This window comes from Cervus elaphus, chromosome 10, assembly GCF_910594005.1.
Source record: "Cervus elaphus chromosome 10, mCerEla1.1, whole genome shotgun sequence".
Lineage (NCBI taxonomy): Eukaryota > Metazoa > Chordata > Mammalia > Artiodactyla > Cervidae > Cervus > Cervus elaphus.
Window position 1 is genome coordinate 42156145 of NC_057824.1, and position 1153433 is coordinate 43309577.

Below are 1153433 nucleotides of genomic sequence, written 5' to 3' on the forward strand. Positions count from 1 at the left end.
TCGGGTGGAGAGGGAGGTGGGAGGGGGGATCGGGATGGGGAACACATGTAACTCCATGGCTGATTCATGTCAATGTATGACAAAACCCACTGCAATGTTGTGAAGTAATTAGCCTCCAACTAATAAAAATAAATGAAAACAAACAAACAAAAAAGACTTGTATACTGAAAACTATAAGGCATTGTTAAAAGACATTGAAGAAGATGCAAATAAATGGAAAGATACCTGTGCTATTGGATTTGAAGAATTAACATTGCCTTAGGTGATACGGACATTTTTATAATCTACAGATTCAATGCATTCACCATCAATATCTCAAAGACATTTTTCGCAGAAATAGAGCAAAAAATTCTAAAATGTATGTGGAACCACAAAAGACCCCAAACAAAATCATCCTAAGAAAAAAGGACAAATCACTCCCTGATTTCAATCTATATTACAAAAGCACAGTAACCAAAACAGCATGGTATTGGCAGAAAAACAGATAAAAAGATCAATGGAACAGAACTGAGAATCCAGAAATAAACCCATGCATATATGGGCACTAATATTTAACAAGACAGCAAAGAACATACAATGGAGAAAGGATAGTCTCTTCACTAAATGGTTTCGGGAAAACTGGTCAGTCACATGCAAAAAAATAAAACTACACCACTATCTGACACCATACACAAAGATCAATTTATAATTGATTAAAGACTTGAATGGAAGACCTGAAATCATAAAACTCTAGAAGAAAACATAAGCAATACATTCTTTGATAACAGTTTTAAGAATAACTTTTTAGATATGTCTACTTAGGCAAGGGAATCAAGAGCAAAAATAAACAAATGAGATTATACAAAAATAAAAAGCTTTGCATAGGAAAGGAAACTATCAATAAAACAAAAAACAACCTATAGAATGAGAAAAGATATCTGCAAATGATATATTGGGTTGTCCAAAAAGTCCATCTGGCCATTTTACAGAAGAGCCAAATGAATTTTTTGGCCAACCCAATATCATATGAAAGTGAAAGTGTTATCGCTCAGTTGTGTTCAACTTGTTGCGAATCCATGGACTGTAGCCTGCCAGGCTCCTCTGTCCATGGGATTCTCCAGGCAAGAATACTGGACTGGGTAGCCATTTCCTTCTCCAGGGGGTCTTTCCGACCCAGGGGTCAAAGCCTGGTCTTCTGCATTGAAGGCAGATTCTTTACTGTCTGAGCCAGCAGGGAAGCCTAGTATTATCTGATAAGGGGTTAACATTCAAAATATATAAAGAACTCATACAAATTGATGAGAGAAAAATAAACAACTTGATTAAAAAATGGGCAGAGAAGCTGAACAGACATTTTTTCAAGAGATGATATATAGATGGCCAACAGGTACATGAATGATGTTCAATATCACTAGTTATTAGGGGAATGCAAGTCAAAAACCCCAGTGAGACATCACCTCATGCCTGTTAAAATGGATATTCTTAAAAAGGCAAGAAATCAGTATTGGTAAGGAGGTGGAGAAAAGGGAATCTGCATGCAGTGTCGGTGGGAATGTAAATTGGTGCAGCCACTATGGAAAACGGTATGGAGAGTCCTCAAAAATATTAAGAATAGAACCACCATATGATCCGGCTGTAACACTTATCCATATCAGCCAAGGAATACATAAACACTAATTTGTAAAGAAACATGCACTTCTATGTTCATGGCGGCATTATTTACTATAGCCAAGATAAGAAAAAAAATCTAGATGTTCATCAACAGATAAAGAAGATATGACATGTATTATATGTGTGTACACACACATACACAGACACACTAGAATCTTAAGATATTTTGAAAGCCAGACACAGTCACATAACTTCTTACAATCTATTTTTATAATTGTTTCACTTTATTATTAATTATTGTTAATCTCCTACAGTACCTAATTTATAAATTAAACTTCATCATAGTGATATGGGGTTGGTATTATTCCAGGTCTCAGGTATCCACTGGGGGTCCTGGGATGTATCCCCCTCAGGTAAGGGGTGACTGAAAGTGAAAGTGTTAGTCGTGTCCGACTCTTTGTGACCCCATGGACTGTAGCCGGCCAGGCTCTTCTGTCCATGGGATTTTCCAGGCAAGAATACTAGAGTGGGTTGCCATTCACTTCTCCAGGGGATCTTCCCAACCTAGGGATTGAACCCAGGTCTCCTGCATTGCAGGCAGATTCTTTATCGTCTGAGCCACCAGGGAAGCCCTACTGCATATATAAAAACACACCATCGCCTCGCATCTCATTGTCAAGGGATAGATACAGACTTTATAATGCTCAAGTCAATCTTACTCACTCCCAGAACACACTAAGAAATGAGATGTGCCTGGCACCTGCTGTCTGGTTATTATTGGATGGCCCATCCAGTCTTGGACCTGATTCCATGATAAGGCAAGTAGCCTTGATAATAACAATCATATCAAGGCAGAAATAAAGACTACAAAATAGGTCTTCAATTGAGAGTCCTGTCCAATGAGAACTCCATCTTTTTTTAAATGATGAAACCAGGGCTTAGAGAGGTTAAGGAACCTTCTGGAGTCTTCATGCTATTAAGTGATAGAACTAGGTCTGTTTGATCCACATTTTAGTTTTTGTGATATTAAATATGAAGCTAATGTTACTACATGCAAACTCTTCTGGACACACCAGAAATTTATAATTCCTTAAAAAAATTATGCTTCTGATATGCAGTGCAGAGAAAATGAACATTCCTGAAGCTGATGGCAGGGTTGTTTTCCTGATGAAGGTGAAAGAGGAGAGTGAAAAAGCTGGCTTAAAACTCAACATTCAAGAAACTAAAATCATGGCATCCTGTCCCATCACTTCATGGCAAATAAATGGGGAAAAAAATGGAAACAGCAATAGACTATTTTCTTGGGCTCCAAAATCACTGCAGACAGTGATTGCCACCATGAAATTAAAAGATGTTTGCTCTTTGGAAGACAAGCTATGACAAACCTAGACAGTGTATTAAGATGCAGAGACATCATTTTGCTGACAAAGGTCCACACAGTCAAAGCTATTCAGTAGTCATGTAACAGATGTGAGAGCTGGACCATAAAGAAGGTTGAGCACCAAAGAATTGATGCTTTCGAACTGTGGTGTTGGAGAAGGCTCTTGAGAGTCCTTTGGACAGCAAGGAGATAAGTCAATCCTAAAGGAAATCAACCCTGAATATTGATTAGAAGGACTGATGCTGAAACTCCAATACGCTGGCCACCTGATTGCAAAGAGCTGACTCACTGGAAAAGACCCTGATCCTGGGAAAGATTGAAGGCAGGAGGAGAAGGGGACAACAGAAGATGAGATGGTTGGATGACATCACTGACTCAGTGGACGTGAGTTTGAGCAAACTCCAGGAGATGGTGAAGGACAGGGAAGCCCGGCATGCTGCAGTCTATGGGGTCAAAAAGAGTTAGATTGACTTAATGACTGAACAGCAAAATTATAGGGCGTGACTGTAGGTGGCACCAGTGGTAAAAGAATCTGCCTGCCTCCAGTGCACAAGAGATGTGGGTTCAATCTCTGGACTGGGAAGATCCCCTGGAGGAGGAAATGGCAACCCACTCCAGTGGGGTTGCCTGGGAGATCCCATGGACAGAGGAGTCTGGCAGGCTACAGTCCATGGCGTCGCAGAGTCGGACACGACTTAGCTCCTGAGCAGCGGCAGCAGGGCCCCTGGCAACAGAGCTGCCCTCTGTCCCTTTTCCCATAGGAGGCCCATTTCATGTGAAATATAAAAATGTCTTCACAGACTTCATGGATAATGAAATATTAGACCTGTTAAACTAAAACAAAATCCAAAACAGGCACCACTGAAGCTCAGATCATTTCAGGCATATTATTAAAGGCAAAATAACAGTGTGAAAACAAAATGATGGAGGTTAGGCCCCAGACTTCGGGAAATAGCAAGTATAATCACTGACTTGTTCTACAGGGATGAAGTCGAGATGAACGATTTTGAAAATTGCATGAGATTTAGAAATGTCTGGCGTCCTTTACTTCCCTGTCACTGGGTGTGTGTTTCATGGAAATTCAGTCTCATCTGACTGGAGGTGTCAGGCACTTTTCCACGTGTGCCTGAGTTTTTCTTTTCAGGGTGGTTTGAGTGGCTCTTTATGAAATCTATTTATGGATCATTTCATGTGAAAAGGTTAGGGCTGTTTGCATTGAGTTCTGGGAGAAACCTGCATCCGGAGACAATTAGGGTGACAAAGGTCAAAGGGCAGGGAGCTTCCTTGGGAAAAATAAAACAAAACATCGAGGTCTTTTTTCTCTCTAGTGCCTGTCTGGGTGGGACATTCTGCTGACCTCAGGTGTCCGGGCTCACAGCTGTGCTCTCTGACCGGGAAGACAGTTCCCTCAGGACATCACATCCTTTTAAATTTTATTCATCTTTTTATTAATTTTTTTGATGTGGACCATTTTTAAAGTCTTTACTGAATTTGTTACAATATTATTTCTGTTTTATATTCTGTTTTTTGGCCACGAGGGCTGTGAGATCTTAGTTCCCTGACCGGGGATCGAACCCACGCTGCCTGCATTGGACGGTGAAGCCTTAACCACTGGACCCCCAGGGAAGTACGACATTCCTTCTCTAGGGTCCCTTTTTATCTTTTCCTCAAGTAAGCCTGTGATCTCTGTGACCTTATATGATCTTCGGTTTCCAGTCCCTGTCCCATCACAGGACGTCCGGGAGGTTGGGGTTAGAATGAAGACTGGTCATGAAAAAGTGTGTTCGGCTTAAAGGTGGTTTTGCAGGTGGCCTGAGGACCAAGTTGGGGCGGGGGGCTTCTCCAGGGACACGGTGTTTAGCAGTCCAGTGGATTCCTCGGGCACTGGGGATGGAAGGTCCGTCTCAGCACTGTGTCATTGCCACACGTTTTGTGATTCCCTGTGAGCTGTGTGCGGACAAGGTTTTGTTGTTTTTAGTCCCTAAGTTGTGTCCAACTGTTTTGTGACCCCATGGACTGTAGCCCGCCAGGCTCCTCTGTCCAGGGGATTCTCCAGGTAAGAATACTGGAGTGGGTTGCGATTTCTTTCTCCAGGGGATCTTCCCAACCCAGGAATCGAATCCCTGACTCCTGTCACATCTCTTGCATGGCAGGCGGATTCTTTATGGCTGAGCCACTGGGAAAGCTCCGGGGACAAGTTGGGCAGAGGTTAAAGGGCTCATAAATTGTTAGCAACATGTACCAAGTTCAAAATGACTTTCATGTAACAGTTTCTCACGAAAGGTAGTGTGGTGATTCTAACCTCCATCCACAAGAGGGGGCAACTGAGAGTCCCTCATGGGAAGCAAGAGGTTGCCAAGGCTGGCAGTTGGCAGTGCTGGAATCTGCCTTCTGACCCCAGGATCCCTTCTACCCCGTAGACCCACCTCCCTCCTGGGGAAGCAGAAGGAAGGAGGGGGCTGAGGTTCTGGGCCTGACACCAGTTGCTACTCTCCTTGTGGGGGCGTTCACTATCATCGGGACAGGCGTTCACCCCTAGTCCAGTTGGGCCCAGGGTTTGATGGACAGGGAAAGTCTGAGCCAGGCTTTCTCAAGAAAATCCCCAAAGCTTTTGTCACTCGTAGACGCACATTTCAGTGAGTCTGAAATTTTTACAACAGCTCCCTTCGGGTAGTTTATTTTTCTTGGAAGCTGTTCAGGTTTGGGAAGCTTGGACTTGGTTAAGATCAATGTGGTAACCAAGGCTCTGGCAGGAGAACGTTCCAAAATTCCCCAGCCACCTCTGCCCCTATGAGGCAAGCCAGGGCAGCCCCTGGTGACCCATGACTGACCACAGGCTCTGTGCCCCAGACCCTGCTTTGTTCTGGCTACACAGCTCCTGAGAGGTACTAGGGAGGATCAGGCAAGGATGATTCTAGAAACCCCAGCCTCTGCTCCAGGGACACTTCCAACTCGCTTTCCTATGTAAACGCTCTATTGAGGCAATCTATACATAAGATATAAGGGCTTCCCTGGTAGCTCAGACAGTAAAGAATCCACCTGCAATGCAGGAGACAAGGGTTCAATCTCTGGGTCGGGAAGATCCGCTGGGGAAGGGAATGGCTACTCACTCTAGTATTCGTGCCTGGAGAATCCCAGGGACAGAATCCCATGTAGCTTGTGGGCTACAGTCCATGGGGTCCCAAAGAGTCGGACACGACTGAGTGACTTCACATGATTTATTATTTTGTAGCAAAATAAAACCAGGTAGCTCTTTTACTTGATGTGAATGCCAAAGGAATTCACATTTACCGCATCCATAATTGCTGGTGGTTGTGGTGGTTTAGTCGCTAAATCTTGTCAGACTCTTGCGACCCCATGGACTGTAGCTCACCAGGCTCCTCTCTCTATGGGATTTTCCAGGCAAGAATACTGGAGTGGATTGCCATTTCCTTCTCCAGCGGGGATCTTCCTGACCCAGGAATCAAACCCAGGTCTCCTGCATTGCAGGCAGATTCTTTACCAACTGAGCTATGAGGGAAGTCCCCGTAATTGTTTACCTCCAAATAAATCTTTTGAATGGAACAATCCACAAAATACTTCCTACAGAGAGAAAGAAGTAGGCACATCTGATTTCTTAGTGTGTCCTGGGGGTCGGATTGACTTGAGCATTACAGAGTAAAACCTGTATCTGTCTCATGACAATGGGATGTGATGCAATGATGTATTTTTAGATATACAGTAGTCACCCCCATGGGCTTCCTAGGTGGCTCAGTGGTAAAGTATCTGCCTGCCAATGCAGGAGATGCAGGTTGGAACTCTGGGTTGGGAAGATCCCCTGAAGGAAGAAATGGCAACCCATTCTAGTATTCTCACCTGGAGAATCCCATGGACAGAGGAGCCTGGTGGGCTGCAGTCCATGGGGTCGCAAAGAGTCAGACATGACTGAGCAACTGAGCACGCATGCACGCACCCGTTACCTGAGGGGGATACATAACTGGAGGCTCAAATAGTACCAAACCCCATTCATACTATGATGAATTTTAATTTATAAATTAGGTACTGTAAGAGGTTAACAATAACCAAAAGGGACTTCCTTGGCGGTTCAGTGGTTCACTGTGCTTCCAGTGCAGGGGCCTACAGGTTTGATCCCTGGTTGGGGAACTAAGATCCCACATGCTGCATGATGCATCCAGAAAATTAAAAACAAAAACAAAACAAAACAACACCCCCGCCCCCAGAAAAAAAAACAAGGAAAGTGTGAGAAACCATCAGGGCCAAGAAGCACCTAAAGGAGTCATGACAAATAAATGTAATGTATCCTGGAGGGGATCCCGGAGAAGATAAAGGACATTAGGGGAAAACTGAGGACGTCAGAATAAAATCTGGATTAAAAAAAGAAACAAAGTAGAACAATTATAAAAATATACTGTAATAAAGGTTATGTGAATGTAGTCTGTCTTTCAAAATATCTTATTGCATGGATTTTATGCCTTTTCTGTCTTAACCAAGGACGTATGTGCTATGGCTATGACTTTTGCAGTTTGCGGTGGACAGTAAATGTAACACGAATTTCTTTTTTCCTTTTCCACAATGTCATGGACTGATTTATTCTTACCATAAATCTTAGGAACCTCACCATGTGATATTCTTTCTTTTCCTTATTAAGTTGAGGACTTTCACATTTTCACATAAAGGAAACACTATGGCTTCTCTTTGGCACAGATCGCCATCTTCACTCCTCTTGCACTCTGGAGTCATTATTAAGTCAAGTAAGGGTCACTTGATATCAGAGTTGGCTACTAAGTAACTAACGGGTGGTGGATATGCTGGACAGAGGTATGATTCATGTTCTGGGTGGGATGGAGCTGATGTGAGATTTCACCACATGACTTAAAACAATAAGCAGTTTATAACTGATGAGTTGTTCAGTTCCAGAATCTTCCATTTAATATTTTTGAACTGCAGTTGACTGTAGGTACCTGAAATGGCAGAATGCGAAACCGCAGATAAAAGGCGACTACTGTCATCTCCTTTATTGCCTGTGGGCTCCTTGAGGGCAAGAGTGCGTCCTGCTTGCCACCGTGGCCTCAGCATATGGTCTTGACTATTGATTCGTTTTAAATCAAGGAAGCAAAAGTTCTGTCTTTTGTTATTTGAAAAGTTTGTTCTAAAAGACCCAGGAAGACTAATATTAGAAAGGAAAGCAGTTTTTCGAAAACACCTGTCCAGAGGTTGAAATCACTGAAAGGTACCTTACCACTTCCTTGCCAATCTGGACAAGTTATCTGTGGATGCCCGGGCTTCTGGGTGGAGGCTAGGTAACAGGCCCAGGAGCCACGCTCGTCCTTCTGCCCCAGAGCAGGGGGGTAGCACAGAGCTCATCGCCAGTCGATGAGGTGGATACTCTGAGCCTCCTTTCATAAACACAGACACCGAAACAGTGAGATCAGGAAACTGCTAACACGTTCTTAGCAGACTCTCTGCTTGCGAGTCACAAACCAACTGAGGCTTAATTTTGTAAAGGAAAAAAGGTAGGGGAGGGGCAAGGAGGGCTGTTTATATTAATGCATATGTGTGGAATCTAGAAAAATAGTACTGTGATCTTATTTGCAGAGCAGATACAGAGACACAGACATAGAGAACAAATACATGGACACCAAGGCGGGAAGGAGGAACCGGGAGACTGGGGTCGACACATACACTACCGATACTACACATAACACAGGTGCCTAAGGAGACCCGACGTGAGCAAGGGGGACGCTACTCGGGCTCTGAGGGGGCCTAAACGGGGACGGGGTCCAAAGGGGAGGGGATCTGTGTATCCACGTGACGGACTCATTCTGTTGCACAGCAGGAAGTAACACACGTTGTACAGGAATTGTAAAGAACAACAAGAATTGAAAAATAAGAGTTGGGGAAAACAAAAAATCCCAGGATATTCTGCACAACCCAAAGGCAGACTTGCCGCTAGACCCAGGAAGGTATTGAGTTCAAATCAGTAAAGCGCTGGGAACCCAGGGAACACACCCATGATTCTCTCCTGCAGAACGGTTTCTTTTTCTTGACATCCTCATCTGTGTAGAGAATAATAGCCGCTCCACAGCTCAAGTCACATATTACAGGAAAGTGCTATAATATATATTATATATAATAACATATATTATTATATATTATATATATTAATTATATATAATGTATTCACATATGATTATATATAAATTATATTATATAATTATATATTACATTAATTATACATGTTAATATATAATAAAATTATACATATTATATTATATATAATTATATATTATACATTGCATATTAATATATAATAATTATTTTATATATTATATACACTTTATAATATACATCATTATAATGGTAATATAATATTAATATGTAATATATTAATATTATATATTATATTATAGTCATACATTATTTGCACTTGCAAAACCTGATTGCTCCTCTGTCTCAATTCTAATCTCCTTAGAAAAACAATTGCAATTTCTTAGAAGGGCCTGGAGCCAGGCACACAAATATGGTTGCAAGAGTCTCTCCACGGGAGAAACATTGAAAGTCAGATTCCACGCAAACAACGCCAAGTTCACACAACTAGTAAAGCTTAAATTTCTGTTTATCCCACTTTTTCAAGCAGACTCTGGGCTTTTTCTGCCCCTCTGATGCTTTGAAGAAAGCTGTTTGATACTTTTTCTCGTCCTTTTCAGCCTCCCAAGAAGGTCATCAGTTTAAAATCCATATGATCTCAATAGAAGCAGAAAAAGCATCTGACAAAATTCAATGCACATGTTCAAGACAACTCTCAAAGTTGGTATACAGAGAACATCTCAACATAATAATGGCCACTTATGACAAATTTACAGCTAACATCATACTCAATGGTTAAAAGCTGAAAAATCTTCCTCTAAAATCAGGGACAAGACAAAGATGCCAACTCTTGCCAATTCTATTTAATGTAGTATTGGAAGACCTGGCCACAGTAATCAGACACAAAAAAGAAATGAAAGGCATCCAAATTGGAAGGGGAGAAGTAAAAACTATTTGTAGATGACATTATGTATGGAAAACTCTAAAGTTTCCACCAAAAAAACTAGTAGAGTTCATCAATGCATTCAGTAAAGTTGCAGGATACAAAATTAATATAATGAGATCTATTGCTTTTCTATATACTAATAATGAATTATGAGAAGGAGAAAGCAAGAAAATAACTCCATTTTACATCTGATCAAAAAGAATAAATATCCAGGAATAAATCTAACTAAGGAAGCTCCAATACTTTGGCCACTTGATGCAAAGAACGGACTTACTGGAGAAGACCCCGATGCTGGGAAAGATTTAAGGCAAAAAAAAGGAGAGGTTTGACAGAAAACAACAAAATTCTGTAAAGCAATTATCCTTCAATAATAAATAAATTAATTTTAAAAAAAGGGAGACGGGGCGGCAGAGGAGGAGATGGTTAGATGGCATCACCATCTCAATGGAAGTGAATTTGAGCAAACTCTGGGAGACAGTGGAGGACAGAGGAGTTGGGCGTGCTGCAGTCCATGGGGTAACAAAGAATTGGACATGACTTAGCGACTGAACAACAACAAAGGATGTAGAAGTTTTGTACTCAAAATAGTACAAGACTTTGTTGAAAGAAATTGATGATGTAGACGGAAAGACAACTATTTGCAGACTGAAGGATTCAAATGTTAAAATGACCATACTGCCTGAGGCAATCTACAGGCTCAATGCAATCTCTATCAAAATACCAATGGCATTTTTCACAGAACTAGGACAAATAATTCTAAAATTTGTATTTAATCAAAAGTTCTCAAATAACCAGAGAAATCTTGATAAGGAAGAACGGAGCTGGAAATATCACGCTCCCTGACTTTTGGTGACAAAGCTATACTCATCGCAACAGTGTGGTACTGGCACAAAAACAGACATGGAACGAAATACAGAGTCCAGAAGTAAACACACACATATGGCCAATTAATCTGTGGCAAAGGAGGCAAGAATATACAAATGGGAAAAGACATCTCTTCAATAAGTGGTGCTGAGAAATCTAGACAGCTACATGTTAAAGAATGAAATTAGAATATTTCCTCACTACATACATAAAAAATAAACTCAAAATGGATTAAGTACCATAAAACTCATAGAAGAGAACATAGGCACAACACTCTTTGACATTACTTGTAGCAATATTTTGGGGGGTTGTCTCCTAAGGCAAAGGAAACAACAGCAAAAACAAAAGGGACCTAATTAATCTTGAAAGCTTTTGCATAGCAAACGAAACCGTTAACAAAAAGACAACCTACTGAATGGGAAAAAAAATATTTGCAAATATGTATGAGTGATGAAGGGTTAACATCCAAGATATATAAACAGCTCCCACAACTCAATATCAAACAGACAACCAGATTTAAAAATAGGCAGAAGACCTGAAGAGTCATTTCTCCAAAGACGACATACAGGTGGCCAACAGGCAAATGAAAAGATGCTGAACATCACAAATTATTAGTGAAAACGACTAAAATGAGGTGTCACTTCCTATCAGAATGGCCCATCGTGAAAAAGTCTACAAACAAATGCTGGAGAGGGTGTGGAGAGAAGAGACCCCTCCCACACGGTGGGTGGGAAAGGAAACTGGTGCTGCCACTATGGAAAAACAGCACACCCTCCAAGCTTCACGTAGCTTAGATAGTATGTCAGAGGACTCTCGACCGCCCCCTGTAGGTAACACCTCTGATGTATGGGTCACAGTAACAGTTGCCTAAGTTGTTTTTTAAAAACTAATTCTTGTCCAACTCAAACTGGTTGAGACCACCGACCATTCAGCTGGGCCTGTGTGAATGTCCGGTGGATGACCTTTTGATGTCAGGGGGCCAAATACCCTACCCTCAGATCACGCTAAAGCTGCCATTTTCTGAAATGCTTTCTATGAAGCCTGATACTCAGTTCCACCTGCACAGAAAAAAGTACCCCACCTTTGCTGATGGCTCTGATGGGAAAGAATCCGCCCGCAATGCAGGAGACCTGGGTTTGATCCCTGGGTTGGGAAGATCCCCCAGAGAAGGGAACGGCTATCCACTTCAGTATTTTGGCCTGGAGAATTCCATGGACCCAGGAGCCTGGCGGGCTACAGTCCATGAGGTTGCAAAGAGTCGGACACAACTAAGAGACTTTTCACTTTCCTGCTTCCAGTTGCCTCCCCTGCACCTCTGACAACTCTCTACTCTTTACCCAAAAATACCTCGAGGCCCCCCCCCCCCCCTTCAGGGAAGCAGATTTGACACTTACTCTCCCATCTTCTCACACAGCTGCCTCATGAGTAAACCCTTTCTTTAGTACAAACATCGACGTCTCAGTGTTTGGCTTCATGCACACTGGGCAAAAGGCCCTGGTTCGATTACACTTTCCTCTATAAAAACAAGTCCCTGTCGTCTGTTCTCGCCCATGGTTTGCCATGTTTTGTATATCCTGATTGCAATCTCTGCAGTTCATGAATAAACTGATTTTGCTGGTACCATAACTGACTCTTTTGTTTTATAAAGGTCAGTATTACGTGGTGGCCAGAAGTTGAGTCCAAAGGAGACAAACCCCTGAGAAATTAACAAACCCTGGAACTGTGGGAGGTACCCAGTCAGGCCCTTTCTGCCCTCTGCTTCTATGAGTTGACTTCTTCCTCTTGGTAAGTCTCCTCTCAGATGCAACCTCCCTCCTTTCAGTTGAGCTCTGGTTTTACTTGGGATCTGTTTAAAGGTTTGCCCTTTTTGGTGTATGCTCGTTCGTTTTTTTGAACCTCTGGGTTTGAGTAATGGCATCCTAATCTGTTAAATTTTCTCAGGAGGGTCTTCTTTCTGAGATCCCAGCAGGTTTTATGTTTAAAAAACTTGCACACATTTTTTGATATCACTTATATGGACATGAGTTTGAGTATGCTCCAGGAGTTGGTGATGGACAGGGAAGCCTGGCGTGCCACAGCCCATGGGGTTGCAAGGAGTCAGACACGACTGAGTGACTCAACTGATATGTGGAATCTAAAAATCATACAAATGAACTTATTTACAAAACAGAAACAGACTTATAGACATAGAAAACTAATCATTACCAAAGGGGAAAGGGGCTAGGGGAAGGACAAATTAGGAGCTTGGATTAACAGATACAAGCAATTATAAAATAAACAACAAGGACCTACTGGAAACTATATTCAATATCTTATAATAACCTCTAATGGAAAAGATTTGGAAAATGATATATATACACACTATCTAAAAAACTGGATCAGTTGGATGTACACCTGAAAATTACATTGTAAGTCAACTAGACTTTACTAAAAAACCAAACCAAAAAAACATCATATACACATTTTATAATAATTGGACCAACTTAACCAAAAACAATTTAGAACTCCAATTGCCACTATGGGAACTTTTGATCTCCTCAGACTTGCTTCTCTTAGAACCAGATTAGGAGACTGAAGCTGTAAAATCAAACAAATGGGACACCATTTTCAATTGGTATCTTGAGGCTTCTAAGCATATTGGAGACTCTAGAATTGCCTCTTTACAAAATATTATTTCTAAATTAATCAATGTGAACCAACAATTGAAAGAAGACAAAAGAAAAAAAAAAAACCTTTGAAGCCCCTTTCTCCCCTTTCCCATCCTTTGTCTCCATCCCCACCTCCTTCATACCCTCCTCTTCCTCATTCAAATTCTCTCACTGAACTTTGGTTTTTCCCTGAAAGTGTCCCTGCTTCTTCCTCACCTGAACCCATCAGAACCTGTCCCATTAGAGTCATATCCTCTGCAGACTCTCATGCTAAGACTCTAACTTCCAATGTCCCCCAGAACAAGGCTCATATACAAGCCACAGGGAAGGGATTTTCCTAGTAAGGATCCCTTAATTTGCTGAGAAATTTAGTATAGCATGGACTTCCTTACCAAGGCCATAGACGAGGAGCCCAGAACCAAGTCACCTCCAGACTGGACTGAGTCCCATTTTAACTATTGCCAGAAATCCCCCTGATCCTTACTGGGCAGCATCTTGACCCCAAATTAGGCAAAAATGCCCACCCCAGTACTCACTCACTCTTCTCGCTAACACTGACAGCTTGTGGTTTACCGAACGATCTTATTTAAAAGATGAACATGGTAAACATTATGTTGGGTATGCTCTTTTTAAAACATTTACTTTTTGTTGTGCTGGGTCATTGCTGTGTGCAGGCTTTCTCTAATTGTGGCGAGTAGGGGCAAACTCTCTATTTGTGGTGCACCAGCTTCTCATTGTGGTGGCGTCTCTTATTGTGAAGCACGGGCTCTAGGCACATGGGCTTCAGCAGTTGCAGACCGCAGGCTCTAGAGCACAGGCTCAGTAACTGTGGCCCATGGGCTTAGTTTTTGTGCGGTATGTGGGTTCATCCTGGACCGGGGATTGAACCTGTGTCTCCTGCATTGAAAGCAGACTGTAACTCATTGCTCTATAATGTGTTTCCCTTCACCCACCCCCTCGCCTCGCCTCCACCTTTTATTATCACGGATAACAGGTTAAGTACCTCTCATTTGTAAAAACTACGTTAATACTTCACAATAAGGAGGTATCTCAATTTATTTACCTACATGCTATGGATGGTTAAGTCATTTTCAGGTCTTCTACTGCAGAAAACATCCTTACATGTATATCCTTTGAATTTAGATAATTTATTTCTGGAGGACAGATACCTAAATCTAAGGTATATATATTTAAATTGTTAAAGATACCATCAAGTTGCTTTCCTAAAAGACGAGCAATTTATACTTACATCAGTAGATGTGTGAAAGTGGTGGTTCCATCCTCATCCTTGCCACCATCAGAATTAATTTTTTAAATCTTTTTCTCAATATGATGGATAGAAAAGTATTTTTCACATTTCTCTGAAAGAAGTTGACCATCTTATTTTGCATATTATTTCTAGTGCTTGGGGTTGAGCATAAGACCGTTTAATTGGTTTGTCCTGACTTGCTGACATGCCACCTGTCTTAAATACTGTATGTGTTTTCCTGCAATTATATTTTCTCTATGCTTTTTAAAAAAAAAATATTTTTATTTATTTGTTTGGCTGTGCCAGGTCTTAGTTGCAGCATGTGGGATCTAGTTCCCTGACCAAGGATCGAACCCAGGCCCTCTGCACTGGGAGTCAGGAATCTTAACCACTGAACCACCAGGAAAGTCCCATCTCTATGTTTTCTTGAAGTCAGAAATTTCACTTTTTTATATGGTTAAATCCTTTAGTATTTTCCTTTGTAATTTCTAGGTTTCCTTTAAAAAATTCTCTTTTAATCTTAGGTTAAATATTTTCCAACACTTTATTTCCTACATTTTCTCATGTGTTTTACACTTAGTTCTATAATTCTAGTAAAATTAATATTCTTTATGTTATGACGTAGGAGTTTAGTTCTGTTAGACAACTATGCAGATGTCTTTAAGCAAATCAGCTCTTCATGCTTGTCATACTGAAACATCCATAATCTACAGTTTCTAGTACTTTGGTGCTTCCAACGCCAGGGGTGTGGGTTTAATCCGTGATGGGGAATTAGAGATCCCACATGCCGCCCAGAAAAAACAAAACAAAAGAACAAATGCGTAAACTTGTTACCTTATGGTTCAGTGTGAAGCCCAGTTCAGATCTCTCTAGGCTAAAATCACAGGGTCAGCTCTGTTCCATCCTGCGAGCCCGAAGGGAGAATCCAATTCCTCACTTTCAGGTTGTTGGTAGAATTGAGTTCTTTACAGGTCCCCATTTCCTTGATGGCTGTCAGCTGGGGGTCCTTCCCAGCTTCTGGAAGCTGCCTGGAAGGTCTGGGTCATGGTCCCGTTCCTCCACTTTAGACGCCAGCAGTGGTGGGTGGAGAGCCTCTCACGGTTCTAATCGCTCTGCCCCTTCTCCCTTCATTTCATCTCTTTGAATCGCTCGTTCTGCTTCCCTTTTTCAAAAAAAATTTTGACCATACCCTGTGGCAGGTGGGACCTTAGTTGGCTGACCAGGGATGGAGGGAAGTACTCCTTGTTCGTTTTTAAGAGCTCAGGTGGTTACACTGGGACCACTTGGATAATCAGGGTAATTTCCCTATTTTAAGGTAACCTTAAGTCCATCTGCAAAATGTCTTTTACCATGTTAAGAATATATATTCACAGACTCCAGAGATTAGGGTACAGGCATCTTTTGGTTTGGTGGGTGTGTAGGTGGGTGAGTAGGGGCACATTTCTGCTTACTGGAGTTGCATTTCATATTTTCATCTATTTGGGGTCTAGGGTCCACACCTCTGGGCTCTAGATTATTGATGGATATATCTTATTCTATATTGCCAATTCTGTGTTGGCTTGATCATAGTTACTTAAAGTTTCATTATTTGGTGAGACAATTTCCTTTCGATTGATCTTTTTCAAAATTGTCTGGGCAATCCTTATCCAGACTTTCTTCTAGTCTCTTATATGACAGCCACAGTGATTTTGGTCCAATGCAGGTTCGATTCCTGGGTTGTGAAGATCCCCTGGAGAAGGAAATGGCAACCCACTCCTCCAGTATTCTTTCCTGGAGAATTCCATGGACAGAGGGACATGGCAGGCTATAGTCCATGGAGTCCCAAAAGAGTCGGACACAACTTAGTGACTAAACAACAACGGTGATTTTGGTAGTAATTTTGAAGTTGTTCCAACAGTTAGGTGGGAGTGCAAACATTCCATTAAAAATTTCTAAATATTTTAAGTCTTATACTAAACATTTAATAAAAATTCTTAGGCTATTGCTTTCAAACTCTGGGACTACTGTTGACAGTAAGGATTTTGTAGTTCAGGTATAAACGTTTTAATAAGGACTAACTGGCTTCCCTGGGTTGTTTGGGAGAATGAACTACTATAAATAAATTCCTGACTTTTTGGACACTAGAATACACAGAGCTGCCCCTGTGAGAAGCGGCTTTGCGGTGACTCAATACAAGTGACTTATTGCCCTTGTTACTGTGGACTCTGGATAGGGGAGCTCATGTATACAAAAAGTCTGTCTTCTGTGTCCATGTGCATTTAATACAAGGCTCATTCAGCTTTCCAGAACGAACTCAGAACGGCTTCATTGTACCTGGTTCCCACTGCTGTGGAGTATGTCTGCCTCTCTTAGAGGGGCCCCCAAAGTAAGTTTCATGAAAATTTCAAGTTATACCCTCTGTATCTGGAGAAGATCCATCTCACTGCTTTTGCTTGATTGGTAACAGGGATGATCCCATTTACATAGTGGTATAGTTCTTTAATTGTTTTTACTCATAAGAAATATCCCAACTGCAGAAATGACAAGCCCTTTTAAAAATAATATCCTACACTATTATGAAACCTTGATTATGTCAGCATGTTCAACCCAATTACTGAACTCCTGACAATCACCATGTCACTGAGAAAATCAAGTAGTTATCATTTAAGCTTTACACAATTCTCTCTTTATATAAATTTCACTAAGAAACACTTTCAGGGAACCCAAAGCCAGTGCTCTGTTACAACCTGGAGGGATGGGGTGGGGAAGGAGGTGGGAGGCAGGTTCAGGAGGGAGGGGACACATGTATGCCTATGGCTGATTCATAGTGATGTAAAGCAAAAACCATCACAATATCCTAATTACCCTCCAATTCAAATAAATAATGCCACAATGAAAAAAATTATTTGGCTGCATTGGGTTTTAGTTGCATCATGTGGGATCTCTTGTTGCGGCATGCAGGCTCTCTAGCAGTGGGACATGGGCTCTGGAGTTGCTGTGTGCACGCGGGCTTAGTTGCTTACCCCAACATATGGGATCCTAGTACCCCCACCAGGGATTGAACCCAGGTCCTGTGCATTGCAAGATAGATTCTTAACCACTGGATCACCAGGGAAGTCCCAAGAAATGCTTTCTTTACTATTCCCTTTTGTCATGTCTGTGTATGTCCAAAACCCTCCTATAATCTGCAAAGTTTTAACTTTAAATACACAAACTATTTTACCTGCAAGATTCCTTGATTAAATGCAAGATTCCTAGTCTTCATCCTACTTCTGCATGATAGTGATAAGTAAGCAAGCTTGTGGCCCTTTTCCCTTGAAAAGTACGTCAACTATGCTTATTTGCCAGGAAGAGTGCCACTCAAGAATCTTTTGGCATTCTAGTGTATCACCACATGAAAAAAATCTCCTAAGATATGAATGGCATTGAGTGTAGAAGACAGGTCTGCAGTAAAAATGACTTTTCTTTTCAGTTCCTCCATAATCCATTTATTTCCATTCTCTGCCAACTGAAAATACGTAGCAATTTGGTGACACTGATGAGTCTCCCTGAGGTGTCTGGAAGGGGTCTTGAGCTCCTTTAAGTACACATGAGTGTTGTAAACCATTTTTGAAGTAATCGAGCTGCTAAACAATGAGTCTGGATTGTACTTTTAGCTCACAAGAATTGCTGCTGCTACATTTAGACTCGCTAATTTTGTAGGTACTATTAACATACATGTGTAGATGAAAATCAATGACCTTCATCATCTCAGCCATTAAAATGCTGTTAGTGGCCAACTAGGTATACACGACCACCCCTAATATGTAGCAGCAGAAAAATATTTTCTTTTTTTTTTTTAATTTATTTTTTTTTGGTCATACATTGATATGAATCAGCCATAGATTTACACGTATTCCCCATCATTTTCAAATAATCAGTATGTTGCATTTCAGTAGAGATAAGAGCAGGGATGCAAAAATCTCTAGATAAGGAAACTTATGACTACCAAAATCATAGGGACCTCACGATGGGGGTTTGAGGGTAGCATGCAGGTTAAAATCTAGTGTATGGCTTCTGCTTAATGAGTACTGAGCTATTTCCCCCCATCACAGCCCAGGGCACGTGTATGTATGACACCGTGGGGTCAGTGTGAGAGGCTGCTTGCTGGCTGATGTTAAAGCCCTGAGGCCTGAGGGGATATGTGCAGACAGAAACCACCAGTGGCACACCAGCACACATGGGTATGAACAATGGAAGCTCTGGCTTAGCCGACAAAACTCAATCGAGCTTTACTGATGGATTTGAAAAAGTCATCAGTCAGCCAAATTTGTTATTACTCATCCTCACTTCTGATGGCATGAACCCCCACTGAGAGTATGCTTATTATACTCCCCAGATGTCTGTTCTACGAGGTCCAAACCATGGTGGGATACAGAGCTGGCTCACCTCCAGCCCTTGAACTGCTCACCATCTAGCGTGCCAGGCAGATGTTTAAGCAGCTCTTTGTAACACTGTGTATGCTCAGTCGTGTCTGACTTTTTTGACCCCATGAACTGTAGCCTGCCAGGCTCCTCTCTCCATGGAATCTTCCAGGCAAGAATACTGGAGTGAGTTGCCATTTCCTCCTCCAGGGGATCTTCCTGACCCAGGGATCAAATCCATGTCTCTTGCATCTCCTGCATTGGTGGATGGATTCTTTATTGCTGAGCCACTTGGGAAGCCCTCTCTATAACACACAGTTGGGCAAAAATCAAGGCCAAATGGGGAATTTCAAAATATATGAGGTTACACAGGCTGGAGCAAATAATTGTGTATGGGAATAGGGAAGCTACAAAGACTCTATGCTCCCAATGCACGTGCCCAGGTTCAATCCCTGGTCAGGGAACTAGAGCCCACATGCCGCAACAAAAGATCCTGCATGCCATGGAGACTTGGTGCAGCCAAACACACACACACTAGAGAAATACTAATAAAAAGAAAAAAGCTCTGAAAATAGAAGAGGCTGAATTCTGAATGTCATCCTGACCAAATGTACACAGTAAAGTTTGCATTGAAAAAACAAAATAAACCAGTAATCCTTAAGGTAACCATTACAGCAGTAGTACTGGGAAAACGATTACGAACCAAACTTTTTAATTATTTTGAATAATGAAATTAATATAAGGTAAACATTTTTTTATTTGTCATAGGTTCAGAAACACGACTCAGACTGGTCTACATTTGACATTTCTTGAAGTTCCAGCTTTTTAGAAGAAATGACTATGAGATCAGGAAAAACTTAAGGCAGTGTTGTAGTTACATTTATCTTTTTCTCTTTGATATGCAGCTGTTGAACATTTTTAGCAATTATGACTTCGATCTGAAACATAGCTTTATCTGTTTAAGCTAGAAATAAAAAATGTAAACCTCATTGGTTCAAATTTCTTGCCAGGATTTCAAGTTTCGATTATCTTCATAAAAAACAAATTATATAAGTAAAACGGAATCAGTGAGGGGGATCTTGAAGACTGTATCAGAATAATATTTCAATTTCAGCATTAAAGTGTGTGTTCCATGTTATTCAACAACAAAAATATTTCTTCTAACGTTGTGAGAAAAAATTCGATGAGAATTTTTTTTTTCTCAAAAAAATTTGAGAAGAAATGACGAACGTTATGAGTTCATCATTTCAATGGAAGTGTCTGTAAAATGGGGGTGCTTCTGAGAGCTTGTATTAGCAGTGGGTTCTACGTGCTTATAAAACCAATCAAGACTTGTTTAGGTCAAGAAATCTTTTGCACTTAAAAATACTTCCGTCCACAAAATACATCTGATCTGTATATTTATTTTGAGTGAAACCCTACTTTATGTTTTAGACTATCTCTTTTGAGGATACAGATTTTAAACTACTTTTACGTTGTCTATTTAAGTGCTCAAATACTGATACTCAAATTCAATTACATCCCAAATTATTTTCACTAAGATTTACCAGGTATTTAACAGAACAGGCCCGCCTCGAACAACCCCCTCCCCCTAAACAAACAAGTTTAATCCTGCTAAGAACTTGCCCATACTCGCCCATCCTACCAGACAAAAGGCAGAGAAAAGGGAGTTAGGAAGCTGTCTAGAAATACAAGCCATAGCTTAACAAAAATAAGTGGTTTATTGATTTACATAAGATTTCAGCTCTAAATAATATATATTATAAACTTTAAGAATTAGAAATAAATGACTTTATATTTTACCAAGAATAATCTAAGTTATGGCAGCATGTTTGACGAATACTGAAGTCCTGAAGTCATCATATATCTATTTTTCAGAAAATCAGGAAGTCATCATCCAAGTTTTATATTATGTCATGATACAGTTACCCCCATACACACATTTCACTAAGTAGAAATAAGACATTCTGTTTTCTTTTTTGGCAAATCCTCCTTTTCGGTCATACAGATATACCCTCCTAATTTCTTACAATGTACAAAATTTAACTTTTTATCCGAAAGAGTTGTCTCAAATAACTTTCACCCGGGAAAGCTACAAAGGCATGAGGCAGCAACTGAATACTTCTCTGGACTTTGTATCTTGGATTTTCACTTTTGCCTAAAACCCCATTTTATAATTAAAACTGAATGAATCCCACATCATCATACTTACTGAGGAACGTCTTTCTGTGTACACGTTTGCCACAGAGATGCAAAACGGCAACTCATCTGAACAAGTATTTGGCTGATCACACAAAGAAAACAGGACTGTGGGAAATGAAAATGCTTTAGTGTTTGATAGCTGAAGAGATGGGTGACGGTCACTCGAATTTCTCGTCTCCTTCTTCCACGTCTTTCAAGTTGAGTACTTCCAAGGAGCCCTTGCCTTTTGTCTCCTTTTTTATGAGCTCATCGATTTCTCTGAAGCAGCCGGGGTCAATGAGACACACCTGAAACATTGAGAACAGCTGCTGACCACATGAGGAAGAGTGGTACGACAGTATGGACACAGCTTTAACTTTTCTTTCATTAAAAAGAAAATTTTTTTTAAATTAGAGTACAGTTGCCGAACAAAGTTGTATTAGTTTCTGTTGTACAACACAGTCAATCAGCTGTAAGTGACGAAGCTGTAACTTGCTCTGAGATGAATATGCCACACTTTCCAGGTCTCTCTCTGACTGCACAGGATGGGGGCTAGCTTCTAGTCTAGCCTCTGCCCTTCAGTATGCACACAGGCCCCTGTGATGAGGCCCTGATTCCCCTACTGAGGATGTTTCCAGATTCCTCAGCTGTAAAATGATGTGGTTGGATTAGAAGGCTGTGGTCCTCTGCACACTAAATTTAGCATTGAAATTTATAGTTCAATGAAATCATCTCTCTGGAGCCACATTTGAAGGGAAAAAAAATAAGGGGGTGGAAGGCCTATTTTTCAGAAACTACGTGCAAAATTTTGCAAAGATTTTAGAACTTTGGAGAGTTTCCTTGTTTCACATTTGCAGTGGGAAGTTCAACAATCCTCTAGAACAATCCCCAGCCTTTCTGGCACCTGGGACCAGTTTCATGGAAGATAACTTTTCCACGGATGGGGGCAGGGAGGTTTCAGGATGATTTAGGCACATTATTGTACACTCTATTTCTATTACTATTACATCAGCTCCACTTCAGATCATCAGGCATTAGATCCTGCTCTAGAGTTCATTTATTTGTCAGGAAGCTGTAAAGCTCTAAGATGTGGGTTTGCAGACAGCTGAATTTACATGTTATCTGAAGCTGTGGGGTGAGGATCCAAAGACATGATGTTTTTGCTGCTTTTTAAAAACGTTCTGTGGTAAATGAGACTGAAAGAAGATTCACTGTAAAATATACTCTTTCATCAAAAATAAGCATGACCCATATCCGCTTACTGGGAATCATTTAACTAAAAAACAAACACAAAGACATCTTAAGTGTTCTTAACTACAATCTGGTTCTACGGGGATCTTGACCTTTTTATCTAGTTCTAGGTTAAGATGTTTCAGGAAATGTCTTACTGTTCACACTTTATAAATGTCTGGGCCACATTTATGACTACAGAAGAAACTATTTTGGTCATGAGGAAGCAAAGAACAAGAGTACGCTAATCTTACAATTTCTAATTGTTGACCGTAGTCTTCACTTTCGATAACCTTGATCAGTGGCTTGAGTTTTTCTTTCAGCTTCTTCCCTTCATTTACTGGAAGGATGAACCGAAGTCTCATGTGAGCGCGTTCTATCTTCATTTTCTCTTTTAACTGCTTTATCACTTCCAAAGCCTATCAAGACAAAATGAAAAAAATGTTTGCAATTTCTTTATCTCTTCTGATGCATAACTGAGGAAGGTATTCAAAATGAAGCAGTTTCCTTCTAGCTGGATCGGGCAATGGTTTTTTTAGATGACATGAAGAACATTTGCAACTACAGGGAAAAAAATAGATAAACTGAACTTCAAGACTAAAACTTTTGTGATTCAAAAAACTATCAAGAAAGTGAAAAGACAACCCACAGCATATGAGAAAATATGGGCAAATCATGCATTTGATTGGGTACTAGTATCTAAGAAGTCCAAGAAGTCTTGGGCTTCCCTGATGGCCCAGTGGTAAAGAATTCAAATGCAGGAGACATGGGTTTGACCCCTGATCTGGGAAGATCCCATGCCGCAGAGCACTGAGCCTGTGTGCCACAACTATTCAGCCTGTGCTCTAAAGCCCACGCTCTGAAACAAGAGAAGCCACTGCAATGAGAAGCCCATGCACTGAAACTAGAGGAAAGCGTGTGTAGCAACAAAGACCCAGCACAGCCAAAAATAAAAATAATATAAAACAACTCACCTGCTGTTTCGTGCTCTTGTTGGGTTTGACTGAATAGTGGATGTCCTTCATGGCTCTCTCAATAAGGATAACGGTGTATGGTCTCTTTGTTTCAGGGTTCACACATTTGTCGGCCACAATAGTTGCAATGTCCCTAAACATCTGCTCCAACTGCGTGTGCCGTTCTTTATCTGACACTTGAACTTCTCCTTTAGTCAAAATCTTAAAAAAAAAACCAAAACAACAAACCCAACAAGTTTAAGAAAGCAAAGTCTTTGTTCCACACTATTTGTTAACTAACCACAGGAATGAAATACTGGGGGAGAAAATTAAATTTCATTCTCTTCAGCTACTGGTATTTGGTAATAATTTGAGCTCTGCCTAAAAGAGGCACTGGATTACCTTGTTTTTGAGATCTTACTTATTTAGATGGGGGAAGGGGTAAAGGCAATCCTAGCAGAGGGTGGAAATGATGAAATACTCGAAAAGAAGTTCTCTCTTCAGGTTTATTACACTAAAGAAATATATAAGTGGACAAAAAAAGGCAGTTTAGCAGATAATCTGATTTCTGGAGGCTTTTGCAAAAAATATCCATGTCCTGGGACTTCCATGGTGGTCCAATGGTTAAGAGTCTGCCTTGCAATGCAGGGGATGCAGGTTCATTCCTTGATGGAGGAACAAAGATTCCCCATGCCACTGAGCAACTAAGCCCGTGATGCAATTAAGACCCAACACAGCCAAATAAATAAATATAAAAAGAATCCATGCCCTTAATTATTAAAAGTGATGTACAGATCAAATCATTGCAAAGTAAATGTTCACTCCAAAAAAAAAAAGAAAAGTAAATTATTAAAACCTTAACATACCTGTAACACAATACCTAATGCTAATGGATATCAGGGTCAATGATGCTGCGGCCCTGAGAACTCACCTGCTTACAGATTTCAGTCTGGTCATCTGTTCCAAACGCACTGATGAGATCTTCCTTCTTTGCAACCTGACCTTTGGAGACATTTACAAACACTGAGTGGGTCTGTAGCACTTCATCAAGGTCTTTTTCCCTTGTGAGGATAGAAGAGAAAGTCCTATGTGAGTACTCTTGAAACTTGGACGTTCATTCACACTTAAAAGACAAGATGGGCAATGATAATGTAAGAAACAACAAATACTCCTAAATGACTCTCGGTGACATTTTCAAAACCCGTAACTCCGTTTGGATTCGTTTTCACTTATAGGGGAAAAACGTTGTGGGAATACGGGTGAATCACTGAGGGGTGGGGCCCGGCTGGTGCCAAGGAATTCCGATCCCTAGATGGCAGCAGTGATGGTGAAACTACTGGGCAGAGAACTATGACAGACGCACTAACTACAGAAGTACCTGGAACAGTACTCCCTTTGTCTTGACGATTATTTTGAGAAAAGGACTCCGATTATGGAGGTTTCTTGCTGTAGCTTTTATGACACCAACAAAGCAAAGTATAACCAAGCCCCAAACCAAAACTACCAATGATAAAAGGGAACGTTTGGTTTAGACGCGAAGCCCAGGCAGCAGGAAATAAAGTTTCCTATTCTCCTTCGCTGACAAAACCCCAGTTTGGCCGGTTCATTAGACGACCAGAGGGAGGCCGCCTCCGAGGCTACCCGCTCCGGCCAAGGCCCAGAGGGAGAGGGTCACTCACACGCCGCTCCGCCAGCCCACGACCTTGTTTTTGTAGCAGGCGATTTCGAAGCGCTTCCCGGCTCGCTTCATCCGTACCACGGCCACATTAGTCAGGCGGATCTGGTTTGTGGGGGTGAAGATCGACATCTTGGCCGCTCGCAGATCTTGGGGCTGGCGAACCAAGGCAGGCCCGCGCCACTGGCCACAGGGCCACCCGCACCTAGATGTAACCACCCGGCGGCGCGCGGCCCAGTAACGCCCGCAGACTGCGCGGCGCCGTAACTAACCCGACCGCCACAATACAACCACCCAACTTATTGCGCAGGCGTCAGGTGCTGCGGAAACCCGGAGAGGAAGAGGGACCAATAACGTCTGCGCCTTTTGACTTTTACGGCATTGTTCCGCGCCGGGAAAGAGAGGCGCTCTTTCTTGACGTAATGTTCTTTCTCCAACGAAAGAACTCCGATTGGTTGGTGGAGCCGAAGTTTGGTGACCGGGTGGAAACTCAGCGCTTGACGCCTCACAGTTCCGCAGATTTCAGGGTCCATCTTAACCTTTCATGATGGAAAAAGTTTAACACCAAAAACATAGAGAAAAAAGTGTAATGAACTGCCATGTACCCATCACCCCGCTTCAACAGTTATTAACATTTTGCCATTCTTGTTTCATTCTCCCTCATTTTTTTTTGTTGGAGTATATTAAGGCAAATCGTCATAAGGTCAGCTAAATTTCCAACAGATACATCCAACAAGATTAACTATAATTCATTAATAGCATCTCCTAGCCAGTCCATAATTAATTTTCCCCTAAATAAATAATGACTTTTTACAGTCGGTGTGTTTCAATTGAGATTCAAAAGGGCTCACACGTTGCATTCGGTTAATGACGCCCTTAGTCTCAACGCAGACCTCTTCTCTCGCCCCTCCAACCTTCCCTCCACCCCAAACTACTCCTGTTTTTCCAGTAGTCATGTACAGATCTGAGAGTTGGAGCTTAAAGAAGGCTGAGTGCCAAAGAATTGATGCTTTCGAACTGTGGTGCTGGAGAAGACTCTTGAGTCCCTTGGACAGCAAGGAGATCCAACCAGTCAATCCTAAAGGAAATCAATCCTGAATATTGGTATATATCAGTTGGAAGCACTATATATATCAGTTGGATATAATATATCAGTTGGAAGGACTGATGCTGAAGCTCCAGTACTTTGGTCACCTGATGCAAACAGCCGACTCACTGGAAAAGACCCTGATGCTGGGAAAGATTGAGGGCAGAAGGGGGAAGACAGAGGATGAGATGGTTGGATGGTATCATCGGAGATGAGTTTGAGCAAACTCGGGCAGATAGCGAAGGGAAGGGAGCCTGGCGTGCTGCAGTTCATGGGGTCGCAAAGAGTAGGACGTGACTGAGCGACTGAACAACTCTGGTTCTCCAACCCTTCTTTGTCCACACCCAGGCCTTCCTCCTCAGTGTTATTTGTTTGGGGCTGGGAACCCTCCCGTTTACTCGGCCGGAGCTCTGGGCGGTGCTTTCCTTTGGGCACGCCCCTTTATCCTCTGAGCCAATCCGAGCAGGGCCCGGAGGGCTCTGGCTTTCTCCCACCGAACTCTGGGCGGAGCTTCCCACTCGGCCCGCCCCTTCCCCCTTTGAGCCAATCGGGACGATCTGCAACTGGCATGGCTGTCCTCAGCTCTTCTGTCTCCGGGCACACAGCTAGTGCTGCGAGGTAGTTCTGGCGGCCTCCTAGTATTCGCACCGGACCCTAAGTTTCTTAGGTCCGCAGACCTGGTCTCTTGTCGGGCCGCAGGGCTCAGGCTCTGAGGAGAATGGGTAAGGGCCCCAGACGGGCAAGTTTCGTGGGGTCAGGAAGGGAGGAAATCATTTTTCTGAGACCCTCGGGCCCCTTCCTCTAGAATGTGTTGCCCTTTTCCGGCTAGGATCGGTGCCGCTGGGCCCTTGGGAGGACTGATCCTTGCTTGTGATCTGGCTTTTGCCTGTTGAGCCTAGGAGATGAATTTAGAATTGTGCTTCTGCCCTCAGGTAAAACGCAGAGAAAACTGCCTTTCCCGATTACCCACGTGTGTTGAGGACTTTTGGTCCTTTCCAGGGCAGAGTGGCATCTGTAAACCCCAAATTTTAGACTTCGTGTTTTGAAATTGCCCCCAGACTCAGCTTTTGAGGCCAGGTCCATCCAAATCTCCCTTAAAAACTGTGGGGCTTGAGGTCAGTTATTTGAGAATCCTTTGCAAGTAGCTTTGGGTCTCTAAGAATAAAATTAGAAAGAAAAAAAGGAATACTTTTAGTATTATTTTAAGCTTTTCTGATGGAGCAGCTAACAAAAAGAAAAATTAACTCATAATTCCAAATTCAATGTTTTGACTTTAAATTCCTTTCCTTTCAAATGCTATATCTAGATGAAAATAAAAATTTTTATTTTTTGAATTAGCATTTTATCATTATGGTAATTATGTCATGTTATCACATAATGTGTATGTGTTGTTTTATTAGAGTTGCTTTTTATAGATTTCTGAGCAGGGTTTTTGAATATGAAGGTTGACTTTTCTTTTATAATGCTTATAAGGATGAGCATCATTGTATGTGTAATTTTATAAATAAAATTGTTTATATGGATCATTTTAAATTTAGATCCCGCTTTGGATACATGGGACTTCTCACCTTTAATATCGTTATGGATAAACAGGTTTTACATATACTTGGGCTTTGCCTTTGGTTTTAGCCTTTGGATTTGTTTCCAGATTGTCATCAGGAAGCAGGTGAGTGGAGTTGTTGTGTTTTTTTTACAGGAGAGTATTTGGCATCAGATTTTATAGAGACTTCAGAGTGCAGATTTTCTAAGGCTTCCAGAAAAAATATGGAAATTCTAAAAAGAACTTTTGATTACTTTCACATTTGGTCTCTAGACATACTTTTTTCATGCCCCCATTTTTTCTTGTCAATTAAAAAAAAGTGTTTTTATTTATTTATTTGGTTACACTGGGTCTTAGCTGTGGCATGTGGGATCTAGTTTCCTGACCAGGGATTGAATGGGGGCCCCCTGCATTGGGAGTGCAGAGTCCTAGCCACTGGCCCACCAGGGAAGTCCCTCTTGTCAGTTTTTATAGACTAAGTTATTTAGCTTTTCTTTGCTGGACAGTGGACATTGCATTCTTAAGATACAGGGGGATTTTGTAATGAAAAATTAAATTTTGCAAATACCAAAAATCTGCTCAGCACCTTTAAGGGATAGTAGTCTCTTTTCTTTCCACTAATTAGAATCAGAAAATAAATTTGTACTATTACGCCACTAAAACACATTATAGGTGAAAGTATGTGTAATATTTTATCCTGGAGGGAATGGGAATCATTATAGTCTTAAGAAATGTGGTCCCTGGTTTTAAAGAACCTAATTATATCAAGGAATCAGTATTTGAGGAGTACAATCAAAAGATTAAGAGAATAAAATGGGTCAGTATCTGAGCTAATGTTCATCCTTAATGAAGTTGGGAGAAGATTGAAACTTGATGGATTTTGTGTTTATTTCAAGAACAAGAACTCACAGGATAAAACCATTCCAAAAGCATCTCAGGATTTGATGACGAATGGCTATATCTCTCGTCCAAAGAAGGAAGTCTTTGTGTCTGGAGTGAAGATATTTTATGGTTCTCAGACTGGCACAGCAAAGGTAAGAACTTTATATGACACTTTTCCTTGGGTCTCCTGATCTTTTAAGATAATCTTTGAAAAGTGTTCTTTAGTGTCTGGTAGCCACTGTCTTGCAGGGTCTTTGTTCCAAAACTTACTTCTGCTCAGCAGAATGGAGACTTGGAGTTCCAAGTCTATTATCGGCTGTAGAAGTAGAGACTAGTGAGAACTGGCAGCGGCAGTGTCCAGTATGGGCCCTGATGTTCACAACTTCACACATCTATTTAGTTAAAATCTGTTTTGATTTCTAACAGTCTTAAAAGTATTAATGACGTACATTGAATACTGTAAATACAAAATGCAGATGTAGAGCTGAAAGATGCTTTAGTTGTATCTGAATGCTGCCTGCTTTTTTTTGTTATGAAAGTCACAGCTATTTATTGCTTTCTAGGAAAAGAATCTAAGGCTAACATGAAAATAAATTGAAAATTTCAAGTTGCTATTTTGGTAGAGTATTATAGAGTTTTACTGCCCTCTTGTGTATGTTTTGTAGAATACTACTTTTTAAAAGGTTCTCAGTACTTTGTGCTGTAGATCCTAATTGAAGGTCACTATTAATTCAGTTCAACTGTAAACAACAGAGCAGGAAACAGGAAGAAATGTAAGAAAGGCCTCTGGGCTGCCAAAACAGAGTCCCTTTTTTGTGTCTCGTAAAAGAGCTCATTCCTAGCCTCTTTTATGCATGCTTTTACATTTTTTAAAAAAAAGATCCAGGTAATACTTGCAGATAGTAACAAATACATGCGTACAGAGGGTTCATAATGAAAGTACACTTCGGAGAATCTGTTTTAACTATTTTATGTTTTTAGTTCCTCTGAGGGTTGCTTCTTGAACCTGCTGGGCCACGTTTCTAGATTTATTCCAATTAGATAAAAGTTATTGACTCCTTTTATCAATCAGTTCCTCAGATCTCAGCGCCCTAATGTTGTTGCCCACATAGTTGATATGAGTTCAATGGCCCTCCTTAAAGGTGTGCCATCTGAATTTCTCTGTTTGGCTTTGATTTTGGTTGATTCATATTTGGCTGAGTATAGAAGACTCGGTTAAAAGTTTTTCCTTCCAACTTTGATAGTATCACTTCCTTGTCTTTAGCAGGCAGTGTTGCTGAAGAGGAGGCTGGTTGCCTCATTCCTTCATAGATGATTTTTTTTTTTTTTTTTGGTTGTTCCTGGAAGCTTTTAGAATCGTTTGTTTGTCCTTGATGTTTGGAGCTTGTGTGAGAGGGGGTCTAGGGTGGGTCTTTTTCAGACATAGTGTTGAATAGTTGTGCTGTTTTGTTTTGGAAATTTTGTGTGCGTTAATTCTGCTAATATTTCTTGGGTCAAGAAATATTTTTTTTCCTTTCTGTTTTCTCTGTTCTTTATTTCTGGGACTCTGTTGGATGTTGGACCTTTTGGATGGCCTGTGTTGCAAGGGAGTCACAGTGGTAAAGAACCTGCCTCCCAATGCAGGAGATGTAAGAGTCGTGGGTTCGATCCCTGGGTTGGGAAGATCCCCTGGAGGAGAGCATGGCAACCCACTCCAGTATTCTTGTCTGGAGAATCCCTTGGACAGAGGAGCCTGGCGGGCTACAGTCCATCGGGTTACAGAGAGTTGGACATGACTAAAGCGTCTTAGCATGCATGCATGCTGCATTTCAAATCCTTTCTCTCATACTTTTTCTTGAATTTCAACTCCAAACCTTTAAAAATTTTATTTATTTATTTATTTGGCTGAGCTGGGTCTTAGATGAGGTATGTGGGATCTTCATTTGGGTATGTGGGGTCTAGTTCTCTGACTAGAGATTAAATCCAGGTTCCCTGCGTTGGGAGTGTGGAGTCTTAGCCACTGGACCACCAGAGAAGTCCCCCAAACCTTTTTTTTTTTTTAATGTCTTAGTTTGGTTATAGTGTTTTTATTGTAAAAATTACATCCTGTGCAATTTTTATAGCATCTGTTTCATAATTTAAAAATACATCCAGTGAGTTCCTTGGTGGGTTCCGTGATTTAGCCACTTCCTCAGAGTTTCTGCTGCTGCTATTTCTCTTTCTTGCTGCTTGTTCTCATCATGGTCTTGGTGATCCGTGGTTTTCTGTTCATATTAGGGGTGAAACGATGGGGTAACTGGTGTGGATTTTCTCAACTCCAAATAGATTTGTTTTCTCCAGTTGCAAGTTCTCACTGGATGCTCTGTGCGAGGTGGGTCAGGGTATGCTGTGTGACCTGTTGCCTATTGGCCTCACATCCCCCTCTAACTACCACCCTGATTTTGTGTGTGTGTGTGTAGTATTCCTTGAAAGTGTTGTCTATGCTTGCTGTCTCTGGTCTTTGTTCTCCTGTTTTTCTTGACCCACTCCAGGTAGGCTTGCGTGCCCCAGCCTGTTCCCAGTGACTTGCATGTGGCTAATTCATCCTCAGTCTTCATCTTCCTTGACGTGTTAGCTGCATGACAATACCTTCCTTGTTGATATACCTTCTTCATTGAACTTTGGGACACTTGTCTTTAGGTTCTCCTCCTCCTATGCCGAGGCTCACCTTCCTCACTATCACTGGCCGATTTCTACCCATCTTCTCACCCTCCAAAGATAGGAGCTTCTTAGGGTACAGTTCTTCAGACCGTGTCTTTATCTGCACTCACTTCCCTCTCAAGGGATCATGTTATCTAGAGCTTTCAGTTCTGTTTATCAGAGTTTTTCTGTAAAGGGCTAGATATTTTATTTGGCATGTAATTTTTTAGATTTTTAGGTTTTACAAACTGTGTGGTCTTCGCTGAAGCTGTTCGGCTCTGCTGATGCCCTGTGGAAGAGGCCATAGATAATTTGTAAATAAATGAGCATGACTGTATTGCAGTAGTGTTCATCACTCAGTTGTGTCCAACTCTTTGAGATCCCATGGACTGCAACCCGCCAGGCTCCTCTGTCCACGGGATTCTCCAGGGAAGAATACTGGAGTGGGCAGCCATTCCCTTCTCCAGGGGATCTTCCCGACTCAGAGATTGAACCTGGGTCTCCCACACTGCAGGCAGTTTCTTTACCATGTGAGCAACAGGTATTCCAGTAACCTTCTTGTAAAGACAGAGGGCTGGGTTTTGCCTGCAGGCCTGAGTCTGCTGATCCCTGTAGAGCAGGCTTAGCTTTAGTCCCTGCAGGTGGTGAGCCAAGTATTAGACTACCAAGTCAAAAAGAGGAGGAGGTTTTTCCTGGGGTGCCAGTGTCTGGCTAGAAGTTGTAGTCTTCTCCAAACATTGGTTCATTTTGTTTGGAGAAGAACTTGCCGGAGTCTGCCTGTAGGTAAAAGGTGAACTCACACAATAGCTCTGGGTTCACTGGTCCTATGTATAGGTTCTCTGCTGACTGGTTCCTTTGTGGCCCATGGCTCCCTCCCATTTTTGTCATAGTGACTGACAGATCCCAGAGCCCCTCTGGTTTTCTGTTTCCCCTGAGGTTTCCTCCTGCCTGTCAGTCTACTTCTGTTTGGTTTCTCCCTTCCAGAATTGTGTTCACAGTTCTCACATTTCTCATTCTATCCCCTCTTTAGTATTTCTTCTCCGTCTATATGTTTATTGTAGAAGGGCAAAGCAGCCTGAATGTCAGAAAGCCAATTGAGATCGAATCCCATCCATGTACGTGTAGAGCGAGAACAGCACAGTTGAATGATTGATCTCTGTAAAGATGCTCGAGAAAACAGTAGAAGTGAGAATAGTATTTGTGTTTATGATGATAACTGTCAGTCACCGGGAAAGTTTTTCCTGATAAAATGTCTCCTTCCCCGGCCAACAGGAGTAAAGGAAGACTGTATTTTTCACTTATTTAGTTTATTGGAGACTGTATTTGATTTTTTTTCCCCTCCTATTAGGGATTTGCGACAATTCTGGCTGAAGCACTTAGCTCCCTTGATCTGCCTGTAGCAATGATTAATCTGAAGGACTATGACCCAGATGACCATCTTGTAGAAGAGGTTGGTAATTGTCTTATTTTTCCTTTGGTCACAGCTTTCAATTTTAATTGACCGCCTGTGTTCTGGGATAAATAGACTCTTCAGATAAAATTTAATTTTCACGCTAAGGGATTTCCACTACTTGACTTTACAGGATCAGTGAGAGGTGCCGAGTGTGTGGTGAGGGTGCTGACTCTGAGGTGGTTGGGGCTGGTCCCTCTGGGGTGTTAGACTGAGAGCTTGTGCTTTGAATCTCATAATCAAGGAGGTTTGTCACTCACGGCCGGGTGCTGGGTGTGTGAACCACATGTCAGCCTACTGAAAGGTCAGGGGCCACTTGGATAACAGAAGTAGTGTGGGTTTTGGAGTTAGAGAAATCTCATACTGCCTTTGTGACCTCCATGCATTACATCATATCTGTGAGAGCTTAATTTCTTCACCTGAGGAATGCCCCGCCCCCTCCTCCAGCCACGCCCAGGTAGGGAGGTTGGCCCGACAGCAGAGGCTGTCCAGGTGTGGTCCTTGAACTGGCAGTATCAGCCTCTCCTGGGGACTCATCAGGATTGCAGAATCTCAGGTCCTGGCCCACCCCCCCCCGAAGCAGAGTCTGGACGTGGTGGGGCTGTGTTTGAACAAGTGCCCCAGGTGATTCTGGAGCAGCTCAAGCTGGAGAAGCCCTTGGAACAGGTGTCCACAAATCTTTTCTATAAAGGGCCACATGGTAAATACGTTGAGCTTTGTGGGCCAGGCAGCCACGGAGTTCTGCCTTTGAGACAAAGCAGCCAGAGACAGTATGCAAACGGGTGCGTGTGACAGTGTTCCAGTAAAATTTTGTTTACAAAAGCAGGCAGCAAGCAGGATTGGGCCTGTGGGCTGTAGTTTGCCAGTCCTTTCTTAGTGGAGAAACTTTTGGCTGTACATGTCCATTTCCTTTTCCCCCAAGAGCACATTGGAATGCAAATGAGTGCGCTTGAATCTGCTTGAAATTATTTGTTAAAAAATTATTAGCAGGACTTTCTTGGTGGCCCACTAGTTAAGACTCCACCTTGCAATGCAGGGGATGTGAGTTCAATCCCTGGTGGGGAACTAGGATCCCACGTACTGGGAACTGAGCCCATGTGCTCTGAAGCCCAAGCACCACTAATAGAGGGTCCGTGAGCCACAGCTCAAGATCCTATGTGCTGCAACTAAGACCCAATGTGGCCAAATACATAAATTTAAAACATTGTTAACAAGCTTGGGTACTTAATTATCGTAAAGGGTTACTTGGGGGTGACAGAGGATAAGGTGGTAGGGTGGCATCACTGACTCAATGGACATGAGTTTGAGCAAACTCCGGGAGATAGTGAAGGACAGGGAAGCCTGGTGTGCTGCAGTCCACAGGGTCTCAGAGTCAGACACGACTTAGCAACTAAACAATAGCAACAACTTATAACTTAGTTCCTGACTTGGATCTGTGAAGATATACTCAAGCAGATGAAATTCTATGGTTCATAGGACTGTTGACTGTGGTTTTTGTTTCCCAAGGAGATGTTGATGTCAAGTGTTAAGTCACTTTACACTTAACGTTTTATTGTTTTAATTTTTCAGGGAATTTTTTAGAGCTCTTTCTATATTTCTTCCTGACTGATTTGGCTTTAGTTTCTAATATGACAAATGGGAGCTGATAGGAATTAATAGTCTGGGAAATGGGATGGAGTATATGATGAAGGGCACAAGGAGGTGTGTTGGCAGGAACAGAGGGCTGGGTTTTCTCCCCTGTCTGTGTTTTCTTCCTCCTCTGAAAATAAGTAACATTTCTAAAAGCACCCTTAGAGGCTACTGCAATGTGAATGTCAGTATTTCAGAAAGGATTTTCTTGATTGAGATAGCTTATGTCTTGGCCACTCTTCTGAAATAACGACTTTTCTTGGTTAGGTTACCAGTAAAAATGTTTGTGCCTTCCTGGTTGCCACCTACACTGACGGTCAGCCGCCTGAGAGCGCCGAGTGGTTCTGCAAGTGGCTGGAGGAAGCAGCCAATGACTTTCGATTTGGCAAAACGTACCTGAAGGGGATGAGATACGCGGTGTTTGGCCTGGGAAATTCTGTGTACGTGAGCCACTTCAACAAGGTAGGTACATTTTCATCCAGACATCTTTTCAAGATGTGTGTTCTCCACCTGCCCCCGCCTCCATATTTTCAAAGGAATTAGGCCAAAGGTAAAATTCAGATACGTTAAATATTTTGTTTACTGCCTTGCCACTCAGGAAGCCTGTTGAGGTTTTGAACGCTTCACTGTGCTTCTTGATAACTCCCGTGCCTCAGCTGAAGTGCTTCATACTGTAATAAAACACATTTCTGGCTACGAAGTCATGAGTTTTGCCAGATGGGTTCCGTTCGTACCTTGCTGTTTCATGGTCTTTGGCCCCAGAGGTGTTATTACATTTTGGAAGAAACTGATCTCGCTACCGAGTGGTTTCATTCTGACCATTACTTAGAGGAGTCGTTTTCAAGTTCTTCTTTAGGTACTAGCTCCTAGTTTAAGAAAAGAGTTTGTCCACCCCTTTATTTAAAAAAAAAACAAACTTTTGCAGAATCTTATCTGAATATATCAACTGCACCCCTGGATGGATGGGGCTGGAGGGCACCTGGCCCCTTTTTTTTCCGCCTGTTCAACATTTTTTTAAATTGGAATATAATTGCTTTACAGTGTTGTTTTAGTGTCTGCCATGCCACAGTGTGAATCAGCTGTGTGTGTGTATATCCCCCCTCTTGCGCCTCACTCCCACCCTTCATCCTCGCGCTCCCGGTCATCACAGAGCTCCGAGCTGAGTTCCTTCTGCTACACAGCAGCTTCCCGCTGACTGTCTGTTTTACACATGGTAATGTGTATATGCCAGTGCTACTGTCCCAGTTCACCCCCTCTCCTTCCCCCACTGTGTCCGTATGTTTTCTACATCTGTACCCTGAAGCCCTTTTGACGGAGCGATTCCTTCTTCCCAGCAGCCACCGGGGACCGTCCCCCAGCGGAAGCCCCAGCTGTCGCAGCGCAGACTGGCATCTTCTGGTCGGAGGGCTGTTCTCGCTCACCCGTCCCTTTCTCCCGCAGGTGGGGAAGAACGTGGACAAGTGGCTCTGGATGCTCGGTGCTCGTCGCGTGATGACCCGAGGGGAGGGCGACGGCAACGTGGTGAAAAGCAAACACGGCAGCATTGAGGCCGACTTCACCGCTTGGAAGGCCAAGTTCATCTCCCGGCTGCTGGCGCTCCGCAAAGGAGAGGGCAAGCGCTGCAGGGGCAGCTGCAAGAAAGGCAAGTGCGAGTCCAGCCGGCGCGGCGCAGCGGCGGCGGAGCCAGGGCCCCACGCGCGGGAGGAATTGCATCACAGAGACGCCGAGGTATGGAGCCCACGGGTCCATGTCTCCCTGCTTTCCTCTTGCGTTTGGAGATGCTGAACTTTTCCTCTGTCCTGAGAAATGCTTTTCTTGGCTTTCGGTTGGAAGGAAGAGCTGAAACTCACATGGGGCGTGTTCTAGAGGGAGCGGGGTCTTGGGTTAGGCCATGTTGGGCTGGGTGCTGTCCTTAACGTGTTCTCTAGTTGGTGCCTTGCTGGAGTCCAGTAGGTTTCTACCCACGTGTGCAAGTGAGGAAACAGTCCTGGAGAAGTTAAATGTGCCCAGAGCTGAGCTCATTATCTTTTTACCCTTTAACCACATACTCCTCCCGTTGTCTCTTATTTAATGACTCCGATCATTCAAACTTGAAGGCTGTGAGTCATCCCAGATTCCTCTCTTTGATCCCTCACATTCTAAACTTGTCTCTTTCTTCTTCCTTTGGACATCCCAGTTCCTTTGAGGCGTGTGTTGTCAGGCTGTATCACTGCTGTTGCCTTTGGGCCATCTGGTCGCTTGTGTCTTTCGGGAACAACTTTGCATTCTCACTTCCTGTCTTTCTCTCCACCCTTGTTCCTCTTGTTCCATGTATGCAGTTGCCTCTTTAAAATCCCTCCTTGGATGTCTAAGGTAGCTCCTCTTTGACAAATTCAAAATGGAACTCTTCCTCTCTACTCTTCTGGTCTGTCTCTCTGCAAGTTTTTTTCATCTTAGGAAACACCACCACCATCTCTGTTTCTTAGGAAAAGGAATCAAAGAGTCATTCTTGATTCCTCCCTTTTCCTCATTTAATTCCTCACTGAAGTCTGGTTGCTTCTTTGTTTAAATCAAGGGTCAGGAAACATTTTTGGTAACAGGCCAGCTGGTAAATATTTCCGACTTTGTGGGCTTTGCTGTTCCTGTTGCAGCATCAGTTCTGCCATATTCTTAAAGTAACCCTTGATGATGTGTAAGTGATGGGCTTGTTTAGATTTGACTTGGAACTGGCTGGCCTCTAGCCTAAAATATCTCAAGTCCATCCAGTGAACTCACAATTTGGGAAGGATGGTTAGACACTTTGCTCCTTTTTACAGTTGATGTTCCAGGAGGAAGAGCCCTTTGAGAGCAGCAGTGAGGAAGAGTCTGATGCTGAGGACCGTCAGAGCCGAAATTCTGTCGTTGATGTTGAAGACCTCGGCAAAATTATGGATCATGTGAAGAAAGAAAAGGTACCGTAATTTTGGGAAATGGTGAGCTGGGATCCTACAGTTGGTTGACAGCTAGCATCATCTCTTGGTGCATAGTCCATCTGAGCTCATAATTGGACAGTTTTGTTTCTTTTCTTCCTATTTTGTGAGTTTTATACTTTTTTTTGCTGTTGTAACATGAGCTTTGTGAAAACCTTTTTTTTAAAAAATTGGAGTACTGTTGCTTCACCCTGCTGTGTCAGTTTCTACCGTATAGCAAGGTGAATTGGCCACACATGTACATATATCTCCTCCCTTTTGGATTTCCTCCCCACGTAGGTCACCGCAGAGCACCAAGTAGAGTTCTGTGTGTTGTCCAGCAGGTTCTCATTAGTCATCTATTTTATACATGTGCCGTTGTGCTAAGTCACTTCAGTCGGGTCTGACTCTGTGCAGCCCCGTGGACTGTAGCCCGCCAGGCTTCTCTGTCCATGGGATTCTCCAAGCAGGAATACTGGAGTGGGTTGCTATGCCCTCCTTCGGGGGATCTTCCCGACCTAGGGATCGAACCCACGTCTCTTAGTCTCCTGCATGGGCAGACGGGTTCTTTACCACTGGCGCGACATGGGAAGCCCCCCTGTTTTATACATAGCAGTGTATATACGTCAGTCCCAGACTTTGTGCTCTCTCCTCTTTGGAGGTTAGACTTGCCTCTTTTCCCAGGGGATGTGTTCAGCGTGCCTTTGGGGACATTGTCCTTGGCTGTCTCCCAGCCTGGACCCTTGCACTAAGCACCAAGTACCCTGGGAGATGTGCCTCTGATGGTCCGCGCTCTTTCCTCTGAGCCTCTGGTTTCCTCTCTTGAGGTCTTGCATCTGTTCTCCTCTGTGGTTGCCCAGTGGGTCAGGATCTGAGATCTGGCCCATCCCCTCTCCCCCGCCCAAGGGGGTGCTCCTGAGTTCCTTCTTCTGGGCGCACAGACCAGTTGCTCCCCAGCAGCAGTGCTCACTCACTAAGCCACCAGTCAGGCTCTCTGGATTTCCTGGGCAGGAGTGATTTGCCAGTCTGAGTGCAGGGGATGCATCGTAGCTTCTCTGAGGAACCCTCCGGGAGCCTCTTTCCTGGGGCTTGAGGTGAGAAGCATCCTCCGACACCCCCAACCATCTCTCCATTTGAGGCAGATGGAGCTCAAAATGCCTTACTGACGTTCTCTGAAGAATTCCTCAAGAATCTGCTCTCCTTATCTCCATACTCTCTACCTTTTCATATCCTTGACGTGAGGGAAGCACTCTTAAGGTTGTTAAACTGAGGACTTCCCTGGTGGTCCAGTGGTTAAGACCCCACGCTTCTATTGCAAAGGGGCGCAGGTGCAGTCCCTGGTGGAGGAACTTAGATCCTGCATGCTACGCAGTGTGGCCCCCCCAAAAAGTTGTTAAACTGGTTCTCAGATATTTCCTTTAAACATTTATAACTTGATCTGACCCTCTTTTTGGCGTTTCCTTTAATTTAATACTCTGTTTACATATGTTCAAAAAAATTCACAGAATACAACCGTCTGTCCTTTTTCTTTCTAAACCCACAGGTAACGCAGTTTACACTTTGGCACTATTCTTCTAGGTATTTATTTTACTGCCTTTACAAACACACCTGCATTTTGGTATAACTTCATGTTTCAGGCTATGCAGATGGAATCATTTTGTACTCCAAGTCTACAGACTGCTTTTTTCTGTTTAATGTGACAGCTTTCTTTCCAAAGCCTTGTGAGTGAAATCTGCCTAATTAATTTTAATGCCTCTGTAGCAGTCCACAGTTATGTCCGATTGTTAGTTGACCCTTGTTGATTAACATTTAGTTGCTTTCTAATTTCTATGATGAACACTTTTTTTTAAACATGTTTTTAATCCCTGAATGGTGCTTCCCCCTCCCCGCCACCCCGATTCTTTACCATCTGCACCCCCAGGGAAGCCCTTTTTTTTGGCCATGCCATGCAGCTCATGGGAGTTCCTCAACCAGGGATTGAACCTGGTCCACCGCAGTGTCTGCGCTGAATTCTAACCACTAGGCCACCAGGGAACTCCCTCTAATGAACCCTCTTGCTCTTATATTTTTTGTGGCTAATATAAATTTATCTTGAGTAAATTTACTCAATCTGTAAAATTAAATTTGTAAAAATTTATGGATCAAAGAGAATTTTATCATTTTGGTGATATTTCCAAATGGCCCTGTGAGAAGTTGAAAATGTTTTAATTTCTTCTCATAGTGTAAGAGAGACATGAGAATGCTTGTTTCTCTGAACCCTTGCCAACCCCCAGATATTCTCAGTCTTTTAAATCTTGGCACCTGAAAGGTGAAAAACCATAACCTTAAAAAAGTAGTAGTTTGTGTTTCTTTAATTTTGAGTTAAATCCAGCGTGTTTTTTTTTCTCCCGTGAAGCGTCTCTTTCTGTCTCCCTGGTGTTAGACAGCTTACAAAGTCTGAGGGCATAGTTCTCGAGACTGCTTTCACTTCTGACACCACTGCAACTTTGGTGGTGGGGGGCGGTTTTTAGGACCTGCCCTAAATTAGATTTGATCATTTGTTAGAAAGACTCACAGGACTCACTGAAAGCGCTCATCCTCACCATTGCAGTTCATGGCTGCAGAATAGTCATGGGCAGAATAGTCAGCTGAAGGAGGAGACACACAGTATTCTGGGAAGCATTCCGATGAGGGCTACTCTTGGTTGTGGTGCGTGTGCTTCTCATTGTGGGGGCTTCTCTTTTTGCAGAGCACAGGCTCTAGGCTGTGTGGGTTCAGTAGTCGTGGCTCAAGAGCTGTTGATGCTGGCTCAGTAGTTGTGGTTAATGGGCTTAGTTATACCATGGGATCTCCTATGAGCAGGGATTGAACACATGTCCCCTGCATTGGCAGGCAGATTCTTAACCACTGGACTACTGGGGAAGACCCTTTTTTTCTTTCTGATGTGGACCATTTAAAAAATCTTTATTGAATTTGTTACTGTATTGCTTCCGTTTTATGTTTTGGGTTTTCGGTTGCAAGGGATGTGAGATCTTTGCTCCCCAGCCAGGGATCAGACTGCATCCCCTGCGTTGGAAGGGGAAGTCTTAACCACTGGGCAGCCAAGCAGGTCCCAAGGCAAAATTCTTTACTAAACAGTATCCTCTGCCCATGCTTATATTGTCTTATTTGGCTTCTTTGGTAAAGTTCATAACCCCAAAATACTGTGTGTAAGACTCAAATTATTTTCCAGATTTAGAATTGCGATTGTTTCTGTTGCAGCATTTGTTCCTTTCTTCCTGATACTTCTGTGTGTTGGCATTGCTGCTGTCAGTTTTAGTAGCTTCTGTATTTTAGAAGCCCTGCATGTGTGCATGCTAAGTCACTTCAGTTGTGTCCAACTCTGTGTGACCCTATGGATTGTAGCCCTCCAGACTCTTCTGTCCATGGGATTCTCCAAGCAAGAATACTGGAATGGGTTGCCTTGCTATCCTCCAGGGGAATCTTCCTGACCCAGGTATGGAACCTGCATCGCAGGTGGATTCTTCACCGCTGAGCCACCCGGAAAGGCTTTAGAAGCCCTGCAGAGAAGTTATTAAGAATGACAAGTGTGTGAGATGTAGGTTCAGGTTCTGGGCCAGCTGGTTTGTAACTTGGTGCCTTAAGGGCAATGCTTAATCTTCTCTGGCCTTAATCCCCTTGTCTGAGAAGCGTGGACCTTCACCTCTGCCCTCCTCACAGCACTGAGTGAGGTGAGAACCTGTGTGTGCAAATGCATTATAATCTCCGAGAGCCTGACAGATTGAAATGAGAAGTAAATATGCTTAGACATTTTACATTTGCTTAGGCATTCTGCTGGAGTTGGTCATTTAGTCTGTTTTAGCTTTTCTGCTGTTGTAAATAGCACTGGTCTGAGACCTTTTTTACTTAGAATGAAGTATTGATATTTTCTTGGTTTACATTTTCCCTGAGTTGAGTTACTGGGTCAAAGCAAATGTATAATCTTATGACTTAATAAAAATCTGAGTAATTTTCACAGTGAAATTGTCTTAAGATAGGATAAATTTCAGTGTGTGAGATGCCTGATTTAGGTAGATTTCTGGATCTACCAAGTTAAGAGCAGATATTTATAGCTTTAGGGCTTCCCAGGTGGTTCTAGTGGTAAAGAATGTGCCTGCCAATGCAAGAGATGCAGGTTCGATTCCTGGGTCTGGAAGATCCCCTGGAGTAGGAAGTGGCAACCCCCACTCCAGTATTCTTGCCAGGAGAATCCCATGGACAGAGGAACCTGGTGGGCTACAGTCCATGGGGCTGCAAAGAGTTATATATGACTGGTAACTGAGCACATTTACAGCTTTCTTTGTAGTGGATGAAGATTTGTGGGATAATTTTTTCCAACTTCATTGAGATATGATTGACAAATAAAATTTTATATACTTAGGTTGTATAATGTGATTCTTTTTAGGTGTATAATGTGATGATTTAATATATGTATACATTGTGAAATGCTTTCCATGGTCAAGTTAAAACCTTCACCATTTCTTATAGTTAACACTGTATGTGTGTGTGTGTGTGTGTGTGTGTCTGGTGTGTGTGGAGAACACACGAGATGTACTTTAGCAGATTTCACATGGACTGTAAGGTTTTGGAATAGTTTGTGGGTGTATTTTTTCTTTGCCTTTTCATCTTATGTCCATTAGAGGGCACTGGAGAAAAAGCACTAAGGAAAAATTTGGACATCCATGTAAATTATTTTTTGAAATGAAATGGTTCTGGACTTTATGAACTTCAAGCAGCTGGCTTAAGATATTTCAGGTTTCTCATAGAAATCTCATAAAATCATCAGATTTAGGGGGAAAAATACATACATATATATATATATTTCCAGCTTAAGTGCAGCATGAAAATAAGCCACCAGTTTTTGATTTTCATTATTATGTGGTCGCAGCAGAGTTCCCATTTGTGTCCCATGTGTTCACTTTCTGTTGGGCACAGTATATTAAATTCAGTGATGGATTTCTTATCGCTTGGCTCTTCTTTTTTATATTTTTGGGGGATTTTCTTTGGGGGTTCATCCATACATATTCCCAGGCTGCTTTCTGCCTGATCATCATTCTGCTTCACACTAAATTGCCTTAGTTGTTACTGTAGAGGAAACAGGATGCTCTAGTCCTTAGGAGCATCAGCTGTAGAATTGGACCACAACACTCCTACCGGAAGACCTCTTTTTGAATAATTTTCACTAGTTTTCACGGAGTCACACAATCTCAGCTTGTCTGTCTGGGCACATTATTTCACTCTCTCTGTTTCAGTGGGAGGTAATAACATTAACTGCTGTATAAAGTTGTTATAAAGATGCAGTAAGTTAATCCATCGAAAGCCTTTATTTTACTGTCTGCCACATAGTATGTCCTTGATAACTAATAGCTGACTAGAATACCACGATGGTTTTCTGTCTCCCTCGCTCTGCAGCAGGATGTAAAGCCAAAGAGAATTTGAGTGGTGGGAGTGAAAACCAAGAACAAGAGAGCCAGAATTTGAAGCATTGCACATGTGGAGGGAGTGGGTGTTGGGGGAACCTGGCAAGTCTGGGGAGTCCTGTAAGCGTTTGGTATGTTGAGAGTGGAATTGGGTGGGAATGTATAGGGAGCTGAAATAGACAGGGAGGGTGGGGGCAGGGTCCTGGAGGCGCTTTCATGCTCCGCCATAGGGGTGTGGGCTCTGTGCTCATGGCAGTGAAAAGCAGTGTGGTTTGATTGAATAGGATGGGTGGGTTGGAGGTGTGGGGAGAGAGCTCCAGGGTAGGTTCAGCGGGTTAGGAGAAATCGTACGCATTGGATGATCTCATTCAGTCTTCACTCTGACCCTGATATCTATACTCTTGTCACCTCCACTTTACCATTTTACAGGGTAAGACACAAGCTTAGAGAAGTAAATCAGTTTGTCTATAGTTAGATGGCTGCCTAGTTAGTGGTGGGGCCAAGCCCAGTCTCTGTCTCTTTGTTTCACTCCCCTTTGCCGTCTCTCCGGAGGAGAAGCAATGACAAACCTAGGCAGTCTATTAAAAAGCAGAGACATCACTTTGTTGACCAAGTTCTGTATAGTCAAAGCTATGGTTTTTCCAGTAGTCATGTACGGATATGAGTTGAACCATATAGAAGGCTGAGCACCAAAGAATGGATGCTTTCGAATTGTGGTACTGGAGAAGACTCTTGAGAGTCCCTTGGGACTGCAAGGAGATCAAACTAGTCAATCCTGAAGGAAATCAACCCTGAATATTCATTGAAAGGATTGTTGCTGAAGCTGAAGCGCCAATACTTTGGCCCCCTGATGTGAAGAGCCAGCTTCTTGGAAAAGACCCTGATTCTGGGAAAGATTGAAGGCAAAAGGATAAGGGGGTGGTAGAGGATGAGATGGTTGGATGGCATCACTGACTCAATGGACTTGGATTTGGGCAAACTCCAGGAGATGGTGAAGGACAGAGGAGCCTGGCGTGCTGCAGTCCGTGGGGTCGGGAAGAGATACGACTTAGCGACTGAACAACAAAACAGAGAATTAGTAGTTTCCAGGAGGGAGGCTGATGAGTTTGACTGAAGAACAAGGAGTCAGGAAGAGCCGGACAGTGCTTAGGTTGTTTTCTTTTCTGTTTCTCTCATGTTGTGCTTGTAAATCTAAAGCAGATTGCTCCTTGTTTTTTTCCTGCAGTAAATAAATGTTGCTCAAGTGCTCCCCATGGTGTGTTTTGGTTAAGCAGACAAACAGTGGTATCAGTATCATTAGTTTGGAAATCAATGGCGGATGCTTGGTAATTACTCACCAGAGAAAGATTTCAATTTACAAAAAGAGCTCATTGTGCCCAGTTTTGATTAGAAGGTCTCTTAGTACTGCAGTGTAATCACGAGAAGCCAGTTCTCTTTTCATAATTAGTTTGAAGGCTTTATGTGTTAAATTCACCCTCAAATGTAAGGTGACATCTCTGCAACCCCAAGACCCTGTCTTTAAAACAGCCTGATTCAGCTGTGTGGGCTGAATACAGCCAGGAGGACTTACTGGTGAGTTCTGGGGTTATTATCCTAAGTCAGGTTATCCAAAATAGAATTATGAGGCCAGAGGAAAGCCATTTTAAAGCTCTTGACACACCTGGTCAAAATGCTTTTTGAAATGTTCCAAAAGCATCCTTAAAACCTAGTGTACACAAAAAGCTTTGAGTCTTGTTGGAAATCAGTCATTTAAAAACTCACCTATGACAGGTGAGTGGTGTATGGGTGATTCCTTTATTAGAGGATTAGGAACACTTAGAAGTGGGGTGGAATTGCAGAAGGTGGAGTTGTAGTTACACTCAAGGAAGGGTTTTTACTATTGAAAGTTGCCTGGTTTAGAATCCAGATCTGCTCTTGTAGAGCTGGAAATAGCTATCTGGTAGCTTGGAGGCATTTATTCATTTATTCAGCCAGCATTTCCTGAATATCAATGTTGGCTGTGCCGGCCTGGCCCCAGGCTGATTGCAGGGGAAAATGACCTTTGGATAACTGGGGATTCTATATCCAGTGTTTTCTGCATGAATTGGTATTGAAGGGAGTCACTGGATCATAAACAAAGATCAATAAAAATAACCAAACAGGGACTTCCCCGATGGTCCATTGGTTAAGACTGTCTTCCTTCGAAGCACATGTTGATTCGATCCCTGGTTGGTGAACTAAGACCCCACGAGTTTGTGGAGCAACTAAGTCCCTATGCAGCCAAATGAGTAAGTAAATGAAAATGAAAAAACCCAAACAGACAGACTTAAACAATTTAATCAATCAGAAAGATGACCTGCTTGCTGCAATACTTCTGTTTGGCATTTGACCAACTAGATGGAACTTTTATCTTAAAATCTTAAATTCCTGTTTGTCCTGTTTTTATCCTAGGCAGTATTGGGGTGGTGTTGTGGTTTCTGGGATGAAGAGATGTGAAGATGAATTAGGTAATATTGTATAGTATCTTTTTTTTTTTAAATAAAGCAAATTTGTACTACTTTTTGGCTCCCCTTAATTATGTCAGATTCATATATTGCTGCCTGTTTAGAAAGAACTTTTCACTTATTTATAGTCATTTTCCCAAGTGCCTAGGAGGTGAACTTATAATCGGCTTTTCATTTTGCATATCAGGAAATAGCAGCTTGGAGAGGGCATGCGTTGTTTTTTTTTTAATTAACTTGAAAAAAAAGTTATTTATTTTTGGTTGCACTGGGTCTTTGTTGGCTCTGCTTGGCTTTCTCTAGTTGCGGTGGGTGGGCTTCTCATTGCAGTGGCTCCTCTTGTTGCAGAGCACAGGCTCTAGGGCTCTGGAGCTTCAGTAGTTGCAGCATGTGGCACACAGGCTTAGTTGCCCCATGGCATGTGGGATCTTAGTTCCTGGACCAGGGATCAAACCCACATCCTCCACATTGGCAGGTGGATTCTTAACCACCTGACTACCAGGGAAGTCCCGGGCTATGCCTTTTCTTTCAAGACAAGCGTGACGGGTTTGACCGTTGGGAAGGTGTGAAAGGTTAGAGACAAGGAGACTGGAGTTCGGCCGTTGTAGTTGTTCCTTAGAGGAAACCATGGCCGTGGTCAGAAGCTGTGACATGTTGGATGGGGAGGACTCATAGGTTGGGAATTAAAAGTTTAGAATTTGGTCACTTGTTGTTCAGTGGGGTTGCAGGAGAGGGAGGAATCCAGATTGACCAGTTCTGGGATCTTCATTTATTTCTGCTCAGCCTATGAAAGGGCTATAAAAAAATAAATAAAAATATACAGGCCCTGTGTCAGTTCTTATAGTCTGGGCAAACAGGGAAAAATGTCTGCACCTAGGAGATTAGAATTAGAATTTGAAAGGGGCTCTGCACTTCCTTGGAGAGTGTTATGAACCATTGTGTATCTTTTCAGAAAGGAAATTACTGTTGCATAGGGAAGATAGAATTAACCTGCCGTAGAGGGAAGGAATGAAGAATGTTTGTCCTGGATGCTCAAGACCTTTAATCACAGCTGCTCATCTCTTTCCATATGAACTATGTGTTCAGATGATTGAATCTGGAGTAGCTGTGCTCATGATTTATAATAGATAATTTCTCCAGTGATGGGATGTGGATGGTGTCCCATGGCCATTCTTTAAAGAGTGTGTTCATTATATAGGGGTTAGAAGTTTACATTTAAAACCAGAAGGGTGGACTTCCGTGGTGGTACAGTGGATAGGAATCTGCCTGCAGGGGACATGAGTTCAATCCCTGGTCCAGGAAGATTCTGCATACGGCAGAGCAACTAACCCCGTGTGCACAACTACTGAAGCCCGCATGGTCCAAGGTCCATACTCTGCAGCAAGAGAAGCTACCCCAGTGAGAAATCCAGGCAACCCCCGCACATCACAATGAAGAATAGCCCCCACTCACTGCAACTAGAGAAAGCTTATGTGGAGCAATAAAGACCCAGTACAACCAAAAAAAATAGTTCATAAAACCATAAGGGGTTGTCTGTGGAGCTTTGAGCATGGTGGTCAGAGGCCAGTGTCATGCTGGGTCCAGCTTTGGATTTGTGTGGCCTTGAGGGTAAGAAGATAAGCTGGTGATGTTTTACAATGACAGGCTTTGGAGGCCAGCTATTGCCACCTACTGTCAATTCTGGCATGGAGGAGGGAATTACAGTAACTCTCTGTGGAATGACTTCAGAGACATTTAAATACTCTCAAGGTCAAGGTTAGTTCACTTTGCTCCACCATGAGACTTCCTTCTCAAGCTCACATCTTTGCTTTGGGGTCTGAAATAGACTTTAAAAAAAGCCAGAGAATTCTTTTATTTTTAAATATTTTAGCAAAATCATAGCTGTACGTTTTTTAAAGCAAATGCCCAGCATTAAAACTGATTACTTTCCTAATAGATAAGAACAAATGATTGATGTTTGTTTATAAATTTTTTTAGTTCCATCTGGAAAAGTGTCTTGGAGAGCTCTATTAGCAGCAGCAAAACTTTTCATTAACTTTGCTGTTTGATTATATTTAATGATCTGGAATGCTAACTTTTAGGACATGTATAAACTCACTGTGGGATTTGGGTGTCTCATTTAGTATATTTGACTACTCTAACGTGCTTTTTCACTGACTTCCTATTTTGGAAACGTCCCTGGAACAATAGAAGGTAGAGAGGTTAATTCTGAATTTCATTGGTGTACTTGCTGTTTCTTTAAAAAAAGAGTTTTATTTATTTTTGGCTGCGCTGGGTCTTCATTGCTGTGTGAGGGCTTTCTCTAGTTGTGGTGACCGGGGCGGGGCTACTCTCTGGTTGCAGTGTGTGGACATTTCATTGTTGTGGTTTCTCTTGTTGCAGAGCCCAGGCTCTTGGGCATGTGGGCTTCAGTGGTTGCAGCACATAGGCTCAGTAGTTGTGGGGCACCGGCTTAGATGCCCCATGGCATGTGGGATCTTCCTGGAGCAGGGATCAAACCTGTGTCCTGGAATTGGCAAACAGATTCTTAATCACTGGACCACCAGGTCCACCAGGGAAGTCCCTCTATTTCTTTTTTAACGTTTAATCTTGTTTTACATTTTATGAACAGAGAACTTTGAGCATTCACTAGAATAGACAGAACGAGACAGCGAATCCCTATTCCCTTCCTGCCCAGCTTCAAACATGGACCATCTTTCTCCTTTCTGTACTAGTTTGACATAGACCTGAGACAGTTTGTCATCTGTGAGCTGTTTTAACTTTTAGGTAGCAAGGGGCATTGCTGTGAGTGTCCTCACTGATTCACTGGGGGCTGGACATGGAAAATGGACAGGCCCTGAGGGTGGTTTAGGGCTTGGTGGTAGGGTTTCTGCCCAGGTGAGTTATTTCGGATTTCTGTAGCTCTTAGTGAGGTTTGATGAGTGTCTCCTTTAAAGTGTGACACAAGTCTTTGTGTGTTGTCTCAAAATTATTGATGAGCACTTAAACCGTCTTCCAGAAAGACACTGTATACACATGTATACATGTATACATATGTAATGAGATTTAAAAAGAGGAGAAGAAATCAAGAACTTCCCTGGTGATCCAGTGGTTAAGCATCTGCCGTGCAATGCAGGGAATGCAGGTTGGATCCCTAGTTGCGGAACAAAGATCCCATGTGCTGCAGAACAGCTTAAGCCTGTGTGCTGCAGGTACTGGGCCCTGGGGCCACAACGAGGAAGTCCATGCAGCACAAAGAAGGATGCCACGTGATGCAATGAAGATCTGTGTGCCACAACTAAGACCCAACAGCCAAATAAATAAACATTAAAACTAAGGAAAAAAAAGGAGTCTCTCATGTAGCTACTACCTTGCCTCTTTAAAAAAAACAAGAAGAGAGGAAGAAATCAATGGAAATAGTGAATGGGGGTCATTGTAATATGATGTCACAGACGGAGACTATAGGACAAGCACGATGCAAGGTCCGAGGCAGTGATCAGAGCTGGGCTGTGAATTTTCTAGTGGTCAGAGGCAAAAGGAAAGCCAGGTTTATATTATCCTTCAGATTTCTATCACCGAAGACAAATTTCCACCATGGGATCTTCTAAAAGAAGCCTTTGGGGCTACAGGTGGAGGTGGTGGACTAACTTGACTTGTGAGCAGATGGCCGTCTGGGCAGCTCAGAGTGATTTTTGAACTTGTTTTGGGGGTTTGCAGATAATTTAGTGAAGTCCTATGATGTATCAGGCATCATGCCAGGTCATTTCATTTCATTTAATCTTCAACACAATCCTGCTCCATGGATATTTTCTTCCTTTTCAGGTGAGAAAATTGGAATTCAGAGAAATAACTTGTGAAAGTTGGGCAGCTGTCTGTACTCAGATTGTGAACACTGTTTGACATCTAGATAAGTGGATTATCAATTTATGTTTTGCAAATATGTGTGTTTGACTATGTAGTCACCTTTTATAGGGGAAAGAAAAGGTGCTGGTGCTTCTTTAGCTTACCGTGGGACTGGAAATGTGATCACTTGGGAGAAAACAGGTTTGTGAGGAGCGCTTTTATCTGTGCCGCGTGTGGACAACTGTCGTGCTCTTATTTCCCCTGCTCATGACCAGTGCTGGGTTTCATTCATTTCTTTTTAATACAGAGAGAAAAGGAGCAGCAGGAAGGGGAAACGGGTGTGACCAGGAGCACGGTGAAGAGTGAAGCCAGTGAAAGAAGAGCTATGATCACTCCTGCTCTCCGAGAAGCCCTCACTAAACAAGGTGAAAGTCCTCAGGAACTGTTACAGTACTACACTCTTAAGCATCCTGAGTGCATGCATACTAAGTCTCTTCAGTTGTGTCTGACTCTCTGTGACCCTGTGAACTATGGCCTGCCAGGCTCCTCTGTCCATGGGATTCTTCAGGCAAGAATACGGGAGTGGGTTGCCATTTCCTCCTTCAGGGGATCTTCCCACCCCAGAGATTGAACCCACAGCTCCTGCGTTGCAGGCGGATCCTTTACCACTGAGCCACTGGGGAAGCCTTTAAGTGTTCTCATTTATCACTTAAAAAAGGAAACATAAAATAGGGGTTGCCAAGAGGAAGAAAGAAAAGTCCCGCTACAGTTGGCTCAGCTGTGTGTGGCCGTGGCAACTGTAGCTGTTTGGGAGCCACAGTCTTGTTTCTGTGGGTCACTTTTGTGTGGGCTGCTTGGACCAGCAAGCTTCCTCTTTGCATGGTTTGTTGTGTTGGTACTTGACCGTCAGTGAGGCTCAGGTATGCAGATGGAAGATGCAGTCACTGGCTTCTTTACATATCATTGTCTATTAAGAAATTATTAAATGCAAAAAAAGACCATATGATGTTAGGCTGGGTTAATTAGAAATGTTTTATGTAGAAGTATGTGTGGATTTCTGTGGTCCTACCTTATAAAGAAGGCTGCAGTTGAATGAATGAATAATCCTGGTTTGCTTGTAGAAGGAAGAATAATAAATTGGGGGTGAGTAGACCGACTTCCTTACCTCCCTCCCTCTTTCTATAATTATTGAGATCCTTTTGTGTGACCGATTTGGTTGTACAAAGGAACTTAAGATACTTTAAATTATCTCCTTTACGGAACTCTGGACCTATTAGAGGAGACAGACGAGAATATACAGATTTTGTACATAGAAATATATATGCTTTTGCTTTTTTTAATTTTTAAGTTTTTTTTTTTTTTAATGTGGACCATTTTAAAAGTCTTTATTGAATTTGTTACAATATTGTTTCTGTTTTATGTTTTGGTTTTGTTGGCCACAAGGCATGTGGGATCTTAGCTTCCTGGCCAGGGATCCAGCCCACACCCCTGCATGAGAAGGTGAAGTCTTAAGCCCTGGACCACCAGGGAAGTCCCTGTGTCTTTTAATTAGAGTAAATGAAAGTGATTTTATAATAGGTTTCAATCTGTCATCTTGCTGTTTGTTTTCTACTTGTCTCGTGGATTCTTTGATTTCCTTTCTCTTGTTTAACTATCTTCTTTTAGATTTTTTTTTTTAATGATCCTGCTTTGTTGGCTTATTAACTGTAGCTTTGTTTTGTTCCTTAGTGGTCTCTTGAGGTTTTATACTATCTGGTATCACAGTATATCATCACATGGTGTTACACAACTTTATGTAAAGTAGAAGAACCTTCAATACTTCTGTTTCTTCCCCACAAACCTCTATGCAGTTGTTTTCATATATTTTACTTTTACATATCTTTTCAGCCCTGTAGTACATTGTTATTCTTTTGATTCAAACAGCCATTTATCTATTACACATTTAAGTAATTAGGAAAAAAATCTTATATATTGACTCATGTAGTTTCCACTCTTGGTACTTTGCATTCCTCTGTGTAGATCCATATTCTGTCTGACGGCCTTTTCTTTCTGCCTGGAGGACCCCTTTTAGCATTTCTTGTAGTGTGGGCTTGCTGGTGATGAATTATTTCACCTTTTGTATATCAGAAAAATACTTTCTTTTGCCTTCATTTTTGAAGGATTTTTTTTTGTGTTATTTAATTTTTGAAGGATACTTATTGATGTGTGTAGAATTATGAAGTTTCACAGTTGTGTCCAATTCTTTGTGACTCCATGCACTGTAGCCTGCTGGGCTTCTGAGTGTCCACGGATTTCCCAGGCAAGAACACTGGAGTGGGTTGCCATGGCCTCCTCCAGGGGATCTTCCCAACCCTCAAAATTGTGGGTTGGCGGTTTTCTTCTTTTTTTGCACTTGACGGGTGTTGTTCCACTGTCCAGTGGCTCACATTGCTTCTCATGAGGCCTCTGTAGTCATCTTTTGCTTGTTCCTTTCAAATGTAATGTTTTTTACCCCCTGGCTAATTTTAAGATTTTCTTCTAACTATTGATTTTGAGTGATTTTAATTATGTCTCAATGTAGCTTTCTTCATGTTTCTTTATTTGAGATTTGTTGAGGTTCTTACTTCTGTGGATATATAGTTTTAATTGAATTTGGACAAATTATGACCATTGTTTTAAGTACTTTTCCGCTACCCTGTCTCTTTCTTCTTCCCTGGGGACTCCAATAAATAGGCCTCTTGAATTTGACCCACAGTTCACAAATGTGTTTTTCATATTTTAAAATTATTTTGTCTGTCCTGCTTTACATTATTGGATAGTTTCTATTGCTGTCTTCAAGTTTAACTCAGTAATCTTTTCTTCTCTAATGTTGAATCTTTCATTACTTCTATCCGGTGTATGTTCCAACTTAGAGGTAGTTTTCATCTCTAGAAGGTCAGTTTAGGTCTTTTTCTATCTTCCATGTCTCCACTTAACTTTTGAAGCCTATGGAGTACAATTTTAAACTGATTCAATGTCCTTATCTGCTTACATCTGTGTCATTTCTGGGTCAGTTTTTGTTACTGGAGTGTTTTCCTCATTACTGGTCATGTTTTCCTAGTTTTTTTGCATGCTTGGTAATCTTTGGATGTTATTGTTGTTTGCTTGCTAAGTCGTTTTTAACTCTGTGACCCCATGGACTACAATATGCCAGGCCTCTCTGTCCCTCACTATCTCCTGGAATTCACCCAAGTTCATGTCCATTGAATCAGTGATGCCATCCAACCATCACATCCACTGCTGCCCTCTTCTTCTTTTGCCTTCAGTCTTTCCCAGCATCAGGGTCTTTTCTAATGAGTCTGGTATCTGATTGGATATCAGATCTAATTTTACCTTTTGGAGTGCTGGATATTTTTGTATTCCTGAAAACATTTTTGAGATTTATTCTGGGACAAAGATAAATTATTTTGAAACAGCTTGAGCCCTTTAATCTTGCTTTTATGATTTGTTGGATGAGACCAGAGCTAATTTTTCCCCCCACCACTGAGGCAGAACCCGTCTATGTACTCTGTCCAGTGCCTTGGGAATCTTGAGGTTATCTGTCCGCCTGGTAGGAGCAGGCACAGTTCCCAGCTGGCTGTGAGTACCAGGCATGCTTTTACTCTTTTCAGATGGTTCTTTCCCATTGTTGGGTAGTTTTTCTCTTGCATATGCACTAAGCAGTATAGGAATCCCCTGCAGAGTTCAGTCTCTGTGTAGCCCTTGTCTCTGCTGAACTCAATCCTGCAAACTTTAGCCACAGGGGTTCCCAAGACTCTACTTCTGTGTTCTCAGCTCAGGGAGAATGCTGAGCTCTCCTTAGGTTCTCCCTCCTGCTGCATAGCCTGGAAACTTCCAAGACAATAAGCTTGGGTAATGCTAAGTCTCAACCTTGTTTGTTTCCCATCTCTGTTGGATCATCATCCTTTGTTGCCAGATGTTTCATGTCTTGAAAACTGTTGTTTCATCTATTTTGTCCAGTTTTGGTATTTCAAGTGGGGGGTAAACCCTCTGTTACTCCATCTTGGGAAGAAGAAAAATCCTGCACTTGGATTCTTAGCAACTGCATAGTGTGAACTGTGGTCAACTAAGGTTGTTTCATCCTGTGCTATACAGTCTTTACCTACCCAAATGCAGAGTTTTGTAGAACCCTGTGTATCTTGGGAGAGAAAGATGTAAAAAACTAGTAGAGTGTGATTTCTATGATAGTGCTGTGAGCAACATATAATGTAGGAGTCCAAAAAAGCTAGAATTTTCTCCAGGAATCTATAAAATGCTTATTCTGTATCTGAGATTAGCTATTCATTTGGACTTGGTTCCATCTTCAAGTAGATAAGCAGTTCTTTATTTATATGCAAGATGTTTACATAAATGTGGAAGAGGATAAAAGACAAAGCCTCATAATATTGCCACTAGAGACATGTAATCCAAATTGACTTTGTTCCATTAATCATCACACTGTGAACATGGGTGTTTAACCAGCCACTGATCCACTTATGCCATCATCCAGGCTGTATTTCTCCATTTACCTCATTTGTCTGCAAGTCAAGGGTCTTTTTGTGCAAGAGACTCATGGTAATTGTGGTTTATTACTTGAAGCCTCATGAGAAACTTTATTAAATGCTTTCTGAAATCAGTATGTTCTACTTGTTTGCTCCACCAGTGTGTTAAAATAAGGAAATGTGATTGCTTTGGCATAGCTTTTCCATGCTTTTCATGTCTCATGTGGCTCAAAAAATTTAAATGCTAGGTTGTGGAGGGTGCTGAGAATTCATGTCAGGTTCCTAGAATTTTATTTTCCCACTTTTGAGGACAATATTTCCTTCTTTTAATCTCCTCTTGCCCATCTGATTCTTTATTTATTTTTGAAGATTATTGGTGACAGTTCCCCAGTTGTTTTTTGTACAGAAATGTATGGTTCCTTGCTTTTGCTGTTTGTTGCAGTACCTGGTTCTTTTTTATCTGTATAAATGTTCCTTGGGAACTTGTAAAGCATGTGCATTGTGTAGTTGTTGAGTGCAGTCTCTCTCTCTGTGCCCTTGATCAAGTTTACTTTGTTGCTTCAGATCATAGGGTTCCACTGAGTTTTGACCTATGAGATCTGTTAGATACTGAGAGATCTTAAAATCACTTCCTGTGATTTTGGATTGGCTTATTGTTTCTTTATGTATTTTGAGCCTGTGTTATTAGAGGCATACATATTTTAAATTGTTGTACTGTCCTGGTCATTTAAACCTTAGTGGCCTTGGGGATTATTGTCTATTATTATTTAAATGAAGAAAAATGATTTTGCTACAGTTTTATAATCACTTTTATAATGTACATATATATAAAATCACTTTTTGATATAAGGCTTTGAATCATTTCAATTTTGTGTTCCCTGTTTTTTCATTTAGGTTATCAGTTGATTGGGAGCCACTCTGGGGTGAAGCTTTGCAGATGGACAAAGGTATTTGTTTTTGTTCAAATATTATTTCTGTTTTAGGCAATTTTTATATGGCTGTAATATGCAATGCATTTTACCATTTTAAAGGGTTAATTTACATTTAATAAAGTGTAATGATTTTGAATGAATTAGTTACATGAGTTAGCATATTTTGATGGATGTAAAAAATCCTTATCAAACACCTGAATTAAGCTGTAGACTATTTTCCTCACCGCTACAAGTTCACTTATGACTGTCTCTGGACGGTAGCCCTTGCCCTGACAGCCACACAACAGTTGTTCTCTTTGGTCTCACTGTAGTTTAGTTTTGCCTGTTGTAGAATTTCACATGAATAGGATCATATAATGTGTAGCTTTTTGCTAATGGCTTCTTAAACTCAACATCAGATTTCTCAGATTCATCCACATATAATGAGTATCAGTTCATTCCTTTTTATTGCTGAATGCTATGCAGTAGTATAGGCATAGTACTCAGGGAAGCCTCCGTGGCTTAGCGGTAAAGAATGTGCCTGCAGGCAGGAGATGAAGGAAGAGGTGAGTTTGATCCCTGGGTTGGGAAGATCCTCTGGCATAGGAAATGGCAGCCCACTTCAGTATTCTTGCAGGGAAAATCCCAGGGGCAGAGGAACCTGGACATGATTGAATGACTATACACACACATTCAGTGTTATGAACATACCACAGTTTTTAATCTGTTGATAGTTGTTTGGGTTGTTCTCAGATTTTAGCTATTAAGATTTTAGCTATTATCTAAAATCTTTTGGGGTGAACATACATTTTATTTCATCTGGGTATATACCTAGGAGTGGAATTGCTAAGTCATAGGGCAGGTATATATTTAACTTTATAAGAAACTCCCAGTCTCTTTGCAGTGTGGTTGTACTATTTTATACTTGCATCAGCAATTTAAGAAAGTCGCTGTATTCTCTCACCATCATGTGGGATTATAAATCTTTTTCTGATTGTGAAGTGGTACCATTTTGGTTTTAATTTACGTTTTGAAGATAACTACTGATGATGAGGAGCACCTTTTCACGTGCATATTGGCTTTTCATAGTTATGCCGCCTCTGTTGAGATATTTTACCCAAACTGAATTGTTTGACTTTGTATTATTGATTTGTAGGAGTTCTTTATATATTGTGGATATGAGAGTTTTGCCTGATGCACACTGCTGTTATTTTCTCTTAGTCTGTGGCTTCTTCTTTCATTTCCCTAATGGTATCCTTTGAAGTTTTTAATGTGAATAAAGTCTAATTTATCCTTTTTTCTCTTTTGGTTAGTACTTTTCATATGTTAAGAAGTCTTTGTCAACTTGAAGGTCACAAAGATAGTTTATGTTTTCTTCTGGAAGCTTCATATATAGTTTTAACCTTTATATTTAGGTCTTGAATTAATTTATATGAATGGTGTGAGGTAAGGATCAAGATTGTACCTTTCCACTACCTATCACCTACATGGATATTCTGATGTTTTAGAACCATTTGTTAAGAAGGCTTTTCCTTTCACCACTGAATTACTTTTAGGCCTTTGTAGAAAAGTCAGTCTGCTGTATATAGGAAGGCCTGTTTCTGGACTACTCTTATTCTGTTGCATTGATGTGTTTGTCCTTAAGCCAATACCACAATTGGCTTGATTACTGTGGTTTTGTAATCAGTTTGAAATCATGCAGTATAAGTTCTCTGTCTTGGTTTTTAATTTTCAAGATTGTTTCTTCTCTTCTGGGTCTTTTGTATTTCCGTATACATTTTAGGATCAATCTATGAATTTCTATTGTATGTATTTATTCTGTTTTCTTATGTTCTGTATTTGTCTATTTGTCATCTCTACCTCAGGGCCAAGTACATAACTATAAGTTCTTACTTTCTGTATTAAAAAAATATTTTATTTTTATTGTTTTTCATTTTTGGCTGCACTGGGTCTTTGTTGCCACGCATGGGCTTTCTCTAGTTGCGGCGAGCACGGGCTACTTACTCTCTCATTGTGGTGGACGGCTTCTCATTGCGTGGCTCCTCTTGTTGTGGAGCATGGGCTTTAGGGCACACTGCCTCAGTAGTTGTGGCGCATGGGCTTAGTTGCCCTGGGCCATGTGGAATCTTCCTGGACCAGGGATCAGATCCGTTTCCCCTGCATTGACAGGTGGATTCTCAACCACTGGACCACCAGGGAAGTCCTTATTTTCTGTATTCTTGATGCTCTGGCAGGCTCATAGAGACTGCCCCTCCCAGGGCTAATTCCTAAAGATTAACAGCAGCTTGCCTTGAACATACCTTTCATCTGTGATTCTAAATCTGTAGTCTTTAGCTACCTCCTTATCTGACTCTCTCACACACCAAGCCAATATCTTCCCTGCCGTAAATCATGCCAGGGCCTGATACAGAAAGCTAGAGATAGCCCTGTAGTCTAGAGCCCACTGGAATAATTCATTTCAGCCAGTCCGGCATCATTCACCCTCTCTGCCTTTCCTGTCCCAAGGAGACTCCAGTAAGGGCTGTGGCCCAGGCTTTCCCCTCACTTCTCTCTGCCTCCTGAACAGACGCTGTGGGGTATGGTGGGCACCTTTCTCCCGGAATATGTAAGTAATATCTTCCTTCAGTAGCACTGGCCTGTGTTGGCACTCAGTCACCCTTGTGAATTAAATTCCCATGGGTGCAAATAAGATATCATTAGAATTATTGTGTTTTCTAATGAAAATGCAGTGATGTGCAATATTATGTTAGTTTCAGGCATATGACATAGCTGACATTTGCCTACGTTATGAAAGGCTTACCACAATAAGTCTAGTAGCCATCTGTCCCCATACAAAGTTCTTACACTTTGTTGATGGTATTCCTTCTGTTGTATATTGTATCCCTGTGATTTGTTTATTATAAAACTGGAGGTTTGAACCTCTTAGTTCCTTCACCTATTTTGCCCACCCTCTCTCCCCTCCCTTCTCTCCCTTCTGACCATGACCGATTCCCTGTATCTGAGTCTGTTTTCATTTTATTTGTTTGTTTTGTTTTATAGATTGCACATATGAACTAAGTTCATGTGGTATTTGTCTTTGTTTCTCTGACTTACTTTACTTACCATGGTAGCCTCAAGGTCCATCCATGTTGCTGCAAATGTCAAGATTTCATTCTTTTTATGGCTGAGTAATATTACTGTGTGCGTGTGTGTATGTGTGTGTGTCTATATATATCTATCTATATCACAGTTTCTTTATTCATTCCTCTATCTGTAGACACTAAGTTTACATCTGTATCTTGGCTCTCGTAAATAAAGCTGCATTGAACACTGGAGTACATGTATCTTTTCTGATTACTGTTCTTGTTTTCTTTGGGTAAATATTCAGTAGTATAATTGCTGGGTCGTATAGAAGTTCTATTTTTGATTTTTTGAGGAACCTCCATAACTGTTTTCCATAGTGGCTGCACCCATTCACAGTCACACCAGCCGTGCACAAGGGTTCCCTTTTCTCCACATCCTCACCAGCGCTTATTTGTTGCCTTTTTAATGATAATGATTCTGAAATATGTTAGGTGGTGTCTCACTGTGGTTTTGATTTGCATTTCCTTGATAATTAGTGATATTGAGCATCTTTTCATGTGTCTGTTGGCTGTCTGCATTTCCTCTCTGGAAAAATGTCTGTTCAGGTCCCCTGCCCATTCTTTAATTGGGTTGTTTGTTTGTTGCTGCTACTAAGTTGTGTGTATTTTTATATATTTTGGATGTCAGCCCCTTATTGGATATATTGTTTGCAAATATCTTCTCCCATTTTAGTAGGCTGCTTTTTTGGTTGTTGAGAATTTCCTTCACTGTGTAAAAGCTTTTTGGTTCGATATAGTCCCATTTATTTATTTTAGCTTTTGTTTCCCTTGCCTTAGGAGACATATCCAAAAAATATTGCTAAAACTGATGTTGAAGAGTGTGGTGCTGAAGTTTTCCTCTAGGAGTTTTATAGTTTCGGGCCTTACATTTAAGTCTTTGATCCATTTTGAGTTTATTTTTGTATATGGTGTGAGGAAGTAGTTCATTTTGATTCTTTTGCAGGTAGCTGTCCAGTATTCCCAACATCGTTTGCTGAAGAGGCTGTCTTTTCCCTTTTGTGTATTCTTGCCTCCTTTGTCATAGATTCGTTGATCATATAAGTGTAGATTTATTTCTGAGTTCTCGTTTCTGTCCCTTTGATCTATGTGGGTGGATTGGAAACAGAAATGGTAGTAAGAGTGGTTAAAGGAAGTGAGATGGGCCTCTGGTGACACTTTCAGAGTAAGATTTAAAGATGACAGGCAGTCCTCAGATAAGTTTAATTTCAAATAATTATTGCAAGATAGATTTCTCATCATTGTGCTATAAAAATTAGCAGTACATAAAATGACCACAATAACTTCTTAAACAACTTTGATTTGTGAAAATCCTGTATTTCATGTCTTAATATTTCATATGTCAACTTAATATTTGGTTTCAAGTCTACCAAAAGCATCTCAAATCTCTTCTGTATTGTATTTATGTGACACCTACACATATAACATGGGATACATGTATTGTGTTAGTGACTTAAATATTAGAAGCAGCATTATTCTCCGTGGTGTGGGTTTTCAAAATGGTGAAATTTCTTACAAAAGCTTCGCATCAAAGAAAGTGTTTTCTGTCCTCATTTTCCATAGTAGCTACATTCCTGGAAAATTCAGTATATGGTAGAATGTTCAGAAAATACTTTATCTGTAAAATGAAGTTGGAATCTAAGCGTGGATGATTATAATCAGGTTTTCCACAAGTATGGAGATGTAGTGAGTCATTTGAAAGGAAGTGGCTTATAAGACCCTTTGTATGTGTGGGAGGGTGGGGGGTTGGGGGGCTATCTTAAACATTACAGGAGATGTGACAGTCTTGCCTCTCCCCTCACTTATTGCCAGAAGTGCCTCCCAACCATTTTGGTAACAACAGTATTTCAGTGAATTTCCAGAATACCCCCAGATAGTGTTGACCCCATTGAGAACCTCTGCCCCAATCCATTTTCATTGCCATCCTTGAAGTTCAGGTTGTCCTCCTGGACACTGCAGCTAGGTTTTTTCCTGTCTACTTCTGACTACCAGTGAATCCCCTCCTCCACCTGCTCAATTTATCCGCTATTAACCAGGTTAATCTCTGAAGTTCAGTTCTCATTTAGCCGTTTTCTCTGAAGCCTTATGGTAGCTCTTCATTCCTTCTTACTCAACATATCAGTTGGGATGTGTAATAGGCATCTTAAACTTAATATGTCAGAAGTAGAATTCCTGATTTCCTCTCCTAAATCTGTTCTCCTCAGTCTTCATTCCAGCGATTTATGACAACACTGTCCTTTCAGTTACTCAGGCCAGAAGCCTGGGAGTCATTTCTGTTCTTCTGTTGTTTTTCTGTTTTCCTTTTTACCCTCCACATCTATTCCGTGAGCACATCTTTTCAGACTATATCCAGAGTATAACTACTTTTCAGCATTTATACTGCTATGCCTCGATCCAAGTCACTGTCATATGTTCCTTTTATTGTCGTAAGTGATCTTCTAACTGCTGTTCCTGGTTCCACTCAGTCATCTCCACTGCTGTTCCCTGCACAGCAGTTGGATGCCTCAGATCATGTAACTCTTTTACTCAGAACTCCCAGGGGTTCTAATCTCTCTCAGAACCAAATCCTGAGTCCTTACAGAGGCCTCCAAGGATCTGATCTTCCGTGCTTCATCTCACCTTACTGGCCTTCTTGCTGTTACCCGAATACACTGAACTCAGACTCCTCCCTGGCTTTCTGGTCTTGTGTCTGCTCACTTAGATCTCTGCTCAGTGAGTCTCTATCAGAGAAACTCTCCCTTGACCACCTTTTAAAAATAACAGCCTTCCCCTGGTCCCCTAACACTGCTTGGAATTTCTCCATAGCACTTATTACCAACTAACAGATTAGGTCTTGCTTCTTAACTGTCTCTTCTTTCCCTTCTCATCTCCTCCCCAACCTAAGAGTCTTCATTTTTCTTTCCAATACTGAAAACAGAGCCTAGCAGGTAGTAATTGCTTAGTAAACATTTGTCAGATGAGAAAATTATATTAAACCCCAAACCTGAGGAAGACCCTCTCTAGTATAGTTCTGATCTACTTGTTCAGCTTTGTTTTCTGTTTTTTTTTTTTGTTTTTGTTTTCTGTTTTAACCTTCTTACATCCTGTGCTGCCTCTCTTCCCCACTCTGATCTCCACCTGGCTGAATCCTTCCCATCTGTCCCAGTCAGGAAAACAGAAACCACCCTGGGTATTTTTGCAAGAACAGATTTAATAAAGTAAATTAACTGAATGCTTACAAAGCCATTGAAAGGCCTGGGGTAATGAAGGTCAGAGAGAACTACTCCTTGCTTGGAGAAAGTCGAGAAGTGCTGGGCTCACAGGACACCGCTGGAAGTGACCTGAAACGCTGGCAACATTAAAGCAAATGTGTCCCAGGAGCTCACTTGAAGCCGCTTTGGACTTAGTGTTTGTTGTATGCCCTTGTGTCTGCCAGCTGCCGCCAGTGAAGAAGAACGATTTCTCCTTTCTTGCCATCTAAGTCTTGGCTCACTGGTGGAGTCTAATCAGAACCCCTCAGACAAGGGAATCTGAGAAATATGGTATAAGGGCTTCTTAGCCCCTACTTATAAGGGGAGGCACAGGACTCAGTATTAATAGCACTGTCTACCTCTTTAGATGCTCAGCATCTGTACACACCCTTTTACGTGTATTCACATTTTCAAACCATGATAAGAACAAAACATCTGCTTCTCCCTAAAGTGTTATAATTATTACTCATGCAAGGGAGGATGTATTCATTCTCTCCCTTCACTCTCTGTTGAGATCTTTTACCTAGGGATGACATTATGTTGACTACCACTTACCTGTCCTATATAAAATAGTTGGAGGGGAGGAAAGATAATTATGTATATCCAAGCAAAGAAGACAGTATGTATATTTGTAACTGCTCATATTTGTACTTGGTCACCTGGTCGTGGTTGGTATTTCTAACTTCCTTCCTCCACGAGGCAGGCCACATTTCCTTTGTGCTGTATCACCACCTCAATATGATGCTTCTTTGCAAAGATGAGTGATTCTGTCAGTGAGGAGTCTGAGCCACTAATGGCTCCTTCTGTAATCTTCTCTTAACTTCTGCGACTGTAAAGGAGAATACTAAGGGCTTCCCAGGTGGCTCAGGGGTAAAGAATCCACCTGCAATGCAGGAGACACGGGATACATGAGTTTGATCCCTGGGTTTGGAAGAAGTCCTGGAGGAGGGAATGGCAGCCTGTTCCAGTATTCTTGCCTGAAAAATCCCATAGACAGAGGAGCCTGGTGGGCTGCAATCCATGGGATCACAAAGAGTGAGACACTACTGAGAACACACACACACAGAGATGTCTCGGAGGTCCCCTTGGTTCCTGAGAAAATTTTTGTTTCTGTGACATGAGGCGCTCAAAGGAACCAGGGGCTAGTATTAACTGTCAGGAACTGTGGAGGGTCTCCTCTTTCAGCCTGCTTACAAGCCAACATATTCACCTGGTAGAGTTTCACAGATGCTGGTGGAGAACCCAGGACTCCTAGGTCAAAGACAAAGAACAACAGGCAGATTGAGATTAATGACCAGGTGAGACAGATTCCTGATGCTTCCTGTTCCTCTATCCTCCCTAAGCCCTCCTCCTGTTTGTACTTTTTTTTTTTTTTTAACAGTTTGCTTAACCAGTTTAGAATTTATTTTGTGTGTGTGTGTGTGTGTGTGTGTGTGTAGTCACTTAGTCATGTCCGACTCTTTGTGACCCCGTGGACTGTAGCCCACCAGGCTCCTCCGTCATGGGATTCTCCAGGCAAGAATACTGGAATGGGTTGCCATTTCCTTCTCCAGGGGATCTTTCCAACCCAGGGATCGAACTCAGGTCTCCCGCATTTCAGGCAGATGCTTTAACCTCTGAGCTACCAGGGACGCCATTTTGCTCTGTAGTATGGAATAAATCTCTAAATCAGGGATTAGCAAACCTTTTCTTAAAGGGCCAGATGGTGACTTTTTAAGGTTTGTGGTTCATATGATCTTGTTGCAGCTTTTCAACTATGCCATTTTAGCCCCAAAGCAACCATAGATATAAGTAAACAAATGTGGGCAGTAGTATTCCAACAAAACCTTACCTGCAGAGACAAGCTGCAGCCTGACTTTGGCCCATGGGCTGCAGTATATTGAACACTGTATTGAACTCTTCATCCCCTGTCAAAAATGGAAGACTGAAATTTTACCCAGACTCTGTGTTTACTAAGTCTTAATCAAGCAGCAGAAGCCCACTCGTTTAGGTTTGTTCCTCCCTTGTATGCAATGAGAGTCCCTCTAACAGATTCTGGTGAGCCCAGAACCACTCTCAAAGGGGATCAACTGGGAACCCCACCAATAATAAGCAGCTGGGACAAATGCTCTTCTTCCCTGTTGGACCATGAATTCCCCCCTCCTGCTAAGAGATATCAGACGGTCAAGTAAAAATGGAAAGAGAGAAACCTTCTCCTTACCACCTTACTCCTGCAGTAATCGACCTGGCCTGTGAAACATTCCCTGTGCCTGCTGGGCCCAAGACTCCTTTTCTTCACTGAGAGATAGCATGGTGGTTGGGTGGCCCGAGACTTCTTTCCTTCACTGAGAGATATCATGGTGGTTGGGTGGCACTCCATAAGAAGTGGCCTGTCTAGGGAAGCCAAGTCTTTTTATTCTTGTCCTGAGACTCCACTCTCCCATTCAGAGTTACTGGGGCTACCCAGGCCCATCGGCCAGAGCAACTCTGCCAAATAAGCCACCTGTATGGGAAGCCTGCTGGCCTGAGATTCCCCTCCTCCATGTGAAACCTCTTTCACCCCCTCTGACGGTACCAGCCAAGATCAGTGGGAGCCCAAGCAAAATTACATTGCAAAGCCTCTGAAAATTAAACTGCCATTGGAGCCACAGCATACAAAATAGTCCAGGACCTGCAAGCTCAACCTAAACTAAGTGCCTGCTGCTAAAATGAAAGAAGGAAATAGAATTTAGAGCCTCCTAACATAGTAGACAAAATGTCTAGGATGCAGTGAAAAAAATCACCTGTCATTCCAAGAACCATGAAAATCACAACTTGAGCAAAAAAAGATAATGAACTGACACCAACACCAGATGAATCAGATGGTGGAGTCATCTGACAAGGATTTTAAAGCAGCTGTCATAAAAATGCTTCAGCAATCACTTACAAAGTCTCTTGAAACAAATGAAAAAATAAAAAATCTCAGCAGAGAAATGGAAGTTATAAAAGGAACCAAGAAGGAATTATACAATTGAAAAAATACAGTAACAGAAATAAAAACTCACTGAATGAGTGCAGTAATAGAGTAGAGATGACAGAGGATAGAGCCGGGGACCTTACCAATTGACAGAATGATCTGTGACCAGGGCAAGTCAATAGAATTTACCCAACCTGAATAGCAGAGAGAATAAACTCCAAGTAGAACAGAACCAAGGAAATCCACATGAAAATACCTTACAGTTAATGATCTGAAAGCTAAAGAAGAAAAAGATCTTGAAAGATGCTAGAGAGAAACCGTGAACTAACATCAATTTGACATCAGATCTCTCATCTGAAATCATGGAGGCCAGAGAGAAGTGGCACATGTTCAAGTGTTGAAAGAAAATACCTGTCAATCATGATTTCTGTGTCTGGCAAAACTATCCTCCAAAATGAAGATTAACTAAACACATTATCGGATTAAAGAAAACTGAGTCTTTTTCTAGCAAGTCTGCCTTAAAGATAGTTAAAGGAAGCTATTCAAACCTAATGAAGTGATGAAAGAAAGATTCTTAAAGCATGAGAAAGGAAGGCAGAGTGATGAAAAGAGCAAAAATATGAGTACATATAGTAGCTGATCATTTTCCTCATAATGTTTATAATCATATTTGATGATTGAAGCAGAATACTTTTAAACATTTTTATTTATTTTTATTTGGCTACACTGGGTCTTAGTTGCGGCAGGTGGGATCTTCAGTCTTCGTTGCAGCATACAGAACCTTTAGTTGAGGCATGTAGACTCTTAGTTGCAGCATGTGGGATCTAGTTCCCTGACCAGGGATTGAACCTGGGCCCCCTGCACTGGGAGCTTGAAATCTTAGCCACTGGACCACCAGGGAAGTCCTGAAACAAAAATTTTAACACCATGTGATACTCAGGATAATGATATATAATTTAAAAGAGAAAATTAAAGGGATCTGAATGGAAGTGATGTTTCCACACTTCACTTGAAGCTGGTAAAATTTTTTTACCAGTAGACTTGATGGGTCATGTATGTATAGTTTTATACTCGGAACAACCACTACAAACACCATCTCAGTGAAAGTCACTCAGTTGTGTCCGACTCTTACGATCCCATGGACTGTAGCCCATCAGGCTCCTCTGTCCGTGGGATTCTCCAGGCAAGAATACTGGAGTGGGTTGCCATTTCCTTCTCCAGAGGATCTTCCCGACCCAGGAATTGAACCCGAGTCTCCTGCATTGCAGGCAGATTCTTTACAGACTGAGCGACGATGGAAGAGCTATGAGGAAAGCCCACAAACACTATACATAGAGATAAAATCAAAACAAAGAATAAAGATGGAATCCTGAAAATGTTTAAGTAACCTGCAGGAAATCAAAAGAATAACAGGAGTGAGAATCAGAGGGAATAAGCAGGAAACAAATAATAAAATGGTAGGCTATTTTAGTGCATAACTAATTACTTCAAATGTAAATATTCTAAATCTGTCAATCAAATGATAAAGACTGGAAGAGTGGATTTAAAAAATGACCCAAATATAGGATGTTTACAGAAAACTTACATCAAATTCAATGGCATAGATAGGTTGAGTAAAACGGTGAGTTAGTCAGTAGAAGCTGGTTGACATATAAGGAATATACCACCCAGCAATAGCAGAATATGCATTTCTTCCAAGTGCCTGTGGAACGCTCACCAAGATAGACCATGTTCTAGGCCATAGAACAAACCTCAGCAGATTTAAAAGTGTTAAAATCATACAGAGTGTGTTTTGTGATCATAATGGAGTCAAACTAGAAATCAATAATAAAAACAAAAGGAAAATCTCTATAAATATGTGGAAATTAAACAACACATTTCTAAATAAGCCTTGGGCCAAAGAGGAAGTCTCAAAGGAAATGAAAAAATATGTAGAACTGAATGATAGTAAAAAAAAAATGTAAATGATGCAGCTCAGGCAGTGCTCAGAGAGAAATTTCCAGCAATGTATACTTATGTTAGAAACGAGGAAAGATGTCAAATCAGAAACAATGAAAATCTAAGTAAGTGTAAGTAAAAATCTAAATGTAAATTTAAATAAATGTTTGTGGATTGGAAGACTCAATGGAGTAAAACATCAAATCGATGTATGGGTTTAATGCAATTCCTATTAAAGTCCCAGGAAGGTTTTTGTAGAAGTAGACAGTTTATTATAAAATTTATAAGGAAGGGCATGGGAATGTAAAAATAGCTTGAACAGTATTGTGGAAGAATAAAATGAGAGGAGTCATACATCCTGATATTATAGCTTACTGATTGCTACAGTAATCAAGAACATATGGTATTAGTAGAGGGATGGACATATAGGTCAACTGAACAGAATGGAGGTCCCAAAAATAAACTCACAAGTATGCTTAACTGATTTTTTACAGAGGTTCAAAAGCAATTCCTTGGAGAAAGGATAACCTTTCCAACTAATGGTGCTACGGCAACCAGGACCATCCATAGGCAAAAAACCATAGGCAAAGAAACCTCTGCCACCAAACCACGTGCACCAAAAGTACACACACACACATTTTGAGTTAAATAGATCAAGACCTAAAATCTAAAGTATGAAACTATAAAACTCGAAGAAAATAGTTTTAAAGAAAAATGTGCCGTCCTCCTCACTTGTGTCCATCCCTTTATCCTTTTTGCCCTTCAGTGTTCAGTTTGGACATCTCACCTCTGAGGCGTTCTCACGGGTCCTGGAAGCTGGGCTGATCACCTGTCCCAGGGGCTCCAGTAACAGCCCCTGGACATTTGTCTTTTCTCTGCTTGCCCAACATCTTAGTCTTTTCATGTTTGGGAAGTTTCTTATTAAATGGGCTCTGGTTGGTATGAGGGACCACTGCCTGCTATAGAAGCTAAGGATGACAGATACTGTTTCCTGGGACCGTGTCCTAGTGACTTGGGTATAAAAGTGTCATCTAGGATAGTCATTCTTTTCAGCCGGAGACTTTGAATATGGGGTGAGTGAAGGAAAGGAACTGGGACATGGAGAACTCATTCTTGTGCAGGTGGCAGCAGCCATGTGCAGTTTAGCGGTGGTGCTGCTGATGGTCTCGGGAGAGGGGGCATGGTGTCTGTAGTATATAATAACTTCTGGGGGATCCAGTGGTGGTCCTGCTGCTGGCTTTCCTTCATTATTGCCTGTTTAATGGATCATTGAGCTGTGAGATCCTTTCAATAAATTCCTTTTTTTCTTTAGCTAGACTCCATTTCTATTGCTTGCAGAAGAATCTTAACTGATTTAATCAGATTATCATAATAGTATTGCACATTTTTCTTGCTTACTTGCCATTTCCTCCAACTAGCCCCTCCATGGGTAGAGGCTCTGTCTTATTAATCATTGTACATTCAACACACAGTATGCTTGAAGTACATTAACTGATTGGTAAATAATGAATGAAACATGCAAGTCTTCAACTTTGTTTCTCCATTGCCATAATATGTAGTGGCAATTATTCTGTAACTTTTGCATATGGTGGACATTTTAGTTTTCAGTGCTGCTTTGGAAGATGTGAATATTTTGTTTGCCTTCTTGAATATTTTCTTGGGAACTTGGAAGAGCATTTGTAGAAACAGTTATCCTGAACAGCATTTTCCCTTCACTCCTTTTTTTTTTTTTATGTGAAAGGACTAAGTGAAACAGATAGGGTAACCTCTTTTATTAGGACAAAAAATAAGACACTTTGGTCAACTGACATGGTAACAAGCTGGTAGATTTTATGTGGGCAGCATTGTAATATCATTACACTAATACGTCATGTACACTGATCCATATGTATGAAGGCTTGCCAGCTGTGTTTCCTCGTTTGTTGTTCCTCTTGTTAATTCCGTAGCATTTCGGTCACTTAGCTCAAAATCTCAGTTATCTTGGACAACTTCCTCTGTTTGTCCCTCTGATTGGGACCATACCTCTTAAGTTCCCTTTGCCGTTCCTCCACCAATGTTAGAGCAAAGTCACCAGGTCCTTTCTTGCATGACCTCCTTACAGGTTTCACTTTTTACTGAACCAAGCCCATCTAACACACAGCTCCTGGGTGGATCTTTCTAATGGTCACCACAGGAAGCGCCATGGTATCTTGTGGTCCCAACCCTGAGTTGATCTGCAGTATTTCTTCAAGTTACCATTCTTACGGTGGCTGTACCAATCACATTGTGTTCTTTTCTGGAATAATCTATTTCTTGTATACATGCAGCTTGTCCCCTCAACAGTCTCAACTCCCGTCTATGTTCCACTTCTACCTTTGGGTTGACATAGAATGTGCTCCAGGTTTCATTCCCTTACTCACCCTCCTTTATTCAGTATGGGGATAACTCTTTCAGGTGAATGTACTTCCCCCTTTTCTGGGAGCCTTATTTCTCCTTTGGCATTATATATTATTGTACTAATATTTGAGGCAGGTGAATGGATTTGAAAATGAAAGTATCCATGGTCCTGTCTGTGGAGCTTTCACAATTAATGAATCATAGATTTATCTCATTAGGGTTTGGAAAACCCAGAGCACTATCAAAACCCAAACACCATCAAAACAATCTAATGTTATAATGTTGGTTTTCTGTCTCATGCAGATACTGGTAGGGGTATTTATACTCCTGAAACACTTGGTTTCTTCTTTAAAATGATGCCCTGGTATTTTGTTTCCTTGCTTTGAGGATCTTTTTCAAATTATTTGTTTTTGTGTTCACAGTCCATGCTCCGAGGGAGAGGAGGTTGCTATAAACATACATTCTATGGCATTGAGAGCCATCGTTGCATGGAAACTACCCCGAGCTTGGCATGTGCAAATAAATGTGTCTTCTGTTGGCGGTAAGTAAAAATGAATGGCCATGGTGATCAAATAGGTAATGTTGTGCTGAGGCTGAAAAATCCTAGGAGTTTAACCTGTTCTTTCCTATTCTGATAGTGGTGTCATTAGCTATTCAGTGGTGTAGATTGGTTTAGACTGAAAATCTCTACTTTCTCTAACTCACTATATCTGTTTATGTAGCTAATTCAATTGATTGTATTTTAGGTTCTCATTATTTCATCCTTTTTTTAAAAAAAAGTTCCACTGAATCATAAAAGTACTCTAGACTTACATAGAAAATTTTAAAAACCATTAAAAGTTATAAAGAAAAGCAACAATTCAAGCATCCAGGGAAAACACTTTTAATGCTTTGTAGTATTTGCTTTCTGGTTTTTTTTTCTCCCAGAGTCTTTTGTTTTTAAAAATACAGCTGAGAGCATTTTCTACTTTCTGTTTTATATCCTGCTTTTATTTTTTAAATATAAGACTCTTTCTCTGTCTTAGAATTTTATATACATAAGCTTTTTATTTTGAAACAATTTTAGCTTACTGAAGATTTCCAAAGAAATTTTCCAACTTCTGTTAATGTTCAGACCTTATGTAACCATGGAACAACTATCAAAATCAAGAAATTAACATTGATGCAGTATTATTAATGAGATTGGAAACTGAGTTTCATTGGTTTTCCCACAAGATTCAGTTCAGGATCCTACATCAAATTTAGGTCTTAGGTGTCATGTCTCTCTAGCTGTCTCCAGTTCTTTAGTCTTTCCTTGTCTATCGTGACTTTGACACTTTTGAAGAGTCTTAGTTAGGTATATTTGGATTTTGGGACAAAAACCCATAGAAGTGATGTAACCTCTCAGCATATCATATTAGGGAGTACTTCTGACTTTCATTATGGATATGTTTTGAACAAAAATAGAATAGTATAATGAATCTCTGTGTACGTTTGTTAACACATTTCCAGTCATGTTCCATTTACCTACCCTAGTTCTCACTATTTCGAAGCAAATCTCAGCTATTATTGTTTTATCTTACTACCTACTTTGATTGACAGATAATATTTTAAAAAAAGGCCTAAAAAAAAAGAATCTAGTATCATCATCCCATCATAAGTTCTTTTACATGGTTTCCCTTTTCTAGTTATCTAGGGATATAGTAAAAAAACAAAAACAAAAACTGAAAAATATCTTTTCAGACATTCTGTTAAATCATTGGTTCTGAACTGGGGCAGAATTTCTATTTTTTCATCCCAGGGGGAAACTTAGGGCATTTGACCGTGTCTGGAGACATTTTCGATTGTTGTAACGGAGGGAGGTGCTGCTGGTGTCTCGTGGGTAGGGGCCAGGGATGCTCTTACACACCCTGTAACACACAAGACAGCCCTCCACAGCAAAGAGTCATTGAGTTCAAAATGTCGGTTGTACTGAGGTTGAAAAGTTCTGTGTGCAGTGGTCCAGGGATGTGTAGCATAAGAGCTTCACAACAGTATATTTGCTATTTCTATTATATTTTTTGGCTGCTGTTGGCATAAATTTTACTTTTATATAAGCTGTAAACACAGTAGATCAGTACTCTGTTTTAGTTGTACTGTCAGTTGTTTTTAGAGTAATTAAAAGGAAAAATAAACTTTATTTTTTGACATTTTTTTCTTTTTTTCAGCACTCATCATTTCTTTGAGTAATCTAAGTTACTATCTGGTGTCTATTTCTTTTTCCTGAATGATTCCCTTTAATATATTCTGTAGTATAGGTTTGCCAACAAGGAAAATTTTCAGATTTTTATCTGCAAAAGTCTTTCTTACTCCATTTTTGGAAAGATATTTGCACTGGGTATAGAATTCTGAGTTGAGAAGTTTATTTCCTTTAAGCATTCTTTCAGGTGTCATTATAGTTTCATCTGGCTTACTTGTTTTCTGATGAGCTGTCAGAAGTAATATCAATCTGTGTCCTTAAGTAATGTGTCCTTTTTCTCTTGAAGATTTTCTGATTTTCTTTTGTTTTCTTTTTTTTTTTTTCTTATTCAAATACATTTCTGTTTAATTTATGAATCACAAATTCACTAATAATTTTATCAGCACAATTTTAAAAAAGATGATATATACAGAATTATTCTTACTTTAACACTTTAATACAAGAATATGATCTCTTTATATTCCTGAAGCCTCACGAAAGAAACAGTTTCTCATCAGAGGGAAAATAGTACTTATTTCTGTATCGTGGACCTCAGAGATCTAGCCATGTTTTCGTTTAGGACTCTTCCCGAAACGACCATCATCATTGGTCCTTCTTTTGTTTTCATTAGCTTAGATACTGTGTTTTTACACTGTCTTCAAATATTCTGGTTGTTCTGCAAGCTTCTTGGATCTGTGGTTAATTGTTTCTCATTAACTTTGGGAAATTGTTGGCCGTAATTTTTCTACATCTTTTTCTACTTTATTTTGTGTTTTCCTTCTGGGATTTTAATTATTGTACTTTGGCTCTGGGATTCCAATTATGTATATTTTGGACCTTTTGATAATTGTCCCACAGCTCTTGGATGCTGTGTTTTTTTTTCCCCACTTAAAATTTTATGTGTGTTTTAGTTGGCTTATTTGTCCTCTCCAAGTTTTTTTTTTTACTCTTTCCTTAGCTGTTGTAGTTTACTGTTGAGCCTGTCGAAGTCCTATTTTTTTCATATTTAGTATTTCTATTTGATTATAATTTTCATCTCTGTGCTGAATTTACCCATTTGGTCTTGCATGTTGTTTACCTCTTTCTATTAGGGCTTGTAACATATGGTAATCATAGTTCTAAAAATACAACCTGTCAGATTCTTTCACCCCTTGTGTCAGAAGAGTTTGGTTTTGTTGATTGCTTTGTCTGTTGGAAATGTGTTGTTTTCTTGCTTTTTTGTATGCCTCTTATTTTTTTTTGAAGTCCAACATTGTTAGAGACTGAGATGAATGTTTTTTGTGTATGGAAATTGGCACCCCTTTCCTTTCTGGTGTCCTTTAGAGATACCTTGCGTGTTGCCTGGGGTTTGCTGAAGGTTTTTCCCTCTATATCTGATCCATCCTAAGGTTTAGGTCTTCCATTGCCTCTCAGAGAGAGTCTTGAAACAATATTGTACTGGTGGTCATTGCTGGATGCTTGTTAGCCTGGTGGTGTGTGGCTGGGAGAGAGGGGTACATGTTTTGTATTATTCTGATTAAGCCTCAGTCTTGGCCAAGCATTTCCCTTGTCCATCTATCTGTCTCTCCTAGATGTCATGACTCAAAATAAGTTGTAAAATATAGCTATAGATAGCTCAGCTTTTAGGAGAAAACCAGCTTGGATTTTATAATTATAGGGACTCCCTCATAGGGGGTGACTAGCTGAGATTTAACAGAGTTCTAAAGAACTTTTGCCTCTTTTTTTTCTAGGCACCACACCAATCCAGTGGGTACTGAATGGCGGTGGAAGATGGACCAGCCTGAAATGATCTTGAAGGAAGCCATTGAAAACCATCAGAACATGATCAAGCAGTTTAAAGGTATTTATCTTCCCTCTGCAAAGGAATGCTAATAGCCTGAATTAAATTGGCAGAGGAATTGCCTCCTTTGGCAGAATGTTGTCTCTGCTGGCAAATTCTCCTATAGGAAATGGAAAACTTTGTAGAAATACTATATATACTTTGGCCTTTGTAGTTTTCACTGATAACTTTGTATATCGTATAATGGGAGAACTAAAAAATTAATTTGAAGCTTAGCTACTTTTAATACAGTGCACTCAGCTTGTAAATTTTGGCTGGGAATGTATCATCATTCCTTCTAAAAACTTTTGCTGTTGTTCTGTGTTGGATACAAAGCAACCGTGTGATTTGAGTGATAATTTTAGATCATTCAACTGATAAGTAATACCAGTTAGATAGTATCAGGAAAGCATTTTTTAATAAATGCCATACAAAAAAGGGGGGTTAATTTTAATCAGATTTCCTCCACATGATCCACAGTGATGGATAGAATTCTGCTACTCAGTTCCTAGAATTTCCTGATCTAGCTGTGTCTCATAGTTCAAGGTATTTGACTCTACTGGAGATGGCTGGTTCTTAAGCCTTAGTGTGCATCAGAATTGATCATTAAAATAGAGATTCTCAATCTCCTTCCCCACGGATTGATTCAGAAAGTCTGAGGGAGGGAGCGAGAATGTACATCACTTACACATTTTCTGGTAACCCTGTTGTTGAACTGGGAACTAGACTTTGAGACCCCTCCCTGTAGATAGATGTGGAGGACTTGTATTGGGTTGGCCAAAAAGTTCTTTGGGCTTTCCCATAGCAGCGTAAGGAAAAACCTGAACAAACTTTTTGGCCAACCCAATAAAAGAATGGCTTTTTAAAGACGGTTGCAGGTGATCGTCGGAAATGTGTTAGGTTCCCTGCTAAATGTGCATGCCTCTGTCTCCACCCACCACTTGTCAGTCCTGTCTCCTTTATTCTCCTTTCCTTTCATATACAACAAAAAAAGTAAATTCCAACCAAGGTGGGTTTGGCATCAGCACTCTTGCATCGTAAATGGGAGTCTTTATAAACCCCGGTAATTAGCATTTTGACGATCAGGTAGTTCTTTCATGCAGAGAAGTTGGTTCTGCCAGATCACTGCTTCTTGAGATCACAGTGTTTCTGATGTTTTTCTTCCACCAAGCAGTTCTCCAGGTCTCAGTAGACAGTGCCTGGGTGTCCGACAAATGTAATTCAGTCCTGGCACAGTCTGGAGATAACATCAGACATACAGGTTAGGGGTTCAGTCCTGTGTGCCCCACTTCAGATGCCAGTGGAAAGCCTGGGATGTTACCTGTGTTTCGGATCGACTGTCTGTAAATCAGAAGTTCCCACGACCTCCTCAGATTCTGTTAGTTTATTAGAGTGGCTTGCAGAACAGAGAAGCATCTACTTATGTTTACCAGTTTGCTATAAAGGATATTGTAGAGACCACAGGTGAACAGCCAGATGGAGAAGTATAGGGTCGGTCTGGGAGGGTCCTGAGGCCAGGAGCTTTTGTCCCCATGGAACTGGGGTGCACCACCTTCCTAGCACATGGATACATTCACCAACCCAGAAGCTCATCAAATCTTGTTCAAGAGTTTTTATAGAGCTTAATATATCAGTCCCCCTTCCCCTTCTCACCGGTCCATGGGTGTGATTAAAATTTCTAATCCTTTGAACACTTGGTCTTTATGGTGACCAGCCCCATCCTGAGGCTATTTAGGAGTCCTACCCTATGTCACCCCATTTGCATAAATGTACTTAGGTGTACTTAAAAGGGGCTCCTTGTTTATTTTTTGGCTGTGCTGCCTGACATTTGGGATCTTAGTTCCCTGGCCAGGTGTTGTGTCCCCTGCAGCTGAAGCATGGAGTCAACCCCAGACTGCTAGGGAAGTTCCGAAAGGGATCCTTAGGAATGGCAAAAGGTATTCCCACCACTCAGAAAATCCCAGGGTTTATAGGAGCTTTGTGCCAGGAAGCAGAGCAAAGACCAAATCTATTTCTAATTTTTTACCATGGTATTTCTTAGTACTATTCTGACTTCCTAGGAGAAATTGGGAAAGTAGTGCAAATAGTGATGCAAGAGCAATAATAATTTATAAAAGTAATTTATAAATTTATATTACTCTTTATGAGTTTTCTAAGGGAAATTGCCTTATACATATATGTGTACACATGTATGTGCCAACTTGTACATCTGCAGAGATGCTAATAAATATTTTAATATTTCATCTTGGTTTTTAGTTTCAAGAATTTTTTTTTGGAAACAAGTTATTTTCTCTTATTTGGAAAAAGCAGTGTCTCTTACCAGCCTTTTGGAAAATTAAATGAAACGGTGTAGTAAAAAACCAGTAAATCTCTACATCAGGAATTTACTAGCTTTTCTTAGACTCTTTGTTGATTTAGTTAATATTATCCATTGTTGATCTTCAAATAAACCTTTAAGCCTTTTAAGTTAATGTCAAGGCAAAGTCTTACTTTCTTTTGGATACTTAGTTACTAGTGAGAGTTCTTCAGAGAAACAGAGTCATCAGGATGCTGTGTGCGTGTGTTTAGAGGGAGAGAGAGAGAGATTGATAGAGGGAGATTGGCTTAAAGAATTGGATCATGGAGTTGTACAGACTTGGTCAATCAAAAAGATAAAAATAATCTGATGGGATAGACGAGCAGGCTGGAGATTTAAGGAAGCACTGCAGTTCAAATCCAGAGGCAGTCTGCTTGCAGAATTCCTTCTTGCTTGGGGGCTGTCAGCCTTTGTTCTTTAAGGCTTTCAGTTGATTTGATGAGGCTCATCTGCATTAGAAAGGGCAGTCTGCTTTACCCAAAGTCCACTGACCTAAATGTTAATATCATCCAGAAGACATCTTAACCATCTAACATCCAGAGTAACGTTTGACCAAACTGGGCACCATGGCCCAGCCAAGCTGACACTTAAAATTAGCCATCCTGGATAGTCATATCAGAAGCAGGCAAATACCAGTAATTTTACCTTTTTAGTGTAATCAGTATGTTTTTATTTGGTGCTTAAAGAAGCAGTTGAATCCTTAAATAATGGGGTGATGGCCGAGGATATGTGTTTCCTGGACATCTAGGAAGCTCCCTGAATAAATTGTGTGCCAGGCATTTTGTATGGGCGGAAGCAGCCCCGAGGAGTAGACATGCATTTTTCCATCCTGAGATGTCCCTGATACAGAGTGACAACCTGAGTTTTGATAGTGATTTTTCTGACAGGAGCATTTTTGTAAATGTACTTTAAATGGAAATAAGAGATGAATAAATCATGAGGCCGCCTTTCTTCACGTTAATAACATATGTTAGGTGAGCTTGGTGAGCACGTAGTCTTTGTTGTCTGCTTAGCTTGTTGGAGGGTTTGTCCTGTGCAGAAAGGTGTCCCTGGTTAGTAACCTTGTACTTGCTTTAATCTCAGACGGTTTGTCTTCAGGTACCTGTGGCATAAGAGACAAAAGCGTTTTAAAGTATATATATTGTCTTGCAGGGGAAGGACAGATACAGGATTGTAGGGAGAAAGAACAGAGCTTGTCTGTGAATAAGTGAATCCTGAGTGGGGGTGAGAATGCCTAAGAGGGTGGGGTGACCCCTGAAATACAGCAGCTGCCATTCATTCACCCTTAAAAACAGCTTTTATAGAGTATCTACCTTGCCCTTGTAATTCTCACAAAGGATGCTTTTTGCATACCTTAATTAATTGCCTTGACAAATGTTTCCATGTCAGCAAAACATCTCTTTATTTAATCAACAGTAAATTTTCTTGAAAGGTTTTCAAATTGGAACTGGTTGATGCTTGTACATTGACACTCTTCAGAATGCCGAAAACAGTTTTTCTTTACAGTAGTAGAAAACAAGTGTATTTTTGAAGGTGTGGTGGGCACATGGGCACAGGTCTGCACATGGGCACAGGTCTGCACATGGGCTTAAAGGAGCTCTGATTCATTATATTTTCATTAAGAATGAGAACTCCCTTAGTTTCCAATTTTTTAGATGATGGTGACTATTTGTTAATGCTTCTTACTTCGTTCTGGGCTTAATCAAGACATTACTTTTTTGAAAATCTGTCTCATTGTTTTAATAACTGCAGCAAATCCTACTGTGAGACTATAGTATTAGAAGATATGTTTTCTGTCTTTTGGGATCTTGGCAGAAAGTAACCTGAAATGTAAAAATTAATGGCTGTTTACTGTGGCCATTCAGCTAGGCAGTGAGATTTTCTAACTTCACTCAGTTTTCATCAATGGTTATAATCTAAAGTTTTCTTTTTTAATGAACCCGAATTCCTCCTGCAATCAGTGAAATCCCTGTGTTCTGTCTCTCATTCATCCCCAAGTTCAGTTCAGTTCAGTCACTCAGTTGTGTCCGATTCCTTGTGACCCCGTGGACTGTAGCACACCAGGCTTCCCTGTCCGTCACCAACTCCCGGAGCTTACTCAAACTCATGTCCATCAAGTCAGTGATGCCATCCAACCATCTCATCCTCTGTCGCCCCCTTCTCCTCCCACCTTCAATCTTTCCCAGCATCAGGGTCTTTTCAGATGAGTCAGTTCTTCGCATCAGGTGGCCAAAGTATTGGAGCTTCAGCTTCAGCATCAGTCCTTCCAATGAATATTCCAGACTGATTTCCTTTAGGATGGACGGGTTGGATCTCCTTGCAGCCCAAGGGCCTCTCAAGAGTCTTCTCCAACACCACAGTTCAAAAGCATCAATTCTTCGGCGCTCAGCTTTCTTTATAGTCCAACTCTCACAGCCATACGTGACTACTGGAAAAAACCATAGCTTTGACTAGACGGGGACCTTTGTTGGCAAAGTAATGTCCCTGTTTTTTAATATGCTGTCTAGGTTGGTCATAGCTTTTCTTCCAAGGAGCAAGCGTCTTTTAGTTTCATGGCTGCAGTCACCATCTGCAGTGATTTTGGAGCCCCCCAAAATTAAGTCTGTCACTGTTTCCAGTGTTTCCCCATCTATTTGCCATGAAGTGATGGGACCAGATGCAATGATCTTAGTTTTCTGAGTGTTGAGTTTTTTTTTTGTTTTTTTAAAAATTTATTTATTTATTTTTTTATTAGTTGGAGGCTAATTACTTCACAACATTTCAGTGGGTTTTGTCATACATTGATATGAATCAGCCATAGATTTACATGTATTCCCCGAGTGTTGAGTTTTAAGTCAACTTTTTCACTCTCCTCTTTCACTTTTATCAAGAGGCTCTTTAGTTCTTCTTTGCTTTCTGCCATAAGGGTGGTGTCATCTGCATTTCTGAGGTTATTGATATTTCTCCTGGCAATCTTGATTCCAGCTTATGCTTCATCCAGCCCAGCATTTCCCATGATATACTCTGCATATAAGTTAAATAAGCAGGATGACAATATATAGCCTGACGTACTCCTTTCCCAATTTGGAACCAGTGTGTTGTTCCATGTCCAGTTCTAACTGTTACTTCTTGACCTGCATACAGATTTCTTGGGAGGCAGGTAAGGTGGTCGGTATTCCCATCTCTTTCAGAATTTTCCACAGTTTGTTGTGATCCACACAGTCAAAGGCTTTGGCATGGTCAGTAAAGCAAAAGTAGATGTTTTTCTGGAACTCTCTTGCTTTTTTGATGATCCAGCGGATGTTGGCAATTGGATCTCTGGTTCCTCTGCCTTTTCTAAATCCAGCTTGAACATCTTGAAGTTCACAGTTCACGTACTGTTGAAGCCTGGCTTAGAGAATTTTGAGCTAGTGTGGGAGATGAGTGCAATTGTAGTTTGAACATTCTTTGGCATTTCCTTTCTTTGGGATTGAAATGAAAACTGACCTTTTCCAGTTCGGTGGCCACTGCTGAGTTTTCCAAATTTGCTGGCTTATTGAGTTCAGCAATTTCACAGCATCATCTTTTAGGGTTTGGAATAGCTCAACTGGAATTCCATCCCCTCCACTAGCTTTGTTCGTAGTGATGCTTCCTATGGCCCACTTTGCATTCCAGGATATCTGGCTGTAGGTGAGTGATCACACCTAGGTTATCTGGGTCATGAAGATCTTTTTTGTATAGTTCTTCAGTGTATTCTTGCTACTTCTTCTTAATATCTTCTGCTTCTGTTAGGTCCATACGATTTCTGTCCTTTATTGTGTGCATCTTTGCATGAAATGTTCCCTTGGAATCTCTAATTTTCTTGAAGAGATCTCTAAGGGTGTAAATATTAATGAAATAGGTGACTGTCCTTTCTGGATAGTCAGTTTCAGAGTGAGGATGGCGAGACTAATGAAGTCACTCTACCTCTTCTGAGCTGAGTTCCGTCCCTGGGTGATGCTCTGACACACGTTCCGGTTCTGGGTGCCAAAGATGCAGGAGTGTCGCTCTAGATTTCATTTCAGCCCCTGGTGAAGGGTCTAGTCTGTCTTCCCCAAACCAGAACTCCTTAGTAGAGACTGGCCTGGAGAAGTGGCTTAATCTCAAATTTAGAATTACTCACAGATGCCCTACAGGAAACTAGTTCTGCTTTCTCTTCTTCCACATCCGTTTTAGAATTTCCCTGTTAAAGCCCTGTTGTTATTACCCCGTGTCCCCTTGTGGCTTACAAAAAAGAAAAACAAAACAAAAAGCCAAAAGTAGAAGTGTGTTTCTGGTTTCTTCAGTTGGAACTTGGGATACATTTTCCTATAGGAAAAAAAGAATTGAATTTGATTAGGTGATACTGAAACGGCCTTGGTGGTGCTATAGTTTAGGTGTGTGCTGTGCTAAGCTGCTTCAGTCGGGTCTGACTTTTGGCGACTCCATGGACTGTAGCCACAGGATTTCTCCAGGCAGGAGTACCGGTGTGGGTTGCCATTGCCACTTTGGGGATCTTCCCGACCCAGGGATGGAACCTGAGTCTCTCACATCTCCTGTGTTGGCAGGTGGGTTCTTTACCACTAGTGCCACCTGGGAAGCTCATAGTTTAGGTATATTACAGATTAATTTGATGTTGGCGGGGCTGGTGGGGGTTTGAATGGTAACTTCATCTCCATTTTAATAGCATCTGGAGGAATATGAATTTCAGATTTGAACAGAAATTTAGGAAACAGGACTCATAATTGGAAGTTACAGGCAATTTTCAAAGGTTTGTAGCTGTTTTCTTCTTAGTTTATTATATTTTTCCACTCCCACCTCTCCTTAGACCTCACTCTTAACTCACTGATGTTTCCCCTCACTCTGCCGTGGAGTCCTTTGTTTCTTTGGGTGCTTTCCCACTGCATGTTGATCACCCACTCCCTCCCCTGGGTCTGGTCCAGTCATTCGATGATCTGATTTTTGTATGGGATGAGGTTGTTGTGGGTATTGTTTTTGCCTCTGAGTTTCCAGCTTTTGGGGCTTCCCTTGTAGCTCAGTCAGTAAAGAATCTGCCTGCAGTGCAGGAGACCTGGATTTGATCCCTGGGTCGGGAAGATCCCCTGGAGAAGGAAATGGCAACCCACTCCAGTATCCTTGCCTGGAAAATCTCATGGACACCGGAGCCTGGTGGGCTGCAGTCCATGGGGTCACAAAGAGTTGGGCACGACTGAGCGACTAACACTTACTAACACTTACTTCCAGCTTTTGGCTCAGTGGCCAGCCTTCAGCACATTTTGAAGACATTCTGATCTTTTCAACGTTTCTTTTTTGTGCTTCTGTTCTCAACCTCAAGGGTAATCATTGTCTGTTCAGTTATTTCATTGATCATTAAAGAGTCTTCTTCCCATGACCTTTGTTAGCTTTCCCCTTTATATGCACAATGTAAAATTAACTTCACACTGATTACAAGTGGGTCAGGATTAAAGTGCATCTCAGCATCTTTTCAAAATGCTCACTGCCCCCCTCTAAATACCACCATGGTAGGGAGACAGAGGCTTCAGAGAATGGGGTTGAGGTTTCTTTTTGTTTTTTTCCTTAGTTAAATTTATGTATTTGTCTATGCTGGGTCTTAGTTGCGGCACACAGGATCTTCGATTTTCATCGTGGCATGTGGATTCTAGTTCCCTGACCCGGGAATGAACCCATGCCCCCTGCCTTGGGAGCGTGGAGTCTTAGCCACTCGACCACCACGGAAGTCTCAGGTTCAGGTTTCTTTCACTCAGTTTCCCATCAGTTCAGCTGAGATCAAGTGAGTGAACACTCTTAGGGAGGAATGTGCTCAGGGCTGAAAGTGCAAAGATGAAGAAGACATCATTTGTTGCTCGGTGTTTTTATCTATCGTTTAATGCAAAAAATAAAGGGTCTCTAATAGGTGGGCCTCAGGAACAAGGTGTGCTAAAGTACACATCCAAAAGGAATGTGGAGGAAGCCAGGAAAAGAATACCACGAGCTAATTGTTTTCTGAAGCTTGTTTATGAAATAAATGTCACAATAGAAGTGGCTGGATCAACGATCTATTGTTTGTGACTTTCAGCCAGGAGGGGTTCTTAGGAAGATCTTTGGCCAGGAATGGTATCATTATTTGAGAAGAAAGAATGTTTATTTCTGATTGGTCCAATCTTTAGAAATAGGAGTACTCATATTTGTCAATTATACCTCAATTAAAAAAAAGACATAAAAAATTACTGAAAGAATAAAGGTTCATTATTAACCAATGCCCCCTCGCCTTCCCCAAAACCCCAAAGAAATAGGAATACTCGGTGTTGAACCTTATGTCATTTTTCTGGGTTATTCAGCTTATTGTACAACCTTAGGATAAAAATTCTGGAATCTTAAGTTTCTGCTTCAGCATCTTTCAGTGATAGAAAGTGCATGCGTGCACGCTCAGTCACTTCAGTCATGTCCAGTTCTTTACGACCCCATGGCCTGCAGCCAGCCAGTCTCCTCTGTCCATGGGGATTTTCTTTTTTTTTTTTTAGAGTTTTGGCATTTTATTTTTTTATTATTTTTTTATTTTTATTTTTTGACATCTCCATGACTTATTTATTTAATTAATTTATTTATTTCATTTATTTTTATTAGTTGGAGGCCAATTACTTTACAATATTGTAGTGGGTTTTGTCATACATTGACATGAATCAGCCATGGATTTACATGTATTCCCCATCCCGATCCCCCCTCCCACCTCCCTCTCTACCCAATCCCTCTGGGTCTTCCCGGTGCACCAGGCCTGAGCACTTGTCTCATGCATCCAACCTGGGCTGGTGATCTGTTTCACTATAGATAATATACATGTTTCGATGCTGTTCTCTCGAAACATCCCACCCTCGCCTTCTCCCACAGAGTCCAAAAGTCTGTTCTGTACATCTGTGTCTCTTTTTCTGTTTTGCATATAGGGTTATCATTACCATCTTTCTAAATTCCATATATATGTGTTAGTATGCTGTAATGTTCTTTATCTTTCTGGCTTACTTCACTCTGTATAATGGGCTCCAGTTTCATCCATCTCATTAGAACTGATTCAAATGAATTCTTTTTAATGGCTGAGTAATATTCCATGGTGTATATGTACTACAGCTTCCTTACCCATTCGTCTGCTGATGGGCATCTAGGTTGCTTCCATGTCCTGGCTATTATAAACAGTGCTGTGATGAACATTGGGGTGCATGTGTCTCTTTCAGATCTGATATCCTTGATGTGTATGCCCAGGAGTGGGATTGCTGGGTCATATGGCAGTTCTATTTCCAGTTTTTTAGGAAATCTCCACACTGTTCTCCATAGCGGCTGTCCTAGTTTGCATTCTCCATGGGGATTTTCTAAGCAAGAATACTGGAGTGGGTTGCCATGCCCTCCTCCAGGGGATCTTCCCGACCCAGGGATTGAACCTTCATCTCTTATGTTTCCTGCACTGGCCAGTGGTTCTTTACTGCTAGCACCACATGGAAGCCCAAGGTCTTTACCCCCAGTCTAGAGGCTGAATTAGAGATGTTGTGTTTGGGGGCAAGTAAACCATTTGGGTGCCTGTGGTGTTGAACTCATGGGGTCTGGATTGGCCATTGGCCTCCAATATGAGGCATTGTCTAATATCAGAAGAACTTTAAAAGACGGTCCCTTGCCAGCAAGGTACTTCCTGACTTCAGGGACAGAGCATCCATGAAACCAATCCAGAGAAAGTCTTCCCATTGTCCACACCTTCTTTTTGTACAACCAGAAGACTGGCAGCTGGTGTTTATCTTATCTGTTGAAGGCTCAGGGGTTAACAACTTTATTGAGAAGAGCAATCGTAATCATAAACCTGACTGCATTTGCCTAGCACCATGGCATTAGCCTGCTCATTCCTGCCTTAAATCCTGGTGCTGGCTTCTCTTCCTTACTAATAAAATGTCCTTTGAAGCTTTCTTTGCACCCCAGCATAGGGCACTTTTGACTACATTAAAAACCTGTTCTGGCAGGTATCCTTTCTTCTCAATGATTTTCTTTGCTGGGAATTCCTTTGCTGCCTCTTGGTTGGCAGAAGCTCTCCTCCTGTTATCTTGACATTTTAAAAGTCAGACCTCTTTTTAAAATCATCAAACCATCCTTTGCTGGCATTCCATTCTCCAGCTTTAGATCCTTCACCTTCCTTTTGCTCTAAGTTGTCATATAATGACTTCACCTTTTGAATCATATTCGTCTATAGGTATGTCTTTCTTATAACAATCCTGCCCCACACATAAAAGCTACATTTTCAATACGAGATAAAAAGGCATTTTACAAAAAGCTCAAGGTTTTCACACCTGCTGTAGCTGCAGCAACAGCTTCATGAATTTCCTTTCCTTTTTCTTTTTATACAATGGTCCTTCCACTGAACTCATTTGTCTTGAAGTGGCGGGCAACCGCAGCTGCAGACTTGACTCTCGGTGCATATCAAGCCATTTACGCTTTTGTCACTTTTCTCTGCTTCTTGGGAGCACTTCCAGCATCACATATCATATGGGTCCGTGCTGTTGTTCAAGGTTTATGGTATTGCACTAAACAAGATGAAAACTATGAGAGAACTTAAAACTCAATTTCGTACTGCAGTGAAATTGACTAGAGAGACAACTGCTCAAGTGACGATGAACCTCAGGTGGAGTTTCAGACAGATACTTGCAGCACTTGTGCTCAGTGCTGTAGCAATAGGAGGTGCTAGGAAATTTTTACAGTGTTACAGTCTATACTGCATCTTTACCTTTGTTTACATTTCTGTCAACTGGAAGTGGTGCTATACTGGTCTGTTTGTGTGAGTACATTTTGATACATTTTAACTTAAAAAAAATACATGTATATTTTATGATAGTAAATGATAGAGTTGTATCACATGTATTTTATGCATTCACCATACACCTAAGTTTTTTTAAATTTTTTTGGATATTACTATGTTATGGGGTGTATCTGTGAGACTTTTCAAATTGTCACAAATCTTCAAAAACTTTTATATAAATAGAAATTTCCAAAAATTTTATGTATATATATAAAAGAACTATATATATATATGTATATGTGTATGTAGAAAAAACTACATACACGTGGGCCTGCACTCTTCCAGACCTTGTTGTTCAAAGATCAACTGTATGTTGAATTGAATGGAATTACCATTTTATTTAAAATAGAAAATAATTGAATTTATATTACAATTCATGAAATAATTATCATAATAAAATATTTGCAGCTAAGATTTTTTGAAAATGCTTATGGGCTGGGCTTGGTACCAAACTAGTTATTTCATGTGGCTTATTTCATTGAATTCTCACAACTGTGTGCCTGTGTGTGTGTGTGTGTGAATTCCCCACGTCATACATCAGGGAATAGGTGTCGAGGGGGTGAGTGACTTGCCTCAGGACACAACCCTAGTGGTAGAGCCAGAGTTTGAACCTGGTGCATCTGACTTCCAGTGCATCTGACTGCCTTGCCAGGGCTCAGTCATTCTTCTTTCTGAGTTTTAGGTTAATTTTGCCACTTCAGATGAAATCTGCCCTTCAACTCTTCTCCTAATGGGGAGATTAATGATGTTTCTTTCTTTTTTTTACAAAAAGAAAATTTTATACTTCATGCTGAGTTGTCTTGGCAACACAGAGTGAGTTAAGTATCAAATTTTATTTAAAACCTTGATTCACTTAAGATTTTAGGTTTCAGTAACTTAAAAAATTATCCATCTCCAATACTGACATGAAATACATTCTTAGAATTGCAGTTAGATAGTCATAAAAGAAGATAAACCTGCCACTTTTAGATTGTTCTGATTTTAGCCTGTATTATGTTGATTTTGATGGCTTGGGTGTTTACTTGCATTTGCTTATTTCCAAGTAGATATTGTGTGTGTGTGTGTGTGTGTGTGTGTGTGTAAAATAAAGTCACCTCCTGGAAACTAAAGCACAAGCAAGCAGTGAAAGCTAACTTTATTTTCTCCAGATTTGTTCTTCCTTAAGGTGATAGTGACTGGGATTTAATTATTTTAAGAAACCAGGATAAAGGTGATGATAAAAACACATCCTTAATGAATTTTTTTGTGTGTGTGTGTGTGGTAGGCCGTCTGCTAAAGCCTTTCCATGCATTATCTCATTTAATTCTAAGAAACATTCTTTGGGGTAAATACTTCTTATAGTGAAGAAAACTGCATTTCAGAGATGACTAAGAAATGACTGAGAAGGTGTATGAATATGCTTCTCCCCACTTCCAATCTTGGTGAGGAATATTATACTCTTTAGAAAGAATATATTTTTCAAAAAGTACCTGGAGAAAGTAGTATGGATGCATATACACTAACATATGTAAAGAGATAGCCAATGGGAATTTGTTGTATGACTCAGGGAACTCAAACTGGGGCTCTGTAATAACCTAGAGGCGTGGGAATGGACTGGAGCTGGGAGCGAGATTCAAGAGGGAGGGGACATATGTATATCTTAGTCAGTCCTAAAGGAAATCCGTTCTGAATATTCACTGGAAGGACTGATGCTGAAGCTGAAGCTCCAATACTTTGGCCACCTGATGCAAAGAACCGATTTATTAGAGAAGACTGTGGTGCTGGGAAAGATTGAAGGCAGGAGGAGAAGGGACAACAGAGGATGAGATGGATGGCATCACTGACTCAATGGACATGAGTTTAAGCAAGTTCTGGGAGAAGGGAATCCTGGCGTGCTGCAGTCCATGAGGTCGCAAAGAGTCAGACGTGATTGAGTGGTTAATTCATGATGTATGTCAGAAATGAAACCAGTATTGTAAACCAATCGTCAATCAATTAAAAATAAATAAATCTTAAAAAATAAAGAACCTAGAGAGAGCACCAAATCCTAACCATTAGACCACTAAGGAGACATTACCATATGTAAAACAGATATCCAGTGGGAATTTGCTATGTGATGCAGGGAGCTCAAATCCAGTGTTCTGTGACAACCTGGAGGGCTGGGGTGGGTGGGGTGGGAGGTGAGAGGGAAGTTCAGGAAGGAGGAGGGCATATTTATACCTGTGGCTGATTCATGTTGCTGTATGGCAGAAACCAACACAGTATTGTAATTATCCTCCAATGAAAAATAAATAATAATAATTAAAAAGAACCGAGAGATAATGGACAGAAATGTCTGAAGGTTTATTTTTATTGGCCTTCTTATGCTCTTTCCAAGCCTTTCCAACTCAGGTTAGATTGAGGGATGCTAATGAATGCTTTCTATTTATTAAAAATAATTTTTTTTCTTTTTTTTTTTTTCCCATGAATGCTTTCTGCGTTTAGTCAAAAGCAGTACGACTTGACCTATGCAGTCCACTCGAGTCACATGGGGGGCATTTAATAAATACCAATGTCTCAAGCTCATCCCCAAAGATCAAGATTTAATTGGCTTGGGATACTGCCTGGATGCTGAGATTTTAAAAAATTCTTTAGGTTATTTCTCAACATCTAACTACAGTGGAAATCCATGGTGTGTGCCAGTGGATCCCTAAGCTTGACTGCACATTGGAATCACCTGGGGAACTTCAAAAACTCCTGATGCCCAGGCCCCTCCCCCAGAGATGGTGATCTTATTGGCCTGGGCTGTGGCCTGGAGTTTGGAACTTTGAAGATAGTCCCAGGTGATTCCAGTGTATTTCTAAGTATGGGGACTGCTGGTTTAATGCAGTGGTTTTCTTTTTTTAAAAAATGGTTTTAAACTGATAGAAATTTAAAAAGAAAAGTTATTTATTTGTTTGCCTGCACTGGGTTTGAGTTGTGGCATGTGGGATCTAGTTCCCGGACCAGGGATGGAACCTGGGCCTCCTGCATTAGGAACGCAGAGTCTTAGCTGCTGGACCAGCAGGGAACTCTCTGTGCAGTGGTTTTTTTACCTTGGCTGCACATTAGAATCACCTGAGAAACTGTTAAAGCTCCCATGACCCTGGCTTGCACCCACTCCAGTTAAATAGAACCTTTGGTGTTGGATCTTGGCGGCTCTAGTTTTCCACACTCTTAATTCAGAATACTTGAGGGATGAAAGGAGGCAGTGATTAGTATAGGAGAGGCTATTCTTGGGCTTCCCTTGTGGTTCTCCCAGTAAAGAATCTGCCTGCAGTGTGGGAGACCTGGGTTGGGAAGATCCCCCGGAGAAGGGAAAGGTTACCCACTCCAATATTCTGGCCTAGAGAATTCCATGGACTATATACAGTCCATGGGGTCGCAAAGAGTTGGACACGACTGAGCCATTTTCACTTCACTTGCCTTATGTAGCTATACTGAGTTCATTTTCTTAGACCAACATGATGGAATGCAGAGCTAAGCAAATTATGGAAAGTAATGTATTCTGTGTTCCAAATAATTAGCTAATAATACAATATATTTTGCCTGCTTTATTGATGTAGTTTAAATAGTATTAAAACCAAGGATGAGATTGCTGGTTTAATAATTCGAGGTTTTTCCTTTTTTTTTTCTGACTTAATGTGGCTCAGCTGGTAAAGAATCCGTCTGCAATCCGGGAGACCTGGGTTTCATCCCTGGGTTGTGAAGATCCCCTGGAGAAGGGAACTTTTATGTCTGCCTTCTTAGTGCAATAGGCAGTGCATCAGTCTCATAATCTGAAGGTCCTGAGTTTGAACCTCAGAGAGGGCAGATCATTCTTTTCAGGATTCCCTGATGGCTCAGACAGTAAAGAGTCTGCCTGCAATGCGGGAGACCTGGGTTTGATCCCTGGGTCAGGAAGATCCCTCAGAGAAGGAAATGGCAATGCACTCCAGTATTCTTGCCTGGAAAATCCCATGGGTGGAGGAGTCTGGCAGGCTGCGGTCCACGGGGTCACAAAGAGTCGGACGTGACTGAGTGATTTCACTTTCAATGATTTTTAAGGGCCCTCCCCCCCAGCCCTTGTTTTGTATTATTTGGCTGGTATCAAAAATGACTTTTCCCTCTAAAATTAAAGAACCATTAAGAAAAATAAAGATTTTTTAATTATGGAAAATAAAAGTGACATGCTGTATTTGTACCTTATTGAACATGATCCTTTCCACTGTCTTCCAGGAGTGCCAGGCGTCAAAGAAGAACGCTTTGAGGAGGGAATGACAGTAAAGCACTGTGCGTTGTCCCTCGTGGGAGAGCCCATCATGTACCCAGAAATCAACAAGTTTCTGAAGCTGCTTCACGAGTGTAAAATCTCCAGTTTCCTGGTCACAAATGCACAGTTCCCTGCGGAAATCAGGTGAGTGATCTCGCCTCTCAAGATGATGCCTCTTGAATCTGTATTTAACTAAGAAGTAAAACTAACAGGTATTGATTCAGAAAGGATTTACTCATTTCTAACTATGTATAAATGTTGGCTTTGAGGGGTCAGAGCACCTGCTCCTAAACATCGATTCTACTGGGAAAGATGACATTTGTTTAAAGAACAGAGGTAAAAAAAATTGCTGGGGGAGTTCAACAGAGAAGTTTTTCTTTTTTTGTTAGATAGAAGCGGGATAAAAACTTCTCTGAGAAGGCTTATTAAATTTGGGTCTCAAAATATGGCGGTGACAACCTAGAAGGCTGGGAGGGAGGTTCTAGAGGGAGGGGACATGTGGATACCTATGACTGATTCATGTTGATGTATGGCAGAACCCGACACGATATTGTAAGGTAATTGTAGGGAGAGAGCAGTTGGCCAGTGGCGGTGGTCAGGCTGTCTTGCCCCTCCCCTCACGTCCTGCTAGCTGGGCTCATCTGGGGCACTGTGCATGTGCGTGGTGGTGTGGTCCTGTGTGCACACCACCTGAAAAGCTCTCAGAGGCAGAGTAGAGTTGTGCTGAGTTGAGTTGCGGCTGCATCAGCCATGAGCCAGTGAAGCATGTCTGCAGTTTATATGGCTCCTTGCATCTTCTTCCAGCTTCGCTGCTCATACCTTGCCTGCACCGGGTTCAGCAGACAGTGAGATACAGCGAGATAGTAATTATCCTCCAATTTAAAAAGTAAATTTTAACAGTATGGCTGGGATTGGTACTTGGGGAGATAGGAAACTGTAGGTTTTTAATAGCCTTTCCTTTCTCCAGGGGATCTTCCCAACCTAGGGATTGAAGCCAGGTCTCCTGCATTGCAGGCAGATTCTTTACCAGCTGAGCCACCAGGGAAGCCCAGGAATACTGGAGTGGGGAACCTATCCCTTTTCCAGCAGATCTTCCTGACCCAGGAATTAAACCTGGGTCTCCTGCATTGCAGGCGGATTCTTTACCAACTGAGCTACCAGGGAAACCTAATTTAAAAAAACATAATAAAATTTAAAAATATGGCTGGGATTGGTACTTGAGGAGATAGGAAACTGTTGGGTTTTAATAAGAACTACCTGAGAAAGATACAGAATTGGGGTCTTTGGGATACCGCTATGTAAATATAGTTGATTTGGACCACAGAGGGTGCAAAAGAGCCTGGCAACTGGAAACCAACTTGAATAGGTTGGGGTGACGACTTCAAATGCTGTTCTTTAGGAAGATCTTGCTTTCTGCAGAGTAATCTGCCAGCATGTTTGTATAAAGTGGGAGGGCCAGGAAACAGGAAACTGGATAGGAGATGGTAAGGTTTGTTTAAGAGTTGTAAGGATGAAAGGAAGACAGAATGAGCAGTCTTCAAAAAGGTGTCATTGACATTGCACTTGAAAATATGTGGATTATTTTCAGATATCTTTTGATATTGATTTCTAACATAATTCCACAGTGGTAAGAGAACAGAGACTGTGATTTCAATACCTTTAGACCATGAAATTTTTCACCTTGTTTTATGTCCTTGGATATAGTCCAGTGTCTCCTAGTTTATAGTTTATGGGAACTTGAATTTGTATCCTACTGTCATGTGAAAATTGTATAAATCTTAATTATGTTGAGTTGGTTCATGGTGCTTTTTGGATCTACTACATCCTTCTACTTTTCTGTCTATTCATTCTGTTAATTTTTGAGAGTTTGATATTGAAACTCCAGCTAAAAATCTTAATTTTTCTACTTAAAAAAATAATTGTAATATATAGTGGAACTATATGTAACTTTATTCTGTGTTTTCCAAGTCTGCTGTATATGTGTTGTCATACTTTCATAATTTAAAAAATAAAAAAGGAAGAGAAAAAAAATGGTGTCATTGAGGCATGATAGATCGATAAGCTTGGCAAACTGGATGGTTCTGTGAGCCCTGCATAGAAGAGGACTTAGCTGATGACTGGGAAAGTTCCAGCCAGGTTGATTGATAGGATTGTGGGGCCCTGTAACAGCAGAGGGGTCACCCATACTCTGATATCTTTCAAAGAAACTCTTGACTTTGTTAGTTGGTCTTCCCTTGACCTACATACAAGCGTTACATTCAGGCTAGTGGCCTTTTCGGGATACTTAACTTTTCTTTAAGAGGATCTCAGTTTCTCCTCCAGCTCCAATGCATAGGGTTCCTTGCTGAGAGTTCTCCCACAGAAGGGAGTTTTCACAGTGAGTGGTCCTTGAGGATTTATGGAAGATAGGAAAAAAACACCTTAGGCAGATGAGAAAGCTTTATGTTTTTATTTGTCAACATGGTGGCTGATAAAAGTGACCAGAATGTGACACTTAACTTTAGAGCTGTTGGTGATTAATCGACAACAAAAAACCCTTCTCTTGAGAAAAAGTCCTCTTAGTTCCACAAAAGCAAGTGTTTTTATAATAGTATTTTTGATAGGCATTAACTGAGGTACCAGAGCATGTATCAGTTATCTTTTGCTGTAGTCATTTCCCTTGGAACTGAGTCACTCAAACTCGCCACCATTTGTTTGGTTTCCAGGTCAGCGAACACTTTAGGTGGTGGAAAGCTGATGCATCTAGAGAGAGTAGAGACGCCAAGTGCCGTTTCCCCCTCATCTTTTTATCTGGCAGTTTTCTGAGTTGTAATCTTGAAAATAAACTAGTAATAGAAAGTAAACTGTTTTCCCTGAGCTCTGAGAGCTGTTCTAGCAGATTATCGAACCCGAGGAGGGGGTCATGGGGTGCCCAGATCCACAGGCAGTTGATCAGAAGCACAGGTGGCAACCTGGGACTGTGACTGGTGTCAGAAGTAGGGGCAGCTTGGGACTGAGCCCTGCCCTGGGAGGTCTGTGCTGACTCCAGGGATTTACTGTCAGAATAGAATTGAACACAGGACACCTAGCTGGTGTCTGCAGAGAACTACAGGACTCCTTGGTGTGGAGAGGAACCACACATCTGGTGTCAGAAGTGTTGTGAGTCAAAAACCAGATAAGAGTGTTCTGAAGTGATCTAATGTCGTAAAAACAGCACTTCATACTTGGTTCTTAGCAATTTTTGCCAGGTTGTCTTTCTTTCCAAAGATTTCCAAAAGAAATTTCTTTTATGCAAAATCTCAGGATTTTAAATGTTGGCTCAAAAAAAGAAAAATGTTTCTAAACATGGTGCAGGACAAATAAAACCTACTCCTTATCAATTGCCAGTTTGAGATTTCCAGTCTTAAGAACCCTCCCAGTAGGTTCAAGACCATCCTCCTTGTACAGGGTACAAAGTACAATCTGATTTGCCCTACAGTAGACTACAAACAGTGGCCATAAATTCTCCCTCTCCTTGTATCCATGATCCTTTGTGCTGTAGCTCTGAGTGTCCCCCCATTGACTCCAGGCTCGGCCACGTGACTGGCTTTGGTCAAGGGGAAGTGAGCGAAGGTGACAGAAGCAGAGGCTTGAATGATGTCTGTGCATCGAGGCTTGCCCTTTCTTGCTGCTCTCTGAAACCCTGCCCCCATGTGGCCAACTTCAGACTTGCTGGGGGATAAGAGGCTGCACACACAGAGGCCCCAGCTGTCCCAGCTGAGGCCGTCATAAACCAGCCAGTCCAGCAGCCGTGCCAGCTGAGACTAGCAGAGGCAGCCAAGACGACAGGACCTCGCAGCCCACCCACAGAATTTCAAGCCACGTCTCTTGGGTCTCCTGCATTGGCAGGCAGGTTCTTTACCACTCGGGCCAGCTGGGAAACAGGATCGATTGAAATCACTGTGATCAATCATTGGTGATGAACTCAGTCTCTCATCTAGCTCGTCTCCCTTTCTTAGAGGTTGTGGGTGGGGCTGAAAGTGCCAACCCTCTAATCATCGGGTTGATTCTTTTGGCACCAGCACCTGTCCTGAAGCTGTCCAGGGGCCCACCAAGAGTCACCGCATTAATATAAATTCTTGTTGGGTGGAGAGGGGCTCATTAGAGATAACAAAAGACAATTCTCTCACCTCTGTCACTCAAGAAATACCAAGATTTAGGAGCTCTGTGCCAGGAATTAGGGACAAAGACCAAGTGTCTGTTTCCTACTATCTGACAGTATCACATCAGGGATGGTTATCCGTTCAGTGAAGCCCGTACTTTTCAGTCTGCCGTGCTCTCCACCGCTTGGCTGTCTCTTCAGCCCTGAGGCTGAGCGTCATCTGCTACTTGTCAGAGGAATTGCACTGTTGAATCCCTTACAGCAGAGAAATTTCCGTCAGCATTTCTAACAGGCCTGAAACAACGGAAGGTAGACAGAACACCGCATACCAGAAAAATGGAAGCCTATTGCTTGGGGTAAGGCAAGAATATTCTTGAGTGTTTCACACACAGTCTGAGGTTCGGTGTCCAGAGAACCTCTTTTTCGTTTAGAAGTGGCTTGTTTGACTCGCAACGTATCCTTGGTTCCTGCAGACATGTGAGTTTAGGACTCTTAATTCTGGAGACTGTGTGGTCTATGCTGACATTCAGCCCTGCAGTCAGAAAGGCCCATGGCACCTGGATAATGCTGTCCCACTAGATCACTGCATATCGTTCCTTCTTTTTTTTTTTTTTTTTTTCGTTCCTTCTTGTAAACTGTTCTGTGCTAAAGTGTCAAAGACTTCCTTGAGACATCTTGCTCAAAGCAGACCAGTGGTAGAGTAAGGAAGGTGTTGAGGGTGATGTTCCACAACACTGAACCCAGTTTTTTTTTTTTTCCCTTCTGTTTATTTATTTGGCTGCATGGGTCTTACTTGCGGCATGTGGGTTCACAGACTCTCTACTTGCGGTGTGCAGGCTAATTGTGGCACGCAGGCTCCAGAGCACACGGGCTCAGTAGTTGCTTTGTGTGGGCTTCATTGCCCACAGCATGTGGGTTCTTAGTTCCCTGACCAGGAATCAAACCCATGTCCTCTTCATCTCAAGGCAGATTTTTAGCCACTGCACCACAAGGGAAGTCCCCTGAACCTAGTGGGTCCTTTCCTTTGTGGGTGTTTGAGTCCTAAAACTGTCTCCCTCTTTATGAGTGTATTAGAGGGTGTAGAGTCAAGTATACAGCCCTATGTAGACTCCTCGCTCTTAGCTTCATCTTTAGCTCACCTCTACACAATTTTCTTGTCCATTGTTTTTAAGTTTACGTTCAAAATCTTATATTTTTTCTTTTTCGAATTCAAAGCTTACTCACTGCCAGCAGGCTTATTGTAAGAAGACAGAGCTCTGTTCCATTTTTAACTATGACACAATTAACATTTAACTTCCCACACCTCCTCCACCACCACGGAATTTGTCCCTGTGTTTACTTTTGAGCATCTTCATCAAAACTGTGTGTGAGCTTCATTCTGTTTCTTCTGCTTCTTCCACTTGTGCTTCTGTTACTTTGCTTGCTTCGTGTTTTTGCTATTAATAAGAGAGTCACTGTATGTGTTAGAGAAACTCTGTAAATTGGACATCTCTTCACATATTACTTAGTAAACGTTTGAAGAAATGCATGAATTTTAATAAAGTTTTCTTGTGTTTATCAGCTCAAAGTGGCTACAGATAACAGCTGCAATGAAATGAAGATTGGTTATAAATACTACTTGCTCCTTTCCATAGAAGTTTTTTATTTCCTCCTAGCCTGTTTTGTTTGGTTTTTTGTTGTTCAGTCACTAAGTCACGTCTGACTCTTTGTGACCCCATGGACTGAGCCTGCCAGGCTTCCCTGTCTTTCATGATCTTCTGGAGTTTGCTCAAACTCATGTCCAGTGAGTCAGTGATGCCATCCAGCCATCTCATCCTCTGTTGCCCCCTTCTCCTCCTGCCTGCAATCTTTCCCAGCATCAGAGTCTTTTCCAGTGAATCGGCTCTTCCCATCAGGTGGCCAAAGTATTGGAGCTTCAGCTTCAGCACCAGTCCTTCCAATGAAATTCACAGTTGATTTCCTTTAGGATGGACTGGTTTGATCTCCTTACAGTCCAGGAGACTCTCAAGAGTCTTCTCCAGCACCACAGTTCAAAAGCATCAATTTTTCGGTGCTCAGCTTTCTTTATGGTCCAACTCTCACATCCGTACACAACTACTGGAAAAGCCTTAGCTTTGACTATATGGACCTTTGTTGGCAAAGTAATGTTTCTGCCTTTTAATACGCTGTCTAGGTTTGTCATAGCTTTTCTTCTGAGGTGCATCTATTAATGTTGTGGCTTTAGTCACCGTCAGCAGCGATTCTGAAGCCCAAGAAAATAAAATCTGCCACTGTTTTGTTTGTATTAAGTTTAAAATATAGTCGTCGTCTTTGTCTATGAATTGATGGAATACTTTTCAGAACTATGCTTTTCTGGATGAGCTAAAAAGAGAGAGAGAGGCAGCACAGTGAAATGATGAAGAGCTTGGTTGGGCTCTGTCTAGAAGAGATCTGAATTTGAATCTTGACTTGCTTTTTTATTGTCTTTCTGACATGAGGAAGATAACTTCTCCATGTCTAGTTTACTCATCTGTAAAATGATCACAGTAATAACGACCACCTTGTAGTGACATTGTTAGTGCATGATATAATACATGAAAAACACCATTGGAAAGGTAGGCTATGTAGTATCAGTGAGGTGTACTTTAAGGCAAGAACCATTACTTGAGATGAGATGGGGCATTCTTAATAATAAAATATTAAACCCACTAGGAACATAAAGCAATATGTTTGTATATATGTCAGAATCTGTGAACACTCAGTAACATAATCTCAAAATGGACAGAACCCTAAGGAGAAATAGCAAGTTTTTAACATGCTTCTCTCAGATGGATAAAACAAGCAAATCAAAATCAGTAGAAGTAGTGAAGATTTGAACAACTAAATTAACAAATTTAGCCTATATGGCAGAAATAGAGTATTGAAGCTTGAACCTTTGGAATATAAATTCCTCTTAAGAGCACAGAACTTGCTCTCAGAACAGTTAACAAATGGCCATGTGCTGGGCATTACAGCAGGTTTCAAGAAAGTATTGAAATAATTTAGAGCACAGTATCTGAACACAAGGCCATTAAACTATGAATCAGTACTTAAAGATAACTAGAATATTCTAATATGTGTATAACTTAGTACACTTCTCACTTGCTTATGGTCACTTTGGTTTTTTTTTTTTATTAATAGGAGCATCAAAGTTACTACTGAATTCCCTTGATTTCTTGTTGTTCAGTTGCTAAGTCATTTTCAACTCCCTGCAACCCCATGAACTGCTGTACAGGCTTCCCTGTCCTTCACTATTTCCCCAAATTTGCTTAAACTTGGGTCTGTTGAGATGGTGATGCTATCCAATCATCTTATCCTCTGTCACCCTCTTCTCCTCCTGCCTTCAACCTTTCCTAGCATCAGGAAAGGTTCCAATGAATCATCTCTTCACATCAAGTGGCCAAAGTTATTTGAGCTTCAGCATCAGTCTTTCCAGTGAATATTCAGGGTTGATTTCCTTTAGGATTGACTGGTTTGATCCCCTTGATTTCTTACAAATATGAATTTTTCTCCCTTTTTTCCTTTCTGTAGAGATGAATAGGTTCATTTTAGGTAGGACCTTGATATGATTATTGAGATTATTCTGGGTAGAATGAGGCCTGATCTCTAAAGAGAGGAAGAAAGAGAGGATTTTTATTTTCAGTGACTGTGTGTTTCTATATACGATCATTCATAACTCAGGTTTAAAATTAGCAGGATGAAAGATCATAACAATAATCATATCAAGATTCACAGGATATTTTCACTGGGGATTGGGCTCCCGCTTTATATCCTTTTCATTGTATAGTTTTTAATTATTCTCAACAGCATTGTGAGATTCTGAGCCTCAGGAATTATTATGATAGTTTTAAGGATGTGACGGGCTTCCCTGGTGGCTCAGATGGTAAAGCGTCTGTCTGCAATGCTAGAGACCCGGGTTTGATCCCTCAGTCGGGAAGATCCCCTGGAGAAGGAAATGGCAACCCACTCCAGTATTCTTGCCTGGAAAATCCCATGGACAGAGAAGCCTGGTAGGCTACAGTCCATGGGGTCGCAAAGAGTCAGACACGACTGAGCAACTTTACTTACTTACTTACTTAAGGATGTGACTAAAACCATCCTATCTCTGTATAGAATGGAGGCAGACAAATGACTGAGCTTGGAGCCTCATTGCCTGTTTTTTCAGGGAACAGAGGCCAATAGCAGGCAGACATAAGACCCCTGAGACTCAGAACATTTCTCCAAGGTCCTTTTACTGCTTTTGAGCCACTCAGGAATGCACTCCACAGCTCCTTAGGACTTTTCCTCTTCTCCATTCTTCCTCTGCTCCTTGGAAAAAAATCTATAAAACTCCTTGATTATAGCATTTCAGACAGTATTGACAAAATTCCTTATTGCTAGTGTCAATGTCCAGGCCTTTTTTTTTTTTTTGGTGAAATGATGGAGGCTTGTAAAACAACTAAGGCCTTTGGAATTTACTGTTCATAATCTAAAAGCAGGTATGGAGGTGTAGTGAAAAGGTCAGGCTGGTTCCCATTTTGCATCAGGTAGCTTTATGACACAAAGTCCTGAGAGTTATTAGATGATGATAGCCTGCAGTATCCATTAAGACGATCTTTTTTAGTTTTGTAAAACACAAAGTCCAGTTAGAGTAGCTTATCTTATTAAAGAGGGCCCCAGCAAAAGGGGTGGTGAGACAAGTTGCTGCCATTATAGTTTGCAGTCGTTTTGCGTTTCCAGTAATTGATGTCCTTTGCTCAGTAGTGACACATTGAACTTTTAAGGATTCCTTTTAGATATCATATCAGCACTGGAGAGGGATTAAAGCAATGAGAGTCTGTCGTGTTTTAATCATTCTTTCCTAGCTTTGATCAAAGCTTCCCCACCTTTAACAACTTTGACTTTAGCCCCTTCTGGTTTTTCCATATGCCACTAAGCCAGATCATTACAAGCATTCGTTTGGCCTCCATTCCTTTAAAAGTTCTGTCAGTTGAAGTCAACAATATCCACTGAAAAGTAGCTTTCAGTGTCTACTGATATGACTGGGTAAAAAGAAAAATAGAGTTCCTGTCCGTCAAGGAAAGTTGTAAGGCCAACCCTGATAGATATAAAAAGCACATAAACCCCTTTGATGGTGAATTTTACGGCATGTGAATTATGTGTCAGTTTTTAAAAGGGCATAGGCTTTGAAACCAGAAAAACGCATAAATAACATTCTCGAGGTAAATATAAGTTATGGAATAGTTATAGGAAATTAATAATAGGAGAATTTAGTCAGGATTATTAAGGGGCAATTTCTTTCTCGAAATTCACTGAAGAGAGTGAATTATGAGACCCATTGGCAGGGAGAACAGAGAGGCTTTGGAAAAAGTACAATCTGAGCTTTGAACATAACTGGCAGAAACATGGTAGATGATTACTTTGTGAAATGAGCCAGTGAGTTTGAGAAAAGTGGGGAATGAGTGGTACTGACGAATGCAGATTAAGAAGGCAAAGACAGATAAAAATCTGCAACATGTGTTTTTCTTCTGGGTTTTGCTCTTTTGTGAATATGTGGCTGCCCTTCTGCTAGCTCTGTTTTGCTGATGGCCCTCAGAGTAGATCATTGTCCACGCAAGGCTTGACTGTCAACCCACTCCTGCTCTCAGAGGCCTAGGTGAGGCCTTGGTGTGGCCCTGTGCTTCAGAGAAGATTTGTTCTTGTTCCTTAGAAAACCCCATTAGCAAATTGATGATGGGAGTTGGCCCATCAGCACAGACCCGTGGAGAAGTCTTAGCGGCAGAGTTTTTGGAGAAGCTTTGGTCTGAGAGCCCCTTGTAATTGAGCTGAAAGTGCTGGACCTAAAGCTTGATCTTGTTTTATTTTCCACTGAAACACGTGTTTGATGAGAGGCCAGTTTTAAGTAATCAAATGTTTTCAGTTCATAAGGGATGGTGTCCAGTCATTTTAAAAAATAAACAATTGATATTTTATTTTGTTACAATGTCACACACGCTCAGTCCTATCTTGACTGTTTATCACCCTATGGACTTAACTCACCAGGCTTCTCTGTCCATGGGATTTCCCAGGCAAGAAGACTGGAGTAGGTTGCCATTTCCTTCTCCAAGGGATCTTCCCGACCCAGGCATTGAACTTGCATCTCTTGCATCTTCTGCATTGAAAGTGAAAATGAAAGTCCTCAGTTGTGTCTGCCTCTTTGCAACCCTATGGACCATACAGTCCATGGAATTCTCCAGGCCAGAATACTGGAGTGGGTAGCCTTTCCCTACTCCAAGGAATTTTCCCAACCCAGGGATCGAACCCAGGTCTCCCTCAACACATGCGGATTCTTTACCAACTGAGCCACAAGGGAAGCCCAAGAATACTGGCTTGGGTAGCCTGTCCCGTCTCCAGAGGATTTTCCCGACCCAGGAATTGAGCCAGGGTCTCCTGCATTGAGGCAGATTCTTTACCAACTGAGCTATGAGGGAAGCCCACCAGCTGAGCCACCAGTGAAACAAATCATACCTTCAATTTCTGGGAGAAGTAGAAGCCTCTAGACCCAGTGACATATTTAAGCACCGCATCTATTACAGATTGTAAGTTTAGCATTGTGAGGAGCCTGACTTATGTGTAATTTTCTTCTGTTGTTGTGTTTGTGTTTTTTTTTTAATTTTTAATTACCAAGGGACCTCAAACCAGTTACCCAGCTCTACGTAAGTGTGGACGCTAGCACCAAACACAGCCTGAAGAAAATTGACCGCCCACTCTTCAAGGATTTCTGGCAAAGATTCCTCGATAGTTTAAAAGCCTTGGCTGCAAAGGTAAGAGTTATGACATCTTTAAAAAAAAAAATGGAGAGGTTTTTCTTTTCTTTCTAAAAAAGACTAAAATCTACAACTTTTTTTTAGACTGCCACTTTTATTATTCAGTAAATATTTATCGACTTCCTCGTAAGTTTCTAGCACTGTGCCTTATATATGTGTCTTTCACGTATTTAGAGAGAGGGATGCATACCCCCAAAGCTAATTAAACACAGTTAAGCCGCAGTACATAGCAACCCTAGAATATGTTTAAATATGAAATTAGTTTTCCTGAATTTCTAGAACAAAATTACCTACCCGGTAAGGAACTCAGCCCCAAAGCGTCCAAGTCTGATGTCTTTTCCTGCAAACCTTTGCTCCTTCTTAAGTCTCCGTATTCTTTTAGACCTAAAGTACTGGTTCTTCTCCATTGGCCCACTGTCAGTATTTGATATTTTCTGTTAGTTCTACCTTTAAAAAAAATTAATTAAAAAAAAATTTGGGTGTGCTGGGTCTTCGTGTGTGCATGGACTCTCTTAATTGCCGTGTGTGGACTCAGTTGCCCTGAGGCATATGGGATCTTAGTTCCCCTTCCTGGGATCAAACCTGTGTCTTCTTCATTGGAATGCGGATTCTTAACCACTGGACCACCAGGGAAGTCCCTCGCTCTGCCTCTTACTCTCTTGTAGCCGTTTTCCCCTTTCTTGTTTTCTTTGCTTCTGCCCAGCAGTCCCTCATGCTCTACCCAGATCTGATATTGATACCCACTGTAGGAGCTTAAAAAATGAGTTTCCTATTCCTAGTGGGATTCGAGAATCTGCATTTTAAACATCTCGGGGGACTTTTGATGTGTAGCCGAAGATGGGAGTTAGTGTCCCAGAAAACCTGCCCTGCCCTCCTTTGCCCTTCCTGCCCCATGGCTGTCTGACTGCAGTGGACATTTCCAGGCTAATCGTTTACCATATTCCCCAGGAATGCTTCACATCTCTACTCACCTTACCATTTCCGCAGGTGTGCCCAGCACTTTTTTTGAGAGCCCAGACTGTCCTTTCTTTCCAGTTCTTTGACTTGCAGAAATTCTATGCAACCTTCAGGTCTCAGCTTCCTCACTACCTCTGCTGTGAAGCCTTCTCCAGTTGCAGATAGCTGCCCCGTCTTCCTTCCTGAGTTTCATATCTGTAAATACACTTCATTTCCTCTGTTTTATCCTAGCTTCCCTCCCCCGAACTGGATTCCTTACTCATATCTGAATTTTGTCTAACATAGTACACTTTATGGTATCTGTGTGCTATGCTTAGTCATTCAGTCATGTCTGATTCTTTGTGACCCCATGGACTATAGCCTGTCAGGCTCCTCTGTCCGTGGGGATTCCCCAGGCAAGAATACTGGAGTGGGTTGCCATCCCCTCCTTCAGGGGATCTTCCCAACCCAGGGATTGAACCCAGGTCGCCTGCATTGCAGGCGGATTCTTTATTATCTGAGCCACCAGGATATTTGACAAATGTTTGTTAAAAGAATGAATGAGACTCGCCAGAGCTTTGTAGTGATAAAAGGTACTGTATATAGTTTCTTTTCAGCTGATCACATTCCATACTCGCTCCTATCCGCCCCCACCCAATTCTATGCTTGAGAAATTAAATCAGTGCCTTTTTTGGTGATTAACACTGACATTATGTAAGACATGAAAAATAGGCATTAGTTTCTGATCCATCTTGGATTATTTATAAAACTAGCAAGTCAACATCTGGCTTGGTTGCTAAGTTCTCTTTGGCTGTGGACTTTACTGTCAGGTGTATCCTCTTCGTTTGTTGCTGAGACAGGAGATACAGCACATAAAAATCAGGATGGGTTTAAATGGAAGTAAACAGCAGGGCCTACTGTATAGTGTGAGAAACTACTCAGTATTCTGTAATGGCCTAAATGCAAAAAGAATCTGAAAAAGAGTGGAATATTTATATGCATAACTACCTGAACTACTTTGCTGTACTAACCTGAAACTAACACAGCATTGTAAGTCAACTGTACTCCAATAAAAATGAAAAAAATATCAAACACATATGAGATTGTTATACAGGCCTGTCTGAGTCAGAGTGTGGAAGATGACAAGTAGGCATTAGCAGACTGGCTCTATAGTCTTACTTTTTTCCTTTTGGCCAAAAGTTTCCACAAATGCCTTCTTTAATTATTTATTGATGTATCCTGATTTACAGTGTTGTGCTCACTTCTGCAGTGCAGTGAAGTGACTCAGTTATATATCTATATACTTAATATTCTTTTCCATTATGATTTATCCTGGGAGATTGGGTATAGTTCCCTGTGCTATACAGTAGGCCCTGTTGTTTATCCACTCTAAATGTCATAGTTTGCATCTGCTAACCCCAAACTCCCCATCCATCCCTCTCTACCTTACCTCCTTGGCAACCACATGTCTGTTCTCCATGAGTCTTGTTTCTGTTTTGTAGAAAGGTTCATTTGTGTCCTGTTTTAGATTCCACATGTCAGTGATATCATAAGGTATTTGTCTGTTGCTGACTGACTTCACTTAGTAAGACAGTTGTATCTACATTGCTGCAAATAGCACTGTTTTGTTCTTTTTAATGACTGAGTGGTATTCCATGGTATATACGTTCTACATCTTCTGGAAGAACGTGAGGATGTCTTTGGCCCACTATGGAAATTTAGCAAAAATACAGAAGGCTTCAAAGCAACACAAAATGACTTCTTATCTTGAAGTTACAAGTCTTTGAATGTCCAATTCAATTGTAAGTAGTCTGGATTGACTCATTGTTAGCCGTGTAGTAACTTTAAGTTCTACAGTATTTTCTAACCCATGAGCTTCTTACGTTTAACATCGTATTTGTGTCCATGTAACTGTAGTTGGAAAAGTTTTCTTGGGCTGTTTAAACTAGCTGCCTGCAGTTTAGGATAATTGCTTTCTAAGCATTTTGTAGTGTTTAGTTTGTTTCTCATTCTTCCATTGTTTATATTGTCATTTAGGAAAGATCTGTGGCAGGAAGCTGCTGTCAAAATAAAAAGTTTTCTTTAACTCAAGCTATGTTATTTCCTTTTGAATATCTGATATGATTGGCATATTAGATAATTATCAAGAAAAGTCAGCTTTACTGCTGATTAATACTAGAAAATAAGACATTTATGTTGTGGCTATACTTTTTCACTAGGGCCAAATATAGGATTACTATAAGCTCATGTATCATTTGAGTTTTTAAATGAAAACTTTATAATAAAAGTGATACTTCAATTAGAACACCCATAATATTATCTCCTGTTACTTGTTTGAGCATTTAATATACCTGTGCAAGGAAAAGCATTTGAAGAATTTCTTAAACTTTATAAACAAAAATCTGATTTTTCCCAAGTTTTTCAGCCAAATGTGAGCTTGTACCACCCAAAGTAGAAGGTAGCATATTTTGTTTTATTACTCTCGGCAAGTATAATGTTTACATTTCAAGATTTTTATCCTTTGTCAAAATGTTCCTTTTCAAATATGAGGGGAGAAATATATTGGTATTTGAGTATGTAGGGCTAAAAAGCAATTTCGTCAAGATAACACAGCATAAAATGTATTAGCTTCAGTTTCTGGACATGGCAGCTACTTGTCAAAGTCTTTTTTTTTTTTTTTAAAAAGAGAAATTCATTTTGTGCAAGACAACACTGCCTACCTTTGGCAGTAGACTTTTCATCAGCAGTGTGACCAGATGTTTTTCTGCTGGTCCATTATTATGCCAAGTTGAAGATCCAGTAGGAAATGAAAGTAATTAATCTTTCCCCATGTTTGAGCAATAATATTGATATTCTTGAAACCTCATGTTTGAAAGACAGAATTAATTCCCTGCATTACACATTCCTGGATGTCCAAAATGAACATTAGTTCCATGGATATGAGTGTGCATTGAGCCGAGGTTCTTGGAGCAGTGTCTTACTCTTAAGAAGGGCTTGCGTGCGTGCTTGCTTAGTGACTCAGTCATGTCGGACTCTTTGTGACCCCAATGGACTGAGCCAGGCTCCTCTACCCATGTGGATTGTCCAGGCAAGAAAACTGGAGTGGGTTGTCATGCCCTTCTCCAGGGGATCTTCCCAACCCAGGGATCAAATCCATGTCTCCCGCATTGCCGGTGGATTTTTTACGTCTGAGCTAGCAGGGAAACGGTACATTAATGAGAAGGCTCTGTATCTAATATTTAAATAAACCGAAGTATCCATTTGGCCTACGACTGGCAGATTTTAAAAAACAAACATTTAATATTTGTCCTTATCTGATTATAGAAATATTACATGTTGATTGTAGAAAGGTGGGAGAAGTAAAAAGAAAAGAAGTTACCCATAATTCCAGGATTTTGAGACAACTGCTACTGAGACTGTGAAGTAGTTCTGTTCATCCTTTAGGGGAGGGTGTTTTGTTTTGCATTTATGATTCAGTTTTGTATGTTTCTCTTTGTTGTTAACACTGGATCATGAGCATTTTTCCATGCTAATAAAAATTCTCTTTGACCTTCAGGTTAAAGCCAGTATCGTTTTTCATCAGTAACAGTGTGAAATAGTAGAAAATATATATATTGGTCTTTGTCCCTAGTTCCTGGCACAGAGCTCCTAAAGCCCTTGTAGTTTTCTAAGTGATAAGAGCACTAGAAGCATCTTTTGTTCCCATAAGGCAGTTTTGGATGGGCTCCTGGATGGATCCTGCTTGAGGGCTGGTCAGCAGGGTGACTAAACCATAAATAGAAGCTTGGAATTATCAGCACTCCCCACCACACACACACACGGAGAAGGGCTAGAAGTAAAGTTAATGATTGATTGTGCCTACAAGAGAAAGCCTCTATAGAAATCCCACTCGGGGGTTTGGGAAGCTTCCAGGTTTGTGAACACAACCACACATCGGGAGGGCGATGTGACCCCATCTCCATGGGGACAGAAGTGCCTGTACTCAGGACCCTCCCAAGACCATGCATTATGCGTCTGTTCATCTGTACCATTTAATAAACTTGTGGTGTAGGTCAGTGTTGCCCTGAGTTCTCTGAGCTGCTCTAGCAGATTAGTCAAACCAGAGGAGGGGGCCCTGGGAACCTCTGATTTAGAGCCCATCAACCAGGAGCACAGGTGATAGCCTAGACTTGGGACTGGCCTCTGAAGTAGGTGTAATGTCAGAAGTGAGTTAATTGGTGGGACACCCAGCTCATGTTGCAGAGAATAATTTGGTGGGGGAAAATCCCTCACACATGTGACCAGAAGTGTCAGAAGTGATGTGTTGGGTGTGAATGGTAATGTAAAATGGTAAAAAACCCAGGGGAGGCAAACCTGGGTTTTCCCCTCCTCATTTAGCTTCCTGCTTGTTGGCCAGTATCAAGGTCTCACCAGAGTGCATTCCAGCCTGCTTCTTGATATCGTGGGGGCCTAGGTGTAGATCAGGTTCTTGTCCCAAGCACACTTGGGAGGGAGCCTTGTGTCTCTGCTGCTCTCCAGTTGCAACAGGAACATTTTGTTACTTTCTAACATTTCTAAAGTCAGATGCAGCTAGAGATGGCATGTCATATTCAGTTGGTAGCTTTGTTATTTTCATAGAGGAGAGACATAAAATAATGGTACATAAAATAATTGTGTGTCTTACAATGTAGAAAATCTTGTGTGTGTGAGTTGCTCAGTTGTATCTGATTGTTTATGGCCCCCTGGACTGTTGTAACCTGCCTGTCTCTTCTGTCCGTGGGATTCTTCAGGCAAGAATACTGGAGTGGGTTTCCATTTCCTCCTCCAGGGGATCTTCCCGACCCAGGGATCGAACCTGGGTCTCCTGCATTGCAGGCAGATTCTTTACCATCTGAGCCACCAGTTAAATAGCATTCTTCTTCCCCCCTTCCTTTTTAGAATAAACTAATCTCTTCTCTATCATTCTGACTAATTGCCCTGCTTATTGACCTCTTTGGTTTATTTCTGCTTCCCATCATTGATGCCAAAGTCTTCCCTTGAGCCTTAGTCCATCTGGCTATAGTCTGGATATCTGTTTCTTATTATTATCTTTTCTTAGACTTTATCTTGCCCTTTATGTTTATCTAACCTGCGTGTATCCTCTCTGTGGGCAAAGATCTCCCAGGGTGTTGATCCCATCCAGCCTTGATTTAGTGCCATTTCGCCCTCTTCTGCTTGGCTAAGAGGGTATTCTGGTTTTAGCCACTCTAGAAATCAGACCAGGACTGATTTGATTTCAGACCAAGAGATTTGATTTGATCTCTCCAGTTGTTTTTGTTGTTGTCTAGTGGCTAAGTCATGTCCGACTCTTTTATGACTCCATGGACTGTAGCTGCCAGGCTCCTCTGTCCATGGGATTTCCCAGGCAACAATACTAGAGTGGGCTGCCATTTCCTCCTCCAGGGGATCTTCCCCACCCAGGCGTTGAACTCGAGGCTCCTACCGTGTCTCCTGGATTGCAGACAGATTCTTTACCACTGAACATAAAAGTGAACGTGAAGGTGCCTCAGTCGTGTCCGACTCTTTGCGACCCCATGGACTGTACAGTCCATGGAATTCTCCAGGCCAGAATACTAGAGTGGGTAGCCTTTCCCTTCTCCAGGGGATCTTCCCAACCCAGGGATCGAACCCAGGCCTCCCGCATTGCAGGCAGATTCTCTACCAGCTGAGCCACAAGGGGAAATCTTTACCACTGAGCCAGTGGGGAAATCTGCAAACTGGTTGACTCTCCTCAGTCCTAGAAAATTCCCTAGTGAATAGAGAATAGATTTTCTCCAGACCTGACTTCTGCATAAGCTTATTATGGAAGGATGAGCATGTTGCATCTTAGGTTCATGTTGAGGCATCAAGTGATGTCTTGTAGCTAAGTAGATAGTTGCTTAGATGACTTGGAGACTCAGAGGAATGTTGGAGTGTGAATATGTAGGTTTCTTAGAAGTCATTTCTGTAGCAGTAGATTGCAGATGAAGGCAAGAAGGTGGATGGAATTATCTAAGAAATGTCTAAAGAGGGCCAAAGAAGGAGCCTTAGGGCAGACAAATTTTGAAGCTTTCAAGATGAGGCACGTATGTAGAGAGTGAGTCTGATGTGGTATGTAGTGAGTTTGGTAACTGTTTTTACAATCCCATGCAAGTATGGTGTATTACATACAATTCAAAGAAATTGAGTTTTCATGAAGTTACTGACGGACGGTTAAGGGGTAATGAAAAAGAACCTTGGTTTACCAGTTGACCTCTTAACAACTGTGTCAAATAGTGGAATATAGTGTTTTGCATAGAAGCCATTGTGTAGTGGGTCAAGTGGAAGAATGGAAGTCGGAAGAGTGAACAATAGATATTAATGTAGTGAATAGTAACTTTTTGAACCCAGAGCAATAATACTGTTTAATGAAGAAAATAAAGGCATTTGCTTTTATTAGGTTAAAATTAGATAAGCATATGTACTAAAAACAAATTAGAAAATAAATATCCCCATAATTAAAATAAGATAACTTGTATGCCACCAGAATTCAAAGACAAAAACACTATTACTATGATGCTGTTTTTCTTCCAGAGTTTTAATTCATGTGTATGTGTATGTCTTACTTATAAAATGTGATTGTTACATATTTTTGCAACTGTACTTTTTATTTAACATTATCTTGAAAACTCTGTCATCTTCCATCACCATAGATTAATTTTGCCTGTTGAACTTTTGTTTCTTATTTGACTATTTTTTTTTAACTTCATACAAATAGAACCATTTTTATGTTTTATTGTGTGTCTTTTTCTCTCCTTGGTATCATGTTTGAGATATCTCTATGATGTTTTGGTAATGGTTCATTCATTTTTACTGCCCTACAGAATATGACTATACAACAGATGTTTTAGAGTTTCTACCTTTGGTGGACAGTTGAGTTATTTTATGGTTTTGACTATTATGGATAATTTTTTTGGACATTCTTGTGTATATGTAAATATACATACATTTCTGTTGGGTAGATATGTACACCAGATTTGTTAGATTACAGGATAAGTGTATGTCCCACTTTGGTAGGTATTGCCAGTTTTCCAAATTAACTATGCCAGTTTGTACTTCCCCCAACATTATATGAGAGGGTCAGTTATTCTGTGCTCTCTGACCTCCTCCCCACTTTAAAAAATTTAGCCATTCTTGTTGATATCTTTTGATAAGCAGAAGTTCTTCATTTTAACAAAGCTCAAATATTGATTTGTTGAAGTTTCATGGTTAGTGATTTTCATGTCCTGTTCATGAAATCTTTGCCTACCCCAAGGTCATGAAGATATTTGCTAATTTTTTTAGTAAGAGCTTTATTAGTTTTTCTTTCACTTTTGGAACTATGAATCATCTCAAATTAATTTTTTTTAGGATAATTTGAGGAGGGTTTATTTACTAAGGGCTTAATTATGCAAGTGTGTGGGAGGAATAGGGGGACCAGGGGGAGAGTGCCAAGAATCCTGGGGCCAGCAGCACTAGAACATTACCATCCCAGGAGTCAAAGGGAGAAGGGGGAGGAGAGGTTACTGCAACCTGGGAGGAGGGGAGAGTACCGTAGAGCAGGTCATCTGGAGAAAGTAGTAATGTTCTGTGATGTTTTGTCCTGGGCCACAGCCACAGCCTTGCAAGGAGAGAAGAGGTCCTTTCTCTTCCCTTCTCAACTGATGCTCCCACTGGCCAGAGCCCAAAGGAAGGACTAGGTAGGCTGGGCACTGGTCCCTCTTGACGGGGATTACCTGACCTGGGGAGGCCTCTCTAGACCGAAGTACAGCCCAGAGGAAGGAGTAAGTAGTTTTGTAGTAGAGCGCAGCCCTGTGCAGCCCTTAGCATGCAACTGTTGCTGTGCGCCATCACCCTGCATCCCGTTACTAGGCAGTGGTTACCACGGAACGATTAGTGGTCCTGCTTAGCCATTGGTCAGCGCCACAATGGGCCGTGCCCCCAAGCAACCAGCTATCAAGGAGCCACTGTTAGTGGGCTATTCAGCCAGAGGTCAGAGGAGTGGTGGTCCTCAGGCAGAGAGTGAGATAAGAGGCGAATCCCAGCCTTCTCCCTGGGGTCCTCCAGCTCACCCAGCCTTGGGTCAGGCTGGGAGCTGTGTCCTGCAGGGCTCCAGAGCCCTGACCAAGGCCACCCAACTGGTCAGGCCCAGGCCTTGAGGTGGCGGTGACTCTCTCCCCCATCCCCGTCTCTGTGACCTCATGGCAGCGGCTGTCTGCGTAGGATGCAGTGTGTGTGACTTGGCCCCCGCTGTTCGGGCGACCTGAGGAACCTGGGGGCCAGTTGGGTCCTGGGTACCTGGATCCCTCAGTGTTGACAGCTGGACCTCAGAGGGTGAACGTTGTGCCTTGGGACCTGGTGCTTTCTTGTCAAAACAGAGAATAACATTCCTTTGGTGGCGTATACAGGAACATCGTTAGCTGACCATGAACTGCCTGACCTCAAGAACAAAGGATCTGATGCCAAGACTTAGAACAGCTAAACACGCCCGTCTCCCACCTTTGCTAGAAATGGGCTTTGCTGAGAGCTTTGGGGCAGTTTGGACTTTTTAAGGCATAAACCCACCTCTCCTTGCAAGGCCCTCCGTAAACCTTTGTCTGCTCCAAACTCTGACATTTTGATATTGTTTGGCCCCTCTGTGTGATGGGCACACGGACTTGCCTTTTGGTAACCGTTGGGGTCACTGCTTGGACACTGCAGGTATGAACTCCGTCTCCCAAGGCCCACGCACTGGTTGTTGCAGGCCCCTCCCCACTGAAGAGCAGTCACCACTGAAGAGTCTCCTCCTGTCCCCATGGTGCAAGGTCAGGGTGGGGGCTCCCACGAAACCACCCACGATGCTGGGGGCAGGGAGGGCGCTGGGTTCTCTTTTCCCGTTGGAGCAACCAGAGACTCGGGAAGTGGCGCTGCCCTGGCCTGGAGGAGGGGCGGTGTGGTCAGCGCGCTGCTGTTTCTCCGGCCTTCCATTGCCGTCTCGTGGTCTCCATGGTGCTGGATGTGCTTCAGCCTCACGTTCCCCATTCCAGAATTCTCTCCGTGGTGTCTTGTTTTGGAAGAGTTGCTAGTCAGTCTTCTTCTGAAAGGGACAGAAGTCAGGAACAGCCTGTGTGATGTCACTCTCAAATAAATTTTTATATATGGTATGAGATAGCAGGGTGGGGTTAATTTAAAACTTTGAAATTGGTTCTCTATGTCCATCTTCTAGCTTTTTCCTTAAAGATCTAGTCCTCTTGCTCTTTGTGAGTTTTGCCCTTAGTGATGTGCTTAAAAAGTCCTCCCCAACCCGTCCTGGCTTATAAAAATATTTATGTGTATTTTCCTGCTCTTTCATGGCCTGATTTTAAAAATCTTGACTCTTTAATCCAATTGGGATACAATTTTGTATTTACTTTTATCTAGTCACCCGGTATCATTTATTGAATTATCTGTTTCTCATGCACTGATTTGATAAGCTTATTGTATCTTGAAACATATCGGTGCCAGTTCATTCCAAGGAGATGCTGTATGTGTTGATTTTGACCTTTCTTTCCCCATTAGCAGTGTGTCGCAGACATTTTTCCACAGTAGTACATATAACACTTCAGCACCATTCTTACTGTCTGGCTGATATCTCATTCTGCGCATCTCATAATTTAGTTTGCAGGTCTTGTCTTTGGCTTCTTTCCCTGTCTCCTTCCTCCTCCCGTCCCCAGTCTGTATTCAGCACGTATATGCCAGCCGTGCCTTGTGCGATCTTGTAACAGGCCATCATCATGCTTGCGTGGTAGGTTGTGACTGCTTAGTTAATTGTCTTTCTTCTTGCAAACTGAAAGGTCCCTCAGACACGGCACCGTGTATGTCATGTCGTTTTTGCTCATTGTCATTTTCCCAGCTCTTATTTTTGACACACAATTGCCACATGATGAATGTTTGGTAAATGAGCAAATTAGATTTATCCCTCTTCCTCTTGGTGTATATTTCATTGTTAACTGTCTGTCTTGTGTAGCAGTTAAGAGCTTGGGATTCTTAAATGAGACTGCTCATGCTGGAATCCTGTCTCTACCACTTCCTGGCTAATATTGGTCAAGGGACTCAGTTTTCTCATCTGTGAAATGGGATTAATAGCAGTGCTGACCTCCTAGGTCTAGAAAGAAACATGTAAAAACATGGGGTGCTTGGGTTTATATTTTAAAATATACGCTCTCTCACCAATGTTGTATGTGTGATTAAATATTTTGGAGATATAAAAGATAGTAAATAAGGTGATAAATCCCAATATACCTACCATCTAGCTAAAGAAATAAAAATATAAATATGCTTTTTTAAGTTTTGCCAGTCCGATGCATATGACTTGATGTTTACCAAGACCTGTGGTTTTATTTTCCATTCCTCTCATTAGTGGCTGAGTATCTGGGGTGCCCTCTACCCCATGCAGACTTGGCCCTAACCCCGGTCTCCTTGCACCTGGCAGAGTCCTCACGAGCGGGCCGGCGCTGAAGCACGTGCTTCAGGTGCTGAAGGGCGGGAGAGGTTGTTAACTGGGTAGCTGGATGCTCTTGCAGTAGTGAACTCCTTCACTGTTCACAGTCCATCCTGATATTCAGCATCGATAGTACAATCTAGATAATACATGCATGGCCTGCCAGGCTCTGGGGCCACAGTGCTCGCGTTTGAAAAGTGGGTCCACTCCTTAGAGTTCTGTGATCTCCTTAGAGCTCTGTGAGCGCTGAATTTCAATTCCTTTATCTGTAAAATGGGGATAAAGGAGCACTTGCCCACATAGGCTTGTTTTGAGGATTAAGTGAATTACCGTGGAATGTGCTTACTGGAATGACCTGTAAGACCGAATAAGACTTAATAAATGAAAACATATTTATATGCCTCCAAAGTGGGTAGTGAGAATTTATAACCTATATGTCATGCTGAGGAATTTATGTCCTCAGTTTTAAAATATATATATTCTTTGAAATACAAATTATTCAGCTACTTAAATTTATATCTATTTTGGGTATGAACATTTCAAAGTATTCTGAGTTTATCTGGTGTCTGCTTTGAATGTGTATTCTCAAGACCAGAAATTGTGTTTGTTTGAACTCTGAAACTCTAAGCAGAACTTCATTGCAAGAGGGGGTTCTGAAAAGAATTTTGATACAAATACCTGTAGTCCATAATCTTCCCTGTTGCCTTACTTCATGTGTATTTATCTGCAGATCATTTTTATCTTGAATTTTAAAATGGAACAGATGTTTGTAATACTTGAAGCAAGTATATATGGACACATGCATACAGTGTATGTTTATATACATGTGTGTGCGTATATATTTTTTGTGGTATCTCCCTATTTACTTACACACACACATACATATATATATAGTATATATAAAATACACATTTTTATATTGTATCAAATATACCTATATATTTTATACAGTATCTCCAAATAAAAAATGTAAATCCCCAAACACTAGAAACTGTAATGATCACCTTATGAAAAAAATTCTGTTCCCTCTTAGAACTATCTTCATGAATCATCATTTTGCTTCATGATCTGTTACTGTTAGAGGGATAAGATACCTTATATTTGCTTTTAGACCTCATAAAAATACTGATCAAGCATCTTGTTTCTTTCGTTGAATTTTTCTCAGGTTTATAATGGTGCATCTTAAGATAAGCATAGTTCTGAAAAAAAAAAAAAAGATTTTTAGGTTAAGTTTTAAAATAAACTTAATAAAGTGAACAGGCTTCCCTAGTGGTCAGCGGTAAAGAATCTGTCTGCTAATACAGGAGACTTGGGTTCGATCCCTGGGTCAGGAAGATCCCCTTGGAGAAGGAAACAGCAACCCACTCCCGTATTCTTGGCTGGGAAATCCCATGGACAGTGGGGCCTGGAGGGCTACAGTCCCTGGGGTTGCAAAAGAGCTGGACATGACTGAGTGACTAAACAACACCAGCAATAAAGTGAATAGTTAGTAAAGTTTAAAAAGTACTGAATTTAATGAAAATGCTACTACACAATCATTAAGAAAAAGCCCAATAAAATAATAGGAACATAAGCCAAAGATTGATGTTGTTGTTCAGTTGCTAACTCGTGTCCCCATGGACTGCAGCACACCAGGCTTCCCTGTCCTTCACTGCCTCCTGGAGTTTGCTTAGCCTCATGTCCATTGAGTCCAAAGATTAAAAACCCATAATAGAACATGAACTACAAATGCTTTTTAATGCAAATGAAAATAACAGGAGACAAGGACTGTCATATATCTCTGGTGAGAATGTAAATTGGTACAACCTCATTTTTGAAGGACACTTTTATGCTTTCTATTAAAATAGAAAGTACATATGCCTTTTGAGTGAGCAGTTCGTATCGAGTAGTTTACCCTGAGACGTACTTCCATCCACACGAAGTAAACCAAGTGAGATATATACAAGATTATTCACTGTGACATTGTTTATAGTCACAAATGATTGGAAGCAAACTAAATATCCATCAGTAGAGAGCCGATGAAATGAATTGTGGTACATCTATACATTTGACTTCTTTTTAGCTTGAGTGTTGGTAGAGGGATCTCTTTGGCTGTTTTCCTCTTTGTACCTTTTCAGAGTGTTGTCTGTTGTGAGTTCTCAGTCATGTCTGACTTGTTGCAACCCTATGGACTGTAGCCCCCCAGGTTTCTCTGCCCATGGGATTCTTCAGGCTAGAATAGTGGAGTGAGTTGCTGTTTCCTTCTCCAGGGGATTTTCCCAATACAGGGATTGAACCCGTGTCTCTTACATCTCCTGCCTTGGAAGGCAAATTCTTAACTACTGCACCACCTGGGAAGCCCTTTCAGAGTGTTCTTAATTTTAAAAAGGATAACTATCAGAAGCTGCCCCAAGCAGATACTTTTTTCTAGGGAAAAGAACTGTAAAAATTGTTTTATATTCTTCTTTCTAGTAAGTAGTAACAGTCATTATTGAAGCTTGAGTAAAGCAGAGAAAGTGGTAGAGAAGCTAAAAAGTCCCTAGCAGAGAACAAAAATTTGATTGAAGTCAGATCATAGTGAGTTACAGAAAGTGGGTATGTTAATTGTCTCATGTACAAACATTTTCACTTTGAGCTCTTATTTCATCAACATTACACACATTTGTTTTTCCTAAATATTCTAACCAGCACATAATTTCCCAAGACTTAACACTAGTAATTAGTCATCTTAAACATATTATTTGATCATCATTTGATACAATGTTTACTAAAAAACATTGAATTTGCTTTCATGCTCCATCTCCTCTTATTTTTGTGTGTGTATTTTCACCCTTTAGAAGCTTTCAGGCAGTGATTGTAGTTAGTGTTTTGTTAAAGTGTTTGATTAGAACTTCATGGGGGATGTTTCTAGTTCTTGGAAAGTAAGCATAGTGGACATATGTGACTCCACTGTGGTTCTGTACCAACTCCATGACCTCGGTGAAGCCACTCAACCTCTGTAAGGCCTTTGCTTCCTCACCAGTTCAGCAGCATTAAAACAGTTCCTAACTCACCAGATTGAGTTGAGGGGTTAAATGATGTAACACAAGTAAAACTTACATTGCTTGGCACATGGCCTCAGTAATGTTAGTGGTATAGATGATTAATAAAATTAGTTCTAATCTAAGGAGTGATCCTTTGCCTCTTGGAATAATTTTTGGTTACAAATTGATTCTTAACACTTGGAAGAGTTTGTTTTTACTGCATTCATTTCAGCCAGCTCTCACTTGGAGCTTATTATGTTTCAAGTCCTGTGCAAGGCCCCGGGTATAATTATATCTAGGATGTGGTCCAAGCCCTAGGGGGATCACAGTCTTCTGGGGACAAATACAGGCATACCTTGCTTCACTGCACTGCACTTTGTTGTGCTTTGCAGATATTGTTTTTTTTTACAAATTGAAGGTTTGTGGCAACCATGTGTCAAGCAAGTCTGTCAGCATCCTTTTTCCAACAGCATTTGCTCACTTCATGTTTCTTTGTCACATTTTGGTAACTCTGACAATTTTTTCATCACTAGTGTGGTTGTTATGGTGATCTGTGATCAGTAATCTTTGATGTTACTACTACAGCTACCTGAAAACTCACATGATAGCATTTTTTAACAATGAACTACTTTTTTGATAAAGATATGTACATTTTTTAAACCATGATACTGTGCACAATTAATAGACCATAGGATTGTGTAAACATTACTCTTCTGTGCACTGAGAAACCGAAGAATTCATGAGACTCGCTTTTTTGTGATATTAGCTTTATGGCAGTGGTCTGGAGCTAAGCCTGCGGCGCCTCTGAGGTCTGCCTTTAGACACATAGACAATTGTAGCATGTGGGGACAAGTACTGGGAAGGAGTGTGTACAGGCTCAGGAGAGACGCTGGGATCAGAGTTGGGAAGGATCTGTATTACTCAAAAAACAAGAAGTGGTCAGGGGGCTTCCCTGGTGGCTCAGTGGTACAGAATCTGCCAATTCGGGAGACATGGGCTCGATCCCTGGTCTGGGATGATCCCGCCTGCCTCGGAGCAGCTAAGCCTGTGCACCACAGCTGTTGAGGCTGTGCTCTAGGCCAGGAACTGCCTCTGTTCAGCCCACGAGCTAAAACTGCTGAAATCTTCAAGCCCTAGAGCCTGTGCTCCACGACAAGAGAAGTCATTGCAATGAGACTGCCCCAATATGCGCGCTGTGCCCCATAAGCCACAGCTAGAGAAAAGCCTTTGCAGCAGCGAAGACCCAGCACAGCCAAAAATAAGTAAAATTACTAAAAAAAAATTAGCCTTAAAGATCTAGTCCTCCACAGGTTAATAATGCCTAGCACATCAACAGAGTTTTAAAAAATCTGTTAAAGTAATTCTCTGGTTCTAAAAACACTCGATATGTCATTTAACTGAAGCTGGAAAAATATATACTAATGAGATCTTTTTTTGACTTACATTGAACAAAAACATTATTAAGAGTTGTATAATTATGCAGGCATGGGTGATAAAAATTTGCTATAATTTTATATGTCATGAATGTAACAGTGGATAATTTATCTAGTAGAAGTTTCGAGATCTTGATGGCCTAAACAACCAGGTCCATCCGCAGAGTAGTATCAGTTTTGGGTGGATGACCTTCATGGCAAAAGTTTTTTTTCCCATTTGAGGAACTATCTTTTACATGAAGCTCACTTGTGTATTAAGGTCAGCCCCAGGTAGGTTGTGGCTTGAATAATAGTGAATAATACTGACATGCTATAGCTCAAAAAATGAGAAATGATTTTAAAGATCTAGTTATCCACAAGTTAAGAGGGTTTTACCCACCCTTTGACCTTCAGTTCATATTATCGGATCCACTGAAGGATATAAGAAGAGACATCTCTTCTAAATGCAGGCACACCCTGCACACCATCCCCCTGTCAGTTGTTGATTTCCACCTTTTTGTTTCTAATACCCAAACACTTACAGTGTAGATGATTTTCAGTACAGTGTTTTAAATTGACATTTACAAGGGCAACGATGGCAGCGTGCTCAGTCGTGTCTGGCTCTTTTCTGACTCCATGGACGGTAGCCCACCAGACTTCTCTGTCTGTGGGATTTTCCAGGCAAGAATACTGGAGTGGGTTGCCATTTCCTCCTCCAGGGGATTGTCCCAATACAAGGATGGAACCTGCATTTTCTCCGTTGCCAGTGGATTCTTTACTGCTGAGCCACTGGGGAAGCCCTTACAAGAGCAAAATTTATACTTATTTTCCAAAATTTAATACAGCATTTAAAGCAAAATGATATGCAAGGAAAGTCTTGAATGACGTCCCAAGTACAATTGGTAAATCATCAGAGTCAGGTGTAGATGATGTGAAAGCTCATCATGTGAGCCAAGGGGTGCCAGCCTGGAGGGAGGCCACTTGCCTCTACTGAGCAATTGCTGTTTACCTTGTTTGTCTTCCATTGTTAAATTGGAAAGTAGTGTTTTACACATTTTACAGGCTAACATAATAGTTGTTACATTTGTGGGCATTTTACCCTGTTTTGGTTTCATTTTAAGAAAGTCTTTGGAGGCTCTGAACTGATCTGTAATACATTTTAATTTTTCCCATTTAAAATAATGGGAAATATGCTTCATTTAGCATTCTTATGCATGCTATTAGATTCCAGGAACAGATTACTGCTCTTAGCTAGGAGATGCCTGTGTTACTGTAGTTCCATCCTTTTTAATTAATTAGTGATTATGAGTCTTGAAATATATTGGGTGTGTGTTTCCTGTGGCCATTTTTTTTCTCCGAATGTCTTTCTGCTTCCCAATATATTTTAAATTGTACTTTCAAATTTACAGTTTTCAGGGAAGCATGGTTTATGTTCTTTTTTTGTTATCCTTATAGTTCTTATTTAGACATAAGTTTGAGTTTTTGGTAGCATAGCATAATCATACTCTATGTATAACTTTATCTCCTTTGCAGCTTAAATATTTTTCTGTGCTATGATATAATCTTTTTCTACTATTCACTGATAATGATGGATCATCTTCCTCTAATATTTATCAGTTTTCCCTTGTATTTTTATTTTTATGATGGTTCCTTATGTGTGCATAAAATTTAATATACTGGATCATAAACAAATGTTTAAAAGATATAAACTATACAAACTGCATTCAGTCATTCATTCAGCAAGTATATATTTTGCTAAATATTTTAAGAACTCTTCTAGACACTGGGGATCAGTGAATAAGACACACAAGGCTCCTGTTCTCTGTTAGGAGAGAAGGAGAGACAGAAAACAAATGGATTAAAAAATTTGCCATTTATAGCACACCAAACATAATGTGGTAAGAGCAAAAGTTTAAATGAACAAGGCTCAATAACTTGATAATTCATGGAGTAACTTGTAATTTTCATTAGATGAAAGGAAATCAAGACTATAATTTCAGATATGTGTAGACTAGAGGAAGTCAGAATACTGCATGACAATATCCAGAATTAAACCAAAGATGAATTCTATCACTTGGGATTCAGATTAACTATGTATAACAGACACCCCCAAACAGTGAGTGGGATAATTAAGTTAGAAATCCTTTTTCTTCTCATGTCACAGAAACTCAAGTAAAGGTGAACCAAGAACTGTTATGGCTTCCCTGGTGACTCAGATAGTAAAGAATCTGCCTGCAATGCAGGAGACATGGGTTCGATCCCTGGATTGGGAAGATTCCCTGGAGAAGGAAATGGCAACCCACTCCAGTGTTCTTGCCTGGGAAATTCCGTGGACAGAGGAGTCTGGCAGGCTACAGTCCATGGGGTCATAGGAGTCGGACATGACTTACTGACTAAACCACCATCACCAAGAACTGATGCAGTGGCTGTGAGATACTGGAAAAGAATATAGATTTTGGTTTTTTGTCTTCAGTTCCTGAAGATCATTGGCATTGATCTCCTGAAACTCTTGTAATTTCCTAAGTGATAAGAGCATCTTTTATTCTAATATTGGTTTTTGACCCTGGTTCTTGACACAGAATCCCTAAATCCCTTGGAATTTCATGGATGTATTTTGTTCTCATGAGGTGGCTTTTGGTGGGCTTGTGGATGGAAACTGATCACTAGAAAGACCAAGTCAAACTTAGACGCTTGGAACTTTCACCCTATACCCATATCTTGTAGGGAGGAGAGAGGGGCTACAAATTAATCATCAATCATGCCTACATGATGAAGCCTTTATAAACATCCCAAAGGCACAGGGTTCAGGGAGCTTCTGGGTTACTGAAGACATGGAGGTGCTGAGACAGTAGTTCCTGGTAAGCACGCAGACTCCTCACCCCTTCCCACTTACCTTGCCCTACTCACCTGTCCATCTGCAGGGTCATCTGTATTCTCTATCATATCCTTTTATAATAAACTGGCATATAGTAAGTAAATTGCTTTCCTTAGTTCTGTGAATTGTTCTAGAAAATTAATTGAACCTGAAGAGGTTGTGGGAATCACCAGTTTATAACTGATCGGTGAGAAGTACAGGTAACAACCCTAATTTGCACTTAGAATCTGAAGTATGGTTGGGGCAGTCTGGAGGGCATGAGCCCTTAACCCTGGGGACCTGATGCTGTCTCCAGGTAGATAGTGTCAGAATTGAGTTGAATTGGAGGATCCTCAGATGGTGTCACACTCTTGCTTGATAATGGGAGAAAAACCCACACCTCTGGTGCCAGAAGTGTTGTGAATATGGTAGTAGTGTGAAAGTAAAGGAGAAACACAGGAGAGAGAGTGAGTTTTTCATTTTCAGTTTTTTCACGGTGTTTTCAGAGACACAGTTTCCTGTCTGACATTCAGCATATGACTCTCATTCTGAAGTTTACTTCATGGTCCAAAATGCTTGCTAGAGCTCCAACCATCATGTTGCCCTTCCAGCCTTCATTTTGAGCAGGCAGGACAAGGATGGGTATTAGAAGAGCACATCTTCTTCTTTTTAAGATAATTTATGTAACTCTTTCTTTTACATCTTTTTGGCCTGAAATTAGTCCCTTGACTACATCCTCCTAAGGGAGGCTGGGAAATGTAATCTTTTAGCTGAGAATACTGTTGTCTCCAAGTAGTTCAGACATTATGTTTATAAGGAAGAAAGGTGAATGAGTTTTGGTAGGAGACTAGCAAACTACATCAATGAACTAAGCATTAAGTTCGAATGTTAGGCAAGTAGCAATAAAATAAGGCTATTAGGAAGAAGGAAATAATCAAGGTAAAAAAAGATCAATTAATTTGAGGTAAACCCCCCCAAATATTGGGCATATGGAATCATCAAAGTAATCTTAATGATTTGCTGGAGATGGAAGGCAGATTGTATAGCATTTCTAAAGACAGAAAACAGGTGACTTCTTGAAAAGGAGACAAGAAGGATTTAGGGTTTGTTTCGGGGTGTTGCTTGTTGTTTGAAGTGAGGAAGCCTGAACATGAACGTGTAGGTAGAAAGGAAGATGTGTGAGAGAGGGTTGATCTTTATATACCTCTCAGGAAGAGGTATGTTTTATTTCTAATTTCTAGACTAATACTTGTATCAGTGTCTCCAGACTCTACTACAAAGCCACAGTCATCAAGACAGTATGGTACTGGCACAAAGACAGAAATATAGATCAATGGAACAGAATAGAAAGCCCAGAGATAAATCCACGAACCTATGGACACCTTATCTTTGACAAAGGAGGCAAGGATATACAATGGAAAAAAGACAACCTCTTTAACAAGTGGTGCTGGGAAAACTGGTCAACCACTTGTAAAAGAATGAAACTAGAACACTTTCTAACACCATACACAAAAATAAACTCAAAATGGATTAAAGATCTAAATGTAAGACCAGTGTCTCAAGAACACATATATTCTTGTGATATATGTGTTACATTCACTCAACACAGTGTTTTAAAAAAGATTTTAAAAAAAGTTAGTCCTAGACAAGTTAGAACTGAGGTCACTTACCAGGGTTCATTTGCAAGGTACGTATATTTGTCCTAATGTACATAGATAATGGATTTTCTTCTGACAAAGGGCTAGAGAGGGACACCCAGGTGGTTTGAACAGACATTTTCAAAAAGAACCACCCCTTTCAATTTGGTTTTAGTGATATTTGCTTTGACATTTCAAACAGCATTAAAGGAAAATGTTCATGTTTATCAAAAGTGCTTTGGGGTTAAATGTGATTGAGATCCACTGCCACAAATGAAGGAAATCACCAGTTCCCCCCTTCCCCTCACCCATCACTAAGAGACCAGTAAGCATTTTTTCCTGCAGCTGCACAGATTTCATCCTCTTTAATATGTTCCAAATGGAATCATTTAAGGCCATTCATCTCAAAGCTTATTTTAAAATTTTAGCTTAGCTATTGTTATTTTGGACATTAGAATTGGACCTTTTCATGAGAATCGTATTTGATTTGTGAAAAGAGTGTGGAGAAAAGGGATGTTAAAAAAATGGGCAGTAGCTAATTTCTTTTGCTTATTGAAACCAGAAAGAAGGAAGCACGTTGGACATTTGAAGACCCTTATTAGTGTATTTGCGAAGTGAAGATAGTGGAACCTGAGTTCTGTTTGACTTATGGCAACATGAAGATAATTTGCTTCTTTGATGTGGCCCAGAAACTAGTATGTATGGCAGAAACTCATTTGCCAGATCATAGGAGTAAAAAATTATGCCATTAGTTCCTTCATAGTCTGAGATATTGGATTGAAATAAATACCATTTATATGTAGCCATTTGCACCTTCACGTCGTCCAGCCACACAGTGGGGAAAGAAAAAAACGATGTTTTGCCAATGACAAGTTAGAAATATTAAAAATCATGTAAATAGAATTTGAGTAACCTTTGGAATTTATTAGCTTTATTTCCACGAGGTTTAGAATCTTTCTGATGGTATATCGCCTAGCTTTGGGGTTTGTGAAACAGACAAAAAACCCCAAATCAAAAAGGAGATATGTCATTCATCTTCCTGCTGATTCATGAACTGCATGTATCTCAGGATGTCGGGAGACCCTGACCTGGTCCAGTGATTGAAGAGAGCTTCCATTTTATATTACCATAAAGAACATTTCTGTTTTTTTTGTTTTTCTCTTCCTGGTTCATGCTGGAAAATTGTCATCTTTTGACTGTTTGTACTTTGAAAATATCTGGTAGATGCTGGAAAATCCTTTAGTTGTAGTTCTATTTGTATAATTATAACCGGTTACAATTCAAGTACATCTTCCCCAGGGGAAAAGCAGTGATTATTTTTTGGACTTCTGGTCACCAGTTTCTAGGAGTGGTAGGAGGTAGAGACTGAAGACAAGGATAGGAGAAAGGATGGAGACCATCTTATTTTCCAGAACTTACTCCTTATCATCTCTAAGAGGGCGTTAGGGTACACAGACCACCTCCTGCCCATTTTTTTAAGATGGTTCCATTTAATGGAGCTCTGTTTTGAATATGGTGGTTTCTTGACCAAAAGTCAATTTTATGTCCTAAAAAAATTCATGGAGTAGGAAAAGGCACGTTTGAAGAATTTAGCACTTAAAAGGAAATTTTAGATTGAAGCTGGGAATTAGAGCGAATCATTGAAATCCCTTCTAAGTACTGTGTTCATTAAATAGAAGGACAAAGGAAATCATATTGAGTACAGTGAATGTTAATAATGTTTTACAAATCTTTAATTAGTATTGGGTACTGTTCAGCTAATTTTTACTTCTCTGTTCCTTGTCTGCAAAAACATCTCAGACTCCTCTACAGCAACCACATGGTAATTGCAGATTTGCTTGTGTGTAGTACATGAAGGATTTGTCTTTTTCTTTCCTGTCTCACCCATGACTAAACTGACTTTTAACTTCCACTGTAGGTCAAAAACCCAGAGAATTTGATGCTTGAAATGAAAAGCCTGGGGATAAATTTTATTTAACCTGTTTAGTTTACCATGTTTTAAAATGTCTTCCTCAACACACACAGTTAACTACCTGTGTGCCACCCACAGTAACTTTACACCAGACCTCACCAGAATTTAGTGAAATTGGAGGCAGAAGGGGAAGGGGACAACAAGAGGATGAGATGGTTGGATGGCATCACCGACTTGATGGCCATGAGGTTGAGCAAGCTCTGGGAGTTGGTGATGGACAGGGAAGCCCAGCCTGCTGCAGTCCATGTGGTCACAGAGAGCTGGACACAACTGAGCGACTGAACTGAACTGAACTGAATTGATGGGTGCCAAGATGCAGGTTTATGGCCTGTGTTTGTCTTTTTAATTATTACTCATGACTATAACCCAAAAACCTTCACTGCTCTACTTTTTATTTTCTATCCTTTTTTTGTCTTTCACTAATATCTAGATCCTTTTTTCCCTAACATATCCAGTAGTCATGATTCAAAATCCCTGTTCAAGGTCATTCAAATGTTCACAGCAAAGGAAAATATATACAGGAATAAATCTACAAGTGGTAGGATTTTACAAACAAGGAACCCGTGACTGACTTACAGACATCATGAAATGATCACCATTGGAAGTCTAATGAACATTCATTGTCTCATATGGATACAAAAATGAAAGAAATAGAAAAATTATATTTTCCTTGTGACGAGAACTCTTCAGATTTACTCACATAACAACTTTCATGTGTTACATTCAGCAGTGTTAATTGTATTTATCATTAGCATCATATCCCTAGTACTTAATTATAGCTGAAAGTTTGTACTGTTTTGATTTGTTACTGTTTTTGCTTTTGAGATGTTTGTGATTTTCATTGACTCCAAATACTTTTAATTAAAGACTTAATGATCTCTTTCTATATGTATACAGATACACACATAACGTGTATATGTATGTACATATCTATATTTATTTTAAGTGTGTTACAAGACAGGGCTTCTTTTTCTCCTTTATGGATTATTGATTGGAGCTGCATCATTGTTGAATAATTTATCTTTTACCCCATGATTTGTAATGGCTGCTTGTCTTAATCAAGTTTTCATGTATTCATGGATGTTTCTCAACTTTCTACTCTGTTATATTGTTTTTTTTTTTAAATCTTGCTCCATTAGCACACTGAGTTACTATAAGATTGATATTTAGTGCAAAAGACCCCTCTTCTTCAAAATTGTTCTTGCTTATTCTTAGCCCCTTAATACATTATCATATTTATTTTAGAATCATTTTGTCAGTTTTCACACCCCACACGCACATCCACATACACACATAACTTTCAGATATTGATTGGAATTGCATTGAATTTATAGTTTAATTTGGGAAAATTGCCATCTTTATGAAGTCATGTCTTTGGTTTAAAGTCACTTGTTCTGTCACTTTAATATTTTTTTTTTTGACTGAAATTTATCTTCTAATTGTAGATTCTGTTGGCTGTCTTTGTGAAATGTTACATTTCCACACATCTCTTGGAATTGTTTGCAGGCTCTTCTTGAGTAGGTGGTTGTTTTTGCTCACATGTGCGCTCTAACAGGCGGCTAGGTCCAATTCCTGGTCACGAGGCTGTTTCATTATATATTTTTAGCCAGCTTTATCTATTGGATTTTCAGTTTTCATTTCTTCTGTGTATCCCTGCAGCAGGGGCTGGCTCAAGAGGTGAGCTTAAGGTACCCCTTTGTACATTCATTTATTGGTAAATTATGCACATTAGATAAGTAAGGGGGTTTTGGATGAAAGGCTTAACTTTTGGTATTTTTGTGTCTGTATAGCAAGCACCAGATACCCTTCTTCCAGGCTCTTCTTGCCATCCATCATTCCAGATTCACTTTCTTGTGAGTCACACATGAGGTAAAGTGCTGTACACTCAGTCTCATCTTGTCACTAACGAGCTTTCCAGGGAGGAAGCTTTATAGGCTTACTTCAAGGACTGAGTCACCTTCTAATGAGTCTGGTTTTGCTTTTTGGTTTTTGTGTGGGTTTTTTTTTTTTTTTTTTTTTTGCAGAGCCAAGCTTAGGTACAGGGAGATTGTTAATGGTAGATTAAAGACAGTCTGAACATCCCTCGACTATAAAAGCATATGCATTTGGACGGTTAATTCCCCAGGAAGGGAACCTTTACCATTTAACATCTGGGGCTTGATCTTGTGAATTGTCACAAGTAATATTTCTGGAGAAATAGATCTATAGGACTTATTGATTTTAGAGTTGTGTGGTTTCTGGCTGCCCTGTTATTCCTTTCACATTTGCTTTGTCTCAGTGGTTTTGTATTAATAAGATAGGCTTTGGGTATGTCCAGATGTCCTTCTCGTTCCGTCCTCTGCACACTCCCAGTGTTTCTGTCTGTGTCTGCTGCAGGATGATGGAGAGATGGTTGCCTGAGGGAACTTTGTCAGAGATTTTACTTCCCTGTCAATATCCTCAGACTTTGAAGTCGATGGGCTGCTTAGGTGACTGCATGTGTGTATGCCACCCTGGTGTAGGCCTGCACAAAATCTTCTGCTTATCGATTTGCATAACATTGTTTCTCTGACTTCCGCTTATTCTTATGTAGATAAGCTGCCTCTCTCATTCACCTTGTGATAGTGGCCCCATAATTTTGTACTCACACCTTTCTTCTGTAGAAATCTTTAGTTAAGTTCAGTTCAGTCACTAGTCGTGTCTGACTCTGCAACCCCATGGACCGCAGCACGCCAGGCCTCCCTGTCCATCACCAATTGCTGGAGTTTACTCAAACTCATGTCCATTGAGTTGGTGATGCCATCCAAACATCTCATCCTCTGTCATCCCCTTCTCCTCTTGCCTTCAGTCTTTCCAGCATCAGGGTGTTTTCCAATGAGTTGGTTCTTCGCATCAGGTGGCCAAAGTATTGGAGTTTCAGCTTCAGCATCAGTCCTTCCAGTGAATATTCAAGACTGATTTCCTTTAGGATGCACTGGTTGGATCTCCTTGCAATCCAAGGGACTCTGAAGAGTCTTCTCCAACACCACAGTTCAAAAGCATCAATTCTTCAGCACTCAGCTTTCTTTATAGAAATCTTAGCATTTTGTTTATTCTCTTTCATTTTTTTGGTTTCGTCTTGAGCTCTTTACATTCTGTCTTATTAATCATCTTTTTTTCCCCCCTCCTTTTTTCTTGTTTCTTTCCTTTTCCTTGTATTCCCATGTTTTATTGATAAATTTTTGTAAATGAGGACTGCAGCTTGGGAGACAGCATTTCACATAGCTCTGAGAAACTGATCCAAAGAGATGGGGGGAAGGTAAGTGTATATGTGATTTTGGTGAAGGGGGAGTACATGCAATCAAGCATGTATTTTTTTGTAGAAGGTTTCTGCTAGTCATGAGAAGCAGCCATCACCATGAAGGATTTTAATGCTTTTCTAGATATGAGGAAGTGCAAGAATTGGGTGCATAAAATCAGCTCCTGAAAATAATCGAACTGTCTGAAGACCTGTCATGCCAATTGTTCCCCTAGCACAGAGTGCCTCATTTCTGCTTTCCGCTCTGAACTCCTTTCATAGGGTATTGAAAATCAGCTGCTGCAGTAGCACATGATTTAATCCTTGTAGAGGTAGATGGCAAGTGCCAATGGCAAGTGTCAGTTTGTAGTTGACACAGGGCAGTAGTCATTTTTACACTGTGAGAACAGTTCTGTTCAAAATGCCAATAGAGCTTTATCTCTTCCATTCTATCCTAACCTCCAAAAGATGGAAAAACACTGCTCCATATTACTCATTTGCTTTTCCGATGTGTAAATACTACTGCCTTTTTAAAACATCCTCTCGTGGGGTTTGTTTTTCCTGCTCTTATTTATGTACAGTTTCTCTTTATACAGCTACCGCTGCTCTTAGTCTCTTCTGTGTTTGCATTTTGCACTCCTCAGCTTCCTCCTCTTGTTGTTTTTCAAGAGATGAACTTACAGTTCCCCTTTGACCGTACATCCACCATGCAGTACGCTCCATGTCTGCCAGTTCCTCATCCTCAGATTCAACCAACTGCAGAGCAAAAACGTTTGGGGAAAACAAAAAACTCCAGAGAGTTTCAAAAAGGAAAACTTAAATTTGCCTTGCAACAGTTTACATTGTATGTACATGGTATTTCCAACTATTTACATAATATACATTGTATTAGGTATTATAAGTACTCTAGAGATGATTTAAAATGTACAGGAGGAAGTGCATGCGTTATATGCAAATGCTGTGCCATTTTATATTAGAGATTTGAGCATCTGAAGATTTTGGTATCTGCAGTTGTCTTAGAACCAACCCATGAATATTTAATGTTGACTATATGCATACATTATAATGTGATTGTGTGTGTGTGTGTGTGTACATGTATGTGTATATATATAAAATTTTTTAAATTATATGTGATTCCACCTTCCTTCTACTCCTTCACACAAGCAACATCTTCCTTCATATTAACCATGTTACTAGGAGGATGTCAAACCATTTTTTTTTTTTCCTCTTTGCTATTATAAGTAACACAGAGGTCCATGACTCTTCAAATTCAGGCCACACTGTCTCATATTCAAGTTGATTTGAATGGTCTTCTGAGGCTCAGCTGAACCTAAGGCAAATCTTTTTCTACCTCCTTTACCAGATTTCTGGTTTTTGAGCAGAGAATTTTATTTGAGGGATCTGTTTTAAGGATAATTAAGATTAGGCATATCAAGAAACTTTTAAACTGATCCATTCTCATCTAAAGAGTCAATACTATTAATATTAAAAAATATATGTGTGTGTGTGTGTGTGTGTGCACGCACAGGTTTTCTGACCCCACAACTTTTCTTGTGTTTCCTTCTCAAATTTTTGTGTTTCTACCGTGTCTATGTATTTATGTCATTAATGCTGTAGTACGTGTACAGTTTTGTTTTTAAGTTTTAAAAATTTTGATGCTGTTACATAAAAATTACCCCTTATTATTAAACTTTCTTTTAAAACAGTTATTCTCAATAGGAGCAAAGGTTCAAAAGAAAAACAGGTCTCCCACCTCCTTCGTTCCTTTTTTCTGAGACTCACATCCGTATGGAACTCTCACAGTTAGGAGTATGTTTCTCTGCCATGTTCAGATTCATGACCGCTGTCCTGAAATAATCATCTTTAGTGTTAAATAGCTGTATCATAAATCATCTAGCTATTTCTTGGGATTGAGATATTTATAGTATCTCATTATTACAAATAAAGCTGAAATGAACCTTCTTATTCATCAGTATTTGTCCACAAATTTTATCATTTCCAAAGGCTTACATCTTTAGAAATGTAGTTATTGGATCAACAGATTTGAGTATTTTTCAGAGACTTTAATCATGTTGCCATGCTACTTCCCAAAATGTTTGTAGTGAATTATGCTTTTACCATCAGTGAATGAATTTCTCTGTCTTGCTGTACTCTAGGCAGCAGTGAATATTGCTATTTAAAAAAAAATCTTTGCCAATCTGATAAGCCAAAATGGTACCTCATTACTGCTTCAATTTGCATTTCTTTGATTACTGGTAACTCAGAGCCATGTTTTAGGAGACCATTTTATCTTGTTTTGACACAGCCTCAGCTCAAATTTGTCTTGAATTGCATCTGTCAAGATAAATTGTTGAACCTTTTTAATATGGTTTTTTAAAACATTCAAGAGAAGAGAGAATAATACAGGGAATTCCTATGTAACCATGATCTTAGCTGTCATTTTCACCTCTCCTTCTGAGACTCATAATGTGTATGTTAAACACTTTAATCCTTTCTGGTATTCTTCCCTGGAGAATTCCATGGACAGAGGAGCCTGGCAGGCTCCAGTCCATGGGGTCACACAGAGTTGGACATGACTGAACAACTAACACTTTCACAGGTGTTTAAAGAGGAATGTAAATAAACCTACAACCCTTCTGATCCTTATAAGTAAGCACTATTAATGGCTTGATGTGTTTCCTTTATGATTTCTTTTCCTGTTGGATTTTCTTCACTGAGTCTTATAAAACTGTCCTTGCCATCTTTCCTTGATCTACATTTTCCATTACTCATAAAAGTTTAAATTAGGTGGTTGCTTAGTTAATTTATTTTGGGAATAATTCTGTAATAGTTTTCCTTCCTGTCTTTGAATATAAAGAATACTTCACTTAGCTGCATCATGACTTATATCTTTGAATTTATTTTCTACTTTTTTGCATTACTTGACCTATCAGATTGACACATTTTGTTTTGTCTCCCATGAACAGCATCAGACTTAATTAAGGGACTTCCCTGGTGGTCCAGTGGTTAAGTTTCTGTGCTTCCAATGCAGGAGGCCTGGGTTCAATTCTTGGTCAGGGGACTAGCTCCCGCATGCCACAACTAAGAGCTCACACACCACTACTAAAGATCCTGCATGCTGCAGCTAAGACCTGGCATAGCCACACAAAACCAAACCAAAACAAAAAGCAAAATAACTCTTGGCTAATTAAAGCCATTTTAAGAACAGGTATGCTTTCTAAGGTCTTTAAAAGAATCATCGCCCAGTTTCTAGTATTGGCGAACACATATTCCTTTGATTTTAGAAACAATGGTTGTCAGTGAGGGGGTGTTTCAATTTTAAGTTGTTTTTTTGTTTTAAGCAGTTCAGAATCATTTTTTTGACAAGCATGATATGATCTGGTCAATATTCTATCTGGTTTTCATGGCTTGTGGAGCCAGGCAGGAGTGTTGAAGTCTTGCCTTGATGGTTTCCTGGCTCCTCTCCTCTTTTGGTATTAACCATTGTTGCTAATGTCTTTTCTGACTTGAGTTTGTTCATTTACTAGAATAGAATGTAGATTATACAACAGTTGACATGGTGGTTGCTTCGTTCACTGCTATATCTTCAGCACCTAGTGTTAACACCTGGTGACTGTTGGTTGAGTTGATATCTGTGTGATCAAATGAATGGTCTGTGTAACTGCTGGTGGTGGTGGTAGCTGAAATTTCTTCATAGTTTTCTCTCTGCGGGGACTGTGTTCTAGGTTCTTTGTCTTAGTTCTTCTAATTTAACAACAATACTATGAGATACAGATACTGTTTCTCTTCCTATTTTACAGAGGGGCAAAGAGCGCACCTAAGCTTGCACAGTTGACTCAGGGGTCCAGTAGCTTCATTGCTACTGTGGACTCTTTTCCTCATTTTATACTTTTTTCCTCTTTTCTTCACTCAGGCCTTTTCTACTTTGTACTTGATTCTTTATACTGCCTGCCTCCCCGCCTCCCCATGCAGTTCCCTTTGATAAGCATTTAACATTTACCTTTGGAATTTCGACCTCAATTTTCACTTCATGTATTTTCAGTCCATGTATTGCTTCCCTCTAAGAAACATAATAAGTTGAAACTCAAATTTAAAATCTGTCACAAAGATCTGATCTAAAGTCTAGAGGTGAAGGTCTAGGTCTCTCGCTGCACAGCCCAGCTGTGCATTTGTTGTGATGTAACTTTCAGATCACCCCGCCTCCCATTTATTGTGTCTGTTCTCACCACTAGGGGAAAAGTATATTAGACTCTTAAATTAAACAAATACATGTCATGTTGAGGTTCGGCAGAAACCAACACAATATTGTAGAGCAATTATCCTTCAATTAAAAATGAATAAATTTAATGATTGAAAAACCCCAATAATACATGAAATTATAACATGCCAAATAGTTGATTTTTTTTTTTTTTAACAACTCACATTGTGACATTTCACAAATCACATTGTAGCTTGAACAGAAAGTAGCTAAGCTTTTTGCCTAACTGGATATTTTTCATCTTCGTTTTTATATTCCATAGTATTCAGTTCAGTTTAGTCACTCAGTCGTGTCTGACTCTTTGCGACCCCATGGACTGTAGCACACCAGGCTTCCCTGTCCATCACCAACTCCCGGAGCTTGCTCAAACTCGTGTTCATCGAGTTGATGATGCCATCCAGGCATCTTATCTTCTATCATCCCCTTCTCCTGCCTTCAGTCTTTCCCAGCATCAGGATCTATGAGTCAGTTCTTTGCATCAGGTGGCCAAAGTATTGGAGTTTCAGCTTCAGCATCCATGGTGTTGGATTGGCCAAAAAGTTCATTTGGGTTTTTCCATAAGATGTAACAAAAAACCCCGAATGTACCTTTTGACTGACCCAGTATCACACCATCTGTGTCCCCTACTAGACAATATGACACATTCAGAAAACCCTGCAGTAATAACCAATCCAGAACCTACACAAATGACATTTACTAATTACGTCCCCAAATGGGGGAAAGATATTTTTTGTTTGAATTAAATTACTACAAATCCAGTTTGTACTCCAGTTTTCCCTCTCTCTTTCTCATTCTCTTTTTTTTTTTATCTAAAAGGATAATATAAAGTGTTAAGTATGTCCTTTGCAAAGGCAATTCCAGCTCTCACCTCTCAAGCATCATCTATGCTCAGTTTTTGTTTTAATTTGATCTAACTGGAGTATAACTCCACTTTCTTCTATATAGACTTTAGGAATTGCTTTAACTAATTTTACATAGACTTTAAAGTCTCCAAAACTGTCCCATTGAGCAGGCTCCCTACAGATACAGTGAAACCCAGAATGTGAATCTGATCATTTGAAATAAAATCTAATGACATTCCTTTTTTTGTAATCCCATAGTAGTGCTTTTCTTTGTCTTTAATCATCTGAACATTAGTATGCTATAGATAAAAGGTAAATGTACTACAATCAGTTACTTCTGTTGATCAAAATATATGCAGAAAGTAAAAAGGAACGCCTTAAAGCAGATGAAAATATTTCTGATACAGTTATAACTGAGTTCTTCTAGCCAGGATATATAAAGAATTTGAAAAACACGGTAGTAAAAAAACCATTATCCCCATAGAGAAATATTCAACACACTCAAATACTTCACAAAAGTAGAGATCAGAATGGCCAAAAACATACTCAACTTCATCAGTAAACAGACAGATACAAAATAGAACAGCATGAAAATGGCTCAAGTTTTAAAAGACTACCAACAAGAGTTGTTGAAGATGAGAAGCAGCTGGAACTCTGATCCACTGCAAGTGGATGTGTGGTGAAATGACCTTGAAAACCAGTCTGGCAAAATACCTGCACTTCCTCTGATCCAGCATTTCCACTCTTAGGAACATCAAAGAAACATGTCTATCAGGAGTCAGGTGCAGTAACACTCTTTACAGTGGTGTTTTGTAAGAGTCCATGCTGGGAAAACAACCAACCAACCAACAACTTTCACTAGTAGTTAATATTTTCATATACTGGAGTACTAAACAGCAGTAAAAATGTATCTAAAGCCAGAGTCACCATCAAATTCAGTGAATTAAATTCAGTAAAAGAAGCAGACATAGAAGAACACATGTCATAAGAGCATTTCATAAAATTCCCTAAAGTAGAAAAAGCTAAACTCTAGTGTTATGAGAGATAACAGTATTGTTTTTCTTTTAATTTTTATTGGAGTATAGTTAATTTACAATGTTGGGTTATTTTCAAGTGTACAGCAAGGTGAATCAGTTTTATATATATTATATTTAAAATATATTTATATATAAATATATAGAAAATATATAAAATATATTTAATTTATATATTTATTTTATATTTATATTTATATAAAATATAAATATATAAAATTTATATTGTATATATATTTATATACTTCTTTTCCCACATAGGCCTTTATAGAGTATTGAGAGATCTCTATGCTATACAGTAGGTCCTTATTAGTTACTATTTTATATATAGTGTTGTGTATACATCAATCCCAATCTTCCAACTTATCCTCCCCCTCCCCACCCCTAGGAACCATAAATTTGCAGCATTGTTTTACAACAGCTAAAAGATAGAAATAATCTAGATGTCTATCAGTGGGGATATGGCTGAGTGAATTATTGTATACTCATGTAATGGAATGTTAGATAACAAAATGAGCAGATCCTAACATACAGCAACATGGATGAACTGTATAAACACCATGTTGTGTGAGAAAAGCAAGACACAAAAGAATATATGGTTCTCTGTATATACATTTCAAACATAGGCACAAGTCTAAAATTTAATGTTGAAGTCAGAATATCAGATAGCTTTTGGGTGAAGGGAATAGATGGTGCTGGGTGGGCGATGGATATTTCTTTGTGTTAATCTGTTGGGCGATAACATTTGTGTTTTATGTACATTTCTCTTCGCATGATTTATTTCACAATTTGAGAAGGTTTAGCAATGAGAGATAGAGTCTGCCTTGGATTCATTCTGCTTGGGTTCATATCTGAGCTCTGCTGCTTTCCAACTGTGTAGCTTTGGGAAATTTATTTAGCAGCACTGGGCCTCAATTTCATATCTATAATGTGAAGATAATAAACCTATTTTATAAGATTTGTTGCAAAGAAGAGACAAATATTGGAGTCTTCACTAAGATACTAAACACAACAGCTGGCACATAGTAAGGGCTGACTCGTTGCCAACTCCTGCTGTTGTTTTTGTTGGTATCACTGCTAGTTTATTTGTTGAAAAGAATTTTTAACTCCTATTGGAATTACATTATATTTAGAAATCTATCATGGCTCTCCACGTAGGCTAGTTTTTTGTTATGATCTCAGAAATGTTTCCTCTTTTCACTGTCCATGTTATTTCATAAATAATCATCAAGTATTTTATAGTTGTATTTTGTAAAGTAGAATTTGTGCTTTGTAATATATGTGTATATGCTACATAGATATATGTATATATAGTATATATGTAGCATATATGTGGCATATAATAGCTAATACATATTATGACTTCCTGCTGCCAGCATGGATCTAAGTATTATGTAGTAGTGAAAGTCGTTCAGTCATGTTTGACTCTTTGCGACCCCATGGACTATAGAGTCCATGGAATTCTTTGGGCCAATATACTGGAGTGGGTAGCCATTCCCTTCTCCAGGGCATCTTCTCAACCCAGGGATCAAACATTGATCCTCCTGCATTGCAGGCGGATTCTTTACCAGCTGAGCCACCAGGGAAGCCGGAGCATTATGTAGATGGACACTTGCAGTCCTGTGCGAAACCTGCATTTTACACAGGGAGGAACTGAGTCAGAGAGTTAAAGATGGCTAGTATGTGGTCTGAGATTCAGTCTGGCCTGGCTTCCCTGATAGCTCAGTTGGTAAAGAATCTGCCTGCAATTCAGGAGACCCCGGTTTGATTCCTGGGTCAGGAAGATCCCCTGGAGAAGGGATAGGCTACCCACTCCAGTATTGTTGGACTTCCCTTGTGGCTCAGCTGGTCAAGAATCCACCTGCAATGTGGGAGACCTGGGCTCGATCCCTGGGTGGGAAGATCCCTGGAGAAGGGAAAGGCTACCCACTCCAGTATTCTGGCCTGGAGAATTCTATGAACTGTATAGTCCATGGAGTTGCAAAGAGCTGGACCGACTTTCACTTTCAGAGTCCACATCTATCCTACCACTCTATGCTAGGAAAGCTGCTTATTTTTCTATTTTTATTTGGTCACTGGCCAATTTGACTTGATGTGATTTTTAGTTGATTTTCTTAGGTTTCCAGGAAGCCAATTATATCATTTGCAAGTGATATACTATCACTTTTTTAAAGTAATATACCAGCACTTTTTTGTTTTTTTAGTGATATACTATACTTTTTTTTTTTTGGGTATACTATTCAATTAGTCTTGTTCTTGCCTTATTGCTTTGATTTTAACTTTCAGAAAAGTGTTTATAAAGATAATAGAGTGGACATTCTGCTGTTAGTCTGATTAAAAAGAAATACCTCTGTTTTTTACATCTATAAGAATGACATGGACTATTGACTCGAGGGTGTTTTCTTTATATTAATGGTAAGTTTTTTAATTTTTGAGTTTACCAAATGGTTTTTCAGTTCATTCTATTTTGTTTTAAAATCAGGGATGGACTTTATATCTATAAGATGACTGATTGATTTTTGTGTCACAATATTAATGTGATGAATTATATTAATATTAATACATAACCTAATATTGAATGGGCTTCCCTGGTGGCTCAGATGGTAAAGAATCCACCTGCCATACAGGAGACCCAGGTTCAATCCCTGGGTCGGAAAGATTCCCTGGAGAAGGAAAAGGCAACCCACTCCAGTGTCCATGGAGAATTCCATGGACAGAGGATCCTGGTGGGCTACAGTCCATGGGTTGCAAAGAGTTAGGCATGACTAAGTGACTTCACTAATATTGAATCATCTCTCCTTTTCTAGAATTTTTAACATAATGCTGAATTTATTTTGCTAAAATTTTGGTAAGACTTTTGCATGTATGAATACAAGTGAGATTGGCCTGCAGTTCTCTACCATTTTTGTTAGGTTTTGGCATTGGGTGAATTCTAGCTATGTAAAGGGAATCTGGAAGAAGTGTGTCTTTTCATGCTTTATATGCTACATTTTGGGGCTTCCCTGGTGGCTCAGAGGTTAAAGCATCTGCCTGGAATGCGGGAGACCCGGTTTCGATCCCTGAGTTTGCAAGATCCCCTGGAGAAGGAAATGGCAACCCACTCTAGTACTCTTGTGTGGAGAATCCCATGGAGGGAGGAGCCTGGTAGGCTACAGTCCACGGGGTCGCAAAGAATCGGACACGACTGAGCAACTTCACTTTCTTTTCTTTATGTTGCATTTTAAAAATAAGTTTTGAGTGCATTTTCTAAAATGGCCACCTAATGATATTCATCTCTTCATCTCTTGGTTATCTTCAGATATAATTAAAAGTAGAGAGATTGGTATTCTTTTAATTGAAGTATAGTTGATGTGCAATATTATGTAAGTTTCAGGAGTACAATATAGCAATTTGCAAAAAGATTATACTCCATTTATAGTTATTATAAAATATTGGCTATATTCCCCTATGCTGTACAATATATCCTTGTGGATTATTTTATACATAATGGTTTATATCTTTTAGTCCCCTACCCCTATCTCCCTCCTCCCTCCTTTCCTCTCGCCCCTGGTAACCACTAATTTATTCTCTATATCTGTTTCTGTTTTGTTATATTCACTGGTTTGTTGTGTTTTTTTTAGATTGCACATAAAAGTGATATCATTCAGTGTTTGTTTTTCGCTGACCGCCTTATTTCACTTGGCATAATCTCCTCCAAGTTCAACCATGGTGTTCCAAATGGCAAAATTTCATTATTTTGTATGGCTGAGTAATATTCTGTTGTTTATATATACCACATCTTTATCCACTCATCTTTCGGTGGACATTTAAGTTGCTTCCATATCTTGGGAATTGTAAATAAATGCTGCTGTGGACATTGGGGGGCATATAGAGATTGGTATCATTCTTTTCAACTCTCATCTCACTTTGTCTTTCTCTTGAGTATAATGAGCCTTGCTACTTAAAGCATGGTTTGAGGTTTAGCAGCATGGATACTGCCCAGGAACTTGCTCCAAATGGATGCAATCATTCGCACATAACCACAGGCACCAATCACCTTTGCCGTATTCTACTGGTTATAGGCAAGTCATAGGTTCTGCCCCCACTCTTGTAGATTTTAAACTACCATTAATCATGTTTTGAGATGTTTGAGTTAGTCCTTGAACTTTTAACAGTTTGTCTAGGGTCCTGGAAAGGAAAGTCAAAGTGTATAAAGGTTTTAAAGGCTTGTATGACTGTCGTCAAGTTGCTTTTCAGAAAATCAGTACCTTTTTTTTACATGATAGACAAACAAGTGGCAACATTGACAGTTCATCACTGTGCCTTTTCTGCCAACTAGGGATCATTAAATAGTAAGAAAGCAGGAAAGAGGAAAAGTGTAAGTTAAAAATCCTTATCATAAATAGTTTGAGAACGGAGAGCCTGAAGGTTATTTGAATTCATTTTTGACAGTCTAAAACTATTTAGTCAATTTACTATTTCTGACCAAATGGAATCAGTGTATTTGTTAAGAAACTTTTGGGTGTCTTATCTAGTGTTAATGACTCAGACAGTAAAGAATTTGCCTGCAATGCAGGAGACCCAGGTTCCATCCCTGAGTCAGGAAATCCCCTGGAGAAGAGAATAATGGCTAACCACTACAGTAGTCTTGTCTGGAGAATCCCATGGACAGAGAGCCTGGCGGGCTACAGTCCATGGGGTTGCAAAGAGTCAGATATGACTGAGCAACTAGCACTTATCTAGTATTAGATACTATTAGTGAGAGAAGAGAAATATGCCAATATTTGTGCCTATAAGGCTTCTGGGAGTCTTATGATATTGTTTTCTTTTTTTCATCTTTTTCTACAAAGTGTAAACTTCAGTTTTTAAAAGTTCATACCGGATTTCACATTGTCTGGGTTTTCTGTGGGTTGAAGAAATTTGAAAATCTTCCAAGGTGATTAAAAACAGAGTTGTCTTTTCCTGTCTTTTAGCAACAACGTACTGTCTACAGACTGACTCTAGTGAAGGCATGGAACGTGGATGAGCTCCAGGCCTATGCCGAGCTGGTGTCCCTGGGGAACCCTGACTTCATCGAGGTGAAGGTAAGCCCCTGCTGACCAGTACTGGGCACACTTCCCCTGGCGCTTTGCTGGCTACGGTGGAGTTGAAGTGAAGTGAAGTGAAGTCGCTCCGTTGTGTCCGACTCTTTGCGACCCCATGGACTGTAGCCTACCAGGATCCTCAGTCCATGGGATTTTCCAGGCAAGAATACTGGAGTGGGTTGCCATTTCCTTCTCCAGGGGATCTTTCCGACCCAGGGATCGAACCCGGGTCTCCTGCATTGTAGGCAGACGCTTTACCGTCTGAGCTACCAGGGAAGCCCTTCTAAAACCCTACATGAGGTCCTGGATGTTTGATTTATTCATGCAAAAATATTAATCAAGATCCTGGCACTGTTCTAGCCACTGGGGATAAGAACAGTAAAGACCAAGCATTTGCTCTCACATATAAAAAGCTTATATTTTAGCGAGCCATAGACTGTCAAGAGAAAATAAATGTACTGTCCACTGCATAGTAACTTTAATATGCGGAGAAGTAGAACACTGTTATAGTGAGTAATTGACTTTTAAATAAACCTTTGCTATGGAAAACTTCAAATATATACAAAAGTAGAGAGACTGATGTAATGAACCCCCATCCATCCATTACCCGGCTTCAAAAATTACCAGCTCATGTTTCAACTGTACTCCAACCCATTTTCCTGCCCTTACCTATTATTTTCAAGCAAATCCTCACATTATACCATTACCTATAGCTGTTTCTGTGTGTATTTTTGAAAGATATGCACTCACTTTAAGCACTTATTCAGAGTACTGTTCTTACAACTAAACAGTTTTAATAGTAATTTCTTAAGTTTTGGGGCATATAAGGTTTCAAACTCAACCGATTAACAGTATTTTTTTAGTTGAAATAGAGTTGATTTACAATATTGTATTAGTAATTCAGTTATATATATTTTCTCAGGTTTTTTATTATATCTTATTATAAGATATTGAATATAGTTCCCTGTGTTATATAGTAAATCCTTGTTGCTTGTCTATTTTATGTATAGTAGTGTTTGTTTATTAATCCCATATTCCTAATTTACTCTTCCCTTTCCCCTTTGGTAATAACTAAGTTTGTTTTCTATGTCTGTGAGTCTGTTTCTATTTTGTATGTAGATTCATTTGTATTTTTTTCAAGATTCTTCACATAAATGATCCCCTGTAACATTTGTCTTTTTTTGACTTACTTCACTTAGTATGATATTCTCTAGATGATCTTTGTTGCTGCAAATGGTAATATTTCATTCTTTTTAATGCCTGAGTAATATTTGATTGTGTGTATATACATCATATCCTCTTAAACTAACTGTCTTGGTTATTTGAAAATCTAGATCCAAGTAAGGGTTAGAATTGGATTATTTCTGTCTTTAATTTTTTTAGTCTATTAGTTCTGCTTCCATGGGTTTTTTGTTCCCCTAGTAATTTATGTTGTTAGAAAAAATGGGTCATTTATCCTGGTTAGTTCCCTTTTTTTAAAATTTTAAAACAAAAATTTATTTTTTGACCTATTACATATTCTTCTGCCCCATACATTTTCTGTGGGTTGGTAGTTAGATCAAAAGAAGATTGATCATGTGTGTGTGTGTGTGTGTGTGTGTGTGTGTGTGTGTGTGTGTTTGCATTTCAAGACTATTTCATTGGTGGTGATTTCCAGCAGGCGGCATTTAATGTCATGTTTTTGCCAGTGTTTCTTTGGGATAGATACCTGTAAGTGGATTGATGTGTGAGAGGATCCATGGATATGCTGTTTTGCTAGATATTGTGGTTGACTGTTTTAGATTTCGTAAGCAGGAAGGTTTTTTGAGGAGATGACTCTTAAAAATTGATACTTGAATAAGAAGAAGCAACACAATATTCAAAGGCTTGGGGTCAGAGAATTCTGGGCAGATGACACAGCTAGTCTGCAAGAGGGCCTTTGTGACCTCTGGGGCGGTTGGAGTTGGCTGTGGTACAAGATGAATCAGAGAAGGGGGCTGGGGCCAGATTTTGTTAGGCCTTTCACACAAGGATGAGAGAATCAGATTTTATACTAAGTTTAATGATAAAACTTTTTTTTATACCTGGTGTACTTGGAAAGGATTTTAAAAGCTAGAGAGTGATGAGATCTGATTTATGATTTTAAAAGATCACCCTGCTGTTGCCGTGAGTTGGTTACAAGGGCAGTAGTAGAAGTAGGTAGACCAGTAACAAAACTTTTGCCAAGGAAAAGGTGTGATGGCTTGGGGAAGGTCTTTGGTGATATAGTTGGAGAGGAGTGGGTGCTTTCATGATGAATTTTGAAAGTAGATCCAACTGAACTTGTTAGATGATATAGGGAATGACAGAATAAAAGGAATCAAGATAGTACCTAGGTTTTTGGCTTAAGCAACCATGTGGATGTGGCACAGTTTGCTGATGTGGAAAAGACCAGTGGAGAAGGGAGACAGATTTGGGGAGCGATTTCATGAGTTTTTGTGTCAGCCTGAGTACTTTGAGATAGCTTTTAAATATCTAAGGGTATGTTCAAATAAGCCATAGGTTATATATAAGGCTGGAGTCCTGGAGATGAGGCAAGCCTGGCAATAATGACTTGGAAGTCGTCAGCGTGAGATAGTAAGTAGTTAAAGTTGTAGAATATTAAGAGGCAGATAATATGCTAGGCTTTCATGGACAACTAAGAATATGCAAAAATGAGAAAAAGTGACCAGAAAATTCACCTAGTCTGTCAAAGCTCCACTCTTCAGTTCATGTTTATGAAGCTGGGTGCACTCTGTCATATCAAAGGATATTTCAGTTTTAGAGCTGTCTTTTAGTAAGTTCAGCATTCTGTATGACTGTCTTCTGGAGGGATGGGGAGGTTGGAGCAGATGAAATATTGCTGTCTGAGTGTGTAGCAATCTCTAGTCAGGTCAAAGACACTTTTAAAGTTGTTCTTAATTTCAAAAGGCTCCTCTTGGCAAGAACTCTAATGATGCAAAGATACAAACTACATCTTAAATATATGCCTTGGCTTAACAAAACTTTGCCAATGTCAATGATTAGTGGGTGGTTTAATTTATGACTTAGCTATTAAAGAATGTTGCTTCAAATTATATTGCAGTAAAACATCTATTATTAAGCAACTTGGCTGGATCACACCATCACCTTTTTTTCTCCTTCCTTCTTTCTTTGCAGTCATGTTTTCTTTAATGAACAAGATATTTTATAATCTGAAAAGAATCAACCAGAATTATTTTTTAATGAAAGATGACCACTTTGTAAACAGTGTAATTCTCTGATGGGCATTTTGTATTTGGATAAACTATTACTATGACTTGGAAATAGATGAAGCCTTCTTGCCTGTAGCTGAGATGTTATAATGACATAGTTTCTTTCAAACAAGATTTCCATTTTACTGTTTTATCCCTGCGTTTAACAAATATTTCTGTGCTCTCTCCACGTGCCAGGCCTCGTCAAAGCACCATAGGTACAGAGTTTGTGCCTAAATTTGGATATGCTGTTTGGGAAATGGATGTCTTGCTGAGCAAGGCCACATCTACAGAAGTAAAATGAGCTACTTGGAGAGACTTTTTCTTTTTAATTGAAAAATTCTTGGAGAAGTGTGTAATCTAATCATGATGTAAAATGCCATATTTAAATTTTTAAAATATAGGGTAATAGAAAACAGTTTGTGTTGTACCAGGAGAAAGTATGTGATGGTCACTTGACTCTGTAATATCAAGTACCTGGGCATTTTTTTTTAATTATATTGATTGATTGATTTTTGGCTGTGCTGGGTCTTCGCTGCTGTGCGTGGGCGGTCTCGTTCTGGTGAGTGGGTGCTGCTCTGGTTAAAGTGCTTGGGCTTCTCGTTGTGGTGGCATCTCTTGTTGTGGAGCCCGGGCTCTGGGCCCAAGGACATCAGTAGCTATGACATGTGGGCTCAGTTGCCCCATGGCATGTGGGATCTTCCCAGACTAGGGGTTGAACCAGTGTCCCTTGCATTGCAGGGCGAATTCTCAACCACTGGACCACCACCAGGGAAGCCCCTCAAGTACCTGGGCCTTTGAGGATTAGATCACATGGTTTACTAAATTCATCTCTCATTTGTCCAGCAAGGCAGTGAAGAATGTTTTTTTTTAACTGAAGTAGGAAAAGGAATGTTTACAGAAGATAGTATATTATTAAGAAGCAAAGCAAGTTATAGAATAATTATTGTTTGAGTAAATTTTCACAGTATATGTTTACATACATTTATATAAGGAAAGTATGGAAGGATACATATCAGACTGTTAACTGTTCTGTTTGGGAGAAGGGGAAGGAAAGGCTTGTTTTACTTTTCATATTTCTGTGTTATGTGAATTGTTGCAGTGAGCATGCATTACTTTTTATAATTCACATGACTGAAGCGAAATCAGTAAATGGAGAAGGCCTGCTTTCCTGTTAAGTAGGGTTCAACTATTCCATGTCTGAAAACGGAACTTTTTGTTGTTTTTTCTTATTAAAGTTAAATTTTTCTAAAATGGAAGAGTTTTAAAAATAATAACAATAAACTCACTCCAAAAAACAACTGATAAGAGCCAGCAGTATGGCAGCTTAAGATAACGTCAGCTTCCTCCAAAAACAAACTTTTAGAAGTAAGCGTTATGGTAAACATACTTTTGAGAGAGCTGTTAATCTGTCAGGCCTGTAAGGGGATTCCTTAGGGGCTGGAAGAAGGGAGACTGCCGGGTGGTACTCACTCCACAGCTCCCGTAGAGACAGGATATGGGTGTGAAGGCAAAAGACTAGGCCCTTTGACCTTTAGCAAATGGACGAATTAGGAAAAAATTCGCTCGTTGACACCAAGTGGCACCTGGAGGTTTCTTTCTTACCTGTGAAGTGAAGTGTTAGTCGCAGAGTTGTGTCCAACTTTTTGTGACCCTGCGGATTGTAGCCCACCAGCCTCCTCTGTCCATGGGATTTTCCAGGCAAGAATACTGGAGTGGGTAACCATTCCTTCTCCAAAGTATCTTCCTGACACAGGGATGAACCCGCATCTCCTGCATGGGCAGGCAGATTCTTTACCATCTGAGCCAGCAGAGAAGCCCATCCCTTACCTATCTCTTGGTAAAAAAAGAAAAAATGTCTCCCAGGGTCTAACCTTCAAAAGGAGTTAGTGTTAAAGCTTAATAGTACCTCAAGGTCACATGAATGCCCCAAAGATGTGAAATTGATAATATAGGATGACCCTGGGATAGTGATATACCTGGGGCTCTCAGATACCATTCATATCCTTTCCCTGGATTTCCTGGATGTGTGTGTGAACGTGGAGGGTGTAGCAGTGTCTCTCATAGTCTCCAGTGGGGAAGATGTGTGAACTTTGCTGTATTCTTAAAAGGTACTGATTTCACCTGGGACAGATTGCTTACCTTCATTGAGCCTAAATTTCCTCAGTATTAAAATTAGACTAATAATTTCAATTTAATAGCTTTGGTTGAGAATTCAAGGGGGTAACATATGCCTGGGTTCAATAACTGCTTAGATCACTTTCCATCAAGCATATTATTAAAAATGAATCAATAGAAGCTGCTTATTATATCGATTTTCTCTTTACTTTCAGTTTTAGTGTCATAAAACATCTCTCTGTTCCATTCCCTGTAAATTATCATGTATTTTGGGTTCATTAGGCTTAAATGGGCCTCTATTTGCTAGCCTGAGAAAGTTAACCATCGTTATTTGCTTACTTGTTTAAGAAAATGTGTTCGGCGTTGTAAACATCTGCCTTATTGAGAAGCTTTCATAGCACAATCCATTTTGTAAATGAAATACTGTCTTTGTATTCTGTGCCTAGCACTGCACCTTGAGATGAGTAAGTGCAGTAATTATTTGTTGTCAAATGATTTAAAACCTTCTTCCCGTTAGCACTGTGACTCTCGACAGAGCTCAGTCCTTGCAGAATGCACCTTGCAAAATAAATGGCTTAGCATACCTCGCCCTCTTTCTGCACACAAATGTAAGGAATATTGGTCATATTGGTCAGATTCCTTACAATTGTTAGTTGTTCAAGTATGCAGCAGTACCTGAGCAGTGGTTTCAGTTGGTTCATAACCATTAAAGAGCAGAAAAGTCATGAAACATATGAAGGAAATTTTGTATTAGAAAAGAGTTATGAAGTCTAATGTCATGGAAGAAATCTGTGACTTGATCTTAGAACAGATTGGTTGAGGGTACAGAGAAGAACAAGGTACAGTTTCTGCCCTTTGAGAGCTCAGGATTTATGCCCATTATGTGATAAGAGATATGCACAAGACATGATGAATTTGGGATTAGATGGGATGGGGGTTCCTGGCCAAAGATCAAAGAAATGTAGAGAATTTAGCTGGGGAAAGACTAGATGCTGAGTCTAGTAAGAAGGCCTCAGGTGCTATGCTGAGAAATTTGGGCTGGTGTTGGGGGGGGTGGTGGGCAGTGATTGAAACATTTTTAAAAGAGTGACATGTATCGCTGCAAAAAGTCACAAAGACATTTCTTCTGTTCTCAGACGATCAAGGACAAAGGAATAATATCAGGAGCCTTTTGATACCCAGTCAGTATAATTAGAATTTCAAGAGCCAAAATACTGCTCTTCCCATAGACTTTGAATCCCCAGGTGAACTTTCTAAGCAGCCTATACAAAAGACCTGCTGGCCCCCATCTCCTTGAGCAGAGTGGTCCCTGCAGAAGACACCAGTATAATGTAATGGTGTGTGTGTGTGTGTGTGTGTGAATCACTTAGTTGTGTCCAACTCTCTGCGACCCCATGAACTGTAGCCCACCAGGCCTCTCTGTCCTTGGGATTCTCCCGGCCAGAATACTAGAGTGGGTCGCCATTTCCTTCTCCAAATGGAGTGGTGTGGGTGGTGCTTTTCACCACAAATATGAAGACACGTAAGTGGTCCTGCTCCTCGGGAACTTCTCTGGGTCTGCCTGTCACTGCTCAGCCTGCAGATATCTGGAGTGAGTGCTTTCAGCCGCCACATCATTCCAATTTGTTTCCTTAAGGATGTTGTTTTTTCAGAGTTGTGAGGAAAGAACACGGTGCTGGTGATAAATGGGGTGGGGGTCGTGCTGGTAGGAGAAGGTGGCAGAGAGCTGTGGTATGAGGGAAAATGAAACATCTTGAGACAGTTCAGGGGCAAGTGCGACCAGGAATCAGGTCCAGGGGGGTCGCCGGTGGACAGGAGTGTGGCGTGATGTGAAGTAGCCCATGCAGAGTGGGAGCCCCCGAGGGGCAGCTGCTGGAGACCAGCCCACTGCTGGGTACGTGCTTTGTCGCTCAGTCGTGTCCGACTCTTTGCAACCCCATGTGTTGTAGCCCAACAGGCTCCTCTGTCCATGGGGACTCTCCAGGCAAGAATACTGGAGTGGGTTGCCATGCCCTCCTCCAGGGGATCTTCCCAACCCAGGGATCGAACCCAGGTCTCCCTCATTGCAGGTGGATTCTTTACCCTCTGAGCCACCAGGGAAGGCCCCGGTTCACGGGGGCCGGTTTCTACCTGTTGCAGCCGTGTCACGATGAAGGCTTGGGCTCTGTAGTTGGCTCAGAAAGTAACCCATACTGCCCACTCTGAGGATTTTGTTTGGCTAAGAAGAGAATTTTTACAAGAAAATACTTTGTTAATTAAAAGCTGTAATGTGAACATACAGAGAAAGTATTAGTGAAGGCCGAGTGATGACCTGTGACAGTCACGCTTTCATTTCCTTTCCAGACCAAATCCCTCCTTAGCATATTGTGCTTTATTATTGCTGAATAATCAATGTTAAGTGAAAATGGCTCAGTCATGTCTGACTCTTTGCGACCCCATAGGGTATACAGTCTATGAAATTCTCCAGGCCAGAATACTGGAGTGGGTAGCCTTTCCCTTCTCTAGGGGATCTTCCTAACCCAGGGATCGAACCGAGGTTTCCTGCACTGCAGGCAGAATCTTTACCAGCTGAGCTATGAGGGAAGCCCAAGAATACTGGAGTGGGTAACCTATCCCTTCTGCAGGGGATCTTCCCGATCCAGGAATCAAACCAAGGTCTCCTGCATTGCAGGTAATTCCTTTCCAGCTGAATCTCAAGGGAAGCCCAAGTACAAAGCATAATCTGCGCCACCCAGGAATCTTGTGTGATAACTACTACACTAGCGGCATGGCTAAATCAATTAAACTATTTTCCAAAGCCATTGTCATGAATATAAGATCTTACCTAAAACCCCTGCTTCAGTGAATTAAGGTAAATATTAAAAATAAATTCCTCTGAATTAGCCACTATCTTGGTTATTCATATAATTCGTCCATCATAAACAGTATTTAAAGTGAAGTAAAGTTCATATTTATGGCTAATTTGACTTATGAATAAATCATTTTTGTGTGTTTTTAATACATTTGGGCAAGTTCAGTACAGTTTTCCAACTATGCTTTCTTAAAGATTTTTTAAACTACTGTTTGCTTTTTTTTTATTCAGCTAAAACCCGAACTCAGTTTATATGAATTCTGTAAATCATTGGGCTAATAGAGAAGATTCTTTAGTTTATTGAAATTAAGCTGGGTTGCCTCTAGTTTATGTTCAGCTAAGGTCATCTCAGTGTAGTGTACAGTAGTCTTTGAACAGCCATCTGGAGTGGAGGGTTTTGCAGAACTCATCTGCATTTTTGGCCCCCTCTCAGCTCTGCCATCTGTAGGGTCATGATCACTCTGCTTTGCCCATTGTGAGCTTTTCGTTTAAAGTCTTTCTATCCCCTCCAGTCTGTGTATGTGTGTGTCTCAGAGAGAGCATCTTTTAAAATTTTAGTTATTCTCTACTTAGTAGCAGCATATCTAGACTATTCAAATCTTTTTTTCAAGTAAGTTTGATTTCTTAGGTATTTAGAGAGCCTACAAAGTTAAGATATTCCTTATTATTGAAAATGAGTCATTACTCGCTTATCACTATGTAACTTACCAGTCAAAGAAATTAATTATGGAACTTTTGGGTCTTAGATGCTTGGGCTGTCAGGTAGAATTCAAAAGAGTTAAAAATCAATTTATCTTAATGTGTTTGTACTGAATGAGAAAATCTCTGTAGGGGTAGATACATGTATATATCTACATGTATATATGTGTGTGTGTATATATATATGTATTTCTACAAATGTATTTTCATTTTGGCATGATTCTGTGTTTATATTGGGTTGGCCAAGAAGTTTGTTTGAGTTTTCCCATAACATGTGAAAAACTTGAACGAACTTTTTGGCCAACCCAATACACATCCACATACAAAATATATTACAAAGTGATCTCTTTAGAGAATAATTTGAAAGGATTCCCTATCTGACCCTTTACAGAAAGTTTACCAGCCTCAGGTTTCCCTGATAGCTCAGTTGATAAAGAATCTGCCTGCAATGCAGGAGACCCCAGTTCCATTCCTGGGTCAGAAAGATCCACTGGAGAAGGCATAGGCTACCCACTCCAGTATTCTTGGGCTTCTCTTGTGGCTCAGCTGGTAAAGAATCCGCCTGCAGTGTGGGAGACCTGGGTTCAATCCCTGGGTTGGGAAGATCCCTTGGAGAAGGGAAAGGCTACCTACTCCAGTATTCTGGCCTGGAGAATTCCATGAAATGTATCGTCCATGGGGTTGCAAAGAGTTGGACACGACTGAGCAACTTTCACTTTCTTACCAATCTCAAATCTAAACTATACTAGAAGTGGGAGCTCATTTTATTTCCCCAGTCAGTAAATTATTCATTGAATTTTTGTGGGTGTCAGCTATGCCCTCATTATTATAATCCCATGACAGTCAGTCTCTTATACTGCATGAGTGAATCTGATTGGAAAGGCACACTATCAGGTGAAAAGTATCATCGTGAGTAGACTGTGCAGATGGCGATGTAGCAGAAAGCACAGGTACCCACGCCCCCAGCTTTGTCAGAGTGCAGAGAGCCGTGGCCTGGGAATCCCCGTGCTATTTTTGTCACTTGCTACTTGTATGAGCTTCTAAGCCAATTTTATCATCTTTGTATTACTTTTTCTTCACTTTAAAATATAGATTGGATTGGCTTGGATTGGTTTGAAAGTGTGTTAGTTTGCTCAGTCATGTACGGTTTCTTTATGACCCCATGAACTGTAGCCCGCCAGGTTCCTCTGTCCATGGAATTCTCCATGCAAGAATGCTGGAGTGGGTAGACATTCCCTTCTCCAAGGGATCTCCCCAACCCAGGGATTGAACCTGGGTCTCCTGCATTGCAGGCAGATTCTTTACCGTTTGAGCCACCAGGGAAGCCCTGGATTGGTTTGTTGGGTGACCTCTAGAAGCGTGTCTGGGTCTGAAGCTCTTAATCTGTGACATCTGAATAGGCCCATAACTGTCTCTGTTTCCACAGGGTGTTACCTACTGTGGAGAGAGTTCGGCGAGCAGTCTTACCATGGCCAACGTGCCCTGGCATGAGGAGGTGGTGCGCTTTGTCTGTGAGTTGGTGGATCTGATCCCTGACTATGAAATCGCTTGTGAACACGAGCATTCCAACTGTCTTCTAATAGCTCACAAGAAGGTAAGAACAGCTCAGGTATGCGTTCTTCCATCACCCTTGTCCTTCTTGCTCCCTTCTCTTTTCTCTTTATTTTTCCCCTCGCCTTATTATAGTGAAAGTCTACTTGTTGGCTACCTTTCCTATAATGAACTTTAAGAAAACCCCGAATTCTGTCTGTTGGACTCATAAACCCTCTTTTCTGTGTGAGATTGCTTCATTTTCAGCCCTCACTCAGGCACTTGAAGTGCCTTCTGGCTTGTAACTGGTGCATCCTGAGATACAAAACAAAACACCCTTGTAATAACCTCTAGTCCTTTACCCAGAATGACAAGGGAAAGCTAAAATAGTAAACAACCCTCATATGACGGTTTTTGACTGTCAAAAGAAATATTGAGGTGTTTATCAAATTTTAGATCACTTTGAATCCCGGCCTCTGCAGAAATGTTTCTGGGACTTTGGTTTTCCTTTTTCCTCTTTAGTGTTTTTAGTACACAGAAAAAGTACCTAAATTTAATGTATTTTTTAAAGTAAATAATGCCTAGCAAAGGAAAAATTCAGTTTTTGCTAGAGGTAGGCTCTTAAAAAGAAAAAAAATACCCAATCAGAAGTCCAGTGTTAGAGTAGCGTAGCAATCATACTGATATGCCCTTACTGAAATATTTATACAGAAATAATATAGTGTCTTGGGTTTGATTCACAATGGTATTAGGTGAGAAGTATGTGGGTGTGTTGATGGGCTGAGGGCTTTTGAGGCTAACTGATGGATACATAGAGGCTCATTTTACTTCTCTGCTTAGTTTTCTGTTCATACTCTCCTTTTTTTAAAAAAAGTGGACATTGTTAAACCTTGAAAACATTATTCTAGATGCAAAATGGACACAAAAGGCCACATGATATATGATTCTGTTTATATGAAATGTCCAGACAGATCAATCCTTAGAGTCAGAACGTGGTTTAGTGGTTGATGGGGGCTGGGGGAAGAGCAGGTCGGAAAGTAACTGCTAATAGGTATGGGATTTATTTTTGGGTTATGAAAATATTCTGGAATTACATAGTAGTGTTGCTTGCACAACTTTGTGGCTGTATGAAAACCCACTGAATTGTATACTTTAAAAGTTGAATTTTATGGTTTGTGAATTATATCACAATAAGGATAAATTAATACCAAAAAGATTAAAGAATGGGCTTACCTTTTCTTATAAAAATGTTTTTTATGCAAGTCAAGTCAGGCTTCATTAATTCCAACATGAGTCTCACTTTTTCCTCCCTACAACCTAAGTGGCTTCCAGAACAGCTTCATAGGTTAATGATATTTAATAATATTAGAAGTGCTCAATTAAAATGTCACTTGATCTAGGCTCAAACAAACAGGAGGTTAAAAGGCCCTCATGTCTTAGTTGCAGTGAGATTATCTATATCTGACCTAATGATCTGTCAAACTTAAATATTTAGACAGAAGAATGTGTTCTGGGAGTATCAGGGAACAAAGAAATAAAAGCCGCCTAGTATTTGAAATGTTCATTAAAGTAGCTGCAAAGACAGTTAACTTACAAAGTAAATCTTAAAAAATTAAAGCCAAAAACCAGAATTTTATTTTCTAGCTTTTTAATCACTGTTTCTTTTTCAGGTAAGATAGTACCTTTAAAAAAATTACTTGATTGGAGGGGCAGTGCCCTGGAAATAGTTCTGACAATGGTGGCAAAGTTCTCTCTTCCTCCCTTAAGTCTGGTCTTCACACCATAGCCAAAGAAGTCTTTGTAGAGCGTAGATCTCTTACTGCCTTTGATTGACCTCCCATTGCTTTTAGTATGAAAATTAAAATCGTGTAATGTGGCCCCCAGCATCCTGAGCGATCAGTCTCTGTCTGCCTCTCCAGCTTCTTCTGGAACCCCTCTTCCTTCCCTTTCTGCACTTTTTTCCTTTTCTCAGCCATAGTAAGTCTTAGTTTTGCTCCAGGTAGGCTGGGAATTGTATACTTTTTCTATTCTTTTAGTGGATGTACTAAAGATTACTATTAACATGCATTCTGTACATAATTATTTTGAACTGCTGTCCTGTATTGCCTGATTGTTTTCTTCTCTCCTCCATTCAATTAAGCCTCTCTAAACTTCATCTCGAAACTGACACTAATAATACTGACTTTAGATGTTATTGTTAAGATTAAAGCTAATATATTTGAAGTACTCAGAAGGGAATCTAAAATAAAATCAGCAGTTCGTAAATAATAGTTGTTACTGATGCTTTTATTGGCCTGCGCCTATCCACAGGGAGCCCTCAGAAGATGGCCAAGCAAATTACTGAAATCTAGTGTGATAAATGCAACAACAGACATAGGTAGAAAGTACAGGCCAGACAGAAGAGAGAGTCTGAGATTGACCTTCATTGTTTTCTTTAATGTGTGTTGAATATCCAGACGTGTCAGGCACTGTGTTGACATAAAGATGAGTTTAAAGAAAAGATCCCTGCCTTAGAGAATGGTCTACCAAAAAAGACAAACGTCTAAACAAATAAATGCCCACAAATTATTTTAGATCAATGATGAAAGATTAGAATGGAGCCCAAAGGAGAGCATACTTGGGACTATGGTACTATCAGGAGAGATTTCACAGAGGAGTTGCTGTTTGATTGGGTCTTAAATGATGGCCAAGATGTGGTCCATGAGGAAGTGTGGAGCCCTGGCACATTGGAACAACTCCAAAGTAGTTTGGTGGGGCAGGAGATGAAGAGAAGGGCTAAAAGGAGCAGGGGTGATTTGGCAGGGGCAAGATCACTGATGGCATTGAATGATATCCTAAATGTGCTTTTTTCCATATGGTGTGGGCAGGCACCAAAGAGTTTTAAGTAGGGGAGTGACACAATCAGGTTGGAATTGCAGAAAAATTTCTCTAGCAACATTATAAAGGATGAATAGCAAGACAGAGAAACCAGTTAAAACGGGTTGTGAAAGTCCAGCAGTCTGAGGGCTAAATGCTGAGGGTCTGAAACAAATTGGTGTGAAGGGGAAGAGTGGGGAGGAGGTGGTCTTGGGGAAGTACTGAGTGAGGGCTATTACATTAAAGAGTCTGCAGAGTCAAGCGTGACTCCCTGGTTTCTGACTTCGGTATGTGGGTGATAGTGACTGTGAACTCCACTGAGGTCGTACTGTTTGCATATTGCTTTTTATTGGTTTGTTCGCGGACCTAGGGTAGGGAGTGGATAAGTTCACTGCAGTATCAGCAAGCAATTCCAGTAGAATATAGATATCAGATGATGTAGTCAACAAGTTGTGCTTAGAAAGCACGTCAGTGAGAGAGGTGGTCAAGGTGAGAACTCCAGTGTGCTCACCCTGAGGTGTCTGTACCCCAGCACAGAGCGCTCTCACTTTCTCTCTTTTTTTTTTCCCCATTTATTTTTTTTTTTTTTATTTACACTTATTCCCCATCCCGATCCCCCCTCCCACCTCCCTCTCCACCCGATTCCTCTGGGTCTTCCCAGTGCACCAGGCCGGAGCACTTGTCTCATGCATCCCACCTGGGCTGGTGATCTGTTTCACCATAGATAGTATACATGCTGTTCTTTTGAAACATCCCACCCTCACCTTCTCCCTCAGAGTTCAAAAGTCTGTTCTGTATTTCTGTGTCTCTTTTTCTGTTTTGCATATAGGGTTATCGTTACCATCTTTCTAAATTCCATATATATGTGTTAGTATGCTGTAACGTTCTTTATCTTTCTGGCTTACTTCACTCTGTATAAGGGGCTCCAGTTTCATCCATCTCATTAGGACTGGTTCAAATGAATTCTTTTTGACGGCTGAGTAAAATTCCATGGTGTATATGTACCACAGCTTCCTTATCCATTCATCTGCTGATGGGCATCTAGGTTGCTTCCATGTCCTGGCTATTATAAACAGTGCTGCTATGAACATTGGGGTGCACGTGTCTCTTTCAGATCTGGTTTCCTCAGTGTGTATGCCCAGAAGTGGTATTGCTGGGTCATATGGCAGTTCTATTTCCAGTTTTTTAAGGAATCTCCACACTGTTTTCCATAGTGGCTGTACTAGTTTGCATTCCCACCAACAGTGTAAGAGGGTTCCCTTTTCTCCACAGCCTCTCCAGCATTTATTGCTTGTAGACTTTTGGATAGCAGCCATCCTCACTGGTGTGTAATGGTACCTCATTGTGGTTTTGATTTGCATTTCTCTAATAATGAGTGATGTTGAGCACCTTTTCATGTGTTTGTTAGCCATCTGTATGTCTTCTTTGGAGAAATGTCTGTTTAGTTCTCTGGCCCATTTTTTGATTGGGTCATTTATTTTTCTGGAATTGAGCTGCAGGAGTTGCTTGTATATTTTTGAGATTAATCCTTTGTCTGTTTCTTCATTTGCTATTATTTTCTCCCAATCTGACGGCTGTCTTTTCACCTTACTTATAGTTTCTTTTGTAGTGCAAAAGCTTTTAAGTTTCATTAGATCCCATTTGTTTAGTTTTGCTTTTATTTCCAATATTCTGGGAGGTGGGTCATAGAGGATCTTGCTGTGATTTATGTCGGAGAGTGTTTTGCCTATGTTCTCCTCTAGGAGTTTTATAGTTTCTGGTCTTACATTTAGATCTTTAATCCATTTTGAGTTTATTTTTGTGTATGGTGTTAGAAAGTGTTCTAGTTTCATTCTTTTGCAAGTGGTTGACCAGTTTTCCCAGCACCACTTGTTAAAGAGGTTGTCTTTTTTCCATTGTATATCCTTGCCTCCTTTGTCAAAGATAAGGTGTCCATAGGTCCGTGGATTTATCTCTGGGCTTTCTATTCTGTTCCATTGGTCTATATTTCTGTCTTTGTGCCAGTACCACACTGTCTTGATGACTGTGGCTTTGTAGTAGAGTCTGAAGTCAGGCAGGTTGATTCCTCCGGTTCCATTCTTCTTTCTCAAGATGACTTTGGCTATTCGAGGTTTTTTGTATTTCCATACAAATTGTAAAATTCTTTGGTCTAGTTCTGTGAAAAATACCGTTGGTAGCTTGATAGGGATTGCATTGAATCTATAGATTGCTTTGGGTAGAATAGCCATTTTGACAATATTGATTCTTCCAATCCATGAACACGGTATGTTTCTCCATCTGTTTGTGTCCTCTTTGATTTCTTTCATCAGTGTTTTATAGTTTTCTATGTATAGGTCTTTTGTTTCTTTAGGTAGATATACTCCTAAGTATTTTATTCTTTTTGTTGCAATGGTGAATGGTATTGTTTCCTTAATTTCTCTTTCTGTTTTTTCATTGTTAGTATATAGGAATGCAAGGGATTTCTGTGTGTTAATTTTATATCCTGCAACTTTACTATATTCATTGATTAGTTCTAGTAATTTTCTGGTAGAGTCTTTAGGGTTTTCTATATAGAGGATCATGTCATCTGCAAACAGTGAGAGTTTCACTTCTTCTTTTCCTATCTGGATTCCTTTTACTTCTTTTTCTGCTCTGATTGCTGTGGCCAAAACTTCCAACACTATGTTGAACAGTAGTGGTGAGAGTGGGCACCCTTGTCTTGTTCCTGATTTCAGGGGAAATGCTTTCAATTTTTCACCATTGAGGGTGATGCTTGCTGTGGGTTTGTCATATATAGCTTTTATTATGTTGAGGTATGTTCCTTCTATTCCTGCTTTTTGGAGAGTTTTAATCATAAATGAGTGTTGAATTTTGTCAAAGGCTTTCTCTGCATCTATTGAGATAATCATATGGTTTTTATCTTTCAATTTGTTAATGTGGTGTATTACATTGATTGATTTGCGGATATTGAAGAATCCTTGCATTCCTGGGATAAAGCCCACTTGGTCGTGGTGTATGATTTTTTTAATATGTTGTTGGATTCTGTTTGCTAGAATTTTGTTAAGGATTTTTGCATCTATGTTCATCAGTGATATTGGCCTGTAGTTTTCTTTTTTTGTGGCATCTTTGTCGGGTTTTGGAATTAGGGTGATGGTGGCCTCATAGAATGAGTTTGGAAGTTTACCTTCTTCTGCAATTTTCTGGAAGAGTTTGAGTAAGGTAGGTGTTAGCTCTTCTCTAAATTTTTGGTAGAATTCAGCTGTGAAGCCATCTGGTCCTGGGCTTTTGTTTGCTGGAAGATTTTTGATTACAGTTTCGATTTCCTTGCCTGTGATGGGTCTGTTAAGATCTTCTATTTCTTCCTGGTTCAGTTTTGGAAAGTTATACTTTTCTAAGAATTTGTCCATTTCATCCAAGTTGTCCATTTTATTGGCATAGAGCTGCTGGTAGTAGTCTCTTATGATCCTTTGTATTTCAGTGTTGTCTGTTGTGATCTCTCCATTTTCATTTCTAATTTTGTTAATTTGGTTCTTCTCTCTTTGTTTCTTAATGAGTCTTGCTAATGGTTTGTCAATTTTGTTTATTTTTTCAAAAAACCAGCTTTTAGCTTTGTTGATTTTTGCTATGGTCTCTTTAGTTTCTATTGCATTTATTTCTGCCTTAATTTTTAAGATTTCTTTCCTTCTGCTAACCCTGGGGTTCTTCATTTCTTCCTTCTCTAATTGCTTTAGGTGTAGAGTTAGGTTATTTATTTGGCTTTTTTCTTGTTTCTTGATGTAAGCCTGTAATGCTATGAACAAAACCTATGGGACACTGTAAAAGCAGTCCCCATTTATTTTTATTAGTTGGAGGCTAATTATTTTACAATATTGTAGTGGTTTTTGCCATACATTGACATGAATCAGCCATGGATTTACATGTGTTCCCCTTCCCAATCCCCCCTCCCGCCTCCCTCTCCATCCCATCCCTCCGGGTCTTCCCAGTGCACCAGCCCTGAGCACTTGTCTCATGCATCCAACCTGGGCTGGTGATCTGTTTTATCCTTGATAGTATACTTGTTTCAATGCTATTCTCTCAGAACATCCCACCCTTGCCTTCTCCCACAGAGTCCAAAAGTCTGTTCTGTACATCTGTGTCTCTTTTCCTGTTTTGCATATAGGGTTATTATCATTTTTTTAAAATTCCATATGTATGCATTAGTATACTGTATTGGTCTTTATCTTTCTGGCTTACTTCACTCTGTATAATGGGCTCCAGTTTCATCCATCTCATTAGAACTGATTCAAATGAATTCTTTTTAATGGCTGAGTAATATTCCATGGTGTATATGTACCACAGCTTCCTTACCAATTCGTCTGCTGATGGGCATCTAGGTTGCTTCCATGTCCTGGCTATTATAAACAGTGCTGTGATGAACATTTGGGTACATGTGTCTCTTTCAGATCTGATTTCCTTGGTGTGTATGCCCAGGAGTGGGATTGCTGGGTCATATGGCAGTTCTGTTTCCAGTTTTTTAAGGAATCTCCACACTCTTGTCCATAGTGGCTGTACTAGTTTGCATTCCCACCAACAGTGTAAGAGGGTTCCCCTTTCTCCACACCCTCTCCAGCATTTATTGCTTGTAGACTTTTGGATAGCAGCCACTCTGACTGGCGTGTAATGATACCTCATTGAGGTTTTGATTTGCATTTCTCTGACAATGAGTGATGTTGAGCATCTTTTCATGTGTTTGTTAGCCATCTGTATGTCTTCTTTGGAGAAATGTCTGTTTAGTTCTTTGGCCCATTTTTTGATTGGGTCATTTATTTTTCTGGAATTGAGCTGCAGGAGTTGCTTATATATTTTTGAGATTAATCCTTTGTCTGTTTCTTCATTTGCTATTATTTTCTCCCATTCTGAAGGCTTTCTTTTCACCTTGCTTATAGTTTCCTTTGTTGTGCAAAAGCTTTTAAGTTTCATTAGGTCCCATTTGTTTATTTTTGCTTTTATTTCCAATATTCTGGGAGGTGGGTCATAGAGGATCTTGCTGTGATTCATGTCGGAGAGTGTTTTGCCTATGTTCTCCTCTAGGAGTTTTATAGTTTCTGGTCTTACATTTAGATCTTTAATCCATTTTGAGTTTATTTTTGTGTATGGTGTTAGAAGGTGTTCTAGTTTCATTCTTTTACAAGTGGTTGACCAGTTTTCCCAGCACCACTTGTTAAAGAGGTTGTCTTTTTTCCATTGTATATCCTTGCCTCCTTTGTCGAAGATAAGGTGTCCATAGGTTCGTGGATTTATCTCTGGGCTTTCTATTTTGTTCAATTGATCTATATTTCTGTCTTTGTGCCAGTACCATACTGTCTTGATGACTGTGGCTTTGTAGTAGAGCCTGAAGTCAGGCAGGTTGATTCCTCCGGTTCCATTCTTCTTTCTCAAGATGACTTTGGCTATTCGAGGTTTTTTGTATTTCCATACAAATTGTGAAATTATTTGTTCTAGTTCTGTGAAGAATACCGTTGGTAGCTTGATAGGGATTGCATTGAATCTATAGATTGCTTTGGGTAGAATAGCCATTTTGACAATATTGATTCTTCCAATCCATGAACACGGTATGTTTCTCCATCTGTTTGTGTCCTCTTTGATTTCTTTCATCAGTGTTTCCTAGTTTTCTATGTATAGGTCTTTTGTTTCTTTAGGTAGATATACTCCTAAGTATTTTATTCTTTTTGTTGCAATGGTGAATTGTATTGTTTCCTTAATTTCTCTTTCTGTTTTCTCATTGTTAGTGTATAGGAATGCAAGGGATTTCTGTGTGTTAATTTTATATCCTGCAACTTTACTATATTCATTGATTAGCTCTAGTAATTTTCTGGTCACTTTCTCGTTCATAGTTCCCTAGTGCCTCAGTAACTTCTCCACAAGAACCATAGGTTGAAAGAAAGAACCAACAGTTCCATCTATTAGGACATAATTGAAAGAAACGTAGCATAACCTAATGTTGAAACTGTGAACTCTCTCATGCTACTGGTTGACGTGGTACCCAGCAGATATCCAGTATCACTGCCCTTCCCTCCAGAGTTTAAAATATTCTGGTGAGTATTCTGCACTCATGTTTTGCAAGACACCACTCTAAGGAAACAACACAGACACCCATCCAAAGGGAAATAGAAATCTCATTTGGATTGTTCCCCATTATGTATTTATTTTTTGGTGCTTCTTTTCTTTTACATTGTTGGTATTGAAGTGTGCAGACCTCATAATTTTCCAGTTACTTCCTATTCTCTGTTCTTAGGGTAGTGCCTAGTGTAAGAGATGAAAATATAACTTCTTATGAAGTAGCCACTTCTCACACTTGTTGGAGTGGCTCTTTCTTTTGACTTACAAGCTAGGAAGGGTCACTTGAAACCAGAAAGGTCAGAATCATCAACAGCTGTTTATCATTCCCTATTTTCTCAGGAGAGTGCTCCGTTTCTGTTTGTAATCCTAGGGCTTCAGAACAGGAGGATAAGCTGCAGTTGCATTGCTGTTGTTTTACTGTAATACCAGAAGACAGCCAGAGAAGAGATTGGAATATCATGTCCTTTTATTTTGAAATGATTACAGATTCATGGAAAACTGCAAAAATAGTCCAGAAACACTCATGTACCTGTTACCTGCTTTACCCCGGCGATATAAATATCTCTCATGAGTAAAGGACATTGTCACAACCAGGAAACAGACAACAGCCAACCAGGAAATAGACATGAATGCAATCAGCAAACCTTATTCTGATTTCACCAGTTTTCAACACCTTCATTTGTGTTGTTTTCAAGACAAATTCATTTGCCATTTTATCACATGTAGATTCACCTAATCACCACCACCATCAAGTTACAAAACTAGTCTGTTGCCACAAAGATCCTTATACCCCTTTTGGGTCCAACCTACCCTCCATCCCCAACTACCTATAAGCCCTGTCAACCACTAACCCATTTTCTATCTTTATAATTTTATGATCTTGGGAATCACATATAAATAAAATCATGAAAATGTGACTTTTTGAGATCAACATTTTCACTCATCATAATACCCTTGAGTTCCATGTGACTCACTGCACATGTTAGTAGTTTATTCCTTTTTTATTGCTGAGTAACATTCCATGGTAAGGATGATGTACCATGGTTTGTTTAACCATTTAACTGTTAAAGGTTTTTCCCTGTTTTGGGCTGTTACCATTTCAGCTGCTTTGAACATTCTTGTACAGGTTTTTGTGTAGACATAAGTTTTTGTTTCTCAGGGCTAAATGCACAGGAATGTAATTTCTAGGTCATATAGTTAGTGTATGTTGTAGGTTTTCTTAAAAAAAAAAAAAAAAGTCAAACTATTTTATAGACTGGCTGTATGTTATTTTACAGGTTTCCCAAGTGGCTCAGTGGTAAAGAACCTGTCTGCTAAGCAGGAGATGCAGGTTTGATCCCTGGGTTGGCAATATGCCCTGGAGGAGGAAATGACAACCCACTCCAGTACTCTTGCCTGGGAAATCCTGTGGGCAGAGGAGCCTGGTGGGCTACAGTCCATGAAGTCATAAGATTCGGACACAATTTAGTAACTAAACAACAACAAAATGCTGTTTTCCATTTCTGCCAGCTGTGCATGAAAAATCCAGATTTTTTGCATTCTACCCAGCATCTAGTATTGTCATTTTTTAGGTTAGCTGTTCTAACAGGTTTGTCATGATCTCACTGGATCTTAATTATTGACATCATGAACATGATATGTCTCTAAATATAGACCTTTGATTTTGTTAAAAATCATTTTATAGTTTTTAGCATGTAAGTCCTGTACTTTGTTAGATTTATGTAAAGAAAGTGAAAGTTGCTCAGTCCTGTCCGACTCTTTGCAACCCCATGGACTATACAGTCCATGGAATTCTCCAGGCCAGAATACTGGAGTGGGTAGCCTTTTCCTTCTCCAGGGGATCTTCCCAACCCAGGGATCGAACCCAGGTTCTCCACATTGCAGGCAGATTCTTTACCAGCTGAACCACAAGGGAAGCCCAAGAATACTGGAGTGGGTAGTATATTCCTTCTCCAGCAGATCTTCCTGACCCAGGAATCAAACTGGAGTCTGCTGCACTGCAGGTGAATTCTTTGCCAAATGAGCTATCAGGGAAGCCCTAGATTTATACCTAAGTATTTTTCTGTTTTAGCAATTATAAATGGTATTATGTTTTTAATTTCAGTTGCACATGTTGATTGAATTCTGTAAAAATAGGATTAATTTTATAACCCTAGCCAATCTGCCTTCTTATCTCCACCTTTCAGCGTCTTCTTATATTTGTTTTATATATAATATCTAGGGGTTCTAGCTACAGAAATACAGTTCTCATCTGGAACCAGAAGTCTTATGACTACACAGTTTTGACATTTATACTTTTTATTTTACTATCTCCCCAGTGAATCGTAATACCACCTGGCACTATTTGTTATTAGATTATTTCCATGTAAACTCACTTTCTTTTCTTATCTTTAAAGTGTCACCCAGTGTGGTTGCACAGCTGTGTCTGTTGTGTTACTGGAAGATTTTTTTCTGAAACTTGTATAAAAAGATCTTTTTCTAATCTTAATCAGATCCCATCAAATCCCATTTAATAACTAGGCTAGCAATTTACAGATGAATGCCTTTTTAAGGGTACTAAAAGCAGAGTTATAACCAAAAGACAAACAAAGGAAAGAAATGGAAAAAAGGACAAAAACAAAATCCACAAAACAAATCATTTAGTCTACAAATAATTTAGAGTGGGCACTGACAATTCAACATCCTCATTGTTTATGTTGCCAGCTCCCAGTTTATTATTTCTCTGCTGTAGTTTTGAAACACGTGACATCTTATAGAGTGTGTAGGAGAAAAGCCGAAACATTTATTTGATTTTAATGGCCTTTACAATCAAGTCCTTTCAGCTTCATATCATGCCTACTCCTGGGGCCTTGACAAGGCACTGCCATATTATTTCCTTCCTCTTAACCTGTTTGCCCAACTAAGGTTTCTCTACTGCTAGACCTCCTCTCCTTATCTCACTTCACCTGGTGAACTTCTGCTCTTTAAAACTATAAAACAAACCACCTTGGGGACCACTTCTTTCAGAGCTGTGTGCCCATCTATAATGCTGTTTTCTCTAAGAAGCCAAGGTTCCTGAACGCAAGGACTGTCATTCCCAGCACTTCCTAGAGTACTTAGGTTCTTAGTGTTTGTTTAGTGAATTAGCAAACTCTTTACCTTCATTTTCTCTCCTTATTCATCATCTTGCCTTCTGAAAATCAGAGATACTGTCCCATCTTCCTTGCTAATTTTGGTACCTATTTCCCTTCTTCCTTATCATTTATATACTGACTCAGTCATTCAATGAGTATTTATTCTACCGAGTTTGCTATTTTATAGGTCATCAGTAACCTGCTAGTTGTTAAATCCAGTTGTTTTCCGTTTACCATTATTTTTTTTCCTGCAGCAGGAAATTGATGCCCTCTTGTATTTTTGAAAGTCTCTCCTGCCTACTTGACTGTACTTTTCTGATTCTAGTAAAGTTGGCTAGTAAAAATATGAACATTGCCAGAAAGTGCAGCATTTCTTTCTTTACCAATTTCAAAAATTTGAAATTCTCTCTGAGCCAGGAAAGCTCAAAATATAAGGTGAATCTTTAAAAAAAAAAGAAGAAAAAAATCTAGAGTGATCCCAAGCACTGGTTGACTGTAAATAGATGACCTTTCAAGATCCTGCATTAAATTTGTAAGATTTTCACAACATGAAATAGCCTCTAGAGAGTCTGTTATAATTTGTACCCTGCCCATTCCCAGAATACTCAGTGGTCATTTGCAGTGCAGTGATCTTGTCACTGCCATATGTTCCACTACATGCAAAGAATTTTTTTTTTAATTCTACTAGTGGAATTTTTTTAAATGGATGATTGTTTTTTAATATCTTTATAGAACAGTTTTATCATTTAGAAGCAATGTTTAGGCTAAACATAAAGGAGTTTCTGCTATTGATAAGAAGTTGCTTCTTAAACTAGGTGGAAGAATAGGTGGGTACTTCATAAAGTTGAGTGAATGTCTCTGACTTTGAACAAAGGAAAGATAAAAAAGACTCACATTAAGATCAGTACGTCAGCATATGCTGGTTCCAGGGTTGAGCTGGAGAGACACAGAGAGGACTATAATTTCCCACAGGAGATCATTGGCAGGAGGAGGGTCAACCTGGCTGTGTGCTTTGGAAGGGTCAGGAGGGCTCAGCTGGAATAAGGAGGCACAGTCAGCCCTATGTTTCTGGGTTTCCAGCCTCACAACTTATATAAATGTACCCATGATCCTGTCAGTCTGCAAACTAGTAAGACCATAATGAGTCCAATACACTTTGATCATTTTAGTTCACAAACTGTGAAGTTCTTTCAGCATATTGGCAATACCCCATTAGAGTGGATCACTGCCTATGAAAACCAAGTTGTGGGTTGTATGCACAGCTTGCAGAATCTACATAGCATTGCTTTAAAACTAATTCTTAATTGTTTTAAAGAACAGGCTTTATATTTTAGTAGTTCAAAATTTGCAGAAAAATTGAGAAGATAGCACAGAGAGCTATTATATACCCTGAATTTGCCTATTATTAACATCTTATATTGGTATAGAACACATGTATTACAATCAGTGAACTAATACTGACACATCGTTATTAACTGAAGTCCATAGTTTAGATTTTCTTAGGTTTTACTTAATGTCCTTCTGTCCTAGGATCCCATCCAGGATAACACATTACATTTAGTTGTCATGTTTCTTTATATACCCCTTGGCTATGGCAGTTTCTCAGACTTTCTTTAATTTGATGACTTTGGCAACTTTGAGGAGTACTCATGAGTATTTTGCAGGATGCACCACTACTGAAATGTGTCCAGTGTTTTTCTTATAAGACTTGCATTGTAGGTTTTTAGGAGGAAGATCACAGAAGTAAAGTGCCATTTTTATCACATCATGTCAAGCTCCCTTGATTTTGACCTTGATCCGCAAGCTGTGGTAGTGTTTGTGAGGTTTCTCCACTGTAAAATTACTCTTCCCTCTCCTTTTCTATAGGAAAACTATTCTTTCCCCTCTTTCCTTTGGAAGGAAGCCTATGTTCAGCCCGTATCAAAGGAGTGAAAGTTAAATATATGCACAAATTATTTGGAATTCTTCTACATAGGTTTGTCTTTTCTTCCTATTTATTAATTTATTCAATCAGTGATTTTTATATCACTGTAGACTCGTGGGTACTTATTTTATAACTTTGGGTTGTTATCCAATTCAGCTTAATTACTTTTGCCCACCTTGTTCTAGCTTTGGCCACTAGTAGTTCTTTTAGTTGGTTCCAGTGTTTCTTTTATCCCCGTTAATGTGTGTGTTTGGGGGTGTGTGTGGGGCGTGAGGGGTGGTGGGGTGGGGAAGGAGTTTTTGTTCATTTTGATCACTTTCCTTTCTGGTGATTCAGGAAACTCCAGGCTCATCTTGTATATTTCCTGCCTCAGTCCCAGAGTCAGCCATTTTTCTCAGGAGCTGTGGCTTCTTTTCTTGGAGAATGGTGCTAGAAATCAGAAGGTGAAGGTGTGCCATTGTTGGGGATGTTGTTTGTTTTAGGCCCTCTTAGATGACAGAGCAAGGAAATAATATATGTGTATATATGTATACACTAACTTTTGTATATACACATGTAGGAAACTATTTCTATATGTACCTTTTGTGTCTGTATTCAGCTGAATGTACTGTTGTCTCAAACTCTTATTACCATATAACTCATTCTGGTGTCCTCTCCCTGCATATTTGTAAATTCACACCTCCAAGAGCGAGAATCTAATGCTAGCTCCTATTATCAGTCAGCTATTTACTTAATTGTTCAATTTCAGCAGACATATATGGCAGTAACAAAATTTTTAACCCTAGCATACAATGTTTGTATGTAGTTTCTTTTGCCTTTAGTCTTACAGGCTCCACTTATTTTCAAAATTACTTAGGTCAGTACCCTTTCCACTCCCTTCCCTTCACTGAAGTTGTTTCACTAATTTGTAATTTAGTTAGATGCTCTTGTCACAGTCTGTACCTCTTCCTGGTTTCCCCTGACCTCCTAAATGATTTTTTAAACTTAAACCACATACTTTAAGATTCAGTATTTATGCTATAAAGTCCTATAGGTTTTGAAAAGCACATATTATCATGAAAACGTGATTGAACATCTTTCCTTATGCTTGTTTGTCATCTGTATATCTTTGGATAGGTGGTCAGATCTTTTGCCCATTTTTAAGTTTGGCTAGTTGTTTTGTTATTGTTGAATTTTAAGAGTTTTAAAATGTATTTTGAATATAAGTCATTTATCAGATATGTTTTGCAAATATTTTCTCCCAGTCTACATAACTTGACTCTTCATTCTCATAACTGTACCTTTCTCAGAACAAAATGTTTCTCATTTTAATAAAGTCCAGCTTATCAGTTTTTCTTTTATGGTTCACGTGATCAGCAAATAGAGACAATTTTACTTCCTCCTTTCCAATTTTGACACCTTTTATTTTTTTCTTGCCTGATTGCTCTGCCTAGGACTTCTGGTTCTGTACTGAGTAGAGTGGTGAGAATAAGCATCCTTGTTTTGTTCCTGATCTTAGCAGAGGCGCTTTCTGCCTTTTGCCATTGATTATAGGCTTGCCTGGTATGGCCTTTATTATGTTGAAATATATTTCTTCTCTTCCTAATTTGCTAAGAGTTTTTTTCATGAATGAATGTTGAATTTTATCAGATGCTTTTTTTCTGTGTCTTTTGAGATGGTCTTACAACTTTCAAACATACCTTAGACCTAAACATAAAATATAACACTGTGAAATTTCTAGAAGATAACAAAGGGCATTATTCCCTTCTTCCCTCCCTCTCTCTTCTTTTGCGTCTTTATTTTCAAAACCACTTGTTATGGCTACTGTAGCCCCCATTTAGCTCAAGCTAACTTGATTGAATCAAGCCAACGCGACTTGATTCAATCTCAAGTGCCAAATTCTCAAGAGAGGTCTTGCCTATGTATAAAATTGTATCATCTCTGAAGAGATAATTTTACTTCTTCATTTCTTGTTTGGATACATTTTTTCCTTTTTCTTGCCTAATTGCTCTGTCTAGTACTTTTACATATGTCTGCCTATTGATCTAATTGATTTATTGTGTTGATCAAATTCTTTTTTAAAAAAATTAATTGTATTTATTTTTAGCTGTGCTGGGTCTTTGTTGTGGCATGTGGGCTTTCTCTAGTTGTGGCGAGCAGTGGCTACTCTCTGGTTGCAGTGCACAGGCTTCTCGTTGCGGTGGCTTCTCTTGGGTAGCATGGGCTCTAGGACATGGGCTCAGTAGTTGTGCACAGACTTGGTTGCCTTGCAGCAACTTGTGGAATCTTCCTAGACCAGGGATTGAACCTACGTCCCCTGCATTGGCAGGTGGATTCTTAATCGTTGTATTACCAGGGAAGTCCAAGTCCTTTGTTTCTGTAGTTATCGTTTGTTTGGTTGTTCTGTACACTATTGAGTATGAGATATTAAAGTCCCCAACTATTACTGTAGAACGGTCTATTCCTCCCTTCAATTCTGTCAATATCTGCTTCATATATTTTGATGATCTGTGATTAGGTACATAAATGTTTGTAATTGTTACACTGTCTTGCTATATTGAACCTTTTACTGATATATAATGTCTTTGTCTCCTGTAACCTTTTTGATTTGATCTATTTTGTGTGATATTAGTGTAGCCACCTCTACTTCCTTTTGGTTACTGTTGGCATGGAATAGCATCTTTCATCCTTTGCCTTCCAACCTACTTGTGTCATTGGATATAAAGTAAAGCTCTTGTAAACAGCATATAGTTGGGTTATGGGTTTTTTTAATCCATTTCTCCAATCTCTTGTTTTTTGATTGGAGAGTTTAATCCATTTACACCTCTGATCAGAAGCAGCAGTTAATGGTCAGAAGACTGATATCCAGTGTTTGAAGGACAGAGTCCTCAATGCCCATTCTGTCTCCCACAGGTTGCATGCAGGCTGCTCCACAGCTGCCTGCTATGGGTGGGGGGGCCTGTCTAAACTGAAATTGACTGAAATTAGCTGCAATTTACAGTTCAAACTTTCCCCTCAGACTTACAAACTTTCAATAGACTTCAGAGTTCCTAAATAGTCATGTCAGACAAGATTCTGCCAGTATAATTTTTGTCTGGGTTGAGAGAAGTATTCTTAATGGTTCCTACGCCACCATCTTCCCTGAATCCTGTACTGTTAGGTTTTAAAAGTTTATACTTAGTTTAATTCTGAAATTAATTGACATTGCTGCACCCCTTCAACGTAATACAAGGAGTTACTAGTACTCTTCCCTGCAGTTAATGCATATATTGATGAATCTATGTAAATCTTATTTGCAGCCTAATTTTTACTCCTGGGTGTGGTTTCCTTCTTGATGACATAAGTGGTAAACTTAGTCTTTTTTCCCTCTGAAACATCTTTATTTCATTTTGCCCTTGCATGAGGTATTTCCTTTCAGCACTTTAAAAGTGTCATTTTGTTGTCTTCCAGCATAATCTTTCCATTATCTTGTAGCATCTTTCACCATCAGTGAGCTGTCTGGTGTCATTCCTTAGTATCTGCTGATAAACTCAACAACCAGTAACATTTATTAAGGTCACTTTGATTACACTATGCATGCATTAATTCATTGAATCCTTACAAAAATCTTATGAGTCATGCTATTTTTCCTCATATTCCAAAGGAAGAATCTCAGGCTAAGAAAGTACAAATCTTGGCCAAGCACAAATAGGGCGCAGTTAGAATTCAATTCCATATCTTTCAAAATACAAAGCCTACTTTTTAAAAAAATTATTTATTTTTGGCTGTGTCAGGTCCTGGTTGCATCAGGAGTGATCTTCATTGTGGCACACAGGCTCCCCAGTTATGGCGCGTGGGCTCAGAATTGTATCATGCAGGCTTAGTTGACCCATGGCATGTGAGATCTTAGTTCCACGATCAGGGATTGAACCCCCATCCCCTGCACTCGAAGGTGGATTCTTAACCACTGGACCATCTGAGAAGTCCCACAAAGCCTACTTTGGACCACTATATTATGCTGTCTCTCAAATGCCACAGAGCAGTCAGAACAAGGGTGGGGAAACGGAAGGGTCCCTGGGAAACAAGGTGTGGATTCCCATCCCCCACTCATCAGGCACCATCTCCTCCAAGATCATCATCACTGAAAAAGATTTTGCCGAATCTGAGGCCCTGTAAGTAATTAAGCACTGATCACAGAGGCCTCCCTCTTGGATGTATTATAAGCTCGCAGTCTGTAAAGGGACGGGATGAAGAGCTGTCACCTCCCACACCTTCCCCTCTTGGAATAAGAAGGGAACTGTATGTCTCCATTAGGGTTTAGTGCAGTGTTTTCCTAACAAAACCTACTGACTGAATATTTCCTCCTCTGTGTTACATGTGGAACTCATTCTTATCTGAGGCCCTGAGTGTTCCGGGTAATTACTTCAGAAGAATGTCAGAGAAAATTGGCAATTTGGTGACACTACCTAGAGGACTTAGTGCTACTCCAGCAGAATGGGGGATTAAGATGAAAACTCCAGAAACTGAGTTTCCAGATAAAAATGTTTTAATTGCCCTTGGATAGATCTAGAAATCAGTTACATTGTAGTTTTACCTCCCCAAACTGTTTCCCAGGCAGCTGTGCCATGGAAGTGCTGCTTATCACCGGTAAGCTCTGAGGAAGATGGCCCAGCATCTCACTGTGGCAGGCAAGTCAGGTCACTTTGAAGCCTGTCTTTGGGATCTTGTCTTCCTCTTACCCAGAGAACAGACAATGCATTTGTATTTACAAATGCTACAACAGGTGAAAACAGAACTCGTAACTCTGGGAAATTCAGAAAGCGTTGATGTAGCACCCTTTGGTGTGTGTTGCAAAATCACTTCTCCCTCTAACTAACTACGCCTGGATTCCCTCTGCTCCTCTGGCAGAGCCCCCTTCCATCCTTCAAGCAGTGCTTTTCTAGTTGTTCCTGAGTATTACTGTATGTTTGGAGGAGCCAACTAGAAAATAATTGATACTGAAATCACATAAAAGCCCTTCTGAAGAAGTGTGAAAATGAAAGTGGTATGTGTGATTCTTATTTTTGTATCATTGTACTTTGTTCTCTGTATGTGAACTTTGAGGTGAGTTTATTTGTAATTCTGCATAGATTTGCCTCTTCCCTTACTGTTGGATTTGAAGAACTCTTGAAACTGGGTGATCTCATGTCCCTGCATACTTAACCTTAAATTTTGTGATTTGAGGTTTCATTCCTCTATTTAGGCAGCTCTGTCTTTCGGCTTTATTTGTGTGCCAGTCATACTAAAATTTGCCCTTTTAGCTTCTGCCTTTTGCGTGGAACACTTTGACTTTGTCTGAGCTGTTATTCAATGTGATTATTCTCAGATTGTTTTGAGAAGGGGTATGTGTCATGAAGTTTTGTCTTAGGACTCTTATGGCTCAATGTTAATTTAAGAGTGACCTGCGGTTATAGACTGAAGGTTTATGTCCCTTGAAAATTCCTGTGTTGAAGTCCTAAGTGTGGCCTTATTTGAGATGGAGTCTCTAAGGAAGCAGTGAAGGTTAAATGAGGTCATAAGGGTGAGTCCCTGATCTGGTGGGTTGGTGTCTTTATTAGTGGAGACACCAGAGCACCCCCACCCCAACCCCCTCCCATGGAACCTTAGTGGAGTAGATGGCATGTGGAACCTTAGTGAGAAGGGGGCTATCGGCTGGAACTTTCACCTTAGAATTCTAGCATCCAGAACTATGAGGAAATAAATTTTTATGATTTAGGACACCCAATCTGTGTTATTTTGTTACACAGCCAGGCAAACTAATACACTCAACCTTTTGTTACATTTACTTGATCTTCTAGTTTGTTTTCTTAGACATTGGCAATGTAAGAAGAGTTGTCAGTTGTCAGATGTTAGGTTATAATTGTCATATCCTTGCAACTCATTTCTTCCTTTTTGAGACCTGGTAAAGTTTTATAGTTAGAAGAGACCATATCTTCAAACTGTAATAGGAGTTAGGAAATCAGTGCAGTAGGTTGCAGCTGGCAGTTTTTTAAATGAAATACATTGCCTATGGTTTTATGAAAGTTGTATTTCCAGAGTATGTGTGTGTGACTGTGTGTACTAGATCAATATATAAAATGTGTTTCTTACTGTAGGTTGTGGCAAAAGATTTTAAATCTGTTGCTCTAATCTAAGATAATCTTTTAGATGCTCTTAAAATATCCGTGGCAGGTGATTATTGCTAGAATTTGAAGGAAAAGGAGGACCAGGATTGTGGACTCTGAGGGTTCAGAATTCTGACCTAGAGATCTGAACCCCAAAAGGGAAAGATACAGGGCAGAGGAGAATAAGTTCGGTATATTCATGAAACCAGTAGTCTTGGGAGGGTGAGGATGGGTGGGGTGACTATAAAGGCCAGCATAATGTGCTCTTGTTGGACGAGTTCAGGGTACAGTGAGGTTCTGTGGCAGAGGACTGTCATGGTCATCCAAAGGGATTCAGGAGGACTTCGTAGAGCAAAGGACATTTATGAAGAGACTTGGTTGTTTAGTCACTAAGTCATGTCTAACTTGTGAGACTCCATGGACTGTAGCCCACCAGGCTCCTCTGTCCATGGGATTTCCCAGGCAGGGTTACTGGAGTGGGTTGCCATTTCCTCCTACAGGGGATCTTCCCAACCCAGGGATTGAACCCAAATCTCCTGCATTACAGGCAGATTCTTTACTGCTGAGCCACCAGGGAAGCCAGCTTGAGTCTTAAGTCGGCGTTAATTAGACAGACAGAACAGCATGGGGGTCACATGAAGGGGTAGGTAGTTCATTGAACAGCTTCCAGTGGAGATTAGATATTTAGACCGTATGTCCTAGGTAGCAGGGCTCCATTCTGCTGTAAACATAGTCATCTCAGGCAGTCTGCAGAAGCTGGCAGCAGCCAAAACTGGACTCAGACAATCAATCAGCTGGCAGACTGTTGCCGAGTCCTAGAAGCGAGGACCTGCCTTAGGGCAGTGCCAGGATGTGGCTGTGCAAATGCAGCGAAGGAAGAATCAATGAGGCCTGACCATGTTTGGGGTGTAAGAGGCCAGGGAAGGGAGGGGCACCTTTGGCTCATTTTGGGTTTCAGCACCCAGGGAAAACAGTCATTACTTTCCTAGCAGTAGAGAACATTCAAGAGCAGTCAGCCTTGGGAGGGAAAGTGATGGGGAGATATGGATCTTACATCTTGAGTTGTAGAATTCATAGAGCTCTTAGGGCAGCTTTTCAAGGAATGGCCTTATTAGAAGAGCATTTCTCATGGTTCATAGGTAAAGTTTTCCATTTGTTTGGCTTTTTTTGTTTTCTTTAGAAAGCCCCCAACTGTTGGGTAAAATATTAGATGTTATTTAAATTCAGCAGGTTTTATTATTCTAAATCCAGGAAGCTATATATTTTCAATATTTTTCTCAACTAGAACATGAAATTGTTACTTACCTTGACTCATAATCAGGTTTTTAAAAGAGAAGGTGGCAAAACAAGGATTTGTCTGTTTATAAATCAGGTATCAATGTATTATACATTTACATGATGAAATGCCAGGTGGTTGCTTTGAATTAAAAGCCTTCGCAATTCAATTTTTACTTCCTTCAGAGCCTCCTCAACACACTCTGTTTTCTTTATTCGTGGTCATTATTCTACAGTGACTTTTGAGAAGCAGTTTCTTAAAAAGAGTACAAATTGGATTATTCCTCTTTATTGAATTGAAATTCTTAACTAGGCTTTCCATTAATGAACTATGGTATCCATGTTAGGCGAAAAAGGCTAGTTGGATTCATTAAAGTAGTGTTTCGGAATTGGAGTCATCAATGAAAGTTTCCCTAACAACTCAAGCAAAATTTAGTAACAACCATGAAAATTCATACGAGGGAAAAAGTGGCAACAAGAGGAATTTGAATTACACATGATAATGCCAAAAAATTTCATTAATCTTCTTTCAGTGATACTGCTCAAGATAAACTTGACTTTCAGTTTGGGGATGTATTCTTTATTTAGTGATTGGGTCTTCCAGGCCCAGCATGGCAGTGGTCCTAAGGAAAAAGAAACTCCCCTTTGACGGTTTATAGAACATTCTGCTTTGATATGGAACCGTGTCTGGAGCGTGAAAGAATTTTCTTTAACATGATAAGGAGAAAAGATCAGGCTCGTTTTTGATGTTCCGATACTTACTTGACAGTCTTTACAGCTATTTTCAGTTCTGACCTGACTCCTTTTTTTCTTGCTAGTTTAAGATTGGCAGAGAATGGTGGACGTGGATCGATTACAGCCGCTTCCAGGAGCTTATTCAGGAATATGAAGATAGTGGCGGATCAAAAACTTTCAGCGCAAAGGATTATATGGCCAAAACGCCTCACTGGGCCTTATTTGGTGCCAACGAAAGAGGCTTTGATCCCAAGGATACCAGATATCAGAGAAAGAACAAATCAAAGGATATTTCTGGATGTTGAGATCGTCTGAATTTAGGATACCGAAGGACACGAACCGATGGCAACAGAAGGTTCTCAGACTCCACTGTGATTTTTTTTCCAAGGACAGGTTACGCAAATAATATTTCACATAGAGAAGGGTGTGAGGCAGAACACGGGGATGCAAGTCTTGTCCCAAGGCTCAGGAGAGAGCAGCCACACTGGAGTGCCTGGGAGTTGGCCTCACTGTCTCTTTCCAGAATTCAGTCCCTTTTCTGAATTTACTTCTGAAAGAAAACCATCTTGATGGGCAAGTCCATGAGCATGATTAGTTTTGAATTACAACTAGGAGGACTCGCTGGGATGCCATCCATGGGAGTGTTGTACAGTGTGAATTTCTGTTTCTCTTCCCTCATCGTGGGCTGTTGGTCTTCTGTTGATTGTACTACCTTGAGGTCCACGTGTCTGCTCTCTGTGAGATCTCCATCCCTTTCTTACGTCTGATGATAACACCTCCTGAAAGTAATTTAAATTGTCATCATTCTCAATTACTTTAAATACCACATAGATTTCTTTGAAGTTTTGCTTAGTTCCAAGCCTTTAGAAATTGAATCAGATCTAAAACTGTACTAGATTTCATTGTTCCCGTAGAGATTGCCAGAGAAGGTAGCATGTGAGCTGGAGTAGAGTAAAATCTTCTGTAAGGGGAATTGTCACGTGATGTCACTGGATAGTTAGTCTCACACACTGTGAAACTAGTACAGTTTGCTTTTGCTTTGAAAAGTCAGCGTGTAAACTCATCACTACCCTTCTCGAAGGTTTCCGTCTTCTTTCACTCTTGTGCCCTCGCTACTTCCTGCCATGTGTTTTTTTAAGGCTCAATTTTTTTTTCTAGTTGAAAACATCACTAAATACTCAGTGATTTTTTACAGTATTAGTTTTTTAAAAGTTCCTTTATCCTAAAAATCTAATAAATATCTTTTGTAAAGACTTGGACCACACATTTTCTCTTGAGAGCTTATTTTAAAGATGCTTCTAGTCCTGTGTCTCTAAGCCCCATCAGACCCACCCCCCACCCCCCGCACCCATATATTCTCCCTGTATCCTCTGCTGAACTTCATTATGATATAATCTACCTACTCATTTAGTTGAAAACCGGGCACTGTATTTATATCTGAGTGATAGAGTCAAAACATGTCTCTCTGTTGTGCCATACGGTGAAATCTGATGTTCTTTGTCAGCCCACCACATCCTCACATCCCATGTTCCGTTAACTCCTGAGACAGACAAGGGACGGGAGTGATCCAGGCCAGTGAGGCAAGATCTCAGTGAAGCTCGGATGTGTTAGTGGTCATTGAGCAGAGATGGAAAATCACTGTGAAGTAGAGCAGTGCTATGTGGTCAGCGCTCATGCTGTGGGGCACACAGATTGGCTGTTGTCTGTGACAGTCAGCTGAGCACACAGCTCTTGGAAACACTTCAGGGGCTACTGTGAGGAGCAGGGCAGGTGGCAGGGCCTGTTTGACTTTGGACTGTCCCTCAGCCTCCTTTTCAGCCGGGCACCTCTGCTTTTATTTTTTCATGCATTGAGGTTCTGCTCACAATTTAATTTGAACGAAAATATTGTTGCTGCAAAGGGAAAACATACAACAAACCTCTCACCTCCTGAATGAACCCTCCTGATGCCATTAGCTTTAAGTACATAAATGAGCAGTTTTTCTCCCTCTGCCATCCAGGAAGTGTTTGCTTTATATTTTTAAAAGATAGCATGGCATATTAATCCTGGTTCACAGACACAGCAGAGAAATTTAAATGCCTAGGGGAAAAAATACAGTAGAATCCGTGTGAAAAAAATTCAGTGTTTGCTGAGCAGTATTCGAGTAGAAAAGATGGGAAGTTTGAATGTTCTTAGAAGGTAAGCTGCTTAGAAAATAGCATTCTAGATGTCCAGTGGAAGTTCTTGTTGGAGTTTGAGCCAATGATTCCTACATTCTGCTGAAAAAAACAGCCAATAAAAATAGTTACAAAATTCTAGAAAAATCATTATTCAAGGAAAATCCCTTTGCAAGATATTAAATCATGTTGTCTAAAATAATTAAAACAACATGAAACAAGAAATCAACTTCCAAAATGACAAGAGTAAGAACCTCAGTGAACTCACTCTCCGTCTAAAACAGTGAAAATACGGGCCAAAAAACTAAAACCAGTGTACTGTAGCGGGTGTGCTTACTCAGTCATTTCCAACTCTTTGTGACCCCAGGACTGTAGCCCACCAGGCTCCTCTGTCCATGGGATTTTCCAGGCAAGAATACTGGAGTGGGTTGCCATTTCCTCCTCCAGGGAATCTTTTGGACCCAGGGATCAAACCTGTGTTTCCTGCATTGGCAGGTGGATTCTTTACCACTGCACTACCTGGGAAGCCCATGAACTGTAGAATTCTTGACAGTTTAACCAAAGCTTCACCATGAGCTGAAAATCATCTGTTAAGAGAAACTACTGAACCTCAATGAAAATTAACAGTTTACTTCTCATCAGAAAGCATAGAGGCCAGAAGACAGTGGGATGATGTCTTTAAAAAGCTGGAAGAAAAGACTTCCTACCAGAAATTCTATATCTAGCTAGATTTTCCTTCAAAATTAAAGAAGAAATTAAGACATTTCCAGATAAGCATGAAGTAAGAATTCATCACCAGCAGACCTGCCTACAAGGAGGAGTCCTCAGGCCTTAACAAATGTATGTTAGCCACTAACTTGAAACCATGCGAAGAAAGAGCATTGGTGAAAGTACCTATGTAAGTTTTATAAAAGACAATATAAGTGTATTTTTGTTTGTAACTCTCCTGTCTGTTTTATAAGACAACTGTGTAAAGCAATATTTATAAAAACTGGGTTAATGGACTTAGAATGTATAAAGATGTAATTTGTATGATAGTCATAGCACAAGAGGAGTGTGGGGGGGAACCAAGGTATACTGGAGCAAGTCTTGATTACGCACTGTTGAAATTGAGTATGTTTCCAAAATGAATTGTTTTAAGATGCTAATTGTAATCTCTAGAATGGCCATAAGAATAAATTTTAAAAATTACAGAAAAAAATTTTTTTTTGCTTCCAGTTTCAATGTGTGGATTTTTAACCCTCACACCAAACAATTTTCCAGTACCAGCTTCAGCTTAATTCTGACATTGTCTGCCTGGAGGTAGCATCAGATCCCACAGATTAAGTGCCCAGCCCCCCAGCTTCAGATGCCAATCACAAGTCCACTTTGTCACCTGTGCTTCTGATCAGCTGGAAGCACAAGTATAAACTGGAGGTTCCCTTGGGTTTGATTAATGTGCTAGAGCAGCTCACAGAATTCAGAGCAACATTTTACTTACTAGATTACTGATTTATTAAAAAAGGATATAGCTCAGAAACAGCCAGATGGAAGAGATACACAGGGCAAGGTATGTGGGAAGGAAGACAGGGCTTCCATGCCTTCTGCAGGCACACCACTCTCCCCAAATCTCCATTTGAACACCAATCTGGAAGCTCTCCAAACCCAGTTATTTTAGGGTTTTATATAGAGGTTTTATTACCTTATCATGGTTGGTTACATCATTGGCCATTGGTGATTGACCTTGATCTCCAGCCCTTCTCCCCTCTCTGGAGGTCCAGGCATGGGTCTGAAAGTCCCCAACCCTCTAATCACTTGGTGGGTGCCCTAGCAATGAGCCCCCTTCTTTAGCTACCTAGGGGCTTTCCAAAAGTCACCTCATTAGCAGTGAATGACTCCTTTTGTTGTTATTGCTCTCATCACGTAGAACATTCCAGGTGTTTTAGGAGCTCAATGCTAGGAACTAGGATGAAGACCAAATATATATTTCTTATTATAAATCACAGTATCACAAGAGAATTTAAAAGGTATACTAGAAAATACCTGTTTAGCACAAAAGAAGACAGCAATAGGAATAAAACAACAAGGATCTAAGACATTCAAAAAAAGCAAAAATGCCAGGCATGAATCTTACCTTATTGGTAAGTATATTATGTAAGTAGATTAAATACCCTAATCAAAAGAGGCAGAATGTATTTTTCTTCTAAATCCAATTATATGCTGTCTACAATAGACACATTTTAGATTCAAAGACTAAAGGAATTGAGACAGATATAGCATGGAAGCAGTGACCAAAAGAGAGCTGGAGTGACTGTACTAATATAAAAAACATAGGCTTTATTTATTTTTTATTTAAAAAATTTATTAATTTAATTGGAGGCTAATTACTTTACAATATTGTAATGGTTTTTGCCATACATTGACATGAAACAGCCATGGGTGTCCATGTGTTCCCCATCCTGATCCCCCCTCCCATCTCCCTCCTCATCCCATCCCTCAGGGTCATCCCAGCGCACCAGCCCTGAGCACCCTGTCTCATGCATTGAACCTAGACTGGCGATCTATTTCACATATAATATACATATTTCAACGCTCTTCTCTCAAATCATCCCACCCTCACCTTCTCCCACAGAGTCCAAAAGACTGTTCTTTACATTTGTGTCTCTTTTGCTGTCTCACATATAAGGTCATCATTACCATCTTTCTAAATTCCATATATATGCGTTAATATACTGTACTGGTCAAAAACATAGACTTTAATACAAAAAATTATTACTAGGGACCAAAGGGATGTTTTATAGTGATAAATTTTAATTATTATTTTTAATACAATAATTTTAATAATTTTAATCAATAATTTAATAATTTATTTTTAATAATTTAATAATTGTTTAATTATTATTTATAATTGCATCTTATTGGAAAGATGTAATGATTGTAAGCATGAATGGACCTAACAATAGCGCCTCAAAATATGTGAAACAAAACCTGACTGAATTTTCGGGAGATGATTCAGTAGTAATTGGAGGCTTACATAACCCACTTACAATAATGGATCGAGCAACTCGGCCAAAGACCGACAAGCAAATGAGATTTGAGCAACACTATGAAGCAAGCACACCTAACAGACCTCTTAGAATACTCCACCGAAAACATCTCCTTCTCAAGTGCCCATGGAACATTCCCCAGTAATAGACCATATGTTAGGTCATAAGACAAGTCTCAATACATTTAAAAGGACTGAAATTATACAAAGTATATTCTCTGACTAATGGAATGAAGTTAGAAAGCAATAGCAGAAGAAAATTTGGAAAATTCATACATCAAAAAAATATATACATCGAAATTACTCAGCATCCTAAACAGTGGGTCAAAGAGAAAGTCACAGGGAAATTAGGAAAGACTCTGGAATGAATGAAAATGAATATACGACATACCAGAACTTAATGGGATGCTGCTAGTGTTGTGCTTAGAGGAAAATTTATAGCTGTAAATGCCTACATTAAAAAGAAGATGCATCTCAAATTAATAACCAGACCTTCCATCTTAAGGAACTAGAAAAAGGAACAACTAAACCCAAAGTGAACTAAAGTGAAGTCGCTCAGTCGTGTCCGACTCTTTGCGACCCCATGGACTGTAGCTTACCGGGCTTCTCGGTCCATGGGATTTTCTAGGCAAGGGTACTGCAGTGGGTTGCCATTTCCTTCTCCAGGGGATCTTCCTGACCCAGGAATCGAATCCAGGTCTCCCCCACTGCAGGCAGATGCTTTTACCCTCTGAGCCACCAGGGAAGCCCAAGTGAACTAAAGGAAGAAAATAATAAACACCAGGGCAAATATCAATGAAAGCAAGAAAAGCAAAAGAAAAAATCAGTGAAGCCAAAAGTTGGTTCTTTGAAAAGATCAACAAAATTGGCAGACCTTTAGCTAGGCTCACCGAGAAAACAGGAAAATGCAAATAGTTAAAATCAGCTGTGAATGCAGTTTTGTAAATATACTAAAAGAGATGCTTTGTGATTATACTAAAAGCTATACTGTACAATTTAAGTGGGTAGATTTTTAGGTATATGAGATATATCTCAATACAAGTGTTTTAAACACACAGAGGTGAACTTTAATGTTTATGAAACCAATATAGGATAAAATCAATGGAAATTTTGGAGAAAAATTATGTATTTTTATGTTTATACTAAATACCAAAAAGTCAAATGAAACAAAAATCTCAGAAGAAACCTTGAGTGATGGCCTTTCTTGACCAATGGCTTCCAACTTTCTCATGCATTAGAATCATCTGGGGGGTGTGTCTGTGTACTCGGTAGTGTCCGACTCTTTGCAACCCCATGGATTGCCCACCAGGCTTCTCTATCCATGGGATTTTCCAGGCAAGAATACCGGAATGGGTTGCTACTTCCTACTCGAGTGGCTCTTCCTGACCCAGGGATTGAACCCACGTCTCGTATGTCCTGTGTTGGCAGGCGGGTTCTTTACCACTAGTGCCACCTGGGAAGTCCCAGAATCATCTGGAGGGCTTGTTAAAAAAGATTTCTGGACCTCTAGAGTTTCTGATATTGCAGGTGTGCAATGCAGAAGAATTTGCCTTTCTAACAGTCTCCTGCGTTTTACAAATGCTGCTAAGAGACCACACTTTCAGAACCTCTCATAGATACAAAAGTGGTATAAGAGTTACAGAAGTCGGGGGAGGAAGAACATTGCATATAGAGGACTGAGGATGCCCAAAGACCAGGTAGGGAAATCGTGGCACCTTTGAGTAGCCGTAGGCAGGCCACAGGGGCTGGAGGATACTGCGGAAGCTGTAGGAAAGAGCCCGGCCACTCAGGGGAACCAGGAAAACAGAATGGTGACGACTCAGGGGGATGTAGGCCAGCCCAAGCCCTAAGAGCAATTATGCAAAGGAACAGCGTGATTAGATTTGCATCTTAATAAGATCACTCTAGCTTCAGGTTGGAAAACGGCCTGGAAAGACCAAAAAGGGAAGGCCATGAGTTGATAGGTGTTCCTGTAGGACAGGCCAGAGGTGATGGCCCGGGAGGCAGCCTTTCAGCAGTGCACGTCCTTGTGTGCTGCCCTGGTGGTTGGAATGGAGGAGAGTGGGTGGATTGGAAAGAGACCTTAGGAGGAAACAGGGATGGATTTGGCCACTGATGGGTGGGGGAGGGTGGAGAGCAGGGAGGCAGGAAGGATGAGTCGTCAAGGATGACTCCCGAGTTTCTGGCTTGAGAGCAGGAGAGATGACGGTGCTGCTCTGCAGGCTGGCTGAGACTGGAAGGGGGCCAGGCCTGGGGGAGATCCTGAGTTGGTCTGTGGACGTGTGGGCTTGCAGCCACCCAAGGCTTCCAAGGGGAAGGTCGAGCCCGCAGTCAGGCTTACACGTCTGGGGTGGAAGAAAGATATGGACGGTCATTGGTGTAGGTTATTCTTGGAGAAGAGCCAAGTATACTTCTTATACGTAAGAAGGGCCAAAGTTACCTTAGAAGAGAATGTAAAGTGAGGAGAGGAGAGGTCACACCTCTAGGACTTCTAGCAGGTAGGGGTGGGACAGGAAAGAAAGTCCCCTGACATCTTCAACAGAGGAGACAGGAGAATAACCCGACCTGTGGAACCACAGAAACCTGTGGTGAGGGGTGGGGATAGATCAAGAAAAGACTGGAGAACAATTTCAGAGGCAGTGAGAAGTGAGTCACCGAGGAACATCCCTTGGATGGGGGTTCTAATCAATACTTACAGGGCAGTGTGCCCACCAGTGAAAGCATTTGAAGGCCTTTTTAAAAAATTACTTTTTATTGGAGTATAATTACTTTACAACATTGTGTTAGTTTACTATACAGCAAACTGAATCAGATATATTTAGCCATGTTAAAAGTGCACGTCACTCAGTTGTGTCTGACTCTTTGAGGCCTCATGGGCTGTCCATGGGTTTCTCCAGGCAAGAATACTGGAGTGGGTAGCCATTCCCTTCTCCAGGGGAGCTTCCTGACCCTGGGATTGAACCTGGGTCTCCTGCATTGCAGGCAGAATCTACTGTTTGAGCCCGGGGAAGCCCATATGTATACATATAGCCCCTCTTTTTTTGGATTTCCTTCCCATTTAGGTCACTGCAGAGCACTGCGTAGGGTTTCATGAGCTATAAACATTAAGTTCTCATTATATATCTATTTTATACTCAGTATCAATCTGTAGAATGTAGAAAAATGGTTTAGATGATCTTATTTGCAAAATAGAGACACAGACATAGAGAACAAACAACTGAAGACTTTTTACTGGCAGAAGATGTTTATGATATAATGCTGAGTTTAAAACTCAGAATACAAAGTCAGTTATCATCATAGTTATATAAAAATCCTATGTCTGAAACAACCAATAAGTGAACATCTATTATTTTAATTAGTCTAGCACTGTAAAAGGTATGAGGAAATGTGTTTTCTACCTTGTGGAGTCAGCCTTTAAACTTTTTCCTTAAATAAGATCCTGAAGTTGGAATTCAGCCTCTGCTGCTGCTGCTAAGTCGCTTCAGTCGTGTCCAACTCTTCACGACCCCATAGACGGCAGCCCACCAGGCTCCCGTCCCTGGGATTCTCCAGGCAAGAACACTGGAGTGGGCTGCCATTTCCTTCTCCAATGCAGGAAAGTGAAAAGTGAAAGTGAAGTTGCTCAGTCGTGTCTGACTCTTAGCAACCCCATGGACTGCAGCCCACCAGGCCCCTCTGTCCACGGGATTTTCCAGGCAAGAGTACTGGAGTGGGGTGCCATTGCCTTCTCCGGGAATTCAGCCTATCGTTGGAGTTAAATCTATTCAAAACAGCATATTTTGTCAGCTGGAAGATTATTTACTCTTTTTTGTTTTTCTTTCAGTGTGTTGGGTTGCTTTTTTTCACCTTTTATTTAAATACAAATTGATGAACCCTTCCCGGGGCACTGTTGATTTAATGCAAGTTGGCAGTGACTAATCTCATTGGCTATTAGCCTGCGTGATGTTCTTGTCCTTTACTGATTTCCTTTCATTCAATATAATAAAGTATGTTACTCTCATGACTAGGTTTTCAAGCTGTTTGGTACAGAGTTGTAAATTTCCTTGCCTTTTCTGGAGGAAAAAGACCCTCTTATTTGGAAGGAGCTTTTGCGTGGTTAGATTTCTCCTCATTGATTTCAGGAATTCCAGCCTCGAAGTTAGAGACCTTATAGTGGCCACAGTCCTCAATCTAAGGCAAGTCAGTTTGCAGCGGACTGTGAGGGCAGCTACCCACTTCTGGGTGAGAAAGGAGCGTGTATTTGCAGAAAATCGGACCAGGCAGACATTTTGTGATTTCTTCTCTGGTCTGGTCTGAAGTCGCTCAGTCGTGTCTGACTCTTTGTCAGCCCTTGGACTGGAGCCTGCCAGGCTCCTCGGTCCATGGGATTCTTCAGGCAAGAATACTAGAGTGGGTTGCCATTCCCTTCTTCAGGGGATCTTCCCAGTTCTGATCAAGCGCTGTGAAACTCCAGCTAATGCTTTCACCTTCCTCCTTATTGAGGAAGCAGATTAATTGTGTAGCTAATTAACTGGCTCTCACTGAGGACTACTAGACATTTGCACTCTGATTGCTGGCTAAGGAGAAGTGGGATAAAATCACTTGGACTGTGGAAAAATTGAAGTTTATTTTTTTTTAAAGCTCCTTGTCTCTCCCCTCCACGCTCCTGCCAGGAGGAGCCTGCAGTTCCCTGATCTGCCCATCACTCGGGCAGGAAAGAGGGCCTGGACTGTCCCCCAACACAGGACCCCAGCTCCGGGAGGGATTAGCAAATGCCAGTTTCACCGTGTTCACACCCTCCCACCTGCCTCCAGAGGAGGGGGAGGAGAGGCCATAGAAGGAGGGCTCAGGAGCCTAACTCCGGGGCAGCGAGGCAGAAGGGGCTTTGTGAGATTATGCCGAGAGGGTTAAGCCCACCCGAGCACTGCTTTGGGGGTATTGGGCACATCTGGGTTGAGCAGGGGAGCCCTGTGGTCAGGTTATGGTGTCTGCGGGGTGCCGGCTGGGCTCGGAACTCTTGCCACTCACCTGCTGTGCACAGCAATAGGGATTCTTGGGGCAAGGCCTTACGAAAGACCTTAATCCTGGAGAAGGAAATGGCAACCCAGCCCAGTATTCTTGCCTGGAGAATTCCATGGACAGAGGAGCCTGGCCGGCTACAGTCCATGGGTTGCAAAGAGTCAGACACTATTGAGTGACTAACATTACTACTAAGGCCTTAATAGCCAGGAATTTGGGCTCTTCTGACTTGTCTCCGACCTGGCCCCTTCCCAGGGGACCAGGACTCTGCACTTCCGAGGTAGCACAGTCAGCTCCTGAGCTGCAGTGTGGGAGCTGGGGACAGGGTTCAGTCTGAAAAGCAATGCCTCGTGAAGGTGAAGATGTCCCTGGAGGGGAGGGTGCAGCTCAGAGCACATGGATGCAGATTGTTGGCAAGTGTGTGCCATGTGGTTGGGGTTGGATTGTTTTTCCTGGCAGATAGAACCCAGCAGTGTTCATCTGGTGGATGTGCTCTCTTTAGGCATCAGTCTGCACATGGTGCTGGAGGGACACAAAATCAGAGAAGTAATTCCTGGCCATTTATTGAGAACCCTGGCTTCCCTGGTGGCTCAGATAGTAAAGAATCTGCCTGCAATGCTGAAGACCTGGGTTTGATCCCTGGGTTCGGAAGATCCCCTGGAGAAAGGAATGGCCACACCACTCCAGTATTCTTGCCTGGAGAATTCCATGAACAAAGGGAGCCTTGCCTGGCTACAGTCCATGTGGTCACAAAGAGTCAGACACAACTGAACAACTTACACTTTCCTATTTTCCAGAAAACATTTATCGACAGTCCAGACTCTTGTTCAGCGCATTCAAAAGAATGTAGGCAAGGAATAAAAAACTCAAAGAAACTCACACACTGATGCTGAGGAGCAAAAAGAACAAAGAAAGCAGTTTATTGAGGCAAAAGCGAAGGATACACTTTTCGAGTGCAGGCATCCTCGAAAGTGGGGGGGTACACTACAGAGTTGTTGATTCCCCCTTTTTACCTTATTTTAGGCCCTTGAATGGCAGGAGGTCATTTGATTAGGAGGTGGAATATTCATTGAGGGGAGAGTCGAGGTGAGGCCTGGATGGCCGTAGGTTGCACCTGTGCATTTGTCTCCTGAAGTCACCATTATATGCACTGTTAAGAGCTGCTTGAAAAGCTATGATAAACCTAGACAGCATATTTAAAAGCAGAGACATTACTTTGCCAACAAAGGTCCATCTAGTCAAAGCTATGGCTTTTCCATTAGTCACATAGAGACTGAATGTGAGAGTTGGACTATAAAGAAAACTGAGCACCGAAGAATTGATGCTTTTGAACTGTGGTCATGGAGAAGACTCTTGAGAGTCCCTTGGACCGCAAGGAGATCCAGCCAGTCCATCTTAAAGGAAGTCAGTCCTGAGTATTCATTGGAAGGACTGATGCTGAAGCTGAAACTCCAATACTTTGGCCATGTGATGTGAAGAGCTGACTCATTGGAAAAGACCCTGATGCTGGGAAAGATTGAAGGCAGGAGGAGAAGGGGACGACAGAGGATGAGATGGTTGGATGGCATCACCGACTCAATGGACATGAATTTGAGTAAGCTCTGGGAGTTGGTGATGGACAGGGAAGCCTGGCATGCTGCAGTCCATTGGGTTGCAAAGAGTCAGACATGACTGAGCGACTGAACTGAACTGAACTGAAGAGCTGTTTTTCCTTAAATTGTCTCTCACTAGTCGAGCAGCCACAGGTGGAAGGTTGTTCAGGGTCATCAACAACCTGTACAGTTTTATTGCACATGCTCCATGGTTTTCATGGTCAGAGTTTCTTGTTCAGATGCTGTAAAGGTTCTGCCTTAGATGCCATTCCTCCATGTGTCATGGCCTCAGGAAATGCGAAGCAAGGAGGTGGCTTTGCCTTCTGCCTAATTTTTATGCATGAGGAGGCTGTCCGTGGGCCTGGCCCTGTCTTTCCTGCGTCATTATACGCCAGGCTGTGAGCATGACCTCTGCCTCCAGGTTTGGGGGTTAAATGGCAGGCCCTGGTCAGAGCTGTAACTTTCTGCCTCACCTCAAACTCTGTCCAACTCTCTCAGGCAGGCTGCCAGAGTGAAGGTTCTTGAATGCACATCTGACTGTCCCTTCCACCTAAACCTTCTCATGCCTCCTCCAAGCCCACTGTCAACTCCTCAGCCTGACTCACCTCACCACCTGGTCCTGGAGAACAGTTTATGCCACTGCTTCATCCGTAATATCCAGCCCCCTAACCAGCTCCTGCTCAGCTTCTACACTCAGACTTCTGTGTTTGTGATTTGTGATTAACCTCATTCAGATTATTTTATTGGTTAGCTGGTTCAAGTACTCATTGTCCTTGAGTTTTTTCACCCAGAGCATTTCAACACATTTGCAGAACTCATAGCCTTTGGCAGAGCATCCTTATTCATATTGCCCTGTCTTTAGGGTTGGAATCTTGGGGTGGACTGTAATGGTCCCCCAAGGACATGAGCCACACTGAGCAGTTTCGCTTAGATGCACATGCTCAAGAGTTCTGACCTCTGGATTTATGCTTAAGCCACAGTACATTATTGATCACTTTGTACTCGAAATGGTTGGTAGTTGGGGATAAAAATTTTCATGATGCTTTATTTTTAGGTGGTTTTGTCCTCTAATTATTCTAAATTGCTATTAGATGGAAAAAGATGTTTATACTGTAGAGTCCCTAACTGCTGTCATGTCATGAAAGCATGTAGCACTCAGCATGCTCTCTGCTACCAGTAACAGAATTAATGGTTCTGAACTAGTGGTTTTGAAAAATAGGGATTTTTATTGTTTCATGTAAGCAATCTGAAAGTAGGTGGTTCCAGGTTGAATCTAGGGATGAATAATCAAAGACTCAGGCAGTTTCCAAGCTTTACACCACACCCTGTAGATATGCTGACTTTTATTTTCAGACTGTTGCCCCATGGTCTCAAAATGGCTGCCACAGCTCCAGGCATCACATTCTCTCACTGTTGTATTCAGAGCCTGGTAGGAAAAGGATGAGGAAGAGAGCTCTCTTCTGTTGAGTTGCTCTATTAATCAAAAAGGGAAGAACACCTTATAGACTTCTCTTTAAGTTTTATTAACCATAATGGGTCATTTGACAACCTCCAGTTGCAAGGGAGGCTGAGAACACAAGTGTCTGACATTTTTAGCCTCTAGTGTGAGAGATGAGTTCTATTAGGAGGGAAAAAACTGGACAACAACTCCATTTGCGACAGAGAATTTATATCTTGCATCATCCACCAAACAAGTACAGAGCACCTGCTAAGAGCCAGATTCTTGCTGTGGGTGCTAGAAGCGAAGCTTCACATCATCTGATTCAGTCCCTGCCCTGTCCTGGAGAGAAGCTGTATTCGTGAGCCAGAGGTTAAAAATTAGCAAATTAAATGCAAAACACTCTCAGAACTCCTAGGAGCAGAACTGAGAAGCAATCTTGGTTTTGGAGAATGGAGAGCTTCATGGAAGAGGTGACAGTTGAGCTGTGTCTTGAAGGATGAATAGGAGTTTACCAGGGGGAAGAAACAAGAAAAGGCCAATTCTGACCAGGGGGCAATGAGGGCAGATTCAGAGCTTTGCAAAAACCTGCTTTGGTTTTATTGACCACCACCTCCTCCATCACCACGCTGGCTCTGAAGGAGTGCCACCCTTAACCAGAGCTGAGCCTCAGGACCCATTTGGCTGATCTGAGAGTGACAGTGATGTGTGCTCATTCCACCTGGAGAGTCTTCATTCAGAAGGACATGTAGTCCTTCAGGCTTGCCGTGGGTGGTGTGGGCTGCTCTGTGGGGGCATTTGTTCTTCATTCAACCCACAGTGACACCCCTACTATTGGAGGAGGCCCTGACCCTCACCCCTGTATGGGGGGGGATGTCTTGCAGAGGCTGTGCTTAGTCTCTCTCTGCACCCCCGCCCCTGCTGGCCTTGATGTTGGCCATACGACCTGAACCAGGCAGTGGCTATGCCCGCCCGCTGGGTATGGTGATGAGTCCAGATGTGAGCAGGACCGATTGAAGGCCTTCCCTGGACTTCTTGAAGTCCAGCCTGCAGAGGCTGATTTGAGAGCTGGAGCCCGTGTCCTGCCAGGGCTCCAAGCCCATATCCAGGCATCTCTGCACAGCTTCCCTACGCATCCTGTTATGAGAGCGACAAATCACCTTTCCCACTTGGGTTCATTGGAGCTGGTTTTATCACTTGCAATAAAGTCTTGGCTAATCTACTAGCACACATCATTAGCGAAAGCACACTGTCTGCCGCCTGGCTGCCACCTCTCCTGGTAATGTCCCTGTCCCCGGTGAGGCCTGCTCTTCTGTCTTACTGAGTCTGGTTGGAGGACGAACTCCTGGGAGGGCTGGCTTGGCGTCTCTTCTGTTTCTCCAAGACCTTCCCTCTGTGGCTTCTTTCGCTCCAAGCCAGCCAGTGACTCCGGTGGCCCCATTGGCCCAGGGGTGCAGGTCCTTGTCATCCCACTGCTACCCGGGGTCCATGCCATCCAGGAAGTTCCCCCATGCACAGCTGGAGCCCATACAGGTGTTAAAACTCCCTCTGCCTTTCACTGTCACTCCTTTGGGACGTTCACATGTTTCCCAGGGCCTGTGGTCCACTCGCCAGGGGAGCCCATCACCTTGCTGACATATGAGCCAGAGCACAGAGGCCCAGAGAAAATCAACAACACTTGATGACCTCGTCTGGCCCAGGAGCTCCCTTCTCTGGGCAGCCCGTCTCAGCTGGAGTCTCTCCAAGCTTCATCAACAAGATTACTCTATACTCAGATGAATGACTTCTCAACTCCTCATTTTCTTCTCCTGAACAGAACACCCTCCTATGGAGACTTCCCTGCTCTAGTGGTTAAGAATCCGCCTTCCAATGCAGGGAACGCAGGTTTGACCCCTGGTTGGAATACTAAGATCCCACATGCTGCAGGGCAACTATGCCCGCCCACCACAACTACTGAGTGTATAGGCCACAACCAAGACCCGACAGAACCAAAAATAAATAAATTAAAAATAAATCTGATTCAAGCTGAATTCCTTTAAAAAAAAAAACAACAAAAAATGTCCTATCAAAGGGATTGGCGAACCAGGCCCCATGAGCCACATCTAGCTTGAGTCCTATTTTTGTACAGCTGCAAGGCAAGAATGGGTTTTACACTTTCAAATGGTTGAAAAAAATCAGAAGGGTGATCCAGGTGGCGCTAGTGATAAAGAACCTGCCTGCCAATGCAGGAGATATGACACTCGGGTTCGATCCCTGGGTCAGGAAGATCCCCTGGAGGAGGGCGTGGCAACCCACCCCACTGTTCTTGCTTGGAGAATCCCATGGACAGAGGAGCCTGGCAGGCTACAGTCCATAGGGTCACAGAGTTGGACATGACTGAAGCGACTTAGCACCCAGTATGATATTTTGTGGCATGTGAGAATCCTATGAAGTTCACATCTCTGTGTCTGTAAGTAAAGACTGGTTGCAACACAGCCACGCCCATATATTTGCATATTGTCTGTGGCTGCTTTCACACTGCAGTAGCCGAGGATGAACTGCTGTGACAGAGGCCACAGGACTTCTCGGTGCCTAAATGATTGACTGTTTACAGAAGATGTTTGCAGACCCGGCTGTGTCCCTTCCCCTTTGGTTTCTGGTGACTTCCGTTCCACCCGAATCTCCCAGAGAAAGGCATACCCCTTGTGCTGCTCCAGCGTGGGGACTTCGGATTTTCAGGGGACAGGAAGGAGAGCACAGCCTAATCCCAAAGACTTTATGGTCAGTGTTGATATTTCAGACTTCCGAGGGGACTTCTTGGGGGAGAGTGGGCTTCTCACGCCCTTCAAATGACAACACGCGACAGTGGAAGCTTCAGACCCAGAGGCCAGTCCCAGGCCAGTCCTGGGGCGGCTGCTACTTCTACGACCTTCCAAGACAGCTTTGGAGGCTGTCCCACTAGATCTCCCTATGCTGTCCCACTGGCTCCATAAAGAAAGGCCTAGATCCTGCCCCTTCCTAGGCCAACTGTCACTTCTGCTTTGCTATAAGGATTCAGGAAACTAATGAGGACTTTGGCCCAGTATGTCTTTGGGACGTGATGGCAACCTCCCACTAGTTTTCTCTTTGGAACCCCAAGTCTTCGGACTCCCACAGTCTCAGCTGGCCTGGCCATGAGCCAGGGTTACCCCAGGTTCCATTCTGAGTCCTAAGGTTTGCCACCACTTGCTCTTAATGGCCGGCTGACCCAGGAGGCACAGGTGAAACTCTCAAGCTGGGTACCCGGGGAGCATCTGAACTAGAGATGGGCAAGCGTAAGCATCAGTGATGGGCTGATCGGAAGAGGAGACCACACAGGTCCATCAGGGTGCGTTTGGCTGCAGGTAACAATCCTGTGTCAGTGGTCATTAAGCACAGCAGGCACTTAATCGTCTCACATAGTACGGCATCTGGAGGTGTCCTCTGCATTTTCTTTGGTGGCTCAACGATACCAACAGGACTCCAATTCTTTCTCTTTCCGTTTTACTGTCCACATGATAGAGTCACCATAGCTCCAGGCGTGACAGCCACATTCAAAGGCAGGGAAGCCAGGGCAGCAAAAAACTTTACACTTGCTTGGCTCTTGCCCTTCAGAGGGTGAATGCCTTTCCCAGAAGCCTCCAGCAGACTTCTCTGTACATCTCTGTGGCCAGAACCATCTCCACCTGGTACTTGAGCAAAATTGGGATTGTATGAGCAGGAAGAGGGGGAGATGTAGCCTTGGCAGCTCCCACCCTTCATGGCCACTGGACTTTCTGGACCAATGAGAAGTCAGCCCCTTCTATTCATCTCCTGCCAAGTCCTGCCTTTGGAAGGTACGTTGGAGGAGTGAGATGTGTCTGTGTCGGGGGGTGGGCAGGATGCAACTCAATGTTGGGTCTGACGCACCTCTCAGCACCCTGCAAGGAGGAGGGGAGTCAGAAAGCTGGGTACCCAAAGTAACCTTTTCAAAATCTTCGTCCACAAGGGCTATAAAAAATGCTGGAATTGTTGGGACTTCCCTGGTGGTTCAGTGGCTAAGACTCCGTACTCCCAATGCAGGCGGCCCAGGTTCAATCCCTGGTCAGGGAAGTAGATCCCACATGCCGCACTCAACTAAGAATTCCCATGCAGCATCTAAAGATCCCATGTGCTGCATCTAAGACCTGGCACAGCCAAATAAATAAATATTAAAAAAACAAATTTCCTGGGGTTGATGGGTAGAGACCTAAAAGGCAGGAAGGTTGGGCTTCCCAACCCAGCCTTCCCTTCTGCCCCCTTCTCAGGTCACCTAAGTATGAAATGGTGGTTTTGTTGTGAGCGGGGCCAGGCCAGGCTCTTGCTGATGGAGAATGCTGGTGATGCGGGGCTGTCACCATGTCGGGCCATCTGGTTCACAGAGCAGGCAATTTCCCTTCCCCCAGCCAGCCTCCCCTCTTCCCAGGCCTACCCTACTCCCACCAGTCATCTCAGCAGGACCCTGCTCTCCTAAGAGGGTGGTCAAGAGTTGGGTGTTTGTCCTTGAGCAGTTGGGTTTGTGATCACAAAGTTATCCTTCCCCAGGAGGTCATCCCAGTTCCCAAACCCTTCCTGACAGGGACTCATCCCTGGTTTGTTCCCAGGAGTAAGGAGGGTTCTCTCATTTGGGGTTTTTTCTTGTTCCTTTTCCTGGGACAGAGGGGGAGGTTCCCGGAGGTGACATTTCAATCTATCTTCTCCAGGACCAGTCGGCCAGAGGTCTGTCTGGGTCTGTCTGCTGCTAACGGGCCGTGTGCAGGCCATTAGGTAGAGCCCTAGCTGGCTGTTGTTTTTTTTTTAAGCCTATTATTTTAATTCCCGAAGCTTTTACAAGGAACAGGCAGCAAATACAGCGACAGCAGCACACTCTGTCTGCCTCCTAATTACGACAGTTCATGACTCAGAATCTCAAATTGGTCATTTCTTTGGCCCCAGCATCCTACCCCACTCTTCCCCACATCCCCTCCGAAAGAGTCAGCCCATCTTGCAGGAGGAGAGGGTGCTGATGTAATTCATCATGTTACAGATATTACGCGTGGGGTGGAATAGCGATGCTGTCTGCTGCAGGGCAGGGGGTGAAGAGAGGACTAAAACTTATTTCATTAAAAACCAAGAGAAAGTCACATCAAGCCCTCATCCCCGCATGCTCCTTTTACTGTGCTGTTTACCAAAGATCCTGTGTGTTTAATTTTATTGGAAAATAAGAAATACGCTGCCCTCCCCCGCATCATTGCCTCACACAAACATGACTAGAAATAAAGTGTGTTTATAATGCTTTTAGATTTTCTCTCATTAATCCACCACTTCTCTGACCTGGTAGGGTGTGGACATTGTGGGGGTGGGGAGGCAGGCATCGGGGTGCTTCTTCAGGTGCGGGGTGGGCTCCCTTCTCCCGGCGTGCCAAAGCCCCCGCCACCCTCCTTCTGTGGTTAAAAAGCTTTCCAGCACATTCTCTATCTCATGAGCATGTCCCTAGTCATTTCAGGTTTCCCCCAAGCAACAATCGGAAATTTTCCCCTGAAATCAAGCTTTGTTTTTCCCATCCTGATGAATAAAAAGTCAGGCAAGGTGAAGAAATCCCCTTTCTCACCTCCAGTTAGTTCTCTGCCTCGTCTGTTCTGCTCATGCCACTGAATCCAGTTCAGCATAGTCCCCGGGGATGCCTCAACCTCAAGTTCAACTGATGCTTCCCTGCATCCCATTTGACTCTCCAGCTTCCGGTCCCAGAACTGCTTTGCTGTCTCCTCCCCCTCCACTGGCACCTCCTGACAGCCCAGGTGATTCTCACCCAGGCTTTCCATCTCCCCTTTCTCTCGACCCCACACTGTGACCTCAGCCTTCCTCGCCCCCTTGGGTCTTGATCACTTCCATGTGGATGGCTCCAACCCTGGGTTCTCCCCTGAACCATGAGCTTGTTTAGCCAACTGTCTTCGAGGTACCCTCACCTTTTTTTTTTTTTTGGCTGCACCGTGCAACATGTGGGATCTTAGTTCCCTGACCAGGGATTGAACTCAAGTCACCTGCATTAGAAGCAAGGACAATTGGACCACCAGGGAAGTCCCAAGGTTCCCTCACCTGAAGTCCCCTCCCACCCTCCCTTATAGAAGGATTAACTGTTCACCCTTCAACCCATGTCCAAGATAGTAGGGCCCCTCGAGGGCCCTCCGTGCCCGCCACCCCAGGGAGCTGCCCCTTTGTATACAAGTGTCATATGGTCCATTGCATGTGGAGTTGTCCTTTATTGGTCTAAATGTTTGCCTCACCTCCCCCCACAGAGAGACACTGTGTCCCTGTCACCTTCCCTGGCAGTGCCCAGCTCTGGGCAGACCTCTTGCAAAGTCATTATCACCGGTGTGAAGAGTAATCATAGGAATGATTTCCTTTGGCAGAGTCACCAAATAATAGATTTCTGACCTTCCTCATTACTTCCCCTCCCTCCTATTTAACCAGTTCTTGGGGCCCTAATATCTCACAAGTCCTTCCTAATGGGCTCATTTCTAAAATCATTCTCTTTTTTAATAAGTCAGGGGTAACTTGCCACATCTATCACTAATGGCCTCTTTCAAAATGCCTGAGCACCTCTCCTGGTTTTTGAAAGGCCCTAAATGGTTTTCTGAGTTTGAGCGGGACCGATTTTTCCTTTTACCGATCTGCAGTGAGAACATTTCTGAATGACTCATAATATCTGTATTGCAGTTCTCTTCCAGTGGATTAAAAAAAATTTTGTACCTTTGATATTTTTTGCCCTGATATGTGGTGTGTGCAGACCAGGACCCTCTTTCAAGGGACCGTGTCTTCCTTGAGGGCCGCGGTAGTTTACATGATTTGTCCACATACTCACGGCCCTTCTCTGGGCCCATCTCTTGAGCATCCTCCCCATTGTCTCCTCCATGGGAGGGATAGATACCCTTCCTGTCCCGCTGGCTTCTGGCTTGGCTGTTGGACTTACTTTGGCCAGTGGTATATGAACAGATACGACATACTTTGGGCTTCCCCAGGTGGCTCAGTGGTAAAAGGTCCACCTGCAGTGCAGAAGCCACAGGCGACGCAGGTTTGATCCCTGGGTTGGGAAGATCCCCTGGAGGAGGAAATGGCAACCCACTCCAGTATTCTTGCCTGGAGAATCCCATGGGCAGAGGAGCCTGCTGGGCTACAGTCCATGGCGTCGCACAGAGTCAGACACGACTGAAACAAGTGCACACCAGAAAATTGCTATGGCGCAGCACCGCATGGCAAAATCAGACCGGTACAGATGCTGCTGGTCATGCAGAGAAGACGGAGATTTATATGTTGAAAACTCTAAGGAGGTTTTCTTACTTGCCCATTGGATCATGGGATGCCTGCTAGGTTGTTAAAAGGGGTGCATTTTGGAGAAGACTCATTAAACCTTCAAAACCCTATTTCCCATCGCAACTTGTCACCATCTCCCACTCTTGGCAGCCGTTCCTCCCATCACCATAGCAACACACGTTTGGGAACAGAAACTAGAAAATCCTCGAAAGGGATGAGGGAAGCAATTTTTACTTCCTCCTCGGACCTCAGAAACCTCATCTTATCTTCTGTAGCTTTGTTACCTAAGGTAAAGATGAAGGCAAAATGTTTTAAGACTAAAGGGTCTGTAGACCAAGGAGTCTGTTTAAGTACAAGGAGATGTTTCTATACCTGCTGCCAGAGGAGAAGGGGAGGAAGGATTCCTCAGAGCGTGTCCCACTGCAAGGGGATTGCATGTATATGGGAAGAGCTCCCCCCAGTCCAACTGAGCCCCACTCCACACACTGCAGCAACCTCTAGGTGGTACTTTGTTGAGAACGTGTCTTAATCGGGGGTCCGCCCTGTGTGTCACTTGGATCAGCTATGTCTTGGAACCAGCAACCCCAGATACTCTGATGAATCATGTGTATTTTGAGGTCATTGAATTGAAATTAGTGCAAACAGCTCTGTCAAGACTGGCAAGTGCATCTTCTCTTTCTTACGCAGAAGTCTAGGCTTGGGTTGTTGATTTGTTTCACCAAAGAGCTACATCAGAATTTTTTTTTTCACCTGCATTTTTTTTTTTTTCTAAGAGAAGATTCGACAGTGGGCTTTGGAAATAAATGTCCTGGTAACTTTATATGCTCACACCTGACTCAGCACCAAACCAGGGCAGAGGGGAGCAATGACCCATACCTGTCCCACGTGTGGGCATCCTGGGCTGGAGAACTTGAGTTTGAGATGGAACAAGAGGGTCTCAGCAACATGGACCTGCCAGGTAGGGAGGTGGGTGGACTGTCAGGGTTCTCAAGAGAAAGAGAACCAATAGGAAGTTGGGAATATTGATTAAAAGAAGTTAGCTTAGGGCCTTCTCTGGTGGTCCAGTGGCTAAGTACCCACACTCCCAGTGCAGGGGGCCTGGGTTTGATCCTTGGTCAGGGAACTAGATCCCATGGGCTACAACTAAAGACCTTCCATGCCAAAACAAAGATTGAAGATCCTGTGTGCTATAACTAAGACATGGTCCAGCCAAATAAAATAAATATATATTAAACAAAAAAAGAAGTTAGCTCAAGCAATTATGTGGCCAGAGAAGCCCCACGATCTACTGTCTGCAAGCTGGAGACCCGGAAGAGCAGTGGTGTAATTCAGTCTGAGTCTGAAGGCCTAGGAACCAGGGGAGCTAGTGGGATAAGTCCCAGGCCAGGGACAGGAGAAGATGAGATATGCCTGCTGAAGCTGTGAGGCAGAGAAACAAAAAGGGGCGAATTCCTGCTTCCTCAGCCTTTTATTCTATTTAGAGCCTCAGTGGCTTAGATGTTGCCTAGCCACACTGGGGAGGGCAGATCAACTTATACTGAGTCCCCTGATGCAGATGCTGATCTCATTGGAAACAACTTCATGTGGGGAGTTCCCTGCTGGTCCAGTGGTTGGGACTCAGTGCTCCCACTCCCAGGGGCACGGGTTTGGTCCTTGGTTGGGGAACTAAGATCCTGCAAGCTTTGTGGCTCAGCAAAAAAAAAAAAAAAAAAAAAAAAAACCACCTAATAGACAACCTGGAAATAATGTTTCATCTGGGCATCCTGTGGCCAGTTGGGTAGACACATAACATTAACCATCTGAAGAAGAAGGCCAGATGCAGCCCCAAGGCCTGCCCCCAAGGAATGGGCTGATGAAGAAATGCCAGCAGCCTGAGAAGATGTGGGGAGCAAAAATCACTTCTGGGGAGGCTCAGTTGAGGTGGGGGTACACAGCCTGGAACAGGGGTACCAAGGCCTCCACAGCATGATCTCGGAGTTATCCATTGTTAGTCGGACTCTCATCAGCACCTGGAATAAGGAAGGAAGGTTGGAAGAAGAATCCAGAAGAAGGTGGATGGCAGGAGTGGGCAGGGGTGAGTGCCTTATTGGAGCAGGGCTGGGTTGGACCTGCCAGGGGAAACCAAGACAGACTTCTTGCAGCCAGATGTGTGTTGGACCAAGGAACTGGAGAGGGTTGGAGGTGGGGCTGCGATTTGAGAGCTTCAGGGCCCCCAAGGCTGCCCCGCACCAAAGTCTGAGACACAGAAGGTCTGGTGGAGCGACCCCTTCCAGCCTCCCTGTGAGGAGCCCACCTCTCTGGCTGTCACAGGTCTTTGCAGATTTCATGGGACGGAGGCCCTCCCACCCCCCACCCCCGACCAACTCAGAAAGCTTCTTGTTTCTCTCTCTCCCATTCTGGCAACAGCATCTGACAGTTTTCACTCTCTCAGGCTGTTAAGATGTTCATTTCCTCTCAGGTACAAATGGAAATTAGAGGAAAGAAAATGCCCTAGAATTATTTGATGTTTCTCAGTTTGATTGCCGGCAGCCCTCTGAACCCGATCATCTCATTATTGCCACAGAAGGAAATGTGAGAGCACTGCAGGGGGCGGGAAGGGGCGGGGTGGGTTAGTCTCTGTCCTCTCCTTGGACCTCAGAAACCAAGGCGCCCCCTCGAGAGAGAGCCTGTCCTATTTTGTCACGAATAGATGGATTCCCAAAATGAACCGAAAGGCCGTGAGTAATTTTGAAGGAATATTAAGAGAATTGTGTTCGCGTTTATGATCAGTTTCTGTCAGTCTCTTCCCGTCTGCTTTCCTGGGAGGAGCCCTCCGCAGGCAGCTTCTTTCAAGAGTCTTAGCTGTCGTGGTGCCTTGAGCATCCTGAGATGGGCAGTGGTTCCATTTTATGCGTCCCCATGAATGTTCCTCTCCTTTCGTGTGGAGCAGAGTGCTGGACTGGGCATCGGAATGCTGGCTCACTGGACTCTGTTACAGCTTTGAAAAGAGCCCCCTACTGTACTTTTTCCTGGTATAAGGGTAGCAACTCCTGTCATCTGCTCCCCAGCCTCCGAGCTCCAGTTTAGAGGCAGGCACATCTCTTCCAGGATCACTTTCCAGACTTCTAGCGGAAGGCAGTGTGATGAGGGCTAATAACATTCAGCAAATTGAGTTTTTGAAGTTGAGGCTTTTAATAACCGTGTGTGTGTGTTTCTTTCAAGTCTTTCTTATGGAATTGTCCTAATGTCAAGGTAATAATAACCTTTTAGTCAGTACATCATACAGAGCACATGTGGATCTTAGAAAATCAAAGATTTAGAGGCCTGGCAGGGACCGTCAAAGTCATGAAGCCCAACTTCCCCAGTGTTTCTGTTATTTCTACAGAATCCTAACATGGTGTTGTCCAGCGCAGAATAGAATGCCTCTGGTGATGGAGACCTTACCACCGCCCTGAGGGATGAAACCATTAGTGAGAGATCCCTCTGGTTGAGTTGAGATAACTCTTTGCCAGTAGCTCTCAGGTCTGGGCCTGGTTCTCAGAATTGGGAAGTTCAGAGGCGGATGAAGCTGCTCCCTGAGGTTTTCTTCTCTGGACTAATAACCAGTTGCTCCCACCATTGCCCACGTGAAAAGGGCTCAGGTCTTCTTGGATTTCTGGCACATTCTGCTCATCTGTCTCTAAGGAAAACCAGGAGCTCCAGTTTCCTGAGCAGGGCGGCCCCTCCCTCCACTTTGAGAATTTGAAGGCCAGTCAGCTTGGAAACCACGGCCTCTGCATTCCCTCAGGTGACAGCCTCCTCTCGCTCTCGGTACAGGCAGGTGTGCAAACAAGGATGGAGGGCCGTGAGGCCCACACACTGGGCCTGCTGAGGACTTCAGACTCCAGCGGTGGGACCCCAGTCCTTGACCCGAGGACCTTTTAAAAATTGTTGATGCATTTATTAAGGTATAATTGACCCACAGCAAACTACACATATTTGAAGTGGACAGTTTGATCAATATGGCTTATGTGTATATATTGGGTTGGCTAAAAAGTTAATTCAAATTTTCCCATAAAGTGTTATAGGAAAACCTGAATGAACTTTCTGGTCAACCTAATACATCCATGAAACTATCACCTCAATTAAGACAGTGGACAGTCCATCACCCCCTAAAATCTCTTTGTACCCTTTATAAACTCTTCTCTCTTCCCTGCCAGGCACCAGCTGGTCTGCTTTCTGTCACTAAAGATTCGTTTGCATTTTATGGAGCTTTATATAAGTGGAATTGTATGGTATGTACTCTTTATTTTCTGGCTTTTAAAAATTTTACTCAGTGTATTTACTTTGAGATCCATCCACGTTCTTGTTTACATTCCCACCAGCAGTGCACCAGTGCTCCTGTGTCTCCACATCCTCACCAACACTTCTTATCATGTCTTTTTGACAACTGTTGTGAGATAGTATCACTTTGTGGTTTTGATTTGCATTTCCCTGATGATCAGTGATGCTGAGCACCTTTTCATGTACCTAATGGCCATCTGCGTGTCTTCTTTGAGAGAAATGTCCTTTCATGTTCTAAGCCTATTTGAAAATCAGATTGTTTGTTCCGTTCATATTTTATTGATGCTATGTGTATGGCATTTATTTCATTTATTTTGGTTTCCAGTTTTTCATTGCTAGTATGTAGAAACACAGTTGGTTTTTTTTTTTTTTGATCTTGTATTCTGCAAACTCACAAAACTCATTTATTAGTTCTCCTAGCTTTTTTTGTAGATTCTATTAATCATGTCATCTGTGAATGAAGAGAGTTTTACTTATTCCTTTCTAATCTGGGTGACTTTCATTTCTTTTTCTTGTTTTATTCCACTGGTTAGAGTACACTGTTGAATTGAAGTGGTAAGAGCAGAAATGTCATCTCCCTGATCTTAGAGGAAAACTGTTCAATCACAATTAAGTATGATTTAGCTATAGTATTTTGTAGATACCTCTTTTCAGGGCTGAAGAAATTCCCTTCTATTTCTAGTTTGATGTGAGTTTTAATTAGGAATGGGTACTGGATTTGATAAAATACTTTTCTGCATCTTCTGGCATATTTGTACAGTTTTCCTTTTTCATTTACTCTGTTAATATGATGAATTACACTGATTGGTTTTTGAATGATAAACCAACTATATATTCCTGGGTTAAACCTCACTTGGTCATGATGTATTCTTTTTTATATATCATTGAATTGAATTTTCTAAAGTTTTGTTAATTTTTTGCAACTATATTTATAATGGATATTAGGCTGTATAGTTTATTTTCTTGTAATGTCCTTGTCTAGTTTTGGTATTAGAATAATTTTGGACTCATAGGTTGGGTTGAGAAGTATTTGTCATTCAGTTTTCTGGTAGAGATTGAGCAGAATTGGTCTTATTTTTTTGATAGGTGGTAGACTTCAACAGTGAACTCATCTCAGCCAAGTGATTTCTTTGTGTGAAGTTTTAAAACTACAGATTCAATTTTCTTTGATATGAACTTTTCAGGTTACCTGTTTCTTCTTCAATGAACTTTGTGACTTTCAAAAAGTTTGTGCATTTCATCTAAGTGGTTGAATCAATAAGCATAAAGTTGTTCATAATATTTCCTTTTAATCCTTATCATATCTGTTCAATCTGTAGTGACATTATCTGTCTCATTCTGAATGTCTTCTTATTTATGTATGACTTGATTCCTTCTAAATTTATTGTGATGTGCTTTATGGCCTAGACTATGGTCTGTCTCAATAAATGTTCTCTGTACACCTGAAAATAATACACGGTCTGCTGCAGTTGGGGTGAAGTGCTCTCAAATGTCAATCAAATCAAATTAATATTGTTCAAATCTACTGTATCCTTGCTGATTCTATTTCTGTCAGTTACTGAGAGAATGGACATTGAAATATATGCCTGTGATTTTTCTACTTCTTCTTGCAATCTCCAAGGTTTTGCTTCATTTATTTTAAAACATTTATTATTCACATTTAGAATTGTCATGCCCTCTGATTAATTGACCCCTGAAATCATTATGAAATGACCTTCTTGGTAATATTCAATTGTGCTGAGATCTACTTTGCCTGATATTAACATAGCTGTTCCAGCTTTCTTTTGACTGCTTGTACATGGTATATCTTTTAAAATGCATTTGCTTTTTTGTTCATATTTATTTCATTTGTCTATATTTGAGTGCAAGTTAAGGGCAGCATATAATTAGGTCTTGCTTTTTTACCTGATGTGACTATCTCTGATTTTTTGGGGGCATGTTTACAGCAATTTAGATTTAATGGGTTATTAATTTTTTAGGCTTAAATCTATCCATTCACTATTTATTGTCTAAGTGTCCTGTCTATTCTTGGTTTCTTTTTCCTCTTTTTCTGCCTTCTTTTGGTTTAGTGAGTATTTTTTGTGATCTCATTTTATCTCCTTTGTTGGCTCATTAAGTCTTAACACTTTTTAAAGATTTTAGTGGCTGCTTCAGGATTTATCGAATACATTAAGTGATATTATACGACTTCACATACAGGATAAGAACCTTTTAAGAACAGACTTCCATTTCTCCCCCATAACCTTTATGCTACTGCTGCCCTATGATTTATTTTTACATATGCTATAAACTCCAGAATACCTTGCTTTTATTTTGTATGTTCTGTCAGTTATCTTTCAAATATATCTGTACAACAACAACATGATATATTTATTGTCTCTGGTGTTCTTTCTTTCTTTGTGTAGATCCATACTTGCATTTGGTATATACTTCCTTCTGCCTGAAAAATTCTTTTAACAACAATTATTAGCTCAGTTAATAATTAGTTTTTTTTTAGCCTTTCTATGTCTGAAAACCTTCATTTTTTGAAAACCATTCTTGCTGGGTATGGAATTCTAGGTTCTCTTTTTTCTTTCATTATGATAAAGATGTTGCTTTATTGTCATCTTGTTAATTTCTGACAAGAAATCTGCTGTAATTTTATCCTTGTCCTTGTATGTGTGACATGTCCTTTTTTCTCTGCTGCTCTTTTAAGGCTTTCTTTTTTATCCCTGGTTTTCAGCAACTGATAATGATATGCTTTGGTTTATAGTTTTCATCAGAGTAGTAAATTTTTCAGTTATTTCTTCAAGTATTTTTTCTGTCCTTTCCCCTGCTTTGGGGATTATAATTACATGTATATTGACCACTTGAAGTGTTCCAACACCTCACTGATGCTCTTTTCATTTTTTAAAAATCATTTTTCTCTGTGTATTTCATTTTGGGTAATTTCTCTTACTAATCACTAAGCTTTCTTTTCTTCTGCTATGTCTAATCTATCATTAATCCCATCCACTGAAATTTTCATCTTAGATACTGCAGTTTTCATCTTTTTAAAAATATCTCCCATGTCCCTACTTAACTTTTTGAACTTACATAATATAATTATAAGACTGTTCTAATATTCCTGTCTGATAATTCTAGTATCTTTGTCAGTTCTGGGCATTTTCAGTTGATTGCCTTTTCTTCTCCCAGTGGGTCCTGTTTTCTGCCTTCTTTCTGCATGCTTTGTCAAAATATTTGATTGGATGTAAGACATTGTAAATTTTACCTTATTGGATGCTGGAGTTTTTTTTTTTTTTTATTCCTATATTCTTGACTTTTGTTCTGGATTGCAGTGAAGCAACTTGGAAACAGTTTGATCCTTTAACGATCTTGCTTTTAAGATTTCTTAGGTGGAATCAGCAGTGTTCAGTTGAGGGTAATGATTCCTCATTATTGAGGCAAGACCTTCCTGAACACTCTACTCTAGGCTCCATGAGTTATAGGAGCTTTTTTCCCACCTGACTAGTGGGAACAGGCATTATCCCTGTGTCTGTGTGAGCACCAGGCACCACTCACTCTAATCTTTTTGGATGATTCTTTCCCCAGCTTCAGGCAATTTTCCCTACACTAATGTGCCAACCAATTTGGATGAATTCTCCAGGGGAACTTTCTACAGATCCCTGAGGTTATCCTTCTGTATCACTCTCTCCTTTCTTTTACTTGGTTCTGCAAACTCTAACTGCCTTCAACTCCCCACACTCTCAAGATGAGAGATTTTTAAGCTACATAATTAGAAAAGCAGCAGGCAAAACATACACTTCACTATGGCTAGGATAAACAGTATGATATAACAGAATCTTAGGTTTAGCCCTATCCTACCAGCTAAAGATGTGTGTTTGGGGGAATGGGCATCATCTCCTATCCTGGCGTGATCTGGAGGCTAGGGATTATTCCTGCAGTTGCCACTGGTGGGGTTTATCATAGAACACAGAGTTGAGGCAGCACCTTCTCCTGTGATGCATGTTGGGGAGATTGAGGTCCAAGCCTTGTGGTTGAATGGGACTGATTGCTATAAACACTGGGCTGTAGTTAGTTTCTGTGCTTTTCAGGAGCTCCTTTTTCTGTGAGGCTATCCTGCAGGGGATCAGTCTTGGAAAAGTTAATTTTCAATTTTTTAATTAAATTAAAAAATTTAAATAAAAAACAGCACAGCAAAACAAAACCAAATTTGTGAAAAATACATGCCAGAGTAAGCGGTTTAGAAGCAGCACATATTAAAAAACTAAGACTAGTAGTTGACATCACGTGAGTCAGACTGGATGCGGCTGCCAAAAAAAAAAAAAAAAAAGTTAATGTGACCTCAGGTTAAATTAAAAGAAATATTTCATCTAAGGCAAAGGAGGTGGCATTTTCTCCACTCTGGCAGCCGGCTAAGGGGGCAAGAACTGTGATGATGCTGTTGACCTCCTCATCAAGTCCAGAATCCTTACCCTCTGCACCTTTTGATTTTATAGATAATTAAATGTCTGTAATTTAAAGCTGCTTTTGGCTATAACTTGCACTGAATATTTGTCACTAATGCAATCTTCCCAACGAAAATTAATTGTTCCCCATTATAAGCATACATGTCCTTTCCTCCTAGACTGTGATCTGATGGAACTTGACTCATTGCCTGACACATAGTAGGAAATACAGACATATATTGGATGTTGTATGGAAATACAGATATATATTGGATATTGTATGGATATTGTATATATTGGCTATATTGGATATTGTATGGAAAAAATGAAATTCTCTACACATCTGACTAGCCTTGGCCACTTGTCTGCACTGATGGATAATAGAAGAATATGGAAAAATGTTTCTCAGAGTGTAAATGTTTATCAGTCTTCTTGGTATGTAAAATTCAGATTCCCAAGCTCCACGGCCCAGAGATTCACCTTTGGTAGGTCTGGAGGTGATCCTGGAGTCAACATTTTGAATTAGCCATGATGATTCTAATGTTTAGTGTCTTCAGACTACTTTGAGAAATACTGATAAAGAAAATCAAGGACTGCTCAAATATGTACATGGAGATTCTCCAAGTCTAGAGGGTAAATTTTGCAGTCACTGCCTAAATTAACTTTAAAGTCTCTTTATATGTCTTTAAACCTCCTGATGTGTTTTTTTTTTTTTTCTAAATGGGGTATAGTTGTTTTACAATGTTGTGCTAGTTTCTGCTGCACAATAAAGTGAATCAGCTGTATGTATACATTTATCCCCTCCCTCTTGAACCTCCCTTCCACCCCTCCCTCATCCCACCCCTCTAGACCTCCACAGAACATGGACCTGAGCCCCCTGTGCTATATAGTAGCTTCCCACTAGCTGGGTATTTCACACATAGTGGTGTATGTGTGTGCATGCTGAGTGGCTTCAGTTGTGTCTGACTCTGTGACCCTATGGACTGTAGCCTGCCAGGCTTCTCTGTCCATGGAATTCTCCTTCATTGGGAGACAGGTTCTTTACCACTAGTGCCACCTGGGAATCCCAGTAGTATGTTTACATCAGTCCTAATCTCCCATTTCATCCCAACCCTCCTTTTCCCTGCCCCATATCTGCATGTCTGTTCTCTACATCTGCATACCTATTCCTGCCCTGCAAATATGTTCATCTGTATCATTTTTCTAGATCCCACATATGTGTGTTAACATACAGTATGATATTTATTTTTCTCTGACTTACTTTACCCCTGTATGACAGACTCTAAGTCCATCCACATCTCTATAAATGGCCCAGCATCATTCCTTTTCATGGCTGAGTAATGTTCCATTGTATGTACCCTTGATGTGTTTTTAATTGATGTGGACCAAAATCTCTTTTCCAGGATATCATAAAGATCTAGTCCAACCCAAACTCATTCCTGGGATGTCTGCAGGACAGTTGTCCTTCCATCTGTCCTCAGATGGCCCTCTGGAGTCTTCCTCATGTCTCCTTAGGTCTCCTTGTGTGCGTGCTAAGTTGCTTTAGTCATGTCTGACTCTTTGCAACCCTGTAGACCATAGCCCGTCAGGCTCCTCTGCTCATGGGATTCTCCAGTCAAGAATACTGGAGTGGGTTGCCATGCCCTCCTCCAGGGGATCTTCTTGACCCGAGAATTAAACCTGTGTCCTTTATATCTCCTGTGTTGGCAGACTGGTGGGTTCTTTACCACTAGCACCACCTGGGAAGCTCATTGTCTTTCCCTCCAAACCAGTTAGTCTGCTAGACTTGGCCTCAGGGTTTGTTCCAAGTCTTGAACACAGGAGAGAAAGAGGAGGAAAATAGCAGGAGGGGGAAGGGGGAAGGGAGGGAGGAGGAAAGACAAGGAAAAAAGAGAGAAAAGCAGCAAACACAGATAGTGCACTGTCTCTTTTTTCTTTAGGGAATTTATTCATTTCTTCTGGATGGGTCTCCTAAGAACTTTTGAAAACATTGCCTTTTTGTTCAAAAGAAAAATCTATGCACTTAATCACTTGCACAGAAGGAGGGCTCCTGACAGGTAGGAACATTGGGACCAAAAAGGTGATATTGGAATAAGAAACATATTGTCAGTCCCATAAGCCACATGCAAGTCATGTAGAAATTAAAAGGAAATAATCAGTCTTATTTTTGATCATATTTATTGTACAGTATTTAGATAGTATGAAAAAACACAAAGATGACAGTAAATATCATGATCTATATATAACTCAATAGCCCCAATAAAACCATGGTTAGAGTTTCTTTGCTTGCATAAACATATACTTTTCAACTTTTGAAAAATGAGAATGAGGGACTTCCCTGGTGGCCCAGTGACTAAGACTTTGTGCTCCCAATACAGGGGGCCTGGGTTTGATTCCTGCCCAGGGAGCTAGATCCCACATGTCGCAACTAAGAGTTTGCTTGCTGCAGCTAAAAAGACATCCTGCATGCTGAAACAAAGATCCCGGATGCTGCAGCTAAACCCTGGCACAGCCAAATAAATAAATGTCTAAAAATCATTAGAAAAATGAGAATGATAGTTTTTAGCCTATATTTTCCACTTAAATTTATAATGAACATTTTCTCCTTGCAATCAAATATTCTATAAAAACCTATTTTTAATGACTGATTTACATATATATATATATATATTCTAAATCTGCCTATTGCTGGATATCTAGATTATTTCTCTTTTGTCCATTAAATAGAAATACTGTTCTTCCTTTCCCTTTTTCTCTTTCCTTCTCATATTCTCTTTCCTTCCTCTTTTCCTGTCCCTTCTCTTCCCCATCTTGCTTCTTATCCTAGAGTGAGGATGGCCTTACCCAGAATTTGGGGAAGCAGGCTGGCAAGGGAAAGAGGGGCCACATGGAGGACTTGGTGGCAGTGTACCCAGTGAGTTTTGCCCCCATTTCTGATTAATTCCTTCGTATGAACTTAGTGGGCTTGTGCTCAGTTGATTCAGTCATGTCTGATTGTTTGCAGCCCTGTGGACTGTAGCCGCCAGGCTCCTCTGTCCATGGGATTCTCTAGGTAAGAGTACTGGAGTGGGTTGCCATGCCCTCCTCCAGGGGATCTTCCTGACCCAGGGATTGAACCTGAGTCTCCTGCATTGCAGGTGGATTCTTTACTGCTGAACCACTGGGGAAGCGAATGCGTCCAAGGGGCTTCATTTTTAAGACTTTTCAGATCAGTTGTAAGACATCATACTCTCACTATCTGTGTATGGAGGACCTGTCTAATGATACTGACTAGTGTTATTCCTTAAGTCCTTGCCAGTATGGTTGGTTAAAAAAAAATCTTTGATTACCAGTCAAGTTTAAAATTCCTTATGTTTGTTAGCCAATAAATAGTATTTCTTCTTTTTTGAATTGTTGGTGCATGTCCTTTGAACATTTTTTTTTTTTTTTGGTGGGTTAGTATTTTGCATACTGGTTAAGAAGTAATTGATTTTAAAAGCTGTTGCTCTTTTGTTTCCTTTGAAATCTTTTCCTCAATTTTTCAGTTTCTCAGTTTGTTTTTGCATTTTTGAAGAAATAAATAATTTTTACGTAGTCAAAATATAAGTATTTTAAAAGTAACATTTCTTAAATTAAATATATCAAATCCTGAACAAGGAGAAAAATGACCTTAGTAGAAAAATTGATGAAATCAGAATACGGTCTAGACGAGTTTAGTTTAACAGAAATGTTGGCTTCTCAGTTTGACAAAAACTACTGTGATAATGTATGATGACATTAGGGGGAAATGGGTGAAGAATATATGGAAACTCTCTATTTTGTCTTTGTAATTTTTCTGCAGATTTAAAATTATTTCAAAATAAAATTTGTATGTGTCTGACTTTTTGTTATTGGCCAAAAGGAAGTAATAGATATTGGATTTACCCACTTGCCTGAAACAACCAAAAATTGGGCAAAATATCCAAAGTATATTTTTATATAAAATATAAAACCAGACAAAATATACAAATTAATGAAGACAGATGACACCAGGCTGAAATGAAGAATAGTAATCCCTGAAAGACAAGAACCATGAAATGAGTCCCAGGGTTGCTATAACCTGTAGCCTGAGGAGAGACTTCCAGGCTGTGGTGCCTGGAGGGGAAACCAGGCAGAGCCCAAGAGTCTTCTTGCCTTGAGGACATGGGGCTGGGAGTCCAGGGGGACCAAGATGTATAGAGTTTTCAGGGCAGGGTATTGGAGAGAAGATAGCTACATAGAGAGAGAACGCCAGAGATTTAACAAAGGGACTTAGGCTTTAGCTGAATTCCAAAGAATATGAGGAACTACTTGGTGATGGGAAATAATCCTTTGAAAATATTGACAGGAACAATCTACAGGGGTCCAACAGGAACATGAAGAGTTTCTGTTCCCACCAGCCATACTAGCACCGGATAGAGTACTAAGAAGAGTTTTACCATAGTGGTGAGAAAAATAGAACAAAGAATATATGGGGTAAAGTGAAAACAAGTAACAAAATGGTAGAATGAAATTCTACCATATCACTAATCACTATCACATTTAGTATAAACAGTATTAACACCTTTTAAATTAAAAAGCATACATAGACATCCTTTTAGTTAAAAGGCAGAGATGGTCAAATTGGACAAAAAATTATTGCCTCACTGTATCCTGTCTTCAAGAAAGCCACTTTAAATATAAAGACACACAAATAAGTTAAAAGTAAAAAGAAGGAAATAAATATACCATGCCAAATCCAACTACTAGAAAAGCTGAGTAGTTATATTAATATCAAACAAAATAGATATCAGAGCAAAGATTATTACCAGAGATAAAAAGGTCATTTCATAATGATTAAGAACTCAATGCATTAGGAAGACAAAATGATCCTAAACACTTATGAATCTAAAAAAAAGAGCTTTGAAATAAATACATGAAGCAAAACCCAATAGCAATGCAGGCAGAAATGGCTGTAACCACCATTATAGTTGGATGTATCAACAATCTTCGCCATAACTGATAAAACAAGAAGACAGAAAATCAGTAAGGATGTAAGAGAACTTAAGCAACATTATCAATCAGCTTGACTTTATTTATAAAACACTCCATTCAGCAACAGTATAGGGGAAAAAACATCCCTTTGACTCTGAGTTTCTGTGGCTGGCCTAAGAATTAAACTGACATAGGAAGATCTTTTTAAATTTGTTTTTTCGTTGGAGGATAATTACTTCACAACACTGTGTTGGTTTCTGCTATACAACATCATGAATCAGCTGTAAGTACATAGTACCCTCTTCAACCTCCATCCCCCACCCATTCCGCCCCTCTATGTCGTCACAGGACCAGGCTGAGCTCCTTGTGTTATCCAGCAGCTTGCTACTAGTTACCTAGTTTACACATGGTCGTGTGTCTATGGCAATGCTACTCTCTGTTCATCCCACCCTCTCCTTTCCCCGCTGTGTCTCCAAGTCTGTTCTCTACGTCTCTATTCCTGCCCTGCAAATAGGTTCATGAGTACCATTTTTCTGGATTCCATAAATATGCATTAATACAGGAGAAAAGGTGTACAGATTTATTTAACACTTTAAGATGCAGATAGGAGTCTCCAGAAAGGAAAAGATCTGAAGAGGCTGTTAGGCCCAAAGGCTTATTATCTTTTTACACAAAGGACAGTAACTTGTGTGAATAGGGCAAAGTAAAGGGACCTGGGCTCAGGGCAGTAAATTGTAAAACAGGGACCAGAAAATATATGAGGAAGCTAATGGAAGATGAGGGTTATTTTAGTAAGTTTGTTTGAACAGGTGCATTTTGGCATTGACTCCCAATCTCCTATCATAAGAATAGTCTTCTCTTCCTGGTACAGGGAGGGTGGCTTTCTCATGGGAAACTTTATGCCTGCTTTTATGTAAAAGGGAGAAGGTCAGAGCGCCCTTCTCATCTGCTGTGTCTCAACTCCCTTCAGCTCAAAATAATCAATATTCCAAAGCAGCATATTTTGGGATGGCAGTTCTGAACACTTAACAGCAGCAAAATATACATTCTGTTCAGAATAGACCATATTCTAGGCCAGAAGTTTGATACGTACAAAAAGATGCAATTAATACAAAGTATAGCCTCTGATTACAGTGTTGTTAGATTAGAAATTTATTACAGAAAGATATCTGGAAAACCTCACATATTTGGAAACCATCACATTTCTAAATAATACCTGGGTCAAAGAATAAATCAGAAGAGAAATCAGAAACTATTTTTGAACTGAATTAAAATGAAAATAACATATATCAGCATTTGACTTTCTAAGCAGGGCTTAGAAGGGTATTTATAATAATGAATGTTCATAATGGAAAAAAGAAAAAATGCCTTAAAGCAATAATTGAAAGTTCCACATCAAGAATTAGAGAAAGAAGATCAAAATAAACCCAAATCAAGCAGAAAGAGGGAAACAGTAGGGAAAAAAATCAATGAGACAAAAAATTCATCCTCTGGAAAGACTGTTAAAATTAATAAATTTCTCTCAAAGAAATTTGGCAAAGATAAAAAGAGAGAGGACACAAATGACTAATATCAGAAATGAAAGGGGAGACATTACTATACAACTCATAAATAAATAAATTTAAGAAATAAGGAAATAAATCTTTGCATCATAAACTTGATAATCTAGAAAATGGACTAGTTCCTTCAAAAACTACAAACGACTAAAGCTAAGTCAAGCTGAAATAGGTACTTTTGGTTGAAAAATACTTATTTATTTTATTTTAATATTGTATATAATTTTAATGAAAAACCTAGTAAAAACTGTGTGAGATATAAAATAAATTTAAAAATATGAACCCTGAGATTAAGTGGCTTAAGTGTGAATCCCTACTTTCCCATCTACTTGGTCTGTAATTTAGGAATGATTAGTTTCATTTTTTGTACCTTAGCTTCCTAATCTGAGACATAACTCCTGAAAGAGATACTCTTAATATTTCTATAACTATTAAAGACATTGCAGTTGTAGTTCAAAACCTTCCAAAAGCTAAATTCCCAGTGTATTAGTTTTCTAGGCTGCCTGGTTGGCATTTGGGGATGTGTATTGTCACACATCCTGGCTCAGAAGATATGACATTGTCCATGACTCCACAGGGAAAAATGACTTATCAGACCCTGCCCTGTGTGTTTCTTCTTTTGGCTGGTTCTAATTTGATCACTGTACTACGATTCCGCTGGGGGAAGCTGAGTGAAGCATGTACAGAACTCTCTACACTGTTTTAGTAACTTTGATGTAAGTCTAAAATTATTTCAAAGTGGAAAGAAAAAGAAAAAAAGCAGTCAGATCTTTGATCCCCACTCCCACCCTGCTGTACAGCCCATAAGGTTCTCCCTCCATCTGGCAAAGACCAGAGGTTTATTATCTGAGAAGTATGTATGGGCTGTGGTGGATGGGGACCATTAGCCCAGCTGAAGGCAGGTGAATTGCATACTGATAAAAATGATTATTTAGATTCTGAATACAGAGACTGATCGCTAGTCCTCTCCTGTTACTAAGCCCCCATATTTAGGCAGCTTCCTGCTGACAGTACTGATCAACTCAAGAAAAAGACAGACCTGACACTTGGGTATTTCCAATGAAATGGCCCAGTCAGATCACCTTCCATGCAAGACAATACTCTGTGGGTTCATGCATTCCAACAGCTTCTTTGTCCTCAATTTCTAAACATGAGTAGAATACCAAAAACATCAGGCTAAGGAAATGCTCTAATGTGAAATTTTATTACGCAAACAACTAGCAAGCACCTAGGAGGAAACAGAAACAATTCAGGAAAAAAGAAGTTTTAAAAAGAACAATCATTAATAACCTCAGAGAAGTAAGAGAGCATAATACATTCATTAAGCAAGAACAGAACAGGATGCTACTTTAAGGGAAAGAGGGGGACACAGAACAAAAAGGAACATGTTGAAATTAAAAGCATAATAGAAAACATGACAAACTTGATAGAATGAAAGATAAAATTAGGAAACCTCCCATAATGTAGAGCAATAGGAGAGGGAAAATAGGAGAGGAAAAGATGAGAAAATTCAAGGACTATTGGAAGCAGTCCAGCATCCAAATAATGGGAGTTCTAGTGACAGAGAAAAAGGAAGATGTGTATAAGAGAAGAACAGATAGAGAATTTTCTCCAGAACCAAAGCTACAAATGAAATAGACCCACACCAGGAGAAACTAAGAAGAAATGAAGACCCCTTGTAGTTATATCTTTTTAATTTCTTAAAATTTTATAGGTAATTATAGAACAAATCTATTATTCACTATTTTTTTCCTTAGAAAAAAAGGATTGATGGTGGAGATGGCAGGACTGGTATATTGTAGTTACATAGCTGCTTTCCAGTTCATTGTTTTAACGACCAGAGCTCCCTTCCATGCTTTATAATGCTAAAACAAAAGAACAATAACAAAAATGCTTCGAGAAAAAAAAAACCCTAAGTTTATTGATTTTTATACTTCCAAAGGAGTTGCCTGAGCTAGAAATGAATCCAGAATCTCTTAATCAGTCAAGAGACTCAAGAGGTCAAACAAAAAAAATTGGGACATTTTGAGAATTTTAATCCCTAATAAATTATACTCCCATAAAAGGGAGACATACATAGAACTATTCCTTTGCCCATTTTCCTAAAGATTTTAGAGAGAAAATAATTAAGGTTATATAGAAAATTATATCTCTGTGTGTTTATATATGTAGGTGTATGTATTGATATGTGTGTGTATATATATGTGTATATATATGTAGGTGTATGTATTCATATGTGTGTGTGTGTATGTATGTATATATATGTGTGTGTGTGTGAGTTGCTCAGTTGTGTTTGACTCTTTGTGACCCCATGGACTGTAGCTCGCCAGACTCCTCTGTCTATGGAATTATCCAGGCAAGAATACTGGAGCAGGTAGCCATTCCCTTCTCCAGGGGATCTTCCCAACCCAATTATCAAACTGGAGTCTGCTGCATTGGCAGGCTGATTCTTTACCACTCTGCTACCTGGGAAGGCCCATCTTTGTCTTATACCTACATGAAAAGAAAAATATAAGTGAAATGACTGATAAGGCATGGGTTCTCAAACTGGAGCATCCGTATCACCTGGAGTATTTGTTAAGACACAGGTTGCTGAGCTGCACTCCCAGCGTTTCTGACTTGGGAGGCCTGATTCAGTGGAGCCCCAGATTTGTACTCTTACAGGGAAAGCTGATGCTGCTGGTCCAGGAACCACACTTTGAGCACCATTGGATTAATGACTACTTCTTCACATTCAGAGTTCACTTTCTGAGTCACGTTTTAACTCAGTGTCATTAATGTGCATGATTTTCCCACAGTTTTATGAACCATTAAGAGCGTAGGTGAGGCAATATTTTTAACAAGAATCCATTAAAGGGCAACAGCCATTGGTGCTGGGCTCTTTGGCTGGTTTTGCAATTATGCAGAGCCTGTCCACTTTTAATGTAATGTAACCCCCCCCCCCCCAATGTAATTTACATAATATAAAATCCATCCATTTAAAAGGTACAGTTAAATGATTGCTAGTGTATTTACAGAACTATGCAAACACTGTCACAGTCTAATTTGAGACCATTCCCATCACTCCAAAAGAATCCTCTAGCCAGTTTACACTGATTCCCCATTCTCACCTTGCATTGTAGGCAAATGCTAGTTTACTTTTTGACTGTGTAGATTTGCCATTTCTTTGGACAGAGAGAGATTATTTGCTTATTTTAAAATTATTTAACTTTTTATTATTGAGTTGTAAGAGTTCTTCAAATATTCTGGATACAAATGCCTTATCAGATATATGATTTGCAAAATTTTTCTCCCATTCTATAAGCTGTCTTTTTACTTTATTAATGGTACTGTTTGCAGCATAAATGCTTTAAATTTTGATGAAAGCCAGCTTATCAATTTTTTCCTTAAGTGCTTGTGCTTTTAGTGTCATAGCTAAGAAACCACTGCCTAACTCAAGATTATGAAGGTCTTCTCCTCTGTCTTCTGAGGATTTTAGGGTTTTAGCTCTTACATTTGAATTTTTGATGCATTTGAGTTAGTTTTGTGTATAGTGTCAGGAAGGAGTCCAAATTCATCTTTTTTTTTTCACGTGACACACAATTTTCCCAGCACCATTTGTTAAAAGGGTTATTCTTTTATCTTTGAATTTTCTTGGAATCTTTGTTGAAAATCAATTGACTGTAACTGTAGAGATTTATTTTGGAGGAATATCTCAATTCTTTTCTATCTATCTATTTATCTACCTATCTCTATACTAATACCACTTACTGGAAAAACTTACTGCACTAATATTATAATAAGTTTTGAAATCAGGAGTTGTAAATGCTCCAACTCCTGGGTCTTTCTGGATTTTCATGTGACTTTCAGACCAGGGTCTCAATTTCTGCAAAAGAGCCAGATGAGCCAACTCACTGGCTTTCTCTAGTTGCAGCAATCAGGGGCTACTCTCTAGTTGCAGTATGCAGGCTTCCTATGGCAGTGACTTTTCTTGTTGAGGAGCGTGGGCTCAGTAGTTATGGCACCTGAACTTAGTTGCCCCACAGAATCTGGGATGTTAGTTCCTGGACCAGGTTTTGAACCCATGTCCCCTGCATTGGCAGGCAGATTCCTAACCACTGGACCACTATGGAAGTCCCACACGCTTTTTATTCTTGCTTGGGACTATTGTTAAACATCTCTTTCATCTCATCCACTCTCCTTGTCCTCAGCTAACTGTTTTCTATAGCTTGTGTTGACATGTTTTTCTTGTAAGCTGAGGACACTTGTTTTGGAAGTGCTGATGCAGGCACTTTTAATATCTGGGTGTGTTAGGGGCAAGACCAGTTTGCCTCCCCTGATAAAAAGACTCGAGAAAAATCCTCTTGTGGCCATACTGGTTCGAGGTGTCTGTCACTTTTATCATACATTAAAATTCCACATGTAGTTGCACTTATTTTTGGATATTCTGTTCTTTTCCATTAGTCTGTTGATCTATTCATGTACTAACACTGAAAAGAAAAGTGAAAGCATTAGTTGCTAAGTCGTGTCCGACTCTTTGTGACTCTATGGACTGTAGCCCACCAGGCTCCTCTGTCCATGGGATTGTCCAGGCAAGAATACTGGGTTGCTGCGCCCTCCTTCCGGGGATCTTTCTGACCCAGGGATAAAACCTGTATCTCTTATTTCTCCTGCATTGGCAGGTGGGTTCTTTACCACTAGCATCACCTAGGAAGTTCACTCAGCAGTCAGTAGAGACTGGCAACTGGTAATAAAGACTGACATTTCTTATAGAGACACAGATGTAGAGAAGAAACGTATGGACACCATGTGGGGAAAGGGAAGATGTGGGATGAATTGGGACTGGAATTGACGTACTTACGCTACTATGTTTAAAATAGATAACTCCTGAGAACTGACCGTATAGCACAGGGAACTCTACTCAGGGCTCTGTGGTAACCTACACGGGAAGGAAATCCAAAAAAGAGGTGATATATATATACATATGGCTTGATTCACTTTGCTGAACAGCAGAAAATAACACAACATTATAAGTCAGCTATATTCCAATACAAATAATAATAAAAAAGACTGAGATTTCTTGATACCACAGAAGACCAAAGATCTGGGGCACTGGCCTTCTCTATTCTCAGCTCCCAACTGCCACCCCTTTGCAACCTCTTTTCTCCTAAAGGGTGCCTTTTGTGAACTTCTTCCCTGAATTTCCATGTAGAGGTGGTCTGGAGTGACTGGGGTCGCCTCTGGCTTTCCTTCCATGACCTTAGAGCTATGGGGTGAGACCCTGCCCACACCACGTGTGTGGGAAGAGGGAGAGAGAGACTGGAGGACCGTGGGCTCTTCTGGGAGGGAGTAGGAAACTCATTTGCAGACAGAGGCAAAGTAACCCGAAGGACCAAGTGAAGACCTGTGTGATGAAAGAAAATTAGGCTGCCAACCTTGAAACAGTGACCTTGGATGACATCCATTTTGACAAAGCCCGTGTTTCCATCTACTTCAAAGGACTCATTGAAGTTAGTCTTGTAAGTTTCCCAATCCATCAGCCAGCTGGGCTTGGGGAGTAATATTTCATCATGAAAACAGGTTCATCAGAGAGAAAGTAGGAAGAATCAGTAGGCAGTTTATGACACAACCCCCCGACCCCCCACCCCAAATCCAGGTTAAGCAGAGCAGTCAGTTTGCTGTCATCACCTTAAACTTTATATTGCGGGCATCTCAGCCTGAACCTCAATCCTGGTTGCCATAGGCATTTACCCTGATATGGGGGTCTCCCCACTTGGGACATCAACATGTGCATGAGGGAAGGGGATACCCTAATGGGGAGTCAGGACACAGCAGAACATCAGTCTGTTTGCCTTGTGTTCTCCTCTTTTCCCCATTTCCCCGTTTTCAGCCCCATTTTCTCTCCCTTCTCTTCTCTCTCCATCCCCTCTATGGGTGACTCAGCTTGTTTCCAGAACTCTGGGATATAGAAGCAATATCCAAAAATATGAATGAAAGTCTTTGTGCAGTCTCTCAGGGAGTCATTGAGAAACCAAGACATTTCCACCTTGACCATTAGCAAAGCATCAGTCCAGCGTTAGCATTTCTGGCATGTCCTCAGCTCTGGCCATCAACCCTCAGAGATGTTCAGAGCCCGTGGGAGGATGTTGGGATGATGCATGTGAACCCAGGATGCCCCAGGATTCAGGTCCAGGAGAAGAGCATGACTGTTTCATTTCATCAATGGGGAGGCAGACTCAGAGACCTTTACTGGTACTAGATGGATGGATTTTCAGAAGTCATGATAGAAACAAAATATGGGATGGTGGAAATAAGAACAAATGGAAAGGAACTTAGGAAACCAGAGAGAGCAGAGACTCAAGCTTGCAGAGGAGAAAGACTGAGAATAACATGGGAGTGCCTGTCTGAACTCCAGAGGCCACAGGTCTCTCTCAAAGTGGGGATACAGCTTGGGTTCAAGACAGGAGGGTTGGTGGAAAGTCTGTAGAGAGAAGTTGTCTCTCTATGTCCTCCGCCACACCCGGGCCTGTGGTGACCCTGTCCCCCTTAGTGGAAACTTGCAGGGCTCCTCCTTGTGTAGTGGTGAACTTTCCAGCCCCAAGCCAAGGCGTGATGGGATCTCCCCTCCTCCTTCCCTGATGCCAGCCCCTGTGCTCCGTTGAGGCAGGGGCCACTCCACTGCACCTCTCTGTGTGTGGCCCAGCCTCGCCCACCAGGCTGACCTGCTCCTGCTGCCCGCCCACTGCGCAAGTGGGCAGCTGGGAGTTCTGCTCCGAGGGCATCAGCTCCAGGGCCATCTCGGCAGTCATGGGCTGGCTGGTGGGGCCGGGGTGGGCTGAGCCCATGGCGGCGCCCGCTGCCTCAGACAGTGATCACTGAAAGTCAACCGCCTCTATGTGGCCACTGTGGACTCTGCTTCCTGAATGCCTCCATCCACCTAGAGCTGGAAGATGACATTGCTGGAGGGGTTGGGTACTTCTTCAAACCGGGCCACTTTCTGGAGTCGCACCTTTCTGCTCCTGGTGCCGTGGCGGCGAGGCAGGCACCAGCTACAAGCAGCCGCTCAGCCATTGGCTGACGCCACAGAGGGCTCCTCCCCCAAGCCAGCGACTTCGTGAGCAACTGTCAACCAGCGACCGTTGGTTGTCCTGCTCAGCCATTGGTCAGTGCCACAGAGGGCCCCTCCCCCTGCTCTTGTGTTTAAAAGGAACCTGACTTTGGTCTGAGGGAAGACCATTTTTTGAGAAGCGAGTCTGCGATCTTCTCAGTTTGCTACTTTTCCTAGTAAAGTCGTTATTTTGTGTTTGAACAACTCGTCTGCCGTTTTGTTGGCCTCTCCTGTGATGAGCAAAATGAACTTGGGCTCGGTAACATGTGGAGACCTTGATGTAAGTGAAATCTGGACTCTGGGGCACTGGGCCAGGTACTACAGTGAACACAGGGGGATTACGTACAAATCGACACCCCGAATGGTATAGTATAACGATCCTTGTCTTCCATCTGCCACTTAGAATAACTCAGAATTATACATTTATATACAATTACTGATAGGTGTAGAAAATGAGAGATAAAATAATGAGACAATCATGACTGACTTCAAGGTGATGTTGCCTAAAGGAGAAATTCTTTCCAAGTACACCACTCAGCCTTGAGTCATATTTGCATCGGTACTGAATATTGATTTCACCTGAAATTGTAAGGACATGAGGAAAGTTTTGTAAGAAAGTTAAATCTTCAAGTAGTTGATACTTAAGACTCAGTAGTTAATACTTAAGGTCAGTAGTTTTAACTACTCACTACGAAGTCAGTAGTTAATAGTTAAAACTCAAGAAAGAAACAGGATAAATGTGCCATTCTATAATGTAAAAATGGTGCCAAATGGTGAAAGTATTTGCTCTGTGGAGTGATAATGGGGGAATTTAAAGTTTTGAATGTGTATAATAGTCATTGATAAGACATAATAAGGTATCTGAATTATAATTATATATAATATGTATTATATACAATAGGTGTGTATATCTGCACATACATAAAATGGAGAGGCTTTCACAGTTTGAAAAATATGTTAAAGTGCTCAGATGTTTAAGAAATTATACCTTATATTTTCAGACCTTAATCATAAAATTCTCTGAAGGTTCCAGAGCCAAACATCTACCATCACTGTATTTAAATCAAATTCAGCAAGGAGAATGTAGTATTCTGACCACCCCTTCCCAAGGTTATAAAGATTTTCCCAACAGTACGGCAGGAAGATACATTTCAGTCATTGATAAGCATGGAACTCAAATGAATCTTGACACCCTAGGTTCAATAAGGAAACCATAGTCAGCAATTAAAAAGATTTTAATTCCAGTGTTTACTTATTTAAAGAATGTTATAATGGGTCTTCTGTTCTTAGAGTTCCTGTTTCTCTCCACTGAGGTTCCCTCTTACTGCTAATCACTTGAGTCACCTAAACTTGAAACCTTCAGTTATTCACCCTTTACCCCAACTTCCCTCAGCATTTTACCTCTCCAATTCTGATGTCTTTCTACCCACTCTCCTGATTTCGTCTCACCAAGGTTCTTCTTGGAGGGTGTGGGCAGAGAGGAAAGACAAAATTGTCTTCAGTAGGTAAAAAAGTAGAGAGAAGTCCTGAGACTATTTATTAGTCAATGAATTTCATTCTCATCCAAATGCAAACACTTACTATGAGCAGATTCCTCATTATGGTAAATAAGTAATGTGGTAACTTAGGTATTGTTCTTTTGAATGTTTTCATATAAATACTTTATGGAATCACGCATGTAAATTATTACTATTTTGAGAAAAAAAATGACTTAAGAGAAATTGATCCATACATAGTGATTCTGAAATGGAAATCACTGGAAATTTTTAATAAGAAGTCTTTAAAGTAGAAATGCACGGGGAATAAATAATAACACCAGTGCTTTATCACCGAGAATTAATCTATGCTACCAGGTTTTCATGTTTGCTTTACGTATTTCTTTTTTTTTTTTAATTTTAAGAAACAAGATGTCATCCATTAAAGTAATAAGGGCTGGGTTCAAAGGATTTAGAGAGGTTATATAAGCAGAGGAGGGTATTGGTAGGGAAAGGGAGGTCAGAAGGAGCAGAAATGATCTGAAAGTAAGTCTATGAGGCCCACAAAAGAGGCACAGGAACTTAGAGCTGGAAACTTACAGCAAAAATCATAACTGATGGTGGCTTTAATGTTAGATGACTAAAATTAGTCGTAACTAATTTTCAAATGAATGAACAGCATTATTTACATAAACTGATTTGGAAAGAGAGGTAGTTGAGCTGGAAAATCATATACTTAGTTTCTGTATGAAAACAAATTTTTCCCTCACATACTCAAGTTGTTTTGATTAAAAAATGCAACTCTGGAGGGCAGGCTTTATTATATGAAACTGTATCTTCTTGGATGATCTGTTCATTGCTTGATTAAAGCCATATCTAGGAGAAAAAGGCTCATTCCTTTTAGAAACAATTGTTCTTGTATATTTGCCCACATATTAACCATTTCCAGTACTCCTCATGCCTTTTTATAGGTTCAAATTTTCAATAGTGTCATTTCCTTCAGCTTAAAGAACTTCCCCTAGCACTTTTCCCAGGGCAGATCTGCTGGCAACAAATTATCTAAACTTTGATGTATCTAAAATATCTTTGTTTTCAGTTTTGAAGAATGGTTTTACTGGGTATAGACTTCTGAGTTAACAGTTTTCTCTTCCCACACATTAAAGATATTGTTTCTTTGTCTTCTGTACTCCATTTATGGGATGAGAAGTTGGCTGTCGGTCATTCCCCATATGGGCTTCCCTGATAACTCAGTAAAGAATCCACCTGCAATGCAGGAGACCCTGGTTTGATTCCTGGTTCAGGAATATCTGCTGGAGAAGAGATAGGCTACCCACTCCAGTATTCTTGGGCTTCTCTTGTGGCTTAGCTGGTAAAGAATCTGACTGCAATGCGGGAGACTTGGGTTCGATCCCTGAGTTGGGAAGATCGCTTGGAGAAGGAAAAGGCTACCCACTCCAGTATTCTGGCCTGGAGAATTCCATAGTCTGTATAGTCCATGGGGTTGCAAAGACTTGGACACACTGAGTGACTTTCACTTCACTTCACTTCTTCCCCTATATATGATATGTCCTTTCTGCCTGCTTGCTTGTAAGATTTTCTATTTCACTTTGATTTTTATCTGTGATGTGGCTAGGTGCAGGTTGTTTTTTTTGCTTTGTTTTGGTTTGGTTTAAACCAAACAAAACAACCTTTTTAGAGGTTTTTTAAGCTTCTTACATACAATGTCTGATGTTTATAATTAAGTTTGGAAACTTTTTGGCAAATAGTCCTCCAAATATTTCTTATTCTCTATCCTCTCCCTATCTTCTGAAACTCCAATTAAGCATATATAAAAATGTTTGATACCATGGCTCTATTTGGTATTTGATATGGAAGTTCTGTACATCTCTTTTCTAAATATGTTACTTTTACTGATTCATTTTGGATAATTTCTATGTATTTGTCTTTAAATCAGTAATAATCTTTCTACTACCCCCCATTCAATCATCTCTTAATTTCATGTTATGGTATTTAAAAAAATTTCATATACTGTATTTTTCAGTTCTAAAGATTCTACTTGATACCTTTTTAAGAGTTTCCATATCTTTTTTGAGATTCTTTCTCTTCCTCTAGTGTATCCATTCTACTCATGAAACCCTGTAACATATTTATCACTTAGTTTAAATCATATCATTCCATATTATACTGGAGGTCCTAACAAGTGGAATAAAATAAGAAAGAAAGAAATGGTATCTGAATTGGAAAGGAAGAAATAGAATTGGAGTTATTTGAAGATAATATGAAAATGCAAAATCATCTATAGAAAAAAAAACTTTAATTGTAGTAAAAGTTAAGGAAGGATGCTAGGTATTAGAGCAATGTTTTAAAAATCTGTTGCTTTCCCTACATCAACTTCAGGTCTCTTAAACTATGCTTTAAGAACATCAGAGATTTGTTTCAGATTTGGAACAACTTTACCATCCTAATTCTTTTTATCTGGTTTCTTGAAGCAATCTTAATTTTGTTCTCTGTTATTTGCTATCAGAAGAGCTTTAGCAAAAGAGTTTCTCTGAGATCAGATATAGAGAAGGTGGACAAGGGGTCCCTTGCTCATGGGGTATGGCGTGGGCCTCCTAGAGTAGAGTGAGGAAGCTAAACCGAAATGAGCTATTGGAAGGCAAAAACTGTATTCTGTTCACTGCTGTATCCCCAGTAGCTGTCACACTGGCTCTGATGCTGAGTAAGTATAAATCAGTGTCTGTTGGCAGAACATGGTTGCTCTTGATAAGCATTTGAAGGTCTCACACAGAGGAAGAACTGACTCAACATGCAGAGGATGTTAGGGCCATCTGAGGACAGAGCAGTCAGAGCTGGAGGACCTTGAACTCCTGCCCAGAAGGATTCAGTCAGTGACTGAGTGAATACCTGGAATCTCATTCCAATTCTCTTTAGCTCTAAGGATCTATGGTGTTTTTACATTTTATCATCTTCCTCTGGATTGCTTTTGACGTAGCACCAGAGACAAATGTTCTGGGCAGCAACCTGGTCCAACAAATTCCTGAAGCTAGGAATTTGGACTTTGACCTTCAGGGTGGAAAATGAAAAAAAAGAAAAAAACCCCAAAACTGAATAGTAATGTGGTAGCCGGTCTGAGATGGCCCTCAATGACTCTTGCCTCCTGTTTTTCATGTCCTTGTGTAGGTCCTTCCCACACTGAATTGGGTCTGGCTGCGTGACCCGTAGAATATGGTGGCAGTCATGGTAGGTGACTAAAACCAGGTCTTAGGAAGCATTGCAGCTTTTAGCTTGGTCTCTTACATTACTCAGTTTGGGGGAAGCCAGCCCTCATGTGCTAAAGACCCTCAAAGAGTCCAGTGGGAGGACCACGTGGAGAGGAACAATCTCGACAATATCAGCTTACTAACTATGGGAGTGGGCCACCCAGGAAGCAAACCCTTCTGCTCCAGTCAGACTTTCGGATGATTCTAGCCCCAGCTGACATCTGACTATAATCCTCACAAGAGACCCTGAACCAGAATGACCCACTGAGTTGCTCCTGAGTTCCTGACCATGGAAACTTTGAGAGATAATTAATTACTATTATTGTTTTAAGTCACTTGTTTTTTAGGGTGATTTGTTACACATAACCTTTGAGATGGAGATTCTCAGGTGGCTCAGTGGAAAAGAATCTGCCTGCTAATGCAGGAGACGGGGATTTGGAACTATGGAATCTCATTCCAGTTCTCGTTAGCTCTAAGGATCTATGATGTTTTTACATTTTATCATCTTCCTCTGGCTTGCTTTTGACATAAAACCAGAGACAAATGTTCTGGGCAGCATTCAGGTCTGGTGAATTGCTAAAGTTGAGGAGGTTGTGTTGGACAAGAGTTCCAGCATGTGACAGAGAGAACTCCTCAAGGTCAAGGATTTCCTGGAGGACAAAAATTACTGCCACATGTTTGTACCAGCTCAGTACCTGACACAGTGTAGATGCTCTTTAAAATGGTTTTTGAATAATGAACAAATAAAAGTATTTGTCAGAAACAGGTCCTCTGACTTGGGTGTCTTTTCATATTCTTTTGGTTTTTAGTCTTCCTGACGTACTACTCAGCAGAGGGCAGTATAGTGCATCCCTGAGATGCATGAAGAGTCCTCTTTTGAAATAGGGAGATTTCCCAAGTTCCATGGCTCTGTTATTTTGGTGGTAATTTTTATCGTGCAATAAGTCCTAGATTGATATATGACCAGAAAACTATACCCATAAAACACAGCTAAACATTTCTGAAGCTGAGGTATCTAGTGACTGCTGCTACAGATATACAAATCGATTTACTTCACCTTAGAAATAATACAATGCCACTCCATCAACGGGGCTTCCCCAGTGGTTCAGCAGTAAAGAATCTGCCTGCAATGCAAGAGGCACAGAAGATGTGGCTTTGATTCCTGGGTCAGGTAGATCGTCTGGAGGAGGGCATGGCAACCCATTCCTGTATTCTTGCCTGGAGAATCCCATGGACAGAGCAGTTTAGTGGGCTACAGTCCATGGGATCACAGAGTTGGACATGACTGAAGCGACTTAGCACTCATGCACTTCCATTAGCACACAAAAAGTTTAGATAAGTAGAATTTATTTTCATTCTGATTTCCAGTAGTAACCAAAATGTTTGAAGATGGCCTAGAAAGTCTTGCAAGATCCAGAAAAGATGCTGTAAGAGCTGTGTAAAGAATTAATACAGAGCATAAATGAACCTTGAAAACATTACGCTAAAAGAAAAAGGCCAATTACGAAGGACCACATACTGTGACTCCGTTTCTATGGAATGTCTAAGATAGGCAAACCTGTAGAGAGAGAAAGTAGATTAGTGGGGCCCAGGACAGGAGAAGATTGGGGAGGGTAGGGGATGAAGAGTTTCTTTGGGGGGTGATAAAAATGCTCTAAGATTAGGTTGGGATAGTGGTTGTAAAATTAGGTGAATCCATTAAAAACCATTGAATTGTATACTTTTAATGGATGAATAGCATGGTTTGTGAATTATATCTCAAAGCTTTAAAAAATAGTTAATGATGTTCAGCTAAATATTTATGTTCATCTTGTCTATCCCCCTGGTTTAGTTAGGGGATAACATCTGAAAATATGTTAGACGTCAGTGATGGAGATGATGACTTTTTAAGGACTGAATGTATCATTGTCCAGACATTATGGATAGCACCCGTGTAGAGACATCTGTTCCAGCATTTGGCAGTCAGTCTGTTTTCTGATCATTGTCATGGTGTTGTGAAGGCCTCATCCATTGTTCCCACTGACAGATAATGACCAGGCTGGGAGAGAAGTCAGTGTTTTCATTCTAGCTACCTGTCCCGCTGCGGGGTAAGAAGGTACCTGTAATGCAGGAGCCACAGGAGATGTGAGTTTAATCCTCAGGTGGGGAAGATCCCCTGGGGAGGAAATGGGAACCCACTTCAGTATTCTTGCCTCGAGAATTCCCTGGACAGAGGACCATGGTGGGCGATAGTACATGGGTTCACAAAGAGTTGGACATGACTGAGCAACAGACACTCACTCAATATCCATCTTTGCAGGAAGCATCCCTGCCTAGGGATTAGGAGGCTTGGCTTCTGGTCCTGGCTTTACTGTTTGAATTGACCAAGATCACTCCCTGAGTTCTCACTGACCTTGGGCATGTCAGTAAATCAAATTTCATATGGGAATCAAGGCTTGGAACTGCAAGGTCATCCTCAGTTCTAACTTCTATGAGCTGTTGATTTACACCCTTGGGAATAAACGTAGTTCTACTGTTGGAGGCCAACAGAAAAGGCAGTGAATCTCCACTTGTCTCTTTCCTGTTTGCTGTCTCTGCTGTTTGCAATTACTGTAGTTTGAAAAGCTTTGGCAACTTTGCCTACTGCCCAGGTGCCTGAAGTGCCCCGAGCCTTTGTGCCTGACAGGAAGGGCGAGGCTGGGGGAGTGGCGGGGCTTGGAAAAACTGCCTTTTTAAAAAAAAAAAAAAAAAAAAAAGATTGAAATTAAAATTTTATTTTTCACTGGAAGTATGATTGCTTTACAATATTGTGTTAATTTCTGCTATACAACAAAGTGAATCAGCTATTTGTATACGTATATCCCCTCTTGAGCCTCCATCATACCCCTCATCACAGAGCTGAGGTCTCTGTGCTATGCAGCAGCTTCCCATTAGCCATCTGTTTTACACATGGAAGTGTGTATATGTCAATGCTACTCTCTCAATTTGCTCCACCCTCTCCTTTCCCATGCTGTGTCCACCAGTCTGTAGAACCTGCATTTGACTGCTTGAGTCTCTTGTTTGGCCTCCCAGAGTTTGCCCCATATCTCAGGCTAGAGGGAAATTGTGCCCATTATGTGACATTGGCAGGAAAGGAACGTAGCTCAGAGCATCTTGGAGAGGAGAGCATAGTGCTTGAAAGAGCACCTCAGTGTTTTCTTGCTACTTGCATATAGAGATGCTGGGTGTTCTTTCAGGATCATTGGTTACTTAAGCGAGAGGAAAACAATGCAGTTGTCTTCAGAGACCCTCCTTTCTGGTCCTCTGGGTCCCATTATCCACTGGTCCCCATGCAGAGGTTCTTCCAGCAGAAGCATGGTTTGCACTCAGCAGGCCTGAAGACCCTTTTGATGAGCCTCACTGAATAAACCCTAGATAGAAAGAAACTTTCTTGACTGCCGAGCTGTGATTCAGCATATATAATACATGTTTATCATATAAAATGTGGTTGATACAAGCAAAGAAAAGAACAAGTTACCCATAGTCTTACTGCTTAGAAGCCACAATAATCAATCGTTTCCAATTTTTGAGCATTATTTTAAGGACTAGGCACTCTGCTGGGTAATTGCAAACATTACGTAGTGTAATTTTCACAACAACTCTCAGAAGTGTATGCTATTATTTCCCTCTGCAGAGACAAAAACTGAGGTTTAGAGAAGTTAGACAACATGCCCAAGGCAGCACAGCCGGTAAGTGGCAGAGCCGAGATGAGCATCCAAGGCTGGATGACTCCAGGGTCGTTGCCATGTGTAATCTAATTCCCTAACATTTTGCAGTGCTCTCTCTGCCAGTCTGTTTGCCTGCATGGTTCTTTGTTTCTTTTTATCCTTGCATAATTGTGGCCCTACTGTGTTTTCTGAGGGGTATCCAACCTGCCAGACGCCCAAGCCCTCAGGTGTTCTTGGCTGCTGGATCTCTGCAGGAATCCATCCAATAGAAACCATTTCTAGGGAGCGCTCACGCATTCTACCAAGGTGGCAAGCCTTTTTCTATGTGGCAGGGAGAAGACAGGGTGGGTCTCTTTTTTCAATCTTTCTTCAGTCCCTAATCTCTTGAAGCTTTACTTGCAATTCCTTTGTCTAAAAAGCAAAGGCTTAAGAGAGTTATCTGTATCTGAGATGATCACCATGGGGCTGTCCAGAGAGCCATGGCCAGGAGCCAGGAGGCTTGGCCATGTATGCAGGCTCAGGCGTGTATGGGCTCCATGATATCTGGGGCACACAATAAAGACACTGGGGGACTTCCCCAGTGGTCCAGTTTTTGGGAATCCGCCTGCCAATGTAGGGGACACGGGTTTGACCCCTTGTCTGAGAGGATTCCACAATGCCATGGGGCAATTAAGTCCGTGTGGCACAACTGCTGAAACCTGTATGCCCTAGAGCCCATGCTCTGCAACAGGAGAAGCCGCCGAAATGAGAAGCACACGCACCGCAACTAGAGAGTAGCTCCCGCTCGTTGCAACTAGAGAAAGCCTGCTCACACAGCAACGAACACCAAGCACAGCCAAAAATTAAAAAAAATGACATTGAGGTACATGTCCCAGCAGCCTTGAAATGGGGGAGTACTGAGGAAGGGTCTGTGTGAGGCCCCTGTAGGGAATGCAGCCAGACTCCACCTCATGAGTCTGCAAGCATCCCTGCCCAGACAGGGGACTGCAGTCTGGGACTGCAGGATGGGCCCACCCACCCTGTACAGGGTGCCACCCCACCGGGCCTTCCTTCTCATCCTCACTGACTCCTGGAGCTTGCTCTATTGCCACTCCCTGCCCCCAGCTTTCCAGTTTTCAGGAACATCAAATAAAGGCTGTTTCAAGAGGATCTCTTGAGGCCAACAGCCAAGAAGTCACATTTCATTCTGCCGATCCAGCAACCAGCCAGACTGATGGGATTCAGCCCCTTTAATAGAGAGAAGCTCTGCCGTGAGATTAGACCATCCTGGGCCTGATCCCTCAACTTCCTAGCACATCAGGCTTAAGCTGTGAGAAAAATGTATAAGGAAAATGTGACTTAAAAAGTAAAAAGCTCTGAACTCTGCTTTCTGACTTCTGCTAAGACTATTTACAGATAAGATTGTGTCCAAAATCCAAGCCTCAGGAGGGCCAGGACCACAGGTACTCAGCAAATGTGTCTTGAATTGAAGTTAGAGAAGCTATAATGATTCCTTCTGGTAAAGGGAGAGTCATTTTCACCTTTTTGTTGTTGTTGTTGCATGTTTCCGAAGTGGAGATGCCCTCTGGCCTGTGTCCTGGAGGAGGAATGTTGGGATGAAAACTTCCACACCCGTTCTCACCACTTACTGGGTTCTTTGGACAGGGAGTGGCTGATGGGCTCTTGGAACCCAACAGGGGCTTGATCCACATAATCAGGGATTGAGTTACTGTACTTAAGAAGCAAAAAATATTCCACTACATCTCTCTAGACCATCTGTCTTCTGGAGTCCATGGGCTCCCCTTGGCTTCTGGCTCTGTGAGGGAGCACACCTGGGTCAGGGCAGGGGTCAGTTTGGAGAAGTAATTGGGTATGTGAGGCCAGCCTGGGATCCTTGATCCTCCATGAAGCTGGTGGGGGTAAGAGGAGACCAAACCAGTCACTTCTAAAGGAAATCAATCCTGAAGTTGGTGGGATAAGAAGAGATTAAGTAGTCAGTCCTAAAGGAAATCAACCCTGAATATTCATTGGAAGAACTGATGTTGAAGCTGAAACTCCAATACTTTGGCCACTTGATGCGAAGAGCCAATTTATTGGAAAACACCAGACCCTGATGTTGGGAAAGATTGAAGGCAGGAGGAGAAGGGGATGACAGAAGACGAGATGGTTGGGTGTCATCACTGACTCAATGGACGTGAGTTTGAACAAACTCTGGGAGATGGTGAAGGACAGGGAGGCTTGGTGTGCTGCAGTCCATGGGATCACAAAGAGCTGGACATTAGGGACTAAACAATAAGAGTAGACCCACATGGTCCAAGGCACATGTGCTAACGTAGTTTGGCAGAAAGTCCTGTTCTTTGGAGTCATGGGTACTATCTGGCCCACTAGTAAAAATAATCTTCTGGTATTCATTTGGCCCCTCCTGTTAAAGAGAACGCACTGGTCATAGCAAACACCCTCTTCCAACAACACAAGAGAAGACTCTACACATGGACATCACCAGATGGTCAACACCGAAATCAGATTGATTGTATTCTTTGCAGCCAAAGATGGAGAAGCTCTATACAGTCAGCAAAAACAAGACTGGGAGCAGACTGTGGCTCAGATCATGAACTCCTTATTCCTAAATTCAGACTTAAACTGAAGAAAGTAGGGAAAACCACTAGACCATTCAGGTATGACCTAAATCAAATCCCTTATGACTACACAGTGGAAGTGAGAAATAGATTTAAGGGACTAGATCTGATAGACAGAGAGCCTGATAAACTATGGATGGAGGTTCATGACATTGTACAGGAGACAGGGATCAAGACCATCCCCAAGGAAAAGAAATACAAAAAGGCAAAATGGTTGTCTGAGGAGGCCTACAAATAGCTGTGAAAAGAAGAGAAGCGAAAGGCAAAGGAGTAAAGGAAAGATATTCCCATTTGAATGCAGAGTTCCAAAGAATAGCCAGGAGAGATACGAAAGCCTTCCTCAGCAATCAATGCAAAGAAATAGAGGAAAACAACAGAATGGGAAAGACTAGAGATTTCTTCAAGAAAATTAGAGATATCAAGGGAACATTTCAGGCAAAGATGGGTTCGATAAAGGACAGAAATGGTATGGACCTAACAGAAGCAGAAGATATTAAGAAGAGGTGGCAAGAATACACAGAAGAACTGTACAAAAAAGATCTTCATGACCCAGATAATCACAATGGTGTGATCACTGACCTAGAGCCAGACATCCTGGAATGTGAAGTCAAGTGGGCCTTAGGAAGCATCACTACGAACAAAGCTAGTGGATGTGATGGAATTCCAGTTGAGCTATTTCAAATCCTGAAAGATGATGCTGTTAAAGTGCTGCACTCAATATGCCAGCAAATTTGGAAAACTCAGCAGTGGCCACAGGACTGGAAAATGTCAGTTTTCATTCCAATCCCCAAGAAAGGCAATGCCAAAGAATGCTCAAACTACCACACAATTGCACTCATCTCACACGCTAGTAAAGTAATGCTCAAAATTCTCCAAGCCAGGCTTCAGCAATATGTGAACCGAGAACTTCCAGATGTTCAATCTGGTTTTAGAAAAGGCCGAGGAACCAGAGATCAAATTGCCAACATCCGCTGGATCATCGAAAAAGCAAGGGAGTTCCAGAAAAACATCTATTTCTGCTTTATTGACTACGCAAAAGCCTTCGACTGTGTGGATCACAATAAACTGTGGAAAATTCTGAAGAAGATGGGAATACCAGACCACCTGACCTGCCTCTTGAGAAACCTGTATGCAGGTCAGGAAGCAACAGTTAGAACTGGACATGGAACAACAGACTGGTTCCAAATAGGAAAAGGAGTAGGTCAAGGCTGTATATTGTCACCCTGCTTATTTAACTTATATGCAGAGTACATCATGAGAAATGCTGGGCTGGAAGAAGCACAAGCTGGAATCAAGATTGCCGGGAGAAATATCAATAACCTCAGATATGCAGATGACACCACCCTTATGGCAGAGAGTGAAGAGGAACTAAAAAGCCTCTTGATGAAAGTGAAAGAGGAGAGTGAAAAACTTAGCTTAAAGCTTAACATTCAGAAAACTAAGATCATGGCATCTGGTCCCATCACCTCATGGGAAATAGATGGGGAGACAGTGGAAACAGCGTCAGACTTCATTTTTTTGGGCTCCAAAATCACTGCAGATGGTGACTGCAGCCATGAAATTAAAAGACGCTTACTCCTTGGAAGGAAAGTTATGACCATCCTGGATAGCATATTTAAAAGCAGAGACGTTACTTTGCCAACAAAGGTCCGTCTGGTCAAGGCTATGTCTTTCCAGTGGTCATGTATGGATGTGAGAGTTGGACTGTGAAGAAAGCTGAGCACTGAAAAATTGATGCTTTTGAACTGTGGTGTTGGAGAAGACTCTTGAGAGTCCCTTGGACTGCAAGGAGATCCAACCAGTCCATCCTGAAGGAGATCAGTCCTGGGTGTTCATTGGAAGGACTGATGCTGAAGCTGAAACTCCAGTACTTTGGCTACCTCATGCGAAGAGTTGACTCATTGGAAAAGACCCTGATGCTGGGAGGGATTGGGGGCAGGAGGAGAAGGGGACGACAGAGGATAAGATGGCTGGATGGCATCACCGACTCGATGGGCATGAGTTTGAGTGAACTCCGGGAGTTGGTGATGGACAGGGAGGCCTGGCGTGCTGCAATTCATGGGGTCGCAAAGAGTCGGACACAACTGAGCGACTGAACCGAACTGAACTGAACTGTTGTGTGTGCTCTCTTATCAGCTACAATCCTGGAGAAAGGAGGGGAGATGAGGCTTGGCCCCTCTAACTTCCAGTAACTTCCAAAGTATTCGACCTTGAACCTACCCTCTGCTGCCCTCCATGCTGGTCTTACTTTCTCATCCCCTAAGGCAGAGTTTTCTTTTCTAGAGTCAATGTCCAGAAGAAGTTTCTCCAGTCTTTGCCAAGTGTGTCAAACCTTTATAACTTCCTTTTTTTTTTTTATCTGTTTTTAAAATTTTATTATTATTATAATTATTATTTATTTGGCTGCACCAAGTCTTAGTTTTGGCATACAGGATCTTTGATCTTTGTTGCAGCATGTGGGGTCTAGTTTCCTGACCAGGGATTGAATATGAGCCCCCTGCATTGGGAGTGTGGAGTTTTAGCCACTGGACCACCAGGGAAGTCCTATAACCTCCTTTTGATCCTTCTTCTGTGCCTACTCATCTTTTCTTTTTTCATAACACTCTTCCCAAATTGTCTATTTCTGCAGATCTTTATCCATCCCTGACCCACATCAAAAAGCAAATAGAGACACATCCACATCTATGATGATTATGTTTACATGTGACACATGCATGATGCATCGTGTGCACCTGGACACTACACTCCCATGAATATCCCTGGATTTTGAATGCCATAATGTTTTTTTAGAGAAGCAAAGAAAGGTTGCCCCAGATGCATTTTATAACTTTGTAATTAAAGTAGCCATTAATTTAATTAAACTTGGTGTTTTACTACAGTAGTAGGCAATCAGTGAATATTTGTTGAATGAATGGTTAAATGAAAAAGGGCTATGAAGGAAAAAATAAATGGTGGTAATAAAAGTTAAAACGTTAAATTTTGTTTTTAATACTATATATAGTGAAGAGATAGCATGAACAAATCTTACTGTATTGTAGAAAAGGATATGATTTAAAGATTTACATTTATTATTACCATAGTACCTTTGTTGAGAATTCCATTTGCATTGTTATTATATCTGTATTTGGTCTAGTAACAGCTCACTTCAAATTGTGCAAAATGACCATGGATCAATCTACCTTATACACAACATGTATGTAGACAGCACCACTTAAACTCATCAGTTCCTTATTTTTAATGAGATTTATGCATAATTAAAAAAAATGTTTTAATTAAAATTGTACAATCCATGGGACAGTCCATGGGATTCTCCAGGCTGGAATACTGGAGTGGGTAGCCATTCCCTTCTCCAAGGGATCTTCTCAACTCAGGGATTGAACCCAGGTCTCCTGCATTGCAGGCAGATTCTTAACCAACTGAGCCACCAGGGAAGTACCTTTAATTAAAACAGTGACAAATTTCAAGATAAATTCTGTGACTGATGATCATAACTACTAATGGTGCATTAAAAGTGGTGACATAGATAAGAGTAAACATCTTCATTGGTGAACTGTACTATACATTTAATGAAGAAATAATGCCAATTCATGTAAATTCTTCTGGACAATTGAAAGCGAGGAAGTATATCCCAACTGATTACCCTGATACCAAAACAAGACAAAGACATTGTAAAAAAAAAAAAAAAAAAATAAAGTTGGAAAACTAACACTGTCAATCCCAAGGCTTATTATAAAGCTAGATAGTTAAGATAGTATTTCATTGGCATAAAAGTAGACAAAACTTCAATAGAATAAAATAGAAAGTCCAGAAATATACCTTCACTGCTTCCATCATAGCTCAGTTGGTAAAGAATCCATCTGCAATGCAGGAGACCCTAGTTCGACTCCTGGTTCAGGAAGATCTGCTGGAGAAAGGATAGGCTACCCACTCCAGTATTCTTGGGCTTCCCTTATGACTCAGCTGGTGAAGAATCTGCCTGCAATGTGGGAGACCTGGGTTCAATCTCTGGGTAGGGAAGATCCCCTGGAGAAGGGAAAAGGCTACCCATTCCAGTATTCTGGCCTGGAGAATTCCATGGACTATAGAGTCCATGGGGTCGCAAAGAGTCGGACATGACTGAGTGACTTTCACTTCACATATAGACAATTAACTTTCGACAGAAGTGTAAAGACAATTTTGTGGACAAAGGCTGGTACAGTCTAGTTATGAAAATAGTGCTGTAACAATTGAATATCCATATGCAAAAAAGGAACTTAAATCCAAACCTTATATCATAGGTAAAATTAACTCAAAGTGAATCAAAGACCCAAATATAAAACCTAAAATTATAACATTTCTATAAGAAAACATAAGAGAAAGTCTTTGCAACTTTCAACTTTTTTCCAGCACAATGAGGTATAATCTGTGTACAAAATAACTGCACATTTTAATATATATAATTTGATGAATTTGGACATATGTATACATCCAGATACCATCACCACAATTAAGGTGGTAAAAGTATCCATCACTTCCAAAAATTTCCTTGTGTGCCATTTTTTTTCTTGTGTGTGTAGTAAAAACACTTAACATGAGATCTACACTCTTAAAATTTTTTTCAAGTCACAACACTGTCTTTAACTGTAGGGTTTATGTTGCACAGGTCTCTAGAACTTATTCATCTTATATAACTGTAAATTTATACCCATTGAACAGCAACTCCCTATTTCTCCCTTCCTCCATCCTCTGAAAACCACCAGTCTATTTTTTCGCTTCTATAAATTTGACAGTTTAGATACCTCATATAAAGGAAGTTAAATTTCCATCAACAGGTAAATGGATAAAGAAAACACATGTAATGGAATATTATTCAGCCTTTAAAAAGAAGGAAATGCTACCATTTACAATAACATGGATGGACCTAGAAAACACCATGCTAAGTGAAATGTCAGTTATAGAGGCAAAATTTAATTTAATATCAAAAGTATGATCCATACAAATACAAACTGATAAATTTGTTCATCAAAATTTTCAAAATTCACCCATCTATAAGATACTGTTAAAAGGCAAGGTACAGAAGCATATTTGTGGGAGTTTTTAAAAAGTCTCATATCCAAATCAAAACCACAATGAGGTACCATTACACGCCAGTCAGGATGGCTGCTATCCAAAAGTCTACAAGCAATAAATGCTGGAGAGGGTGTGGAGAAAAGGGAACCCTCTTACACTGTTGGTGGGAATGCAAACTAGTACAGCCGCTATGGAGAACAGTGTGGAGATTTCTTAAAAAACTGGAAATAGAACTGCCATATGACCCAGCAATACCACTCCTGGGCATACACACTGAGGAAACCAGATCTGAAAGAGACACGTGCACCCCAATGTTCATCGCAGCACTGTTTATAATAGCCAGGACATGGAAGCAACCTAGATGCCCGTCAGCAGACGAATGGATAAAGAAGCTGTGGTACATATACACCATGGAATATTACTCAGCCGTTAAAAAGAATTCATTTGAACCAGTTCTAATGAGATGGATGAAACTGGAGCCCATTATACAGAGTGAAGTAAGCCAGAAAGATAAAGAACATTACATCATACTAACACATATATATGGAATTTAGAAAGATGGTAACGACAACCCTATATGCAAAACAGAAAAAGAGACACAGATGTACAGAACAGACTTTTGAACTCTGTGGGAGAAGGTGAGGGTGGGATGTTGCGAAAGAACAGCATGTATATTATCTATGGTGAAACAGGTCACCAGCCCAGGTGGGATGCATGAGACAAGTGCTCGAACCTGGTGCACTGGGAAGACCCAGAGGAATCGGGTGGAGAGGGAGGGGGGAGGGGGGATCGGGATGGGGAATACGTGTAAATCTATGGCTGATTCATGTCAATGTATGACAAAACCCACTGAAAAAAATTAATAAATAAATTAAAAAAAAATAAAATAAAAAGTCTCATATCCAGAATATATAAAGAACTTTCAAAATCTCATAATAAGGAAACAAACAACCCATTAAAATGGGTAAAATATATGAATACACACTTCACTAAGAAGATGTGGTACATATATAAAATTGTATGTTACTCAGTCATAAAAAGGAACAATATTGGGTCATCTGTAGAGACACAGATGAACCTAGAGTCTGTCATACAGAGTGAAGTAAGTCAGAAAGAGAAAAACAAATATCATATAGTAACACAAATACATGGAATCTAGAAACATGGTCCAGATGAACCTATGTGCAGGGCAGGAACAGACACAGATGTTTAGAACAAATGGGTAGACACGAGGAGAAGGGAGGGAGTGGGATGAACTGGGAGATTGGGTTGACGTATGTGCACTGCCACATGTAAAGCAGATAACTAGTGGCAGCCTGCTGTATATAGTGCAGGGATCTCAGCTTGGTCCTCTGTGCTAACCCAGATGCCCGGGGGTGGGGGCAGGGGGTGGGAGGGAGGCCCAAGAGGGAGGAGATATATGTATATCACCTTATAGTTGATTTACTTTGTTATACAGCAGAAATTAACACAACATTGTAAAGCAACTATACCCCAATAAAAACAAAACAAAAAACCAATATTAGTAAAAATTTTAAAAAGGACCCATAAGCATAGCAAATAAGCTTGTGAGTAAAAGATCCATACATCAGTCTTTAGGGACATGCACATTCAACCTACAGTACACCCCCTGTAATTTATTGTTTTAATTACATTATTCACAAATGTTGATTTTGTTTTTGGTGCCCAATTATTTATGATATACTCACAATTTGCCCCGTACACCAGCGTGTCAGACACTATACTAATTGGAGAGGAATCAGTGGTGGGCAGTCTTTTGAAGACGGGGGGCCAGGCACCCTCACTAAACTCTGAGATGTCAAGGTCCTCCTCTGAGCTTGTTACCCTCATTGAGATGAATCCTGTCCAGAATGACTGGGCTGCCCATGTCATATCCTGCGTACAGATGTTCACCTTTAGTTATACTCAAATCAATCATTCATTTACTGGCTATTCTGTTCTAGGGTATGTGCGAGGCCTTGAGGGTATAAAGATGAATACCACACAATTCCTGTCTTAATGGAGCTTAGAAATTAATGGGTAAGGTGAAGATGTAAGAAAAAAGTTTTGCTAACCTTTACCACCTTCAGCTCCTAGTATTGGTGTTTGGCACAAGGTAAGTATTTAGCAGCTTTGTGTGGAATGAATGAATGATGGAATGAATGAACAGTTTGAAGAGTGGCTGGAGAGGCATCCCTGAATGGTACAGATTGATTGTGTTTGACGGTGAGGCTGTGCAGACCATTAGGGTGCTGGCAGCCTCAGGATGAAATGTGATATGGGCGCACCCAGCAGAATTCCACTATCTTCACGGTGACCTTAGAGATCTCCATCAGAAAGTGACTCACTGCACTCTGCTACACTTCACCCAAGGGCTAGACTCTGCCAGCTGAGATCCTTCCCAAACTCCCAGGACGCTCAACCAGCTCCACAGTAGATATTCTTTTTCCATGTCCTTCCTATCTCTCTGTGGGAGCTGGGCTTGTCCAATTTTTCAGATAGTCTTGGGCATTTTGTGCTGGGGACATGTGGCATAGAACTCATTTCCTTGAATTCATGAAAATTGGCACTAACAGTGTGAAAAATAAGGCATTCTGGAGTAGAGGAACAAATATAGTTATGCATCCGGAAGATCTGTGTTTGAGTCTTGCCTTGACCACTTTCCAACTATGTGATCTTTAAATGGAAAGTGGGATAAAATTATCTTTATTCAGCCATTCATGTCAGGTTTAAATTGGATAAGATCAATAAATTATTTAGAACAAAAACTAGTATGTGTTAAGGACCCAGTTATCTGTCATGTTGCCAGAATTACCACTGTAAGTACTGTACGGGGAGGGCTTGATTCCCCAAGCTGAGGAAGGATTTCCGGAATAAGCATCTCTAGCACAGGAGTCATCCTGATGGACAATTGGGTAAAGAGTGTTTCAGGTTCAAGGGTATAGTGTGCGTGTGCGTGCACATCCTCAGTTGCTCAGTCGTGTCCAACTCTTCGCGACCCCATGGACTGTAGCCCGCCAGGCTCCTCTCTCCATGGTGGCGCAGGGTATAATGAGATTCTGGCAAAGCCAAGGATTAAAGAAGCCAGTGTGTTCAGGGGTGTGCATGGGTCAGAGTTCTGGGTGCCTGTGCAGTAGCGGCAAGAAGTGGGCTGGTGAAGGGCTCAGGACAGGCAGGGCTGTGGGTATCCTGCCCAAGAGTTGGTCTTTGTCTTTGAAAGGCAAGATGTTTCATTACAGGGTTATAAAGTCTGCAGGTTCATGTTTTATGACATTCCTGAGAGCCTCTTTTTCTCAGGTCTTAGGGAGACATTCACAACCCATCCACAAAGTTAAAAAATCTGAATCTTGAAAAATAAGGCAAAGAAAGGACAATATCTTCTTTCAGCATCACACAAGGGCATTGTTGTACAAGTCCCCTGAGCATTTTTTAATTATAGGGGAATGTACCTTTCTTTGACTCACTGTTTCATCATTGGTTGAGAGCCCAGATACTGTGGAGTTACACGTTAACTCAATGTTTTGTTTTCCTAGTGGAGATACAATTGATTTTTGCCTGGTAAGAAAGATAAATCCAAGTGTTACGATCTTAGTGAACTATCAGGACATGAACCAGTGTTGTATCTAACCTAACAACTTTATTCTTTTGTCAAAAACCTGTAAACACTCAGTTCCTCAAACACTTTCTGAATCAGCTTTGCTCAATGCTCTGATCTTCTCATTAATAAGTTAAATAAGTCTCTGAGGTGTTTTCATTCTACTTTTGTGTGAGAATCGTGTTCACTCTTTGAAAGTCATACTTTGATGGCAATGTTTTAGCCAAAATCCCTGTGAAAGAGTGAGTGATGGGACTGGAAAGGCTGGAGCCATTTTCTCAGTCTTAAAGGCCTGGGGACGCTCAGCTCCTGAGATCATTGGAAAGGTTACTCTGGGGATTAGTAGGGAGTGTTGTGACTCAGGTAGTACTCTGGGACCTTGGCAGCTTTGGTTGATGGTGAGGGGAAGTGAGCACAGAACAAGGAAGCTGACTTATGTTGATGTGGGTGCACTGGGGTTTATTGGGGCCAGTGTCGACTCTAGCCCAGTGGGGATAGGACAGACAGGAGGATTCCCCACAGTAGGTGATATCAAAGTCAGACCCCTAGTAACATCCCTACCCCCATATATTGTTAGATAGATGTAAGTCTCCTGGAAGCAGGCCTTGAGCCAATAGCTGGCCAACCTCCAGGGATACAGGCTCCATCCAGCCTCTTGTGGGTGGTTAGCAGGGGTGTTCAGGCTACAGGACATCCCAATGGAGAACTGAAAATAAGGCAAAAGCACCTCATTTTAGATTTGGCCCGTGGGTAGGGAGCAGATGAGAGTAGGAAGGCTATAGCACAAGACCGTAGCTCCTAGGGCTCAGTCCCAGATGTGCCAGATATTATTGCAGAGGCAAAGGAGATCTGCGTGCACTGTCTCATTTGTCCATTCACTTATTCATTTACCCAGTGCAAGGATGTATCACTGCAGGAAGCAGGGTTTCCTTGACTGTGGTTGATAGGGCTAGCAAAGGTGATCCCGTCATGTCTCATTTTTCTATTGACCCATTTCCCTGCCTTTGCTGCAGTGTGATTGAGAACAGAAGAGCAGTCTTCTGTTTACCAGAGTTAAATAGGACCTCATCAAGACACCCTGAGTAGTGAACAACTCAGCACTCAGCTCCTCTGACCACCCAATCTGTACTGGGAGAATTCCTCCCATGGTGTGTTGGTGCCTCTCCAACACAAAACTGAGGAATAAGCTTCTGCAGCAGTCCTCGCAGCTGGAGGCAAGCATGTGACCGAGGCTATGTCAGGTACCCTGTCACAGGTACCCTGGACAAACTTTGGTTTGGAAGCGTGTGATCCCAGAGGCAGGGACCGCATGGCTTCCACTTTGGCAAGGGTGATGCAGAGACACCTAACCTTCAGAAGCAGTACAGGCCAGCCTGTGCCCAGTGATGAGGTGAGTGAGTTTCTCAGGGAGGTTCAGGGATAAACACTACTGACTGTTGGCATCTCTCTGCAGTACTTGATCCAGGCCAGATGCCGTGCAGCCCTGAAGGTTTCCCCTGAAGGTTTCCAGGTCCATAATGGGCTCCCTCTCCAAAGGAGAGTCCAGTTCAATATATCTGTCTTCATTCAGGTATTTACCTGAATCTCTAGGGATGTTTCACACAACAGAAATTCTGAGAAGCAGTTAGATTAACCCCATGAGCTCTGTCTTGCCTCTTTTTTTTTTTTTTTTAAATAATAGAAATATAGGTGATTAGTTATATTGGATCCCTTCCATCAGGGAGGATATAGGGATTGGTTATCACTGAAATAGGCCCTCATCCTGTATTTGCCTTCCCAATTCACCAAGCTTCTGACAGCATTATTTATGGATTGCAGAAAGCCTTGCTTACCATTGGTACTGAATCCACGCTTGCCCTGCTTGCTGCACGACAGGCCAATGAATTGGAGACAAGGTGTTGAGGCAAGGAATATGACTTTATTTAGAGAGCTGGCAGACCGGGAAGATGGCAGACTAATGTCTCAAATTAACCATCTTGTCGGAGTCTGGATGCCAGGTTCTTTTATGGATCAGAGACAGGGCCATGGTAAGGAAACAAAGTAAAAAGGCCATTTAATCTCGCAAATGTCTCCTAGAATGGCAAGCCTCAGGCAGGGGGTTGTGTTAATTTCTTCCTTACTGCCATCTACAGGTGGACAGGGTTCTGAACATAGGCACTTTAGCTTAACAATCAGGCAGAGGGGCAGGATTCTCTGAGGCAATTCCTTACATATTATTATAACAACAAAAGTGACAAAACAAGGGTTAAAGTCCAAGAAACAGATCTAGCATGAAAGAGTCAAAATTAACTCTTCCCTGTTACATCATTATGGTATCCCACAGAAGACTTTTAATTCATTCATTCATTAATTAGTAAAGAAGCTCATTTACAGCAAAGGAAGTAAAGACATGTTAAAAAAGACCATTGTTGTCTCTTGTGCTGCCTGGCCTGACTCAGGGTGTGCCTGTGATGAATTTAAAGCAATCAGGAGATCTACCCTTAATGCACACCCTTCCAGAGTGGATATATCAGATCTTGGCATAGTCAGGATGCGTCATGTTTCCATGGTCATTTCCCAGTTCCTTTTCATTCTATTTACTGAGCAGGTACTCTGGGCCAGATGTTTTACGTACCTTGTTGCACATATGCGGTTCTCACAACAGCCCATTTTCTACCACGATAAGACCGAAGGCCAGAGAGGATACATTGTCCAAGACTAAAAGCTAGTAACTTCAGAATTGGGCTTGAAACCCACCCATGCCCACATTCTTTTCACTTCATGATACCTCCTGCTTCTATGGAGAATGGAAGGTAGCAATTCCTGCACTTGCCTTTTTTTGAAATTGTTTTCTAAGGGCTTCCCAAGTGGCACTAGTGGTAAAGAACCCACCTGCCAATGCAAGAGATGTAAGAGACCCGGGTTCAGTCCCAGGGATGGAAGATCCCCTGGAGGAGGAAATGGCAACCCACTTCAGTATTCTTGCCTGGAGACATGGCAGGCTACAATCCGTGGGGCCGCAAAGAGTCAGACAGGACTGAAGCGACCACATCCATCCTTCATCCTAAGGCAAGGGAAACAAAAACAAAAATAAACAAATGGGACCACATCAGACTAAAAAGCTTTTGTATAGCAAAGGAAGCTATCAACAAAATGAAAAGGCAGCCTACTGAATAGGAGAAGAGATTTGCAAACAATGTATCTAATAAGGGGTTAATATCCAAATATTCAAAGAACTCATACAATTTAGCATCCAAAACACTAGACAATGCAATTAAAAATGGGCTGAGGGTCTGAATAGTCATTTTCCCCAAAGAAAACATACAGATAGCCAACAGACACATGAAAAAAAGCTCAACATCACTAATTATCAGAGAAAAGCTTATCAAAACCACAATGAGATACTACCTCACACCTGTCTGAATGTCAAGAAATAACAAGTGTTGGTGAGGATGTGAAAAAAGGAAACTTGTGCACTCTTGGTGGGAAGGTGAATTGGCACAGCCACTATGGAAAACAATGTGGAATTTCCTCAGAAAATTAAAAATAGAACTACCACAAGATCCAATATTTTCACCTCTGGGTATTTACCCAAAGAAAACATAAACACTGATTGGAAAAGATATATGCACCCCCATGTTCACTGCAGTGTTGTTTACAATAGCCAAAATATGGAAGTAACCTAAGTGTCTGTTGATAGACAAATGGATAAAGAAGATGTGGTATACATATACAATGGAGTATTACACAGTCATACAAAAATGAAACTTTGTCATTTGTGACAACATGGATGGATAAAGAGGGTGTTAGGTTAAGTGAAATAAGTCAGATAGAGAAAGATAAATAGAATACAATCTCACTTATATATGGAATCTAAAAAAAAAAAAAACAATGAATGACTATAACAAAACAGAAACAGACTCATAGATACAGAGAGTGAATAGGTGGTTGCCAGCAGGGAGGGAGTTGAGGGGGTGAAACAGATGAAGGGATTAAGAAGTACAAACCTCCAGTTGTAAAATAAATAAGCCATGGGTAATGTAATATAGCACATAAGGAGTATGATCAATGGTATTGTAAAAACTTTGTATGGGGACAAGTGGTTACTAGACTCATTGTGGTGATCATTTCATAATGTATCCAGATGTCAAATCACTATGTACTACACCTGAAGCTGAGATAATATTATACATGAGCTATATTTTGATTAAGAAAAAAACCTCTGCCATGATTAGTCATTGGCTGGGAGCAGCCCAGAAGCATGGCCTCCCTCTGCATGAAATTGATGCTAAATCCAGGTGGACAGCAGCTGGGCTGTCAGTCATTTATTCTTTCTACACTCGGAGCCCAGAGGGTGCATTTTTTTGGCTACCACACCGATTGACTGAGTTCTAGGCAATGGAATGTGGGCAGGACTGATGTGTGTCTCTTCTAAGCCTGGCCTGTACACCTTCTCTGTTAATTTCTCCTTCCACTTGATACACACAAATACAGAAACCTTGGAGCCATTTGTTGAATAACCAAAGGTAGAAGAAGCTTGACCCACTGAAACTGTTTAGGTGTTATTTCCAGGGCTCCGAAGAGCTCTGGTACCATAGTCCTATATGTCTCAATGCAGAAAGGAATTCAGTGAGAGGCAAAGTGACAGATGAGAAGTGATTTATTACAATAGGACGCTTGTAAGGTTCACAGGTAGGCAAGCAAGCGTTGCGATGCCCTGGGTCCTCAGTGGGTTACATTTTTGTAATCAGAGGAGGAGAGGAGATGGGGAGGAGATCTTTGTCTTTCTTGAGTAGATATCACTTCTCCATCAACAGTTCCTCCCCCAGGTAGGGCAGGGAAGTTTACTTGTGCCTACCTATATAGTCAGAGCAGGACTCTCAAAGCACTTTGGAAAAATATTTTCAGGTCTCAGTACAACGAGGGTCTTTCGTTTTGAAAAGTCACCTTTCCGTAAATGATTGCTTTTTTGTGTGCACAAAACCTGTTTTGGGGGTCATTAACTGGATGATACCACTGGGCAGGTTGTAGGCCTTATTTTCTACTATTTTATTGTTTGGGGGCATTGTGCAAAGAAGATGTCTTCGGGGCCAAAGAACATGCTTTGGGGGTTATCAGCTCACTGGGCAGGGTGTAGGTCTCATGCTACCATTGTTTTCTTGTTATGGGGCATGTCTCCTGCTTCTGTTGTATGGTTTTGTTACTAAGCAAGCTAGCTTGATTTTATCATTAAGCAAGTCAATCTGACTTCGATGCTAAGTGATAGGATTCAAGCAAGCCCACATTGTTTCCAAAATTTTCCATTACTTTCTTGAGTGATCATTAGTCTTATTGTGGTCTCCCTAATGGGGTTTCTAAGCTAAATATTTGATCATCCTATTCTGTCCCTATCACCACCCCTTGAAGAAGAGCTACCCACCAATCATAAACACTCATTTAGGGCATCCATTAAGTGAGAAAGTTCTACTGTGTTTTTAAAAAGAAAAGGGAAAAGAATGAATTTGGACCTCCCTATCGCTATGAAAATTAACTCGTGCATGCATGCTAAGTTGCTTCAGTCATGTCCGACTCTTTGTGACTCTATAGACTGTAGCCCGCCAGGCTCCTCTGTCCGTGGGATTCTCCAGGCAAGAATACTGCAGTGGTTGCCATGCCCTCCTCCAGGGGGTCTTCTGGGCCCAGGGATTGAACCTAGGTCTCCTGTGTCCCCTGCATTGGCAAGTGGGTTCTTTACCACTGGCGCCACCTGGGAAGCCCAAAAATTGACTCATGGTGGATCAAAGACCTGAATATAAATGCTAACACCATAAAACTCTTAAGAAAGCAAAGGAGTAAATATTCATGACCTTGTATCTGGCAATGTATTCTTATATATGACACAAAAAATGCAAACAAAAAAAAATATAGATAAATTGGACTTTATCAAAATTTAAAACTTTGTGCATTAAAGAACATTATCAAGTAAATGAAAAGACAGCCTACAGAGTGGGAGAAAATACTGGCAAATCATATATCTGATAAGGGTCTGGAATATATAAAGAACTCTTATCATTCATCAGCAAAAGACAATCCAATTTAAAAATGGGCAAAGGATTTGAATAGACATTTCTTCAAAGAAGATATGCAAATGGCCAACAATCACATGAAAAGATGCTCAGCGTCATTAGTCATTACAGAAATGCAGGGACTTCCTGGTGCTCCTTTGTCTAACACTCTACGCTCCCAGTGCAGGTGACCTGAGTTTGGTTCCCAGTCGGGGAGCTAGATACTAAAGATCTCATGTGCCATAACTAAGACCTGGTGCAGCCAAATCAAATAAAAATAAAATAAATATATTCTTTGAAAAATGCAAATCAAAACCCCAACGAGATGACACTTCACAGTCACAATGATGTAATTATTAAGAAAAAAAGATTATTGTTGGTGAGAAAGTGGAGAATTTGGAACTCATGTACATTGCTGGTGGGAATGTAAAATGGTTCAGTCACTATGGAAAACACTGGTGGTTTCTCAAAAAGTTAAACAAACATATTATTATTATATAACCTAGTGATTTCTCTCTTAGATCGATACACCAAAGAAAATGAAAACAGATATCAAATACTTGTACCTAATCCCAAAAGGTGGAAGCAAACCAAATGTCCATCAATGGATGCATGGATAAACAAATTATGGGTATACATACAATGAAATATTATTTGGTCATTAAAAGGGATGAAGTACTGATACCTGGTACAACAAAGTAAATGAACCTTGAGACATTATGCCTTGAACCTTGAAGACATTATGAAAGAGACCAGACGCAAAAGGTCACATATTATATGATTACATTTATATGAAATATCTAGAATAGGCAAATCCATGGAGATTGAACACAGATTGTGGTTGTCAGGGGCTGGGGGTGGGAAGGAATGGGAAGTTAAGTGCTTAATAGGTATAGGGTTTCCTTTTATGGTCCATGAAAACATTTTGCAACTAGATAGAGGTGGTGGTTGCATAACATAGTGGATATATTGAATGCTACTGAATTCCTCACTTTAAAAAGGTTAATTTTATGTTGTGTGAATTTTACTTCAATAAAGATATATTAAAAAGCAAAAAAGATTAGAGTGAGACAACAGCCAGTCCCATAGGACTCTACCCAGGGTGTGTGTCTGATGGGGGTGGGGCAGGAAGTCAAGCTCAGATTTAAGCAGCAACCTCTCCAGAGGGAGATCCACCCACTCCTGCCTGGGTGGGGTTCTGCAGTGGGCTCCTTAGGTCAGTCCCCTGGGCTTCCCCTGAGTTAAGCTGATCCTCTGGAGGTTTTATCAGGCTCTCTCCAACTCCTCCTCCACCTGTCTGGCTGGCCAGCGATCCTGGCCAGGATCCAGGGAGCTCGCGGTTCTCTTCTCCCTCTTGCAGCCCGAGCAACTGGCCTCGCCAGGGTCTGGCACACCTTCAGTGGGCTCCAAGGGGCCAGGCCAGGGCCAGCTCTGGAGTGGGGCTCCTCAGCTCTGCAGACACTGCAAATCCTTTTTCTTAGCGCAGCTGGCAGGATTAGGACCACTTTGGCAGCTCCAGGAAAAGGGATTGAAACCACCTCCAGGGACACAGGTAAGTAAGAGGGCCCGGGCTCTGGGGCCTCACCAAGGGACTAGACTGGCTCTAACACATTTGAGGTAGGTGTGACCCACGCTGATCTCCTTATCTGAGACCCATAAGAGGGCTTGTAGCTGTTCTCTGAGGGTAAAGGTGGGGGACATTTCATGGACATGCTTCTGGCTAACTTCTGCCTGATCTTTAGAGCTTAACACAGACATCACCTTCTGTAGGAAGCCTTCCCAAGCCCTAAGGTGCTCTTTCTCTGTGTCCTCAAAGCATCTTGCACTTCTTACATAGCATTTTCTATACTTGATTATAAATGTACACTAGACCATGTACTTCCTTGTGGCTGGGTGCCCTCTTCCGGGGGCCCTCTTAGCTACATCAGTGACCCGATAGTTGTCTTTGGAGCCTGCTATTGACCTGGGGAAGGGGGACTAGTTCCTTCTCTTACTTTGCCAGGCAAGTACTTGTTCACACTTGTGTACAAACATACATTCACACACGACCTCACGGGAAGTTCAGTCTTTTCTTCAGTCCGGGTCCCTGTGATAAAATCTAGACTATACAAAACTGAGGTGGCAATGGGCTGAGGGATGAGCCTGGTGGCCCCAAACTGAGAGTGTCAAACCCTTGCACCGTGTGAACCAGGTGTCTCCCTGACCAGACTTGTAAAAGTTGTTGGTCCCCAAGTGAATGTCCTCTTGACTGACCAGATCTCCCACTTGGACCTGTTTCTCATACTCATTCTACTCTATTTTGCTTTTCTTCTTGCCTGGGTGGGGTCTATTCCCTTGGTTAGGGTGTCCCAGCTCCTCATCAGTATTAGAGTCCCCTTTCATTTTCTCGCTGTTCAGAGTGAGGGGGAGACTTTGGAGCCTGGCAGTCAGACAAGAGAAGGGAGGGGACCCTTCCCTCTGGGTGGAAGCTTGCTTTTTCTTTCTGTTCCTTTATGATCACTGCAAACTCTTTTAAACAACACATCACTTACACTGCAAGTGTTAATCTCCTGCCCACAGACTTCAGTGATCTACATATAAGATTCATGTCTTCCTGCTAGCATAATTTTTGGACTTTATTATGCTAGAAGAGTGTCTGTCTCTTTCCCAACCTTGACTGTGACATTATAAAACCCTCTTCTATTGGTTTGGCCTTGAAGAGCTCTGTTTTTAATTCCCACTTCTAATTTTCCCCTAGTTGCAGCAATTAGGGCTGGGGGTGAAAGGAAAGCTATTAATCTTGGTGTGGATAAATACAGTTCAGTTCAGTTCAGTTCAGTCGCTCAGTCGTGTCCGACTCTTTGCGACCCCATGAATCGCTTTGCAACCCCATGAATCGCAGCATGCCAGGCCTCCCTGTCCATCACAAACTCCCGGAGTTTACTCAGACTCATGCCCATCGAGTCGGTGATGCCATCCAGCCATCTCATCCTCTGTCGTCCCCTTCTCCTCCTGCCCCCAATCCCTCCCAGCATCAGGGTCTTTTCCAATGAGTCAACTGTTCGCATGAGGTGGCCAAAGTATTGGAGTTTCAGCTTCAGCATCGGTCCTTCCAATGAACACCCAGGACTGATCTCCTTCAGGATGGACTGGTTGGATCTCCTTGCAGTCCAAGGGACTCTGAAGAGTCTTCTCCAACACCATAGTTCAAAAGCATCAATTTTTTGGTGCTCAGCTCAAGCCAGGTCTTAAAGATCAAGTTTTGGGTTGGGAGTAGCCAGGCCAATGGCAGATGCAGGAGGTCATGGATATAGCTTCCCATAGGGGTGAGTAAGACACAGCCCCTAGGCTGTGTTTGGGAGCAGAAGGACCAATGGAAATTTAAAATGTGGTGTATTAAATCTAAAAGGGGATGTACATGATGCTTATAGAGCACAGAGAATGGGGGCCTAATCTTGTGCATGCAGGAAGACTTCCTGGATAAGGTGATGTCTGGTGGAGCCATGAAGAGCGAATAAAAGTTATCCAGGAGAGTATCTGTCTGCACCCTGATCCCCAAATTCTCTTCTGTCTCTCAAGTTCTGAAGACACTAGAGAGACATCTCAGATGCCCTCCTGTGCCTTGTCCAGGATAATTTGGTTTGATAACCTTCTGAAGCATTAGCTGGACAGAGGTACCATACCATGGCTATTTCTCTCTGACCTTAGGCAGATGTGGAGAACTCTGGAGGGATTGGAGGCTCTTGGAAAGCCTTGGGGTTGCCATAGGTGTATCATTCCTGATTTCTCTCCAAGAGATTCTCAGATATGAGATGGATCCCAGTTTGGGACATAGGGTATTGGTGGTTTCCACCCTCAACACCTTTGCTATGTGATGGTGTCCATCCCAAGGACTAGAATTTTGGAATCCAAATGGAAGCTGTAAGCCACCCTCATGGTTCCTCCTGTGGTTGAGGAGGGAGCTTGGGATGATGCTCTAACTCGACTCCAGTGTGTTCTTCCCAAAGCTGGAGTCATTCAGGCTACACTCTTACCTGGGATGGTTGCATGGGAGAGTCTAGAGTGGGCTTTGCTCTGCCAAGTTCAATGAACAATCTCAGATGGGCTTAGAAGGAATTAGCTTAAGGGCTTGTGGGACCTTGGCTTCATGAAACAGAGGGCAAGATGAAAAAGCCTGGATTATGTGGGATTAGCATGAAGGAACGGGCTAACAGTGGAATGCTGTTGGGATGGATATGCCTAATATTGCTATTTGGCCACTATTATAACATGAATTCAAGGGAGAGACTCATTTATTCTTATTATTACTGTTGAGGGGTCTTGTGGTCTAGCTTGGCTGGGGACAATAATATACAAAATAAGGCTGGTATTTTTTTTTATTATTTTGCCAAGTAATATTATACCTTCTTTGCCCTAGCTTCTAGCTGTGTCCCTGAGTCCAATTGCAGACAGAACCCAATCAAGAGATACCCATCTATTCATAGTTGTACAAAGACACAGCAGAGCCCTTGACATCACTGGTTTTCAAGGTGGAAGGGGGACCGTATGAGCATTTACCCCTTCTGCACAGCCCCCCTGGGGTAGTGGAGGGTGGGGACAGTTGGCTGTAAGCCAACAATGAGGGAGGGGCTCAGTAAGAGACCAGATCTGTCCCATTCCTCACCCATGCGGATTCAGCAATCCCAGGGCCTGCCATGTTTTTCCCTTTAGGCTTATAGTGATCCTCCACACCACTGCACTTGTAGTGATCACTTGTAGTGATCCTCTTGCAGTGATCTTCCTCATTCCCCTCTGAGCGGTCCTTAGATTCTTGGAGTTCTCTGAGTTTCTAGAAGAAGTGGTAGTTGGCTCCAGGTTGGTCTTTAACCAACCTGAAAATGTGCTAGTTCTTGAACCTGAGAAGGCAGATAAAGGGGGTTCTGGTCTTGACCTCACAGACAGCCTACCCAAGCAGGTGTTGAGCCTCTGTGGCCCAGCCTCTGCCCTTGCTGGCTTGGCAGGTGGGGTGCAAGCAGGCTGGATCCTCCAGGAGAGACTCAGAACCCAATCACTTTAGTGCCTGGTCACAGTTTATAAAGAAGCAGGTGTTGGGGAAGAAAGCTTTTGCCAGGTGCTCACTGGCAATAAATAAATTTTCTTGGTGGTGACCCTTGTCTAGTGGCATTTGAAAAGATTCTCTTCTGTGTTTTCTAACTTTTAAAGATGAGTGTGCATCAGTTGTGTTGAAATTGCATAAGGATTAACAAGGACTCTGGCCAGGGAAATCTCAGAGTGGCCTATGACAGTGAGCTGAACTGAAGTGAGCCACATGGGGGTCTTTTGGTTTGGGAAGGGGAGTGGGTACTTTGGGCATCCTGGAAGCTCCTAATTCATTCCCTACTCAAGCTTCCTTGTACAGCTCCCATCTCTTGGCCAGAAAAGACCCTGGAGGTAGGACTGGCTAGTGGCCACTCATGCCCCTGACGGGGCTGCCCTTTGTCTGGAATCTCACAGCTTGACTGTAGCCCTCTCTCTGCAGTGCGTTTTCTGTGTTTGGAGCCAGGATTCTTGGGCTGTAGACATTGCTCTACTTCACTTCTGGTCTCAGCTAGCATCTGTACACATAGCCTTGTCTGACTGGTTTGTTTTCTTAGAAGCCAATGGTTTCATTGTCGAGTCTGGCATCTCGTCCAGCTATGAGACAGGAAGAGGAAGTCGGGTCTTTGTATGTCGGTAGGTGGCCTTGCCAAGTGGCGGCAGTGTGATTTAGGGAAATGACACTGATGCACAGATATCCATTGTCCAGAGCTCCCTGCGAGGCTGCTGTCTTCCTAGAGGCTTGGCAGGATGGCAGCTGTGCTGATGCCTGAGGTCAGGGGGATGGAGCAAAACTCTCCATCCAGCTGTGAGCCATTCACCATCTCCAGAAAGTTCACCTGGGGATGTCTCCCTGCCTCCCCAGGCCACTGTGTTAGCCGGTGAGCAGCTTGGGAGCCCAGTGTCTGCCCAGGCTGCACCTCTGTGTCTGGACTCAGAGGGGGCTCCCGAGGCCCTGAATCCCTGCAGTCTGGGAACAGATTTCACTGATAACTTCTCGTGTGCTTTGAATGTGTCGTGCCCTCGCATAGGGTGTTTGTGGCACAGGTGTGCCACTCACTCAACCCTGGAATGGCAGAGAGAAGGAAGGAGGAGGGAGAGGGGAACTGGAGAGAGGAATTTGGCTGCTTGGAGAGAACAGAGTAGTCTGCCCATCTGCTAATTTCAGGATTCTCTGAGCCCTCTAACTTCAGGGTGGTGAAGCAGAATTCAGCTACACCAGTGATTAAGGAAATCAAAGCTCTGTACTCTGTAGTGGGGGATTGGGGGTAGGGGGAAGAGCAACATCGGATCCACATCCACATCCACCAGGTAAATGTGCCCATGGAGGCTGAGCCATGATGTGTCAGAGAACAAGGCCTAAGAGCTGATCAAGAAGTTAAAGCTGGGACTCAAGAAAAGTCTTCAACCAAGACCTTACATTTATCCAGTTGATCCCATGGGCTCACAAAAATCCTGGGGCAGTAAGCTTGGGGATCTGCATCTCTGCTTTACCATCAAGGAATGAGGGGGACATCTTTTTACCTTCCGGGAGAAGCCTGTATGTTGACGTTTGGACTTTGGCATTTTTATTTTTTTTTGGAACTGCACGGCGTATGAGATCTTAGTTCCCTGACTGTGGGGATTGGACCTGCATGCCCTGCATTGGAAGGCAGAGTCTTAACCACTGGACCACCAAGGAAGTCCCCTGACTTTGGCACTTTCGTAAGCTAGTGGCTGCAAATCTTGCACACCCATATCCCATACACGTGCGTGCTGTGTCGTGTTGGGACACTTTCCCTTTAAATTGGGACCCTATGCATGTACTTTGTTTTGGTAGCTCTATAGGAGCAGGGGCCTCTGGTTCTTGCACTGGGTGGGTCTAGCCTACTTCTGCCAGCAGGGACATATTGAAACCACTCTAGAAAATTGACTAATGTGCAAAAAATGAGAAAATCAATAAATCACTACTTGTGATTTATTCTAACAAATAAGACAGCAATTTATTTATTTTTTAAAAAGTTATTTATTTATTTGGCTGTGCTGGTCTTTGTTGTGGCACGTGGGATCTTTAGCTGTGGCATGTGGGATCCATTTCCTTGACCAGAGATCAAACCTGGGCCCCCTGTATTGGGAGCATGGAGTCTTGGCCACTGGACTACCAGGGAAGTCCCAAGACAACTATTTGTTTATTGAGCAGACTATCCCTTGATTGTAGGCCATTAGTGGATCCCAGAATATTAACATTTTATTTGAACTTCACAGATGTGAGTTTTATGAAGTTTCCATTTTACACTAGGGAGCTAAGCTTGTTAATGTGGAAATATATTCTCTAGTTCATTTTAAGTAGAATCTGTACCAGCCCTAAGAATAGGAGGACACCTACTGTTCTTCTTATAGAGTGGGAGATAGTCATGTAGCTATTTGGTGGGGGGGGGATGTTACAGGGGAGGTTGGACCCCCTCTCTGCTGGGGGAAAGGAAAGGTGGAAGGAAAGGTGATCCTTGGTAGAAGTTTTCCAGAGAGGTGACATCAGGGTAGGGCTTTGATGGATAAGTAGGAGTTCACTAGGGCAGCAAGGAAGGACATTCCAGGCTGGAGAAACAGCAGCACTAAGGGTGGTGAGTGAGGGTGGCCTCGACGCGTGAGGGGGGCCTCTTCTGGGAGTTGCAAGTGGTTTCATGTGGCTGGAGCCAATTGATGTCTGTTAGGAGGGGGCTTGGGAGGAGATGAGAGAGGATGAAAGGTAGATTGGTGTCAGCAGTTGACAAAGGGCCTTTTACGTAGATTAAGGAGTTTGGTTTTATCTCAGACACCGTGAGTAACAAATGTTTTGTATTCTGGACCCATTGACCACCTGTGCTCTGATTGTCAAGCCTTGTTCACGTTTTCTTCATTGCTGACTTGGACTGTACAGCAGATTCTGTAGCTATTGCATATTGATGAAGGACCATTTTTAAAGGGACATCTCACCATGTCGCTATCCAGTTCAGCCCTGCAGCAGCTTTCCCTTCCCTGACTGTGAAGCCTGCAGGCTTCATGGGAGTCCCTTGCTTACTTGCCTCTCCCTCTGACTACAAACCAGTGCCTCTGCTTGGTCAGTGTTGGCATGCTCCTTGCCTGTGCCTGGTGCCTTAGAGCCTGTTCTGTCCTTCGAGAGCCATCCCTCCCCTGTCACAACATCAACCTGGAAGGTCCTCCAGGTCCCTCCACAGGAGCCTTCCCCTATTCCCACAGATAAGTTGGTCCTCAGATGAGAGCAGGCGATCGCCCTGGGCATTTCTTGTTCTTTGCCTTTGTTCCCTTTTGCAGTTGGTGTTTGTCTTTCTCAAGCTTCTGGGGTCCCCAAAGGCTGGGCTGCATCTGCGCTGTCTGCCCTCTTATCTCCAGTGCCTTGCAGGACACTGGGCATCATTGGTGAATGGAGGAAAGGAGAGGGATTCATTTAGAAATTTCTTGTAGGACACCAGTTGAGAGAGAAAAGGGCTTGCGTGGTGTTGCTGCATTGGGACTGGAGGCGGGAGGGCTGCACAGGCCTGTATCTCCAGGGTAGTACACGCTGACCATTGCTGGTGTAGCATCCTGGGAGAGTGGGCAGAGGTCAAGATGATGTGATGGACTGCAAAAACAGTTTTCCCCCTTCCCCCACATTCTTACCGCTGCCTGTAGAAGAGGAATAATTCTGTCTTGCTCTCTGTTCTCAGATCAGACCCCCAAGGGATGAAATAAGAGACTAATTAAGGCCCTCAAATTCCCTAATAGCCTACATCACTCAGGTTCCAAAATATTAGTGAAACATACTAAGATTCACCCAATGCACCTAACATAGTCAAACAGGAGGCAGAACAATCATGTGTAAGTTACCCCGAGTCCTGGGCTGACATTCAGTTCCATTCTGAGGTTGACTTCCTAAGTTGCCCTGAAGAATCTTTTATTTTGAATTCAGTAGATCTAACATTAGACCAGCAGTATTTTCTCTTCTTTTTGATATCTGCAAATTTGGTGTAATAAAAGACAAATATGTAACATAAGGCTGTGCTAGTGAGCTCCAGCATGAAGAACGATCTTAGAACTTTCTTCTTTCTCTTGTAATTTCTTTTAACCTGCAAATGTTAACACTGATTTCCAAAATGTGTGCTATGTGCCAGAATGTTCAGACTCTGACTTGGACATGACTATTAGAACACTCCAATTTGGGATCTCCAAGGAAAATTCCTGTCCAGTCAGGAAAACAAAACCACACTAGATATTTCAAACAGATGGTATTTAACACAGAGGATTAGTTACACAGGAACTGGAAAGCTGAAACAGTCCAAGAATTAATCACTGCGAGAACAGCTACCATCTCTAGGGCTGGGGAACACAAGAGAAGAGGTGGTCTTACCTGTACTAAGAGGGGCCCTGACGGAGGCATCAACCCAGCAGGACCACAGGCAAGGGGACATGGGAGTGGGGAGGAGTGGGGTAGGGTGGATGGCTGGTGGTCTGATTGCAGTGGAGCATGACCCAGCCACTGGTACTTCTGTGAGGCCAGCAAAGCTGGTGCTAGACCTTTGAAGGGATGCAGTGAGGTCTGGTCTTAGCAGGAACAAAGAAATCTGGGGGCGAGAGCCATCTCTCTGCTTTTTCTCCCTCCTGGCTTTCTCATCTACTCCTGGCTTTCTCATTTCCCTCGAGTCCTCCTTTGGCTGAACTAACTGGAAGCCAGGAGCCAGGGGTACCTGGTGACAGTGGTCTCGAGAGCCAAGTCCCAGAATGGCAGAGCGTCTGCAGCTGGCCCATGCAGAGGGGCCAGGGTGAATAACCAGATTCACAAAAGCAGATTTGGGGCCAGGCCAGTTTCAAGGCTCCATGGAATCATTCCCACTGTCTACAGAGTGAGGCTTCCTGAGTGGTATTCTGATAAGCTTATCTTGCAGAAGTCAGATAAAGTTAAGCTTCTGCAGCTAGTAATGAAGAGACTGGACTTTCCTATTTGTCAATCACTGGAGAAGAGGCAGGTCATCATTTGGAGCAAAGGGATAGAAATGGTGGACCTCAGACTGGTGGCGGGGCAGGGGGGGCGGTGTCTGCCCTTCTTTCTAGACCATGGTCTCTTCTGTTTGGACTTGGAGAGGTCAGCATCATCATGAGGCACTTCCCCGTGGTGGGGGCTGGGATGACCTCCCCTCGTAAGGGCCAGCTGGGGGCTGTGGCAGAGCTCAGCCCTGGGGGCCTAGCTTCCCTTTGTTCCCGGGAAAGACATGAACTGTGGCATCACAGGGCACCCAGGGCCATGAGGCTGTCACGGTGTAGTGTGGTCCGGGGGGAGAGTACCTGGGGTTCCCTGAGCGAGGGTATAGAAGCCACCGTTCCTTCCCATGGAAGCACTCTCTTTGTTGCCTATCTAAAAAATGTAGGACTTGATCTTATTCATGAAAACTGGGAAAGAGACCCCCAAGAATCTGTCCTCTCCAATGCTTTTTTATTGTGTGGTTTTCTTGAATGTGTCTCTGCTGCACCAGCTCTATTGACCCCAGAGACCACCTTCCTCAGAGATGTCCTGAGGTGCCAGAGGGCCCTGGGGCTGTGAGTCCAGGGGGGACCTTCTTCGTGCTGGGCACCTATCCCCCACATCATCCCCCAGCCCTGACCCCTCTTCTTTTCTTGCTTGCTCTCTTTCAAGGAGAGAGAAACTGCCATATGCATGTCTCCCTGGAGGATGGAGACAGGAAGGTATGTGGAATTGCTATTTACATGGGAGATATGGCAGGGTCTTTGCTGGGACCAGGGTTTATATTGCCAGGGGGCTTACGGGAGCTGGAGTCTGAAGGTGAGAAGGGGGTGCTGGGCAGGGGTGCAGTGGGAGCAAAGAGAGACTGGCTGGGCTGGCGGGGAGAGGCTGGAACTGTCAGTGGTTTTACCTGAGCTGCAGCTGGAATTTGCAAGTGGTCTCTTCCTGACCTTGGCCAGCAAGAGCTGGCTCCTTGCAGGACCCCTGGCTCAGAGGAGAGGCTGTGATCAGGGAGAGTGTGTCCACCCCACCCCATCCCTCATTAACTCGAAGGCCCTTGGAGATAACTCCGCACAGTGTTTCTCTAGATTTTTTTAGTGGATGCCCCCTGCAGTGTGCCATCCCCATCCGCCGAGTAGACATGGTCCAGCTTGGTGTTTGGATAGCGGAGCTTGCTTTCTGAGAGTCCACATGGCTCCCTCCTTGCTTCCCCTCTTTGGGAAGTGTGCTGCTGGCTCGGTTTAACTCGGTTATTTTGCAGATGAGAAAATCCAGGCTCAGGATGAGGAGAGGGTCACACCTGTGCTTGTGGCAGAGCTGGCCGAGATCTGATATTCACCCCATCCTGCAGCTCAGCTCTCCCCATCCCCAAGAGCTGGGCCCTGAGTTTGCTGAGCTCCAGTTGGCTGGATGTCTTTGGAGTGCTTACTGGGGGAAAGTGGTATTAAAAATATTGCACAAGGTGCTACTATATTGGCTGAAGTGTCACAGAGAAAATCAACTCTTGTAAGGATGCCAAGCCTGGGATAGGTGAGTGCGAGGGTGAAACTGTGAGGTCTTATCCAAGGTGAGGCTTCACAAACAGACAGCAGAAGTGGGTGGAGAGAGGCTGTATGACGAGGGTGGCCTTAGGGATCATGGTCTTGAACTGACACTCTCCCTTACCCAGGGCTCTGCTCCCCAAAAGGAAGCATGGCGGTAGGGACCCCCAACCTTGTCCCCTACCACCTTGCCCCAGGCTCCCTCTGTATTACAACTATTTCCCTTGTTGATCTGCCTGTAAAATACAGATGTAGGGACAGGATGTTTGACTCACTGCAGGTCATGGGTCTTTGTACCTGGGTGTCTGGAAGATGGGCATGTGTGTGTACCTGGGCAGACACGTATGTGTACCCGGGAAGGCATGTGTGTACATGGACAGATATGTGTGTACCTGGGCAGACGTGTGTACATGCACAGGTATGTGTGTGTGTACATGAGCAGGCATGCGTGTGTACATGGACAGATATGTGTGTTCACGAGCAGGGTATGTGTGCGCAGCATACACGGTGGCTGTCACCCGGCGGTCCTCTCAGGAGGGACACACAGGAGAGCCCGTGCTGCTCGCTTCTCTGGCACTGTCCCTCCAGTCCCACGTCTGGAGAGGGGGTTCCTCTGGGCACCTGTACACCAGGGGCCCAGCCCTTCTCCCCGGGCTTGGGAGACCGCGTGCAGGATGTGGCACTCACTCGGATGGACAGCAGCCTGGGTCCACAGTCCTGCAGTTCTGATTCAGGCCGCGCAGCCCATGACCGCCCGGGGTTCCTGGCTGCACCTCTCCACCTTCATTGCTCCGCTCCCTTGCTGAAGAGAGAGGTTCTGCAGGAAACTGTTCCAGCAGCCAGGAGCAGCGGCCGGAGCAGCAGCAAAGGCGGCAGCGGGAGCAGCACCGGCACCCTCCAAATTGGGACTCTAGCCCTTTAAATCTGCTCAGTTACCAAAAAAGAAGAGGCATCAGACCCTGTTAATTAAAGCTCGCCCTGGTCCATCATTCTGAGGAGCTGCAGTGCCCCGCTTCTTCCTGATGGCTTAGAGATTCTCCTTAACTCCCAGCCATGGATCTTGGAGAATTTCCCCCGAGATCAGCAGGAGGTATGATCCTTGTCAATGGCACTCTGGGGCTTGTGTGGCTCTAAATCAATAACACAACTGACTGCATGGACGCTGCCTGGCCCCCCTTTCTTTCCCGCTTCCCCTCTGCCTCTCCAATTTCCCAGCTTGTGTTTAGTTGAGACAAATCAAGTTTTCATGGGTTTTGGAGGAAGGGGAGGGGCTGGGGTCTGGAGGGAACTCCCAATGTGTTTGTTCTGGCCCTGGCTTCACCTAGCTGCCCAAGTGGCTTGGGGGAGCCAGGGAACGTGTTTCTTCAAGCTCGGGCTGCTGCCAAACCATTTCCTGCCTGGCCGGGTCCCCTCCCTTGGGTCAGCATGAAAAGGGCATAAGCCTGACTTTGGCTTGCTTTTTAAATCGATGACCTGCCACTCTCGGTCAGTCTGACGATGGCCGTGCCCCGGTGTTATTGGAAAACTCATTGCATAGAACTTTCTCTCTGTAAATTGTCCCAGCAGGAACACCGTGCTGGCACCTCCCGTCCCCTTTACTCTAGATGCTGCTTGATTAAAACGCTTGCTGTAGGATTTCAGGAATCCATAACCTTTTCCCCGTGCCTTTTGAGGAAACTCACTTCTCACTGAGGCTAAGGTTCTGTGGCAAAGAGTTGTTTTTCTTCAGGAATCTGCTGTAGGCTGGCAGAGAGAGGAAGGAGATTTATCTTCTTTTCCATTGCATTTTGTAAATTGTACTCGGGCCCAGAGAACATCTATCTGCAAATCTTTCATTGATTTGCTTTCGCCCCCACGGCTTCCTTCTGGGTGAAACACTCTTCTCGAGTTGTATCTAAAGGAAAGGTTTCCTCTTAATCAGCTTGACACGACTTCACAGATGTCCCTGAAAGCCAGGCCCTGGAGGAGGGAGCCATTTTCATTGTCTTGGGTACCAGTCCCCGGGAACCCGAAACATGGGGTCACTGTGCCGTGAGAGAAGGCTTGCAAGCCCTAACCCGGGAAAGTAGCTTAGGAGACAGAGCACTTTTACTGATGTTTCTAGAGGCTTTTACACACTCTGGATGATGAATGCTGCTGTTCAAGTCTTAAGAGGGATCGGGGCCAAAATACAGCTCATGGGAGTGGGGATTCCTCCCCCAAAGTCATTCCTTGCAGAGTCACCAATTGTTTACACTGACAGTAGTTAGAGCGTGTACAGTGAAATCCTTTCCGATCCCCCAGCAAAGGATGGGAACTTTCTCTGGGCAGACGGTGTGGAAGTCAGCATCTCTGCCTCCCAGAGACCAGGGTTGCAGTATGATTTGTATTCTCAGGATAATAAAACTCTCAGCTGTGGCAGCAACACTCCGGTTAGGAGAGACTATTCAGAGACTACAAGTGAAGCCCTTGATATGGAATTCCTAATCACTGTGCCCACTGTGGATGTGGGTAATAATTTGGAGGTTCTGAGGGAGGTATCCAGGGAGAGATGTTTCCTGTAAACTGAAAGCCACTTGGGAAGCAGGATGGAGTTGGGGGGAGCCCTCTAGGGGGTTAGTACCCTCTTCCTGGCTTTACTTTCAGCTGGTCTGTGTATGGTGTGGCTGAGGGTTAGGTTCTCACCTGGCCTCAGGTGAGATGCTAGGTGGGACTGTGGTCATGGCAAGGCGAGTACTTTCCTGAGCTCAAAGACAGATGGTCCAACCTGGGTGCACCTCATACAGCGAGGGGTTGTTCTTCCTGCCCTTCTCCCTTCACCCCCTTGAGGCCTAATGGTCATAGGCCCTCTGCCTCTCCAGGCCTGATTGCCCAACGGTCAACACCCTTCTTCCTCCACTTTCTAGAGGGAGCCAAAAGAACATGGGCTTCACAGAATCCCTCCCAGGGCAGGCAGAGGCCTGAATGGATGTCACACACCATGTCCTCGGACGGGCCAGGCCGATTAACAATAAGTAAATAGTTAGTCTGCTCCTTTGTGTCAGTTTTTCTTTTCAGCTTAATGATGTATGTATGTGAATGTGTGTGCCTGTGTATTTTAAAATTTATTGGATGGCTGCTGGCTTTCAAGAAGCTATAAAGAGGTCCCAGTGGAGTTTGTTTAGACCTGGCAGCTTCGTAGAGTTCTGTGGCCCACGGGTAGTCATTTAATGGCCTTGGCGGGCTCTCTATTACCAGGGTGATGGAGCGGAAAGGACGTGGTCTTCGGGATAGGACAGACCTCTGCTGGAACCTCAGCTCCACTGCTTACTAGCATGTGGCCTGGGCCAGTTACCTAATGAGCTTCAGTTTCTTCATCTGTGATACAGTAAAGTTGTCAGGATTCAATGGAATAATTTAGCTAAGGTCTGGGAACACAGCAGGAACACAAGAAATCTTTTCTTTGCTTCCAGTGAAGGCAGCCGCCTTCGGTTTAAAAGCTGCATCACAGAGGATGTGTGCTGTTCTGTGCTAAGCTGCTTCAGTCGAGTCTGACTCTTCGCGACCCTATGACCCGTAACTCACCAGGCTCTTCTGTCCGTGGGATGCTCCAGGCAAGAATACTGGAGTGGGTTGCCATGCCCTCCTCCAGGGGATCTCCCTGACCCAGCAATAGAACTCACCTCTGTTACATCTCCTGCATTGGCAGGAGGGTTCTTTACCATTGGCGCCACCTGGGAAGCCCATCACAAAGGACCGAACCATTTAAATGGCTCAAATGCCTCCTTAACTGACTGCTGGCCCATGCCTTCTTCTGAGGGCATCTTGTCTGTGCCATCATGGGGCCTGGTGTGGCCCTGAAATTACATGAAGGTTTATTGAACGAATACACAATGGTCTGTGGACCTGTAACCTTCAGTATAGGTAATCTTTTAATGGTGAAGTCAAACCCCTGCTCACTCAGTTTACTTAAGAGATGTAGCAGAGTCTGGCACATCAAAAAACCCTGTGACTGCCATAAATTGGGACTCAAATATGTCCTTTTGTGGGGAAATCTGAACTGTCATACAAAATATCTCCTGTAGTAGGACCTGGAGCAGGAGCCCATGGACTCCAGGCATGTCCTGGAAACCATTCTACTTGCTGAGTGTCAAGGTCATCTCTGCCTCCCTTCGTTGTGGGCCACCCCTTCTCTGTCACGTTTGAAGAACATGTTTGAACTTTCCCTGAAAAGGGAAACTCGCTCTGTCACTCTGGTGTGAAGGACAAGTCAATTAACAGATCAGTCAGTTCATCAATAAGTTGATCCGTATGTTGACAGTGCCTATTGGGGAGAGTCGTTTTTTAAAATATTTGTGTATTTGGCTCTGCCGTGTCTTAGTTGCAGCACGTGGGACCTTCCTTATGGCCCGAGGTCTTTTCTCTAATTGTGGCTTACAGGCTCAGTGGTTGAGCAGCCCAAGGGATTCTCTCTAGTTGCAGGCTCACTAGTTGTGCTGCATGGCATGAGGGATCTTAGTTCTCCAACCAGGGATCGAACCTGCGTGCCCTGCATTGGGAGGTATATTCTTTTTTTTTTCACTTAAAAAAAAATTTTTTTTTATATATTTATTTTTTTTTGTCATACATTGATATGAATCAGCCATAGATTTACACGTACTCCCCATCCCGATCCCCCCTCCCACCTCTCTCTCCACCCGATTCCTCTGGGTCTTCCCAGTGCACCAGGCCCGAGCACTTGTCTCATGCATCCCACCTGGGCTGGTGATCTGTTTCACCATAGATAGTATACATGCTGTTCTTTTGAAATATCCCACCTTCACATTCTCCCACAGAAATACAGAACAGACTTTTGAACTCTGTAGGAGGTATATTCTTAACCACTGGACCACGAAGTAAGTTCCTGGGGAGAGTCACTGATTTAATAAATCATTGTCAAAAATAATAGTAATAGTAATAATAGCTGATATCACCACCTAACATTCACCGAGGGCATCAGCCTCAGGGTGACAGCTCCTCTGCTCTCAAGTAGGGGGCAGACAAGTGGGCAAAGTGGGACCATGCAGACAGTGAGGCTATGAGAGGTGGGAGCCTGGGGGGACCACAGCAGAGGGGCTTGCCCTAACTCAGGCTCAGGTCACTTATTTACATGACCGCCAAAGTGAGTCCCCAGGGAGGTGGCTTTGGAAGAGCATTCTTGGCAGAGGAGGTGACATAAGCAAAGGCCAGAGGTAGAACAGGCTCTGGGATGGTGGTGGTGGGTGATCCCATCTGGCCGTGTTCTGAGTGCCAGGTGGTGAGAGGGGAGGCTGGAGAGGTGGACAGGAACCACACTGCGGAAGGCCTTGGGTGCCTGCAGAGGAGGGGACTTTATTCTAAAGGACATAAGAAAAAGAACCACTTGGGAAAACAGAATTCAACCAGTGTATATTGAGCACCAAGCGTATACCAAGTTGTGTTCTAGGCAATGGTGATACAGCAGTTAACAAACCAGACTGAAAGCCCTGCTTTTGTGAAACTTTCAGCCATCAGAAAAGACAACAGATAAGCAACAGAAAGGTGAATTGTAAAGAGCATGTTCTGGAGAGAAACAGAGCTGGAGAGAAGGAGGTTAGGGTCCAGGGAGAGTGCTGGGCCTGGGGGTGTGTGATCCCAAACAGGATATGGGGAGAAAGCGGCATTGGGCTCTTGATGGAGTCATCAGAACTTGGGGTCTGACTTTTTTTTCTGGCCACACCCTATAGCATATGGGATCTTAGTTCCCCAACCAGGAATTGAACCCATGCCCCCTGCTATGGGAGCTCAATGTCTTAACCACTGTACCATCCGGGAAATCCCTGGGCTCTGACTTTGAGCGAGATGGGAAATTTGTGCTGGGTTCTGAGCAGAGGAGAGACATTAAAAAATGATTCGTCTAATTATTGTGCTGGGAAATGATGGGTGGCAAGGGAAGCTGGAAGAGCAGCTGGGAGGGGATTACCAAACCCCAGTGGGAGGGGACGGTGCCTCGACAGGGGGTAACAGTGGACGTGTGCAAACTGTTAGGATTCTTGATTTTTTTTTTTTTTAAAGGATGGAGACCATGAGATTTGCTGATGGATTGGGTAGTTGTGTGAGATGAAGAGATGAGTCAAGGATGACTCAAGCTTCTTTGGCCTCCGATGAGGATGGCTGTGGGTGGAGCAGGTTTGGGAGAAGATCAGGAGTTGGTATTTCTTCTGCTAACTTTGAGACGTCTGTCGAACATCCCGGCAGAGATGTTGAGTGGGCTGCCCTGAGTTCACAGAAGGGATCTGGGCTGGATGCAGCATGGGAAGCCATGAATCCAGATGGTATTTAAAGCTGTTGAGATCATCAGGAGACTGATTACGGATGGAGAGGACTCAGGCCTGAATTCTGAGATGTTACAACCCTTTACAGGTTAAAGAGAAGAGGTGAAACCGGTCACAGAGACGGAAGAGGAGGTGTCTCTTCTGTTTAAGACAATTCAGCCCCTTCCTGTGTTCTATCTCCTCTAGTCTCCCGGGAGCAAGGCTCATAGATCACTTTCCCCATTTTCAACTTGTCTTTTTCTCTTGGCTTCTTCCCAACATGCTTAGAAACCTGCTCAGGTCTCTTTCATCTTAAAAAGAACCTTTCTTGACTCCTAAGATCTCCATTTACTTTTGCCCTATTTTTCTCTTTTCCTTTACAGATAGACTTTTCTTTCTTTCAGCGTTAATCGAATAACTACTATATGCCAGGCATGAAGGATGTAGAGACAAAAAATAGACTTTCTCCACCTGACAGAAGATCTATTCATTTCTACTTTGCCTACTTTCATAAAGCATTTTGGATAGCATTTTGGTAGTGGATATATAGTGACATAGAAAATATCTAAATCAGAAACTAAGGACAAACATTTTGTACCAAGAAGAATACAGTTTAGAACAGCAGGATCAGAAAAAGATAGACTGCACAATTAAAGGTCAAAGTGTTGTATAAAAATATAACTGAGAGACTTCCCTGGTCACCCAGCAGTTAGGATTCTGTACTTCCACTGCAGGGGTCATGGGTTCAATTCCTGGTTGGGGAACTAAGATCCAGCATGCCACACAGTAGAAAAAAAAGAATATAATTGAGCCACCAATCTGATAAGAATTTCTGGTCAGAAAAAAGGAAAATGGGCCAACAAGTACCTACTGGCGCAGGGAACTATACTGAACATCTTGTAATAAGCTATAATGGAAAAGGATCTTAAAAAGGATATATATTTGCATCATTTTGCTCTACACCTGAAACTAACATAATATTGTAAATCAGCTACATTTCAATTTTTAAAAAAAGAAAAATGGGAAATCCTTAAAATATTTACTGAAGTACAATATATATGCCCAAAGTTCTCATGTCATTATTTGGGAGGCTTCATACATTTTTACCAACTGAACACACTATCTAAGCAGCACTCAAATCAAGAACTAGGACAGTATTCACACCCCAGATTCCCGCTCTCTCCACAGGGACTGACATCGTCGATTTGCCTGCTTCAGACTTTTTTGGGAATTGCTTCTTGAGTTTTATTGTCCATGAGGTAGACAATGAAGGAAAAGGAAAATTTTCTGGCATTTAGTTCTGAAAGAATATTTTCTTCTGGAGTTTCATTTAATGGACACTGAAAAAATTGGATAGACTATACCTTGTCCATTTCCATAGCATATTTTGGGTAGTATTAACTTACGCATATGTATGTACTGAAATATATACACACATATAAATGTATATAAAATATAAAAATTTAAATTAAGGATACTGAAGTTCAAAGGGTGGCAGTTATTTAGCATCAGGAGGCAGAACCTGGAGAGGAAGGGATACCATGGATATGAGCAAGGCCAGGGAGCAACACCCCGATTTGGAAAGTAGGAGGCACCCAGCACCGTTTCCTAGTTTCCTGGAAGCCAGATTGAGGGAGGTCACTGGAGCTGACCTCTGGTGACATGATGGCTTTGAGTGGAGACTGCCGTTTCGAGGGGGTGTATTCTCATGGGAAGGAGAGAGAGGGTGACAGACAGAGGGAGTTGCAAAACCTCAAAAAGCATTATGTTTACTTCTCAATAGAATGGGAGAGGCTTAATCATGTTCTCAGGGAAATAGATGGCCAAGAGACAGAGGAAAGAGATAAAGGGGAGAGCAAAGAAAATTAAAGGAACAAGGACCAGGCTAAATTCTCCTGGTGCACATGTGCAGACACACACACACTCACATACTCAGCTCAACCTGACTTATCCCTCATTCATTTTTTCTGGTCAACAACTCCTCTCCTTGCCATTGTTCTCCTTTATTTTGAAGATGAGATGCTTTAGCAAACACATACCCCACGGGGGTCTGTAGGATGTGATCCACTTAGGCTTCTCCCTGAAGCAAGGGGCACTGTGGGGCACCTGCTGGGCTTTATTTCAGCCATCTGTCCCAGGATGTCAGGGCTGCCTTAGCGAGTGTCTGGTCTGTGTCCTTATTTTTCCAAATGAGGAGACTGAGGCCTATGTTTTCCTGGCAGCATAGAGACAGCAGTGCTGAGCTCACCCCAGATCTCTGGATTGCTGGATCACGGCTTCAGTGGGCATTTCCAGAACATTCCCTTTTGATCTCTCACACTTGAGTATTTCTCAAATCCCAGCATGCCTCAAAATCACCTGGGGGGTTCATTAAGACACAGGCTCTCTGAGCCCCACCCTCAGAGTGTCAGATTAGGTAGGACCGAGGTGGAGCTGAGAATTTGCTTGTCTAACAGCTTCCCAGGTGATGCACAGGTGCTGGTCTGGGGAAACATTGAGAACCCTGCTGGGGAGGTGCTGTGGGCAGGGAAGGCAGGGAGGAAAGCTAGATCTGGTTCCTAGGAGGTTTTCTTTTAGTCATCTCATTTTCCTCAGGTCAGGCCTGAATTATGGGGGGAGGAGGATGGCCCGCTGCCAACTCCAAGAAGATGAGCCACTCAACCTTTTAGCCACAAAAAGGGCCAAGGAATGTGGTGGGGCAGGCAGTGTGCTCTGAGACAAATCCCAGCGGAGTCAGGTCGTCCTTAAATACAGCACAGTCCGGGCTAGTCTATCCCTCCTACCCGTCCTTCCCTGGGGAACAGAACCGCAGGGAAACCCGCAGTGTGGACCCAGGTCACAGTGTACTCCCAGCCTTCTGAGAGCTGCTTCCCCTCCCTGATACCCAGGGGAGGGACGAACGCCTCGCTGGGTGTGACCCAAGGTTTTCCCTCCTCGTATTCCATTATCTTGGCTCTCAGAGCATATGTCAAGTGAATTCCATGTGTCTGGCAGGTTATTACGCACTGAATTAGTGTGGTGAAATAAAAACTATAATAAAGCTGTACTAGACCCTTAAATTGTTAAAATTTATTATAAAATGTGCATAGTTATTAACTGATTTTCGCCTGTGTGTGTTTGGCTGGTGCCCGAAGCCAGAGAAGATGAAAAGTGACTCTGTCAAAGGGAGGCCGAGAGTTGGCTCCTGGAATTCTCCAGAGAGTCCCAGTGGGGCAACAAATTCACAGATTCATGGAGAGCACGGCTTGCCTCTTGCTGATGGCTGCTGCCCCTCCCTGGCGGTGCTCAGGGCTCTCTGGGGCTGCAGGTCATGGTTCCACGGGAGGGCAGCCCATCTGTCCTCTTCACAGGGGTCCCAGGGAGGCCGAGGGAGCCGTGGCTACTCTGGCCCGGTGTCTCACCATTGTTTACGCTCAGGAGGCCTGGGTTCTCCCCCCTCTTTAATCCTGGGATGGAATGGAAAGCACTGTCTGTGGGCTTCTACCGTGTTCTCTTCTGCCATATCCTTAGGCATTTTTTGAGAACCGAATCAAGGGGCCAAATTTTTCTCTGCTCAGCTAAGGCTTTTTCCCAGTGGTTCCATCACCACCTGTGCTGTCTGGGTCTTACAAGCATTCTCCAGAAATGAGATGAGGGTATTTTCTCTGCTGCTCAATTCTATGGGAAGCAAGAGGACAAGGTTTCCTCTGTTGCAGAGAAAGATGCTCCCTCGAGACCTTAGGATGGAGTTGGGGATCCCTGATTGATTTCCACTGTGCATTTTGAACCAACTCCCAGGTTTCTGTCTTTAAAAAAAAATTTTTTTTGACTGCATCCATCAGCATGTGGGGCCTTAACCTCCCAATAAGAACCATGCCCCTCTGCGATGAAAGACAGAGTCTTAACCACTGGACCACTGGGGAAGTCCTCCAGGTTGCTGTCTTGATCCTGGCTCCAACGCCCTCAGAGGTGCTTTTGAGCCGATGGTGGCATCCTCATTGGTTTTTAGCCTTGGGTTCTTATTGCCACCTGGAGACCAGCTAGACTGTAAATTCACCTGAACCCAGAGACACCTCTGCCTGAGCAAAAGTGAAAAAGAAAAGCTCAGAGTGTTTTCAGACCGCCAAGACTGAGAGTTTTCTTGCGTCTCTGCCACGGGTCTCATCAACCCACTGTTTCTTTGTGGATTTCCACCCATAACATACCAGGAACCACATGCACCGTCATGGAATCCTGGGGGGATTAGGCCCTGAGTTTAGGGGGCTCCCAGCTTTGCTATGATCTGTGTACTTCATGGTGAGCTGAAAAACCCAGGGCTAGTATGGGAGATTTCCTTGTTTTTACAGTCCCTCTGGGAGAAGTTTTCCTCCAGTCTGTTTCTGTTTATTCCTGTGCATATAACTGATGCCTAAGCCTCAGGGCTCACCCTCATATTAGCAGCCAGGGAGACCCAGTGATGGCGTTTCTGCTTTCCTGTGGATATACTGCTCTTGTTGGGACACTAGTGTTGTGTTGTGTTTTTTTTTTTTTTGACCCTAGGTCACTAAGACTGCCATTTGAGTGGGAAGTTGCGGGGAGCATGACCTATAGTTTTAAGACTACTGAATGGTGGTGCAGATGGCTTCTCCCCTCTAGTCACTGATTTAGGGGAAGATGAAATTAGACTAGGAAAAATGTGAGACATCTAAGCTTCAGTGACTGTCTAACACTTCAAAACCTCCCTTTCCTTTCCTCTGCCCCATCAAAGCCTCAGGATAGTCCATGTGGGAAAGTAATAAATGTTTGGATTCAAACAAAGTGATGGGTTTATTCCTTTCCCACCTCCTCTTGGCATGGTTGTGTCAGCACACAGGCGCTAACAAGATTACATGAATATGTAATAAAGTGAAATCTAGTTAGTTGATCAGCATCATCTCTCTGGCCAGGCAGAGTGATTTCCTGGTTTTAAAAGACAGTGAAATTGCTGATGTGAGAGCTGGTCCCTGCTGAAGTCGGTCATAAAGTGGCCAACTTATGAGAGCCATGGTACACTGCAGAAACCCCATGTTTAGGATCCATTTATATCTTCATCCCCTTGTTCCAGGAAGGATGCAAGGCAGTTTTGCAACGATGCATATCCAACTGCAAGACATAATTAAATGAAAAAATAAGTGGACAAAGAAATATAAGACAGGGAAAATAAGACAGCAAGAGCAAGAATGGAGCCAGGAGTGAGGTTAGGACACAAAATGCATGACATCAGATCCTGTGCATTTGCTACAGGTGGAACTCTGGGGCAGCCCTGAACTTTCTGCCGGCCTACACAGAGAAGAAAACAGACTTTATTAAAGACCCATTATCCATGCCATAAGAGCAAACCAACTGCTCAGAGATGGGACAGCTATTCCTGTTACTGGAAAGAAAGTGAAAGTGGAAGTTGCTCAGTCGTGTCTGAGCCGTATAATCCATGGAATTCTCCAGGCCAGAATACTGGAGTGGATAACCTTTCCCTTCTCCAGCGGATCTTCCCAACCCAGGGATTGAACCCAGGTCTCTTGCATTGCAGGTGGATTCTTTACCAACTGAGTTATCAGGGAAGCTGCTGCTGCTGCTAAGTCGCTTCAGTCGTGTCCGACTCTGTGCGACCCCATGGATGGCAGCTCACCAGGCTCCCCCGTCCCTGGGATTCTCCAGGCAAGAACACTGGAGTGGGTTGCCATTTCCTTCTCCAATGCATGAAAGTGAAAAGTGAAAGTGAAGTAGCTCAGTCGTGTCTGACTCTTAGTGACCCCATGGACTGCAGCCTACCAGGCTTCTTCATCCATGGGATTTTCCAGGCAAGAGTACTGGAGTGGGTGGCCATTGCCTTCTCCGTATCAGGGAAGAGGCAGAGAGAAATATTCCTCATGGGTCCTTAGAGAGAGGACATGGCGTAATACAAACTGCAGTGTCCTGCATGGCCTTACTGTCCATGTAGCAAGAAGTTTAATAGGGCTGCCTCTTAGAATATTCCTCATGGTAGTGGGGATGGTTAGGGAGATAGAGCTGCCCCAAAACACTGTCTGGAGATCTGACTCAATCAGAACTGAGATGATCTGTGATAGGCTGCCTTCCCTTCAAGCCTTTCTCCATGATGATGATTCCAAGGCGTGGCATCAGAGGCTGCTGCAGTGTTTAACAGGGCGTGTGTGTGTGTGTGTGTGTGTGTGTGTGTGTGTGTGTGTTGGGAGGATGATAAAAGGGGTGTGCTGAGAGTTTTACCTACCCCAAACCCTCAGCTTTATCCCCATCATTTTTCATATTGGGATTCCTCATAACATTTACTTGAAGCAAGGGTTTCCCTACCAGTCATGATAGTTTGAAAATCATGATTTAGGGAAATGGTTTAACTTAATTTAATGGGCGGTTGTTTTCCAAACAGTGTGAGCACTGGGCGATGAATTTTGAGGTAATTCTCCTTGACAAGTACTCAGAGGGCAGCTGCCCTGGGCGGCTGGTTGGGTACAATCCCATATGCCTTAACAGGTGGTGGAGCTGGAGGGGGCCCTGGAATCCTCTTACGGAAACTGAGGAGGTGACCAGGACACCTTCCTGAATAGAAGGCTTTTGGGGATGCATCTATGATGTATGGGCCGCTTTCTAACTGACTTCTGTTTGATTAGTTGGTGCCCAACTAGCGTCCATTATGATTGGCCAGTGCTTGTGCGCTATGCGTTGTTACTCCTTTTCAACATCACCCGGCCTGCAGCAGATCTGAAAAACTCTTCAAGGGGAATTTGGGGCTCCCTGTAGAGTCCAGACCAAGGGTCTAACAACTCCCCCGACTCTGACTCTGGAAGGAAAAACTTTTAATCCAGAAAAAATGTAAACGTCCACCTCAGTGATGAACCTACCCATAAAAAACCTGTTATATTTAAGTTAAGACTTCATCATTTCCTCTGAAATAAGCTGGCCACAAATTAAACTTGTAGGTCCCGGAATGAGCTAATTTTATATACATATTTTTGACTCCAAGGCAGTTAAGTGATGAAGAACGTTTTCTGAAAAAATGATGACACTGGGTTTCAGAGTAGCTGATCTACATACTTTCTTTTTGGCAATAATTAGAGATCAAAGCCACTTGTCTATAACAGCCACTAGGAAGTCACGATCATAAAATCATGCCCTCTCTTCAGAGGAGAATAATGATCATTCTGTTCCCTGTCTGTGTTCAGTTCATCTAAGAGGGGCCTCAAGTTATAAAGAAAGAATAAAGAGGAAGAAATACAGTCCTTCTTTACATCATGTTCATATTTTGGGGTGCTTTCTATGCACAATTTGATATTCTGGGTGCTGGGTTAGAGCAAAGAACAGAACTGATAAGGTTCCCACACTTACAGGAGCTCATGTTCTAGTAGGGAGAAACGGACAATGAAAATTTAGTAAATATTTTCTTTTATGCCTTTAAGCCAGTTCCAGTATTTGAATCCGCTTGAGCTTGGTGTCCATAAAGTACCTCTTCTCTTGAGTTCAGGTCACATTTTCCTGTTTGTACATCTGGTGATTTTTAATTGAGTCCTGGGCATTGTGAATCACACATGGCAGAGACTCTGGGTTCTGTTATGTGCATCTGAAGAGTATCAACTTGTTTGTCAGTTTGTTTTGGCAGGACGTTAACTTGGCTGGACAGGAGCGGAAATGTCCATTCCATTCTCTTAGGCTTAGCTGGGCTGCCTGAGTCTGCCCTGGGTGTATAGCTCCAGGTAAACCAGAGGTTCAGCTGAGTTATTAGGAATATTTGGGTCTCACTTTTGTGACTCTCCATTCTGGCTCATCCCTCATACTTTTTAGCTGCTGTTGATTACCCAAACTCTGTTTTCTGTTTCCTTAAAAATCAGACTTCAGCTTCTAGCTTCTCAGGGCACAGATAGGGGTTGCCTTCAGATGAAAACCGTAAAAATGGGAAATCTCTTTCCCTCCCCCAAATATCAACTTCCTATCAGTTTCTTCCTGTTTTGGGTCACTCTCAGTGACTTTGAACATTGTCTTTTAGATATTTCCCAGAATTCATGATTGTTATTTGCAGGAGAGTTAGTCTTCTATGAGCTGCTCTGCAATTATTATAAGTAGACTTCCAAATTTAGCAAGTAGATAGATAGATAAGATCATTTCAGATAGTGATAAAAGCGATGATGGAAAAAAAAATACGACAGAGTGTCTGGAGTGTGTATGTGGAGGGGGCACTTCACCTGAGTGATTGGGAAGAGCCTCTCTTAGGAGGTGATATTGAGCTGAGACCTGAATGATAAGAAGAAGCCAGATGTTCATGGATCTGGCATGAGCTCTCCAGAGGGAGCACTAGGTATACAGCTACCCAGGCAAGAATGAGCTGGGTGTGCAGGAGAGGCAGGGATCAAGCGATGGGAACAAGAGAGCAGTAGTCAGAGGCTAGATTGCATAGAGGCTCGCGGTTCATGGTAGGGCATTGGCATTTTACTCTATGTATGATTGGAAATCATAGAGGATTTTGTTTTGTTTTGTTTTTTGCTTTTGGTTGTGTTGGGTCTTCCTTGCAGCATTTGGGGGCCTCTCTAGATGATGTGTGTGGGTTTAGTTGCCTTGCAGCATATGGGATCTTAGTTCCCCAACCAGGCATGAAACCTGTGTACTCTACATTGGAAAGCAGATTCTTAACCACTGGACTGCCACGGAAGTCCTATCATGGAGGATTTTAAACAAGACAGCCTGTGATCGATTATGCTTTCCAAAGATTGCTCTGACTCTTTGGAGAACAAGCAGGAGTGGAAGGAGGCAGCTCTGGTCATCTAGATCAGGAGGATGGAGGCTTGGGCAAGAGTAATGATCTACAAGAGATCTCTGTCCCATGGACGATGGGCCCAGCAGTGGGGAATCTGAAAGAGCGGCAGGCACCAGGGTAAGTGCTGACCATAGCTGGTCACTATCCCCAGAAAAAAGACCTCGGTGAGGTTGTCAGAAGTGGTTCCTAAGAGACCACTCCTGGAGTGATCAGTTCAGCTCAGTGGTCATAGTAGAACAGTCCTGTCTGGGAAATTCAGGCTCACAGTTTTTCAAGCAGAGAATCAGTAGCCATGATCTGGGCCAACAGCCTCATTGGAAACCGGACTGTGCCAGGCCCGCACCCTTTTCTGGTTCCTCTGCCCAGGTGAAGCTCTTCTATTCAGTCCAACGCTATGCGGATTCAAGTCTGGAGCTCATATCCTGCTGTTATCCTTCCATTTCTAGAAGCTAATGGCAGAAAATCCCTCCTGGTTCCTGGCCTAAGTGGGGGTACTAATGCAGCCCAACAGAGAAGCTCCCAACTGGGGCAGCAGCTCATCTTAAGTATGAGGCATTTTCCTCCCTCTCAGCCAGGCTCCTTGATGTGTTTGACTCTTTCTGAGGGGACCCTGGGAGGAGGAGCATCACCAGTTTTGATGATGGGGTCCTGAACCCAGCAGAGAGCATCTCTCTGGGCTGAGAGGGGCAGTTGGAAGCCCAGGCTTTGGACTCTGTGCACAAACAGGCCTGGATTCAAATCTGGAAGCCTGTCCTCAGCCACACTCTGTAACCTCTCTCATCCCCATTTCTTTGTCTGTCAGTGGGATCAGGAATTCTTCCTGTTTCATGGGATGGCTGTGAGGAACAGAAGAGATACTGAATGAAGTGATGGTCTGCAAAGTGCTCAACAAGATTGGTGATAGGAAGCGCTCCATCAATGTTAGCAGCTTTAGTAATGATGATACATATTCATTTTCATAATTCAGGATAGCCGACCCACCTGAGAAAGAAAGAATTCATGGTGTCATACAAACAAGAATGGCCTGGAGGTGTCCTGGAAATAGTGACCCATGAGCAGTACCACCAGGGGCATCTGTGGCTCGAGGAAAACAGTCCCTGGTAGAAACTTGACAGGAGGGGCCCTTAGTGAGATTGTGCAGGTGGGATGGACATGGCAGTCCGCTCTCTCTTGTCATTGGCTGCATGTGGGATCTTAGTTCCCTGACCAGGGATCAAACTTCTGTGCCCTGCAGTGGAAGTGTGGAATCCTAACCTGTGGACTGCCAGGGAAGTCCCAGTTCCCTCTTTCTGAGATTTTACAGCAGTGCAGATGCTCCTGGGGGTATCATGGCAGTGAGGCCCAGAGCCTAAGTGTTCATTAAGTCATCAACAGTTGCCTCACCCATGGGCCAGAATCCTGAGAATGAGGCATTTCGTCTCAGATGGGCCTCAAGTTATAAAAATAAAGGAATTCTTTGTTGGTCCAGGGGTTAAGAAGCAGGTTTTCAGTGCTGTAGATCTGGGCTCCATCTCTAGTTGGGGAACTAAGATCCCACAAAATCACATGGCATGGCCAAAAATAAAGAGGTAGAAAATAAGAAGGATGGCAAGAACAAGCCCGCTTTCCATTCATATTTTTGATGGGGGCCCATGGTTTGGAGGTGAGATGGTTCAGAAATGTTGGGTGGGTTTAGCTTTTCCAGAATTCATGGTAATACTTTAAAAGTACCATCAGATTGAGGCACTAGAAGCATTAGCTCTCAATTCTAAAAAATGGAAACCTTAAGATCCTCAAAAAATGGAAAAGCCTCAGATGTTATTGCTGCCCTACCGTTGAGTCTGTGTTTTAGGAGTCCACTGGACAGAACAGGCTGGCCTCTGCTATGCTTGAAGGTGGAGGAAGGGAAGGCTGAAGGGGCTGCCCAGCGGAAGTGCCTTTTCAAATCTCACAAAACACGAGGTTTCAGTCTGGAATTCAACAGTGACAGAGTCGTCCTGGGGGCTCTCCTGATCCTCGGCAGGAAGCCAGGCCTCTCCTGCTCCGTCTCTCAGGACGGCACATATTTGAATGCAGGTATTTTGCAGAGAGGGCTTCCCAGGTGGCTCAGTGCTAAAGAATCCACCTGCAAAGCAGAAGACACAGGTTCAATCACTGGGTAGAGAAGGTCCCCTGGAGAAGGAAATGGCAACCCGCTCCAGTATTCTTGCCATGGATAGAGAAGCCTGGTGGGCTACAGTCCATACGATCACAAAGAGTCAGACATGATTTAGCAACTCAGCAATGATAACAACAAATTTTGCAGAGAAGCTGGATTCTAAGATGGGAGGCCTCCTTCTAGGCCAGCTGTGTGCTGTGGAACACCAGGTTGCGAGGCCCTTTCTGCAGAGCTTGTGTGTCCTCTGTAGGGAGGTAAGACTTGCTACCCTTCCCCAGGGGCACCATCTCAGGGATCTTTGTGGGTGGCAGGGGGTCAGATTATCTGGAGAGAAGGAAAGATGCCTCCTGCCTCTCCTGTGTGCAGCCCCTCACTCCCTGACTTGGGCTAGACTTTCTTTGGGGTGGTCGGTAAAGCAAAAAAAGAAAAGAGTGCTGAAGAAAAATAAAGGAAGCCTAAGTATACAATGATGGGCATGGTAGAAAGTGGGGAACTTGAAACTGGAGAGTAAAAGAAAAATAAGAGGAGCTAAAGAGAAAAGCACAAAATAGAAATGCAAGCTCTGAATACCTGAACTCGCAGTAAGATAAAGACTGAGTGATGCAAACACAATAAAACTGATCAGAGTGGTGTCTGAGATAAAACCAAGACGTGAAGTTAATGGGAAGGTTAAAAGAGAGGAACAAGATGGAAACTTCTCTGGTGGTCTCAGTTCCGTTCAGTCGCTCAGTCGTATCTGACCCTTTGCAACCTCATGGACTGCAGCACGCCAGGCTTCTCTGTCCTTCACCAGTTCCTAGAGCTTGCTCAAACTTGTGTCCATCGAGTCGTTGATGCCATCCAAACTATCTCATCCTCTGTTGTCCCCTTCTCCTCCTGCCTTCAATCTTTCCCAGCGTCAGGGTCTTTTCCTATGAGTCAGTTGTTTGCGTCAGGTGGTCAAAGTACTGGAACTTCAGCTTCACCATCAGTCTTCCCAATGAATATTCAGGACTGATTTCCTTTAGGATTGACTGGTTTGATTTCCTTGCAGTCCAAAGGACTCTCAAGAGTCTTCAACACCACAGTTCAAAAACACCAGTTCCTTGGCGCTCAGCTTTCTTTATGGTCCAGCTCTCACATCCATACATGACCACTGGGAAAATCATAGCTTTGACTATTCGGACCTTTGTTGGTAGAGCGGTGGTCTAGTGGCTGAGAGTTCAACACCTGGTGCCATGTGCTGTGCTCAGTCACTCAGTCAGTCCGACTCTTTGCAATCCCATGGACTGCAGCCGCCAGGCTCCTCTTGTCCTTGTGGATTCTCCAGGCAGGAATATGTAGTGGGTTGCCATGGTCTCCTCCAGGGGATCTTCTCTACCCAGGTCTTCTGCATTGTGAGCAGATTCTTTACCGTCAGAGCCACCAGGGAAGTCCTGGTAGGGGAGCTAAGGTCCTACATGCCTCGAGGCCTTAACGAATTCAGTGGAGACTTTAAAAATGGTCCACACTAGCAATAACAACAAAAAGGAACAAGTTAAAAAGGTGGAGATTTACCTGAAGGATCAGGAAGAAGAATTTAAAACATAAATGTGCATTGACATCGAATCTCACTGGCACGGAATGTTTTAAGAAGTTGACCAAGAGCTCGATGCCCTGGCACTTGGTACTGAAAGCAGAGCTCTGTGGGGCTGATGGTCCCCTAAAGAGAGGGATCTGTTGGGGCAGAGGAAGTGGGAAGCGGGTTTGTAAACAGCTGGTTCTCTGAGCAGAGCCCCTCTTGAAAGCATGGTGATGCTCAGGGGAGGAACCAAAAGCTGCCCAGGCCCCTGCAGCCCCTCAGTCTCCTGTGACAGCTACGGGTAAAGCCCTGAAACTCACATCTCCATCTGCAGTGACTGAGGCCTCTTGGGCAGCATCCGCCTAGGGGAAAGCCAAAAACTTGCCTGTCTGGGGCTGTAGGAGGTGCTGTTGCCTGCAGGGTATGGGGTGAGATTGGGGACTTATTTCATCCTAGCCTGGAGCACAGCCAGGAGGGAATGTGGTCCTGTCGAAAACTTTTATGCCTGACTATGACTTGCCTTCTTTTTCCCAGCTGGTTGCTGGTTATGTCTTCATACAACCCTAAGGTTAGGCTTAGGGTCAGGATTAGGGTGATAGTGAGCACCTCATCTCCATATCCACCCTAGGCATGCTGGGAAAATAGGGTGGGTCTCCAGGATGACTCCAGCACTATCTTGGAGGAAAGAGTGGGATCTGGAACCAGTATCCCAGAAGTCAGGACTAAGAGGAGCAGTGCAGGAGATGTAAGAGACGCAGGTTCAATGCCTGGATTGGGAAGATCCCTGGGAGGAGGGCATGGCAACCCACTCCTGTATTCTTGCCTGGAGAATCCCTTGGACAGAGGAGCCTGGCAGGCTACAGTGCGTGGGGTTGCAAAGAGTCGGACACAACCTGAAGCGACTTGGCACACACACACAGCACTGCCTAAACCCAGTCTAGAGGACTACCCAACACAACCCAGACGTGAGCACTGAGTTAAAGATGACCAGCAAATGCCCTGCCCAAAGGTACCACTGGGCACCATTGAAAAGACCAAGTGTTCTTCGGGATCTTCTTTCTTCCAGGTTCCTCTGTGGGTTGGGATCTGTCACAAAGCGAAGTTATTAATACCATTTGGGGATGTGAAGAATCTGAACCACTGGGGGCCCATCCAGAGGAAATTGATCAGAAGAGTGGTCACCCCTGAGGACAGCTTTCTCACCTGGAGAGAGAATTCTTACCTCCAGATATGAATATGCATTGTTCCACGTGCCAGGGACACTAGGGACTGCCATCATCCAGAGCTCTGGGGTGGGAGTGGCAGGGACAACCCCACCAAAGATAAGGAATGGGGACGAGCAGGCAGATAGAGGGGGGCTCTGGGTAGAACTTGAAGACCCAGCAATCACTGTGATGGAGCCTAAGGTCCATACATCCCAGGGCAGAGAGGGTGACCCCCAGACCCATTGATGAGGCCCCCACAGCCATGACTAATGGACACGAAGAGCTAATGGACTCCTCTCCATCCTTCAAACCTCTGCCAACACTGCCACCAAGAATAACAGGCACTTAGAAACTAATTATACATCTGGACAAATCTGTCTCAGTCTACTGGATTGAACATAATCATATTAAAATGTAATGAATACATTCAAACACACAGTGGAACCAGCGCCAGCAGGGGAGGCTGGCAGCTAAGAGAGTGGGGCTCGCGGAGCCTGGGGCTGCAACGTGTGGGAATGAAGCCCCCACAGGTCTATTGCTGCTGTCCTTGTCATTTTTAGTTTAGGTCCTGATCTACTGGCTCCTGCCCTGATGTCTTGTCCACACAAACTGTGGGTGGCTCTGACCCTGGTTGTTGTCTGGTGTTTAATCTTTGTCTCGCTTGGGTTGGAGAGGCAGAGCAGGGGTTGCAGGATGTTTTTGGTGTCCTGATGACCACAGCCCTCAACTCTCTGGGCAGCCAAATTTGCTGGGAAGGTGGGTATATGCCTGCTAAGTCACTTCAGTCTTGTGTCTTTGTGACGCTATGGACAGTAGCTGGCCAGGCTCCCTTGCCCATGGGATTCTCTAGTCAAGAAGACTGGAGTGGGTTGCCATGCCCTCCTCCAAGGGATATTCCTGACCCAGGGATTGAACCCATGTCTCTATGTCTTCTGCATTGGCAGGTGGGTTCTCTACCACTAGCACCACCTGAAAAGGTGGGTGGAAGGCATCAAACAGCACTGATGCTTCCCAAACCCTGGCCTCCAGATCCAGTCTGGACCCCCTCAGCTGTACTCATGGAGCATACCCCTGCACCCCAGCTTGCATGAAGATTCAGGTCTCTCAGGGATCCCTGAGAAGCTGAGCCCCTTCCAGCAGCCGACCCAGCACCTGAAGCGTGTTTTGGCCCCTGGACCAATGCCTTGAGTTCCCTGCAGCTTCTTGCTGCCACCCTGCACTTCCATGCCTCCTGAACAAGCCAGCCCAGCCCAGCTCAGTCTTCAACTGGGTGTGGAGTTCCAGGGCGAGGCTTGCCAAGTGTCAAGGGTGGGGTGAAAGGGCCCGTGTAGGCATCAATGGTAAGCTTCTGGAAGAAGAAGCTTCCACTACAGCGTGGAAGGAAATTTGAGTCGGGGGCCAAGGCTGTTTGTCGGTTTTTGTGCTGCCTTTTGATGGAGAATCCTGGACCCCCGGGGATACATCAGAGGCAGGCATCAGGGTGAGCACTGTTGAAGGAAGCCACAGGTGACAGCTCGATTGCACCACCCAGCCGGGTCGCCATGGTGAGGCCAGTGACCCACCTTGTGCCCTGCAGCCAGACCTTCTGTCCAAGGCCTCTTCCCACCTCCTGGGCTCCCAGCACCTTAGTCACTGCCCCGGCTTCCTGAACTTCCCAGGAGCTTCTTCTAAAATGAGATTTTGAACTGGTGGCTCCCGGGGCCAGAGCCAGCTCACAGAGAGGTTTGCCATTGTTGTTGTTTGGTGTTTTGTTTGTCTATTTTTTTAAGAAACGCTTTCGTTTTATTTATTTAATTTTTGGTTGCACCCCACCCCATGTGGGACCCTATTTCGCTGACCAGGATTTGAACCTGAGTCCCCCATGTTGATGGCAGAGTCTTAACCGCTGGACTGCCAGAGAAGCCCCTGTTGGTTTTGTGTTGTTGCATTTTTAAATTTTGTTGTTTTCCCATAAAGTGTTTTAAACCTTTGAAGTAGTTGCCAGCCCTTAAAAATCCATTGATTTATTGTTTTAACTATCCAGATTTCTGGCTTCTCTTTAAACATACATCCAGCCATGCTGGGCCAGATTCCCTCACACCATCGTTGGCCAGGAGCTGTGGCCACCCCTTTGGACAAGGTGAACCGTTCCACTGTGGTCACCCACTTGCTTGACACTGGCTGCTTTGCCTCTCTGTTACTGCCCAGTGCCTGAAGGCTTTGGAGTTGCCATCCCTCATCTCATAGTAAGAAGGAAATAACATTGATGAATCAGCAGTGGGTCACACACTAGTATGAATTAGATTCTAGTGCCCTAGCAAAGAGAAGGACGCTAACCTTCTGTATTAGCTTGGGGTGCGTAACAAAGTACCATCGACTGGGTGGCCTAAACAACATTTATTTTCTTGTAGTTCTGGAGGCTGGAAGTCTGAGATCAGGGTGCCAGTATGGTCAGCTTCTGGTGATGGCTCTCTTCCTGACTTGGAGATGTCCACCTTCTCACATGGCAGAAAGAGAGAGACAGAAAGAGAAAGAGATAGATCACTTCCTCTTCTTTAAGTACTTTTTTTTTTTTTTTTTTTGGTGAGGACCATTTTTAAAGTCCTCATTGGATCTGTTCCAATAATGTTTCTGTTTTATTTTTCGCTTTATGTTTTGGCTTTTTGGCTGTGAGGCATGTGGGATCTTATTTCCCTGACCAGGGATTGAACCTTTTCCCCCGCCCCCGAACTGGAAGGTGAAGTCTTAACCACTGGACCACCAGGGACATCCTCCCTTCCTCTTCTCTTAAAACCACAGTTCTGTTGTATTAGGACCTTTCCCTTATGACCTCATTTACCCTTGATTACTTATTTAAAGGCCTGTCTCATATATGGTCATGTTGAGGGTTAGGGCCGCAGTGCATGAATTTGGGCGGGGGGGGGGGGGGGACAGTTACAGTCTACAGCGTACCTGGAATTCAGGATATACATTTGGAGGCAAGAGAACAGTCACAGGGATGGGAAATTAAATGACGAATGGAGTCTCAGTCCATCCAGGCATGTCACAAAAACGGAAAGAGCTGCTTGTGAAAGATACTCAGCGGCCAGGAAGGTGGAGGGCAGGGAGCACACTGAGCCACATGTTGGCAGTTTACCTTGGACATTTCCAAATTCTGCTCTTCTTTCATATCTTTGGAAAGTTTTAAGCTCCCATATTGGGATGAGGGTGATTGCAGTGAGGGGTTCTGGGAAGGTGGTATGAGCATCCTTCTACCACCCAATGCAAGAGCTCCTGGGCTTGTGTCAGGCAGGCCTCTGGCCTGAGAGAGAAGCTGTGTGACCTTTAGAAATGGATTGACCTCTCTGAGTTTCAGTCTCCCCAGTTGTGAACTTGGGGGTGGAGGGACCAGATTGGTCCCTTTCTCTGGTTGCATGTTTGATTTTAGCACATAATTTCTAAGAAAGATTTATTTATTTTTGACTGCACTGGGTCTTTGTTGCTGTAGACAGGCTTTCTCTGGTTGCAGTGCCCAGGCTTCTCGTTGTGGCGGCTTCTCTTGTTGCAGAGGACCGACTGTATAGTGCAGGCTTAGTAGTTGTGGCGCACAGGCTTAGTTGCCCTGCAGCATGTGGGATCATCCTGGATCAGGGATCCAACCCATGTTCCCGGCATTGGCAGGTGGGTTTTAAACCACTGGACCACCAGGGAAGTCCCTTTAGCACATAATTTTAAGCCCTCGTTAAGGACCCAGCTCTGAGTGGACACACAAAATGGATGGTCTGGCCTCAGTCCCACTGCGGGCTGTCCTGGGCCTCCTGCTAAACTCCCTGATCGCACATCCTTCCACAGTCTGACTCCAGCCCATGAGTCAGCTTCCTACCTCACTGCTCCCCACCTGGTGAGAGTGATGAGAAGATGTATTAGCTGATAATTAAGTTACTAGCTGCCAAAGCTTCATTGCTCTCAGGAGTATTTTAATTTTAACAGGGGACTTCTAAAAACAGAGAGCCTTAGAGACAGCAAAGACATGCTGGAAGCAGAAGGGAGGGGGAATGTGTGTGTGTGTGTGTGTGTGTGTGTGTGTGTGTGTACACATGTGTAGTGGAATCTGGCTCTGTAACCTCTGCCAGTATGCCCGACAGTGAAGCAGCAGACGTTGACACCTGTCCATGCATGGGGCAGCCCCCAGATCTAAAGGTAGGACTGCTCTGCTCTAGGTGGGGTCTGGGTGCCGGCCTGCATGGCCTTCATGGAACATTCTCAGGAAGCTGGCAGGAGCAGGACCAGCTGTGGCCTGGAAGCAAGTGGATGAACATTGTCCTATAGGGAAAGCCAAGCCTGGGCTGTAGCCTCTTTGATCTGGGAGTTTTTTTTTTTTTGGGGGGGTAGGTAGGGAGAGTGATCCTCCAGGGAGAGCTGGGGACACTGGGGTTTCCTCTGTCCCATGGTTGACTGGCTCTGGAAAGTTTTCTTGGGGATGGGGACAAAGGACTTTGACAAAGGCCTGGAGTTTGATGCAGAATGTGGGATGTGTTTGCTGTTCCAGTTTGTTTATTCTAGGTTCAGTGGGGCAGGGTTGGGGGAGAGGGGCTGGGGGTCACCTCATCCAGGGTCTGGCCCTGGGGGAGGGGCACTGAAACCAAAGGAAATGACAGGCTCCGCGGTGCTGCAGGTGACAGCTGGGGCCCGTTTGCGCCGGGGTGGGGTCCAGCAGGCAGGCAGCACTCTGAGCGCAGATTTGGGCCTCATCTCAGTACCTTTCATTGTCCTCAGACAATGAAACTCCACAGGGCCCTGATCCCCTGGGAGCCTGGGTACCCTGAGCCTCATCCCTGTGAGGGGAACAGGGTGGAGCAGTGAAGGCACCAGGGCCCACACCAGCGTTCACGACGGGATGCTGAGAGCCTGAAAGCAGAGAGCACACCCCTGGCCCCTGACCTGCTTGAGGTGCTTGAGAGGTAGTGTGTGCAGTGTTCGCCAACCGTGTTCAGGCTACGGCACGGGTGAGAAGTGACAACGTGTGTACAGAGCGCTAGGCAAAGAGAGGAGCTGCTGGTGACCAGAGTGACCCTGCCAGGATGTTCTGGGGGTCCCCCTGGGGGCTGGGGGAAAACTGCTAAGTGGGCAGCTCGGGTGAGGAACGGTGTGTGGGAGTACAGCTTGCCATTCTGCCCACCTCTGGGCCTTGGTTTTTTCATCTCTAAAATGGGGACAGTATTAATCTTATCACCTGCCTCATCAGGGTATTATGAGGATTAAATGAGTAAATTCATGTAAAGCTCCTCAAAGTATGCCTGGCATGGAGTAAGTGTTCAATTTGTGTAATGATTATTAGCTATTTCATCCAATTAAGATGACAGTGATTGTACCTTGATTTCAAAGCTGTTAAATCATGAAATAATGAGTCTTGGAACTGACAATAGACGGAACCAGTTGGTGTTGATGATGAGGGGATCAGGGCAAAGGAGGCCTGCCTACAGGGAAGCCCGAGCCCAGACAGCAAGCAGGACACCATCTGACTTCGAGGCGCTTCAGGTCCCATGTCCTCAGGTCAGAGGATGGATGTGAGAGTAAGGTGGTGAGGCAACAGCATGGGGTCCCAACAGAATAACTGGGCCCAAGAGGCTGGGGCTGGTGGAATCCAAGTCCTGCTGGGGCTACTGGCCTGGGGGAAGAGACATTCTGCCTGTTGTACTTGGACCTTGAGTAGGACTGAGCCTCCTAGGGCCTTTGAAGAGGCAGTAGATAGATGTTGCCTCCTAATTGTGCTGTTCCATGCAAGACTCTCTGGTTATGTTAATATCCTGGTACTACGAAGTAAGACTCACAATTTACTTTTCTTCTCCTTGTTATTATTAGTTTTTACTACTTTAGTAACAACTTACTTGCCATTTACCTTAGAACCAATGATGACACTTTATTGTGTAGAGACCCCACATTTGAGAACAATTGCTGTAACAATGCCAGGGACCGAGGGAGCAACTATGATTAGCAACTATGATTACAGAAGTTAGAACCATTGTCATAGGTTAGTGTGAGCAGGGGTGGACTGTTTAAAACGTATTACAGCACATCCTATAGATGACTGACTTGATAATGTCTGGCATTCATTCAACAAACGTTTACTAGATGTCTGCCGATGCCAAGCTCTGAGCATACTTGTAGGGACAGGCCGAGCGATGATATCCTACCCAGCCCAAGAAAGCTAAGAAGAGACCCCTGTCTTGCGCCCTGGTTTCTAAATATTTACTTATTTAGTTATTTGGGTGCATCAGGCCTTAGTTGCAGCATGTGGGACCTTTCGCTGTGGCACATGACTCTCTAGTAGTGGTGCTGGGGCTCAGTAGTTGTGGTGTGCAGGCTCAGCTGCGCTGCGGTCTGTGGGATCTTAGTCCCCGGACTGGGGATTGAAACCACGTCCCCTTTGCAAGGCAGATTCTAAAGCACTGGACCACCAGGGAAGTCCTCAAGCCCTAGTTTCTAACCTGGCTTCCCCACCTCCATAACTACTCAGCTTAGTAAATGCTGTTAAACGCCAGCCCCACTTGAATGCACAACTGACCTTATGTGTCCAGAGTGTATTTCTTTTCTTTTAAGACACATAAGATACCATGCCAAGATCCAGGTCCACCAGGCTCTGTTTCCAACCATTTGAAAACTTCATACTATGGAAATCTTCAGATATACACCAAATTAAGAGAGACTAGTATAATGAAACTAATGTGTCCAAACACAGACTTTAGTAATTACTGATGTTCTTTCAATCTTGTTTTATTTTTCTTCTTATAACATGTAATTTACATGTAAATACTTCATTATGTATCTATAACAGATAAAGATGCTTTTTACTTACTACAACTGAAATACTATTGTCAGTCCCAACAGAATTAACAATTCTTCATATCGTCTCTGTGTTCAGTTTTCCCTGTTGCCTCAGTTACGTGCGTGTATTCATGCTAAGTCGCTTCAGTTGGGTCCAACTCTGTGGGACCCTGTGGACTGTAGCCCGCCAGGCTCCTCTGTCCATGGGTGTTCTCCAGGCAAGGATACTGGGGTGTGTTGCCACGTTCTCCCCCACGCCCTCCATACTTTCTTCCTCCAGCACTGGCAGGCAGGTTCTTTACCACTAGCATCACCTGGGAAGCCCGCCTCAGTTATGAACTTTATTCACATCTGGATTCATTCTGGGTCTGCATGTTACAGTTGGTTGATATTTCTGTTCAGTATCTTTTAACCCATCATCATTGCCCTTCTTTTCTTTCCATACCATGAATCTGTTATAGAAATGGTATAATTTTCCTGTAAACTTCCCACATTCTGGTTTTGGCTTCCTCTATCCTCACGTGTTGTTGGACATTATTCTCTACACTCTTGTGACCTTCTATATATAACCGAGGGCTTGATTAGATTCATATTCTATTCTTTATATGAAGAACACTTTTAGGTCATGCCATACACTTTCTCTTGCCTCACATCAGAAGGCACTTCATGTCTGGTTTTCCCACTTTGTTGATGTTAATTAAGGTTGAGGTTCTGTCAGCCTGATTCATCCATGATCAAGTTCATGATCAGTCTTACACCTAATGGTTTAGTAGCCATTGATGATGATTCCCTAGAGTTATTACTTCATTTGAGGTAATAAAATGGGATGTTCTCATTCTATCATTCCTTCTTAATTTCTTAGCTGTGATTCCTCACTAAAGAAGAACTTTGTCTTATAATACAGTCTATATAGAAAAGGTAGAGTTATTGCTTCTTTCATTTATCATTTTTTAAAAATAATAATTAGTTGGTGCCTCAGCAGTTGCATTTGTAACAGTTTTCAAGATAACAAATTTCCCCATATCTGGCCATTGGACATTTCTTCAAATTGTTCCTCTGTCGCTTGGCATCACTGGGAGTTTACCTGCATTCAGCCTTGATAAGAAGTCCTAGGCTGAGTTTTACATTTCATCCCCTGGAGCTGATTACTTAACAGCTAGAAATGATATTTAGAGACCACGGTCCTGCTAATTGGTGCTCATTAAACCTTTTATAGAGACAAAACTGGGACTTAAGATAAGACAAAACTTATCTTGAAAAAGAAAAATGAATCCTGCATTCATACTAATACTCTTATTGAAATTACATTTCAGGGTTTTTATTTTGCTTTAAAATTTTATATTTATGTTTCTTTTCTCTAACACTGAAAATCTTGATTCCTAATGACATTAATTATGTATACTTTCTCTAGGGTTTTTTTGTTTGTTTTTGTCCTTAAGATATGTCTCATTTGGAATTTAGAGTCAAAAAATTATGTGTTAAAGTAATTTGAAAAAATTCTTCTTTCTGTACTTAAGCCATTAACCTGAAATAAGTTGTGTTTGCATGTTTTCATTTATTTTCTGTTTTTAGAAATTGCTTTACTTCTCCTCTTGATATAATTTAAAAATATGTAGCAATTCTAATTTTGCCTTTGTAAATAGGTTCTACTCATATATTGCTTCTTTTAACCAAGTATTATTTCTTTACATGATGTATAATAAGTTATATTAATACATGTTAATTTTACACCCTACAAGTTTACTAAATTCTCTTATTATTTGTAATTGGTTTTTCTTAAAACTTTTTTTCTTCCAGTTTTATTGAGCTATAGATGACGTTGTTGTTGTTTAGCCGTTAAGTCATGTCCAACTCTTTGCACCCCTATGGACTGTATCCTACCAGGTTCTTCTGTCCATGGAATTTTCCAGGCAAGAATACTGGGGTGGGTTGCCATTTCCTTCTCCAGGGGATCTTCCCAACCCAAGGACTGAACCCACATCTCCTGCTTTGGCAGGTGGGTTGTTTACCACTGAGCTGCCTGGGAGACCCAATAGTTGATTTAAAGCATTGTATAGATGCATAGCATAATGATTTGGCTTACATACATCATGAGATCATTGTCACGGTGAGTTTATTAAACATCCATCATCTTATACAGATATACAATTAAAGAAATAGATAACATATTCTCCTGTAATGAGAACTCCTAGGATTTATTCTTCTCATAACTCATATATATGTGTGTAGTCACTCACTCATGTCCAACTCTTTGTGACCCCATGGACTGTAGCCTGCCAGTCTCCTCTGTCCATGGGATTCTCCAGGCAAGAATACTGGAGTGGGTATCCATTCCCTTCTCCAGGAGAGCTCCCTGACCCAGGGATTGAGCCTGAGTCTCCTGCATTGGCAGGTGGATTCTTTACCACTGGGCCACCTGGGAATCTATATAACATATAGCAGTGTTAATTTTATTTATCAAGTTTTCCATCACATCCCTAGTACTTTATCTTACAACTGGAAATTTCTACCTTTTGACTGCCTTCATCTAATTACCACTCTCCCTCAAGCCCTGCCTCTGGTAACCAAAAATCCATCTCTCGTTCTATGAGTTTCGTGTTTATTTGTTTTTGAAGTATAATTGATCTACAACAGTATTTTAGTTCCTGTTACACAAGGTTGTCACTCAATATTTCTATACATTTCAGAATGATTACTCTGGTAACTCCAGGTGTTATCTGTCACCATAAAAAGTATTACATGGTTATTGACTGTATTTCCCACAATGTACATTTAATACCTATAATTCATTTAATTTGCAACTGGAAGTTTATACCTCTTAATCTCTCTCACCTACTTGTTTTCTTTCCTCACCCCTCAGCCCTCTGGAAACCACCTGTTTGTTCTCTGTATCTATAACTCTGTGTTTGTTTTGTTATGTTTGCTCATTTGTTTTGGTTTTTAGATTCTACTTATATGTGAAATCATACACTTGTCTTTGTTGGACTTATTTCACTTACCATAATGGGAATTCCTTGTGGCTCAGATGGTAATGAATCCACCTGCAATTCAGGAGACCTGGGGTTGATCCTTGGGTCAGGAAGATCCCCTGGAGGAAGGAATGACAATCCACTCCAGTATTCTTGCCTGAGAAATCCCATGGACAGAGGGGCCTGGCAGGCTACAGTCCGTGGGGTTGCAAAGAGTTGAACACGGCTGAATGACTAACACTTTCACTTTTCTCTTTCAATACCCTTTAGGTCCACCATGTTGCCATAAATGGCAAGACTTCATTCTTTTTTGGCAGCTGAGTAGTAATCCATTGTATATATACACTCTTCTTTATCTATTCACCTATTGATGGGCATTTAGGGGCTTCCATATCTTGGCTATTATAAATAATGCTGCAATGAACATAGAGGTGCATATATCTTTTTGCATTGCTGTTTTTATTTTCTTCAGATAAATACCCAAGAGTGTAATTGCTGGACCATATGGTAGTTCTATTTTTTACTTTTTGGGTAATTTCCCTACTGTTTTCCATAATGGTTACACCAATTTACATTCCTACCAACAGTGCGCAAGGGTTCCCTTTTTTCCACATCCTCACTAGCAATTGTTATTTGTTGTCTTTTTGATAATAACCTTTCTGACAGGTGTGAGTTGATAATCTCATTGTGGTTTTGATTTGCATTCCTCTGACGATTAGTGATGTTGAGTGTCTTTTCTTGTGCCTGTTGGCCATCTGTATGGTGTGTGTATGTGTGTGTGTTTGATGCTGGTTTGTATGAGTGTTTTTGTATATTTTGGATATTATTCCCTTATCAGATATATCATTTGCAAATATATTCTCCCATTCAGTAGGTGGTCTTTTCATTTTGCTGATAGTTTCTTTCAGTGTGCAGAAGCTTTTTAATTTGTTGTGGTCCCATTTGTTTATTTTTGCTTTTGTTTCCCTTGCTTGAAAAGACATATCAAAAAAAGAATATTACTAAGAGCAATGTTAAAGGGCTTATAACGCATGTTTTCATCTAGAAGTTTTATGATTTAAGGTCATACATTTAAGTCTTTAATCCATTTTGAACTTATTTTTCTGTGTGGTGTGAAGGAGTAGTCCAATTTGATTCATTTGCATGGAGCTGTCCAGTTTTCCCAGCACCATTTTTTGAAGAGGCTGTTTGTTCTCCATTATATATTCTTGCATCCTTTTTGTAGATTAATTGCCCATATTAATGTGGGTTCATTTCTGGCTTCTCTATTCTGTTCCATTGATCTGTGTGTCTATTTTAGTGCCAGTAAATTGTTTATAATAGGTTTTTTTCATGAATTCTTTTGGATTTTCCAGATATATAATCATATCATCTTCAAGGAGAGATTAATTTTATTTTGTTTCTTCCTGTCCAATCTTATGCCTCTAATTGCTTGTCTAGTCATGTTGGTTAATGCCCACAATGCAGTGTTTATAGTAGAGGAAACAGTGAACAATACAGTGGATAGTGGTGGTGACAGTGACTTTTTCCTAATTTTAGCAATTGAGTCTCTGATATTTCTTCAGAAGTAAGAAACTGGATGCTGGCTTTTGAACTATTGTGGATGTATGTATTTATATTAAAGAAATATTCATTGTTTCCTATTTTATTGTGGTTTTCCACTTAAATTGCTCTGATCTGTTTACAGTTCCTGGTTTTCATTTTGAGGATCTAGGATTTAGAATGTTTTGCTTATGTGAGTCTGAGCCAGCAATGTGAAGGGATATTGGGGATCCTGAGACATAGCACTCACAGAATTATGTTGCAGTTTTATTAATAAAACTAGTTTTATTAATAGTTTTCTGACTTGGGCTTAGAATCTTGGCTTTACCTGGGTATACATTTTATTTTCTTGATATTGAATTGGTTTTGGACAAGACCGAGAGAAAAGGAACTTTCATTTTTATGTCACAATGAAAGGAGCACTTAGCATGGGCTTTTGCATTTTTCAGGAACTCAGTGGAGATTTCCTATGTGTAAACAAACAGGTTATTTTATATTTTTATTTGTGCTTTTGAATGCTCTTTAGTATTAAAATACTTAAGAGGCTGGTGAATAATTACCTCCCAGAATGACAGCATCTCAGAGTCAGTAAACACCAGCACAGACTTTTTTGCTCATCATCTCTTTAAGCATCTCTCCTCTATAGAGGAGCTCCAGTGTTCACACGTTCCAGTGAAGGCAGGACTTAGCTTGGGGGCTGACTGGACCTCACACTATGTCTCTGACTTCTTACTCTTGGCAAGTTGTTCCTTACCAAATCCCACGTGGCATGACTCTCTCCATTCCACACTTTGTCCAGAAGGTACCTTCAAAACAGAATTATATTAACAGAAACATTTGTGCATTGTTGGTAAGAGTGTAAATTGGCATAGCCACTACTAAAAATGGTATGGAGGTTTCTAAAAAAGTTAAAATAGAACCACTATAAGATCTAGCAATCCCACTTCTGGGTATATAACCAAAGGAAATAAAATCATTATCTTGAAGAGAGAGTTTCTCTCTGGTGTTCACTGCAACATTATACACAGTAACCAAGATATGGAAATAACCCGAGTGTCCATCAACAGAAGAGTAGATATAGAAAATGTGGTGTTTACATACAGTGGAATATCAGTTGGCCATAAAAAAGAAGGAAATCTTGTCATTTGCAACAACATGGGTGAACCAGGAAGACATTATGTTAAGTGAATTAAGACAGACTCAGAATAGCAAATACTTCATGATCTCACTTCCATATGGAATCTTAAAAAAAAAATTAAGCTCATGGTAACAGAGTAGAATGGTAGTTATCAGGCTTTAAAGGGTGGGGACAAAGGGAAAATATTGACGTTAGGGTACAAACTTTCAGTTACAAGATGGCTAAGTTCTGGAGACCTAATGTACAGTTCGATGACTAGTTAATAATAATGTATACTTGAAGTACGCTAAAAAACCCAATAAGAAATTTATTAAAAGTGGTGAACAAAAAACAGGATTATATTTAGTTGTAACAAAAATAAATTTAACTTGTGAATCAAATCTGATGACACCTGTATAGAGGGTTTTGATAGAAAAGACCCACATGCAAAACCCTTGTCAAACAGGAAAAGAGGACACAGTTATAATTATTCAGTATAATGTGTCCATCAACAGCTGCCAACTATATTAGGGAACACAAGACACAAGAGTCTCTAACCTGATGCCCAGTATGATCACAATAGAATGGAGTGGTTTTTGGTGGATGTTTGAACTGGGTCTTAGAGTATCAGCTTGAGAAGCATTGTTTATTGGGTTTTCCAGAAACTCAATAGCACCAGCTACCCCATATTTATGAATTATTCATGCCAATAAACAATGTTGGCTCATACACTCTGTTCACACACATTAGATTTTCATCCATCCCCTGCTCCCATGTGATTGAAGTTTTAGATATTCCAACAGGGACAAAAATCTGTGAAGGATTAAGTTTGCCTGTGACCCGTGCACCTAACTGGATGCCCAGAGCCACAGATGCTAGAATGATGAGGTTGACCATTTCTCCCAGACTATATCCATGTGACCTGTTGCTCAGAGGTAGGCTTGGGATCCATTTAAGGACATACTTGGTGGCATTGAAGAGGAGACTCAAAACCTCCCCACCCAAATACCCTCGGGGACAAAGTGGCTCTTCACAGTGAAGGAATAGGAGCAGCTTCCTTCTCGGGTCTATGTTTGTGTCTGTGTCCCCAGCTTGATTCTGAGCTCTGTGGGGCCGTGCCTGTAGTGGATCACTTCTGCCTCTCCCTGCCTGACTCTGTGGGGTCAGTCTAGCACCATCTGAGCAGAGTAGGTGCTTAGCCACTGCCTATTAAGTGCAAAAGGAAGGAATGAAAAATGATAGCTAGTGCATGTGGTACTGTGCCAAACACTTTACATTAACCTACAAAGTAGGTGTTATTTATCATGCCTATTTTGCAGGTGAGGAAACGGCAGCACAGAGAGTAAAGCAGGCTGTCTAAGGTCACACAGCCCGCATGTGGCAGAGCCAGGGTTTGAGCTGCATGGTCTAGTTCAACTAGCTGTGTTCTCAACTATGCCACTACCTTGGTCTCTGCACATTATAAGTTGCAGTGGGGTCAATGGTGTACCTGGAGGGTAGGATGAAGATAGGATCACGTGTTGGGGAGCCCAGAGTGACTCACACTGATTGGCCAGTGCTCAGGCAACATTTTAGGTGCTGAAGGATGTAGGTGGGTCATTTACTGAAATGAAATGCTGAAGACAACACTCATATGGGTCCAGGAATTAGTCCAAAGTTCTGACTTCAAGGTTTGGGCTCAAAAACCAGCTCCTGGCCGATCTTTCAGATGATGACAATAAAGATAACTGGCAAATGAACTCAGAGGAGAAATTCTGGAAATTTATTGCCCTTGGGTGTCTCATGAGGAAATGAGGTAACCAGTTAATTTGGGGACAAAGAGTAACTCCTGTCGGTATGTACTGTGGGTCCCAAGGTGCATAAGGCCATTGGTGACTTGGTGGTGCATGTACCACAGCTCAGTCTTTGAGAAGCTCCTGGCGACTTGGGAGATGCAGGTCCATCTTCTGTCCAGATTCTGACTCAGAGTTGTTCATTAGTTGGCAGTGGGCAGTCAGTCCTATCCTGTGGAAGGTGGCTTGGCTTCCGCCATTGTGTGTCAGACCAGTCGTGACCTAGAGAGGAGCATTCTGGTGAGATGGCTTCTGGCTGGGGGAGCCAGCTCCCTTTTTGGCTGAAGGACCAGCCCCTGGCTTTGTGTTTCTCTGGCACATCCCAGGTGCCGCAGTGAAGGGCACCAGAGGCCAGTCGAGCAGCAGGAGCAGTTGTTCCTTGTGGGGAGCTGCCTCCTCCAGTGCCACGCTCCTGTTGAGCTGCGAGCAAGTTCCAAGTAATTAAGTGGATTGGGTTCTGAAGCCGCTGTGACCATCAGCTTGGACATCCTTGCTAAGTACTCCTGGCAGGTCCTGTCACCTGCCATCCTGGAAGCCAGAATAGCACTGGGGGCTGCCCCTGCCCTGGTGTCCACTGGGCCTGGAGGCAACTGATGAGGGAGGGCACCCTTTGGATATTCTTGTGTATGGGGAGCTAATTACTCTCTTTAGAAATCTGCATTTGCCACCAATCACAGCTTTTCACGGTGCTGGCACTGTCATGGCAACTAAAAGCATATCTGAAAATAAAATGTCACTTTTCTTTTGCATTTCTAGTATAATGACACAGGAAACTTGTTTTTCATTTTTAACTTAACTAGAGACTCAAAGAGTATAGGTGTGAGTGCAGCACGTGTGGGCAAGTGGGTGTTGTAGTGTGTGTGAACATGTGAGTTGTGTGTGTGTGTGCGTGAGGGTGTGTACAGGTGCTCATGTTGATGGGGGTCATGTATGTGCAGGTGTGTGGCTGCTGGTGAGTCCTCTTTTTGTGTCTGTCCAAGGTTAAGGGCTGACTTTGGGGTTGAGATCACACATGGGCTGTGAATGTTTGAAGACTGATCTGTGACTGTGTGTGTGTGTGTGCCTGAAGACAAGCAGTGTTGGGGGAGGTGAGTCTGCAGACAAATGCTCTTGCCTGGATGTGTTATACTCTCATTTGGTGACACAAGCCTTCGGGAAGCTTTTTCACTATAGCATATCTCTGTTGTCCCAAGTTTTGGGAGGTTCCATGGTAGAGAACCCACCTGCCAATGCAGGAGACCCAAGAGACACAGGTTCAATACCTGCATTGGGAAGATCCTGTGGGAAGAAGGAAAGAGCAACCCATCCCAGAATTCTTGCCTGGAGAATCCATGGACAGAGGAACCTGGCAGGCTGCAGTCCATAGGGTCGCAAAGAGTTGGACATGACTGAAGTGACTTGGCACCCACAGCCCAGTCATAGGAGATCCAGCGCCTCATTTTGGGAGGACCCAACTCCTTGCCACAAACTTCAGAGAATCAGAGATACTATAGATCGTGAGCAACTAGACACACTCTGGCACAGCCCAGAACTAGATGATGGAGGTTTCTGCTCAGAATGGAAGGTACAAAGCATGCTGATGGTCATTGTAGTAACTGACACACCTCAGGCTCAGGGCTGAGCCTGTCCTATTTGGCCTGGGGCAGGGCTGGCCTGCTACCCCAGGGTGCCCTGTACCTGTGGCACCCCACCACATGTACAGATTTGCAACCATAACTTACGACAGTGATCACGTTTGCACACATCCACGGCCTCATGCTTCCTAAGACCGTTTTCAGAGCCTCTTCTCCTATGGGCTGGCTTCTTCAGGAGAATATTTCCCAAGCGTGGAAATGTGCCTCTGGTCAGAATCAGAAGGCTGCAAGTAGAGTAGGGAGCCTTTTCCCAGGAGGCGAGGTGCTGGGGCCGAGCCCTGAGGGATGGAGACTCATCTGCCTGTCTCTGGAAGAGGCTGCCACCCACTGCTATGTGCAGCCCCCCTCAGGGGCCAGCTTTCTCAGGCAGGGGCTCCATCCACGGTGTCAGGGCTCTTTCTTTCCATCACCAAGATTCTTCCAATTTACTTCCCCATACTTCACATCTCTGGAGATTCTTTGTTTCTTTGTTTTATTATCATGTTTTTAAACTTCAGTATGAAACCAAAGAGAACCAGTATCGATTAAATAGTTAGTTCAATAAGTGTTTTATTGATCTCCAGTTATTCTCAGATTGTCTCAGCCTGGGCCCAAGTGACACAACATGCATCTGAATGATTCCCTACCTGGAGCTTTCTTCAGTGCAGTGTTGCAGGGATGGATGGATGGAGGGAGGGAGGCCATGGATGACAGCAGATATAGGCACAGTTGGGGGTGCCTTAACCTAGCCAGGTGCCTTAACCTAAGCAGGGTTGTAAAGGAAGGGGTTGACCAGATGCCTGGGTCAGGGGAGGAGTGAGAGGAAGTCACCACTTGGTGGCATTAAGCCAACCCAGAGGCTCCATACACATGAGAGGCAAGTCTAGACCAGAACTGGTAGAGGGCCACTTAGTCTGGGATGCTCTTTACTTTGTCTAAGGATGTTAGGATGACGTTGTGTTGGGTTGGCGAGCAACATCACAAGCTTAAGAGCTTTGGCAAGAGTCCACTCCATTAGATGGCTATACAAACTCCTCTGCACCCCTCCCCACACATATACACTTTGTTTCTGTGGCTCTGTCGATGTCAACTGCCAGGAAACAAATTCTCCTGGCAAGGTGCTGGACTTTCTTGTAAGTTGCAATCACATTGGCTGTTCAGGCTCCCTCTGCATAGCTTACACCACGGCAAAGCCCATGGGAGTGGGAGTGGAAAAGAACCTGTAAATATGAAGGTCGGTTCCAAAGGCACATTATTGGTTTCTTATGCAATAATACCCTCTGGTGACATTGAGGCCTTATTAATAACTAAACATCTGTCACAACTGTAATTATATTTCTTGTGCCAGGATTGTGTTTCTAATCATTGTCCTGTTTAAACACGGAAAGGAGGGTGTGAATTATTTAGGCAACTGACTTTGAGTAAATAACCCATCAGCGCTGTGCAGGCAGTAAGTTTCTGTCAACTCCTTGCAGAGTCTCAGTGTCTCCGCTGACGTTCCCTTGATGCGCTCACAAATCTCTCTGAAAACATCGCCCTGGACCCCTGATGCGGCTGCCTGAGCAACCCGGAGAGGGGAAGCCCGAGAATGAGGAAAAGGGGGGCAGAGGAGCCCCTGGAGGGGGAGAGGAGCCGCCGAGGACCCAGGCCCCCGACTTCCCCACTTGGCAAGTCTTCTACCCCCAACCCCCCCGGAGAAACGAGCTTTCTCGAATGTTTGCTTAGGAGTTGATTGTGTTCAGCCCGCAGGTAGGGGGTGGTGTGGGGTCTGGGAGCCTTTGTGCTGAGTGTCCAGGGACAGGACACCCGGGAGGGGTCCCAAGGGGATGCATGTCCCAGCGGGGCCAGAGGTTTGACGATCTATCTTGAGCCTGACAGCTGTTCATTGGTTAAATCTGAGCTGTGTGGACGGGTGAGGGGATGGGTTTGAAAGCTGACGCTATCAGGGACTGATCAAGTTGGAGGGGGTGCTTGTTAGAAAAAAAAGCAACAGATACATTTTATAGAGTGCATATTCCATGGCAGCATAGAAGTGGGAGCTCTGCATAGATAATTTCAGTTAACCTGCACAACAACCCCATATGGGTGTTATTAACCCCATTTTTACAGGAGAAAAGTAAGACAGTTGGTAAACGGCATCACATAGGCCATATCACAAAGGCAAAGGTCAATCCAGGACTCCTACCCATACCTCTCAATACAAAAACTTGTTCCTAACCATTAGATCACCCTGCCTCTCCCCTGCTTATGGGTGAGGAGGTCAGCTCAGGGGGAGGGGTTGTGTGTGTTCTGAGCCACAGGCTTCCCAAGGTTTGAGCTCTTTCTTTTTCTTGGTTTTTCGTGGCTGTAAAAACTCAAGAGGAATTTTAACTCTGGGTGGTTTTGTGTAGAAGGAAATGTTGATCTATGAGATGCTGATATCAAGGAGTTGGTCTGGGTGAGTCCTTTAAATGGCTATGTTCTGCTGTGGTCTCCCCAAGGTTGTTTGGAATGGGATCTCCAGCCCTCTCTGTCACCAGCTCCTAGTGGGGGCCATGAGTGTTCATGGTGGGGTCCATGAGTTCATGATTAGGATTATGGCGAACTAAAGGAAGTCTGAGTCTCTGCAACCCCATGGACTGCAGCCTGCCAGGCTCCTCTGTCCTTGGGATTTTTCAGGCAAGAATACTGGAGTGGGTTGCCATTCCTTTCTTCATAGGATCATCCTGACCCTGGGGATCAAACTCAGATCTCCTGCATTACAGGCACATTCTTGACCATCTGAGCCACCAGGGAAGCCAAAGGAAGTGAACACATTTCTGATGACTAGAGCTCCTGATCTTCAGCACTCTCTCTCCGTAACTGGGAGCTAGACTGCAGGGCCCAGCGCAGGGTACTGTAAGATTCTATCCAGAACCTTCTCCAATACAGCTCACTGTTTGGGAAATCAGTGTGGGAGCTGACAGAACCCCTGGCCAAGGGCATGCTGACCTGCAGGTGAGCCCTTCTCATCAACTCTGAGGACAGGTCTGGAACAGGGCAACATGAAATTGGAATGCCATACACCGAAGGCAGGCTCAGAGGAAGGGTCTGCTTCGGAAGGCTGGTCAGGAGTCAGAGGACAACTTGGCCTGGGCCTCCGCAGCCAAAGAGAAGCCCCAGCAGGTGGCACAGTCCAGTCCGAGATGAAATTCCTGGTCGGTTTATTCTCTGGCTTGGATAAGCGGTACCATCCTGGGCACTTGCCCTGGGAGATGGCTGGTGTTGAGGGAAGGAGGTAAGGATTGGGACAGAGAAATGGTTCTGTATGTCCTACAGAGTCTGTGGCAAATGACAGATGAGGCTGATGATACAGAGGATACAAAGAGTTGCCCACCTTAGTGAATGTGAAGATATGATGCAGCAAACAGACAGAGAAGTCAGATGGAGTCAGAAACCCTTTTTACTCAACATACACCCACATTAAAAGTATTTCCCTATTTGTTTTGGTGACTTTGGGTTTTCGAGTTTTGGGGCTGTGATACTGTGATACTGGAGTGGGATGCCGTTTCCTCCTCAAGGGTATCTTCTTGACCCTGGGTTTGAATGTACATCTCTCACATCTCCTGCAGTAGCAGGCAGATTCTTTACCACCAGCGCCACCTGGGAAGCCCTCATAGCTGCCCTCTCCTGATGGGCATGAATTAGGCAGGTTAGTTTCCCTTGTCTCTGGGGACAGCAGTAGCCTAAGAGGAGTGAATCTGCTCCTCCCAAGCCATCAACTTCTCCTTTCGGGGAGAGTAAGAACTCTACTTGGACCCCAGGGCTGAGAGTCTCTGGCTTGCTCCCATCACACATTCACACCCACACTCATACACAGTGCACATAACACTTTTGTTTACACCTTCTTTGGGGGCAAGTGCACACATTTCTCAAAGATTTCTTTATGCAATGGGCAGAGAGAGAGAGAGACAGCTAAAAGGAAAAGGGGTGAGATAGGACCAAGAGATGGATGGTGGTCACAGTCTCTGCACCAGGGCTTGGATGTGGAGGGGAGAGGGAACACAGCTCACCTGGAACACGCTTTCATATCACTTTCCAGCAGTGAGTTCTTGCAGAGCACATCGTCTTCTTGTCCTCCAGTTCCTTCGCTAGGAGCCTCCTTCAGATAAAGTATGGGTATTGGGTTTTGCTTACAGGGCATCAGGGGCCTCAGACCTGAAAAACTGTCTGGGCCCACGTGGCTGTGGTTGGTGTGGGCAGGGTCAGCAAATTAGAAAGTCAGAAGGAGTCTCCTCCATACGTCCCATTTTCCTGCCCTGGATCATTTTCCCAACTCCTGGTACCATTTTGGTTGCTAGTAATGGAAGTCCAGTAGAACTTTCCTCAGTGAAAAGAGAAACATCTAACGTTCCAACAGAGGATCCAGGCAAGGGTGGATGGTGGGGGAACATGTCTCAGAGAATCCAAAGCCTCAGGGATGTAGAAAATCCATGGGAGTTTTCTGCTGGTCTTCATCTCTCTGGTTTCTCTGTCCATGTGAAAATTAGTCCTTTCAAATAGCTACCAATTTGGCAGTCAGCCTCAACTGGGAACTTGTATGGTCTCAATTCAAAATTCCCTGGGGGAACAGGCTCATAGCTGCCCATCCATGAGCACTCCATTGTGTCTGACTCTTCATGACCCCACGAACTGTAACCTGCCAGGTCCTTCTGTCCATGGAATTTTCCAGGCAAGAATACTGGAGTGGGATGCCGTTTCCTCCTCTAGGGTATCTTCTTGACCCTGGGTTCAAACGTACATCTCTCACGTCTCCTGCAGTAGCAGGCAGATTCTTTACCACCAGCGCCACCTGGGAAGTCCTCATAGCTGCCCTCTCCCGATGAAGTTGAAACTGTCTAGGGGAGGAGGGTCAGTGGGTATGAGCATGGCTGCTTCCACTATAAATACATGGATGGAAATGGTGGCAAGGTCACAACCAGAGGAGTCAAGCAGCTCCTCGCCCCAGGTCCTTCACATAATGGTTTTGTATTCCGTTCTTGAAGTTGGTCAGCTATCCGTGAAGTGCTGGTAAGATACTTGCCAGTCATGCTGTAAGTTAGTGACTTTATTTATACAGTTTTGCCTTTATTATTGTTTGTTTGTTTTTTGCTGCTTTGCATGGCCCATAGAATGTTAATTCCCTGACCAGGGACTGTACTTGCATTCCCTGGATTGGGAGCACAGAGTCTTAACCACTGGACCGCCAGGTAAGTCCAACATTAATTTGTGTTTATGTATTAATTTGAAGATAATCTATAGACTTTGGAGAAGGCAATGGCAACCCACTCCAGTACTCTTGCCTGGAAAATCCCATGGATGGAGGAGCCTGGTAGGCTGCAGTCCATGGGGTTGCTAAGAGTCGGACACAACTGAGTGACTTCACTCTCACTTTTCACTTTCCTGCATTGGAGAAGGAAATGGCAACCCACTCCAGTGTTCTTGCCTGGAGAATCCCAGGGACGGGCGATCACACAGAGTCGGACACGACTGAAGCGACTTAGCAGCAGCAGCAGCATAGACATTTTAAACTGTAGACAGTATCAATTTAAGTGGAAACTAGGAATAGGCAGTTTTGAATGCTTTTTTTTTTTTTGCTACGCCGAATGGCATAACCTGATCAGGGATTGAACCCTGGCCCCCTGCAGTGGAAGCACGGCATCTTAACCACTGCACTGCCAAGGAAGTCCTTGGAGCCTTTAAAAGAAGGTGGTCCCCAGGAGACCCAGAGGAGTGAATGATCACTGATGTGACAAAAGCAGCGGGGTAGCTGGAGCTGGCTGGGGGCACCTCAGTGACCTGTGGAGAGAGACCTCACGCAGAGGCAGGAACCGGAGAGGTAGGACCCAGGAGCCTCCTCCCCGCCTATTCTCCTGCTTGTCAGCCTGGCAGCTTACCAGACTCCCCAGACTGTCTATGCCTAAGTCTTGGCCAGGCTTTCTCTCGATGGATCTGGAGGAGATGACCTGTAGATGGGGATGTTCCTTCTCTTCTACTCTGAAGAGTCTCGCAAGGACCCAGAGCAGTGGATCCCTGCTTGTCTCTGGCCCACCCAGATACTAACTTTTTAGGCTGGAGGCTTGAAAAGATGCTCTTTCCCTTTGTGCAGATTCTGAGATCTGAAACTCTTCTGAGTCTGGAGCTGACTCATAAGTGGTCAGCAGGTCTAGGAGATCAACTGGAAGAGAGTCCCAGGGAACAGAGAGCTGCCCAGTAGCTTCAACAATCTACTGCTAATAAACAGCCCCACCAGCATGGTGCTCCTCCAACCCAACCTGAAGGGAGCTTTTCTAATATAGTGAGAAATGGATGTGCACTCTTCATATATGAGCTAAAAATAGCCCATGTTCCAAACAAATTGTTTTTTAGTATTTTGAAATGAAAATGTGTAGACAAAGCAAGGATTTAGAATGTATGACTCATTAAATTGCTGACTCTGAAAGCAATGGGAATTCAAAGGGAATCTTTCTCTCTCTATTTTTCCCTCCCACCCCTTCTCTGAATAGCTTATGAAAAGAGTCTCTTCATAAACAGGACCCATAAACTCCTCCATGATTTAAGGTCCTGCGCAGTGAGAGGCAGATGGAAGTCAGAGTTTTGTTGCCTGATTACTAAGCTGGATTCCCTAGTTAGGTTGGAATCATCAACCTGAGTTCCCCACCCTCCATGACCCGCCCATCCTCATTTCTCCTCCTCAGGTCCCTAACAGGTGCCCAGGGAATTCCGTGGCCCCACTGTGGCCACTGACCCTCCCTCCCCACAATGCAGAGCTCTGTTGGACCTCAGCAGCACTCACGTCACCAGCCCTAATAAGGATATCTTATCACCGAGCATCAACTCTGGGGCTACATCCTTGAGAGAGCACATACTGGATGGTTCTGTGGAAGGATGCAGCCGTGGGCACCTCCATCAACTCACTGGGCACCTCAGGCTCATAATTGGGTTGAATGGAAGGGTTACATCTCATCAGTGGTGTTCAGGGTTTGTTTGTTTGTTTGCTTGTTTTTGCTAACAAAATCTTTCTAGATAAGTCTCCTGGGGAAATCCCAGTATGTAGAACAAAAAAGAGACGACCCATTCTGGTTGGATCAAAGTTTGCATGTGTTTGGGAGGGTGGGGAGGTCCTTCAGGACCCTTGTAATGAACAGTGAGACTTTTCACTCGCGGGGACTATTGCTCAACCTTCATAGCATGTCACCTCTCACCCCTGTTATCCTTGAATATCTTAGTGCTTCTGTCTTTCATCTGCCCAGAGTCCTGATAGGAGGGAGCTAAAACCGTGTAGATGACCAGCCAACAGTTCTACCTCATGTTACTTCAAATTCAACTGCAGAGAACTCACACTGCAATGCTCTCCTCTTTGACAACCTCCTTGCTGATGTTTGACACTGTTATTCCTACTTCAGGATGTAGAGAAAACCTTACATGGATACAGGACATGGGTAGATGGCCCTCAAAACTCATAGCTTTCAATCTCAGTGGGTCCTCACTGGGACTCAGAGGTTCTTCTAGCAGCCAGGTCTCTTCCTCATTCTCCACCATGACTGCTTCACCCCTTACCCACTCATCTAAGAATGATGACATTTCCTCATTCACAAATAAAACAAAGGCCCCAGGAGGAAACTTCTCAACTTCCTGAGCACCTCTGTCACATTTCCTGCATCCAAGTTCATCTTTGCCGCTCCCTGCCCATTATAGTAGAGGAGGATGCCTTTCACCAGGTTGAGGACCACCTGCCGCATGAACCTAGACATCTGTTCTCTGTCATCCTCTCTTCAGGGACCTTATTTCATCAATTGTTCCTCCTTGGTTATTCTTCAACCTCATTCTTCTTCCCCTAAGGATAAACGTTTGTTCTGATGCACCTTATCTTGGAAAAAAATAAAGGGCTGATACGAACTTTTTAAAAAAAAACAACATTTAATTTGTTTATTTATTTTTGGCGGTACTGGGTCTTTGTTGCTCTAGTTGTGGAGAGTGAGGCCCCTCTCTAGTTGCAGTGTGTGTGGGTTCCTCGTTGCACTGCCTTCTCTTGTGGTGGAGCGTGGGCTCTAGGGCACATGGGCTTCAGTGGTTGCTGCACATGGGCTCAGCAGTTGGGCTTATGGACTCCAGAGCATGGGCTCAGTAGTTGTGCATGGGCTTAGCTGTGCGCTTAGATGTGGGGTCTTCCCGGACCAGGGATCGAACCTGTGTCCCCTGCATCGCCAGGGAGATTCTTAACCACTGGACCATCAGGGAAGCCCTGATATGAACTTTTTAAAAGTTCTTTGAACTTCTTGAAAAAATTGCCTACACTTGCTCCATCTCTCCATTTTTCATCCACCACTCAGCCCTCCCTCGCTGTGATCTGGTCTCTGCCCCCATCAGGCCACTGATCCTGCTCTGACTGGAACAAGGGAGAGTGTTAAAGTAGAAGGACCAACGCCAAGGTGTAGTCAAAATGTATCTGGTGAGTGTACAAAATCTATATATGTATTACTAAATCATAAAATTTTCAAATAGGACCCAGGAATCTGCTGCCCCAATTCCCTTCTCCCTGAGACCTTCGCCAATAGCCCACCCAAGTCCCCAGAAGAATTGGGAGGGTCTCATGGACAGAGGAGACTGGTGGGCTACAATCCATGGGGTCGTAAAGCGTCAGACACAACTGAACACACATCTCCTCTCACCTTTGCTGACACAATTTCACATCAGCAAGCATGCTTCACTCATTCTTATTAGGATGGTCAAATCTTTTCCTTTTCCCTTTAGCAGGTCCAGCCATCCAGTTTGAATTTCAAATGATCTTGGCTAAGAAACTTTTAATCACTTTTTCATTCTTCTGGAGATTGTCTGACCCTATCTCATGGAAATCTTCCTTTCACTCAGGACCTAGTAACTTCCTTTGTGATTCTTCTAATACAGCATGTTCCAAGTTGATGATCCTCAGACATCAATGTTAATACATATTCCTCTAAAAGTGCTTCATGGTCAGTAAAATTCAGATGATGCTCCTCACCGTATCTACTTGTTAGAGAACATCAGTGCATATTAAAATCCTAGAGATAGCCTACTGCAAAGAAAATGATTTATCTTGGCTTAAATCAACTTTTCCAAATACAGTTTGAGCCTGGAGCACTGGATATGAGTAAATATGTGTGTATAGGTGTGTGTAAAGGTGAAGAAACCACCTATTAAGTGTTTATTTCCTCTTCCTAGGGCATGCCTAGTTCTATGGAAATGATATGTAACTGGTATACCTTGGGTCCAAGGAATGCTAACACCCATATATTCACAAAAACACCAATAATTGATGTGCCAGGCTTTGTGCTGGGTGTTGGGAATTGAAATGAATAATTCCTTTCCTGTTATAGGTTATAGGCTCATGGAAAAGATGGATTGATACTCGCCATAGTGTTTATGTGTTAGGATAAATTCATGCACAGGGCGTGCCTTGAAGCATCACCACACTCACACACACACACACACACACAACCTAGGAGTGTACAGCTCCAGGGTACGCCATTCACTTATAAAACAAGAATACAATGTGAATGTCATCCCCTGAAGTTGCGTAATATTCCTAGAATAAATAAGCCTATATCCATCTAAATATGCAGTTTGTTCTCACTGATGTGGTCACATTACCCCACGAGGTTTTTTTCACTCAACCATTTATTACCAGCACCCTTTTCTGCTGTACTGTGACTGATCTCACCAGTCCCCTCTCTGGCAGTTCAGGCTGCCGTTTTTGCTCTCACAAGCAGTGCTGTAATGAGCAGCTCTATTTATCCTTATGAACTTGTGCAAGTATATCTAAATATAAATTTTCTAGAAGTGAAATTTCTGGGTCAGAAAGTATATACATTTTTTTTCCCCTTTTGTTAGGTTTGCCAAATTGCTCTCCAGAATTAGGTACCAAATTGCCTAAGGGAACGGCTTCTGAGAACAGGGGACACTGGACTGGAGGGGAAGGCGGCAAGAGAGGAGAAGGGCTTGAAGGTGATAATTAATGGAGTACTGTCTCTTAGGAAGAGAGGGGGCATGGGATCAAGAACATAGTCTTCATGAAGAAAAAATTTCTACATGTACAGCCAAAGTGTAAATATTCTCTCTGCAGAGAATATTACAAATGATCTTAGCTGAGAATTTTTGATCACTCTTGCACTCTCCTGGAGATTCTCTAACTCAGCCTCTTGGAAATCTCCTTTCATTCAGGATCCACTATGTCCTGCATGATTTTTCTCAGAAAAAACGCTTCAAAAAATTTTTAAATATTTTATATTGGAGTACAGTTGGTTTACAATTTTGAGTTAGTTTCAGGTGTATAGCTGGGTGATCCAGTTATACATATACATAGATCCATTCTGTTTCAGATTCTCTTCCCACGTAGGTCTACAGAGTATTGAGTAGAGTTCTCTGTGCTATACCAGTAGGTCCTTGTTCATTATCTATTAAATAGTTTATATATAGTAATATGTATATGTTAATCTCAAATTCCTAATTTATCCATCCCCCACTTTTCCTCTGTAGTAAGCATAAATTTGTTTTCGAAGTCTGTGAGTCTGTTTTGTACGTAAGTTCATTTGTATCCTTTCTTTAGACTCCACATATAAGTAATATTATGTAATATTTGTCTGGTTTACTTCATGTGATAATCTCTAGGTCCATCCATGTTGCTGCAAATGGCATTATTTCATTCTTTTTTTATGAAACATGCCACAAATTGATGTTTAATATTGACCTTAATAAGCATTCCTCTTAAAGTGCCCCATCGTCAGTAACACAGTTGGCCCCTAGGAATCTTATTTCTTTGACAGAGCATTGGGTATCAGGATGCTATATGCTTGTCCTCCTGGCATTTGCATGGGGGATGCAGCAATGGATCAGAGGATGTCTAGCATCATTGGATAAACAGGGTACCCATTTTTTGCAATGTCCATTTCACCTTATGGCAGGTAATTGAAGATGGTTTAATATTAAAACAATGCTTGATATGTTCTTGTGCAGGACACCAATTTTTAAGACAAAAATCTTGGCCTTCAAAAGCAGGTTCTTGATTGCAGGGGGATGTTTTGGGCTATCACCTCATTATTCTCTTATTATCAGAAGCTCTTTTATAGAAAAATGGAGGATTCCCGGACCCAATCTAACTCATCAAGCACACTCCCTGTGTTTGTATCAAGTTTTAATTTGAGCATTTTACTCCTATTGGGAAAGTGGGGCAGGGGGAGGGGGAGGCAGTGGAATCTATGCCCTAACAGACTTGCTGTCAGCAGAAAACTATAGAAAACAGCACTTTCCCTTAAGGTTAAGCTAGTCCTCTCCATCACAGAATTCAAAGGCCACTGGAGGGACACAAACGACCCTCAGGCCTGTCTGCCAGGTGCCCCTTCCCCAGACTGTCCCCCCGGAGCCACGTCCAGCTCTCTGTCCATGGTCCATATGTGGCCATTGCAGGAATCTTTTCTTCCTGGACCTCTTGTCTCTTCTTAGTCCGTCTACTACAGCTTTGCAATAAACCACCCCAAACTTGGTGGTGTAAACCAACAAACATTTTATGCTCATGGAGACTCTGGGTCAGGAACTCATTGGGGGTTTATCTCTGCTCTGGGATGTCTGGTGCCTCTATTGGAAAGACTCAGCTGGCTGGGGGGTAGACTCATTTGGTGACTCATATGTTTGGTGCCTGGGCTGGCTGAAGGACCAGCTCAGCTGGGAGTATCTACATATGACATCTCCACATGGCTTGTGCTTTGCCCAGCATGGCATCTGGCTTCTAAGACAAGCGTCTAGAGATGAGCCTTCCAAGAGCGCCAGCTGGGACCTGGTTGGCCTTTTATGACTTGGCCTTGGAAGCATCACTTCTGGCATGTTATGGCAGTCAAAGCAGTCCAAATCCTCCTGGATTCAGGGGGTGGAGGCATAGAGAACACATATCAGTGGTGAGGAGATTAAAAGAATTTGGGAACCACATTTCAAAACTCCCACACTTTGCCTTCATGGATCCTGGATCCTTCTGTTACATGCGCCTAGTGTTGCACTTCTTTTAGCATCTTCTGGATTCTTGCCGAGCAGCATGGAAGAATAGGATGCTGGTTGGGGCGGGGAGAGTCAAGATAAAGGGTCTTCCCAATGATCAGAGAATCTTGTGCATAACTCAGAACATGATTATGTTAGGAAAGTATTTGTCTTCCTTTAAATTACCCTCACTTTAAATTACCTTCCTTTAAATTACCTCAGTCTGGTGTGTGCCAGACTCCAGGAGGAAAAAGGAACTGGGAAGAAAGATCCACATTAGCCAGTAAAGGAAGTTTTGCCACCTGGGCAGAGACATTAACCAGGACAGGGTTTCAGGAAAATTAATAAAGTATGTTCCAGGAGAGCCAGTGGCTCGACCACCTATATGATGATGCAAGTGGTCTACTCCAGAGACTTCTCTGGTGGTTCAGTGGTTAAGAATCTGTGTGTTCCCAATGTAGGGGGCATGGGTTTGACCCCTGGTTGGGGAACTAAGATCCCACATGCCATGCAGTGTGACCAAAATTGATTAATCAATCAATATAAAAAGTGGTCCACTCCACAACTCTAGGGGGGGCACTCAGAGTATAATTAATTGGGCCCTGGTCACACAGAGCTTTGATGGGACTTACTTAAGGAAAAGCAGTGGTTGGTACCACTGTGCTGTTGTTGGTCAAATGTCTGTCTCATTCCCTTACCAGGGCCATCTCCTCATATTACATTTCAGGGAAACAGATTAGGCCTTGGGTCTGCATGTGAGTCAGTCCCCCTGCAGCTGATTCTGGTTCCTGCCCCCATATAAGGGCTTAGCACCATCTCAGCTTGGTGAAGCTTCACTTCCAGTCACACGGGGGCCACCACATTCTCCCGGTAAGCAGCAGCTATAGCTGCTTACAGCCCCCCCGCCCCCCGCCGGAGGGGCAGTACTGGAATAAGGGTGTGATTTTCTTTGCCTCCTTTCAATGTCCCACCCAGCCATCATCACACAGCAGATGGATATAAATCACAGATTTTACTGAAGATTTGGGAATAACTGATGTAGGGAAAATTTACCATCTACAAAGAACTCTTCTTAGAGTCAGAAAAAATAATTTCAAGGTAGGGAAAAACTACCATCTACAAAGAAATCTTAGAAAAAATAAAAATATTTTTAGAGGGACTTTTCATGCTTGCATCCCTTTGGCAGTCTGGTGAAGCCTGTGAATTTTGTTTTTAAATGCATGAAATAGACTATTCAAGGGACCAATAAAGGAAATCAATTATTTTTAAGTACAGTGTGGCAATATTAAACAAAACAAATGGGTGGTATAATAATACATGTGCTTCCTTGTTGATGTGTTAAATAATAAGATCTGGCAGTGGGTGTAATAACAATCATAATTTTGAAATACTGTGGCCGTAAGTGTAAACAACATGGGGAGATAATTCTGACAACTGTAACCTGGTAGGAAAATATTAGTGGCAAAGCCACAGTATAGATAATTCCACTGGGCCATGAGACTTGCGTTCATAATGGAAGGAAATGCTAGATTCCATTTAGAGACTGATGAAAATAAAGGTATACTCTTTCCCATCCAAATTCATGGGCCCCTTGATTCTGTCCTTGAGCCTCCAAGAGTGAGAGTCCCCCAGAACCCCTGGTGCATTTCTTAGCCTCTTTTCCTGGCTTCTTTTCATTTTCTCGTCAAAAGTTGGGGGGAGGAGTAGAAATGAGAAAGAGGCAGGAGAGAGAAGGGATGCACTGCTTCCATCTCTCTTGGCGCCCAGGGGCTGCCTGAGGTTAGCACGGAGGACAGAGGCTCTGGCCTCACTCCTCCTTGGGGGACCTTGGGAGCCCATCAGACATGACCCCTGCCCCAGGACGTCATCTCTTGTCTGGTTCAATGTGTGGAGAGTAGATTGAGGCAGATCCCCCAAATCTCACTGAGTCTCTGTGGGCAGAGACACTGAATGAGGAGGCGGCTGGTTGGTCACAGGGGCAACGCCAAGGAATCCCCAGAAGAGAGGTGGGTTTGTCAGAATTCTCCACTGCAAAGTTACTAATTGTTCTCTTTTTTCCATACTGTATTCTTTGGAAAGAAGTTACTGCACTGGCCACACAAGAAATGAGGAGTCGTGCCCCATCTCCATGAAGGCAGATCATCTACATAGATTATTTGGCATTATTTTGTACAGGATATTTTATCTTTTTCCCTATTTAGTTTTGCAACCATGTATTTTCATAGTATGAACTCATGGACATTTATATGTAGGTGATGATGCCATACAACTTAGTTTTGTGGCTCAAATGGTTGCAGCCTTGGTCACTGGGAGCTCTTGGCTCTTGCCTTTTGAACACTTTCTTACTTCCTGGTATGACAGGATGCTCCAAACTCATCTTGTGTATTTCCTGACCCAGTTTCCTGGCCTGGTTTCTTTTATTAGAGAATGGTGTTAAAAACCAAGATCTGAGCCCTAGGCATGCTTGTTGCTGTTGAAGCATTGTTGCTTCTAGGCCCTGTCACCTGACAGAACAAGAAAATATTTATGTAAATATTAACCTATATATATACATATATCTATGTATATTTCTATATGTAACATCTGTACTTGTATCAAGCTAAATATAGCTTTATTCTGATGTTTCCAACTCAACTCCATTAACACAGGATCCTTCTAGCATCCTCCCCTTTCTTACCTGTAAACTCCCACTCCAACAGAGAGAAGTCTGGCTCCTACCATCCACCATCCATTTACTTAATTTTTTTTTTTCTGTTTTTTTTTGGTTTTGGCTGCACTGGGTCTTCGTTCCAGCGCTTGAGCTTCTCTAGTCATGATGGCCAGGCTTAGCTGCCTGAGGCATGTGGGATCTTAGTTCCCCAGGGATTGAACCTGTGTCCCCTGCATGGGAAGGCAGGTTCTTAACCACTGGGCCACCAGGGAAATCCCTACTTGTTTAACTGTGTTAACATGTAGAGCAGTATCAGAATTGTTAACACATTCCCCTGTGGGAAACAGTTTTACCAACTAAAGTTCTTTATAGCGCAGTTGCCTTTCGTTTTCCAGAGTCCGCTCATTTCCAGAGTTACCTGTGCCAGCACTTTCCCTGTCTCTTCTGTGAGGTTGTTTCATATACATGTGTAATACAGATTGATCTTCCCATTCTGTATTCCATCCTGAAAATCTATTGATCTCCCAAATGATTTTTTAAAAAATTTGCATACAGTAAGGTTCAATCGTTGTGCTGAAGTTAAATGAATTTTGACAAGTGTATATTGTCATGTATCCCCAATTATAATATCATATGGAATATTAATAGTTTTGCTGCCCTAAAAATACCCTGAACACCTATTCAACCTTTCTCTTTGATTTCTGAACTTCTGGCAACCACAGACCTTTTCAATCTCAATATTTTTGTCTTTTCCAAAGTGTCAAACAATTGGAGACATACCGTATGTAGCCTTTTTACATTGGCTCCTTTCATTTACATATATCCATTTAAGATCCACTGGTGTCTTTTTGTGGGTTGGTATCTCATTTCTTTTTATTGCTGAGTAATGTTTCATTTCATAGACGCACCATAGTTTATTCACCTATTAAAGGACATCTTTGTTGCATCCAATGTTTTGGTGATTATGAATAAAGGTGCTATAAATCTATATATTTTAGATTTGCATATGTATATATAAATATATTTACAAGTAAATATGCTGTATACTTTGGCCCCCTGATGCAAAGAACTGACTCATTGGAAAATACCCTGGTGCTGGGAAAGACTGAAGGCGGGAGGAGAAGGGGAAGACAGAGGATAAGATGGTTGGATGGCATCACTGACTTGATGGACATGAGTTTGAATAAGTTCTGGGAGTTGGTGATAGACAGGGAAACCTGGCGTGCTGCAGTCCATGGGGTTGCAAAGAGTTGGATACAACTGAGCAACCGAACTGAACTGATAGAAATCCCTGCATGCAGGTTTTTTGTGAACATTAGATTTCAAATTAGTTGGCTAAATACCTAGGAGTATGCTAAGACTATCTGTAGCTTTCTAAGAAACTTCCCAGCTTTCTTCCAAGGTGGCTGTATCATAATTGTATTATACCAGCAGGACGGAAGTTCCTTTTGCTTTATATTTTTTTTTATAGCAATTGGTATTGTCATGTTTGGTTTTGGTTTTAGCCATTCTTATAGGTGTGCAGTGGTATCTCATTTTAATTTGCATTTCCTGATGACATGTGATGTGGGGTATCTTTTCATATGCTTGTTTACCATCTGTATATTTCCTTTGGTGAGGTGTCTATTCAGGAATTGTCCCATCTATTTCACTGGGTTGTTTGTTTTCTAATCAATGAATATCAAGATTTCTTTGTATATTTTGGCTATAACTCCTTTATCAGATACTTGTTTTACAGATACTTTCTCCCAGTCTGTGGTTTTCTCTTTTCATTCTCTTGATGGTGTTTTGTAGAGCAGATTTTAATCTTAATAAAATTCAACATACCAAGTTTTTCTTTCATGGATCATGCTTTTACCAGAAAGATCATTACCAAATGCAAGATTATCTAGATTTTCTCCTATATTTTCTTCTAAAGATTTTATAGTTTTGCATTTTACATTCATGTCTATGATTCATTTTGAATTTTTATGAAAGGTGTAATTTCTGTATCTTGTTTTTTTTTTTTTTGCATATGGACATCCAATTTTTCTTGCTCCGTTGAAATCTACATATGCTTTCATTCTACATATGCTTTTCGTTCATGTGGTCTTCTGGTTTACTAGGGGGGAATTCTGGAGAGAATCTACATGCATGCTCACATTTGTGAGCACTCCCCTCTCAGGGACAAACAGTAATTCCCAGAGATAGTTTAGTATAGGTCCTTATAAAAGAAGAGCACTATTTTATTAAGGGCAACATAATCTGCAAAATGTCCCCTACCCATAGTGGAGAAAGCTTTTTGCCTCCTTCTCTCTCTGGGTCATTCTCAGGGATGCAATTTATGCGCAAGAAATGAGGACTGTTGTGATGATCATGTTACAACAGGATCAACCTGCTTTATATCCCCACCTTAGCTACACTGGATTGGAAATTAGCTATGAAATCCCTGTTGTTTCTCTAGATGGGAAGGACTCGATCGATGTTTTTATAGGGCTTTTCTCCTCTTTGGTATAAAAACTACCCCCACGCCTTCCCAGAACAACCTCCAAGAGGTATGAACAAGTTTGTGTATTTGGAACTACACAAGGACCTTCTGTGCTAGCTATGGGGCACAAAAGTGAAGATAGTATCATATAGGTTCTGCTCTCCAGGCCTCACGTACTAACAGACCTGGTATTTAAATGCAGTGATGAGAACAGTCATCAAGTAGCATTTTTCTGACTGCCTGCCACTCATTCTTGGGGAACTTAAGCTCCCCAATGTCTCTAGAGGTGTTTCTCACAGTCTGTGCACACAGGTTGTCTTGACTGCCGCCTGACGGTTGACATCATTCTCTTCTTATCATCTTTCATCATCAAGGTGATACCTCCTCTCTTGTAAACCTCTGGTGCCTGACCGGAAAGTTTCTATTCCTGGTGTGGCTGGTGCTGGGCCATGGCTGGACCGTGCCCATGAACTTCAATCAGCTGGAGGGCTTGTCACCAGCACATACAATTTTGATTCATCTTACAGTCCTTCCAAGAGGCTTGGAGTTTTTGTGTGTTTTTGTGTGTGTTGTGTTGTGTATTGCCTGTACAGTCCAATGAATTTTTTTTACCCCCTTATCCTTGAATTTAAAAAAATTTATCAGTACATCTCTATGTGTAAGTCTCTTCTTATTAACTTTGCCAGTAATATGTGATCCACTATGATCTTCATTCTTATTCTTTAACTAGTTCAAAAAAAAAATTTTTTTTTTTTTTTGCTATGATGGCTTTTCTATAGTATTGATTTATTTCTTGCGAACACCTATAATTCTCAGGTTGCATCTCCATTTCTTTGCCCTGTGTATATAATATATTTTTTCTCTCAACATATTTATATCCTTGTTCTTTCCTTCTGCATACCGAGAGAGTGCTTCTAATTTTTCTCTCGTATCAAAGCTTTGATTTATTTTCCAATGAAACATCTACTTTTTATGGCTTCTTTTTTAAAGTTTGTTTTTATTAGAGTATAGTTGCTTTACAGTGTTATGTTTCTACTGTCCAGCAAAATGGATGAGTTATGCCTATACATATGCCCTTTCCCTTTTGGACTTCCTTCCCATTCGAGTGACCATTGAGCCCTGAGCAGAGTTCCCTGTGCTGTACAGTATGTGCTCATTGGTTATTTATACAATAGCCATGTCTTGGAAGCAACCTAAATGTGCATCAACAGAGGAGTGGATAAAGAAGATGCGGTACATATACTCAATGGAATATTACTCAGCCACAAAAAGGGATGAAACTGGGTCATCATTGCTTCTGATGAGGGCTTTCATTCTGCGAGATGTTTCTGTCCTTTTTTCTCCTTTCCCCATTTGCCTGTTTGTTTTCATGTTGGTTTGTTCTTTCTGTGTCCCTGTCTCACAGAGTTCATGCCTTCTTTATCCTTATGACGACCCTGAGGGCATGGTTTCTAAAATTTACTTCTGTTTCTTACTTTCTGATTCTTAAGAAGAATCTTAAGATTCTTCAAGAACAGGCTCTTTTCTTGAACCTTAAGGATGTTTCCCTTCCTACATGATACAACATCATCTGACTGGCTTCCCCTGAAATAGTAACAACAACAACAGAAAACTGAAAAGTGTATGCAACAGTGGTTTTCAAGGTATTATATGAAGAATGAAGAATAGGGAGACATGAGAAATAGGAAACAAAATGAGTCCTACGATTGTCCCAAGTTACTGCCTGAAGAATTTCCAGGCCTTAGTGCAGGAAGGAGGAACTTGGGAATAGCAGAGGTTTAAAATACATAGAGTAGGGGACTTCCCTGGATGTCCGGTGGCTAAGACTCTGTGCTCCCAATGCAGGGGTCTGGATTCAGTTCCTGGTCAGGGAACTAGATCCCACAAGCTGCAACTAAGAGCTCGCTTAGGGTAACTAAAGATCTCATGGGCCGCAACAAAGATAGAAGATCCTGAGTGCTGCCGTAAGAACTAGCACAGCCAAAACAAAATGAAACAAAGGCTAAAAAAGAAATAAAACTGAAATACGTGGAGTAAAAACTTACAGGACTTTCAGGAGAAACAATCACAGTTGGAGAGCTTAACACTATTTCAGACTTGAGTTGAACAACACTATCCTTTTATTAATATTTCCTTGTTACTCTCTAATTTGGTTCTCTAGTTAGAAAGCTGCAACTTGACCCCAATTTACTGTACCCTTTGTGCAACTGCACTTGTGTCCGGGACAAGCCAAGGGAGGATGGAGGGAGACAAAGAGAAATGGAGATCCTTCCCACCCTTTAGGGACCACATATTATCTTATCAGAGAGTACAGTTCTCCTTCCTCAGAATTTTAGGTTGCTACTGGCTTTCAGTCAGTCTTAAAGGAAAGAAATCCTAAATACTTTTGGAAGGACTGATGCTGAAGCTGAAGCTTCAATTCTTTGGCCACCTTTGGTCAGAACAGCTGACTCATTGGAAAAGACCTTGATGCTGGGAAAGATTGAAGGCAGAAGGAGAAGAGGGTGTCAGAGGATGAGATGGTTGGATGGCATCACTGATTCAAACGACATGAACTTGGGCAAACTCTGGGAGATGGTGAGGGACAGGGAAACCTGGTGTGCTGCAGTCCGTGGGGTCGCAAAGAGTCGGGCACGACTTGGCGACTGAACAACAACACTGGCTCTCATGGGCTTCCCAGGTGGCTTTGTGATAAAGAATCCTCCTGCAGTGCAAGAGACCCGGGTTTGATCCCTGGGTTGGGAAGATCCCCTGCAGTAGGAAATGGTAACCCACCCCAGTATTCTTGCCTGGAAAATTCCATGAACAGAGGAGCTTGGCGGGCTACAGTCCCTAGGGTTACAGAGAGTCAGAGATGACTGATCATGCATGACTACACCTGTACTGGCTCTCATTGCCACCACCCTTTCTGCTTCCAAGTTTCCTGTCAGGGGCTGAGGCACGAGAGCACAGAGGGAAAGGAAACAATGATGGGGAATTTCCATTCTTCTTCTGTGTGTTAGGAAACAACTTTCCTATTCATCCCCCGAGAACCTGAGGCATCTTCTAGGACCTCCTCTGTTGTGCTAATGCTCATTTTCAAGTTTCAGGTTGCCTTGAATTCAAACCTGTAAATACCAGAAAAAAAGAAAGGATTAAATTCACCACCAGCTGATGATCCTTTGAGTTTTCATGTTCTTCCCCAATCTGCCTGTTAGGAGCTATTGTCAGAGTCCTCAATTAGCTGCTCCATGCATTCTGCTCTGATCTTAGGCTTCATTCAGTGGAAGATATAGGTGGAGTATACTTAACTTCATCTTACCCAGAAGTGGAAGCCTGATAAATTGATTATTTCAAGAAAAGCGAAATGGCAATTCAATGGAGAAAGCATAGTTTAGTCAACAAAGCTTGTTGAAACACCTGGATACCCATATGTAATACTTGCATACATACATATATTCTTCAGTCTCTACATCTCACTTACATATATAACTCAACTCATAATGAATCATAGACCTACATTTAAAGAAAAAAATTTATAGAACTTTTAGAAGAAAACATGAGAAAACCTTTATGACTTTGGATTAGGTGAATATTTTAAAAATATGACCCCAAAAGAATGATCCATAAAAGCACAAATTAATAAATTAGACTTGATCAAAGTTAAGGGCTTTCTTTTTGGAAGTCACTTAAGACCATTTTCTTGGGCTGTAAAATCACTGCAGATGGTGACTGCAGCCATGAAATTAAAAGACGCTTGCTCCTTGGATGAAAAGCTATGACAAACCTAGACATCGTATTAAAAAGCAGACATTACTTTGCCAACAAAGGTCTGTATAGTCAAAGTTATGGTTTTTCCAGTAGTCATGTATGGATGTGAGAGTTGGGCCATAAAGAAAGCTGAGTGCCAGAGAATTGATGCTTTTAAAACTGTGGTGTTGGAGAAGACTGTTGAGAGTCCCTTGGACTGCAAGGAAATCAAACCAGTCAATCCTAAAGGAAATCAATCCTGAATATTCACTGGAAGGACTGATGCTGAAGCTGAAGCTCCAATACTTTAGTCACCTGATGCAAAGAGCTGACTCACTGGAAAAGACCCTGATGCTGGGAAAGATTGAAGGCAGGAGGAGGAGATGACAGAGGATGAGATGGTTGGATGGCATCACCGACTCAATGGACATGAGTTTGAACAAGCTCTGGGAGATGAAGGACAGGGAAGCCTGGCGTGCTGCAGTCCACGGGGTCACAAAGAGTCGGGCACGACTGAGTGACTGAAAACAACAACAAAGAGGATGAAAAGACAAGCCACAGACTGAGTGAAAATATTTGTAAATTATGAGTAATTAGCCATTCCCTTCTCCAGGGGATCTTCCCAACCCAGGGATCGAATCCGGGTCTCCTGCATTGCAGGTAGATTGTCTGAGCCACCAGGGAAGCTCTATCTTATAAAACACTTGTATCCAAAACATAAAAGAGCTTGTCAAGTTCAATTAAAAAAGCCCACTATAAAAATTAGTAAAAGCTATAAACAGATAATTCACCAAAGAAGATATACAGATAGCAAATGAGCACCTGAGAAGATTTTCAACATCATCAATCACTGCGCTTGTGCTTATGCACAGTCACTCAGTCGCATCCAACTCCTTGCAGCCCCACGGACTGCAACCCGCCACCCTTCTCTGTTCATGGGAATTTTCAGACAAGAATACTGGAGTGGGTTGCCATTTCCTACTCCAGGGGATCTTCCTGATCCAGGGATCAAACCCACGTCTCTTGCATATCCTGACTTGGCAGGCGGATTCTTTACCACTGTGCTGCCTTAGGGAAATGCAAATCAACAATACAATGAGATGCTATTATGCACCTTCAGACCTGGAGACTCATCTTCCAGTTTCGAATCTTTTTGCCCTTTCACACTATCCACGGGGTTCTCCACGCAAGAACACTGGAGTAGGTTTCCACTTCCTCCCCCAGTAGACCAAGTTCTATTAAAACATATAAAATTACAATGACTGTCTATACAAAGTGGTAATGAGAAAGCAAAGCCACTGGAATGCTCATACACTGCTGGTGGGAATGTAAAATGGTACAGTCACTGTGTAACAATTTGGCTTTTTTTTAAAAAAAAAACAGTTAAACATACATCTTAATACATTACTTTTTGCATTCTTTATACATGCCATATGAATACATGGCTATATGATCTGCCATTCCACTTGTAGATATTTGACCTGTATAAATGAAAGCACATGTTCGTACAAAGATTAAACGTGACTGCTCATTGCGACTTTGTTTGTAATAGTCAAAACTGAAATTAGGTTAGTGATGGACCAATTGCTGCCTATTCATACAATTTAATGTTACTCAGCAAACTATTGTTACATACAAGATTATGGATGATTTTAAAAATCATTATGCTTTAATAAAGAAGCCAGACAACAAAAGCACATATAGCACAACGCTATAATTTCTGTAAAATTCCAGAAAATAGAAGCTTTAATGATTCTTATGGATGAAGGGTGAAGGTGAAGGAAGAAGAATTGCGAAGAGATATGAGGAAACTTGAGGGCAGTGAGTATATTTTTCATCTTGATTGTGGCAATTGTTTCACAGGTGTACACATGCATTAAACACATCAAATTGTACACTTTATAGGCAGTTTATTTTATGTAAATTATACCTCAATAAGCCTGTTTTTAAAATGAGTTTTCAAATCATTCTCTGTGATGGTGAAATCAGGAGAAATCCCTCTAGTTCTTTGGTTTATGGTTAAAATGCTATTTTCCACTGTGTCTTTTTCCGTAAAATATTGTAAGTTCGTTAGCGGTCATTTGAAAGCAAGTGTATCAAGTCTTTTCAGGCTACCTCCATATTATCTGATTGTTACCTAGCTCTTATCTTGATTACTTCATTCAACCCTGTCCCCATTTTGATTATTTATTTTTCTAACTTCTTCAGGTGAACGTTCAGTAAATTTATTTTCATTCCTTCAGTTAGATTGTGTTTTTCTGTATATAAATCCAGTGATACAAATTACACAGAAAGAAGCCAAATCATGCTGAACTCCTTCATCAGATAAAACCACTATTAACATTTCTGCCAGTATCCTTCCTGACATCTTTCTGTGCATGTATATACTTTGAGTGTGTTTGCGTGTGTCCAGAAAAGTATACAAATCATAAGTGTACAGATCACCACAAACTGAACATACCCAAGTAACTAGGATTCAATCAGTTAACAAAACCTTGCCGCCTTCCAGAAGGCATCTTTATATCCACTCCTAGTCATAGCCTATTCTTCACCAAATCAAAGATAACTACTGCCTGTTTTTCTTTCCTTAGATGGTTTTTGAAAAAAATTATTTATTTTTATTGGTATATAGTTATTTCACAGTGTTACAATGTTGATTTCCGCTGTACAATGAAGTGAATCAGCTCTATGTGTACATTTATCCCCTCCCTCTTGCCCTTCCCTCCTGCATCCCCGTTCCACCCCCCAGGTCCTCACAGAGCCCCCGACTGACTGAGCTCCCTGAGCTATATGGCAGTTTCTCACCAGGGCTGTTATACACATGGTAATGTTTATATGTGGGTCTCAATCTCCCGATTCAACTACTGTCTTGACTTCTAATGAAAAAGATTACTTTTGACAGATCAAAATTTTATTTAAATGTAATTATGAAGCATATATTTTGCTTTATTTGTCTATTTTCATTCAACATTACATTTGTGAGGTTCATCTATAAGGCTTCAGTGTTGCAGTTCATTCACAATGGAGGTTCATTCTTTCTCTCTTGGGTGAATATAGCATAACGTATTTATCCATTTTATTGTTGGTAGGCATCTGGGTGGTTTCAAGTTTGGGGCTATTATGAATAATGCTGCTATAAATATTTGAGTGCATGTCTTTCATGAGCTTATGTACATATTTTTTTTATTAGTTATATACTTATGAAAGAAGTTGCTGGGTCTTATACATGTAACTTAAATGTATATAACTAAATAAATGATATCATATTAGACAAACTGTTTTGTAACTTATGTTAATCATTGAACAATAACTTATAGGCATCTTTCCATGTCAATTAATATTATTCACTATATGGGTGTACCAGGTTTTAATCATTTAGTTGTTATTGATGGACTTCTACTTTGCTTTCAGTTTTTCAATAATAAGCTCTGTTTCATATCCTTATAAACATGTCTTTTTGATATTCACTGGTTATCACTTCAGGATAAATGCTTAGAACTGAAATTCTGCATCCAAGGGTATGGCCATGTACATTTAAATTTTGATGCACGTTGTCCAATTTCCTTCTTGAAAAGGGGTACAATCTCACTAACATTGACTAAAGGCAACATTTTCCCATCTCTTCACTCACTGTGAATTTTCTCTATATTTTTAACTTCTGTCAATCTGATAAGAGAAGAATAACTTCAAATTTTGCATTGTTATATTTGTTTATCAGTGAATTTAAATATCTTGTTATAAATGTGTTCCTCATTTTATATACCTTGCTCATTATCTTATTGTTACCTTTTAACCATTGATTTATATGCATTCTTTATATGCTGAGGAAAATAATTCTTTGACTCATCTGTGTTGCAAACAACTATTTCAGGCTTTTGTTTACCTTTTAATTTGGGTGCATGGATTGTGGCTGCTGGTTTGGGTTTTTTTTGGGCACATGTTTTGTTGTTGTTACTGTTTTGCTTTTTCTTTAAATGGGATCAACTTTTAAAATCTTTGCCTTTATAGTTTTTGTTTCATATTTTAAAAGGATTCTTGCCCTTTAGGATTATAATAGAACTACTGTATTTTTCTTTTAGTGTATTATCATTGTATTTTTTTATATTTACATCTTTGATCTACCTGGAATCTTTTTTACCATATGGAATAAAGAATTTAGTTTAGTTCCTTTCGAAACAGCTAACCAGTTGATCCAACACTTTAATTGATTGTTTCTGCTCTAATATGAAATACCAGTTTATCAGTATCCAAAATCCCTGAGTATCTCTGTGAGTCTATTTCTGTACTGAGAACTCCACTCTAGTGCTTTGTTTATCCACTCATCCAATAAATACTTATGTGCCAGACACTTTCTAAACACTGGAGCTATATCAGTAAAAAAAAGAAGTGAAACTCCTCTCTTCATGGAGCTTAACTTTCAGAGGGAGATATAAAGACAGATAATAAACCATACACATTACTTTTATTTTATCTCCTGAATTACTTAATGAGGTTTTTACTGCTATAGATTTAGGGTATATTTTAACACCAGCTACAGCTAATTTTTCACATTTGTAATTTTGTAAATATTTGGAAACATTGAATCTTACAGATGAACTTTTGAACCATTTGATCAAATTCCAATGTCAGTCCCACTGGCATCTGGATGATGATTGCCTGAATTTTGAAGTTAATTTTGGGGGATTTGACCTCTTTACAGTGTTTTTTATTTTTTCTTTTCTAACGGTAATGTGGGCTTCTCTACTTAAATTTTCTTTATTCATCTGTATCCTATAGATCCCTTAGAATTTAAACATTTTCTCCATATAGATTAATTTTTGGTTTCTATTGTGAATGGAATTTTATTTTGCTTTCATCATGTTTCATACCTTGTTATTGTTGTATATAAGAAAGCTATTGATTTTGGCACATATTTCTATAACCTCTCCCCTAAGTGAATATTGTTCATAATAGTTTTTCAATTGATTTATTCTTAGGTTATTTGTTGCATTTGTACATTATATTTGTACATTAGAAATATTTCCACTGTGGATTGTACTCTTTATCCTTACTAGTGACTCTTTTTATCCTGTTTAACCATTTTCATCTCGAATTTTCTCTGATATTTAAACTATGAATTTCATTTCCTTATTTGAACTGGCCAACATTATCCATACTTTCACTTAAAACTTTTTATTTCTATTACAAAATAGTACATGCTTGTTATTTAAACACCAACTGTTCTGTTCTAATTCCAGTTGATTACTGAAGTTCAGTTCTGATCGTAACCCCTGGAGTTAGTGCAGACCCCACAGTCTAAGGGCTCAGTCCTATTTAAGACTGTCCCCATTTCAGACATCAGTTTCAAGTTCATGGGATTCCCAGGATGCTTCAGTTCAGTTCATTTCAGTTCACTCATTCAGTCGTGTCCAACTCTTTGCAACCCCATGAACTGCAGCACACCAGGCCTCCCTGTCCATCACCAAATCCCAGAGTTTACTCAAACTTATGTCCATTGAGTCAGTGATGCCATCCAACCATTTCATCCTCTGTCATCCCCTTCTCTTCCTGCCTTCAAGCTTTCCCAGCATCAGGGTCTTTTCCAATGAGTCAGTTCTTCGCATCAGGTGGCCAAAGTATTGGAGTTTCAGCTTCAACATCAGTCCTTCCAATGAACACCCAGGACTGATCTCCTTTAGGATGGACTGGTTGGATTTCCTTGCAGTCCAAGGGACTCTCAAGAGTCTTCTCCAACACCACAGTTCAAAAGCACCAGTTCTTCGTCACTCAGCTTTCTTTATAGTCCAGTTCTCACATCCATACATGAATACTAGAAAAACCATAGCTTTGACTAGATGAACCTTTGTTGGCAAAGTAATGTCTCTGCTTTTTAATATGCAGTCTAGGTTGATCATAGCTTTTCTTCCAAGGAGCAAGCATCTTTTAATTTCATGGCTGCAGCCATCATCTGCAGTGGTTTTGGAGCCCAAAACAATAAAGTCTGACACTGTTTCCTTTGTTTCCCCATCTATTTGCCATGAAGTGATGGGACCAGATGCCATGATCTTAGTTTTCTGAATGTTGAGCTTTAGCCAACTTTTTCACTCTCCTCTTTCACTTTCATCAAGAAGCTCTTTAGTTCCTCTTCACTTTCTGCCATAAGGGTGGTGTCATCTGCATATCTGAGGTTATTATTATTTCTCCAAGCAACCTGGATTCCAGCTTGTGCTTCATCCAGTCTAGAATTTCTCATGCTGTACTCTGCATGTAACTTAAATAAGCAGGGTGACAATATACGGCCTTGACGTACTCCTTTCCCAATTTGGATCCAGTCTGTTGTTCCATGTCCAGTTCTAACTGTTGCTTCTTGACCTGCATACAGATTTCTCAGGAGGCAGGTCAGGTGGTCCAGTATTCCCATCTCTTAAAGAATTTTCCACAGTTTGTTGTGATCCACAGAGTCAAAGGCTTTGGCATAGTCAGTAAAGCAGAAGTAGATGTTTTTTTCTGGAACTCTCTTGCTTTTTCAATGATCCAGAAGATGTTGGCAATTTGATCTCTGGTTCCTCTGCCTTTTCTAAATCTAGCTTGAGTATCTGGAAGTTCACAGTTCATGTACTGTTGAAGCCTGGCTTGGAGAATTTTGAGCATTACTTTACTAGCATTACTTTAATAGAGATGAGTGAAATTGTGCAGTAGTTTGAGCATTTTTTGGCATTTCCTTTCTTTGGGATTGGAATGAAAACTGACCTTTTCCAGTCCTGTGGCCACTGCTGAGTTTTTCAAATTTGCTGGCATATTGAGTGCAGCACTTTCACAGCATCATGTTTTAGGATTTGAAATAGCTCAACTGGAATTCCATCACCTTCAGTAGCTTTGTTCATAGTGATGCTTCCTAAGGCCCACTTGACTTTGCATTCCAGGATGTCTGGCTCTAGGTGAGTGATCACACCATCGTGATTATTTGGGTCATGAAGATCTTTTTTGTATAGTTCTTCTGTGTATTCTTGCCACGGCTTCTTAATATCTTCTTCTTCTGTTAGGTCCATACCATTTCTGTCCTTTATTGTGCCCATCTTTGCATGAAAAGTTCCTTTGGTATCTCTAATTTTCTTGAAGAGATCTCTAGTCTTTCCCATTCTATTGTTTTCCTTTACTTCTTTGCATTGATCACTGAGGAAGGCTTTCTTATCTCTCCTTGCTATTCTTTGGAACTCTGCATTCAAATGAGTATATCTTTCCTTTTCTCCTTTGCCTTTCACTTCTCTTCTCTTCACAGCTATTTGTAAGGCCTCCTCAGACAACTTTTTGCCTTTTTGCATTTCTTTTTCTTGGGGATGGTCTTGATCACTGACTCCTGTACAGTGTCACAAACCTCTGTCCATACTTCATCAGGCACTCTATCAGATCTGATCCCTTGAATCTATTTGTCACTTCCACTGTATAATCATAAGGGATTTGATTTAGGTCATACCTGAATGGTCTGGTGGTTTTCTCTACTTTCTTCAATTTAAATCTGAATTTAGGTCCAATAATTTGCTAGAATGACTCCTACAACTTAGGAAGTGCTTATACAGATGGCTACAAACTATATAACTCAGAAACAGACATGTAGGGGGAGTTTGGAATGTACAGCTTCTGTGCTTTCTCCCCATGGAATCAGGGCATTTCACCCTCCTAAGGGAACACTGATGTGTTCACCAACCAGGAGCTCTACCAAGCCTTGGTGTCCAGAGTTTTTATTGGAGTTTCTTTCCATAGGCACGGTTGTTTAAATGATTGGCTACATGCTTTAACTCAACCTCCAGCTTCTTCCCTCAGGTCAGGCTGGCTCAGAGTTCCAACCCTCCAATCATGAGATTGCTCTTTCTGTTGACCGGCCTCTGTTGTGAAGCTATGATGGGGCTCACCATGACTCACCTAATTAGCATAAACTCAAGGGTGACCCAGGGGCTCAGGAATGGCAAGGACACTCATATCATTTGGGAAATTCCAAGAGTTTTAGGAGCTCTGTGCCAGGAACGGGGACAAAGTTCAGACAGCTTCCTTATTATATTGATACAGCACTTATGTAAAACACAGAAAATGTATAGAAAGCAAAAGTTACCCTTAATCCCCCAGTGCAGAGCTGACCAGTGCTAAAATTGAGGGAATGTTCTTCTAGAGTTGTTTTCTGTGCACGTATCAGCATGTAAACAAAACTGCTTTTCAGGCAAATGCCGCTAAATTTAACAGACTGTCTTGTAACTTGCTTTTTTCAGTTAATCATTTATTTTGGCCTCTCTCTGTATCACTTCATATAAACCAATCTTGACCTCAGTATTTTAAACTGTTGTATTAAATGTACTACTGCTGATTTTCTAAAATTAAAAACAAAAACAAAATACCCCCAAAATGACTTAGTGGCTAATTAGGGTTGTTTCAAGGTTTCCTTTCCTTCTTTTGGAAATTACCACAATGTTTCCATGAACATAGTTATGCACTTGCTCAAATACACAAACATATACAAAGGAATACAGAAAGGAACTCCTATAAGAGAAACATATGAATGAAAGGATACATGCATTTTAATTGTTAACATATATTGTAAAGTGCTAGTGGCTCAGTCGTGTCCGACTCTTTGCGACCCCATGGACTGTAGCCCATCAGGCTCCTCTGTCCATGGGATTCTCCAGGCAAGAATCCTGGAGTGGGTAGCCATTCCCTTTTCCAGGGGATCTTCCCCACCCAGGGATTGAACCTGAGTCTCCTGCATTGCTGGTGAATTCTTTACTGTCTGAGTCACCAGGGAAGCCCGTATATTGTAAATAAATATTTATAAGCCCATATATTGTAAATAGCTCTTTAAAACATTTAACTCATGCATATTCCCACCAAAGCCTGCTATCAGTTCTTTTACTTTCAACTCTTTGTATCTTACAATATAAAACCTAGCCTGATACTTTTTTCTTTTAAAAGGTGAGTTTTATGTGCATTTGTCTTCTAAAAAATAATATGTCATATAATTAAAAATTTTTTTTCTCTTTGGTGATTTGGAATGTATATGTATATATGGATATTTAGTTCCACTAATTTATAACTTTAATTTACATGCTGAAGCATGTTTTAAATATTAAACAGCTTGAAATGAAACAGGTCCTATTTGAAACTTTCCTCTGAAAGATAAGGAAACAGATTATATTCTTCCAACTGTTCTTATTTCTCCTCCTTTTCCTCCCCCTCTTTCTGAGTCCAGCGTATGGTAACCTGGTAAACTATGATAACATAGTCTATCATATAAGTGTAGAACATACAGTGTATGATATCATGGTAAACATTTTAAAAAACATCTATAAGCTAACCTCTGGATAGGCGGAATCTTTAACATCCGTCTTATATGTCTGTCTGTCTGTATGCACTCAGTTGTGTCTGAGTCTTTGCGACTCCTGGGGTCTAGCCCGCCCCTGGCTCCTCTGCCCATGGAATCTTCCAGGCAAGAATACTGAAGTGGGTTGCCATTTCCTACTCCAGGGGATCTTCCCAATCCAGGTATCAGACTCTTGTGTCTCTTGCCTTGGCAGGTGGATTCTTTAACCACTGCGCCACCTGGGAAGCCTCAATGGTTTCATGGGAAGTGATAGTCAAATACTTAGCATCCAGCCCTAGGGACCAGGGTTCTAGAAGCTTCTTGCTGAGCCCTGGTTGCCAGGTCAGGGAAACCCATGGTCTCCAGAAGTGGGGTGAGAGAGATTGGGTGTTAATCATGATTAAACATGCATTATCATCGATGTTTAATCCTGATTTGGGCTTCCCCGGTGGCTCAAACAGGAAAGAATCTGCCTGCAATGCAGGAGACCTGGGTTCCATCCCTGTGTCGGGAAGGTCTCCTGGAGAAGGGAATGGCAATCCACTGCAGTATTCTTGCCTGGAGAATCCCGTGGACAGAGGAGCCTGGCGGGCTACAGTCCACGGGGTCGCAAAGAGTCAGACACGACTGAGCCACTAGTGCTTTCACTCCTAATTTAAACAGGAATAAACAATGGAGATTTTTTTTAAAGTTATGAAAACTAAGCTTTTTAAAATACAAAATATTTAAAAAAAAATACATTCTTATTGTAACAAATGCCAGTAATGCAGAAGTAAATAGAATGAAGGATGTTGGGACTTCCCTGGTGGTCCAGTGGTTAAAATACCACAGTTCCACTGCAGGGGGCACAGGTTAGATTGCTGGTCTGGGACCTAAGATCCCACATGTATGCAGCATGACAAAAAAATAGGGGGAAAAAAAGAATAAGGAATGTTATGGTAGTTACCCTTCTTTCAAATGCCACCCCACTCTACCCTGCCCCCAGAGATGATTGACAACCAATGTTATCAGCCTGGTTTTTATTAAACTCATTTTTTAAATGCTTATATAAGCATGAATGATGTTTGCATTCTTTATCTAATTTTTTAATTAAAAAAGGTAAAACCTAGAGGAAAATTGCAAAAAATTAAAAACAAAACAAAACCCTCCCCCTTCACTTCACCCCCTCCATTCTGTCTGTTTCTCTCTCTCTCCTGAACCTTTATTAGATGAAAATAAATTGAAGACATCACAATAGACTTCACCCCTAAATATCCAGCATATATTTCTTAAGAACAATTGCATTCCTTTATATGACCACAATATAATTATCATACTCAAGGCATTTAACATTGATATAGTAAAGTAAATACAGACCAACATAAAATTTCCCTGATTGTCGCCATAATTGCCATCATATCCTTTACAGTTGTTTGTTTGTTTTAAATCCAAGATGCAATCATAATTACACATTACATGTAAGTTGTCAGGTCTTTAATACAGAACAGTTTCCTAGCCTCTTTTCATGTATTTTATGGCATTGACATTTTTGCAGAGTTGAGGTCAGTTGTTGAGCAAAAGGCCCCTCAGTTTGAGTTTGTATGATGTTTCCTTGTGTTTGGAATCACGTTATTTTTGGCAGGAATACTTCATACGTGATGTTATTCTCTCAGTGTATCATGTTCAGACCTACATGCCAGCATGCCCCATTATTTGTTATGTTACATTTAATCATTAAAGTCATGCCTGCCAGATTTCTCCATATTCTGTTCTCCAGCTATCTTTCATCTAATGCAGAGGTAGGCAAACTTTTCTGTAAAGGGTTAGATCGTACATATTTTAGGTTTTTGCAGACTGCATAAGATCTCCATCACATATTCCTTTCTCCTCCAACCATTAAAAATGTGAAAAAATGTGAAATGTGAAACCATTCTTGGCTGGAGAGCTATACATAAACAGACAGACTGACAGTTCTTGCCTATACCAATCATGACTGCAGTGATTGTGAAGTGATGACTTAAATTTCTGTTATTCCTTTTATGTTTATTAGTTGGCATTTCTTTGCAAAAAGAGCTGTCCCTCTTTTCCTCCCTTTTAGAAAATGTCTTTGGAATCAATATGAAGTTATCGATCTGTTTCCATTTTTTAATGGCTGCAAAAAATGCTGAATGTGTTAATTTATTTTTCAATTAGAATGTATAAAATGCAGACTGTGCTAATCCCTGGGGATGCAATGTTGAGCATAAGTAGGTATAGCCTACGTCCCCATGGAATTCACCTTCTCATGGGGTCTCATAAATTAACGTAAACTTTCAGTTACAATTAGTTCTATAAAGGAGGAGCATTTAACAGAGCGATATGAGCTGGTCAGGGAGGTCAGCAGGAATGAATGCTGCCCTGAAGAAGTGATGGCTGAGATTCAGAGAATAAGCACTATGAGTTTTGTGAAGATGGGGCTGGAAGAGCACCGTCCTGAAGTCAAAGGAACCCAGGGGAACACCTGAATGATGGGTAGGAGCCAGGCACACAGGCAGAAGTCAGTGATGGCCAGTAGTGTGGAAAGGCAGAACAAACATACAGTAAAAAATAGTATCAGAGAAACACAAAAGAGGTCATGGAACCAGGCCGTTGCAGGGGAGGGGCGGGTGGCGGGCATTGTCCATGGAAGAATTTACATTTTCCTCCAGAGAGTGAAGAGAAGTCACAGAAGTGTATTTTATAAATAGGGTAATGCCCAGACCAGATAAAAGCCTTTGAGAAAACCACTCTGCTGGAGTTCCATGGTGGGAGCCCCATCACTGGGCCACGGGATATGCTGGTAGAGAAAGGATGGCACCTTGAACAGAGTGTTCTATTGGCTATGGAGACAAGGTAACAAACTGAGAACTATGTATGGTGTGAAACTTATGCGACTCTGGAAACTAATGGAAATATTTGAATCTTGATTTTGAGGTGGTCACATAGATGTTGCCATTGTTGTTTAGTCCCTAAGTTGTGTCCAACTCTTTGTGACCCATGGACTGTAGCCCACCAGGCTCCTCTGCCCCTGGGCTTTCCCCGACAAGAATACCGGAGTGGGTTGCCGTTTCCTTCTCCAGGGGATCTTTCCAACCCAGGGATCAAGTCTGCATCTCCTGCATTGGCAGGCAGATCCTTTACTGCTGAGCTAGCCACCAGAGAAGCCACATTGGCTTATCATTTAACAAAAGTCATCCAAGGGGCACACGTAAGATACAGGCACCTTGCTAGATGTAAAGTTTACCTAAAAACAGTATCCTGCTAAGTGAAAAAGGATGGTGCAAAACAGTCTATAGAAAGAAGCAGCATATATCTGTACAATGTACCCGGAAGGACACACAGGAAGTTAGTAATAATGCTTGACGGGAGGAGAGCAGTGTCTCGTAGACAAGTAGAAGGGAACTTTTTCCTGGATATTGTTCTTTACTTTGGAATTTTGAATCACGTGAGGGGACTTAGAGATGGATTGGAAACACCTAATAACATGTGCTCAAAATATTGGGTTGGCCAAAAAGCTCATTGTGTTTTTCTGTAAGATGTTAGTGATAAACCTGAGTGAACTTTTTGGTCAACCCAATACATAAAACAAAATTGATAGAATTGGACACATAGCCTAGTCCAACCCAAGCAATACAGTAAATAATCAAAGATGTAAAAAAAAACCCATAAATCAAAATATAAAAGAATCAAAATATATAATATCTGTAAATTAACGGAGAAAGTCTGAGCCTCTTATTTAGTCTGTACATGTTGAGAAAGATCTGTTTAAACATAGTTGCCTCGGGGCGGGTGAGAAAGCCTGGAGCAAGAATTTATTGCTTTTCAACATAAATACTTCTGAGCTTATTTTTTAAATTCAGGGCAGGAAGGAGGGACTTCCAGGAAATAGGGCAGCATAAGTAGACATTTTTAAAGCCTCTTCCTTGAAACTTATAAAATCAACAGAGTCATTACCAACTAAAATGAAAACTAAGCTGAAACTTGGGGGCAACCTTATTCTTTCTCTGCAAATGCTGAAGAATTGTTGCCAGACATAGCACAACTGGAACCAAAATGAAATAGGATGCTGGGGGTTGACCAAGTTTCCTGAGCTTGAGAACCAGCACAGAGCTGTCAGCCAGAGAACATCCCGATAGTGTCCCCCACCCTGAACCAGAGCAGAGATCTGGAGAGGTGGGTGGGCTCAGAAGGAGCCAGGCCTCCCTTCACCTCAGATCAGCTACAACAGAAAGGCTAGGGAAGAGGGGTTGGGGGGGCTTCTGGGTCCAGACATCACCAATTTTCACATATTCTGGCTTTCTGATTGGGAAAGGGAGGAATTCAACTGGAAATAAAGCAAATTTCTAATCAAAGCAGAACATCCAAGGCAGAGAGAGACATTTGCTGTCACCAGTTCATCCTTCCCCCCAATAAAATGTCAGCGCTTTCTCCATTTTAGCTGTATAACATGATTGTCAGGGATGAGATTTTTGAATGTTTTAAAATATTTTAAATGTGTCATGCTAAACCAACCAAATATGAATCTTACAAAATGAGGCCCAGGCAATAACTGAAGTTGGAAAATTTCTCTCTAACAAGGTAACATTTTTAGCCCAATCAATAGGTAAAAATTTAGGTATTCATAGCACTCAATATTGGCAGAAGTGTGGAGAAATATGTTTATAGGAATACTGAGGGAAAAGTGAATGGTAGGAAATCTTTTCTTTGATTTCATGTTTCCACACGGAGTGATAGCAATTAGTATTGCTATTACTACTAGAATTGCTGTCTTCTTGCTCACATCTCCAGTTGGTAAGTTTGGAGGAAGAAAAATGCTGATAGCTCAGCCTTTCCTTCTTTCTCTCATGGGCTATTCTTATCTGCGAAAAGCACTGCTGGCCTTGAGCTTTCACTGGCCCATCACCTCCTGTGACTGGCCAGGTGGTAAATTACCTAATTCTGCGTGCAGCATACGGAAGCTGACATTTTGATCTCTGTCTGCCTGGCCCCAGCATTAAAAAAAAGTCAACCGGAGAGAGGAAAAAGTGCAATTTATTGATTCCTCTCCATCTGTCATCAGTGGCAAAGTCAACAAAGATTTATGTAAAAATAACATTGACTGCTACCTACTAAACATACCTGCCACCTTCATGGCGTGCATTCTGCATCCTGGCTTCCTTCTTACCCACAGAAAAGCCCCAAGTCTCTTCTTGCCTTAAAATTCATTCTGTTTGATATTAGCACACCTGTTCCAACTTTCTTTCAGACAGTGATTGCATGTACCGCCCTTTCATGTTTGAAAATCCTGCAGCCTCCTATTTAATATGTGTTCATTATGAGCAAAATCTATATCTAATCTATTTGTAAATAATCTAACAGTCTTTGTCTGGAGGTTAGAATATATTTAGTCTGGTAATATTGAATGCAACTGCCGATTTATTTGGCTTTCAATCAATGATTTACTTTCTGCTCATCTCATCTGTCCTGTGTTCCCCTTTTCCTCCCTTCTTCCCTTTTTTTGAAATTCAATCAAGTGTTTTTATCATTACATTCCCCGCTACTAATTATACATCCTTTTATTATTCTTTTAGCAATTACCCTAGAAATTGCAATGTATATCCTTGACCCACTGGTATAGATCTTAAATGAGTACCTTTATCACTTCAATATGATGTAAGGACCTGAGAATACTTTTAACTATATTCACTCCCATCTTTTGTACAATTGTTATCATGGATTTTATTTCTTTATATATTTAGCAACCTACCAAACATTGTTATTAAGATGTATTATTAGAAGATTAAAATATAATAATTGCTATTTAAATTTACCACCTATTTATTATTTCCAAGCTCTCTATTCACCTGTCTACATTCTTCTATCTGGACTCTTATTTCTTCTGCCTGGACAATTCAGTCTACCATTTCTTTTAGGATGGGTGTTGGTGAAAAATTTTCTATCTGTATGTTTAAGATGTATTAATTTCACAAATTTTTTAAACATGATATTTTTAAGGCTTCACTTTTTTCTTTTAAAATTAAGTTCGTTGAGGACAATTTATATACAATAACATGCAATCATTTTATGTGTACAGTTAGATGAGTTTTGACAAATGTATACACATTTGTATAACCATCAGTAAAGACATAAGCATTTCCATCAACCCTAAAAAATTCCTTGGTGCCCCTTGACAGTCAACACTACCCCCCACCCCAGTCTCTACCCTAGGCATCCATTGATTTACTTTCTGTCACTCTAGATTTATTTTTCCTGTTCTAGAATTTTGTAAGAATGAAATAATGGAATCTATACTCTTTTGTGTCTGGCTTCTTTCACTCAGGATAACATTTTTGAGATTCAGCCATGATGTGGTAGGTCTCTAGTTTTGTTCCTTTTAATTGCTGAGCAGTATGTCAGTGTATGCATATGCCATCAATTGTTTATCCATTCATTTAGTGATGAACATTTGGATTATTTTCAGTCTGGGACAGTTATGAATAAGGCTGCTATGAACATTCATGTAAAAGTCACAGTGTGGACTTCATTTCTTTAAGAAAATCACCTACAGCTGAAATTGCTGAATCATAGTGTAATTGTGTGTTTAACTTTACAAGGAATGGACAGTTTTTGAAAATGAGTGAACTATTTTATATTCCCAACAACATGTAGGAGAGTTCCAGTGGCTCCACATTTTTACCAGAACTTGGTACTGTTGGGTGTTCAAAATGTATCTATTGTACTGATTGTGTAGCAGTATTCCATTGTGGTTTTACTTTGCATTTCCTGATGACTAACACAGTTGACCATTTTTCATATGCAATTGGCCATTCCTCTTTCTTGTGAAGTCATGTCCTATCACTCGCTCATTTAAAAATTGAATTATTTGCATTTTATTGAGTTACAAGATTTCTCTTAAAAATTTTGTGTATTTATTTTTGGCTGTGCTGGGTCTTTGTTACTGCACGGGCTTCTCTCCAGTTGAGGCGCGTGAGGGCCACTCTTCGTTGCAGTGGCTGGCCTTCTCATTGCAGTGGCTTCTCTGGTTGTGGAGCGGGGGGCTCCAGGGTGTGGGAGCTCCAGTAACTGCTGCACATGGGCTCACTAGTTGCAGCTCCTGGTCTCTAGAGCACAGGCTCAACAGCTGTGATACAATAGCCTAGTAGCTCCTCCAAATGTGGGAGCCTCCTCGATCAGGGATCGAACCCATGACTCTTCATTGGCAGGCGGACTCTTCACCACTGAGCCACCAGGGAAGCCCCCCAAATTTCTTGATATAGTCTTAATTCAAATTTTTGCCAGATATATAGCATTATATACATACAAATTATATATAATATAGGAATATAAATTATATGTACATAACTTTTCACTGTCTGTGGCCCTTTTTTTTTTCTTTTTGGTCCTGCTTTGCAGCTTGTGGATCTTAATTCCCAGACCAGGGATTGAAACCAGGCCACGGTAGTGAAAGTGCTGAGTCTTAACTACTGGACTGCTAGGGAATTCCCAATTTTTCCCTATCTGTGGCTTTTTTCATTTTTTTCAAGGGTGTCTTCTGGAGTAGAAGATTTTTATTTTGAGGCAGTAAAAGTGTCAGTGTTTTTCCTTTGATAATTTGTGCTTTTTATGTCCATTTCTAAAATATCTACTCTACTTGCTCAAAGTTGCAAAGATTTTCTCCAATATTTTCTTTTAAAAGTTCTGTGGTTTATGATCTAATTTTGAGTTATGTTTGTGTATGGGATAAGGTAAGAGTTAATTTGGCACTTTTGTCAGAGGTCAGTTGATCACATACATGTCGATCTGTTCCTGATCTATTATTTCCTTGGGTCTGTATGTCTATTCTTTTGCCAAAGCCACACTCCCTTAATTAGTTTTATAGTAAGTCTTAAAATCAGGCAATCCTTTCCAACTTTCTTCTTTTTAAAAATTGTTTTAGCTCTTGTGTGTATGTATATCAATACAATTTTGCATTTATATATAAATTTTAGATTCTGAAGAAAAACTTTCTGGCATTTGGATTTGGATTACATTGGACCTATAGATAAATTTGGGGAAGAATTAACATCTTAAAAATATCAAAACTCCAACAAATCATGAACATGTTATATCTTTCCATTTAGTTTCGATCTTTTTAAAATTTCTCTCACCAGTGTTTTGTAGTTTTAGGTATACAGACCTTGGACTTATTTGTTAAATGTATCCATAATATTTCACGGTTTTGATATTATTGTGAATATTGCTATTTTTCCAATTTCATTTTCCAGTTGCTTATTTGTAGTGCTGATCTCACAGAATGTGACCTTGCTAAAGTTACTGATTATTTCTAAAAGCTTGTTTTTTGTTGTTGTTTTTGTCATCGGTAGATTCCTTAAGATTTTCTACATACACAATCATGTTGACTTTGAATAAAGATGGTTTTACTTTTTTCTTACTAATTTGTTTGCATTTTATTTATCTTAAATGATTTACTTCACTGGCTGGAGCCCCCCAACAAATATTCCATAGAAGCCTTCTTTCTGGTTTCCTAGAAATAGCATTCAATCCATTTTTTGTAATGTCTTTTATCACATGGAGGAAATTTCCCTTTCTATTCCTACTTTTCTGAGAATTTTTAGTTATGCATGAGTGTTAACTTTGTCAAATGCTCCATATGTATGCATTAAGATGATCATGATTTTTTTCTTCTCTGAATATGAAAAATTACACTGATTAATTAAAAAAAATTTAAACCAACTTTGTATGCCGGGGAAAGATCCCATTTTGCCAAGATGTATCATTCTTTTTATACATTGTTGAGTTCCATTTGCTAATACATTGTTAAAACTTTTGCATTTATATTTGTTTTATTTTCTTGTAAAGCCTTTATCTGATTTTGGTAATGGGGTAACACTGCCCTCATAAAATGACTTGAGATGTGTCACTCTCTATTTCATGAAAGATTTTATAAGATTGGTGTTTGTTCTTTGTTAAATGTGTGTTAGGATTCAACAGAGAAGTCATCTGAGCATAAAGGGATTTGTTTTGTGTTTGGAAGGAGGAAGTTATTAATTATGAATTAAATTTCTTTAAAAGGTATGAAACTATTCATATTTTCTATCTCTTCTTGTGTCTATTTTTCAAGGAGCTTTTTCTATTTTGTCTAAGTTGTCAAGTTTTTTGGAATAAAGTTATTTATAATATTTCTTTGTTATTTTTAATGTCTTTAGGATTTACACTGTAGTCCCTTCCATTAGGCCTCATCTTGGTAATTTGTATTTTCTCTAGATTTTAAAATCAGGTTAGAGAGTTACAAATTTTACTTATATTTTCTTTGATTTTCTCTATTATTTGTACATTTTCTATTTCATTGATTTCTTCTCTTTATTATTTCCTTCCTTCTGTCTTCTTTGGATTTAATTTGTTTTTTTTTTTCCTAGCTTCTTAGAGTGAAATCTTAGAATATTACTTTTAAATCTTTCTTTTTCTAAAATAAATATTTTAAGTTATAATTTTCTCTCTAAGCACTGTTCTAGCTGCATTCTACAAAGTTTAACACCTTGCATTTTCGTTTCATTTGCTCTAAAAATTAAAAAAGTTTTTTTTTTCCCTTTGGCTTTTTATCCTTTGTTTTTTATTCTTTGGCATTATGTAAACTGTGTTTTACTTATAAAATATTTGAGAATGTTATAAATGCCTTATTGTTATTTATTTCTAATACATTTCCATTGTGGGCAGAGAATGCTTTCTGTGTGACCTCAATATTTTCGAATTTACTGAGAATCATTCTGAGGCCCAAAATATGGTCTTTTATGGACATTCCATGTGTACCTGAAAAGATTGTGTATCTGGCAGTGGCTAATGCAGTGCTTTATAAATTCAGGTTGGTCAAGTTATTTCCAAGTGTTTGACAAATCTGTATCTTTACATGTTTTATCCATGCTGAGGGAGGTGTGTTCATTATGTGGGTGGATTTGTTTTTTACTTCATGTATTGTACTTCATGTATTTTAAAAGCTTTATTATGGGTGCATTTTGGATTATTATATTTTCTTAATGAATTGGCTTTTTATCTTTATTAATTAACTCAATGTCTGGCAATACATTTTGTCCAATATTTAATATAATTGTTCCAGATTTCTTATGATTAATATTTTCATCTTTGTACTTTTTTCTTGTACATTTTCATTCTTGTACATTTTTCTATCCTTGAACTTTTAACCTATCTGTATTTGTATATTTAAAGAGTGCATTTTGTAAACAGTCTATATTTGGGTCTTATTGTATTTTTATCCAGCTGATGTTTTCTGCCCTTTAATTATAGCATTAAACTCTTTAAATTAAATGTAATTCACAGTATATTTAGTTTTCAATCTACTAGCCTGATGTTTATTTTCTATTGTTCTGTCTGTTCTTTCCTCTTTTATGCCTTCTTTAGTGTTAATTATTTTTCAAATATCTGGATTTTGTTGCCGTCCTTAAAGAGTTTTGAAGTTTGTTTGTTACCCAGGTGAGTTTACTTGTGAATTGGCTTGATTTATCTGATGATTTTTAAAGCTCGGTTATGGCAGTAGAATAACTTCTATCCTAAGGCTAGTTCATTCAGTCCTACTCCTAAGGTACAATCTACCTGGGGTCTCTACTAGAATCACAGGTGTTTTATCCACTCAGGCTCATCAGAACTTAAATGTCTTCCAGTTCTTTCTTAGCTCTAGGAATTGTTCAACTTACAGGTGTCTACCAGCTCTTCTTTGCCTGACCGTGTGGAATTTTATCCTGTGAGTGTACATCTTAGTTATCAACCCAGAGCTCAAAGGAATCCCTATAAAGATTTTCTCAGCTCTCTGCTGCAGTTTTCTCTCTCCAATGATCTGCCTGACAAGTTCCAGCTCCCTAAGCCTGCATGAAGAGTCCTCTCTGATTCCTTGGCTCAGGGAGACCTCTCTGCTGCGTTTTCGTTTCTGTTTCCTCCGCAGGTCACAGAAAGTGAGTCCAGGCAGAGACCCGGCCACTGCAGGGCGCGTCTTATTTCTCTCTGTCCGCATGTGGATTACAGTCCTTCACTGGTTATTGTCCAATTATTGAAAACAGTTAATATATATATTTTTATATGAAGTTTTCTAGTGGTAATAGTGCGGAGGGTCAGGTGGTGGTAAGTCTAGTGCTAGCTCAGAAGCAAAAATTCCTCAGCGTTCTTTTTAATGAATATTTTCACTGCATTCAGAATTTTAGATGGACAGTTATTTTCTTTTAACACATCAAAGATTATACCAATGTTTGTAAGTTATACTAACTTTTGTTATTTTGGTTGAGAAGTCATCTGTTGTTCCTTTGAAAGTAGTGTGTGTGTGTGTGTGTGTGTGTGTGTGTGTAAAGAGGAGGGACTGGCTTCTTTTAATAATAATATTTTGTCATTGGTTTTTAGAAATGTAATTTAGAAATGTTTTAGAAATCTAAATTTAGAAATTTAGATTGCCCATGTGTGTCTTTCTTTGCACGTATCCTGCTTTGAGTTATTAGGACTTCCTGAAGTTGTGGCTTAATCAGTCTTTGGAAAATTCTCAGCCAAGATTTTATCTGTCCACATTCTGTCACAAATCCCTCCTTTTTTTTTCAGACTTCAATTACATGTTTGACCATTCATGATATTCTATGTATCTCTTAAGCTCTTTTCTCTATTTTTCATTCTTTCCTCTCTTCATACTTCAATAAGATATTTTCTCCTGACTTAATTAACAGTTCACTGATCTCTTTTGTTGTGTTGGTCCTGCTTTAAGAACATCTATTGAATGAATTCTTTTTTTTTTGGTTCCAGAATTACCATTTTATTCTATTTTCAAAATAAATTCTAGTTCTTCCCCGGTAAATTTCTTTGTCTTATCATTCATTTTCTTGAACATGTATGACAGTTGTTTTAATGTTCATTTTATATAACTCAAATATCTGGATCACCTATGTTTTTACTGTCTGTTGGTTTTTCTGTTGGTTTTTCTTAATTTGGCCTCATCACCTGACATGTTTGGCAATTAAAAAATTAAATGCCAGATATTATATTTGAAATCTTTTGTGGTTCTACATGTTGTTCTGTCTCCTCAGTGAGATGCCAGTTTTCATCTAGCAGGCAACAGTTAGGAGAGATGTAGATCAACTTTTACTAATCAATAATTGAGATAATCTGAAGATGAATTTGATTCTCTTAAAACTCCTGGTTTGCTATTCATCTTAATACACGTTGTCTTTCAAGAGCTTCAGGTGAAACCCTGGGGCATTTATTTGCGCTGTCCTCCCTGTCAGGTTCTAAGCTCCAGCTTTCTATTCTGCTGGCATTGTGAGGTTCCCAAGTATTCTCCTTCACTGTGTAGCGACTCAGCCTCTGCTTGGTTTCTCTTCCTTGTTTTTCACTCTGTGCTTCTTAAAACGAGGCAAGTGCCTTTAGGGGGAGAGTGGAGCAGAATAATACGTTCACTTTTCTGAGGTTTTCTTTCCTTGGATTTTAGTCCCTCAGGTCCTGACTGTCTTGGTAGTACTGGAAGCTGATTAATTTCTCTCTAAGTCTGTGATATTCTCAAAATTTCTGAGATAATACTTTCCTTTTGGCCTTTTGGTCCAATGCAACTTGGAAATCAGGTAATGTTTCAAAATCAAAGGCGGCAGAGAATTTCAGGTTCACACCAATGCCCTTTCCTTCTCTCTGGATTCCTGGCCCCATTCTTGAGTTCTTCACTTTGATTCCATTTTTTTTTTTTTTAATTGGCTAATGCAAGTCTTTGAATATTTTTCCAGAATATGTAAAAAAAAAAAAAGGCCATTTATTTTCTTATTTGTTTCATTTGGAAACTATTTTCTTCTTAGTTTCATACATGATAACAACCTAAATATATGTATAAGTCCTACACGAGGTCAGTTATCCTCTGTTTATTGGCTCATTTTAATTCTGTGATCTAGTGTTACATACACTCCTGAAGCCAATCTTTTCCCCCCGCTTTGTTGATAACTTGTTTTTGCTTTGTTGAGAACTTAAATTTTCTTTAGCCTAGAGATCAAAAGAATTATCAACACATGTATCAATATAATCTCTTTTCATTAATAATCCAGTCACAGAGTAAACCCTTTGTTTTTTTCCAAAACCAGAGAGTGTGTTATTCTTTTTATGGTCGTATACAATGTGTTTATTGCTTTGAGATAAATTAAATATGGGATATTTTCTCATTTCAAATTTAGGCCAATACAAAAAATCTTTGTTATAGAATGTTCACAGAATGTATATCTAAAAGTAGAAATCTTCTTAGTACTGATTCTCCAGAGTGAGTTAGGCAACACATAGCATTCCAGTTATATTATGCATATATGGGCACTATGTACAAAGTTTTCTTTTTCAAAAATGGTGTCATGTGTGTTATTTTGCAATTCACTCTACAATATAGTTTGGAAATCTTTCCAACTTAACACATTCTTTCTGGTTATCTACAGCTGCATAACAAATCACCCCAAAATTAAATGGCTTAGAACATCAGTGTATTACTATCTCTTTTAGTCTGTAGGTCAGGAGTTCATACAGGGTCCAGTGGGGATGGCTTCTGTCTGCCCTATAATATGGGTCCTCAGCTGGGAGGACTCTTAACAGCAGGGGCTAGAATAGCTGAGGACTGACCAGATCTCTCTCTTTCAACACCTTCCCTCCCCTCCCCCCCGCCATTTCTCCTTCCTTACCTCCCAACCGCCTTCCCTCCACACAGCTAGCTTGAGCTGCCTTGCAGCATGGTGGACTGTGGGTACTTGGACTTCCCACGTGGTGACTTAGAGCCCTAAGAGAGTGTTCCAGGAGACAGAAAACAAGAGCTTCTGGTTTAAGTCCTAAACTGGAGCCTGGCACAAAAATAACTTTAATTCTTTATTCGGTTAAAGAAGTAACATATCCTCGATAGTCCAGGATATCAAGGGAGTCCAGATAGTCCAGATTCAAGGGAAGAGTGATGTAGAGTCCAATTTTTAAAAAAAGTTTATTTATTTGCCTGGCCTGGGTCTTAGTTGCAGCATGTGGGATCTTTACTTGCAGAATGCAGGGTTTTATAGTTGTGGTATGCAGGATTGTTGGTTGTGGCATGTGAACTCTTAGTTCCCTGACCAGGGGATGAACCCAGCCCCCCTGCATTGGGAGCGTGGAGTCTTAGTCACCAGAGAAGTCCCGTAGATTCCAATTTGATGACAGGAATATTAAAGAATTTAAAGCCATCTTTAATTCAACACAGTCAAAAATTCACCTTCAGCCAAGCATTATTTATATTCTTCTAACATAAAACATATCCAGACACATTCACAAGTTCCAAAAAGTCTCATCTCCTTGTGGGCACCATGCTCAGGTCCTGGATCTGTTTATCTAAAGCAGGTTCAGGGCAGGTTTTCTCAGTCTGAAGATCTGTAAGCTCCTTTCGCCTCTCCTCTAAACACCCCACATACAGCAGTGAGACAGAGAGATAGTAACTGCGATAGCGTTTACTGACTGACTACCAGTCTCTGTCATGACTGAGTGACTCTTTGCAACCCCATGGAATCTAGTCCGCCAATCTCCTTCTGTCCATGGGATTTTTTCAGGTAAAAATACTGGAGTGGGTTGCCTCTCCTCCTCCAGGGGATCTTCCCAATGCAGGGATCGAACCCATCTTCTGTCTCCTGCACTACAGATGAATTCTTTACCCACTGAGCCCTGGGAGAAGCCCAACTGCGATAGACACCCATTCAGAAAGGGAGGAGGTCGGTGGTATTTACAGTAGCAGTCACTCCAGCTCACAGAAGTTCTGAAATCCAGCTGGGAACGTGTCATCAGTTCTTTAACTAAGACCCAGTCCTGCTTCTTGGGAATGATTCTTCACGGCTCTTGGCTTTATCTTTTGGGCTGTTGGTTCCTCCAAGAGTCCTTCTCCCTTTCTCAGAAGAAATGGCTCCTGTGTGCAGCCATTGGGGGTTGGGGATCCAGAGGCCTTCTTTCCTTTTGTACCACCTTTGTCCCTTTTAGTCCCAAACTGATATGTTTTCTTTAAAACCATTGAGGACTTCCTGTGATTCAAGCTATTGTTGAGGCGGCTGAGGCACCAGGTCTCTAAGATTCTTGAAAGCTCATTTAGGCCTGCACTTAGATATGTATGAGGTTTTTGTTTTTTTAATTGTGCTGGCTCTTGGCTGCAGCACACCGGGCTCCTTGCTGCTGTCTGAGGGCTACTCTCTAATGAGGCGCATGGGCTTCAGTAGTGGCGCATGGGCTTCAGTTGCCCTGTGGCATGTGGGATCTTATTTCACGGACCAGGGATCAAACCTGTGTCTCCTGCATTAGCAGGAGGATTCTTAACCACTGGACCACCAGGGGAGTCCCTTTGTGAGGTCTTCACTAAAGTTCTGACTGCCCCATCCCTAACTTCATCTTTATCTGCAGACCACAGTTTACTGCCCCCAGGATTTGAATGTTTTTGCCAGGAGATGTCAGAATCAGGAGGAACAGTTCTCCTCTCTAATCCAGCAAGTCCTGGTTCTATTTCCTCTAAATTCTACCACCAAAAGCAGAATAATTTCTGCTTTAATTAATCTCCGCTTGTCTTTCATCATTGGCATCTCAAAAAATCCAGCTGGCTTCTTCTGTGCTCTACTTGGAACTCTCCTAGTCAGGTCCATGAATTCCCTAGGTTGCCTTCTCATCTGTCATGTCTTCTAACTGACCCACCAGTCCATGACTTACGTGCTCTTTTTTTTCCCAGAAACAGTGTTCGCAGTGTCCTTCAAGTCCTCTCCAAGAGTCTTCCTGAGGCCCTTGCAGCTTTCACTAACAGTCTTTTGAGGCACATCTAGCTTCTGTTCATTGTCCAGTCCCAGAGCCAATGTTTTCAGCATTTGTTACAGCAGCAGTCTACTTCCAGTTACTGAATTTCGTTTTGATTATCTGTTGCTGCCTAACAAACCACTGTAAAACCTCTTGCCACAAAGTAAAGAACGTGTGTTGTAAAGAAGCCAATGCTTTCCATAGTCTGCACTTTGATAAGATACACAGAAAATGTTATCCTCCAACATGTGCCCAAATAGTTTTTTCTTTTTCTGCTCATTTCTTTATAGAATGCAACAGACCCCTTCATTGCCCCCTACCCTTGACTGTCTTGGGCACTTGAAGTAAATATACTTATTGAAGGTAAAACAAAAGAAGGAAAGACAAGGGAAGGGCTGGGGTAGAAGTGATAAAATCTCCATTTTTACCTCACTGGGGGCAGTGAGGTTTTTATTTACTTATTTAATTGGATTATATTTGCTTTACAAGTTGTGTTAGTTTCTGTGCTAGGACAATATGAATCTGCTCTATGTACACACATATCCCCTCCCTCCTGAGTGTCCCTCTGACCCCCCACAGTGCCCTCGGGTCATCACAGAGCAAGGAGCTGAGCTCCCTGTGATGGGCAGCAGCTTCCCACCAGCTATGTCACATGCAGAGGTGTATGTATCTCAGCACTGCTCTCTCAGTTCATCCCACCCTCTCCCTCCCCCTCTGTGTCCACAGTCCATTCTTCATGGAGGACAGTAAGATTTAAAGAGAACAAACAACTTATCCAAATTCACACAAGCAGTGAGGGCAGAGATCTGATAGACGTGTCCTCCTCTGGTTAAAGGGTTGCATCTACTTTGTACCAGGAACTCCATGTGTGTTTAAAGACTCGCTTAAGGCACTTTGGTGACCTGGTTGCCACCCAGAAAATGGCAAAACAACTGATTGCTAGGGGAGGAAACATTGCTAGAAGATGAAGCTTTCATCCAAACGTTCAGAGGGAAAGATGCTTCTGAGACTCTACCAACTCTATTAGTTCATGTGCCTGTGACCCTTCAGAGAAACTTCTGGAAATGACTTCTGTGTACATCTTTGAACTATGTACATAAGATTCGGCCAGTGGCTTAAGAAGATAATTTGGGAAGTAGGGCAGGTACAAGAAAAAATAGTGAGAATACAGGGTAGCAAAGGCTGAATGCCAAAGGTACGGTATCAGCAATGAGCGTATTACTGGGGCTCAGAGGAACCACACTCAGGGCGTAGACCAGGAGGTGCGGGCAAGGAGGGGACCCTGATTAACTTGTGCCCCTGGCTGGCAGCACCAATGCCCACATTCTCTTGGCAGCTGCACCAGCCAGAAGAGAGGTGATTACTGAGCTGTTTGGACCAGAGGCTTAGCGCAGTATTGCCTGCTTTGCTTCTGATTGGTGTGAGAATTTTTATGTATATCTTTTCTTTGAGTCTGGGAATTGGAAGAATCTGAGCTGGTGGCATAGTCTTTCTGCCACCTAGAGGGGGGCAAGAAAGTGGGGACCTTGGAAAAGAGGGTGCTGTCAGGAAAGACTAGTCTGCTCCAGCCAGGTGGGTTCCTTCTCCTGTGGCACACCCTTGGGAGGGGCAGAAGGAGACCGGTAGGTGTTTGACTCTGTCTATGGGACAGACTGAGATGCCTCTGGGTGTTTTTCATTTTTTTCTTTTTGCAACACAAACGTGGGTAGCACTGTGTATTCTGTCAGCTTCTGGGCATATGAGAGGTAGACAGGTGGGGGACCAGAGAAGGTGACTGGAGACTCTCAGTTAAAGAGTTGCCCTTGAGGCATGGGGCAGGGGAGGAAAGGGGCCTGTCTCGGTATGGACTTGGCAGCGGGCAGTGTCAGGGCAGGTTGCAGACAGTCTTCGAGATGTCAAGACCACACCTGTGTCCAGGCACCCTCACCCCCCTCATCGAATCCATTCTGTGACCTTGGGAAGGGAGGTGGGGGGCCAAACCACGTGTTCTCAGACCCCGGGGAGCGGGATCAGAGGTCGGCAGGCGGTCGCTGCAGAAGTGCCTCCCTAGGTGGTACTGCGGTGGGCACCCCGAACCCTCCTCCTCCCCCAGTTCTGGCCGCCGGCACCTTGACTCGGCGCCCGCCCTCGCCCTGGGAGCGGATGCAGGTGTGATCCTGGCGCCGGGGATGAAGTAGTTAAGGTGGGGGGCGCTTCGGTGAGTTGTCCAATACGGGGAACAGCAGTTTGCCGGAGTTAACGTGGGCAGCTTCTTTGGGGAGGAAGGAAGGAGGACCGTCTGCCAAGCTCCAGTTCGCCCCCCGCGCGCGTGTGCCTGTGTGTGCAGTGCGTGTGTGTGTGTGTGTGTGTGTGTGCGCGCGAGTGTGAGTGCGCGCGCGCCGAGGCGTTCCTCAGGTTGCGCTGCCTGGAAACCGAGGGAGCCATTGGCGAGGCGGAGGGGTGGGGGTGGGGGCTCCCCGACCCTCGGAGGCGAGGCGCGCCCAGAAACCCGGCTCCTGACGCGGGCGAAGGCAGGGCGGGGACAGCGCCGCGGGCTGCCTCAAGGCCCCGGGGGGCCCGCCGGGGAGGAGCCGGGGAGGAGGCCGGAGCTGCATGGAGTTTCTAGGGCGCGCAACTCCGGCGGGGCCTCGGCCACTAGGCTTCGGGGCGCAGCGAGGCAGCCGCGCACATGGGCTGAGCCCGCGCGCCGGGGCTCTGCACAGCCAGCGGGAGCGGGAGGGGTAGAGCCGCGCGCCGAGCCGGGGTGCGGGGCAGCGTCCCCAGACGGGAGCCGAGGACAAGGACAAGAGGAGCGCGCCCAGATCGCGCTCCGAGCCGACGAGGGGCTCGCGCCGACCCCGGCGCGCGCTTGGGGAGCAGCCCGGGGCGCCGTGGGAGCCGGCGGCAGCTAGGATGCCGGCGCGGGGCCGCGGCGGCCGGCCGGGGGTGTGAGCGTGAGGCTGAGCGCTGCCCGCCGGCGCCTCCCCCCGCGCCACCTCCTCCCTGCGGGCCTCGGAGGAAGCCCCCGGCGCGCGCGGAGGCGCCTCGGAACCCGGGCTTCGGGGCGGCGGGCCCGCGCGGCCGGCCCCGGCCCTGCCAGAGGTGAGTGCCGCCGCCCGCTCGCTCCCGCCCTCGCCTCTTCCCTCCGTCCGCCCCTCTGCACCGTGCCCAAAGCCCGGGGCTGTGGCGGGCCCTGGCCCCGGAGTGGGCGGGCTGGCGACAACGCCTCCCATACCTGTTGGCGCTGGGAGAGGACACCGGGCGGCTGGGGGTTGCCCGAGCCTCCTTGCTCTCCCTGGGGGTGGCGGGTGTCCGCCCGCCTGGGGGCGTGGGGTCCGGTCAGGGCGACGGGTGTCCCACCCGGGTGTCCCAGAACTGTGCGGGCTGCAGGCTGGGCGCCGTTCGCCGAGTCGCCGGCGCCGGTAGCCGCTTGTCTGCGCGCCCCCGGCCGCGGGTGCCTGGGCGGTGGAAGGGAGAGGAACTGCACGGCAGCCCAGGTGGAGAGCCGGGCGGCTTCCAGGTACCCGGGAAGCCGGGAGTCCTGGCATTCGGGGGAGGATTCCCTCCACCTCCAGCCCCGGCGAGGGCTACTCGCCCTCCGGGGCGCACGCTCCTCGCCGCCACCGCCCCGTGTCCGCCGGCCCTGGGGAGCGCGGGATCACCCGGAGGCCTCCGGCAGCCCAGCCTGCAACCTGGCTGCACTGAGCTGGCCTCTGAGTCCCCGGCAGCTTCCGGAGTCCCGCGCCCCGGCAGAGGCGGGCGCCGACTCCGCCGGGCAGTCTGGGTTTACCGGATGCCCCAGCGTCCCCGGACTGGCGCGACGGGGAGTGAACTTCTTCAGACTTGGCCTGAGGGCGCCTAGGCAGCAGCAGGTAGTTCTGGGGACGGCCTTGGGGCCAGGGAGAGCGGAGGACGCCTCACCCGGACGGGATGGGGTGCTGAGCGTGGAGCGAGGGCTACTTTTTGCTATCTAGGCGCCAGCCACGTGCGCCCTCTGCCCCCATCCCCAGCATCATTTCCCTCTGCATTTTTTCTTTGAGGACCAGTGTGTGTGTGGGGAAAGCGCCTTCCTTGTATTGATGAAGTCCTTTACCCCGGGGAAATGATACCTGCAGTTCCTGAGGCCCCAAGCCTGGGGCGCCATCCCCAGGCCTTGAGCTCCATATTTTGCCTAAAAGGACACCTTGCTGGGCTCGCAGGAGAGCTTGCTCAGTGCCGGTGTGTGTGGCTGTGTTGGGTCGTGTCCACTGAAGTCTGATTAGTGCTAATAATAACTATATAAGAACAGCCCCGGGGATGGAGTTGGGGTTACCTTCTCTAGAAGGAATGGGTAGATTTCTTCCCTTCGTGTGTCCAGACACACAGAGCATTTGTGCAAAAGTGAAAACTCATAACTCTTAGGATTTCCACGTTCTGCTTCCTTAACTGCTGACTCGCAGTCCAAAAGATAAACTCTTTCAGTTCAGGCCTCAGAGCCTTGGAAAGGGTTTTAAAGCCATTTGGTGTGAAATTGTCTTGGGGCCAGAGGAGGACACAGCTTTCATCCAACCCTGACCGCAGCTCTTCTCCTTGGTTTGTTGGTGGTTTTCATTTCATCTATTTTTTGGGGGGGAAAAAAGTGTTGCAGGTAGAAGGAGGTGTTAATGGAATCTCCATTGTCTTTGCTACTTGGTTCTTTGAGGCTCTGAAGTCTGGAGGCAGCTCGGACCTCTCCTGTGTTTGCTGCTCTCTTGGGACACCCCCAGCTAAGGATGGATTCCTGGGCTCCAGGAGCTGCAAAACTTTGCTGGTTCCTTAGGCATTGGCCCCCCCACATGCCCGATGGATGCCCTGGGGCGGTGTTCTCCTGGCAGCTAACGGAGGCCCAGCTGAGCCCCCCCCTCCCCTTCTGAGCTCACTGCAGACATGTGGGTTTTTCATGGCAGTAGCTGCCTGAAAAACAGCTATGTTTACGGAGAAGCTGGTCTACAACACTGATGTTGGTTACTGACTGTATCCAAGTGGAGTAATGAAAACAAAACTCTCTGGAAACCCAATCCCTCGGATGTTTTATTGGAGGAGCGCTAAATCCTCTTAGAATTGTTCATTGAGATCACCTTTCTCTGAACTCGGACTGTAACTACTGCCAGTAATCAGGCCTTCAGTGAGGGTGCAGCAAAGGGCTTTGCAGAAAGAAAATCACTTCATTCAGCTGGTTCCATGGAGAACACGATGGGCGGGACGTGATGGAGACCCACGGCTCCCTTTCCTCGCGAAGGGGTGGTGGGGACTGGGGTGAGGTGAGGGTGCAGGTGTGACGGCTGCTTGGTTAACATTTATCTCCGCAGTGGGAGGCCTCTGATCAGTGCCCAAGCATTGGGAAAGGTTAGGCGGCCGTCTAGAAATTATTTTCCATTGCAAGTGGCTTTGGGAGGGACGGTGTGCTCCTGGGTCAACAGTGGGAGAGACCTATCTGAGGGCTGGTCCTCGGTTCTCGCACCGCGCCTGCTAGCTAGATTTGGCAGCCCATTCCGGCTCCGACAGCCTCTGCAGTGCCCAGTGGGTGGCAGAAGGGGGCGCTAGTTCTTACATAGAGAGGAATTCTGGTGGTTCAAAGAGAACTTTGGACGTTTAAGGTCTTTGCACACCCTCTTAATTCAGATTTCTGGGACCCTTCTTGATGTCAGACACTTCTACGCATTGGAGCTCACGTAACCTTCGTGTTTTGTATTTGGAAAACTGACGCTGAAGGCGGGTAACCAACTTTCATGTGAGCAGGTAGTTTGTGGGTAAGAGGCAGGGTTAGGGTTTGATTCTAAGAGGCTAGTGTTCCGATTGTAGGTCCAGGGCTCTTTGCACACTGCTGCTTATGATCTGAGGAGTGTTTTAGTAACCTTTGACCTTCAGTGCCTTTCGAGGGTCAGACCCAAGGTGGATGCCCCTTCTGTGTTTGCTGAGTGAACCCAGGGCAGCATCTCATTACTTATTCCTGACAAGGAAACACAGGCATAGAGGGGGCTCTGTCTTGTGCAGTGGGTCAGGGGGGGAGGCCTTGCCCTCCACGTGTGCCCACACTGGAGACGCATGGGGCTCAAGCCCACGCTGGCTTAATTATAGACGGCGGCGCCTTTGGTTGCATGTTCCCTCTCTGTGCCCACAGTGGTATGGGATTGGGTGACATCTTTGCCCTTCCCTTGAGGCCTAACCTGATGTAGTCAGTGTCTGAAATGTCTTTTCGTGATGGAGAACCATTAGGCGGCACAACGAGCCACAGCCTCCTGTGCTTGTTAAGACAGAGTGCATCCCAACTCGCAAGCAATGAAACTGTCCTTCAAGATGGGCAGGGCATTGGCTGACCCCTCAGTGGCTCCATTGGAGGCTAATTCTGCATGTGGTTTGAAAGGAGGAAAATGAAAGCACAGTTGTGGCATCCAACCTGGGGCTTTCTGAGTGAATGATGTTTTTAATCATTTAACATTGAACAAAAATGTATTCAGTGCCTACTATGTGGTACAGATGTAGGAATGAATATGAGATGAATATGACACAGCGGCTGCCATCAGAAAATTCACACGTTAATGGGGAAGGCAGACCACGTGTGAGGGATACACATTTGTGAGCAGAGATGGGAGGCAGTCAGTCTAGTGTGACTGCCTGATGTCTGAGCTGAGCTTGAAGGATGGTCATGAAGTAGCCAGTCCTCCATGGGTATCCCAGGCAGAGGATGTTATGGGAGAGGTAAGAAAACACATGGAAGATATGACAAAGCAACTGGTAATTCGGACCTCCTGGAGCTTCAAGAGTGAGGCAGGAAAGGATGAGAGAAGAGGCTGGAATGGTAGAAGGACTAGGGGGCAAGTGGCAAGGTCAGATTGGAGTTTTAGGTAAGTCTGGTTGGAGACCTTGTGGAGAATGGATTTGGCAGTGAGAAGTCCAGAGGCGTAGATACCGGTGAGGTGGCTGGAGCTGAGGCTATGGTGAGAACTATGGAGGAGAAGAGATGAATTGAGCAAACATTTAGGAGAATTCTCAGTTAGGGTTTGTGGGTTGCAAGCAACAGAAACCAGCTCCAGCTAGCAACTAAAGCCAATAAGGAGAAAGTTGTACGAGCACTGATGGAAATTCACAGGGCTCGGGACACGCCTGAAGAGCCAGGCTTGGAGCAGATGGGAATTAGGCGGTCGAGGGGATCTTGGTGGCTGGAGTAGTCTTATGGTTTCTCTCAGGTGATGCTATGAAAGTAAATGATCTCTACCCTTTCCCTCCATCATCATCATCATCTTATTGTTGTTATTATTCTGCTACATTCAAAATGCTCAGAGGAAATCTCTCACTGGCAAAGCTTTGGGTCTTCATATCAGGAATAGCTTTCTGAAATTTCATTGGAATGGGGAGAGGTAGTTTTTCTGAAAGGAAGCTGGAATGAATCTGCTAGAAGACTTGGGCATGTCCTCCACAGGAGGGGTAGTTGGTGGGACTCACTGATTGACTGAGTAGGAAGGAGTATTAGGAGAAGAAGGGAAGGGTGCAGCATGACCACAGAGTTTCCAGCATAGGTAATGAGGTGGATAAGCAAAATCAAAGTCTGGCCCAGACTAAATCACTCACTTGTTTCCCCACTGGCAGAGCTGTGGGCAGCTTTCCGTGACCAGGCCGCGGGAGAAGGTAACGGCCTATTTAAAAAAGTCTCATTAAGGGGCAGTGCTGCTGAGAATAAGGCCTGTTTAAATAGGTTACTTTAGCTCATGCCCCACAAATCTGGGTAGTTTTGAAAGAATTTCCATTCATTCATCCTGTATTTATTGAGCATCTCTGTACCAGGTACCAGGGACAATGGCCAATTAGATAGAGGTGGTACTCTCATATTCTAGTGGTGTAAGACAATGAGAAAATAAAAATGGAAAATAAAATTAGGTGATATCACAGAGGCAAAGGCAGGGGTTTCTTCAGATTGGGTGGTCAAGAAAGTTCTCACTGAGGAGTCACAGTTACGCTGGGTAAGTTGGGGGAAGGTCTAGGCAAGAACTTCCAGGCAGTGGCATCTGCCGGTGCAAAGGTCCTGAGGCAGGAACCGCTGGGTGTGTTGAGGAACAGGAAGGAGATGTGTACTGAGAAGCAGGGGCTAGTTCATGGGGGGCCTCGGAGGTCCCCCGGCAGAGTTTGGATTTGATACTGAATTAGTTAGGAGGACCAGGAGGGGTTTTAAACAGCAAACGGACATGATCCAATTTCTGTTTTCCAAAGATCACCCTGGCAGCTGTGCCTCCTGGGTGTGCTACCGTAGTGCAAGAGTGTGAGTCTCTATTCATCAGAGTCCAAAAGGAAATGTAGTATTTGAGAGTAACAGATGGAGAGAAAATGCTTTGGTGACCTTAATTTAGTGGTTTCTCATGTACCAATTAAATGTGGGTATGGACAAAACCACATTTCTAGTATGATTTGTTTTGTTTAAAAATGTGGTATAGAAGAATAATAGAAAGAAGTGGACTAAGAATGTTAACAGTGCTTGTCCAAAGGAATTGGCATTATGAATGATTTTTTTTTTTTAAACGAGCTCAAATTTCTTTTATAATCATGACCAATTTTTTTTTTTTTTAATGTATACACTGATGACCACCAATGTCGTGGATGGGGTGTTTTGAGACTGTATCAACTATACACTTTTTTTCCTACCATTTTATTTGTGGAAATTTTAATGTGAAAAACCCATGGATTCTGGTTGGGGCAGAAATTAGGGTACTTAACCTTGTACAAGCTGTCCAGTGGGTGGCTCTTTGTTTTATGCCTAAAAAATATTTTTGTTATGAAAGCAAACATTCTTTTTTTAAAAAGAGAAATTAAAGCCAGATGGAAATGTTACATTAAAAATGAAAGCACCTTTCTGCATTCTCCTTCCCCAGATCATTCGTATTTTTGTACATGTATCATTAGATTTTCTTCCTCAGCATTTCAAATACCTCCATCTATATTTTGTTGAAGGATTTTGGAATATTTCTATAACAAGTCACCCTTTCTCCAAATGACTCTCCCAGACTCCTTCCTCTAGAGCTTGAAACCTTGATGACCTTTATCCCCTTGAAACAAAATCATTAAGAAACTTGAACACATCGCTTAGCTGGGAGAAACAGCCTCTTGCCTTTTCAGTATTCAGAGTGTTCACTGAAAGCATACTTTATATGTATAAAAAATGGAGCAATTAAATATTCATTAAAAGTTCATCTCTGAGCATTTAAACAATATTACTCTAGTGTTAGAGCCCCAAAGTTGGGTCTATGATTACAAATCACTTCTTTTGTTTCATTAACACAAGTTTGCTGCTATGAAAATTTGAAAGTGCAAGTCAGGGAGCTTGGTTCATTATTTTGGTGACATGTTTATTACCTTGGAATGTTATCCTTTGAAAACAGGAGAAGCAACGCATTCCATGGAGTGTTACTTAGAGCCATGGATGTGTTTGGGAAGTGCTTTGTGGTCTCACTGTGCAGACTGGCCTTGGGAGCTGAAGTGTCAGGATTGAACTGCCGTCAACTCCGTGCTCCTGTGTTGGATGGGAGACGCATGTGATTCAGCAGAATTGCTACCTTTCCCATCAGTTCTTTAATTAAACACATCCTTTCTTGGGGAAGAGGAGAGTGAAGACGTGCTTAGAAGAGAATGCTTGAAAAGTAATAGAACCATGGGGTTGATGAGTGAGCAGGGACCTTGGTTATCTCATTTTACAGATGGGGAGGAGGAAGGGCTGGACAGAGCACGTGACATGCGTTCTGTTAAACAGAGTCAGTTTCCCCACCCCAGCGCCTCTTCCCTGCACGCGGCACCCGCACCGTGTTGTCAGAAAAATGAATTTATTTTGGTAAGCCCGAGAATTAGGAAAGCATGCTGAACCTGACGAAAAATGGGAGGGTTTTTGTGCTGTTCATTCACTCTGTAAAGTGTAATCTGTTTGTGTACTGATAACAGGCCTAATTACTGTGTAAACATTTTTATAGCCTGGTAGGAAAACCTCAAAACATCTGTACTGCACATTGATGGAGCCGTTCAGCCTCCAGCATGCCGCTGCTCATTCTTAAAACCAGTTGCTCTGTTATTTCATCTGGTCTATGGTAGATGATTCATTTGATGCACAGACACATAAAGACACACTCCGGATCCAGCGGGAAGTGACAAGTAATATTAGGAAACTTGCATCGTACTTACTACGTGTCATCCGCTCTCTGATTATGAGCATTTCCCCCAATTTACAGATGAAGAAATGAACAGACAACTCAGGGTCCCAGGTTTGCCAGTGATGGATGGGAACCACTACACTGTAGACTCCCCTCTAGAGATGTGAAACTCACTAGTTAAATCTCCACCTTCCCTTTTCTCCCAAAGAGAAGCAGACTTTCTGCCACAAAGATCAGGTGTGACTTTGTGAAATCACTTTAGTCAAATCACTTTTCTTTCGGCCAAACTCATGAACATAGAGCTGCCAAGAGTCCTCCGAGGGGATGGCGTTTTCAAGTCTGTTTGGTGAGTTGTCCCAATCCCTTTCCTTCCCGAGTCACTTGGCGGTAGCTAGTCCACACATATCATCTGCCCGCAGCTGAGGCTGTTGGGTTCTCTTTTCATTTGGAGACTTAACTCTCAAGTTAGTTGTACCAGCACTAACCAATCTGTGAGCCCCGGTATATCCAAGAACTGCTGGCTCCCAGCTTGGTTCCTATAGGGTGTTTACATGTGGGTTCCTACAGGCTCCTTTGGTGTTCACATAAACACCAGAGTTCTCAGCTTCTCACACCCAAGGAGGTAGAGGTGTCTTTCAAAAACCCAGAAGCACAGAATCCACGGAGCCTTCAAAGGGCAGCAGGCAACAGGGAGGAATCATATAATTGAAAAGGAGGGAAACAAATGCTGGTGGGTACTGTCAGTGGGTCCCCACGCAGAGACCTCAGGCTTCAGTCATTCATTCGGACGCAGGCTGACTCCGAATCTGCACCCTGGAAGGGACTGAGGCCAGGGAGGATGTGCCCTGGACTCTCCTGGCTGCCTGAGTTCCAGCCGCTGTCCGGAGGGTTCCGTGTGCTTGGAGATCCTTGCATGAGAGCTGTTGCTGAAGAAGTGAATTCTTTCCTCTGATTTGGAGTATTGTGGTTGTCATGAGAGAGAGAGAAAGAAATAGCGAGTCAGTGCTGCCAGGGAGCTTCCCCTGGGAGTGGCCACGTCCTGCAGGACCTCGGGGGCTACAGGGCCGTGATCTTAGACACAAAGGTAGATGCCAGAGTCAGGGACTGACTTGGGATGGTGACCCTTCATCAGGTAGAACTCCAGGGAGTGGGTGACCCTGCTGTGGTCTTGGGAAAGGTGATGCATATCTTTCTAGGGGGAGGTTGGCTGGCTCTGGGCTTCCCTTGTGGCTCAGCTGGTAAAGAATCCGCCTGCAAGGAGGGAGACCTGGGTTCGATCCCTGTGTTGAGAATATCCCCTTGATGAAGGGAAAGGCTACTCACTCCAGTACTCTGGCCTGGAGAATTCCATGATCTGTTTAGTCCATGGGGTCGCAAAGAGTTGGACATGACTGACTTTCACTTTTTCTTTGGCTGTCTCTGGATTTGAATTTTAGAACCTGAATTTGAGAGTTTAGTTCAGTGCTTCTCAGACTTTGCTGCATGTTAGAGTTCCCTGGGAAACCTTAAAAATGTCCCAGTGCCCCATCACATCCCAGGCCAATGAAATCTGAATCATCTCTGTGGGAGGGGGGGGCGGGAAGGAGAGAAATGGGACAGGGTTCTCTCCCCACCCCCGCCCCAGGTGATTCCACTGTACTGCCAACTTGTTCCTCTAAGGAGAGTGCCTGCCAATCGCCTGAGGATCTTGTTCAAGTGCAAATTCTGATGCCGGGTCTGGAGCAGGCTGAGAGCCTGCATTTTTAACCAGCTCCAGGTGCTGCCATGGGGTCGCAAAGAGTCGGACGCGACTGAGCGACTGAACTGAACTGAACTGAGATGCTGCCAGAGAGCAGGGCCCAGTTAGAAGAAATATGTTCCAGACTGGGCTTCTGGGATTATCGCTTTTTCATGAGAGTATGGCCTCCTTAGTTCATCTGAGGTAGGGTTGGAGAACAAGGGGCCCAGATCCTGCCTTTTCCACTTTGTATTCTTATAAAGAACAATAGAGCAATTGAATATTCATTAAAAGTTCATCTCTGAACATTGAAATGTTATTGCTCAGGTATTAGAGCCCAAAAGTTAGCATCATGATTACAAATCACTTGAGTTATTTTTGTCTTTCTGGATCCAGAGCGTTGTCCTGTCCCTGGTCAGCATTTATAGAGTCAGAATCAGAGGCTCTGACTGCTGGAAAGGAATTATTTTGTCTAAACCACTCAGTTATGGAGAGGGGGCTGCTAAGAGAGAGGTTTGTCCAGAGAAACAGATCATCAGGCCGGGGCTGCTGTGGATGCGAGACCAGGAGGAAGGACATGGGAGGATGACTCCTGGGGAGAAGACCCTCCCCACCCCCACCCCATGCTGCTCCTGGAGCAGGGGAATCACACGACATAGGCATCCAGAAAGATGGCTAGTTATAGTCATGTTCAAACACCTGTTTCACAGTCTAGAACCATTGCTGCCAATACCTGTGTTTTTCCATCAAAATGTCTCAAAATCCAGAAATATTACTGCCAATAATATCTGTGTTTCTCCATCCTCTCCCTGCGGCTTCAGGTAAGGATGCAGAAGCGCGACTAAGTGCTTTGCTTCTGTGGTTAGAGTTGACACGTTGACAGATGTTCAACAGCCTGGTCCCAGGAGGGATGCTGACGCAGGCTGCCCTACATCATGCAAAATAATTACATTTACCATTTCTACTCCAAATATTTTCCTCCTGTGGTCCAAACAAATAAAGAACATTCTCAACATATAGGTTTCTGGGTGTCGTGGTGGATTATGTTAAACCTGCTGTAAGAATAGTTCATAATTGATGTTCTTGGCATTTATCACCCAGCCATGACATGTTCAGCAGGTGATGACTAATAAATTATATTTTGTTGGATCCTTTTTTTTCCCCCAGTTTTTTCAACTCCAGACACCTGTTTCAGCATGTCAGCGTTGGCAGGGACATTTTCCTCCTTGTCACTTTTGTGCTTCAGAAACTAACTTGAGATGAAGACCAGTGGGTGTGAAACTCAAGGGCTGAGATGGACACTGCTTTCTCAGGGTGTGCATATTTTGCCCTAGAAGGTCAAGTCTTTAAACAGAGTGGGAGATGACTTAGGGGCACATGAAAGTTAGTAGAAAGATGAGGCAGTGTAATTATAGCTAATGGTTATGTAAGTCCTCCTTTTTGAGTACTTTGTGTGTGTTAACTCCTTCAGTTCTTTCAGTGAAGCTTTAATGAAGTAGATACTGCAACTGTCTCCATTTGTGTGCATGAGGACCCCAAACCACAGAGAGGTTAAGTACTTTATTGAAGGTCCCACAGATAACGAGTACTGAAGCTTGACTCATGACTCTAAGACTCACGTCCTCAAGTCACTAGGCTATACTACCTCTGTGACTTTGATTGCCCAAGACATGCCAGGGGCTGCGGAGGACTTCCACAGGACATTGTCACCCAGACCCCGAGTCCGCCATTCCCCTCCTGGAGTACCCCTTGACATTTGAGTGGAGGCTGCTCCCTCATACTGCTGGACTGGGTGCTGATGACATTGGCCCTCTCCTGTTTCCCCCATCTTTGCTTTTCTAGCTCTCTGTAGATGTGTCCATGATGGGCCCACCTCTGGGCAAACCCTAGTTCATAAACAAGAGAATTCAATATGTAGGTTTGGCATGTCTTGTGGGGCAACTGGGTATATGGAAGCATCAGATACTTGTGTCCTACTTGATTTTCAGACTTCTACTTTCCCATGACGGCCACGCACATACTCAGTTCTGGCTTTCATCTTCCCATTAAACTCAGGGGTGAGAACTCTGCCTTAATCTCTGCCTCATCCTTGCTGAACTGTTCATATTGGTTGATATTATCCCCCAACATGAGCTTCCAGTGGGAGTTCTGTGCAGACTGATGGGACACCCTGAGTTCTCCCTTTCTTCAGGCCTGCTCTCTGGCCTGGATCTCCTGGGTCCAGTCCTTGCCTAAGTTGTGCCAGGATTGCTCTGCCCTTGGCTGTGGGCCTGGGGGCCCTCATGTTTCATTCTCTTCAGCTCATACCCATTGCCTCGGTCATCAGTTTAGCCTGATTTTGTCTCTCCCTCTCTTTCTGCCTGTCTGGTGTTGCTGTCTGATTTTCATGTCCATTCCTTAGGGGTTGGCAAACTTTTTCTGTCAAGTATTTTGGGCTTTTCAGGTCCTAAGATACCTGTTGCAGTGACTCAGTTCTGTTGTAGCTGGAAAGTAACTATGGACAAGCGTAAATGATGCAAAGAACTGATTCATTGGGAAAGACCCTAATGCTGGGAAAGATTGAAGGCAGGAGGAGAAGGGGACAACAGAGGATGAGATGGTTGGATGGCATCAGCGACTCGGTGGACGTGAGTTTGAGCAAGCTCCAGGACTTGGTGATGGACAGGGAAGCCTGGTGTGCTGTAGTCCATGGGGTTGCAAAGAGTCAGACACGACTGAGTGACTGAACTGAACTGATCAGTAGGTGTGTTGTGATAACACTTTAATTACAAAAGCAGAGGGTGGGCTGGATTTTGGCCCAGGATTGTAGTTTTCTAACCCCTGCTACAGAATGCCTGCTGTCTGCCTCTTTCTAAGACTTTGCAGCCTGCAATGATTCTGTCTCTTCAGAGGTCCTTGGCATGGGTAGCCTAGAAGCCTGCACCATGATTTCTATTCTGAATTCCTTGTACGTGTTGACCTTCCTGATCTGTTGCTATATTCACTTTGCAACCTTGACCTTGAATAAAACCAATCATTCACTTTTTCAAGTTCTTGGTCAGCTAAATTGATTCCACTAAAAATGTAGGTTGTTCAACAACAGGTAGGTCTTAAATTCTTTCTGCAAATCCTTGTATTGAATTCTGGCTGGTTTCTTGACCAGAGATACAATGGCCGTGCCCCTGAGTCTCTCCTCCTCTCAGTGTCCTCCGCTCCTCTCCCCTCCTCTCCCACGAAGCCTTGCTTCCGGCTTCGAGAGACTGGGGCCTGTACCGCATTGCCTCTTCCCTTGACCTCAACATTCTCCATCATTTCTGCTCCAAAATTTCTCCTTTCTTCCCGTTTCAAAGGAAGCTGTATCCTTACTCTTTTATAAGGAAAACTTGACTGTGCCATGAGTCTCATGCATTTCTGTTTCTCCTTTGTCAGATCTCAAATTTTCCTTCCTTCATCTCATCATCGAAAGTCTCTCTAAAACTCTGCTTGACCCTGCCGCCTCCCTGGGCTGCCATCCTATTTCACTCCCGGTTCTTTAAAGGGAAGTTTCTGAAAAGAAGGCTCTGCCCCGTCACTCTCACTCTTTGACCTTATTCTTGTCTTTTCTATTAACCCTTGGCTGCTGGATGACCCTACTGTAGGGCCCCTATGACAGTAAGTCTTAAATACTTAATATACTGTAAACTTGCTTTTTGAAAGGTCACTGACATCCTCATTTAAAAATCTAATGATGTGGACTCACTTCTCATGCTTGGCAATATATGATACCATCAGTCACCCTTTCCTCAGGCGCCTCCCCACTGAGTGAACTCTCTTGGTTTTATTCTCACCTCTTAGCTTCTTATATGAGTCTGCTAGGGCTGCTGTAACAAAGCACCACAGGCTGAGTGGATTAAACGACAGAGATTTATTTTCTCATGGTTCTGGAGGCTGAAGTCCAGGATCAAAGTATCAGCAGGGTTGGTTTCAGGGGTTGAGGGAAGGATCTGCTTCGGGTCTCTTTCCTTGGTTTGCGGACAGCGCCTTCTCTCCATCTTCAGATGGTCTTCCCTTGTCTGTGTCTGTGACCAGTGTTCTCTTTCTTATAAGGATACCAGTCATATTGGATGAAGACCCACTCAGATGATCTCATTTTAACTTAATTACCACTTTAAAACCTATCTCCAGACCTGGTCACGTTCTAAGGTACACTCTGAGGTTAGGACTTCAAATATGAATTTTGGGGAAAAGCACCATTCAGCCGTAACACTTTTCTATCTCCATATTTCCCCTTGTATACGTGTATGGGCTCAGTCATTCAGTTGTGTACAACTCTTTTGCAACCCACCAGATGGATTGTAGCCCATCAGGTGGATTGCAGCCTACCAGACTCCTCTGTCCATGGAATCTTCCAGGAAGGAATACTGGAGTGGGTTGCCACTTCCTTCTCCAAGGGATCTTTCTGATCCAGGGATTGAACCCACACCTTTTGAGTCTCCTGCACTGCAGGCAGATTCTTTACCACTGAGCCACTTGGGAAGCCCTATGTGTTCCCTTTCTACCCCTCAAATGTAGCTGTTCCCAAACTTCATGCCTTGGCCCTTTTCTTTTTAAAAATTTATTTATTTTTAATTGGAGGATTGTTGCTTTAAAATATTGTGATGGTTTTTTCCCATACATCAGCATGAATCAGTCATAGGTATACATAGGTCCCCTGCCTCTTGAGCCTTGGCCCCTGTCTTCATGCTCTCTCTAGTTTCTCTCTTGGAACAATCTTCTTTCCCTCCACACTTTAGTTAGCTCTTGTAACATCACCTCTTATCAGACATGAGATGTAAATATTCTCATAGGCACTCCAAACTCAGCATGTCCCAAACACAATGGACCATTTCCTCCACAACACACAGCACATTCTCCTGCCTGGCCCTCAGCCCCGAGCCCCAAGGATGATCAGGATAAGATGCTGGTTGTCATCTCTGGTCCTCTGTCCCCACCCACCTGTGACTGATGGGTGTGTCACGGGCACCAACATTCCAACCCCACTGGCACTGCTGTTACTTTGGCCTGGACTTGAGCCTGTTCCTCCAGGTCCATCCACTGGAAACACGATGGGAGTCATGCCACTCAGGACTTCTAGAACCTTCCAACTGCATCCCACTGAGGTTGAAATTCCAGCTCCTTAGTGCCTTTCATTTGGTCTCCTTGGCTGTTGACCGCTGTCACTTTCATGATCCATGTGTGTCTCTGCGCCAGCTGCTTCTGCAGCCTAGAAGCCCCTTGACATTTCAAGGCAGTTAAATCTGACTTTCCCAGTGGAGTGTTCTTGATCCCCATGATGGATTTAATTTCTCCTTCCTCTATGTTTGTGTGGTTTTTATTATACAAATATGTTTGTTACCTCGACATTTACTCTAATGCTTATTGGCTTGGGCTAGATATATTTAGAAGTTCAGAGTCCTGGAAAAGTAAAAAATAAAGGGATTTTAGAGGGTATCTGCTTTCTTCCAAGGAGGATATAGACCCTCAACAAATTAACCTGCTGTTATGTCTCTGATGGAGAGGGTTGGTGGTGTGTGTGTGTGTAGATGCATGTGTGTGTGTGTATTTGTATGTTTCCTCCACTGTTTTTGGCACAGTGCTTTGCCTGTAAGACGTTAGGAGATGTTTCTTAATTTTAATTGGAGGTAAGTGCTGTGGGGATTTAGCTGTGCATTTGACCCTCTGTGGCCTTAAGATATGGATATTAATGTTGGAAGAACAGACCTATGTTGGTTGGCAAGATGATTCTCACTGCTAGTAACCTTTGTCTCCATCACTTGCTTGGTGATTATTTGCTGTCGTTGAAGATGGAGATGATGGGGGCTAGCAGAGGAGGAATGGAAATGAATTTTTAAAAAACCACTTCTTTCTGGTCCTTGAATTTCCCACAGAAGAGGCAGGAAAGAAAACAAAGGAAAATTAAGGTGCTTCTTAAAGGGACCTTTGAATCTGAACAGATAAATAAGGGAGGCATTATTGCACTGAAATCAAATAATTCACTGTAGGGTCCTCTTAAAAACGAACTCCCCTCCTGAATTTGAGTGAGGTTTCTAGATCATTGGGTAATTGACAGAGGGAGTTGAGGGCAGGGGAAACCATCCCCATGAACAGCAAGAGGAAGCCCAGTCAGAAATAATTGCACAGGTCAGATATTACAGTGCAGATCATTGGGAAATACGGTTTAACCTATGGTTGCTTAGTTGCTAAGTCATGTCTGACCCTTTTGCAATCACATAGACTGTAGCCTGCCAGGCTTCTCTGTCCATGAGATTTCCCAGGCAAGAATGCTGGAGTGGGTTGCCATTTCCTTCTCCAGTGCAGATCACTGGAAAATAGGGTTTGATCTATTGCACAAATATTTTTCTGAAAGGGTGTGGTGGTTTAACATTCTTCTTCCCACCTTTCCAATGGTGGTGGTGGTGGTTTAGTCAGTAAGTCAGGTCCGACTCTTGTGACCCCATGGACTGTAGCCTGCCAGGCTCCTCTGTCCATGGGATTCTCCAGGCAAGAAAGGGTGTGGTGGTTTAACATTCTTCTTTCCATCTTTCCAATGCATGCATGGATCTCTGCGTTTCACTGTTATCAAGAAAGTCTTTGGGGGACTTCCCCTGGTGGTCCAGTGGTTAAGCCCCTGCACTTCCAATGTAGGGGGCCCGAATTGGATTCCTATTCAGGGAACTAAGATCACACATGCTGCATGGTGTGACTGGAAAGAAAAACCTTTGGGTCCCTGCATTCACCAGGGCTGGTGGTCAGTGGTACCTCTTGGAAGGTCCTTGAATCCTTTCCCCTGGAGGAGCTGGAAGAAAGGCGCACACCCCTCGCCCCTTTCTTTCCTCTGGCTCAGAGCTCCTGGCTGTATCTGGGGGGCACTTCCTAGACCAGGACTGTTTGGGCATCAGGAGCTCTGTCCCCATCATTTGCTGTCCTGTCATCCTGTCCTGCCAGATGCTGCCTGCCATCGGTACCCTGGTGGAGTCAACCAGGCAGAGTGAGCAGAGTTGTGGGAACAGTCGTAGCACCAAACCACCCAGTTTAGATGCATTCAATCTTGGTTTAGAAACACTTGGGAGTAAATTCCCCTGTGGGATGATGAGCACTCAGACTCCCCAACCCCACGGGGCCCTCTGAAGGAGTAAATTCCTGCCATCTGGCCTTGACTGTCTTGTATTAAAATGTTGCTCTAAGTACAAAAGTAAAAAACGTGCTGTCAGGCTTTGGAGAACAAGTGAAGAGAAGACAATAAAATTTACTCTTAATCCTGTGGACCCAGAGATAACTCAAGGATCACAGCTTGAGGATAAAAGCTCTCAGAATTTGTGTTTGTACGTGGGGGTGTTTTATATGTATTTATGAAGTATTCCTCTATTTATTTGAAGGAGTCATGATGTGAATACTTTTGTATAAGCTGTTTTTTTTTTTTTTTAAACTGAATATGTTGTGGATGTCTCTCCAGGTTGTTATATGTTCCCACCTCATCATTTTTAATGAATGCATTCTATTCCACAAATGGCTATGCTATGTGTTGTTTTTGACACGTGCTATTTTTCTAAGGATAAATTCTTAGATGTGGAATGAACAGGTCAAGGATTTGGGAACCTTTATTAAAAAATTTTTTTTTCCCATTCCCACTTCTGATAATGGGATGGCTCATTCTGATGACTTATTTCTATATATTCTCACCATCCGCTATGGGCATTAACTCATTTTTGAAATTTGGTAGCCAGGTGGTTTTATATTATTGTTTTATTCTGGATTTCTGGAACCATAAGCAAACATGCACATTTTTTCATGTGCTTATTGGCTGTTTGATTTTTCCTTTTGTGAATTATGTATTAATATATCTATTTCTAAAAAATAATTTAGAACTATATTTAGAACTAATTTAGAACTATTAAGAACTATAATATGAAGAATAGCATATTCTTAGAATATGCTATTCATAGAATGTTTATTCTATGTTGCAAAAATTTCCAAGTTTGTTGTTTACCTTTTTATTTCTTTTATATTATTTTTAACTTACTGGGTTTTTGATGATGTTTTAATTAAATTTTTATCCTCCTCCTTTAAATATTTAAGTTTGAAAGTCATGCGTAGTGTATGTTTCCTCACAACTAAGACTGCATAAATATTTACTTCTAAATTTAACATTTTCCTTCTAAATTAAAAGAAAACCATTAATATAGCATATTACACAGAGCTAAAAGTTGAGTAGTATTCAATGGCTTCTGAGACCAAGTGGTACAGAAGTCCCTTGATGTCCTTGGGAGCTGCTCTATGTGGCAGGGGCCAAGGAGCTTGGGTACAGGAATTATGCCATCAGGTCCCATTGCTCCTCCAGTCCTTGTACAGACTGGCCCCTACATCCTTGTGGGCGCTGCATCCTACTTTTTAAAGGATGCAGTTGTCATTTGTTTCTTTGACTTACTTGTCCTTCCTGAATTTTCTAAACCTGAGGCATCTTTCATGAAGTTATATTTTTAAAAATTATATTGCAAAAACAAAAATTCCCCTGGAATGGGGATTTCTTGGTGTGCAGGTAAACTATGCATGGTTTTACCTGTAATCCAGTCTTCTGTCCCCTTAGGTTCAAAGTGCTGTCTGTCAAGGGGAACACAGCTAGTGGGTACAACCTGCGTTTGAAAGCAAAAATCACCACACCATAAAGGAGTGACTCATTGGAACCAGCCTTCTCCTTGTGGTCTGGGCAGGTGGCCCTTGGCAATGCTGGGAGAAGTCGGCTGAACGTTGCAGGCAAGAGTGGATCTTACGTGGCCGGAAATGGCTGCCTGTGGCAGGTGCCTTCTGTCATCTTTGGTTTGCTCCTCCCCTGTTTTGTCACCACTTTCCTGTGCGTCTTTCCTATTCCCTGGGGTCATCCGTATTTTTCTTTAAAGTCTGAGCTTGGCCATGGCATCCAAGGGCTTCCTTGGTGGCTTAGCAGTCAAGAATCTGCCTGCAATGCACGAAATGCAGGAGACGGGGGTTCGATCCCTGGGTCAGGAAGATATGCTGGAGGAGGGTATGGTATCCCACTCCAGTATTCTTGCCTGGAGAATCCCATGGACAGAGGAGCTTGGCAGGCTACAGTCTATAGGGGCACAATGAGTTGGACACGACTGAAGTGACTGAGCATGCACGCATGCATAGCATCAGAACCTTTACAGGTCAACTTACTGCTCTTTAAAATACACACACACACACACACACACACACACACACATGTATTTGGTTGGCCAAAATGTCCGTTCACTTTCTCTGTAACATCTTATGGAAAAACCCACACAAACTTTTGGCCAACCAAAAAAGACGTAAAGACCGCTGAGTGCCAAAGCATTGGTGCTTTCGAGCTGTGGGCCTGTAGAAGACTCTTGAGAATTCCTTGGACTGCAAGGAGATCAAGCCAGTCAGTCTGAAGGGAAATCAACTCTGAATACTCACTGGAAGGACTTATGCTGATGCTGAGGCTCCAGTACTTTGGTCATCGGATGTGAACAGCTGAGTCATTGGAAAAGTCCCTGATGCTGGGGAAGATTGCAGGCAGAAGGAGAAGCGGGCAACAGAGGGTAAGATGATTGGATGGCATCACTGATGCAATGGACGTGAACTTGGGCAAACTTTGGGAGATGGTGAGGGACAGAGAGGCCTGGAATGCTGCAGTCCGTGGGATCACAAAGAGTTGGACATGACTGGGCGACTGAACAACAGCATATATATTCCATGTTTTTTGATCCTTTCATAGTAGACTGTCTGCATTTTCCTCGTTGGCCACTTCTAAAATGTCACACTCTTCCCAATGTGTTTCAATTCCAATGTCATTAGATTTCCCAACCTCCATCCCAGTTGCTGATTGAGGTCTGGAGCTCTCCAAGGTCTTATCTAAGATGGCACCAGGGAGGTATCAGCATCATAGCCACTGAGGTCACATTCTTTTTGCTCTTTCCTCTCCCCCCTTGGACCTTCCTGACCCACTGATGTTAGTGAATAAGGTCATTGCTGTGGGTGATAGGATCCTGAGAACCAGGAGCAGATGTGTTCCATGCGCCAGGCTCTGCTCTAAGTATTTTCTGGAGAATCCCAGGCAGCACCCATCACTGCCCAATACCTTTGATTCCCACTTCATGGATGGCGAAAATTAAGACTCAGAAAGGTGGTGTTGGTAGGGCCTTACCACTAGAATGTGGCAGAGCCAGGACTGGGTCAGGGGTCTGTTTGGCTTGAATGCCTGTCAGCTATGCTGCCTCTATGTGTGTACTTAGAGGTTGAAGGCAAAGGCCTCCTCCCCGAGCAGGTCCTTAAGGTGGACATAGGGAAGAGCCACCAGCAGCAGTCAGAGGCTGATGACCTGAAGGGGCAGTAGGTGGGGCATGATGGGAAACTCTGGTAGGGCACTGAGGTGGGAGAGGGCTGGAAGATGTCCTTTTGGAGGTGTCAGCACTTCACCCTCCAGGTCTGAAAACCTCCCTACCCCTGGGCATCCTTGAAGCAGGAAGCCCAACAAAGCACATCCTCATTCAGAGTTGGACCATCTCCCTGGCCCTGGTGAGTAAGGTCATTTTAGGAGAGAGTGAGGAGAAGATGACTAAATTAGGTTGGCTTTTGTACCTCTTTGGCTGGGAGTGCAGTGTGGGAAGTGATCCAGTGTTGCTTTTCCTGGCTGACTGGAGGACAGAAGAAGACAGCAAACAGTGGGGGACCTTGTGCTCGGGTTTGTTTGCCTCTTGGTGCCCTTCCCTGCCTGCCACTCCTGATCCATCAGCTTCCCTCTGATGCCTGCAGCCAAGGGCTCTTGAAGGTGGCTTCCTTTCCTCCATCATGGTCACTTCCCTGCATTCCAGGAGTCCCCATTTCTTAACTGATGTTAATGCTTCCCTCTACCCTGTTTTTGGTACCACCTTGTATACCTGATAGGTTTGTGTTTCCAACCCACGTGACCTTGGCTGGGACCCTTTGTTAAAGGAGAAATTCCTGAATTTCTTGGACCTTTTGAGTCTCACACTGGTCTCCAGTGTATTTCTATTTTAAAAAATAATTTATTTAATGTATTTATTTTTGACTGTGCTGGGTCTTCATTGCTGTGCACGGTCTTTCTCCAGTTGCGGCGAGCAGGGGCTACTCTCTAGTTACAGTGCACGGGCTCCTAAATGAGGGGGCTTCTCTTGCTGTAGAGCATGGGCTCTAGAGCGTGGGCTTAGTTTCCCCACAGCATGTGGAATCTTCCCAGACCAGGGATCAAACCTGTGTCCCCTGTATTGGCAGGCATATTCTTAACCATTGGACCATGAGGTAGTAAGTCCTCCAGTGTATTTCTTTGTAGACAGACTAATATGTACATCTCACAGAACAGAGGTCCTCTCTCATATTATGACATCAGAAAGGCAAATACACATTTCTAGAATAAATGAATGCCTTCATTGTTGTTCCTTGTCTGTCCCAGGATGAGTTCTGAACATTCTCTCACAGGATCCAGTCCTTAGGTCGCTGTCTTAGGAGGCAGCTGGGGAGGTTGTCTTAAGGTGTGACCTCTGGAGCCAGGCCACTTGGGTTTGAGTTCCTGCTCTACCACTGATGCACTCTGCACTCTTTGGAGCAGTTGTAAATTTTATAACTGCATTTTCCTCATCTGTAAAATGGGGATAATATTAATCCTGCCTAGCAAAGTGTAACTGAGACGTTACTTAACATTGCTTAATTAGAATTGCCTATCACACAGTAAGCACTCTAAAAATAGTCACTCTGTTTATGCCTGACCTATTCTCAGAAATTTTCCTTTGGTATGTTCAGGACAGATGGGCATGGTCCCCAGAGAAACTTCTAGCATCCTTATGGCTACATGAGAATTCTCATTCCTGAGTTTTTCTTTTCTGCCTCTAATGGCCCCAGGGGTGTGTTTCATCCTAGGTCCACAGTGAAAGGATAGTAACTCCAGGGGAATAATTTTATTTCCTCTCTGTCACATTGGTTCTCTGGAGGACAAGCTTCTCCATATCATTCATTCATTTGTCCATTCATATATGCACTCATCCAACAGACATTTTGAGTACTCCTTCTATGGCTGATGCTGGGCTCAATGCTGGGGCAACATTGTGTTTGAAGAGCTCAGTGTCTGGTTGTACTTCCTGGATTTTTTTAAATATAATTTTTTTGAAAGTTGATAGGTTGTGTTTTCATTTTCATTCAGTTCAGGAAATTTTCTTTTTCTTTTTTTTGGCTGTGTGCCATGATGGATCTTAGTTCCCCAACCAAGGATTGAACCCATACCCCCTGTAGTGGAAGTGTAGAATCCCAGTCGCTGAACTGCCAGGGAACACCCTATTTTATGGATTTTTGTTGTTGTTGATGCTGTCTGGTTTTTCTTGTCTCTTGAGCATAAAATAGCTTTTCATTTCTTTTAGTAGATTATACTAAATATCAAACAGTCATAAAGACTCCTCTCCACCACGGAGTGTTTGTGAAGGTTTGATTGTGATGGAGAGGCCTCATGGGATGTCCTCCTGGTGAACTCAGCATCTTGGGTTATGTTCATTTTTGGTCTCTGCATGTGACTTTTCCAATCAGCTAGGACTCTCCTCTTGCCAGCAGATATTCCTGAGGTGACTGCCTTCCTGCCTTCGCTGTCCTCTGCCCTGCTGCCAGGGTGACCTTTTTATCCTGTTTGTGACATTCCTGGGGCCACGCGCTATCTTGGGCATGGCTGCCTGCAGGGCTTCAGTGTCTAGCCTGCAGGTGAGAGGCCTATGCCCAGTGTCAGCTTCCAGATACCACCTGGACCACAGGCTCAGTCAGGATGCTTGCTTCTGAGCCTTGTTCTTTCTAAGTGGATGGTTCTGAGAAATATAATATTTCCTGCCACATCAGTAAACGAGGATGTCACAGTCATCAGCGATGACAACCCTCCAATGTGAGGTGGTGAGTCTCGAGGGAACACAGGAAGGAAAAGAATACCTGCCATCTAGCAGCCGTCAAACTGCAGCCACTCCTTATGGTGAGCCCCAAGGAAACTCAGGATGTGAAAAGCACAGAATACTGGCCCCAGATAGCTGAGATGCATATCAAAGGAATAATTCAGTGAGCCCAGACTCTTGCATCTTCCCATATATAGAAAAGCACTGAATTCCTTTACTTGGGATAGCTGGTTTTCTTTAATTAGCAATAATCTTTTGATGTTCAGACTACCTGTCCTTTGTTGCAAAACTTCTATATAACCTGGCTTCTCCCCTCGTCTGCTCTGAGCAGTTCTCTCAGGGTTACTTGAGTTGCTGTCTCCCAGGATTGAAGTCCTAAACATTTCCACCAAATAAAACATAACTCTCAACTTTTAGGTTGTGAATATTTTTTAAGGTGACAATTCTCAAGCAGCTGCCTGGCTCAGATAGTCCTTAATCTTGAGGACATGGGCCGTGCCTTCCTCTGTGACACCGTCTTGGATCATAGCATTCTAGGTGATTTAAGTCCATACTGCCCCAATAGCTGAATTGGATGAACTGACCTTCCTTGCAGCTAGATCTGCTTCAGCCCTCTACCCCAAATGCCATCCCTGGGCATATCCTCAGTTTTATAGCAGAATGAAAAGAAATCTTAGGAAAAAATGAAGTCCTTGTCCTCAGTGCTATTGACTTATTTCCAAATACTCTTATGCTCTCAACTCCAAAATAATAGTTAAATTTCAAGCCACTTTCCATTCAAATGATGGATTGAATGAATCTAATTTACATGCTTTTCATGTAAATTGGCCCAAATGACGTTCAATCTCCTGGGGTCCTGTATCCTTGTCTGTCTGTCTCATATAGCCTCTTCTGCATAAGTTAGGGCTAATTCAAGTTCGAAAAAAATATTGGGAAGCAGCAGATTTTAGACTTCTGCTTGGTTTTGTTGTTTAGTTGCTAAGTCATGTCCAACTCTCTTGCAGTCCCACAGACTGTAGCCTGCTGGGTTCCTCTAACTATGGGATTTCCCAAGGTGGGAATACTGGAGGGGTTGCCAGGCCCTCCTCCAAGGGATCTTGCTGACCCCTGGATTGAACCCGAGGCTCTTGTGCCTCCTGCATTGGCAGGCAGATTCTTTACCCCCAAGCCACCTGGGAAGACCTGGGAAGCCCCTGCTTAGTCTCGTCCATCTTCAAATATATTTACTCTCAACTTGGTTAGTGCTGTGGAAGGAACTGTGTCCCTTCCAAAATTCATATGTTGAAGCCCTATTCCCTAGTGGGGTGGTCATTGGAGGTGGGGACTTTGGAAGATCATTATGTTTAGATGAGGTCATGAGGTTAGTGATAGGATTAGTGCCCTTATAAGAAGAGCCCCCACAGTTTGCTTGCTCTCTCTCTCCTTCCACCATGTGTGGACACAATGAGAAAGCAGCTGCCTTGACCTTGAACTTCTAGCTTCTGTAACTGTGAGAAAACAAATTTCTGTTGTTTAAGCTAGCCAGTCTAAGATATTTTGCTTTGGCAGCTAGTAAAGAACTGGAAGGGCCATTCTGGAGACCTCTTTACAATCAACATTGGGGACCATGTCCAGCTATTTCCCACAGATCCAGCAGTCTCTTACTTCACACTGTCTTGGGTGGAGGGCTTCCAACTCAGCCTACAGGAGCCCACATCTTTGCAGAAAGGTATCTGTGAAGATACAGATGCCCCAGCTGCCAGAAATGTCTAGAAGAGGTAGCAGGATATATATATATATATATATATATATATATATATATATATATATATATATGAAGATTGCAGGGGAAGAGACATAAAAATATATTAAAATCAAGTCCTTTCATATTCAACTTATTAATTAAAAAAGATTATAATAGCCTTCAGGAGGAGCCTTGAAAAGCAGTTGAACTTTTTGTGTAATTACATTCAGAAAGAACAACTCAAAATCATCTGCCAGAAGCATCTCTGTTGGCAGGATAGCTTCAGCATCCCTGTGATGCTGGTGTACAATTTCTTCCAGCAGGTGCATTCATCTAATTACCCACAGGCTCTCGATCCTTGGAAATTCTCGGGGAGACAGTGCCACTCAAAATCAAGATTGGTTTAGGAGATGCACATCCGTTCTTGTTGACACAGCCTGTTGTTGACACTAGCCCTTAACGTCCTCCAGTCAATGCTTTCTCTTAGAGGGCCTGTGCTGTAGCCACATCATGTGCTCATACTTGATGGCTCTGGTCATTTGAGTCCTGACCTCAAAGTAGCCTTGGTCTTGCCTTCAGATTCCCTGGCACCCTCTCCCCACGTGGAGGGAGTTCCAGGCAGGTTCTTTAGTTTGTAAAATCCTGGTAGTTTCTTTCTAGCTCTAGCTCTAAAAATGAAATAGACCCATGGTACTAAGTGCGGAGGGCTTGCCAAGTGGTGCTAGTGGTAAAGAACCTGCCTGCCAATTCAGGAGATGTAAGCGCCTCGGATTCAATCCCTGGATCTGGAAGATCCCATGGAGGAGGGCGTGGCAACCCACTCCAGTATTCTTGCCTGAAGAATCCCATGGAGAGAGGAAACTGGCGGGCTGTGGTCCATAGGATTGCAGAGTTGGACACAACTGAAGCAACTTGGCATGCATGCACACACTAAGTGTGAAAAGTTTAAATAGATAAGAATACAATAACAGTAAATCCATCACTCATCAGAGACTGGTATTTACATTTTAGTTGATTTCCTTCTAATAACTTTTCCTATGAATATGTATGTATTAATATATCTATATATGTGTGACTAGGTAATTATATTTATATGCTTACAATTACATTCTCCATATAACTTTATGGCCTGACCTTATAAAAGTAATACAAGAATAAGATAATAAAAAAACAATCGAAATGGGTATACTTGAAATGTAAGAGTTCTTAGCAGCCAAACTTTATTTATGTGTCAGAGGTGACTATTTTTAATTATTTTCATTGTGAGGGCCTGTGGTGGATGAAATCGCTCTAGATAAGTGCTTCTGTGTTTTTCCTTCTCCACCTTAAATGGAATCTCTCCATCCTGTCTTATGAACGATAGATCTCTGTCGCTTTACAGCACTCCTCCCTTTTACCTGGGGCTTCCCTGATAGCTCAGTTGGTAATGAATCTGCCTGCAATGCAGGAGACCTTGGTGTGATTCCTGGGTTGGGAAGATCCCCTGGAGAAGGGATAGTCTACTCACTCCAGTATTCTTGGACTTCCCTTGTGGCTCAGCTGGTAAAGAATCTGCCCGCAATGCGGGAGACCTGGGTTCAATCCCTGGGTTGGGAAGATCCCCTGGAGAAGGGAAAGGCTACCCACTCCAGTATTCTGGCCTGGAGAATTCCACGGACTGTATAGTATATGGGGTTGCAAAGAGTCGGACAGGACTGAGCCACTTTCACTCATTTCCCTTTCACCTTACGCTGACTTTTATTTTTATTTTATTTTTACCAATTTTTAGTATATTTAAAAAATATTTACTATTTATTTGGCCATGCCGGGTCTTAGTTGAGGCACATGGGATCTTTTTTAAAATTAGTTATGACATTTGAATTCTTGGTTGCGGCATGTGGGATCTAGTTCCTTGAGCAGGGGTGGAAGCTGGGCCCCCTGCATTGGGAGTATGGAGTCTTAGCCTCTGGACCCCCAGGAAGTCCAGACAGTGATTTTTATTTTTAAATCTTTAAATAGCTTTATTGCTTCAGCTCACCTGCTTAAATCTTTATTGCTTTGTTCACTTTAAACAGTACCGTTTGACCCCCCATCATGAAAGATGAGGTACTTCACACACCACAATCCTTTTTCCTTTTTTTAAATCACTTTTATCACAATGGACATGAACTTGGGAAAACTCTGAGAGATGATGAAGGACAGGGAGGCCTGGTGTACTGCAGTCCATGGGGTTGCAAAGAGTCAGACACAACTTAGCGACTAAGCAATAACAATCACTGGACCATCAGAGGGTCAAGCATTTACACTCTGTTCTTTGTCTAGAATTGAAACTTCCATGATTTGTCTATCGATTTCAGATTCAAAAATAAAATAGTGTTTCTAATACTATGATTATGTAAATATTTTCCCCTGCAGAAACAAACACTGTATCATTAACCCTGTGCCATTTATAGGAGAAATGTATAAAAAAGATCCAAACAAATCATAACTTGGAAGGAAGAGTGAAGGAGGGAGAGGAAGTCCACTCTGTTTATATTTGACATTTTTTAGAAGTGTTTTAGAAGTACTGTTTTGAATTGATAACATAAATAATATTTATATTTGAAGTGTAATTGATTTACAACGTTAGTTTCAGATAGGTGTACAACATGGTGATGCAATTTTTTTTTGATTCAATATTTTTGCAGATTATACTCCATTTAAAGTTATTAAAAAACAATGACTGTATTTCCTTGTGTTGTACAATATATCCTTTTTGCTTATCTAATTTTTGGTTTCTTTGTTTTAATTTTTTAAAAGAACTTTTGGCCATACCATGATGTGTGTGGGATCTTAGTTCCTCCACCAGGAATTGAACCCATGCTCCCTGCATTGGAAGCACGGAGTCTTAACCATTGGACCAGCAGGGAAGTCTCCTTTGCTTATATATTTTGTATGTAGTAGTTTATATCTCTTAATACCCTATCCCTGTTTTTGTCTCTCTCCCTTCCCTCTTTCCACTGGTAAATACTCATTTGTTCTCTATATCTGTAAGTCTGTGTTGTTTTTTTATTCTATACATTGGTTTGTTTATTTTTTAGCTTCCTCATATAAGTGATAACATAGTATTTATCGTTCTCTGTCTGACTTATTTCACTAAGCTTAATACTCTATAGGTCCATCTTCACTGTTGTAAATGGCAGAATTTCATTCTTTTTTATGGTGGAGTAATATCACATTGTATGTGTATACCACATCTTCTTTATCCACTTAATGTTGATGACACTTGGGTTGCTTCCACGTCTTGGCTATTGTAAAAAATGCTGCAATGAGCATTGGGGTACATGTATCTCTTTATATTTGAAATTTGTTATGGATATTTGGCCTCTTCTTCTTCTTGGGCAGATGATTCAGCTTCAGGCACTGTAGGCTGCTGTGAGTCCCTTTTCTTCCCGCCCTCCGGACTCAGTCCGGTTTGCCCCCATGGTGGTCCTCCAGGGTCACTCCTCATCCTTAGATTTCACCCATGATATTCATCCCACATTCTGATCTCTTGGATTTCTTTGTATTTTGCTGAAATAATTTTTTTAGTAATCCTGTTTGAAAGTGTCCATGGACGTAAAGCTTTCTAAACCTCTCTCTCAGTTGGATGTTGACTGGGTGTAAATTTTTACTGTGAGGCTAAAGGACTTGTTTCACTGTCAACTAGCATCTGACGATGCTGATATGCACCTGATGCCTGTATGATTGTCATTCATTAGCAAGTTGTCTCGTCTCTGTTAGAAGCTTGACAGCGCTTTCTTTGTGCTTGTGTTCTGAAACATTGCGAAGTTTTGGATGATTGATGAAGTTTTGGCTCTATGACAGGCCTTTTCAGTCTGAAGGTTCATATCACTGGCGCTTGAAGTTTTTTCTCCTGTTACTTCCTTTCCTCTGTGTTCTCTCTTTCTGAAATGCTTCTTAGGTGGGTGTGGCCCCTCTGTTAATCTTTACTGTTTATTAATTAAAATTGCTATTTCTATTTTGCTATATTGTCTGTTTTCCATGACTTGTTCCTCTCGTTCTTCTGTTTTTTTTTTTTCTCCAACCAAAATTTTCACTTCCCTAACTTCTTAATCTCAGACTGCAAATTTTTCATGGCAGCCTTTCAGATCTACCTGAAGTATTATGTGAATATTCTTTCTATTAATAATTGTCTACTTTTTCTAGAATCATCCTTGTTATTTCCAGGGTCACCTTTTTTGGTAATGCTGATTTTCCTGAAGTGTCTGACAATTCTTGTTTGGCCCTTGGCATTCCTAACTAGTCTGAATGAAATATGCCAACAAGGGTCAGGTTTCCTCTGAAAACCTTTTTCCCCTCAATTGAGAGATGGCAGCAAACCTTCAGAGCATGAGCCATATTGATAAACAAGACTCATCTTGAGGGGATGAACAGGATGCCCCCATGCAAAAGCCAGAGGAAGAGAGTCTCACCCCAGGGCACCCCCACCAGCCCTCAGGCACATCTCTCATTTTAAAAAACCTTGTTCTCCGAATGGGAGACTCAGCTCGGTGCTCCAAGTAAAGGGCTTCAATCAGTCCCCCCGGGGTCCACCCCATCTCCATTTAGTTCTTTGTACCAGTCAACTTGGGAGTGCTCTGTAGCACCCCACCACTCCTCTTTCCACCATGAATGGTCTTCCCTTGTCACATTTTCAGCCCTTCCTTACTCTGCTCATTTGGCTTCCCTGGTGGCTCAGATGGTGAAGAGTCTGCCTGCAGTGTGGGAGACCAGGGTTCGGTCACTGGGTCAGGAAGGGCCCCTCAGTTCAGTTCAGTTCAGTCGCGCAGTCGTATCTGACTCTTTGCAAACCCGTGGATTGCAGCACGCCAGGCTTCCCTGTCCATCACCAACTTGAAGCTTGCTCAAACTCATGTCCATCAAGTCGGTGATGCCATCCAACCATCTCATCCTCTCTTGTCCCCTTCTCCTCCTGCCTTCAATCTTTCCCAGTGTCAGGGTCTTTTCTAAAAGTCAGTTTGTCACATCAGGTGGCCAAAGTATTGGAGTTTCAAGTGCAGCATCAGTCCTTTCAATGAATATTTAGGACTGATTTCCTTTAGGATGGACTGGTTGGATCTCCTTGCAGTCCAAGGGACTCTCAAGAGTCTTCTCCAACACCACAGTTCAAAAGCATCAATTTTTGGTGCTCAGCTTTCTTTCTAGTCCAACTCTCACATCCATACATGACCACTGGAAAAACCACAGCTTTGACTAGACGGACCTTTGTTGGCAAAGTAATGTCTCTGCTTTTTAATATGCTGTCTAGGTTGGTCATAGCTTTTCTTCCAAGGAGCAAGCATCTTTTAATTTCCAGGGAAGATCCCTTGGAGAAGGGAAAGGCTACCCACTCCATTATTCTTGCCTGGAAAATTCCATGGACAGAGGAGCCTGGCAGGCTACAGTTCATGGGGTCGCGAAGAGTCAGACATGACTGAGCAACTTCACATATATATATATATATTACTCTGCTCAATTTTGTCCATCAAATGAGCCAAGTAATTCTACCTTCCAGAGAGTTGCTGATGTTTTGGAGTTATGTTCTCCCTCTTCTCCACGTTCAAAGCTTTTATGATTTTATTCCATTTTGTCCCTTTATACCATGATTTTAATGGGATTTTAGGAGAGAAAAATATGTTCAGTTTTCCTACTTGAAATACTTTGTAGAGTTGAGAGCATGTTATGAAGATTTCTACATCATTAAAAATTTAGGAAACAGCATTTATACACAGCATACTCTGATACAAATGTATTTTGTTTATTGATTTCTAGGATTTTAGATTTCTGTTTTGTTTTCTTCTTTCTTCCTTTCTTTTCATTTCTTATCTTTGTTTTTCTGATTTAAATACAACACAATGCATTTTTTTTTTTTTTTTTTTTTGGTGCACAAGTCTTTGTCCTTATCTCTGGATAGATTTCAAAGAATAGAATTTGGGGGTTAAAGGGTGAGAACCATTTTTTGAATGGATACCTAATGACCAAATTGTTTTCTCCAAGCTGTTGTTTTAACTGCTACAAAGTACTATTCCCAATACAGTGTAACTAGCATGTTAAAAGTAACCCCTACCCGCCTTGAGAAAACAGATAGCAGCCTACAAACTACACTTCTTGATTAGTTAGGAGTTCAACTATTGTTTTCATATCTTTTATGTTTATTTTTATTTATTTATTTTGGCTTCTCTAGGTCTTAGTTGCAGCAGTTGGGATCTTTGATCTTAGCTGCAGTTGGGATCTCTGAGCTATTGCGACATGCAAGATATTTTAGCTGTGGCATGTGAACTCTTATGGGAGTTCCCCTCCCAGAGATCTAACCCGGGCACCCTGAGTTGGGAGTGCAGAGTCTTAACCACCAGACCACCAGGGAAACCCCTTATATGTTTTACTAGTTATTGTCTTTCCAGTTTCGTGAATTGTTTGCTTCTGTCCTTTTTGTACTCCTCATTTACCTCATTTTATTTTTGGTGTTTATAACAATTAGAAGTTTATGTTTTTGTAGTGGTAAGGTTCTCAGTCTTTCCCCTTGTATTCCTTGAGCTATATTTAAACTGTGAATGTCCTTTAACTATAAAAGATGAGTAAAACATTTACATATATTTCACTCTAGGTTTTTGATTATTTGATTTTTTCTTGGTCTGTTCCTTTTAAATAGTCTTGTGGTTTTGTTCATGTCTGACTGCGTTAAATAGAATTTTTAGGGAAGTGTTACTTAATAGCAGAAGTAATGGGCATCTTGTCTTTTTTCTCATTTTAATGGCAATGTCTCTGCAGTGATTTTCAAAGTGAGGTGTATGAAGTGTTCTTTTGGGGTGTAGGGGAAAAAAAGACGAAGAAAGGAATTAAGCTTTGCTAATATCGACTGTCGAGAGTGGCACTTACATCCTCAATTGGTCATATGTGTGCCAGGCTGGTGTGACAGGTGTGATGTGTTCAGGAGGGTGGATGCTCCATAAAGGAGGGCATTCGATAGGACCTTCCCTGTGCACTTGTTACCAGTTATTTGTGACACAAATGCCTGACTAGGGAGATTTAGAGATTATATTAATCAATTTTAACTAGACTAATATCCAGAAAATAAGCAAGATATCTGCCAGTGAGCCCCAGCTTTTGGATCATCCTGATCATGCGGGCCCAAGTGGACCACAAGGCAATGGCTGAGTTGGCATTTCCTGTGCTTCCCAGGGAGACCTTCATTAACCACTTTATGGGTTAAAGTGATAAGCCATCAGACTGGGCAAAAGTTGACCAAAACAATTAAAAACTTCTAAAATACTATCTAAAATGTTGATCTGTATTCACTTTCATGAATAATGAAACCTGGCCTGATCTTTGAAATGAGATGGAAAATGATTCTAGATGGCTTTCGTACCACAATAAAGTGTGCAGCTTTTATCAGGGCAAATTTCTTCCAAGAGTTGTCAAACAAAAATCGGAATCACACACTTTCTGTCATAAACAGGCAAATGGTCTGCATTTGTGATCTTTCCTGAGATGGCAAGATGTTGTCTGCTACATAGACTTAAAGATGACATTTTAACAAAGACCGAGGAAATAAATGCTTTTTAAAGGAAATTCATGCTATGGAAAGAACAGTTTTGAGAATGGATGTTTCTGGAAATGTTTCAACCATTATGTGATTTTGTGATTAGAAAAATATTGTGAGTGTGCTATCTTTAAGCTCAAATCTGTGAAGTTAAAAAATGTGGAGACAGAATTTTGTTAATTTCTTAAGAATCTCCTAAGTGAAGAGATCAAGTATTTTTGGTTAAAACTAAGAAAATGCAACCGCTTTCTATCAGTTTGCAAAATCATCTGTTGACATTAAGGGAGATGAAACTTTACCGGCCAGATATCACAAAAATCTTGGCATGTTTGTGGGATGGATTGAAGAGCAAATATTATGATTTAGTAAATACTAACAATGACATTTTTCTTCCATTTGGATCTGTAAATTTTTCTGAGGTGTATTTTTGGTTATGGAAGAAGTTAAGGATGGACATACACACAGCCTAAAACCATATCTTCAGATCACTATATAACAAAATGTTATGTCAAGATTTTCAATAAGCATGAATAATATTAAATCATAGCTTTCCATAAAAATCCAATTTCTGTATTTTGAGAGAAAAAGTGTTCATGTAAGCAATGTTTTAAATTTATTAGTCTAGAGTTGCATGTAGAATTCTCATATTTCAGTCTGTGTTCTATTTGTGCTTTCTCTATTTGTTTTAATAAACTTGTCAGAGATTTGTCTGGTTAATTGCTTTTGTTTCAGAGAACCAGCTTTTAAAATTTATCTGTTTTCTAATTTATCTCTTTCATTATTTCTTTTTTGTTTTCTTAATTTATTTTCTTGTTCTTTTTCTAAAAAGTTTGTGTTGAAGACTTATTTAGTGTTTGCATTTTTCTCTTAAGAATACTAAAAAGACCTCACAGTTTATCTGAATGCTACTTTGTTATGCCTCATATGCTTTTTAATAAGAATCACTTCTCTTTTTAAATTTTAAGTATAGCCTATAATTTAAATTTTAATTTAAGTTTTGATATAGGAGTATGTTAAAATTTTCTATTTTAATGGATAAATTCTAGAGGTCAAAGGTCCAGTGTGGTGATTATAGTTAATAACACTGTGTTATATACTTGAGAGCTGCTGAGAGAGTAGATCTTAAATGTTCTCACTACAAAAAATAGGTAATTATGTGACATGATGGAGGTGTTAGGGAAAGCTGGGGTGGTCATCATTTTGCAACACATAAGGGTATCAACACCTTGTATGGCTTAGACTTACACAATGCTGTATGTCAGTTACAGCTCAATAAAGTTAGAAAAAAATATCCATTTTAGTGTTTAAAATATTGACTTATTATTGTTTCTATTATATTCAATTGTGTCAGACCTGCTTTTGAAGACCTTTATTGAAGCTTGCTTTGTGGTCTTATATTTGATAAATTTCTGTACATGTTTTGTAGATATCTGAAAAGTGACCTGTGGGTGGGCAATGGGAACACACACACACACACACACACACACACACACACACGCACATTACATCAGCCTCCATAGAAAAATGTCTACCTCATTCATATCCTCTTTGTTTTTATTTTCTTGTCCTAATGATTTGCCAAAGGCTTAGAGAGTATCTTTAAAATATTCACCAATTTAATATATCAAAAATGTATTTAAATTATTTTTGCTTTATAATGATATGATACGTGATACAGAGGTTTGTGACTAATATATGATTATTTTGGATTTTACTCTTTTGAAACGTACACTGACCTTTACTATATTTTCAGTGCTTTTCATTTTGAATTGTTTTGCAGTTAGAACTTTCTTTTCTTTGACCTTTGCCTTTAAGTTTTTTTCCCATAATTTAATTGGTAAACTTCTCTACTCATTTTACTTTAAGTGACCCTTAAAGGCAGCAGTGGGTGGGGGTAGTTTCTCTGTTGTGGCTGCTTGCTATTGTGAAGAGAGCTGAGTTTCATCTTGATCTTTTGTGGGTAACCTGTTTTTTTCTAACCTGGATGCTCAGAAGAATTTTCCTTATCTTTGAAATTCAAAAATGTTATAAGGATTTCTGGTTCTGTCAGTGTGGTCACTAAGCTCACGTGGATTGTTTTCCTGCCATAAATACAGAGATGCAGGATAAAAATATAACAAAAAAGTTAACTCTGTAGCTCAACCAGTTGTGTGCCAGCTTGCTTACAGATTTATCCTTCTCTTTCCTCCTAATTCACTCTGTATAGTAAGGTCCATTCAAGCAAAGTACACTTCCAGATTCCCTGACCAGAGGGAGGTGCCAGCAGGAGGTGAAAAGGTGAAGATGGATTTGCCTTTGACAAATGTCTCCATGGTACCTGTCTCTCTTAAGGGTTCCTGTCCTTGATCTTTGCAGAGCAGAGCTTTCCCTTGCACCATCTCAGATCTTATTGGGCATCCTCTACCAGTCCTAGTTCCTCTGGGCACCCCAACTTTGAGGTCATGATAATACCACCCTTTCCGTATGTGCCTCCAGACTAGGGGTGGGAATAACTTTCTGCTATTGCTGATCTCTGCTAACCAGGCTCTGGGGGGCTTTGCAGCCCTTCTGCCTGCTTAGTAGGTAGCTCACTGTTTCAAACCCTTTGAATGAATTAGCTGACCTAGGCTCTGTTTTCCTGACTACACTCTTCCTGTTATTTTCACACTAAAATAACCAAGTGTGAAAGAAAGGAAGAGGAGACGCAGAGCCTATAGGTGAAAGTGTAGGGGTGGGTTCTGCTGCAGGGTAAGACTCTGGCAGTTGGGAGTCTTAATATCCACGCAGGGAGGAAAGGCATGGGCTTAAATCCACAGCAGGCAGGAAATAGGAACTGAGACCCTGCTTCTACTGATGGCTGCCCATTTCGTGCGTGGGGATTAGAGTCAGTCAGCCCACTGCTCAGCAAAGTGGCCACGAAGCTTGTCTACCAGGATCTATGGCTGCCAAAGGCAGAGGCACACCTGGCAAATCAGAACTCTAAACCTGTGCCTGGAGGGGTGGGGTGGTGTGTAGTTGACATCTAAACAACCCGCGTGGTGCAGGCCATCCAAGGTAAGGATGAATGGACAAACTGGTCCCCGACTGCTGCAGCCTGGGGGACCGGTGCCATGGGTGGGGATCGCTGCGCATATGCAGCTCCAGAGGGAAAAAATGACTCCTACTGAAGATGCTCCTGCCCACAGAGTGAAATCACACCTGGAAACTGTTTACTGCTAGTGACAGAGAACCACCAAAAAGATTAGTGCCTCAAGAAACTGAGGTAACAGAATGACATTCCAAAAGAAAATGTGAAAAGGACAGAGAATAAAGATTGTAATGAAAGATTTATGCTCAGTGATAAATAAAAGATGGATTTATAAAAGAAACATTACACTTCTAGAAATGAAAAACATCATCATTTACATGAAAACTGAGCAGACAGGTTAAACTGTGAGTTAAGTTACAACTGAATAAAAGAAGGCGAATGTAAGAATAATTTTGAAGAAATTGCTTGTAACATAGATACACAGATTTTTAAAAATGAAAATTTAAAAAAGTTTAAGAAACTTGGAAGATATAGTATCAGTTAAGGTTTAGTGCAGGACCAGTATAGTTCAAGGACTGGGTATTTTAAGAAGGAAGGGATTTAATACAGGGAATTTGACGCTTAGAAATTTGTTGAAGGGCTCAAGGACTGGATTTTCGATAGTCTCCAGAATGACTCCCAGAATAATTCAGATCAACACTCTAGGAGGTTTACTACCACTGAGACTCCACTGGATTATGCTTCTTGTTCCTAAAACTTCCTCTTGACCCCGCAAAGGCTGAGGATGAATTTGAAGTTCATCTGAGGAATCAGAAACCATTGCTCTTCTGCCAACACCTTAACTACTCCTTCACAGCCAGGAAACTAGACAGTGGACAGAGGAATACTGTTGCAAGAAAGCATCATGTTTGCGTGACTTTCCCTGCCTGTAGAGACAGCCAGAAATGGTCAGGAAAAAGACCTTCATCCAGTGGTGTGCTGGAGTCAGCTCATACCAGCCCATGAAAGCCCCAACTGGTGAAGCTTGTGGCACTGGTGCCAGGGGTGTGGATCTTGTTAAATTTTCAGGAATGTTATGAGCCAGTTATTAAACATGGCTATGCTTAAAAGCATGATAAGAGAAATATAAACTTAAATTATCAGATATAGACTTACAATGAACTAAATGAAATGGCCAAAAACCGTATAAAAAGGTGCCTGAACTAGCAGTCAAGGAAATCTAATTTAAGAAAAATGAAACGGTCTGCTTATGCTCGTTGTCAGCAAGGCTCTGGGGGAAATAGACATGCTGATAGGTTAATGGTGGCTCTGAAAATTGTCACAACTATGATGATGGTTTTAAAAGATGTCTACAAATTCTCTGATACTCCATCTTTCAAAAGATAGAGCCTAATTTCCTTTCCCATGACTGTGGGCTTCACTTAGCATCTTGCTTCTAATGAATAGAATGTGTTGAAAGTGACTGTGACCTGCATCTCTGTATTTCTGAGACCAGTTCATAAAAGCGCCCTCCTCCTGTGTCTTGGAACACCTGCTGGGGGAAGCCAGCTGTCCTGTCATAAGAACACCCAAGCAGCCCTCTGGACAGTCCCCCACAGATGTTGTGAACAGCCACATGAGTGCCGTCTTGGGAGTGGATCCCATAGCCCCAGGTATACCTTCTGATGGTGGTAATCCTGGCCAATGCCTTGACTGAAACCTCATAAGACCATCTGAGCCAGAACCACCCAGAGAAGCAATTCCTGATTCCTGACCCATGGAACCTGTGAGATAATAGACATTTGCTGTTTAAGCCACTAAGTTCAAGGGTAAGTTGTTATATAGTGATAGACCACTAAGCCGACCACTTTGGAGAGCACTTTGGAAAAATGCTGTAATAGTTGATCTAGGTATGCAGGCTAGAGAAATTTCCCCAAGTATATGCAAAGAGACACACATGAGGATGTTCACTGCAGAATGCTTTTCTTTCAGTTGGATAGTAGATAAATAAATTGCAAGGTGGAAAGCTATGGCACAGTTAAAAGTAAATTAGGTATGTGTATACGGATTTGGCTAAGTCCCTGAGCTCTAAGATAGATTGAAACGTGCACATTGCAAGAGCACATGTATACTGTGATATTATTTATGTAAATTGAAAGATATATACAGCAATACTGTGTGTGTGTATATTGCTCAGTCATGTCCAACACTTTGCAGCCCCATGGACTGTAGCCTGCCCAGGCTCCTCTGTCCGTGGAATTCTCCAGACAAGAATACTAGAGTGGGTTGTCATTTCCTTCTCCAGAGGATCTTTCCAGGGATTGAACTTGGGTCTCCTGCATTGCAGGCAGATTCTTTACTGCCTGAGCCACTGGGGAAGCCCAGAGCAATACTATAATATATTTCTATATAATTACACCCAAATGTAGGAAAATTTAAAACCATGAACCAGAAGGATACATTCTGCCTCCAGAATAGTGTTGTTGCAGCAGAGTGAAGGAAGTGGAGAAATACAATAGGTGGGCAGGGCTTCAATAGAAGACATTTCTAAAAAGAAATCTAAAGCAAATAAGGAAAAATATTAGCCGGTATTCAGTATGGGTGGTGGGGCCATGGCTCATTATATTATTTGCTACATATTCTGTTTATTTGAAGTATTCTTTGTTGCCATTAATGTAGATTTTCATTCTGCTACTATTTTTGGATTTCTCCTTTGCTTTGCAAAGACCTGCACCTTTTCCAAATCAGCTTGCCTCTTAGCAAGCTGTCTTCTCTTTGACTTGATATCTCCTCACTGTACTCTGAGATTTCCCATGAATTTGCATTCTTATTCTTATTTCAAAGGTACCCTGCTTTCTTATTTATTTTTAAGGATGTAACCAGAAACTTATTTTCTTCTTTCTTGTATCATACTGTTGTTGACAATCTGCTTTTGGCTGTACATCTTCTTGAAAGCGCTTCCTCCTCTAATGATGCAGAACTTTTATTTAGCCCCTCACGTTGGTGTTTTCTGCTTACTCATTCCTGTCTGATTTGAGCTCTGTCCAAACCCTACTTGCCAATTGGCCTGCCCCTGCAGGATCTTTACAAGGGAACACAATTGTTTTGTAAGTACTTAGCCAAACGCTCCGCTGGCATCCATCTAGTGCATCTTTGCTGGAGTAAGAAGGGATCTTCTTGTCCCTGTAAGTTAACTCTTGGACTCTGAGGAGGAGACATGCATTTCTAGGGTATCTGAGGTTTTATGCAGTTCTTCCTTAATCAAAAGCAATATGTGAAAAGCCTACAGCAAATTCTACATCTTCACATGCAGGGCCCATGCCTCAGACCCTTCTGTTCCTAGCCGTGTTGCAGACTGGGAGGGATGATCCCTGCCTAGCCATAGGACGGGGATTGTTGCTTCCCAGTGGTGCTAAGGACGGAAGGAACTGGATCCAGACTCCTTTGAAAAAAGCAGTTCCAGCATGGTCAGTTTGAGAAGCACTTCTCTCTAAACTACTTTAAGTTGAACTTTGAGAAAATTTCAGAAAGAAGTTCAAGAGCATTTCTCTAGATGTCTTTCTTCTTCTCTCTCTGTAGCCTGTTACCAGTAAATGATGAAACAAAGTAGTTTAGAGAGAATTACTTCTCACACTAAACTGTTTGTGGGGAGGGACTAGTGTTTTGTCTTTTTTGTTTGTTTTTTTCCATTTTTTTTTCAACGCCCCTGTCCTTGGCAGACTGATTTCCATAAAATGCAAAAAAAAAAAAAAAAAAAAGAATTAGTGGAAAAATAAAGTAAAAAAACAGATATATAAAAAAAAATCAAGTCCACTGTTCACATGCTTAGGTGTTCAGACAATGCTCCAAATTGGTATAAAAATTTCAATGCTTTCATTCAATTCTTGTCCTTATCTTGTTGCAGACAAGCAGCAAATAATATTCAGTTGGCGGTGGCCCACACACTACACTTTAAGTAGTGCTGCTTCAGAGGCCCTGCAGAATTATGTCCTGGAATACTCTTTATCCAGAATAACAATATCAGCCTACAGCAATGTGCCTGGGTCTTTGGTACTGCAGAGGGGAAAAAAAGGAAGTTATATTACTCTATGTTTTTTCAGAGAAATATAACCAATAGAATATATATATATACACACACGTAGAAAGAAGTTTATTGTAAGGAATTGCTCTGGTGAGCCAGAGACCCAGGAGAGCTGTTGGTGTAAGCTCCAGCCTGAGCCCAAGTCCAAAGGCAGGAGAAGACCAGTGTCATAGCTCAAACCGTTCAGACAGAAAGAACAAGTTTTCCTTTACTTTTCCTTTCTGTTCTATTCAGACCTCTAACAGATTGGATCAGGCCCAACCACCTTGGGGAGAGCAGTCTTCTTTACTCAGACTGCCAATTTAAATGTTAATCTCACCCCAAAACACTCTCCCAGACATACCCAGAATAACGTTTAACCAAATATCTGGGCAGCCTGTGATCCAGTCAAGGCGACACAAAATTAACTGCCTCTGAAGAGCATCGTCTCAAGGCAAGGGGAGTGAGGCTCTTTGGTTTGTTACTTTGCCAGGAAGTGTACCAGTTCCTCAACCCTGAAAACAGGAACTTCTTTTGTTTTTAACCTCCTGACAACTCATCTTTGATATGACCATGGAGCCTGGTGGTACCCAGGAAATAAACTCTTTTTCATCTCTGCTGCTTTTCATTCAAATAGTCCCCTCCTCCCGATACAGTCGGGCTTCCCTGGTGGCTCAGATGGTAAAGAATCTGCCTGCAATGTGGGAGACCTGGGTTCACTCTCTGGGTCAGGAAGATCCCCTGGAGAAGGGAATGGCAGCCCACTCCAGTATTCTTGCCTGGGGTACCCCATGGACAGAGGAGCCTGGTGGGCTGCAGTCGATGAGGTTACAAAGTCGGACACGACGGAGCGACTAAGCAGGAGCAGAGCCTGATGCAGTCAGCTGCTTGCTGACACCACTCAGCGCTGGGGCCCCCTGGTGCTCTGTTGTATTCACACTGGATAGCTTGGCACATCCATGGCGTGCAATGCCAGCCAGCTTCTCTCTGAAAGTCACCCTTGGCCAGGTTCTTCCTGATCCTCCTTCAAAAGCCAGCGTGTTTTACCTTCCACCTGACTTATCATGACCTTCTTCTGCCCCGCATCCCACTTCATGTAATCCTTAGCAAATGATTACTGACCATATTTATTGAGAACATTTCTGATGCTAAGTCAAGTGCTTTCTGTATCTTATCTTATTTCATGGTTAAAAGAATCCTATGCAGTATGTATCAAACCTCTAGTTTTACAGAGGAGAAGGCTGAGGCTTACAGAGGTTAATTCATTTACCTACATGGCTAGTCAGTGCAGAGCTAGGATTTAAATCTAACAGTGCTTTTGACCAGATAGTCCTGATTCGTAGCCAGGAAACTATACGAATTCACAGAAAATACAGAAAAAAAATGTTCATATGATAAACAGTCACTTAATAGTTCTCAATGAGTAAAATAAGTATATAAAAAATATATATAAGGATCCATCTCTAAGCTTTAGTTCAGGACCACCTCTGTCTTTGCTGATGAACTGATATGTTTCTGTTCTGTAGCCAAACAGAGAACCTTAAAAGCCTGGATTTCCCCAGGTGGCTTGGGGTGAAATTTAGTCTTTAATTGCTGCGGCTGTTTTTAGCTTACTTGGGATAATGTTCTTCCCTTTCTTGAACATGACTTTATTTATCTCTACGGATGGCTCAATTGCACGTGTTTCCTTTCCCACTAGACTTTGAGCATTTCGGGTGAATGAACTGAATATGTACCTAATTTTGTAGACTGCTTTTTCCAGAAACAAATTATGTTGGTCTATTGAGTGGGACTCAGTTGCGACCAGTTCTCTCTGCAGAGTACTCAGCATTTCTTCTGCAGCTGAACGTGGCTCGGACACACGTGTTTGAGTATAACCTTGTTACGGCAGCTGTAAAAATGCATGTGGTGGGGCCAGAGCTTCAGACAACCGAGTAGAAGGTGATCATGGGAAGATGTTTACCAAATGCTGAGACACTGGAGTCATGAGCGGTGGCGTGGGAAGAAATACTTTCCATGCCTTACTGACCTCCGTGGGGCCTCCTTCCAGGTGGCAAAATTAGAGATCAGTATGGGTGCTTTCCCATGTTTATGAAGGATTTAAACGATGGTTAAAACAACAGATGGACTGGGTCCTGGGGCCAGCGCTGAGAGGGATGCTGAAACCACACAGGAAATGTTAGCCAGTATGGACGCCTCACTCCCTGGACCAGGGAACTCAGTCTGGGTGGAAATGACCCTGGTGGTACATGGTGCCCCTAAGCAGGGCGAGCCGTAGGAAAGGGAGAGTGGTCCTACCTTGTGCATCTGATTCTCACCTTTAAACCTGTTTGGTCTGGAATTTAACTTTGAGAAAAGAGGTGATGGTAATTGAAGTTGTCTTCCAAAGAAAGATTCTTTAAAAACAATTTTTTTGTTATTTTTATTATTTTTAAATTTTATTTTCCTTATTTGGTTGCACTGGGTCTTCACTGTGGCACGTGGGATCTTTCACTGTGGCACGTGGGATCTAGTTCCCTGACCAGGGATGGAACCCAGACTCCCTGCACTGGGAGCTCGGTGTCTTTGCCACTGGGCCACCAGGGAAGTCACCCATAGAAAGATGCTTGCCCGTTTATGTATAAGGATAGATTTGGCTGGGAGGGGGAGAGTCGGACTTATAATTAGCTGAAGAGGTGCCCCTTACAATTGTCAAAGGCTTGCATACTCTGTGACTCCCTCCTGTCATTTGCGATCGGCCCGTGGATGGAGGGATGTATGTTTGTTAGCCGTGGAAAGAGTTAAGGGTGGATTGGAGGCTGGGGGCTGGCTCCAGCCTCAGCCATGTGTCTGTTTTACTTTTCAGGGCCCAGAACATTTGTGAGAATTGTCCCAGTTGTTATGATGAGCGAAAAGTACCTTTGATAGAAACAGAGAAATCAGAAAGTGTGGCCTATTTTTTGGAAGATAATTAATTCATTTTTCAACATCGTAAGTTTGAAATGAGGGTTTGACATCCGGGTGGAAAGGTCTGGTGGAGAGCTGAGGCTGCTTGGTTGAAAGAGCCCTTAGGAGGCTTGTGTTCTAGAATGGATTCTTCCAATCACCGGCTTCCTGCTCTTGGTCAAGCCCTGTAGCTCTTAGGAGTCTCATGGGTTGATCTCTAAGTCGGTAGCTCTCAGTCCATTCAGGGGTATGCTGGAGTGGGCTCTAGTCGGGAGGGAGAGAGAGGAAGGGGCATCCTGCCGGCCTGCCACTCAGTAGTGTTACAGGGAAAAGAAGACCCTCCCCCCACGGCATCCATCATCAGGGACAGTTGATTGTCATGAGTGTGACTTGAGGGACACAAGGTTTGGGAGCCCGGAAGCCCTGAACAGGCCTCCCCAGAGACTGGCCTTCTGTCGGCTGTCTCTTTCTGTAATTTACACCTTGTTGCTCAGCAGTGCCTTAAGTGGCTTCTAGGACCACTCCGACTTAACACACAGATGCAAATTTTAGTGCCCCGAGGGACTCTGCAAGGGACTCACAGGGAGAATGATTGGTGTGTGGGAGGCAGCACAGGGGCCGTTTCTCTCCCACAGAAGCCCTGGCAAGGGAGACCTCAACCTCTGCTTGCATGCCCCCAGTGGTGGGGAGCTCACCCCTTCCTGTGCCCCTGTTCACCTTCCTGGAGCTCTTTTAAAAGGGTGTCCTCTACCTGCACCCTGGAATTGACTCCTGATCCTTCCTGCCTGTTCCCTAATTCCACCCAGAGCCTTCTCTTTCCTCTTAGCCCCCTTTGCCGATGGGGAAGCAGAACCAGGTGTGCCCCACGACTCACTCACTATAACAGAACTTGCTCTTTCCACTATGGGAAAACCCAACTTTCTCTCTCTCTCACTCTCTCTTTTTTTCATATTCTTATCCACTATGGTTTATTACAGGATATTGAACATAGTTCCCTGTGTTACATAGTAGACTTTATTGTTTATGATTCTAAATGTAGTAGCTTGCATCTACCACCCCAAACTCCCAGGCAAGCTCTTCCCTACTTCCCCTACCCCTCGGCAATCATAAGTCTGTTCTTGTGTCTTGTGAGTCTGTTTTGTAAATAAGTTCATCTGTGTCGTATTTTAGACCCACATATGTGATATCATTTGATATTTGTCTTTCTCTTACTTCACTTACTTTGATAATCGCTAGGTCCATCCATGTTGTTGCAAATAGCATTATTCCACTCTTTTTAATGGCTGAGTAGTATTCCATTGTGTGTGTGTGTGTGTGTGTGTGTGTGTGTGTGTGTATCTATCTCACATCTTTACCCATTCATCTGTTGATGGACATTTAGGTTGTCCCCATATCTCGGCTATTGTGAATAGTGCCACTGTAAACACAGGGGTGCATGTATCTTTTTGAGTTAGCGTTTTGTTTGCATATATGCCCAGGGGTGGGATCGCTGGATCATTTGGCAACTCTGTTTTTAGTTGTTTGAGGAACCTCCATGCTGTGAGAGACCCAACTTTCTAACTGTATCTCTCGTCCCTCCCTTTCACCTTAGTCCGGAGCCCCTGGCCCACCTTGCACCGGTGGGAACTTCACACCCCCAGGCGGAGCGCTCTGGGCCGAGGACCCTGGAGGGTTTGTTAGTCTGGTCTAAGGGGATGCTTTGGTTTCCTGTGGGAGTCCTGGAAGCTGCTTTGTTCTGAGACACCTTGAGATGCTGCCCACCTTTCCGGCAGGTCAGGTGTGATTGGCATCTCAGTGGGCTGTGCTCACGAGCCACTTGTGCTGATAGGCGCAGGGCCGCTTCTCAGAGTTGCGGGCTGTTGTCTGTGTTCACTCAGGGCCTGGCATGTCTGACCTGCTTTGAGTGCAGTATAAGTGCAATACCTGCTTTACTTGGGGAAAATGAAACACTTGGATTTCTATACGGTCCTAGCTAAGACATCTGGTCCCTGGATACACTCACATTTCTAGGGTGTTCAATCCTTTCTTATGAGGACAGAGAAAGGGTTTATCAGGCAGAGAAAGCAGCGAGTGCATCCTTGTTTGCATGGAGAGACAGCTGGTTGATGCCAGGGTATCCCACAGTCTGCCAGAACCCCATGGCTTAAGTTCATTATTAACTGGGGAAAATAAAGTAAGATGTATAGTGAAGGAAGGGACGGAATTTGGGGGCATTTGGGAATCGTTCCAGCCGTGGGGACCCTGGTACTCTCTGACTTTCCCTCTACCAACGTTATTGTTATTTAAAAAAATACCCCTGGCCGTCCAAACACTGGGATGGTCCTTCAGGGAAGGAAAAGAGGAATGGATAATGATGTCTTTCTTTCCCCCTCTACCTCCCGTCTCTCGTGAGCAGGGAGAAGATGCCTTTTCACCATGTGACCGCTGGCCTGTTGTACAAGGGGAATTACCTCAACCGATCTCTCTCCGCTGGCAGTGACAGCGAGCAGCTGGCTAACATCTCCGTGGAGGAGTTGGACGGTAAGGCGCCCGTCCTGCCTGGGAGGTCAGCCACCCAAGGGAGCCATCTGGGGCTGTCGTGCACCTAAGACCCTGGCCATCAGTTGTGGCCAAGTCTAACCATGATGCGGCAGGAAAGAGTTCAGAGATCACTTTTGCCCAGACGACTTCTTTGTGTGAGATGGACCTGGTGGCCTGAAAAAATCTATGGTGAATGTTTTGGTTCCTTTGGATACCAACTGGGGAGACAGCCTTCAGCTCCCCATGTGTTATTTTTCAGTTGATGGAATCTTGATCGCCAGTAGTGTGGCCGTATTTCCCTCTTGTTCACGATGGGTCCCAGCTGTGGGCGAGACTGTAGCCTTGTTAATGGCCGTCTCTTGACTTGAGGCCTTTGAATGGTGCTTTGAATCCTGTCCAGATCAGAATCATTTGAAATCTGTGTCCAGGTGGAAATAGCCAGCAATTATTTTGATTGCCTCTGTAACAGTGTAACCCTGCCTTAGGGTTGGGAACGAACCAGAGAACATGGTGACTGAATTCATCCTGGGACAGTGCCCCCCTCTGTAGCCTGGGGAAATCAACTCCTTAATTAAAAAATTAAAATGAGGAAGAAAGAATTTTTTCTTTTTTTTTTTTAGGATAGAGAATTAGGTTGATGCGGCCAGATGTTTGCCTAGGTACTACATCTGCTGAGGCCAAGCCAGCTCAGTTTCCTGTCTTATTTTGGAATGCTGTGTTCCTGGTAACACACTGTTTTAAAACAAGAAGTTGAAATTTACTTTCTAAAATAGGGAAGTTGAAATTACCTCACATGGCCCATATCTTTGCTTTTAAGTGTTATAGTCTGAACCAGTGCACTTTCTCTTGCCACATTTCTTCCAAGGGAAAGGTGGGGAGTTTCAGTTCTGGGCCAGGGAAGCCGAACTTGCTTCACAGTTGATCAGCAGGAGATGCGACAAGCAAGGACAGGGGCGTCGGATAGCTTTCTTGCTCTTGCCCATGTTGTTTGCTTACTTCTTGCCAGTCATACCACGTTTTTATTACACTTTGCCTTATTGTGCTTCTCAGATACTGCATTTTTTTTTTTTAAACAAATCTAAGGTTTGTGGCAACACTACATTGTCAGATGCTGGTTAACATTTTTTATTGCTAAAATGATTTTTAATTAAGGTACATACACTATTTGTACATAATGCTATTGCACACTTAATAGACTACACAATGTAGTGTAAACACAACTTTTTTAAAAAAGATATTTTATTTTACTTATTTGGCTGCTCCGTGTGGCCTGTGAGGTCTGAGTTCCCCAGCCAGAGGTTGAACCCATGCCTCCTGCAGTGGAAGCATGGAGTCTTAACCACTGGACCACCAGGGAAGTCCGTAAACATAACTTTTACTTGCACTGGGAAACTAAAGGATTCAGTGATTCCCTGCATTGTGATATTAACATAAGCTTTATTGCAATGGCCTGGAACTGAACTCGTGGTATCTCCCAGGCCTCCCTGTAGAGGCTTGCTTAGTTCCATGACGAAGCAGTGAAGCTCAGGGCCCAGTGGGCTGGGTCTGGGGGAGAGGCCGAAGGGTGTCAGAGGAAGGGGAGTGATGTGGCCAGAGCCAGGCTCCCCATGCCCAGCAGCTGCTCACTGTGGTCCAGACAGACTGAGGACTGGAGAGGAGAGCTGTGCCTGCATGTCTCCTGGCCTTTAGTTGGCCAGAGGATATTCAGACAAGGACCTGGAAGCAAAAAGTAGAGCCCTGACTGCCTCCAAAATGAGCCCATCCTGATGGCCACAAAGAAGACTGAGGCTGAGCTGTGGGTGTGTGGCAGGTGAGGTGAGGCCCAGTCTTCCTTGTGTCCTGAGCAGGGGTCTGCTCCAGTGGGGAGCTGGGCAGTGGCGCATAGATTTGGGGGGCGGGGTGCTGGTGTTTGAGTAGGTTCCCCCAGATTCAGTCACCAGTTTGCAGGAGGTACCAAGAGCCTCCTGTGTATGGAGCCCCACGGAGCAGAAGCCATGAGACCTGGGCCAAAAGTCTATGTGCTTCAAGCAACTCTCTCTTTTTAAAGTATAGTTGATTTGCAGTGTTGTATTAGTTTCGGGTATACAGTAAAGTGACTCAGTTATACATACATATGTATCTATTTTTAAATATTCTTTCCCTTGTAAGTTATTATGAAATATCAAATATAGTTCCCTGTGCTATAGAGCAGGTCCTTGTCTATCTGTTTTATATATATTGTTGTTCAGTCTCTCAGGTCGTGTCTGACTCTTTTGTGAGCCCATGGACTGTAGCCCGCCAGGCTCCTCTGTCTATGGGAATTCCCGGGCAAGAGTCCTGGAGTGGGTTGCCATTTGTAGTGTGTATGTATGTGAATCTCAGACTCTTAATTTACCCCTCCCCTACCTTTGCCTTTTGGTAACCATAGTTTGTTTTCCATGTCTGTGGTCTGTCTCTGTTTTATATATAAGTTCATTTGTATCATGGTTTTATTTCACATGTAGGTGATATCATATGATACTTGTCTTCAGCTTACTTTGCTTAGCATCCATGTTGCTTCACACGGCATTATGTCATTCTTTTTTATGACTAATATTCCATTGTATGTGGACCACATCTTCTTTATCCATTCATCTGCTGGTGTTCATTAGGTGGTTTTCATGTCTTGACTATTGTAAATAATGCTGCAGTGAACACTGGAGTGCCACGTATCTTTTTGAATTATAGTTTTCTCTGGATGTATGTCGAGGGGGTGGGGGTCAGGGGTCCCTAGTTGAGTAAAGCTGGACTTTGTGGTGTGATGTCGGCTGGGGAAAATACTGTATTTGTCCTTTAGGAGGGTAATCCATACTCTGAGCCTGGAGAAAGGCCATTTATTTTCTGATGGAAGATTCCTTCTCCTTATTTATTTATTTTTGCCAAGGTGAACCCTGAGTTATGACTGCTCACGCTTTGTTGCAAGCATCTTGGGGTTGTGGCAGGGCTGTGACGATGTGTTCTGTGTGTTGAGCAGGTGCTCTACGTTGGCTTGCATCAGTTCAGAGGACTGCAGGTTGGTTTTTAGGGAAACTACCGTTTCTGAGACTGTGTCTGTTTGCTGTTCTCCTGGGACTGCCTTGTGTCAGCCGAGCCCTAACATCCTACTGTTTGGGGGTCACTCGTTTATCCCTGCAGGACACAGGGTGTTGCATAGGGAGTTGATATATTGGACACTGGTGGACACTGAAGCATCCTCTGTGGTCCAGCCACATTGGGCACAGATGTTAGTTGGATACCATCCCCACGCCACCATAGCTACAGCCTCAGGCTTATGGATCACCAAGGGCAGGTTCCCTCACCTGGTAAGTGACTGTCACTGGGGATGGAGTGTCCCTTTCCTTCAGTGTAAGGAGCAAAGGCACCCAGTCCATGAGAGGTTACCCTCTGAGAACAGGGCCACTTGCCATGCAGGCTACTTCCCTCTGCCATTTACTCTGAGAAGTTTCTACTTCTTCTTTATAAACAAAGTTCAGGAGGAAATAATGCAAGGCTGCATCGAGTTGGTCAGACTGGAGTTGGGAATCACCCAACAAACTCAGCAGTGATGATTTGGTTGAGATCTTAATGTTCATTCATTCATTCATTCATTTGTGTTTATTCATATATTCATTCCTAGTCACTCATTCATTACAGGAATGTTTACCCAAATGTTTTCTAGGCAGAGGAATATACAAAGAAGTATAATATTTGTTGCCTGGTCCAAGAAGTTTACAATCTACCCAGGGAGTTTATGTATATACAGAATTTATTAGTAGTATCTTGTGTTTTTAGAGTGTGTCATGTGGAATTTTATTAGACACATGAATTAAAATATTTTAAAAACAGTTTTCTCAGTGCTATTTATTGAATAATCTTGTGAGGCTATCTTAAACTAAACTTGCTTCTATCTGAAGTTTACTCATTTTCATGAATGTGTGGTGTTCCATTGTATATAAATATATCTCAGTTTCTGTATCTATTCCATTCAGGAAGTATTTTGGGGTTGTTTTCAGTTTGGGGCTGTTAGGATGTAGTTTAGCCTTCCTTCTGTTGCAGCTGTGATGTTGAAAATGCTCTCCTCATGGCTCCCCATGACCATTGTGAAATGTCCGAGTGTGGGTGTTTCACATTATTCTTGCCAGAAACAGTGTGAGCTTCTTGGATTAATGTCTTGGGTCTTCCTTCTACCTAGGTTAGTTTGCTCTCACATCTGGAATGGTTGTTATTTCTGTTTTTTTGTTGTTGTTTTTTTCCTTCAGGAGTGCCTCCCATTCGAACGCTAGATCTTCATTTGATATTTTCCACAAAATGGGTCTCTTCTCAAATCATTTTTCTCTTTTTTTTGCACTTGAGTCTGTCTACCACTTCATGGATTTATTTGTTTGCAGTCATTTAAAACAATTTTTACTATTGCCTTTAGAACTTGTTTTCATTATGGTTGAAACTTTCAGTTTCATTGTAGCTTGATTTTATTTCAGTAGCTATCCTTTAACATTTTGGTCAAAGTATGATACAGAAAAGTTTGAGAGTACAGTTCAATTATTATCAAATATGAACACTCGTGCAAAAAGCCCCCAGGTTAAGGAGTGAGGTGTTACCAGCACCCTGAAGTACCTTTGAAATTTTTCCTATTATCTCTTGCTCAGTCACCTATCATTGTTTGTGTTTGTGTTTTACCCTCATCTCAAGGGGGTCACGTTATACTTGCGGTTTTCTGTCCAGCCTCTTTTCTTCCACGTTGTACTTGTGAGACTCAACCATGTTTTTGAGGGTAGCTGAAGTTCATTCATTTTCATCAATATATGGTGTTTCTTGATAGGTAAATGCCTAAGTCCACTTGTCTGTCCTATTCTCTTTTTTTGCCCATTCTGTCCTTGGCAGGTATTGTTTGTCTCCGATCTGTGGCTCCCAGGCTGTGGTCGTTGATGTTGCTGCTATAGTCTTAGGCTATGTTCTTCTCACGGCAATTTCTTCGTCTTTTACTGGAGTCATGTTTTTTTATTCTCTCCCAGCTCTTTGTCTTATTGAGAACAACTTGTACACAGGTTATCCAAGTCTCTTCTGTTTCTTGTCATAAATTATATAGAGAGATCTTTTTATAATAAAAATCTGTTTTTCTCCGAGTCTCCCAGCTGATGCTACCTTTGTTTTCCATTAGAAGATGGTTTTATATGGTCCCTTTTGCTTTTCCTGTTCTGTTTTGTGACTCATCAATGGAAGTTTTTTGTAGACCCAAGATCTGTCAGCAGACAAGGTTTATAAAGAGCCTTTAGCTTTCTCCATTCGATCTTCAGTTTATTCCAGACCTGGGATAATGTCCCCTTTTCAGCCGCAGCTGGAGAGTCCAGTTTCTAGAAGACGTTCCTCTAGTCCATGGCTGCTGGGCGGAAGTGGGTTCTTGATGGCCCTTCCTATTAAGTTGGCTCCCTTATGCCACAGAATTCTATTAGTTCCTTTATTCTTCTCTGCTTCTGGTCTCTTTCCTGTTCCCAAGCTAGTAGTCAACATTCTGGTACATTTGGGTTCTCATCACTCCCCCACAAATAATGGGGGATGAGACACACTCACCCATGGCTCCTGTTACCCTTAGAGAGTTGTGTTCCCCAAAGGAGCTTAGAAAAGAGGTGCTGCTACATAGATAACCAACAAGGACCTACTATATAGCATGGGGAGCTCTTCAATATTCTATAATAACTTAAATGGGAGAAGAATTTGAAAAGGAATAGGTACATGTATATGCATCATGGAATCACTTTGCTGTCCACCTGAAATTAACATAGCATTGTTAGTCAACTGTGCTGCAACATAAAATAAAAATTAAAAAAAAAGATGTTGCCGAGGTGGGTTTGGGTTGAGGAGTAGATTACCGTGGAGAACACATGCTGTGAAATAAAGATCTATTGCTTGATTTGCTGGTCAGTGTAGCCTCTGGGTCCCTAGCAGGGCAGATAATGGTGATGAGCCAGTGCCTTCTGTATGTGCCTCTGTGGTGGGTGGCAATTATGTTACACTAGTTTCATTGGTGTGGCAACTAGTGAAAATGTCTCCTCAGCCTCTAACATGTGTGTCCATCTCACAATAAATGTTTCTGGGGATGTGCATACATTATCCTACATACCTTTTTGGAGAATATTTTAATTTGAATTTCGGAATGGATGTATCAATCCAACTTTGTAACATGAAGTACCACTTTAGTAGTTATCTCCCTTCATTTGGACTCTTCTAGACCCACTCCAGTGTTCTTGCCTGGAGAGTCCCAGAGATGGCGGAGCCTGGTGGGCCACTGTCTATGGGGTCGCACAGAGTCGGACACGGCTGAAGCGACTTGGCAGCAGCAGCAGCAGCAGCAGACCCACTGCCTCAGCACAGTCCAGTTTCCTCAATGGCCTCCTGTTTGCCTGATGCAGTGGACACTCAGCATTTATCCCAGACTTTCTGTGGCATCTGGCAACATTGCTCACACCCTGGGTTTTGGTTTGTCACTGTCTTGGCATCCTTGCCGCTAGCTGGCTCTCCTCCTTCCTCTTTTCTACTTCTTTGTAATTTCCCTCATCTTCTGCCCACTCCTGATGCACTATTATCTCCTGGGATTGATTTTTGTTGTCTTCCCCAGGAGCAACTGTGTACCAGTCACCTCAAGATAGATATATTTGATCCATGCCTCCCTCCTGAGTTTTAGACCTGCTACTTGTAGCCCTGTATACAGTTCCTTAAATTCCAATGTCCAAAGATGAACAGATTTTCTTTTTTTCTCTTAAATTGCCCCTCCTCTGGATTTTTCCCCAGATAATTATATCCTATTATACCCAGTAAGCCATGATGGTAATTTGGGGATCATCCTGGATCCCCTCCTTTTGTCTTACTCTACACATAGCATTGGCAAAGCCTTGCAGATTGACTTTCTTCTTCTCCAGCCATGTTGCTGTTTTCTTGGGCCAGGTCCCCCACCTCCTAGACAATTGCAGTCACCAAGAGGTGATCTTGTGCCTTATCCAGGATACCAGCCGTATATCAGTTCAGTTCCATTTCACTGGAAGAATGCATCTCAAATGCACACTTGATTAAGTTATCACATTTTCCTTCTTGTCCTACAAAAATACACACAAAGATATATACATAAAACAATAATGTATTTAATATTTCTTTATTCATTTCTAAAAATGTTTTAATCTATAGAGATTCTAGAAAGTACAGTGAATACCTGTGTACCCTTTGTCAATTGCTAACATTGCAGCATTTGCTTTCTCTCTCTTTCCATTTCTCTCTCTCACACACACAGTTTTTTCAACTCTAGAATTTTAATTTGATTCTTCTTTTATAGTTTCCATTTCTTTGCTGAGATACTCTGTTTACTGATTTAAACAATATTTTCTTTAATTCTTTGGACATATTTTCTTAAATTTATAATAGCTCTTTAAACTCTTTAGTGCTAAATCCATCATCTAGGCTCTAGGCCATGTGAGGGTTGATTTCTATTGTCTTTTTTTAGATTATGATCAAGTTTTCTTGTTTCTTTGTATGCCTGTTAATATTTGACTGTATACTGAACTTTGTAAGTGCTATGTTATAACAACTGTGTTCTGTTAGCTTTCTTTGAAGAGGGCTAATTTTTTTGGTTCTAATAGGTAGCTCAATTACTAACTGACCTCCTTAAACTTCTGTTGGTTTGATTTCTTGTTTTTATGTTAGGGTAGATCTCTGGAAATCCCAAGGTGGCTGGCTCCCAAGCCCCTCTAACTTGACAGGGACTCAGCTTCCAAACTCTTGTCTCCCTTGTGGATCTTGTCAGGGCTTGGTTTTAGGTTTTGTGCAGGTGAATCTTATGGAGACCTTCAGAATGTTTTAAGTTGTGGTCTTTCTAGTGTCTGGATGCCTGGGGTATTAATGAGATTTTTCAGACATCCCCTACAGATGCTTAAATTTTCATATCTGTCTTCCATTTTCAATCTCATAGTGGCTGCTTCCTGGTAAGTCTGGTTTAATCTCAGCTTGCACTGGGTTGCCCAGTCTTCAGCCAGTCACTCATAGGGAACCACACACAAGCTTCTGAGGCCCCCTCTGCCTAGTTTTCTTCTCTCTGTGGCCTGACCCAATAGATTCCAGCCCCTTCTGCTACCCCAACATAAGAGCTATGGTTGGGAAATTGTCCCCGGGCAGTGAGCCAGGGAGGACATGGGGCTCACCATGTGAATTTCCTCTCACCCTGCAACTGCAGTCTTGTGCTGCCTGTTGTTTATGACCTGAAAACAGTTGCTTTATATATTTTGTTCAGGTTTATGCTTGTTCACAGTGGGAGGGTTATTCTCATACTGGTTACTTTGTCACAGTAAAAGCTTATTATCAGTATTTTTTTTTTAAACCTGAACCAGTTAAAAGTAATTTTCAACCATTCTAGCATTTTACCCTTTAATGTTTCACTTCTGCTGATAATTCTGAAATGGCTGTCTGCAGCCTACAGCTGTGTTAGCTACAGCGCATCACTGTGACAAAGTGTATGAAGCCCTGTGTGGCCTGGACCCTTCCTTTTTGTCTGCTTCACCCCTACCTTGCCTTCCAGATGGCTTCCTGCTGCCTCACAATCTCTCTTGCTTCTCTGCCTTTATTTTAGTTGCTTCTTTCAAGAATGTTCTATGTACTTGGGAAACACCTAATCATTTTGTAACTTTCAACATTGTCCATTGTTATCCTCATCCTATCATCACAACTGGAGTTTACTGAGTGCTCAGTATGTGCCAGGAACTGTTCAACATGCAGGAGATGATTTAATCCATTTAACCCTCTCAGTAATTCTGTGATACAGGTGCTATTATGAACCTCATTCTTGCAGAGGTGGAAAAGGGATATGTTCAATAATAACCTTCTTCAAGGTCGCGTAACTAGCACGTGTTGAAACTGGGATGCAGACTGCCACCTGGCTTCAGAGCTCATGCTTTTCAAGTTCTGTGCTCTGAATCCTCCCGCCTGCTAAGTAAGATCCTTTGTGCCTTCCCCGCACCCTCATGTCACTATCATATATATCACTGCCACCGCTGTGACACCTGGGTGAGAACTTGGCTGATTAATCAGACTTTCAGTGGGTGGAGAGATATTTTTAAAGCTCTGTGTGAGCCCAGTGTATTTCTCATGAAGAGCAGAGGTGCACTGCAGCCCAGGAAAAGGCTGGTGGTGGGCTTGAGTTCACATTGGAAGGGGTCTGCCTTCTGTGCTGTGAGCTCTGAAGAGCCCCTTTCCACCCTCACTTGTCTGGTCCATCATATATTTTCTTGTAAAGAAGACTCCTCCCACCCCCCCTTTTTCCCCTCCTCTACTTTTGATGGTTGATTTAGAAATCCCAGAGGCACCCTACTTGCCTTTTTTGAGATCCTTCCCTCTCCAGGCTTTTCAAGTGGGGTTTTAAGAAGGCAGAAACATTACTGTCACAAGAAGAGAAGCTCTCAACTCTTATCTGAGAAGGCTGATGGCTCAAAGTTCTCTCCTCCAGAGGAGGCGATAAAACCTACACAATGAGCCACATCATCCAACAGGAGTGGGAGTGCCAGATAGACAGCTGTGCTTCTGAGCTGGGAATTAGCCTTACAACCTGGGCCTTTTATCTACCTGGCTACTTTCTCCTGGAGGCTTGACTTGCCTTGGAGCCTTGAGAGGGTAAGTCTTTTGTGGAGAGTTGTGAAGCTTTGTTAGCAGTGCCAAGGAGGGATTTCTCTGATGGTAGCTGCTTCTGAGGGCCCATTACTTAAAGGGACATTTTGCCTAAGTCTTCTTGGAGTTCCCTGCATCTGGTTCTGAAAGTGCTTTTTGATAGCTGTGGCCAAGAAGAAAACCTGAGTACTATCCCTGCCACTTTCATTTTCTTCATTGGTAATTTATATGCCGCATGCTTTCCAAAGTGATAGAGACATCATATGATAAAAGAAGAAACATAAACTGCAGAGGCTTTCGGAATAGACATAGGAAATAAAAATTCACATACCAAGAGGAAGAAAAAAATATGACAGCCCCTAAAACTAATACATTTACTGTGAGCATTAAATTTAGCTCCAAACTTCCAATTGATTGGGGCAAAAAGGTAACATACCTTATTCCAGTGACAGCCTTCAAGGATCCTATTGGAAGAATCATCTTCTCATCTATATTTTAAATAGGAGCTCCTTGAAAGTGAAAGTGATAGCCACTCAGTTGTGTCCGACTCTTTGCAACCTCATGGACTATATAGTCCATGGAATTCTCCGGGTCAGAATACTGGAGTGGGTAGCCTTTCCCTTCTCCAGGGGATCTTCCCAACCCAGGGATCAAACCCAGGTCTCCCACATTGCAGGCAGATTCTTTACCAGCTGAGCCACCAGGGAAGTCTGTAATAAAAATACCCAACATACAAGCACTTTGTATTGTTATGTCAAAGGTGTTGGTAGGTTTCAACTTTTTCTCAACCTCTAATTCCTGAAGGTTTTTTGAAACCTGTTTTCCCTAGTAACGGTGGCTTTTGATGATGGTGTTTCTCGGTGAAGGACTAGGTGCTAATCTTAGACTCCAGATTCAGAGAGAAGAGGGACGATGGTAGTTTGAAAAGTCTTTCCACCAGATGATGCCAAGTACCCGTGTTGGGACATGTTTCTCTGGTTTCCCCCTCCCCCTGCTTGAGATAGTAGGCAGAGGTGATATCTTGGTGTGAAAGTTCAAGGACCTGCACTGTGAAGCATGACCTTTGACTTGGGATATTTGTGGAACAAGATCTAACAATTCATCTCTATCATAAAATAGCCTTGATATTCTTCCTGTGGAAGCCTCTACTTTCAACAGAAATGCATCATAATAGATCTGCTAAGGTAATTAAGCTCCACAGTGCTTCCCCAGATAACTGAATAAGTTAACCTGTTGGGTAGAATTATTCAGCATTATCCATCTGGATACTGAAGAAAGTTTGCCAGAACTCATCATTCCGATGTTGGCTTCATTGATACAGAGCTGTTTCTTTTGGTGGTAATTGGCCAACAGCAGGTTCAGCTGTTTCCTGGGACTACTCAGGGATGTGATATTAGCAATATGTTCTAGCAGGAATGGCTTACTGGTTTTTCCTCCTCACAGGAGTATCCAGAGCATCTCATCCAAACACATCTACAAAACATTTGAAAGCAGGTCATGAGCTAGGACACAGCCATTTGAAATACAGATTTTGTCTATCAAGGTGGTCTTTTCTACTTTCTCTAATTCTCAAGTCAGAAGAGCACTGAATTTACATTGAGACCTATATTGTGGTGGTGGTGGTGGCAGCTTAGTCACTAAGTTAAGTCTGACTTTTTTGACCCCCTGGACTGTAGCCCACCACGCTTCTTTGTCCATGGGATTCTCCAGGCAAGAATACTGGAGTGGTTGCCATTTGCTTTTCCAGGGGATCTTCCCAATCCAGGGGTTGAACCTGCATCTCCTGCATTGCAGGCAAATTCTTTACCGCTGAGCCACTGGGCAGACCTTTATTGCTGTGTGACAAAGTACTCCCGAAGTTGCTGGTTTAGAACAACAAAACATTTTTATTTCACAGTTTCTGTGGATCAGAAATTCAGGAGTGGCACAGATGGCTAGTCTGGCCCCAAGTCTTTCAAAAGGTTGTAGTCAAGACACTTGCTGGGACTGCAGTCATCTGAAGGTTTGACTGTGACTGGGAAATCCATCCAAAGCCATTTCCAAGGCTGTTGACTGGAGGTCTCAGGACCTTCCATGAGGGCCTCCCCATAGGACTGCTTGAGTGACTTCATGACATGGGATCTGACTTTTTCTAAAATGAATGATCCTTTTATGATCTTGTCTCAGATGTCACATATTGTCACTTTTACCCCATATATTCTCTAAAAGTGAGTCACCAAATAGAGCCTATACTTAAGGTAAGTGGAATTAGGCTTTAGTTTTGAAGGGATGAATATCAAAGCATTAGCAGGTGTATTTTAAAACCACCAAAACACATACATATTAGCTTGGAGATGGTTTCTAGCTATTGAATTGAAAGCTAATGAAATGTTATAGAGTGTTCTAAAATCGTACTTAGCAATTTCTTTATGCAGTGAGGAAGAGAGCACCAAAAATCTTTGCTACAAAAATAGGGATTAAAGCCGACCTGACAGAGTAGGGGCTCAGCAGTCCCACAGGTGTGGACTGTCCAAATTTTACTACTTAGCAGCTACAATAGAGTGGGTTAGCTCCTCCCCAATAGCATTTGTTCTTCAGTAGAAGAAATTTTAGCTGGACAAATGTGTGCTCAAATAAAGACTATATTTCCAAGTCTCCTTAAGAACTGGGTATGGCCATATTAGTAAGTTCTGGCCAATGACACCTAAGCTGAAGTGACATTGGGCAACTTTGCTGCACTTTGCCCTTTCTATATCCTTTCCTCCTTCTTATTATTGGAATGGGAATGTCATCACTTGGCACCATGAAGACAAAGGTGGCCGAGTGGTGAGCTGGAATGACCCTGGGTGCCTGAGGATAGTGAAACAGAGAGAAATTGGCTTCTGATTTGTTTTTCTCACCCACAGCCAAACCTACACCCACCAAATCAGCAACCATATGACCACAGACAATTAATCCAACCTCTAAACCTATTTTCCCATTTTAAAATTAGTGTCTTACACATAATGCTACTTTGAAGAATCTTCTCTTTACTATTTTTAAGGAGGAAGTATTGTTGAATAAGATTAGAGATAATGGATCTACAGTTTCAAAGCATGGGAATTTGTTCTTTTTCTAACATATATAGACTCTATTTCAAGTTCATCTGTTGAAATGTGAAAGGAAGAGGTTCAGCAGGGCAGAAAGAGTGGGACCAACAGGGAAGGCTGGATGGCAGAGACCCAAAATGCCTCCAGGAGAACATTAACTTCTGCTGGGTGTGTTTCATTATGAGGTCGGGGCCCAAATACACCATGTTCATCCCTGTGAGCAAATGTAGTGAATGTTTAGACAAACAGTGAGTTCTCAGAAATATTTGTTTTTAAAAATTCAGATTTCTCTCTCTCTCTCTCTTTTTTTTTTTTTGGCAGCACCATGGGGCATGTGGGATCCATTTTTGCTTTAGTTCCCAAAGCAGAACTCAAACCCATGCCCCTTGCAGTGGCATTGCAGAGTCTTGACCGCTAGACCACTGGGGAAGTTCCCCAGAAAAACTTGCTAAATAAGTGAATGCCATGAAATTTGTCCCAAAGTGAGCTAGTTGCTCCCGATTAATCATTCTATGAAATTAAAAGACACTTACTCCTTGAAAGGAGAATTATGACCAACCTAGACAGCATATTAAAAAGCAGAGACATCACTGTGCCAACAAAGGTCCATCTAGTCAAGACTATGGTTTTCCCAGTGGTCATGTATGGATGTGACAGCTGGACTGTAAAGACAGCTGAGTGCTGAAGAATTGATGCTTTTGAACTGTGGTGTTGGAGAAGACTCTTAAGAGTCCCTTGGACTGCAAGGAGATCCAACCAGTCCATCCTAAAGGAAATCAGTCCTGGGTGTTCATTGGAAGGACTGATGTTGAAGCTGAAACTCCAATACTTTGGCCACCTGATGCAAAGAGCTGACTCATTTGAAAAGACCCTGATGCTGGGAAAGATTGAAGGTGGGAGGAGAAGGGGACGACAGAAGATGAGATGGTTGGATGGCATCACCGACTCAATGGACATGATTTGAGTAAACTCCAGGAGTTGGTGATGGACAGGGAGGCCTGGCGTGCTGCAGTTCATGGGGTCTCAAGGAGTCAGACACGACTGAGTGACTGAACTGAACTGATTTATTCTATAGTGAGAGTATAATTGGGATGATATATCTGATAGTGAAATATGGTTGATTATACATGGCGTTTAGAGTCAAATGATCTACTTCAACACTCCATGAGTTTTGGTTTTCTTGCCTGTATGTGTCAGTTGCTCAGTTGTGTCTGACTCTTTGTGACCCCATGGACTGTAACCTGCCAGACTCCTCCATCCATGGGATTCTCCAGGCAAGAATACTGGAGTGGGTTGCCATTTACTGCTCCAGGGGATCTTCCTGACCCAGGGATTGAACCTGGGTCTCCCTCATTGCAGGCAGACTCTTTCCTGTCTGAGCCACCAGGTAAGATGTTCTCGCCTGTACAATGTGGATGACAGTATGTAGTTTAAAGGGATATTATGAGATAATATATGCAGAGTGAGTTACTATTGTATTTAGTATGTAGTAAATACCCAATAAATAGTAACAGTAATGGTATCAATAGTAGTAATTACTGCTGTTATTGTTATGATAATAATGATGATGATGGTCATTACAAGAATGACAAGACACATCCAGACAGGATTATTACTTCCACCTTGGGGCAGATTGGCTCCTTGGAGGAGAGAGTAAAACACTAACTAGTATCCTATGCAGTTGTCCTGTCAAGACAGGCTCACTTCAGGAGGTGAATGCCTCTAATTGGAAAGACCTTTCAGTGTGGAAGAATATGGACACCCCATCACAATTCTCAATGTTTAAGCCTATAAAGATGCCTTTCCTACTCCTCTGGCTTTAACCTCAGCACTTTACCTTTCAAAGACCCTGTCCTCATTGGGATGAAGGTTAAGAGTTTGAGCTAGTGACACCAGCTTTCAAACCTTAGGTTGTCCTGAGAAATAGAATTAGATGTGGGAAAATTTTGTGAGTGACTGACAATTCAGGCCTTCCAACTCCTCATTGTCGCTTCCAAGGATCAGGAATGAACATGCTCATAAATTTCCTTTTTAAAAATATCTCACAAGACTTATTCCTTGGGTTGGAGGGGAGATGGTAATAGGAGACAGGAAGGCTGAAGTCATGGCCAGATAACCAGAACCCATTCCCTCTTGGGAGGGGACATTGTCAGCTCTTTGATTTCAACACATTGAAAAGAAGTCTTCCATTCCTTCCTCTCTGTTGGGCTAGTGATGATTTCTGGAAATGGAGGAGTCTAGCCATCGGTTTTGCTGAGTGTGACTTTCTATCCATTTCCTATTGCCTTTCCTTTGCTGGCTTTTTCTCATTCTCCTAGGTTTTCCCTAACCTCATCTGGTTAAAATTCAAGGCTATTTTTGTTTTAATGTTTCTTCTAGACTAGAAACGTCAACTTCAGTATTAATGGTTTGTTTGTAACACTAAAGTTTTATGGTGATAGTGAAAAAAAGTGTAGTTTTTTTTTCCTCCCTGTAAAGCTGCTAAAACGAATGGCCCCAGGACCTAAGTCATGCTGGCCTGAGGAATGTGCTACCATTTTCACGCTCAGGCACAGGGCTGGTTCTTAGGCTGGTGCCAGTTGGCTTTGCTGGTTATTACTCTGCTGATATCCAGTAAAATGAGCCTCAGGATACATAGCTCACCTCAACCATCTGGGCGGCAATTTAATATCTGTGTCTAGAAGCGTTATAGGAAGGATGGGTTCTAAAGTTCTTGGTCTGATGCCCCTAAGCATCTTGTAGGAGATTTTATAGAGCTCAGTCTCTCTGCCATCTGGTGCTCAGGTGGAGAGAGCTGGGGAAAGGGGAGTCATGGGGACTGAGAGTTCAGTGTTTCCTGCCCCTCCCTGGTGCTTCTTCCCAGACCACCAAGTACAGTTTTTTTAGTCACACCTACTGAGGCTGCAAAAACTTCTGAGTTTCAAGTGCATGATTGATCATAATTTGATGCTACTCAAGACCCCTTCCAAGGTGCCATCTATTTCTGGGGAAAGTGTCTTCGGCTGCTTGCTAGATTTTCTTGCTGGATTTGGATATGCACATGAAGAAATGTGCTGTTTCAAATTTTGAAACCTCAGTGACTGAGGTTAATCCACCTGGCGGACAGGTTAGGATGAACAATGAAGTTATCAAAAGCCAGGCTGAAGAATGTTCTAAGTCAGGGATTTTAAAGCTGGGGTCTGTATCTCTCCTATGCTGCTGCGAAGTCGCTTCAGTCGTGTCTGACTCACCTGTAGCTTCTGACTATTTTGTGTGTTTATACATAGTGCTTTTTTCCTGGGGAGAAGCTCTATATCTTTTGTCATGTTCTTTTTTTATTTAATAAGGTATTTTTTTTTTCATTTTATTTTTGGCTGTCCTGAGTCTTTGTTGCCGCTCATGGGCTTTCTCTAGTTGCAGTATGCGGGCTTCTTCTTGCAGTGGCTTCTCTTGTGGTGGAGCACAGGCTCTAGAGCGTGAGGGCTTCAGTAGTTGTGGTACATGGACTTAGTTGCCACGCGGCATGTTGGATCTTAGTGCCCTGACCAGGGATTGAACCCGTATCCCCTGCATTGCAAGGCGGTTTCTAATCACTGGACCACTGGGCAAGTCCCTTGTCATTTTCTTGAAGGGATTCAACAAAGGGTAACACAAGTTGCTTATCTACACCTCTTGAACTGGACATTTTATACCCATTACTCCATAAAGGTTTTGTTTTGCTTTCCTTTGGGAGACTGGACAAAGTGCATCCATGCATGCTGGGGAGGTTCTTTATGAAGACTGTACTTGTGATGTGGAGAAGGGGTATGAGGGGAGTGGGTCTAGAGGCTGGAGCATCACCAGCCTCTCATAGTCAGGAGAGAAGTGGTGAGGGGTTAAGCTTAGCAAATGACAGTGAGTCAGAGAGAAGTGGGCTTGGGATGTTAAAAATACAGACACTTGGCAGTGTTTGGGCTTCCCAGGTGGCACTCGTGGTAAAGAACCCGACTGCCAGCCCAGGAGACATAAGATATGCGGGTTTGATCCCTGGATCGGGAAGATCCCCTGGAAAACGGCATGGAAACCCACTTCAGTAAATCTTGCCTGGAGAATCCCATGGACAGAGGAGGCTGGTGGGCTACAGTCCAAAGGGTTGCAAAAAGTTGGACATGACTGAAGCGACTTAGCACATACTCACAGCAGTGTTCATTTTATCCATGTTAATGTTTGCAATACCTCTTGCAGACATTGTTGTCCTCATTATACAGATGAGGGAGATTGGTGTGAAAGTGATGAAGTTATTTGCCCAAGGTCACACAAATAATAGTCAGTGGACTAGGATTTGTATTTAACTTCCTCTAATGCCAAAGCCCTAAAGGAGATCAGTCCTGGGTGTTCATTGGAAGGACTGATGCTGAAGCTGAAACTCCAATACTTGGGCCACCTGATGTGAAGAGTTGACTCATTGTAAAAGACCCTGATGCTGGGAGAGATTGGGGGCAGGAGGAGAAGGGGATGACAGAGGATGAGATGGCTGGATGGCATCACCAACTCGATGGACATGAGTATGAGTATACTCCAGGAGTTGGTGATGGACAGGGAGGCCTGATGTGCTGCGATTCACAGGGTCACAAAGAGTCGGACACGACTGAGCGACTGAACTGAACTGAATGCCAAAGCCCGGGCTTCCCAGATGGCTCAGTGGTAAAGAATCCACCTGGCAATGCAGGAAATGTGGGTTCAATCGCTGGATGGGGAAGATCCCCTGAAGAAGAAAATGGCAACCCACTCCAGTATTCTTGCCCAGAGAATCCCATGGACAGGGTAGCCTGGTGGGTTACAGTCTGTGGAGTTGCAAAGAGTCAGACATGACTTAGCGACTAAACAACAATAACAATGCCAAAGCCCCCACTCTGCACTAACTCCCATGCTATCCTGTCTCCACATTGTAGGTCTTGATGTGTGGATGTGAAGCAGGTGAGGACAAGAGGAGTCAGGTGTATGGTTAACTAATGAGGTAACTAGGTGCAGGTGATGCCAGTCACAGACCAAGGACATGGGAGTTTGAACAGAATCGGAAGAAACTGATAAGAACTGAAGATCATCCCACTGGAGACAGTCAACGGGCCCTTGAATATTAAATTCTGGCCCTCATTAGCCTTAAGATAAAGATTTTGGAATCTTCATTATTTTGAAGTGATGGATTAAAGGAAAGAGAGCCAAAGACAAGTACCCAAGGCCCAAGAGCCATTCATTCCATGGACCACAGGTGGTCACTGGTGACTGGGTGTTTGAGATGGACCACATCTTCAGTTAAGCTCCTTCATGTCCTTGAACTGTGCTTTATGTGTCATGGCTAGTCCTGTAGCTCTATGAAGGATATGGCATCCTTCATATTCTCAAAAGCCAAAAATCCCGTATCAGGAGGAGGTACTCTTTGGGTTAAAAAAATAGGTCACCTATTTGTGCTTAATTAATTTGCTTTATTGTTTGATTGATAACACCCTCTTTTTCAAACTCTTTCAGTGAAAAACTTGCCTAAAACCCACTAGCTGTCTTAGACTTTAAAAGAAGTTCACACACTGGCTCCTGGCCAGAAATATCTTTTTCAGGGTACCATAAAAATACTCTCTAGTTTTCTCCACTAAACAGACCTACAAATAGACTGTGTTACTCCAAATGTCACTCACCTAAAATGAGAACTGCCCTGGGCCACTCTCAGGCCAAGGATAAAGAGCTTGACTTCTTGGGACTTCCTTGGTATCCCAGTGATTAAGACTCTGTGCTTCTACTGCAGAGGGCATAGGTTCAGTCCCTGACTGGAGAACTAAGATCCCACATGGCATGCAGCACAATCCAAAACAAACAAACAAAAAAAAAAAACAAAACAAACTCGACCTCTTGCCTGCAGTGGCAAATTCCAGGGATTCTGGGATTAGCCTGAATTTGATTCAAACCTTCAACCTATCATTTATTATCTCTGTGCCCTTTGGCACGTTTTAAAAACACATCTCCATGTCCTCATCTATAAGATGGGGTCATATAGTTCCCACCTTGTGGGAAGAGCATGTAACATGATGGGCATGGCTGCGTGCTCTACAGGGGCTGTTAGTATCCTTGCTTGGCAGGCTATGGGGAAGGAATAAGATGAGAGAGAAAGTCTGAATTTCTTTTCTTTTTCTTCTCCCCAGCCAATTTTTCCAAAGTGGATTGAAGCAAATTAGGAAGGGTGAAGGATGTTTCAAAGTGAATGAACAAAACTAAGTCTCATCTGTGAATCTGAAATTTGTTGTCACCTTTACATCTTTTTTAGGTGTGTGTGTATGTATGTAGGGCTCATGTACTTTCTGGGCTTGACTCTGAACCTTCTTCATAGGACGTCTGGAACTCCCCAGACCACAGTGGCCCTTCCACCCCTGACATGCCATCATCATTATGTGGAATTACAATTCAACAACATTTTGCTGATGTAATTGTCCTGGGCAAGCAGGGCAGAGGAATCCACATTTATACTCATATTTATTTCATACACACAGGATGCTATTTCTCTGTCATTCTTTGTCATCATCATTATCCCAACGCCTCGATCTCCTCACTTATCCAGCTCTCATTTCCTCCTTCCTTTTCTTTGACCCTCAGCCATACACTGGTTCTGCTGCAGGAGAACCAGGTAGGGGTACTGAGATGTGGGTAATACCCAGGGGTAAAGGGCCTGCGGTGCATTTCCACATCATCTGGGTGTGACCAGGGCTCATTTGCCAATGATTAAGGCAAGAACTCTTCAAGATGGAATGTCTTTCTTGGAGCATAGAGGTAGTAAAGCCTGCCATTGAATACAACAGTAATAATGTCCCCACAGGTTGTTAAATCTTGAAACTTATCTATCTGTTCAGTATATTCTGTCTTTAAAGAATGTTTATTTAAGGGAGAAAAGACATCAAGCTAGGTGCTAATGGCTTCATGTTGACTTGTGGCCCTGTCACCCCTGTCCGCTCAGAAATAGACTGTCCCCTCCTTGTGCAGGCATGCACAGACACACATACACAACTGTAGAGGGATCGTGTTTTCCTCCAAGCCTCTGATGATAGTTTTTTATTATAATATGTTTTTTGGCTCAGAAGCATCGCCTACTCACGGCAAAACACATTTGTCTTCATAGAGAAAGCGGCGCAGTGTGTGTGCTCGGCGAGGTTGCAAGTCTCTTGGGAGGCTGATGAGTGGGGATGGCAGACTGTAGATCCAGGGCAGGGTGTTCACACATCACGTCGTACCTTCATGGCCTTAACAAACTGCCAGGCGGAGACAAATCCAGTCCACTCTCACAATCATGTTCTTTATGTTCTTCCCAGATAGATCCAGTCCTGGGGAAATGCTAAACAAACAAACAAAAAAAACCCCCAAACAACCCCCCTTCCCCCAAACCCAGAGATATGTAGAGAAGACAGCTATACAACTGTCCATTTCCAGGCTGAGGAAACCTAATGAGCAAAACCTCCTAGTGAGACTCTGCAGTGCACTGGGCAAGACAGATAGCACAGAGGCTTCTTGAGTGTCAGTTTATCTCTCAGTAAAATGGGCATTATCTCAGAATTAATCTTGCCTCACACAGGAAAGCTATGAGAACCAATGCACCAGTTGTGTAGCGCTAATACCTGCAGGAGAAATAAAAGCCCAGGTTGTGAATTCAGTGTGTTGAGTGTTAAGAGCAGAGGCTCTGGAGCCCACTGTGCGCCCTGCATCCCTCTCATTCGGTTCTCACATCTGCTCTGCCAGGCCCTTGCTGTTACGATTCTCGTTTCCAAGTGAGGCCACTGAGGCACAGAGAGGTTAAGTCACTGCGTCAAGGTCACACAGCTTGTGAGGACCAGCCAGGTCAAAGACCTAGGCTGTCTGCCTCCCATGCCCCATCTCCCAGTGTTAACCTTTAATGGTGGTTTAACCTCTCATAATTCTGATTCAGAGGATAAGCTCATTTAAAAATATTTTATTGAAATATCATTTTTTTTACAGTGTTGTGTAAATTTCTGCTATATGGCAAAGTGATTCAATTACCTGTCTATTCTTTTTCACATTCTTCTCCATGATGGTTTATAACAGGATATAAATATAGTTCCCTGTGCTATACAGTAGGACTTTCTTGTGTATCCATTCTCTCTATATATGTGGTATGCATCTGTTAATCCCAAATTGCCATCTCTTCCCTGCCTCCCCTCCCGCTTGGCAACCACGAGTCTGTTCTCTATGCCTGTGAGTCTGTTTCTGTTTCGTAGATAAGTTCATCTGTGTCCTATTTTAGATTCCTCATATAAGTGATATCATATGGTATTTGTCTTTCTCTTTCCAATAAACTCATTTTTTTTTAAAGGGGAGGAGTCAGTAGATAGGAAAAAAGAAATCTGAGTGCCTTTGGATAGAATTTTGTAGTTGAATCTGAGGAGGGAGTGTCAGAGAGAATGTGATGGAGTTGAAGGGGAAGAGGAAAGATTTGGAGTGAGGACTGTGAAAATTGTGGAGAAGAGGCTGAATTAAAGGAAGGATCTTCCCAGGCCCCAGCAAGGTTCATTGAAAGTTTATTTATTGTTGAAGATTCCGTGGATGTGTTGATGGCTACCTGGGGAAAGGTGTACTCTCTGGGCTGATTCTGCCTATTCCAGTAATTAAGCCTGTGACTTTGGTCAAGCTCTTGACTTCTAGACCTGACAGAGGGGGTGGATGTGGTTGGGTGGCCTCTCTAGTGGCTTCTTTGCAGGGTTAGGGTGATGGTCTTCTGGGACATGCACTGGCTTGTGGCTGGTGCTTCGTATAAGAAGATGGTGCCTCTGTGGTTCGCAGCTTGCAACACGGGCCTGGTGAGTCTGTTGGAGTTTTGGCTGCAGTGACACTGAGGTAGGCAGTGGTGGCCTGAGTCTGTCCCCACCCAGGAGGAGGCACTGGGTAGAATGATGAATTGGCGTGTCCTGTGCTTAACCAAGTCACTTGGAACTATAGGATTTCTAGTTGCCTTTTGCACAAGCTGTGTGATTTTCCAATATTTTTTTTTAATGAAGGAATCTGTGATCTACCACTGCTTATGTGATTTTTCTTTATTTTACCTAGCTCTTTTTTCATATTCTTGATTAAAATTTTTTTTAAATTTTACTTTTCTTTTGTATCTTGGAATACCATCAAATTTAAAATACCCTTTGGAAAATGTCTCTCACAGCACCAAAAATGTAATCTATTATGGACTGTACTGATTCTCAAAATGTGATTGAAATGATATTTTTGAAAAAAAAAATTCAGATTGAAATTTATCAGGTCTTCTGGTAGGCTGAATAACACCCCCCACCCCCCACCGCCAAGTATGCCCATGTCCTTGTTCCTAGTTCCTATGAATATGTCACTTTACATGGCGAATGGTCTGTTGCAAATGTGATTACATTATGATCTTGAGATAAGACTATTACCCTGGGTGGGAGCTTATGTAATCATGAGTTCCTATAAGTGGGAGGCAGGAGGCTCAGGTGGCGCTAGTGGTAAAGAGCCCGCCTCCCAGTGAAGGAGACGTAAGAGAACTGGGTTCCATCCCTGCGCTGGGAAGATCCCCCGAAGGAGGAAATGGCAGCCCATGGCAGTATTCTTACTTGGAGACTCCCACGGTCAGAGGAGCCTGCTGGGCCACAGTCCATAGTGTCACAGAGGACCTGGCACAACTGAAGCGGCTTAGCTCGCATACACAGGAGGCTCAGAGTCAGAAAGGACATGAGGATTAAAGCAAACAGAGAGAAAGACTGGAAGATGCTATGTTGCTGACTTTGAAGATGGAGGAAGGGGACTCAAACTGAGGAACGCAGGCAGTCTTTAGAAGCTGGAAAATGCAAAGAGGTAGATTAGTAGCTAGATTAGCCCCTAGAGCCTCTGGAAGAAACGCAGCCCTCCTCACACCTTGACTTTAGGACTTCTGACCTCCAGCACTCTACAAGAGTAAATTTATTTGTGGTAATTTGTTGTGTGTGCCTAGATGTACCTAGTGCTGGAGCCTAGGTACATCTAGGCTCCATCGCTTAGTTGTGTCCGACTCTTTGCAATGCCATGGACATGTAGCCCGCCAGTTTCCTCTATCCATGAGATTCTCCAGGCAAGAATACTGGAGTGGGTTGTCATGCCCTTCTCCAGGTGATCTTTCCGACCCAGGGATTGAACCCCTGTCTCTTGAGTCTCCTGCATTGGCAGGCAGGTTCTTTACCACTAGCACCACCCAAGAAGCCCTGACACAGTTGGTTACTTACCCCCAGAGCCAAGTCTTCATACTTGGAGTCAGTCTGGAGTGGTTTGACTCTCTCGAAGGTATCAACATTATCAGGCCAGTTCTTAAGTTTGAAATGATACTTTCTGTCCTCTGCCAAAGATAGGAACTTCAGGTGTATTTGAGGGAAGGAAGGATAGAGTGAGGGAAGATGGCATTTTTGAGGTAGGGCTTCCTATGGTCCAGAGGTCTCACTGCCTAAGGACTTGCTTATTCACCCCAAGACACAACATGAGTGGACTTAGGAAGACCTCCCCCCCAAGAAGATACCTGGAATGACTTTTGTCAGATAACATGAAACTGTGGCCCTAGGGGTGGGAGAAGGAACCCTGTGTGGAGAAAAGAAATAGAGTCTAGGTACATCTGATGTTTGAATTGTGTTTTATAGTGACTTTTTTTTTTTTCAATTAAAAAAGGTGGAGGAGGCATAATGACACAAGCATTGTCCCAAGGACCAGGAGACTTTGTGGGCAGCTGCATTTCTTGGCAGTTTGTTGCTGGTGGAACAGAAAAACAAATGTAGAGACAGTGACTAGCAGAACACTTGTGCATACTTCCTGTGGAGAAAAGAATTGAGCTTTTGAATTGTCTGAGGCTCCAGCACAGCCAAGATCTGGCTTTGGAATCACGTATACCTGGGTGAGAAGCCCAGCTTTGCCTCTAGCTGACTAACATCTGGGAAGTTACTTTGACTCTCTGATCTTGGTTTGTGTATGCCTGTGTGTGTGTGCTAAGTCACTTTAGTCTTGTCTGACTCTTTCCAACCCCATGGACTATAGCTCACCAGGTTGTTCTGACCATGGGATGGATTCTCCAGGTAAGAATACTGGAATAGGTTGCCATGCCCTCCTCCAGGGGATCTTCCTGACCCAGGGATCGAACCCAGGTCTCTTAGATCTCTGGCGTTGGCAGGCAGGTTCTCGGTATACTCAACTTTATTTATTTATTTTTTAAAATGTTTACTTATTTGACTGCACGGGGTGAGTCTTTGATCCCACCCTATGGCATGTGGGATTTAGCTCCCTGACGGGTCTTAGCCACTGAACCACCAGATAAGTCCCAGTTTACTCAACTTTAAAATGACTCACATTCCAATACACCAGGTAGTGTTGTGGGTGAAGCCTGGCCCACCACTAGCACCTGGTAACAGATGGCTAGGATGATGATGGTTCTTTCCATGGGTGGACCCAGCTGCCTGACACAGGGCATGCAGGACAACTTGAACAAATTGGAGGGAGTGGGGAAAATAATCAGCCTGCCAGCACCTCTGGAGGGAAGTGATTTCTCTGCCTCACCTCACTCAAGCACCTTTCTCCGAGAGAACATGTCACAGGTGATGTTTGGGGATGGGGAAAGGTGATGCTGCTACTGACTAATGTCCTGATCGATTTCGCTTCTGGGAGAAGCCCTAGCCCACGACGAGGATAAAGCCATGGGGAGTTGGGGTAAAAGGCAAAAATGGTTGGGTGTAATTTAATTAATTGTAACTTGAGGTTTTTCTCTCTTCCATGTAAGTGCTAGGTTACAGAAGTTATTGCTAGATACAGTTGAGAAAGGCAGTGATCACCCCTTTGTCAATTAGTAATACAGAAAAAGTACATTTTTGATCTCCAAAGTGTTTATAAATATTTTCCTTCTGTCTGGGCAGCCCTTTCTACCCATCCTTGAAATTTTTAAAATTTTTATTTATTAAAACTTTTTTTAAATTTATTTTTTATTTCTTTGGCTTATATCTTATATCTTTTATTTCATTGCAGGATGCAAACTCTTAGTTGCATCATGTGGGATCTAGTTCCCCAACCAGGGATTGGATCTGGGTCCCCTGCATTGGGAGCATGGAGTCTTAGCCACTGGACTGCCAGGGACGTCTCTCTGCCTGTTTCTTTATCTGCTGGGATCCTCCCCAACCCCCTTCTCTTTCAATTGCCACCTTGTCTATGAAACCCCCAAAACCTTATCCCACCTAGACAGAATTTATTCTCTGTGTTCTAAGTTGACTTATATCACAATGACAAATTGTAGAGTTTGTTTGGGTTTTTTATGGTGTCTCTTCATTTCTCCAGAATAGATACCAGATCATAACCTGGAGGGTGCTCTGCTGTGCTTAGTCGCTCAGTTGCATCCGACTCCTTGCAACCCCAGGGACTGTAGCCCACCAGGCTCCTCTGTCCATGGAATTCTTCAGGCAAGAATACTGGAGTGGGTTGCCATTCCCTTCTCCAGGGGATCTTCCTGACCCAGGGATCGAACCTGGGTCTCCCTCATTGCAGGCAGATTCTTTCCTATCTGAGCCACCAGGGAAGCCCTTCAGGAATATACTGACCGGTAACAAATTCTCTCTTTTTTGAGAGAGATTTAGCATTAACTGATGCTGTTTTGTGTCAAACTATGTGGACCAGTTGACCAACTGAACTGGTAGTGCTGCTGGCATGATGGCGCTGGAACCAGCTTGATTTGTCTTCCTTGGACACTGGCTTTAAGGGACATTCAGAAGAAGGTTTCTTGAGTGTTTTGAGCAACAGCAGCAGCCGAGATCCTGCGAGACTCCCCTTAAAGGACCCCCATGCTCACTGGAGAGTGTTAAAGACATCACATGTCAAGGCAGAACTTTAGGGTAAGCAATGAGCTGGTTGTAAGGAAGACTCACTCATGTTTAAACTTGAAACTTGATTTCAGCATGGCAGTGAGACTCAGGCACAGTTCAGACTTGGACTGGAAATCACCGAGTTGCGTAACCCTTGGCTTGACTTTGCATGTCCCCACCTTTCCTGGCTGTGATTGTCCAAAGCTTGCCTGCTTTCAGCAGGACAGGTGCTTTGAGGCTTGTTCTACTGGTTTCACAAAGGGGATGGAGCTGATCTAAGCTGTATCTGCTGTCTGTTCTGAGCTTGCTGGCATTGAGGACACATTCAGTGCCAACCAGCAGGGGCCGGGCAGGCTGAACCATTAGACAAGCCACACTTTGGTTTTTCTGTAGAATTACATTAGCCTGCTGAGCCGGCTGACCTACCAGCCCACTGACCTTGGGGATTTAGAAAATGAACACCTTAGAAATGTGATTCTCAGAGTTTAGAAAGATTTTGCTATTTTCATATAAAATACAGTATGTATGCGTGTGTGCTCAGTCGTGTCTTACTCTTTGCAACCCTATGGACTATAGTCTGTCAGGCTTCTCTGTCCATGGAATTTTCCAGGAAAGAATACTGGAGTGGGTTGCCATTTCCTCTTCCAGGGGATCTTCTGAACCCAGGGACTGAACCTGCGTCTCTTGCATCTCCTGCATTCGCAGGCAGATTCTTTACCACTGAGCCATCTGGGACTGTAGTGCACTGAATTCTCTTGTATGTTGACACTACTAGAATGCAGGATTATTTCATGCAGGATATAACAGAAGTGAAAAATATTGTCCCTGCACTTGGTGGAGAAGCTGAGATGGCAGAACACCATTGAACATTCAAATGGGTGATGCTCTAGAAATCATGGCATGGGACTTCCCTGGTGGGCCAGTGGTTTCAATGCAGGGGACACAGGTTCAATCCCTGGTCAGGAAAATAAGATCCCACATGCCATAGAGCAACTGAGCCTGCAAGCCACAACTGGAGATAAGACCTAGAGCCACAACTAGGACACAACGCAGCCAAAAATAAAATAAATTAAAAAAAAGAAAAGAAAGAACTTATGACCTGCTCCATCTTATCTGACAGATGAGGAAGTGAAGGCACAGATGGGTTTAGACACACCCATGATTTAGTGTCAGCTGGGGGGACATGGAGATATGAGGCCCCTCCCTCTTGCTCCTTGTGAAAGTGAAAGCGAAGGTCGCTCAGTTGTGTCCGACTTTTTGTGACCCCATGGACTATACAATCCATGGAATTCTCCAGGCCAGAATACTGGAGTGGGTAGCCTTTCCCTTCTCCAGGGGATCTTCCCAACCCAAGGATCGAACCCAGGTCTCCCACATTGCAGGCCCATTAGCCTAGTCTATTTCAGTGGGAGGTGTCTGACCATGGTGGGACATGTCTGTCTCATTATAATCTTTTTCTTCTACTGTACCCCTCCTTCCCTGAACTCTCTGAAATAAGTGCTGGCAGCTCAGGCCCCTTGCTACCTGTCCTGCTAGCAATTTATTTCACTGCTAAAGTAGGCTCTACATAAAATGAAAAAGGCCAAGAAAAAAAGTTCAAGTATCGAGACTCCATTTCAATGTGCCCTTAGAACCAACTTGAATTATCACTGAGCACAGTTTTAGTGCTTCCCACAACCAAACCACACCATCCCTAGACAGCCAGCCCTCACCTGGAACTTGCTGAATCCACCTGTCTTTCACAGGTCTCCTTTTTGGGGTCATTTCCCTGACAAGCTTCTGGAAACCACCTCTGTTCTTCGAATGCTTTAAGATGCTAGATTATGCACATGCATTATTCAGGCAAAAGTCTCCTCTTTTATGCATTCGTGGCCAACAGTGCCAGGCAGAGAGAGGGCCGTGATGTTGCAGGCACTTCCATTTTTCGTGGTAACATTTCTTGGGCACTCTGTGTGGAACGGTTCCATTCCCCTGGTGTCTGCAGTCTTGTCTTTCTTACAGATTTCCACACGAGTGGCTGCCAGAACTTAGGTTGGTGGAGGGTCGAGAGAAGGATCTCCACCTTTCTTAAATATTTTTTAACTTATTTTGGCCATGGCACACTACATGCGAGATCTTAGTTCCCCTACCAGGGAGTGAATCTGTACCCACTGCATTGGAAGTAGACTGGACTGCCAGGGAAGTCCCGGATCCCTTTCTTCTTTTTTTTGTGCTAGGCATTTTGATGCACTCCATCAGCTCAGGGCTCTTGAGTGAAGTCAAACCACCCACAGATCAGCCCCAAGCACCTTAAAAAGCCCCCCTCCATGGCCCAACTGCCTGCAGATGGGCCTTCAGGGTTTCTCCTTGTTCTGATGCTCGGGCCTGGTCTGGCGTCTCCTCTCCCTGCTCTGTGTGCTGATCTTCCTGTGATCTAGCTCTGGCCTCTGCCCCTCCTGGTCTGCCACTCTCTCTGGTTCTCAGTCTTCTTGGTGTGGCTGCCTCTCTGGGCCTGTGCTCTCTGCTTCACCTCCCTCATCTGGAATGAGGACCCCTGACCACAGCTTCCGGCCAGGGGCGGAGGATTCAGACCTCCAGATGTTTGCCAGATGTTTGCCAGACTGCATGTCATGATACCTCAGATCCTTTCCACTTCCTCCTATCAGCATAGTAAGAATTCCCCCAACTAGTCAGACTTCATCTTCTCTGCACATCCAGTAACTTGGGCAGAACTCTAGGTCCTGAGGGGTGCCGTAGGACATAAACCTGCCCTTTTGATACAGACCATGAACATTACATATGAAATAATAGCAACTAACTCACAAGTACTTGTATTGTATTGTTTGGGTTGAAAATCAATGACCCCCCTTATTCACCTTCCCCCATAGCACAGTTAGCTCTGGGGTATTTCGTTCAGAAAAATTATAGGGATAATCTGATTTGGGGAGGGCTTGGTATTACCTGCCATCCTACAAAAGCAAAAAACCAAAACAAAACAAAACAAACAAACAGTAAACTGCAACCCTGAACTTCCATTGCATGCAGATGAATAGCACGAACTGGGTTTCCCGTTGTGTCTTTGCTGTGTCTTTATGGACAGAAGTACTGCTTGCCTGTTTTATTCAAAATATTTGAGCCTCTGTTTTGTGTGTCTTCAGCAGAATTTCCTTGGGGAGAGATCACCCCATTTTGTTGATTTCTTTTCTGGTGGATCTGGATGGTGGATGAACTAATTGAGTAAATCTGATGCTATTGAGTACTTTGTCTCTGGGTATTTTGTGTGTTTGCTTTCAACCCAGAAGCCAATAAATGATTCATTAAAGACTTAATAGTAATACTGAACCTTAATGAGTCCTAACTCTGTGACAGGCATCGTCTTGTGTACATAATAGCCCTTAAACTTAGATGACCACTATCCACTTTTAAAGATTAGGTGATTTTTCTGAGATTTTGCAACTAGTAAGGGCTGGGACCAGGATGTGAAATCAGGCCTCTGAACTCTGGAGCTTGTTATTAATTAGGACATGATCCTACCAGGTGCTGGTAATTCATCTTATAGGTGGGAATGGTGCAGGTGTGTGAGAATGGGGCAAGGACTGGGCAGAGCTTAGAGGGAAATCTCGTCCTGACTTGACCTTCCAGGATTGTCTGGCCAAGTTGAGGACAGGGGGCAGAGATTTGATTGACAGACTTAATCACAACATAAGACAACTGTGTGAGAGAGATCATGGCAGAGTCCAGCATCAGGGGAAATGGAGAGCTTTCTCATACTTTTAGAAGTGTGCCAGGTCCCCTGAGTGGAGTCCTGAGTGAACCCTTTCACAGTGGAGTCCATGAGGGCTGCTTTAGCTTCCTTCTCTGTTGCACTGCATGGTGTGCGGGACTCTTTCTGGTGAGTGTGTGAAGGGTTTCATTTGCAAGCCTGTCTGTTCTGGTGTTAAATAATTTTTACACCATGACGATACGTCTTTAGGAGTTGCCTCCCAAATGGATTTCAATAAAGCAGACTCTAAAAAATGCCCTAGTGGAACTCAGCATTTAAAGACATTCTGTAGGGCAGGGTCATCTCAATTTGTCTGTTTTATAAGTTTTTATCTACTGTGTTTCTTTCTTTTTTTTTTTTAGTTGTGTTTCTTTAAAGCAACTTTTAAACAATATATTGGACATGAATATTGTTCTCTAAATATGGGCTTCTCTTCCATGCCTTGCCACTCATCGCTGAGTCCTCCTTGACCACTTCTGAGATCTAGGATCTAAGGTGAATGCAAGCTTAAATTAGAGATGGTCTCTGTCCTCAAGAAGTTGGGAAGATTAGACAAACCAGCTGCAGATAACAGTTGAAGCGACAGTTCAGGATCTGTGATGGATCAGCCTCAGCTGTGTCAGACTTTTGGGGGCGATACCCAGTGGCTGGAGGCACTGAGACAGAGGCTAATCTTGGCCAGGCTCTGATGGATGTTTCCTTTCTTCTCTTGTTGACATCCAAAACTGAGCTCTCAGCTTTTCTCTGCTCTCCACAAGGCTCTGACAACCTCTCTATTTGCCAGAAAAGATTGAGGCTGTCCAAGGCAAGTTCTTCTCAACTTTACTTTTTTCCTAGTAAATATCATTTGATCCCTTTTTAGTCATGCTCTCTCTCTTCACTTAAGGCTCTTTGTTTGCACCACCTCCTTGTGTGTGCATGCTAAGTCACTTCAGTCATATCTGACTCTTTGTGACCCTATGGACCATAGCCCACCAGGCTTTTCTGTCCATGGGATTTCCTAGGCAAGAACCCTGGAGTGAGTTGCTATGCCCTCCTCCAGGGGCTCTTCCCCACCCAGGGATTGAACCTGCAGCTCTTAAGTCTCCTGAATTGGCAGGCAGGTTCTTTACCACTAGCACCACCTACACCACCTCCTTATCTCTCCTCAAGCTCTTAACACCCCATCTCCCTGCCTCCCAGTCCTAATCTATCATCCACCCTCCTGCTTTCTCCCAAGAATTCAAGTGTGTTCAGGAGCCTTTGATAGTAAGAAACACTTTTCTTCCATTCACCTCCCTGACCGGCTACTATTTAATCCTCTCCTTTTCTCCATCTTGCTTCATGTGAATTTAGAAAAAGGGTGTTTTGTTTTGTTTGTCGCTAAATCATGTCTGACTCTTTTGCGACCCCATGAGCTGCAGCCCACCAGGCTCCTCTGTCCATGGGATTTCCCAGGGAAGAATACTGGAGTGGGTTGCCATTTCCTTCTCAGGGGATCTTCCTAACCCAGGAATGGAATCCCCATCTTCTGCATTGGCAGGCTGGTTCTTTAACACTGAGCCACCAGAGAAGCCCAGAAAAATGGTATAGGTGAACTTATTTGCAAAGCAGAAAGAGAGATACAGGTGCAGAAAACAAACCTCTGAATACCAAGTGGGGAAGGGGAGATGGGATGAATTGGAAGATTGGAATTTAAGTGTATACAGTACAATGTATAAAATAGATAACTAAAGAGAACCAATTGTATAGCACAGGGAACGCTACTCAATGCTCTGTGGTGAACTAGATGGAAAGGAAATCCAAAAAAGAGGGTATATATATATATATAAATATATATATATATATAAATATATATATATATAAATATATATATATATACACACACATATATATATAGCTGATTCACTTTGCTGCATGGCAGAAATGAACATGACATTGTAGAGCAACTATGCTCCAATAAAAATTTTAAGGATAATAATAATTTAAAAAATTTTAAAAAGGAATAACATTTTAAAATTTAAAAAAAAGATAATATCTCATCTTCCTTCAATCTCTTACTCCAGTTATCCCCATCAATCCAATTCCTGCTATTATGCCAGCATTGACTTAGCCCTGGGAGTGTCCCAGATGACCTCAGCACCCTGTCCTCCTCAGGCTTATACTCTGTCACCTGATTTGCTACTTCAACTTCTTCTAATGCCTAAATGTGCCCATGACCTAAGTTGTCTCCTCCAGGCTCTGCCTTGCTGTGCTGGTATCTGCTTCCACCACCCCAGTCACTTTTGGCTTTCATCATGGCACTTGCAGCTCCCAGGCTTTTGACCCAATTTGTAAACTTCTTGCTTGATGCCTCCATTGGTTTATCCATGTCTCCACCTCCTCTTGGTACCTCTGCCCTCTTGCAGCAGCCAGCTTTCCCAACCTGGTGGATGGCATCACTGTGCCAGCCTGGTGGACCTCTTGGAGTCTCTTTTGGCCCCAGCATGCAGGAAGTTACCAGATCATGTTTGGTTTATCTACCCTCTCCTCTCATTCTCCAGCAGCTCCACTCGTCACAGTTCACAAGAACAATGTTCTGCCTGGTCTGGCTCCCTCCCTCCTGCTGCTCTAGATGACCTTACATGCTGCCAAAAATTAATCTCACAAAACATAGCTCCAGTTTATCCCTCTTCCCCTTAAATCTGCTCTCACCCTGAATGTCAAGGATTTCTCCAATGTGGTCCCTGTGTTAGTTTCCTATGACTGCTTGTAAACCATTACCACAAACTTAGTGGCTAAAAATATTAAAGAGGTAGTATCGTACAGTTCTGGAAATAAGAAGTTTGAAATGGGTCTTGCTGGGCTAAAATCAAGATGTCAGTGGGGCTCTGTTCCTTCTGGGGATGCTGGGAGAGAATCTGTTTCCTTGCCTTTTCTAGCTTTTAGAGACTGCCCATACTCCTTGGCTCCTGGCCTGTTCCTCCAACTTCAAAGCCATCAGGGCAACATCTTCCAGTCTCTCCTCTGACTCTCCTACTTTCCTTTTCCATCTTTTAAGAACCCCTGTGATTACATTGTGCCCGTTGAGATAATCCAGAACATCCCCATCTCAAGTTCCCTAATTCAGTCATGTCTGCAAAAGTCCCTTTGCTATGTAAGATAAAATATAGGTGGGTTCTGGGGGTTAGGAATCTCTGGGGAGTCATTTTTCTGCCTAGGATAGCCCTGAAGTTTTCTTCCATGCTATTTTTCCCTTTTTCTCAATTGTATCTTTTGTGGTTGACTAATGATCATCATAATAAAAGACAATAAAAATAGCAGCCAGCGCTCATGGAGTGCTTGCCCTGTGCTCGGTGCTTGCCAGGCATAATCTCATCGAAACCTCACAGCAATTATATAATCTCAGTTATTGTTGTCTCAGGTTACAGATGAGGAAACTGAGGCCCAGAGAAGTAATTTGCCCAAGACCATGCACTAATGGATGGTAGAGTGGTTTTTAAAGTTGATTAGCTAATTAATTTGGCTGTGCCAGGTCTTAGTTGCAGCACACGGGATCTTCCATCTTCGTTGTGGCATGAACAATCTTTAGTTGCGGCATGTGGGATCTAGTTCCCTGACAAGGGATTGAACCCTGGCCCCCTGCACTGGGGGAGTGGAGTCTTAGCCACTGGACCACCAGGGAAGTTCATAGAGTTTTTTTTTTTTTTAATAGCTTGAATGATGTATAATTTACATACTGTAAAATTCACCTGTTTTAGGTTTATGAATCCATGACTTTTTGTAAATTTACTGAGTTGTCCATACATCACCACGGTCCAGTTTCAGAACATATCTATCACCCCTAAAATTTCATTAGAGAAGATCTCAACCCAGAGGGGAAGCAAGATTTATAAACTAATTATTCTATGATTCACTCAGCTCAGGAAAACTTACTGATGTGTGTTACAGAAGCACAGAGGCTGGAATGTGGGGGTGGGGAGAAGGAAAGCTTTCTAGCCCTTAGAAAGACTACTTTGTCTCTTTGGCCTATTTAAATAGATGAGACAAATAGCCACTGGGTCCACGGATAGCTCCCTGACTTGAGCTCAACCCTGGTTAGGCTGTTGCATTGATGGAAGTTCCCACCACAAGGAAGGGCAAAGCTGCATTGATGGGCACTGCAAATATTCAGTATTCCAAAGCCTGTTCTGAACTGTTCCTGTTTGCTGTGAACCTGAAATCTGGCATTAGAAGGGCTCTGCTGGAATGAGATCAGGGGTCAGGGAGTCTATGAGCAGTCTGGCATCCACGCTGTGACCCAGGAGGAGCTGTCCCCACGTTCTGTCTTCATCATGGTCCAGAGACTTCCTTCTCTCCTTCTCATCTCCAGGGAAGATGCAGTTGGTGATGATAACATACATCCTGTCCATGTAAACCTGGAGGAAAGCATAGTTGGTGGAGTTTGACTTTGGATGACATGTCTGAAGGGGAATGCTAATAATGTAGGCGGTCGAAGTTGGGTCATCTACTATCGCTGTCTCTTTTCTCTACCCTTTCTTGCAATTTATTAAGTGAGGAAACAGAGGCCCCAGAGGGGAAGGGACAAGAACTACTAATGTGGTGCACTCTGTTCCAGGTGTGTCTGTGCCTTATGCTATCATGTCGCCCCTGAGAGGTAGATGGAATCATCTTCCTTTTGCAGGTGAAGAAATTGTGGTTCAGAAGAGTCTGGATACCATTAAGAAATGGTATCCCCACTGCTATTTCTCTCCTGGTACCCTTTTGCTCACAGAAAATATGCGTAATTGAAACCGCACGCCTTAGGCATGTGGGTGCTTGTCACGGGTTCAGAAGCAGCCGAGTTTGATTTTCTTGCAAAGAGCACTTGGAAGTGGGGAATGCACAAGATGGTGTGACATTTTCTGCCCTTTCAGTGTAAATTCTACAAAATCATCAAGGTATCACAGAGGGCTTGGCTTTAAAATGGAATACACACTGAGTTATCTGCCTTCAGAGACTGAGCTATGTCTGATCTTCCTGTCGAGTCGCTGGTCTTGGGTGCTGAAAATGGAAGATGATCCTTTTGAACCATCTGCTCCTTTTGAAGATCCACAAATGTGGCTGAAATCCCTTGGCCACTTTTTGAAAAGGACCCCTTTGGGGTGTCGTTTCCCATCCTATCTGACTGGGAATGGGCACTTAGAATACTAAGTCACTTAGAGGGGCTTCCCAGGTGGTGCTAGTGGTAAAGAACCTGCCTGCCAATGAAGGTGACATAAGAGACTCAGGTTTGATTCCTGGGTTGGGAAGATCCCCTGGCGGAGGAAATGTCAACCCACCTCAGTGTCTTACCTGGAGAATCCCATGGACAGAGAAGCCTGGTGGGCTACAGTCCATGGAGTTGAAAAGAGTTGGACATGACTGAGTGACTTAGCTCTCACGCACGGAAGAGGAATAGGGGGTGGGCAGGGGCATGCAGGGATGCACCGGAGGCTGGGTCTGCCCGAGGTTTGCCCTGCTGGCCCAGAAAGCACCCCTGCAGCTGATCCAAGTGATGGGCCTCCCCGAGATGAAGAGACATCAGGGTCTGTCTGAGCTCGTTGGGTGAGGGCCTGCTTGGAACCACCAAGAGTCCAAGAACAACTAGTTTCCGGGAAAGTCCTGAGACGATCCTGCTCTTTCTAAGCAGCAGAACTGTCTTCCTTCAGTTCAGTAGGTTCTATTTCTAAGCAAGTGTAGCAGCCGTGGGCGAAAACAGCTGTTTTCTTTACCCCCCTATAATGTCTATCAAAGAATCAGTTTCCAAATGAGCTTATTTTCAAAACAAATAGAGTCTCAGACATAGAAAACACACTTATTGTTACCAAAGGGGAAAGGGAGGGGGTTGGATAAACTAGGAGTTTAGGATTAACATATACATACTACTGTATATAAAACAGATAAACAACAAGGACCTACTGTATAGCACAGGGAATTGTACTGAATATCTTACAATGACCTATAATTGAAAACAATCTGATAAAGAATTTATGCGTGTGCATGTGTGCTAAGGAGCTTCAGTTGTGTCCGACTCTGTGCAACCCTATGGACTGTAGGTTGCCAGGCTCCTCTGTCCACAGGATTCTCCAGGCAAGAATACTGGAGTGGGTTGCCATCTTCCCGACCCAGGAATCAAACCCACATCTCTTATGTCTCTGGCCTTGGCAAGATATATATATGCACACACATACACATATGCAATATCAGTTATATAATATGTGTAAATGATATTGTACCATGTAGTATATATGGTGTATATAATCACTTTGCTATACACCTGAAACTAACACAACATTGTAAATCAGCTGTACTTAAAAAAAAAGCCATCACCTTCCATCTTACTGTGAGCAGAAGGAGCAGTTTCTCTGTGTGGGCTCGTTTCTAGTTTTTCAGTGTATAGGTAACGTTTGTGCTTTCCCTCCGCCGGGTCTTTGGAAGTCATTCCTTGGGACTATAGTTCTCCTGGTAGTTGGATGCTGTGCCCAGCTCCGGCCTCAATCTCAGATCAAGTTCAGCCCTGCTGGCTCTCAAGAACCAGATCATCTCTTCTCCCCTCTGCTTGACAGCCCAGCAAGCACCCAGCAGCGAGGAAACCAGCCATCCTCCTTCTGGTTGACTGCCCCTGCCCCAGCGCTGACGGCTTTCCTGGGAGCCCATGGCTCACCCTGGCGACCTGTGCCCTTGCTCATAAAGTGGTGTAAAGAAGGGTCCTGAGGGGTGGGTGGGCAGTAGCACTGGCCCATCCAAGCCATGCATGTGGTGGCACTGAGGTTCTAAGTGCCTGAGTGGGAGCCCTGTGCACCCCAGAATTACCAGGGAGCAGTTCCTCAAATGTGGGCTGGTGGCACGCCCCAGATTCTGACACAGAGCATCTCTGGGAAAGCATGGACACGGGATTGGCATAAAGCCCACGCACAGACAGCCACCCAACCAAAAGTCCTTCCATGATTGTTCCATTCTGCACCTTGGTAGTGAAGCATCGTTATTCAGAAAGGTTTGCTGGCACTTTGGTGGTGGGCTGGATTGATGATGGAGTGGGGCGTTGGGGAGAGTTTTGGGAGTGGGGCAACCTTAGCTGGGGTTCCGTTTATCTTGGCTGGCATGGATGTGCCACCAGCTCTGTTTTCCAATCTATCCCTCTGATTTGTAGGTTGTAGAAATGCCTCTATGGTATTCTTTGGTCTGTTTGTTTGTTTCTTCTTTGGCGTCTAGTGGGAAATGGACGCTGTCTCAGAGACAGCAGTCAGATGCCACTTGAACCCGAGTCAGCTTTCGCTGACTGAGAGCCTAGTGTGTCCCCACCAGCCCTGCCCCAGTTGTGCTTCTCTGAAGGTGGTTCAGGGTACAAATGAGAAGGTTCGGAAGGAACTAGACCCTTCCTGCCCTCTAAGCCTTACTGTCTAGTGGAAGAGACATAGGACCACAGAGAAGGTATAAAGGTGTGAGAGCTCACGTCCAAGGAGGCCAGAAGTAGCTTTCTCCATGAATTTTCATCCTTGTTGTATAAAGCCATATATGAAAAAAGTATGAATATCTCCATCTTATTTTAGTACGTGATAATAATGCGTCTCTCCAATGGAACCATTCTTTCTCTCTCTGTGTTTTTAATCAGACAGTAAGAACTCTATTACCCAAAGGGTTTCCTATTCTGCTGAAACTGTCAGGAGCCACAGTGCTAAATTAGGTACCTGATTGTAATAATCACTCCCTAGTGTCTGGTGGCAACTAGATGTCTGCCCCTTTTATCTCTTTTCCATCCCTTTCATTCTTATTGTTAATTGTTCTTTGTGTGTGTGTGTGTGGGTTTAGTTTCATAGGGAAATCAAGTCGCTTTAGCCTTTGGGAAGAACCTGAGGGTAGAAATCTCAAAAGAGTAAGGTTGATTGGCCATCCTGCACCCTGCGTTCCTTCCTCTATTCATCCCCCAACCCACCCGTGGATGTTTTTTGCTTCAGCTTACCACAGTTCATCTCAGATTCAGAAAATCAACTCCCTATCTTGGTGAGACTCACTGCAGCCCTGAGCAGGAGGCCAGAAGCAGATTTGGGTCAGAATTTGCCTAAGGGGGCAGAAACGGGTTAATGGCAGGTCTTAAAAGGAAGTGCCTCCTGGAAAAACACAGCTAATGGAGAGATACCTTTAACATCATTTATATAATCCTCCCCTTGTTGTCAACCATTCAACTATTTCCAGTTTTCCCTGATCACGTGTGCTGTCATGATGAGCTGCTGTAGAAGAAATCTTTGCCTGTATTTGTGATTGTTTTAAAATTTTTAATTTTATATTTTTCTTATTTAGCCATGCCTCACGGGATCTTAGTTCCCCAACCAGGGATTGAACCCATGCCCTCGGCAGTGAAAGCCCAGAGACCTAACCGCTGGTCTGCCAGGGAATTCCTTGTGATCATTTTTTAAAATCCAGACTTGGACCAGTGAAAACACTGGTTCCCTGTGTGTAAAATGTTGTTTTAGGGCTCTTGTGATGTATGGCCAGATTGCTGCCTGAAAAAAAAGGCTCAATTTCCACTTCTCCCAACCATGTATGAAAATTCCATTTCACTCTCTCTTACCAACATTATCTTTAGAGTTTTAAAAGTTGGTGCCGGTTTGGTAGTTTTAATTAATACTGTCTTTTGGTTTTACTATGATTAGAAGTGGGGTTGAATTTTTTTCTTTTCTATAGGGGGTTAGTCAAAGTATTTTCATGCATTCTTTGATATCTATACTGTTCTGGTTTAGAAGGTAGTTCTTGCCTGTTCCAGAATTTTGTTTCTCAAATTGACCCTACTCAGAATTTAACCATGGAAATTTCTTCTGTTCACATGTGACATTCTCTTATATACATTATTTTCTTATTCCGTTGTCTGTGTATACATGTATGCAGGCACATGTATGTGTATAGATATGTATGCATGTTTTTGTGTATGTGTATAGGTGTGTGTGTGTGTGTGTGTCTTTGTGGATTTTAATGGAGAGTTGGGTCAGGGTTTTACTATGTGGTGCTTTCCATGTTGACTCAAAAGTTGAGTTGACTCTTCAATAGAAGACATTTGACTCAATGAAGAATGGCTGTGTGGTGGCCACTCCAGAGGGATTTTGTATGTTCTGTGCTCATGGTCATATCTTAGAATGACTAGAGGTAGTTAGGAAGTAGAACGGCTGTGATCTCATTTACACAATGTGTATCCAATAAAACTGCATGTTGGCAGACTCAGAGTCATGGTGGGGAAACCCAGGTGGGGATGTTTCCTGTCTCACTTGTGTGCTGCCTGGGGTTTCTGCAGTTCTCTGCATCCAGCTCCTCTTGGAACAGCCAGATCTGCACCTCTTCTCTTCCCCTTGATTTTTTTTTCAAGTTTGAAACATGTATCTAAAATATAACTTATAAAATGCTTAATTGGCCATCTCAGGAGCCTGCAGTGAGGAGTGGTGTAGGGTGGGCAGGTGCCCACTGACCAGCAAGACTGCAGGGTTACAGCCCTCCCTCCCTCCATGCCCTTCCATTCAGATACCCAAGGGGCCCATATGCACCTCTAGGATCAAATGGCCAAAAATGGGACCCAGAGGTTTCCAGAGTCTCTGTCTATTGCAGGGGTTGGGGCAGCCCTGCTGGCCCATCCCTGAGCAGAGCATCCCCAGATGGTGCAGAGCAGGGTGTGGCTAGGCTGGACAGAGTGGGGCAGTGGGCTCTGGATGGGACGTTGGGTAGGAGTTGGGTGTTGCTTCCTGACTTCGGGTGGGGAGCACCCTGACTGAGTGGGTGGAGAAGTGTTGGTCACCAGTCCAGACCCCCAGCTCCTTTGGTTAGAGGCTGCCTTCAGAGTAGTGGCTCATCTCCTTTGACTTTTCCGGCTAAAACAGATGAGGTGAGTTGAGCCAAAGTATCAGTATCGCTGAATGGATCTTGAGGCATTGTCCCCCCACAGAGGAGACTCCAAAAGCGGACACGATGCCTGTTATGGACTGAAGGTTGTGTCCACCCGGAATTCATAGGTTGTTGTCCTAACCACCCAAGGCGATGGTAATAGGAGATGAGGCCTTTGAGAGGTGATTAAGTTTGGATGAGGTCCCCATGATGGGATTAGTGCCCTTAAAAGAAGAAATACCACAAACTTCCTCTCTCTACCACGTGAGGACACAGCAAGAAGGCGGCAGTCTGCAAGCCAGGTCTGTCACCTTGATCTTAAACTTCCATGATCCAGAACCATGAGAAGTAAACGTCTGCTGTTTAAGCCACCCAGTCTGGTATTTTGTTAAAGCAGCCCGAGCAGACTCCTACTGTTACTGTTTGTTGGATCACATCCACTAATGTGGCTAAGAAGGACTCAGTGACCACATTGCACCTACATGTTCCAGTGTCGCCATGAGTGGCCCTTTGTTCTTTGAAGGACAATTAACATTTATTTAGACCTTGTATACTAAAGCAAAATCATGTTTATTTTTTGGAAACTCCTTCATCGAACATGCTATTTTCTGTGTGGTGAGGGTAGAGATTTCCCCCACCCTGTTCCCGACCCCGTAGAACAGAAAACCAAGCAAGGGGGACACTCTGGTTCAGGCTTGACGATGCCTGTGACATCTCTCCAGACCTTCCTTGATGACAGCCTCTCGACTTTTCTTCATGACTTTCTGGCCAATTCACTTATTTGGCACGACTTGGTGCCTTCAGTTTTTGATTCTGTTTTTCAGTCTCCCACATTTTGCTCTTTGAAGTGCACTGGTTGCCATAGAAGCGGTGATGTCAGGGCCAGGCAGAGAGCTTTATTGGCGTGGACAAGTGCTTTATAGAGTTGTTTTCTCAAATAATGTTTGGAGCTGGTGTTAGTCATACTATGAGCAGCAGGATGCTCAGCTGCAGACCTGCCGCCACCCCGAGGCTTCTGAGTTCTACTACGCACCTGGGGACTCTGCTCTATGACGCTCACTTTTCTGGAACCCTCCTGTCTGTTTAGCCACATCCTACGGAGGGTGCAGTCTTAGAGGGAACCTGGGGGTGGGACAGGCCTGCATCTTCATCAGCAGGGAAGCAAACCCTTCAAAAAGACATTTACTGCCACCTCTCTGAGTCCTCACTGGCGTTCTCACTATTTCCTGTAACATCTTGTCACATTCACACATTGCTGTTAAAATGCTGAAAATGTGCCTCTTGGAGAAAGAGCTTGAGGGAGAGGAACCACACAGGTATGCTGTCCTTTGCTTTACCTGGGCATCTGAGGGGCACCAGACCTACCTGACTTTTGTATCCAGTGTCCACCAGCAAGATCTCCCCAGCCCCAGTTTATGTCAGACCTCAGGAGTGAGAAGACAGGTGAGAGGGAAAGAAAGGGATGAGAAGGTTAGAACTGCTCACCCTAGGCTTCTCTTCTCCAGGCTGATGCTTCTCTACCTCCCAAGGTCAAGGCGTGCTCGGTGGTAGGCAGAATCATGGCACCTCCAGAGATGCCCATGTCCTAATCCCCAGCACCTGAGAGTTATTATACATGGCACAGGGGAATTAAGATCATAGATAGAACTGAGGTTGCTAGGCAACTCACCCCTATATAAAGAGACCATGTTGGATTATCCAGGTAGGCCTGATATAATCAAAGGGTCCTGAGAAATAAAAGTAGGACAATCAGGATCAATGATACAGAAGGAGAAAGACTCATCCAGTGTTGCTGGTTTTGAAGATAGGAGGGACCCCAGAGCCAAGGGATATGGGCAACCTCTGGCCATTGCAATAATCAAGAAACAGACTACAGGCTTAGACAGGAACTCAGCCTTGCCAACACCTTGATTTTCGCTCAGTGAGGCCCGTGTCAGACTTCTGACCTCTAGAACTCTAAGATAGTACTTTTTTCTGTTGTTAGAAGCCACCAAGTTTATAGCAGTTTGTTACAGCAGCCATAGAAAACTGATTCACACCTCTAGGTCCCCTCCAAATATTTGGCCATCTACTAAAGAGACTCCAGCCCCTTAGACTGTGTCCCTCATGAACTGACTCTCTTTGGGGGTTCATGACCCTTAGGACAGGAACCCTTTGCCTTAGAAGTAAGACTGTGACCGATTGTAGAGTTAGGTTTGTACATAGAAAGGAGGCATCACCATGACTTTTAAGGTCATCAGGCATGTCAGCTGGGTCTTCCTGGGAGCAGATGCTGAGATGGAGGGTGCAGGGCTTATGGGGTGGGGGTGGGGGCAGAGATAAAGGGCCAGAGCAGGACTGGGCAGGGAGAGCTGCAGACTGCGATGAAGATCTGACCAAGCCTTTGCCAGACCAGTGGGCAACTCTACAGCAAAGATTGCCCATCAAGGAGTCCCATGTTGATTGGAATGGCCCAAGCCCCCTTGGCTGGGGCTGCCTGGGAAGATTGTGGCCATGGCCCCAGAGCTGAAGCAGGATCTTTTTTTTTTTTTTTTTTTTGGTGAAAAGGAAAGTTTGCTTTATTTTGGATGTTGGCAACCAGAGGAGGGGTGGGTGAGGGAAATACGTCTATCCAAAGGCTGGCTCCCCCGCACTGACAATCAGTGGCAACAGCTTTTAAAGACAGAGAGGGGACTGCATGCAGAAACAGCACAGTCGGCTCTGATAGTCATCTTGAAATTGGTCATCAGTGATCTGGCTAGTGTCATTGTGCTTCCTTTAGGTGCGGTTAATCTTCTGTTCCAGGGTCAGTTTGTTTCCACTCCTTTGAGGCCGATTCTGGAACTGTGGCAGCTTATTTTGTGGGTACAGCCTGGTCATCATGTAGTTAACTTATTCCACCTGGTGGGGTTTCAGTATCCACAAACAGCTCACAGGCTATGGCTTAGAATATTATTCATAGCCCTTGAGAAGGAACTAAAGGTCCTTGACTATGTTTAGTGAGAGGTAGTGGTGGTTTAGTCACTAAATTGTGTCTGACTCTTGCAACCCCATGGACTGTAATCTGCCAGGCTCCTCTGTCCATGAGATTTCCCAGGCAGAAATGCTGGAGTAGGTTTCCATTTCCTTCTCCAGGGGATGAATCTGCCTGCAATGCAGAAGACCTGGGTTTGATCCCTGGGTCGGAAAGATCTTTCTTTTTTTTTTAATTAATCTTTTTTTTTTTTAATTTGACTGTGCTGGGTCTTAGTTGCAGCAAGTGGGATCTAATTCCCTGACCAGGGTTTGAACCCAGGCCTCAGTGCATTGGAAGCATGGAGTCTTAGCCACTGGACTGTCGAGGAAGTCCAGATTCTTTCTTGAAGGGAGATCCTGGCAGTGCATCCATGACCACTCTATGCAGACAGTAGCTACTTTGGGAGTTGTCTCTTGGTTTGAAGTCTTTCAGAGAATTATGGGACAACAATGATTCCTGTTGGGTCTTCACTGCCTTTTCTCTCCTCTGACTTGAATGTTTGAGACAGGTGCCATTTCTGTTTGGGCCAGGTTTCTGTAAATATGATGTCATATGGTGGTATAGGCTTTGCAGAATGGACCAGATTCAGCTTAGGCATAACCCAAATCTGTGTACCCAGATCTTTGCCATGTGAGGCTGGGTCACCCTAGCACCACCCCTGCTTCTCCTCTGATTGTAACAGCCACCCTTCTACCTCCCCTGCCACTCCAGACCACAGACTATCCATGGCAGCCGCTCCTAGACCCTCTGCTGGCTCAACGCACGTCCCAACAATGCCTGTGCCTGGCACCCTCGTCTCTCCCCTTAGTCTCTGTAGCGCCTGAGGTGCTCGAAGCTGCTGGACCCTCTTTGGGGCTCATATGCAACCTAGTAGTATGGGGTGGGCGGTGTAGACTGGGCCTGAGGGGGTGCACTCCTCTTCCTGCCTACCTGGGACCCACAGTTCAGAGATAGACCACCTTCACAAAGGTGTCAGCAAGGAGGTCTGGCCGGGCCATCTTCCTGAGTGTCTGTACCCCCTTCCCTGCCTCATTGCCCATCCCTTTTCTCTTGCTTCTCTGGGACTCTGTCTCCCAATAAAATGTTAGCCCTTCAGCTATTTATTTTGGCGGTGCTGCCCAGCTTGCTGGATCTTGGTTTCCAGACATTGGATCAAACTCACACCCACAGTACTGAAAGGGCTGAGTCCTAACCACTGGACTGCCAGGGAATTCCGGTTTGTTGTTGTTTTTTTTTTTAATAGCTTAACTGAAGTATCATTTATATACCATAAAATTCACAGCAGTGCTCAACCATCACCAAAATCTAATTTTAAAACATTTCCATCTTCCCCCAAACATCCCCGGGGCCATTTTCCGTCTTCCCTGTTCCCGTTCCAGCCCCCGGCAACCACTAAGCTGCTTTCTGCTTCTCTCGATTTGCCTTTTCTGCCCCATAAGATTTTGCCTCAGGCTTTGTTGTTTCAGGAACCCATGTTAAGACCCAAAACAAATGATGCAGAAAAGTCCTTCCTCTTGAAGGATTGCCACTTGGCCTCCTCTGACTCAGAGGCAAGAGCCACCATCCGGGGCAACTTGCTAGAAGTGGAGATAGAGGACGTGGGAACAGATTTAAATTATTTTTAATTAGGACATGAGATGCATTAACAATGATCATGATGAGGCAGGATAGAACGTGTCTTAGTGCCTGAACAGTTTCTGCTGAAATGGCCCTGTATCCTGAGAATGATTTTTATTCTGACCAGAAATTCCTCATCTGATCACATGCTCTGAGAAATGAGAGCCTGGGAGTCAATAAGGCCCTTAGGTTCTGACCAGGGGAGCTTTTTCTGGTGATTCTGTTGAGTCTCTTTTCAATTTGGTGGCCCCCCAATCAAAAATCTCCCTCAATGAAAGATATTCTGTGCTGTCACCCTTTACAGGGTAACGTGCTACCCTCTTTAGAAATGTGTTCATATTAAGTCAGGGCTTTGACACCTTAACCCCATGGCATCACTGGGGGTAGGCTGCTAATTCAGAACAGCTTTGGCGGAGGCCTGGGGGCGGGCATTCCTTCACCAGAGTCTTTGGTTTCCCTTGTTGCTTTTATATCAGGCACATTGAGCCCCTCTATGATGTTTAAAAAAAATAATGGTTCTGAAGTATAAAACAATTTGCTGTCTGGGAGCCAGGACAAAGGTTATTCTCAAGCATCTATTATGAGTCAGGTCTTAAATGATATATAAAGCAATTTGTTGTGCCTTTAATGTGGGCTTGAGTGTGTGCCAAGTGGGTGTTTTCCTCGTCTCCTTTAAATCCTCTTAACAACACCAACACGTTTCCACTTTAGAGACGTGGAAACTGCCCAGCTAATGGGTGGCTGGATATAAACTCAAATCCAGGCCTGATGCCATTGCAGGATGTATCATCATTGGCGACAATGTAGATGAATAAGGTGGCGCTCAGGGGCTCATAGTTTAGAAACATGGAACGGAAATAGAACAGGTGCATTCTGTGAAGTTTTGTGATAATAGCTGGCATTCATTGAACACATATGATGTGCCAGAAACTTGCTTTAAGTGTGTTCTTTAATTTAATTCTCTAAAGGACCCCAAGAGTTGTTTCCTTTAAAAAGATTTTTATTTATGTATTTTTGACTTCTCTGGGTCTTCATTGCTGTGCACGGGCTTTCTCTAGTTGCAGTGAGCAGAGGTTGCTCTCTGGTTGCAGTACTTGGGCTTGTCATTAGGGTGGCTTCTCTTGTTGCCGAGCACAGCCTCTAGCGGAAGGGCTCAGTGGTTGTGGCGCAAGGGCTTAGGTGTCTCGTAGCGCATGGGATCCTCCCCGACCAGGATTCGAGCCCGTATCCTCTGCATTGGCAGGTGGATTCTTAACCAGTGGACCAGGGAAATCCCCCAAAGAGTTGTTTCTGTTACTAATGTCATTTTATTGATGGACATACTAAGGTTCAGGGGGGATTTAGTCAACCTGCCCAGAGTCAGGAGTCAAGAGACACGCTATTCCCCATGACCTTTTAGGTGATGAAATAGGCAAAGTGGAACTTTGCTGAAGAGCTGGTCGTCCCTGCTATGAGGAGTCAGGAGGAGGTGTTTTACACAAGGCACCAAAGATAGATAGACAGATGATTGTTTACCCGGAAGCCAGGAAAGGGAATAGAAGGGAAGGGCACTTGAGGCAAAAGGAGCAGCTTCAGCCAAAGCCAAGGTGTGTGGAAGAGCGTATGGATTTGGGGAACCCTCCAAGGCTCCCCTTGTCAGAAGCTTCGATTTGGGAAACAAGAGTTCCCTTTGGAGCAGGGATAGGTTAGGAAAAGAGGTGCAAAGACTGAGGTCTGTGAAGCTGGGAAGGGGGCAGATTAGGACAGCCTGCAGGGTCAGGCTGCTGGGAGCCCAAGTTAATCTTGTTGGCAATGGAGAGCCTTTGGAAAGATTTCATTAGAGGTGTAGCAATCAAATTTTCCTTTTAGAATGACTACCCTGACAACACAAAATATCTTAACACAAGATAATTTATAATTTTGCATCAAGACTGTCAGGGATAGAATACACACAAGAGGAGTCTTATTAGGGTGGGGGGTAGGAAAGTAAGGAACTACCATCATGCCATTAGAACATATATTGGTGGTTGCTTAGGGCTCTGGATGGAGTGATAGCCAAAGGACATGGGGGTTTCTTTTTCAAGTGATGAAAATGTTCTAACAGAGGGCCTGTTCAGAGTTTAGCATGGCAGCAGGTGGGAGGTGGGGTCAAAAGGGGAAGAGGTCAAAAGGCTATGAGCAAACCTCACCACCTACCATTGTCCTCAGTAGGAGAGGGAGACTGAGAAAGGACCTTCCCCAACCCCGCAACATGGAGGAGGATGGGGGGGACACGCATCTTCAGAAATAACAGCCTCCGGTGGACACTGCTGGAACATGCTCTTTGGACTTCATGTTTGATTTTTCTTGTTTGGGATTTGTTATTGAAGTATCCTATATGCATAGGAAATATGTAAAATGTAGTGTACAGCTCAGAGAATTTTCACAAAGTCGGATAAGCAGCACCCGTCTCAGGGAGCAGAACATGAGCCTGGAAAACCTGATGCTCACAGAGAGAATCCAGACATAAACGGCCCCATGGTGTATGATCGCATGTATGCAAAATGTCCAGAATAGGTGTATCTATAGAGATAGAAGATATATTGGTGGTTGCTTAGGGCTATGGATAGGGTGATAGCCTAAGGGCATGGGGTTTCTTTTCCAAGTGATGAAAATGCTCTAAAGTTGACTGTGATGATGACTGGATATGCACATACCTGTACTAAAAACAACCTCAGATATGCAGATGACACCACCCTTATGGCAGAGAGTGAAGAGGAACTAAACAGCCTCTTGATGAAAGTGAAAGAGGAGAGTGAAAAAGTTAGCTTAAAGCTTAAGATTCAGAAAACTAAGATCATGGCATCTGGTCCCATCACCTCATGGGAAACAGATGGGGAGAGAGTGGAAACAGTGTCAGGCTTCATTTTTTTGGGCTCCAAAATCACTGCAGATGGTGACTGCAGCCATGAAATTAAAAGACGCTTACTCCTTGGAGGGAAAGTTATGACCAACCTAGATAGCATATTAAAAAGCAGAGACGTTACTTTGCCAACAAAGGTCCGTCTGGTCAAGGCTATGATTTTTCCAGTGGTCATGTATGGATGTGAGAGTTGGACTGTGAAGAGAGCTGAGCGCCGAAAAATAGATGCTTTTGAACTGTGGTGTTGGAGAAGACTCTTGAGAGTCCCTTGGACTGCAAGGAGATCCAACCAGTCCATCCTAAAGGAGATCAGTCCTGAGTGTTCATTGGAAGGACTGATGCTGAAGCTGAAACTCCAGTACTTTGGCCACCTCATGCGAAGAGTTGACTCATTGGAAAAGACCCTGATGCTGGGAGGGATTGGGGGCAGGAGGAGAAGGGGACGACAGAGGATGAGATGGGTGGATGGCATCACCGACTCGATGGGCATGAGTTTGAGTAAACTCCAGGAGTTGGTGATGGACAGGGAGGCCTGGCGTGCTGCGATTCATGGGGTCGCAAAGAGTCAGACACAACTGAGTGACTGAACTGAACTGAACTGAAGTGTACTAAAAACACCTTTGATATATAAAATAAAAAGAAAGAGGAAAGGAAGGATGGGATTGTGCATGAGTAGATGACCAGGATTTTAGAGCTAAGGTGGTGGTGCTTCCCAAGTCCCAAGCCTTCCCAGAGGATAACACAGTCCTCTTTTCTAACACAATGTATTTGCTTCTCCTGTCTTTGCATTTTATGTAAAAGGAACCAAATGGTCTACTGTGTCTGGCTTATTCAGCTCAACATTTTGTTTGTGAGATTCATACATATTGCATATGCCCTTTGCTTTTTTAAGAATAGTTTTTTTTTCCCCATTACAAATTAATACACATACATCCAAAAAGTCTCTGAAAATTACAGAAAAGCAAGGAGAAGAACTAAAGAGCTCCAAACATTTCACAACCCAGATAGAACCACTGTTAATATTAGTTACTTTTTTCAAGTATTTTGACTCTGCATATTAACTTCTACACAATTGCCAGTAGGAGGTATCCCCCTCTAGTTTTTAAAATATTTTCCATGAAACTGCCATCTTCTGTGGACAAGCTTCAGTGGTTTGTGTAAATGTCATATCCACATTTAGTATTTTAAATATATTCCAGTTTATTTAGAGCTGTAACAAAAATAACACACAATCAAATGCATAATAAACCAAATTTATTAGAAACTACTAGTGTGAAAATTTGTATAGCTTGGTTCATTTGTGATGGTATGAACTTGAGAATAATTTTTAGATATCCTTTTAAATTTAAGAATGTCATAAGAACAAGTGACTTCCTATAAACTGTTACTATTACAACTACCTATCTACATGAATCACAATTTTTCTCCATACCAAATGACTAAATTAAAATAAGTGAATGTCATCTGAGATTGTCATAAGAGAAACTTTCATTCATACTGTTCAATTTAAAATTTAGGTTTTCATTGAAATAGCCTCATTGTTGTATTGGTTGATTTTAGAAGATGCAGGTATTATAGTCTGACCTTAAAACTCATTGTTTCTAGTCACTAAGTCATGTCTGACTCTGCCATCTGGCGAACTGTAGCCCACCAGGCTCTTTTGTCCATGGGATTCTCCAGGCAAGAATACTGAAGTGGGTTGTCATTCCATTCTCCAGAGGATCTTCCCAACCCAGGGATGGAACCTGCGTCTCCTGCATTGGCCGGTGGGTTCTTTACCACTGAGCCACCAGGGAAGCCCTTAAAACTCACTGATAATAATAAAATACTTCTTTTGTCTCTTTTATGTATGGAAAAATCCACACAGATTTTGTAAAATGACTTGCTGCTGAGAAGTTCAAAATCTAGTTGTACATTTAAAAATTACAGACTCCCCCAAAAAATTACAGACTCTCTTGCTTTAAAATACACATTTAAAACTATAAAAGTAATGTAAATGTAATTCATTATAAAATATGAAAGGTAAAGACAAATAAGAGAAAAATAAACTGAGTCCCACCTATCATATAATCATTATTCAGTCAACAAACATTATATGTTTTCTGTTAACACAAAATTGTTCTAGATTCTGGAGTTGCAGTGATGAAAAGACAAAATCCATGCTCTTACAGATATATATATATATATATATATATATATATATATATATATATATATATGTATATATAAAATCTCTTTTTTCCCCTGCCTTGTATTGCTTCTCTCCCAACTGGTACCCACTTTCTAGATTTGCTTTCTAAATCCAAGAGTCTGCTTCTTTTATTTATTTGTTTTATTCACTCATTTGTTGTATTTTTTAGATTCCACACATAAATGATATAATATAGTATTTGCCTTTTTCTGTCTGACTTATTTCACTTAGCACAATGCCCTCCAAGTCCATCCATGCTGCTGCAAAGGGCAAAATTTCATTTTTTATGGCAGAGTAGTATTCCACTATATATGTTATATACAACATCTTCTTTATTCATTCATCTGACACTTAGACTCCTTCCATACCTTGGCAATTGGCAAAACTGCTATGGACAAGTTTTACATATTTCTTTGACAGGGGACATATACGTATAAGATAACGGATAAGCAACATAGCCTTCAGTTCAGTTCAGTTCAGTCACTCAGTTGTGTCTGACTCTTTGCGACCCCATGAATCCCAGCACGCCAGGCTTCCCTGTCCATCACCAACTCTCAGAGCTTACTCAAACCCGTGTCCATTGAGTCAGTGATGCCATCCACCCATCTCATCCTGTGTCATCCCCTTCTCCTCCTGCCCCCAATCCCTCCCAGCATCAGGGTCTTTTCCAATGAGTCAACTCTTTGCATGAGATGGCCACAGTATTGGAGTTTCAGCTTCATCATCAGTCCTTCCAATGAATACCCAGGACTGATCTCCTTTAGGATGGACTGTTTGGATCTCCTTGCAGTCCAAGGGACTCTCAAGAGTCTTCTCCAACATCATAGTTCAAAAGCATCTATTTTTCGGCGCTCAGCTCTCTTCACAGTCCAACTCTCACATCCATACATGACCACTGGAAAAATCATAGCTTTGACCAGACGGACCTTTGTTGGCAAAGTAATGTCTCTGCTTTTTAATATGCTGTCTAGGTTGGTCATAATTTTCCTTCCAAGGACTAAGCGTCTTTTAATTTCATGGCTGCAGTCACCATCTGCAGTGTACTGGCAAATGCTAGCGAGAAAATAAAGCAGGCTGGTGAGATAGGAATGACATGGGGAGGCAGGCAGTTATGATGGTTAGGGAGGGACACTTGAAAAGAGACCTGAAGAGGAAGAAGTTGTCTGCCATGGGAATACCCAAAGGCAAAGTATTCTTTTCAACTCATAACTCAAAGATGGGAATACATTTGTGCTTGATTGAAAGACAGAGGCCAGGGTGGCTGGGGTCGGGGAGTGAGTGGAGAAGAAAAAGCAGGAGAGGGGATAGATCCTGGAAGCCCTTGTTAGCCATGGTACAAAGTTCAGATCTTACCCATGTTTTGAGTAGTTGCTTAGAGTCTATTTGTTTTTGTAGTGATTTGATATTTGTATCTTATCAAACATATGGATATAGAGATGATAGCGGAACTGTTCAGAAAACTTTCCAGTTTAGACAGTGATATAAAGAGGGGTTAGGACTTCCCTGGCGGTCTAGTGGTTAGAATACTGTGCTTCTGTGGCAAGGGGCACGGGTTAAATCCCTGGTCAGGGAGCTAAAGATCCCATGTGCTGTGTGTCTTGGCCAAAAAAAAAAAAAAATTAAGGAGAGGTTAATAACAGATAATGTCTGCCTTTGGGTAGATGATTAGTCTTTATTTCTTATGAAAACATAGGGATCTCAGTCATTCAGCATGATTCCCAGATTCCAGGTGCCAGATGAGAAAAATATCATCAAAGGCCAAGTCAAGTCTACTCTCAGTGAAGGCTGAGTAGGAGGAATTTATCCCTTCAATATGGGACCTATAAACAAATCTGAAGCATGAATGGAAGTGAACATATCCTGCTCAAAGTAAAGAAGGGGAATGTTTTTAAAAAGCTTTTTTTTTTTTTTTTCAAAAACAAATTTTAGTCAGCATCTGTTTTAGTCATAAGGAAACTTAAGAAACCATAGACTCTAAACAAGAGATCAAATATAAGAAAGATAAGCTTTGATGATAAGGCAGCAGACCAAGATGAAAACTTTGAAGAGAATGCAATTCCTTGCAAGTCATTTGGGACCAAAGCTGTAGGTAGTGTTACAAACACCAGTGAGCAGAATTAATATGACAATGAATCTATTTAGTGATAAGGAAGATGGGTTTGAGAAAAACCTGAGAATGAATAGGACAAGGATAAGAAGTTAAAAGTTATCTGAAAAGTTACAAACACAGAGGCCAGACAGCGAAGATCCAACATGTGGATAATCTATATTTCTGAAGAAGAATCCAAAGCAAATAGAATAACAGCTGTTGTGCAACAAAAGTCCCACAGGGCTTTTTTGGGGGGAATGTGACAGAATTATTCTAAGTTCATTTGGAGAACAAATTGCTGTGAAGAGCCAATTAAGTCATTTAAAAAACAAAAACAAAATGGTGAGTGAGCACTTGCTCTTCCAGACATTAGAATTCACTTGAAAACTGTTATAATGAAGAGTGGGGCTCTTGTCAGAATAAGAAAAACATGAAAAAGGAAAGGAGAAGCCAGTTTTATATTTGAGTTTACATGTTTAATACATGGGGAAGATATGAAATCAGTAAGAAAAAGATTTAGTGAATATGGGTGGGGAAGTCTGTTAATATATGGGGAGAAAATTGTTAGTTTCTTTCCTTATGTTAATTCATAAATAAATTGAATTTAGATAGAGTTAAAATATGAAATATGAAACCACAGACCTGTCAGAGATGATAGTGTAGGTGAAATATATCTAAACTTGAGTTTGGGAATGCCTTTCCAACTGTAACCTCAAAGTTTTAATTATAAAGAAAAAGTTTGGTAGATTTGATGTTATAAAATTTAAAACATTAAAAAACAAAATATTATAAACAAATGTTTGTAATAGCTAATGCTAATGACAAACTGAGGTAAAATATTTCCAATGTATAAGGTAAATATTTATTCCTAATACATGAAATTTTTTGGCAATCAGTAGAAAAATACTCCTTAACAAAAAGTGGACAAAGCACATGAACAGGTTTTGTGTAAACAGAGTAAAATCAAAATCACATATAAGCCTTCAGAAAAAATGGTCAGCTTTATTGGTAATAGAAATGCAAAATAAGGAAATAAAATGTCAGTTTTATCCTTTATGTTAGCAGAGTTGGAGGAGAAGAAAATAGATATCCAGTATTGGTCAGGCTGTGTGAAAACAGGCATTTTGATTTATTTGTGGTTGGGATTATAAAATTGTACAACTTCTTGATATGAAATTAAATAATGTGTACACAAGTTTAAAAGTGAATTGCCTCTGGACCCAACAATTCCATTTAGAAATTTATCCAAAAAAATAATCGTATTAGTTTTTTTTTTTTTTTTTCTTTTAAGATATATACTGAAGGATGTTCATTCCACATTGTACCAGAGAACTGGAAAAAGAATAACCTAAACATACACTGTTTACCAGGCTTCCCTAGTAACTTAGCTGGTAAAGAATCTGCGTGCAATGCAGGAGACCTGGGTTCAATCCCTGAGTTGGGAAGATCCAGCATGGCCACCCACTCCAGTATTCTTGCCTGGAGAAACCCCAAGGACAGAGGAGCCTGGGGGGCTACAGTCCATGGGGTCACAAAGTTGGACACAACTGAGTGACTAAGTGCAGCACATATTGTTTACCATGTTGCAGAGGGTGTTCTAAAGCCTTTACATATATTAATTCTTTTCATCCACACAACTCTGAGTTAAGTACAGTTGTTAATGTAATCCCCATAGTTATTAATATAATCCCCATTACGCTTATGAGAAAACAGGCACAGACTGTTGATCTAATTTGCTTAATGTTGCATGGCTTATAAGTGCTGGAATAGGATTTGATCTCAGGAAATTTTGCTTCTGAATCTAAACTATGGTTGTTTCATTGCATGGTGTAATATGTACTGTATAATATAATTCCTACTGTTCAATAATCAGGAATTCATTAAGTGAACACCATTATTCATGGTGTGGAATGCTGTACGACCCTTCAAAATATTTTTTGATTGGGAATTTTGAAAATTGTATGATACGTTGTAAGCAAACAATGAGCTGTGTGTAGTTAAATGCATTCATATGAAAAATAGTGCTCAAGAGGGATGTGCATGGAAATGCACGAATACCATGTAGGTGTAGCAATGTTTCTCTTTGAGCATCAGGATTATGGATGCTTGTCTGTATTTTTGGCATTGCATGTGGTTTGCTTCTGCATTTCAAAAAAATGTTTGTTTTTAAATTGGAATATAGTTGCTTTACAACATTGTGTTAGTTTCCTCTGTACAACAAAGTGAATCAGTGGTACATTATACCCCCTCTTTTTTAGATTTCCTTCCTATTTAGGTCACCACAGAGCATTGAATAGAATTCCTGTGCTATACAGTCAGTTCTCATTAATTATCTATTTTATTAAAAAATGTTATTAAGTCATAAACTGAAAATCAGAACCAAGTTGTTTCGTGATGAAAATACCTTGTAAACTGTTTATGTTGCCCTGTTTGGGGGAAAGAGAAGCAAACTCTTTGTATTATTCTTCTATGATGTGCAACAGTATGAATACTTTAGGCTTTGCTAATTAGAATGGAGCAGAGAAGCACCTGCTATTGTTTGAAGTGGTGGGGAACCTGTGGTTCAAACTGTTGGATGTAGGATGTGTTCTTGATCCTGGGAAGTTAACAGAGAGAGGAAGTTTCACAGAATACTTGGCCCAGGGTATCCAGAAACATCCCCACAGTCCTTAACCCTCTTGGATGCTGGCGTTTGGGGACTAAATCAATTAGGCGCGTGTGCATGCTAAATTGCTTCAATCCTGTCCGACTCTTTGCAACCCTCTGGACTGTAGCCCTCCAGGCTCCTCTGTCCATGGGATTCTCCAGGCAGGAACACTGGAGTGGGTTGCCATGTCCTCCTCCAGGGGATCTTCCCGACCCATGTCTCTTTTGTCTCCTGCATTGGCAGGTGGGTTCTTTACCATTAGCACCAACTGAGGGGCCCAAATTAATTAGGGAAAACCCCCAGTTCCATTATAGCATGACCTGCTCATTTTGGGGCATAAGTTTAAGTTGATTTTTTTAAAAAGATGGTAATTGGTGGTATACATTCTCAAAGTAGGAAAAGCCAAGCATTGTCTTCACAGATGTCAGACTACACAAGTGCATTTTCAAAATCTTGGGTCTCTAATCCTTCCCCTTAACTGTTAGATGGTGTTTCAGTGTTTTCTAGAACTTTTTATTACAGAGAGTCTAGGATTGCTCTGATCTTCTTTTTTTCTAAGTGTTTTTTCTCCTCAGCTCTTTGAATGGTCTTGATTTTTCCAACATTTTAATAAATATTTTGCTAAGATAAGTCCCTGTGAGGATCTCTTTTCATAGAATATGATTTTTCTAAAGGTCAAAAGAAAGTATTTTCTATTCCTTTTTTTCCCTTTAGTTTGTTATTCTTTTCTATTCTTCTGAAAAAATCAATTATTTTTATATTGGAGTTTTAAATTGGTTTTCCCTTGTCTATCATTCTCATTACTTTAATTTCTTGATCCTTTCCCTCTGCATTCATGGGGAACCTCTCAAGTGTATTCTTCACATCCCTGATTTGATTTTTCTGCAGTATCTGTCTTTCCTCACCTCTGTGTGTATATTTAAATACGTTTTGACTTCTTATAATTCTTGTATTACAACCCTTTTCATCTCCTCTTGTTTTCTTTTTCTCTTAGGCTATTCTCTTGCTATAGATTTTTGCTCCTGTTTCATGAAATTCATGTGTCCTTGAGTTCTCTGAAGCCATGCTCTTCCCCTGGGACTCTAGGATACTGTTCTGGAGTAGTTTTACAGACCTCCCTGTCGGGTTTTACTCTTTGTTTTGAAACAAGGTCTGTCTGAATGTATTCCTGACAACTGACAGGGTATGTGGAATGTCCTGGGCTGCACCTCTGTCCACTTGGGTGATGGGCAGTCAGATCTCTTTCTAAAGCTACAGTCAATTGTGATTTAAGAGATTGTGAACTTAGGTCTCAAATCTAGTCAACTTTCGCCTGATAAAGATATTGCTTTGACATGGCGACATCTTGTCGTGTCCCCAGTGTCTGGTTCTGTTTTATTTTAAACCTACAGTTTGCATTTGCAAAACAACTGTCATCACCACACACTGCTACCCAGCTTGGTACTTCCTTTGTCCTCATATGCTGAACTTCATCCATGGAGGGCGGGAGCATGGTGTGTGGATCAAGAGCTGCTAAGTTTGATGTCAGCCCTCAATTCAAGTCCCAGCTCTTTCTCTGCTCACTCCATTGCCTTGGGCTAGTTTCATAGCTTTTCTGAGCCTTGGTTCATCTGTATAATGGGAAACCAAACATATTTGTGGTGATTCAATGAGATAGTATGAGAGACTCGTTATCCAGTGCTAGGAACCTGAGTGCTTACTATGGCCAAGTGCTGTTCTGTGTACTTCCCATGTTTTAAAATATGAGGGAGGCACTCAAGATTTCTGATCCACAGACAGGAAGGAGGCCCTGAGAGGTTTAGATACTTACCGTGGTCGCACAGCTCATAGGCGTGACTCCAGGACTCACCCCAGGCAGTCAGCTCCAAAACCTGGACTCCTCACCATTATGTCCCCATGCAGACTGCCTCGGAAATGTGTCACTGTGTCACTGCCATCCTCTCCACTCCCACATTTGGCTCTTTTTGAGTTAATTCATCAGAATGTATGAAGAAAGAGGATGGGATATAGTGAGGGAGGGAGGGAGTATCTGGGGTGCAGAGTGGCCTGGATGCTGGGAAATTGATTTCTTTTTTTTTTTTAAAAACCAATTTCTTTTCTTTTTTAAAAGATTTTTTTGGATGTGGACCATTTTTTAAAGTCTTTATTAAATTTTTTACAATATTGCTTCCATTTTATATTTTGGTTTCTTGGCTGCAAGTCATGTGGGGTCTTAGCTCCCTGACCAGGGATCGAACCTACCCCCACCCCCCCGCCCCCCGCACTGGAAGGTGAAGTCTTAACCATGGACTGCCAGAGAAGTCCTGGGAAATTCATTTCTTTGCAGCACAGTTTTCTGTTCTGTGAAGAGGCAGAGGGGTAGATAGTAAGTAGAGGTCAGCTGAAGCATCCTGCTGACTTTCCCAGATGATTGTCTTTATTTCACGAGCAGAGCTGGGGATACCATGAAGCCAGACCTGAGTACTTTTTGTCAAATCAGTCATCTAACTAGGGATGAGGTGGGGAGATTGTATCTGGAGTTGGGCTATAGTTTAACTATCAGCTTTGTTTTTGAAGATGAGCTGAGCTCCCATCTTTTGTGATTTTGGCTTTCATGGGAAGCTAGGAGAATGGGCATTAGATGCTACCATTTAAGCCACTAGTTCTTATTCTTCAGATGGTTCTAGAAAGACCCTTCCTTCCATGGGGTGCCTTTGAGAGCACAGAGGTCACCATAGGGATTGGTGAGGGCTTAATGACACCCTTCTCTGGTGATAGCACCTCTTAGACTGTCCCCAGGGATAAAAATCTTCTCGGTGTGGATAACAGCAAGGATGTGGTCCCTGGGCATCTATGTGCCTTTCAGTATGGTCTGTACAGTGTGTGGAATGACAAATATAGTGCCTGAGGACCCTTCCGCTCTTCTCTGGCACCATTTTGATGATGAATTCTTTGTGTACTTCCTTGTTCCTTTTTAGGTTGGTGTCATACTATAAATGTAGCAGTTGGTAGAAGGCAGAATTGGTGGGAGTGGGTTATTTTAAGGGGAGGGATGTGTAGCAGGCAGGGAAGAGAGGGTAGGAGGGGTGGGAGGAGAGTGGTTTCTATGTATAATATACTTGGAAATCCTGTTCTGTAGACTTTGATGTCAGGACAAAGTGATCCTTGCTTGAAAAATTGCACATTATTTTAGGAAAAAGCCTGGTAGGGTTTGATAACAGTGATGTTTTTAATCTAATCTCAGGTAATAAATAAAGCAAGGTACTTGCAATCCTTTGCCAAAATTCAAATGTCAAATTGATTATGTAAAAAGCAGAGGAAGCCAAGTCTTTTACAAGAAGGTTTATATCTTTTTATGGCCATTCATAGTGCTGAAGTTAAAAGCTTTGCCAGTATCGAAATATCTGATTACAAATGGCTAGGTTCTTCCTGGCCTTTTGAATTACTCAGATGTATTCTTCCCCTTTTAACTTCTAAGTGTGTTGCTTGCATTAAGAATGTATTATTGTGAAGGCTATTGCTATTTTGAAAATAATTTAAGAGGAAACTGGAATTTTCTCTTTTGAAGGTCTGTAAACGATAAAATATATTTACTATAACAGGGGAACATTTGGCACCTCCTCTGTAGAAGGGAGAATGGACCTTCTTTTCTAGAGTCCATGGGGTTTTTTAAAAAACTTGATAATGTTAGATCACAAAGAAAATGTATTAAATCCCTCAATGCAGAAACTGTGCCAGCCACATTCTCTGGGAATAAGGTAACCCAGCCTGAAGAAGCAAAGCTACCATTTGATAATGAAAAATCAACAAGAGAAAATCAAGTATTGAAAAAAACAAATTATTTGGACAATAAAAAATGAGGTCAGTCCAAAAGACATATAGCTGAAGTTCACTGAAAAATTACACAGAGGAAAAAAAAATTACACAGAGGTAATTTCAGAGATTTAAGTACTTCCATTATTAAAGCAACACATGAGTCAACCCAAGAACTTTAAAGGATTAAACTTCTCTGCAAGAAATGAAAAGGAAAAACTCCAACATACCCACCAATTCCATAAACAAAGCAAAATGGTCAAAGCATGTGGATTTTGGAGCTAGTCTGCTTGCGTCTAAATCCAGGCACACTGCTGAGTGCTGTTAGGCAAGTGACTGGAATTATTTTTGCCTCAGTTTTTTTCATTCAAGATGTTTTGACATGGACCATTTTTAAAGTCTTTGTCACAATATTGCTTCTGTGTTTTTTTTTTTTTTGTTGTTGTTGTTGTTTTGTTTTGTTTTGTTTTGTTTGGCCAGGAGGCACATGGGATCTTAGTTCCCCAACCAGGGAACTAAGGGAACCTATACCCCCTTCACTGGAAGGAGAAGTCTTAACCACTGGACTGCCAGGGAAGACCCTGCTTCAGTTTTCTCACCTCTAAATAGGAATAAAAATATCTAGCTCATGGGAATTAAAGGAGAAAATGCAGATAAAGTCCCTATAGCATAGTAAGTGACACAGTGGGAATTTAATATATGCTAACTCTTACTCACTCCCCTATTTTCATCCACCATCAGTGGGGTCTATCTCCCAGTGCTTCTCTGACCTTTAAAATTTTTTTTCTCATTAATGAATTATATTTGGTTCCAAATTTGACATCTTTTTTTTTTTTTTTTTGGTAACAGCTTTATTGATATATAATTCACAAATTCACAGCTCACCCACTTAAAGTGTACAATTCAACGGCATTTAGTACAGTCACATAGTTGTGTGTCCCTCGGCGTGATCAACTTTACAAGATTTTTATTGCTTCATAAAGAAACTCTATACCCCTTAGACTTCCCTCCTCTTAACTCCTCATGGCCCCCATCCCCCAACCTTAAGCAGCTAATCTACCTTCTGTCTCTATGGATTTGACTCTTACGGACATTTCACATGAATGAAATCATACAACATGTGGTCTTTGTGACTGGCATCTTCCTCTCAACCTAACATTTTTGAGATTTATCCATGTTGTAGCATTGTTAGAACTCCGTTCCTTTTGATAATTGAATAATATTCTATTGTATGGATAGCCCACGTTTTGGTTATTCATTCATCCTTTGATGGACCACATATGACATCTTGCAACTTATAATGACTTTATTTTATTGTTCATCTTTTTTCATTGATTCATTCATTGAACATTTATTTTGAGGTGCTATGCTATGTTAGCCACCAAGAATTGGGTGATAAGATATGCTCTTGATTTCAGAATGCTTATTTTCCAACTGCAGGACACTTAGGGATCTAAGTATGTGCCAGTGTTTAAATAAGGGAAGCCCATACCTGATTCACTGATAGGGGGAGGGCAGTGGTCATTCTACCCAGAAAGGCCGTAAGGGAATGAAGAGAGGAACAAAGGCTCAACAAATGAGTATGTGTGCACAGTCACAGCTGGACAATCAGGGCAGTGGTGGTGGGATGAATGGATGCCTGAAGACAGCTAACGATGAGCTATATTGGGTAACAGGAACCATAAAGCGATTTGACTTGGCTGACGTTGAGGGTTGAAATGGGATAAATGGTGAGAAATACAGCTGGAGGCGTGGGGAGAGGCCAGACTATGAAGTGTCTTATATTGTAGACAGAGGAGTTGATTTTAATGTAAACAAGTATAAAATGAGGGGAGGAAGGAACAGACGGGAAGGGATCAGGTAAGAAAATCCCTCTGTCCAAATCTGCTCCACTTTGGAACAAGTTTCTATCTTGGTTTATAGCATCACCCTCCTCATTCAATCAATCAAGTCCTGTCAGTTATACTTGTTTCAGTCATTAGGAACCACTTACTTGCCCCGCTCTGTATGGTATCTTAGCAGGTCTCCATGCCTCCAGTCTGTGGCTGCTCCAGGCTGTCTTTTTGTATCGCCATCAGAATTCTTCATCTTAACCTTATCATGTCACTTTCCTGCTTAAAATATCTCCCAGGGCCCCTTACTGCCCATAGTGTCACACATAGTTGTGTGTCCATCAGCATGATCAATTTTACATTTTTGTTGCTTGATAAAGAAACCCTGTACCCCTTAGACTTCCCTCCCATCAACTCCTCATGGCGCCTGTCCCAAACCCTAAGCAACTCATCTACCTTTTGTCATTATATATAAATGTATTAGAGTCTTTTTCTGTATAGATCATTACAGAGTATTGAGTAGAGTTCCGCATGCTGTGTAGCAATTCTTAATTCACACACCACTTTTCTCTCTTCTCTTGCCCTCTCTTTTCTTCTCATGATCTGTAGCCTCTTCCTAACTGCTGTGTGATTCTTTATTGGCTTTTTAGAATCTTTTTGAAGATGGCATCAATTCCTTCAGTCTGTTAGTCATTAAAGGTTGTCTTCGCAATCTGTTTGCCTTATTCAAATTGCATCCCTTATTACAAGGCATCGTAATTATTTGTTTGTGTGTCTGTCCCTCACACTGATCATGCGTTTCCCCTAAATAATAACAGCCATTTTCATGCCTGGCTTCTACTCTGTAGTCCTCACTTCAAAGTCTTTGTTCAAGGAACACTTGCAAAAGATTGAACAAAGTTAGAAATGAAAATGTGTATAAGACAACAGTGAGAAGGCATATTTAAACATGAGAACATACCACTGAATGCTGATCAGGCTTTAATCTTTAAACAAAAGAATCCTTTTTTTAACTGAAAAAAAATTAACCTGCTAAAAGTAGGAGACTTGACTAGGGCAGGGTAAAAAAAGTACCGAGTGAGACTTTATTGAGTTCAGCTCAGTCTCTCTGTCATGTCCGACTCTTTTCAATCCCATGGACCGCAGCACGGCAAGAATCCCTGTCCTTCACTATCTCCCAGAGCTTGCTCAAACTCATGTCCATTGAGTCGGTGATGCCATCCAACCATCTCATCCTCTCTCGTCCCCTTCTCCTCCTGCCTTCAGTCTTTTCCAGCATCAGGATCTTTTCCAATGAATCAGTTCTTCACACCAGGTGGCCAAAGTATAGGAGTTTCAGCTTTAGCATCAGTCCTTCCAATGAATATTGGAAAGAGTTTATAAAACTTCTCAAAAAAAAAAAGGCCCCTTTCTCATGAAACATTTTGTGGAATTACAGGGAATTCTTTCAAATTTTCAAGGTATAGGTGATTCCTCTATTTAAAAAGCCCTTCTGATTCATGGACTCATTTACAAAATTTGTTCTATTATGCAAACATGATCCTGAATCCAAACCTTGGTAAAGGAATTTCAGAAACAAATAAACAAGTCTGTTCTTTGATTAACCTATAATTTGAAAATGGGTGTTCTGTAGAGCACCATTCTGGGAAATGTAAATGGATGTGCTGGGAAAAAGTTCCGTTGTCAAATAAGTTTGGGAAATACAGCATGATCTTTCCCCCTTTTAGAGATTCATAGAGCACGCAGCACTTTACAGCCTCTGAGTATTCATGCAGGAGAGACCCGCTAATGTTGTTTTAACCTACCATCTCTCAAGCCTGAGAATAGGCCCTTTTAAAAAAATCATTACACATTTAATAGCATCCTGCTGAATAGTTTAGAAAATGCTACGTGGGCACAAAAGTCCAAAAAAATTTACTAGGGAACAGAATTTGGCTATGTGCATTCAGTGTATGGCACTCCAAGATAGGAAGGTTCATTTTAGAAATGCAAGGATAATTCAATATGAAATAATTGACCCAGTACATTTTATTAATAGTTTAAGAAAGAGAAGGAAAAGAATCTCAATACCTATTGAAATGATTTAATAAGGTACAATACTTATTCCCAACTAAAGCTTTATCATTCTAATATAAAAAATTCCTATTTGAACCCAGGAGCCAAATTTTAGCTGCTAGAGAAACAAAATCATTTTCCATAAAGCTAGGAGTAAAGCAAAAATGTCCATTTTCCTCATAGTATATGAATATTATTTTGGAAATTTGGACACAGAAGAAATAATATAACTTCTTGGCTCCTTGACATCAACTCCACAGGTTGGGATATTAATAAGCAGGCTAATTCCTGTAGGTGATAATCACTGAGGATTCTCGCCCATGATTATGACTACACCATTTCTGAAGATAATTTATATTAAAGTTTTCTTTCTTTTAGCCCTGATTATATACAACAGCATCTAAGGACCACTCTTCTGTTCTTCCGGCTTCTGTTCGTTGTTCTCACTGCCAGACCCATAGTCCTGAAGGCGGGGAGAGTCTTGTTGCGAAGATGCTTGTTTGCGTCCTCTGGACCAGGATGGGGGAACATCCTCTGTGTGTGGGGGGGCAGTGAAGATGAGAGACTTGTGGAGTGATGGTTCCTACTGGAGACCCTCACTGCTTACCCACCTAGTTCCTGAATCAAGCTTTCCTTCGGTGATAGTCCCAGAGGCAGCAGTTATCCACTGTTGCAGGTCCTCTGCCCCGGGGGAAGCCGAGTGTCAACCTTATCCTTTGCCAAAGTACCGTGGTTTTGGCCCTCGTGGCACCTGGTCTTGCAGCAGTACTGTTTGGTATACTAAAGTCAGCTCCTGGGAAGGAGGAATGCAGACAGACATAAGACAACTTTGGTTTTATCAGCTATGTCACAGTTCTAGCCTAGTTAAATATTACGGGGTATGTTTTGAAAAATGTGAACACATGACTGTCATGCTGTATGCTTGTGCTTAGTCGCTCAGCTGTGTCTGACTCTTTGTGACCCCGTGGACTGTAGCCCGCCAGGCTCCTCTGTCCATGGGGATTCTCCAGGCAAGAATACTGGAGTGGGCTGCCAACCCAGGGATTGAACCCTGGTCTCCCACATTGCCGGCGGATTCTTTACCATCTGAGCCACCAAGGAATAGATATAAAATGAACATGTATCAAAGACTGTGTTTAAGTCATCAGTTGAGAGAGCCAGTAAGATGATACGTATTGTTCTAAGAAACAGTCCAAGGACCAGACATATACAGGCAAATAAGAAATGCTGATGTGGATTTACAAATGGATGCAAAATGGTCCATCCACTGGGCACTGATTGCATTCCACTCAGTGCTACTCTATGGGCAAGAATCGCTTGCATTATTATTAATTTTTCAAAACTTACAGATTATACAGTAGTTCAAAGTTGATGAGAAAGAACCTGGCAAAGTATGTTAGACAAGACACCCAGGAATCCTTTCAGTCACACAGTTTTCCCCCACAAAAAACATGATAATAATAATAATACTCTCTCACAACTCCTAACTGACTACAGCAGTCACATGCTTTGACTACACTCCATTAGGCTCAAATAGGTTTCACTTTCCTATTTTTATAAACAACCTTTCTATCCCATCACTTTTTAGCCAATGGCATGCTCATTGCTTTGCCCTAACTTGTCCCTTGCTGTCTCCTGTCTTCTCCTGACATATTCACAGACCTCCCATTTTCTGTTTGGGCATTTGTTTCCTGTCACTGTTTTAAGAATGATCACAATCTTGGTGGTTTACACAACACAGAGTTGTTGTCCTCTGCTTCTGAAAGTCAGAAGTCTAAACTGGGTCAGCAGAGCTGTGTTCGTCTGGAGGATCTAGTGGAGAAGCCCTGGCCGTTTCCAGCCTCTTGAGGCTGCCTGTGTTCCTCAGTTCCTGGCCCACATCACTGTGACTCTGCTTCCCTGCCCACCTCTCCTCAGACTCTCCCTGTCTTCCTCTTAGTAAGAACCCTGTGATTATACTGGACCCACCCAGATAATCCAGGAGGATCGCCCCCATCTCACAATCCTGAAATCACATCCACAAAATCCCTTTTGTGTGGAAGGTGACATCATCAGAGGATGTGGACTACTTTGGAGGGCCACAATTCCACTCACCACACCCTGGTTTGCTGGCCTTGAGAGGGTGAATTCTGTGCCTGCCTCTGCTCATCTCAGGGTCTTTTTAAACGATCCTGAAAAATCTCTAATTTCCTCCACCTACTCATTTGTCAGAGCTTCCCAGGTGGCACAGTGGTAAAGAATCTGCCTACCAATGCAGGAGACACAGGAGACACGGGTTCAATCCCTGGGTTGGGAAGATCCCCTGGAGAAGGAAATGCAACCCACTCCAGTATTCTTGCCTGGGGAATTCCATGGACAGAGGAACCTGGTGGGCTACAGTCCATGGGGTCACAAAGAGTGGGACACGAGCAGCCGTTTGTCACAGACTCACCCTCCTTTTTGTCCTTCCTTTCTCTTTAAGGCAGTCTTCAGCATTTCCAGAACATATTCCATTTATGTGTTGGTGTGCATTTTTCCAAAGAAGAAACTCTATGCTTGGACTCTTTGGGTGAGGTGCTGACCCAGAGAAAGTGTTAATGCAAGTTCCTGTGTGCGACGCACAGTGAGGCCAAACAAACTGAAACGTAGCAGTTTGGGGCAGAGAAAGGTTTATTGCAGGGCCATGCAGGGAGAGAGGTGGCTCGTGCCCTTAAAAGCCTTGAGCTCCCTGAAGGGTTTCTGCAGAGCACCTTTAAGGGCTAGGTGAGGGAGGCCGGTCGCAGGGTCTTTGATCAGCTTATGCACAATTCTCTGATTGACTGATGGTGAGGGAGCAGGGTGTACCTGCTCCAGGTGGCCTGTGGCTATGAGCTTGTGGTCATCAAGTAGTTAGCTTCTTCCAATTGTTGGCGGGGAGGGTTTACATCTGTAAAACAACTCAGGAAATGTGCCTCAGATACTCAGGTACTTCAGAGTGGAGCTAAAGCAGCAGATATAGGGGAAGGCCTGTCCTCCTCCCCAGCGCCCCATAGTCCTGTTTGGTTACAGTTCCCCTCTTTTCTTGGGTATTCCTCAATCTTGAGGATAACAAGTTTTGAACAAGAAAAGGAATAAAGGTTCAGGAGGTTAATCATAAACTTTACAGAGGTACCCACAGAGTGCTGCTCGGTTACAAAAGATTCTTTGGGCTTGTTGTCCAAAGGATGCAAAATCCTCACACCCATGAAGAGATGCCTCGGGCTGTCCATCTTGACTGCTTCGTCCCCTACACACCTGCAGAATTCTCACCCAGCTCCTGAGTACCTTTGGAATATTTTACTACAAAGTGGAATCAAGGGGTAAGATGCAGTGTGGAAAGGACCGGAAAATCATTCATTGTTTGTATAACCAACGCTATGTGTTTCTCTCTCCAGTTACGGCAGCTGCTGCTGCTGCTAAGTCGCTTCAGTTGTGTCCTGTGCGACCCCACAGACGGCAGCCCACCAGTCTCCCCTGTGCCTGGGATTCTCCAGGCAAGAACACTGGAGTGGGATGCCATTTCCTTCTCCAATGCATGAAAGTGAAAAGTAAAAGTGAAGTCGCTCAGTTGTGTCTGACCTTAACGACGCCATGGACCGCAGCCCACCAGGCTCCTCCGACCATGGGATTTTCCAGGCAAGAGTACTGGAGTGGGGTGTCATCGCCTTCTCCGAGTTACGGCAGAGGACACGTGTAATAAGAACACCAGTCTTAGCCAAGAATTAGTGGATGCTTACTGTGTGCCAGGCCTGTGTCGAGAACTTTAAATATTTTAACTTATTTAATGTTCACGGTGGGGGAGGGCACTATTACTAGCTCCATTTTACAGATGAGGAAACTGAGGCACAGGGGCATTGAAGAATTGCTCATGGCCAGACAGAAAGTAAGGGCCAGAGCCAGGATTCAATGCCAGGCTCCAGAGCCTGTGTCTTCAGTGAGAACATGACCTGTAAGATTAAGGCCTCAGACGTGTCAAGTGTTTTTGGAGAAGACAGCTGAACGCTGTGCAGGGCTGTGCCTCCAGGATGGTGTCAGTGAGAAGAGATCATTGTGTGCCAGGGTTAGTCAAGGATGGGAAATGGACACTAATATGTATTGAGGATTTTAGAACGCTTTTTAGAGATGGTTGCTATCACTGGTGGCTTGGATGTAATGCAGGAGACCCAGGTTCGATCCCTGGGTGGGGCAGATCCCTTCGAAGAGGAAATAGCAACCCAGTCCAGTATTCTTGCCTGGAAAATCCCATGGACAGAGAAGCCTGGTTGGCTACAGTTCAACCAGGTCACAAAGAGTCACACACCATGGAGCCACTAACGCTTTGGAGAAGGTGCGATGCCCCCTGCTGGTGGAACAACTTCTGTTTTCTTTGTACCTAAGTCCTAAGGTCAGTTTTTAATGATCATTTCTCCCTGCTCCTGTTTGAGATCTGTGAAAGACTTTACTGGGGGAAAAAATGTCCATTTTTCTCTGCTCAAGGGAACTCTGGTTGCTAAGCAACCTCGACCTCAAATTTGGGACTCTTCTTTGACTCTAGGGACAGCATCCTGGTCTAAGTGGACATTCATAATTTACTACAAGGAGAACATTAAATTTTTAACATAGACAGGCTGTAAATGTTAGTGGCTCTGCATGTATTTTCAAGATGGAAATCCTGAAGAGTTTACTTCTCTGAGATGTTTTTTTGCAACCTGCCTATTGGCAAACACACTGCATATGAATTCTTAATCCATTTGCACTCTGACTTGGCTCATTAGTAAATGGAATTGCCATTCTGCTACTGCTTCTTGACCCTCAGAGACCTCAGCCATCCTCTAGTCTCTTTGTCCCCGACTTCTCACGTGTCCTCAGTCACTAGGTTTTTTTTAAGGTTCACTTTTGTAAAGCTTTTTGATTCAATTTCAACCTCCTTTTCTCTACCTGGCAAATTCAGTAATACTTCTAGGTCTCATGCTTTTTCACCAGGACTATAGTAAGCTTCCAACTCATCTTTTTTCTGTATTTTTTCTCCCTTCTTATTCATGTCCCCTGCCCTGCTTCCCTTGAGTTACCCTTTTAAAACAGAGATGTGACCATATTATTCTGCCTTCACAACCTTGATGGTTCCCTGATGGTGTACAGACGCCGTGTCCTGGCTGTCAGCGTTGTCACCACCTGACCACACCCCACCCCACCTTTCTCCGCTGCTTTGCAGGCACACGCTGTCTTCCGGCCACTCGGAACCTACAGCTGTGTCCATACGGCTGTCACAAGTCTGTGCCTTTGCAGAAGCTCACACCTGCTAGAATGCCCTGTCCTGCTTTTCATCAACACTGGTTTTGTGTCATTGTTCAAAGTCTGACTCCTGTTTCTTTTCTCAGATGGTTTGAGTCACAGACTTATCTACATCCCTGTAGCGTTGTGGGAACATATCACATTGTATTATATTAATATTTATCTGATGATACATTTATGTTACTAGGTGCATTTTTTTCAGTCTATGCCACACTTGATCAATGATGCAGATGTATGGGGCTCCCTGCCATGTGCAAAGCTCCAACTGTGTCCTCCTCCTGGCCTTCTGAATATTGAGATGCGTTGAGATAGGCAGTACTGTAAGGCTGACACCGGACTTCTTCTCATTTACTGTTCAAAAAAGCAAGCCATTTGCAAACATCTGTACTCTTATCTGTGGCGAGCAATAAATGGTTTATGACAAGCTTCCCACCTGATTCTGAAGAGCGGATGGGCGGCATGCTGTGCTCAAAACAGCAGCTCTAATCCATCCCTCTTAAGAACAGGGCTTGTGCTTTATCTGTCTGTCATCCGGCCACCTTACACGGTGCCTGAGACAGAGTCGGAATCCAGTAAATTCTCATGATATAGATATATTGAATAAGCTGAAGAGTTGTATTCTTATTGATCATTTTTAAGTGGAAGTAAGTTTAGCTTTCATATAATTATAGGTTAAAGTCATAAAACTTATGAAATACCTGGTGTGTTAAGTCCAAAGACTAATGGATCATCGTGAGAACTAAGAGGTACAAAAGAGGTTCTGCTGCCCCTGTGTTCACCAGGGCTAGTCATCAGAGTAGGGACATTCAAGAAAATTCTATGTTCTTTAAAAAAGAATTTTAAATTTCAGACATGTTAGTTTTCATGCAAATGATATTAATTACCCATGAAATTTATTTAGTCTTCAGAGCTGTCCTGGTTAGATATATAAATAGAACATTTTTCTTATCTACTTCCTAATGTTGCCCTTGAAAGTTATAATGAGGAATTTATTTTTAAGAATTTCTAATTCAGATTGACTTTCAACCTAACAGTCCAGCTGAAGTCTGAGTCCAACTAAGAACTTACTTGCACTTGATAAAATATCTAAATTTTACTCTGTTAATTTTAGTCCAAAAAAATTACCAATTTTCCTTTAACATCTTGTTTGTTTCAAAGAAAACCATCATTGTTTCAGAATTAGTCTTTAAGTCATGATGCCTAAAGACCAAAAAACCATTAAAATAGGGGAAAGCTCAAAAAAAAAAAAAAAAAAAAAAAGGGAAAGCTCAGACTTCAGATTTTATCAAGCACATGTAAAATACAGGGTTAAAGTATTTCAGAATTTACTGGGTTTTTTTTAAATGAACTCTAAATTTGACAAAATGAATTTTGTAGTCTCTAATTGAAATAGACATCGATGATATGTTAAAAAGCACTAACCATGTGAAAAACAAAATATGTCAAAGAACCCATTTTCAATGTTTATTAGTATGTAAGTTTATTAATACTAAAAGACGCTTTAGGTAGATTTGTCATCTCCCTAAATTAAAAAAAGAATTCATTTTCAAATTAGTAATCTTAGTGATTATATGTGGATGTTACTCAATTTAACCTCTTGAACAAAGATTAAGTGCAGCCTTCTATAGAGCTCACACTTCCCGTTGTTAATGTAGAGCTTTAATATAGAGCTAAAATAATTCTCAGTGCTGACCAGAGCATGATCTGGATTTTCTGGAACAGGGGGGAGGGTCTTTCCTCCTGGGCCTGACTCTACCTTTGTTTCCAATCCTTTGTTTATTCTTCCTGGATTCAGTTTTCTTTATCCAGTGCACACTGGACTTTATTCTCCCTCTGAACAGCTTATGGATTTTTCCATTGCACTTTCCCAGTGTTATTTGGAAGACCTAAATGTAAACACATCTTCCTATTATCCTCTTAAGTTGGGGCCAGTGAGATCAATGAAATTAAAAATACTCAGATGAAGCCTACTGACCAAATGAGCTGCTGCCTTCCCTGTATGAGAGAGAGCAGTTGGCGGGAAAGACAAATGGTTGGATCTGAGTGGGTTCTTTTTTTCACCCTTGCTCGGCCCCTGGTGAAGCTGTGAATGAACACTGACCTGTCCACAAAAGAGAGAGCTAGAGCAGGGGTAAGAAAGAACCAGAGCCTGGGTGGCTGGGGTCCGGGGAAACGACTCTTTATCCTATGTTAGAATCAGATCTCCAGAAGTTGTCCCATTTCAATAGAAAGGTTGGCTTCCAGGATATGAATCCCAAACTTCTCGAGCATAATCAGAAATTAACAATGGAAATCCTGAACTATTTATTTGTCTAACACTGACCCTCCGGCCAGGCCTAAGTTACCTGAACTCCCAGGCGGTCTATTTCTATATAACATCCTTAAACGTGTCTCCTCCTCCCAAAGTCAGGCTCATCATTTGAAATTACAATGAGAAGAGCTCACTGTCAAAGCAGGGAGGAGAGTGTCCTGATGCATTAGTGTGCCCACGTGTTCACTGGCTGACTGACAGACTGAATGAATGAACGAGTTATGGCAGTGTTTGCAGTTTATCATGATGCCTAAGGCTGACACCCATGTATCTCTGCACCACACTGCTTCAGCATGAGAAGAAGATGTGAGTGAATGTCACATGAGTGTGATGTTGAGAATACACTCCCACAAATTACACTCAGTGTTTCCACCAGTGGGTGTGCTCGCTTCAGACAAGTTATTTATGATAATATGGGCTTTTGAAAAGGAGTACAGGCAAAAGTCATCTCTGGGGGCTTCCCTGGTGGCTCAGTGGTGAAGAGTCCACCTGCCAATGCAGGGGACACAGGTGTGATCCCTGATCCAGGAGGATCCCACATCCTTAGTTGTGGTGGAGCAGCAAAGTCCATGCGCCACAACTACTGAGCCTGTGCTCTAGAGTTTGGGAGCTGCAATTTCTGAGCCCACATGCTACAACTACTGAAACCCAAGTGCCATAGAGCTCTTGAGTCCTTGAGCTCCGCAACAAGAGAAGCCACCACGATGAGAAGCCTGGTGTATCGCTTCTAGAGATTAGCCCCCCTCACGCCAACTAGAGAAAAGCCTGTGCAGCAACGAAGACCCAACACAGCCAGTAAATAAATAAATAAAATTTTTTTAAAAAATGTCATCTGTGTTCAGTGAACGTGTTCCTGGACCAAAAGAAAGACCAAGGTTGGATACCAAACGAAGAGGGCAGAAAATTCCTACTTAATCCCATCCTGACATTTTAATTGTCTTTGGGGAAAATCGTCCAGTAAAAGGAGATGATGTTGGCTTTGGGCTTCTGTTCCTTTTCTATAATTTGTTTTTATTTTCTGTGATTGCGCTGGGTCTTCGTTGCTGTGTGCAGGCTTTCTTTGGTTGCAGAGAGCAGGGGCTACTATTTGTTTCAGTGCGTGGGTTTCTCATTGCAGTGGCTTCTTTTGTTGTGAAGCAGGGTCTTAGAGTGCAGGCTCAGTAGTCCTGGTGCACAAGCTTAGTTGCTCCAAGGCACGTGGAATCTTCTCACACAGGAATTGAACCCACGTCCCCTGCATTGGCAGGAGGAGTCTTATCCACTGGACCACCAGGGAAGTCCATCTTTGGACTTTTCTGTACTAACAGTAAACAACAGGGAATGTTCAGCCTTGCAGAATTCTAGAATCTTCAAGTAGAAAGAAGCCTTAAAATTCATCTCTACCTTTCCAAAAATGTTTCTACGAAGTCTTAGTCGGCCCCACTTCTCCAAGAATATCTCCAGCACCAAGAAACTCCCTCTTCAACATGGTGGCCAGTTCTACTTTTAGATTATTCTTCTGTGTTAGGACATTGTTTATTTGCAGGTGAAGTTTGTTGCCTTCAGATTCCACCAGGTTACCTTGGTCTTGAATTCGATTGCCCACCAGATCCCTAATGGCAGTGATTACATTCCCCAAGAATCTTCACTTTTTTTCTTAGATGGATTGCTTTCTTGCTCCCTCACCCTATTCTGGCCTTAGTTTATTCTTAGCATTTTGAAAAAGGTATTGAGATATAGTTTGCAGAGAATAAATGCACCTAAACTGTGCAATTTGATGCATTTTGAAAAAATACACACCTATGAAACTACCACCATGATCAAGACATCGAAGATTTCTATCTCATCCCAAAACATCATATTCCCCTTGTAATTCATTCCTTCCTCCACACACCTTCTTCCTTGTCCCTAACTGATTTGCATTCTTAGGCACAGATCAGTTTTCATTTTCTAGAGTTTTATATAAATGGAATCATACAGTATACACTCTTGTGTCTGGGGTTCTTCCTTATTCTTTTTTTTTTTTTTCTTTTCTTCCTCATTCTTGATGCTTACTGTTCTCTGGGGGAGTAAGAGTCAATGCCTCTGGGACTAACATTCATCCTGACATTCCTGAGACTTTGACTGAGTTACTTAAAAATGGCCATGAACTTTTAAAAATCCTTTTTGCTTAATTTTTTTCAGTTTTAATATTTTTATTGAAGTATAGTTGATTTACAACATTGTTTTAATTTTTGCTGTACCTCAAAGTGATTTATATATTTATACATATATGTATACATTCTTTTTTCATATTCTTTTCCATTGTGGTTAAAAATCCTTTTAAACATTGTCTTACAAGTGGTTGCTGACTGCTGCTCATCTGCTTGGCTTCATGTGGAGTTCTTTGTGGTTGAAGCCTGGATGATGATTGCTAGAAGAATATGAGGTGCTTTTTAGACTAGCTTCAGAGTACTCCAGGCCATAAGCAGACAAGAGAGTGGAACTAAACAGCAGCAAAAGAATAAGTGAGAGAGAGAGTGAGGGTATAAACAAAAGGCCAGTAGCAGACATAGAGAATGAAATTCTCTTTTGGTGGGAGCAATTTTCTCTTTTAAGTCCTTTTCATAAGGAGATGCAGTGTCAGAGTTCTGGCCCTTCATTCAATAATCATCTCTCACACTGCATCTAGTATGTGGAAATGTAGAGGAGGGGGTTATAAATCACATGTTGACATTACTGTCTGCATCTTTGAAGAAGTTATCATTAAAAAGACACAAAGCTTACTACTATGAAACTGACAAATAAAGGGTACTATGGTAAATTGTATTGGCAGGTTTATAGCAAAGAAAAAATATAGTAATAGACTGAATTACACGGAGAGGAAGTCAGAACACGGTCCCTTTTTACTTTTCTAGTTGTAGTCCATAAATCTGGTTTCAAAAATATATTGGAAGAGACAGATGGGCACAGTGTCTTGTTTCATGCAAACATTATAAATAAAACATTTCTTGTAATCCTTGGAATTCTGCTTGGTGCATCTTAAAAGATCTATGCTTAAAGCCCTGAGCTGTAGATTCACTAGAAAATGTAATTTTACTACTGATGCTAAACATAAATACAAATCCTTGTAATTTTCTACAGCTTGAATAACTTTTTATTCCAACGTATTCACCATATACTTCACAAAAAATCAACTTTTGCTTCTTCACCCTGAAGATTATCAAGTTTGTGAATTGTCTACATGACAGTTTCATCTCAGGCCTTCTTTCCAATTCACGATCCAAGTCACTCTTTGTCTGTTTTTTGCAAAAAAAAGTGTGTGTCCTGACAAAGTGTCAATTAACTTAATGCTGACTTCAGGGGAGAAGTCATTTACTATCTAAAAAATCATCACTGTATCTCCAGATCAAATAAAACTGACTTTTGGCTGTAGACTGTTAATAGCTGTGACAGCAAAGTCACATCTTACCTGGACAATAATTCCTCCTTAAGTTCATGGCTGTTTATTAGCATGTTGAGAGCTCTTAGGAAGTTATTATCTTTACTGACAGAATTCTGTTGTCTAGATCCTGACCTAACCATTTGTGCCAAGTGTTTGGAGCTTGGGATAATCAATTGCTATAGCTCCCTTGACAGGACTATGCTGTTTCATAAATATTTTATGAATTGTTATAAATCTAGCCAAATTACTTGAGCCAAGTTACTGAAACCAGACTAAACAGGTTGGAAATTAGAATGTTAGATCTTAAGTGGACCCTGTGGATAATTGCCTTAAAGAAAAGAAAAGCTATTCCAGAGATATTAAGTAATTCTCCAAATTCACAGAGCACATAAGTAGTAGTGTTAAAGCTAGATTGCTGCTTATCTACTGATTCTCATTCTGGTGCTCTTTTCTACATAATTTTGGTAGCAGTCCCAGATAGCTGGTTGACCCTAGAATTCTTACTGGTCGTGTTTCTCAGCGTTATCATGGTACAAGTGTTCCTACCTGAACTGATAATGCAATGCATATAAATTGCTTGGAACCTAGTAAGCCATCAGTAAATGTTAACAGTTCTCATTTGTCTTCTCTTCTTGCTGCTTTTATTAGAAACTGCTTTAGTTAAAAAAAAAATCTATTCATCTGACTGTGTTGGGTATTAGTTGCAGTGCACGAGCTGCTCTAGTTTAGCACACGGGCTTCTCTCTAGTTGTGGCATGTGGGCTCTAGAGCACATGGGCTCAGTAGTTGCAGCACATGGGCTTAGTTGCCCCAGGACCAGGGATTGAACCAATGTCCCCTGCATTGGAGGGCAGAATCTTAACCACTGGACTGCCAAGGAAGTTCCAACTGCTTTTACTTTGATATTTTCATGCTAGAAGATGCCAACGAGTAGACTTAGATCCACTCATAGCCTTCGAAGAACACTTGGTATATTTATAATTCATTTGCGACCCCCTCTTTTTCCTATACGAAATTAAAAGATACTTGCTCCTTGGAAGAAAAGCTATGACAAACTTAGACAGTGTATTAAAAAGCAGAGACATCACGTTGCTGATAAAGGTCTGCATGGTCAAAGCTGTGGTTTTTCCAGTAGTCATGTACGACTGTTGAGAGTTGGACCATAAAGAAGACTGAGCACTGAAGAATTGTTGCTTTCGAGCTGCGGTGCTGGAGAAGACTCTTGAGAGTCCCTTGGACTGCAAGTAGATCAAACCAGTCAATCCTAAAGGAAACCAACCCTGAATACTCATTGGAAGGATTAATACTGAAGCTGAAGCTCCAGTACATTGGCTGCTTGGTGCAAAGAGCTGACTCACTGGAAAAGAACCTGATGCTGGGAAAGACTGAAGGCAGGTGGAGAAGGGGATGACAGGCGATGAGATGGTTGAATGACGTCATCAATTCAGTGGACATGCATTTGAGCAAACTCCGGGAGATAGTAAAGGACAGGGAAGCCTGGCATACTGCAGTCCATGGGGTGGCAAAGGGTTGGACATGACTGAGCGACTGAACAACAATAACAAAAGAACTTACTTAGATATCATTTAAAAAATCTGATTATTCTTATCTGTTCCTGTAAGTTTCTGGGTTCTGCCTTCTTAGACCTAAATTTATGGGCAATTATCTTGAAGAAATTTGAAACAATAGATTCCAATGGGTAGAAATCATGCTGAATCTGTTCCTTGCTAGTCTCTGATCATGTATCTTGGTAAGGCATCTGCTTCCTTGCTTAAATATTAAAAAAATTTTTTCCCCTTTTTACTACCAATTTAGAAACAGTGAAACACACAGGTCTTCAGTGCACAATTTGATGGGTTTCGGTAAATGTGTATATTCATGTAACCTAGTAAATGCATATATCTATGTGCAACAGTTAGAACTGGACATGAACAACAGACTGGTTCCAAATAGGAAAAGGAGTATGTCAAGGCTATATATTGTCACCCTGCTTATTTAACTTATATGCAGAGCACATCATGAGAAATGCTGGGCTGGAAGAAGCACAAGCTGGAATCAAGATTGCCGGGAGAAATATCAATAACCTCAGATATGCATACGACACCACCCTTATGGCAGAGAGTGAAGGGGAACTAAAAAGCCTGTTGATGAAAGTGAAGGAGGAGAGTGAAAAAGTTGGCTTAAAGCTCAACATTCAGAAAACTAAGATCATGGCATCTGGTCCCATCACTTCATGGCAAATAGATGGGGAAACAGTGGAAACAGTGTCAGACTTTATTTTTTGGGGGCTCCAAAATCACTGCAGATGGTGATTGCAGCCATGAAATTAAAAGACGCTTACTCCTTGGAAGGAAAGTTATGACCAACCTAGACAGCATATTAAAAAGCAGAGACATTACTTTGCCAACAAAGGTCCATCTAGTCAAAGCTATGGTTTTTCCGGTAGTCATGTATGGATATGAGAGTTGGACAGTGAAGAAAGCTGAGCACTGAAGAATTGATGCTTTTGAACTGTGGTATTGCAGAAGACCCTTGAGAGTCCCTTGGACTGCAAGGAGATCCAAGTAGTCCATCCTAAAGGAGATCAGTCCTGGGTGTTCACTGGAAGGACTGATGCTGAAGCTGAAACTCCAATACTTTGGCCACCTCATGCGAAGAATTGACTCATTGTAAAAGACTCTGATGCTGGGAGGGATTGGGGGCAGGAGAAGGGGACAACAGAGGATGAGATGGCTGGATGGCATCACCGACTCGCTGGACGTGGGTTTGGGTAAACTCTGGGAGTTGGTGATGGACAGGGAGGCCTGGTGTGCTCCGATTCATGGGGTCGCAAAGAGTTGGACACGACTGAGCGACTGAACTGAACTGAACTGATGTAATCACATGTACTAGTTTCTCAGGGCTGCTGTAACAAAGTTCCACAAACTGGATGGCTTACAACATTAGAAGTTTATTGTCTCGCAGTTCTGGAGGCTGAAAGTCTGAAGTCTGTAGGCAGGGGTCCTACCTTGCTTATTCCTAGCTTCTGGGGGTTTCCAGTCATCTTTGGCATTCTTTATTCTGTAGCTGCATAACTCTAACCACTGCATTCATTGTCACATGGCCTTCTGCCTTTCTCTGTCACATGATTGTCTTCTTATAAGGATGCCAGGAATATTGGCAGTGAACCTATTTCCAAATACTTTCACATTGTAGGCATTAAGGCTTCACTATATTGTATATATTCTGGGATGGACATAATTCAACCCAACCCTCCATGTAAATGTTTACACTCATGTAACTGTGTTATCCCACAGAATATGTATCCACTGGAACAGAGGTCAGCAGCCCTCCCCCACTCTTTTTTTCCTGTAAAGGACCAGATGCAAATATCTTATGGTTTGTGGGCTGTACTCTATTTCAGCTACTCAACTCCGCCTCTGTCATCTAAAAGCAGCCATAGACCATTTGTAAGCAAATGAGTGTGACTGTGTTACAATAAAACTTTATTTATACGATGGGACCTAGGCTAGATTTGGCCAATGAGTCATAGTTTGCTGAGCCTTGTGTTAAGACATTTCCACACCCCAGAAAGTTCCATCAGTCCCCCTTCCTGTTCAATCCTCACCTCCCATAGGCAAACACTCTGTGGCTTTCTATCGCTGTAGATTCGTTTTGCCTGTATTTGGACTTCATATAAATGGAATCTTACAGTATGTGCTCTTTTGTGTCTGTCTTCATTCATTCAACATAATGTCTGTGGGATGCAACCAGGATTGTATTCTTCTCCTCCCCAGATTTATTGAGGTATAATTGACAAAATTGTAACATATTTAACGTGTGTAACATAGTGATTTGATATGAATACAGATTGTGAGATGATTGCCATAATCAATTTACACATCCTTCATCTCACATAATTACCTTTTAAAAAAAAATACTGTAGAGAATGCTTTAGATCTACTCTCTTAGCAGATTTCAAGTATACAGTGCAGTATTATTAACTATACATTGACTCTTCAGAACTTGATCATCTTATAACTGAAAGTTTGTACCTTTTGACTAATATCACCCTGTTTCCCCCATACCCAGCCCTGGGCAACTGCTGTTTTACTCTCTGTTTGTATGAGTTCAGCTTTTTTAGATTTCCCATAAAAGTGATACCATACTGTGTTTCCCTTTCTCTTTCTTTTTCTCATCCTGGCTTGTTTCACTTATATAATGCCTTCTGGTTTCATTCATGTTGTTGAATATGGCAGAATTTCCTTTTTATGACTGAATAATATTCTGTTCTTTATTCATCTGTTGATGGACACTTAGGCTGCTTCCATATCTTGGGTGTTGTGAATAAAGCTTCCGTGAATGTGGGAGTGCAGATATCTCTTTGAGGTAATGATTTTGTTTCCTTCTGATATATGCCTAGAAGTGAGATTGCCGGATCATATGGTAGTTTTAATTTATTGAGGAATCTGCATACTGTTTTCCATAATGGCTTTACGAATTTACATTCTTGTAAAAAATGTTCAAAAGTTCTTTTCCCTGTATCTTCATCAACAATTGTTATCTGTTGTGTTTTTGTTAATAACCATTTAAACAGGTGTGAAATGATATCTTACTATGGTTTTGGTTTGCATTTCTCTGATAATTACTGATGTTGAGCATCTTTTCATATACCTACTGGCCATTTGTATGTCTTTGGACAAATGTGTGTGGTTTTTTTTTTTTTTTTTACTATTAAGTTGTATGTGTTCTTTATATATTTTGGATATTAACCCCTTATCACATATGCGGTTTGCAAATATTTTCTCACATTTCTAGATTACATTTCATTGTGTATGTGTAATCTTTTGTGTTGTCAATAAGATCATATTATCTGCAGATGTCATTTTATTTCTTCATTTCCAATTTGGATGTCTTTTATTTATTCTTGCATAATTGCACTACTTTGGGGTTCCAATACTTTGTTGAATAGAAGTGGTAAGAGTGGGCACTCTTTGTCTTGGTCATGATCTTAGAGGAAAAGCTTTCAGCTTTTCACCACTGAGTTTGATATTAGCTGTGACCTTGTTATATGTGGCCGCTGTTATTGAGGCATATTCCTTCTATATATAATTCAGAGTATTTTTTTAGTATCATGAAAAGATGTTGAATTTTGTCAAATTCTTTTCTGTCAAGAAGATTACATGGTTTTTATTTTTCATTCTATTAATGTTATTACATTTATTGGTTTATGTATATTGAAGCATCCTTGCATCCCAGGAGAAAATCTTATGTGATTATGGTGTATGAGACTTTTAGTATATTTTTGAACTTAGTTTGCTAATATTTTATTGAGGCTTTTTGCCTCTGTGTTCATCAGGGATATGAGGTTGTAGTTTTCTTTTCTTGTAGTGTACTTGTCTGGTTTTGTTATCAGGGTTAATACTGGACTTGTAAAATGAGTTTGGAAGTGCTTCCGTCAATTTTTTTTTTTTTTTTTTGGAAGGGTTTGAAAAGGATTGATAATTCACCAGTAAAGCCATCTACTCCTGACTTTTCTTTTGTGGGAAATTTTCAATTAATGATGCAATCATTAATTAGTGATGCAGTCACAGACATGTTATTGCTATGTTCAGATTTTCTATTTCTTCATAATTCAGTTTTGGTAGAGTGTATCTTTTTTTGTTTTCTAGGCTATACAATTTGTTGGTGTATAATTGTTCATAATATAGTCTCTTATGATCCTTTGTATTTCTGTGGTATCAGCTGTAATGTATCCTCTTTCATATCTAATTTTATTTATTGACATATTCTCTTTTTTTCTTAATTTTGTTTATCTTCTCAAAACACAAAGTCTCAGTTTTGTTGATCTTTTTTTGTCTTTCTAGTCTATTTCATTTACTTCTGCTATGGTCTTTATATTTCCCCACTTCTACTAACTTTGGGCTTTTTTTTTTTCCCCTTCTTTTACTAGTTTGTTGAGATATAAAGTTAGGTTGTTTATATGAGATCATTTTTTTTTTCTTAATGTAGGCATTTATCACAGTCATCTCTCCTAGTACTGTCTTTGTTGTATCCCATACGTTTTGGTATATTGTGTTTCCTTCACTTGTCTCAAGAAATTTTTTTCATTTCCCATTTGGTTTCTTCTTTAACCTATTGGTTGTTCAGGAGCATGTTGTTTAATCTTCACATATCTGTGAATTTTCCAGTATTCCTGCTTTTATTGACTTACAGTTTCATACCATTGTGGTTAGAAAAGGTACCTGATATGATTTCAGTCTTAAAGTTGTTAGGACTTGTTTTGTGGCCTAATGTATGATCTGTCCTGGAGAATGTTCAGTGTGCCCTTGGGAGGAATGTATATTTTGCTGCTGATGGATAGAATGTTCTGTGTTTATCTGTTAAGTCTTTTTAGCCCAATACAGTTCAAGTACTATGTTTCCATATTGATTTTCTGTCTGGGGTGATCTATCTATTGTTGAAGGTGGAGTTTTGAAGTCCTCAGCTGTTACTATATTGCTTTCTGTTTCTCCTTTCAGATCTGTTCACATTTGCTTTGTATACTTAGGTGCTTTGATGTTGGGTGCATCTTTTTAAAATGGATACATATTATTCTATTGCACCTCATTTGTTTATCCTGTATCCTGAGGATGAGCAGTTAGGTTGTTTTCCATTGGGGCTCTTATGAAGAAAACTTTTTTGATCATTTTTGTGGACATTTATTTTGGTGGTTATATATTCTGTTTTTCCTAGGGGCCAAATTTCTGGATTGGTATAAAGTTGATTTTTGTAAGGACCTGTCAAACCATTCTCCAAAGTTGTTGCATTATTTTATACCCTCACAAACTATTATGAAAGATCCAGTTGTTTCACATCCTCATCAATGTTTGATATTGTCTGTCTTTTTTATTTTAGACAGTGTATTGGGTATGTGTTGATACCCCATTATGATTTTGGTTTATATTACCATCATGACTAATAATGTTAGGTTGATTTTTCTCTCTGGATGGTGAGATTTTTTCTTTCTTTCTTTTTTTTTTTTTATAATAGTTATTTTATTGAAGTATCATTAATTTACAATGTTGTGCTAATTTGTGCTTGTGCTAATTTACAGTGTTGTGTTAATTTGTCAGCAAAGTGATTTAGTTACACACACACACACACATATACACATATTCTTTTTCATATTTTTTTCCATGATGGTTTATCACAGGATATTGAATATAGTTCCCTCTGCTATACAGTAGGATCTTGTTGTTTATCCATTCTATATATAATAGTTTTCATATGCTAATTGCTAGGGGTATTCTGATCTTGTATCTGTAGGTTGATTTTTTTCATTAAATTCCAGAAGTTTTCATTCATTATATGTTCAAATATTTTTCCTTTTATCTCTACCCTTTCTCTTTTAGGTTTCAGTTACATTTTTGTAGATATCTACACATCTCACAGGACACTGAGGTTCTAGTAATATTTTTCTGTATCTTTTTCTTCTTCAGATTCAGTGATTTCTATTGCTCTGTCTTCAGTTCAATGACTCTTCTGCCCGTCTATTTTTCTGTTAAGCCCATTCAGTGAATTTTTTGTTACTGACATTATACTGTTGAGTCTAGAATCTTTATTTGGTTCATTTAATAGTTTTTGTCTTTTGAACTTACTCCGTATGTTCACTCCTTAGGACACATATTCCTTTGAGTCTTTGAAATTATTTATAATTGCTGTTCTAAGGCCTTTGTCTGCCAATTTCAATATCTGGGTTATCTTTGGTTTCTATTGACTGTTTTTTCCATTAGCAGTGGGACACCTTTTTTGTTTTTTTGCATCTTTAATAAATATTTGTTGTATACTGTACATTTTAGAAAATGCCTTGTAGAAACTTTTAGTTAATTTTTTTTTTTGGAATGATGTTCTAGCAGGTAGTCAAACTGTTGGCCAATCACCTGGAACTTGAAGGTTTTCTTTTATACTTCTTATGGCATTTTCATTTAAATTTTGTCCTGGGTCTTAGGATGAATCCATTAGTCTTAGAATATAGTCTTTATTAAGAGGAATAACCATTCTAGAGTTTCAGTGGAAATTTCAAGCTTTATACATACCAGTTCTTCCAGCTAGATGTGACTTGGACCCAAACTCTGCCCATGCTGTGGAGGGGAGAAGCTGAAGTCTCTGCTCAGCTCTTTCAGCCTATAGCAATTGTGTTCTATTGGAATTCTTAAAGTCTTTCCTGTGCCTGACCAGTTCGAAGGTCAGCCATGGATTCGAAGTGTTTTTCCCTTTGTAGTTTCTTTTTTTTTCTGGGATAATCTCCTATTTTCAACTCTTCTGGTGACCCCAAACTCTGTCTCTAATCTCTCAAGCCACTAAAACTTTAGGTTCTCTACCTTAAGTTTTAGTCACTTCATGACTCATACAGACTCAGGAATGGCCTCAGAAGAAAAGCAATATAAACATGGTTTTCTCCTTATAGCCTTTTTTACCCCCTCAAGAGTCCAATCCCATTTTGTTTTTGTCTGCTTTTGATCACCAGTCTGTGCTTTCAAATATTTACTTTCTATATTTTATTTAGAAGTTATTGTTACCTGTGGGAGGGTCAGATTGATAAAAGCTAGTCTGCCATTACTGGAACAAATATTCTCTGCTGCAATTTTTATATGTTTAGCTTAGGGCACAGAAATTTACTTTTAAAATCCAAGGCAATGGATTATGTGGCTCTCAGTAAAATTTGATTCCAAGCTGAAGTTATGGAGTAATAGCAAAGCTGTATTTTATTCTCTCTTTGCTTTAAGGTCAGCTGTCTTTAGTGGATGTTTGTCCCTTCCCTATAGAATTTCAGTGAAAATTTCTAAAATGCGCTAACACATACCAACATATGAAATTTTTCTACCATTTCCATATATATGTATATATTCCTTATACATATGAAAGTGTGTTAGTTGCTCAGTCACGTCCGACTCTTTGCAGCCCCATGGACTATAGCCTACCAGGCTGCTCGGTCCATGGAATTCTTCAGGCAGGAAAACTGGAGTGGGTAGCCATTCCCTTCTCCAGGGGATCTTCCTAACTCAGGGATCAAACCTGGGTCTCCTGCATTACAGGCAGATTCTTTACAATCTGAGCCACCAGGGAAGCCCGTATATGTATATATATGTAAAATAAACAATATCCAATCCTTATAATGAGCCAGCTACAAATCTAGAAGCTGAACCTGTTGACTGATCTATAATTAGTTGACACAAGTTTAGCTCTTAGATTTGTATCTATATATAGTATATGTACATATATATTATATGTTAATAACTAAATATGTATTAGTTATAGAGATGTAAAATATTTTAGTATGATACATACTATATATTATATCACATTATGTAATATTACTATTACAACATACTATTATAGTATATTCATATATATATACTATTATAGTACTATAGGTATGCTCAGTCACGTCCAACTCTTTGCAGTCCCATGAACTGTAGCTCACAAGGCTCCTCTGTCCATGGAATTTTCTAGGCAGGAATGCTGGAGCCAGTTGCCATTTCCTACCCCAGGGGATTCTTCCAGACCCAGGGATCAAACCCTTGTCTCCTGCGTTGGCAGGCAGATTCTTTACCACTAGCACCACCTGGGAAGCCCATTATAGTACTATAATACTGTGTATTTACTGTACTACAAACCATGCTATGCTAACTATAATACCACACTATGTAATACTACATATACTATGTAATATTATATAGGTCTGTTGGATTTATTTGGGTTGGTCGCGCTTGCCTCTCTGTCCATTCTCATTCAGCCTTCACTTGGACGTATCAAAGGAACCTCCACATTGTCCTCATCTGATACTCTTCTTGTGTTCCCTGACATTGCCAGTGACAGTCTATTTGCGAACTGTCGAAGTCACGAACTTCAGGGACATCTGTTTCTCCACTGATCATTAATCACCAAGCCCTGTTGTTTCTTCCTCCTAAATAATTTTGCATCTGCCCACTTCTTTAAACTTCCACTGCCAGCATCCTAACATTGCACTGTTTTGGATTGCAGTAAATAAAATACTTGACAAAAACCAACTTAATCTCTATGAGATTTTTTTGTTTGTTTCTCTGTAAATCTCACATGGTAAGAAGTAAGAGTTAGGGCAGTTCCAGGGCTAATTTAATGAATTATAAATATCATCAGGACACAAGTGGTTTCACACTTTCTACTCCACTATCCTTAATGTATCAGTAATGTTATTCCCCTGGGGTCACAAGATGGCTGTGACAGTTCTCGGCTCACTTGTAGACACAACCGCATGAAGCAAAGATGGACACGTCCTGCTTGCGTATCATTTTTATGCATGAGAAAGTCCTTTCTAAGATGTCCCTCTGCAGACTTCCTCTTGGGTCCCAGTGGTTATCACTGAGTCATTTATCCATGCCTTAGCTAAAGAAGGCTGGAAAAGTGAGTTTCTGGTGTGTTCAGTGGGTACAGTGGAAGGCAGCTTCTTCTGGCCAAAAGGAAGATTGGGATGGGTGATGTGGATAGAGGGACTGTTATTTTAGAGAGGTGTGTAATAGGATCTAACACATACACACTCATCTCTCTCCTGGACCATGTCCAGAGCCTCCTATTTTTTCTCTGTGTTTCTAGTCTTACTCTCCTTCGATTTGTTCTCCCCCATTCCTGCTACCGGAGGAGTCTTTCCACAAGTGTATAGATACCTGGTTCGTTTCTTTGCTTGTTTATTATCAGTATCTCTCATAATTATATATACTGCCTGAGGGAAGAGACTTTGTTCTGTTCCCAACATTATGCCTGAGACCAGGCCTCCCACATCAAAGGTGCTATCATTAGACATTTGTTGGTTAAGTGACTAAGATGCAGACCTGGTTCCATCGGTCCCCCCTTAAAACCTTCAATGGATTCCCTTTGCCTCTGAGATGAGGTCATGCCTTGTGGAAACTGTAAGGCTTTTCGTGAAGTGGTCTGTACCTGCGTTTGTACCTCTCCCCACACCTCGCATCTATCCTCTTCTCAAGTTTTCTAGAATGTTTTTCAGTTTTTCAAATGCACCATGCATTTTCTTCCCTCTCCGTGTTTCCCTCTAAAACTGTTTTAGCTTTTCACTTTGCCTAAGTCCTTCCCTTGAAACAAATTTCAATTTCAGTGTCACCTTTGCCAGGAAATCTTCCAGACGTTGGAAGCCCCTCGACTTCTACATCCTGGAAGTCATCACAAGCTATTGTGACCACTTAATTATGTTTCTCTACCACCATCATTTAAAAAACTCAGCTTTACTGAGATAGTATTCACATTCAAAACATTCACCTATTTGAAAGTACAATTCAGTTGTTTCTAATATATTCATTGAAGAAAGCTGAGCACCGAAAAATTGATGCTTTTGAACTGTGGTGTTGGAGAAGACTCATGAGAGTCCCTTGGACTGCAAGGAGATCCAACCAGTCCATCCTAAAGGAGATCAGTCCTGGGTGTTCATTGGAAGGACTGATGCTGAAGCTGAAACTCCAATGCTTTGGCTACCTCATGCGAAGAGTTGACTCATTGGAAAAGACCCTAATGCTGGGAGGGGTTGGGGGCAGGAGGAGAAGGGGACAACAGAGGATGAGATGGCTGGATGGCATCACCGACTCAATGGGCATGAGTTTGAGTAAACTCCAGGAGTTTGTGATGGACAAGGAGGCCTGGCATTCTGTGATTCATGGGGTCGCAAAGAGTCAGACACGACTGAGCGACTGAACTGAACTGGACTGAACTGAATATATTCATAGAGTTGTGCAGTCATCATTACAATCAATTTCAGAGCATGTTTTAATCATTCCCTCCAAATATGCATACCCATTAGCAGCTATTTCCCACTTTCTTTTCCAGTCCCCCTAGTCCTAGGCAACTACCAGTCTTCTTGCTTTTGCTATGAATGTGGCAATTCTGGGTATTTCATAGGTGAAAATTAACCTTTATGTGGTCAGTGATTGTGTGTCCTGTCACCCCGTATGTCCAATGCCCACAGAGAGCCTGGTATATGGTTGGCACTCAAGAAATATTTATTGTATGACTGGCAGATTGAATAGTTAAAAATGTCAATTTTCAAAGTCAATCACTCCCTTTTCTGTATATCTGCTACATTCTTACATGTATTTATTGCTGTTTTTATCATTCACATTGACATTTTTAATGTACTTGTTTATCTCTGTGGATTAGGAGTTTCATGAGGACAAGAGCCGTGCCTGATTCATCTTTGTATATCTTTGCTGAGTGTGTTACTTGGCACACCACACATTAGACAAATATTTGCCGGATGGGTAAATGAATGAATGAGTTAGCTCTGACCCCCCTCCTCCCCAGATTCGCAGTCAAGCTCTCCCACTGGGACAGGTGGGCTCAGTACATTTGTTTGTTCATCCTGCCAGTGTTTATTAGCAACTTAGGGTGTTATTTTATCTTTCCCATCAGCATTCCATGAATGTTTGCCTCTTCCACAGTGATCACTCCCTCTGTGTGTAATCTTGGTGTCCCCTCAAGCCCTGCACAGGCACCATCCCCTGACACACAGATTTAGGAGTTCATCAAATGGTGTGTGGTTTTGTTTCCTTTTGGCTGCACCATTCGGCATGTGGGAGCTTAGTTTCCCTACCAGGAATTGAACCCATGCCCACTGCAGTGGAAGCAGTGAGTCTTAACCATTGGGCTGCCAAGGAAGTCCCGCTGTATGGTTTATTTTTTTTTTTAATTTTTAAATTAAATTTAATTTATTTGCTTTTAAGTCTTTATTGAATTTGTTACAATATTGCTTCTGATTTGTGTCTTGGTTTTTTGGCCCCAAGTCATGTTTGATCATAGCTTCCAACCAGAAATTGAACCCATGCCTCCTGTCTTGAAATGCCAAACACTTAACTACTGGACCAGCAGGGGGTTTCCCTGGTGTGGTTTAAAGCCCCTGTTTGCGAGGCTCTGAGGCCCTGGACATCAAGGGCAGGGTCATTGTGTCAGACAGGGTCATGATGTTTAATTCCCTCATCCTGAGGTACATTAGTAGGTCCTACTGTGCAGAGGATTCACCAGGAGTGGTCAGAGTAAGGGGTCATGTCACAGAGAGAACAAACACTCTGCTTGGTGGGGCATCTGTGTCTGTAGGGTATGTAGAGCATGTCTTCATGTGTTGGTTTACCTGGCTTGAACTGTACCAAAACCTTTTCCAGAAGGTCATCGGTATGGCAAAAAGGGAAGCAGAGGGCCTGTTTCTACAGGCTGGTTCTTTGCTGTTGGTGGTGATGTTATTCAGTTGCTAAATCATGTCTGACTCTTTGTGACTCCATGGACTGTATCACACTAGGCTTCCCTGTCCTTCACCATCTCCCAGAGCTTTCTCAAACTCATGTCCATTGAGTCGGTGATGCCATCCAACCTTTTTGTCCTCTGTCGTCCCCTTCTCCTTCTGTCTTCAATCTTTCCCAGCATCAGGGTCTTTTCCAGTGAGTTGGCTCTTCATATCAGGTGGCCAAAGGCCTTGAGCTTCAGCATCAGTCTTTCCAATGAATACTCAGGGATGATTTCCTTTAGGATTTACTGGTTTGATCTCTGGAGTCCAAGAGCCTCTCAAAAGTCTTCTCCAGCACCGCGATTCAAAAGCATCAGTTCTTCAGTGCTCAGCCTTCTTTATGGCTCAACCCTCACATCCATACGTGAACTGGAAAAACCATAACTTTGACCTTTGTCTGCAAAGTGATGTACACTGTCTAGGTTGGTCATAGCTTTTCTTCCAAGGAGCAAGCATCTTTAAGTTTCATGGCTGCAGCCACTGTCCACAGTGATTTAGGAGCTCAAGAAAAGAAAGTCTGTCACTGTTTTCACTTTTCCCAACCTATTTGCCATGAAGTGATGGGACTGGATGCCACGATCTTAGTTTTTTGAATGCTGAGATTTAAGCCAGCTTTTTCACTCTCCTCTTTCACCTTTATCAAGAGGCTCTTTAGTTCCTCGTTGCTTTCAGAGCCAGACCCCCTGGCCTGTCAGTGCAGGGCTGTAGCCACGCCTGGTGGCCTGGGTCTGGGCTCTGTGTGCCCAGCTCCCCATGATGCTGATAGGGAGCATCTCCTGCAGCACAGCCCGAGGACAAAGGGGCTCTTTCTGGCATGCTGCCCACAGGGTTCCTCTCGAGAGGAGCAGCCAGTCCTGGCCTGTCCACAGTTTTGCCTTCAGTGCCTCTGCTCCTGGTTTCCCTGGGGAATGACCAGCCATTGCCCGGTAACCCATAACTGCCCTGCACATAAACTCAGAGGCCACTGCTGAACACTGGTGGCCCCAAAGGACTCTGTTCCTCCGGACTTTGGCTTCTTCTGGAGAATCCACCCCCCAAATGCTTATAGACCAGCTGTTGTCTGTGGTAGGCTGAATGCCAGCCCCCCAAAAGTACTCACATCCTGACCCTGAGACCTGTAAACATGTTACCTTATATGGCAAAGGGACTTTGTCGTTGTGATTAAGAGGTTTTCCTGGATTATCTGGGTGGGTCCAATGTAATCACAAGGACCATTAGAAGAGGGAGGCAGGAGCTCAGAGAAAAAGGATGCTACACAACCGGCTTTGAGGGTGGAGGGAAGGGGCCCTGAACATCCTCTAGAAGCTAGAAAAAGTAAGGCTTCTTCCTGGAGTTTCCAGAAGCAGCCATCCCTCCCAACACCTTCATTTTAGTCCTGAAAGACACCAAACCTCTGACCTCCAGAACTGTATGAGAATAAATTTGTGTTGCATTAAGCTACGAAGCTTTTGGTCATTTGCTACAGCAGAAATAGGAAATGAATATATTGTCCCTACTGTGGTGTTGCAGCAGCCCTAGTACAAAGGGTTTGTGTCTGGCCAAATAGGAGATACTCAGTTTTTGAACCCCAAATGAGGCTGTGTTAGTCAACTTGGGCTACCAGAACAGAAGACCACAGACTGAGTGGCTTAAAGAACAGAAATGTGTTTTCTGACCGTTCTGGAGGCTGAAAGGTCAAGTTCAGGTACCAGCAAGGTTGGCTTTTGGTGAGGGCTCTCTTCTTAGCTTGCTGATGGCCACCTTCTTGCTGTGTCCTGGCCTTTCCTCTGTGTGTGCATAGAAAGAGAGAGCGTGCCGATGGCTCTTCTTCTTATAAGGACACCAGTCCTACGGGATTAGGGTCCACCCTTATGAACTCAGTTAACCCTAAGTACCTCTTTAAAAGTGTTATCTCTCAGTCACATGGGAGGCTAAGGATTTAACATATGAATTTTGTGGGGATGCAGTTCAGTCTATGATACAGGCCCTCTGCAGTTACCTATATCGGCAGAAGGAGCAAAGGTTCCTCAGGCCATTTACGGCCTGGGATCTCAGTGACCTTTGCAAATTACAGAGTGCAATATGGGTGCCCTCATGACAGTGTCCTTAAGCCAATCCCTGTGTGAACTCACCTCGTGCTTCTGTCATCCAGGGCTTCATAGACTAACCTGGGGTGTCTGAGGGTTTTTTCACTGAACTTGTTTGGGCAGTCTGCTGTTGGCAAGTGTAACCCCTCTGGGATAATCATCGGAAAAGTATACTGAGAGCATTGGGAGTTAAAAGTACAAAGTTCTTCGGTGAAGTTCCATTTGGGTAAGGCAATCTGGTAGACTGCCTCTTCCCCCACCCCCTTACTCCCCGCCAGCCACTGCTGTCTTTAGTGAAGGAAGCAGTTTGTTAGGTCCCCGGCCATGATTTAATCTTTCTAGAAGTTAAAATCATTTTATATCTTCCCATGCCAGCTTTCTCTGATCCAACTTGATGCTATACTGTTCAAAGGATGCTTCTAACTCCATCCCAGGGCATCTCATCATAGCACCCAGTCCTAGGAACTTCCATCCTAAGGTCTAAGTCTCAAAAAAGTGACTTCTGGCCAAGTCCACGCCACTGTGCTAGAATGTGAATTGTTAGTGGTTTAGGCTACCCAGTAAACAGGGGAGCCTCATCTCAAGAGAGCCAGACAGACACTGTGAAAGTGGTTTGTGGACACCAAAGCCTTCAGAGTGCTCTAAAGATGATGCCCTGTGATGGAAGCCACAGGCCCAGGGAACAATGGAGACCTTCTTACCCTGAGAGAGTCTCTTGTCTGGCAACTCTGGAAATCCAGCGCTGGCAGCAGGCAGACAATTCTGATTAAAGATTCAGCCACCCCTACGCCCACCCCAGATGTTCCCAAAGAGCAGGGTGCAGAAGGACCTCTCATGTTGGCACAGTGGGCATGCTTCCCGGTGTAGGAGCCCACATGTAGATGTCACACTGGCTGGTGGGTCCGCTGTAGCCCAAAGGTGTTAGAGGTAGATCCTTAAATACATTGCTTGGAAGTGAATTCAGATCTGCAAGCTAAAAGTGTCAGTCTTAACAGTCACCATCTTAGACTGATGTGTAGGCAGAGGGACTCAGTTTGCTTGCCTGGAGAGCCCAGTGTAAGCCCTGAGTTTTTATCTTCCTCCAATGAGAGTTTTGATTTATACTCAGTTCTGAAGGGACATAGCTTCAGGCACTGAGAAAACAGCTGTGTATTTGGGTTTATTTGTCCAAGTGACCAGGGACAGTTTGGGGACAAACAGTGCCTTATTTGGAGTTGTTTATGCTTCCTATATCTCTCCCCTATGGGATGACCTTGGCTAACCTTCCCCAGCTGGGGAAGACCTGAGTCATCTTATGTACAGCCTAAGGGGACCTTGTCCATAGCCTGGGGGAAGCTTCCATCACATTCAGAGCCTTAAGGAGAACTTGCAAAGTCTCCAGTCCTGTCTGGGCCCCTCTCCCTTGGTTGGTGGCAGGCAGTTGAGTCTGAGGACCAGTCTTCCTCCAGGGAATCCTGTGCTGGCCTTGGCAGCATCTCAGATTTCTGCTTCCAGGAACATAACTATGGATTTCTCTGAGTTATTCCTATGATTGGGCTCCTGGACTCTTGCAACCGTGGTTCCTGAGTGTTTCCTTAATGTAGCCGCTGTCAGTGCCACTCACTGTCTCCAGTCTACGCACCTTCCTTCTCTTCTCTCAGTATCAGGCTCACCCTTTTAGGATCTTTGCCTTGACTGCTCCCCTGCCTAGGTTGCTATCCCACCAGCTTTCCAAATGACAGGCTCCTTTATCTCTTTGGGTCTCAGCCCTGGTGCTTTGTCTTTGGTGAGGGCCTCTCACTCTCCTCCTAGTCATCTCCACACACTGCATGTTTTATTTTATTTTTTATAGCCCTCGCCACTGTCTGAAACTTCCTTCTTGCTTACTCATGAGTCATCTGTCTTAACCCACTGGAATGTAAGTTTTATGAGAACAGGGACCTTGCCTGGCTCCTTCAATCCTCTATCCCAATGTTCAATAACTCAGTTCCCTTTACTTAATGAATCAAATAATTGGGGCCTTCTCAACCTGACTGGAGGCTTCCCTAAGTGGCTCAGATGGTAAAGAATCTGCCTGCAATGCAGGAGACCTGGTTTCGATCCCTGGGTTGGGAAGATCCCCTGGAGAAAGGAATGGTTACTCACTCCAGTGTTCTTGCCTGGAGAATTCCATTGACTGAGGAGTCTGGTGGGCCACAGTCCATGGGTTGGCAAAGAGTTGTATATGACTGAGCGACTAACACTTTCACTTTGACAACTTGATTGGAGCTTGGGCCTCATCTTGCATATTCTGCTAAACAAAAAGTAGCTACTGTCTGTCCTTATAACACTTTTGCAGTATCAACGAACTGAAGGAAGCTGTAACACTAGGCCTTCCCTCCTGTGGGCCTGTACGTGGAAAAGAGAGGCAGGGAAATTGACTTTCCCGCTGGGTGGTTGTTGCCACCCTTCCCAGGAGGCAGAGAGGTCGGAGTCAGTGACTGTGGCCTTGGGTCAGTCCGATGATACTGTGCCAGGTTAGGCTCACTCCCAGGGCTGCCGTGGCCCGAGCCTGTCATGTTCCCCACTGGGAGGTGGGTATCCTCTACCCTCTGTTAGAGGGAGATTCAGAGGGGTGCCACCTGCCTCCTCTCACCTGAAAACCAGCTGCCATAGGGTTTTCTGGCGAGGCCCCAGTGCCCCGAGATGGGCAGCAGTGCTTGGCCTCAACACATCCTCCCTTTCTTATCCCAGGAGTCAGGGCCCCCAGGACTGTGTGTGCAGAGTCAGAGCCACATTCTAGCCTGTTCTGTGAGTCCATGAGCTCCAACAGCCTGCCACTAGGACACTGCATGCAGCTTCCGGGCCCTGCCGAGGCTACCCTACTATTCCTCCATGGGGTCAGCTCATGCCACTTGAGATCTACCCAGTGCTGTCCCGGTCGTTCATTTATTCTGCCACTTGACAGACAGTTAATGAGCTCCTCTGTGTGGGGGAACAGATGGAGGGCCAGTAGCCACAGGAGCAGTTACAAGAGACAATATTTCATGGGGACATGTTCATGAAGTGCTATCTGGCAGGTGGTTGACTTTGGGTGCCCCAAGCTCCTTCTCTGGGCAGAACTGACTGGTCCCAGACTAATGGCATCCCACCTGCAGGGCTGGGGTTTCATCCCCGAGGGGGCTTCTTGCTGTGTCTACCATCCTTTGACAAATGGCCGGGGGAAATGCCTTCCTCAGGGTTTCCTTTGAGCAGTTCCCCCTATACTGCCCCCTGTGCAGAAAGAAGCACTGGGACAGCTCCAGCAGGAAGTTCAGGGGTGAGGGGGGCAGGGCTGAGCCCAGGGCACTTCTGAGCACACTTCCTAGCTGCCCTCGTGGAATAGTCCACAGGATTCCAGAGAGAATCAGAGCTCACCTCTCCCTTCCCAAGGAGAGCTTGGTAAGAAACCTGACTTCAGTTATAAATCCTAAAGATTCGGTAGGTATTTGTCATTTGGAGAAGACGAACGGAAGAGGGTATTCTGAATAGCAAAATAGCCTGTAGTCTAGAAAGAAAAGATCTGGTTCTGATACAGCAAAAAGCAGTATCTGGTGTGGAGTGGGTGAGGGATGCTGAGATGTGGGAAGAGACCCAGTTTGGCAAGAGCCTGACACATCAAAGCTGGGGTGGGGGGCAGTCTGCCTTTCTCCATCACAGTGGGCTCTGGCCTGGCATTGGACAGTGGCCCCATAAATACCAGGTTGGCCAAAAGGTGCATTTGGGTTTTTCCATAAGATGTTCCAGAAAAACCCCAAAGAACTTTTTTGCCAATCCAATACTTGCTGCAGTGGTAAAGAATCTGCCTGCCCATGCAGGAGACGTGGGTTTGATCCCTGGATTGGAGAAGGGAATGGCACCCCACTCCAGTATTCTTGCCTGTGAAATCCCATGAACAGAGGAACCTGGCGGGCTACAGTCCATGGGGTCACAGAAGAGTGGGACACGACTGAGGGACTAAACAGCAACAGTACTTGTTAAGTGAATGAGTGGGTGGGAGGCAGTGAGGAGTCTGATGCCGAGCAAGCTGGGGTTGGATGTGCTGTTTGTTTTACACCCACCACCCTGGATGGTGGAGGTACAGTCACCAAGCAGGGAGGGGCCGAGGGAGTGTTTCTGAGGTTGAATTGTGGATAATGACATTGAAACTTTTAGAATGTGTTCAGGGGAAAGAGCAGAATAATGAAATATTTTTGTATATATATATATTTTTCTCATAGAATGTGTGAACAGTCCTGGTTCACTGCTCTAGAATTTAAAAAATTGTCCCAACTTGTTTCTCCATTGAGAGACCTTCATTTTCTATTCGAGGTGACACATCTGAAAGAAAAGATGATGAGTTAAACAGGGAGGATGCAGGCGGGGAGGTGGGGCTGCCAACAATTCCCCTCCATGTCGTTTTTTTTTTATCAGGTATATTGTTGTGAACCAATTTTCATGTTGAAATGGCTTTTCTCCCCACATACAAATTGCTTTTTATGTTGTTGAATGGGATGGCAGGCGCCCTCTTTGGAGATTAGCTAACTCAGTTGTCAGCCTGTGCTAAAATACGCACCTTGGAAGCCCCTCAAAGGGCAGAGTCTGTGACCAGTTTGCTCCTCACGGCTGAATTGATGAATATGAATTGGAAGGAAAAAAGGAGTTTCCAAAGGAATCAGGTATAAAACAGATGCCTTGAGTTTTGTGGTTTCCCGTTCGAGATTTCATAGAGTCCCAGGAAAAACGGACCCCCGAAGGGAGAGAGTGTTTGTCCTCCAGCCCTCAGTGCATCCATGGCTTTGGTTTGTTTTTAAAGATCACATATGGTGCTTATAAAAATCAGACACATGGGCACGTAAAGGAAAATTTAATGACCACTCCCAACTACCTGCAATCACCTGGAATATTGCCATTCCACGATCATTTACCTATACATTCAGTTGTATTTCCTTTCTGTCTTTTTATCCTTAGGAATGTTTTAATTGTTAAAATCATAGTGGACTGTAGAAAAATGGTATAGATGATCTTATTTGCAAATCAGAAATAGAGACACAGACGTAGCGATCAAACATATGGATACCAAAGGGGAAGGGAGGGTGGGATGAATTATGAGATTGGGATTGACATATTTTTACTGTTGATACTGTGTATAAAATGGATAACGAATGCGAACCTACTGTCTAGCGCAGGGAACTCTCCTCAGTGCTGTGTGGTGACCTAAATGGGAAGGAAACTCAGAAAAGAGGGAACATGTGTATATGTAGCTGATTCACTTTTCTGTGCAGTAGAAGCTAACACAGCACGGTAAAGCAACTATGCTCCAATAAAAATTAATAAAAATACTTTTAAAATCATGTTGCTTTTGTAAGTTCTTATCCAAATGTCGTTTTAAGAAGAAAGGCTTTCTTGTGTCGCTTAGTAAATGTGTTTCTTGATTATGTGTAAATTCTATCACAGGGATGTAATGAAATTGATGTTGCATAGTCTTTTTTGTTTTTACTGTTTTATTTTTGATAACTTCAAATTGAGAGGAAAATTTCAAGAATAGTACAATGAGCTGTTGTATGTCCTTCACCCAGGTTCTCTGATTAATGACATTTGAATACATTTATTTTATCAGTGTTGCTCCCTTCTAAATCTATACAATTTTTAGAGTGAGCAGCAGATATGATGTTCCAATGAGTCTTGAATTCTCTGTGCATATTTTTCACACTTTCCTGCATAACCATGACATAATCATCAGAATCAGGAAACATAGTGTAATACCATCATCTAATCTATAGTCTCCATTCAGGTGTTCCCAGTTATTCAAGTGCTGCTGTTTATAGCTAAATCATGCCATCTAGGATCATATTTAGCACTTCTCTATGATGTCTTTTCAGTTTTCTGCAGTCTCAATAGGCCCCTCAGGTTTTGTGCTGTTATTTTATTTTCACTACCTGGACATCTTTGAAGATATTACTTTCTAACATACCTTCATGTTGGGTTTGTCTGATGTTTCCTTGTGGTTAGATTTAAATTGTGCAGCTTTGGCAGAAATGTCACAGAGGTGATGATGATGCGTCTTTCTCATGGCATCTGATCAGGTGACACATAATGATGGTTTGTCCCATTACTGATGATGTTAACTTTGATCACTGAATTAAGCTAGTCTGCCAGGCTTCTCACTGTAAAGTGACTTTCCCTTCAGATATCTGATCCTCATTAAACTTTTACCCACTAGTTTAGTATCCATTACTGATTCTTGCCTGAATCAATTATTATCGTGCTAGTTATCAAATGATGGTTTTTCCAAGTCCATCATTGCTTATAGATTTGTGGGCATTATGCTGTAAGCAAGAACTTTTTCTTATTCACATTCATTCTTTCATTTATATCAGAATGTTTTATGTAATAGATCATCAATCTCTTCCTGTGAGTGTTTATTTTGATGCTACCAATAGTCCCCCTTCAGACTAATTCCTGGATCCTCTTGGTATAATCTCGTCATTCAATATGATGATCACATAACACATGAAGTTTGGAAATTTTTTCTACTTGACAATAAATTATGAACATTTTTTATGTAACTAAGAATCTACAACATTGTTTTTAGTACTTGCACAGTGTCCATCAAATGTACTTGATGCTTCAGCCTTCCTGGTGGCTGGTGTGGTCTGAGAGAGCCCCTCCCATATGCTAATGCCTTTATTTCATTAGGCAGGGACACAGAATATTATCAGAAACAGAGCTGGCGCAAAGAGTGGAAGCAAGCCCAGCATTATTTGGGCATAATCATTTCCTGGCCCCCAGCCTGAAACTTTTGTGCAGCTGCTCAGAGTAGAGGCAGTGTCTACACAGGATGCAAGAATATTCATTATGATGATACCTTTCATATAAAAAAATTTTAGCAACCTGTTAATATATGCCAATCAACTGGAGATGGAATACTACATAATCATTAAACTAGCATTATATGAATCAACATGTATATATGTGTGTGTGTGTGTATCCTTTATATTAGATATGCATACCCACCCACCCCCATACACATGCACACACTCACCAATGCATATATATTCAGAATAAAGGGGAATAAGTCCTGTGTGCTGTGTGCTCAGTCGTGTCCGACTCTTTGTGACCCAATGGACTGTAGCCTGCCAGGCTCCTCTGTCCATGGAATTTTCCAGGCAAGAATACTGGAGTGGGTTGCCATTTCCTGCTTCAGGGGATCTTCCTGACCCATGAATCGAAACTGCGTCTCTTGCATTTGAAGGCAAATTCTTTTACCACTGTGCTCCTGAGCAACAGTAATTACTGAAATCATTATGGCCATTACTATTGGGTTGAAAGGAAAGGAATAAAATTGGGAAGTGGTCTATAGGGAAGGGGTTTCAAGCTACTGAATGTAAATTATACTTCCATGAAACCATTTTAAAAAAAGCAAGCTCTGAAATAAACATCTCATATAAACTTGATTAGCCTGGATTAGGTAAACATTTGCTATTTTATTTTCCTTTTTTGGACTTATATTTGAAACATTTTATAAGAAAGAAAGATTTTTAGAAAACAGGAATGGGAATGATAAACACCAAAACCAAGACAGTGATTATATCTGAGTATGAGAGAAATGGGAAAACAAGGAGAGAGATATGGAGAACTTCATTTGTATCTGTGCTGTCTAATTTCATTGTGTTTTTCTAAAGAAATTAAACCAGGTGGCAAAGTGTTAAGGTTTGACAGAGTTTGGTTGTGAGATTTTAGGGATTTGCTTATATCATTCCCTGGGCTTTTCTGTATTTACAAAAAGATATGCTATAGAAGTAAGGGGGTAACTAAGGTTCAAAGTTTCTGGACAAGGAGGTAGTGATGAGGTTAGCCATTGCATCATTGATCAGAAGGAAGTAATGGAACTCATAAGCTGCATGGCACGTTAGCTCCAAAAGGCAGAGCCTGAAGCAAGGGTTAAGTACTAAGGTCTTCGGGGAGGTGCAAACATAGGGTAGCAAGAATGGGAAAAGAGAAGTGAGAGAAAGAAGAATGGAAAGTAAACACAAGGGGATGCATTGCTAGGTTGACCACTGTGTCATGAGGTCTCAGTTATAGCAGACGTCTCAGCTATGTCTCCAGATAGTGTAGAGAAATACTGTTTGGAAATAGTCCAGTAGAGAGAGGAATGGAGAGGAGGTTTATTTCCTAGCTCTTTCCTTTCTTCTCTTTGAATTGGTCAAAATTGAATTTTTAGGAAGTGAATACTCTTGTGCTTCTGGAGTGTCATCAAACCCATTTGGCCACCCCTTGGAGGACAGATTGCATACACTCTGTGTTGCTTCATCCAAATGTAGAAACCATCGTGGAGTGAGAGACCCTGGCCATGGCTTTAGGCCTGGGGTCACAGGGCCCTAAAGGACTCTGATTTGAGTCCCCATACTGGCAACAGCTACAGCAAAGCAAGTGGCCAAGAGTTTGGAGGAAGGATGAGGTCAAGGGACCCTGGGGAATCCCATTAGATGAGGCCGACACAGATGGGATGGGATTGTTGTTGTTCAGTTGCCAAGTCATGTCTGACTCTTTGCAATCCCATGGACTGCAGCACGCCAGGCTTCCCTGTCCTCCACTCTCTCCCTGAGTTTGCTGAAGTTCCTTTCTGTTGAGTTGGTGTTGCTGTCTAACCATCTCAACCTCTGCTGCCCTCTTCTCCTTTTGCCTTCAGTCTTTCCCAGCATCAGGGTCTTTTCTAATGAGTTGGCTCTCTGTATCAGGTGGCCAAAGTACTGGAGCTTTAGCTTCAGCATCAGTCCTTCTAATGAATATTCAGGGTTGATTTCCTTTCGATTGACTGATTTGATCTCCTTGCAGTCCAAGGGACTCTCAAGAATCTTCTTCAGCACCACAGTTCGAAAGCATCAATTCTTTGGCTTTCAGCCTTTTTTGTGGTCCAACTCTCACATCCATACATGACTACTGGAGTGAATAGTCGAGCAGAATGGAATGGGATACCTCTTATCTAAAACAAGAGAGGGAATGAGAATGTATTTTGTGGTAGGTAAGTTTACAGGGGGAAAACAGCAACAAATTAGAACCATTCTGGACTGATAACTCCTTTCTTTTCTGAAGAGCAACTTTGGGGATGGTTTTAGGAAATGGGATAGGATTTGGAAGAGAATGATGAAGATCTTGAATAGAATGATGGGGAAAGTATTGTGTCTGACTGTGGAGATGCGGAGGCTGCTTGAGGTGCACAGAACAGGCCTCACAGGAAATTAGGAGGTGATGGTAAGAGTATTGGGAAGAGAGTGGATGAATTGAATGGGGCTCTAGGTAGTTTGTCTAGAGGGGCTGAACAGGAAAGAAAGACAAGGGCGGGCTGACAGTCTGGAGAAATGCTGAGGAATTAAGGTCTTAAAAAGGTTAAAGAGCATGCTTGTGGCAGTGACTCTTGGGAAAGATATGAGGCTGTGGTATGAGAAAGAAGTGTGAGTGCTTCGTGTTTCAGAGTTGGATAAGGTTGGATGAGGCCGAGGACCAGAATGTGGCCAGGTGATGGGTTTCTTGAGCGGAGTAGAAGTAAAAGCCTTTCGAGAAGCAGTGGCTAAGGACAGTGAGTTTACTTAGAAGAGCAAGAGTCTGGGACTGTAGAGAGACTGTTGTTCTTTAACCTGGTCAAGGTGAAAAAGCTTGAAGAGGAGTGATGAGTGAGTAGATTCAGCTCAGCTCTGCATTGGAGAACCTAAGTAGATGATTAGGAACTGTTTCAGTGCTGAGTCACCAAGGGAGGCCAATTATAATAACAAATAGGGTCAGCCGTTGCATCGTTGACCCTAGACTGAATCATCACCATATAATCCTGAATCCAATTACCATCCATCTTAAAAAATCTTATGCATTTTCCCCACTGAAGAATCAGTTTCCTCCTGTGACACTGGGAAACTCCCCCGCCCTGACCCGCAGGTTTCTTAAGTTGTGATTATTATAGCACTTGGCATGCTGCATGCAGCCCATGGGGTCGTAAAGAGTCAGATACAACTTAGTGGCTGAACAACAACAACATGGCACTCATCTCACAGCGCCGTGACTGCCTGTGTGTGTTTCTGCCTCTTTCCTCAGCTGCGCCGACACGAGAGCTTAAAGGGCAGAGCCAGATCTCATCAGCATTAGGTCCTCACCCAGGCTGGTCCCTGCTGACCTGTGGATGCTCAATGCACGGCCCCGGATGGTGGGGGAAGAAAGAGGGCAGTGGCAACATCAGGCATGGGGAGTCTGTGGATCACCTTCTGTCTGATGGTTGAGTCAAGCTCTTTGATTAAGTCGTTTCCTGGTTTTGCTTTTTCAAATATAACCTTAATCTCTCCCCCAAATTACTTCAGAGATATGTAGAATATTTGGAAAAGAAAAATAATCACCTATAACCTTAACCCGCAACAGCAGCTACCATTAATGATTTACTGAATATTTTAACAATCATACATTTTATTTTTTATTTGAATATATAATACATTAGTAAGACACATTTCAAAAGGAAAAAGAATGTATATAGTGAAAGTGTCTGTCCTGTCCTTCCTTCGCACCTAGTTCTCTTCCCCAGGGGAACCAGGCTTTCTTGAATCCTACATGTTCATCCAGTGAGATCCTGGATGTTTACAAGGAAGTTTGTGTCCTCTTTTTTTTTTTCTTCGTCTTTCTTCTTTTTACACAAATGGTAGCATGTGACACACACCTTTCTGCATCTTGCTTTTCTCATTTAATAATTCATCTTGCCTATCATTCCACATTAGGATATAAAGAACATTCTTACTCTTTTTACATCTGCATACTCTTCCATTGCTTGGGTGTTCTCTGGTTTATTGAACTTCTTTTCTTTTTATGGGCATTTGAGTTGATTCTGATCTTTTAAAGTTGTGATGTTTTATTATGGAAAATTCAAGTGTAATGAACACCTGTGGGCTGATCACCCAGCTATAATTTTGGACCAAGCTTGTTTTGACTGTACCCCCTCTGCCAACCCTCCTCTTCCTTGTATTATTTTAAAGCAAATCCCAGATATCTTATCATTTCACCTGGAATTGTTTTAGTATAGATTACCTGGAGAATCTGCATGGACAGAGGAGCCTGGCAGGCCACAGTCCATGGGGTCCCAAAGAGTCAGACACGACTGAGCGACTTCTCTTTCACTTTTCACTTTCATTCATTGGAGAAGGAAATGACAACCCACTCCAGTGTTCTTGCCTGGAGAATCCCAGGGATGGGCGAGTCTGGTGGGCTGCCATCTATGGGGTCACACAGAGTCGGACACGACTGTAGCGACTTTGCAGCAGCAGCAGCAGATAAACCAATTAAAAAGAAAACATATATATAATCCCTGTTGCAACCAACAGCCTGGTTCATGGTTCATTCCACATGTGTGAATAGAGCTGTAACATACATTTCTAGAGGTTTGTTGAGCTAAAGCATGCCTTTTTAATAGAATAGACAGAATAGACTAGAATAGACACTGCCATTTTGCACTTCAAAGAGACTGTACTAATTTACACTTCTACCACCAAAGATTCAGAGGATCTGCTTCCTCTCGGCTTTATGGCTTTATCTATACAGGATGTTATCACATTTCTTGATCTTTACTTGCCTTACAGGTGAAAATATACAAATGTGATTTTAATTTGCGTTCCTCTTTTTCTGAGTTGGGTTGAACATTGTTTTGTATGTTTAAGAGCCATTTGTAATTCTTTCCTGGGGACTGTCTGCCTAGATTCTTTGAACATTTTTCTTTTGGTTGGCTCTTTTTCTTATTGATACATAAGTGAAAGTGTTAGTCGCTCAGTCTTGTCCAACCCTTTTGAGACCCCATGGACTGTAGCCCTCCAGGTTCTTCTGTCCATGGAATTTCATAGGCAAGAATGCTGGAGTGGGTTACCATTTCCTTCTCCAGGGGATCTTCCCGACCCAGGGATCAAACCCAGGTCTCCTGTACTACAGGCAGATTCTTTATGTCTGAGCCACCAGGCGCCCTCCTTGTGTATGGAATCACAGCCCTCTCAATTGATATATACCAGCTTTTTAAAATATGTAATATAAATTGCAAATATTTTTATTTTGTTTCTGATTTTTTACTTAGTTTACAGTGATTTTTGCCATGTGGAAGTTTTAAATTTTCACTTAGAATTTGTCAGTCTTTTAGTTAATGGCTTTTGGTGTTTGTTTCCTATGAAGTAGTGTTATTCACTCAGATTATAAAAAAATTTCATCATGTTTTGTTTCCTCTTATAATTATGGCTTCATCTTAACATATTTAGTCTTTGGTTCTTTTAACTATATCTCAGTATAAAGTGTGGAGTATAGTCTCATTTTTAATTTTTTCCATATATCTACTTACTGGTCCTAAAATTACTTATTAAATCCACCTTTTCCCTTTGTCTGAAATGTCACTCCTATTATATACTAAATTTCTGTCCATATCCAGACAAATTTTTGATCCTTCTACTGCTTCCAATTGAATGATTTATTTTCATTTATTTAAATAGGTTACTTCTATTTTTTGTCATTTCCCACTTTTATTATTAAAAATAAGGCTTAAAAAATAAAAATAAATAAAAATAAGGCTGTGATAAGTAACTCTGTAAATAAATCTTTATATACACAAATACCCTAAAATATTTTTCATAATAAATTTCCACAAAAGGAATTGCTGGGTTTAAAGATATATATGCCTTTAAGATAGTTCTATTATGGAAATCATCAATCTTAGTGAAATACAGAGAGGTGAGTGTAAACCCTGAAATAGCCCCCACTGGGCTTCAGTGAATTTTCAACATTTTACCAGTCGTATTTACTCTGTCACCTTTGTCCCCTGCATCTTTTCCTGGAGTATTTTAGAGGAACATCCATAATCATTTCATCCATAATCCCATCAGTATAGCTCTCTAACTTAAATCCATTTACTTCTATATTATGTATCTCAAAAATGGCCATTTAAGATTTGCTCTATTTAGGATCCAAGCGAGGTCCGTGTTTAGATTTTGTAATTGGAGGGTGATTGCTTTACAATGTTGGATTGGTTTCTTCTATACAACAATGCAAATCAGCCACAGGTGTGTGTGTGTATATCCCCTTCCTGTTGAATATCCCTCCCATCCCCTTCATCCCACCCTTTAGGTCAGCACAGAGTACCAGGGCTGAGTTCCAGGTGTGATACAGCAACTTCCCACTAGCTATCTACTTAACAAATGGTAGTGTGTGTGTGGGGCTTCCCTGGCGGCTCAGCGGTAAAGAATCCGCCTGCCAATGCAAGAGACAGAAGAGAAGAGGGTTCGATCCCCTGGTCGGGAAGATCCCCTGGAGGAGGGCATGGCCACACACCCCAGGACTCTTGCCTAGAGAACCCCATGGACACAGGAGCCTGGTGGGCTGCAGTCCATCGGGTCGCATAGAGTCGGCACGACTGAAGTGACCAAACGGTGGCAGTGTATGTATGTGTTGCAAAGAGTCAGACGCGACTGATGTGATGCACACGCACGCACACTGTATATAAGTCAACGCTACTCTCTCAGTTCGCTCCACCCTCTCCTTCCCCTACTGTGTCCTTAAGTCCATTCTCTAGGTCTGCAACTCTATCACTTGCTGCCTGGTTGCCCTGCAGACAGAGGCAGCCAGATTGCACTCCCACCAGCAGGGTGCGGAGTTGCTTTCACCATCTTGTCTTGCTAATTCTGGGCACGTCATCAAAGGGGTCTAGCTGATCTTCCAGTTGCTGCAGCCAGAAACCTTGGATCCTCTCACTCCTCTCCTTTCCCATCCCATACTCTGTCCATCTTTCAGGACATCCTGGTGCAGACTCAACCTTCAAATCCATCCAGAACCTCTTCTCCCTCCTGGCTTGCTCTCCCAGCTGAATCACTGCAACATCCTCGCTCTGCTCTCATGTTATCCCCATAGTCTGTTATCAACCCAGCAGCCAGAGGCATCCTTTATAAAAACTGAGATATAATTGGCGTATAACATTATATTTGTTTCAGATGCACACCATAATGATTTGATATTTGTATATATTTCAAAATGATCACCACAATAAGTCTAGAAAACATCTGTCACCATAGTTACAAAATTTTCTTCCTTGTGAAGAGTACTTTTAAGATCTATGCTCTTAGCAACTTCCAAATATGCAATTCAGCATTATTGACTATAGCCATCATGCCATATGTTACATCCCTATGAGTTATTTTCTTAATAACTAGAAATTTTTCCCCTTTGACCACCTTTACACATTTTGCCCCCACCCCACCTGACTATGGCAACCACCAATTTGTTCTCTGTATCTATGAATTCAAGTTGATTGCTTTTATTTTTAAATTACACATCTAAGTGAGATCATATAGTATTTGCCTTTCTCTCTCTGACGTTTCACTTAGCATAATGCCCTTAAGGTCCACCTATGTTGTCACAATTGGCATGATTTCTTTTTTTATGGCTGAATAATAGTCTATTATGCCACATTGTCTGTATCCATTCTTTCATCGATGGACACTTAGATTGTTTCCATATCTTGACTTTTGGGCCTAATGCTACAGTGAACATTGGTTTGCCGATATCTTTTCAAGAAAGTGATTTTGTTTCCTTTTGTTATATACCTAGAAGTGGAATTGCTATTTCATACAGTGGTTCTATTTTTAAGGATTTTTTTAAAAAGACTTAAAAATTATATATATATATAATATAGTTATTTATATACACACACACACACAATTTTTTGAAATATAGTTGATTTACAATGTTGTTCCAATCTCTGCTGTACAACGTAGTGACTCAGTTATACACAAATATGCATTTTTTCATATTCTTTTCCATTATGGTCTATCATAGCATATTGAGTATAGTTCCCTATGCTATACAGTAGGACCTTGTTGTTTACCCATTATAAAGGTAATAGGTTGCATCTACAAACCCCAAACTCCCATTCCCTTTAAGTTTTGGAGGAACCTCCCTACTGTCTTCCATAGTGACTGCACCAGTTTACATTCCCATTGGCAGTGCACAAGGGTCCCTTTTCTCCACATCCTTGCCGACACTTGTTATCCCTTGTCTTTTTGATAAGAGCCAGCCTAACAGGTACAAGGTGATACCTCACTGTGGTTTAGATTTGCATGTCCCCGATGATTAGTGATGTTGAGCCACTTTTATGTGGCCATTGGCCACCTCTATGTCTTCTCTGGACAGAGGCATCCCTTTAACACGCAAGTGAGACCACATCACACCTCAGCTCAACAACCTCCGTGGCTCCCTTCTCACTCAAAGTAAAATCCAAAGTGTTGATAACGGCCTACAGGGCCCTGATGATCTGCCTTCCCGCCTTCTCTCTCCAGTATCCCTGCTACTTCTCCCTGCATCCCATGCCCCTCGACACTCCATCCCACCTCTGTCATTTGACCCCCTGGCCAGCCTGCCAGCATTCCAGGCGCCTAGGGATTTAGTCCTGACTGTTTCCTCTGTCTGAAACACTCCTGCCCAAAGCCCATGGCTACACCCCTTGCTTTGAAGCCTTGGCTCAAATGTCTTCTTGTTGCACCTCAATTACCCTCCCTCTGTGTTTACTCAGGAACCTGTTCCTTGCGGCCCCCTCGCCCCGCCCGGCCCAGTTCTGCAGTGCTCTTCCCTCTGCCTTTGATCATTTATCACCTTCCTACACCCGGTGTTATTCATTTTACAAAAGGCCTGTTGCTTACTCTGTCTCCTCCCTGCTCCCTTGGAATATAAGTACACAGTATTGAGGATCTTCCTGTGGTCCTGTCAAAGCCTAGCTTCTAGAACATAGCTGGCACATGGTGGACACCAACAAATCCTTACTGGCTGAGTATAAATTCAGTAGACAAAGCATGGTGTATTATGGTTCTACTCATGCTAAAAAATTAATAGTAAAAAGTACCACAAGTGAAAAAAGTAATAATGAGATGGAACTTGATTTTATATGATTTGGGGCTGTCTGTATTTTTTCCCCTTGGAAAAAAGTCATTTGTGTTTTTCCATTGTTCTGTTGGGGCCTTCCAGTAAAACCTTTTACATATCCATGATGATTCCTTTGTTCGCCATATGTCAATTCATCTTGGTTTATTTTTTAGGTTGTTTATTTGAGTTACCGGTTTCTTAATATATCAATCTGCCTCCCTTGGTTTTTTTTTCTGGCTGTGCCGCACAACTCGTGAGATCTTAGTTCTTCGACCAGGGTTTAGAACCGAGGCCCTCACTAGTAAAAGCATAGTGTCCTAACCACCAGACCACTAGGAATTCCCAACCTTCAGTTCTTTAGAAAGAACTTCTTTTGCTGTTTAGTTATTATAGTTTTCATTCCCTCTATATTTTAATTTCTCAAAAGCAGGTTTGGGTAGATGGTGTGAAATTTATCTATCACTTAGTATTTTCCAAGTTCTCAGCTAATTGTTATAGCACTCTGCATGAAGCCATCTTTCTTTTCCTCCATGGATTGAAATGTTTCCTTTATCACACTGTCTGCTTCCATGATCCAAATATCCACACGGCCAGATGTGGCCCTCAGCTTCTGCCTTGACTGCCAGCCAGGTTACCTCTTTCTCTAAGAGAAATCTGGAATGATCTGTGTGTGCATGTGGGTGCACTTGTGTGTTCTGGAATGGTTGGCTTATTCTTTTGTGACTCCCTTAGGATTTAGCATCTGGGTAGAATTCCTAAAGCAATTTCTCCCCTTTCCTGAGCTGCCCTTGTAATATTGGAAGGTTGGCGCAGGATCAGTCTGCCTCAGCGGATTTCAGTTTTATTTCCCAAGCCGGGGCCAGTGCCAGGCTTTGCAAATAGTCTTTTCAGAGGTGCAGACTTAATTTGATAGAGAACCAGCACATTAAAACAAAATGAGCAAGTTGGAAATTTTAAGCAAATAAATTGCTTCCTATTGATAATGGGTCACCTGCAGTGGAGAACAATCCCTTTCATATCCAGGCCCTTTATCCATGCTCAGGAAGGCACAGTGGAGTAGGAAGCAATGGGATGGACAGGTGTGCAAGAGTTTGGTGAGCTATTGGAGGGGGATGCTCCTCAGACTTCTCACAAGTGTCTGAATCAGTCCAAACCTGTCTTTTTCTTTGCATAGTTCAACGCGGGGCTTGGGCTCACTTTATCGTTTTTGTTTTTTTTTCATATTTATTTATTTAAGTGGCTGCACCTGGATCTTCGCTGTGTCATGTGGGATCTTTCACTATGTCACACAGGCTCTCTGGTAGTGGTGCGTGGCTTCAGCAGTTGCAGCATGCTGGCCCTAGAGTGCATAGACTCTCTAGTTGTGGCCCTCCATCTTAGCTGTCCTGTGGCATGTGGGATCTTAGTTCCCCAACTAGGGACTGAACCCATGTCCATTGCATTGGAAGAAGGATTCTTAACCACTGGACCACATGGGAAGTCCCTCACGTTGTCTTGAATTCCAGAGATTCGGATTCAATCCCTGCTCTAGGAAGATCCCCTGGAGAAGGAACTGGTAACCCACTCCAGTATTCTTGCCTGGGCAATCCCATGGACAGCAGAGCTTGGCGGGCTGCAGTCCATGGGGTCGCACAGAGTTGGACGTGACTTAGCAACTGAGTGACCATAACAGCCTCTCTCTAGGCAGCAAGTCCGGGGCAGCTGGAGTTTTCACGTGAGAAACAAGACCGGGCTGTGTTCATGTGCACCCTTGCCAGTGTGCAAAGGAAGGACAGGTTTGACAAGAGTTAAAATTGAAAAAGTTCACAACAGAAGAGGAATTCTTTCTTAAATTCAAGTCAATCCCTACAACTTCCACCATTTGTCATTTTGCCCTGAGTCTCAGTGCCATGAATTGTTTGGAAGATGACTGTATGAGGATTTTCATTTCATGGGCTGAGCCTGTCTTTGGGGCCATGGTTTAGGTGCTGGAGATGCTCTGGCCCAAGACACTGAATATGGATAATTAGGAGCAAGTAAGTCAGGCTACACACGTGTGACCATCACTGTCCTCTTGTTTTGTCAGGTTTGGTCTGTAAAACTGGTAAATCCCCATGACTGGCAGAATCTACCTGCTTCTGCCTCATCCCTAATGTTGGTATTGAACTCAGGTCTGGCTGCTCGATTCTCAAAAAATCAATACTCGTGAGAGAGATAAATGTTGGTATAAAGGGAAGTTGCTTTTAATCAGAATGCTGGCAATCTGGGGAGATGGTGGACTCAGTGTCCCCCAAAACCATCTCTGTAGAGTCTGCTCTGCCATGAAAGCTTTTAAAAGGAAAAGGGGAGGTAATCTGAGTCAATCATTGGGATGGGGAAGGTCAGAGTCATGGTCACCCCCACTGTGTACAGGCCTGTGGATTTCTTGTGAGTATTCTTCAGATCCTATCCTGTTCACATAATTTGTTCATAAGATTATTGAAGGGGAAACTCTCTGATCATCTGTTAATTACTTATTCTTCATTTCTACTTCTTTGATCTATGGAAAGGACCTATGAGTTAGGCAAGGTATTGTGTGATCAAAAGATCTGAGGAATTTTCCCAGTAGTCCAGTGGTTAAGGCTCCAAACTTTTACTGAAAGGGCTTTGGATTTGATCCCTGGTTGGGGAACTAAGATCCCATATGCCAATAGATTTGGCCAAAAAAGAAAAAGCAAAGTGAGATTTGAAAGGAATTGCTAGAGCCTGGAGATGACAAGAGCCTGGTTTGAGGTTGGTGACAAGACAAAGAGGCCTCCTGCAAAGAGCTTTTTCCTGCCAAAAGCTGCTCACAGCGTGTGGCCGAGGTTGTTACAGGTGGGCAGAGGGCAGGGGCAGGCAGCAGGTTTGGGTTGGAGGCACAATTGGGGGGTTTTAGACTTTAACCTGTCACTGGGGGAGTCTTGAGGCTTAAGATTGGTAAGCCTGTGGGGGTTCCAAAAACGAAGACTTTCCTCTAACTCTCCAGAATGTAACATCCCTCTGGGACCCAAGAAAGATGTCTGTTAAGTAGACAGGGGTAGAAAGCTGGGCAGCTGTGCCGCTTTGTGGCAGTAATGAGAGCTGACTGGTCAGTGCAGAAGTGGGAAATGACATGGTCCCAAGACAGCAGCCGTGAGGGAGAGGGCACTGATTCGGGGGAGACAGAGAGATGCCCGGAGCATCCCAGGAAGAGCTTGGGAGGCTGCTAGGGAGAGTCTGAAATCATCAGAGAGTCATAGAGACTGCTGTGGGGAACCCAGGCAAGGGCAAGGGCAAGGGCAGAGCTTCTCAAAGTGTGGGGCCTAAACAATGCATGAGGAGGGAGATCAAACTTGCTGATTGGGGTATGCATGAAAAAAAAAAAAAAGAAGAAATAAATAGACTAGAAAATAAAATATGTCACAGGTGGGAAGGGTGTGTCCTTTTCTGGAAGTATGTGTTTAAAGAGGTAGACTATGAAGTTTAGGGAAGCCTGGCATGCTGCAGTCCATGGGGTTGCAAAGAGCCAGACACGACTGTGCAACTGAGCAACAGTGAACTTTAGGAGTGCACTCAAATCGCTGCCCTGACACTTAGAACCACATGGCCTGAGATGAAGGGCAGTCATCCATGGGTTGTTGCCAGGAATAAATGAGCTGATAGACAAGGATCATTCAGAGCAGTGCCTGGTACTAGTAAACACACAGTAGATTTAGCTTTTACATAGTAGTTGGAGCCAGAATTAACTGCTGCTGTTTGACCCTTTTTTTTGCCTATATAAAAGCAATTTTGTATGGTTCAACCTAATATACTCATACACCTCCCCTGTGTATATTACAACTATATTACACATCTGTCATGATGTACAATGCATTTGTTACTGTGAATTGGAATTAAAAAGGCTATGTGCTATCTTGGCTTTCCCTGGCTAGGGAGTGGCTATGAGGCATCAATTTTAATAACCAAGTGTGATATTGCCATAGGTATTTTGCTCTGAAGGTCCATGACGTGCTCTTTGACTGTCTTTTTGTAGCCCACTTCCATGTGTCATTGAAGCGTGGACTGGGTGCTGGGCTTCCTAGAGGTCCCCCTTACCTCGTGGTGGGCAGAAGAATCTGGGTCACAAGGGAGGTCCTGAGTCCACTTCATGAGCCACCCCGGGCCTCCTTCTTGGCACCCTGAGTCTGTGCACTGGCTGCTGCAAGTCTTTTCATTAAGCCTGGATTGACAGAATTAAAACAAAGCTGTATGACAACATGGATGGACCTAGAGGTTATCATACTAAGGGAAGCCAAACACAAATATCATGTAATATCACTCATATGTGGCATCTAATTAGAAATGATACAGATTAGCTTATTTATAAAACAGAAATAGAACTTATATTGAAAGCAAACTTATGGTTCCCAAAGGGGAAACAAAAGGAGGGAGGGATAAATCAGGAGCCTGCAGTTAGCACATTATTGACCAGGGGGTTTTGCAGAAGCTAACACCTGTGGCATTTATTGACAGACATAGTACATGTCCAATCAATAATGTGTTAACATACATGTACACACTACTATATATTCCTGTAAGATAGATAACCACCAAGGACCTACTATATAGCACAGGGAACTGTACTCAATACTCTGTAGTGGCCTATATGGGAAAAGAATCTAAAAAAGAGTGGATATATGTATATATATAACTGAGTCACTTTACACCTGAAACTAATACAAAATTGTAAATCATCTATACTCCAACAAAATTTAAAAAACAAAAATAAAACACAAAAAATTCAAAGCTGTATTTCCTTTAAAAATAATTTTTGCCTCATTAAAAAACAAAACCAAAAGCGAGCCTCTCTTGTTTTCTTGGATTTTGTTGTTGTTCAGTTGCTAAGTCATGTCTGACTCTTTGTGACCCCATGGACTGCAGCATGTCAGGCTTCCCTGTCCTTCACCATCTTCTGGAGTTTGCTCAAACTCATGTCCATTGTATCAGTGATGCCATCCAACCACCTCCTCCTCTGTCATCCCCTTCTCCTCCTGACCTCAGTCTTTCCCAACATCAGGGTCTTTTCCAATTAGTTGGCTCATTGCATCAGGTGGCCAAAGCACTGGAGCTTCAGCTTCTTGGGTTTAGTTGTTAGTTTTCTGTTGGAAAGTTGTTTTCTGTCTTCAGCCTAGGAGAGATTCCAGAGGTCAGGGAGAAGACTTGGTTACTAGAATAATGCTTTGTGAGAGCCAGAATAAGAATCAGAGTTCCAGCCACTAAGCTATCCAACACAGTTCCTTCCCGCTGGGGGCCTCGGTCAGGGCCCCACCACTGCCTGACCAATGTCTTGTTTTCTATTATTATTTTTTAAAAGATTTATTTATTTGGTTGTGTTGAGTGTTTGTTGCCCCGTGTGGGCTTTCTCTAGCTGCAGTGCTCAGTGCTGGGGCTTCTCATTGCGGTGGCTTCTCTTGTTACAGAGCATGGGCTCTAGAGCATTCGGGTTCAGTAGTTGTGGCACACGAGCTTAGATGCCCTGCAGTATGTGGGATCCTAGTTCCCTGACCAAGGATTGAACCTGTGTCCTCCGCATTGGCAGACGGATTCTCAAGCACTGGGCCACCAGGGAAGTCCCCTGTTTGCTATTATACCTTGGTCTCCTGGGGCCTGGTCTCCCGCAGCACTCAGAAGGGTGCCTGACACAGTCGGTGCCCAAGAAATATTTGTTGGGTTGAGTTGGATTGAAGAACACGAAGATAAACTTCGTTTTTCCAGAGGATTTTCAAGACCTCGGGGAGGGGAGGGTTGAGCTGTGCCTGAGAGGCCTTCTCCTTCTCTCCATTCAATTTGCTTCAGGTCTATTTCTGGAACTTGGATCTTGCTCTCCTGGCTACCATATCGGTGCTAAATCCACAGAGTGATCTTGTTTTCTCAGATGCCGATTAGTCTCTGATCTCAGGATATTCAGCTTAGGAACAGTGTGCCTTAATGAAAAATTAAATTATATTGATTATTACCATGTTGCTCACAGATAAATTCCACTCAATTTGCTGCTTGCAGATCCATGCAGTACTGCCTTATGTGCCAAATGGTACGATGCCTATTTTCTGCCTTGGGCTATTTCCCTGAGAAGGTGCTTGTTGCTGTGGGAGAAATGGGTCCTTGTGAGAAATAACTCCTTCTGGGGAGAGAAGCACCAGGCTGGTTCCCAGGATGCAGCTAGTCTGCTGGGCTGTGGGAGTTGGTCCATCTCCTCGTAGAGGAGCGACCCAGCATCCTACCCTGGAAACAGTCCTGACCTGAAGCCAGGAGGGCAGCTCTCTCCCCTCTTATCCCTGCTCCTCCCATATTAGGGGAGCCCCTTTCTTCTCTCTGAGCCTCAGTTTCCTCATCTCAGCCATGAGTGTGTTTTCTGGGCACATCCTTTGGGCCGGGCTCTGTGCTGAGTATGGGGTCCACACAGGGTCCTGCAGTTACCCTGCAGGTCTTTTTGAGGCAGTATCTGAATTGTCTCCCTTTTCCTGAAGCTTCCCTTTATAATCATCTGGATATTGAGCTTCAGAATGGTAGGATGAAAGGTATATCTCATAGGAGATTGGGTTTCTATGCATAGAAATGATGAAAATGGAGGATGGTAAGGACTGATACTGCCTTTTTTGGAGAGTATGATATTATGATATAATAAGAAATATGTATTTGGTCTTCCTCCCTAGTTCCTAGCCCCAAACTCCTGAAACCCTTGGAACCTCTGAAGTGATGAGGGTGTCATTAGTATGCGAAGGAAATGACTGGTGGCTGGGGTCCCTAGATAGCTTTAGGATGGGGGCTAGTGAACAGAAAGACCAAGGCATGACTGGAAGGTTGGAACTTTTAACCCCATCAAGTGACAGTCCCCTGGAGAAAGGAAGGGTAACTCACTCCAGTATTCTTGCCTGGAGAATTCCATGGACAGAGGAGCCTGGCGGGCAACAGTCCATGGGGCTGCAAAGAGTTGGACTTGACTGAGCATCTTTCACTCACTCAGTGACCTCCAGGGAGAGAAGAGGGTCTGGAGATTAAATTCTGTTGCCAATGGCCAAAGATTCAATCAACTATGCTTACCTAATGGGACCTCCAATAAAAACCCTAGATGATGGGGTTTGGAGAGCTTTCAGATTGGTGAGTACATCAAGGTGCTGGGAGGGTGGTGAGCCCAGAAAGGATATGGAAGTTCTGCAGCCACTACCCCCGCCTTCCCTCCCTTACGTGGTCCTATGCGTGTCTTCCATTTGGCTGTTCCTGAGTTCTACCTTTTATAATAAACCAGTCAATGTAAATAAAGAGCTTTTCTGAATTCTGTGAGCTATTCTAGCAAATTATTAAATCCAAAGAGGACTTGTGGGAACCCTTGACATTATAGCCAGCTGGTCATAAGTCCAGATGACCTAGACTTGTGACTGGCATTTAAAGTGAGGACAGTTTTGGGGGGCTTAAACTTCAGGGTCTGCACTGACTCTAAGTAGTTAATGTCAGAATTGGATTAAATCATTGGACAACAGATTAGTATCTAGAGAACTGGAGAATTAGTTGGTGTGGGGAAAACTCTGACACATTTGATGTCAGAAGTGGTATGAGTAGAAACGAATCATTGAGGGCAACTTGGCAATATCTATTAAATACCTTAAAAGAGTTTTTGCCTTTGACCTAATAGTTCTGTTCCTAGGATATCATCTGAAGGAGATACCATCGAAATACATGAAAATTTATGTACACAGATTTCCATTGCAGCATTATATAAAATCAGAAATGATCTAAATGACCCACGCTAGGAGTCTGGTGATATCAATTTGGCTATCATGATTTAATGGAATGCTACACAGCCATCAAAATGATGTTTTAAAGACTACTCAACAATATGGAAAATTGAAATGATAGTGTGTTAAATGAAAAAAAAATAAAGCTCTAGAGAGAACTTGATCCCAATTTAATTAAGAATATTTATACATTAAAAAGTTTGGAATAAAGCACCCTAATATATATTAACAATGGTTATTGCTTGCTAGTGAATTATAGATTTTTTTCCTTTATACATTTTGGAGGCTTTTTTTGTAAAAAGCATCAATTAATGTGTTGCACTCAGTCATGTCCAATTCTTTTGTGACCTCAAGGACTGTAGCCTGCCAAGCTCTTCTGTCCATGGAATTTTCCAGGCAAAAATATTGGAGTGGGTTGCCGTTTCCTACTTCAGGGGATCTACCCGAACCAGAGATCGAACCCGTGTCTCTTGTGTCTTCTGCATTGGCAGGTAGTTTCTTTACCACTGAGCTACCTGGGAACTAGAAAATGTAGCATTCCTCTGCAGGCCTAGCTCTAGTCTTTTGACGGAGGTTGTCCCCATCCCAGAGGTCAAGTCCAGAACCTCTCAAGACAAAGAAAACTACCGCCTTGCTTGATGTCCTCTTCCTTTCTCTTCACTCATCACCGTTTTTCCGTACAGAGACCCTCTGACAATGCTCACTCTCATCCTTATTCAAATCAGTTTAATGGCTCTCCTTTCATCCGTGCTGGGCAGTCAGTCCATCACCGGGTGCCCGTGGTCCAGATGGGCTTTCATTGTTACTTTCAGTTCTCATTTGCTTTGTTCTTTTGCTGTTGGAGAATTAGCTTCAACGGACCTGGCATCCTAAAATCAATTCAGCTTAATCTATGGAGATGTAAACTTTGGGGACAAATAAACTCTGATCTAGCTCCTAAACCCTTAGAGATGCCCCTGGCTTTCTGCTGCCCTATGTTAGGAAAGAATGATTACTTTTCGTGACCTATTCGGTCTGTAATTTCTCCACCTAGTAAATTACTGACAAGCTTTTCTTTTCAAATGCTAGCTAGGGAGGGAGTTGGCTTGATTTTTTAATTCAAGGTATCATTTGAGCCCTGAGGTAAGGAGAAAGGCCAGGAGCGTGGTGACACCAGGGATCCACAGAATGAACCTTGAACCATTGTCCCACCAGCCTCGAGCACTGCGCCTTTGAACTGTTTTTTTTTTTTTTCCAACACTCCCTCTTGCCTGCCCCCAGGGTTAGTGATTCCCCATGAGCCAGAGGGAGTTGGGGGTGGCCAGGGAACTTACCGGAGCTGTGCTCAACCCTGAATTCTAACTGTAGATCCCAGATACTGTTATAGTCTCAGGGAGGAACAGTCAATAAATGAGCATTTATTGAAATGAATGCAATCACATCTCAAATAGCAAATAACTAGGAGTGAGGATCCTTCCTTGTTTAATTGCTAAGTTGTGTCCAACTCTTTGCAACCCATGCACTGTAGCCCGCCAGGCTTTTCTGTCCATCAGATTTCCCAGACAAGAATACTGGAATAGGTTTGGCATTTCCTTCTCCAGGGGATCTTCCTGACCCAGGGATCTTCCTGACCCAGGAATCAAACCCTGGTCTCCTGCATTGCAGGTAGATTCTTTACCTTCCGAGCCACCAGGAGACTCCTTTAACCCCCTTTAAAATGTACCAAGAAAGCCGGGTTAAAAAGTGAATTAAAAAAAGCAGCAGCATAACCCCCATCTTGCCCCCATCTGTTGGCATCAGCACTATTCAATGCAGGACACTCCTCATTGCATCCCTGCCTCCTCCCAGCATGTTTCCCTCTTCCTTCAGAGCCCCACCACCTTGCTGTCTCAGCTCTCACCTCTGTCGTTCCCTAATTACTGAAACCAATTAGTTGTATTTGCAGATTGATTGATTATGATTAAATTGGAACTCATTCGCACTAAAACCTGCACCGGGATTGAACTAGCATTTTATATGCAATTATGGTCATTCTATTCCTGTTTTCCATCTTCATCATATTTTTAGTATCACCATCTCCAAAGGCTAGTCGTGTATTTCTGTGTATTCACCAGGCCTGACTGCTTGGGTATCTGTCAGGGCCCTGGACTCCAGGTGGCCAAATACCATGTTCCTCCCCTCTCTGAAACCCTGTGCTTCCTCCTGAATTCTCTCAGTTAATATCGTCACTGCTCACTCCATCAGGCATACTAGAATCCTCAGCATCATCCTCAACTCATCCCTATCGTAACCTGGGGACACTCAGGTGCCCTGACCTGACCACTCACAAGTCTCTCTGCCCCTCCCAGCAGCTCTAGGGGCAGCTCTAGGTTCTGTATCCCCACTTGGTCTCTGTGACAGCCTCCGGTGAGGGCTCTACTTCTCATTCCTTGTCACCATAGTCTTTGCCAGCCCTCGGTTTACAAACCAATCTGATCCTTTCTCTCTCTCTCTCTTTTTTTAAAATTTAGAACCGCTGAGAACTCTCTGTGACCTACAACAGGTGTCCACAAACTTTAAAAAGCCAAAGTCAACAGTTTAGGCTTCGTGAGCCAAACCTTCCCCATCCCAATGACTTAGTTCTGTTTGTGTGGTCCCAAAGCAGTCGACCATGGACAATTGTATGTCAGAAAATGGCCATGACTGTGTTCCAATAAAGCTTTATTGACAAATAGGGTGGTAGACCAGATTTGGCCACAGACAGATTTGCCAACCCCTGGCCTACAAGGTAAAGCTTGGGTGGCTTCTAAGGCTCTTTCAGTCTTGTCTTGGCACACATCTTCCCCCTTGTCTCTCAATGTTTCTATATCCACTGTGCAGCCAGGATGTTCAACATACCCATCTTGGTACATTTTCCCCACTCAGCCTCCTTTCCCTTCTCTCCGTGGTCTTAAGATTCAAAAGATTTCACAGAGCTGTCTCTGTCCTAAGGAAGGACTTCCATGAGATTTATGTAGACTTGTATTACTGTGCTTGTCATTCTCTGTTATGAATATCTGGTCACCCTCTGTCTCTCCAACTAGAATGTAAGCTTTTCAGAGCCTGGAAAGTTTCTTTGGCTCCCTGTATATCTTAGGATTGCATCTGGCATATAATAATTATGCAGCAACTCTTCAGTGAATGAAAGGCTGTATTAATCATTTCTATATATGCATTTGTTGTTTTTCATCGAAAAGGGGGAAACTTTTCTAAATCTCTTTTGTCATTGGCTCAGACCCTGTCCTATTATTTCTCCCAAATAAAGACCTCCAGACTTGTATCATATTTTCTGGTGCATTTGTGTTCAGTTCCGTCAGTTCAGTTCAATCACTCAGTCATGTCCGACTCTTTGTGATCTCGTAGACTGCATCACACCAGGCCTCCCTGTCCATCACCAACTCCTGGAACTTGCTCAAACTCATGTCCATCCAGTTGGTGATGCCATCCAATCAGCTCATCCTCTGTTGTCCCCTTCTCCTGCCTTCAGTCTTTCCCAGAGTCAGGGTCTTTTCCAATGAGTCAGTTCTTCGCATCAGGTGGCCAGAGTATTGGAGTTTCAGCTTCAGCATCAGTGCTTCCAATGAATATTCAGGACTGATTTCCTTTAGTATTGACTGGTTTGCTCTCCTTGCAGTCCAGGGAACTCTCAGGAGCCTTCTCCAACACCACAGTTCAAAAGTATCAATGTTTGTGTGACTAGTTAATAATTGCTTGCCTAGCCTTGCTGAGCTGTATCTCTCCAGCAGTTTCTCCATGATGCAAATCAAAAGAAGGCATCTTGTTCATTTGTAAAGCCCTCACATTTTGTGGTTAAAACCCCAGTGCTTCCCAAACTTACCTTTCTGTGGATAATAAACAGATTTCAAGCTAATGAGGACTGAGATAGCAAACATTGTTCTTCATTACTGATTTGAGTTTGCCAGTTAGCACAAAGAATTTCAGCTGATTCTTCAGAGCTAGACCATTAGCAGATAAATACTGACTCTGCCTGCTATCTGGATTTCATCTGATACACACTCTGTTTAGGTGGCTTGACTGATGAGGCTGTTCTGTATGATCACTGTGCTTCCGCCATTGTTCCTGCCTGAATTGGCTATGACCCTAGAGAGCATCATGGAACCAAAGCGTGGTTTTCAGAGGGCACTGCGTCAGAAAGTAGCAGGTACCAGTGGTGGCTCCAGATATTTCTAAGAAAATAGATTTGTTGGCATCATGCGCTATACATCTCTCAGTCTCTAGAGCAGGACCATTTCTATCCCAGGTCTTGCTTGGCTTCAGAACATCAGCCTCATTCCAGGGAGGATAGACCCAGATCCACGTGGGAGTGCAGACTTTGATTCTAGAAGATTCCACAGGCAGAGAGTGGATTCCTTTTTTTGGAAGATGTGTCTTACCATGTTACCTTTTGTACTCTGCACAATGACAGTTGGACAGGCTCCTGTGACCATCATAGATGTCCCTCCTGTGGCCCACACAGGCATCTTGGAGGGGGTAGAATTGGCCATGCTGGTGCCTGGTGTTCACGTGTTGCGTGAGACTGCAATGAAATCAAAGACCAAAAGCACGGTTATATAACTCTGAAGCACAAGGGACTTTAGCATAAAGAGGGGATACGTTCCAGTGGAAAGCACACCACGTGACTGAGTTGTTCCTGAAAACTTGATCTGTGGTCTCCACTTCCCGAGGATGTGGAAGGTGGCCAGAGCCCCTTCGTGCTGCACCCTGGCTGTCTGCAGCCGGAGGCAGAAAGATCCGGCCTGCTCCCATGTCTCCGCCGTTTTATGGGCATATTTCTCACACCCTGTTCTGCTATTAAAAACAAAATTAGGCACACATCACATGTCTCAGACTGCAAGACCCATTTCCTTCTAATAAGCTTCTCGTTTCCTGGGCTTTCCCTTCACTGGAAAGATTAAATCTCCAGAGGCTCCCATTATGGATTTCTAGTTTTGTACTTTCCCCCTCACCCCTTCTGTTATTTTGAAAGAAAAAGAAGTTAGTGAGCTTTGTCTGCCTCTGTGCATGCATGCACGCACACACGCACACACACACACACAGCAGAAGTAGATATTCTTTTTAAAAAAATAATTTATTGCTTGATTCTTTCTTAAGAGTTATCAATTTTGTTGATTTTTCCCCAAAGCTCCAGCTGTTTTTTTTTTGGTGGCATCACATGGCATGTGGGATCTTAGTTCCCCAATTACAGATCAAACCTGCATCCCCTGCAGTGGAAGCCCGGAGTCCTAACCACTGAACTGCCGGGAAAGTCCCCTTGGGAGCAAACAGAGAAGGATGACTTTGTCCCACTGACCTGGGGCCAAAGAAAACAGAACTCTGAGCTGAGCTGTTTCTTCTCCATCCTGTCCTGGCCTGAAGCAGGGCCAGCCTGGATGCATACTGCAAACAGGAAAACCATGGGGATTTGGGGCCTCGAAGGAGCATGTTCCTTCAAGCAGGGCACCGGAGGGACCCCTGTCTGAGGTCTGAGTTACCAAATCCAACAGTCCAGAGGTGAGGCAGCTTAGGGAGTAGCCCAGGCAGCCAGGTAAGGGTCGGGAGGCACACCCACCAAGGCCCTCATTTCCAGGTCAAGTTCTCAAACATCCCTAACCAAGCCCTCTGGAGCAGCTAATGTCAGGATGTAGGCTCTTTCACTGCTAAGATCTAGGGCATGCAGAGGGACCACAGGGGTGAGGCTAGGCCCTGTCAACAGAAGGGGATCATCCTTCAGTGTGACAGCATCAGCCCAGAGTTGAGGATGGAGTCAGAGGGATGGGAAGAGGAGATGGTGCCTTGGGAAGGAAGTGGTCCAGAGAGCAGAGGCAGGGCTCAGCTTGCAGCTGGCCATCAGGCTGGCCCACCTGCTGGGACCCCAGCAGGGACGCTGTCATCATCTGACATTTTCTACTGTTGCATGGTTTGTGTCAGACCTGTTGTAAAACCCCGTCACAGAGGCTGGAAGGAGACCCAGCCAACCCAGTTTTCAGATGAGGCTGTGGGACAGGCCTGCCCCGATCATGGGGACTGGATGGACTTCTTTGTGAGCTGATTCCCATCTCAGGAGACCCTCCGTCTGCATCCCCCTACCCTCAGTGTCTGGACTTGGGCCGAGTGAGGCATGACCTCTGCCCTGGTGTCCTTGAGTGCCATGTGCCAGGATCTCAAGCTGAGTACTGGCTGTAAGCTGTTCTAGGTCCACCCGACACGTGCTTGGAAAACATATGGCTGCTTTAGATAATCTTGGGCATATTTCATTGATGAGAAAAGTCTAAATATGCAGACAAACCCCTTAATTCAGAATTTGGAAAGGGCTAAAATGTTTTCTGTATCATCAGTGGAAAAAAGAGGGGTGTTTGAACAGCAGATTAATAGGGTATGAAAAAGAACACAGGCTTCCTATTCTTCTTTTAAATACTGTAACGATGTCCACGGATCCTTAGAAAGGGGCTCAAAGGACCTCACGGATTCTCTTGGCCAACCTGGCTCATTTTACACATGAACAAACCAAGGCCTCAGGGTTTGGCTGCAGACCTAATTCGCTAATACGCCTGGCCGGGAGCCCAAGGTCCTGACTCCCAGACTAGTCTTCCTTCTGCTGGAGCACACATTTATTCATGGAACGCATCCAGCATGCTGAATTAGTATTGATAATGAATCTGCTGCTGATATCTGGTGCTTCCTTGTTCAGAATCATCATCCACTGAACAGTGAGCTGTCTGTCTAGTGTCTCCTTCAGCACATAGGTGGGAACATAGAGCCTCGAATGAAATGTACAAGGCACTTGTAGCTCACAGAAGCCATGATTTCAGCACCTTGATTTCTTTGTATTTCTAGGTGGTGTGGGCTAGGTGTCATGAGACAGCAGTAACTGTCCTGCTGACCAGTCAGCAGTGGGGGAGGTAACTTGGCTGTGGTGAGTGAGGGCACTGCTGTGAAACACACGACCTCCGACCTGGCCTGGGAGGACTGATGTGATTTGGGCAGGTAAAGAGGATGGCAAGGTGTTTCAGATGGAAGCACTAGCTGGGAGAGTGCAGAGGTCTGAAAAACAATCCCCAAAGGAATCAGATCCCCAAGGCTAGAAACTTATAAATGTTACTTTGGAAAAATGGTCCTTGTAGCTGCCAATAAATTAAGGATCTTGAGAAGAGGAGTTTATTCTGGATTATATGGTGGTTTCTAAATGCAAGCACAAATGTCCTTATAAAAGGCAGGCAAAGGGAGATCACAGACAGATGAAGAGAAGGTAACCCCAGGGCAGAGATTGGAGCCTTGCGGCCACAAGCTCAGGAAAGTAGACTTGTAGGAAAAAGTGGGAAAAGAATCTTACCTGGAGCCTCTGGGGGAGGGCAGGTCTGTCCTCATCTTGATTTTGGTCTGAGCGTGCATATTAAATCGCTGTCTTGTCCGACTCTTTGCTACCCTTTGGACTGTAGCCCGCCAGGCTCCTCTGTCCATAGGATTCTCCAGGCAAGAATACTGGAATGGGTTGCCATGCCCTCCTCCAAGGGATCTTCCTGACCCAGGAATTGAACCTGTGTCTCTCTTATGTTTCCTGCTTTGGCAGGAGGGTTCTTTACCACCTGATTTCAGATTTCTAGCCTCCAGATTGTGGCAGAATAAATATCTGTTGTTTTAAGCTACTACATTTGTGTGATTGATTAAAGCAACCACAGGAAATTAATGCAAAGAGGAAAGGAAAAGCCTGCCTGGGTCAGGGTTCAATGTGCTTGCTGGGAGGATAGTTAGATATTTAGAGACGTGGTAACTACAGTTAGCCCTTTGTGGATGCTGAATCCATGGCTACAAGGTCTAGCTGCCCAATTCCCATAAAAAAAATTTTTATGCATTTTTTATTAGGGGACTTGAATATCCGTGGATTTTGGTATCCACAGGGTCCTGGAACCAATCCCCTACCGATACATGGGGGAAACTGTAAATGGCTAGGGCTGATGTCTTGCATTAGTTCAGAGTTCCTGCAAGTTTCTGACTGGATCTTATCTTCCCACCTGGAGTGTGGGTCTCTGGAGGGGAACCACGATGCCCGGCAGATCACTGTCTTTATTCTCCGCAGTCCTAACTCCAGTGCTCCTCAGGTAAAGGCAGCTTGTTGAATGGCCCGATGCATGCTGGCAGCTGCCGCAGCTGAGCTCACACTGAATTTATTGATGAAAAATCAAAGCTGTCCATGTCTGGTGCTCAGATACAATTGACGTACCTCTCATCTCTAGACTGTGATCTCAAATCGAATTCCCATGCCTCACAGGAGTGTGAGGTGTTAGGAAGTGCTCAGCCAACCCATGATGAACAGAAGGCGAAAAGAGATCAGGGCTCTGGAGGGAGGGACTCTGGGTGGAAAGCAGAGCAGCTCTGGCGGGGGTAAGAGGATGGGCGTCCCCCTGCTGGGGGAAATGGCCTTCTTGATGGTAGAGTCAAGTTCTCTGCCAGCCCCAGAGAATGTGATTAAAGATGCCTCTGGGGCTTTTATGACACTCTTATTGATCTGAGGTTGTTTATAGCCATAAAACAGCTGTAAATTAGAGGAATGAAATAAAAACAGCAGGATACTTAACTCCTGTCCTCCTAGGAGGTTGAGAAAGCTTTCTGCACAGCTCTGTGGCAGCAGGGAGCTGAATGTACGTCCACAAGGGGGACTCTCATTCTCCTTCCCTCCCTAGCTCAAGCTGAGGGGTCGCTGCCTTCCTGTCTTCTCCCCGCTGAAAGCAAAACCTCAGCCTTACTGGGAAGTGTCCATGGCTAACGTGATTCCCAGCTGGGACCACTGGCTAACTGTGCACCCCCTACTTTGTGTAGGGTGTCCCTGGTGACTCAGATAGTAAAGAATCTGCCTGCAATTCAGTAGACCTAGGTTTGATCCCTGAGTTGGGAAGATCCCTTGGAGAAGGGAATGGCAACCCACTCCAGTATTCTTGTCTGGATAATTTCATGGACAGAGGAGCCTGGCGGGCTACAGTCCATGGGGTCGCAAAGAGTCAGACACGGCTGAGTGACTAAAACAACACTATGTTGTGTTAGCTACTCAGAGCTAGTTATCTCCTCCTTCCAAAGCTGTTTTTCTGTTTTCTGGTGTTTGTTTTTTTTTTTTTTTTAAATCCCCTTCCCTCCCTCTCTTTTCCTCCCATTCTCTTTTCTCTCTTTTTTTCTTTCTCTTTTGGCCACCTTTTTTTTTGGGGGGGGGGGCGGGGGCGCGTTAAAGGGTTTTGACACATCACTCTTTGTAAAGTAATTAGGAGTTTTCTGCAGACAGTTGCCAATCATTTCAATGCAGTAGAGCAGTGGCTCCCAATCTTTTTGACAAGAGAAGACAGTTTTTCCATGGATGGTGGGGTAGGGGGCAGGTATGGTTCAGGTGGTAACATGAGGAATGTGGAGCAACAGATAAAACTTCACTTGCTAGCCCACCGCTCACGTCCAGTTGTGTAGCCCAATTCCTACCAGGGGCTGGGGACCCCTGCAGTCAACCACACTTTGTGACCATTGGACTTTCTCTGCTTTCCTGTTGTAGAGATCCGAGAGGCCTTCCGGGTTCTGGACCGAGATGGGAATGGCTTCATCTCCAAGCAGGAGCTGGGCATGGCCATGCGCTCTCTGGGGTACATGCCGAGTGAGGTGGAGCTGGCCATCATCATGCAGCGCCTGGACATGGACGGTAAGACTGGGGCCCACAGCATCCCTACCCCCCCACCCCTATCCCCTGGGATGAGCCAGGACTCATCAGAGATCTTGGGTTTGAAGGGCCTTTCAAAAGAGTCAAAAGACTTGGAGTCAAAAAACTTGGATTCGTGTCCTGGCTTACATTTCAGGCAACTTGGACCAGGCAACTTGGAAACTTGAACCAGGTCTGGGTTTTTCAAACCACATTGCACAGACCTCCAGGGGTCTGCAGAGGCCTGCACAGACCTCCAGGGGCCACTAGAGGGAGCTGGGGGTGGGGGCTGGGTTGGGGAGGCCTGGCTGGTGGAGCAGTGAGAATGATTCTGTTTCATTTTCAAAACAGCTTTGTTGAGACAGCATCCACACACCCTAAGATTCACCTGTGCAACCTGAGTAATTCAGTGGCTTTGCGTGTATCACAGGTTTGCACAACCAATAGCATTATCAATTTTATAACATTTTCATCACCCTAAAAGAAACCCTGTACCTCTTATTTATCACCTCCATTCCCTCTAAAAGTGAAAATGTTAGTTGCTCAGTCGTGTCCAACTCTTGGTGACCGCATGGACTGTAGCCCACCAGGCTCCTCTGTCCATGGAATTCTCCAAGCTATCGCTCTATCCTCCACCAAGTCCTGGACAACCACTAATCAACTTTCTGTCTCTATGGGCTTAGCTCTTCTGGATCATGGGATACACGGTCCTTTGTGACTGACTTCCTTCACTTACCATAATATTTGAAAGGTTCATCCATAGTGTAGCATGTATCACTATTTCGTTGCATTTTATTGCCAAATCACATTCCATTTTTTGGCTATAACAGCTTCTTTTCTCTCTGTTTTACATACTGGTTTCTACATACAGTCTCAATGGGGGAAAGTGTTTCACTATCCTTAAACAGTTCTGGAAAATGACGGCATTTACTGATCCTTAAGATTCTTTCCTGCTCTAAAACCCTAGGAGTTTATTCCAAACTGGCTGTGACCTTCCTGCCTTGGCCAAAGGTCCAGAAAGAAGCTTTCTTATTTTAGGTTTTTTTTTTTTTTTAATGTGGACCATGTTTTAAAAATCTTTATTGAATTTGTTATCATATTGCTTCTGTTTTATGTTTTGGGTTTTTGGTTACGAGTCATGTGGGATCTTACCTCCCCAGCCAGAGATTGAACCTGCATCCCTTGCATTGGAAGGTGAAGTCTTAACAGCCGGACTGCCAGGAAAGTCCCCTAATTTGGTTTTTTCAACACACACTCTCCCCCTCTGGAAAGCAGCTTGATCCCAGGTGTAAGGGGTCCAGAGTGGTGGACTTTGGGGATTCTTGTGTAGAGCATGAAGTAAAGACCAAGTGAAAGGAAACAGAGGATGGGGGCAGGGGTCTTTTGGGAGAGACAGATGAAGACCCTGGTAGGGGGAGGTTTGCTTGGCCTGCAGACTAGCTGAACATAGCTGTGTCCTGTTGTCTTGCCGGGCTTGTTGGAAAGATGATAAATTTAATGGTGACTGTATGGTGACTGGACCCCAGTGCCAACCACCAAGGGCAGCTGTGGGCATTTATCTTCTGGTTCAGGAAAGAGATGTTCTATCAGGGATGTTCAGTAGTACGTGGAGTGCTGGCCCTGTCCTTACGTCTCTGATTGATTGTGACTCTGTGGGTCTTTGCAGGCCCGATTCGACCTTGCTCTGTAGTTAGAGGTACTGGGTTGGCCAAAAAATTCTTTTGGGTTTTTCTTCATCATCCTATGGGAAAACCCAGATGAACTTTTGGCTAACCCAGTATTTCTGAAAAGCTGGAGCAAAGCACATGTTGTATAGCAAAATCTCTTCCCTGGATTCCCATCATCATTTCAGAGAAACACTTCCAGAAAAAAAGAGTTTCTTCCTTAAAATAATAGAAATCTTAACCTACCCTCTCTGTAGAATTAAGTTTTTTTTTTTTTTTTTTTTTTTATGCCTTTGAGTCTCCTCTCATAGCGTAGCAAAATAAAACATGGTCAAATGGACTAAAAGCAAATGGACTTAGCAACATTTAGTCAAAATGAGCCGGGAGCTATCATGGGAGAGTTACTTCCATGAAAGTTTTGTGGGTCTTCATCCAAGTACATCCTTCTCTCTGTCTATTCGCTCATCAGACCCCGGCTCATGGGGAATTTTTACATTATTGCAAATCCTCCCTGATTGCAGGAGGCCTTGGAGTCCCCTGGGGGCCTCGGGTGATGTCGCTGTTCCTGGAGCTCAAGCATCAGGACTCAAGCAGCCAATGGGATGAAGCTTAAGAGATGCCAGGTTTCACCCATTCATTTGCAACATCATCCTTAGTGACCAATGCCGAGGGCGTGACTTCCAAGCAAAGTGTATAGAGAATTTCTATTAGTTCCTTTAACAGAAGCCTAAATCATCTGCTTTTTCATGGTGACCCCATCAGGTAAAAGCACAGTTATTTACTTTTCTTTCTTTGTTTAAATATATTAATTTTTGTTTTTTAAAAAATTTCTGCCATACAACAATGCAAATCAGCCATAATCATATATATCTGAAATGCAGCTTCCTCAAACTTATTTTGTTGCCTACAAAAGAATCAGTACACAACAAATGAAGACAATGCAGCAGTGCAGGCAAAAAGAATTGCCTTTTGCGATGTAATAGATGCTTAAGTATGAAAAGAGCTAAGGGAAAAATACCCAGGCTGAGGCTGAAACGTCTTTATGTGATTTGTCAGTGACACTGGTAAGTGAAATTTCTGGGTTCTGAGTACTGGATATGCGTGGATTGACTGTTTTTCAGTGTCCTTCTCTTAGTGGGGTCTTTTGAGCTATTCTGTTTTTTTTTTTTTAAGTCAGGTTCTAATTATATCCTTCCTCCCAGCTTCTGTAACTGGAGATTCTCTGCAGACATTTGGCCCTACCTAATTAAGCTTCTCTTTGGTGTGAAACTTGTGGAACGGCAGAGATTTTTGTGAGGATAATGCCGCATGCACGCACACGCACAGACACTCGCACAAGGGTTTTGGGCCAGAACTTAGGATTCTTCTCTGTAAGATGACCGTGCCTCCTGACAGACCCTGGTCCTGGGATCCAAGGGCATCAGGAGAGATGGCAGTGCCTCCGTGCATCCCAGCTGGCTGTGATTTTAGGCTGGTCTGGCCCACACACCGATCCATTCTCTCTGGGGTCCCTGCCGGTTTGCCTGCTGGTGAGGTCATACCTTCGGCACGAGGCCCAGATGGAATTAGACCAAGTCTGTACAACCTTAGTCTCTCCATGAGGCTTTCATTAGGTGGTTCCTGGGGAGTGGGGTGCTTTGCCGACTCTGTGTGTAGCAGTAATCTCCCTGGATTAGGGAGCTCGCTGGCTTCCTGGACACAGAGCCTGTGGGAGCCAGACGGTTCCAGTGTGTGTGTGTTGTGGGGAGCCGGTTTTCCAGAGGGCAGAATGGAAGACAGGCAGTAGCAGGGTCTGGAATTGCTCTCCTGACCATAGCCTATTTGACTTCAGAGCTGGGACTGACCCTGTGTGTGTGTACACCGCATAGGCTGAACTGCCCTGAGTTAAATAAACAGAAAACCCAAATTCCTGCCCAGTTGCCCAGTGCTTCCTTTATGGCTGCAAAGGTTCTTTCAGCCTCTGCAGCTGAGGTGACTTCTGAACTGACATCAGTTGGGGACTAGGACTCATGTTTCCCAGATGCTTTTGCCAACCTCTCACCTTCAGCCCAGATTCGGGAAGTCTGAAGCTCTCTTCCTCAGCTTCCTAGAAACATTTAAGCTCAGTGACCTGAGGCAATCCTTGCATCGGGAAATCCATTTCTCTCCAGTGCATTGCAGTACCAGTTATGTACTGTCCTTAGAAATGATAAAATAGTCACCTTACAAAAGCATCTCCAAAGCTTAAATCTTTTATAGAAGCAAGTTGAGAAAGTGACTGTGGGCTCTGCCATGCCCCTGCTGCTCTCATTAGCTCTGCGGTTCCCACAACAGTTCCTGGCGCCCCTCGGAGCCTCCTGTACTGTCCTCTGGGGAAAGGGGGCTTGGTATCTTTAAGACCAAAGGGACATTTTTGACTCTTTTCTGCATCATAATGGTTTCACCAACTACACCACTGTGGGCATCTGGAGTGAACCCAGCCAGCTTTGTAAGTAGTTTCCTGAAACCATCAAACCAGGAGATGCTTTCAGAAGCCCATGGTTTCTGCCTGGGTCCCCGCTCATATTTCTTAATGCAATCTTCCTTTCCCAGCTGTCTCCACCTCTCCTGCACTCAAGGAACAAAACAAATGCAGCCCTTGCCCTCTGCATTCTTAATTTTCCTTCTGTGCCTCAAAGGTGCAGAATCTTATGAAATTCCAACAAATTTGGGGTTTTGAAATGAATTCTTATCCCTCAGCAGGTTTATAGGTTTTTTTTGTGTTTGTTTTTCTTTTTTTTTTTTAGGTTCACCACTGTCTGGATGGTGAGTATGATTCAGCTTTGTTCCATTTAGAAAAGATTTTTTCTGGTGTCCATTATGTGTGAATTTGCTTAACTTTATGGTTGGCAAGATGCCTTTTTGCTTCATTTTGAGGCAAACCACTGAGCTGCAAAGAATGAAATTATGGCCAGAGTCACATGAAAGAGTTGGCAGGGTCCTCGTTGTTAGCCTGTGTGTCTGTATCTTCCCTCTTTTCCTACCCATTCGTTACATGTATTGACACTTTGCTGATCAGTCATATGATTATGACTTTCCTATTTTCATCTGTGATCTTCCAGAAGACAGAAAAGTCTATGCTTAATTCCCAGGACAGCTCATTTCCACTTCACATTCAAACGTGTCAGTGTACTCATGTGGATGCTCTGGAACAGGCCTAGGTCTATTTTGTGATTTCAAATACATGCTTCCTTCCTTTCTTTTTTCTGTCTCTCATTTTTCTTTCTTTCTTCTCTCTTTCTCTCTTTGTGTTGAAGTATAGTTGATTTGCAATGTTGTGTTTAGTTTCAAGTGCACATCAAAGTGATTCAGTTATACATTCACATACAGCTATTCCTTTTAGAATTCTTTTCCATTATAGGTTATAACAAGATATTGATATATTTTCCTGTGCTAAACAGTAAGACCTTGCTGTTTACCTATTTTATACATAGCAGTGTGTATATGTTAATCCTAGGCTTCTAATTCATCCTTCCCCCACCCTTTCCCCTTTGGTAACTATTAAGTTTGCTTTTGATGGCTGTGAATGTGTTTTTGTTTTGTAAATAAGTTCATTGGTATCATTTCTTTAGATTCCACATCTAAGTGATATCATATAATATTTGTCTTTCTCTGTCTGACTTACTTCACTTAGTATGATGATCTCTAGGTCCATCCATGTTGCTGCAAATGGCATTACTTCATTCTTTTTATGGCTGAGTAATATTCCATCGTCCATATACACACTTCTTTCTGTAGTGAGGGAAGATGCTAACCCACAGACTTCATGAAGGGGGATGATCTGGTGGAAGTAGCTGGGGTTTTAGCATTAAGCAGAGGTACATGAACTTGAGTGCACATGAAAAAAAGAAAAAAAGGAAACATGCTAAACAGACACATCGAGTCAGAATCCCCAGGGTGAGGCACAAGAACCTTCATCCTTTAACAATCTAGCCAGGTTACGGACAGCAGTTTGTTCATCAACATCATTGGGTGACTTTTGGTTAAAAGAAAACCTTTGGCTGAAGAGAAATCTTCAAGCCTGTGTATTTTTATGAACAAGAAGGTCTGAGGAGGAGTAAATGCCTGAAAAGCAAATAAGGATATATTTCCTCTGGGGATATGATGAAGCAGGACTGGTCAGTCAGTCCTGCTTGAAAGAGGGGGCCTTCCCAATGCTTGTGTATGCTGGGGCCTTGGCTTCCTCCCTTCTCCAGCTGTGGTCCAGGGACCCACAGAATCACCGTATCCTGGGAGCTTACTTGCAGTGCTGACCCTCAGGCCCACCCGAGACCGGCTGATTCAGAGCTTGAGTTTTTTTTTTTTTTTTATTAGTTGGAGGCTAATTACTTCACAAGAGCTCGAGTTTTAACAAGTACTTATGTGCGTGGTTGAGTTTGACAGGTGCTAGTCTAAGGGCTTTCCTGATGGCTCAGCAGGTAAAGAATCCACCTGCAGTGCAGGAGACACAGGAGATGAAGGTCAATCCCTGGGTCGGGAAGATTGCCTGGAGAAGGAGATGGAAACCCACTCCAGCATTCTTGCCTGGGAAATCCCATGGACAGAGAAGTCTGTCAGGCTACAGTCTGTGGAGTTGAAAAGAGTCCGACATGACTGGACGCGCACACACACACACACACACACACACACACACAGAGTCTAAGGCATACCGTCAGAAACAGGAAGCAACCCAACCATGATTTCTTGTTTGACAGTCTTTTCCATGGAGTGCAGTCCTTCCTTAATCTCCTGCCAGTAACCCTTGGGGAAGATGTGTAACTTTAAAAGCTGGAAGTAATTCACAAAGTCCTGGTGAAGGTCAGTCACAGGAAATTCTCTCTTTTTGTGTTTGTATTTGTGAATAAGCATGATTGGCATCAAACTATTTCATATTTCATTCTGTTAGGGAATTACTGCTGAATTTATTTTGACTTCATTACGGTAAATCTTAGCTAGGTAATGACAGTGATAACTACTACTTATGTAGTGCTCACCATGCTCCCAATAATAACTTAGAGTGATGATAGTAGCTAACAGTGGAGTCTTCATTGTAGACTGCTATTCTGGCACTTTTCTTAAGTTAATAAGTTAACTAATAAGTTAACTAATAAGCTGTTATGAGAACAGCCATGATACTCATATGATTCTCATTTTATAGATGAGAAAAATGAAGTACAGAGGTTTCAAGTTACTTGCCCAGGTCACACTGCTAGTAAGAGCGCCATGAATCTAGCCTGAACTCCATGGGAGAGGTTGTCAAATGAGGAAACGCGATTGGGTTGCTTCCTGTTTCTGACGGTATGCCCTAGACTATGCGTGTGTGTGCTTAGTCGCTCAGTCACGTCCAACTGTTTGACAACATATCTTGTCAATGTGTTGTTTTTCTTTTTGTGATTTGGTGGATATAGGTCACTTAGGCTGACAACGAGGCATTGAAGCAGTGACTTAACAGGACACAGACACACATGCACACACACTCCAGTCACGGTGTCACGTAGACATTTCAAACCTGTGTGAGTGTTTTGGTTATCAGTTGCTGTTCCAGATAGTCTCCTGCCATCAGCTTTGGCTGGATGATAAATTCCAGCCACTCCCCAGGTTATTCTTGAATGAGTCAAGCCTGATTCTAGAGCAGAGTTTATGAACTGAAGATGGTGTCTTTGGGCTTCTCGTTGCTTTAGCAAAGGGGCGTCCTTTCGGGCCTCTCGGGATAAGTAGTGATGGTGGATGTTTGTGACAAATCCACTCCAACATCCCTATCTCCCAAAGCAGCTCCTCCCTCTGCATTTTCCTAAGAAGACTCTGCTGTCTCAATTGTATTGACAGTTGCCCACAATGAACCTAAGTTTCTGCTAAAGATTAAACTGTTCAACCCATTTCCTGCCACTCGATCCAACATAATGAAAACAGAATTTCTGGTTCATGCACCCATTTCATTAAGAGCATCCAGTATTATATTCTGTCTCTCTTATTTTAATACCTTAGAATTCATGGCTATACTGGTCCCCCTGGTTTACAACAATACAAATTAGCAATGTCTTGAGACTCTGTGTTCCTCTCCCATAGCAGACTTGGGACTTCTGGAATGTGCTGATCTGATTGGAGTCATGGATTTAGAGTCAGTGAAACTTGGTAGGAATAGATCTTGAAAGTGGGCATCTCTGTTCAAGGCAAACACAGAAGTTGTGTTTATTTCCAGTCTTCATGATCCACAAGTTCTTCAGACTGATCTTTTCTGACCTCAGAGAAATATCAGAGTGGACATCAGGGAGACTTGATCATTCAATTTTCTGAATCCACACAGAAGTCCCCATTCTAAGTCTCAGGTCCCACTTCTTTCCAGCCAGTACCCTAAATTTCACATGAGTGACTTGATGAGTCTGTGATTTCATTATCATTCTACGGGCCACCCAATTAAATTTGAGGTCTTCCCTGAGGTTGTAAGAAATAAGTGATGATTTGGGGTTTACCCTAGAAGCACTCTAGTTCTCTGACTGTAACCTAGCTGAGAGTTTCAAGGCCTGAGCTTGTTAGAGCAGCCATTACATCCTACAGCCCTTGTAGTCATCATTGCTACTATAAAGGTCAAACATAGAAACTACACGGGTCTTTGAAAGCCTTGCTTTCAATGATTATTTTATCCCAAGAAACCACAGATGACATTTAATTCATTATGATGCTGGTCATGCCATAGATAACAGTATACCATTTTTCATTAGGAAGAAAGTCATTACTTCATTTAAGATCATAGATAAGCAAGACAATCTCAGAATCCCAGTTGCAAAGTTTGTTTCCTCCTGGTACCATGTACTATGTCATCGTGAAAACAGAGATTGTGCTGAATTCCTAGGAGAGAGAGTCTTGTGTGAAAGATAAGAACCTGCTGAAATCCTTTATACATAAATAATATTTCACTCAGGCAGAATTTACTAAAAGGAATATAAGAAAATGCCTATCTCAGAACACCCTGGCCAGTATTCAATATTATTTAACAAATCTTTACTAATGTGGTTGGTAAAAAATGGGGACTTTGTTTTCACTCACAAGTGAGATGATGTATTTTCTTTTCTTCTTTTTTTTTTTTTTTTGATGTATTTTCAACATGTTGATTAGTGATCTGTTTTTTCCTTTTCCAGATTGTCTATTTTTGTTGTTGTTGTTGTTGATCTGTTGCAGTAAGGACAGGCTAAGTTATGCTGCAGTAATAAATAATCCTCCCCGAATGTCAGTGGCTCAATATCACAAAGTAAAACATCTCACTCACGCTGTGTGTCCGTTGTAGGTTGGCTGGGTGTTTCCTTTTAGTCACCCTCACTCAGGAATCCTGGCAGAGGGGGGCTTCTGTCTGTGCTTCCATGACAGCAGTGGCAAGGGAAGGAGACTGAGTGAATTACATGATGACTCTTATTTAAAGTTTCTGTCAACTTCTGTTCACATCTCATTGGCTACAGCAAGTCACGTGGCCATGCCTCATATCAAGGGCTATTGGGAAGTTGAATCTGACTCCATGACTAGAATGGAATGAACTGGAAATGTTTGGTGAACAACACTAATGATGATGTAAGGATTTTAGGCTTTTCTTTTTTCATTAGGATGTAATATTTATTGAGAAGATTTTATCTCAGGAAAAAATTTTAGAAATATTATGAATAGGGGCAAAAATGATTATGAGAGATTTCACACATTCCTTTCAGCTTGATCCTGTAGATAAAACTAAGGAACAAAATTTGAATGGCACTGAACCTGTGTGTATGTGAGTGTGTGCCTGTGTATGTATGTAATATATCAGTAAATTTTGTTCCCTTGAAAAGAGAATACTCTTCTTTTGAAATGATTCTGGAAGGTTAACAAACATGGCTGTGTATTAGGCCACAAAGACAACCTAATTAAATTCCAAAGGACAAATATTATAGGCACATTCTTTGACTATAGTGCAATAAACCAAAAAGTAATAACAAACGTTTGAATAAGAATCCCACCCACTTGAAAATTTTTAAATGAAAAACCAAAATTTTTTCAATAAACAGATCCAAGAGCTGATTTTTTGGGGAAAAATGCAATACATTGACAAATAAAGCATATTTAATTAAGAATTAAGAGAGTTATCACTAAACTAGAGGAGAAAAAATATGGAAGTTTTTAAAAAAGAATATACGATGCAGTTTTGTGCAAATACATTTGAATGTCTACATGAAATGGAGATTTCTGGAAAAATATAAGTTGTTGAAACTGATTCAAGCTGAAATAAGTAGTCTAAATCAGAAGTTGCATACTTATAGCCTACCAGCCAAATTCAGCTCTTAGCCATGTTTTATTTGGCTCACACGTCATTTTATAAAGCAGAAAAAATATCATATTAAAAATCTGCATTTCTCCCTCTTAAAAATATCAGAGAATTTGGCAAGTCTGGACTTGCATTCTTTCATTGCGATAGTGTGGTGAAGTTGAGCAGCTGTCCTTTCTAGGCAGGGCAAATGCCACAGTCTCCACCAGTCCTTATTGTCTTACACCTGCCTGCTCTCTTGATGGACAAGCTTGGTCACTATCAACTTGAGAGTTCACAACTCTACCTAAATGGACCAGTGTGTGATGTGGCCATTGTTCACTGCTGTGACAATCAGTTCTTCATTTCCTCTAGTTTTCATCATAGGATGTTTTGATTTTCTGTTTTTGTTTCTGTGCCACTTATTTGTTGACATTTATAGCAACTTTGGTAGATGACTTATTTTAATTCTTCATTATTTAATAATTAAGGCAGCCAAGACAATAAATTTGCCACTGAGAAGACACTAGTAGTATCTCAGAATTTTGATAGATAGTTTTAATTGTTCCATTGTTTTCTTTATAATATTTTATTGTAGTTTTTAACTTCTTCTGCCCTTCTACAATTTTTTTGAGGGAAGTATTTTATAATTTCCAAGTCAGTAGGGTCTTTAATTTCTAGTTTACATTTAAATTTTCTATTTTTGCTATACATTGGAAAATTAATATCACCTGGCTCTTTACTAGGATATTCCTTATAAGTGAGAATAAGATGAACTTTTATGAAGGTGTTGCCTCTATGGTATAAGACTTTATATATGCATAGAAGTTATCTTCATATTACCTATATCCCTTCCACCTTTGTTTTTGGTTATTTTATCCAAGATAAGTTACTGTGATGTATTGAAATCTCCCACTGCTGTTACCTTGCTTCCTCAGTTTACTTTCAACAGCTTTCATTTTAATTTTCAATGCTCTGTCTGTCTTCACAGTGGATTTTACCTCTTATCAATGTAAATATTCTTGAAACACTTTTGAGTTATGCTTTTGCTTTCTGTTGATTTTTGCAATGTAACCTTTCCACTTGTGTTTGCATAACATTTATTGTTATGTGTGGTCATTGGGGAACACTCACAGTTATTCAGCTTCTTCCAGGAACATGGTATACTGCACTCGTGCCCTTTCTGTGTGATTTTGTTAGGTGTATAAACCAATATGTACCACTATGTTTCAATTTTTAATTATTCTGAAAAAATAAATAAATAAATAAATAAAAATAATAATTATTCTGAGAGCCTTCTTGTCAGAAAGTTTAACCTATCATTTATTTCCAAACTTTTCAGTTGGGTCTTAATTTCTATCATTTTGCTTTATGCTGGTTACCATGTGACCAACCTAGACAGCATATTAAAAAGCAGAGACATTACTTTGCCAACAAAGATCTGTCTAGTCAAGGCTATGGTTTTCCCAGTAGTCATGTATGGATGTGAAAGTTGGACGGTGAAGAAAGCTGAGCACCGAAGAATTGATGCTTTTGAACTGTGGTGTTGGAGAAGACTCTTGAGAGTCCCTTGGACTGCAAGGAGATCCAACCAGTCCATCCTAAAGGATATCAGTCCTGGGTGTTCATTGGAAGGACTGATGTTGAAGGTGACACTCCAGTACTTTGACCACCTGATGCAAACAGCTGACTCATTTGAAAAGACCCTGATGCTGAGAAAGATTGAGGGCAAGAGGAGAAGGGGACGACAGAGGATGAGATGGCTGGATGGCATCACTGACTCAATGGACCTGAGTTTGGGTAGGCTCTGGGAGTTGGTGATGGACAGGGAGGCCTGGCGTGCTGCAGTTCATGGGATCGCAAAGAGTCGGACATGACTGAGTGACTGAACTGAATTGATGTGCAGTTTAATGTACTTAATTTGTCTTCTTTTTTTTGACTACAGTGGGTTTTTTAAAATTGAAAGATATTTGACACACAACTGAGTTTTGGCTATACAATGATTTGATATTTATTTATTTTGCATAATGATCACCACAGTAAGTCTAGTTAATATCCATTCGCTGTACATAGTGAATGTTTTCTCCTGATAAGAACTTTTAAGATCTATTCTCTTAGAAATTTAGCAACTTTCAGTTATGCAATACAGAACTATTATTAACTGTAGTCACCATGGGGGCTTCCCCAGTGTCACTAGTAGTCAAGAACCCACCTGCCAATGCAGGAGACATAAAGAGAGGTGGGTTCAATTCCTGGGTCAGGAAAAATCCCCTGGAGGAGGAAACAGCAACTCACTCCATTATTCTTGCCTAGAGAACCCCTTGGACAGAGAAGCCTGGCAGGCTACAGTTCATAGGGTCGCAAACAGCTGGACACTACTCAGGTGACTAAGCACACACACACATCGTCACCATGCTGTACAGTACATTCCAATGATTTGTTTTTTTATAATTGGAAGTTTGTAACTTTTGACTACCTTCACCCATTTCACCTCCCCATCCCCTGCCTCTGGCAACCACCAACCAGAGAACCTCTGTTCTCTGTATTCATGAGCTTGGCTTTTTTTTGTTTTTAAAGATTCCATATATGAATGAGATCATATGGTATTTGTCTTTCTCTGACTTATTTCACCGATGCCCTCAAGTTCCATCCATGATGTCACAAATAGCAAGATTTTCTTTTTCGTGGCTAAATAATATTCCTCTGTGTGTGTGTGTGTGTGTGTGTGTGTGTGTGTGTGTACACACACTGCATTTTCTTTATCCATTCATTTGTCGATGGACAGTTTGTTTCCATATCTTGGCTCTTCTAAACAATGCTGCAGTAAACAAAGGGATTGCAGGTATCTTTTTGAGTTAGTGTTTTCATTTTCTGCAGATAAATACTCAGAAGTGGATCCAGATGAATTATATGATATTTCTATTTTTGTTTTTTGAGGAACTTCTATACTGTCTTCCCTAGTGGTCGCACCCGTTTTCCATTACCACGAGTAGTGCACAAGCGTTTCCTTTTCTCCACACCCTCCCTGTGCTGTGCTTAGTCACTCAGTCGTGTCCGACTCGTTGCAGCCCTATGGACTGCAGCCCGCCAGGCTCCTCTGTCCATGGGATTCTCCAGGCAAGAATACTGGAGTGGGCTGCCATGCCCTCCTCCAAGGAATCTTCCCAGCCCAGGGATTGAACCCAGGTCTCCCGCACTGCAGGCAGATTGTTTACCATCTAAGCCACAAGGGAAACCCTCACTAACACTTGTTATTTCTTATCTTTTTAATGATAGCCATTATAACAGGTGTAAAGTAATATCTCATTGTGGTATTGATTTGTATTCCCCTGGTAATTAGTGATTTTGAGCATCTCTTCATGACCCTGTCGGCCATCTTTGGAAAAATGCATGTCTTCTTTGGGAAAATGTCTATGCAGATCCTCTGTCCATTTTTAAATAAGACTTCTCTTCTTCCTTTTTTTTTTTTTTTGCTATTGACTTTTATGCGCTCTCTATATATTTTGGAAAATTAACCCCTTATCAAATATGTGATTTCCAAGTATTTTTTTCCATTCAGTAGGTTGCCTTTTCGTATAGAAAGGATGCTTTTGTTTTTTTTTTTTTTTTAAATAGTACTCTCTCAGTTGTTTGAAAGTTAGATATCTTGCTTTCAATTTTTCTAGTAATGGCCATAAAGTTTTTGTGAATTTAACTCCTGACATCAGTTACAAATTGATAATATTTGCTCATATGGAACATGAGAAATTAACTGTTTTCACTTTTTCTCTTTTCTATTATTTTTTAAATTTCAATATATGGCTGTTACAAATATGCCTCCCTCTTTTTTAAAAACAATTTTTATTGTTTTCAATTTAAAGAATATTATCAATTTTATAATCATATTTAAAACACTTATTTTGCCTGTACATTTAACTGGTTTGAGTGCTTAGAGACAGCCATATTTAACTCATTTTCTGCTCCTTCTTTTAATTAATATACATTTGTTCCTGCATAAACTTTCTAAAATTTCATTGTTATTTTTTTTGAGGAGGTTTACCTCAATTCTAAATCTGCTGAGTATTTAAAATCTGAGAATATCTTTCTCTTGATACCTGCACAGATGACAAGTTGCTTTAGGTATAGAATTCTTGGATTTCAGCCTTTTGCTTTTAAAATTCTACAGTTGGTACTCCATTATTTTTGGTTTTACATATTGTCAAGAGGTTCGTGACCAACCTGCTGTTTATTCATTGTGAACAATCTAATTTTTTTTAGATTGTGATTATTATCTGTGAAGTATGAACAGCTCACCAGTCTGTTTACTCCCCTCTGTTATAGTTGCTAACAGAGGTTGGTGCTTTGTTGCTGTTAGGGTTCCTTGTGGTATGAGTCACTCTTTCAATTTTCTCAAGTTTTTTCCTAGAAGATATTTTTTCTCACCCTTTTTGTTGTACACCCTTTTCGCTCCACAGATTTCAGTCTCTTTTTCTAGCCTTCTGTGATAGCTCAGTTGGTAAAGAATCCACCTGCAATGCAGGAGATCCCGGTTCGATTCCTGGGTTGGGAAGATCCACTGGCGAAGGGATAGGCTACCCACTCCAGTATTCTTGGAGTTCCCTTGTGGCTTAGCTGGTAAAGAATCCACCTGCAGTGTGGGAGACCTGGGTTCAGTCCCTAGGTTGGGAAGATCCCCTGGAGAAGGGAATGGCTACCCACTCCAATATTCTGGCCTGGAGAATTCCATGGACTGTATAGTCCATAGGGTCACAAAGATTTGGACATGACTGGGCGACTTTCAGTTTTCTAGCCTTAGGTAGTTTAGATCCTGGACTGCTATCTCTGCATTTCCCCCTCCAACAGTTTTTGTTTTTTCTTCTTTATCTTCAGGCTTCTGCATTTCTTATATGTGTGTATATATATAAATATATATATATATATTTTGTTTTTTGTTTTTTTCTACTCAGGTTTTCTGCTGAAAATTATACTGGGTTTTTATTTCTATGACACTGCCTTCTCATCTCTGTGATTATTTTCTTGCCAATTTTCTAATTTGATTGATAAGACATCTTCTCAATGTTGTTGAGGAAATACAATGAATACTTTTCAAACATTCTTTGGCAAATCTATTTGAGAGTGAGGTAGTTGTTGAGTTCTGAGTAACTGTTGGTGACTTTTGAGCCACAGCATCCCTTCACAGTAGAGGCAGATCCAGTGCCTAATTCTTGGTTTTCCAACAGAGGCAGATCCAGCGCCTAACTCTTGATTTTCCAGCAGAGGCAGATCCAGCGCCTAATTCTGATTCAGGATCAGGTTGGACTAGGCTTTAGCAGAGATGAACAGGATAGTAGGCAAATCCACTTCTAGCCCTATGCAAAGAATAAGTGGTGTAAGGGAATTATAGGCGGTACTTAGTCAACAACCTAGGAAAATAGAAGAGGAATCCAAGCAGGTGTCCCTTATTGTCCCAGTATACCTAGAATCCCTGTAAAAAAAAAAAAATGCTCCCTGAAGTTTCTGAGTCTGTGCTATGTGGGTCCCTCTTGTTTTTCTTTTTTGCCTAATTTCTGTGGGTAGAAATTTTAGATCAAATAATAACGATAATTTCAGACATTTTTTTCTTGTTTTTGACTTTAATGGAAAAGGCCCCAGAGTTTAAACTTAAACTTGCAAATGGAACTGCTTGCTGTTTGATATGAACGTTAGTTATAATGTTAAGCTAATATATCCTATTCTTGGTTTACCTTTTTCTCTTTTAAAGCAATTGTGGCTATTAGGTAACTTTTTGACATCTATTGAGGTAATTATATAGCTTTTATTATTTCACCTGTTGATCCTATGTATTATTTAATTGAATTTACTAACATTAAAAAATTTCCTATGGTTCAGGCATGATTCTTCAAGATGAGTTTCTTTCACAACATCCTGTTGTGTTTGACTAGCTATTGTTTTGGGCTTTTATTTAGGCTTTTGTATGTGTACCCATGAGAAGTAATTGATCCTTTACCTTTTCTTTCCATTTGGCAGGTTTTTGTATCAGGGTTTTGCTGGACTTATAAAGGTATTGGAGACTTTTCCATCTTTTTATGCACTGGAAGCGATTATAAAATAACTGTTTCTCAATATTCTTACACATATTCCTGTGAAATATGTAAACAAAAGTTTGGGAGTATTCTGTATCAGTATTTAGTTTATATTATGTTTACTAATTATTCAAATGATCATTTTCTTTAGTGAATTTGATTGTTTATTTGTTCCCCAAAATCACACATTTCTTTTTGTTTTAAAATGTTAATGTAAATGTGTACTTGTCATTCTTTATATTTTGATGTCCTTTAATCTATAAATACATCATCTTTGTGATTTCTAGTTTTATAAGTACTTCTTTTCTTTTTCTTAATTTGACATCCGGATAATTTTCCTTATAAATATATATATATATTTTTTTCAGAGAACTGAATCACTGTTTAGTGGTATTAGCTTAGTTTCTGGAGGGGGGATTATATTTTGAATTTTACTTCTGCTAGTAGTTTTTTAGTTTTGCTGTATTGTTTCCTTATTTTCTCCAGCTTCTTTTTCAACTTCACCTTTACTAACTGATTTCTAATTTTTAATTGATTCATAATTCAAATAATCTAAAATGCATGTTTCTTGAGTGTGTGAGTTAAGGGGTTTAGACAGCTATATAACTCATACCCTAATATAAAATATAGAAAATGTCTTTAGTTCCTTGAGAAATACATTTTCCTACTCTGTGGTTTATATATTGATTTCTTGATAGACTCTTTTGATTAGCAGATACTTTGTTTTGATTAAATCCAGTTTATCACTTTTTTCATGTTCGGTGCTTTTTGATTCTTGTCTAAAATTTTTGCTTACATCAATAATGTTATAAAATACTTCATTACATTTTCTTCAAGAAGATTTATGATTCCAGCTTTTAAATTTAGGTCTGCAATCCATGTGAAATTTGTTTTTGTGTATGGAGTGTGGTAGAAGTTGCGGTTCAGTTTGCCCTGTACTGATTTTTGGTTATTTTAAACACAATTTGTTTTTTAAAAAAGTATTTTCTGTCCAAGTCATTGAATTGACTTGGAACCTTGGTTTGGTATTGATTGACTGTAAATGTGACAGTCTATTTCTGGATCTGTCTTCTCCTCTGTTTATCTGTTTGCTCTGTTTTCTGCACTAACATACTGTCCCGATTTCTCTAGTTTCATGTTGTCTTTTTTTTTTGCTGTGCCAAAGGGTACATGGTATCTTTGTTGCCCTATCAGGGATCAGATCTGCTCCACCTGCGTTGGAAGACTGGACTCTTAACCAGTGGACCACCAGGGAAGTCCCTTATGTCACGTCTTGAAATCACATAGGTCCTAAAACTGTTCATCTTTTCCAAAATTGTTATGGTTATTCTAGATCTTTTTCATTTCACACAGATTTTGAAATCAGCTTGTCTGTTTTGTCAACAGAGGTATCTGGGATTTGATGCTGATTGTATTAAATCTGTAGATGAATTTTAATAGAATAGATATACTAACAACAGTAGGTCTATAAGAAGGATCTGTCTCTCCACATCCTTAGATCATATTGAACTTCTCTCGACGGTATTCTATATGTTTTGCTTTGAATGACTTGCATATCTTTTGTTAGATTTATTCCTGTTAGTCACTCAGTCATGTGTGACTCTTTGCCACCTGGCTCTTCTGTCCAAGGGATTCTCCAGGCAAGAATACTGGAGTTGGTTGCCATTCCCTTCTCCAAGGGATCTTCCTGACCCAGGGATCAAACCTGGGTCTTTTGTATTGCAAGCGGTTTCTTTACTGACTGAGCCATCAGGGAAGACCCTAGATTTATTCCTAGGTACTGATGATTTTTGATGTCCTTGTAAATTGTATTGTTTCAAAATTTCACTTTCAGTTTGTTTGCTTCTGGTATGTAGAAATAGAGTGGCTTTTAAAATTGAATTTGTATTCTGTTGTCTTGCTAGTTCTAGTAATTTTTAATAGCTTCCATGGGCTTTTTTACATTCACAAAGGTGTTGTTCGTGACTAGTAGTTTTAATTCTTCCCGTCTAAGTTTTATGTCTTCTGTATTTCTTTTCTTGCCTTGCCACACCAGCTAGGATTGATTAAAGTGATAAGAGGAGACATTTTTATTTCTTTCTTGATCTTAGGGAAAATCTTTCACCATTAAGCTTTTTGTTGATGCTTTTATCAGATTTCCTTTTCGCTATCCAGATTGCTGAGTTTTCATCTTGAATAGGCATTGAATTTTTCAATTCTTTTTCTGCATCTATCAAAACAATCATGTTTTTTCTTATATTCTGCTAATATATGGAATTACATTGATATATTTTCACATTAAGCCAACTCTATATTCCTAGAATATACCAGATTGATTCATGATATATTTTCCTTTTCTGATATTTCTGAATTAAATTTGCTAATATTTTGCTAAGGCTTTTTGATTCTATGTTTATGAGGCACATTGGTCTATAATCTTCTTGTACTTTCTTTGCCAAGATATCAAGTATATGCTGGTCCTATAAAATGAGTTGGAAAGTATCTTTTTCTCTTTTAAGTTCTGAAAGAGTTTGTTTAAAATTGGCATTTTGCTTCCTTAAATGTTTATTTGAAGCTCTCTAGACCTGGAATTTTCCTTGTTGAAAGGATTTTTTTATATGATAAAAATTTTCAATTATGCAGAAATGTTGAATGAATTCGTTCAGTGACGAGCACCTATATACTCATCACGCTGATTTTACAATGCTATATTTGCTGTATCATTTTTTATTCATCTCTCTATGTGAGAAGCTTTTTGATTATGAAACACTTTCTTCAAAGTCATAGAGCTATTCAGATTTTCTGTTTTTTCTTGCATTAATTTTTGTCACCTCTGTGTTTCAAGATGTTTATTCCTTTTAGTGAATTGTCCAATTTATTGACACAGATGTTTCTTAATATATTCTAATTATCTTTTTAATGTCTGTGTGTGCACGCTCTGTTGCTCAGTTATATCCAACTCTTTGCGGGCCCATGGATGGTAGCCTGCCAGGCTCCTCTGTGCATGGGATTTTTCAGGCAAGAATACTGGAGTGGGTTACCATTGCCATCTCCAGGGGATCCTTTTGACCCAGGGATTGAGCCCACATTGCCTGTGTCTCCTGTATTGGCAGGCGGATTCTTTACCGCGGAACCACCCTTTAATTCCTAACATTGTTAGTTATTTTTACTTTGTTTTTTCCTCATCAACTTTCTTAAAGTAATTTTTAATCATTTTATAAACTAACTTTGACTTTGACAATTTTCTCTACTGTTTGTTTTTATTTCATTGGTTTCTGCTTTTATTTTAAAATTATTTTTTTCAATTTACAGGGGTTTAATTTCATCTTCTTTATCCAGCTTGTTTAAATGAAAACCTAGATCATTGATTTTAGACCTTTGTTTTCTAATACAGATATATAAAACTTTAGACATATTCTATAAATCCTTTTTTGAGAATTATAGTAAATTTTATTACATGTTCAGAGAATTAGGTTTGATTTGAATAGAGAAAAGAAGTCTGTTAGACTAACATTGATTGAAGACTTCCTTCACACGGTAAGTGGGTAAGCACACACCCATTTTACAGATGAGGACACCAGAAGTCAAATCAGGGACTCTCACACCTCATAGGAAGCTGCAGACCTGGAAGAATAATAGGACTGCGGCTTCACCACTATCCTTTCTGGATTCTCACTCCTCCCTGCTGCTATCCAGAAAAGACAGATCCTAGAATGTTGTAACCACATGAATGACAATGGTAGTAATTATTTGCTTCTACAAGAATATTTTAAAGTTTGGAAAGTGTCTTCACTTCTTTCCTCTCACCTGTTTTTCCAGTATTCCCGTAATGATCAGGTGTGTGTGTGTGTGTGTGCGCGTGCATGCGTGTGTTGCACACAGGAAAGATGTGTTTTGGGATAAAGGGGAAATGGAGACAAAAGAGACCATGCCTAGTCTTCCAGGCTGCATAAGGAATGCTGCATTCTCTTTTCCGAGCATTCAACATCTTTTGTATTCCATAAATCTTGATATGATGTTTTATTTTTTTTAATTTTCAGTTTGCAGTCTTTTGTTAAAGATTTTTTTTTTTTTGATGTGGACTGTTTTAAAAGTCTTTATTAAATTTGTTACAATATTGTTTCTGTTTTATGTTTTGGGTTTTTGACTGCAGGGCATGTGGGATCTTAGCTCCCCAACTAGGAATCGAACCCACACCCCCTGCATTGAAAGTCTTAACCACTAGACCACTAGGGAAGTCCCTGAAATCTTTTCTAATTTCTTTCCTGTGTTGTTTGCTTTTTTTTTTGCCTCTGACTCCTGAGTGGGTTAGAGATACCATGCTTAATTTCTAACTAATAGAAGGTTTTATAGATATCTTACTGTGATTGTTAAAAAATATCATCAGAGTATCTTTACTATTATCTTTGGATTATCATTGCCATCAGAAAACATACCTTGTATGAATTAGACCCTTTGAAATTTACCATGTCTTGTTTTGCAGCCTAGCATGTGTTTCCTTATGCACTTAAAGAGAATGTATATTTTGCATTCTTGGGTATAGTATTCTATAAATGTCTATTAGGTTACACTGCTTACTGATAGGGTCCACATAGGGGTCTTACTGATAAGATGGCTCGTTATGTCGACCTTGCAAAGAATAGATCACAGTGATCCTTGAGACTGACCAAGTTACCCAAATGGCATCCTGTTATCTCACTGGCGCCTATCTTCTCAAAGCTGTGAGACCACCAGATTCCAGACGTCTGGCTATGTGACCATCTCTTCAGAGAGTTTTTCATTGGTGGAGTATAAGAAAGATCCCGACAGAAAGGGAGGACGCTGGTTCTCCTTAAGGGCCAGTCACCCTCTCTTTTCCCTCTAATAAATTTCCCTTTTCTTGCCTGACTGCCCAGCTGGCTCTCTTTTTCTCTGCACTAGCTTTACACTTAGTAGTTCAGATCTTCTATAATTTCCTTGAAACTATTTTTCTTCTATCATTACTGTCAAGAGGTGTTAAATTCTCTATGTGGGCTTGTCTGTTTTTCCATTTAGTTCTATAATTTTTTTCTTGTGTATATTTTGATGGTCTATTATTAGATGCACATGCATTTAAAATTATGTTTTTTTTATAAATTGACATTTTTGTTGTTATGAAATGTCTTATAATACTCTTTGTCTTGAAGTCAACTTTGTACGATATAAATACTGCCATACTAGCTCTGTTGCTTTAGCATGTGTCTGGCAGGCTTTTTCAACTGTTTTACTTCTCAGTTATTAGCACCTTTATATTTAAACCCTGTTTATTAGGAGTTTCAAATAATTGGATTTCCTTTTTATCCAGCTAGCCATTTTTTAAAAAAAAAAATTTGTGTCTCTTTACAATTTATGTACTTGTTGATAAGACTGGATTTATATTTTCTGTTAGAATCATGTATTGTTGTTTTCTTCTCTTCCTCCTTTTCTGCCACCTTTGGGTTAAGTGAGAGTGTTTCAGTATTTTCTTTCATTCCTCTTACTTCCTTATTAGCCATATTATTTTGTATATATGTATCTAGTGGTTGCTTTAGAGATTACAAGTGCGTTTTAACTAACTACATCTTTCTTTGAATAATCTTATGCTACTTCCTAAACAATCTAAGAATCTTACAACATATAAATGAATATTGTCATGTATTTTACCTCCATATTTTATATTGTATTTATCACCATTTCACCTCTTCTGATGTTCTTTATTCCTTCTTGTGTATCTGAGCTTTCTTCTGGTTTCATTTCCTTTCAACCTAAAAGTCTTTTAGCATGTCTTTGACTGTACATCTACAAGAGAAGAATAATCTTAGGTTTTGACTGACAGGAAATGTCCTTTATTTTTGAATTTTTAAATTGTAATTAAATATATATAATATAAAGTTTGCCTTTTTAGACATTTTAAGTGTACAATTCAGCAGCATTAAATACGTCCACCATGTGGTATAGCCATCACCAATCTCTATTTCCAAAACTTTTCCATCACCCCAAACAGAAACTCTGTAGCCTTTAAGCAGTAAACTCACCATTATTCCATTACTGCCACCCCTGGGAACTCCCAGTCTATGGTCTCAAAGGTTCTGAGGTGGGTGTCAGGACTTTCCTGTCGCAGGGCCTGCGATCTGAGCCCTGATGGAACCCCACAGATCTCTTTTTGCTTCAGAGCTGAGCTGCCAGGTTTTCTGCAGCTTAAGGGGAGTTATCTTCGCTCGCCTGGTTTTCTGAGATGTGCAGGAGCTCTGTCCTCGTTCTGCTGCCTGTTCCTGGTCCTTGGAGAACAAGTGCAGACACTCTGTGAAGCCTGGGGGCCTCAGAAGAATTTCTCTCAGCTCTCCTGCCCCCTGCCCCCAGCCTTCACCTCATTTGCTTCAGTCACTCAGTGAAGGTAAGTGATGCAGATGGTAAGTGGTAGAGAGGAAGTGCTCTGCATCTGGGCTCCTTGGGATTCGAATCTGTCGCAGCAGCCCACACACGGCCCCTGCAAGTTTGTTAGAAGTCAGGCTGATTCCTCCTCAACCCAGTATGCACCATGAATAAAAGCAGACAGTGGTGCTTCTCTGCTTGGAAGGGCTCATCACTTCCTGGAATTTAGTTCATTTAAATTTCTTTGATCCCTCAGCTCTCTGACGGAATTAAAAAAAAAAGAAAGAGACTATGACTTTCTGATTTATCCTGTTTGTTCTTATTACAAGTGAGGAGGGTGGTCTCTGTGACTTTCCACATTCCAACCATAAATGCAATCCTTCTAGTTTCTTTTGCTTTGTGTTTTAGCATCCATGATTTCTAGGCGGCTCTGAGAACAAGAAGTAAATACTTTTTAAAAAATGTTTCTTGTGGTTTCTGCAGTAAAATTTGCTTTTTCCACCCTAAAGCAAAATTCTTTCAGCCACCCCTAGAGATAGAACACTCTAGCTGCCATACACTGGTTCTCGAATGAGAAACAAATAAGAAGGCTGTCCATTTGCCAAAAGAGAGGCCCCATGGATTGCCCGTGGCCCACACTGACAGTGTCTCAGATCTACTGAGCACAGCCCTCTTCCTGGCCCCAGGCTAGCCAGAGCTCATCCAGAGTGTCCCACTGGATTGAGTGGGCCTCATTCCTGCAACAGGTACCCCTGCTCTGTTCTCTGTCAAATCAGAGCAAACACCATGACAAGTGCCTCTCTGTTCCAGCACATCTCCATCCAGTGTGCCCTGCTCTGTGGGTACTTCCTCACCTCTGTGCAGACATCTCTCCTGTGCCGAAGGCCCAAGGGCATAGTATCCCAGGGGACTCCCCCTGGTACACGCCTCACACCCTTTCCCCGTTGCATTCAGTGTTAGTAAACAGTCAGTTCATTCATTCCCTAGACACTTATGAAACCCCTGTTGACCGAAAAAAAAGCACAACCTAAAAGTTGAGGATTGTGTTTTATTCAGTGGACTTGCTGAGGACTTAAGCCAGGAGACAGCCTCTCTGATAGCTTTGAGGGGCTCTTCTGAAGAGGTAAGGGAGGAGCCAGGTTATATATTAATAGGAGTTAAAAAAAAAAAAAACAGTCAGAACATTGAAAGATTACTGTTAAAGAAAACCAGACATCTCAAGTTAATGAACTTAGTGCTTTTCTATGGGTGGGAAGATACAGGGGTCTGGGCTCGTTGAAATCATTCCTTTGATATTCACCTTACCTATCTAGGGCCAGTATCTTGTTTTTCTCCATCCTGAATCCCCTCAGGTCGCAGCCAGGGCAGCTACAGGTTGATGGCTTGATGGTCCCCAGCAGCCTTTGTTTGCTGATGTAACAGGTGACCTTCTTTGTCCATACCTCCTGTATGTGTCACACAACATTCTAGGCACTTGGCATTGAACTGTGGGGATACTGAACAAGCCACATCCTCGCCTGTGTGGAGCTTCCATCCAGTGGGGAAATAGTTTACCCATCTGAACTTCTTCGATCCTCACAACCTTATGAAGTAGGTTCTTTCACTGATGTTATTTTCCAGGTTGCCTAAGGTCTCCCAAAATATACGGGTAAGGATTCTTGCAGGAACATAATTTATTTGCAGGGCAGGAGGGGCTGTTTCCTTCCCAGTTGTCACAAGGATTGAAATATTCTTACCCAGCGGACCCACCTCCAGGCAGAGAGCTTACTTGATAGTCTGAAGATTTGGCCTCTGGATTTCACTCGTATAAGTTGCTGTTGCCAGTTTTTGTGTGTTTGTGGATTTTTAGGGCATTTTAATTAGGAATCAGGGGAGGGAAGGCAATCCCTGTTAGTCTGGCTGCCGGGACAGCTTGGAGTCTCTTAAGCCTTACTTATGACACAGATCACCCACGTGGATCAAAATTTGGGCTCACTGCTTGTGATTTAAATGCTTGCTGCCATTTTTTTTCTGAGGGGCCTTAAGTACAGGTGGCCTGTTCCATGTGTTTTTATTTAATCCTGGTTCCCTTCTCCGAGTAGGTAGCTGTAGATAAATTGCTTGATGAGGGCACCACCAAAAATAATCATTTCTCATGGTACGCTCTGAACGCAAACATTTCACCAAAATTTTAGGAAACATATGCTTTTCTCACATTCCACCCCTCACTCCCCCAAGCCTCAGAAAGGGCAGGCACTTAGCACAACTGGCAAAAGATGAATAAATTTCCCACTCATTTACATACCTATTCATTAGCTAAGGTTGCCATGGTAATGGTGCCTTCCAGACACAGACCTGTGGGCCCTGCACAACTTCATTTTGGAAACTGTCTGGAAGCCTGTAAGATCCTCCTGGAGCTTGACAGGGAGGGTGGTTTTAGGCAAGAAGGGGCCTAGAGGTTTCCAGTCATCTGCAGGTTATAATTACCAGGTAAGTAGATATAGGAAAGTAAAAGTGTTAGTTGCTAAGTTGTGTCCAACTCTTTGCAACCACATGGACTGTAACCTCTGTCCATGGAATTCTCCAGGCAAGAGTACTGGGGTGGGTAGGTAGCGTTTCCCTTCTCAGGGGATCTTCTTGATCTGAGGATTGAACCTGGGTCTCCCAAATTGCAGGCAGATTCTACCATCTGGGCCACCAGGGACATAGGAAGAACAGCATTTTACTGGAAAACAGTCTGCAGTGCTCTGGGTGTTCTCTGGCTGCCAGTCACTGGGTGCAAGACAGTCAAATAAAAACACAGTGAATGAGCTCCTATTTTACCAGTATCGTTTGTCTCCTTGTACACATGCCTGTCTATTTGAGATCCTGGGATATAAACACACACACATACTCATCCCTATATACTTTTTTCCAAGGAAGGCGAGATCCCTGTTAAGGAAAGGGGATTTGGGAATTGAGGGTTTGTGCGAAAGAGAGAGAGTGCTGGAGACTTTTTGAGGTGGGTTCTAAACTTTTCCCTGCCTTTGGCTGGTCCAGGATCCTGGTCCAGTCCAGGGACCTTGAAGCCTCTTTCAGTCAATGGGGAAGTGGTTCTCCAGCTTTGCCAATGAGACCTTTCCACAGCATAGCAAGTGGCTCACAGCTGCCCGATGCTGCCTTCCTGATGTCACAGATGTGCAGAGCACAACCCTCCTTTCATCCTAGGACTGGTCAGAACTCATCCAGAGTGTCCCACCAGATTGAGTGGGCATCTTTCTTGCTTCGGGTACCCTTGCCCTATTCTCTGTCCAAATCAGGTCACACAGCATGCCCCGTGCCTCCCTGTTCCAGCACATCTCCAGTCCTGGAGTCTCCTTCTTGTCTGGAGAACCTTGACAAATACATCACTGTTATCTCTGCCTGAAGCATCTTTCTTTCCCATGTCTGTGAGTTCACATCTTCAGATGCTTTCTCCTCCACAGAGTCTTCTCTAATTCCTTCCTGCCTGGCTAGAAGTAATGTCTCCTTCCTTCAATTTTTATAGCACCTAACTGTAACCCTTATATCTTTCTTTAAACTCTATTTTATATCAGAGCATAGCCAATTATGGATTCCCTGGTGGCTCAGTGGTGAAGAATCCGCCTGCGAATGCAGGAGACACGGGTTCGATTCCTGGGTTGGGAAGATCCCCTGAAGACGGGAACTGGCAACTCATTCCAGTATTTTTGTCTTAGAAATCTCATAGACAGAGGAGACTGCTGGGCTACAGTCTAAAAGATTTGGACACAACTTAGCGACTAAACAACAATAGCCAATTAAAAGTGTTGTGATAGTTTCAGGTGGACGCCAAAGAGACTCAGCCATCCATATACATGTGTCCCTTCTGCCCCCAATAAATCTTTTTTTAAATAGATCTTGTCTCATGAAACTTTAACCTTCTCCTAAGCATGATCTACTCAAATTTACATTTGGCACCCCTGGCTCCTAGCATGGTGCCTGACATGTGATAGATACTCTGTAAATATTTGTTGATTAGTAGAATAAATGAATGTCTGTGCACTTGGCAAGCAGTGTGTGAGGAAACCATATCTGATGCCAGGTTTCCCATAAAATGGGAAGCTGTGCAATTCGTTTTATGGTGGGGAGCTGGCCACACAGGGTCATCAAGGTGGGCCCCGAGGGGTCCTGCATGTATGACTAGGGCGCCACCTCACCTCCGCAGCCCAGCTTGGACTGCATCTTCTCTCTGGAAGTGGTTTTAGTCATGAGCCCAAATGTGATATTTTCTTTCTCTGAACTCTTAGCATGACTTGATGTAACCTCTCTGGTTTACCTTCTCAATTAATTGGCCAAAGGCTGGTCTTACCTGTCTCATTAAGAAAGACTGATGTGGAAGCTGGACTCATGTTTATTGCCCTCTGTGGGATAATCAGCTTCTTTTCTTATATATTAATTTTTATGAAGCTGTAATTGGCACATAACATTGAGCTTTTGGTGTACAGTGTAATGATTTGATATGTAGTGTGATGTGATTACTACAATAAGTTTGGTTACCATCCATCGCCACATGCAGTTACATTTTTTTCCTTGTGATGAGAACTTTTAAGATTTACTCTCTTAGCAACTTTCAAATATGCAATACAGTATTGTTAACTATAGTCACCATGCTGTCCATTAGATTCTCAGGACCTATTTATCTTCAGGAAGTTTGTACTTTTGATTACCTTCACCCATTTTACCCACATGGTAAACTTTTTACCCACTTTAGCCTGGGGGGGATGGGTATCATAAGATCATAAGAGTGTTTCTCTGGGAAAAGAAGAGGTAGGATTAGAGTTTCATTTATCTATGCATTTGATTTCTTTTAAATTCTGCATATAAAGAGATTGTATAGTATTCAACTTTGTCTGATTTATTTCACTTAGCATAATAGCATTTATATTGTCGCAAATGGAAAATTTTCCCTTTTTAAAGCTGAATCATACTTCTATATTTATATGTATACATGTTTTCTCTATCCATTTGGTATGGTCAGCATCTTAAGCGTAGGGTTCTGGCATATTAGGGCTCCCCAGGTGGGTGTAGTGGTAAAGAACCTACCTATCAATGCAGGAGACATAAAAGACGCGGGTTCGATCCCTGGGTCAGGAAGATCCCCTGGAGGAGGGCATGGCAACTCACTCCAGTATTCTTGCCTGGAGAATCCCATGGACAGAGGAGCCTGGTGGGCTGCAGTCCATGGGGTCGCAAAGAGTCGAACACGAGTGAAGCGACTTAGCATGCATGCATGCACCTGGCATATTGACATTTGATTCCCTTGGTTACCTGGTAGGTGCTAAACAAAAACTTCTGGAAGAGAGACTGAATGAAACTCTAGTCCTACCTCTTCTTTTCCCAGAGAAACACTCTTATGATCTTATGATACCCATTCCCCCCAGGCTAAAGTTTAACACCCACACTTATAGCCTGGAATTATAGATTCTTGGAGCCATGGGGAACTAGAAAGAAATCAGGACTGATGGGAGGCTCTCCACCTGCTTCTGTTTTGACTTTCCAGCTGAGTTCAATCAGGCCTTGGGATTGGAAGCACTTCTGCTTAATTTCACAACAAGGTTTATTGAACCAAACCTCCAGTCAGACTTAAGAAACAGTCATCAGGGTGGGGCGGGGGTGTATTTTACAAAACCACATGACAGAGTCTGGTCTTCTCAGAAAGAAGCTGCAAAAGCTAAGAGGGGACACAATTAAGATCTATAACCCAGGATTATACATCAGATTTTGAAACTGGTGCCTTGGGGTCCCTTTGATCTCGAATGAGAAGTTTTGTATACAAAAAAGTAAGTCCTGCTTCATAGACCCGTAATATATTCAGGAAACTCCTCCCTCTTGAAGAAGAGAGAAGGGAGAGATATAAGTGGATTCCAAAGTGGTGAAGGAGATTCATGAATCACAGTGATCCAGAGCGGGAGGAATATACTCCATGTTTGAGGTCCCCATCATGGAAAGGATCCCAACTGGGTCCCAGAGGCCTCCCTGCAGAGAGAAGCCTGGGCCAGGGGAAGCCTCAAAGGGGGCCTGGGACAGTTGGACAAATTCTCTGGCCCAGAGCAGACCTCACCTATTCTTGCCTGGAATCCTCAGGAAGCAGTGTGAAAATGATGACCTAGTGCAAGTTTTCTTCTAACTTTTTGGAAAGAAAAGAGATGGAGAATGTAGTGAGTATTCGGCATTTCTGACAGCATTTCACCTTCATCTGCCCTCTCCCTTCATATGTGTCATTGTGGTTGGCTGACCAAACTGGTCTTGACAGAGAGAGCTTTTGCTTTTTAGTGACAAGAGTTTTTCCTCAAGCAATTAAAAAAGATCAGGTGGAAGAGAGAAGAGGTTGGGACAGCCCAGGGCTGGAGGGAGTTGCTTGAGGACAGTCAGGCATCAAGACTGTCCTCTGTGCCCCATGGGGTTTAGTGACAGATGCTCTGTTCACAGGAAGGACATTATGGGGACCTCTGTACACCCCCTAGAGGCCGAGGTTCGGCTCTGCCTCCATCTCTGACAGCTTTAAACTCATTATGCCATTTATGTAACACCCTACTTTTTTGTGCTGTTGCATATGCATTAACCATTTGATCATAGAATCTCAGGGTGTTTTGCCGAAAGTTTTCACTTTCGTCTCAGGTTCAAAGGATTTGTTAACAAAATAAGCCACTCATTATATACAAATAAATAATACAGATATTTATTAGAGAATTATCTAGATTCCTTTCAACATACTAACCTTAAAAGAAAAGAGAAATAGAAAGAGCAGAGAATACATCACCAAATTGGGTTTTAACCAACATCCAGACTTAATCAGCGCTGAGAAGTCCTGTGTCACAGCACATTTGGAGTCTCAACTGGGAAAAGGGTCCCAGGCAGCACGTCCACTCCGTGGGTGAGACCTCAGATTGCAGTTCCGGTTCCTGTTTATAATCCCAGGACAGAAGCAAACTGATATCATCATCAATCTGTGACCAAACTGCAAGCCTGGTTTCCTGTTAATGCTGTTTGTTTTGTTGTGTAAAACTTGGAATGTTGCTAAGCCTGGGGCTTGATTGACTAGGCCCCCTCCAGGGTCTCCGCGATCTCAAGAGTCCTCCCCCATCTTATCTATGGTGCGTCCAGCCTTGCACTCACCGCAGGCAGTCACTCCGGTCACTCCCAGTCAGGGCAATGTCCAGGCAGGTTAGAAGCAAGGTCAGAGGCTGCTCTGCTTCTGTCTCTGAAGCCTAAACAAGACTATTTATTTAATTTCCCTAACAGAGGCTAAGGAGAACTGGGGAGCAGAATGCACACAGAAAAGCGGTCTTCCAAAGACAGCAGATTCTAAGCTTTGAAACTTGAAAAATGTTACCTTATTTGGGAAAAGGATCTTCAAAGATGTGATTAAGTGAAGAATCTTGAGCTGAGGAGATAATCCTATATGATCAGGTTGGACCCTAAGTGCCTGCACATCAATTCTTTTTTCCTTTTTAAAGATCAACTTCTTTTTAAAAAGTTTATTTACTTATTTTTGTCTGTGCTGGGTCTTTGTTGCTGCGTGCAGACTTTCTCTAGTTGCGGCGAGTAGGCATTACCCTTCCTTGGGGTGCTCAGGCTTCTCATCGCGGTGACTTCTCTTGCTGAGGAGCACCGGCCCTAGAGCACGTGGGGCCACTAGTTGTGATGCACGGTTTAGTTGCTCTGCGGCACATGGGATCTTCCCAGACCAGGGATGGAACCCATGTCCCCTGCATTGACAGGCAGATTCTCAACCACTGGGCCACCAGGGAACTCCCACATCTATTCTTATATTTGTGTGTGTGGGGGGAGTTTTTTTAAAAATAAATTTATTTATTTTTAATTGGAGGATAATTGCTTTACAATATTATGTTGGTTTCTGCCATACATCAACATGTATCAGCCATAGGGATACATATGTCCCCTCCTTCTTGAGCCTCCCTCCCGCCTCCCACCCCGTCCCACCCCTCTAGGTTGTCACAGAGCATGGGGTTATAAGAGGGAAACAGAGGACAGATTTGGCACGTACAGAGTAGAAAGCCATGTGGAGACAGAGACGGAGATGAGAGTGATGGAGCCACAAACCAAGGAACTCGGGCAGACACCAGAACCTGGAAGTGCTTCTGGAGGAAGTGATCTTGATTTGGACCCAGTGATGCTGACTTTGGCTGTCTGGCCTCCAGAACTGTCAGAGAAGTTGTTGTTGTAAGCCCCCACGTGTGTGATGATTTGTTATAGCCGCCACAGGAAGCTTATACAGGAAGCTACTCACTACAGGCAAATGTCCCACTTGTCCTTGATTGATGTCTGCCCGAGCAGCAGCTGCTTGAACCTAGTACCTTCTGTGACCACCCGTTCCACAGTCAGAGGGTTCTGATAGGGTGATCAGGCTGGTTCCAGTGAAGTCTGATTCACCCCATGGGTCCTCAGCCACTCAATGTCACCTGTGCTCCCCATGTGTCACCTGATGTTCTGGTTGACAAGTCAAATTGTCCTTAATGGGAAAGTGATTTTCACTGTTTTCAAAAATTGTTCTGAACTCCATTGTAGCTTAGAATAAGTCTACTTCTACTTCTGAGAGTTCTCCACTTGCCTTCCCCCTCCTCCTCAGTTTTCCTGCAATTATCAATATAAAAATTACAATCATAAAAATAGCATTGTTTGGAACTTCCCTGGACCAGTGGTTAAGACTTTGAACTTCCAGTGCAGGAAGTGTGGGTTCCATCCCTGGTTGGGAACTAGGATCCCATATGCATTGAGGCCAAAAAACCAAAACATAAAACTGAAGTAATATTGTAACAAATTCAATAAAGACTTTATAGAATAGTCCACATTAAAAAAATTTTTTTTTTAAAAATAGCATTATTTTGCATCATTGTTATAGTTTAACCTTTTCAGAATTTTTTTCTTTAACTATCTTGAGTAAGGTAGCTAAGTGAGCATTAGTCCAATAGAAAAATATGGAAAATGATGTGAAAAGAGGAGGAATGACTGGGCCCAGGTCAACAAGTAATTAATGGAAAGTCATGATTATTATCCAGGATCCCTTCAAGTTCATCACAATCTGTACCACTGGAATCCAAGTGGTGTGAAGGCAGTCCAGGGGGTGTGGAAAAAAATCCACTGTGTTGTGGGAAGAAAGTACTAGGACTTCCTCATATGTATTTTTAATCTAAAATCAAGAAGAACATTGAACTTTGTTAATATCTGACAACAGTCCATGCATCTAATCTGTGAGTAACTGAATGTCCCGTGTGTTTTCAAATCCTCTACTGATGGAAGTGCATACTTTTTAAAGAGCAGAGAGATTGCTATTCTCCACCATCCTTGTCCTTTTTAGCCAAAACATGTTGTTGTTTTTTTAAATTTCCACTGAATTTTTTTTTTCAAAATAGATGATTTGAGGTTTGATTCAGGATGATATTTATGCACGAACGTGTGGACACAAATTAGTAGGTGCTAATGAGATGACTGAATTAGTCTAGTTAACTCATCGTCTAGTAGGGGAGCCAGACGTGTAAACAATGACTAATAGACAACACACTTAGACATAAAGAGAGATGGAGGGATTAAATTTTGAAAAATAAAGATACTCCACAAAGTTTGGGAGGTGGAATGGAACTGGCTGAATTTCCTCTCCCTTGACCTGTGATTTGTATCAACCACTTATGAAAATAAGAGAGATGGCAGAGGTGGACTGAGGCCAACCCTTAATGGACCACTGCCCACACCGTGTGATGCATGGACACGTGACAGGGTGGGCTGTTTAGTACATCACTGGGCAGCCCATGCCCACTCCTCCTTAGCAAAGCGGCTTTATTGACCAATTCTCTATCCTTTTTTTTTTTTTTTTTTGAGAGATACCTGATACAGATAAATTTTCCCCTACAAAATGTTGCTCTCTAAAGTGTTTTGGAAGCTTGGAAAATGTGAAGGACCCATTTTGGTTCTGTAGACCTCAGACAGCTTGAATTTCTGCCTCTGTTTTCTCATCTTCCCATCACTGGACCAAAACATCGAAGTAGCCTGTCTTTCTATTAGGTTGGCCAAAAGGTCTGTTCAGGTTTTTCCTTAGGGTGTTACAGAAAACCTGAACAAACCTTTTGGCCAAACTAGTATTTCAGCTCAGCCTACTTGAAGGAGTAAGTACATATGGAGTAAGTCCTCTTCAGTGACTCTTGACTGCTCTGTGCCTCACTTTCTTATTTATAAACCTCCTAGAGTTGTTGTGAGAATTAAATTAATTGGATGTTTCAATTTCTTATGTGTCTGTCACATAATAAGTGATCAAAGGTGTAAGCTCATTTTATCATTGCTGTTGTCAAAGTGCCTAGTAAAGGTGTGGATCTAATGCTTCCTAACTCCTTCAGTCTGGCGGGGTGCCCTCTTCTGGAACATGTGCCTGGATCACACTGAACCTGAGCTCCCCTGACACTGGGAGCTCGTGTCTTTCCACTACTGGTGTGCAATGTCCATAATGACCCTCAGGAGTCCTTAGATAGTTTCCATGTATCATCAGATAACCCAGGACAAACAGGTGTCCTAGAGTGGGTAGTTCTCAAAGGTTGGTCCTTACTGACTTCTGACACTTCCACTGGCCTTTGTAGAAGTCAAACCACACAGAATTCCATCATAATTTTATTATTGTTGTTGGTGAAGGTTTGAAACCTTTTTAAAATTCACAGTGAGATTGTCTCCAAAGGCAGATCGGTTCACATATGGTTGAATTTGGTCAAACAGCAATAAACAGAAAAGGATGCTTGATCTCGGAAGCATTTGCTTTTATTGAAAAAAATATATGTCCTGAATAGTATGGGAAATGACTGCCTTAGATAGATTGTATTTGAGTTTCACTGAATTCAGCCAGTTAATTTTTATATGGAAACGTACTAATGGACAAGCTAGAAAAGGACAGGCTGAACGCTAAACTAAAATTAGGTAAATTTGTAACTGGGTGAATAATTATGCTCAAGGGAAGGTTCCCAGCAACAAGCCGTGGGGCTTTGCCACCAACTTTATTTTGTTCAAAAATCTTTGCAGTGATTTGCTGAAGCCAGTGCATGATGGGATTAGGATCCAAAAAGGTCTTGACAGGCTGGAATAATTAGGCTGAATCCAACAAGCGGAGACTGAGCAGAAACAATTGTAAGGCCTTGCCCTTGCCTCCGAACGAGCAGCGATACAAGAATAGGAAGCAAAAAGCATGACAAGAGAGGGACAGCTCTCAGCACAGGTGCAGATGCTTGGCACTGGCTTAGACATGGATCCATAGAACGATGGAATGGTACTTCCAGGCTGTGTAATTAGAGGTATTGTGTCACAACAAGAGAAGTCATTATCCGCCTCTCCCCTGACTGTTTGGACCACAGCTGAAGTATGGGTTTCAGTTCTGGCCTCCTAATTTTAAGATCCCGTACAGCACATGTGGCGGGGAGGACCAGGATGCTAGCTGGACTCCAGATCATGTTCTCTTATGCAGCAGATGGAATTGGGAATGCTTGCTTTGTAGAGGAGATTCCGGGAGGTCATGAGAGTTGTCTTTAAATATTTTAGGTTGCCATTTGATAGTCAAAGGGCTGTCATGCTTAAAGAATTAAACGATTTCTGGGGGACTCCTCAGGACTAGAACAAAAGTCAATGGATGAAAGCCACTTCTGGGAAAGCAAAGTTTGACGTAGAGGAAGAAGTGCCATAACTCTTCAATACTAACATTTCCAGCAGTCCATGGACAATTGAATTATAGTGGGAACACGCTTTAGAACAGTGCCTCAGAGTCACCTCTCAATGGCTCAGCCAGTAAAGGATCTGCCTGCAATGAAGGAGACCAGGTTCTATCCCTGGGTTGGGAAGATCCCCTGGAGAATGGAAGGGATACCCACTCTAGTGTTTTTGCCTGGAGAATTCCATGAACAGAGGAGCCTGGCAGGCTACAGTCCATGAGGTCACAAAGAGTCAGACACAATTGACTGAGTCATACTACACTTTTTTTAGAATTAGGAGTTGAAATTGTTGGCCAAGATTTAAGGATAGGTTGTGTTGTTGATTTGAAGGTAGCTCGTGGATTTTTTTTTTTTTTTTAAGATTCTAGATGTATAAGTGACCAAGGTCATTGAGATGTAATAGCCTGATGTCTGTTCATGCCCACACATATAATAGTATCCCTAGAACCACCTAAAACCAAGGTCAGAATTTTCTTTCAAAGATGACTTTGGAATCAACTAAATGCCTGAGCAAGCACTCACTGGACATGTAGGGGTCCTACATCAAGGAGCATGAAGGAAATGACCTTGAGTCTGAAGATTTGATGCCAGGATTTACAAACACCTCTTCCTACATTAAAATAATACATTTATTGCAAAATAGAGTTTTCAGTAGGATTATACCATCATAACATAGCTGGCTCCCAAACCCTTCCCTACCTAATTCAATGAGTTTCCCAATCTAATTGGATTGTTTAGAATTGTCCATCTGGACAACAAAAGTGTCTGCCAAAAGTCATTCGTTTTATGTTATCTTAATTGGCTTTGAATAGTTTTCTCGGTTAAACGTTCAATCACACCTTGATGGTTTATAGAATCTTTATAGAGAAAAACATGGTTTTCCCTGATTTTCTGTTAACAAGAAGGTGTGTATTCAATTCATCGATAAAAGCTGTTCAGAGTAGTTCAAATATACATCCAGGCTTAGTCTTCAAGTTAGACATTTTCAGCTGCCAGAACATGGAATAATATAACTTTTTATTAGCACTCACGATAAGTCTGGAGATAACAAGAGTTTCTGGCTGGTTTAGTTAAGGGTGGCATGTGTGCGTGCTCAGTTGTGTCTGATTCTTTGTGACTGCATGGACTGTAGCCCACCAGGCTCCTCTCTCCAAAAGTTTTCCAGACGAGGCCTTTCCCAAGAGACCACCTACTCCCTTTTCTTACATTGCACCACCTCGTACCATTTTGAAAGATTTTACATGGTTTTGCAGATGTTAAAGGCTGCTAAGTCATGCAGTCTGAGAGTTACAGCCTTAGAAGATTTAATCCTTTTAATTTTGATTTTTAAATTAACATACAGTATGACTGACTTCTTTTGGATGTACAGTTCTGTGAATTTTAACACATATGTGTAGATTCACATAACCATCAGTTCAGTTCAGATGCTCAGTCGTGTCTGACTCTTTGCGGCCCCATGAACCACAGCATGCCAGGCCTCCCTGTCCATCACCAGCTCCCGGAGTTTACCCAAATTCATGTCCATTGAGTCGGTGATGCCATCCAACCGTCTCATCCTCTGTTGTCCCCTTCTCCTCCTGCCCTCAGTCTTTCCCAACATCAGGATCTTTTCAAATGACTCAGCTCTTCGAACCACGAACACATTCAAAGTACAGAACTGCTTGATCATGCCCCCCAAATCCTTTGTATCTAACTTCCTGAGAGATACTGGACTCCAGATTGTTTGTTGGTTTTGTGTGTGTTTTCCTTGTAATGTCTTTGGCTGGTTTTGGTTTCAGGGTAATGTTAGCCTCATAAAATAAGCTGAGAAATGTTCCTTCCTCTTTTATTTTTCTGGAAGAGATTGTGTAGAATTGATACTATTCTCCATAAATGCTTGGTAGAATTTGCCAATGCAGCCATCTGGGCCTCGAGATTTCCTTTTCAGAAAGTTTCAAATTATGAATGCAATTACCTCAATAGGACTATTCCGCTTATGTCATTATATTCATTTTTGGTGAGTTCTGTATTATCTAAGGAATCAACCCATTTCTTTTGTCTTACCTGCGTGGAGCTTATATATTGTATCTACTGACATTGAAAACTCTACCGGACATGTTGTAATTTTTGGTTTTCAATCTGCAAACATTTTTTATTTTATTTTATTTGTATTTTTTAATTTTTTTTCCATTTGTTTTTATTAGTTGGAGGCTAATTACTTTACAATATTGTAGAGGTTTTTGTCACACACTGACACGAATCAGCCATGGATTTACATGTATTCCCCATCCCTCTGGGTCTTCCCAGTGCACCAGGCCCAAGCATTTTTTAGAAGAATAGAATGGGATAAGGATAGTCTATCACCTTTACCCAGATAGTACCATTCCTTCACTTTGGATGTTCTAAGTTCTCCTCAGGTATCATTTTCTTTTTCTCTCAGGAAGTTTCTTTTCTGCTGACAATGAATTTCTCTGTTTTCCTTCATCCAAAATGTCTTTGTTTTGCCTCCATCCCTGAAAGATATTTTCAATGGATGTAGAATTCTGAATTGACAATTCTTTTCTCTTAGCACATTGATTTCTTTTTAAATTTTTGGCCATGTGCTATGTGAGATCTTAGTTCCCCAGTGAGAAATGGAACCTGCCCCTCCTAATTGGGAGCTTGAGGTCTTAACCACTGGATCACTGGGAAGTCCATCTCTTAGCAAATATTCTGTTCCTCTTCTGCAGACCTCCATGTTTCATGATGAGAAGTTCACCATCATTTGACTTGTTGTTTCCCTGTGGCTCAGTTGGTAGAGAATCTGCCTACAATGTGGGAGACCTGGGTTCGATCCCTGGGTTGGGAAGATCCCCTGGAGAAGGGAACGGCCACCCACTCCAGTATTCTTGCCTGGATCATGGACTGTAGTCCATGGGATCGCAAAGAGTCGGATACGACTGAGCGACTTTCATTTTTCCCTGTTGGTAATGCATCCTTTCACTCTGACTGATTTTTAGACTTTTTTGTCTTTCAGTTCAGTTCAGTTCAGTCGCTCAGTCGTGTCCCACTCTTTGTGACCCCATGAATCGCAGCATGCCAGGTCTCCCTGTCCATCACTAACTCCTGGAGTTTACTCAAACTCATGTCCATCGAGTCAGTGATGCCACCCAACCATCTATTCCTCTGTCGTCCCCTTCTCCTCCTGCCCCCAATCCCTTCCAGCATCAGGGTCTTTTCCAATGAGTCAACTCTTTGCATAAGGTGGCCAAGGTATTGGAGTCTCAGCTTTAGCATCAGTCCTTCCAATGAACACCCAGGACTAATCTCCTTTAGGATGGACTGGTTGGATCTCCTTGCAGTCTCTCTGAGAAGACTCTCAAGAGTCTTCTCCAATACCACAGTTCAAAAGCATCAATTCTTCGGCACTCAGCTTTCTTTATCATCCAACTCTCACATCCATACATGATCACTGGAAAAATCATAGCCTTAACTAGATGGACCTTTGTTGGCAAAGTAATGTCTCTGCTTTTTAATATGCTGTCAAGGTTGGTCATAACTTTCCTTCCAAGGAGTAAGTGTCTTTTAATTTCATGGCTGCAATTACCATCTGCAGTGATTTTGGAGCCCCCCAAAATAAAGTCTGACACTGTTTCCACTGTTTCCCCATCTATTTCCCATGAGGTGATGGGACCAGGTGCCATGATCTTAGTTTTCTGAATGTTGAGCTTTAAGCCAACTTTTTCACTCTCCTCTTTCACTTTCATCAAGAGGCTTTTTAGTTCCTCTTCACTCTCTGCCATAAGGGTGGTGTCATCTGCATATCTGAGGTTATTGATATTTCTCCTGGCAATCTTGATTCCAGCTTGTGCTTCTTCCAGCCCAGCATTTCTCATGATGTACTCTGCATATAAGTTAAATAAGCAGGGTGACAATATACAGCCTTGACCTACTCCTTTTCCTATTTGGAACCAGTCTGTTGTTCCATGTCCAGTTCTAACTGTTGCTTCCTGACCTCCATATAGGTTTCTCAAGAGGCAGGTCAGGTGGTCTGGTATTCCCATCTCTTAAAGAATTTTCCACAGTTTGTTGTGATCCACACAGTCAAAGACTTTGGCATAGTCAATAAAGCAGAAATAGATGTTTTTCTGGAACTCTTTTGCTTTTTTGATGATCCAGCGGATATTGACAATTTGATCTCTGGTTCCTCTGCCTTTTCTAAAACCAGCTTGAACATCTGGAAGTTCATGGTTCACGTATTGCTGAAGCCTGGCTTGGAGAATTTTGAGCATTACTTTACTAGCATTACTTTAATAGAGATGAGTGCAATTGTGCAGTAGTTTGAGCATTTTTGGCATTGCCTTTCTTTGGGATTGGAATGAAAACTGATCTTTTCCAGTCCTGTGCCCACTGCTGAGTTTTCCAGATTTGCTGGCATATTGAGTGCAGCACTTTCACAGCATCATCTTTTAGGATTTGAAATAGCTCAATGGGAATTCCATCACCTCCACTAGCTTTGTTTGTAGTGTTGCTTCCTAAGGCCCACTTGACTTCACATTCCAGATGTCTGGGTCTAGGTGAGTGATCACACCGTCATGATTATCTGGGTCGTGAAGATCTTTTTTGTACAGTTCTTCTGTGTATTCTTGCCACCTCTTCCTAATATCTTCTGCTTCTGTTAGGTCCATACCATTTCTGTCCTTTATCAAGCCCATCTTTGCATGAAATGTTCCCTTGGTATCTCTAATTTTCTTGAAGAGATCTCTCGTCTTTCCCATTCTGTTGTTTTCCTCTATTTCTTTTCATTGATCACTGAGGAAGGCTTTCTTATCTCCCCTAGCTATTCTTTGGAACTCTGCATTCAATGGGAATATCTTTCCTTTTCTCCTTTGCTTTTCGGTTCTCTTCTTTTCACAGCTATTTGTAAGGCCTCCTCAGAGAACCATTTTGCCTTTTCACATTTCTTTTCCATGGGGATGGTCTTGATCACTGCCTGCTATACAATGTCACAAATCTCCGTCCACAGTTCCTCAGGCATTCTATCAGATCTAGTCCCTTAAATTTATTTCTCACTCCACTGTATAATCATAAGGGATTTGATTTAGGTCCTCCCTGAATGGTCTAGTGGTTTTCAATTTAAGTCTGAATTTAGCAATAAGGAGTTCATGATCTGAGCCACAGTCAGCTCCTGGTCTTGTTTTTGCTGACTGTATAGAGCTTCTCCATCTTTGTCTGCAAAGAATATAATCAATCTGATTTCGGTGTTGACCATCTGGTGATGTCCATGTGTAGAGTCTTCTCTTGTGTTGTTGGAAAAGGGTGTTTGCTATGACTAGTGCATTCTCTTGGCAAAAATTATATATATATATATTTAAATTATATATATATTTTTGTCTTTACTCATCAGCAATTTGATTATGATGTCTCTGGGCTTGTATTTCTTTAAGTTTACCCTATTCGTGATTCATGGAGTTTCTTAACTCTAGTGGTTTATTTTGGCTAACCAATTTGGAAAGTTCTCAATCATTCTTTCCTTAAATGTTTTTTATTCTCTGTAGTTTTTCTCATCTCCTTGTGTGACTCAGATAGAATGGACGTTAATCACAGGAGAGGAGAAGGATCCATCATTTTTACTGATACTAATTAAGTTCATTAACTCTTTCTTCTATCATTTCCATTTTGTAATTGAGCTTGTCTATAGAGGTGCTTTGTTATTGGTGCTTTTTGTCCTGCTCTAAAATATCATTTAGGTTCTTATTTATATCATCTGTTTCTTTGTTGAAATTTTATGTCTTTTTTTTCTCTCTAGGATATTTGCTCTCACTTGTTGCAGTATTTCTATAATGGTTTGGTTCAAGCTTCTTTCAGATAATTCCAATACATGTGTCATTGGCATCTGCTGTTTGTATTTTCTTGTGTGGATAGAAAGTTTCCTTATTCTTCATATGTTGAGTAAGTTTGTATTATTTTCTAGACATTTTGAATATTACCTATGAGACTCTGGGCCTTATTTACATCCTATGGAGAATGTTGATACTTTTGTTTAAGAAGGGAGTTGATTTGATTGGGTTTAGGCCACTAATTCTAACCAATTTTCTTGGGATTGTGGTTCCACTGACCAGCTTCCAAAGCCTTTGCATAGCTATTCAGCTCTGTTCTGCTTGTGCACGTCCCACTGGCCCTTCTGGGATCTGAGTAGTGATCAATTTTCCAGTTCAGTTTATGGTAAACTGTTCAGGGTCTGCTGCATGAGCAGTGTGTGAATAAGCCTAGGTTTCATAACTAATACTGTGGAGGGGCTTTGCCAAGCTCTTCACTCTCCCAGACCTACCTGACACTTTTCAATTCTTTTTTTTATTCCTACAGTCAGAAACTGAGATCTTTATTTGTCCCATTTTACTGTGCACTTTGCATGCGCAGCCACTTGATTCAAATGGTGGAAAAGCAGAAAGAGAAAATCTTCAGGGATTTTTCCCTCCTTGAAGCAATGACTTCTTTGATCAAAGCAGAAGGTTTTTTTTTTTTATTCCCTTCAGAGATTTTAGGAACCTACAGATTGGGGCATGAGGAAATGGGGAAGTGAAAAAACATTCAGTCTTTCCCCCACACTTTCTGAGCACTGACAGACCCCCTTTCCACACCCGAAGCCAACACTAGGGAGCCTTCTGGGGCTCTCACTGTCCACACCAAGGTCCACTTCCAGGCTCCCCACCATAGTGCCTCTTGCCTGGAAATATCACAGGAAAAAGACAGTAAACTCTTTGCTGGTTTGGTGGCACTGCAAATTCAGGTCTTCTTCCCTAATTCCTCTACTATTGCTTCCTTCTCAGAATCTTCAAATTGCTGCTGCAGGCATGCTGTCCAGATTTTATAGCTGTATTCAGTGCAAGACACGGGGTGGAATCTATCTACCCATAGCCAGAAACCCTTGGAAAATTTTCACGAACATTCTCTTCAGCCTACATGGTGAATTGAGTGTTCTATCACAAATGAAGTCACTATACCTGAGCCATGGAGAGTCAGGGGTCTCTGAAATGCTGAGTGACGCCCTAGGACCACCATAAATAGGAATATCAGCTCTCATGAATCTTTCCCTTTTGGTACACTGTGAACACCTGGGTCTATGATTGACAGCCATTGTCTGAAATCTATTATAATTCAATTTCTTTCCGGAGTAAATTTTGTGCTTATAATAAGATTCCAAAGCAAACTCATTCCCAAATACGTAGTTTCTATCAAATTTAGTTTAAGTACTGACATACTGGATTTTTCCTTCAGGAAGCGTCTGTCAGTGCAGAGAGCACCCTAAGTATGAGGAGTGTCAGGATTTTTGGTTCAATCAGTGGCATGTGTTTTTGAAGAAACCTTCATCTCTACTTTTCCCGCTTGAGTGTTGCTCTCATACTCCATTCCTGCAGTAGTGTTGCTAAGGAAGAGAAAGGCTTGGTGTTGGGAGGAAGTAATCCCTGCTGACCTTGGTTAGGGGATCAAATCTTGGAAATACAGGAACAAAGAAAGACTCTGAAATCCATAGATTTGGTGACATTCTGAAGAGTGGTTTGTTAATTTTCCTTGATAAATATTTTTTAAGGGTTCATTTAAAAGAAATAAGTTCTGCATATCTCTTATATATCCTGGAATTTTCTGAACTGTTTCATACACTTCTGAAGTTTCCATTTAAAGATATATATGAAATTGGATGTTCCCAATCCAGGAAGCATAACATCTAGGTTTTAAGTCCAAATTTAAAACCTTGAATCTTCAATGAAATGGAAACATGTCAAAATGATTATACGTCCCCTTGTTGATGACCATATTTTAAAGTCAGACGATTCCAGTAATTGATTATTTTTAACTCTTTTTTTTTAGTGCAGTCTGTCTTAGGTTCTTTTACATATTACTGTCCTTTGGTATTGCCTTGTCTGTCACTGTGACCAATGCTCGTGATCTACATGGGGCAAAGGCATAGTTTTCATAGGGAATTTGGTCAAGTTCTTTTCCTCAGCTATTTCAGTTCAGAAGTCACCATCTTCCAAAGTCCTGGACTGTTGCTTGGCCTTCTGCTCAGTGTGTGGACACATTCTATGGAGACAGCCCTGGCTGTGGGCTAAAGCGTCCAGGTGGTTGCAGCCTTTATCAGCTCCAGCAGCCACCCCACGGTATTTACTCCTACTTTGTACTGAATCAAGCTAATAACTTCTGGAGGTAAAACAATTGAACTTATTATCATCAAGGGACTCGTTGCAATGAGATGTGCGGCATATAGAGATATTTAATGTGCTGTAATTTTTTTTTATATGTCGTATAACAATGGGGCCCCAGAAGAACAGTTTTCTATACAATTCTAATTTTGCATGAAATGATCTGGGTGGTGGTTGTGTAACATTCTATATAAGATAGGTTGGTGCCAAGGGACAGCTTACTTCTATACAACTTAAGAAAGCTGTGGTGCATGATCCACACAGGAAGTCCTCAAGATTTAGCTGCATGCTTGTTCCAGGAGAACCATTAACTCTTTAGAACTATCCTATGTATAACACATATATAAGATAGTTCCTAACGTAGGGCTTGGGATTAACATATATACACTACTGTATATAAAATGGGCTTCACTAGTGGCTCAGTGGTAAAGAATCCACCTGCCATGCAGGAGATGGGAAGATCCCCTGGAGAAGGAAATGGCAACCCACTCCAGTATTCTTGCCTGGGAAATCCCATGGATAGATGAGCCTGGCGGTCTACAGTCCATGGGGTCTGAAAGAGTTGGACACAACTTAGTGACTAAACAACAACGTATATAAAGTAGATAATCAACAGGGACCTACCGTATAGCACAGGAGACTCTACTCAATATTCTGTAATAACCTTTATGGGAAAAGAATCTGAAAAAGAATGGATATATGTATATACATAACTAACTGAACCACTTTGCTATACACCTGAAACTAATACAACATTGTAAATCAACTGTACCCCCAATATAAAGTAAAAATTAAAAAAGAACTATTTTGTATGGACCTTTTAAAAGCTTTAAACAAGAGAAATAGCTTCCTGTTTTATTATAACCCAATTACAGGCTCATATAGAAACTTTCAGACTTTCCAAAAATGCGAGACTTATTGAAAAAACTATGGATTCCTGTAAGGTGTTACATGACCAATATTATAAAGATTTTTCAATAACATGAGAAATGTTCACAATTGAATGTCAAGTAGAAAGGACAGGAAAATATTATTTCAATTATTTTATTTATTTGCTTAGAAGAAAAGACCCATATGTTTTTTCTGAGTGGTGTGTTGATTTTTCATTTCCTGTTTGTATTCTTTATTCTTTTCTATTTTTCATTAGTATAAATAATGCCTTGATAAATGACATAGTGCAGAGATAGTTATCCAAATTTCTGATTAATTCCTTAGGACAGGTTCCAGAAAAGAAATTATGGAATGAAAGAGAAAAACATTAAAGAGGAACTTTTTATCTAAATGGCATTGCCAAATTAATATCCAGAAAGGCTCTGCCAAGACCTGTTCCCATCACGGGGGATGAGGAGTCTCGGCAGACTGCACACTGTCTTCTCACTTAAAAATAAAATCTTCACGCACTGGGGATGTGGGAAATGCCATCTTATTATTGCTTTAATTTGCATTTATTTTCATACTATTGAAGTTGAACATTCCCACATGTTTAACAATCATATTTTCTTTTGTGAATTATCTATTCACATCCTTTAGCATTTATGTCTTTTAAATGAATTTCTTTGTATTTGAGCAGTATTATCCTTTTGTCAAGTTCATGACATAGAATTTTCCTCATTTTTTGCTAAATAATTAATTTCATCTCTGAATTTTTTTACCATGAGGAGTATGTTATCAAGTCTGTGAATCTTTTCTGCTTTTCTTGTATTGATTTGAAGCTTAGAAAAGTTTTCCCCTATTTCACATATATATTTCCTCTACATATCTTTAGGGTTTTAGAGTAAAATAGAACGTGAGGAGCAAAAATTGATTTTTCTTTCTAAATTCTTAACTTATCTTCCCAACACCTTTAGTCAAATAAACCTATTTTCTATTCAGTTATTTCTGTTTATTATCTATATTTCCTGTAGCTTATTTCTCAGTAACCCTGTATCTCCTATTCATTCTTACATCAGTCCTTTTTTCATTACTGTAGTTTTGTAATACATTTTATTATTTGATACAGCATTATTGCTCTTAATTACTTTTAAAGCTTTTCTTGCCTGCTTATTCTTCCAAATAACCTTAAGAGTCATTGGGAAGGCTTCAGAAAAATTCCATAGGGACTCTTATTGGAATTGCTTCAAACGTATAAATTAACTTGGAAAAAATTAATATCCTTACAATAATCTTTCCATCAAGAGTCATGGTATTATTTGCCATTGTCTTTAAAGACTTTTAAAATATTTCACTAAAATTGTATGTGTGTATACATAAATGTGTGTGTGTGTATATATATATATATATACACACCCACACATATGTATTTCCATCCCTGGCTCAGAAAGATCCTCTGGAGGAGGAAATGACAACCCACTCCAGAATTCTTGCCAGGATAATCCCATGGATAGAGCACCATGGTCCATGGGGTCACAAAGAGTTGGACACGACTGATCGTGCATGCAAACTTGAAAATGGCATTTAGGACCCATATGAGGAAATCACTTTATTCATATGTATGTATGTGTGAAGTAGTCCAACTCTTTGTGATCCTATGGACTGTAGCCCACCAGGTTCCACTGTCCATGTAATTTTCCAACCAAGAATACTGGAGTGGGTTGCCATTTCCTACTCCAAGGGGTCTTCTTGACCCAGGGATCAAGCCCACATCTCCTGCATTAGCAGGCAGATTCTTTACCACTCACCACTTGGGAAACCATATGTGTGTGTGTGTGAGCTCAGTCATATCTGACTCTTTGTGATCCCATGGACTGTAGCCCTCCAGGCTCCTCTGTCCGCGGGATTTTCTAGGCAAGGATACTAGAGTGGGTTGCCATTTCCTTCTGTGGGGGATCTTCCAGACCTGGGGATTGAACCCACATCTCTTGCATTGGTAGACAGATTCTTTACCACTGAGGCACCTGGGAAGCCCTACAATGAAATATTACTCATCCATACAAAAGATTGAAATAATGCCATTTGCAGCAATATGGATGGACCTGGAGATTTCATACTAAGTGAAGTAAGTCAGACAGAGAAAGACAAATACCATAGGATATCACTCAAATGTAGAATCTAATTTAGAAAAAAATAAGAAAGAAAAGAAACAAATGAACTTATTCACAAAAGAGAAACAGGCTTACATATATTAAAAATAAATTTATGGTTACCAAAGAGTAAGCATTGTGAGGGAAGGATTAATCGGAAACTTGGGATGAACACACACACACATATATAAGATAAATAACCAACAAGGACCTACTATATAGCACAGGGAAAGGTACTCAATATTCTGTAATAACCTATTTGGGCAAAGAATCTTAAAAAAAAATAGACCCATGTATTTGTACAACTGAATCACCTAGCTGTCCACCTGAAACTAACAACACTGTAGATCAACTATATTGCAATATAAAATAAAAATTAAATTACAAAAAAAAAGCTACAGGGAGAGAGACGTCTCAGTTTCCATCTTGTAGCTGAGCAGAGAAGATGCAGGGGGAAGCCCTCCCTCTGGAGGCTTCCCTACTCAGAAGCATGGAGACCCTAGCCCACAGAGCAAATTTTTTTCCAAATGCTAGGAATCAGTGGTTCAGGAGCCCCCTGCCACCCATCCACCTCATGTACACAGGGGAGGTCCTTTCTCCAGGAGACTCCCAGGTGAAGCCGGCCCCCTTTCTGCCAGCCTCTGAGCACTGCAGACCCTCTCTACCTTCTCTGTACCATCCCTCCACCTGTGCTCCATCATCTCTGGGAGCCCTGCCTACCTGGGTCTGTCTGTGCCCGCAGCAGAGGAGACCTGCCAGGAGGATGGGAGGGAGAGCCAGTTGGGATATAGCTGCAGGCTCAGAAGTCTCTGGGCTCTTTTTCATTAAGTTTTCTAAATGGTTATTGCTGTCACACAAGAAAACTATTGATTTTTAAATGTGTGTCTGGTGCCCAGCCACTGTTACTAAATTTCCCAGAATGACTGTTGTTCTTCCTAGACAATCATACTGCCCTCTGAATAGTGATAATTTTGTCTTCTCCATTTCTGAGGTGGTTATTTCTCACTGCCATTTCATGTCATAATATTGACCAGCACATTGAGAATAATACTGAATGAAAATGATAGCAAGTATCCTAGGTCTTGCTTATCTGAATGAGGATTCCTCCCTGTATGAGGATATCTGTTCTTGTCTTAAATCTGATCACTGTTACTTTTTTAAGGAGATCACTCTTACTTTTCCCATAGAGAAGGAAATGGCAACCCACTCCAGTATTCTTGCCTGGAGAATTCCATGGCCAGAGGAGCCTGGCAGGCTCTAGTCCATGGAGTTGCAAAGAGTCGGACATGACTGAGCAACTAACACACGTTCTTTTCCCAGTTTTAAAAAGTCCTGATGAGATATTATATTTAATTCAGCTTCTTTGTGGTATCTATAGAGATCACCACTTAAAAAAATTTATTTCTTTACTTATTTGACTGCACCAGGTCTTAGTTGCTGTGTGTGGGATCTTCATTGTAGTACGCAGGACCTTTAGTTGCAGCATGTGCAATCTAGTTGCCTGACTAGGGATTGAACCTGGATCCCCTGCATTAGGAGTATGCAGTCTTAGCCACTGGATCACCAGGGAAGTCCCCATCATCTTCTCTTTCATTATTTCTTTTCTCTCTTATTTTCCTCTGTCTTTATTTAGAGTAACTTAGGGTTGTAGGTTATTCCTACAACTATTTCTGCTGCTGCTGCAGCAGCTAACTTTATTACTGCTACTACAATTGCTCTTCTCCCCTCCAACATAATATGATACTTTCCAAATAACACTTCTGTTTGCCTACATAAAATTAATATACTAATACACTGCTTTAAGTAACAGTCAGAGGAATATACCAAGAAGAAGCATATAAGTAGCAAGTTGTTATGTGCAGGTTTTGGCTTTCCCAGTACACTATGACCTCTCTTTTCTGCCCTTTTCAGTTCATGCATCCTTGCCCCCTCCCTGTTTATCATATTATATCCAGACACTACTCTACAAATAAATTTTGGACCTTCTGAAGTGAAGTGAAGTGAAGAGAAAGTTGCTCATTCTCTTTGCGATCCCATGGATTATACAGTCCATGGAATTCTGGAGTGGATAGCCTTGTTTCTTGTCATCCCTTTTCTCTCCTTGTCTGGTACCTCCATTTGTAGGTACAACCCCAGCGTATCACACGAGGAGAAGTTCCAGCACTGGCCAGCATCGTGCTACAGGCTCCAGTCTCCATGCCTAAGCAGGGGGGAGGCTGTGGGAACCCAGTGGATACCCACTGGAGTAGGTAGCCTTTCCCTTCTCCAGGGGATCTTCCCAACCCAGGGATCAAACCCAGGTCTCCTGCATTGCAGGCGGATTCTCTACCAGATGAGCCACAAGGACCTTCTAACACATCCCCAAAATTAGAAAGATAAGGATGGAGTGATATTCTTTTCTGGCACCACAATGAGCGTTCCTGAGCGTCCTTTCCCCTTCCTCCTACCTTGGATCTACTGTCCTAGATCATATCAAGTTTCTCTGATTTTTGCCTCTGTAGCGCGTCTTTTGAGGTCAACACACACTTGTGATGCTTTGTTTGTCTCTTTTCCCAGCTGAACTCGAATTTCCTAGATCACAGCGTTGATGTCCTCCATGTTCATTTAGCATCCCCAGGTCTAGCGCAATGACTCTACATAATGGGTCTGGGAACCTATTTGTTGGCTTGAGTTAGAAGTCATAGTTTTCTGCCAATGGATCCCAAGTAGACCTTGACTTTGCTAGAGCATTGATGGTGTCTTCACCTTTTCTCCTCACTGAAGCTGGTCCCTCTTCCTTCCACTCATACATTTCATGTCATCCTTATATGTTTGTACAATCTCTTAATTGCATAGGGCTGTTTTCTTTCTTTCTTTTTTTGCTTTTTTTCCCTTTGGTTGTGCTGAGTCTCTGTTGTGGCACATGGGATCTTTGTTGCTGCATGCAGGATCTTTGTTGTGGCATGCCTCATCTCTAGTCACAGCATGTGCGATCTTGTTCCCTGATCAGGGATCAAACCTGGGACCCCTGCCTGGGCCCGCTGCATTGGCAGCAAGGAGTCTTAACTACCGGACCACCAGGAAAGTCCTGCACAGGGCTGCTTTCATCTGTCATACTGGGAATACAAGCAGGTGTTCCTTAAGCCTTCTTCTCTTTCTAATAGTGAATGAGTTTCAGGAGTAAATTTTTCTTTGAGTATTCAGGATAATGTTTCTCCTCTCTTTTTGGACTCACCCCTATTTTTTCCCTTCATTTTCAGTTCTCAATGTGGAGACCTGGTACCTGGAATTAGCCAACTATCATTTGTGTGGGTGTCACTGACCACCTTCTTTTCCCGCTTGAGTTTCAGAATATCCACTTATGGGGAGGAAGTGTGCCATACCTCGTGTAGTTTTTGGTGACTATTAAGTATTCAATAAAAGAATACTGGACACGGTTTGTTTTCGTGCTTACACTCACCACTTCTTTAAATCTGAGAAGCATTTATGGTTAAAGAATCATGATCAAAGGGCTTCCCTTGATCCAGTGGTTAAGACTCTGCTCTTCCAATGCAGGGGGCATGGAACTAAGATCCCACATGCTTTGGGATGCAGCCCCTCAAAAAGTTAAAAGATAAGAATCATGATCAAGAAGCAGCATATTAAACAATGATAACAATTCTGGACACTTATTACAATCTGGGTTCCCACAGTCTACCCCCTACTTAGGGGTGGAGACTGGAGCCTGTAGCACGATGCTGGCCAGTGCTGGAACTTCTCCTCGTGTGATATGCTGGGGTTGTACCTACAAATGGAGGTAGCAGACACGGAGAGAAAAGGGATGACAAGAAACAAGAACAAGGTGTCAGACTTCCTAGCAGACTGGGCACACACACTTGGGAGCTGGTTGCCTGGGTCTCTAGGTTTTGCAGAGTCTGGGTCTCCGAGCTTGGCGAGGTCCAAGAATGATGCTCATGCCTCTTCCTGTCACTTCTTGGCAGGTGCTGCAGCTCCCTTTCCAAGAGCACAGCCTGCACAGACGACCCGTTTTATTTCTCCATCTGCTTCACTTGCGCTGTGGCTGGCAAACATTTCCTTAGATTTTTTCAAGTGGTTGATGGTTATCCTCAGCTTTTAGAACTTCTGTGATTTTTTTTTTTTTTTTTTGGTCCTTTTCTACTTTCATGGACTTTTTAAACAGAAAGTTGAATGAAGACACATTAGAGATTATCCTCATTCTTTTTTTATTTGATATACTTATACTGGAAATGTGGGAGACCTGGCTTCGATCCCTGGATTGGGAAGATCCCCTGGAGAAGGGAAAGGCTACCCACTCCAGTATTCTGGCCTAGAGAATTCCACGGACTATATAGTTCATGGGGTCGCAAAGAGTCAGACACAACTGAGCAACATTCACTTTTACTGGAGTATGGGATATACTAGAGTAGTATTAGCTGACACCTGTCATGTCGTACAATTATTTTTGTCCAGTTTTGGGAACAATTAAGATCTGGTCTCTTAGCAAGTTTAATGTTTATAATACAGTTTTGTTGGCTACCATCACTGTAGTGTGTATAAGACTTCTGGGACTTATTTCTCCACTAGTTGCAAGTCTGTATCCTTAAACAATATTGTCCAACACATTAACCAAAACACCCAAATAATCAGATTGAAAAATGGGAACTTCCTTGGGGGTCCAGTAGTAAAGATATCACCTTCCAGTGAAGGAAATGCAAGTTCAATCCCTGGTCAGTTCGGTTCAGTTCAGTCACTCATTGTGTCTGACTATTTGCCACCCCGTGGATTGCAGCACACCAGGCTTTCCTGTCCATCACCAACTCACAGAGCTTGCTCAAACTCGTGTCCATTGAGTTGGTTATGCCATCCAACCATCTCATCCTCTGTCGTCCCCTTCTCCTCCTGCCTTCAATCTTTCCCAGCATCAGGGTTTTTTCAGATGAGTCAGTTCTTCGCATCAGGTGGCCAAAGTGGCTTCAGCTTCAGCATCAGTCCTTCCAATGAATATTCAGGACTGATTTCCTTTAGGACTCACTGGTTTGATCTCCTTGCAGTCCAAGGGACTCTAGAGAGTCTTCTCCAACACCACAGTTCAAAAGCATCAATGCTTCAGTGCTCAGCATTCTTTATGGTCCAACTCTCATATCCATATGTGACTACCGGAAAAACCATAGCTTTGACTAGATGGACCTTTGCTGGCAAAGTAATGTTTCTGCTTCTTAATATGATGTCTAGGTTGGTCATAACTTTTCTTCAAAGGAGCAAGTGTCTTTTAATTTCATGGCCGCAGTCACCATCTGCAGTGATTTTGGAGCCCAAGAAAATAAACTCTGTCACTGTTTCCATTGTTTCTCCATCTATTTCCAATGGAGTGATGGGACCAGATGCCATGATCTTAGTTTTTGAATGTTGAGTTTTAACCCAACTTTTTCACTCTCCTCTTTGACTGTCATCAGGAGGCCCTTTAGTTCCTCTTCACTTTCTGCCATAAGGGTGGTGTCATCTGCATATCTGAGGTTATTGATATTTCTCCTGGCAACCTTGATTCCAGCTTGTGCTTCATCCAGTCCAGCATTTTGCATGATATACTCTGCATATAAGTTAAATAAGCAGAGTGACAATATACAGCCTTGACATACTCCTTTCCCAATTTGGAACCAGTCTGTTGTTCCATGTCCAGTTCTAACTGTTGCTTCTTGACCTGCATACAGATTTCTCAGGAGGCAGATCAGGTGGTCTGGTATTCCCATCTCTTAAAGAATTTTCCACAGTTTGTTGTGATCCACAGAGTCAAAGGCTTTGGCATAATCAATAAAGCAGAAGTAGATATTTTTCTGGAACTCTCTTGCTTTTTCAATGATCCAACAGATGTTGGCCAGTTTAATCTCTGGTTCCTCTGCCTTTTCTAAATCCAGCTGGAACATCTGAAAATTCACGGTTCATGTACTGTTGAAGCCTGGCTTGGAGACTCTTGAGCATTATTTTGCTAGCTTGTGAGGTGACTGCAATTATGTGGTAGTTTGAACATTCTTTGGTATTGCCTCTCTTTGGGATTGGAATGAAAACTGACCATTTCCAGTCCTGTGGCCACTGCTGAGTTTTCCAGATTTGCTGGCATATTGAGTGCAGCACTTTCACAGCATCATCTTTTAGGATTTGAAATAGCTCAACTGGAATTCCATCACCTCCACTAGCTTTGTTCATAATGATGCTTCCTAAAGCCCACTTGACTTTGCATTCCAGGATGTCTGGCTCTAGGTGAGTGATCACACCATCATGATTATCTGAGTCGTGAAGATCTTCTTTGTACAGTTCTTCTGTGTATTCTTGCCACCTCTTCTTAATATCTTCTGCTTCTGTTAGGTCCATACCATTTCAGTCCTTTATAGTGCCCATCTTTGCATGAACTATTCCCTTGGTATCTCTAATTTTCTTGAAGAGATCTCTAGTCTTTCCCATTCTATTGTTTTCCTCTATTTCTTTTCATTGATCACTGAGGAAGGCTTTCTTATCTCCCCTTGTTATTCTTTGGAACTCCGCATTCAGATGGGAATATCTTTCTTTTTCTCCTTTGCCTTTTGCTTCTCTTCTTTTCTCAGCTCTTTCTAAGGCCTCCTCAGACAACCATTTTGCCTTTTTGCATTTCTTTTTCTTGAGGATGGTCTTGATCACTGCCTCCTGTACAGTGTCATGAACCTCCATCCATAGTTCTTCAGGCACTCTGTCTATCAGATCTAATCCCTTAAATCTATTTGTCACTTCCACTTTATAATCATAAGGGATTTGATTTAGGTCCTACCTGAATGGTTTAGTGGTTTTCCCTACTTTCTTCAATTTAAGTCTGAATTTGGCAATAAGGAGTTCATGGTCTGAGCCACAGTCAGCTCCCGATCTCATTTTTGCTGACTGTGTAGAGCTTTTCCATCTTTGTCTGCAAAGAATATAATCAATCTGATTTTGTTCTTGACCATCTGGTGACGTCCATGTGTAGAGTCTTCTCTTGTGTTATTGGAAGAGAGTGTTTGCTATGACCAGTGTGTTCTCTTGGCAAAACTCTATTAGCCTTTGCCCTGCTTCTTTTTGTATTCCAAGGCCAAATTTGCCTGTTACTCCAGGTATCTCTTGACGTCCTACTTTTGCATCCCAGTCTCCTATAATGAAAAGGACATCTTTTTGGGGTGTTAGTTCTAGAAGGTCTTGTAGGTCTTTATAGAACCATTCAATTTCAGTTTTTTCTGGGTTACTGGTCGGGGCATAGACTGGGATTACTGTGATATTGAATGGTTTCCCTTTGAAACGAACAGAGATCATGCTGTCATTTTTGAGATTGCACCCAAGTACTGCATTTCAGACTCTTTTGTTGACTATGATGGCTACTCCATTGCTTCTAAGGGCTTCTTGCCCACAGTAGTAGATATCATGGTCGTCTCTGTTAAATTCACCCATTCCAGTCCATTTTAGTTCACTGATTCCTAAAATGTTAATGTTCACTCTTGCCATCCTCTGTTTGAGTACTTCCAATTTGCCTCGATTCATGGACCTAACATTCCAGGTTCCTATGCAATATTGTTCTTTACAGCATAGGACTTTACTTCCATCATCAGTCACATCCACAACTGGGTTTTGTTTTCACTTTGGCCCTGCCTCTTCATTCTTTCTGGAGTTATTTCTCCACTGATCTCCAGTAGCATATTGGGCACCTACCGACCTAGGGAGTTCATCTTTCAGTGTCCTATCTTTTTGCCTTTTCATACTGTTCATAGGGTTCTCAAGGCAAGAATACTAAAGTGGTTTGCTATTCCCTTCCCCAGTGGATCACGTTTTGTCGCAACTCTCCACCATGACCTGTCCGTCTTGGGTGGTCCTACATGGCATGGCTCATAGTTTCATTGAGTTAAACAACACTGTGGTCCATGTGATCAGTTTGATTAGTTTTCTGTGATTGTGGTTTTAATTTTGTCTGCCCTTTGATGGATAAGGATAAGAGGTTTATGGAAGCTTCCTGATAGGAGAGACTGACTTACCTCTATGGTCAGGGAGCTTAAAATCCCTTACGTGCCTTTCAGCCAAAAGCACAAAACATAAAATAGAAGCAGTATTGTAACAAATTAAATACAGACGTTTAAAATGGTCCACACCAAAACATCTGTAAAAAAATAAAGTAGAAAAAATTTTCAGATAATAGGCAGAGGAACTAAATAGACATTTATCCAAAGAGCCAACAAGTCCATAAAACGGTGCTCAATATCTGTTCTTTGTGATCCTAAAGTCAAGATTATTCTGAAGTCACTGCATCCATTTTCTCATAACTTACACCCTAATGTATTTCAGATCCGAGACTTTCTAGTCTACACTATTCTCTGAAGGTTAGAAATGACCTCGCAGCTATTGGAGTAGAAGGCGAGTTTGGTGCTAGTAAGATGCATGGTCTGTCTTGACAGTTTCTCTTCCGCATGGATCCCTGAGGAAGATGTGCACATAGGAGCAGTAGGAATAAGGAAGAAAGTGCCCATGTATATTCAGCCTTGCTCATGGGCTGTATCCCTATGTAGAAAATAAGAGAGGAGGTAGGATGGCTGGGCTAACTCTCAGCAGATCAGGCTTGGATGGACCCATAGCATAGATGAACAATACCAGAGGAGTTTGGGCCCCAGCTGTGAGCACAAACTTTGCACACTTCCTGAGAGCCAGCCTTATTGATTACTTCCTGGTCCTATTTGGAAGGGGAGTGAGAGTGAGCAGTGCCAAGGCGAGGACATGCCTCCACTCTTCACCAACTCCTTTCTTTATCCTCACTATCCCTCAGCCTTCTATTGTCCATGTGTGCGTGCTAAGTTGCTTCAGTCGTGTCCGACTCTTTGTGACCCTGTGGACTGTAGCCCACCCTCAGGGCTCCTCAGTCCATGGGATTCTTGGGGCAAGAATACTGGAGTGGGTTTCCATGCCTTCCTCCGGGGATCTTCCCCACCCACAGATCAGACCCATGTCTCTTACATCTCCTGCATTAGCAGGTGGGTTCTTTACTACTTGTGCTACCTGGGAAGCCCACTTTCTACTGTGGTCAATTGCAACTTCCCATTTGGATGTAAAGCAGAAGTAAAAGCATCTTTTCTGTTATTCTAGGATACGTAAGAGATGTTAAAGCTCTGCTAAATGTCCAGCTCCCATGAGAAACAGGCTTTCCAGCATGCTGGGTTGCTGGAGGCAGGTGCATTGCTTAGGGTTGTCTGGGCCTTGGTGCTGCTTTGACAGGCAGGTTGAGGATGGGGCAGTTTGGGAAGAGGAGGACCTAAGTATGTAAAATTCTGAGCGCAGAGGCAGAGGATGGAGAGAACATGCTAGTCCTTTCAGAATAGTGGCTGAGTTGGCCTGCTGCCCACAGTCAAGCCTTCACAAGGAAGAACCTGTCTTGTGTCACCAGCCGCTTTGAAGTCTAAATTAGATCCCTAACCAGGGATCAAACCCATGATCCCTATAGTGGACACATGAGTCCCAACCACTGGACTGCCAGGGAAGTCCCTGTTTCTCTTCTTAAAAGGACACCAGTCCTATTGGATTAGGGCCCCACCCTTATGACCTCATTTAACCTTAATCACTTCCTTCAAGTCTCTGTCTCCAAAGATAGTCACACTGGGAGTTAGGGCTTCAACCAATGAATTCTGGGAGGACACAGTTCAGTCCCTAACACATTATAAGAGGTTAATGTGGAAGCATTAGGCATAAAAATTTCACTGGATGGAGTTGGTGGATAGGGTGATGCTCTCACTCCCCACTTGGACACTTCCCACTGACTGCATCAGGGACAAGCAGGGCTTATCTTGTCCTGTTCTCTTCCCATAGGAGTCCTTGTTCCAGCATGAAGCGAGGGTGGTTACTGCTTCAGTCACACAACATCCTTCCTGGGGTCCACGAGGTATTCAGGGTGCTCATCTCCTCTTTCAACTTGTTAGAACCTCCCCTCCCTTACGGGTTAAGGGTTCTACTGACTTTTAAGAAGGTGCACACCATGAGAGCTGCAAGTCAAGTTTTATTTGGGGCAAAATGAGGACTATAGCCCAGGAGACAGCATTAAAGAGAGCCCTGAGAAACCACTGTGAGGAGACCAGGGGAAGAACTAAATACGTAGGCTATATAGCTAGGATATTTTGCAATAAGGGGCTTCCCTGGTGGCTCAGCAGTAAAGAATCTGCCTGCCAAGGCAGGAGATGGGTTTGATTCTGGGTTGGGAAGATCCCCTGGAGAAGGAAATGGCAACCTACTCCAGGATTCTTGCCTGGGAAATCCCATGGACAGAGGGGCCTGCTGGGTTACAATCTGTGAGGTCACAAAGAGTCTGACTTGACTTAGCATCTCAACAACAACAACAACAGTATTTCAATAAAGGGTAGGTAATCAGGAACATCAAAAGATTATTAATAATTGAAAACCAGATATCTCGAGTTAAGGAATTTAGCACTTTTCTAAGTATGGGAAAATGCAAGAGTCTAAGCTCACTGAAATCATTCCTCAGGTGTGTACCTGAGCTATCTGGGGCCAGTATCCTGTATTTTCACATCCTATGTTCCCTCAGGGCTCACCACAGGGAGTGCCCGCAATCTGATGGCTGCTAGATGGCAGATGTTTTTTTCAGCCCTGAATTTCCTCAGGGCTCACCGGCTCATGTTGGAGGGCTGCAATTGCTGATGACTGTGATATCCTTGTTTACTGATATGGCAGGAAATATTCCATTTCTCAGCTCACTCCTGAGCCATTGAGAATTTCCAAATTAGAGCCTTTGCTCCTACCGTTGAGCTGCCCTAGCTTAATGCTTTTAGGTCAGTCCCAGCCCCTACTTGATTCTGCCCTGGGTGATGGATTGCAACCTCCTGGAGGCTAAGCCTGTGTCTATTCATCCCTCTCTTGCCCCACCATGCACCTCACATCTCTGTGCTTTTGGAATTGAGTCAGTTGATTGGAACCGAGTCTCAAGCAGACATTTCTTCTTCCTCCCAAGCTATCTCCTCATTACCCTTCTTTACCCATCATTTTTTCTGTATATGCCTTTCCTTCCTTTTATTTCGCAGGGATTTTTGTTGCTATTTTACCTTTCGGTGAAAGTTTCACCTGGTTGGTCTTAACGAATGTCGTGCAGTCCTGGCCCTCCCGCAGCTTCTTGCCCTCGTTCAAGTTCATTACTCTGACTTACATAGCAGTGGGAAGCAATCAGATGTGGTCCTGGGCAGGTTAGCTTCCTGCCTGTCTTGCTAAGTGGATCATGATATTGGAAGCATGGGGGAGGTTAGGAATGAGTCCTTGTTGAAGTGAGTTTCACTGTTTCGCTCTGCACTTACTTGACCGTTAAAGGTTCGTAAAATGATTTAACCTAATGAAGTTTTTGCATTCGGAGTTCGCTGCATCCTGTGAAGGGTCAGGGGGGGACGGTCTGGGAGGATGCCCAGTTTGTCTTTAGGGGACACGTGAATCCAGAATGCCAGCCTGATGTCACCCTGCCAGGTGTGGTGGAAGAGGGTGCCTATAGGATTGTATGGGAGAGACCTGGGTCCTCTGAGAACTGACCCTCCAAGGAGAATTACTGAGACCCTCATTGCAGGCAGAATGGCAATTTGGGGAACAAAGAGCTTTCAGACAGTGGTCATTTGTGTTAAAGCCTCTAAAGGCCATTTTCCCAGTTCCCACTAAATTCCTTCCTAAAAGTTTAGGTAGGAAAACATATTATACCCTCAGATGTTGCAGAGAGGTGTGAACCTGGAGCAGGAATTATACTGGGACCTCTGACATAGAGGGAGGCTTTGCAACATGGGGTTAATATCAAGAGTTCCAAGCTGATCACTTAGCAGGCATATGCTAGCTGCCGAGCCTTGACCTAGCTCCTTTTAACCTCTTCTTGCTGAAGTTTTCTCAAGGGTAGAATGTGGAAGGGCAGAACCTATTCACAGTGTTGGGATGGAATCACACACAATAATATATGTCAGACCTTGAGTTCAGTGTCTGGCATATGGTAAATGTTAAATCAATATTTCCTATTACTTATTATGACTCTTTTAAATGCTTAAGAAAGGCCTCCAGCAGCTGATCTGAGACTCGATATCTAGGCAAAAAGACAACTTAGATTTCAATTTGCCTCTTTGTGCCAGGAGCCACAGCACTCCCCAGCCAGGGACCGCTGGGCTCAGATGAATGAGTGTTGCTGACAGAGTCATACATCACCCGGCCTCCTGAGAGGCAGCAAAAGCATAGGCGAACTGCTGGGTTGGGAATCACTGCTTTGCTCCCCTGTGTGAGCTTCTGCAAGTTACTGAGCCTCTCTGTGTGTGAGTTTTCTCATCTGTAAAATGGGCCACTGGTAGACTTCAATGAACCAGGCTGTGCAATGTCTTTCAATGATGCCATGGTATCACTCAGTATGTTAGATGTTAAGATCATCACCAGACTTCCCAGACTTTGCCTTGGCCAGTGGCTGGTTTTTTATATAAGGAACTTAGGGAGATATCTCTGAAATTGTACTCATCTCAGCACTCCTGGGATGGATGCAGGGTGGGGTGGGGTGGGGAGACATGGGGAAGAGTGCTAGGAGCAGCTTTGATAGCTTATGGGGTGTTCCCAGTCCTGCCTGTCCTTTAAACTAGGATCTGCTAAAGGGGACTTTTATTCAGTCTCCATCTGAATAGAATCTTGTACTCCTGGAAAGACCAGTGCTGAGCTGTGTATGTGAGGGAGGAGTCTTTGTGTACTGAGGGTCTGCAGAAAATGTGCAATATATACATGCTCAGGAGCCAGAGCTGAGAAGATCCCAAGAGACATAGAGAAAGTCAAAGAGGCATCCCTCTTATTTCTCCAACTATGGGCCTGCAGGAATCTCCCTTGGATCATTGATAGTTGGGGGGGAAAATGGAGGAAGGCAGTGGAGAATCACATTTTGACCAATAAAAAATTTGAGGTTCCAAATGTCTTCTGCTTAGTAGATAGAAACAAATCCTTCCATGAACCAGACCTCTCCTGCAACTAGCAGAAAGGCTCTGCCAAGTCCCCTGTGCCCCTGCGCTGTAGCTAGCACCCCCCTGGGGTTGCCCACCATGACCCAAGCACTTCCCTTGCAGTCAAGGGTTTCAGTAGCAAAAAAGCTGCTCCCTTCACTGAGGTCAGGATATGGTTGGAAGCGTCTCTTCCACTTGCCAACTTTGAGGCTGATGTTCTCAGCCAAGGGCACCATCTGTGAGTGCTCCCTGATGACTTTGACTAGGGTTCCATGTGGACCCCAGTTCCACATGCTGCTCTCCCAACACCTGGGTTGGGGGGAAGTTTCAGAGAGGTGGGTGATCACTCTCCTCTTACCTGAAAGATAGATTGTTTAAAAACAGCCTCATCCTCCTGGTTCTCAGGTGCCTAATATACTGAGAAATATATATTGCACATGCTCTGGACCCCCCCCCACCCCCATTCCATTCAGCTCCCAAGTGAAAGTAGTGCCTACTATAGCCTGGCCAGGAGGTTGTATGACCCAGCCCAGTGGATGTATTTTAGATAGGGTCTCATGAGTTCTTTATAAAAAAATTATCCACACCCTCGAGCTTCTAAACCTTTATGAACTGTTGGACGTTGCTCCGGGTGACAGACAGTTGGGATGATGCCCACTGTTACTAGACAAGCACCTCAGAAGGGGGTCTCAGAAGGAGAACCATAGTACAGTAAGTCCTCTGCATATGAACAGGTTTCACTAGTAAGTCCAATTTGTTCTTAAGTCTCATTTGTTCATAGGTACCCAACTAACACAATCAGCTAGATCATACTGTACTGTAATAGGTTTATAATACTTTCCACACAACTAATACATAAAAAACAAACACAAAAAATAAAGAAAACATTTCTCATCTTACACTAGTACAGCACAACAGCTGGAATCCAGGGGCTGGCATCAAGGGTTACCAACTGGAGGAGGGAGAGGAGGTGGGAGATGGTAGAACTGAAGGATTGTCAGCAACAGGAGACGGAGGGCAAGCTGCGTTTCACTCTCGCCTAACGTTGATGGCACAGATTCTGGTTCCTTGCTGGAACCAGATGCACGTTTGTATCTTTGAATGTTCACAACTTGACGATTGGCATGGAGGGGACTTACTGTACTTGAGACACTATCTAGTCTAGTATTTCTCAAACTACTTCCCCTTCCTTCTCTTCTTCTTCCTCTTGTCCTGCTCCTCCTTCTTGTTCTGCCACTCACCTGCTCAGGTGCCTTTTAAGACACTTGTTTCTCTAGTTGCCCCAACCCCATGACATTTTAATAGCACAGATATAGTGTGCATATGTCTCTTTACATACTGCGACCTTAGGAGGGCCACTAACCATTGTAATGCCTCAGGTATTTTTTGTCCCCTAAGAATCACTTTCCATCTCACTGAAGGTGACACTTGCTCTCTTGAGAATGCATCTTCTGGTCTGAGCCTTTTTGGCCATCCAGCACCGGCTTTTTGTTTATTTATTTATGGCTGCACTGGGTCTTCATTGCAGCACACAGGCTCTTCACTGATACATGCAGGCTTTCTCTAGTTGTGGTGAGCAGAGGCTACTCTCTAGTTGCAGCATGCAGGCTTCTCATTATGGTGGCTTCTCTTGTTGCAGAGCATGGACTCTAGGACACTCGGGCTTCAGTAGTTGGCTCAGGGGCTTAGCTGCCCCGTGGCTTGTAGAGTGTTAGTCCCCAGAGCAAGGATCCCACATCCCCTGCACTGGCAGGCTGATTCTTAACCTCTGGACCACCAGGGAAGTCCCCAGTGCCAGCTTTGACTAGCAGGAGCAACTTGGGGTGAGCAGCGGGTTAGTGCATGAATATAGCAAGTGCGACTGTCCTAAACTGGGAGCCATGTGGTGCTAACTCAGTGTGAATACCAGCAAGACTGGGCCATTCTCAGCTTCCTCCAGCTTTCTACTTTCACAAATACTGGATGATTTATCTTTGGGTAAACATCCTGGACTGCATTTAAGGTAGTTTCCTCGCTTTGTCTTTTTCTTTAAAAGTGAAGTTATTAAGTGAAAATGAAACAGCAGGACACAGCATCTTGAATCCTGCTAGTCAGTATTCAGGGTGAGCACACCAGGGATGCAGAAGAGAGCTCATGTCTTCTCCACATCTCTGCCAGCATCGAACAGTGTTCTTTTTAGAAGTATTCGCTAGTTTGAAACGCAAGATGCTAACTTGTTGTCAGCTGATGATGACCAGCCAGGGTGAAGTTTTAGATCCTTTCATCTTATTGAATGGTAAGAGGTACATCCCTTTCTCAGTAGTCCTTGGACTGCCCCGCCCTAGTTGGTGGCTCAGTCTTCCCTTTCCCACTGACTTGTCACGCCTCTCCTATCCTCTTGGAAGTTTTATCTACACTGGGATCTGTTCCTGGACTGTCTTTTTCTGAATTATTGACATCTTGATGATGACATCCACCTGAATTTTGGAAGCAGGTTTTCAGCAAAGGCTCATGGAAGGCAAAGAAAATACAAGCAAGAGACATCATTCATTCTCTAAGGGCATGTTGAATGCCCACCGTGGTATCAAATATAGAGTCATTTCAGACTGGGTCCCTGGCCTTGCAGAGCTCACAATCTAGGTGGGAGACAGGCATGCACATTAGTGGCTGAGATAGAGGGTGATCAGTTCTAAACAGGTGCACATTAAGTTAGTAGGAGAGACAGAAGTTTGCCCAGCTCTGTCTAATGAGATGAGAAAGGGTCAGGAAAAATACCAAAAGAGAACATGATATTTCAGCTCCATCTTATGAAACAAGTTAGAGATCACCCGGCAAACAAATGGAAGGAACAGCGTGTACAGAGGTCTGGAGCTCTGAAATAGCATGGCGTCTTGTGCAGAGGTGGGGAGCAAAAGGTGTCAAAGGGCATAGTGGGACTTGAGGTGGGTGGGTTCTGAGGTGGCTTCCTTATTTTTGGTCAAAGATGCCATTGAAATTTATAAAGCAGGATCAGATATGCTTTGGGAGAAGTAAACTCAACTGTGTGGAAGAGAGTGTGGAGGTGAGAATATGAGGACAGAAATCATTTTACTAGTAACACTGTAATTATTATCAGAACATTCTTGGAAGCATTTTCCTACCACAGTGTTTTTGGAACTGAATTAGCAACTGAATTAATGAAGAAGGTAGAGCAGCTACAGCTATTTAAGAAGTGAAATCAGTGAGACTTGATGACTAAATATATGTGTGATTGACCAGTATGAAGGAAGAGATTTGGATGAAGGTGTGATTTCTCTCCTGTATAGCTAGGCAACTTGGGGTTCAGGAAATACAGTACCTGTGAGGTTGTAGGAGGTGTTGGATGGGATTTAGATATAAATACTAACAAATGATTAGGGATAGGTGGTATTGGAGGTACTAATTGTTGCCAGTTTCTTGGTTGTCTTCTAGTATTTTAAGAGTGTTGCACAATTTTCAGAAATGGTTCCAGCTCTTCCTTGATCAAGGTCATGCCATGGAGAAAAGCATGTAGATGTTTATTTCATGTTTATTTTATTCATCCACTCCCAGATGTTTATTTCATTATTTCAAATTATTCCATGACTTTATTTCATGGAGATGTTTATTTCATATTTCCAGTGAAATAATTAAATAAACATTGGGTAGGTCAATTTGAGCTACTTTTCAACTCATATTTATATCTTCTCCTTCCAGGGGACGGCCAGGTGGATTTTGATGAATTCATGACCATTCTTGGCCCCAAACTGGTGTCTTCAGAAGGTCGCGATGGTTTTCTTGGAAACACAATAGACAGCATATTCTGGCAGGTGAGTTAAGACTTTGTTTAAATATTAGATTTGATAGTAAACATGGGTTTGGGACTAACCAACATTTGACTGTGAATTTGGGGCTTCTGTTCAGCATGTGAAGCTCTCTTCTGGGCTCGACTGACATACACTCCTTGAACTGGACAACTAAGTTGAGATCATACTAGGTCCCCTGAAAACAAGTATCAAAACTGTACTCATTTAAGTCTTAAAAGAGTGAAATATCTCCCTATTTATTCCCTATTTCAAAAATAGTTTTGCATTTTGGAGAAATGAGATTCCCCCTCTTCTGGTTCACAAAAGCCTTTTTCCTGGAGACACTTAGGAAGGACATGTTGGTGTTGCCTGTGCTCACTGCCATTCCTGGTTCAGGAGGTCCTTGCTGAGAGGATATGATTGCCATGTGTGTTTGGATCCTATCTCTCAAGAGGACAGAATGGTTTTAGCTCAAAACTTGTATTTGATACTTCTCAATTTGCTTCTGTTTCTATCTGCAAGCTGTCTTAGAAATTCCAAGTAACAATGACCTTTGAATTATTTTGATGTGCTATAAGTCATTTCTTTATATTCTTTAACTTTAAAATATGAATGTTACTTTGTGATTATGGAATTTGGGGAATGGCTCATCAATAATTATTTTAAAAATTTGAGTATGATTTGTCAAATTAAGTTGAATTATGGTTTAGACATGTAAAATACCATTCCAACACAGGGTGGTTTCTTTGACTCCTTGATGTGCTTTTCTTCCTTAATTAAAGGTGCTTCTCTCGTCTAGTAAAGGACTGCAGCTGGGAGTGTGCCTCTAGTCTTAATCTGCTATCATCTTGCATAAAACCAACAGATACTTAGTAAAAACTTGTTACCTATCCCGTAGTCTAACAGTCACTATGGGTTTTACAAAAGACTTTTAAGACAGTCCTTCATAGAGAATAGAGTGATGGTTGCTAAGGGGAAGGAGGGTGGGGGAGAGTTGGGCTGGAAGTTTGGGATTAGCAGATGCAAACATGGAGAATGGATAAACAAGGTCCTACTGTATAGCACAGGGAACTATATTCAATACTCTATGATAAACCACAATAGAAAAGAATATGAAAAAGAATGCATATATATGTGTAACGGAGTCACTTTGCTCTACAGCAGAAATTGACGCAATATTGTAATTCAACTATACCTCAATCCTATTGGTTACAAAGGGCATCCGCCTTCAGTGGCGGGAGAGGACTCCTCCCAGTGAATACCCAGAGGAGGGGTCATTGAGGACCACCTCAGAGACTGCCGACCACAAAGGGGAATGGGGCTGTAATTTGGCTTCAGCTTCCTGGCCTGACACTGCTGTCACGGCCTTTCATTTTTTTCAGGTTTTGGTTTCTCCCTACCTTAGAGGAAAACTGACCATGGATGTTCTCTGTGTTCTGAGAAGTGATCCTACCAGGCCCTAGGCTCACCTTGCAAATTAAGGCTTCTCTCGAGGGCTCACTCATTCCTGGCATTCTAGCCTACAGGGCCAAGGGGAGAAGAAAATCAAATGAGATTCTGCAAAAAGGGCTATTTATCAGTTGGTGCTCATCCCCAAAGTTTTGAGCCCCTGGCTCTTTGTGGGAAACTCGTGTCAGTGAAGGTGGAATTGATTGGCTACTAACACGAGGGCCATGCCCCAGAGTGTCCGTCCTCCCTGGATACTTAGTCCTCTGGGTGTGAGGCTCACAGATTTCTTGGCTGCCAGTTCAGAACCTCTCTCTTATGTAGCAAATAATAACGTGTGGAATTCTTATTGTATTTTTCTCCTTTATTCATCAAAGTCCCGTGTGTTGGCTGTTATTGCTGTGATGTAGTTGAGCAGAACTTGGTGTCCCTTAGTGGTGGAGAGGAGGGGAGGGAGGGGTGAGAGGGCCAGATGCACGGTGGGGGTGGGGGAGGGCTTTCATGCTCAACACTTCAGCTCCATTGCAACTGCAGAGCAGCGGGGTCCTCAAAGTCACTTTATTCTGACAATCACTTGCACCACACACCATGAGGCCACTTGTACCCAAGAAGGTATCTAATGCAACAGATGCTTCCATGCCATGAAGCATCTGCATCTTGGGTTCACCTGAGTCCCCACAACAGCCCTTCATCTTTCCTCCTCCATGACCTCCAGCGCTGTGCACAGCTGTGTTCTGCCATGAGCCCGCAGACTGTGGTAATGACCAAATGGCAGAGGTAATGACCAGCATCACAGGAGATCATGCCGCTCTGGTGATCTAGGTCCAACCAACACTTCTGTTAAACTCTTCTCGCTTTGAAGAGAGAGAGAGAGATGAGTCCCACCCTTAGCTAGGAGAGGAGCCAGTGGTGTCTTACCATTGGGACTTACCTGTACCTGTACGGGTAGAACACCTTGGCTCCTTGGCTCACATTTTTATCTTATGTATAATCAAACTTCATTAAGATTTGACTAATTTACAGGTTTTCTTTTTTTTTTTCTTTGGGCTGTGCTCGGTCTTTATTGCAGTTCATTGGCTTCTTTTGTTGAGGAGCACAAGTTCTGAAGTGTGTGGACTCAATAGTTGTAAGCACATGGGCCTTAGTTGCCCTGTGGCATGTGGGATCATGGTTCCCTGATCAGGAATCAAACCCAAGTCCCCCTGCATTTGCAAGGCAGATCTTTAACTACTGGATCACCAGGGAAGTGCCTCATTTACAGTTTCTGATTTAAGAAATGAAACACATCAATATTTAAGCAAATGGATCTGTTCAATGGATGGCATTGGATGTGTGGGAATAGGTTTGGGGCTGGAGGTTGAGAACAAAGAAACTCACAGGGCTTCCTGCTCTTTGTGCATGCTCCAGAGTGAGCTTTTGCTTGCCTGTTTACAAATAGGTCTAGTTTATCTCACAGCTGTGTGCTCAGGAAAGAAACACTCCAGAAAGCTCCAGGTACAATATGATGCCAAATCTGTTATGCATGAAAGAACTGGAAAAAACATGTCCGAATATTGACAGTGACGTTCCATATGTGATAGCATGAAGAGTGATCATATCTTTCTGTATTTTTCAAAAGCTTGACAATGGGCATGCATTATTTGTATAATTAGAAAAAGAAGATGAAAGGAAAGTAAATATAGTCCCCAGCTAGTCAAATAACTATGAAGTATCTACAATGTGTTCATCTGTGAAATTGTAAATTATCTGCCCTGTGAGGTCGACCTTGGATAAAACTTGCAGGGAAAGCAAGTGAGACAGAAGAAATTATATTCATTCACATGCGGTGTTTGTTGCATGTGACCAAGACCTAGAAAATATCGGGATTTTGACTTTTGTTCTTTTAAGGATAACTTGCATTCCAGCAGGCAGAGTCTCTTCTTACATCAAATTTGGCACCAACAGAATGGTTCTCTCCTCAATATTTTGTCAACGTGCCACTCTATCGAAGTTTGGGATCCAAAACTGCTGTTCTTAATCATCTTAGGAACCTAAATAGCTTTCAGCAGCCATGCCCATCACGAGGCCTGTTAGATTGACAGCGAATGCTTGAATCCCCAAAGCGATTTTACTGCCTGTGAAATATGGAGCATGGAAAACTCAGCAGAGGTTCTCAGAGTCTTATTCCTGAACCAGCAACATCAGCATTGCCTGGGACTTGTTAGATATGCAAACACCTGGACCCCACCCCAGAAACACTGAATCAAAAGCTCCAGGCTGGAGCTTTTGGGTTTTGGAGCTTTCTGGGTTTTGGAGCTTTCTGGGTTCAATCTGCCCTCCAGGTGGCTCTGATGCTCGCCCAAGATTGAGAGCCACTGAGATTTCTAGTGATCCTGGCACGTGAGGCAGGCACCCAATAAGGCTTATTGGTCTGATTCAGACCTTGGTTATTTGGGGTTTTCCCTCATTTACCCATATTTATAAGTATCATTGGTCTTTAGTCCATATAACAGTATATGTTTTAACTGTTTCAAAAGACGGAGGAATTACATGTCAATATGTAGCTAATCTTCTAAGTAGGAATTGCCTTTCTAAGCATTAAAGCAACAGAAGAATCATAAATAAAAACTATTAAACTATTGAAAGGATGTTTCTGAAAATAATTGGGAGACTTCTGTGGCAGTCCAGGGGTTTGTTAAGACTCTGTGCTCTCAATCCTGTGGCACTGGGTTCTGTCAGTGGTCAGGGAACTAGCTCCCAGATGCCACAACTAAAGATCCTGCATGCTGCGACTAAGACCCAACACAGCCAAATAAATAAAGAAATAAATAGTTTAAAAAGTAATAGGAAAAAATACAGGAATAGACTAAGGTATATGTGGAGAGCATTTCTAAAACAATATGGAAACCTCTAGAAATGATAATAGATGAGTGGGATAAGAAATAGCAATTGATGGATACTTTACTTTAAACAAACATTAAAACAGTTCTCAACCTCACTAGAAATCTAAGGAATATCTACTAAAATAGTAATTGGATAACAGTTTTCACCTATCAAGTTGGAAAAGAATAAAACATATAATAGTGCTGTCAAGAGTGAGAGGAAATGGGCAAACTCATATACTACCAGTAGAAATGTAAATTTTAAAACTTTTCTGAAAACTATTTGGAGATAGTTTTCTACAACTTTTCCAATGTTAAACCCTATAATTAAAAATAATTCTACGTCTAAGACTCTGTCATATGAAATTAGTTAGAGGTGTAGAAAAATGCGCTTACAAAGATGGGATATTGTGCAATTTTTTAAAATAATATTTTCACTCTACAATCTAGAGATTTTAATTTACAGTGTAATTACATCCTTGTCCTACAACTATTATATATCCATTTATATTCATACAGAGACAAAAACTGGGGAAAATGTAGTAATTCTGACAATACTCTTTATTATGACTTGGAATAAATGTGAATGTAAATTTTCTTTACCCTTGTATGTAGTTTCTGAAATTTTTACAATTAGACCATAGGATCTATTCTGTTATTATTCAATGAAGTTAACAAAATCACATTGTAAAACAACTGTTTTCAGTGGCAAAAAAAAAAAGTGATTGGACTTTCTAATACATGTGTCCATTGCTATGGTAAATAAAGCACACAAAATTTACATGAGAGTTTAAGTTTATAATCAAAATGGTGACCGCCAGCTGCCTGGAGGAAAAGAAATCAGGCAAAGCCTCTGAGAAGCAGTGGTCACCCCAAGCAGCTGGGTGGCCACTTGTTGCAGAAGCCACAGGAGGCCTAGGCCAGCTGCAGTTCCCCAATGTATCAGTCACCTTATATCCAGTTAGTATTTCGAAAACTCACCCTTTAGAAGAATGTCTGCATTGATTTCACAATCAGAAGAAAAATAATAAGTTGAAAGTAATTTTAAATATCCCTTCTAAATAAATTCATGATGGGTTCTCAGCTTTGTGGTTTGGTTGGGCTGACAGGTGACTTCAGCCAAAAAGAAGAAAACGTCACTGGTCATATTATCCAGGAAAGTCCTGGCTGCTGCTGCTGCTGCTGCTAAGTCGCTTCAGTTGTGTCCAACTCTGTGCGACCCCATAGACTGCAGCCCACCAGGTTCCCCCGTCCCTGGGATTCTCCAGGCAAGAACACTGGAGTGGGTTACCATTTCCTTCTCCAATGCATGAAAGTGAAAAGTGAAAGTGAAGTCGCTCAGTCATGTCCGACTCCTAGCGACTCCATGGACTGCAGCCTACCAGGCTCCTCCATCCATGGGATTTTCCAGGCAAGAGTACTGGAGTGGGTTGCCATTGCCTTCTCCAAAAGTCCTGGCACCAGTGACTTAATTCTTATGTCCAGTAGAATTTTCCCATGTTTCATGTAAAGTTATTTTCTTTATTTAATCTACTTAAAAGTCTAACACACAGGGTCTGTGTGTAATGTGAATATACTGTAGACCTCAGGAAAGCATAGAATTTTCATTCAAAGTTATCTAAATGGGGACTAGGTCTAGTAAGGGTAATATCTTCCATTCAAGTTCAGAGGGAAGAGAGAAAGAAACAAGGCAGGTGTGGAGCTGGTGGAGACCTCTTGGGATCAGGCTGATGAATCCTCTAAAATCCACAGTTCAGATCAGTTCAGTCACTCAGTCGTGTCTGACCCTTTGCAACCCCATGGACAGCAGCACACCAGGCTTCCCTGTCCAACACCAACTCCCGGAGCCTACTCAAACTCATGTCCCTCTTGTCGGTGATACCATCCAACCATCTAGGGAAAACCACTAGACCATTCAGGTCTGACCTAAATCAGATCCCTTATGATTATACAGTGGAAATGACAAATAGATTCAAGGGATTAGATCTGATAGAGTGCCTGAAGAACTATGGAAGGAGGTTTGTGACATTGTACAGGAGGCAGTGATCAAGACCATCCCCAAGAAAAAGAAATGCAAAAAGGCAAAATGGTTCTCTGAGGAAGCCTTACAAATAGCTGTGAAAAGAAGAGAAGCTAAAGGCAAAGGAGAAAAGGAAAGATATACCCATTTGAATGCAGAGTTCCAAAGTACAGCAAGGAGAGATAAGAAAGCCTTCCTCAGCGATCAATGCAAAGGAATAGAGGAAAGCATAGAATGGGAAAGACGAGAGATCTCTTCAAGAAAATTACAGATACCAAGGGAACATTTCATGCAAAGATGAACACAAGAAAGGACAGAAATGGTATGGACCTAACAGAAGCAGAAGATATTAAGAAGAGGTGGCAAGAATACACAGAAGAACTATACAAAAGAGATCTTCATGACCTAGATAACCATGATGGTGTGATCACTCACCTAGAGCCAGACATCCTGGAATGCTAAGTCAAGTGGGCCTTAGGAAGCATCCCTACGAACAGAGCTAGTGAAAGGGATAGAACTCCAGGTGAATTATTTCAAATCCTAAAAGGTGATGCTGTGAAAGTGCTGCACTTAATATGCCAGCAAATTTGGAAAATTCAACAGTGGCCACAGGACTGGAAAAGGTCAGTTTTCATTCCCATCCCAAAGAAAGACAATGCCAGTTCAGTTCACTTCAGTCACTCAGTCATCTCCAACTCTGTGACCCCATGGACTGCAGCATGTCAGGCTTCCCTGTCCATCACAACTCCCAGAGCTTACTCAGACTCATGTTCATTGAGTCTGTGATGCCATCCAAAATCTCATCCTCTGTCATCCCCTTCTCCTCCTGCCTTCAATCTTTCCCAGCATCAGGGTCTTTTCAAATGAGTCATTTCTTCGGATCAAGTGGCCAAAGTATTGGAGTTTCAGCTTCAACATCAGTCCTTCCAATGAATATTCAGAAGTGATTTCCTTTAGGATGGACTGGTTGGATCTCCTTGCTGTCCAAGGGACTCTTAAGAGTCTTTTCCTGCACCACAGTTCAAAAGCATCAATTCTTCAGCACTCAGCCTTCTTTATAGTCCAACTCTCACACCCATACATGACCACTGGAAAAACCATAACTTCCACTAGATGGACCATTGTTGGCAAAGTAATGTCTTTTCTTTTTAATATATGCTGTTATATTGCTGTCTAGGTTGGTCATAACTTTTCTTCAAAGGAGCAAGCTTCTTTTAATTTCATGGCTGCAGTCACCATCTACAGTGATTTTGGCACCCAAGAAAATAAAGTCTGTCACTGTTTCCATTGTTTCCCCATCTATTTGCCATGAGGTGATGGGACCAGGTGCCATGATCTTAGTTTTCTGAATGTTGAGTTTTAAGCTTTTTCACTCTCCTCTTTCACTTTCATCAAGAGGCTCTTTAGTTCTTCTTCACTTTCTGCCATAAGGGTGGTGTCATCTGCATATCTGAGGTTATTGATATTTCTCCTGGCAACCTGGATTCTAGCTTGTGCTTCATCTAGTCCAGCATTTCTCATGATATACTCTGCATATAAGTTAAATAAACAGGGTGGCAATATACAGCCTTGACATAGTCCTTTCCTAATTTGGAACCAGTCTGTTGTTCCATGTCCAGTTCTAACTGTTGCTTCTTGACCTGCATACAGATTTCTCAGGAGGCAGATCAGGTGTTTTGGTATTCCTCTCTTAAAGAATTTTCCAGTTTGTTGTGATCCACAGAGTCAAAGGCTTTGGCATAATCAATAAAGCAGAAGTAGATGTTTTTCTGGAGTTCTCTTCCTTTTTCAATGATCAAGCGGATGTTGGCAGTTTGATCTCTGGTTCCTCTGCCTTTTCTAAATCCAGCTTGAACATCTGCACGTTCACGGTTCATGTACTGTTGAAGCCTGACTTGGAGAATCTTGAGCATTATTTTGCTAGCGTGTGAGATGAGTGCAATTGTGCAGTAGTTTGAGTAGTCTTTGGCATTGCCTCTCTTTGGGATTGGAATGAAAACTGACCTTTTCCAGTCCTGTGGCCACTGCTGAGTTTTCCAAATCTGCTGGCATACTGAGTGCAGCACTTTCACAGCATCATCTTTTAGGATTTGAAATAGCTCAATGGGAATTCCATCACCTCCACTAACTTTGTTCATAGAGATGCTTCCTAAAGCCCAATTGACTTTGCATTCCAGGATGTCTGGCTCTAGGTGAGTGATCACACCATCATGATTATCTGAGTCGTGAAGATCTTTTTTGTACAGTTCTTCTGTGTATTCTTGCCACCTCTTCTTAATATCTTCTGCTTCTGTTAGGTCCATACCATTTCTATCCTTTATAGTACCCATCTTTGCATGAACTATTCCCTTGGTATCTCTAATTTTCTTGAAGAGATCTCTAGTCTTTCCCATTCTATTGTTTTCCTCTATTTCTTTGCACTGATTACTGAGGAAAGCTTTCATATCTCCCCTTGCTATTCTTTGGAACTCTGCATTCGAATGGGAATAACTTTCCTTTTCTCCTTTGTCTTTTGCTTCTCTTTTCACAGCTCTTTGTAAGGCCTCCTCAGACAACCATTTTGCCTTTTTTTTTTCCCTTGGGGATGATCTTGATCACTGCCTCCTGTACAATGTCATGAACCTCCATCCATAGTTCTTCAGGCACTCTATCAGATCTAATCCCTTGAATCTATTTGTCATTTCCACTGTATAATCGTAAGGGATTTGATTTAGGTCCTACCTGAATGGTCTAGTGGTTTTCCCTACATTCTTCAGTTTAAGTCTGAATTTGGCAATAAGGAGTTCATAATCTGAGCCACAGTCAGCTCCCTGTCTTGTTTTTGCTGACTTATAGAGCTTCTCCATCTTCAGTTGCAAAGAATATAATCAATCTGATTTCAGTATTGACCCTCTTGTAATGTCCATGTGTAGAGTCTTCTCTTGTGTTGTTGGAAGAGGGTATTTTCTATAATTAGTGTGTTCTCTTGGCAAAACTCTATTAACCTTTGCCTTGCTTTATTCTGTACTCTAAGGCCAAATTTGCCCGTTATTCCAAGTATCTCTTGACTTCATACTTTTGCATTCCAGTCCGCTATAATGAAAAGGACATCTTTTTTGGGTGTTAGTTCTAGAAGGTCTTATAGGTCTTCATTGAACTGTTCAACTTCAGCTTCTTCAGCATTATTGATTGGGGCATAGACTTGGATTACTGTGATATTGAATGGTTTGCCTTGGAAAGGAACAGAGATCATTCTGTCATTTTTGAGATTGCACCCAAGTACTGCATTTTGGACTCTTTTGTTGACTTTGATGCCTACTTCATTTCTTCTAAGGGCTTCTTGCCCACAGTAGTAGATATCATGGTCGTCTCTGTTAAATTCACCCATTCCAGTCCATTTTAGTTCGCTGATTCCTAAAATGTCGATGTTCACTCTTGCCATCTCCTGTTTGAGCACTTCCAATTTGCCTTTTTTCATGGACCTAACATTCCAGGTTCCTATACAGTCTTGCTCTTTACAGCATTGAACTTTACTCCATCACCAGTCACATCCACAGCTGAGTGTTGTTTTTGCTTTGGCTCCGTCTCTTCATTCTTTCTGGAGTTATTTCTTCCCTGATTTCCAGTAGCATATTGCACACCTACCGACCGGGGGAGTTCATCTTTCAGTGTCCTACCTTTCTGCCTTTTCATACTGTTCATAGGGTTCTCGAAGCAAGAATACTGGAGTGGGCTGCCATTTCCTTCTCCAGGGGATCTTCCTGACCCAGGGTTCAAACCCAGATGTCCTGCATTGATAGGGGGATTTTTTTTTTTTTTCCACCCGCATATCCCCAGGGTAGGTACTACACAACTTTAAATAGAGGGTGAAAAAAAGACTTCTCTGAGGAGGTGATGTTTGAACTTACACTTAAATCATGAGGAAGTACCAGCTGTGCAACCTCCGGGGTAAATGTTCACCATGGGGAGGCAACAGCAAATTCTAGGACCCTGAAGAGGGGCAAGCTTGACTAGAGCTTGGCGGGCAAGTGGTCGGAGATGAGGTTGGGGATGTCTGTGTAAAGATCAGCTTTTGTGAGACACTATAGGTCCTATGTTGGGATATACATTCAGCAGAATGTGACTGAAACCAATCTAACAGTGGTACCACCAGAATAGAAGCAAACAGAAATCACTCTTAGTCAATTTTCTGTTGCCCTCTGATTCGTTGCTCTGAAATCCTCCAATATCACCGTATCCAGGTGGCTTACGTCCACATCTGCACCCACCCATCAGAAAGCCAACAAAGGGAAATGGAGCACAAGTCTTTGAAGAAGCTGCATACAGGGCTTCTGTTTGTGTCTAATTGGCCAGAAGCTAGTCACGTGGTTGACCAGAAGTCGGTCATGCTGCCACACCCAGCAGCAAGGCATGTTGGGAAATGGTAGTCTTTCTCTTGGACAGCCATGGTCCCAGATTTTTAAATTGAGGGTTTTGTTGCTATTGGGCTTCCCTGATAGCTCAGTTGGTAAAGCATGCTGCATGATTCTACTTATAAAAATATTTTAAAATGACAAAATCTTATGAGCTAAACACTGAATAGTGGTTAGCTACAGTTAGGGATTGGGGGTAGACGTATGAGAATATGATGAAACTGTTCACTGTCTTGAATGTGGTGTTGGATACACGAAACCTGCACATCTGAAAAAACTGTAGAGTAGTGAACCTACACATATATGAACATGAGTGCACATAAAATAAGGGAAATATGAGGAATACTGATGGATTTTATGAATGTCAAAATCCCATTTATGATAATGTACTGTGACTTTGCAAAATGTTGCCATTGGGGGAAATTGGGTGGATCTTTCTGAATTATTTTTTAACACCACATGTGAATCTACAACCATTTCAATAAAAATGTTACAAAATCAGAATATATAATACCAAACTATATTAACAGACATTGAGAAGAGAAATGAGAGAATAAATATAAGCCAATTTTTTCTTTAAGGAAATGTCAGAAGTTCTTTATTCCATTCACTTTACTATTCAGAAAATATAATTTAAAATGCATATTTCATAAAGGTAAAAAATCAGCAATAGGAATATAACAAGGAGAGCTATCTTTATGTTTAATTTAGAGGATAAAGCATACAAAACAATATAGCAAAAGACAGAAAACAAAGGACACAGCTAAAAAACAAAACTACATGACAACTGAACTGTGAATATACATCAGTTATAAACCAGTGGATTAAACCGCTTTATTTAAAGACAAATTCTCTCAGATCAGCTTATAAAGACAAGTCTGACACTATGATTCTTATAAAGAGAGGGACACCTGAAAAAGAATTTTTTAAAGGAAAGAGGCTGTATTTTTACCTACTCTGTCAATTTCTGTTTCCTGATTGCTGTAATTTGACCATTCCTATTTAATTATTGAAGTATATGTTTGTCATTTTATTATTTGTTTTCTTTTTGTTTGTTCTAGTCCTTATTCCTATGTTTTTCTTATCTTTCTGCAGGTTGCTTGAACACTTATAAGAATCCCATCTTGATTTATTTATAGTCGTTTTGAGTGTATCTCTGTATAGTTTTCATAGTTGTTGATTTGGGTATTACAGTACATATTTGTGTCTTCACAATCTACAGGTATCAACATTTTGCCTCTTTGAGTGGACTGTGAAGACAGTACTTACATTTAACTTCTTTTGCCTTTCTACTTTGAAATATCAATATCAGATGGTATTATAATTTTGTCCCAATCATTAAATATGGCTTATAAAATTCATGAATAAAAGAACAGTCTGTTGTATTGACCTAGGATATTTTTATTCTTTTTAATATCCCATCTTCCTTTTTGATTCTTCAAGATTCTTTATTTCATCATTTCTTTTCTTGTCTGAAGAACTTCCTTTAGGCAGTCTTCAAAGATAAATTTGAGAGCAGCAAATTCTTTTACTTTTTATTCATCTGAGACTGTCTTGATTTGCCCTCATTCCTAGAGGATAACTTTGCCAGTGTGTCCTGCAGATGATAGTTGTTTTTCTTTCTTTCTCAGAACTTGAAAAATATTACACCACTTCCTTCTGGTTGCCATGATTTCAGAGAAGCAATCTGTTGTTATCTGAATTGTTTTCTCACTGTAGGTAATGCATCATCTCTCTCTGGCTGCTTTCCAGAATTTTTCTGAGTTTTTAATTTTTTAAACTTTAATTCTGAAATGTCTTAGAATGAATTTATTTGGGTTCATCCAGTTTGAGGTATGATTAATTTCTTCAATTTGTAGGTTCATGTTTTTTTTTTTTTTACCAAATTTGGAAAATTTTAGCCACTTCTTTGATCATTCTTTGTTTATCATTCTGTGATCCCTCTCCTGGGACCCAGATGAGTGTTGTAACTTTTTTATTGTTGCACAGGTCCCTAAGTTTCTTTTATTTTTTTCATTTAGTCTATTTTTTTCTACTGTTCATATTGTATGAACTCTATTGACCTATCCTCAAGTTCATTGATTCTAACCTCTGCCATCTCTAATTTACTGTCCTGTTTAGCAACTTTTTTATTTCTGCAGTTATATTTTTCAGTTCTATAATTTTCATTGGGTTCTTTTTTTATAACTTCTATTTCCTTGTTGAGATTTCCTCATTTTTAATTTGTTTTAAGAAAGCTTGTGATTGATCATTGAAGGATTTTTATGATGTCTCCTCTAAAATCCTTGTCAGATAATTCCAACATCTGATTCATCTCAGTGTTTTTATCTGTTGAGTGTCTTTTCTCACTTAGGTTGTGATTTTCTTGGTTTTTGATATGATAGGGGGTTTTCTATTATAAGCTAGAATTTGTGCCTTATATGTTAATGGATTTTAGCATTTAAAGATTTATTTAGTAGATAATCATACTCTTTAGGCTTCCCTGGTGGCTCAGTGGCAGATAATACAATTGCCAGTGCAGAAGATGTGGGTTTGATCCCTGGGTCAGGAAGATCCCCCGGAGAAGGAAATGGAACCCATTCCAGTATTCTGGCCTGGGAAATCCCATGGACAGAGGAACTGGGTCGGCTTCAGTCCATGGGATCACAAAAGGGTTGGACACAATTTAGCAACTAAACAAAAACAGCAGTCCTCTTTAGGCTTAACATGTAGATCCTGTCTTACATTTTTTTGGGCCGTGACTCCAATGACACCTTTATTTCAGAATATTTGGGATTATACTTGGGTCAACTTAGTTTATCTGATGCTGCAGGGGCCCCCATTTGGGCCCTCCTTGTGTCACTCAAGAGGTGGAAAGGAGATGTCCTTAAGCCAGGTTGACAAGTATCTTTTCTTGGGGAAAGAGACCTTCAGGCAGGAAAGGGGAGGCTCCATTAGCTAAGTATATCTTGTGGTGGGATTCTCCTCTGCCTCTGGGGATCAAATGGTGTTCCCCAGGCCATGTGCTTGTTGTGATCCATTTAATCCAGTGAATCTACAATGAGATCCATTTTGCTGTTGCCCTCAATCTCTGGACAGAAGTAAAGAATCTCCAACCCATGAAGACACAGATTTACTGGGTCCTGCCCTTATCTGGGTGGAGATCCTTCTTGCCGGGGCTCCCTTGTTAATCACCATGACTGAGGTCAATTTCAAGCCTGCCAGGGAAGGAAAGCACTTCCCTTGGCTGCTTATCTAGTGGGGCCCCCAGTAGATCCCCTTGGCCCTTTGTGGGCTTGCTTGGTGTGGTCTAAGGGACTCCCGTCCAGCCATGCAGTCTAGGGGAGGAATGAGCCTACCTTCTGTTGCTAGATTTAGAGACGGAAAATGTCAGATATGGGTTGCTTTCTTCCACTGGGTAAAGGTTGAAATATCCTGCCACCGTGGTTTTCCTCCAGTGCTGGTTCCCAAGCTTGTTCACCTTCCTCTTAGCATCTTTGGGAGGTCTCCTTTGGTTATATCTTAGATTATTTCCACAGGTTATAGTTGTACCTGGCAGGAAATAGCAGGGAGAAACAAATCTACAAAATGCTGCCTAGGCTAAAATCCCATTATTATTAAATAGATCCTTTAAAGTCTTGGTGTTTACTTTTGTAACTACATTTATAAGTTAATTTTTCTAAATGGTTTTATTTACATTGTCATTTCTTTATCCTTTAAAATTCTTATATTTAAATTGTTAATTGTAATTCATTTCTCAGTTGACTGAAGAACCTTGTAATTTTTCATACTGGGGATCAGAGAGTTACTGAAGAGAAATGTTTTCCAAGCCCTCTGCAAACTTAAAGATATCCTTTTGTTAACTTTGCCCATGAAAGAAAAATGGTTGAATATACAGTTCTTGGGTGATAAAATGTTAACCTCAATATCCTATTAATACTTTTTCATAGTGTTTTACATAGAACTCAACTTTTCCAGATGTTTCCTAGAAGGAAAATGAAAGTTCCTTTGTCAAATAAATTATAGAAATGCTTCCTATTTCAAGCAGGTCACCTCTAGCAGATTCATAATGTCCATTCAGTTCAGTTCAGTCACTCAGTCGTGTCTGACTCCTTCTGACCTCATGGACTGCAGCACGTGAGGCCTCCCTGTCCATCACCAACTCTCGGAGTTTACTCAAACTCATGTCTGTTGAGTTGGTGATGCCATCCAACCATCTTATCCTCTGTCGTCCCCTTCTCCTCCCACCTTCAATCTTTCCCAGCATCAGGGTCTTTTCAAATGAGTCAGTTCTTTGCATCAGGTGGCCAAATTATTGGAGTTTCAGCTTCAACATCAGTCCTTCCAATGAATATTCAAGACTGATTCCTTTAGGATGGACTGGTTGGATCTTCTTGCAGTCTAAGGGACTCTCAAGAGTCTTCTCCAGCACCACAGTTCAAAAGCATCAATTCTTCAGCACACAGCTTTCTTTCTAGTCCAACTCTCACATCCATACATGACTACTGAGAAAACCATAGACTTGACTAGGTGGACCTTTGTTGGCAAAGTAATGTCTCTGCTTTTTAATATGCTGTCCAGGTTGGCCATAACTTTTCTTCCAAGGAGTAAGCGATTTTAATTTCATGGCTTTAGTCACCATCTGCAGTTATTTTGGAGCCCAAAGAAATAAAGTCTGCCACTGTGTTCACTGTTTCCCCATCTATTTACCATGAAGTGATGGGACCGGATGCCATGATCTTAGTTTTCTGAATGTCCATTAGTTTAGTAAAAGCTCTGTTATTGCCTTCATTTGAGAAACTTGTTTACTTTTGTTTAGCCTATTGATGTACTGATGATGGTGGGCTTCCATTTTGTGCTTTTCCTATTAACACATATTCACAATGTTTTCAGTTATAAGGAATAGGAAACCTAACCCTAGATTAAATAGTAGACAATGGTAAGAAGTAAGAAGTCTGGAGTAAGAAGTAATAAGGTAAGAAGTAAGAAGTCTGGAGTGGGCTGTCAGGATGGGACAGAGGCTCAGTAATGTCAGCCCAGGTCTCTGAGCCTCAGTCTTCCTTTCTGTCATCCTCAGACCGTTGAAAGCATATCTTCATCCATGTTGCCTGCTGGTTGTAAGATGGCTGCTACAATTTTGGACGCCAGAACTATATGAGGAATCGGGTGGAGATGGCAGCAAAAGCTCTTTTTTTCTGAGAATGATTCTCTTTCTTACAAAGAAAAGACTTTCTCAGAAGGCTCTGGAAAGTTTTCCCTTTAAATCTCATCAACCAAACAAAATCACTGCTAGCTGCAAAGGAGGCTGAGAAGATGGGTACCCACCTGGCAGAGATGAATATAATAGCTTAAATCTGTAATGATCTACCCTCAGGGTTCAACTTATTGTTCTCCTGAATTAAATCAGGTTTCTTTAAGAAAGTAGGATGGCAGGTAAGTGGCTGCTGGGTACACTACAAATGGTGCCCACCACAATCTTCCTGTAAGTAAAATGGTGGGCAGAATGCATCACTGGATATACTTTTAGGTGTCTGTCCATTGTGTTTTGTACTTTGTAGGGAAAAATTTTGAGGATGGCATGATTATATCCCTCACAGAGAACCTGCTTTGTTTTGCCCAGTGCTTATAACCTTTCTTATTTATTTAAAATCATATATTGCACAGAATGAGTCTTTTTATTGCTTTGCCTGGCTTTCAGGGAGCTCGTCTAATATGTGAACTTAGGCTGTTCTTCCACCTAGTACTGTTTTCTATTATTATCTTTTTAATTATTGCTTCTTCTCTTATTGTTTTGTTTTCCTCACTGTGCAACATAAAATTCTTAAGATGAACTTCTGTTCTCTTCTTGTTTGTCACTTTCTCTCTTCCTGTTTCATTCCTTTTCCATCTTAACTCTAAGAAAATCTAAAGTTGGTCCTCTGCATATTAATCCTGTGTGACCGTCAATGTAATTTTAATTTTGCACTTAGCTTTTGAGTTTCTTAACATTTTGTTTTCTTTTCTGTTTCTTTATTTCAACATTTTTCTCCTATAGCTTCCTATTTCTATTTCATAGTGACCCTATCCTCTTGGATATTTTAAGGTATCATTTTTTGAACAATGATTTTTTTTTTTTTTTCAGTTATCCACCCCCCACCTCACTGCCCCAGTCAGAATAATGTTTATTTTCCCTTGATCTTCATTATCTTTTCAAAAGTACTGTGCTAACTTTTTTCTCTAATCCATTTTCCACAGTGTCCTGGTATTGGTCACAGGACACAGAGGCTATTTAGCGTGGTTTCCCAACTTCTTCAGGACTGTGTTTTCCTCTTGTGGCTCAAGGGTATGTATATCTGGTGGTTTCTTTCCACATTCATATCCAGGACCATGGCAATTAGGGGAAATTCCTCCCAGATTTTGGCCTGTGGTCTTCCCTTATCTTCAGTTCACAGTTGGTACTGGGCTGGCTTTCCTTTTTATTTACTCCTGTGTGTATTCTTTGGGGAAATTAGCAAGCAAATGTAGTTTGACTCTGGGCCAGCACTTATATCCAGTTGGTGGAGACTTGGGAAATTCCCAGGGAGGCAGTAGGCAGTAATAGAAAAAAGCCCAGGAGGTTTGAACAATCTGCCTTCCTCCAGATCTGCCTCTTGCTTGCTGTGTGATGGTAAGCCCGTTACTCAACCCCCCAGAGCCTCTGCTTCCTTAGCTGTAATAGGAATATCCACGTGACAGGGATGTTGCTATTGTCCAGTCGCTCAGTCATGTCCCACTCTTTGCCACCCCATGGACTACAGCACACCAACCTTCCCTGTCCTTCACCATCTCCCGGAGTTTGCTCAAACTCATGTCCGCTGAGTTGGTGATGTCATCCAACCATCTCATCCTCTGTTGTCCCATTCTCCTCCTGCCTTCTGTCTTTCCTAGCATCAGTGCCTTTTCCGATGAGTCTGCTCTTTGCATCAGGTAGCCAAAGTATTAGAGCTTCAGCTTCAGCATCAGTCCTTCCAATGAATATTCAGGGTAGATTTCCTTTAGGATTGACTGGTTTGATCTCTTTGCAGTCCAAGGGATTCCCAAGAGTCTTCTCCAGCACCACAGTTCGTCAGGGATATTGAGAATAAAATGGAAACCACCTCTGAGGAGCTTGTAAGTTCAGTCCCCTCCCTCCTGTTTCTGATACTCCACAGTGAAATAGCAAGCATTCAGACAAACTTCTTGCAGTCATCCCTTCTCTCATGGCCCAGACACTGTCCTGTGCCTGGACCCCATTCTCTTCTTCATCTTGAGAGACCCTTTCCACATGGACAATGGGTTTGAGATACTGAATATCCTCCTGAGATACACCCTCTGCCAACTTTTCTGTGTCCACCGGGACTCTCTCAGTGTTCCATTTTGAGAGGCAGGGTAGTGTAATGGTTAGGATCACAGGCTGCTTGTGAATTCTAGATCTGCCTCTGATGAGCTGTGGGACCAAAATCAGATTTCGTGTCCTCCTCTCTGCTTCATTTTCCTTGTGTTTAAAATGAGGATAGTGATGTACCTGCCTCATAGGGTTAACTGAATTGTGTGGTGCCCTTAGATCACTTCCTGACACAGGACAAGCAAGGTATCAGTGTTTGCTGCCGTGACAATGATGATGTTGATGGTAGCCGCCACCATCACTCCATCAGACCCTCCTGCTACAGACCTGCTTCTGGGCACACGCCTTTCTGTCCAGCCCAGTGCAGTCTTCATGGCTGTACCACTCCTCCCCTCCCCCACCCCTGTTCCTGTTGGCTCCTGGAATTGCACCTGATTCCCTTCCCTGTCTGCCTTGCCCTCCAGCAGTCACCTTCTCCATTCCCAGCTATATTTGCCCCAACACTGTGAGAGATGAAGGATGGAGACTGCGAGTCTCTGTCCTTGGAGACGTTGCAAAAAAGACAAGCCCGCCATGTGGAAAGATTTAGACATTTATCTGCCTAAAGGCAAGAAACTGAACAGGTGATCCTTCAAGGTCATGACTGTGCTCAAAAATCTTCCAAAGGCTGTACTTCTCCCTCAGGACAGAGTCCAGATTCCAAAGCTTCTTCTGATCTGCCCTGCTAACCCCTTGAACCCAGGGCCCCTGGCTGGGTTCAAGCTACCAGTGAGACTCCAAAACTACTGAGTCCCGATCACACACCACTTCCTTGTGCCTCCACGCCTTCCCACTGGGGCTCCCCTTGGCCCAGACAGCCTCTCCCTTCCCGCCTGCCTCCCTAAACTTGGGGAATCCCTTGGCCCCCCACCCATGGGTATAGCCTGCATGTCCTTCAGCCCCCACTGGGGAAACAAATGGCCCGCCCAGCCTTGGGGACCTGCTCCCCAGTCCCCGCAGCCTCTGCTTATGTGGCATCATGTGGGCCATCTGCTTGAAGCAGTGGTTTCTTGTGGTAACAGGATGCTGAGTAAGCATCACTTGAAACATCACCAAAGCATAGCTTTTTGTCCTCTGTTGCTCCTTTACAACGTTCAGAGTGGTCCCATTCACTGCCCCTAGATGAAAACCCTGGTAGCCTATGACTTTTTGTTGACAAGACTCTTAAGTCTTAAGAATTAAATATTTTGCTGATATGGATAGCATAGAGCAAATAGAACAAACGTGATGTTACATAATACATTACCCATACTGAAGAAATGGTAACATGATACAATATTTGCTCTAGAATTTCTTAAGAAATTAAATATAGACACAGGGTCATGTTCCTTCCTTTTGCCCATTATACCAAAGTTGATTTTTATCTTTTCTATTCGTAGTTTTAGACTTTTACTATGTATGTATGCTCTGTAAACAATCATTTATTTTACAGCTTTACATAAAAGGTATCAAATGGAGGTGGAGCCCACAAAGATAGACTTTCATCTCTATTCAACCAGTTTCCTACACACTCTCTGTGTATCTAGAACAAGATCTCATCTTAATGTTTCATCTAAATGGTGTAGTATTGTAACTAGCTGGGATTTTGTTTTCATGCAAGATGCTTTTCAAGGTTTAGCCATGTTGATGTGTATAGACCTAGATGATTTTAAATGCTGCGAAGTAGTCCATTTTACCATCAGTGAGGTTGTCCATCTCATACCCTCCTCACTTAGATTATTTCCAGGTTTTTGTTATTATAAGGTAGTGCTGCTATTAAAATCTCCTTAAGTACCTGTGCGTGAGTTTCTCTAGGATTTATACCTGGGATTAGAATTGCTGTGTTCTGGGGGTACAAATTGTCAGCTCCATTAAGAATTTTCCAACTGTTTTCTAAGACCTCGTTTCAATTCACAACCCCACCCATATTTCACTTGGCCCCGCTTATCTGCATCCTTGGAAACAATCTTTGCCAACATGCAGCATGTGAGATGGTAATTTCATAGTTGTCTTAGTTTGTTCTGCCTGTAACACAGGAGAGGATGACCATTTTCCCCCTATGAATATTAGCCATTTGGGTTTTCTCCTTTGTGATTTTCCTGTTCATATTCTTTTTTTTTTTTAATTGAAGGATAACTTCTTTACAGAATTTTGTTGTTTTCTGTCAAACCTCAACATGAATCAGCCATAGGTATACATATATCCCCTTCCTTTTGAAACTCCCTTCCACCTCCCTCCCCATCCCACCCCTCTAGGTTGATACAGAGCCCATTCTTGAGTTTCCTGAGACATACAGCAAATTCCTGTTGGCTATCTATTTTACATATGGTAATGTAAGTTTCCATGTTACTCTTTCCATACATCTCGCCCTCTCCTCCCCTCTCCCCATGTCTGTAAGCCTATTCTCTATATCTTTTTCTCCACTCTAAGTAAATTCTTCAGAATCATTTTCTAGATTTGGTATATGTGTGTTAGAATATGATATTTATCTTTCTCTTTCTGACTCACTTCACTCTGTATAATAGGTTCTAGTTTCATCCACCTCATCAGACCTGACTCAAGTGTGTTCTTTTTTGTGACTGAGTAATATTCCATTGTCCCTATGTACCACAACTTCTTTATCCATTCATCTGTCGATGGGCATCTAGGTTGCTTCCATGTTCTAGCTATTGTAAATAGCAATGCGGGGAACATTGGGATACGTGCGTCTTTTTCAACCCTGGTTTCCTCAGGGTATATGCCTAGGAGTGGGATTGCTGGGTCATATGGTGGTTTTATTCCTAGTTTTTTAAGGAATCTCCATACCATCTTACATAGTGGCTGTATCAATTACCATTCCTACCTGTAGTGAAAGAGCTTTCCCTTTTATCCACACCCTCTCTGGTATTTATTGTTTATAGACTTTTTGATGATGGTCATTCTGACTGGTATGAGGTGATATCTCATTGTGGTTTTAATTTGCATTTCTCTAATAATGAGTGATGTTGAGCATCTTTTCATGTGTTTGTTAGCCATTTGTATGTCTTCTTTGGAGAAATGTCTGATTAGGTCTTTTTCCCACTTTTTGATTGGGTTGTTTGTTTTCCTGGTATTGAGTTGTATAAGCTGCTTGTATATTTTGGAAATTAATCCTTTGTCAGTTGTTTCATTTGCTATTATTTTCTCCCATTCTGAGGGTTGTCTTTTCACCTTGCTTATAGTTTCCTTTGCTGTGCAAAAGTTTTTAAGTTTAGTCAGGTCCCACTTGTTTACTGTTGTTTCTAATCCCATTACTCTAGGAGGTGGGTCATAGAGGACCTTGCTTTGATTTATGTCATTGAGTGTTCTGCCTATGTTTTCCTCTAAGAGTTTTATAGTTTCTGGTCTTTAGGCCTTTAATCCATTTTGAGTTTATCTTTGTGTATGGTGTTAGGAAGTATTCTAATTTCATTCTTTTACATGTGGCTGTCCAGTTTTCCTAGCACCATTTATTAAAGAAGCTGTCTTTTCCCCATTGTATATTCTTGCCTCCTTTGTCAAAAATAAGGTACCCATAGGTGTGTGGGTTTATTTCTGGGCTTTCTATCTTGTTCCATTGGTCTATATTTCTGTTTTTGTGCCAGTACCATACTGTCTTGATGACTGTAGCTTTGTAGTATAATCTGAAGGCAGGAAGTTTGATTCTTCCAGTTCCATTCTTCTTTCTCAAGACTGCTTTGGCTATTCAGGGTCTTTTGTGTTTCCATATGAATTGTGAAAGTTTTTGTTCTAGTTCTGTGAAAAATGCCATTGGTAATTTGATAGGTGATTGTGTTGAATCTGTAGATTGCATTTGGTAGTATAACCATTTTCACAATACTAATTCTTCCTACCCAGGAACATGGAATATCTCACCATCTGTTTATGTCATCTTTAATGTCTTTCATCAGTGTCTTATAATTTTCTGTGTACAGTTCTTTTGTCTCCTTAGGTAAGTTTATTACTAGATCTTTAATTCTTTTTGTTGCAATGGTGAATGGGATTGATTCCTTAATTTCTCTTCATGAGTTTTCATTGTTAGTGTATAGAAATGCAAGTGATTTCTATGTATTGGTTTTGTATCCTGCAACTTTGCTAAGTTTGCTAATTAGCTCCAGTAATTTTCTGATACTTTTTAGGGTTTTCTATGTACAGTATCATGTCATCTGCAAACAGTGAGAGTTTTACTTCTTTTCCGATCTGGATTCCTTTTATTTCTTGTTCTTCTCTGATTGTTGTAGCTTGGACTTCCAGAACTGTGTTGAATAATAGTGGTGAAGGTGGACACCCTTGTCTTGTTCCTGACCTTAGGGGGAATACTTTCAGTTTCTCACCATTGCGAACAATATTTGCTGTAGGCTTATCATGTATGGCCTTTACTATGTTGAGGTAGGTTCCTTCTATGCCCATCTTTTGAAGAGTTTTAGTCATAAATGGGTGCTGAATTTTGTCAAAGGCTTTTTCTGCTTCTATTGAAATGATCATATGGTTTTTATCTTTCAATTTGTTAATATGGTGTATTACATTGATTGATTTGCATATATTGAAGAATCCTTGCATTCCTGGAACAGACCCAACTTGATCATGATGTATGAGCTTTTTGATGTGTTGCTGAATTCTGTTTGCTAAAATTTTGTTAGGGGTTTTTGCATCTATGTTCATCAGTGATATTGGCCTATAGTTTTCTTTTTTGTGTTGTCTTTGTCTGGTTTTGGTATCAGGGTGATGGTGGCCTCGCAGAATGAGTTTGGAAGTGTTCCTTCCTCTGCAATTTTTTGAAAGAGTTTTTAGAAGGATAGGCATCAGCTCTTCTCTAAATGTTTGATAGAATTTTCCTGTGAAGCCATCTGGTCCTGGGCTTTTGTTTTTTTGGGAGATTTTTGATCACAGCTTCCATTTCAGTGCTTGTAATTGGGTTGTTCATAATTTTTGCCTCTTCCTGGTTCCATCTTGGAAGATTGAACTTTTCTAAGAATCTGTCCATTTCTTCCAGGTTATCCATTTTATTGCCATATAGTTGTTCATAATAGTCTCATAGTCCTTTGTATTTCTTCATTGTCTGTTGTAACCTCTCCTTTTTCATTTCTAATTTTGTCAATTTGATTCTTTTTTTTTCTTGATGAGTCTGGCTAAAGGTTTGTCTATTTTTTTAATCTTCTCAAAGAACCTGGTTTTAGTTTTATTAACCTTTACTATTTTTATTTCATTTATTTTTCATTTATTTCTGTTCAGATCTTTATGATTTATTTCATTCTACTAATTTTGGGGGTTTTTTGTTCTTCTTTTTCCAGTTGTTTTACAAGGTGTAAAGTTAGGCTGTCTATTCGATGTTTTCGTTGTTTCGTGAAGTAGGATTGTATTGCTATAAACTTACCTCTTAGAACTGCTTTTTCTGCATCCCATAGGTTTTGAGTTGTGTTTTCATTGTCATTTGTTTCTAGAAATTTTTTTATTTCCCTTTTGATTTCTTCAGTAACCTGCTGGTTATTTAGAAACATGTTGTTTAATCTCCATGTGTTTTTGTTTCTTACAGTTTTTTTCTTGTAATTGATATCTAGTCTCATAGCATTGTGGTCAGAGAAGATGCTTGATATGATTTCAATTTTCTTAAATTTACTGAGGTTTGATTTGTGACCCAAGATGTAGTCTATCCTGGAGAATGTGCCGTGTGCACTTGAGAAGAAGATGTATTCTTCTGCATTTGGATGAAATGTCTTGAAGATATCAATGAGATCCATCTCATCTAATGTATCATTTAAGACTTGTGTTTCCTTATTCATTTTCTGTTTTGATGGTCTGTCCATTGGTGTGAGTGGGGTGTTAAAGTCTCCTACTATTATTGTGTTACTGTCAATTTCTCCTTTTATGTCTGTTAGTCTTTGTCTTATGTATTGAGGTGTTCCTATGTTGGGTGCATAGATATTTACAATTGTTATGTCTTCCTCTTGGATTGATCCCTTGATCATTATGTAGTGGCCTTCCTTATCTCTTATAATCTTCTTTATTTTAAGGTCTATTTTGTCTGATATGAGGATTGCTACTCCAACTTTCTTTTCTTCCCATTTGTATGGAATATATTTTTCCATCCTCTCACTTTCAGTCTATATGTGTCCTGAGGCTTAAAGTGGGTTTCTTGTAGCCAGCATATATATGGGTCTTGTTTTTGTATGCATTCAGCCAGTCTGTGTCTTTTGGTTAGAGCATTTAATTCATTTACATTTAAAGTAACATATGTTCCTATTGCTGTTTTCTTAATTGTTTGGGGTTGATTTTGCAGATCTTTTTTCTTCTCTTGTATTTCTTAACTATGTAAGTCCCTTTAACATTTGATGTAAAGCTGGTTTGGTGGTACTGAATTCTCTTAACTTTTGCTTGTCTGAAAAGCTTTTGATTTCTCCATCAATTTTCAATGAGATCCTTGCCAGGTACAGTAATCTTGGTTGTAGATTTTTCCCTTTCAGTAGTTTAAATATATTCTGCCATTTCCTTCTGGCCTGCAGAGTTTCTGCTGGAAGATCAGCTGTTAAGCATATGGGTATATTACTTGTTGCTTTTTCCTTGCTGCTTTTAATATTCTTTCTTTGTGTTTAGTCTTTGTTAGTTTGATTAGTATGTGTCTTGGCGTGTTTCTCCTTGGGTTTTTCCTGTATGGGACTCTTTGTGCCTCTTGGACTTGATTGACTATTTCCTTTTCTATGTTGGGGAAATTTTCAACTATAATCTCTTCAAAAATTTTCACATACCCGTTCTTTTTCTCTTCTTCTGGGACCCCTATTATTCAAATGTTGGTGCATTTGATATTGTCCCAGAGGTCTCTGAGACTATCCTCATTTCTTTTCATTATTTTTGCTTTATTCTGCTCTTCAGGAGTTATTTCTGAACTGATTAACTGATTTGTTCTTGTGCTTCAGATATTCTGCTATTGATTCCTTCTAGAGTATTTTTAATTTCAGTAATTGTGTTGTTTGTCTCTGCATGTTTATTCTTTAATTCTTCTAGGTCTTTGTTAATTGATTCTTGCATTCTCTCCATTTTGCTTTCAAAGTTTTGATCATCTTTACTATCATTATTCTGAATTCTTTTTCAGGTAGTTTGCCCGTTTCCTCTTCATTTGTTTGGACTTCTGTGTTTCTAGTTTGTTCCTTCATTTTGCCCATTCATATTCTTTGCCAAATTTTCAATTTGGTGGTGTGTCTTTTTTCTTATTGATTTGTTTGACTCATTCTTCTACTCCCACTTCTGGGTGACTCAGTTCTCCTGAGTACTAGTAAAGGTAGAATAATTTCAGCCTGTATTATAACAAACTCAAACCAAATCACCACATCCCCCAGAGAGAGAGAATTTCCATTTTTCCCTCGGTAGCAGAATCTAGATGAAATGAGTAAAGCAATCAAGATAGCATGGCTCGTAAGTGCTGGATGGGTAGCTCCATGGTTTATTTCTTACACTGGTACAGCCAATGTCACTGTATGTTGGAACTGGTCTGCATTACCCAGATGCTTTTCTGAATCTGGGAGGACAAATTAACCCTTCTGTATATAATTCAAAGTGTTTACCTTCATAATATTATCTTTTGCTATTTTTGCCATTGTGATTCTTTAAGGGGGACTCACTAAATCTTTTTTCAAATTACTGTTTATTTCATGGGGGAGTGTTCCCAATGCTGTGGTAACCTAGCGTGGATTATACACCTTGCAGCCTTAATCGAGCATTTAAACCTGCTTGGTTGGACTCCTACTATTTTCTCAGCCTCCTACTATATGATCAGAAGAATCCCAACCATTTCACACTTCTGCCTGTTCTTTTTTGCTCTTCCCTGCATCCTCCAATGAGCTATGACTTTCCTGCAAGGCCTGGAGGACATGTTTTGTTCTCTTTTCCCTGAACCTAATAACTTCACTGACTTCACATAATGTTTTTCTTGACCTCATCACAACAGAGTTTCTTATGATTAATTTTTGATGCTTACTAGTGTATAGACTTTTTTGGAGAAGATTAGCTACTGTTATCTTTTGATTTGGTTTATTATCTCTCCAACTTTTTAGATTCTTAAGTATTAATGTCTGCTCTTTTAACATAGTTCCTGTCTATGTATTTTCAACATTTCTGTGTATTTTTTCTTGGATTTGCTTTTATAAGTAGCATATAGCTAGATTTTTAAAAACCCAACCAGTTTGTCTGTCTGTAAATAGATAAGTTTAGCCTACTTTCTCTGTGTATGTGGCATGTGTGCTTGTGTATGTTTAAGGACTATAGATGATTTTGGACTTATTTGTACAATCCTTATTTTGTGTTTTCTGTTTATCATTGGGTCAATGACATTGTCACCCATTGAACAGGTTACTCCCTTTTTTCTTGCCTGCTTGAAAGCTATACATTGTGCAATGCTGCTGCTTAGGCGCTCAGTCATGTCCAACTCTGTGCAACCCCATGGACTGTAGCCTGTCAGGCTCCTTTGTCCATGGGATTCTCCAGGAAAAATTACTGGAGTGGGTTGCCATGCCCTCCTCCAGGGGATCTTCCCAACCCAGGGATCAAACCCAGGTCTCCTGCATTGCAGGCAAATTCTTTACCACTGAGCCACCTGTATAAATTTTACTTGTGTTATTTCACATATAAAATATATGCTTAAGAATTTTCAACAAAATTCAGAATTACTTAGCATCTGTAGGATCCTAATAAGTTAGACCATGGCCATCTCTTTCCTATCCTTGACAACTGTTGTCTAGAATTTGGGTGTTGCTGATCATCACCAAGGGCACCTTGGCCCATACCCTGGTGTACCTGCATTCTCTTGCCTCCCTAGAATTAGCGCTCTCTCAACCCCAGGGATGGTTGGAAACTTGTGGCCTCCTCTCCTGGGTAGGAGCCCAGTCTCATTGCTGGTGCTCCCTCCATCCTCAGTATTGTCCTCTGCTTCTCCTCCACCAGCTCCATAAAGAACTCTCAAGAGTCCCTGATGTTGTGCAGCACGGTCTCAAGATTCAACATGGGCTGGAGATGCATGACTGCATCTGGTTCAATGAGGCTTAGCCATAGAAGCTGATTTTTGAGGATTTATTCTGAGAAGTGAGATCAGATCCCACCAAGACACTCATGGTAGGGAAGTTTCCAGACTTAAAGAAGGAAATTCAGATCTTAAGCCTGTTTGCTTTAGCACACGTATGTGTGTAGCAGCCACTATGTGTATTAGTCTGCTTGGCTTTGATTCAGGAGCTGGTAGACATGAAGACAGGTGATGTTTTCTTTGCATTGCTTTTTGTAAGCACCATGGTATAAATATGTATCAAGTAAACCCCTGAAGGTTCCATTACCCATGGGACAGGCCTGTCAGCTGAGTATCATACACCTATCCCTCTGACTGCAAAATCTGGTGGGAGGAAGTGGGTAACCTCTTTGTGGCTTTAAGCCCTCACCACCAAGCACAAGTGTTGTCAAATAGGATAAGTGTCCCAGTTCACTTCCCACCTCTGGGGACATCTCAGTTATTCCTCACCTGGCTCTCTTTTTTCAGCTGATATGAACCTGGGCTAGGGTCCATGAAGAAATCTGTAGAGGATACTATTGCTTGAAGACAAAGTCCCCTGGTATTTCTGTTTGGGGAGGGGACTGCTCTGGGAGAATGAGCAGAGCTCAGCACTGGTAGCTTGTGGTTCCAGACCATCCTCGCCACTCATCTCTGTAAAGGAAGGACTGCCTAGGGTGTCCAGTCCAGCTGCCAAATTTGCCTTTTCCTCTGGTTTCTTAGTCTGCCCCACCCGGGGACTCCATTTGTCCATGACTCTTTAGTCATTGGCATGACCAGCTGGGCAGCTTTTTCTTCATCCTTATATGTTTCACACTCCTCTGTCCCATGACACTTTTTTATTCTTGACTGAAATCACTGTCCAAAGTCAAGAGATGACTTAAGTCCAAGTACCAAAAAGAAAAAAAAAGATATTTATCTCAAGAACCCCCTAACTCAGTTGTATGTAGCTGGAAATTGTCTCTCATGGAACCCTAAGTCTGGCATAGAGTGTACTTGAGATCTCAAATAGAAACACCTTAATACAGCTGATGATACTATGTTTCATACTGGAACTGATAGAAACAGAAGATGAAGGAATAAGAGGGTATGAAAGTCAGGGCCCAAGTGGGAAAGAAGCTAAAATATCCTCAGTTCCTCTCATAAACGTGTACCCCAGCCACAGCACCTCTCCTGGACCTGTCTACCTGGGGTGCGTCTGCACAGAGAAACACGTCTATATGTGCACAGCACCTCCTTCCTGAGGAGAGGCATTGAGCCAGGCACCGACTGGGTTAAGAGGAAGGCTCTGCAGATGTGAAGCCCGACTGTGGCTCCTGGCTGGAGGACAGGACCTTCTTCCCCCAGACCGAAGGTTAATGAGAACACAGAACAAAATATATCAGGAGCCTTCGTCCCAGCTCCCACAACTGCTGTCCAGTTGGAGCCCGTGCTGGCCTCCAACCAAATTGCTAATCTGATCATCTCTGCCTGGTCCTGGTGGGGGCCACAGGGCCGTGAGCAGAGCCAGGACCAGGCTGTGACCAGCTCTTCTCCCCCAGGGCTGGGGAGGTTGCTTCCCATTGACAGCAGGACTGGAGAATACAACATCTGCTCCTACATTTTCTGAGTCACAGCTGTTTCTGCTGCTGGCTCATTTCTTAGAACTTGCCAGAATCTGCCCACTTATTCTTGCCAACTCATTCAGGTCACAGAGGATCACAGCTGTGACTGTTGTCCACAGATTCCATCCAAGAGCCCTTAGGGATGGAATGATCAGTCAATAGAGTAGCAGGAAAAAACCCCCAAGGAATCAGTGGAGCAAGGGCCTGAAAGTCAGGCAGAACCTGATCATTTATTCCTTCCCAGGAGTCGAGCAGACAGCATGGTAGTTCTGCCTTAACCTTAACCCTAACCAGCTGGAGAAGACTCTTGAGAGACCCTTGGGCAGCAAGGAGATCAAACTAGTCCATCTTAAAGGAAATCAACCCTGAATATTCATTGGAAGGACTGATGCTGAAGCTGAAGCTCCGATACTTTGGCCACCTGATGCGAAGAGGCAACTCATTGGAAAAGACCCTGATGGTGGGAAAGATTGAGGGCAAGAGGAGAAGGGGGCAACAGAGGATGAGATGGTTGGATGGCATCACTGACTCAAAGGACATGAGTTTGAGCAAACTCAAGGAGATAGTGAAGGACAGGGAAGCCTGGCATGCTGCAGTCCATGGTGTCACAGAGGCGGACACGACTGAGTGACTGAACAATGACTGCAAGGATGATTCAAATTAATAAACATGATTATGCTGTTGGACTTCCCTGGTGGTCCAATGCTTAAGAATCCACCTGCCACCATAGGGGGTACGGGTTCAATCCCTGCTCCAGGAAGATTCCATATGCCACAGGGCAACTAAGCTGGTGTGCCACAACTACTGAGCCCCCGCCCTAGAGCCCACGCTCCACAAGAGAAGCCACAGCAACGAGAAGCCCGCTTGCCGCAACTAGAGAAAGCCTGCATGCAGCAATGAAGACCTGGTGCAGCCAAATAAATAAGTAAATATTTTTTTAAAAGATGATTATGTTGTTGACTACATATTTGAACTGCGTCATTTCAGACTGTATAGGGAAAGTCGTCCTGCACTCATTAGCGATATCTCATTACTTAGGCATTTTTAAGAAATGGAGTTTTATCATGGCATTTCTCCACAGTTTTGAATATCGAAGGTAATTGGAATTAACTGAGACTTTTTAAAAAGTGTTTTTAAGTGGAAGCTCTGAGAGACATTGGTAATTAGCATCATCTTATCCCCTCAATTAAACTGCCAAAGTCCCTAGCAGTTTTCTTTTTTCTCAAGTTTCTTAAACATAACTCTGTAATTGTGTTTACCCAATTTGTTTGCCCAGGCAGCTCTTTTTTTTCTTTCCAGTGATAATGAAGGGGAAGACTTAGCCACACTTGCACCAAATTATCATAAATTCTAAATTCGCCAAGTCTGAAATTCTTAACGGAGGTTTACAGTGTATAAGTGCGTCCTTGGTTTTAAAAGCCTATGTCTTGAGCAAAGAAAGACACATTTCTATTCTGACGACACAGTGAGTCTGCTGCCTGTTGGCTCTCAGACCCATATCTACCAGTTTATGCATTTTTTCCTGTGGTGTGAGCATCAGAAACAGGCCCTTGAAGCAAAATTCAGATTTTAGGAAATGCATCTGTTAAGCAGTGCAGGATAATTTTTTCAGAATTGTGTTGAGTACCTTCCTGTGTCGGTTGCTATGAGACTACCCTCAAGGAATCCACCACCCAGTCTGGGGATGATGGCAGGGATTCAAAGGGTAAGCATGGTTGTGACCTGCTGGGCCTCTCCTGGTTCTTGGCGCTGGACACCTGGCCTTTTTGTGAACTGCAAAATCTGAGATCATACTCTAAGCACGTGCATTGCAGGTCTCCAACCAGCCTCTCCTGATTGCAGCTGAAACAGCAGATGCTTGATGGCTTTATAGGAATCAAATTAGAAGCATTAAAACACCTATCAATCACGGCCAAGCACATGTGCCAGTGAGGCTTGACGTCAAAAGCTGTATGGTAATCAGCGGCAAAGAGCTCATTAAAACCAGCTAACTTCCCTGATCTGGAAATTGATTTCTCCTACCCGGCACACCTTCTAAATCTCATCTGACAGCTTTGTCTGACACCATTTATCACTTGGGACAAACTATGAATGGAGATGTGGACACGCCTTTGGCCAAATGATCACACTTTGGTTCTGTTGTTTTTTTCTTCTGCTTATGGGGAGGTGACTGAACTCTCCTAGCAAACAAAAACAAAAGAAGATTAAAGCATTCTCCTTTCAGATATGAACTAAAGCAATTAAAAAAAAATGGATTGGACTTCCATATCATGATTCTCCAGTGAGGCCCCCATAACTTGATATCTTTTGGGCAAAGTAACTTTTTAAAAACTTAATTAATTTGGCTGCATCAGGTCTTAGTTGAGGCACACGGGATCTTCATGGCATCATGTGGGATTTTTCACTGTGGCGTTCAAACTTTCTAATTATGGCTTGAGGGCTCAGTAGTTGCAACATGTGGGATCTTAGTCCCCCAACCAGAGGTCAAACCCACATCCCCTGCATTGGAAGACAGATTTCTTTTATGGTTTTTTTTTTAATTGAAGGATAATTGTTTTACACAATTTTTTTGTTTTCTGTCAAACCTCAACACGAATCAGCCATAGTTATACATGTGTCCCCTTCCTCTTGGACCTCCCTCCCATCTCTCGCCCATCCCACCCTTCTAAGTTGATACAGAGCCCTTGATTGAGTTCCCTGAGACATACAGCAAATTCCCACTGGCTATCTATTTTACATATGGTAATTAAGTTTCCATGTTATTCTCTCCATACACCTCACCTTTTCCTCCCCGGTCCATAAGTCTGTTCTCTACGTGGAAGACAGATTCTTAACCACTGGACCACCAGAGGAGTCCCTGGGCAAAGTAACTTTGACATCAGATACACACTAAGTTTCTTTTCCACACACATGCAACAGAAAGCAAATACTCATTGTTAAAGCATCCTATGGGGAATTCAGAACTAGCTGGATGTCATTGTTGAGCTTTGGGCCTGTGTAGCCCTGGAAGGCTGAAAGTTTCAGAGGGCTACAGAAATTCTAATAATTAGGGTCCAGATATCTGGAGGCCCTTCTGTGTCCACTTGCTGGTTCCATCTGTGGGTATTGAGCCTGTATTCTGCTCTTTTTATTTGGGTTGAACTTGGACAGCTAGATTAAATACTCCCTCCCTCTTGTTTCTTCACTTGTACAATGGGGAGAGTAGTATGATACTGTTTCTTGCAATCGTTGTGAAGATCAAATGAATAAGGTACATAAAATATCTAGTTTGGTTCTCGGTGCATAGTGGGTGCTCAATGAATATTTGTTTCTTATTTTGAGTCCTTCCCACTTCCCCTCTAATGTACTAATACTTCTGTGGAACTTTCTAACTTAAGATCTGTGCAAGTATTGGCAATCTTTGCTATGAAGGATTTGCTTTGGTTTTTGGGGAGGATGTTAATCCTGGGGTGGAGAGTTAGGTGCATTTTGACATCATCAATTGTCTCCTCTTTTTGGCTTCTTTGTCCCCTGACTGACACCTCATGCTGTGTACATATAAGGTGTATAGCACGATGATTTGATGCACATATATATTGGGAAATGATTCTCACAGTAAGGTTCAATAAGACCTCCATCATCACCTCCCATAGTTACCTTTTTTAATATTGTTGTTTTTGTGATAACATTTAAGATCTACTCTCTTAGCAGTGTTCAAGTATACAATACTGTGTTGTTAACCTTACTCAACATACTATACTTTAGAACCCCAGAACTTAGTCATCTGATAACCAGAAGTTTGTACCCTTTGACTGACATCTCCCCATTTCCCCCTTTCCTTGGCAACCACAAATCCACTCTCCATTTCTAAGAGTTCAACTTTTCCAGATTCCACATATAAGTTAGATCATACCATCTTTGTCTTTCTCTAACTCATTTTTATCTGACCTATCCTCAAGATCCATCCATGTTGTCCCCAGTGGCAGGATTTGCTTCTTTTATGGCTGAATAATATTCCATTATGTCATATATGAGATATGGGGGCTTCCCTGGTAGCTCAATGATAAAGAATCTACCTGCCAATGCAGGAGACATGGGTTTCCTCCCTGGCTTGGGAAGATCCCCTGGAGAAGGAAATGGCATCCTCACTCCAGTATTCTTGCCTGGGAAATCCCATGGAGAGAGGAGTCTGGAGGGCTGCAGCCCATGGGGGCCACAAAGAGTCACACATGGCTTAGCGACTCAATAGCAATAACAATGAGATATAGACCCCCCAAGTGGGATTGATATCTTTAATGGTAGTTCTCTTTATTTGGAGAAAATTCTATTTTTAATTTCTGGAGGAACCTCCCTACTGTCTTCTATGGTGGCTGCACCAATTTACATTTCCACCAACAGGGTACAGGTTTCCCTTTTCTCCACATCCTGTCCAACATTTGTTATCTCTTGCCTTTTTGATAATGGCCACACTAACAGGTGTGAGGTAATACCTCATTGAGGTTTTGATTTGCATTTCCCTGAGGATTAATGATGTCGATTACCTTTTCATATACATCTGTGTGTCTTCTTTGGAAAAATGTCTATCCAAGTCATTTGTTTTTGGCCTCTTTTATACTGTGTGTGTGTGTGTGTGTGTGTGTGTGTGTGTGTGCGCGCGTGCACTCGGTCATGTCAGACTCTTTGCGACACCATCAACTGTAGCCCCCCAGGCTTCTCTGTCCATGGAATTTCCCAGGCAAGAATACTGGAGTGGGTTGCCATTTCCTTCTCCAGGAGATCTTCCTGGCCCAAGAATCGAACCCGTGTATCCTGCATCTCCTGCATTGGCAGGAGGATTCTTTACCACTGCACCACTTGTGAAGCCCTTTTATACTATGCCTTTTAGGAAAATATACTATTCTCCCACTTACATGTCTTTTTTTATAGCTGTGCCTACAATTCCCACTCCTACTGTTGCTTTTACTCTTTCTTTTGCTCAGTTACTAGTTTTGTTATCAGACCTAAATTGCCTTCAGGATGTTTTTCACTAGTTACTTGTGTTTGCTGGGAATGGGAAGGAGTGGCTTCCGCTGCCTTGGGACCTAAGCATTCAAGCCAGCCTGAAATTAGCTCTCAGTTTTTCAGAACTCACAACCCTCAGTCCCTTGAGCTGATGGACATGAGTTTTAAATTGTAGATCTGACTGCTCGGCAAAGACTGGGCTTTCTCAAATGGGAAAATGCCAGATGATGCTGGCTCGGGCTCTTCCGTGAACAAGTAGCGCTTCTTTTTCTTGGGTTTTTATTGAAAATGTCATGAGCTTTATTGCCTAAGTGTTAAAGCAGGAGGACAAAGTGGGAAATCACTTTAACTTCCATTCAGAGTGCTGTCTTGCCTGCCTGATTCCAGAGGGCAAAAAAGGGCAGCTGGCTGTGCAAGAAAAGGGTGTATTTTGCAAATATGAGTCGTAAAACTCTAGTTACAATTTTGTATTTTGTTTTTTAAGAGCCTGGAAGAACATCTGCTTGCTACAACCTTTTAACTTGTCCTTAAATATTGGGGTTATGATACAACTTAATGGAACAAAACAAATTGATGAGGAAGAAAATAATGGTTTTTGCTGAGTCAAAATAAGTTTGTTTCATATTGGAAGGGTATTGTTTTCTCAGAGGAGTAAATAAATGTTGAATCCTGGGATTATAAGGGAGCAAACACGTGTCTAAATGAATCTTTATGTGAGATCCTAGCCAAGTGATTATCCAGCCTATGTTTGGTTGTATCCACTGCCAGAAACTCTTTCTCTACACTAGAAATGTATTTCTTAACACGGATGGACCTAGAGATTGTCATACTGAGTGAAGTAAGTCAGAGAAAAACAAATACCTTATGATATCACTTATATGTGGAATCTATAAAAGTTATACAAATGAACTTATTTACAAAATAGAGTCACAGATGTAGAAAACAAACTTAAGGTTCCAGGGAGGGAAAAGAGAGGAAAAGGGATAAATTGGGAGATTGGGATTGAAATATACACACTATTGTATATAAAATGGGCTTCCCCGGGTGGCTCAGCAGTAAAGAATCTGCCTGCCATGCAGGAGACATGGGTTCGATCCCTGGGTTGGGAAAATCCCCTGGAGGAGGGCCTGGCAACCCACTGCAGTATTCTTGCCGGGAAAATCGCATGGACAGAGGGATCTGGAGGGCTACAGTCCATGGAGTCGTAAAGAGTGGGACATGACTGAGCACACAGAATGAACATATACAATATAATACAGATAATTAATAAGGACCTACTGTATAGCACAGGCAACTCATCTCACTACTCTGTAATGACCTATGTGGGAAAATAATTTTTATAAGAGTGGATATTGGTATACATATAACTGATTCACTTTGCTGTACAGCAGAATCTAACACAATATTTTAAATCAACTATACTTCAATAAAATTTTTTTTAAATATACATATTTCTTACATCAAGCTCCAATTGATCCTGGTACAGCCTATACTCATTGGTCTCACTTCTAATTCAAAAGGACAAGTCAGAATTAATTATCCTCTCTTCTACCTGACAATGTGTAAAATATTTAGAGACAGCTTTTTTATTTGCCCTGTCTTTTTTCTTCTCCAAGATAAACTTTTCTGTTCCCCGGTTTCCTGTGCACCATTCTGTTTACTTTTTTCCAATAATGCTATCTTTGATTCTCATTTCTTGTGAAAATAAGCCTCCAGAAATGAATAAAACATGTTTCCTCAATCTTCATAAAGGCAAGCATCCAGAAATGAATAAAACATGTTAGGTCCTGCATGATGGTATGGAATTATGATTTTTTTTGGCCTTCACTTTTATTCTTCTGTGCCAGGAGGAGACACTGCTATGATTTATTACATATCTTAGGATGTATATGTTTATTTTGTTATATGCACTATACCTTGATTAAAAAATAATTAGTCTGTGAAAAGTACATAAACCACATTAAGTAAGACCATTTGTTTTTATACACTTGATATATATGCACCAGAATATTTTCCAAAATGGCAGTACCATCTTAAATTCCCATCAGCAGTATATGAACATTTCAGTTGCTTGATATCCTTGCTAGCACTTGATCTCTCAGTTTTGATTTTTTTTCTTACATTTTAGCCACTCTAGTAGGTATATAGTGTCACCTCATTATGATTTTCATTTGCTTAATCTTCTTAGTGATATGTATGTTCAAATCTTGTACCTGTTTTTTACTGTACTGACTATTTTCTTATGATCGAGTTTGGGAAGTTCTTTATATATTCTGCACACTGTTTTTTTTTGTTGTTGTTGTTTGTTTTTTAAAAGCAAAAAAACCCCAAGTATTATTTTCCAAGTATTTTATGCGAGATTATGGCTGTTTTCATTGTCTCAACAGTGTCTTTTTAAAAAGAAGCCTTTAATTTTTGTGAAGTCCAATTTGCTATTTATTTTATGATTCATGTTTTATGTGTTCTAGCTAAGAAATCTATGCCTAACTCAGGATCTCATGTTTTCTTCTATACATTTAATTGTTCTAGGTTTAATATTTGGGTTGAATCTATTTTTAATTGCTTGCATATTATATTATCAGAGTAAACATGTAAATGAGTTCCAAAGATATTTTTCCCCAAACATTTCTTAGTGAAAGTCAATGACATCGTGTCAAAGAATATTCAAGAAACACCTTCTATTGGGGAAGCTGAACCAAGGGCATATCTCTCTGCTCTTCTCTTGTTCTGACAGAATTCAGTGATAGATTAGAGTGTCTCAAGGAAGGTTCTTAGAGGTTTTGAAATTTATGAAGTTGCACATAAAATTAATCCAGTTGAATTGTTTTGAGGAGAACTATAAGTTTCATCTGACTTTCAAAGGAGACAGTGACCACTGTTTGCCCCACCCACATGCTGAAATGTTAAGAACAGTTTTCCACAAAGTATAGCCCAGAGGCCAAGTCCAGTCTGTCACCTGTTTTGTTAGTAAGGGCAATGTAGCCACACCAGTGTATATTGTCTAAGGATACTTTTTCATCATAATAGTAAAGTAGTTAGGACAGACCTCATGAGGCTCACAGAACAAAATATTTATCACTTGACCCTTTACAGCAGAAGGGATGGATTACATATCCTTCAGGATAACCTGAAAAAATGAACATTGTCTCACTAGGTTTCTATTGACCGTTGTGTTTGTTGGAATTCAACGCTACACTCCCTGATGTATGAGCAGATATATACTGTTGATGGTTATATGCAGAACTCTGTATCTTGAACAGTTGAAAGCTCTAAGAAGCCCACGATCTTGACCTGAAAGCTACCCTCTTTTCCCTCAAAGAGAAAAGAAGATCTTCTAGGCTTGTCGATATCAAGTTATCTTTGCAAAGTTATTTGGAGATCAATGGAGTGATCCTGGTGTTCCCTTTTGTGTCTCAGAACGAGGCTGCAATAATTTTAAAATTGGGAAATACCACAAATGGTCATTCCCATACACCCAGCTCTGAACTTTGAGCAGCGTGGCTTTTGGCTGTGGCCGTGATTGAAAATGAGTCTCTGGGAAATGAGCAAGGTGATTTGCTTCATAAGAAGTTAACTATAAGCCATTTAAAAGCACTTAATGTTTATTTGTTGTTACTGTTTTTTAATAGCAGGTTGGAAGCCCTTCTTTCTAAAATGAATTCAGTGTCTGTTAAAAACTAATCCTAATTCCTGATGGTAAAATCATGCTGTCTGCAAACAGAAAGGCTTTTAGTTTTCCTTTCAGAAGGTTGGAGGAAAGGGCCCACACAGAGGATTGAGCTTTTCCAAAAGTAATATCCAAGCAATTAACAGCTCACTTTTAGAAAAATGTGAGCCAGAATCCATTCTCTTTTCCCCTGAATTCTCAAAAACTATTTCTACCAACTCAAACTCAGCAGCGCTGCTAGGGTGCTGATTCAGAGGTCAACCCAAGTCAATAAAACCATGTTATTCTATAGAGAATTCTCTTTAGGGTGATAGAATATTGTATTGTTCAATACTGGAGAAGTCATACCTAAAGACCACCTACTTCATTTAGACTATTGTCTGAGGAGCCCAGACTTGTGATTCATATAGGAGAAAACAAGCATTAATGAAATATTCAATCAGTTGAATACATCTATATTTCAGGGAGATCACACAGTGTTTGTCTTTTTTTCCTTTGATGGAAACCCTTTTAATTTGCCAAGGACTAGACCCTGAGCTCCTCTGTCCATGGGATTCTCCAGGCAAGAATACTGGAGTGGGTAGCTGTGCCCTCCTCCAGGGAATCTTCTCGACCCAGGGATTGAACCCACGTCTCTTACATCTCCTGCGTTGGCAGGTAGGTTCTTTACCACTAGTGCCACCTGGGAAGCCCGTGGAGTAACAAAGAGTCAGACACCGCTGAAGTGAATAAGCATGCAGATCCTGAGCTCAGTCTGATGAGAAAGTAGGCAATGAATGAATGCATAGATGGATGATTGAAAGAGTACTTCCTGGACTGAGTTAAAAAATTCCCTGAGCAATCTGTAAGAGCTTAATGGTATTAAGTATGCATATGCCCAGAAATCCCAGGCTGGATATTTGTCCTACAGATGTCCTCACACCGGACATATAGAAGGATGCTAATCACGGTCTGTTTGAGATACTGAGTTGGAAATAGCCTAGGTGTCCATCCCTAGCAGAATGGTTTAGTTCATGTTTATAATATGAAACACTTGCAACAATTCAGGTGTACTTATATAGCCATGTGGATGAATCTCAGAAGTATACAAAACAGTGGGGTTCGTAGCATGCTACATTCATGTAGTGTCAAGCCTGTGGGCCCTTAACAAGTATTTTGAGGCAGTGTTCCAGGGACAGTTTAAGGTTATGGATTCTGGGGCCAGACTTCTTGGGTCTGAATCTCAGCTTAGGTGAATTACTTAATTTCTTTGTGCCTCAGTTATGTCTGTACCTAACCGTGTTGTCATCCCAGTTAGATGAGTTAATGTAAGTGAAGCATCTAGAACATAAGTGACCCACAGGTGTTATCTGTTATAACTATTATTACAAAAGAATATGAATAAAGACGTGTCAAACATATTAGAGTGTATGATCAAGAGGTGAGGGAAGGGAGTGGGATTTGGAGAAGAAGGGAGGAGGAAAAATAAGAAAGGGAAGAAGAAAGTTACTTAGAGATTACTATGAGGAGCAGGTGACTTTAATTTGCGACACTGGTAAGAGCACACTTTCCAGGTTTCCATGGTATCAGATATTCGAAAATTTCAGTAACAGTTTCAAATCTTGAATACCCATGTCTGGGTCTGCCCTCATTGTAGTATTTGAAAGCCAAACTTACATCATTATGGAAGACTTTATTGTACCTGAATCTTCCAAGGTTCCTAGACATTGTGTTGAATTGATGAAATCTGCTAATTGCTTCTGATTTCACTTTCCCTTGTCACTCTGTTAACCTCATTTTTTATTTTTCTAACAAATCAGGCATTGGTGATCAACATTTGCTGTGACATCATATAGATAAAATTGGTTTTACATTTTCAGCCATTTGTAGATAAGATTTAGAAGAGAAATCTTTTCCTCAAGGCAGCCAAGATGGAATTTTCAAAGGTCTTTGAATAATCAAAGGCTTCTAGTGGAATTTAAAATCTTCCTAGTCAATCTCACTGTTTTGAGTCCCTGCTCTCACCAATATAAAGGGTTAAAAGGAGGGGAAATAGTCACTCTTTATATAGTGCAGAATGTCCATCCAAACGTTGGTAGCAAGCACAGAGGGACCAAATACAGCTGGGTCATGGCCAGCCATTCCTCAACGTAGAGTGAGGTTTGTTACAAGTTATTCATTCCTACTACATCAATTTTTTTGTGTGCATATGTGAGTGGATTCAGGTTATTCCTATAATAGTTTACCTCCATCATTTGCATTTTGTATCAGAATTTCTTGAGGAAATAGAATACACTCAGATAAAAATGAGGAGGTTTAATGAAGAGATTGTTTACATAGTGTAGGCAGTTTGATGGAAGAAATAAGAGATTAAGGGACTAATATAGCTGGAAGATATTCGTATCCCACCAAGGACTGAAGGGAAAGGGTTACTGGAACCCCGTTAGAGTTGGAAGAGTGCCACCCAGTGGGAACTGGGGTCATCGAGGGACACAGCCTCTGCCAGAGTAACATAGCCCTTCCTTCCTTCAGTCGCTCAATCGTGTCTGACTTTTTGCTTCCCCGTGGACTCCAACACCAGGCTTCCCTGTCCTTCACTATCTCCAGAAGCTTGGTCAAACTCATGTCAATTGAGTCAGTGATGCCATCCAACCATCTTGGCCTCTGTCATCCCCTTCTCCTCCTGCTTTCTATCTTTCCCAGCATCAGGGTCTTTTCCAATGAGTCAGTTCTTCACATCAGGTGACCGAAGTATTGGAGCTTCAGCTTCAGCATCAGTTTTTCCAATGAAAATTCAGGGTTGATTTCCTTTAGGTTTGACTGGTTTGATCTCCTTGCAGCCCAAGGGACTCTCAAGAGTCTCCTCCAACACAGCCCTAGTAGGAAGCAAACAGAAGAGAAATACCCCCACTTCTCCCTGAGAGTTCCATCATTGTCTCCCATTGGCCTAACCCAAGCAGAAGCCAAGAAGCAAGGCTGTGTAGGAGATGCCACAATAGGGCTTAACCCAGCTTCCCAGGGCCTAGGACAGGGAGGTGCAGAAAACGGATTGGAGGGATGGTAGATAGAGAATTTTCAGCATTCATTTTCATTTCATATTTTTTTTTAACAAGGAGAGAAAGAAGTTTGAGAATTTCATTAAACAGTACCCATGGGAATGTGGTACAAGTGTGAACATAATCTACTAAGCGTTTTATGTCAGAAAAGAGATTGGGAATTGCTGGGCTCTGAGGCTGACTCCCAAGGTAGAAATATAAGTAACATTTTCCTCAGATAAATCTCATATGCTATCATTGAGCACAACTGGGTGCTATTTATAAATACATTTGAAAGGCAAATTTCTATTGCGATTTAAATATCTGTTTTTAGAGGAGAGGTCCCCAGGGAATGTAGGCTCCATTTCTGATCCCCTGTCTGTCTTCTTTGCCACTGTATACCCAGCAGCCAGCACGGTGCCTCCCATTGTGAATGAATTCATTGGAAGTGATCTTTCTGCGTCTTAAATGTTCTCGTATGGACTCAATGGATTCACATCCATTACAGAGATAATTAAAGTGACTTTGCTTATTATGTAAAACTCAAATAAATGATCTTAATATCTTGGTCAGATAGAAATATAGGTGTTTGCACCTTGATGATAAAGTGAAGGGATATAACTGTGAAGACATACTATATTCAGTATGCCAAGGAGTGGCAATAGATGCTGGTATTATAAGCCATGGAGTCTGGTTGTGGTCCCGTGTACCAGTAGAGATAGGGGTGGGGTGGCAGTCATCTCTTACCTTTGCTGAGAATATTCCCTGCACATATCCATCCCCTCCCCCAGAGCTAGAAGGGTTAAAAAATCAAATACCTGAAATATATAGAGATGTCCTAAACTCCAAGTTTCTCCTGCACACATAGTATTCAAACTCATTTGGGAATATTGGTATGCCTCAATTCTCCATGTTCTGGGAAAAGATTCTTAGTCATTTTGGGAGACATTCTGAGGATGCAACTAAACATGATTAAAAGGGAGTTGGGGGAGGGGAACCATTGAGTTTACTGTTTGTCCTAACCTCTGATAATGCCACAGCCTCCAGTAGAGTGGTTTGCTATAGATCAAACAGTCTGTGATTATCTGTTGTGACTAACAAGTATCCCAAAGTAGAAGCATCTGTGAGGCTTGACACTCCAGGTCACCCATCAGGGAGAAAGCCAATTGGAGAGGTCAGTTAATGTGTATGGAAGTGACCCAAGGGTCTAATCTCTCAGTCAGGAAAGTGCTATGGGAGATGTCTATTGTGAGGCTGGGTGGGAGATATAGCCTGTCAATGTGGGCAGTGATGGGTCAGGTCCCTTGGCGGGGAAGGAGCTGCCCTTTTGCTGGGTCTTACAGACATGCCCACACAACGTCTAATGGAGGGAACTTCATAATGCGGCTGTTGCTCTGTGATCAATTATAGAGTGTGAGCAAGTTGTCCTGTGTATCCTGTCCTTTCTTGGGGATCACAGACACAGGATTGGAGAATCCAGACTCTGTCGTTTTTGTGTAATTCAGAGAACTTTCCTAAGATGGATGGGAGAGTCAAGTCCCTTAGAGAGGAAGTAAAAGGGTCTTCCCTTCTCCCTAGAACTGGATAATCCAAGTGTCTTGGGCCAACCAATGAGGCCCTTAACAAACGGCAAGACCATCCACAGGGGCCACACTGAGATAGTTTGATGTGTCTCTATGATGACTAACAGGAACTGAGGAAGCCAAGAGTCAAGGTTCTTCTGAGAGGGGAGCAGATCCAATCAACAATGAGCTCGTTTCAGATGGGTCAGGATGAGGACAGGACAGGGCGCCCAACTCCCAGCCCACTAGTGTCCTCCTGATGGACTTTCCTCACCCCAACTCTCCTCCACTGGCCAGTGGCCCCCAGAACCTGTTGTAGGACCTATTATAGCAGAGTGTACAAGCTGAAGCTCAAGCCAGAGGGGCAGGAAAGGTGGGGGCTGCTGGGCACGTACGGAGAGGAGAGACCTTGGAAAAGCAACGATGAACTTGTATGGACTTCCAGGCTCACCCCCAGGTTACAAAGTCATGGATCTCACCCTGAACCAAAGTCTTGGAGAACTGATTCATAGTACAGACCATCACCTGGGTTCCAGACTGGCTGGCACATGGCATACACACACGGGACAGATCTAAATAGCACTGCAGAGGCTTTGTCAACTGAACCCAATGTTGGAAATACAACGGGTGGATCAGAATTTGTGGCCTTGGTGTTAGGCGAAGACCTTCATGACCTTGGGTTAGGCAAAGAATTCTTAGACATGACAACAAAAGCACAACCCATAAAGGAAAAAAAGTAAAAAGATCAATTGAGTCTCAGCGAAAGTAAAAGATCTGGGACTTTCCTAGTGATCCAGTGGCTAAGACTCTGCACTTCCAGTGCAGGGGGCCCGAGCTTAATTCCTGGTCAGAGAACTAGATCCCACATGCTGCAACTAAAGATTCCATATGCCACAACAAAGATCAAAGATCTCACGTGCTGCAACTGAGTCGGCACAGCCAAATAAATAAATGAAATATTAAAAAAGAAAGAAGACAGGCTACTGCAGGCTGTACAAGGGATTGTGGTACAGACAACAGTCAGTGTAACCTCAGCAAACTTCCCAAACACCAAATGTACCATGGTAGATTCAAAGAAGAATTTCCCAGTCTTAAAATAAAAACACTCCATTTCTCCCCTCTTTGTTTGTAAAACCACCACCAACAAAATCCAGAGTATCAACCACTCATTTCTGTCTCACTCACCTCCTGGAAATTGCCTCCGTATGCTGAGAACTGAAGTTACTTAATCAGTGACTTGTGATTTGTAAAGCTGAGCAGAGCATCCTAGGTTGTCTGTGATCAGTATGGGTGACAGTAGGCTGAGGGCTTTACAAGGGGGTAGGAAGGGAGCTAAGTTTGGGGAGCAGTGTCTTTGCGTTTTTGAACTATTTCTTTCCTGAGTTTCCTACAGCAAAAGACTGTCTTTGTTTTATTCTTCAAACCTTTTTGTTTTACTTTTTAATGCTCTGATATCAGATTTCTTGATGTTTTCATCTTTCCAGAAACAATAATGATAAATGTCTTGGAGTCAAGAAAAGTATTGGGTTTAACCATGAATCAAAGAGTCACAGTCCCACCCACTTTCTATCAACCTTCTCCAAAGGGTAAATCAGAATCCTTTCACAGAAAATGGAAGAGGATTGTCAGTCTAACCTGAGTGGCTGTTAGATTGCTTGGGTGTCTAAACCATGACTTCCTCTGAGATAAAAACAAGATGATTAATTTCAGAGTCTCTCTCGGTGTCTCATTTAACTTTCCCCACTCTCCACCGATTCATAAAGCTCCCACAAAGGGAGATGAAGGGCCCGGCTATCAAAAAATAAAAAATATAAATGCTCCTGGCTCGCCGTGTCTGCATTGCTAAGTTCAATCAAGACTTTGAATTGAAATAACACAGAATCATAAAATTTCCAGACACCCGTGTCTGCAGGCTTTCCCTTGCTGGCTGCTCCTCCCCCACAGCATAACACAGTCACCCCAGCCATCACAAAAGGGGTTCTTTTCTGCTACTGAAAAGTCAGAGATGCAGACTGCTCGCTCTTCACATTCCAGATTGGGGGCTTTCAGTGAAACTGCCAGCTCTAGGATTCTGAGGGACCACCAGGCTGCCAGACTGTACAAGCTGACTTCAGTCTCAAGCACCCAGGTCCTCTTGAAGTATGTTATTTTTCTGACCTTCCGCCTAGGGGCAATCATCCACTCATTAAACACATCCTAGTCAGGTCTGCTAGAATCTGTCTCCGGCCTATGTGGCTCCCCTGAGTTCCAGGGAGTCATAGGCCCATTGAGCTTGGATCCCCTGAACCCTTAGGTCTGTCCCATATCCTGACCTGATATTGATTCGTTTGTTTTGTTTGGGAATATAATTGCTTTACAATATTGTGTTAGTTTCTGCTGCATAATGAAGTGAATTAGCTACATGTATACACCCCACCCTCTTAGACTTCCCACCCCCCACCATCCCAGCCCCCAGGTCACCCCAAGCACTGAGCTGAGCTCCCAGTCCTCCACAGCAGCTTCCCACTAGCTGTCTGTTCTCCACATGGCAGCGTATGATTCGTTGGTTTTTGACTTGAAGAAAGCTGAAACATGGGGCCTGTTCCAGGTCCTACGTGGAACAGTGGGAAAGCACTCATGTTGGAGCTTACCAGACCTGGGTTTGAACTCCAGCTGTGCCATTTACTATGTCATCTTTAAATTCACTCGTTTTCAGAGCTCACTTACAAAGTGGGAAGCATGCCTACCTCACTGAGCATCTTGAGGCTGAAAGAAAAGAACAAATAGGTTCATCGGCTTGATGATACAAACATCTTAAGACAACCCTCACCCTAAAAAGCAACAAGCAAGACTCAGACAGAGTGAAGTAAGTCAGAAAGTGAAAAACAAATACTGTATATGAAGACATATATGTGAAATCTAGAAAAATGATACAGATGAACCTATTTGCAAAGCAGAAATAGAGACTCAGATGTAGAGAACAAATGTGTGGACACCAAGGGGAGGGAAAGTGGGGGATGGGATGAATTAGGAGATTGGGATCAAAATAGTTACACTACTATGTATAAAATAGATAATTAGAATCTACTATATAGCACAGGAACTCTACACGGTGCTCTGTGATGGCAAAGAGGGGATATATGTATACATGTAGCTCATTCACTTTACTGTACAGTAGAAGCATAACACTGTAAAGCAAACCAAGCAAAATAGACTCTGTTCACACCCCACCCCCTCTGACTTATAACTCTTATCTCTTCTTTCCACGGAAAACCCTCCAGAGAGTAGTCTAGCCTCACTCACTGCCACCAGCTCCCTTCTTGCACTGACTCCTGAATCCCCTCTGATCGACCAGAGTCCCATTCCTACCGTTACATAAATGGCTCTAGTGAAGGTCATGGATGACCTTCACGTTGCTAAATCCAAAGGCCAAGTCTGATCCGTATATTCTTGACCTTCCAGCAGCCCAACACAGTCAGCCATGCTATTCTCGAAATGCCCCCCTTCACTCGGCTTCCAGGATTGCTCATGCTCCTATTCTCTCTGTCTCCTCCTTCTCCGTCTCCTTTGCTGAGCCCTGCTCACCCCTGCTGCTAAACCCTGGAGGGCCTTGATTCTTCTTGCTGCTGGAATTACCCATGCCCTGGGATTTAAATACCTCTCTATGCTAAAGGCTCCCAAATGTATGCATCCAGTGTCTGCCCTGAACTCCAGACTCCTCTGACATCCTCACTTGGTTATTTATTTATTTATCTTTATTTTTGACTGTGTTCAGTCTTCATTGTTACAAGCGAGCTTTCTCTAGTTATGGTGCAAGGGTTTCTCATTGCAGTGGCTTCTCTCATTGTGCAACACAGGCTCTAGGCACACAGGCTTCAGTATGTGTTGTGTGTGGGCTCAGTAGTAGTGGCACATGGATTCAGTAGTAGTGGCACACGGGCTCAGTTGCCCCATGGCATGTAAAATCTTCCCTGACCAGGAATCGAACCTGTGTCCCCTGCGTTGGCAAGCAGATTCTTAACCACTGGACCACAAGGGAAGTCCCATCCTCACTTTGTTATTGCCACTGTGTCTTCACACCCCACATCCAATCTGTCAGCAAATCCTCTCAAAACAAATGCAGAATCTGGTTCCTTCTCCCCTCTCTTCCTGGTTCAAAACACCATCATCTCTTGCCTGGATTAGTGCAAGAGTTTCCTCACTGATCTTCCTGCTTCTGGTCCTGCTTGCCCCACTTGACCAACACAACCAGAGTTATCATGTTACAATGTGAGACAGACTTTGTCCCTCTTTTGCTCCCCCTTCATCTGTTTGAACCTATTTCTAGGGCAGGAATAGAGCTGTAGATGTAGAGAATGGACATGTAGATACAGTGGGAGAGAAAGAGGGCGGGATGAATTGGGAGATTAGGATTGACACATTACCAGTTGTAAAATAGATAGCTAGTGGGGACCTGCAGTGTAACTCAGGGAGCTCAGCTCAGAGCTCTGTGACGACCTAGAGAGATGGGATGGGTGTGGGGAGAGGCTCAAGAGGGAGGGAATAAATGTATACTTCTAGCTGATTCACTTTGTGGTACAGCAGAAACTAACACAACATAATAAAATTTTTTAAACGTTAAAAAATAAAAGAAAAAAACCCTCCCCAGTATGCCTATGCTGCCTTTCCTTCTATTTTCACCTTCACCTGCTGCAGCCAGGCCAGCTTCCTTGCTGCTTCTCCCATAAGCAGGTACCTACCTCAGGATCTTTGCATTTGCCATTTCCTCTGGGTGGAAAATCCTTCCCCCAAACACCTAAGGGTCCCTGTTCTCTTCAGGGGCTGAGAGGTCTTCATTGACCACACTATCTACAGTAGAATCTCCTTTCCTCCTGTCCGTTCCTTGGCCTTGCTTATCCCCCTTGTCCTGCCTTAGTTTTCCCCAAAGCACGCCTCACATTCTTTCATAAAATATGAAGGCTTTTTCTTAATGTATTGTCAGTCTTCCTTCACCGAAATATAAGTTCATTCAGCAGATTAGGAAACCAGTGCCTCAGTTTTCTCATCTAACCAAATGGAGGAAAAGCCCAGTTTTCATGGCCACCTCCCAAGGACATTGTGGGAGGTGTTTAGTAACATTAAAATTGCTATCTAGGTGTAAGGCATTAATTCTATCATCATCATTATTAATGAAGGTTCCAGGTTATTCCTGCTTCTACCCTGTCTGGATAGCTATCTTCTGGGAAGGTTTTCCTTCTTTTTTGCAATTAGAGAGGCAGCCTAAATCTTTCCTCAACTGTAACAGAAAGGACAGCTGGTGATGAGGGGGCCATCTAGGCTAAGGAATGGGATGAGTGGCCCTGGACAAGCCACATTGTGCTTCAGAACCTTAATTTCCAAAATAGGCCCCAAAAGAGGTACATATAAGATCTCAGAGTTGATAAGTTCAAAAAATAATAGTTATGCAATTGCTTGCTCTATATAAAAGATCTAGGATAGTGACGAGGCTCAGAGTGCTAATGTGGACATGTTCTGGTTGTATAACCTGTGACCTTGGGTGTGTTATCTTACTCCTCTGTGCCTCTGTTTCTTCAAGCGTAAAGCAAGATGCTAATAGAACCCATCTCTTAGGATTGTAGTGTGGTTAACTCACCAGCACTTATAGCAGTATTTGGTGGTACCAATAAATGTTGCCTATCTTTATAATTATTATAATTACTATTTGTAAAGTATGAAGTGCCAATCCAAAAAAAATATTGTTTTTATGTTACTGTATATTCTTTTTATCTGGGGGCCAGTGAAAAGTGGTTTAAAGGACTAAGGAAACTTCCTTTACACATTTATTGAATCCTAACTACCCACTAAGAGCATTTTAAAGAGATGTTTAATAACCAAAGTCAAATTTATATATAAAAGACTTCACTCTCAGTCTTTTAGAATTCTTCTGATGTCTTTTGATAATTCTCTTAGTAAAGAATGAGTGACAGAAATCAGAAGATTCAAGAAGCCTCTGGTGTAAAGTGAGAGATAATAGGAAGGGCATGTGAGCCGAGCTTGGTTTGCACCCAGACTGTGATTGAAACTGCATCTCATGGGGGTCTTTCCCAAGGGGATTTGAGGGCAATCATTAGCTCTTTAGAGGCTTTCTTCCGAGTGTCTTCCCTTTTCGGAGTCTCAGTTTCCGCATTGTGAATTTGAGAGTAATAATAACTGCCCTAAAAACAATAGCAGTCGTTCTCTATTCCCCTCTCATATTTGCTTTTCTAACAATCATAATTTGATGGCAGTTGTTCCAAAAAGTCAGGTCCTCTCTTTCCTCTGGAGTTGAGTTGTGAATTTTTCGCGCTGTTGACTCCAATCCCATCTTGCCAGACCATATTCTCCCTCTTTTCCAAGGTTGTCCCTAGTTATATTCCACTGGGAGAGGGGTCCTTCCTATATGTCCCTAGAAACATGCATCTGCACCATCAGAGCACTGACCACGTGATATGGAATTTGTTCCTGTATTTGTAAGTCTCTGTCATTAGCCTGCAGGCCCTCCTAACCCATTGGAATCCTAATACCTAGCACAATACCTAACACATAAATGACACTCAGTACATAGTTCTTTCTCAGGAAATTTTTTTTTTTTTTTCCAGTGGGTTTTGTCATACATTGATATGAATCAGCCATGGATTTACATGTATTCCCAATCCCGATCCCCCCTCCCACCTCCCTCTCCACCCGATTCCTCTGGGTTTTCCCAGTGCACCAGGCCGGAGCACTTGTCTCATGCATCCCACCTGGGCTGGTGATCTGTTTCACCATAGATGGTATACATGCTGTTCTTTTGAAATATCCCACCCTCACATTCTCCCACAAAGTTCAAAAGTCTGTTCTGTATTTCTGTGTCTTTTTTTCTGTTTTGCATATAGGGTTATCGTTATCACCTTTCTAAATTCCATATAAGGAAATTTTATTTACAATTATTCAAAACACTTTCCCACATATCTTGGAAGAATTGTTATGCAAATAACATGCCACAACAGATGTGAAAACATCTTAGAAAGCTAAAAGCACTATGAAAACCATGTATATTAAAAATGAAATAGGCCTTTCATTATCTCCTTGATAATGTGTAAAGGAGAAAAGAGGTAATTGCATCTGTCCTCTGTCAGTGATATAGCCGTTTTATTTGCCTAAAGTGATCATTTAACCCCTCTAAATAATAAACCCATTCTTTAACAGAAATGTGTGCTGATAGCATCTACAATGCAAGGCACACGGCTGTGTGGAGAATGTAGAGAAGAACAGAGTGGAGGAAATAATCTTTGGGCACCAACAAGTCAAGGTAGAAAGTGTGGAGGACTGAGACTCTGCACAAGAAGTGCAGAGGCATTTATAACATTTAGTGGGGGAAACACTTCCTACCACTAAGGTAAGCAAAGCAGATTTTATGGAGGTGACTTGAGGGGTGAGTACAAGCTGGACAGGTTTTCCTGATGGATTTTGAGTGTGAAGGTGAGAAGGAGGCAGGGGGCCCACAGTGCTGAGCTGACAAGAGCAGGTTGAGAACTTAGTTTCAGAAAGAATGATCCTAGCAGATTGTGCAAGGAAGACTGGTCCAGAGCCTAGGGCATCGGTAAGGATACTCCTGTAAGAATCCAGGTAAGGACTGAGAGGGTCTCGTGTAGATGGAGGGCAGAGAAGGACAGGTACAGAGGTTGTAGAGGAAGAAATGATTTCAGTTACATGTAGGAGGCCACTGGGAGGAAGTTGAGGCCTCAGGGTGGAACCAGAAATATGAGGGCATGAGCGTGAGGATGTCATGGCTCAGGAAAGTGCTGCCAAGTGGCCTCTGATTTCTTCCGTTTAGCAGTTGCACTCAGCGTATCTAATTCACCAGATCAGTGACTTGATTGAGACACAAGAAGGAAGTTGCTGCAAAGGCAAGGCTGTTCATTTTTCATGCTTCAGCAAGCAATTGTTTCCCTTCGAGATGCCCTAGAAAGCAGACTCCATTCTGGGGTGGTCCTGCCCTGGTTCTCACTTTGCAATCAAGCAGCTGCATCTGTTAGTTTGGGCAAGTGATTGATGGCTGAGGCTGCCTCCTGGGGTGGGGGTGGAGAGGGGAAGGCTGCAGCAGTTTTGACAAACTGGAGCACAGAAAAAAACCCAAGAAAGAAGATCCACAATTGTTCAGGTCACTTGACTGCATTTCAGAGTCAAGGGCTTTGATTTCAACTGCTGGATGAACCAAGCAGAATAAGCCATCGAGCCAAAGCTGCTGGTTTTCTGGTTGTTATCTGTGTGGTCTTGTATGGAATGTGACACCTTCAAGTCCAAAGAGCATATTTTGAGATGCTATAACAAGCCAAACTCCTCTCTGAGTTCTCTTGGAAGCTGGAAAGCCTTGTTCCTCTTATTTACTTCTTCACTGAAGTGTTTTCCTGAAACTACTGGGTGCTAGATCAAATTCCAGGATGCCATCCAAAAAAGTGTTGTGTCCTAAGGGTGGCTGTGGTAGTCATCCTTTAATAGAGTCATTAAACCCATAGCTCTTAAGAGCCCACAGTGTGCCAGGCAGGCTTCAGCACCAGTGGTGAATGGAACAGAGGGAGAGACAGCTAACAATAAACTTGTAATTTACTTAGAAGTGCTAGGGTGAAAATAAAGCAGGGTGATAGAGACCGGGGCTCCTTGGGATTAGGTGATCAGGGCAGGCTTCTCCAAGGAGGTGGAGTGACTTGGAAAGGAATCAAGGGTGGAGCCAACTTTCAGAAGAACAGTGGGAATGGCATTCTGTGCAGAAGGAACTGCAAGTACTGCAACTTCCCTGGAGGTCCAGTGGCTAAGACCCCAGGCTCCCAATGCAGGGGGCCCGGGTTTGATCCTGGGACAGGGAACTAGATTTCAAATGCTGCAGCTAAGAGTTCACATGCCCCAACTAAAGATCCTGTGTGTAATCAAATAATAAAATTAAATTATAAAACAAAGAAGAAACAGCAAACACAAAGTCCTAAGGTGGGAACTTGGCATGTGCCTGGAACAGCAAGACACCCTGTCTGGCTAGAGCACAGTGAGGCAGCAGACGGGCAGGGCAAATCAGAGGGAATGTCCCGGCCACCAAGGAGTCTTGGATTTTATTCTTCCTCTGGTGGGACGCCATTGTGACTTTAAACAAAGGTTTGTCCTGATTGAATCCATGGTTTCCAATCCATCCATCCAAAGGCTGACTCTGGTGGCTTTGAGGATTGGGGTATGAGGGATTCAGGGAGTAGATTCTTTGAGCAAGAAATAGTCTGGAGTTTCAAAAAGTACAGTAGTGACAGCCAGAGATGTAGATCCTACTCTCAATCCTTCTACCTGTCCATCTGTGAACGTGGACTAGACGCCCTCCCCCATTCCAGTTTCCTCATCTGTAAAATGATGGAGTTGCAGCAGGTTATATCCAGGATCTCTTGTCACTCACCCAGGCCTGAGCTGCAGGATAAAACCAGTGTGAGCAAGTATCCCTTAAGAGCCTCCTCTCCAGGCAGTCAGGAAACCGTGTCCTTCCTCTGAATGTCCATCATGTTCACGGCCAGTCCTGAATGTCCATCATTATCACGCTGTAATAATGACGAACTGGCAGCATAGGAAACAAAATCTATTGGTGTCCAGAGGCACGTGTGTTTGCTACTCCCATCCAGGTAGTCATGGTACCCTTGTAAAATACAAGTTTCATAGAGCTGGAGCATTTTGAAGACCCATCAAGTCAGCTTTCATTTGCCATGTGCCCTGGGAGCAATATTTTTGGGGGACTCAGACAGCAAAGAATCTGTGGGCAATTCAGGAGACCCAGGTTCAATTCCTGGGTTAGGAAAATTCCCCTGGAGAAGGGGAATGGCAACCCACTCCAGTATTCTTGCCTGGGATATCCCATGGACAGAAGAGCCTGGCGGGCTAGGCTAAACAGTCTAGGGCTAAACAGTCCATGGGGTCACAAAGGGTCAGACACAACTAAGTGACTAACACCTTCACTTTCTTTTTCAGGGGAGGGGTTACCAGGACCCCCACCCCCCACTCAGAGCAGAGTCCATGCAGAACAACCCCTTCTCTGCAGACACACCATACCCAGAGCCGGCGCTGAGTCACCTAATTGCCTACCCTCTTCCCCAGGTGCTTGCTCAGTGAGCCCCTTCCCATCATGCTCCACCAGCACATCCTCTGCGAGTCTGGCAGACCTGTTATCACCTGAACAAAAGCTGGGAGTCAGGCTCCCAGGGAATGTATCACTGGATTTACCCTCATCCCTTCCTCCCTGGAGAGGAGGAAAAGAAGAGGCGGCTGTCTTAGGAAGCTTCTTCATCTCTATTGTCTATGATGCTGTTGGCCTTCCTCTTTCGGATCAGATGTCTTTCTTTGGAACTAGATGATTTTTTGTTTGTTTGTTTTAGCTCTGCTTCATGGCTTGTATGATCTCAATTCCCCAACAACGGATTGAACCTGGGCCCTAACCACTGGGCAACCAGGGAGTTCCCAGGACTAGATGTCTTAAAGTCATCCCTACATCTACCCCTTTCTGTATTCCTGTAAACCAGTCCTAAATAGAGAGGAAGCAAGAATCCCAAAGGTGGCATGGACACTTTCTTGGAGGAAGGATTTCTTGAGCCCAAACTTAAAGGTGGTCTGATTCTGAGATATCGAGGGAATAGAGAGGGCTGACCTATGACTGCAGCAGTGGGTTCTAGAAACTGCTGAGAATCATTGGGAAACACTAGCTTTAATATCTCTAAATATTGGTCCTTAGAACAAAGGGTATTTCAACAGCAAGAGGTTGGTAATACCAAAGGTCACCCAAAGAGGTGAATTTAAATAAGTAAGGCTGAGTACCAAAGAACTGACGCTTTTGAAATGTGGTGCTGGAGAAGACTCTTGAGGGTCCCTTGGAATGCAAGGAGATCAAATCAGTCAATCTTAAGGGAAATCAACCCTGAATATTCATTGGAAGGACTGATGCCGAAGCTGAAGCTCCAATACTTTGGCCACCTGATCTGAAGAACTGACTCATTGGAAAAGACCCTGATGCTGGGAGAGATTGAGGGCAAGAGAAGGGGGCGACAGAGGATGAGAGGGTGGGATGACATCATCAACTCAATGGACGTGATTCTGAGCAAGCTTCGGGAGATGGTGAAGGACAGGAAATCCTGGCATGCAACAGTCCACAGGATTGCAAAGAGCGCCTGAACAACAAATGGCCACTTACGATTGATAATTTTCTTAATCATAGCTGCATTGCGGCAAGAGGATTACAAAGCAAGCCGATTTATGTGGAAATTCTTAGGGGAAAAAAATAACTCCAGTACAATAAAAAAAACTTTTAAGTCCAATAATATTTTCAGAAATTCCAAAACAAACTCAGGGAAATTGTGCGGTAAGAGAGTCTTTAGGATTAAATTGCTGGTCTCGTTCTTATTGTAAGTATTGTAACTGTATTGTAAATTGTAACTTAATGCTTTACCATTCTGACCTCTCAGTAAAGTTGCCTTGGTTCATGGTGTGGTCACATCAACTGAGATGAACAGAAAACTCCCAGCAAAGAGCTAGCGCATAGTAGGTGGCAGTTATCACTTGCAACTGCAGCCACTCCCTTCGGGTTTCAGGTTCCTGCAAACTAGAGTTTTCCCTGCCATCACACATCACCAGGGATTCAAAAGCAGGATGCCTCGTTCTAGTGTGGCAGGTATCACCCACAGGCCAGAAACTCTATTTTCCATCTCCGGAAAAAAAGGCTGTGCAGTGCTTGTCTCGGTCAGACAGGTGCAGAAAAGTATGTGTTTGTATTAAAAGTTCTTGGAGCCCTCGGGATGTAAGATAATATATAAATTCAGGCTACCTTTATCATCACTGCTCTATTTATGTGAATTGGATTTTGTTACTCAAGGTCTTTGGAAACAGACAGAAATAGAAATGTATGAAGACACCCTGATTTCCCTCCTTTGGAGGAACTTTTTTCTTGTTATGTGATTCAGTTAATTAAAAGAAAATGAACCCAGAGTCTACCATTTCCCTGGAGACTACTATTTCCAGAAATGATTTTGGAATCTGGTGCCTGCTGGGTCTACAAAGCAGGCTTTCAGACTTCTGCCAGGAGCCATCCCCAGAGTGGCCTTGACCCCTGCCTCTCCTCAGCAGAAGATGGTTTTGTGGATACATCCTTTAGAAACCTTCCCAGGGCATCATTCCACTACTGACTCAGCTCCTAGCGCACTTCTGGTCTGTTGGCACTCCCCGGGTTCTGCCTCGTCTCAGGGCTGAACTGTGCCATTTGCGTCTGGCTCACTTTGCTGGATTTCAGTGTGATCACCTCTAGGAGAAACCATTAGTGTGTTTTCTCCCCCTTCTTTTCCGGAGATGTTGAGCAACAGGTACCAAATCGGTACCCAGTTTCTTCACGAACACAGTTCAAAGATGGGAGGGAGGCCAGCAAGTGTTTGTAAACATAACAGATCCTCGGTGTGAGACTTTTATTAAGTAATTGACTAATTCGTAATTATTTATTAACTCGTTAAACAGAAATTAGCTTTTTAAATAACTTAATCAGCCACGGTAGAAAAATTATTCATAAATTTACTCAGCAGTCTTATTCAACCCCACAGACATGTCATATAAGTCAGATTTTAGTTTAGACCACTGAACGCCTCTGAAGAAGGTGGTAACACTTTAGTACTCAGGAACAGGATTTGGTTTTAACTCTTTCAGGTTTGGGGGCATCTCAGGCTCAGAAAGCTGAGTTAATTACTATTATTTGGTTCAGGACACACTATAATACCTTCAGCACATGAGAGACTGTCATCCCTGCCATTGATTTATTTCATTATTGTTTTTTATCTTCATCTTTATCCCTTGTTTTCATCCTACCTTTACATACCCACTCTAAAAGTTTTAGTCAATGTCTTTGAAAACAATAATTATTGATAACTTTAAGCAATTTACCAGGGCCCTGTCCTAAACATCGTTTACATACTCTATCTCTTTTAATCCTCTCAACAGCACTGTGAGAAAAATTCTTTTTTTAACTATTTGGCTGCTTTGGGTCTTAGCTGGGGCACACAGGATCTCTGTTGCATCACTCAGGATCATTTGTTGCAGCACACAGATTCTCTAGTTGTGGCACATGGGCTCAGTAGTTGTGGCAGTCGTGTTTAATTGCTCCGAGGCAGGTAGGCTCTTAATTCCCCGACCACGGATGGAACCCACAGACCCCTGTATTGCAAGGTGAACTCTTAACCACTGGACCAACATCAAAGCCCCAGAGAAAAATTCTTTAGTTGTTCTCCCTTACCAGATGAGGAAACTGAGACACAGATATATTAAGTAACTTTCCCATGTAGCACATCACAGAGGGAGAATTCACTCAGGCAACTTACGCTGGGAGCCTGAGCTCTAAGCACTCTGCAAGACCGTATCTACCATATATTTTAAAATAGTGTGTTGTTTTGTGTATTGATGTTTTTAAGGTGTATTTGAATATTATAGTGCTATAGATCTCCTTCTATATCTTACTTTTTTTCATTCTACATTATGTTTTTAAGATCTAAACAATTGCTAAATGTACCTCTCAGTTCAGTTCAGTCACTCAGTCGTGTCTGACTCTTTGTGACCCTATAGACTGCAGCATGCCAGGCTTCCCTGTCCATTCTTAACTCTTGGAGCTTGCTCAAACTAATGTCCATTGAGTCAGCGATACCATCCAACCATCTCATCCTCTGCTGTCCCCTTCTCCTCCTGCCTTCAGTCTTTCCCAGCATCAGGATCTTTCCAGTGAGTCAGTTCTTTGCATTAGGCAGGCAAAGTATTAGAGTGTTAGCTTCAGCATCAGTCCTTCCAGTGAATATTCAGGACTGATTTCCTTTAGTATTGACTGGTTGGATCTCCTTGCAGTCCAAGGGGCCCTCAAGAGTCTTCTCCAACACTCCACTTCAAAAGCATCAATTCTTCGATGCTCAACTTTCTTTCTAGTCCAACTCTCACATCCATACATGACTACTGGAAAAACCATAGCTTTGACTAGACGGACCTTTGTAGGCAATGTTTCTGCTTTTTAATATGCTGTCTAGATTGGTCATAGCTTTTCTTCCAAGGAGCAAGCGTCTTTTAATTTCGTTAATTAAATTAATATAATTTCAGTAATTAAATTTAATGTACCTCTAGTCCATTGTTTGCCACAGAGCATTCCCTCATACACATCCATCCCAGTTTACTCTCCCCCCGCCCACCGCAGTTTACTCTTTAATTTCTTTAGTGATAGACACTTAGAATGTCTTCCAATCCCTAATCCTGTTGACATAAATATCCCCATAAAAGTCCCCTTCCAGACCTGGAACATCATTTGGAACAGGATTGTTGTTGTTTAGTTGCTAAACCGTGTCCAACTCTTTTGCGACCCCACGGACCGTAGCCCTCCAGGCTCCTCTGTCCATAGGATTTCCCAGGCAAGAATGCTGGAGTGGGTTGCCACTTCCAGGGGATCTTCTCAACCAGGGGACTGAACTGGCATCTTCTTCTCTTCCTGGAAGTCGGATTCTTTACCACTGAGCCACCTGGAAAGCCCTCGGAACAGGATTGCTGGGTTATAAAGTGTGTACTGCTTGTCAGATTGATTAATGAAATGGTGATACCAACTTGGTCTCAATGGTGATGTCAGTGTAGAAGGTTCTCTCTTCTTTATTCTCATAATATTTCTCTGACTTTTTGATTTTTACCAATCTGCTAATTGTAAAGTGGTACACCTCTGTTGCTTGTTTGCATTTCTCTACTCACTCATGAAATTGAACATCTCTTTGTAAACTTGCGATTTATTTTACCTTTACATGAATACCTATTCATGATTTTTGCCCATTTTTAATGCTGGATCTCCTATCTTGTTGTGTCCTGGGTACTAACTGTTGGTTACTTTTAGAGATTGCAAATATGGCCTCTCAGTCTTCCTTGCATCAGTTAACTTTGTCTATGGTGTCCTTTGTTGAATAGAGTTATAGTATTGATATAAGTATGTCCATGGCTTTTTTTTTTTTTTGACTTGTTATTTGAGCTTTGGGGTCTTGTTATTCTTCTAGACATATGCTTCTGAATATAATGGAGAAACTTTGTGTAAGATTAAACATTTATCACAGAGAGTTTTAAATATGCATAATTAAAAGCGTAGCACCAGTAGTAGAAAAAGGAAAGGAAGTAGATTGGGTTAAACTATTGTAAGGTCTTTGCATTTTTCTCAGAAGTGCTGAGTATACTAATTCAAAATCATTTTTTATAACTCAAGGATGCAAATACCAAGGTATACTTAAGCCCAAATATGTCAATAATTACACTAGTATTAAGTGGACTAAGTATTCTAATAAAAGATAAAGATTTTTTTTCTAAACTAAAAATAATCAAAATCCAACAGTAAGCAGCTTACAAGGGACACAATTAAATATAAAGATGCAGAAATGTTGCAAATATAAAGGCAGAAACATACGTACTCAGCCAGCATGAACCAAAAAAAAGTGGTGTAGTTATATCAATATCAAAGTAGACTTTAAGACCAGCCTTACTGAAGATAAAAGGGTCAATTCAACAAGAGGATGTCACAGTTCTAAATTTATATGCATCCTAATAGCAGTTTCAAAATTCAGAAAATAAAATCTGACTCAACTAAAAGAGAAATAGACAAATCCACAGTTATATTTCTAAACTTCAACATACTTTTTAGTAACTGGTAAAAGAAGCAAGCAATTAATCAGTGAGGACACAGGAGCTTTCAGCATGATGAATAACAAATTAATGACTTAATCGATGTATAAAAATATTTCTTTGAACAACTGCAGATTATACATTGTTTTCAAGTGCATATGGAACATTTACCAATATAGACCAGATGGTGGAATTTAAAACAAGTTTCAACAAATTTCAAAAGTGAAATAATAAAGTATGTTCCCTGATCATAATGACTCTAAGTTAGAAAACAATAAATAAAAGAGAAATTTAAAATCCCCAATATACTCCTAAATTAGCCATGGGTCAAAAAGAAACCACAATAGAATTTAAAATGTTTTGAACTGAATGAAAATGAAAATATGCCATATCAAAATATGTGGAATCTATATATTTAAATGCCAGTTCTTTCTTTTTCTGTTAGCTGTTAGTTTGGATGTTTCTATTGAAAATATATAAACCTGTCTTTTATGTGAAAATACAGTCTTATGAATTTATAGGAGCTTTTAATATAATAAGTAAATTAGGGCTTTTTGTGTTATTTAAGCTACAACAATTTTTCTGGTATGTGTCAGTTGGATTTTAAGGTTTTAAAGACAAAGCAAAAGTTTTTATTAAAATTTTTTATATAATCAAATTTATGAATTTTTCTTTCGTGGTTTTTGGTTTTTGTGTCATAGTTAAAAAATTCATCCTCACTCCATGTTTTTCTAGTACTTATAGTATATATATTTTACATTTAGATATACATTCACTTGGAATTTATGCTAGCATATGGTGTGAGATGTGGATTCAGTATTTTTTTAGAGACAACAGTCTTTTTATCTCATTATCAACTTCTGTTGATGGACAGAAGTTTCCAGGATTTTGCTATTACACGTTCTTTAAAACAATTAACCTTGTAGATTATCATTTATATACATACACGCATACAGAGGGATACATTTGTAGAGGTGAATTTGCTAGGTCGAAGCATATGTCCATTTATAATTTAAATCCAGTGTTTCTCTTAAGGGGTATAATGCCAATACTATCCTTGCTCCTGGAAACTCTCCAGGATAGGTTCAAGAAGGAGGCCAGCAATCTGTGTTGGATTTCCACCTTAGCAGCAGCCAGAACCCCACCCTGGGATCTCAGCATGTTGTTTTCTAGAGGTGTGCAGCCCACTGGGTGATATGGTGGACAGTGTCTGTGAGTCCCAGAGTCAGCTCCATCCCTTCCACACAGTGTAACTGGGCATCTTACTGCCTCCTCCTGCCCCAATTTCCCCACCTATAGAATAGGAGGAATTATGGCTCAGATGGTAAAGAATCTGCCTGCAATGCAGAAGACCCAGGTTTGATTCCTGGGTTAGGAAGATCCCCTGGAGAAGGGAATGGCAACCCACTCCAGTATTCTTGCCCGGAGAATTCATTCCACGGACAGAGGAGCCTGGTGGACTACAGTCCACGGGGCCCCAGATAGTCAGACACAACTGAAGCTTCTATCACGTCATCACTACTGTAACTATCATCTACAAGCACTAAGTATATTAATACTGTGGTCACTACTGTATGTCTAGTACCATCTCTAGCATGTGGTAAGCACAGATTAAATCCTATCTATTGCCCAATATTGTTGCTTCCTGACCTGACTTGCCCTTGCCTACCATTTGTGTAGCAAGAAGCTTAATATTTATACTTGCTTTTTACTCTGCCCTCTTATTCTTTTATTAACACTTTGCTGAAAGTCTTTTTTTTTGTTTTCTGGTATCATTTTGCTTCCTTCCAACATTCCATGTAAGATTCAGGCATTCATTTATTCACTTGTCCTGAAAGCAGTAAGTGCAAGTATTGGACCGTCTCTTGCTCTTCTAAGCCTTCTCTCCCCTCCTACCATTCCACCACACCTCTCTAGACTTGAGATGGATCTATATGCAGGCACCATCTTTATGTTGTTCGTCTTTTTGTGTTTAATATTTATTTATTTATTCATTTGGCTATGCCAGATCTTACTTGCAGCATGCAAGATCTTTGGTCTTTGTTGCAGCATGCAGGATCTTTAGTTGTGGCACGTGGGAGCTAGTTCACCAACCAGGGATTGAACCCAGGCCCCCTACACTGGAAGCATGGCGTCTTAGCCACTGGACCACCAGGGAAGTCCCCATACTGTTCCCCTTGATGCCAAAAACTTGGCCTCTGGGCACTGGTGCGGAATCAAATCTCAGAGACAGAGTTTTTGGTGAAGTAGAAAAGAATAGCTTTATTGCCTTTCCAGGAAAAAGGGGACACAGTAGGCCCCTGTCCTGGAAAATTGTGGTCCCAACCCAGGAGGATTTGGTGAGGAGTTTTATAGTAATAGTTCAAGGGTAGGGTTCAGGGTGTGTGCAGGGTCTGCACTGCTTTAATCTGGTCTCAGGTAATCTCTTGATGAGCTTCTCTGGTTCCTTTAACCTGGAATTAAGTGGTATTCTCTGGAATGAAGAATGCTGACATCTTCCATTTGTAGGAGTGTTTAGTCCTAGAAAGAGCTCAGAGATATTGTTATGTGTATCCCTTGAGATGGAACCAGGACCCTGCCCCATGGCTACTGTTGTTTCTTGGCTGTCATCACTTATCTCTGCATCCCCTCCCTTTGCTGATTAGAAACTGTTTGAATCTGCCCACTGGGACTCAGGGAAGGTCATAGAGGCTGGAGTTCAGTTCAGTTCAATTCAGTTCAGTTGCTCAGTTGTGTCTGACTCTTTGCAACCCCATGAATCACAGCACACAAGGCCTCCCTGTCCATCACCAACTCCCAGAGTTTACCCAAACTCATGTCCATCGAGTTGGTGATGCCATCCAACCATCTCATCCTTTGTCGTCCCCTTCTCCTCCTGCCCTCAATCCCTTCCAGCATCAGGGTCTTTTCCAATGAGTCAACTCTTCACATCAGGTGGCCAAAGTACTGGAGTTTCAGCTTCAACATCAGTTGTTCCAGTGAACATCCAGGACTGATCTCCTTTAGGATGGACTGGTTGGATCTCCTTGCAGTCCAAGGGACTCTCAAGAGTCTTCTCCAACACCACAGTTCAAAAGCATCAATTCTTTGGCACTCAGCTTTCTTTATAGTCCAACTCTCACATCCATTCATGACCACTGGAAAAACCATAGCCTTGACTAGACGGACCTTTGTTGGCAAAGTAATGTCTCTGCTTTTTAATATGCTATCTAGGTTGGTCATAACTTTCCTTCCAAGGAGTAAGCGTCTTTTAATTTCATGGCTGCAATCACCATCTGCAGTGATTTTGGAGCCCCCCAAAAATAAAGTCTGACACTGTTTCCACTGTTTCCCCATCTATTTCCCATGAAGTGATGGGACCAGATGTCTTGATCTTAGTTTTGAATGTTGAGCTTTAAGCCAACTTTTTCACTCTCCTCTTTCACTTTCATCAAGAGGCTTTTTAATTCCTCTTCACTTTCGGCCATAAGGGTGGTGTCATCTGCATATCTGAGGTTATTGATATTTCTCCTGGCAATCTTGATTCCAGCTTGTGCTTCTTACAGCCCAGCGTTTCTCTTGATGTACTCTGCATATAAGTTAAATAAGCAGGGTGACAATATACAGCCTTGACATACTCCTTTTCCTATTTGGAACCAGTCTGTTGTTCCATGTCCAGTTCTAACTGTTGCTTCCTGACCTACATACAGGTTTCTCAAGAGGCAGGTCAGATGGTCTGGTATTCCCATCTCTTTCAGAATTTTCCACAGTTTATTGTGATCCACACAGTCGAAGGCTTTTGCGTAGTCAATAAAGCAGAAATAGATGTTTTTCTGGAACTCTTGCTTTTTCTATGATCCAGTAGATGTTGGCAATTTGATCTCTGGTTCCTCGGCCTTTTCTAAAACCAGCTTGAACTTCTGGAAGTTCACGGTTCACGTATTGCTGAAGCCTGGTGGAGAATTTTGAGCATTACTTTACTAGCGTGTGAGATGAGTGTAATTGTACGGTAGTTCCAGCATTCTTTGGCATTGCCTTTCTTTGGGATTGGAATGAAAACTGATCTTTTCCAGTCCTGTGGCCACTGCTGAGTTTTCCAAATTTGCTGGCATATTGAGTGCAGCACTTTCACAGCATCATCTTTTAGGATTTGAAATAGCTCAGTGGGAATTCCATCACCTCCACTAGCTTTGTTCATAGTGATGCTTCCTAAGGCCCACTTGACTTCACATTCCTGGATGTCTGGCTCTAGGTGAGTGATCACACCATCATGATTATCTGGGTCGTGAAGATCTTTTTTGTACAGTTCTTCTGTGTATTCTTGCCACCTCTTCTTAATATCTTCGGCTTCTGTTAGGTCCATATCACTTCTGTCCTTTATCGAGCCCATCTTTGTGTAAAATGTTCCTTTTTTATGTCTAATTTTCTTGAAGAGATCTCTAGTCTTTCCGATGCTGTAAAGAGCAATATTGCATAGGAACCTGGAATGTTAGGTCCATGAATCAAGGCAAATTGGAAGTGGTCAAACAGGAGATGGCAAGAGTGAATGTTGACATTCTAGGAATCAGCGAACTAAAATGGACTGGAATGGGTGAATTTAACTCAGATGACCATTATATCTACTACTGTGGGCAAGAATCCCTTAGGAGAAGTGGAGTAGCCATCATGGTCAACAAAAGAGTCCAAAATGCAGTACTTGGGTGCAATCTCAAAAATGACAGAATGATCTCTCTTTGTTTCGAAGGCAAACCATTCAATATCATGGTAATCCAAGTCTATGTCCCAACCAGTAACGCTGAAGAAGCTGAAGTTGAATGGTTCTATGAAGACCTACAAGACCTTTTAGAACTAACACCCAATAAAGATGTCCTTTTCATTATAGGGGACTGGAGTCCAAAAGTAGGAAGTCAAGAAACACCAGGAGTTAACAGGCAAATTTGGCCTTGGAGTACGGAATGAAGCAGGGCAAAGGCTAATAGAGTTTTGCCAAGAGAACACACTGGTCATAGCAAACACCCTCTTCCAACAACACAAGAGAAAACTCTACACATGGACATCACCAGATGGTCAACATCGAAATCAGATTGATTATATTCTTTGCAGCCAAAGATGGAGAAGCTGTATACAGTCAGCAAAAACAAGATCGGGAGCTGACTGTGGCTCAGATCATGAACTCCTTATTGCCAAATTCAGACTTAAACTGAAGAAAGTAGGGAAAACCACTAGACCATTCAGGTATGACCTAAATCAAATCGCATATGACTATACAGTGGAAGTGAGAAATAGATTTAAGGGACTAGATCTGATAGACAGAGTGCCTGATGAACTATGGACGGAGGTTCGTGACATTGTACAGGAAACAGGGATCAAGACCATCCCCATGGAAAAGAAATGCAGAAAGGCAAAATGGTTGTCTGAGGAGGCCTTACCAATAGTTGTGAAAAGAAGAGAAGCGAAAAGCAAGGAGAAAAGGAAAGATATTCCCATTCGAATGCGGAGTTCCAAAGAATAGCAAGGAAAGATAAGAAAGCCTTCCTCAGGGATCAATGCAAAGAAATAGAGGCTGGAGTTAGTTCCCTGCAAACAAGGAATGAGGGACATGGAAAGACTTCAGTGCCAGGAGCCTCACAGGATCCTGCTGGGTTTCATTCTCAGATCCCTCACATCCTCATTCATCCACCCTCCCCTGCCCCCCACTACCCACACACACTGTATGGCTAGTGTATTCCCTGATAGGAAGTTCTTGGAAGGTTGATGAATGACCCTGCCCTGATTCCTGCCTTTCTTATCACTGACCTCACTCCATTCATTTGCTCATTTATTTACCAAATGTTTGTTGAGTATCTTCTGTCTTCCAGGCCCTGAGGATATAACACTGAACAGCAACAAACACTCTTTTTCTAGACAGGGTAGGGACAGCTACTTATCTCTGTCTGGAAATTATCTGTAGAGCATAAAGGTCCAGCATTTTTGGTGGATGGTAACTGGGAACTCTTTGGTACCAGGAAAGCATGCAACCCTCATCCCTATGATGCTTCCAGATTTTTATCTCTTGGGCTCATTGCCTAGTCTATCTGCTGAACTCTTCCTTCTACAAGCCTCAAGTCTGGTGTCACCTATAATGTCAAACCTTCCCTGACTCCTTCAAGGGACCACTCAGAGTGCTGCATGGATCTGGATAAAAATAAGTGTGCTTCTGAAAAAGGGCAACCAGACTGGTGGAACCATGGTCTCTGCTTTACTTGAGTAGTGGTTGATGGGACCTGGATTTTTTTTTTTTCCTCTTAAAAAAACAGCAAGTAGGAAGGAGACTTAGACACAGCCTTCAAATATTTAAAGAGCTGCTAGTGGAGTTTGGAACTGGAGAACAATACTGAGCATGGCTTTCGTGAAGGTCAATGAAGGAAACGAGAGCAGCTTGGCAGACAAGACCTAGACGTCCGCGCGGAGCCTTTGTTGCAGCCCAGCATTGACATGGAGGGTTCTGTGTCCTGGATCCCTGAGTGAACGTTTACCTCCCACCAGAAGTTCCCACAGACCCAGAGAGTGGTTGGGTAGTCTCAGTGGCTCTTCCGGCTCAGTGTTCAATGCCAGTGAAGTGAAACAGAGTTCCGTGCACCTCTATTTTTAAGCAGTCAGATTTATGCAGTCATGCCTAAGAGGCCCTGGGAGACTGTTTATTGTTAGATTAAAACTGTGGTTTCTAGAAGCCTTTTTCTAACTCAGCAGGCTACGCCATTAGAGGCTTGACATGGTTTTGAGTCGTGCAGAGAAGAACTTCCAGGGTATTATTTTAAGAATCTCCCAATCCTCTGCACAACTTCACCCCGCACACCTGGGAGTCTATACTATGCTGACAAGTCAGCACTCCCCCTCTGCCTGTGTTGTTGAAGTGAGGTTATAGGCAAGGGTTCCGAGAAGTGCAAAAGCCGGATGCACCTTTCTCCTGTAGGTTGGCTTTTGTGGCCAAGTGTCCTCTGTTACCATTGGCCAGATGAGCATGTTCATTCCACTCATAGCTAAAGGAGGGAGAAGGGAAAGCAGCTCTGTGTACAGTGACAGGAGGGGTGCGTTTTCATTCACTCCTTGCCAACTGGTGGTGCAATGACCAGACATCCTAGCTCCTAGCAGACAGACCTCTCCATTCCTTGCTGCGGCCGTGACTGCCTTGTCTTTCTTTCTAAAATTTTATTTCTTTATTTTGGCTGCACTGGGTCTTCATTGCTGTGCACAGACTTTCTCTGGTTGTAATGAGTGGGAGCTACTCTAGTTGCGGTGCATGGGCTTCTCATTGTGGCGGCTTCTCTTCTTGTAGGGCATGGGTTCCAGGGTGTGTGGACTTCAGTAGTTGGAACACTTGGGCTTTGTTGCCCCATGACATGTGGAATCTTCCCAGACCAGATATAGAACTCGTGAACCACTGAACCACCAGCTAAGTCTGACAACGTAGTCATCTTTACTAATTTGGATCATCCTCTCAGTTAGGGTTAGGGTTAAAGTTAAGTCACAGCTTCAGTAGTTGCGGCACACGAGTCCTAGAGGCGCAGGCTTCAGTAGTTGTGGTGCATGGGCTTAGTTGTTCATGGCATGTGGGATGTTAGTTCCTAGACCAGGGGTCAAACCTGCATCTTCTGCATTGGCAGGCAGATTCCTAACTCTTGGACAACCAGGGAAGTCCCTGCCTTGTCTTTCTTTCAGTCTTGTAAATAATTTCTATTCTGTCCCCTGCTCTTTTCTTCACTGCAACCCTCTCTGGTCTACAAATATCTGAAACAACTCCTTTGCTGGATGGATATAAATGCTAGTGGATCTCTGTCTAGTTGTTCTCTGGTAAAGTCCCCACCACTGCCTTGTCTTGGACCTCCCAAGCATTTGCATCTAGCCCAGACCCAGAGATGACTCAGTTTACGCTGGTGACCTCAGCTTTACATATCCCATGGATACTAACAACTTTCCCTGGGATGTCCATCAAGTCCAGTCAATAGAATGTTTTTTTTTTTTACCATTCCTGGTCATCTAGTGGTTAGGACTTGGCATTCTTGATAGAATGTTTTCAGATATGAGATAGAAAAAAGAACAGTTCTCATCAAACGTGATCTCTCTTTGGTAATTCATTTCTTTTGGGTTGTCATGAAAACTGGTGAAGACAGAGGTTGCAAACTGCTGATCCGTGATCCAGACCTAACCTGAAGCCCTATTTGGTCTGGCAAATACAAGTTAAATTTTTTTAATTGGTTGCCAACATTTTAAAACAGAGTGACTTCTTTTTTATGTTTTCTTTTTTTTTTTTTTTTTTTTTAGTTCTACCACTTTATTGCTACCAACCCATTTCCCTCCACCCTTGTGCACACATGCTCAGTCATGTAATCCCATGGACTTCAGCACGCCAGACTCCTCTGTCCATGGACTTTTCCAGGCAAGAATACTGGAGTGGGTTGCCATTTCCTTCTCCACTTTTTTATGTTTTCAATCAAAGTATCGTTGTGTAATATTATATTAGTTGCAGGTGTACAACATAGTGATTCAATATTTTTATAGATTATACTCCATTTAAAGTTATTACAAAATATTGGCTATGTTCCCTGTGCTGAACAATATGTCCTTGTATCCTGTTTATTTTATAAGTAGGACTTTGTACTTCTTAATCCTCTACCCCAACTTGCCCCTCCCTGACCCCTCTTCCCACCGTTGACCACTAGTTTGTTTTCTGTATCTGAGAGTCTGCTTCTCTTCTGTTATTTTATTTGTTTGCTCTGTAATATAGGGTGATTTCATATAACAACTCAGATGAACTGTTCTGGAAAGAGCAGACTGCATTCCCACATGGCAGCCTCAGTGAAGCTGAGCATAGCCGCTGCCTTTGGACTGAGATCCATTTCTAGTTTCCTGCATCTTTGCTGCCTCGACTGTCCCGCACCCACTGTATGTCACCCACTTGTGTTCTCTGGCCCTGGAGCTGACATCCATCGACTCCTCCAAGGCTCATAATTATCAATAGCTCTGTGAGCCTAGCAGTGTGACTTAGAATGTTTACTCTAAAAAGTCTCTCAGCATAAAGGAATGTACATTCATTACCAGCAAAACTGTATGACAAGAAATGAAAAGGACGTTCTTAAAGCAGAACAGATAAGATAATGAGGGAAACGTGGACCTATGTGTAAAAATGAAGATTTCTAGGAATAGTCGAAATGTAGGGCAATATAAATTTAATTTTTAATCACTCTAAAAATTTGTTGATTTGTTGACCTTTGTTGATTTTTGGCCACACTACAGCTTGTGGAATGGGCAGTGAAAGAGTCAAGCCCTAATGCCTGGACAACCAGGGAATTCTCTACTGGCCTTTTACAGAAAAAATAGTTGTAAGGTTTTGAGTGTTTGTAGCACTTGTAAAGTTAGATGCATAGCAACAGTAGAATAAAAGATGGGAGGGAAGAATTTGGATGAGGGCTGTTTTCAGGTGGTTATAGTCTGTGTGATGTTGCATTGAATTCTTAGAAATTTGGGAAATCGTAGTCAAAATGCTGAAATTTCAAGACAGAGAAATCAGGAAGGCAGACAGAAAAAAAGGAAATCTTATACAGACAAAAAAAAAACAACAACAACAGCCATTTAAAAACAAAAATTAGAAACACAATCTTCAAATATTGTTTCTTACTCAGGTGATTTTTTTAAAAATTGAAGTATAGTTGATCTGTAGTGTTATGTTAGTTTTTGGTGTACAGCAAAGTGACTCATTTATACATATTGTTGTTTAGTTTCTAAGTTGTGTTACACTCTCTTGTGACCCCATGGTCTGTAGCTGGCCAGGCTCCTCTGTCCATGGTATTTCCCAGGCAAGAATACTGAAGTGGGTTGTCATTTCCTTCTCCCGGGGATCTTTCTGACCCAGGGATTGAACCCAAGTCTCCTGCATTGGCAGGCGAATTCTTTTCCACTGAGCCAGCAGGCTCAGTATATATATATATATATATATATATATACTTTTTTAATATTCTTTTCCATTATGCTTTATCACAGGGTATTAAATACAGTTCCCTGTACTATACAGTAGGACTTTGTTGTTTATACATTCTATCTACATATAAGAGTTTACATCTACTAACCCAAACTCCCAAACCAACCTTCACCTACTCCCTTTCTCTTTGTTCTCTATGCCCGTGAGTCTGTTTCTGTTTCATAGGCAAATTAACATGTGTCATATTTTAGATTCCACATATAAGTGATATCATATAGTATTTGTCTTTGTCTGACTTACTTCACTTAGTATGATACTCTCTAAGTCCATCTGGGTTGCTGCAAATGGCATTATTTATTCTTTTTTATGACTGAGTAGTATTCCACTGTAAAAATATGCCACATCTTCTTTACCCATTCATCTATCGATGGTCATTTAGGTTATATCCATATCTTGTCTCTTGTAAATAGTGCTACTCTGAACATAATGGTGCATAAACTAGAATCAGAGTTTTCTCTGGATATGTGCCCAGGAGCAGGATTGCCGGATCATATGGTAACTCTATTTTTAGGTTTTTAAGGAATCTCCATACTGTTCTCCATAGTGGCTGCACCAGTTTACATTACCACCAACAGTGTAGGAGGGTTCCCTTTTCCTCACACTCTCTCCAGCATTCAAATATTGTTTTATCTGAGCTAGTATGCAAAAGGATGGAATGAGGAAGACTGTATAGATAAAGGTAAGAGTATTGGTTATGTTCTGGGCCTTAAGGTGGACAATGGCCTCGTAGGTCTATAATGCTTCATAGCGTCACAAGAAATATACCTGCATTCTTTTATACATATTAACTATTACATTAAAATTTGGGAAATTATTTAATTTCATATTTCCTACCAAGAAAATATAATCTGTATCTGGAAAAGTAGATTCTGAGAAAGGTGGGGTTAGTTCTATCAGCCACTGCAAAAAGCAAAAAACCTGAAATCCTAGTCTCAGGCTGTGAACGTCTGGTTACAGACTCATCAGAGATGATGCTGACACTGATAGCTTTTAAAAACCAAGTGGCCTTGGGGGAGAGGGCTGTGTTGTCTCTTGTGACGCTTTAAAAAATGTGCACATGTCTGTCTACGTCTCTCCTGGAGGGATGAGAACGTCTTTATGTACACTTTCTAATTTTTCGTAGAATCTGAAAATTGTATATGAGGATATTATCCCTGAGCCAGGTCATTGCTCTAAATCTTCTTGGCACCCAGAGGAAACAAGCAGCTAGCTCTTTATTTAAATTAGGTGATCACACTGTCTGGCCCTTGGAATCATATGGAAGGCAGGAAGGTGTGGGCTACAGATAGAACTGGTTTAATGAAGGATTTTGGAATAATGGAGTGAGTCTACTGTCTGAACCTCTCTTGAATGGCACACCTTTGAGGTTAATTGGATGAATCATACATATTTTCTTCCTGTCTTTAATCACAAGTGCAGGGGGAAGCCACCATGTCCTAAATTAAATGCATTCTTCCTTCGAGCCCATTCTAGTTTGAAGCCATTGATTGTGTTTTTACAGGGCCTGAGAGAACCAAACAGTCAAATAAACCCAAATATCAACAGAAGTCATTATTCTGAGGTTGGCTGTGAACTTACAAGTGTTCTTCCACTTTAAACAAGAGTAATGCCCTAAATCGTCACTAATTAGTTGTCACTTCAGGCAAGACCTACATATCACGGTTTTCACGTATTGAATGTAGCAGTCGCTTACTCAGTCCAGAGGTGATGCATGCTCAATAGATGTGTGTACAATACTATGCCAAGTTATACAAATGGGAACCGGATATTATGCTCAGATACTTCACAACCAGCAGAGAAGACAGCAAGGTAAACCATTCAAACAAAATGCCTTGATTCTCACATCTCTTTTATTCCTTCATAGCACTTTCTCAATGTGCAAAGTACTTTTACCTGGCTGTTACCTGTTTGGTGTCGCTTGTCCCATCAGGCTCTAAGCTCCAAGAGGGCAGGACCACCTCTGTTTGGCCTTCAATTGCATCTTTGGATCCCCTGCCATAGTAGCCACTTGGAGAGAAATGAAAACGTCCTGCCATATTAGTAAACAAGTATGTCACAGTCACAAACAATTATAGCCAACAAGCATGGTGAATTGGTGAGCCCTGAGGGACCTCAGGAAGGAAAGAATACCTGCCATTTAGCAGCCATCAGGCTGCAGCCACTCTCTACTGGGAGCTCTGAAGGAATTCAGAATACAAAACATGATACTGACCCCAGATTGCTGAGGTGCATATCACAGGAGCGATCTCAGGGAGACCAGACTCTTGCATTTTCCTATATATAGAAAAGTGCTAAATTCCTTAACTTGGGTTATCTGGTTTTCTTCAATTAACAATAATCGTTTGATGTTCAGACTACCTGCTCTTTGTTGCAAAACTTCTCGAGGGGGAAGGAATAGTTAGGGAGTTTGGGAAGGTCATATACACAGTGCTGTATTCAAAACATTCAAAACAGATAACCTATGAGGGCCTACTGTATAGCACATGGAACTCTACTCAATGTTATGTGCCAGCCTGGATGGGAGTGGGAGTTAGAGGAGAATGGATACATGCCTATGTATGGCTGAGTCCCTTAGCTGTTCATCTAAAACTACCACAATATTGTTAATTGACTATACCCCAATACAAAATAAGAAGTTTGAAAAAGAAAAAAACCTTCTGTATAACCTAGCTCCCCACTTGCCTCCTCAGAGCAGTTTCCCAGAGCTATCTGAAATGCTGTCTCCCAGGCTGCAGTCCTCATTTTGCCCCAAATAAAACTTAACTTGCCACTCTCACATTGTGAAAAATAATTTTTTTGACATGGTGTGCCTATGTACTAAGCTGCTTCAGTTATGTCCAACTCTTTGCGACCCTATGGACCGTAGCCTGCCAGACTTCTCTGTCCATGGGATTATCCAGGCAAGAATACAGGAGTGGGTTGCCATGTCCTTCTCCAGGGTATCTTCCTGACCCAGGGATTGAACCCGCGTCTTACGTCTCCTACATTGGCAAACAGCTTTTTTACCACTAGCGCCACCCAACATAGTGAGAAAGCATTAAATGTTGCCTAATGGAAGTGCTCAGAAAGCCCAGAGGGTTTTACATAAGTCAACCTGGGGAGTCAAGGATGATGTTCAAAAGAAATGCTGCTTAGGCTGTATCTTCGAGGATGTGTGGGAGTTTCCCAGTGAGGCAAAGTGAGAAAGGGTTTTTTCAAGGTCAGTGATAGAGCATGTGTTCTAGGCCATATATGGAAAAGAGCGCTGCCTTATCTGCTTTTCAAAATCTGCTGTTTAAGATTCTTTCCAACTCTCACATACCATAATCTTGATGCTAACACGACACAATGGACTTGGGTTTGGGTGGACTCTGGGAGCTGGTGATGGACAGGGAGGCCTGGCATGCTATGGTTCATGCGGTCGCAAAGAATCAGACACAACTGAGAGACTGAACTGAACATGGTAAATATTTCTGTTCCCATGACTACATTTTATATAGCTTATTTTTCAGTCACTATAGAGCTGAAACTCTATGAAGTTACTCCAACATTATGGTACCTTATGTAAGAAGATGGCATTTCAGATAGCTCTGAGAAACTGATCACACATGTATTAAGGTTATTTTTTCTTCTATTATAATTTTTATAATTGAAATATTTCAGGGAATTCTTTTAGACTGATGTTTGAGTATCAGTAAACAAGAACCATTTGAGAACCACTGTAAAGAAATGGCACTAGAATTTGAAGGGAAGAAACTAGGTATATAACTCAGAAGTTTCAGCTAATGTATTTGATTCATAATCTTGAGCCAATGATAATGAAAGGGACTTCTTTAAGCTCAGGTTGTGAGTCAGGCAGTTGAGCTTAATGAAACCACCCTATAGAGAAAGTATATTTTATGTCCATTTTACAGATGAGGAAACTGTCCATCAAAGATTTAAGTAACTCGTCCAAGATCAAACAGTAAGGAAATGATGGAGATAATATTCAAAACCAACGTGTTTGTTCCCGAAGCTCTTGTAGGGGGTAGAGTATAGACCAGTGTTTCCATACTGTTGGCAATCCTTAGATCCCATCCTACAGGCAATACATAGTGGTGGTATTTTCTTTGGATAGATAAATTTGAGACACTTTAAACAGCATGTTTTCCTGCAAGACTTGGCAGAACCTTTCATCTGCTTAGGAACATTGTAACTTCCCAAAGTGGAAGACAGCATGTATTTATTGGGTTGGCCAAAATGTTCGTTCAGGTTTAGCCACTAGCTCTTATGGGCAAATTGGAATGAACTTTCTGACCAACCCAATACTTTGCAAAATTTTTAACCGTAGGACACTTAAAAATGTTTCTTATCCTGATGGCAGTCTTCCTGATTGCTTCTCAGAATTGGGTTCAGGAACACGAGTTGAGCAATACTAACATAAATAATCAATACTACTTCACACACCTCAAGGATCCTTTTTAGTTTGAGTTCAGCTCCAAATATGTCTTCCTGAACCACCTATAAATTTACACCATGTTCTCTTAATGTCCACGGTTTTCTTCCATGTTCGTTTCTCTCTGTATCGAATTCCCTCTCTTTATCCCACCTTACCGGATCTTCCTGGAAAACTACTTTGACTTGGTCCCTTTTCTGCTGAGTTTTCCCTGACTCTCTTAGGCCAACCTGGGCACTGGCTTTTCTACATTGCTGGGATCTCTTATCCCTTAGAATTGTAATATTTTCTTTACTTTCTGCCAATCCACTGGATAGTAATTACATTGGTATCAGGGACGGTGCCTTTTTATATATAAATCTCTGCAATCTAACACAGTGATGGTGTAGAGCAGGCACTTAACTCACGTTGGATGGATGGATGGATGGACAGGAAAGTGAGCAAGTGAACGATCTGACCAGCCTTACTGGTTTGGGAATATATGCATTAGAAGAGTTTTACTCTCTGGACTAGAGCCAGCTGGTGGAAAGTCTTCCCCTCCAGGCTTTGAAGTTTTTTACTTTTTCATGTAGGCAGTGCGAAGCCTTTAAAATATTTTGAGTGGAAAATTTAAATACGATATTAAAATGGCATTCAAATAAGATGAATCGGAGAGGCCAGTCTGAAGACAAGAGGTCTGTAAAGAAGTGCTGCAATATCCCAGGCATTATGTGATGAGGGAAAGATAGCTCTCATTGCTTATTTATAGGACTGGCTCGAGACAGATGATGAGGTGAGAGTTTGAAATATATTTCAAAAAGCAGATATCATTATGGAGCAATGTAAGGGACACAGAGATGAAAAATACATACTCCTTTCTCTCAGAAATCTCATAGGGGAGATAATCCAAGATGCACACAAATAATAAATTATGAAAACTATAAGGATGCTCTCAAGGTAGTAGGACCAAGAAAGGTGGGAGAATTAGAGAAACCATGGAAATTCTAAGTGAGGAAGTCTGGGAATGTCTAACAAAGGAAGGGAGGACTTGAGAATGGCCTCAAGAGGTGGATGGAATTCCAAGGAAGTGGGGGCTGGATTGAGCACCTGGTGGACACCGAGAAGGGCCCCTAACTGGTGACTCTCAATGTTCATGGACCAGGCTGGTTCTCACCCTCCCGGGAACATGTACTTTCTGCCTGGGAAGGTGAGGGGTGTCTTTGTCCCCCACACCTTCTTCTTCAAGAATTTCAGGCCTAGGGCCAACTTTCCCTCCAGGTTTCCCCATTCTGGTGCCTGTATGCAAAAGCAAACAAAGGAGCAAAAACTTCGACAGGCCTCACTCTCCTGGTGCGAAAGCAGCCTGCACTCACCACTGCCTTTTCTTGGCTGCACTGGGTCTTCACTGATGCACGCGGGCTTTCTCTAGTTGCAGTGAGCAGGGGCTTCCCACTGTGGTGGCTTCTCCTGTTGTGGAGCACTGGCTCTAGGCCTGCAGGCTTCAGTAGCTGTCGTGCACAGGCTTAGTTGTGGGCATGGTTGCCTGAGGCGTGTGAGCTCTTCCCAGACCAGGGATCAAACCCGTGTCCCCTGCATTGGCAGGCAGATTCTCAACCACTAGACCACCAGAGAAGTCCCACACTATTTCCTTTAATCATCAGAAATTCTAAAGGACTGAGTGCGTGTTCCCATTTTGCAGATGAAATAACTTGGGGCTCATAGGTGTTAATATCTTTGTTCAATTTCAGTCTTGGATCAGCTTAATATTGAGAAGCCCTGATTCACACCCCTGATACACCCAGATATGCCATTTCATGGAGAGCAGACTGGCACTTTGGGAAGTCTTCAGCTGGACAAGGATGACAAGAGACATTTTTTTCTCACAGACCTTCATGAAAATGATTCACCCAGGCAGCACACAAGGGCATCTTTAGTATTTCATTATTGGTAAGGATGAATGGTAGGCACCTATGTCTGTATACTTTAAAAAGCACTCATCTACACATTATTCAATTTGATTCTTATGCTAACCCTATTTTCTAAATAAATTAGAGATGATTATCCACATTTTGTAAGTGAAGAATCTGGAGCCAAAGGAGGACTCAAAGGGAAACCTTTTGCAACACATACCGTTAACCTAAAATGCATTTGCTCCCAAGGAATGGACTGTTTATTTCCTCAGCTGAAACACTGGCCCTAGGTCATTCCTGACCCTCTGATATTTTGAGTAATTCCCCAGCCAGAGGAGCTTTCAGAAGCTAGATGGCAGAATCTTTAAGAGTTGCTGTAAGACTTAGCCTAGTAAGGCGAGGAGTACCCCTGAGTGACTTACTGCTGGAATTCAGAGCTAATGGAAGCCAGCCTCCATGCCCCTCCATTGCTCTTTTTTCTTCATCACTTCACCTCTTCCTCTTGGTGGGAAGCAGCAACCAGCCGGGGTGAGGAGGTAGCCCTGGGGGTTGGGTGCACATCTGGTCCAAGCATCAGGCATTAATGGGAAATACTCTTTGGAGCCTCATCTGCGAATGTTTGTGCTGGACGCTGCACCCAGCCTCCACTTTATAGGTGCTGGCTCGTCACCAGCTCAGCACCCCAAGCCTTCGCTCTGAGGACTTCTGGCGCGGTTGCACCCTTGGCTCAGCTCGTCAGGCCCATCTGAGCCGAAAGTGCTGAGTCTGTGAGAATCCCACGTGTGGATTGTTTTTACAAGGTGGTGTCTTGGAACCCAACACTGCAAAACACACCTCAGAGCTGCCAGATCCAGGGTGAAGGCCATGACAGAATCATTGGACACCGAATTCCCAGACCCAGAGGGTAATCCCCACCCCAAGGCACCGCATCCCCAGCCGGACTCCTTGCTTCTCGGGTTGCACCGACACAGCTTCCGTTCTGCCAAATTCTTGGGTTCTACTTTCCTGCCAAGGTCAGCAGGAACTCAGTTAATCTGCTGGGTGAGTCCTAGCTGGGAAGTAGCCAGAACAGGGGGGTGGAGAGGGAAGCAAATCATTTAAAAAATCCCCTACCCTGCATTACAGACGGAAACGCTTCAAGCCACATTTCCGACATCAAACGCAAACAGGCACCTCTTTTGCGTGGGTGGTTTCTCTATTCATAAGTGACCGCAGGTTGCAACCACGTTAAAAAGAAAAACAGCTTTTTTGAAACACTTGAGAACCTGAGCTCCTAGAGCAACCAGACGTTCAAATTATGAACTGAGAGTATTTGCTGGGCAAATTCCATCAGGATTTTGCGCCCAGCAGAAAGTCTCAAGTTTCACACGAGGGGCCCTGGCTTGTCAGGACCTTCTGGAATCTATGGGTAGCCAATGCTTCTTCTGCTCAACCACTCAAGCCTTTAGATTGAGCCCTTTCAACTCGGATAGCTTTTCAGAGAGGCAAAAAAAATCTCATTACCAGAGGTTGTCTCTGACCACAGCATGCGGAGCCAACAGCTCAGAGGTTCCACTGACCGCTGTCTGCTGTGATTTGGTGAAGCCCCTTCATGTGTGTGCAAGACTGAACATCATCAATGCCCAGTAATGCCTGGACTTCATTCTTACTTCACCAGGGCTGAATATCTTGAAAAATCCCTTTTTATAAATCTAAGAGCGAGGGAAGAGTCTACTTTGGCTAAAGGCAGGAAGGATAATGTGTACAGAAAGGCCCCTCTGATTTAGTGAGTCATTCATATCTCAGTAACATCATCCTTTTCTTCTAGGCAGATTTTAATCAGAGGTGGTACTTTTTCACAGGAAAAGTCATCTCATTTTTCATCTGTGCACCCACCTGCTGAGAAATACTTGGGATTTTCTCTCTGCCCAGTGCCTGGGGCTCTTCTAATCAGAGACAGAGAGCTGAAAGTTTTATAATCGTTACTTTTATTAATACATCTCAGTGTTCTGGAAATATCAGGTTCTTCTGCCTCTTGGGAATGGCTACTAAGGTGATGTAGACATGAAGGACACCCCCAACTCATCTTGAAAACCTAAAGGATGTGACTGACGCTGAGTAGGAATCAGGTGAGTGATGAGCATCATCACTTGGATTGAATGTCACCCCTGATGCTGAGGTGAATTCCCAGGGCCGATGGCTTGTCCCCAGAGTGATGTCAGGATGTCTGTGCATTTGAAATGTAAAATATAAGCAATCCATGAATTCCTTGGCTAATGCTATTCCAGGCAAATGTGTGGAGTAGACAAGTTATTTATCAAAGTGTGGGGCCTGGTTTTAGTTTCAATCAGGAACCAAAATATAGAGTTTGTGCTTGCAATCCCCAAATGACACAGTCACGGTTCACTGGAGCCAGGAAGAGCTTTGAAGATCAACTTGTCCCAGACCTTCATTATATAGATGAGTTTTGGGGTTTGCTCAGGTTTGCTCAGCAGGACGAATGACAAAGCTGAGACTGGGACCCGATTTTCCTGGCTTCAAGTCTGATTTTCTTTCCTGCATCTCCGAGCCAATACATACCCATCAGTATATCCTCTCACGCCCAGATCACATCAGCTGGGCATTCTGTTTTCAGCTTTTTTTCTGTTTGGAAAATTTTGGATGCAGGTAACAAAAATCCTGTGTTACTAAGCAGAAGGGGAATATATTGGGAAAGTTTTGTTGTTTTTTCGCTCAGTCGTGTCCAACTCTTTGCAACCCCATGGACTATAGCCCTCCAGGCTCCTCTGTCCATGGAATTTTCCAGGCAAGAATACTGGAATGGGCTATTGGTAGGGTTCAAAATTCATAGAAAAGCTAATGAAACAGGCTGAGCGAAAAGGGGAAGAAAATGGGACTTTCCTGGTGATCCAGTGGCTAAGACTCCACACATCTAGTGGAGGGGGCCTGGGTTCAATCCCTGATCAGGGAAGTAGATCCCACATGCCACAACTAAAAGTTTGCAGGTCTCAACTAAAGATCCCGCATGCCACGACTATGACCTGGCACAGTCAAATATATAAATAAACACTACCCTTGCAGAAAGCAAGGGTAGCTTCTGGGGGAAGGCGGGCTAGATAACAGAGCATAATTGACAGTATTAGCTGAGGGAGGCAGCTAGAATGAACGAGCCCATTTTTGTTCCTGTTGTTTTTGAACTCCACTCAAAGTTTTCTGGAGAGACTCTGATCTCCAGATTCAGCTCATTCACTGGTATTTCAGGCTAAATAAACATTGTTTGGGATGAGCCAGCTCAGGCATTTGGTGGATTGGAAACCCTGGAGGGAGGGTCCAGCTGGTCCTGCTTGGATTACTTGCCCTGTTAGGTGAGGATGCTGAGTGGCCCACACCAGCAAATGTCTTGCATGTAGACATGGCTAGTGTTCACAAAGATTTCCTGATCTTGAATTTTAGCACATGAGAGGAATACCTTTCCCATCCCCTGGAAGTTAGGCATGGCCATATGGCTTGATTTAGCAAATGAAACTTCAGCAGAATCCGTGTGCGTTGCCTCTGGGATGAACACATTTAAGAGTCATTAGATGACTCAGCACACGTTCCCCCAATCAAGGCAAACCCTTGGGCCTTGTGTCCACATGGCAGCATCATAAAGGAATGGAAGCTCTGCCTCTGAGGGACAGTCATCGATGGTCTTGGGCATGTTACAGCAGCATAACCCAGATTCTCCTAAACAATGCCTCCATTTATGAGGTATAAAGGGCGTTCATGTAAAGGGAACCCAGTGATATCAAAGGTCCACCATATAACTTGGGGAGAAATCTGACTTGCAGCTTGAGGTGCCATCAGTATGACATAGAGATGGGGTGGCCTGTATTTCATCCCAATCCTGTTCTGATGAGCATCTGCCCAACTTCATCCCTTCAGTCTGAGATGCACAGATTGAGATTGCTATGGGGCAATGAAGGGAATGTGCCTAAGATATCAGGCACAAAATACCTCCCGGAGCAGCCAGCATAGGTTTTTTTGTTTTTGTTTTGTTCTTTGTTTTTTAATCAGCAAGTGTTTGTGTAAAGGAGGAATCAATGGTGTGTGTGTATGAGAAGCCTACACCTTTCCTTACAATATGACTTCATCTCAAGGAAGTTAGGTCTGACAGGTAAATCTAGTTTAACACAATGGGAACCTCAAAATTAAATATCATATAAAAATAAGATTATGATTATATAATCCTAAGGTTTTATGTCCAGAAAGGAAACAGAAAGAAGCATAAAAGTATGACTAGAAGTTGTTATCCATTCTTCTGTCAACGGACATTTAGGTTGCTTCCGTCTTGACTGTTGTAAACAGTGCTGTGATGAACACTGGGGTGCATGTGTCCTTTTGAACCATGGTGTTCTGCAGACACACACCTCGGAGTGGAATTGCTGGATCCTATGGTAGCGCTATTCTTAGTTTTTTAAGGAACCTCCATCCTGTTTTCCACAGTGGCTGTACCAATTTACATTCTTACCAATAGTGTAAAAGGGTTCCCTTTTCTCCAAACTCTCTCCAGCATTTATTGTTTGTAGACATTTTGATGATGCCCATTCTACACATCTTTGTTAATCAACTATATCCCAATGTAAAATAAAAACTAGAAAAAACGAAGTTGCTGGATCCCCTAATGGACATCTCTAGATGATACAGATATGGATTTTCCTGATGTATGCAGGCCGGTTTGACCACTTGTTAGAGCCCCTGGTTCCATTTCCTTTCTGAATGCTGAACGAGGAAGATATTTCTGGGCTTGTCTTAACCCACTTTTCTTTTTTAAAGAAATTCAGGCAAGACTTTATGGGGGCCCCTGCTGCAGCAGGAGGGGAGTGAGAACAAGCAACAGGTTCCCTTGCTCACTTGCTCCCTGAGGGGGGCAAGCTTGTTCTTTATGGGGGTGGGGAGGGTAGGGGTATGTTCCGGGGTCTGGCCAGAGGGATGGCTTAGGTGGTTTGCCCACCCCTTAGGTTGTGTTGAGTGCAGGGGGCAGGCACAGTACCCCACTTTTGCTCCTGGCTCTTCAGAAGTAGCAGTTCAGCTTTTTTTTTGTCTTTTTGTATCTTTTGTCCAGAATTTGCTGCAACTGTGTGTACACAACTATTTTTAGTTCCATGTAGTTTCTCTGTGTTTTGTTGCTGGAGGAGAGTTTCTGGAGAAATGCGTCCAGGTGCAAACACCGCAGCCTTGCAGCACAGGGTTCTAGTCCCAGGTAGACTCATTCCCCACAGAGAGACTCTACAACCTTATTCTTAAGGTAAAAGGGCCTAACCCTACGTCTTAAGGATGTGGTCAAGACATCAAACAGGGACAGGAGAGAGAGTAGAGTTTTGGATCAAAGCAGCCTAGTTATGCGTTGTTCAGTGTGTTTCACGGTGTCCTTTACTATTGTCTGCTCTTCCCTTAAATCTGAGAATGTTGAAAATTAAAGCAAAGTAATTTTTGTCTTCCATCCCTGGAGCTTCCCTACTTCCCAGGTCACCTTTAGGTTTGGTCTTTCTCCAGGAACCTCAGTATCTTTTCGATATGAACTTTTTGATTTATGTTCTGTCTTCCTTTGGCATTGGAAATAACTATTCTCTTACACTCTGTGATTGAGTCTCAATTGGAAGAAAGATAATTCCAAAATAAAGCAATGTGATTTTTTAAAAAAATTATAGGGTGTAAGTATAGAAGAAGTGTCCCAGTTTGCAACATTTGAAGCTTAAATTAGTGGGAGGCAAGGACCCAAAATGGGATAATTTGGGGTGGAGATTGAGAGCAATGGGAGTCAGTGAATGAGAGGGAGGATTAAATATGAGTTCATTGCAGATGTAAAGTGAGAAGTCAAGAAAAATCTTGTGTCCTAAGGGTTACAGAACCAAGTAAAAATGACTGGGACAGGGACTTCCCTGGAGGTTCAGTGGTTAAGACTACTTGCTCCCAATGCAGTGAGTGCCGGTTTGATCCCTGGTAGGGGAACTTAAGATTTCACAACCAAAATAAGTAAAATAGATGTCAAAAGATGATTGGAATAATAGTTTGACGTCTATATCTGAAATCCACAGTAATCTGCTGTGGGAACATTTCTGATTCGATAGAGTAATCTTTCATGCGCAAACATACTCACGCACATACATTTTTTGTTAGTCTTTTATCTCTGGGGACAAGATATCATCAAACCTAACACTTTTGAATACAAAATATGAGCATGACAAATCAGCTTACAGACTGGTAGGAGAACTAGCCTATGCATTACAAATACCAGCTCTGTGCATTACAAATACCAGCTCTAAAATGGGAATTGAACTGTTTTCACCTTTCAGAGATATCTGCATCTGAGAATCCACAGAGTGCTAACCTTTATGCCTCTCACATAATAAGGGCTTAATATGGGTTGATTACTACTATTATTATGAATCGTCTAATTCTCAGCAAGACCTGATAAAGTAAGTGTTACTGCTTTTCCGACATGAGGGAACTGAGGCCCAGAAGTTAAGCATTTTGCCCTCAAACTCACACAATGTAAGAACTGAAATTAGAGTTCAGGTCTTTTTCCTGATTCCAAACCAGGTTCTTACCCACTATATTATTCTGCTGATATTGAAGCCCCGCCTGGTGTTCTTCATAGTTTATGCATGGAGAATCACTGACCTTTGAAAGCGAGAAAAAAGAATGTTACCATTCAAACCCCACCTCCCCCAATTTATCATTTTGCTTTGCCATGCAAGAATGTGTGAACATGACTTTACAGGGAGGAGAGTGCACTGCTCCGTGGACCCTTGTGATGAAATGCATCAAGACTTCATGTAGCTGGGTTTTTTTAAGAACCTCATTTCTGTTTAGAAATAAATTGATTTAGCATTTTGCACAGTGCCTCCCTGGACCATACTTTATGAAGTGGAACAATCACTTAAATGTTCAATTAGTCTACGCAGCAAAGGCCAGAGGAAGCACACACAGAACCACATCCAGAGCACGGCTCCCGCTCCGTAGCCAGCGGGGCCCTGCCCAGGGTGGGAGCCTCAGGCCCTCCCGTCCAGCTCCACCACCCGAACCAGGCGGGACACCTCCCCGTCCAAGTGCATGAAGGCAGTAAGTGGAGCAGAGCTATGGGCCTCGACAGTCCATGCAGCCTAATCCAGAGAAAACCATGATCTGAAAGGATACACGCACCCCAGTGTTCCCGGCAGCACTACTCACACCAGCCAGGACATGGGAGCAACCTAAACGTCCATGGATGGAGGAGCGGGTAAAGCAGATGTGGTACGTATATACAATGGACTATTACTCAAGCATAAGAAGAATGAAATAATGTCGTTTGCAGCATCATAGATGGACCTAGAGATGATCATACTAAGTCAGTCAGACAGGGAAAGACGAACACCATAGGGTATCACACATATGTGAAATCTAAGTGAAAAAAGTAGAAAGAAAAGAAGCCGATGAACTTATTTAAACACTTATTTAAGAAACAGACTTACAGATATAATAAACAAACTTATGGTGACCAAAGTGGAGAGGGGAGGAATAAATCATGAGCCGGGGATGAATACACGCACACTACTATACATAAGATAGATAACCAACAAGGAGCTACTCTATAGCACAGGGAACTCAACTCTACATTCTGTGACAATTTATATGAGAAAAGAATCTAAAAAAGAAAGAAGATATGTGTATGTACAACTGAGTCACTTTGCTGTACTCCTGAAACTGGCACAACATTGTAAATTGACTATACTAAAAAAAAGAAAGAAAAAGAAGATACAGGCAGCCATGTCCTTCCCCCAAGAGAGATGCCGTGCACCTGTTTACCACCTAAACAACACAACTGTCACCTGGGCTGCGGCCAGGCTCACCTCCTTCCCTTCTTTTTTACTCTGTAGTTAGAGCCCACCTCTGTGTCCGTGTCATATGTATTTCCTTCACCACACTCAATGGAAACTTGCATTATTTTGTCCGTTTGCCTGCTTTAAGGGGCAGATGGGGTACTTTTATCTTGTTTCCAGCCTCCCCTGCTACACTGTCAGCTCCCTGGTGCTAGACTGCATCAATCTTGTTCCCACTGGATTCACAGCACTGATGCAGGGCCTGGCCTAAAGCTCCTGTTCTCTATTATTTGCTGAGTCAAAGCTCTTCCATCCAGCTGAACTGCCATCATTATGTGCTGTCTTCTTGGCTCCTAAGATTATTTTATGGTTTTTTTGTTTTTAAATTTATTGTGGTAAAACGACGTAGCATGAGATTTACCCTCTTAACAGATTTCAAGTGTACAATACTCGATTGTTGACTCCAAGATCATTGTTGAGCAGCATATCTTTAAAGCTTATTCATCTTGCTTAACTGAAACTAGATGCCCATTGATCTTAACCTCATTGGCACCTGTGCCTGCTGTCCGGGGCTTTGTATTCCGCCCTGAATTCTGAACCCCGGAAACAGTTCCCCACACATTCCAAGCCTCTGGCTCAGTATCTTAGTTTCCCTCACTGCCCGCTAGCTCCTGGGCCCGGAAATACATTGTCTATAACTGGACTGCACTTTCCAAAGCCTGGAGAATGGACAGTTATGTTTAACTGATGCCAAACTCCACAGCAAAAAGTGTTTATAGTAATGACCGACAGAACATGTTGGAGACGTTACACCGAGTACACTGCCCCCAGAAGAGCCATTGAGGGTGTCCATTTCACAACATTAAACACTCTCAGCATTAATATATATGTCAAAATAATACATATATGTGTATATGTGTATGTATTTTAAGTTTTACCAATTTGATATTTTTTTTTAAGTTTCTCATTTAAATACACCATTTCAAAAGATAATCAGAGCTACTTGCATTTTCTTTTCTGTGACCCAAACTATTTTCCTTATTAATCTCTAAGAGCAACTGTTTTACTTATTAATATACAAAAGCTCCAAGATTCAGGATGTTAAATGACTATCACAATCATGGAGAATATTTTACAAGCTTCCTTTGTGGTGTTGTTTTGTTTCTCATTTCTTGTCATAGTAAAATTTTAAAAATTTGAAGTTGACAGAACTAGGAATTTTTAATTTTGTTGTTTACTCCATTGTGTTTATGATTAAAAATGCTTTCCCCATTTAGTCATGATTTAGATAGCTATCCTTCTAACTTTTATGATTTATAGCTTGGTTTGTTGTTATTGTTTTTCAGTCACTAAGTCATGTCCAACTCTTTTGTGACCCTATGGACTGTAGCTCACTAGGCTCCTGTAGCCATGTGATTTCCCAGGCAAGAACTGCAGTGGGCTGCCATTTCCTTCTCCAAGAGATCTTCCTTACCCAGGGAGGGAACCCACATTGCAGGTGAATTCTTTACAGCTGACCCACCAGGGAAGCCTGCCATAGCTTGGTTGCAGTTTAGTTCAGTTCAGTTCAGTTGCTCAGTTGTGTCCAACTCTTGGAAACCCCATGGACTGCAGCACACCAGGCTTCCTTGTCCATCACCAACTCCTGGAGCTTGCTTAAACTCATGTCCATTGAGTCGGTGATGCCATCCAACCATCTCATCCTCTGTCGTCTCCGCCTCCTCCCACCTTCAATCTTTCCCAGCATCAGGGTCTTTTCAAATGAGTTAGTTCTTTGCATAAGATAGCCAAAGTATTGGAGTTTCAGTTTCAACATCAGTCCTTCCAATGAATATTCAAGACTGATTTCCTTAAGGATTGACTGGTTGGATCTCCTTGTAGTCCAAGGGACTCTGAAGAGTCTTCTCCAACACCACAGTTCAAAAGCATCAATTCTTTGGCACTCAGCTTTCTTTATAGTCCAACTCTCACATCCATACATGACTACTGGAAAAACCATAGCTTTGACTAGATGGACCTTTGTTGGCAAAGTGATGTCTCTGCTTTTAAATATGCTGTCTAGGTTGGTCATGGCTTTTCTTCCAAGGAGTAAGCATCTTTTAATTTCATGGCTGCAGTCACCATCTGCAATGATTTTGAAGCCCCCCAAAATAAAGTCTCTCACTGTTTCCATTTTTTTCCCATCTATTTGCCATGAAGTGATGGGACTGGATACCATGATCTTAGTTTTCTGAATGTTGAGCTGTAAGTCAACTTTTTCACTCTCCTCTTTCACTTTCATCAAGAGGCTCTTTAGTTCTACGCTTTTTGCCGTAAGGGTGGTATCATCTGCATATCTGAGGTCATTGATATTTCTCCCGGCAATCTTGATTCCAGCTTGTGCTTCATCCAGGCTTGCATTTTGCATGATGTACTCTGCATATAAGTTAAATAAGCAGGGTGACAATATACAGCCTTGATGTACTCCTTTCCCAATTTGGAATGAGTCTGTTGTTCCATGTCCAGTTCTAACTGTTGCTTTCTGACCTGCATACAGATTTTTGAAGAGGCAGGTCAGGTGGTCTGGTATTCCCATCTCTTGAAAAATTTTCCACAGTTTGTTGTGATCCACACAGTCAAAGGCTTTGGCATAGTCAATAAAGCAGAAATAGATGTTTTTCTGTAACTCTCTTGCTTTTTCAATGATCCGACAGATGTTGGCAATTTGATCTCTGGTTCCTCTGCCTTTTCTAAATCCGCCTTGAACATCTGGAAGTTCTCGGTTCACATACTGTTGAAGCCTGGCTTGGAGATTTTTGAGAATTCCTTTTGCTAGCATGTGAGATGAGTGCAATTGTAAGGTAGTTTAAGCATTCTTTGGCATTGTCTCTCTTTGAGATTGGAATGAAAACTGACCTTTTCCAGTCCTGTGGCCACTGCTGAGTTTTCCAAATTTGCTGGGGCATATTGAGTGCAGCACTTTCACAGCATCATCTTTTAGGATCTGAAATAGCTCAACTGGAATTCCATCACCTCCACTAGCTTTGTTCATTAGTGATGCTTCCTATGGCCCACTTGATTTCACATTCCAGATGTCTGGCTCTAGGTGAGTGATCACACCATCGTGGTTATTTGGGTCATGAAGGTCTTTTTTGCATAGCTTGGCTTAGAAACATTAAATTCTTAAATCTTTCTAGAATTTACTTTTATTTACATGATGAGTATTTCACTTGAGTTTTTCCCCAGAGAACCAAATATCCTAATACATTATATACATTGAGGCATATTCTGGGCCACGGACACATATGTTGGTTACTCCATCATCACCATAGCTTGTCAATTATTCTGAAATATATTTTATGCTTTAATACCTGAAGATTCAGTCCTTTCACATTATTATTCCATGTTTATTTTTCATATCAACTTTAGGATGCTTTTTCTAATTCCCAAGTAAATATCATTGGCATGTTTATTAAATTACTTTAAGAGCTGGCACCTTTAAGATATAAGCTTTTGCCATTCAAGAATGTGGATGGCTCTCTAAATGTTTATTTTTCCTGTATAAATTTCAGTAGAGATTTTCACTATTTCCCATGAAAGTCTCATATATTTCTTGTTAGCTTTATTTCTTGACATTTTATAAAGGGTATGTGTGTGGATGGGGGTCTGGGAGGGAAAGCACCAATAGAAGAGGGAAGTATTTTGGTATGTGTGTGTGTGTGTTTGTGTGTGGTGAGTGGAATTTTTTTCTTTATCATATTGCTCTCTAGAGAAGTTACAGGATTTTACTGAATTTCATTAATCTTATTGAATCTGATTCCTTTTGGTTTCATAGATTTATGATTATATAGAGTTCAACAATTATCGGAGAAGGCAATGGCAACCCACTCCAGTACTCTTACCTGGAAAATCCCATGGATGGAGGAGCCTGGTAGGCTGCAGTCCATGGGGTCTCGAAGAGTCAGACACGACTGAGCAACTTCACTTTCACTTTTCACTTTCATGCATTGGAGAAGGAAATGGCAACCCACTCCAGTGTCCTTGCCTGGAGAATCCCAGGGACTGGGGAGCCTGGTGGGCTGCCATCTATGGGGTTGCACATAGTCGGACATGATTGAAGTGAATTAGCAGCAGCAGCAACAATTATATTTTGGCCTTCAAATTTCTGATAGTTGTGCCCCTTATTTCTGAAATAAATTTCTAGGCAAATAGCTCCTTCCCCATCCTTGATGTGACTGTATTATTCCATCTTCTTGCTTCTGTTGTTGCTGAAAAGACAATGAATATTATTTCTGTGAGGGTAATCTGTCAGGTCTCTATTTTTCACTTCTCTAGGGATTGCCTGTTATTATTTTTTCTGGCTGCTTTGGGGGGTTATGCTCTCTCTTTGCATTTTGCAGTTTTACTACAACTTGTCTAACTGTGTATTTTTAAAAAATATTTATTTGACTGGGCCAGATCTTAGTTGCAGCACACAGGATCTTCCATCTTATTTGTGGCATGCAGGATCTTTAGCGGCAGCATCAGTTCAGTTCAGTTCAGTGGCTCAGTCACGTCAGACTCTGCGACACCATGAATCACAGCACACCAGGTCTCCCTGTCCATCACCAACTCCCGGAGTCTATCCAAACCCACATCCATCGAGTCTGTGATGCCATCCAGCCATCTCATCCTCTGTCGTCCCCTTCTTCTCCTGCCCACAATCCCTCCCAGCATCAGGGTCTTTTCCAATGAGTCAACTCTTCGCAAGGTGTGGCCAAAGTATTGGACTTTCAGCTTCAGCATCAGTCCTTCCAATGAACACCCAGGACTGATCTCCTTTAGGATGGACTGGTTGGATCTCCTTGCAGTCCAAGGGACTCTCAAGAGTCTTCTCCAACACCATAGTTCAAAAGCATCAATTCTTTGGCGCTCAGCTTTCTTCACCGTCCAACTCTTGCATCCACACATGACTACTGGAAAAACCATAGCTTTGGCTAGATGGACCTTTGTTGGCAAAGTAATGTCTCTGCTTTTTAATGTGCTGTCTAGGTTGGTCATACCCTTCCTTCCAAGGAGTAAGCGTCTTTTAATTTCATGGCTGCAATCACCATCTGCAGTGATTTTGGAGCCAAAAAAATAAAGTCAGCCACTGTTTCCACTGTTTTGCCATCTATTTGCCATGAAGTGATGGGACCAGATGTCTTGATCTTAGTTTTCTGAATGTTGAGCTTTAAGCCAACTTTTTCACTCTCCTCCTTAACTTTCATCAAGAGACTTTTTAGTTCATCTTCACTTTCTGCCATAAGGTTGGTGTTGTCTGCATATCTGAGGTTATTGATATTTCTCCTGGCAATCTTGATTCCAGCTTGTGCTTCTTCCAGCCCAGCATTTCTCATGATGTACTCTGCATATAAGTTAAATACAGCCCTGACATACTCCTTTTCCTATTTGAAATCAATCTGTTTTTCCATGTCCAGTTCTAACTGTTGCTTCCTGACCTGCATACAGGTTTCTCAAGAGACAGGTCAGATGGTCTGGGATTCCCATCTCTTTAAGAATTTTCCACAGTTTATTGTGATCCACACAGTCAAAGGCTTTGGCATAGTCACTAAAGCAGAAATAGATGTTTTTCTGGAACTCTCTTGCTTTTTCAATGATCCAGTAGATGTTGGCAATTTGATCTCTGGCTCCTCTACCTTTTCTAAAACCAGCTTGATCATCTGGAAGTTCACGGTTCACGTGTTGCTGAAGCCTAGTGGAGAATTTTGAGCACTACTTTACTAGCGTGTGAGATGAGTGTAATTGTACGGTAGTTCGAGTATTCTTTGGCATTGCCTTTCTTTGGGGTTGGAATGAAAACTGATCTTTTCCAGTCCTGTGGCCACTGCTGAGTTTTCCAAATTTGCTGGCGTATTGAGTGCAGCCTTTTCATAGCATCATCTTTCAGGATTTGAAATAGCTCAACTGGAATTCCATCACCTCCATTAGCTTTCTTCAAAGTGATGCTTCCTAAGGCCCACTTGACTTTGCATTCCAGGATGTCTGGCTCTAGGTGAGTGATCACCCCATCATGATTATCTGGGTCATGAAGATCTTTTTTGTACAGTTCTTCTGTGTATTCTTGCCACCTCTTCTTAATATCTTCTGCTTCTGTTAGGTCCATACCATTTCTGTCCTTTATCGAGCCCATCTTTGCATGAAATGTTCCCTTGGTATCTCTCATTTTTTTGAAGAGATCTCTAGTCTTTCCCATTCTGTTGTTTTCCTGTGTTTCTTTGCATTGATCACTGAAGAAGGCTTTTTTTTATCTCTCCTTGCTATTCTTTGGGACTCTGCATTCAAATGGGAATAACTTTCCTTTTCTCCTTTGCTTTTCGTTTCTCTTCTTTTCACAGCTATTTGTAAGGCCTCCTCAGACAGTCATTTTGCTTTTTTGCATTTCTTTTCCATGGGGATGGTCTTAATCCCTGTCTCCTGCACAATGTCAGGAACCTCCGTCCATAGTTCATCAGGTGAACTCTTAATTGCAGCTTGTGGGATCTAGTTCCCTGATCAGGGATTGAACCTAGGTCCCTTGCATTGGGAGTGCTGAGTCTTAACCAGTGGACCACCACGGAAGTCCCTAGTTGTGGATTTCTTTCTTTTAAAAAAAAAATGCTTGTACATATTTATCTATTTCCTGGCTGCCTTATGTCTTAGCTGAGGCACACGGTCTTTTGTTGAGTCCTGTGGGGTATTCTGTTGTGGAGCATGGTCTCTAGCTGTGGCCCACGAGCTGTTATTGCAGTGCTTGGGATCAGCAGTCGCGGTGCATGGGCTTAGTTGCTCTGCAGCATGTGGGATCTTAGTTCCCTGACCAGGGATTGAACCAAGTCCCCTGCATTGCAAGGCAGATTCTTTTTTTGTTTGTTTAATATTTATTTATTTGGCTGTTGGGTCTTCATTGTAGCATTCAAACTCTCAGCTGTGGCATGTGGAATCTACTTCCGTGACCAGGGGTTGAATCTGAGCCCTCAGCATTGGGAGCTTAGAGTCTTAGCCACTGGACCACCAGGGAAGTCCCATAGAGTTCTTTTTATGTGTCTTCCTTGAACTTTACTGGGCTTCTTCAAACCATGGATTGCGATATGAGCCTTTAAATCCTCACATAATACCTCTGCCACATTATCTCCCCTCCTTCTGCCACTCAAATTATCTTATGTCAGATCCACTCCCTGTATCCTTTATGTCTCTTATACTCCTCTACCTCTATCTGTTTCATTCTGGAGTATTTGTCTGGCCTATATTTCAATTCATAAATCCTTCTATCAGCTCTGTAAAATCTGCTCCTGAACCCATCCATTGACTTTTTAATATTTGGTGATTATCACTTTTAGTTCTTTTCTCTGTTTCTTTTTAAAATTTGCAATGTCTGTGTTCTTACTGACAGTTTCCAATTCACTGGCAAAATTGACAGGCCTGGTTTATTTCATCATGAGTGTTGTAAGCCTCATTGTTTTACAGTCTGTATCTATAACCTCAACGTTGAAGTCCCTGCAGGTCTGTTTATATTCTCTTTTATTTCTGTTGATCCTGGCTCATGGTGTGTTGTCTTCATTTGCCACACTATTTTTGAATGTTTGCTGGACCTTGGCTTTGAACACTATGTATTGAAATATTTTGAAGCCTGGAAAGATGTTATCTTTCTCCAGCTCATCTTTTCCTTTCCCAGAACAAGGTCTCCTTGTATCCTGTTGATATTGAACAAATACTCGATTTATTGCCTTCTGTATCTCTAGGAAATATATATCAAAGATACATACTTACCCTGAGTACTCATGGTTATATCCCCTTTACTTTGGGTTAGAGTAGCTTTCCATTGGTTCACTGTAAGTTTAAAATGGATTTTTTTGGATCTTGAACAAGAAGAAATGTATGCAGAGTTAGTATTTACCAACACATGGCCTCTGGCGGCAAATCCGTGGCTCTGCTCACTGACACTTTGGGTGCTGGTGTGTGCATCCTCAGTTGCTAAGTCATGTCTGGCTCTTTGTAACCCCACAGACCATAGCCCACCCGGCTCCTCTGTCCATGGAAGTTCCCAGGCAAGAATGCTGGAGTGGGTTGCCATTTCCTTCTCCAGGGGATCTTCCTAATCCAGAGATTGAACCCAAGTCTCCTACATTGACAAGCAGATTCTTAACCACCAAGCTACCAGGGAAGCCCCTTCGGCTGCTAGTAGAAAAACCCTGACATATCTGTGTCTGGAGGACGCAGACACAAGTCTGCAGAGCTGCTTGCAGGTTTCCAGGGACTTGTGCTTTGCTTGTTTTTCACCAGTGTTCATCTAGTAGGTTTCTATTGGACTGAGATGAGGTCTTCCTGTGGCCTTATTTGGGCTTCCCTTGTAGCTCAGCTGGTAAAGAATCTGCCTGCAATGCAGGAGACCTGGGTTCGATCCCTGGTTTGGGAAGATCCCCTGGAGAAGGGAAAGGCTACCCACTCCAGTATTCTGGCCTGGAGAATTCCATGGACTGTATAATCCATGGGATCACAAAGAGTGGGACACGACTGAACGACTTTCACTTTCATGGCCTTATTTTCTGGTTTCCAGAAACAGAGAAAAGGTAAAGTACAGGAAAACCTCTACCTCAGCACATTCCAGTCTCCAAATTGGTCCACATGTAGGGCTTTGCAGGTGAGGACCTTTCTTCCATGACGCTCTCCAGTCCTGAACTTGGGAGCAGAGTGTTATATGAGGGTTGCAGACTCCACATGGGCAGAGAAAGAGATTATGGTGGAAGGGAAGATAAGGAGGGGCTAACAGCACCCCCATACCTCTTCCACCCTCAACAGCTTTGTTGTTGATTTAGTCTGTGGCTCTCAGGGCCTGAAGGAGATGCTGATGGTTTTCCGAAGCCTTTTTCTCCTGCTGTTCATATACTAGAGGAAGAAATTTCATGGACCTACACAAGGCCTCCTTTTAGGTTTGTTAATCCATCACCACAAGCCTTCAGCTGTGGATTCCTTCAAGATTCTGGTCTAATTACAGCGTTTATTGTTTCTTTTTCTCTCACACTTATTTTAGTGAGAGTTTGGAAACTGTTGCATCAGAACTTGTAAGTGGATCCCATTTTAACCAGCTCAGCTATTTCTTGGAAACCTAATCTTTTATTAAACATTAGAAAATGCTGAGCTTGCAAGAGAGAACCAAATTCTCCCAGGACACGCTGACTTAATAAAAAGAGATGATCGTTTGTGACAAATCAGCCATCAACTATCGAGTTTATAGAGTCCCAGAGTTTTAAGTATTCATGTTGTCTGTGAGGTTTCATGTCCTGCAATAAATGTGACATTACCAATCAAGTCACACCCTTTCTCACGTCTGGGTAATGCCTCCAAATGAACAGACTGTTTTTAAAAATTAAGCATATATTATTGAAACTGAAAGACATTGTATGTGTTATTTTCATAATAACCAGTGCCCTTTGCAGAATTCAATTGACTTCTGAGACACAGCAGGCATTATATAGGCTTTCAACTCCTATTTTAGATGGCTTACTGAGATCATTATTTTCAGGAAATAAGCACATCAAGATATTTTTATGGCCAGCATGGTTCCAAGCTTATTAACAATTGAAATTTGTAACAGCTCTCCAACTAGTTCAGCATCTAAGATAACGATGTTGCGGAAGTATTTACGTGTTGCTTTGTACTCAGCTGGAGTCAAGCATGAACACTCTCTGGCTGGATGTAACCAGTGGGTGCATTTCTGGAAGGCCTAATTCTTTGTCTCAATTTCTTTCTTTTCAAGGTAATTTTGTTCCCTTTCGTATTAGTTTGTTATTCTATCATAACTCTTAGAGGCAGCTCTGGTGGCCTCCTGGCATGAGTGCAATATTTGTATCAGAATTCAGTCCCCATGAGACCAAATCAGAAATTTCACCCACCAGGGACGAAGAGAAATCAACCCAGCTAAAGATGATGCACGGGAAACATTTCCATCAAAACCAAAAACAAAATAAATCATTAGTCGACTGAATAAAAAATCATGATCATCATAATTACTTGACATTCATCTAAAAGTTCTAGGCAATCCAATGAACTAAAAACAAGCAGAACAATTAAAATGTGATAAAATTGTCAAGAGAATCACTAGATATAATGCTAGAAATAAAATTAGAATTCATCGATATAGCACAATACAACATAAATATTACAAAGTCAGTTTTCCTTATTTAGAAAAAACCAGTGAGAAATATGGAATATGACTTCATTCCTAAGAACAAAGAAACATAAAGCACAGAAGAATAACCTTAATAAGAAATATACAATAATAATATAATATAAATTAACTACCAAGAGTTAAAATAAGATTTGATTAAATAAAGAAGCATATCTATCTCTCAGAGAGCAAAATAAATATAGTAAAGATATGAGATTATTTTTTCAAGTTAATGCACAATTTAATGCAATCTGAATCAAAATACCAATGGAACTTTTAGTGAAATGACAGATGTATTCTAATTCTATCTAGAAGGATAAAATCTTGAGAATATGAAGAGGAAAAGAAATTTTGGGTTGAGTGTTGCTGGAAAGAATAATTAACGTTTTCAACAGGATAATAAAACATTTTATAACACTACAGGATTTAAATCAGTGAAATCAACAGAATGATGGGCTAGTCCAGAAATAAACCCCTATATAAATTCAACCAGAGGATGTGATGAAGGAGTAGGACTTGAAATCTGGTTAGGGTATTAGGTGCCAGGACCCACTTTCAGTAGTGATGGGATTTTTGAATCCTGGGCAACTTGACAAAATAGAAGTTCGAGACCAAATTTTCCAAGCTTGATAAATCTTAGGAGGTTTTATCAACTTCATAATATCTTGCTGGGCAGCATCATGGGAGGCAGCCCTACGCTGATTGGCAGAGGAAGCATCCACAGAGTGCTCCAAGATGACCTTTGACCCAGTATTATTTCCTTAGCCTCTCCTTAAGTCTTTCCTTCCATTCACACAAAGATTCAAATCTCGAGAAGAATGAAGAGGGCTCAGAGGGAATCCTAAGGCTGCATCTCACAGTACTGTGTTTTTGAAATTCTAAGCTGGGACTTCCTTCGTGGTCCAGTGGTAGACTCTGCACTTCCACTGCAGAGGGCGGAGGTTTGATCCTTAGTCGGAAAATTAAGACCACACATGCCCTGTGGTGTGGTCAAAAATAATAATAATAAAATGAATAATAGGGACTTCCCTGGGTTCCAGTGGCTCAGACTCTGTGCTCTCAATGCAGGGGGGCCCAGGTTCAACCCCTAGTCCGGGAACTGGATCCCACATGCCATAACTAAAAAAGATCCTGCATGTCACAGCTGAAGATTGTGCATGCCAGCGGCGTGCCACAACTAAGACCTAGCACAGTCAAATAAATATTTTCTGAAATAATGAATAATGAAATGAAATGAAATACGTTTAAAGAAAGAAATTCTGAACATAACCTCAGACATCCAGAAACATCTCATTTTAACTTATTTTAGTTTTAATCTCAATTTAATTTTGATCTCATTTTACCTAGATTGTAGCCATCAGGTTAAAACAAGTTGTTCAACTTCATCATGACATTTGGAGGCCAGATAATTCTTTGTAGTGGGAGGCTGTCCTGGGCAGTGAAGGATGCTCAACCTTCAAGCCCACTCACCTCTTCCACCATCAGAGGTGCGCTTCCTCCAATGCAGCTTGTTCTACACATACATTTTCGGTAGCATTGTTCACTCTGTCACTAAGGGTAAGCCATGACATCCTGTACTCCTTCTCCTCCCTCATCCTCCAACTCCATCCTGTCACCTAGTTCTGATGATTCTAAATTCCTAAACGTGTCTTGTCTGCATCCCATCTCTCTTTCTGGACAGTGGCAACTGTCTTAGTTCACACATTTATCACCTCTTGCTTTGACTCCTACAGATTAGAACCCACCCCCAGCCCTGCCATCTAGTCTCCCTGCCTCCACAGTTGCTGTCCAGGCTCTCTTCCTAAACTGCAGACGTCATCACGAACTTGCTGGCCAAAGACCATCAGCAGTGTCTGCCCAGTGCACTTTTGCCCTAATGGATCAAGCCCACAGACTTGAGTAGAGTTGCAAGATCCTGCCTGAGAAGAACCTAACCTGCCTAGCCACCCTCACACAGCTCTCCTTCAACACACCCACCCCACCACACACAATCCTCACCACTCCCCATATGCCACCATCCTTGTTATGTCTTCAGGTTTGAAACTTTAGAATTTCCTCTGTTAAGAATTTTCCCTTTGGAGCTCAGCTCATTGCTCTGTGATGAACTAGAGGGATGGGTTGGAAGGGGAGAGGGGAAACTCAAGAGGGAGGGGATGTATGTATGCATGCGTGTATGCTAAATCACTTTAGCTGTGTCCAACTGTTTGTGACCCTATGGACGGTAGCCCACCAGGCTCCTCTATCTGTGGGATTCTTCAGGCAAGAATACTGGAGTGGGCTGCCATACCTCCTCCAGGGTATCTTCCTGACCCTGGGATTGAACCTGCGTCTCTTAGGTCTCCTGCACTGGCAAACGAGTTCTTTACCACTAGTGCCAACTGGGAAGCCCTTGGATGTATGTATGCATATATTAAGAGCTTATTCACATTGTTGTACAGCAGAAACTAACACAATATTGTAAAGCAATTATCATCCAATTAAAAAATTTTTAAAGAGAAGAATTTTCCCTTTGCAGAATCTCATCCATTCTGTAAGATGCAACTCCATCACCTCGGGTTGAGGTAGATTCTCTCCTCTAAGTTCCTGATCCTATTTTGACATTTCCACATTGTTACAGCTTTGTGACATGTCCCTGTGCCCCAGAAGAATATGAGTTCTTTAAGAACAAGTGCCCTTTCTCAGCCCGTTGGGATCCTCAGTGCTTAATACCACACCCATAGAATAGAAGATAGGTAAGAACTGTTGAATGAATGAATGAGCAGGTGAACCTATGTCTCCATCCCTTTCAACACAAGGACTTGACTGCTAGGTGAAGCAGAAGTGGTGAAAATGTTGGACATTGAAAGGAAGGGCTGGCTCTGAAATCTCTCCTGGGTCACTTCGGGCCACTTGGGGTGCCATGACTTTGAATTGTCAGCTGGATTTAATAATGAAGCTTTCAAAGGGACATTTGCCTCAGGGGGTAAGGGCTTTGTGGGTTATAGTGAGATGATGAATCACTCCCTTCAAAGCGGAGAAAACTTGCTACTTCCTTTCATATTTGTGTTAAAATTGTGTCAGATTGTTTGTTAGGACTTGGAACCCACCCTGAATTTCTGAGCAAGCTATTTCTCTGGACTCTCAGACTGACTTCTTTGCACCATTCCTGTGGATACGTTTGCTGGAATGAATCAGGATCGGTTCATTCTACTGGCAGCAGGGATGGTTTGGAGCCTGTTACTATGGAAATGAATTTATTACTTCTGTGGTTCCTTCCTGATTTTCAGGCTATGTGGCAACCTTTGCAATACTCCTGTGAATTTCTCCCCAAAGAGGGGCAAGGATGAAAATAGAATCGTAGCGATGGAGAGCCAGGGATCTGTGATAGTCAGAAACATTTGGCAAGTCTCTTTGCTTCAGGTCAGCGCATCTCACTCTTGTTTATTTGTTTCATTTGTAGTTAAATGTGCTACGCTCAGCACTTCCCTGAGTTTACTCACTGCCCAGACAGAACTCACTTTCTAAGAGAAAGACTGTTTTTTGTTTTTTTTTTAAAGAATCTGTCCTCCCACCACTGATGGACCAACATCACCCAAGTACAGAGTTTGATGACTTCATGGCCCACTACCCACCTCCTCCTTCCCCAGGACCTGTAGCCTTTGTCCCATTTCCCATTCCATTGATTTTCATGGACTTCTGTGGCTTGATAGGGTAATTCTTCAGCCCTGTCTAATGCCTTGCTACAGGGGAGGGAGGCATCTCAAATCTCCTGAGATGCGGAAGCTGTTTAGGCTGTAACCTCTTGCTCGTTGTATTCCTAAGAAGAAATAGGAGGAAGAGGAAAAGAGGAATTGACAACTTAGGAACCTTATGCTTCTGAGTTCTGAGAGCTCTTAAAGGCAGCCTCTCATTCCTGTTTTCATTCTACATTGTTAGGTAAACGGAGGTTCATTCATTTATTCATTCAGCATCAAATGCTTTAGAGTCCCTATCTTGTGTCACACACTTTCCTCATGTCCTACAGGGAATTGTTTGATGTGGGAAAAACCTGCACATCTAATGTCAGGAGTATCTTGAGTGTGGAAATAGAGTGAGAGTAAAGGAGAAACACAAGAAGGGCATGCCTTATCCATCTCATCAGGGAAGAGATTGTACCAGAGAAATAAGTACAAGAGTCGTCCACAGAGAACCAGATGGGAAAAGGGAGGGGATGGAAAGGGGGTGAGTAGAGGTGGTCTGAGCTTGGGGTCATTCCTGAATTTAGAGGCCAGCCTGAGCCATGCAGAAAGGCAGAGCAAAGTTCACTCAACAATAGTGATGAAGTAATTACATTCCTCCTGTGGTGGCATCCAAGCTGCTCCAGAAAATAGAATCAACCCTAGGGGAATGCCATCCAGTGTAGAATTAGCACTGTGTCAGGTTAATTTCTTTCCCAGCCTCACCTTAGGTTGATGAGCTCAATTTAAGGATCAAACTAATCATCCTTGAGTAATTGTTGGAAAATGTGAAACTCTTCTGCTTTCTGTGACTTTCATTTATAGTGCATGTTCGGGGCCTCGACCAATATAGCCAAAATCCACTGTGTTCCCAATTATCTATTAACTCACCTCACAATCAAATTTAATCTGGCTCTAAGTTTCCTTCACCAGAGTGTCAGGAAATTCAATCTCTGTCATGTTCTAGGAGTGCCTCCTCATTCCCAGAGGCCTGTGAGAATCCAAGTGGTACCCAAAGCCCTGGGAGGATCCTCTGGCCCTTCTATGAAGGTTGCCATGGTTACCTTCTTGCCCTTTGCTGTGGAATGATGCTTGGGAACTTCTTCTCTGCCATCTCTTGGACCCCTCAGAGTATCCTTAATATTTGGACATCATTCTCTGAGCCTGAGGAAAGACTGACCAGCCTGACAGTTATCTTGTACTCACCTCTTCAAGAAAGGTCAGATCTCTATAACTCTCAGAAATGCCGTTTCTCAGCCTCTGGAAAGGAAGTGCCTATCCACCACAGAACATTCAGATAGGAATGTGGATGAGGTTATCTTCCATACACCAGATCTTTCCATTTCTTGGTGTTGGAACTCTTCAGCTATTAATGACCCCCAAGATATGGTGTCCCTGACTCAGAGCACAGGTAACCTTCTTCTAATGGGGAGAGAAAAGTACATCTCAGTTTTTATCTATTGAAATTCATTTATGTATTTTGTGAGTTGATGTAACTCTTAGACTGAACAAATGCTCTCTTGAAATAAAGCAATTCTCTTTTCATCTCTCAGTGTCCTTTCCGCTTTATCCCCTGACATAAGGGGAAAACTCGGGCAGATTTTTCCTGTCCCTCTCAGACAATAAGAACGTTCTGTGCTATCGTCACTTTAAGTCACGTAACACAGTCTCCATTTAATCGTGAACATGTCTGACCAAAATTGCAAATTTGATTTAAAGTGACCATTCTCCTGGATTGCTGGGAGGAAATCAACTGTTAGGGAAGAGGCTCAGGTGACATGTCTCTCTCTTCCCACCGGGTTCTCCTGCTCCTCCTTCAGCCCCAGAAGCTGTGGCTTCTGAGCTGTCAGGGACCAGGCAGGGCCAGAATGCAGGGAAGCGGTGGCAGGGGGGTGGGGGGGCGGGGGGGGGCGGGGTGTTTCTATTGACTGGCACCATTGTGGTGATCTGGCATCTCGGCTCTCCAGGTTTGCCAGCTGGTTAAAACCTCCTCACATAGCATGTGCATGTGTGCAAAGTCACTTCAGTCATGTCCAGCTCTGCGACCCTATGGCCTGTAGCCCACCAGGCTCCTCTATCCATGACATTCTCCGGACAAGAATACTGGAGTGGGTTGCTATGCCCTCCTCCAGGGGATCTTCCCGACCCAACAATTGAAACCTTGTTTCTTAGTCTCCTGCATTGGCAGGCAGGTCACTTAGCCATAGTGCCCCCTAATTTCACTCATGATGCTTCATTCATGATGCTTCATATTTCCTTCTCCTATGGGCTGAATAATAATGCCATTATATACACATACCACATATCCTTTATCCATTCATCAATTGATAGACACTTAGTTTGTTTGCGTATCTTGGCTACTGGGAATAATGCCACAAAGAGCTCATAAGTACAGATACCTCTTCAAGATAGTGATTTTATTTTCTATAGATGAATACCAGAATGCTGAGTCACGTGATCATTGTTTTTAATCTCTTGAGGAACCTCCATACTGTTTTTTGTAGTGGCTGCACCAGTTAACATTCCCACCAGCAGTGCACCAGGCAGGGTTCTTTTCTTCACATCCTCACCAACACTTGTTTTCTCCTTTTTTGATAAATATTTGTTTATTTCATGTATTTATTTGGCTGTGCCAGGTCTTAGGTGAAGCATGCAGTATCTTCAAATCTTTGTTACGGAATGTGGGATCCTTTTTTGCTTCATTTTTAATCAGATGATAATTACTTTCGAATATTGTGATGGTTTCTGCCATACATCAACATGAATCGGTCATAGGTGTACATACGTCCCCTCCCTCTTGAACCTCCCTCTGACCTCCCATTCCATCCCACCTCCCTAGATTGTCACAGAACACCAGATTTGGTTCTTTGCGTCACATAGCAAATGCCACTGGCTACATATTTTACATGTGGTAATGTATATGCAGGATCTTTAGTTGCAGCATGCAAACTCTTAGTTGCAGCATATAGGATCTAGTTTCCTGACCAGGGATTGAAACCAGGCCCCCTGCAAGGGGAGTGTAGAGTCTTAGCCACCAGGGAAGTCCCTTGTTTATCGCTTATATTTTTGATAATAGCCATCCTAACATTCAGAAAACTAAGATCATGGCATCTGGTCCCATCACTTCATGGGAAATAGATGGGGAAACAGTGGAAACAGTGTCAGACTTTATTTCGGGGGGCTCCAAAATCACTGCAGAGGGTGATTGCAGCCATGAAATTAAAAGACATTTACTCCTTGGAAGGAAAGTTATGACCAACCTAGATAGCATATTTAAAAGCAGAGATATTGTCAACAAAGGTCCGTCTAGTCAAAGCTATGGTTTTTCCAGTAGTCACGTATGGATGTGAGAGTTGGACAGTGAAGAAGGCTGAGTGCCGAAGAATTGATGCTTTTGAACTGTGGGGTTGGAGAAGACTCTTGAGAATCCCTTGGACTGCGAGAAGATCCAACCAGTCCATCCTAAAGAAGATCAGTCCTGGGTGTTCATTGGAAGGACTGATGCTGAAGCTGAAAGTCCAATACTTTGGCCATCTGATGCGAAGAGCTGACTCATTGGAAAAGACCCTGAGGCTGGGAGGGATTGGGGGCAGGAGGAGAAGGGGATGACAGAGGATGAGATGGCTGGAAGGCATCACTGGCTTGTTGGACATGGGTTTGGGTAGACTCTGGGAGTTGGTGATGGACAGGGAGGCCTGGTGTGCTGCGATTCATGGGGTTGCAAAGAGTCGGACACGACTGAGCGACTGAACTGAACTGAACAACTGTGAGATGATATGTCATTGAGTTTTGATGGCATAGTCTTTCTGGTGACCAGCCCCAATTCTGAAGCTAACCAGGAGCCAACCAAGAGTCGCCTCATAGAACAAAACTCAGTTCTATCACACAGGACATTCCAAGGGTGCTAGGAGCTCTGTGTCAGGAACCAGGATCAAAGACCAAATATTAGAATAAGAGATAATCTTAGTGTTCTTATCACTTGGGAAATTATAAGGGTTTCAGGAGCTCAGTGCCAGAAGCCAGGATCAGAAATCAATATATATTCAATATATTATATACATATATATTCTATTATTTTTACAGTGGCCCTGTGGACAGCCCCATACCAACTCTGTCTCACATGGCCCATCTGCTCCATGAGAAACTCATCCAGTGTCTACAGGGACCTGTATACCCCATTGGCCTAGGACCATCTTATTTATGCCTCTTTTCTGAGCATAATATTTTCACACTTAAAAGTGTCCTGTTTTGGATGAAAAAATTATGTGACCACTCTACTATTTCCACAACTTCTGGGTGTGGAGAATACCCAACACAGCCCTCTTTCCTTCGCTCTAGCCTCCTTTGCCACTAAGCAAGCCTCCTAGATTCCCAGGCGGAAATCAGACCACAGTCCACTCTGCTTTTGAGCTGCAGGAATCCCAGTGGAGACCCTTCTCAAGGCTTGAGAGGAGGGGCAGTTGCCTCCCTCTTCCAATGGGAGGGACTGTTTCTGAGCATTGTCTTCCCAGCAGTGCCAACCCCTGTGACGTGGGCCCAGTAACAAGCTTCTCTTACTTTCTTTTTGATAAATTCTGCATGGCACAGATTCACTAGAATGTGAACTCCGTGAAAGAGGGCTTTATTGTGTTTGCCGTCTGGATCAGAGCCTCATACATCGTAGCCATGTAATATTTATTTGTGGAGTGAATGATGGATGGGAGTGCCTGGCATCTCACTTGGCAACATAGTTGCTGTTGTCTTTAGATCACAGTTCAAACTCCATAGTCATAAACACACCATTAATCATGGCCATGTGTAATTTTGTGCAAATATGTCAATGTGATAATGTCATATATGTTGGTAGCTTTTTGACGCTGCTATTTTTTCTTTTCCTTTTGGACTCCTCCTTTCAGCCTCTCCTACTCCTCCTCTTCTCTCCCATCTTCATTTCCCTCAACTCCTGTTAACCATGTATACACATAACACATACATTTACACAGAGTATTGCCTTTTTCTAGAGACCACACTATACAAACTTTCATGCATCATACTTTTATTCAGTCACACCTCATGGATATCCTTTGCCATTTATTAAATATTCATGTATAGGGCTTCCCTGATAGCTCAGTTGGTAAAGAATCCTCCTGCAATGCAAGAGACCCTGGTTCGATCCCTGGGTCAGAAAGATCTGCTGGAAAAGGAATAGGCTACCCACTCCAGTATTCTGGAGAATTCCATGGTCTGTATAGTCCATGGGCTCACAGAGAGTCGGACACGACTGAGCGACTTTCACTTTCATGTACATTAGGCTAGTTTCTGGCTTCTCTAGTCTATTCTACTGGGTTTTTTTTTTTTATTTAATTTAATTGCTAATTATTATGTAGATTTGTTACAGTAACAGTTCTCAAAGAATATTCCCTACCCCAGCAGAGGCTGCATCACCTGGGAACTTGCTACAAATACCAATAATTGGGCCCCACCCCCAGACTTAACGGATGGGAAACTCTGGAAAGGGCCTGGGAATCTGTACTTTAACAAGCCCTCCAGCAGTTTCTTTTTTTTTTTTTCCCTCCAGCAGATTCTGGTGCCAGCTAACATTAAAATGTGCTTTCTCAGATATGCTGGTTATGTTGCACTATCTCAAAGCAAAACCCCACCATGAAGTCTTTTTTTCTTTTGGCTGCACTGGGTCTTCGTTGCCGCACGCCGGCCTTTTCTCTAGTTGCTGCGAACAGGAGCTCCTCTCTAACTGCCGTGCTCCAGCTTCTCATTGCTGTGAATTCTCTTGTTGTGGAGCACAGGCCCGAGGCACATGGTCTTAGTAGCTATGGCTCATGGGCTTAGTTGCTCTGCAGCACATGGAATTCACCCCGACCAGGGATGGAACCCATGTGCCCTGCATTGACAGGTGGATTCTTAACCACAGAACCACAAGGGAAGTCCTCCCACATAGTCTTTTACTTCAGACTTTCTTGGCTCTTCTTGAGTGTTTCTTCTTTCAAATGAACGTTAAGATTGTTGCTGTTCAGTTGCTCAGTCGTGTCCGACCCTGTGTGACCCCATGGACTGCAGCACGCCAGGCTTCCCTATCCTTCACCATCTCCCGGAGCTTGCTCAAGCTCATGTCCATCGAGTTGGTGATGCCATCCAACCATCTCATCCTCTGTTGTCCCCTTCTCCTGCCTTCAATCTTTCCCAGCCTCACAGTCTTTTCTAATAAGTCGACTCTTCGCATCAGGTGGCCAAAGTATTGGAGTTTCAGCTTCAGCATCAGTCCTTCCAATGAATATTCAGGACTGACTTCCTTTAGTAATAACTGGTTGGATCTCCTTGCAGTCCAAGGGACTCTCAAGAGTCTTTTCCAACACCACAGTTCAAAAGCACCCATTCTTTGGTGCTCAGCTTTCTTTATGATCCAACTCTCATATCCATACATGACTACTGGAAAAACCATAGCTTTGACTAGATGGACCTTTGTCCGCAAAGTAATATCTTTGCTATTTAATATGCTGTCTAGGTTGGTCATAGCTTTTCTTCCAAGGAGCAAGCATCTTTTAATTTCATGGCTGCAGTCACCATCTGCAGTGATTTTGGAGCCCAAGAAAATAAAGTCTGTCAGTTTCCATTGTTTCCCCATCTATTTGCCACGAAGTGATGGGACCAGATGCCATGATCTTCGTTTTTTGCATGTTTAGTTTTAAGTCAGCTTTTTCACTCTCTTCTTTCATCTTCAGCAAGAGGCTCTTTAGTTCCTCTTCTCTTTCTGCCATAAGCGGATGTGTCATCTGCATGGTTCAAAGTTGGGAGAGGAATGTTAAGATAAGTTCATCCAATTTAAAAAAAAAAAACAAAGCAACTTGTATTTCCAATGGAAAATTTCAGTCAGTTGTATTCAGTTGGTCGAAAAGTCTGTATGGCCAAAGTTTTGTCGGCCAGAGATGTTCCCTAACATCTTATGGAAAAATCCAAATGAACTTTTTGGCCAACCCAAAGTATCAGTGTTGGGATAATTGGCATTTATGTAACATTAAGTGTTTATATTTGAGGGAAAAAAAACTGTCTTTTCATTTGTCATCCATTAGATTTTATCACTTTTTAATAGTTTCCTGGCTTATCAAATTTATTTATAAATAATTACAGTTTGAGATAATTATATGGGGTTAAATACTGTTCCCATTCCATTTCTATACTAGAAAGGAAACTATAAGATAGCTAAATCTTTATTTTATACATAGTCACTTTATTAAAAATCTCTCTTTAGTTCCAATAGTTTGTCATTTCCAGCAATGACATTGTCAACAAAACGATGATCATATTTCTTTTTCTCCCATGTGTATACCCTTCTTGATTTTGTTTGCTGCATTTACTAGGACCTACAGAGCAATGTTGAAAAATAATAGCAAAAGCAAATATATCTGTCTAGTTCCTGATTTAATTTGAAATGGCTTTACTGTTTCAACACTTAGAATAATATTTATTGTTGGGCTCTGGTGGTCATTAATATTGAGTTCGCCAAAGCATGCATTCCAGTTTTTCTGTAACATCTTATGGAACCCTATGCATTTATATTTAAGTGGTTTCCCTCTAGTCAAGTTTTAATCTGGATTTTTATTAGGAACGGCTGTTGATTTCTATCAAATGTCTTTTCAGCATCTATTATATGTTTTAATGTTTTTTTTTCCCTCTAATGTGTTCTTCTCATTCTTTTGAGTGTCCTTCTGTAGGAAGAATAAAACAGAAGTTACTGTCTCCATCAATTTTCCTGTCTCATTAGTTTCACTGAAAAAAGGGATTCTAATTACTTACTTGGGTAAATTATCTGAAGCTAAGAGGCTGGGAGGAAAGCAACATGAATCTGATAAGCTGAAATACAAATTGTTGTTTAGTTGGTAAGTCATGTCCGACTCTTTGTGACCCCAGGAACTGGGGCCCACTAGGCTCCTCTGTTGTACATGAGCTACAAATGTAGGTATGCAAATGACTCTTGGAGCTCTTTCCTCTTTGACCAGCTCAACTTAAAAAAAAAAAAAAACCATAAGTAAAAAAGAAAATAATTGGAAACAGTAATCGTGTAGAGGGTCAGAGCCTGACAGATCTGGGTCCAGCTCTTAGTTCTGCCACTTGCAACCTGGACAGCTTTGGGTAGTAAAAATGGCTAGCCTTTTTGGAATTTTTACTGTGTTTTTCTAACCATTTTATATGGATTCATTTTGCTTACATGCTTCCTCTCTCTAAATCACGTGCTTCCTCTTACTAAACAGAGAATGGTGTATCTACTTCATTATAGGGTTATTGGAAAAAGAATTGCAAGGGATTGCAAAAAGTTAGCTCCATGCTCTCAGTTGTGGACTTTCTCATTAAAAAGCTTTTCTTTTTCCTTGATAACTGCCAAAAATTAACCTACCATGAAGCAGAAGAAGTCACTTGTGTGGTTTCTTGGCCAAACAGCCCCAACCTCTCCTCTGATAAATAGTTTCCCATGGGGTGGTGGTTGAAAGTTTCCTTTGGACTATTGACCTTGAGCCTGCGCTCATAGTCAAGCACACCCTTCCTGTTGACCCTGGTCCATGGGCGTGACCTTTTCCTCACTGCAGTGGACTGAGTAGGAAGTGATAAAAGTACCAACAGACCTCATTCTCCCTATGGAATCTCCTAGGGACAGAAACGTATAGGGGCTCCTGGAACTTGAGCCTCTTCTGTGTGGTGAGAACTTACATGGACTCCATGAGCCCACCCCTCACTCTCCTTCCAGGGAAGGACAGGCAGCTCCTTGCTGACCCACTCTCCAGATCATTCTCCGAGTGCCCTGGAGGCAGCTGCTTGGTCAGTGGCTGAGCAGAGGACTTGGGGCACACTCTTCATCCTCTCTTCCCAGTATCTGTGGAAACAGAGCGACTCCCGCATCATTCCTTGAACTCGCACGTCGGTAGCACAGCTGGGGCCCTCAGCAAATGGCTGGTCCGTCCTGCCAACTGCTCACACCCAAGCCTTAACTCCAGCTGGCTCAGCCCTGATTCTGCTCCTTTACATCCAGCAAATCCTCTTGTCACTACTTTTGAAGCACATCCGGAATTTAACCATCTTCCCACCTCATTGCTACCATGCTGGTCCAAGTCACCATCATCGCTTATTTAGACGACTGGTAAATCTAACCGGTCCCTGTTCCGGCCCTTGCCCCCGTTCTGTCTGTGCACCCCACAACAGTTGGATGCCTAACCAGTCAGTCAGTCAAATGCATAAGATTTGTGCCTTGCCGTCTCTCTCCAAGTAAGCAAGGACATCCCCCCATGGCGGTAAGGTGGTACTTCCCATCTCATCTCTCTGACTGTGTCCCTGCCACCGTCTCATATTACCAACCCCTCGTGTGTGCTAAGTTGCTTCAGTCGTGTCCAACTCTTTGCGACCTAAGGACTGTAGCCCCCCAGGCTCCTCTGCCCTTGGGATTCTCCAGGCAATTATAGTGAATTGTTTGCCATGCCCTCTCCAGGGGATCTTCCCGACCCAGTGATCAAACCCATGTCTCTTTTGTCTCCTGCATTGGTAGATGGATTCTTTACCACTAACGCCACTGGGGAAGCCCCACCAGCCCCCAACCCCATCCCGAAACACACACAGCTCTCCTGACTGTGCATGCCACCTTGTTTGTCTTAGCTCCTTGACTTCGCTTTCCACCCCGGACCTTTATATATTTGAACTCCTTACTGAACCCTGGTCTCCTCCAGACCTGTCTTCCACCACTCAGAGTCTTAGAAATCACGGTAAAAGCCAAAAGCATTGCCAGGAAACTCTTCTTGTTAGAAATGTTTTAGGGGTTAGACATCACTGGAAGTCCAGTGGTTAAGACTCTGCCTTCTAATGCAGGGCATGCAGGTTCAATCCTTGGTCAAGAAGATGCCACATGTTAAGATCTCACATGTCTCTTGGCCAAAAAAATCAAAACATAAAACAGAAGCAATGTTGTAACAAACTGCACAAAGACTTTAAAAATGGTGCACATCAAAAAAAAAAAAAAACAACAAAACCTTAAAAAGTAAAAATATTCCAGGGGAGTCACAGAAAAAGAGTTGTTCTCTTGTCCTCCAGACCTGGTTGACCTGCAGTGGCTGGTGATTGTACACAAGTCACCACCAGTTCATATATACACTGTCTTTCAATTGCAAAGTTATCACTTGTTCTGTAAACCAAGCTGGAGAATGAGAACTTAACTGCAGTATGCATGTACTTGCTTCTGCGATACATGACCTTGTTTATCTCAAGGAAGAATCGCTTTTCAGAATCCTGTTATTAGTCTTGATGGCAGTGATATCCTCTTAGGTCTTCATTCTTGACAAATGGATCTCTCTATTCCCCAGAAGGTGCTGAAAGAATCTAGAAATATTTCCTGGTGTATAATCTGTCATGGAAACACATTTTCTATTGATGACTTCTCTACTTACTGTACAGTACAGGCAAATTAAAAGGCTGAACAACAAAGAATTAATGCTTTCGAACTGTGGTGTTGGAGAAGACTCTTGAGAGTCCTTTGGACTGCCAGGAGATCAAATCAGTCAATCCTAAAGGAAATCAACTCTGAATATTCACTGGAAGGACTGATGCTGAAGCTGAAGCTCCAATACTTGGGCCACCTGATTCGAAGAGCCGACTCATTGGAAAAGACCCTGATGCTGGGAAAGATGAAAACAAAAGGAGAAGAGTACAGCAGAGGATAAGATGGTTAGATAGCAGCACCGACTCAGTGGACATGAACTTCAGCAAACTCCAGGAGATAGTGGAGGACAGAGAAACCTGACATGCTGCAGTCCTTGGGGTTGCAAAGAGTCGGACATGACTTAGCAAATGAACAACAACGTCAACCAGCAAATTAGTTGAACCTATATATCAATGCTTGTGTGGTTTGTAAAACAGTAGCTGTTACAAGTTTATCAGTGTTAGATCATAAAAAGAGTACCAGTCTTTCCCCTATAGAATAAAACCTCAAGGTGGCTTATACTTCTAATAGAACATAAACTTAGCACAGAGGGCCTCAAAGTCTGTGAGGCATCAAATCTATTGATCTCTGGGTCCCACCCCCAAGATCGATCCATTTGCTCTAGTGGGGAGTCCAGGGCAAGTGATTTTTAGTAGATGGTTGTGAACTGCACTTTTGAGAAGGACTGGATTCAATGAGAGAATCTTGGATTCAGAAGAAAACACTTGAGTGTTAATTCCAGCTCAGAGGCCTAGGTTTCAATCCTTTGATTTTTGTTTTCCAGTCTATCAAAGGGAACCAGCCATAACCATCTGTGTTATTATAGATATTATTTTCACAAAGGTTGTTTTTGCAGGCAACCAACCTCTCTGAACAGGCCGTGAGTGTAACCACAGCAAAAGTCACAAATCTTATGCATTTGACTCTGTAGGATAAGAGAAGCACCCTCAAGCCTTTTTTCCAGTTATTTCCGTTGAAAAATAAATAAGCTGCATATTAGAGACAGCAGCAGGACTACTTACTGATAAACAGTCAGTTAGTAGAAAGACTATAAAAACCCAGCACTCTGGTGCAGTTAATGAAAGGATGACATTAATGATCTCTAAGGACACAATTTATTGCAACATCATGATTTCTGTACAGAAAGTGACATTGAAATTGCAAGGAAACCATATATTTTGGTACTAAGTTAGGGAAAGGACATACTCGCTAGATCTTAGAATGATTGCTAAAAAATGTTTAAAGTAGAAACAAACTTTGGCACTTAAAAATGATAAACTTGAGGTAACCATTGCTCTTTCGGCAAATATTTATTGAACAACCATTCTGGGCAGGCATAGAAGAAAGCTGCCCTTGCAGAGATTACATTGTAATGGAGCAGATTATGGATGTTATAGTCATGAAGGTCATATTTATAGGTAACCAACCTTTGAACAAACTAGCAGGGAGATAAGTAAGCTACAGTAAAGTATAATAAATTATAGATTTACTCTGTGCAGTACAGTAGCCACAAGCCACACTTGGCTACCTAAATTTAAGTTATTTAAAATCAAATACCATTAAGGATTTCTCTGGTGCTCCAGTGGTTAAGACTCCATGCTTCCATCAAAGGGGGCAAGGGTTCAATCCCTGGTTGGAGAACTAAGATCCCACATATCAGTGAAACTTGTCCAATTGCAGAAAGTTCTATTGGGCAATACTGATCTGTACTATGATATATGATGGAATATATTCTGGTGGGTAGTAAAGTGGGGCAGGGTGACAGGCCATGTGAGGAGTAGGGTAGTTGTCATTTAAATTGATCTGGAGAATGTCTCTTAAGAAGGTGACATGGGAGGAAGGACCTAAAAGAGGAGGGTAAAGCATGGAAATCAGGGGGAAGAGCATTCTGGGAGAGGGAACAGAAAGCACAAGTGCCCAGAGGAGGAGCCAAATCTGGGGTGCTTCAGGAACAAGAGGAGTCCCACGTCAAGTGGGGAACAGTAGGGATGAAGTCAGAGATGTAAGGTAGAAAGTGCCATCTTACTGCCATGGGGAAGACGTCCCTTCTTGCTCATCCTGCTGTTGTGTGATTCACAGACAGAAAGAGGGCAAGGGCTGACGCAAGGACCAGTTAGGAGAATTACCAGTCTAAATGAGTGATGATGGTGACTGGCTTGGTAGCAATGAGGTGGGAAGATGGAGAGATTCTGAATATGCTTCGAAAGTAGAGACAAGATTTTCTGGCTATAAGAGAACAGAGTCAGGACCGAGCCAGCTGGTGTTAAAGCTTGAGATCTGAGCAACTGGCAGAATGGACTTGCCAGTTACTGAGATGTGCAAGACTGTGAAGCCAGAAGACATGGTGAAAACAACCCCAAGTTTAATGTAGGGCATGTAAGATGTGAAGGCCAGTTAGACATCAAGGTGGAGAAGAGGAGGAGATGATGGGATTCATGGATCTGGAGTCTAGAAGGAAGGTCCAAGCCAGAGGCACATCTCTGATAATCACTTGTGTCTTGGCTGTGAGACCTGGATGAGGTCACCAACAAGTAATGGTAGGTTGAGAAAAGTTCCAAGAACCCTCCTGGGCACTTGAATGTGATGAGGTCTGAATGATAGGGAGGGACCAGAAAAGAAGGTAGAGAGGGAAGGGGTCCAGGAGTGTGGCATCCTGGAAAACAAAAGAAAATGTTTCAAGCTGTCCAAAACTTTGTTACGTCAGATAATCATACCCCCTTCCTGATTTGCCAGACACATTTCACAGTCCACCTGTTATCCTGTCACAGTTATTAATAGTGTCCTTCTTCATTCTCAACATTCATGTTACAAGATACGATGTATATTGAAAACTTGCTGATTAGATCAAGTTAAAAAAATGAGTCATTGGATTTAACAGTGTGGAGGTCATCGGTGACCTTGACAAGGGGATTGGAGTGGCATGGTGGGATGGGAGGTTGAGTGAATGGAGGACAAGAGGTTGCTCAGCAGCATCAGCTTTAGAAGAGTTGCTGAGACAAGAAATAGAGAGGTAGCTGGAGGGAAAATGGGGTCAAAACGGGTTTTGGTTTGCGTTTTTGTTCTTATAAGAAAAATAATAGCTCATTTGTATGCTGATGGGAAAGATCCAGTAGAGAGGAAAATTGATGATGCGGGACAGAGGGGAGGGAGACTTCTGGAGAAATGAGCGGGGCTGAGCTGCCCGGCAAGAGGAAAGGGGGCCCTGCCAGGGACACAGAAGGGAGGCCAGTGTACTGGCTCTGGTGCAGGGAAATGAGGAGGGGTAGAATCTAAGTGAAGTGCTAGTCTGCCTGTTTGAAGCTTTCTCGTTAAGTAGAAGGTGCAAGTCATCAGTAGAGGACGGAGCGGGGAATGGGAGTGAGGGCAGGGGAAGAGAAGGTGTGATCCCTTGTCTAGGGAAGGAGGAGAGGGTGGACAGGAAAACATGGTTGCCCTCCACCCAGGACTGGATTGAACATGGAGGTGGTGAATTTCTGGTGAGTCCAGGAAACCCGAGTGGGTGTTGCCACAGCCAGCTGTTGAGTGCAGACCTGGAGTAGGGGGTGATCTGAATGTGCCCCATTTTTGTCTGAGAGAGTCCAACAGGCCATATATACCAGGGAAATGAGGCTTTATAATCATTCCCAGTGATTAAAAAAAAAGAGGTCAGTCAGTGTTGGCAAATACATAGTTTTTTGAAAAGCTCTTTTATTCATTAAAAATTTATTCTATAATTGAAGTTCCACTGGATCTTGCTAAAATGAATAAATAAAGCTGTATTTAATTAGCTACAATATTTACATTTCAACACTTAATGAGCTAACAGCTACTAAGAGTTTGTTCTCATAAGTATGTTGAGAATCTCCCTTCAGTTTTGCTCCCCTTTTGTGCTGAATCATTCCTTTCCAGGGGTGGGTTGTCAGCCAGTCCAGTGTTAAGTGTTAGTTGCTCAGTCATGTCTGACTCTTTGCGACCCCATGAACTGTATCTCGCCAGGCTCCTCTGTCCATGGTTACCGTGGATTCTCCAGGCAAGAATACTGGAGTGGGTAGCCATTTCCTTCTCCAGGGCATCTTCTCAACCCAGGAGTCGAACCTGGGTCTCGTGCATTGCAGTTGGATTCTTCACTGTCTGAGCCACTGGGGAAGCCCCCTCCACATCAGCCAGTCTAGGGCCCAGACGTCTCTGGAATGGAAAGAGAAACCAAACTTGTAGGAAACACATCCCCTGCGGGGAGGAACTGTGTGTTTGGACTACGGGAGAGAGTACAAATCAAGTACAGAATGCCACCTGGTCCTGAGAAGCAAAGTCATTCCTCACCAGTTGTGCAAGGTCCAACCCAATTGTCCACTAATTAATTCAGAATAAGTAAAGGACAGATTCATGAGATTTAGCCACATTTTGTGCTTTGTCATTGCCTTTTTCTTTCGCCATTTTATCAGCATCATCCTTGATTCATTTTACTCCTCAGTACATTCCTAGTTATCTCAGTTGATGAGTTACATGACTTAAGCTCTTCTTTTTATTTGTTTATTTATTTATTTTTTTAGCTTTTCTTAATTATAAAAGTAGTTGTTTCAGAATTTATGTTTTCCTAATTATATCATTCCATTTTTTTAGTATATGTGCTGCCGAAGCGAGCACTGTTTTCCTAATTATAAAAGTAACAAAGACTCAATGTAAAATTTTTGGAAAATGCAGAAAATTTAAAAAGGGGGGAAATCCATTTTCAAAGACAGCCACTAACAGTATTTTGTCTTTCTTTTCAGCTTTTTTTCTTAAAAAGTAATCTCTAACTATGAATCATTTCAAACATACAGACAAGTATGAAAAGATAACAAGCAACTCGGATTAGCAGATGTTAACATTTTGCTATATGTGCTTTAGAGCATTCTTTTTTTAAGATTTTCTTTTTTTTTTTAATGTGGGCCATTTAAAAAGTCTTGATTGAATTTGTTACAGTATTGCTTCTGTTTTATGTTTGGGTTTTTTTTGTTGTTGTTGTTTTTTTTCTGTTTTTTTTTTTTCGGCTGGGAGGCATGTGGGATCTCAGCTCCCTGACCAGGGATGAACCTGCACCCCCTGCAATGGAAGGAAGTCTTCACCACTAGGCCACCAGGGAAATCCCTCTTTATTTTTTTAATAAATATCATATTATACATCCAGGTAAAGCCCATGTCCACCCCTTGTCCCACCCTCCCTCCCCAGAGATAACTATTGCCCTTGGCTATTGCCTACAATGCATTTACCAGTGGTCATCTGGGTTTGGCCACCTGGGCACTAGGAAGAAACCTTACGTGTCTGTTCAGCAAGGCTGAGGCCCAGCCCGTGGAGATGGTCACCCCACCTCCCCATCCTCAGTACACTATGGGAGCAGTCATCAGCCTCACTCACTTACCTTTCTATGACATTTTCCAACTGTATTTTTTTTTTTTTTTGACATTTTCCAACTGTATTTTAAGATTCCATTTTTACCTTCATAGTAACTGAAAGAATGGGGTATGGCATAGACTACTCATACAAACTTTAAAATATATGCAATATGTTACAAGAGTAAAATTATTCCCAGATTAAAATGGTGGCAAAGTAGCTTGAATTGCTCTTTCTTGACTTCAGATTCACATTCAAAACCTACTGAATGCCTGTTATGTTTTATATGACATATGGCAAAACACCAAAGGATATCTTTCCCAAAATCCACCATCAAACAGAGTCAAATGTGGTCTAATGCTAGCGGACTTAAGTGCCTTTTATGCTTCTAAAGATATTTTGATGTGTTTTGTAGTTTTTATGTTATTGTCAATGGGATCTTTTCCTTGTATTTTCTAATAGACTTCTGATGTGTAAGATAGCTATTGATTTTGTATGTTTATTTTCCTTTCAGACCATTCTCTACTAGTTCAGTGTTAGTATAAGTGCTCTTAGATTTTCTAGTAGACAAAATATCTGCAAATATTAATTAAATGTACTTATTTTAAAAATTAAATGTAATTCTTCCTCTTTACCTTGATAACAAATCTTTTTTTTTTCCTACTTTATGCCTACACTATATTAGTCTGAAATTCTAGAGTATTTTGAAGTTGAAAGGTATCCTGTATTATCCTTGATTTTATCTGCACCACTTCTAGGCTTCCACATCCAATAGGATATTAATTAGTGGTTTCAATTAGATAATCCCAGTCATGTTAAGGGCTCTGTTCATCCCGTTATTAGCTTGGTAAAAGGTTTAAAAATCAGAACTGAACATTGCCTTTTTTCAAATCTCTTTCCAGAATTTATCAGTTATTTGCATTTTTCAACCTATTACATGTTTGTTAATTAATATAAAATAAATAGCAAAAGTAGGGGTAAATGTCTGTAATATGTGTTATTTCATAGTTACATATATTATATATAATACATATATGTATTGCATATACATATATAATACACGTATGTAATATGTGTATTGCATAATACCCACAATGTATGTAATCAATACCCCAAATTTCCTACTATTAAACAATTTTTGCATTCCTCATAAAACTGGTATTAATATATTTTTAAGTTCTGTTTGCTATTCTTTCCTAAATTGGTAATTTTATTTGGACTTTTTTCACTTAAATATTAAAAATATGCATTTGTCATGTCATTAAATATTAATCTAAAAAGTAATTTTAAATAAGTTTTATATTGAATCTATCATACATAAATAAAAGTGCACAAATCTTAATGCACATCGAAATTCTGAATGAATTTTTATAAATGAAACACCTGACCAAACAGTATCCAGATCAAGAAATGGAATATTTCAACACACCGGAAGCCCTCTAAGTGTCCCTCCAAGGTTAACGATGTGATGAAATTATGTTTTAATAGCTGCATGATGAGTGAGGAGGGTGAATAATAGCAGACAAAGCCAGAGAGGCAGGGAAGAACCAAATAAATTAAGACTTTGAGAACCGCACTATATTCAGTTTCTATTGTCACATAAGAGATTGCTCCAAACTAAGTGGCTTAAAACAATACCAATTTATTATCTCCCAGTTCCCATTGCTCAGGAGTCTGAGCAAGGCTCAGCTGGATTCTCTGCTCAGGGCTTCACAAGGTGTCAGCTGCAGTGTGGTGCTCATTTTGAATTCAGGCTCAGCCAGGCTCATTGTGGTTTGTTGTCAGAATTCTGTTCTTGTGGCTCCAGAAATGATGTTCCTGTTTTTTCCCTAGCTGTGGGCCAGCAACCACTCTCAGCTCCTGGAGTCTGCCCACAGTTTTGCCGTGTGGACCACATAGTCATTTCACAGCATGGATGTTTGCTTTCTGCCAGGCCAGCTGGCTCTCTGACTTCACCTTCTTTTAAAGGATCCTCTGATTTGGTCAGGGTCTCCCAGTGTAATTGACTCTGATGAATTCAAAGTGTACTGGCTAGAAACTTAATCAGAGAAGTGGTATCCTGCACTAAAAAGGGAATTATAGAAGGGTGGGGGTCATTGGGGATTATCTTAGAATTCTATTTGCCATAAATGGAGAAAAATGTACTTTTTTGTTGTTGCAATGAAAAGCTGTTTGAAGGATCATAGTTACAGGGTTGGAGATCTGATTTAAGTTTAAATAAAACTAACATTGGTTGTCCGTTGTTCAGTCGCTAAGTCATGTCCAACTCTGCGACCCCATAGACTGCAGCATGCCAGCTTTCCCTGTTCTTCACTGTCTCCCAGAGCTTGATCAAACTCATGTCCATGGAGTCAGGGATGCCCTCCAACCATCTCATTCTCTGCCATCCTCTTCTCTTCCTGCCCTCAGTCTTTCAGGATTATGCTATGTGGACAATGGAATAGGATTTGGGTGTCATTGGATTTGGGTGTCATTAGAAGGAACACGGTAACATTTTCTGAGACCAAAAAGAGCATGGAGGTGGAAATGAAGAACTTAACTTGGGACATGCTAAATTTTAGATTCCTATTCTGTTTAGACATCCAACAGAGTTCACAGCTAGATACATATACATGGAGCCCAAAGGAGAGATCAGAACTGGAAATGTACATTGAGAAATCATTATCTGGGGTGGAATGTGAATTCCAGAGACTTGATGAAAACACTAGGGGGAGATTTAGATGATGCAAATTGCTACAGATGCCACAATTTCCTAAATTCATAGTCTTATAATCAGTTGCACAGATAGACTCTGGCCTGGAGTCTTCCCGTAAGTGACCCCCTTGTTTGGCAGTATATTTTCTATGACATCAAGTTAGTTTTTCTTTTTTCTTTATAAATCTCATATTGAAGCATGTTCTATCCACAGTGAATTCTTGTCATCAGCATCAGTTCATATAGCCAAGGGTCACGATGTAAATTGGGAGTTAGAAGTTGAAGGAGAAATCAAAATTCATAGGCGCCTCTGATTGGAAAAACCCACAAACCTTCCTTTCAAAGACAGCATTGAGTAATAGGAACAGCCACACAGATTGTTGGCTGACTGGGTGTCATGGGAGGAATTGAGAAAGGAAAAACTGCCCCTGAGGAGAGGAACCCTGGCACTCTGAGTTTAGGGAAGCTTGATCAGTTTAAATCTTCTGTAACATTTTTATTACTGTCCAACTTTTTCCCTTTCCTTCCTTGACAATAGAATGAGCGATGTTCCTATGAACGCTGTGTGATCTGTGGAGCTTCTGAACTATGAGAAACTCAGCTATTACTTATTCTGCCCGTTCCTTTTCTACTTATTGTTTTATATTTTCAAAAATCATCTTGGTTAAAGATACCTCAGTCCTTGGATCCTTCTCCAGTGGAAGGAGTAAATTAAACAATTTACTTTACATTAGAATTCACGAGGTATTGCAGATTCTGTGCCTGGGGCGATCAGAGGCCAGGGCTGCTGGTCTGATGAAATGAGCGTGGGCAACTGAGCAGCCAAGAGAGCACGACAGGGGAGGGCAAACGAGTCAGTGAGACCTCCAATTGGCTGGAGTCGAGAAGGAAGGAATGGATGGGTGCAAACCTCCTCTGATGCTTTCCAAGGGGATCATCTCTTTGAGATGCCCCAGGCAACAGCTCTCAGCCAGGATGGATGAGCCACAGTCCCAGCCCGCATTTTAACTTTCTTTGATTCACAGACTGAATTCCCATTTCACAAATTTCTTATGAGTCCCTTATATTGAATTCTTAACTCAGAAAGATGGCATTTGCTTTGATGGCTCCAGAAAGCGTGAAGACATGGAAGGAACATTTCAAAATTCTAATATCTCATAGCCATATAAGATTCTAAATAAGGACACAGCAAAATTTATGTAGCTGTTGCCCATTTGTGAGGTGATTTAACTCATTTCCTTTGTGCTAATTACAAATAACTATACTAGATATTACTGACATAAATCTTTGTGTGATTTTCTGATATTTTTAAGATAGAAGGCTGGTCCATTTGAATAACATGATTCCACTACCTAAGCCTTGATAAGTTTGAAGTTCACATCACATGCCACACGCATTCAGGCATTATGATCCTGTCCAAAAATAAGAACTGTTTCTAATTTTTTATTTGGACCTTAATGTATATTCCTGGGGAAACAAATAATAAAATACAGTAAAATGTAAAATAAAACAGAGCAGTCTGTTTCCTTTTTTCCAGATTTTTTACTTCCATATACAGATTGGGTCTCTTCATATATACGACTTTTTAAAAACATTCTAAAATGCCTTTGTCTCCAAAATATACCATCAAAGTAAAAAGAGCCTTCAGAGGGAAAAAACAAGTAAAACAAATCACTAAGCACTGCATTAAATGCACATGTTGTTAGGATGCTATGCACCAGCCGCAGAAATCAACCCTGGCTAATTTAAAATTTGTTATTATTTATTAATTTTTGGCTGCACTGGATCTGCATTGCTGTGTGTGGGCTTTCTCTAGTTGTGGTGGGTGGGGTCTGCTCTCTAGATGCAGGGCATGGGCGTCTCATGCAGTGGCTTCTCTTGTTGCGGAGCACAGGCTCTAGGGTCCACAGGCTTCAGTAGTTGTGGCACACGAGCTTAGTTTCCCCATGGCATATGGAATCTTCCTGGACCAGGTCCTCTGCATGGGCAGGCAGATTCTTAACCACTGGACCACCAGGGAAGTCCAACTCTAGCTAATTTAAATAAAATAATTTTATTTTCATAATGTTGGGTATCTGATAGAATTGAAAAGAAGGCTGGCGGACCAGGCTTGAGGAAGGTAAACAAAATAAGTGAGACTGTGTAGCTGGCACCAGAGCCCAGATACCGCTGTAGAACTGCTCCAGCCAGCCCTAGACTCCCAGTCCCACTCCGTGTCACAGCGGCACCGCCCAAAGTCAGACCGGACTCCAGCGGGCTTCTCTGCAGCTCTAGCTCCAGATCCAATGTCTGCGGTGGTACATCTGACTGGCCAAGCCTGGGTCACACGCCTGAATTGCAGTTGCATGGGAAGCTGGTGGCATTTATGGTCTTTGGCATTTCTCAGGTGATGGATGATATATTTCCCATGGCTCATAGGGTGGAGGATGCTCCAAACACAGAAAGGAAGCTTAGGTGCTGTATCAGGGTTCTCCAGAGAAACAGAACCAGTAAGAGACATATATGATATAATAAATCTCCCCTTATGTATGTGTGTATATGACACATGTGGGATTCCCCAGTGGCTCAGCAGTGAAGAATCCACCTGCAATGCAGGAGTTGCAGGAGACGCAGGTTTGATTCCTGGGTCAGGAAGATCCCCTGGAGGAAGGCATGGCAACCCACTCCAGTTTTCTTGCTTGGAGAATCCCATGAACAGAAGAGTTTGGCAGGTTACAGGCCATGAGATCTCAAAGAGTTGGACACAACTGAAGCAACTTAGCATGCATGCACGCATATGCATGCACACAAATACACATATACAAGAGGAGACTTATTATTGAAGTTGGCTCACGTGATTACGAAAGCTAAGATGTCCTGCAATCTGCTACCTGCAAGCTGGAAACCCAGGAAAGCGGTGGTATAATTCATTCTGAATCCAAATGTCCAAGAACTAGGAGCCCTGATGTCTGAGGAGAGGAAGAGGTGGATGTCCCAGCTCAAGCAGAGAGCAAGTCCCTCTTCCTGCACCTTTTTGATCTATTCAGGCACTCAGTAGGTTGCATGATGTCCATGTTGGTGAGGGTGAACTTTGCTCAGTCTGTCAGCTGAAATGCTAATCTCTTCCAGAAACACCGTCACAGACACACCCAGAAATAAGCTTTGACCAGCTATCCGGGCATCCCTTAGCCAAGTCAAGCTGATACAGAAAATGAACCATCATAGGTGCCCTCTGTCAAAAAACAAATTGTCAGATCTCCACTAGAGCAGTAATTTTCCAACAGTAGAAAAGAATTCCCAGGAGAGCTTCATAAATCGTGGATTCCTGGCAGCACCAGTTGAGACTGTGTGGGTCAGGTGTGAAACTTGTGGATTGGCATCCGTAGTGAGCACTCAGGTAATGTTGATCCTGCCCTTCCAAACACCTCCCTTTAAACACTTCACTAGAGCATACCCTAATTTTTTTGGTGTATTTTAAAAATTTTTATTGGAGTATAATTGCTTTACAATGTTAGTTTCTGCTGTACAACAAAGCAAATCAGCTATCTGTATACATATATCCCCTCCCTCCCCTCCCCTCCCCTCCCCTCCATCCCGCCCCCCAGGTCATCACAGAGCCCTGAATTGAGCTCCCTGTACGATACAGCAGCTTCCCACTAGCCATCTATTTTATATACACTGTATATATATGTTAATCCTACTTTCCCAGTTTGACTCACCCTCCCCACCCCTGTGTCCACATGTTCATTTTCTACGTCTCCATCTCTATTCCTGCCCTGCAAACAGGCTCATCTGTTCCATCTTTCTAGATTTTAGGAGAGTCCGTAAAAAACTAAAAATAGAACTACCATATGACCCAGCAAGGGCTTCCCAGGTGGTTCAGTGGGTGAAGAATCCACTTGCAATGTAGGAGACACAGGAGATGCAGGTTCGATCCCTGGGTTGGCAAGATCCCCTATAGGAGGGCATGGCAACCCACTCCCAGTATTCTTGCCTAAAGAATCCCATGGACGGAAGAGCCTGGCAGGTTCCAGTTCATAGAGTCGCAAACGGTCAGACTGAGTGCGTGTGCACATGCGTGCACACACACACACACACACACACACACACACACACACACACACACACACACACATGACCCAGCAATTCCACTACTGGGCTTCTACCCTGAGAAAGCCATAATTCAAAAAGACATATGCACCCTGATGTTCATTTCAGCACTATTTACAATAGCTAAGATGTGGAAGTAACCTAAATGTCCATCAACAGATGAGTGGATAAAGAAGATTTGGTACAGATACACAGTTGAATATTATTCAGCTATGAAAAAGAACAAAACTGGGTCATTTGTAATGATGTGGATGAACCTAGTGTCTTTCATACAGAGTGAAGTAAGTCAGAAAGAGAAACACAAATATTACACGTATTAATTTTTGACTGACCATGGTACATACAACATTGATGCATGCAATTATATGATACTTTCTTTTTTATTAGCATAAAGTTTATGTTTTAGCTATATTCATATTTGGTATGGAGAATCACTTTCTGTCCTAAATCCTAAATCACTTTTGGCCATCAACATTTCTTTAGACAGAACCTCAGAACACCAGCCAGCTTTTTACAATATATATCCCTCATCATGACAACTTAGGTATTGTTTTGAGTTTGAGATGTATCAAAGAATTCTGAGGTTTCCTGCTATTCACATTTATGAAGAGCCATAGTTTCTTTGCTTTGCTTAATTGAATTATGTTTAGCTTCATATTAAATAGTTTCTCTTGGCATCTTGACAGATATCACCTCCTGAGTGACAGACATTCATAAAGAATGAGTCAACCACATAGCTTCTCCAAGTCTGAAAATTTCTGTACTCCTTCCTGAGAGATTTGGCAATGTCTAACATAAAGCTGCCAATCTTAATTGTTCAAAATAACTTCTTTATTGCTATATCATAATGTACCATTTCTCCTTTTAATTATGAAAAAAAAATTTTAAATAAGGAAAAGAGCATGCCTTTCCAAAAAACACAATGTAGTTACTGTGAAAAACATCACCAACTTCCTACAATTGCTTCTGACCTTTTCTTTCCTCTTAAAAAAAATGATACATTGCTGATCTATCTTTTGATATATCTTTTATATGCTCTTCCTTTTCTTTCAGGCAAGGCTTTATTTGGGCCCCTGCTGCAGCAGTGGGGGAGCAAGAAAAAGCAACAGGTTCTCTTGCTTGCCGACTCCCTAAGGGGGGTGAGCTTGTTCCTTATTATACAGGGTGAGGACAGGGGTGTGTCCAAGGGTCAGTCTGGAGGGGTGGCTAGGTGGTTTGCCCACCCCTTAGGTGATGCTGAGTGCAGGGGGCACACGTAGTACCCTGCTTTTGCTCTGGACACTGTTTTTGCTCCAGGCTCTTCAGAAGTGGCAGTTGGGCTTTTTCGGTCTTTTTGTGTCATTTGTCCAGAATTTGCCCCAACTGCATGGGCATAAGGTTATTTTTAGTCCCTATAGTTTCTTTGTATTTTGTTGTTGGAGGAGAGGTGTGTCCAGATACAAGTTTTGCAGCACTGCAGCAAAGGGTCCCAGGTCCCAAACTGTTTCATTCTCCCTGAAAGACTCTACATCCTTATTCTTAAAGATAAGGGGCCAAAGGTCTCTTCTGAATCTTCTTCCTGCTGGACAGAGGCCATAGATCCTAGCCTACCCTAGAAGTATCTCTCCCCACTCCATGCCTTTTCAGGAGAAACCACTGTCATGAGTTTGGAGTGTTTCTTCTAGACTATGTTTTGTGGAGATATTTTTTAAGCAAAAATCTAGGATCCAGATTTAAGTTAAAATTCTACCATCTGCTTGGCCCCTACCTCACACCCTACACACATACTCATAAATTAATTTAGGGTGATTCATAGACCCAAAAGGCCAGAACTATAAAGAGACAAGAAGGAAATAGGAGAATATCTTTTCAACCTGGGGATAGGCAAAAAATTTTCTGGACAGAGCACAAAAATCTCTAACCATGAAAAACCTGAATCATTCAACTTCATTAAAATTTAAAACTTATGTTCCTTAACAAAAACCACTAAAGGGTATGAAAAGGAAAGTCACAGATTAGGAAAAAATGTTTTTAATATGTATATCTGAGAAAATACATATACAGATATATGTATGTATAAACTTACAACTGAAAGGTGCAGAGACAAACAACCCAATAAGCAATGTACACAATATTTGGTCACTTCACAAAGGGAAACATACAAATGGCCAACAAGCACAATAAGTGGAAAGATGTACAACATTGGCTACCTCAGAGAAATTGAAAATTAAAACAGCCATGAATTACCCACTCCATGCCCACAAAGAAAGTTGAAGATGAAAAGACTAACAATACCAAATGTGGGCAAGGAGGTGGAGTAGGTGGGATTCTGATATATTACAGGTAACAATGCAAAATGGCACCATCACTTTGGAAAACAGCTAGGCCATTTCTAATAAAGTAAAATATATACTTACCCTAAGTCCCAAGCACCTTCTCCCAGAATTTTCCCAAGAGAAGTGAAAATACAAGTCCGTGAAATAATGTGCCCAAGGTTGTTCAGAACAGCCTAATGATCATAGCTGCAAACTAGACACAACTATGTGTCCACCAACAAGAGAATGGATAAACACAGTTGTGGCAAATGCATAAAATATCTGTCTCCTGTTTCTCTGGAGAACCCAGAACCCTCACTAATGCAGTTTCCCAAAGATCAATGCTTGGTGCCTTTCCTGTCAGCAGACAACAAAAAGCCCTTCTTTCATCATGAAGGATCAGTGATGTTACTTTTGTAACCACGGACAGGGTCTTATTCTGGCCTTCACCTCCAGTCTGACATCTCCCAAAGGTCCTCTAATCTCTGTTAAATAAGAGAATCAGAATTGCAAATGATACACCATCTGAGAGGGTTCAACCTCCGTAGTCCTTGACCTAAATATATACCCAATATGAAGTGTATCTAACCTCACAGGGAGATCCTTTGTTGGCATACCTGTAATGCCCCATTCAGTGCCTGACATCCAGCCCTCCTCATGTGTGGTTGGAAGCAGGGGGCACCCAGGAAGAGAGTGCCTCAACCCAGCAGAAAAACCCAGGTCAGCACCAGAAGTGATGTGTCAGAATCACCCAGATTCTTCGTGCTGGACCCCACTCTGCCCCCAGAGTCTCTGGGGCCTGAGAATGTTCATTTCTAATAAGTTTCCTGGCAATACTGATGAACCTCTGTATTAGAGCTCAGGGCTGGGGAAAAGGGCAGGAAGTCAGAAACCTCACACAGAAGTCAGGCAGCAAAGGGTGAGCAAGAGGAAGACCAGGACATGGGCCAGGGACCACACCAAGTTGCCAAGAGATTTTTTACATTGGATGCTGGCCTTTAACAGCGGAGATGGGGTAGGTTATTGAAACACAGAGGGCCAGACCACACCTAAACAGAACACAAGTGTGAACCCACCTAGGCCTTCCTGCCTCAGTCCTTGTGGCAGGTAGCATGTATGCCAAATTGGAAAGAGCAATGCGTTCTGTCAATATAGATGTCAAGTATGAAATGCTCAATTGACACTGATATTCAGACTTAGGAGATGGGAGCTGAGCCATGTGAAGCTTAACTAATAAGACACAATTAGAGAGCATGGATAGGGGAGTATGTTCTCTCTTGTTTGTAACATGTAAAATTTTTGGAACTTCCCTGGTGGTCCAGTGGGCAATGCAGGGGGCCTGGGTTTGATCCCTGGTCAGGGAACTAGATCCCAAATGCCACAACTAAGAGTTCACATGCTGCAACTAAAGATCCTGAATGCCTCAACAAAGATGGAAGATACTGCATGCCACAACTAAAGACCTGGTGCCATCAAATTAATTAATTAATTAATTTTAAAAATATAATATTTTCAATAAGTCATAGATCCTCAGGTTAAGGTGGAATTTACTCTACAATTCTATTTCTTCTCTTCTTCCAACATATTTAGCAGCCTTGAGTCTGTAAGTTTATCCAGTTTATCCAGATTTTCTTCCTTTTCTCTTCTGCCCTTCCCACAGTGCTTTAATTCCCTCCAGCCCATTTAATATTAATCCTTTTCCATCACCTTAAAAACTTTAATTAGCTATTTTGATATATTCCCTAGGAACTCTGAAGTCTGATTCATCAAAGTGATAACAAGAAATTATTTGGGGAATGTGTTCCAATTTAAGTGACAAAATTATTTCCCCATTTGTTATTTGTCTGCTTACAGATATTCAAAGGCTCAATACCAAATTTATACTTGAGAAGCTGGTTCTCTGTAAGCAAGCTTTTTCTAGGGTAAGTGGAGCATAGACTGAGAACCTGCATTGTATCCTACAGCAATACAATTTTTTATATTTATTTTAAATTTATTTTTATGTATTTGGCTGTGCTGGGTCTTAGTTGTGGCATGTGGGATCTAGATCCCTGACCAGGGATCAAACCCAGGCTCCTTGCATTGGGAGCATAGATTCTTGGCCACTGGATCACCAGGGAAGTCCCTAGCAACCCGTTTTTGAGCCAATATAAAGAAGTAAGACTGAAATCAGAAGAAAATGGGCCTTGCTGGAACATATTTCCCTGGGAAGAGTGGTGTGGTGATCAAAGTGACATCTGATCAGGAAGGAAGTAGATCCCATGTGAAAAGGATTCTACCCCCAAGCCTGAGGCTTCTGAAATACAGCTTTTCCACCCCTGGAAAATCAGGCCTCCTCTTTTAGTGGCTGGCCCTCCTAAGAAATAGAAGATGCATCACAATGTGCTTCTTGTACAGATGGGACATGACTCTCCTACCTTGAGGGTCCATCTCTACAAAGCCAGAAGGCCCAGGGCATCCCACTGACTACAGAGCTGCTGAGATAATGCCTAAGTCACCTGCATTTTAGTGTCTATTCTGCTTCCCTGACCCCACTTCTTCTCCCTTATCTGTGAATCCAGAAAATAAAGTACATTGTGTAGAGCTACTCAGGGCATCTGTTGTGTGGGCTTCAGTCACCACACAAGAAGAAAGGGGACTCACGGGGAAAGAAATGAACATTTATTGAGGGCCTGCTGCTACAAGACTCGGCATTTTAACATATCTCATGTCCCAGGGGCCCATGAAGTGAGCATAACAGGTCAGTTTCATCTATCAGCCGCAGTTGATAAATGAGGACACCAACGCTTAGCTTCACCATGAAGAACCTTGCTTAGCTCTCTTTATAAACAAAAAGAATGTGGAACTTGTACTGCTTATTATATACTGTTGTCAGGGACTGTTTACTTAATCCTCACAACATTCATACAGGAGGGTAGCTGGTGGCTCAGACAGTAAAGAATCTGCCTGCAGTGCCAGAGACTCAGGTTCAATCCCTGGATTGGGAAGATTCCCTGGAGAAGGAAATGGCAACCCACTCCAGTATTCTTGCCTGGGAAATCCCATGGACAGAGGAGCCTTGTGGGCTACAGTCAAGGTCGAGGTCTCCGTAATTTGCTTGCTTTCTTCTTCATTGTCTTAAGATGGCTGCTCCAGCCATCCAGGCTAGGCAAGAAGGAAGTGGAAGGAGGGAGGAAAAGGGTTGCCCATTGACAGTAAACTCCTGTTACTCCAAGCTCTACTCACTACTTTTGTATTTGTGAGGGAGGCCTCTTAATGAAAGCCTCTTGATGAAAGTAAAAGAGGAGAGTGAAAAAGTTGACTTAAAACTCAACATTCAGAAAACTAAGATCATGGCATCTGGTCCCATCACTTCATGCAAATAGATGGGGAAACAGTGGAAACAGTGGCTGACTTTATTTTTCTGGGCTCCAAAATCACTGCAGATGGTGATTTGCAGCCATGAAATTAAAAGACACTTGCTCCTTGGGAGAAAAGTTATGACCAACCTAGACAGCTTATTAAAAAGCAGAGACATCACTTTGTCAACAAAAGTCTGTCTAGTTAAGGCTATGGTTTTTCCAGTGGTCATGTATGGATGTGAGAGTTGGATGATAAAGAAAGCTGAACGCCGAAGAATTGATGGTTTTGAACTGTGGTGTTGGAGAAGACTCTTGAGAGTCCCTTGGACTGCAAGGAGATCCAACCAGTCCATCCTACAGGAGATCAGTCCTGGGTGTTCATTGCAAGTTTCAGCTGTTGAAGCTGAAACTCCAGTCCTTCGGCCATCTGATGCAAAGAACTGACTCATTGGATAAGACCCTGACACTGGGAAAGACTGGGGGCAGGAGGAGAAGGGGACGACAGAGGAAGAGACGGTTGGATGGCATCACCAACTCGATGGACATGGGTTTGGGTGGACTCCAGGAGGTGGTGATGGACAAGGAGGCCTGGCGTGCTGTGGTTCATGGGGTCACAAAGAGTCAGACACAACTGAGCGACTGAACTGAACTGAACTGTGAGGGAGGGTAGGCACCTAGTCATCACAGTGACTGATATAGAACAAAGGGGAGAGTAGGGTTCGATTAGACAGCAAACAATCTCTGCAACAAGGTCCTGTTGGCCCAGGATTAGACAATCATCAACTCCAGCATCAATCTCCAAGCCTCTGCTGCCCGCTACAGAGGCCCAAGACTAGGCAATCATCAATTCCATCAGTCTCCAAGTATCTACTGCCCGCTACAGAAGCCATAGGAACAAACAATGGGCTGCTTCAGCACTCCAGCTGGCTTGGACCAAGATTCTAGGATTTGAAGAGCCCAGTGCATTTCAAACTGTGAAAGATCAAAATGAAGACAATCTATATTTCTAAAGCATTCAGTTTTTAAATGGAGAAAGAACCCCTAAATTTTTTTTTTTTTAAGTTTTCACTCTTACTTGTGATTGGTGTGTTGGCGTAGTTGGCCGCCATTTTCTGTACTTGTGAGTCAGGAATGGTGGCCCAGGGCATCTACCAGCTGCCTCAGCTTTTAAGAGATCTTGAGGAACCATAGAAAAGACATATTCAAAGAAGAGAATATGACTATCCCCTTGTTTTGTGTTTTTGTTCGTTTTTAAATTTTTATTTTATTTGGCCATGCTGTGCAGGATAAGGGATCTTATTTCCCTGAGCAGGGATCAGACCTATTTCTCCCACATTGGAAGCTTGGAATCTTTTTTTTTTTTTTTTGAATCTTAATTACTGGACCACCAGGGAAGACCTGATATCCCCTTGTTCATCAAGGCTGAGGGAGAATAAGCCTAAGACATGTATCAGATGGCTATAAACTATGTTTATTGCCCACATTTCTTTCTTTTTTGGCCACACAGTGCAGCTTGTGCCCTTAGTTCCCTGACCAGGAATTGAACCTGTGCCCTGGGCAGTGAAAATGCAGAGTCTTAACCCCCAGACCACCAGGGAAGTCACTACGCACATTTCTTGCTTTGAGGATGTCCAGTCCTCATATCTCTGTCTGTTAAAGCCTAGTAGAGGAAAAATTAACAACCTCTTACCCCTCTAGAATTCTGGGTGTCCAGGACTTTCCTTCACTGATTTTCCAAGAAACACTGAGAACAGAAAAATGTGAAATAGATTATGGTTGGATAAAATGCAGTATTTCATTCTAAAGTAGTTATAATACAATCTAGCTGAATTCCAAGGAATTGGGCAGTGCTAGGGTTCAGGGAAAGACCCGTAGGCTCTTTGGGATAATTCCTTATAGAAGTACTCATAGTTATTGGGGTTCAAACCCTAGAAAGCTCCAAGAGGCCCTATTGTTTCTTTTTTACTTCACTAAGTGTATTACCATGTTATCAAAGCACAGCTTGTAGGCATCTGTAAAGACTGCAAATGGAAACAGAAGCTAATGTACCAGTGCATTTTACTGGCTGGATTCCAAGCTGCACGCAAGCTTGCTGAACTTAGAATTAACTGTAAACTTGGATGTCTTGCTCTTGTGCTGCCGACCCTGCCACCAGCATTCCAGGAAGGATCAGCTGAGCCACAGGGACAAAATACTGAGAGCTCTGAATCATCTTTGATTTTTCTGAAACAAGAGTTGAATCCCCTGAAGATGGATTTTGAGTCTCTGGGAACCCACACAAGGTAGTAGCTATCAACATCAGAAGAGATATTTGGAAAGGACACCAGGCAAGTTGGAGTCGGCTGGAGAAGAGTGCCAAGCCCTCAAGGTGGACCCCCACTCCTCTCAGAGGAGCCACAAACAGCCCCAGCAAAGCAACATGGCATTTCCTTCTTGAATCATCTGAGTTCCATGCTCACGCTGTGATTCTCCAAATGTCACACCCAGTGACCCCTGTCCTTCTGAGGCAGACATGTGACTCCATATACCCTCCTGCGCCTGCCTCTCCAAGTGAGGTCAAAGCCACGCATGTCTCCCTCCTGTCACAGCCAGAACCCGGGTGGGCCTTTGTCCAACATGGGCTGGGAGATGCTTGTCTTCTTGGAGTTGAGCCTCAGTGATCTTAGTCAGTCTTTGCTGGCATGAACTGAAAGGTGCAGGGCCCTTTCCTGCCGTGGACACAGAGAAGTAGAAAGCGTCGAGGGTCTTAGAATCCCAGACTGGGGACAGGGAGCAGCCTTCCTGGGGTCCTCTTGCTCTGCGTTCACATTTTCTATGGATCGTGGATGTCTTGATTGCCCTTGGATCCTGAGAATTGTATCCTTCACTCTCTCTCTTACAATTCTTTTTAAAATTTTATTTTTTATATTTATTTTTGACTCTGCTGGATCTTCATTGCTGCACGCAGGCTGTCTCTAGTCGTGGCGAGCAGAGGCTACTCTCTAGTTGAGGCATGCTGAGGAGTATGGGCTCTAGGACACGCAGGCTTCAGGATCAGCAACACATAGGCTTAGTTGCCCCACAGCATGTGGGGTCTTCTCAGACCAGGCTCGAACCTGTGTTCCCTGCATTGGCAAGAGGATTCTTATCCACTGGACCACCAGGGAAGCCCCTCCCTTGTAATTCTGTATCTCCCCACCCACTTATCCTTCCAAAACAGCGCTTGTTTGTTACTTCTCTCAGTTTGAATGGATTTCTGTGTTTTTGCCAAATTTCTCCACTAAGACATTGAAGATCCCTCGGCTATCATTTTATGACAGATCCAGCAACAGTTTTTTATGTTCAAAAACACACTCTTTCAGAGGGGAAAGAAGATTAGTCTAATAAACACCTAAAACACACAGACATGTCCTAGTAAAATATATAAAGGATATATATCCTAAACATGCTTCTTTCCTCCAAATGTGATATATTTCATGGTAAATGAGTGCTGGTGAAGGCTATCATTTATTGTGTTCTCTGTGCCCGGCACAGCAATAAGCATGTCACAAATGATGGTTCATTTCATCCTCACAACAGCTCTACGTTCCCATTTTACAGATAAGGACACTGAGGCTTAGCCCTGAGAGGTTCTGTAAATGCCCAAGAAGACCCAGCAACTAAATCTCCACATCTGTCTTCCTCAAATGTCTGCATTCTTTACGAGCACACAAACACTGTCTGGGCAATTTTCTCCACACTCTTGGCTCTGTGGGGTTTTAATAGCTGTTTGTTTCTGTTAGAATGCTTTTGATGCAAGTAGCAAAAACAGCAATTCGAATTGGCTTAAAGGGTAAGGAATTATCACAGAAAACAGAAGTTCAGAGCCAAATGAGCTTCAGAGTTGGGTGAGTCAATGGATTTGTTCCTCTTCCTCCTGCTTCACGGTGACACCTGGGGAGACTGTATTCTCAAAATGTGGCCTCTGTGCTCTGTTCTTCTGTACTGTGACCTTGGCAGACTTCCCACTGATAAAGGAGTCCACCTCCCAACCCTTTGTGTCTGGGCGGGCTTCATTTAACCAGTAGAATGCAGTGGAAGTGATGTTTCCAGGTCTGCTGATGCTAGGTCAGCAAAGGCCTGTGTTGTCTGCGTACCAGAACACTTGCACTTGGAGCCCTGAGTTGCCATGTAAGAGGTCTAGCCACCTTGTGGCTGCCATGATGTGAGGAAGCTAAGCCTCACGAGGAGGTTGTTGGCGATCCTGCTCTGGAATCCTCCTAGCCCTGCCGCCAACTGCATGGGTGAACAAATCTTCAGATAATTTAGCCCCAACTGTCAAGTCGCTCCAGAGAAGGCAATGGCACCCCACTCCAGTACTCTTGCCTGGAAAACCCCATGGATGGAGGAGCCTGGTAGGCTGCAGTCCATGGGGTCGCAAAGAGTCGGACACGACTGAGCGACTTCACTTTCACTTTTCACTTTCATGCATTGGAGAAGGAAATGACAGCCCACTCCAGTGTTCTTGCCTGGAGAATCCCAGGGACAGCGGAGCCTGATGGGCTGCCGTCTATGGGGTCACACAGAGTCGGACACAACTGAAGTGACTTAGCAGTAGTCGAGTCGCTCCAGTTTTTGAGTCTTTTTCCAAATTAGGTCCCAGAGAACATAGACAAACCATGCTCCCAGAACAAGGTCACTTCCACGCTGGTAACAAGATGCCATCACAGTTAGACATGACAGTACACAGAGATTAAAGAGGAGCCATCTCTTTCTGTGACTCTATCTCTCTCCACAAGGACATAATGCTTCCCAAAGGCCTTCAGCAGGCATCACAGCATGTGTCTTTCAAAATGGGTCACATGAGGGCTTCCTGGCGGCTCAGTAGTAAAGAATCCACCTGCCAATGCAGGAGACACATGTTTGATCCCTGGGCCAAGGAGATCCCACATTCAGTGGAGCAGCTAAGCCCATATGCCTAAGCTGTTGAGCCTGTGCTCTCTAGAGTCCGGGGGCTGCACCTGCGAGGCCCAGGAGCCCTAGAGCCTGTGCTCTGCAACGAGAGAAGCCACCGGAATGAGAAGCCCACACACTGCAACTAGAGAGTAGCCCCCACTTACCACAACTAGAGAAAAGCCTACACAGCAACCAAGACTCAGCACAGCCAAAAAGAAATAAATACAGTTGTTGTTGTTGTTTTAAATGAGTCATATGCCCAAATGGAACAGGATGGTTGTTAGTGGACATGTCACCTACAATATTACCCAAGAAAACATTTCTCTGGTTCAGTTCAGTTCAGTTCAATTGCTCAGTCGTGTCTGACTCTTTGCGACCCCATGAATCTCAGCACACCAGGCCTTCCTGTGCATCACCAACTCCCGGAGTTTACTCAGACTCATGCCCATCGAGTCAGTGGTGCCATCCAGCCATCTCATCCTCTGTCGTCCCCTTCTCCTCCTGCCCCCAATCTCTCCCAGCATCAGGGTCTTTTCCAATGAGTCAACTCTTCGCATGAGGTGACCAAAGTACTGGAGTTTCAGCTTCAGCATCAGTCCTTCCAATGAACACCCAGGACTTATCTCCTTCAGGATGGACTGGTTGGATCTCCTTGCAGTCCAAGGGACCCTCAAGAGTCTTCTCCAACCCCACAGTTCAAAAGCATCAATTTTTTGGCACTCAGCTTTCTTCACAGTCCAACTCTCACATCCATACATTACCACTGGAAAAACCATATCCTTCACCAGACGGACCTTTGTTGGCAAAGTAATGTCTCTGCTTTTAAATATGCTATCCAGGATGGTCATAACTTTCCTTCCAAGGAGTAAGCGTCTTTTAATTTAATGGCTGCAGTCACCATCTGCAGTGATTTTGGAGCCCCCCAAAATAAAGTCTGACACTGTTTCCACTATCTCCCCATCTATTTCCCATGAGGTGATGGGACCAGATGCCATGATCTTAGTTTTCTGAATGTTAAGCCTTAAGACAACTTTTTCACTCTCCTCTTTCACTTTCATCAAGAGGCTTTTTAGTTCCTCTTCACTTTCTGCCATAAGGGTGGTGTCATCTGCAGATCTGAGATTATTGATATTTCTCCCGGCAGATATTTTCTCTCTCTGATATTTGATTCCAGCTTGTGCTTCTCTGGTTAACTACTGACAAACACTACACTATAAAAGGTTAAACTGATCTCTTTAACTATCAGTACAAGACAGCTCAGAAATACTTATACTAATCATAGTTTTAATTTCCAGTAAGGGAAATCATATGCCACATTTCTCATTCAAATTCACCATGGAAGACTTTTTTTAAAATTTAAAGGTGGAGTACAATTGAAGAATATTTTGCTTCATGGAACTATTTTCTACAGAAAAAAAATTGGAAAAAAACAGTACAATTATATACGACCTCTAAAGGTATTTCTGTTAAAATCAGAAACATGACAAATGTGCCCATTACCAAAATTGTCATTTAACATTCATCTAGTAACCAGTGCAATTAAGTAAGAACTCTGCCCCTATTTAAAGAAATTACATAGAACTTTTTCCCCCTCCTCTTTATTCCTCTAGTTTCTACTTTTTAAAAGAGCTGTTTACGCAGTATGGGACTTAAATCCAATGGATTATGGTTAAATTGTTGGGGTTTTGTATTATGTCTTCCCTTTTAAGAGGTAGCCACCTCATTTGCATTTGGTTCTGTAGTCAAGTCTATACATTTATTTCATTATATTTTAGATTTGAATGGTTTCAGTTCTCAGAAAAGTTTCCATTATACCATGATTTCTACCTTCTTGGATTCATTTTTTTGATTCATCTCTCAGTGGGCTGATAGGATTTTCAATAATTTATTCATGAAGGGTGTTGAATTTTTTGCTTTCTGAGTGCTTGCATAGCTGATTTATGCTCTGTTGCCTTTGTAGATGAACTACAACCCCACCAGGTGTCAAATTCTAAAAGCTCTTTCCTCTAAATCTCCGTTGCATCTCACCACTGTCTCCTGGAGTTAAGAGTTGCAGAGGACATGATTCTCTTACCCTACTGTTCACCCACATTTTATGCCAAAATGTTTGCAGAATTTTACTCTTTATTCTTGCATTTCAAACACATCATTGAGATACATCTATTTGTGTTGACAGCTTTAAATGATGTTACCTGCTTAACAATAAGCCCTAAAGATCCAGAGAACTAAATTTTTAGGAAGTGGGTGGGTTGTTTTTTTTTTTTTCTTTCTTTCTTTCTTTCTTTCTTTTTTTTGGTTCTTGCTACTGTTCTGCTGCTACTTGGCTCTTCTTTAGAAATAATGATTTTCTGTATATCTCTATTTTACGTTCTTCATGTTTACCATCTCTTACATGTTTTTCATCCCTGAATCCTTCTCTCTGTAGGTCAGAGCTAATGATATTTATTTTGCCATCTGAATCACTGAGTCCATTTTCTCTTCTGTAAATCTTGCTCTTTACTGCTTCTCTGTCCTTTCTGCTATGGTATTATTGGATTCTTAAAACACTGAAAAGTGAAAGTGTTAGTCACTCAGTCATGGCTGACTCTTTGTGACCCCATGGACTGTAGCCCACCAGCCTCCTCTGTCCATGGGATTCTCCAGGAGTGGATACTGGAGTGGGCTGCCATTACCTACTCCAGCGGATCTTCTCAACCCAAGCATCAAACCTGGGTCTCCTGCATTGCAGGCAGATTCTTTACCATTTGAGTCACCAAAGAAGCCCTCTTAAAACATTACCTCTTTTATAGTAACCAGTTTTCTTCTAGTCAACAAATTTGTGTATATATTGGGTTGGCCAAAAAGTTCATTCAGAGTCTCTGGAAGATGATTTGGAAAACTCAAACTTTTGGCCAACCTATGACTACCTAAGCATAACACAATTGCTAGACAAAGTTTACTTTTATTCCCTATAAACATTTTTCAAAAGTATGTTTTCTTCAGTCTGTATAATGTTCAGTTCTCCTGCAATTTTTATGTCTTGAATCCCTTTCACAGATTGCAAATTTTCTCTGTTCTCATTTCCTTCAGTACAAACATCCTTTGCATAAAGAAAGATAAGTAATGGAAGAGAATTTGCCATAAAATAGTATGTCTCATTAAGGCAGCAACATTTTTTTTTTTTTTTGCTTTTTAAAACTTATTTTACTGAAGTACAATTGATTTATAGTGTTGTGTTCATTTCTGCTGCACAGCAAAGTGATTCAGTTATTGTTGTTGTTCAGCCACTCAGTCGTGTCCGACTCTTTGTGACCCCACAGGCTGCAGCACGCCAGGCTTCCCTGTCCTTTACCATCTCCCAAAACTTGCTCAAACTCATATCCATTGAGTCAGTGATGCCATCCAACCATCTCATCCTCTGTTGTCCCCTTCTCCTGCCTTCAATCTTTCCCGGCATCAGGGTCTTTTCTAATGGGTCAGCTCTCCGCAGCAGGTGGTCAAAGTATGGGAGCTTCAGCTTCAGCATCTGTCCTTCTAATGAATATCCACGACTGATTTCCTTTAGGATGGACTGGTTGGATCTCCTTGCAGTCCAAGGGACTCTCAAGAGTCTTCTCCAACACCACAGCTCAAAAGCATCAATTCTTCAGTGTTCAGCCTTCTTTATGGTCCAACTCTCACATCCATACATGACCACTGGGAAAACCATAGCTTTGACTATATGGACCTTTGTCAGCAAAGTAATGTCTCTGCTTTTTAATCCACTGTCTAGGTTTATCGTAGCTTTTCTTCCAAAGAGCAAGCATCTTTGAATTTCATGGCTGCAGTCACCATCTGCTGTGATTTTGGAGCCAAGTATGTCACTGTTTCCATTGTTTCCCCATCTATTTAAAACATTTTTCAGTTATATATTTATATACCTTCTTTTTCATATTCTTTTCCATTATGTTTTACCATAGGATATTGAATACAGTTCCTTATGCTACACAGTAGGACCCTGTTGTTTACCTACTCTGTATATAATAGTTTGCATCTACTAATCCCAAACTCCCGCCTCTTTCCCCATGGCAACCACAGGTCTGTTCTCTATGTCCATGATTCTGTTTCTGTTTCATAGATAAGTTCATTTGTGTCGTATTTTAGATTCCACATATAAGTGATAGCATATGGTACTTGTCTTTCTCTTTTTGACTTCACTTAGTATGATAATGTCTAGGTCCATCCATGTTGCTGCAGATGGCATTATTTCATTCTTTTTTATGACTGAGGAGTAGTCCACTGTATACATACACTACATCTTCTGTATCCATTCCTCTGTTGATGGACATTTAGGTTGTCTCCACGTCCTGGCTACGATGAACAGTAAGGGAGCAACATTTCTTGGGAGCGCCAAGAGCATGAGCCGATCCATTAAAGGAAGTGCATCACTTTGGGGCTGCTTCTCCAAAGGGGTAAAGCCAGAGGACGTGCGTCCACCTTCTTTCTCTGTCTCTCTTGAGGTTGACCTCCACGCCAGAGCCACATCCAGTTGAGTGGCCTTTTCCTTTGTGTTGCTTTCTACTCCTGTCATGGGGCGTCTCTTGCCCTTGGAAATTCTAAGCATATCAATTAATGTTTCACAGTGATGCTACACAACAAGCCTGCCCGCCCCCCCTCTCCCCCCAAACTCAGTGACTAAAAAAGAAGCACTGATACAGATGTTCATGTCTCTGTATGGCAGCTGAGCCCCAGCTGGGAGGCTCTGCTTCTAATGTAATTGGGTTCAAGTCTTCCCGACACGTGTTCATTCTGAGCCCAGGCAGCAGAAACTCAGGGAACTTTTTCTCATGGGTATGTCATTGTTTGAGAGGGTGTACCCAACTGTCTCTGCTCATGCCACACCCACTACCATCTCATTGGCCAAAGCAAATCACCTGACCAAGTCTAACACCAATGGGGCAGGAATATTCTCCAGTCAATGGTAGAAATGGGAAGAGGGGTAAATATTTGCTTTGCAATAATTCAAATGATAATATGGCTCTCTTCTTCAATGCTATGATTCACAATTTCAAAAGAGCTTCACATGGACTGTCCACGGCCTATCTCACTGCTGCTCAGATGTCCTCACATCACCCAGTCTGGTGCAGTTGGTGTGTTTCTCCCGGAATCCTTTGCCTCAACCCCGTAACTTCCTCCGAACGATCTCCACCTGGCTTTTTAGTGCTTTTATGGAGCTGGTGATTTTATGATCCCAGTTATTTCATTTCTATAAAATGTTTGTTTTTCTTTAGCTAATTGGAGTTTCACAGGCAACAAATAAAGCTTTAAAAAATGAGACTGGGATGTATAATTGAATCCAATAAAGGCAGCACTGCGGCAGCTTAGCCCGGCTCTCAATTTGTGATCTGAGAGTTAATGCTTCCCTCCAGCCGCGTGATCTGGTTATTAACAGGGAGAGGCCACTGCTTAACCATGGTCTGAGGTTGTCTTTTGGTTCCTAAGTTGGAAAGTCCTACCAGTTACCCACATGCTCTGTTTGTGATCTGGTTACTAAAACAGAGTTGTCACTTCTAACCGCATGCCTCATTTGTGATCTGGTGAGGAAAACAGAAGGAAGCACGATTTAACCCAAGGGCCGTGTTTGTGATCTGGTTACTGAACAGGTGACCGTGCAGCTTGACCACATTGTTGCATTTGTGATCTGTTCTAAAACAGAAGGCCAGGGGCTTAACCAAGTGCCTTGACTGTGGTCTGGTTAGTAAAACAGAGTGCCTCCTACATACCCACACACCATATTCGGGTTCCAGTTACTGAAATAAACAGGCACATGGCTTAACCCAGTCTACCTTTGTGATTTGGTTGATGAACAGAGGACCATGGACCTAACCTTGAACTCCTGTCTGGCTCTTTCCTGCAGGAAGAAGGAGGTCTCTGAACTGCACAGGGTTTCCTCTGGGAAATAAAATTGGGTCAAGTATATTCTAACTAATTACGGGTTCTAAGGAAAAAAATAACCACCTTAGTTTCACTTCTCAATTGCAAAACAAAGTATCTTAGTTCTCTTAATTTTTAACAATTGATACTAATATTTCTATGGCATGGAAGGGACACACTGCCCTACCCTGCCATGCTTTCGCTCACTTCTACATACTCCTTTTGTTTATTACAGTCCACTTAGCCTAGACCCATTTGATTTGGGTCTTCTGATTCTTCAGCCTTGTATTTGGTCATCTTTTCTTCATACAGTTTGCATCCGGTATTTACATACTCTAGCTCCCTTCCTTGTCACTAAATCCTGTTCCATTCCTCTTTTTGCTTCAATGCTGCTATCCATTCAAGGCCCCTTTTGTTGAATATTTTCATTTGCCATGTGTTTCTCTTCATGCATGGGGGTCTTCGTCATCACATTGGTTATTAATGCGTTTTACCCATTTTTCAAGACAACAGACATTCCTTCTCTCATTTAACAAATACTGATCAAGGGCTAACTTCTGCTAGGTACTCTGGAGATAAAACTGCCAACAGGTCTATTCCAAAGTATCTTGTAGTCTAGTGGACAAAGCAGAAACATCAGCTGGTGATCTTCATACATTGTCGTAGGTGTTGAAGAGCATTCAATCTCATGCAACACCAAAAGACGGACCATGGCAATGTCAAAGAAGTTGAGGCCTTAAGGAGGAATTGGTTTAGAGGAAGACATGGGGTAGAGAGTTTGTTCTCGAGAGAGGGAATAGACAAAAACCCAGAGATGAAAGAGTATCCAATGCATATGGCAGCCTCGGAGGAGCTTAGGATGGTTGGCAAGTGAAGGATTCAGGTATAGGGGGTTGGATGAGGTAGGGCGGATGGCGAGGCCAGATGCTCGAAGCACGCAGAAAGCTGCGTTGTAGACTTTGGACTCCACAGTGAAGGCGCCAGGGGTGTCATGGAAGGGTTTTCAGTAGGTCACTTGACTTCTTGACCTTTTTCAGAATAAGTATTCATGTCTAGAATGGTCACAGTTCATGCAGACAGCATCAAGGTAAATCCAAACCTCATTCATTTGAACAGCCTGAGAAGGTCTACAGTTTCTCTTTTTCTAATAGACACGTTCATTTATTTGGTCGTGCAGCATGTGGGATCTTAGTTCCCTGAACAGGGATCAAATGTTCACCCCCTGCATTGGAAGCTCGGAATCTTAACCCCTGGACCACCAGCAAAGTCTCAAAGATCCAAATTTTCTTATCTATATTTGCAGTGGGGTTACTATATGGCTCTCCCTGCTCCCCCACCCCACCCCCACCCCTATCAGAAATGGCTCTCTTCTCTCTCTGAAGGTACTCACCAAGAATGACTTGTCTGGGGTCATGGGTGTAGTCAAAGGAATGCTCCAGAGTGAGACAAGTTATGCAGTGACTATCATCTTACTGCTTTGTTGAAAGCCAGATGGAGGCTGTCAGGAGCTTCCTGAAAGCCTAGATGACATTCTTAAAATGAGAAAGAAAAGCTGATGTGCTCTGGCCACGAGGAACTTAAGTCTCACTCTTCTCAGACAGAATTATGTGTTGGCCAACTTCAACCTCCAACCTGGAGCAGACGTGGATACTACGAGCCTAAATAAGAGATGAGATTGGATAGCCCATCATTAACAGGCTATCACAATTCTGCCTTATATTCCTATTGCCTTTCAGTTTTCATTAAAAAGATTTAACCTTTCTTATTTGATTGGATATTCACAAAATCTCTATGAGGTGGATAAGGCAGATCTTCTTCTTGCTTTTATTATTGTTAGTATCTCATTTTACTATTCTTATATTTTTATTATTGCTATTATCTATTCAACAGATGAGAAAATAGAGTCCAAGCTATTAAGTGACCTGCCTAAGGACACTCAGATAGTGGCAGAACCTATTCTAGGTAGTGAGTTGAATCTTTGCACATAAGACATTTCCATCAATCCCCCCAAATACTCTGAACCTCTTTCTGTATTTATTTGTGGGATGGTGCAGATAACTCAGCTGATTAACCTTATTTTCTGAAACTGCAACCACTGCCAGCTAAAGTGTGAGGAAGGGACTTGACATGGCACGCAGGCATCAGTTGAGTGTTACATCTGTGATAACTTACCCAGCGACTCAGGTTCTATGTAACTTTTCATGTGTGAGCCACAGCAAAACAAAGAGTTGGAGAAGCAAAATGTATGAAGTCCAAGGAACTGTGCCTTTTAGAATAAAAAGACCTTTATCCAGATAGCAACCCAATGACCTGAATAACATTATCTCTATTTTCCTTTGTCTTTTTTTTTTCTTTTTTTGGTTGCACCACTCTAGCATGCAGGGTTCAGGATCTCAGTTCCCCCACCAGGAATCGAACCATGCCCCCCGCAGTGGAAGCACGGAGTCTTAACCACTGGACTGCAGGAAAGTCCCTATCTCTGTTTTTCATAGGGAAAACTGAGGAATAGAAAAGTTCAGTAACTTTCACTGGATCATACAGTCAGTATGTGACAGTCTCCACAGAACTACGTAATCTTCATAATCTACACAGAAATCAAGGTTACAGACTTTTTCACAATTTATTCCTACCAAGAACACATGCGCACGCGCGCGCACACACACACACACACACACACACACACAGAGGCTTCTTCATTATGCCTTCCTTCCCCTTCAGTCATATCTGTCTTGCATTAACATCCTATCTCACATTAATAGCATGAACCCCTTGGGCTCATCAGCACATCCTTTTAGACATGCAAAGGGGAATTTTGTATGTTTTTTATTCTCAGGAGTTGCTATGAGGAAATGAATATTATTCCCATGCTCTCCTGCATGTTTCCCATCTTCCCATCGCATCATCCTCAGACACCACAGACTCTGCAAACATCTCCCAGGAGTTGGCCAGAGTGGGCTCCCCATTAGGACCCTCTTCCTGTGTCTCAGGGGAACAAGGTCTTCAGGAAAGCACTCACAGTTTATCCTGTGCCCCCAGACTATGCATCCAGGAACTGACACCTCACCCAACAAACCATGGCGTACCCTGCGTCCAAGCTCACAGACATGAGATGACTTCTTTCCATACCTAAATGTTTCACTTTATAAACAAAAACAAATGTATGCCTGTATTAGATTCGTGTTGCTGCTGTAACAAAAGACCACATACTTTGTGATTTAAAACAACACAGATTTATTCTCCTAGAGTTCTGGAAACCAAAAGTCTGAAATTAGTTTCACTGGGCTGAAACCAAAGGGCTGTGTTCTTTCTGAAACCTCTGAGGGGAGACTCTGTTTCTCACCATTTCCAGCTTTTGATGACTGCCTGCATCCTGTGACTTGTGGTCCCTTCCTCCATCTTCAAGGGCATCACTCCAGGGACTTCTCTGGCAGTCTACTGAAGACTCAGTGCATCCAATTGACCGGGTTCAATCCCTGGTCAGGGAACTAAGATCTCACATGCTGCATGGCATGGCCAGAAAGTAAAACTTAAAAAAATAAAAAGAGCATCACTCCAGTCTCTGCTTCCTTTGTTATACTGCCTCTCCTCTTTAGCCATATCTCCCTCTGCCTTCCTCTCAGAAGGACCCTAGTAAGTATAATACTTAGGGCCCACCCAGATGAGCCAAGGTAATGCCCACCTCCACCCCACATTGCAAGGTCCTTAACTTAGTCACATCTGCAGAGTCCCTTTTACCACATAAAAGAGCAGATGTATTAATTCCTGGGACTAGTATGTGGGTATCTTTGGAGCTATTATTCAATCCACCACAAAACCTACTTTTCAGGAGTAGGGCTAAATCAAACTCTCATAAGTTTACACGTGTGCACACAGACAGTTCATATCTGAAATCATATATCCCACCCCTTTGCTCCTTATCTTCTACCACGTTGTTTAACCTCTCTGAGCTCCACCCTCTTTATCTGTAAGATGGGTGTGTGTGAGCTCCACCTCTTGAATACATTAACCCCTATGAGGCTTAAATGAGGTCTACAATGTATCTGGCACAGAGGAAGCTTGCCCTGCCCCCAGCCTTTCCTCCTACCTGCTAGCAGACAGGCCAGCTGGATGCTGAGCATTTGGTATCCAAACAGTCCAGTCTTGGGGGACATCCTATCTCAGATCTGCAGCCAGAGGACCCATCGATGAGCTCAGCTCCTAGGCGAGTTCTCTGTATTACGGATCTTCACCTGGAATGGCACTTGCCAATTGAAATGCAGCCTCCCCTTACCCACACTGTGGTCAAACACATCTTCTGTGGAGCCTAATTCTGTCACAGGGCAACAGTCACAGAGAGTCAACCTGACCCTGCAATCTTGGCAATAGCACAGTTTCCTCCAGGGCTTGGAGACCATTCCTCCATCTGAGCATCACTGATGTGGCTGTCTTGTGTTCAGGGCCATGCTCTATAAGAAATTTGGAGTTAGAGGCACTACTGCGACCTCAAGTGGGCAGAGCCACCTGACGTGGAAATGAGAGCTGAGGGAACAGCAAAAGCCCACCTCAGGTGCTGGACAGGCGGTGGGGAGAAACGGGCCTCTTCAGCACCCCCTCCAGAGGCCCTGTGGTCCATCAGCTGTGAAGAGGAGCAGAGGGAGAATCGCTCACCAGGAGGGCTGGGGTCTGAGCTGCCTCAGGAGCAGAGACAGGGGAGGGGACCCTGCCGTGGGGGTGTCATCCCCTTCTTGCCTTCATTCAGAATGGAGACGTTTCCAGAAGGCAAAACGTGTCAGCGTCAGCTACGGACTCTGAGTCACATGTCTGCCCCACAGGGCTGGCAGGAAGTGGAAAATTCCTTCCAGACCGTGGTGGTAAATAGGTGCTCAATCTCAGTTCGGGTGTGACTGTGGGTTTTCATCTTTCTTCTGAGTCACCACTGCATTCCAGGGGGAGTTCGCAGAGGCTGAATCCTGTGTTACAACCCAGTCCAGGAGCTGATTTGAACAATTCCTTACAGAACTGAAGAGCACAGTGCTTTCCTTCTCTCCGTGTCCTCATGGCCTCTGTCCCAAGTGCAGGGACACCTGCCTGAGCCTAGACGGTGCCATCCCAGCTTGGCACCCACTGTTGGTTTGTTTGGGTTTTTCCCAGTGCTTTTACCAGCCTCCCATTCTGTGCCCAACCTGTGCACCTTGTTCAAGGCTCCAGGTGTACCTGCCTCTTTGTTCATGGTTGGGGCAGGGGACTCTTAAAGCCTTTCATTTCAGTCTCACTGTTTAATTCTTCATATGGAAAAAATCTTGGAGCAGGAAGGACTTTAGGAGTCTCCCTGGTTATGCTGGCATTGCCTACACTTCACATCTGGGTACCATTGGCAGGCTGATGGTGGGACACACCTGGGAGGGTCTCCTTTTTTAAAAAAATAAATCTTTTTAAACTTTTTTTAAAACAAGTTTTATATTTTATTATTATTATTTTAATTTTTGACCATATTCTACCGCATATGGGATCTTAGTTCCCCGGCCAGGCATCGAACCTGTATCCCCTGCATTGGAAGGTGGAGTCTTAACTGCTGAACCAATGAGGAAGTCCCAGGAAGGTCTCCTTCTTAGACAGAGGAAGCTGTGTTGCCCATGACATAGGGCCAACCATGAAACAAAAGATGCAGGCAGGAAGTTCTGTAGCTCTGATGACCTTGCATGACCTTGCCACATGAGGTTCAGGGCACACTTAGTAAATGGCTATACTTTTATGTATGGATGTGAGAGTTGAACTATAAAGAAAGCTGAATGCCAAAGAATTGATGTTTTTGAACTGTGGTGCTGGAGAAGACTCAAGAGTCCCTTGGATTACAAGATCTAACCAGTCAATCCTAAAGGAGATCAGTCCTGGGTGTTCATTGGAAGGACTGATGTTGAGGCTGAAACTCCAATACTTTGGCCACCTGATGCGAAGAGCTGACTCATTTGAAAAGACCCTGATGCTGGGAAAGATTGAAGGCAGGAGGAGAAGGGGACAACAGAGGATGAGATGGTTGGATGGCATCACCAACTCAATGCGCATGAGTTTGAGTAAACTCTGGGAGTTAGTGATGGACTGGGAGGCCTGGCGTGCTGCAGTCCATGGGGTTGCAAAGAGTTGGACATTACTGAGTGACTGAACTGAACTGATATTTTATGCTGCACGGAGATAAATGGATGAGTCATGTGGGTGGGACCAGACTACAGGGATCACCACCGTGACAAATGTAACCATTTCCACCCCTGGTTGAGAAGCGCTGACCCACTGACCTTCCTGGCAGTCCTCTGTCTGGGGGGCATGATGCCTCCTGAAGATGAGCAGAGGAAATAGATGTGGGCCTGTCCCACTGCTTCCCCCCCAGAGGAGAAAGGGCTGTGTCATCAAATTCATTTCACAGCTTCTGTGAAAGTTGAAATGAGTTAGGATTCATCCAAAAGCTGGTGGGGGAAGATGTGGCCTCCAGCTGTGCAGGTCTCCAGCTTGAGGCTGGGGTGGGACCTGGGGCCAAAGATCTGGAGACCAGAGCACCCAGCAGAGAGCAGAGGCTCCATCCTTTCAGCGGTCTGTCTGGCATTTTATCTGATCAAGGATTCGGGACTTGCCTAGAGGCGCAGAACCTCAGAACCCCCTGAGGTTCCTCTCTCAGCAGGAAAATGCATTCAATTTCTCGGCTTTTTCACCTTGAAAAGGTAGAGAATCTGATCATGGGCGGTTTCATTGCCCTGAGAGCCCTTCCTGGCTTCTCACGGATGCAGTGGGGGCGGTGCTGGGCGGGGGAGTGAAGGCATGTAGAGGAGTCTCTGCTTTGGAGCCAGTGGAGGGGTCACAGTTATCCATTCAGCAAGCATATGTCCTGCATCCAGCTGGGACCAGGCTCTGTGAGAGGACGGGGTGTAAATGCTGTGTAGGGCACCGTGCATGCTCTCGGAGGCCTCACCAGCTACTGGCGGAGGCCAATAAGCAGACAAAAGTAACTCCCAGTGGAAGAGCAGCGATAAAGAGTTCCGAGGCTCCAGGGCTGCCCGCCTTCGAACCCTCTGAACTGGTGGAGGGAGGGGGGAGTCTAGAGGGTCCAGCTTGCAGCCGATACTGCGTGCTCCTTCTTCTGAGTCCAACTAAGAGAGATGACCCCCCCCCCCCCAAAAGGCCAGGGGAATCCTTTGACTCACCATACCATCTATATCAATTTCCCAGAAGAGAAAAACAAAAGGGATCCTGAGAGAAGGATCTTTGTTGGAGCCCGGAGCTGCCTGTCTTCTATGACCCATCAATTCCTCTGTTTATGCATCTATTTATTTTTTAAATTAATTTTTGTTGGAACATAATTGCTGTGCAAGGTTGTGGTTTTACTGCAGAGTGGATCAGCTATACGTACACATATATCCCTTCTTTTTGGATTTCTTTCCCATTCAGGTCTCCACAGAGTACTGAGTCAAGTTCCCTGTGGTTATATAGTAGGTTCTCGTTAGTTATCTCTTTTATACATAGTATCAATTATGTGTATATGTCAATCACAATCACCCAACTCATCTATTTAGAGATGATGATTCCCAGCATATGATGAGGGGGAGAGCACAGAAGGCTTGGATGTTTCACCACCATGGTGGGCAGTCACGTGCTGGGAGAAGGGTCTCCTTTTTGAACTAGAATTTTATATACCTTCGTACAAACATAGGTATATGTGAGTGAACATATTTACCTCTTTACCTTGAGTGAACATCAGAATCTTCTGGAGAGCTTGTTAGATATAGGTTCCTGGGACCCACCCCTAGAGCCTGTGATTCAGCAGGTCTGGGATGGGGCTTTGTTGTTCAATCACTCAGTTGGATCCAACTCTTCGCAGCCCCATGGACTGCAGCACACCAGGCTTCCCTATCCTTCACCATCTCCCGGAGCTTGCTCAAACTCATGTCCATCAAGTCGGTGATGCCATCCAACCATCTCATCCTCTGATGTCCCCTTCTCCTGCCTTCAATCTTTCCCAGCATCAGGGTCTTTTCAAATGAGTCAGTTCTTCGCATCAGGTGGCCAAAGTATTGGAGCTTCAGCATCAGTCTTTCCAATCAATACTCTGGATTGATTTCCTTTAGGATTCAACCCTGGAATAGGGATGGGGCTGGAAGTTTGCATTTCCAACTGGTTTCCAGATGATTGCTGGTCCAGGGAACACACTTTAGAATCGCTGGACTAGATGAATCAGGGGTGAACAACCATCTTCCTGCTTTAAGAGAACCAGACTTCCTGAGCAAGAGATGATCTGTATGACAAAGCTGCAGCTGAGGAATGGTTGTGAAACTTGTGCACTGAGCTCACGGATACACACACAGTGCCTGATGCTCAGTCAGAATCCCCACAACCGTCTGGGCAGTAGGGCCCCAAAACATCCTCATCACTTTCCCCATTGGCAAATCCAGCATTTGGGTCGCCAGCTTCTCATTTGTGTATTTAGAAACAATAATAACCATAGCACTGGATTCATTACAGTTTAGCAAGTCTAAGGAAAGGAGCACAGAGAAGGAGTTAACCATGTGAGAATTGTAGAAGAGGTCTGTCCCATGTTCCTTAATATTTTAATCTTTAAAAGTGATACAAGGGGGGGTGGGATGAATTGGGGGATTGGGATTAATTTATGTGCACCTGCCATGTGTAAAACAGATAGCTAGTGGGTAGCTGCTGTCTATAGTCAGGGATCTCAGCTTGGTCCTCTGGGTTATCACAGAGGACCCTACTGGGATAGGGTTGGGGCGGGAGGGAGGCTCAAGAAGGAGGAGGTGTGTGTATCTACATAACTGACTGAATACATTGTACAACAGAAGCTAACACAACATTGTAAAGCAACTGTACCCCAATTAAAAAAAAAAGTGATGCAAGAGACTTTAGATCTTTTAGACTTTTAGACTTTTTTTTAGATTTTTCAGAGCAGCAACTATAACCATGGTGGGGTGGGGCACAAAAGGAATGGATAAATAAAATAATAATATAATATATAATACAATAAATGACATAAAGTAATAAGATTAGGGAAGGAAACAAAATTACACTGCAGAATTAAAATCTTCCCTAGAGATGGTAGGAACAGAATTAACAGTGCAAAAGAAAAAAAAAAGAGTTATATGAAAAAGAAAACAAAGTGATGAAAATTATTAGAGAAAAGATGAAAACTTTGGAAACAAAGAAATCTAAGAAGCATTTGTGTTCTGAAGAAAGGAAGGTATCAGATAGAACAGGAGAAAGACAAGATCTAAAGTGGTTGTCAGGAAACAGGAGGCAGAAAATGACATGAGTGTAATTTATTAATAAAAGCCTGCTCACAAAACTCCAGCCAAGATTAATGCAAAGACATCATTTAGCAGAGTATGGAAAACATTTATTTTTAGTTTCACAGATAATAAAATATTCCTACTAGTATCTAGGTAGAAAAAAAAATTATCTTCAAAGTGAACAGTTAGGCCAATGTCTTTGCTCCTCCCCCACAATAAATAACACTGGAACTGGAGATATTCCAAAGGAGCTTGGAGGGGAAATTTTGTGCAATTCTAGAATTTTCTACGAGACTAAGTGGTCTGTCATGGAAATTGGAGAACGGAGCTAAGTATTTTCAGATTATAAGAACTCAGAAAAGGTAATGTTCACAAATGTTTCATTGTCAAACTAATTTTTTAAGTTTTCTAGCAGATAATTGGATGGAAATCCGGTACTCGGGGTTAAGAAAGTCATAGAAAAGTGCAACTGAGCATTGAAGTCAATTAAAATACAATGAAGCAGCAGTAGCTGTTAGAAATGTTGTTACAAAATTAAATGCGGATGCCAAATACTGTTCTAGAACAAGATGAAAATAGTAGAAAACGTGCCATGATAAATCTCAAATTAAACTCGCAAAAACTTTTAAAGTGTAGGGTAAGAGATAGGAACATGAAGGTTTTTTAATTTTCTTATCATATGTAAAGAAAGATGAGAAAATGCAATTCAATTTCTTGAACTTGATAACATAAGAAATTATGAGTTAAGTAACGCATTTGATAAATGGAAAGATATCCACCACTATAATCAAAACGAGGAAAACTGTAGGTTTTCTTTTTTAAAAAAACAAAAGGCAAGGAAAGCATAAGGAAGATCTGAAGGCTAGAAAGCAGGAAATAAAACAACGAAAGTATAGTTAAATTTGTTTAAACAATAGATGAAAATGTAACTAGACTCCACCATTGAAGGCAAAGAATCTCAAGTTAGATTTTTTTTTTTTAAATCCAACTCTATTGTCTTTATAAGAAACATGCTTTTTTTTGAAGTTTTAAAAACATTTTTATTGAAACAGTTGATTTACAATGTTGGGTCAGCTTCAAGTGTACAGAAAATGACTTGGTTTTATATATATATATATATTTATTTATTCTATATATTTATTCCTTTTTGGATTCTTTTCCATTATAGGTTATTACAAGATATTGAGTATAGTTCCCTGTGCTCTACTGTAGGTCTTTGTTGGTTATCTATTTTATACATAGTAGTGTATATGTTTTAATCCCAGACTCCTAATTTATCCCTCCCAAGAGTCATACCTTTTGTTTTTAAGCTTAATTCTCATGAGTTCTTTATTTCCTTCAATGTTTAGGATAATACCTGTTACCTAGTAAGTTAGGTGTTCCTTATATGTTGTCCTCATTGCTTGTAAATTGTTTCCTGGTTTTTAGGAAAATAAAAAATGTTCTATTTTTATTAACATGTTTCTTATCATTTAATATGTGGAACTTGAATTTTAAACAATTTTACTGGCGTATAGTTGTCTTACAATGTTCTGTTAAGTTTCTGCTGTACGGCAAAATGAATCATCTATGCATTTACATGTATCCCCTCTTTTTTGGATTTTCTTCTCTATTAAGTCACCAGAGCATCCAGTAGAGACCCCTGTGCTACACAGTATGTTCTCTTTAGTTACCTATTTTATACACAGTATCAGCAGTGTATATGTGTCAATCCCAATATCCTAGCTCATCCCACCCTCCCTTCTCCCCTTGGTATCCATGCATTTGTTCTGTCTGTGCCAAGAATCATTTTAAAGAAATGTATTTAATATAACACAAGAGGCATTTCTATCAATAGCCTCATATATGCAGATGACACCACCCTTATGGCAGAAAGCAAAGAGGAACTAAAGAGTCTCTTGATGAAAGTGAAAGAGGAGAGTGAAAAAGCTGACTTGAAACTCAACATTCAAAATACTAAGATCATGGAATCCAGTCCCCTCACTTCATGGCAAATAGATGGGGAAACAATGGGAACAATGACAGACTTCATTTCCTTGGGCTCCAAAATCACTGCAGATGGTGACTGCAGCCATGAAATTAAAAGACGCTTGCTCCTTGGAAGAAAAGCTATGACAAACCTAGACAGTGTATTAAAAAGCAGACATTACTTTGCCAACAAAGGTCCATCTAGTCAAAGCTATGGTTTTTCCAGTAGTCATGTATGGATGTGAGAGTTGGACCATAAAGAAAGCTGAACACTGAAGAATTGATGCTTTTGGACTGTGGTGTTGGAGAAGACTCTTGAGAGTTCCTTGGACTATAAGGAGATCAAATCAGTCAATCCTAAAGGAAATCAACTCTAAATATTTATTGAAGGACTGACGCTGAAGCCGAAGTTCTTTGGTCTCCTGATACAAAGAGCCAACTCATTGGAAAAGATCCTGATGCTGGGAAAGATTGAAGGCAGGAGGAGAAGGGGATGACAGAGGATGAGATGGTTGGATGGCATCACTGACTCAGTAGATGTGAGTTTCAGCAAGCTTCAGGAGATGATAAAGGACAGGGAAGCCTGGTGTGCTACAGTCCATGGGGTTTGCAAAGAGTCAGACACAACTGAGCAACTGAACTGAAGAGAGATGTTTAATAGAAAATGCATGTATATTTTTGAGATTAATCCTTTGTCTGTTGCTTCATTTGCTATTATTTTCTCCCATTCTGAGGGCTGTCTTTTCACCTTGCTTATAGTTTCCTTTGTTGTGCAAAAGCTTTTAAGTTTAATTAGGTCCCATTTGTGTATTTTTGCTTTTATTCCCAATATTCTGGGAGGTGGGTCATAGAGGATCCTGCTGTGACTTATGTCAGAAAGTGTTTTGCCTATGTTCTCCTCTAGGAGTTTTATAGTTTCTGGTCTTACATTTAGATCTTTAATCCATTTTGAGTTTATTTTGTGTATGGTGTTAGAAGGTGTTCTAGTTTCATTCTTTTACAAGTGGTTGACCAGTTTTCCCAGCACCACTTGTTAAAGAGGTTGTCTTTTTTCCATTGTATATCCTTGTCTCCTTTGTCGAAGATAAGGTGTCCATAGGTACGTGGATTTATCTCTGGGCTTTCAATTCTGTTCCATTGACCTATATTTCTGTCTTTTTTCTATATTACTGTCTTGATGACTGTGGCTTTGTAGTAGAGCCTGAAGTCAGGCAGGTTGATTCCTCCAGTTCCATTCTTCTTTCTCAAGATTGCTTTGGCTATTCGAGGTTTTTTGTATTTCCATACAAATTGTGAAATTATTTGTTCTAGTTCTGTGAAGAATACTGTTGGTAGCTTGATAGGGATTGCATTGAGTCTATAGATTGCTTTGGGTAGTATAGCCATTTTCACAATATTGAGTCTTCCAATCCATGAACACGGTATATTTCTCCATCTGTTTGTGTACTCTTTGATTTCTTTCATCAGTGTTTTATAGTTTTCTATGTATAGGTCTTTCGTTTCTTTAGGTAGATATACTCCTAAGTATTTTATTCTTTTTGTTGCAATGGTGAATGGTATTATTTCCTTAATTTCTCTTTCTGTTTTCTCATTGTTAGCGTATAGGAATGCAAGAGATTTCTGTGTGTTAATTTTATATCCTGCAACATTACTGTATTCATTGATTAGCTGTAGTAATTTTCTGGTAGAATCTTTAGGGTTTTCTATGTAGAGGATCATATCATCTGCAAACAGTGAGAGTTTTACTTCTTCTTTTCCTATCTGGATTCCTTTTATTTCTTTTTCTGCTCTGATTGCTGTGGCCAACACTTCCAAAACTATGTTGAATAGTAGTGGTGAGAGTGGACACCCTTGTCTTGTTCCTGACTTTAAGCTCCTGCAGCTCAATTCCAGAAAAATAAATGACCCAATCAAAAAATGGACCAAAGAACTAAACAGACATTTCTCCAAAGAAGACATACAGATGGCTAACAAACACATGAAAAGATGCTCAACATCACTCAGTATCAGAGAAATGCAAATCAAAACCACAATGAGGTACCATTACACGCCAGTCAGGATGGCTGCTATCCAAAAGTCTACAAGCAATAAATGCTGGAGAGGGTGTGGAGAAAAGGGAACCCTCTTACACTGTTGGTGGGAATGCAAACTAGTACAGCCGCTATGGAGAACAGTGTGGAGATTTCTTAAAAAACTGGAAATAGAACTGCCATATGACCCAGCAATCCCACTTCTGGGCATACACACTGAGGAAACCAGATCTGAAAGAGACACGTGCACCCCAATGTTCATTGCAGCACTGTTTATAATAGCCAGGACATGGAAGCAACCTAGATGCCCATCAGCAGATGAATGGATAAGGAAGCTGTGGTACATATACACCATGGAATATTACTCAGCCATTAAGAAGAATTCATTTGAACCAGTCCTAATGAGATGGATGAAGCTGGAGCCCATTATACAGAGTGAAGTAAGCTAGAAAGATAAAGAACATTACAGCATACTAACACATATATATGGAATTTAGAAAGGTGATAACGATAACCCTATATGCAAAACAGAAAAAGAGACACAGAAATACAGAACAGACTTTTGAACTTTGTGGGAGAATGTGAGGGTGGGATATTTCAAAAGAACAGCATGTATACTATCTATGGTGAAACAGATCACCAGCCCAGGTGGGATGCATGAGACAAGTGCTCCGGCCTGGTGCACTGGGAAGACCCAGAGGAATCGAGTGGAGAGGGAGGTGGGAGGGGGGATCGGGATTGGGAATACATGTAAATCCATGGCTGATTCATATCAATGTATGACAAAACCCACTGGAAAAAAAAAATAAAAAAAATTAAAAAAAAAAAAGATGCTCAACATCACTCATTATCAGAGAAATGCAAATCAAAACCACAATGAGGTACCATTACACGCCAGTCAGGATGGCTGCTATCCAAAAGTCTACAAGCAATAAATGCTGGAGAGGGTGTGGAGAAGGGGGAACCCTCTTACACTGTTGGTGGGAATGCAAACTAGTACAGACACTATGGAGAACAGTGTGGAGATTCCTTAAAAAACTGGAAATAGAACTGCCATATGACCCAGCAATACCACTCCTGGGCATACACACCAAGGAAACTAGATCTGAAAGAGACACATGCACCCCAATGTTCATTGCAGCACTGTTTATAATTGCCAGGACATGGACGCAACCTAGATGCCCATCAGCAGATGAATAGATAAGGAAGCTATGGTACATATACACAATGGAATATCACTCAGCCATTAAAAAGAATTCATTTGAATCAGTTCTAATGAGATGGATGAAACTGGAGCCCATTATACAGAGTGAAGTAAGCCAGAAAGATAAAGATCAATACAGTATACTAACGCATATATATGGAATTTTAAAAGATGGTAACGATAACCCAATATGCAAAACAGAAAAAGAGACACAAGATGTACAGAACAGACTTTGGGACTCTGTGGAAGAAGGCGAGGGTGGGATGTTCTGAGAGAATAGCATTGAAACAAGTATACTATCAAGGGTGAAACAGACCACCAGCCCAAGTCAGATGCATGAGACAAGTGCTCAGGGCTGGTGCACTGGAAAGACCTGGAGGGATGGGATGGGGAGGGAGGCGGGAGGGGGGATCGGGATGGGGAGCACATGTAAATCCATGGCTGATTCATGTCAATGTATGGCAAAAACCACTAGAATATTGTAAAGTGATTAGCCTCCAACTAATAAAAATAAATGAAAAAAAAAAAAGAAAATGCACACAGAGAGAAAACAAGCATAGCCATGTTGATGTAAAAATTGACTTTTTTCAAACAGCACTCAAATATTTTTTAATAATGGATTGGGTATATTGATAACAAGGCACACCACAATTCTATACCCATTTCCAATGTGTGGATTTTTTTCCCCACCATCAAGCAATTCTCCATCATTAGCTGGGTGTCGTACCATTTAACTCAATTCTGACACTATCTACCCAAAGACAGTATCAGATTCCGGAAGTTAAGGGCTCGATCTCACAAGACTGCCCACCCACTCCACTACCTCAGATGCCAGTCACAAGTCCAGATTGTCACCTGTGCTTCTAACTGACTGGCTATAAATCAAATGTTCCCACCACCCACTCTTTGGTTCTATTAATTTGCTAGAGCAGCTCACAAAACTCAGGAAACCAGTTTACTTACTTGTTGTTCAGTCGCTAAGTTGTGTCCAACTCTGAGACCCAGTGGACTGGAGAACACCAGGCTTCCCTGTCCTTCACTGTCTCCCAGAGTTTGCTCAAACTCATGCCCATTGAGTTGGTGATGCCATCCAACCATCTCATCCTCTGTCATCCCCTTCTCCTCCTGCCTTCAATCTTTCCCAGCATCAGGGTCTTTTCCAACGAGTTGGTTCTTTGCATCCAGTGGCCAAAGTATTGGAGCTTCAGCTTCAGCATCAGTCCTTCCAGTGAATATTTGGGGTTGATTTCCTTTAGGATTGACTGGTTTGATCTCCTTGCTGTTCAAGAGACTCTCAAGAGTCTTCTCCAGCACCACAATTAGAAAGCATCAGTTCTTCAGTGCTCAGCCTTCTTTATGGTCCAATTCTCACATCTGTACATGACTACTGGAAAAACTATAGTTTTGACTATATGGACCTTTGTTGGCAAAGTGGTGTCTCTGTTTTTTAGTACAGTGTCTAGGTTTGTCATAGCTTTCCTTCCAAAGAACAAGCATCTTTTAATTTCATAGTTTCAGTCACCATCCACTAATCCACCATCCAGTAATTTTGGAGCCCAAGGAAATAAAATCTGTCACTGTTTATATTTTTCCCCTTCAATTTGCCATGAAGTGATGGGACTGGATGCCATGATCATTGTTGTTTGAATGTTGAGTTTTAAGCCAGTTTTTTTCACTCTCCTCTTTCATCCTCATCAAGAGGCTTTTTAGTTCCTGTTCACTTTCTGCCATTAGAGTGGTATCACCTGCATATCTGAGGTGGTTGATATTTCTCCTGGCAATCTTGATTCCAGCTTGTGATTCATCCAGCCCAGCATTTCTCATGACTTGCTAGATTACCAGTTTATTACAAGGCTGTTAAAGGATACAAATTGATGGCCTGATGCATAGGGTGATATATGGAACAAAGAAGCATCTAGCCTCATGGAGCTGGGGGCCTGGCATGGCAGAGCATGGATGCATTCCTGGTTCACTAACTGAGAGGCTCTCTGAACCCCTTCCTTTTGAATTATTATGAGGTTTCATGACATAAACATGATTGATTAAATCATTGGCCATGAGTGAGTGATTCAACATCCAGCCCTTCTCCTCTCCCTGCATAGCAGGAGATAAGATTGAGAGTTCCAGCTATTTATGACTGATTCTCCTGGTGACCATGTCCATCTTTTGTTGGTCAGTCAGAGATTTGCTCAGTCATGTCTGACTCTTTGCAACCCCACAGACTACAGGCTCTTCTGTCCATGGAATTCTCCAGGCAAGAATACTGGAGTGGGTTGCCATTCCTTTCTTCAGGGGATCTTCCCGAACCAGGGATTGAACCTGGGTCTCCCACATTGCAGGCAGATTCTTTACCGTCTGAGGCATCAAAAGTCACCTCAGTAACATAAACTCCGTTGTGGATGACAGGGGCTTGTTACGAATAACCAGATACCCATTTATGGTTCTCAGGAACTGAGGACAAGAGACCAAATATAGTAACAAAGATACTTCATTGCTCTTCTCACTTAAGAAATTCCAAGGGTCTGAGGAGCTGTGAGCCAGGAACAATGGACAGAAGACCAAAATATATACTTATTATAATTCCTAATATCATGCACACTTTGCCCATTCTGTAATGGAGGCTGCCTGTCTGTCTTGATATCCTCCCAGTGCCTGGGCTTTTTCATATTCAGTACACTCTTCCCAGGTGTTACCATCCTTTCTGATGACTTTTACTTTCATCTGTATGCGAATGACTTCCAGGTCATCAGCCCATATCTGTGCGACCTACTGCCTCTTGGGCTATTCTGTTGGGTTGTCCTTCTGGAACCTCCAATGCCCACATCCACAAGTTCACATGTCACCTTTCTCTTCAAGCCTGTTCTCCCTCTGTTCCCATTCAGCTGAACATAAAATCCGGTGTTATCCTGACCGGTTCATTCAGCTCCAGATTCCACACACAGGGACTCACCTTGACCACCTCTTTCCTACACAGCTCTTGCATGCTCTCTGTCGCCATAGCCCACAGTTAAAAAATGATTAAAGAAGACAGTTCCGGTGATATCAGCAAACTTTATTTAACGCTTCAGGAAGCAGACAGTCCCCATTCTAAGAGCAACACCATGGGGCAGAAGGCAGGAAGCTTTTGTAAGATAAGAATAAAGAACAAGGAAGAGAAACATAGGAAATAGCTGATTGGCTGGGGTCACAAGGTCACCCTTGTTTGGGATGAGAAGGCCCAGAGTTGGGTTGGCATTTGGGAATTGGCTGACTGGACATCCTGGGTTTCTGGTCAAGAGAAGTGTTTACAGGGACATGAAAGTTATGTAGGTTTTGATTTGTTAATGTGATGCCTCAGGTAGAAGTGGCTTCACCTTGGGCCTGGCAGCTTCCCCAGTGGCTCATCAGTAAAGAATCCAGGAGATGCAGTCGTGGGAGATGCGGGTTCAATCCCTGGAGTGAGGAAGACAAACAAACAACCAAGCTATGGATTGACCGAGATTATCCTACTAAGTGAAGTGAGTCAGACAGTGAAAGACAAATATCCTATGATGTCACTTATATGTAGAATCTTAAAAGAAAAGATACAAACGAACTTATTTACAAAATAGAAACAGACTCACAGACATTGAAAACAAACTTACAGGTACTGAAGGGGAGCGGGAGGGAGGGATAAATTAGGAATTTGGAATTAACAGATGCATACTGCTATATAGAAAATAAACAACAAGGACGTACTGTATAGCACTGGGAACTATATTCAATATCTTGTAATAACCTATAATGAAAAAGGATCTGAAAAAGAACATATATATACACACACTCACACATGTATATGTATATGGATATCTGTGTATAACTACACCACTTTGCCCTACACCTGAAACTAACAGGGTTAGTAAATCAACCAGACTTCAATAGAAACCACAGCACCAACCAAGCTCCTCATCATGGCATACAGGTATTTATCAACTAGCACCTCAACCACAACTCTGACCTCATCCCCAAAAACCTTCTGCTCCAAGTCCTCAGACGAACTCAACATACGGCTGTTTGATGGACATTTCCCAGGGGTTTCCAAGCCATCCTGGGCCCCCCTTGTCACAGCCAGTCATCCCACTGAATTGAACTCACTCATTTGCTTGTCTTTTGAGAGCAGGATCAACGTCTTACTCATCTGGTGTGGAGCTGGCCTCGATAAACATTTGTTGAATTAGGAACTCAGTCTTCTTACTATAAAGAAGGCCTCATTTAAAAAATATTAGGACTAAGAAAACAATATCTGGAGACATGATTCTTTTCTATGGACTATAATGCGTTACTCATGGTCTTTGACAAATCAAGTCAAAGAAAATAAGGTTACAGGAGATACAGATTATAATTATAAGGCTACATAATATAATTAACAAGGGCAACTATATTTGTGTAATTAACTCTACAGAGACTTTACCATAATGGGAAACTCCCTAGAGTCCTAAAAACAACAGATGTTCAGGTTACATTCTTTAACCACGATCCACTAGAAACAGAAGAAACAACAAAAATCAAACCTAGAAGGAAGACAAATAGGGTTAAAAATACAAAATGAGATATAAGAAGTATTGAGAGAAATTTTAAATTGTGGTACTTTTGTGCATAGTTCCATGCCAACAATAATGAAAACCTTTCTGCTGGTTTTCTGAGAAAGGACATAATTTCAAAATTGACTCAGGAAAAATGGATTGCCCATGATGGAAAAAATACTTGTTGGCACTGTGCCCATACTGTTTTATAGTGACTTCTTTCAAACTTGTAAAAGATCTATTATGACAATATAGAAAACATGGAATTCTACTCAACTGATTTTGCTTAAATCATAGTATTCTAACATTCAACCTGACCCAGAGAACCAAATAAAAGGAAAACTATAGATTTCTGGAATCTCCATTTTTCCTTCTCTTTTTACAGCCATTGAAGTTCTTTTCACCTAATACCTGAATTTCAGCAAATTCTCAGCTGGGGAGAATTTTTCAGACACTGCAGTCCTTTGATTGGTCTTCCAGGAACTGGCTGCTCATTTTCTCAGAGTCTCTTTGATGTTGTCATTCTTAGTCTCTAACCGTGGCAGAAGGACCCCAAATTTCCCATCTGTGAGGTCCATCATCCTCACCATACATTTTTCCAGGCTTCTCTCAACATCCAGGCTAACAACCACACGTTCTCCTCTCAAATCTAAAGGGAGATGATGTCACGGGTCAACCCTAAGTGTATCTTGGAATTCACTTTCACAGTCAATTAAACTGTGATGCAGAAAACAAATCCACTGAAACACACACTCCCACTTCAATTATTCTCACTCTTATAAATGGCTTTAAGCTCAAGTCATTTAGGTTTCCAGCAAGTTCCAGTAACCCAATTTAATTTGTCAATTAAATTATTGAAAGCAAGGTGGCAATCGCTTTACAAAGAAATCAAGGAGAAAAATAAATGTCTTTTTTTAAAAGACAATTTAAAAGACATTTTCCAAAAATGTCTCTAACTTCCTTTCATTATGATCCAGACTAACTTCAATCATTGACTTCTGTATTCAGTCTTGGGTGAGTTATACTGCAGAAATGCCAAAGGCGTAGTGACTGACAACCAGGGTTTATTTCTCACTCAAATTACATGCCCCTCGTGGATTAGCTCCATGTTGCATTCATTCTGGGAGCCAGGATGAAGGAACAGCCCCTATCTATGTGCTTTTGTAGCAGAAGAAAAAGAGAAACGGCAGGACGGCAGGACGCACTGATGGGTTTGAAACTTTTCCTTGGAATTCCATCACTTTCATATACAAATTTCACTCTCATTTTATTGGCCAAAGCCTGGTGCTAATGGGCAGGGGGAGAGCCTCTGGCAGGAAAGGGGAAGAAATCATTTGAAATAATATAACCTGTTACAGCCCACACTCTTGCTCCTAAATATTCACTTCCCTCCCTTCCGCCACAAAATATATTCGTCCCCTCCCCAAGGAAGACACTCAGAAGTCCCACCTGATGACAACAGAAGACTTAAGATCTAGAATCTCAAGATGTACATGACTTCTCTTGATCTGGAGACAAATGAATTTACGGACACAAATTACCCACCCCCGCCACCATGTACACACACGTATAATAATGGCAGAGTTGGGCTAACCACCAAGAACATTCTCATCCAGAAAACAAACAATGGAAGATGCACATCAGTCAAAGCCTCAGAGCAATTCTGAAATCCTGTTGAACAGCCCTTGGGGTGAAGGATGTTACTTGATTAGATTAGACCCTAGTTCTGCTTTCTGGTGGCTCAGGTGGTGAAGAGTCTGCCTGCAATGCAGGAAACCTGGGTTTGATCCCTGGGTCAAGAAGATCTCCTGGAGCAGGGAATGGCTACCCACTCCACTATTCTTCCCTGGAGAATTCCATGGACAGAGGAGCCTGGTGGGCCACAGTCCGTGGGGTCTCAAAGTCGGACATGACTGAGCAGCTTCCACTTTTTGGAGGGCCTTCCTGGTGGCTCAGATGGTAAAGAATCTGCCTACAATGCAGGAGACCTGGGTTCATTCCCTGGGCTGGGAAGATCCCTGGAGAAGGGAATAGCTACCCACTCCAGTATTCTTGCCTGGAACATTCCATGGACAGAGGAGCCTGGCAGGGCACAGTCCATGGGGTCATGAAGACTCAGACACAAGTATGTCAGTCATGTAGGAGGGTTCCCTTTTCTCCACATCCTGTCCAGCATTTATTGTTTGTAGATTTTTTGATGATGGCCATTCTGACTGGTGTGAGGTGACAAAGCTTTTGCACAGCAAAGGAAACAATAAATAAGATTAAAAGACAATCCTCAGAATGGAAGAAAATAATTGCAAATGAAACAATATGACAAAGGGCTAATCTCCATAATATATAAGTAGCTCATACAGCTCAATATCAGGAAAACAAAGTGTCTAATCAAAAAATGGGCAGAAGACCTAAACAGACATTTCTCCAGAAAAGACATACAGATGTCCAATAAACACATGAAAAGATGGTCCACATTACTAACTATTAGAGAACTGCAAATCAAAACTACAATGAGGTATCATCTCTGATTTATTTCACTCTGAGTTCATTTATTTCTTATAGATGAGCAACCTGTTGCAACTTGCAAGGAGACCCTGCTGCCTCCCAAACTTTTTACCTAAAGCCAGAGACTCATTCAATATGTATCTACTCTCTGAGTTATCACAGGCAACAATTTTACCAAATGTTTTGCTACTGCGTAACATGGGTTGTTATCTTCCCAGCCACCAATACCATTTTCTCTTTTTTCTTTAATTTTGGTTACACTGGGTCTTTGTCACTGTGTGCAGGCTTTCTCCAGTTATGGAGAGCTGGGGCCACTCTCTAGTTGTAGAATACGGGCTTAGTTGCCCCGAGGCATGTGGGATCTTCCTGGATGAGGGATCAAACTGGTATCCCCTGCATTGCAAGGTAGACTCTTAACCATTGGACCACCACGGAAGCCCCCAATACTGCTTTCTTATTTCCCACTGCCTGCCTGACCCAGGAATCCACACATCATATTTTAGAATTTTTGTTATGGTAGCTTCTCAGTTCTATGTACTTATTTTTGTATTGTTGACTCAAACCAAGTTATACCATGGTAATAAAGAAGCCCCAAACCTCTGTGGCTAATAATGACAAAGGACATTTCTTACTCACATTACTTTTCCTTTATGGGCTGTCTTCTCCACTTTATCCTCATTCTGGGACCTGTTCTTTTTAGGGCATGCTGTTCTCATCACAGAAGGAAAAGGTCACAGACTAGAACCACATGACGGCCCTTAAGGCGTCTAATCGATAATACCCTATGTGAGTTCTACTCTCATTTCATTGGCCAAAAAAGTGATAGAACCAAATCTGATAGAAATGGAGTGGAAAGGTTAATCTCCCTTGTAGGGGAAGAACATAAGTGGAAACGTTACACCTTTTTCTCAGCTGTTCTTCATAAGCATGACTTTGAACGTGCAAACGTGCATTTTATCTTGTTAGAACAAGATACATACTTAGAGTAAGATGAGAGTTGCTGGTTTCTTGGAAGGTTTAAAACTTTCTAGAGACATATGCATTGTCTGAAGTGTGACACAACTCCAAAGTACGTGAGGTGTGGAGGGGTGACAGCAGATGGCTGGATGAGCAGGAAGAAGCCAAACGAGCAGGTGGCGTGTTTTTCTCCAGGAGTCTCGACGGAGGGGGGAATGTCACACTCCCTGAATTCTGAGAAGTTCCTGCAAGTTCACAAGTGTGCTTGGAGCTGAGTGTGGCGGAAAACTGCTCATCTGATGTCTTGAAAAGCTGGGACAAGTTTGCGTAGAGGAGGCATGGGACTTGCTAGTCATGTCCCAGGTGGCGCTAGTGATGAAGAACCAACCCATCTGCCAAGGCAGGAGATGTAAGATGTAGAAGATTGAATTGCAAGACACATTTTGGGGAACGTCTCTTGGAGGAGGGCAGGGCAACCCACTCCAGGATTCTTGTCTGGAAAATCCCAGGACAGAGGAGCCTGGCGGGCTACAGTCCATGGGGTCACAGTCAGAGATGACTGAAGCAACTACGCGTCACACACAGTCATGCCCCACGCTGAGTTCTCACCCCCATGTGCCCAGACCTCATGCCTCTTTTATCTCCACAGTTCGACATGCAGAGGATAACTCTGGAAGAGTTGAAGCACATCCTCTATCATGCCTTCCGGGACCACTTAACGATGAAGGACATTGAGAACATCATCATCAACGAGGAGGAGAGCCTGAATGAGACCTCGGGGAACTGCCAGACAGAGTTTGAGGGTGGTAAGTACCCTTTTTTAAAAATCATCAGTACTTCATTTAAAAAGCAAACATTTATTTTATTTTTTATATTTATTTATTTATTTGACTGCATAGGGTCTTGGGCTTCCCTGATAGCTCAGATGGTAAAGAATATGCCCGCAATGTGGAAGACCTGGGTTCGATTCCTGGGTTGGGAAGATCCCCTGGAGGAGGGCATGGCAATCCATTCCAGTATTCTTGCCTGAGAACCCCCATGGACAGAGGAGCCTGGTGGGCCACAGTCCAAGGGGTCGCAAAGAGTCAGACATGACTGAGCGAAGAAGTACATACGTGGGGTCTTAGTTGCATCATGCAGGATCTTCTGTTGTGGTACACAGGCTTAACAGTTGAGGTGCTTGGGCTTGGTTGCTCCACAGCATGTAGGAGCAACTTAGTTCCCTGACCAGGGGTTGAACCCACATCCCCTACATTGCAAGGCAAATTCCTAACCACTGGACCACTGGGGAAGTTCCCAGTAAGTACCTTTTCTTCTGTTCTCTGCCTGCTTTGGAAGAGGCCAATGCCTCCACATCCTCTGGATGAAAAATGTGTTTACAGACTCCTGGGGTGAAGTGGCCGTGGATGGGACCCACAAGTCCAGGACCAAAGCTAAAAGATCCTTTGTGCAAAGATGTAGTAGGTTTCTATTTTTTTTCTATTTTTTCTCCAAACTCTGCATTTTTGCAAGACTTGTGTTGACACTTCCTTCCTTTGGTGACTGAGGCCTGTGACTTGCTTAGGGGCTTAGTGGTGTGGGCCTTTAGTTAGTGGGGGCTGCTTGGGTGGTGCAAAGAGCCTGTTTGAGCTATTGGTGAACCTGGATCAAGTCCAGTGGCTAACTGTGTGACCTTGGGCAAGGGGTGTCGCTTCTCTGAGTGGGTATCCTCACCCATAAACATTGGGATAGTTACATCTACTTCACAAGATCCTTAGAAATGGATTACTTTTAATGCTATGGTCTCTGAACACACTGGCCAAAAAAAAAAAAAGCCATGCTCATGAGAAAAACTTTGATGAACCCCACCAAGTAGTTACAGAAGAAATAGGTTCTCCTAGGGCCAAAAATGAGATCATGAGAGGTCATTTCTCTTGGGTTCATGAAAGAAAAATAAAGCCTACCTTATTCCCTAATCAGTAAAGAGTTCCAGGGAAGTTAAATAATTGAGTCCCTCTTTCCAACTTTGAAAGTCAGAGCTGTTAAAACTCTGATGTACAGATATTTTTAAAAATTACCTTAAAACAGCATAGCAGGCTACCAGCAATTTTTAACTTAAGGTTGAGAGTTTTTAAAAAGGTCTACTACTTTCTTCTATTTTTTTTTTTTCTGAACATATTGCAACAAGCCAATATGTGCAGATGGTAAGCTGTCAGGGAAAGTCCAGAATGCAATTTGGTTCCCTGGTCTTGGAGTTGCTGCATTAGAACCGGCTGAACCCCACAACAGGAAGACAGCATGGGGCTGAGTTAGTCCTGGGCACCTGTGGGCCCTGTCTGGGCTGAACTGTTGCAGGAATTGGCTTATTCTCTGCGATGGCAAAATTAACCGAAGTCTGGGAACTAGGCAGGAGACTGGGGTAAACTTAGGAGCAATGCATCCTTGTTAAAGGTGTTCACATTTAAAGATTTCAAAAGTGCTGGCTTCCAAGGTGGTGCCAGAGGTAAGGAACCCATCTGCCAATGCAGGAGATGTAGGTTCAATCCCCAGGTCAGGAAGATCCCCTTGGAGGAGGGCATGGCAACCCACGCAAGTATTTTTGCCTGGAGAACCCCATGGACAGAGGAGCCTGGCGGGCTACAGCGCATAGGGTTGCTATGAGCCGGACACGACTGAAGTGACCTGGCATGCATGCATGCTGCGTACAGCAAACAAAACCCACTTGTGGTTCAGAAGGTGGCTTGGTCACCCTGCTTGGAACCTGCTTGGGTCATAGCATCATTGACTACATTTGGAGTTGGAGCCACACAGACCACACTAGGGCAGGAAGGTCACAGCCAATGCCATTTACAGCTGGGCAGGCAGGGGAAGAGGGAGGACGAACAAGGGTGAGGAGGGCAGGGATTGGATTAAAATTTCGGATAACAGCAGGCCTGGCTTCTCTGTTCCATCTGGTTCTCAGCTGATAGACTCGGTGCGCAAACAGTAGAAGCATTGGGGGGTGGGCCCCAGCTGTCAGACACACTCTTGAGACGGGTAGGAAGAGTATTTCCGGGCACTGCTTTTTTCCACAAGAGCCTTTGTTTATGGATCGGTGTTTTATTCAGAGAAATGTCACAAGTCTTAGTAATTTGAGAAAGGTCAGACTGCCCTGGGAAATCATCTGAACTCTAAGCACTGTCTTTTTATTACCCAAAAGCTCATCTATTAATAAAATAAATGGCTGACTTAGGAGTTTCCTGGGTCTGCTTTAATGATTAGTACATATAGGATTAGCCACAGTTCCCATTTAGGGGTGATTGATAAGGACCAGGAAACTGTGCTTTAAAATTCATGGTCTTATTTAATAAAAGAAATATTATTTATAATTAGCACCTTGCTTTCTTGAGTGACCTATGTGACCTTGATTACACAATCCCTTTTATGTATTTTCACGGCAAAGAGGGTTTTTAAAGTACGTCAGTGCTTTTTGGCCCCAAACACAACCTCATGTGTTTAGTGGTAAGATTTTTCCAACCTGGGATATGATCCATGTCACCAATACATTTATTTAATGCCTGCAGCTCTCCCCAGATTCAGGAAGGAGCCTCCCCGATTTTACTCTGGGCAAAGGTGTCTGGAAAGAGATGGACACACAGAATTCACCCTGGTGCCCTAGAACTGAGAGAGTTCATTTGAGGCCTTGTGGTGACCTTGGCCTTCTCCCTTCCATCTTTCCCCTACGCCTGCTGCCCACAAACAGCGGCCTGTTGGCAGTTTGAGCTTCTCCCTGCTTCTACCACCGTCTGATGGCCTAGTTGCATGGCTTGTGCTTCCTGAATATTCTTGACCTGCAGCTGTTTGGGCTGACACATCCCGCCAGCGGTCAACCTCTTCCTGTCTGCTCTCACCCTTGATCCAGGCTACAGGTGAAGTGACTGGACAGGTGAGCCTGCAGCTAACATCTCAGAATCCCCCTCCAACCTGGCAGTATCCACCACCACACATCTTGGCTGGTACATGCAGCATCTAACTCTGAAGGGACATGGTGGTTTCCTGTCTTTCTTTCAGTGATGGACCTCTTTATTTATTTTTGACTGCGCTGGGTCTTCGTTGCTGCTCAAGGGCTTTCTCTAGTTGCAGCGAGTGGGGGCTACTCTCTAGTTGCAGTGCACGGGCTTCCCATTTCAATGGCCTCTCTTGTTACAGAACAGGGGCTCTGGGTGACACAGGCTTCAGTAGTTGCAGTTCCCAAGCTCTAGAGCACAAGCGCAGTAGTTGAGGCACATGGGCTTAGTTGCTCCGTGGCATGCGGAATCTTCCTGGATCAGGGATCAAACCCTTGTCCCCTGCATTGGCAGGTGGAGTCTTAACCACTGAACCACCAGGGAAGTCCCGCGATGGAACTCTTCTCTCTCCAAATTTTATCTTCTCAGCAACCCCAAGTGACCAATGGAGAAAGGGAGCTGGGACATTCCCCCAGACCCCAGAGCCCTGCTCCCAGGCCACCTCCCCTCTTGCTGCTCTTACCCAGGAGGCTCTCTCCTCCTCCTCTTTTTAGAGCTTTGCTGAAGCCAGCATATTCCCATGCTGATTAGCTCGCCTGTAAAGCTGGGTGATCCATGGTGCTTGGAAATTCTGCTCTATTTGGTATCAGAGGAAGGAATCAGGGAGGAATAAAAACCTAAAGATGCAGGAAGTCTTTGCCTTAAAAAGGTGAAAGGGTACATCTGTCTCAGAGCAAAGAAGGAGGAGATAGCCAAGGAAAGAGGCATTTTGCAGCAGAGTCAGAATCTGAAGAAGCCCACGTCAGATGTCTTGGAGCTCAGCAATGCTGGAGCTTCTGGAGTGTGAAGGAAGTTTGAAAATGCTGTAGTGTGAGTCTCTTAGAAATTAACAGGAGGGTTTTCAAAGACTGTCAGCATCATTTTATGTCAGTGACTGTATTTTTTTTAAAGGACACTAGCCTTTTATTTATTTATTTAACAGTGAAAATGTGTTAGTCACTCAGTCGTGTCCGACTCTTTGCAGCCGCGTGGGCTGTAACCCACCAGGCTCCTCTGTCCATGGGATTCTCCAGGCAAGAATACTGGAGTAGGTAGCCACTCCCTTCTCCAGAGAACTTTCCTGACCCAGGGATCAAACCCAGGTCTCTTGCATTGCAGGCAGACTCTTTACCATCTGAGCTACCAGGGAAGCCCATTTAACACTGAAGGCTTTTAAAATATATATTTGTGTGTTTATTGGGCTGTGACAGGTCTTAGTTGAGGCATGTAGGATCTTTAGTTGTGGCATGTGGGATCTAGTTCCCTGACCAGGGATCAAACCCAGGCTCCTTACATCGGGAGCCTGGGGTCTTAGTCACTGAACCACCAGAGAAGTCCCTCAGTTGTTATATTTTTCACTTTCATGAATCTTGGGTCTGATACTTTCACAAATGTGTTCAGATTCTGATCCGTAAGTTAGGAAGTATTGATTATTCCACACGAATGGAAAAATTTGGAGAAACAGGTCAGGAGTCCGAAGGGTGAGGTGCCTCTGCTGGGAGAAGTTTCAGGGGGACAGTTGTCTACTTTTTAGGTTTCATTTTGCTTTAGTTTCATTTTATTTGTTGGATTTTTAGGTCAACACAAGCAACAAACCCACTCCACCCCACCTCATGCACACACAGCCCTTCGCACAATCTGATCTGCCTTATCGTCATGGTAGGCAGGGCTCCGCGATCATTAGGTAAGCATTACTTTTCTCATCCTCTCCCACAGAAAGGACAAGGGGAAATAGGATGAAATTCCCAGTTACATATAAGGAAAGTTTTCCTCACATCTTCAGGAAGTCCTGAATTAGGGCCTCACAGCATGGGTAGATTTTCCTAGAGCCCCAGAAGAAGTCATTTACAGAAAACCCCAGGAAGACAGAGAAGAGACTAGAAGACTCTAGAAGAATCTAACACAAAGATTCTGATGTGGACCTCCCATCATCCACACCTGGTTTATAGGGAGAAAATCATCAACTTGAGACAGACACTTGACCAGGTGTCAATCCATACCCTGGGTGCTTTGGGTAACAGGTCATTAACCCCACCAAGTTCAGGGCCCCCCTGGTGTTACCCAGAGTTGGCAGTCTCTGTGTCCCCAATCCAAGGAGACTATGTCACTAAAAGTTGAACTTCCAGGCCCTCTCAACCCCTCATTTTTAAAATTCCTTTACTAAGATAGAATAAACCAATGTACTAATGTGTTGTCAGTATTTGTGTCCCAGTTATTTGGTGGAATAAATAGGTCAGCATCTGCCAACACAGGTCAGATATGAGACTTCATGGCCACTCACAGTGCCCACTCACCATCCATCCCAATTGTGTGCGCCCAGTCACTCAGTCATGCCCAACTCTTTGTGACCCTGTAGACTACAACCTGCCAGGCTCCTCTGTCCATGGGACTCTCCAGGCAAGAATGCTGGAGTGGGTTGCTGTGCCCTACTCCAAGGGATCTTCCCAACCCAGGGATCAAACCCTCGTCTCCTGCATCTCCTGCACTACAGGCAGATTCTTTATCCGCTGAGCCACCCGGGAAACCCATTCATGCTAATAAGGGAGGTTTAAGATGGTTTGCTTTGGTTGGACCACCTGTAATCACTGGCTATTTTGACTCTGGAGAACATACGCTTGGTGATACTAAGAGACAAATTTCACATTTTATTATTGGGTTCCAGTCACTTGACATATATGGAATTAAGTGGCCTGGTGTTTGAATCATCTATTCTCCCATCACTGACGCCTTTTTCAGCGTTCTCATGATAAATCATGTTGAATGTTAAGTTCAGTAGTATTTGCTTCCAGAATGTTTACTGGTTCATTCACATTGACCAGTCCAGGAGGATTGGGATGAGGGATGGCTGTCTGGCATGCCTGCCAAGTGCTGTTCATTTGTTAACACACTGGACTGACCTGTAGGCAGGGACTGAGGGATCAGTTCTGTGGCCCCCAGGCAACAGATGAGGAAACCGAGGCTCAGCAAGGTAGTCATTTATCCAAAGTCAAACAGCAAGTAAGGATCTGAATCTGGGGTCCACCTGACCAAACCATGCCCTGGCTCTCCATTCGTGGTCCTGGGTCATTTCCCCAAGCTTAGGCATTTCAAAGACACTTTACAGAATGACTCTTCACCGTCCTTACTCCTTTTCCATTTCTTCGGATGAAATCATATTATTAACAGATCTGGAAGTTGAGCAGAAGTGCACGCAGCAAGATCTGTGTGTGAGCCCTTTCAAGACACATCCCCAAGTGTTGTCCCTAAATGGAACACCAGCTGTCGGGGTTCTGTAGACATTCTGACAACATGCACGGGAGAGGGAAATCAAGCAAAAGTCATCAACTGGGGAATAAATAGTTTCTCTGAAAGCCACAGCAGAGCTCTTCCGTACCATTCAACATGATGGACAGGAGAAACAACTGTCAGAGGGTGACCCAGGCCAGGCAGCCCCAGAGGATTCCTATGCAGTCATTTGGGTTCTCTTCTCTGCCCTGTGTAGACTAGTTGTGTGATCCAGGGAACTCATTTTAAAACTCTCTGAGCTGTGCAGACATACAGAACAGAGTTTTGGACACAGCTGGGGAAGGAGAGGCTGGGACAATTTGAGAGAGTAGCATTGAAACATACATTGAAAGTGAAAGTCACTCAGTCATGTCTGACTCTTTGCAACCCCATGGACTATACAGTCCATGGAATTCTCCAGGCCAGAATAATGGAGTGGGTAACCTTTCCCTTCTCCAGGGGATCTTTCCAACCCAGGGATCGAACCCAGGTCTCCCACATTGCAGACAGATTCTTTACCAGTTGATCACAAGGGAAGCCCAACATATACATTACCATTTGTAAACTAGGTAGCTGGTGGAAATTGGCTGTATGATGCAGGGAACCCAAATCTGGTGCTTGGTGACAACCTAGAGGGGTGTGATAGGGTGGGAGATGGGAAGGAGGTTCAAGAGGGAGGGGACATATGTATACCTATGGCTGATTCATTTTGATGTATGGCAGAAACCAACATAATATTGTAAAGTAATTATCCTCCAATGAAAAATAAAATTAAAAAAAATAAAATCCCCTGCAATTAGCACAATGATGCACATAGCAGGTGCTCAATAAATGTTTGCTGAATGACTGAAAAAAAATAAAACTCTCTGAGTCTTTTTTTTTTTTTCATCCATCCCATGGGAAGATTGGACAATGGTGGTCACAACTAGATTCAAATACTTCTGGGCTCCTTGAAAGGTCAGAAAGAATTTTGCAGCTGTGTCTCCTCAAGTCATCCCTGCTGAAGTCACAGTGTCTCTGTTGGATGTCAGATGGACATCTGGATTTGGAGACCTGGCCATGCACCTTGGGTATCGCATGCCCATCCAGCTGAAAAGGGCATGACATGTCATCGACACCATCTGCTCCCAGCTCAGCAGGGGTGATAACTTTACTAAAATAAAACCTGTTCTCCCGGGGTAGGTGTCAGAGGTTAAGGGGTAGGTGAGGTCCATGGCAGGTAGTGAGACAGGAGACAGTTTGAAAGAAAGTTGGGGCTTTGGACAGGAAGAAAAAAAAAGGACTTTTCTTCTACTATTTGGGGACCTATCAAAGCAAACCTGTAGGGAGGTTTTTCTGGAGCCATGAGTGAAGCCTGAGGAGTTTCTGAGATACATGATAGAGTCCTGGGGCGGTCTCTACCCTCTGCATGCTCTCTTTATTTTTGACAAATTGGTATGATGGTTAAAAACTCCTGCTCTGAGCTCTGGACCGGGTTTTCTTAAAATTTTGCCTCACCACATACAGGTTACATGAGCAAAGTACTTAAATAAATACTAAGAGCTGAATTATTTTCATCTATGAAATGGGAATATCATGACCTTCTTCACATGGTTGTTATGAGCATATAATTTATTTTAATTGGAGGACAATTCCTTTACAATATTGTGGTGGTTTTTGCCATACACCAACATGAATCAACATAGGTATACGTGTGTCCTCCGCATCCTGAAACCCCCTCCTGCCTTCCTCCCCACTCTCTCCCTCAAAGTTGTCCCAGAGCACCGGCTTCGGGTGCCCTGCTTCATGCATCAAACTCACACCGGTCATCTGTTTTACATATGGTAATGTATATGTTTCAATGCCATTCTCCACATGAAAGTATTTAGTACAGTGCCGGACACACGGCTCAGCCGATAAAGAATCCGCCTGCAGTGTAGCAGACACAGGAGACAAGAGTTCAGTCACTGGGTCAGGAAGATCCCCTGGAGAAGGAAATGGCAACAACCCACTCCGGTATTCTTGCCTGAAAAATCCCATGGACAGAAGAGCCTGGCAGGCTACAGTCCAAAGGGTCACAAGCAGACACGACTAAACATGAGCATGATTTAAAAAAACAAACAACCAAAAAAACCTGGCCAGTCCCTGGCCCCAGTTCTCTTCTTGTTTGTTTGTATTTTTCAACCTGGAGACATTGCAGAGTATATGCAATGCTGGAACACCACATCTTTGAAAAATGGTCCAGGGACCAAATTTACAGGGTTTGAACCATACCCTCTTGATGTGTAAAGTCAAGTCCTTGCCAACATTGGAGTTCCCATGAATATTGGTCAAGACGCTTTTGCTTGTAAGTAACAGAACTCAACCCAGACCCCCGCAAGCTAAAAGGCACTGGCTCAAATAATAGGGGAAGTCAAAGGGATGAGCTTTGGTTGACTTGGACCCAAAGAGTTCAAGCAACATTCTCTCCCTCCCCTCGTCTTGCTGTCTCTCTCTCTTTGTTCTGTCCTCTCTCTTGGCATCATTCTTGGGCAGGCTCTCTCTCCCTAGGGTCAACAGGGTTCTCTCTGTTAAGAGTCAGTTCCATTCCAAAAAGGGACTCCAATCAAATCTGCGTGGCCTGTGTGCCTACCTCTGGACTAAGCCAAGAGCTCAGGGTACTCTACTAGCCAATCTGGTTTGTTAAGGGGGAAAGCTGAGGGCCTGAATTGAGAATTCCACGAGGTGCGAAGGCAGAGATCCCTAAACCAAAAGATGGATTTTGCTACATGAGGGGGAAGGGCAACTGGAAAGGCCACAATAACACCTGGCCACACCACGCTAAGGATCCCTGGAGGACCCGCAAAGCCAGACACAGCTGTCTGACCTCTAGAAACCCAAGAAGATTTTGTGGAGAAGAGACCAGCTCACACCCACACAATTACAGATGGCCTGTCCTCCTCCTACGAAAGCATCGTGAAACGCACAATCCTGTTTCCATAGAGGCCACATCCTCCACCTCTAACTTCAGGTCTTATGTGGGTGCCTGGCCATTTCTGTTATCACTGACGTATAGAAAAATGTCTTTCACGAGCTCTTAATTAGCTCCACTCTAGGCTGTGGAACTATCCAATTTCATACAATCATAAAGTGTCAGACTTGGAAGGATCACAGACCTCTAATAGCTCCCAGACCTGCTAGGTCTGGTTTATGAGTGAGAATCACCTGAGCTGGGTTCTATATTGTTTTACCATTTTCTCGGGCCCCAAACTCCCTGCCAGGGCTATCACTTACGTAGATCTATGGTGGGGCAATTAGTCAGAATTGTTATGATCCTGATTTGCCTTACTTGGGAGCCTGTGTCTCTGAAAACTGAAGCTAGAAAGATTTTGAACCCATTCTATCTAGGATCACCCAGCTGATCAGTGGCAAAATTGGTGTAGACTCCTGTCTCTGGGAAAAACTTCAAGAGCCACTGCCTGGCATTTGCCCAGTGGAGCTGCGTGAATCTCTGTTAAAATAAGAAGGGGAAGGAACAGTCTATCCCTAGACCATTACACACCCAGGTCCTGTCACAGCAGCCAGGAGTCTGCTGAGGGGCACAGACTGACTGATGAGCTTTCAAGAAAACAGGACACCACATAGGAGGATGTGGCCTCTATGGAAACAGGATTGTGCGTTTCACGATGCTTTCGTAGGAGGAGGACAGGCCATCTGTAATTGTGTGGGTGTGAGCTGGTCTCTTCTCCACAAAATCTTCTTGGGTTTCTAGAGGTCAGACAGCTGTGTCTGGCTTTGCGGGTCCTCCAGGGATCCTTAGCGTGGTGTGGCCAGGTGTTATTGTGGCCTTACCAGTTGCCCTTCCCCCTCATGCTTCTATGTCCTCCTGTGTCAACCTCCCCCAATGCACATTTCATCCCTATGTATTTTCCGGACTCCTACTGTGACATCTATGTAGTATGTAGAAAGAGGTCAAAATCCACCTGGGGGACTTCCCTGGTGATCCAGTGGTTAAGAGTCTACTCTCCAATGCCAGGGACCGAGGTTCAATCCAATACTAAGTCCAGGAGCTATGATCCCACGTGCCGCAGGGTGACTAAGCCCACATGCCACAACTACTGAACCCACGGGCTCTAGAGCCCATGCTCTGCAACAAGAGAAGCCCCTACATGCTGCAATTAAGCCTACATGCTGCAATTAAGACCCAACACAGCCAAGAAATTATATATATGTACACACACACACACACACACACACACTCAGGAGAAAGACATAGAAAAGATCACCAGAAGCATGATGTATTCTTGCCATTTTCAGTGTTCAATAAGATCCAAGAAGGAATAGATTCCTTATTAGTTAAACACAGGGTTACCATATGACCCAGAAATTTGGCTCCTAAATTTGTACCCAAGAGAACTGAAAACACATCCACACAAACACTTGTATCAGTACATGAATGTTCATAGCAGCGTTATTTAAAATAGCCAAAAAAATAGAAACAACCCAAATGTCAGTGAGTGGATAAACAGAATGTGGCACATCCATTCAATGGAATATTATTCAGCCACAAAAAGGAATGAAGTACTCATCAGTGCTACAGCATGGATGTACCTGGAAAGGATGTTAAGTGATAGAAGCCAGACACAAAAGGTCACAGAGTGTATGGTTCAGTGTATATGAAACGCCCAGAAAAGGCAAATCCATAGAAACAGAAAGTGGGTCAGCGATTGCCAGGGGCTGGGGAGGCCAGGGGATGAGGAGTGACTTCTAATGTGTTTGGTGTTTCTTTTTAAAGTGATGAGAACATTCTAGAATTAGGTGGTGGTGATGGTTTCACAATCCTTGGGAATGTACTAAATACCACTGGATTGTACACTCTAAAAGGGTGAATTTTATGCCATAGATTCTACCTCAATTAAAAGTAAGTAAATATTAAGAGCTGGTACAAAGAAGAACTCTCCTGCCTGTTGTGTCCAACTCTTTGCAACCCCATGGACTGTAGCCTGCCAGCCTCCTTTGTCCATGGAATTTTCCAGGCAAGAATACTGGGACAGGTTGCCATTTCCTTCTCCAGGGGATCTTCCTGACCCGAGGATCAAACCTGCATCTCTTATGTCTCCTGCATTGGTAGTCTCTTAACTCAGAGATTAAGAGCTCCATTATTTTTTTAAAAATTTAAATATAAGGCACTTTAAGAGTAGGACAGATGTTCAGGAGACGCCTCATGGAAAAGTAAAGTTGGGGTTAGGCCTGCAAGAAATGAGAGGGAAGGTAGGTAAGCACCATTAGCAGAAGCAAAGGTATGAACGGTGCTGCAGAGTCAGGTAGAGAAGAAACCTGCTAGGCTGAGACAGAGGTTACTAGGGGAGGGAAGGAGCCATGGTCTCAAAACAGAAGGAGATAAGAGGTGATCTATGGTTCTACCTGTCGAGCTCAAGAACTAGACAGAACTGCTTCCCCCAGCTAGACAGGGGGTGGGGGAGCTTTGCAGGGAGATTTCAGGGCATGGTGACGCATAGCAAGCATGGCTCCAAGACGGTGAGTCTGGCTGCAGTGCAGGATGAATCAGGGAAGAGACCAAGGCAAAGTTCTGGGAGCATTGCTGTAGACTCAGGGGACGCAAGGCTGCAGGAAACAGGCGGAAAAACACCTCTTTTCTCTGATCATCAGAGGAACAGGGAGGAAACTGTGTGCATTTCAAGTTACGGTTGCCCCTAGCTTTTACTTTATTATGAGCTGGTTGATCTCAGAACTAATTCTTGACATTAGCAGAACAGTTATCACTGGCACCTTTTACAGAGAGAAAAACTGAGCCTCAAAGAAGCTCAGCCTCTTGCCCAGGGTTCTTCCTCAGTGCAGTGAGGAGAAGTCTTGTCTTCAGCTCCCAGTGCATCCTGGGCTGACCTGCCATCCTGTTGGGGAAACCACGCATAGACATGGAGAACAAATACACCAAAGTATAGTGCAAGGCAAATATGTGATAGCCAAAGACAGACACTCAGTTATTATCAACAAGCATATTAATTAGTGCCAGGTTAAACTGCTGACCAAGTGTTTGAAGTACATTTCCTTTTAATTAAAGTTTAAAAATTGAGACAAATGAAAGCAGCATGTAGTTAACATTCTCCTTTTGGGAAGACTGAAGCATTTTCTTTATATCTTTCTATGGGTGTACTTTTCTATTGCTAAACAAACGATCAAGAGTTTGTATAGAACTTTTGAACCTGCAGGTTAAAATCAGACCTGAGTCCAAATCCCACCTTTTTCATTTGTCAAATGATCCTGGACTCTACTTCTCTGAGCTTCAGAGCCCTCGCCTACTGAATGAGGATGATGTACCCAACTCATGAAGGACTATCGCTCTCAATTCTGCCAGGACGTCTTTAAAGCACCTAATGTGTACCTTGCCCACTGATGTGGGTGTTCACTAACTAAAGAGTTTTTTCAGGGTTTACAAAGGGGAATTAGAACTCACTGGGCACAGACAACATCCCAGTACCTCCCTATGTTCTTGGTCCTCATCACAAGGTAGGTCTTATTAGCCCCTGTTTTACAGATGAGGAAACCGAGGCCCAGGGAACTTGGCTTGCCCAAGGTCACACAGCTACTGTGTGGGATAATACAATCATGGTTCAGATTTGGGTCTGGCTCCAGAAGTCATGACTTTTTCACTCTGCCACGCCACTTCCCTGCGAGTGACTTCCCTGATGGTCCAGTGGTTAAGGATCTGCCTTGCAGTGCAGGGGACACAGGTTTGGTCCCTGGTCTGGGAACTAAGGTATCAGAAGCCGTGGAGCCACGGAGCCCATACGCCACAACTGCTGAGCCCGGACACCACGACTGGAGGATCCATGTGCCTCCAGGAAAGATCCTGTGGGATGCAATGAAGATCCTGCATACTGCGGCCAAGACCTGACATAGACAGATAAATACGTGTTTTTAAAGAGGGTAGAGCAATTATATTAAAAAAACAAAGCTGGATGTGAAAGGAGTCTCCTTCTTGTCCAGAGTCTGAAAAACAGACTCCAATGATGAGGGGTTTCAGAGCGTGAGCTGGAGGCTTCCCTCTGCTCACAGAGTTCGGGTCTGGATCCAGACTCACAAGGCCTCAGGAACCAATATTAGGTCCCCAGGCCTCCTCCTTTCTTATCTCTCTCCTCCCACCGCTTTGAAGGATTTTTAGATCAAAGGTGCAGCCGCTATCCTGGGGGGTAATCCTATTGCCTGTAACCTTGTTTTCTGAGTGTCCTTCACGAAGAAGGGCTTCGGCAAAAAATGCCTCCCTCAGCCCAGTCACACAGTTTTTCTTTCCCTTAAGCCTTCGCTAGCCCTCAGGATAGGAAGGTAGAAGTCTGCCTTCAGAAGCATTTCTGTGCTGAGGAGCAGCTCAGAATAAATTAGCTAGTCTTCAGAAAGTGTGAGATACGCCACTTCCACATCCTCATCTTATTTTCTGCTTGGGTCCTTTCCTTCCCAAATGCTACCTCCCTTTTCCTTCCTGAGGGCTGCTATCTTTTCACGTTTTGCCCATTCCTGGGGGCAGGCATATCTCTGCACCAAGGAAATGTTCTTCCTCCAGGTAAGAACTTATAAGATTCTAAGACCCAGGCATGATGAGCAAGTGGTAGAGAACAGAGCCAAAAATACTTTCAATCACCTGAGGGAAGCAGAGGCCCAGTGGGCCCAAAAGGATTAAAGATAACAAGACGAGGCCTAATAGACAAAGGTAGAAATAACCAACAGGTCTTGGGGAGGGTGACAGAAGCTGTGCTGGGGGCGCTGGGTCTCTGTGAAGTGTGGCTTGCTAGAGGAACTTTCTGGTGGATGTAATTTTTAGAGGCCCCTTGACGCCTTGTCTCACGGGAAGCTAGAAACATCACACGCTACCTGCTTCTTCTCTGCTATTTCTAGGGCTTTAGATGAGCCATTGAGTGTCAAGGAGGAGAGGAACTTGAACTTTTTTTTAGGTTTGTTTTTTTTTTTTTTTTAGGTTTTTTTTAAAAGGTATGTGGACCCTACTTTGACCGTTTTCTTATGCCAAGCTTTTTTCCAGGAGAGAATAATTTTAAGGGAAATTATATTTCTTTTCTCCACTTAATTTGGCCTAAAGAAAAACCAAGGTACAATAGAATGTCTAGCAGAAGGACCCCTTTGCAAAATGGAAGATAATCTGAAAATGTCCTGGTCTTGGGTTTCCACAATACCCCACCCCCATCCCCATGTCCCTAATGCTTGTACACATACGCACGCATGTGCGCGTGCACACACACACACACACACACTCACACACACACACTGGATTCAGTCATTGGATCAGTCAGATTGGATTCAGTCATTCTATGGAGAGGCCAGAGAATTCACATTGATATCAAATTCCCAGATGGTGCCGATGCTGCTAATCCAGTGAGTAGCCCTGAGGTAGGCAGCTGTCCCACCAGCCTCCCAGAAGGGATTTCTGCCTCAAGGTAGGTGGGAAACTGTATATAAAGGTCACTGCAGGACCAGGAATGGACAGAGAAGGAGGTGGAGATGAAAAGAGGAAAAAGGAGGAAAAGAAATTCTGTCATGGGAAACAAGGCCTGGAGGAGAGACCTGTCCCTCTTTTTGTCAAAGCTTTTCCTTTCTTGGGACTTCCCTGGCAGTCCAGTGGTTAAGACTCTATGCTTCCAATGTAGGGGGTATAAGTTCTATCCCTAGTTGGGGAACTAGGATCCCATGCGCTGAGCAGCCAAGAAAAAAAAAAAAAAGCTTTTCCTTTCTTGTTATTTCCATTTCCCTATTTCTGGCCCATATTCGTAACCCATATTCGTTAATGCTTCCTGATCGAGACCAACTAATGGTTTCTTGTGGGTCTTATAAAAATGGTGACACAGACCTAGCCCAACAAAAAGATTAAGAGAGTGCCACCCCAGGATCCAAGGTTAGACCCTCGGGGCCGCAGAATCTGGGGGCAGGGACACCCTGCCTCCGAAAAGTCTGAGAGGAGTTTGTGCCTCCCTGCTTCCTGCTGTCCACAGTGCTCATGGTCCCCATGTCTCAGATTTCACCAGGCATCAGGGTCACCTGGTTAAACACGGATGATCACTGGCCCAACGCTCATGTGTGCATGCTAAGTCACTTCAGTCGTGTCAGACTCTTTGAGACCCTATGGACTGTAGCCTGCCAGGCTCCTTGGTCCATGAGATTCTCCAGGCAAGAATTCTGGAGTGGGTTGCCATTTCTTACTCCAGGGGATCTTCCCGACCCAAGGATCGAACCAAGTCTCTTATGTCTCCTGCATTGGCAGATGGGTTATTTTACCACTAGCGCCACCTGGGAAGAACCCACTCCCAGAGTTGCCCATTCAGTAGATCTGTGGGATGCGGGGGTAGCCTGAGAATCTGCATTTGAATAAGCTCCTGATGATGCCATGCTGCTCACCCAGGAACCCTGTTCTCGAGACACTGACATGTGTATCTGCCATAACGCCGTAAGTTGCTTAGAGTCATTTCAACCACCAGCCACCCTAGGAACAATCCTAGGGAAGGTAAGTGGCTTCCAGCCCCGCAGGAGTCTGCCGCGAAGCACTGGAACCTGATTCTGTCTGTACCAGCTGCCTCAGACATGGGAGGCAGGCGCTCTGCAAAAAACGGGCACGGCCGGCCTGAATGAGACTTTTGGTGAGACTCACTCTAAAAGGTTGCCCATTTTCTTGCTCTGAGAAGCCTGTACCTCACTCTGAACATCACATCTGTCATGATTTTTGTTCTAGAAGTTTTGCCGCCTCCTACCGCCTACCAGGACACAGGATGCCCAGTGTCCTCCCAGAGCTGACCTGGAGATGCTTTGTTGGAAGTGACCAGTCTTCATGCTGGGGGCTGGTCCCTGGGCTTGTTGAGGAAGAGGTGCCGGGTCCCCAATCCCTTCTCACGGTGTCAATTCTCTCCCCCCCACCCCCCACCCCCCGCCTCCACGCCTCCTGGCCCGCTGCTCCCTTCTCTCCTCTCCTCCCCACAGTGCATTCCCAGAAGCAGAACAGACAGACCTGTGTCCGGAAGAGCCTCATCTGCGCCTTCGCCATGGCCTTCATCATAAGCGTCATGCTGATCGCGGCCAACCAGATCCTCCGGAGCGGCATGGAGTAGCCGCCTCCCCAGCAGCTGCGCTCCCGGCTCCGCGCATGTGCTTGCCCCGCGGGCAGACTCGTCCTCCACACAAGCGGATGCGGACGGTGCAGACGCGGCACCATCCGGCGCAGAACCCAAGGTTGCAGTGCAACCCCGTGTCGTGGCAAACCCACTCCATCCCCTTGGCAGGTACACAAAAGGGCTGTCTTCAATGCTTTAATGGTCTTGTTTCCAAATGCAATAAATAGCCAGGAGTTCCGGACGACCGCTTCAAACGCCGGTAGGACCTCGTAAAGAGAAACTTAACGTTCATCTCGGAATTCCCATGGCCATCCAGGTTGGCGGTGTGAGGGAGCAAGAGAGAGGCTGACCACGCAGTCACCACGGCGCCCCCTTCGTTCTCCCCAGGGGTCAACTGGAGACTTCCCCCGACCTCCACCCCCACCCCAGGGCGACCCTCAAGTCCCAAGAGGCTGGCTTCGGGGTTGCTGCAGAAGTGGACGTTCCCATCCCACCCTGGCTTCCTTCCTCCACCCAGTGGAGCCCCCTCCCCGCCCAGACGTGAGGGGAAAGCCATTGAAGGGGGTGCATCGCCCCGGTGGTCTGCAGGGTGCACCCCCTCCGCTTCCGGTCTACTGCCTTTTCTACGGGACTCTTGTTGGCAGAGTTGGGGAGCTCTCGGTTTCCGTCGGCACTTGGCTTTCTGTTCCTAGAGCACATCGCGCACCAGCATTTTGGAATCTGCAGAGAGCCTTTCTCCCAGCTTTGCCGCCTGTGCTGCCATTTAGACAACAGAGAAGCATAGCCGTGGGCATCTCTATAACCTAGACACACAGACAGACGTATCTATCGGGCTTCTTCAGGTGTGACATCCATCCATCGTCCCTCATCGCTTTACTGCTGATAGAAGCCTGTCCTCCGACGCACATCCCTGCCTCTTGGGGTGGGTCGTCTGGGGACGGGGAGGGGCCGCGGCTGGTGGTGAAAGAGGTGTTTGTTGCAAGTCACGCCCCAGCTGTCCAGAGTGATGGAGTCTGAACACATCACCATGTGTAAGAGACCTCTGTAAGTCAAGGTCCTTGTGCCTCTCACCTTTCTCTCATCTTCAGATTTGCTTTGTTAGTCTGTCTTTCCCAGATAGAGAGAGAAACACCATCCCAACGGGAAAGATGGAAGGATCCAACCATTGTATTTTATGTAACGTGGTCCTGCAGCTGGATTCTGCAATGACTCATTTTCACGAGAAAACAAAAAGATGCTAATAAGCTCAGCCAACTCCACAAGTAAAACACTTCTGTTGGGGAAGGGAAGTGAAGCCAACCCCATCTCAAGTCTCTGATTTCCGGACTTTTCCTAGTTGCCATATCCACCGCCGTCACTCACCCAAGCTCGAGTAGTCTGATTAGCCAGTAATCTTTCGTAGTAGTACTTTCCTTTGTACGTTTACAAGCTCAGGTCTTGATTTCTGTGGTGGGACTGTCTTGCTCCTCTTTCTTTCCATTGCATCCTAGAGCTACAAGATTATCCTCCCTCCCTTTTCCCTTTTCATTCAGTATGGAAGTGCCAGACTCCTCTTTTGCTGCACCAAGTGGTTTTGGGGTTGCGGTGTGTGTTTTGGAATCCCTCCTCAAGCCTCCCGTCCCTTTCTGCCCTCTTCCTCTCGTCTTCTCAGATTTGGAGCGTCCAAGCTGTCAGCTTGGGGTCTTCTTCCAAATTACCCCTGCAAGCACTTTGGACAACAGCCCGGGAGCAGCTCTCAAAATTTCCCCACTGCAAATATCCACAATGAGCACAAGTAGAAATAGGGTTTGAGCCATAGCATGGAGGGAGGAACAGGAGTCAGCTCCCTGGAGCCTGGGAGGTTGTGAGTGAGTCCCTCTGTGAAAATGCCTGGGGTCCCCCACATCCAGGCCAAGTAAGGCAGTGACCTGCCCATCCCTCTTGCTCGCCCAGCCCTGCCAGACACTGTGTGTCTGTCTGTCTGCCTCTCCTCTCCCCTCTTGCCTGACTCACCTCCATCCCTCAGGACCAGACTTCAGAACAAGAACAGGTGCAAATGCAGAATATGAATGTGCTGGACAAGTTCATCATTAGTTTCCACCCTAAGCAGTTTGCTCCTTCTCTCTCTCTTTTAACTGGACTTAAGTAAAAGGGACTCTATGAATGACTCAGCCATGTCCTCCTGGGGAAAGGGGTATGAGAGACACCAGATAGACTGGATCAAGACCCCAGGGATGATTCTTAAAGGACCCTGCCCTATGAGAGGGCAGTGCTGCAGGTGATGCTGGACTTCAGGGCGAAAAAAAAGAGTACTTCTGTAAAGTACAAGTTCTTCTGCCTCCTCCTGGGGGGAAGGGACCTTTAAGGATATGAGGGTTAAACCTTAGAGAAATTAGAAGAGAAATTAGCCGCTGTGTAAGCAAGGAAATCTAGAAAGACACCGACAGCCTGTTTCCCAACAAGTCCTCAGCATCCTCTTCCTAAAGAGGATCCTTTTCATCTCTCCTAGTGACCAGGAAGTAAGTTCATCCTACCCAGGAGAAAGTCTAGGAGAAGGTGTCCTAGAGAGGATGACTTCTAACGACGTTGCTAAGGAGAGAGGACAAGAAAGAAGCCGTAGACTTCTCTTTGATGGGCTTGAAGTTAACCTCCTACCGTGGTAACCTCACACACCGGGCCAGGACCTGAGTGTGTGGGAACAGCCCAGAGGCAGTGGCAACCGCAGGCTCTGGGTGCTAAGAGCTTGCCCCCTGGCAGCTTTGCCTGGATGGTCTGTCAATGGTACTGAGTGTAAGCTGTTGGCTTCCCACTGTCCCACTCCAAGTCCTGTCCACACCCTTGCTACTCCGAGCCAGTCAACACCTTCCACACCGTGGGAGTTCCTGGGTGCCTGAACGAAGACTCTAGGAGTCCCGGGCCTCCAGTGTGCCATGTGGCCCCTGATGGAGGGGACCTCTGCAGAAAGTGAGAGGGAGTAACCCAACTCTCACACCGTCCTCCCAGTGAGCAGACTTAGGAGTCTCCTGTGGGGTGGCTGAGTGACTGGCAAACCAAGCTTGGCTCACTCTTGCCCTCTACACCACCTCTTCCAACCACACGAGTGATGATTCGGGAGTCATTTGCTTGAGAGACAAGGGGTGCAGACCCTGATCCCCCAAGAAGCTGTCTCCCATCACTCCCAGAGCCCCCAGACAGGACCCAGCCCGGGAACTATTAACCGTGGCTTCCAGCATGTGCGTGGGTCCCACATGACCACCAATCTGTTAAAAAAAAAAAGGCGTTGTCATGACAACCCTTGCATTCCACCCTGAGTGTGCCAAGGCACACAAAAATAGGGAACATTTCCTTAAAGAACAAACACTTGGGCTCAGCCTGCTTGCATCCTGACTCCCTGAATCCATAGCCCGCTGGTGGGAGAAATTAGCCTGAAAGAAGCTCTGTCTTTTTCTCTTCTGTTTGGACCTGTCCTTCTATTTGCTCAGGAGAACAGGAGCCAGGTGGTACTTTCCCCACCTCTGAGAGCCCAGAGCAAAGACCCCCTGAATCTGGGCAAAAAGGCAGGAATGCCATCTGGAAAACAAAAATATTTTAAGCCCATCTTTAAAAGCATCTGTTTGCCTGTTGAGAAGCTTTCCCACAAGACAGAAACGTGAACTAAAGTGAACTGAGGTTTACATGTGGTCCTCGGCCAGTCCAGTGGTTTCAGAAGTTTCTAGGTGTTTGATTTGCCAAGAACAAGATTTGTACAACATGTCTTCTGTCTTGAAACCTGCTTCCTGTCTCAGTTTGCACCTGACAAATGGTCTCCTGTCTGCCGTTAAGCCAAAAGAACCTAATGAAAGATCGCACGCTTATTTTGATAATCATGTCCCCATCCCAACCTCCCATCCACAGAATCACAAAGTGATGTATCGAAGAGCTGGGAGAGAGAAATTTATCCTTTATTCCAAACGCCTTCTCTCAGCTTAAGTCCAGACTCAGGTCATAAATCAAAGAGAGCTTTGCTCTTAACCAATAGCTAGCAGCCTCCCTGGGACAGTATGAGGGCATGACCAGAAACGCAGGGTGTGACCACCAGGCTCCTCGGCATGGCTGGCGTGGCCGTGTGTGGCTGCGCGCCTTGAAGCCCTGTTCTGCTGTGCTCTGTGCTCTATCCCCATGGAAGCTACTGAGTTCTGCTCCTCAAAGCATAGTGGGTTATTTTACTGCACTGACTATTTGTCCAAAAGTCTGCAGTGATCGTGTTATTCATTCTATTCCACTAAGATACACAGAAGGTCTGGAACCTGACTGCAAAAAGAAGGGACCCCGTTTTCTGTAATACCATGATGATACAGACGGACTTGGGCTTCTAAACTTGGGCAATATACTGGTTGTGTTGCCAGGAGGACTGTGGAGCCATCTTCCCTGGAGATCATTTATCTGAAATGAGCTCAGATTTCTCCTTGGCCTCTTCTGCAGTCATGCCAGGGCAAAGAGTTCATAACCTAAAGATCTGGTTCTAGCCATCCTCACCACCACCTCAACTCCCCCAGAAGGGGTAAAATATCCATCAGGAACAGAAAAGAAGCATTATTCCACAGCTAAGCTTTTCAATTTGAATTATTTAAAGCAATGGAAAAATAGAGCAGGGTTCAGGCTGCCTCTTATGGACACTGTCTCCATGACAATTTAAATGTCAGAACTATTCAGCTTCACTTCTTCCTTCCTTTGACTAAGTCACTCAGGGGACTGTCCTCCGTTATGTGGCCTTGTCATAGACACTTGGTTTGGAGGGGAAAGGTCAAGCATGCAAACCAGCAAGCACTTCTCTTAGTGTCCTATGCTTTGTGCTAAGTCCATGGGCATTGAAATAGCCATGGTTTCTAGTGAATATTGGTTTAGGACCCTCTTTATAAGGTCTCAAGAGACCAGATAACAATACTCAAAAAGCCTTGGAGGCAAAATTAATTTGATTCAGTTGACTTGAAATATAGTCACAAAGAATCAGGTTCTGCCAGTCCCCCAAAGACAGTCCTCTGAAGTTGGGAAAAACTTGCCAAGTAGCCTGCCTTCCCGCCCCTGCCTTGGGTAGCTTATCCATTGAGCACATCCCCACCCCACCCCCGCCACAACTATGTGCCCCCATACTGGGCGTAGCTCTCATCTGCCTCTTTTCCTTGGGAAAGCTGGCTTGGCTTTCAAACTCATGCTTCTCGCATTGTTACGCATTATTGTCCAAGTGAAATGAAGGCAGAAGCTGGAATTTTCCAGGGAAGTAGAGCAGTAGGATAATTAGGAAGGAATATTCCAGGGAATGCAAAATTTAAGCATGATGTTTCTTCATCTCTGTACCTGGGAGAGAAAAAGTTTTTAAAAGGTGGCCATGGCTAATCTCTGAACATTTTCCATGTACATCTGGTCTACCCTGGGAGCCTAGATGGGCTTGAGTGCCATAGGGCTGCTGCCTACCAACCTGATCCCAACCACATGCACTGGGAACTTCAAGAGGGGACTGGTAGCTCACCTTTCCTTGGGGGATGCTGATTTGCCAAACCCCAAAATGCCTTTTCCAGAGTGCTCTGTCTGGGCTCAGACCTGTTGAACTGAGGCTAGGAGAGAAGACATTAGCACTGGATATGTAAGCAACTCTGTCAGCCAGAAAGATCACAGGAGGCAGGGCCCCTAGGTGCCTCTGCCACCCACCCATCAGATAATTCTGAGCGATTTCCCCTCCCAGCCTCAGTCTTCTCATCTCTAAAACAAGAGGAAAGTTCAACCTGATGACTCAGAAGAGCCCTCCTCTTGTGACTATCTGAAACAAATGGAAGTGAATGCCCACACTTGATAGGGTCCCTATGTCCCCTATGAATTGTATTAACTTTTTTTAAAAATACAAATCCCCAGAGGCCGTTGTAATAAAGCATCTCTCCTGGTGTCCTTCGTCTGTAGATGAAACAATGCAAATAGGCCTCTGTCAAGTGTGTCTTGTAGGCAGGAGGTTTTGTTTGTTCCCTGAGGACTTGCTGATTCAAGGGAACATCCAAGAAGGGCTTTGTGTCCTGTCTGAGCCAGTGTCAAAATGAAAAGCATGGGGTCACCGTACCACAGGTCATGTGGATCAGAATTCCTGACTAAGGAGGGTAAAACAAGGCCAGATTCTGGGAAAAGATGCAGTTTCCCCATCTGAAAAAGCCTGACTGGAAGTTACTAAATATAAAGAGCACAACTTCTGATCATTTCTTTCTTTGCTCATTTTTCTGACCCTTGGAACCGCAGATCCCGTACGTGTGAGAGTGGCTTGTAATTATTTGTACCACTGCAGAAGGGAGAGAGTCACGATCTCTGGGGATTGTTAGGAATTCGATTAACCGTCTGGGGAGACAGGCACCGGCAGCGGTCCTTAGATGGCTGATGTGATGCTGAGCACAGGTGCCTGCGTTAGAAGCGATCCACCCATGATGAAGGATAAAGGGCAGAGAGAGGGCGGCCGCAGGGTCCACACAAGTCTCCGGCCCTTCTGCCCATGACAACCTAAAGTCCTATGTCTCTCTCCTGTTTTTTTTTTTTTTTTTCTTTTCCTGAAGTAAATGGAGGTCCCAGTCATTGTTTTTCTAGTGAGCCCCAACTGCTCTTTCCTGCAAAGTCCTAGATTGGCCAGGGAAGGGTCCTCTCAGCTCCTGGTGGAACTTGACACAAGTCACCGTCAGCTATCTCCAAGGAAAATCAAAGAATGCTCTTTCTAATCTGGAAGTCAGGCTTCAGGGGTCTTTGAATGACTTCTTAGTGGGGTTTGATTTTCTTCCCCAATTGTAAATCTAGGAAAGAGCTATTTGTCCAAGGACTCACCAAAGACAATGCCTTTGGGGGAAAATCAGCCCCAAAATCTGGCTGGGGAATGAGTTGGCAAGCTATCATCTGCTGGGGGTGGGGGTTGTTGTGATCCTAGGAGTCCTTAGAATTGAGACATGAGTTTTTTTTTTCCAAAGCACAGTGGTAAATGGCGGGATGCAAATCGGAGCACAGATGAGGATTATTACAAGCAGAATGACCAGAGCTTCGCAGATCTCCTATCCAGAATGGGCCACTAAGACTGCAATCCTGGGTCACAATCTTCCCATTTACCTCATTCATATTCCATCTCTTTTATTTTTCCATTCAGTATTCATTGGTGATTTCTGCTATTAAATAATGAGAGAGTCAGCAGATTAGTCAGAAGAAAATCTTTATATAAAATGTAAATATTAATATAAATTAACTTGGCATGCAACTTACTGATCTCATGAAGTACATATTATTATTATGTTATCTTAGTGTATAAAGGAAACCTGACTGCCATATTTACCAGATGATTTCTCTAACCAAACTTGTCTGTAAATATATAATCTGTATAAAAAAGAGTCTAATTTACCATTATTTATGCAATAGAAAAAAATAAAAGTTTTTTTTTCTTTTGATGAGAGATTCAGCTTGTTATCTGGGGCTGTGATTTGCAAAAGCGTCGTGAAATTCATTTCCATGACCCTGAAGGGCAACCAGATATGTCTGATGACCTGCCAGCAACATCACCCCCTTCCAAGAAGCAAGAAGCCTTCGAGAAAGCTGCCGGGGATCTGGTCTTTGGTGGGGCTTCCGAGGGGAAATGATTGACAGCAGGGGCAGGAAGCCGGCTAGGGAGCATATGGTGAGAAATAGGAACCAGCTTCCGGCTGGGGAGCAGACAGTCTCATTAAAAAACCTTTGCAGACACCCAAGCTAATGGTGTCAGCCTCTGGGATTCCATTTGCCAAACCCTTCCCAATATTAGTATTCAGGCACTGCTTAACTTTTGCTTAAACATTTGGAATTTTTAATGTTAGTTAAGCTTCTTGGGCATAGGAAAAAGAAACCACACATTCCCTTATAATATATATAAGGAAATGTGCTGTGCTATACTTAGTCCGTCAGTCATGTCCGACTCTTTGCAACCTCAAGGACTATAGCCCCCCAGGCTCCTCTGTCCATGGGATTTTCCAGGCAAGAATACTGGAGTGGGTTGCCATTTCCTACTCCAGGAGATCTTCCTAAATGTCTTAAGTAAAAAATCTTGAGTTTCCTGTGGGTAGAATCTCCCAGTGTCTCAGGGTCCTCTGTTCTGAGTACTGCAACTTATATACCTTCTCAGGGGAAACTTAACAAGGTAAAATCACTAAGCTTTGCTTTTTGTTTAAAAATTCTAAATATAGAACGTTCTACAAAAAGCACATGTTCTTTTTCCCCCTCCCCTTCTGTTAAAGGGGGCCTCTGGCAAATTCCACTGAGATAATAACTTGGGTTTTATAGTCTCTGATCTGGGTTTTAAGAATTATTTTTTATTATAAGGGAATAGTTAGTGATGAATATTCATTCTCCTGGGTACCTAACCCAGCAGGGGGTGTCCTACAGGACAAAAGACCCACCAGAGGGCTGAGAACAGAACGCCAGTCTGACCCATGACCATGGAGATCATGAAGCCTGAAGGCTCAGAGATAATATCCAGGGCAAAACAAAGCTATCCCTTAGAAGATAAAGTATCTTTGAATTTATTGGGACTTTTCCATACTTCTGGTGATAAGTGAATGCCTTTGTCTTTTTCTTTTTTTAAGGTAAATGAATTTCAAAGGCCTTTCTTTCAAACGAAGGTATGTCTGCGGCCCTGTGCACAATTAGAAAGCCGTGCTGGGGACTTTGCTGGTGGTTCAGTAGTTGGGACTTCATCTTCCAATGCAGGGGAAGCAGGTTCAATCCACAGTCAGGGAGCTAGGATCCTGCATGCCTTGTGGCCAAAAAATCCCAAAATCTAAAAAAGCAGGAACAATGTTGTAACAAATTCAATAAAGACTTTAAAAATGGTCCATGTCAGAAGTCTTTAAAAAAAAAAAAACTAGAAAGCCGTGCCCATTGCTTCTCCTGCCAGTTCTGGAAGGCCTACCTGTAGCAGGTTGCCTGGCCTTGAACGACAAAGGATGAGTGACCACCCTGATGGAGGACCCAAGGCCATGTTTCCAGGTTAATCTCACCCTCCCTGGTTTTACTTCAACCCAGTACACATGTGCTTCACTCGCTGGCAATGGTCCAAGAGAGGACGCGGCTGTTCAACAGCCCACTGGCTAATCGTCCCCAGGTCCTGGGGCATCCGTCATATGTGGGGCCATGCTCCAGCCCCCCGAACACAGGCCAGCATGTAGCCACAAGACTCTTTTGACTTGGGACATCTCCAGCCCTGTAGCAGCGCTCAGAGGCAGCAAGGCCCCACTCTCACTTCTGAATTTCCTAGAATGAGGAAGTAAAGGTACCACTGATGCTACAGGGCTGTGCCAAGGTGACAGGCTGGTAGACACTTTGGGGCTTGGCTCACTCTGGCTCTCATAACCTTTGTCCCCATTTTTTTTTTTTTCTATGCTGTCAAGATAATTTGAAGTTAACTGAGCTTTAAACACGGCAGCAGTTCCCAGCCCTGGTTGCACATGGGAATTGCCTGGGGAACTTTAAAAAAAATCCTAAGTCTTGGCACCAGCCCCAGATACCACGATTCCATCGCTCTGGGATGCAGCCTGCGCTCAGGGATGCTCGCTCTCCAGGTGATGGTCATCAGGGTGAAGCACCAGGGCAGTAGGTCCCTACTCTTTCTGATTTGGGTCATTTCCAGAGAAACAGAGAGAAACAGGTCAGTCCTCTTAGCACTGTGCTATGCTCAGTCGCTCAGTCATGTCCAACTCTCTTCGACCCCATGGACTGTAGCCTGCCAGGCTCCTCTGTGCATGGGATTTCCCAAGCAAATAGGGGCAGGTTGCCATTTTCTCCTCCAGGGGATCTTCCCGACCCAGGGATGGAACCCACCTTTCTTGTGTCTCCTGCACTGGGAGGCAGATTCTGTGCTCCTAGTGCCACCTGTCGGCACAACGGCCTTCAAGCTGTGGTCCCTCAGCTAGAACCTGGAAACTTGTTAGAAAGGCAAATCCTCAGGCTACATGAAACATTTCCTGCCCTAGTGGGGCAGGAGGCTTCCCTGATATCTCAGGTGGTAAAGAATCCGCCTACAGTGCAGAAGACACTGGTTCTGTTCCTGGATCGGGAAGAGCCGCTGGAGAAGGGATAGGCTATCCACTCCAGTATTCTTGGGTTTCCCTTGCGGCTCAGCTGGTAAAGAATCTACCTGCAATGCGGGAGACCTGGCTTCCATCCCTGGGTCAGGAAGATCCTCTTGAGAAGGGAACAGCTACCCACTCCAGTATTCTGGCCTGGAGAATACAGTCCATGGGTTCTCAAAGAGTTGGACATGACTGAGTGACTTTCACTTTCACTTTTTTGCCAGTGAACAAGGATGTCACAATCATCAGCAATTGTGACCCTCCAGCAGGAGCCGGTGAGCTCTGAGACACTTGGGAAGGAAAAAACACCTGCCATCAACAGCCATCAGACTGCAGCCACTCCCTACCATGAGCCCTAAGGGAACTCAGGATACTGGCCCCAGACAGCTGAGGTGCATATCAAAGGAAAGATTTCAGTAAGCCCAAACTCTTGCATCTTCCCATATATATATAAAAGCCCTAAATTCCTTAATTTGGACTACCTGAGTTTCTTTAATTAACAATCATCTTTTGATATTCAGACAATCTGCCCTTTGTCACAAAAATTCTATATAACCTGGCTCCTCCCCTAGTCCCCTCCAAGCAGTTCTCTCAGGGTTACTTGAGATGCTGCCTCCCATGCTTAAAGTCCTAAAAATTCCCACTGAGTAAAACATGACTATGGCATCCCTGGTTGCTCAGTTGTAAAGAATCTGCCAGCCAGTGCAGGAGACAAGAGTTCGATCCTTGGGTTGGGAAGAAAGTGGTGACCGACTCCAGTGTGGGTTGCCTGGGGACTCCTATGGACAGAGGGGCCTGGTGAGCTACAGTCCATGGGGCTGCAATAGAGTCGGGCATGACTTAGTGACTAAACAACAACAACTCAATTTTAGGTTGTGAATATTTTTTTAGGTCTACACACCCCAGACTATGGAATCTGAGATTCAGGGGGTGAAACAGACAACAAGCCCTGCAGGTAATTTGGAGGGTGATGCTCCCTCAACAGTGTCACCTCCTTCTTAGTGACACTGTTTTTCACAATGATGGACGGCAGAATCAATATATAATTATGATTATGATCAGAGTCACTGGGTGCTTTATAGATGTAGAAATGCCGGGGCCTCTCACTGCACATCTATGGGATCAGAACCTCAGGAGAAAGGGTTGTGGGTCGGGGTCATTCAGCAACCCTCCGCATATATTTGGAAGGGAGGTTTGAGCTTGAGTCAGCTCAGCAACTAGACACAGAAAGCCAAGATCAGGAGCCAGTTCAGTCACTCAGTCGTGTCCGACTCTTTACGACCCCACAGGCTGCGGCATGCCAGGCTTTCCTGTCCTTCCCAGTCTCCCGGAATTTGCTGAAACTCATGTCCATTGAATCGGTGATGCTGTCCAAACACCTCATGTTCTTCGGTGCCCCGCAGGAATGCTCCCAGCACCTGGGTCTCAGGAGGAACTCTCTCCGGGCGTGGTCCCCAGGTCATCACCTGCAGTGTAGCCCGCATCCCCTCAGGACAGAGCTGAGACCCATGTGGACTGCAGAGACCTGTGCTCTCCCTTGGTTATAAACCGGAGGCTCTCAGTGACTTTCCGACGTCAAAGCCACGGCCGCCAGGCTTGTCGCTAGGAGGCCAGGGGGTGGGGGTGGAGCACGCAGGATGAGTGACGCCCTCCCACGTTCCCCTAATGTTCACCGGGATGAGAGCAGGATAAAACTGAGCACAAAGAAGGAGTGAATTGTCTGGGGTGTGAATTACATCTCTCTAAAGCTGTGATAAAACGTGAGCACCCGTGCAGCTCTGAAAGAGGAAGAGAAGCCAGAGCTGGAAGGCTGGGGATGGCGCTGAGCCGCCTGTGGGTCTGGCAGCCTCGGGTCACCACCTGGGACAGCTGGCACGCGCTTCCCGATTGCCTCAGGCAGAGAGTCCTGCATCTCAGAAGCAATGCGGCCAGGCACGAGCACCCCATCCTTCAGCTTCAGCTCTCCCCGGCCCTGTCAGAAGGAAGAGGACCCGGCCTGAGCCTCGTGAGGGTCCAGGAACCACATGGGCTGCTTTTTCCTTGGTCTGTGTCACTCCAGGGCTAGCCCTCCATCCCTCCGCCAGCCATTTCCTGTAAGGATGACGTGTCCACTCTGGAAAGAAAATGTGGGGGTTAGGAGGCCCTGGAGGTGTCTGCAGTGCCACCCAAAAGGAGGAAATGGGGTTGTGTGTACAGGGCAGGGACAGGCTCTGCGGAGACTCCAATTTATCTGGGACCCTGGAAGGACAATGACTTCAGTCATGTCACTAACATAAGGTTATTGAGCCGCAGGACAGTTGATTTTGCTCATCTTTGCGTTCCCAGCACCTGGCATTGCACTGATCACATAGTGGGTGCTCAATAAATCTTTGCTAAAGGAATAAACACAGCAGATTAGCTCACCGTGTTCAGATCCTCAGACTCCCCAGTGGATCAGTGTTCCTGGGCCCTCTTTCTCTTAGCTGCGTTCCTTTATCTCCTGTCCTCTCATGCCCCTGGTTCCCCGCCTCTGTCAAAACCAGGTATGCCCTGTCTTTACAGGGCTTATTTGCTTTTAGGTCCTGCAGTCAATCCAGGAATTCTTTATCCTCTTTGAAGAACCAAGTTCAGGGAATTTCCTGGTGGTCCAGCGGTTAGGAATCCATGTTGCGATGCAGGGACACAGGTTCCATCCCTGGTAGAGGGATGAAGACCCCACATGCCTCAGGGCAGCTAAGCCTGGGTGCCACAACTGCTAAGCCTGCGCGTTCTGCAGCCTGTGCACCAAGCTAGAGAGAAGCCTGCAGGCTGCAACAAAACCACCAGGTGCAACGAAGATCCTGCGTGCCATGACTAAGACTCCATGCAACCAAACACATAAATAAATATTTTTTTTTAAAAAAAAAGAACCAAGTTCAGCCCCTTCAGTTTCTTCTTAAGGGCACTCTCAACTTCCCTCTGGCTGGAAGACAAGCCCATCACCTTTCCTGAAAGCCACAGCATCAGTCCCCTTGGTCTGGTTTGATGCTGGGATCTTCAGGTCTTCAAGCCTCAAACACACCACCCTCCCGGGCTGGGGTGAATGTGGTCCTGCCAACTGCTCTATTCAACTCTCTCTCATCTCTGGGGTCGGAATCACACCTGTCAACAGCCAGCCCCACTGTGGGGCACCAGCTTTCACTATCTGGCTGATGCTCCTTTAAGAGACTAGCAAATGTCTACCAGGTACTGATGGGATTCAAAGAGAAACATAAGCAAAGCACCGCAAGTTTCTAGTCTAGCAGAAAAGACAGACAAGTAATCCTGCAATCACAGCCCAGGGTCAGAAGTCCTGGGGGAAAATTCACTACAGAACATCATAGTGACACAAAGGTGGCAAAATGAGCTTTGCTCATTTTAAAACTTAAAAAAATCTAATGATGAAATATCTCAAACGCACAAAATAACAGACAATAGTACATTCATCACCCACATGTAACAGCCGTGAATGTTTTCACTGAGACATCTGTTTCTATTTTAAGAACTAAAACCTTAGAGATATGGCTAATTTTGTGGCCTGGTCCTATCATTTTTCCTCCCCCTTCTTCATTTGATGTGACCACCTTCCTGAAACTGATCATTCCTATCTGTATTTTTCTGTAGAGGGATTTTTGGAGGGGTAGGACAAAGGAACCTGGAATGTTGGGTTCATGAATCAAGGCAAATTGGAAGTGGTCAAACAGATGGGAAGAGTGACATCAACATTTTAGGAATCAGTGAACTAAAATGGACCAGAATGGGTGAATTTAACTCAGATGATCATTATATCTACTACTGTGGGCAAGAATCCCTTAAAAAAAATGGAGTAGCCATAATAGTCAACAAAAGAGTCTGAAATGCAGTACTTGGGTGCAATCTCAAAACCAACAGAATGATCTGTTTGTCTCCAAGGCAAACCATTCAATATCACAGTAATCCAAGTCTATGCCCCGACCAATAATGCTAAAGAAGTTGCACAGTTCTATGAAGACCTACAAGACCTTCTAGAACTAACACCCAAAAAAGGTGTCCTTTTCATTATAGGGGACTGGAATGCAAAAGTAGCAAGTCAAGAAATACCTGGAGTAATGGGCAAATTTGGCCTTGGAGTACAGAATGAAGCAGGGCAAAGGCTAATAGAGTTTTGTTAAGAAAACACAATGGTCATAGCAAACACCCTCTTCCAACAACACAAGAGAAGACTCTACACATGGACATCACCAGATGGTCAAGACCAAAATCAGACTGATTATATTCTTTGCAGCCAAAGATGGAGAAGCTCTATACAGTCAGCAAAAATAAGACCAGGAGCTGACTGTGGCTCCGATCATGAACTCCTTAGTGCCAAATTCAAACTTAAATTGAAGAAAGTAGGGAAAACCACTAGACCATTCAAGTAGGACCTAAATCAAATCCCTTATGACTATACAATGGAAGTGACAAATAGATTCAAGGGATTAGATCTGATAGACAGAGAGCCTGATGAACTATGGATGGAGGTTCATGACATTGTACAGGAGGCAGTGATCAAGACCATCCCCAAAAAAAAGAAATGCAAAAAAGCAAAATGGTTGCCTGAGGAGGTCTTACAAACAGCTCTGAAAAGAAGTGAAGTGAAAGGCAAAGGAGAAAAGGAAAGATATACCTGTTTGAATGCAGAGTTCCAAAGAAGAGCAAGGAGAGATAAGAAAGCCTTCCTCAGTGATCAGTGCAAAGAAATAGAGGAAAACAATAGAATGGGAAAGACTAGAGATTTCTTCAAGAAAATTACAGATACCAAGGGAACTTTTCATGCAAAGATGGGCACAGCAAAGGACAGAAATGGTATAGACCTAACAGAAGAAGATACTAGGAAGAGGTGGCAACAATACACAGAGGAACTATACAAAAAAGATCTTCATGACCCAGATAATCACCCAGGTGATCACTCACCTAGAGCCAGACATCCTGGAATGCAAAGTCAAGTGGGCCTTAGGAAGCATCACTTCGAACAAAGCTAGTGGAGGTGATGGAATTCCAGTTGACCTATTTAAAATCCTAAAAGATGATGCTGTGAAAGTGTTGCACTCAATATGCCAGCAAATTTGGAAAACTCAGCAGTGGCCACAGGACTGGAAAAGGTCAGTTTTCATTCCAATCCCAAAGAGAGGCAATGCCAAAGAATGTTCAAACTACTGCACAATTGCACTCATCTCACACGCTGGCAAAATAATGCTCAAAATTCTCCAAGCCAGGCTTCAACAGTACGTGAACCGTGTACTTCCAGATATTCAAGCTGGATTTAGAAAAAGCAGAGGAACCAGAGATCAAATTGCCAACATCTATTGGATTATCGAAAAAGGAAGAGAGCTCCAGAAAAACATCTACTTCTGCTTTATTGACTATGCCAAAGCCTTTGACTGTGTGGATCACAACAAACTCTGGAAAATTCTTCAAGAGATGGGAATACCAGAGCATCTGACCTGACTCCTGAGAAATCTGTATGCAGGTCAGGAAGCAACAGTTAGAACTGGACATGGAACAACAGACTGGTTCCAAATCAGGAAAGGAGTATGTCAAGACTGTATATTGTCACCCTGCTTATTTAACTAATATGCAGAGTACATCATGAGAAATGCTGGACTGGATGAAGCACAAGTTGGAATCAAGATAGCCAGGAGAAATATCAATAACCTCAGATATGCAAATGACACCACCCTTATGGCAGAAAGCGAAGAAGAACTAAAGAACCTCTTGATGAAAGTTAAAGAGGAGAGTGAAAAAGTTGGCTTAAAACTCAACATTCAGAAAACTAAGATCATGGCATCTGGTTCCATCATTTCACGGCAAATAAATAGGGAACAGTAGAAACAGTGAGAGACTTTATTTTTTGGGCTCCAAAATCACTGCAGATGGCGACTGTAGCCATGAAACTAAAAGACGCTTGCTCCTTAGAAGAAAAGCTATGACCAACTTGGTCAGCTTATTAAAAAGCAGAGACATTACTTTGCCAACAAAGGTCCATCTAGTCAAAGCTATGGTTTTTTCCAGTAGTCATGTATGGATGTGAGAGTTGGACCACAAAGAAAGCTGAGCACTGAAGAATTGATGCTTTTGAACTGTGGTGTTGGAGAGGATTCTTGAGAGTCCCTTGGACTGCAAGGAGATCCAACCAGTCCATCCTAAAGGAAATCAATCCTGAATATTCATTGGAAGGACTGATGCTGAAGCTGAAACTCCAATACTTTGGCCACCTGATGCGAAGAGCTGACTCATTTGAAAAGACCCTGATGCTGGGAAAGATCTAAGGCAGGAAGACAAGGGGACAACAGAGGATGAGATGGTTGGATGGCATCACCGACTAGATGGAGATGAGTTTGAGAAAGCTCTGGGAGCTGGTAATGGACAGGGAAGCCTGGCATGCTGCAGTCCACGGGGTTGCAAAGAGTCGGACACGACTGAGTGACTGAACTGAAGGACCAAGAAGTCCACAGAGCAGAGGGTGACAGCAACTTGCAGCTAGAGAGTCAGCATGTGCAAAGGCCCAGAGGCCTGGCACACTTGGCTGAGAAACCAGCTGTGAAGCCTTTGTACTAATCCAGAGGAGAAACGATGGCGACCCAAGCTCGGAAGGGGAGAGTGGGAGTGGAGAAAGAGGGCAGGACCCGGGAAGATTGAGGAAAGAGAGTCGGTAGGACTCTGGGATAGATTTGGTGTGGTGTGGCGGAGAAGAATGGCTCAAGGATGACATGACTTTCTGGTTTGAGAAGGGGTGGGGGAGACATGGATTTAATTGATCGTGATTCACTGGGGCTACCTTTAGGGTATCCTACAGATGATCAGATGATCTATCTGGGCTATATCACTTTTGCTGCAGCAAACAAAGCAGGGAGCAGTCTCTCGGAGCTCTCTGAGATGCTGTCTCCTGGGCTGCAGTCCTCATTTTGCCCCAAATAAAGTTTAACTTGCAACTCTCAAAACAAAACACAAGCGACTATTTGGTCTGTCTGTCCCTCTAGAGGAGAAAGGCACCCAACTAGAAAAGTTTGTTTTCAAACCGCTCCCATCCATTTCTTCCTTCTCCACCTTGTGGCCAGAGAGAAAACCGCAGTCTGCCTTGGGCGGTTTCCACAGTTGAAACGTTCAGTTGTATCCATCCATGCCTCTTGTGAAGCGATTCCTCACTTTCCCTTCAGTTCTTTGGTATCATGGAGACCTGGCACGCACTGGCTCTTCAGGAATTGTGAAGATGAGACAGTTTCGTGTGAGTGGCCGGCTAGAAGGTGGGAAGAAAGTCTTTGAGCTGTGCTAAGCAGGCTGGCGCCATGGGGACACGCATGGCGTCTCAATTGCCCACATGGCAAGAGACCCCGCTGCTGACTTTGTCATTGTTCCTTTGCAATCACTGACGGATTTGCAAAAAAAAAAAAAGAAAAAGAAAAATGGGGGAGAAACTGCAGGGATTTCCTAGGGTCTGAATAGGCCGAGGTGGTGGATGTCGGGTCAGATGGTCACACTCAGAGCCCCGCTCTGCTCCGTTCAGGTGAACAGAGGGCGCAGACGCCTGGAAGCCCTTTCACAACGTAGACACCTACGCGGTTGGTCAATCACACCCAGGCCCACCACCCCACTGTCCCGCCACACACATGATTCATCTTGACCTCTGCTCTATTGTTGAACAGATTCCTTGCCAAACTGGGGTTTTCACAAATGATTTCCAGGAAATGGGAAGGTTGAAATCAAGTTGAACTTGTGCGGTTTTGCTCTTTAACTTGAGCTTCCTCTGTGATTCCTGGATGGTCTCACAGCTCTGCCTTCCATAACCACTGCGGGTTGCTTGTTTTGACTCCAGGAAGCTCCGAGGTAATCTATCCTATTAAACTCAAATAGAATGTTGGCAAGTAAAAAAAAAGTCTGAGCATCAGCCCACACAGAAGAAGAGTTTATCTTGCCCGAGAAGTAGAAAATCAAATCTCCATCGCATGGGAGCGAATTTCCCTTGCTCAGATTTCACAAGAAAACATGCTTTGGACTCTCTTCCCAGATGTAAAAATAAAAGAGTGAAAGTTCTTTGTTTGAGTCATTTTGGCAAGACTGCTGTCCCTGTCTTCGTCTCTCCACCAGTTGGGAGACTTCAGAATTTTTACGAGAGTGTAAGCGCTGAGCCGTTTCCCAAGCATTGTCACTACAACTGCATATTAAAGACCCTGAGAATCATTTTACACCTACTTTTTTTTAAAGGCATTTTTGGCTATTATTAACTAATTAATTTATTTTTGGCTGCTCTCGGTCTTCACTGTGGCTCACACACTTTCTCTAGTTCTGGTGCCTGTGTTTCTCACTGCAGTGGTTTCTCTCATTGTGGAGCACGGGCTCTAGGTGTATGCGCTCAGTAGTCATGGCCCAGGGGCTCAGTTGCCCTGTGGCATGTGGGATACTAGTTCCCAGACCAGGGATTGAACCTGTGTCCCCTGCGTTGAACAGAATGACTCTCAACCACTTAGACCACCAGGGAAGTCCCTACACTCACCTGTCAGGACAGAAACCTTTAGGAAGAGCGGATATAAAAATTTGAGACCTCATAGCACAACTTGATCATTGGAATGTCTTCTGGCTTTATGTGGCTGCTCCTTAGTTTTCAAATATATTTTAGCTCAACTGTGAGATATAGACGCCCATAGAGATTGGACCTGGCCCTGCCTGACAAGCCTCCCGTTCGCCATTCCACGAAGCAAAGAAAGGCAGCCATTCACAGGGAACCACCTTCCAGTTTCTTGTCACGGCCGTTTTCTCCATGTTTTTCTTTACTTCATTGCTGTGTTACTTCTCAGGTGTGTTAGTCGCTTAGTCGTGTCTGACTCTTTGCAACCCCAGGTGTCAAAGCCACTCAAGAAGTTATAAGCGTGGTTAAAAGATAATGCTGCATTTTCCTTCTCCCCATTTCCATTCAAATAATCATGAAGATGGAAAAGTGGAAAAATACAGCACTGAAAACCAAAGAGTTTAAAGGGAAGTTTCTAATAGTCACAGAACCAGTGAGATTGAATAAAGAAATACAACAGGTGAAATCAACTCACATTCTACCTTCTGGGCCATGACAACTCTGCCACGCTGCAACTGGTAGAGACTCCTCAGCCAGCTTACAGCACAGAGGCACCTCTCTGACATAATAAGGGTCCCCTACTAGCCACTACTTCCTACAACTTTTCAGGGAGCCAGAAACTCTGCACCCTAGAGACACTGACTATTCTCTCCTTGAACTCATCAGGGGAAACAGAAACTAGGACCTAACGGCTGATTTCTTATGAGAGATCCTGAAGACTCAAAACCAGTAGGATGGCATATTCAAACTGCTGTCCTGCCCGCTGTCCATCCAAAGCTTTTGGAGGTTCAACAGGCTCGAGCCTTTCAGGGGGGCTGCTCCCTGTCGTGATGATGCCTGTTATTCCACCACTATGGCTGAGTGGAGTGGAGACTTTTCTGTTTCCAGGAGTCTCCTTGTTGTTGTTGAGTCACTAAGTCATGTCTGACCCCATAGACTGCATCAGGCCAGGCCTCCCTCCCTGCCCTTCACCACCTCCTGGATTTTACCCAAGTTCATGTCCATTGAATCGGTGATACCATCCAACCATCTCATCCTCTGTCACCCTCTTCTCCTTCTGCCTTCAGTCTTTCCCAGAATCAGGATCTTTTCCAATGAGTCGGTTCTTCGCATCAGGTGGCCAAGGTATTAGAGCTTCAGCTTCAGCCTTAGTCCTTCCAAAGAGTATTCACGCTTGATTTCCTTTAGGACTAACTGGTTTGATCTCCTTGCAGTCTAAGGGACTCTTCAACAGTCTTCTCCAGCACCATGTTTCAAAGCATCAATTCTTTCTTCAGCGTTCTGCCTTCTTTATGGTCCAACTCTCACAACTGTACATGATTACGGAAAAGACCATAGCTTTGACTATACTTTGTGGGTAAAGTGATGTCTTTGCTTTTTAATTCACTGTCTAGGTTTGTCATAGCTTTCCTTCCAAGAGCAAGCATCTTCTAATTTCATGACTATAGTCACTGTCCACAGTGATTTCAGATGAGTCTCCTATGAGAATGCAGACATTTCTTGGCAGGAATTAGATGCCAGAGGTTTCCCGGCCCTGGCTGCACATTCAAAGCATCTGGGGAACTCCGAAAAAGTACAGATGCTGCCCTCCACCGCAGACCAGTTACATCAGAAAGGCAACGGGGGGTTGGGGGTGGGAAGAGGTGGGGAGTGCCCAGGCCATAAGAGTTTAAAGCTCCCCAGGGAGTTTTCATCTGAACCAGGGGAAGCCGAGAACATGGACCATTTGAACACCTGAAATGTCAGCAGAAAGGGACTTAGAAATCAGCAGAAACGTTTTGGCATGTCGGGGAAACTGAGGCCCAGAGAAGGGTGGGTTGGGGAATCCGTGGCAGAGACCAGGCTGGGAGGGTCACTCTGCTGGCTCCTCCACCAAGGTTGCCTCTAGAAGTTCCGAGAAGGCAGTGGAGAGGCACTGGGAGGATGAGGCACTTGTTGGCACCAAGGTGAACTGCCAGATTCACCATTCTGTCCCCAAGGTCCCGGCACGAAGTCCCCAAAACCGGGGCTTCTGGCACAAGGCTTCCTCTCTCTCTGCCTTGCTTCTTTCTTTCTTCCTTCCCTTTCTTCCTATATGGCCTTTATTCAAAGCTTGCCCTCATAGAGATTTCCCCCCCAGTGCCCTAGAAAATCATATACTAAAATTAAGACTTTACAGATGGGGTCTGAGGTACACAAAGACCACGACTGCAGGGGGGCGGGGAAGGTGGGGTACCCGCCCATGGGGATACAGCAGGCCTCTCTCAGGGCTGGTGGGTGGACTTCCAGGTATTTCTGTGGCAGAAGGGGTTCTTAGCCAGCATCCTCTCTTTGCCTTCTTAGGCGGGAGTTAAGGACACTGGGCCAAGAGGTTGCTCCGTTCTTCTATGACAGTGAGCAGCTGGAGGATGGAAGGCAGACTGGGGCTGGCTGGGGCCCTCCGTGTCTACTGGCACAGATTTCTGCCCACACCAGCAGCGTGGGCACGTCGGGGGATGCAATTAACTCTCTGAGCCATCCTCTGAGCCACGGGTGCCCAATTCTGCCAGGTGTCATCCCTAAAGGTGTGAACCCATGGCTGGGCACAGAATCAGGCAGATGGCCCGACCGCCCCAGGAAGGAGCCCCTGGGATCAACCTCAAAAGAGAGGTCCGGAGTGTGACTAGGAGGGCTGCACGGGGGAGGTGCTCCAGCCCGAACGAGTCGGGGCCCACCGCCCGCCTACTGCGACCTCAGGAGGGGCCGGGCCAGGTGGGCCAGAGTGGCCCAGAGCGCGAGGGCTGGTGGGAAGCCATGGGGGGTTGGGGGGCGGTGGGCAGGGAGGACCACACTGCAGGGAGCAGGGCGTTCCCGCCGCCCCCTGCGATCCGGCTGCTCCGAGCAGCTTCCCGCGGCGGCCGCCGGCGCCCTCTAGCGGCCAGCAGTGCTCCCTGCCGCCCGCAGCCGGCAGTTCTGCCTTTCCGCTCCGCACGCACCCCTGACCCCCAGCCCATCACTGAGCGGCCGCTGGCCCTGCTCCTATTGGCTGCTGTCGCGGGGTTGCACTCCCTGGGACCCTGCGCTGTGAAAGATTTTTGTCTTTATTAAATAATAACACATATCCTTTACAAAAAATCTGAAAAATTTAAAAAGCGAACAAGATGGACGGAGGCAGCAGGTATCACAGCAGGAATTAACAATACCGCGGGCAAAAGGGAAGAAAGAGGACCTTCGGCCCACCTCTGTTGCCGCCAGCCTCGCAGAGTGCGACCCTGTGCCCTCACGCCTGTGTGTGTACACAGCCACACGCACTGCCTGGCACCAGGCTGGTGCACGCTTGTGCCCTGGGCCGTGTTTAGGCCAGCCTCCCGGCTAAGGTGAACCCTGACCCTGGCCTGATCTCTCCGGGTCTCTGCCCCCTGGGCATTCTTTCTGTTGCTGATTTTCATCTGTGTCTTTTCATTGGTGGTTGGGGATGGGGGGGGACAATCGTCTTCTGGATTCTGAGAGCCTATCTTGTGAGTTATCGAACTCAAGGGCGATCTGGGGGTTCCCGACACACTGTTCTATGGGGTGAGGGTGAGGCCAATCAGGTTTATACAAAGCACTTGAAGAGAAAAGAGCTGTCTTGTGGTCACCCAGGAAGTAGGCGGCCGGCTAAGGGGAAAGCCGCGGAGGCACTTGGCCTCCAATAAGCTCTCTGACCTGCTGCCAGAACTCCATTCATCAAACTGATGGGAGCCCGAGCCCCAGGTGTCCGGGACACGCCCTCTGAAGCCACCGGGCTGGTCAGACCAAGTGGTGCATTTAGAGACCAGGGCTCAAATCCTGGTATCCAGGCCGATTGCCTGAGGGGCTGAAATGGAGCCTGGAGGAAATGCCTGCTCCGGGTTCCCCACCCCCCACCCTATTGTCTCCCCCATTCCACCCACTGTCTCCACCCACCTCCCACCCCCTCCGCCCAACCTTGCACACACATTCAGGCACCACCAGAACTGTGGCAACCCACAATGCTGTCTCTGATTGGCTCTCACCAGCTTGCTCTCGAGGTTTCTTGTATAGGAATCAGGCAAGAATACTGGAGTGGGCAGGTGGGTTCTTTACTTCTAGCACCACTTGGGAAGCCCCTAGGAATCTCTGGGGAACTTGATAAAAGCAGTTTCTTGGGCCTGTGTGCCGGGGATTCTCCCCAGTAGGGCTGGGGTAAGGCCCAGGAATAGGAATTGTTATTAATAATAGCACCCCAGGGGCAGCAATGGGATCTACCAATGGCCCTGTTAGACCAAGCCGGAGGCACAAGCCTTCTCCAAAGGAAATTTTGAAATAACTTGGTTTCATGCCTACCCCAAATATTTTAAATCTTTTTTTTAACCTATAGTACTGTAGACAACTCCGTTTAGCCCCGGTGGGAAAAAAGCATTCAAGATCAAGTCCTTCCTCGTTGGAAGGACTAGGCATCAGGGACAAGAAGGCTGTGTTCGGTTACAAGCTCCAGGACAAGACCAAGTCAGCGACGTGAACCTCCACGCTGCAGTCATGAAAAGCCACCCACGGGATCACAACCTTGAGCAGTGGCCTGTAGGGAAAAAGTAACAAGAAGGATAAGAAGAAGGAGATGGGAGAAAGAAGAGAGGTAGGAAGGAAGAGAGAGCAAAGAGGAGTGCAATAGAAGAAACACTGACTTTCAGACCAGCACAGACTGTTGTGCTCAGTCGTGACCCACTCTTTTCTGCCCCATGGCGCCTCTGTCCGTGAGATTTCCCAGGCAAGAATGCTACAGCGGGTTGCTACTTCCTACTGCAAGGCATCTTCCCAACCCAGGAATCGAACCCTCGTCTTTTGCATCGCCTGCATTGGCAGGTGGATTCTTTACCACTGGCATCACCTGGGAAGCCCCAGGGACTGTTACAAAAACTTTTTTTAAAGGGGGGGGGGAAGAGTTTGCTCTGCATTATATAACACTTGTAGGAAAATTTGCCTTAGCAGATCATGATGCCGTTGGCATTTACCGAGCCATTAAAGATAGTGATTCAGGAAAAGGATTATCTGCAAGACTGTCTTTAATGCCAAGGGCTTTGACTTGTTCTGAGACAAGATTCCTTACAAAACTTTTATTAGCTGTTTTTTTTTAATGTATTTAATGCTATTTTTAATCCCCTTCCAACCTTGATCTTGCCAACTACAGCTGGCAACGTTTCCAGGTACAGAAACTGTCAAGAAGGTCTTCTATTTCCAGGATGCTAGAGTTTCTGTTTCTCTGCGTCCCATATCCAGGACTGATCCATTTATGAGGCTGCCAGTCTCTCTGGTCACTGGTCGTGACAGGGTAGGGACACAGGTCCCTTTCTTTTATGGAACTTCATTTTCTCCTCCAAAAACAAAAACGATTGGCCGAGATATCCCCCAAGGTCCTTCCCGGTCTGATGTTCTAAGTTCTGATGCCTTTTCTGAAGTTAGCCAACGGCCCTACTTGCTGGACCAGAATGAGGAAATTAGTGCTTTGGCTCTCTCACCTGTAAAGCTGAGGGGAGGGGATAATGCTGCCTTGAGCACCACGAAGAGATGCTGGGGGGCTCCAATGTGCAAGAAGGTAATTATAATTAATTTTTATAAATCAAAACTGTAACAGCCTTTACAAACGTGTGGGGCAAAGTACACCTTCAAGACCAGCCAGATAGATGCCTTAAAACAGAAGCTCTTAACTTTTTGGCAGTTTGATATTTTGAGAATTTAATAAACACTTTAAACTCCTTTCCCTGTCCCCCCACCGTCCCCAAATGGACACACATGCAAAGTTGCACTTAACCAGGGCTCACATTTTCTTAGATAATAAACCACTGTGTTTTCATTCTCAGTAACCCCTAATTCTTGCTCGTGCCAGTCTCTCCCTCACATATTAAATAAAAGAGGTCATTGCTTCAAAGCGAGGTTAGTGCAGCCCGGGACAGACACATCCTCATTTAGTTCTGTATTTCAAATTATACTTTTCTGGGTCGATAGGAAGCTCACAGTTGTAGGCTTTGTTGACAGAGAAGAGGATTCCCAGGCTCCAACAGCCTCCCTTCACAAAGCAAGGGCAAAGCTGGGTGGTCTGAATTTAGCCTTTCATGTGGTTTCCGGTACACAGAGGTCCTGTCTGCTCCCCTTTCCCCACCCCGGAGGGACAGCAGCCCCCTTTCTCTTTCAAGTATGGAGTTGTGCTGGGGAGATTTGGCGATGGAGGAAGAATAGGAAGAAGCCAAAGAAGACAGGGCTTTAGAATTTCGTGGGGAATTTCCTGGGGAACAGACTACGCACAGGATGCCCTGGATCAGCACGTGGCCAGTGACAATGTGCTCAGTTGTATCTGACTATGCGACCTCACGGACTGTAGCCTACCAGGCTCCTCTGTCCATGGGATCGTCCTGGCAAGAATACTGGAGTGGGTAACCATTCCCTTCTCCGGGGGATCTTCCCCACCCAGGGATCAAACCTCAGTCTCCTGCATTGGCAAGTGAACTTTTTACCACTGAGCCACCAGGAGAGCCCAACATGTGGCCAGAGCACCGTGGAATCAGCCCCCAGCCCAGCAAGGGAGATAAGGCTTCTTCCCCACGGCCTCGGTGAGGTCTGTAGGAAGCCCAGAAGTCTCTGCAGGCACCTTTGTGGGGACCCAGAATCAGTGAAGGGACTGATGGTACAGAAGAAGCCTGGGGGTAGGATAAGGTGACCACAGAGATGGCCCCTTTGTGCCCAGAAGGTGCCTCTGATTATCAGAGCTGAAACCATCCATGATGTCAGTAGTGATCCTGAGGCTGAAAAAGAAAAGGGAGGTCAGGGGCTTAGAGTCAGGAAGGACTTTTTCTGAAGTTTAGTGGAGCTGAAGGGACTGGGAAGGTGGACTAGGTCAGCATTTTCTGGCCGCTGAAGCTCAGGGACCAATTCGAGTCTCATCCGAGAACTGTGACACTTCCTCTCTTGTCCACTAGATGGCACTGCTGCAGTGTTTGCGTCACCATCTTGGGGAGACGGGCTCTCACATCCAGGGGCTTCCCAGGGGGCTCAGTGGTAAAGAATCTGCCTGCAATGCAGGTGACCCGGGTTCGATTCTTGGGTCAGGAAGGTCCCCTGGAATAGGAAGTGGCAATTCGCTCCAGTATTCTTGCCTGGGGAATTCCACGGACAGAGGAGCCTGGCAGGCTGCAGTTCACGGGGTCGCAAAGAGTTGGACACGAATGAGCACCCGGGGGACAAAGGCCAAAGTGCTGAAAGTTGTCATCGAATCAGGTGACATATGCCAGCCTCTGGGGTCCAGTGTGTGGCGAAATGGGATTTTGAACCCAGAAGGCTGGGAGCAAAGAACAGGGGGGAGGGTCAGTTACCAGAACAAATTCTAGGCTGAGACCCTCTTGCAGTGGCTGAGAGACCCCCTTCTGGCCTGCATCCTCTAGGGACCTGGGACTGGGGGCTGGCCATGATGACCCAGGAAATCAGCTGGGATATTGTCAGATTATCTGGACTGGTGACAGAGCTTGGGGTGGGCAGATTGAGATAAAGGCTTCTGCATGGTATTGGCGCATAAGACATTCTGGTTGCCATTTTTTCCCTTAGGTGTACACTGATACTTTATTATCAGTGACCAGGGGGTCCATTCACTGAAACACTGCGTGCGTTTAACTTACTTGGGAGTTATGACTCCAAAAAAACCTGTCTTGTACCATGTGGTGCCTTGGTGAGATGAGATATGAACAAGATCCCTATCTATGCAGCTTCTTAAGTTCAGGTTCATGGACTCCCAAGGGCTCCATGTGTAGGATTCAGGAGCCTGTGAACTCAGATAAGAAGAGAATGATGCATCACTCATTATCAGAGAAATGCAAATCAAAACCACAATGAGGTACCATTACACGCCAGTCAGGATGGCTGCTATCCAAAAGTCTACAAGCAATAAATGCTGGAGAGGGTGTGGAGAAAAGGGAACCCTCTTACACTGTTGGTGGGATTGCAAACTAGTACAGCCGCTATGGAGAACAGTGTGGAGATTTCTTAAAAAACTGGAAATAGAACTGCCATATGACCCAGCAATCCCACTTCTGGGCATACACACCGGGGAAACCAGATCTGAAAGAGACACGTGCACCCCAATGTTCATCGCAGCACTGTTTATAATAGCCAGGACATGGAAGCAACCTAGATGCCCATCAGCAGACGAATGGATAAGAAAGCTGTGGTACATATACACCATGGAATATTACTCAGCCGTTAAGAAGAATTCATTTGAATCAGTTCTAATGAGATGGATGAAACTGGAGCCCATTATACAGAGTGAAATAAGCCAGAAAGATAAAGAACATTACAGTATACTAACACATATATATGGAATTTAGAAAGATGGTAGCGATAACCCTATATGCAAAACAGAAAAAGAGACACAGATGTACAGAACAGACTTTTGGACTCTGTGGGAGAAGGCGAGGGTGGGATGTTTCGAGAGAACAGCATCGAAACATGTATATTATCTGTAGTGAAACAGATCACCAGCCCAGGCTGGATGCATGAGACAAGTGCTCGGGCCTGGTGCACTGGGAAGACCCAGAGAGATCGGGTGGAGAGGGAGGTGGGAGGGGGGATCGGGATGGGGAATACATGTAACTCCATGGCTGATTCATGTCAATGTATGACAAAATCCACTACAATATTGTAAAGTAATTAGCCTCCAACTAATAAAAATAAATGAAAAAAAAAATTTGTTAAATATATCACCAAAATAAAAAAAAAAAAAGAAGAAGAAGAGAATGATGCTCTTGGTTTCTTTTACCTCTAAATGAAATTTAGCATTTCCTTCAATCGTGAATCTACCTGCAATGCAGGAGACCCGGGTTCTATCCCCGGGTCAGGAAGATCCCTTGGAGAAGGGAATGGCAACCTACTCCAGTATTCTTGCCTGGAGAATTCCACAGACAGAGGAACCTGGTGGGCTATAGACCATGGGGTCACAAAGAGTCGGACATGACTGAGCAATTAACACTGCTAATCAACTGTGAAAGGAGATAACAAATCACAGTAGGTGATAAGTACCTGTACCTCAATCACCAATAGAAATCACAGATAGTTTCATGTCAAATTAGTTGTTGCAGAAATCTTATAATACTTAAACCCATACAACTTTATAAGTATATAAGTTATAGTGATGTCATGTACCTTAGTTAATGTATTAATAAAATGGTATAAATTTTTATATCATGACATTTGTATATTTCTATCTAAGTGGGTTTCTTGGTAATCCTATGTATGTTATTTCACACATTTCTAAAACGTTATTCTAAGAAGGGGTCTGTAAACTTCCATGGACTGCCGAAAGGGTCTGTGGCATGGAAAAGGTTAACCGCCCCTGGCAAGCCCTACAATACCAGAAGGGACAAGGTCAGCCAAGGCTGGTATCACCTATCAGACCAGAGGCCAGGGCATACAAAGGTCCCAGAGAATGCTGGTCTCCTTGACTCGCTCCTCCTTCCCACCTCCCTGGGAATCTCTCAAGGGACACAACTTCCCCTGGTTCCCTTTAACTCATTTCAGAGGAAAGGAGCCTTGGAAATCAATGCCAGGCGCCGGCAGGGGGTGCAGCCGCGTGCTCCGAGCGCCTGCAGGGAGGCAGGACAGCCTCTGAGCCCCACCTCATCTTTTCACAAGTCCACCCACCAACCCCCGCCTCCCACGCTGCACAGCGCGCCGCCGCCCTTGGCAACCATGGCAACCACCTCACACCAGACCGAGCCACGGGCCAGACCGAGCCACCGCAACCGGAACCGGCTTACAATCCTCTGTCCCTTCCGACCCCACCGTTCTCTGTCCTTTCAACAGGTGGGGGGGGGGGGGGGGGGGGGGGGCGGGGCGGGACGCGGGGTCCCTGCGGCAGAGGAACGGAGCTCAAATTTCCACCAGGGGGCGCTGGGCGTGCAGGTGCGAGGAGAGCCGCCTGCGTTTCTCCTTCCCCGAAAAGATGTGCCGTGAAAGATCGGAGGTGGCCAGCCTGCTGTCTCCTATTTTTTTTTTTTTTTAAATATCTGCCTGTCCATCACACTCCCTGCTTATCTTACTCTTTCTCTTCCATCTTTTTGTTTTTTCTTCTTCTCTTTGTCACTTTACTGTAGGAATGTCTCTCTCGTGGCCGTTTCTAATACTCTGCTTATTTCTCCCTGTCAATCTGAGCCTGTTTCTTTCTCTATTTTTTATCCTTATATATGTCTCTTTCTGCCTCTCTCCTTTCTTCTCCCTTCCTCCTTCTCTCTCTGTCTCTCTCTCTCTCTCACACACACACACACACCCCCTCATGATTCCCCCCTAAGGCTGCAGGCAGCTCTTTGGGGCTGGGGGCCAACCCTGAAGCTCATAAAAGCAGAGTCTATGCTGGTGGGTGGGCAGTCGCTCTTTTCCTAGGTGAGTGATTTCTGTCTCCTGGCGGCCTCACAGCTGGGGTTGATACACTTGCATCCTGGCTGGGGCCGTGGGAAGACAAACACGGGTGCTGGCCCCCCACAGCTCGTTCTCTGTCTACCACTGAGGACAGGTACCCTGGACAAGCTACAGAACCTCTCTGGGGCTCAGCTTCCTCATTTCAGTGCCCTCACCAAGTCGGAGTAAACTGGATTTAAGTAGGATTCTTGGGAGGCCTAAATATGCCTGGTGGGCAGCTTTGGTGATCACTGCTTCTTGACACCCAGGCCCTGTGTACCCCCTCCCTGAGGGTGGACCGGACCTAGTGAGTGCTTCTATCAAATGGAATATGGCAGAAGTGATGAGCTTTCACTTCTGAGGTTGGGCTACACCAGACTGTGATTTCCATCTTGCTGACTCTTTTTCTCCCTGGTGCTCTTGCTTGCTTGCCCAGATGAAGCTGCCAGGTCATGAACTTCCTATAAAGATGACCACAGGGCAAAGAACTCAGCCAGCAAAGAGCTGAGGTGGTCAGTCCAACTGAATCCTTCCAATAACCATGGATCTTAGAAGGATCTCGTCCATCAGCTGAGTTTTGAGATGATTCCAGCAGAAGCCAGCATCTTCATTGAAGCGTGAAGGTCCTGAAGCAGTGGACCAGCTCAACTGCCTTCAGAAGCTGAGCCACAGGAGCTGTGGGATCACGGATGTATGATCTTATATGACTAAGTTTTAGGATTGTTTCCTATGCAGCAGTAAATAACTAACACAGTACATGAAAGATCTTGTATCAGCTAGGGTAGGCTAAAGTGCAGTAACAAATAGACCTAAACATGCAATGGCTCAGTGAAACCATCCTATGTCAGTATTCAGGTCAATGAGAGGGTGTCTCATGTAATCCTTCAGGGCCTGAGAGTCCTTCCGCTTTAAGGTTCCACTGTTCCTTAAGACCCCACTGTTGTCTGCATCCAGCCCAGAAATGGAAAGGAAGACTGGTGAAGGCAGGGGGATTCCCTGGTGGTTCAGTGGTAAAGAATCTGCCTGCCAAAGCAAAATACACGAACTGGGTCTCTGATCCAGGAGGATCCCACATGCTGAGGAGCAACTACGCCCGTGAGCCACAACTACGGAGCCTGTGCTCCAAGGCCCAGGAGCAGCAACTGCTGAGCCCATGAGCCACAGCTACTGAAGCCTCTCGCACCTTAGAACCTGCTCTGCAACGAGAGGAGCCGCTGCCAAGAGAAGCCTGAGCACCAGACATTTTAGACCAATCCAAATCAGGTTTCCTGAATCAGCAGAGATTTTGTTTCAAAATTAGTAAAGATTGGATTCATATATCAAGAAGCCAAATAACTGTGGCATTAACACTTGCTCCTTGGAAGAAAAGCTGTGACCAACCTAGACAGCATATTAAAAAGCAGAGAGATTACTTTGCCAATAAAGGTCCATCTAGTCAAGGCTATGGTTTTTCTAGTAGTCATGTATGGAAGTGAGAATTGGCCCATAAAGAAAGCTGAGCACCAAAGAATTGATGCTTTTGAACTGTGGTGTTGGAGAAGACTCTTGTGAGTCCCTTGGACTGCAAGGAGATCAAACCAGTCAATCCTAAAGGAAATCAGTCCTGAATATTCATTGGAAGGACTGGAGCTGAAGTTGAAATTCAAATACTTTGGCTACCTGATGCGCACTGACTCATTGGAAAAAACCTTGATGCTGGGGAAGATTGAAGACAGGAGGAGAAGGGGATGACAGAGGATGAGATGGTTGGTGGCATCACTGACATGATGGACATAAGTTTGAGTAGGCTCTGGGAGTTGGTGATGGACAGGGAAGCCTGGCGTGCTGCAGTCCATGGGGTTGCAAAGAGTTGGACACGACTGAGCAACTGAACTGAACTTAAACAGGAGGTTTATTTTTTCACTTTATTTTTCTCTCATGTAAAGAAACCTTTAAGTAGGCAACCTGGGGTTAGGATGACGACTTCACTAGAAGCCCAAGTACCATTATGTTTTGCCACAGTACCCTCAAAGTCACCTTCTAATTTAAAATGGTTGCTGCAGCTCCAGCCATCACATCCATGTTCCGAGCAGCAGAGAAAGGGGTGAGGACCAAAAGGTACCTCTCCAACTTGAATGGGCCTCTTTAAAGAATATTTTCTGTCTTCAAAGGAGACTGGAAAATGTGGTTTCCTATCTGGGCACCTTGTTCTACACAGTAATCCTTCTATTATTGAAGAAGAAGGGACATTGAGGAGGCAGACGGCAGTCTCTAATACATCCTCTCACTGCCTACAGGGGCAGAACGATAGATTCCCACAGACCCAAATCCCTGTTGGCTGTTTTGTAATAGCCGTTAATGGTATTGACTAAACTGTCTGTATCATTGCACTTTTATGGCTCTGTTGAAGGATATCCCCAGGCCACTGTGTCTTTATTACAGCTAATAGTGGCCGAGTATAAGAGAGTGGCAGTGCTATCTCCCGGGCAGATGGACAGTCACTTCCCAGACTCTGGCATCCAATGCCTGAGATGGTTGGATAAGACCATGCTCATGTCTTTTTAAATTTTTAAAATTCATTTTCTTGTTGATGTATAATTGATTTTCAGTGTTGTGTTAATTTCTGCTGTATGGCAAACAGAGTCAGTTATACACATATATACATTCTTTTTTATATTCTTTTCCATTATGGTTTATCCCAGGATATTGAATATAGTTCCCAGGGCTATACAGTAGGACCTTGTTGTTTATCCATCCTGTATATAATAGCTTGTATCTGCTAATCTCAAACTCCCTATCCATCCCTCACCCACCCTCCTCCACCTCCACAATCCCCAGTCTGTTCTCTATTAAGACAAAAGTGTTCCGTAACTGGAATATCAGGAATCCAGAAGGGTCCTTGGGAAGTGATGAAGCCACTGAATATTTCGTAAAGCTTATTCATTATGATCCTGTTGTAAAATAAGGAAGATGCCTATTGTAATATCATACCATTTTTTGTTAGAAAGGTCACATCAAAGAAATCTGCAACCAACATTTGATTTGTTCCCAAAGTTTAATGTTCCCAAAGACTCTTCTCTACTCCTGATTATTCTAGTTATGGAACACATTTTTTAAAATTTTATTTTAGTAGCAGGAGACTTATTTTAAAACAGTTTTAGATTTACAGAAAAATGAAACAGATAGTACAGAATTCTCATAATATACCCCCAAACACACAGTTTCCCCTATTCTTAACACCTTACATTATTATATTTGTTACAACTAATGAATCGATATTGATATCATTATTCACTGCAGTCCATAATTTATTCAGATTTCCTTAATTTTTTTTTAACCCAATGTCTTTTTTATTGTTCTAGGAGCCCATCCAGGACATCGCATTACATTTAGTTTTCATGTCTCCTAAGTGCCTCTTGACTGTGACAGTTCCTCAGACAATCTTTGTTTTGGATGACCTTGATAGTTTCTGAGGAGGGCTGGACCGGTATTTTTCAGATGCTCCTGTAGTGCTATGCATCTAAAGTTTTTTTTGAAAAGTAATGATTTGACTGTGGTTGTGGGTTTTTGGGTGAAGACCAGAGAGGTAAAGTGCCCTTCTCATTCTGTGGTCAGCAGGATCTGTTCTGCTCACGTTGACCTTGAGCGCCTGCCTACTGCAGTGTTGGTCAGTTTCCTCCACTGTGAAGTTTTCTCCCCGCTCTGCTTTCCAAACTGTGTTCTTTGGAAGGATGTCACAAGTAATACGGAGTGGGGAGTTAGGCTCCCTCTTCTTAGAGTGAAGAATCTCCATAATTTATTTGGAATTCTTCTGTACATGAGATTTGCCTCTTCCCATGGAGAAATTTTAAAACTATGAGTCTGTGATCATTTCTTCTTTTCACTGCTAGACCTAAAATAAGCCTGTTTCATTTTTTGAAAGCAAAAACTTAGGAATGCACATTTTGACTTGGCCCATCATTAAATATGTAGCGATGTCTTTTGGAAAAAAAAATGATGTTTTATTTTCTTCTCTGTGAGTCAGCCTGTTAAATAAACTATGAACTGTCAAGGCGTTCTTCTCGTCAAAAGTGACATGTGACAAGGATAACTTTGATCTCTCAGCTGTCATGTGTATCTTCACGAAAAGACGTTCTTCTGACACCCTCTTCTGTCAACCAGCACACAGCTCACCTTCTTACCAGCGCTGGAAGCTGCGATGGGGAGCCATCAGAAGGTTCCCCAGTGGAGTCACATAAGCGCAGGACTGGCAGTAACATTAAAGGGCGCCTATTCTGCTTGAACTTCTCCAGGAACAAGACTCGCTCCCGATACTGAGACCTGATCCCAGCTTTGGGTGGACGGCTCTGTTAAAAAGGCAGATTCCTACTGTGAGCTCAAAGCTGTAGCCTGGCTTCCATTCATTTGGCCCCATTCTGAATCTCCAGGTCATAAAAAGAAACAATTCCAAGCCGTCTCCCATGGGTGTTCGCCTCCTCCCGCCCCCATAGCACTGAGTCTTCAAAGAAATGACTGTCTCCTCCAAGTTCAACATACTTGGTTTCTTCCTTAATGAGGCATGCTGTCCAGGCTCTATCCTCCCCCGGCTTCCCTCCTTTCACTGGACTCCAAGGTGGCAGGACCCCCGTTCCTCCTGGATTTTCCTAAGATCCTAAGATCCCATTGACTTCTTCTGGAGACTGCTGACCTCTACCGAGGCAGCTATTTTATAAAGCCCGTTTCGTTTTATACTTGATGCTTGCTAAGCTGTATCTCCCCTAGCACGCATTGGTCCAGCTGGCTTTTTAGACCAAAGTACAGGAATATCAACTTATCCCATTATATTTCATTGTGTCGTGACCCCATTGTGTGTGATATCCATGAAGCTATAGCTACCCATATGCAAGGAAAAGGTAGGAAAGTATGTTCATTGAGTGCAATGGGGAAAGGATCCATGTATTTGTATGGCTGGGTCCCTTCACTCTCCACCTGAAACTATCACAACACGGTTTGTTAATCAGTTATACCCCAGTTCAAAATTAAAAGTTTTAAAAAAAACAGTAGCTTGAGGGGGTCTCTCTGGATGATGAGATTTTTTTTTCTTTTTTGTTTTTAAATTATTTTATTGATGTATAGTTGATCTACAATGCTGTGTCAATTTCTACTGTACAGAAAAGTGACTCAGTTTTATATATATATATATATATATATATACATATACACTTTCTTATATTTTTTCCATTACGGTTTATCATTAGATGTGGAATATAGTTCCCTGTGCTATACAGAAGGAATTTGTTGATTACCCAGTTTAAACGTAGTAGTGTGTACATGTTCATTGCAAACTCCCTGACTGTCCCTTTCCCCCGCCCTTCCCCCGCTGGCAACCGGTAAGTTGGTTCTCCACGTCTGAGAGTCTGTTTCTGTTTTGTAAATAAGTTAATTTGTATCATTCCTCCTCTTCTCTTCTCAGAGGCTTTCATGTTAGAAGAGAGGCCTTGGAGCAAAGCTGCTGGGCAGGTAGTGTGGCCTAATGGTTAGGAACAAGTGCTTTTGAGTGAATTTGAATTGCAAACCTGCTCCTTCCAGACTCCGTGACTTCGGGAATGGACCTCTCTGAGCCCTAGTGTCCTCACCTGTAAAGGGAAAACAATCATCCTGTCCGGGAGGGCGCTGGGACAATCAAGAGAGAGAGAGTGCTTGTAAAAGTCTTTGCTGGATGACGCAGGGAACCCAACGCCGGCGCACCGTGACAACCTAGAGGGGTGGATGGGGAGGGAGGTTCAAGAGAGAGCGGACATGTGTATACCTGTGGCTGATCCACTCTGATGTTCGGCAGAAGCCATCACAATGCTGTGAAGTAAGCATTCTCCAATTAAAAATTAAAGTTAAAAAAAAAAAAAGCCTTTGTTGACAGCCTGCACACAGCACGTGCTTAAATAAAGGTGGCCATCATAGTTATGGTGACAATGACATTTTTCGTGCCCCACTCACAGGCACATGGCTGGCCCTGTCCTGCCAGCAAATCCCACCCCCTCCCCGACCCTCACCCCAGAATCAGCAGTTAGCACTAGACTGGTGAGGAAACCAGCCCAGCAGCAGTGAAAATCCAGGGAAAGCAGTAGAAACAAAAACAAAAAATAGCAAAATTAAAGCAAAAACAAACACTCTCTGTGCTTGAAAGAGACTCTCGCCCACGCTCACCTTTGCCCAATTTAGCTACCGGTGGGAGGCCTCCTCACCCTTCTGGATAATTCTTTTGGGGATAAGAAAGGTTTTTTAGCAGCAAACTTTAAACCCCAGAACTTTAGCCCCGAACAAAACCAAAGAACGGCAACAATGACAAACTTCCCACCACGATGACCGAAAGCGCAAGCTACTTCCTCCGCCACCTCCGCAGAGATGCCATCTCCACTGAGAGGGCATCACGCACGTTTGCCCTGCAGCTGTCAAGTGCTGGACCTGTCTGACACTTTGGGAGACTGCCACGGGCACTGGGAGAGCCACCAGAACTGAGACCCCCTCGGGGTCACAGTCAGGGTCAGGGTCAGGCTGGGGACCACCTGAGCGCAGGGTGGATGGGAAGCGGAAGTTTCTGACCTTTTCTCACCCAGGCTGGTCCAGAGAACCAATTTCCTCTGCTCCCTGCCTGCTTCCTAGTGCTGTGCTGGTTACTGATGAGAACCTCGTGGAAAATGCTCCAGAAAGAAAGGCAGGTTCATTCCAGGGGCTAGGGCAACAATTCCATCCTTGAAACGAATTCTAGAAACAGTTCCAAGACAGATTAAGAATCTCGCTTATTTGGGCAAATTAATGGTAGATTAGGATTGGGCTTCTGGGGGCCAAGGGCCCCTGAATTGTGATACAGTGGAAAGGAGATATATTCTCAGTCCACATGGGAACCAGAACTTCTTTCTGGTTTCCACTTTGGCACTGGATGGGGGACACGCTTCACAGAACATCCAAGAAGTGGGTATAAAAATCGGAGTGGTGGGACGTATGTCCAAGGGGGCCTCGGGGGGCACTCTGCAGCCATGCAGCTAAATAGCCTTCATTTTCTAAGCTTCGCTCATAAGAGTAAATGTCCAGGCAAACATAGACTCAAGTATCTGGAATCCTGAATTAGAGAGGTCAGGACTTGAATGATGCAGAGAAACCTGGAGACGTGAATTTGGGCACCAGAAGCTTGGTTTGGTGACTTGGGCCAGCATGGGGAAGTTGCATTCTCTTCTTTGTGTGTTTTTTAGGGCAAAAAAGTCTAGCGAGAAAGTTTTAAGCAGAGCAGCCTGTACATTTAATAAAAACCTGGACATTTGTTATAACACTGCTTCTGTTTTTATGTTTTAGTTGTTTGGCCAGGAGGCATGTGGGATCCTAACTCCCCAACCAGGGATCAAACTCACACCCTCTGCACTGGAAGGCAAAGTCTTAACCACTGGTCCACCAGGGACGTTTTCCCTGTTCTATGTTACTACTAGTTATTGTTGTTGATCTCTCACTGTGTCTAATGTATAAACTTTGTCACAGGTATGTATGGGTAGGGAAAATATAGTCTAACACAGGGTTTGGTGCTATTGCGGTTTCAGTCTGTGGCCCATGGAACGTGGCCTCCCAGCCAAGAAAGGGAACTACTTCACCAGGTGGCAGAGATGAGTTCTGTCCATGATAAAGTTGCCGCCAGGAGAATACCAGCTGCTTCTCTCTCAGACACAACCGGCAGTATGACAGCTCCAAGCGGGCCCTGACTTAAGGTGCCAGGCAGAGGTTAAAAGGGAATGAATCTTGTTTTTGCTTCCCAGGTGGCTCAGTGGTAAAGAATCTGCCTGCCAATGCAGGAGGTGCAACAGATGTGAGTTCAATCCTCGGACTGGGAAGATCCCCTGGAGGAGGAAATGGCAACCTGTTCCAGTGTTCTTGCCTGGAAAATTCCATGGACAGAGGAGCCTGGTGGGCTACGGTCCATGGGGTTGCAAAGAGTCGGACATGACTGAGCATACACACACACCTCTCTCATACCTGATCTTGTTTTCAGAACAGTGGAAAGTGGTTAGTGAGACTCAGACTTTGCTTGGTTCACTGTCAGAGTTTTCTGCCCTAGGATGAGCTGACTCTAGAGTTTATCAAGCTAATGCTGAGTAATTACCTGGATAGGTAGGTAGGTGGACATCCAATGGGAGAGTGAATTAGATGGTATTTTGACCCTGGAGTAACAAGAAAGCCCAACCATTTTTTAAGGGTGATGCTGACTGGCAAGCCTGACAGCCTCCGGGGTCCTGGAACCAGCAGCAGCCTCAGTGATGCCTGTCTGGCTTTCTCGCATCCTCTTCCTTGAACGGGGCTGGGGGCCCTCATCAGTAGGCAGCAGATGAAGAGAAGTGAGAGCCACACTTGTAAGCTCCCTCCATCAGCTGGAGCCTCTTTGGGAAGAGAACACTGGAATCTGCTAACATGCCAAGAACCCATTTATGCCAATAGGCATAGACCCCGCCTCATGACCGCCCCAGCTCCAGGGGTGGCGAGGCCCAATATCTTGTATCTGTTTTCTTTTTTCAGATATAAGCTTTAAAGAGTAAAGACCATGACAGTCATTATTCATCATGGTGCCTTCCACTTGCTCAGTATCTTTGAGCTGCTGCTGCTTCTTTTGCTTCCTCCCTCTCTTTCTTCCTTCCTCCCTCTGTTCCTCTCTCCCTCCCTCCTTGCCTCCTTCCCTTTCTTCTTCCCTCCCTCCAAGTAGTCTTAAAAAGGACACAGAATAGGTGTCCAAATATATTTGTTGAAGTGAACCAGAGTTTGGGGTCCAGAAAAGCTATGACAAACCTAGAGAGCATGTTAGAAAGCAGAGACATCACCTTGCTGACAAAGGTCCATACAGTCAAAGCTATGGTTTTCCCAGTAGTCATGTACCGATGTGAGAGCTGGACCATAAAGAAGGCTGAGAGCCAAATAATTGATGCTTTCGAATTATGGTGCTGGAGAGGAGTCTTTGAGAGTTCCTTGGACAGCAAGGCAATCAAACGAGTCAATCCTAAAGGAAGTCAACCCTGAATATTCATTGGAAGGACTGATGCTGAAGCTCCAATATGTTGGCCGCCTGATGCGAAGAGCCAGCTCATTGGAAAAGACTCTGATGCTGGGAAGGATTGAGGGCAGGAGGGGAAGGGGACGACAGAGGATGAAACGGTTGGATGACATCACCGACTGGATGGATATGAGTCTGAGCAAACTCCGGGAGATGGTGAAGGACAGGGAAGCCTGGTGTGCTGCAGTCCATGTGGTTTTAAAGACTTGGACATGACTTAGTGACTGAACAACAACAATAACCGGTCCCTCTATGGAGCTCTCTGAAACTTACCTGAGTGAGGAAGCAGAGTGCTGAGAGACTCAGAGATCTGTGTTCCGGATGAGAGGAAGGGGCAGCGGATAAGGAGCCAGTGATCCGCCAGCCCAGCTGCTCTTGTGGAGCTCAGATCAAAGCAGGAGGCGGACAGCTGGCAGTGAGTGGGGATCCGGAACCTGAGTCTGGCCACTTGGCAGTTTCCAGACTCCCTGGACCACCTGGCTCTTCATGCACTCTGAGCTCCTCCCCAGTCCACACTGGGCTGCTGGCACTCAGCCACTCTCAGAGCAGCCCTCGAAAGCGAAGTGGAAGGAGTCGAAATTGCATGCAAATCAGGGACAACTGATCACTGGACAGCCTTGGGGAAGTTGCCTGCTCTGCCCAGACCTGACTTTTGTCTTTTGTGAAAAAGGGTTACTTTTCAGGATTAATGAAAAAAATAATCAGCTAAAAAACATGGCTTCAGAAACCCAAGTCAAAGGGCTTGGAGTCGTGGCTTAACGATGGTGGCTTTTGGCCCAAACTGAGGTGTCTCTGTCCTTTCTGTTTCTTCTCCTTCTCTAGCCCCCTGAATCAGTTACCTGGTGACTCAGATGGTAAGTTCAGCTTAGTTGCTCAGTAGTGTCCGACTCTTTGCAGCCCCATGGACCTCAGCACGCCAGGCTTCCCTGTCCATCACCAACTCCCGGAGCTTACTCAAACTCATGTCCACTGAGTCGATGACGCCATCCAACCATCTCATCCTCTGTCGTCCCCTTCTCCTGCCTTCAATCTTTCCCAGCATCAGGGTCTTTTCAAATGAGTCAGTTCTTCGCATCAGGTGGCCAAAGTATTGGAGTTTCAGCTTCAGCATCAGTCCTTCCAATGAATATTCAGGACTGATTTCCTTTAGGACGGACTGGCTGGATCTCCTTGCTATCCAAGGGACTCTCAAGAGTCTTCTCCAACACCACAGTTCAAAAGCATCAATTCTTCAGATGGTAAAGACTCTGCCTATAATGCAAGAGACCCGGGTTTAATCCCTAGATCAGGAAGTTCCCCTGAAGAAAATGGCTACCCATTCCAGCATTCTTGCCTGGAGAATTCCATGGACATAGGAGTTTGGTGTGCTACAGTCCATGGGGTTGCAAAGAGTTGAACATGACTAAGCGACTAACACACTTGAGAAGTAACATATTCAAAGGCATCAGCTTTGATGGCTTGGGCCTGGATCAGGAATACCATCTCTGTTACTTTTTTCCCCATATAAATCGAGGGGAAACAATGAAAGAGAAGGAATTGGCCACCAGACAGGAGAGTGGGCAGCGCCCATGTGAGGGGACTGTGTGGATGGAGGGAGATGCACAGGGGTTGTCAGAACTCAAGTCTGATGCTTGCAGCCTGCTGTCATCACGCAGAGATGTGGGTCTCTGGAACTTCCGCATTCCCCCAAAGCACTGAGACCCAAGGCTCCCCAGGGACCCTGCTTGTCTTTTCTCTCCTCCTCCTCTGGCTACAGTTAATTCCTTTTTTCTGCCTAGGCCACTGGCCAGCCACCCCCAAGCCTTCAGGTCCATGGGGAAGGCTGTGGGGTGAAGAGGACGCTGATTGGACACTGGCCTCAGGCTCCGCCCTTTGGGAGGAGCCAGTGCTGATACGAATGGACAGCCCAGGCCTCCTGGACGCTGGAACCCAGGCGCAGAGCCAGGATTTGGAGCACACGTACTGGTGCCAGGAGGCTAAGAGGTTCCCACGGTCCTAAACCAGCACCCTCGTTCCCCACCCCCATGTAAACAAGTAAACCCAAGCATCCTGCCTGTTACCCTGTGACCCCGAAGGAAAGCAGCCATTCTCGGGGCTTGGGGCTTCCCTGGTGGTCCAGTGGCTAAGACTCCCAGCTCCCAATGCAGGGAGCCCAGGTTCGATCCCTGATTAGGGAATTAGGTCCCATGTGCCACAACCGAGAGTTCACATGCCGAAACTAAAGATCCCGTGTGCTGCAACAAAGACTGAAGATCCCCCATGACACAACTAAGATCTGGCACAGCCCAAAAAATAAATACATTTTTTAAAAACGAAAAAAAGAAGGAATTCTCTCTGGAAAACTCCAGGGCGCTTCCTGGTGTCCGTAGGCTAGAGGTGCAGCCTTGGGGAGTACAAAGGAGCCCAACACGCAGTGATCATGTCAGAGGCTGGGGGCTCGGACTCCACTGGGGAACCAGAGTTTGGATGTTGCGAGTCACAGAACAGGTCTTGTGCTTTTTTGGTCAGAGTCTGTTCTGGCCCATTTCCTGGAGGATGAAGGATCCCACGAGGGCTCTTTGGGTACCTCATGAGGATTTAGGCTCAACATTTCAGCTAATGGTAAAATGGAATATTTGCCTTTTTTGAGTTTCTACCTTGAGGCCCATGGCGGGTAGGGGGAGGCTGGCGCAGTCAGGGCAGGACCCCCTACCCCACCCCACCCCCACCCCGGCCAAAGCACAACCTTGGAACATAACCTGAAGACCCCCTTGACTCCTCATTGGGACCTGTTGATCCTTGGTTCTTCAGGCTTAATAGTTACCCTGAGATTCTGACATTTAAGTTTTTAAAATTTTTATTATTTAAAAAATCTTATTTTTTGACTGCCCTGCAGCATGTGGGATCTCAGCTCCCCAACCAGGGACTGAACCTGTGCCCCCTTCGATGGAAGCAGAGTCTTAACCACCAGACACCCAGGGAAGTCTCCTGACAATGGGTTTGATGAATTCCTCATCACCAAACAGCAAAATTTTCCATCAATGTGCTCATGGACCCCGATTCTCACAGAGGCCCCCAAAGGGCAACTGACATGCATGTCTGGGGGTTGGGGGACACCCAACAAGCTAGATCTTCTTGGCTTCCTGGGAGGGAAGAGGCTGGGGGCTGTCAGTGCTGAGGGGACTTCAGCCCATTTCCTTCCAGCCCCATTTTCAGGCCTCCCGTCTTTTCGGATTTCACTTTTCCACGAACGGAAGGGGCAGCTCCTCCCACCGCGGGCTCCCTGGTCTCGAGAGATGGAGTGGCTGTGGGCAGCAGGAAGGGGCAGATCAGGGTGCTCAGCTGGGTCACCTGCAACCCTCCTCTGCCACACAGCTGTCCTCACCTACCTGACCCTCCTAATCTGGAGTCTACAGGGAGTTAGCAAGCGGAGGCCAAATGCCAAGTTCTGTCCTGCTTTGGGCGGAGACGAGTGCAAAGGTAGGCTGGCTGTGTCCCAGCCCCACGGGGTGAACCATCTTTGCCTTTAATCAACCAGAAGCCCTCTGCCAAGTCCCAGGAACTGCTTCCTGGCCTGGGAGCTGGAAAAATACCAATGAGTCTACCCGCAGAGCAGAACAGAGAGGCAGATTAGAGAACGCACTTGTGGACACAGCAAGGGGAGGAGGGGGGGATGAATTGAGACAGTAGCCTTGACATAATACACTACCATGTATAAAATAGCTAGCTAGCTGTTGTTTAGTCGCTAAGTTGTGTCTGACTAGTTTGCAACCCCAGGGACTGTAGCCTTCCGGGCTCCTCTGTCCATGGGATTTCCCAGGCAAGAATACTGGGAGTGGGTTGCTATTTCCTTCTCCAAGGGATCTTCCTGACCCAGGGATCGAACCTATGTCTCCTGCACTAGCAGGCGGATTCCTTACCACTGAGCCACCAGAGAAGCCCATGATAGTCAGTGGGAAGCTGGTATGTAATACAGGGAGCTCAGCTTGACGCTCTGTGATGACCTAGAAGGGTGGGATGGGGGAAGGTGGGAGGCAGGCTCAAGACGGAGGGGATATATGTATACTTACGGCTAATTCACGTTGTGTACAGCAGAAACGAACGTAACATTATGAAAAAATTGCCCTCCAATTAAAAATAAATTTTAAAAAAGCGAACCAGACTGAGTTGGGAATTGCTCACATGTATTTATTTCACAAGTTGGGGGGGGGGACTTTCACCAGTAAGATGCCACCAGATGAGATACTGTGAACCCCAAATTGGGCAGGGACAGAGTTTGGTTCTGGGCCGGGCTTGTCCGGACAGCATGAGGGAGACAGATGGGAACCGGCAGAAGGGCAGCCTTCCATCTGGGGCGGCACAGTGGGCAAGGCCCAGCCACGTCCTCCCGGCCAATGACCGTGGCCACCCCCTCCCCACCTCCGGCAAGCTTCTTCGCATCCTTGACCTGATCCGGGTGGGCAATAAAGCGACAAGTCCAGGGCCACACCTCTACGTCTGCGCTACCATGCACTCAGACGCACACACCCAGATACACACACACACACACACACACACACACCATGCACGCACTAACGCGCCCCACCAGGCACACACCCTCATACGCATGCACACGCGTCCATATATTAACTCTGATTTATAAGTGAACCCTAACCAGAGGGCAATCGGAAAAATATTATTACTCTTCCGAGAGGACTCAGCTGCCTTCTCCCGTCAGCCAGCAGAGTGCGGGGAGACACGAGATGAGCACCCTCCAGGGTCCTGGCCCCCTGGGCCGTGCCGATGGCAGTCCTTAAGCCCCAGGTGGAGGCTGTTTGCCGCCTCCGCTGCGGCAGTTCACGGCTCGTCTGGGGGATGCTCCGCCCTGGGCAGGCAGGGCGGAACAGCCCGTTCCAGCCCGGGGTCACTCCCAGCCGAGGCCGGCCGTGTGCTCTCTGGCTCCCTCTTGAGGACACAGGCGGAAGAGCTGGCACATAGGCACCGTAGTGCCCAGGTGACCAGGGAAGCATCCTCCCACGTCATCTCAGGGGTGGGAGTCCAGCAAAGTCCAAGGCCACCCGCTGGAAAGGTTTGGGGTGGTGATCTTGGGCTGTAAACGGGCATCTGGGCCGAGGCAGCCTGGGGGAAACTGAGTCCCAGGGCCTCGCTGCCTTCTTGGAGGAGGAGGAGCTAGGATGTGGCCCAGGCCCGTCCCCTTCGTTGAAGGCTGCGGAGAAGCTGCTGTGAGATGAGAAAAAGGAGGGGCCCCTGCCAGTCCTGTCCTGACGGCGGGTGGGAAGACGACCAAGAGGAGATGTGATGTGTTGCTCCTTGGTACCAGGTCCACATCCGGGCTGCAGAAGACATAGCTTCTGGGTTCCCAGAGAAGGATCAGAGGCCTTTCCCAGGGTGCATGAGCCTCGGGAAGCTGGATGCCTGATGAAGATGCAGAGTCTCCACTGGGGGCCCGGGGCTGCCCTGGAGAAGCCCCACTGAGCACCCCCCGCCGGTGTCTCGCTGTTTCTCTCCCAGTGTGGCTGGTCCAGAGGACGGCAGGCCCTGTCCCGGGGGCCCGGCTCCCCCCCACTACTTGATGGAGTTCTTGATCGTCCACCTCTGCCCCGTGCAGCTGCGGAGGGTGAGGTCAATGCCCGCCAGGCCTCGGTTCTCCACCTCCAGGCAGCGGCCGGTGCCTCTGTTCATGATGGCGCCGTTCTGGGAGGATGCAGGGGTGAGAGGAGGGGAGACAGACAGACAAGGAGGGAGACAGCAATGGAGAGACAGAGACAGGACCAGAGAAAGACGAACAGAGACAGAGACAGACAGAGACAGAGAAAGATGGGCATCAGAGACAGAGAGAGACAGAGACAGAAGGACAGAGAGAGAGGCAGAGAGACAGAGAAAGATACAGAGAATGAGAGAGACAGAAAGAGGAGAGGGAGACAGAGAGATAGCAATGGAGAGACAGAGACAGAGAGACGGAGAATGAGAGAGAGAGACAGAGATAGAGACACACAGAGAGACAGGGAGAGGAGGTGGGGAGTGGGTAGAGAAAGAGATCATCACCATAGTGCCTGGCACTAAGAGGGAGAGGCCCCTGGGATCCCCCCGAACATGCTTTGAGTCTAGCGCCTGGCCTCAAGCTGGGAGCCCTTGGGTTGCACTTTGCTGCGGCCCTTCCGAGGGAAGCCCGTGGCATCCTCACCTGCTCCGGGCCGCCTGCCCGGCCTGTCCGTGGAGGGCTCACCTGGATGAAGTTCCAGCGCTTGTACAGGCTGCTCTTGACCTTGTCGCAGTCCAGGAGCTGGGGCAGCCGACTCTTGGCGTTGTCCACCAGGCAGCGGGTGTCGGGGAGGAGCGTGGTGGTCCCCAGGGCGCCCAAGTGCAGGAAGCCCTCCTTGGTGTAGCGAGCCAGCTGGGGAGAAAGCAGAGCAGCAGGGCTGTGGGAGGCAGAGGGGAGACCACGAGGGGCCATGGGTGCCCCACGACTGTCCGGGCTGCAGTCCCGGCCGCCGTCTCAGGCCTGGAGCTGCCCCCCACCCACCCCAACCCCTCTCATAGGAGCACCCCGCCCAGGAGGCCCTCGGCTTGCCAAGCCTGGACACAGATTCCCTGGCCCCCTCTGACTTCTTCCTAAGCATGTCCACGGTCAGTGTTTCAGGAGTCTGGCCTTCTGTTCAACCACACGGGGAGCAGGAATAAATGAAAAAGCGGGACATTCGAATTCTAACGTTGGCTCTGCTTCCATCTGGCTGGGCCAACCTGAACAAGTCACTTGACCTCTCTGAGCCTCCATTTCCTCCTCATTTGTTAACTGGGATCAATTAAATCTACCCTGCTGCAAAAGGGCCCAAAGAGGCAGTTCACTGAAAAGAAACAGGCATGTTAAAAAACATGCAACATGTTAGGTGTTAAAATAAATAAAAATCAAAACACTGAGACACCATATTTTTAAAAAGAGAGATTATTTGTATTTTGTCAAGGTGAGCCTAAGATGGGCTTGAGGGAGGATAAATGACTACCACCTTTCGAAAAGAAATTTCAAAATATGAATTTTGCACTTTTAAAATGTTTCTCTCTTTTGATCCAATCCATCTAGTTTTAAAAATCTTGGGAATTCCCTGGAAGTCCAGTGGTTAGGGCTCGGTGCTTTCATTGCTGAGGGCCCAGGTTCAATCCCTGATCAGGGAACTAAGATCCTGTAACTGTGTGGCACAGCCAAAAACAAACAAACAAAAAAAACCCAACCAAACAAAAAGATCTTCCAACTGTCCCAAGAAAATAATTATAACTGTGAACAAAAGTTTATGTAGGGAGGGTGGGGGACGAGGAGGACCAGGATGAAGGCAGTCAGGAAGTACAAACTTCCACCTATGAGACACAGAAGCACTAGGGATGTAATGTACACCGTGGTAAATATAATTATCACTGCTGTATATTACATATGATAGTTAAAACAGTGAATCCTGAGTTCTCATCACAAGAAAAAAATTTTCTTTTTCTATTTCTTCAATTTTGTATCCACGTGAGTTGATGGATGTTCACTAAACTCACTCTGATAATCATTTCAAGCTGTAAGTCAAATCATTATGCCGCACACGTTAAACTTATACAGGGCTGTATGCCAGTTACATCAGCAAAGCTGGAAGAAAAAATTTACATACAGGGTATTTTGCATCCTCAGTCACTCAGTCATGTTTGACTGTTTGTGACCCCAAGGGACTGTAGCAAGCTCCTCTGTCTATGGAATTTTCCAGGCAAGAATATTGGAGTGGGTTGGTGTTTCCTACTCCAGGGGATTTACTGCAATGTTATTTCTGATGATGAAAAGGCAGAAATATCCTAAATGTGCAGTCCAGTGCTGGGCCTTGCCCTGTGTCCATGTACTGCAACAAATGGTAGGTAGCATGGGGTGGATTCCCAAAGTGGTCACATCTTTCTGGGCGACATGACTTTGCTGTAATTTCCATTAAGAAGTGGAGTCTCTTTCCTTATCCTGGAATACTGGTTGGCCTTGTGACTTGCTTTGACCAACAGAATGTAGCAGAAAGGAGGATATGTCTATTCCTGGTATACAGTTTGCCTATTTCCACCCTCCTGAAACCTTAGTGCCACTGTGGCAGTAAGCCCAGGCTGGCCTGCTAGAGGATGGTAGACGCATGGTTCAAGCAACCAGCTGGTCAACCATCAGACAAGTAGATGAGGTCATCATGGATCAGACAGTGTTTGGCCAATCTGCTAGCTGATAGGAGACACACGAGTGAGTCCAACCCAAATTATCTGAGCCTGGTCCAGATAACAGAACCACTCAGCTGATCTTTAGACTCATCAGTTCAGTTCAGTTCAGTTCAGTCGCTCAGTCGTGTCCAACTCTTTGCGACCCCATGAATCGCAGCACACCAGGCCTCCCTGTCCATCACCAACTCCCAGAGCTTACTCAAACTCATGCCCATCAAGTCGGTGATGCCATCCAGCCATCTCATCCTCTGTTGTCCCCTTCTCCAAGTACGAATAAATGTATACTGTTTTATGCCACTAAAGTTTGGGGGTAGTTATTATACAGCTATCTGATACACAGATGATGTTGTCTGCCAACCCTTTGCACAACTAATTGTGAATCCATACTAGTTTGGTGTCTTGGCCTCTCTCGCCTGCTCATGTTGTGTAAATCCCTATATTCCAATTTTTGAACAAATACATTCACCTGTCTTTCACACTCCTGTGGGGGCAGGGACTGTGTCTAATGTATTTCATTTCTTTCTAGGAGACAATCACAGACCAAGGGCTCCTGACATGTTTGTGAATAAGCACACGACAAATGTGATGAACATCATTTACAAAATGCAGCCACGGCTATTTCTTGAAACTCCACAAACATGTCCTCTGTGTGCCCAGCCTGGGGACAGGCAGTGGAAACACAAGCAGGAGGCTGTGTTCCCACTGAGATGATTCCAGTGCAGGCTGGCGAGATGCAAGCACGACCTTCACGTTTGTTCTCATGATCCTATGAGGGACTGGAGCTGCAGTGATGATCATTAATAAACAAGAGATCCCCTAATCCATTACAAAATAATATGACCAGCCAGCATGTGTTGGAGGCATCCTTGGCCCCAGGGAAGAAATAATGTAATTTCTACAATAACCGAAGAGTTAGGTGCTATCACCCTTCCTGTTTCAAAGAAGAGGAAACAAGCCTGGAGACATCTGGTCAACCTGGCTGGGCCCTAGCTTCTATCCTTGGGTTCCCAGAGACCCAGTGGTTGGCAGCCCTGGCCCAGGAGCTGAGCAGCGGAGGGACCTCCTCTCAGATTGATCCTGGGCTTCTGAGATCCTGAGCATTTCTGGCCAGAAATGGAGCAGAGAAACAGCTCTGCCCGGGACACATGTGCCTTTTCTCTAGGGGATAAGATCCTCTGTAGGGATTTCTCTTCCAATGAAAACTGCTCAGAAACCCTCTGCTCTGATCCCCAAAGGGAGTCTTCCTGATCCCCTCAGAAACAAGTGACAGGGAGTTTATTAAATGCCCTTGAAAGAGAGAGATGTGGTTAACATGTGTTTTAAACCCAAATTAGTTTCAAATCAGAGTAATTGTTACAGGCAAAATGGTAACAACAACAACAAAAAAAATCAGAGGCCCTTCCCCATCCCTCCTTCAACAATGTCTCTCTGAATATATTCAAATTCACCAAATGCAAAGTGATGAATGACAGCAAGCTGCCTTTATGTTCGGGGGAAAGATATACACAGCTGCTTATTGAAATTATGAATCAATCTATTATCCAGCAGGCACATGAGCAGCGCTAAGAACATTAATTAACTGAGCGTATCTGTGACCCAGATGTTTAAAGAGCGAAGCTAAATGCCACTGGGATTAGAAGCTCTCCTTTCTGAGGTCTTCCAGGCCACGAAAACAGGGAGACCCAGACTTCCGGGACCTGTAAAGGCCAGCCCCCAGCCCCCAGCCAGGTGGGCAGGGCAGGAGAGGATACTGCAGGATTTTGTTCTAGGGGAGAGCGGTTTCTCACAGCAGGGGATGGATGTTTGGTTTGTTTCCACTTTGGGGCTATTCTAAATTACACCACTACAAACAGTCCTGTATAAGTTTTGGTGTGAACATCGGTTCTCTTGGTTATACAAGTTTTCTCTCTCTCTCTCTCTCTTTTTTTTGCCCACTCTGTACAGGGGATCTTAGTTCCCCAACCAGGGATCGAACCCTCACCCCCTGCATTGAAGTTTCAACCACTGGACCATCAGCGAAGTCCCCTCTTGGTTATACAGTTGACTCTTGAACAACACAGGTTTGAACTAACAGGTCCACTTATACGTGGATGTTTTCAAGATATATGTATAATATGATTGGTTGGTTCACTCTGCAGGTTTGGAACCACAGGTAAGAAGGGCCAGCTTCTTATGCATTTCCTCCTAAGATGCCAGCTGAGACTCTGTGGGACCTGAACTGCTGAAGTAGGCTTGTGACTGGTCCTCTTCCCTCCAGCCCTTCCCAGTTTCCATCTGTCCTCCCCAATCCTGCACATTCAAATCCTATCATTCCCTGCCTCCATCCTCAGTGGCTCCCACTGCCCACAGATTTACGAATACACTTTCTCAACCAGGATCTTATACTACAGGTCCCCCAACTCATCTTTTCAGTCTTAACTCTTGGTTTCTTGGCTTAGTCTGACAGATGACTTGAAGTTTCTCAAAAACAGCCAACAGTCTTCCCTGTATAAAATATACACCGGACATCCCTGGTGGTCCAGGGGTTAAGAATCTGTTCCATACAGGGCACACAGGTTTGAGCCCTGGTCCAGGAAGATTCCACATGCCGAACGGCATCTAAGCCCGTGTGCCACAAGTACTGAGCCCATGCTCTAGAACCTGCGAGCTGCAATTACTGAAGTCCACTCAATCTAGAACCCTTGCTTCCCATCAAGAGAAGCCTGTGCGCTGCAACTAGAGAATACTTTGCTGCAACTAGAGAAAGCCTGTGCAGAGCAAGAAAGACCAGCACAACCAAAAATGAATAAAATTATTTTTAAAAATTCTTATTTTGAAACCTAATACCCCCCAATTATACCTTCTCCTACCCCATCTCCCTTCCTTCCACAAAGCCACCCCACCATGTGATATATTTCAACTTATATACTTCTTTGTTCTATTAATGTGTCTTTCCCTGTTAGAGACTTTTGTCTTTGTTGTTTCTGAACCGCAGCATTCTACTCATTGTTACATACCATAAGGACCAAGAAAAGTATCTCGCAAAAAGCAAATGCTCTATAAAATGTCTTTTGAATTGAACAGGATTATTTTAGATTTGGCTGCTGGGCCTAGGAGGAGAAATAAATGTCATTATCCACAACCCTAATGCATTAGGAAAAAAAAAAAAACCCTTTGAGCTCAAATACAATTAATTCTCATTTAGGAGAAAAAGGAATTTTCTATTTGAAATGATCGAAGAGGTGCATAAAACTATTAACCCACATTTAACAGCCTTGAGGGAAAACTAAAATATGCAGGTTATAACCAAATAAACAAAAGCCAGCCAAATAATTGTGGAATGACTTTGGAACACAGCAAAATCTATCGGATTGTCAATAAAGACATGGTTTGCAATTGCTTTCATATTAAGGGTCTCTCTCATCATTTCAAAATCAGGCCTAGTCAGGGTAGAAAACCATTGGTAAATTAAAAATGCAGTTTATCTAGCTTCTACCCAGGAGACAGAGAGATGGGTTCCATTGATTCAGAACTGCTCTGGGGTGAATTTATTTGTTTGTTGTGTGGCTGAACACAAGAGTGGTTTCTGGGGACTATGAGTACATGTGTACATTTTTAAAAACAAACAGACTTTCTTCATCACTGTCCAGGGCATGCCAGAACTCAATTCAATACAGAAAAAAAAAATATTTTCAACTGTATCAGAGTGTATGCACCCCAGGATCTGGGGTGGAGAAGAGGAGCAGGAGGAATCTTTAGGGGCGACAATAGAAATGCAAACATACACACTAACATATGTAAAATAGATAGCCAGTGGGAATTTGCTCTATGACTCAGGGAACTCAAACTGGGGCTGTGTAACAACCTAGAGAAAAGGTGGGATGGAGTGGGCGGTGCGAACGAGGCTCATGAGGGAGGGGACATATGTACACCGATGGCTGATCAATGTTGATGTATGGCAGAAACCAACACAGTATTGTCATTGTCCTTCAATTAAAAATAAGAAAACAAATGGAAATGCAGTAGAAACTTTCTGTATTTTGATTAAGCAAGGGATTTCATAGGTGTGTACTCCTGCCAGAACTCAGCCAACTGCACACTTTAAGCAGATGCAATTTACTGTACCAACCTTATCCTTCAACAAAGTTGACTGAAAAATCTATCTGGGGATGTCCCTGGTGGTACACTGGGTAGGAATTCGCCTGCCAATGCAAGGGATATGGGTCCGATCCCTGATCCGGGAAGTTGCCACATGCTGTGGGGCCAATAAGCCTGCGCACCGCACCTGCTGAAGCCTGGGGGCCCTACAGCCCCCGCTGAGCAACAAGAGAAGCCACGGCAATGGGAGGCTTGTACCTGCAACCAGAGAGAAGTTCCCGCTCACCGCTCACCGCAACTAGGGAAAGCCCACACGCAGCGATGAAGACCAAGTGCAACCAAAAAAAATAAATGATCATTATTAAAAAAAAAAATCGATCTGGGAGCTTAAAGGCATGCTATAGAATTAGATGTGTTTCCTGTAGAGAGGGTCAGATCCTAGGGGGGTGGTGGTCCCCAAGGCCTCTCTCCTCACCATTATGACTTATCATGCTGGATTTTTATTTTTAGTTTTGGCTGTGCTGGTTCTTCATTGCAGGCTTCTCTAGCTGTGCTGTGAGGGCTTAGCTTCTCTGCGGCATGTGGGATCTGAGTTCCCTGACCAGGGACAGAACCCACGTCCCCTGCCCTGGAAGGCGGATTCTTAACCACTGGACCCCTGGATCACCAGGGAAGGCCCGTTGTGCTGGATTAAAGTGCGATATTTCCAGACAATGCACTTGCTACTTGCAATGAATGGGGAGACACCTGCCTTTCTGGGGTCCAGCACTCTGGCTCCATCACCCACCAAATACGGAGCTGCACTAGGGTTCTGTTCCAGGACCCCTACCCTGCTGTCCCCTGGAAAACAGCCAGAGCCCCATCGGCCTCTGCAGGTCTGCCCTCAGCACCGAGTTGGAATGTTCAAAGCTGTCTGAACCGAACAATCAGGGAATGAGGCTATTTGAACAGTTTGCACTTGCTTTGCTGCATGTCATGGTGCTAAGATCACAGAGACCTTTTCACCAGGTGGTTTCACCTTCCCCCACTTGTCATCCTTCAGAAGTAGCGACGTTGTTTCCTTACTAACTCAGTGATATGAAAACCACCTAAGAAATCAACATATTTCTTTGGGGGAAAAAATGCTGAAAGCAAGCCTCAGAAATGACAATGGTTGTTTGAAGGTGGTAGGATTATAGATGACTTAAATTTGTCTTTTTCAAATTCATCAATTAGGTGTTGCGTTTAGGAAACAAGAAAAAGATAAGGAGTGACTCGCTTTGAACTAAATAGTTCTGGGTGAGGTAGGCAGGCTCAGCTGCTAATGTGGCCACCATCCTAGTGTTCTGTCTGAGTTCCTTATTCCAAGCCTAACAGTAACACAAAAACCTGCCTGGAACTTCCCTGGTGGAACAGTGGCTAACACTTGTGCTTTCAACACAGGGGGCGCAGGTTCGATCCCTGGTTGGGGAACTAGGATCCTGCATGCTATGCAATGCAGCGAAAAACAAACAAAAACCTGCCTGGATCACTTTTCGTGTTTAGAGGAAGATCAACTCAATTTCTAAGGAGATGTAAAACTTTTAACCAATAATCTCCACTGGAAAACAACTTATGATTGTAACTGATTTTCTGGAAAGAAGAGCTCATCAACCCCTTCTGGCAAGAAAGGAGAAGTACAGGAATTCCTCCTTAACCTGGAGGCCCCCTTAAGCAAAACCAAATACACGTGCCTTTAGTTCTGCATGCCATCTAAGACGTCAAGCACTTGTTCTCTGTATGTGGTCTGCGAGATCCACTTTTCAGGGGTAATTAGAAAGCGAGAACCAGGGATTGGAAATAGAAAAGCAAAACAGATGGCAGACAAAAAGGCTGGGGCCCCCCGCCAAGTCTCAGGAAAGTCTCAGGGAGCAGAGGAGGGACGTAACTCTGCTCGTCTCCCAGGTCTGCAGAAGAGTGTGGGTGTGAAGGATGCTCGCAAGCACTGGATGAAGGGACAGTCCAAGAGGCAAGAGCTCAGAGCCCTGACATAAAAAACCCAGAAATGTTTTGAATATTTTGAGAGAAGATGAGTTAGAAGAATGACAACAAAGAAAAGAGAATCTGCAGTGAGGCATCACAGATTTATAGTGATGCACTGGAATGCAAGGGGAGGTTTTTTGTTTTTTAATATTGTAGGTGTGTGCATGCTCAGTCGTTTCAGTTATGTCCAGCTCTTTGCAACTCCATGGACTGTAGCCCTCCAGGCTCCTCTGTCCATGGGATTTTCTAGGCAAGAATATTGGAGTGGGTTGCTATTTCCTCCTCCAGGGGATCTTTCCAACCCAGGGATCGAACCCGAGTCTCCTGCAGACCCTCCAGGGTGTCCCGCTTCAGGGTGTCCCTGGTATGGTCCCTCCTGCTTTCTGTGGCCTCTTTTGTGTGTGTATAGGTTTCCCAGACATAAAAAAAATACCTGCCCTTGCTTCTCCAACGCTGGTTTCCCTCAAAAGCTAAGGTTTCCCTGCTTTGTAGCGGTTTCCAGGAACTGAGGGATCACATGGTTTGCCTCTTACAGAAGGTGAGAGGTTTGCCCCCAGAATCACGAGCCTTCTTACTGAGGCGAAGCCACCTCGCCCTGGGGTGCAAACTCCAACGTGCTCTCCGAGGATCCGTCCCCTGCGCCCCACCACTTACACAACTTTATCTGGAAGCGGAGGCTGCTGGGTGTCATTAACTTCGGCGTGTTCCAAGTGCCTTCCACACTCTAAGCCCCGTCACTCCATGGGGGCACTAGTGCCTTATTGGCAAAATGCATCATCGTGACAAGGTGTTTGAATGATGGATCGCTTAAACGATGAAGCCATCAAAGAGGAAGCCCAAGATCAGATTACATTTAATTACGGGACAAAGGAATTCTCATCTATCACTCTGCTGATGAATTAGCTGGAGGAGGGAATGTGTGCCTCTCAGAAAAGAGGGGAGAGGAAGACTAAGCGTGCTGACAGACGGACAAACAGGGGAGACCTGTGATACCCTCCCTGGAACTCACTGGGGAGTTCCTAAACAGAGCTGACTCCTTTCAGTTCCTCTCCAAGGGGTATACCTCGTCTTCAGAAGGTCCCGTGAGAGCTTGGAGCTCTTTCAAAGAGTGTTGTGTGGAGTCCCCAGGGCCCCTGCACTCAGAACCCTTGCTGGCCACGCCCTGTCCATGTCGTGCCTGCTGGGCGCTGTGGTCCTCAGCTCCGGAGGAGGAGACGACACTAGAATCGGTGAGGCTGTACGGATGGCCCACAGAAACACCCCCAGTGCAGCTGATCCTCAGCTTGGATGTGGATAAAAACACTTGGGGGCAGAGGAAGGGACAAATGAGGAGGGGCTTCAGGGGAGTGTTGGGGCGGTGCAGAACTGCTCTTGATTGTGGTGGGGTTACCTGACCATATGTTTTGTCAACAACTTGCAAAACTGGGACTTCCCTAGCTGTCCAGTGGCTAAGACTTCGTCTTCCAATGCAGAGGCGGTGGGTTCGATCCCTGGTCAGGGAGCTAAGATCCCATGTATCTCATGATCAAAAATCCCAATCTTAAAACAGAAGCAATATGGTAACAAATTCAATAAAGACTTTAAAAATGACCCACATCAAAAACAAATGTTTAAGACTGTTCTCTCTTGTGGTTTTCAAGGAAGCACAGTGGGGTAGAGCAAAAAGTCCTGTGAAATACTAAAAAGTATTGAAAATAAAACTTTAAAAGAAACTTGCAAAGCTACATTATAAAAAGAATGAATTAACCTTAAAAGTGAAAACAACATTACATAAAAACTGAAATAGCATTATAAATTGAAAAAAAAAATAGGCTGGTATGCGAGGCATAGGGCTTCCCAGGTGGTGTCAGTAGTAAAGAACTTGCCTGCCAATGCAGGAGACACAAGAGATGCGGGTTTGACCCTTGGGTGGAGAAGATCCTCTGGAGTAGAAAATGGCAACCCACTCCAGCATTCTTGCCTGGAAAATCCCATGGACAGAGTAGCCTGGTGGGCTACAGTTCATGGGGTTGGAAACAGTCAGACACGACTGAGCGCACACACATATATGGCTGCCCTGGATCATACGCCTCAGCCACGCATTGATGTTTCCCTGAACACGCCGTATCCCACCCCGACCCCCATCTCTACACCTCTGCTCTTACGTTACACTTGCCTGGCACTGCCTCCACGCTTGCTTCAGGTCTTCCTTCTACATCTTGCTGTGAACTAGAGGACGCTGGGGGCTCGAGGACATGGGCTAGGTCTCCTGCCATGAATCAGATGGTAGAGCCCAGCATTCAAGACCAGAGATCACAGGATAGTTTGAGAAGTGGCCTGGCATAGCCTGAATCTCAAGTTTCAAAGGGAGCTGGGGGGAGGGTGGTCATTACCTGCCTGACAGGTACAGGATTAAACATTGCCCAAACCAGAAATGGGTTTATCGTCAACATTTTGTTCCCTGTCTCAAGCCAGCCATAGCACTGGCCAGAGGGCTGGCATGAACTGCATCGTTGGGACCTCGGGCAGCAGCTCGGACACAGGGGCTTGAGAGGAGCCTCAGAGCCTTTGGAGGGGAATTAAAGAATGATGCCCTGGGCCCAGGGCTGCCCACTCTGTGCTCTCTTCTTGATCTTTGCCTTCCAGAATGGGGAGGGTTGACAGGTTGACCAGGTAGGCTGGAAGAGAGAGCAAGAAGGGGCTGGCAGAGGAGGACAATCCCACAGCCAGTATCCTGGCAGGGAGACCTTAGCTGTTCCAGTGAAGTCACCCCACCGTCCACCCCCTCAACACCAGACCTGGGCCCAAGATGGCAAAAGCTGGGGCAGGGAGCCCTGGACCTCCTTAGAGAAGACCTCCCACTCTAAATAGGTTCAAGCTGACACCAAAAGCTGCTGCTGTGCCCTTGACATCTATTTTTTCTATGCTTGTGATGTAAAGTTTATTTTAAAATAATTTTAAGATAAAAGACAGCCAGTTTAACGAAAAATACCTTTAAACAAAACACTGGCTCGGAAAAGAAAGCAATGTTTGTCTGATGCAAATTTAGTAACCAGATCAGAGCAAGGCTGGGCACTAGCTCGTGATTGAGCAGGCTCTTCTGAGAGGCCGGGAACCGTTTCCATCTTGTTGACAAACACATGTTGAAGACAGGAAATTACCCTCCTCAGTGCCTATTTTATCTCTGTTTAATTGTTGTCTGATAATAAATTACAACACAGAGTCCATTAATTAAGCTAACAATGTCTGTGGAACATGCCTAGTTACAGGAGCTTTGATGCAGTTTGCCCACAGCACTTCACCAGGTGGTTTAAAAGGATGTCACAGCACGTGACTGGTGGGGAGACGCTCTGAGCCTAGGGTGAGCGGGTTTGGGAAGGAATAGGAGGGAAGCTTGATGAGCGAGGGGTGAGGCAGCCTGGCAGGTAGCGAGCAAGCAGCACCAAGGCTGCACTTTAATTCAGGACATGTGGTATAACAGAAAAAAAAAATATTAGATTTGCTTTCACAAAATCAGCTGATAGACAACAACCATGGCCCATGCGAACAGGTGTTCCTCCCAGAATTGGGGGGATTAAGGATGAGCCTGATTTGGTTTGCTGTTCCATCATCAACGAAGTGGCAGGAACATCCATTTGGAAAAGTCTGTGAATGCAGAAGGGATGGGTAAAAGATGCGTTCTAGATATTTTCTGCACTGGGCTCTGAAGGCCACCAGGCTCCCAGCAAGAGAGGAGAATTTGGTGACCAGCTCCTGTCTGGGCAGGGAGTAGGCAGGAAATTATCTTGAATTCAGTGGACTGGATTTGAATTTAAAATGCCTGGGTTCTGGTCGGCTTTGCTCACAAGCACTCCTTCTCCGTGCCTCAGTTTCTCCACGCTGCCTGCTTGTCTCCTAGAGTGACCACAAGGAGCAAACGACTCAGGATTCAATCTGCCTGGAATTACTTTCAGAGGACCAGTCGCACAATGAAGGGAGTGGGGGTCTGGGTTATGAGAACTACCTGCGGTGACAGCAGAGGAAATACGGCTCGTTTCTTTCCAGACACCAGCTTAACAGGAAAGCAGAAGCGCCCAGAGCAGAGCAAGCCCGTGGCCATGAATGCACGTGAGAGGATGTGTGTGTGCCCGATGCACGTGAGCTTGCTGGTGAACGTGTGTGTTCAGAGAACATGAGAGAGATGAAGGGACCTTACGGGGCATTGTGTCCACTGTCTTCCTTTCATAGACGAACAAAAGGAGAATATGAGTCTGGCTTAGAACTAACCATCTCGTGCGCCTCTGAAATTGAATATGTCTTCCCAGTTTGTGGCCTGCCTTTTATTACTACTGGTTAACATAAAAGCGTTTTACATTTTTATGCATGTCAAGCCTCATGATGTCTTTGAATCTGTTTTCTCCCAGTTCTAGAGGACCTGCTAAGCTCTCCCGGTACACACGTCTATAGACACACGCATGTGCACGCACACCATGGGCTAACACAAAGCTGTCAAAGGAAATTCATTTACCAAGTTCTACTCTTACTGTGTTGGTCGATGGTTTTGCCCTCTTTGGTTATCTTTGCTATCTCCTGAGAGACCAGAAAACACGTGTATTCTTTAAAATGTTACTGCCAGCACACTACTCCTTCCCAATCAGTGCTCGGCACTTGTACCAGCGCTTGCAGACAGGGCCATACTCACCACCAAACTGATGATAGTGGCTAAGACTCCACACTCCCAATGCAGGAGGCCTGGGTTCGATCCCTGCTCAGGGAACTAGATCCCACATACCACAGCTACAGTTCCTGTGTGTGGCAAATAAGACCCAGTGCAGCTGAATAGCTAAATAAACATTAAAGAAAAGCTTACAATGGCCTTTCAGAACAGACACACCAATCAGGTTCTCATGAGGGAAGCAGCTAACTCTTTCTTTGATGTTGTAAGCAGGCTTGCTTGGTTATCAGTAAACATACGTACATGTGACATCTATTTGCCTATTAGCAAATGACACCAAAATGTAAGCACAGTTTCCTTTCAGTAGGAAATGCGCCCCTTTATCCTCTTTATAAATGTGTTGATGCAGCCACCTGTGAATCTTCTCCCTCGTTCCTGTAGAGAAACCACCAGAAAGCCCCTCGCCTGCTCAGAACAGGCAACAACTACCAAAGGAGAGGACAAAAGAAGTTTCCAGAAGTCCTATGGATCCCCAGTAGGTCCGGTGAACTTCCTCCCTTCCTGGTCAGGGACGGGGCTCCTACCTGGGGTCCCCAGCCGTGGCACGGGTACAGTATTGCCGTGTGGTTCTCCATCGGCCCCTGGTCCAAGCAGACGTCTTTCGCCTTGTTGTTGCGAAGCTGCGGGAACAGGCCAAACAGGACCCGTCAGAGCTTGTCTGGCGGAGCGACTGTTCCCCACCCACCACTCCACCCCGACCTGGTTCTGACTTCTTAATGCAGACGCCATGAGACCTCCCCTCCACACCCCCACCTCCAAGTAAGGACCAAAGCCTGAATCTTGGAGGAGATCATTTAGCAAGAAAGACAGTCCTCCAGTGGGTGGTGTGGGCATCGAGCCTCCGCCTGTGACCGCGTACCCCACCAAGCACATAATCCCTCATTCTCAGCATATGTGACATGTTAGCAAACGTTATGGTGGTCATTTTGCGACACGTAAAGGTATCGGATTAACAAGTTGTACCATTTAAAGTGAAGTTGCTCAGTTGTGTCCGACTCTTTGCGACCCCACGGACTGTAGCCCACCAGGCTCCTCTGTCTATGGGATTTTCCAGGCAAGAGTACTGGAGTGAGTTGCCACGTCCCTCTCCAGGAGATCTTCCCGACCCAGGGATTGAACCCGGGTCTCCTGCATTGCAGGCAGACACTTTACCGTCTGAACCAGACTTCCCTGTAGCTCGAATGGTAAAAGAATCTGCTTCCCTTGTGGCTTCATTTGCGTCTCACCTGGTAAAGATTCCACCTGCAATGCTGGAGATCTGGGTTCGATCCCTGGGTTGGGAAGATCCCCTGGAGAAGGGACAGGCTACCCACTCCAGTATTCTGGCCTGGAGAATTCCATGGACAGAGAAGCCTGACGGGCTACAGTTCGTGGGGTCACACAGAATCGGGCTGGACTGAGCGACTAAGACACACAGGGCCCAAGGGCTGCAAAAAACGCACGTCTCCCATTGGCTAGTTCATCTTGCAGCTCCCGCCAGATTCACTCAAGATGGCAACTGGGGCGATCTGAGGTGGTTGCACTGTTACTGTGGAGATTGTACCACTTAAACTTATACAATATTAGCTTCCCTGGTGGTTCAGAAAGTAAAGAATCTGCCTGCAATGGGGAGACCCAAGTTGAATCCCTGGGTGGGGAAGATCCCCTGGAGAAGGGAATGGCAACCCACTCACTATTCTTGCCTGGAGAATCCCAGGGACAGAGGAACCTGGTGGGCTACAGTTCATGTGGTCGCAAAGAGTAAGGACACGACTGAGCGATTAACACTTTCATATGTCAATTATAGATCAATAAAGCTGGAGAGAGAGAGAGAGAGAAAGAAAAAGAACACCAGCTTGGGGAAAAAAAAAAAATCAATAGAGGAGCATTTTTTTGTAGCCTACTGATTTCAAGCCAGAGGAAAGACAGCTTCTGATAGCTGAATATCACCCCTTTTCTCCTGGAACCAATTCTTTGTCTTAAATACTTGTGTTTGAAATACCTAGGGTGGATTCTCTTTTTCTTTTTTTCTTAAAGAGAAGCATTCTTTTAAACCCACGATTCCAAAAGTCCATAAAGAGGGGTGTAGAGAGAAGTGATGAATCAGACATTTCCAAAGATGGTCCAAAGCAAGCAATCTTTAAAGAATGGCAAAGCTAGCTTAGGAGACCACAACTTAGCACCACAACTTTAGTTCCTTTATATTAATAGATGCTTTAAGAAATGCTTGCTTCGAGTGCTTTCAGTGGTACAAAGATATGGAAAAACTCAGACAACTTCTGAGTAAAAAAGTAATTCAGAAGAGTTAGATTTTTGAAAGTGATGAAATTTTAGCAATACTTTTACCCAGGCATTTTGCTTGTATTCTTCTCTCTTTTTTTTTTTTGTATACAGAAGAGCAATATGGTAGAAATGTCTAATGAAGTCTAACAAAGTTTTTAAAATAAGTAAAGTAAAAATGAGAGGTGATAAAATTAATAACAAAATATTGTTTGGGGGACTGACAAAAGATATCCTATTTTTATAAATTTACACTGAATGGTAAGTTGGAAGGCTTCACGTTTAGCAATTATTTCCCTTTTTGAGAATTACTGGCTTATTTCCCCATTGGGATCTCAAGTGGTTTTATTGCAGATTTGTAAGAGCTCTTTACATATTAAGAATATTAATGTTTTTAGGGCATATGTGTTCCATATAATGATATCAGAATGCTAGTCTTTTAAATTTTTTCCTGATGTTTATGCAAACAAATCTATTGTGCAGTAACTTAATAAATGTTTCCTGAAGCTGCTAAGAGTTTGGTATTGTGCTAAGTTTAACAAACACAAAGACTGAAAAACCCAAGAGTACCTGCTCTGAAGGATGGGCTGCAGAGAGAGACAGACACAGGAAGAGCTAGTACAATAGCTGAATTATGCCAGGGCAGCAAAGAGAATGCCCTCACCCCAGCTGAGGCTTCAAAGACTAAGGGGAGGTGACTCCTGAGCTAAATGTTAAAAAGGATTAAGTAAAAGAGATGCTAATGATGTTCTCTTTTTCACTCAGGGGATGTCTACATGGATTTTTACCTTATATTATTATGCTGCACATGTTGGGTTTACGCATATTTTATGTGTGCTGTATTTCATATAAATAATGCTTAAAGAAAAAGAAGATGAGCAAAAGTAAACTAGGGAGCAGAGGTTTTTCCATATGAGCCAAGCACAGAATTTTGAGCAAGAGTTGGTGGCTTAATGTTTCTGTGCACATTGAAGTGCTTGTGCATTGGGAAGACAATATCTTACATGTGTGAGTCAGGACATCACATATTTGCATATCTTTCTTTTTACTTTTTTTTCCTTTTTATTGAAGTATGTTGTTCAGTCTCTAAGTCATGTCCAACTCTTTGCAACCCCATGGATTGCAGCACACCAGACTCCCCTGTCTTTTATTATCTCCCAGAGTTTGCTCAAACTCATGTCTATTGAGTCGGTGACGCCATCCAACCACCTCATCCTCTGTCGCCCCCTTCTCCTCTTGCCCTCAGTGTTTCCCAGCATCCAGGTCTTTTCCAATGAGCCGGCTCTTCGCATCAGGTGGCCAAAGTATTGGAGCTTCAGCTTTTACTGAAGTATGCGTGCATGCTCAGTCACTTCGGTCATTTCCGATTCTTGGGGACCCCATGGACTGTAGCCCACCAGGCTCCTCTGCCCATGGGATTCTCCAGCCAAGAATACTAGAGTGGTTTGCCATTTCCTTCTCCAAGGGATCTTCCCAACCTATGGATCGAACCCACTTAAGTCTCCTGCATTGGCAGGCAGGTTCTTTACCACTAACGCCAACTGGGAAGCCTTACTGAAGTATAGTTAATTTAAAATGTCATTTTAGAATTCATGTTTCCAATGCAGGGGGCACTGGTGCCTTGCCTGGTAGGGGAACTAAGATCCCACATGCCATGGGGCACTGCCAAAAAAAAGTTTAAAAAATCTTTAAATTAGAATTTTTTAAAAAAAATAGAAATTACCAAAATGTGACTAAGAACAGGATATATACAGTTTACAGAACTAGAAAGCTTTTTAAAAAGCCTCCCAACAAGCGAGTTAAAAACTAAGGAAAGAGACTGGAGCATTAAAACCAGAAATATTCACTGGCCTATGGGAAAACACTCAAACAGAATTGTACGTGAAAAACAAAAAGCAGAAAGTACACACAGAATGGGTGGCTAGGCAGGGTGTAGTGAAAACAACCCGTAGGAATGTTAAATCAGAGTTGTCTGAATAAGGCTAGATTTTGTTACTAGACTGAATTTGACTCAGTTTGATGTCTTCCACTTAATACTGTCATCCATCTGAAATATATTTCAGTATACAGTGGGCTCAGCAATCACAGAAGGAGTAACAAGAGGCCAGTGCCCTGACTTGTTAATACTGATCATAGCTGGGAATTGGGATCTGAAATAAGCTTTGTTTTTATCTTCATATTTTCTGTATACTGTATGTACTGAATTTATTACTTAAAAAAGAGAGGAAAATTTTGCAAAAACAAAAGCTTTCCCTCCTCCAAAAATCAGATTATGATCTCTATGTTACCTCTAAGGCCATTCCAACCTTCAGCTCCAGAGATGTCATTTACATTCTGCTTCATGTGAAATGTGCAGTGCACAGCCTGTGGAACGGTGCCCTAGCCTCCTAGCATTTTATCATTTTTATTGTTTCTCTTTTTGTAACTATTTTTCTTCTAATCATAAAATTATCGTATAAATATTAGTGATAATTGAGGAAACATGAGAAAATACCACATTAAAAACTACCTGTCCCCTATGTAGAAGTTTCACCTCCCATTCTCTTGTCTTACTTTATTGTTTAGTCTTTAAGTCATCTCCAACTCTTTTCTGACCCCATGGACTGCAGCCCACCAGGCTCCTCTGTTCATGGGATTTCCCAGGCAAGGATACTGAATGGGTTGCCATTTCATTCTCTGGAGGATCTTCCCGGGCCAGGGATTGAACCCACGTCTTCTGCTTTGCAGGCAGATTCTTTACTACTAATCTAAAATAGTGGCTAATCTAATTTCATAATCCTGACTTTTTTCTCTTAAGGCTTATATTATCAATATTTTTCTTGCATCAAACTTTTGTATATATCTTTTGAAATGCTGCAAAATATTGCAAACTACAATTTAACTAACCTTCAAGTTAAATTCAAATGTTTGATCGAAGAAGCAAAAATCCCTGAGATGAACAATGTTACTGGCAAATCTCTGTCCTCACTTCAGATTATTTGCTTGGGATAGAGTGGAGAGGAAGTAAGCCTTTTAATACATGTGGTTCAAATTGCTTTTTAAAAAGCTTGTTTCAATTTGCACTCTCATCAGAGGATCTATGGTTTTCATATGATCAAGATCTGGCTGGCGAAGCACCAACAGATATTCCAAAAATGAATCTTTGTTCTTTTGGTGTAAGACAAAATGCTACCTCAGTGTATTTTATTTTATTTTTACCCCAGTGTATTTTAAATTTTGTTTTAACTTCTTTGATTATGAAATAAATATAAAAATTCCACCCACTTGTATTTTCTCTTGTACTTTGTCTCTTTTTCTTTGGGGATGTTTTCTCATTTAAATAAAAAATTTCATTTAAAATCTACTTGCAGAGTTCATTATACATTAATGATATTATCCATTCATCTATCGTATTTATGATATACAGATTTCCACCTTGGCATATTATTTCTCCATTCAGTTGATATATAGGTTATTTTAATATTTATGAGCCCATATCAAATGTTGTTTCCCTTTGCATTTTCTTCCATAGCTTTTGCTCTTAGGAAGCCCTTCCCCTTTAAGAGTTCAGATTCATATCTATTTCTGGATGGTTCCATTATGGTTTCTTTTCTTTCATTTAATGCTTATAGTCCATCTGAAATATACTTTGGGATTTGCTTTAAGAATCTAAATTGTTCTCTTTTCCAAAGAGCTGGGTGATTTACCCAATTGTCTTATGAATAATCCTTTCACCGCCCACTGTTCTTCCATGCGATCTTTATGTTTGATCTTTGAAAACCAAAAACAAAAAGAAACATGTTTTTATTTTGAGGAAGACAAGGCTGTGTGCACCTATTAACAGCTAGCAGGACGTGCCAGGTACTGTGCTAAGAAGTCTATATGTGGCGTCTTGTTTTTCATCTTCCCGACAACCCCACGACGTAGGTACTTTCACACCGTCATTTTACAGATGAGGGGACAGACGCTAAAAGGAGCCACTCGGGCTTGAATCCAGCAGGCTGGCTCTCGAATCTTCATGATCCCCAACCACTATACACTTGTGGGCATGCGTGCTCAGTTGCTCAGCCTTATCCATCTCTTTGCGACCCCACGGATTGCAGCCGACCAGGCTCCTCTGTCCATGGGATTCTCCAGGAAAGAATATTAGACTGGGTTGTCAATTCCTCCTCCAGGGGAGCTTCCCGACCCAGGGATCAAACCCACGTCTCTTGAAACTCCTGCATTGGCAGGTGAACTCTTTACCACCAAGCCACCTGGGAAACCCCATAAGAAGCAAGCTCCGCATCCAGATTCCAGCTCGGAAGGGACACTTTGCCCGCACTTTGATGATTTAACCTGGGGCTGACTTAATTCCTCCAAAAGCTTTCTCCCATAAAACAGAAAAAGGCACAACTGCAGAAAAAGGAAATGCTTTAAGTCCACGAGGATTTCTCAGCTTCAGGAGTTCCAGGGAGCCCTGGGAAGAAACCCAAATGCAGAGCGAGTGGGGCATCTCTGTTGGGTCCAGAGCACTTGGCTCCCTGAGGTCTGACCAGAGTCTGCGTCACTAATCCCTCATCCAAAAACACAGGGATGTCACGCGGCAGATGTCCCAGCGCCTACATACACGCACATTGTCAGCAGTGCTGCTTACAATGTTAAAAAAAAAAGAAACAATGGAAATGTCTATGTTTTCAAGCAAAACATAGCCATACACAAAAGGTACCATCTTATACAGCCATTGATAAGGTTGCACAAAAAGGCTTAACCACACAGGAAAATACTGTCTCGTTAGTAACATTTCAAATTACAAGGCACGGTGGACAGCCTGGTTTTAGTTTAAAACTTATATACTTTTTAATACCATCTTATACAGTCATTAATAATGTTGCAGAAAAGTGCTTAAGGACACAGGAAAATATTCTCTACTATTAGTAACATTTCAAATTATATGGCATTGTGGGCAGCCTGGTTTTAGTTTAAAACATATATATATATATATATTTATACCATCTTATACAGCCATTAATAATGTTGCAGGAAAGTGCTTAAGGACACAGGAAAATATTCTCTATTATTAGTAACATTTCAAATTATAAGGCATTGTGGACAGTCTGGTTTTAGTTTAAATATATATATATATATATATATATACATATACCAATACAAATAGATGTGTATATAAAAAGTATATGTATAAACCTGGCAGGCTACAGTCCATGGGGTCGCATGGAGCACACACACACACACACACACACACACACACACTTATATAAAAATAAATATTTTTAGTATAAAGAAATATAAACACACATGTAATAAATCAGACCATATGTCCAAATGTACACATTACCTTTGGGATTAGAATGCTTAAGTCTAATCCTGGCTTCATGATTTATAAGCTATGAGACTTTAGATAATGTATTTAACGTCTCCAAGTCTCAGTGTTCCTATCAATAAAATGGGAATAACACTACTACCTGATAAAGTAAGGATGATTGAACTCATATGTGAAAAACACTTAGAACAGTACCGGCACATTTTAACTGCTCACTGCTATTGTTGCTATTTTCAAAATGCAAATTTATGGCATTTTTACTATGAGAAAGGTCAATCTGTTTTAATGTTCAGAAAAGTGACATTGTCTCAGCATAGAAAATCTGAGAAGAGCATCTGTATCCTTTCTTTGGCAGCAAGTGACCCCGGTGCATATGGCAGTGGGCCCTGGAGAGATAGGTCTAGTCTCCGCCTCTCTTTACATCCAACTTGCCGCTCAGCATCTCAGTACAGGTCCCAGGGTACCTCAAATGCCCTAAACAGAATTTATGGTCCATTCCATACCATAGGCCAAATGATGGCCCACATCCCCATTGTGACATTTATTACATGTATCTCACCACCAGTTGGTGGGGCTTCCCTGGTACCATCAGGCAGATGGTAAAGAATCTGCCTGCAATGCAGGAGACAAAGAGATGAGGGTTCGATCCCTGGGCCAGGAAGATCCCCTGAAGAAGGAACCCTCCAGTATTTTTGCCTGGGGAATCCCATGGACAGAGGATCCTGGAGGGCTACAGTCTGGGGGGGACTGCAAACGGTTGGATACAACTGAGCACACACGCACAATTCACAATTCATTCATACCAGCTGGTGAGAGCCTTGCTGTGAAGGCCAGCACCTCTAAAAGAACTAATCACTGAATGAATGAATGAGTGAATGACTTTGTCATTCACCCCCAGCCAAGCGATCCACAGCCCCCTGCACGGCCATCCAAGTCGAGAGCAAGTGTGGTCTTCATTACCTCCCCGTAGGCGACGGTGTTATTGTATCTTCTCATTTCTGGGTAGACGTGGTCCAGATACCACTGGAAATTCTTACACTTTAAACTTTTCCTTAAGGCTCTTCTTTCGGAGACATCGCCTATGTCAATTCCTGGATTCTGAAAGCAAGCAAAGGGTTTAGTGATTGGGAGGCTCTGGCCAGAGCAGAGGACGGGCAGTGTCACCTTCGGGGAAACCATCAGAGAGAAATCTGAAGCCTGTACCTGATCCTTTAGCTCTGAGCTAGCTAGTACTGTCCCCCTGGGCACAGTATGCAGCCCCCCAAGCCAGTCTTCCTCATCACCATGAAAGGGATCCTGCAATACTTGGATACTGACAACCTGCCTTCCCAGCTCCATCTCTGCCATTTCTTCAGTGACTCTCAGACCCAATTATTACAGGAATTATTTGATTAAGACGAGAAAAGAAATGCCTATAACCACCTCCTGCCTTTCCTTTTTGTACATGTGTAATTCCCCCTTCCCCCCTTTGCAGGCTCTTTGTGAAGTTCATTATATGCAGATGTGAAAATAATTTTCCATTGCAAAGCTTGTAATGATGTTCTAATGAATAATTCACTCTGCTTTTACAGAAATGAACCTGTAATGGGCTGCTGTGTGCTGACAGGGGAAAATAAAGTAGCTGAAATATGACTCCAGAGTCAGCCACAAGACGGCTCTGACCCGGTAGAGACAGGATACCCCTTCACTATGACGGGCAGGCAAGGAGCATTTTAGAGCAGGAGGAGAAGAGTTTAAATGATTTCATTAAGATTTCTTCTTCGGCAACCGAACAGGGATTTTTAAAAGAAAAGTCCCTTTAAATGTCAAACTTATTAACATTCAAAGGCAAACCTGGGCAGTGATATTTTAACTCTTTATTTTACTATACTTAGCAAGATTAATGAGGATGGTCATTTGTGAAAAGACAGGTAAGGAACACTGGCATTAGGGACCTGAGGTGGTTTGTAATGATGGAGAAAGCATTGGGAGACCAGCCTTGAGTTCTTCTGACCCAAAGTCACATCCCCAGCCTAGGTCACTGCTCTCACCTCAAACAAGAAAAATAACAACACTTGTTCCAATGATGTCACAGGGCTGTAGGCAGAGCTGAACGAAAACACCATTTCACATCCCTGCCCTATGATGTGCTGGGTGTAGGACCTTAAGCAAGTCAATTTAACTTGCCAGAGTTGTGGTTTACCCATCTATAAAATGGACATCATAATAGGTTCACATCAAACTAGCAGTTATTGAACACAGTATTTGTTATGCTCTGTTTTAAGTCTCATTTTTATCTTCCCAGGAGCCCTATGAGATCAAGGTTACCAATCTCGACTCTATAGATGAGGACATCAGGGCAGGTAGTTCCTCTGTCATGAGGTTGTTATGAGGGGTAAATGAGATATTGCAAACAAGAACCTTAGTGAGTGCCTGGGACAGTATAAGGGGCTCAGCAAAGGTTGCTATTTTATATAACAATGTGGAAAATCACTTCTAGCTTAATGGCTATAAAGTGCTATGTGGCCGGAAGGGGGTTTTCAGTGCTTTAGAACATTATTTTAATAATTGTAACAACAATGATAAAAAATTCTTCACTTGTATCCTGTTTATCCACAAACCTAGACATATTTGACTGCACTTCTCTTGTCTGGGGTTCCAGCCTCCTGAAACACAGGGGCTGCTGTTTCTCAGTGGGAACAATTCCATGGCTCGGACACCTACAGGAGCTCCAGCTGAACAGATAAACCTGACTATGGTTGAGAGTACAGGTCAGCAAACCGGGCTATGGAGGACAAAAATGCTTGCCAACATTTCACATCCTGTGCCAGGCATTGCTCCAAGTACATCACATGTCCTTAGCTTTAGTACTTAATACTCAGATTAAGTACTTCCAATTTAGTTCTCACAATCGACCTAAAGGAAGGAGGGCTTGCTATAATCCCCATTTGATAACTGAGGAACCTAAGATATAGAGATGATAATTAGATTTGTTCAACATGTCATAATTATAAGTGGCAAGGCTGGGATTCCAAACAAGCCTGTGCATAACTGCCATACAAGACTCCTGTGGGGCTATAGTAATGGGAATTTTCCTAGATTATATTCTGGGTGGAATATGGAAGATAACTGAAGAGCCGTGTAAGCAAAGATCCAGCGTGCAGTAGGGACCTACATCACAGGGCAGCTGGAGCTCTGCAGGAAGTGAGAGCGCATGATGGAGTCTGGTGCCAAAAACTGGGCTAGCATCTTCTAGAGTCAGTGCACACTCAGGAGCAGGTCTTGACACTCAGTGTTAAGATGAATATAACGAGACTGGAATTAACACACTATAGTCCTTCTAATCTCTGTAAATGGATTTAGAGATTTCCATGGTGCCAATCCCCATGTAAAGCAGGGGTTCTAAAACCTGGAGGTCTGTGAGCCACCTCAAAGTCTATTTATAGTCTTGCAAGGGTGCGCATCTTTCTGGGGAGGAAGCATTGGCTTAGTAAAGGGATCAGTGACCGGTCAAGCACAAGGTCAGTGTTCTAGGGTGATGGGGAAGGTCCTACCTCTAGCGGCAGATTCCACGCTATGTACACGTGAGACTTGTAGTCGTCCATCCAGACTTCGGCAACCCGTAGAGCATTCCTCTTGGTGTAGAAGCCGATGTTGCTGTTGTATGGCTTCTTCTTCCGCTCGATGTGGGCCACCCGTGAGCAAGGCAGGACCTCCATGCTGCCCCCACACAGCCACACCTGCGGGGGCAAGGACTTCATCAGCCCAACAGAGAAATTCCCAAAGACCACTGTTTCTGCCCCCCAACCCTCAACTTGAAAGCAGTGGTTCAGGAGGCAGCATGAGTGAGAAATATATTTTATTATATAAAGCCACTGAGATTTGGGGGCTGGTTTGTTACTGCAGCAGAGCTTAACCTCACCTGACTAACACTGGTAGAAAAACAGGTTTGGAGAATTTCTCTTATAGATACAACAGCTCAGAATATTAAAATCTATCTCTTCCTAAGAAATATCCATACATGTGAGGTGCCCCTAGTGACATGGGTTTTCTGAATTTCCCAGTAAAGCACAATTGGCGCCCATGAAGGTTTTCTTTCCAATCTGAAGTTGTGCCCTATAGAACTATAAGGGAAAATTCAAACTAAAATAACAGACCATCTTTATTCATAGAAGCACAAAGGGTACAATGGTCTAATTCTACATTACCAACATGCTCTATTTTGGAGTCTCTTAAGAGCACAGATGCCCGGCCTTCTGGAAGCATCCACCCCAGTGCCATCACATACAGGTGGCACTTGTGGCTGGAATATTTAAGTGGAAGGCTGAAATGTTAATTGTCTTTAAGAGCTGCAAACGTCCAAGGAGGTGACAACTTGCCATCTTCTTCAGGGGCACAGCAGGCTTCCAGGATCAAATGGCCCTGCTCCCAGAGGAAAATGGGACCATCTAATTTCTCTTGGTCCCAAACAGGATAAACAAAGCATTTCCAACTGTCAAGAAGGACTAATCTGTTAGGACTTCCCTGGTGGTCCAGTGGTTAGGAATCCCCCCTGCCAGTGCCGGGGACACAGGTTCCATCTCTAGTCTGGGAAGAGTTCACATGCTGAAGGGCAACAAAGTCCATGTGCACAACCAGTGAGCCCACGCACTCCAGAGCCTGTGCTGGGCAACAACAGAAGCCACCGCAAGGAGAAAGCCCTCGTGCGGAAAGGAAGACCCAGTGAAGCCAAAAATAAAATACATAAAGAATACTTTTTTTGAAAAGAAGGACTAATTTGTAAAAATGAACTTCCTGGTACTGATGAAGGAGAAGAGGAAGAAGACACGGAGAAGTTTCAGGGATCCCTGAGACACTCTCGTATACGCTCTATAAATGAGATTGTGGGTGAGTGTTTCAAGTCAGCACTGACCCACTTCAAGCTCTTCCACCTTTTAGTTTCCCAAACTCCCTTCGTGAGGATACTGGGACCTTCTCGAGTGTTTGCACACCTCCTTTGGTCCTTTATTGATTGAATTTAGTGGCAAATTCTTGCAAGTGTATGTGTGTGTGTGCACATGCATGTGCTTCTGTTTCTATTACCCAACCTCTGGCTACCCCACAGGGAAATGATACAGATGGAAAACTCTCACCATAATTAAGAATCCTCACCTTGCCTGTTTCTTCAAGGAGGAGACTGGGGGCTAAGAGACTGTAGACACTGGGTGGTCCAGACTAGTTTGATTTGTGACCTGACAGCTAGATGCTCCCATGAGTTGGGACAGACCCAGCTGCTGGCAGTAGAAGGGAGCCAAGTCAGGGAAGCAAAATATGGCAAGAAGTTTGTGGGGGTAATAAGGGCAAGAGACCTTATGTGGTAAAAGAAGGTGGCTGAATTCCCAGGAGTGGACAACACACAAACACACAGGATTCCAGGATATGCAACCCTGGAAAGTTTCAAGATTCTGAGAGTGAATGGAAAGACATCTCATGTTCACAGATGAGAAGACTTAATATAGTTAGCAGAACTTCCCAAATGGATTTAAATATTCAACACAATCTTTATCAAAAAAACCCAATGGCTTCTTGGCAGAAATTAACAAACTGGTTCTAAATTTCATACAGAAATACAAGGGGCCCAAAATAACCTAGTAAAGAACAAACTCGGAGGATTTCTACTTCTGATATCAAAATTTATCACAGAGCTACCATAATCAGGACAGTGTGGTACTGCAATGAGGAAGACATAGATCAACAGAACAGAATCCATTGAGAGTCCAGAGGTAAACCCTCACATCTGTGGATAGCACCAAGACAATTCAGTGGGGGAAAAATAGTTTTACAAAAGCTGTTCTGGGACAACATGCAAAAGAGTGATTTTGGACCACCACCTCACAACATATACAAAAATTAACTCAGAATGGGAACTTCCCTGGTGGTCCAGTGGCTCAGACTTGGCGGTCCCAATGCCAGGGACCTGGGTTTGATCCCTGGTTAGGGAACTAGATCCCACATGCTGCAGCTAAGGGTTTGCTTGTACTGTATGCTACAATTAAAATCTAATGCAGGCTGCAATGAAGACAGAAGATCCTGTGTGCTGCAATTAAGACCAGGTGCAGCCAAATGTACTCTTTGGTTGTCTGGCTTATATTCAGCAAAGGTATTTTGAGATTGGTCTTTATAGTTCCATCTATCAATAGTTTGGGCTTCCCTGGTGGCTCAGATGGTAAAGAATCCACCTGCAATGCAGGAGACCTGGGTTTGATCCCTGGTTGGGAAGACATCCTGGAGAAGAGAACAGCTACCCACTCCAATATTCTGGCCTGGAGAATTCCATGGACTGTAGAGTCCATGGGGTCGCAAAGAGTCGGACACGACTGAGCAACTTCCACTCCACTTCAGTTCATGTCAATAGTTTACTCCTTTTTATTGTTGAGTCATACTCCCTTGTATGGATATACTAGAGTTTTTTTCCATTTATCTCTTGATAGTTGTTCTGAGTTTAGTTATACTACAAAGAAAGCTGCTGTGGACATCATAGAACAAACAAATAAGTAAATAAATACTTAAAAAATTAACTCAAAATGGATCAAAGACCTAAATATAAGAGCCAAAGCTATACAACTCTTGAAAGAAAACATGGAGTAAATTTTCATGACCTAGGACTAGGCAAAGATTTATCAACTGATGAATGGATAAGCAAAACACAGTACATTCATACAATGGAATATTATTTAATAATAAAAACAAAATTTAGACACATGCTATAACATGGATGAACTCTGACATGATGTAAGTGAAACAGCTGGTCACAAAGGACTGTATATCATTTGATTCCGTTTATATGAAATGCCCAGTAAAAGAAAATCCATAGAGACAGAAAGTAAACTGATGGTTGCCAAGGGCTTCAGGTAGGGTCACGGGATAGAGTGACTGCTAATGGGTTCGGAGTTTCCTTTTAGGGTGATGAAAATGTTCTAATATTGATTATAGCAAATACTGGAAAACTTTTTGAATCTACTAAAAACCAATGAGTTGGACACTTTAAATGGGTGAACTCTAACAGTGTGTGAATATCTCAACAAAGCTGTAACAAAAATAGACAAACGAATGAATACACAGAGAGATGGGGAAAAGAAGATTCAAGGGATGGATTCCAGTTTGGGGAGGGAAGGGGTCACAAAGAGACACGACTGAGCAACTTTCACTTTCTCTTTTCTGGAGGACTGGAAAAAGCAAAGCTGAGCTTGGTGAGGATCTCAGATGGTTGACTTCTTCTTAGCATCATGTTTTCATATTTTATCCATGCTGCAATGAATTACTGCATTGCTTTATACAGTAGAATACTATTCCATTGTATAGATGTCCTACAATTTCTTTATATATTTAATAGTTGATGGCCACTCGGGTTGTTTCATTTAATAGTTGATGGCCACTCGGGTTGTTTCCATTTGACAATTAAAAATAACACTTCCATGAATATTCATATACAGGTTTTTATATCTATGGATATATGTTTTCATTTCCCCTGGTACCTATCCTACCAGTGGCTTTGCTGGGTCATAGGGTAACTCTATGTTTAACCTTTTGAGGATCTACTAGACTTCTCCAAATTAGCCGCACCATTCTACATTCCCCCAGCAGTGTAATGAGGTTCTTAGTTCTCCCCATCCTAGTCACTGTCCATCGTTTTGATTAGAGTCATCCTAGTGGATGTGAAGTAGCATCATATTTTGGCTTTGATTTGCATCTCCCTGATGGCTAACGATGTGAGCATTTTCTCTTGCACTTCTTGGCCATCCGTCTGTCTGCAGAGAAGTATTTTGAGACCCTCCACCCAATTTTTAATTGGACCGTTTGTCTTTATATGATGAGCTGAGGCCTCCGGGTGAAAATGAAGTTGGCTTCCAGGGTCTTTTCTCTCTCTCTCATCTTGCACTTCATCATCTTTTTGGATTCCAATGCGCAAGGTCTTTCAAATCATTCCTTACGGGCAGTCTCTTCCATGGAACTCTATGTAGGGCTGGCGTGGAGAGGGCAGTGAGGTGCAGAGAAATGAACCAGGTGGCGGAGGCCAACATTCTTGCTCTGCCTCCTCCAAAAACTCGTTGTGACATCAAACAAGTCCCTTTCTCCCCCTCCCCACCAGGTGCCCGAGACTGTTCCGCCCGGGGTCTCAGCCAAACCTAACAAGGCAGCTCTGCAGCTCCCTGGTCACCCAGGGACGAAGCGGTGCCCTGTGCTGCTGTCTTGCAGGATGCTGCTTTATCGTAAAGTAAGTCATGCTTGGCTTTTCTCAGCATGAGAATAAGGAACCCCGGGACTCCAACGGGAGAATTCCAGACAGTGGACAGGTCAGCCAGCCGGAAAGGGGCGGGCTTCTCTGTGAAGGCCTCCAGTCTGTTTTCAGCAAGCTTTCTTTCCAATTCATGAGGACAGATACCTGAAGGAACAGGAGACGTCACTGGCACCTTTCTCCATCTCAGGAGAGGAGCCAAGAGACGTTTCTCTAGATTTTGTCATGTAGATTTGGAATATAGGAGAGAAAAAAGTTTACCCCTACAAAAGTGAGGGGAGGGGAGTCAAAGAACCCAGAATTAAATAAACTGATGTGGTTCCTGTGACCACATCCTGCAATCTGTATCAAAAGGTGTTCAAGGACCACCTAGGCTCCTGTAACCCCAACACTCCATCCCATCGGAGACGGGGGAATCCCCCCGACCCTCACCTTCAGAGTCCTTAGTTCCACGGAATCCTTTCAAGGCCTGACCTAGTATGAGACCCTGAGAACCTGGAAGCCCAGTTCTGGGGCCCCCCTTTCATCCTCTCTCTCAGGAAGTGAAGCCCTAAAGCTCTGGAGCTGGTCTCTCAATGTCTCCTCCCCACGGATAGGAATTCTTCCTGGTATCAGATTGAAGTCACTTTGGAAAGCATTTAAACCTATTTACAACATTAAAAGCAGCCTTGGAGGAGTGCTCAATGGAGAAATTATATCAACAACCCCGTCTGTGACCCAAGAGCTTGCAAATTTTAGCCTTTTGTCTGTCGGCAAAGATCTGTTCAAAACAATGCAGATTTCTGACTAAGAGAACATTTACTTTGTTACTTCTGTCTTTCCAATCTTTTTCGAGACTCCCTGATAACCCACTACCCAGATGGACCCCTGATCCTTGGTGCTCCCCTCTGTCAGCCTGGAGATGGTGAGCTGGTTTTTCCCAGTTTAAACGCACATTCCATCCCACTAAATTGGATGGACACATACTAGCTTTCCTTCACAAATCCTTTTCCAAAAATTCAATTTCAAACCTCTCTTTTATTTATGATTGTTTCTCAGAAATAGGATTTACCAATATGGACCTCAAGACATATTTCAATTAAAATGCCACAGAGGCGAGAACCTCTAAAATACCTGAATTCTATTGCCAGTTGATCCAAGTCATTTCTCTTAATGCAAGATGAGGAATTAAAACGGAGCTTGGCAAATGACATGTGATTTCACAGGAGGAGAAAAACGCATATTGAAAGCAGCTTGATTGATGGAGCATGAAAAAAGAGTGTTGGGAAAGCTTTTTGTTCCTTTCTTTTGATTTTTGTTGCTGTTGCTTATGCATGTAAAAGAATAATATTGGGGAGGAAAATAAATGATATCAGGTTTATGCTCATCGACTTAAAATTTTTCCCAGCCTTACTAGCTAGTCTGCCAGCATGTAACTGTCAGAGAGGTCTGGGCCTCTATGTTAGAAAAACAGCTCAAAGCAGCCTCAATCAGCCCCCTTGGGGTCAGTTTGGCCCTGTCTTCCCCCATCCCTCGCGTCTCTCTTTTTCCCTGTACTTAAGACTGCCCCACACTGGCTTTCTCTGGCTCTTTCCATCTCTGACCTCTTTACAGACACCTCCCTTTGGCCTATCCCTCCTTGCAAAGAGCAGCTCTGACCAAGTAGATATTAAGCATTTTATCCATCTTTGCACTCCCAGCACCCAACTGGTAATTCTTGCAATTTCCCTCTCTTAGTCATTTAAGCTACATACATGTATACTAAGACCGGAGCTTGGAGCTAAATGCTGCCAGGGATATAAAGGTAATTGAGACATGGAACCTAGGCGTAGTCTTTGTTCTGTCCTCAGAGCTTATAACTGGAATTCCAGCAGAGTGTTGAGAACTGCTCTAGAGCCCCGGGGTGGAAGCAGCCCCAAGGAGGTGGCAGGGTGGGGCAGTGGTAACATTGTGTTCATTTCTCCACATATGCATCCATGCTCTACCATCATCCAGTCTGCATTCTGCCTGTGATTAAAGAGGCGCTACCCCACTCCAGTATTCTTGCCTGGAAAATCCCATGGATGGAGGAGCCTGGTAGGCTGCAGTCCATGGGATCGCTAAGAGTCGGACATGACTGAGTGACTTCACTTTCACTTTTCACTTTCATGCATTGGAGAAGGAAATGGCAACCCACTCCAGTGTTCTTGCCTGGAGAATCCCAGGGATGGGGAAGCCTGGTGGGCTGATATCTATAGGGTCACACAGAGTCGGACACGACTGAAGCGACTTAGCAGCAGCAAAGAGGAGCTGGTAGGATGTGGAAGAATCAGGCTTAACCTCAGGAGGACAGTGAATTAGATTCAGTTCTTTTTCTCTTTAATCTATATTTTTTATTGAAGTAAAGTTGTGTGTATATATATATATGTATATATATATATATATTTTTTAAGACATCTACTTTTTTAAGGTCTGTTACTATCATTGGCCAAAAATGTCAACTAATTTTTAAAATGTTGGACAAGTAATTGGGTTAGGAGCCACAGATATCAGGGAAGTGTGGGGTTTTCTGAGACTGATGATAAGCTGTGAGTCAGGAAAGACACAGGATGGAGCGTGAGGGTCCAGGGACTTGGGGGCAAAGTAAATGGTCCAGTCATTATGACGACCAACAGGAACCAGACAAGGTTGGCCTTAGGAGCCGGAATGCTGCCACCACAGCAGAGTCTAAAGACTAGAAATTCCAGACCATCATACCAGTCAATGCTCTTGGATATGCTGAATGATTAAGATTCAAGGAAAGACAAATGCAGATCCCAGTTCACTCGGGTCTGGGTGCAAAAGGAAACTCAGAACCATCAGGTGACCCTCCTGAGTCAATCTGAGCCTGAGGCTGGCGGCCGGGGGCCTGATGGGTTACAGCATCAGTAGATTTCACCATCTCTTCAATTTTTTTGATGTAAACTTAGGACTTTGATCAGGAAAGGTTTCTTACAAATGGGAGGGGACACTCATATGCCAAGAAGATGAGGAATCTCCTCTTAATGAATTCCAACTTCTATTTTGGTGTCAGACAGACCAGAGAACCATGGATGTTCTCCTTGGGCACGTAACTGTCAGCTGACAAACCAAACCCAAGCATGGCACCACCCATGGCAAGGAGCGGGCCAGCCTTTGCCAGTGTCAGCACCGGTTCCTGCAGACTCCACCACAAAGGCCGTAACCTGGGCAGCACGGCCTCTCGGGAGGTGTGGCCTTAATCTCCACCCACCCCACCCCCAGAGGTTCGGCCTTAAGACTCATTCTCACTCTACAGGAGAGCCTAGGGGAGGCGCAACCCCCAAGGCTGATGTGGCTGAAAAGCCAGTGTGCTTTCTTCATTCTCTGTCTCCCACTGCCCAGGGACTTGGAAGTCACCTATTATAGGTGGAGAAGTCACACGGAGAAGAAGCCAAAGTCCCCAAGTGACCACAAGGAAGCCTACCTTTCCACCCTGAGCATCCACAATGGGTTTTTGTTAAATTCTCAAAGAGAGACTTCCCTAGTGGTCCAGTGGTTGACAGTCTGCCAATGCAGGGGACACGAACCTGACCCCTGGTCTGGGAAGATCCCACATGTCACAGAGCACCTAAGCCTGTGCACCACAACCCCTGAGCCCCTGCTCCTATGGTCAGTGCTCTGCAACAAGAGAAGCTACCGCAGTGAGAAGCCCGTGCGATGCAACTAAGGAGCAGCCCCCGTTCGCGGCAACTAGGGAAAGCCTGCAATGCAGCAACAAAGGCCCAGAGCAGCCAAAACTAAATTTTTAAAAAATACTTAAAAAAATAAAGTCTCAGTGAAGCCAGCGAGATTAAGAGGTTTGCCTCTTCTAGCAGCCAGAATTACCAGCCCTAGAGACGCCCCATCCCTTGTTTTGACTTGAAAGTGTGTAGAATTTGAAAATGTCTACAGGAATCCCAGGCTTTGAATGGATTAGATGGCCTGGAGCAAGTGGCCTCCCAGAGGTTCCTTCCAACCTGGTAATTTCATTTCTATTTCTCTCCCAGAAAACAATCCACTTCTGAGCATCCCTGGAGGCCGGTTACTGCATCTGCATGCTGATGGTGGCCGGGATGTGCCCCCATCTCACAGGGTCCCCTGCCCTGCGTGGGGTCACTTTCATGTTTGGCAAATGGCTGAAACGTCTGGCCAGCAGGAGCGTGGATAAAGGGAAATAGTCTTTTAAATCTTTAAACAGTTCTCCCCAGCACTGCTTTGTTCTCGCTCGCCGAAAGCGGTGTCCGGCATATCTGCCAGGCTTGGGGTCTCTTGGAACAATTGTAAAATGTCATCTCCTCTACCTGCTGGCTTCTGCGGTGGTAAGCTGCTGGTGGCCGGGCTCCCACAGAGTCCATGGGACCGAATGTGTGAACTCACTTCCCATTCACAGAAAGCATGGTCCAAAGAGGCCAGCCTGATTGCACTATGTCTATCTGCTCTCTGGCTCAGAGAAAACACAGGAATGTCATTGTATTATCTCAAATGTATCTTTTCCCTTTTGTGAAAATCCTGGGATGTGTGGGGCTGGGTTTTGATAGTTCTCAGAATGCCAGCGAATGGCATTGATCTTGACACCTTAAAGAACCAGCAGCTCCAGGTTGCTTCAAAGGCCGCCTCCAGGCCTTTGTCCTGGAGAATTTGAAACACAACTCAGCCCGTGATTGAAGTTCATGTGTCTGACATGCTTAACAGAAGCCCTGTGTTCCTGCATTTTCTTGTCACCCCTGGGTCCTAGGACGAGTGCTCCGGGAGCAGGAAGGAATCATGACTGCTATGGGGAAACTGCACCCCTCCACACACACACCTAACCCCTGGCCAGTTTATTCACTGAAGTCCTCACTCCCAGGACCTCAGAATGCGACTGAATTTGGAGACAGAAACTTAAAAGACGGAACTTAAGGTTTGAGTGAGTGAGTGCAAGTCGCTCAGACGTGTCCGACTCTTTGCGACCCCATGGACTATACAGTCCCTGGAATTCTCCAGGCCAGAATACTGGAGTGGGTAGCCTTTCCCTTCTCCAGAGGGTCTTCCCAACCCAGGAATCGAACCCAGGTCTCCCGCGTTGCAGGCAGATTCTTTACCAGCTGAGTCACAGGAAGCCAACTTAAGGTTTATTGAAGTCATCAGGGTGGGTGGGGCCCTAATCCAAAATGACTGGTATCTTTATAAGCTTAGGAGGGGACTTCCCTGGTGGTCCAGTGGTTAGGACTTTGCCTTCCAATGCAAGCGTTGCAGGTTTGATCCCTGGTTTTGGAGAGTTAAGGGGCTTCCCTGGTGGCTCAAATGATAAAGAATCCACCTGCAATGTGGGAGACTTGTGTTCAATCCCTGAGTTGAGAAGATCCCCTGGAGAAGGGAAAGATTACCCACTCCAGTATTCTGGCCTGGAGAATTCCATGGACTGTATAGTCCATGGTGTTGGAAAGAGTCGGACACGACTGAGCAACTTTCACTTAGGGAGTTAAGACCCCACATGCCTCGTGGCCAAAACACCAAAAACAAAACAGAAGCAATACTGTAACCAATTCAATAAAGATTTAAAAAATGGTCCACAACAAAAGAATAAAACCAAAAGATTAGGACAAAGACACACACAGCAGCATAGGAGTGCACAGAGGGAATTCTCCATCTACACACCAAGGAGGAAATCAGTTCTGCTGACACCTTGATCTTGAACTTCTAGCCTCCAGGAGAGTGAGAACACTTCTGTTGTTTAAGCCACCCAGACTGCAGGGCTTTGCTATGGCAGCCTTAGCAAACAAACACAATATCCCTCCTCTGTTTCCTCTGGGTTTCATCCCAGGGCACACCTGCGGAGAATCCAGGGCAATTCTGTAAAGCGGCAGTCCCCAACTCCCAGACCACGGACTGACACTGGTCCATGGCCTGTTAACAACCAGGCTGCACAGCAGGAGGTGAATGGTGGGCAAGCCAGCGAAGCTTCATCTGTATTTCCAGCTGCTTCCCATCGCTCACATTGCTATCTGAGTTCCACCTCCTGTCCGATCGGCGGCAGTGTTAGATTCTCATAAGAGCAGAGACCCCACTGGGCTTGCATCATCCTGAAACCATCCCCCTTCCCCAAGCTGGTCCGTGGAAAAATTGTCTTTTTTGAAACCGGTCCCTGGTGCCCAAAAGGTTGGAGACAGCTGCTGTAAAGGAAAACATTCCTTTAAAAAAATTCATCTTGAAGTAGTTAGTTGCCCATGAAATTGTAGCACCTTCTGTCATTAGCTTAGAGGCCTGCTTTGGGAAACCTTTCCAAATCCCCTCTCGGAAACAGAGGAGCTTTGGTTAAAGAGCTTCCATATGGGGGAGAAGTACTTTCTGGCGTGCAGACAGGAAGGGGCTTCTTCCACAAAATGAGACGTTACACTCCAAGTGAAGAAGTGGGGGTAGCATGAGGGATGCTGCTTTCTTAGCATCACAGAAGGGGCCTCAGTAGACAGCCCTGAACCTTGTACTCCTAGTGACATGTCAGCCTGTCCAGGAAGGACTAATGCTGAAGCTCCAATACTTTGGCCACCTGATGCGAAGAGCCAACTCATTAGGAAAGAACCTGATGCTGGGAAAGATCGAGGGCAGGAGGAGCAGGGGGTGACAGAGGATGAGACAGTTGGATGGCATCATTGACTCCATGGACGTGAGTTTGAGCAAAGTCCGGGAGATGGTGAAGGACAGGGAAGCCTGGCATGCTGCAGTTGACGGGGTCACAAAGAATCGGACACAACTGAGTGACTGAATAGCAACAATAAGAACTAGGGTGTGATATGTGCATGTCTGTGCTTACTACTGGAGACAAAAGCATGGTATGGCTGATGGTCCAGAGGTCTATGGCCTCCGTTCATAACTGAAATAACTGCTAATGTCAGTTAGAGATGAGTGAACATAAAACATACATTTGACATTCCTGACCAAGCTGCTAGACCATCCTATCTTATCAGACCCATCAGAGACATGGGGACTCCAGGCTAAACACCCTTGTTTGGGGGTTACAGTCAGCTACCATCTAAAAAATTTAAAATGTAGATTTCAAGAGTTCTTTTTTCATCTCTCCACAAACAGGTTTTCCAAGAGGCAGAATCAAGCTGAAGAGGTACGTGATTTTCTTTGGCAATGCAGAGCCTGTGTGGGTATTTTGATTTGTTCTTCCAGGCAAAAGGGACTCTATTAAATGATTGATTTAAAAATTAACGATTGCTAGTGGAATAGTAACCACAAGAAATCACATTCATGCAAATCCCAAAAGGCAAAAATATTGCATGATTTATCTCTTTGTCAGCATTCTGGCATTCTAAGATGAAAGTTAGTTTTTTATTCCACCCTTGCTTTGTTTTTGTACTTATCCTAATTTTCTACATAACACGGTTCCCAGATTGCGAGGAATGATTAACCTTATTCAGTGTGAATGGTGCCAGAGATCTATTCGTGAAAAGGGCCACGTTCAACCTGCCATCAACCACCCTCCCCTTTGCCTTGTCAGAGCACATCCCCCTCTGATGAGATTAACTGAAGGTTCAACTGGATAAAGGGGTGGCTCACTGGTCTAGGGATATGAGTCTTGCTTCGGGTGCGCGGGATTCCGGGTTCATGTCCCGGACGAGCCCCGGTTATCCACTCTGGTTCACCCACTGTTGAGGAGGGCATGGCAACTCACTCCAATATTCTGGCCTGGAGAATCCCCGTAGGCAAAGGAGCCTGGTGGGCTACAGTTCATGGGGTCGCAAAGAGTTGGACATGAGTGAGCGACTAAGCACAGTTGGATAAAGCAAAAATTCCAAGTTTCACATTGCAACTAAGAACAGTGGTTTATGGGCACTGGAAAGTTTGCTGTGCTGAGCTTTGCAATAGATCCTGGGGTGATAGGCTTTTGTGATGCTCACAATACATTCCCTAGCTTGGAGCACTTCTTGCTTGCCATTTTCAGTTGTGTACTGCACTTTAGGTGGGTTGCAGTGTTTCTCGGGCTGCTCACAATTAATCACCTCCGTGACAGAGGGAAAAAGGAGTTCAGCTCCACCTGCTGAAGTGAGGGGAGCCGTCCCCAAGGGCTTCCTTGTACAACTACCTTGCATCAGAACCTCTGGTGATGGGACAGAAACACCCGCCTGGAGAGGATGACAGCTGCCGTGTCCAGGACACCGGTGGGCACAGCCCAAATTGCTGGGAGGGGAGACAGTGGAGTCCTTCTCCCGGGTTTGCACTCTGGAGATGAGGGTATGGTTCACCCAGACACAGCTTCATCCTCAGAAGATTTTCATAAAACTGCCCACTGCCACTCACATCTCAGATCTTTTTTTCTGTTGACTCCTTTCCCAAAGCATTGTTCTTCCCTCACATAGCATCACAAGCCTCAGTTCCCAGGATCCAGACTTAGAGGCCTCAGCATACACTGACGGCAGATACCCAAACTGAATATCAAAGGTCCATTTCATTATTTCCATGTGTTCCTCCAGCCCAAGCCGACACTCCTCACCTCCTGCATCATCCCAGTTACACTCACTGTATGCTCTCCTGTCTATTCTAAGCTCGGCCACTGCCCATGCTGTGTCCACACCAGGAACCCCCTCCTCCCCTGTCTTCTCTGCCCTGAATTCCACCCAAGGAATTTTCAAGGCCCAGCAAACTCCCCTCTCCCCACAGGAAGCACTTTCCTAACCCTCCAAGGGAGGGACAGCCCCCTTTCCTCATCTATAATAACACTCCTTATTTGTGCCACTATTTCACAGATGGAGCAGATGGTCTAAAATGCGGGCTGTGCACGGGCACATTGCACATGATGCCAACTCGTGAGCTGCATACAGAGCCAGTGCCGAGAAATATCCCAAACTCCCTGTCTCGGCTGATCCTCACCCTCTACGACAATATCCTGCTCCACAGTTCCTGGCCAACGCAGAGTGACCCACTCTGACCCCAGGCTCCTTTGCTTCGGCTTCGCTCATTCACTTACTCCCACCAAACCTTTTCAGAAGGAGAGGCCTCAGACCATGACGCCTATACTGATGAAATAATAATAACAAAGTAATGAGAGTTAAGGCTTAACTGTATTGTAAGCACTTTACACTTATTAATTCATTACTAACTCAATCACATAATAACATAATGAGGAACGTGCTGTTATGTTCCCCATTTTAGAAACAAAGAAAGTGAGGCAAAGAGAGTTTTAGCAAATTGTCCACAGATACCCAGCATCCATGGGACTTCCTGGCGGTCCTGTGCTAAAGCATCCGCCTTCCAACGCAGGGGCTGTGGGTTTGATCCCTGATTGGGAAGCTAAGATCCCACATGCCACAGAGCAGCTAAGCCCACAGGCCACAACTAGAGAGTCCATATGCCACAACTAGAGAATCCTTTGAACTGCAAGGAAAACCCCACGCACCACAACAAACCCCAGCACAGCCAAAATAAATAAATAAATAAATTTAAATAAAACAACTTCCCCCTCAAAAACCCAGAGACACCCAAGTGTCCTAACTGTATTTGCTTAGACTCTGTCTCTGTTTGTCTGTGTAGCATCCATTAATCATGGCACCAAACTAACAGCCACATTTTTAACCTCTCCCCTGCCAGCCAGGGCCCATACTCTGATCCATCTCCTTACTCAACTCTCACAGACCCAGAGGAGGTTTCCCCTGCCCTAAATCACCCAGGGCCTGACACCTCGGGACAGCCCCTATGACCCAGGCTGCTGGAATTACTCAAACCAGCCAGTCCTAAACTGCTTACCCTGCCCCATGAGCCACCCTGGTGGGAACCCCAGTAACGTCTTTGGCCAGGCCTTCCCTTCGCTCCTTCTGCCTCCCGACATGTGGCATACCCCTCATTTCTAGGAGAAGTGTGAGTAACAGTATACTTCTCTTTAAGTGGCATTGGTCCCTCTGAGCCATCACTCTATCACCTTTATAAATTAAGCTGAGGCACAATCGCCCAGCGAGGAAGTAACTGAGTTGGGGGATCTGAACCCTGCTGTCTGCACACCTCATCCTTCCTACTTGGGCTCTGTCTAGGTCTTCCAATTCATCTCAGCTTAGTCCATTCTCCATCACTTGGAATTCTTTCTGGAATCCTCTCATTTTGCCTCTGCATCTCCACCCTTCTTTGCACTCTCTTGGCAAAACCACTAGGTTGGATCAGACCAAGAGTCTGTATTGCCTGGACCAATACCCAAAGTACTGAATACTATTGGAGAAACATCTCATAAGCACACAGAGTTGCCTCCATAAACATAAGTAATCAACCTCGAGGGGGCACTAAATACTGTTGGGGAAGCCTAGTAGGTCTCCATGGGAAGACCTCTCTTTGGTTCTCATGGCTGCTATTTCAACCTTCCCGATTCTCCTCCAGTCTCCAACTACCCCTCACTTTCAGCTGACGCTTTTTTATTCTTTTAAAATTAATTTTTATTGGAATATGGTTGCTTTCCCTGGTAGCTCAGCTGGTAAAGAATCCGCCTGCAATGCAGGAGATCCCAGTTCAATTCCTGGGTCGGGACGATTCCCTGGAGAAGGGATAGGCTACCCACTCCCGTATTTTGGACTTCCCTGGTGGCTCAGACGGTAAAGAATCCTCCTGCAATGGGGGAGACTTGGGTTCGATCCCTGGGTCAGGAAGATCCCCTGGAGAAGGGAAAGGCTACCCACTCCAGTATTTTGGGGCTTCCTTGGTGGCTCAGACGATAAAGAATCCTCCTGCAATTGGGGGGACCTGGATTCCATCCCTGGGTTGGGAAGATCCCCTGGAGAAGGGAAAGGCTACCCACTCCAGTATTCTTGCCTGGAGAATTCCATGGACAGAGGAACCTGGCAGGCTACAGTCCATGGAGTTGCAGAGTCAGACATGACTGAGTGACTTTCACTTATGGTTTCTTTACAATCTTGTGCTAGTTTCTAAAGTACAGAAAAGTGAATCAGCCATACATACACATATATCCCGTCCCTTTTGGACTTCCTTCTCACGCAGGCCACCAAAGTGCATTCAGTAGAGTTCCCTGTGCCCCACAGTAGGTGCTCATTAGTTATCTATTTCATACACAGTATCAATAGAGTCCATGTGTCAATCTCAATTTCCCAATTCCTCCCACTCTTCCCCTTCCCCCTTGAAAGTGAAAAGTGAAAGCCACTCTGTCATGTCCAACTCTTTGCAACCCCATGGACTACACAGTCCATGGAATTCTCCAGGCCAGAATACTGGAGTGGATAGCCTTTCCCTTCTCCAGGGGACCTTCCCAACCCAGGGATCGAACCTGGGTCTCCTGCATTGCAAGCAGATTCTTAACCATCTGAGCCACCAGGGAAGCTGTATCAGGTACCAGTGGAGAAAAACACTAAAGATCCCCGCCCAGAGAGTGAATATTTTAGCAAGGGCAGATATATATTAAACAATACCTACAATACATAAGTAAATTATATAGTACCTTGGACGGTGGGAAGTCAATGGAAAAGAGAAGTAAAGTGGTGGGGGGACTTGGCAGGGCTGGGGTGTGGGTAGGAGATGAGAGAGGTTGAAGCACAAAGGAGGTAAGAGACCTTTGTGGGAAGAGCATTCCAGATGCTGAGAAGAGCTACATCAGAAGCCTGATGGTAGGAGCCTGCCAAGGGAGCTTGAGGAATGTCGAGGTCAGTGGGGCTGCAATAGTGAAGGTGGGAGGAAGAGGAGGAGACGAAGATAATTCTCAGAGGGTCTGTCTAGGAAATTGAAAGGACTCTAGCTTTTACTTCGAGAGAAATGGGGAGCCACTGATGGTTCTGGAGCAGAGGAGAGCTGTGATCTGACTTAAGCGGTAAGAGCATCGCTCTGATTGCTGTGTTGAGATGGACTGTGGGAAGCAGGGTGGAGGCAGGGAGACCCGAGAGGGTGCTCCTGTGGTGATCCAGGCAGGAGGTGAAGGGGACTCAGCCAAGAAGGGAGCAGGGAGCTGGCAAGAGGTGGTTGGATTCTTGGAACTCTTCCCTTCCTCGGCTACTACGGGGCCACTTTCCTGTGGTCCCCTCTGTCATGCTGGCTGCTCCTTCTCAGCCTCCCAGAAGGGATCTCCCCTGGACTTTACATGCTGGGGTACCCAGGGCTCCTCTCCCAAGTCCTCTCTGGTCAGTTGCCAGCTTGCTGCTGGGGAATTGAACATCAGACCAGTAAATCCAATGGTCTGCTCATCCCTCTGTCCGCATGGGTCACAGACCTCAGACACTTAGTCCCAAACTCACCATAAATTTGCTCAGCCCATCTCAAGGAACCGAACCCAAGACCTAACCCAGCTGTTCAGAGAAGAAACCTGGGAGCTTCGTTCTCCTTTAACAGCAAAGCCAACTTGTCACCAGGATCTGGTGAGCTTGCCTCCAAAACAGCTTCTGAAAGCATCTGCTTCTTTCTATCCCCACTGCCACTTCCCACCCAGCATCCTCCCGGGAGGACCACAGGGCCATCCTGATTGGTCTCCTTGCATCTCTGTCATGACCCGCTTCAACCCGTGCTCCACACCCCTGCCAGAGTGAGCTTTCAAGGAGCCCAACACGCCTCAGCTCTGCCCATCTTCCATCTCCAGGGGCTCCATGCGACCTCGGGAGAAGGTCTAAAATCCACCCACAAAGCCTGGCAGGTCACTGCTGATCTGCTCCTGTGCCGCCCCCCCACCCACTGATGCCCTGAAAGCGGAAGTGTTAGTTACTCAGCCATGTCCAATTCTGTGACCTCAGGCTCCTCTGTCCACGGAATTCTCCAGGCAAGGATACTGGAGCGGGTGGCCATTCCCTTCTCCAGGGGACTGATGCCCTAGCCACAGTGAAAGGCTCTCTGTCCCCTCCCAGAATGTTCCTTTGTGGCCCAGGGGCCCTACCATCTGCAATTCTGCCTGATGAGACTTCTCACCCACCCCCATCCCTCCCCCTCATCCTCAGCTCCCATCACAAAGATGCCCTCTCTAGAAGCTTCCCTCCCTCCTCCCCTTTAGGGCTGCATCCCCCACAGAGGCCTCCCCTACTCCTCCAGCCTCAGCGTCTCCATTCTGCCTGCTGTTTCCTTGTTCACGTCCCCATCACGCTGTCAGGTCACTGGGGCTGGCGCCCCACCTCGGACTCCTCATCAGAAGTCCAGCATAGAGGGGATGTCTCTGACATTGCAGGCATTTATTGAATAAGCAGAAATTAATAATCAGAGCCAGGATTCTCAGGAAGTCTGGTTTCTGAATAGAAAAGTGGTTCCCCGAGTCAGTCCGATGATCCATGAGGCCTGACAATGATGCTGGAACATCTTTCATGAGCATGACCATTACAATCTAAAAAATAATAATTATGTCTCCGCTGTGCAAGGTCTTGAAGTAGGTACTTTATAGGTTATTTCATTTAATTCTCACAATTATTCTATCAAATTACTTTTATACTTTTCACTTTACAAATGAAAAACTGAAGCTATGAGAAGTTAAATAATTTCTGCTGCTCAGTGAAGGAGTGGCAGGATGTGGACCGTCACTTTGGATTTGTGAGTCATCATTACCCCCCATGATGTAGTCCTCAACACGCGGGAAAAATAATCCTTGTTTCCCCAATTTATCTGTTGTTCTCCTATCCCCCAAACTTCTCAAACCTCTTCTCGAATACGTTTTATTCGTGGCATGCATAGCTTTAAAGTCCCTGTATCCGGACCTCAGCGTAAGGAAATAGGCCTTCCTCTGCCCTTAAAGCTGGGGTGGACATGTGGTCCTTGCCAGGATCTCACAAGTGTCCTGGGGCCACTTGATGCTCCAGCCCTGGTGTCCTGAGGATGAAACAGGATGGAAGGAGGCAGGGCGCCACCTTTAGAAGAATGACATAGCCTATGGGCTTCCCAGGTGGTGCTAGTGGTAAAGAACCTGCCTGCCAATGCAGGAGACACAAGAGAGGAGGGTTCGATCCCAGGGTCAGGAAGATCCCCTGGAGGAGGGCATGGTAGCCCCCTCCAGTATTCTTACCTGGAGAATCCCATGGACAGAGGAGCCTGGCGGGCTACAATCCACAGGGTCGGACATGATTGAAAGAGTCGGACAGGACTGAAATGACTGAGCATAGCTTGTGGACATGACATAAACTGATCAGAACCAAATAGGTCTGAAATGGCAGACGAGCTGGCTTCCAGTAGACCTTGAGCCTCATCATACACTCACTCTAATATATTAGCATATGCTAAATGATACATTCCCCAGAGCCATGATAGTTCTGAGGCTAACCATAAAAGGACAAAAAGTAGGTGATGACCTAATTTCTGGAAATCTCCTCCCCTTCCACTCAAATAATTGGAATAATCCTCCCACTTATTAGCCTATTAAATTATCCAACCCATAAAAACTAACCACGCCATATTTTGAAGTGCTCTCCAGCCCTCTGAGATAGCTTACCCTCTGTCTATGGAGTGTGTTTCTCTCTAAATAAATCCACTTCTTACCTATTACTTCATTTCCGAATTCTTTCGCAATGAAGCAAGAACCTCAAATTCACTGGCAACAAGGGGGCTTCTGATGCTGAGATCTCAGCATCTCCATCAGTGGCTTTGGTGGGCCCTTCTTGCAGAAAGTGACCCCAATTGGGCACCTGGGACTTCAGACTCCAGAAGTTCCAACCTCAGGGCAGAGAGCAGGACTGCACCTCATCCCCTCACCCCACCCAAGGATGGCAGCTGAGTGCCACATGGGGCAGGAAACAGACCTTGCTGGAACTAGGTTTTGAGGGAGAAAACAGAATTTAATGAAATTTAAAGCTGCTTATTTATAAATAAGAACTCAGTACCAGAGGGCTGAAGACAACTGTCTGGCTACCTTGGCCTGATCCCGGGTGACTTGGGCCCAGGACAGTCTTGCAGAGAAAGGCCAGAGAGGGTGAGTGTCTCCCACCAGGATCTGAGACATTTGTAAATAATCCCACGGCCCATAAAATGTAATCTTTCAGCATCAATGCCGAAAGAGTAGCGGAGGGTGGACCAGCCTAGGGCTGAGGTCGGGGGAGGCGGGGAAAGCAGAACACGTGGGGGCCAGCGCATGGGCTCTCAGAGAAGACCCGTCTGTCGAGACAGTCACCCTTGCCGACGCCCCCTTGACCAGTGCCCAAGGCATCACCCCTCTCAGGGAGCTGGTCTTCTCTCCAGGCCTCGGGGGACCCTGCCAGCATGCCCGGCAGCGTTGAGCCCAGGCAGGGAGGGAGAGGTGCTTTCTGGGGGAGGCTCCCCGCGCTGAGGGTCCCCCTCCAAGCTCGGGCACCAGTCTCCCCATCCCCGTCTCTGTCCCACCCAGGGCTGCCACCCTGCCCTCACGATTCCTGGTGGAGCCGAGCGCTTGTTTCAAACAGAAAGGAGGGAGGAAAAAAAAAAGGGTTTTCTGTCCTTCGGTTCTTACCTGCCAAGGTCAATGGCCAATGGCCCTGGATGTGCCATCGGCCGGCCTGCCTCTCTCCTACAATTCCCTTCCTTTCTGATACTTCCAGGCAGGCGAGCAATGAGAAATCAGAAACAGGACTTCAAGAACAAACACGGCCAAATAAATGCTACGAGAAACCTCTCAGGGCCTTCAGAGGGCAATGAGGCATGTGATATGAAGATTAGCAGCGAGAACAGCAATCCTCCTAAATAAACAAATAACGAGGTGGCACGTTCCGACAGCCGCGTTCATTTCCTCGGCCGCTGACGCCTCTTATGCTCCCATCTGTGTAGAAGAACTTTGTTCCTGATTCAGAGGCGTCCCCAGGGAGCCCTCCCTGAACACATCAGCCAACTTCAGGACTCTGCTAGCCTCAGTCTGCCCCTTTGTAAGTGTCAGGATAAATGGGCTGTGATTTCAAGGCCCCTTCCTCCAATTCTCCCATGAAAACTTCCCACATTGCCTGCAAATGCACCACCCTGGGAAGCCTCCTCAAACCAGAGTAGGACTGAGCCTGGAGTGAGGTGAGCAAGGGACTGTCTGCACATAACATTTAGGGGGAGTCCTAAAAACTCAAGGATGGAGATAAATAAGATTCTGATGCAATATTTTAAAAATTAAAAATAACACACAAAAAATCTACGATGAGCAAAATGTCACAATGTTCAATAAAGACAGACCCCCACCCTACAGGATTTCCCTCATGGCTCAGAGGGTGAAGAACCTGCCTGCAATGCAGGAGACCCAGGTTTGATCGCTAGGTTGGGAAGATCCCCTGGAGAAGGAAACGGCAACCCACTCTAGTATTCTTGCCTGGAGAATGCCATGGACGGAGGAGCCTGGTGGGCGACAGTCCATGGGGTCGCAAAGGGTCGGACACGACTGAGCTACTAACACTTTCAATCTTTCCCACCCCGCAGGTGCTCGGCTCACCTCGCATGCCTCCCCCAGTTTCCACTTCAGAGAGTAAGTCCATCCAGGAGATGGAGGCACCTTCTGCATCCCCCACTGCTCCTCCTCAATTACCAAGCTCTGGTCATATTTTCTATGTCCAGGAAGTGCTTGGCTCTCTCCTCCTCCCCAATGCACACAGACCCACAGATCATTTACATGGCTAACAGTGCTTCTGCTTCCCTAAGCCTGATGGAAGCTGCTCTAGGAACACCCCCACCCACTCAGAGCAACCAACACATCCTTCCTCTCTGAAGGATGGGACGGGATTTTGCTCAATATTCAAACCCCAGTAACTGGCAAGAGAACTTCATGCGTATCAGATGGATAAAGCCACGCGCAGGCAACTCTGATCTGTAGTGGCTCCCAGTGCCCACAGCATCCTAATGAGAGGGTCCCACGGGCTGTGACGGGAGTCTGCCATTGCTGCAGCAGCCTGCTCCATGGTGGGAGAGCTTGGTGGGACAGAGGCCCTGATCTAAAGCCATAATGGTCCTCCTTGTAAAGGCATCTTTTTTCTTTTCTCCTGAGGCTAAACATCTCTGGATCCTTTCAAGGATCCCTATTTGATGTGACTCCTGGGCCCCCGGAGAGGGTGTTGGGGCCCTCAAAGTGTTTTAGAGGGGTTGCTGGCTAATTTTTCTCTTCCTTGAAGTTTGCCATCAGCTTCAAGTGCCTCCAGTTGCCCGTCTGAGTTGAAGCCACCTGCTGATCTTACTTGGATTATTACCACCCTGACTGCCACCCTGGACCCCTGTTTCTGCTCTCATCCCAGTAGAATCCCCATATAGCAATGATAGATTCTTTCAGAGCATCAGTCAAACTCATCCATCCACTGCTCAAAACCCTCCCGAGGCCCCACTGTACTCAGAGGACACAGCACAGTCCAGACAATAGCTGATGGTCTGCCCTCTTCTGCCCTGAATCTCCTCTCTGGCCTCTGCTCACGTCCCTCAAGTCACACTGACCTCCCTCCGCCCCTCAGCTGGGCCGAGCTCATTCATGCCACAGGGCCTCTGCACTCACTGGGACTTAACCACGTGGCAGTCTTCTCCCAGAAACCCACATCACTTTTCCCTTGACATCACTCGGGTCTACTACTTTAATACTTCCTTATCCTAAAAAAATTCCTGGTCTACACTATTCAGCACCGTCTCTCTGGGACTTTCTTGATGGTTCAGAGGTTAAGAATCTGCCTTGCAATGTAGGGGACTCAGGTTCGATCCCCGGTCAGGGAACTAAGATCTCACAAGCCACGGAGCAACTAAGCCTGAATGTTGCAACTACTGAGACATGCGCTCTAAAGCCCTCATGTTGCAATGACTGTGCTGCAACTGAGACGCTATGCAGCCAAATGAATAAACACATATTTAAAAAAAAACCAGTGTCTCCCCTAAATCCCAGTGTCTCCCATTGGCTCCATAATATGTACCGTCTGCTCCATCAGGGCAGGCACTATGTCTGTTCTGTTCACCGTGCATGCTGGTGTCAGAACATGGCAAGGCACACAGTAAATGTGCCGTGAATACCTGCTGAGGGAGCGAATGCTCAGACGAAGACCCTGCACCTGCGTTTACACTCTAATCATCAACACCAAGAATCCTGGGGTTTGGCTCCAACCGTGGAGCCTACACCAGACTCCGCTGTTTCTTTACATCCACAATGGCACCTCTCTGGAGTCCTCAGTGCCAAGTTCCACGGCTGCTGGATAGCACGGGAAGATGCAAACATTTTGCCCTTGCCATTTTCAACTCTTGCTGAGTCGAGTCCCAGGCCTGCCTTTCCAGTGTTACCCCAGTATTTTTAGAAGAGCACTTCTTGTGTGTTCGTGAGGGCCAATTATCCCAGCTGCCTCTCTGGCTGTGTTTCTACTTGCCGGTTCATTTTTACATTTCGTACAATCACTGATGAAATTGCCCACTCAGTATGTTCCAATCCTAACAAACCCCAGCAGCATTCTGGTCCGAGGGGCCCTGTTGCCATCCAGTGGAAGTTCCCCAAAAAAATAGTCCACAAAATATAAGTGCTGGGGTGTTTCTCTCTCACCCCAGCACCCTCATGCCAGAGCTTCCCAACGTGTGGCCACAGTCTGTCCAACAACAGTCTGCAAAAAAAAGACAATTCTGATGGGGCGTGTGCTGTTGTTCAGTCGCTAAGTCATGTCTGACTCTTTTGTGACCCTGTGGACTGCAGCCTGCCAGGCTCCTCTGGCCATCGGGTTCCCCAGGCAAGAATACTGAAGTGGGTGGCCACTTGCTTCTCCAGGGGATCTTCCCAGCCCAGGGATCTAACATGTGTCTCCTGCATTGGCAGGTGGATTCTTTACCACTGAGCCCTCAGCTTTAAAAGCATTTCTAGCAATTCTGAGCAATTTTATATCTGTGGAATCTAGTAATACAAACTGGGGGCTTATGTTTGTTTCTTTTTTTTCCCATTTTATTTTTCTAGTAATTCATGCTTATTGCATTTTTATAAAAGTATATATCAGTTTGCGATAGATTGGAAATAACAAATAAGTGTTTCTCAACCCTTTTTTCCACTATTGCCCTCCTGCAGAGCGTTTTAGATCTCCTCTCTCCCCACCCGCTCTGCTTCCATCATGAATTTTTAACACCGGAGATGCTCTGTGTATCTGTTTGTGGGCTGTATATATGCTTGTGATTTACACATAGGAAGAATAGTACCCTTTTCGCATCCCCCTCCAAGAGCCAATTTTCACCCTGTTGGGGACCACATCACTCTTGATGAGAATGCATGGCATGGATAGCTAGAGAAGCACTGTTGGGGTGCTGGGTGAGGCAGGTGCTGCCCCCAGGAGGGATCTGGAAATCTGTGCAGGTGCTCTTGTCAGCTAGCTGTTGTGCCAAGCATTGAAATACACCTATTCTTGTAAATCGCCTTTCCTGTATCTCCCTTGTACGTTACAGATACAGCATTATGCTGATTTTTAAACTATGGATGCTGGTAGGTTCCCTTATCTATTATCTACCTGCTGGGTTTTGTGATTCTTTGATAGATGAGGAGGAGACGGCTGTGGTCATGCCCACCGGTGTTCCCCAGTGTTCTTGCTCTGCTGATCATTTGCCCTGTAACCACTGATTGATTGTGTATCATCCGGATATCTCCAGGCGAGCCAGGGAGAGCCCAGTGGGCCATCTGGGGAGCTCCTTCCAGAGTGTTGGTCATTGGTGCTGCACAGAAAACACGAATCTGGGAAACGCTCCCCTCTGAGCTACCTGCAGGGCACTCACCCCATAAAGCCATCAAGACGTGCCCTGGAGGCCCTGTCCTCCTCCAGCTGTGGCAGGCCCTCTCCTGCCAGCTTCCTTGACGTCCTGAGGGACATTCTGAGTTCTCATTCTGATGAGGGTTCTTGGTTCACTATAGATTCATCTTTGAGGTCTTTCAGCAACCTGAATTTTGGTCTTTCCTTTTGCCATCACCTGGTGACAGGAGAGGGGAGGAGGGAGATGGTGGAAATGGGGATGAGAAGCAAGGGTGCAAGCCTCACAATTCTGTGTGCGTGCAAATTTGCACACACACAAAGGCTCACGGAGTGCATGTTTCCCAGGAACTCCGTGCCAGGCAGCTGTGACCAAAGCCGACACCGACTAAGCATTTCCTCCGTGCCAAGCAAGCACTGTTTCAGTCATTGCATGCATTTATTTATTTATTTAATAAATAAATAAAAGCACCAACGAATTGATGTTTTTGAACTGTGGTGCTGGAGAAGACTCTTGAGAGTCCCTTGGACTGCAAGGAGATCAAACCAATCAATCCTAAAGGAAAACAGCCCTGAATATTCATTAGAAGGGCTGACGTTGAAGCTGAAGCTCCAGTACTTTGGCCATCTGATAAAGAGTCGACTCACTGGAAAACACTCTGATGCTGGGAAAGATTGAAGGCAGGAGGAGAAAGGGATGACAGAGGATGAGATGGTTGGATGGCATCACCGACTTAATGGACATGAGTTTGAGCAAACTCCGGGAGATGGTAAGGGACCGGAAGGCCTGGTGTGCTGTAGTCCATGGGGTCACAAAGACTCAGACATGACTTAGCAACTGAACAACAACAACAAATTTATTTAAATCCTCACAACTCTGGGAACTGGGTACTCTTGTTCACCTCATAAAGCACAGAGAGGTTAAGTAACCTGCCCAAGGCCACACAGCTAGTAAACTGCAGAGAAAGGGTTTGCATTCAGGAAGCCTGATGCTAGAGTCTGTGCTCTTTATGGCTATGCTGTACAGACAGAATACGACGCAACATCCATTCTCAGGGGGCAGAGGAGCTCAGAGTTTGAAAGGAATGGTCATGTCCAGATTCAGGAAGACGGGAAGGGGCAGGTGACTTGTGCTGCAGGTCAAACACTGCACTCATGCAAAGGGGAGAATCTGGATATGAAGAGGAAGAGCATGCAGACAGGAGAAGATGCCAAGGAGGGGCAGAGAGAGGGTGTCCTGAGCAGATGGGCCAGTCAGGCAAGTCCAGGCATGAAGACCCTGACCCAACTCCCTGTGAATCTTCCAAGTCCAGCCCAGAGTTTACAAGAGGTGTTCTAAACACTACCAAAGAGCCCACCGCCCACTCCCCACCGCTACAGCATCTTAAGACTGGCTGGGAGAATTCACATGTATGGAGGATTTTTTTGACGAGTTTGCAATCACCCCAGTCATTCTAATGCCTCCTGGTTTAAACCAGACCCAAAGGGCAGCCTCTCAGCTTGTGAGTGGGAGTGATCAAGCCCAAACCAGACAGAGTCAGGTCAGCTCCTGAGAGATACCGCATCCAGAAAGTGTCAGATCCTGAAACAACCTGGAGAGCAGCTTCAAGTTGTAGTGAGGCCAGACAGGTGTCAGGGCAGGTGGATGCATGGAGAATAAAGCCAGCACAAGCTAAGAGACACAAAGGCGTGAGTGAGAGCAGGCCCACAGAGGGCTGGTGGACAAAGGCCACTCATCCTAAGGACAAAAGGATTTCTTCTGAAGACTCAGGGGTCCAGCCACTCTCAGTAAATCTTACCAACCTTTGTGTCCAGCATTTGAATTGATGTCCTCCCACTTGGGAACGTATGCTCTCATTTTCTGTTCCCATATATACAGTGAGACCATCATTTTGTGCTCAGAAAGCCCCAGAAAAAGAATATCTAGAACGGTTTGATGGATACAGTAGAGGAACCTCATACTGTTAGCCTGCACAACAAGCCTTCTGCCTGCCCAAGAGCAGGGCCACCACGTTGCATCCTCTAGGGACTCCATTCATGTAGATTCTGTGCTGTCTCTTAACCCGTATGATCTGCTCTGAAGCCATCATTCCAAAGTACCAACTGTCAGAAATCCCTCCAGCAAAGGAGCTGAGCTGACTAACTTGGGGGCTACTGGTTTTTCATCTCCCAAGGAGATGAAAAACAAACAGGTTCCAAGGCATCTATCCAGGAAGGACATTCTCTTTTTCTGGTTGACGATGGAAAAATTAAGCCCCAGAAACCAGAGTCAAAGGAAAGATATTTCACTGAACTTGACTAAAGAAGACAAGAGCCCTTTCCTAGTGATACACCATGTGGCCAATCTGGAAGAGAGGCCCAGGGGACCCTTTAAGACAAAATGAAGGTTGTATTTCTACTCAAGGATGCTATGATCTTATTACGGTTTCCAAAAAAAGAAGATAGGAAAATAAATATTTTTTTATCCACTGTCCATCTTACCATCCATCCATCCATCCACTGGTCTTTCCATCCATTCATTCTTCTGTTGATCCATCCATCCATCCATCCATTCATCCATCCATCCATCCATCAGTTCATATACCCATGCATCTGTTGATCTGTCCATCCATCCACTGGTCTATCTATCCATTCATCATTCTGTTTATCCATCCATCCATCCATCTGTCATCAATTCATGTATCCATGCATCTGTTGATCTGTCCTTCCATCCATTCATCCATCTTTCCATCCATCCTACAAAAGTTTCTTAAAGGCCAATGGCATGCCAGGCACCACATGAGGTTGCCCAAAGGATACATTTACGAATAAGACAAACACAGGCCCTCTTCTTAGGCAGCTTGCAATAGAACAGATGAGGGAACTGATGAAGCAATTACAAAGTATTTCAAGCACATTGAGAAGAAAAAGGATGTTCTGGGCGCCATGAGAGCACAGATGTAAGGCAAGGGAGAAAAAAGAAAGCCAGGCATTTAAAAAGGAAGTGTGTTCCCACTGAAGTTGTTCACACTGAATTAATACCTGGCTCAAGCTCTCTGTACCTAAGGATCCAATTAAAATGTGGGGTTGCTGTATCTCTCATATCTGCATTCAAATATATGACTTAAGCCTATAATTAACTGAGTTTAAAAAAAATGCAACCCAGTAAAATCTCAGACCCAAATCCCATCCTTTGAACTATACACTAAATGGCTGATTAGCAATCAGACAAAGGCCATTGTCCCAAAGCCAGTAATTTGGTCTTCAGTGTGATCTGAATTTGCAAGCCTATGGAAACTGAGAATCAGAATGAAACTGATACTTAGCCAAAGGAGAAAAAAAAAAAAAATGCTTGCTGGTGCCAGAAAAGAATGACAACCAGAATAGCTGAAGAGGTCAGCAGAAACTTGACCCAGAGTAGGCTTTACGATTCGGACAATTATTCCTTTTCCGCCAAAAAGATTTGGTGCCTTTCTTATTTTCTCACCACCTTATTTCAAAATTACTCTCCGGGTGAGAGAAATGATCTCAAGAAAACTTTCAGAAACGGTGAACAATGAGAAATATATTGATAAAAAAGAAAGCAGAAAGGTTCATATTGCTTCAAAATATAACACCAAAGGCAATATGAAGGGATCTATGTCATTCCATGCTTTCAACTAATTTTTAAGGATAAAGAGGAAGGGAGGAATCTTTACTCCTTGTTTTGGGATCTTATTCATAAGATGAGTGATAAAGAGGGTGACAAGGGCCTCACCTTGGGCTCCATATGGGAGTCCCTGGGTAGAGGCAGCTGGAGAACTAATGTTTTCTTGGTTGACAGATGGAGGAACATTGAAGGTGAGGGGCAGTGGTATGCAAAGCCCATCTTTTATTTCCAGGAGTCTAGATGAGAAGAGGAGAAGGGAAAACCAGAGCTCAAAGGGGAGGAGACTAGACAGTTTATAAGATGAAAAATAGTACCTGGGAAAAAGGGGAAGAAATCTCGGTTCTAGCCGACTTCAAGCTTGCCTTGAGGCACCATTGTAAACTGCCCACCTCAGGCTCCAAGAACAGGTCCAGATTCTAGTGGGAGCCCCATTCTTGTCTGGTTGAGGCAGCAGTGGGAGACCACCCGCCAGACATGTGTGTGCAGTGTCCATCAACAGGCGAGTGGATAAATAGGATGTGGTATATATAAACACAATGGAATACGACTCAGCCATAAAAAAAAAACAACAAAATTTTTGCCTTTGGCAGCAACATGGATAGACAGGGAGGGACATTATGCTAAGTGAAATAAGTCAGAGAGAGAAAGACAAATACTCTATAGTATCACTTACATGTGGAATCTAAAAAATACAACAAACTAATGAATAAAACAAAAAAGAGATTCATAAACAGAGAGAGCAAACTAGTGGTTGCTAGTGGGGAGGAGAGAAGGGGCAATATAAGGGTGGGGGTGTGGGAGGTACAAACTGCTGGGTATAAGAAAAGATTGGCTATAAGGATGGATTGTGCAATGCAGAGAATAGAGCCAATATTTTGTAATAACTGTAAGTGGAGCACAACTTTTAAAACTGTATCACAATATTTACATGGAGCCCCAATAGGTATTATCTCAAGGGCCTCCTGTCCCATCCACCCGTTGGATCAGCTGGACAGACACTCCATGTGACAGAGGTGTGGTCGTGCCCATTCAAGCACCACTTAGAGCTGGAATTGAGGTTTCTGAGCCCACACTCAGGACTCCTGTTGCCTTAGGTTACACCTGGCTTTGTCAGAGGTGGGGTGGGAGAGGTGAGGGCTAAGCCTCCTCCACTTAGAATCATCAGTGGAAACCTTGCTGCTTTCTACCTGTCAAGCCAAGGGGAAGCCATGCCTCTTCTCATGGCCTCATTCATTCAAAGCCCTTTGGACAGAAAAGAAGTTGACGCAAAGCAAGGCAATCAGAAAGGACTGGGTTGCCCAAAAGTTCATTTGGGTTTTTCTGTAACATCTTATGGAAAAATCTGAATTAAATTTTTGACCAATCTAGTACTTCACTTCTAAAGAATAGATAGGGCTTCCCTGGTAGCCCAGCGGTAAAGAATCTGCCAATAATGCAGGAGATGTGGGTTTGATCCCTGGTTTGGGAAGATCCCCTGGAGGAGGGCCTGGCAACCAGCTCCGCTATTATTGCTGGGAAAATCCCATGGACAGAGGAGCCTGGAGAGCTACTGTGCATCGAGTTGCAAAGAGTTGGACGTGACAGCACACACACACACAAACAGTAGACAGAGATGGGAGTCTGGGTGCCCTAAGGTGTCCCACGGGCTGGAAAAGCCACACCTGGGGCCGAGTTCCCAGGTGATCTGGGGGTTGGCCAGTGGGTGGAGGGCTTAGAGTAATAAACTGACAGAGCCTGGGACAAGGTGGGAAGGGCAGGCTTGCGGATTTGGAAGCTGGATAAGCCCCCAACTGAACAATCACATCTGAGATTAAATATGACAAACAGTCTGTTTAGTTACACCGGAGCCCTGGCAGTGAATTAGCCTCTGTGAGCTCTGCTGACACTCTTGCCTCTCCATCCCCTGCCCCCGCCACCCAGCGCTGTCCCTTCCGGGCAACGCTCCTCTCCACCAGAAGCCAGCACACCGGTGCCAGATGATTCTTGCCAGTCACACTGGTCTTGAAACAGGCTGTCTTCAAAGGAAACAGTCAATGATTTCTCCCTGAAGGAAAATTGGGTGAAGATGGAAAATAACCCCAGGAATGAGCTCTAGAAGAAAAACTGGGATTGGTGTAACTTAATATATTCACATTAAAAATAACTGCGAACTAAGAGACCTTTTTTTTTTTTGGTTTTGAAACAATAACTTTGTGATGAAACACTAAGTTTTAAAAACACTAACTTTCTAAAAACAACTTGTCAGTGATATTTATTTATACAATTTCTTAATAAGGTGGTAGTCCTTTTTAAACCAAACTTTGAGGTTTTTCTAGCTCCACATATCATAACATGTAATTTCTGAAACTGTGATGTTAATAACTCATTTTACTATTTTCCAGCTGTATGATCTTAGCTTGCGTGCGTGCTTAGTCACTTCAGTCGTGTCGGACTCTTTGTGACGCAGGGACCGTAGTCTGCCAGGCTCCTCTGTTCATGGGATTTCGCAGGCAAGAATACTGGAGTCAGTTGCCATGTCCTCCTCCAGGGGATCTTCCTGATCCAGGGGTCGAACCTGCATCTCCTGCATTGCAGGTAGATTCTTTCCTGCAAGCTCTGTCTGATCTTAGACCAGTTATTTAATCTGTTTGTGCCTCAGTTCCCTCATCTGGGAAAAAATGGTGATAATAATGGTAATCTACCTATTAAAGTGGCAAGGACGATTGGGTTAATAAAGCACTATAGAGGTTAGAGGATTTTACCATAAAACCCTGGACTATAAGGACTAAACTAAAATTGGCTCATTGTACTTCCAATGCCCAGAGAGGTTCAAAGACTTGTTTTCTAGCTGGTGAATGAGCCAGACCTGAAATAAACCAGGATTCTTGACTCTCACTGCTTTGACTTTTTTATACTTGATTTTTTTTTTTTTTTTTAAATTATGTGTCCTGGAGCCAAACAAGATAGAGGGGGGTGACTAAAAATATCCAGACATAACCATTCAACCAGTGGAGGAGACTGAACGCAGTGATCTGGAATGCCTCTTCCAGCTCTGGGTCTTCATTGGTCCTCGCGGAAAGCGGCAACTGCCCAAGGAAAGATGGATGCTGCTTCGGCTGATGTGCCTGGAGAATGACACTGCTTCCCAGGGCTGGTTAATGCAGCCCCTTTGGCGTTTTTGCATTTGATTTCCTTAATGTGATGGCTCTGTTTCCTCGCTGCCTAGCAAAAGGTCAATTCCTATTTGTCCTCTAATACATGGGCTATTTAACGGTGGGGGGCGGGGGTGGGAATCAACAACAGAAAACCCTGATTGCCATCTCCAAACAACTGCAAAGTAAATCATCTACTCTGGGTTTCTTCTCTGAACGTTAAAATTTTTATCACCTACACACGGATGCTCATCAACCCTCCCTGGCAGCATCTAGCCCTTTATGGAGTAACTGCTTCTCAAAAAAAGATCTTGCTTTTTGAACATGTATTTTGAGCTTCAGCCTTGAACTGCTGGGACTGCAACTGTTTTTTAATTGGAACCAACAACCAGGGCTGGCTTGGATTCAGAGCTGAGCCTCCCTGCATCAGAACTGTCTGCTGGGGCCTGGAGATGAGGGGAAGAGGGGCCAAGTCCTCCACCTTCGGGTTACGACTCTCAGGGGAAGCTGCCTCTGCCTGGGGACTCTGCCGGCTCAGGAAACAGAATTTCCATTCTCTGACCAGGAAAAAGCAGCCCTGTTTGTCATTCTTGGGGATCGGCAGATAGAAACTTAGGTGGTTCATGTGGAAGTCTTCACGTCACCCAGCTGATGTCTGACAAACCAGAAGCTCAGATGAAGGGAGACAAAAGAACCACCGAGGATATTTTAAGTGCTTTCCATCAACATGCCAGGAAAGACGCCCTTTCCTTTCCAAAGGGAAATGAATGTGGGTTTCCCCCTGTCTTCTTCTTTTTTTTTTTCCCCCTGCCTTCTATGACTGAGAAGAATAATCAGCATTCTGGAAAGGAAACTGCCGCTTCAGATTCTCATTCTATCAAGCAATTATTTAGAATTTACAGCTTATTAATACAACAACGCATCTCATTGACACAGTATGCTAAAAGGATTATGCCTAATCAGAACATCAGCATAATAGATGGCTAAACACCATCTCTTCTCCACGTATTCCCTTGATTTAACCAATTTTAACAAGGCGCACAAAGGGCACGTGCTGATGGCCAGTAGTCCATACTGAAATGCAGGCAGAGTAATTATGCACCATGTAAAATGACTAATGCTAAGCATCTAAAGGGCTATTTCCATATGCACGGCACTTTCGATGGAGTGTATGTCAGACTAGATTTAGCTGTTGTGGGATGAAAACCAACACAGGGAAAAATCCAAATAATTTGGTCAAATTCCCTCTTCTCCCACTCACACTGTCTTAGGGTCTGACCTCAAATTCCTCTACACCCTTAGCCTAACTCTGCAAACAGTAAAGTTTTCTACACTGGGGGAAGGTTCCATTTGAACTCACTGACAAGGTTAATGCCAGTTGAGAATATTTTCCAAGAACGAAGAGACCTTCCTTGGTCTTAATGATACCAATTTCTTCATCCACTGATGCTTTAGAGACACAAGATGGGGCCAACTATCACCCGCACTGTGGCTGGCTATGTCTCCACACTCACCCGTGCTCCTCACTGGGGTCTGTTCCTTGCAGCTAAGGTGGTCCCTCCACTGTCCCCTCACTCACACCGTCTCCCTGCTCTGGGTCATATTCATCTAGGCAGAAATTCCTAACTGCTTGTTCCAAGGTTTTCCCTTCTGCAAGGCCAGCAGGGTTATTCCACATTACTGTCTCCCTCTTTCTCTGAATGCCTTTTGCATTTTCATGGCAGCAGATAATATGCCATTTTCTCCTTTCCCCAAGGCTTCCCTGATAGCTCAGTTGGTAAAGAATCCGTCTGCAATGCAGGACACCCTGGTTTGATTCCTGGGTCGGGAAGATCCCCTGGAGAAGGGATAGGCTACCCACTCCAGTATTCTGACCTGGAGAATTCCATGGACTGTATAGTCCATGGGGTTGCAAAGAGTCAGACATGACTGAGTGACTTTCACTTTCCTTTTCCCAAATGTTTACTTACATTAATGCCAACAAGCAAGTAAAGGCTTTCTGAGTGTCTACAACTGGCCCTGAGAAGGATTCTCCATCATCTAGCAAACATTTGTCTTGCATTTCTGTGCTAAAGGCATTGTGCTCGGGCATGGTGAGGAAGGGAAGTGAAGTGGAAGTGAAAGTCGTTCAGTCGTGCCTGACTCTTTGCGACCCCATGTACAGCAGTCCGTGGAATTCTCCAGGCCACAATACTAGAGCAGGTAGCTGTACCCTTCTCCAGGGGATCTTCCCAAGCCAGGGATCGAACCCAGGTCTCCCGCATTGCAGGCAGATTCTTTACCAGTTGAGCCACCCAGGGGTCTATTGTGAGGAAGAGGGAAGGCAAAAAAATTCATGAAGGCAGTAGAGCGGGCATGGGAAGGAAGCTTATAAAAGCTACTGGGAACAAAGACAAGGCAACAGAAATGTGTTTGTCTAAGATACAATAATGTCACACCGTCTATGGGCAAGGGTGGGCATCTGGGGCTGGGATCAGTGATGACTTGTAACTGGAGATAACTGGCTCTTGAAATCAGTGCATTGGACTGGGGTCCTCTGGGGAAAGGGATCTTGAGTGCCCACATGCAGAGGACAGATTTCAATCTGACAGCAGTGGGGATACAGTAAATGTTTCTCACAAGAGGAACAGCAGGTCTTTATCTATTTCAGAAAGAGGAGCTGGCAAAAAATCCCAGGGGGTGGAAATAACAGTATAAACGAGGGTAGGCAAATGGCAGAGAGAGCAGGTGCTGCTCAGAGACAGTCTGAGGGTTCTCAGGATCTCCTGGTTGAACTGGATGTGAAGGAAAATAAAGAGGTGGAGACACATTCAGAAGCTGTGTGGCCACTGGTCAAGGGAAATATTTTTTAAGCCACTCTACAAGGCATGTGGGGTCTTAGTTCCCTGACTAGGGATTGAACCCATGGCCCCTGAAGTGGAAGCACGACATCCTAACCATGCACAGCCAGGGAAGTCCCCTAACTTCTCCGTGTTAAGCAACTTAAAGTTCAGGGCATAGTTGTTATTGTAGCACAGTTTATATTACCCTGACTGATATGGTTCCTTAGGAAATATCATTGTGTCTCCTTGGAAGGAAGGAAGTTTGGTTCATGTTTGGTTTGCTCTATGGCATGCGTGTGTGTGTGTTAAGTCACTTCAGTTGTGTCTGACTCTTTATGACCCCATGGACTGTAGCTTGACAGGCTCCTCTGTCCATGGGATTCTCCAGGCAAAAATACTGGAATGGGTTGCCATGCCCTCCTCTAGGGAATCTTCCCAACCCAGGGATTGAACCCGGATCTCTTATGTCTCCTGCATTTTGTAGGTGAGTTCTTTACCACTAGAGCCATGTAGGAAGCCCCCTGCTCTTTTGAGCAAGCACCAAGCGAAGAGTGAAAAAATCAACAGACAGGAAATTCTTCTTATACTCCTTTCATCTGAGGATTCTTTCCCTCTTTTTATTTGATAACTTCTTTCATTATTAGATTCTGTCTCTATGTTTTATTATCATGCCAGTCATCTTTTCTTACATTCTTCTGGAAATATTTAAGTTTCTCTCTTTATCTTCTTCAGTGTTAATTTTGCTTTTTAACCCAACCAAAGAAACAGCACGTGGTTTCTTACAGTTTTCACTCCGTTTTCTTATGTGCCACTCTGTTTATGATGAGTAGATATAAAGCCCCCCTCTGTCTCATTGAAAATTTGTAATAATGGTTTCCTACCTTTTCAAGTAGGAAATCATTTAGATGTACCTGTAAGCTTTTATTCTTTCGTGTTACAAAACGCTTTCATAGGCTTTAGATTTTTTTTCTTTTTGTCCACATACTTTCTCGAGTCCACTGAATTGATGATAAAACTCTTTTATTTCTTAGGCACTATTAGAAGTATTTTTAATGGGCTTCTTACCACATCACCATCTTGGGTCATATCAACCTGTATTTTAACAAGACATCCAGTTGGGGAGAAATGGGTTGTTTATTTCTGACCACTGAATGGTGTTTAGCTTTGTCTCCCCGACACTGTCCCTCTTTTCAGATTCATCATAAGCTCCACTAATATTGCCTGTGTCATCTTTAATGTATCAGTCTATCTCACTGTGTTGTAGAGACTTGTAATCCAAGATTTTGAGCAAGATAAATCAAAACAGGATTTGTGTGTGTGTGTACATGTGGGCATGTGTGTGAGCATGAATGAAAGTTAACAACAATGGCTAAAACTGACAGAAGTAAATTCAGCAAAACCAATAATCTAAGAAATATTCGCCAATCACACGACCATTGATATATCAGAAAAGCAGAGGGTGAGAAAGACGGGTAATCAGGCCAACTGAGTGACGAGACACTATGATCAGGACACCGAGATGCCACAAGTAAGAACCTTTACATACTCTACGAAAATTGAGACATACCATGTCTGCTGTGAGATAAGATCAGATGGTACAAAAGATCAATAAAAACAGAACATCCCTCCAGTGGAAGGAGAAAGGACAGTTTCACAAAAAGATAACACTGCCATGAGCTGTGAGTCTCTTTTACTCTCTTCATGTTAAATGCTGGCCATCGGAACACACCAGCCACAAACGGTGACGGACTCAGAATGAGGTGAGTAGGGTCTGAAAGAATGCACTCTTAGGTGCAGTCCATAAATATTTAAATTGGTAAGCCTCTGCCAATACGATTTTTATTAACTTGCCGCCTTTGATCTTGGAGAGCATCCCTTAGGCTAAATGAATTTCTCGTCTCTCTGATCATGCCTTTTTCTTCTCCTGGAACCCCATTACCCCCACGTGTCTTTTAGGGTGTAAGATGTGATTCTGGACCTCCCAACCCTGGAATCCTCTTCACATCTGCAATATGGAGCTCATCACACTTTCTTCTAAGTATGGATTTCTTCTTTTTCTTCTTCAGGAATAAGACCTATAACTTCCTTACAGTATATCCTCAAACTCAGGGCTCTGCTTGAAACCTACTAGGTGCAAAACTGCTCTGTAAATATTGAATGAATGAATAAACGGAATGTTGGCACAAAAGCGAGTCCTTCGTAAGTTTAAATACACAGTGTTAGGGACTTCTCTGGTGGTGCAGTGGATAAGAATCTGCCTGCCAACGCAGGGGACGCTGGTTCGATCCCTGCTCTGGGAAGATTCCACATGCCACAGAGCAACTAAGCCCGCGCACCCCAACTCCTGAAGCCTGTGTCCCACAAAAGAAGCCACTACAGTGAGAAGCCCATACACCACAACCAAGTGTAGCTCCTGCTCACTGCAACTAGAGAAAACTCAAGAAGCAACGAAGACCCAGTGAGACCAAAAAACCCACAGTGTTGAAGGACTGGTCAAGTCTGAGGGTGAAGAATAGGGACAGCTTTCTAGGTATCCCTGACTCATATCTTCTCAATGTAGCTTTGGTGATTAGCTCTGAAGGGAATTCCCCCAAACATCTGTTTTTCTTTCAGTGAGAAAACAGGTGGGTTTATCCACTCAATATCCACAGTAAGATGTAATCTAAAGCCTAACCCATAACTTTGAGAATAAGGAAAAGGATATGTTCCTTGCCCCCACCCAGATCTTGGACATATATGAAGAGTCAGGTTCTTTTCTGGGCAACAGGGGCTTCCCTGGTGGTCCAAAGGCTAAGACTCTGTATTTCCAAAGCAGGGGGCCTAGGTCTGATGCCCAGTGGGGGAACTAGATCCCACATGCTGCAACTGAAAATCTCGCGTGCTGCAACTAAGACCTGGGCAGACGAATAAATAAATATATTTGAAAAAAAAAAAAAAGAACAGTGCTTTTTCTGAGCAATACAAGAGGAGAAGGTCCTGGATGGTAGGAGATTCAAAACATGAGATCAGAACCAGAGAAGAATGGGTATGTTTATCCTACAGAAGAGGGGAGTGGCAGGGGATGGAGTGGGGGAGAGCACGTCATTGGGGTCTTCTATCTGAAGGAATTTTGTCAGAAGAGGAACTGAACCTACAAGGCGGAGCTCCAGTGGGTAGAACCATGCCCCAAACAAGACCCACAGGGAGACACTGCATTAAAGCTACTGTGAAATAAATTATACAGCGATAACGCATGATGGTCATTCTGCCTGAGTCTGAGGTCTTGCTTCTCCATTTGCTCGCCCTGTGACTCAGTTTCCAGTCTATGCAATGGTGATACTGAGCTCACTGGGCAGATCTAAGCATTAAATAAAGTGATGAGCACTTAGCACAGTACCTGGCTTCTGCTCAGCATTCTGAAACGTGAGCCACTTGTAGCACTAGTATCAGTGGTCTGATGAGTCTGGCGATAGGAGAGGTGTCAGGTCATGAACACCTTGTCACCAGAGCAAATCAAGTACAGGCTGACATGCAAACTTTTAGGTCCTTCCCCAAAGACCCCTACACTGAACCTGAGCCTGAAAGTGATCTGATGGAGTATCTCCCTTGGAACGTGTCTGCAAGCACTCTGGACCCTTCAAACAGCTATAGAGAGACAGAGAGGGAGAGAGAGGAGCCATATGCTAATCTGTGTGCAAGAACCATCTAGGAGAGAGCAACACACAGTCAATTATCACAATTCCATTCCTAGTTTGAAATGCTCTAATTACTCTACATTAAAGCAACTTTTTCAAAGTTGAAACATCAAAGATGCAGCTTTTGCCGTCTTCCCAGGTCACCATTGGTGAGCAAAGAAGGGTTGATCTGTTTGAAGGGGGTGCTGGGTGGGGGGCGGGCGCTGGGAGCTGCCTCCCCAGCAATGGGTGCTCTGAACTGAATAGAAACAGCTCAAGTTTGGAGTCTGAGAGGGAGTAATAGTTGTGCCCCTCTGTGTTTAGTCGCTCAGTCATGTCCGACTCTTTGTGACCCCATGGGCTGTAGCCCACCAGGCTCCTCTGTCCATGGGATTCTCCAGGCAAGATTACTGGAGTGGGTAGCCATTCCCTTCTCCAGGGGATCTTCCTGACCCAGGGATCGAATCTAGGTCTCTTGCATTGCAGGCGGATTCTTTGCCATCTGAGCCACCAGGGAAGCCCTATTTGCCCCCCCAAATAGCATAATACAGTGTTATTTCTCTTTGTAGATAATATAGCTTGGGTGTGAAATACTCTATTTTATTTTTTTAAAAAATGAGGGATGCTCACAGAATTCCTCCCCTATAAGATCTTGAGCTTGAGAGAAGAAAGACATCAGTTGAGACAGGTCCAGGGGGAAGTCAGGAGGCATCCTGATTTACTTAGCAGGTGTGAAAGGTCAGGCCAAGGCCAGCCTTGCCTGGGAAAGAATTCATTTGCAGCCAGCTTCGCCAAACTTGCTTCAACCCAGCTCTATAGCTGTCAGGGTGAAAAGGGCACCCGGAGAAGGTCAAGTGAAGGATCGTGCTGAACTCTGAGGTTGACTCATTCCATGCTGCCAGTCCTCAGCTCCCCTCCCTCCCTCCTAATCTCTCAATGTGCAGTTTTGTTCTGATTCACATCCCACAGTCATGCCTTCCTCTCCCCTGTTCTCAGCTCTGTCTCATCGTGTCCCAGAGCATCCCTGCTCTCTTGATCCCGAATTATACTCCAAGGGGCAACCCCTTCTCATCGAACTGGCTCTGACCCACTGAAGTCAAGGGCATGGCCTCTGGACATTCAGAGTTCACTGTTACTCTGCATGTGCCTCCGCTTCCCAGCTGTAAAGTGGGAAATAAATAAGAGCGCTTATTGTGCATGGCATTGCTTGTGTGCATGAAACCAGCTGGCCTAGTGCCCAGCATGTGGTCAGTGACTCGAGTTAGCTGTTGTGGTGATGAGTGGTCCCCTGTGCCCACTGTGATCTCTGGTTCCCTATTTCAATCTCCAAATTCCTTTCCGACAGCCTCCGGAAACACTGGCTCCCCTTTGGTCTAAATCAGTACTTCTCAATCTTGCCTTTTATTATCACTCCTTTGCCTCCCCCTTTTGCTAACTGTCTTCCTCTCTGAGTACCATGGATGTGCTGTTTGTATACCTACTGTGGCCCTTTGAAGGGTTGGTTACAAACCATTGTAATAGTTAAGATATGCCCCCTTCAAGAATCAGTGTTACTTCCCTGGTGGTTCAGTGGTTAAGATTCTGGACTCTGAGTTTCCAGTGCAGGGGACCCAGGTTCTATCCTTGGTTGGGAAACTAGATCCCACTGGCCACAACTAAAATAACCCATGTGCTGCAACTAAGACTCAGCATGGCCAAATAAATAAAGAATAAATAAATATTTAAAAAGAAAAGAATCAGTGTTACTACGGGGGCCACACTACTCCAGGGAGAAGGCATGATCTCCAACAGTGGTTCTCCACCAAGGCCAACTTTATTCCCTTTCTCTCTCCCCGGGGACATCTGCCAACTTTGGAAGACTTTTTTGGTGGGTGAGGAGTGGGCACTTGCGGGGGTGGGTAGAGGCCAGGGATGCTGCTAAACAGCCTATCACACACAGGACACCCCCTCCCCACCCCAGACAAGGAATTACCCAGCCCCACAGGTCAACAGTGTCCAGGTGAGAAACCCTGACCCTTGAGACCTCTAAGAGCCTCACCGCCAGCACAAGAAATCTAGGTTGAAAATTCAGCCGGGCTGTGGCTGGTTTCAGAGCTGGTCTCCTAGGTGGAAGGGCCTTTCTTAAGATGGCATAGAGTCATGCAGTGATAGCACAAGACGCGAACTCAGGGCTCCGTGAGCGACTGGCTGAGACCACACCGCCGCCGCCAACAAGGCTCCCAGCCTCTCCTCTCTGCCAGCACAGCGCCTGATGCAACGCTCAGCTCACTGTCTTGCACACAGGACTCCAGAAATGCCTATTAGACTAAATGCCACTCCTTCTAGGCTGGAAGACCAGACCAAGGGTGCAAGCATCAGATGTGGCAGAAGGGGCACCGCACAAAGGAGACGGCAGGGTCCACAGGGGAAGGGAGGGAGGAGAGACTACAGAGGCTGTCCCAGTCTCTCTCCCTTGGATGGCAGATATCTAATCCACCCAAGCTGGGGTGGGGGTGCGTGTTCAGTTACTCAGTCATGCCCAACTGTTTGCGATCCCATGAACTGTAACCCGCCAGGCTCCTCTGTTTCCTTCCATTTCCTTCCTCCTCTCCATTTCCTGCTTCAGAGAATCTTCCCGACCCAGGGATCGAACCCAGGCCTCCTGATTTGCAGGCAGATTCTTCACCATCTGAGCCATCAGTTCAGCCCTCTGTGTTCTCTGGCCTTCCTTGGCTTGTAGCTGCAGCACTCCCATCTCTGCTGCTGTTGTCATAAGGTGTTCTCATTGTGTGTCTGCGTCTTCTTCTTTTTTTTTTTGTAATTTATTTATTTATTTTATTTTTGGTTGCCCTGGGTCTTCCTTGCTGTGTGCTGGCTTTCTCTAGTTGCGGCAAACAGGGGCGTCTCTTCATTGCAGTGTGTGGATTTCTCATTGCGGTGGCTTCTCGTTGCAGAGCACGGGCTCTAGGCTTGGAGGCTTCAGTAGCTGTGGCTCGCACGCTCGAGAGCGTGGCCTCAGCAGTTGTGGCCCAGGGGGTCAGTTGCTCCGTGGCATGTGGAATCTTCCCAGACCAGGGATTGAACCCGTGTCCTCTGCAATGGCAGGCGGATTCCCATCCACTATACCACCAGGGAAGTCCTTCCTCTCTTATCCAAACAATGGTCATACCAGATTAGAGCCAGTCCTAATGACCTCATTTTATCTTGATTACATTTGCAGAGACCTTATTTCCAAATAAGGTCACAATCTCAGGTGCAGGAAATTAGGACTTCAACATCCCTTGGAGTGGGCCACAATTCATCTCATAACACATTGTGCCCTGTCCGAATTCTTTACTCACAAGAGGGATAATGAAATGATGGTTATTATTTAAGTCACTCATTTAGGGGCTATTTTCCATGCAGCTAGAACTGGAATATCAAATAACTCCCTCAAGGCCATTCAACTCTTCCATCATCTGGATCTTAGGAAGCTGGGCCTTTCACTTTCCTGCCCTGGTATAGATCTCTTCCTATCTTAACAGTTTTACTAGAGTTTTTCATAGCTGCCAGTTTTTAAAGCAGCCTAAGCATCTTGCCTCTGGGCTAATTTTTCTTTGATAACTTTCTCAAAAAGAGCTCCAAATTTGCTATAACCATTCCAAGCCCAAAGGACTGGCTGATTTTCTGGGTAAGAAAAAAAAAATAAAGGAGAACTTGGAGTGAGCATCAGTGGAGGTAAAACCATTTTAAAAAGAAAATAATAGCCTTTCACTGAAATCTGCACATTCTTTTGGCCTCTTTTGCATCAACAGAATGGACCTTTGTAATTTCCTACACTGTTGTTCAAGTAGGAGGAATGGAATTTGCATGTGTCTCCAAAAGGTTAAAAAGACAGTAAATGCAAGTTTTGAAAAATATCTGAGGTTTTTAATTCTTTTCATTTTTGTCACATAGAGGAAACACATAGATGTATTTCTAAGCCTGAGTACTTTAAAATGTATGGCGTTGTCAAATGCACAATATATTTCCCTTTTAGATTTTCCAAAGGGGAGGGAATTAACTATGAAATAGTCAAACAGAGTACCATTTCATGCTCTGTGAAGCAGACAGTGACTACGCGTGGCTGTCATTGGAAGATGTACCCATACAAGGCATTTTGCACACGGGTAGATGGTAGCTTCAAAGCTGAGGGTCAGCATCAGCAAATCCATCCACCATATTTCCAAACGAACAGTTATTTAAATGAGTTTCCACAAAAATAATGGCTATTAGCATAAACAAAGAGTTTCCTTGCTGAGCTAGCCTGTGTATAATATTTATCACAGGAAATGACCTTTAAGGACAAATGGTTCCAATTAGGGAAAGCTCCCAGCCCAAGGGCTTCCCAGGTGGCACAGTCGTAAAGAATCTTCTGCCAAAGCAGGAAGTGCAGGAGATGCAGGTTTGATCCCTGGGTTGGGAAGATCCCCTGGAGAAGGAAATGGCAACTCGCTCCAGTATTCTTGCCTGGAAAATTCCACGGAGAGAGGAGCCTGGCCAGTTACAGTTCATGGGGTTGCAAAAGGGACACGACTGAGCGACTGAACATGCATGCATGACCCAGCACAAACCTTTCAGATTCAGAACAGGATCAAGAGATGCCAGAGGTGCTTTCCTGCTTGAATCCAGGTCTCAGTGGGTATTGCAGCTGAATGAAGGGTTGCCCTATTCCAATGATCTTTAAGTGCAGCCATCCCACCCAAGCATCATGCTTCAGAATACATGGGGGAGCCAGCCCAGGGCACCAGAACCCCTCTGTCTCAGGAACTCTTCTGGGATTTCTTCCCACATTTCATGCCTGGTTCATCATTTTTCCCTCTGGTCTTCCTGGCTCTCCAATATTCTCTGGCTACATACTCCAGCCCCAGTTCCTCCTCATGCCCCTACTTCCTCATTCTAGTGATTATTCAAGTTCTCTTCCCACTGCCCATGTCCCTGGTTCTGGAAGCATCAGATTTCCAAGCCCAAACAGCCTTGGTCTCAAAGGATCCCGGGCAGCTAAGGACATCTCCCACCTTGGCATCTCAGCGAGGGAAGAGGGGATAAAACACTGACATTCCCCAGGCAAGCTCTCCTTCAATGGGCCAGAAGATGGGACGTCAAAGATGGATAACCTGGGTTTGTCCAGTGGGCTATCCATCTGACAGCAAATATCTGAGATTCCCCTAGATAGTCAACTATTTTCCTGTGGAAGCCCTGACAATTTTGCAATGGCAGTTTTCCTGAAGACTGAGCACATCACCATGCCCAAGGCTCACCTGTGCAGACCTCCAGCCAACTACTAGACCCAGGGCTGAACGGAATGGCTCAGGACCTTGGTGGATGTTCTCTGTGGCATGGCGTTCCACCAAGCCCGCAGGGTCCAGGGAACAAAACAACTGTGCCCTAAATAGAATCGGGACAGGCTAATTCCCAACCCCTTTTGTGTAAAAATAGTGGAAAATGGAAACAAACACACAGGGCAAGGATGGTACTACCATCCTGTGCCTGGTCCCAGAAACCCAGAGCTATAAATCACCCACGTCACTACAGTCGCACCTGGAGAGGATGGTGTAAATTCAGGTTCACATTTATAGAGAATCAAATTATTGCTTTATTCCCAGGGAGATGAATGAGAGTGACAGACTTTTCAGAGTTGTAAAAATAGATGGATGCTTCCTATAAAATAACTCACAAACGCCTACGATAATTTACAAGAGATCTGGCAGTCTGGGAGCAGGCAAGCGAAATTCCAGACAGAATACCACACTATTTTCCAGTGGTAGAGTAAATGGTTTGGCTATTATGATAATACATTTCAGCACAGCAAATATATCTCCCCTTAATAGAAATACATTAGACACCATTTATAAAAATATCAACATCATGGGTCTGTTCCTTCAGCTATAACTTAGACATAAATATAACACAATTTATGGATGAGGAAATCCAATTTCATGCTGTTTCAAACACATTTGTGTTTACTGCATAACTACAGTTCTCTATATACGAAGCAGAGTATTACATGATAGAGATGAATGGGCATGGGATCTACTTGCGTGTCTACATGGGAATTACGAGCATTGTATCTTCTGCAAATGGAAGTATTTTATGACATGTATTATATATAGTCAACACCTTGAGCATCTACTATATGATGACATCATTACATAATCGCCAGTGTTGTCACCTCCATCCTGAGGGTGGAGGGACACAGCGCCTGGGATGAATAAATATTCTAAGCAATAGGTGAGTGAAAACCTCAAGAGAGCTTTAGAGTCAGACAAATTGGCTTTGACTTCTGGCTCCCCTGTTTATCGGTTGTAAGATCTTGGACAAATTACTTGCCTTCTAACAATCCCGGTATCATCTGTAAAATGGGATCGATAACGACTAATTTACACGATTCTCATGAAGACTGAAGAATCGAATGTTTGTAAAGCGCCTATGAGCAGTGTCTGCCACAAATTTAGTGCCAACTGACAGCAGATATTAGTTTGAAACGCTTATCTCTCCCATTTAAATGCATTTGTGGGGACTTGCCTGGTGGGCCAATGGTTAAGAATCCACCTTACAATGCAGGGGAGATGGGTTTGATGTTGGGGAACTAAGACTCCACATGCTGCAGGGCAACTAAGCCTGCACATCACAACTGCTGAGCCCGCACACCACAACTGGAGAGTCTGTGTGCTGCAACGCAAGATGTACGTGGTGCAACGAATATCCCGTGTATCACAAATAAGACCCGAGGAAGCCAAATAAATAAACAGACATACATGCATTAAAATAAATGCATGTGTGGGAAAGGCCCAAATTTCTTCTTAAGCACTGAGTACAGACTGTGGTGCAAAAAAGTACTGCAACAGTGAAGGTTACAGAGAAGGTCCAGCCTGTGGTTTCTGCTCACCACTGCCTCCCTTCTCTTCTCTCTGGGGTCCCTTTACTTGTTGATAATGGTGGAGGTGTCTCTTGACATTCTCTGCCCACATTCAGAATTTTGGGGGCCCTGTCTTTATCACTATCTGGATAATTTCTCCTCTCTGGCTTAGCTTTGGTATGCAAGGGTTTAATTTAGCTTTGACAATCAATAAGATGCTTTTCTTTTTTTTTGCAGGGGATGAGGTGGGGGGCGTATTTTTTCATGTTTAGCAGTTGTTGGATTTTTTTTCCCCAAAGCTCTAACAACAGTAATAATTCCAGAGCCTACAGTGAATCAGATACACAAGTTCAGCCTCAGTGAAGGTGAACTGGGATGATTCACACACCAAATGAGTCCATGTGAAGTAGCGGATCAGACTCACAGCTTCTCTGGCAGTATGGGTTTCTGGATATCACAAAACCAAAAGCCAGAGAGGGTGCTGGGTAGAAATCAGCCTAGAAGCAGAGTGCTTGGTACACACTGCCATGAATATACAATGCTACCGATTTCACACAGGTGTTTATAGCAGTTTTAGTCATAATTTTCAAAACTTTGAAGCAACCAAGGTGAATAGATGAATAAATAAAGTAAACTGTGGTACATCCAAATGATGGAATATTATTCAGCACTAAAAAAAAGAGCAATCAATTCCTGAAAAGACATGGTGGGGGGACTTCAAATGCAAATTACTATGTGAAGGAAGACAATCTGGAAAGGCTACATACTGTAAAATTACAACTAAACATTTTGGAAAAAGCAAACTTATGGAGGCAATAAAAGGATTAGTGGTTGTTAGCAGGTGGGGGAGGGGAGTATGAATAACGGGAGCACAGTAAAATTTTAGGGCAGTGAAAAAACTGCAGGACACTACAATGATTGATACCTGTCATTGTCCAAACCCATAAAATGTACAACACTAAAAGTGAACCAAAATGTAGACTGTGGACTTTGGGTGATCAGGGTAGGTCTGTGTAGACTTATCTCTTGTAATAAATGTAGCACTCTGGTCAGGGATGTTACAGTGGGACAGGCTATGCATGTGTGGGGAAATCTCTCTACTCTCCTGTAAATTTTCCTGTGAATATAAAACTGCTCTTTAAAAAAGTCTTAAAAAATAGCCAAAACTTTAGGTCAAATAAGTTCAGTTACATGACCTGTAACCTCAGTAAAATAGAAAAAACGTGTACTTTGTTGTTCATTGAAATTTAGCTCTAACATCCTACATCGAGGAAGTGGCATAATCACACAGAGAAAAATGATTTCAAACACCTTTAAAACAGAGTGTTGACCACACATGACTAGTAGAAATATATCCTAAGGACAAAACAAAGAAGAAAGAAATACTGAATTTCATTCAGTCAACTTGTTAGCTGGCGTTCTTATACTGAAATCATATATATATATATACACATATATATACATATACACATATACATATACATATGTATATATATACATATATGTGTGTGTATATATGTATATATGGAGAGAGGGTAGAACATACACTATATATACATATATAATATATATAGTGGGATAAAGCAAATGAGAAAGCATGTCAATAAAAATCAGACTTATTCTATTAATTAGAATAAAGCTTTCAGTGAAAGATAAGCATAAAATCAAAGAAGTAAAACTTCTGTAATCACAAATTTAAATTGGAAATACTAGTATGAAAGAATGACTTACATTTTTCTTTCTAAAAAGGTCAGTGTTATCCAGCTTTTCTGAAAGGTCTTAGAGGTAATGAGCGCCTTCACTGATGAGACTTTGGTCTCTAATTTCCCACAAGGCGGAGCCAGGGGTCCTTAGAGAAATGGCTGATTCCAGGTTTGGGACACGAAATATATAGGACAAAACTGAAACCTCTTGGGCCAGAAAGCTAGGAAGCTCTGTGAAGTGGCTCTTCTGCTGTTCTGTCATTTTTTTGGTCTTGACTTTTAGATGTCATTATATATAGTCTGGATAAGATTCCTTTGTCAGATATAGCCACTGTAAATATTTTTCTCAGTGTGTGGCTTGCCTGTATCTTTTTAAATGAGCTGAAATTTTAAATTTTCATTAAATCTAAACTAGCACTTTGTTTAAAAGCTGTTAATGCTTTTGTATCCAGTCTAAAAAGTACTGCAAACCCCAACAAAACCATTTCTTTTGTTTTCTTCAGGGCTTTATGGATCATAGACATAAATGTAAATGCTAAAGGCATAAAGCTTCCAGAAGAAAACATACTGGAAAATGAATAGATAAGCCATAAATTGGCTTACATATACTTACACACACACATATATATTTATACACTATATATCTGAAAAAGAGGTCATAATCAGAACACATAATGAATCTGTATAAATGAGCACTAAAACAAAATAAAACAGTGTTTTAAAATGGGTAAAAGATGTTGTGCAAATTATTCTTAAGCACAAGAGAAAGTGTTCAATATCATCAGCTATGAAGGAACTGCAAATGAAAACAACACCGAGGTACCAATTCAAACCTAATGGATACGTTAAAACAAATACCGACAACACCAAATGCTGGCAAAATGGGGACACCTGGAATTCTCATACAATAACTGGTGGGAGTGGAAAATGACCCAAACACTTTAGACACTTGTTTGACCATTTCTTAAAAAGTTAAACATATATCTTTCCCATATTCTAACTATTCAGTTCTTATGTATTTACCCAACAGAATCCAAATGTATGTCCAAAAAACATGTTTTTTTGGTAACAGTCCTAAATTGTTAAGAACCCAACTATCCTTCAGCAGGAGAATGAATAAACAAATGATCATATTTTTACACAATGGAGTGGTGTTGGTTTAGTCGCTAAGTTGCGACTCTTGTGACCCCATGGACTATGGTCCTCCAGGTTCCTCCATCCATGGGATTTTCCAGGCAAGAACACTGGAGTGAACTGCCATTTCCTTCTCCAGGTGATCTTCCCCACTCAAGGATTGAACCCCAGTCTCCTGCATCGCAGGCAGATTCTTTAACAACTAAGCTCCCAGGGAAGCCCATACAATGGAGTAATTCTCAGCAATAAAAAGGAATGAGATTCTGATATAGATACAAAAACATGGAGGAAACTCATAAACATTCATTAGCTGGAAGCTTAAGGACTTCCCGAGTGGCTCAGCCATGAAGAATCTTCCTGTCAAGCAGAAGACCCAGGTTCAATCCCTGGGTTGGGAAGAGTCCCTGGAGAAGGAAATGGCAACTTACTCCAGTATTCTTGCCTAGGAAATCCCACGGCCAGAAGAGGCTGGTGGGCTACAGTCCATAAGGTTGCAAAAGAGTTGTACATGACTGAGAGACTAAATAACAACAACATAGTTGAGGATCAGAGTATATGAGGCATGATTCCATTTATGAGAAGTTCTAGAATAGACAAAACTAACCTATGGTGATGAAAACCAGAAAATGGTTGCCTAAAGTGGGTGATATAAGAAAGTAGAGAGAAAAGATAGGAAATGACAACAAGGGCCTTTCACAGACAAAGGAAATGTCCAATATCATGTTTTGGGAAGCGATTATTGGGATGTACATAACTGTGAAGCCCATTAGACTGAAGACTGAAAATCTGTGCATTTTACTGTATTAAGTAAAGCTTTAATAAAAACATACAAAACGAGCAAAAAATGAATAATGACTGTAATGGATTTAGAAACATAAAATATCTATTTTTAAAAGTAATTCTACTGGAGAAAAGCCCATTGGTCACCTTTGGAGGCTGCTATGTCATCAACTTATTATTCTAAAACTGTTTAAATAAAAGGAAAGAATCAAACATTTATTCTGCCTTTCCTATTTGAACTATATTTGGGCGTATCTAAACAGGTGATGAGGGTAAATTCTTTTTTAGTAACAGAATTATGGCTTATAAATGCAGGATGAATGTAAAATTTTAAAATCACCATTTGTAAGCCTTAATGAAATAATGGATCTGGGCAAGGATTGTCAGTGGCTGCTAAAATCATTAAGTGAAAGGTTGATGGGGAATTTTATAATGGATGAATCAGGCTGAAAACACATGGACCCACTGTTGAATCTTAACATCATTAAATCCAGACAACCAGATTGTATGTATCTCCTGATGTGATGTGATAGGAAGTTTATAGCATCACCTGAAGTGTTCTTGCAGGAAAGAAGGAAGGGATAGATGAAGGAAACTGAGTCTAATCAACCTTCCAGATCTAATTACAGTTTAGAGAAAATGGAGATGACAGGGACATGTTAAAGACTTTAAGTAGGATCATCTGCCAAGTCCAGAGTGTGCAAACTTTTACCAGACAAATGGTTTGGTATCTTCAGTAAATGAATGACATGAGAATAATAAAAGTAAGGGGAAATGTTACAGATTAAAAGATACTTAAGAGGTATATGGTTCGGGGGGATAAATTAGGAATATGGGATTAACAGAAACACACCTCTATATAAAAAACATAAACAACAAGGATTTACTGAATAGCATGGGCTTCCCAGGTGGCTCAGTAGAAAAGAATCTGCCTGCAATGAAGGAGACGTGGGTTCAATCCCTGGGTTGGGAAGATTCCCCTGGAAAAGGAAATGGCAACGCACTCCAAGATTCTTGCCTGGAAAATTCCATGGACAGAGGAGCAGGTGGGCTATATCTCCTGGGGTCACAAAAGAGTTGGACATGACTTAGCGACTAAACAACAACAGCAAGGAACTCTACTCAATGTCTTACAATAACTTAAAATGGAAAAGCGCCTGAAAATATATATAGCTGAATCACTTTGCTATACACATGGAATTAACACAATATTGTAAACAACTATACTGCAATTAAAAATTTAAAAAAATTTTAATTGAAAACAGAGATATCAGTCAAATACAATTTGTAGACCTTGTTTGGAACCTTGCTTGAACAAGTCATCAATGATATTGTTGTTGAGAAAAATCACACAGAATTTTGAGAAATACTTTTGAGAAACATGAACTGGGTAATGAATTTTACTATGTGTAAATTTATTTTGAGCCTATGCTTTAAAAAAGTCCTTCTGTGTTAGCAATGCACTCTAAAACTTTTATAGGCAGAACAATTCGATGTCTGGGGATTTGCTTTTTGAAGGCTGAGAGGCAGTGGCTGAAAAACACACAGCAAAATGTTGATATTTGTTGAAGCTAAATCATTTGTACATTTGGATTCATTAGACTGTTTTATTTTTGTTATGTTTCAAATTTTCCATAATAAAATGTTGAATTAAAGGAAACTAACATAAAATGTAATGACAATTCTTCATTCTCCAATTTGTTTTGTGGGGGAAAAAATAGCAAGAGACAATATTATCTAAACCCCTCACCCACTAGGGGTGGAATTCCCAGCCTGTACACAATTCTTCTAAAATTGAGGAATTTCAGAAACTCTATGGAAACCATTTTATTCTACAACTGACATCACATTGCTGGTTGTCTTTTGTAAGATCTCTTAGGGAAGGTTTCTTTTGGAGTGTGTGTGTGTGTGTGTGTGTATTCATGCATGTGTGTTTTTTCAGCTCTCTCTCTCTCTCTCTCTCTCTCTCTCTCTCTCTCTCTATATATATATATATATATATATATATATATATAAGACTATTTTTCTTACTTAAGAGGATGGCAATACATTTCAATAAAGATAGCAAAATGTTCCTGCTGTCTAATGCCAGCAATCTCTGTTTAAATGAACCTTCTCCTGCTCTTCCCTACAAAGCACCATTCTGTACTGTGAGGTATATGTCACAGTGAAGGCTGGACGACCACACGTCACTGCAGATTTTAAGTCTTTACAGGTAGGTGGCTGATGAGCTCTGGCTCCAGGGATGGCTTCACCATCTCCTTTTGGGAAGTGACTACAAACAGCAAAGGCAGGAGGATTGGATGAGCACCTGGAAACTCACATCCTTGCATGAAATTGGAGTATGGAGCAGAGATTCGAAAGTTCTCAACATCTTAAAAAACTAAGATCTTTTCCCCAAAATATTTCAGGAAAAAAGAGATGAGTCCTCAATAAAAAAAAAAAACCCCACTATTCTCCTAACTCTTTAATTCTTTAGGGATAGCACATATGGCTACTGTTTGCTGTAAGCCACGGGCTCATATCATAAAAGGAATCACCATGTCCTACTGCTGTTAAGTCAAGCCCAAATCCTAAGCCCCACTTAGGTCCAGTAGACCCTGGGATGGGATGGTGGACACTCCACACTGGTCCTAGAACCCTGTTCCAATTCCCGCTCTCGGTTGGAACCCCACCTTACTCCTATGTTCCTTCAACATCTTGTGGCCAAGTCACAGAGGACTCAAGATTCCTAAAACGGAACTCCTCGAATTTTCACCTACACACCTTCTTCTCTGCCAGTGTTTTCTAAGTGACTCCATCCGGCTGCTCAGAGGCCGGGGAGGTACACCATATTCTCCTCCCATTCATTCCTCACGCTGAGTCATCACCAGGTCCTTGTTGACTATGCCCCCTGAATGGTACCTGGATCCATCCCTTCCTCTCCCTGCCTGCTCTGGGTAGGCAGACACATTCTTCTCTCAGTTGCCACAAATTCCCTGACTCTATGTTTCTCTCTTCCTCTGGGTTTCTTCTTAGTTGTTTCTCCAACTACCCTTTCCACGTCCTAAAGGTGGCTTTTTTTTTTCTGGATTTCTGTCTTATCCCCTCTCCTCCTTTCTCTAGGCAACCCCTTCCTTCTTGCAACTTCGAATATAATCTATGTACAGAAGATGCCCAAGTCTATCTCACACTTTGTCCTCTCTCCTTTGTTTAATCTCCACATACCCAACTGCCCACTGGATGAACTGGATGGTGTCAGGACCCCTCTCAGAGAGAAAGCATCATCTCGTGCCTTCGTTCAGACCGCCTCATCTCCGAGAAGAGCACCAGCATCTCCCAATTGTTCAAGCCAGTAACTCGGGAGTCTGCCTTGCCCCCCCACTCACTTTCATCCCCTCTATACACTCCACCCTCAGGTCCTGTCTCTTCTGCTTTCTGAATTTGTCCATTTCTCTCCTAACGTCTCACCTCTGAGTTCATTCAGTTCTATCATTCATTCTCGACATGGCAATCGAGGTCTTTTCATGGCAATAATGATCTTTCTTATATAAAAAAAGGCTGATAGCCACACTCACCTTAAATGCTTCCAAAGGATCTTGGTTATGGGTCCAACATGGGACTATATATAGACACACACACCACACACGCACACACAGATGTCTTTTTCTTTATCACATATGTCTTCTTTTTTTCCTTTCAAAATATTCACAGTGGTCCTTAAGAAAAAGCCAAATACCTGTTTAAAGATCTTGCATAATCTAGATGCCACTCAAGATTGCTGCCACTGCATCTAATATGTTTTCCCTAACATTTACCTTCTCCAGCCACCTGGAATACCTCAGTTTCCAGAATACATTTCCTTCTCAGAATGCCAAACCTCTGCACATGCTTTTGTCTCTGTCTGAAATATCTTTTTTTTCCTTTTAAAACCGTTTTATTGAGGCATGATTGATATTGAAAAGCTGTACCTATTTAATGTAAACTACTTGATGAGTCTGGAGGTAAGCATAGCCCTGGGAAACCATCATGTCAATGTGTGTGTGCGCTCAGTAGTTCAGTCGTGTCTGACTCTTTGCGACCCCATGGACTGTAGCCCACCAGGCTTCTCTGTCCATGGGGATTCTCCAGGCAACAGAACTGGAGTGGATTGCCATGCCTTCCTCCAGGGGATCTTCCAGACCCAGGGATCAAACCCACATCTCTTGAGTCTCTTGCATTGCCAGGTGGGTTCTTCACCACTCTGCCACCTGGGGATATCACCACAATCTATGCTATCAACATATATATCATTTCCAAACATTTCTTCTTGCATTCTTTATTATTACTGTACACCTTAAATGTACACAGTGATGTATGTCAATTACATCTCAATAAATAAACACTTTGTGAAAAGAACACAACATAAAATCTACCCTCAGCAAACTTTTAAGTACACAATGCAAATATTAACTATAGGTACTATGCTATACAATAAATCTCTAGAACTTAATCATCTCATATAACTAAAACTGTCTGGAATATTCTTATTCCTACACTCCATGCCCACACCTTTTTGACCTATCTAAATTCAACACATTTTCAAGTCTTCAACCTCATTTCCCTAAGGAGGAGCTTCCCAACGGCCTAGAGTAGGTTATTAATCTTTTGCTATTTTTTTGCTATTATCCTTCTTATTTTCCTCTTGCCCTATCTTTTCACACCTATTACATTGGTTATTATTTGCTAAATGAATGATTTTTCTGCCTGACCATAAATTTTATGGAGATAGAAGCTATGTCTGTCTACTGTGGTCTCCCTAGGTCAGTGTCTGTTACAGCAGAGAAGACTCTCAACATGCCTTCCGATTATATCCAAAAGCATTCAGCTGAACCGCCGGTCACCTGGAATATTAATGTATGGATCCAGATTAAAGACTAGTCTGTGAAACCCCAAAGTTGATTCTATCTAGACAAGACCAAGAACTTTTGCTCTGAGTTTTATCACAGGTATACTCTAACCTTACATTGTGAAGATATTCCCATAGTCAGAGATGACCATCAACAGCAGAGGAAGGAGGACCAAAGACTCATGCAGTCTAAGGATAAGGCAAATGGGACTGAACTGGGGGTCTGCTTCCAGGAGTGACCATTATCCAACTACAATATCCAATAGATAGAGCAGACTTAAGCCCAAGAGATCCCAGTGGAAGACAAAGGTCAGAGGAGGCTTCTGGACGTGGGGGATTCTGATGTCAGGGGTCTCAGAGCCAGCAGGGAGAATCTTCTGTGGTTAAGATGGATGCTGGATGATAAGTCCCAAAGCCCGTGGACAGAGGAGTGGCGGGGGTGGGGATCAGAGCATCCATCAACAGGGCTGGTCAGAGCCATTTCATGTCTTCTACTTGAGCTGAGATATTCATCTTCACTCTCAGACACTGGTACTTATGATACCTGAACTTTCAGAGTCAGATCAGAACTGTTTATACCATCTGCCCCCTGATTATCAAATCTACTGCTGAAGGTATCCCAGTTGGGATGGGGCCTCATACAGCCTGAGTCTGTGGACTATCCTGCCGGTCTTTAGTGCCGTCAGCTCAAGTGCACTGGGCTGGGCAAGACGGCAGAGATGCCAACCTTGGGCCCACTTGAGTCATAAGAATGGCATCCCAACTCCTCAGGAAAATGCGGGTCTGGGGGTATTGTGAACTATGCCACCAGCAGTTGTGGCACCAAGCTCTAACTCTGCATTTTAAGAACATCATTCTCACCTGGTGTAAAATAAAATACACACATTCATTGTACATCATTCACTCTGTGTGTGTGTGTGTGTGTGTGTGTGTGTGTGTGTGTTAGTTGCTCAGTTGCGTCTGACTCTCTGCAACCTCATGGACTGTAGCCCGCCAGGCTCCTCTGTCCATGGAATTCTCCAGGCCAAGAATACTGGAGTGGGTAGCCATTCCCTTCCCCAGGGTCACTCACCAGGACATGAGTCTAAATCCGTTACGCGGGACTGCTGTGGAGCCTTCTGCAAAAGTTGCGCCAAGAGGAAGGTCCTGGGGGCCGGGCTGGGCCAGGTAAGAAGGTTATCACGCCTGAGTCCCCCTCTCTCACCCACCACCCTCTTGCTGACTTCACCTCCATCACGGGTCGCTGGTCTCAAAAATATTTTCTTTTTTTTTTTTTATTTATTAAAAATTTTTTTTCATTTGTTTTTATTAGTTGGAGGCTAATTACTTCATCAAAAATATTTTCAACAACAATGAGCACACATAGGAATTCTGCCTTTTATTCAGTCCTTGAGATTCCTGACGAGTTAAGGCTTTTCCTGATGGCTGGAGGATCTGACAGCATCTTTCCATCGCCTTTCTTTCAGATTCAGGCAGGCAGGACGCGGTGTGTGTCAGTCGTTCTTTTACATGAGGGTTCAGAATAAGACAGTGCCTTTTCATCCCCAAGAAGACGGATATATTGGAGAAACCTGAGGCCATCTGACACTATTTAAAAGTAATCTATTTGGTCTTTTCTCCTTGAATTTTTTCCCTCTTACCATTTAGACATGTCACCATAATATACATCGTTAAAATTGCTGATTAATGTTACTCAGAACAGGAGGAAACCTTTCAATTTTTTATCTCATTTATTTTCTCAGTCCTAGAAAGCACTTTTTTCCCCCTCTCTCTCTCCACTGTATCGACTGTTTTGGTCACGGGAAAGCTTGCCTTTCATCCAAGCAAGAGCCCTAGAGTAAACCCTGCTGTTTTCCCCCCTCTCCCGAACCACAGTAAGGTTTTCAGTTCTTCCTATTCTTTAATTACTGAGGATGGAATTAAAAGGTAATGAAAAATGTCAGAGAATAGTTTGATCACCGATGGACCTATTTCTTAGTCAAAGAAATCACAAAGAAAAGGTAAGTGTTCTCAAATTCAAAATTTCCCCGCATAGCTAAAGCATATGATTTTATGTCATTTCTTGCAGGTTATTATAGGTTAATCTGTATAAATGTATGTGTGTACACTTTATACAATTTTACATATGTATATATGAGTGTATATATTACATAAAGCTCTGATTTATCTCAGGCAGCAGGGATGGCTAATGTATTTTTCAAGAGAGGGGGGCTTGAAGGATGTGGACTCTTTCCTGGGCTCCTTTCTGAGAATAGATACGGATGTGCCAGGAAGTTGGCTAAGCTGAGGGCTTCCCTGGTGGCTCAAACGGTAAAGAATCTACGTGCAATACAGGAGACCCAGGCTCAATCCCTGAGACGGGAAGACCCCGTGGAGGACCTTCCTCTTGGTGCAACTTTTACAGGAGGCTACACAGCAGTCCTGGGTAAAGGATTCAGACTCAAGTCATGGTGAATGACCCCGGGGAAGGGAATGGCTACCCACTCCAGTATTCTTGCCTGGAGAATTCCATGGACAGAGGAGCCTGGTGGGCTACAGTCCACGAGGTTGCAGAGAGTCAGACACAACTGAACACCTAACACACACATACACACGATGAATGATGTACAATGAATGTGTGTATTTTATTTTACACCAGGTAACAGTGATTTCTTAAAATGAGCATGGAACGTAAAGAATCTACTTGCAACACAGGAGACCCAGGCTCAATCCCTGGGACGGGAAGATCCCAGTGGAGGAGGAAATGGCTACCCGCTCCAGTATTCCTGCTTGGAGAATCCCATGGATGCAGGAGCCTGGTGGGCTACGGTCAGTAGGGCTGCAAAAGGTCAGACACAACTGAAGCGATTTAGCAGGCATGCATTGCTTGTATTACCACCTGAACCACCACTCCCAACACCATCCACGTAAAGACTGTCTTCTACAAAACCGGTCCCTGGTGTGATAAAGATTGGGGACCTCTGGGCTATGGGAAACAAGCGCATCAGTTCAGTTCAGTCGCTCATTTGGGTCTGACTCTTTGCAATCCCATGAATCGCAGCATGCCAGGCCTCCCTGTCCATCACAAACTCCCGGAGTTTATTCAAACTCATGCCCATCGAGTCGGTGATGCCATCCAGCCATCTCATCTTCTGTCGTCCCCTTCTCCTCCTGCCCCTAATCCCTCCCAGCATCAGGGTCTTTTCCAATGAGTCAACTCTTCGCATGAGGTGGCCAAAGTATTGGAGTTTCAGCTTCAGCATCATTCCTTCCCATGAACACCCAGGACTTATCTCCTTCAGGATGGACTGGTTGGATCTCCTTGCAGTCCAAGGGACTCTCAAGAGTCTTCTCCAACACCACAGTTCAAAAGCATCAATTTTTCAGTGCTCAGCTTTCTTCACAGTCCAACTCTCACATCCATACATGACCACTGGAAAAACCATATCCTTGACCAGACAGACCTTTGTTGGCAAAGTAATGTCTCTGCTTTTTAATATGCTGTCAAGGTTGGTCATAACTTTCCTTCCAAGGAGTAAGCGTCTTTTAATTTCATGGCTGCAGTCACCATCTGCAGTGATTTTGGAGCCCAAACAAATAAAGTCTGACACTGTTTCCACTGTCTCCCCATCTATTTCCCATGAGGTGATGGGACCAGATGCCTTGATCTTAGTTTTCTGAATGTTGAGCTTTAAGCCAACTTTTTCACTCTCCTCTTTCACTTTCATTAAGAGGCTTTTTAGTTCCTCTTCACTTTTTGCCATAAGGGTGGTGTCATCTGCATATCTGAGGTTATTGATATTTCTCCTGGCAATCTTAATTCCAGCTTGTGCTTCTTCCAGCCCAGCGTTTCTCATGATGTACTCTGCATATAAGTTAAATAAGCAGGGTGACAATATACAGCCTTGACATACTCTTTTTCCTATTTGGAACCAGTCTGTTGTTCCATGTCCAGTTCTAACTGTTGCTTCCTGACCTGCATACAGGTTTCTCAAGAGGCAGGTCAGGTGGTCTGGTATTCCCATCTCCTTCAGAATTTTCCACAGTTTATTGTGATCCACACAGTCGAAGGCTTTGGCGTAGTCAACAAAGCAGAAATAGATAAGCGCATAAACATTCCCAAATCTCCAGCGTGGATGCTGAAGGTGCCTGGGATAAGAGACTGGTGATTGTACACTAGGGGAGGATCCAGGCTCCTCCATCCGACGCCTTCACAAAGACGTCTGGAGAGCAGCCAGGTGCTGAGAAGACCAGTAGAAGACAAGCCAGTGAGCAGGCTCTGGAACCCATCACTCCAGCCTGTCCCTTGGAGGTGCGGCGCGGAACTCACGGGCGCCCTCAGCTGGTGGCGAGGGGCGGTGCTGTAGTGGGTGGCGCTGCCGCAGGGCGAAACTGACAGGCTCCGCCCCTCCTGCAGGGATAGGGCAGCCACGCAGGGCTGCCATCACCGCCACCACCACGGAGCCCGGCAGAGCCTCACACCCAGACGTTTGCGGGGTCCAGGTCGATGCACAGAAAATACCTTCACGCGTGGGGAGACCAACATCTGAGCGCCTTAGCAGTGGGCCTGATGTTTCCACCTGTTTTCCACAAAGCACAGCCTGCTATGGCAATCAAATCTGGGGGTCCCTCCTGTCCCCATAACCCCTCCACCTGTGCCCCTGCCTCCGTGAGGACAGTGCTCCATCCATCATCCTGTTCTCCCCTCTGCTGGTGTTGTCTTACCCCCACAGGCTTCCTTCTCACACCATTAGACATTCAAATCCCTCTTAATAAAATATTAAAAATTTTTAGAATCAACAATTTACCAAATTATCATAAATTTTAATTTTATAAACATTATATATAAATAAACACATGATTTTATAAGCTATCATAAAATTTTGAAACATTTAAGAAAGCTTAACCATCTCAATGCAGGGCTTCCTTCCTTCAGCTCCTTCCTTTCACAAGGAAGTACCTGGGTAAGTTATCATCTTCCATTTAACTGGACTTGTCTCCACAATGTCTCACTGCTTCTACGCATGCTGGGTCCCTTTAGGTGCTCAATCAGTCATGAATCTAATGGATATCTATTGAGCAATGTGTGAAGCATGGTTCTATGTGCCTGGGATGCAAAGGTGAGCACCATGAAGTTCTGTGCCCCATAAAGCTTGCAATCTGGCTAGTAAAGTTAGAGAAATACAAAATACATAATAAAAAAGTCATAATTCCCTGGCATGCTAGAAGCAGATGAGAGCTAAGGAAGATGGCAGAATGAGGAGATGAGACCAGGGTAGAAACTGAAGTCAGAGGCCAAGTTCAACATTCTGGGTCCAGATCTTTTCCATCAACTAAATTCCAAATGGATTAAGTGCCGAGTACACTAGTTGCGATCACATATTCATGGGATTTTTAATTGCTGGGCTTTCAAAGAAATTCTATGTAAATTCCAAGTAGGAAAGAGCCCAGCCCAGAACTGAAAATATAGGAAGAGTCTGCAGTCTCCAAAAGGGAGTGACTTGAGGGTGCAGGGAAGGTCCCCACCATCCCCATTGCTCCTGCATCCTGGACGCTCATTTCATCATAAGAACACGAAGTCTTTCATTCCATGAAGAGGGGTGTGAGTGTAGATGAGGGGCTGGCAGGGTATCTTAAAGGTTCTGAGCAATTAGGGATAACGAATGAAATCTGACACGGAGAACGGGCTTTGATTGTGGGTAGGGGTCCTGTGCTGGGTACCTGCCTGGCAGCACAAAAAGGAGATTCCAGCAGCGGAAGGAAGAAGAAATCCAATAAACTTAAACCTTACAATTGTGTCCGAGTCATTCCCAACAAGCTTACTTCCCAGGTAGGCAAAAGTTCAGGACAGGGGCCAGTGGGGGCCCAGTGACCCTAAATGGGCACCCCCAGGAGTCCCCTCTTTGTGGCATGCAAGAAGACACACCAGTTAAGTGGTGACCAGGTCCTAAAGGATTCCCCTCACCCAAACCTTCACTGAGGTCCATTTATCTTAACTCTAACACGAAGAGGTTGGAATGCATCAATATGCCCAAATTTTTTTTTTGGACAGTGAAAATCATTTTTCAAACAGAATTTTAAACAAAACCCGGCTGAAGCGATGGAGCTGATCTGAACATGGGGCCAGCAAGAGCCCCTTCTGCAATCTTCTTCCTCTTCCCTCTTCCCCATCAGCCTCCTTAGAAACCTTTCTAAGAAACAGGAGAGTCCCACAGAACATGATTCTTCTCTCCTCTGGCATCTTATGGTTATTTTATGTACATGAACTGTCCAAATTTAAGGAGATGACTTAATTTTAAGAAAGATTTAAGGAGAGAATGAAACTGGATGGGAGTAGGAACCATATTCTCTTGCTAATTAATGTTTAGATTGTATCACCCAGGCATGGCCAAATTGTTCAACTTCTTGAAGCGGGTAAAGCTCAAGATGGGGTACCTGATTGGGTACCAATCCTGCTGGAACATCTTTAGGAACAGAAGGGGGGTGAACCACTCTATCATTCACCCAGCTAAGGAAGCTTTAAACACACATCAAAAATGACCAGGTAGTGCTGCTCACAAACATAAATAGACCAAGAAGAAAGGACACCATGTCACAGACCTTGATTCCAAGTTCGATATTTTCTCCTCCATACACATCCATCCCGGGGTCCAGAAGACCGATTTCACCAAAGAACTTCCTGTTGACCACAAACGAGCAGCCGATCATGGCTGGTGTCCTGCAGCAGAGAGAGAGAGAGAGAGAGAGAAGCGATAGTCACGTGATACATAGAAAATGGAATATTACTCTGCCACGAGAAAAGGAAATCCTTTTCTCCAATTTGCAACAACACTTCTGGGCCTTGAGGGCATTATGCTGAGTGGAATAAGTCAGACAAATACTGTAGATCTCGCTTATATGTGGAATCTAAATAAGTCAAACTCATACAATCTACTCAGAGTGGTTACCAGGGGCTGGGAGCAGGGTGGAGGAATTGGGAGATATTGGCCAAAGGGTCTACACTTGCAGTGAGAAGATAAACAAATTCCAGAGTTCTCATGCATAGCATTGTAATTATTATTAAGAATAGTGTACTATGTACTTCAAAGTTGCTAAGAGTAAATACTAAATATTCTCACCACACACACACAAAAAAAGAAATGATAAGTGTGTGACCTGTTAGAGAGTTGGACCATAAAGAAGGCCCTGTTAGAGAGTTGGACCATAAAGAAGGCCCTGTTAGAGAGCTGGACCATAAAGGTGTCTGAGCACCGAAGAATTGATGCTTTTGAACTGTGGTGCTAGAGAAGACTCCTGAGACTCCCTTGGACAGCAAGGAGATCAAGCTAGTCAATCTGAAAGGAAATCAACCCTGAATATCCATTGGAAGCACTGATACTGAAGCTGAAGCTCCAATACTTTGGCCACTTAATGTGAAGAGCCAGTTCATTGGAAAAGACCCTGATGCTGGGCAAGACTGAGGGCAAGAGGAGAAGGAGATGGTAGAGGATGAGATGACTGGATGGCAACACCGATTCAGTAGACATGAGTTTGAGCAAACTCTGGGAGATGGTGAAGGACAGGGAAGCCTGGGGTGCTGCAGACCACGGGGTCACAAAGAGTCAGACGTGACTTAGCGACTAAACAACAGAGGCATTAGCTAATGCTATGGTGGTTACCTTATTGCAAGACCCAGAATTAAACACTTGGATGAGCTCTCTTCAGGGCAGGGCAAGCGGAACTCTCACCTCCATCATTCTAGATACCATGCCTCTATTAATATAGCTGAAAATCCCACGAGCATTTAAGGTAACCCCATTGTATGATTGAATTCAGCTTATGGTCAGCTTCAGAGCTGTGGCTTAAGATCCTGAAGTTAGACAAAAGGGCCCTTCATTTAACTAACATGTAACAACCAAGTTACGTCACCTTTCTGAGCCTCAGTTTCCTTCTCTGTAAAACAGGAATTATGGGGTAGGTACCCCATGAGGTCATCGAGTGAGTGAGTAAATGAGTGAAAGTCGCTCAATCGTGTCCGAACTCTTATGACAATCAAATGAGATAAAATACGTTAAGGATTTTGAATAATGCATGTGCTTACTCTATCACTTAACTCTCTCAGTCTGTTTTAGAAAGTGTATCTACTTTAAACTTGCACCACGTTATCCAATTGTGTCTCACTTGAAGAAGGAAAAGGAGGGGGAGGAAGAGAAGGGGAAGGAGGAGAAGGAAGGAGAGAGGGAGGGGAGGAGGGGGAAGAAGAAGAAATAGAAGCAGGCAGCCTCCTTCAAGGCATTTTACTGGTGCTGTAGGGGATAGAGAAACATCCTACATTCAAGCAACTAAGTTATTATTATTACTGTTATTATGGCTGCCATTTATTGAGTGATTACTGTCTCCAGCATGAGCGCAAAGCACATTTCACGCACTGTCTCATTTAAAAACCCCCATGGTTGTGTGAAAGAGGGAGGACCTCTCCTGCTGAAGCCCGCGGAGAACTAGCGACCCAGCATGAATCACAGAGCAGAGGCCAGGACCATTCGCCTCTCAAAGCCCTTCATTTCAGTCTTTCTGCCTCACTGCACTCCTCAGAAATGGCTTTGTGAAAAAGCCAGTCTGCTAAAGGCCAGAAATGCTGGTGAGATGCCTTCCTAGGCGATAGAGAGGTCTCATAGCGGAAGCCCCATGAAAGTCCACTGGGACTTCTAGGAAGCTGTTAGGTGGGATTCTCCTGAACTGAACTAGAGATCTCAACAATAGATCGTTATCTGCTCCTTCAGATCTTGAGCTTGACTTTAATGTCCAGATTTCTGAAAACTGGTCAACCACTTGTAAAAGAAGGAAACTAGAACACTTTCTAACACCATACACAAAAATAAACTCAAAATGGATTAAAGATCTAAATGTAAGACCAGAAACTATAAAACTCCTAGAGGAGAACATAGGCAAAACACTCTCCGACATAAATCACAGCAAGATCCTCTATGACCCACCTCCCAGAATATTGGAAATAAAAGCAAAAATAAACAAATGGGACCTAATGAAACTTAAAAGCTTTTGCACAACAAAGGAAACTATAAGCAAGGTGAAAAGACAGCCCTCAGATTGGGAGAAAATAATAGCAAATGAAGCAATAGACAAAGGATTAATCTCAAAAATATACAAGCAACTCCTGCAGCTCAATTCCAGAAAAATAAATGACCCAATCAAAAAATGGGCCAAAGAACTAAACAGACATTTCTCCAAAGAAGACATACAGATGGCTAACAAACACATGAAAAGATGCTCCACATCACTCATTATCAGAGAAATGCAAATCAAAACCACAATGAGGTACCATTACACGCCAGTTAGGATGGCTGCTATCCAAAAGTCTATGAGCAATAAATGCTGGAGAGGGTGTGGAGAAAAGGGAACCCTCTTACACTGTTGGTGGGAATGCAAACTAGTACAGCCACTATGGAAAACAGTGTGGAGATTCCTTAAAAAACTGGAAATAGAACTGCCATATGACCCAGCAATCCCACTTCTGGGCATACACACTGAGGAAACCAGATCTGAAAGAGACACATGTATCCCAGTGTTCATCGCAGCACTGTTTATAATAGCCAGGACATGGAAGCAACCTAGATGCCCATCAGCAGACGAATGGATAAGAAAGCTGTGGTACATATACACCATGGAATATTACTCAGCCATTAAGAAGAATTCATTTGAATCAGTTCTAATGAGATGGATGAAACTGGAGCCCATTATACAGAGTGAAGTAAGCCAGAAAGATAAAGAACATTACAGCATACTAACACATATATATGGAATTTAGAAAGATGGTAGCGATAACCCTATATGCAAAACAGAAAAAGAGACACAGATGTACAGAACAGACTTTTGGACTCTGTGGGAGAAGGCGAGGGTGGGATGTTTCGAGAGAACAGCATCAAAACATGTATATTATCTATGGCGAAACAGATCACCAGCCCAGGTTGGATGCATGAGACAAGTGCTCGGGCCTGGTGCACTGGGAAGACCCAGAGGGATCGGGTGGAGAGGGAGGTGGGAGGGGGGATCGGGATGGGGAATACATGTAACTCCATGGCTGATTCATGTCAATGTATGACAAAACCCACTACAATATTGTAAAGTAATTAGCCTCCAACTAATAAAAATAAATGAAAAAAAAAATGTCCAGATTTCTGACCCCATGGGATACTTCTTGGTACCCATGTGATCCAGCAGCAGTGGTGTCAATGGGAAGACCAGTGTTGAGAGTTGAAGGGACCAAGTTTGCTGAATGCGGGTGCTGCCATGGAAACTGAACTTGCGTGAAGTGAATGGAGCCTCTGGATCCCAGTGAAGTCTCTGCAGAGCATCGCTGTGAAAAGACATGCAATGAGACCAGTGCAGAGAGAGCAGGAGCTCAATAATAGTGCTCCTTCATCCTCCGTGTTTTCCCAGGAATCTCACACCAAGCATGCCTATAGACACAGCATATCGCCCTCTTTCGGGGCACTAGCTACCCCAGAACAGCAACTGCTTTACTTTAACTGTCAAGCATTCCCTGCAGCCCTTGGTCCCTTTCAGAGAAGTAGCTGATCCCTCTTCTGGAAAAGTATATGAAGTCCAGCCCCTGTCTCAGTTAACTGATCAGGAGTCAGCATGGATCCCAAATGGGGTCTATCAAATTATGTTTTTCTGAAACGGGATTGAGACAGTGCCGGGAGTTAGAACTGGAGGGTCTCAGCCATCTGGAGGGCTGAGGCTGCCGTTTGGGGGCAGCTCTACTGGTCCTTGTGCACACGGATGGCTGAGCAGAGGGAGGCAGATGCCCCTCGGAGGGTGAGACCAGGGGGTGCAGGGCAGGCTGGAGTCTTGGGCTGCCCACTTGCTGACTGGCCTGGCTCTGCACTCTGCCCCTGGGTGATGTGAGAGCCCCTTGTGTCTTTGTGATCTGTTCTCCTTGACTTAAATGGGATGTGTTAGATAGGTTTCTGTTCTTTGCAGCTGAATAGCACAGCTATGACAAACCTAGACAGCTTATTAAAAAACAGAGACATCACTTTGCTGACAAGCAGCCATCTACTCAAAGCTATGGTTTTTCCAGTAGTCATGTACGGATGTGAGAGATGGACCATAAAGAAGGCTGAGAGCCAAAGAACTGATGCTTTTGAATAGTGGCGCTGGAGAGGATTCTTGAGAGTCCCTCGGACTGTAAGGAGATAAACCAGTCAATCCTAAAGGAAATCAACCCTGACTATTCATTAGAAGGACTGATGCTGAAGCTGAAGCTCCAACACTATGGCCACCTGATGCGAAGAGCTGACTCATTGGAAAAGACCCTGATGCTGGGAAAGATTGAGGGCAGGAAGAGAAGGAAGCGACAGAGGATGAGAGGGTTGGATAGCATCACCGACTCAATGGACATGAGTTTGAACAAACTACGGGAGATAGTGAAGGGCTAGGAAGCCTGGCGTGCTGCAGTCCACAGGGTCGCAAAGAGTCGGACACGAGTGAGCAACTGAACAATGACAACAATCTTCCCTCCCTGCCATTTCCGATCTGGGGGAGGATGGATGTTTCATCAGACGGCCAGAAGAGGCAAACTGCAGAGAAGATTCCCTCTGAAGTTCCAAGCCAGGGTCACCGGGGAGACAGAGAAAAGCCAGCAACAGGCGCTCCTGGAGGTGGGAGGGGTGGTCCAGGGAGGTCGGGAATCTACAGAGAAGGGGGAATGGGAGGGAGCAGTGGGGTCACCCCAGGTTTTTAGAGAGCCACTGCTGAGCACATCAAGAAATTCTGAGAAGTTAGAATACTCTCCAACCCTGAAGTGCGACATCTGAAAATTCCCAACATCATCACCCATGTGTGGTAAGATCCTTCTCTAAGACACTACACTTTCTAACCGCTCAAGGGCCAGCGGGACAGTTAGAACCACAGTGCACAGCTCTTGAATGGGTGGTTCTGGGCACAGTCTCAAGGCTGAAAAGAATGTTTCCCTGAGATTGGCCTAGGATCCATCAGCGTCACCAGGATGGCTCCTGAGAAAAATGCAGCTTCCCAGGTGCAGCCCAGATCACGGAACCAGACTTACAGAGACGGGACTCAGGAATCTGTGTTTGTACCAGCAGAACCATCCTACAGAGCCAGCTCCCTCTTGAACCATCAGGTCTCCAAGAGCAGAGAAATTATTCCTCTAATTTCTCATTGTATTCCCAGGAGCCAGAGCCTTGCTGATGTTACAGCCAGATGCTGGTGAATGAATGAATGAGTGTAATAGATCTGGTGACCACCCCTGGTGGGGAAGGGCTCCATGATGTCCCAGGGACGAACTGGCTGACCTAAACTTGAAGCCAAGGACAGCGGGGGAGTATGCAGTTACTAGGGGGAGAGACAGAGGGATAAATAGAGAAGAAGGAGGGAAGGAGGGGAAGAGATGGAGGAGGGAGGGGAGGAAGATGGAGGAGAAGAGGCAGAGAGGCAGGAAGGACTCAGGCCCTAGCCTTTCACTGTCAAGGACATCGGCTGCTTCTTCCTCCCGGCAACTCTCACATCACCCTTTAGGAAACACCTTCTGCCATCACGCAGCCTGCTCTTTTCACGCAACTGGCTTTACCTGGATGATGTTTTATTTTTCGGTTGCAGTGGCAAAGAGAGACGGATTCACTGTATGAGTCCCCCTGGGTTCCCCACCTGCTGCTCACAGCTCGGTTCAGTGTATTCAATCAAAATACAGAAGCTCCAGGATTCCCCACAATGGGAAGGAGGGGTCCCCTAGGGCCTCCTCATTAAAACTCAGCCACAGCAGCTACCCAGCTGGCACGAGGCCCCACCAAGAGGCCACAGCCAAGCAGGCCACTGTCTGAATGCTGGCAGGCCGTCAAAACCCAAAGATGAAGAAGGGTAGGAGGCTGGTCCCCGTGCACCGAAGGTGCAAAATGAGCATGTGACCATTATTGCCATTGGTTGCATGTGGAAAGGTCCCCTAAAGGCCATGGTCAAAACCTGCCATGGGGGACTTCACTGGTGGTTCAGTGATTTAAGAACTGCCTTGCCATGCAAGGGATGCAGGTTCAATCCCAAGTCGGGGAATTAAGATTCTACACGCTTGGGGAGAGAGAAACTAAGCCTGAGTGTGGCAACTACCGAAGCCCAAGCACCATGACTAGAGAGTCCATGCAGGGCAACGAACGACCTTGCACGACAGTGAAGATACTGCCTGCTGCCAACTAACACCCGACAGAGCCAAGTAAATAAATAAATATTAAAAAAACAACAACAACAACTTGTCACAGTGTCAAGAGGGTGCCTGGGTATCGGTTCACATCCTGGTGTCCTACTGAGGCCAAGCTTGACACAGATGGTGCAGAGGAGGGACTGGAAGCAGCCTGGGAGACCAGTCCCTGCGGGGTGGCCTCCCTGCTAAGCCAAGACCCTAGTCCTGCAAACAGAAGGACTTTGAGGCAACCCTACGATGCTGGAAGCAGGGCAAGGCTCCAGCAGGTGGCTGATGCTTCACTGGCTGATGCGGAGATGAAATAAATCATTACAAGGCATATCCTCACCTCGGCTGGGCCAGTCAGCATTGCTGGCAATCTCAGGGGAGTGCCTGCTTTGAATTCTGGATTGATGATGGATAGCTGTGGTCTTCTCAACGGGAAGCCCCTGCCCAGCCCTACCAGGACCTGCCACACCGTCGGCAGGGTGAGCCAGACCCGTCCTTATAACCAAGAAGTCGCCAGGGCCCCACCCCACGACCCCTCCGGGGTCTTGTCCCCACCTGCCCAGGAGCACGAGCCACAGTCGATGAGCTCCTGGACCGTGAGTCCGCAGCCTCGTTCTTCAAACTCCACTGCAATTACCACCATTAGCGCAAACATTTCAATTTGAAATCATTCAAAAAGGATAATCATATTAAGGGATCTGCCAAAGTCTAATAGCTCCATTACGGAGGAGAAGCGCAGAAATTAAAAATAATCACTTTTATTGTTGCTGTTCCAAAGAATATACTCAACACACCACAACTGTTCCAGCTGACAGAGAGATAAGAAAGGGAAAAAAAAAAAAAAGAAAGGGAGAGACAGGGAGGCAGACCCAGGAATTTCCACCCAGATATGCAGAGCTTTGTCTCTGTCATTGCTTCCCCTCCTTGTCGGTGATGTGTCCACCCTCAAACCCCTTCACTGGCTCCCCACCCTCTCCTGAGTGAAGTACAAGTTCTTCCTTAGCATCTCCGCCCTCCTCAACATCTCTCCTGCCATCGGCCCTATAGAGTCCACAGCCAGTTACATGGGGCAATTCATTGCTCAGGAAACGCATCCCAACTTATGCCCGGCCGTCCTTCTCCAGAAATGTCCTCCACAAGACCACCTCCATCTGTCCAAAGCCTACCCACACCCTTAAAAACACATTTATCTTTTGTAAAAAAAAATACATATGTCTTACAGAAAATACAGCTTGACAAAAATAAGAAAACAAACAAACAAAAATCATCTGTGTTCTCTGGCCATAAGCACTCCACTCTCCCATCCAACCCCTGCTGTTCCAGTTCATCTCCTCAAGTTCACCAGATTCATCCCTCCTCCCACTCCCCTGGGACCCATAGTCCACTGGCCCTGCCACCTTGACAACGGACTTCCTCCTCTTGAGTTCTCCCTGTCCCCCAAGTCCAAAGCCATGGTTGGTTGTTTTAACAGTGGCCTGGCTTCCCCACTCCCACTTTGCATTGTTGGCAAAACTGATGCCAATAATTGCATCTCTCTGTTGGCTGACTTCTTCTTAAATTCAGGGCTCTGTGTGTGTCTGTTGGGCCCTCAGAGCTGCCCCAGGGCCCGAGTTCCTCCTCGGTCACTCCTAGAAGACTCTGCGCCAGCAAACCTCCAACACCTCCTCCCCTCTCCTCCCTCTCAACCCGCAGCCTTGCTTCTTATTTCCTTGAGAAATCAGCAAACAAAAGAGAATGACCCCACCTCTCACATCCACACACTTAGTGGCGTGGTCAACGTTTTGCTGTAATTGAACTGTTCTTGCTCTTAGCTGAGGCCAACCCCTCCTCCCATCCTCTCTTGCTACTCTCACTACCCCCATCCTCACTCCTGCAATCCTCTCTCCCCTATTCACACCTATATTAAATATCTTTCCTTATTTCCACACAGGCTTCCCTTGTGGTTCAGCTGGTAAAGAATTCGCCTACAATGCAGGAGACCTGGGTTCGATTCCTGGGTTGGGAAGATCCCCTGGAGAAGGGAACGGCTACCCACTCCAGTGTTCTGGCCTGGAGAATTCCATGGACTCTATAGTCCATGGGGTCACAAAGTCGGACGCTTAGTGACTTTCACTTTCAATTTTTTTTTTTTAATTCCTTATTTATTTCAGGATGTGCTGGGTCTTCGTTGCTGCCCAGGCTTTCTCTAGTTGTGGCAAGCAAGGGCTACGCTTCGTGGCAGTGCTCAGGCTCTCATTGCCCTGGCTTCTCTTGTTGAGGAACATGGGCTCTAGGTGCGTGGGCTTGGCTGCTCCACAGCATGTGGGATCCTCCTGGACCAGGGGTCGAACCCGTGTCTCCTGGACTGGCAGGCACATTCCTCACCAGTGCACCACCATCTTTTTAATGGCAATAATCTCCCACTTTGTTGTCCTCACCATCTCTGAATTTTAAAATCCTGGGTACATTTTAGAACAACACCCACAGTTAACATCTTCCCTCTTGGCTGGTTCGTTCCAAGCCACTCACAAAGTCTACAATCCCCTTCTCTTCTGACCCACTTTCCTTACAGCTATCTCTCCTCGTTTTCTGCTCCCCTTTACAGCAAAGCCCCCTTTCAGAACTGTCTACACCTGATGCCTCCAATTTTCTCTCCCGTTCTCTCCTAAGCCACTCAAGCAGGCTCTCATCCTCACCACTCCGCTGCAAGTGCATCTGTCAAAATCAGAGATGACTCATCTGAAATTGAATGGCCAGTTCTCAGACCTCATCACGTGTGAGCTCCCTAGCTGCATCTGACACAGCAGATCATCCTCTTTCCTTGGAAGTAGGCTCTCCACACTCGGCTGTCTTCCTAGATGCCCCTTCTGATCTTCCTTCTTGACTCTTGCTTTTCTCTCTGAGGTTCAGAGGAGGAGGACTCCAGGGCAGAGTCCTTGGTTCTCTCTTCTCCATCTACACTCACTCTTTGATGATCATGTTTGCTTTCTTGGCTTTCAAAGCATTTACATTCCAATAGTTTCCAAATATACACTCCTGTCTGAATCCTTCCTCTGTACTCCAGACTGGGTACATCCAATTGCCTGCTCAGGGTCTCATTACATCGAAGAGATCCCTCAGACGTGGCTAGAAAGGAATCATTAACCTACCCTCCACTCAAGCCCATTCCACCTATCTTTCCTATTTAGGCAACGTTGACTCCACTCTTCCAAGGGCTGGGGTAAAAACCTTGGTGTTGGCCTTGGCGCCAAATGGTCAGAAGTCCTTATGGCTCTACCTTCCACATAAATCTTAGATCTGATGATCTCCCATCATCTTCACTGCCATCATGTCAACTGAGCCATCATCATTCCATTGCCTGGATTACTGCCATGGCTCCTAACGGGCTTCCACTCTGCTCTCGTACAATCGACTCTCAAGGCTCTACTGAAACATAAGTCAGCTCAGGTTATGCGTTTGCTGGAAACCCTCCAGTGATTCCCCATTTCCTTCAGAGTAAAAGCTAGGGTCTCACAACATCTTCCCAAGCTCCATCTAGACAGTCTGAGTTTCTCAGCTTCTCCTTGCCCTCTCGGCTCCAGTCACACCCCCAGGAAAACACTCCCAGGAATAACTAAAAACAGAGATTCCAACAACTTGTACATGCGTGTTCACAGCAGCATTCTGCACAGTAGCTGCTGTGAACACACATGTACACAAAGTTGAAACAACCCAATGTCCACCAATGGATAGATGGATAAGCAAAATGTATGTGGTCCACCCATACAATGGATAACAGCTCTGAGACAGGCTATAACATGGATGAACCCTGAAAATATTATGCTAAGTAATAGAAGAAAGGAGATCACATATGATTTCACTGTATGAAATGTCTAGAACAGGCAAATTTATGGAGATAGAAGGCAGATTGGTGGCTGCCAAGGGCAAGGGGGAGGGTATAGTGGGGAGTGACCACCTAACGGATGCAGGCTTCCCATTTGGGAAGATGAAATTGTTCTGCAAGTACATAGTGGTGATGGTTGCAAAATATTATGAATGTACTTAATGTCACTGAATTCTACACTAAAGATGATAAATTGCCTAAGTATTTTACCTCAGTAAAAAAATGTGGAGCTGGTGATAACAATCCTTAAGCTTCCTTTGATTCCCATTATAAATGGGAACATAAATTTTCCAACTGCAAAGAGAAAGCAGGAGACTGGAGGAGTGGATCTACCTCCATCCTGACCTTCTGTTCATGGAGACAGATTTTCTAGCACTCTAGAGATAAGGTCCCAAGATACTTCCAGTTTTAACTCAAACACCATATTTTTAATCTGGGATCAAGGGCACAGCACCAAGATGCTCACTCTAGGACGGGCAGGGACACAGGGTCCTAGGGTTCAGGGAAAGCGCATTAATCTAAATGTCCTGCTGGGCAGTCATCCAACCGTCTGTGACTCAGTCTCTTCATCAGTAAACTGGGCATGAGACTTTGCCCTGAAGACCTAAAAGCACCGTGGTAAGAATCTGATGAGATGAAAACAGATGGTCTCCATGCAGCACGATGTACTCAACACGTGTGAAGTGTTATCAAAAGCTTTAAAGAAGGGAGTTCCCTGGTGGTGCAGTGACTAAGACTCCACGTTCCCAATGCAGGGGGGCCCAGGTTCAATCCCTGATCAGGGAACTAGATCCCACATGCCGCAACTAAGCGTTCACATGCCACAACAAAGATGGAAGATCCAGTATGCTGCCAAGACCTGGCGCAGCCAAATAAATAAATATTACAAAAAAAGAACTTAAAGGAAAGCAGAAGGATGAAGGACGGAGGGAGAGGGGACAAGGAGGGAGGAACTGGTGAGGGGGTATCCTGGCAAACGGTGTCACTCCAGGACATATTCCGGGTCTAGAATGAGATGGACAGTGAAGGAGGGCTGAGTTCTAGGAGGAAAGAGAAATAAGAAAGTCTAGCACACCATGTGGTATAAAGGTGTGAAGTCTGAGGTCAGTGTCAGGGTGGGTTGTAAAAACACCCCAGGAAGAGAGGGGAGTAGTCACAGTGGCCCCAAGAGAACTGCCCATCCAGCCTGCCCCACAGATGGCCCAGCCCATCCTGAGGTCACCTCCTCTCCACCCTGAGGTCAGAGTCTGTGCCTCTGACTGTGTTGTCTGTGAGAGATGCCCCTTCCCTGATGCTCCTTGCACCTCTTCGACTCAGCACCTTATCCTCGCTGCACAGAAAGGATCTGAATAGGGGTCAAGTGTGCCTGCTCGTCCCTGCATTTGTTCATCTGGTCAACCAGCACTGCCAGGCAATGGAGAATGCTTTTGTTAGACTAAGTGCTGAATACTTGTGGAGATAAAAAAAAACAGCAGGAGATTATCCTAATGGGGAAGCAACACAAACACTATTTCCTGTTGTTCCTTAGTAAAATTGGTTTCTGGTTGAAGTTATGGAGTTATAGCTATATATCTTTATGTCTATATCTATAGGCTTCCCTGGTGGCTCAGATGGTAAAGAATCTGCCTGCAATGCAGGAGACCCAGCTTGATTTCTGGGTCAGGAAGATCCCCGGGCGAAGGGAATGGCAACCCACTCCATACATTCTTGCCTGGAGAATCCCACGGGCAGAGAAGCCTACCTATACCTATGTGTTAGTCGCTCAGTTGTGTCCGACTCTTCGCAACTCCATGGACTAGGGCTCGCCAGGCTCCTCTATCTAAGGATTTCCTAGGCCAGAATACTGGAGTGGGTTGCCATTTCCTTCTCCAGGCGATCTTCACAACCCAGGGATTGAGCCTGGGTCTCCCTCATCGCAGGCAGACTCTTTACAGTCTGATCAACCAGGGAAGCCCATCTAAACCTATGCATATGTGCTAAGTCATTTCAGTTGTGCCTGACTCTTTGCAACCCTGAGGACTGCAGACCACGAGGCTCCTCTGTCCATGCGATTTTTCAGGCAACCCTGGAGTGGGTTGCCGTGCCCTCCTCCAGGAAATTTTCCCAACCCAGGAATTGAGCCTGCATCCCTTATATCTCCTGCATTGGCAGGCAGGTTCTTTATCACGAGCACCACTTGGGAAGCCCATCTATACCTATACCTATATCTGTATGCATGAGCGAGGCTGCGGGAGGAGCAAACGCCAGCGGGTACAGGGGAAATAAGGAGCTAGAAAACGGAGACTGTGCATCTGTGGTCTGTGGACAAAGCAATGAGCTGCCTTCAGAACAAAGCCCTCATCAGGAAGGGTCTTCCTCCCACCCCTTTTCATCGACTGCTCCTACCACAATACCAGGGTGTATGTGTGTCCCAGCGTGGCTGGCCGTCATCATCACCATGGGATACAGGAGCTGGACAGTCAGTCTGTCCCCTGTTTTGCCCTCCCCACCTCATACCTCCTGCCGCTCTTGGAGCTCCCAGCTAACCCCCTGGGTGGTCATGTCTCCAAATGCATGTCTGGCTGATGCTTCAGGTGCCAGGGGTCCGGAGATTACACTGCTTTCTATTTTATCTTTTCTCTGGGCCTTGTTGCCTTTCCCTGACCTCAGGCTCAAACACCTGCCATCTTCCTTGGTCTCAGCTCTGCCTCAGCTAATACCCAGGCCTGTTAGCTGAGCATCTTCTAACGCCAAGGCCTCATTTGTAGAAGCACAGACAACTCAACGCCATCCCCGGGGTTGTCTTTGCATGAATTTCTGCCAAATCTTCTTCTCAGGGTCCAAGCAGCACTGGGTATTTTAGGGGTTTCATCACCTTTTCTGGCAGTAAGTGGCTTGGTTAATCAAAATGCACTTATTTCAGTGCATTTTGTTACAACATCACACATCATGAGTTCTTTTATACCATTTCCTAATAAGCACAAGTTCCTGATGTGAATGTCAGGCATAGACACTGGTATCTAAAGTGACCAAAAGACAGGGCAGGGGTGAGAGAGGAGAACCCGGTAGGGAGCTCAGCACCCAGACCAACAGTGCCCTGAACTGAGGAACAGATGTGTCTGGTGCTGCAGGAAGATAATTTATAACCGTTTCTAATCCTCAAGGTAGCTCTTTTGTTGTTGTTCAGTCGCTAAGTCGTGTCCGACTCTTTGTAACCCCGTAGACTGCAGCACACCAGGCCTCCCTGTCCCTCACCATCTCCTGGAGTTCTCCCAAGTTCATGTCCATTGAGTCAGCGATGCCATCCAACCATCTCATCCTCTGCCGCCCACTTCTCCTCCTGTTCTCAATCTTTTCCAATATCAGAGTCTTTTCCAATGAGTCAGCTCTTCACATCAGGTGGCCAAAGTACTGGAGCTTCAGATTCGGCTTCAGATTCGGCATCAGTCCTTCCAATCAATATCCAGGGTTGATTTCCTTTAGGATGGACTGGTTTGATCTCCTTGCTGTCCAAGGGACTCTCAAGAGTCTTCTCCAGCACCACAATTAGAAAGCATCAATTCTTCAGCACTCAGCCTTCTTTATGGTCAACCTCTCACATCTGTACACAACTAGTGGAAAAACCACAGCCTTGACAAGACAGACCTTTGTAGGCAAAATGATACCTTTGCTTTTTAATACACTGTCTAGGTCTATCATAGCCTTCCTTCTAAGAAGCAAGTATCTTTTAATTTCATGACTGCAGTCACCATCCACAGTGATTTTGGTAGCTCTACTTGGTAGTTATTATTAACCCCATTTTCCAGCTGAAGAAACTGAGCCTAGAGGTTAAGAGAAAACAGTCCAAGGGTAGACACATGCAAATAAGTATGGAGTTAGAAGCAATCTGCTGATGTCTGATCCCACACTGTCCTAGGTATCCTGCTGCTTCCCAGACAAGATCAGTGAAAACCGGCAGCAGCTAAGAGCTCTTGCACTGGGTAAAATAAAGTGGTCCCGCTTTGAAGATTTCTGGGAACTTGCAGCTGCTGAACAGTAAAAATACAATTTGGGGGAAGGAGCTGGCTGGCTCGCACAGAATTCTCAACTGGCACAGTACAGTAATTTAATACTCAGAGTTCCATTTGCTTCTGCTCTACATATAAATACCAAAAGGGTAAGTACCGCTGCCTTTTTAAAAAATCAAATGCTGGATCCAGCACACACATTTCGCACCAGAAAATGGGACCCAAAGGCCAGAGCTTTGCCTGTTAAATGGAGGGAGCATGTTCCCTTTTGTGGCTCAAAAGATAATTCACGCTGAAACAACAACTTCCTCCAGATTGGGAAGTGGACTGCCTGGGTATTAAGAGCCTTTTCTGGCAGAGGTTAAAGGCAGTGCTCATCTCTCTGCAGTGTGATTTTTCACAGATGCAGAAAACGCCAGTGGGGATTGAAGTTGTCAGTCCCAAATGCTTTTCCTTGGCTCGCTGATTTGCCTGGGCTGGATTTATTAAAAAGGAGACCCTCTCAAAACTCTGCAGTAAGATATTTCTTATAAGTAATTTTCTCAGCATAACACTTTTGTTCTTTGCTAATCACAGTTTGTTTAGGCTTTGAGAAACCAATTTGCAAAGAATTCATTGAAAGTGATTTTGGTAAAAGCATCAAGTTTCTGAATAAGTGGTAAGATATTAAAAAATTATCAGCCATCAATGTATATATGGCATACACACACACACACACACGTTATCTTGTGAGATGAAACATAGATTGAGTGGCTGTTTGGGGAAGAGAAAAATAAGAAAAGTCCAGAACAAGATTCTGACTGTTTCTGTCCAGCCAGAGCGCTAAGGACGTTTTTCACGGATGAACATCTATAATCCATTTGAAGATGATGAATCTCAGTGAGGCAAAACATAACCCCTCCCCCAGCAAAAAAATTCCAGTTTCCTCCTTAGCAGATCCAGACTCCAAAACATTGAATTCATTATTATAATATTTTGAATTCCACCAATAAAATATTGGTAGAGGTTGGTTTTCCTTTTGTTTAGAAGTACGTATCCATAATAGCTTTGATTTAGCTTCTCTTGGTTCCTAAAGCCTAAAAATACCGCCTATTTTGCCCTGTACAGAAAAATTTTTGCTGAATTCTGTTCTAGAACAAGAACTGTAGAGGGGAGTGCAGATGCCCACATTGAGCAACTTGATACCTACCTGGCGATTGGCAGAAGGTAACTTGGAAAAGGACAGATAAAGGGCTCAGGGGAGAGAAAGATGTGGAAGATGGATGGGGGATAACAGCCTTGCTCTAGCTTCCAGGGCTGATGTAAGAACACATTTGATAAATGCTTTGGGCCATACACTTGAAAATGGCATCAGGCTAGCGACACGTGTTTTGTTCTATAAAAGAAAGTGAAGGGCTAGCAGAATATGCCACCCCAAAATACGCCTCTTGGGCATGGGATTATCTTGAGCTGGTTATTTTTTAAGAAACAGCAGACTTAGAAGCTCAGAAAAATCTAGAAGTTACTCTTTTGAAAGAGAAATTTGCATTCAGAAAAGAAATCTCCATTTGTAAGGGTATCTCTCTCTGAATAGGGAACAGAAGGATGACCCTAAATCTTTAGACACTCTCATCAGTGACACCAATGCTAGCTATACTCTATGTCACAAACCTCACCCTTGTTTACTGTGCTTTTCTTGGTCACCTCCGATTAACAGGTCTTCCCTCCCTCCCTAACATCTTCTTTTGTCTTTAGCCAGAGATGGTATTTAAGGTGGTGGCCTGGGCCGTTTCTGGGAATGACTTGGTTTTTTTGGGTATCTCTCATGTATATAGGAAGCATACCAGGTATTAAACAGAAGTATGCTTTTCTCCTATTAATCTTTTTTATTATAGGATGGGCAGTTCTCAGGCTAGAACCTAGGAGGGTAGAGGGAAAATTAATTTTCCTCCGGTACAAAAGGAAGAGTATTGATACTTGTGCATGCTGGAGAATTTTCTTAAGAAGGTTTTAGACTATCCTATATAAATGCAGGCACTATGGGATAAGATAAAATTAAAACATAAGTAAGTAGGAACAAGAGGACAAAGGGGAAATGAGCAGGATAAGATGACATCTTAGGGGTGAGCTTGGTACACAAAATAATTGCTTAATAAGGGAGACCACAAAGTCAGCTCCGTGTCACTGCAGACAGAAGCACTGGCAAGACCTGCAGTGTCTTAAAAGATTTTTTTAAAGAGAAATATAGCTGCTTGACTGGGCTACCCAGGTGGTGCTAGTGGTAAAGACCCTGCCTGACAATGCAGGAGACATAAGAAGCGTGGGTTCAATCCTTGGGTCGGGAAGATCGCCTGGAGGAAGGCATGGCAACCCACGTCAGTATTCTTGCCTGGAGAATCCCCATGGACAAAGAAGTCTGACACAGAGCCATGGGGTTGCATAAAGTCAGACACAACTGAAGCAACTTAGCTTGAAGCAGCTTAGCACACATGCACGCACGCACACTACTTGGCCATGAAGATGCAAGAGAAATTTCTCTACTAAATAACTTGATAAGCAATTTCCTCACAACACCACTTCAGTAATGTAAGCTCCACAAATCTACCTCTTAAAGGACTCCTTAGCAGTGGTTCATAGCGTTCGAAAGTATTAGTTGCTCAGTCATGGCTGACTCTTTGTGACCCCATGGACTGTAGCCCACCAGGCTCCTCTGTCCATGGAACTCTCCAGGCAAGAATAATGGAGTGGGCAGCCATTCCCTTCTCCAGGGGATCTTTCTGACCCAGGGATTGAACCTCAGTCTCCTGCATTGCAGGCAGATTCTATACCATCTGAACCACCAGGGAAACCCTCATAGCATTTACCCAAGTATAACAGGATAAGAACAACTGTTTCCAAGGCCAAAATGAGGTCAGCATAAGAACATAGCTTTCTGATGGCCTTGCTTTTTTAAGGGCTAAATTAGTAGTAAAACAGTTACCAAAAAATAGTCAAGTAGAATAATACTGTATTTTGAAGTATGTGGGAGGATTTTTTTATTCCAGATCTGCCGTTTATCAGGAGGCAGTCGTAGTGAGACAGGTAGTGAGGTCCAGGAGATACCTGGACCTCAGGCTGATCAGCTGGAGGTCGTTTCCTGTGGACAGATACTCCAACACAGCAGGACGGAGGAGAAGCTGAGCCCTTCTCCAGCAGATCTTTCTGACCCAGGAATGGAACTGGGGTCTCTTGCATTGCAGGCAGATTCTTTACCAGCTGAGCTACCAGGGAAGCCCAGGATTCAGCACTTGTATGGCCACGACCCAGCCTCAGTCTCTGGAGGAAAATCAAAATCCTGCTTCAAGCCGCTGCAGGCTGAGGCCACCTGAGATCAGCAGCTTTGAGACAGGAGTGGGATGCTTTAAGATTAGGATGGAAAAAAGTAGAAAGATGTTCATTTTTCACCGTGCTGATAAAACCGACGCTTGAAGCTAACTTTTGAAACAGTCTCAAAGCCAGGATTTTAAGAACATGAACCATATACTCGAGAAAGTAGTTTCTAAACTTGGAGCATCCCTTGAAAATACTGAGGAGGGCAGTCAGGCAAAGTCAGAGGATGGAGGAGGTAACAGGGTCATGGATCTCGATGCTCGCTCACCTTAAGCTCACCTGGGGAGCTTTGAAAAATGACCTGTGCTCGGGCTCTCTGCCAGATCCTCTGATTCAATTGTTCTATCTCCACATCTGAGTCCAAAGTGCAATGAGGGTTGAGAACGGTGAAAGACGGGATGTTTGCAATCCCCAAAGGAGGCTAGTTTTTCCTGGGTTGAAGGCTGAAGGGAGAATGGAGAAAAGAGCAGACCTGAGGGAAGACCTCTTGGGGTCCCACTGCTCAGGTTGGAAGTCAGGGTAGGGAGGGAAAGCCTGCAAATAGACTTGAGGCCAGGAAGGCAGCAGAGATGGTGCTCTGCTTGCTGACTAGCACTCTGGGGGGAGGGAGAAGGTTATGCCTAGAGTGGGGCAGACATGATGGAGAGCTATTGAGGCAGAAAGCAGACCTACAATAGCATTCCCAGCGCTCAGAGCCAGCTCCTGGCATCATAGGGCATCCTGATGTTCCTGCATTCCCCAGGGAAAGGGTGGCAAAATAGTGAGCAGGCTGGGTCACAAAGAGGCAAGAAACTAGAGGACACAACCTAGGTGGATATGGGGACCAGGACCAAGAACATCAGCAGTGAATACAGAATCTGAAGATGGGGCTGCATCAATCAGCAGGGGCCAGAAGGTTTCAGAGGGCAGCCTGGAGCCCAGCACCTCTCCCCAAGGCCAGCTCCCCTCGCCCTGACTAGGTGTGCCCAGTTGTGTCTGACCTTTGTGGCCCCATGGACTTTAGCCCGCCAGGCTCCTCTGTCCATAGAATTTTCCAGGCAAGAATATTGGAGTGGGTTGCCATTTCCTTCTCCAGGAGATCTTCCCAACCTAGGGATCGAACCCTGCCTCTTATGTCTCCTGTGTTGGCAGGTGGGTTCTTTACCCTAGTGCCACCTGGGGAGGTGTTATTCAGGAGCGAAGCAGGAGGACATCCTGTGAGGAGGAAGCGGGGCCCTTACAAAAAATATAGACTGTTTAATCCTGATTTTACTGAGCAACTGACTTCAAAGAGATGGAGATTAAACTGGAAGAAACTGAGTTACCTTGAAGTGACAAGATTAGTGTCCTTTTCCATCATCAGTGAAACAGGAGTTTCAAGTTTAAATCCTTTCAAACAGGAGACCAAGTTAAATTCAAATATGAAAAAAATAAGTCAATATTTTTACATCTGACTTGCAACCACAATTTAAAACCACAGGGCTTTCCTGGTAGCTCAGCAGTAAAGAATCTCCCTGTCAATGCAGGAGACACGCGTTTGATCTCTGGGTCAGGAAGATCCCCTGGAGAAGGAAATGGCAACCCACTCCAGTATTCTTGCCTGGGAAATCCCATGGACAGAGAAGCCAGGTGGGCTACAGTCCATGGGGTCACAAAAGAGCTGGTCACAACTTGGTTAAATAACGACAACGGAATACTTAGAAGTATTGAGAGTACTTAGAAGAATAAATGAACTCTTAAGATATCAGCAAAACACTAAGAGGAAAAAAGAACAAAGGAATCACATAGGAAAAACAACCTTTCTGAAAAATAATTTGGCTATATGTTACAGAATTCTCAGAAATGGACATGCATTGGACCTAGAAATACCATCCTTAGGAATACACCTTAGAGAGGCATAATGATATCTGCCTCTGAGAACATCAGATTATGTGATCTGGACAACTCTCTAGCTGAAAACCATGGAAGAAACTGGGTGAAAAATTTAAATCTTAATAAAGAGGAACAAATGGAAGTTACTGAGTTGAGATCTGACTGAGAATGGAAGTAACAGAAAGAAATCCAGGAGAGGGTTTGCTTCTGCTTGGAGGTACATGTGTGTGTCAGCTGCTCAGTCATGTCCAACTCTTTGCAAACCAGGCTCTTCTGTCCATGGAGGTACATACTAGTCCAGAAAGGGGGCTGAGAAGCTGAGTCCCCTTTTAAAGTTGCGTTTTTGGTCTGAAGATTAGGACTAGGAACGCAAACATAAGCAGTGAATACAGAAGTGAGCTACCCTTACCCTGTATAGGTCACATCCTAATTATTCTATTCTTAAGTATGTTGGCGTTAATGTACTGCAAGACAGGAGATGGTTAGAGTTCAAATATGGTTTTACTTGAGTGAGGTTAGTATTCAGCTGCTCTTCTCTGGACAGGCTGCCAAGTTTTCCCTCTAAATCATTTCTTTCATGCTCCTAACAAAAGAACATGTAATAGGATGGAATTCTTTTCCCACAAATATTCTTCCAGGGTTCTGGCATGGCCCCATCCCTTCCTGGGCCTGCTGCCTATAGACCCAGCTGGGGTTAACAAGGAGGGCATTTCCAACACAACTCAAGGAGAGAAAAGAAACACTCTTTAGCATAAGAAGACATATTAAATCTTATACTATAATCAGGTTTATATTATGATCTTTTCTCATGGTCTTATAGATGCTTGACTTAGAAGCTCATGAAGGAAAACTTTCTCCTATCACCTCTTCGACCCCCGTGGGTCTAAAAGCCTCTGGACTACTTTTCTAGATTCTACATATATGAATTAATATGACCTTTTTTTTTCTCTTTCTGATTTAACTTCACTCTGAATGACAGACTCCAGGTCCATCCACATCTCTACAAACCACCCAACTTCATTCCTTTTCATGGCTGAGTAATATTCTATTGTGGGTGTCCCTGGTGGCTGAGGGGTAAAGAACCTGGCTGCCAACGCAGGAGACACAGGTTGGATCTCTGGGTCAGGAAGACCCTCTGCGAAAGGAAACAAGCAACCACTTCAGAATTCTTGCCTGGGAAACTCCATGGACAGAGGAGCCGGGCAGGCTACACACAGTCCATGGTGTCACAAAGAGTTGGACATAGCAACAACAACAATATTCCCTTGTATATATGTAGAATCTAGAAAAGTGTACAGATGAACCTATTCCCAAGGCAGGAATAGGCAGGAACCTGTTCCCAATGTAGAGAATGGACATGTGGAAATAGTGGGCGGAAGGGAGAGTGGGATGAACTGGGAGAGTAGCATTAACATACATACCCTACCGTGTGAAAGAGATAGCTCGTGGGAACCTGCTGCAAAGCACCGGAAGCTCAGCTCAGTGCCCTGTAATGACCTAGAGGGATGGAATGGATGCGGGAAGGGAGGTTCAAGATGGAGGGGATATATGTACACATGTGGCTTATTCACTTCATTGTACAGCAAAAGCTATCGCAACACTGCAATTATACACCACTTAAAAAGTACATAAAAGCCTCTGGAATTCCACTCAGGAATCAACTTGACAAAGAAGCAGGTGTCCAGAAGGACGGATAACCCTGGACAACCAAACTAGGAGGGTATGTAGGAGACTGATTAAAATAACAGCCAGAGCACATGAAACATGGACCACACTGTCCACTGTGCCAGAGATGAGGAAGGGGCTTTTCATAGAACCCGAGCGGTCACAAGGGTCCAAAGGTTGGCAAGGGGCTTCACTGGACCCAGAACCCCCAGAAACTCAGAAGTGGCCTCTCACACACCCTCACGCTCTTCCTGGCTCAGTGAAATCAATCACAGTCCATTATTTCCTTCCAAGGCTGATTAGCTGATAATTACATGGAGATGTAACACATGTAATTAAGCAATATGCTACAGGAATGGGATTTTGGCTGCCTTTTTTCCTTAATGAAATCATTCCTTTTTAAAGGGCTCTGCTCAGAGGAAGAAGAGACAGGACACTGATTATAAGCACAATGAGACCAGCTGGCTCAGCTGCAAAACACCATCCCTGAAATGCTTCCTCCCAGCCACCTTCCAGTACACGAGCAATAGCCTCTCAAAGGTCACTCTCATGCTCACTTTCAAGGTCTCCCCAACACCTGCCTGATGGATCTCAAACTCCCAGGCAACATTCAAGGCTGGCAGAGATCTGGACCCTTCCTAGTTTTCCAAATTTCTTATCTACAGTCCCTTCTGTGAGTCCTGAGTCAAAGGCCAAGAGCAGTTTTTGTTTCCTCCTCTGTGTTTAGTCCGGGCTTTCCAGATGGCACTGGTGGTAAAGAACTCATCTGCCAACGCAGGAGACATAAGATGCAGGTTCAGTGGCTGGTTCGGGAAGATCCCCTGGAGGAGGGCACAGCAACCCTCTTCAGTATTCTTGCCCGGAGGATCCCAAGGACAGAGGAGCCTGGTGGGCTCCAGTCCACAGAGTCGCAAAGAGTCAGACACGACTGAGCACACGCACGTCATGTCAGCCCCTCTGCCTCCACGAATCCTTTGGTCAGCTCAGCACCGTGGCTCTCCACCTCTAGACTACCTGTGGTCTGTACCCATCCTTTGGCAAGTGAACTGTTTGGTTTTTCATTTTCCCCGCGTCTTCCCACCCCTGCCTCCACAGGCAAATGGCCATCTTGCTCTTTTCCTAATCAGGCATAGCGCTCGCAGCCGTCAGTGATGGGAGAGCTTGGGTACCACGAATCAGCAGTAGCACCCGCGTCAGCCTTTAATGGATATGGTGACTGCACTGCATCCCTGCCGTGCAGTCATCCAGTGGGGTCCAAAAGAGCAGAATAATTCTGTCACTGGGGACTTTAAAAGGAGGCCAGAAAGGAATGAGGTACTGAGAACAGCTTCAACTTGTGGGAAGCAGCTGGTTAGGAGGAGGGAGCTTGGCAGAGACGGAAGCCAGAGATCAGGCATGAGGCTCGTCTTCTGTACAGGACTGGGATGTGCCTGGCAGCCCAACTGGGCTGAGAGTTTCAAAGACAAGGCTCTAAACATTTTCCAGGGAGAGGCCAGAAAATCCAAGTCCAGGGTCAGAGTCAAGTCCAGATCCAGAGTGAGGAGTCGGAGGGTAAAAATCAGAGCAGAAGTGTAACCCCCAGGACTGTCTGGGCAGCTACCATTTCAGATGGTTTCTATGAGCCTGGGGGTACCTCTCCTCCCCTGTCCACTGTGAGTAGCCTCTGCTACCTGAGGGTCAGTGGTTTTCGAGGAACTAAATTTGCTGCTTTGCCATCAATGCCATCACAGCTCACATTAATTGAGTGTTTTCCAAGTCCTAGGTACTCTTCTGGGCTTCCCTGGTAGCTCAGTGGTAAAGAATCCATCTGCCAATGCAGGAGACGTAAGTTCGATCCCTGGGTTGGGAAGATCCCTTGGAGAAGGGAATGGCTACCTACTCTAGTATTTCAAGCCTGGAAAAAATCCATGAAGAGAGGAGCTTGGCGATCTACAGCATGTGTGCGTGCGTGCCAAGTCGCTTCAGTTGTGTCCGACTCTTTGCAACCCTATGGACCACAGCCTGCTAGGCTCCTCTGTTCACGGAATTTCCCAGGCAAGAACACTGCAGTGGGTTGCCACTTCCTCCTCCAGGGGATCTTTCCAACCCAGGGTTTGAACCCACACACATCTCCTCTGTCTCCTGCATGGCAGGCAGACTCTTAACCGCTAAGCTACCAGGGAAGCCCCAGTCTACAGTCCATGGGGTGGCAGAGTTGGACACAACTTAGCAACTAAACAACAACAACAAGGCACTGTTTTAGGCATTTACATACATTATTTCTCCTGATCTTCCCAACAACCTATGCAGTAGAGGCTATTCATATCCCCATTTAAAGATGAGGAAACTGAGGCACAAAGGAAGTAAATCATTTTCCTAGTAGCAAACCACTGGTGGTGCAGCCAGGACAGGAACCTGGGCTCTCTCAGGTAAGGCCCTTGGAGCTTTCTCTCTGCCTGACCTTCTCCCCCTCTTTGCATCACCTTTGGGTGGGTTGTGGCCCTTTCCTGGGGAGGACCACACTACAGGAGTGGTCCACAGAGCAGTGATGGGGCTGGTCCTCCCCTGGGGCAAGTGCTCCATCGGGCAGATTCTTCCTGCCCCCTCCTCCCTCCAACTCTAGCATCTCCCTGACCTTCCAGAATCTGGTCTCTGGTCTCCAGGGAACGTCCACCTTCCCAGCTCCTCCAGCCTGCCTCCCTCCAGCTTCCACCAGGCCCCCTGTCTCCTGTTCTTTCTCTGAGTCACAAGCCCTGTTGAGAATTGCAGCCTTGCTCTGTGTAGTCAGGGGTACGATGGACATGATTAGGCGAGTCCAGGGCACTGTTACTCCAGCCTCAGTTCTAATGACATCTGTATCAGGGACCACTCCCAGCTGTGAGTGTTCACTAGGAACATTCATAGGATGCAACATACGGTCACATCCATGGCTATGATTCATGACATAAAAAAAGATACAAAGAGAAATCAGCAAAGGAAAGGGCTGAGGAACAAAGTCTGGGAGAAACCAGGCGTCCTCTCCTGGTGGAGTCACACGGTACATGATTTCCCCAGCAACGAAATGATGTGAAATGCCGTCAACCAGGAAGGTTCATCACAGACTCAGTACCTGGGGGTTTACTCGGAGGGTGATGATCCTCAGCAAATACCAAGATTCCAGCCAACCAGAGGGCAAGCAGGCACTCGGCATAAACCATACTGTTTGTTCAAACAGTGTAGGTGCAGTGAGTGACACCTATCAGATACCCAAGATCCTGGCCGAGGGCCAACCTTGTAAACAGGCTTTTTTTTTTTTTTTTTTTCGGCTCTGCGGCAAGTCATGCAGGATTTTATTTCCCCGACCAGGGATCGAAGCCACACCGGCTGCACTGGAAGTGAGGTCTTAATCACTAGACCACCAAGGAAGTCCCCTTAAGTAGGCCTTTTTAAGAATAAACATAGTGAGACCTGCTATGTTAACCACACAGTCCAACACAGACAATATAACATCCCAACTGAATCTTTTTCTCTTTTCTATTTGCGCCAGATTCCACACTTTCCAAGTTTGCCTATTTTATTTTTTCAATTTAAATTTTATTGTATATTGGAGTCTAGCTGATTTACACTTTTGAGTTAGCTTCAGTTAGTTTGTACAACAAAGTGAATCAGTTATACATATACATATATCCACTCTTTTTCAGATTCTTTGTCCATATAGGCTATTCCAGAATATTGAGTAGAGTTCCCTGTGTTATCCAGGAGGTCCTTGTTGATTATCTATTTTATATATAGTAGTGTGTGCGTTTCAAGTCACTTCAGTAGCATCTGACTCTGCAACCCTATGGACTGTAGCCTGCCAGCTCCACAGAGATTCTCCAGGCAAGAATACCAATGGAGTGGGTTGCCATGCTTTCCTCCAGGGGATCTTCCTGACCCAGGGATCAACCCAGCATCTCTTATGTCTCCTGCATTGGCAGGTGGGTTCTTTACCACTCACGCCACCTGGGAAGCCCCATATACCGCAGTGTGTATATGTTAATCCCAAATTCCCATTTTGCCTATTTTATTAGAGTCTCATGGTAATCTTGTAGAGGAGAAAGTCAGGAATTAATCCCCTCATAGATCAGCAGGTCAAAGGCTTAGAAGATGCTTGCTTCTAGGTCACTGAGAAAATGATTGGAAATGCTGGATCCCACAACCAGCCAATCTCCTCCCTCTCGACAGAGAAAGGAAAGGAGGCATGGAGGTTGGTGCAAGGTCACATCTAGATAACCCTGGGCATAGAGATGTACAGAAAAGTTGTGTCAGTGGCCCAATGCTTAAGACTCTGCCTTCCAACGAAGAGGCATGAGTTCAATCCCTGATGGGGAGACTAAGTTCCCACATGCCAGCCGGGGGTGCAGTCGAAAATTAAAAAAAACAACAACTAGAAAAGGTTGTGTCTTTGCCATCATCTGGGGGTAGAGCAAGACAGGAATGTATCTCTACTGCTCAAGAAAACTAAAAGATGAACAGAACACTCAAGTCTTCATGAACTCTGAACTCTTCCAAGGGGCTTTCAACTAAACCAATTCACAATTAGCCCTAGAAGTGTCTTTAAGAAATCTCTGTGTACGACTCATTTCTTTATTTGAAAAATACGGAGAACAATTAGCTTCTGCCCTTGTTGCATGTGGCTAATAACCTATTGTTTAGAAAAGAGGAGAGAATGGGTAATGAAAGCCATTACGTGCAATAGCTTTTATTGCGCTTTCCTTACCATCCGAAAATTGCCTTCATTATCAATGAAAATGGTGATGGTCCCTCCTCTCTCTGCTTCAGCTTCCTTCCTGCTGCAGGGTGACACCAGGGACCAAACTCTTAAGTTCGGGACAGAATTTAAGGCAGTGACAAAGACAAAAATAAACTGCTTAGCTCTTCTAATGTTTAAAGGCAGGCAAATTTACCTAGATGTGGTCAAGTGGACCCACGAAAGGTTTTTGAGAAGAGGCTAATACACATAAATGTGTATGCGTCATCTGGTGGTGCCATGGTTGAGTCATTCTGGGTCTGAAGTTTTCTCATCTCGGCACTCAAGAGACCAAGAACAGCTACCGTTGATGATCTGCTTTTTCTATGGAGGCTCCGAGGTCATGAGTTTCACCATATATTCGTGATCCCATCTGATTCTCATAGCAATGATTTTAGATGAGTAATAGTACCTGTTGTTGAGAACTGGGAATACTGAAGTTCAGAGAAGTTGGGTGCATTGCTCTAAAACAACTAAGAAAATGCCAAGCTCTCTGACTCTCAACACAGCAATTAAGTAGGCTGTCTACATTCAGAAAAATCTGCTCTAAACAAAGTCCCAAGGAAACACAAGAAAATTTGTCTGTCTCCTCCTGAGCTCTGGGCATAAAAAAAATGTCCCCTGAAAATGCACAGTGTCCCTAAAGGGGTTTGCGATTTTAATTTAATTAGCTGTATAGTCAGCAAACAAGCAGCCTAGACATTTACATGAGACCATAATAGTTCACGGCTGGTGACAACTAAGAGTGACTGGCAAAGACAAACGCAAAACCTCACTGGAGAGACCCACATTCAACCCAGAGCGAGACCCCAGAAGCTGCACTGAACCCATCATCTAAAATTACAAAAGTCTAAGGAAACAATCTACTATGAGTGACAGTCAGAGAATACAATAGGATCAGAACCCCCGAGGACTTGAGATAACAGAACTATCCTGGGGCTCAGGGCAGACCACCCCAGAATGTGCCACAATGGCATGTTGATTATTTTGAATTAAAGTGACTTAAGAGTCAAGGGACTTCCCTGGTGGTCCAGCGGCTAAGACTCTGCACTGCCAAGGCAGGGAGGGCCTGGGTTTGATCCCCAGGCAGGGAACGAGATCTCACATGCTGCAACTAACAGTTGGCATGCTGCAATGAAGATCAAAGATCCCACGTGACACAAGCAAGACAGTGCAGCCAAATAAATAAGTAAAAATATATAGTAAATTGGCTGTGCTGGAAAAAAAAAAAAGCCAATATAAGAGGGGCACTCCAACCTCCCTTTTGGTCTCCCTAAAAGCTAGAAATAGATTTCTCAAGTGAGAGGGGCATTCCCTGTGTCTGGAGGTAGAAGACCACCCTTATTGCCAGATACAAGGAATTCAGGCTGAGATATAACAACCTTTGTTACTTCTTTAATTTGCTACCCTAAGCCCAGACTCTGTTTAGAGTCTCCACTAATTGGGAACCCAAAACTCAAGTTATTTTGTCTTATCAATTCCTTCACAAACTTACTGTATAAGCTAAAAGCTGCCTGCTTTGGCCACGTCTGAGGTTCCATTTCTATAACACCTCCACGCACACGAATTAAAATTTGTTTCTTTTTCTCCTGATAATCTATCTTGTGTCCATTTTATTATTAGTCCAGCCACAGAAGTTAAAATGGGTAGAAGGGTAAATATCCCCCCTCAAGTATCAGAGACTGTAAAATAATGTTCAAAATAATTAAAAACATAAAAATTAGGATCAAAAACATAAGAATACCTTATGAAAAATAAGCAGAAGTGAAAAACAACCAAACAAAACCTCCAGAAATGAGAAATGTAGTCCCTGAAATTAAAAACACAGCAGACAACTAACTAGACAAACAACTAGTAAATTTGTAAATAATAAATTTGTAATAGCAAAGTCAAATAGTAAATTATATAGCTGAAGAGAGAAATAGAGTGAACAAAGGGAGAGACTGATGAAATTACCCTTAGAGCCTATAAAGAGATGGAAAATATGCAAAAGAGATTAAGAGATATGAAAGTTGGCTCCTGCCATATGCCAATGTTAGCCAGCAAGCTATTGGAGCTTGGGCAATTTCCCCCTGTTGCCAACAGCATTGCAAATTACTAAGTGATCTACATTCGAATAAGGCTTTATAATTTATAAATAAAGCTTTAGAGGTTAATTCCTATCACTCACTTGATCTTTAAAAAATCCATTCGATGAAGGTACAGGTATTAACAGGTATTAAATTACTCATCTTACAGATGAAAAGATGGAAGCTAAGAAAGATTTGAGGGACTTACACAAAATCATACAGCTCATCAATGATGAAGTTGAAAATCAAAGAGGATCTTCAAAAACCGAGTCTTCCCCCGTTGATGAATATTTCTTAATGAAAGAGAGATGCTGTCTTAGTCTGTTTGGGTTTCTATAACAAAGTACCAAACGCGAGGTAGCATATAAACAACAGAATTTATTTCTCACATTTTTGGAGGCTGTAGGTCTGAGATCAGGGTACCATTATGGTCAGGTAAGAACTCTCTCTTGGGTTGCAAACCTCTCAGTGTCTTCACATAGTTGAGGGAACAGGAGAGTTCTCAGGCCTTTTTAATAAGGATATCAATCTCACTCATGAGGGCCCTGCCTTCAATACTGTACATAATCACCTCCCAAAGGCCCCATCTCCTAAAACCATCACACTGGGCATTGGCATTACAACATATGAATCTAGGGCTGGGGGTGGGGGACACAAATTCAGACTACAGGAGTTGCCAAAAGGATGATAATGGAAAAAAATTGCCAAGTTAACTCAGTCTCCATAGTGTGACGTCAACCACAGCCTCAGGTCAGAACCACAAAGCAACTTTCCTTCTTGGTTTTGAGAGCCCCTCTATCTGCTTAGGGCTTCCCTGGTGGTTCAGACGGTGACACCTGGGTTCAATCCCTGGGTCAAAAAGGTCTTCTGGAGAAGGGAGTGGTGACCCACTCCAGTACTCTTGCCTGGAGAATTCCATAGATGGAGGAGCCTGGCGGGCTACAGTCCATGGGGCTGCAAAGAGTCGGCCAGTACCAAGCGACTAACACTTTCTTTCTGCTTAGGCAGAACTAGCCTGGGCTGGCTTGCAAAAAATGTGGATTGCTGACTTCGGCCAGTTCTCAGAATGAACTCCTACCACTCTGGGCTTCATCATTCTGGGTGGGAGGGAGACAATGCTCCATTCATTTCCTCCCTATTTTAAGACAAAATGAGCGGGATGGAAACTATGTCAGGGTCAATTTCATAGGCAGGGCACAAGATAAGAAACATATTCTCAACCGTAGGTTGAAACCATAAGTCAACCATGGGTGACTGCAACTCTCTGACCAAAGGGCAAGGAAAAATGAAATTCTTTGGGAGCATGGGCTCTCTTTTTAAAAGGTCAAGCATTTGCCCCCAGAGACATGGAAACAAACTATACAGTTGTCTTCTTCCTTAGACATGCCTCATTCATCAAACAGGCTTGATTTCTATACTCTGGTATTCCAAATTTATAAGTTATTGGGATTCAACACATCTCCCAGGTGGGATCTTAAATCTGATGAGCCTCTGGATTCATTAACCTTGGCAAACGGAGTCTGAATAAATCTACTTGCAAAACATCTGTTCTATATTTTAATTCTCCAAAGGGCAGGGCAAGGGGCTTCCCTGGTGGCTCAGTGGTGAAGAATCCGCCTGCCAACATAGGAGACACAGGTTCGATCCCTGATCCAGGAAGATCCCACATGCCGTGAAACAACTGAGCCCATGAGCCATAATTACTGAGCTATGGATATGTGTCCTTGATGGATATTAAGTTAAAAAAAGGCACACTGCAGAATACTGTGAATGATTATTCACTAGGAGTCTGGCACATTGCAGGTACCATCAAAATATTGGGTTGGCCAAAAAGTTTGTTTGGGTTTTTCCATAACCTCTTACTCCGAATGAACTTTCTGATCAACCCAGTATTTGTTGGAAGAAACAGACTCATAGACACAGAAAATAAACTTATGGTTACCAAGGAAGAAAGGGGGGAGGAAGGATAAATTGGGAGATTGGATTGACATACATACACACATATACATAAGAAAGATTAAACAACAAGGACCTACTGTATAGCATAGGGAACTATATTCAGGATCTTGAAATAACTTAATGAAAAAGAATCTGAAAAAGAAATGTGTATATATATATATATATATATATACACACATACATATATTTATATATATATATATATATATACACACATACATATATTTATATATACCCATACACACGCATACCTGATTCACTTTGCTGTACATCTGAAGCTAATGCAACACTGTCAATCAACTAAACTTCAATCTAAAAATGTGCTGTGCTTAGATGCTCTATCGTGTCCAACTCTTTGCGACCCCATGGACTGTATCCCGCCAGGCTCCTCTGTCCATGGGGATTCTCCAGGCAAGAACACTAGAGTGGGTTGCCATGCCAACCTCCAGGAGATTTTCCCAACCCAGGGACTGAACTCAGGTCTCTCGCATTGCAGGTGAATTCTTTACTGTCTGGGCCACCAGGGAAGCCCAAGAATAGTGAAGTGGGTAGCCTATCCCTTTTCCAGGGGATCTTCCTGACCCCGAACTGGGGTCTCCTGCATTGTGGGCAGATTCTTTATCCGCTGAGCTACCAGGGAAGCTCATATATATATATATCTATTTGTATATATATTATATATTTGTTGGAAGATATTTGTTGAATTTACATGGAATGTGTTATATATGCTTATGAGCACAGGTATACGCTACATGCATAGGTACACTTATTGGTAAATGCACAAAGGGTCTGGAAGACTATATACAAACAGTTCAAAGGTAGGAGGGCTTCCCAGGTGGTTCAGTGGGTAATGAATCTGACTGCAGTGCAGGAGACAGGGTTTGCTCCCTGGGTCGAGAAGATCCCCTGGAGGAGGGCATGGCAACCCACTTCATTATTCTTGCCTGAGACATCCCACGGACAGAGGAGCTTGGCAGGCTACAGTCCATAGCGTCGCAAAGAGTCGGACGTGACTGCGCCCACAAAGAAAGGAGGTAAGATAAGTGACTTTCAGTTTATACAATTCTCCAACAAACATTTTTCTATTTTTGTAATTTTAACATTAAAAAAAACAACAACAACACAAAACTCAGCCTCCAAGCAAATCTCCCTGCTCCAAGGACCAGGGCCAGTACCTAAAGGGCAGTCGGTAAGCACTGCTGACCCGTGCTGCTCCTCCCAGCCCTCCAATTGGATGCGAGGTGAGGAACGAAGGAGAACTCATTTCAGGGACTCAGATCCCGAACTCACAGCAAGTGAAGGGACTGGGAAAACCCTTCCTAAAATGAGGGCTAATTTGCCAATGGAGAAACTGTTTCTGCCACCACATCACCCAAAAAAGGGAGGTTGATAAGGGTGATTGATCATTTTCTTTCATCACTTTAAGGACTAGGAAGAGCTTCACAGACACTGATCTCACTCTCAAGTTTAAAGGCCTTTAAATCAACTTTATTAGGTTAATTGACGATTTCTTCCACGCACTTTTGCTCTGCAACCTGCCACGTCCAATTGGGATGACAGGACGGCTCAATGTGGAACTCTTGGTCTCTTATCCTCACTGAGAACAAAGCAGAGAGGGTGCAGCCGACATCCACATGCCGTTGTTTTTACGGGCTAAAGAAATGAGGCCATTTCATCCTTCCAGAAGGATGAAGGATGGAGTACAGTGCTGGAAAGGGCATTGGGTAGCTCTGATTTCCAGAGTTTCAAATGGAATGTGAAGGATCTGATTCTTCCAAGTCTATGTCTTTCCAAGCTCTTGCCATCACTCAAGCCTTTCAAGGGCTGACTTTTAGTCACTTCCAACTCATCTATATCTGTGTGCACCCCATTACAGGAGGAGCTCTTTAAGACTGAAGGTCTGTCCTCCCCACTTCCCCCTGAACAATGAACAAATGACTGTGTCCAAGGCTGGACATCTGGGCCAGGCTGCTCCAGCTGTGTCTGGAGAAAGGAGGAGGCCCAGATGTAGGAGCTCCCCAAATGCAGGGTATTGGGTAGAATGAGAAACCTGGAGGAATTAGTCTACTAATGAAGGCTGGCTCCCTGTATCTCCAGGAAAAAGAATCTCATGAAAAGCATAGAGACTAAAGCTGATAAACAATCTCTCCTGCTATGAACAGCCATTGATGTCTGGTCTTTAATCTCTGATAGCTAAATACCTAAAGAGACTGATTGTTAAGACAGTCAGTTGAGTCATAAAATGAGTTGTTAGACTGAATTCATTGGGTTTTATGACTAAACACGCTTGGATAATGGCCTGGCTGGGGTGTTATATAGATACAGCTTCAACATTACTGTACACAGAGTCAAAAAATTCCAATTGTTGGAAATTAAATGCATTAATTTCTACAAATTAAATTGCCTTGGGGAGGTCCGTCTCAGGTGCAGAAATACTTAATGCTTACCAACTCCTATCCAATTGCTAAGTAACCCCTGGTAGGGTCTTGACAACTGGTTCAGAAATGACATCTGTCTTCTTAATAAGCAGATAAAATGAAATCGTGACCACACGACCGCAGATTTCATGCCCAGAACTTTTTCTAACACAGATGCTTGATGCACATGCTAGAGACAAAGACAGCGTGGTCATCGCCAAGCCATATGTTAGAAGGAAGCATCACAAAGTGGGATGACTTACTGTTTGTACAATTATCCATTGAGAGCAGAATGCAATGGTCCCCCAACAGATTTTTTATAGACTTTGACTTCACAGTAAAAATGCTTAGAAGTTAAAGGAAATGTACCAGATTTTACTCAACTGCTCCTCTTTTCCATGCAGATCTAATCTCGTGTCCTCTTCTGCCAGGGAGCATGACCCGGGGAATATTTCAGAACAAAGAGACAGAAGAACAAGAAGAGCATGAACTGGATTCAGAGGTCAGTTAGCATCTGGCTAATACCCACCATGCCACGTAGTGAGATGGGTGAAAATACAGAAGAACCTAAAAATTTCTAATCATTTCAAAGCTTGGATTCAGGCAAGCTATGGCCAGAATCTGACTGAAATAATTAATAATCACAAGCCAGTGGGGCTGGATGGACAAACGTAACTCTGGCCTCTCTCTTGGAACATAGCATTCTTGACCTCTTGAAGGATGATGAGAAAGCTATACGATGCTTCCTCACCATCTTTCCATTGGCAAAAAGGCTCAGGGGTAGACAGGGAAAAGAACTGGGCAACTTGGCTCTTACTATTGTAGGAGAAAAGACACTGGGTTGTACCATTCTCCCTTAGGAGACTAAAACTCTCAAAAAACTAGAGGTTGGAAATATGGCCAGAAGGGACATGATGTACTGTATCATAGAAGTGTAGCTCTCCCAAGTGATCAGAGAAGGGAGAAGGTAGCATTGAGACTCAATATGAAAAATGCATGCAAAGAACTCCCAAAAAAACATGCAAAAGCAAATGCTCAATGCCCCAGGCATGGGGTGAAGATACAGAGCCACCTTAGCCCAGCAGAGGCTCAGAAATGAAGCTTCTAGATGCACACCCGTGATCTGTGTGCATTCTTCTGCCTCCAGCTGTAAGGATGGAAAACAGGCTCCGACTGCCAACCCAAGCCTAAGATAATCAACCATTTTGCCCAGCACGTCTCCTGAGGATGAGAGTCTGTGGGGAAACACTGCCATGCAAGGGAAAGAGAATATTTTCCTGAAGTCCCCAAGAAAGAGTAGAGCTCTGACATTATTGGTTACAGGAACCAGAAATTGCAATTTAAAATTTAGTCATTATCCACTGCATTAGTCCATTGATTTCATGTCTATTTTCTAAGACATTATACTTCAAACTTATTTTACAAATTCTGGCAGAGAAGATGGACACATATTTGTTCCCCTCCAGTTAAATAAACTCATGAACTGGTCACTCATGTTACTGACTCCTGTTGGTTCCTATCTCAATGCCTTAGCTTCACTTCCATGGGAACTTTTAACTCATATGATGAAGATAAGTTCCCTTATGTAATTTAAAATTTTTAATTTATTTTTATTGATGTATAGTTGATTTCCAATGTGGGGTCAATCTCTGTGGCAGTGACTCAGCTATACACATATACACATTCTTTTTTAATATTCTTTTTCATTATAGTTTATCACAGGATATCAAATACAGTTTTCTGTGTTCTACAGTAGGACATTGTTGTTTATCCATTCTAAATGTAATAGTTTGCATCTACCAACCCCAGGGGAAGGAAATCAATACTGAATATTCATTGGAAGGACTGACGCTGAAGCTGAAATTCCAATACTTTGGCCACCTGATGAGAAGAGCCGATTCATTGGAAAAGACCCCGATGCTGGGAAAGATTAAAGGCAGGAGGAGATGGGGATGACAGAGGATGAGATGGTCAGATGACTGGCATCACTGACTAAATGGACATGAGTTTGAGCAAACTCCCGGGAGATAGTGAAGGACAGGAAAGCCTGGCATGCTGCAGTTTCTGGGGTCTCAAAGAGTTAGACACAACTTGGCGACTGAACAATAACTGCAGCAGCAACAACCAACCCCATATTCCCAGTCCATCCCTCTCCCTTCCATCTCTCTCAGAGAAATTTTTATTAAGAAGTATATTTCTGAATGTTTAGTCCAAGTGTTGGTAAAAGAGAAACTCAAGCATCAGGTAATCTGGTCCCTACACGGGCTTGTGGGTGGAGGTGGGGGTACACTCTCTGCCTGGTCCATCTCTGGAGATGAAGAGCTTGGCCAGAAGGAGGAGACAGAGAGGTCCTACTAAGGCAACCAGCCTTTTACTGGGAGAAGCACAGAAACTGTAGACAGGTGAAGCAAGAGGCAACTTCTCTTCATGTATTTTTCGTGCCTTTTTTCCTCCCCACGGGGAGCAGCAAGCTTTAGAGGGCTATGGATAGGAGTTGACCCAGGGGAAAGCAAGAAGCAGGTTCCTTGGAGTTGCCTCTAGAGCTTTAAGCTCTGCACGAGAGACTCCTCAAGGCTTATCAGAGAAGAAACCAGTTAGAAAAATAGGGATGAAATATCCATGAAAGGGGCTGGTAGCCCTTTTGTGCATTTATACTTCTGCACAGACTCCCACTGAGGGGAATGTGGAAATTAACAATCAGTCAAGATTCTTTAGACCCAAACCATCTCGGGAGACATGGTCTGATCAGTGCCACTGAGCTCGGAAACTGATGATGTCATTCACACAGTTAGACATGTGCAGGTTTAAGAGATGTGCTAGGAATCCCACTATTGGACATATACCCAGAGAAAACCATAATTCAAAAAGATACAAGCACTCCAATGTTCATAGCAGCACTATTTACAATAACTAGGACGTGGAAGCAACCTAAATGTCCATCAACAGAGAATGAAGAAAGAAGATTCTGACCATATATACAATGGATTGGGGCTTCCCAGGTGGCACTAATGGCAAAGAACCTGGCTGCTAGTGCAGAAGATGTAAGAGATTTGATCATAAGGGTTCAATCCCTGGGTCAGGAAGATCCCCTGGAGGAGGGCATGGCAACCTACTCCAGTATTCTTGCCTGGAGAATGCCCATGGACAGAGGAGCCTGGCAGGCTACAGTCTATGGAGTTGCAAACAGTTGGGCATAACTGAAACGACTCAGCAGCAGCACATACAAGGGAATATCACTCAGCCACAAAAAGGAACAAAACTGGGTCATTTGCAGAGACATGGATGGACCTAGGGACTGTCATACAGGAGTAAGTCAGGAAGAGAGAAACAAGTATTGTATATGAATGCATATATGTGGAATCTATAAAAATGGTATAGATGATCTTATTTGTGAAGCAGAAAGAGACACAGACATAGAGGACAAATATATGGATACCAAGGGGGAAGGAGAGATGGGAAGAATTGGGAAATTGAGGTTGACATATAGACAGTAAGGGGAGCCTGGCAGGCTATATTCCACGGGGTCGGACACAACCGAGTGACTCAGCACTCACACATAAGATAGACAACTAATGAGACACTGTTTATCGCAGAAGTCCACTTAATGCACTGCGGTGACTGAATGGGAAGGAAGGCCAAAAGCGAGGGCCTAGATTTATATATTTATATGTGTGGCCGACTCATTTGCTGCGCAGTAGAAATTAACACAGCACTGTAAAGCAACTTTGTAATACTCCAATTAACATTAATTTAAAAAGACAGAGAAGTGCCAGGGAATTCCCTGGTGGTCCAGTGGTTAAGACCCTGAGCTTTCACTGCAGAAGGCCTGGATTTGATCCCTGGGTCAGGGAATTGGAATCCCATAGGCCTTGTGGTTTGACCGCACCCCCCAACAAAAAAAAAAAAAAGAGAGAGAGAGAGACGTGCTAATCAAGAAATTCTCTTCAGGTGATTTTTCTAGTCTCCCTCAATGCCAAGCCCACACTTCTCAATACGGCACTGTGATACCGGGACAGGAAGTCTCTGAGTGACATTTCCCAGATCCCTTTGCCTGATTATATCCTGATTAGATTTCTGATTAGATTCTGATTAAATTAGGTTATACAGATCCTATGTGCCATAAAATTAGATGTTTGCCAATGGGAGGCACTGGCAGGAGGCTGGACGTCAGGAGAAGGAAATAGGATTCATTTTCTGTCTCCAGCTTGGAGCTGCATCACTCAAGAAGCAAAGGAAAACAAGAGTTGCGAATTCTAGGGAACCCCAGAGGTCCAGTACCACCTGCACTGCATCCCCAGGTGAACTGAATACATGGACTTATTTACAAAACAGAAGTGCAGTCAGAGATAGAGAAAGCAAACTTTTGGCTACCAGGGGATAGGGAGCAAGAGATAAGTGGGAGCCTGGGGTTGACATATACACGATACTACATATAGCATAGGTAACTAATAAAGACCTGCCATATAGCACAGGGAACTCTACTCAATACTTTGTAACGGCCTATATGGGAAAGAACCTAAAAACGAGTGTGTATATATACTTGTTGTTTAGTCGCTAAGTTGTGGCTGACTCTCTTGCTACCCCATGTGTAGCCCGCTAGGTTCTTCTGTTCATGGGATTTTGGGCAAGAATACTGGAGTGGGTTGCCATTTCCTTCTTCCTGACCCAGGGATCAAACCCAGGTCGCCTGTCACCAGGGAAGCTCATGTATGTGTGTGTGTGTGTGTGTGTGTGTGTGTGTGTGTGTGTATGTGTGAGAGTGTGTGTGAGTGTGTTTGAGTGTGTGTGTGTGTGAGTGTGTGCATGTGAGAGTGTGAGTGTATGTGTGTGTGTGTGAGTGTGTGCATGTGTGTGAGTGTGTGCGTGTGAGAGTGTGAGTGTGTGTGAGTGTGAGTATATGCGTGTGTGTGTGAGTGTGTGTGTATGTGTGTGTGTGCATGTGTGTGTGAGTGTGTGTGAGCGTGTGCGTGTGTGAGTGTGTGTGTGTGTGTGTGTTTATCTCTGATTCACTTTGCTGTACAGGAGAAGCTAATACAATACTACAAATCTCTGTTTGCAATACCAGGCTTGGCTACCATGTTCCTGACTGACCCACTACCCTTAGGAAATATCCTAGAATTTTGTGAGGTTTAAAATGTGTGACTTCACTTTCACTTTTCACTTTTATGCATTGGAGAAGAAAATGGCAACCCACTCCAGTGTTCTTGCCTGGAGAATCCCAGGGATGGGGTCGCACAGAGTTGGACACGACTGAAGTGACTTAGCAGCAGCAGCAAATGTGTTACTACGTGGAAAGGGCCTAGACTACTGTCTGACGTCTGGTAAACTTGAAAAGTCCAAGAGTCAACTCGTATACAATTGGCTCTTGGTACTACTATTGCTACATCTGCTATTATTACTTAACTGTCATCTGTCTCTACACTTCCAATGCAGTAGCCACTGACCACATGGGGAGATGCAAATTTTAAAATCAATTAACAAAAATAAAACTAAGTGAAGAATTCAGTTCCTCAGTGGCACTGGTTCCATTTCAAGGGCCCATGTGGCTACCGTATTGGGCGGTGCAAATATGGAACATGTTCATCACAGTTAGAAAGCTCCATTTGGACAACGCTTATCTAGATCACCATGTGCTTAGGAATCAATTGGAGAGCTTGTTAAAAATAGAATTCCTGAGCTCCTCCAAAAGATGCTGATTTAGAGGGTTTGTGCAATCAGGGATGATTAACTGAGCCCCTCGAGTGAGCTGATGTCGGTGTTCCCCTACCACACTTTCTAAGAGTAACTGAGATGGGGAATGAGGTATTTACCTCCTAACATTCTTCCTAAAATGTCTTTAAGAGAAGTCTGTGTGTATGTTGTACAGATCGACATAAAACCTGTTCTCTCACAAATAACCAGAATAAAAGAAATCATAGTTTTAGAGATGACTTCAACTTAAAATCTGTTAACCCAGATTACCAGGAACATATTAACTGTCCTGAAGGGACAGAAGGGATTCTTTCTTGCCACCTTTTCAGTCAGAATCTCATCATGTTACAGGTGACCAGGTAAGTAGGAAAAAGGAGCCAAACGTAGCCTGAGTCACAAACCAATTTATCTATTCCTGTTGACCTTTCTAAGCACAAAGCTCATTGTTTTGCAAATGTTCTACTTTGATGATCACAATTAATCTTTATTTTTAAACAAAGCTATGTTTACATTTTCTTGGTATTTATACTTCAGAAGCTTTCGATAGAGAAGCCCTGGAGTCAAACTTAAACAGCATGTTTGTAACAATGAATTCTTGATTGCGTAATTAGCTTTGCAAACACTAAAGTAAACAGGACTAAAATTCACGGATTATTAATTACCTAGCGGTGCTCTAACACATGCCCCCGACCTTCCCGCTTACAGAACGGATGCACACAGCACGTGGAACAGTCGAGAGGCTGCTGATTCCCTTTCTGCAAAGAACCGGATCATAAATGTTCCGGAAGCTCAGAGCTGGGAAAAGCTGTCTCCTGTAACGTGCCTGCACACACCTCACCAGCACCAGACGACAGCTGGGTATTCCATCCCTCCTTCTTGGCCCTGACCGCGAGGCAGGGGCCATTTCTATCACAGAAGCATCATGTTTCCATTTTATTTTTAAAATTAATTTCTACTGGAGTATAGCTGCTTTACAAGGTCATGCTAGTCTCCGCTGTACCGCAAAGTTAATCAGTTACACATATACACATTTCCCCTTCTTTTCAGATTTTCTCCCCATTTAGGTCACCACAGAGTGCCAGGTAGAGTTCCCTGTGCTGTGTAGTAGGTTCTTATCAGCTGTCTATTTCATACACAGCATCAATAGTGTATATAGGGGCTTCCCTGGAAGTCTGGTCCAATGGTTAAGACTTCTGCCTTCCAATGCAGGGGGTGTGCGTTCCTTCGGGGAGCTCCCCTAGTCGGGGAGCTAAAATCCCACATGCCTCTCAGCCAAAAAAAACAAAACATAAAACAGAAGCAACATTGTAACAAATTCAATAAAGACTTTACAAAATGGTCCACATCAAAAAACAAACAAACAAACTAATAAACAGTAAAAAAAAAAAAAACCCAATGGTGTGTATATATGTATCAATCCAAATCTCCCAATTCACCCCTTCCCCCATGTATCTATGTTTGTTCTCTACATCTGTGTCTCTGTTTCTGCTTTGCAAACATGTTCATATGCTTCATATGTAAACTTACAGTTTATTTTCTTTTCCATCTTTTTTTTTATACATTTAATCTTAAGTCACATGGTTTAAGTCTTAGATACCTGTGTTTTTACTGTAAGTCTCCTCACATTTCTTCTACAAACGGATAGTTATAAATTTATCTATTCATCCACTCATCCAACCAAACTACTCTTTGGTGCTGCAGGTAATAGCTATGATTTGGTACCTAAATTCATTAGGATCTCTGATTCCTCCTAAACATATCAGAGTTACAAAGGGAGATGGACTGTACTAACTGGACAAAATTGTTCATCTAGTCACCGTTATGACCATGATGTTCCCGGGTACTCCCTTCGTCACTGACCGTGAACTTGGTCATATGACTTGCTTGGGTCAACGGTGTGTAAATGGAGGTGACGCACACCACTTTCAAACAGGATCTGCAAGTGCCCTTGTGCTCCGACTGCCCCTGCCCACTCTGTAAGAATATCATGTACCCACAGATATGACTCTATAGCTGGGTCCCTGAACAAGAAGACATAGAACAGATTCCCAGTCAATCCACAGCCTGAGAAAGAGTTACAAGGTTGCCTGTAGATGACGTGTGACATGAGCAACAATGACCTTCTATTGGTGAGCCCACCAAGATTCAAGGTCACTGGTTACGCCACATAACTGAGCATAAGCACTCTTCCTAACTTGGTTGTTGCTGATGCAAAAGCAAAAGACGGGAATGCTGGCCCCATCCGAGGGAGCATCCCAAGCTGAAATCAGCTCATGGGATACCATGCCAGATCTAAGGTCAGAGACACACACGTGTATTACACTTGCCTGAAATCTTCTATCCAAGAAAACAGAAGTATGAGAAACAGAAAGAATTCCCAGACAATGAGGTGATACCAAAAACTGCAACAATGAAGTCCAAGGGGGCTCCATAATCCTGGATCCAGATGGTGAGGAGAGGTTGGAGCCCCTTCCTGTTTTGAGTCATTTTTGGGCTCTCTGCCTGGTTGATATCTCTTCTGCAGAGACCCTCGGAGCTTGGCACACTGGCCTCAATGATTTGGGCCCTCAAAATGGAAGGGAAGTTTGGTAAAAATCTTGGTTCAGCAGTCATATTTCAAAAGTGGAGAAAGGATAAATACAAAAGGGGAATGGCAATAAGGAGTGTGAGTATGTGTGCATGTGTATATGCAAGAAAGAGAGAGTACACACACATATGTCAATTTTCAAGGAGAAAATCAAGGTCTCTTGTGATGAAATGCCAGGTTCCTTGTCTCACTTTTTACTGCAGACATTTTAAGATTTTGTTATATCTGTAGACTGGCTACAGATGGCAAATATTTATTAACAAACCAACTATAAAATGAGCACAGCGAGAAAAGACAGTTAAAAGTTTACACAAGCCTTGAAGTCAGGAGTAAAGTGAGGCTTTAACATCAGCCTGTGGAAGACAGGGCAATAATTAGACCAGAGCTGAAGGAAAAAATGGATCTCCATGTAGTTATGGCTTTGAAATCCTCAATCCTCTTTCAATTACCTCCCAAGAAACCTAATGACATTCTCAGAGGGCTGGTCTCACATAATCAGGGGGAAACCAGTAATTCTTCACACTTAAACAATGGCGTTCCGTGATGACTTGGTTTTAATTTTTCTCTTCTGTGGATCTTTATTGCTTAATGATCTGTATAATGGTTTTTCCATGTGATCTTTATATATCATACTGAACTATCTTTAGACCTTCCTTCCCTTTTAACATTTTACTGAAGGGATGTTCCCACAAACGCTGAATTAAAGTTCTTCATTCAGAGTTTACTGAATATCTCCATCAACAATCATAATTATTACAACAGTGGATGGCGTGTCTTTTATGAGCAATACATTGTGCTAGATATAGGCTGGACACAAAAATAAATAGGACTGTATTTTATCTTAAAACTCTAATGAAAGACTCTCAAAACTCAGGGGTTGACAGAAGTGATAGGGATAATAAATTTAATAACTAATAAAGCAAAGAAAATGATCACTGACGTAAGGGAGGTTCAGATGGAGGGGCTGTAGAAAGATGGTATCAAATTTGGAGATGAAGGTGGGCTTCCTGGAGGAAGTGGCACCAGGAGAGCTAAGCCTTTCTGGGCACTGGTAGGCAAGAAGAGCATTTTAAGGAGATGTAACCTTGTTGGTTAACTAAGTGAGGCAGGGCGGAGTTTGGAAATGTTGAGAGCTCCGAGTGACTCCTGTTTAACAAAAGAATATATTTTGCATCTTAAAGTGAGAAGCTTTGCCTGGTCATCTGGGTAGGTTCAACCAGTTTGTGAAGAATTGGCTGTAGATTCTGGTAAAGAAGTCAGTGTTTGAGAGAGAGAAGGGAATCGAAATGACCCAGGTCCTGTTTCTATTTCTGACACCATCTGTAAGCAGCAGTCAATCAACTCTTTTCTGAGAAAAAAGTCAAACATCCTACTAAAAGAAGAATCCAAACTAAAACGGAAAAGTGGAAACATTTTGGACTAAAAGAATTTGTGTGCTGGCACTAAAAACATTTAAACAGGTAAGTCTCATAATTATAATAAATGTGATGACAGAGGTACCTGTAACTCAATCTTATTCTTCAAAGAGATGACTAATGTAACACTTAATAAACTGACAATAATGTAGGCTTACATCCTCATATTTGTTAATAGAGAGAACGAATGGAGCAGAGAAGAGAAATGACAGGACAAATTTAAATGAGTTAAACACCTTGCCTTATTTGGGAAGAAATCAACCAATAGGGATTTCTTCTTGAGTGTGATCACTTAAAAAATATAGGCTTCAGCAAGTCAACTTGACAATATGTTATGTATGTGAACAAAAAGGAGAACATTCATTATATCTTTACTTTTAATATAAAAATAGTTAAAACCTAATAAAAGTTCATAAAATAAGATTTGTGTAATGTTGGCCCTATAGTATATTATGAAACAGATAAAACTGAAATAAATCTATATTTACTAACTTGTAAAACCTTTCCAGATGTGCTTTTAACAAAAAAAGTCACCTGACTATACAATGATTTAATCTCTATAGGGAGACTGGGACTGACATAGACACATTCAGTTCAGTTCAGTCACTCAGTCGTGTTCAATTCTTTGCGACCCCATGAATCACAGCACGCCAGGCCTCCCTGTCCATTACCAACTCCTGGAGTTTACTCAAACTCATGTCCATAAGAGTTGGTGATGCCATCCAACCATCTCATCCTCTGTTGTCCCCTTCTCCTCCTGCCCCCAATCCCTCCCAGCATCAGGGTCTTTTCCAATGAGTCAGCTCCTCACATGAGGTGGCCAAAGTATTCGAGTTTCAGCTTCAGCATCAGTCCTTCCAATGAACACCCAGGACTGATCTCCTTTAGGATAGACTGGTTGGATTTCCTTGCAGTCCAAGGGACTCTCAAGAGTCTTCTCCAACACCACAGTTCAAAAGCATCAATTCTTCAGCTTTCTTCACAGTCCAACTCTCACATCCATACGGAAGCTAATAAGAACTTAGAGCACAGGGAACTCTACTCAATACTCTGGCCTATATGGAAAAGAATCTGAAAAAAAAGGGTATATATGTACATGGATAATTGATTCACTTTGCTATACACCTGAAACACCACAATGTAAATCAACTATACTCCAATAAAATTTTTTAAATAAATAAATAAAATGGGACTACTATATATATATATATATATACATAGACTTCAAGTGTTTTTGAAAATATAACAAAAGTAATAGAACACAAAGCAAAACGTATGTTTTCCAAATCACTGGAGAAGATAAAAACAAAGAAAACAGCAGAGAAAAAGAACGTGAAGGCCAAGGGAGTATGCAGGTAGAAGGCATAAACCAGAACACAAAATAAGGGCGATGGTGTTTCTTCCTGAGTTCAGGACCCTATCCTAAAAAGGAAAAACTCTTATGCGGAGTTTAAAAACATAATCCACCCACGTGCTATTCACAAGCAACATGCTGAAAACAGAAAGACACAGAAAGGTAAAAAAGATGGGCAAAGGTTTACGGGGCCAAAACAAACAAAAAGAAAGCAAAGGGAGGCAGCATTAACCACAGAACAATGAAAGCCAGTGCCTGCTCCTCCCACATAAACCAGAGAGCTGCGTTGAGAAGGCTCTCTCACTATTTTTCATAAGATTAAAGCAGAGGAGTTATAATCTCAGGAACAAAATGATTTCACTTCCTTGGACATCTTTCTCCAAGTGCATGTGTGCTAAGTTGCTTCAGCCATGTCCTACTCTTTGTGACCCAATGGACTGGAGCCCGCCAGGCTCTTTTATCCATGGAATTCCCCAGGCAAAAATACTGGAGTGGGCAGTCATTCCCCTCTCCAGGGGATCCTCCCAACCCAGGTCTCCTGCATTGCAGGCAAATTCTTTACCGTCTGAGCCACCAGGGAAGCCACAGGAGCTTAGGACCTGCATTTCTATTCGGTTTCCAGGGGATGCTGATGCTGCTGGTCCAAGAAGGAAACTTTGAGAACCATTAACCTGGATAATTTATTCCCCTACTGATCCAAACATTCTCAATGAATCAATAAACTATCTCAGGGACTTCTCTGGTGGTCCAGTGGATAAGAATCTCCCTGCCAACGCAGAGGAGACGGGTTTGATCTCTGGCCCGGGAAGATTCCACATGCCTCAAGGCAACTAATACCACAACTACTGAGCCCATGTGCCCTAGATCCCGGGCTCGGCAGCAAGAGGAACCATCACGCTGAGAAGCCCACGCACTGCAACCGGATAAAGCCCAAGTGCGGCTATGAAGACCCAGCACAGCCAAAAATAAACAAATATTAAAAAAAAGAAAGAAAATAAAGGAACCATCCCAGGTGAAACTGGATTCCACCAGCGAGGAGGCCTGGGCTCTGTGATCACCTCACTGGCCTGAGGAGAGGGCTAGTGAACCTGTGTGATCAGGTCACGCCAGCCGAGGTGCTAAGAATCACCTGTATCACTGCAGAAAGGATGTAAGGACTGTCTGCAGCTCAGAGCTGGTGCTGTGCCAGGAACACATCAACCCTGTGGGCTTCTGGCATATTCTGCTTTCTTTCCTCTTGAAAGAAGACCAAGCAGATCCCCAGGTCCCAGGGTACTGCAGAAAGAACACCGGATTGAATGTCAGGGGCTCCAGTTTTATTCTCAGCTTCACCACTAAGTAGCTCAGTGACCTTGGGCAAATCACTCACCATCATGGGACTCTGGTTTCTTTGTTTGCAAAATGGGACATCTGGACGAGAAGCTCTCCAGGGGCCCTTATGGTCTAATGTTCTATGACTCCTTCGAGAAGCAAAACTTGAGGGGAAAACAGTCTCTAGGACTGTGGGAGCACTTACTCTACAGTTACACTTTTAATACAGACCATCTGTTCTAGTTTCAGATATGTCATAAACACAACAGTGCCATCAACTAGTAATCTGCGACTTTTCCTTACAGTATGACTGATGATATTCAATCCGACACCAACTGTGTCAGTTAGAAACCATTTCCCAGAAAGCCAGGTCGGTGACACATGCTGGGCTTGCAGCCTGGACATGAGAAGTCCAAGAGGAAGAGAGTGGAGGAGAAACTATGTCAGCAGCTGGGTCCAGCCACTGCCATCCGAATGAACGGCCATTCTTACCCACAAGGGGGCAGACAGGCCGCCATGTTGGTCCCACAGTCCAAGGACTTTCCATGGAGAAGGTGTGGGCAGCAGCAGTTGGTTAATACAAAGATGGGGTCCCAGGCAGGCCCTGCAAATCTGTGGCCCAGATCCCACGGAAAGTTAAGCAGGGGCTGAAGGAGGTTCCCTGGGCAGGTGAGCAAGAACAGGTAAGGCAACCTCTCTATCTGGCTGCTCTGGGCACCTGGGGACAGGTGTGCTCAGCCTGGCCTTTGTCTGACTCGCTAGTACACACAAATGCAGAAGGAAACGCATGTCAGCCCTGGAACCTGCCTTCAGAAAGACAGCTGGCATCTGTCTGGTCATTTGTAGTCGCAGCTCTGTTGTGCCACAAAGAGGTATATGTGACATTCTGAACTCCTAGCATCCACTGTGCGTGTGCATACACACACACACACACACCCAGAACCATCAGGCTCTCCATGGCCCTCAGGAATCTCCCTCATTCTTTCAGGGAGATTTTGCACCCCCACATACCTGAAGAGAAGGTCCAAAGATCCCCCTGACTCCCTTAGCAGATTTTACTGTGGGTTCCACGGTGAAACACAAGGACATCAAACACCACTCAGTCAAACTGAATCCAAGCCATCTGCATTCATTCTTTCTTCATCTCTATTCCTGACAGTCCGTTTGCTGGGTCCCTGTAACCCACACCCCATCTTCTCTCTCCATGTTTGCTGCAGGCTCCGAACCTCAACCTCCACCTAGTAATCTTTCCAGGAATCACCCCAACCAAGAGTAAGATATCAGCTTACTGGCATCAGGATCCAAGGCAGGGCAGGGTGGCCCCTGCATCTACCCGCCTTTCCCAACATCCGCTTCAAAGATGCGTTTTAGCTTCCACACACAGCATCCTGCTTCCAACCTCCTTGCCTATGCTGGTCCCATCCTGCCTCCCTTAACATGGAACTCTAGGAAGAGGCTTGGAGAGGTGACATAGGATGGGAAGCTCCCCGACTCTAGGTCCTCACGGGACTGTCTAAATCTGCCGCAGTCTAATGTCACTGTTTTATAATTACCGATCTAAATGGATGTCTCCCCCTTGAACTGTGAGCTCTTGGTGGGCCAGGGCTCCACCTCACTGACTTCTCAGAGCCGTGTACGAAGCCCAGCACACAGTTATTGCAAGATAAATGTTCACTGAATGGATGAATACTGTTGCCTTCTGGTTATATAACGGCCCTGGCTCATTCCTTTTTAAAAAAATACTTCATTAAGGCTGCACTGAGGCTCTGCTGTGGCACAATGTGGACCCCGCTATTTTTGCGGTGCACGGGCTTCTCATTGCAGCGGCTTCTCTTGCTGCACAGCACAGGCTCTAGGCGCATGGGCTTCAGAAGTTTTGGCTCAGTAGTTGGGGTACACATGCTCAGCTGCCCTGTGGCATGTGGAATCTTAGTTCCTGGACCAGGGGTCAAACCCACATCTCCTACATTGCAAGACAGATTCTCAACCATCACCAGGAAAGTCCCCCAGCTCACTTCTGCATCTTCATCCTTCCTACCCCTTCTGCATCCACACCGACATGGTAGTTACAAGCATCTCCTTAAAATAACTGCTGAATCCACCTCTGGATCACACTTCTCTGCTTATCACCAGCGTCTCCCTCCCACCCCCAAGCCAACTTGACTGCTTCCACCTGGCTTTTTTTTTTCAGCTCTGAAGGCATCCCCCCCTACCTGATGTTAACACTTTAACTTACAAATCAGGACTATTCCTATATTTTCTCAGCCACAACCCTGAAGAGTCCCTGTGATTTCTCGCAGGGAAGAAATGATGTCTTTCTGCTCTCAGCACTTTTCAGGACAGCTGGCAGGGTGTGCGGTAACCAAAAGAATGAGTGTGAGAATAAATGAATGAATTGGCCAGTGTTTACTGATTAAACCATTGACCTAATCTAAGCAAGGGACAGGTTAAAAATAGTCATGGAACCATTTAATGGAACACAGAGAATCTTCCAATTTCCTTCCAGACAAAGGTTTTAATCTTGCCTGGCAGTGGGCTTTCAGAAAGATGTGTTTCTCAGAACATCCATCTTTTCTCCTCCCACCCTTGGGCCATGTGAGAGTCTATTGGAATCATATTTAGAGAAAGCTGTGATGTTTGGGAGTTTTACAGCTATCCTGAAGCTTCCTGGTGAGTCAGCAAGTGAGAAGATGTTCTGGAAATAGCAATTTCCAGCCATATTGATTTGAGGAGCACAGGCTAGACTGTGGCTCTTGAGTGATTATATCTCATGACTTATTCAGGACTTTCAGAAGCTCCATAATCAAACAGAGAGGGTTAAGATGACTTGCATTCATGCTAAGTCACTTCAGTCATGTCTGGCTCTTTGCGACTCTGTGGACTGTAGCCTGCCAGGCTCCTCTGTCCTTGGAATTCTCCAGGCAAGACTACTGGAGTGGGTTGCCATGCCCTCTTCCAGGGGATCTTACCGACCCAGGGATCAAACATGCACCTCTTGTGTCTCCCTTATTGGCAGGTGGGTTCTTTACCACTAGCGCCACCTGGGAAGCCCTAAGATGACTTGAAGTCATGGCAATTCACCCTACCAGAGTTCCATGGGGAAAGTAATTTTCTGGCTGAGAACCTGAAATCTAGAAAGAAAAGGCTAGTTTAAAATGATGATATGAAGACCAAGTAACTGTCTTCTGCAGAAATCAAGGGAAACCAATGAGCAGAATCAGTAGAAAATAAGAGAGAATATACACAGGCTGGTCCTTACAGATGAGCATTCTTGGCGCTTCATTTCTATTTTTATAAACTGGATCAGATCACCCATGCCCCTGTGTAAAACTCTCTAAAGGCTTCTCCTTGAGCTAAGAATAAAACACTCCCTGTTTACCCTGGCAGAGAAGGCCTCCGCCCCGATCTGGCCCTGGCCACCTTCTCTGCTCCCCCATCGCTCCAGCCTCTGCTTCTCCTCGAGTTGCCACGAGGCGCCAAGCGCTCTCTTCCATGGGGGGCTTTCATAAGCTGCTCCCCGGGACACGAGAACTCCTGGTCCCTCTTTCCATGGCCAGTCCTTCCTGTCCTTCCCCGCAGCATCTCACACTCATGTGAGTCTACTCAATTTCCTACAGAACATGGATCACGGATTCAGGTTTTCTGTTTTAATTTGCTTGGGGCTGGTTGGTTTCATGACTTTCCCTACTGTTGTCTGTAAGCACCAGGGAATGAGGGGTTCTCTGTATCCTTCACCACTGAGATCCCTACATCTGCAACAGCCCCTGGCATAGGAACAGTCATGCCCTCTTATCCAGGGCTTCGCCTTCTGAGATTAAATCACCTATGGTCAGGGGAGAAGGATGGGAGGTAGCGGTAGTTAGGGAGTTTGGGATGGACATGTACACACTGCTATATTTAAAATGGATAATCAACAAAGTCCTACTGTGGAGCACAAGGAACTCTGCTTAGGGTTATGTGGCAGCCTGGATGGGAGGGGAGTTTGGGGGAGAATGGATGCATGTATAGGCATGGCTGAGTCCCTTTGTTGGGGACTCATGGCTGAAATTATCATGACACTGTTAATCAGCGATACCCCAATACAAAATAAAAAGTGGAAAAAAAATTACTTGTGGTCAATCGTGGTCAGAAAACACTAAATGGAAAAGTCCAAAAATAAACAATTCATACTCCATCCCAACTGGCAGGTGAATCGCTCCATTGTTCCGCATATCCCTCCCCTCAGGCACTTAGTAGCCGCCTCGGTTATCAGAGGGACTGCCGAGGAGTCACAGGGCTTAGATTCAAGTGACCCTTATTTTACTTAATAACGGCCCCAAAGCACATGAGGAGCGACGCTGGCAATTTGTGCCAAAGAGAAGCCGTAAAGTGCTCCCTTTAAGTGAAAAGGCGAAACTTCTCAGCTTCATAATGAAAGGGAGAAAAAAAGCATATGCTGAGGCTGCTAAGATCCAGAGGAAGACAGAATCTCCTATCTGTGAGCCTGTGACGAAGGGAAAAGAAATTCATGCTAGTTTTGCTGTCAAACTTCAAATTGCAAAAGTTAGGGCCACAGTAGGTGATAAGTGTTTTAAGATGGAAAAGGCATTAAATGTCTACAATAAGATGTGTTGAGTGAGAGACCACATTCAAATAACTCTTATTATAATATGCTATTATAATTGTTCTATTTTATTGTTAGTTGTTGTTAATCTCTTATTGTAATTGTTTTATGAGTTACACTCTGTCACCGGTTTGGACATATAGAGAAAAAGGTCATTCTATGGGGTTTGATACCATCCACTGTTTCAGGCATCCACTGGGGCTCTTGGAATGTATCCCCCACAGAGAAGGAGAGATTACAGTAGTTTCAGTCAATAAATATTTTTTATTAAATGATGGACCTGCATCATCCTATATTAATCTTAAGTCTTTAAAAAAAAAAAACTGAAGTATAGTTGATTTACAACATTGTATGAGTTTCTAGTGTACAGTAAAGTGATTCAGTTATATACATTCAGTTATACACATATATACATTTTTTTAACATTATTTTCCACTATGGTTTATTACAGGATATTAAATATAGTTCCCTGGGCTATACAGTTGGACCTTGTTGTTTATTTTATATACAGCAGTTTGTATCTGCTAATCCCAAACACCTAATTTATCCTGCCCAGACTCCCTCAAGTCTTACAGAGTGATGTCTAATCTAACAGGGAAAATAACCACCACAAAACTAAAATGAGAATTTGATGAAGTGGATTGGAAAAAGGACACCTTGAAGTGTCATTCCTAAAACATTTGCACATGAAAATCAGTAAGATGGGCAAATAGGCAGAGGAAATAGAGTCCCCTCCCGAGGCTCTGACATCCCTACTCAACTGTCAGCTGCCCCTGGGGTGACTTCAGGCTCTGAGAAATAGTGATGCAAGAGATAAGATAATATTGGTCAAGAGGACATTCATCCCAGGTGGCCCAGGAAACCCCAGAGGGGGGCGCTATGAGCTCAAAGCTTGAAGACACCATGAGCAAGACGGAGAAGAGAGTAGCTCCTAGCTAGGATGAATGCGGTACCTCCAGCCCCAAAGGACAAAGCAGGAATCCTGGGATGAAGAGGGACTCTGCGGTGGGTGAGAGGGTGACAGGCAGAATAGGAGAAGTGGGGGCCAATCCTGGCAGGGGTGGCAGGGGGCTGCTCTGCCAAACTTGTGGGCTGACCTCAGTTACCCCCTGCCTATTTCCATCTTCCCCAAGAAACTCCCCCAGACCAAGGAGCATGAGATGCATTCCTGGCCCCTCTGCCCTCTGATGGAGGCCCTGCAATCTGTAGCAAGCTCCCCAGGAGGCAGGCAAGGAGAAGAAGCAGAAAAAGGCTGTTTATCCACCCCTCAGATGAAATTTTCTAGAATGAAGGGGTTCTACAGTCGACTCCATGACCCCATGAACACAGGCTGAGGATCGTTCCATGACTCCTCTGAGACAGTGAGACCCAAGTCCTGATCCTCCTCTGCTGAACAATTAATTACTCAATTCCTTAACTATCAGGAGGAGAAAGGTAGTATCTCTCCTCTCCCTGTGAGGAAAGCAAAGGAGAAAAACAAAAGATGATCCAATTAAAGAGGGCCTACATCCCTGGGAGGAGAGAGGGGGGACCATCAGAGGTCCTGTCAGAACCTTCGGGAATGTTCCTAAGAAGCCCAACCTCAAAAGGCCCTACTGTAAGCACTAATGAAGTCCTTTCTAGACCACAGACACCACAAGGGACAAAAGGAAAGACACGGAGAAATGGGGGTGATATAGCCTGTTATACACGGACAAGCTCTGACAGGAGACAAGTAGTGACAACTACCTAGAGGGTCTCCTGGCAGCTGCACCACCCCAGGGGAGTCAGGGGAGGGAGAGGTGCAGTTCTGGGGGATGTCAACTCCAGCTCCTCACCAGCTCATGACATTTCTCTCCCTTTAATGAACCACGACATTTCACTCCCTTGCAAATGAACCACAGGGTAGTGCGAATCCAGGGGGAGAAGTCTCACTGTCCAAATGAAACGGACCAAAGCAAGAAATTTAAATCTGGAGACTCAACCAAGGCACTTGGATTTCCATCTTGTGCGGGAAGGGATGTGGCTGCAGGCAGAGCAAGGCTGAGCGAGGTAACGACAGGATGAAAGCAGGTTTCAAAAACATTAAGCAGGTATGAGGCTGAGAGGAGTGAGTCAGTTTGCCAAGAGAGAGGGACGGGATGAGCACCCGATGAAGGCACAGGTGGAGAGCGGACAGATGGTGATTTATGATGGCAAAGCCAATAGGACCCAGCACCTCATCTCCCAAGGAAGGCATCTCTGACAGCAAGACCCCCAGTCCTGAAAAGGAAGGAACACTGTTCATCAGTTCAAAAGGCTCTTACCTTTCACCTGGCTAATGCCTACCCATTCACGTTTGACCAGGATGCCTCCCTGATCCCTCTCCAGCTAGGTTAGGGACCTTCAGCCTACAAGATCCCATAATGCCTTGCAGGGGCAATAACACCAATCACGTCATAACTTCCTATAGTTGACTCATCAGTTTTCCCAACCAAACCTTCAGCTCCTTAGGGCCTGGGTACCATTTATCTTAGAAATCACTGCATTCACAGTCCTGGGATCCAGAAAGCTTTTTTTGTTTGTTTAAGTTTTTACTGAATTTGTTACGATATTGTTTCTGTTTTCTGTTTTGGTTTTTGGCCATGAGGTATGTGGGATCTTAGCCCCGCTACCAGGGATTGAAGCCACATCTCCTGCATTGGAAGGCGAAGTCTTAATCACTGGGCCACTAGGGGAGTCCTCAGGAAGCTTTTATTTATTTATCTTTATGGAAGTATAGTTGATTTAAATACTGTGTTAGTTTCAGGTATATAGCAAAGTGATTCGGTTATGCATATATATATGTATATATATTCTTTTTTCAATTCTTTTCCATTATAGTTTATCAGAAAGCTTTTAGTCCATGTCAATTTCTCTTCCCAGAATTGTCCCACATGGTTTTTCTGTTTTAGAAAAATGATAACTAATACTTTTCAGGAAAGAACTACCCAAGGGAGATGGCCCGTGAGTTGATCATTGCTGACATTGGGTGATGGGTCCATGGAGTTGTACTGTTCTCTCCACTTTTGCAAATGCTTGAAATTTTCCATAATAAACAGCTGAACATAAAAATAAACTGAAATCGCCAGGGGAAGAAGAAAAGATTTAGAATGCAGGGTTCCTCGCCTCCCGTGGCATGAAGCTCATTCCCTAAAAAGACGACTCAGCCTTTAGTTACAACAGACTATCCTTGAAGAGCTCCACAAACAGCCGAATCAACACAGGGACACAGAGAAGGCTGTTTGGGAAACTTAATTGCCATTTTAATGTGTTTTCATTGCATAGAAATGCTATTTAATGTAGTGTTTTAGTTTCCATGTGCCATTTTGGGAAATCGCAGAGCTCTGAAAGAGGAAGCCAGGTTGTAGCTAAAGGAATCTTGGCCCATCTGACAACAATGAAATATTCCCCTTGACAGGCGGCCTGGGCCTCGGGCCTGTTTCTCCCCATGCACCCCTTGCACCACCCCTCATCCCCAGCACACACACACACGCACACACGCACACACACACACACAAGGAGCCAAGTCCATGCCTGGCTGTCAGAAGGGAGAGAAACCAATGCCCAAGGCAGCACCGGGAGCACAGCTCGGGAGCACAGCTCAGGATAACTGGGGCAAAGCCGAACAGGATAAATGGGCCATTTCCCAGGTGGTGGAGCTGAGAGCCTGGAAAATATCCCCAGCCTCAAAATATTTCTCATCCCCCATCTATGAAGGACCCCCAGAAAAAGGAAGCAGAGAGCTGAACTCGAAGCTGCCTCTGAACGTCTGTGTAATGACACAGGCAGATATTTTCTCACGAGGCAGCTCCCTGAAAGGTGGAGCCTGCAGGTCTTTCGTGAGGTCCAGGCAGCCAGGCTGACCTCGGTGCTCCAAGCCAGGGACTGTCCACACAGGTGATGAGGCAAGGGCTAGAAAGACTACCGCCTAAGCTACTTTTCACTGTCACACCGCTTAACAGCTGGGCAAGGAAGGGTGACCTCAGTGATGCCAGGAGAATGGACCTCAAATGAGCTGGACATAATACAGTCAGTGTGAGGGAATGAACTCTATTGCAGGTAAAAAAAAAGAAAATCATTTAAGTTAAAAAATTTCAACTATATCTCAATACAAATACATTTAATGACTTCCCTGGCAGTTCAGTGATTATGTCTCCACCTTCCAATGCAGGGGGGTGTGGGTTCACTCTCTGGTTGGGCAACTAAGATCCCACATGCTGCAAGTTGTGGCCAAAAATAAAAATCAGTTCAGTTCAGTCGCTCAGGCATGTCCGACTCTTTGCGACCCCATGGACTGCAGCACGCCAGGCTTCCCTGTCCATCACCAACTCCTGGAGCTTGCTCAAACTCATGTCCATCAAGTTGGTGATGCCATCCTACCATCTTATCCTCTGTCTTCCCCTTTTCCTCCTGCCTTCCATATTTCCCAGCATCAGGGTCTTTTATAATGAGTCAGTTCTTCTCATCAGGTAGCCAAAGTATTGGAGTTTCAGCTTCAGCATCAGTCCTTCTAATGAATATTCAGGACTGATTCCCTTTAAGATGGACTGGTTGGATCTCCTTGCAGTGCAAATATTGTTAAAAAAATCCACGTTAAAAATACATTTAAAAAAAGAAAACAAGTGGACTTCCCCAGTGGTCCAGTGGTTAAGACTCCTTCCTTCCATGGCAGGGGGCACCGGTTCGATCCCTGGTCAGGAAGATCCTGTGTACTACGTGGTGCAGACAATAAATAAATAAAATTACTATCTTAAAAAAAGAAAGAAAGAATTCCTTTCTATATAGGGAGATGGGACCTGGGTTCCAGGAGGGAGTACAGTGGCACATGCCAGTGATTATCAGAAACATCTAGCAGAAGTAGGACACTGGGATGTCTGACAAGAGAAGGGAACCCTGACTACTCCAAGCAATAGAGTCAGAGAAGTCTGCCGGGGGGCAGGCAGGGCTGCCAGACGTGTAGGTACAGGTTGTGCACTGCCCAAATTTAGGGGGCACTACCACAGATTTTATTTTCTTCGGCTCCAAAATCATCATGGATGGTGACTGCAGCCATGAAATTAAAAGACGCTTATTCCTTTAAAGGAAAGCCATGACAAACCTAGACAGTGTATTAAAAAGCAAAGACATCACTTTGCCAACAAAGGTCGGTATTAGGCAAAGCTATGTTTTTTCCAGTAGTCAAGCATGGATGTGAGAGTTGAACCATAACGAAGGCTGAGTGCTGAAGAATTGATGCTTTTGAATTGCGGTGCTGAAGAAGACTCTTGAGAGTCCCTTGGACCACAAGGAGACCAAACCAGTTATTCTTAAAGGGAATCAACCCTGAATATTCATTGGAAAGAGTGTTGCTGAAGCTGAAGCTCCAATACTTTGGCCACCTGATGGGAAGAGCCAACTCACTGGAAAAGACTCTGATGCTGGGAAAGGTTGAAGGCAAAAGGAGAATATGGCGGCAGAGGATGAGATGGTTAGATAGAATCACTAACTCAATGGACATGAATCTGAACAAACTCTGGGAGATAGTGAAGGACAGGGAAGCCTGGTACACTGAAGTCCGTGGGGTCGAAAAGAACTGGAGACGACTTAGGGACTGAACAACCACAGATATGTAATTTAATTATGATGGTTTCCAGCAGATGGCAGTAAAATATCTCATGCCTTTTACTAATCTGCACAAAGTGTGTTTGAATCAACAAGGGTGCTAGTGACATATCATGGGGTTGGAGTTTAATGACTTGATGAGGACCAGGTGGGGTTGGAGAAGGCTAACAGGAATCCAGGGCTAAAGGGATGAAGTTGCAAGCAGATGGACTAGGTCTTAACAGAAAGTCAGAACTGGTCGCATCCCTGCTAATTAACGCTCTTCCCATTGCTTTTGGAACAAAATCCAAACATCTTACCAAGGTCACCAAGAGTCTGAGTGCAGCATCTTACTCCCACCCTCTCTCCAAATCTCCTCATCACCCTCACCCTTCAGGAGCTCCAGACCTCTGGTTTGCTACCTGAGCCTTGCAAACTCCAAGCCTGTTCCTGCTTCCCCCGGTTGCCTGTGGATGCTCTTCCCTGAGAACTTTGCTCAGCTGTCCAGTCCCCCAGATCTCAGAGAGGAAACGCACCACCCTTTCTCAAGCCACGGACCCTCCCACCTGGGAACAGGATGAAGTAAATGGGACGAACATGAGGGGAGACTCTTCACGACAGTCTTCCTGGATCTTTCCCTAATGGGAAAGAAGCAAAGATAACTTGGATGGGAAGAGGACGGCGGGCAACAGAGGGTAGCACCAGCGTAAGGAGATGCTGTCAGAACCCGCCCACAGCCCAGAGCTCTGCCCCCACCCCCACCTCCTGAGGTCTTCAGCTTCCAGGCCTCTCTGCCTGGGGGTGGATTGTTTTGTGTTCTCTGGGTGGACATAAGATTGGCCTGTGAGCTTGCACTCTGGACAGACCGGATGTGCCAGTGAATCAACACCCAGCAGTGATCCAAGGGATGGAGGACAGAATTTGAGCAAAACCCCCAGTGTTTGGCGAATCCATGGAGACAAAAGTAGACCAGCGGTTGTTTAGGGCTGGGAGGGATGTAGGAGGCGGAGGATGGTGGCTGACAAGCACGAGGTTTCTTTCTGGGATGATGGATGAGTTCTAAAGTTGACTGTGGTGATGTATATACACAGCTTCGTGAATACAGCAGATGTCAGTGAGGTCCACTCTTTAAATGAGAGAATTGTTTGGCATATGAATTACATCTCAATAAAGCTCTTAAAAAAAGACCCCAAGTCCTCTTCCCTCCTGGGAAAATGCTGACAGTGTTCCATGTAGGTTTTCTAGGCTCCCACAAGGCTGAGCTCCATCACCCCCAGCAAAGGCTCACTTGCTAAAAGCCTCCCTCACCTCCTTCCCTTCCCCTATGCTTTCTGGAATCTTCCCCCCTTGCAAATGGCTTGCCTCAAATCCCAGCCTCAGGGTCTTTGGGGGCACTGCCCACTAAGACATAGGCTCTGGTTGGAATCCTCGCTCTGCACAAACTTGTTAGCTTTGGACAAGTTTAAGACTCAGGGAAGCCAAGTGTTTCCTTAGCTACAAAATGGAGATAATTACACCCACTTTATAAACATTTTTGTGAAGATTAAATAAGACAGCAAATATAAACACCCAGAACATCGCCGAGCACAAGAACTAACAGAGCAAGGAGGCAGTGGGGTGGATTGGTGAGCAGTTGGATGAGGAGCTGTCCACACACAGACACACGTGTACACACACATGATGCACTCAGCACACACACAATGGCGTTCATGGTCTTTTCCCGGGAATGCGAGATGCTCCAGAATGCAGTTCTTGGGTCTGAGGCTTGTCATGGGGAGGGATCATGATCTTCTGGAGGGCAGTGAAGCAGGAAGACTGTCACATTGCCTACAGATTCCTAACCTGCAAAACCCCTAGCTGGGCAAGGCTGGGGACCCAAAGTACCTGGCTTATCAAGGCTGGTGCTGGTAAGGACCACAAACAGTCACCTAAACCAAGGACAGCAGCTACCACCAAACACCAGGGCTCAGCAGACCTGCCAGAAAAGGCTGTGTGTGTTCACCCCTCTGGTTATTCATGGCTGCTCCCACTTTGAAGGAACCAGAAAAACGGGCAAGGCTCTGTATCACGTCTCTGTCTTAAACAGCCAGTGGGAAATGGCACAGAGTCACTGATGCAAATCCAGGACCAGCAGTTTCTGCTTGAGGAATTTGCTATGATGTTTCCAAGTTGCCAAAACCTAGACCCAGAGTTAGCTGGCTTACCTTACCATAGTCACAAAAGACTCCAAAGATGCCTTTCAGAAATATGCTGATGGATGTCACACCCCTGTGGTTTCAATTAGATTTCGTTTCTTTCTTGGCCTGGAAACAAGGTCCGCAAGTACTACAGGTCACCCCAGGGAAAGATGCAAAGCAGAGAAAAGGTAAAGCCTGTTCGTAACAAGTTGGGGGAAGGCGGTGAACCCTCGCAAACTCAACATCTCTAAGTTTGTGGCAACTTAGCCCCACCTCACACAGCTTAGCTTAGCCGTTTCTTGTCTCATTAGGATAAGAAAAGCCAGGCACGATTAGAATGCAGAAGCTTAATTTCTTGGGAGTGGACTAGAGCAGCTTAAAATAGTTAATTTTTTGTTTTATCTTCATTGACTTGTCTAATAATGCAGAAAATATCCTTCTCGGGCATTGAACAAAGGAGATTATCCTGTCACACAAGCTTAGCAAAGCCTATGAGCTGAATGCCGATCCTGGGTGTACAGAACTTGAAATCCCCCTTCTTAAAACAATTAGGCTTATCCTAGAAGGAGACGCTTCCTTTCTCTCCCTCATCCCCTCTGCAAACACTTTCCAGCCATACAGATCTGCCTTATAGCTCCTTTCCTCCTGTGGGAAAGTGTGCAATGTTCTAGACTATTCTTTTATCCAGCAGGTAGTAAGCAGGTAATCAGAAGACACAAGTGACTACTGCGTTAAAGGAACACGGCTGGATAACTGAGCAACCGCCTGGCTCGGGGACCCAGCTGTGTCCACAGACACCAGCCTGTTGATTTTCTCTATGTATCAAGGCAAGCCACAAAAAAATTCCAACTTGAGGGCCAAAAGGGGCTGGGGTAAGTGTTTACTTTCAGCAGAACCATTTAAAAAATTTTCCAGACCTATGACAAGGTTTTCTCCAGAAACACCTCAGTGGCATACATAAATACCAAGTGTTATTCATCATTTTGGCTGAACTTCATTTTCATCGTATTGGGTTGGCCAAAAAGTTCAGGTTTTTGAAGTTCACATGATCTTACGGAAAAACTCAAATGAACTTTCTGACCAACGTATCTTAAAATCAAAATTCCCAAGTAAGTTCAGGGTCAAAACTGTGTGTCCGAGTAGGGGAGGGAGGGGTGGGCTAACCTCACACCCTCTCACGAAACAAACATGACTTTTTGAAGCCTTCCTTCTGTAGCTCAGCTGGTGTGGCCTCCTGCCTGCTTTTGATTCTTGGTTTTGCTTTATCCAAGATGCAGAAAAAGGGGAAAAAAAAAAAAAAAACTAGAGCAATGAAGCCTGTGGATTCCACATTTCAGGTATGTATCCTGAAATGCTTACAAAGGAGCTAAGAGAAATGTTAGCAGACGCCATTGCTTCTTTCTTTCTCTGTCCTCACATCTTTTGTTAAGTTCTCTGAGAAGAGGCATCTACAGAGGGCCTTCAAAAGGCTTATATGCAGGAGGAAAATGTGATCAAATAATCACACAATTAACTGCAGAACTGCTGGAGTTGGACACTCCAAAGGAGAGGCACAAGCTAAGAACATATAAGAAGAAGCTTTTAAAAAATTTTCTAAATTAATTAATTAATTTTGGGGGGAGGTGTGCTGGGTCTTTGTTTCTACACAGGCTTTCTCTACTTGTGGTGAGCAGGCTATTCTCTAGTTGTAGCGTGCAGGCTTCTCAAAGCACTGGCTTCTCCTGTCGTGGAGCACCGGTTCTAGGGACACGCGGGCTTCAGTAGTTGCAGTTTCAGGGCTCTAGAGCACAGGTTCAATAGTTGTGGTACATGGGTTTAGTTGCTCGGCATGCGGGATCTTCCAGGACCAGGGACTGATCCCATGTCTGCTGCATTGGCAGGCAGATTCTTTACCACTGGGCCACGAGGGAAGCCCTAAGTAGAATCTGTTCTGAACAGGAGTGCTCTGCAGGTTCTCCAGAGAAGCTGACTTCTGAGTGATGAGCAGGAATTAACTGATGGAAGAGGGAAGACAAGGCATCTCAGGAGAGGGACAAGCGTGTGCAAAGGCCCTGTGGCAGTGAGTGATGTGGCAGGAAGAAGAGGAGGAGGGCCGGTGGAGTGAGACCAAATAAAATAAGGTGCCAAATTTGTCCAGCCGGGGCTGGAGAGGTAGCTATGACCAGGGCACCCAGACTCTGTGGGTCAAGTAAAGGATGAGACTTCTAACCCTAAAAGCTGAGCTAACCCACTGCATTGTGTAGGGTGTGAGAACTCAAGCACATGGGGTGTGATCCAATTTGCATTTTGACAAAAACCCAGGGATTTTGAGAGAATGTTGGAAAGGGATGGAGGCAAACCGTTCTGAAGGTTACAGCAGAAGGGCACAGAAAAGAGGAAGCAGCTGAGTCTAGGGTGGCTGCAGCACCGACACTAGAAGCAGAGAAGCAGAGACGAGAGAGATTCAGGAGCATTGAGAGCTGAATGGGACATGGAAGGTGAGGGACAGCAGGCGTCAAGGATGGTGTCTCTGGCTGGGGGGCAGGATTTGTCACTTTCTCTTTTGGTCAAAGGTACCCTGCACCCTCTTGGATTTCCTCTGTGCTCTTGGGCTAATCCTTCTCTGTACATGAGTGTCCCCAGCACTCTGCATGCTGTTTCTTTTCTATTTTTCTCTCTATGTAACTTTCCATCTTCTCTAAGCGATCTTTCTCAGCCTCACAAGTTTAAATAATGATAATGAGCTTCCAAATCTCTCACACCAGCCCTGAATTCTGTGGACTCATATATCTAGCCGCCCACTTCAGCATGTCCACGTGAATGTCCAACAGGCATCTCAGATTCAACACAGCCAAGATAAAACTTGCAAGTCACCCACTGAACCACAGCAAGCCCTCCAGTATACATCCCCTCAAGTCTCTGCCATCTCAGGAAATGGCATCCCCATCATTCACCGCATGGCTCAAGCTAAGGGTCTAGAGATTCTCGATTCTTCTCTCATCTTCATCCTCCCCACATTTGTTGTTGTTCAGTCACCAAGTCGTATCTGACTCTTTGCGACCCCGTGGATTGCAGCACACCTGGCCTTCCTGTCCCTCACCATCTCCTGGAGTTTGCCCAAGATCATGTCCATTGAATTGGTGATGCCATTCAACCATCTCATCGTCTGTCACCCTTTTCTCTTTCCCCACATTTAAAGCATCCACAAATTCTGTTGACTGGTATTAAGGAGGAAAAAGGAAGATTTAAGAAAGAAATGACATTTCATTAAATGGTAGTTAACTTGGACATGACACTCAGAGATAAAAAAATAGTGTTGCACTGTCTTCCTGCCTCTGGAGCCTCCTAAGAATATACTTCTGCCGAAAGAGTTGCTATGGAGATTCACAAAGTATTTCAAAGTCTTGCGGGTCATCCTTACAGGTGGAGTTGGCAGAGTGCAGATTTCAAAGAAAATATCAACAGATGCTCTTAGCATCAAATGTCACCGTGTCCTCAAAGATAGCTTAACTCAGGGGTTTTGCATTTTCATGGAACCACAGAATCTCAAGGTTAGGAGGACCCTTAAATGCCATCTATTTCAGCCCTATTCATCTCTTGGATGCAGTTACCTGGCTCCTGCTGGAACATCCGTCTCCAGGGTTTTCTAAGACAATCTAATAGTTCATTGTCACAGCTTTGCAATTACATCTACAGGTCCTCTGCTCCCAGACCTCCACCATATTCTGACCCTCTGCTTTTTTTCATCCTGACTCTGGGCAAATGTACATTCCATTCTCTCCTTGTACCCCCCTGCCCATCACTCTGACATTTCAAGTCCTGGCTCAGAAATCCAAATTCCATTCACTGACACCAACTCTGAGGCTAAACATCTACCTTTTCCATATCATCCATTTTCTGGGTCCCCAACCCTTTTTTGCTTTTATATTATAAAAGTACACCAAGACGCGTGATAGAAACCATGGAAAACACAAGTAAAGACTTTGAAATGGCAATCACCCATCTTCCGGCACACCTCTGTCCTCACTGTGGGCTGTCTCATCCGAGTTCTTTGCATGCACAGATAAGAGGCGTGATCACACGTGCCCATGTGCACATGCACGCTTTTGAAGCAGAATCATGCGGCACTATGTGCTTTGAAAACTGCCTTTTACACAGAATAATAGTACAGAGTGGGCGTGCTTCTTCCTCAAGTCCCAGCCATCTGCAGGACGAATCGTTGCAGCGAGCACCTGGGTTCCCTAAGCGAGCCGCTCCTGCCGGTACCCCACAGAGGATATCCCACCACTTCCGGCTTCCCACTGGTCCACAGCAGTGAAGGCAGGTGTGGGTAGCAGCAGTGACTACCACTGACCTTGGCCAGCTGTGTGCATTTGGAGGGCACGCCCCAGGAAAACAGCACATTTCTCAAAGGGCATGATGGGTCCACATGTGATGTGGGCTGAGTCGTGCGCCCCCACCCCCGACCCCAATTCACATAAGTTCCTCATTACCCCTGTATATCAGAATGTGACTACGTTTGGAGACAGGTCTTTAAAGAGGTAATCAAATTAAAATGAGGCCAGGACTTCCCTGGTCAATCCCCGATCCAGGAAGATTCCACATGTGGTGGGCAACTAAGTCCGTGCCCTGCAACTACTGAAGCCCGTGAGCCCTAGGACCCGTGCTCTGCAAGCTGCAAGGGAAGACACTACAATGAGAAGCCTGTGCAATGCAACAAAGAGTAGCCCCTGCTCGCGATAACTAGAGAAAGCCCACTTGCAGCAATGATGACCCAGTGCAGCCAGATAAATCTAAAAAATAACAATTAAAAAGAAAAAAAGAATTGAGTACTTCTATGGGTGTCAAGGTTGGAAAGTTCTAGCACAGGGTGCATTTCAGGAAAATAGGTACAAGTGAGGCAGCTCTGTGCTAGGGAGGAGGACCTAAGACATGTCCAGGTACCCCTGGAAGACATGGGATCCAGCTCCTGTTTATAGAAGAAAGATCTCAGTGCAGATTTCTCCAGGTCAGTGCTTCTCAAAGCCTTGTCCCCAGACCAGTGGCATCAGTATTATCCAGTGACGTATTAGAAATGCAAACCCTTTGTGCAGCAAGGAGATCAAACCAGTCAATCCTAAAATAAATCAACCCTGAACATCCACTGGAAGGACTGATGCTGAAGCTGAAGCTCCAATACTTTGGCCACCTGATGCAAAGAGCCAACTCACTGGAAAAGACCCTGATGCTGGGGAAGATTGAGGGCCGGAGGGGAAGGGGATGATAGAGGATAGGATGATTGGATGGCATCATCAACTCAATGGACTCAATGAGTTTGAGCAAACTCTGGGAGATGGTGAAGGATAAGGAAGCCTGGCGTACTACAGTCCATGGGGTCACAAAGAGATGGACAGGACTTCCCACTGAACAACAGTGTTGCCCTAGACCTAATACACTGGAAAATTCTGTGTGGGGTGCAGCAACCTGTGTGTGAACAGATCCTCTGCACAGCCACTCTAGGGCGTCTTCTCCAACTGCATCAGGACGGCACTGGGGTCTGCCACCAAGGGCCACTTCCACCTGGCCAACCTTCCTGAGCTGAGAGTGGAACCCAGCCTCTCCCCTGGCACAGAGAGTAGATTGATTTACCAGGGTGTGTGGCTGCTTTAAATCTTCTCCAGAACAAGGCAGGGAACAAACATATAAATAATGCTGCATGCTTCTTGGGCCAGGATAGCCCTCACTACAAATCATGAGCTGTAAAATGCAACTGGTGGAAAGCAGTCGTCCTGACAGTTTCTTATATTCTCTAAGGAAATATAAACCCACCTCCACTGCTTCCACTCCCACCATTTCCACCACCTCCACCATCTGTCCTCCAGATACTCAGCATCATCAAAAAGACCCAGGAGAACGGGCAGCAGATAGAGCCCAGGGCATCAGAGGCCAATGTTTTGAGGGGACTGGCTCCCCTTGCCCAGGAAACACCAAAGTGGTCCTTCAAGATGCTGTCGTACTCTGCCTGCACCCACCTTGTGCTCTACAAATGCTACAGGGCTTTGCTGCCATCATTCCATCATCTGATCATTCTCTCTAGTTCTCTTCCACTCTATCTAGTTATTCTATCTTGCCATCATTCTGTCTAGTGAGGACTTATTCTAGTTAGCACCTCACCTTCTATTCTCGATCTCAGTCAATTTTTGTCAGTTCTCACAACCATGGTCGGTGATAACGGGCATTCAGATGAACTTTGTTCAGATGAAGAACGAGGCTTAGAGCATGTGAGTCACCCCCCATGGTAAGCACCTGACTCCAAAGTCCGTTGATGAGATCAGTCTGTTTCTGAAACCAGGACTGTCACACTTGTAATCAGATTGAAGGCAGAGGCCAAAGTATGATGTCAAATTAGTGAGCGAGAGGCTCTAAAATATCTGAAGCAGGGTGCTCAGGGCACAGTCAGGGTTCAAGCTGACAAGGAGAGCAACTAGAAGACAGAGACGCAGATGTATAAATATATAGATACATGGTTTGTTACAGAGAATTGACCCCGCACAACTATGGGAGATGGTTAGGCAGTCTCTGGAAGGCTGTAATCTTCATATCTGATGTTGGAGCTTGAATCTCACAGAGTAGATGGTCAGGAAGGGAAGACGATGGTTACAAGATGAAGAAGCAAGAACAAGCTGGAATCCAAGCCCACTCCTGGGCAAAAGAAAATCATGATTTAAAATAAATACATGCACCCCAGTGTTGATTGCAGTACTATTTACAACAGTACATGGAAACAACCTAAATGTCCATGGACAGATGAATGGGTGAAGAAGATGTGGCATCTATATACAAGGGGATATTACTCAGTCATAAAAAAGAATGAAATAATGCCATTTGCAACAACATGGATGGATCTAGAGATTATCATACAAAGTGAAATAAGTCAGACAGAGAAAGACAAATATCATATGATATCACTTATGTGTAGATTCTTAAAAAAGAAAGGTACAAATGAATTTATTTACAAATCAGAAACAAACTCACAGACATAGAGAACAGATTTATGGTTACCAAACGGGAAAGGTGGGGGGAGGGATAAAATAGAAGGTTGGGATTAACATGTACACACTACTGTTATGTAAAATAGATAATCAACAGGACTTACTGTATAGCACAGGGAACTCTATACTCAACACTCTGCAATAACCTACAAGGGAAAAGAATCTGAAACAGAATAGATGTGTGTATAACTGAATTACTTTATTGTAACCCTGAAACGAACACAACATTGTAAGTCAATTACACGCCACTATAAAAATAAAAAATTTTTAAAAGGACAAGCTGGAGACCACAAGCATGAGCTGGAGCCCAGAAGGACGAATGAAACTCATCAAAGTATCTCCTTGCCTCTAACCTTCATTGTGGGGCTAAACATACACACACCAGGTCCAGGAGTTGTACCCACTAGAGAGGCTCTCGGGAAAGGCGGAGCAGCTGCGGAGCCGCCAACAAGAGGAGGCAGCAGAGGATCGAAAATGTACATGAGTCACAAAACGGCTGCCGTTTCACCTCCGTTGTCCGTATCTCCCCTAGGAATCTGTCTTGTGGTCCATCCTATTGGAAGACACTCAAGGAAGGGAATCGGAGGACGCGTAGTTAGCCGAGCCAAGCCAACACTTCCCCAAGCCACCACACCCAGCTTTTATCTGAGCTGTGTCCGCCGGAAGGACTCATCAGGTGGGCTTTCATAAGGGACTCCTAGGTACCTCCTGAGAAAGTACACTGGCTTAGGACAAAGCTGGGAGACCACATTCAAAAGAGAGAGGTGACTGCAAGCCTGGGGTATGTGGTGTCTTTGCTTTATGATCTTCACAGGCAGGCTGCAAAGGCTCCCTGCTCCTGGACTCTGTGCTGACCAGGCTGCAGTGAAAGGGCTTTTTCAGGAAAATCTCTGATGGGTTTTGAAAGCACAGGCCTCAGCAGGGTAGGCACTGGCCACTTCTGCAACGATGAGAGGGACAAAGACCAGTGGCTTCACTGACAGGCCACATGGGTCGCCAAAGCACCTTGGGTGACTGTGAACAGTTGTGCCAGCCATGGTGTTGGCATTTAGGGCATCAAAGACACAGGATAAACCCCACAGGGGATCAGGAGAGAAAAGTGCAGGGCATCGTGCTGGTGGCCAGGAGGACTGCACGACCCTGCCAGAACTGTGCGGGAGTCCTCAGTGGGGTTCCCAAGAGCCTGTGACCATCCCTGGGACCAAGTTTTAACCATCGGCCCAATGGTGTTATCTAGCACAGCCTAGAAAACATGAGTTAAAGTCCTCAAAGGACCAAAGCACGCCTGGTACCAAAGGTGTCTTCTCAAAGAAGAGACCTGGTTGGCTGAGAAGGGGATTACTTCAAAGGAGAAAGAACATGGCTCCATCAGCCTCGTGAGAGACGACGCTCCTCACAAAAGCAGATCTGGTGCAGTGTCTCCGTTGGAACACTTCCTAGAAAAACAGCTGGAGCGGCCCCAAAGTGGACCCTGAAGGTTGAGGACATCAGAGTAACCCAGAGCAGATTCTTCAAGCCCCAGTCGGTTCAAATGCAATGTTGTTATGCATCTGAGTGCGAGTTAGACCTCATCTCAGCAAACATAATCTTCCATGTTACAATCTCTGGACATTTCAACAGACACTGAAGCATCTTTTGATTTGCAAATGAATGAGCTCCAGCAAGAAGAAAAAAGAGTCTTCCTCTAAGATCAAATTAGGGAGACTTCTTTCTCAATGACCAGCTGAAAAGAAAATGTGTTGTTGATCACTCACAGATTATCTCGCCTGCATCAATGAACTCCTTGAGTGTCATTTGAAGCCATGCTGAGCTATAATCAAGTCAGCACTGTCAGCCTGTGGTGGCCAGTTCTCTGTGGCTTCCACCAAGAACCTAAGACAGAGCCCACCTGAAACCCTATGTGTTGAGAAATATGGTGAAAAACTTAAAAAAATTTTTTTCTAATAATTAAAAAAAATAACTTTTTGGTTTTTTCACTTGAAATATTTTTTGAAATTTAAGTATAGAGAGTGAAACAGTCATCCATATGGGCACCATGGACTGTGCAAGACTCTGTCATAAAGCCATTAGTCTTTTATCATTATTATTATTATTACTGAAGTATAGTTGATTTACAAAATATGTTACTTTCTTCTGTACAGCAACATGATTCAGCTATACATATATATGTATTCTTTTCCATTATGGCTTATTACAGGATATTGAATATAGTTCCCTGGGCTATACAGTAGGACCTTGTTGTTTATTTATTTTATATATAGTACTTTGTATTTGCTAACCCAAACTCCTAATTCCACCCTCCCTGCCACCACCACTTCCCCTTTTGGCAACCATACGTTTGCTTTTTATGTATGAGTCTGTTTCAGTTTTGTAGAGAAATTCATTTGTGTCATATTTCAGATTCCACATATAAGTGATATCATATGGTGTTTGTCTCTGTCTGACTTACTTCACTTAGTATGATAATCTCTACATCCACCCTAGTTGCTGCAAATAAAGCCACTGTTCTTGCACAGACAAGATACTTCTGTTAACGTTGTTCTCCCCTAGGCTGCCTCATGACAGTGGGCAACAGGGGAAGAGACTGGAGCTGTGAAAGCTTGTCTGATAGTTACAGTGAGTATTTCCCAAAAATGCAGAAATGCAAAGGGATCTGGCCTCTGAGACAGTTCTATTGTTTTTCTCCTTCTGCAGCGGGTGGGCTTCTGAGTTCCAATCTACAGCTGACCTTAGCTCGTTTAGCAGAACAGGAATTTATGAAAGGATGCGTGAACTCAGCGGCCACTCTGTGAGAGAACAAGACACCACAACAACGACAAGCACCGCTTCTCTTCTCAGAGGCTTCTCCTCCCTGGGGCCAGAACAGTCATGACACCTCCTCCTCTCACCATCTCCGCAAGCTCCCGGTAGCTGAGTCTGATTAGAGAAGATGATTCTCAGACTGGCCTTAGCTGCAAGGGAGGCGGGAAAGCCAGTTTCTACTTTGAGCTTAGAAAGAAGAGACTCACAGGGGAAGCTCCCCCAAAACATAAGGAAGGTGGGCCCAGGTGCTAGGCAGTCACCAAGCAGTGTAACAGACAACAGACAGTGGGACCCCGAGGGGGTCCTTATTTTTTCTGGCCCTTACCCCTCTGTGGCTCAGAAGAGGCAAAAGCATCAGCTGTGGATTTATTTAAAACTCCAACTTCCAGAGTATGTACTGGAATTGGATAATTTCAGCTGCAAATCCTAGAGTCTCTAAGTGTTCAGAGCCAAGTACCAGTAGGCACAGGAGACCTCTCAGTGAATGGTCTCAATAAGATTCTCAATCAATGAAGAACTCTTTCATTACATCCAGTTTGACATGTTCATTATGGTCAGAAACTTATATCAGTTCACACCTGGAAGATTTTCAGACATGGGTTTGAAACCCCATAGGTTTTACTAACAGAGTCAGAGTGGATACATGAGAGGGTGAGTGATAGCACAGGGGAAGCCAGGACCCTGGGTCCCCACCTGGGACTGTGACCTGTGCTACAACCATCAAAGGCCTCTTGTTCAGCTACAAAATGGAAGGATTAAAACATATCAATTATTTTCAAGCTTCTGTTGAGCAGCAGGAAGGCCAGTTGAAATATGCAATCTGCTAGCAACAAAAGAGCAGAGGAAAGAGAGGTGATGATGGGGTGATGCCTGGAGAACCCCTCCCTCTCCCCTCTGGGCCCACTATGGACACTGGGACCCCCTCATCACACCCTGTGGGACCTGAACAAAGTCATTTGTAAATCATTGACTCTGTGGTTTCTACACGTCCTTCCAGGGCTCTGAGTCTGAGTCTCAGACGCTCACCCTGGATGCAAGCTTCCTAGCCTCAGCACTCTTCACATCTTGGGCTGTGTAACTCTTTGTTATGGGCTGTCCTGTGCCTGCCAGGAGGTTTAGCAGCATGCCTGCCCTCTACTGACTAGATGCCAGCCGCACCCCTAGCTGTGATGGCCAAAATTATCACCATCTACTGATTGCAAAGGTCCCTCAGAGGACAAAATCTTCACCCACTCCCTTGAGAAGCAGAGTCCTACACTGATTCAAAATTCTATTATGTGTCACACTCCACTTCCTCAGCATTCTCATCAACCTGTGGTTTATCCTCATTCGTTAAAAAAAAAAATACAATCTCCTTTTAAGCTGGCAATGAGGCACTTGCTTCTGCTATTGAGGGGATTTGTGAGCAAGCATTTTTATATCCTATGGGCACGCTCCATGACTTTTGCTCATTGAAAATCACGCATCTTTTCATGTAATTGTCCTTTTTGCTGTCTGTATCTCCCCAGCAGCTGAGAGGCTTGGATAAGACAAAACTCATCACTGCTAACACCTTCCACCCCCACCTAAGACCTGGAGCCATAATCTCCAACTAGAGCAATCATCCTTTCCCTCATAATCCTATTCATTATTCTCTTCCATGGGTCACAGATCCCCATCAGCCAACTGAATCACTGGGTCCTGAACCACACAGTCCACCAACTGAAAAGGATCAACTGGGAACAGGAAGGAAAATGAAGATGATAGTAACAACTACAATGATGGCGACAACAATGATAATTATTATTAACAAAAGATTCACTGGAAAAGACCCTGATGCTGGGAAAGATTGAGGGCAGGAGGAGAAGGGGACGACAGAGGATGAGATGGTTGGATGGCATCACCGAGTCAAAGGACATGAGTTTGAGCAAACTCTGGGAGATGGTGAAGGACAGGGAAACCTGGTGTTCAGTAGTCCAGGGCCTCACGAAGAGTCGGACACACCTGAGCAACTGAATGGTAACGACAATAAAAGACTCACATAGTAAACCTTACTATGAGTCAGATGTTTTATATATACCCTGAGCACTTTAGACTTTACAGATATCCCGGGACTACCAGGAAGAATTGTCCAAACTTAGGGATGGCTAGGAGATTCCTGATCCTTTCAGTGAAAGGCTGGGTGTGGTCCAGCAGAACCTCTGGGAAGTGGGCATCTTTGACAGACTTTCTGTTGAGGGAGCTATTTAACAACTGCAGACAACTCCTGGGGCTGCTGTAACAAACAGCCACAAACTGGGTGGCTTTCAAACAACAGAAATTTATTCTGAGTTTCACTGGGCTGAAACCATGACCTTGCCCTTCACACTCTGCAGGAGAGATTCTATTCCTGTTTTTTCCAGTATGTGACGGTTGCTGGCATTCCTTAGCTGGTGGTCCCAGCACTCCACTCTGCCTCTGAGGTCACACTGCTCCCTGATGTGTGTATGTGTGTGTGCACACCTGAGTGTAGGCCAAATCTCTCTTTGCTTTCTTCTGGGATACATGTGGTTCCATTTAGGGCTTTCCAGGTGGCACTAGTGGTAAAGAACCCTCCTGCCAATGCATGAAACATTAAGAGACGTGGGTTCGATTCCTGGGTCAGTAACATCTCCTGGAGAAGGAAATGGCAATTCACTCCGGTATTCTTGCCTAGAGAATCGCATGGGACAGAGGAGCCTGGTGGGCGAGGGTCCACAGGGTCACAAAGGGTTGGACACAACTGAAGTGACTTAGCACATAACACTCGGGATGATCAAGAATAATCTTTTCATCTCAAAACCTTTACTTCAGTCACATCTGCAAAATCACTTTTGCCATGTAACAGTCACAGGTTCTGGGCAACAGTCCTAATGAATATGGATATCTCTGGTTGTGGAGGGGTGAGGGAGTGTTAGTCAGCCACCCCCTGCAGAAGTGTCTGCCACATTCTAGAAAACTGAGAACAGTGCAGATGCCACTTGTGATAAATTTTTTTCTGGAAAGAATATAAATCTTTGCAAATCAAAATTTCATTTGAACTGGGCTTGACATCTTATTGATTCTTCCATGAATTAACATCTTGAATAAAATGTTATGTTTTCAATTGATATTTACATGTAAGACCTGATTATACCTTTTTGAAAATTACACTTCTGCAATATTAACTCATTAATCCTCATGGCTTAGCCCATCAGAAGGGTGCTTCTATTTTTCCTGATTTTAAAAATGATAAGATTCAGCCTGGATGGGAAAGGAGTTTGGGGGAGAATGGATACATGTAAATGTGTATGGCTGAGTTCCTTTGCTGTCCACCCAAAACTATTACAACATTGTTAATCATTATACCCCAATACAAAATAAAAAGTTAAAAAAATAAAGATGACAAAATTGAGTTCCAGAGAGGTCAGGAGATTTGTCCAAGGTCACACAGCTAGGAAGGATGATGTGGCTTGGGAAGCAACTGTATTGTACTGTCATAATGGTAGCTAGGGACTTCCCAGATAGCTCAGTTGGTAAAGAATTCACCTGCAATGCAGGAGACCCTGGCTCTATTCCTGGGTTGGGAATATCTGCTAGAGAAGGGAAAAAGCTACCCACTCCAGTATTCTGACCTGGGGAACTCCATGGACTGTATAGCCCATGGGGTCGCAAAGAGTTGGACAGGACTGAGTGACTTTCACTTCCCTCATAGCTCAGTTAGTAAAGAATCCACCCGCAATGCAGGAGACCCCGGTTTGATTCCTGGGTCAGAAAGATCCACTGGAGAAGGGATAGGCTACCCACTCCAGTATTCTTGGGCTTCCCTTGTGGCTCAGCTGGTAAAGAATCTGCCTGCAATGCGGGAGACCTAGGTTCGAACCCTGGGTTGGGAAGATCCCCTGGAGGAGGGAAAGGCTACCCACTCCGGTATTCTGGCCTGGAGAATTCCATGGATTGTATAGTCCATGGGGTGGCAAAGAGTCAGAAACAACTAAGCAACTTTCACTTTCAGACTAAAAACCCTGTAAGGTCCCATCAAATCGACATTGCCATGAGTCTACAAATGCTTGGCGTTTGCTTTGCGAGTTCAGGAAACATCTTCAATGACAAACCATGTGAAAAATGAAGCACAGATAAGGCTTCCTGAGGTTAGATACAGTGATTGATTTGGTTGAGGAGAGCTGGGGTATTTTTCTCTTACTTCAGAACACAATCATCAAATGCAAATATTAGGATTGAGCCAATATACATATGCAAACTGAAAAATAAACATCTAATGACAGAAAAGCATTATGGGTTTACTTAAAATCCCCAACTGCTAAGGATGGAGCTCTAGAAGGGTCCTTTGTTTGCTGAAAGAGATGATGGGCTTGAGAAAATCAGATTGGAAAAGCTAAGATGTAATGTACTTAGTGTCAGAGAAGCAGAGAAAGCTATCATGGGAGCAGGGGGAGGTAACTGGGAGCCAGTGAGGAAACTGAAGGGCAGAATCAGGTTTTAATGTCAATTATGTCTAGTTCTAATGTGGCATGTGACATGGCCTTCTCTACAATACCTCTCGTGTTAATTGCCTGTGAAATCTATCTTACACAAAACATGCTCTGTGGAGCCAAGTTTGTTTTTGCAAGATTCAGTGCTGAGCTCTACTTCTAGAAGGATGAGGGATAGAAACAGGGACCCAGTCACGTTGGACCGTGCATAATTATATTTTAAAACTATATGTATGCTTTTCAAAATGTCCAACGGATTAACTGTGATACATGGAATCAGACTGGCAGGATTTCAGGCCATTACTGCATCTCAAATTTAATGAATGTGCATTAAAAAAAGAAAAAAATAAAAAGGAAAGAGGGAGAATCAATGATTGGGCTGTTATTTAAAAAAAAAAAATAACAGTCCAAGTATTACTCCATACGCAAAACATACACCCTCACTCTCTGAAATCCACAAGTCAGACAGATGACTTCGTCTGTGGTTCTCCATCACTTGTTTTCAGAACTCAGGTTTCCCTTGGGTGTCTTTCAGCTGAGCAAGTTCTCCAGTCTGTCTGTTTTCCAATCCATTTTAAATATCTGCCTAGGTTGTGGTTTTTTAGCATCATCTTGCTCCCTCTGCTTGGATCAGTTTTTTTCATCTTTAAAAACTTGTAGTTTGAAAAGAGTTCTTCCTGAATCTGGGTCTGAACAACCAGAGAGAAATTTACCAACTGGCCAAAACCAAGGGACTTCCCATCCAAGTGTGCCCCTCAACTTGGCTTCCACTTCCAGTGGTGTTTCTCCCTCAATCACTAGAAAGACCAAAAACCAACCAACTAATCAACCAATTCAAATCCCCACCCCCCCTTAATCTTAACATTGTATTTATATCTTAACTCTTATTTTTTAAGTACATCATTGCTATTAATTTCCTACTCAGACTACAGTCGTAAATGCAAGGGTACCAAAGATGTTGAGACCAACTTTTTTTTTCTTTTTCTGATGAACAATATTTGTAACTGCATGATAAAGTCCCATTGGTCCTCTGGTCCCTGGCCTCAGTTTTATTTAAAGACCACAAATAGTGGCTGATACTATGACTCTAGGGATAGGTACTACTGTTACCATTATTTTGAGGCTTAGTGGTTTAGTCACTAAGTCTGGCCCAACTCTTTGTGATCCCATGGACTGTAGCCCGCCAGGCTCCTCTCTCCATGGGATTCTCCAAGCAAGAATACTGGACTGGGTTGCCCTGTCCTTTCCACGTCCTTCTCAAGTCCTCTTTCGAGGCTTAATTAAGATAAAATTGATGTATAGCACTATGTATGTTTAAGGTGTAAAAAGTAATGATTTGATACATGTATAAACTGAGAACTGATTAGTACAGCAGGGTGAGTTAATACCCCTATCACCTCAAGTAACTATCTTTTAAAAAAAAAATTTAGAGACTTCCCTGGTGGTCCAGTGGTTAAGACTCCACACTCCCAACACAGTGGGCCTGGGTTCAATGCCTAGTCAAGGAACTAAGATCACCCAAGTTGAAACTAAGAGCTAGCACAGTCATATAACATTTTTTTAAATTTATATTAATAACTATAATTTCTATTTTGTGCTGAGAACATGTAAGATCTACTCTCTTTCAAATGTTCAAGTATATAATGCAGTATATCACCATGGGGGTACTAGTGTCAATTTACAAATGACAAAATCCGAGGCTAATAAGGTTTCCATAACTTGCCCAAAGTGACACAGTAGAGCCAACATTTGAACCCAGGCCTCCGGGACTCCAGAACCTTCTTTTACACGGTTCCTCTATCCCTTCAGCAACACTGACCCCCTAGCAGTTCCTAGAAACTGATATTTTCCCCTCCCCCGCCCCGAACTTCCACTCACCATTCCCTCCCAGAACCTAGATCATCCTCCCTCCTCTCCCCTTCTTTTGCCTATTGATCTAAGTATTTCACATCCATGTTGTATCTCTGCTGCAATGTCCCCGTGGTGGGGAACACTTCCCCATAACCTTCTCACATCACATCTTTACGGGCCAGGCACTTATCTCAGTTTGCAATTGTGAGTTCATTTCTCTGATGATGGGGTAAATGTCTCTCTCCCCCACCAACCTCTGAGCTCCTTAAGAGGCAGGAGCTTCTATTTTTGACTTAGGATTATGGCCTTGAAGCCTGCAAACAGTTAACAGCTCAATACATTTTAACTGAAGGAAAGGAAGAACGAATGACTGACAGACTACAAAGTGAATGAATGAAAGAATAAGGGCAGTCCCAGGTGGAGACCCCAAAACACACCATGCAGGAACAGATGCTGTGGATGGCCAGGTCAGCAGCACAAGTCAATGAGAGTCTGGAGGAGTCTATCTATGATATCAAGAATGCCCCCCAGAACATACCCACGCTCACTCCCACATGCTAAATCATAAAAGCCAGGTACAAGGTCCCGCTGGTGCAGAAGCCCTATTGAGAACCCCCGTTGTCATTTTGCCAGTCTGTGTAGACACCACCTTGGATGCCTTGGCTTTGAAACCCCTTGGTCCCCAGCAAGTTGTCATCCACGTCTGATTTTCCCAGCATTTATGAAACAGGAGAGAAGGGGGCAGGACACAGACTTTAAAAAGAATGACATAGCTATAGGACATGACGAAAACTGGTTAGAATCAACTAGGTCCAAGATGGCAAAATATGTGATTTCCAGTAGACCTTGAGCCTCACCACGTGCACCCTCTGTGACCCCATGGACTGCAGCTTGCCAGGCTCCTCTGTCCATGGGATTTCCCAAGCTAGGATACTGGAGTAGGCTGCCATTTCCTCCTCTATGGGATCTTCCTGACCCAGGAATCGAACCCACGTCTCCTCACTGGCAGGTGGATTCTTTACTGAGCCACCTGGGAAGCCACCGCAATATATCAGCTAAGTGACACACCCACTAGGCGTCATGACAGTTCTGAGGCCAACCATCAAACGCCAAAAAGTGGGCAGGCCCAATCCCATGAATTTCTGCCTCTTCCCAAAATGAATAATTTGCCAACGCATGAACCCATGAAACTACCCAGCCCATAAAAACCAAACACACTGAATTTCAAGGCCTCTGTCACCTTCTGAGATGGCCCACAGTCTGTCTGTTGAGTGTCTCTCTCTCTAAACAAAGGCACTTCTTACCTATCACTTTCTCACTGAATTCTTTCTGCGGTGAGACATCAAGAACCTGAGCTTCAGTAAGTCCTGAAACCAAGTGTGTGATCTCAGTTAAAAGACTGCTGGTTCAAGACCCAGTCAAAGTTACATGGTCTCACTTAGACTTCAGGTCTACCCAAAGACTGATGTTTCTTTGGCTTTCCATATTTCCTGTTCTCTAGAACGGAACTCTTAGTACAAGCCGCAGGCCCCCAGAATCCCAAACCTCTTTCCATCACTAAGCTAGTAGCTCATGAAGCTGAATCCTGTCATGAGGAAGGGGTCAAATAGATAGGGTTCAAGTACAGAAAGCATCTCAAAGGTCATTTTTCCAAACACACACCTCTCAAGTAAAACAAGGCGATTCTGTACTTTGCATGAAAAAGAGGGCTTCCTGCCCTTGTGTTTCTCTACGGATGGTCACCATTTTGCAGTCATGGCTGTGTCCCCCAATGACTCAAACTAACCTAACTGTTCCTAGCAATGTTTTTGTGATACAGACAATGAGCATGTACTCCATCTCCTGTGGGTCTTATGTGAATAAAAGCCTATTTAGAAGACACAGCTCATGTTCCTGATGTGCAGAGCTGATGTGCAAACGGCCCTAAGACATGTTGCTCAATCCAACCCCAGCCCCTTTCGGACCAGACAACTGTCCTTGGGGTGGAAAAGGACAGCTTTCTGACTTCATAGATCCTGGAGCCGTTAGTGCTGTTTGTCTAAGAACTATGTAGAGACGAAACATTAAAGAGAGATTAGAGTTGAGGAAGAAAGCAAGCCGGTGAGTAGAAAGCAAAGCAAGAGCTAAGGCTTCTACTAAGTAGCCCTGATGAGAGAAGGAAGCTGTTTGGGAGCTTCATTCCTACCCATGTCGGGTGCTGGTAGCTTAGACACAGTAGGAGGAGACAGAACAGTAGGGTGGGAAAGCTTCATCCCATTGATACATATCTATCACACAGTCATCTTGGGTACAGAGAAGGCTATCAAGCCTCATGTATAAAGAAGTAGATCTGGGGAATTCCCTGGTGGTCCAGTGGTTAGGAAGGACCTTGTCCTTTCACAGGGGTGACCTGGGTTCAATCCCTGGTTGGGAAGCTAAGAACCCACACACCATGCAGCCTGGCCGGAAAAAAAAAAAGAAGAAATAGATCTGGCAAACTCTCAAAAGAGCAAGCTGAGTAGGTTAAATTAAGATTCCTTAAAGCTTTTCCTCTTTGGCTTATGTTGGAACTCTGGAACTGAAGTGTGTTTAGAAGGCTGGAGACAGTAACGGGAGGAAGGGGAAACAATCAGAAAAGAAAGTCTTCTCCTCTCTGTTTCTCATCAGTCCCCAGCACCAAGGTTTCAGGGATCCTGATGCCATCCATGGACCACACAGGAGTCAGAGATGAGGAACATGAAAGGAGGGCCAGGGAGTGTTTTAACCTCTGCCCTTGTCTTGGCACAAGGGGATGGGAAAGAAGGAAAAGATAGTTTTCCCAGCAAATCTTTGTGGTCTGAAAGCTGTGCTGGGGGAGCGGGAACCAAGGGTCAGTGGAAGAGCTCCTTTCTGATCTAGGGGCATCTGTAAAGAAAGCCCCCAGCGCACCCCTGCTTAGAGGTCAGGTCTACCTTGGGCATGGAGGGCAAGGGCCACAGGCAGACGTCCCTTGACAAAGACTCTCTCCTTGACCAAACTTTAATCATGCTCCTCTGAGTCCTCTTCTTCACCAGGCCTTGACCTTGGCCTTCTGTGTCCATCCTTGCTGAGTCCAGTTTCAGCAAGTGCCAACTACAAATTGGCACTTGCCATCTTTGTCCACAAGGATTGAATCATGAGCTGCTGCAGCTGCTGACCTTCAACACCCCCTGATAGAGGAGTTCAGGGTGGAGAGCAGAAATGAGTCGCTCATTTCAGTGCTCTGGGAAAAACTGGCAGAGCAGGTCTTCAGATAGTTAGATATTTTCAAGAGAAGATTTTAGGAGACCAATTCTTGCATCTCCTCCTACCTAGGAAAGCATTAAAATCATTTAATGGTGACATCTGCTCCTTGTGACTAGCAGCAAACCTCTGCCAAAATATGTGCTTGACTGCACAACCCCCTATCACTCACTAAAATCATATATATACTGACCTTCCTCCTCCCTCTTTGGAGCAGTTTCTCAGAGCTGTCTGGAATGCTCTCTCCTGGGTTATAGTCCTCATTTTACCCCAAATACTTCCCTGGTGGCTCAGATGTTAATCTGCCTGCCATGTAGGAGACCCTGGTTTGATCCCTGGGTGAGGAGGATCCTCTGGAGAAGGAAATGGCAACCCACTCCAGTATTCTTGCCTGAGGAATCCCATGGACAGAGGAGCCTGGCGGGCTACAGTCCATGGGGTCACAAAGAGTTGGACACGACAGAGCAGCTTTCACTTTCACAAATCTCATGTTGTGCTTTTTTTTTTTTTTTTTTCAGTTGACACAAGGATGCTGAGAAGTCATTGTAAAGAGGAATTATTTGATTAAGTTCTTCCTCTCATACCTTTCATATCTATATCCTTGGCCTGCCTTCGGCAAGAACCTATTCGCTCAGTTTAGCAAGAATTCTCCCACTTGGAAAGGAGTGGTGGTGGGAAGAATTGGGAGATTGGGATTGATACACACACACACACACACACTATCAACACTATGTATAAAATAGATAGCTAATGTGAATCTGCTGTACAGCCCAGGGAACCCCGCTCAGTGCTCTGTGGTGACCTAAATGGGAAGGAAATGCCACAAAGACAGATACATGCATACATATAGCTAATTCACTTCGCTGTAGAGTAGAAGCTAACACATTGTAAAGCAACCATACTCCTATAAAAATAAACAACAAAAAAAGAATCCTTCCACTCTTGATGTTCTTCTTAGTAATTTTCTATCCACTGACCCTGTCACCTTGGAAGGAAAGTTATGACCAACCTAGACAGCGTATTATAAAGCAGAGACATTACTTTGCCAACAAAGGTCTGTCTTGTCAAGGCTATGGTTTTTCCAGTGGTCATGTATGGCTGTGAGAGTTGGACTATAAAGAAAGGTGAGCACCGAAGAATTGATGCTTTTGAACTATGGTGTTGGAGAAGACTCTTGAGAGTCCCTTGGACTGCAAGGAGATCCAACCAGTCCATCCTAAAGGAGATCAGTCCTGGGTGTTCATTGGAGGGACTGATGTTGAAGCTGGAACTTCAATACTTTGGCCACCTGATGCAGAGAGCTGACTCATTTGAAAAGACCCCGATGCTGGGAAAGATTGAGGGCAGGAGGAGAAGGGGACAACAGAGGATGAGATGGTTGGATGGCATCACCAATACAATGGACATGGGTTTGGGTGGACTCTGGGAGTTGGTGATGGACAGGGAGGCCTGGCATACTGCGGTTCATGGGGTCGCAAAGAGTCAGACACGACTGAGCAATTGAACTGAACTGAACTGACCCTGTCACTCTGCTTCCTGGCTATAAATCCCCACTGTCCTTGTATTCAGAGCTGAGTTTGGCCTCTCTCCCCTATTATGAGAGTTGACTCCTACTGCAATAGTCTCGGATAATGTCTTCCTTATCACTAAACAAACGTCATAAAAAATTTTAGTGCCCGTTGAATGGAGGGGATGAGTGGCTGGGGTGTGGATGAGTATGACTGTACAGAAGACCTTTGCCCTGGACCCCACTGTGCCCCAACAAGGAATGGTTGCACAGATGTCTCTGGAAGGTTGGGCAGCAGGGAGCGTCCTTCAGATCGACACAAAGGATGGGTCTGTAACCTAGAGCCATTCTTATCCCCACCGTGACTGAGCACAAGGGTCTGTTGTGCTTTCCCAGGACTTTCGTGTCCTTGATAAAATAGATGGGAACAGGGAAGGTAAATAAAGACATTTCTCACACGTCTAGCTAATTAAGACGGTTTTCAATTGATCCCCAAACCAAAGAGTCATTTCTTGCCCCAAAGAATCAGGCAACAGATTCATAGCAGTTGCATGATAAAGAACCCAGCCTCATTGGGGCATCTGTAGAGGAAAGTACTAAGATGAAGAACTTGGTGGGGATGACTCTCTGGAATCTGATGGCAAAAGGCAGAGAACCAGGAAGGGGTCAGCAGGTGGTCCTGGCCAGGCTTGCCCAGCTCCAGGGAGGCAATGGCATCAGGCAATCCTGTGGGAAGTGCTCACTCCCTCCTGAGGATATGATAATGGAGGTCCCATTTCTGACTTTTTATGCTAATTTAAATGATGTATGTTCATGCCCCACCAAGTAAAAAGGACAGTGAATTGATACACACATGAAAGAAACACAGTCCTCAGCAATCACTGTACAAGTACTCTTCTGAAGCCTTTTGGATGAGGACTGCTTTTCTCAACTTCTAAGAAATCCTTCTACTATCACCTCCCTGTTTTGAATACTTAGAAGTCATTAAATACTTGGTTTCTTAATGAGACGAGAGTGCAGTGGGTCAACAATCTGTTTCAACACTTTCTGCTTAAGAAAAATGAAAGGCCCATTCTTACATCCTGTCAAGAGTCTCTATTTTTTACTCAACTTGTGTGTTTTTTTTTTTAAGTGTTTATCTAATATCCATGACTATGTATCTCTGAAACCATGCAACTCAGATTGGGGCTTGAACCCACACGGTCGGACTGGAACCCAGCCTTCAGCAGAGCAAACACACTGACTACTTCCCTGGGCTCCCCTGGTAGCTCAGCTGGTTAAGAATCCACCTGCAATGCGGGAGACCTGGGTTTGATCCCTGGGTTGGGAAGATCCCCTGGAGAAGGGAACGGCTAACCACTCCAGTATTCTGGCCTGGAGAACTCCATGGACTATACGGTCCATGGGGTCACAAAAAGTCGGACATGGCTGAGTGACTTTCACTTTCACACTTTATGAAACAAAACTTGTTAGAAAAAAAAAAAGTGCAGCGTGAATTGACTTTTGGTCTAGAGCCCCTGGACCTGAACCCACTGGAGATTCTCGCCCTCATAAGATACTGAAAATGGACAGAAGACCATTCCAGCTCAGCCCAGCTTGTATCGCTCCTCAGGGACAAACCAGAAGCAAAAACCAATGAGTGAAAAATGATATTTTCCCCTCCAATGGACCACACAATGAAAATACAACTTCTTTTCCAATAATCATGTTAAATGTTGATCCAAAATCTTAATAATAATGAAATAATTAGTTAAAATTTAGAAAATCATCATAATGCAGTTAAAGCAAGCAGTGAAGAATAGAAGCTTAACATTTTAAAAAACTAACATTTCAATGTTGGGTTATAAAAAATACTTCTAAATAATTTTTAGATTGAAGAGGCAATAAAAATTGAAATTTTACACTATTTACGAAATAGTGACAATTCTAACTCAAATATAAAAACTTATGAGGTGTGGGAAGATTTGTGCTCAAGAGAAAAACACATAACACGTTACAGTAAATGCTTCTGCTATTAAGCAAGACAAAAGAAAAACAAATGAACTGATTTTTCTTTTCAACTAAGAAGCATAAAAAAGCAAGAAATCAAGGGTAACAGACGAAGAGACAAAACAAACTGTAGAATTCATATATAGGGAAGAAAAAAAATGGATAAATAAGGAGTTGATTCTTTGAAAAGGCCAATGAAATAGATTTTAAAATTAAATCTAATTTTAAAAGGGGAAATAAAAGCCATATAAATGCCATGAGGACTGAGAAAAGGGCTTTGACTACAATTGTAAAAAAAGCTTTTAAATGTTTTAATGACAAATGAATGGCAGAATGTCACTACAGAAAGCTTTCTGAGAGGAAGCACATGCTGGCACAGACTAGTCATTGAAAAGCCTGGAAAAGTCATCAAGAATTACCATCCAAAAAGGCACTAGACCCAGACTGTACTACAAGTACATTCTGTCAATTTTTTGAGGAATAAAAAATACCATGGAATCTGAAGTAGCCCAGAACATAAAAGAAAATGCAAAAGTTTGTAATTATCTCCAAGCAGGTATAATGCTCATGATATAAGCAGTAAATCCATCACACAAACCTTGGAAACATTATGCTAAGTGAAAGAATCCAGTCATCAAAATACCACTTTCTCTATTTATATGAAATGTCCAGAACAGGCAAATCCACAGAGACAGAAAATGTAGATTAAGGACTGTGGGGGTCAAGGGTATGAGTAACAGATTTAAGGTGATGAATATGTACTAAAATCATGGTGATGATCACACAACTTGGTAAAAAGTGAAAGTCACCCAGTTGTGTCTGACTCTGCGACCCCATGGATTATACAGTCCATAGAATTCTCCAGGCCAGAATACTGGAGTGGGTAGCCTTTCCCTTCTCCAGGAGATCTTCCCCACCCAGGGATAAAACCCAGGTCTCCCACATTGCAGGCAAATTCTTTACCAGATGAGCCACAAGGGAAGCCCAAGAATACTGGAGTGGGTAGCCTATCCCTTCTCCAGGGGATCTTCCCAACCCAGGAATTGAACTGGAGTCTCCTGCATTGCAGGTGGATTCTTTACCAACTGAGCTAGCAGGGAAGCCCAACTTGGTGAATATACTAAAAACCATTTGGTTGTACACTTTAAATAGATATAACGGATGACATGAATTAAATCTCAACAATGCTGTTATTTAAAAAAAAAGAACACACAAAAGAGAAGGCTACATATAACTTTCACTAATTGAGTGCTGAAATTTTTAACCAAAATCTAACAACTAATATACTAGGACCAAGTAGAGTTTATTTCAGGGATACTAAATGGCCCTATCTTAGATAATTTATTAATGTAATTGAAAATATTAATAAACCAAGAAAAAAATATAAATGCAAAAAAAAAAAAAGCCATGTGAAAGCATTCAATATGTATTCCCAAGAAAAACTCCTGCTAAATTAGAAAGAAAATTTCCCTAACTGGCTATATCTCTAAGACAAATATCCAATCTTAGGCATAATGGTGAAACACTCACAGGATTTCATTAAGTCAGAAATGAAATAAAGATCTCTGTCACCATTCATATTTAGTATTGTTCAGTAGATTTCAGTGGAGGCAATAAAAAAGTTAAATATAGTGAAAGGAGAAAAACAGGCACCATTATGTTTATTTGTTCACAACCCTGAAAAATAAAAACAAGAAAAGGAGCAAAAATTATTAGAATTACAAAGACTTCAGAATTATTTCTAATAAAAGTTTTTTATTGAAGTAGAACAGACTGACAGAAAAGTGTGCAAATCTCAAGCGTTTGGCTTCTATCAGTTTTCACAAATAGAATACATCCATTTAAGCATTATCAAGTCAAGAAATAGAATGTCCCAGAATCTCTCTGTGTACTCTCTCAGTCATGACCTTCTTGCCTGCTCATATCCTGAGTAACAACACTGTAGTTTAGTTGTGCTTGATTTTGAAATTTATATAAAAGAATGAAACTATGTATTCTCTTTGGGATTTGGATTCTTTGATTTAATATTTTGCTTGAGAGATATGCATGCTTTTATTTTTAAAATGTAGCATTAATATCCTCAGATAATACATTGTAGTTATAAAAACAAGAACCGGGTTCTATAACAAAAGATCAGTTAGAGGAATCAATACGAACTCTTGAAAATTGAAATGCAAAAACAGGAAAAGAACGTTAAGGAAATATACCGAGAAAGTATAGTCAAAACACAAAAAATGAAATATAAGAAAGTAAACGATAAGAAAATCAGAGGACCAGTCCAAGAGATTCAACACCCAAATATTAATAAAAAGAGTTGCAAAAAATGGAGAACACACACACACACACACACACACACACACAAAAGAATATCAACCATGAACATGAGTTTCCACTGGAAGGTTCTACTGAAGGTTCAGTATCATGGATAAAAAGTAAATCTCTCCCAAAGCACATCATCTTGAAATTTCAGAACACTTGGGATAAAAGGATTTCTAAAGAGATAAAGATAAGCCACCTTTAAAGAACCAGCAGTCAGAATGACCCTGGACTTCCAAATAGCCACTCTGGAAGTCTGGAGAGAATGGAACATATGAGGGAAAATCTTTTCAAGTGGCAAGGGGGAATCCAGGTATTTTTAGATACACAAAGACTAAAAGATTTGCTTGAAGACATGCATCACTAAAATGAGGGAATAAGCCAAGAAAAAAAAAAAAAAAGAAAAGACCTGAGATCAGAACATAGGGGATACAATATAGGTGAGAAGTGAAGGGAGCCTAAGAACCTGTGTTCCAGTGGGCAGCCAGTTCTGAGGGAAAGGGTCAGAGCACTCCGGAAAGTTTTCTTTCAAAAAGACGAACTGGAAGGAATATCTAATGTGACTGAGAGGATTGAGTGAGAACTCAGACAAGAGGTAGAGGGTTTGGGATGGAGCTAGTGAAAAGTATACAGAGAACAAAATAAGCAAACAAGAAAAAGGCAATAATTAGGTACACAGAAAACAAAAGTTGTGCAGGAAAAGGTAAATAACCAAAGTATACTACTTGAATAAGCTGCAGGTAATTATAATAATGCAAATATTCAAAATGATCTAGGAACTTCTCTGGAGGTCCAGTGGTTAAGACTCCACACTGCCACTGCAGGGAATGTGGGTTCCATTCCTGGCTGGGGAACTAAGATCCCGCATGCCACAGGGCATGTCCAAAAAAATAAAAATAAGAAAATAATGTCTTTAAAAAAATATAAATGATCTGAACAAAATTACAATATAATTATAATGGAGGATGGGGGAAAGAATGAGAAGGATGTGTAAATGCAAATGGGTGTGGGTGAATGACAAAGAGTTACTACATCATCTCTCATAGTAGGAAGTTAAGAAATCACACTTAGACCTCAAAAAACAAGAAGTAGAACTGTAAGTATCGTGACAGAGAAGTAAACAAAAGGATCATTTGCAAGAGTGGAGAGTGATGCCTCTAAAGAATGAGCAGAGCCTTGTAGAAGATATGTTTGACTTTTTAAACACATCCATCTATAATCTTTATAAAACTAAAAAATAATTTAAAACATGTAAGAAACTAATGAAATATTAATAGTGGTTATCACTAGGTGGTGTGATTATGAGTGATTATCTAATCTTCCTTTTTATTTTTAAATTTTTTTAATGAATATTAAACTTACAATGCATACATAATGCATTTTACCATGAATACTTAATAAAAAAAGGTATTTTTACAATGTGATTTTAAAATTCTCTAGTCTCCTCGTCACTGCCCTTGTTCTTCTCTGCTGGGCTGGAAGACAACATCTGGATTAGAAGCAGGGCAGAAAATTATTCTTATTTCTTCCACTCCTGAAAGCCTATACACAAATTATAGAGCTCTAATTTCATGGCTGTCAGCCTCAGCTCCTCCTTCCTCATATTCTTTAGGATTTGAAGTCTCTGCAATTTTGAGTTTCTTCAAGCCAATATTCCAGTTTTTCAGAGATAACAAGATTTAAGGCTTTTTTTCTCTTCTATGCATAGTTATTTTTAAGAAACTACTAAAGGGTTTTGGGAGAGGAGAATACAGATGTCCTGGTCACATAAAAATTCACAGTCAATGAGACCACCCTCTTTCACAACTTAGAAGCATGTATATTCAAGGGGATACACCTAGACAGGGGTTGGAAAAGTCAAGGCAGCCATTTGGAGTCAAGGAATGTTATGTATCAGCCACAGAGGCACAGAGGTGGTCTGAAAAAGTGCAGCCCTTCAGGTTCAGGCAAAATCACTGCATTTGAGGGTCCCAGCAATTTACAACCAGAGCTCAGCCATCCACTGGGACCCTAGGAATCCAAAGGGCCATCTGTGGCTGGAGCAGGGGCCACCCCAGGGCAATAGGAAGCAGGATTCAGAGGTGTGACTCCAGGGCAGGCAGGCAGGCACTGCAGACACTTTCAGAAGCCTAGGGCTCACTGCATAGCTGATATCCCAAGTGACCGACTGGCCAGAGTCAGAAAGGCCCCAGCTCTCAGAAGTCAGGAGTCTATGAACAGGGCACCCTGGTGGACCGGAGCATGTCAGCATGGGGACACCAGCCCAGAGCCTCATAGAAGGGCGTAGATTGGGAGTAGCGGTGGCAAGTGGAAGGAAGGAGATCTGGCTAGGATGCTCAGCGGCTCACAGTTCAAGATGAGAACCCAGCTTCTCAGCTCACAGCGCAGTCACTGGAATTGCACTTTGACCCCCATGTCAGACGTCCTGGCCCAAGACCTAGAGCAGGGCTGGGTGTGCAGACCAGAAGGTATGGCAGGGATCTCAGAGGTGCCAGAGAGAGAACAAACTGGGGGTTGGAGGGCAGGGCTGATCAAAGACATGGGTCCTTACTGCTGTAAAGTTTTGGAGGACAAGTGGGGACCGATTGCCTGGTGTGTAGTAAGGGCTTAATCAGTATTTGCTGGAGAGTGAATGAATGATTCAGTAGTCTGCTCTTCCCTGTCCAAGACATAGATTTAAAACTTTAGAAATTTTGTAACAACTTATTTATAAGTGATAATTTATCTTTCATCTATCAGAGCATTTAATTGAGGAGAGGATACCAGAGATGGAGAGAAAAAGTTCACGTTCACCACCTTTCTTTGGCCTCATGGCCTTTTCACTTCCATTTACTTCCTCATCGCATACATCACTGCTGGGATGCCCTGGAGCAGGTGGGATGGGGCTGTGTGTAGAGAAGGAACTATAATGTCTGGATTAAGAGTTACTGTCAGCTTGTTTTTCAGTACAGATGAAAGCAACTTCCTAGAAACCTTTATCGAGCAACGGCAAAATAAATGATTACATGAATGATGAATGAATCAATGAATAAATAAATAGACATCAAACTATTGGATTAGGATAAACTGAATTAGGATTGGAGATGGGGTTGACCTCTAAAGTGAAAAGCTGCCACCTGCTGGGAGTCATTCTCAGAACCCTTCCCTCCACCTGAAACTTCAGGTATGGCTGGAGCATGGGAATGGCTCACCTCCCCCCAGTCAGCTCTGTTTAGGAAACTGCCCGCAGCGACCACGTATGCCACAGTTGGAAATTCAGTGTTAATAAAAGACACTCGAGGAACATCTCTCTCCTTTATCCTTTGAGTTAAACTTCTTAGGAACCTGGGGTCCACTGAACTTCATGCACAGAAGTCAGACTCCAAAATGCCGACTTGAGCATCCTACCAAGTCTATAAAGCGCCCCCTGGGCGGGTGAGCTTTCCTGGGCCTCCCACACCACCTGTTCTCAAAAGACTTTGAAGGGGCTTCATCGTGCAGAACTGGTAGATACATTGTTCAACACAGCAAGGCAAGCTGGGCGCAGCCTCTCTGCTGCTATGAGGATATGTCACCACGGTGGTTGAAGACACAGGAGCCCCGAGTTCTCGGAGAAAATGAAATTCATTGCCCCTGACTTCTCCTGTGCTTGGTTGCAGAAGCTATTTTTAGAGCCACGTTGGCAGCAAAAAGAGTGAAAACTGTGACCTAAAACTCCAGAGAGAGAGTGCAAAAGTGTCAGCCTGAATCTCCCTACTTTGAAAAAGTCTGGGTAAAAACTCCTGCGGCTTTCAAAACGGTGCTGGGTCCCCAGGATGAAGAATGTCTCCGTGTCCAGGAAGGTAATAGCAAATGGTCATTTGTGTACGCAGGGCTGCTGACAGTTCATTATTTGGTGGAAAAAGTCACTACAGGCTCTGCCATCAGTGCTTATGATGAACTTCCCGAGCTTGGAAAGAAAATGCTATTTGCTTTCTCTCCCATCTAAGAGAAATGAGTCCTGTGTTCCTGAATTTCCATAAAAGAGGGGTGAAAATGGATGAGGGCTAGGCTTCAAGTGGAGCCTTGAACATAAAGGCTGTGCCAACTGGTGAGGCCTGATAGGGACTAACCAGTCTTAGAAGACAGAAACCCTCCCCAAGCGCTCCGAACTCAATCTGAGAGTCTCGTCCAGTTACTTCTCGGGCTTTGAGGGTGGAGTGGAAAAAAGGAATGAGAAGAAAGGGCAGGGGAAAGAAGGAATTTAAAATAGCCCAGAAGGACTTCCTTGGTGGTCCAGTGGTTAAGAATCTGCCTCAAAATGCAGGGGACACAGGTTCAGTTCCTGGTCTGGGCAGATCCCACAAGCTGCAGGGCAACTAAGCCCCTGCACCGCAACTACTGAAGGCCACACGCTCTAAAGCTCTGCTCCGGAACAAAAGAAGCCACTGCAACGAGAAGCCAGCTCACTGCCAACGAAGACCCAGAGCAGCCAAAACAAATAAATAAATACAACAAAAGAAAAAGAACCCAGAAGACAATACAGTCTGGAATCATCAAAAAGGAGGGATTAAAGCTACTAGAATTAAAGGCTGGAGCCCACTTCTCCCGACATACCTGAAATCACACCCATCCAGGTCAAACCAAAGAGGAGCCTGAGTCCTACTGTTATTTCCCTACCAGATCAATTTGCTAAAATTAATAGTACTGCTCCTCCCCTATTCATGTCCAGGAATAACTCAGGAACAAGGCATTTAACTCAGAGATAAAGTGTCTTCCATTTAAAAAAAATCTGTAGGGGCTTCCCTGGTGGCTCAGATGGTAAAGAGTCTGCCTGCAATGTGGGAGACCTGGGTTTAATCCCTGGGTCAGAAAGATCCCCTGGAGAAGGGAATGGCTACACACTCCAGTATTCTTGCCTGGAAAATTCCATGGACGAAGGAGCCTGGAGGGCTACAGTCCATGGGCTCGCAAAGAGTTGGACATCATTGAGCGGCAAACACTTTCACTTTTCAAGTGAAACCCACTTGCTCTTGGCAGTCCACCACACTGAACCTCTCTGTGGGTGAAGAAGAAAACCTTCCCAACTATTCAGATTCACCTTTGTGGCGGCTGTGAGCTGTCACAACACACTTTGGTTGATGGAGGCAAGATGATGCTTGTCAACTCCGAGAACGGTTACCCTGCAAGCTCCCCTCTCGCTCCAGGGCACTGCCTAGGAATTTTGCTTCCAAAGGAAAAGTGTCTAGCAGCGATATCAGTGTATCATGCAAAAAGAAAAGCTGATCTACTCAGATGGCATAGAAGGTACAGAGGTGATGTCAAGAAATACCATTAATTTTCCAAAAGCAGTGTGTTCACCATCGTAAAAGCATAGTTCATTCTATAATGAACAGCCTCCCTCAAGAGACTGACTTGGCAAATGTGGGTCCTTTATTTTACTGTGCAAATCCCCATGGCATCAAAAATGCCTCTCCTTAAAAGGGAACCCTCTTACACTGTTGGTGGGAATGTAAATTGGTGCAGCCACTATGGAGAACAGTATGGAGGTTCCTTATAAAACTAAAAATAGAGCTACCACATGATCCACCAGTCCCACTCCTGTGCATATGTCTGGAGGAAAACATAATTTGAAAAGGTGCACACCCCAATGTTCACTGCAGCACTATTTACAATAGCTAGTACAATCTAAGCTATAATAGCAATCTAAATGTCCATTGACAGATGAATGGATAAAGAAAATGTGATACATATATACAATGTACAACTAACCAAAAAGAATAAAATAATGTCATTTACAGCAATATGGATGGATCTAGAGATTATCATATTAAGTGAATTAAGTCAAAGACAGGCATATAATATTGCTTACATGTGGAATCTAACAAAATGGTAGAAATGAACTTTTTTACAAAACAGAAACAGAGTCACAGATGTATAAAATAAACTTATGGTTACCAAAGGGGTAAAAGGGGGAATACGGTAGGGGGGGTATTGGGACTACTCTACCTTTATCTCCATACCAGACCCTGAACACCCACAACTATATATATAAACACTACTATATATAAAAAAGAGATAACTAATAAGGACCTACTGTATAGCACAGGGAACTCGACTCAATACTCTGAAAAGAATCTAAAAAAGAGTGGATGTATGTGTATGTATAACTGATTCACTTTACTGTACATCAGAAACTAGAGGAGCATGAATCCGCACAGTTGACCAGTACTGACTGAATCAACACCTTCTATCAGCAGGGCTCCTCTAGGACTGTCCCCTGAAGAAAGCAAGCGGAATTCCGTAGAGGATTTTTAGCTGTAAATTTTCCCATGTCTTGCTTCTGCTGTAGAACCTATTAACCGAAACATTTAATTATCTACAACACCTCACACCATAAACTCAAGAGAGCTTACAATTAGAGCTTTTCATCTAAGGGACCAAGAGCTTTGTTATGAAAATTTTCCACTATAGGAACAATATACCTTCAAATGCTGGGTAGGTTTTATGGATAAGAAAATTAAAAGCTCATTTACGCAGATGGTGAGTGACCTGCCTAATGACACAGACCCTGTTGGTGGCAAAATCAAGCAAGTCATTCCTAATATTGGAAAAATGTTGAGGGAAGGAAAAGAAGGTGGAGGATGGCTAGCTTTTCTACCGTGATTCTTCTCTTCCTGAATTGTGACAGGCTTCCCTTGGCCCCTGTGCTAGACTCCTTTCCTGACTCTCCTTTCCTAGACTCAAATCAAAGTCCTGACCACTGTGGTCTTCAGACCCAGTCCTTTACCCACAATGCACTGCACTTTGCCAGCATCATATATTCCATCCAGGGAGGTCATTGGTAATGGTGGGTCTGTCTCTGTGAGATACTCAACTTCTGCCCAGGATGTGCCATGGCTTCTGAATCCCTGCTTGCAAGTCAACCATGACAACTTCTGCCGCTCTGGAATTGGATCCCAGTTTTATCTCTTTGCATTCTCTGTGTTGTCCTGTCCTGCCACTTCCCCTGTCCCCCAAAGCAGACACCACACAAGACTCTGATCCATGAATTAATATCTGACTATCTTCATCTTGTTGCAAGATTGGCCATCTGCTATCTGTCGATGGCCACCAGGTCCTAAGGTAGAATTCATGTTCCATACAATCCATTTATATAAAGCCTACAATTCAACAGATTCCAGTATGTTCACAGAGTTGTGCAATCAGCACCAGAATCAATTTTATTACAGTCATTTCTCTCACCACTCATCTCCCACCCCTAGGCAACCACTAATATACTTTTCATCTCTCCCAATTAGCTTTTGCTTCATTTTCATTTTGGCTCATTGGATCAGAGAAAGGAGCCCGGACTCCTCTTTTTGGCTCTCCATAAAGTGGATCTCTTGTTTCAAGTTACTCAGTCTTCCAATTTCCCTCTACTTTATTTTCCCCTTCATTTTTAAATGCACATTCTCTACCTTTGTCTCCACACCCGACCCTAAACATCCACAACATCTTTGCTGTGCTATCAGTAGAGGAACTCAGTGGACTTGAGTTGCCCAAACCCTGCACATCCCAAAGAAAGGACTGACCCTTGCCAGGCTCCTGGAAGATAACCACTAAACCCTTGGAATAGCCTGCCCAATAAGGGTATCTTTCAGGCCCTGGGTCATGCTGTAATTAGCTCAACTGCTGCAAGGGAGGTGGGGAGGAGTGGAGACTGAGTAGCCAAGTTCAATCACATGGGTGCTCCATGCCTACAGGACTGACTCCCAGTAAAAACCAGGAATACCAAGGCTCCAGTGAGCTTCCCCAGTTGACAACACCTTATGTGTTGTCACATGTCACCTCTGGGAGACTAAAGCACTATCTCTGAAACTCCACAGGGAGAGGACAACCAGAAGCTCACACTTGGTTTCTCCTGGACTCAGCCATATGCCTCTTTTTGCTTGGCTGATTCTAATATGTATTCTTTCACTGAAATAATCCATAACCATGAGCATGATTGATTTTCTGAGTGGTATGAATCCTAGTGGATTGTCAAACCCAAGGGTGGTCATGGACACTTAAAACACACTCATTTTCACTACCATACCTCTAATTGCATCATCTCCCATATACTTTGCTAGGGAAAATCCCCTGCAGCTTGCAAGACTCAACAAGTCACCCTCTTTCCAAAAGAAAGAGCACAGTGTGGAAGGGCATAGACTCTGAACCCATAATATCCAAATCCTAACTTCATCTGTCACTAGATGTACAATCTTGAATAAAGTCCTACCCCTGTGCCTCAGTAGCCATACCTGTGAAATGAGAATGGTAAGAATACTTATCTCGTGAGGCTAGTAGGAAGTGTACATGGATTTGTATGGTGTAAAACAAAAGAAAAATGCCTGGCACATAGAAAATTCTAGCATTATTGATGGTTTTTATAAGCTTTCCTAACCACTCCAGGTTGCTCAGTGGTAAAGAATCCACCTGCCAATGCAGGAGGCACAAGAGATGTGGGTTGGATACCTGGGTTGAGAAGATTCTCTGAAGAAGGAAATGATAATCCACTCCAGTATTCTTGCCTGGAAAATTCCATGGTCAGAAGAGCCTGGCAGGCTACAGTCCATGGGGTCTCAAAGAGTCAGACATGACTAAGCAAATGAACACACATACAGACACCCTAAACCATTGCACTCACAAAGCTTTCCCCCTTCGACAAATCCGCATTTACCTGCACTAATGTGTGATTGTGCACACTTGAGCCCCGTGTCTCCAACTAGTCCAGGAACTCCCCTAAGAGGATTGTGCAATTTATCATTATGAAGCCCCACCCCTGGAAGTTTCCACCGCAAGGCTGAACACAGTTGGTTCCTAAAATGCATTTGCTGATGCATAGGAAAGTGAAAGTGAAAGTCACTCAGTGGTGTCCGACTCTTTGCAACCCCATGGACTATACAGTCCATGGAATTCTCCAGGCCAGGATACTGGAGTGGGTAGCCCTTCCCTTCTCCAGGGAATCTTCCCAACCCAGGGATCAAACCCAGGTCTCCCACACTGCAGGAGGATTCTTTACCAGCTGAGCAAGGGAAGCCCAAGAATACTGGAATGGGTAGCCTATCCCTTCACCAGCAGATCTTCCCGACCCAGGAATCGAACTGGGGTCTTCTGCATTGGATTCTTTACCAACTGCGCTATCAGGAATGACAGCGTTATTTCCAAGTGTAAAAAAAGCTGATTCTTCACTTAAAGATTTCCTCTCTGTAAGCTAGTCATTCTTCCTCTACAGGAAAAAAATTACCTTCTCCTTTTGTATACATTTGCACACAGAATTTGAGATTCCAGCAGCTATACATTTCCAGGACAGTCCTTTCAACTCTCAGGGTCTAACAGGCTCTAATGGTTCCTGTAGCTTGTAATTTATGATCAAATTATATGTTGGATTAAGGATTGCTAATTGTTAATCACCAGCTTGAATTAGTTATTAATGAGTAGTGTCACTAATTACAGGGTCACCCAACACAGAGCAGGCAGGCACCACTGGTACATCCCAGAAGATGCCTGATGACTCAGCTTCAGCCAGTGCCCTGAAAGCAACGTGCTGTAAAACATCCCACCTCTGACAGCTCCACACACCCTTCCCTCCCATGGTCAAAGTCATGAGATTATACAGCTGGAAAAAACTGTGAAGATCAGCGGTTCCCAAGTCATGAGCCACAGGCCTCTGAAGGCTGCTGAGCTAAGGCAGGTGCCCAGAAATTCATGGTGCCTTCAGGCTAAAGATATTATATCCCTCTTCCTTATCGTTGCTACTATTCTTCACATCCATGGACATAATGCTATGAATAATACAATTTAACTTGGCATTAAAGCACCACGGAGTTCATAGTAGTTTTTTGTCAAGAAACCGTCACGGAAAATCTATTGATTTTACATTTCTGGGCCCCCAAAGCAGTCGTCAGTTAGTTGTGGGGTTCCTGGTCAACTCACCCATTCCCATTCCTCTTGGCAATTATTCCAGATTTTTATTTTTTAACGTATTTTTAATAGGAGGATAGCTGCTTTACAATGTTGTGCTGGTTTCTGCCATACAACTATGTGGATCAGCCATTGATATACACATATCCCCTCCCTCTTGAGCCTCCCTCCCACCGACCTTCCCCATCCCACCCCTCCAGGTCATCACAGAGCAGTGAGCTGAGCTCCCTGAGCTAAACAGTTACACATGGTAGTGTGCATGTTTCAATGCCACCCTCTCAAATCATCCCACCCTTTCCTTCCCCCAGTATGTCCACAAGCCCTTTCTTTCTTCCCCTTTTGGGTCCACAAGCCAGTTCTCTATGTCTGTATCTCAATTCCTGCTCTACAAATAGTTTCATCAGTGCCATTTTTTCCTGACTCCATATATACACGTTAATATTCGATATTTGTTTTTCTCTTTTTGACTAATTCACTTGGTATAAGAGGCTCTAGGCTCACCCACCTCAGAGACTCATCATTCTTTTCTGTAGCCCTTAATTCAAGATCTACCTTTTACTCTCAGCAATGATTTCATCTCAATTCATTAAGGAAAATGTGGGTCCCCCAGCATAAGCGCTCTCTTCCAGCTCTTCAAGACCAAACCAATCTTCATGTCCTTGACTCCCCCACTCCCTCTTCAGGGTCCTTCTTTCCCAATCAGCGCCATCCCTCCTTTCTATGTCCTCAGACCCTCCTTCTCTCCTTGCTTCATGCCCTCGGCTGTATGTACTGTGTTAAAATGGGACCTATTATGCCCATAGTGTATTTCCCTCGTAGCTCAGTTGGTAAAGAATCCACCTGCAGTGTAGGAGTCCGCCCTGCAATGCAGGAGACCTGGGTTCGATCCCTGGGTTGGGAAGATCCTCTGGAGAAGGAAATGGCAACCCACTCTGGTATTCTTGCCTAGAAAATCCCACAGAGAAGCCTGGCGGGCTACAGTCCATGGGGTCGAAAGAGTCAGATCCGACAGCGACAAAACCACCGCCATGTCCGTACTGGGGCTGAGGATGTTCGGGCGATAGACGCTGTATTCCAAGAAATCATGCAAAAAGAGGTCCAAAGCAGAAAATCAGAAACCAGCTAGCTGACAAATGAGAGTGAGTAAGTGAAGTCTGGGAGAGGAACGTGTCTGGAGAGATTCTCTGGAGTGAGCTGTACCCTGAATCCCCCTCTCCAAGGAGAGAGGGTGGTATCCTACCATCTAATCCCAAGTCTGGTGGTCAGCGATCCTGGCAATGGAGAAACACCCTCATTGGTGCCTGACTCATGCTAAGCAAGGGAAAGGTGGCTGGTGGGGCAGATGGGGACCCTGTGTGTGGAAGCAGCCCCTCTCCTCCCGTTTAGGACAAAGATGTGTGAATCCTGGAAACCAGATACGGAAGCCAGAAAAGATATTGATCCATCACTCATCCATTTGTTCATTCACTAAATAGTTTCAGTATCCCTGCTAAGTGCTAAGTACTTATTATTCTCCGGAATCACAACAGAAAAGCTACAGGCCTGGCTTCATAAAGCATATAGACTAGTAACAAATTAAGCATGAAAAAGAAAGGATCTTCTCCTGGGAGAAACAGGCTGAATATAGCAGTTTTGTTTTTTGGCCCTGATTACCAAACAGGAAGGAAAAAAGATACATAGGAAGAAAGAGAAAAAAAAGAGTAAAACAGAAAGAACATACATCCCCTGAATGCAGCATCTCCTATATTTGTATTGCCTACTGGGAAGACTCAGTAGCTAAAGATTCATCCAATTTAATACCATATGGATGGTGAAAATGTTCTCCTCACCCCATCCTTTACCTTTACCAGATTAAAATCATTACTATTAAAATACTGAGATCACAAGGAGAAGGGGAAACCACCACTTCCTGACATTTAAGAAAGAGTATTCTATCTGCTTAAGAACATCAGAAGGGCCATAAAAAGTCCTTCCTTCAATTAAATATCTCCATCAACTATTAACAAATTAAGCATTTCATAAGCTATGACACATTAAAAAGAGATCATTAATATTTGATTCTATTGTGTACATCAGAGATGCATGTCATGTTAATGACTCATAATCATGACTCCATTTTTTGAGTCTTTTTAAAATGTATATTAACCATCTTAATGTTACATAAAATACAAAATCAATTTTTGCCTAGTGCCTCACGTATGTAGGGATAGTTGTGTGTTCTGGGCATTACAAAGCACTGTGTGTGTGTGTGTGTGTGTGTGTGTGTGTGTGTGTGTGTGTGTGTGTGTGTGTGTGTGTGTGTGTGTGTGTGTGTGTGTGTGTGTGTGTGTGTGTGTGTATGTGGACTCAGTAGCTCAGTCACGTCCGACTCTTTTGTGACCCCATTGACTGTAGCTCACCAGGCTCCTCTGTTCATGGAATTTTCCTGGCAAAAATATGGGAATGGGTTGCCATTTCTTCCTCAAGGTGATCTTCTCAAGCCAGGGATCAACGTGGAGTCTGCTGCCTCTCCTGCATTGGCAGGCAGATTCTTTACCACCGAGCCACCTGGGAAGCCCAAAGCAGTGCACTGTATCCATTTCTTTTCCACTGTCACACTTTCATTCCCTTATCTGTCACGGCTGGAGGTCAGCCTCCCTGTGCGTCAGGGAGGAAGCAGCGCATGGCCAGAAATATGAAACTGACTTTGAATCCATCGCCTGAACGCTGTCCCTTCAAGATCTGAAGGCCTTGGGGTCTTTAGGCATGTCCCATTTTTTTTTTAATCCTGCTACAATACACATAACATAAAATGTACTGTTTTTAATTATTTTTATGTATACAGTTCAGCAGCGTTAAATACATTTGCAGACTGTACAACCAGATTCCAGAACTCGTTTCATCTTGCAAAACTGAAACCCTACACCCACTAAATCACAAGTACCCATTTTCCCGTTCTCCCCAGCCCCTGGAAACCACCACTCTACCCCCTGTCTCTCTGAATTTGGCTATTCTAGGTACTTCATAAGAGTGAACTCATATAGTATCTGTCTTTCCATGACTGGTTTATTTCACTTAGCATATAGTGCCCAAGGGTCATCCATGTTGTAGCATGTGTCAAAACTTCTGTCTTTCTTTTTTTAAAAAATTTATGTATTTATTTATTTTTGGGTGCACTGCGTCTTCCCTGCCTCATGTGGGCTTTCTCTAGTTGTGGTGAGTGGGGGTTACACTCTAGTTGTGCGTGAGCGTCTCATTCTGGTGATTTCTCTCGTTGAGAGGCAAGGGCTCTAGGGCACATGGGCTTTAGTAGTTGCAGCTCCAGAAGGCAGGTTCAGTAGTTGCGGCGCATGGGCTTTAGTTGATCCTCAGCATGTCGGATCGTCCAAGACCAGGGATTGAACCCGTGTCCCCTGCAGTGGCAGGCGGATCCCTATCCACTGGACCACCAGGGAAGTCCTCCTTCTTTTTCTTAAGGTTGAATAATATTTCATTACAATTTTGATTATCCATTTATCTGTTGATGGACATTTAGTTACTTCTACCTTTTATTGATTGTCAATAACACTGCTATGAACATGAGTGTGCAAATATTCCTCTGAGACCCTGCTTTCAACTCTTTTGGGGTATATACCTATAAGCGAAACTGCTGGACCATATGATAACTCTATTTTTAATTTTTAAGGACGATGACACTGCTTTCCATAGCAGCTGCACCTTTTGATCTCCCCATCAGCAATACTCAAGGATTCCAGCTTCTCCACATTATTGCCAACCCTCGCTATTTACCTTTTTAAAAACTGTGGCAGCCATCCTGATGGATGTGAAAGGATGTCTCAACCAAATATCTCTTAAGGTTATGCCTTGGTTTTCAGATAATACCTTAGTGATGAGTCTACATTATTATTTGCAGAAATCTGAGAGTGCAGCCCAGCCACAGTACACAAAGCCACTGAACATCTAGGCTGGGATGGGAACTGAGCTGTGAGACATCCCCAGCTGAGCAAGTTGCTAGCCCCAAAGGTTACCTGCTCTGTTGCATAAAATCAGCTCATCGGTAGCTCTACCCTAATGCAGTCTGTCAGCTTTCAATTTGTGCTGGAAAACCAGAGAATATGGAACAAGGGTTGTTGTTGTTCAGTGACTAAGTCGTGTCTGATTCTTTGTGACCCCATGGACTGCAGTATGCCAGGCTTTCCTGTCCTTCACTCTCTCCCGGAATTTGTTCAAATTTCATATCCATTGAGTTGGTGGTGATATCTAACCATCATCCTCTGCCGCTCTCTTCTCCTTTTGCATTCAATCTTTCCTAGCATCAGGGTCTTTTCCAATGAGTCATCTCTTTGCATCAGGTAGCCAAAGCATTAAAGCTTCAGCTTCATCAGTCCTTCCAATGAATATTCAGGGTTGATTTCCTTTAGGATTGAGTGGTTTGAACAGGGGTCTGTCCATTTCAAAATCCTACTCTGGTTTATCAAAATTTTATAAACTAAGAAAGAACTTCATGGATCCTTGCAGAAAGTCCTCACTCCTGTTCCACAGTTGCCCCTTTATACCAACAAACACAGCCCAAAAACAAGGGTAAAGTATCAAGAAGATGGCCCCTTCCATCTCTTTGAACATAGAACCATGAAGATATTAAATCAGTTTTGATTCTCATGTAGAACTCATAGGAAATATTGAACCATAACTCAGGTAACACTTCTTTGAAAATCAAAGCATGTGTGGTGGGCTGAACAATAACCCCTGCCCCTTTCCTCCTGAAAAATATCCATATCCTCATCTCTGGAACCTGCCAATGTTACCTTATATGGAAAAAAGGGCTTCACAGATATGATAAAGCACAGGAAGAAGAGGGAGATTGTTGTGGGTTATTCACATGGGTCCCAATTGTCATCACAAAGGCCCCTATGGGAGGAAGTCAGGAAAGTCAAGGGAAGAAGGTGGCCACGTGATGAAGGAAGCAGGGGGGGAAAGTGATGCAGTAGTCACGAGCCAAGGAATAACGGCCTAAAAGGCTGGAAAAGGCAAGGAAGTGGATTCCCCCCTCCATCCTCCAGAAGAACCCGCCTGCAGACACCTTGCATTTAGCTCTGTAAGCATTTAGCTCACTGCAGATTACTACAGTGCCTCTAGGATGTAAGAAAATAAATTTCTGTGCTTTAAGCCAGGGGTCCCCAACCCTTGGGCCATGAACCGGTCTGTGGCCTGTTAGGAACAAGACTACACAGCAGGAAGAAAGCTGCAGGCAGGCGAGTGAGCGAAGCATCCCTGTGTTTACAACGGCTCCCCATCACTCGCATTTCCTCCCATCAGATCAGAGGAGGCATTAGAGTCTCATGGGAGTTTGAACTCTACTGTGAACTAGGCGAGTGAAGGATCTAGGTTGTGTGCTTCCTTATGAGAACCTAACACCTAATGATCTGATCCTGCACTATGGTGAATAATAGTGTATACGGTGCATAATTACTTTATTATATGAAAGTGAAAGCATTAGTCACTCAGTCATGCCTGACTCTTTGCGACACCATGGACTGTATAGCCCACCAGGCTCCTCTGTCCGTGGAATTCTCTAGGCAAGAATACTGGAGTGGATAGCCATTCCTTTCTCCAGGGGATCTTCCTGACCCAGTTATCTAACCTCGGTCTCCTGCATTGCAGGCAGATTCTTTACCATCTGAGCCAAGAGGGAAGTCCACTTCATTATGTATCACAATGTAATAATAACAGAAACAAAGTGCATAATAAATATAATGGGCTCCAATCATCCTGAAACCATCTCCCCCACTCCCAGTCTGTGGAAAAACTGTCTTCCACAAAACAGGTCCTTGGTGCCAAAAAGGTTGGGGACCACAGCTTTAAGCCAGTAAATTCGTGTTCATTTATTATAGCAGCCACAGGAAATGAATATGGCATCAAAATCTACCAACTTCATTCACCGTCCCTTATATTTCAGCTTCCCAACTGGTCCACCACAAAGACCTATCTCCTTGCCTCCAAGGGAAGCTGGTTGGGGTTTGGGGCAAAAGTCCTACCAAACTGTCCAAAGGCCAGTTACCCAGGGGGGGCTGGGTGCCACACAAATGTCCTTTTCTACATGTTTCTACATCACAACAATTGTAAAGCATCCAAGTAGAGAAAAGTCCCAGGAGTTAATACCTTTTCAACTTCATGCTTAAAAGCTCCTGAACACAGTTCAACAGAGTGTGAGGAAGAATAAAAAAGTGTCAGCGTTCCTATCAACTGCCATCCTTCAGGACTGCTGTTTGATAAGCTGAGGCAGAAAATTTTTAGTGAAAAAGAAGCAAAATGCAGCATCCTTTCTCAACAAGAAAACTTGAGTGGGAAAACATCCCATATCCTCAAGCAACTGTTTTCCCCACTGCAGCTCCATCCCCAGGTGGTCTTTCGCAGCCTCTCTCCCTCCCCCCCTCGCCTGGGATCTGGGGACGCAAAGGCCCCTGGAGCATGCGCACTTGGCACAGACCTGATGGGGAGGGAAGGGTCCCCGGCGTCCCACCAGTCTTTCGGGGGGCTGATGTACATGCACCATAGCTCCCAGCTGTACCCGTGGGCCGAGTTCTCATAGCGCTGCACCTCGAAGGTGTCCTGCTTGATGTTGTCGATGGAGGGAAGGATCACACGCTTCCGGTTCTCCTGGATCCGCGAGAGGACCGGTTCGGCCCTGAAACACAGAGAAGTAGAAATAAAAACCTCTCTCTTGGGCTTCCCTGGTAGTCTAGTGGTTAAGAATCCACCCTGCAATACAAGGGACACCGGTTCCATCCCTGGTCCGGGAAGATCCCACACGCGGCGGGGCAACTAGGCTGGGGTACCACAATGACTGAGCCAGTGCTCTAGAGCCCGGGAGCTGCAACTACTGGGAAGCATCCTTTAGTAGACTCTGCAATATCAACTCAGGTCACAAATTAGTATCACGGGCTCCCTAGAGCCTGTGCTCTGTAACCAGAGAAGCCACCACAATGAGAAGCCCGTGCACCCAAAGAAGAGTAGCTGCTGCTCGCGGCAATTAGAGAAAGCTTGAGTACATCGACAAAGACCACTACAGCCAAAACATAAAATAAATACAATTTTTAAAAAATCTCTCTCCTGTGGCTCACCTGCACCCCCACTGGCCCAGACCTCAAGACCACAATGAATAGAAGCATCATAGCTGAAGGCTGGGCTTTGGGCAGGCTGGAACTCACAGGGAGGCCAGGCTCCCAAGTGGCGGCTCTAGATGGATCAGGTGGCTTTAAACGAGCCCTGTGGCCTGCAGCTCAAGCCCACGCCCCTATGGGGTCACCACACTGTCACCTGTGCTGGCTTGCAAGGCCGGACGCAAGAACTGAGAACCCCAGGGCCTCTGCCCCAGAGAGTCTGGCTTGTCTTTTATACCCACAGAGTCTAAGTCAAGGCCAGGCCCTCCTGAGAGAATCTGCACCGCCCTGCAGTTTCCGACAGTTTTCAGTTTCCCCTTTGGCACTGGCCGATGCCTCCGGTTTTCTTTTTTCTGCAGGAGCTGAATTGTCTTTCCCCAAATAGGTCATTTCTGCCCTTGATTGCCTGGTTTCAATATGCATTTCACTAGCTTCTTTGTGCGTGGGACTATTTCAGTTGTTTTAATTGATTATTTAATTGATTTCCTAATGGCAGGCAGGAACTAATTGAATGCAAAAGTGGGCAGAATCCTGCCTCTCAGCGAGCCTGCCTCCTCGGGGCTGCAGCAGGAGAGAGGCAGGGACCTGGCTCAGGGTTCAAGGCGCAGCCCTGCCAGCTCAGGAGAAAGCAGATGGCCAGACACTCTTGCCAGGGTGTGTTCTCCGAGGCAGATGTAGGAAGGGATCATTTCCCACATTTGAGAAGGAAAAGATGGCTCTCAGAAACCAGGGCATTAATCTCCCTGCTTAGAACAGAGCGCAGGCTTTGGAAAGGAGTCAAGTGAAAATCCCATTCCTCTGCATTATTTGGAAGAATAATGAGAAAGCTCGGCCTCCATCCCATCTCTTTTCATTTGCAGCTATTGAATTACCTGTTGGCACATCTCATCTTTCTATTTAAAATGGGCAATAAAATATACCCAGAGCCATTTACTGCCTCTGATACTTTTGCACACACCATACAAGCTGATGCCAAATGGGACTTACTTCTCGCAATTTCTAGATGTGCCTCAGAGCTCTGCCCCTTCCAAGTCCTCACTCTTGCTGTTGTCCTCCAGGAATGCCCTTGTGCGTGGGCAGGAAGTCTAGCCACCTACATAGTCTTCTCCAATCAAGTGCCACCTCTCCCAAGAAGCCTGCCTTGATTTCTCCCAGTAGACGACTCATCCCTTCCACTCTTGGACCATCTTCTCCACAATATTCAAGTCACTCCAATGACATGCTCTCCAGGAATGTGGAGGTCAAGACAGAAAGGAACAGGTGGACATGTGAAATAGAAGGCAAAACCAGCTAAAGCTGGAGGGGGATTGGATAAGTTAACACAACATGATGGAGAGAGAAGAATTGAGTGATGGGGCCATGGGTGGTGCCATCTGACTGGACAGGAAAGAAAGGAGGAGAGAATGATGTGGAGGAAAAGGTGAGACAGGGCAAGGCGAAGGCTCCATGTGTTCAGAAGGATCCTTGCTCAAGAGTTCCCAAACTTGAGTGAGCAGCAGAGCTTCTGGGTGGGGGCTGGTTAAAGCAGATTGCTGGGTCCCACCCCTAGAGCTTCTGATGTCACAGTCTGGGTGGAACCCAAGGATATATATTTCTAACAAGTTCCCAGATGATGCTGGTCTGGGGACCACACTTTGAGAATGATTACAAGATAACGACGAGGCTCAGGGGAGGTCAGGGCTGCAGGCCAACCACTGTGTGTATGAGGGTCTGATAGTAGCAGGAATAAACAAGGAAGAAAACTGGGCTCTGAGATGTTAACAGATGCCTGTGTGCACGGGAAAGGGCCAGTGTTAACGGTGACCCCAGGTTCCAAACCACTGTGTGCTCCTGTGCAAAACCATCCTTTCATCCAGCCATTAAAAGGATTCTAAAGTTGGTTTCAAATGAAGGATAGACATTTCAGTATTTAATTAGTGATGGGATATGGGCTTTTCAAATAGGGTACTGTGAGACGGCTCATAGTCGAGACGGTATCATTCCTTTTTTTTTTTTTTTTTGGCTGTATTGGGCAGCACAAGGGATCTTAGTTCCCCAAACAAGGATCAAACCTGGGTCCCTTGTAGTGGAAGCGTAGGGTATCAACCACTGGATCACCAGGGAAGTCTCTCAAGACAGTATCACTGAGCATAGATAAACATTAATGAAGTTAAAGACTCTGCTTCTTACTAACCCTCTGCAACCTGGCATAGGGGTTTAAGCTCTGACTTGATTTACCATTGGTTAGTTAGAAACAATCATATGACTGTAAAGTTCAAACCTAATTTTAACATGCTAATGGACTGATTTGGGCATTTTGGATGCTTCACTCTTACATACAAAATCTTCTCCTCCCTGTGTGCTCCCCAATTTCTCTCTTATTGTTCTTTTTACCAGGAAATTGGGCGGGGCATATTGGCAGAGAGAAACCCTTCTCTTCCTCTAAATGATGTTAAAGACGATCCCATAAATTCTAGGAAGCTTTGCCTGAGTAGGCAGAATTATAAATGAATCTTTCTTCCCCCCACCCTGTAATAGTTAACCATCCTCCCCAGAAATGGAAACAAACAAATCAGCAAAAGAAAACAACAGAAATATGACTGCCTTGTCTCCTTAGCAAGGGTCATCTTGAGTTCTGTCTAACTAATATATCATTTTCACAGGGATTTTCATGATGGTAATGATATGATGATGATGACAGACTGGGTAAACAGCAGATGTATTTCTCCCTGCTTCCCAGTTTTATCCCAAACTACGGTCTCACTTTCTTTTCGCCCACCCTTCTCCATTCTTCCTGGGGCCCCGGAAGAAACAGGCAAAGTGCCCCCACCTCCCAGACTCCAGACCTCCTGACCATGCTGCAGGTCCCAAGTGCTTCCAGGTTCTAGCTTGTGACCTACCAGCCAGCGGTGAACTCCACGTGGGCATCAAAGAAGCCGGCGACCTGGCCGGTGGCCACCTTCCAGCCCTCAATACGAGCTCGGATCAGTCCCTCTCTTTTCTGGTTTCTCACCACCTTCACCAGCCCAGGGTAGCGTTTGTGGACATACTCCTCCAAGGGGGCCTTCAGCTCCTCTGCAAATGACAAAACACAGGAAGCTCCATAAACATGTCAGATGTGCATCCAACCCATCGTGAGGCCAGCGGATCTTCAGACAGTTCAGAGACTGCGGAAAAGTCTGCATGTTAGTCATTTTAGTAAAAAGGACAACTGGGTCTGTGTGAGTCAGAAGGCACCTCTGACTGATGTCCTTTGAGATTTCTTTTCTTTCTGCTCCTCCCTCTTTCCTTGGCCAGCATTTCTGTGCTCGCACTGTCTCCTGGGTCCTATTGATCCACTTTATATGGTTTTTTCCATCTGCACATACACTAATCCTCACAGGATGTGTTCTGGGAGGTCCAGATCCGTAGTTACACCCTGGATGCAACATTAACAGGGTTTGTGCTTTGGTCAGAGGATGTAAAATCTTTGCCCAGCAGTAGAAACGCTACCGTGATAGCACAAGAAACGCCAACAGGACTGAACATGCTCCCTTCTGCCACCAGCAGGTGGTACAAAGTGCATTACTTATATGATCTAATTTAATCCTTCAGCAACCTAGGTGGTTGCTAGATTAATCCCATTAATTTACTAGATGAATTCCACTTTGCATATTAAGAACAGTCTTAGGAAGTGGGCTGCCCTGGTGGCCCAGTGGTTAAGAATCCACCGTGCAATGCGGGGGACATGGGTTTGATCCCTGGTCGGGGAAGACCTCCCAAGCAGCAGGGCAACTAAGCTCATGCACAACTCCTGAGCCTGCGCTCTGAAGCCCTTGCTCCACAAGAGAAACCACTGTAATGAGAAACCCTTGCAGAGCAACTAGAGTAGCTCCTGTGGTCTGCAATTAGAGAAAGCCCTTGCATAGCAACGGCGACCCAGCACAGTCAAAGATAAATAAATACATAAACATAAATAAACAATTCTTAGAAAGAACAGTCTTAGGGAGGCTCACCTGTTCCAAGGGCACAACCTAGGAGCAGAAGAGATGAATCGCAGGCCAAATGTATCTAACTACACAGTCATAAAGGGATACTCTTGTGTACCTGAGAATCATCATCTCATCACAAGGAAAGAAAAAAAAAACACCCTCATTTTTTGTTTCTAATAGCAGTATGAGACGAGGATGTTAACTAAGCTTACTGCAGCAATTACTTCACAATATGAAAGTGAAAGTGGACTGGAGCCCACTAGATTCCTCTCTCCATGGGATTTCCTGGCAAGAATGCTAGAGTGGGTTTCCATACCCTCCTCCAGGGGATCTTCTTGACTCAGGGATCAAACCAGCATCTCTTACATCTCCCGCATTGGCAGGCAGGTTCTTTACCACTAGTCCACCTGGGAAGCCCAAATCAAGGGTAGAGTTTCCGAAAGGAGAAGCTGTACATTCATGTCACAAATATTTACAGAACGCCTCCATGGCCGACAATGACACAATCCCTATTCTCGAAGAGCTGTCAACATCCAATGTTAGGAAAGTCAAATGCGTTAGAGAAAATGAGAGCTAAGAACAGGCCATTTGATCTAGACAAATAGTAGATTCCTAATGGGACCAGTGAGAAAAAAAAAAAATGAATTCCCTTCTGGATACAGCTGGGTCCTTTGGGGACAGGGTGAGTTTAGGGAGAAGTGAATGAGCAGGACAGCTCAGGACTGATTTCTAGAAAAGCTGGTACTGGTGGAACAGAGATGTGACAGCTTGAGGGCACCAGGGTGTTGGGATTTAGAAGTCACTTCCTTGGCTCAGATGGTAAAGAATCTGCCTGCAATGCAGGTGATGTGGGTTTGATCCCTGGGTTGGGAAGATCCCCCAGAGAAGCAGATGGATACCCACTCACTCATCTCACACGCTAGTAAAGTAATGCTCAAAATTCTCCAAGCCAGGTTTCAGCAATACATGAACCGTGAGCTTCCAGATGTTCAAGCTGGTTTTAGAAAAGTCAGAGGAACCAGAGATCAAATTGCCAACATCCACTGGATCGTCAAAAAAGCAAGAGAGTTCCAGAAAAACATCTATTTCTGCTTTATTAACTATGCCAAAGCCTTTGACTGTGTGGATCACAATAAACTGTGGAAAATTCTGAAAGAGATGGGAATACCAGACCACCTCACCTGCCTCTTGAGAAATCTGTATGCAGGTCAGGAAGCAACAGTTAGAACTAGACATGGACCAAGACTGGTTCCAAATAGGAAAAGCAGTACATCAAGGCTGTATATTGTCACCCTACTTATTCAACTTATATGTAGAGTACATCATGAGAAACACTGGGCTGGAGGAAGCACAAGCTGGAATCAAGATTGCCGGGAAAAATATCAATAACCTCAGATATGCAGATGACACCACCCTTATGGCAGAAAGTGAAGAACTAAAAAGCCTCTTGATGACAGTAAAAGAGGAGAGTGAAAAAGTTGGCTTAAAGCTCAACATTCAGAAAACTAAGATTATGGCATCCAATCCCATCACTTCATGGCAAATAGATGGGGAAACAGTAGAAACAGGGGCTGACTTTATTTTTCTGGGCTCCAAAATCACTGCAGATGGTGATTGCAGCCATGAAATTAAAAGATGCTTACTCCTTGGAAGGAAAGTTATGACCAACCTAGATAGCATATTAAAAAGCAGAGACAAAAATAGAAAAATTAAAAAAGCAGAGACATTACTTTGCCAACAAAGGTCCGTCTTGTCAAGGCTATGGCTTTTCCAGTAGTCACGTATGGATGTGAGAGTTGGACTATAAAGAAAGCTGAGCACCAAAGAATTGACGCTATTGAACTGTGGGTGTTGGAGAAGACTCTTGAGAGTCCCTTGGACTGCAAGGAGATCCAACCAGTCCATCCTAAAGGAGACCAGTCCTGGGTGTTCATTGGAAGGACTGATGCTGAAGCTGAAACTCCAATACTTTGGCCACCTGATGCGAAGAGCTGACTCATTGGAAAAGACCCTGATGCTGGGAAAGATTGAGGGCAGGAGGAGAAGGGGACAACAGAGGATGAGATGGCTGGATGGCATCACCGACTCAATGGACATGGGTTTGAGTGGACTCTGGGAGTTGGTGATGGACAGGGAGGCCTAGAGTGCTGCGATTCATGAGGTCACAGAGTCGGACACGACTGACCAACAGAACTGAACTGAACCCACTCTAGTATTCTTGCTTGGAGAATTCTATGGACAGAGGCAACTGGGATCCTAAAGAGTTGGACACGACTAATTGACTAACACTTTCACCTTTCAGTTTAAAGCGAGAAAGTCCACAAGCTAACCGAATAAAAACAAGGCCCCTAGGCTCACCATGGAAGGAAACAAATCCTCAACCTGACAGCAGTAAGAAATGTCACACCCATCACCTAAGATCCTTTATCATCCTTAACAGACGGAACCACCTCTGGACGTTATAATGACAGCAAGAAAAACATTTTACATAAGATTTTTCTCACTGGCAGACTCAGAGAAGACAATAAAAACTCACTTCTATGGGCTTCCCTGATGGCTCAGTGGTACATAATCCACCTGGGTCTCGAAGATCCCCTGGAGGAGGAAATGAAGACCTGTTCCAGTATGCTTGCTTGGGAAATTCCCTGGACAGAGGGGTCTGGCAGGCTACAGTCCACAGGCTTGCGAAAGAGTTGGACATGACTCAGCGACTAAAACAGCAACTTTGCAAAAATAAATGTTCACCTATGAGTGTTACCAAATCCAATCCTAAATAGGTCTAGACCCATTTGGGAATGCTCGTGTTTCTTAAGGTTTGGATCAATAACATCTGAGGTCAAGAGGGGAGAGGCAACTACTGCCCTTGATCGGAAGGGACCAGAAAGGAGATCTATCTGCTTCTTCACAATAAAAGGAACAGCCTTCATCCAGACTTAAGGTGTACATATTGCAATAAGAAAGTTACAAACAGTAAGAACAAAAGCAAAAATCATTATCACAGAATTTCATTCAGATCCTGCAATTTCAGCAGTACTGGAGAATAAAACATCAGTCTAGTGCCTTGTCTCTAAACCCTGTTCAGAGAAAAGTGTTGACCTAGAAGACTTATCCCCATGTGCTCCCAAAACATGTGCATGAACCTGGGTACCACATGGACGTGAGCTTGGAAGTGGCCACAGTGTCTGGGATTGGGCTCCATCTGTACTTCTCAACCCTCCTAGTTATGAAGTCTTGACAATGAGACTTACTGAATGTGTAATTCTCCTCAAGGTATGGAGACTCAAGATAATCAGCCCAAGTTTAGATGTTGTTTCTTCTTTCTTTTATGCACTGATTTAAAAAAATTTATTGGAGTATATAGTTGGGCTTCCCAGGTGGTGCTAGTGGTAAAGAACCCACCTGCCAATGCAGGAGACATAAGAGATGCTGGTTCAATTCCCGGGTTGGGAAGATCCCCTGGAGGAGGGTATGGCAACTCACTCCAGTATTCTTGTCTGGAGAAACCCATGGACAGAGGAGCCTGGAGGGCTCCAGTCCATAGCATCACAGAGAGTTGGACATGACTGAAGTGACTTAGCACACATAACTGATTTACAATGTTGTGTTAATTTCTGCTATTCAACAAAGTGAATCAGCTAGATGTGTATATATACATGCATATGGCATATATATATATGTATGTATGTATGTATGTATATGCATGAGAATTGCCAGTAGGTTTGGGGTGTGGCCCAAGAATTCACATTTCTAACAAGCTCCATGAGGCTGCCACTGCTGTTCTGGTGAACACTCTTGGAGTAGCTCTGACTTAGAGCCAGTCCCTTATCCAACCCCATCTGTGATGAGTTAACCCCTGCTCAGGAAATAGGTCTTATCTGAAATGAGCAGACATTCCATAATCCCAGTGTTGGCCACGGCTAGTCTCTGCTTTTGCCCGGGCCTTCTTGTTCCACCTTGTCTGAGAGATGGAGCGCCTTGGAGATGACTTGAGTCTAGACAGTGAGGGGTTTGTCTTGCCCAAACTGGGATCCTGATGGCCTCCTTCCACCCACCCCTCACATGGGGCAACCTCCCCATCAAGCCCTTCAACAAGGACCCAGGTGTTCCTGGCTTCTGCTCTCACTCCCACAATCCGTTGCGACGACGAGTGCTACAATTCCACCAAGACTGCTTCTGCTGCCGTCAGCAGCACCATCACCACCACAGCCACTTAGAACCAACACTCCTCCCCGCCAACAGCTGCTGAGGTGTGGGCATACTGCTCACTGCGAATGCATGGGTTGTGACAGCTGGGACGAGAAAATAGCACATATGGCATGTTCCAATTGAAAAAAAAAAAAAAACCCGAAAAACAAAACCATCTGCCTCAAAGCCATTGTTCTGCAGAGTGTGAGATTCCTCTCTACCTAGGAATCACCGGGCAGGTGATGCAGCTTCCTGGATTGCCCTAAACGGATTTAATTTACTGGGCTTGGTGGGGCTGACCAGAAGCCCAGATGATTCTCCCACAAACCCTGAACTTCTCAAAGGCACTGCTTGATTTTTTTTTCTTTCATTGGTTTTATCATGTTAAGATACACATAACATAAAATTAACCTTCTGACCATTTTAACGTGTACAACGGCATCACGTGCATTTGCAGTGTGGCTCAACCATCACCCCTATCTAGTTTCAGAAATTCTCATCACTCCCAGAGGAAGCCCCACATCCATTAAGCAGTCTCTCTCCATGTCTGGCCCATCTTCCAGGCCCTGGCACCACTAATCTGCTTTCCATCTCTATGAATGTGTCTATTCTGGATATTTCAAAAAGTGGAGTCACAACAAGATGTGGCCTTTTTGTGTCTGTAAGTCGTGGTCGATTTTGAAGGTGAGGGGAAGTGACTTTTTTTTTTTTAAGGTGTGACTTTAAATCCCTTGGCCTTACTGAAGGTCTGATTCCTCATTCTGCTGCCTGTTAGCTTTTTTGATCCTCATTTTGGCTATTTGGTTGACTGGAAGCTTATTTACAAAACCCTTCCAGATTCATCGAAGGGGGTTCTGGTTTCTCTGAGGGGAGGATCCAACCTTTGGATCTGTGTTCACACCCTTAGAGTCCCCTTGACTCTGACACTAGCCTTTCTCCCCATCCCTGATGGAAACTTCCAGCTCACTGTGCTTGGGGGTCTTGAGTTAGCAGAGGGGAAAATCACTGTCCTTAATACAGGTTCAGCACAGCCGTCAGGCATGATGCCTTATGTTTCTGCAGTGCTTTTTTATGAGTTTTTTTTTTTTTTAATGTGTGAATCATCCATGATGCCATCAAAACTCCTCCTCTCACCAAACTCTGAAGGGACAGTAATAACCTAAGAAGTACCCCCAGCCCCTGCACCCCTCCTCTGCCCCTGTACCACCCTCCGTTGCGTGAACCTGTCTCCAAAATCTTAGCCGTTAAGAACATCCATGGACTTCCCAGGTGTCACTAGTCATAAAAGAACCTGCCTGCCAATGCAGGAGATGTAAGAGACAAAGTTTCGATCCCTGGGTCAGGAAGTTACCCTGGAAGAGGGCCATGGCAACCCACTCCAATATTCCTGCCTGGAGAATCCCATGGACAGAGGAGCCTGGCAGGCTATAGTCCATAGCGTCACAAAGAGTTGGACACAACTCTTAGCATGCACACAAGTGACTTAGCATGCACACAAGAACATCCATGAGGTTTTCATACCGAGTGAAATAAGTCAGAGAAGGACAAATATTGTATGACATCCCTTATATGAAGAATCTATAAAGAAATGATACCAATGAACTTATTTACAAATTAGAAAAAGACTCACAAACTTAGAGAGCAAACTTACGGTTGCTAGGGGGAAGGATGGAGAGGAGGGATAGATAGGGAGTTTGGGATGGACATGTACACACTGCTGTATTTAAAATGGATAACCAACAAGGACCTATTATAGAGCACAAGGAACTCCGCTCAGTGTTACGTGGCAGCCTGGATGGGAGGGGAGTTCGGGGGAGAACGGATACTTGTATATATATAGCTGAGTCCTTTGCTGTCCACTTGAAACTATCACAACATTCTTAACTGGCTATACTCCAATATAAAATAAAAAGTGAAAAAATAACATCCATGGAGAGAACTAGAGCAAGCATGTGAAAACACAAGACAAAATAACACAGAGAGCGGCTACATTGCATGTTTTATTCTCTGGGCATCTCTCAGTTTTGCGGACTTAAATAATGCATTGTCTGACTATGGGAGTGAAAAAAGAGGTGAGGCGAGAGCTAGAAACTTCGGGAAGAATGGGGGAGATTAAAAAGGGATGCTTTCGGCATGTATGAAAGCATTTTAAAGGCGATGCCACAGTGAGATCAAAGCAAGGAGAAAAGAAAGCAGAAGACGAAAAGAAGCAAGAAAAAAGATGTGAGGTGCAAAATACCAAAGTGTTAAACTAAATATATCACATGGAGCAGTGCATTCAGGAGAGAGACTTTGAAAAGGAAAGCCATCTCTGCTTTTATTCCTTTGTTAAGACATCCCTCTCTACTGCTTCTACCATTTAAATTTCACCTTAAAAAATAAATAAATACAAGGAGCTCAACCCCACAGGAAAATATCGTAATGCCTCTTTGGGGGTGGCTCCAGATTGCTCCCCCACATTAAGAGCATTCCCCTATCTCACCCCATCAAAAGGCAGTTGAAAATCTGGTACTTGCAGCTGATTCTAATAATAACATGTGAATTTAAGCGATAAAATTTGTCTACAGCCTGGAGTGTGTTTTTCTTTCATTATGTTTCTTATTTACTGTGATATTGATTCTGAACTCTCTGAAGCTGGCAAATCTCTTCTCTGAAATAACCGAACTCACCATCTGGACGGGGAGGCAGTGCTCATGGGGAGCAAAATGGCACATAGGAAACCCTGGAGAGATCAGGGTCAGAGCTCAGCGTTTGGTCCCTTCTTGGAGTTTTCCTTAAATGTAGTTGTCAGCCAGGAATGGAATAAGAGTAAGTTATCTGGTCAGTCTCCCCTTTTCTGGTATTTTGGGGACCTCTGTATTCAGAGCCCTGAATTCTCCAAGGTCAAAGGCAGTATGGGTCCTTGGAAGTGAAGTGAAAGTCGCTTAGTTGTGTCCAACTTTTCGTGACCTGATGGTCTGTAGCCCACCAGGCTCCTCTGACCATGGAACTCTCCAGGCAAGAATACTAGAGTGGGTTGCCATTGCCTTCTCCAGGGGGCCTTCTGGAACCCAGGGATGGAACCTGGGCTCCAAAATCATTGTGGATGGTGACTGTAGCCATGACATTAAAAGACTCTTGCTTCTTGGAAGAAAAGCTATGACAAACCTAGACAGTGTATTAAAAAGCAGAGACATTACTTTGCCTACAAAGGTCCATTCAGTCAGAGCTCCGGTTTTTCCAGTAGTCACGTACAGATGTGAGAGCGGGACAATAAAAAAAAGGCTGAGCACCAAAGAACTGATGCTTTTGAACTATAGTGCTGGAGAAGACTCTTGAGAGTCCCTTGGACTGCAAGGAGAACAAACCAGTCCATTCTAAAGGAAATCAGTCCTGAATATTCATTGGAAGGAGTGATGCTGAGGCTGAAGCTTCAATACTTTGGCCACCTGATGGGAAGAGCCGACTCACTGGAAAAGAACCTGATGCTGGGAAAGATTGAAGGCAGGAGGAGAAGGGGATGACAGAGGATGAGATGGTTGGATGGCATCACCGACTCAATGGACATGAGTTTGAGCAAACCCTGGCAAATGGTGAAAAGAGAGAGAAGCCTGGCAAGCTGCAGTCTATGGGGTCGCAAAGAGTCGGATGCAACTTAGCGACTGAACAACAATGGTCCCTACCTGAGAGGGTTGTTTAGGGTGTTAAATAAGAGGTTGCCTGCAAAGCACTTAGCTCAGGGCCAGGCACACAGAAGACACTCAATGCGTGTTAAACTTGTTACTCACTTTTCATTGGATGTGTCTCTGTGTACTGGTGAACAGAGAATAGACATGTCTTGGGAAACAAGGGGATGACTCTGGCGAGGGGACAGCAGGGCTTCGAGGGTGGGGAGGGAGCCTTGAACCAGAAGGAAGAAGGAGAGCACAGAGAGACGTGACCCTTGCCAGGGACTCCTCCAGAGTCCTAGTTCCAGGACCAGGATGGCTGAGTAGGACCCCGACTCCTGCAAATTCTTCATTTTTTTCTTTTTATCGGAGTATAGGTGCTTTACAAAGTTGCATCAGTTTTAACTGCACAGCAAAGTGAATCAGCTATACCTATACATACATCCCCTCTGTTTGGATTTCCTTCCCCTTTAGGTCACCACAGAGCATTGGGAAGAATTCTCTGTGCTAGACAGCAGGTTCTCACTAGTTACCTATTTTATACACAGTAGTATAAACATGTCGATCTCAATCTCCCAGTCCATCCCCCCCTGCTTGGGGTCCACACATTTGTTCTCTGCGTCTGTGTCTCTATTTCTGCTTTGCAAATAAGTTAAGCTGTACCATTTCTCTAGAATCCACATGTATGTGCTAATATATATTTGCTTTGCTCTTTCTGACTCTGTATGATAGCCCCTAGGGCCATAAACTTATTTTTTCACATGGGTATCAGTGAACATCTCCCAGTGTCAGAGGGTGTGGTCTAGACTCTGTGTGGTGTGCACCGTGAAGCTGTGCCCAGGAGGGTGAAGGGCATGTCAGCGCCCCTCTGTGTTTAGGGCCCCCACCCTGGGGTTCCTTGACTTCCTTCAGGGATCATTCACTAGCAGGCCCCCTTGAAGCCAGATGTCCTCCTTTGTGTGTAAAACAAGGAAAGGAGCGGCCAGGCAGGACCGGGCCATCAAGATTCAGAAGGCAGATCGTGCCCCGAGGGTCAGAGAGAAGGAAGGCTTTGTTCCATGCTGGTGCAGGTGCCAGACTCTCCCGGACTCTGCAGCACAGCCTGAGGCCAAAGAGCCTCTGCCCAGCAAACTGCCCAGAGCTCAGAGCTAAAGAGATCTAAAGACTCTCTCATCAGGGCCAACTCAGGACCCACTTCACTTTTCCAAAAAAAAATAAGATTAAAGCTCCAGCACTGCTCCTTGGGGAACAAAGGTGAAAATGGCCATGCCTGGCCTTTCTGACTGTATTTCCACCGACCCCTGCGCTTCCTTGACCTACCTCTCCCTCTGTCTCACCGGTCAGCTTCCCTGATCCCCATCCCCAGCCAGGCTGTTCAAGGACTTTTTTGTTTTTGTTTTTGCTTTTTTTAATCCCTCCTGCTCTGAGGCTGCTCAGCATTATCACAGGACGTGATCATGCTGCCCCTCTTCAATCCTGTGGCTCAGCAAGTCCCCCATCTCTGACTGGGACTCTCTCTCTCTCTGAAACTCCATCAATTCTTACATGTTGAATCCCATTGCCCACCTTCCTCTCTGGGACAGGCTGGGAGCTGGGACCCTCTGCTGCAGTGCTGCAATGCCTGCGTCTGAACCCACCTCTCCTTGAGCAACAGAATACAAAAAGACTGCATGAGACTAAAAATGACTGCGTGAAAGTGCGGTTGGGGCAAATTCTGGACAAAAGCTACAAGGAGACGAAAATACCCAACTGCCACTTTGGAAGAACCTGGAGCAAAAGCAGGGGACTGCACAGACCCCCTGCACACAACACCACTTAAGGGGCGGGCAAACCAGCTTAGCCACCCCTGCACCCACTCCTGCCCTCGTCCCACCTAAGGAATAAGCTGGACCCCCACCTCAGGGAGCCAACAAGCAAGGGAACCTGTTGTTTGTTCTTGTTCCCCTCTGCTGCAGCAGGGGCCCCAATAAAGCCCTGCCTGTTTCTTATCTGGCCTTTGATCAACTTCTATTCCTTGGTGGCTCAGACAGTAAAGAATCTGGCTGCTATGTGGGAGACCAGGGTTCAATCTCTGGGTTGGGAAGATCCCCTGGAGGAGCGCATGGCAACCCACTCCAGTATTCTTGCCTGGAGAATCCCCATGGACAAAGGAGCCTGGTGGGCTACAGTCAGTGGGGTCACAAAGCGTCGGACATGACTGAATGACTAAGCACAAGGAAGTCAAGAACCCTGGTCTGTGACATCTCTAGGTCCAAGCATTTGTGCCCTGAGATCCAGGTTCATCTGCTTCCCTTCACTGCTGTTCCCTCCTATCCATATGTCCAAGTTCTAACTGTCTCTCATGGTCCAACTCAAGTGCCACATCCTTCTCAGAGGCCTCACTGATTTCCCCAGCTTGTGGGAACCCCAAGCGTGAATCCATGGACGTGGTTACAACATGCAAGGTCCATGGTGTGCTTGTCCACGCTGCTCCCTTTATTTCTTGAAATTTCCCCCAGGGTTACTGGAGCGTGGTAGTTCTATGCATTACCCTGTCCTCCTGGCCACAGTTGGCTGGTCCAGTGAAGGCCATCTGACCCAAACTAGAGAGCACCAGTTCCCTTCCCTCAGATTCCCCTGGAGAGTTGGTCCTGTACCCCTATAATGACTGAAGTTGTAATTACAATGTCAACGTTGGGCCATCTTTGCAGCCATGCTTCCCTCCAGATGGCCTGGAAAACTGGAGGTGGCCAGTCTTCCCAAGCCAACAGGGGAAGGAGGAGCTCAGAGACAGCAGAGCCTGGGAAGAAGAACACTATTATGTCTGAGTGCCTGGGCACTCAGTGCCCAGTGCCTGGGCCGCTGAGTGCCTGAGTGCCACAGACGCCTTGTACATGAGGCCCAGCCTCATTCTCATCTCTGGGGTGTATAAGCCCCTCCAGGACCTTGTATTGTTGAGCCTTGTGTGTGTGTGTTTAGTCATTTAGTCGTGTCCGACTCTTTGCAACCCATGGACCGTAGCCCACCAGGCTCCCTTGTCCATGGAATTTTCCAGGCAAGAATACTGGAGTGGGTTGCCATTTCCTCCTCCGGGGATCTTCTCAATCCAGGGATCGAACCCGAGTCTCTTGCATCTCGTGCAATGGCAAGTGGATTCTTTCCCACTAGTGCCACCTGAGAAGCCCAATGGGTCTTATCTAATGGAAACCCAAATCTGATCCCAAGGCAAAACTTTCAACATACATTTTGTTTTGTTTGTTTGTTTTTTAATTTTTTTTTTTTGCCACACAGCATGTAGGATATTAGTCCCCCAACCAGAGATCGAACCTGCGCCCCCTGCACTATAAGTGCAGAGTCTTAACCAGTGGACCACTGGGGAAGTCCCTCAACATAGTTTTTTAGTTACTCTTTGTTCTATAGGAATGCAACCCATTCCCCTTGGTATCACAGTCAAGGTCGCCAAGGTTAAAACAGAAAACTTTTCCTCCACTGGAAGTTTGGTTGGAAGACACACAATCTGATTTTTAAAGACAAGTTGTCACATAGATGGAATAAATGACCAGAAAGTTCGAGTGAATGTGTGTTTACCATAATTCAAGCAATGAGACCCTTAAGCATTTATCCCAGAGAAATGAAAATTTATTTTTGTATCAACATCTGTACACCAGTGTTCACAGCACCCAAATCTCCTCCCACTGATGAAGGACTAAAAAACTGGGGATCCTTCATTGCAGTGCAGACTCTTTAGCTGCAATGTGGCACACGGGATGTTAGTCCCCTGATCAGGGGTCAATCTTTCATCCGCTGCATTGCAAGGAGGATTCTTAACCACTGGACCACCAGGGAAGTCCCTGTAGTAGTTTTCAAGAGGTTACCAGTGGGGGAAACTCAGAGAAGGGCACATAATACTCCTTGTACATTTTTGCAACTTTTTGTGAATCTAAAATTATTTGAAAATAACGAGGTTTTACGGTGTTATTTTTTTAAGCAGTTAACATAGGAAGGTTTAGCTGAGGTTCTCACATTATCTCTAGTGTAAAGATACACTCACTCCTCCTCTCCTCCCTATGGCCTGAAAATACCACAGGGAGAAATGCAAATGTACAACCTAATTGTGATTACAGACCCACAGAGCAAATGCTGTCACATTGCAGTGATCTGGTTGGGGGAAAAAACAAGTATTATTTCCGATTAGGAAGGCTCTTTACAGGTCGGGGAGAGGCAGGTGCTGTTCCAATAAGGAAGCCTGGCCCAGTACGGAGCAGTGTGATAACAAGGTGTCCCCTTGCCACTTTACTCAGAGCCTCAAACAGGAAAAATGTTATCTTCCCAAAACACAAGACCTCTCCTATCTCTGCAATGATAAACCAAGAAGAAAAGCAAACAATGCCAGTATGCCTTCTCTAAAATCCCTTTTGAAAGCCCAGAGGGTTGAGCCTTCCACTGAAGAGAGTTTTCTAACTCGATACATCATGCTTTCAACCAGTGAACACACAACCAAGAGAAGTGCTTGATCAGGGATGCTCACTCACGGGGAACTGTGAGTGACGAGGTCTATGGCCACCCAGGGCACCAAGAGACGCAAATCTTGATGACTGGAGACAGGTGGCTTTTGAGACCTAAATGAAAACAACAAGGGCATTGAAGCCAAGATATGTATTGGGTTGGCCAAAAAGTTAGTTTGGGTTTTTTATATGGAAAAACCTGAATGAACTTTTTGGACAATCCAATAGAACAACGCTAAACCCAAAAACTCCCAGGATGATGCCAGGGGAAGTACAAAAGATGCTTTGCACACATACCTTTTAAAGGAACATATCCAGCCAGCCCTGTAACTTGGCAGTACATAAGACATAGGGGACACAAGTGTAGAAGGGCTATGGTTCTTGCCCTCAAGGATCTTACAGTTGAGAGGTGGGCAAGTGCACAGGGATAATACAGAGAGCTAAGTGCTGAGCCAAATGATACACTGATGTCCAGGAGCAGGGGAGAGAGGGTCCCCAACCCAGCTACATCTAGGAAACCCAGGAAGGCTTCCCAGTGGAGGTGATGCAAAAGTAGATGTTGAGGAATAAGCTAGAGTTGGCAAATCAAGTAACACCACAAGCACACTCAATAGTTACACGTTTTATTATACTGCCAGAACTTCTACTGGATTGGCCAAAAGTTCATTCGGGATTTTCCATACAATGTTATGGAGAAACCTGAATCAATTTTTGGCCAACTCAATACAATGTGCTTTACAAGTATCACCAAGAAAGCCCATAATTTAAATTCTGCATAAAGGCCACTATCACCCACAATTTACTCAAACTCAGAAAAGGTAGGTGCCTTGGCCAAGACCTCCATATACTACTTAAGGAAAAGAGGAAGAAAGTTTTTTTTAAAAATAGTTAAAAACTACTGATAAGACATGTATTATGCAAATAATGTTATGCATTAAAGATTATAATAGTGGAAATGAAGAAGTTTCTAATATTATTTCAACTTAATGGCTAATGTTACCCTTCAGTTTGGAAGGCACAGCAAAGTTCCAGGGGAATCTGGACTTGACATAGCCAAAAGATGAACTCAGTCCCTCTCACAAACCCAGTGGTGGCTCAGTTGCTCAGTCGTGTCTGACTCTGCGATGCCATGGACTACAGCCCACCAGGCTCCCCTGTCCATGGAATTTTCCAGGCAAGAATCCTGGAGTGGGTTGCCATTTCGTTCTCCAGGGGATCTTCCTGACCCAGGGATCGAACCTGTGTCTCTTGTGTCTCCTCCACTGGCAGGCAGATTCTTTACCACTGTGCCACCATATTCCTTATCTTAATGGAGAGCACCAACCTGTCCTGTCACTGTAACCAGGACCCTGGGACTCCTCTCTGACCCCTCCCTCTTGTTTACCCTCCTTCATAACCAATCAGTCCTCATGTGATTCAGCCTCCATGTTTCCAAATCTAAAATATTTTACCATATGAAAACAAATATTTCAAACAAATGGCGAGGATGAATTATTAAATACCTTTAGATAACCATACTTTCAGACAAGAGTCTCTAGATTAAAACTTTCTCAGACCTGATATAAAAATATTTAGTTCGTTGGAATTTACTTTGAAAAGGAATGTTTACCTATAAGAAAATATGCATAAATATTTGTACCATCTAAGGATTATAAATAACTTCCTTAGGACATTACTCGAGGAAAAGACTGATGGATTTGACTATATAAAAATGCAAAATTTATGCTTGTCTAAAAACATTGTCAACAAATTAAAGTGAGAGCTCAAATTGAGAGAAGTATCTATAAGATGAAGGCAAAAAAAATTTTTTTAATATATACAAAGTTCTTATAAATTAATAAGAAATATTCTAATTAAAAAAATGAGTGTCATTAGTAGGCAAATCCATTAAGAAAGAAAATATGGTCAAATATATGAAAAAGTGTTCAACACCACTAACATTCCAAAAATGCAGATTTAAAAATGAAAAATGATATGCATTTGTCACTCACCAGAACAGCAACGATGGCAAAGATGAATAAGGCCTGGTGCTGGTGAGGATACAGAGAGACATGGTTCACATACTTTTCATGGGACAGTACAAGCATCTGGAGAACAAATTCAGTTTCTATGAAAGTTCTTAAAAATGAATATAGAATTTCTGGGATAAGATGATGAATATAACACGAATTTGACACAAGCTGCTGAAGACTATAGGAAAGGGGTTCAAACATAACTAAATAAACCTGTGACCTTCAAGGCCAGAGAAGATACAAGATGAGTCATCAACCACAAAGCTAGGGAGCCTGGAAAGGGGATTCACAGATTGACAGGTGTGTCTGACGCCGCTGCTGTCAAACCGAGGAAGCCTAAACACTCAGTGTGTGTGTGTGTTCACATGTATCTATAGTGTGAAATTTTACTTTACAGTTCAGTGAGAGTCAATACAATCACCTTGTTGTACAAGCACATCACCACCATCCATCTCCAGAACTTGTTCATCTTCTCAAACTGAAACTCTGAATCCATGATACAATAATGCCCCATTTTTCTCTCCTCCAGCCCCTGGCTGTCTAATCACCTTTTAAGAGGTAATCATGAGCAGACAGTAGGCTAGCTGGACATGCAAGAAAGCCCCCAAGGTGGGAGACAGAAACTACATAACAAAGAGGAAAAAAAGAAAGCATGTTGTGGAAACAGACTACACAGGGAGAAAACTGAAAAACCGAACAAGACATTATTAATATCCTCCAGGGGATCAGAAAACATATTGCTTCCATTAAATAAAAACAATACACTATAAAAAGAAACTTCCAGAGAATAAAAATGAGGACTTGGAAGCAAAATCGTGATAGCAGGAAAAAAAAAAAAAACTGAAAAGAAGGAAAAGGAAATAAAATTGAAGAAAGCAAATATATCAGATCAAAAAGATAAGGAAGGATAGCGGAGAGAAGATAAGAAAATTAAGGGTTTCCATCTAGGAGGTTTAATAAGGGAATATAATCGGAGATGCCTAAAGAGAGAATTGAGAAGAATGGGGAGGAATTACCAATTAAATATTCCAAGAAATTTTCCAAAAACTGACAGTAGATTCCACACTGATGCCACTGAATGACCAAAGGATAAAAATGAACCCAGCAAGGCTCATCATTGTGAATTTCCAACCTCCATGAACAAAATGAAGATTCAGGAAAGAAACATGCAAAAGATGAAGGAATCAGGACTCTTCTGTTTCTTTTAAAAAACACTGAAAGATGGAAAATAATGGAGCAAGCCCATCAACATTCTGGAAAAAAAAAAAAAGGTGATATCTAATTCAATCAGGTCATCATTCACACATCATATTTCTGTCCTAAGAAAGATTAGGACAAAGCTTTTTTCACACATGGGATGATCTCAAAAGATTCTATCTTCCTTATAATATTTCTCAGGAAGCCTGAGACACTGAGTTTCACCAAAGTAAGAACATAAACCAAGAAAGAGAGATGGAATCCAACATAGGTGGGGGGCAAATGAGAGTTCCAGGAGGACGAGGAAGAGAGCTAGACGCACCACGGCCAACTGACCTTATGGGAGTGGTGTGACTGGACGCAGATGTGTTGAGGGCTATTATTACTATCTCCCCTGCAACCTGACCACACTGAAAGCTGCAGGTAGATCATTCAAATGAGTCTGGTCCCCATTCTTCCCCATAACTAGATGTTCTGACCCGAGGCTAAGTGTGTGCTGGTACTCCACACCTGCTGTCTGGATCAGCTGAGGACATTGATTTCATCCTTCTACTTCCCCCTGAAGGTAGGCACTACACCTTGATGAGGTCAGAAGCAGAAAACACAGGTCAGTCCATTCCATCTGTCCAGCTTTCTGCCTTATACCCACTATCTGGTTCACACAGTAGCCCCACCAGGTGCCCCCACCAAGGTAAGCCCTGTGCTTCTCTGGGGTCACTGATGACCAAGATGCCTTCCCCAGAAGAAGCTTTTGTAAGCCTTTGTTGCTGTTCAGCTGGTCGTGTCTGACTCTTTGTGACCCCATGGACTGTAGCCCACCAGGTTCCTGGTTCCTCGGTCCACAGGGATTCTCCAGGCAAGAATACCGGAGTGGGTTGCCATGCCTTCCTCCAGGTGATCTCCCCAGCCCAGGGATCGAATCCAGGTCTCCTGCATTGCAGGAGGATTTTTTTTTATCAGCTGAGCTACCCGGAAAGCTGGAGAGCCATGAGTGATCCCAACTGAAGCAGAAAGAGGAAGACTGGAGAACAATCAGAAGACAGTAGTGCCAGGGCCTCCAGATGAGAAAGATGCCAAGAAGGAAGCTGCTAGCAAGGTCAGATGTGGCCACATAGGAGTGATTTCAGTATAATAACTCACAAGGATACAAAGAATTGCCCCTTCCTTGGGCTTAATGTAGGCCAATGTCAATATTCAAGGTGAATGAAAATGACTTAGAAAAAAAACTAATTAGGAAAGTCCCTGATTTACCTGTGTACACAGATCCAGAGTCACCTGACTATTCTCCCTTTTCCCTGAGCCAGTCTTTTTTTTTTTTTTTAATTCCTTTAAAAGCCTATTTTTTTCCCTTGAATGTATGTGATAACATGGAAGTGAAGGGCTACAGTTCCCACCTGAGCTGGTCTTTACCAGCCTGAGAAAGAACCATTCTACCCTCATTAAAATGATGGTTGCAGAATTTTTTTTTTAATAAAAAGGGATATTTCTGCTTCACAGTTCACGGAAGGAAAACAAGAAAAAGATTAACTTGTTTTTATTATAGGAACCTAATGTAAAACATGCATGAAAAAAAGAGGTGAGAACATGGGTAAATGAGCAGTTGCTTCTAGTTAGTCTCTTTGGTATTTGTTTTTGTCCAATTATATGCACTTTTTGATAGATTCAAATGTCCCTACAAAGAGCATGCATTATTTTTAAGATCACGGAAAAAAATTGGTAAGGCTTGAAAAAGTGTTTTAATCAAATTCAAACAGAAGGTAAGCAAGGATAACAATATTAATGGTAGACAAACTATATTCATGCATGGGGGAAAAAAGCATGTTTTTAAGATAAAGGGAGCATTACATAATGGTAACAACCACTGCTAACAGTGAAGCCATGCAGATACAAATCTATAGTTGCCAAAGAAACTGACAACAAGATACAGAAATCAAACGTTATTAAGAACACAGGAAGGAGTAGATATTGTAGGAGGAGATTTTAAAACACCATTATCAAAAAGACTTAAGAAAATAAACTCATAGTCTAGCTAAATACACAAAATTGATGTCTGGCAGGAATTCAATTTCATGATTACAGTGTGTGGGGAGGTCTTTTCAAGTGTGTATAGAACATTTACAAAATCTGTTAATACTAGTCACAAAGAAAAAAAAAGTTAAATTCCTCTTCCAGATAAACAGAAGGCACGTTTAGCCTGGAGAAAAATATAGATGCTAGACCTGGGACAGAAAAGAGGGAAACTCTATTAATGTAGTCCATTCTGGGTTGCCTAGGTATCTCAGGGGACAGAGGAGAATGAATGAGAATTAATTTTAGGCTCAGACTGAAACAAATACCTCTTCCCCACTTTTTCTCACCCACTAAACATCTTCATTTAGACCTGAAGTATGAACCACTGAAATGGTACTTAACCCAGTGGGTTTCAAAGTGTGGTCCCTACACCAGTAGCACACCAGGAAGCTTGTGAAAAATGTAAATTCTTAGACCCACCTCAGACCTCATGATGCAGAACTTCTTCCAAGTCAGGGTTCCAGAAGGCGCTGATGTGAAAGCATCTGACGCTAAAAGTGTATCAATACCCCAGCTCCCTCACCCTTGAGTACATGGACTCTTGAGGGGTAGGCGTTACTCTGGCTTTGCCTTCCCTTCCCTTCCCTTCTTTGTCTTACTTCCCTCGGATGTCTTACTACTCCTCGGATGATACACTTTACCTCCCAAAGAAACTACTGCACTCAAATCTTAGTTTCAGGGGCTGTTCTGGGGGAACCCACACTAAGACATCTATCGGAGACCCCTGTTCTCTCAGAGCTCATGTTCTGGTTGACATTAGCTTGTCCTTCCATGTCTTCTTCACAGGCTGAGTCTGCTGAGATCTCCCCTTGGGGAAGGAGCCCCACTGGTAGTGTGTCCTCACCCCAATTCAGTCTAGCACCTATTGTCTGCTTTCTTCTCTGGGTCTTCCAACTCTGCTCTGCACCACCTCTGGTCACTTCACTGCTAGCCCCTAACACTCCTTCCCAGTCCTATTCAGCTTCGTTGCTTACTGTCCAGCTGAGTTGCAAATGGAAGAACAAATCTGACTCCATGTTAGATCTGTTCCTTTTACTTTAACCTTTGTACTCTGTTGCCTGTCATGCTTAGCCATGCTGGCTCTGCACCTTTTGTAAGAGAATGTTGCCTATAGCCTGAAACATACAAGACAGCCTATTTTTAAGGCTCTAACCTTTAAGGGTATAACATTTTTCCACTCAACCAGAGATAAAAGTTGTAGAACAGAGAATAACATTAGTCTTGTTGGAGGTTTACAGGAACATCCTGACCTGGCCTAGTGGACAGTTGCAAGAACAAAGGATTCCAACACCAAGAAGTTTGTGACAACTAACCTGGTGCCTCCCTCCCCTGCCTTTAAAAGTGCTTTGCTGAAATGTTACCAGGAGTTTGGGCTTTTTAAGCATGAGCCACCTGTCTCCTTGCATAGCCCTGTCTGCTCCAAACTCCAGTGTTTCTGCTGGTTTGACCTCACTGTGTGTCCGGCACACGAACTTTTGCAGTAACAGGGTCAGACTCACAGAGGGTTGGCTACCAGCCAGGCCCTGTGAAACCAGATCCTGCCCAGCATAAGGACTCTATCTGTGCAGGACACAGTGACCTCACGTGCTGTGTCTACAGGAGGGTTCAGGGAGCTGAGGCGGCACAGAGCAAGTGTCTCAGGATGTCAACAAAGGAATCTCCCGTGAAGTGACAGATAGGGGACACCTGGGGAATAAGTGGGACTTAGCCAGCAAATGGAGTGGAAGTATGAGCCAGGATTCCTTGCAGAGAGTTTGGAAGTACGTCTGAAGCCAGAGGTCTGGAGGTGCAAGATGAGAGGTTGCAGAGAAAGCCAATGGAGCCACGACTTACAAGGCTTCAGGGAACTGAAAGAACCGCCTTCTCCCAAAGAAGACTCTCAAGGTCAGTTTTAGAAGAAAATAGATCATGAAATGGCCAGAGAAAAAGGGAGAAAAATAAGGATATGAAAAATCCAGCAAATGACTCATTAGTCCTCAAACTCTGGAGGCCTGGAAGATGGTGATGCCCTGAGGGTGCATTACTGGGTCCAGATCTACTCAAACCCTTCCCTGGTAATAGTCAGCAGGTTCAGAAGGGGCAGGGGGACTTCAATTCCTGGGCTGATGAAATGTGATAGACTCCTCAGCGCTCCTTAAGATAATCAGGTTTCCAACAGGGTCCGTGACACCATCCTGCCTTTACCTCACCCTCTCCTGACCCAGGAGCACAGGGTAATCCTCTACTGATCACACCAAAAGCAAGGAGTTCAGTTTGCCCCTAATCCTTTAGTTTATCAGAAGATAAACCTCGCTGGCTTTAAGCATGCACACTGGCTACCTTTATTTGAGGTCCTCAGCTTGTGTGGGTTTCTCCCTGCAGTGAGTTTTGTAGGCTGAGAGGCAAAACAAAGGCACAGTTAGCCAAAGCAAGCCCTCTACAACCACCTTGACACTAGATCTCCATCTCCAAGGACTTCAAAGGCATTTTGTTATTGCCATCCAATATTTGCTTGTTTTATATTTTTTAATTGAGCCATCATTCCTAGCAGAACTGAACACCAAAAGATCTGCCAAACACGGTGCACTTCTACCGACAGCCATTTTGGGCACAGTGGCACAGAAGGAAATTCTGACATATGATAAACAGTTCCCATCACAGGACAGAACTTTCCTTTTTCTTCTGCTTCTCAGAAAAGGACAAGGGAGATGGGGTTGGGGGACTGCAGAGGAATTCAGCTCTTCCATGTCATCTACTTTAGGTAATATGAAGAGGGGAATTAGTCTAGACACATAACCAGTTATTTATTATTAAGAGCCCTAGAGCAGTGATCCCCAACCATTTTGGCAGCAGGGATGGACTTTGTGGAGGACAATTTTTCCATGGAGGAGATGGGGATGGTTTCCAGATGATTCTCATAAGGGGCATGCAACCTATATCCCACGGATGTGCAATTCACAGTAGGGTTGGCGCTACCATGAGAATCTAATGCCGCTGCTGATCTGACAGGAGGTGGAACTCACGCAGTAATGTGAGCGATGGGCAGTGGCTGTAAATACAGATGTAGCTTTGCTCACGTGCTGGCCTGCCACTCATCTCCTGCTGTGCAGACTGGGGGGGGATTGGGAGACCCCTGCTCTAGAGGACTTGAGTAATGAACTAGCATTTGCTTGAATTACTTCCCCCCAAACAGCCCCCATTCCCCAGCTATGCCCCAGAGACAGGAGACAAAGACATTTGGGCTCAGGATGGAATGAAATAAAGGGCACATCCCCCCCACTGATGCACTGGGTGCTTTCATCTTCTCAAAAACTGGCCTGCAGGCTGGCAGCCCCCATACCTTCATCACTGTTGTCATCCACGAGGATGATTTCCTTCAGCAGGTGGGTTGGCGTGTGGTTGACTGCGCTGTGAACTGAACGCAGGATCACCGACAGGGCCTCATTCACGAAGATAAATATGATGGATATCTGGGGCAGCTCCTTGGAGTACTTCAGCTCCTTACACCTGGAGGAAAAGAGCAGGGAAGAGCAGAGTCAGTGGAAGGAGAAAGGCAGAGGCACTGTGGGGCTGCACGCGGTAAGGATGTCAGCTGGATCCTGGTACATGTTCTCCCAGGCCGAGAATCGCTGGTTCCCTCTTGGCCTCTCTTGGCTAAGAACTGAGAAAAAAAAACCTAAGGAGGAGACAGTTAAGAAAACCAGCTTCACTTCTCCCAAATTTACCACCCCAAAGGAAGCATGAGGCTTGGGCACACATAGACTGTATCCTGGAGGCCGTACTCACATGTACCACCTGGTCTCATTTCAGCACACACACCCACCTTTCTGAGTATTTTTGCCTGGAGAACCCTATGGACAGAGGAGCCTGGCGGGCTACAGTCCACGGGGCTGCAATGAGTTGGACCTGACTGATTGATGCACACTCACATCACCATCAGTCCTCATCCAGAGGTGGCTGGGAAATGATGTATAAATACCCCCAGCTGCTTCAGTCCTTGAGCTGGTTGACTCTAAGGGGTGGCTTTTCCATGGACCCCTTGAGTTGTTCCCCCTGTGGAATTAAGCTCCATCACCCACAACTTACATATAACTCCCACTTTGGGGGATGCCTTCCCTTCCGAGTTCCACTTCCCCTTAGTGGTGCTCTTTTCACTGCCCAAATAAACTGATGCTACCAAGTCTTTGTTTCAGAGTCGGTTTGTGCGAGAACCCAAACTAAGACATCTTTCGGACCTACTAAGTACCCAGCACTATACAGGAGACCTCTGCTCTCAGGGAGCATACACACTGGGAAGAGACATGAAACACACATGAAATTAATCAAAATCAAGGCCGAGGGTCCTCTGTCCACTATGACTGTGCTGCTTGACACACCCTAACTCTTCTTGCAAGCATTCCTAGAATCTGCCTGGGGGCCGGAAATGGGACCTAACATCCAGCAACTTCTCCGTCTCTGAAGACAGGAGTTCAGGTGTGCGCTAAGTCACTTCACTCCTGTCCAACTCTTTTGCGACCCTCTGGACTATAGCCTGCCAGGCTCCTCTGTCCGTGGGATTCTGCAGGCAAGAATACTGGAGTGGGTTGCCATGCCCTCCTCCAGGGGATCTTCCTGACCCAGGGAGTGAACCCGCAACTCGTATGTCTCCCTCACTGGCAGACAATTTCTTTACAACTAGCACCATCTGGGAAGCCCTGGGGTTCAAGAGAAGAATGTTTTCATCCAGGCTGGACTCTGGGGTGTAGAGCTTGGGCCTCCCCGGAGGCACCTGATGATGTAAGAGATGACACTGGTACCCTGGGATCTGGCTCTGCATGGCTGTGTGATGGAAGCACCAGTGCTCTCTCCCTGGAGCACTGGGGGATTGGGTTTTATGTGTAGTTTGAGCCACTTTGAAACACCAAGTGGAAACAGAGCAGAATGGAAGACAGAGCTAGTGCATTTCAAATGCATCTTCTTCCTCCATGTGTGAGACTGTACAATGTATGAGACAATGTGTTCCAGAGCAAAACAAAGAGGACAAGATGAAGGGATGGAGTGAGAGGGAAGCAGCACTGAAGAGGGAGCAGGAAATACAGCTGTTTTTTATGCTCAACAGCTTGGGCTGTGTCGGGCCATATTAATCATGTAGGCAATTTTCGGAAGAAAATAAAGTTTTGTTACAATGCACATTTGTGTCTCCTGGAGGAGACTGTCCGGGGATCCATTGATCATGCAGCCTCATTTTTACCACGACGCTGTAAATTCACTTCTGGGTGCTGCCGAGGAGATTAGAGTGGTTATTGACAGGCTCACGGGCTGTTGGAGGGAATCATCTCATTTACTGTGCCGATCTGGTGGAGGGGGCGCATCCCAGAAGGTCCCTCGGAGCCCCCTCGATGTGGCCGGCAGCCATCCTGAGCTGGCAGGCTGACGCTGCTCCCTCCCAGGCCATTCCTCACCATACACGCAAGCACCCCCACCGTACACACCCACCTACTGAGCATGCACTCCCAGGCCTGGTTTCTTTGGGCTTTTGTCTTTATCAGATTCTGGCCCTGGAAATGAAGATGCAAAGAGGCCAGATGGCATTGTACCAGCAGCAGCATCTTCTCCAGCCACAGGCAATGGGATCAGGCTGCCACTGAGGCTGAGTTGTGGGTTAAGCCTCTCGGCTGGAGCAGGCAATTCCCTCTGCTGAGCGGGACTCCTGGGACCCTCTGGGGAATGGGGACTCTGATCTTGCCCCTTCACGGTCAAGGTGGCCATTCAGTAAATTGTGGGGGCATCGCAGAAGTAAAAAAGCTCTCTGCCACACGCTGAACCTGTCACCCTGGGCACACGGCTCACGCTTCTTCATCTCTGAAACTTCCACATCATCCTTACCATAGTTAGCTCTGGGTGCCTGGCTAAGGTCCTTCTAAGGATCAGGTGAGCTCAGTCTTTGGGAGCCCTGGGAAAATGCAATGTACCCATCAATGGAAAGACCAGCCTTCCTGGACTAGAGAGCTTCTGGATGGATGGATGGATGGATGGATGGAAGGACAGACAGCTAGGTAGATAGGTAGACAGACAGATATCTTATTAGTTCTATTTCTCTGGAGGACCCTCACTGATACACTGCCCTGTGGTGGTTTGGAAAACAAGTTTGCACCAAATTGAGGTGTCAGGTCTCATTGGAACCCTGTCTTTCCAATCTCTCCTTCCTGTCACAGCCTCAGACACCACCTCAGCACAGAAGGGAGCCTCTGGCACACGATGAGAGATGACCAGAAGGACAAACCCCCCTCCAAGTTGGGCAGTGGAATTATCTCAAAACTCCCATGGCCTCTCACCATCCAGAGCCGCTGCACCAAGACTGTCTCCACCTCCAACAGCCACAACCTCCTTGCCTTCCGGTTCTCCCCACTGTGTGTCCCCCAAACACCCACTCTCTGACCTCGATGAGACCTCCCGGTCCTGGGCCACTCTGTTGTCACTCAGTATATCATCTCTGCTCGTGCTCTCGCTCAGCTAAAATCTCTGCACTTCCCTTCACCCCTGCCTTCATCCTCCGCTCACTTCCCTGGCTTGCTTTCTCACCAGCCCTGAAGAACCCCAGCTGGGAACCAATTGTCCATCTGACTTTCCTCCCCTTTGCACACACAGGAGTGGAGGAAGAAGGCCCACCAAGGTAGTGGTGACAAGACACATCCAAGGTCTCCGGTCCCCTGGGGCCCTGGGAGCTGCCCTGTACGCTTCTTTTCAAGGCAGGTCAGAACTCTCAATTCCCCCATCCCTTCTTCCTACTTTCTCCCCTTCCCTCCAGGCAACCTGCCTCTTGCAGGTAGCTCCTACCCCACAGAGGGAATCAAGGCCACCAGCAGGAATTTCCAAGTGTAGCCACAGGCCTGTAACAGCAGCAACATTCCCCGGCAGCCTGCTAGAAATGCACATTTTCAAACACCTACTGTAGAGCACAGTGAAGTCTGTTCAACCTCATTGGGCAGCCTGGATGGGAGGGATGTTTGGGGGAGAACCGATATGTGTATATGTATGGCTGAATCCCTTTGCCGTCCACCTGAAACCGTCACAACATTGTTAATCGGCTATATAGCAATACAAAATAAAAAGTTAAAAGCAACTCACATTTTCTGCCCAACCAGACCCACTGGCTCAGAGATCGTGACCAAGTTCTGCAAGTGGTTTCTGCACACCACGTGGAAATGTGAGAAGCACTTCCCTGGCCCCCCTTACCACCTACAAATCTATCAACCTCTGAACTCAGCCTTGAAGGAAACAGGCTCAGGAGGTCAGAGGTAACCCCCTCATCTGTGCTGTGGATTCTTCATCCTCCCCTCCAAATGCCCTGCTTCATCCCCATCTCTGCTTTTTCTTCCACTGGAGGATCTGCCCTGGTCACTTGTTCACTTCAAAGGTTGTCCTTTTCTGCTAATACTCCAAATTCCAAAATTTCTAAATTCACTCCCCCTTCACTGACTTCTTCCACCCAAAGAAGGGACCCAAGTCTTTCCTATTTTCATTACAGAAACTCCCTTGCCCCACTGCCTTAATCCCCAGCTTCGGCTCTCTCCTTTATCTGCCATTCATCCCCCATCCCACAGTTATTTACCTCCTACTTACCCTATTCTGCTAAAACTGCTCTTGTTAATTTCCAGTGACAGCGAGGTGGCCAGAATCAATGGAGACTTCCCAACTTCACCACAGTTGATGATCCTCTCTGCAGTGTTTAACACGGTTGCCTCTCCCCTTCCATAAACGGTATTTACCCTTGGATCCTGGCACCCTTGCCATTTTCATCCCCATCTCTGCTTTTTCTTCCACTGGAGGATCTGCCCTGGCCACTTGTCCACTTCAAAGGTTGTCCTTTTCTGCTAATACTCCAAATTCCAAAATTCCTAAAGGCTCCGTCTTCCACTCTCTGCTATTCTCACTTGATCAACCCTTCCTAGGTGACCTCATCCCAGCTTATGACTCCAACCCTGATGCCATCAACTTTCAAATCCACATCTCTAGATGCTTCAAGCTTCTGTTTCCCACTGGGCTTCTCCACTTGGATGTTTCATCAGCACCCCAAATACAGCCTTCCCAAAACCGACACCTGTTCTCTCTGTACCTCCCCGTCTTCATTGAGAGGTACCACTCTTTCTCTTTGGGAGTCAAGTCAAAATCACGACACGTTCAACATGTCCAACTGGTCATCAAGTCCTAAAGATTCTGCCATCTTTAGGATCTCTTTATGACACTCCCCTCCACCCCTATTTCTACTTCTACTCCTCAACTCATCATCAATCTCTCCTGAATGATACTCAAGGCCACTTAACTAACTGGTCCCCAGTCTCCAGCCTGTCTGTCTGCAACTCAACCCCATTCTATCCACCCCACTAGCAGAATGATCTTTCTAAGATGCTAACGCAATCCCACTACTCATATTTCCACTATCTCTTTGGCTCTTGGTAGCTTTCGGAATTAGCTTCAAACATCTTTGAAGTTCAGAACCCTGGCTCAGCTCTCCAACTTCATCTCCTCCCTGGGAGGGTAAATATTTGTACTTCCCAGAACCACAAATGCTGCCTCTCAGTTCGCACACCTTTCTCTCTGCCTAAAGTGCCCTTCCTCCTGCTGAGCCTGCCGTCTTCCCTCAGCCCCGCTCCAGGCAGCTCTCCCAGACTCCCAGCAGCATGTCAGGCCCCTCTGTCACTTTCTCTCCCTCTACACCCTGTCATCCTGTCACTCTTCACTCTAGCATTGCAGGGTGGCCAAGGGGTCTTCTTCAGGGGGTCATCTTCCTTTTCTGTTTCCCCAGAGCCCAGCAAAATAGTCGGTAGATAAACAGTTAGTGAATGAACAGATAAAAACCCTCCTGTCTTCCCAATATATTCCCTCCACTCTTCTTATGATCAAAGGTATCACTTATCTCCTCCTGCAATTAGAACATTGGTGATGGCACCTCCGCACTTAAAAAAGATAGCATCCTGAACACAACTGCCTACTGTCTCCCTTGATTGACTAATCTGAACTCAAACTCTGAAGGCTGCTGGGGTCAAGTGCATTAACCAGGCCCAAATTCTCTTTTTTTTTTTTCCTTCCCTCCTCATCAAGCCCTGCCTATACTCCTAGGAAAGAGGGATATCATTTTTAGTAACAGCAAACCTTGCAAAACAAGATATGGGGCTGAATAAATGAGATGTATGAGGCCCCTCTTTTGGACCTCTCATTATTAGGGAAAATGCACACTTTGCTGAGTGGCTTAATTTTCTCTGCTTGAGCTCAATTCATCCAGGAAGGAGCAGCACACCTCATTAACTTACTTCCCACACAGAGCAGTCTCCGAGACGAACTGCCCACTTCAGCATTTGAGTCTGCATGCATCGTGCCTATCAGCTGTATTAGGGCAAAATTTTCATGAATCAAGACTCAGCCTGCTCCATGCATGGCGAGCGGTCTTACCTTGGGGTCCAGGGAGCCCCAGGAAAACTCCAGAAATTAGATACAGGATGTTGTGGGTGAAGGGGGATTTGTTTTTTCTGGGCCACACTGGCTTCCCACAGGAGCACAGTGGGAGGGGAAGAACCCAGGCCATAGAGCAGAGAGGACCATTGTGAGTTGCAGCCCCCCGCCCTGGTCAAGACCAGTGCCAGACCCACACCCTGTTTTCAAGCACCATGGGGTCAACAAAGCTCTATGCCTCCCCCGCCAGCCTGGTTTCTACAAATATTTATTTTGGACTATTCCCCAAAGCACTTCTGATTTTTGGACTGAATACCTACTGGCTCCATGGCTTCCTGGGAAGTCTCTTTCCCTGAGTTGTAAAGAGTTGCTTTTCCAAGGGCAAGGCAATCATCATTAGCCAGAAAATTCTTGAGACTCAGCACTGCAACAACTACGCCAGTTTGAAGTATACTAGAGTCCCGACGTGGACAAAAAACCAACCAACCAACCAAAAAAAAAACAAAAAAAAACCAACCTTACTTGTCTCTCTCTAACCTACACAGTTTTCTTTTTTAAGTCAAAAGTGTTCATTCACCATTTTATCCTCAGTTCCAATCACAGCCCCCTGAGTTGCGCAGCACCGCTCTCCCTAAAACGGAAGGGGAATCACACATACGGGGCAGGGGCACTATTCAGATTCCCCACTTGGTGGATGCATCTGCCTGGGTATGATGCAGCTTCTCGTGCTGTCTTCAGTGAAGAGAACAGAAAAAGAAAAGAAAATCCCTCAAGTTCGGTTAAGCAATGGCTCAGGAGGAGAATTTCTAAAAACAATTAAGGGTAAATTCATGCAGACAGTTTCAGGCCACAGCTAAGAAAGCCTGGGTGCTCCTAAGACACAGGAAATGCTGCCTAGGCCATTCATACCTAGTATTTATCCTATAACCTTTCTAAGCGGAGTGGAATGAGAGGGGACCACCCCAAGTGCTGCAGGAGGGACATAAATACACTGGAAAATACTCAGATTAGAAATAATAAATAGTGGTGTTCCAAAGCCCAGCAGATCCAAAATTTGGTCAAAAAGATTCTTCATAGAAACTGAGGGCCATACAGTGCTCTGTTCTCAGGCAGCCCCTCCCTGCCCATGCCCAGTCCCTCGCGCAGAATGACAATCTCGTTCTAAAAGTCGTCACCCTGTCATTTTAGCATAGCAACGAGACACATATGATCAAACTAGCTATTTTTCCACTTTTCCTTTTAATTATTCAGGCCAAATTGGCCACTCAAGCCCATCTTTCTACTGACACTAACCCTGAAAACACTTTTGTTTATTCCTGCATCTGGGCTAGCCCTCTTGTCCTTGGCATTATTGTTACTCCCCCTTCTCCCCCCGCCATCCCCAGTTTTAAAATCCAAGTATAGTTGATTTACAATGTTATGGTAGTTGCCGGTGTACAGCAAAGTTGTTCAGTTATTTATCTATTATTTTTCAGATTCTTTTCCATTTTATGCTATTGTAAGATACTGAATATAGTTTCCTGTGCTATAAGGCGGGTCCCTGTTGTTTGTCTACTTTACATATAGGAGATGTAAGAGATGTGAGTTTAGCCCCTGGGTCAGGAAGAAGGAGGAGGAGGAGGAGGAAAGGGCAACCCACTCCAGTATTCTTGCCTGGGAAAATCCCATGGACAGAGGAGCCTGGTGGGCTACAGTTCATGAAGTCACAAAGAGTCAGATGTGATGGAGCACACATGTATATATACATAGTAGTGGGTATCTGTTCATCCCAAATCCCTAATTTATTACTGTTGTTACTTTTATCATTGATAAAAAGTCTTCCATACAGTCTTCCTCAAGGATGAGCACTCGTTCTGAGTCAAATCCAACACGCCAGCCCCTCCAGTCTCAGCTTAGTCCTAATTCAGCCCTGCCTGTCTTTGCTGTTGTTGGTGTTCAGTCACTCAGTTGTGTCCGACTCTGTGACCCCATGGACTGCAGCACGCCAGGCTTCCCTGTCCTTCACCATCTCCCAAAGTTTGCCCAAACCCATGTCCACTGAGTCGATGATGCCATCCAACCATCTCATCTTCCTCATCTCCTCTTGCCCTCAGTCTTTCCCAGCATCAGGGTGTTTTCCAAATGAGTTGGCACTTCGCATAAGGCGACCAAAGTATTGGAGCTTCAGCTTTAGCATCAGTCCTTCCAATGAAGATTCAGGGTTGAATTCCTTAAGGATTGACTGGTATGATCTCCTTGCTGTCCAAGGGACTCTCAAGACTCTTCTCCAGCAAGACAGTTAGAAAGCATCAATTCTTCAGCGCTCAGCCATCTTTATGGTCCAACTCTCACATTCATCCACGAGTACTAGAAAAACCATAGCTTTGACCATTTTGCACCTTTGTCGGCAAAGTGGTCTCTGCTTTTCAATATGTTGTCTAGGTTTGTCATAGTTGTTCTTCCAAGGACCAAGCATCTTTTAATTTCATGGCTGCAGTCATTGTCCTCAGTGATTTTGGAGCCCAAGGAAATAAAGTCTGTCACAGTTTTCATTTTTTTCCCCCATCTATTTGCCATGAAGTGATGGGACCAGATGCCATGATCTTTTCTGTATATTGAGGTGCCCGTCTTACTAGACAGAAAATGCCTCTCCCTCTCTGAACCACTAAAGCAGCTTAGCAGATCCTGTTTCTACCGAGGGCAGAATGTATGAATGCCCCCAATTCTTCACCCGCCTAGGTAGTCAGGTGCTTTGCCACATAATTCTGAAGTTGTTCTCACCAAAGAGGCGAAGTCCATTTCTCCACCCGCTGAATCTGAGCTCAGCCCCATGACCTGTTCCAACTAGCAGGACAAGGGGAAGTGCTCGTGCCAGCTCCAAGCATGACCTTCAGGAGAGTCTTATGCCCTTGGCCATCACCTAAGAAGCACCAGGCTGGCGCTCTGGTCCCAGGTGAGAACGGAAGCTGGGTGCTAAGAAAGTGACAAATAGCACAGGACACACGTTTGCATGTGTGAGCCCAGCCAATGCAGCTGCTCACCACGCCAAGCACTTTACGGAGTGTACATTATCTTGTCACTCTTCCCAATGAGCCAGTCATGTAGGTATTCCCATTTTGCTTATGGGAAAACTGAGGTTCAGAGTCACGAGCCCAAAGACAAGTGAGTGGTAGACAGAGTGAGGCTTTCAACCCAGATGCCCCTGACTGCAAAGCCCCTTGTTTTAGTCTTTGCGAAAAGAAATGACTTATCAAAGAGGGTTGAGGTGGAGGAATTTTAATAGCATCTGTTTCTTCTTCTGTATTTCACTGCAGTCTCCACTGTCCACACCAAACATGTATTACTTTTATAACTTAAACACTATGAATGTTACTTTTTGAAAGCTTCCTATGAAAATCATTATAGCACTTGACATGTAACTTCAACACTAACTTGAAAGAGTAAACAGGTAAGAATAAATAACAAAACTGCTGAGGGGAAAAGGGTGTTTAGGAAACCCTGAGACAAACACGATGCTAAAATCCAATATAAAGCTAACATAATTTAATCCATAACATGTTTACTGACAAGTGAAACTTAAAGACCAGAAACAAAGCTGATCTTAGAGAAGTTATGCCAAGAACATACAACAGACCAAAGGGTAGGGAAAGAATCACTCAAAAACATGTGTTAGGACTACTCTTTCTCTATTGAGTAAAATTGGAAGAGTTCCCCCTCTAAATAGGCTTCCCAGGTGGTGCTAGTGGTAAAGAACCTGCCTGCCAATGCAGGAGACATAAGAGACACTGGTTCGATCCCTGGGTCGGGAAGATCCCTTGAAGTGGGAAATGGCAACCCACTTCAGTATTCTTGCCTGAAAAATTCAATGGACAGAGGAGCCTGGTAGGCTACAGTCCATGGAGTCGCAAAGAATCAGACATGACTGAGTGAACAAGCACCATGCGCCCCTCTAAACACACTGAAGAATAAACATTAGATAGATAAAACAGTTAAATTAAGAAAAATATAAGGAAAGCAAAAAAAGAAAGAAAGAAAATGAACATCCATATAAGCTCTGGTTGAAGAAGCAACAGTTTGACAACAGTTGCAAACCTCTGATTATCAAAAATAATAAAATTAAGACAACAGCAAATTGCAAAAAAATTTACAGCAATTACAAAAGAATAAAAGATAATGAAAACCCAAAGCACATAATTAGGTAGACAAACAAAAAACATGAACGTGCAATTCAGAGAACAAAAGAAACAGATAAACATGAGAAGAGGTGGACCCTCAAGAGTAATAAGAGAAATTAAAATTAAAACAATAATGAGATGTCATTTTGCCTCTGGGTGGTGAAATTATCAATAATTTTTTCTGGCTTCTTTATACATTTTCTGTTCTTATATTTTTAGAGTCAGCAAGTGTAACACAGAAAAACACATCAATTTAGATTAATGCATGATGACAGGACCATATTGCAAAATTAAAGGGAACAGCAAAGCTTGGCTATACTCTCTTGGATTTTTGCAAGAGTGTGACATCAATTGGCTTAAACAATCCACACCCCCACGCCATCCCACAGCTTGCTCTCTGAGACCACAACTGGAAATAGAATTCTGAGTCAAAACCAAAATCACAACTATTCTCTTTTCAAAGGCAGATGCGGGAGCAAGATGACATGGTCTGATCTCCAAGTTATTCATTCTAGAAAACAAGCATACCTGCCGCTGAAATGGGCCTCCAACTTTTTTTCTATCCAGAAGCTATTTCATGATGGCCTTGTACAATAAACATAAAGTCAATCACTCACAGACCTGCCTCTGTTAGACAACATGTGGCTTTGAAAAGGCATGAGAAACTTCAACATCAAATGACTGTCACTTGATAAAAACCCAGTTAGCTCCAGCCACATGCCAATTTCTTAAGGTTATGGGAACTGCCGTTTACAAGGAGAATAAATGCTCCACAAGGAACAGAAGCCCAAGCCTGGGCATTATATAAGGAAACTGAGCCATCCAACTGAGATTTCCAAGTCTCTAGTCTCACCTGTTAATAACCATTTATAAAACAGTCTAATACCGTGGGTGACCAATTTTTAACCCGAGGATGTACTTCTGCTCTGGAGTAAAATGGCCTGAAAAGAAACTTTAATTCTCTTTCAATCTCAAATCCATTGGTTTCTCAAAATCCTGTAGAATTCCTCCTGCCTATTGTAACATCTCTCAGACATGTGTAAATAACACATGCTTGCTAAGTAGCTTCCGTCGTGTTCAACTCTGTGCGACCCTATAGACACCAGGTTCCTCTGTCCATGGGATTCTCCAGGCAAGAATACTGGAGCAGGTTGCCCTGCCCTCCTCCAGGGGATCTTTGTGACCCAGGGATTGAACCTGCATCTCCTGGATTGGCAGGCGGATTCTTTACCCACTGAGCCCCTGGGGAACCTGCGTGCAAATAGTTTTTAAAAACCTGAGTACTACTATAACATTGTGAACATTAATTTGAATGTTGTTACAAGTAAGAAAAATTGCATTAAAAGGTTTTTGCCTTATTCCCCCCAAAATAAGAATCTACAATCATAGGGAAACGGAGTCCCCTCCAGGGTACCTCCTTTGCCTATTTGAAGTTGCCACATCAGATCCCTGTAGAAGCAGCCCACCTGGCTGAGGATGGTGACTTTATTTCATCCCAAACTTTTTTTTTTTGCCCCACTAGCAAGATCCAGGAGAGAGAAAGCTCCTAGAAAACTAAGCAGTACAAATACACCTCAATGCTTATGACAGATGGAAGGCAAAGCCTTTCCCATGATTTAACATGGATCGTGTATTCACCCAAAAAGCCTGTTCCTTTATTTTTAACACACTGAAGGACAAGTGTATCTGTATCACCAGGAAACATTAGCTTAACTGTGACATTTGCTCACACTGAACATCAATTATGGACCAGCAAGGTGTTGAATATAGAGAAATTTTTTTAGACCTCCCTAGCTCCCTGGGAAAGCTCATAGCTCCGTAAGGGGAAAAGATAGGCAAATCATAATTATGATTATGGGATGATAAATGTCACAAGGGAGGTCTCTTCAGGATGCTCTGGGAGCTTAGTTCTGCCTGCGAGGAGATAGATGGGGGCCCACCCAGGAAAGGGTTCGCAGAGGAGATAAAATTTGATCTGGGCCATGAAGCATGAAGAGGTAATTTCCAGGTGAGGGCCTGTGAAGAGAGAGAGAAGACTAAGGGAGAAACTCTTGAAGCAAAATGACATGAGTAGCATGTGCAAAAACAGAGGACAGAAAATGTATAGTGCACTGACAGGAAATAGAAATAGATGTTTCAGAGGGCGACGGCAGTGAGGAAAAAGAAAACAGTCAACCACGCGTACTGAAGGTAGTTTATAAAATTCAGACTTGGGGGCTTCTCTTGAGGCTTTACCCTCCAATGCAGGGGCTGCAGGTTCAATCCCTGTTTGGGGAATTAATATTCCACATGCCTCCAGGCCAAAAAATCTTTAAGAAAAAAATAACAAAAATAAAGTAAAAGAAGATAAAATTCAGATGCGATCTGGGAGCAGTGGGAAGCCAGGATGTCAAGGACTGCTGAGCAGGGAAATGACGCAACAACATATGCTGCTGCAGTTCAGCTACTAAGTCACGTCTGACTCTTTGTGACCCCACGGACTGCAGCACGCCGGGCTCCCCCGTCCATCAGTATCTCCACGTCCAACAAGGCGATCGGCGCCGTTTTTCAACTGCATTTGCTCATTTTGTGTCTCCGTGTCACATTTTGGTCATTCTCACAACACTCCAAACTTTTTCGTTATTATTATACTTATTATGATGATCTGTGATCAGTGATCTTTGATGTTAACGCTTGCAAAAAGGTTATCTACTGCTCGTTGAAGGTTCAGATGGTGACTGACATTTGTATTATAGCAATAAAGTAGTTTTAATTAAGGTATGTCCATTTTTTAGACATAACGCCTGAATAGACTACAGTATAATGTATATAGCTTTTCTATGGACCAGGAAACCAAAAAGTTGTGTGACTTGATTTTTTGTGTTATTGATTTTATTTGCAGGGGTCTGGCGCAGAACCCACAATATCTCTGAGGTCTATGCAGAGTCCTGGAAGGGATGACAGATCCAGTGAATCAAGATGAGTCCTTCCAGAAGACTGGGAGTGGAAGGAATGGAAGGAGCAGGGAAGTAGGTTTAAAAAGAAGAATCTTGGGACTTCCATGGCCGTCCAGTGGTTAAACCTCTGCCTTCCAACACAGTGGGTGCAGGTTCGATCCCTGGTTGGGGAGCTAAGATCCCACATGCCACCTGGCATAGCTAAATAAAGAAATAAAATAAAAAGAGGAATCTTCATTTGGCATTCAGTCCCAGCCAATGAGTCCCTCTGGTCCTGTGCACCTACATCTTTAAAGAATCTCGTTCCTTTTGCCAGGAGGCCTGACTGTGGGCAGAAAGCATGCTAAGGTCTAGCAGGCAAAGTAATGACTTGTTTTCAAAATCAATGTCTACACATCCAACTCTTCTCTTCCTAAGACACTTTATGCCCTGATTCTGTGTCCGTGTGGGTGTTTAAAAATTGCTGTAATGAGTAATTACAAATGAGTTCTAATGAAAAAAAAAATATGTAGCAAACTGTCTGCATATTGGTCTCAAGGAATATTTATAGGAATGCCACCCCTGGGCAAAATGGTGTTCCACTGGGAATTCCACCCCTACATCAACATCTCACTGCAGCAGAGCTGACTTAGGCTTCAGTGGAATGTTGATGGAGGCCACCAAGTCCTGTGAGGTTTAGGGCTGAAGCAAGAGACTTCATCAAGACAGAGTTGGCAAAGAAAAAAAGCTGTATAGGAGCACAAAAGCCCAAAATGCCAGGAATTGAGATGGCAGATCACCAAATCTGTTTGAGGAGTTAAGAAATCAGTATATTGAGCCAAGAGTTTGCATCCAGTGTTCACAATAGGAAGCTCAATACCTGGACCAGCCAGCACATGAGAGGGGGCTGACAGCCTGGTTTGAAAGGTCAAGACTAAGGAAGACCCCAGCCCCAGGGAAGCTACCTCTCAGTAGTCTCGTCTGTCCTGATACATATGACGCCTTCCTGCAGCAGGGGGCTGGCTCCAAAGGCTTGTCTTCCTTATCTGACTTCCTCTTGAAGTTCAGTCGCTCAGTCATGACCGACTCTTTGTGACTCCATGGACTGCAGCACACCAGGCTTCCCTGTCCTCCACTATCTCCCAGAATTTGCTCAAACTCATGTCATTGAGTTGATGATGCTATTCAACCATGTCATCCTCTGTCACCCTCTTCTCTTCCTGCCCTCAATCTTTCCCAGCATCAGGGGCTTTGCCAATGAGTCAGCTCTTTGTATCAGGTGGCCAAAGTACTGGAGTTTCAGCTTCAGCATCAGTTCTTCCAATGAATACTCAGGATAGAATTCCTTTAGGATTGACTGGTTTGATCTCCTTGCTGTCCAAGGGACTCTCAACAGTCTTCCCCAGCAGCACAATTCAAAAGCATCAATTCTTCAGTGCTTAGCCATCTTTATTCTCCATCTGTCACATCTGTACCTGACTACTGGAAAAACCATAGCTTTGACTATATGGACCTTTGTCAGCAAAGTGATCTGTCTGCTTTTTACTACGTTCTCTAGGTTTGTCATAGCTTTTCTTCCAAGGAGCAAGCGTCTTTTAATTTTGTGGCTGCACTCACCCTCCGCAGAGATTTTGGTGCCCAAGAAAATAAAACCTGTCACTGTTTCCACTTTTTCCCCCATCTATCTGCCATGAAGTGATGGGACCAGATGCCATATATATTGGTTCTTGAGTAAACTAACAATGTTAGAGATGGAAGCATCTGGTTAAGGGCAAGCCAGCATCACAGGCAGGGCATGCTCTCTGAGTCGGGACCTGAGTTGCCCTTTCAATGGCTATGAACTGGCCATGCTTTCTTCAGAAGCCATTGAGAAGGCTGTCACTGCAAAAGAGTTGGGTGGAGTATTTCCTCTAAAAATATACATAAACTGATTTGTTTTCTTGAGACACCTTTGCCAAGAGAAATGCCATTAAATCAGCATCTTGGCCAGAAAGGAAAGCCACGTGTGCTGGACTCCCTGAGGCTGATGCATCAGCTCCAAGGAGGCGAAATGGGATCAGTGGATTTCTTTGTTAATCTTGATATTTGCAGGAAGCAAACGAACCAAGCACTCTGCAAATCGCCGGCTTTAATCTTCAGAATTACTTATCCTGCCATTTAGGAGAGTTTTGTTTTCTGGGAAGATGTGCACACAGCGGGCGGCAAACATTCTAATTGCCGTTAAGTACATTTGGTGTAATATGTTGGGGAAACGGAGTCGTTGAATCAGTTAAGCATGAACACACACGCTTACGGGCAGAATGGGAGTTTGCACACAGACACACTCACCAGAAGTGTTTCAGTCACGGAGGCAACATCTCACACAGGCAAAGAGGCTGCCTCTTCCGTGCGCGGCAGCAGGATGCAGTTCGATCTCATAAACAAATGGCCAAACTGTGTTCAACCTTTCCTGTTCCTCTCTGCCCATTCTCTCTCGGAGTTCATCTGCAGTCAAGATGCAATGCTATTTATAACATATATTGTTTGTGCTGTAGTCACAAGGATTTGCAACCTGCAGCCAGAGATAGTCAATCTACTCAACTGAAGTAAAGGCTCAATGGAAACTCCAAGTCAAGGCTATTTCATTCTGCCAAGTATTACAGTCATATTACACGCCCACTTCCCATACCAGATTAAAAACCCCTTGCAGTTAGGTAGCATGTCTTGTTCATTTCTTCATTCCTCAAGCTCTTAGCTCTGTGTCTACCCCATCGCAACGATGCAATGACGATTTGTTAAACTGAATTCTTCCCAAGAATTGCAGTGAGAAGGAACAGAAAGTGTTAGTTGCTCAGTTGTGTCCGACTCTTTGTGACCCTCCGGACACAGGGGAGCCCGCCAGGCTCCTCTGTCCATGGAATTCTCCAGGCAAGAATACTCCATTCCCTTCTCCAGGGGATCTTCCAGACCCAGGCATCGAACCCGGGTCTCCTGCCTTGCAGGCAGATTCTTTACCATTTGAGCCAACAGGGAACAGAAAAGAGCATGAAAAGGGGAAAGGAACTTTGAGGCCATTCGAGGACTTGGAAAATGGTGTTAGTAGGTTTTAAGGGCTGAAACTTGCCATGAGAGACACACTGATGAAGCTTGCAGACTCCCAAACCACAGTGAAAATGCAAAACTCAATTTTTTTTAATGCTAATCCAATCCTGGGTTGATTTCCATTTATATCACTGAAACCATTTGAGGTCTTCCAGTCAAGTGTGAAATAATTCATTTAGCCCTTGGTGCATAAGAAGAACTTTTTAAAAAATCTGACAAGTTGTCACTAAGTAAATAATTCATCCATAATGGAGAAAAAGGCAGACTGTGGTTACCTGACTATTCAGATTAATGGGGAGTCACTAGTTAAATCATACACAGAGCCAAGTTGCAAAACCCTGAAGGTTTAGGTTGCCCCATATAAAACTGCCATTTCTGGCTGAAACTGGCAATTTCACATTGCTCTACCAAACACAATGAAAACCCACACAATTCTGAAGGTTAAATCGACTAAACACAACTTGATAAATTTGCTGTCTTATAAGGACTCTTACTGAACTCCTTTGTTTAAAAATTATTTCATCTGATCATCCAGATATTAAGATGACCAATCCAGATGATCTCCACCTTCATGACTCATGAATAAAAGGAAGAAATGTGACTTCCAGTTCAGATGAATCACTGAAGCAGGAACCCAGAAGGAAGAACCAGTTTGTGACAGAAAAATCATTTTCCAAGTTCCCAGGAGCATGGCTGTGAAGCATCATTTATAACTCTAAATACAACAGGCAGACGAGACATGGGAAATTGGCCTGATCTGTTTATAATGACAGATGCTGAAAATGCTTTTTTTTACTAACTCTCAGATATTGGATTGCCATTTGTTCCTCTCTCTTAATAAAAAGCTGTAAAACACATATATGGAGAGATCATTTTAAACTTAAAGTTTTTTAAATTGGAGTATAATTGCTTTACAGTGTTCTGTTAGATTCTGCTGTACAACATGAATCAGTTATGTGTTGTCATTCAGTCACCCGGTCCTGTCCGACTCTCTGCGACTGCATGGACTGCAGCATGCCAGGCCTATCTGTCCCTCACCATCTCCAGGAGTTTGCCCAAGTTCACGTTCATTGCATCGGTGATGCCATCCAGCCATCTCATCCTCTGAAGCCCTCTTCTCCTTCTGCCCTCAATCTTCCCCAGCATCAGGGACTTTTCTAATGAGTCATCTGTTTGCATCAGATGACCAAAATACCAGAGAGCTTCAGCTTCAGCATCAGTCCTTCCAGTGAATATTCAGGGTCGATTTCCCTTAAGATTGACTGCTCCGATCTCCTTGCTGTCCAAGGGACTTTCAGGAGTCTTCTCTAGCGCCACAGTTGGAAGGCATCTATTTCTGGCGTTCTGCCTTCTTTACAGTCCAGCTCTCACAATCGTACATGGCCGCAGGGAAGACCATAGCCTTGACTATACAGACCTTTGTCGGCAGAGTAATGTCTCTGCTTTTCAGCACACTGTCTAGGTTTGTCATCGCTTTCCTGCCAAGAAGCAATTGTCTTCTGATTTCATGGCTGCAACTGCCGTCCGCAGTGATTTTGGAGACCAAGAAGAGGAACTCTGTCACCACTTCCACCTTTTCCCATTCTATTTGCCATGTCGTAACGGGGCCGGATGCCATGATCTCGGTTTTTTAATATTTAGTCTTAAGCTGGCTCTTATACATAGACATACATCCCGTCCCACTTGAGCCTCCCTTCCCCACCCATCCCACCATCTAGTCACCACGGAGCACTGAGAGAGCTCCCGGTGCTGCATAGCGGCTTCCCACTAGCTGTCTACTCCACACACGGTACTGTATGCATGTCAATCCAGTTTCCCAGTTCATCCCACCCTCCCCCTTCCTTCCACATCTACAAGTCTGTTCTCCCTGTCTGCATCTCTATTCGGCCACCTCATTTAGGTTCACCTGTACCATTTTTGTAGATTCCATACATGTGACAATATATTTGTTTCTCTCTTTCTGACTTACCAAGCATCCAATGGCTACAATTCACATCAAGAAGCATAAGATTCTGATAGAAGTCATTGGTGGCAATAAGCTCTTGTTGAATGAATATATAAATGAACAACACAATGGGACACATAAATACTGTGTGAGTTACCCAAAGTCCCCCAAATTTCTGTTTGCAGTGTTATGGCCAACAGCAGTCATTTCTATATCTGACTTCATATTTTTTATCATCTGTTATCAGTAACTCTGAAACTCCAGAGACTATGAGAACCCTCTGAGGTACTATTTGAAATACACATTTCTGAGCCCTGGTTCCAGAGATTCTAGTTTAGTCAATTCAGGGTACTGACTAGGAATAAAGCCCAGGAATCTGTAATTCAACAAGAGCCTCAAGGGACTTTGATGCTGCTGTTCCACTGATGTAGGTAAACATCCCATCCGTATAAATCTTGAATCTAATACCTACAAATAATAAAAAAAAAAACTAGCATAACATAAAAAAGTAACAAATAATGGCTTAAAAGACAAACGGGCTTCCCAGGTGGTGCTAGTGGTAAAGAACCCACCTGCCAATGTAGGAGACATAGAGACATGGGTTTGATCCCTGGGTCAGGAAGATCCCCTGGAGGAGGGCATGACAACCCACTCCAGTATTCTTGCCTGGAGAATCCCCATGGATGGAGGAGCTTGGCAGGCTATGGCCCATAAAATTATAGCATTACTATAAGACAGAGAAACCCCTAAGCTTCAAATTATCTTTGAGTAAAAAAAATAAGAAAGCAGGGGTGGTTATCCTGATATATCACAAAAAGTAAAATTCAAACCAAAAGTATTAAATGCAACAAATTAAATATGACAAAAGTCATTTTTAAATGCTAAAGGCCACAATTCACAGCAAAGATATGACAAGTTTTCATATTTATGCACCAAAAAATATAGCAACACTCTTTATGCATCGGTAGATACAAAAGACAGAGGGCAGAACCCATAATAATAGTAGATATTGATGCTCCACTCTTAGTATAAGCGAATCAAAGAGACAATGAGTAAAAATATAGATTTAAGTATCATAATCAATAAGATAGAACTTACAGATATTCAAACTTTACTCTCAGAAAATAGACAATATACCTTATTTTCAACTTCAGGGAAAGAGTTATAAAAAACAGTCCCAAAGGAAACATCAGTGTTTCACAGAATAGAAATATTACAAACACACTCTGATCCAAATGCAATAAAATTTTAAATTATTAATAATTTTTTAAAGTCATCCACCTGGAAACTCGAGACCAAGTTTCCAGTAAACAAATCTTGAGACCAAGGTTAAATGCAAACCAAAATTTTTACATTTCTAAAGTACTGACAATGAAAACACCACATAGAAAAATCAGGAGGACACTTTCAAGCAATAAGAAGAATATTCAAAGCCTTAAAAACTTTTAGCAGTAAAAATACTTGAACTTCCTTACCAGTTCAGAAAGCTAGGAAAAGAACAACAAAGTAAACCAAAAGGAATATAAGGGAAAAAGTAAAACTATAAAAGCAGAAGTCAATGAATGAGAGAAAAGAAAACTAAAAAATGCAATCAATAAATCAAAATTCTGGCTTTTAGAAAGTAATCATCAAAATAAGACAACTTTTAGCTAATTTATAAATTTTCTTATGAAATAAGAAAAAAGAGAAATAACCATTGAAACAGGAATATTTTTTAAAAGTGAGACTAATTTGCAGATGTCTGCAAATAAATTTGAAAACCTAGATGAAATGGAGAACTTCCTAGGGAAAGGCAGTTTGCCAAGGTTGACTCTGTTAGAGACAGAAAACCTTAACAGACCTATTGCCCCAGGAGAAATTGAGAAAATCATCAAGAAATTACTGCATTAAAAACCATCAGGACCAGATAGTTTCACAGGTGAATTCTACCCAACTTTCAAAGACTCTACAGTCCTAATGCTCCAAAAACTATTTCAGAGCATTGAAAAGGAAAGAAAACTTCCTAATTCTTCTTGCAATTTTTTATATCTAAATCTCTTAAGGACAGTACAAAAAGAGAGAGAATTATAAATATTACTGCAATATTTTAGGTAATAAACTAATGAATATTACATTAAGAAAAACTACATTATGACCTAGTAGAATTTTTTCCAGGAATGCAAATTTGGTTCAATGTTAGGAAATCCAATAGTCTAATACACAATAGTAATAGATGTGGGGAGGAAAAAAAATCTATGATTATTTGTTTAGATAGTGAAAGTACTTTAAAAACCTTCAAAAATCCGACTCTCTTAATAAAAACAAAAAATAAGAATTGATGGATATTCTTAACATGGTAAACAACTATATCATAGTTATAAAGCCAGTATTTTAATGGGAATATACAAGAGGCACTTGTATTAAGGTCTAATAATGTCAGGAATAAGGCATGGGTGCCACTTTGCTCTTCTAATTCAACATTCTACTAGAGGAATCAGGAAATGTAATCAACTACCAGGCAGACATCACCTGTAACCAAACGATCAACATTAACACCCCCAAGAATGAGACAAATAGATCCCATGTGCATCCTCATAAGATGCACTAAGATAAACACATCACTTTTGTAGCATTCCTTCACAGCAGCATAGCCTGAATCTAATTCCAAAGAAACAGATGAATCCAAATGGAGAGACATTTTTCAAAATGGACTGCAGTCTTCAAAATTGTCACTGTCATGAAAGACAATGAAATACTGTAGGACCATTTCCAAACAAAAAAATCATGACAAATGAATGTAATACCTGATCTAGGACTTTCTTCTTCTATAAAAGACCTTACTGAGACGCTGAAATTGGAATAAGATCTACAGAGAGTAGATACTATAATATTATCATATGGTACTGTGGTTATGTAAGAAAATGCCCTTGTTCTTAGGACGCTGTGCCGTGCTGTGATTAGTCACTCAGTCGTGTCTGACTCTTTGCATGGACTGTAGCCCACCAGGCTCCTCTGTCCGTGGAATTCTCCAGGCAAGAATACTGGAGTGGGTTGCCATGCCCTCCTTCATGGGATCATCCCAAATCCAGGAATCGAACCCAGGTGTCTCCTGCATTGCGGGTGGATTCTTTTACCATCTGAGCCACCAGGGAAGCCCAACAATACTGCAGTGGGTAGCCTATCCCTTCTCCAGGGGAACTTCCCAACCCAGGAATTGAACCGGGGTTTCCTGCCCTGCAGGCTTCTTTACCAGCTGAGCTACCTGGAAAGCCCTTGTTTTTAGGATATGCACACTATTTAGAGGGAAAACGGCACATGTCTGGAACTTGTTCTTAAATGCTTCAGGAAAAAAGTATATGCATAGGTCTTCCCTGGTAGTTCAGCTGATAAAGAATCCCCATGCAATGCAGGAGACCCTGGTTCAATTCCTGGGTCAGGGAGATCTTCTAGAGAAGGGATAGGCTACCCACTTCAGTGGCTACCATTTCATGGATCCAGGGAAGATCTTCATGGATCCACTGGATCCATGATCCAGATCTTCCCTGTAACTCAGAAGGTAAAGAATCTGCTTGCAATATAGGAGACCCAGGTTCAATTCCTGGGTCGGGAAGATCCTCTGGAGAAGGGAATGGCAATCCACTCCAGTATTCTTGCCTGGAGAATCCCACAGACAGAGGAGCCTGGCGGGCTACAGTCCATGCAGTCACAAAGAGTCGGACACGACTGAGCAACTAACATTACACTACTACCCACTCCAGTATTCTTGCCTGGAGAATTCCAGGAATGGACAGAGGAACCTGGCAGGCTACAGTCCATGGGGTCACAAAGAGTCAGACATGACTGAGTGACTTTCACTTTCTTAGAGATCTAAAGGCTGTAAAATGTTCACGTTTGTGGAACTGGGGTAAAGGATATGTAGAAGTTTTTTGTACTATTCTTGCAACATTTTTGTAAGTCTGAAGTTATATAAAAATGAAAATTTAAAAATCAGAATGATCATAAAAACAACCTCCTCTGATTCCCAAAGCCCTCAGGCCCAACCCCACTACTCTTCTTCCCTTCACAATAAAATCCATCAAGACTAGTTATTTGCTCTCTCCATTTCCTCCCTCCCATTCCTTCCTTAACCACCCCCAATCAGGGTTAAATACCTTCGCCAAGATCATCAAAGAACTTCCTGTTGCCAAATACACTGATCATTTCTGGCATCTCTGTACCAGTCACTGCTAAGAACCACTCCTTCCTTCTAGAAATACTCTCTTTTGTGGCACTATGTTCCTGGATTTCTTCCTCCTGTTAGCTGTTCCTTCTCCACATCTTTTGCTGAAGTCCTCTCGTACTTCTCTGCGTTAAGTTGAAATGACGCGGCACTCAACACTGAGCCCTAACCACATCTCCAGCTTTCCTAAGTGACCTCAGCTTTGATGGCCATCTCTATGCTGAGGCCTCCAAAGGCATGTCTCCAATTCCCACCTCTCTCTTGAGTTCCACAATCATCAATCAGTCACTTCTTTGATATCTCCAATCTCATGACTGCAAGTCAAGTCAAACTTAACATATTCAAAGTCAAATTTGTACAAATATCTCCCCAAATCTGTTTGTTTCGCAGTCTTCCTCAGCTCAGTAAATGGCACCACCTTCTCCCATGCATTTCCATCTGAAACCCAGAAGTCTCCTGTGATTAACTCCAATGTAAATCCCTGTCTTCTTTCTCTACTATGCTCACCCTATTTGGAATCACTTTTGCCTCCTACCTGAACTATCCTCCCAACTGGTCTCCTTGTTTTCTCTTCCTCTCTGTAGCCCATTCTCCAACAGCAAACAGAATGATCTTTTAAAATATGAACCGGGGACTACCCTGGTGGTCCAGTGGTGAAGACTTTGCCTTCCAATGCAGGGGGTGCAAGTTCAATCCCTGGTCAGGGAGCTAAGATCCGACATGCCTTGCAGTCAAACAATCAAAACATAAAACAGAAATAATATTGCAACAAATTCAATAAAGACTTTAAAAAAGGTCCACATCAAACAAATTTTTTAAAAAGACGCATATCAACCAGATCACGACACCTCCCTGTGTCAAATCTGCAGTGGCTTCCATTACTATTATCATGAGTTTCCTAGGGCTGTCATCACAAAGTATCACAAACTTGATGACTTTAAGCAGGAGAAATTTATTCTTTCACAGTTTTGGAGGCCAGAAGTCTGAAATCATGGTGTTTGACAGGGCCAGGCTCTGAAGGCTCTAGGGAAGAATCCATCCTTGCCTTTTCAGAGCTTTTCAGAGCTTCTGGATATTGCTGACAATCCTTGGTGTTCCCTGGCTTCTAGATGCATTACTCTAATCTCTGCCTGCCTCTTCCCACAGTCTTCTTCCCTCTAGGTCTATCTGCATCTTTGTGTCTCTCCTCTCCTTATGAGGACAGCAGTCATCCTGGATTTAGGGCACACCCTCGTCTAGTATGACCTCATTTTAACTAATTTCATTTGCAAAGACCCTAGTTCCACAATAAGGTCACCTCCTAAGATTCCAGACAGAGTTTCAACCCAAGATGGAATAAATCCCAAATTTTTTATCATTGCCCACGGCCCTTCACCATCTGGTTTCATACTTCTCCATCCTCCTCAAATCATTTGCCAGTATCTCCTATCACTTTCTAAATAAAGCCAAACCCACTCCAAACTCAGGGCCTTTCTAAGGACCGCTCTTTCTGTCGGGAGAGTTTTTCTGCCAGATGTTGGCATTGCTGGCTCCATCCTCAGCTCCTCTACTTTCTCAGTAGAACTTCTTTAAAGTATACCCTCATTTCCACCTATTCCAAATATAAGCATCTTGCTTATTTACTTTAATGCAATTATCACAACCTATTATGACCTGTGTTTGCTTTTTTGACCTGTGTTTGTTCTGGTTTGCATTGCCATTTTAGCATCCAACATAGATGCTAGTAGACTGGAGCTATTCAATGAATATTTACAGAGGGGATGATAAATTCAAACATATCAGGGACTGTGTCATACTGTTATAACTCCCAAGGCTATCTACATGGCCCTTCAAAATGCTGGTTCAATCAATCAACTAACAAATCCCATTCATTTTCTCCATGTCACAAAGTATACTTACACAAGAATTCTATGGATAAGACTTTGTAAGACAAAAACAACAGCTCCAACTTTGCCACTAGGGTTCCAAATATTTAGTAAGAATTACGTATCTAGCCTAGCACAGTCCTAGACTCATCAAACCACCCGTTACCAGAAATTGCTCAAGCAGATCCACGTGCAAAGTGGGATTAGATTCACCATGACGATAAGCCACGGCTGATTTAACTTCTTCAAGGTTATGGTATGAAATAGGACTGTGCTCCTAAAAAATCCATTCATATCCACAAAACACTGGAGAGTCATGAAGAGTTCAATATTATTATCAGGGGTCAAGTATATAGGAGATGCTGCCCATGGAGGCAGATCACATGACTTCATCATCACAACATACACCAATGAAAGGAATATTCCAAGGATAATAATTTGCAGTACATCTACTCGAAGCAATTTTGTATTTATTTATTCAATTGAATTATTTATATTATTCATAATGAAATGAAACACAAACAGCACTGGTTCCATCACGCCTTCCTTTGCTTTCATTTGGTTTGCTGCCGATGACTATTTTTATGCAAATGAGGTTATGATGACATTAAACATTTTCTACTGATTTTGCAAGAACAAATATGTTCTCTCCATATGCCACAGTCTCCTTTTCACTGCATCCATCCTCAAAGTTCTGTTGGCTGATCAGAATTTCTTCTAAATTAACTCTGAGGACGTTCCATCTGTGATACTGATGAGCCTATCTCCCTTTCCAGTGCACATAGAACACACCCATTAATGCCTGAATTTAGCCCATTTTGCCTGTTCCACCAGAAGTCTTTTTCATCCCTCCAGCTCTTAGGGCGCTGTAAATCTCACCTTGTTACAAAGGATTGTGGTATTCTCCTGCTGCCACTTTGGGGGATGTTTACTCCACTCACAGAGCAAAAACAACCAACTTCACACATAAAAAGGTGTTGTGATGGCAGAGATGTTTGCCTTATTGATTATATTCATGACTGAGAAACAAATGTTTCCAGAAAGGTAGTTCACATAACTATCCACTAGACACATCAGGGTGGAATTAGGTGGGCTGGCTAAAACTGGCTTATATAGGCTAGAGCAGGCTTTCTTCCAGGGCGTGTGTGTGTGTGTGTGTGTGTGTGTGTGTGTGTATCTGCTGCTCGAGGTCATTTTATCTCAGATTACACTGCAAGAGTATGGGGCACAGCAGGACTAAGCAGACAGGAAAACCCCCCTAGGGTTGTAGGTTTCAAGTCTAGAGTCCCCAGTAACAGGCGTCATGAGAATTTCTCAGAATGACACAAGGTGAGCTGTTCTTCTACAATTCTGTGTCAATCCTCATGTAAAGTACTCAGAGGGCTGTAGAAGCAAGAATCACCACTATGTAAATCTCAACATTGGTTTGATTCAAGGCTATAAGTTCATTTATGAGAATTCCATTTCCCATAGTCACATCTACATGTGGGGAAAGAGAACAGAGAATTCAATAACCCTCTTGGTTGTAAACAGACCACAGAGCAGATCCATTTACGTAGACTGGACAAGGTTCACGTTGGTTTCTACCTACTGTTTGCAAGATCCCCATGAAAGAAATTGAAACTTGTCCAAAAAGCTCTCTAGAACAGAGAAATAAAGGGGACTCTTCTGCAGCCTCACTTTAATGCGTTTAGAAGAGAATCTTTTCAGATTCCCAATAAAAAATTAAATTAACTTTGCCAATTCATAAACTTGGGGGCAGCCGGGCTGGCACTATCTTCAGGAGACATGAGAATACTTTCCTGGAAATTAGCTAAGTCCTTGATCCTCATCATATTAATGACACCCCTCATAATGCTGATAGTATCTCAGCTTCATATTTATCTTTCTACTCTAAATCTCTGCATCTGAAACACCCCCAGAGAGTTTCAACCATTTTATGGGGTATAATGAGATTCTAAAAGGAAAGTCATTCAAAATGAGGTCGATTTCTATTCATTTTCATTCACTGAATAAACAGATGCACTCAAGGATATGGGATGGAAAGGAAGAAGCCATCTAGAGGGACAGGGCACAAGATAAATCAACAAAGAACAGGAACTTCTCAAGCATGGGAATCTTTACCCTGTTCCGACCCTCATTTCTTCTTCCACCTGCCTCTACAGAATCTCAGAAAATGACAGAGCCCTAGGATCCTCCAAATTTAAAAATAAGAATCATTCAGGGATCCTGTGAAACAATGCAGATTTCCCAGTCTACCAGCTCTATAGCTGGGCCAAGATGACGCTCTAAACATGCCAGCAGCAGCCTTGGTGATTCCAGTGCAAAGAATGTGGTTCTCCATGTTTTGAGACATTGTGTGTGTCTGCTGCCTGAGACTAGGCTTTCTTACAGGGCGTGCGTGTGTGTGTGCGTGCGTGTGTGTGTGCCTGTGTGTGTGTGTGTGTCCACTGCCTGAGGTCATTTTATCTCAGCGTACACTGCAAGAATATAGGACACAGTGGAAGAATGTGAACACAGTGCAAGAATATGGGACTAAGCAGACAGGAAAACCCCCTAGAAACAAACAGGCTGTAGGTTTCAAATCTAGAGTCCCCAGTAACAGGTATTATGGGAATTTCTCAGAATGACACGAGGTGAGCTGTTCTCCTACAATTCTCCTGTGTCAATCCCCACATAAAGTACTCAGAAGTTACCTGGAGAGCCTATGAACAAGAAATTAAGGGAGGTGCTTCCCTGGCAGCCCAGTGGTTAAGAATTCGCCTTGGAATGCAGGGGGCTCTGGTTGGGGAACTAAGATCCCACAAGCCTCAGGGCAATTAAGCCCCAAGCGCAGCAAGTAGAGAAGCCTGCATGCCACAACAAAGACTTAGTGTAGCCAAAAAAAAAAAAATTAAAAGCATGAAAATAGAAATTAATACTGATGCTTGAGCCCCCACTCCCAAGGATTCTGATTTAATTACAATAGTCCTCTGCATCCAGGGGTTCTGAATCCATGCATACACTCTGGGGTGGAGTCTGGGTTCCCAAAGTTAAACACACCCAGGTGATGTCACTGCCCCTTGACGGCTGAGCATCTGGGTCAGGCTTTCCCATGGAGGGAGTCGGGGAACCAAGGAGGAATGCAGGCCCCCTACAACCTTCTACATCTCCTTCTTGAAATTTCTGACATGTTTACCCCAAGAACAGTCCAGACGCTTGTCTGAATCATCATCGTTATTCTAAGATTCCCATCTTTGTGTAATGGGCAAGAAGTGCTGGAAATGGAGTCATCTGCCCCTTGACTATAACAGTTTCCAGCACTGAGACAGGAGCATGTGGTGGCAGCAAAGGGTGGTCCCTGCACCACACAGACCCCAGTAAGACCTGGAAGGGGGAGCCCACTCCCGGCTGCACTCCCCACCCCCACCCGTCTCCCTTCATCTACAGTCGGCTTCTGAGGCCCAGTCAAACTCCACATCGGAGCAGCTCCACAGAAGCCTCAAAACATCAAAACTTCACCGAGCATACAGGCTTTCCTCAGCAAAGGCCACAGCTGAACAATGCCTGCTCTTTCAAAACTCTCCTTACCATCTCAGAGGGTCTCAACAGAGGGAGTTAATGCATAGAAAGCAGCCAGGACTTCGGCCCAGGAAGTCCATAGGGCCCAGCAACCTACATTTTTAACAAGTTCCAAAGACCTCCCTTTGTAAAACACTTTAACACGTGTGGGTTTGTTTGTTTTTTTTAGTATTCAGTCCTTTTCATCGAATAGATGATTTTCATATCTGGGAAAAAAATAACCATTTCAACTTGTGAAAAAGTAACAACAGACACTATACTGTGCTTTTGGGTCTGATCACTATGGATGACGGCTGAATGGAGACAGGAGGCAACTGCCCTTCACTCCACTAGCCTTCCTTTTTTTAAAAAAAATTTTTTTTGATTGTAGTAAAAGGCACATAATATGAAACATATGACTTTGACCATATTTAACTGTACAGATGATCAGTGGCACCAAGTTCATTGACGTTGTGTTAACTCTCACCATCATCCATCTCCTGAATTCTTCCCCTTCCTAAACTGACACTCTGTCCATCTGATGAAAAGAGCCGACTCATTGGAAAAGACCCTGATGCTGAGAAAGACTGAGGGCAGGAGGAGAAGGGGGCAACAGGGGATGAGATGGTTGGATGGCATCATCGACTCAACGGACGTGAGTTTGAGCAAACTCCGGGAGATAGTGGAGGACGGGGAAGGCTGGAGGGCTGCAGCCCATGGGGTCACAAAGAGCTGGGCACAACTTAGCGACTGAACAACAGCAACAAGCCACCCCCCTCCCCGTCACCCCCTCACTTATGGCCCCTGACATCTACCCCTGTACTTTCTGACTATGAATTTGACTATTCTAAGTGCTTTGTATAAGGGGAATCAACAGTATATGTCAGCCCCTAATGTATACTGGCGGAGAAGGCAATGGCAGCCCACTCCAGTACTCTTGCCTGGAAAATCCCATGGATGGAGGAGCCTGGTAGGCTGCAGTCCATGGGGTCTCGAAGAGTCGGACACGACTGAACGACTTCACTTTCACTTTTCACTTTCATGCATTGGAGAAGGAAATGGCAACCCACTCCAGTGTTCTTGACTGGAGAATCCCAGGGACGGGGGAGCCTGGTGGGCTGCCGTCTATGGGGTCGCACAGAGTCGGACACGACTGAAGTGACTTAGCAGCAGCAGTAGCAGCAGCAGTGTATACTGGAATGCATTTTTAAGGTTAACTTAATTGGCCTTCCTCAATATGGGAGCCATGGTGAATCTCAAAGCTAAGCCTCCTGATCGGCCCTGGAAGAGCCTTAGGAAGCAAACATTCCTTCCCAGCTGCTCACCACAGCCTGGCGCCTGTCTCAGGCCAGGTGCCTTGGAATTCCGTGCTGACGTGGGGACAAGGGAATGGCCATTACTGTAGGCTCATGTTTTCCATATTGGAGCAAGGGACACAGATGTAGCCACATTTCATTTGGGTAGATACTTTCTGAAAGAAAGTGAAAGTGAAAGAGAAAGTCACCCAGTCATGTCTGACTCTTTGCCACTCCATGGACTGTAGTCCATGGAATTCTCTAGGTTTCCCTTCTCCAGGGGACCTTCCCAACCCAGGGATTGAACCCAGGTCTCCTGGATTGAAGAAGGATTCTCTACCAGCTGAGCCACAAGGGAAGCCCCACTTTCCTAAAGATTCTGTCATTAACTCTTCATGGTATTTTAAGGATAAGGGATATGTAAGGTAAAGGAGCTTTTGAAAAATAATCACAACTAACACTTATTGATCAGCTATCATTAATTCATGAGAAGGTCCCAAAGTAATGCCTGGTATATTAGTCTCTGCAGGTCATATGTAATGATCGATTTACTCTTCACAACAATTTTATGAAGTCAATATCAGCATTTCACGTATGAGGAAACTGAGGCACAGAAAGGTTAAATAACTTGCCCAAGGTCACAGAGCCTTTAAAACACAAAGCAGGGATTAGACTCAGTCATGTTTCCAAAGCTGAGCTCTTGACCTCCATGAAAAACTCTCATTAAATGTTTTTAAGTGACTCAGACACACTCTTCAGACCTGGGGAACTCATGAAAATGGGACAAACATTCACTAACAAATATTTCAGGAATTACTACCCTTGAGTACTGGAAGCCCACCCCCTCCCCCATCCCATTCAGATTTCTCATCACTCTCCCACCTCCCAAACTAGGTAAGAACCAGATCTAGCCAAAGAAGTTTGTCCTGGTTATGCCTGTAGGTGAAATTAACTCTCTGGTGAGACACTTTCTGAACCTAATAACATTACAATAGTTATTTTTCCTGAATTTTATCCCCCTCAAAATACCATATCCCTTAAAGAGGATTTCAACTATATTACAGTATATACCGGGAGGTTTTGGGCTTCCCTGGTAGCTCAACTGGTAAAGAATTTTCCTGCAAAGCAGTAGGCCCCGGTTTAATTCCTGGGTTGGGGAGATCCCCAGGAGAAGGGATAGGTTACCCACTCCAGTATTCTTGCCTGGAGAATCTCCATGGACAGAGGAGCCTGGTGGGCCCCAGTCCATGGGGTCACAAACCGTCAAGCTAAGTACAGCACAGCACCAGGATGTCTTAACGGGCAATAGTTAATCAAATTCAAGATACAGCCCCTTTGGTAGTGGAATTTTGGTAGAGTTGGAAGTGGTAAATGGGAAACAAGCAAAGAAAATGTAGGAGGTGAACACACACAACTAAACACATGCATGCACACACACATACACAAGCACACAAACACATAGGTGTGCATGTATGCACACACATGCACTTCCCTGAAGGAACAGTCCCATCTCTAAGACTCAGAATTTTTTTCCTTCCAGTGATACCAGCATGGAGTAGAAAGTTCCATCACACAGATACAGATCGGTAAGCAGAGGCAACTCTGTGTGGGGGGATGTGCACAGATCCTGAGGACACCCGCTCAGCAGGGTTCGGATCCAGGCTCCAGCACGGTCAGGCTGTGTGACCTCAGGCAGGCTGGTTCACTGCTCCAGTGTCCCTTCCCTCATTTATAAAACAGACATGGTCACAGCTACTTCGGCGAGTGGTTAAATTCAAACGAGATCAATAAAACATGCAGCCCAGTGACAAAAACATAAAAGGCGGTCAATAAAAGGGAATAATTATTGTGGTTAGTGATTCAAAGACACTCCTAAGCAGGCAACTACTTATTATTTCAACCAACAAGGATTTATTGGACGACTACCCTCTGTGCCCGCATTTATGAAAGAGAAAGTTTTAACATAAGATTCTTGAGCTTTTAAAGGTGCTCTCAGTCTATCTGAAGGCCAGCGTATGAGATGTAGGATATGTATCCTCAGAGGAATAATTCAGGGAAAAAAAGCCCAGTCACAGCTGTAATTATCAAATGTGTCCTTTTCACAGGAAATGGACAACTTGAGTTGGGTCTTGAACAATGAATAGATGCATTCCACTAAATGATCACACCATAACTCGCATACACACACAAACTCAGCCTAAAATACCCACTGGACTTGGATGATTCAAAATCTCCGTGGTTGGGCCAGAGCACCCTTCCTGATCCTCAGACCCAAACACACAGTTGTCCGACAGACATGACTTGAAGATAGCCCACAGATATCTCATGCTATGTCCAAAACAGACACTGGTGGCCTATAACAGCTTCGAATGGTGACAATGAAGGAAAGAGGAGACTTTGTGAGTGCAGCAAAATGAATTCCAAAGAAACTCGACATTGGGGATTTATAAGCAGGAGGCCAAAGGAGAAATTGAAGATAACAGCAGTAGAAACTGCCTGTAAATTACCTACATGGTCTGGGAGAAGGAAGCAAGCCATAAAATGTAGGCAGGGATCTCAGCTGTGGCTTTAATAAGCTCAGACAGGTTTGTGTGCTGCTGGTTGGCCCCTCCCCCATATTACGAGATAAGTGGGCAAGTGGATAATTAATATGTCATGGTATGATATAGAATGAGATACACTAGCAAGGGAATGGAGTGGGGGTTAATAAAGCCTTGCCTGGCTTCTGGTGTCTGCAAACATCATCTCCTTGCTTGCACACACATAGTCAAATAATGAATAAAGCCAAGCTGGACATACTCATCTCATGGTTCCCTCAAGAAAGCCATAGCTATGGGGACCCCTGGACAAGCAGCATTGCTGTCCCCTCTACTGACTCCCTGCAAAACATGAACCTCTCTGCAGGACTCTCTCTCTCGCTTAATGAAATCACTTCCACTGTCTCCCAAGCTAGAAACTTCTGATTGCACCCTCTTTCCCTCTATCCAATTAACTGACTCATCTTGCTGATTCTTAGAGTTTTTCTGAAACTTCCACTCTAACCCATCTTAGTCCCCTGTTTGTTACAGAAAAATCACTTCTGTGAAAGGAATGGGACCCTTATAAAACACTCACCATATTATCCAAGTCTTTCTCTTCCGTCAGGCATTGCCTAGCAAAGAGTTGGCACTCACCAGGTGTTGAGTGGGAAAAGAAGAGATTTTATTTAGCCATCCTGCTCCCAGCTTCCAACTCCTCTAACCTTTCTCACATTCTTGCCACAGTTAAACATTATTTTTAAAGAAAAAAACTCACAACAATGGCCTTTCCCAATGGATTAAGTGGTAAAGAATCTGCCTTCAACGCAGGAGACACAGGAGATGCTGCTTCAATCCCTGGGTCAAGAAGATCCCCTGGAGAAGGAAATGGCAACCCACTCCAGTATTCTTGCCTGGAAAATCCTATGAACAGAGGAGCCTGGTGGACTACAGTCTATGGGGTTGCAAAGAGTTGTACATGACTGAGCATACACATCACAATAATACCATCTTGCCCCAAGTCCTTCATTGGCATCCAATGACAAGGATGAAAGTCCCTACCCAAGGCGGGGTTGGCACATAACATGCTCCACAATCTGCTTCCTCCTTCCTCTCCAACCTCTTCCATGATTCACTCTGGAGATTCTATCACTCAGCCCAAAGTTTCTGTGCTGCTTCCCCAGGCCCCAGATCAAGAACTTCCCCAGTTCTCCTGCATGTGCTGCTTGCTCTCTCCAATGTTCTGTCTTCTCCAGAGAGGGAGAACCCCTGCCCACCATTAAGATCAAGGTCACCTCTTCACTGCACTCTGACTCTCCCAGAAACGTGCATTTCCTTACCTTTCCTTAGGGTCTCAGGTCCTCTGAAAACAACCCAAAGGACTGCAAGACACCACCTGACCGCCCACCCACTTTGACTTTCCAGGGGGCCAAGGTGTGCCTCCTTCTTCACGATGCCTTCAACACCGGGAGACTGGGGACTTTGGTCAAAAATCATTTTCAATGATTTTTTTAAAAAAACAAACAAAAGAAAATGAACAACAACAACAACAAAAAGACCAAAGAAATAGCACAGAGCCTAGAAAATAAGCCCACTTGTGTATAAAAAAGTACAAAATGTATTCCATTGAACAGCTCCAAATAAGAGAAAGAGTTATTTCCAAAATCATTTTGAAAAAGCTGCTTTGAAAAAATAAAGGACAGACATTTGAAACAAAAGATACATACCTCATACCATAATCGAAAATAAACTCTAGATGGATGGAGGAGCAAAATGTAACAGTCATGGGAAAGGAACACAAAACAAAGCAGAATATTTATCCGTATTCCGAGAGATGAGATCTTTCTCTCCTTTAAAGCAGTGAAGAAATGAAAATGGAAAGATTGGCAGTTGGGGGTTCATACAAATTTAAAATATCTGTCCAGGGGAAGAAAAAAATCATGGAATTAAAACACATTTTGGAATCCATTTACATGAAATATGACACACAAATGGTTAATCCCACGATTACCCCCCGGTTCATTCATATTTATGAGAGAATTCTGTCGAGAGTAGTAGAATAATAAAACAATAAGAATTAAAGCAACTTGAGGTTCTGTATAAAAATGCAATGAAATGAGCTCATTTAAATTCTCTAAACCTCAGAGAACTTTTGGGGCGTGTCACAACAAAGGTCTTGCCTGTGGGGGCACAATTTCTCCAGGCTGCAGGGGGAGGAAGAGAATTACTCTGGCTCCAGATAGCCGTCTTCCCTCATATGCCCTGGGCTCAAATATCAGAGGAGCAGCTTCTACAGGCAAGGCATTTGCCACCATTTGATGGCAAGGATTAATTTGCAATTAACCAAGGTTAATTCGGTGTCCTTGGCTGTGGAGCCCAGAATTTATAATGCTACCTCTGGTCACCATGTATGGCATGTGGGCAAGCTCTCAAGTTCCTCTTTAATTTCACCTTCAAATTCATCCTCCATATACCTCCCCAGATTCTAAAAAGGCAGAGGTGGTCATGTTCTTCAATGCAGTTCTCCTCTTTCTTTTATCATACTTTCACCATTCCTAATTCTGCCCTTAATATTTTGGTATAGATTTATATTTATTACTTCATTAAATTTTTATTTATTAAAAAAATTTAAGATTTTTTTTTGATGTGGAGAATTTTTAAAGTCTTTAATGAATTTGTCACAATATTGTTTCTTTTTATGTTTTGGGTTTTTTTGTCCATGAGGCATGTGGGATGCTAGCTCCCCTACCAGGGATAGGAACCACGACCCCTGCATTGGGAGGCAGTCTTAACCACTGGACCGCCACGCAAGTCCCTAAACTTTTACTTTATTAAAACAAGATGGTAATTAGCCTCCAACTAATAAAAATAAAAGAAAAAAAAAAGAAAGGCTAATTTTAAGAGAAAAAAATAAAATTTACTGCCTATAAAACAAAAACAAAAAAAAACAAGATGTATACAGTCTCATCCCATTTCTGTAATTTCAATGTTTCTAAATAGCAATTGTTATGCTACTATTTCCAGATGTTTAAATTTTAGACATTTTCAATTGATTTTCTGTTTCTGACCATGAAGATTTAATTTTCTTATACTACAATGAGATATCACACCTGGTATTACAGAGTGGCAATTAATAACAACAAAAAAAGAACTAGAAATAACAAGTGTTGGTGAGGATGTGGAGAAAAGGGAACCCTTGTGCACTTTTGCTAGATATGTAAATAGGTATAGCCACTATAGAAAGCAGTGTGGAATTTCCTCAAAATATTAAAAATAGAACTACCATATGATCTAGCAATTCCATTTCTGGGTGTTTACACATTAAAAAAAACCCACTAATTCAAAAAATGTATTTGCCCTCCCTACATTCACTGCAGTATTATTTACAAAAGCCACAATATGGAAACAAAGTGTCCATCGATGGATGAACGGATAAAGAAGATGTGATACATAAATATACATATTATTCAGCCATAAAAAGAATGAAATCTCAATAGCAATGATATGAATAGACTTTAAGGGCATTATGCAGCGGGTCAGACACAGAAATGCTGTAAGATCTCACTTGTATGCAGGCTCTTTAAAAACAAAAGAACAGATCATAGTTGCCAGAGGTGAGATGGGACGTGGGCAGTGACGGATGAAGAGAGTCAAAAGGTACAAACTCCAGTTATAACACAAGTAAGTCATGGCTGACATTGTATTAGTTTCAGGTGTATTGATTCGATATTTGTATAATTTGTGATGGGATTACCACAATAATTTATATCACCGCAATAATTTATTTACCTAACCTTTCGTTGAACTATTTATTTCTATCTTACTTTTAACTTCCAAGATCTCTATTTTTCTCTGATTATTACTTGAACATAGCACTTGATCTTTGTTTTGTGAATAAAATAAAACATTTCATGAACTAAGACATTAATTATAGTTTTAAAGTTTATTATTAGTCTCTCTCCTCCAAATCGCAGTTGTTGTCATCAGGGTCTTATATAATATTCTCCTGAAATGTCTACAGATCCTGGTTCTCCTTTCTGATTTTAGAGTAAGACAGGTCTAGGTATGTTTAATGAGCGGAACCCAGATATTTCAGGGATGGAAGGGAACTATTGGATCTACAGGCCTTTTTCTTAGGTTGGATGACTTCTCAGAGTGGCTTCTTCCAACTCTTGACTATAGGAGTGTGAACACCTGCACAGGTAATGAAGCCAAGGGTGTCCTCACGTAGTATACAGCCCTATCTTCTGTCATCAGTTCAGTTCAGTCGCTCAGTCCTGTCTGACTCTTTGCGACCCCATGGCCTGCAGCACACCAGGCCTCCCTGTCCATCACGAACTCCCAGAACTTGCTCAAACTCATGTCCTTGAGTTGGTGATGCCATCCAACTACCTCATCCTCTGTCGTCCCCTTCTCCTGCCCTCACTCTTTCCCAGCATTAGGGTCTTTTCCAATGAGTCAGCTCTTCGCATCAGATAGCCAAAGTACTGGAGTTTCAGCTTCAGCATCAGTCCTTCCAATGAGTAATCAGGACTGATTTCCTTTAGGATGGACTAGTTGGATCTCCTTGCAGTCCAAGGGACTCTCAAGAGTCTTCTCCAACACCACAGTTCAAAAGCATCAACCCTTCAGCACTCAGTTTTCTTTATAGTCCAACTCTCACATCCACACATGACTACTGGAAAAACAATAGCTTTGACTAGATGGACCTTTGTTGGCAAAGTAATGTCTCTGTTTTTTAATATGCTGTCTAAGTTGGTCATAGCTTTTCTTCCAAGGAGCAAGTGTCTTTTAATTTCAAGGCTGCAGTCACCGTCTGCAGTGATTTTGGAGCCCCCCCAAAATTAAGTCTCTCACTGTTTCTATTGTTTCCCCATCTATTTGCCATGAAGTGATGGGACTGGATGCCATGATCGTTAGTTTTTTGAATGTTGAGTTTTAAGGCAACTCTGTCACTCTCCTCTTTCACTTTCAACAAGAGGCTCTTTTGTTCCTCTTTGCTTTCTGCCATAAGGGTGGTATCATCTGCGTATTTGAGATTATTGATATTTCTCCCGGCAATCTTGATTCTAGCTTGTGCTTCATCCAGCCCAGCATTTCAAATGATGTACTCTGCATATAAGTTAAATAAACAAGGTGACAATATACAGCCTTGACATATTCCCTTCCCAATTTGGAACCAGTCTGTCGTTCCATGTCCGGTTCTAACTGTAGCTTCTTGACCTGCATCCTCTGTCATCTTATGAACTAAAGCCCAGAGTCCATCTTCTCCAGAGAATAAACCTCCCATACTCCACCAGATAGCAAAGGGCAGTCTCTGGCTGTGTAAAGCTGAGGAAAGGATCTGGGGACATAGCTGTAATCCTTCTATTCAAATCTCCCTTCAGTCATCAGAAGGACCCAGAACCTCCAGTTCCCGAGTCTCTGGTTTCTGAGGTGTGACCAGGCTACACTCTTCTGCCCTCCCCACTACTTCCCATCATACTAGAAGGATGGGTCTCAGCCTCATTCAGTTTGCGTGGTCAGTTACCATTCATTCATCCTCTTTCCATCTTCCAAATCTTTGTGGGTGTTTCTTCCCTGCCATGAGAGCCTAACCTGTTTTTGTCCCTTATAGGCTGCCATTCACTCTAGTCTTTTACTATCATGTTAGTAAACTTTCTGGAGGGACCAGATCTAAGTGGTCTATTCAAGCCACCATGCTACACTAAAGAACACTACAGAGCTCTACATTCCTCCCTGGGTGAGCCAGGTTTTTATCTGCACCCCCAACACTGCTCTTGATGTTCCCCTACTTTCTTGTCTTTATTTGTCTCCTCTCTTTAATTTTCCAGTCCTTCACAGACCTTCAAGATTAAGGTCTTCTATGTCTTCCCTGAACATACTGTGTATGTCTCTGGCCTGACATACCTACATAGATCACAGTGTGCTGGACTGATCTACTTGTACATCTGTCTCCCTCCCTAGACAAGATAGTAAGCAGGCAAGGACCGTCTTATCCAAAGCTCTGCCTCCAGTGTGGGGAAAACCATCTGACACATAATAGGTGCTCACTGATAACTGCTCAACTGACCCATTTCCACTAAGCTCCATGTTAGAAGCATCTTCATTCTCAAAGGAGTACAAAAATACGGCTGTGTTTATTTGCCAACGTCCAAATAAGAAAGGCTAATCAGGGAGCACCAGGAAATAAAAACAGCCAGATGTTTTTCAAAGCAAAAGTCCAGGAACGCAAAATAGCTTGCAACAGGGGTGATGCATGTTTTCCTAGTGATTCGAAATGAAGATATGTTTATTAGGCAGAGAGAGAGATTTAACAGGTTTCTCAGCTAATGCTGCAATTTTAAATCCATTTAAGATAATTTTCTTTATCTTGAATCTATTTTTCTCAGTAACCAGGATATTTAACTGATTTGTACAAAATCCATTTGAAAAAGAAATAATCTAGTCTAAGCAAGGGCACACTCTAAATGAAAAAAGAGAGATACCACAAATCTAACAGAAGATGAAGCATCTGTTTAAGAAGCCAAGGAGAACTACTGACTAGAAAATAGGATTATTTCCCCCAGCATCTTGATTTTCCCACCAATCTCTCTTCTCTCTTTCCCAAGGAGAAAAATCTGAGGGAACAGAACAAAGACCTCTCATAAACCAACCAAGATGCAAACAAACTGTTTCAAAGGTAAGAATCTCACACAAAAATTACATGTTGAAACAATCATAGGATGTACTTTCTTACCTACCAGCTAGGAAAAGCATTATTGAAACACTAGTTTCGGAAGGATCAGGTAAAATTCTAATAGTAGCAGAAACTGCCATAAAGTTTCTGGAGGAAAACATCTCTCTGTGTTATCTAGAGCCTCCAAAAGTATTGCCACAATGTGATCTAAGGATTATACCATTAGAAGTGTGGATTAAGAAAGCAAATGTCTGGACTTCCCTGATGGCGCAGTGGATAAGAGTCCGTCTGCCATGCAGGTAACACAGGTTCCATCCCTAATCTGGGAAAATCCCACGTGTTGCAGAGCAACTAACCCGTGTGTCACAACTGCTGAAGTCCATGTGCTTAGAGCCCTTGCTCCATAACAAGAGAAGCCACCAGAATGAGAAGTCTGGGTACTGCAATGAAGAGTAGGCCCGGCTGGCTGCAACCAGAGAAAGTCCAAGAGCAGTAATGGAGACCCAGCGCAGCCAAAAACAAATAAATAAAATAAAAATTTTAAAAATGAAAGTAAATATCAAATCAACGTACATAAAGATTTGAGAGGGGAAATAGTCATCAGTGTTATTTATAATAAAGAAAATTAGAAAAAACCTAAATGTACAACAATAGAAACAATGATCATAACTAATAACACGAGAAAATGCTTGTGAAATAATGTTGCATGAAAAAAGGATAAAAGAAATATAGATTCATAATTTGCATAGAAAAATAGACTCAAGGACAAGATGCTAAGATTTTACCAGTCACTGCCCCTAGGTCATGAGGTCATGGTAGTTTTTTTTTATTTTTACTTAAAAATTCTTTGGATTATGTTTCTGTACTACTTGTATTAAAATTTAAAAAATTTACTTACTTTATTTTCGTAATCAATAGCACTGTTTGCTGATTTTGTTTGCGTGTATATGTGCTTAGTCGTGGCCGACTCTTTGTGACTCCATGGACTTTAGCCCACCAGGCTCCTCTGTCCATAGGATTTCCAGGTAAGATACTGGACAGGGTTGCCATTTCTTTCTCCAAGGGATCTTCCCAACCCAGGGAGGTACCCATATCTCCTGCGTTGGCAGGCAGATTCATTACCACTGAGCCACCTGGGAAGCCTCATTTATTGATTACGGAGGAGACTCATGAGATAAAAGCTTCTCCACTAGTTACAAAACAGCAGGAGATAATGTCATAGACACGCGTTTGTTTACACTACAAAGCCAACTCCTCTGAGCGACTGAATCAGAACTTACTTGGTGGGACGATAATCCGGAATGGAACGATCCAGTGAAATTTTTTCACTGAGGTAGGAATTGTAGCCATACTTCTCATGGGGTCCCTTGGCTTTCTCTTCTTCAGCAGGGGAGAGGGTGGCAGGAAGGCCTCCTTTGCCCCGTCCACCATAACCTTCAATGAGCCCAAGGGATTTGGATAAACCTAGAAAAAGAGAGAGGGGGAAAAAAAGAGTTAGTTGAAAACCACCATACCAGGATATGTTACTCAGGCTAAGACACAGCTTCAGTGGAAATTTTAACATTACCCGTCGCAGAAAAGATTATGCTCTCAACTTATCAATATTGGGAATATGCCCCAGGCACTTTTAAACTGAGAGGAAGGGGACTTCCCTGGTGGCCACGGGTCAAGACTTCCCCTTCCATTGCAGGGGGCAAGGGTTTGATCCCTGGTCATGGATCTAAGATCCCATGTGCCTTGGGACAAAAAAAAAAGAACACCAAAAAATGGAACCAATACTGTAAAAATTGAATAAGGACTAGAAAAAACAATTAAAAATTAGATGAAGAGGAAGGTCAAAGCAATGACAAAGGTCCGTATAGTCAAAGCTATGGTTTTTCCAGTAGTCATGTACAGATGTGAGAGCTGGACCATAAAGAAGGCTAAGCTCCAAAGCATCAACACTTCCCAAATGTGTTGGTGGAGAAGACTCTTGGAGAGCAAGGAGATCAAACCAGTCAATCCTAAAGGAAATCAAGCCTGAATACTCATTGGAAGGACTGATGCTGAAGCTCCAATACTTTGGCCACCTGATGTGAAGAGCTCGCTCACTGGAAAAGACACTGATGCTGGGAAAGACTGAAGGCAGGAGGAGAAGGGGACGACAGAGGATGAGAAGGTTGGATGGCATCACTGACTCAGTGGATGTGAATGTGAGCTAACTTCAGGAGACAGTGAAGGAGAGGGAAGCCTGGTGTGTTATAGTTCATGGGGTCGCAAAGAGTCTGACATGACTGAGCAACTGAATAACAACAACAAAACAATTATGAGGTGTGGGGTTAAGGCTGGTCACACTCAGGAAGAACCTCTCCCTCTTTTTGGGAACTAGGGTGGATCGGGTATCAGGATAGTGTCTATGAAAGGGAGAGACTGACTGCCAAAAGCAGGGCACATGTGGACCAAAAATGGGCAGAACAGGGCCTGTCATCCCTGCCCAATTTCCTGTCTTCATGAGCAATTACCACAAGGCGAGATCTTCCAGGAGATGCCCGGTAACAATGCAGAATAAGAACAGCCAGTAATAAGGAATCGCCAGACAGCAGATGTTTTTGCTTCATTTGAACAGAGAATAATATACAGATTGATTTTATCATGAGTTTAAAGTGTGTAACCGTCTGACACTGTTCTATACCTAATGGTTTTATTTAAATCTCATCTAAATGGCAAAAGGAAATACAAGTGTTTGAGAATAAATCACAGAGAAGAAAAGCCCATAAGGGTGATAACCGAGCCAAGTAGAGTAGGAGGCCTCTGTAACAAGCTTCACTGAGCAATTGCGGGTTCCGGGGATGGTGGCAGCTTTATACCTATTGTTCCATTTATACGATAAACAGCTTGATGGGTAATTTTTAAATCCTACAGTTTACGGGAGGTTTTATTTCTTGGCTTGAAAACTTTTGTTGTGAAGGGCTCTTATTCTCTTTCACTGTTTCAAATGTTCAGGCTACTCTGTCCACCCTCAGGTATGCTCACATGCACGCGCGCAAGCGCAAGCGCACACACACACACACTTTGTCCACAAAAGACCCACTTGCTGTCACTGGTAGGAGGACCATGGACCAGGGGTGTCAACAGCAGCCTCAGCTTTCATGATGGGCAGCCCACGGAGCCGAGGAGGACGCTAATCTCCCAGGAAAGCATTCCCAAGCAAGTTAAAGACCAGTAAGTCTGCTCTGGTCACATGATGGTTCTCTACCCCAAAATGGAGAGACTTGTAGTCTCTTTCTCACTCCTCTGAAACTAGAAATTTATTTTCTGTAATACAAAATCAAAAGGCAAAGCTTAAGCAGGCACCTCGGGGTTGATCTCAAGTGAACATCATTTTTCTAAGAATCTTTTCCACTGTCCACTGTGTTCTTCAGGAACCCTGACATCTTTTCTGCCTGTCACCATCCAAACAGAGGAACCAACAACTGAGAACTGGATTACTCCAACACTTTCTGCTTCCTGGTCTTTAACCTCTCATTCCACATCATTGTACACCAACCATTCCAATAACATCACCTTTGCTGTGCTCCAAAATCTACAAAAACTCTTCAAATGTCAAGGACAGACACCTGTGTTGGATTTTTAAATCACTCATGAAAGGACATTGCTAGTGGGAATGTAAAATGGTGCACTTACTTTGTAAAACAGTTTGGAAGTTCTTCAAAATGCTAAGTATAGTTGTACCATATGACCCAGCAATTCCATTTTTAGGTATATACCCAAGAAAAATGGAAAGAAAACACAAGAACTTGTACACAAATGTTCAGAGAAGCATTATTCACACTAGCTAAGTGTCTGTCACCTGACAAATGAATAAAACAAAATGTGGTATATTCAGACAATTTGATAATATTTAGCAATAAAAATGAATGAAGTACAGACGTTCCTCAGCTTACAAAAGAGTTACATCCCGATAAATCCACCATAAATTGAAGACATCGTTAAGTTGAAAATGCATTTAAAACATCTAACCTACCGAACATCATAGCTCAGCCGAGCCTACCTTAAATGTGGTCAGAACCCTTACACGAGCCTTGCTGTGTTAGCCGCTTAGTCATGTCCGACTCTTTGCGACCCCGTGGACTGTACCCCACCAGGCTCCTCTGTCCATGGAATTCTCCAGGCAACAATACTGGAGTGGGCTGCCATGCCCTCCTCCATGGGATCGTCCCAACCCAGGGATCAAATCCACTTCTGTCTGCAGCCCTGGCAGACAGGTTCTTTGCCACTAAATTCACCTGGGAAGCCCTATATATGATGTATGGAATATGACATAATTTTAAAAGATGAAAAAGAGACTATACTCTGTGGGTTTTTCTTCTTGTTTTGTGCACTTTCACTCACTCATCCTGGGTTTCCCTTTCCCTCCCCAATATGTGCAGCCTTTTCTTGAAAGCCTCAACCACAGTCCTCTGTGGATTTCTGGCCAGCATGGAACCCCAGGGTCAAGGAGGGAGGCTGCCCAAGTGGGACAGGATTGACCTCCAACATAACTCAATAGCTTTCATGGAAAGCATTGGATGCTTTTACTTATTTCATCTGTGAACTCCTTTTTCTCTCCTTGGCTATCCAGCATTTCTTTTGTCCAGTCTAAATAGATATCTTCCATTCGCCAGTCATTAAATGCCACCTCTAAGCTACAATGTATCTCAGCTGTGTTTGCCCAGCACCCTCCCATAGGCAGCCTTTCCAATGCAGGCAGAGAAGCCAGGGAGGGAATTTATTACAAAATTCCTTATTACTTAAGGAATTAAGACTAGGAATACAGGCTAATCCTACCACCGACACTTAGGAATGAAACCTCCCAGTGAGATTTTCTTTTTCCCTTTCTGAGGCATTATTTCTTCCATCATGAAAGGCACCCACGTAGCAGTCTCAAAAAAGATCATTCTTCAGAGTGCAATGTGACAACTACGAATTATATATTTTGTGGTCCATGTGCTCCCATTTTCCCCCCAATTGAATCTGCCAGAAAGGTTCAACAAAGCGGCAAAAATGTTCACTGGCATTTTAATGTGCTTATTTAGCAGGCCCCGGAAACAGTTGGCAACAACAAATACAAGTTCAAGTTCATCAACAAGACTCAGGTTGGTCTTTACTTAGCTGGGAAGAGATGCCACCAAGGCAAGTTGGGATGACTCCATGCACCTAGGGAACTTTCTTTTCTGAAAGTGCCTTGTACTTTTTGGCCAGAAGCAACTGTAGCCACAGCAGATGGATGTGAACTTGTAGGCATGGAAGCCGCAACTGACAAAAAGAAGAAAGAGGGGAATGAGGGAAGAGAATGGGGTGGCTGCTTGGGACCATATTGGAGAGGACTTGGCATTGCCTTCTTGTCCCTCAGGCGCTGCTTCCTGAGTTACTGTAGCCGAAGACTGCAAAGCCAAGGGACAGTATTGGCAAGAAGTTGAAGGTGAGGAAGAAAAAAGAACAAACTGAGGTCTGCCATCCCCTAGCACCTTTACTGAATATTCTTCGTGTTTCTCTCCACCCTTTTCCTCTGCTTCACGCCCCAGGAGATAACACCTATATAGACAGTATCAAGGGTTCCCTTAGACTTCTGGCTTTGGGTTGGGCTTAACCACCAGGAGGTACCTTGAGAAGACTGATGGTCGAGAAGAGAGAGAGGTTGGGGTGTTTGTCCCCCAGCTCTCTCCTGACCAGGTGTGGCTTGGTGGAGACCGCATTCTTCTGTGGCACAGTCATGTTCAGACAGGCATCTCCGATGCCTAGGGTTAGCCTAGGGTTAGAGCCAGTCCCGTGTTCTATTAACCATGCTCTCCTCCGGACCCTTCAGGCGTTGGCATGGCAACTGCTTCCTCTTCTGTTGCTAGCCCTGGAGTCATACACCATGCCTGGCCATGCCTTGCTGATTTCCCTTACCTCTTCCCAAACCTTTGTAAATGTTTTGCTAAAATCTCTTCAGTCAGCCCTTCTGGGTGTGCCACTTGTTTCCGGCTGGGATCTTGACAGATATAGCATCTTACTCATACCCACAGGAAGATTTCTCCCATGATACCACAACTAGATAGTCTCTTTAAGGGCAGGCATGTGGTCACCCCAGTGCCTGACCTGTAGAAAGTTCTTAAGAGGGACTTTCCTGGTGATCCAGTGGCTAAGATTCCAATACAGGCGGGCTGGACTCAATTCCTGGTTAGGGAACTAGATCCCACATGCTGCAACTAATAGTTTGAATGCAACAACCAAAGATCTTGTATGCAACAACTAAGAACAACAACAACAACAACAAAAAGTCCAAAAAAAAAAAAAAACTCCAAATGGTTGAGCATATGGATGAGTAGAAATGAGATCTGGAAACTGAAATTGGAGCCATCTATTAAAAGTGATGTCAAGAAAGAAAATTAAATACACATGGGAAAAAAAAAAGACATCTACTAGGAGAAGAGAAGAGGGATTAAGACTACATATGATAGTACATTTATATTCATAAAGAAAAAGAGAGTTCACACTGATGAATGTCACAGGGAAATCAAGCCTGAAAAAGGCCATTTGGTTTGGCAGAGAAAAGGGCCCTAGTGACCTTGGAGATGGCCATGCCAGTGACAAAAGAACTTCCAGGGCAGTATTTTGTTTTCTGGCTCTAATCAACCAGAATCTACAATGTAAAAAATTCTATTTGTAAAAGCAACAAATATTACAATGCACTTAGAACTTTAAACAATAGGAGGAAAATTATGAAATTTTATTAAATGGATGAAATAAAACACACATAAACAGCAGAGAGAGAGAGATATGTATTTTTACTTAGAAGATGGAATGTTACAAAGATACCATTACTTCTTTTTAATGTATGGATATAATGTAATTCCAAATAGAATCTTTTTCTGAAACAGAACAAAAGGTTCTAAAATTAATCCAGAAGAACACAGAAGTGATAACACTTGGACATTTTGTTTAAAAAGAAAAATGAAAGGGGGTGGTGCCCTATCCAATATTAAGTTAAGAAATAATGCAATAATAATTCAAGTGATGTGGTGACTAGGAGGAAATTTTACATAGATGCAGAGAGGAAAGGCTCTAAACTGTATATATATATCTCTCTCAAATAGCCATCCAATTTTCCAAACATTAATAAAAATAATCTCCACTTCTGGAATTTTAGAAATTCCTTTCTAGTGCAGTCAACACCAAATTTCTGTAGGATACCTCGTGTGGATGAGGAAGTGGCTTCATCCATCTCACACGGAGCCCAGAAATCCCGAGGTGCCCTGGCTTGATAACTTGATAACCCTCCAGCAAGAGTAAATCACTCTGCTCACTTCTATCTTCAGTTGGCCCAAGCTACAAAAGCTCCACAGTGGCAGCAAAAAGTAAAGAACCCAGGTTGTAAATCCACTCCCAGCTGCCTCCCCATCTCCCTCCATATAACTAAGGCCATCATTTTCTCCAGGGTTACAGTTTAAACTGATGAGTTTACAGATAACCAGCATTATTCTTTCAGAAATCAGGACTCACAACAGACACACAAACTCCAGGACAGAGATGAAAACACAATGCAATTTGGTGCCTTGTCAACTCATAAAGCTCCTCTTCATCTTGGCAGCCACAGCCTAGTGTCAGGGAAACCACACACAGACACGCAGACACACACACACAGACACACACACAACCAAAGAGCCTAGCATGTTGCGTGGCCTTCTTCCAGTGGTCAAGCATGTGTTGGGGGGTCTTGACAGAGGCCCTAATGCCTCCTAAAGGTCACAGAGTCCCAGGGAGATTCCACATGACACTAAAGTATTTGAAAAACTGATAAAACATACAGACAATCAGGAAGTTGCAGCCATAAGCCATAAGTAGTGAGCAATAATTCCAGATTTATTCTTGGGATTCCATGTACTTTTGGGAGAGTAAGGGAACCCCTTGTGGCTTGAGGAAGCCAATGTGACTACAGAGACAGACGGGATACTTGATAAGTGTGTGCAGAGGAACCAGGAAACCTGTAGGTTACAGGTTTTTTACAGCTGATTAAATTATTAAATTTATTATTTAATTATTGAAAAGCTCTAATAACTAAGATAATGTGTACATATGTGTGCATGCGTGTGCATGTGTGTGTAATGAAATATTACTTGGTCACAAAAAGAAATAATGCCATTTGCAGTGACATGAATGAACTCAGATATTATACTCAGTGAAGTTAAATGGAGAGAGACAAATACATGATATCACTCATATGTGGAGTCTGAAAAGCTGGTACAGTGAATTTATTTACAAAACAGAAATAGAGTCCTAGATGTAGAAAATAAACTTATGGTTACCAAGCAGGAAGATGGGGGAGGGATAAATTGGGAGATTGGGACTGACATGTTGTGGAAGTCACTCGGTCATGTCCAACTTTTTGTGACCCCATGGACTATACAGTTCATGGAATTCTCCACTCCAGAATACTGGAGTGGGTAACTGTTCCCTTCTCCAGGGGATCTGCTCAACCCAGGGATCAAAGCCAGGTCTCCCTCATTGCAGGCAAATTCTTCACCAACTGAGTCACCTTACATACCACCATGTATAAAACAGGTAACAAATAAGGACCTACTGTATTGCACCTGGAACTCTACTTAATACGTGTAATTACCTAAATGGAAAAGGAATCTAAGAAACAGCGGATATAGGTACATTATAACTGATTCACTTTACTGTATACCTACAACTAATTACATCATTGTAAATCAAATACATTCCAATAAAAATTAATTTTTAAAAGGACAGTGAGATAATGAAACAAGAAATGACAGGAAGATCAATGGAACAGAAAAGCTTGCCTAGAAACACTGCCAAAAGAGATTGGAAGCACCATTTTTGGATACAACTGTTAGTTTTACAGACAAATTTTCATTAGACACAAAGCATTATACTAAGCACTTTAATTATTTTATATATATATATAATATATATACACTACTAGTGTTATACATGCTAACTATATAAATGTCTGCTATATCTATCTATCTAACTAGAATACTTCAAATTCATTTCTCAAATTACCCCTGGTGCTAGTTCTCACCTATCTTTATTTTTTGTTTGTCTCTGGGAGTTCTTTCTTTAAGATCTTTTTTATGTAGATCATTTTCAAACTTTTTATTGAATTTGCCACAACACTGCCTCTGTTTTCTGCCTTGGTATTTTGGCTACGAGGCATGTGGGTCCCAGCTCCCAACCAGAGATCGAACTCGCGGCTCGACACTGGAAGGAGAAATCTAACCACTGAACCACCAGGGAAGTCCCTCCCTTACCTTTGGTCTCTATTCCTTCCCTCCACCCCTTCCGTCACCAGATTCAAAGACATGTCATCTCTTCCTAGAGTTACTGCAGTCAACACATAACCCTGTGTCTTGCAAAGTGAGCTTTCTAACATACACAACGGACCACTGCTTGCTTAAAATTCATTAGTGCATTCCTGCTGCCTATGGGGGAAAAATTCCAAAAATTCTCATGTAATATACAAAGTCACGCACTAGCTGATTCCCTGCCCAGCCTCATATTCCACTTCCTTCTCTGCTGCATCCTTTTAGCTGCCCTACTCTCTTCTGAGGCTTCTACACAGCCACTGCCCCTCAGAGCCTCTGGCAGTCACTCTTGTTATTCTATACAACCCTGAAAACCCTTGCAGAGAACTGCCCAGCCCAGAAAATCAGATGCTGCTCCTTGGTAAGAAGTCTCAACCACATCCTTGCTCCTGTTCTATCACAGGTGTCCTCGACTGTTCACTTACAAGGACACAGGCTTCCTGTGAACAGGAAGACAGCTCTGCGTCTTACAGACAGCCTGGCACACACATGCACCTCATGTATGCTGTACACAGGAATGAATGGACAGAAGCAAAAAGCAAGTGAATAAATGAGCAAGTGCAGGATAAGCCGGGCTGGCCAAATATATTACCAGGTTCTAGTGTTGATACAGAAATCTCCTGGAGACATGTCAGAAATGGGTAAACACTGCTTCATGGACTCATATCAAATCATTATTGATTCCCCAGTTCATATACTAGCATGATGATCTTGACATCTGTTGACATCTGCATTATTATGCTGATTTTGACATTTTCTGTCCTGTATGCTCAGTGCTTCCCAGACATGATGTCCAAAGGTTATGTTAGTCTTAATATCTTCAGTGAAGGCTTAGGAGCTCAGTTACATCAGTTGCTTCCTGATGGAAGAGAACTGAATAAATCATTCTCTAAGACAAATACAGTAGGTCCCCTACACACAAACCAGTTCTGTTCTGAGAGCGCGTTTTGTCAGTCCAGCGAAGTGAGCCCAGGTATCCCAACTAACACAATCAGTTGTATAGTACTGTACTGTAATAGGTTTATAATACTTTTCACACAAGTAGTACATTAAAAAGCAACCACAAAAAATAAAGGATACATTTTAAATCTTATAGTGCAGTACCTTGAGAAGTATGGTAGTACAGCAGCTGGTATATAGGGGCTGGCATTGAGTGAAAAGGCGTGAAGAGTTACTGACTGGTGGAGGAAGGGGGGTGAGGCATGGTAGAGCTGAAGGATTGTCAGTAATAGGCGATGGAAGGCAAGTTGCAATTTCACTCACACCTGACGTTGATGGAATGCACAGTCGCATCTCTGAAGAAGTTCACAACTTGAAGGTTTGTATGTAGGGGACTTACCCTACATACAATGTAGGGTAACGAAAAGATGGCCTACATCATTTGTCATCAGGGAAATGCAAATCAAAACCACAATGAGAGGTCACCTCACACCTGTTACAATGGCTGTCAGCAAAAAGACTAGAAATAACATTTGCTGGCAATGGTGTAGAAAAAAGGAACTCATGTTCACTGCTGGTGGGAACGTAAATTGGTACAGCCACTACAGAAAACAGTAAAGAGATACCACAAAAAAAATTAAAAATAGAGCTACCATGTGATTTGGCAATTCCACATCTGGGTATCTATCTGAAGAAAATGAAAACAATACCTTGAAAAGCTAACTTCACTATCATGTTCATTGCAGCATTATTTCCAATAGCCAAGATATGGAAACAGCCTAAGTGTCCATCAATGGAAGAATGGATAAAGAAGCTGTGGTATATATACAATGTATACACATAATGGGGTATTAGTCAACCATAAAAAAAGAATGAAATCTTGCAATTTACAACAACATGAAGGGACCTTGAGGGCATTATGCTAAACGAAATAAATCAGACAGAGAAAGACAAATACCATATGATCTCTATCATACATGAAATCTACAGATGGGAACCAAGTGTATTCAGGGTAGTATGGCCATAGACTGAAATCTACAAATACACACATACTTATCAAGCTCACTGATGCAGAGAACTAACTGGTGGTTGTCAGAGGCAGAAGGTAGAGGGTAGAAGAAACAGGTGAATTGTTTTTGTTGTGTTTATTTTCTGGTTTAAATCAATTGAATTTTTAAGAAACGTGTAGCTTGGCTTCTTCTATTCAGTGGTCCCACTTCTCCCTTCTATACCTATCATGCAATAATTACACTTCCATGTAATTTTCAAATAGTTCAAGACATTATCATGACCTGTCTTCAATTTTGTCCAGACTAAACATATACATTCCTTCAACCACCTTTACACAACCATGTTTTCAAAACTTCCCTGATACTTAGTCTCCTTGGGCTACTATAACAAAATACTAAAGACTAAGTGGCTTAAATTAGGGGTCCTAAACTCTGTGATCTAATGCCTGATGATCTGAGGTGGAGCTGATGTAATAATAATAGAAATAGAGTGCATGATAAATATAATGCACTTGAATCATCCCGAAATCATCCCCCCAAAACTAGGTCCATGGAAAAAATGTCTTCCATGAAGCTGGTCCCTGGTGCCAAAAAGACTGAGGACCACCAGTTTAAATAACAGACATTTATCAGAATTCCAGAGGTTTGGAAGTTCAACATCAAGGTGCCAGCATGTTGGGTCCTTGGTGAGGGCCGGCAGACAGCTACTTTCTCGTTGCGTCCTCATATGACAGAGAAGGAGCAAACCGTGTGTCTTTTCCTCTTCTTATAAGGGTATTACTTCCATCAGGGGACCCAACCCATGATCTCATCTTGTTCATTGTCACTGTGCAGTTTCTAAGTCGTGTCTGACTCTTTGCGACCCCATGGACTGCAGCACGCCAGGCTTCCTGGTCTCCACTATCTCCTATAGTTTTCTCAAGTTCATGTCCACTGAGTTGGTGATGCTATCTAACCATGATCTCATCTAACCCTATTTAATTCCAAAAGTCTCCACCTCCTGACATCATCACATTGCGGGGTTAGGGTCACAACATATGAACCGGAGGGGTGGGGGGAAACACACACCTTCATTCCATAACAGATGGCCATCCACTGCTGGATTCCGTCCCAGAAGACAAAGCGATGACTAATAAGTCTCTCGACATGTGCTCCCCACCCCCGGAGCCAGAATCCTGGAAGTACATTTCTGCCCATTATCCAAACTGCTCATGCAGCCCTTACAGTTCCAAGAGACATGAATCACTGTTATTTGCTTGAAGTCCTTTTGGAACAAACTGTCTATAAATTTTCAAACTGCAATTTTATTCAAAATGACATGTCTTACACGTATTATGAACTTTAGACTTCCTGGACTCTTTCTACAAAGATCATTTAATTTGAGCCTAAGAATAGCCCCATCCACAGCCAGCATATAGGAGAACGGAGGCCCAATGAGGATGAAGAATATTCTTCAGGTCACTGAAAGTAGCTAGGGGTGGATACAGATCCTGGGTCTCTGTATACCAGGCTGCCAAGCATGCCTTAATGAAATGCACTCTCAGATTTCATGCCACTGTGATGAAAAGGATCAAAAAGTCCTGAATCCCACTCTCGATGCCAAGCAAACATTGGCATAAACAAGCCCCTGTGTGTGGAGGTGATAAATAAATGTCTTTGGCCTGGCCCAGGCTCTGGCTGATGCATCTGCCTGAGTGTGGAAGTGAAAAGAGTATTGCTAACAAAATAAAGAAAAGTTTGGCAATTGTCAGGACTGCTCAGAGCAGATGGATGAAAGACCCTGGCTGTGCAGGTTAACTGTGTCACTTAGCCGCACATCGCTTACAAAACTACACAAAAGGAAAATAAAGCTGACCCAGGGCTGCATAGGAAACATGCTGAATTGAAGAAAGCCCTCTGCCACAACCTAAGAAATCTGCTGGCGTCAAACACGCACAAGACTCTGCAGACCAGGCCACCTGCCACATTCGCTCAGCACCTGTCGGGTTTGATGGCTTTCAGAGGAAATTCTTCTCCTCCCTTCTCATGCCCTGAGCCCACCTAGGATTTTATTCCTCGTGAGAGGGTTAAAGAGGAGAGAGAGAGGGAAGTGAACATTAGCAACACTAACCTTCACCAAATTCTGCAAAAAGCATACAATTTTAAAATATCGTATGTGTAGATCCACATGACACCATGTTCATATCATAGAAAGTAAGTTATGAATTCAGGAAACGATAAGGAAGAGTAAGACAAACAAGAATGAACCACCCTAAGAAAATGTCGCTACTTCCTTCACCCACCAAAATTATCAGTATCACCATCCTTCAACATACACAAACACACACACACCCCACCATCACCATCATCATGATCATCACCACCACCACCACCATCATTCCTCATAAACCATCAGAACTTTAAAATAAGATACCTATTTTCAACTTTAAAATAAGATATCTATGCTACTCAGAAGCACCACAAGTTTAAAACACATACATCCAGTTTCTCACAAAAAGACCCTATGACAAGATTCCATTTACTTCTAAGGGGAATTTTTTTCTCCTCTTAGCACATCCCCAAGGTTGGTACCTTGAACTTTTGTTCAACAAATATATAGACTCTCTGTCCTCCACACCCCTGGGAGGGGTACCCATCCCACCTCATTAACATTAAGCCTGACCATCTGGCTGGGCAGAGCGTACTTCCCCACCCTTAACTCTGAGCTTGATCATAAGACTTGCTTAGGCCAAAAAGGCACCAGTGGCTATGACATCAGTAGAGGCTTGAAATGTGCTTGTGCTGTTGGGCTTGGTCTCCTCAACTTGGTATCATCCTGATAACATGCTTTGGGTGGCCCACTGGTCCAAGGAAGGGAAGAGACACATGGGATAGCTGGATCCAGGGTGTAGCTTAGAACCAAGCCCAGCCAAACTCAGCACAGATCAGCCAAAGTTCAATTCATCTGAAGACACGTGAGAGAAAGAAAGGCTTCAAGAATAGCTCCCTTTCACATTTCTGGCCTGATTAACAGAGACTGTTAGGTGTTGGTGCCACTGACTAAGATGGAGAAGCAGGGAGAAGAAGATTTGGTTATGAAGTGGTGTGACCCAGAATCAAGAGTCTGGGTGGGATATAGTCAATCTGTGATGCCTATGAGACATCCAAATGGAAACATCAAGCATCTGATATGATGAGGTCAGGTTTGAAGACATAAAATTGGGATTCACCAGTATCTAAAGGGAATTTAAAGACACAGTCCTTGAGGAGTCACCAAGGCAACACAGAAACACAGAAAAAGAGAGAAAAGGAAGCCTGAATCCTGAGGACCAGAAGGAGAAGGGCCAAGAAAGGAAAACCAAGAGGAATGTAGACAGAACACCTAGAAATGATGGGGTCCGAGAAGCAACCCTTGGATTGGATAATACAGAAGAATCAGTGAATTTTGCAGAACCAGTTTCAGAGAACAAAAGCCCAAAGTAGGTTCAAGAGAGAACAAGAGGTGAAGAAATGAAAGCAGGAGGTCCAAGCAGACTTGGAGGTCCAGACTCTTCCAAGGAGTTTGCTATCAAAGAGAGCAAAGAAATGTGCTGCTTCTATTCTAGGGATCATGACAGAAAAACAATGACCCTGACAGAGAGAAAAAATAAAGGTCAGCACAAGTGGGATGTGGATCTGTAGATCCTAGGGCCATCTCCGCCCCAGTCACTGACAGCCTGAGACAAATCGCCGCCGCAAAGCACATGCATGTAAAACAAGGACGTGACTAAAGAATGTCTGGACCCCTCGGAGCTCTCAGATTTCAAGCTCCTCTCTCTGCAGCTCCAGTGTGAAAACATACTTAACAGAATGAGGATGCAGAAAGAAAGCACACCCGTCAGTAAATGAGAACCGTGGAGTATCCGGAAATCAACAGATTTTCTTACAGCGGTTGTGTGGCTCCTGGTGGAAAATTGTGACGTCTCTGATTCAAACCCCAGAAACGAAAAGAAGGGAAGTAAGAGGGAAAATTCGTCACGATCTTGGTGGGCCTAGGTATAGTAATAGAAACACTAGCTTAGAACACATCCACTAGAAATGCACAGGGTAAAATCCAGCTTCTTGGAGAACTGATGAATTCAGCAGATACAAAATAGCTCCCCCACCAATAAATATGAACTGACCAAATACGCAAACACCTAAACTCTCCGGATCACACAGGGCCACTCTGGTCCTTTCTTAATGCAATATACATCCTCCACATTGATGCAAGAATGAAGTCCAGCCTCATTCTAAAAACCTCCAGAGGTACAAACTCATTGGTAAGCCCTCCAAAAGCCTCCTCCATGGGGCTCATTTTCATGTCCTCTAAATAGTCAACATCAGCCTCATGGTGATATATTCCACATTATAGTCTTAATTCTGCCCCTGAACACAAAGAAAAGGCCAATTCTCCAGCGCTCCAGAGCTGTCAATGCCACCACGATCCCTCGAGCTCAAGACATCCTCTGACCAGGATGGATTTCTCCATCTTCACTGTTCTCCAATTCACCTCTCCTGCTCCTCCCTGGTTCCATATGACTATGCTCTCTTCCCTTGCTAGAACTCTCAGGTGAGAAGAACAGGCTCAGTAGATGTGAGTATTCCATAGGGAAACAGACACCAGTCTCTCGTGGTGGGTAGGAGACCTGCCCAGCTCAGCTTGGAGGCTGCAGGTTTATGCAGGTGAAGCAGCAGCATGGTTTGCAGGTTTCACTAAAGAAAGATGAAAGAGGCAAGAAGAGCTCAAAAGAAAACACATACACTTCCAAGTCCCAGCTAGTCTCCACCTCTTAGAAAAGAACCTTTAGAGCCAGAGTTTGAGGAAAACAATCTATGAAAAATACTCTGAAAGTATTGCTTTTGGCTTGGGAAGACCTAGAAGTCTTGGAGGGATTAATGACCTACAGAACATGTCTATTCTGATAGGCCCCAACTCTGAAATGCCAGTGTTCATTTCCAAAGGGCTGCCATAATGGAGACAGAAGACGTGTTTCCATTGCTCTTCTTTCTGGCATCTGGGCCACTCTCCCCAGCAAACCAAGGACTTGTTAACCCCAAGCCAGCACCAGAATTTTCGGGAGATGTGAGGCAAGACCTGCCCAGGCGTGGGTGGCATCACCAGCCTTTCCTCCCTGCTGAGGAGGTAGCCAGGTAAGATGGTGCTCATTTGCCTTGGGCTGGAAGAGCTCTTTCACTTGGGATATATTTCTTTATATTCTTCCATTTGGCAAAAATAACAATAACAGAGCCAAAAGTCAAGAATGTGGAGAATGATAACTGAGAAATGACAAAACGAAATCACGGATCAATACTATTTGGGTTTCTAATCTAAGGCAGGTGTGGGTGGGTGTGACCTGAGACAGCAGACACTTTGTACGGGTGGTTAGCCTTGAGAATGGCCAGCTGCTCCCAACTAGTGGAGCTCCAGGGACCACAGTCAGGGACCAGTCCAGCCCATTCTGTCCTCCCTCTGGTTCTGATCCACAGCGTCCTCCTGGGCTCCAGATATCCTGTGAGGCTCTCCGCTTTCCTTGGTTTCTGCCCTGGTTCCAGCCGCAGACACAGCAGAAAGGCTAGTTACTCGGCAGAGATCCTGCCGCTGAGCTGGATGCAGTGCCTCTGACCAAGGCTGGTTTACTGTGTTACTTGATACGGGGCTGGTTTGAAGTAACCCCCACCAAGTCCTGGGGCAGGAATTTGGGGTGCGGTCCTAGGGGAGATCCCACATGTGGTCATAAAACAGTAACTTCAGTTATCTCTCTTTTTCTGCCTTTTCTTTTTTGGCCATGGCATGGCATGTGGGATTTCAGTTTCTGGATGGAACCCATGCCCCCTACAGTGGAAGTGTAGAGTCTTAACCACTGGACCACCAGGGAAGTCCGTCTCTCCCTCTTAAGCACTCAGAGCCTCCATTTCTTATCCTGTAAAGAAGGAATAAAGACTATAAACTCATTTGACAGACACACCAAGAGGATAGCAGAGCGCTTGGCAGACATCAGGGGCTCAAACAGTAAAGGGTGTTCTTGTATATCACTGGTTGGAAAGTACCATCATGTGGCTATTTTTGAAAATACTTTAACAGTTCCTCACAGGTTAACACAGCCATATGACCCAGCCACCCCACTCCTAGATGTACACTCTAAAGAAATAAAAACATTTCTCCCACGAGCAGTTGCACACAAATGTTCACAGCAGCATTATTCACAACAGACCCAAAGGGGAAACAGCTCACATATCCATCACCAACTGAATAAAGAAAATGTGGTGCATCCATAAAATGGAATGTCTTTTAGCCATTAAAAAGAATGACCAATGCACAATGTATACATACAGTGAATCACTATGCTGTATGCCTGAGACTAATATAATGTCACATGTCAATTATACCTCAACAAAATAGAGTTTTTAAAAAGGATGAGACAGGTAATATTATTCCCACTTCATAGAGAAGACTTTGGGGACAAGCCCTCATCAGCAACAGAAATTCAATGTGTATTCCTTGCCTCCTACCAATCATCTTGCCCAAATAATTGAGTTTTTCAGTGTGTTCCTTGCAGATATAATTCCTCAAGAACATAGACACTTATTTTGTATTTCCCCGAATATTTGGACCATTAAAGGTGTTAAGTTTAAAAAAAAAAAAAGGAATGTAGCATTGATACACACTATTACACGGATAAACCATGAAAACAATATGCCATGTTAAAGAAGTCAGACAGAAAATCAAATATATTGTATGGCTGCATTATATGAAACGTCCCAAAGAGACAAAAGTATAGAGAAAGAAAAACAGAATTAGTGGTGACCAGGTGCAAGGTGGGACACGAGTTGCTAATGGTTACGAAGCTTGTTTGGCGGGGGCGGGGCTGATGAAAACACCCTAGAATTAGCGAGTGGTGATTTGTATATTTTTAAAGGGTGAATTTAAGGCATGTGAATTTTATCTTTAAAAATAATAGAAAAATAAAATAGTAAAAACAGAATCTGCAGCAAAAAAAAAACAAAAACTAGGCTGGTCAAAAAGTTTCTTCGGTTTTTTTTTTTTTTGTAAGATGGTATGGAAAACCAAACAAACATTTTGGCCAACCTAATAGTAAGGGCTCTATTCCTCTTCCCTCAACTTTCTTGTGCTCACATTAAAGTTTTATGATCATCAAGCCCAGAGCAGCCTCTCTGGGCCCTAACACAGTTGCCTGAGACTAACATAGCCAAGGTCTCTGCTTCTTTCACTACTGGGACATATAGATCAAGCTCCAGCACTCCATCTCCCTATCCACCTCTCTCTCCATCTATCTGTACATCACCCACCTAAACTGTCCTTCTCCTTCCTTTCCTCCGCACAGCTCTCTAACTTTATCCTAATAAGCTGCTGGGCCGCTCATTTGTGTCCAACTCTTTGTGACATTATGGACTGCAGCCCGCCAGGCTCCTCAGTCCATAGAATCCAGGGGATCTTCCCAACCTAGGATCGAACCCATGTCTCCTGCATGGGTTCCCACTTCATAGAGAAGACTCCTTCACTGCCACTTAGCCACCAGGGAAGCCGGCCTAATAAGTTACGCTTGCCAAATAAATTAGAAGCTGTTTGGTGTCATGATCTCTCACACACACAGTTTTCTATTCTTCAGGAATAATGACTATAAACTTTCCCATTCCACTGTCTGCAGAGTCATAAACTACAGACAAAAATTGTATTTCAGTTGCATTTTATTTTATAAAGGGAGAAAAACTCACAGTCCCCAGAAAGATGAAGGGCATTACCCGCCTCGCCCCTGCCTATGATAGCTAATCATGAGCTAAAATTAAATTACCTTTTTCAAAATCCATTAGGGGGGTAAGATTTTTTATCAAGTAGACAACCTGCGGATCTCCTCATGAATTTTCCCGACATTTCGCATGACAAAGCGTCCCCTCTAATCCCTTCCCAAGGCTAACAGCGACAGCAATGCTACCCTTCACATTTAATTTCCTTTTAAAACCAGGTTTCTAAAGGGGCTCCGCATCCACAATAGTTGCTCTGGAAGAAAGCCAAAGAGCCTCCAACCCAATGTGTAATCATTGTTATGCAAATTGCCTTGGGAGAAAGAAACTCTGAGTCAATCTGCATTTTCTCCCCAGACTAGCTTGCTCTCTCCCCTCATGAGCTTTGACTGAGCTATAGTTCACCATATTTTAAGGTCAAAAAGTCTCCTTTGCAGAGTATTCACCTGATACATGGAAGTTGTTTTTTTTTCCCCTGAGACTGCTTTCATTCTTACCATTCTTCTATCCTAAAGAGAAACAAGTACTAGGGACCCTCGTTGCCTTGAACAGTTGGCCAAGCTGTGGAAGGATCTTTACTTTTCCATCACTATCTTTTCTCATTTAATCTCTCCAGTATCAACTTCCTGAAAAAAAGAGTCATTCCAGGCACTCAGATGGGTGTATGTGTGCTAAGTCGCTTCAGTCGTGTCCATCTCTTTGTGACCCTATGGACTGTAGTCCACCAGGTTCCTCTGTCCATGGGATTCTCCAGGCAAGAATACTGGAGTGGGTTGCCATTTTCTCCCCCAGGGGATCTTCCTGCCCCAGGGATTGAACCTGTGTCTCTTACATCTCCTACACTGGCAGGCGGGTTCTTTACCTCTAGTGCCACCTGGGTACCTGGAAGGAAGAAGCATCCTGAGACACAGCCTTGCTCTCCTGGAAGCTACAGTCTGGACAGGAAGCTGAGATGCATCCACATGGCTTCAGTGGTCAAAATACAGACTCCCTGAAAATAATTTTTAGGATGATTCAGAGAACTGAGAGGTCCATACAGGCTTAGAATAACGTATTCATGGTCATAATAGTCAAGGATGGCAAGAAATGACGGTCCTAGTTCAACAAGTGGAAATGTCTGTGGTGCTCCCTAGCATGGATTCTTGAGTTGAGATTTTATCGATCTTTCTTTGAGGAAGCCCTTACCTGCCATGTTCAACAAGCATGGCCAACATGGGCCCCACTAGTAAGCAGAGGTAGGAAGGGAGCTGTGGGTGGGTGGAGGAGACATGTGAAAAGGGTACAGCAAATGGAACAGAGAGGAAGAGATTCATCCCTGCCTGCAATCAATGTAGGTTTATTGAGCATCTATTACGTTCCAAACCTAGAGCTTCAGCCACAAGTAAAACAGACACAATTCCTACTCTCATGCCTCTTACAGCCTAAAGGCTTGTTTGTTGTTTAGTTGCTAAGTAGTGTCTACCTCTTTTGTGACCCTATGGACTGTAGCCCACCAGATTCCTCTGGCCATGGGATTTCCGAGACAAGAATACCAGAGTGGGTTAGCCATTTCTTCCTGACCCAGGGATTGAAGCCAAGTCTCCTGCATTGCAGGCAGATTCTTTATAACTCAGCCACCAGGCAAGCCCAGCCTAAAGGGGCAGATGAATATTAAGCAACTAATTACACAAGGGAGTGTAAGTCACTCAGTCGTGTCTGACTCTTTGCGACCCCATGGACTACCCAGTCCATGGAATTCTCCAGGCCAGAATACTGGAGTGGGTAGCCTTTCCCTTCTCCAGTGGATCTTCCCAATGCAGGGATCAAACCCAGGGCTCCCATATTGCAGGCAGATTCTTTACCAGCTGAGCCACCAGGGAAGCCCAAGAATACTGGAGTGGGCAGCCTATCCCTTCTCCAGTGGGTCTTCCTGACCCAGGAATTGACCTGGGGTCTCTGCGTTGCAGGCAGATTCTTTACCAGCTGAGCTACCAGGAAAGCCCCTAATTATACAAGTAACTCATTTCAGTTAAGTAAAGTGCAACAGGTGAGGTGGATGCTATGCTAAGAGAACAGGTAGCATGCCCTGTACCTGCTGTTTTATGTTGAAGTCCCAATTCCCAGGACCGCAGAAGGTATTTGTATTTGGAGAGAAGGGCTCCAAAGAGGTGATTAAGTTAAATGAAGCTGTGAAGATGGGCCCTAATGCAATCTGACTGGTGTCCTATAAGGAGAGGAAGAGACACGGGACGGGCACATAGAGAATGGGGATGTGAAGAGGGCGGCTGTCTACAAGTCAAGGAGACAGGCCTCAGGACCCACATGTTAATTTCAGACTTCCAGCTTCCCATCTGTGACACGATACATTTCCGTTCTTTAAGCCAGGGGTCCCTAACCTCTGGAATCTAATGCCTAATGATCCAAGGAGGAGCTAATGTAAAATAAAGTGCACAATGAATGTAATGTGCACTTAAATTATGTTGAATCCATCCCTGCACTGATACATTGAAAAATTGTCTTCCAGGAAACAGGTCCCTGGTGACAAAAAGATTGGGGACCGCTGCTTTTAGGCACCTAGTCTATGGCATTGGTTATAGCAGCCGTAGCAAATCAATACATAATCACAGACAACTCTGCTAAATTTTCTAGGACTTTTTATCGCCAGTAAAGCTGAAGCAGGAGTTAACATCAAGATTTCGATGCAGGTACACAGGTGATGATGAAAGGAACTGGCAGAAGCAGAGACAGGGACAAGACAGGAGGTGTGGGAAGGAGAGTGGTCCTCTTGACTGATGCTCTCTCCCATCGCAGCGATCACCAAGATACTACTCGGCTGAAGCCAAGGCCGAAGCATCCTCTGCTCCTCCCACTTAGTGACCGCTGAGCATGTCCATCCTCAGCCTTTAAAATGAACGTTCCAGCTACTTCTTAGCCCACCTCAAGAATTAGAATAAGTCCAGGGAAGGTTCTCCCACGACTTCCCCCTCGCAACTCTACATAGATGAGCTGTGCTGCCTGGGAAATCTCTCCACCACCCTGGAAGTCAGATTCCTCGTTTACAAAATGCAGCATGTGCATGCTAAGTCACTTCAGTCGTGTCCAGCTCTGAGTGACCCCATGGACTGTAGTCTGCCAGGTTCCTCTGTCCGTGGGATTCTCCAGGCAAGAATACTGGAGTGGGTTGCCATGCCCTCCTCCAGGGGTTCTCTCCGACCGAGGAACTGAACCCGCATCTCTTCTGTCTCCTGCGTTGGCAGGTGGGTTCTTTACCACTAGTGCCACCTGGGCAGAAACATGGGTGAGATCACACACAGCCTCCACCCTAGGACCGGGAGCCACACTGCCCACCTCCAAGCTGCAATCCAACCCTTTCTTCCTCTGCAGAGAGCCTCAAAGGTTTGACAAGTGTGAGTCACCACAATAAGAATAGCACTATTCTTAAATAGCAGCCTCTATCTGCTTTGTTTCTCTCTCCATATCTTGTCACAGCACCTACCCCCATGTGACAGACTCCCGGGACCCAGAACCTTCAAACATCCCCAGAATGGATGAAATACCAAACATACCTCACCTGGGTCAGGCTCCATGAGCACCTCCCACCTACTTACCGGCCCCAGCGATCTGAGTTTGGCTTCTTTCTGATAACCAGAAACCATAAAGTAAGTATCCCAATTAAGGGACCTTTACAACATTTCAGAGCCAGAGAGACATACAGAGAGGAAAAATGCCTCAAACGTCATTCTATTCCAAAAAAAATATATGGCTCTAACCCAAATCCATCAACCACTGAGAGTTTAAGTTTAGTTTCTCATTTTTCTAGGTCCTTGTTCCAAAGTAGGCTTTAGAGAATGCTTTAAGACATTACCCCTGAACGTTTTCCTGGTAGCCCGGTGGATAAGAATCTGCCTGCCAATGAAGGGGACACCAGATCGATCCCTGGTCTGGGAAGATTCCACATGCCGAGGGGCAACTAAGCCTGTGTGCCACAACTACTGAGCCCACGTGCCCTAGAGCCCGTGCTCTGTTAATAAGAGAAGCTACCACGATGAGAACCGTGGTAACGCACCGCAACTAGGGAGTAGCCCCTGCTCGCCGCAAACAGAGAAAGCCCATGTGCAGCAATGAAGACCCAGTACAGACAGAAAAAAATTAAATTTAAAAAGAAGTACCCCCACCTCTGGGAAGTCTTCTTTGATTGCATCCATTCTGTGTTCTCTTAAGACTTGTCCCCATCACAACACTTGTCATGCTGTGTTACAATATTCTATCTAGCTGCCTCTCTTCTTCAACAGACCTATGAGAGTTGTCCCTTGTGGCAGGAACTGGGTCTTACTGTCTCTGCAGAGTAAGACATCTGAAGATGTAACGCACACCCATCAGGCCCTTGAAATAGTGGCAGAAACCACCGTGACATACCACCTCACACCCAGCAGGATGGCTGTGCTGGAAAAACAGAATATAGCAAGTATTGTCGAGGACATGGAGTAATTGGAACCCTGAACCCTGTTGATGGGAATGTAAAATGGTGCGGCTGCTGTGGAAAACAGTATGGCAGTTCCTCAAAAAAGCTAAACATAGAATTACCATATGATCCAGCAATTCCACTTTTAGATAGATTCAGAGATAGAGAAATAGATATAGATATATAGATATGGATATGGCTTCCCAGGTGGTGCAGTGGTAAAAAATTCACCTGCTCATGCAGGAGACGCAAGAGACGTGAGTTTGATTCCTGGGTTGGGAAGATGCTCTGCAGTAGGAAATGGCAACCTGATCTAGTATTCTTGCATGGAGAATCCCATGGACAAAGGAGCCTGGCAGGCCACAGTCGTGGGGTCGCAAAGAGTCAGACACAACTGAAGTGACTGAGCATACACCCATAGATATAGACATAGACACAGACATAGACATAGATATAGACATAGACATAGATACAGACATAGACATAGATATAGACATAGGTATAGAGATATATAGATTGTCGTTGTTGTTTAGTCACTAGGTCGTGTCTGACTCTTTCGCGAGTTCACGGACTGTAGCCCACCAGGCTTCGCTGTCCCAGGCAGGAATACTGGAATGGGTTGCCATTTCTTCCTTCAGGGAATCAGCTTAGGAAGATGAAAAAGTTCTGGTGACTGCTTGCATAACAATGTGAATATACTTAACACCTATGTGAATGCACAATTAAAATGATTAAGGTGGTAAATTTTATGTTACATATACATTATGTATATTTTAACCACAATTTAAAAAATTTTTAATGTAAATTAAGTCAAGATGCTCTCCTGTTTATAACAGCCAGTGGCTTTCTAGGGAGCCTGAATTTAAATTTTAAAAAAAGAAGTGGCAGAATGTCAGGGAAATGGTCTTCAGCCCTACATGGACATTTGGGTTGCTTCCACCTTTGGGCTATGGTGACTAATGCTGCTATGAATAATGTGCTATGTTAATGCAAATATCTCCCTGAGATCCTGCTTTCAGTTCTTTCATATATATCTATAATAGGAGTGGGACAGCTGGATCAAATGGCCAGTCGGCTAAATCCATCGCTCCTGAAATCTGACTGTTAGCTGAAACACGGACACTCTCCAGCTCCATGGTCAAAACCCATGACACCAGATAACCAGCCTGGAGTGTCCATGACCACTGACCCCCATGGAGCTGAGAGGACAGTATCCGAACGAGGCCCTGCCCTGGCTGACTTCCAGACATCCACCAAAAACCTGGTGCTGTGAAGAGCACAGGTGACAATTTTACTCTTCAAAGGCAGGTCAGAGACACATCTCTGGAAAAAAAAAAAAAGATAGGGCCAGATTTTAAGAACAACTGCTAACGATGTCACTCGTCCTGTGAATTTCCAGGACAGAGTCTGCCATACTAAAGAAAAGAAAAATGTATTCTTGCAGTGGGTCAGCCAGAAAGAGAAAAGAGAAATTGTGGTACTTTAGCCTTGAACTGGATTTGATCTACAACTTAAGGAGAGTCACCCCAGGAAGAAAGACGTCGGGTCAAGTTTTGCTAATATATAAAGTTTTATATTTGCATCTACTAATTGACTAATCCTGGGAGCAGGAGTGTGAAAAAATAGATAAATAAACCTATCTTAAGAAACCAGCAAAATTAAAATGTGCTCAAAGCTTTTTTTGCCAAATCGGATTATGTTTGATAGGAGAAAAATAATGAAGTTAGGGATTAAGGTATTTAAATTTTAAATATCCATACACTTGTATCTATATCTTCATCTACTTCTATCGCAAACTTCTTTTTCTGTTTGTTTCCCCATTGTAGTCATCTGAAAATACCACACAGGCTGGGGGGCTTATACCACAGAAATTTACTTTCTCACAGTTCTGGAGGTCTACAAGCTCAGAATCAAAGTGCCAGCATGGCTGGCTTTTCCTAAGGCCACTGTCCTTGGTTTGCAGATGGCTGTCCCTGTCTCCTCATATGGTCTTCCCTCTGCATGTCTTTGTCTTAATCTCTTCTTATAAGGACACAAGTCAGATTGAGTTGGATTAGGACCATCCTAATGGCCTCATTTTAACTTAATTACCTCTGTAAAGACTCTATCTCCAAATACAGTTGCTCAGTCGTGTCTGACTCTTTGCAACCCCATGTACTGTAGCTTGCCAGGCTCCTTCTGTCCATGGAATTCTACAGGGAAGAATACTCGAGTGGGTAGCCATCCCCTTCTCCAGGGGATCCTCCCAACCCAGCCTGACCCAGGGATCCAACCCAGGTTTCCTGCACGGCAGGCAGAATCTCTACCTTCTCAGCCACCAAGGAAGCTCCATATTCTGAGGTACTTTGTGTTAGAGCTTCAACATATGAATTTTTAGGGCGGCACAGTTCAGTCTATAACACCTACAGAAGAAAAATACTGAATTTCTAAGGTTAAAATAATGAACAAGCAATGAATGCTCATTTAGTAGATCATTTTTTACACAAACACTGGGAAAAGAAGCACAAACCAAAGGTCTCCAAACTGCAAGTATTCCCTTGGCACAGGTAAACAAACACGGGTAATTTGCATCTTGGGAGACCTGAAAACTTGAGTGGTTCCCAGTTGATCAGACCTTAAAATAGCCTAAGAATGATGCCTCTGGAGTATTTCTAACAGAAACACGCAAGTAACCCTATGTCATCAAAGCTCTCTCTATGTTCAGTGTTTTATCCATTGACCGAATGTAACCAAAAACATACAGACACTTATTGAGGATCATTGGGCTTCCCTGGTGGTTCAGTAGGTAAAGAGTCTGCCTGCAGTGCGGGAGAGCCATGTTTGATCCCTGGGTTGGGAAGATGCCCTGGAGAAGGAAATGGCAACCCACTCCAGTATTCTTGCCCAGAGAATTCCATGGAGAGAGGAGCGTGGTGGGCTACAGTCCATAGGGTCACAAAGAGTCAGACATGACTGAGTGACTAACACTGTCATTATTGAGAATCATTAGGAATTTGCCCAAGGCCATTCAAGCTGCAGAGAGAGAGATCCATCACCTGAACCAATGCTGTCATCTCCCCCTCCCCCAATCCCAGAGCCTTCAGGTTCCACCTACACATAGATGAATCCCTGATTCATCTCTTCACCCCTTTTCACTTAATTTAGCTTTAGATCTGTATATACAAGTACTGTCTCTTCCAAATTAGAAGTTGGTACTTTTTCTCCCTAACTTCTCTTCCCCACCTCTGTGTTTTGTCTTTTCTCAGTGGGGAAAAAAGTACTAAATTTCTGGGTAAACACAGCAGACTAAGCACACACATATAATTTTGTCCTCTCCCCAACCCCACCCCTTCAACCAAACTTCTGAAAAGGGATTTATTTCTGAAGGCATAAACTGTCATGGACGAGGTCTCCCTTGGTAATTCTTTCTCATTTTCCGGCTTCAAAAAAGGGTCCCAGGCTCTGCTCAGCCCTCTCCTCTTCTCAGGACACTCTCAGCCTCTAAGTCCCTTAAAGCCAGCCCCATGGCTCTGAACGTCCACTATATGTTGATGATCCATTCATTCCTCATCTCCCCTCAACTCCAACTGTGCACATAACATCTCATCCTGGGTGTCTAACGGGCGGGCGTTCCAAACTCAAATCCCCAAAGCCCTTCCTAGATTCACCCCGAATTACCTTCCCAGCTCAGGGGGGCAGCATAGCACTTACAGATACCTGGCTTAGTCTCTGCTCTTTCCCTCACCCCCACCAAGGGCTCAGGAAACCTTTGTCTGTCCCACCTTTGATACACTTCCAAAATTGACCACTTCCTCCCACCCAGTCACCACCATCTCCCCCCAAAAACTGTCTGCCCATCTTCCCTACTTCCCACCTCTTGCTCCCTCTCACAAAATTTTCAACACAGAATTCAGAGTGATGTTGTTAAAGTATGAATAAGATCATGACATGTCTTTGGTCACACTCCTTACCACTCACTCAGAGCAAAGGTCAAAGTCCTTACCATGGCCCTGTGAACTATTAATACAAATTGGCACTTGCCATGGGCGCTTGCCATCTACCTCCACAAGCATTAAGTCATGTGCCACTGCAGCTTCTAATTTTCAACACTCCCCGAAACGAGTTCAAGGTGGAGAGCAGAAATGAGGCATTCTGTGCTCTGGGAAAAACTGGCAGAACAGGTCTTTAGATAGATATTTTCAGGAGCCGATTTTAGGAACCCAATTCTTGTATCTCCTCATATCTAGAAAAGCATTAAAATCCTTCAAGGTGATGTCTGCTCCTTGTGACTAGCAGAAACCCTCTGAAAAAAATACATGCTTGATTGCATGTACTCCCCCTTTACCAAAATCACATATATACACTGACCTTCCCCCCTACCTCTTTGGAGCAGTTTCTCAGAGCTACCTGCGGTGCTGTCTCTGCGGCTATAGTCCTCATTCAATAGAAAAAACCCTAATGCTGGGAAAGACTGAACGCAGGAGGAGAAGGGGACGACAGAGGATGAGATGGTTGGACGGCATCAGCAACTCGATGGACATGAGTTTGAGCAAGCTCTGGGAGTTGGTGATGGACAGGGAAGTCTAGCGTGCGGAATCCATGGGGTTGCAAAGAGTTGGACACGACTGAGCGACTGAACTGACTGCCTGACTCAAATGAAACTCTCAGCTCTCGCATTATGCATCATTTTTAAGTTGACAGCCCAGACCAGCATTGGGAGGTACAGCAAAGGTCTACATAGCCTTCTGCCACCTCCCTAACTCATCTCCCATCACACTCCCTCATTTGTCCTCCCTAAACTACAGAGGCCACCCTGTGGTTCCTTAATGATGCCAAGGAGGCTCCTGCCTCAGGGCCTTTGCAAGTGTTATGTCCTCCAACTAAAGTCCCCTGTCCCTAGATGCCTGCATGGCTTCCTCCCTGGCTACTTTGAGATCTTTGCTCAAATGTCACTCTAAAGAAGATGCTTATGTGGGATCTAAAAAAAAAAATGATACAAATGAACTTATTTACAAAACAGAAACAGACTTACAGACTGAGAGAATGACTTTATATCTACCAGGGGTGGGGGGGGGGTGGATGGGATAGATGGGGAGTCCTTGAGATGAACATGTACACACTGCTATACTGAAAATAAATAGCCAACAAGGACCCATTGCAAAAAATAAATAATTTTTTAAAAAAATTAATAAAAATAAAGTATCCTAGAGTATAAAGAATCTGCCTGCCAATGCAGGAGACACAAGAGATGTGGGTTCAGTCTCTAGGTTGGGAAGAGCCCCTGGAGGAGGAAATAGAAATCCACCCCAGTATTCTTGCCTGGAGAATCCCATGGACAGAGGAGCCTGGTGGGCTACAGTCCACAGGGTCACAAAAGAGCTGTGACTGAGCATTTTAGAGAGTGAATGAGTCAGAGGCACTGCTGATAAAAAAAAAAAAAGTACTCATATAAGTAAAAAAAAGAAGGCAGCATTTCCCAGCACTCTCTACTCCCTACTCTGTCTCTCTTTTCTTTCTAGCCCTCATCCCTGTCTTACCTAGGTATTTGTTTGTCAGTCTCCCCAGAAAATAAGCTTTAGAGGCCTGGAACGTTGTGTTCCCAGAGCCCAAGGCATGCCTGGCACTTTGTAAAATGCTCAATCACTATTTGTTGGGTAAAAGAACAAACTAACCAGTGAATGAATGAATACTGCTTGACTACTGCTGATTCTCTGAGGAAGGAGTGCTTGCAAAAATCAAGCTTGTGGCTACCCAAAGAGTAAAGCGACTCAGTGGTGAAGAATCCTCCCACCCATGCAGGAGACGCAGGTGCGATCCTTGGGTCAGGAACATCCCCTGAAGGAGGAAATGGCAACCCACTCCAGTATTCTTGCCTGGGAAATCCCACAGACAGAGGAGGTGGGATACAGTCCACAGAATTGCAAAGAGCTGAAAACAACTGAGCGGCCGAGCATGCGTGCAAAAGAGCAGAAACAAGGTGTGCTCTGGGTCAGCCTAGCAAGGTGTGCCTGAGAGACGAGTCAGAGAAATTAACTCTGCATCCATTCTTGAGAGATATCCTTGTTTCATAATTGAATGCGCCCACATCCACACATGTGTTCCCTGAGACCAGTGTAGAGGAATAAGAGCTGACTCTTGTTTGCAGACACAGACAACTCTAATGTGCTTGTTTTTAAAACACCTGCCTCGCAGCTGTCCCTGAGGAGTTTAGCTATTATTTGAACCCTGGAAAGAAAAAGGCTCCAAGGTTTGTTGTCGGACTTCAGAGAAATGCCAAGGGCTAATCTCAAATGTGCGGGGTCAAGTTTTGCAAGGAATGTGACCCTTTATCAAATTTAAGGGCTTCCTTTTTAGAAGGGGTTGTGTGTATGCTCACTCAGTCATGTCTGACTCTCTGCGGCCATATGGACTGTAGCCTCTAGGCAAGAAAATTGGGGAGGGTTGCCATGCCCTCCTCCAGGGGATCTTTCCGACCCAAGTATCAAACTATGTCTCTTGAGTCTCCTGCATTGGCAGATGGGTTCTTTACCACTAGCACCATCTGGGAAGCCCCTCTACAGGGGTGGTGGTGGTTTAGTTGCTACATCGTGTTGTCTCTTGCGACCCCATGTACTGTATAGCCTGCCAGGCTCCTCTGTCCATGGGATTTTCCAAACAAGAATACTGGAGTGGGTTGCCATTTCCTTCTCCAGGGCTTTTCAGGGGAGTCCAACCTAATCAGAGTCACACAGAAACAAAGGGAGTAATTCCCTGATACCAGAGGCTGTGTGAACCACTTCCAAGTAACAGATCAGTAGGCTAAGTATCTGTAATTACCGCATTAACAAGGAAGATTAGAGTCAGACATCTTTCCAGCACAAGTCGGAAAAATGACCCTGTTTGTATTTGACCCTGCTCACTTCCCCCTCAAGCAACCCAATGTGGATTCAAGCTGCTGTCATGAACAGACCCCTCCAATTCAGTCTTAGGGATCATTCACTCCAAATGGGCTGGCTGATTTCACTGTGGTGTAATTTGTGAAGAAAATGAAATGAAAGCAATTAAGAGGTATAAATAAACCTGCCATGCCTGACCTACAGAAGCCATCATATTTCTAAAGATCTTAGTATACTAATTATGTGCAAGAAAATTGCTGCTCCAGATAACAAATGCATGAAACCAGGCAAGTTCAACAGAGTCTCAATTTTAGACAAATTTTTTAACAGCAGAGTCAGGCTATGTTTCAGAAAATAATATATTTACCAAAACTAATAAAACTCAGTAAATAGTATTTCCAGGTTTTCACCAAATCAGTCCAGCAATCTCTTCCCACTGCAGTAACATTCTATGTGGTTACAGGATATGGGTTTTGTAGCAAGGAACAAGAAGACTCAAGTGACAAGAATAACTAAGAGAGGATGTTTGTGCCTATACAGCCTAGTACTTGTATATTTCTATCTTTCAAGCTTTGAAATGACTGAATAATATTACACCATGATCAAAGTTAATTAGAACTAACTTTGAGAATGCATATTCTGAAATACAAACTTTAGTCTGTGTTTAAGAAACTATTCATTGTTTTTGCTCATGCTTCATACCTACTGAGACTACTTTTTCAAAGTTACCGTTCATAGAACTTATGGTTAGTGGGTGGGAAGGACGGGGTGGGAGGAGGGATAGTTAGGGAGTTCGGAACTGACATGTACACACTGCTATCTTTAAAATGGATAACCAACGAGGACCTACTATATAGCACAGGGAAATCTGTTCAGTATTATGTAATAACCCAAATGGAAAGAAAGTTGAAAAAGAATGGATACATATCTTTGTACAACTGAATCTAGCACAACATTGTTAATCAACTATATCCCAATATAAAATAAAAAGTTCACAAAAAATCAAAGTTACTGTTCATAGCAAGTTCTTAATCTTCCTCTCCTCAGTAAAAAGTAGAAGCTACCAATTAGCTGTTAATTCAAATCAGAGCTAAATTCCTTTTTCACTGATGCATACTCTTTAATTCATATACCATTTACATCATTCTTTTTTAAAATTTTACTGTATTGTGCTAAGAACACTTAACATGAGATCTACCCGCTAAAGAAACTTTTAAGTGTCCAATATTGCATTGCTAAATACAGGCACAATGTGGTACCACAGATCTCTATAACATGTTCATCTTGCTTAACAGAAACTTTACACCTGTTGAAAGACAGACAAAAGAACTATAAGACTAACAGAAAACAACAAAATGGCAACAGCAAATCCTTCCCTATCAATAATTCCTTTAAACATTAATAAAGTAAACATTACTCATTTTAAAAATAACCAAGTGAAATTGGAGTAAAAAATGGCAACCCATTCCAGTACTCTTGCATGGAAAATTCCATGGACAGAGGAACCTGGCGGGCTATAGTCCATGGTGTCACAAAGAGATGGACACAACGGAGCATGTATGCACAAAGTGGCCAGTGGTAAGTTATGGAAAAGGACCTATTCCAGTCTCCAAGGCCATTAAAGCAGCTTATGTCTCCTCAGCTCTGGCAGGGAGTTCTGGAAGCTCAAGACCAGCCTCAAGCCCACCCCATGAACATGCTCAGAATGTAAACACATAGTGTGTACACTATGAGGAGATGCACCAATGTGAATCGTGGTTGATAAAAATCTCTTTCCTCTTCTTACCCCTTTAGAAACACTATGTGGGACTTATCTGATAGTCCAGTGGTTAGAATACTGAGTTTCCACTGCAGAGAACATGTGTTTGATTCCCAGTCAGGGAACCAAGATCCTGTGTGCCCTTCTATGCAGCCAAAAAAAAAAAAAGCTTACTTAGAAACACTGTGTGCAATTTTTAATTTTCCCTTGTAGCATGTGGGTAACAATGTGTACATATGTGTGAGAGTGTGTGTGGAGAAAACAAATGACTTGCCTCCCAAGCTAGGAAGAACAGCTGTTTCTCACTTATTAGGAACAGAAAATAACCCTCTTCCATTTGTTCTCCTGTCTAAGCCCATGAACGTCCAACAGTCAGTGATTTGGAAAAGCTCAGCCACGTTCAGTATAGCAGAGAGGGAGGGACGTGCCGGAAAAAGACAGACAGGTTTCTTGTTTTCCAAGATGCGTTTCTGTGTCCTCTTGATTTTTTAACTCAACAAGTCTCCTTGTAGAAAGAAAGACTTCAAGGCCAGAGCCCAGGTCCACCTTCTCTCTACAATGAAAGCACATATTCTTTCACCCTAAATTATTAAAAGAAGCCCCAACTTCCAAAGGTGCCATCAAAGCAGTTTAAATCATCTCCCTCTAAAGTCCGATTGAATGGAGGAGGCATCTGTCTCCATTGGTGCCAGGCCTGAAGGAAGGGCAGGCTCTGTGATCCTGTGATGACGAGGGTGACGCCGGAGAACTAAGCGTACAGGCATGAGAAGGACTCACGGCTCCCCTGACCCTTGGCACTCTGTCCACCACACATCACATCTGCACTAAACCCACTGATTCTCCAACTGTGGAGGAAACAGCACAGATTGCCTTCTGGTGCAGCCCGCACACCCCTTGAGGGCAAAATGTGTGTGCCCAGTGCCCGGCTTGCAGCAGACATCCCCTGGTGGCTCAGATGGTAAAGAATCTGCCTGCGATGCGGGAGACCCACGTTCAACCCCTGGGTCAGAAAGATCCTCTGGTGAAGGGCATGGCAACCCATTCCAGTATTCTTGCCTGGAGAATCCCACGGAGAGAGGAGCCTGGCAGGCTATAAGTCCATGGGATTGCAAAGAGCTGGACACGACTGAGTAACAGAGTCTACAAAACCAAGGTTGTAAGATTACGACGCAGAGGGGTCGGGAGGTGGGTAACCCTTGTGTCCCAAATCCTTTTGGTGTATGACTCAGTTTCTTTATCTCCTCAAGTGGCAGCATTAGTCATTCAGTCGTGTCCGACTTCGCAACCCCATGGTCTGTAGCCAGGCTCCTCTGTTCATGGGATTCTCCAGGGAAGAATACTGGAGTGGGTTGCCATTTTCTACTCCAGGGGATCTTCCTGACCCAGGGATCAAACCTGGGTCTTCTGCACTGCAGGCAGATTTTTGTTTTTACCGTCTGAGCCACCAGCAAGTTATTTTTTCCTATGTCTTCAATGGGGCAGATAATCCCCACCTCAGAGGTCCACTGGGAGGAATCCATGAGTGTGATGAGCACCTCATTCATTGGAGGTAACTTCATAAATGGCAGTTCCCATGGTCTCTGGACATAAGGACTCGTGACAGAACGATTAAGTACAGGCAGACACAAACACCCCCAGGAGAAAGGTTAGTAATATGCCAAGAGCATTGGTCTTGGTGGAACCCAGCTCTTCTCAAGGTTCTTCACCTTCCTTCGCAGGCAGGCCGCTCACCTGTACACTCAGGGGTGGGCCCAGGGGCTCTAAGGTCCACGAGCGGAGCCTCCCTTTCTAGGCCTGTGGAGCTGAGAGGTCCCGCCCTCTTGTGATCACAACTCTGCTGGGCAGTTACAAGCGAAGTGACTCGGCAACCACAGGTCACTGGCATGAAACCCCCCCTCCCAGAGATGAGCAGACCCACTGTCACACCATCAACCCTGTCTCCCTGCCCAGCTCCCTCAGGCAGCTACTGTTCCTTCTTAATATTTTATTTATTTATTGATCTTTGGCTGCGCTGGGTCTTGGTTGCTGCACACAGGCTTGCTTTCGTTGCGGCGAGCAGCAGCTGTTCTCCAGTTGCGGTGCGGGGGCTTCTCACTGCAGGGGCTCCTCTTGCTGGGGAGCACCGGCTCTCGGGCGCACAGGCTTCAGGAGATGCAGCACACGGGCTCAGCAGGTGCGGCTCACAGGCTCAGTGGCTCCATGGCATGTGGAATCGTCCCGAACCAGGGATCGAACCCAGGTCCCCTGCATTGGCAGGCAGATTCTTAACCACTGGACCACCAGGGAAGTCCTTTTAAAGTCATATTCTATATCATGGGGTTAAAAATAGTCTGCCACCTCTGAACAGGCAGCCCTGTGCCCAAAATAAACTTCCATCAATAGAGAAGGCATACAGGTCTGTGAACACACACACACATACACACACACACACACAAACACTACAGTCACTAGAAATAGACATGATATACAAATGATGGAGATAGACTGAAAAATATAAACAGTGACCCGAATACACCTTTACCCCGAGAAAGAGGAAAAACCCAGTCACCCGGAAGGAAGACGGAAACTCTGGCTGTGGCTGTCTTTCACTGACTCAGGGGGGAAAACCCAGGGCCTGAACCAAATAAGGGAAGGCACAGCTTCTACAGAGGACCAACCTTGGGAGATGCTAAGACTCATTCCTGACTCTTGAGGCAGGCTCTCAACTTCTACTTCAGTATATCTCTTCCTGAATCAAACTCATATTTTATTTTGGCTATCATATTTCTTTGTTCCCTTAATTTTTTTTTGTTCATGTTGTATTGATTTTTTAATTAAGGTGAAGTTCCGTAACATAAAATTAATCATTTTAAAATGTACAAATAAAATGTACAATTCAGATATTCCCCTGGAGAAGGAAATGGCAACCCACTCCAGAACAGACTTTTGGACTCTGGGAGAAGGCGAGGGTGGGATATTTCGAGAGAACAGCATCAAAACATGTATATTATCTATGCTGAAACAGATCACCAGCCCAGGTTGGATGCATGAGACAAGTGCTCGGGCCTGGTGCACTGGGAAGACCCAGAGGAATCAGGTGGAGAGGGAGGTGGGAGGGGGTATTGGGATGGGGAATACATGTAACTCCATGGCTGATTCATGTCAATGTATGACAAAACCCACTATAATATTGTAAAGTAATTAGCCTCCAACTAATAAAAATAAATGAAAAAAAAATAAAATGTACAATTCAGATATTCCCCTGGAGAAGGAAATGGCAACCCACTCCAGGATTCTTGCCTGGAGAATCCCATGGACAGAGGAGCCTGGAGGGCTACAGTCCATAGCGTTGCAAGAGTCAGACATGACAGCGCTATCTTTCCTTCTTTCTTTTAATACATTCACAATACTATATAACTAACACACCCATTTTCAAAACATTTGCATCATTCAGAGGGGGCCTTCACACTCACTAAGCAGTCACACCCTATTCTCTCCCCAAGTCACTAGCAACCACTAATCTGCTTTCTAGATTTTTCACATAAATGAAATCAATTAATATGTGACTTGGGGGGGCTTATTTCAATTAGCATAATGTTTTTGAGGTCCATCTGCATTGCAGAGTACCTTAGAACTTTATTGCTTTTTTGCCTGAACAGTATTCCATTGTATGGAAAGACTACATCCTGTTTATCCACTCATCCACTGAGGGACACTTGGATGGCTGTCATCTTTTGGTAACTGTAAACTGCGCTGCTATGAATGTCTGTGGGCTCTACTGGTGTTTAGCAGTAAAATAATCCGCCTGCAATGCAGGAGACACAGCAGACATGGGTTCGATCCCTGAGTCAGGAAGATCTCCTGGAGGAGGGCATGGCAATCCACTCTAGCATTCCTGCCTGGAGAATCCTACGGACAGAGGAGCCTGGTGGTCTACAGTCCATGGGGCTGCAGAGAGCTGGACATAACTGAAGCGATTGAGTACAAGCTCATGAATGTCTGTGTACAAGTATTTGTTTGAATACCTGTTTTCAGTTCTTTGAGGCATACACCTAGCAGAGAAATTGCTTGGTCATAGACTAATTCTGTTTAACTTTTTAAGGAATCACCAGACTCTTCCATGTGACTGAATCATTTTACATTCTCACCAGCAATGTTCAAGATTTCCAATTTCTTCACATCCTTACCAGTATGTTATTTTCTGCTTGTTTGACTATAGCCTAGGGCTTGTGAAATAGTATCTCATCCTTCCGATTTTTTCCTTTTTTACAAAAGCATGACCATGTAGTTTGCGGATATAAAACTTACCTACATAAAACACACAGATCGTAAGTTGAATGCATTTTGATAACTATAAAGACCTGATGTGTAACTATCACCCAAGATAAGATCTAGGACACTTCCAGCCCATGAGAAAGTGCCCATATGGCCCCAGAGACAAACACCACAGGGTCACTTTATCACCAGAGCTTATGCATGCTGTTCCAGAGCTTTAAAAATGGAATCCTATTGTAGGTGCTTCTTTTGTTCAACGAGAAACTTTTCAGATTCACCCATATTGTTGCACACATTGGTAGTTCATTCCTTTTCATTGCTGAATAGTACTCCATAGTCTGATTATAATAGTTCATTTATTCATTTGCCTGTTGATTGACATTGGGGTGGTCTCCAAATTAGGGCTATTTTGAATAAGACCTCTACGGAGAGTCTGATCCAAATCCCTCTTGTTTCACAAGATCAGTTTTGAGACTGTGGCTGCCAAGAAAGTGCATGGTCAAAGGCAGAGATTGTAGCAGCACCCCACGTGAGATGCACCTTCCTAAAGAGAAAGAAGAGTCGAGAGTTCTCACTTCATCCACAATAAGGGTAAGGAAGGAGAGGCTTCTCCTTCACCCACCAATGCAACAGTATAAGAATGCTGGCAGGCAAGCGGGGACTGGGCTGAAGAACTAGAGTCCTATCTTTCTCAACATCTGTGGCTTTGAGAAGAGGAATCTGCTAGCATGGCAGGTTCATGTGCCATGATGGGGGCCAAGGTCATGCCACACAGCAGAAAAAAACATGTGTGTACACACACATATATACACATACACACACCTTTCATAGTGCACTACACTACATATATTTCTATAACTAGACTTAATGTGGTGATCATTTGGCAATATATATAGATTATATATAATTACACAAATTACATATAATTATATATAATCATATATATAGTCATTATCTGAAGCTAATGTAATGTTATATTGTCAATTATACCTCAATTTTTAAAAGTGTGTAGGAATAACCCTGGTGACAAATGTTTAGAAAGAAAATATTTAAACCAATGAAGAGGTACACCCTCTTTCCAGATGGTCAGACAATATTGTGAGGAAGCCAGATTTCACAAACCAAGACGTAGATATAACAGACCTAGATGCTAATCGCTCCCAATAAAATTTGCAGGCAACCCAACAAAATAGTTCTTAAGAATATACAGAAGAACAGGAAGGTAAGAAGAGTCAAAATTCTTTTAAAACTGTGAGAAGCATGGCTCCAAGACATTAAACCATAATCATTAAAATGATGTTATTCTAATAAAATGATTAAACACACCAAGATAACAGAACCAGTTCAGCAGTAGACCAAGGATGCATAAGACTTGTCACATATGATATGAGAACCTACTGCATTGCACAGGGATCTCTACTCAGGGTCCCATGATGACCTAAATAAATGGGAAGGAAGTCAAAACAACGGGATATATGTGTACACACAGACTCACTCTGATGGACAGCAGAAGCTAACTCAATACTGTAAAGCAACCATACTCCAAGAAAAATTATTTTTAAAAAAATGTAATATGTGATTTTTAAAAGGTGTTACAAATTAAGGACTCCATTATTTACTAAACAGAGCTGGGGAAACTGGGTGTTAACTCTGGATGGATAAGCCAGTTTATGAAGGTCAATACACTAATAATCATAAGTATATTTCAATGAATAACCATTGAGGGCACCTAAGCTTTGTGCCAGGCATTGTGACAATGGGATTTCCATGCACTATCTCATTTAATCCTGACAACGACTCCTATGAAGTAGGTATTGTTACTTTTAGATCATCTATTTCAACCAACTCACTTAAAAACGATTGGGAGTTTGGGACTGACATGTACACATTACTATACTTAAAATAGATAAGCAACAAGAACTTACAATACAGCACAGAGAACTCTGCTCAATAGTCCATAACGACCCAAATGGGAGGAGAACTTGAAAAAGAATAGTTGAAAAAGTATATGCTCAGTCGTGTTTGAATCTTTGTGATCCCATGGACGATAGCCCACCAGGCTCCTCTGCCCATGGAATCTTTCAGGCAAGAATACTGGAGTGGGGTACCATTTCCTATTCCAATGTATATATTAAAACTGAACCACTTTGCCGTACACAGCAGAAATTAACACAACATTGTTAATCAACTATGTTCCAATATAAAATAAAAATTTCAAAAAGTGGGCAAACCAAAGCCCAGAGAAGCTAAGTGATTTGGCCAGGGTCACACAGCAGGCAGAGAGCCTAGATGAGCACTGCGTCTATCAGCATTACGTCTGTCTAACCATACTGTTTCCAATTATCACCTTTTAGAAACGGATGCAGATCTTTGGAGTTTGCACATACGAGTTTGCAGAAGAGGAGTAGATAATCCACAGCAGACGGATGCAGCGAGAAGAACACATGCAAATGGACCTTGAGGGAGGCTTTCCAGAAACAGAAGCTAAGGATCTAAATCAGGATGAGACCAGCCAACACTGGTGCTTTTGTCAAAATTGTGGAGGGAGCTTTTAATAGCCCAGCCACCCAGGACCTTGGCTCACTGCCTCTCTGCAGACAGCCCCTCTGCTGCCCGACTCTTGCTTGCTACACTGGGTCTGGCTCATCGGGGCTCAGGAAGCAGAGGGGCGTCCCCGGGCTCCACTCTCCCTCCCCATCCACCACACCGACAGCAGCTGGTAACGGCCTCCCGAGAGCATCTTCCCACGTGGCCCTAGAGGTAAAGAACCTGCCTGCCAATGGAGGAGATGTAAGAGACTCAGGTTTGATACCTGGGTAGGGAAGATCCCCTGCAGAAGGGCATAGCAACCCACTCAAGTATTCTTGCCTGGAGAATCCCATGGACAGAGGGGCTAGGCGGGCTACAGCCCACAGGGTCACAGAGTCAGACTGAAATGACTTAGCACACACAGAGAGCATCTTCCCCAGTTCCCTCTTACAGCATCAGCCACTACGAATGAGAAAGAAGCTTTGCAATTCAGGGCAGGTTCAAGAAGAAAATCACTCCTGAACCTCCCACCAGGAGAGACACCACTCCACCCCTCAGAGGAAGAAACACACACATAGAAGCACACCCTTGGCATCACAATTTAGCAAATCTTTTACAAAATGTAATATCTGACAGCTGATGGGCATGGAGTTTCTCTGGCAGTGAAGAAAATGTTCTCGAATTAGATGGTGATGACGGTTACACCACATCGTGAAAACACTAAAATTCACTGAACTGCACACTTTAAAATGATGAATTTTATGTTATGTGAATTTTGTCATAATAAAAATATAATATTTTGGAAAAAGAAAATTAAAAAAAAAACTAAGAAAAGAAACACTTAATTGTAAATACTGAAATACAAAGATACCTTTATATTTACATGTAAATACACCTTTATATTTACATGTAAAATTAAATAAGTAAATATAGATCAATAAGTAAATATAGATAAAGTAAATATAGATAAAATGTTTCCGGGGTCAAGGGATTCCCCTCTCCTGCACCTTCCAGGGGGACTTCCTCTAACAACGTGTGTCCCCTAACCCAGCTCTGAAATCGTAGGAGCCTCTGAATTTCCAGGTAAATGCGTGCACTGAAGCAGGGGATGAAGCATTTCCCTGGCAATAACAGTAGATAAGAATCCACTTTGCAATGCAGGGGACTCAAGTTCCATCCCTGGTCCGGGAACTAAGTTCCCACGTGCTCGGAGCAGTTGGAGCAAACTGGAGCCACATGCTGCAATTACAGAGCCCACTCGCTCTGGAACCTGCACACCACATCTAGACAGAAGCCAATGCCCTGCAAAGAAGAGCTCACGTGCTGCCACCAAGACCCGACACAGCCAAATAAATAAATATTAAAAAGAAAAGAAAAAGGGGACAAGACAGCAGAACTCTAGTCAAGGAACTGTCCAAAAGGGCAGGGCCCCCACGATGCCACGGGGCCCAGGAGCCTGTGGAGGGACCATCTGGGGGAGATTCAGGTGCTTAAATACCTGCTCATCTAAGCTCTGCTTCTGAAGTCAGAGAAACAGGAAAACAATTTCCGCAATGACCCAGCCAGCTCAGGGCTCACAGTCAGGAAAACAGACACTGACAGGAAGTCAGAACGATGCCAGGATGTAAAAGGATATCAGGAGTCAGAGAGATGAGGAGGGTAAAATCTCCATTTCTCCTCTTTAGATGTCAGACAAGAGGCAGCAACCCACCTCTTGGTCAAGCAGAGCAGGGGTTCCCAATCTTTTCGGCACCAGGGGCCAGTTTTGTGGCAGACAACTTTTGCACAGACCGGGGAAAAGGGATGGTTTTGGGGATGATTCAAGTTCATTACATTTATTGTTCACTTTATTTCTATCATCATTACATCAGCTCCACCTCAGACCATCAGGCATTCGAGCCTGGAGGTTGGGGACCCTTGAAATAGAGGAGAGTGTAGGAAAAAGGCCTTAAAGGTGACCTCTGGGAGGTCATTTCTCGGTGACGAATCAGGAAAGTGAGACCCGGAAAGGTTGAAGACAAAAACTTAGGGGCAACTTGTGCTGGAGTTGGCGTGGTCCCAGGCCTGTGGACTGGTGCCCAGTGGTCCTTGATCACACCTAAATACCTCCTGCTGCAAAGGCTCCTCCTGAGAGGCAGATGGAAAAAACCCTGGCAGGCTCAGAGCCAGCTTCCTTATTTGCAAACAGGAATAAAACCGGCCCTGTCTAGCTCCCAGGGCTGGAGTGGTGATGAAATAAAATCAAGCATTGTGAACCCTTGCAAACTGTAAAACCACCACACAGATGTAAGGAAATGTCATTATCATTTGGGCAAGGATTCTTAATGCCTATTTCAAGGGGAAAAAAATTTTTTTTAATATTTAAAGGTCTATTAGAGAAGAGAAAAAACCAGAATGTGCTATCCCAGGCTCCTCGCCCAGGGATTTAGTAAATATTCACATTCAGTGGTAATCGAAGGGTACAGAGCCGGATTTACCACCAAGCTTTTGAAGCTTAAGCTTCGGGGGCCCCTCACTTACACTGGCTCCTTCCAAGGTGTTGAAAGAGCCCCTGCGGTGTGTGCAGGGGGTCAGTTTGTTTCTGCAACATTTGCAAAAGCAAGATACTTCTGTTGCAATCTGCTAAGATGACTGTCTCTCTCTCTCTTTTATTTTTTTGGAAAGATCTTAGTTCCCAGACCAGGGATTAAACTCACGCCCCCTTAATTGGAAGCAGAGTCTTAACCTTCGGACTACCAGGGAAGTCCCGAAGATGACTGTCTCTTATCACTCCAGTTTGCCCCCAGCACAATTCTGGTGGCAGGGGGTGGCAATCGCTGAGGGGCAGTTTATCAGAATTTGCCTTTGGGAAATTTAGCCTAATACATTTGGTTTAGCTTGAGTGGAATATGTTTACAATCATTTCCAGTCTCCCAGATTTTATTACGCTTCCCTGGAATAACAACAGCTTCCAAGAACACTCATTGATGTCATCAACTCAAAATATACTGAATATTGTCATTCAGTCCCTAAGTCATGCCCAACTCTTTGCGACCCCATGGACTGCAGTACACCAGGCTCCCCTGTCCTCCACTATCTGCCGCAGTTTGCTCAAACTCATGTCCGTTGAATCGGTGATGCTATCTAACCATCTCATTCTCTGTCTGCCCCTTATCCTTTTGCCTTCAATCTTTCCCAGGACAGCCGGCACAGCAAATGGAGAGAAGTCACCCTAAATTGACAACCATGCCACAAAGGTACCTGAAATAGACAATATTGAATTGTGAAGCTAAAATTCATTTTCTAAAGTATCAACTCTTTAAAACAAAAGTATCAGTCAACCATCCTGAAAGAAAGACCAAATTGCTTCTCAATTCTCTCAACAGAAAAGGATATTCCAGATTGCTGTCATATGAAGAGTCAGTCAAATAACATGTAGTCCAAAAACATAAGAAAAGATTATCGAGGTATGCAGGGTAGCCAATAAAAACATTATTTTCCGGGAATTTGATGTTGCTGATATTTGTCAGCTTTTTTAACTTGGCACTTTTTAAACAATTTTTTCTCATTCTAAATAAATATTTATTTTGCACCTAATTCTGTATTTCTAATTTTACATTCTTTTTCTCAAAGAAGGACGTGAAATTGTATAAGCTTCAAGCCCCAATAAACCATGAATCCCAAGCTTCCTAATTTAGTACTCGAACATTTTTCGTTGCCATCAGTTTTATTCATTTATGAAAAACAGCTCAAAATCTCCTTTCAAAAAAAAATATGCACTGATCCTAAGGCCTCTCCACCAAGGACCAAAAGAAAATGGATTTGAACAACAATGGGTAGCACAGCTGCACAGAAGGAAGAGAATCTTCTAACTACAAAACTCACGGACCCCTTTGTCTAGAACTCTTTAAGAAAATGCTTTTTCTGGAATAGATGGGATTACCCAGGTACACATCAATGCTGACTCTCTGAGATGAGTGTGGCTTTTTAAGCTTGAGAATAATTTGAAGGTAGCTTATGGTATAACACAATTAGGACTATTAATCCAAGACCAAATGGAACCATGGGCTTCCCTCATAGCTCAGTCAGTAAAGAATCTGCCTGCAATGCAGGAGACCCAGGTTCGATTACTGGGTCCAGAAGATCCCCTGGAAAAGGAAATGGCAACCTACTGCAGTATTCTTGCCTGGAGAATCCCATGGACAAAGGAGCCTAGCAGGCTACAGCCCATGGGTACACAAGAGTCGGATATGAGTTAGCGACTCAACCACCACCAAACTGGAACCACAGTTTTAAGAGAAAGGAAGGAGAAGAAATGATTCTTGGGAACCACATGGCTGAGAAACATCACAGCTGCTTGCTCGTCCAAGCTCGGGTCTAGGACTCCTCCTCTAGCTAATGCCACCCCCCATCCCACCACCTATGTGTCCTGGTCAGGCTCAGAGCCCCTCCTGCCATCATTCCTCTGTGAACCTCACCCCACCCTGCCAAGAGCCCCTCCGTCCCAGCAAACCTCTCTTCCTTCCCAGCAAACCTTCCCCAGGTAGCCTCTAAGACACCCTCCCAGAAGAGGTCATTCCAGACAGTTTCAGTCTCTCTGCCACACACCCTCCCCACAGCTTATTTGTCTGAAATCTGACCCTCCCCAAAGAGGCAGACAACTCTCCCCCTAAGGGGGACTCATCACCCAAGTCCTGAGTCCACATGGTACATTCTCCCGAACCCCTAATCTATTTGCAAGCCTTCCTCCCTCCTCCACCCTTGTGCAGGGTTTTTCTTTTTGGTGTATACACATGTTCCAGGTCTCCAGGCTGGCTGAGGCCCTTCCATCAATCCATCCATCTAACCATCCATTCATCCATCCATCCATCCATCCATCCATCCATTCAGTGCATATGGAGAGAGCGTCCACCGTGTGCCTGACATAGCACTAGATGCTGGACATAGTGCTAGATGCTCTGATGGGAGCCAAGAAGAACACCACCCTTTCCTTTCCCTTTTCCCTAGTACTCCTCTTCCCCACACTCTGCTGGTCCCCCCGTCTCTCCCAACATAATCAAAGGTCCTCACGTGGCTGTGTCTCAAACCCCAAAGGTTTGCTAAACTGGACTGAAAATAAAGTAGCCCACGTTGGTCCCATTCTCCCCATTGGGAACTGCACGCACGCCAGCTATAATTGGGATGAATGAACTTTGGCCTGAGCCTGAGCTCATCAAAGAAAGCATCCCACAGAGAGAGTGTGTGGGGTTTCATCTGGTGGCCTGAACCATGTGGATGCCTCTTGGGTTTGGCCCCATGAAAGGAAGCTTCAGCAAAGACCCCAGAGCCTGAGGAAGAGGGCCTTCTCACTCTTCAACAAGGGAAGCTTGACAAACCTTCAGAAAGAAACAGTTAACACATCACCATTAACACATATGGTCCTGCGACCCAGACCCTGGTAGGGATGACAAGGAATCAGGTTTGTTTCAGAGTAGAGTCAGCTCCGGCAGGTGACCCATCTTCACTCCAGGAAGCTAACATGACATCTATGGGTCACTTTTTTTAAATTCCAACTGAATTTTCAAAACAAATAGAAAATCATAGACTGTTCCCACAACAGGGAACAATAGTGAGGTGGCTGGGTCAAAATGCCCTCCTCCAAGGTATCTTCCCAACCCAGGGATCAAACCCAGGTCTTGTGCTTTGCAAGCTGATTCTTTACTGACTGAGCCACCAGGGCAGCCCAAGAATACTGGAGTGGGTAGACTATCCCTTCTCCAGGGGATCTTCCCAACCCAGGAATTGAACCAGGGTCTCCTGCATTGCAGGCAGATTCTTTACTAGCTGAACTACCAGGGAAGCCCGGTTAGGGAAAACTTCTTTATTCTGGAAAAGGAAATGGCAACCCACTCCAGTATTCTTGCCTGGAAAACCCCATGCACAGAAGAGCCTGGCAGGCTACAGTCCATGGAGTTGCAAAGAGTTGGACATGACTGAGCGGCTTCACTTTCACTGGGTCAAAATGGATTTTTCTGATAGCAGAAAACATATAATTTCCTTCCAAATTCAAAACCATGGACACCATCCCTGGCAGAAGGAAACGGTGGCGCCCTGACACTACAGTTGACGATGGAAAGGTCTCAGTTCCATGATGTGATCACAAAAGGAAAGGTGAGAGGTGGTGGAAGGTCACAAATAAAAGGGCTGAAGAATTTCTACCCTGGTGTTCATTAGAGCTCATCTGAGAAGCTGTTTCTGGGACCCTGTCACTTGCTGGGAAGCACGTGGGAGCCAAATCATATCAAAGCCACAGGGACAGTGCTGAAATTACTTTCTCCAGCCCACGCATCTGCATGGGGACATTTGCTGATTCCAGGAAAAGCGCTATTTTCTCATCTGCACTGGAGCTGGAGGTCAAGGGAGCCAATTCCTTCTAGCTAAATGGCCTTCTTTTGTCTCTCCTTCCTCGGCAAGATGGCCCTGTGCTGGAGCTCCGTGGTGGCCACCTCCCTTCCAACATCAGGAAGGCCACCACAATTGCCTCTACTTGTGGACCCACCGCCTGCACACTCTGGGGCTGAGGGCAGGACATGGAGTCAACCAGAGCTTAGAGTCAGGAGTGGATTTCTCCTGGAGTTAGAGCTCTTGAGGATGACTGGGCAGGCCTTGAAAAAAAATATTTTTTCAAGAGTTTTTTGATGTGGACCATTTTTCTTTAAAGTCTCTATTGAATCTTTTACAATGCAGCTTCTGTTTTATGTTTTGGGTTTTTTGGCCACGAGGCATGTGGAATTTTAGCTTCGTGTGTGTGTGTGCGTGCTCAGTTGCCAAGTCATGTCTGGCTCTTTGTGACCCCATGGACAGTAGCCCACCAGGCTCCTCTTGTCCATGGGATTTCCAGGCAAGAACACTGGAGTGGGTTGCCATGTCCTCCTCCAGGAGATCTATTTTCCCGACTCAGGGGTCAAACCCATGTCTCCTGCATTGGCAGGTGGATTCTTTACCACTGATCCACCAGGGAAGCCTAAACTCGACCATGCTAGCACCCTGATCTCAGACTTCTCAGCCTCCAGACTTTAAGGAACAAATGTCTGCTGTTCAAGACAGGACAGACAGACCCGCCAGACAGATGGACAGATAGACCCGCCTCCCCAGTCTATGGTGTTTTTGTTATAGCAGCCTGAGCTGCCTGGAACAGCCTCCACCTGAATACAGTCTTAGACCAGACAGTGCCCAGAGGTGGTGCCTGAGCTTCCTACTGGTACTCAATACTGTGTAATAACATGGCATTTATTTCAACTGGGTCTTCCTTATTTCCGAGTGCTCCTCAGACCTACATGTTGGGTATTCCCAACAGCCAGTCCTGTGCTTTCTGCTTTTCCTTCTCTTTGTGATTCCTGGGCTGAACCATCTACTCTCCTGGTTATATCACCACCACTCTGGGCATCTGTGGCTCTTATCTGTGCAGCAAATCAATCCCCTGCTTGTGGGAACAGGACTTGGCTTCCTCCTTCTCTGTGAACAGAGAAACTAACAATAAGACTGACTCATAGAGCTGTCAAGAGGACTAAGTAAAATCATGGTGTGATGGTTAATTACATATGTCCACTTGGCTGGCCATGACGCCCAGATCAAATATTACTTCTGGGTGTGTCTGTGAGGCTGCTTCTGATGAGACCAGCACTTGCCTCAGCAGACTCAGGAAAGGAGATGCACCCTCCCCAGCATGGCTGGGCATCATCTAAGCCACCGGGGGCCTGAACGGAACAAAAGGCAGAGGAAGGAGGAATGTGTCCCTTCCCTTCCTGGCTCACTGCTCGAGCCAAGACATCTCAGCTCATCTTCTGCCCTCGGACTGGCATTTACACCAGCAGCTCCTCTGGTTCCCATGCCACTGAACTCAGACTGAATCATACCACTAGCTTACTTGGGTCTCAAGCCAATTCCTGTAATAAATATCTTTCTCTCTCTTCCTCTATCTATATACATACATAATAAGGAATAATAACAATTGTATTCTATTAATAAATATAATTTAATAACTACAATACAAATAATAATAACTTATTATTAATAAAATGCAATTATTCTGGTATATATTAAATGTAATAGTATTAATAAATTACATTATAGATATAACATTTATATAATTAGTATACATTGCATATTATATAATTATATATAGCAACATTATTAATACCTACTGTATATATACTAATTGCATTATTATTAATTATTAGATATTATACCTGCTATAATACATAATGCATAAGATACATAATTGGAGAAGGCAATGGCAACCCACTCCAGTACTGTTGCCTGGAAAATCCCATGGACGGAGGAGGCTGGTGGGCTGCAGTCCATGGGGTTTCAAAGAGTCGGACACGACTGAGTGACTTCGCTTTCACTTTTCACTTTCATGCACTGGAGAAGGAAATGGCAACCCACTCCAGTGTTCTTGACTGGAGAATCCCAGGGACGGGGGAGCCTGGTGGGCTGCCGTCTATGGGGTCGCACAGAGTCAGACACGACTGAAGCGACTTAGCAGCAGCAGCAAGATATATAATATAAAAATAATATATTGTGTAACATAAAATAATATAAAATATAATAACAATATATAATGTTTATATAATAATATATAATGTTCTTATTATTACTTATAGACGTATCCCTCATCCCTCCCTGACTCCTGCCCTTACACGCGTGCATGCCTTAGTTCTCAGTTATGTCTGACTCTTTGCGACCCTGTGGACTGTAGCCCACCAGGCTCCTCTGTTCATGGGATTCTCCAGGCAAGAATACTGCAGTGGGTAGCCATTTCCTTCTCCAAGGGATCTGCCTGACCCAGAGATCGGACCCACATCTCCTGCATTGGCAGATGAATTCTCTATCACTGAGCCACCTGGGAAACCCTTTTTCTTAAGCACTATCCAAAAAGAAGTTACAGGGAAAAACTCCCAATTATCTTGGGCTCCAGACACAAGCTGTGATAGCAACTTAATTTTTCTAACTAAAAAGAAACAATGGATTTCAAGTTTCCTTCCCTTTTGTGTAACTGAGATGCTTTCTTTCAGAGGGAAAAAGCGGGGCACAAAAGCAGCATGGAGATAAATGAAAATCAAGACCCCAGATGGGGACTGGATGAGAAATGCTGCTCTCATCATTAGTCCTAAAAGGAGAAAACCCGCTCCCCTCCCGAATAGCTGTCTTCTCCCTTTCCTTCTTACATTCTTCCTCTTTCCTTTCCTCCCTCCCTCCTTGTTCCTTCCTTCCTTCTCTCTCTTTCTCCCTCCCTTCCTTTCTTTTTTCTCTTTTTCTTCAGATTTCTTGAAGTATAATTGATATACAAAAACTGCACATATTTGAACATACATAATATGATGAGTTAGGACACATGCATACACTCATGCAACAATCACTATAATCCAGGTAATAAACATGCTTCCTTGTGCCCCCTTGTTTTTTCATTTTTGGGGGAGGTGGCGGTAAAAAAAACATTTAACATGCAATCTACTCTCTTCACCACATTTTTTTAAGTCCACAGAACAGTTCTGCTAACTCCAAGTACTATGTTGTACGGCGGATCTCTAGAACTTATCTCGCATAATCAAAATTTGATACTCGATGAACAACAAGTTCCCCTCTCCCATCCCTTGGCAATCACCATTTAATCTCCACATCTATGAGCTTGACTAGTTTAAATACCATGTATCTGTCCTTCTGTGACACCAAGTTCACCAACAAAATCTCTTCCAGGTGCATCCGCATTGTCATATATGGCAGAATTTCCTTCTTCTTAATGTCTGAATAAAATTCCACTATACATATATATCACATTTTCTTTAATCACCTACTGATAGATATTTAGGTTGTCTCCACCTCTTGGCTGAATAATGCTACCATGAACATGACAGTACAGGTGTATTTTCAATACCCTGATTTCAGTTCTTTTGGGTAAATACCCAGAAGTGGGATTGCTAAATCATACAGTAGTTCTAGTGCTAATTTCTTGAAGAATGTCCACACTGCTTTCCATAGAGACTGCGCCATTTTATGTCACAGCAGAAGTGTACAAAGGTTCCAATTTCTCTATCTCCTCACCAACATTTGTTGTTTTTTTGCTTTTTGACAACAGCCATCCTACTAAATGTGAAGTGATATCTCACTTGATTTTCATTTCCCTGATGATTAGTGATGCTGAGCACTCTTTCATATATGTGTTGGCTGTTTGTATATCTTCTTTGGAGAAATGCCTATTCAAGTTTTTGCCTGTATTTTAATCAGATTATTTTGGGTTTTTGCTATTGAGTTGTAGGAGTTCTTTACGTATTTTGGATATTAAACTCTTATCACACATATGATAAGAGTTTAAAAATATTTTCTCTCATTTTGTAAGTTGCCTTTTCATTCTGTGATTTGTTTCGTTTGCTGTGTAGAAGTTTATTAGTCTGATGTAGTCACATCAGTCTAGTCATGCTTTTGTTGTTTTTACTTTTGGTGTCATAGCCAAGAAATCACTGTCAACACCAATGTCAAGAAGATCTTCTGCTATCTTTTCTTCTAGGAGTTTTACAGTTTCAGGTCTTAAGTCTTTAATACATTTTGAGTTGACTTTTATATATGATGTAAGATAATGGTGCAGTTTCATTCTTCTGCAGGTGGATATCCAATTTTCCCACTACCATTATTGAAAAAACTATCCTTTCTTCATTGTGTGTTCTTGGCACCCTTATCAAAGATCCGTTGACTGTATGTGTGGGGTTTATTTCTGGGCTGCCTAATCTGTTCCACTGGTCTACGTGTCTGTCTTTATGCCCATACCAATGAGTCAGCTGTTTGCATCAGATGACCAAAATACTGGAGCTTCAGCTTCAGCATCAGTCCTTCCAACGAGTATTCAGGGTTGACCTCCCTTAAGACTGACTGGTTTGATCTCCTTGCTGTCCAAGAGACTTTTAGGAGTCTTCTCCAGCACCACAATTCAAAGGCATCAATTCTTTGGTGCTCTGCCTTCTTTATGGTCCAGCTCTCACAACCATATGTGATCACTGGGAAGACCATAGCCTTGACTATACAGACCTTTGTCAGCACAGTAATGTCTGCTTTTCAACACACTATCTAGGTTTTTCACAGCTTTCCCGCCAAGAAGCAATCGTCTTCTGATTCCATGGATGCCAAGTTCTCTTAGGGGCTCTGTGAGTCAGAACAAAGCATTGTCCCCAACTTACTCAAGGGAGCTCTGTAAGCTGGGCAAGAATGGAGTGAAGCAACCCACACCTGAGAAACGGGGGTTCTCTCACGTGACCTGTAAAAGTAACCCTGCTTCCTTCCCCTCCCGGCCCAGCCTTCACACACAGTCCCCACCACAGACCTGGTACCATTATCCGTCCCCCTTCCTCAACCCACAGACCGCCTGAAATGTCATCTTCCTCAGTGTCCTTCCTGGAGCTGCGGGGGGCAGAGCCCACACCCATGGCAGGCACTGGGCTAAGCATTCACACCCGGGCTACAGGGATCTGCAAATAGCTCCAGGACTCAGTGGGTCTCACACCTGAGTGGGCACCAGCATCACCCACGGGACTGGGCACACACAGGTCCTTTGCTGAGTCCACTCAAGAGCTCCAGCTCTGGGGTCTGGGGTGGTGCATTTCCAAGAAATTGGCAAGCGATGCTGTTGTTGATCTGGGGACACCCACTCCCCTGAAAGGGAGGGATTACTATACCTACTTGACCAAGAAGGAAACAGAGACCCTGTGAACTAAACTAATTGATAGGAGGGAAGGAAGCAAGCACATTACTCCTGCATTCATTTCGGCAGGGCCCCCCCAGCACTGATATCACACAGCAGTCAGCTCGGGGCCCTGACTCCTCCGACCAGCCCTGAGAGCCTTGCCAACTCCCCTCTGTGGAGACCAGGGACCAGAGGGCAGGGGCTGGGGTCTGTTCAGCTGTGGATGTCTAGGGCCCAGGCTGGTCCCCACCACTACCTCGATAACCACACTGCCCATCAGATAACTTTTTCTTCATGGACTTCCGGTCTTCCCTTTGAAATGCAAATCAGAAGAAAGGCCGGAGCTCTCCTGCCCTCCCAGCTCCTGCAGCCCCGAAGGCCCGGTGCACCCACCCAAAGACAACCAGACCTGAGGGAGTTTTCCCATCAGACCACTGAAACCAGTCAGGGGGCATCTCTGAACGTCCTTTAACCTACCACCATGCGCGCTGACGTCAAGTGCTATGCTCTTGACAGATGTCTTACAAGGGGAAATTAAACCCGAGACAGTGGAGCGCTAAGAGAAGCAGAATGGCCCTTGAAATGAGCGTGGGCAGGACTAGGCTCTGCCAGAGCCGGCTCTTCAATATGCAGAAGCTTTGCAAACCGTTGTCACCCACTGGAGGCCTGAGATGGACTATGGCGGGAAGATTTGTAACAAGCCCCCCGACTCCCACCACCACCACATGCCTTCTTCCCTCTCCGACTGCAGAGTTTGTTGCTAGCACGGCACTGCTTGACAGGAACATGAGTATTCTTAAATATAGTGCTCACTGGGCTTAGAAGTCAGGTACTTTCTGGGGGTGAATGTTTCAAAAATGAATCTCTGGAACTAAAACGGAGGTCACTGGAAACCTATGATTCTCTCTCTCTCTTTCATACACACACACACACACACACACACACACACAAACACACATAATCATGTTAAAAGAAAACTATTTAGAAATGCCACTATTTTGACCATCAGTAACAATCAAACTTTTTTCACAGCTGATCAAAAGAATGCTCGGCCAAAGGCTCTGTATTCTGCCTCCTTTTTCTACTTCCCAGAAAGAAATATTTGTTGCCTCCAAAGTCCCTTAGGAGAACTAAGCTCTCTAAGAAATTTCACCTCGTAATCTCTTTGAACAGTTCTGGTGGATAGAGCACAGATCCCATAGACCACAGATGAGAATATCTCTCTGTCCACCTTCGTCAACTCTTCGCTGACTTTGCGAACAGAGAAAGGGGGCAGAGCATGAATAATTTAAATCCCCAGAGGACCCCAAAAAATACATTTCCGCCAAAGTTTCAACTACAGCCATAAACAGGGAGAAGATAATCCAGCCTACATTTCATGATCTTCCATTTCTCCTGTCTGAACCAACTGAGGTTGGCATTGAATAGTAAAACAAATGGTCCAAGAGGGAAAAGGAATAATCCACAAACTATATAAACAGCTCCTTTTATGAGCAAGAGTTGACAGTGTTTGAAATTAGAGCAAGGTCTCCAATAACATTTCAGAGGACTGGTATCTGGGAAGCAAGGTGAGTGATTACAAGAGGTCGCCTACACCTAAAGTGAATTTTATATTGAAAATCACAATGGAATATGCAGCTTCTACTCCAAGCAGCCTTTGTGACACTTCCATGGAATTATATGTCTATAAAATGGTTAAAAATAACAAAGCGAATGAAAAACAGTCTTGTCGACCTTCATTGCTAATAACAGTAATGCTTTATTTCAATCCTGGGGTTTCAGCCAACAGCAATAAAAATGGCTCAGTAACAATAAAAATAATCATGCCCTCTTTTCTTCTTTGGACTGTACTTTTTGTTTTCAAGGCTCTTCTTCAGTCTCTGGAGGGTGGGAAAGCAAGCTACGATTATCTCCAGTTCACAGAAGGGGACAGACAGGTGCGGGCTTTAAAAGATTTGTAGGATATTACAGGCATGATGGCTCAGTGGTAAAGAATCTGCCTGCCAATGCAGGAGATGCAAGACATGTGAGTTCGATCCCTGGGAGGATCCCCTGGAATAGGAAATGGCAACCCACTCCAATATTCTTGCCTGGGAAATCCCATGGACAGAGAGGCCTGGTGGGCTGCAGTCTGCGGGGTCAGGTTGAAAAGAGTAGGACATGACTGAGGATACATAGATACACACACACAGAGGCATGATAAGTAGCAGAAAGGGAATTTGGTCCCAGGCTTCTGAGAGTATGTTTTTACCACCCGGCCACATGGGCCCTCATCAGCCCTGTTGCCTTGCCAACCTCACCAAGCATTCCGCAGCAAAGTCTCTCACTGAAGCCGCACTTTTGGGGGCACAGAGGATACCTGACCCCAGGGAAGCCCGCAGTCAAGTTCCTGAACTATGAGCTGAACGCACACAGGACAAAGAGGCTTATAGGGCAGTAACTGACGCTAACTTTTTAGCAATGCATCCCGGCCCTCCCACATATAAAAATCTGCATGACATCTACATAATAATAGAATGGTTAAAAGAATATCAGATAATAACAAGTGCTGACAAGGAGGTGGAGCAACTAGAACCCTGATACATTACTGCTGAGAATAACAAACACTCACCAGATGGCCCAGCAATTCCACACTAAGGGTGTCCATCCAAAAGAAATGAAAACAGATGTTCACACAAAGACTGTCTACGGATGCAGCTTTATTCATGATCTACCCAAACAGGAAACAACCCAAATGTCCATCCATTCACTGGAAAACTACTCAGCATTAATAAGAAGGGAATGAATTTCTGATAGATGCAACCATGGCAATGAGTCTCAAAAGCATTTAACTGAACGGAAGAGGCCAGACCCAAAAGGCTACATGCTGGTCTTCCCTGGTGGCTCAGATGATAAAGAAAAGGCTACATGTTGCAGGATTCCACATTTATGACATAGTGGGAGTGAAAATCACAGATGCAGAGAGCAGATGAGTGGCTGTCTGAGGACAGGGTTAAGCCTGACTGCAGCAGGGTCCAAAGGAAGTTTGTAGGGTGAGAGTACTGCTCCCTATCTCAACTGAGGTGAGAGATACGTGGCTGCATACGTTTTGTTTTGGCCATGCCATGTGGCATGTGGGATGTTCCCTGACCAGGGATTGAACCCATGTCCCCTGCATTTGGAGCATGGAGTCTTAACCACTGGAACACCAGGGAAGTCCAATAGCTACACTCATTGTAAAAGGGCATGAAACTATACAGCAACAAAGGCAAATTTTATATGCAAATTAGAGACTTGGACCATAAAGAAGGCTGAGTGCAGAAGAATTGATGCTTTCAAGCTGTGGTGCTAGAGAAGACTCCTGAGAGTCCCTTGAACAGCAAGGAGATCCAACAAGTCAATCCTAAAGGAAATCAACCCTGGAAATTCATTGGAAGGACTGATGCTGAAGCTGAAGCTCCAATACTTTCACCACCTGATGCGAAGAACCACTGGAAAAGACCCTGATGCTGGGAAAGACTTAAGGCAGGAGGAGGAGGGAGCGACAAGAGGATGAGATGGCTGAATGGCATCACTGACTCAATGGACAAAAGTTTGAGCTAACTCCAGGAGACAGTAAAGGACAGGGAAGCCTGGCGTGCTGCAGGCCATGGGGTCGCAAAGAGTGGGACATGACTTAAGCGACTGAACAACAACAACATATGCAAATTAGTCTTCGATAAATTTCACCTAAAGGGAAAAACCTGAACAGGGGTCAGATGTTTTTAAACTCACGCTCATAAGATCACACTCCTTCAAAAACTCCTTCTGGCACTTTAGCAAAGCCTGCTTCTTAGATACAAGATATTTGAGAACAAGCAGAGATTGGATGTGGGGTGGGATGACCAGGGTGTTATGTGGCTCTGGCCAGCGATGCCCCTTTGGGAGCCCCAGTTCCTCTTTGAGCATCAAAACCCTCACAGAAAGAGCAAGGAAGATACTGAAGCTCTGCCCAGCAAATTCTAGGGGTTGGTCATTTCTTACATTAAAGGATTCGGGGCAGGGATCTGGCACCAGGGTATGTGATCTTTACTGTAACTATGGGGTTTTCTTTAAAGGAAAAGTGCAGTACCCTCAGGCAGAAAATATTGAAAGGAAATGAACTGGCAGTAAATTGTTATCCTCAGCTTCTCTAACACATTTGAATGAGTGAGTCTTTAAAAGCTTCTGTCAGCTCGCTTTAGAAATGAAATTTGATATTATTAAGATTATCCAATATGAAACAATTATATAAGTATAAATGGAAGATTCATTTAAAGGGTCAGGATGAAATCCTCAGAAAATGCCCTCCTGATCCTTTCCTTTTCTTTTTTTTTCTTTCTTGTCTGACTAAATAAGGTCAGATAAGATGAGGACAAAACTAAGTCAGCATGCAGAATTTAAATTACTTGAATTACTTTTATTTTTTCCTGCAGCTGAACTTCAGAATGTGGGAGGGGAAATGAACAGCTTAAACCAAAGCTAAGCCCTTCTGTTCAGTATCAAATGGCAATTACTCTTCAACTATTTTTTTTTAATCCATCCACTCAGCAAATATCCACCACCTCAAACAAATCTTCTAAAAGAGGCAAAAGAGCGTGGGGGTTCGGAGCACAGCTTATAAATTGAGAATCACTAAGGCTGAGTGAGTGTATCTTGAGTTCATTATATTACTCTCTCCACTCTGTATGTTTGTAAAATTCTATAAGAAGGAATTGAAAAATAGAGATGATGGAGATGATGGGAGGGGGAGAGTGGAAAAGGGCAGAGAGAGAGGGAAAGAGACAGAATGGTCCAGGGAGCCAGATGGTCTAGGAGCAGATCCCTGCTCCTCCACACTGTCTGTGTGCCCTTAGGTAGGTGTCTTAGCCTCTCTGCGCTTCAGTTTCTTCTCTGTAAAACAGTGCTAATAACAGTATCAACTCATAACGTTGTTGTGAGGATTAAATGAGCTTAAAGCACATTTATTACATGTGTGAGGCAGCAGGGAGACATTTAAAAGTACCTGCCTTGTGTTATTACATAGAGACATGATATATACAAACACATACACATACACACATGTGCACACACTTGCTTGCATGGACACATATTTCCAAAGCCTCTAAATCAGTACAAAGCAGGTGATAGGCTGTGTTAAATCTCTGAGCCCGAGTTGATACCCTGCATTGTGCTCCTGTCAGGTTTTGTAACAAATTTATTGAATGGGCTGCACTCCGTGGAGTAAGAAGGCAAATGGCTCCATTTTTCTTTCCTCGTTGCCTCTGTGGCGATCTGCCATCTCCCCCCTTTGCCCAGTGATAATCTAGAGCAGACCCCTCAGCCTCCCATTCAACGTTCAGGTACAAGAACAAACTACGTTAGGAAATTATGACTCAGTTTTGAGGTTTAAATGGTGCAGCGCAGCCCAGCGTGAACCCTTCCACTTACATCCGGTTCCCAGCTTCCTTCCTCCCATCAGCTTTGACCCATGAGAGGGGCACGCACCTGCACAGGCAGGGGGGCTGCTGACCTGTCCTCCCCAACTCCTTACCCTGCTCCCACCTGCCTCTCAGCTGCTGTCTGTCATCACGCCCTGGCAGGCGATCAAAGGTGGGCTTCCTTGTAGCGCACATCTGAGGGGTCCGTCCAGGCCCTGCCAACTGTGTGCTCCCTGATATGGGGATCAGCTCCTCTAGGAATTGTTTTTAATATTTATTTATTTGGCTGCACCAGGTTTTAGTTGCAGCATGCAGGGTCCCTTTAGTTGCAGCACGCAAAATCTCAGTTGCAGCACATGGGATCTAGTTCTCTGACCAGGGATCAAACCCCAGCCCCCTGCATTGGAAGTGCAGAGTCTTAGCCGCTGGACCACCAGGGGTGCTCACTCTTCCATGAATTTTACTGGACCTGACCTTGGCAGTCTCGGTGCCCATGTCTGCTCCAGAGCAGACCCCCTTTCCAGGCTACTCTTCCCCGCACCAGGCCTCCAGGTATCCCCAGGAAACTCACACTGGCTTCCCATGTAGGCAGGGGGAGACCGGGCAGGGCAGCCACCCTGCTTCCTGCTGGCCTCCTGGCTTTAGAATTTCCCCATGTCCATAGAGGTCCCCCCAGTCCAGGGAACTCAGGTCAGTGTATCTTCCACATCTCAGAGACATCTGCATCAAACTCTGCTCACTGGTCCAAAGATGGACCTATGAGAACTGCAACTCAGCAAGCATCCAGCCAGGGAGGGAGACGCCAGCCTCCTCTCCAGGAGGGTACCCTCAGTCTCCAAGCGTGTTCTGCTTAGATCGTCCCATTTGACCTGGAGGGGATTCACTCCTATTGGGAGAGAAGCAGAAACAGCTTCTCTTCCCTCCAACTGTCTCCTCCATGAACTCATGAACTCATCTTGTTTCTACAGAGGAGAGGCTGTTGAAGTGCTGGACCAATCTTGCTATGTTGGGATAGATATTCCCCTAAGAGCTCTACCTTCTCTGTGAATAATGGAAAATTCTCCCTGATCACTCTCAGCTTGAGGGCAGAAACCTGAACTCCCAAGCAAAAGGAAAAGTCCTCTTCAGCATCCCATTCCTTGCTTTTTAAATAAAGGAAATTCTTCTTCTCCGTGGCTTTAAGGAGTAAGCAGGAGAAGGGAGGCTAAGAAAGAGGCAGAACACACAGGAGACAAAGAGGTTCAAAAACCCATCAGCAAGTGAACAAAACAGATATTTACTGAATCAGATGCAAGAAGTAGCATCTCGAGGGAGAGCACATTTCTTGGAAACACTCAGGCAAGCTGTCTTGAAAACTGCCTTCTCATATTTCCAGCTGAATTGATCCCTCCTTGATCAATGACTTCCACATCATTTCCAGCTATTAGGTTTATTTACACCCATTTTAAAGACTTCATGACATCCTGGAATATACGAGACTTCCTGAAGGGGCGAAAACTAAAGAATTAATAACCGGTGAGATCAAGGCTAATAACTCAGCCCCTATTGTCATTTTGGGAAGGCATAAAGGTGAAAACGGGGTCTTAGCAACAGCAGATCTCTTGGCTCCCAGCTTCAGGGCTGTGTAGGTGAGTCCAAACCTCTATATACAAATGGAGGAATTCAACAGACCAGAACCAGAGCCTGCTAGGCAGCCAACATCTCACAAGCTGCTCGAGAAACTTGTAGCTTAACACATGAGCCAGGTGAGTAAGCCTGATGTCCAGACCTCATGTGGTGGGCTAACGGGAAGCGAGGGGGGGGGGGGGCTTTGGGAACCCGAGGGTAGCACTCCACATGCCAGGGAAGGATCCTGAAAGTTCTCAAGGCCAGAGAAGTGAGGCAGGCGAGGAGATGAAAGGACCTGCATCCCTTCTCTTGAGTCACAAGACCACTAAGAGGGACCTTTTTAGAACTTCTCTATGAAAGAGAACCAGACTCACAGACTTGAGAAGAGACTTGTGGTTGCCAAGGCGGGTGTGTGGGTGGGAGAGGGATGGAGGAGGGGGTTGGGATTAGCAGATGCAAAGTATTATATAGAGAATGGATAAACAACAAGGCCCTACTATAGAGCACAGGGAACTATACTCAATATCCTATGATAAACTACAATGGAAAAGAATATGAAAAAAGAATATGTATATATATATATACATATATATATGTATATATATATACATATATATATGTATATATATATACACACACACTGTGCCAAGTCACTTCAGCCATATCCAACACTTTGTGACCCTATGGACCATAGCCTGCCAGGCTCCTCTGTCCATGGGATTCTCCAGGCAAGAATACTGGAGTGGGTTGCCACGCCCTCCACCAGGGGATCTTCCTGACCCAGGGACAGAACCCACGTCTCTTATATCTCCTTCATTGGCAGGAGGGTTCTTTACCACTAATGCCACCTAGGAAGCCACATATGTATATAACTGAATCACCTTCCTGTATAACAGAAATGAACACAACACTGTAAATCAACTATACTTCAATATAAAAAGCAAAAAAATTTGTAATGACACCATCTTAAACCTCAGAGTTTTCCTCAGTGTCTTCTATGTCTTTAGCCTCCACTACTGAATTCTTACCAATTTCTTTCCTCCCAATTCAAGTCTCCATTTCCTCTCCACTCCCAATGACACACCCTTTAGGTTCAGGCCCTCTGCAACCCTTACAAGGCCTTGGGGACCAGCAGAGCTTGGATTTCTCTCCCTTTGTGCAGGTGACTTAGCATTTTTCAGATACCCTGAGTTAGGCTGAATAATGACTCCTAAGGGGTATCCACATTCTAATGCCCAGAACCTATGAATGTTACCTTCTGTGGCAAAAGGAGCTTTGAAGGTGGAGGATCTTGGGCTGGAGAGATTATCCTGGGTTGTCTGACTGAGCCCCCTGTAATCATGAGGGTCCTTAAAGAGGGATGCTGGAGAATGAAAGTCATAGGCGGCCAGGTGACCACAAAAGCAGAGACTAGAGGGATGTAGCTACGGTCAAGGAAAGCCAGCAGCCTCCAGAAGCTGGGAGAGGCAAGGCACTGATTCGATCCTCCTCTGGAGCTTCTAGAATGAGTGCAGCCCCACCAACACATTGATTTAAATCCTGGTAAGACTAATTCCGGACTCCCGACCACAATCATTGTAAAAGAGTGCATCTGGGTTGTTTTCAGACACTAAGTTTGTAGTCATTTGTTACGGAAGAAATATGACATGTGACTAATACATGCCCTCATTTCTTTTTTTAAAAAAATTATTTACTTATTTACTTTTGGCTGCACTGGGACTTTCTTGCTGTGTGCTGGGCTTGCTTCCTTGCTGGGCTTCTCTCTAGTTGTGGCCGTCGGGGGCCACTCTCCCCACTGTGGTGCGGAGCATTGCCACGGCTTCCCCTGTTGCAGAGCACAGGCTCCAGGGTGTGGGCTCAGCAGTTGCCCTGAGCCACGTGGGATCTCCCCAGTTCAGGGATCAAACCTGTGTCCCGTGCTTTGGCAGGCGGACTCTCAACCACTGGACTCCCAGGGGAGTTCATGCCCTCATTTCTTAAAAGATAAATATCAAACCCACAGTAGACGGAGGTGGCACCGACCTACCTCTCCCACCTCGGCTCCCACCAGGCCTCCACCCCCAGACCTTATGCTTCAAGCCACCCTGAACTCCATAACTCTTCCCCAAAACGGCTAGATTGTTTCCAGACCCGGGGCCTTTGCACATGCTCCCCTCTCAGATGACAGTACCTTGAGCTTTCCTCTCTGCCAGGAAAATCTCTGCTCATCAGTCATCCTCCCGGTGTGATTCTGCTCCCTGCATCCAGCCTTCTATTTTCTCCCTATGCAAAGTTAGCCACACTGCACTCCATCATCACACGGTATTCCCCATAAAGAATGTCTTCAGAATTTATCACATCTTTACAATAGCCATTTATGGGACTGTTTGCCTTCATGACTTCTGTAATCCCAGGGATGTACCTGCCCAGGTGAGACCAGAACAGACAGAAACGATAACAATACTGGGAGAATGACTGACAACAAAACTAGATACAGGCTATACCCTTCTGCTTTGCCAACAAAGAGGGCCTATGAGAGAGGAAACGTCTACTGAACGCTCAGACCCCGAAGAGTGGCCAACCTTAAGGGGCTCCAAGAAGTCAAATCACTTCCTCAAGGAACATGGGCTGCAGGTGGAAGAACCACAAGCCACTTTGCTCAATGCCTTTAAGGTCCAAACTTAAACGGGAGCCAAGGGGTCCTGCCAGGGGGAATCCAGAATGTATCCTAAGCTGTGATTCTAAGACCGGACTACATGCTGGAACCAACCAGCCAGCATTAAAACCCTCTGATGTTGGACCCTACCCAGTGTTTCCGATCCAACCAGTCTGCATCCACCTGGACACTAGGAGTTTTTCCACTGTTCCCAAGTGATTCCCTGGTAGCTCAGCTGGTAAAGAATCTGCCTAGAATACAGGAGACCCCAGTTCAATTCTGGGTCGGAAAGATCTACTGCAGAAGGGATAGGCTCCCCATGCCAGAATATTCTTAAGTTTTCCTGGTGGCTCAGCTGACAAAGAGTCCACCTGCAATTCAGGAGACCTGGGTTCGATCCCTGGGTTGGGAAGATCCCCTGAAGAAGAGAAAGGCTACCCACTCCGGTATTCTGGCCTGGAGAATTCCATGGACTGTATAGTCCGTGGCACCGCAAACAGTCGGACACGACTAAGTGACTTTCACTTTCCAAGTGATTCCAAAGTGCAAGGCTGAGAGCCCTGCTCCAAAGCCAGCAGCCCACTTGGCAGGAGGTATTTTCTGTGACAGTCGATAGCACACTGCAAGATGTTGTCTCTATATCCTGAAATCCAGCATGTGTGCTTGCATGCTCAGCCCCAACTCTTTGCAACCCTACAGACTGTAGCCCACCAGGCTCCTGTGTCCATGGGATTCTCCAGGCAAGAATACTGGAGTGGGTTATCACGCCTTCCTCCAGGAGATCTTCCTGATCCAGGGATGGAACCTTCATCTCCTGTATTGTAGGCAGATTCTTTACCGCTGAGCCACTAGGGGAAGTCCTGAAATCCAACACCTGTGTTTTAATCTTTCTGGAATCAAATGGGCTTAAGAGACAAAAAAGAAAATTATCCAAATAGCACCCTAAGGAGAAAGAATCCTGGGGGACGGTAAGGTGTGACACGAAAGGGAAGGAATGGAGCATTTCTAGGAAACCAGGTCCCAAGAGAGCAAATGCCTTGGCTAAAAATACCTTCCCCAATTTCTTTTGGCAAATGGCTCCCACGCACTGAAATAATGAGGACTAGGCTGGGTGTCAGTCAGCCACCCTCTCATCCTCTCATGACTTCAGAGTCAGGCCTCTCCTGGGAGCCAGGGGAGAATGGCAGAATTACAGAAACATCAAGAGATGTGTAGAACCCCCAAATTGGAAGAGACACTGTTGCCGATTAGCTGCTGGGATCTCCCAGAGGAGGGGGCTCCTTGATGACACTCCCACAGCTTCTGCCTCTTGTCTGGGGAGCCTCACAGTAAGTCCCCAACATGTGAACAAGTTCTGTTCTGAGAGCACGTTTATAAGTCCAATTTGTTCATAAGTCCAACAAAGTTAGTTGAGGTACCCAACTAACACAACTGGCCATATAGTACTGTACTGTAATAGGGCTTCCCAGGTGGGGCTTGTAGTAAAGAACCCACCTGCCAACGTAGGAAACGGAGACGTGATTTAATCTGATCCCTGGGCAGGAAGATCCCCCTGAAGGAGGGCATGGCAATCCACTCCAGTATTCTTGCCTGGAGAATCCCATGGACAGAGGAACCTGGCTGGCTACCATCCATGAGATCACAAAGATTTGGACAAAGACTGAAGTGACTTGGCATGCATGTAACAGGTTTATAATACTTTTCACACAAATAATACATTAAAGAAAAAACAAAAAACATTTTAAAAAGTAATTTAAAACCATCCCCCTACCTTCAAGTGGCATGTAATCTATATGAAGAGAGAAGGCATCCAGGTATGAAACAGGAAAAGGCAGTCATTCATTCACACCTGGCAAAAACAACCTGCTTCTGTTTCTCCTCATACTTCACTCCCTCCTCTCACTCAGGGACCTGTGGCTTTGACCCCTATCTCGACACTTCCAGGCTTGGGCTCACCTAGGAATTCAGATTTCGTCACTCTTCCTGCAGGTGGGAGCTCCGTGCTCCAGTTCACCCGGGGTCCGCAACCGGGCCCCTCCCGCCCAGTGGACCGTGTACCAGGCTGTGTCCAAGGCAACCGCAACTTCACGAGGGGCTCCAGCCTCAAGCTTGCTCCCTGTACCTACACCCCGAGCATCTGTCCCCAGAAACACACCAAGCCCCCACCCCATGGCATTTCAAGTCTTGCTTCTGTCTGTGTCCGTTCCACCTCAACTATCCTCCCCACTCCCTCATCCTGCTTGCAACTTGGCAAGCTCCTGTGAATGTATCAAGAGCCAGCATAAATATAATCCTCCCTTTGAAGGTTTTTCTAAGCCTCCCAAGTAGATGGTAAGGTGTTCTTTTCTCTAGGTCCCCGTGGCACATGCCTGAGACCTCTCTCCAGCACTTTGCATGTTTATCTTTAATCTTTCCATTCATGCATCTATCAGCCAACTGAGAACTCCCTGGGGAAAGATCCATGCTTCATTCAACCCTGGATCTTCAGAGTGCAGCATGCAGCTCGGAATACAAAAGGTGCTCTATAAACATTTGTTGAATAGAACTGACTTGTAAGCTAGCATTAGCCAGGGTTCATGAAAGAAATCATACTTGAGTTAAGCCTTATCAGGCTAATACAAAACTGAGAAAGAGTTCATGAAGCAGGCAGAGTTCATTCCTGGACACAGACCAGCATGGCACTTTTGAGAAATCATGAGCCTCATGAAGGGTTTCAGATCTGGTGACAAGCAAATGCGTCTTGTTGACACAGACAATGGGGGAGGGCGGTCAGCCTCCTGGCCTGTGGAGGTCTGGCCTTATGTTTTGTATCCAGGAAGAAGCGGTGGAGGGCAGCTGCTTCTCCCCAAGGAGGGACTTTTGGGGTCTGAGCTCATGTAAGCTCAAGGCAGCCTTGAATCTGGAGGAGTTGCCTGGAGGCGCTCATGATGAATACCATGTCAGTTTCTGGGTGTCAGCAATGGTGGGAGGCCAGAGAGGTGGCAGAAGGAAGTGACCATCTGGGTTTACCTGTATTGAATCCAAAAGGCTAACAGGGAGGGTCAACATACTAGGGCTACAGTGCCACATGGGTCTTCCAGGAGTCAGACAGCCTGATTATGCCCAGGACAGCGTGGGAGCGAGAGATTCACTGAAGTCAGGCAAAGCTGACCCCCGAGCATGTAATTTCCTCCTCGTGTCAAATTCCAAGTCCTCCTGAAACTCACGGTGAGACCCACACGGGACAAACTGAGGTTCTGACACTCCTGCTCCAAACCCATCTCCAGCTTCTCCATCGTGGACCAGAAGTGACCAGGGGTGCCTTCCAGGTGCCCTGAAGGCAGCATTGACTGAATACAGTTATCTTCGCAAAGCCAATGCTAAGTGTCACACTAAATCCACCAATATTAGTGGAAAAGTATAATGCAGAAGCCTTACAAAAACCACATCAACTCTACAGCTTTTACTTGGTAAACTATATTGACAAGCCATTTCGGTTTTCACTTCTACTTTTTCCCTCTTTGACAAATGGGCAATGGAAGTTCTGGCTGTGCTGGGAAAAATACACTTGCCTTTGGAGAAGAAAAATTCATTAGCTAATCCACCTACTTGGAGAATTTATTTCCAAGGCTGAACTTTGGGGAGGTTTTATAATGGATGCCCTGACTAATGGAGGCACGAATCTGTTCCAGATGGTTAATTACTTTTTATCATTCCTTTTAATAATAGTTAAGAATAATAAGACAACTGGTGTGAAAAATGAGAATGCAGAAGGAATTTAATTGAAGTATCTCGCACCCATTTCCCAAAAAAGAACAAGCTGAAGTTGTGCCGACAGGCTTAAAATATCAGCCTTTAGAACTACTGAGGTTACAAATTGGGAGCTGCATAAAAGAAATTAATTTCTGTGTTAACCAAATAACATCCCCTAGAAGTGGTCAAGCAGAAGCCACTCAATCATCCAGCAGGGATGCTGAAAAAGGAATTCCAGCAACAGCCAAGTGTTAGGGAGCAGTTATGACAAATGAGTTCTTCCCTGCTCAAAGGGGTTCACTAGTTCCATGTTGGACATCTACACCCCCTCGGCACAGGGTCTGGTTAATAGGACTCAAGTTAACCAGGCTGGCTTCAATCTCCCACCTCTCTTACTTCTCACATTAACCCCCAATAATACTGAGTTATTGAAATATACTAAGATATACTGAGATGTCTCCCAGCCGGCCACCATGGCTTTAGCTACCGTGGAGGACAAAAGTCACCTGCCTTATCAGTGAAGAATGTTTCGGCCATCAAGCTATCATCCACTGCAGCTGCCCCCAACCATGAGCCCTGGGGATTCAGGCTGGAGAAAAACAGGATACTGGCCCTAGATACCTGAGGTGAATATCAAAGCATGATTTCAGTGAGTCCAGACTCTTGCATCTTCCCATACATAGAAAAGCACTAAATTCATTAACTTGAGATGTCTCATTTTATTTTACTAGCAGACATCTTTTGATGTCCTGAGACTACCTGGGTTTTTGTTTTGTTTTGTTTTTTGTTTTAGGGGGTGTTTTTTGGTTTGTCTTTTGGTTTTTGTTTCTTTGCAAAACAATGGGATCTTATCGATTCTGGCTCTTCCCTTACCTCTCCAGCACAATCCCTCAGAGCTATCTGAGAGGCTGTCTGCCAGGCTCAAGTCCTCAGTATGTCTGCCAAATAAAACATAACCCTCAGACTTCCCCGGTAGTCCAGCAGTTAAGACTCCATACCTCTACTCCAGACAATGCAAGTTCGATCCCTTGCATGCCATGTGGTGGCCAAAAATTAAAAAATAAATTTTTAAAACTTTAAAAATAAGAATAGTAATTTAAAAAAACAACAACAAGAAGAGAAAAAAAGCCAATAATTCTCAACTTTTAGGTTGTGCTTTTCTCTGCCCAGTGGATACCATGCTGCTCCCTCACCAGGAATGCCTTCTCCAGACAACTGACCTGAGAAAATCCTGGTCAACCAGCCAGCTCCCAGTAAAGAGCTCTTTTCCCATCCTGAGCCCATGCTCACCTGTCCACAGAGGAAGAACACTCTCTCCCCCAACTCCACAAGCAGTTACCATGGAATTGTATGCTTGCAATCTGCATGTCTGTCCCACAGACAACTGCAAACACCTTCAGGGCAGGCAGAGATGAACAGACTCTTCCTCTTGACACCCCCAACCTCAGTTCCAGTCTCAGCAGAGGATCAATAAATAATTTGTTGAATGGGTGAGTGAAATGGAAATGAATCCATTGACAAAATGTTCCGACTTGAACACTCTGTGACTTTGGATTCTTCTCAGTTGCTGACGGCACCTCTCACAGCTGATGCTGGCAGGAAATGAAATCTTGTCTTGGCAGAAGGCCACCGACATATACATGTTCTCTTGGGGAAGCTTGGGGTTTCAAGCAGACCCAGAATCTTCTCCTCAGATGGGCAACAGGATGTGGGATTCGGAGAAAGCAGCCCTGGCCCCAGTCTCATTTTCTGTTTCCAGAAAATGTTGGTTGACTTGGAGCAAGTAGCAGCTCCCCTGGGCATGGGGTTCACTGTCCATAGGATAAACACTGGGTCCAAGGAGACTGGAACAGCCCAGAGGGCTACAGGAAGAGAACAGGGAGTCATAGCCCTGCATCCAAAACCTTGGGCCCAGTTGGACTTCAGGGCTAGAATTTTTGAGGTTTTAGAAAGATGTTACTCTTATTTTCTTACACATTTATTTATTTATTTTTGGCTATGCTGGGTCCTTGTTGCTGGGCTTTCTCTAGTTGCAGCGAGAGGGGGCTACTCTTCTTTGCAGTGCATGGGCTTCTCACTGCAGTGGCTTCTCTTGTGGCAGAGAACCGGCTCTAGGGCACTAGGGCTCAGCGGTTGTGGCTCGTGGGCTTAGCTGCCCCGAGGCATGTGAGATCTTCCCAGACCAGGGATCAAACCCACGTCCCCTGCATTGGAAGGTGAATTCTTAACCACTAGACCACAGGGAAGTCCCAATGTGTTACTTTAAACTATAAGACCTAATGGTCTTTGATGGGCCTCGGCCAGCACCCTAAGACTTAATATTCTTTGATGGGCCTCGGCCAGCACCCCAGATTCACATGTGAATATTCCTGCCTGATATACAGTAAACACAATCATGCCAAATGGAATCAAGGCATACTATACATACCCTTTTGTTCAGTTAGGACTAGGTTTTATTACCTTTTTAAAAATCATTATTAACAATTTTTATTTTTTTAGAGCAAATTTAGGTTCACAGCAAAATAGAGAAGGTACAGAGATATTCTACATATGCCCAGCCCCCACACAGGCACTGCCCCTCCCTTCCCAACCACACTCAACATTCCCCACATTTGTCACAGTCAATGGATGTCCACTGAACATCATTATGATTCCAAGCCCTTGGTTTCCATGAGGGTTCACTCTTGGGATTGTACATTTTGGGAGCTTAGATAGCATCAGTTTTGAGTTTCAGAATTGCAGATAAAAGGCTACCAAAGCCTCTACTACAACTTCTGTTAAGAGTAATGCTTATTGATCTGAAAACAAGAAAAGGATATTGGGTCTAACTGAATATAGCACACACTGGCCGTGGCATCCCTCTGGGGGCGATGTCATGTATGATAAGAACATGGGCTACTCCCAGTGAGTCCGGTAACTCACAGCCTGGAGGAAGCAACAGGGACACCCCTGCTCAGATATTATCAGAGCCTCTACTGAACATGCAATTTATACACTCCTGTGCAGTGAGCGGATAGATTTTAGGACACTGGTTTCACAAACTAGCCCCCATCAAACAGATCAGAGACTTAAAAGATTTTGGCCGAGAACCTGGTCACTGAGGAAGGCAAACACAAGACGACAACCCAACAGGGCAAAGTCGACAGTTTTCCTGCAGATGGGAGCTGTTAACAATATTGTTGTTGTTTAGTCACTAAGTCATGTCAGACTCTTTGTGACCCCACGGACTGTAACCCACCAGGCTCCCCTGTTCATGGGATTTCCCAGGCAAGAATACTGGCGTGGGTAGCCACTCGCATCTCCAGGGAATCTTCCCAAATCAGGGATCAAACTCACGTCTCCTGCATTGGCAAGCAGGTTCTTTACCACTGAGCCACCAGGGAAGCCCCAACCAGGATATAAGGTCAAAACAATAATAATCTGACAGGTCTGGTAAGAAAAAAAGGAAGCATCAAGAAGAATATTGAGAAACTAACACAACATTGTAAAGCAACTATACCCCAATAAAAATTTTAAAAGTATTTAAACACATGGGTACAGATCCACTATCAAACAGTGACCCTAACCTTAAGAAAACTAAGTGAAGGGAGTCAGACAAAGATAAGACCATATGATATTGCTTATATGTAGAATCTAAAAGTTCAGTTCAGTTCAATCGCTCAGTCGTGTCTGACTCTTTGCAACCCCATGGACTGCAGCACACCAGGCTTCCCTGTCCTTCACCATCTCCCGGAGTGTGTTCAAACTCATGTCCATTGAGTCAGTGATATCTTTAGAATCTAAAAAAAAAAAGGGTGCAAATGAACTTATTTACAAAACAGAAATAGAGCCCCAGATGTAGAAAGCAAACTTGTGCTTACTAGCAGGTAAGTGGGGGAAGGAATAAATCGGGAAATCAGTATGGACATATATACATTACCATATATAAAACAGATAATGAGACTTCCCTCGCCGTCCAGTGGTTAAGACTCGTCACTCTCAATGCAGGGAACATGCGTTTGATTCCTGGTTGGGGACCTAAGATCCCACATGCTGCACAACACGGCCTTAAAATTAATTAATTTAATAAGTGAAACTCGCTCAGTTGTGTCCAACTCTTTGCGACTCCATGGACTGTAGCCTACCAGGCTCCTCTGTCCATGAAATTCTCCAGGCAAGAATACTGGAGTGGGTTGCCATTCCCTTCATCAAGAGATCATCCGAACCCCAGTTTTGAACCCAGGTCTCCTACATTGCAGGCAATTTACCATCTGAGCCAAATTTAATAGATGACTAATAAGGACCTACTATGTAGCACAAGCAATGTTACTCAATACTCTTTAATGGCCTATCTGGGAAAAGAATCTAAAAGCAGAATGGATACAGGTATATGTTTAACAATTCACTTTGTGGTAAACCTGAAACTAACACAACAGAGAAAATCAACTATGCTCCAATAAAAACTTTCAAAAAATAAAAATTTAAATACTATGTTAAATACTATGTTAGAACAAAGAGAAAGAATAGATCATGCCTTGAGCCATTAACTAAGCACCGCAAGAAACTGTCTCCCTTGAGATGACATTTAAAAATGAAACATACAGAAATTGAAGACACATCTCACAATGTTTTCAGTGATATTTAACATCATACCAGACACAATCCAAGCACCTTCCAAATTTTCCTCCAACCAAATATAAACATCTTGACTCTCTTTGAAGGTCTCTGACTCGACTGCAAAAGGCAGAGAAGCCACCTGGGTGAGGTTTCTGTGCTCCCGGCAGCAGCATAACTAGCTGAGCCATCACAAGCACCGCGATCTGGCCACAAATTAAATGCATGCACGTCTTTGTCAGCAAATACCTTTGAAAAATGTATGGAAAACACTGGTGACAATTTGAAGAGAGAAACACGAGAAAGATTCACACAGCATGCGGGTTGGCTCGGTTCTCTGGGGTGATGGGTTCATAACATAGTTCAGTCTGTGGCATTTGCTAGATTCCATCTCTGTAATGACACGCACAAAGTGAAAGCTTTTGTGTGAGTCGATTAAGGGAAGATTTACAGTAAATTCATATTCAGAACTGAACGGCCTCTTAAATGAGAACCTAGTTCCAGAGGGAAACTGTCTGAATGCAGCTCCTGATGCAGGGGCTGCTCTGCCTGAATCAAGGCAGGGTTGGGGAGACAAAATAACAGAGTTAGGAGCACCTAGAAAATTCACTCGCTCCATCACCCCAGCCAGTGACTGTAGCAAGATTGTAGCACCAAAGCCTTCAGGGTATCAATCATAAAAAGACAAGGAATATATTTGAGTCAGTTCTAGTGAGGTGGATGAACCTAGAGCCTGTTATACAGAGTGAAGTAAGTCAGAAAGAGAAAAACAATATTGTATATTAACGCATACAAATGAAATCTAGAAAAATGGGACTGATGAACCTATTTGCAGGGCAGGAATACAGACAGAGACATAGCGAACAGACTTTGGACCCAGCAGGGGAAGGAGAAGGTGGGACAAATTGAGACAGTAGCATTGAAACATATACATTACCATATGTATAATAGCTAACGAAAGTGTTCGTCACTCAGTTGTGACCAACTCCTTGCGACCCCATGGACTGTAGCCCACCAGGCTCCTCTGTCCATGGAATTCTCCAGGTAAGAATATTAGAGTGTGTAGCCATTCCCTTCTCCAGAGGATCTTCCTGACCCAGGGATCAAATCTGGGTCTCCGGCATTGCAGGCAGATTCTTTACCAGGGAAGCTCAAAATAGCTAATGGAAAGTTGCTATATAACACAGGAAGCTCAACCATACTCTGTGACAGCCGGGAGGGGTAGGATGGGGGTGGGGGGCTGGGTGGGAAGGTTCAAGAGGGAGGGGACCTATGTATACTTAGGGCTGATTCACATTGTTGTATGGCAGAAGCCAACACAATATTATAAAGCAATTAATCTCCAATTAAAAATAAATTAAATAAATAAAATTTTAAAAAGAAAAAAAAAACCCACAAGGTATTTAAAATACAGTTGCATCTCTTTTTTAAAGATTTTTTTGATGTGGAACATTTTAAAGTCTTCATTTAATTTGTTACAATACTGCTTCTGTTTTATGCTTTGCTTTTTTTGGCCACAAGCTAGGTGGGATCTCAGCTTCCCAAGCAGGGATTGAACCTGCACCCCCTGCATTGGAAGGCGAGGTCTTAACCAATGGACCACGAGGGAAATCCCAATGCAGTTGCATTTTTACCTAACTGTGTAAATAAAACGGGTAGTGACCTCTATCTTCTGAGACACCCAGAAGTTTGCTGGTTATCAAGTGTCAAAGAACTTTAGAGGAGTTGCAAATATAAAAATATATTATGCATTCTTTTTTTAAGTTCAAAATTTGATGACCTATTCTTAGAAGATAGGTGACTATCAAGAGCATATGGCATCCAGAAGATATTTTCAGAAAAAATAAACATACTTAATTTGTTCCCTCAAGGTACAGATGACATTTTAACAGTGGATGAGAAAGCAATCTTTTCCCAAAAAAAAGAGAAGTGTTCTATTGGAGAGGTATTTTGAAAATGGACGTTGAGAAACATTTCTGTGATTAATGATTTGTGGCTGAAACTGCTGTAGTTTGATTTATAAAAATTCATATCTGCACACTTCAAAAACTTGGAAATGGATTTGTCTAGTCTTTTAAACATTTTCCAAATGAAGAATTTCGACAGGCTTTGAACCCATTTGTTAAAAATATTAAAATATGGCACCTTTCAGTTAGTTTACAAGAACAAGTGGCTGACATCATGAGAAATGGAAATTTACTTGCTGAATTTCAACAAAAACCTTTGCATAATACATGGATGAGACTGAAAAATGAGAGTCATAATTTAGTAAGCACCGTCATCTATGAACTTCTTTCACTTGACTCTACACATCTCAAGGTACCTTTTCAGCTACTGAGTCCAAGAATAAGTGAATTAAAACCAGACATTTGAATTACTGTAACACAAAGTACTAAATCAAGATTTTGAAAATAGTAAAATATATCGACTCACACTGCTCTGATTGAAAATATGACTAGTCATGATATTTTAATGAGAACAAAAAGGTCTCCTATGCTATTAAAGAAAACATTATGAAAACTATTTTTTAAACACTGCTTATTTCATCTTATCATCTCATGCCTTTACAGATGATCCCGCAGTACTGTGGTCTGTGCATATAATGTATAAATCAACAAATATACAGGTATTAGAGAGTATGCTCAAAAATTTTCACCAATCAGCATAAAAAAATTTTTTAAATGAGAGCGCACAATCTGTTAAATGGGGAGACCAACCACATAGCTCACCAACTTCAGGAGAGAAAACAATAAACATGAAAATGCTTTGAAAGAAGGATGGAGTGTCAAAGAAAGACAAAGCATCATAAAAGAAAAGAGAGGGACTTCCCTGATGGTCCAGTGGCTAAGACCGCTAAGACCGTGTTCCCAATGCAGGAGGCCTGGATTGGATCTCTGGTCAGGGAACTAGATTCCACGTGCCACAGCTAAAAGATTCTGCATCGCAACTAAGACCCGGAGAAGTCAAATAAATACTTTTTTTAAAAGAGAGAGAGAAAGATCTAACTAGAGTGAGCTGTTATTGTTTCTGACCCAGCTGGTCAAAAATCAGTGTTATTTTGGCTTCATCTAAGCTGAAAGTATCCGGTGTTCATTATAATAAGGCCTTGCTGAACTAAGGCAACAGTTTAGGTATCATTGCAGAAGTTATGCTTATCCCACATAACAGAAAATCTGTAACAGATGCCATGGTTTAAAGACGGACCTTAAGAATTCATTCCAAGAGGACAGGTATCTGGAAATATTATCTGGGAGTTTTACTCAGCATCTCCATGAACCCCAAGGTACCAATTCTACTTTTGCTATTTTCCCTTATTACTTTATCATGCAAACATTATAATGAGGATGGTGATTAGCAGCTACTGTTTACTGAATTTGTACTAAATGCTGGGCCCAAAGGGAGCATACATTACCTCCGCTCTCACAGCACACTTAGGAAGTGTCAGGAAAGCAGAGGGGAAGCAGATAGGATGGAGAAGTAAGGGTGCTGCCTTTGGAGTCAAACCAGGTGAATCTGGAAGTCCAGCCCCACCCCCAGTGACTTACAAGTCCAAGCTCTCCTGCCTGTCTGTAAGTACCCACCCCAGGGGGATGGAGAAGTCTAAAAGAATGGACGGATGGGCCAAGAACGGAACGTGGAGGGAGATGAGGTGGTGACATCACTATTTTACAGATGACAAAACGGACGTGAGCCTGTGACAAAACCAGGATCCAACCTCTAGCGGCAATACTGAAGATACTCAAAAAGGAAAAACAAGCCCTCCTGTTTTCACCCCATGAAGCCTTCATTCTCATTTTCTGCACATTCCTTCCAGGCCCTATTCATATGTACAAATCTTTATAAATAAATCACAGTTCGGACAGCATCTTACATTATGCTTACTTTCACTTACAAGAGGTTGCTATTAATATTTCAGATATATGCATGCTTCTACATGGTATTCATAATTATAATGTTAATGAATGCATGATACTCTGTGATTCGATGTACCATCATTTCAACGACCATTCCATTCCTGTTGGCCTTTGAGGTGGCTCCCCAATTCTTAATATCAAAAGCAATGAGGCAATCAGCATTTTTATGCATGTGGTACTTTTTTTTTCTTTCAGATTGATGGCCTTAGGATAGATTCCCAGAAGGGAGATTACTAGCTCAGAAGGTATGAAATATTTTTATGGCTCATGAGATGCACTTCCAAATGGCTTTTCAAAAGTGTGACTCTAAATTTACAAGGCCACCAGAATGCTGGGAGCCTATGGGTCCTGGAAAAACTTTAACTATATCAGGGAACAAGTATTTCTTTGCAAAAATTTCTCCTCTCTCTAGATTTCACAATTCACACTAGCCTTCACCTACTGGTTTCCTATGTTTTTTACTGAGTGTTTTCTGCCCTTTATTTTTCCTCAATTTTTTTCATCTCCAGAAAGTTAATTTGAAATACCAATTTACACACAGGCTTTCATTTAATTATCTCTAGCCTTTTCCCATCAGAGAGCCAAAAAAACCCAAACACTCAACTGGTCCAGTCCCCTGTATCCACAGAACCGTTCACAGAAACTCAGGAGTAACACATAAGCCTTCAGGGTCCCCACCCCTCCCCAGCCAAACAGTGTTTCTCCAAAGGCTCGCAGGCTGGGGCTGTATATTCTGCCTGCCTCTTCCTTTCCCAGCAGCCCAAGGATCTGCTTGCAGGGTCTCCATTAATGTGGACAACCTCAGACCCTTGCCCTCCTTTACATCTTGAGTGACAGGCAGTGCAAAGGAAAAAATGGCCCAGCGGTCCCCACAGCAAGTTGGTTTTGAAAAGAGCCCATCTTTCCAGCACATACTCTCACCAGGGCCACCACAGAAGCCTCTCAATTACTATGCACAGTGCATTCATTTAGAACAAACCACAGATCGCAATCACACGATTTGTGGGCTGTGACAAAGGTTCCACCCAGCCGGTGGGGAGACGGCGAGGGTGACTGGATGCCCAAGACTGGAATGTAATTACTGAATGGCTTGTTGTCTATGACTCCATAAACAACACGAACACCTGGGGAATCTGGGAGTGTCTAGGGTGGGGCTGTGGGACACAGACAAATTGCTTTTCCTTAGAAACACCCATTTCTTCATGGGGCAGTCCTTCCCAACAGATGGATGGTTTCTTTGGTTGATTTCTAATCCAAGTTTTGGCAATGATAGGCATCCCACAGGCTGTGTTCATTCTGAGAGGTTCATCCCCACAAAGCTCTCATGGAAACGCTTTTATTCGTCACCCCAAGCCTAAGAAGTTGGAACCTGTACTATCACCATTTTACAGATGAGAATAAAGAGGCTGAATAATTTGCTCAGTTCAACACAGCTAATAATGGGCACTGTGTGCATGCGTGCTGAGTCGCTTCAGCCGTGTCTGACTCTTTGTGACCCCATGGACTGTAGCCCAGCAGAGTGAAGGTCAAATTTGTGTCTATATGATTTCAAACCTCAGCTCCTGCCCTCCAAGCTCTCACTCTCTCCTAGCAGAATGAACAAGCTCCAGAATGGGATGCGATGGTCTCAGATCTCCGAGTGCTGGGAAGAGCTAACAGTGTCTGGGTGCTCAGTCAAAGCCAGAATGACAATGGCGCGCTTTCTTCATGATGACAGCAGACCCATGGTGAGAGCGCCAAGAAGAACTGATCTAGAACAGTCCAGACAATACCTGCACAGCCAGGAGAAATCTGTACTGAATGGGGATGGGCATGGAGTGGTGGAGGCTGGACCCTGGGGCAGGGGAGGGAGCAGCAGGGAGGTCAGGAGATTCAAGGAAGAGACTAGATTGAAGACCAAAAGTGGATGGGCAGGAAAACACATAGGACTGTCCTAATGAGATAAAGACAGCATCTTCTGGGACCAGAAGGACATGTTCCCTGTCCACATCTGGAAGAAACCTGGGCAGAGTCTTCCGCCTCCCCACATATATCCCCTACCTTCAGGGGAAACTGCCCTAACAAGACAGCATCTCCTGTATTGTTCTTTCTCTACCTGCCCAGAGCCCAAGGTTGGCCCCTGCAAGGTTTTTTTTTTCTTTAAGATTTTTTTTGATGCATCTTAGTCACTTAGTCATATCCGACTCTTTGTGACTCCATGGATGGTGCCCACCAGGCTCCCCTGTCCCTGGAATTTTCCAGGCAAGAATATTGGAGTGGGTTTCCATTTCCTACTCCATGGGATCTTCCCAACCCAGGGATCGAACTTGCGTCGCTTGCGTCTCCTGCATTGGTAGGCAGATTGTTTACCACTAGCGCCACCTGGGAAGTTTAGTGCGGACCATTTTTAAAGTCTTTATTGAATTTGTTACAATATTGCTTCTGTTTCATGTTTACGTTTTCTGGCCACAAGGCATGTGGAATCTTAGCTCCTTGAGCAGCGATCAAACTCGCACCTCCTACATTGGGAGGCAAAGTCTTAACCACTGGACCACAAGGGAAGTCCCATGTACTGTTCTTTCACTCTCATTTCCACTCCCAAGCAACCCTGGCCTTACAGGGTACCACCCAACCCAACCCTCGGATGAAAACTAAAATCCACAGCCTCTGGGCCTGTATCACCATGGACACACACACGTCGTGTGAAATGTCTCTACAAGTGAGTTTGGGAAGCTCTAGAACGTCAGCTGGGCACCGTGATCAGCCCTCATACAGGTCTTTAAGGCTTCCCCTCCCTCGCCCGTCACAACTGTGGCAAACTGTCACCACGTTACTCCAGCTTCTTGTTGAAAGTTCACCCCTGTGCTCGGCACACAACCTTGCCTCCTACCTCATTAATTCCACCAAGCTTGTCTCCCCGGGCTTCTGGACAAAAAAGATTTGCTAGGGCTTCATAGCAAATCCCCTTTGGCACATCTCTCCTCCCTCCTCCTGGTCGCAAAGGATGAAATGTCTCTCCATCTGCTCACAGTCGAGCAGCCCAATTTCATTCCCACTGCCCTCCCCCCTCTCCGGGGACAACGCTCCAGCAGCCACACCTTCTCTGCCCTGCCTGTTTCCCTCTCCCCTTAGTCCGAGCTCTCATAGCTGCCAAATCTGTTCAATTCCCTCGAGTCCTAATGAAAGACACTGCAGACACGTCCTGTAACCCAGCGCCTCCAACTCTCTTCCAATCAGATCTCAATCCATCAGCTCCCTTGGCTCATTTTCCCACCTCACATCTCAGCCCACTTCCATCTGGCTGCCACCCCTTTTTTCAGAGGCCAAGGACACCCATGACCTCTGAACTGTCAAGTCCAATAGAGGTGCTTCGGTCCTGACATTAATGGACATTTTTCATTTTTACATGAGCTTGCACTCTGTTTATCACTGCCTCCTGGAAAAATCTGCCCCCAGTGTATTGTTTGGAGAGGGCTCGAAAGGGAAAACATGAATAAGATCAAAGGTGGAAGTTGGTACAATTAAGACTGCCCCGTAGGGCTTCCCTGGTGGCTCAGTGGTGAAGAATCCGCTTGCCAACGCAGGGGACACGGGTTCAGTCCCTGGTGTAGGAAGATCCCACGAGTCGCGCGACAACTAAGCCTATGTGCCATAACTACTGAAGCCTGTGGGTCTAGAGCCCGAGCTGTGCAACAAGAGAAGCCGCTGCAATGAGAAGGCCTCACACCACAACTGGAGAGGAGCCCTGCTCACGCAACTGCAGGAGGCCCACGAGCAGCAGGGAAGATCCAGTGCAGCCATAAATAAATAAATCACTTTTTTAAAAACTGCCCCACAGGGACTTCCCTGGCGGTCCAGGGGTTAAGACTCCAAGATTCCACTGCAGGGGATATGCATTCAATCCCTGGTCAGGGAACTAAGATCCCACATCCTGCGAGGTTCAGCCAAAACAAACCAAAAAATCCCAAAGACTGCCCTGTAATGTTAGGCATCATCAAGCTGGGAGCTAGACTGGCCAAGAAAAACATGCAGAAACTGATGCTAGTGAAGGGGGGACTAGAGAGATGACCTAGAAGATTCTTTCCTACCCTAAGAGTCTAATGATCTAAGTGGTTGGAGGCGACATACTGAAGAAGGCAGGCAGGGGTCATCTGTAGAGGTTGTCTTTACCCAGGGTGGTGACTTGTGTCCAACCCCATAATTCAGCGAATCCTGAGTACCTTCTCCAGGCATCCCGGGAGAGATAAAGGGGTAGGCGTCAGGATGCTACCTACTGTTTGTGATGGAGACCGGAAATGACCTTGGCGGGGGCAGAAGCAAGGCAGGTAACAATCTTGTTTTGCTCTTCCGCACCACACTTAGCTTGTCACTCTCTTCCTTGTGGTCCAAGGTGGCTCAAAACTACACGTGCATTCCAGCCAGCAGGGAGGGGGAAGAGGAATGCATTCTCCTTCCATTGAGGGCAAGTGTGGAAACAGCACAGGGCAAATCCCATCAGTTCCCATCTCTGGAACCACAGTGCTAGGAAATGTAGTGTTCTTCCAGGTAGCCGTGTATCCAGCCATAAAGCCTCTATATCTAGGGAAGATGGGGGGCTCAAAAGCCAGGCTGGGGGACCACAAACAATCCTCATCGCAAAAAGTGAAGGACACAAAGGAAGCATGATGTCTGTCCCCAAAAAGCTCACTTACCCAAACAACTCTCCCATCACAGCCCTTCCCAGATCAGCCAAACCAGGGAGGAGAGAGGAAACGAGAAGGCAAAGGGTCACCCAAGGGCATTAGTCTCCTTGGGAATGTTTACCTTTGGGAATAGCTTTGCTACATATATAGGTAAAACAAGACACTTTCCAAGGTCTTATGGACAAGCTCAGAGGCAGGGAAACAGAATAACCAGATCTCCCAAATGCCACTAGAAAGTATCCCTGATATCTGAGCTATGTCTTATCTAAATATAATTGACAATTCCTCCAGTCTGGGCTCAGGAGACTGGGGCAATACACATGTATCTCTGTCTATTTCCGTCTCTTCCCCAGGCACCGCACAGTAGCTACCTGGTAAGAATTTAAAAGGGTGAGCGAGCATGCTTTTATTTATTTATTTATTTATTTGCGAGCATGCTTTTAATGCCCCATCCTCTAAGGAAAGAGGTGCGAAAAGTCGTTTCTGCATAACTGTAAGGCATCCTTTTATTTCAATATGTCCAAGGTCCCTTAAAACACCCAAATTTAAGAAAACTGAGTTCTAACTCCCAGCGACTCCGATGTAATATAGGGCGAAGATGACAGCTTATTTTTCATAAACTCTGCAAACCACCACCTCCTCCCACTCCAAAGTCACTTATCACTTGGTTCTTGAAGAGTAATAACATAAAAATCATTTTCCAGCTATGCTCAGTGTTTCCTAAATGGATGGTTTAAATTTCATCGTGTGAGCTAGGAATGTAATTTTTAAACCTGTTTGCAGAATCTCATCACATGCTCCAGTTCCTGTGTGTCCCCAGTCTGGGGCTTGGGGTGAAAACAAAACAAAACAAAAAATTCTGGGTGTGGCTTGGCTGAGTTGATTCAAGTAGGCACTCTTGGTTCTTTCTGAATAAAAGAGAGTGTGGTTAAGACTTCACTGGGCCTTCCTGGCCATGCTATTAATACTTTATAGGACCCCTTGTGCAGGGAGAGGGAACTTCTGTCTTAGTTATCTATCATCACATAAAAGATTACTTCAAAATGTAGTGGCTTAAAATAGTATTTATTGGGACATCTGTACTAGTTATCCATCATCGCATAAAAAATTACTCCAAAACGTAGTGGCTTAAAAATTGTCCTTATCGGGACTTCTGTATTAGTTATCTATCATCACATAAAAAAATTACTCCAAAATGTAGTGGCTTAAAATAGTATTTGTTGGAACTGGTGCTACAGAGGGTAAGAATCCACCTTGAAATGCAGGGGATGTGGGTGTTATCCCTGGTCAGGGAATGAAGATCCCAAATGCCTTGCGGATCTTGGAGCAACTGAGCCTGTGTACCTCAACTACTGAGCCCACAAGCTCCAGAGCCCACACGCCACAACTAGAGGGCCCGAGCACCGCAATGAAAGATCCATATGATACGACAAAGATCCTGCATCCCACAACTAAGACCTGATGCAGCCAAATAAACAAATATTTTTCTAAATTAAATAGTATTTATCACCTCACAGCTTCTCAGGGTCGGAGATCTGGGCACAGCTTAGCTTGGTGTCTCCGGCTCAAGGTTTCTCGCTGGGATGCAATCGAACTGTCAGCCAGGGCTGCTGTCTCATCTGAAAGCTCAGCGTGGGGATGAGCAGGATGAAGGCTCTTCCAGGCTCACGTGCATGTCTGACAGACCTCCATCCTTGGCCACGTGGGCCTCTCTATGGGGCTGCATCTTGACGCGGCAGCTGGTTCTCCCAGGTGAGTGATCTGAGGGCAAGCCCCAGATGGAAGCCACAGTCGTTTTATAATCTAATTTCACAAGGGTTATATGGCATACCCACCATACTGTGTTCATTAGACAGAATCAACAGTTCTACCACCCTTGGGAGAGAGGATCATGCATGGATGCTGAGTCACTTCAATCATGTCAGACTCTGCTGACCTATGGACTATAGCCCACCAGGCTCCTCTGTCCATGGGATTCTCCAGGCAAGAATACTGGAGTGGGTTGCCATGCCCTCCTCCACAAGTGTGTACATACGGGAGGCTGGGATCCTGGGGGCCACCTCAAAGGTTGCTTATCATGACGTCCTTGTGATGATAATGGCAGGGCTTTACCTGCATATAAAGTAAGGTGTCATTTCATCATTTTACTGGGGTCAAGAGCAAAGACGGAACCCGAGAGATGCCTATGGCTGGGGAACCTGCAGTCCCCCAGCCTTTTGTAATTAGCCCATCAGTTTAACAAATACTGAATGTAGCCAGATGCAAAGCTGAAAAGCTTCAGAAGTCACCTCTCCCCCACACCTCACATTCCCCAAAACCAGAATGACCCACCCAATGCGAAGAGTAGGGAAGAAAACCACTGCTCTTGGCTCAGCCTACCTGGGGGCGCTCTTTCTCTCTCTCTCCTCTGCCTGCCACAGACAGGGTATGGTCTGTGCTCTATCAATGGAACTAGCTCTGTTCCACAGGGGAGCTGACCAGCTCTGGCTGTGTTCTGCAGGTAAGATGAAGTAGCAGAAAACCCACTCTGGCCACAGATTTAAGCCACACCCTTCCAGCCAACTTCTGTCACTAATAAAGTATATGTTTTTGTTTTTGTTTTTTAATTTCACTATCCTAATTTCTATGCTTCTCTCTCAAGTGATTTCAAACTCAGGATGAGTAGACAGGGATGCTGACAACAGCCTTCCTTAAACCATCCCCGCTCACACCCTGGGATCCAGGCATCTAGTCCACACACCTATTTTACAGGCAAATATTAATAAATCAAGGCACCACAAGGCAGGGGCAGAGCATGGATAGATAATACCCCCAGGGTCCCCAACTCTGATTTAGCCATCCAGTCTGTATGTATATGGGCTTCCCTGGTGACTCAGACGAAAAAAGAATCTGCCTGCAATGCAGGAGACCTGGTTCGATCCCTGGGTTGAGAAGATCCCTTGGAAAAAGAAATGGCAACCCACTCTAGTACTCTTGCCTGGAGAATCCCATGGACAGAGGAGCCTGGTGGGCTACAGTCCATGGGGTTGCAAAGAGTTGGACAAGACTGAGCAACCAACATTTTCACTTTCTATAGAGCACCTACTACGTGCTAGGCTGTGGGCTGGGGCCTGAAAATGAGAGACCTTCCCATCCTGCTCCAGGAAAACAACTGGATCCCTCTGAGTGCCAATCCTCTCATCTTAAAAATAGGAAGCAAGTAAAATCACGCACACACAGTTGGGGTAGAATATACAGTAACCAGTCAGCAGGTGACAGCTACTCTGCCCACCACGCGGTTCATGAAGGGGAAGCCTCTCTAGGTTACAGATGGGGACAAGGAGGCCCTCTTTCAGGGCAGAACAAAAAAGGATTCAATTTGCTTACAATCTGATGAACCTGGACACTGCTGCTCCCCTCTCATGACCAACGGCCCCACCTCCCACTCTCTGGCCCCCCATGAAGCATGAGCTTGTACGTTGTCAGGAATGCACAATATTTCCTAGGAGTTCTGGCGAGCAATGCATGAAATTTTGACAGGGCAGGAACAAACCAAGACAAAGAAGGGAGGCAAGTCCCTCAAGGACACTCAGCGAGCATGGAGCAGAGACAAAAATAGAGCAGAGGACGGCTCATTGCCTTCCTAAGACTAGCTTTCTTTTCTTCTCTCCTTCCGACCGTTTAGATGATGATTTTTTTTTTCCCTCAGCACGACCATCAGCGAAGCAGCAGGTGCAGTTTTTGTAAACACCACACAGAAGTGCTGTGAGCGAGGTCAAGGGCAGGTGCCCCCTGCCAAGGGCTGGCCCGGATTCCATGTTTTTTGTTAGTGTCGCTCTGGTTCAGATCAATGGCACGGCCTGGAGATTTCATCTGGAGATTCAGAAGCACCTGGTGACAGAGGGGACATCAGCTCAGCCAGCCCTCCAGGTGGGACAGGTGGGAGCTCTGGGACAAAACCTGGATAAAGAATCACAGTCTTACAAACAAGAGAGGGTGTGGCCACCCAGGATGTGTGGTTTGCAGAGCATGGGGAAAGCACCCCCAAAAGGAGATGGGGCTCATCCAGCCAAGAGGCTGTGAGACGTGAGGTCGTGTGGCTGAACCCCAAGGATGTGCCCCCCGAGAAGATATGGCCTGCTTTCTGGTGAAGAACGTTCCAGTTTCCCAAGTTCAGCTTTTGGATCTTGATTTCACACCATTTGAAATCAAAATACCCCAAGAGAAGTAAGCAATGAATCCCTGTCCACAATGTAAACCTCAGTGCGGATGAGTCTGTAAACTCCTTTTCTTAGAGAGCAGATTTTTCAAAGCAAAAAAGATGAAAGGATGAGGGTTACTGATAACTCAGGGGAAGTGGGGTCACCCAAGAGGAAGGAAGGGCTGAAAGGAGAAAAATACACCTTCAAAATCCTTCCCTGTGCTAGGCCCCAACAAAACATAGGGCAGAGGCTGCACTAGGTGGATCTCATTTAGTGTTAAGATCCACTTTCCACCTCTGAGAGCCTGAAAGGGAGGCATGATGGGAGACTGATAAAAGCCTGATTTTTCAATAAAAAAGAAGGAAACTGACGATCCTTTGTCTCATTCTTCTGCGTTTTCCGTCTCATCGGCACTAATTCTGTACAGCGGTGCTTCCATCAATGGCCCTCTTTCCCCCTCTCCCTTCCCCGTGCGGAACCGGACAAAGATTTCTCATTTCATACATCATTTATTCCAGCGTTAATTTCACCCAAGTCACTTCAGGTCCTTAGCAAACAGAAACAGAAAAATGAAATATTTTTGCAGTATCAAGACTAGAGACGCAGAGTAAGGGAGGCTGCTATGTAGCAAAGTCTCAAAGCCTGGAAAGAGGGTCTCTTTCCCAACCAAGCACCGAACCAAGATGAGTAGATTGAGTTTTTATCATTAAGGGCAAAATTAAGCCTCCAGTGTCTGCTACCCCAACAGTCCCTAGGCAGGGGAAGTCAAGGCACAAAAAGCCATTTAATGTCCCCAAACTTGTCCCCAAACTCAGCAAGCAGCATCCCATACTGCAGCTTGCTTCAACAGTGGGAACAGAGTCTCTGGTCCAATTCCGTGGTTTATCACTACAGAAAGCTCCATAAGCAACGGTTAGCTACGCCCATAGATGAAGATCCATTCCATAATATCTGACCAGCGCGCGGGAGTTAGAGCTTTGTTTCCCTCCCTTCTCCCTACCCCGCCCTTCGCATCCAGTTCGTCCTCCAAGATTAAGTGTAATGTCAGGACATGTGAACTCAGAAATCGAATGTGCAAAGTCACCCAAAAGAGAAAGGATGGCTCCCACACGGTAGGCTGGTCCACGGTGTTAAACAGCTGCAGCCATAGTGTGTATGCCAAAGAACCAAGCTCAGCCTGGAATCCCAGAATGAGAGCCCCACAGACAAGATCACCCCTCTAGGAGGCAACATAGATGCAACAGCTGTCCTAGATGGGGGCCACTGCACACTGACTCATCTGGATCGCTTGTCTGGATTCCAGACTCACAGAGTAACCATCTATCATTCTTTGGCTTTCCATATGGTCAACAGAGAGCCGTTGTGCTGGTCGTGCATGTGTGCATGCTAAGTCGATCCAGTCATGTCCAACTTTGTGATCCTCAGAACAGTAACCCATAGCCAGGTTCCTCTGTCCATGGAATTCTCCAGGCAAGAATACCAGAGTGGGTTGCTATGCCCTCCTCCAGGGGATCTTCCCGACCCAGGGATCAAACCCATGTCTCTTAAGTCTCCTGCATTGGCAGGCAAGTTCTTTACCACCAGCGCCACCTGGGAAGCCCTTGTGCTGGTCATGCCAACATAAACCAGAGTTGTAGCTTTCTTTGCAGTTTAACCCACTGGATAGACTAGGGTCTACTTCTATTGAATGTGATTTCCAGTTAATGAGTCCTTCACCTGGCCGCCACCTTTGGAGCCTTCAGATCAGAGGACAAGATGGGGGTCCAGGATGGGCGGTCTAGGAAAGGTGTTCCCCAGCTCCAGCTCTGTCCTCTCCCTCCTATCTCTCATCCCAGTTCTGTGAAAACAGGATGTAAGACTACAAAGTGGGGAGTGGTCCTCAATCTGGCATGCAGTCCATGAAGCTCAGAGCTCAATAACTCACAGACTCCACACTCAAAAAGGAAGGTATGAGGGGAATTTCCTGGTGGCCGAGCGATTTAGCACATGCACATGGACACATACATCACTATGTGAAATCACCTATGAAATCCCACCCCCCTAGCCACCCACTCCTTCTGATGCCCCCTCCGCACCTCTGCTAAAATACAAGGGACCCTGGGGTGGTCAGTGGAGGTACAGCATGCTTTGAAAGGCTGCACCCTCCATTGACACTGGCCACCAAGGCCTCAAGAGACGCTGCCAGCTTGCCCCAGTGAGATGGGGGTGATTAGATAAAGGGGGACAAGAAGTCAAGTCCAAGAGGAGAAGGCAACAGAGTGCTCGCCTTGGGGATTTAGTTGACGATCCTCCCACTAAGCTTCCCAGTGCTCACTGGTCACCATGGCAATCTGAGAATTCTCCTAAGTGGATGTTGACTTAGAGCTGGGGATGCTAAAGACCCTCTTATGTACCAAGGGAGGCCAGCCACCCAGACCTTACCATCCCATCATTTTGGAGCGAATGTTTGTGTGCCCTGAAAATTCACATGTTGAATCCCTACCCGCAAAGTGATGATGGTGGGATGGTGATGAGGCTGGAAGTAGGGTCTCCCTCCATCTCTTTCTTTCCACCACACGAGGACATAGCAAGAAGGTGACCTCTTGACCTTTCTGGCTTGGTGACCACAAGTCACAAAGAAGGCTCTCACCAGAACCTGCCCTTGCTGGCATCCTGATCTCAGACTTTCCCACCCCTAAATCAGTGGTTCTCAAATCCAAATGTGGACCAGGATCACCCAGAGGGCTTCTTAACATACAGAGCCCTGGTCTCCACCCTAGAATTTCTGATCCAGGAGGTGCCCAAGAATTTACACGTCTAATGAGTTTCCAGGTGATACTGATCATGCTCTTCTAGGGACACTTTGAGAACCACTGTCCTATGTGGCCTATCTCTGGGCACACTCATGGAGGGGGGATCTGCAGAACCAGAAGATTATGGCACCCGAACTATACCCAGGGATGAGCCTGGATTCCACCCCTGCCCCCTTGGCAGGGTTTACTACTCACAATTCTCTCTTCCTGCAGGTGCCCAGATACTAAAGCTCCACAAGCAGTGTTATGCCAGCCCCCAAATATGCACCATCCCACCCTCCTCTGAAGCTGTGACTATCTAGGTGACAAAGTTCTGACCAAAGAGATAAAGGAAAAAAATTTAATGCAGGAAATAGGGAGGGACGCCTGAGAAAGGCTGTTGTTACCCTGACGCTGGTGCCAACTTCCAATCCTCTTTCTTGAACACAGGTTGTATGTCTGGAGCTGCGGCAGCCTCTTTGTGGCCATGAGGGAATCTCTGCTATTCAACTTCTGACTCTATGCAGTAGCAGCCCATTCCCAAATTCTCGATCTTGGGTAAAACAAACTCCCTATTTACATTGCTGTTAGTTGGTTTTCTGTTTCTTGAGGCTGAATGTTTTCTTAACTGATATGACTCTAATTTAATTTTAACCAATTATCTCATATCTGGACACTCAGCATCTGTCCAATGCTGACAGATTGGTGGGGGTAGGGAGATGCACAGAGCAGAAACAGCAATAATAATAATACAAGACACAACCTTGGCTTTCTCGTCTCCAGTTCACACCCACTCCATTCTCTTGTCTCTTTACTCAACTGGACCTGCTCCCTGAGGCCATTCTTCCATAACCCTCAGCCACTGGCTCAAGGCAGTTTTTGGTCTGAACTGGGTAATGCCTAAAATCTGCTCTGTAGGTTAGGGTTAGGATTAAGGGTTAAAGTTAGGGAGTCAGGGTGAGCTGGCATTTGGCTTAGTCAGCCTGAGCCCATCAGAGATGCAGGATGCTGCTCTTGGCTCCATCCCATTATTTTTCTTTCTGACCGTGGGGTGATTTAAAAAGGAACCGGTCCCACCCTGGGCACAGCTTGTCACAGACACCAAACTTTATGAACAGTGTGGGTGGATCCCCACCACATCTCACAGCCCTTACCTGTGACCAGGGCCCAGCTACCAGCACACACTTAACATCTGCTGAATTGATACAGAAACCTTTGAAGAGTCAGGGCATCCTGTCCTGTTTGCCTGGACACCAGAGGCTGCTGGGGATAGCTTGGGGACTTCCCTCCACACCACGAAGAGAAGTGACTCATAAGAGTCCCGAAATTTGTCTTCCGCACGTGGATTTCCCTGACTTGACCTTATCATTCTGACCCACTGGCTACCAGACAGCAAACCTCAGAAACACAGCCTGTGGCCAAACTGTGTGGCCAACAGCTGCTGCTCAACTGTGCTCTGGCCACTGAGAGAGCCTAAAAATACTCCAAGAGATGACTCTGGGATCCAGACTGGGTCCGTGGTAACCTGATCCTGCCCCAAGGCCACTGAGGTCAGGCTGGCCTGTCAGCAGGGCAGAAGGAGCCTCCTGAGTGGATTCCAGGTCAGTGAACAGCCTTCTGGCTGCAACTCTCAACAAGCAGTGGCTTAAGCCAGAGAGACGTGGAGGCGGGCAGACTTGCCTGAGTTCTGCGATTCTCTCAGACATTCTACCAGGACTGTGGAAAGGCTACATCACCCCGGAGAGTCAGGTCATCAGAGCATCCAGAGAAAAAAAAAAGCAGAAAAGAAAGAGCAATGGATACCTTGCTTGTGCTGCTGTCCTTGCCAAAGACAGAAACAAATCTTGGACGCCTAATGTCAATGTGCCCCTCACCTCCCAGACCAGCAAGATGCAAGGAACAGACCTCAGTAGAGGAACTGGCCATGTGTGCGTGTCCAACTCTTTGCGACCCCATGGGCTGTAGCCCACCCAGTTCCTCTGTCCATGGGATTCTCCAGGCAAGAATACTGGAGTAGGTTGCCATGCCCTCCTCCAGGGGATCTTCCCAAGCCAAGGGTCAAACCTGCCTCTCTTATGTCTCCTGCATCAGCAGGTGGGTTTTTTTTTTTACCACTAGTGCCACCTGGGAAGAGGAATTGGCCAAGCAGGATCAAATCAGGACCTTGCCAGGGAGAAAGGAGGACTGTTGCACATTGACCGATGTCCCCCAAACAGCAGGTCCAAATCCCTGGAACTTACAAAGAAAATCTGTTTGGAAAACGGATCCCTGCCGATGTGGTCAAGTTAACAAGATAGGGAGGTTCTCCTGAATTATCTAGGTGGGCCCTAAAGTCAATCCCAAGTGTCCTTCCATGAAGAAGGCATGGGGAAATTCACCAGACGCACACTGGAGGTGAGAAGGTGAGATGAAGGCAGAGCGGAGAGAGATGTGAAGATGCTAGCCTCGAAGAATAGAGGCGGACACACGCCAAGGAATGCTGGCAGCCAACAGAAACTGCAAGAAGCAAGAGACTCTCCCCTGGAGCATCTAGAGGTGTCAGCGCCCTGTTGACACCTCAGTTTCAGTCCAATGACTTTGGACACCAGCCTCCAGAACCACGAGAGAACAGTGTCTGCTGTTCTAAGCCCCAAGTGTGTGATTATTTGTTACAGCAGCCGCAGGAAACAAATACAAGCGAGAGTGGCTTCTCAGCAGGACACTGGCTGTGTCAGCCCCGGGTTCCTTCGCTGAGACTCCAAACTCTCCCCCCAAACCTGAGTTAGCCACACATACGTGTGTGTGTGTACACACCTGCACACACGCACATTTACATCAAGCAAGGCCCTCCTGTGATCTGCCCTGTTATATTCTGAAGGTGGGTCCTTGGAGCAAATACCGAGCTGGGATCCTCTGGGGATCACTGTTTCCTCCTCCTCTGGGCTGAAGGACCCCGAACATTTTCTACTTATTACAATGAAAGGGAGCCCTGGGCAAGAGGCATCCAAGAGGCACCATCATAGATGCAAAGGACCTGACCATGGCATACAGCCTAAGGAGCCAAGGCCAGTGGAATCTCGCCCTGTGCCTCATTCAATCCACGTGCTGGAACTCAGAATCTCGGACTTATTCAGCCAAACACAGGATGTTGCCATTTGAAGTGCTTTTCAGCAAATCATTCATTAAAAATTCATGGCTGCAGCTGACCCTCATTAGAATGTGTTTCATTAAATTAAAACATCAATCCCAGAAATATATGCTTGCTTAACAGACAGAAATGGCTGGAGGAACCTCATGCTGCACACCATCAAATCACATCAAATGGTGGGAACAAACGACATGAAGCCATCAAGCAGAGAGGGTAGGAAGAATAACAGGGGTCTCTTGCCAAAGGAACAGAATCATGGCTTACGAAGAGCCTAAAGCATCCAAATTGTACATCCATGCAAAGCAGTAGAGGGGGATGAGGCAGGTATTCAGACAGGATGCCTAAGGGAGGCAGACAGACTGACCTCAAGAGAACCGAATTCTCCCCTGAACTCTCCCAGGAACCTGCCACTCAACCTCCAGATTCTCCCTACTCAATGCTTGAAAGATGGAATCTGGGGAGGGGCTCAAAGAATAGAGAGATGATGATGATGCCCCAGCTTCTTCCATTCCAATGATGCATCATTGTTCATTAGAACAATGGTCCCCAACCTTTATGGCACCAGTGACTGGTTTCATGGAAGACAATTTTTCCATGGACTGGGGAAGGGGGTGGTTTCAGGATGATTTAAGAGCATTATATTTATCATGCACTTGAGTTCTACAATCGTTACATCAGCTCCACCTCAGATTAACAGGCATTAGATCCCCACGGTTGGGGACCTCTGCAGAAAAAGGCAGAACGGGATGGTACAGAGTCAACCTAAGAAATGAACACGGCTGACATCGCAGCTCTTTTCCAAACAACATCTGAAAGGTGCACAGGCGCTTTCCAGTGACATTTTGTAAGGCTCTTTCAGGTAAATTACCTCTCTTGTTACTGCACTGCTATGAAGCCGAGAAGCCATTTCCTTGCCCCAGTGTAACCGGGGGCTAGATGACAAAGGCAGGAAATGAAAGTTCCCGAGTGAGAATCCAGGCCATTGCTTTTTATACTCACCTTTGCTCTGCGGCTCCCCAAGGAGGTCTCGCCTCCCCACCCCCGGCTGCTCAAGCCAACTGCCCAGAAGGGCAAGTGAGTGGTAGGAAAATTATCCTACTTACAGACACTTAAGACTTTAACAGTTTACTAGAAAGTGTTAGTCACTCAGTTCTGTCTGACTTTTTGTGACCCCCATGGACTGTAGCCCACCAGGCTCCTCTGTTCACAAAATTCTTCAGACAAAAATACTGGAGTGGGTAGCCAATTCCCTTTTTCAGGAGATCTTCCCAACCCAGAGATTGAACTCATGTCTCCTGAATTGCAGGCAGATTCTCTACCGTCTGAGCAACAAGGGAAGCCCAACAGTTCATTAAATGATCACTTATTAATCACCTGTTACACACTCAACTCATTGCTCAGAAATGTAAGTTCCCAAAGAAGGACACTTGTGTCATATAACTCATTTTTGTTTTAATTAATATACTTCTATATTGCAAAGAGTTGGACATAACTGAGAGCATGCGTGTGCACACACACACACACACACACACACACACTTATAACTATATGGGCTTCCCAGGTGGCTCAGTGGTAAAGAATCCAGCTGCCAATGCAGGAGACACAAGAGACATGGGTTCGATCCCTGGGTTGGGAAGATCCCCTGGAGAAGGAAATGGCAACCCACTCCAGTATTCTTGCCTGGAAAATCCCATGGACAGAGGAGCCTGGTGGGCTGTAGTCCTTGGGGTCGCAAAGAGTCAGACACAACTTAGCGACTGAGCATGCATGCATATTACTACATAGAAATTAATATATTACTCTTTTATTAATATACAAGTTTTACTAATAATACACATAAGTGATATTTATTTGATTCAGAAAAATAAACAAGTAATCAAAAGGACAAAAATACCCTATAATAGAATCTCTAACTTCTTATCTACTATATATAATTTTTTACAAAATGCAATCATACTATACTTACTGTATGTAACTTTTACCTAACGATGCATCATAAACAACATTTCATGTCAAAAAATATACATCAACATCATCACTGAATGTCCGCATAGCATGCCACTGCATGAATGTGCCATAATTTACCTAACCAATTACCCATTATTGGTTGTTTATGCCATACTCAATTTTCTTGGGTAGTAACAACACTGAAATAACCTTCAGGCACATTCTTTCCCTGTGTACTACACACTTGCCTGCTTATTTACTTGAGATAATTTCCTAAGATGTAATTGCTTGGTCAAAGGGTCGGCTGTGTCATCCACTGCAACAAGATATTTGGAGAAATTTCTTAAATAACATGGTTCAGAACAGCTCCGTGGGTGAAAACTAACATGCAGTCCTATTTATAGATTGGACTGGATGCTACCTATCTACGAGAAGGCCCAGGGCAGTGAGTTTATAGCCCCAAACGTCTCAGATGTCAAAGCAGCAGATCCAAAGCCATCACTGCCATTACGACGCAGCAGAAACCGCTTACCAACCTGGAAATGGAAAATAAAATGTGACTGCTCAAAACTAGGTGCAGATCAGGGGAGATTATACCTATCTCTACAGCATGCCCTTCTCGTACATTTAAGGCAGTGAAGCCCAATTTCTGTGAGAATGAGATTATGCTAGTTAGGAATGAAGGGGCCTGGAAAATGAGCAAACTGGCTTCAACAATAAAGGGAATATTTTGGTTCATGAGCTGGATGACCAAACGGAACAGAGTTCAGGTGAAGCTTCCTACAGCAGCAATTCAAAATGAACTTTTCAAATATATTTTTTAAGGTTTTTTAAGATATTTTTTATTTGTTTGGCCTCCTTGGGTCCTTGTTTTGGCATACAGGATCTCCCGCTGTGGGATACAAGTCCCCTATTTGTGGCCCATGGGCCTAGTTGTTCCACAGCCTGTGGGATCTTAGTTCCCGGACCAGGGATCGAACCCACGTCTCCTCCACTGCAAGGCGGATTCTTAACCACTGGACCACCAGGGAAGTCCCTAACCTTTTCTGTATTGTTAAATAACTTGACAAAATAAAGAAAAGTGGGCAGTTTGGCAACTCTGTTAAGTTTTAGGCCTTATATTTTAATGTTTGAATTTTGTTATGTTATTACGTTTGGAATGTAGAGAAAAAAAGGAAGGAAAATTCATAATTCAATTGTTTAAACAAAACCAGTGTTTTTTATTTGCAGAGTTAAAAAATCAGGGTTAAATTTATCAGGATTTGAAACCTGATTTTTTTCACTTCTCATAATGTCATGTGCAATTTTTACGTCATTTGATTTAATTGTAATTTTCATTAGCATACTTTAATCATTGCACTTATTCCATTAGGTTACATGCCATTGGTTATATCTGCCATGCCCTTATTGAGGGACTGATTATTTGTAATTCCTCACTATTATAAATAAGACAGATTAATTTTGTTTTTAATGTGTTGGTTCTTTTAGTCTCTTTCTCCTTCCTGGGTGGGCTTCACCCTCAGGCTCTACATAGAGAGGGCTCCCTGGAGCAGCTCCCAGCTCTTAACTCATGGTGGCAAAATGGCTGCAGCAGTTCCAGATCCGAGAACACATCACCATCCAAGGAAAGAGAGAACATTTCTTCCAGTTGCTTCTACGGAAGAAAGAGAAAGCTTCTTCCAAGAAATCCTAGAAAAGGTTTTCTTGTGGTTTGGTGTTTCTGACCAAGATGGAATGTGCCAAATATCTTGAATCAAGTAGGGTTCTGTGCTGGACTTAGAGGCATGGTTAGTTTCAAGAGCACCAGGCTAAGGATGAGTGAGGAAATTCATGTTACTGTTTTGGAAAGACAGGGACTGGATGCACTCCTTCAAACAGATGTCTACTCAGAGATTATTTATTTAGACAACAGTAAATATAAATTAATTAACCATAACATCATAAGAAACAGAAAATCTTTACAATCAAAAAATTTAAGGAAAACATTTTGTTGAACACATGCTTCTTCTCTGCCTCCTTATCAAAACAGAAGTTAAAAAATTTTAAAGTCTATGGACTATAAAAGATAAGCTTGAAGCATCTTGTGGTGTCAGTAAGGAAGTGTTAAAAAAAAAATTAGAGGCACATTGAAAGGACAGAAGAAAAAAGACAACCTGAATGAGCTACCTATAACCAATGCTACAATAATGTGAGCAAAAAGAGAAACAAACATAGCCTTAAATATAGCCCAAAGAATAAAATATTCAAAATATTCAAAATATACTGATAGAAAGAAATCATTGAGATAAGCAAAAAAAAATGGAGGAGAAGGGGTAAGTTTTCCTGACAGAAGAATTCCAGCTCAGAAGGGTGGAAGGTTGCAGCATGATTTATAATAATAGCCAGGACATGAAGCAACCTAAATGCCTATAGGCAGAGGAATGGATAAAGAAGATATGGCACATATCTTCAACGGAATATTACTCAGTCATACAAAAAGAACGAAATAATGTGATTTGCAGCAACATGGCTGGACCTAAAATATTATCATACATAGTGAAGTAAGTCACATAGAGCAGGAAAAACATCACATAATATTGCTTATATGTGGTATCTTAAAAAAAGAAAAGATACAAATGAACTGATTTACAAAACAGAAATAAGAGTGAAAGATATAAGAACCCAGAGGGAAATGGGGGGATAAATGGGAGACTGGGATGGACACAGTCACAAGACCGTATATAAAATAGATAACTAATAAGGACCTACTGTGTAGCACAGGGAACTCTACTCAATACTCTGTAATGACCTAAATGGGAAAAGAATCTTCCAAAGAGTGGCTATATCTACATGTGTAACTGATTCACTTTGCTGTACATCTGAAACTAACACAACATTGTAAATCAACTCTACTGTAATAAAAAAAATTTTTTTTAAGAAGTGTGGAAGGAATGAGAGAAAAAGAAAATCTCTCTTAGAAACCACAGTAATCATCGATGCAGGCAATGTTCACCAAAGAGTGCTAAAAATAATGGGATTGGAACTTCCCTCGTGGTCCAGTGGCTATGACTCTGAGCTCCCAATGCAGGGGGCCTGGGTTCAATCCCTGGTCAGGGAACCAGATCCCACATGCCACAACTAAGAGTTTGCATGTTGCAATCAAACATCCCGCATGCTGCAGCAAAGATCAAATATCCTTGGTGCCACAACTAAGACCAGGCACACTCAAATAAATAAATAAATAGTTTTTAAAATAACAATGGGCAAAAGTTTAAGGAGAAATAGGATACTTGCATTGCTTCCAAGTATCCCCCAAATATGTGTTAATTAAAAGAAGAAACCTTTGCCCTCCACTGGAACTTTACAGGGGAAACATGGTGGACACCACGCTAGTAAGTGATCAAACGAATATCACTGATCATATAGACATTAGGTACCTCTTGATATGAGGCACTGGGAGGGCTCATCACCTCTGTGGTGTCCTTCCCCCAAATCCCAAACCTCAATCAAATCATAAGAAAATGCCAGACAAGACCAAATTAAGAGACAGTCTACAAAATATAGAGCTCTTCAAAAGTGTTAAGGTCATGAAACACAGGGGAAGTTGACAGATTAGAAGAGACTAAGAAAACTGGACAAATACAAAGTAGGATCCTGGATTAGATCTGGGAAATAAATAACCTTACTGAAAAGTCTGATAAAATCTGAATCAGGTCTACCATTTAGTTATCAGATTTAGTTTAATATTCAGTTTGGGGTTGTACCGGTGTTACTTTCTTAGTTTGGTTAGTCATACCAATGTTATATAAGATGTCATCATTAGGGAACTCACTGTACTATTTTTACAACTCTTCAGAAAGTCTAAAATTGCTTCAAAATAGAGAGTTAAAAATGAAGCTTATCCCAGGGCAGCGGCATGGAGAGATGGAAAGAAATAGGTCTCGGATCCCATTTGTCCACTGCATAAGGATGCTGACGCGCCCCACCCCTGGACTACTCACTGCCTCGAACCAATAAATTCCCTTCTTATCCACAGAGGGGAAATCTACTTCCTATACTTACAAGGAAATCTATACTTACAAGGACAAGAAGTAGGAGAGACTGAACCAGAGACAGGCAGCACGAACTGAAATTTGAAAGAAAGAGGAGGATCCAGCAGAGTGGAAGATCAACTAACAACAGAGGAAGATACCAGTTCATGTCCAGAACTCAAGAAAGAAGGCTCCAGAACGTGAGGACAGAGTGTTGGGTTACAAGAGAAGAATGGCTGTGGTTTTATATCAGGCACAACTATGCCCCCGCCCTCAACCTTCCATCCCTTGTGCCTATTCCATCCAGACAGCTGACTGCATCTTCCCACAAGAGGTACCAGTACCAGAGCTTCAGGCATAGAGGAAGGTGAGGGGTCAAAGGGAAAGGAAGTCCCACGGAAATCTAGCTCCCTGCCTTGAACTCCATCACAAGCTCTCACACACACACAGGCAGGCCTACAACCCTGCTCAAGGTTGGGTGTGTCTTTTCCAGACAAACTGAATGGCCCCAGAGGAAAGAGCTACAGATACTGACATGTGAGCATCCTCTGGTGTATCAGTCAGCTCAAGCTGCATAACAAAGTACCACAGAATGGCTGGCTCCAATAAATTGTAATTTATTTTCTCACAGTTCTGGAGGCTGGAAGTCTGAAATCAAGATGCCAGCATGGTTGGTGTCTTCTGAAGTCTCTCTCCTAGGGTTTTAGACGGTCATCTTCTCCTGTCTTCCCTCTGTGGGCCTCTGTGTCCTAAGCTCCTCTCCTTATCTGAACCCTGGTCAGACTGGATTAGGACTCATCCTAATGACCTCATTAGACCGTAACTCCCTCTTTCAAAGTCCTACCTCCAAACACAGTCACATTCTGAGGTGTTGGGGGGTTAAGATGTCAACAAATGAATTTAGGGAGAGACAAAGTTCAGCCCATTACATCCAAGGAAACACCTGCTTGAGTTGCCCACTGAGGGGAACCATTGGTTGTTCTACGCTACAATGAACAGAAAACACCCAAATGTTCTTGGCACCTTCCTCCTCAGTAGGAAAGAAGAAAGCATCACCAGGCCTTGAGGAAAATTAACAACGAGAGGGCAGATGCCAAAGGCAACAGATGACAGACACTCGGAAGGTGGAACATGCAGACCTTGTGCAGAGCATGGGAAATCACCCCCATAATGCTCAGAGACGCAAGGGAAAGATACAACGCTCACAAAATAGAAACAGGGTGTTCAGAAGAGGTTCACTGAGGAATGAGAAAATATTTCAGAATTAAAAATAGCAAAATGTTTACATTAAGAGTTGGGAGACCAAATCTCCCAGGAAATTGGATAAAGAGGCTGAAAAGTCGAGAAATAAGAAACATCATAGGTTCAGGCAAGGAAGTTTAGCATTTGATGCAGAAGCAGCCCAGAAAATAGAGAACAGAGAAAACAAAGGAGGTAAATATTTAATAAAGGAATACATACTTGAACCAAAGATCCCAAGGGAGCAAATTTAAAAAGAGAGAGGGGGAAAGAACAAGAGTGGCTCATGGAAACTGGGCACTGAGCCCACGAAGAGGCAGAGGGAATTCCCAGGAATTCCCAGGAGGCTGTCCACCAGGCACCCCAGGGCACTGGGAAGATCACCTCCAAGGAAAGAACAAAAACACAACAGAAAATGGAATTAACATGCTTGACCATGAGGAAAAGAGCATTCAGAGGGGGTTACAATTCTGTTAGAGCATCTTACATAGTAAACCCAAAAGCTCAAACAAAAACATCCCAACAAGGAAAGGGGAAAAGTGAGGCAATTATCAACTAGAGAAGTTGTACAAGATTCAACATGTTGTCATAGTTCCCGAGGCTACTGGGGAGCAAGCCATATAGAGTCATAAGAAGACAAATGCTAAATACAGATGCAAACAATAACTATAACATGAGGGGACCAGAAGAGAAGGGGGCAGAAAGACAGGTCATGGTGCTACAAGCTCGCAGCTGTGGAGCAGTTGCCCTGCAAGAAGGGGAGACAGGGACATGACTCAGCCATTGTAGTAACCTAACTCCTCCCTCCAGACACAGTCCTAAAGGATGAGCTGGACTTGGCCAGAGAATAACCCGCACAAAGTACCTAGAGAGACTGTCCAGCCTGTTTTAGCTGCTCAGTAAATAGTAGCTGCTAATACTCATGTCCTTATAAAAGCTTTAATGATCCCTGAAGGGCATGGAGCAGTTTACCATGCAGAACATATGCAAATATCTACACCATGCCTGGACCACTGTAGACACTTCACTGGATGATGGCTATTGTTAACATTATTACTAGTCATCCTTTAGTCTCTAGCCCTAATATTCTTAAAGCAATTATTTATGCCTCACTGTTTCAGTGACCTCTTACAGCATAAGAAACCATCCCCGAACCTAGCATTTTAAAACCACCCTGATTTTATTATTTCTCATGAGTCTGTGTGTTGGCTGAGCTCAGCTGATCGGTTCTCCTGCTGTTTCTGTGGCTACAGTCAGATGTGGGATGAGGCTGCAGCACCCAAGAGAGCTTCACTAACAGTTGGGGACCTGGGCTGGGACGGACAGAAACATGGGCTCAGCTGAACACTGGCACAGGTGGCCTTTCTCTCCTTCTCTGTTCCCATTAGGATCAGGGCCTCTCTCATACACAGTGGCCCCAGTTATGCAAGGATGCACAGGCCTTCTTTTTTTTAAGTAAAAGCATGGCTACTGTTTATTCTGCATCAAGATATTTCACCTGAGTGAGAAATAAAATACTTAGAAGTAAAAGCAGATTCAATTTTCAGTTTACAAAGGCACAGAGAGGTAAGACAGTATAAAAAAAAAAAAAGGCACAGAGAGATTAAGTAACTCATTGAGGCCACAAAGCCAGTAGGTACGTTAGTGAAGGATTTGAACCAGGGTTTCTGAACCCAAAGACTGTGCTTTCAGTATATTAGACAGCCTCCCATCTTTCTTACTATCAACTTCCAGGTAAAGCAAATGACTCTTTCTCTTATAAACTACACACCATATGTCTTGAAATTTTTCTTTTTAATTTATTTATTTGGGCTGTGCTGGGTCTTCACTGCTACGCTCAGGCTTTCTCTAGTTGCAGTGAGTGGGGGCTGCTCTTCTTTGAGGTGCATGGGCTTCTCGCTGCGGTGGCTTCTCTTGTCTCAGAGCACAGGCTCTAGGGCATACGGGCTTCAGTAGGTGCGGTGCAGGGCCTCAGTTGCCCCACAGCATGTGGAATCTTTCTAGATCAGGGATCAAACCCATTTCCTCTGCATTGGCACGTGGATTCCTAATCACTGGACCATCAGGGAAGTCCAAAATATCATACTTCTAAAGACGTTAAGCAATAAATTGAAGCAAGTTTGCAAAAATATTCTATTAGAGAAGGTTAAACAGATTTCTAAAATCTAAGACTTCTCCCAGCATCTCACCTGCTAACCCCCATTGTAAATATCCAAGCCAGAGAAATGATAAGTAGAATGTCCCCAACTTACTTGACTTTGGCACCATTTTTTTTTTTATCAGATAAAATTTGGCCAATGGTTGTCCAACGTGTCTACCATAGGTATAGCTTTACTCCTTTGCCCACTGACTTTCTTAAAGCTAACACCCAGAATCAGCATGACCTCACTTCACCAGGCTGTACTGGCTAGAGCGAGTCAAAGCCAGCATGACTTCAGTGTGGGAGGGCATTAGGCACTGGCGGGGTATGAGGAGGAATGGTGCATCAGAGATCGCCTTAGGAGAGGACCATACTGGCCCTTGCAGGAGAGTGAGTAGCAGCAGAGATGACATATTTGATGCACCTCTCAGGGTGCCCTGCATGTTCCCATCATTCAATAAACAGCAGCCAAACAAAAGCGGGGTCCGTTTCAGCTGGAAAATAACACATATACCAACACAGGCATGGAACATCATGGAGAGATTAAAGAGTACAAGATACTGCAGATGAGGACAGAGCACAAGAAAAGAGCCAGATTCAGGGTCCTCTACCCCCCGCCCCCGGCCACCATCGTGCCCTTAACCCTTCTCCTCAGACCTCTCCAGAAATCTGGAGTAACGAGGTTATCTGTCTGGCATGAGTGACGATGGTGTTGGAATTAAATCTCAAACATGTCAAAAGACATTAAAGCTTTTAAAGTACTGCATGCAAAAGACAAACAGAAAACATTTTAAAGGGACTGAGGAATTTTACTGCAGAAAGAAATTAACAAATCCTAAAAGATTAAAACATTTAACATGCAGATGAAGCTGAAAGCCACACAAAACACTGGAAGCAAATATTTGTCATGGAAATAAAGGAAGGAGGCATATAAATTTTAAATAAAAAATGCATGCCTACAAACAACCCTATGGGAAAATGGCTAAGATGTGAGAACAGGGAATTTATCACTTTGGTGTAGTTGGGAGAACTCGGTGGTGTCTTTTACTGTTCATGATATACAGAACTTTTCACTGGCTATTCCTATTTCTAGGTTTCTATGTGGAGAAACACTATAAACATTCCAAACAAGCTGCAACAAAGATGAGAACTGCAGCAGTGGTTGCTATAGGAAAACAATGGAGACATCTTAAAGTCCATCAACAGTGTCTGGTTAAATAAACTGTAGTGAATCTATACCAGGCCAAGCAGCATCTTAAAAGAATCATTCAGAGCAATTTTACCAACAGAGACAGATCTTCAAGACATATTGTCACGTTAAAAGACAACGTAAGTTGCAGAAAAATATACCATGTACGTACCCATTTATCATTTTTTGAAACCATGAAAAAAAATAGCAAGCATTTACTTTTATGTCTACGTGGGCCAATACTTGTGGATAACTGCATAGAAACAGTTTTGGAAAGGCATGCTAAACCATCAACAGTGCTAATTAGCATGGGGTGGGGAGAAGTTTAGGAAAGGGCTTTTTGTTTTTTCATTTCCCTATTACTGGGATTTCTCAATAACAATGCATGTACATATGAGTTAGGTACTATAACATAAAATTTTAAAAAGGAAGACAGGACTAAGAGAAGCAAGAAATAAAAGGTGTAAAAACTAGAATGATACAAGGTATTTCAAATATAAGAGTCACAGCCTTAGATATTAACAATCTAATTGGTCTGATAAAGAAGGAAATTCTCCATCGAGGTAAATAAGACACAAGAATATGCTGATTACAGAAGGCTCATGGAAACAAACTCCCAAGATTAAAATACAAAACTGGGTTAATCAAAAGCAAGTGCAACATTATACTCATATATGAATATTTAATCCAGAAAAGTTAAGTAAAAACATAAACTAAATAAATATGAATATAAGGAAAGTGTATAACAGTAAAGTACTAAAAATGAATAAAATATTAAAGTTGCATCCCCAAACACTATAATAGTAATATATATAAAAGGCAAAAACGTCACACATTCTAGACAAAAAAATTTTCAAAGAAATAGGGCCAAGTTATAATACTCAGAATAATATGGTAAACAACTGAAAAATTAAAATACTTAAAGCAACTGGGAAAGTAGAACTAACTCACTATAAGCTTTAAACAGGAGAAACAGAAGAATATGTTGTTTTTTTCAAAGGTACATGAAACCATCACCAAAATAGGGTCTCACCTGTAACTCAGATCAACCTCAGCAACAGTAACAGCTCAATCAGACTGCACCTGCCCCCTGACGGGATTCAGTAAGAACACACAGTATCACCTAGGTGTATTCTTGCCTTTCTCCACCCAGAAAAGGATGAATCTGAATGTAGTCAAGTCTCTCGATCAGCAGTCCTCAAACTGTGATCTGGGACTTCTGGGGGTCCCCAGGACTACTTCACAGATTCCACAAGATCCAAAATATTTTCTTAATAATATGAAGACATTGTCTCTTTCACTCTCACTCTCTCCCAAGTATATAGTGGGGTTTTCAGAAGTATACATAAGCCACATGACACATGATGGCATCATCTACAGTCATTGGAGGGTGAGCCTGTATCGAGTTGTGTTTTAAGAAGCCTCTGTTTTAATTTCTAACATAGTATCTATTGATACTGTTGATATTGTATCTATTGATACAACTCACATAAATCAAAGAATCTGGGGGGTCCCTGATAATTTTTAAGATTGTAAAGGGGTCATAAGGTCAAAGAGGTTAAGAAGCCCTGCCCTTGATCCCACTCCCAGTTTATAAGAAGTAGGGAGATCGATGGGAGTTACCTGGTGCTCTAGTGGTTAGGATTCTGGGTTCAATACTTGGATGGGGAACTGAGATCCTGCAAGCCACATGGCTTGAGGAAAAAACAACAACAACAACAACACAGGGTCTAAGGGAGCAAATTAAATGACACCATGAAGAAACGAAGAAACATCAGCCATGCCCAGGAGTCTAATATCTGACATTTACAGGTGAAATGCCATGGTATCTGCAGGCATGCTAAGTCGCTCTGTCGTGTCTGACTCTTTGCAGCCACGTGGACTGTAGCCCACCAGGCTCCTCTGTCCATGGGAGTCTTCGGGCAAGAATATTGGAATGGGTTGCCATGCCCTCCTCCAGAGGATCTTCCTGACCGAGTGATCGAATCTGCGTCTCTTACATCTCCTGCTATGGCAGGCAGGTTCTTTACCATTAGCGCTACCTGGGAAGGCCAACAAGGTATCTGAGATTTGCTTTAAAATACTCTGGAACAAACAAGGGAAGTCTGTGGAGTAGGAACAAAGCAAGAAAGAAAAACTGATCATTACTAAAGCAGCATGGTACATGGATCTATACATGCTATACCTGGGGGAGCATTATATAATCCTTTCTACTTCTGTGTAGAATTTTAAATTTTATTATCACAATACAACTAAAATAAAAGTGAACATAATAAACTCTCAATCATTTACAGTAATAGTTACATTAGGAAAAAATACAAATATAATAATGGACCATTCTGAAAAATAATCGTAATGAAAACAGCTTTCAAATGGCAAAACAGGCTCTTCCATTAACAATACTCATAAAACAGAAAACAAAATGGAAAAAATAAATTTGAGCACAGTAAAAATAAATTTAAAAACCCAGGATGGATGAAAATGTATTATATATGGCATTAGTGCAAAACCCTGGAAGCTGGCTAGGGATGCGTGGGCCCATGGGACCAGAACCACATTTGATAAGCAAAACTGTAACAACTACCAGACTCAATAATGGCATTCAGACAGTTGGCATCTTTTCTTATGGAGATGAAAGAGTACATTACAAAAATCAATCAATATTAGCCTGGAGTTTCCAAGAAGACTATGATAAAATGATAACACAATTAAGAACATTCCAGAAATGCAGTCACTAGTAGAACTGTTTCTGCAAAATGCTGCATCAATGGAGCAATACTCTGGAGGATGGAAGAAAGCTAAACCAATGTAGGGGAGACATAAACTATACAGCAATGGGAAGCCTAGCAAGGACATCTCTAAAAGATGGGCAAGGGCATCTCTAAAAGATGAATCAAGAAACAGGAAACTTTACTGTGTACCATGTGTCTGCATTAGGCATCGACCAAACCTCCCCCTTTGGCAGAAATAGCTGATCAACCCATTTGCAATAAAGACTTTCTCATCACACCCATAAGACAATTTAGAAGATAGCCCACTCCTTCTTGATGTTGTAAAGGGGTCACAATGACCAACCACTCTGTACTTGCAGATCTGAGTCATGTAAATGGTCAATAATATGTCATTTAACGAACAACCTTCTGTCTCAAAAAAACTTAGATAACTGTGCCTGGACTTCTAACAGGCAGAAGAGTTCTCTGAGTTTTCTGAGATGCTCTTCCCAGGTTATAATTCTCTGTGAGTGCTTAGTCACTCAGTTGTGTCCAACTCTGCCTGCCAGGCCCCTCCATCCATAGGGATTCTCCAGGCAAGAATACCGGAGTGGGTTGCCATGCCCTCCTCCAGGGGATCTTCCCAACTCAGGGATAGAAACCAGGTCTCCCGCATAGAAGGTGGATTCTTTACTGTCTGAGCCACCAGGGAAACTAATTTGGCTCAAATAAAAGTTTCCAATTCTTTCTTTAAAAAAAAGAAAGGAGGAAGGAAAAGTGTCCTAGAAGGAACCAGTTGCTTAAAATCTTAGGTTGGAGATGAAAGGGGCTCACGCATTCCTCTGAGAATCCACACGCAAGGAGGAAGACGCCAATCTCTCTCCCAGGAAATGCCTCCTTAGATGCATGTGAGCACACTCAGTCATGTCCGATTCTTTGCCACTTCAAGGACTGTAGCCCGCCTGGCTCCCCTATCCATGTAAAATTCCCAGGCAAAAACACTGGAATGGGTTGCCATTTCCTCCTCTAAGGGATCTTCCCGACCCAGGGATCGAACCATGATCTCCTGCGTCTTTCATTGGCAGGTGGATTCCTTTACCACTGAGCCACGTGGGAAGCCTCAAATGTCTCCTTCATGCACTAAAAATCAAAGAGCAGGTCACGTCCAAAAAAGCACAACTAAGCCGTTTCTCGTCATTCTTGTCTTAGACCTTAGCGATAGACATAAACCCTCAAAAATAAAAACAGAGACTTCAGGTCTTTACCCTGCAAAGCTGTCACTTCAGAGGCCTTCAACAAAAGGACCTAAATGAGTCCGATGCCTGAAGGCGTTGCTTATTGCTCACACCTCTTATTGACAAATTTCCCTTCTGAAATGACTTCAAAGCAGCAAGGGAGTTGAAATGCTAACTCTGAAAGATAAATACAGGGCACTAATGGGAAGGGCTGCCACACGGTGAGGAATTCTAAGAATGAGTACAATCACAGATCAATGAGAACCATGCCTAGTGTGGCTTCAAAGACAAAGCTACTGAGAAGGAAAGAAAATAGCTGCCTGAGCTTCAGAAGTTTAAATGGATGGAGGAAAGGCTGGGGCCAGGGCAGGGAGTTGGGGACCACAGCTGTTCTTCTTCCATGGAGAGCATCCCAATTGCTGACATTGTTGTTGTTTTGTCACTAAGTCGTGCTGATTTTTTTGCAACCCCATGGATTGTAGCCCACCAGGTTTCCTTGTCCATGGAATTTCCCAGGCAAGAATACTGGAGAGGGTTGACATTTCCTTCTCCAAGGGATCTCTTCAACCCAAGAATCGAACCCATGTCTCCTGCATTGGCAGGCAGGTTCTTTACCATTGAGCCACCTGGGAAGCTATGTAGAATCTAAAAAAGTTGAAGGACTTCCTTGGGGGTCCAGTGGTAAAGATGTCACTCTTGCAATGCAGGGGGCATGAGTTCAAACCCTAATTGTGAACTAAAATTCCACATGCTGCATGGTCAAAAATAAATAAATAAAACTTGGAAAACACAGAAGCAGAGAGGAGAATGGTAGTTACCAGGGGAGGGGAGGTAGGGGAAATGGGGAAATGTCAGTCAAATGGTATAAACTTCCAGCTGTAAGATGAGTAAGTTCTGGGGGTCTAGTGTACAATATGGCGACTACAGTTAATGATACTGTATTGGATATTGCAAATTTGCTAAAAGACTAGATTTCAGGAGCTCTCATCACACACACATAAATAATGGTAACTCTGGAAGAAGATGATAGATCAGATTAGCTTGACTGGAGTAATCACTTCACTATGTGTGTGTATAACAAATCGTCATGTTGTACATCTTACATATGAATAATTTTGTTTAAAAAAATTTTCAAAGGTGCTGGTTTAAATCAATCAAAGTTGCTGGTTTAAGTGGTTAAAAATTTAAACATATATACATAGAAATGAGCATTTGCTAATCCATTTGATTCAGCAATATTACAGTGCAAAGAGTCTGGTTACTCGAAGAATAAAGCTAATAAGAGAATTTTAAAAAAAAAAAAGGAGTAAGGCTGTTGAGGAACGGCCAGGATTATGTAGTCATAATTGGAAAGAGATGTCAAAACAACTATAAAACTGAAAATAAAAATTAAGATGATAGAAGATGATCCAAATGTAACAGCAAATACAAAAGAATGTAATTATTATCCCATGGTTGGGAGGAAAGAGTCTGGCTAGATTAAACAGCAAAATCTATTACACATGAACCAAAAGTGAATATAAAAGGATGTGTGCAGATTTTTTTTTAATTTTTAAAATATTTTCTGGCTGTGCCAAGTGGCATGAAGGATTCTGGTTCCCCAACCAGGGATCAAACTCGCACTCGCTGCATTGGAAGCACAGAGTCTCAATCACTGGACCACCAGGGAAGTCCCCAGATTTTTTTAAAAAGCAAAACTGGCTAGACTGCTAAGTATATGAGTTAAAATTAATTGACGTTAACATTAACTAATTTAATTAACTTAATATTTTTCTTTTCATTTTTTTAAACTTTTTATTTTGGACTACAGTTGATTACCAATGTTGTGTTCGTTTCTGGTGTAAATTTATTAAATTATATATGGTCATTATAAAGGCACAAGGAGAACTGAAAACCAGAGAATGCTGAACATCGCTCAAATAATAAAGGCTGATAAAATACATAAAAACAGACTGCCCATGTACAGAACATCAGAGAATCTCTGTTCTAGTGATATACCATGAAATCATACTCTCAGAACTCAGTCATCCATTTTAAACTTTAAAACACAAGCCAGTGAGAAACATAAAATTTAAACAAATCAGTAATTGGGGAGATTGTGTTGATGTATGGTAGAAACCAACACAATATTGTAAAGCAATTATCTTCCAATTAAAAATAAAAAAAATTGTAAAAAGAAAAAAATAATTGGGGAGAAAACAAGCAATTATAAAAAGGAAAATAGAAAAAAACTATACATATATAGACACATATACTCACAAAACCCTTCCAAAAACTGAAAGATCTACAGTAAATTTCAATAAATGTAAACACGATTTGTACTTCTGTTTACAAGTGAAGAAACAGGCATAGCAAAGATGAATAACTCAAAGGCCACTGTACTTCCAAGCAGTAGAGCCAGATTCATATTCCAACTCTCCTGTCTCCAACATCTCCTGTCTCCATCATCAAGAGTGACAACCCAACAGCTAAGCTCAAACCAGGCTTTATTAATATGTTGTCTCTAGGGAGTTTATTTATTAGTTGAATGATAATGACATCCTATTACAATTACAAAATAGCTTAATTACCCACTGCATTCCCACAAGTCTGTAAATTCCTCAGAAACAGCAACATTATACCTAACCTTGGGCAAGTAAGTGATTTAACCTCAGTAAGCCTCAGTCTTCCCACCTGTAAATAAATAAATACACAATTCAGAGTTTTCCTAAGAATTATGTACACTGATTTATGAAAAGCATGAAGCATACTACCAAGCAATAGAATGTGTTAAGTAAATCTTAACTATCCAGACCCCCGGTGAATTACAATCTAAGTAAGTGAAAGTGAAAGTGTGAGTCTTTCAATCATGTCCCACTCTGTGTGACCCCAAGGACTGTAGCCCACCAGGCTCTTCTGTCCATGGGATTCTCCAGGCAAGAATACTGGAAAGCATTGTCATTCCCTCCTCCAGGGGATCTTCCGGGCCCAGGGATCAAACCTAGGTCTCCTGCATTGCAGGCAGATTCTTTACCATGTGAGCTATCCATCAGGGAAGCCCAAGCTAAGGGGGCAGTAAATTGATCCCAAATTCAGCCCACTGCCTGTTTTTGTACAGTCCATAGGCTAAGAATACTTTAATATTTTTAAGGATTGAAAAAATATTCAAAGAATAATATTTTGTGATACATGGAGATTATATGAAATTTCACTGTCTGAAAATAAAGTTTCATTGGCACATGGCCCTGTTCTTTTGTTTATGAAATGCCTATGGTTGCTTTCACATGCAGTGGCAGACTTGCCCAGCTGTGACAGAGACCATATGGCCTGCAGAGCTGAAAATATTTACTCTCCAGCCCTTTTCAGAAGTCTGCCAGTTCAACCTAATCAATTATTGGACAAAGGTAGCAAGTCAAATAATTTCAAATCAATGATGTCTTTCCTATGAGTTTAATGTTACAAATGGTGATTTCATTCCTAGAAGCTCATATTATCCCATAAAATATGAAACAGCTTACATAAAAGAAAGACACTGTATGACTTTATAAGCATTTATTACATTAAGTAAAATGCAGTGCAAAAACCATGTCATATATGCTTCTTTGGGGGGATTTGTCTATATGGGTCAGTCTGCCTGATTTGTTTTGATTATAGTAATTATTGGAGGGGAGGCACCATCTCCCCATGATTGGTCTCTCTGTGGGAGGAGGCATTCTCCCTCCCTGTTATTCTGGGGACCATCACATTTAAATCAACAGTTATGACTGTGTTTTAAACTGTAGTGTTGGAGAAGAGTCCCTTGGACTGCAAGGAGATCAAACCAGTCAATCCTGAAGTCCTGAATATTCATTGGAAGGACTGATGCTGAAGCTGAAGCTCTACTACTTTGGCCACCTGATGAGAAGAACTGACTCATTGGAAAAGACCCTGATGCTGGGAAAGATTGAAAGCAGGAGGCGAAGGGAGTGATAGAGGATGAGATGGTTGGATGGCATCACCGACTCGATGGACATGAGTTTGAGCAAGCTCCAGGAGTTGGTGATGGACAGAAAAGCCTGGCGTGCTGCAGTCCATGGGGTCGAAAAGAGTTGGACACGACTGAGCAAACTGAACTGAGCTATGACTGTGTATCCATCTCATAATCTGAACGTACACCAATGGCTCTAAATATGCACCTATGACAAATGCCCAGGCAAAGGCAGTGACCAGAAAACCTTCTACAATGAACCTTTGCTCCTCCATTTTGAAAAGATGCTGGCTTCTCTCCCAAGGCTCATCATGCCTCGAAGATCAAATTCACATCCAGGAGCATGGCACACATAGCCCCCAAAGACTGGGGACTGGTTCTCAGTCCATTTCTCACTACCTCCTCCCTCCACTCCAGGCACTGGAGCCACTGACGGTGGCATGTTGATTCTTGCCTCTGGAAGCCTTTGCTCAGACTGTCTGCCTGACATGACAGGTACCCTGCTCTAACCTCGCCACCACCCAGACCAGCTTCCATCACCCCTACCATCCACTCTGCTTGATGAACTCACTTTAGTCCTTAGAACATAGTAACAGAAGAACGGACTATGGTATCTATCTTCTCCATCATTACAGAAGATGAGAGTAAAGGAAATTATTCTGACTCTGTATAGCAGAAGATCGGAAGGTGGGGGCAGGTGATGGGAAAGAAGAGGGCTGTGACACAATAATGTATGTATGTGCATATGCTAAGTAGCTTCAGTCTTGTCCAACTCTTTGCAACCCCATGGACTATAGCCCACCAGGCTCCTCTGTCCAAGGGATTATCCCAGCAAGAATACTCGAGTGGGTCGCCATTTTCTCCTCCAGGAGATCTTCCCAACCCAGGGATTAAACCTGCATCTCCTGCATTGGCAGGTGGATTTTTTTTACCACTTGAGCCACCCTGGAAGCTCCAACACAATAATACATGATGTCAAAAATAAAACAAAGATACAATATAACAAACTCAAAAGTTATAAAAAGTCATTGAAATTGCATTAAAATCTAGATTGCTTCCTAAGATACAAAACAATCAATCGAAGGCAGGCTCAAAGAAAGGCTCTCTTTGATGGGAGGAGAGAAAGGCATCACAAATTAGACTGGTAGATTCCAGATAGATTGAACTTCACTGAGCAGTCTTAAGGAGAAGAGGGGGATCTTGAATAAAGAGAGAAAAACAAAGGGAGAAAGTGAAAGAACGCAGAGATGGTCAGCATTGTATATGGTCAGCCGGAGATATAAAGGAGTCTGCCCAGATAGACGTCTTCATCACAGTTGCCCTAAAAAACACCACCTTGTCTGTCCTGACAACAGAACTTCTCCCTCCCTACACCTCACAGAAATGTCATCACTGGTGAGAAAACCCTAAAAATAAAATACTACTATTAGAATCAGGGCTACATAGTGCCTAGGAGGGAATTCCTAAGGAGGAATTTAGGGAATGAGTTTCACTTCAAAGAGTAATATCACTAGACTTCTCTGGTGGCACAGTGGATTAGAATCTGCCTGCCAATGCACCGGACATGGATTCAATCCCTGGTCCGAGAGATCCTACAGGCCTCGAAGCAACTAAACCCATACGCCACAACTCCTGAGCCAGCATGCTGCAACTACCTAAGCCTGTGAGCCTACAGCCTGTGCTCCCTAACAAGAGAAGCCAGTGCAATGAGAAGCCCGTGCACTCCAACTAGAGAATAGACCCTGCTTGCCACAACTAGAGAAAGCCCACTCAGCAACAAAGACCCAGTGCAGCCAAAAATAAAGAAGTCCCATATAATTGAACAAAAGGAGAAATGTTCAATCTCGAAGAAATATAAACTGAAATTATGTGGTCATCTTGTATGCATAATACACACACACACACACACACATATGTGTGTGTGTCTTAGTCACTCGGTCATATCTGACTCTTTGTGACCCATGGACTGTAACCTGCCAAGTTCCTGTGTCCATGGGATTTCCCAGGCAAAAATACTGGAGTGGGTTGCCATTTCCTACTCCAGGGGATCTTCCTAACCCAGGAATCGAACCCAAGTCTCCTGCATTGGTAGGCAGATTCTTTACCACTATGCCACCTGGGAAGCCCTAATTTCATGCATACAAGAATGACTATTGCTACACATATATGAATATGTTTTATGAAATATACTGATATAAACAGGGCTATATATGTATGAATATACATTTATGAAATGTTTATAGTAATATACAAATGTATATTTTATCATATAAAATATATATTGCAATATAGATAGCTATATGCATGAATATATATTTTATGAAATATATATAGCAGTATATGTTTATGAATATATATTTTCTAAAAAAGCAAAGCTGTGGTAAAATTCACCAAGCATTTGTTTACATTACACAATTTGTACATATTCTCAAACTGGGAGAGCAATGTGGCAATTTCTATAAACACTTGTATGTCTATATGATTTGGCCTAGTGACTTCATTCCGGTGACATATCCTAAAAAATCATTCTCAACAAGAAAAAGCCATATGGACTACAAAGTTTATTACTGCATTATCTATAATAGCAAAATGTTAGAAACAGCTGAATTATTTAGCAAAAGAACTAGTTATGTAAATTGCCAATGACTCAGTGTAATAGTTTACTGACTCATGTAAAACAATCATTATTAAAGCATAATAATACAGAGAAATCTTTGTAATATAAAGTTAAATGGCTAAATTTAAAATAGAAACTAAATTAAGCTAAAATTAAAAGCTGTGTAAAATTTCATGTACATTTAAACAGGATTGTTTGCACCTGGGGCTTCTCAGATGGTGCCTGCCTGTCAAGGCAGGAGACCTAAGAGACACAGGTGTGATCCCTGGGTCGGAAAGATCCCTGGAGAAGGAAATGGCAACCTACTCCAGTATTCTTGCCTGGAGAATCTCATGGACAGAAGAGCCTGGTGGGCTACAGTCCATGGGGTCACAAAGAAGTCAGACACGACTGGGAGATTTAGGTCACACACAGGTGCACTTCAAGAAAGTGAAAGTCGCCATGTGACTTCAAGGTGACTGTGAGTAAGCTTTCCACTTTATTTTCTTTACTACTGTTTTAATGTCAGCTGGGTGATGATTTATTAGTGAGATATAACTGACATAAACATTGTATTCATTGGGTATACAACATAATGATTATGTATAAATAAATACATTTATATATGTGTGTGTATATAGATTACCACAGTTATGTATGATGTATTTTTTAAAATATAACTAAATCTTCTCTATTATATTTCACTGGAACTAGAGAAGGGAAAGCTGCCCTTTATAACCCTTAGGCTCCGAAATACTTTTTCTTACTTACTTATACTGCTTTATATAAAATCCAGTTAAAAATTGCAAAAAAAAGAGAGAAATATATTAGCATCGGAGGGAAAGGATAAATAAAAAGGAATGAATAAAGGGAATTATCTCCATTACATACTAGAAAATGCTCAAAACAAACATATCAGAGACAGTAATAATGGCTTAAAACCAAGCCTCAGATTGCTGAGGCAAAAGAGAGACCCCAGAAGTAGACCCAAACTTCTAAAGAATTAACTATATGGAAAAGTAAAATAAAAGGCTTTTAAAGGTATTATTATTAGAAGAGATTTCAAAGAAAAGATAAATATTCATTCATTCCATAAATATCTGAGTACTAAGCAAGCAGCAGTTACTATTACATGTAATGTTATAGCTATTATCAACTTTTAAGCCTAGAAAACCTTAAATAAAAGGAAGACAATCGCATTAAAAAACGCAGACACAAATATTATTATTACACACATAGAGAGAAAAAAAAAAAAAACAGTATATATACAAACTGCTGCTGTCTAGTTGCTAAATTGTGTTCTTTACCACTGAGCCACCAGGGAAGCCGCATATATACAAATACCTCATATAGAGGAAAAACATTCCACCAGTCTGCAGCCCAAACATGAACACGTGGGTGAACAAACTCCTTTAGTAAAACAGTAACTGAAATGGTAAATGAAAATGGGTTTAATGGTGTTGGTAATTACAGAAATGCAAATCAAAACAGTGGACAAATTCTTGAAAATTTATTAAATTGGAAAAACAAAGAAAAATTACTAAGCCTGTTTTTGGCAGGGAGGTGAGTAAATTGGCTCAATTCTGTAGAAAGAAAGTCTGACTAGTTATATAAAGAGCAATTAAAAATATGACAATAGCCCAATCACATAAATGTATGTAAATATTCAGAAGAAGAAAAAAAGAGTTTGCTTGTGGTTTTTTTTTTACCCTTTCCGTATACAGATGCTAGGAATGGAAAGAAGCATTTGGTTATTTTAAAAGATAGAAATGATCTAAAATCCAGCAATAGAAAATGGAAAAGCAATAAAGGTATATTAAACCATGGACTATTACAGGGTCATTACAGCCGTGTAGGAGCAAGAAAGAACATTTACCAAGTAATGTGAAGCTGAAAAAATTGAATATCCATAATAATTTTAACCATGTAAAAAGTTCCATGTGTTTAAATAAAGATGGAATCAGGACAAGGAGAGATGAAAATAATTTGGACACAGTAATAGAAGTTTATAATGCAATTTTTTAAACACTTCTGCAGGATAAAAGTACACACAGAGCAAATACACCATTTTAAATTCTTCCGAGCTGGCTTTGAGAAATCGTTAAAGCATGTCACACCCACAGATATGTGCAGTGAAGGCCAAAATTGTACCTGGCCACAGGGTCCCAAGGAACATATTCTGAAATTATTTACAGGGGTGCTCGTAATGGCGACGAGCACACAGCATAGGCAGACCAAACTGAAGTGATCCATCACTGCGAAAACACCTTCCACACACTGCCTGCCCAGAACCACTGGTCAGACACAGACATTTCAAGATAACCTGATTACATAGCGGAGGATTCTAAAAGGAAGCATCCTTATTCCAAGAATAACCTGCCGTTATCACAAAGAAGCTATGAAAGCTTCTTTGGAAGGAATTGCTTTTCAACACAAGGTACTGAGTTAAAAACATTTGTGCTGTTACTTCAAAAAATCAGCAGCTTTCTCTGCTGGGGAAATACGTGTTTATAGGGAAGCAGCAGTATTAATCCAAAGGGAGTCGACTATTAACTCACTAAGAAGAAATGCACGTTTTACTTTAATGAAGACAGGAAAGGGAGTTTCTATTACAGTGACATCAACCTCTTAAGAGAAAGCAAGAGGTTTTATTCTTCTTTATAACTCTACAGCCTGCTAGTATACGATGTTGGATGGATAGCAGGATGGGTGGCTAGAGGGATAGGTAAACGGTTGGCTCAGTAGCTGAGTGGGCAGGTGAACGGTTGGCTGGCCGGGTAGATGGCTGGTTGGGTGGCTGAATACCTGGGAGAATAGGTGGGCAGATAGGAAGATGGATAGGAGAACAGGGAAGTAGGCGGTCCATCCTACCAGCCAAACTTCCCCTCTCCCCTCAGTTTCCTAATACATGGGTAGTACTCGGCACTGTGCCTGGCCAAAAGTGAGCAGCAAGAAACATTGGCTTATCGATATTATTATTTTGTGGCTACCTGTGAAATAATGGTTAAGAGTTTAGGCTCCAAAGTTACCCAGCCTAGGTTCAGATCCCAGCTCTGGCACCTTACGGCTTTAGAAGACTTCATCCGTGAAATGGAGTTAATCATAGCCCTCAGAGTTATTATGAGGAGATAAAAAGGTAAGTGGGGCTTCCCTAACAGCTCAGTTGGTAAAGAATCCGCCTGCAATGCAGGAGACCCCAGTTCCATTCCTGGGTCGGGAAGATCTGCTGGAGAAGGGATAGGCTACCCACTCCAGTATTCTTGGGCTTCCCTTGTGGCTCAGCTGGTAAAGAATCCACCTGCAATTCGGGAGACCTGGGCTCGATCCCTGGGTTGGGAAAATCCCCTGGAGAAGGGAAAGGCTACCCACTCCAGTGTTCTGGCCTGTAGAATACTATGGACTGTATAGTCCGTGGGGTCACAAAGAGCCGGACACAACTGAGCGACTTTGAATAAGGCAAGTAATGAATGTTAAGTTCTGAGCAGGCACCAGGCACAGGCTATATATATACATATGGCTTCCCAGGTAGCACTATTAGTAAAGAATCCCCTCTGCCCAACATAGGAGACCTATGAGACACAGGTTTGATCCCTAGGTCGGGAATATCCCATGCAGGAGGGCACAGCACCCCACTCCAGTATTCTTGCCTGGAGAATCCCATGGACAGAAGAGCCTGGCGGGCTACAGTCCATAGGGTGGCACAGAGTCAGACACAACTGAAGTGACTTAGCACACATGTATGTGTATATATATACATATATATGTATATATATATATATAACATATTTATTATCTACTATTGCCTCTCCACTTACTCCCTCCATTCCAGGCCAGAGCTGGGCAAGCATGTTTCTGTATCAACTCATAGCCCTGGATCTAAAGATGGATTCAAGAGTCAGAAGCTGTGGCCAGAGTCCATTATAGTGTCTCCAGACACAGGGACAGACAGCTCTTATCCATCTCTTGGTCCATTTAATTCCTTCCTTAAGAACTTTACTCCAATAGGACCATATAAATCTGAGGCAGCACTAGACACTGATGGTCATCAATACCAAAGGATGATAAAGACATCACTCTTTAATTCAAGGGAGCAACTAAAGTTACATTAGATCTTGAGTGAAGTTTAGAAATGGAAAGAGAAAAGATCATATCCAAGAATCCATTTTACAGATGACATAACAGAGGTACAGAGGGATTAAATGACCTCTCCAGGGACAGATGATTCATCAGAACTGTTCATCAGAGCCCAGACTGTCACCCCATCACATCAGGTCCCCACTGGTAGGCACCAATGCCAAAGACAGGCTTTCTTTCATCACATAAATGAATCTCTAAGTAAAGGTCACTTCCCCAAAATCTACCTGTCCTCTCTTCTTCCAATAATTTCAATATTATACCTTCCTACATTAGCATTATTTGACCTTGAAGATGCAAAACTTTTCTTTTACGATCCCTTATCTCTTTTTCCAAAATGAGGGGGGAAATTAGTCATTCTAAAAAAAATTCTCTGAAGTATCTCACAACAAACCTTGAAATTTGCAATTTCAAATTCCTATTCAACCAGGACCATAGTCCAGGCTAAGCAACCATGGACAAGTTACCACACCCCTGTGACCTTCAGGTTCCTCACTTATGAAAGGAGCATCATAATCTGATAACATCACAGAGTTATTTTTACTAGTGAGTAAGAGAGCAGATACATAAAGCTTTATATCTAAGGAACCGCACTGAAATAAGTCAGTGTGCTTTTTGTCAATTCACATCAAAAGAAAGTAAAACATTCTTCCTTTTTTAACTGCACATGTACCAACAACTCATGATTTTATCATTCACTTGCTATTTCTGTAGTTAATTTCCCAGCTTTCATTCTTTCCTTTTATAAAATAAGGAAGAAAGAAATCAATGAAATAAGAATACTGCTATTTTCCAACACAAATTAAACTCCACATCCAAACACAACAGAATAACCAGCAGCATATGAGTCTCTTTTCTCAATCTTCTCCCTCACCCTCAGGGAAAATCAACCATATGGCAGGAAGGAATTGACTGAGTATTTCAATAAATGAGAGCCAGCCTGGTCTGAAAACTCTGAAGGAAGAAAAGACAACGGGATTTGTGAAACCAGAAATGACGTCACTGCTGCCTTCCTTCTCCCAGCTCTGTTCCATCAACTGAGTCAAGGAAGTGGAGTCTTTACAGCAAAGAAGGCAAACGGGTATTAGTATAAAATCTGATTCATGCGGACAATTAAAGTAGATGATGATTAAAGACCAAAATACACACTGTCAAAGATTCTGGGTCAACACACGCCACTTACCTGCAGAGGTTCTGAGTAAGGTGCTCATGCTCATGGTCAGTAGCTAAGTCGTGTTTAACGTTTTGGGACCCCACAGACTGTATGGAGCCCGCCAGGCTCCTCTGTCCATGGGATTTCCCAGGGAAGAACACTGCAGTGGGTTGCCATTTCCTCCTCCAGGGGATCTTCCCAACCCAGGGACTGAATCCATGTCTCCTGCATTGGCAGGTGGCTTCTTTACCACTGAGCCCCTTGGGAAGCCCTCTGTCCGTAAGGAGAGGCTATTGAATGCCTGGGAGGTTAATAACAGTAAGAGATGTGTCTTGAAATAAAGACAAATGCCTAGGACTGAAGCCCATCAGTCCAGAAGCAGGCAGAGTATAAGACACCACTCCACACCCACTATAACGGCTAACGTGAAAAAGACTGACAAACTGGATGTTGCAAGGGTGAGGAGCAACCGGAACGCTCAGATGTTGCTGACAGAAGTGTATCTTGGAAAGATGACCTTGTAAAACTATCTGGCAGTTTCTTTAAAACTTGCATGCATATGTGCTCAGTTGTGTCTGACTCTTCGAAACCCCATGGACTAGCCCTCCAGACTCCTCTGTCCATGGAATTTCCCAGGAAAGAATACTGGAATGGGTTGCCATTGTCTCCTTCAGGGAATCTTCCCGACCCAGGGATAGAACCCACGTCTCCTGCATTGGCAGGCCGATTCTTTACCACTGAGCCACCCAGGAAGCTCCTCTTTCAAGAGTTGAGTGATAGTTGCTCAGTCATGCCTGACTCTTTGCAACCCCATGGACTGTAGCCTGCCAGGCTCCTCTGTTCATGGAATTCTCCAGGCAAGATTACTAGAGTGGGTGACACAGTAATTCCATTCCTCAATTTCTATTCAAGAGAAATTAAAATTGAGGCACACGAAAGTCTTACACAAAAACATTCACAGCAGCTTTATTTATAATAGCCTCAAACTGGAAATGGCCTGGTCTATCCATCAACAGGAAAATAAATAAACTATGATATATCCATACATGGAATACTTCTCAGAAATAAAAAGGGCCAAGACTCTTGATAAACAAAATGACACCAATTAGGGGTCAGCAAATTATACCTGCAAACCAGCGACTCATTTTTGTAAATAAAGTTTTATTGAAACAGAACTGCCCCCAGTTATTTGCATATTGCCAGAGACCTTGTGACCACCAGCAAGTCTGAAATATTTACTATCTGCTCCTTTAAAAAAAAGCTTACAGACCCCTAACAAAGAGAAACACAAAAACATTAAGCTGAGTAAAGAAAAAAGAATATATACTTTATGATTTCATTTCTGTGAAATTCTAAAACAGGGGGAACTAATTTATGACCAAAAATATCAAAATCATGCTTGTTTCTGGTAGATGTGGAAAACTCACCAGGGAGAGGTACAAACAATTTTCTGGCATGATGGAATTTTTCTATTACATATTGGTGGGGTGTGGATTACACAAATGAATCAGATTTGTCCAAACTGATCAAACTGTACAGTTAAGTTCTGTGCATTTCACTCTATATGTAAATTACACCCCAATTTAGAAATACTAAAAAAAAAAAATTTTTTTTTTTTTTTAAAGAAACAGAAGGGTGGGATCTTAGCTCTAAATTGAGCTCTCCCTCTTTTTGGAATCTGTGCATTCTTAGCTTCACATTTCAAATTCAAGTTCAAGCTCATGTTGTGCAGCTGCTTTTCCTTAATGACCAGCTGTTCCTAATGACCAAGCCTCAAGTCTTTTGGGATTCCTCAGAAGTGGTTGTTAACCTTATTTTATCTATGGTTTTTGTTCAAACAGTCCTATGAGACATGACCAAAACATAAGAAGTTCAAAGTAAAGATGCTCTGCCTGAGGCAGAGGTGAGGACAGGGCAACCGTTCTCCTGACTTCTCACCCAAAACATCCTTTGAGAGGCCTCTTCAGAGCATGGCCACAGCATCAATGACCTGCATCCTTGCTCTCTGCCTGCAGCCACCACTGGACCACAATGAGCGGTCAGCTCTCACGGCCAAGATCGCCCCCGCCTCCCACTCTCCAACTGCCCATCCTCTCCAGGAACTGAGACAGCAGACCCATCAGTCTCTAGTTCCCGTGGACCCCTCTGGCACCTACACACCAGGCATGCCACCCTATCACCTGTGTTGGCAGAAACGACTTGAGTGAAGGACCATGAGAAAGGCTGTCTTCCAAGAAGCATCAAACCCTTTTGTACATACAGCCTTCCTCTCTTTCTTGTTTCAAAACCTTGTTTTATCTTCTTTATGACCTATGGGACATGAATCAATACACAGATACTTAATATACCCAGGGGTATTTTACATTTAAACCGAGATTCCCTACAGAAAGGGGATATGGCTTCCCCTGCATCTTCATGCCCCCAGGACCCATTTCTTGTGACATATACTTGTGTCCAGTGACCCAGCCCAGAGCTTTGCTACAGACATTTCCACATGTAAAGTGACATGGTTCTCAGCAAGCAGCACTGTCCTCGGCACACTGGCAGGACAGAAACTCTTGACTTTTACGCACAAGCTACACTCTCAAAGGGCTTCCCTGGTGGCTCAATGGAAAAGAAGCCGCCTGACAATGCAGGAGACCACAAGTTCAAGCCCTGGTTCCTGAAGATCCCTTGGAGAAGGAAATGGCAACCCACTCCAGTATTCTTGCCTGGAGAATCCCATGGACAGAGGAGGGCTATAGTCCATGGGGCCGCAAAGATTCATACACGACCAAGAGACTGAACAACAAAAACAAAATACTCTCAAAAGAACAAAGTATCCCACGATGGAAAATGGACAGGAGGAAAAAAAATAATACTAGGAAACAGCTTATGTTTGTGGCTTCTCTGAAAACAAAATTACTGAGCAAAACTAACAACAATGATCTAAACAGACAAAGCAGACAAAAGTGAGCATAATTCAGGAGAGATTTCTACTTGTCCCTGGCAAGTTTCACCGTATCTTTACCCCAGATTTTCTTGTTTAATTAATCATTCTAAAGTATCTACTAACTTGGAAATGTTGTGTTTCTTTTTTGCAGTTAATGCCTTCTCACCCTGTGGCTAGGTCCATTTGTCAGGGATTTACGACTTAGACTCTTAAATACAAAATCCAGAGAAAACAGGAAAGGGATTTAGGGAGCAGGGTTGGGGGCAGCTACCTGCCTGGGTGTTTATCTTTGGGGAGAAAAAGAGAAAATAAGAAAAACACAGGCTCTGTCCTGAGGGAAAGAGTTGCAGGATGCAACAAGCCCAGCATTTCTTGCTTCTTGCCTCAGGAAAAATACTTATTTTCCATTACAGTGTTGATCTTGCCTTACAGGACCAGATAGTTGAGTTTGTTTGTATCGGCTCAAATCCCACTTTCATTTTGGTACTGCACAGGGAGATCATGGGCTTCCCCAGTGGCTCAGTGGTAAAGAATTCAACTGCAATGCAGGAAACGCACGTTCGATCCCTAGGTCTGGAAGATCCCCTGGAGGAAGCTATGGCAACCCACTCCAGTATTCTTGCCTGGAGAATCCTATGGAGAGAGGAGGCTGGTAGGCTACAGTCCATGGGGTCACAAGAGTCGGATCTACACACACACAAAAAAAAAGGCAATGGCCAATGCAAAGTGAAAGCTGCTTGGTTTAGAAGTCCGTGGACAGAGCTCTAAGAGTCTCTTCCATCTGCTAAGCCCAAACCCAAAATGCAAGCTCTTATACTCTACTTAAATATGAAAGGCATGGAGCACCCACAGGAGAAGAGCAAAGACATTAAGATCGTCAGGCCTCCCCCAGGAGGCACAGCCCAGCTCAGCCTGGATGGGAGAAAGCAAAAGAGGTCATACACTTATGCACAAGGTTTTGCCACAACCCAGCTCACCGTGAACATCTGGGTCCTAGATTCTAAACCCAAGTAGGTGTTTCCCCGCCTTGGGGAGGAGAAAGAAAATTTAGAAAGAGATGCAATTTTAGCTTCTGGTTCTACATAACAAAGGAAGTTAACCAGGAAATACACATTGAAGGACTTAAGACCACACAAAAAAAGCTGAATTCTCTTTGTTCAAAGACAGGTTCCATATCCAATTACATGGGTTACCATTTTTGGAGATCCTAAATAGAATAAATGATACTTAACATAAAGATTATAACCACCCTTGTGAATCCCATGGACGGAGGAGGCTGGTAGGCTACAGTCCACGGGGTCGCAAAGATAAAGAACAAATGCTTTAGTACCAAAAAAATAAAAATAAAACTGCAAAAAAAAAAAAAAAAGATTATAACCACCCTTGTTTTACATATCTCTGGTGATTCAGAGGGCACATAGGAATCTTGAATTAGCCTGGAGGTCTTTACTATGAAAGTAATAATGCGAACAGTTAAATAAGTTTTCCTGAGTGCTCACTTTGGTAGAGCTTCTGCTTCATATATTCTAAGTGTAGAAATACACAACGACCCTATGCATGCATGCTTGCATGCTAAGTTGTTTCAGTCACGTCTGACTCTTTGCAACCCCATGGACTGTAGCCCACCAGGCTCCCTTGTCCACGGGATTCTCCAAGCAAAAGTACTGGAGTGGGTTGCCATGCCCTCCTCCAGGGGAATCTTCCCGACTCAGGGATGGAAGCTGCATCTCGTCTCCTGCATTGACAGACAGATTCTTTACTACTAGTGCCATCTGGGAAACCCAGTGACCCTATGGAGGACTGTAATTACTGTTCTAATATTTTTAATATTTATTTATTTGGCTGCACCGGGTCTTTGATGCAGCATGTGGGGTCTTTTGTTGGGGTGCAAGTGGAGTCTTTTGTTGGACTCTAGTTGAGGCTCTCAGGCTTAGTTGTTGTATGGTATGTAGAATCTTACTTCCTTGACCAGGGATCGAACCCACGTCTCCTGAATTGCAAAGGGGAATTCTTAACCACTGGACCACCAGGGGAGTCCCTGGCTGACTGTAATTATTACCACCCATTTTGCAGACATGGAAGCTGAGTTGTAGAACATGAGATCATGCCTGTCACCTATTTCCACAGTTTGTGTGGCTGGCTGATTCCAAATTCAGCCCTGAACTGCCCTTTATTATTTCCCAGGCAATTTTTAGTGCCGTGGTAAGAGTCAATTTAGAATTTGAGGTAACGCCACTGGCTCAGCATTTGCAGGTATGGCTACTCGTAGAATCATGTAAAATGGGTCTTTAATAATACCTGCCATACACCAAAGCCAAGAAGCGAAAGAAGGGCACGGCCTTTTATTTTTAAAGGCATGCCCTTTATTGTTTATTTTTAAAATTAATTTGTATTGGCATATAATGGCTTTACACTGTTAATGTCTACTGTACAGCAAAGTGAATCAGCTATGCGTATACATATATCCCCTCTGTTTTGGACTTCCTTCCCGTCTAGCTCACCACAGAGCACTGAGTGGGGTTTCCCGAGCTATACAGTAGGCGCTCATTAGTTACCTATTTTATACCCAGTGTCAGTGGTGTATATGCGTAGCCCCAATCTCATGGCCTTTTCTAAGTAACCAGCTGTTCTCCACCCTGAGAAAAGAGAAGAGAGTCGGAAAGCTGGGCCCAGGATTGGCAGAGTTGGCAAATTTAGTCAAAGAGGGCCTTCTCCAACCCCACAGAGCCTCTCCCTAGAGGGTAAGTCTCTTAGATGGCTGAGCTGAAGATGGGGAGGGGTCACCTAAGGCCAAGTCTGTCAGGGGAGACAACAGCCAGCAGAGCCTGCATCTGATTACAGCTGTCTACGTAGGCCTAAGGGACAGAGCTGGAGAAGACGGAATAAATGGGCCCTGGCATCCAAGCCCAGGAAGGCGATAAATCATCTGAAAGATCTGGGTTCCTTCAGTGGCAGGACACTGTGGTTTGGGGGCTTTTCTGTTTTGTTTTCACCATGCGGCATGCGGGACCTTGTCTGCCACCGGGGATTGAACCCTTGTCCTCGGCAGTGGAAGCGGAGCCCTAACCACTGCACTACCAGGGAGTTCCTGACACTGTGTGCTAGCCTGGTGTGTGTGTCTGTGTGTGTGTCTGTGTGTGTCTGTGTGTGTGCATCTGTGTGTGTGTGCGCGCGCGTGCACTCCATCACATCCGACTCTTTGCAACCCCATGGACTGTAGCCCACCAGGGTCCTCTGTCCATGGCATTTTTCCAGGCAAAAACACTGCAGTGGGATACTGTTTCCTACTCCAGGGCATCTGTCCAAACTCAGGGATCAAACCTGCATCTATTGGCAGGTGGATTCTTTACCACTAGCGCCAGATGGGAAACCCAGGAGCTTGTTAGGGCTGCCTTAACAAAGTACCACAGACTCAGTGGCTTAAACAAAGGGCATTTGCTTTCTCACAGGCTGGAGGCTAGAAATGTGAGATCAAGGTATGGGCGGGGTGGGATTCTTCTGAGGCCTCTCTCCTTGGGCTTGCAGACAGTCACTTCCTCACTGTGTCCTCACATGGTCTTCCCTCTTCGTCCACCTTTCCTCTTTATTATAAAGACTCTGTCCCACTGGATTAGGACCCACCCTAAAGACCTCTTTTCAATTTAATTATCTCATTAAAGACCTTAACCGGGCTTCCCACGTGGCTTAGTCATAAAGAATCCACCTGCAATTCAGGACCTGTGGGTTCCGTCCCTAGGTCGGGAAGATCCCCTGGACAAGGAAATGGCAACCCACTCCAGTATTCTGGCCTGGAAAATTCCATAGACCACAGAAGCCTGGCAGGCTACAGTCCTTGGGGTCGCAAAAGAGTCAGACACGACTGAGCGACTAAACAACAGCAGGAAAGACCTTACCTCCAAACACGGTTCCATGCGGAGGCTCTAGCTCAGCCTGGAACACAGGGTGTGGCGGTTCTTTAGTGAAGGTGTGGTTGTTGCTGTCGTTTATCCGTCTCTTGGTTTTCAAAGATGAGCAGCAGCAGACACTAGACCCTGGCCGAGGGGAGGGTTGGGGGTGCAACTCTGAGATGAGCTCTTGAAGGCCTCGGACATCAGGGTCTTGGAGAACCCAGAATCAGCCCTCACCTAGAGAAATGCTAAAGGGGAAACTCCTTGGGAGGAATTCAACAACCCTGTAAGGTCCCTGGATCTTTAAAACACAGGCCTGGGGAGACTTTGTAAAACACATACCGTCCAAACTGGGAGGTAAGAATTGGGAAAACGTCAAGGTCTGGACCACTGGTCCAGGCCAGCGTTGTTTGCTCAGGGTGATTCCTTCTGTCTTAAAGCACTGCACTGGGGGCTGGGGGAGGAATGGATGCGACCAGCAAAGCCATCAGCTACCCCGGACCAGATGGGTGAAATGGTTAAATGTCCAGCCAGAGAGTGGGTGTGCTGCCAAAGGTTCAGGCTTAGTTCCTGGGGAAATGACACCGTCATGTCTCAGGTGTGGCTCCTGCCGTAAACTGACACTAAATGGAAAAAAAGCTGAACCCATCCCTCTGCACATCAGAGTCTTAAAATCACAGAACAGTCATGGCATTCCACAAGGTCCACAGTGCCCCAGCAGCCCTGACATGAAACACACATGGTCCATTCTAAGAAATAATCAGTTACCCTCGGCATCCAAAGACCCAGCTTGCAAAGCCTGAAAATATTAAGTGATTCACAAACAGACACATAATTTTCTTTGCAATCCAAAGGGAAACCCAAGAAGTAACCCAACAAACTGGGAAGATGTCAGGACACCCTCCCCAGGATTTGTAAAGATTCTGCAGATAATCTAATGAGCATCACAGAATTCCAGAACCTCCCACTGCGTCGGCTGCCAGAACAGCCAGCTCTGCCCTCCCCAGGACACGGCCGCTGTGTACCGTTTGGAAAGCTGTCTCGTTTGCTCACGAAGAATCTGCCGCAGAACATGCGGTGCTCTCCAAACGTTCCCCGAGAGGCTCCAGAAACAAGACTCCAGAGTTCAAGCGGAGTCATAAAGTAGATTTCTTACAAATGTTAAATCATGATTAATGATCCCAAAGACACCTCTCTGACTGTCGACTGCAGTCGACAAGGTTGGGAGGAACACATTCACATACAGTCAGCCCCAAAGAAGAAAGGGCAGACAGCAGAATTCTCAAAGGTTCACTTGACCTTGAGCAGTTACTTCTTCCAAGTGTGGCCCTGAGCCTGCAGCCTCAGCAGGACCTGTTAGAAACGCAGACCAGGGGAAGGGACGCACTCCAGGCCTCGGGGGGTGACTTCGATGCACAGGCCAGCTGGGGAAGTGTTGATTTAGTGGTTTGGAAGCAGGCTTCGCAGGGCAGGGGGGTCAGTGTCCCTGGTGGCTCAGTGGTAAAGATTCTGCCTGCCAGTGCAGGAGATGCAGGTTCAATCTCTGGGTCAGGACGATCCCTTGGAGGAGGAAATGGCAACACATTCCAGTATTCTTGCCCGGGAAATCCCATGGACAGAGGAGCCCGGTGGCCTGCACCCCATGGGGTGACAAAAGAGTCAGACACAACTTGGCGACTAAACAACACACACCTTACCTCCCAACTACATTCCGAGGCTCTACAGTTAGGACTCAAACATATGACTTTGTCGGGGTAAGGATGGTGGTGGGGGGTACAATTCAGCCCAGAACACGTGTATACACTACCATGTGTAACAGAGACAGTCAGTGGGAAGCTGCTGTAAGGCACACGGAGCTCAGCTCGGGGCTCTGTGATGACCTAGAGGGATGGAAGGGAGGCTCAAGAGGGAGGGAATATATTACTATGTACACATATAGCTGATTCACTTTGTTGTATGTCAGAAATTGACACAACTTTGTAAAGCAATTATACTCCAATTATAAAATTAAATTTTTTAATTTACAAAAAAAAAAAAAAACCCACTGGACATTCATAAGGTGTCTTAGTTCGGGGCCAGTTTACCAGAGACTGGATAGCTTAAACAGCAAATCTTTACTGCTCACTGTCCTGGAGGCTAGGCGGCCCAAGGTGCCAGCAGATTCTGTATGTGGTGAACGCTGCTTCCTGGTTTGGAGATGGCCACCTTGTGGTGTCCTGACACGGTGGGGAGCAGAGAACGGAAACAAGCTCTCCTGTCTCTTCTTATTCAAGACACTAATTCCATTCGGAAAGACTCCACCTCATGACCTGCTCACCCTCCCAAGGACCCATCTCCTTACATATGGGGAGTCAGGATTTCAACCTATGAACCTGGAGGATGAGGGAGAAACAAACATGCAGTCCATAATTCAGGGGTACTGTGAAGACCAAAATGAGATATTGCTTTTGAAAGCAATCTGTATGATATAAAGCGTGAAACAGCCTATTTCCTACCACTCATTTTCATATGACATGTTAATAAAACTCAAAAACTCACCATTATCTGCTTGTAGTGATGGTCTAGAGTGTAAACATATATTAAAGTGTATCAAACTGTAGATTTTAAATATGCATTGTTTATTAGATAGCAATTACACCTCAATAAACCTGTAAAGAAAACCTAATTGTTGACTCTGGCTTTCAATATGCCTGAATAGTCTGTACAGACTAACTCTTCTGCAGGTAACAATGATCAAATCTAGACAAAACACATTAACGATTTTTTTTTAAAAGAAAGTATTTAAAGGTACTAGAGAGGGACCAAAAGCAGGCAGAAAATGGACAAGAGTTTACCTGTGAAGGACAATCGCTGAAGGTAAGATTTGTACATTTGCAGCAGCCTTCTGCTAGCAGCAGTGCTAGTTGTTCAGTCATGTCCGACTCTTTGCCACCCCGTGGGCTATAGCCTGCCATGCTCCTCCGTCCATGGGATTTTCCAGGCCAAAATACTGGAGTGGGTTGCCATTTCCTTCTCCAGGGGATCTTCCCAACCCAGGGAGGCACTACCCAATTTGCATGTATCTAGGAATGGTGGGTTTCCCGGGTGGCGCTAATGGTAAAGAACTCACCTGCCAATGTAGGAGATAGAAGAGACTCAAGGTCAAATCCTAGATCAGGAAGATCCCCTAGAGGAGGGCATGGCAACCTACTCCAATATTCTTGCCTGGAGAATCCCATAGATGGAGGAGCCTGGTGGGCTACGGTCTGTACAGTCACAAGAGTCAAACATGACTGAAGTGACTTAGCACACACACAGGAATGGCAGAAAGCCACAGCCTTAACTGGCTTGAAGCATCAGAGGAAAACTCAGTGGTCAGAAGAATAGCCAAAAAGTTACAGGTAAAATCCCGGGAGAAAAGCAACTATAGATCGAGTGAGCCCAGAAAATCTGTGTGCAAATTCACCCAAATTTCTGGCTGACTTCTAAACTATACATGGAGGTGAGAGACCTCAGCAGGTGATGTGAAAAAGTAGCAGCTGGAAGTGAAATAAGTGGAGATGTCAGTTGCTCCCCAGCACAAAGCTCTGATCTTGGACTCTGAAACCAGCCAAGTCAACTGTTAGAACAAAAATCTTATTGAAAGGAACAGAACAGGATCCAGAATTTCTAAAACATGCATTTCATAATGTCCAAGAACTGATTTTAGAAGTCACTAAACATGCAAAATATAATCCATCAAAGGTAATTTTTAAATTAAAGATGATCCAGATGTTCACATTCCAAACAAGGACTTAAAAGCAGTTATTGTGTGAATGTTCAAAAAATTTTTAATGAAAATACATACAACAATTAATAAGCAGCTGAGAGATCTCAGCTGCCAACAAAGGTCCATCTAGTCAAAGCTATGGTTTTTCCAGTAGTCATGTATGCATGTTGGACTATAAAGAAAGCTGAGTGCCGAAAAATTGATCCTTTTGAACTGTGGTGTTGGAGAAGACTCTTGAGAGTCCCTTGGACTGCAAGGAGATCCAACCAGTCCATCCTAAAGGAAATCAGTCCTGAATATTCATTGGAAGGACTGAGGCTGAAGCTGAAACTCCAATACTTTGGCCACCTGATGCAAAGAAATGACTCACTGAAAAAGACCCTGATGCTGGGAAAGACTGAAGGCAGGAGAAGAAAGGGGACAACAGAGGACGAGACGGTTGGATGGCATTACTGACTCGAAGGACATCGGGTTTGAGCAAGTTCTGGGAGTTGGTGATGGACAGGGAAGCCTGGCGTGCTGCAGTCCATGGGGTCGCAAAGGGTCGGACACAACTGAGTGACTGAACTGAACTGAACTGAACTGAGAGAACTCAGAAAATTAGATACTGTGCAAACAGAACCAAATGGGAATTCTAAAAATAGAAATTAACAATAACTCTTAACAATAATTGGAATGATATTATAGCATATTGGTGATAGCAGATGAATCAGTGAACTTCAAGATAGATCAATAGAAACTAACCTGAAGAACAGAAAAATAAATTGAAGAAAAATAAACAGAGCCTCAGGAATTTGTGTGACAAATCAATCAGTTCAACTTAAATTTGGAGTACCAGAAGCAGAGAAAACAGATATTGGGGCAGGAAAAATTTTTGAAGAAATAAATGTAAAACTTCCAAATTTAGTGAAAGACAAACAGATTTACAAACTCAACAAAACATAAGTAGAATAAAGAAAACTGCATCCAAGCAAACTGCTAAAATATAAAGTTAGCGTCCTGAAAATAACCAGAGAAAAATGACATGGTACATCCCTGGGAACAATAATAAAAATGACCGAGAAAACAACAATAAAAATAATCCAAATGATGAATTTCTCATCAGAAACCATGGAGGACAGAAGACAGTGGGATGGTATCTTTAATATACTGAACAAAAATCCTTTCAACCCAGAATTCAACATGTAGCAAAACCATCCTTCAAAAATGAAAATGAAATAAAGGTATTTTCAAATAAAATTAGAGAAGTTATCATAAGCAGACCTGTGATACAAAAATGCTAAAGGAAGTTCTTCAGCCTGAAGGAAAAATGACTGCAGATGGTAATTCAAATCTACAGAAAGGCATGAATATCACTGAAAATGACATGCATGCAATGGTCTCTGAATTAAAAACAGAGGATGATGGAAAATACACAGTTTAGAAGATCACTCAAATCTTTAGGCAAGCAAACTTTACCCTCCTGGTTTATTTTCCTTAATTTCAACAGAAATAAATATTCATTCTATATCAAACTTCAGTGTTGATTTTAAAATGCTACAACTCTTTGCAAAACATCTCAAAAGTTTCAAGCAAAAATGTTCTGGCAAAATGTTCCCAATTTGATGATCCTATTCACATAAGACATAATCTATAGTCTAAATTCAGTTGAGTGGATCTACTCAGGTTTCCTGATAAAAGCTAATGTCTGTATACAGGCAAGACGCAATAATTTTAATAAGAATTTCAAGACATAAATAACCTCACACAAATTATCCATGTGCTCTTTAAGCAGATTGCTGATAAAAAATCATTTAGAACAAAACATCCCTCTGTCCTGTTCTCTGTTTTTTCCCAAGCTGGTACTCTTAACTGGAATGTTTTTTCTATCATCTCTGTCATCTCAGATATCCAACTCTGACTCTCAAAGTATAGCTCAACTGCCTTCTCAAAGAAACTTCCCTCTTCTCTCTAGGCAGAGAGGCTCCTTCCTTCAATAGAACTCTTCCTATGCTTCAGCGCTTTCTAGCTTGAATGAGAGTCATTTATGTACAAGCTACAGTGAAGCAGAATAAACAGAACCAGGGGGACTTCCTGATGGTCCAGTGGTTAAGAATCCGCCTTCCAACGCAGGGGACATGGTTGGATCCTTGGTTGGGGAAGATCCCACATGCCGCAGAGCCACTAAGCCCATGCGCTGCAGTTACTTGAGCCCGTGAGCCAGAACCCGTGACACAACCTGCAGTGAGGATTCCGCATGCCTCAACAAAGACTCAACACAGCCCCAAACTAAATAAATATCAAACATATATATGTACCAGAACCCACCCAGGAAGGATGATACTAAAGCAGGTTCCAGAGGTAAGAAGCCAGGAGTGAGGAGTAGGGTGCAGTGTTCCCAGGGAAGCAGGCTTTCTGGGACACCGGGTGAATGGAGACAGTGATACTGCTCAGGGCCATCTGGGCACTGCTTTCTGCCCTAGGGATGCAGGAGGGGATGGAACCTTGTTGATCCTGAGTCTGACCTGGGAATCAAGAAAGCCGAGTGTCTATCAATGTCCCATACAGTGTGGCTTGCCCTCTCCTTCGGGGCAAAAGTAGACATGCTCCAAGAGACACCAGCAACAGTGCACAGCATGCAGAAGCCCGGGGCAAGGAGGAGCCCAGTGGGCATATTTTACATCTGCTCCTGCTCAGAGCTCTGTATAATTGGAGCTTGGTGATCAGCACATAGCCCCAGGCATCATCACTCCTAGAGACAAAGCTTTCTCAAGCAATGGTGGCCTTCAGTTTACACTTGAAGTCTTTTGGTCCCAGCATACCACAGGTGCTCAATAATTGCCTGGTGGATGAATTCAGTAAGTGCTGGGTTCTGACTGGAGCTCTGACTCCACTGAAGGAAGCAAATGTTGAGAGTCACAGCACTCTCAGCAGGCAGAGAGGCCAGGAAACCCAACTCGGTTCAAAGCTATCAGAAAACTATTGCTAGGAAACGCAGTTGACCAATCCTAGAACAATGTTGCATCCATGGCTTTGCAGCTTATAAAGCTATTCTGATGCAGGTTTTACTGACAAAGCAATGGGACCCAAACCTAAATTTCTTCCTTATCATCTCCCCTTTCCTGGTGGGGTCTGTCCCTCTATATGTTAGGTTAGCCAAAAAGTTTGTTCGGGTATGGAACCCAAATGAACTTTGTGGCCAGCTCAATATATTGCCTTTCTATGAATGACGACCCTCACTGTAGATGTCTGGGTGTCATCTCAGACTCCTTGATCTTCCTTTTCCCCCACACTGAACTACAAATTCTGTCATTTCAGCCCTTAGACAGACTACATTTTCCAAAAAAGGGTCAACAGGATAGAGGAAGTCTGCTACATACAAGTGAGTTCTGTTCTGAGGGCATGTTCATAAGACCAACTTGTTTATAAGTCCAACAAAATCAACTAGGTACCCAACTATCACAATCGGCTATATAGTAGTGTACTGTAACAGGTTTACAACTGTTGTTTAGTTGCTAAGCCATGTCCAGCTCTTCTGCAACCTCATGGCCAAGATCTCACACCTTAGTGCCAATGCTCTGGTATGACTTTTGCATAGAGGAACTCCTCTCTGTTTTCTTTTTCTGTCATTCTATTGTTATGCCCGATGTCCGAATCCCCAAGCGGGAAGAGAGAAGGCCTCCAAGACAATGCAACTGGCAGGAAGGGAAGTTTATTACTGACTCGAGCCAGGACTCTCCGCCCGCAACCAATGCAGTGGTGCGAGTCAGAAAGCCCCGAGCCCAAGCTGTTACACAAGTTTATAGGGTGAGAAGCGCATTGGTTACACGTTTGCAAAGCAATTTCATTGGTCAATACTTTCTCGCGCGGGACTTTCCTGGGGGTTTCCGCCCCATTTCTAATTTCCTAATTGGCAAACAGTAGTCAGTAAGCTAATTGGTCCTAATTGGCAAACAGTGGTACCAAGTAGGAAGGTCTACTCCTAATCTAAGCTGCGTTACTTCTGCTCGCCTCACACTATGAAAACGTCAACACTCAGCTCAGATGCCCCCTTCTTCCCCCAGTATTGCAAGCAGACCCCATAGCAGCACTCCAGTGGCTATGGTCCACTCTCCATCATTTCACTCCAGCTTGAGTAAGACCTTCTCAAGGGCAGGGCAGGGTATCACCCATTGGTCCACTTGATGCCTGACGCTGCGTTGGTGTAACCAAAAATTGGGCCTGGCTGCTCACCACTCAAAAGCCAATAAAGAGGCAAGGTTAGTAGAAAGGAATGTTTGCCTTATTTTGGATGCTAGCAACCAGGACGGCTGGTGGCGGGGGGTGGGGGGGAGGAAGGATGGACTCCTATCCAAAGGCCGTCTAATCAGTGAAAGCGTTAGTCACTCAGTTGTGTCTGACTCTTTGCAACCTCATGGACTGCAGCCCACCAGGATCCTCTCTGCCCATGGGATTCTCCAGGCAAGAATACTGCAATGGGTAGCCATTCTCTTCTCCAGGGGATCTTCTTGACCCAGAAATCAAACATGGGTCTCCCACATTGCAGGCAGATTCTTTACCACCTGAGCCACCAGGGAAGCCCCTGATAATCAGGGGACAAGAGCTTTTATAGACGGAAGCAGGGGGCTACATGCAGAAACAGCACAGTCAGCTCTGACAGTCATCTTGAAACTGGTCATGCAGTGGTCTGATCAGTGCCATTTTGATTGTTCTAAGTATGGGTAATAGTCAGTTCCAGGGTTGCTTTGCTTCCATTTCCTTGAGGCCAATTCTCAGAATTACAGCAGCTTATGTCATGGCTATAGTCTGGTCACCATGTAAGTCTGGTAAATCGGGTCACCTTTCCACTAACCTTGCCTCTTTATTGGCTTTTGAGTGGTGAGCAGCCAGACCCAACTTTTGGTTACAGCAACGCAGCATCAGGCATCAAGTGGACCAATGGGTGATACCCTGCCCTGCCCTTGAAGGTCTTATTCCATCTGGCAGGGGTTTCAGTATCCAAAAACAGCTCACAGGATATGGCTCAGAATATTATCTATAGCCCTTAAGAAGAAACTAAAGGTTCCTGACTTTGTTTACTGTGTATGTGCGTGTATTAGTCGTTCAGTCATGTCCAGCTCTTTGCTACTCCATAAACTGTAGCCCACCAGGCTCCTCTGTCCATGGAATTCTCCAGGCAAGAACACTTCAGTGCGTAGTCATTCCCTTCTCCAGGGGATCTTCTCAACCCAATGAATAAACCCGGGTCTCCCTCACTGTAGGTAGATTCTTTACCATCTGAGCCACCAGGGAAGCCCTTGCTTACCAACTAAACTATTATTATTTTGTCCTACTTTTCTTTGCTTCTGCCTTTTCTCACTTCTCTGGTTAAACTTATTCTTTGGTTAAAGTTTTTTGACAGACAAAAGGCAAGCGGAGGACACTGGGTCCTGCTTCATTTCACTGGGACACAGAAAGCACTAGAGTGTCTTAAGTTGTCTCAAAGGAAAAAACCTCAGACAGAACTCAGCTCAAGTGTACTCAGTCCTCCTCATTCCCTCCTGCTCTCACCTGATCCCCATTTACTGTAGTTATTGAATCTCCAAATTCAACTGGCATCTACTGAGTGCCTACTCTCTTCCAAGTACTGCTCTAAGTATTGAGGATACAAAGTGAGTAAATCAGACAAAAGCCCCTGTGCTCATGTGGCTTCCTTTTAACAGCAAAGATAAAAATATTAGAAAGATAAACTATTTAGTCACATCATCAGGTTAAACACTCTCTCATCCCAGAAAGCAACGACACATATCATCTTCTCAAAATATGCATAACCCAAGAGTTGAAAGCCATGATCATACCATGACCCCAGGAGGGCGACCTCACCATGTTGTTTCCCACTGACATGGCTGGGGAATTCCAGGATCCAAATCCAGAACCATTCCACCAAGTCCTGAGAATTCCTGAGGTCGCTACCTGCACCACCTTCCCCATCTGAGGCTCACAGAAACAACTGAATCATCGCATATCATCAGCCCAGGTTCTCCTAGACAGGCAAGACAGTGTC

General features: G+C 43.2%; 4 protein-coding genes and 2 non-coding genes across 10 annotated transcripts in view; 4 read left to right on the forward strand and 2 right to left on the reverse strand.

Moving 5' to 3' along the window:
* Window positions 1-19886: 19886 nt before the first annotated feature.
* SBDS (SBDS ribosome maturation factor) lies at window positions 19887-25558 on the reverse strand. Its single transcript, XM_043914897.1, has 5 exons — window positions 25191-25558; window positions 24443-24572; window positions 23533-23733; window positions 22813-22977; window positions 19887-21636 (listed from the first exon to the last, which is right to left on the reverse strand). Exons 1-5 carry the CDS (start codon window positions 25316-25318, stop codon window positions 21508-21510), a joined length of 753 nt encoding a protein of 250 aa, XP_043770832.1. The 5' UTR covers window positions 25319-25558; the 3' UTR covers window positions 19887-21507.
* A 1262-nt stretch (window positions 25559-26820) lies between these two features.
* LOC122701688 (S-adenosyl-L-methionine-dependent tRNA 4-demethylwyosine synthase TYW1) lies at window positions 26821-171058 on the forward strand. 2 transcript variants are annotated; one of them, XM_043914899.1, is made up of 16 exons: window positions 26821-26995; window positions 27812-27939; window positions 28710-28847; window positions 32702-32803; window positions 34700-34894; window positions 35873-36160; window positions 37228-37362; window positions 49407-49524; window positions 54493-54545; window positions 68530-68648; window positions 72035-72144; window positions 87495-87672; window positions 98313-98448; window positions 135081-135191; window positions 145516-145683; window positions 167785-171058. In XM_043914899.1, exons 1-16 carry the CDS (start codon window positions 26992-26994, stop codon window positions 168004-168006), a joined length of 2205 nt encoding a protein of 734 aa, XP_043770834.1. In that variant the 5' UTR covers window positions 26821-26991; the 3' UTR covers window positions 168007-171058. The 2 variants fall into 2 exon arrangements, with proteins under 2 accessions (XP_043770834.1, XP_043770835.1); XM_043914900.1 differs by lacking the exon at window positions 37228-37362.
* TRNAM-CAU lies at window positions 87017-87089 on the forward strand. Its single transcript has one exon. It is a non-coding gene; the product is annotated as a tRNA-Met (tRNA).
* Window positions 171059-184926: 13868 nt separating the features above from the next.
* On the forward strand, window positions 184927-184999 carry TRNAG-CCC. Its single transcript has one exon. It is a non-coding gene; the product is annotated as a tRNA-Gly (tRNA).
* A 63787-nt stretch (window positions 185000-248786) lies between these two features.
* On the forward strand, window positions 248787-740617 carry CALN1 (calneuron 1). 4 transcript variants are annotated; one of them, XM_043914901.1, is made up of 7 exons: window positions 351894-351898; window positions 355783-355785; window positions 375888-376015; window positions 496720-496863; window positions 558734-558846; window positions 716494-716650; window positions 733067-740617. In XM_043914901.1, the coding sequence occupies exons 3-7, from the start codon at window positions 375898-375900 to the stop codon at window positions 733192-733194; spliced, it is 660 nt and encodes a 219-aa protein (XP_043770836.1). In that variant the 5' UTR covers window positions 351894-351898; window positions 355783-355785; window positions 375888-375897; the 3' UTR covers window positions 733195-740617. The 4 variants fall into 4 exon arrangements, with proteins under 4 accessions (XP_043770837.1, XP_043770838.1, XP_043770839.1 ...); XM_043914902.1 differs by lacking the exons at window positions 351894-351898; window positions 355783-355785 and adding an exon at window positions 248787-248919 and having other exon boundaries at window positions 375891-376015; XM_043914903.1 differs by lacking the exons at window positions 351894-351898; window positions 355783-355785 and adding an exon at window positions 331685-331718 and having other exon boundaries at window positions 375891-376015.
* Window positions 740618-775412: 34795 nt separating this feature from the next.
* GALNT17 (polypeptide N-acetylgalactosaminyltransferase 17) overlaps window positions 775413-1153433 on the reverse strand; it is a 412511-nt gene continuing 34490 nt past the window's right edge. The window contains exons 2-11 of the mRNA XM_043914905.1: window positions 1024615-1024798; window positions 985058-985224; window positions 963073-963247; window positions 959521-959718; window positions 860748-860865; window positions 801330-801515; window positions 798757-798894; window positions 790763-790858; window positions 777477-777644; window positions 775413-776944 (exon numbers count right to left, since the gene is read on the reverse strand). Coding sequence (XP_043770840.1) covers window positions 776816-776944; window positions 777477-777644; window positions 790763-790858; window positions 798757-798894; window positions 801330-801515; window positions 860748-860865; window positions 959521-959718; window positions 963073-963247; window positions 985058-985224; window positions 1024615-1024798 — 1559 coding nt within the window. The 3' untranslated portion in view covers window positions 775413-776815. The remainder of the gene's footprint in view (window positions 776945-777476; window positions 777645-790762; window positions 790859-798756; window positions 798895-801329; window positions 801516-860747; window positions 860866-959520; window positions 959719-963072; window positions 963248-985057; window positions 985225-1024614; window positions 1024799-1153433) is intronic.

Bases quoted from the DNA above. Each gene is read 5' to 3' on its own strand.
- SBDS (XM_043914897.1), bottom strand. From the start codon at position 25,318: ATGTCGATCTTCACCCCCACAAACCAGATCCGCCTGACTAATGTGGCC. The intron at 24,573-25,190 runs GTGAGTGACCCT...TATCCTCACAAG, and splicing joins GTGGGCTGGCGGAGCGGCGT to GGAAAAAGACCTTGATGAAG. The intron at 22,978-23,532 runs GTGAGTTGTTTT...TTGTCTTGATAG, and splicing joins ACAAGAGCACGAAACAGCAG to GCTTTGGAAGTGATAAAGCA.
- LOC122701688 (XM_043914899.1), top strand. The intron at 36,161-37,227 runs GTATGGAGCCCA...TCCTTTTTACAG, and splicing joins TGCATCACAGAGACGCCGAG to TTGATGTTCCAGGAGGAAGA. The intron at 68,649-72,034 runs GTAAGTAAAAAT...TTTTTTTTCTAG, and splicing joins AAATGTGTCTTCTGTTGGCG to GCACCACACCAATCCAGTGG.
- CALN1 (XM_043914902.1), top strand. From the start codon at position 375,898: ATGCCTTTTCACCATGTGACCGCTGGCCTGTTGTACAAGGGGAATTAC. The intron at 558,847-716,493 runs GTGAGTTAAGAC...TTATCTCCACAG, and splicing joins TAGACAGCATATTCTGGCAG to TTCGACATGCAGAGGATAAC. The intron at 716,651-733,066 runs GTAAGTACCCTT...TCCTCCCCACAG, and splicing joins CCAGACAGAGTTTGAGGGTG to TGCATTCCCAGAAGCAGAAC.